Raw genomic sequence first — 1141252 nt, 5'->3', positions numbered from 1 at the left:
GTGGGGTCACACACCTGTACATAATGGTGACAACCCTGAGGAGGGACCTGTGAGCTCCTTTTAAGCACAGCTACAGGACTTTTTCTTTCTTTTTTTGTGACAAGGTTTCTTTGTAGCTGTGGAGCTGTGGGAGCCTGCCATGATAAGCTAAGTATGGGCAGGTCACCCAAAGAAAGTTCTTTACTTCCAACCATTATCACCTGCTAGGGTAGGACTCAGGCCATTGATGAATTTAAATGGAGGCCTGAGTCTCAGTAGTTTACCCTGAACCAATATCTGGTTGCAGGAAGAACCACAAGCTGAGATTACCCAACCTCCACCCAAGAACAGACCATCAAAGGAAATGCCTAACTTCCAACCACTATAGATAGGACCACCTGCCAGAACATACTCCAGGACACCCCTCGACAAATGTTAGCCAATCAGGTCCTAAAACCTTAGAAACCCCTCACCCCCACCTTTACTACTATAAAGCCCTATTTTAATTGAGCTCGGGGTTCTCTGTTTATTCCAATACATTGGACATGCGGAGAAACCGAGTTTGCAAACTTGCTTAAAATAAAGGCTCTTTGCTTTTACGTACAGGACTCAGTCTACTTGTTGGCTTTTGTGGGAACTACATGGATTTGGGCATAACAGAGTTTATACTGAAACTTGCTTTGTAGATCAGGCTGGACTCCAATTCACAGAGATCCGCCTGCCTCTGCCTCCCGAGGACTGGGATTAAAGGCGTGCGCCACCACCGCCCGGCTAACTATAGGAATTTTTAAAAGCAGTGTAACCATTCTATTTAGAATTGGCTTATACAATCATATTAGTACATTTCTAATTGGATAGGGCTAGCAGGGTGGGCTAAGGCTATAGTTTTTCCATTCGTGGGCAAGTCTGGTCAAGTCCCAGGCTTTGTCCTTATATGGTTATCACATATTGGGGGGATGGTGTTTGTCCTTATATGGTTATCACATATTGGGGGATGGTGTTTGGCCCAGGACTAGTACTTGCAGGAACTGAAGCATATTTTTTAACTGAGTTATTGGGGCCTGTGATGATATTTGCCTGGCTCTTTCAATAATGCAGCTAAAAATTAGCCAAGGAAATGATCTTTTACTGTTTTATTGCTGTCAAGAGAGTCCATGAGCAAAGCATCTCTTATAAAAGAAAGCATTAATTGGAGCTTGTTTCCAGTTTCAGAGGTTTGGTTCATTATCAGCATGGGGGCAGGTATGGTACTGGAGAAGTAGCTGAGAGCTGTATCCTGATCTGGCTCCATACCCAGTCTGAAACTTTCCTTGACAGGTGAGGGCCCGAGAATAAGAAAATAAAAATGTAGATTTCAGAAATAGGAAGGTAGAAATAAAGAAACATAAAGTTGTAAGCCTAGGAGAATGAGAAGGGACTGTCAGCAGCTTTCTCAGTAGCTTGAGGGTTAACTACGAACAGTGAGTTACTCCGCTTTACAACCCATAGCTCCATTCACAAGGCTGAAGCATCTCTCTGCAAGCCCAGAGCCTAACATCCCGGACATCCTTGATTAACACGGATATGAGCTGAGTTAAGTTTTAGGAAATAGATCTATGACCTCTGGGTTACACATTATCCCTGCTATGTGAAACTGTCAGCATCAAAGGGGAGAGCACAGGGCTTCAGTAAACACCACCTGGAAATACCAGGGAAGACAATAAATTAAGTGCAAACACTAATTTAACTAAAACAAACAAACAAACAAACAAAAAAACCAAAAAGAAACTCTGTTAATGGAGATTGTAAAATGAGGCAATCTGTATCTAAATTTTACCTTGAGATTGTAAAAATTCTTTTGTTCAGACCTAATGCTTGGTGCCCCTACTATAAAAAGATGGGTTCAGAAACCAGCCTCTGCCCCAGCCTAACAAAAACAAACAAAAACAAAAAAAGAAACATCTCTGGCTGTGGCCTCAGCTAGCTGGTGAGCATTCTGTGCCCCGTGGAGAATATTTTTATTTTATTTTATTTTTATTCCTGGATTCTGGTTTCTGTTTTCTGGAATAAAGTTTGCTTCTGGTTTATTAGACTTTGGTGGTCTGTCCCCATCTTTACGCAACCCTGGACCCAACAGCAGGTATCCCATAACTCTGGCAGCTACAACATTTTTGGGTCTCTAACACAATCCAGGCTTCATTTTCTTTTTTCTTTTCTTTTTTTTCTTTTTTGAGATAGGGTTTCTTTATTTTTATTTTTTTATTTTTTAATTTATTTATTTATTAAAGATTTCTGTCTCTTCCCGCCACCGCCTCCCATTTCCCTCCCCCAATCAAGTCCCCCTCCCTCCTCAGCCCGAAGAGCAATCAGGGTTCCCTGCCCTGTGGAAAGTCCAAGGAGCCCCCACCTCCATCCAGTTCTAGTAAGGTGAGCATCCAAACTGCCTAGGCTCCTACAAAGCCAGTACATGCAGTAGGATCAGAAACCCATTCCAGGCTTCATTTTCACAGCTTCACAAAGTGACCTCTCTGGGCCTCCGTGTAGGGACACCCCTGACACACACACACCTCCTAATCCTTCTCAAATAACCACTCCCTGGTGACTAAGTTCTCAGTATATGAGCCTATGGGGGGGTCATTTTTATTCAAACACCATAGAAATGAATAGAGATTTCCCCCAGAGGAGATAAGCAAATGGACACAGTAATACAGGAAGGAGCTGGAGAATATGAGTCATAAGGGAAAAACAAACCAAAACCATCATGAGATTAAAATTCAATTATATTAAAAATACTGTTTTTTTTTTTAAAAAAAAAGATAAATGTTGCTAAGGATGTAGAAAAAAGTGACCCCTGAGCACTGTTTGTGGAAACAGGAATTGATAACAGTCAGTTATAAAAACAGTAAAAATGCTTCAAAAATTAAAATTAGAATTGCTACATGGTCAAACAGTCCCACTTTGGGGTGCTTCTTTAAAGGAATTATAATCAGTATCTCCAAGAGGCCTCTGTGGTCCCATGGTCATTGCAGCATTATTGACAATAACCAAGAAACGGAAGCACACAGTGTCTGTTGGATGGACGAACGTCTAAACAAAATGTAGCAGGTACATTCAATGAGCATTATTCCTTTTAAAAGAAGGAAAACTTACCATTTGCAACTACTGGATGACTGTGAAAGAAAAATATGCTGTGAAATATAGACAAATACTGCATTTATATAAACAATCTTAAAAAAAATTCGTAGGTGTGTAGAGTAGAATGTTGACAGCCAAATACCCAGGCTAGGGGACAAGGAGAGTTAGTCACAGGACACCAGGTTTCAGGTGTCAATACAAGATGAATGGGGCCTACAAATGTACTGCTGTGAGCATAGTTGAGCACTTGTCCTTGTGGTATGATTGAGCATCTTTCGGGTATATACTTAACAACAGTATTGCTGGATTTTGAAGTAGGTTGTTTCCTAATTTTCTGAGAAATCACCATACTGATTCCCAAAGTATTTGTACCAATTTGCCCTCCCACCAGCAATGCAGGAGTGTTCCCTTTTTCCTACAACCTCTCCAGCATAAGTTGTCGTCAGTGTTTTTGATCTTGGCCATTCTTACAGGTGTAAGATGGAATCTCAGAGTTGTTTTGATTTGCATTTCTCTGATGACTAAAGATGTTGAGCACTTCCTTGAGTTCTTTCAGCCATTTTAGATTCCTCTGTTGAGAGTTTTTTGTTTAGGTCTATATTCAATTTTTTAAATTGGATTATTTGTTCTTTTGATGACCAATTTCTTGAGTTCTTTGTATATTTTGGAGATCAGACTTCTGCCTGATGTGGGGTTAGTGAAGATCTTTTCCCATTCTGTAGGCTGCCATTTTGTCTTGTTTACCGTGTCCTTTGCTTTACAGAAGCTTCTCAGTTTCAGGGCGTTCCATTTAGAAACTGTTGCTCTCAGTGTCTGTGCTACTGGAGTTATATTTAGGAAGTGGTCTCCTGTGCCAATGTGTTCAAATGTACTTTGCAATTTCTCTTCTATGAGGTTCAATGTGGTTGGTTGAGGTCTTTAATTCATTTCGACTTGAGTTTTGTGTATGGTGATAGATATGGTTCTATTTTCATTCTTCTACATGTTGATATCCCAAATACCAAGAATATTACAACAAAGTATGTTGATAAAATACCCTTATTGTTTCAATTCTGATGGAAAGTCCGTTTTAATGTATCGGCGTAAATAAATGCAGGCAGATATTAAAGAATATATATAGCTTTAATGGTTAAATAAACTTACAGAACCGAGGTTCCTGCGTAGCACAGGAGGCAGGAAAAAGGGCCGAGCCACCTCCTGTGCGCCCGATTTATCAGTATACATTCGCCCGAGGCAAACCTGCCCCCTAAAGGGGCTGGCTTAGCCCTACATTTTACCATATCCTTGATTTTATATCCAAGCATCGTATATATTTTACTGATCTATGATTGATACAATTGGGACTTACTCCTGAGTTCCCCATAACATTCTGATGATGGTTTATTGGATAAGAATTTACCTCACTCATTTTATATTAGAAGCTTAATATTTAAATTATGTGAGGAATCTCCACAAAATATTTTCAAATAAACTAAGCCACCGCCATGTACAATGTACTTTATACAAAGAATTGTGCTCAGTGTCGTAGAAAATACAGCCCCTGCTTCAAAATACCTGCTCCCCAGTAGAAGAGGTATAGTCCATTTGTCTCCTGCTCTTCTTTAGTAATTGCATAAATAATATGGAGCAGAGAATGGTGAGGTAAATAAAGGAGATGTGGTTAATAAGAGGACCTCATAGAAAAAAAATTTTGATTTAATGGAGATATTTAATATCAGTTTTTTGAGTCCTGATCTTGCGATAAGAGAAATAAAATTCTCAAGTAGAGCCTTAAACTCATGAGACTCAAGATCCCTCTACAGGAGGATTTGGCATAAGTGGAACTTCCTTTAGAAATGATGGTGAGCTGGGTGTGTAATGGAAGAAGTCATGTGATTCCGGTCACCATTTCACTTAAACCAATCATTTCCATAGTGTTTCAGTTAAAATAGATAAGCATGGGCGCTCTCTTTTGCAAACACTGTGAATACTTATCCACCACTTTCTCACAATGTAATGAGGTGACACTGATCCCTACAGTGCAGTCCCCAAAAGGAGCAGCCAAGGCCTTAGCCCACTAGGATGTAAGCCCTGTTTATTCACATGGCAAGCAAAACAAAAAATGAAAAGATGTCCCGGTTATATCTTGGTGACATCTCTTTGTCACAATCTAGACACTGAATCTAGAGACTGTTAACTGCAGGAAATATAGAGCTATATAAATTTGCTTTAAAATCATTGAAAATATTTCAAGTTTAAAATTTAGTTCCTCATTTGTATGAGTCATGCTTTAACTACAGACTATTCCATGTGGTTCTCACACAGCAAAGATCATAGACAGGAGGAAGGCCATCACTGTGAGGAAGTCTATTAGACAGGATTTATCTAGTGCTGGGCAGCCAAGTGCTTCATGATCATTGCTATTTTCTTCCACCAGCTCTTGAAAATTGGGAACGAGGCTGTCAGTAATCTATAACTTTTATAATTATAGATGTAATATTTAAATTTTAGGGATAAGGAAAAGGGAACTGTTTCTTCTATTTTCTATTATTAATTAATATTAAATATTATCATTTAATATTACTATAATATTCATGGACTATCAATTTTTTAAAAATGATATACATTTTTTGTGTATTGACATATATTGTATTGATATATATTGTATATATTTACCATATTGCAGTGTACATTTCTACCTCTGATTAAGATACTTATATAATGTTTGTGTATTGATATATATTTACCTACTGCAATGTATATTTGTACATTGTTTATATTTGGAGGTCATTGTCCTCATTTGTTTCACAGTCGTTTATTTTCTTAGTCTTTAATTTAGATAGATATTGAGAATTATATAGATTAATAGTCATCTAAGTTTGTCATTTATAATTAGACTAATCAGGTTCTTTAGATATATAGAGATTATACTCAGTATAGATAGATAATCTTCAACTTCTTCAAAGAGCTGTAGAAAATGGCCTTTAATCTAACTCAGAGTTTTGTGGTAGTGAGACACAATTGCTCCTGGCAACACCACTCTATCCCCGAGAGAATGTTGAGCACCAAGACACTCCACCTGGAGCCTTTCTTTTTGGCAGAACTGGCCTTGGGGCAAAGAAATGCCCATACCTCAACCACTGACAGAGATACAGAGCATGCATCAATGGATAAAACAGGACTGACATATCCTGCCAAGACAGGGTAAGATTGTACCGGCACAAAATAAAGGCAATGCAGATATCAAAGAATATTTACCAGTTTATTGTTAAACTTACTGAACCAAAGTTCCAGCGTAGCACAGGTAGCGAGGAACAAAAAGGACTAGCCGCCTCTCTGCGCACCCTTTATTGGCATGGATTCGCCTGAGGCAAACCCCGCCCTCTAAAGGGAGCTGATTTAACCCCTTTATAAGATAGTTTTGAAAAGTTGCTTGCCTTTGAAAATGGTGTGTCAGTTATGTTAGACCTTAGCCAAAGTTGGTTGCTTCAACGCTGCTAACGAGACTTTGGGTGATTGCCCAGGTAGCTAGTTGTCTCTGTGATTTGTTGCATGTTTTGGAAGTTGTTTTACTGAACTTCCTAATTACCCAGGTAACATTATTTCCCTTCTCAGATCTTTGATGGGGTTGAAGACTATATAAATGTAGTTACTTTCTCTCATGACTTGGACATACTTTTTTTTTTTAAAGCAGTCTGCAAACTAGGTGTGGTTGCATATGCCTGTAATCTTAGCATTTGGGAGGCAGAGAAAGAAGTGGGCACTAGTGGGACCCCCTGTCCCTAAACAAATAAACTTTGATCCAGAATAAAAGCAAAGACTATGAAAACCTCAGAGTTGACATATACAACCCTGCTAAGGTTGTTCAGTTCTAAATAGAGCGATTGTCTGTCCTGAGTGTTTTCTTGCCTCAGTGATGAAGTTTTCCTTTTCGTTTGGGTGATGTTTTCGGATTTTCCCCATCTTATGACTACCGGGATCACCTTCTCATCCCAGCCAACATCCCCTAGTGCCCACAGGTCCTTTTAGAAGATTCATGTTTTCTCTATCATTTTGTGGCATATAATCAGGACCATCTCTGTGACCGTTGGTTGGGAAGTTATCCACTGGAGCCTGCTGCAGTCATCAGTAGGTACACAAATAGAAGCGATTTCCTTTCTCCCTGAAATTATCTAAAGCAAATAGCTCAGAGGTGATGGCCCCTGAGCCCCTGTGCCTCCATGCCTGACTGTTGCTAGGCCCATCCTCATGCAGGAACAATTTAGGCAGCCCCAGCTGCTGTGATGTCATGTTGTTAGTATCTGGGTCTTGCCCAGATGGCATTTCACAGACCTTCTCCCTTTCTTCTGGCGCGTTATACTCTTCTCCCCTGTCTTTGCAACGCTCTCTGAGCCTTGGAGAAGACAGTATAAATTCGCTGTTCAAGCTGAACACTTAACTCCCACTGATTCTCTGTACTGTGTACAACCGTGAGACTCTGCACTCCCCGTCATTCATCTGACAGGGCCTTCTGTGATTAAAGCCGTGGGGCGCACCTGTCTATAGTTATGAACACCTGTATTTGAAAGGGACCTCGGAATTCTCTTAGATGAACAACAGCATTAAGTTCCCCCTAGGGCCTGTGATCTCCCTGGATCTAAGTTTTTAGCCAGGTTGACAGTCCCAGGCATAGAGTGTCTCCTGTGGAGTGGGCATCTTCAATCCAGTGAGAGAGCAGTAGGGGTTTCTCCTTTTCATGTCAGTTTTCTAGAGAGACAAAGATGATGGACACAAAGCATTCTTTTTGAGTCACTGTGTATTGTTGAAGTTCTTTCAGCTCCTTAAATAAACCAGTCTCTGTTTGTTGTTTGTTTGTTTAAGTCATGATTATCCAAGACTTCCACATGGTAATCATCTTTGATTTCTTTGAATCGGGTCTAGTTCTTCAGGACTTGTACATCTTCTCATCAAAGCAGTAAGCTTTACTTTATTGTCTAAGTTACCCCAGAGAATTTAAGCCTATGAAGACTAAAATTTATGTCTATTTTATCTACTTTACATCATCAGTGCTAGAAGATAATCCACATAGTTAACACTGAGATGTATTTGTGCGGTAACTGGAAGTGTGAGGTTGAATGAAGTCTTTCCGTAGGATCTAGTGCCAAGGAAAGCCCATTTCTTATTCTGAAGTAGTGTTTGGTTAACCCAAGGAAAATGAGTTCCTGGAAGAGGTACAAGAATTCTGTAGCAATTCAGAAGGAAACAATGACACAGCAGAAAGTGAGCATTTAAGGAAAGTCTTAAGCAAAACCAGAGGGGACAGTGATGGCACATGCTTCTAATCCCAGGACTCAGGAGGCTGAGGCAGGTGCATCTCTGGAAGTTCGGCTTGGTCTGCAGAGTGAGCTGCAGGAACGGCTCCAAAGCTACACAGAGAAATCCTGTCTTTAAGAAAAAAAGAAAAAATAAGCAAGGCTGGAATATCCAATTTCTGGTTAACCTGGTATGCATGGAAAGATATTGTTTTAGATACTTAGTATGATAGTTAAATTCTATTGCCAGTTTGTTTGGGTTAACGAACACAGAAAATCCATGGGGCACACCTTTGGGTGTATCTGTGAGAGTGGTTTTTGCGATCTTTAACTGAGGAAGGAAACCTCCACCCTTGAGTGTGGGTGACACCATCCCGTCGGCTGAAGTTCTGGACTGACTGAAAAGAGGAAAAGGAGAAAGCCAGCCGGGAAATGATATTCTCCTTCTTCTGTTTCCTGGTTGGATGAAGCCACTCCCAACAACACGCCTAACCCCACCTTGATGGACTTCATTTCCCTGAACCCGAGCAAAAGGAAACCCTTCTTCCCGTAACCTGCTTTTGTTAGTCTTTTGGTTAGAGCAAAGGGAAGAGCAATTAATACAGTTAATAGAAAGTGTTAAAAAAACAAACAAAAATGGCCCCTGCTTTGAAAAGGCTAAGTGATTTAGTTGGGAAACATGTACTAAGAAACTATGCTGTAATTTAAAAATGTATTTTATATCAAATACTAACAATGTGAGCAGAGTGCCATAGGAAGAAGGGTGACAGATAGAAGGAGGGTCAGTTCTGACTGACAGTGTCTTTTCCACTGGAGTAGAAAATACGATAATGCCCTTTGTGTAGGTTTAAATGAACTTGGAATTAGCCTTTGTTACTTTCTGTCACCTGGCAACCCTCAGTCTAGTTTGTGGAGATGGTCACCACTGGGAACAATTTTTTTTTTTAGGTTAAACTTTTAATCCCCCATTTGGACACAGACTACATTGTTAAGTTTCCTCTAGACAGCTGCCTATTTGGGCCCTCATCTTGGCTATGTTATGAATGCTCCAAGCACATTTTACCTTAACTCTGTTTGATGAACCAGCAGGAATATCTGGGCTTGTAACTTCAGTAACTATTAAGGACATCATGAAGTTGGTCTCTTCCACAGAGAGCTAGCTAGAACATTATTGAGTTGAGATCTATTTATTTCCCTCCCTCCTGATGCTCACTTTGGGAATTGTAGGCTTCACTGCTCCTACAGAGTCCCTGTGGTACCTGTGCTAAATGGCAGCCTGCTCCACTTGGTGCCTCTGCCCTTGAGATCTTTGGAGGTTGCTCAGCAGCAGCCCGAGAAGAAGCTTTAAGGGAGGCAAAAGCAGAACTTTTTTCGGTCATCAATCATCTAAAGATTCCAATTCTTACCATGAAGTCACACGCACCATATTTGTAGATGAATGTCCAGGAAGATTGGGGCATGGATTTTAAGGACAATGCAGTCATAACTGATTTGACTGTTCCTAGAATCACTGACCTCATCCTCTCCACTATGATAACCTGAGATAAAGAGCATTTATCATTCTAGAATTTAACTATGATTGCTTTAGAAGTCTTCAGGGCCTTGGGAGACAGCTCAGTGGGTAAAATGTTTACTTTCTCAAGCCTGGGACCTGAGTTCAGATTCTAAGCACCTATGTAAGAGCCGGGCATGGAAGCACGTGCCTGTAACCATGGAGCTGGGTGGTCAGGGAGTAGAAGGAACAGAGACAGCAGAAAGCAGGGCTCACTGGACCCGTGAGCTTCAGGTTCACTGAGAGAACTTGTCTCAAAAGGAAGGAGGAAGGGCCACTGATAAGGATCTATAATAGGCAAAGGCATTTGACACACAAACCTGATGACCGACTTTTTAATTCCTGGAAGCTACATAAAAGTGGAAGGAGAGAACTGACTCTACAAAATTGGCTTCTGAATTCTACAAGTTCATACATACATCATGCATACACACGTGCACAATAATATTATACAACTTTAACTTAAAAATAAAGTTGGGAACGATGGAGAAAGACACCCAAATGCTGACCTCTGACTTCTACTTATACACGATAGGTACGCACACCTGCATATCCTTATTCATATGTCACACACACACACACACACACAGTGTTCCAGATATATCAACGCCACAGATTGTTCTGTGGTTTCTAGAAATTTTCTTCCAAAGTATTCATGAAAAGCTGAGAAAGCAAATAGTGACTACTTATTCCCACTCGGAAGGAAAGAGTATCGCTATATGAAATAGTAAATTATCTATGTATCTGAGGCGGTGGGTGTATGATAGAATTATGAGACCATCTCTTTTTGCCCAAATCTACCTGCTTTTTGTCAAAGGCACTAATGCCATTTACTAAAACACGTGACAGCCATTATTCTGTGCTGTTGGTTCTAAGTGACTTAAGAATGTCTCCACTTTCTACTGTAAAGAAGCTGTTTTGCAAATGAGCTTTGTGGTTATTATAGTTTAGAGAAACAGGTACGCAAGCTCAAGAGCTCAGCACCCACCAGGAGGGAAATAGGAAAAAGAAAGAAAAGGTCAGAAATATTGACTTAGAGCTCAAGGAAGCAGGCACTCAGCACTGGAAGCAGCTGGAGGAGCTGTCTGGTGGAGGGCGTCAGAGAAGAACAGGAATACTGAGTCCAGCACAGTCGTCAGCCTTAGCGTCTGGGCCAGTGTTTGAAAAATGAAGATAGAAAAGGAGAAAAGAAAAGTTAAGTACTTCCTGACTTAGAACTCAGAAGTGGGCAGACACAGCAACTAGCATCTGTAATGAATCAACCAAAGGAGTTTCTGGGTGTGAGGAGGTCTGGCCTTCCTGGCAAGAATAAAGACAGTCTAGAGGCAATTATGCCCACCCTTTGACTATTGGACTTTTGAAAACAGTGAACCAAAAGAAAATGGTATTTCCCCAGGAAGGTCATGTCAGGGGAAGGGAAAGGCGGGGTCTTCAGTGACACCCAGATGATGAGCTTTTCTTCTGAAAATAGATTTTCCACTTGCCACAGCACCTAGTATGGAGATGGGAGTAGAGATGCCGATGGTGGGTGGGGTCACGAGGTCAGCAACAGGGCTTGGTTATGCACACCCATGAGCCTTTTTACACATTATTCTTCATGGAACTTTCTGCTACCACGTCTCACCTCTGAGTACCGTGCTCCTAAAACAGTTTCTTTTGATGAACGGAAGGAGGATATTCAGTCATTTTCCTGTAATTCACACTGATGAATTCCTGCCTGAGAGTGACTTAAGACTCCATGCTGTTTCTTCTATTGCATGAGGAGGACGTCAGGTTCTTTTGTAGTAGGAGTTGGATGAGATCTCTGTATCATGGGGAGTTTAGTGATGTTGTAATATATCTTACTACAGGGTTTAAGCAATAGGAATCAGTGGCCTGTCAAGAGCCAGGACAGTGGTGGCCATGCTTGATCCAGCACAGCCATCTTCTGTAGTTAGATTCCAGGGATGTGTTCCCTTGTATTGCTTAAAAAAACAAAACAAGCAAAGAAACACTATAGTGATGGTTATCTGTTGACAGTGTAGCAAAAATATTGACAGTGTAGCAAAATTAAAGAGAAGAAAATGAACCCAGTGGTGGAACAGATTCAAAGGGGAAACAGCGCAAGGTTGTAATCACTGAGTACTGGCAACACCAAACATAAGTAATAAGAAGAAAACCAAAAGATAGAGTATGGTTACAAATAAAAATATAAATGTGTGTGTGTGTGTGTGTGTGTGTGTGTGTGTGTGTATGCACACACACGCACACACATATGGGAAGAGAAAAGAGAGAAGGAGAGAGAGGGGAGAGATTAAATGTAGCTGCTCTGGAGTTAATGCTTCTCCCAGAAGCCATAGGTTGTGAAGACACCAATGCTGTGACAGGTGTGGGGTACCTTTGTTTGAGTTGTTGATCATAGGTGTCCCAGAGACTCCCAAAGCAATGAAGCCTATTGTCATTGCCCTCTGTTCCCCACCAGAACTTGATGGTAAGACCCTATTGCTTGACATCACCACAGTCTTTGGTCATAGGACTTGGAGAAAATAAACTAGTGCAAACATGGATGCTTATTCCCTGCTGGCTAGCTTTCATGGCACCATATGGTGCCAGAAAGGGTGCCGAGATAGAGGAGTCATCAACAATCTTAGCAGCTCTGACCCTGTGAGATACAGTAATGATGGGCCTGAGAAGACTGCCTATGGGCACAACAGTGATACAAATGTGGTGGGAATAGCCAATTGATTGTTCTATTGGATTTAAGGCATGTTGCAAAGGGGGAAGACCTTCCTTTTTATAGAACAGTTCCTGATAATGTAACTCCACCCAAGATCCCATGGCTGGGGGACATCTAGGCCCTAAAGAAGAACCTATTAGCAGTCTGTTACTTGGATATAAGGATTGAAGGTCAAAAATAGACAACAGATTCCTTTAGGCAGACAAATAAAAGCTCTGTTTGTTGAAACATCTGGCATTTTTCTTTATCCAAATTATTCTGAATAATAAGGGAGTTCTCCCTCTCAGTAGTGGGGAATTTGAATGTTTCCCAGCATAAAGAATTTGCTTGGTGGTCCAAAGACCCACAGCCAAACATTAGGTGGAGCCCTGGAAACCCGATGGAAAAGTGGGAGGAAGGACTGTAGAAACCAGAGGGCTCAAGGACACCACAAAAACACCACCCACAGAGTCAACTAAATAAAACTCACAGAGACTCACAGCGACTGGAATGACAACGAGGGACCCTGTGTAGGTCTGACCTCTGCACATATGTTATGTCCGTGTAGCTTGACATTCTTGTGGGACTCCTAACAGAGGGAGCTTGGGCTATTTCTGAATCCTTTGCCTGCTTTTAGGACCCTTTTCCTCCTGCTAGGCTGGGTCATCCAGACTTGATCTGAGGGTATGTCTGCAGTCTTACTGTAACTTGGTATGCCTTGCTTAACTTATATCCCTGGGAGGTTTGCTCTTTTCTGAAGGGAAATGGAGGAGGAGTGGATCCGGGGAAGAGGTAAGGTTTTGAGAAGGAACTGAGAAGAAAGAAAGGAAATTGTGGTAGGGATGTAATGTATTAGAGAAGAGAAGAATAAATAAGGAAACAACAACAACAAAAGCAACATACTCCGAGAGAGAGAGAGAGAGAGAGAGAGAGAGAGAGAGAGAGAGAGAGAGAGAATTGGCTTGAATAAGATGAGAAGTTTAGGTGATCAAATAGCATAAGAAACACATGGCTAATTAATGGGTATAATATTAAAGTCTCTAAAAAAAGACTTTATGTCTATCATCTATAAGGAACTATTATCACCATAAAAATCCCCTGACCTTGGTCAGCTTATAGTTTGAGTTTCTAAGTCGTAATTCTTTTTTATTGATTAGGTCTGCACAGCTGCATACATGTATGTAATGCTTTCTCATTGCTCTCAGTATCAATCTTTGTTTTCCTTCCACCCAGATAACCTCCACATCCTACAGACCTCTCTCCCACATTCATGCCTTTCTGGGTTTTTTGTTTGTTTGTTTTTATTCACTCTGTTTAACCCAGTGACTATGGGTTTGGGATTATCAACTGGAATCTGGTGAGCTGACCCGGAGTTCCTAACTGAAGGCCATGACTCCCCTTCTCCCACAGGCTGTCTTAGCCAATAGTGGAGGGGTACGACTTCATGAACCCTCTCTTTTCATGACTGTTGACAGAGCCAGCCTTGTAAAGGCCCAGTTTCTCATAGTTACTGTGATTCCATAATCTCAATGGCTGTGTCATACCCAGAAGATGACAATAAAACTTTTATAGTGCCATTAATTTGTTCAACCAATCCAACGAATTAAGGGTGGTAAATGCAATGAAATTGTTATACAACAGAACAAATTTAACAAAAAACACTTGTCTGGTAAAATGACTTCCATGATAGCTATAGTATGTGCCATGTGAAAAAACTTTTTTCTAACTCATTTTTTCCCCTGCTGAGACAATGGCTTTCCAGCAGGAAAAGCTTCAACCCAACAGGAAAACAAATTCATACTAAGACATATTTACATACTTATATCAGAGACATTTGGACAAAGTCTAACTGCCAAGTTTCCAAAGATCCTTTCAGTGAAGACATATTTACATACTTATGTCAGAGACATTTGGACAAAGTCTAACTGCCAAGTTTCCCAAGGTCCTTTCAGTTAAGAAAAATTGTGTCCAAGGGTGTAGTAAATAAACCACTGAGATAGCTGCTCCATGTCGGGAGAAAGATTTTTAAGTGGATAGGAGAGAGAGAGAGAGAGAGAGAGAGAGAGAGAGAGAGAGAGAGAGAGAGAGAGAGAAACCTTCATGGGCATCGGGAAGGATCCAGGTGCAGAGACAGAATAGACTGAACATGGCCATGGCCAGCAGACTTGACATGGCCAGGGCTAAGGAAGCAGGAAAAAGAAGCAAAAGGGAATCGTGAGAGTAGTGGGGGAGGGGAAACGCTTGCCATTACACAGAGAATGAATGGGTATCAGAGGAGTGTAACCACCCAGTGGGTCAGTTAGTCTAGGGTTGTAACCCGCCTGGCAGGTCAGTTATTCCAGGGTCCCGAAGAGGTGCTATCTGAAAAAGACATGGGCAAGAGAGAGGAACGAGGACAAGCAAAATTCTCTTGCCAAAGCCTCCGTTTATTAGCGTAATGGTTGTGACTTATATAGCCCCTGGATGAGGAATTTGGCTTGGGATGGGGGCAGGGGGCAGGGGCAAGGGATGTTGCCGGGGCAGCAATGGTCACGAGTCGACACTTGGTCAGGAGTCATCGGTCACGAGGTCACGAGTACTTGGTCAGGAGGTAACGAGTCGACACACCTAGTTCTCTATGCAAGCAGAATCATTCCTTTTGTGATTCCAACCACAAACAGTTCTCTAGATAGTTGGAATGTGGGGCAGGTTCTGCTAACAGATAGCTCTCAAGATAGTTGGGTGTGGGGTGGTCTCTGCCAACAAACAGTTCTCAATACAGTTGGGGTGTGGGGCTCTCTGCAAACATCCCCAAGACAATGGTCCCAGCAATACTTTTTGGGGGAAATGGCTCCTGACAGAGGAGGGAAGCATGGGGGGGAGGGTGAAAGAGGCCAGGATCCTAGTGCAGACTTTGACTGTGTAAAGGTCCCTGTGTATGGAGACTGTAGGGTCCTGAAGGATAGCATGGACCTTGATGTGCTGGCAGGTGCCACAGGTGCCCATTCATGGAGAGCCATGTGTCCTTGCTGCCAGAAGCAGGAGAAATGGCTCATTTTGACAGACAGGAGCATGTTTCACAAGTTCATGAGGACACTGGCTTTTATAGAACCACCAGAAATCCTTTTATAGTCCAGGCTGAGCTGAGCCAAGACTGTCATTTCTAGATGCAGGCACTCCCGAGGCCTAACAGAAATGCTCTTGGGTCCCATATAGTGGCTCAGCAGTCTTATGTTTGGGACACACAGAAGACCTGGAGTTTATCTTTAGAGTTATTTTTAAGGAAAGCTCCAAAAATATTGTTTGCCCCAAGAATATATTTGATGCCCAGGAAGTATATATACACACACACACACACACACATATATATGCATATATATTCCAGAAGAGGACGAGGAAATTAGTCATTTAGAGGTATTGTAGGATTAGAGGTATTAAGATCCCATCCAAAGCTTATGGTGGAGATTGAAACTGTTCCCCTTCTATTATAAAACATCCGTGTCTCATTTGGGCACCATTTATGACCACGACGAAAGCTGGGGATGAGTGTAATGAACAGGACTAAGTCCTTCAGGGCTCACTGTTCCACACAGCGCAGACATCTTTGCTGTCCCATCACCCATGTTGTTCCCTTAGCTTCTTTAGTGTTTGTTTTAGAATGTTCTAGGATCTTAATAATGACTAATTGAGTAAATGAATGGCATCCAGAAATTCTGAGATTTGCTGACTTCTCTAAAAGGCTGTCCAGAGGAATTCAGAAATTCTTTCTCATGCAGCACTCTAAATCTGTGATGACTTGGTGTGTGTGTGTGTGTGTGTGTGTGTGTGTGTGTGTGTGTGTGTTATGGCTGTTCTGTTTTCTGATAGGGGCACTTCGGTTAAGGCTCTGAATTCATCCACTTGAGCAGATTTACTGATCAGCAAAAGAGCATAAACCATTGCATCACGAGTGGAAGTGAATGCATATCCTGCCTCCAAATGCTCCTGTGCATCTCAAAGGTAAGAACTAGCAGTAAGTAAAATCAGCTCTGCACTTTGCATAACAGTTTCAAATGTCTCTCCTAGAAGCAAGAAGCATATGAGTACTGAGCACAGCTATGATCCTCCTCCTCTAGTTCATCTGATGAAGGGCATGGCGAGGCTGCAGGATTGAGAGAGTTGTAGAGACCCAGGGAGACTAAAGCAGAAGCTTCTCCTGGGAAGCTAGAACAGTGCTGGTGTGATGTGGATGGGAAGGTAGACTGCACTGGGCGGTGCTGGTGTGACATGCCTCTAGCAGAATTCCTATGGAGTGGGTGTCAGTGGTGAAAGGAGATGCTCCAGTGACCTCTTCAGATCTTTCCAGGAGCACAGCAGTGGCAGCCATGGCTCTCGGGCTGGGAAGATGTCCACTGGCTAAGGGGGACTAGAGAACCCCAGGGTCCTGTGTACCATATCTCCCTCCACATCCCCACCACAGCCCCTCCCCCATGGTTCTAATCAACATCCCCTTTCCAGTCCTTCTCTTCCTTGTCAGGAACCAAAGGAAACAGAGTAGCCTGTAGACTGCCTGCCTCAGGGCAGGGCCTGGGTTAAACCTATCTTTAAGTCCTAAATTGCCACCTTTTCCTCCAGGCCTGGCTGTGCAGCATCAGATCCAGTCCTGTTTGCAGCTCTTATATAGTAATTGGGCAATGATTGAGTAGTTTGGAGTTTAATTTCAACAACACCCTAGGATCCTTCAGCTGTTCTTTTGTTTGGGGTACAGGGCACTTAATAATAACAGAGACACCATTCAGATGGTTAAACCTCAGAACTGCAAGAAGAAAAGCCAAATCCACAATTGTCCAATTAAATCAAGCTTTTTGAGGGTACACCTGGGACTGGCCAGTCTGGCTGCCCTCCTAAGTGGGGATTGTAGGGAGCAACCTCTGCTGGCCTCTCGAAGTCCGTGTAGTAGGAGAGGTAACCAAGTGTTCGGGGGTGAGAGTTGGCTGTGAGCATTGTTAGGATGCCACAAAGGGAAGGAAGGAGAAGAAGGATATGCAGCCTGTGAATGGCACTGCAAGGCGAGTGTGGGTTGAAAAACATGTTTGTAGTTTACATCAGATCTAAGAAACAGAAATTTAATCTTAATTTACTAATAGAAACTTTAATTGCAAGGGCTTCATGCAGGATAAACAGGAACTTAGTCTTTAACTACAGACAGAAACCTTTACCTGCACAGGGCGAATGGGAACTTCTCTATTACAAATGGGAACCTTAACTTGCAAGCACTTAGCAGAGGATTAACAAGAGCTGTTCTTAACTGTCTTAGCTGCAGACAGAACCCTTATCCTGCAAGGGGTATTTCTCCTGTGGTGGTCTCACATGGTACATTAGCAATCCTGAAGGAGTCACCATATAACACAGGCATTTAGCCTCCTGTGCATAAAGCTGCATTTTGTATTTTGATACCTTGTAGCCTGTCTTAGCTAGTTGCTATAATAAGAAAATTTGACCTTTGAGTTAAGCATCCTGCGAGGGAGGAAAGAACAGGTCATCTGCAAAGGGACTCTCAAACAGAGAAATGGGACACCCAGGCTTCCTGCCATGGAGTAGCTTTATTTGTGCTGAAACTGGCTCAGTAGATTCGCAACCAAAGGCCGAGCCACAAGCTCAGAAGGGCTTCAGCTTGTATACATTTTAACCCCTTTGTCCCCCTCCTATAATAACGCATATTTCCAAGTGTCTAGGGCTCTCAGTCTGTGATATTAAGCTATAGGAACGAGTTCCAGTTGCTATGGCATTGTGATGAGGGTGAGCAAGCACACCAGTGCTGACTAAGCCTCTTGTCTCTCCTTTGTTCTAGAAGGACCCTGACCACAAGCCACACCCAGAATGAAATCCGACTCCTAAAAGAATCGTAGATATCATGAGAATTACGAGTTTGAGTTTGAATTACGAAATTCCATGTAGCAATTTCGGTGTTTCTGGGCCTTCGCAATTCATGCATTTGCCATCTCATTGAAGATCAGCAAGCCCTGACTGTTAGACACAGCAGAGGTGCTCAGAAAGACACCTGCGGTTCTGGACCCAAAAATGGACTGGACCTAGTGAAGTATGGGATCGCAGGATGTGAGGATTCACGTCTACTGAGATGGCTATCCTATTTGGGGCTTGGAGGTCTAGCAGAAGTCTCTTTCTTCTTCCATCTGGCTTTGTAATAGCATTGGGATATTTGAGAGTTGGTGCACGGGATTATATGCCCCTTTACTTGGTATTCTTGTGTGATTTGTTTAATTCCTATAAGCACTTCTTAAAGGGTATTTTTATATTTCACAAAGACCAGGGACTGACTACAATGATCTTGGGCCATCTTTAGCCCCCTAAGTAGCCATTCCTTGCCCACCTCTCTGTCAGACTTAATGTTCTGTGACTAACACATAAAACTTTTTGGAATGTATCAACAGAACCATGCAAAAGGCTAAGAGTCATCACAAACATCCAAGACCCATAGTTGATATTTCTCTGTTAATGCCAGCCCTACCTGACATTCCCATTAATACATGTGAAAAGTGTCCTGATTTATGACTTCCTCTGTCCTGTTACTACAAAAACTTCATGAGAATTCCTCCATGCCAAGATATGCGATTTGGAGGTAGCCTAATCCTTTGTTCCCGGGCCATGGTCACTCATAATTGGCTCCAGAATAAACGATCTCCTCTCCTTTTGGAATTGAGGGCTGTGCATTTGTGTCAACATTACTGACCTGTTTCCTGCGCTTGCTGCCTCAGAACCACTTCTCCACAGGGGTTGGCTTTCTGCTTGTGTTTGTATTTGACTCATTGTGGTGTTCTGTTTTGCTCACAGGCGTCTGTCTGGTCCTTGTGTCTTTCAGCAACATTCAAAGCCACAGTCTTTCTGCTAGGAGTCAGACTTTAGTTTAAGGGGTCACGCTACGTACGTCTTTCAAGGCCAGCTAAGGGGACTGAGTCCCTGAAGACATCAGTGAATTTGACAGTGACTTCTGGACTCTTCTCCAAGATCAGCTCTTATATGTCTTAGATCTTATAAGGAAAAGCGATGTCCAGTCAAGTGTGTCTCTTTGTCTGGTCAAATCCTGTCTCCCGTATGAATAGGAGTGGAAGAGATATTCAGCAGGGAAAATGAGTTCTAGATGGGCTCTGGATGCTCAGAGTGAGAAGGAGACTCCTTTGCCTACTCTGAGTAGTTGTACCAGCAGGAGGTCCTTAGCAAATTGGGGGCCTGTGGTATTAGTAAAGCAGTGAGTTGTGGGTAGATAAAGCAGTCCTTGCTTGAGTCTGGGTTATCTCTAAAACAAATAAGGGCTGTGCACAAGGCCCTTCAATCATATGCCTTTTTAACCAAAAGGTATAAAAAATAATTTATTCTGGAGCCAAATATGGGTGACCATGGTCTGGGAACTCAAATTTTGCTTACCCCAAATTTCATTTTCCAGTAATATAGAAAGCAATTTCACTAAGTTTTGTGTAATAACAGAACCAAAAAGTCATAATTGGCGGAAACATTAAGAAGGAAGTTACAGCAATCAGAGAAATCTCAGCTGTAGGCCTCGGGAGCTACGTGATGCCTCTTAGCCTTTTGGTTGGTGAAAACTCTGGTTTCTTAATAATACAGTCCAAAAGGTTTCTTCTGTGTTAGTCACAGGAGGTTAGGTCAGTCACAGGTAGGCATGGAATGGCTAATTAGGGGGCTGAAGTGTAAGTAGGCTCTGGGCCTGCAACATTCCAAGCTCTCCACAGTGTGACATTGTAATCAGTCAACCAGCCTTTGAAGATACAGCTTCTCTCCAGGAAGTCTTACCCAAAGTCAGGGGTGGGGAGATCCCTCTGGAGTTTATTTCAGACCAGAAAAGTATTAGGGTTTTTTTTTTTTTTAAGGTCTGTGCATTGAAGTGATCCCAGTAAGGAATCAGTGGCGAGGAGCCTTCATTGAAGATATATATCTCCATCTGTAAATTAAAAAGTAAAAAAAAAAAAGTTTGATGAGTCAGGAAAACAGAAAATTCCAGAGTTTGACATATGAAAAATGAAAGCTCACAGCACGGGTAAGACTGTATGACCCATAAAAGGTCAGCGGGCCCTCACTCCACCTCCTTTCTCTCCCCCTCTTCTCTTCTTGGAGCCAGGCCACAGGGAAAGCATGGAACACCTCCAGGTCCCTGTGGCCTTCTGTCAATAAATGATCTTTTCATGTGATTATCCATGGGCCTCTGTAAAAGTCATCATGAGAAGAGTGCGAACCTGGAAACCTCAGCGTCTGCCATGATAACTCAGTCACCCTCTGGAGATTTTCCTCTTTCTTCCCTGGCTTCATGAACAACTCTAAGGAGAGAGCAGTCTGTTAGATTAGTCTCAGAGACCCCCATTCTCCCTGTCCTTCTTCCGGAGTGACCAGCAGGAAAGGAAGCCTATTGGACTAGCCATTCCCACCATGCTAACCTTGATGCCTGGTGACCTTGTTGGATATTTCTTGCATTTTTACGGGTAGTATTGCTCTGCCTATGATGTATCCAACTCCAGAGTAAATACTGAGTCTCTCATATTAGGGATGTCAGCCAGTTTCTAGTGATTGTGTGAGTCAGGGAGGGTCTCAGCTACCTTCTTAGATATCCCCTCTGACCATTTTCCTCAGCTTCTTAATTTACCAGTCCATTGTTACGTTCCTCAGGCTAGATAGGAGTCAGCACCTGGAGTCAGGGTTAATCCCTCCATTAATCTCCCCCAAGGAGAGCTGTCAATCAGCTGCCTGGATTAGGAGGTGCTCATTGTGACTGAAACATTGTGTTAAGTCCCTGTAATCTACAGACACAGGACATAGAAAACAAAACAACAAAAGTACAGAAAAATTACAACCCTACACTTAAGGCTCAGGGAATATCATAGAAAGGGTGAAAAGATTGAAAGAGTCAGAAGACCAAGGAGCTGCAGGAGGATGTGGAATCAGGGGTTAAATCCGCGAGGCGAGAGTGGGAGGAGTAGGAGGTGAATTTGATCGAGATACATTATGTGAAATTCTTGGAGAATTAATATTTTAAAAAGCTTTATGCAGAAAATAAGCATCATGCATGATCCACCCCTGCCCTGAAACTCTCCAGTGTGAGCATGGACAAACAGCTGTGTGTGCTTCCTGAGAGCCTGTGTTTGCAGGAAAGCACGGCTGTGAATTCCCGTCCATGCTCACAGACACAGACACACTCACCTGCACACAGATCACTGTTCACTGCCTTTCACTTTCTTCTAATGGGGAAGAAAAAGCTCATTGAAATGTGACTAAATAGGAAGGCATCAAAATAAAAAACAAAACAAAAGTCAGGGAAGGTATGTAGAATAGTATCAGTGATGGTATCAAGAATGCCCATCATCCTTCCCCGTCCATGTCACAGCAGCTGGTAAATGAGAACAAGAGCTGTTGTGGGATCCGCCACAGAAGACTGCTTGGGCAGGAATTTAAGCCAATAGAAAGTCCTTACACTGGGTGTTTGGGATCCCGATGTAGCACCAAGCCTTTCTCAGGGTGAGCTTTTGGAGCATAAAAACGGTGTACTGGGTTGACATTCTTCTATTATCAAGAGCAATTAGCCAGATGTGGAACTACAGAATACAGAAAACAAGGGTAGTTACTTTGTGAGTTTCCCAGATGTATGGGCTATGATGGATTAAGGTTTTGTTTACATTCTAGCAGGTGGTGCTGTCTGTGTGCTCAGTTATGGCCTGAGTGGTACTTCCATCATGGAGTCAGTTGTGCTAAGGTCTGGGTGTCTGTTACAAAGTGGTTTGTTCTCTGACCTCTACATATACACTGTGGTGCATATGTGTCCCTTACCAATAAATAAATACACGTAAAAATACTTTTAAAAACATAAAAGTGATTGAACTGATAGCATACCATTGTGATGGTTACTCCTGTGGCCTTGACTGGATCTCTAATTGTCTGGGAAACAGGCCTTGGGCACACCTGTGCGTAATTCTCTTCATTAAATTATTGACATGAGAAGACCAGTCTCAGTTGTGGGTGGGACCATCCCTGGAAAAGAGATCTTAGAGTGTAGATGGAGACAGCATCCTGAGCCGCAGCTTGCACTCATCCCTGTTTCCTAGTTGTTGATGTGCTGAGACAGCTGTCTGATTTCCCCCTCAAGATGTACCTTAAACTGTGACCTAAAATAACCCCCCTTCTCCCTCAAGTACCCTTTATCAAAGTGTCTTGCCTCAACCACAGGACAGAAACTAAGACGGGGTAGAATAACTTTTACGTGTGCGATGATTCCTGAAGAAGGACTCTAAAAAGAAATCCCACACTAGCTCAGAATTGAGTACAATGAAGGATTATTTATTTAGGGGTAGGCTCACAGATCACAATCCTCTGCAGGAACAGGAAACAGGAACCAAATCACACCATTTAAGAGGCTATGTTAAAGTGGGCAGGTAACTTAGAGGCTACTGGCTGTGGGGATTCCTACAGCAGATTCCTGCTAGTTTGCTTACATATGATTTCCTCCAAACTCTTCTTTTTCTCTGTCTCATGAGATCAAATGACTCAAACCGATACAGAACTTTGAGTTTGTTTAATGAAGCCTCAGGAGCCTTGGCAAAAGGACCTAAGAGGTCAGGAGACACTGACATTGTAAAGGCTAAGTTGAAGTTGTCCAAAGAAAGGACTGGATAATTAGGGCAGCTTGAGCTGCATTTTTGGTATCATAATTCACAGCCAGTGTCAGGAAGCTCATTAGAAGGAAGAGGAAGTTACTGACTTATGTGAGAGGGCCTGCTCCTCTTTGCAAATCACACGAAATAGTTGCCTGTAGTTCTTTGTCTAGGGGTGGGATCCTCAGAAAATTTCCCTCTTCTATGTTAAGATATCATTGACAATGCCATCATTCTGGTCTTGTCTATGCAGTCATTTCTATAGAGACTGTCTTACAGCAGTATTGTGACTTCCGGGTACTCTTGCTCTCACAGTCTTTCTGTCCCTGCTTCCTTGATGTTCCCTGAGTGGTTGGCCTTCGAACCACACACACACACACACACACACACACACACACACACACACACACACACACAAAACCACCTCAGAAAATGTTCTCAACAGGGTCTTTTTAAACACACACACACACGTCTATGTATGTTTCTATGCCTATGTAACACACATAATCAAAGAAACAGTGGATATAAGCTATCAAGTTTGGGAGGAGCATGGGAGAAACTTAAGGGAGGGTATCTGGGAGGAGCTAGAAGGTGGAAAGGGAGGTGATGTAATTCTATTTTAATTAAAACATTTTTCTTTAATTTTTGGGATTATAGTGACATCATTTCTCCCTTCCCCTTTCTCGTCTCAAATTCTCCCATCTACCCCTCATTGCTCCTTTTCAGATCCATGGCCTCTTTTCCATTTCATTCATTGTTTTCCCATGCATATTTGTATGTGCACACATACAGTCTGTATATTGTTATGTCTCTGTGTGTCTTCAGGGTTGACCATTCGGTACTGAAAAACCAGTTGTTTTTTTCCCTGGGAAAGACAATTTCTCCTACACTCAGCACTTCTTAGTTATCTCCAGTTCTTTGTAGGATGGAGACCTCAGAGGCTTTTCCTGCCCCCCACTTTGGTTTGTCTGTTGGTGTCATCCTCTCACCCCCCCCCCCCCACTTTGGGATGTCCTTTGGTGTCGTCCCTTTTTAGCTGTTGTTCAGGCAGTCATGTTGGTGAGATGTTTATGGATGTACCTTTTGACATTACTCAGAGACACACTTTTTAAAGGAAAAAAACCACCACATTCAATGAGCTGGAATGAAAGACTCGACTCCCCACTGTGGCCTCCTGAGCAGAGCACAGTGCGGTTTTTGCTCTGTTGACCTTAGAGAGAGGGAGGATGTGGTCTTCTGATTTGCTGAGAGTGACCTGGGAAAGTCAAACAAGACAAGGGGGCTGTTACTCACTAGAGAAACTGTTTTTTGCTTTTTTTTTTTTTTTTTTTGAGATGGGGTTTCTTTGTGTAGCCCTGGCTGTACTGTGCCTAGCTCTGTAGACCAGGCTGGCCTCGAACTCACAGACTGCCTGCCTCTGCCTTCCAAGTTCTGAGATTAAAGGGGTGTGCCACCACTACAGGGCTAAAGAAACAGTTCTTAAAAAAGATAATCCTTAATTTGTCACGGTGGCCCCTGCCTCTAATCCTAGCACTAGGGAGACAAAGATGTGGATCTCTGTGAGTTCAAGGTCAGTCTGAGCCACGTAGTAAGCTCCAGGCCAGCCAAGGCTGTTTAGTGAAACCCTGTCTCAAGAACAATAACAAAGCAACCAGTCTACCAAACAAACAAAGAAAAAATGCTCTTTGCTGGGTACACCTAAAATTTCAGTACTTAGAAGTTAAGACAGGAGAATTGCTGAAAGTTTGAGGCTAGTATAGGATATACAATAAATTGCAGGCTGTTAGAACATGAGACTTGAGGCCTAATCCTACAGCCTGGACCAGGCCACACCTCCTGCAGCTCTCTCTGGGACAGTGAAGAAGCAATCTATAGTGTGACTTGACTGCTCTACTTTTGGTTCCCAGCTCCTCTAAGCTCCATGTCATGTTCGTTATGCTTATCCAAATCTGTGATGGGAAACTACCTACCATCCCTGTGAGTTTATACCATCTATGGGAGTTTGAATGTAATTGGTCCCCATAAGCTCATAGGGAGTGGCACTATTAGGAAGTATGGCCTTGTTCAAGTAGTCATTGCCTTGTTGGAGGAAGTGTGACCCTGTGGGGGTGGGCTTTGGGATCTCATATACGCTCTAGCCACACCAGTATGAGAGTTCACTTCCTGTTGCCTGCTGATCAAGATGTAGGACTCTCAGCTCCTTCTCCAGCACCATGTCTGCCTGCACACCTCCATGTTCTGCCATGGTAATAATGAACTAACCCTCTGAACTGTAAGTCACCCAATTAAATGTTTTCCTTTATAGGAGTTGCTGTGGTCATGGTGTCTCTTCACAGCAATAGAAACCCTAACAGCCTTTATACCTACACACAGGCAAAAGCCCAGGCTCTTTTGTATGTTCATGGCTAGGTGGCTTCCCTTGCACAGCCCTCTCTTGTAGAGGGCAGGAGACCTTTGTACTCACAGAGAAGCACTAAGAAAAGCAGGAATGTTAAACACACAGGGTTGCTTCCACAATGGAGGAGATAAAATCAAATACTGCTTTCTACCCAGAAAGCTGAGAATTGAGGTTGCGAATGACCTGGTGACATTTTTGCTATCATCATCGGAACAGACCTCACCCTAATTCCCCAGAATAATTATCTCAGACTCTTCCACCCTACACTGTTATCTTTACCCTTAGTTTATAGAACCCAACCGTAAGGGAGAAGTCACAGGTATTTTATTACCTGCTGACCTACGTGCTGTCTCAGTCAGAGAGCAGACTAGATTCTAGGCCTTTTAGCTGTAGAACCCACCCTCAACGTCACAAATGACTTGGTAAGGAATTTCTAAGTGGTCACGCATTGAGCTTTGCTGTGCATCTGGATTTGGAATGACTGTTGCCTGCAAACCTTTTCCAAACTCTCCTGTGTTTAAATATGCCTACAATAACCTGCCTGGCATGGAGACTCCCTTGAACCAGTCTTGAACCAGGTTGATGGAGTCGGCCTGGTCTGGACTGAGTTTTCCCTCTGACCTCCTCACAGTCTGCTTCCTGACTGACAGCTGCAGAGATCCCATGCTGTCTACCCACTCCTACTTTGCACAGAAAAAAAAAAAACTTGTAGAATTTCTTCCAACCAAACTCTCCCTTTGTCCTTCCAACCTCAGGTCCTACATTTACTTTCCTCTGTAAATCGTAATCCTGTGGCTTTATGGGTGAGCTTTCCTCTTTCCGGACATCATCATTTGTTTCATGGAATAACTCTGTAAAATACTCCTTTATGCCAAGACTTTTAATTTGTCACAACATCTCTCCAATGACAGCTTTTACTCCAGTTTAGCTGGAGATCAGCTGTTCTGCACTTTCAACCAGCAAGCCCACAGGACGGTAATATCTACGAGCCCCGACACTCTGTTTCCAAACTTTCCTGGTGAACTGTCCTCTACCGTCTTTAGCACACTTGTGCCGTTTCCCGCTGTGACAGTTGCAGCATCACTAATATTGGAATCAAGATGTCTTGTTTTAATATTTTATTATTTAAAACAATTTTTAAAGTTAAATATAGTTTGATCTTATTCTTCCCCTCCCCCAAGTCTTTCCAGGTTGTCTCCCTATCCCTACTCTCCAAATTTTAAGTTCTTTCTCAAAGAAAAAAACAAAACAAAAAAAACCAAAACCCCAACATAACAAGAAAACAACAAAAAAAATCCCTTCAAAAAACACACACACACAAAACAAAGAAATAAAAACACAAAGCCCACCAATCTATAACTAAATAAAAGTACCCGCATAGACTGTAGAGTCCAATTATACGTTGGTCCACTGCTACTGAGCATGAGCCTGTCGTGCAGTGGTTGTTATCTATCCCAGTGTCACTAAGGAGAAAACTAATGGTTTTCAAACTCAGTTCTTTTCCATTGTCACACAACACAGGATTTGAGCCTGACTCCAGGCTTTCCAGCAGATTCCTGTCATTTACACACTCATTCATTCTTTGAATAGTAATGTTTTAAGCACTCACAAGGTACCTGTTGTAATGGTCTGCTCTGTCCCTTTAAGAGACACTCCCTCCCCATCTGCCTAATCTTCAGCTTCCAGCCTGAGTCCTTTCATTACCCATCTCCCTCTCAAAGAGGCAGTTTCTGTCTCTCCCCACTTTTCCTTTCACCCTCTCTCTTCTCCTCTCTCTCTCCCTCTCTCCTTTCTTCTCCCTTCTCTCCTTCCCTTCCATAACCCACTAAATAAATATCCAACCTCACTCTGCATGGTGTGCGTGTCCATGTCTCTGTCTCTCACCCACCACTGCATGGCTCCCTGCCCAGGACAAGCTGCCTTCAGTGACCTGTGACATGGTCTCATGGCATGCCCATCCATCTGTCTCTCCTCGTGGGACTTGCTGCCCATCGTGGTCCACTGCAGCCACTTGGGGAACTTCACCATCCCTGCCTGTTACTGGCCACTCTTGGGACCCACTGCCCACTGCTGCAGATTGGGGACCTGCAGCCACTTGGGGAATTTCACCACCCCTGCCTGGGACTGGCTGCTCTTAAGACCCACTGCCCACTGCTGCAGATTGGGGACCTGCAGCCACTTGGGGAACTTCACCACCCCTGCCTGGGACTGGCTGCTCTTGGGACCTGCTGCCCACTGACACAGATTGGGAACCTGCAGCCACTTGGGGAACTTCACCACCCCTGCCTGGGACTGGCTGCTCTGGGTACCTGCTGCCCACTGCTGCAGATTGGGGACCTGCAGCATTTCTGCTGCTACAGCCACTAGAGGGATCCATGGCATTTTACTTAATCCATTACACCTGTTTTCAAACTAAATGCTGGGATGAGACTTGGGAATAAAAGGCATGATCGCTGCCTCCGTGAAATGTACAGGTCAATAAATAACACAATAAGTAGACCCTGCACAAATAAATATAAAATTGTCAAATGCATTGTTCCAAATGAAGGCTGATGAAAGGCACTGAGAGGGAGCCATGGGGATCCACTGTAGACTGTGCAGGTCATAACGTACTCTCTAAAGATTTGGCCGTTAAGCTAATGTGTGAGAGAATGGGCAGGAATTGATAGAACTGAAAATGACTACAAAACAGGAAATGAAAAGGGTGCGTGTGGGGCCTAAAAGCAGCCAGTGCTGGAAGGACTCCAGAATGGGAACACGCAGGGTGACAGGTCAAGAGTTCAATGGGACTGTAAACCTACAGAACCTGGAGGTGCGTGTTGGGGTGTTTAGAATTTTCAGTAACAGCTGAATGTGACGATATTTTAGGAAGCTCTCTTGCTCTGTGTGGTCTGGTGGAAAGGCAGAGAAGTTAAGGAGACAAGGGTGAGACGAAAGGGTATTTCACCTTTGTGTGAGGTTTCCTTTTCCAGGTGGTTCAGAGTCAAGATTCTCAATACAACTGACAAAGTCAGTGACGATTGTCTACACAGAGGTGATGTGTATTTTTGAAGAGACTCAAACAGTATTAAAACAACAAATGTGCTTATGTAGGGCCAGAAGGTATGTGACCTTTGAGCCTAACCTTATCAGCACTAGCCCTGGGCTGCAACCTCGTAAAGCACCCTGCAGTTTCATCTACAAAAGAAAATTCCTTAAGACAAGAAAAGCAAGTGAGTCACCCCTTGTGTGTTTGTACTTAAATCTCAAACTTGGTTTACTGTTTGAACTTGGTTGTAAAATGTATTCTTTAAGCATTGCAACTTAAAAAGCAACAAAATTGTTTGTATAGCTGGTAGCTATTGCTAAAACATGTCTCTGTCCACTCTCTACCCCCAGCAAATCTAAAGCAAGACCAGCTCTGCCTTATCAATATTCAATAAGCCTGTTTCATACCTACTCACCTGAAATCCTATTCTGTGTAGAAGCCAAGATCCTGACTTTGCCTTGTGATGCTGGGAAGGGGTGGAGGACAGTGCAGAGGTTCCCCCATCTTGTATTCTTGCTGAAGCTGTCACCAGTTTAACTAGAATCTGATCTTGATGGAGAATCCCATCAAGGAGAAATTCCAACTCTATCTAGGAACCAAAGGTCCCTGCTAACTTATCCTTTGTGTAAACTGCTCATTTGTGCAGAACCACCTCCAACTAACTGCTTATCTTAGCTTCTGTTAAGACTGTTTGCTTCAACCTGTTTACCCTGCACCCTCTGCCACTACCAATCAAAATGCCTGGACGAGGTCTCTTCCCTTAAAACCCCTGTGTTCTGGACACTCAGAGTCACACCTAGGTCCCCAAATACTTGGCTATGGTCCCAGCCTGCTGGAATAAAGATTTTAATTGGCTGTACATTGTATCTGAGTGGTCATCTCTTAGGAGTTCCCCATCCCAACCTGATGAGAGGCTCTGAAGTAGGGGGCAACTACTCAGGAACATCTGTTAGCATCTGGTTGTCTCTATGGCCAACAGGAAGTGACAGGAGACTATACTAAGTATTGCCCATCATAGTTGATGATAGCTTAGACTGGAGAAGTGCCAGAAAAGATACAAGTAGGAGCACTTCAGATAAATATATTTTGGAAGTGAAATCAATTTGCAAATGCATTAAATTCAGGGGGAAAAAAAGACCAAAAACCTGTCAAGAGCAAGCCCCAGGATTAATGGATGGTGCTGTTGGCTAATGCGGGAGGGAGGGAGGAGAAGGAAATGCCAGATTTGGGCTGGGCATGGCGGATAGAAGAGGTAAAGTGGGGATATGCTAAAGTGGGGTGCCTCTGGTATTCCTTACAAGGAGGTGTGCAGCAGGCAGGTGTCCTGATCGTCTGCCATCTCCATCCTGCATAGTCTAATGTGGTAGTGTATCTCTGTTATCGTCATGACTCCTAGGATTCAGTACTTAAAATCCAACTCAGCCTGGTGTGTAACAGAGACAGCTAGCCACCCACCAAATGTCTGCTGTCCTCACCCCAAGGAGACATTTAGAACAGACATCAGCATCTTCAGATACACGAGAACATGAAGATGAGTGATGGGTGCATCTCCAAGAAAAGACAGATAACTCCCTTCCTCTTCTGGTTTATGATAGCATTGAGACCTTAGCACAACTGACTCCATTGATGGGATTCCCCTCTGTACGCTATGAATATTTTATTACCATTTGTAATAAAGAAGCTGCTTTTGGCCTATGGCAGGGCTGAATAGAGCTAGGTGGGAAAACTAAACTGAATGCAGAGAGAAAGAAAGCAGAGTCGGGCAGACATCATGTAACTGCAAAAAGAGGAAAACGCCAGAACCTTACCAGTAAGCCATAGCCTCACGGTGATCCACAGACTAATAGAAATGGGTTAACTTAAGATAAGAGCTAGCTAGAAATATGCCTGAGCCATCAGTCAAACTGTGTTGCAATTAATATAGTGTCTGTGTGATTATTTGGATCTGGGTGGCCTGGAAACCAATGCACAGTCTCAATTTACATCCCATGGTGGAAGTACCATTCAGGCTGTGAAACTCAGCACACAGACAACACTGCCTGCCAAAATGAAAACAAAGACCTAATCCATCAAATCCATACATCTGGGAATGTCTCTAAATGTAGTAACCTTACTTTTAACTTCTGTAGTTCCGCTTCAGCTAACTGTTCTTGTTTACTAAATTGGGCCAACCCAGTAATGGTTTTTGTGCTTTAAAAGCTCACCCTGAAAATGCTCGGGGCTACACTGGGATCCCAAACATCCATTATTGTCACCAGCTGTCTAATAAAGGCTTTCTATTGGCTGAAACCCATGTCTAAGCAGTCTTCTCTGGTGACTACATCACTGAGAGACTCAGGCTCCAGGAAATACCTTATCCATAGCCCTATGCAGAATCTGAACAGCTTGGCTCTTGGCTGTCACTGCGAATGCTGCCAGCTGGGCACACTGTTCTACCTATAGGTGTGCCTAGTTAGAAAAACTTTTGCCAGGTGTGGTGGCACACACCTTTAACTCTAGCACTCAGGAGGCAGAGGCGGGCAGATCTCCATGAGTTAGAGATCATCCTGATCTACAAAGAAAAACTTCATTTGTTGCTTGCAACACTGCTTATTTGTTTAACATTAGAGCTATGAATGAAGTAGGTAATGGTTACCAGTGGGAAAGTTGGAGGACAATAGAGGGATTTGGTAAAGGAACAAATAGCCAATTATTGTAACCATTATTAGAAAAAAGGAAATAAATAACTGTAAAACTGTTCATAACACTTATTGAAATTATATAAATAAAAATAGTTCAGGCTATCCGGGGCCAAATGTTTGAAACAGGTGGTCACAGTATCTTCATTGTGCCAACTTCACTCATCCATCCCAGGTCATCATTCCCATTTTGGAACAAGGCTCCCTATGCGGGGGAAGGCAAAAAAGCCTCAGAGCATGTCCACAAATCAGGAATAAGACAAGGATGTTCACTCTCTCCATTCCTGTTCAATATAGTGCTGGAACTCTTAGCTGGAACAATATGACAAGAGTAGATGGAGGTATAATATAACTAGGAAAGGAAGAAGTCAAAGTAATCTTATTTGCAAATGGTATTATACTATATATAAATGACAGGAGTCTACCAGAATAGTCTTTCAGATGATGAACACATTCAGTTCAGCAACATAATACGATACAAGATTAACACACAAGATGTGGTGGCCAACTTAAACTGTGCTGAGGAAGAAAGCAAGGAAACAGTCATTCACATTAACCATCCCCCCCCCCCCCCGAAATTCTTAAAATAAATCTAACCAAGGAAATGAAAGACATGCACAATGAAAACTTAAAGATGCTAAAAAATTGAAGAAGATTCCAGAAGTCAGATAGACCTCCCATGTTCATGGATTTGTAGGAGTAGTACCGAGAAAATGGTTTCCTACTGAAAGCAAATCTGTCATGCTTCTGGGAGCAGTTTTCTTCATCTGTGCCAGGTAGCTCCCTTCCAACTTTCAATGTATAAATTGTAATTTAATTTTGGTTAAGAGATATCAGGTTTTTATATGGGTCCTTTATGTCCCCTTTGTTTTGAACAGCCCACCCCATCTTCCTTATTCATAACCCCTGCCTCCTTAAACATTTCAACTCACAATCTTCGCATCTCTATTTACAATCATGTTTCTCTATACCCCGCCCCTCCTGCTGATTTACTCCTGGTTTCCCGGCTCCTGTACGCACTCCAAGTTGAACACAAAGCCAGGATCCACTCTAATGGAGAATACGGTGTATTGATTTTTAGTGCCCACACCATCTCATTAAATACAAGGTTCTATAATTCAATCCATTTGTTTATGTGAACAAAAATTCCCGGAAAGAAGCTGTGTCTGCTGAGACTGATTGATTAGACCACAGTGCTGTAGAAAGACGGAAATGTTACAGTTCCAAACGCTCATCACCTAATTTTCAGCCCGTTTCATCCCTTGGAAAAGCCACCCATTGTCCACCCCTGCATAGGAATTAGCGATTTATGGCTAATAGATAAAGGCCTTTGGAATAGGCACTAGCTTCTACAGATCCAAATCTAAGAATGTTATCAGGGGGCACTGAAGGGAGAGCTTTCCCTAGCTTGCTGTCACCCCCTCTCTGACATGCCTTGATTTATGACTCTCTTGGTTCTGTAAAACTATGAAGCTTCATGAATCTGTTTCCATATAGGAACATGGGATTCGAGGTAACCTAAGTCCGTGTTCTTGAGCCATGGTCCCTCAAAATGGCTCCAGAATAAACTACCTTTTATTCTCTTTAAAATGAGAGTTATATATTTTTGCATTGACATCTGTACATTTAAGTTGTTTTGCTGTTGAATGAAACTCTATTCTGTGTGTGTCCCTCGCTTTCTTTATCCATTTATTAGCTGGTGGACACCTGCCCTGCTCCCACTCTTGCCTGCTGTGAGCAGTTATGAATATGGATGGGCAATAGATATGCAGCGTCTCACCCGTGCAGCAGAGTGGAGAGTCCTCAGGGGACATCTCTGCAATGGAACAGCCGACTCACCCAGCCATCTATTTCTAATTTTGAGGAGATGCCATACTGATCGTCACAGTTGTCAAACCAGTTTTCACTCTCACCACCAAAAAGTGGGACTCTTTGTCCTGATGTCATGGACTGAATTTGTTCTTCTCTGATTTTCTGATAGTCACCATCCCAACTGGGGTGAGATAGAATCTCAAAGTAGTTTTAATTTGTCTTTATCTGATGACTAATGATCTTAAACACTCTTTACATTTTTGTTAGCTATTTTATTTCTCCTTTTGGAAATTCTTTGTTATGCTCTGTATACCATTTTCCCCCTTGGATTGTTTTGTTTTCTTGATGTTATGACTTCTTTGAGCTCTTTGTGTATTCTAGATGTTCATCCTTAATCAGATATATGGCTGGCAACGTGTTTCTCTGATTCCGTAGATCGCTTCCTCTCTCAACTGACTTGCTTTTCTGGGCAGAAGATTTCTTAGCGTTCTGAGCTCCCACTTGTCAGTTGTTGGCTTTAGTTCCTGAGCAGTCAGAGTCCTCTTTATGAAGCCCTTGCTCTACTTCTGTGTTGTAATGCGCACTCCCTGCCCTCTCATCCGGCACTGTCAACTTTCAGGTTCTACAGTGTGGTCGTGGATATATTTGGAGTCAGTCTTTGAACATGATGAGAGACAGGATCTAGTTTTATTCAATGTATAGATGTTGAGAATTGTAATGTTCTTTTGAAAATTGTTCACCTGATCAGAAAAGAAGGTCTTTCTTCAACTCTTCTGACTAGTTTTGGCTTGAAGTGTATTTTGTCAGGTACTAGACTAGTAATGCCTGCTTTTTTTTTTAATGCAAGGCTTTATGAGATGAACCTAAAGCTAAAATCATGCTAAATGAAGAAAATGCTCACTATTGTCACTAAGCTCAAGAACAAGACAAGGCCATCTCCTCTCTCTGCTCCTATTCCATGTAGTGCTTGAAGTTTTAACTAGAACTGTAAGACAGGAGGGGGAGATAAAGAGGATACAGACAAGAAGGAAATCAAATTATCCTTATTTTAAGAAAACAGGATGCACAGAAAGACCCTAAAAACCCCACCAGAAAGGTTATAGAACTAGTAATGACTTTCAGAAAAGTGGTAGCATCTAACAGAAGCAGAGAAGAAAGTAGCTTTCCTCTATACCAAATACAAAAGCAAATATCCTTCCCATAGAATGATTCCAAACATTCTGGGGAAGAAGTCAGAGAAACAGTTCCATCCTCAATAGCCTCACAAACATACCTTGGAATAAATCTTCCTCAGTAGTAAAACTTGACAATGAAAGCTTTAAGACTCTGAAGAGAGATTGAAGAAAGTAGAAATAAGGAAAGACTTTCCATGTTCATGGACTGCTGATGATAATATTGTGAAAATGGCCATCATACCAAAAGCAATTTGTGGATTTAATGCAGCATCAATCAAAATCCCAGTGCCATTCTTCACAGAAATAGAATCTTAGAGTTTATATGGAAACACAAAGACCCCAAATACCCAAAGCAACCCTGAACAAAGGCCATGCCACCATAGCTGATCCAAGTTATACAGCAGAGTTATGATAATAAAAACAGGATGGCATTGGCTAAAGGGAAAGAGACACATTAATGCATAGAATATGTAATCTAGATATAAGTCCAAACAACTACAGTCACCTGAGTTTTTCAAAGTACCACAAATATTCCCTGAAGGAAAGATAGCATCATGAACAAAGAGTCCAGGAACACTGGGTGTTCTCTGTACAGCAATTGAAGAAATCTTTTTCTCCTAATGGAACAAGAACTTTCAACAGAAGACCTGAAACTGAAGCTGCCTGAGGGAAAAAATATGGAATGCCCTTCAATATATAGGTATATATAAGGAGTTTTTGAACAGAATACTAATTACTCAAGGAATAAGAGAACAATTAATAGATTGGACCTTGCAAAACACGCTCACACTCACACACACCCTTCTGGACTAAAATCTAGTGAAGAATAAACTTACAGAATGGGAGGAAATTTTGGCTATCTTTCCATCTGACAAAGATTAATATCTAGAATATACAAAGAACTAAAAAAATTAACCGTGGAAACAATCCATTTTTAAAATGAGTTGAGGGACTGAACAGAGTTCTTAGAAGAAGAAATACAAATGTTTAATCAATATGTTTCAAGTGTGTTAATCCTTAGCCATCAGGAAAAAAAACAAAACTACTTTATGATTCCATCTGCCCTAGAGAGATTATTATTAAATATAGCAGATGCCAACAAGGATGCAGCAATGCGGAGCTCTTCCTCACTGTTGGCAGGAGAAATCACTAGTCGGTGTTTGTTTCACTGACTCAGAAAGCTAAAAACCTTCTTTGCTCTGACCCAGACGTTCCACTTCTGGGCAGACACCCCAGTACTGTCTCTTACTGTAGAGATATTGCACATCCGTGCTCACTGACGCCCTATGCACAATACCTAGGTTAGCACGAATGAGAAAAACCCAGAGACAGATATGGGGGTTCAACCTGAAGATCAGAACAAGAGCAGCCAAGCTGGAAATTCCCTTCCTGTTGGCTAGCTATCATAGTGTTAGGAGGTGCTGTGTGGACAGCTGCTGGAGGAGAAAAATCCTCAGCAATCTAACCCAGCTCCTATTATGCCCACCAGCCAAAAACAGCATGACAATTACCAGGAAAACAAAGACTGTCTGTCTGTCTGCCTGCCTGCCTATCTAATCTATCTATCTATCTATCTATCTATCTATCTATCTATCTATCTATCTATCTGTCTGTCTGTCTGTCTGTCTGTCTGTCCGTCCGTCTATTAATCTATCATCTATCTATCTATCTATCTATCTATCTATCTATCTATCTATCTATCTATCTATCTATCTATTAATCTATCTATCTATCTATCTATCTATCTATCTATCTATCTATCTATCTATCTATCTATCTATCTATCTACCTACCTATCAATCAGATTTGAAACCTGCTCCACAGCAGGAAACCCGCGCCTGCACAGTGAACCGGGTCAGCCTGTGGTCGCAGGCTCCCATGAAGAGCCTCCTGCTGCTGTTCTGTTGAAAGGATTTAGTATCAAAGTCCTTTCTCAATACTTCCTGTTGACACTCAGGTTAGTGCTGTGCTCAGCCTCCAGGAAGGAAGGGTTTTGTGGATGGAGGTTGATGCAGAGACCTGTAACATGCAAAGCACTGTGGCATGCTTGACCCTGAAAAAGACATCCGTATCATGACCTTCAGGGCTCAGAGAACACCGTGGAAAGGGGCAGACAGAGAGAGTGTTACTGTGGCATGGTTGGTCCTAAAAAGGACGTCTGTATCATGACCTTCAAGTCTCAGAGGGCACCTTGAAAAGGGACAGACAGAATGACACCTCCGGAGGCAGGGAAGGCCCTCTGGAGAGCGGTGGCTTCTGAACGTGCAGCCCAGCCGTCGTTCTCACCAGCGCACTGAACTATGGACATCTGCAGAAGACCAACCCAAGAATGGGACGGTCGCCATTTCACCACAAGGTTCAAGGCCGATCCGGCCTCCACCCTGGGTGAGGGCAGTTAATGGATGCTGGGGAGAGGAAGTCACTTTCTTCAGTGTGTAACCTCTGATAAGTTACCCACGTTCCAGGAAGCAACCCTCCGCTCATGCTCAGGAAGATAAACATAACTGAACTCACGCGGTTTTTAAAAGGGTATCAAAGCAGGAGGGACTTGCTCCAAGGAAGAAGGATTTCAGTGGTGGAGAGAAAAGTGTAGTGAGGGATGAAAACTGAGCACGCACATGTATGAAAAGTGTCCGAAGACAAAACAGGAAAAAGTGTGCTAAAATCCTCTTTATCTTGGTCACTGGGGATTTTTAGCTTCTTGTCTAAGTTTGATGCCCACCGGAAGTGCCTCACTCGCCTAATTCTTGGCGTGTGGCTTCCAATGCTACGGAGCACAAATCATAAACCCAATTAGTGCAAAGAAGAAAGGTGGTAGGTTTTCTCATTCGCGCCCCAGCTGACGGGGCTCTGTGTTACTCTAACATTCGCCCCAGCTGACCGGCTCTGTATTACTCTTTAACATAATGGAGAATTCTCTGCAGTCTTCTTGGAAAATCTTTCAGGCTTTTATAAAAAGCTGTGTTTAAGGGGCTGTGTTACTGGGTGGTCGGGTGTGCTTCATGTACTTGGCTCTCTACATGACAACAGAGGCTCTGTCAGAAAAATTGGTGCTGCCGACTGCAAAGCTAGTTGTGGCCAGCAGAGGACGCCAGAACACAAAGGATGGGAGCCAATAAAGCGTTGCTCCCTCCTGTCACAGGAGGAGTCAATACAGGCTTGTTACCAGGTGAGTTCCCCTAAACCACCTGCGATATGACACAACCCACAGTGTCTCTCTGACATTCAGGCTTTTCTCTGCTGTTTAAAGACCCCCATGCCCCGGCTTTTTAAGTAGTAGTTCACTTTAATGTCCTTAAGTAACTGCTTTTGTTTTACTCAGCCAAGCGCCCATTTAATTTTGTTTAGGCATCTCTTCATTGTTGGGCAACCTTTCTTGCGCCCTGTTTCCGCTTTTATTCCTTCTGCTATACTTTTCATAGCACTTTGAACTACCTGACAGCTCTGTGGGATTTTGGCTGCGTTTTTATTCTCCTTACACTTTTCTAACTTTGCATTGAAAAAATCTCAGTATTGAGATACTGTTTTTGCCATTCTTTAAAAATATTTTTAAAATTTCTACTTTCTTTTTCTTCCTAGACCATTATTCTCTAGTCTTTCTCCTTGCATTTCATACACTCTTTTTCTGTTTTGTTTTGTTGCTTTTTCCCTCCCCCCTTCTCTCATTTTGTTGAGTTCTTATTTCTACATTATCCTAAGTAAGAGTTGAGATTCATTTCCACTTATGTGTCCGTGGGTGTTGATGGGTGGGTATGCATGCAATGAGTGCAGGTGTGTGTGGAGAGCACACATTGTAAAACTGCCTTCTAGAATTGATTCGTATCTTTAGATTAGTTCTGTTCTCATCCTTGATCAGAGATGCTCTTTCTGCGCTGGGAAGCAGTTATTGCAGAGATTCCTAACTGGCCATGAGAATGAGCGACTGCTGGGTGCCCACACTGTGGAGGCATCTTTCCCTACACTGCCGGGGTTCAGGTTATATGGAAGGGTGGTAGGAAGGATGGAAGAGCCAGTGGGTGGAAAGGAGGCTGGGAAATGCCTTCTTCTGGATATGACATGGTTGGTACACTGATGACCTCACGGGAACTAGGGCGACCTGCATGGGGTCAGGACAACAGACAGCACTAATAGGAATCGGTGGGCTACAGAAACATGCAAGCATTTACAAAGGAAGAGAGGACATTAAGGTGGGAGAGGGCTGTGCTGGGGGTGTCTGGGAGGACGGAGGGGGAGCTGGGGTAGATATGATCAAGGTACATTGTATATATAGATGAAATCATCAAGGAGTAATTGCAGACGTTTAAAAATAAATAAAAATTAAAAAGTAGCTGCTCCCAAGAAGATCCCCATGTAAACCTGGAAGAGATCCAAAGCAACAGATAGCAAATTGAACAGAGAAACACAAAAACACAAAGCAATGTGTCTCTCCCTGAAAACAATTTCTCTTCAACTACCAAAATACATAAAATGCCATATGACTGCCAAAGTTCACCAGCATAAATCATCGGAGTCTACCATGATGAAATGCAAGCCTGCCAGGGGGTGGTGTTGCACGCCTTTAATCCCAGCCTTTAGGAGGCAGAGGCAAGTGGATCTCTGTGAGTTCGAGGCCAGCCTGGTCTACAAGAGCTAGTTACAAAACAGACTCTTAAAACTACAGAGAAACCGTGTCTTGAGAAAAACAAACTAACAAACCACAAAACAAGAAAAAAAAAAGAAAGTAAAGCAAGCCTGTGAGTTCAGCTCAGGACCTCACAGGAAAGCCAATAGCATTGAGAGGAAGTCAGCGACATAGAAAAGAAGCCAGCAATGGGACTTCCAAGTCAGCAAAACGGAAGAGTACTGCAGGAAGGAGCCAAGACTGAAGCAGAGCAAACAGGAAGCTGGGCTTGGACACGTTCAGGGGAATGAATCCAATTTCAAACAGTACCAGTCACTGTCAAGAACAAGCTGAAAAAGAATACCAGGAAACCAGGAACAGAGAGAACGTTTAAGGTTTTAAAAGAAAACTGCTGACTCATCTAGGCATCAGAATAGCACCCGATCCCTGACCAGAGAACTTGAGATAATCTATCTAAGCCCTGGAATGTAACCACCAACCATGATGGTGGTTACACCAAATTCAGAAAAGTTCTCTTTGAAAACCAATGAAGTCATTGGGATTTATAATTTACATAGAACTAAGAATGAGCTCATTTTTAGTCCACTTAAAATAAGAAATATAATGGACTAAATGTTTCCAGTTTTGATAAAATAAAAAACAAAATAAACACATCAGTTCTATGGGAATCTATTTTTCTGTTATCAAAATAGAAACTTGTGGCATGGATTACTTTATAAGGAACATTGAATCTCATTATCAGTAATGTCTATAGCTTTATTTGATAAATTTCTCAGAAAACCAAAGATCTCATCTGTTTAAACTAAAAAATAAACACAGTAAAATATCAGCTGATACTTTGACAGAAGTTAGCTATTGAGCATATATATGTGTATATACAAATATGTTGTCTAAAGTTCTAGAGTCTTTCATCTAGGGCATTGGGCCATGAGGGATTCCCCTCATCCTTGCTGGCATGTCAGTTGATATTGCCATTGTAAAAGTCTTGTTTAAGTGACCATATTGCTTAGAGGCGATGGGCACAGCTTCTCTGTCACAGGCAGAAAGCACTCTGGAGCGGCAGACACCTGCCTCTGTCTCTTCAGTCTTCACCCCTCCCCTCAGTGTTCCCTGAGCCGTACAAATCCAAGGTCGTGATAGAGCTGTGTTAGTTGGCATTGGGTGCCCACGGTTAGGTCTCTGCATTTGGCCAGGTGTGGGTGTTTGCAATCATTTCCATCAGTTTCCGAGGAATCTTCTTCAAGGAGAGGGAGAGGTGTATTTACCTGCAAACGTCATGAGATCATCAGAAGGATTTTATTGTACTTCTAATTTTAACCATACAATATACCAGAACTTAACATAAATTATAATTGACCTCATAAACCCCCCTGAAGTGGCTCTTATCTTCAGTATTGTATAGATGAAGAAACAAATTTAGATAGATTGGGTAAACTACCCCAAATATCTAGATAGTTAGCAAATAAGCCAACTGTTAATCCCAAAAACAACATGCAAACTCCAAGCATCTTTATACTAAGATCACTACTGGATGATCATGATCACCGTCTGTACCCTGACCCCACTGACTTGGTAGCAAACTACTATTGTTGAGTTTTTCCTAGCAGACTGCTGCTCCATTCCCCGGGGAACGCTGGTGAAGCAGTTACCCATGATGATGCTCAGAGAATGTTCTAGAAGAACCAGAACCATCCTGGTAGGAAGTTCTATCTCATCACTAGGAAGTTATACCTCCCTCTCCCCAATAGGTCAATGGCAGAGGAATCCCTTGACTCAATTCTGGATGACTCTATGCTATGCTTCATGGCTCGTGGTTTGGTAAACATTGTCCTTTTCCTGAAAACGTGCCTTTACTTAGCTCATTTCCCTCCCTATCTTGCAGCTTCCGGTCCATACAGATTTTGATTTGTTTTGTTTCCTTTTCAATAGAAAAGTGAGATGTGGGTAGACGGGAGTGTTCTGACCTTTAGGACCCTGTGTGTGACTAAAAGTATCAGCCAACCTGGGCATGAATAGAAAAATGAGATTGAAAATGAATTAAGAATAAGATTAATCACTCTAATGAAAGGCAGTATCTGTTGCCTCTTACCTTGTCAATGACTTTTTTTCTTGATAATTTTCTAATTGTTGAACTGAAAACAGGGGCAGGTCAATATGAGGCATAAACAGTAGAAATTCTTCAGTTCTGCCCCAAAGGAACCCTCAGCAATTGGTTTGCAGTCTTTAGAAATGTACTGGATTTGAGCTATTTCTGCCTCCTGGAGACATCACTGTGGGGCCATCACTATGACCCCAGTTAAAGGATAGAGATCAAACAACACAAAGATATCTTACAGTGGTCCATTGAGCCTATGGACCCACCTGGGACAATTCCTATGGCTTCCAACTGGTTCATTGACCCTTAGAATGAGCGGTAAGAGTGTTTATGTGAAGCACAAAGAGTGTGACTTAGCTGAAATGTTGAACTTTTTCCTCTCAGTATGGGCATGAAGGCAAGGCTGTCTCTATTTTTATTAGGAAAAATGTAGAGGTCATAGGTTATAGACTTTGTAATAGGGCAAGAAAATAAACAAAAGTCATAGATTTCAAAAGATAGAAGCAAAATTGTGTTTATTTGTAGATAATACAATTATGTGGAAAATAACAAACTAATTTATAAATAAGATAAAATAAAAAATAAAAGGTTTCAAGTAGCCAGAACAATTTCTCAAGGGAAATATGTGTTCAAGAACTTGTAATTCCTGATTCAAGGCTTTCAAGTGTTGTAGTTTCATAGGGAAATGATAGTTCTTTAGATAAACGATCCCAGGAAACGCTGTTTGGTGAGTGATATCCATATGCAAGAATAACTTGGAAATCAGCTGTTTGAAAGACTGTATAAGATCTATATTTTGTTACGGCATATTTAGTACATGCACACACACATATATAAATACACACACATATATGTATACACACATACATATTATCAATAGCTAACTTCTGTCAAAGTATCAGCTGATATTTTACTGTGTTTATTTTTTAGTTTAAACAGATGAGATCTTTGGTTTTCTGAGAAATTTATCAAATAAAGCTATAGACATTACTGATAATGAGATTCAATGTTCCTTATAAAGTAATCCATGCCACAAGTTTCTATTTTCATAACAGAAAAATAGATTCCCCATAGAACTGATGTGTTTATTTTGTTTTTTATTTTATCAAAACTGGAAATATCTATTCCATTATATTTCTTATTTTAGGCGGACCAAAAATGAGCTCATTCTTCTGTGTAAATTTAAATTTTGAAAATTTCTGTATGTTTCCTAAAATCATTTATTTAATTTTATTTTGTGTGTGAGTGCTTGTTTACATTGTATGTACATTGCATTTATGTGTGGAGTCCATGAACGCCGGAAATATGTGTTGGATAATCGGGAATTAGAGTTACAATTCTGAGTCACCATGGGGGAGCTGAGAAGCAAACCCTAGTTCTCTGCAGGAGCAATAAGCATTCCGTGCCATGGGACCATCATCTCTTGAACCTCTTCATATGTTTTCTTTCTTCATGGTCAAGGCTACACTGAGAAACCTCGCTTCGAAAAACAAAAGCAAACAAACAAGAAACAAACAAATAGCAATCAATCCTTACGTTCTATTCGTAGGTAACTTTTGATTTTTCCAGACAAAGTTTCTCTGTGTAACAACTCTGGCTGTCCTGGAACTCACTCTGTAGACCAGGCTGATCTCGAACTCACAGAGATCTGCTTGCCTTGCGCGCCAGCACTGCCCGGCTCGTAGGTAACTTTGGTAGTGTTTCATTCTCCAATTTCCTTCTCTCCAGCATCTTTCATTACACCAGAAGTCACTTCTGACCACACAGAATTGTTTCTCTGTAGTTTTAGGGAAATATTTGGTAATAGAAATTTGTAACTGGTGTTCTGTGAGATTGAGAACATAGCTACACAACCTCTGTGCTCATGATATAATAATTCATCGGTGCTGAGGAAGCCCAATAATGAAATAGTCACAGCAAAGGGAAATGCATTTCCCCAGAAACAACTTGATGAACACAATTAGTCTCCCATCTGCTGCGGCGGCATTCCTTCAGGAAAGAACACAGATGGCCTTGGCACTGCAAGATGAGCACTGGGCTGGAAACGGACTGGAAGAGGAAGTGTGAGACAGAGTTCAAGGATAATGTAAACCTAAGTGTTTCCTTTTTCCTCCTTTACATTACACACGTTCTCAGTCTGAGAAGAAAGCAGACACCTGTGAAGATTCTTGTTTCGGCACAGCCTCATGTGGGATGTGGGAGGTGTGAGACACTGCACCAGACATCTGGGGGTCATGCTTGGCTGTGGAGGGCATCTGGGCAGCGGTGTAAGCTCATTACATCTATCACTCATGCAACAAGGCTAAGTGCACGAAGCAGAGAGAAGTCAGAAGTCACACTCTGAGTGGCAGAGCTACAATTTGAATCTATGATATGGGGCACCAAATGTCACCTCTTGATGACCAAGGCTTGAAGGAAAACCACACAGTACTCTTGACTCAGGCTCACTAAATGAGGGCCTAGAAATCCAGCCCATGACGTGCCATTTGCTCTGTTCCTCCTCTTCAGTCACACACCTTTCAGTGAAACGCCACATGTATTTCCAAATGGGTTGAGGAGCTTGAGGTTTAGGCTGGAAGTTGTTTGGGGTAATTGGGACTCCTCACTTGAAGACAGGGTGCATCGGAACGTTTTCCATTGGCCAGATTTGCACTTAATGTCTTCCTTGTTATGCCTTGAAAACCTTTCTTTGTTTGTCTTTTGCCTGTTTGTTTCTTAAGGAGAAGAGAGAAAAGACTTAGATTTGGGAAGGTCAGGAGAACCTGGGAGGAGATGGGGAGAGAAAACACTCAGCAGACTATATCGTATGAAAAAATTATTTCAGTTTAAAAAGAGGGGATCAAAAAGGGTCTGGGACTTCCTGCCAGCCTGGCAGGACTTGAGGAGGTGGGAACAGGACACCCAGAATGTCCTTTACTGTCTGTCTTTCCTGTGACAAGCACCTCCTTTATAGAAGAGGGACCCTGCTAGGATGTGTTCTTCCATTTCACACAGTTTCTTTCAGCTGCGCATCTCTTTGCAATTAAAATCGGCTGCTCGCACTGGAGCAGCAGATGAGTGCAGTTAGTGAGTGATTAATGATGGCTGACCCGGTCCCCAGAGCTTCTCTGAGCTGAGTCAAGAGAACTCACATGCAGTGAGCAGCATTGGCTCTGAGAAGGGAGAACCTCAGCCTCTGCTCAAGCTCATGGAAGTGCTCGGGCTTCACAGAAACAATGGGGCTGCGCTATTTTAGAGACAGTAATTTTAGAAGACCTTCTAGGGCTAGATATGCTTCCGGGTTCATTATAAACAGTCATGTGACCAGGAGGCTGGGATAACACAGAGAGAATCTGTGCCTGTGGACTGGCAAACTCTTAAGATCCCAGAAGCCTTTATATCAGCTTCCAGAACATTTAGCAGGATACATTTATCTTTGGGCAATGGACTGGCCCATCTTTAAGGAAGCTTGTTGGATTTAAGTTCTGAACACGCGTCTGGAAGAATATGTCATGCTAAGACACTTGTCTCTGGAGGTTCTCAAAAATATTGATAATAGTTAGGGATATTTCCTAACACGAGCTCTCTGCCGACACAAAATTCCCAATCAAGCCAAATCAAAACAAGCCAAATTAAGAAATATCCAGATTTAATGGGAGTTCTGTGCTCTCCGGTGGCCCCGACTGGGAAATGCAACCATCTGAAGGAAAGAAAAGGGACCACTTGTTCCTCTTTGGAGGCTCATTTAAATACCCTGGGGAGTGGTCCTGGCCCCACCTCCAGGGAGGGGTCAGGACCTGGCCTGCTGGGATTTGGAGTCCAGACCAGGCCTGGGAGCTGGGATAGATGTGAGGGGCTGGGGCCTATGTTCCCAACTTGACAGGAGTAAGTGTGAAGATTTGGCTCTGTGTGAAGTATGAAGTGTCCTATCTCTTGAATAGACTTGGAATATAGAAAGAGAAGAAAGCAAAGACAGCTGACAGCGCTGAGGGAAATCCCAGCCTCTGCAGGAAGAAGTCAGCCGGCCGTGTGTTTGCATTAAGGGCCCAAATCTTGTCTGTATTTGTCTGTATTTGTTTTTAAATATCATACAATTGTGTGTTGATCTACAACTGGGTCACTCAGTAAATACTTAATATTCCTTTACTGGGTATACAAGCCATAGACCAGCTGTCTTCATCTCTAATCAGTATCAGAGCTGCTGAATGTGAGGATACAAATGGTAAAGAGGATCTTCATCAACGAAGTGAACCATATGTAAGACAACTGGACTCAGAGCTGCTACTGCGTGCAAGTCGGGCAAGGCAGTGCAGAGGTCCCTTGTGAACTTGTGGAGGCTGTATGAAGTTTGACAAGAATTCGATCTACTTGATGGAAAATTACCCAGCTCTATTCTAGGAACCTGAGGTCAAGATGTCCAGCCAGTTTATGTTGGCTTCTGCTAAACTGACTGCTGTGCAAAGCCCTCAGCTCCATCTAACTACTTGTCTCAGCTTCTGTAAAACTGCTTGTCTGTGCAAACCCCCCCTGCAGCTGCCTTGCTCTAAACAGTCAGGGCACATGAGTCCCAAATGAGCATAGTCAAAGCTGGCTGGAATAAAGACTTTCAATTGGCTATAGACTGTCTGAGTTGTCTACTCCGGTAGGCTCCCTGTCACAACTTTCTGGCACTATGTTTCAATCCCAAACTTCTGTGAGAATACAAAATAAGAATTAATAAGCCCGGCAAGTTTACTACCACAGAACACTTGTGTAGACTTCAGTTCTGAGATTAAACCTGTATTTCATAACTGTATTAGTTAGGGTTATCAGAAAAAACAGCCCACTTTATGTATGTGGAAGAGTTCATGTACGTGTGAGTGGATATATGTGTAATTATGTACTCACGTGTGCATCGTGATGTGAAAGAGAAATATACATGAGATCACAGGCTGATACAATTTGTCAAATTCCTGTAGTTAAATCTGTAGTTGATAGGGTTGATACTCAGGAAGAAGAGATGTCTCTGGTCTTCTCCCAAGGCAAAAAAAAAAAAAGGGCTCAGATCAAAAAACAAGTGAGTGAATGAACTGTCTCCTACATAAGGGAGTGCTAGGGGTTTCTTCTGCTCAAGTCTGCTACTAAATGGAAAAGCCTCTCAACATCAGAAAGTCATCTGATGTTTTTGCTATAATGATTTAGATATAAACATTTGACCAAATACCTCAGCTTGTGACCTCATCAGTTGGCAAGTTGAGTATCACAACCTCCTGTTCCAGAATTTGGACACGGTCTCTAACTGTGATCTGGAATAAATATGGCCTCTATGATGGTGCCACATCTCTCTTTAGTGGTCATTTAGGTGCTATTGGAACAGGAATAGATAGAAGCCTTATAAATAATCAATGAAGTGAAAAATCTTCTAATTATTTTGCAGACATGCTGCTAATAAATGTCGATGTGTGTGGCAGACTTTGTTTTTAAAGTAACTGACATTCTAGTTGGGAGTATGTGTGAAGGATGCTAGTTGCCTTCATCTACCTCTGAACTAGTGGAGACTGCACAAAGTCAACCCCCAGCACCCCACAGATGAGAAAATCCACAGGGCAGTGTAGTTCCTGTGAAGTGGGTTCCTATGGGTGGGGGATGGCTTATTCTCAAAAGCCCTTTCCATCTCACAGAGGACCCCAAAGAAAGGATTTATTGACAACAGGCTGAGCCCTGGGCATCAACAAGGGACCAGAGCTTGCAGCAGCCCAGAGCTAATCTGACAAGATGAGGACCATAAAGTTAGCACCCATTAGAGACCATGGGGTTGGAGCCAGGCTTCTGCAAGCCCTGTTGCTGAAGACCATCAAGAACACTAGGGGGAAAACAGCCTTCTGCATTCTCAGTCATTAAGTCATGAGACAGCAATTGTTGAACTTCCTGGACCACATCCTGTAAGGCAGTCTAATAAAGCTCTCCAATGGACATAATCTGTTCCCTTAGAGAACACTTTCTAATACACAAGCTAAAACTAAGCTATGAAAAGCACTGATATTTCTGGGGCTGTTTAATACCAAAGCAGGGTTTAGCTTGAGTTACCTGATGTAGGAGTGCACAAACTCTCACTTTAGAAGGCTTAGGTAATATGTGAGGGTACTCTAAATATAAAACACCATTGCTGTTTTAAATCTGAAGAAATGGATGTGGAAAACCATAATTTTTCTTGTTGTTTTTAAAGGTTGTTCATTCCACACCTTGATGACTCATAATAATGACCATGAAATTGCTCCTCACACATTAGGGAAATCTCATTCACTATCCATTGTGTTCATCTATGTATAACATTCTCTCTTTATCCCTTCCTTATATCATGTGGGAAGAAAAAAATTTAAATGACCATGGTGGTGGGGGGGATACTTGGTAAGGGAACAGCAAGATACAGGTGATATAAAGTGGGAAATGGGATAACAAAGAAGCCTCCGCTGGAAAGAAGGGAGGGAAGTCAGTACAAATGGAGAGGATGGATGAGAAGCAAAAACACCAAAGGTGTTTGATAGAGTCTCAGTGAAGGGTATTATTTAATGTTTATCTAAAATTATGCATAATAAATACAGTAATACATTATGCACACTCATTATATATAATACACATTAATATATATTAGACCTATATACCAATATATATAATTATGCATGTATTAAAGGAAGTTAAACCTCTTGGGATGACATTGCTTCTCATCAGAACCATAGACTAACAAGACCTCAGAACACAGCATGAGAAAACTCCTCTCAAATGGTCACTCAGGGTAGCCGAAGTGACTACCAAAATAATATGGATTGTCAATGTAGTACTTGTCTGCCTCTCATTATCCCATTTCCCACTTTATATCCCCTGTATCTTGCTGTTCCCTTACCAAGTATCCCCCCCCCACCATGGCCACTTAAATTTTTTTCTTCCCACATGATATAAGGAAGGGATAAAGAGAGAATGTTATACATAGATGAACACAATGGATATTGAATGGGATTTCCCTAATGCAATTTCCCTAAGTTGCAGAAGACACCACATACTTAGGACAGTGGACTCAGATGATTTGAACTGGATTTGACCTGAAATCCTCTTTCCTGTGGTCTAGCTGTCATGGTTCCAAAATATACCATACAAGCTGCTAAGTGGCGGGAACCATTAAACAGTTCCACTCAGCCAAAACAGCTATGAACCACAACAATCACCACCATGACAAGACATGTGAAAATAGGTAATAATAATAACAATAATAACAATAATAATAATGTGACACTCAGATACCAAAGACAACCAAAAGCTAGTTGGAATTAAGACCCACTTGATGGGAGGGAAATCATGCCTGGTACTGAAAACCTAACTCTCTTGGGGATAGGGTGGTCATGAATGTTAGAAAAGAATTTACTACTGCCACCTTAGTAGGCCAGAATAATTCCTTACTAGATTGTGAACCTTATCCTTATACCCGCAGAGAAGGGTAGCTCTCACCCCTCATCAAGGTGCTTCTCTTTCCAGCAAATGAAAACCACACTAGGTTTGGCAGAGTAAATGCTTTCACACTAGGGCCCCACAGTATGGGGAAGGTATCCAGTTGCCAGTACAGGAAAAGTTCATGATTAAAATATGATTCATATACTGTTGGGATATTTGGGATGAATCCTATTATGGAAGAGAGAAACGTCATGATTTCACAAGATTTCTACAGAATTGACAGCAACTATTCATAAGAAAGCTGTTCCCAAAGCTTTGTAAGTCAGGTTCCCCATACGTTGGACACTTGTGGGTTTGGCTAATGAATATGTCAGCTGTGCATTCACTGTATAACATTGTGACTCACATCAAATATCCAGAGAGGTTGTGTACCCAGTAAGGGAATAGTGAAGAAGAGCAAAATTCCCCCCCCAAAAGGAAAATATAACATATTGTTGTAGAGAGGCAGGAGAAATCTGGAGTGGGAGAATTAAATGGAGGGGGGGGAGTGCCACCAAACTAAAAGTCATTTGTGAAGTCATATGAAAACCAATTACAGCAAAACTTCTTAAAATATGCACATACTTGAAAGAAATATAAATGGAATCACCAAATAATGTGTGGGGGGGGGACAATGCCACAACTAGACAACTAATGTCATCAAGTATAACCTCCAGTAGCAGAAATGGGCTACATCTATTTCAGTCATTGGCCATGTTAATAAAAGAAGTCAGACACAAAAGAATACATGCATAGGAATTCTTTATTTAAAATAAAGTTTCAAGATATTTCAGCATAGGAAGTAATCAATGAAATACAGCATAACAGGAAGAAGCATAGAAACAATCTATTATTTCAACTGAGTCAGAAAAACAGTTATGAAATCCAGTCCTTCCTGTAATGAAAAAGGAAAGCATTAAGCAAAGTCAGATTAGAGGGAAGTTTCTGAGAAAAGGTATCTGTGAACAATGTGTAGATAACGTCATCTTAAATGGCCAAAGCTGGTTTTCTCCACAAAGATCAGGAGCTAGACAAGGATGTTTATGCTCCCCACCTTCTCAATACTGCACTAGAGAATCTAGCAGTGAGAATTATGCTATAAAAGGAAATAAATGACATTATGTTTAGAAAGAAGGAAGCAAAATCATAGTGCTTGCAATTGCTATAACTGTATATATAAAATGTCTTAATAGATTCATTAAGAATCTATTGGGTTTAAAACAAAAGGCAATGAGCCCAGCCTGACAGGAAGAAACAGGATAGTATAGAACAAAGCAACTTCATACTGAACGCTTGCACTGTACATCCTGAGCTATGAAAAAAAAAAACCAATTCCATCTATTATAACATCAAAGAGTGAGCATTTAGAAATAAGCATGGTCTAGGCAAGTATAAAATGCTTACTCTAAAAAATACAGGATTTTAATTATATGGAGTTAATTCTAAAGGAACTGAGAATAGTCCAAAGAATTTTAAGAAGGAACAAAGTAGGAAGGTTATTCTTTTTTTTTTTTTTTGCCAAGTTCAAGTTTATTGGAAGTAAGAACTGGATAGCTCCTTTATGAAAGGAAACCGGGCTACAGTGGAGCCCAGGGCAGCTCTCGGGCCCCAATCTGGGGCATCTATGGATCATCCACTGCCAAGCAGCCTCAGGTTCTTGATGGTCGACACGTGTCCTGGCGTCTGGCTCTCAGCTTGGTCTTGACTCCTTGGAATCTACCCTTTGGTTTCGGAGGCCGCCAGTTGCCACCCTGACCCTTGCCTGAACCAGGCCTCTGCTCCTTCCCTCGCTGCTTCTTGCCCAGAGGTCCTCCCAGGAGCCTCTGCTTGCCCACTCTGGGGAACATGTCCTCGTCAGGCTCCTCGCCCACAGCTTGGCGAAAATACTCGGCGTCATCCTCCTCCTCCTCATTCCGGCTTGCTCCTGCTGCCTCTGGAGGTGCCCCAGGGTCCTCGGCATCGCTGTCCCCATGGGCCCCTGCCCTGGCTCGCTTCATGCCTGCCAGGCTCTTCTTCTTGTGGGCCTCGCGCAGCTCCTGCTTGCGCGGTAAGTTCTCAGTCTGCTGGTTCTGACGCTGGGCCTTGAGTCGTAGCTTCTCCTCCTTTGCTGCCAAGATGGCCTGCAGTTCTGCCTCAGTCTTGTGCACAAAACTGTGGAAGAGGACATTGCCGTTCCCAACACCCTCCTGGATCTTAATGAGCTGCAGGGTCATCCGGGGCCCAATCTCTGTGAGTCGGACAGCACTCTGCTGAGCCTGCATGTTGCCACGGCCAGCCACAGCCTGGGGTAGTTCTGTGATATTGTGCTCACCATCTGGCTCCACCTCACTCTCCGACAGCGCCACACCCGTAGCCAGCAGCTCACTGATATCCTGCAAGCGGCTCATGTTGGGAAACTTTTCCTGTAAGAGCTTCTTCATGCCCCGGCTGGCACCCACGGGCACCACTTTGATGCTGTAGTGCCGGAAGTCCAGCTCTTGGGAGTCCGGGTTGTAGTTGATGAGGAGGCAGCGCTTAATGATGTTGAGGTTGACCGTGTGCACGTTGAGGGATGGGAACAGGTTCTGGAACATGGTGGCCATGAGCTTGATGTGCATGCCCTGGACGCCAAAGCTGTTGAGCACCAGAAGGGGTGGGTGGTTAAACTGCTGCTCATGCATCCGGTGGCAGCGCAGGGAGGAGACGACATCCCGCACCAGTGTGTACTTGTTGATCTGGAAGGTCAAAGTGGGGCCTCCTGGGAGGCGCATCAGCTTCAAGTACACACTGTTGTCTGTTTTGCTCAAGACAAGGAAGTGTGTGACCCCGAGGGGGCCGGCCACTGCCACACAGTCCTTCAGTGAATTCTTCTTTCGAACCTGTAGACGAGAGGCGGTGAGCGGCTCCATGACCCGCCGCACATCCAGGCTGAGCTGCTGGACACTGCGACCCGCCCGGCCTCGCGTGAACACGAACGAGTGCGGCTGTGCGGCGTAGGCCTCGAGGTTGCGGAGCTGGGCCTGGGCGCGAGCGCGCTTCTGGTGCCAGGACCGCCCCGACTGCCCCATGCTGCCTGCTCCTCCACGAGGTTCAGGAAGGTTATTCTTTTGATTTTAAAACTTCCTTAAAAATGTTGCAAAATTAAGACAGTGTGGTATTGCTGTGTCAGACATACAAAACAATTAAAGCAAATTAAGAATTCAGGAATTAACTCAGGTTCTGTGTTGAAACAACATCTATCAGGCATGCCAACACCAAGAACAGTGACAGGTAGCAGCCGCATACACAATAATGACCGTGATAAAAGTCAGACTCCAGTAGGGTGGTGTAAGACCCACTGCCATCTGGCCCAGATTACGTCACCTACTACTGCGCTGCCATTGGATTGTCCAACTACTATAACACTGCCGCACATGCTAGTGAGCTGTACACCCCACCACCAGCCTCACGTCTCTCAGGAATATCAACTCAAAATCAGGAGTACAGTAGAAACCGACATATTCATTGAACAGACTCCTTGCTTTCATTTTCTCTTTTTTCTCTATAAGTTGTAACTATTTACTTTAAGGATTATTATTAACAACACAACATATATACTTCTGAAAGTTTCATGTTTGCTTCTATATTACATGCATGAGCACATGCCTGAACACATGTGTGTTGGTATTATTTTATATATAACTTTCTTACAATATATTTTATTTATGAAAAGATAAGTCTCAACTGACAGCAACTGCATACAATTTTATACTAAAATTTTAAGGACCAAGCAACATTCTAAGTCTTTTACACATTTGTGTGACACTCAGACTCCCTATATGTACCATTGCCATGTACTTGGCAGAACAGTGAGACCAAAAAATTAAGTTGGTGTATAAACATAGGTACTTACGCCCAATACTCAGACCCTTAATTTCCCGTCTTGCATGCCTACTCCTGGAGATACTGGAAGACCTTGAAGTCTTTCCTCATAGTAACGTGTTTCCTACTTAATTGTTTTTATGACTAAAAAAATAGATATGGGTTTATTATTATTAGATCAAAGGGACAATATGAATCTCGAATTAAAATTTATTTTATAAATAAATTTTATATACACTGATATAAGAATATAACTATATGTAGTTTTCCAATAACCAGTCAAAATGTTATTTATTGAATTTAATTGACTGTTCATTTGTCTTTCTGTCCATGTACCTTGTGTCTGACAAAGCCACTCTACTGGTTTACTGAGCAAGGAAATGAATGAATGATTCTTATTAATCATCACCTCTCTGCAGGTTAGTTTCTGTCAACTTGACACAAGCCAGAGTCACCTGGATGAAAAGAACCTTAACTGAGGAATTGCCTGCATCCAACTGGCCTATGGGCAAGTCTATGATTATTGCGGATTGATGTGGGAGGGCCCAGCCCACTGTGAGCAGTGCCATTCCTGGGCAGGTGAGCCTGGATTATATAAGAAACCAGGTTAAACCAGCCCTGAGGAGCAAGTCAGTAAGCAGCCCTTCTCCATAGTCTTTGCTTCAGCTCCTGCCCCTGCTTTGGCTCCCACAGTTTATGAAAGTGTAAACTGAAATAAATCTCCCCCGTCCAGATGCTTTTGGTCGGTGTTTTATCACAGCAACATAGAAACACACAAAACAAGCTCAATGAGGGTAAGTCAAACTGTTCGCAAAGCCGTGACCTGACAAATAACTTTAAAGTGTTGAGAAATAAAAAAGGCTCATGGCTTCTCCTATGGAATTTCACACAAATCCTTGGACTTGTAAAATATCTGGCCATAAATTCCAAATCCTGAACTTTCTTTGACCAAAAGCTGCCATCCCCTGACTCCTGAATGTGAAACACTTCCAAGTAGTTCTTGCTTTCTCTGATTCTTGAGCTTCATAAAACGTTTCCTCTTTCATTGGATTTCAGCTGCTCTTTGAAGAGACACTCTGGCTTGGTGCCTGCGCTTCCCTTTATGCCCTGTCTGCTTCTCTAGGTTTGAAAGGCAGAAGCACAAGGCCACTGCAGCCGGAGCAGGCTGGGGTACACCTCCCTGGTTGTTCCCTCACGTAACTGACAGGGCTGGGATGATTAAAGCCTGAGAGATTCTGGGAAGAGCTGAGCACGGATTTTTCAATGTGTGAACTGCTTGTCAAAATTTTATAATAATTAGGAGCTGAGTGAAGAAAAGAGGAAGCGGCTGCTCAGAAGTTGGGAGAATTTCAATGTTGCAATATTCTTTTTGAGATTTATAAATGGTCTGAATTCTCTAGGAAGTCACATAAACCTCAGAGTCCACGGAGAGAAGAGCAAAGTTATGCTAGCCTCCTAGTTTCATGTGTCCTTCAAACGTGCACCAGGGTCTGGAGATGGTGTCTGGGAACGGATGTACTTCAGGACCCTCCAGCTTTCCCTTGTCCCATACCATACAACTCATCTCCAACAAGGGAGGCTGAAATGGTGTGTCTTCTAAGCCCAGGCTAACTTTGTTTCCTTGTTGAAAGGCAAAACTGCGTTCAGAAAGCTATTTGTCCCGTCTTGCAGTCCATAGTGCTTCCCTTTTCTCTGTAACACCAACTTTTTTCTTTTGTAATATTTCCAAAAAAGAGGGAAAGCGTGACGGAAGTTATAGAAGCTAAGTGCTTCCTTACCTCGCAAACCCCTCACTTCAGACCCATGAGGGCTTCCTGAAAGAGCCTTGCTGGGGCCACGGAAGAGGGGCTACAGGGTGGTATGGGTTCCGAGGAGCTTCCAGGTTCTCAGCATTAGGTCTTTGTGATCAGCTGGGGAGGAGAGGGGAGAACAGGGGACAGAGAAGGAAAAAGGATGGGCAATCTGCTCTAAAAATACACCCACAATGGCAGTTGATTATTGGGTGCTCCTGATAAAAGCAGTTAACAAGAGTAGAAGCTCTTGAGTCTGGGCTTCCCTGGCAGCGGGCAGATTCTGCCTCCTGACATTTCACTGTTAACCCTACTGTGAGCCCTTTGTGGGTGACTCTCATTAAACCCCTTTAGGCAGTGCTTCTGTCTGAGGTGCTGTTCACTGGCATTCAACTCGCTTCCTCTCTGATAATTCTTATTGTTTTATATGCTAGCTGAAAAGTCACCTTAACAAGTCAGAAAGAAACATCCAGTGATTAAAGGCCCAGACCCAGGATATTATCCAGAGCTCAGTGGTACTGCACGTGAGAGAGCTGAAACCTACATTAAACGTCATCAAAGGCCTGCTAATCCCCAGCCTTCACAAAAGTCATATAACATCTACCTTCCTCGATGAGCTTTGGGGTGTCAGAAAGGAGCATGGGACTCCGGGCTAAGCAGTAATATTTCCACAGAGAAGGAGACTGGAGTTAGACATTCAATTGGGAGGGCCAAGAAGTACCTAGAACACCCACTTTCCAAATTAAGTGTGCCCTTCCACCATGTAGGTTTAAATCTGCCAGAAGAGCCAGCCTTCCAGCCTCCTTCTTAACATAGCCAAGGCAGAAATAGTGCTAGTTCCTGTTTGAATAATCAAATAAATGATTATGGTTGGTCAAATAATTACTTAAGTAAATATTTAATATAAGAATTTCACAGGAAATAATAGTAATGTGAAGCATAAACATGATGATAGAAATATATACGGGCTAGAGAATACACAGCCAGTATTTCCGAATGACACTTGCTCCTTAAGCTGTTTGAGCCTTGGTTCTTTGTAAAATGGGCATGTCTGTCTTGGAGAATTCCTGTAGAAATGAAAAATAATGATGCATTGCCATCTTGACACACTCGTCAACACACAGTAAGCCCAAAATAAATGATTTAAATACTGTTGAAAGATTTATTTTTTTTCAGGAGGATACTAGTATATAGCCAATGTTGGAAATCTGGAACCAATTTTAATCAAGCATAAAAGGTAGGTTTAAGAACACAAAAAACTCAGGAATAATTTTCAAGGTATGTATTTTAAATCTGAGCAATTGCTCTCCTTTCTATGTGAAATAGGACTAGTTTCACAACACAGGGCTCTAGAGAATCCATTCACCACAAAGAAAAGGGAGGAGGCTTTTCTACAGCATACAAGAGGAAAGCTGAGAGTCTCCGTGAACACAGAAGGCAGGAGAAGAAAGAAGAAAGAGGTGGCGATGCTGGACCATTTTGTAGCCATTGCATTGTAATCCCCTTGTCAGTCACAATCAACACTTCTGCTATTTAAAAAATTTTGTACAGCAGGCCATTTCCTCTCTGTTATATCCTGTTTCCCCATCGCGTCTATAAATGTAGAAGCACTGCAGAGAATTCTAGGCTCTAGGAGTCACTGCCAGACTCAGGGGTATCTGCTCTCTGCATGGGTGCTCTCTCTCTGGCGCCCTGAGCAACGTCTCCCCATTCTGGGTGAGGCAGCCATGCTGGAGACACATCAAGACTTGTGCATTCGGGACAGAAGCTCGGAGCATCTCATTTCTCCCTAATTGCCATTTGAGTCCAAAGTCTTCCCGAGAGTGGCTCTGCTTCACTCACCAGAGCGCCACACAGGCTGTGCCTCTGGAGCTCACAATGAGAATTAAAAATTTAGCGTGGAGCTGGATTAGAGCAAGACTGCTCATCAAGGCTCACATGGTTCCCACTTAGCACAGCAGCTTTCTGTCCCCTGAAGATAGCGGGTTTGGAGGAAGCATATTCAATATTTATTTCATTTTAAAAAGAATGTATGATTTCCCCCCCTTAAAAGGGTATATATCCAAAACTTCAAACTCAAAAGGGGATAGGGCAGGATTGAGAAAAGTACACAGGGGAATTTTCTTGTCGATTTTTAGCTTTCATGTTCATATATGTATGTTCATATATGTATTTGCTTAGAATATAAGCACACTGAACAACTATATTTTCTCAGCAGTTCTGTGAAAGAGCTCATGACTCACAGCACGCTAGTCATAAGGCACATGTAGATCTATTTTGATTACTAAAAAAACTGATTCATGGTAAGAAAAGAGGCTGAGTCAGGGTAGATGACACTATAGCCCTCAGTTTAATATAGAGTGGAATATCATTTTCAGGCAACGAGCATGGAGCCTAATTTGCCACTGTGGTTTGAAGCTGTAAATAAAGTCGCAGGATGGGAAAGTTCAGGGGCTGCTTGCTCTGGAGACCGTGCAAGCCAGTGTCAGGGCTGAGAGCAAATGACTCCTAAATTTTGTGCCCTACAGCTCCACTGTATTCACGCTGGTCCCGGCCCTGAATGACAAATCAAGTTACATGGACTAAAAATGCTTGTAAGACTCAGAACCTGCAGTACAAATTACACTGCTTCGTCCTGCAGTCCGCACCGATATTTGCACACATGTAAACACCACTCTAATTTTAGATGATGCATAATAGTGTTAGGAAATGGACAAGCATTATTGCTAGGTCCTTAACATATTAATAATAACAGGAATATCATGACTACACATCAGCAAAATGGAGCAAGCCAAGTGTGCACATCACCAGCTCATCAGTGATTTGAAGAGTTCTCGTGATCAACACCATAAATGAATCTGAAGTTTATTCAAGAGAATTAAATATGCTGAGTTGTTTCTCAAATTTTTAATAGAAATAATAACTGTGATCATCATAGTCTGACCTCCAGGGCACTAGCCCTGCCTACACCTTCACTTGCTGCCTTTGCCTGCATCCTCTTGTCTTCAATGTCTCTGCCTATGGAGGCGCCTTAGGTTGTGTCCTTGTTCTCTGTCCTCCACAGCCCTAGAAAACTCAGAACATCTGTTGCTGTTCCTACTTATAAGGGCTAATATCAATAGCAGGACTCAGCTGTGAATCCATACCTGGCCTCTCAGGCACATATTCACAGAGAACGGCAGGCATTCATTTTAGTAATCCATCCACAGGGACTAAAACAGGCAGTTGTCTTTTTTACCACCTATTTTATAGACTACCTAAATTATTCTTTCTAGCTAGCAGGGAAAATTTAAAATACCTGATGATATCTGGGGTAAGAATGTGGCATTTTACCACAGATGCAGACAGAAGGAAGGGATCCTGTCCTATACTGAATATCAAAGCGACCACAGTATGCATTCAGTCCACAACCCAGTCTGTAAAACTGGAACCCTGGGCCTTCAATCAACCAAGACTAGAGGATGTGAAAACTTCCTGAGCTCAGCCCCATTTAACTCTGAGAAAACACCTCCTGATGGATGTGGCCTGCCTGTTTCATCTTCCATCTGGTGTTCATTAATTACTGAGAGCATTAATGATAACTCGAAAGCCATTTTGTGAAAACAATGAAGTAGAAGATGCTCCGCATTATATTTAATGCTCAAGACAGTCATTTAATTCCACCAATTTTGAACAGGTGGGTCTATTATACTCTTTGCTATTTGTCTCATATGACTGATTTCCACTCTTACAACTTTCACAACTCCATGCTAAGTGACTAAAAAGGTGCTTAATTAAATGTGTGCTTGATAATTAGAGTTTTCACAATCAAGTGCAGATGGAGAAAATGCAATTGACTGAGGAGCAGAGCGGTCCAGTGAGCTGTCAGAGAGGCTTGGACTTGTGTGAGCCAGACACAAAGAGATCTTTGTAGAGTTCTACTAGTGGAAGGCTTTATTCCTTCTCCTAAAATCTTAGTTTTGAACCCTGTAGATTCACGCCCAACTCTGGTAAAGACGGGCAAACATGCATCCCTAATAATGAAGCCATATTAGTATGGCGATCACATGTCCTATTTTATCTAGGGCAATCTTAGTTAACAGACAATAGCAGATACGGTGAGTTTCTACCCATACTTCTTATTGCCCACATTGAAATTCATAGCTAAAGAATCCTAAGACAAATGTTTGTGGCTCTCTTTAATGCTTTCTGTAGGCTTAAAAGAGAATCACATTAGATCTGTGTCTAGCCTTCAGACAATGGAGGACAGAAGCAAAGATAAAAGGTCAGGGTTTTTCCTCCATGGATAACTCTGAGCATGTCCTCGATTAATATTCATAATTCTCAACAGGATCAGGTCCCTGTTGCCCACATTGTGACTGACTTGATACGTGTCTAAGATTGGCTTTTTTCCTTCTCTGCCTTAGTTCCTCACTCTCCCATGATGCTTCCTGCCTAAGTAAATGTGCTAAATTTCTCACCTCCAAGACTGCCTTGAACATAAGGCATCTTCCTCTTGGGACCCTCTCTATCAATTGCTATTGTTTGCTTATGAAAAGTACCCTGATTGCTTGCTTTGTTAGATAGTGACTGCTTTTCCTGGTTTTAGTTTACACTGAGTTAATGGGACAAGCAGTGATTTAAATAATAAAGTTTCTGTGTGATTATTTAGGGGCTGAGTAGCCAGAAGCAAACAAGTGACCTCTTACAACATGCAATGACTGATATAAGGTTACCTCCACTTGACAGAATTTCCAGTTAGGGGCAGGTGGGAGTGGACCACTGATACTGAGCCTTATTCAAATTTACCTTCAACTCTTCATCTCAGCACAGAAGAAAAGTCTCATGTTTTCAAAACTGAACTTTCTCATGTGAAATGATCCAATAGTCATCTCAGCCAGACATTGCCATGGTGAAAAGGAAAAAATATTCAAAAGCAGAAAATCAGCATATAGAATAACCCAACATCTTTACCAAGTATAAAATTTCTAAAACTTTTATGCCATTTGGCTGCTATCTCACTATATTTTCCTTCAATGAGACAAAATATCTGTGAGCCATTCAACTAGTAGTTAGTGATGTCTCTGCATGGACACTGTCATCTCCATATAGACATGGAGTATTCATAGATAGAGCCATCCTCGATTTCCCCCACAACTCCAGAAAACTCCATTAATCTATATTCCTTGGCTTTGGGGAATGAGCTAACATCCCAACTCTGGCTAGCTGTTGTATTCATTTTCAATGAACAATAATAATTGGTCCAAGTGGGAGATACTGTATTTTCTTTTGTTGACTTTTAATTACTGGTTTTTGAATGTAAATATACAGAGAATAGAAAAATTAAGCCATTTTTTTCAAGTGGGCATTTCATACCGAGCCATGATTTTGGAGTTACAGCCATGAAGAGGAAATAAGTTTTCAATGTGAGTATCTAAAGCCAAAACCAGAAATGAGATATATGAAGTCTGGGCTAGTCTGTGATACGATGATTTGGATTCTGTAGCGCTCTCCCAGTCTGAATATCTTTATAAATCCCTAAGCTAATAAATGTTTTCAATTGTGTGTTTGTGTGTTTAAGCTGCTATGGGTTATACTGTTCTTCTGTGATGCATTTGACCTGCTACAGAGATAAATAAATCCAGTCAAAATATAAAATGGACCTATTCACCCCTAAGATCATAAAGTTTCAAAACAGGGATTAGAAAAATGAATTTAACAAAGAGATGAAGATGGTAGAGTCACTACAGTAAAGAGCCCATGTTAAAGACAGGAGATTGAAGGACAGATGGAGATCAGGGAGTACATGGAAGAGGGGGAAGCTTGTAGGGAGAACTATCAACATCAAGGACTAGAGGGCAGATTATAGGTCAGCCACAGAAGAATGCACACAGCTTAGCTAGCTCACAGAAGGCTTCATCCAATGCATTTCAGGATGTGGGAGTAAAAGATAATGCCTGTAACCCTTGAAAGGAAGAGTGATGGCCTGCTGCATCTAACAAAGACAACTCATAAAGATCCATAGGATGCTGGAGTTGTGTTTCTCAAGATCTCTCATAAATATGATTTAAAGATTAAAGAATTTAAAGATTGCTAGAAAATCCACAGATTTTATACTCATTGAAGCATTCAAAAATATTCTTGTTGCTGGAAATATCCCATTTAAAGTAAAACCAATAGCTTAAAGTATATTGGATGCAGGGCAGGAAATGAAATACCTTTATAGGAAACTATCATCTATCACATAACAGTGAAATGTTTTTGGAGGTAACCTTGTCTGATCTACTAATTTGAATGTGATTTGCCATAATAACAAGTTTGCAGATGGTAGAGCCAAAAAGTAATAGAATGGGAATACCAGTTTTGCAATGCTTGGGCTTTCCAGTCTAAGCTGGCAGGTACTTTGTCTACCACGATGCCATTTCCTCAAGACTCAATGTGTGCATGTCCACAGCTGCTCTTCCAGTGAGAGAGAGGACAGCAATGCAGGTGGTGAGGACAACGAGGGAAGACTGGGATGTCTGCAGAGCAAAGAATTGTCTGCCTCTCAGAAGAGATGGTCCAGCTAAGACCACAGGGACCGAAAAGGTTAGCCTACTACTAGAAACATCTGTGGTGAGCTTTAGTTACAACACCAGACTGTATCTCTAATTAACAGAAGAACCTTTGAGCATCATCTCTGTGGTACTGATTTTACAGGCATGAAAGATGCAAGGGTGAGGTGATCATGGAGGATCCTAGGATCTAGGAATTTTCTATGGCTAGGGTGCTGTGTGTGGATTTGCTCTTTTGGCTTTTTTTTTTTGCGGGGGGGGGGCACCATCCGGCTCTCAAATAAAATGCACATGGAGGTGTATTCTTAGTTAGGAATGCCCAGTCTTAGCTTGGCTTGCTTTGGGGCAGCTTTTCATAACTTAAATTGTCCCAACCATCTTTTGCCTCTGGGCTTTTATCTTTCTCCATTTCTATATATCTTACCTTCCTTCTTACTCCACAGCTGGCTGGGTGGCTAGCTGGCCCCTGATGTTGTCCTCTACTGTTTCCTTGTTGCGCATCATCCCCTCGCTCTCTGTTCTCCCTCTCTTTATTCTCTCTGCCTGCTAGCCCCACCTATCCTTGCTCCTACCTCGTTATAGGCCACTCAGCTCTTTATTAGACCATCAGGTGTTGTAGACAGGCACAGTGACACAGCTGCACAGAGTTCATCAAATGCAGCATAAACAAAAGTCACACACCTGAAAATAACACTAAGCAATTTTGGCAGAGTCAAATTTTCCACAAGGGAGTATTGAGAGGCCATTCCAAGAAGCTGGAAAAGCAAACCATAAGTTGCAAATGAAATGCGGGTAACAACAGTATGTTGAAGTTGCCAGGACGGTAGGATGTCTATCAAAGACAGCAGGCATGGAGTGGAGCTGATCCAAGAAAGAACAACGGTGCATTACAGCTATGGAGCTGGAGGAGAAGAGCTGCCAAAGCTGTTAGATGCCAGGTGATTCCATCACAAGCCCCAGAAGTCAGATATGGAGTTGTAGGTTTGGTGTTTCCCTCTGTTGAATTTCACCCTTGCTTTGGTCCAGTCTTTCTTTACTACCCTGTCTTGTGGAATTTTGATATTTATTCTGTGCCATTATATATTAGAAGTATATTACTTGTTTCATAATTTTATAGGGGATTGCAGTTTCATGTTTTCCTTAAAAGAGTTTTTGGAGTTTGGTCTCTGAATGGTGTTGAGACTGGTAAATATGATTAAATATTTAGAGACTAGCTAAATTTATTTTGTCTTATGAGATGAAAATGAGATCTTAGGACCTAAAATTTTAGCAATGTGGTTTAAAATAATATGTTTGAACACCAAGTTAACAAGAGATAGAGTTGTGATTATTTTCATTGCAACTTGAGTGGATTTAGAATCATCATGGAGATGCACCTCTGTGAGGGTGTTCCCAGAAGACTTAGCTGAGGGAAGGACCATCTCCTCTGATTGTGAGCACCGGCATCTCATGGACTGGGATCATGGACTGAATAAAATGGGGAAAGTGAGCTGAGCACCAACATCCATCTCTCTGCTTCCTGACTTTGGGTGCAGCTTTATCAGCTGCCACCACCCCTGCTTCTTTATCTCCCCTACTGTGATGAACCATACCCTCCAACTGTAAGTCCAGTAAGCCTTTCTCGCCTTAAGCTGCGTTTATCAGGAATATTATCACAGAAAGGAAAAAATAAGGTATTAGGTATGTGGGCACAAGAATGCAGCAGCCAGAGGTAAAAGCATGATACAGTTTAATATTTTTAATTTTTGTTTTAATATTTGTTTTTAAATAGAATTCTAGAACCTACTAGAAATCTAGAATGTACAAGCTGCTGAAAGAAAAGAGGTTAAAGGTACCCCAAATCACCTACAGATGATCAGCTGACAAGATTTTTGAAGAGATGCCAGAACACTATGGAGAAGACGGGAGTCAGACCACGGGAGAGCACCCCTGTCATTCTCTCCAGGAATGCTTGCAGAAGCACAGGATTTGAGACTTTCATAGAAAACTGGTAAAATAATTGCATTTTGGAAGTAATATTTGCTTTACAAATAAATGGTGGATTAGGTTTTCAGCTATCTAAGTTTCCAGCTAACAATATGAAATTTGGATGATTAAAGGAAACGAGAACCAAGTAGGTAAATAATAGAGCTGACAGTTTAAGGTTGGAGACAAATTTACAACTGCAATAAATGCCTGGTTGAGTGTTTTCTTAGAGGAAATTGAGGTGCGGCTGGCTGGTGCTGAGTGCAGGCAGAGAAGCACAATATTTCAGTGTGGGACACCACGTGGACGCTGGTGTGGTAGGGAACATGGCTCTCTTTTCCCAGGTGATGGGCAGAGTGGCTCAGTTCCACAGCCAATTCCATCCAACCACTCACTCCCTGGAAAGTCAGGTTCACATTCTTGATGGTAAAGATGGGAGCATACTGAGAAGTATTCTCCATACCAAATTAAATGAACGTCTCCTTTGTCATGGGATAAATAAAGATACAAAGTGTAACTGATAAAAATCATTTATCATCTGCTTTCCTATAGGAAACTCAACACTTCATATTTCTGGAGAGAGGAGGATGTTTTCCTACAGTTCCTTTTGATTATATATTATTTACTATTCTTGTGCTATTTGATATTCATCTTATAATTTATCTTTATTACAATGGTTCTCACTAATTAGTCACTTCCTCGCCCTGTAGTCATTCAAGCATTGTGTTTTGGATTGCTATAGATAGAACACGTTGTAGAACTAAGGTTGGGACTTGCTATTCCCTCCATTTTAACAAAGCACACCTTTAATGCGGAATCTGGCTGATGTGCTACATGGCACAGAATTTAGAAGGCACGTCTAGCCTCCATTTGAAAATAAAAATCCAGACTTGCTAATAATGTCACAGTACTTTGGCAGTCTGGACTGGCAAGAAAACAGAAGTCATTTCTATCTTCAACTTGGCAGTGATGTTATTTCTGACTCAGAAGGCACATTCTGATGAGAGCCTTTCCATTTTGAACTCAGGGAATGACTTGGGTATAAAAATAAACTCAAAGAACTGTGGCATTACATTTTTTATTTCTGATCCAATTGGAGCACCTCTAACATGGAGCGATTCTACAATAAGATGTGTAAAACTCCACGTGAGAAAAATCAATACATGTACAGTAGCCCACTGTGTTCATGCATTCTGCTGACAGCCTATGAAGTATCATAAGTTTGTCATCCTTAATTTAGTGCGGTTGTTCCTAAATATTTTAATGAAACAGCTGTGTGTACTTCACTATACCAAAGCTCCACTGTCATCTAAGAAAAGTGTAACTGAAACTGTTATATCTACCTCCCATCCTGCATTGACCCCCTGAATAACAATAAATATATGATTGATGATTAATGAGCAATACACAAACACCACCAGTGAGATTCTGAGGATGTAGCATGAAAAGTCTGAGGAGAAGTTTCCATGGCTGGTTGCCTCATGTGATTGCTTCCAAAAGCAACACTCCCAGAATCATCTCTGCTGTGGTTAAAGGATTAACCATGAAACTCTGTCCTAATTCCGCCCTCCCCCCGTTCATTCAAAATAAAACCTCTGAACAGGACACATATAGTACTTAATGTACCACATTGTGCTTGATCTGTCCATGACTTTCCCCAATCTTTAATAAGTCTGCAAAGCTTCTCCCATGCCCCCGAAGTGTTTTCACTGCCAATTCCAGACCTTCCATCAAAGACAACTCAAACACACTGTCTGTCAGCTTCTCACAGCCAGAATGGCTAGATTCAGAAACTTCTTTTGATGTTCTTAAAATATGGTCACTTGTGTCTGTCATAGAGGTCATTGTGTTTTGAAAATGGTCTTAACCTCCTTGGTGACAGTACTTACCAAAAGGGCACTCTCTATACAAGGACAATATCACTTGCCTGTAGTGCACATAGGCTCTCTAAAACTTACCTCTTGGATGAAAGGGAATAATGAAAATAGTATAGTTCATAGATCTAATCTACGGTGGAAGTAGAAAAGAACAAGATCTCCTGAGTAAATTGGGAGTGTGGGGACCATGGAAGAGGGTTGAAGGGGAGGGGAGAGGATGGAAGAGGAGCAGAGAAAAATGTATAGCTCAATAAAAAAAAATACAGGACTCATAACCTTAAAAAAAAGAAAGAAAATAGTATAGTTAAAGTAACATGAATCAGTCAATTGCTTCTGGGAAATAAAAAATCAAAATCAAAACCATGATGGTCAAAGGCAGTGCAGCTTTCCCCAGAGCCTGAGAAGAGATAACTGTTGTGATCAAATAACGCAACTGGACTCTGCAGACTCCGGTTGTCTGCCAGTGTATCATGTGCCTAGACCTGAACATCCCACCCTATCTAATCTCAAATCACAAATCCCCTGCTCTGTGTGCAGTGAAATCACAGCTCCTCACAAGCACTGTCTACTTTAATATTGTCTGAGTCCGTCATATATTTAGTAATCACTGGGAATTGTGAGGGGCGACCTCATTTTAATGTTACAGAAACTCAAGCACATATTGAACATCAGGTTTTCCAGTCGAAAACAAGCCATTTGATGAACTGGACTGAGTCCTTTCAAAATTCTTTCCATTGAATACCTAGACCTTTTTGATTTTATGCTATTCCAGAGCTTTGTTCTGAGATAAAATTAAATTATATGTCTTTGCCTTTGGGGTGCTTGTTTCCAACATTTGTGAATTTGGCATGGAAAGTGGGATACTTTTTCCACTTTCAATGTATTATACTTTTTGCAAACTTCACTTGATGTATGCATATCTTAAGATGATTTCCCGGTGAAAGGGAGACGCTTCTGGCCACATGCGAACTCCAAGGATGTTTCTTCCTGCCGAGCACTCGTGGTCCTTTCCCAGTTTGGAGGAGCTTGTTCAATGGCCCAGAGAAATCCTCTGAGGATGATTAGAGCTTTCTTTCTACTGAGGACTTTATTTATTTATTTATTTGAGATTTCTGCCTCCTCCCCACCACTGCCTCCCATTTCCCTCCCCCGCCCCCAATCAACTCCCCCTCCCTCATCAGCCCTAAGAGCAGTCAGAGTTCCCTGCCCTGTGGGAAGTCCAAGGACCTCCTACCTCCTTCCAAGTCTAGTAAGGTAAGCATCCAAACAGCCTAGGCTCCCACAAAGCCAGTATGTGCAGTAGGACCAAAACCCAGTGCCATTGTTCTTGACTTCTCAGCAGTTCTACTGAGGACTTTCATCCATACTCTGGTGTCTCACACATTTTGGTGTTTTTGTTTCTGGGTCCTTCAGACTTGGTCTCGTCAACTGAGAAAATGACCGAGGCCCTTTGAGATTCCTCCTCTGGAGCAGTTAGGAATTGTGTGTGTCATCTTGACTAGTCTAATGTGTACCTTGTAATCTTTTCTTGGAAATGCCTATAAAGGGTTTCATGGTGGACAAACACTGGAATCAGCACAGTGAACAGAGAGCCTTCACAAACAAAGGCAGGAATAACCGAATTAGTTGAAGGAAAATGGAACAAGAAATGCAGAAAGAGTCTTTGTTGCCTCTTCTTGAACTGGGGCATCTCTGTTTTCCTGTCTTAGACATCTGAGCTCCGGCTTCATGGATCTGTGAGCTGCACAGCTCATGACAGCTGCTTTTCTGGTTCTCAGACTTCCAGACTCACAACGAGAGTCTGGTATAATCACCACAGTTCTCAGGTCTTCCAGCTCAGAGACTACCCTACTGGATCTTGACCCCTGTTCTCTGGGATTTGGACCCAGACAATTTACCATCAGCTTTTTTTTTTCCTCCAGCTTTCAAATGGAAGGTGTAGATATTTTTGACTTTTAGAACCACATGAACTAATTGCCATAATAAACCAAATCACTAAAATTTACCTATGTAAATGCATTTTCTGTACTTACCATCTATCTATTATCTGCCTACTTACCTACCTACCTATCTATTTATCATCTATACTCATCCATCCATTAGGTGTGTTTCTCTGCAGAACTCTAATGCACCCTCCCTGCAACCTTACCTGACAACGCTGCAGTGCTAGGCTGTGGCTCTTAAGGGTCTTAGCTTGTTTCTTTATTTTATGTCAGAGATAAAAGCTGAAGATGGTTGATTCATGTGTTTTGTTTTTAAATTATTTTAGGTAAGGAACAAATTTATTTCTTATTGTTCTTATTTAAAAGACAAAGTCTGACTTTTGGTCACTTTGCAGCCATTTACATTTGGGTCAACTGTTATTGAGTTCTCGGCCGCAATTGGGACATCTTTATCTCTACCCTTCCAAGGCTCAGGCACCATTGAGGGAAAATAAGGAAGAAAGACTCCATATGCTGCAAGCTGGGGAAAACTCACGTGAAACACTGTCTTCTGGACACGACCAGCCATCCGCACACACACACTCACAGCAGCTGTGCTTGTCTGCACACGCTAAAGCCAGTCAGCGCGAGAGCGTGGAGGGGAAGGTGGCTTATCCCTTCCCACCCCTAACTAAGGAGCTAGGAACAGCTGCTGGCTTCTGAAGGAAGAAGAGTCAATTTTCTTTAAGGATGTGGTCCCGAGTAGATCAACAGTGCCACAGTTTGGGGAAATGGAGCCTACAATGAGAAGATGGGAGAATGCTAAGAAGTGACTAATGAGCTTACAGCAGCTATGACTGCAGACACAAGACCTGGACAAGATCAAGCCAGGCAAAATACCAGCATGGATGGAGGAGGGGCTCACAAAGCCCCACCCCTAGCAGAGAAGCTGTGGGTGGTTGATGTTTCCTGGAGGAAGGGAGGGTTATTTTACTTCAGGGATGCAGGAAGTGTCAACTGTCTCTTTTCACAACACAGGAAGGGTTAGTATTTCTTGCACCTGGAGTCCTAATACATATTTTGACCCCTTAGAGGTCATTACTACTGTTTCTTTGAAGGTTTCTTTAATCCACACCCTTATTTCTGACAAGTTATCCCGGAACAGTAGAGGACCTGTGCATTTAGGAAGAGAAAGAGGTTGCATAAAGAAGAATGGGAATGAGGCATTGCCAAACACAAGGAGGCTTTAATCATCAGCTCAAGAGCTTCTTCCTTGCCAGGGTTTTAATACTTGCTTTTAGTATGGTCTTTGTTAAGGTTTATATTGCGGTGAAGAGACACCATGACACAGCAACTCTTATGAAAGAAAGCATTTAATTAGAACTTGCTTACAATTTCAGAGGTTTAGTCCATTGTCATCATGGTGGGAAGCATGGTGGCACATGGTGCTGGAGAAGGAGCTAAGAGTTCTACATCCAGATTGGCAGGCAGCAGGAAGAGAGACATACATACACTGTGCCTGGCTTAAGCATTTGTAACTTCAAAGTTCACCCCCAGTGACACAGGTCCTCCAAGGCTACACCCACTGCAACAAGGCCATTTCTCCTAAAGCCATTCCCTAAACATTCAAATATATAAACCTATGTGGGCCATTCTTATTCAAATCACCACAGGTCTGGTACCCAGATTGTTAGTTTTAATTGTATTCAACTGGAGACAGGTTGGTACCAAGGTAAAGGTTGTAAACAGCACTGACCAATCTTCCAGTTCCATAAAACCCCCTCCTAGGCATCCGTGACCTTTGTTAGTGACTGGATCATTTGTGGTGAGCAATGCTGGTGAAATTTGATTGAAAATTTGAGCATTTTTCCTGGGACAGGTTCTAACTCAGCCGAAGCAAATGAGGACAATTGTCTAGAGAGTTTGAAAGTCTCTGGCTCTGAAGAGAAGCTGGCTACGATTTGAAAAACTGTTTTTACAAGGTTGGGGTCAAAGAGCCCTAAAGTGTCGATCATTTATTTTGCTTAAATTTTAGCTACCACAACCTTCCTACCTACTGTCTCCTAAGTATTCCACATTTTTCCGTTTGGCCATTTTACTTACGTGGCATCTGCCAAGATTTCCAGTGGTGGAGCTTGGGACAAACCTGGCAGTAGAGTCTGGGTCAATCCCTCTGCTATGGTTTGAATAGAAAATGCTGTCATCTACCACACTGCTTCAGTAGATAAGGACTGAGCTAAGACAAGACACGTGAATCAGATCTAGAGTCCAAGCTTTGACAGACTGTGTTTCTCTGTGAATTCAACAGAAGTCCTCAAGACGAGGGCTGAGGAATTCAGGGATGATGACGAAGGGAGAGAAAAGCAATAACAAATTGAGCAAGTTTAGGTGGACGCGGTATGGGATTAGTGGATACAGATAGATTTTAGAGGCTATGTAATTATTACTAGATTAATTATCCCTAAATCAAGAGAAATCTGATAGTCCAGGGAGATGTGTTGACTTATAAGGTTCCTGTACTCATTTTGTCTTGTGTGGTGTCAACTTTTTGGCCAACCTGTGCAGATCTTGTCTGCTGGACCTGGGATCTGAGGACCTAAATGAGGTGTGGGGGGGGCAGGCTGCAGTCTAGTGCTGTAGACAGCCTTACTTCATTTTCAGTGTACTTTATACATGAATACAATGATCTGATGTGGGAGTGTCATATATCAATCTGTTGATTTCATTGGTTAAGTAATAAACAAGCTGCTTGGCCTCATAGCTTAGAACATAGGTGGGCGGAATAAACAGAACAGAATGTTGGGAGAAAGAAGCCGAGTCAGGCAGAGTCGCCATGATTCTCCCACTCCAGACAGATGCAGGTTAAGATCATTCCTGGTCAGCCAGTTCATGGGCTACACAGATTATAAGAAATGGGCTAGTCCAGGTGCGAGAGTTAGCTGAGAAAAGGCTGGATATAATGGGCCAAGCGGTGTTTAAAAGAATACAGTTTCCGTGTAATTATGTCGGTGTATAAGCTAGAGCTAGCCATGTGGGCGGCCGGGTGCCGGGGACGCAGCCCCGCTGCTCATAATTCAACAATGATCCAAGGAAGGTTGTTTGATTTCATAAAAACATGTAAATAAATGTCAATAAGCGCATACGAAATGTGAATAGAGCAGCCCTTTCCCAGAACGTTTTCAGGACAGACCAATTCAAACACAATTGCCTGGCATGTACCATAAGTTACATCTGGAAACTCGCAAAAGCGTGGCTAAAGGCCACATCCAGATTCAGGGTACAGTGACCAGATTGGGTTGCATAGCTGTGTTCTGACATCCAACAAAAATAAACATGTCTTATAAGTTGAAGGTCAATGTTTGTCACAGGAGGCTTGAAATCACGTCCAAGGACAATCCAGGAAACTAAATAAACCTGAAGTAAAAAGTCCTCTGTCTTTTTTCCTGGATCCTCTTTTCACAGGTCCCCAAGGCATGGCTCTCTATGGGTTATTCTTTTGACTGTGTTCTGATAACATGGGAAGGATCTGTGTTCAGAGACAATAACAGTTGAATGAACAGCTGCAGGCCCGCCTGGTGCCCTATAGACCTACAGCAGACACTCCTACCATGAACAGGAATGAGGTCCAGGGGGGTCGTGCAAAGGTGAGAACACCACCAAGTCTAATATACCAGAAGCAAACTTTATTCCAGAAACCAGATCCTAGGAAAACCAGAAGCAAACTTAAAAATAAAAAAATAAAAATAAAAAAATAAAAAACCACCATGGGGCACAGAAGCTTATCAGCTAGCAGAGACCACAGCCAGAGATGGTGTTTGTTAGGCTGTGGCAAAAGGCCGGTTTCTGAACCCACTTTTTATAGTAGGAACACCAAGCATTAGGTCTGCACACAGGAATTTTTACAACCTTGCCCTGACCCATGGGTCAGTCAACATAGACCCTAAGTAGGGGAGTGAGTTCTAACATCAATGGGTAACTAGGCAGCTATCATGAAATATGTTTCAGAGTAGATTACAGTGAAAGTCACTAATTTCAAGAACACAGTTGTCTTTAGCAATTAGTCAGAAAAGGGACTGCTTGTTATACCAGAAGGTTAATAAATTAGAATTAATTGGTTCTTAGGTTGGGAACTTTGAAGATAATTGAAAGTTCTTCACAGTATCTCAAGGTAAAACTCAGCTACAGACTGTCATACTTTATAACCTCCATTATCAGAGCTTATTAGTCAAACCCGTGTTTCTACCTTGTCCACTGTCTGTCCTGATACCTCCAGGCAGTGTATACTGGTGCTCCATGCCTCCCCTTTCGTGGCTCCAGTTTCCCTTAACAGAGACAGTGCCTAACCCAGAGGTCATGTATCTCTGTCTCCTAAAGGTTAACTCAGTTCATATCTATCATTTATCAAGGATGGCCAGGACACTACTCTCAGTTTGCAGAGGCTTAGGCTTTGTGAATAGAACAGCCAGTTGTAACATGGAATGTCGTAAGCTGATGGAGGCTTCCCAATCATCCGAGAAAATAGCTCACTGTGAATGACTGATCCTTGATCTGCTGAGAAAGTTGATGAGAGTCTGTTTTCATTTCCTTAGACTTATAACTTTATATTTCTTTATTTCTACATTCTTATTTCTAGAATCTACCTTTTTATTTTCTTATTCTTGGGCTCTTCATTGAAGAAATGGGAGAGAAGGGGAAGCAGAGTGGTTACGCCCTATCCAGAGAAGCAGACCTGAAAACGGGACAGTAGTGAGGAACAGGCTGATGTAGTAGTGATCTACCCTGCCATGCGGTGTCATGTGATATCCCAGTCCATGCTGCCGCTGAGCAAATGATTAGGTGATGGAAAGGTGGGAAAGATGAGGATCGAAGTATTTTTGTTGTTGTTGTTTCTTTGTTTGGTTAGTTGGTTGGTTTTGTTTTATTTTTTTAAATTTTTTTCTAAATTTTATTTGTGGGGGAAGGTTGGAGTGCACACAGAAAAAGGACTCAAAATTAGTGGAATTGGGTGGCATGATATGAAATTCACAAAGAATTAATAAAAATTATGTTAACAAAAATAAAAAACACACGCACACAAAAGAGTTGAATGCATTGTGTTGTGCTTTGGCACTATCATGCACTACATAACACAGCAGGACCTAGCACAGCTCAAAAGTGCAGAAACAGTTTGTGGTAACTCTCCTTCCTGTGAGAGCAGAGCCCTTACCTCATGGCAGAGAAGAGATGATTTATTATGAAGCCAAGTATGAGTAACCAGGGCCTGGAATGCAGGTTTAGGCTGCTCCAAAGCCCATGTTCCAATGTGGGAGCAGTTTCATGAAGCTTTAAAGTAACAAAACAAAAGAAGTCATAAATCAGACCATTCAAATAATGGCAGAAACATTAGAAGTGTGATTACAGAGAAGCAGAGACTCCTCAGCTACAGGCTTGATGCCCCTGATGACATTCTTAGTTAAGAGACAGAGCTTGTAGCTGGCTAAGTTAACAGTGTCCAAAGGCTTTTTAGCTGTTAGTCACTGGAGATTTGGCCTGACACAAGTGGTGGGCAAGGAATGGACTTAGGGGGCCAAAGATGGCCTGAGATAAATTGTCCTTAGGCCCTGGACCTACATAAAACATTCCAACTTCTCTTTATCACTAAGATTCTAATCAGTCAATCAATATTGGCAGACAAAGCTTTTTTCCAGGAATTTTCATTCACACATTTAAAGAAACTAGCCATGCAAGCAGACATACCGAGAGAACATAGCTGGCACACTTGCTGGGCAAGTTACATAAACTTTATGAATCTTAGTCTCTTTATCTGTACAGCAAGGCTGGGATTCGTTCACATATCGTGTTCTCTCATCTCTGGGATAAAAACACATTAAAATATTTTTATAACATGAAGCAACTTCAATGTCACCCAAATTAAAAAATATTACAGGTGATTAAAGGTAGCAATGTATGTAAAGAGTTTGTAAGTGATAAAGCACTAAGTGAAGCTGAGGTATCATTATTTTAATTATGCAATTATACAGGAGCAGAATTACCTCTGCTTGGTTCTATTACCTGCTGTGCTGACACTCAGATTTTAATTCCCAGGGCCAGTCCCAGGAGACCAGTCCTCTAGGGGCCTCAAAAATCTCTACTTTGCATTTCTAAAAGGCACTAACTGTAATGATTGTTCTGTATCTTTAAGAGACAAACCATGCCCACTCCTCCCCCCATAAGACAGGCTGATCTTCAGCTTCCAGCCTGAGTTCTCTCTCCTTTCCATCTTCTTCTTGACATAACCACTAAATAAATATCCAACCTCACTCTACATGGTGTGCCTATCTGTCTCTCACCCAACTGCCACACGGCTCACTGTCAGGGACCAGCCACCTTCAGAGACCTGCCACATGGTCTTGTGCACTGTCCCTGCCTGGGACTGGCTGCTCTCAGGACCCGCTGCCTCCTGCCTGCCAGGGAACCTGCAGAATTTTTAATAATCCATTGCACTCACCACCTGCTCTTCAAGCAGGCACCAAGCCTTCCCCCTCTTCTCCCTCCTCCTCCCCTTCATCTCTTCTACTTCTTCTTTCCCTGTAATCTGATTTTGAAATGGGGAGCTCCCCAACTAGATGCAGAGTAAGGAGGTAAAAGGAACTGAGGAGACCACCTCTGGAGTTGGGGGTGGGGTGATCCACACTGTGAAATCTTAGAGTGGGGAAGAACTCTTGAAGGATTGAAGAAGACAATATCCTGATACCTTGGCTCAGGTCTCAGCTCCACCTACTGTGAGCCATGTGGTGACAGCCGTCACTATGCCCATTGTCTGTGACATAGCCATGGCACTGGTCACGTGACCTAAAATAGTCATTGTCTTGGAAAACTGTTGCTTATCTTTATTAGTTTGATGCTGTCTTTATACTTACACAGTTGGAGATGAAGTTGCTGAACTTGGATCCTGTTAGCTCATTGTGAAGTGTGAATGCTTGCCAATAGGGAAGAGAATCACTAAATGAGAAGAAAATTTCCTGTTTAGCAATTAAAATCATTGCCCAGGTTGTCAGTGTTATTCTTTTTTTTTAAAAAAATGCTGCAAGATCCCCGCGGCAGTAGGCAGCAGAAATGCTGTAGGTCCCAAATGCTGGCAGAGGGCCATGTGGTGGCAGGCAGTGGGCTCTGGGAGCAGCCAGTCCCAGGCAGAAATGGCTGCCAGTCCCAGAGCGGTGGCCTGAGCGGTGGTGGTGGCGGGCCATGTGGCGGCAGACAGCAGGCCCTGGGAGCAGCCAGTCCCAGGCAGAGACAGCTGCTAGTCCCAGAGCAGTGGTGGTGGGCCATGTGGCAGCAGGCAGTGGGCCCCAGGCAGAGACAGCTGCTGGTCCCCGAGCAATGGCTGGTTCCAGGCAGGGAGACACATGGCGGGCGGGCAGAAGACAGAAACGTGGATAGACACGACATGCAGGGTGAGGTTGAATGTTTATTCAGGGGGTCATGGAGGAGAAAGGGTGAAGGGGGGACAGAGAGAGAGGGAGGAGGGAGAGAGAGAGAGAGAGAGAGAGAGAGAGAGAGAGAGAGAGAGAGAGAGAAGAGGAGAAAGAGACAGAGAAGGGGGGAAGCTGAGAAGTGGGGAGAGAGGCAGAAGCGAAGCTGCCTCTCCGAGAGGAAGATGGAAAAGAGAGCGAGCTCAGGCTGGAAGCTGAAGATCAGCCTGCCTCAGCGGATGGGGAGGGGAATGGGTGTGGCTTGTCTCTTAAAGGGAACAAAACCATAACAGTCAGTTTCAAGGAAGATGGTGGGCTGGGTCCTGCCACCCAAAGCGAAGGAAAAATATGGATTTGGTTTCTCTCTTCTTTCTTCTGTGTTCAAAGTGGTCATCTTTCTGGGTGTGGCCAGTCACTTGTGAATGTGGATGCTCATTCTCGTTGTCACCAGATGCTTGGTGAGTTAAATACTAGGGCTCCTGGGCAGCAGACTCTGGGACAGACATCTGTCGCTTATCATCTCCTGCTCCCTCGTCCTCACCACAGTTAGGGTGGTGGTGGAACTTTAGACTTAAGGAGAAGTTCTAACCATAGTAAAATAGATACTGACAAGAGAAATCCCACATTCCTGCAGTTCCCAGGAAGCACCCATGATAACCAAAAATAATTGAACTATTGAAATATTTTACATTTAAAATAAATGTTCAGTTTTGTTCCTAATGTTCTATGAAAAAGTTTATACAAGTGACAACAATTATATATTCCAAGTTATAAGCAACAACAATTCATACCAATTATTCCTTTATATTTGCTTGATAAAGTGTTTTTTTCCCCTCAAATGTGTCAGAAACCAGCTTCAAGAAGGATACCACTTACCAGGAAAGGGACATGGGGTTTAGAAAAATAAGTAAAGGGAACGAACACACTAATGGAAATAATAAAACAGAATCATAGGATAGTATCGGGAGGGAGTTCTAGTAAATGCTGAAAGTCTCCTGTGCTTAATTTCCATTTGCTTAAATTCCCCTGACCCCAAAAGGTAGGAGTAAGATAAAAAAACAAATTGCATTCATATGATACAAGGAATGAATAGATCAGTTGAAAGGTTACAGGCCCCATTCTTAGTTAAACCTTCTGTTGCCAGAACAAGACAAGTAATATTCACACCCTAGACCAAAACATTCTGTAGGCAAACCCCTCCCAGGGTGGAATCCATAATTATCTCCCTAGGGGAGTAGGAACACAGTTGGGTCCTTAAACTTTCTTTGAAGTAGAAACAGATCTACTTCTTAAATCTGAAATACCAGGTCTGGATATTAGCCTTTCCTGCTGTCTGAACTGTTGACAATAACCTTGAAGGCACAGAAGTTCCAACTCTCTGACCTTAGTCAAGGTGGCACAGACCCACACTTACAGGTCCTGTCACAAATGTCCCTAGCCTTTGACGCTGTCAGTATGGAACTTCTGCTCCTGTTATTCACTCCTTTCCCCTCCACATGACAAACACATTCAGATTTCAAATTCCTGAGGGTGTCTCTAAATCCGACCCATCTGTCACTGTTCTCTTGCTATAAAGAGAGACACCACGACCAAAGCAACTCTTGTAAAGAAAATATTTAATTCAGGGCTTGCTTACAGTTTCAGAAGGCAGTCCATTATCATCATAGCAGGGAACATGGTGGTACAAGCAGCCATGGTGCTGGAGAAGAAGCAGAGAGTTCTACATCCTGTTCCACAGGCAGAGAGAGAAGGTAACACTGGCTCTGGCTTCTACTTTTGAAACCTGAAAGCCCACCCTCCCAGTGACACACTCTCTCCAACAAGGCCAAGGCTATACCTCCCAAACCTTCTAATCACACCAGAGTTCTATTCTTTTATGACTGAGCTTGTGGGACCATTCTTATACAATTTACCACACCATTTTTGGGGTATTTACATAACTGCATGTAAGGAATAGACATAGCAAAGCCACAGTTCCTAACTAACCGCAACATGGCAGACTTGTTCATACTTTGTCTTGAGCTCCTGCAGTCACTGTCAAAAGGAGACATCATTATGACTATCGTGTAGGTGGAAGAGATGTGTGTTTAGTCCCATTGTCAGTGAGAAAGTGAGAACTGACATCATGAGCCAGTGCCTATGAGCAGTGCATCACCCCATCGTAGCAGCCCCTAAGACGGAAAGTCTCCTCTTCACTCCCGGGTGATCTCAACCCAAGGGCTGAGGGTAAACAGCTAAAGGTTATGCTGTTCCTCAACTACTTTGCAGACACACTTCACACTTTCCCTTTCTCTATCCACCTCAACCAGAGCCTATGAATCTGGAAAGTGGAAATGAGATCTTAGAGTTCCACTGTGTCTTCTATAAACCCAGTTCCAGACAGTGTTCATTCAGTCAGGGTATGAAGAAACTACTCATATAGAAAACAAAAATAAGTTGATCAGTGGTAGGCCTCTCGTCCAGCTCATAGAAACTAAAAACTAATAGACCATGGGCTTCTTTCTTAGCATTTTAAAAATGGGAGAAAAGGGAGTTGTTAAATAATGCATATCAGAAACATTTGCTTTGACAATGTCAAGAAATACCATCTAAAATATAATTCACAGGGAAACACAGTTCACATATGTCTAGATTCTGATGGTACAGAGTAGCTGATTAGAATGAGAGACATTTATAGCTTCTGGAATGCAGCCTAAACTCATACACTGTGTGTCTTGCAAAGGAAACACGGGCTGTGGGGGCCAAATACCAAGAGTAATTGTTAGCCTCTATCAAGTGACTCCTATTTTCCAGCGATGATCTGTAAGGAAAGGCTTATGTCCCTCAATCAAGATATCTCTTCCCTTGCTCTCATATCTGTCCTTCCTCTATCCTGACTATCCCATTCCCTTAACTTCTCCTCAACCCTTCCCCTTTCCCCCTCCTTTCCCCGTCCTCCCCTTCCTTCTACCCCCTACCCCCATACTCCATTTTTATCAGGCAATCTTGCCTGCTTCCAATTTCCAAGTGGATCTATATATGTTTTTCTTTAGCTTTACCCATATTACTTAGCTTTTCTAGGATCATGAACTATAGGCTCAATGTCCTTTGTTTATGACTAGTATTCACTAATGAGTGAGTACATACCATATTCTTTTTTGGGGGGTCTGAAGGTTCCGTAACCTCCTAAACAGGGCCACCAACTGGGGCACAACTGCTCACACACCTGAGCCTATGCTCGCCTATGAGCTTATGTTCGCACACCAAACCAAACACTGTGTTTATTGCGAAGAAACACGGGCTGTGAGGGCCAAATACCAACAGTAATTGTTAGGCTCTGTCGAGTGCTTCCTATTTTTTGGTGATGATCTCTAAGGAAAGGCTTATGCCTTCTGACTGGCTCAGTTCTCACACGCTGCTGGAGAAAGCACTTACCAGTGCACAGTTTCTGCCCATGTTTCACAGGTGAGATCAGTGAGTTCTGTAGTGAGTAAGGACATCAAGTTTGGCACAGTCCTGGGTAGCAGGACAGCCTCTGAAACTAGGCCACTCAGTCCCAGAATCTGAAGATCATTCAACATAAAATATCTAAGTAAAGAGAGACTTTTAACTTAAATTCTTTGTATTCCAATGCTTATCTCCTTAATTGCGGGGTTTTAGTCCTCTTCCCAATTGCCTCACAACAGGTTATTAAGCCTCGGTTGGGGCTCCTTATGAGGTGCAGGGTGGAGACTACGTCTGGAGAAAAGTTTGTTCTATTTTTGGACAACAGTATTAGAAAACTTCTTGGCAGTGGGCTAAATTTTCTTCTGGTTTTCTGTGTAAAGGGAACAGTGATTGGAAAGACCAGGAGATGAGAGGCTGGGTGGAACGTGAGGCTGTGGTGCTCGGAGCTGAGTCAACACCTGCCCTGTTGCTGCTGTGAGGCAGACTGCAGGTGAAGGTCCAGCTGCTAAGACACACCTTCTTCTGTAATTGGATGCCCCAAGGCCCCAGAGGTCTCTACATGAAGGTCTATAGGTGCTGCTATTGGAAAACAGATTCTTTAAGAAACAGGTCGTGCTGAGAGGCCTTATGTCATCGAGGGTGTGCCTCAAGCGAATGTGGGATCCTGGGCTCTTTATTGAAACTTCTTGTATTTATTTATTCATTTATTTATTTATTTATTTGAGGTAGGTGATTTCATTCCAGGATGTGTTCTCATCAGCACGTGTCGCCTCATCACATGCCCAAAGCAACAAGGTCAATTGACTACGAGGCATCACAAACCTCTGCTCTGTGTAGTTTGATTATTTCAGTCATTCTGTTACAGTGACGGCATATTGATGGCACAGCCCCCCAAACTTCTCCTGGATGCCAGGTCCCCCACCCTGTTCTGAACACTGCCGCATGTTCATGAGCAACACTCAAGGGAAAGGGCAGGTCCTCTTCTGGGACTCTGACGTTTAGCGCGTTCCCTGCCTTTTCAGAGCCCTGCATCCATCATTGCTACCTTTACTCGGACAGCTGACAGTCTCTCAAGAAATGTCTCAATGGCTGAGGCCTGAGAGAGGGACCCGTATTGTCCATTTTCATCCAGCTGCAGTATCCTGTCTGGTGCTCCACTATCTGCAACTCTCGCCTTGCCTCCTCAGATGCGATGCTGTGTGCTTCAGCTTTGAGGAACAGCGGAAATCACAGCACCTGGACTGCTGTAGCCAGAGAGGATGCTTAATAGTGTTACACGGGAAATAAAATGGTATTTATGTTTCTATTTAATAGAGAATCGATATTTAGCTATGACCTAATTGGAAAGTCTCTCCTTACATGTCAAAAGAGGAGAGTCATGGTTCTGGACACCTCCCCAGTGCCTCAGCGCTGAGAAGAGTCAACTGATGGAGTGAACAGAGTGAACACAGGAGGTCCAGGAAGAAGGTGGGCATGAGAAAGAAACCCCGCTTTGCCTGCCCTGCTGGTTAGTGCCCACAGCAAGCAGGCTGACCTTCTACAGACTTCATCAGAGCACAAGCCTTTGCTTAGAAATGCTTGGTATTTTATTACATAAAACATAAGCTTTGGTAACTATGGCTAGGAAGCAAAAATATTCCACAATGGCTATAAAGATCGGGGTACCAAAAAGCAATCTCCCCAGCCACCACATGACAGCTCCTAGGGGGAAACTCTCCACAGAGGAAATAAACAAGACAGAATAAGGAATTCTGGGCTATCAAAAATAAATCCTTTCCCACCATCATTGCCAACTGGCTTGGGATATCTCCAGATATTAGAAAAGAGAGAACAAAATCTAACAGACTATGCCAGTTAGAACACTTAGTTTACTATATTATTTTATTTGATATATGTTTATTTACTATATTTACTTACCATGTGTTTTTTTCCTTCAGTTTTCATATTGCTCTAATAAGTTATCACATCTTCCACCATAAAACACTTATCTTTTTCTCCTAAAGCACTCTGATATTCAAGATCACTAACTTTACTGGAGCAGTGGCTCAGTGGGCGTGGGAATGTGTCGCTCCCGCAGGGGTCTGCATTCCATTCTTAGCACCCAGGAGGGGCAGCTCCCAGCCACCTGCAGCTCCAGTTCCATGGGGACCCAATGTCTCTGGGCTCCACACCTCATCTGCACATACCCATCCACAAACACACAGAGACACATAATTTAAAATAGCAGAATAAATCTTTTTTTTTAAAACCAAGAATACATCTCCTTGTAGCATGTCGTAGAAGTTTCTGTCTGAGTTAACTGAAACTGATAATAAAGATTCACATTTCCAACTCTGGGCCTTCAAAAGGGCAGCTCAGGTCAGCAGTCCATTCTGAATGTGCAGATAGACTCTCATCATGAGAATTCTACAGATGTTCCCATCACACAGGCTTGCTTGTGTGCAGAGTTCAGCACGGGTAAACGTTTGCTTCAGTTCTTGAGACAACTGATGCTTTTGAGTGTGTTCCATCCTATGGCCATATTCCGTGCCATACTTCATCCTAGCAAATCTCAAGAGTTCTAGAAAAGACATGGTCACATGGTCACTAGTCAGAACAAGGAGAGTTACAAGAAGGGCCGTATCGAGATGGAGATAGGGGATGCAGTAACACAGTCACACAACTGAAGACCAAGGAGCAGATCTACCAGAAGCTGGAAGTGGAAGGGGAGAATTCTCCCCAAGTCTTCAGATGATGCATGTATTTGTTAACGTCTTAATACCTTGTCCCAACAGGTCTTCAGCGAATACTTCCTCAAGCTACTATGTTTGGGTGCCATCTGTTATCGTAATGCTGGCAAAGAAATTGAAAATGTAACAAGGAAGTTCCCACTGTATGTAGAAATTCCATCATTCACTAACGCATTCCTTTGTCTCAAATGCACAATGAATTCAAATAACATAGCAATGTCCTTTGGAAAAGAGATTGTGTTTGACATTTTGTGCTCTGGAAATAGAGGTCTCGAGGTCTTATGTCTCCAAAGAAACACTGAGTACTATGGCAGTAATGCTAAAGGGCTGAATAGAAGCAACTCCAAACAACAGCTTGACTTGAGGACAATGCCACTTGTCTGTCATTTGTCACGGTGTTCCTTATGTAGGGAATCCAGGCTCTAATGAAACCCTGGGCGCTGCGGCCCTTGGACTCATCTATGAGTCTTCACCCCCTACTCATCTCAGAGCATGCTCTGTGCAATGGAATGAGGCTGCAGGGGGCCAATGAACATGTCCACAGAGGTAACTCCATCCACTCACAGACCATGATGAAGGTGCCCAGTCTTCATAGTTCCTTATCCAAATATCCCTAGACTGTTCCCCAAACCTCCTGCAGAATTTTCTCCTAGACCCATGCTGTCTGTGGAATGGATGACACTCTTGGTGTGTACATTCTCCCTCTTGGTGGTGATGAGTGTGCAAAGCATGAAACACAGCCTGGGCCTGGAGATGAAGCCTGGTTGGGTCCCAGGCTACACCTATTCTAGCAGCACTTGAGTACACCCCAGACATGGTCTTCTGGTTCTCTACCAAGACACAGCTCTCAAAGCATGTGTTCTTAAATAACCTGCTCCAAAAGTTCAATATTTGGGAAAGTGGAAGGAAAGCCTTCCATATGCACTGCTTCCATAGAGCCAGGGAACTCAGCATGGCCCTGATTAAAGTATGATAGCTTAGAACACCCCGTGAAGGTAGAGAATTGAGCAAACAACTGTCCATCAAAAGATGGCATAAAAACAGGACCACAGCCTGAGAGTGAGACACTTGGTCCTGTAGCTGGTTTTAATGCTAACTTGCCACAAATTAAGATCACATGAGTAGGTGGCCTCACCTGGAGAACAGTCCTGGTCATCTTGGTTTATACTGGTAGCAGTCAATATAGAAACAGAGTATTTTAGAAGGAAGTGTAAGTAAAATAACCCCTGGATCCAGCAATACCACTCTTGGGAATATACCCAAGAGAGGCCCTATCATACAACAAAAGTATATGCTCAACTATGTTCATGGCAGCATTGTTCGTAATAGGCAGAACCTGGAAACAACCTAGATGCCCTTCAACGGAAGAATGGATGAGGAAAGTATGGAATATATACATATTAGAGTATTACTCAGCAGTAAAAAACAAGGACTTCTTGAATTTTGCATACAAATGGATGGAAATAGAAAACACTATCCTGAGTGAGGTAAGCCAGACCCAAAAAGAGGAACATGGGATGTACTCACTCATATTTGGTTTCTAGCCATAAATAAAGGACATTGAGCTTATAATTCATGTTCCTAGAGAAGCTAAATAAGAAGGTGAATCCAAAGACAAACACATAGGCATCCTCATGAATATTAACCTTCATCAGGCGATGAAAGGAGACAGAGATAGAGATCCACATTGGAGCACCGGACTGAAATCTCAAGGTCCAAATCAGGAGCAGAAGGAGACGGAGCACGAGCAAGGAACTCAGGACCGCGAGGGGTGCACCCACACACTGAGACAATGGGGATGTTCTATCGGGAACTCACCAAGGCCAGCTGCCCTGGGTCTGAAAAAGCATGGGATAAATCCGGACTAGCTTAACATAGCGGACAATGAGGACTACTGAGAACTCAAGAACAATGGCAGTGGGTTTTTGACACGTACTGGCTTTGGGGGAGCCTAGGCAGTTTGGATGCTCACCTTACTAGACCTGGATAGAGGTGGGCTGTCCTTGGGCTTCCCACAGGTCAGGGAACCCTGATTGCTCTTCGAGCAGATGAGGGAGGGGGACTTGATCGGGGGAGGGGGAGGGGGAGGGAAATGGGAGGCAGTTGCCGGGAGGAGGCAGAAATCCTTAGTAAATAAATAAATTAAAAAATAATAATAATAAAAAGAAATTCCTCCTCGTGTTGCTTCTGATCATGGCATATAGCATAGCAGTAGAACTATAGCTAAGACACCTGGAAAGGGCTTGACCATGGGATTTAAGCACTACACCGAGGGTGGAAATGGATATATTTCAAAACACAGAAATGGGCTTCCTGACCCTGAGAGGTTTTAAGGTTTTTGAGCTAAAGTTTCCAGAAATGTCAAGTTGGGATAATAAAGCCTATAGCAAAGAGATCTATGAGAATTTAGAAAGGAATGGAGCAAGTCAAACAGAATCCTACTAGATTGTAACTGGCCTTGTTCTGATGAAAGATCATGTCTCTTCTAGAATCTAAACTCACCATCTATGGATACCTTCCTGTCTATGAGGGTGCTAGACAATTTAAAGTAACCTTAACTAAGGATCCTATGTTAATTATGACTGCAGGGGTTTATTCATCAAAATAAGGTCACATTTGTACATTCTGGGTGGCTGCATCTTCCACAGTCACTATTTGACTCTGAAATAATGAATTCTGCTATTTGAGTAACACTCTCTTGTGTGCCTATAAACTGAATGCCATTTTCATGCAACAAAAGAGGGAAATTTCAAGCCTTGCAGTGCCCATTGTGACCTCCAGCCTAGGTCACGATCAGAAATGTTGGTCTAGGATTTCAGACCACCATGGAAGTTGAGCATTATTCCCATGGGAAATGAGCTTCGATTGTAATGTGGAAGTGAGGAAGAGAATACAGGCAGCACAGGGAAGGTCTTAAGACGGTCTTAGCAAAACCAAAGCACCATAAAGAAAGAAACATCACCTGTCTTTACTTTCTAAGACCCTTGGTTGTATCACAAGCATTTCTAGAGATTAAAATTCAGATCCAAAACAAATTTTATTTCTTTTTCAAGCAAAGAGATGGAGTAAGGAAGCAAGTGCCTGTCCATTCCACCCCATGAGATAAAATCACAAAGATCACATATGTTTATAGCGCCACTGCATGGAAGACAGTAATATTCATGTGCACTGCATATGTTGAAACTAGGACTTTACAGAGAGAAGCATCTTGGCAGACTCCTACAGCTAGTACAAAGTACTGATGCACAGATGCTCACTCAGCCTGCCCAGGACTCGCCCGCCCCGAACAGAATCTGGATTGGCCTGCTCCCCACACTGGCGGCCCTAACAAGCCTGATTTCTTTCCCCTGCCTTGGAAGCAGCTGTGGAGCATTTTTCTCCAGCTGTGGGAGAACCAGAAGCTGGGAAAAGACTTTTCCCTCTGCTTACGCTACACTGCCACCTAGTGGTAAGGCTAGCGTTTCCTCTTTTGTTATGTTTTACTAGTGGTGATTTATGAGGATGCCAGTTTTGCTTTCTGAAGCTGTGATTCTATCTCCACTAATGTCCTATACTGGCTCCGTAAACTATAGCCTCTGTATTCCTCTGTCACCCAATGTATCCCCACCTGGTCGTCTTCTACTTCATGACCTCCTTCAACAGTGGAGCATAACTCCCAGCATCAGGCAGATGAAAATCATAAAATATCCCCAAATTACCCCCTTATGAGAAGTCTCTATTCTAATATGTAGAAAATTTCAGAGACCAGCTTAAATAAAGGTAGGCCAATAAACCTGCTTTGAAACATTTTTGCACCTGAGAACACAGTTCACAGCTGGTCAAAGCAACTGCACAGACCAGGGCATGGGAGTTGAGGCAGCTGCTCTGGGGTGACCTTATCTAGTAGCTGACTCAACTCATATTCCATGGGTGCATCAGTACAAAGTCAACCCTTTCCTGGAAAGGAAGTGTAGAACTCTGAAGCCATTTCTGACAACTCTGAGGCCTCTCGGCCGTAATGCAGAGTTAAGGGAACACTCCTTTATTGCTGGTGGAATGTAATCGGCGTAATAACCAGGCTAGCTTAAAATGAAACAGCAAATTTTAATGAAGGGATAGCTTACAGCACCAGGGATCCAAGGATGAGCAGGAAATAAAAAAAAAAGAGAGAGCATAGGGGCTCACACTCGCCAGATTTATATGTAAACATTAGCCCGAGGTGTACAGGCCCCCTAAGGGGCTGGGCTATCCCTACAGTGGAAGTTCAAACTTTTACAGTCACTTTGGAAATCAGTATGGTGGTTTCTCAGAAAATTGAGAATTAATCTACCTCAAGATCCAGAAATATCATTTTTGGGCATACACCCGAGGATGCACACTCACACCACAAAGACATTTGCTCAACTATGTTCATAGCAGCATTGTTCATAGTAGCCAGAACCTGGAAACAACCTAGATGCCCCTCAACTGAAGAATGGAGAAAGAAAGTGTGATACATTTAATCAATGGAGTAAGACTCAGTGGTTAAAAAAAATGATATTTTGAAATTTTCAGGCAAACGGATGGAACTAGAAAAAACATCTTGAGTGAGGTAGTCCAGACCCAAAGAGACAAACATGGTATGTACTCACTCATAAGTGGGGGGCTTGGTCCTGCCTCAAAGTGATATGCTAGACTTTGTTGACTTACCCATGGGAAGCCTTACCCTCTCTGAGGAGTGGATGAGGGTGGGTTGCATGGGAGGTGGGGGGAGTAGGAGGAAGGGAGGGAGAGGGAAATAGGATTAACATGTATAATGAGAAAAGATTGTTTTAAAAAATAAACTCAAAAGAAGAGATCATAGCCTAAAAATATATATACCCCAAATCTGGGGGTGATGCTCCCTGTAACCTAAGCAATGCACTCAGTGTTGGGCATGGGTACTGCTTTTAGGGTTGTTATTTACGGGATTCTAAGAGATGCCCCAAACAATGCAATTCCACCATTTCTTTTAGCTGCCTGCTAGAACTTGAGGGTAACACCCTGTTAAGGAAAACCCCACAGTTCAGTCATGGAATTTGGAAAAATCAAATCGGTATTGATCAGGAAACTTCCTTTTAGGTGGCCAGCTTTTGTAATCAGAGGATGCTGTGTGGGCTGTTTGGGGAGAAAATTTATCAATCCTATCCAGTTGTGAACCCTGCAAAATACACCAATGACCAGCCTGTCGTGCCTTGCCCAATGTTGCAGTAGTGCTATGAATGCCTTGGGGGTTGACATCTGTCTGATCAGATTTAAAGCCTACTCAATAGGAGCAGGTAATTATGCCTTGTACTATGGACCTGGTCAAAACCCTGTTGCCAAACATGTCAAAGACCATGGTGAAGTAGTTGTACTATTTTGTAAGTTGATACAGGATTTGATTGCTTTCTAAATACCTCTCCGATACCCACAGAATAGTGTAGCTCTGGACCCTCATCAGAAAACTTCTTGCAGTAAACAGAGGTTCTTACAGAGAATGCAACTCAGAGAGCAGAGAATAAGTGACCGTGGAGTGCTCACCCCCACATGGGACATTTATTACACACCCCTTCGACCTAGAGCTTAGGGAACATCGCAGAAGTGTGTGGGGGAAATCATACAAAGAGAACTGCTTTAAAATAGTGTCTACTGGGCGTGACAAGGGCGGTGGCCCGTGAATTCTCAACACAGATATGTGTTACCTGCAAAAGGCTAAATCTGTCAATATTCCAGTGTGGGTGGGTAACGACTCATAGGGCCTCGTTCCTACTTGAGAGACTATAAGCAGTTCCTGAGGGAGGGACAGTCAGTGTCCTTCCCGTTTGGACCACTGTCTGTGTCTTGTGGTCAACATTGCACTCTTGTGCGGATGGCCAACACCAACTGGAGTTACATATTTTAAAATATGAGAAGATTTGGTTTGCCATTATTTTTGCATCGATGTTCATGAGTGAGACTGGCCTGTAATTGTCTTCCTTGGTTGAGTCTTTGTGTGGTTTTGGTATCAGGGTAACTGTAGCTTCATAAAAGGAATTTGGCAATGACTCTTCTGTTTCTATATTGTGAAATACATTAAGGAGTATTAGCTCTTCTTGGAAGTTCTGGTAGAATTCTGCATTGAAACCATCTGGTCCTTAACTTTTTTTGGAAGGGAGGTTTTTGATAACAGCTTCTAATTCTTTGCGACGAACAGGTCTATTTAGATTGTTCACCTGGTCTTGGTTTAACTTTAATATACGGTACTTATCTAAAAAATGTCCATTTCTTTTGCATTTTGCAGTTTTGTGGCATACAGGCTTTTGTAGCAAGATCTAATGATTCTCTGAATTTCCTCTGTGTCTGTGGTTATGTCCCCCTTTTCATTTATGATCTTATTAATTTGCGTGTTCTCTCTCTGTCGTTTGATTAGTTTGGATAGGGGTTTGTCGATCTTGTTGATTTTCTCCAAGAACCAGCTTTTTGTTTCATTGATTCTTTGGATTGTTTTCTGTGTTTCTATTTTGTTGATTTCAGCCCTCAGTTTTATTATTTCCAGTCTTCTACTCCTCCTAGGTGAGTCTGCTTCTTTTTTTTTTCTAGAGCTTTCAGGTGTGCTGTTAAGTCTCCAATATGTGCTTTCTCCTTTTTCTTTAAGAGGGCATTTAGTGCTGTGAACTTTCCTTTTAGGACTGCTTTCATAGTGTCCCATAGGTTTGAGTATGTTGTCTCTTTATTTTCGTTAAATTCAAGGAAGACTTTAATTTCTTTCTTTATTTCTTCCCTGACCCAGGTGTGGTTCTGTAGTTGACTGTTCAGTTTCCATAAGTTTGTTGGCTTTCTGGGGGTAGCATTGTTTTTGAATTCTAACTTTAATCCGTGGTGATCTGATAAGACACAGGTGGTTACTAATATTTTTTTTTGTATCTGTGGAACTTTGCTTTGTTACCGAGTATGTGGTCAATTTTTGAGAAGGTTCCATGAGCTGCAGAGAAGAAGGTATATTCTTTCCTATTTGGGTGGAATGTTCTATAGATGTCTGTTAAGTCCATTTGCTTCATTACCTCCATTAATTCTCTTATTTCTCTGTTAGGTTTCTGATTGACCTGTCCATTGGTGAGAGAGGTGTGTTGAAATCTCCTACTATTAGTGTGTGTGGTTTGATATCTGCCTTGAGGTAAGGAGCCTAGTCTGTTTGGATGCTCACTTTCCTAGACCTGGATGGAGGGGGGGGGGACCTTGGACTTCCCACAGGGCAGGGAACCCTGGCTGCTCTTTGGATTGGAGAGGGAGAGGGAGGGGAAAGGAGAGGGGAAGAGAAATGGGAGGTGGGGAGAAGGCAGAAATTTTTAATAAAAATATAAATAAAAAAATAAAAAAACCATGAGAAGAGAACATGGATTTGAAAGGTAGATGGCTGGAGAAGCCAGGGGTAGTGAGGAATGGGGATGATAAAAACAGTGTTTTATGTTTTAAATCCTTGAGGAATGAGAGAATCTGGAAGAATGAAACTAGACCCCATTCCTCACCTGTCAAAAACTCAGCTCCAAACGGATAAAGGACCTTAGCATGAGCCCTATACTCTGGAATTGCTAGAGTTAGGACTGGAGCATGAGCTGAACACATAGGCTGTGTAAGGTCTGTTCTGAATAAGACTCTAGTAGTGCAGGGTATCAGAACCAAAACCGGCACATAGTACCTCATGAAACCAAGAAGCTTCCATGCATTGAGGGAACAATCAATGGCACACACACACACACACACACACACACACACACACCACACACCACACACACTCATGTACACATACACATACTCACATGTAGATGGAATCTTCTGTTCCACCTGATTCCACATTTAGTCCCAAAGAACACAAGGAGGCTTATATTAATTATAAACTGTTTGGTCTATTAGCTTAGGATTATTATTAACTAGCTCTTACAACTTAATCCATAATTAATATCTATGTTTAGCCATGTGGCTTGGTACCCTACTCAGTGAGGTAGTCTCATCTTTCCTCCTCTGTGTCTGTTCGGTGACTACAGACTGAGCCTTACCTTTTCCCAGAATTCTCCTAATCTGGTCATCCCTCCTATACTTCCTACCTGACTACAGGCCAATCAATGTTTTATTAAAACAATAAAAATCTTTACAGGGCAAAAGAGCATTATCCCACAGCACTAACACACATACACACACAAACACACACTCTCTCATACACATGTACTCACACATTCTCTCTCTCTCTCTCTCTCTCTCTCTCTCTCTCTCTCTCTCTCTCTCTCTCACACACACACACACACACACATACACACACACACAGACACACACACACAATCCTATGACTATTGAGGCTGACCATCAAGTATGACTAGCTTTTCTGAGAACTTCAGTTCCCACTCCTCTGTGTTAAAGACTCCCAGGATAATCACACCAGACACATGGAACGTGAGTCATTAACCGACATTATCATCATCCATTCTAAGAACAATGAAGCACTGGCTTTACTACAGCACTGGCTTTATCAAGGTAAGAGAAGGGTTTGGATCTTGGTTCCGCTGAGAAACACTGGCTCGTGCATGTGAGGTGTCATTAACCCAGTATTCACCTGGAAGCCTACACAAGATTTGGGAGAGCGTTACCAGGGAAGAACATCATCGGAAACAGGGATTTGGCTTAGCCTCAATGCAGTTCTTGCTCCACCAACTGCGTTCAGCTTTATACTTCTTAAAGAGAGTCAATGGTAAATAATGCAGGGATGGAAAAAAGGGATCCTATAGTTTTTCTGAACTATCACGCATGGCTCTAGTGGATCTCCTGTTCTCTTGCTCCAAGAGGCCAAAGTGTTATTGGGAGCTCACCAGAGATCATCTCCCAGACACAGTGTATAGTCAGTTTCAACTGACTATTTATTTATTTATTTATTTATTTATTTATTTATTTATTCCAACTGGTTGGAACCACACCCAAGGTTCAGGGATCTAAGTGTGGGCCCCAAGTGTCCAGAACACAGTTTTTAAGGGCAGAGACCTCATCCAGACTACTTGTTCAGCAGCTGCAAGGGGGAGGGGTCACCTCACAGAGTGAGCAGTTTGAAGCAAGCAGTTTTAACTGAAGCAAAGATAAGCAGTTAGCTGAGGGAGGTTCCACATACAGAGGCAGTTTTGACAAAGGCCTAGATAAGTTAGATTCTAGAATATAATTGGGCAATTTTTCAAGGGACGCTCCATCAAAGGAGATCAGATTCTAGTTAAACCTGAAATAGTCTCAGCAAGAATACAAGATGGAGGAACGTCTGCACTCTCTCTATCTCATGGGAGACACCAGATGTTAAATATTACCAATGTACTTGCTATAGAGTGACCAGGACTAACATAACAGTTTCTTCTTCAGTGACAGCATTCAGAGAGGAAGATAGTGATCAGAAAATAGAGAAGATGGGAAAATTTAGGAGCAGGAGGTCTTGGGCAAGCTGTCTTATGCTGAGCAAGCTCATTGAGAAGTACAGCATCTTAGATATAGTTCGAGGGGGAAAATGGGACAGAGTGAGCAGGAAACTATCACACAATGGGAGAAAGTGCTAATTAAGCATGCTGCACAAAGGGAACAGGATGTCTCGAGTCCATCACAGGCAGACACACAGCAGTCCTAGGCTCGACGACTCCAGCCTCTTTAGGGGAAAGCTAAGGAATCCAGGTTCTCTTCAGGGCCCAAACCTTAACCTTTGAGGTCCTGGCCCCAGCCCCAGGCCAGACCTTGCCAAGTTTTCCCCTGGACAAGGGAACTAATGTTCTCTTGTCCTTTCATCAGTGCTTCTGAGAAAGCCTTGATCTGCTCAGCTCCAAACAACACAGAGGAGCAGCATCAACTCGACAAACAATGCCCACAGTGATTCTGAGGGAAACCACGTGGTCAGCCACACCCTGACCCATCCTACCAGATAGCCCAAGTGACAAAGGAGCCTCTGGGATTTTTCCTCAGTCCCTAAGAAAATCCCCTAACTGACTTTATACAGAACTATGGTTATTTTTGGCCACCTGCTTCGTCTTAAACACCCTCAGGAAAGTAGAGCCCCAAAGAAAACAGTAAGCAACAGTGTGAAAGGAGAAAGTGGACGAGGCTGTAAGAGGAGCAATGTATTATTCAGGCGTGAGCATAGCTTGCTGGAAAGGCAGGCAGGAGACTCACAGTCATCAACCACGGCAAAAAGAATGCAGAGAGATTTGCCCAGGTCTGTCTGTGGGTATCTCTTGCTCGTATTTTTGTTTCTCTAAATTTTTTCCCGCCATTGCTGGTACTCAATGGTTACAACCTTGTATCGTTCTGTTTTTCATTTCTTCCACCATTGGATTCCTCCTTACAATTGCTTTTCCACATCATAATATAATAATTAATAGATTAATATAATAATTAATGTATAATCATTACTGCTCCTTAAACCTTTCCGGGACCACAGGTGGAAGTGGAGGGCGTGGCAGGAGGGTAGGGATGTGGAGAAGAGGAAGAGGCATCAGATGACCATGTAAAAGACGCTGACTGACAGATTACGTGTAACAGGTAGAGCGTGTTCTGGGAAAGCCTGTGATTTGTGAGCACAAGAAAAGTGAGGCTGCTGTGTAAATGACGAGCCCACCCCTTTCTTAATAAACTGTTGTTTACTCCAAAGCTACAGAGAAACCCTGATTCGAAAACCAAACAAACAGTCATTTGTGTCTCTGGGACAATTATTTCCCCTGGACACAGTAGCTGGAAACTTCGGTGGGTGCTCATCCACCCCCGACACAGATCCCAACTATAACACAAGGTTGCACACTTATAGATCATCATCAGGATGGTGTTTTTCTGCTAAATTCATCACAAAGGGATCAGGAATTGTCGTTCCTGAATTACCCAATGGCCGGTAGATGGCGCTTTGGGACCATACAGATTGTTTTTCTTCTGTCGTTGGGGGATGAAGAGGTTATCCCAGCTGAACCCTTTCAATTAAAAAGTAATAATAACAAGGTCTCTGCAGTTTTTCGAGTTCCCTTCTTTCCTCTTTTACTATCTTTCCCTTTTAAAGGAGGAAGAAATTGTAGCCTGGAGACAATGAAAAGGGAATGCCCTCAAGGGGCTGGAATTTCTCTGAACCCCTCAAGCTGGGTCTTCAGAGGCCAAGCATCCCCTATCTCCATTCTATTTCCATTCCCAGTGCAGACACATGCATAGATCATAATTAGGCCTGCATCTTATCTTTAGTATTATTTTATCATTTTGTTTTATTACAACATATATTATGTAAGGTAGTCGTATTATTGTATTCATATCTTTACCTTTGGAATATTTGTCAAATATTGTCTTGAATGAATTGTATTCAGAAAATGTGTTACAGCCACGAAGAGCTTAATAATGGGGACTCTAGACTAAAGTACATCTAACAGATATTTTTGGTCTTACCATGACTTATGAGTTTTTCATTAAAGGTGCGGGACAATGAAGAAGAGAATTTCAGTTCTAAAAGGCTTCCAACTGTGCCTCTAGATGGACCTAGGTGTGCGCAACGATGAAGAGAAAGACGGTAAAAACTATGGTCTGGGTACATAAACAAAGAACAAAGGGAACACAATGTGATTAACAGCCAACAAGACACCAGCAAAGGTCCTGGACCAGTCACACATTAAAGGACAGTGAGTCACAATGCTGCAGGTGGAGCTAACAGCCAACAGCCAGGGTCAGTCACTGCTGACCAATCAGATCTCAACATGGGCTAGAGGCACATCACTCAGTTCCCTAAGTGGGAGTGCCCCTGAGAGCAGTTTGTAATCATCTCCCCGACTGCGCTAGGGGAACATCACAGAGGATGGGATCCCCAACTGGTGGGGCCTAAGATGCGTTTGGAGGATTAACCAAACCCAGAGAAATGGTATCAGTCTTTGGTCTGTGGAAAGCACAGTTCTCATAAACAGCCAGCCACTCGCAAGGGCCCGGAGGCAGCCCCTTGGAACCCTGTGTGCGACTTTACTGCTGGATTTCTGCGTCAAATCTGTAAACTCTGGGCATGTCCCTCCTTTTCCCGCATTCCTCACTTGACTGGAATATTCCTTAATAAAGACTGTTTCACTTCACTTCCTGAGGGGGTGTCCCCATCTTTTAATTCTCAGACTTCACTGCCTCAGGTGGACTTCCTGTACTGTTGAACTTCTGGTGCCTGAGCCCCTGAGCCGGGCTCTCCTGCGCCTTGCGGTGAACATCCTCAGAGACTTCTTTCAGCTCTGGTCCTGTCGCTCGTCATCCAAGTACTGAGGTGTAGAATTCGGGCTGCCTCCAGGGGTTCATGTCATTCTCCTGGTAAGACGCGATTCTGTGAAACACTCACTGCTGGAAAGTAGTGTGTCTGCAGAAACTCTCCAGGACGAATTTGCTTTGGTTATGTGGTCCTGTGTGCACCATAAAAATCATATCAAGGTCTGCTTTTGGCAGCTGGGAAGGTGGTTTGGAGCCAAGAGGCAGGCAGATTCCAAAGCCTGTGGAACACACTCCCTGGATGAGCTGGTAGTGCAGTCCCTGCACTCTTCTGGGTGGGACGGGTTTGCATGCTGTCACTTTGTCATGCAGACTATCTTCCCACAAGCCTCCCTGAACATCACTAAACGCTCATTCACGTTAATGTGTTGGGTGGGGATGCTGGTTAGTAATATAAGGTCTAGGGACTTCCCAGTTAATTGGTATTCATATTTATCAGCCAGATGTGAAGCATTTGCTCTTGGGATTTCAGGAGCATGTAGTCAGTCTTTACATATTCTGCATGGTTTTCCATTCTCTTGGAGTGTAAGCTGAACTTTGTCATACTGTAAGCAGGATCCCAACACTCTCGGCACCATTTCCTGTTCTGTCTCCTCCCAGTTCCTCAGCTGAGTCGATCAAGATAGATCTCTGCTGTACCGCCTCTCCCTGGTGGCACCCTTGCCACCACTGCACAGCTCCTCTTCGCCTGTGGTGTACAGCTAGGGTGCAGCCCCCGCCAGCTTGCTGAGCGCATCCGGGACAGCCTCAGTCTTCATTGTCTTGCAGGCTGCAGCACAGCCCTGCCTGCTCTCTTGTTCCCTGGCTGCAGGTAAGTGGGGGTCTGCTTCTCTTGTTCCTCACCCATGTTTATACCATCTCTGGTATTTCCAGATTCACACACAGAACCTGGATATCACAGGATTCGCGCATAGAACCCGGACATCACCAGATTCAAATACTGAACCTAAATTTCGTCACCAGATTCACACATGGAACCTAGATGACGTCACCAGATTCACTGAACCTAGATGGCGTCACCGGATTCACTGAACCTAGATGACGTCACCAGATTCACTGAACTTAGCACCTTCCTAGGCGGTGCCTATCTAGGCAGAGAGAAACTGCTCACTGCTCAGCACAAGAGCATCTGCCCGTACCAACCTGCAAGTTCTGTGGGAGGACTCGATCGGATACTCGGGCCCTGGGCCCTCCAGGATGATGAAGACACAGCTGGCGAAGATGCCTCTCAAATGCCCACGGCCAGTATCCGGAGTCCCAGCTGTGCAGGGCTAGAGTTCAGAGACGCCCTCCAAGAGACACAATCACATTAGAAAACTAAGGCAGCACACACTTGCTAGCTTCAGGCTTTCAGAGAAGGCGCTGCCCACCAGTTCAGCCTGGCGTTGCACTCTGACTTTTCCAGTTTGCAAGACGCCCCTCCTCTGCAGAGGGCAGGAGAGAAGGGGAGCTGGAGAGATGGTGGGGACCGATTGCTTCTCAGGGTGCCCCGTAATTTACATTAGCACTCAACTGCACTGCTTCTGGCTTATCATTTTTAAAAATTCTCCTTCTTTTCAATTTTGCACCTGAAATATGAGAACAGTTTGATTGGTGTGTTTCAGCAACATTAGAATTCTCTTTATGTTTTACTGTGAGTATTGTTTGCATGTTATGTGTGTGTGTTTGTGTGTGTGTGTGAGTCCAGGTTTGTACATGTAAGTGTGCCGCAGACCATGTAGGGAGGTCAGAGGACAAATTTTAGGAGCAGATTCTGGGCTCAAAATCAGGTCCTGGAATTTTGCGCGGCACTACTGACCCATCTGACCAGCTGTAGACTTTCTGAAAATGCACCGCATACTGCTATGGATGCGGCAGGCAGGCACTGATGCAAATTGTAAAAACGTGCCTGTGGGCAGTTAACGTTGGATAATTAGTTTATTTCAACCTCTGTTCATAACAACAGTACATGGACAACAATGATTGTGTCTGGTATGGCTCAAAGCGTTTTCACCCCTTCTTTATCCCGTAGATTGCTGCATTCCATCCTTTGTCCAGAACCCAGTGATTACTCTGGGGAGGAAAAAAACAAATGGGCAGTCACTTTGACAAATGCAAAACTTTAAAAAACTGTGCAGGTAAAGCTTGTTGCAAAAACGTTTTTCAAATTGATTCCTGTCACTGCTGTAATTAAAATATAGCTAGAGCTTTAATGCCCGATATGAACGTTATTCTCACCAAATCTTTCTCTCCATGATTAATGCTCATGAACCTCACACTCTGATTGAGATTTATCATCTGTGTTATAAACGTATTGGATGCACATTGCTCCATCATCACATCTGGAATAGCCTGTGCTCAGCTGATGAGTGCTGAGGTGCAGAGCTGCCCCCTCCTGACATATCCGCCCTCCCCTCTGCCACCATTAGTCACTACCAGCCCGGTTAGCTCAGTCAGTAGAGCATGAGACTCTTAATCTCAGGGTCATGGGTTCGAGCCCCATGTTGTGCGCCATTTGTAGAAGGAGCAGCGGGCCGTGTTCCTGCCACCTGGATCCCGGCTGCCTGCTAGCTTATGACCCAAAATAACAACACACAAATTGTTTTTTTTTTTTTCTCACCTCATGTTCTTTTATTAATTTGGAAATTTACTTGTGACTGTCTTCAAACATGCCTTCTACCTCATGACCTCCTATTTTGTTTTTTTGTTTGTTTTTTTTTTAATTTATTTATTTATTAAAGATTTCTGTCTCTTCCCCGCCACCGCCTCCCATTTCCCTCCCCCTCCCCCAATTAAGTCTCCCCCCCAGCCCGAAAAGCAATCAGGGTTCCCTGTCCTGTGGGAAGTCCAAGGAACCCCCACCTCCATCCAGGTCTAGTAAGTTGAGCATCCAAACTGCCTAGGCTCCCACAAAGCCAGTGCGTGCAGTAGGATCAGAAACCCATTGCCATTGTTCTTGAGTTCTCAGTAGTCCTCATTGTCCGCTATGTTCAGCAAGTCCGGTTTTATCCCATGCTTTTCCAGACCCAGGCCAGCTGGCCTTGGTGAGTTCCCAATAGAACATCCCCATTGTCTCAATGTGTGGGTGCACCCCTCGCGGTCCTGAGTTCCATGCTCGTGCTCTCTCTCTTTCTGCTCCTGATTTGGACCTTGAGATTTCAGTCCTGTGCTCCAATTTAGGTCTCTGTCTCTGTCTCCTTTCATCGCTTGCTGAAGGTTAATATTCAGGAGGATGCCTATATGTTTTTCTTTGGGTTCTCCTTATTTAGCTTCTCTAGGATCACTAATAATAAGCTCAATGTCCTTGGTTTATGGCTAGAAACCAAATATGAGTGAGTACATCCCATGTTCCTCTTTTTGGGTCTGGCTTATCTCACTCAGGATAGTGTTTTCTATTTCCATCCATTTGTATGCAAAATTCATGAAGTCCTTGTTTTTTATTGCTGAGTAGTACTCTAATATGTATAAATTCCATACTTTCTTCATCCATTCTTCCATTGAAGGGCATCTAGGTTGTTTCCAGGTTCTGGCTATTACAAACAATGCTGCTATGAACATTGTAGAGCATATACTTTTGTTGTATGATAAGGCCTCTCTTGGGTATATTCCCAAGAGTGGTATTGCTGGGTCCAGGGGTAAGTTGATCCCGAATTTCCTGAGAAACCGCCATACTGCCTTCCAAAGTGGTTGCACAAGTTTGCATTCCCACCAGCAATGGATGAGTGTACCCCTTTCTCCACAACCTCTCCAACAAAGGCTATCATTGGTATTTTTGATTTTAGCCATTCTGACAGGTGTAAGATGGTATCTTAAAGTTGTCTTGATTTGCATTTCCCTGATCGCTAAGGAAGTTGAGCATGACCTTAAGTGTCTTTTGGCCATTTGAAGTTCTTCTGTTGAGAATTCTCTGTTCAGCTCAATGCCCCATTTTATAATTGGGTTGATTAGCCTTTTACGGTCTAGTTTCCTGAGTTCTTTATATATTTTGGAGATCAGACCTTTGTCAGTTGCGGGGTTGGTGAAGATCTTCTCCCAGTTGGTGGGTTGCCTCTGTGTCTTAGTGACAGTGTCCTTTGCTTTACAGAAGCTTCTCAATCTCAGGAGGTCCCATTTATTCAATGAGGTCCTTAATGTCTGTGCTGCTGGGGTTATACGTAAGAAGTGGTCTCCTGTGCCCATGTGTTGTAGAGTACTTCCCACTTTCTCTTCTATCAGGTTTACTGTGTTCATACTGATATTGAGGTCTTTAATCCATTTGGACTTGAGTTTTGTGCATGGTGATAGATATGGATCTATTTTCATTCTTCTACAGGTTGACATCCAGTTTTGCCAGCACAATTTGTTGAAGATGCTCTCTTTTTTCCATTGTATACTTTTAGCTCCTTTATCGAAAATCAGGTGTTCATAGGTTTGTGGGTTAATGTCAGGGTCTTCTATTCGATTCCATTGGTCGACTTCTCTGTTTTTATGCCAATACCAAGCTGTTTTCAATACTGTAGCTCTGTAGTAGAGTTTGAAGTCAGGGATGGTAATGCCTCCAGACGATCCTTTGTTGTATAAGATTGTTTTGGCTATCCTGGGTTTTTTGTTTTTCCATATAAAGTTGATTATTGTCTTCTCCAGATCTGTGAAGAATTTTGATGGGATTTTGATGGGGATTGCATTGAATCTATAGATTGCTTTTGGTAGAATTGCCATTTTTACTATGTTGATCCTCCCAATCCAGGAGCAAGGAAGATCTTTCCATTTTCTGGTGTCCTCTTCAATTTCTTTCTTCAAAGACTTAAAGTTCTTGTCAAATAGATCTTTCACATCCTTGGTCAGAGTTACCCCAAGATATTTTATGCTATTTGTGACTATCGTGAAAGGTGATGCTTCTCTAATTTCCCTCTCTGTTTCCTTATTCTTAGTGTATAGGAAGGCCACTGATTTTTTGGAGTTGATCTTGTATCCTGCCACATTACTAAAGGTGTTTATCAGCTGTAGGAGTTCTTTGGTAGAGTTTTTGGGGTCGCTTATGTATACTATCATATCATCTGCAAATAACGAGAGCTTAACTTCTTCTTTTCCGATACGAATCCCCTTGATCCCTTTATGTTGTCTTATTGCTATTGCTAGAACTTCAAGCACTATATTGAAGAGGTATGGAGAGAGTGGACAGCCTTGTCGTGTTCCTGATTTTAGTGGGATGGCTTTGAGTTTTTCTCCATTTAATTTAATGTTAGCTGACGGCTTGCTGTAAATAGCTTTTATTATATTTAGGTATGATCCTTGTATCCCTAATCTCTCCAAGACTTTTATCATAAAGGGGTGTTGAATTTTGTCAAATGCTTTTTCAGCATCTAATGAAATGATCATATGGTTTTTTTCTTTCAGTTTATTTATATGGTGGATTACATTGATAGATTTGCGTATGTTGAACCAGCCCTGCATCTCTGGGATGAAGCCTACTTGATCATAATGGATAATTTTTCTAATGTGTTCTTGGATTCGGTTTGCCAGTATTTTATTGAGAATTTTTGCATCGATATTCATGAGTGAGATCGGCCTGTAATTTTCTTTCTTGGTTGGGTCTTTGTGTGGTTTTGGTATCAGGGTAACTGTAGCTTCATAAAAGGAATTTGGCAATGACTCTTCTGTTTCTATATTGTGAAATACATTAAGGAGTATAGGTATTAGCTCTTCTTGGAAGTTCTGGTAGAATTCTGCATTGAAACCATCTGGTCCTGGGCTTTTTTTGGAAGGTAGATTTTTGATAACGGTTTCTAGCTCTTCGTGACTAACAGGTCTATTTAGATCGTTCACCTGGTCTTGGTTTAGCTTTGGTATGTGGTACTTATCTAAAAAAATGTCCATTTCTTTTGTATTTTCTAGTTTTGTGGCATACAGGCTTTTGTAGTAAGATCTAATGAGTCTCTGAATTTCCTCTGTGTCTGTGGTTATGTCCCCCTTTTCATTTCTGATCTTATTTATTTGCGTGTTCTCTCTCTGTCGTTTAATTAGTTTGGATAGGGGTTTGTCGATCTTGTTGATTTTCTCCAAGAACCAACTTTTTGTTTCATTGATTCTTTGGACTGTTTTCTGCGTTTCTATTTTGTTGATTTCCGCCCTCAGTTTGATTATTTCCAGTCTTCTACTCCTCCTGGGTGCATCTGCTTCTTTTTTTTCTAAAGCTTTCAGGTGTGCTGTTAAGTCTCCGATGTATGCTTTCTCTGTTTTCTTTAAGTGGGCACTTAGTGCTATGAACTTTCCTCTTAGCACTGCTTTCATGGTGTCCCATAGGTTTGAGTATGTTGTCCCTTTATTTTCATTAAATTCAAGGAAGACTTTAATTTTTTTCTTGATTTCTTCCTTGACCCAGGTGTGGTTCAGTAGTTGACTGTTCAGTTTCCATGAGTTTGTCGGCTTTCTGGAGGTAGGATTGTTGTTGAATTCTAACTTTAATCCGTGGTGATCTGATAAGACACAGGTGGACTCTGATATTTTTTTGTATCTGTGGAGGTTTCCTTTGTTTCCGAGTATGTGGTCAATTTTCGAGAAGGTTCCATGGGCTGCAGAGAAGAAGGTATATTCTTTCCTATTTGGGTGGAATGTTCTATAGATGTCTGTTAAGTCCATTTGCTTCATTACCTCCAGTAGTTCTCTTACTTCTCTATTAGGTTTCTGTCTGATTGACCTGTCCATTGCTGAGAGAGGTGTATTGAAGTCTCCTACTACTAGTGTGTGTGGTTTGATGTCTGCCTTGAGTTTTAGTAATATTTCTTTTACATACGTGGGTGCTTTTATATTAGGGGCGTAAATATTCAGGATTGAGACTTCATCCTGACAAATTGTTCCTGTTATGAGTATAAAGTGTCCATCTCGATCTCTTCGGATTGATTTTAGTTTGAAGTCAGTTTTGTTAGAAATTAATATGGCCACACCTGCTTTTTTCTTAGGACCATTTGCTTGAAAGATCTTTTCCCAGCCCTTTACTCTGAGTAGATGCCTGTCTTTGTGGTTGAGATGTGTTTCTTGCAAACAGCAGAATGTTGGATCCTGTTTTCGTATCCAATCTCTTAGCCTGTGCCTTTTTATAGGTGAATTGAGACCATTAATATTAAGTGATATTAATGACCAGTGGTTGTTTACGCCAGATATTCTTATTGTTTTTGGAAGTAGAATTTGTGTGTCTCCCTTCTTTGAGTTGTGCTAGTGAAGGGTCGCTAGATGCCTGAGTTATTGTAAGCAGTGTTGGCAATGTTGGATTCCTTGGGTTGCGATTTTCCTTCTATTACTTTCTGTAGGGCTGGATTCGTGGCTACGTATTGTTTAAATTTGTTTTTATCCTGGAATGTCTTGATTTCTCCATTTATAGTGAACGAAAGCTTGGCTGGGTATAGTAGTCTGGGCTTGCATCCATGGTCTCTTAGCTTCTGCAGTACTTCTATCCAGGACCTTCTGGCTTTCATTGTTTCCATAGAGAAATCAGGTGTAAGTCTGATCGGTTTACCTTTATAAGTTACTTGGCCTTTTTCCTTTGCAGCTCTTAGTATTCTTTCTTTAACCTGTATATTTTGTGTTTTGATTATTATATGGCGAGGGGATGTTTTCCTTTGATCCAGTCTGTTTGGTGTTCTATATGCTTCTTGAATATTCAAAGGAATATCTTTCTTTATGTTGGGAAAGTTTTCTTCCATAATTTTGTTCAAAATATTTTCTGGGCCTTTGAGCTGTGACTCTTCTCCTTCTTCTATTCCTATTATTCTTAGATTTGGTCTTTTTATTGTGTCCCATATTTCCTGAATGTTTTGTGATGAGAATTTGTTGGCTTTGCAGTTTTCTTTGATCAGAGCGTTTATTTTCTCTATGTTGTCCTCAGAATCTGAGATTCTCTCTTCTATTTCTTGTATTCTATTGATTATGCTTGTTTCTGTAGGCTCTGCTCGTTGACCTAGATTTTCCATATCCAGCTGGGCCTCAGTTTGTGTTTTCTTCCTTGCTTCCATTTCAGTTTTCAATTCTTGAACTGTTTCCATTACCTGTTTGATCGTTCTTTCTTGGTTTCCCAGGGTATTATGTACGTATTTACTCATTTCTTCAAATTTTTGGTTATACTTCTCATCCATTTCTGTAAGGGCATTTTTCACATGTTGTTTAAGGGACTCTACAGCTTTCATAAAGTCAATTTTTTCCACTTCTTCTGTGTTATGGTGTTGGAGACCTTCTGTTGTAAGATCGTTGGGTTCTGGTGTTTTCATGTTGTTTTTCAGATTATTGGGTGAATTCTTTCCTTGGCGCCTGCCCATCTCCTATCGATGCTATCTAAGGGGTCTTTTAAAACTGGTTCAGGTTCCCCTGCTGGCCAGGGGCTCCTCCTACAAAATGCCCTTGCTCTGTTTCCTGGATCCTGCCGGGGGCCAAGATCCCTCTCACCCCTCAGAAAAGTCTTCAGGAATAGGACCCGGCTCCTCCTTTGCCAGGGACCTCCCCAACCGAAGGCCTACCTCTTCGGTTTAATTGTAGTGGGGCGATCTGTTCTTGGTGTTGCGCGCGCGGTCCCTGCAGCCTGCTTCTCCTGCTGGGACGGTTCCCGCCGCCAGCAGCCTGTGTCCTCTGCTGCCGCTCTGGTCCCAGTGGGTCCCCGCCGGCTGCGCTGGGCGTCCTCCGGCCGCGTTCCGCGCGCCCGGTGGTCCGGCCGCGTTCCGCCGCCCGGTGGTCCGGCCGCGTTCCGCCGCCCGGTGGTCCGGACAACACACAAATTGTATTCATTTAAACACTGCCTGGCCCATTATTTCTATCCTGTTATTGGCTAACTCTCACATCTTGACTAGCTCATTTCTAATAATGTGTGTAGCACCACGAGGTGATGTCTTACTGGGAAAGATTCAGCATGTCTGACCTGGTGGCTGGCTCCATGGCATCTGACATCACTTCCCTTCTTCCCAGCAATCTGTTCTGTCTACTCCATCCATCTATGTTCTGACCTATCAGGCCAAGCAGTTTCTTTATTAATTAACCAATGAAAGCAACAGATAGACAAATGACCTTCCCACATCAGGGACTCAGTGTCCAGCACAAGGCAGAGGGCATCACCTTCTTACTTCTGGTGATTCTTACTTCTGGGAACCAGTTGCTCACCTGGCCAGCTAGAGGGGAAGAAACCAGTTTGAACCCACTCCTGTCTGACTTCTCGTTTCTGCCTGCCCTGTTTCAGTGGGGTCACTAGTAACCAACTTCAGGCTTTTGTCATTCACACCCCCCTCAAGCTGGCCTAGAATTCACTAGGTAGCTACAGGTGGTGCAAACTCACAGCCATTTCTGTGTGCTGTGATTTCAGGTGTGAGTCTATGCCCAGCTTGCCACTCACTGTTTATTCATAAACATATATGTTCATTTCTTCCCCAAAACCTATGGAAGTAGAAGACCAGCTACTTTCTTATCTTAAGATAAACAGACATGCTAGTTTGGAGGAAATAGGAAACTTTTGTTAGTAAAGGCAAAACCAGACTATCATAATGAGAAATTTGATTACAAAAAATCAAATGAGTTGTTGCTCAGAGGCCTGAGAGTGTCCTGCCAAGGGAGGCAGGTCATGCACACATCTGTGCACTGGAGAGACTGGAATCAGAAACAGCAACTCATAGAGCTGTGGCACAGCAAATGATTTATTCATAGGAGAATGTAGACAGAATACAGAATATAGGCATAAACTCTTTTTTATCCTTCTGTATTAAGCTTTGTTTTATGACATTATGTCTGGAGCTTTAAGAATAATACATTGTACATACATGTAACAGACTCTGGGCTGGGTTTCCCTGTGTCTGGGAAATCATTCAAATTGCAAGCTGGCATCCAGATTTCATTTGCTGTAGCCAGTGGGATGGACTTTAATGCCTGCTCAAACTGCAATGATTTTTTAAATTTTCTAACTGGACTACAACTCTTTCTTCTAAAACTGATTTATTTGAGTAAATATTATTTTTCAATTATTTCAAAACAAATTAAGGGTGTGAACTCATTGCTTATTTTGAGTGACTTCACCCAGAGCCCAGCACACAGCTCATTTACAGTTCTGGTGAGGCCAGTGTCAGAATTCCTATCTCCTTTCTAACACATGCGCCTCAGAAAACAGGAAGAAGGTAATGTTGAGTGATGTTAGGATGCCAGATGACAAGCTTTTTTATGATCAGTAAAGAATGAGATGTGGTTTGTGGAATCTGCATCATGAGGAAGTTGTCTCTTTCATGCTGATGGTCAGGACCACAGTTGGTTGAAGGACTGGTCTTCTGTAAGAATGAGTGTGGCAGTGATCCACTGTCCTCCCCCCTGAATACATATCCACTCCATGGGCCCCTTTGTTTTGGAGTAATTGAAAGCTGGAAGTAAGCAGGAGGTGGTATTGCATGCTATGGGTGGCACTGCGCATTATAGGTGGCAATGCCTGTTATAGGTGTCAGTGCACATTAGAGGGGACATTGAATGATACAGGTCCTGCTCATCACAGGTGGCATCAAACATTACAGATTTCACGTTACAAGTTCTTCGTGTGTTACAGGTGGTGTTGTATGCTACAGATAGCATTGTATGTTACAGGTGCATTGTACATTACAAGGTGGCATTGCAAGTTATAGTTGGCATTGCATGTTACAGACGACATAGTAGGTTAGGGATATTGCAGGTCACAGGCGGCTTTGCACATGGCAGGGTTCGGACTCTGGGGAGGGCTGTGGAAGCTAGTGCCATTTCATCCCTGCTGCATGCCATGCACTTTCCTTCTGAATCTGGTAGCGCTGGTTCTGCACAAACTCATCAAACTTTGGTTCTTTTTGGTCTTTTAATTTTCTGTTGTCCTCTCTGGTTCTTAGCTGGGTTTAGTGGCTGGGTTGCCTGGTAGGAAGTGCTTCTGAGATCCTGCCAGGTGGGGCTACTGCGGGTCCCAGGTATGATGTATTTCTAGGAATTGAAAGCTGACAGAATGGAAATGGATTAAAAGAGGGAGGTGTTGAGGGGGTTCACAGGAAGGAGGAAAGTAGGATGTTCCAACAGGATCTGCTTTGTCCCCTAGGAATTGGGACAGAGAGTTAGGTGAGGCCGCAGCAGGTGGTCTTTTCCTGAACTGGGGATGAGAATGGAGATTGAATTTGGAGGAGAGGAGAGAGAGAGAGAGAGAGAGTGATCTGCAGGTAGCCTTCAACAGATACAAGCAAACTGAAATAAGACCCTGTATTTTATCTGACCACCATGGTTTAAAGCTGGATTTCAGCAACGACAACATGGAAACTGAACAACTCTCTGCTGAATGAAAAATAGGTCAAGCCAGAAATTATAAACTCTAGAATTGAATGAAAATGAAAACACAACATGACCAAACTTATAGGACACAATGAAATCAGTTCTAAGAGACAAATTCAGAGCACAAAGTACCTACATAAAAAAAAAATTAGAGATATCTCATATGAGTAGCTTAAAAGCACATCTGAAAGCTCTAGAACAGAAAGAATAAATCATACCCAAAAGAATAAGCAGCAATAAATAACCAAGCTTAGGACTGAAACCAATAAAGTAGAAACAGACAAGCAAACAAACAAACAAAAGGAAAACCAAAAAAAAAATCAATGAGACAACATATTGGTTCTTTGAGAAAATCAGTAAAATCGACAACACTTTATCCAATTAACTAAAAGGCAGGGAGAGAAGATCCAGATTAACAAAATTAGAGATGAAAAGGGGGACACAATAACAGACACTGAGAAAATCTAGAGATTCACAAGGACATACTTAAAAAACCCATACTTCAGGTTTTTAAATTGTAAAATCAAGAAGAAATGGATAATTTTCTTCATACATACAATGTACCAAAATTAAATCAAGATGAGATAAATAATTGAATCAGACCTATGACTCCCTGTGAATTAGAAGCAGTAGTTAAAGGACGGCCAGCTAAAATAACACCAAGGCCACCTGGTTTTAGTGCAGAATTCTAGCAGATGTTGAAAGAAGAGTTAATGCCAATGTTCCTCAACTTATTCCACAAAATGGAAACAGACTTGCCCGATTCATCTTATGATACTTAAACCACATATTCAACAAAGAAAGAGAATTACAGATCAATTACTCTTATGAACATAGATACAAAAATATCAATAAAATACTTACAAACTGAATCCAAGAACACATTAAAAAGGTTACCTACCATGATCAAGTCAGCTTCATCCCAGAGATGAAGGAATGGCTCAACATATATAAATTGATGAATGTAATCCACCATGTAATTGAACTGAAAGGCAAGAGCCACATGATCATCTCATTAGATGCAGAGAAGGTCTTTGACAAAATCCAATACCCCTTCATGATAAAAGTCCTGTAGAGATTAGAGATACAAGGGACACACGTCAACATAATAAAGAATTTACATCAACCTCACAGCCAATATAAACCAAAATTGAGATAGACTCAAAGATTTTCCACTAAAATCAGGTAAAAGACAAGGTTGTTCACTCTCCCCAAACCTATTCAGTATAGTACTTGAAGACTTATCTAGTGCACTTATCTAGAGACTTATCTTGTATCAAGGAGATACAAATTGGAAGAGAAGTCAAAGTATCTTTTTATGCAGATGATATGATAGTATACATAAGAGACCCTTAAAAATTCCACTGGGAAACTCCTACAGCTGGTAAACACTTTCAACAAAGAGTCAGGATTCAAAATTAACACACACAAAAATCAGAGGCATTTCTATAAACAAATCACAAACGTACTATGAAAGAAATCAGGGAAACAATATATTTTGGAATAACTCTAACCAAGCACATGAAAGGCTTGTATGAAAAAAATTCAAGACATTGAAGAAAGAAATTGAAGAAGATGTCAGAAGATGGAAAGATCTCCTATGTTAAGAAATCAGTAAGATTAGTATATTAAAAATGGCCACCTGTGAAAAGAAAGCTGCAGATTCAATGCAGTCTCCATCAAAAATCCAATTTTTTATTCAAGGACAGCCTGGTGTTCAAAGTGAGTTCAAGGACAGTCAATGTTGTTATACAGAGAAATCCTGTCTTGAAAAACAAAAAATAAAAACAAGCAAACAAAAATTTCAATTTTTCATGAGATTGAAAGAATAATTTTCAGCTTCATATGGAAATGCAAATGCACAGGATATCTAAAATAACTTGAAATGATAACAACAACATTCATCATCATCATCATCATCATCTACTGGAGGCTTCACCATCCCTGATCTCAAATTGTGCTACAGAGTTATAGTAGTGAAAACAGTATGGTATTGGCACAAAAACAGATACACTGATAAATGAAATATAATTGAAGATCAATACATAAATCCACACATCTATGGGCACCTGATTTTTCATAAAGAAGCTAGAAGCACACAAAGAAATAAAGAACATCTTCAATAAATGGTGCTGGGCAAGCTGAATGTAGAAGAATCCAAAGAGATTCATAATAATGACCCCACAGAAAACTAAACTCTGAATGGATCAGCGACCTTTACTTCAACATGAGACTGGATATACTATCCTGCCTGTCTACCATGGGACAGTATGTGAGTCAGGCAAGGGGCTGGAGATTGAAACACACACACACACAAACACACGCACGCACGCACACACTCACTCTCTCTCTCTCTCTCTCTCTCTTTCACACACACACACACACACACACACACAGAGAGAGAGAGAGAGAGAGAGAGAGAGAGAGAGAGACAGAGACAGAGACAGAGAGAGAGAGAGAGAAAGAGAGAGAGAGAGAGAGGTCATCCTTGAAACAAGAATGCCCACAATGCCCATTATATTGTGTTCCAGAGCAGCTTATATAGGGCTCTCCTTGACTAATGGCCATGTCCTAGCTCTCAGGATTTTTCAGCTGCAAGCCCAGCAAAAACCACTCCCCTGCCATTAGGAACTCATAAGGGTCTTGTGCCCAGAGCAGCTGCAAGCACAGGAAAACAAGTTGTTTACTCCAGCAGGCAAGGGGTCATAGAAAATTCAGGGTCTGAGGGTCTGCAGTCCCCAACAACTAGACACACTGAATGTGATAGAAGAGAAAGTGGGGAATAGCCTTGAATTATTGGCACAGGGACAACTTTCTGAACAGAACACCACTAGCACAAGCACAAAGATCATCAATTAATATATGGTACCTCAATAGGTTGAGATGTTTCCACATGACAAAGGATACCATCATCCAGACAAAGCAGCAGCTCACAGAATGTTATGTGTTTTAAACCTACTCCCCATTCAATAGAGAGCTAATATCTAAAATATATAATGAACTCAAAACCTGCACATCAGGAAAACAAATAACCTAATTAAAATGGACAGAGGTCGAAACAGAGAATTCCCAAGAGAGGAAACTCAAATGGTTGATAAGCACTAAGAGAAATGCTCGACATCCTTAGTCATCAGGGAAATGCAAGCCTAAACTACTTTGAGAACTTCATTTTGCATGAATCAGAATGGCCAGGACCAACAAAACAAAGGACAGTTCATGCTGTCAGGGAGGTGGAGTAAAGGAAGCACTCATCATTGTTGGTTGAGTGCAAACTTGTCCAGCAACTATGGAAATTAGTGTGGTAGTTCTTCAGGAAGATGGGAATTGATCTAACTCAAGATCCAGCTATGCCACTTTAGGCATATACATAAAGGACACACCATCCTGCCATAGAAACACTTATTTAATCATGCTTTATTCATAATAGCCAAACTCTGGAACCCACCTAGATGTCCATGAACAAGTGAAGATAAAGAAAATGTAGGACATTTACACAGTGGTCTATTTCTCAGTAGTTACAAAAATGAAATGAAGTTCACATGTATATGGATAAAACTGAGAAGCTTCTGTATGCCAAATGACACTGTCCTTTGGACAAGTGGCAGTCTACAGACCAGGAAACTCAGTGAGTGAGGTAATTTGACCCAGAAAGACAGATATGGTATGCATTTGCTCATATATGGGTATTAGGTGTTATGCCAATGATAAGCAAGCTTCAATCCATAGAACCTCAGAGGTTAGGTATAGAGTAAGGGACTAGGGGGAACAAACAGATAGCTCTCTTTATGAAGGAGGAATAGAATAGATAATTATGAATGGATGCAGTGGGGGTGGTGACACTAGAATGAGAAGATCAAGAAGGAAGAAAGTAAAGAAGGTGACAGAGGGAATATGAGAGAGACAACTAAAATTAAGGGCCATTTGAGTTGTAGTATGGAATGGGTTATATTTTATTGAACTGTTGGCCAAAGGGGTCCCATCTCAGCCCCAAGTAACTCAGGCTGTTGGCAAGGCTATAGGTTGCCCTCCACAAACTGACATCAAACCCTCATTGCTGAAGACAACACCTACACAAATCAAGGAGTGCAAAGAAGTGAATCTGGTGCTTTCCTAGCACCTTCACCCTACAAACTAGTATTGTTGGTATAGGAAGGTACTCTACAGGCTACCAAAAGGGAAGTGTAAACAGCAACCCAGCCACAAGCCCTCTTATCTACAATGGTGTCCTGCCTGCACGGTAGGCTAGTGCAATAGTGGCACAAACCATGTAGGAGTAACCAACCAATATCTGATTTGACTTAAGACCAACCCCATGAGATGGACTCCATCCAGTGTCTGAAAAGACATGAGCTTTCACTGGTCAAAAGGCAAAGAGTGTGACAGATAGCAGACGAGTCAGTTTTCTCCCATATTCTGTAACTCACCTACCTGATATTTCTACCAGTGTACTTGGAAAAGGTCTTAATTCATGTTGTGTTTTTTTGTTGTTCTGTAACTATAAAATCTCGATAGAACCTTTACAAAACTGTTATCATGTTGGAACATGGAATTTGGGGTAACCTAAGTTTGTGTTTCTGGGCTATTAATATTGCATTACAGAGTAGGCTATCTCTGAGACCTGTTTCTTATGTTGACATATACTGTAATAACCAACTTTTCCTCCTCCTCCTCTTTCTCGTCTTCTATTTTTCTTCTGTGTCAGGATCTCATCTAGCCCAGGCTGACCTCAGATTTATTATGCAGCCAATGATAGCCTTGAACTTCAGCTCCTTCTGCTTTAACAATTTGAGTGATGAGATTACAGATGTGCACTACCATGTGCACTTCATGTAGTGCTGTAGGTTGAACACAGAACTTCATGCATTCTAGAAAAGCGCTCTACTAGCTGAGCTATGCCCCTTGCCCTAAATGAATTTTTCATTTATCTTTAATTGTATTTTTTGAGAAGGAGCATTGAAACAGATGACTGAAATTAAAAATAAGTGTTTTAATAATGACAGGGGCATGGCATTATGTGGTAGAGTCCTTGTTTAGCATGTACAAGGTTCTGGATTCCATCCTCAATTCCATGAAAACAATGTTTCTGTTAAGTTTAAGGGACAAACATGAGATGCAGTAGGCTCAATAGAGTAACACTGACATGAATTCTGTTTCAGAAGGAAGAGGGAGAGTGCTCTACGGAAGATTTGAAGCAAGAGATACCTCGGTTCTGCCAGGTGGAGTAGGAAGACTCTGCTTAAAGGTATCTGAGGGTGAAGGGTGTAGCACACCTCCAGGCATCACTCTTAGTTAATAAGTAACCTAGCTACAGGGTGATGTGACTAAGGCTTATAGGCTAAGAGTCACAGAGGTGCTGAGTAGGGGTGGGGTTCATATGCCGGTACTATGGATGATGCCTCAGACCATTGCGGGGTGTGGGAGGAGAGTAGCAGTGGCCTGTCAGCTCTCTGAAGTTGCCGGCTTCTTTGAGAGTTACATGCTCAAAATTAATAACCATTATTCTAATAGGTAAAGGATAGCTTGGAGTACACATAGATTTTTCTCAATAAATCTTGACCTGTTTCGTGTGTATAAAAATACATAAATAATGGTTGGCCTTTTGATAATGATAAAATACAGAATTATGATTTATGTGTAAATTTTATTTTGTTTATGCAAAATGTATCATCAATATATGTTTAAATTGAGTTTCATAACCACTATGGTGATAGCTTTAAAATCAATATTTATTCTTCAAATAATTTATGTTGCTTATGCTATCCTTCCCACGTTGTAGGTAGAAACTAAGTCTGAGAATACTAATTGGTTTGTTAAAAGTCAAACAGGGAACACTTACATTTCCACCTCTCATCTAGTTCTGTATCTAGAGTTTTGTGTTGTAGATACAAGGTCTTGAGGGTATGAAAGGATTTTCTTTGTAGGTTAGTGGCCCATAGTGACTTCAAGTGGTCAATGGATACTCTGTGAGGATGTCCTTTCAATCTCACTATGTGGAGAAACAGAGGGAAGAGAAAGGAGAGACACAGAGAAGAGACAGAGAGAAACAGAGGGGAGAGAGAGAAGAGAGAGAGGGAATGGAGAGAGAGAGGGAAGAGAGAGGGGGTAGAGAGAGACAGAGAGAAGGAGAGACACAGACAGAAACAGGAGAGAGGGAGAAGAGAAGGGGGAGAGGGGGTCAAGAAGAGAGAGTGGAGAAGGAGAACGGGGAGACACACATATACAGAGAGAGGGAGGGAGAGAAGGGGGGAGAGAGAGAAGAGAGAAGAGAGAGAGAGAGAAAGAGAGAGAGAGAGAGAGAGAGAGAGAGAGAGAGAGAGAGAGAGAGAGAGAGAGAGAGAGAGAGAGCCGCTGGTACTACAGACTCTACTCCAGGACTTCTGTGGACAGGGCTTACAGAAGTAGTTTCTTCCAAATGAGGTAGCTGCATAGCTTATTGGCAGGACTGTAAACCTTGCCAGGTATGCAATCTGAAATAAAGATATTGCCTTTAATTTCACCTATACCCTCCATGGTTGTGTCACAGCTCTAGTGAATCAGTCAAAGCTGAGTATATAGAAAGATTCTGGTAATTAATATTGTAATTTTCATGAATAGTGCTCCTGGCTTCACACGTTAGCTAAAATGCCTTTCTTTTGAACAAACACAACCAACAAAAAAATACAGTAGAAACCATGACTCCTAATGGCTATAATGCTTGTTAGGTAAATTCTGTGTCTCTAGGCTCTGTCAGAGTAGCAATCCAGTTTATTCCCTGTTACGTCACTTTCTTCTGTTCCTTAGCCATTACTTTCTCTCCCTCCATTCTTTGCATGAGGTCTGTATTCCTACTGTCAATTTTTCTTTTCAGCCTGTGCATTCTCACTTTGATACTCTCATGTAAAATCAGGCAGTTGGAAGTTAATAAAACTCCAGCTTACATGGAGGGTGCCTGTTAGGTGTCAGAAATCCCAGGAAGAGCTAGTTCTGCTAGCCCAGAGTCTCCAAGCATCTCTGCACCAGCACAGATGCTGCAGTGCTTAGCTCAGCCTATGCTGTGGATAGAGACTGCTCTGTGTGCCTGTCTAGGAGGTAAGTAGACAGATCCATGGTCCTCAAGACACCTCTAAACTTTTCTTTAATTCCTTTTCACAAGTTGGAAATTTAGCTAGGAAGGATCTTGCCCTGAGGTAATCACACCCTTTATTCCATTTCTTAATGTTTATCTCCTTGAACACAGGACTTAGCTCCATTCTACTTTCTGGTGCCCCTTTTCTCTTCAAATTGTACATTTTATATTTTTTCTTGCTCAGTTTGCTCCTTTTCATTACAAATCTTTATTACACTTAACACTAGTACCCACAAAACAGAGTCTGTACTAGGCTATTCGGACATCTCCTTAGCCAACATGGTTAATTCAAAACTTATCAGTTTAGCCTCAGGCAGACTTTCTGGACAAGGGCAAAAAAGAAGCTGCTTTCTTTACCAGACTATCACAATACTGGGCTCTAGACTTCATGCTAACATTCTTCTATTGTGAAACCTCTCAAGCCACGCCCCCACAGTTCATCAACTCACCTTTAGCATCACTGTCTTCCAAGCTCCTACTAGTATGGTTCATTAAGCAGCACTTAAAGCATTCAATTTCCATTCTAATCTACAGTCCCAAGGTCCATATCCCTTTAAATTAAAGCATGATCAGACCTGTCTCAGCAATACCCCAGTCCCTGGTACCAACTCTTCTCCTAGGGGTTTTATTGTTGTGAAGAGACACAATGACAATGGCAACTTTTATAAAGGAAACATTTTAATATTTAATTAAAATAATTAATTCCATTTCAGAGGTTTAGTCTGTTATCATCATGGTGAGACATGGCAGCATGCAGGCAGACATGATGCTGGAGAAGGAGGTGAGAATTCTATATCTTGATCTATAGGCAACATGAAGTGAACTGTCTTCCACTCTGAGCATAGCTTGAGCAAAGGAGACCTCAAAACCCACCCCCACAGTGATACACTTCCTCCAACAAGGCCACACTTCTTAATAGCTTATAAGCTTTGGGGACCAATCACATTCAAATTACCCAAATGTAGTAGAAAGTGAGCAACACAAAGAATGTTGGACCCTTCACGTAGTGACTGACACACAGGAAGTGCCTCAGATATGTTTCCTAATGTTGGACCCTTCACGTAGTGACTGACACACAGGAAGTGCCTCAGATATGTTTCCTAATGTTGGACCCTTCACGTAGTGACTGACACACAGGAAGTGCCTCAGATATGTTTCCTAATGTTGGACTCGTCACATAGTGGCTGACACACAGGAAGTGCCTCAGATATGTTTCCTAATGTTGGACTCGTCACATAGTGGCTGACACACAGGAAGTGCCCCAGATATGTTACCTATTGCTATTTTTCTTGTATTTCCTGCAATTTTTAAGATATTACATTTAATCTGGTATTCTGAACTAAATAATATATACATGTAAGATGATGCCTTCAATTACCTCTTTCTAGTGTTTTCTTTGTGCAGCATGTTGCATCTAGATATCTTAAGATAAATCAAAGACTTCTAAGATTTTGTTACCTTCATTTTAATTAATTTTTTAATTGGCATATTACAATAACAAACATTTATGAGGTACAACATGATGTTTTCATGCATAGATATGATCAGAGATGATTAAATTAAGTTAGCATATTCATCTCCTCTAATACTTATCAATTTTATAAAGAAAATCTTTAAAATTACTCTCTTAATCATGTTGAGTTATATGATAAATTGTCATTAAGTAGAGTCAAAATGTCTTTCAGGGTCTGGTGACATGACTCCGTCCTTAAGAGCACTTGCTGCTCTTGCAGACGACTGGGTTTGATTTCCAGCACCCATACGGTGGTTGTAACCATCTGTAACCCAAGTTCCAGGGACTGCCAATAGTCACCAACCTGGTGCACATACATGCATGAAAGAAATATCATACACATAAAATCGAAAATAAATAAATCTAATGAAAATTTTCTATAGGTAGCAAAATCTTGCTCTTCCAATATAACTGAAGTGTTGCACTGTTAATTTAGATTTCACCATTTTACCTTGATCAGATCTCCATGTGACTGCCTACTCTCTTCTCTTGCCTCTGGTCACCACCATTTTGCTCTTTATTGTTTATTCACCTAGCTATTTATTTTTGAGACAGGAACTCATGTAATCCAGGTTGGCCTGAGCTTCATACCTGGTTTCTATGGTGCTGTGGATAGAACTCAAGGACCCAAGCATAGTAAGCAAACACTGCACCAGCTGAACTACACCCCACCTCTCTATCTCATTGCTTCTGAGTCTGTTTTAAGATTCCAGGTACAACTGAGATAGTGCAGTATGTTGCTCTGTCTTCTTCCATTAAGCGTAATGTCCAAGTCCGTCCATGTTGGGGTACATGGGCAGGATTTGTTTCTTTTGAAGACTTAGTATTATTCTTTATGAGTACTGCAATCTACTCCACACAGTAATTCATTTATGGACACAGTGGGGTCTGTGTTGAGCTACGGTAACAATTCTGCAGTAAACATAAATAACTCCATTGCCTCTGACAGCTGTCCAGAAGTGGGGTTGCTGGAAAGTAGAGCAATCCTATTCTTGCTCATTTTAAAATTTATTTATTTTATATGTATGAGTGTTTGTATACATGTGTACCTGTGCGTCACTTGAGTCCCTACTCCCCGCATAATCCAGAAGGCATCAGATCCTCTGTAACTGAGTTATAGATGCTTATGGGCTGCCACGTGGATGCTTGGGAATTGAACTTATGTCTGAGCCGTTTCTCCAGCCCCAGATGTTTATATTTTAAGGAACTTCCATATAGTTCCCATAATGAATGTATTACCCTTCTTACCAACACTCTAAAACAGATCTGTTTATTTGCCATATTTGTTAACACCTTTTTAAAAAAATACCCATTTTAATAGGAGTGAGTGGATATCTCACTGTAGTTCCAGCTTGCATTATCTAAATGATTAATGACCTCATATTTAGAAAACCCTAAAGACTTCATCAAAAACATGTTAGTACTGGTAAGCAAATTCAGTAAAGTTGCAGGCTTCAAAATCAATACAGCAATCAGTAGTGTTTTTACAATTTAACAATGAAATATTGGAAAAGGAAATCAATAAAACAACCACATTTACAATAGCTACAAAATGTACTCTGGACTAAATCTAATCAGTGGGTAAAAGATTATAATTGAAAACTATAAACATTTATAAAAAAGAAATTGAAGATGCTGGCATAAATATGTGGAAATAAATTAATGTTTATATGTTAGAATTAATATGTTAAAATGTCCATATACACAAGCATCTTTAGGTTTAGTGAAGTTCCTGATGCAACTGTAATGCCATTTTCATAAAAATTGAAAAAAATTCTAAAATTCATGTAGAAGAATAATAGACTTTGGAGAGCCAAAGGTCTTGAATGAAAAGAGCAATGCCGATAACATCCTACTATATGATTTTAAAAGGTATACACTATAAACTGTAGCTCCCAAGACAACACAGTCCTAGAATAGAGACACATTGACCCGTGGGAGAAGATGAAATGTCCAGAAACAGACTTATCTGTGGATAGTTGATTTTCAGCAAAGGTGTTAAGAGCAGACAGTGGGAGTTGAGCAACCGTGACAATACGGAGTTTGGGGGGAAATAAGTTCCTATGGCAGAAGAATAAGGGGAGGCCCTGGACTGCTGAGCTGATGTGGGTAGGTAGAGGTGCTTGTGGTACAACATGGTACCCGAGTTCATTCGCTGGAACACAGGAAAAGGTGGAGGAGAGAACGGACTCCGCATAGCTGTCCTGTGACCTCCATGACATACACACACCTCCCCGTTTATCATGCACTCATGCACACGATGATATTTTTTCTTTTAATTTTTAAATTAAAAAGTAGATCCTCGTTTCAGATGATCTCACTAATAAAATAAATTCAAAAAGGATTGGAATCTTAAATGTAAAAATCGTAAATATAAAACTAGAAGAGAACAGATGACAAACTGTATGATGTTGATCTGGATAGTGTCTATTTAAGTTGGATCCTGGAAGTTTAGGAAAGAAAAGAAAAATTAGAAAAATGGGGTAATAATTAAACTAGACAGTTTCTGCTTAGCAAAGGAAACAACAGAATGATGAGCAACTCATAGGACAAAGAAAATATTCTCAAACTACATATCAGCTAATATGAAAAAGGTATGAAGAACTCAATAACACAACAGCAAGAAAGCAAATATGCTGAGCTTTAAAAAACAGGCCAAGGATCGAAAGAGACATTCATCAGAAGAAGACAAATAAGTGGATAATACAGATCTGAAAGGATTTATTCTGGTAGTTTATTCTTTTATTATTAGTAGTATTTGTGTGTGTGCACATGACTATGTGTATATGTATGTGTGTTATGTATGTACTCTTTGTAAAAAATTTTCCATAAAATTTCCACAATTGGATGTAGCCAATACACTTGGAAAAACTCAGATAAGTAGTAATTTTCTAGGGAAGAAACATTGCTATACATACAAATATTGAAGTTTGTTTTCAATTAAATGACCTAAATGTCCAACTACAATGGTCTGACTAAAAATATCACAGCGCATTCACTCAGGGACACAGACTCCTCAATAAAACACAGGTCACAATCAGTTTGAGATTCTGCCTAACGTGGTGTATGCTGTGCTTCAGAGCTGTGTTAAGGGACTGAAATCACCCTTTGTAAGTTCATCCTTCATTCGTCACCTGATGAAGCTGGGATCCTATTCATCTGCGTACAGCCTTGTGAGGTTAGTGGACACAATTGATGATAATCACCTGGTTTTCCTGCTGAAAACACACATGGAAGAATATTGGCACTTTTAAATCTACTACCCATTTGCGCTATGATTTCTTTTCTAGAAATTCATGTTCCTTTAGGCTATTTTACTGAGCTATAACTTAAAGCTCTCGAGTTATTGACAGTGTAGCGATGACTTGCTGTTGGTATCTTCTCACAGTTTTGATATTTCCCTCTGGGATGTCAACACTTTGTAGAATTTAAAGTTACAAAACTAGCTATATTAGTTTGCTTTCTATTGCTGTACTAAACACTATGAGTAAATTCGACTTGGGAAAGAGTTTAGTCTTCCACATCACAGTCCCATGCTGAAGGAAGCCAAGGTAGGAACTCAAAGCAGGACTCCAAAGGCAGGAACTGAGGCAGAGGCCATGGAGAAGTGCTGTACACCAGCTTCTCCTCCCATTTGTTTTTATTTTTACACACTACAGGACCTCCATCTCAGGGTGGCACCACTAATGATGAGCTGGGCTCTTGCACATCTGTTATCAGTTAAGAAACTGCTCCAAAGTCTTGCTTACAGACCAGTCTGATGGATGGAGGCATTTTCTCAGTTGAGGTTCTCTCTTCCCAGAGGACTCCAGATTGTGTCAAGATGGCAAAACTAACAAACAAGCACACTAGCTTAGTGAATATGCTGAAGAAAAAAACAACAACGCACAAAACAATGATAGCAGAGGCCAGCATCAGCAACCAGACCAAAGCTGAGCATCACGAGCGATGCTCCTCTGCCTTAGTGATTAAGGATAGGCTCTATCCTCTGACCCCCAGTCACACATCACCAGCAAGCCCAGAACTATTACAGCCTTAGAATTGATGTGTTCTTCCATGGATGGAAAAGCAAAGTTTTAATGAGACAGTCATTTTAACACACTGAAAGCTGTTTCTTCATAAAACACTAATAACCAAGATAAGTAAGACTTCCAACAAGTTACATTAGGAAATCTGCACAGAGTTCTTAATGAAGTGGCAAAGATAATTATGAATTTCTAATTAACTACTTAATTGCTATAAATTAGTAAACCTCCCAGCTTGGCTAGTTTTTACTGAGTTTTGTACTAAAAAAAAAAAACCCCACAACACTCTCTTCAACTTTCTTATTACACTGTCAGTATAATTAACCATTTCCTTACGCTACTGACCTTTTAAAACAGACATTTAATTATTCTTATCTGTTACCTATTACTTTCAGTCATCAGAATAAAATAATGGCTTCAGTAGGCAACCAGCATCTTAGCTTACAAGTCGGATCTATGTAAATTATGGAATATTGAGTCACAGAGGCTTGAGACTAATGCAACCTATTTCTTAAATAGATGGGAAACCATCTCTAACTCTATTACCAGGAAAGGGAAATTATCAGCTAATACTTTATGATATGTTCCGAGCCTTGTTATGCATTAATGCATTTTTCTCATTATTGTCTCTTCATTATAAAAGAGATAAGTGCAATTGTAACAGGACAATTGCCACCTGCAATTAAGCCAATGAAGGGGAAAACGTTAAGAATCCAAAGCAACCTTTAGAGTACTGAGAAAGGTTAATCAATGGGCACCAAGTCACAGGCAGAGAAAAGAGAAGTTCCTCAATGCTCTTGGACAGCCAAGGGACTCTAGAAGCTATAGTGTATTGTATGTTCAAAGTGGAGAGAAAGGAGCTCAAGGATTTCACCACAAAGAAAGGGTAAATGTTTGAGAAGAGAGATGTGTTTATTACACAGTGTTTGCATGCCTCAAAATGTAACACGGTCTTTCATCAACACGTGTTTTCTTGGGGTTTCTGTTGCTGTGATAAAAACCACTATGAGCTCTGAACTCACAGAGACTGAGGCAGCACACTCAGCATCTGCATGGATTTGCCCCAGGACCTCTACACACGCGGTATGTCTTCCAGTTTAGTGTCTGTGATGGCTATTCTTGGTTGTCAACTTGACTACACCTGAAACGAACTAAAATCCAAAAACCAAAAGGGGCACACCTGTGACAGATTTTTGCTTAATTTGAAGTGGGCAGATCCACTTCTAATCCAGATTGATGGAGAGTCACACCTTTAATCTGGATCTCTGAGGTGGGAAGACCCGCCTCTAATCTGGGCAACACCTGCTGGAAGCCTATATAACAATTTGGAAGAAGGAAGTTTTTGTTCTTTGCCTGGTTGTTTTCACCTTGCTAGCAAGTTCAATCCTTCACTGGTGGTGTGTTGCGCCCTCCTCGACCAGCAAGGAAGATGCAACACCGAAGCTCTTCTTGCAGGCAGTTTATTCAGGACCTTGTTCTCTTTCTCTCTCTCTCCCCTTCTCTCTCTCTCTCTCTCTCTCTCTCTCTCTCTCTCTCTCTCTCTCTCTCTCTCTCTCTCTCTCTCTCTCTCTCTCTCTCTCTGTCCCCGGGCAAACCTCTCCCAGCCCTTAAAAAGGCACAGGCTGCCAACCCCGGATTGCCAGGTAGGCACTGCTCATAGGTCCACGCATATGCAAGCAGCTGACAATCATTGCGTGATAATAGCATGAGTCAGGCCTTAGCCAATATTAGGAGTTGATTGTCACAGAGAGCACTCGCTTTCGGGATCGCAGAGGGCGGGAGCCAGCACCATTAGGTGCGGTTCCACGCAGCTCTCTACATCGCCATCAGGTGTGGCTCCACGCAGCTCTCTACAGTGGTGCAGCCCACTTCTTCAGGATTTTGGCATCTACTAAAGACAGTGACCACACCTTAGGCCAAGCATCCTGTAGAGAGCCACTCTCTTGGTCAAACCTCCTGTCATATCCTTGAAGGAACAGGAATAAGCTGGAATTCTCTGGCCTTTGGTCAGAATTTTGTGGGCTTTTACACAATGCAAGTGTGACTATTGTCAGCCTCACTTTAGTGTCCTAGCAGTATGGGTATGGAAGAGACCCAAATCTGGGTAGTTTGTCCTTCTAGGGGAGGGTGGCTGAATTACAAAAACTGCAGAAGTTGGACCAACAATGGGGCTCATTGGATAAAGGGAGTGGCATGCAGAACTCACAAGCTGAGTTCCGTTCCCAGACTCACAAAATGACAGGAAAGGGCTGACTCACTACAGTTGTCCTCTGACTTCCACATGTGCATCACATACACATATGTACACATACACATATGCATATACACACATGCACGCACATATGCACACATATGTACACATACACATGCATATACACACATACACGCACACACATATACACACATATGGACACATATACATATGCACACATACACATACATATATACACACATACACATATGCATATACACACATACACGCACCACATATACACACATATGTACACATGCACACACACAAGAATATGAACACACATAGTAAATAAATGAATGAATATTCTTTAAAAACCCAAAAGCTGATGAAATGTATTTTAGATTTGTTTGTAAACATTTGTCTATGGTGCTCATAAGAATGGAATCAAGGATCCAGAACTGGAAAGTGATATCAATACTATTTATTCTTCATGCCCTGTGTGGACCTTTCAAGTCACTGAACTCTTTAGGTCTCAATTTCATTAGCTACTCATTTTACCCACTTACAGTATGGTGAACAGTTTGCATAAATAGTGTGTATATATCCCTGAGGAGGTTGCTAGTGATTTGATTAGGTTTTAAATTAACATTACTAACTTGTGCAACATGCCTATCATATCTGAGACGAGATAACACTTTCTTCTAAAAGTTAAGCAGAAACAACTTTTAAAAATGTTCTGAGAGTCAACAAAGTCTGAGACATCATGTTGAGGCAGGACCGAGGCCCTCCCACCTATCTCTAGGGTGAGAAAGGTGTCTCTCCATAAAGAATGGGCTCCAAAAACCCAGCCCAAGCACTAGGGATAAATACTGTTCCCTCTTCCAGTGACCCCAGAGACTGCCCAAGCCACCCACCTAGTTTGATCCCCTGCAGGTTCCCCCACTATCAGTCTGGAGTCAGTGAGCTCCAGTAGCTCAGGTCAGCTGTTTCTGTGGGTATCCTCATCATGGTCTTGACCCCTTTGCTCCTCCTTCTCTTTGACTGGAATCTGGGAACTCAGCTCAGTGCTAGCTGTGGGTCTCTGCATCTGTTTCCATCAGTTGTTGGATGGAGGTTCTATGATGACAAGATAGCCATCAATCTTTATACAGGGGAAGGTCAGTTCAGGCACCCTCTCCATTATTGCTTAGGGTCTTATCTGGAATCATCCTTATAGATTTCTGGAAATTTTCCTGGTACCAGGTTTCACACTAGCCCCATAATGACTCCAACAATCAAGATATTGCTTTCTGAGCTGGAGAGATGGCTCAGCGGTTAAGAGCATTGCCTGTCATTCCAAAGGTCCTAAATTCAATTCCCAGCAACCACATGGTGGCTCACAACCATCTGTAATGAGGTCTGATTCCTTCTTCTGGCCTTCAGGCATATATAATTAAATTCTATACATAATAAATTAAAAAATATATTGCTTTCCCCCCTCTCTCTCTGTCCTTTTTGCATATGTTCTCTTATATTCTTCTCCTCCCTCCCTTTCTCCTCTTCTCCTCCCTTTCTACTCTCCCTTCTCCCAGCCTCCATACTCCCAATTCTTGTCTCCCCATGGGAAGCCTTACCTGCTCTGAGGAGAGGATGGGTGCCCTGGTACCTCATGAACATTAAATTCATGTCGCCTAGAGGGTTGGGTGAAGATTCTAGATTTTTCAACAACATTTAGTTTTTTCTTTTGCTCTGACATTCTTCATCAATCTCCCATTGTTTTTAATGTGACCCAGCTTCCATAAAACCACACCACACAAACATGCTTCATTCCTTGTCAGCTTATTGGGGCTAAAGCATGGTTTCCTTTTTTTAAATTGTTTTTATTGAACTATATATTTTTCTCTGCTCCCTTTCCTTCCTCTCCCCTCCCCTTCTATCCTTTCCCATGCTCCCAATTTACTCATCCTTTTCCACTTCCCTTGTAGATTAGATCCATTTATGTTTTCTTAGGGTCCTCCTTGTTGTCTAGGTTCTTTGGGATTGTGAATTGTAGGCTTGTTTTTCTTTGCTTTGTGTCTAAAAGCCACTTATAAGTGAATACATATTATATTTGTCTTTCTGGGTCTGGGTTACTCACTCAATATGATACAGTAGCAGGATGAGGCTAGGTTTAGACTGTGTGCTGATGATGGGTGATAGTCTTTCTCTTTCTGCTTCAGGAAAGGGTTTCCTCAGTACCAGTGTACACAGGGAGCATGAGTTCTGTCAGCTACTAGATAAGGTCACCCAGAGCAGCTGCCTCAACTCCTGTGCCCTAGTATGTACAGTTGCTTTGATGAGCTGTGCACTGTGTTCTCAGGTGCAAAAATGTTTCAAAGCAGGTTTATTAGCCTACCTTTATTTAAGCTGGTCTCTGAAATTTTCTTCATATTAGAACAGAGACTTCTCATAAGGGGATATATTAGGGATATTTTATGATTTTCATCTGCCTGATGCTGGGAGTTATGCTCCTACTGTTGAAGGAGGTCATCAGGCAGAAGAAGACCAGGTGGGGATATACATGGGCGACAGAGGAATACAGAGGCTATGGTTTATAGAGTCAGTATGGGACATTAGTGGAGATAGAATCACAGCTTCACAAAGCAGAACTGGCATTCTCATCAATCACAAGTAAAACATAACAAAAGAAGAAACGTTATGCTCGCCACTAGGTGGCAGTGTAGTGTAAGCAGAGGGAAATGTCTTTCCCCAGCTTCTGGTTCTCCCACAGCTGGAGAAAAATGCTCCACAGCTGCTTCCACAGCAGGGGAAAGAAATCAGGCTAGTTAGGGCCGCCAGTGTGGGGAGCAGGGCCAATCCAGATTCCGTTCAGGGCAGGCTAGTCCTGGGCAGGCTGAGTGAGTATCTGTGCGTCCGTACTTTGTACTAGCTGTAGAAGTCTGCCAAGATGCTTCAGTCCTCTCTGTAAGGTCCTAGTTTCAACATATACCAAGCACATAAATATTAATGTCTTCAATGCAGTGGTGCTACAAAGATATGTGATCTTTGTGATTTTAAGACATGGGGTGGAACGGGCAGGCAACTGCTTCCTTTCCCTGCATTTCTTTGTTTGGAAAAAGAAATAAAATTTGTTTTGGATCTGAATTTTAATCTCTAGAAATGCTTGTGATACAACCAAGGGTCTTAGAAAGTAAAGACAGGTGATGTTTCTTTCTTTATGGTGCTTTAGTTTTGCTAAGACCGTCTCAAGACCTTCCCTCCTGCTGCCTGTATTCTCTTCCTCACTTCCACATTACAATCGAAGCTCATTTCCCATGGGAATAATGCTCAACTTCCAAGGCGGTCTGAAATCCTAGACCAACATTTCTGATCGTGACCTAGGCTGGAGGTCACAATGGGCACAGCAAGGCTTGGGATTCCCCTCTTCTGCTTGCATGAAGCTGGCATTCAGTTTATAGACACACAAGAGAGTGTTACTCAAATAGCAGAATTCATCATTTCAGAGTCGAAATGTGACCGTGGAAGATGCAGCCACCCAAAATGTACAAATGTGACCTCATTTTGACAAATAAAGCTTGCAATCATAATTAAGATAGGATCCTTAGTTAAGGTTACTCTAAATTATCTAGGGCCCTCATAGACAGGCAGGCATCTGTAGATAGTGACTGTGGATTCTAGAAGAGACAAGGTCTCTTATCAGAACAATTTAGTAGGATTCTGTTTGACTTGGTCCATTCCTTTCTGAATTCTCATAGATCCCTTTGCTATAGGCTTAATTATCCCATCTTTACCTTTCTGGAAGCTTTAGCTCAAAACCTTCAATTGTCTCAGGGACAAGGAGCCCATTTCTGTTTTTTGAAATACAGCCATTTCCACCCGAGTGTAGTGCTTAAATTCATGGTCAAGTCCTTTCCAGGTGTCTTAGCTACAGTTCTATTGCTGTGCTATATGCCATGATCAGAGCAATGTGAGGAGGAGTTTCTTTTTACTTAGATTTCCTTCTGAAATACTCTGTTTTTATATTGATTGCTACCAGTATAAACCAAAGTGACTAGGACTGTTCTCCAAGTGAGGCCACCTACTCAGGTGATCCTGATTTGTGGCAAGTTAGCATTAAAACCAGCTACAGGACCAAGTGTCTTTCTCCCTTGTTCTCACTTGCAGGCTGGGGTCCTGTTTTACGCCATCTTTTGATGGACGGCTGTTTCCTCAATTCTCTAATTTCACAGGGTGTTCTAAACTACTGCATATTTATTTGAGTCAGGGCCGTGCTGAGTTCTCTGGGTCTATGGAAGCAGTGCATATAGAAGGCTTACCTTCCACTTTCCCAAATATTGAACTTTTGGAGCAGGTTATTTAAGAATGCTTGCTTTGAGAGCAGTGTCTTGGTAGAGAACCAGAAGACCATGTCTGGGTGTTCTGAAGCACTGCTAGAATAGGTGTAGTCTGGGACCCAACCAGGCTTCATCTCCAGGCCCAGGCTGTGTTTCATGCTTTGCACACTCATCACCACCAAGAGGGAGAATGTGCACACCAAGAGTATCTTCCACTCCATAGACGGCATGTCTCTAGGAGAAAATTCTGCAGGAGCTTTGGGGAACAGTCTAGAGATATTTGGATAAGGGACTATGAAGACTGGGCACCCTCATCGTGGTCTGTGAGTGGATGGAGTTACCTCTGTGGACATGTTCATTGGCCCCCTGCAGCCTCATTCCATTGCACAGAGCATTTTCTGAGATGAGTAGGGGGTGAAGACTCATAGATGAGTCCAAGGGCAGCAGCGCCCAGGGTTTCATTAGAGCCTGGATTCCCTACATAAGGAACACCGTGACAAATGACAGACAAGTGGCATTGTCCTCAAGTCAAGCTGTTGTTTGGAGTTGCTTCTATTCAGCCCTTTAGCATTACTGCCATAGTACTCAGTGTTTCTTTGGAGACACAAGACCTCGAGACCTCCATTTCCAGAGCACATAATATCAAACACAATCTCTTTTCCAAAGGACATTGCTATATATTATTTGAATTCATTGTGCATTTGAGACAAAGGAATGCATTAGTGAATGATGGAATTTCTAGATACAGTGGGAACTTCCTTGTTACATTTTCAATTTCTTTGCCAGCATTACGATAACAGATGGCCCCCAAACATAGTAGCTTAAGGAAGTATTCGTTGAAGACCTGTTGGGACAAGGTATTAAGATGTTAACAGATACATGCATCATCTGAAGACTTGGGGAGAATTCTCCCCTTCCACTTCCAGCTTCTGGTAGATCTGCTCCTTGGTCTTCAGTTGTGTTACCGCATCCCCTATCTCCATCTCGATACGGCCCTTCTTGTAACTCTCCTTGTTCTGACTAGTGACCATGTGACCATGTCTTTTCTAGAACTCTTGAGATTTGCTAGGATGAAGTATGGCACGGAATATGGCCATAGGATGGAACACACTCAAAAGCATCAGTTGTCTCAAGAACTGAAGCAAACGTTTACCCGTGCTGAACTCTGCACACAAGCAAGCCTGTGCGATGGGAACATCTGTAGAATTCTCATGATGAGAGTCTATCTGCACATTCAGAAGGGACTGCTGAACTGAGCTGCCCATTTGAAGGCCCATAGCTGGAAATGTGAATCTTTATTATCAGTTTCAGTTAACTCAGACAGAAACTTCTATGATGTGATACAAGGAGATGTATTTTTGGTTTTTTAAAAAAAGATTTATTCTGCTATTTTCAATTATGTGTCTCTGTGTGTTTGTGGATGGGTGTGTGCAGATGAGGTGTGGAGCCCAGAGACATTGGGTCCCCATGGAACTGGAGCTGCAGGTGGCTGGGAGCTGCCCCTCCTGGGTGCTAAGAATGGAATGCAGACCCCTGCGGGAGCGACACATTCCCACACCCACTGAGCCGCTGCTCCAGTAAAGTTAGTGATCTTGAATATCAGAGTGCTTTAGGAGAAAAAGATAAGTGTTTTATGGTGGAAGATGTGATAACTTATTAGAGCAATGCGAAACCTGAAGGAAAAAACACATGGTAAGTAAATATAGTAAATAAACATATATCAAATAAAATAATATAGTAAACTAAGTGTTCTAACTGGCATAGTCTGTTAGATTTTGTTCTCTCTTTTCTAATATCTGGAGAGATCCTTCGCCATTTGGGAATGATGGTGGGAAAGGATTTATTTTTGATAGCTCAGAATTCCTTATTTTGTCTTGTTTATTTCCTCTGTGGAGAGTTTCCCCCTAGGAGCTGTCATGTGGTGGCTGGGGAGATTGCTTTCTGGTACCCTGATCTTTATAGCCATTGCGGAATATTTTTGCTTCCTAGCCATAGTTACCAAAGCTTATGTTTTATGTAATAAAATACCAAGCATTTCTAAGCAAAGGCTTGTGCTCTGATGAAGTCTGTAGAAGGTCAGCCTGCTTGCTGTGGGCACTAACCAGCAGGGCAGGCAAGGCGGGGTTTCTTTCTCGTGCCCACCTTCTTCCTGGACCTCCTGTGTTCACTCTGTTCACTCCATCAGTTGACTCTTCTCAGCGCTGAGGCACTGGGGAGGTGTTCAGAACCATGACTCTCCTCTTTTGACGTAAAAGGAGAGACTTTCCAATTAGGTCATAGCTAAATATCGATTCTCTGTTAAATAGAAACATAAATACCATTTTATTTCCCGTGTAACACTATTAAGCATCCTCTCTGGCTACAGCAGTCCAGGTGCTGTGATTTCTGCTGTTCCTCAAAGCTGAAGCACACAGCATCGCATCTGAGGAGGAAAGGCGAGAGTTGCAGATAGTGGAGCACCAGACAGGATACTGCAGCTGGATGAAAATGGACAATACGGGTCCCTCTCTCAGGCCTCAGCCATTGAGACATTTCTTGAGAGACTGTCAGCTGTCCGAGGATGGATGCAGGGCTCTGAAAAGGCAGGGAACACGCTAAACGTCAGAGTCCCAGAAGAGGACCTGCCCTTTCCCTTGAGTGTTGCTCATGAACACGCAGCAGTGTTCAGAACAGGGTGGGGGACCTGCCATCCAGGGAAACTTGGGGGGGGGGACTGTGCCATCTTTGCCATCTCAGTAACAGAATGACTGAAATAATCAAACTACACAGAGCAGAGGTTTGTGATGCCTCGTAGTCAATTGACCTTGTTGTGATGAGGCGACACGTGCTGATGAGAACACATCCTGGAATGAAATCACCTACCTCAAAAAAATAAATAAATAAAAAAATAAAAACAAGAAGTTTCAATAAAGAGCCCAGGATCCCACATTCGCTTGAGGCACACCCTCGATGACATAAGGCCTCTCAGTATGACCTGTTTCTTAAAGAATCTGTTTTCCAATAGCAGCACCTATAGACCTTCATGTAGAGACCTCTGGGGGCTTGGGACATCCAATTACAGAAGAAGGTGTGTCTTAGCGGCTGGGCCTTCACCTGCAGTCTGCCTCACAGCAGCAGCAGGGCCGGTGTTGCCTCAGCTCCGAGCACCACAGCCTCATGTTCCACCCAGCCTCTCATCTCCTGGTCTTTCCAATCACTGTTCCCTTTACACAGAAAACCAGAAGAAAATTTAGCTCACTGCCAAGAAGTTTTCTAATACTGCTGTCCAAAAATAGGACAAACTTTTCTCCAGACGTAGTCTCCACCCTGCACCCCATAAGGAGCCCCAACGGAGGCTTAATAACCTGTTGTGAGGCAATTGGGAAGAGGACTAAACCCCCGCAATTAAGGAGATAAGCATTGGAATACAGAGGATTTAAGTTAAAAGTCTCTCTTTACTTAGATATTTTATGTTGAGCAAGCGGTAGATTCTGGGGCTGAGTGGCCTAGTTTCAGAGACTGTCCTGCTACCCAGGACTGTGTCAAGCTTGCTTGTCCTTACTCATCTACATAACTCACTGATCTCACCTGTGAAACATGGGCAGAAACTTTGCTGGTAAGTGCTTTCTCCAGCAGCGTGTGAGAACTGAGCCAGTCAGAAGGCATAAGCCTTTCATTACAAATCACCCGAAAATAGGAAGCACTCGACAGAGCCTAACAATTACTGTTGTATTTGGCCCCCACAGCCTGTGTTTCCTTTGCAATAAACAGTGTTTGGTTTGGTGAGCGAACCTAAGCTCATAGGCGAGCATAGGCTCAGGTGTGTGAGCAGTTGGGCCCCAGTTGGTGGCCCTGTTTATGAGGTTATGGAACTTTCAGGAGGAGCCTTGCTGGAGGAAGCATGTCAGTGAGTGCAGGCTTTAAGGGTTTGCAGCTTCACCCCACTTCCTCTTCCGTGTCTCGGCTTCTTGTGTGTAGATGAAAACGTGATCTGTCAGCTTCCTACTCCTGCCACCAAGCCACACATTAGAGTGGACTCTACGCCTCTGGACTCACAAGCCAAAATAAACCCCTTTTTTCTTTATATTGCTTTTGGTCATCACAGCAATAGGAATGTAACTAATACAGATAGCATGAACCACACTCGTTTTTCTTAAAAATAAATAAAATATCTAGATTATTTAGTATGGTACATGACATACTAAACAAATATATTTTTAGTTTCAGGGAATATCGAAATGTTAATATCTAAAATTTCTTAAGCAACAGATTCTCAATTTTATTGAAGGCACTGTCTGCATCTATTGAGATGATCATGTGATGTCTATCAGTTTGCTTATGTTAAACCAGCCTTGCATACTTGGTGGAAAGTTAGTCACGTTTTTTGATGCCATACTGAATTCAGCTTGAAATATTTTACTGCAGATATTCATGTCTACATTCATCAAGGAAATTCTTCTACAGTTTGCCCTCCCTTATCTTTAGCCGGTGTTTTGTAAAAGTGTGGTACATGCGTGAAAAAATAAGTCTGGAACATTGTTTCCACATGAGAGGAAATATTTCTAGAATACTTTAAGGAATGGTTGCTAATTCTTTTTTTCTGCTCTGAAAGCATAAGTAGTGAATTCATCATTTCTTAAGCTTATCTTTGTAGATATTTTATTTAGTGCTTTAATTTCATTGTTCTTTATAGATATATTGTTTATATATTTTATTCTATTTTGGCAGGTCATATGTGTTTACACATGAGTTTCTCTAGACTTTCTAGTTTCTTAGAATAAATATTTTCAAATTACTCTCTCATGATCTCTGTATTTCAGTGGCATCTTATTAAATCTACCTTTTTATTTCAAATTATACTAATTTGCACCATTTCTTTCACCCTTAACTGGGCAGTTGGGTTGAAGGTTTGCCCAGGGTGTTTATTTATTCCCAAAACAAACTATTTGCTTCATTGATTGATATTATTTTAGTCTCTGTTTCATTTGTTTGTGCCCTGATTTTCACTTTTATTAGTTATGCAATTTCAGCTCATCCTTGCTTTTGAGGTATATTTTGAAATATACAAGAGAGTTGGTTATTTATTTGAAATCTTTGCCTTTTCTTTTCAAGTGCATGCTGTCATGGCTACAAGTTACCTTTTAGAACTGCCTTTGCTGTGTCTCAGAGTCCCTGGAAAGTTGTGTTTTAATTTTCTTTGGGTTCTAGGATGTGTGAAATTTCTTTATTGCTGTTTCAATTGCTCTCTTACCTTTTAAAGATGTGTTGTTCCGTCTCCATGCATTTATCTAGTTTCTATTCATAATGATTTGATCAAAGATAAATCACGTCAATTTTGATATTCACTCAGACTTGCTTTATGGTTTAAAATAGGGTTTACTTTGTAGAACGTTCTACAAGCTGCTACAAACATGGTGCAGATGTACATTATATTCATTTGACCTCTGTAAGTTTGATTTTTGGGGGGTTGGGTCGGGTCATGAACTGAATATAGCTTTCAAAGAAGTACAAATGGCCAATGAATACGTGAAAAATTGTTCAATCTATTTAAGCACCCGTGAAAGGTAAAATGAAACTTCACTGAAATTCACTTTACCCAGCCAGACTGGTTCTCAGGAAGTAAACAAAACAGAGCTGGCCAGGATGCCGTAAGGCTGCTGAACCCTTATATACTATGGATATGAAGGCAAATTCGTGTAGGATTATGTCAGTTCGTATAGACCAGAGTTCCTTTAAACAATTCACATCGGAGCTTGCATGTGCTCCGACTGTTCCCTTCCTGGATGTGCATTAAAAAGGAAGCAAAGCCAGCACATAGACACCCTTGTACCAACATCCAGTGTGACACTATTAACATTGCTTCACACTAGGACACAGTCTTGCTGCCTAGGTGTGCATCAACAGACGAATGGGTGAGCAAATCATGGTGCACGTACAAGGACAGGTGTTATTCAGCCACAAAGAAGAATGAAATTACGTCATCTGCAGAAGAAATGAAAGTAACTGGAGATCTTCCACTAAGTGACATCAGCCAGGTTCAGAAGGACAAACATCCTGTTTTCCTTCATATGAAGAATCTCCATTGTTTCTTTTTAAAAAAAGCAAAATGGAGTTGAAATAGAAGAGGACAATTTGAGGAGTGGAAGTGATCAATAAGGCAGGGGAGGTAATGAGGACTGAATATGCCCGAAAGTATCACAATGGCCTCCCTTATTGCATACAACTCACATACTAATAAGAAAAGAAAGCTATTTTGTATAATTTATATTTATGAATATAACTTCTTCAACAAGAGAGATTTAAAATATCGGTAAGTTAAAATAAAATTAATTCTGTGATTGAATGGCTGACTAATGGCCAAATATCAAAAGGATATTTCCAGTATGCTCTCTGGAAATAGCTACCAATAAATTAAGTTTGTACACAAAATTAAGTATGTGCCATTCCCTCTAATTTAATACACTGGTGATGAGTGGAGGAGGTAGAAAGGAAGGGGAAACCTGGAACACAATGAAAATCAAAATGTGCAAATCCCTCTCACAGGAGAGATGGGGGAAAACTGTATCATACCTCATCTGTCTTATATGGGGTATATATATTCATTCCCACCATAATTGTATTTGATATTTATTTTAAAAAAGTATGGAGTTTTCCTGTTGAAGGTCAGAAACTAATTTAAAAATCACTGTATGATTTTAGGCTGCATTCCAAAAGCTATAAATGTCTCTCATTCTAATCAGCTACTCTGTACTATCAGAATCTAGACATATGTGAACTGTGTTTCCCTGTGAATTATATTTTAGATGGTATTTCTTGACATTGTCAATGCAAATGTTTCTGATATGCATTATTTAACAACTCCCTTTTATCCCATTTTTGAAATGCTAAGAGAGAAGCCCATGGTCTCTTAGTCTTCAGTTTCTATGAGCTGAATGAGAGGCCTAATACTGAACAACTTATATGAGTAGTTTCTTCATACCCTGACTTAATGAACACTGTCTGGAACAGGTATAATGGATTATGAAAAATGCTGTGGGATCCCTGAAGGTGGCAGGCAACAGAAATGCTACAGGTCCCCAAGTGTTGGTTGAAGGCCATGTGGCAGCAGGCCCTGAGAGCAGCCAGTCCCAGGCAGGGAAGCTGGAGGTCCCTGAGCTGTGGCTGGTCCTGTTCAGGGAGACACATGGCGGTGGCAGGCAACAGGAGACCACGCTGCAGGTCTCAGGCAGCTGGTCCAGAGTGGTAAGCCACGTGGCAGTGGCAGGCAAGAGACAGACAGATAAACATGCCATGCAGAGTGAGGTTGAATATTTATTATGTGGGTTATGGAAGGGAAGGGGGAGAATGATAGAAGAGAGAAAGAGAGAGAGAGAGAGAGAGAGAGAGAGAGAGAGAGAGAGAGGAGAGAAGGGAGAGATGGAACCTGCCTCTCTGAGAGGAAGATGGAAAAAGAGAGAGAACTCAGGCTGGAAGCTGAAGATCAGCGTGTCTCAGTGAATGGGGGAGGGAGTGGGTGTGACTTGTCTCTTAAAGAGACAGAACAATCATTCCATTCACATCTCTTTTTTATAATAAAAAGGTGAAAGGTTGGGCACCACAGGTTAAAGGAATTGGGGCAGCAGATTCTCAAGACTTTTTCCTGCTTATTTGTGGGCGTCATCTTTGGGGGGGAAACTTCAAAGGCTAGGCGCTGGTCACATCCTAGCATAGCTGGTCTCTTTGCTCCTGTCCCGTGTTTGTGGTATGGAAATGTCTAGTGTCTCTTACACCTGTTTAAGGTATTGGCAGAACAGAGGACAAAGTTAAATTAAGGGAATTGAGGGGGATGTACCTGACCTGTTTAAGGTTGATCCTTCAATTTGGCTTCCTGGAACTCACAAGAATTCTTTGGGTTTGTGAAAACAGAAGTTTTAGACATACTGGCTATACATTATATAACCAGTAGCATATTTATGTCAGAATGACTGTGACAGATATTTTTGCACAATGAAAAGCATTTTTAAGACTATGGAAGGCAACATGAGAGAAAATTTTGGTAATTGTATTTGTCCTCACACCTTTATAACTTGCAGGTCTTGTGATTGTATTTTGCTGAAATTTGTTTGGTGAGATTGTCCTTTTAAACTGACAAAACCTCTCAGCTGTCAAACTGCATCAGAGATCTTTGAGAAGAATAAAATTTTACTTGAGTTATGGGTTAAAAACCAATAGAGAACTTACTTGGTTGGCACCTAGAGCCACTCCTAGGGTCCTCCATGGTCACTGTCTTTTGCTGTTAGCTCAGGGCCTGCCAGGCTTCAGAAGATCTGGTGGGCTGAGAAATCTGTAGGAAGACAGACCTACCTTTTCCTGAGTAGCTAGGCGGTCAATTCTAGCGATTCTGTCCATGTCAGTTGATCTTCAGTTCATATGGAAGGCAGTTTTGCTCAGTGGTCAGTGCTTGCCAGTTGCAGCGAATTGTAGATGGACTTTTTTTTTTTTTTTTTTTTTTTTTTTTTTTTTTTTAGGAAATGGAGTGCTGCTGCTAGGAGCCAACCTGTCTCTTTTTGTTATGAAAAGTTTTTTTTAATAATTAATTATCTAAATGCCATATTCCCCAGATCTCTGAGCAATTGAGGGCTGTCTATCAGGTAACACTACAGTATAGAATCTGACTGGAGAGCTGGGTCTGAGCTTGACTGTACTGGCTCTTAACAGGTAAGATTTACACTAGTAAAAAGACAGAAAGAAAAACCTGCTTGCAATAGAAGGTTAACGGCAGAACTGACAATAGTAGAGAACATCTTAATATATTTTAAAACAGGGTTGGATTAAATATAAGGTATTTTTGTAAGAGACTTAAAAGTACATACCAGTTTAAAACATGAGACTTACTGTTTTTGTAGTCTGAAATGAGATGTAATGAACATTAAGCATAGGTGCATTTAAGTTACATGTATGAACACACACAGAGAGTGAACAGGAATTTGGCAAAATGGATACTCTTGGTTGACCCTACCAAAAGCATACCACTGCACAAAATGCACATGCAACAGAGTCAGCAGGACGAATTTAGAGACAAAAACAAAAGTCAACCGGAGGACCAGGCAAGGTATATTTCAATAAAGATGGCAGGACTTGGTCACCTGACCTGGCTCTCAGTTAAGATGATGATAAGGTCATTCATGTAACAAAGTTAACACTGGGGAACCAGGCAAGGAATGCCTCAGTAAAGATGGTGGAACTTGGTCACCTGACCTGGCTCTCAGCCAAGATGGCAGCGAAGTCACCTGATCCCAGTCAAAATGGCAGTAGTCACATGTTGTATGGAAAAGCCACAACTTTTGAGCTGTAGGGGTTTTAAGCTTAATAAGAGACCAAGAGGAATGATCTGCCCTGTGGCTGAGCCACCATGCCACAAGTCACAGATGGGGAGCAAAGGGCTGGAATTAAAAACAGCCACCTTGTAGATCCAACCAATCTTGTAGGCATAGTGGCAGGGACAGTTTGAGAAAACTCCTTCCATTTGCCTGTGCGCTGACAGTAGTCAGAAAGCTTCCATAAAAGTGGAGCTGGTGGGACACCAACAAGTGAGAGTATGAGCTGAAGAAGTAGGGAATAAAGGCCTGAGGATTGTGGGCCTCTAAAAGTCTTCCCAGGGGGAGGCTGGATTGATGGGTTTGGATGTCTTGCTTCCAATAGCAGAAACCATGAAAACCTGTGAAACAATGACACCACAAGGCTTAGAACGGGATGTCTCTCCCTCTGGGCGGGGTGCAAATCGGTGCAAACACTGCAGGACCTGCCGGAGGGTGTCCTCTGACCTCCAGGTGGAGTGCTACAGCCTGACTGGATCCAGTCAGGGTGACTCAGAAGTCAGAGAGGCCAGAGGCTGCTCTGAGCAGCCTTTTATGGTGAGGGGAAAAAAAGAAAAAAAATATGGAAAAAAAGAGAAAGAAGAATCTGAGGGACCCTGGGCTCCCAGTCGAATGCACCACACAGAGTGTGCAGAGCTAGTGCAGGAGGACTGACCCCGGGTCAGTCCAGTCACGATTTTAGCTGAGGGAAGCATCCAGAGATGAATGTCAGTGAAGGGAACAACCAGGTACAACAGTAGCCTTGAAGACCGTGGTTGGGGGCAGTCCCCCCATTTCTAGGAACACCAAAGGGTTGCTGGAACTCAAGAGTCAATTCCTCAGGGTTGGAGAAATGGTTAAGCTGAGCAGAATGGGGGAACTCACCAACTGAAGTCAGTGGTGTGAGTAGAAATCATGCTGTAGAAATCTCACTCAGGCATATGGAACACGTGGTTGTGGGGAAAAAATACCTGGTTCAGGATCCTGACCCCAGGAAAGGGACTTGGGGCAGGAGAGCCTATCTGAGTAGTGGCACCAGTGTAATGAATTATTAAAAATGCTTCGGATTTCTGGCAGCAGCAGGCAGCAGAAACGCTGCAGGTCTCCAAGCGGTGGCAGTGGGCCATGTGTCAGCAGGCAGCAGGCCCTCAGAGCACCCAGTCCCAGGCAGGTCTGGCTGCATGTCCCTGAGCAGTGGCTGTTCCAGGGCAGGGAGACATGTGGCAGCAAGAAACATGAGACCGTGATGCAGGTCTCCAAAGGTGGCTGGTCCTGGGTGGCAAGTCAATGTGGCAGCAGCAGGCAAGAGATAGACAGATAGGCACACCATGCAAAGTGAGGTTGGATATTTATACAGGGGATTATAGAAGGGGAAGGGAGAAGGGGAGAAGAGCAGAGATGCAGAGACAGAGAGAGACAGAGAGAGACAGAGAGAGAGAGGGGAGGGAGAAATTAAAAAGAGAAGAGAAGGAGAAGAGAGAGATGGAAGCTGCCTCTCTGAGAGGAAGACAAAAAAGAGAGAATTCAGGCTGGGAGCTGAAGATCAGCCTGCCTAAGCAGATGGGGAAGGGAGTGGGCATGGCTTGTCTCTTAAAGAGACAGAACAATCATTACAATCGGGTTTATAGAAGACACAGTGAAAATGTAAGGTCTCATTTCGAGTTTCCAGATTCATAGGCTCTGGTTGAGGTGGATACAAAGTAGTTGAGGAACAGCATAACCTTTAGCTGTTTACCCTCAGCCCCTGGGATCAGAGATCACTGGGAAGTGAAGAGGAGAGCTGCTGTCTTAGCGGCTGCTGCAATGGGGTGATGCACTGCTCATAGGCACCGGCTCATGATGTCTGTTCTCATTTTCTCACTGAAATTTTCTCACACATCTCTTCCACCTAGTCATGATGATATCTCCTTTTGTCAGTGACTGCAGGAGCTCGAGACAAAGTATTGAGAAGTCTACCAGATTGCGGTTAGTTAGAAATTGTGGCTTTGCTATGTCTGTTCCTTACGTGCAGTTATGTAAATACCCCAAAGGATGGTGTGGTAAATTGTATAAGAATGGTTCCACAAGCTCAGTCATGAAAGAATGGAACTCTGATGTGATTAGAAGGTTTGAGAGGTGTGGCCTGGCCTTGTTGGAGGAAGTGTGTCACTGGGAGGGCGGGATTTCAGGTTTCAAAAGTAGAAGCCAGAGCCAGTGTTACCTTCTCTCTCTGCCTGTGGAACAGGATGTAGAACTCTCTGCTACTTCTCCAGCACCATGGCTGCTTGTGAACCACCATGTTCCCTGCTATGATGATAATGGACTGCCTTCTGAAACTGTAAGCAAGCCCTGAATTAAATATTTTCTTTACAAGAGTTGCTTTGGTCATGGTCTTTACAGCAAGAGAACAGTGACAGATGGGTCGGATTTAGAGACATTCTCAGGGATTTGAAATCCGAATGTGTTTGTCATGTGGAGGGGAAAGGAGTGAATAACAGGAGCAGAAGTTCCATACTGACAGCGTCAAAGGCTAGAAACATTTGTGACAGGACCTGTAAGTGTGGGTCTGTGCCACCTTGACTAAGGTCAGAGAGTTGGAACTTCTGTGCCTTCAAGGTTATTGTCAACAGTTCAGACAGCAGGAAAGGCTAATATCCAGACCTGGTATTTCAGATTTAAGAAGTGGATCTCTTTCTACCTCAGACAAAGGTCAAGACTCCATTTCACCCTGATTTAGGTCAGAGAGTTCTGTTCTCTCAAGGTCATTGTCAACAGTTCAGAAACAGGTGGCTAATAGCGATACCTGCTATTTCAGGTATTAAGAAGTAGATCTGCTTCTACTTCAAGCAAAAGTCTAAGGAACTACTACATTCCTACTCCCCTAGCGAGATAATTATGGATTCCTCCCAGAGAGGGGTTTGCTTACAGAATGTTTTAGTTTGCAGTGTGACAACGGCAACAGAAGGTTTAACTAAGAATGGGGCCTGTAACCTTTCAACTGATCTATTCATTCCCTGAATCATATGAATGCAGTTTTTTATCTTATTCCTACCTTTTGGGGTCAGAGGTATTTAACCAAATGGAAATTAAGAACAGGAGACTTTCAACATTTACTAGAACTCCCTCCCGATACTATCCTATGCTTTTGTTTTATTATTTCCACTAGTGTCTTTGTTCTCTTTACTTATTTTTCTAAACCTCATGTCCTTTCCCTGGTAAGTGGTATCCTTATTGAAGCTGGTTTCTGTCATATATGGGGAAAAAACTTTATCAAGCAATTTTAAAGGAATAATTGGTATGAATTGCTGTTGCTTAAAACTTGGAATATATAATTTTGTAACTTGTATAAACTTTTTCATAGAACATTAGGAACAAAACTGAATATTTATTTTAAATGTAAAATATTCATAATTATTAGTTCAATTATTTTTGGTTATCATGGGTGCTTCCTGCAGATTCCCAATTGGGAATGACAGGAATATGGGATTTCTCTTGTCAGTATCTATTTTACTAAGGTTAGACCTCCTTAAGTCTAAAGTTCATCCCCACCCTAACTGTGGTGAGGACGAGGGAGCAGGAAGATGATAAGCGACAGATGTCTGTCCCAGAGTCTGCTGCCCAGGAGCCCTAGTATTTAACTCACCAAGCATCTGGTGACAAGGAAAGTGAGCATCCACATTCACAGGTGACTGGCCATACCCAGAAAGGTGACTACTTTGAACACAGAAGGAAGAATTAAAAGAGAAGCCAAATCCATATTTTTCCTTCTCTTTGGGTGGCAGGACCCAGCCCACCATCTTCTTTGAAACTGACAACATGGGAAATGATTTTAATTGCTAAACAGGAAATTTTCTTCTCATTTAGTGATTCTCTTCCCTATTGGCAAGCATTCACACTTCACAATGAGCTAACAGAATTCAAGTTCAGCTACTTCATCTCCAACTGTGTAAGTGTAAGGACAGCATCAAACTAGTAGAGATAAGCAACAGTTTTCCAAGACAATGACTATGTTAGGTCACGTGACCAGTGCCATGGCTATGTCACAGACAATGGGCATAGTGACGGCTGTCACCACATGGCTCACAGTAGGTGGAGCTGAGACCTGAGCCAAGGTATCAGGATATTGTCTTCTTCACTCCTGCAAGATTTCTCCCCACTCCAAGATTTCACAGTGTGGATCACCCCACCCCCAACTCCAGAGGTGGTCTCCTCAGTTCCTTTTACCTCCTTACTCTTCATTTAGACTGGAAACTCTCCATCTCAAAATCAAATTATAAGGAGGGGGAAGAGGGGGAAGGCATGGTTCCCATTTGAAGGGCAGGTGGTGAGTGCCTTTTAGAAATGCAAAGTACAGATTTTTGAGGCCCCTAGAGGACTGGTCTCCTGGGACTGGCCCTGGGAATTAAAATTTGAGTGTCAGCACAGCAGGTAATAGAACCAAGCAGAGGTAATTCTGCTCCTGTATAATTGCATAATTAAAATAATGATACCTCAGCTTCACTTAGTGCTTTATCACTTCCAAACTCTTTACATACATTGCTACCTTTAATCACCTGTGATATTTTTTAATTTAGGTGATATTGAACCTGCTTCATGTTATAAAAATATTTTAATGTGTTTTTATTCCAGAGATGAGAGAACACGATATGAGAATGAATCCCAGCCTTGCTGTACAGATAAAGAGACTAAGATTCATAAAGTTTATGTAACTTGCCCAGCAAGTGTGCCGGCTATGTTCTCTCGGGATGTCTGCTTGCATGGCTAGTTTCTTTAAATGTGTGAATGAAAATTCCTGGAAAAAAGCTTTGTCTGCCAACATTGATTGACTGATTAGAATCTCAGTGATAAAGAGAAGTTGGAATGTTTTATGTAGGTCCAGGGCCTAAGGACAATTTATCTCAGGCCATCTTTGGCCCCCTAAGTAGCCATTCCTTGCCCACCTCTTGTGTCAGGCCAAATCTCCAGTGACTAACAGCTAAAAAGCCTTTGGACACTGTTAACTTAGCCAGCTACAAGCTCTGTCTCTTAAATAAGAATGTCATCAGGGGCATCAAGCCTGTAGCTGAGGAGTCTCTGCTTCTCTGTAATCACACTTCTAATGTTTCTGCCATTATTTGAATGGTCTGATTTATGACTTCTTTTGTTTTGTTACTTTAAAGCTTCATGAAGCTGCTCCCAATTTGGAACACGGGCTTTGGAACAGCCCAAACATGTGTTCAAGGCCATGGTTACTCATACTTGGCTCCAGAATAAATCATCTCTTCTCTGCCTTGAGGTAAGGACCCTGCTCTCACAGGCGAGTTACTAGGAGCTGTTTCTGCACTTTTGAGCTGTGCCAGGTCCTGCTGTGTTATTTAGTGCATGATAGTGTCAAGGCACAACACAATTCATTCAACACGTGTGTGTGTGTGTTATTTATTTTATTAACATAATTTTTATTAATTCTTTGTGAATTTCATATCATGCAACCCAATCCCACTAATTTTCTGTCCTTTCCTTGTGTGCCCTCCACCCCCACAAATAAAATTTTAAAAAATTAAAAAAAACAAGTGAAACCAACTAACTAAACAAAGAAACAACAACAACAACAACAACAAAATACTTCGATCCTCATCTTTCCCACCTTTCCATCACCAAATCGTTTGCTGTAGTGGCCTTGGGAGCTTAGGTGTGTCACACAGTAGACCCTCTTGCCCAAGCATAACCTGCAAATGTTCAATCGCAAGGAGTTGTTGGTCTGGCTTCCGGGACACTGCCAATATCAGACCCTCACCAAGACTCCTCTAATTTTAAAACATTTTGCTGAGAAACTGCTTCTTGTTCCTTTGAGAATAAGAGATGAGGGTCTCACACTAAACTTGCTTAATTTGTTATTGGTTTTCTCTCCTTTCTTCATTGTCCCTGAATTCTTCAGCCCTCGTCTTGAGGACTTCTGTTGAATTCACAGAGAAACACAGTCTGTCAAAGCTTGGACTCTAGATCTGATTCACGTGTCTTGTCTTAGCTCAGTCCTTATCTACTGAAGCAGTGTGGTAGATGACAGCATTTTCTATTCAAACCATAGCAGAGGGATTGACCCAGACTCTACTGCCAGGTTTGTCCCGAGCTCCACCACTGGAAATCTTGGCAGATGCCTCGTAAGTAAAATGGCCAAACGGAAAAATGTGGAATACTGGGGAGACAGTAGGTAAGGAGGTTGTGATAGCTAAAATTTAAGCAAAATAAATGATCAACACTTTAGGGCTCTTTGACCCCAAGCTTGTAAAAACAGTTTTTCAAATCCTGGCCAGCTTCTTTTCAGAGCCAGAGACTTTCAAACTCTCTAGACAATTGTTGTCATTTGCTTTGGTCGAGTTAGAATCTGTCCCCCCCAAAAAATGCTCAACTTTTCAACCAAATTTCACCAGCATTGCTAATCACAAAAGATGCAGTCACTAACCAAGGTCACTGATGCCTAGGAGGGTGTTTGTATGGAACTGAAAGATTGGTGAGTGCTGTTTACAACCTTTATCTTGGTACCAGCCTGTCTCCAATTAGATACAATTAAAACTAACAATCTGGGTACCAGACCTGTGGTGATCTGATTAAGAAGGGCCCACATGGGCTTATATATTTGAATATTTAGGGAATGGCTTTAGGAGGTAAGGCCTTGTTTCAATGGGTGTAGCCTTGGAAGGACCTGTGTAACTGGGGGTGGGCCTTGGAGTTACAAATGCTTAAGTCAGGCCCAGTGTATGTCTCTCTTCCTACTGCCTGCCAATCTGGATGTAGAACTCTTAGCTCCTTCTCCAGCACCATGTTGGCCACATTGGCCTCAGTGCCGACATGCTTCCTGCCATGATGACAATGGACTAATGCACTGAAATTGTAAGCAAGCTCTAATTAAGTGCTTTCTTTCACAAGAGTTGCTGTGTCATGGTGTCTCTTCACAGCAATATAAACCTTAACAAAGACCATACTAAAAGTAAATATTAAAATCCTGGCCAGGAAGAAGCTCTTGAACTGAACATTAGAGCTTCCTTGTGTTTGGCAATGCCTCATTTCCATTCTTCTTTAAGCAACTTCTTTCTCTTCCCAAATGCACAGGTCCTTTACTGTTCGGGGGATAACTTGTCAGAAATAAGGGGCTGGATTAAAGAAACCTTCAAAGAAGCAGTAGTACTGACCTCTAAGGGGTCAAATTATGTATTAGGACTTCAGGTTCAAGAGATACTAACCCTGTGTTGTGGAAGGAGACAAATGAGTCTTACTGCATCCCTGAAGAAAATTGACCGTCCCTTCCTCCAGGAAACATCAACCACCCACAGTTTCTCTGTTAGGGGTGGGGCTTTGTGAGCCCCTCCTCCATCCATGCTGGTATTTTGCCTGGCTTGTTCTTGTCCAGGTCTTGTGTCTGCAGTCATAGCTGCTATAAGCTCATTAGTCACGTCTTAGCATTCTCCCATCTTCTCATTGTAGGCTCCAGTTCCCCAAACTGTGGCATTGTTGATCTACTCGGGACCACATCCTTAAAGAAAATTGACTCTTCTTCCTTCAGAAACCAGCAACTGTTCCTAGCTCCTTAGTTAGGGGTGAAAAACCACCTTCTTCTCCATGCTCTCATGCTGACTGGCTTTATCGTGTGCAGACAAGCACAGCTGCTGTGAGTGTGTGTGTGTGCGTGCGGATGGCTGGTCATGTCCAAAAACAGGGTTTTACTCAAGTTTTCCATAGCCTGTGGCATATAGAGTCTTTCTTCCTTATTTCCCCTCAGTGGTGCCTGAGCCTTGGAAAGGTAGAGATAAAAATGTCCCAATTGTGGCCAAGACCGTTGACCCAAATGTGAATGGATGCAAAGTGACCAAAGGTCAGAATTTATTTTTAAATAATAATGAGAAATAATTTTTTCCTTACCTAAAACAATTTAAAAACAAAACACAAGAACCAGTCATCTTCAGCTTTTATTTCTGACATAAAATAAAGAAACAAGCTAAGACCCTTAAGAGCCACAGCCTAGCACTGCAGCGTTGTCAGGTAAGGTTGCAGGGAGGGTGCACTAGAGTTTTGCAGAGAAACACACCTAATGGATGGATGAGTATAGATGATAAATAGATAGGTATATAGATAGATGATAAATAGATAGGTAAGTAGATAGAAAATAGATGACAAGTACAGAAAATAAATTTACATAGATATATTTTAATGATTTGGTTTATTATGGGGATTGGTTCATGCAGTTATAAAAGTCAAAAATATTTACACCTTGCATTTGAAAGCTGAAGAAAAAGAAAAACTGATGGTAAGTTGTCTGGGTCTAGATCCCAGAGAACAGGAGTCAAGATCCAGTAGAGTAATCTCTGAGCTGGAAGACCTGAGAACTGTGGTGATTTATAACCAGACTCTCATTGTGAGTCTGGAGGTCTGAGAACCAGAAAAGCAGCTGTCATGAGCTGTGCAGCTCACAGATCCATGAAGCCAGAGCACAGATGTCCAAGGCAGGAAAACAGACACCCCAGTTCAAGAAGAGGCAACAAAGACTCTTTCTGCATTTCTTGTTCCATTTTCCTTCAACTAATTTGGTTATTCCTGCCTTTGTTTGTGAAGGCTCTCTGTTCACTGTGCTGATTCCAGTGTTTGTCCACCATGAAACCCTTTATAGGCATTTCCAAGAAAAGATTACAAGGTACGCTTTAGACTAGTCAAGGTGACACACACAATTCCTAACTGCTCCAGAGGAGGAACATCAAAGGACCTCGGTCATTTTCTCAGTTGATGAGACCAAGTCTGAAGGACAGAGAAACCAAAACACCAGAATGTGTGAGACACCAGAGCACGGATCCCGGGCCTTTCCCTAGATACTGGCCATTGAACAAGCTCCCCCAAACTGGGAAAGACCATGAGTGCTCAGCAGTAAGAAACATCCTTGGAGTTCACATGTGGCCAAGCATCTCCCTTTCACCAGCCAGAAGGAAATCATCTTAAGATACATAGGCATCAAGTGAAGTTTGCAAAAAGTATATAATACATTGAAAGCGGGAAAAGTATCTCTAGACATTCCATTCCAAATTCACAAATGTTAGAAACAAGCTCCCCAAGGGCAAAGACACATAATTTAATTTTATCTCAGAACAAAAGCTCAGGAATAGCACAAAATCAAAAATGTCTGGGTATTCAGCAGAAAGAATTATCTGTCATTTATGAAAGGACTCACTCCAGTTCATCAAATGGCTGGTTTTCGTCATGAAAACCAGATGTTCAATATGTGTTTGAGTTTCTGTAACATTAAAATGAGGTAGCCCCTCACAATTCCCAGTGATTACTAAATATATGATGGACTCAGACAATATTAAAGTAGACAGTGCTTGTGAGGAGCTGTGATTTCACTGCACACAGAGCATGGTATTTGTGATTTGAAGATTAGATAGGGTGGGATGTTCAGGTCTAGGCACATAATACACAGGCAGACAACCGGAGTCTGCAGAGTCCAGTTGCGTTATTTTATCACAACAGTTATCTCTTCTCAGGCTCTGGGGAAAGCTGCACTGCCTTTGACCATCATGGTTTTGATTTTGATTTTTTATTTCCCAGAAGCAATTGACTGATTCATGTTACTTTAACTATACTATTTTCTTTCTTTTTTTTAAGGTTATGAGTCCTGTATTTTTTTTTACTGAGCTATACATTTTTTTTTCTGCTCCTCTTCCATCCTCTCCCCTCCCCTTCAACCCTCTTCCATGGTCCCCACACTCCCAATTTACTCAGGAGACCTTGTTTTTATTTTCTACTTCCCACGTAGATTAGATCTATGAACTATACTATTTTCATTATTCCCTTTCAACCAAGAGGTAAGTTTTAGAGAGCCTATGTGCACTACAGGCAAGTGATATTGTCCCTGTATAGAGAGTGTCTTTTGGTAAGTACTGTCACCAAGGAGGTTAAGACCATTTTCAAAACACAATGACCTCTAGGACAGACATAAGTGACCATATTTTAAGAACACCAAAAGAAGTTTCTGAATCTAGTCATTCTGGCTGTGAGAAGCTGACAGACAATGTGTTTGAGTTGTCCTTGATGGAAGGTCTGGAAATTGGCAGTGGAAACTCTTCTGAGGGATGGGAGAAGCTTTCCAGACTTATTAGAGATTGGGGAAACTCATGGACAGATCAAGCACAATGTGGTACATTAAGTACTATATGTATCCAGTTCAGAGCTTTTATTTTGAAGGAAAGCAGGGAGGATTAGGACAGAGTTTCATGGTTAATCCTGCTGCGGGAAGGTGTATAGCTAACAACTACTCGTCTATTGGGGTGTGGCCTCATAGACTATTTACCTGGATGCAGAAGCGCGTCTGGCCCCTTCCTTCCTCTCTCTGCTTGCTTCTGGGCCCCGTTTTGGCTGTTTGGTTTGCTTTGGATATGATCTTAATTCATCATTCAAGCAGAACGTCCTGACATTGTAAGTCTACCCCTTAATAAACAATGATCTGTTTTCTTAGTTCTGAGCTAGTGTGAGACTTCTTTTTTTTTTGTTAAGCATCTGATCATTTCTGCCTTCATAATCCTTTAGCCATGGCAGAGATGATTCTGGGAGTGTTGCTTTTGGAAGCATCACATGAGACAATCAGCCATGGAAGCTTCTCCTCAGACTTGTCATGGTACATCTTCAGGATCTCACTGGTGTTGTTTGTATATTGCTTATTAATCGTCATCCATATATTTATTGTTATTCAGGGAATCAGTGTAGGATGGGAGGTAGATATAACAGTTTCAGTTACACCTTCCATAGACGACAGTGGAGCTCTTGGTATGGTGAAGTACAGACAGCTGTTTCATTAAAATATTTAGGAACATCTGCACTAAATTAGGACTGATAGATTTATGATACTTCATAGACTGTCAGCAGAATGCGTGAACACGGTGGGCTACTGTACATGTACTGATTTTTCTAACATGCAGTTTTACCCATCTTATTGTAGAATCGCTCCATGTTAGAGGTGTTCCAGTTGGGTCAGAAATACAAATGTAATGCTACAGTTCTTTGAGTTTATTTTTACACTTAAGTCTTTCCCAGAGTTCAAAATGGAAAGGCTCTCATCAGAATGTGCCTTCGAAGTCAAGAATAACATCGCTGCAAAGTTGAAGATAGAAATGACGTTTGTTCTCTTGCCAGTCCATACTGCCAAAGTATTGTGACATTATTAGCAAGTCTGGATTTTCATTTTCAAATGAAGGATAGAGGTGTCTTCTAATTCTCTGCCATGTAGCATATCAGCCAGATTCCGCATTAAAGCTCTGCTTTGTTAAAATGGAGGAAATAGTAAGTCCAGTCCTTAGTTCTACAATGTGTTCTATCTATAGCAATCCAAAACACAATGCTTGAATGACTACAGGGTGAGGAAGTAACTAATTAGTGAGAACCATTGTAATGAAGATAAATTATAAAATGAATATCAAATAGCACAAGAATAGTAAATAATATATAATCAAAAGGAACTGTAGAAAAATATCCTCCTCTCTCCAGAAATATGAAGTGTTGAGTTTCCTATAGGAAAGCAGATGATAAATGATTTTTATCAGTTCAACTTTGTATCTGTATTTATCCCGTAACAAAGGAGACGTTCATTTAATTTGGTATGGAGAATACTTCTCAGTATGCTCCCATCTTTACCATCAAGAATGTGAACCTGACTTTCCAGGGAGTGAGTGGTTGGATGGAATTGGCTGTGGGACTGAGCCACTCTGCCCATCACTTGGGAAAAGAGAGCCATGTTCCCTACCACACCAGCGTCCACGTGGTGTCCCACACTGAAATATTGTGCTTCTCTGCCTGCACTCAGCACCAGCCAGCCGCACCTCAATTTCCTCTAAGAAAACACTCAACCAGGCAGTTATTGCAGTTGTAAATTTGTCTCCAACCTTAAACTGTCAGCTCTACTATTTACCTACTTGGTTCTCATTTCCTTTAATCATCCAAATTTCATATTGTTAGCTGGAAACCTAGATCGCTGAAAACCTAATCCACCATTTATTTTGTGAAACAAATATTACTTCCAAAACACAATTATTTTACCAGTTTTCTATGAAAGTCTCAAATCCCTGTACTCTTGCATGCATTTCTGGCGAGAATGACAGGGGTGCTCTCCCATGGTCTGACTCCCATCTTCTCGATGGTGTTCTGGCATCTCTTCAGAACGCTTGTCAGCTGATCATCTATCTGTGGGTGGTTTGGGGTACCTTTAACCTCTTTTCTTTTGGGAGCATTCACATTCTAGCTTTCCAGTAGGTTCTAGAATTTCATTTAAAATAAATATTAAAATAAAAATTAAAAATATTAACCTGTATCATGTTTCTACCTCTGGCTGATACATTCTTGTGCCCACATATTGTACCTTACTTTTTTCCTTTCTGTGATAGCATTTCTGACAAAAGCACTGAAGGAGAGAAAGGCTTACTGGGCTTACAGTAGAAGGGTACAGTTCACAATGGTTGAGGAGATAAGGAAGCAGGGGTGTGTGACAGCTTCAGGAAGCAGAGAGATGGATGTTGGTGCTCAGCTCACTTTCCCCATTTTATTCAGTCCATGATCCCAGTCCATGAAATGCTGGTGCTCACACTCAGAGGAGATCATCTGTCCCTCAGCTAAGTCTTCTGGGAATACGCTCACAGAGGTGTATCTCCATGACGGTTCTAAATCCACTCAAGTTGCAATGAAAATAATCACAACTCTATCTCTTGTTAACTCGGTGTTCAAACATATTATTTTAAACCACATTGTAGGTCCTAAAATCTCATTTTCATCTCATAAGACAAAATAAATTTAGCTAGTCTCTAAATATTTAATAATATTTACCAGTCTCAACACCATTCAGAGACCAAACTCCAAAAACTCTTTTAAGGAAAACATGAAACTGCAATCCCCTATAAAATTATGAAACAAGTAATATACTTCTAATATATAATGGCACAGAATAAACATCAGCATTCCACAAGACAGGGTAGTAAAGAAAGACTGGACCAAAGCAAGGGTGAAATTCAACAGAGGGAAAACACCAAACCTACAACTCCATATCTGACTTCTGGGGCTTGTGATGGAATCACCTGGCATCTAACAGCTTTGGCAGCTCTTCTCCTCCAGCTCCATAGCTGTAATGCACCGTTGTTCTTTCTTGGATCAGCTCCACTCCATGCCTGCTGTCTTTGATAGACATCCTACCATCCTGGCAACTTCAACATACTGTTGTTACCCGCATTTCATTTGCAACTTATGGTTTGCTTTTCCAGCTTCTTGGAATGGCTTCTCAATATTCCCTTGTGGGAAATTTGACTCTGCCAAAATTGTCTAGTGTTATTTTTAGGTGTGTGACTTTTGTTTATGTTGCATTTGATGAACTCTGTGAAGCTATGTTACTATGCCTGTCTACAACACTTGATGGTCTAATAAAGAGCTGAATAGCCAATAGAGTGGTAGGAGCAAAGATAAGTGGGGATAGGAGGCAGAGAGCATAAATAGGGGGAAAAAAAAGGAACAAGAGAGAACAAAGAGAGGAGAACATCAGGGGCCAAGCACCCAGCTACACATCAAGTCAAGGAGAAAGAAGTAAAGAAAAGTATACAAAAATAGGGAAAGATAAAACCCCAGAGGCAAAATATAGTCAGGATAATTTAAAATAAGACAAGCTGACCAGAAACAAGCCAAACTAAGACTGGACGTTTCTAACTAAGAATAAGCCTCCATGTGCAATTTATTTCGAGCTGGGTGGTAGGCCCCTCAAAAAACCAAAAAAAGCCAAAAAACACACAACATTTTGGTGTTCCAACAAAAGGCTTGAATATCCACTAGTGCCAAAGAAAGCTGAAAAAGAAGTAAGACTCCTTTAATATTTTGTGCCTGTTGATGAACCCTTGAATAGCCAGTAGGTTAAGTAGGAACAAAAACAAAGTAAAAATGCTTGATATGGCACAAGTATCAGCATTCTAGAGCTCTAGAAGTTTGCATGCAGTTCCTGATCAGGTACCTCCGACCTGGCTGCAAGCTTTGGACTTGGCCTTCAGGACCCGAACTGAGAGAGGGCAGAGTCAGTGGCTAGAGCACCTGGAGGATCCAGGTGTAGTTTAACAGTCTAAAGTTAAAAACAGTCACAAACAGTGAAAATATATACAGTAAAAGAGGTCCAAATGAAAACAAAAGAAAACAAACCTCTAATCAGGTCTCAGTGTGTTTTATAATGTGCGTAGGCTTAATAAAGAAAGAAAATGGTATGGGCAGTCATAGAAAGAAATAAATAGATTAAAAATAATAAAGTCTTTAAAGAGACAGTAAAAGTAATATAAAGGAAAAAAACCACATAAAGATGAGAAACACATAGGGAGTCTGAATCTTGTATAGTGTTGTGCTGATTTTGAAGTTTTTTGGTTGCTGAAAAGCAAAGGACACTTGCTAAGAGACCTGGAATTGAAAGAGGGACTGTTGAAATAAACCAGCCTAGATATTTTAAGACTGCTTTAACTTTAAAAAAGACAAAAAAAATGTATTTGTCAAATGGAGATCAAAAATGCTTTGGAGAAGAGGTTTTGCTTTTGTTTCCACAGGAAACAAGAGGCTGTGGATTTGTTCCAGGCTGATTTGGGTTTTGTTTGATCAAGGGAGACCTTCTGAAACTTGACAGGTGATATCTTTTAATAAAGGTTATAACTGGTCTTTCCAAGACTTGGCCATTATCTCAAATTTTCTCTCTGGGACCCTAAAAATACTTTGCCCACAGTCAGCAGGAAGCAGTCTAGAGAACACAATGTCCACATTCCCAAGAGAAAAGGGGGTATGGGTGGTCTTTGGTTATTTTGTAGGTCATGGGTGTTTGTTATATTCAGGGGAAAATAGGAATATAGGATAAAAGGATCACTATTAATTCAAATATTTTGCATTGGCATGGATTTTGTTATATGGCTACAAGTTCAAAGTCAATTTTCTTAGATTTTATATATGTTTTACTCTTGTTTAAAGGACTTTTGTGTATTGTTACAAATTTAAAGTAATTTTTGTTACAAGACACCGTATAAATGTTTCTACTCTTGTTTAAAGGATTTTGTATATTGATACCAATTTAAGGTTATTTTTGTTACAAAATATTGTATATATGTTTTTGCTCTTGTTTAGGGTATTGTACCTATGCAGTTCATTTAAAAATGCAAGGTAAAATTCTAGTTTTTAAAATCTATTTAGGATATTTATGAAATATTTAGGATAATCAAGAAACACAGGTCACTACTTAGTCATCCATAATAATCAAATTTGTAGATATGCTAGTTATGCTTTACAGATCATATAGAGATATATTTTAGGTAGATGGTCTTCAAATACCTATAAAATATGACATTTTAAATGTTTAATTACTTTAAAGTTTTTCATGACAATGAGACACACCTGCTCCAGGCAGCACCAATTTACTTCAGAGAAGTTATGGGCATTGAAGAAACTCCTTATGGAGTTTTCTTTCACCGGGCAAAGAAACTGCTCTTGCCTTTGACATCTAACTATATGATGTTCAGATTGGACATGCAAGAGCCCCAGGAAAGTGACTGCTGAAAACTTTGCCAGAACAAGGCAAGATGGATCTTCGGAGTTCCTGCTTTACATAAGAAACTGCCAGACATTCTGCAGGACACAGAGGAAAGCAACTGAAAAATGACCAATATAGGCAGGATAGTCTTTCAAGTTTCCTGATTCATTGAAAAATCCGCCAGATATTATGGGCCTGTAGGCTGAAGATGGATGCCCCAGCATTGCAAAGGAACTTTGAATGACTATCCAGGCAGTCAGATGTCTCTGTTATTTCTAGAGTTTTTAGAAGTCATTTGCAATGCACTCTTTGTTTATTCAAATAATATTATATCCTTTTGGTGCCTTTGATGGTGTTGAAGACTAGATAGTTATACCTGCAGTTTTTTTAGATATGATAGAAAATAAGTTAGATATAAAATTTTGGATTTATGCTTTTACATCTCTCTTTTGAAGAGGCAGCTGCTGTCTTCCTTCCTCTCCTCTCTCTCTCTGCTCTTCTCTCCTTCTCCTCCCTTCCTCCTCCATAACCCACTAAATAACTGTCCAACCTCACTCTGAAAAAAATTGTACTGGATTTACTAAGATAGGATAGATTATGGAGTATTTTCTTTAAGTTTACCAGACAGAAATGAACTGGAATTAAATAAATTGTGAATGCAATCTTTACTTGATGATTGTTTTTACTGTATACAGTTTTACTATGTTAAAGTTAAAATTATTCATTTTGGTTTAGAAATAAAAAAGGGAAAATGTTGGGGAATATTATTTTCTGGTGTGTGACTTTTATTTATGCTGTATTTGTTTAACTCTGTGAAGCTGTGTTACTGTGCTGTCTGAAACACCTGATGGTCTAATAAAAAGGTAAACAGTCAATAGCAAGGCAGGAGCAAGGAAAGATGGGGCTAGCAGGCAGAGAGAATAAATAGAAGGAGAACAGAGAGTGAGGGGATGATGAGCAACAAAAGAACAGGAGAGGACAACATCAGGGGCCAGCTAGCCACCCAGCCAGCTATGGAGTAAGAAGAAATGTAAGATATACAGAAATGGGCGTGGCGGTGGTGGCGCACGCCTTTAATCCCAGCACTTGGGAGGCAGAGGCAGGCGGATCTCTGTGAGTTCAAGACCAGCCTGGTCTACAAGAGCTAGTTCCAGGACAGGCTCCAAAACCACAGAGAAACCCTGTCTCGAAAAACCAAAAAAAAAAAAAAAAAGATATACAGAAATGGAGAAAGATAAAAGCCCAGAGGCAAAAGATAGTTGGGATAATTTAAGTTATGAAAAGCTGCCCCAAAGCAAGCCAAGCTAAGACTGGGCATTCCTAACTAAGAATAAGCCTCCATGTGTGGTTTATTTGAGAGCCTGATGGTGCCCTTCACCAAAAAAAGCCAAAAGAGCAAAAACCACACACTGAAGCCTAACCATAGAAAGTTCCTGGATCCTAGGGCCCAACCTCCATGATCACCTCATTCTTGCATCTTTCATGCCTGTAAAACCAGAACCACAGAAATGATGCTCAAAGGTTCTTCTGTTAGCTAGAGATGCAGTCTGGAGTACACTATGTTGGCTATGTGGGTCTTCGAGGCTAACAACTTTTCCTACGTGGCCATTTTGGAGCAGAGAACTGCTTCAGCATCCTTCCTATCCCACGTTCTCTCTTTTCAAAAACATTTGCGTTATAATCTGGAGACTTCAACAAGGGGCTTGCTTTCATGCCACCTATTCTCCCAGTTCAGAACATAAGGTTTCTTCTTAATGGTGCTGATCTAACAATCACAGCTACTTTTCCTTGTCTGCAAGGTGGAGACTTTTTCCCCTTTCTAAACTGCATATTTTCCATATTTCTGTGCTTTAATTGCTGGGCTATATTTTGAGAGACTCGAACAAAAAAAAGAAGTAGTAGCTGAATGGAGAAGCTGCCAGAAATGTAAAAGGATAAAAAATATAGGAAAAATAAAGAAGAAAAAGAATGAAACAGAGAATTGGAATTAGAATTGAGAATGAGGATTAGAGCTAAGAAATTATAGACACTTAGGACAGAAGGGAGAAAGATAAAGAGCACATGACTAGGAAGAATGTGCTGGAGAAGATTCTCTTTCTGTATCCCTCAGACCCAGTTCTTCTGCTTGTTGTAGCGCCCCTTTAGACCCCAAGCAAAGACTTTTAAGGCTGGACCTTACATCCTTCAATGTGCTGTCTCACTGTAGACCCGGATAAGAGCAGTTACCACACTGCAGCCTAAATGATGGCTTGCAGTAGAAGTTGCTACTCTGGATACATTTGTCCATTACATGTAAAGTCAGATTTGCTTAAATTCTCAGGACACAGGCTGGATGAAGTCATCGTGTTTGCCAGAATATATATACCCCCACTGATTGCCTTTCTCTCTGTTTTCTGGCCTTTCAAACACTTAGCAGAATTCCCCAAAAAGTTCTGCTTAGAGTATCCTTAAGTTTCTCTAGCCTTCACCTCTAGTCTCCTCTACATTTCTCTTACAAACCTTTCCCAAATGTCTTAAGTGTTATGTGGGCAGGATAATTACAATGGTGATTCTATTTTTGATACCAATTTTCTTTCTGATCAAGTCTTCTTGAAAATGCCCTTGCTGAAATGATTCAAAGAACTTCTCCTCCGTCTTTTCAGTTTTTCAGCTCTCGGTCATGGCAGCCCAACTTCCTCTGATCTTCACAGAAGCTGCATTTATTCTGTCTCAGATACTTCTCTGTCACATAATTCAGGGACAGTCTTTGACACTCAATAGGTTTTACCCATTGTAAAGAACATTTAACACCAGGGCTATTTCTAAAAAGGACTTACCCAAGTAGACTAGACTGTTCTCCTTAGGAAGACCTGTTTGTGAGTTTAGCCCACGGCTGCAAACTTAGGTGTGGGTCTGTCTTATTTAGATTTTTATTACTGTGAAGAAAGACCATGACCACAACAACTCTTATAAAGTAAACATTTCATCGGGGTGGCTGGCTTACAGTTTCAGAGGTTCAGCCCATTACCATGGCGACAGGGAGAATGGCAGCATGCAGGCAGAGGTGGTGCTGGAGCTGACAGTGATACATCTGCAGGCAACAGGAAGTCAGCTGACTGGGACACTGAGTGAAGCTTGAGAAAAGAGACTTCAAGGCCCGCCCCCATAGTGACACATCTCTTCCAACAAGGCCACACCTCTTTATAATGCCACTCCCCATAGGTGACATTTTTTTTCAAAGTACCACAGGGTTGTATCCCCATCATCCTCAGATCTGATCACTGAAATAAGACATCACAACTAGTTTGCCACAGCATAAATCAAAATAGCTAAGTTACTGTGATCACTGCAGTGTCCATTAAAGGATGACAATGTAGCTTGGTGGTGGTGGCACACGCCTTTAATCCCAGCACTCAGGAGGCAGAGGCAGGAGGAACTCTGTGAATTCAAGGCTAGCCTGGTCTACAGAGTGAGTACGAGGATGAGGAAGGCTCCAAAGCCATACAGAAAAATCCTGTTTCAAAAAAACAAAACAAAAAAATAACAGAACAAAAAGGTGACAAAGTGAAAATGGTGTCTATAAGCAAGGAATATTATTTACTCTGAAGAAGAAATTCTGTCATGTTATACATGAAAGAACCTGAGAACATTATGCTAAGTTAAAGAAGCCAGATGTGGACACGAATGATTTCACTTACATGAGGTATCTAAAATATTTATGCAAACTCAGAGAAATAGAAAATGAATAAAATCATGGCTACTGTGGGCTGGTAGGGGCTGAGGATCTGTTGTTCAGTTTCCACTTTTACAGTAGGGAACATGGTTTAGCTCAAGAGCTATGCCCCAGCATACTGTCCAAATGCAACCCTATCATGTTGTGTATTGCAATGTTCTGTTTTTCTGTTGCTGAAACAATGTATCAGGGCTGTTTACTTATAAAAAAAGTAGGGAAAGGAAAGACAGAAATCTAGAAAGAATCTGGCCTATGTATTACTGAAATTGGAGGGAGTTATGAAGAAGTTTGAAGGTTGGAAATACACAGAGCATAGTGCCAGCTCTGGTAAGGATTCTCCACCATGAGGAGAGCTGCCTCATGGTGGATGGGGGCATTTTGTGAGGCAGAGTCCATATTTCAGGACAAGACAATCAGGGAAGGGGCAGTAATGACATCCCACTAGACAGTGCCTCTTTAAAGGCATAGCTATCTCTTGCCATCACCATACTGGGTTCCAGTTATTTGAACCTTGATGAGACAAATCATAGCTCAACTGAAACTTGCACTTAAACCTTTGTTAAGAAGGTAGATCTTGTGGTAAGTGTCGTCATCATAGAAATAAGCAACAAAAACATAAAAAAAATCTGTATACATTTATCTATTACTTTATTTATTTATCTATTACTTTAACATGAAGGCTTGTGGATGAGACAAATATCATGCTGTGAACATTCAATATGTACAGATTTTGTGTCTCAAATATGCTTCTATAAAAATAGTTAATAATAAATGCAGAATGGCTAAAATTCTCAAGCCACCCACACACATGGCGTGGTTTGTGCTGACAGCATATTTTCTTTAGAAATGTTGGAATTTGTGTGCCCTCCAAGAACTATGTTCCTGTATGAGCAGTTCCCCTGTAAACTATACACTGAGTTAATAACAAAGTTTCCATACAGGAAATACTTCAGATATATTGTTGCTGGGAGAGATATACTGTGCTAATGTAACTCTCTAGGAGAAGGCTTTGAAAATTTTCACCAGTGTGGATCTGAACTTTCCTCATCTGCCTTTACCCGGCACAATTCCAATTCATAGTCCAGTCAAACATAGAATCAAATCAAATCTCTGCTGAGTCCTAGACAAGAGAGTTGGAAGGTGGTCTCAGACATCACACTATCGCTTTTTAGCCTCTCTACATCTCTGGAAACATTTTTTTAGTGGGTTTCTGACATGATTTGCTTAGAGCACTTTCCTCTAAATGTTACTGCTCCGGAGGTCCAGCTCCACTTACTCTATGCTGTCTTACGACCTTGTTCTGCTCTTGGTCTGTCACTGACAGATTTTTATATCAGGATTCCCAAAAGCAGGGCTTCTCATTAGGTAGCTCTTTGGAGTCTATATATTTATTATATATTTTTAAATTTTTTGAGATTATATCATTCTGCACCTTCATTTTCCTTCCTAATTTTACACATTAACATAGAAAATGATCCAGCCCAGTATCCCCCTCCCAACCCTTAAATCTTCCATTCCCCGCTCATCACTTTCTACCTCCTATGTCCTACACAGCAGATTCTAATACCTTCTTGCTCAAAGCATTTCTTCAGCTCATCAGATTCCCTCTAACACATGAGCATGATGTGTCTCAGGCACAACCATGGCCTTAGCATATGTATATATTTCCATTTCTGTGCTCCCCATGCAAAACTGCTAAGAACATAATTCAGCCCACAGCAACTAAGTTTCTATGTTGAGGCCCTAACTCCCATATGACCTGATTTGGACAGAGGGCTTTAAAAGAGACAACTGAAGCTAAGCAAGACCACAAATAAGGCACCCTGATCTCATAATATCTGTCCCAAATGTAAGAAGAGAAGGTTCACCCCCCCCCCCCAGCGCACTATCTTTCCTTCTGTTTTTTCCTCTCTCCTTTTTTCTTTTATTTTGGTTTTTCAAAACAGGGTTTCTTTTTAGCTTTGGAGTCTGTCCTGAAACTTGCTCTGTAGACCAGGCTGGCCTCGAACTCAGAGAGATCTGCCCATCTCTGCCTCACAATGGTATTAAAGCTGTGTACCCCACCGCCTGGCCCCTTTCTCCTTTCACTAACCCTTTCTGCCCATAGAAAAGGTCACACAAGGCTACAGTGAGAAGATTGCTAACTGACAGCCAGCAAGACAGGCCTCACAGAATCCTCTTCTGACTACTGATCCCAGACTTGCAGCTTCTAGAACTTTGATAAAATAAGTGTTTGTCCTTGTTGCCATTCAGTCTGCTGTTCTGGTTACGGCAGGCAAATCTGTTCTCTGGGCAGTGAGTAGAGCAGCCTTTCCAAGCCCAAAGCATAAGGATAATGCAGGGTGCCAGGCTATTTCAGTGAGCGCTCTTGACACCTTAGTCTTCTTCAGACAGCGTCTAGGCCCACAGAGTCCCTGGGTGGCCACATACACTTTCACTGTCTCCTTGAACAATGCTCCCTTCCCCAGGAACTTGTCACTTCCTCAGACACTCCACCACTACCATTTACTGTCTAGGCCTTCCCATGCACAGTTCCTTGGCCTAGAACCTTCTTTACCCTCTCTTTACACATCTTCAGGGAAATCTCTGCCACTACTTTCCTGAGGTCAGTTAGATGCTATCCACTGCCACTTTGAGCACGTTGTCCCCTTCACTGTGCCAGCAAGTCAAGCCTCATTTCATTTGTTTCCTCTCATTATCTGATCCTCTGCTTTCCCTGTAAGGTTCACAGAGAGGATCTCTATGTGCTGCCTTTCACCAAGAGCCATGTATGTCCACAGATTCTGTAATATAATAGGAACTTAATAAATAATTGTTAAATATGAAGGTAGATAAGAGGGTAAGCAGAAACTCATACTAAAGGAACTTCAAACCCAAAGTCTCAGTCTTTTTAAGTCTTGATAATGTTGATCAAGTAATGAGGGGCTGCATCAAATGACTTAGATATTAGAGCTTGATTTTATGCAAGAACACTGACCTAATTGTTGTAGGGAGCTGCGGGTTGCATTCTGCCACCCAGCTCCTGCCACCGGCTAGCTTTACCCAAAATAACAACACACAAATTGTATTCTTTTAAACACTGCTTGGCCCATTATATCTAGCCTCTTCTGGGCTAACTCTCGCACCCGGACTAGCCCATTTCTAATAATGTGTGTAGCACCCCAAGGTGCACTTACCAGGAAGATTCTAGCCTATGTCCATCCTGGGTTGGAGCTTCATCGCATCTGCCCCAGAGACGAGAGCTATGGAGTCTGAGCTCACTTCCTCTTCCTCCCAGCATTCTGTTCTGTTTACTCCACCCACCTAAAGGCTGGGCCAAGGCAGTTTCTTTATTTTTTAACCAATGACCTTCCTCCATCACCTAATTGTCCAATTTGATGATTTTTTTTTCTGCACCTGCTTGTGCTGTTTCCTATGGTATCTCCAGCATCCACAGCTGCTCTGGTCTGCCCTCAATCCATGACTGCTCACGAGCCACACTGGACAAGCTGGGTGTCCACCAGGCTCAGTCCATGACTGCTCACGAGCCACACTGGACAAGCTGGGTGTCCATCAGGCTCAGTCCATGACTGCTCATGAGCCACACTGGACAAGCTGGGTGTCCACCAGGCTCAGTCCATGACTGCTCATGAGCCACAGCGGACAAGCTGGGTGTCCACCAGGCTCAGTCCATGACTGCTCACGAGCCACACTGGACAAGCTGGGTCTCCACCAGGATCACTGTTTCACCATCTAATGTCTCCTTCACACATTGTTTTTGTGGTACCTAAAGCTCAACACAGACACTACTAGTAATAGGCTAATCTTTCGGTCCCTGTGGTCATAGCTGGACCATCTCTTCTGAGAGGCAGACAATTCTTTGCTCTGCAGACTTTCCAGTCTTTCCTCATTGTCCTCACCACCTGCTTTGCTGACCTCTCTCTCACTGGAAGAGCAGCTGTGGACATGCACACATTGTGTCTTCAGGAGATGGCATCATGGTAGACAAAAGCACCTGCCGGATTAGACTGGAAAGCCTAAGCATTGCAAAGCTGGTATTCCCATTCTATTACTTTCTGGCTCTAACATCTGCAAACTTGTTATTATGGCAAATCACATTCAAATTAGTGGATTAGGCAAGGCCACCTTTAAAAAATCCCACTGTTATGTCATAGATGATAGTTTCCTATAAAGGTATTTCATTTCTTACCCTCCATCCTATACACTTTAAGGCATTGGTTTTACTTTAAATGGGATATTTCCAGCAACAAGAATACTTTTGAATGCTTCAATGAGTATAAAATCTGGGGATTTGGTAGCAATCTTTAAGTTCTTTATCCTTTAAATCATATTTATGAGAGACCTTGAGAAACACAACTCCAGCATCCTATGGATCTTTATGAGTTGTCTTTGTTAGATGCAGCAGGGCATCACTCTTCCTTTCAAGGGTTACAGGCATTATCTTTTACTCCCACATCTTGAAATGCATTGGATGAAGCCTTCTGTGAGCTAGCTAAGCTGTGTGCATTCTGCTGTGGCTGACCTATAATCTGCCCTCCAGTCCTTGATGTTGATAGTTCTCCCTACAAGCTTCCCCCTCTTCCATGTACTCCCTGATCTGCATCTGTCCTTCAACCTCCTGTCTTTAACATGGCAGCTTTACTGCAGTGACTCTACCATCTTCATCTCTTTGTTAAATTCATTTTTCTAATCCCTATTTCAAAGCTTTATGATCTTAGGGGTGAATAGGTCCATTTTATATTTTGACTGGATTTATTTATTTCTGTAACAGGTCAAATGCTTGACAGAAGAAGAGTATAACCCATACCAGCTTAAACACACACGATTGAAAACATTTTTTAGCTTAAGGATCTACAAAGATATTCAGACTGGGAGAGCACTACAGAATCCAAATCATCATATCACAGACTAGCCCAGGCTTCATATCACATTTCTGGTTTTGGCTTTAGATACTCACATAAAAACTTATTTCCTCTTCATGGTCATGGGGTACTTCAGTAACTCTAAAATCATGGCTCTGTATTAAATGCCCACTTTAAAAAAATGGCTTAATTTTTCTGTTCTCTGTATATTTGTATTAAAAACCAGTAATTAAAAGTCAACAAAAGAAAATGCAGTATCTCTCACTTAGACCAATTATTATTATTCATTGAAAATGAATAAACAGCTAGTCAGAGTTGGGAGGTTAGCTCATTCCCCAAAGCCAAGGAATATAGATTAATGGAGTTTTCTGGAGTTGTGAGGGAGATCAAGGATGGCTCTATCTATGGATGTTCCATGTCTGTATGGAGATGACAAAGTGTCCATGCAGTGACTCCTGGTTGAATGGCTCACAGACATTTTGTCTCAGTGAAGTAAAATATAGTGAGTTAGCAGCCAAATTGTATACAAGTTTTAGAATTTTATACTTGGTAAAGAGGCTGAGTTATTCTATTGTTGATTTTCTGCTTTTGAATATTTTTTTCTCTTCACCATGGCAATATATGGCTAAGATTATTTCATATAAGAAAGTTCAGTTTTAAAAACATGAGACTTTCTTTCCTGCTGAGACGACAAGTTGAAGGCAAATTTGATTAACGCTCAGTATCAGTCCCCTCCCACCTGCCCCTAACTAGAAATTCTGTCAAGTGGGGGTAACCTTATATCAGTCACTGCTTGTTGTAAGAGGTCACTTGTTTGTGTTTGGCTGCTTGGGCCCTGATATAATCACACAGAAACCATATTATTTAAATCACTGCTTGTCCCATTAGCTCTAGCGTCTTATTGGATAATTCTTCCATCTTAATTTAACCCATCTCCATTAATCTGTGCATCATCACAAGGCTGTGGCCTACCAGGAAAGTTTTGGTGTGTCTGTCTCCAGTGGTGGCTCCAAGGCTTCACCCTGACTCTGCCTTCTTCCTCCCAGCATTCAGTTTAGTTTTCCCTGCCTAGCTAAGTTCTGTTCCACATAAACTGTATCTTAAACTTAAGAGGTTCTGTGTTACCTGGTACTCAGTGTAAACTAAAACCAGAAAAATCACTCACTATCCAACAAAGCAAGCAATCAGGGTACTTTCAGAAGCAAACAATAGCAGTTGATAGAGTGAGTCCCAAGAGGAAGATGCCTTCTGTCAGAGGCAGTCTTGGGGGTGAGAAATTTAGCTCATTTACTTAGGCAAGTTTCTCAGGAAACATCATAGGAAAGTGAGGAATTAAGGCAGAGAAGGAAAAAAAAAGCCAATCTCAGACACGTATCAAACCAGTCACAATGTGGGCAACTGGAACCTGATCCTGTTGAGAACTATGAATATTAATCGAGGATATGCTCAGAGTTATCCATGGAGAAAAAACCCTGACCTTTTATCTTTGCTTCTGTCCTCCATTGTCTGAAGGCTAGACACAGATCTAAAGTCATTCTCTTTTAAGCCTACAGAAAGCATAAAGAGAGCCACAAATGTTTGTCCTAGGATTCCTTAGCTATGAACTTCAATGTGGGCAATAAGAAGTATGGGTAGAAACTCACCATATCTGCTATAAGCTGTTAACTAAGATTGCCTTGGATAAAATAGGACATGTGATCGCCATACTAATATGGCTTCATTATTAGGGACGCATGTTTGCCGTCTGTACCAGAGTCACACATGAATATACAAGGCTCAAAACTAACATTTTAGGGGAAGGAATAAAGTCTTCCACTAGTAGAACTCTACCAAGATCTCTTTGTGTCTGGCTCACACAAGTCCAAGCCTCTCTGATAGCTCACTGGACCACTCTGCTCCATAGTCAATTGCATTTTCTCCATCTGCACTTGATTGTGAAAACTCTAATTATCAAACACACATTTAATTAAGCACCTTTTTAGTCACTTAGCATGGAGTTGTGAAAGTTGTAAGAGTGGAAATCAGTCATATGAGACAAATAGCAAAGAGTATAATAGACCCACCTGTTCAAAATTGGTGGAATTAAATGACTGTCTTGAGCATTAAATATAATGCGGAGCATCTTCTACTTTATTGTTTTCGCAAAATGGCTTTCAAGTTATCATTAATGCTCTCAGTAATTAATGAACACCAGATGGAAGATGAAACAGGCAGGCCACATCCATCAGGAGGTGTTTTCTCAGAGTTAAATGGGGCTGAGCTCAGGAAGTTTTCACATCCTCTAGTCTTGGTTGATTGAGGGCCCAGAGTTCCAGTTTTACAGACTGGGTTGTGGACTGAATGCATACTGTGGTCTCTTTGATTTTCAGTATAGGACAGAATCCCTTCCTTCTGTCTGCATCTATTGTAAAATGCATATTCTTATCCCGTATCATCAGGTAATTTAAATTTTCCCTGCTAGCTAGAAAGATTAATTTGGGTAGTCTATAAAATAGGAGGTAAAAAAGACAACTGCCTGTTTGACTCCCTGTGGATGGATTACTAAAATGAATGCCTGCAGTTCTCTGTGAATATGTGCCTGAGAGGCCAGGTATGGATTCACAGCTGAGTCCAGCTATTGATATTAGCCCTTCTAAGTAGGAACAGCAACAGATGTTCTGACTTCTCTAGGGCTGTGGAGGACAAAGAACAAGGACACAACCTAAGGCGCCTCCACAGGCAGAGACATTGAATACAAGAGGATGCGGGCAAAGGCAGCAAGTGAAGGTGTAGGCAGGGTAGTGCCCTGGAGGTCAGACTATGATGATCACAGTTATTATTTCTATTAAAAATTTGAGAAAGAACTCAGCATATTTAATTCGCTTGAATAAAACTTCAGATTCATTTATGGTGTTGATCACGAGAACTCTTCAAATCACTGATGGGCTGGTGATGTGCACACTTGGCTTGCTCCATTTTGCTGATGTGTAGTCATGATATTCCTGTTATTATTAATATGTTAAGGACCTAGCAATAATGCTTGTCCATTTCCTAACACTATTATGCATCATCTAAAATGAGAGTGGTGTTTACGTGTGTGCAAATATCGGTGCGGACTCCAGGACGATGCAGTGTAATTTGTACTGCAGGTTCTGAGTCTTTTTTTTTTTAATTGAGAAAAGGAAGAAAAAAAAAACAAGTTCCCACCTCCTCCCAGCCTCCCATTTCCCTCCCCCTCCTCCCACCCTTCTCCCTCTCCTCCCACCCTTCTCCCCCTCCTCCCACTCCTCTCCCCCTCCCTCTCCAGTCCAAAAAGCAGTCAGGGCTCCCTGCCCTGTGGTAAGTCCTAGGTCCTCCCCCCTCTGTCCATATCTAGGAAGGTGAACATCCAAACTGGCTAGGCTCCCACAAAGCCAGCACATTACGTAGGATCAAAACCCCGTGCCATTGTCCTTCGCTTCTCATCAGCCCTCATTGTTCGCCATGTTCAGAGAGTCCAGTTTTAACCCATGCTTTTTCAGTCACAGTCCAGCTGGCCTTGGTGAGCTCCCAATACATCAGCTCCGCTGTCTCAGTGGGTGGGTGCACCCCTCGTGGTCCGGACTTCTTTGCTCATGTTCTCCCTCCTTCTGCTCCTCATTGGGACCTTGGGAGCTCAGTCCAGTGCTCCAGTGTGGGTCTCTGTCTCTATCTCCATCCATCACCAGATGAAGGTTCTATGATGATATGCAAGATATTTGTCAGTATTGCTCTAGGCTAGGGTCATTTCAGTGTCCCTATCCTCAGCTGCCCAAGGAACTAACTAGGGACCTCGGCTTGGGCTCCTGGGAGCCACTCTAGGTTCAAGTCTGTTGCCAACCCTAAGGTGGCTCCCTTAACTAAGAATTGTGTTTCCGTGCTCCCCTATCCAACCTTCCTTTATCCCAATCCTCCTTTTTCCCCTAGTTCCCCCCATCCTCCCCTTCTCCCTTTTCTCTCTCCATCTCCCCTTACCCCCATCCCACCCCACCCCCAAGATCCCAATTTTCTCCCCGGCAATTTTGTCTACTTCCCATAGCCAAGAGGGTAACTATATGTTTTTCCTTTGGTTCACCTTCTTACTTAGCTTCTTTAGGATCACCAATTGTAGACTCAGTGACCCTTATTTATGGCTAGAAACCAATTATAACCAATTATGATTATACATCCCATAATCATCTTTTTGGGTCTGGGTTACCTCACTCAGAATAGTGTTTTCTATTTCCATCCATTTGCATGCAAAATTCGAGAAGTCATTGTTTTTTACCGCAGCGTAGTACTCTAATGTGTAGATATTCCACACTTTCTTCATCCATTCTTCCATTGAGGGGCATCTAGGTTGTTTCCAGGTTCTGGCTATTACAAATAATACTGCTATGAACATGGTTGAACAAATGCTCTTGTCATATGATAGGGCATCTCTTGGGTATATTCCCAGGAGTGGTATTGCTGGGTCCAGGGGTAGGTTGATCCCGAATTTCCTGAGGAACTGAAACACTGATTTCCAAAGTGGTTGCACAAGATTGCATTCCCACCAGCAATGGATGAGGGTACCCCTTCCTCCACAGCCTCTCCAGCAAAGGCTATCATTGGTGTTTTTGATTTTAGCCATTCTGACAGGTGTAAGATGATATCTCAAAGTTGTTTTGATTTGCATTTCCCTGATTGCTAAGGAGGTTGAGCATGACCTTAAGTGTCTTTTGGCCATTTGAACTTCCTCTGCTGAGAATTCTCTGTTCAGTTCAGTGCCCCATTTTTTAATTGGGTTGATTAGCATTTTAAAGTCTAGTTTCCTGAGTTCTCTATATATTTTGGAGATCAGACCTTTGTCTGTTGTGGGGTTGGTGAAGATCTTCTCCCAGTCTGTAGGTTGCCTTTTGACAGTGTCCTTTGCTTTACAGAAGCTTCTCAGTTTAAGTAGGTCCCATTTATTCAATGTTGCCCTTAATGTCTGTGCTGTTGGGGTTACACATAAGAAGCGATCTCCTGTGCCCATCTGTTGTAGGGTACTTCTCACTTTCTCTTCTATTAGGTTCAATGTGTTCTGACTGATAGTGAGGTCTTTAATCCATTTGGACTTGAGTTTTGTGCATGGTGATAGATATGGGTCTATTTTCATTCTTCTACAGGTTGACATCCAGTTATGCCCACACCATTTGTTGAAGATGCTTTCTTTCTTCCATTGTATACTTTTGGCTCCTTTATCAAAAATGAGGTGTTCATAGGTTTGTCGGTTAAAATTCGGGTCTTCTATACGATTCCATTGGTCGACATCTCGGTTTTTATGCCAGTACCACACTGTTTTCAACACTGTAGCTCTGTAATAGAGTTTGAAGTCAGGGATTGTAGACTAGGCTGTCTTTGAACTCTCAGAGATCCGCCTGTCTCTGCCTCCCAGGCATTGGGATTAAAGGTGTTTGCTACTACACCTTGAACTCACAGAGATCTGTTAGTCTCTGCCTTCTAGGCACTGGGATTAAAGGCGTGTGCTACCACACCTTGAAGTCACAGAGGTCTATCTCCCTCTGCCTCCCAAGTGTTGGGATTAAAGGTGTGTACTAAGACACACAACAACTCTCTTCCTTTTTTTGTTTTTTGCTTTAAGAACTTTAACTTTCAGCTTGCATATATTTTTAACACACAGTAAACCATTTAGAAATTTTCTTTGTCTTTGAATCTCTCTTTACTGTATATCTCTCTTTTTCTGACCACATGAGTCTTTAATTTACCAAGCAATATCAGTAGGACTAAAGGCGTGGCTTTGACGGCTGGATCCAGCCCATTCCTTAGCTTTCCAGCCTCATGGCTGAGGTACTGGCTGCAAGGTCCCTGCCAGCCAGCAAGCTACAACAGACAACACTCAAGTCCTCTCTCAGTAGCCGGCCCTCCTGCCTCAAACAGTCAGAGTTTGCCCTGGCAGGATGGCCCAGAAAGCCGGCATTTTTAAATGGCACAGCTTTTTTCCTGCTACGGCTGAAAACCGAAAAGCATGTGTTCAGCTTTTCATCAACACTGTTTAAGTGTTTTGTGGCAGGACCTCTTAATGAGCCGCAGGGTTTTGCAGCTAAAGCTGAGTCAGGAAGCCTCTCTTAGATGAGAGCGCTTGCTTGCCTCTAGCAAGCAGAGTAGACCCAAGAAATCGCTACTATCAATAAAACATGCTTTACTCTTTCCCAAGCTTTTTCAGGCTTTCTGTGGATTCAGTTGGCCACACGTCTGGGCGTCATCTGTAGTAATATGAGCGGCGGGGCTGGGTCCCCAAAACCCCAGCCGCCTGGCTCGGCTAGCCTCAGACACCTCAGAGAGAGACGCCATGTTACCTGCTCCAGGGAGACGCACGCTATGAAGCTCCGACCCAGGATGGACATAGGCTAGAATCTTCCCGGTAAGCGCACCTAGGGGCGCTACACAGATGATTAGAAATGGGCTAAATTAATGTGCGAGAGTTAGCCTAGAAGAGGCTAGATAGAGCTAAGGGCCAAGCAGTGTTTAAATGAATACAGTGTCCGTGTAATTATTTCGGGGCATAAGCTAGCCGGGCAGAGCAGGCGGCTGGGGTTTTTGGGGTCGTAGCCCCGCCGCCGCGCCCCTTATTACTACACCTGTGGCATTTTCAGCTGTTGCTATCATTTGGGAAAACAATTTTAGATGCATATTAAATACTATATACTAATTTATAACCTAGGGAGTATGTAGCTAAGGATCTTTAGGATTTATTTTTAAATTTTTATGTGCGTGTGTGAATGTATTCCACAGGTGTGTGTCAGAGTAAGTATGTGAAGAAGCCAAAAGAAGGACCTGGATCTCATGTTGCTTGAATTAGTAGTTGTGAGCTATCTAACATAGGTGATGTGGGAGTGTCATATATCAATCTGTTGATTTCTTTGGCTAAGCAATAAAGAAACTGCTAGGCCCATTTGATAGGCTCACCCTTAGGTGGGTGGAGTAAACAGAACAGAACGCTGGGAGGAAGAGGAAGTGAGGTCAGACTCGACAGCTCTCCTCTCCAGAGCAGACGCCTTCAGAGAGACGCCATGCTACCTGCTCCAGGGAAGACGCACGCTATGAAGCTCCTACCCAGGATGGACTTAGGCTAGAATCTTCCCGGTAAGTGCACCTAGGGGCGCTACACAGATGATTAGAAATGGGCCAAAGCAGTGTTTAAAAGAATACAGTATCTGTGTAATTATTTCGGGGCATAGGCTAGCCGAGCCAGGCGGCTGGGGTTTTGGGGACCCAGCCCCGCCGCTCATATTACTACAAGGGATGGTAATGCCTCCAGACAATCCTTTATTGTATAGGATTGTTTTGGCTATCCTGGGTTTTTTGTTTTTCCATATAAAGTTGATTATTGTCCTCTCAAGATCTGTGAAGAATTTTGATGGGACCTTGATGGGGATTGCATTGAATCTATAAATTGCCTTTGGTAGTATTTCCATTTTTACTATGTTGATCCTCCCAATCCAAGAGCAAGGGAGGTCCTTCCATTTTCTGGTATACTCCTCAATTTCTTTCTTCAATGCCTTAAAGTTCTTGTCAAATAGATCTTTCACTTCCTTGGTTAGAGTTACCACAAGATATTTTATGCTGTTTGTGGCTATCGTGAAAGGTGAAGCTTCACTGATTTCCCTCTCTGCTTCCATATCCTTTGTGTATAAGAGGGCGACTGATTTTTTGGAGTTGATCTTGTATCCTGCCACATTACTAAAGGTGTTTATCAGCTGTAAAAGTTCTTTGGTGGAGTTTTGGGGGTCGCTTATGTACACTATCATATCATCTGCAAATAACGAAAGTTTCACATCTTCCTTTCCAATTCGAATCCCCTTGATCCCCTTATGTTGTCTTATTGCTACTGCTAGAACTTCAAGCACTATATTGAAGAGGTATGGAGAGAGTGGACAGCCTTGTCGTGTTCCTGAGTTTAGTGGGATGGCTTTGAGTTTCTCTCCATTTAATTTGATGTTAGCTGTCGGCTTGCTGTATATAGCTTTTATTATATTTAGGTATGACCCTTGTATCCCTAATCTCTCCAGTACTTTTATCATAAAGGGATGTTGAATTTTGTCAAATGATTTTTCAGCATCTAATGAAATGATCATATGGTTTTTTTCTTTCAGTTTATTTATATGATGGATTACATTGATAGATTTTCGTATGTTGAACCAGCCCTGCATCCCTGGGATGAAGCCTACTTGATCATAATGGATAATTTTTCTGATGTGTTCTTGGATTCGGTTTGCCAGTATTTTGTTGAGGATTTTTGCATCGATGTTCATGACTGAGATTGGTCTATAATTCTCTTTCTTGGCTGAGTCTTTGTGCGGTTTTGGTATCAGAGTAACTGTAGCTTCATAAAAGGAATTTGCCAATGCCTCTTCTTTCTATATTGTGAAATACATTAAGGAGTATAGGTATTAGGTCTTCTTGGAAGTTCTGGTAGAATTCCGCATTGAAACCATCTGGTCCTGGGCTTTTATTGGTAGGGAGGTTTTTGATAACCTCTTCTAATTCTTCGCGACTAACAGGTCTATTTAGATTGTTCACCTGGTCCTGGTTTAACTTTGGTATATGGTGTTTATCTAAAAAAGTGTCCATTTCCTTTACATTTTCCAGTTTTGTGGCATATAGGCTTTTGTAGTAAGATCTAATGATTCTCTGAATTTCCTCTGTGTCTGTGGTTATGTCCCCCTTTTCATTTCTGATCTTATTAATTTGCAAATTCGCTCTCTGCCGTTTGATTAGTTTGGATAGGCGTTTGTCAATCTTGTTGATTTTCTCCAGGAACCAGCTTTTTGTTTCGTTTATCCTTTGTATTGTTTTCTGTGTTTCTATTTTGTTGATTTCAGCCCTCAGTTTGATTATTTCCAGTCTTCTACTCCTCCTAGGTGAGTCTGCTTCTTTTTTTTCTAGAGCTTTCAGTTGGGCTGTTAAGTCTCCAATGTGAGCTTTCTCTGTTTTCTTTAAGTGGGCACTTAGTGCTATGAACTTTCCTCTTGGGACTGCTTTCATAGTGTCCCATAAGTTTGAGTATGTTGTTTCTTTATTTTCATTGAATTCCAGGAAGACTTTAATTTCTTTCTTTATTTCTTCCTTAATCCAGGTATGGTTCAGTAGTTGACTGTTCAGCTTCCATGACTTTGTAGGCTTTCTGGGGGTAGCATTGTTGTTGAATTCTAACTTTAATCCATGGTGATCTGATAAGACACAGGTGGTTACTAATATTTTTTTTGTAACTGTGGATGTTTGCTTTGTTACCGACTATGTGGTTGATTTTTGAGAAAGTTCCATGAGCCGCAGAGAAGAAGGTATATTCTTTCCTATTTGGGTGGAATCTTCTATATATGTCTGTTAAGTCCATTTGCTTCATTACCTCCTTTAATTCTCTTATTACTCTGTTAGGTTTCTGTCTGATTGACCTGTCCATTGGTGAGAGAGGAGTGTTGAAGTTTCCTACTATTAGTGTGTGCGGTTTGATGGCTGCCTTGAGTTTTAGCAATGTTTCTTTTATGTACGTGGGTGCTTTTATATTAGGGGCATAGATGTTCAGGATTGAGACTCCATCCTGATGAACTGTTCCTGTTATTAGTATAAAATGCCCCTCTCCATCTCTTCTGATTGATTTAAGTTTGAAGTCAACTTTGTTAGAGATTAGTATGGCCACACCTGCTTGTTTCTTAGGTCCATTTGCTTGATTAGCCTTTTCCTAGCCCTTTACTTTGAGTAGGTGCCTGTATTTGTGGTTGAGGTGTGTTTCTTGTAAACAGCAGAATGTTGGATCCTGTTTTTTTTTATCCAATCTCTTAGCCTGTGCCTTTTTATAGGTGAGTTGAGTCCATTGACATTAAGTGATATTAATGACCAGTGGTTGTTAACTCCGGTCACTTTTTTAGTAGTAGGGTTTGTGTCTTTCCCTTCTTTGATTTGTGTTGGTGAAGAGTCTCTAGATGTCTGAGTTATTGTGGTCATTGTTGGACTCCTTGGTTAGTGATTTTCCTTCTATTACTTTCTGTAAAGCTGGATTTGTGGCTGTGTATTGTTTAAATTTGTTTTTATCCTGGAAAATTTTATTTTCTCCATTTATAGTGAACGAAAGCTTGGCTGGGTATAGTAATCTGGGCTTGCATCCATGGCCTCTCAGTTTCTGCAGTACATCTATCCAGGACCTTCTGGCTTTCATGGTTTCCATGGAGAAGTCAGGTGTAAGTCTGATAGGTTTACCTTTATAAGTAATTTGGCCTTTTTCCTTTGCAGCTCTTAATATTCTTTCCTTATTCTGTATGCTTTGTGTTTTGATAATTATATGGCGAGGGGATGTTTTTTTTTTGATCCAGCCTATTCGGTGTTCTGTATGCTTCTTGAATCTTCATTGAATCTTTCTTTAGGTTGGGAACGTTTTCTTCTATAATTTTATTAAATATATTTTCTGGACCATTGAGCTGCACTTCTTCTCCTTCTACTCCTATTATTCTTAGGTTTGGTCTTTTTATTGTGTCCCATATTTCCTGAATGTTTTGTGATGAAAGTTTGTTGGACTTGCTGTTTTCTTTGATCAGTGTGTTTATTTTCTCTATGGTATCTTCAGAATCTGAGATTCTTCTAACTCTTGTATTCTGTTGGTTATGCTTGTTTCTGTAGACTCTGTTTGTTTACTTAAATTTTCCATGTCCAGCGGCCCTCTGTTTGTGTTTTCTTCTTTTCCTCCATTTCAGTTTTCAAGTCTTGAACTGTTTTCATGATCTGTTTGATTGTTTTTTTCTTGGTTTTCTAGGGTATCATTCACCGATTTATTCAATTCTTCAAACTTTCTGTTATATTTCTCATCCATTTCTATAAGGGCATTTTTTACATGCTGTTTAAGGGCGTCAATCACTTTCATGAAGTCAATTTTTTCTACTTCTTCTTGATTAAGGTGTTCATGTCCTCCCGTTGTGAGGTCGCAGGTTTCTTGTGGCTTCATGTTGCTTTTCAGCTTGTTGGGCGAATTCTTGCCTTGGCGTCTGTCCATCTCTTCTTCCAAATGATCCCTTATGAATCTTCTTTTACTGGATCAGGTCTCCTTGCCTACCCAAGCTAGCTCTCCCCAATGTTGGCTCTCCCCAATGCTGGCTCTCCTGGCGCCCCAACGCTGTCTCTCCTGGCGCCAAGAGATCAGGCCTCCGTGCTGATGGGGCAGCTCGCAAACAAAGCGCCTACCCTGTTTGGTGCAGGCAGGCCATAGAAGCAAAGGAAGTCCCACCCGCTTGGGTGCCCTGAGGATTCGGACCCAGTGCCCAGACAGGCTGGGCTGGGTGATGTTATGTGCCGAAAGAGGGCGGTGGGGCCAAAGTGGGGAGGGTTCTGGATGGAAGCTGTGTGGGCTAGGAAGAAAGAGGCAGAATGCCGGGAATAGAGGCCCTGCAGAGAGCCCAAGAAGGATAGGGGGCCAAGGAACCTCTGAGCTCCGTGTCCCAGGCTGGCGCCGGGCGGGGCCAGAAACTCACCCCAATGCTGTCTCTCCTGGCGCCGAGAGCTCAGGCCTCCGTGCTGATGGAGCAGTTCGCAAACAAAGCGCCTACCCTGCTTGGTGCAGGCAGGCCATCCAGGTTCTGAGTCTTACAAGCATTTATAGTCCATGTAACTTGATTTGTCATTCAGGGCCGGGACCAGCGTGAATACAGTGGAGCTGTAGGGCACAAAATTTAAGAGTCATTTGCTCTCAGCCCTGACACTGGCTTGCACGGCCTCCAGACCAAGCACCCCCTGAACTTTCCCATTCTTGCGACTTAATTTACAGATTCAGACCACAGTGGCAAATTGGGCTCCATGCTCTTTATCTGAAAATGATATCCCACCCTGTATTAAATTGAGTGCTATAGTGTCATCTACCCTGACTCAGCCTCTTTTCATATCATGAATCAGTTTTTTAGTAATCAAAATAGAAGCTATTAATTGTTGTTTATTTCAACTTCATCTAACTCCAGCATCAATTGTATCTTTTGTTACAGACTTGTATGTTCTAGAGAGAAATGGTTACTGCAATTAGAAAGCTAGATCTGTGCTGTAAACAATCAGAATTGTGATGAACATAGAAAGTGGGCAGTAGTGAAGCCTCTCATCCTAAGACCAGGCCAATGGACTTTCATTGTTGGATATAGTCCTACAAAACTTCTCAGTGGAAACATAAAATATACTACATTACACACATACTTCAACACAAATTCTCAATATGAGGATCACAGGACATCTGGCTTCTCCACTGCTTACAACATCAGCACAAGCTTGCAAAGAATTATCTTTCCTACTGATTTTTAGGAGCGAACATAGTCTGATCCAACTATTAATCATGGCAATTAGAGCCTCTCATTTCTGGACATTACTGCCTATTCTTTTTTAATGAGTAAGTCCACGTTTGCTTTTTATGTAATTGGAAAATACTGCTACATGTGTCTACAGGAGGTTAAAAAAAGTGGTATTTTCTATTAAAAATTTGTCCAGCCTCACAGTTGTTAGAAGGTTTAGTTGTTTTGTTTTCTAACTTGCTTCTTATTTGGAGATAAATTTTAAATCTCTCTATCAAGTTCAAATATATTATACTTTATTAATTCTTTGAGTGTTTCATGCAAAGTATTTTTATTATATTTGCCCCTCATTAGCTTCTCCAAGATCCACCTGTACCCCTCCACCTTCTCCCCGGCTTTATGTCCTTTAAAGAAATAACTGAAAGTTGGATTTATGTTGTCCATATGCTTATGGGTGACAGGCTATACAATGGAGTGAACACTGTTGGGCTCTTAAGCACCATACCTGTTGACTGAGGATGTTCATTCATGCCCGGCTGCTCAGCCCAGAAATAACCCCATAGAAACTATATTATTGGAAACACTGCTTGGCCAATAGCTTAAGCATATTGCTAGCTAGCACTTAAATCCTACGCCAACCCATCTCCATTAATTTGTGCATCACCACAAGATCGTGACCTACCGACAAAATTTTGGTGGGCTCCATTGGAGGCATCTGTCCTGGCGGTAGCTACATAGCTTCTCCTCTTCTCTTTCTCTATATCTCTTTCAGCCTGGTTTTACTCTGTTAGGTCATTTGCCAAAAGCAGCTTCTTTATTAAACAAAGGCAATAAAATGTATTCACACATACATCACCTCCTATATCACATAGCATTCTTCGGCTAGGAGTTTGGGCTTGTGGTGTCCACCATTTGCTACACATAGACTATTGTTGACTTAGGGGTAGTGGGGGCACTAAAGAGATTAGCAAAGGCTAGGAAACATGGAAATGATACTTTGTCAACATCTTTATGTGAGAGAACTTGGGTTGATCTCTTATAGAGTTTTCACTTAATAGAAAACTTGATCATGCTCCATATTGTTTTGGAGATTTTCTTGTTATAATTGACAAAGCTCCACTCTAAATGACTTAGAAAGAACTTGGTTTCTATAAACAGTTCATGTGGCTGGAAGCACATACTGAACTGGCCATAAGCAAACTGGAACATCCGGCAATGTCATTGGTATCCAGTCTTCCCTCCATTCCCAGGGTCACATCTGCCACTTCCTCCCTTCTCTGGTCTCTCTATTCATGTTCAACATGGCTGTCAGCAACTCTTAGATTCCTAAATCAGAAGTGGAAAGTGAATCCACATGTCGGAGTTGAATAGACTGGTCCACACAAACTAAGGATTAAAGTCAACCTGACTACCATGGAACAAGAAATAGCAGCAAGAAGGGATTGCTGCCTAATATTTCCCTTGGACAATTCAGATTATCTGAGAAGGCAAGAAGGGGCATGGATATGTTTACTGTATAATTTGTGATATCTTGTTGGAGGAGGCTGGCAACTTGTTCATTCCTGGCTGCCCGGCTAGCTTTGACCAGAAATAATCACACAGAAACTGTATTAATTAAATCACTGCTTGGCCCATTAGCTCTAGCTTCTTATTGGCTAACTCTTGCATCTTAATTTAACCCATTTCTATTAATGTGTGCATCACCACGAGCTCATGGACTACCAGCAAAGTTTCAGCATGCCTGTCTCCCACAGCTCCAAGGCTTCCCTCTGGCTCTGCCTTCTTCCTTTCAGAATTCTGTTTAGTTTTCCCTGCCTACCTAAGTTCTGCCCTATCAACAGCCAAGTCAGTTTCTTTATTCATTAATAGTAATCACAGCACACAGAGGAGACTCCCACATCAATATTTGTTTAAGTCTGGATTTCTTAACAACCGGGAATACTTTTTACTGTAAGTATGCCATCAAATATTATATAACATCCAATGTAAATGAGCCCCATGAAACATTTAAGGCATTGTTGATTTGAAACACCAACTTAGCTGTTTGTTTTTTATATTTATTGACAACCTAGAAATTCTAAATTGTCAAAGACAGCATACAGCTACTACAGAGCTCCCATTGCTTTCATTTTCCCAGTAAGAAAGCTACAGCACAGAGAAATTTCATGGTAAGATTCAAAGATACACACATTTCATATCTTAACAAGTCTGAAGTCCTGGCCATCCCAGCATACACTTCCTAGTCTACTCCTATTCCCTCTTGTTCTAAGCCTTTGTTGTTCAAGTCTTATGTGCAGATTTGCAACTAAGAAACCAGTCCTTGGTTTATACTCACTAGTGCTTAATATAACCAATAGATGTGACTTCCAAAGCCAGCATTACCCATTATCAACAGCTAATACTGTTCCAATAATGCAAATAGCCAATATTCTCTAAAATATATCTTTCCTTCATGATTCTTTTAGGATTATCTGCCTGTTGAGAAGAGCATTCAGTGCCACGGGTAGAGGATCCAACTACAGACTTAAGAAATGACAGAATTCTACTACCCCCCCACCCCCAAGAAAAAAAGAAATTTAAAATTTTAAGTAATCAGTTTGTGGTTGGTTGTTTTTACTCTTTACTATTTGGGATTTCTACTCTTTGGGGGCCCACTAACCAGCTCCCAAATAAATAACACCAGAGGTTTGTTTTCTTACTTATGAATGCCTGAATGTAGCTTGGCATGTTTCTAGTCAGTTTTTCTAAACTTAAATTATGCTGCTTTGTGTACATATGAAGTAACTGCTGGCAGTGTGGGCAAAGGAAGGACATTTTTGTCCTCGGAATTGGACTCAAAGTTTACTACATGCTGGCTGTAGTTAAAGTAAGTTCTTATTTTCAGGCATTTCATCGCAGGCCATTTATTGCAGTGTTTAACCTTCCTTGAACTCTAGAGTCCATGAACACAGGAAAAGGAGAATCTCTTACTGAGAGGCATGGGGATATTTTTTGTCTAGTATCATTTCTATTTTCCTCATTAAAAAGTATGATCTATCAGCTAATATTTTTCTGCTGATAAGAATGTCACAGGCAGGGAACTTTGCTGTGTGAAGCTTGAGTAGATTATGCTTGCCCAGCACTGACCACACTCCAAAGCCTATGTTAATATGCATGAGTTTTAATCTCTAAAACAACTCTTCAAGAGCCAGCACTGCTACTCCTCCCAGGTAAGATGAAAGCTTACAGAACTTTCGTCTAAGATCACAGAACAGTCAGCAGAGGCAGCAACCTTTACCTACAAAGTCAGATCAGGACTCTTGCTGTAATTATTGTCAAAATTCCCCCAAACTTAAATATAAATGGCACTGCCTATTCATGAATGAAGTACCTTTCTCTCAGCAAGATAGAATGAGAAGGACCGTGGGACAATGGATAAACAGTAGGTTTTATAAAGTGTGCATAGGGAAACAGAGCAATAGAGAAAGGTTTACTAGCTAACAGGTTACTCCAGGTCTTTGCTGCACATGTTAAATTTATTTACTACACTGACTGGTAGACTGAAATCTTTTCTTTTTAAGAAAAATGGATACACTTGGGGAATATCTACTTCCTTAAAGTTTCAGTTTAGGTATCTGTCATTTAACCTGAGTGATTCTGTTGTGGTGTGGTCTACTCTGTGGAGCTATGATTGAAAAAGTAGCATCCTATGCGACTCATGGCAATGAGATGGCCTTCACACTCAGTGAACCAGACAGAGTGCCATAGATGAAAAATTCTTAAGGCATTCTCTAGAATGTGTAGTCATCATGGAGAGAAATCTCAATTAAAAGATTCAGGTTCAAATTCTGGTTTTAGCAGTTATTAGCTTTGTAACATGAACTAGCCAGTACCGCCAAAGAGTAATGGACTCTTCCAAGTATGTCTTCAGTAGAGTCCAGAACCATGTCCCTCTTCTCTGTCAAGCTCTTAGACTCAGGCAAGTCTCCCTCCTCCTCATCCCAGCCCTAGGTTCTAGACACCGGCAATCACATCCTTCAGAGGAAGATGACAGTTGCTTCTAACTCTACCTCACCATTCCACATTATATAAGATGCAAACAAGCTTTGGTTCTCTCACCAGCCCTGACCACTCAGCCCCCACATGCTTCTCTGTGGTCGGTCATTCTTCTCTTCTTAAAAGGAAATTTAACAACTGTTCTGCTCAGGACAGTTCTTTAATTTTCTGCTTCAATTATAGCTGAAGATCTTAAAGCAGATATTTAAGACATTTGAGGTATTTACATCCTCTCCCTGAATGTCACTAGTTTTAAAGACATGGGTAGTTACCTCCATCATCCTGTCAACCAGAAGCTTCTGTGCGAGGATGTGTGTGGAGCACAGCACCAAGTTGTGGCAAGAACTTTGCCATTGCCAGCACTTTCCACATCGCCCTTAACAAGAATGCTATTGTTGGTGGCAGTGAGCTTCTGAGAGGGCGGACATGCCCAGTGGGCCACCGCATCTGTAGTGCCTGGCAGAGGGGAACACACACAGACATTTGCTGAGTTTTAAATAATTTAAGTCATTTATTCTCAACAAGCATTATAGCTGAGACTGGATCTCCAGACACCAGCTTGACTGTATGACTAGCGTGCTGTGAGTCATCAGCTCTTTCACAGAACTGCTGAGAAAAACATAGTGTTTAGTGTAAATACATATATGAACATATTAGAAAGTCATGCCCATGAAAGCTAAAAATCGACAAGAAACGTTCTCTGTGTACTTTTCTCAATTCTGCCCTATCCCTTTTTGAGTCTGAAGTTTTGGAAATATATCCTTTGAGGGGGAGGGGGGATCATACATTCTTTTTAAAATGAAATAAATAATGAATATGCTTCCTCCAAACCCGCTATCTGCAGGGGACAGACAGCTGCTGTGCTAAGTGGGAGCCATGTGAGCCTTGATGAGCAGTCTTGCTCTAATCCAGCTCCGCGCTAAATTTTTAATTCTCATAGTGGGCTCCAGAGGCGCAGCCTGTGTAGCGTTCTGTTGAGTGAAGCAGAGCCACTCTGGGGAAGACTTTGGAATCAAATGGCAATTAGGGAGAAATGAGATGTTCTGAGCTTCTGTCCCCTATGTACAAGTCTTGATGTGTCTTCAGCACGCTTGCCTCACCCAGAATGGGGAGATGTTGTTCAGGGCACCAGAGAGAGAGAGCACCCGTGGTGAGAGCAGATACCTCCGAGTCTGGCAGTGACTCCTAGAGCCTAGGATTCTCTACAGTGCTTCTACATTTATGGATGCCACGGGGAAACAGGATATAACAGAGAGGAAATGGCCTGCTGTACAAAATTTTTAAATAGCAGAAATGTTGATTGTGACTGACAAGGGGATTACAATGCAATGGCTACAAAATGGTCCAGCATCGCCGCCTCTCTTTCTTCTTTCCTCTCCTGCCTTCTGTGTTCACAGAGACTCTCAGCTTTCCTCTTGTATGCTGTAGAAAAGCCCCCTCCCCTTTCTTTGTGGTGATGGATTCTCTAGTGCCCCGTGTTGTGAAACTAGTCCTGTTTCACATAGAAAGGAGAGCAATTGCTGCAGATTTAGAATACATACCTTGAAAATTATTCCTGAGGTTTTTTTTTTTTTTTTTTTTTTTTTTTGGTTTTTCGAGACAGGGTTTCTCTGTGGCTTTGGAGCCTGTCCCGGACCTAGCTCTTGTAGACCAGGCTGGCCGCGAACTCACAGAGCTCTGCCTGCCTCTGCCTCCCGAGTGCTGGGATTAGGGGCGTGCGCCACCACTGCCCGGCTAGTTTTGTGTGTTCTTAAACCTACCTTTTATGTTTGATCAAAATTGGTTCCAGATTTCCAACATTGGCTAAATACTAGCATCCTCCTGAAAAAAAAATAAATCTTTCAACAGTATTTAAATCATTTATTTTGGGCTTACTGTGTGTTGACGAGTGTGTCAAGATGGCAATGCATCATTATCCTTCATTTCTACAGGAATTCTCCAAGACAGACATGCCCATTTTACAAAGAACCAAGGCTCAAACAGCTTAAGGAGCAAGTGTCATTCGGAAATACTGGCTGTGTATTCTCTAGCCCGTATATATTTCTATCATCATATTTGTGCTTCATATTACTATTATTTCCTGTGAAATTCTGATATTAAATATTTATTTAAGTAGTTTTATAACTTAAGTAATTATTTGACCAACTGTAAGCATTTATTTGATTATTCAAATAGGAACTAGCACTATTTCCTCCTTGCCTATGTTAAGAAGGAGGCAGGAAGGCTGGCTCTTCTGGCAGGTTTAAACCTACATGGTGGAAGGGCACACTTAATTTGGAAAGTGGGTGTTCTAGGTACTTCTTGGCCCTCCCAATTGAATGTCTAACTCCAGTCTCCTTCTCTGTGGAAATGTTACTGCTTAGCCCGGAGTCCCATGCTCCTTTCTGACACCCCAAAGCTCATCGAGGAAGGTAGATGTTATATGACTTTTGTGAAGGCTGGGGATTAGCAGGCCTTTGATGACGTTTAATTTAGGTTTCAGCTCTCTCACGTGCAGTACCGCTGAGCTCTGGATAATATCCCAGGTCTGGGCCTTTAATCACTGGATGCTTCTTTCTGACTTGTTAAGGTGACATTTCAGCTTAGCATATAAAACAATAAGAATTATCAGAGAGGAAGCAAGTTGAATGCCAGTGAACAGCACCACAGACAGAAGCACTGCCTAAAGGGGTTTAATGAGAGTCACCCACAAAGGGCTCACAGTAGGGTTAACAGTGAAATGTCAGGAGGCAGAATCTGCCTGCTGCCCAGGGAAGCCCAGACTCAAGAGCCTCTACTCTTGTTAAACTGCTTTTATCAGGAGCACCCAATAATCAACTGCCATTGTGGGTGTATTTTTAGAGCAGATTGCCCATCCCTTTTCCTTCTCTGTCTCCTGTTCTCCCCCCTCCTCCCCAGCTGATCACAAAGACCTAATGCTGAGAACCTGGAAGCTCCTCGGAAGCCATACCACCCTGTAGCCCCTCTTCCGTGGCCCCAACAAGGCTCTTTCAGGAAGCCCTCATGGGTCTGAAATGAGGGTTTTGCTAAGTAAGGAAGCACTTAGCTTCTATAACTTCTGTCATGCTATTCCTCTCCTTTGGAAATATTACAAAAGAAAAAAGTTGATGTTATAGAGAAAAGTGAATTATTATGGGCTGCAAGAGGGGAAAAACTGCTTCCTGAATGCAGTTTTGGCTTTCAACAAGGAAACAAAGTTAGCCTGGGCTTAGAAGGCACACCATTTCGACCTCCCTTGTTGGAGATGAGTCGTATGATATGTCAAGTCAAAGGGCTTCCTAGATCCTCCTTGTAGTCTCTGGAAGACATACTCGGGGCTAGATGGAAGCTGAGAGACCAGGGCCAGAAAGAACACACTTGAGGATACTGCTCAGCTGGCAAGGTCTCCTTATTGCCTCTAGACTGAGGAGTCTAACTAAACTTCCCCTAAACCACTTTTCCTACATTTCTATAAACATTTTAAAAGGAAGAAAGATAAAAATAGAATAACTCACATCTTCGACCACTGGTAAATCTTGATATATTTTCCCTAAGCCCCTTTGAAAGTAAACATTGCTCAACTGATTTCCTAAAATTATAAAAAAAGTCTTCTTGTACAATGTAAAAATGATTAGATTGTACAAAAGGCTTATGAAAAATGCTCACTGTTATATATATTTCAGAATACTGGAAATTAAAACAATAATGAACTCTGTCCTCACACCTTACAGCATGACCCAAACCCAGAAGACCCACACCTAGTGCTGGTGCGGACGCATGGCAACAAGAGCTCGGCCTGGCACCGGTGGCAAGCAAATGAGGACAGACTTTGGAAGATGGTTTGACAGGTTCTGTGAAGCTAAACATACTCTTTCTATTCAAAGGGATTAGATGCTTACATTTATGTAAATATCTCCATGAAGTTATTTATAGCAGCTAATTTCATAATCGCCCCGAACTTGGAACCACTTAAGATGTTCTTCAGTAGATTAATAGACAAGTAAAACAAGTGCTATGTGCAGACAGTAGATATTAATCCACTAACAAATGCCCCATCAAACTGTGAAGAGGGAGATCATTTCAATGCACAGTGCTAAGTGGAGTGCTAATCTGAAAAAGCTTTGTCCTGGGCAGTGAGAGTCACACATTCTGGTAAAGACCAGTGGGCAGGAAGTAGATTCTGGGGAAGGTGGATTCCACAGGGCAATACAATGATGCTCTTTACTACTACCGTATATACTTGATGTTACGGTTTACATTTATATACTTCCCCAGATTTTTGTGTTGAAACCTAATCCCGATATGATGTTATCATGTATTCTGTCAGCATAGTCTGGAAATTCCAAAGTGTTCTCGTGTTTCAAGTTGCTCCCTTTCTTGGGAAGCTCAGCAGCTTGGAGAGCATCCTCCGTCATTCAGTCACGTTTGCCAGCATGTCACTTGACGGCCCCTGGTTTTAAAAGGACAGGAAAACAGCTTCACTTGTTAAATTCCTAATAGAAGAAAAGTGATTTCTACAGCACACTATTTACAGTCCAGCATAGAACAGTGTAGTCTGCCCCGAACCACACAGAAAACTTCGGACTTCTCTAGGCAGAGATTAGATTAGATCAAACTCAGTGGTAAGGATTGTTAATATCAAAATTATTCTTTTGATAAAATGAGTAAGTATTAAACAATAAAGATTTTGTAGAAAATCGTGAAAAAGTGAAAAGAATCTAAATGTGTTCAAATAGAGAAATAGTAATATAGAAGGTGATAACACTTTAATCATGAACGATCACAAAGCTTAAAACCTTTTATTTACAGTCAAGCATTGGGCTGAGTTCTTGGATTGAGTGGAAGAGAGGAAGGAGGGATCATATGAGCAAGGGAGTTCAAGAGCATGATGGGAAAAACAACAGAGACTGCTGACCTGAGGAGCTAGTGGGAGCTCATGAACTATGGACTGACAGCTGGGGAACCTGCATAGGGACCGAACTAGGTCCTCTGAATGTAGGTAACAATTATGTAGATTGATCTATTGGGTGTCCCTGGCAGTGGGATCAGAACTTATGCTAGATGCATGAACTGGCATTTTGGAGACCTTTCCCTATGGTGGGATACCTTGTTCAGCCTTGATACGGGGGGAGGGGCTTAGTTCTACCTTAAGTTCGTATACCAGGCTTTGTTGACTTTGCAAGGAAGTCATCTTAGGAGTGGATGAAGTTGAAAAAGAAGTAGATAAAGAGAGGGAGAAGCAGAGGTATGAAGAACTGGGGTTGGTATGTAAAATGAAAAGTAATTTTTTAAAATAAAAAATATGGGGAAAATCATTGTGTTTAACTGTGAATGACAGAGGAATCTGTGTCTGAACAGGCCAGCAGATCTAAGGGTCTGACCGACAGTCTCCCTCTGAACCCTCCAGCACACAGTGTCTGGGGGGTTGCTGCAGTAAAGAACACATGGATGGATGGTGCCTCTACTTTCCAGGGACAAGGGAAAGCTGGAGGGTCCTGAAGTACATCCATTCCCAGACACCATCTCCAGACCCTGGTGCACGTTTGAAGGACACATGAAACTAGGAGGCTAGCATAACTTTGCTCTTCTCTCCGTGGACTCTGAGGTTTATGTGACTTCCTAATGAATTCCGACCATTTATAAATCTCAAAAAGAATATTGCAACATTGAAATTCTCCCAACTTCTGAGCAGCCGCTTCCTCTTTTCTTCACTCACCTCCTAATTATTATAAAATTTTGACAAGCAGTTCACACATTGAAAAATCCGTGCTCAGCTCTTCCCAGAATCTCTCAGGCTTTAATCATCCCAGCCTTGTCAGTTATGTGAGAGAACAACCAGGGAGGTGTACCCCAGCCTGCTCCGGCTGCAGTGGCCTTGTGCTTCTGCCTTTCAAACCTAGAGAAGCAGACAGGGCATAAAGGGAAGCACAGGCACCAAGCCAGAGTGTCTCTTCAAAGAGCAGCTGAAATCCAATGAAAAAGGAAACGTTTTATGAAGCTCAAGAATCAGAGAAAGCAAGAACTACATGCAAGTGTTTCACATTCAGGAGTCAGGGGATGGCACCTTTTGGTCAAAGAAAGTTCAGGATTTGGAATTTATGGCCAGATATTTTACAAGTCCAAGTATTTGTGTGAAATTCCATAGGAGAAGCCATGAGCCTTTTTTATTTCTCAACACTTTAAAGTTATTTGTCAGGTCACAGCTTTGCGAACAGTTTGACTTACCCTCATTGAGCTTGTTTTGTGTGTTTCTATGTTGCTGTGATAAAACACCGACCAAAAGCATCTGGACGGGGGAGATTTATTTCAGTTTACACTTCCATAAACTGTGGGAGCCAAAGCAGGGGCAGGAGCTGAAGCAAAACCATGGAGAAGGGCTGCTTACTGACTTGCTCCTCAGGGCTGGTTTAACCTGGTTTCTTATATAATCCAGGCTCACCTGCCCAGGAACCGCACTGCTCACAGTGGGCTGGGCCCTCCCACATCAATCCGCAATAATCATAGACTTGCCCATAGGTCAGTTGGATGCAGGCAATTCCTCAGTTAAGGTTCTTTTCATCCAGGTGACTCTGGCTTGTGTCAAGTTGACAGAAACTAACCTGCAGAGAGGTGATGATTAATAAGAATCACTCATTCATTTCCTTGCTCAGTAAACCAGTAGAGTAGCTTTGTCAGACACAAGGTACATGGACAGACAGACAAATGAACAGTCGAATAAATTCAATAAATTACATTTTGACTGGTTGGAAAACTGCATCTAGTTATATTTTTATATCAGTGTATACTATAAAATAAATTCTAATTAGAGATTCATATTGCCCCTTTGATCTAATAATAATAATAAACCCAGAATAATTCTTAGCATATTTATTTTTTGAGTCATAAAAACAAATAAGAACAATAGAACAATTAAGTAGGAAACACGTTGCTATGAGGAAAGACTTCAAGATCTTCTAGTATCCCCCGGAGTAGGCCTGCAGAGGGGAAATTAAGTCTGTGAGTGGCGGGCTTAAGTGCCTATGTTTACACATCAACTCTGTTTTTCCAGTCAACACAAATGTGGTCAAATTTACTTAATTCTTTGTACCCCAGTCTCACCATTCTGCAAAGTGCATGGCAATAGTGCATATAGGGAGTCTGAGTGTCACACAAAATGTGTAAAAGACTTAGAATGTTGCTTGGTCCTTAAAATTTTAGTATAAAATTGTATGCAGTTGCCATCAGTTGAGACTTATCTTTTCATAAATACAATATATTGTAAGAAAGTTATATATAAAATAATACCGAGTGGGAGGAGGGGGAGGGAAATGGGAGGCTGGGAGGAGGTGGGAATTTGTTTTTTTTTTCTTTCTTTTCTTTATTCTCCTTTTATCAATAAAAAAAATTAAAAAAAAATAATACCAACACACATGTGTTCAGGTATGTGCTCATGCATGTACTATAGAAGCTAACATGAAACTTTCAGAAGTATATATATATATATATATATATTGGGTTGTTAATAATAATCCTTAAAGTAAATAGTTACTTCTTATAGAGCTAATAGAGAAAATGAAAGCAAGGAGTCTGTTCAATGAATATGTCGGTTTCTACTGTACTCCTGATTTTGAGTTGATATTCCTGAGAGACGTGAGGCTGGTGGTGGGGTGTACAGCTCACTAGCATGTGCGGCAGTGTTATAGTAGTTGGACAATCCAATGGCAGCGCAGTAGTAGGTAAGGTAATCTGGGCCAGATGGCAGTGGGTCTTACACCACCCTACTGGAGTCTGACTTTTATCACGGTCATTATTGTGTATGCGGCTGCTACCTGTCACTGTTCTTGCCTGATAGATGTTGTTTCAACACAGAACCTGAGTTTATTTCTGAATTCTTAATTTGATTTAATTGTTCTGTATGTCTGTCACAACAGTAGTACCACACTGTCTTAATTTTGTAACATTTTTAAGGAAGTTTTATAATCAAAAGAATAACCTTTAAAATCAAAAGAATAACATTCTTACTTTGCTCATTCTAAAGATTCTTTGGACTATTCACAGTTCCCTTAGAATTAATGCCATATAATTTGAATCATCCTCACAACTGCAAAACAGAAACAGAACATCCCATGCGTTCTCAAAGGAATTACCTTGATCTTGAGATTGACTGGCAAGTGCTGACAGGCTAATCCATGTACATGGAGCAGTTTCTTTCCAGGCGGGTCTTTCTTTAGATAGAGTCCTGTGTTCTTTACAGTAAGGATTTGTCTGCCTAGACCATGCTTATTTCTAAATGCTCACTCTTTGCTGTTATAATAGATGGAATTGTTTTCTTTTTCATAGCTCAGGATGTACAGTGCAAACGTTCAGAATGCAGTTGCTTTGTTCTATACTATCCTGTGTCTTCCCGTCAGGCTGGGCTTATTGCCTTATATTTTAAACCCAATAGATTCTTAATGAATCTATTAAGACATTTTACATATATACAGTTATAGCAATTGCAAGCACTATGATTTTGCTTCCTTCTTTCTAAACTTAATGTCATTTATTTCCTTTTATAGCATAATTCTCACTGCTAGATCCTCTAGTGCAGTATTGAGAAGGTGGGGAGCATAAACATCCTTGTCTAGCTCCTGATCTTTGTGGAGAAAACCAGCTTTGGCCATTTAAGATGACGTTATCTACACATTGTTCACAGATGCCTTTTCTCAGAAGCTTCCCTCCAAAGTGACTTTGTTTAGTGTTTTCATTTTTCATCACAGGAAGGACTGGATTTCATAACTGTTTTCCTGACTCAGTTGAAATAATACATTGTTTCTATGCTTCTTCCTGTTATGCTGTATTTCATTAACTTACTTCCTATGCTGAAGTATCTTGAAACTTTATTTTAAATAAAGAATTCCTATGCATGTATTCTCTTGTGTCTGACTTCTTTTATTCACATGGCCAGTGACTGAACTAGATGCAGCCCATTCCTGGCACTGGAGGTTCTACTTGATGACATAAGATGTCTAGTTGGGGCTTTTTCTCCTTCATTATTTGGTAGTTACATTTAGATTTCTTTTATGTATGTATATATTTAAATTTTTTTGCTGTAATTGGTTTTCATATGACTTCACAAATGACTTTTAGTTTGGTGGCACTCCCCATATTTCTTCCCTGCCATCCCCCTCTCCATTTAATCTTCCCACTTCAGATTTCTCCTGTCTCTCTCTACAACAATATGTTCTATTTTCATTTTCTTAGGGATTTTTGCTCTTCTTCACTATTCCCTTGCTGGGTACACAACCTCTGTAGATATTTGATGTGATCCACAAATGTTATACAGTGAATGCACAGCTGACATATTCATTAGCCAAACCCACAAGTGTACAACTTATGGGGGACCTAACTTACAAAGCTTTGGGAACAGCTTTCTTTTGAATAGTCACTGTCAATTCTGTTGAAATCTTGTGAAATCATAATGTTTCTCTCTTCTGTACTAGGATTCATTCCAAATATCCCAGCAGTATATAAATTAGTTTTTAATCCTGAACTATTCCTGTCCTGGCAACTGGATACCTTCCTCACACTGTGGGTTTCTGGTGTAAAAGCATTTACTAAGCCAAACCTGGTGTGGGAACTCCTTCTGTATATGGGTTGCTTTTATTGGTTAATGAATAAAGAAGCTGCTTTCGGCAAATAGCTTAACAGAGTGTAGTCAGGCACGAAAACATAGATAGAGATTAGGTGGAGATGCTGTGCAGCCACCGCTGGAAACAGATGAACTGGAACCTTGCCAGTAAGCCACAGCCAAGTGGCGATACACAGATTAATAGAAATGGGTTAAATTAAGATGTAAGAGCTAGCCAATAAGAAGCTAGAGCTAATGGGCAAAGCAGTGATTTAATTAATACAGATTCTGTGTGATTATTTCAGGAGTCTGGGCAGCCAGGAAATGAACAAGCAGCCTCTAACTACAATAAATTAGGACTCCAATGTGTGCTAGCTAAATCCACATAAAACCTAGGAGGGCTTGGAAATGAATTCTAGACATTAAAAAGCAAAGTTTAGCCACGTTTTTTTCCAAATGTGCTCTGCTGGCTCTTACTCAGCATGCTGCAGCTCCTTTAAAAGAGGTCTTTTTGATTCACAGTGGTAGCAAAAGAAAAAAACAAAACACCCAGTTTCAAAATGGCAGCACAAACTACTCTGACTCTTTCAGGAGGTGGAATACTTGAATGGTGTTTGTGTCCCTGGGTGCTTTTGTGGCCACTTGGGGTTTTGTGCTCACAGCTCAGTGCTCCACACCTGGGAAGGCAGCAGAATTAGGTCTACTAGGCATTCATAAGCAGGAGAGCATGTCAGATTTCTGCCACCATACACAAAGATATTTCAAAAGCCACACAGTATGCTGCATGGCAGATGCTATTGCTCAGATAAAAATGGTTTATGTGCTGCACACTCCTTCTTAGAGTTAAAGTGGTGAGCGATGCTCCTACTTGGCAGCCCCAGAGCTGGTGGTAATTGTACCTCTGCCATTTTGCAAGGTGGAGATAGGAGGAGCCAGTGTCCAGGGCCACTGTGACCATGCAGCTTACCATTTTAAAAAGGTTTTAAGGACGGAAAAGGATTACAGATACACAATAGGACAGATTCAGACATAAAAGACCTCTAAACGAGTCACAGTGTGTTTAAAAAATGTATGTAGGCTTGGGGGAAAGAAGAAAAAGAATAAAGAAACAGTAAATGTAGTATAAAAGAGTACACACAGCCATAGATTAAAGGAGTAAATATAATAAAATAAATATTAAACTTGTAGAAAAAGTAATAAAGTAAGAAAAGTCTCATAAAGATGGAATATACACAGAGAGTCTGGATTATGTATAGTATTGTGTTTTCTTTGAATTTTTTGACTGTTAAAGAGCTACATAATGAGAGACATTTTGTTGTATGGACTGCTAAGTTAAACCAACCTAAAGGTATCTTGAATTTAGAATTTGGGTCTAAGGCTTTGTTGCTTTGGAAAAGAGGTTCCTCTTCTGTTTCCACAGAAGATGAGAACCTGTGGTTTAATTCCAGAGTAATGTGGTTTGATGGACTAAGGGCCCCTAAAAGGTCTCTGTGAACCACTCAAAAGAAAATACCTCACCCAGTTTGGAGAGAACTATGCCCAAATTCCTCAAATATTGTTTATAAATGTTTCTTTATATTTAAAGAGGGATATGCTATAGAGAGAGATACTTTGTATTGATAGGGATCTTTGTCTATTGATTCAAGTTTTAGGTCAGTTTTATACATGTATACTTTGCTCTTGATTAAGGTATTGTGTTTTGTGCAGGTCATTTAAAAATGTAATATATAATTAAGAAATATAGGTTAATAGATAATCATCTATAATAGTCAAGCTTGTAGTAATGTTAGTTAAATTTTCTAAATATATAGAGATATATTTCAGTTAGTAAGGTATCCTTCAAATCTTTCAGAGACCTTCACAATATGGCTTTTAAAATGTTTTTACTTAGGACTTTTCATGACATTGAGACCCATCTGCTCCTGGCAGCACCAATTGCTTCAAGAGGAAGATGGGCATTGAAGAGGCTCCTTATGGATATTGCTAGCCATTTGGGCAATAAACTGCTCTTGCCTGGACTGTTTGATGTTATGCTATGTGAGCTGGACATGTAAGAAACAAGGAGAGATGATTGCTTAACTTGCCTTAAGGTGAAATGGTCCTCTGGGGTTCCTGCTTCATGAAAGAATTTACAAGACATTCTGCAGGATACAGAAGAAAGTGATTGACAAACTGCCAATATAGATGAAACTGTCTGAAATTTCCTGTTTCATAGAAACGTCTGCCAGATACTATGAGCCTGTAGGCTAAAGATGTATGCCCCAATGGTACAGGAAAACATTGGGTAGCTGTCTAGGTAGTGAGAAGCCTCTATCAACTCTGGAGTTTTGGAAGTTGCTTACAATGCAGTTCCTGTTTACTTAGGTAGTGTTATATCCTTCTGGAGTCTTTGATGGTATTGAAGAATAGATAGTGATAGTTCTAATTTTCCTTAGTTACAATAAAAGATTAAGTAGATATTGTTATTCTTCAAAAATATCCCTGGGCAGGCTGGCCAAGCCCGCCATGAGAAAAAGCAGCTGCAGCTTCCCACCAGCGGGAGGGCACGAGCCGCGCTGGCGGTGGCAGCCGTAACAGACATATAAACACAGGAAATAGCCATAAATGTTTATTAAAAAGGAGAAAAAGAGAGAAAGGGAGAGAGAGAGAGAGAGACAGAGAGAGAGACAGAGACAGAGACAGAGAGAGAGAGAGAGAGAGAGAGAGAGAGAGAGAGAGAGGGAGAGAGGGAGAGAAGGAGGAGGAGAGAGGCAAAGCCCCGTGTGTACACTGGGAGAGAAAAGCAAGAAGAGAGCAATGGCGGGCGGAGGTCAGAAGTTAAAAGGAGTGGGCGTGGCTAGGGCAGGAACCGAAAGAATAACAGATATAAACATTGTAACTATAATTTTTACTTGATACCTGTTTTGTTATATGTAGTTTTACTATGTTAAAGTTAAAACCTTCCTTTTTGTTTAAACAAACAAAGGGAAATGGTATGGGAAGTCCTTTTGTATATGAGTTGCTTTTGTTGGTTAATGAATAAAGAAGCTGCTTACAGTCAATGGTCTAACACAGTGTATTCAGGTCTGAAAAGATAGATAGAGAGAGTAGGCAGAGTCAAGGAGATGCCATGCAGCTACAGCTGGGAACAGACAAGCTGGAACCTTGCCAGTAAGTCACAGCCACGTGGCAATACACAGATTAATAGAAATGGGTTAAATTAAGAGGTAAGAGCTAGCTAATAAGAAGCTAGAGCTAATAAGCCAATCAGGGATTTAATTAATACAGTTTCTGTGTGATTATTTCTGGAATCTGAGCAGCCGGTAAATGAACGAGCAGCCTCCTTACAACATAAACATTTGTTCTCATAGTGAAATCTACATAAGTTGGGCCCACACAATTATCCTTATTGATGGGACTTATTGACAAGAAAGGAGCTCTGAGCAGGAGGCATTCAGCAGGCAAGAGCAGTGTGTCTGCTCTTCCTGATGAACAAGTCTAGGCAACCCTGAAATCTTTTAACAGCTAATTTTGGAGAGTATAATCTACTGGCCTTTGCTCTACCCTAACAAGCTCCCAATATTCTGTACTTACCTTCACTGACACAGATCTTAGTCTAGAAAATTAACTGTTTGTACCTTCACCCCTAAAATATACAAAAAAAAGCTGGGGGTCATTAAACCAGCCCCAGAGAAAGCAATTCCTTCTCACCTGGGTGCCAGCAGATACAGCACCCTGATGCATAGCATGGAGGGCCAAGCTCTATCCTAATCCTCCCAGTGTCTGCTGGGGAATTTCACAGCCACGCCCCTTCTGAGACATAAGGTGTCTACCTTGTCAGTCTTTTACACATCTTTTTAGTCCTAGAAAATGGATGCTTGGTGCCACTGTTACTGTCTATGGAATTGCTGACTATGCCTTGCGGGTTTATAAATGGAAACACTGTGGGATGGGTAGGACAGCGAGGAACATTGAAAGGGATCCTTTAATAGAGCATAGAAAAAATAAATGGGAAATGATAAAACAACTTATGTGAGCCAATTTATTTAATCTACCTTCAGACCTTATTAGTTAGGTTTTTCCTGCTATAGTGATCCTTCTGAATCCTGGGAGGTTTAGTGGGGATTCACCCCATCATAAACATTGATAGTTATTCAGAATGTAGCACAAATATTGAAGGATAAAGAGGGGAAAACATGCAACATTTGTCTTTTGGGGCCTGCATCACCTCACTCAAGTTGTCTTTTTTTTTCTAGTTCCATCTATTTATTTAAACATTTAATAGTTCCATTTTAACAGTCAAATAATATTCCATTGTGTATTAACTCAGTAACCAATTAAAAACTTTTATTATATATACCAATTTCAACCTCCCAAACATTTGTAAAAAAAAGGTCATGTGAAATTAAGTTTTTATTTTTCTAATTTTTTTGGTTTTTAGAGACAAGATTTCTCTGTGTAACAGTCTGGCTGTTCTGGAACTTGCTTTGTAGATCAGGCTGGCCTTGAACTCACAGAGATCCACCTGCCCCTGCCTCCCAAGTGCTTGGAATAAGGGTTTGTGCCACCACTATCTCTCATGTAATTAAGTTTTAAAAAAATATACAAGATGATTCACTAATTTTTGTCTTAATTACTGGGATTAGTCCTAAGAAATGTTTTGATCTTAATTATCTTTCTAATACTTAGAAATCCTCATTTTATATCATCTAACTGATAATTTTTCACAATGTACCATAATAAATAAAAATGTTAATGAAAAATAGCTATTCCCAATGTTTATAACTTTTATATCTTTATGGGGAAATTATTTTTGATAATTCATATATGTCTTTTTCATGCTATCATCTAGCCAAGTAAGAGAGTAAAAGGATTAAAGGTGAAGACTGAACTTACTGAATCCACAGCATCTTATTGGTTTACCAGCCCTGTCAAGTTTTCAATTTTCTTAATGCCTTTGAATCTTCTATAAGTAATATATGATACAGAAATGGTGCACATTATATGGTTTGCTATGAAATGTTTTGATTACAAAAGCATTAAGGCAGAAACAGACACATATAAGTTATTTTGTTAATGGCTGAAACTTAAAAAATGTTTTGAATTGAATAGAATGGCCACACTTTTCCTCTCCCTTCCCTCCCTGCAGCTCCTCCTAGCTTCCTTCGCTCACACTTCTATACAGCCTCACTCCCTATTTGATATCTTCACTTTCTTTATTGTTGTTACATACGTGTGTGTGTGTGTGTGTGTATGCACACATATGTAAATACAACCTGCTGGGCTGATTTTTGTAGTTTGGGTACATCATTGTGTTTATGGTTTCCGGGATGACCACTGTGCACTGAACACCAATGAGGGGATTCTTCTCGGGGAAAGGCTAATTCTCCCAGTGGTCATTATCTGCCAGCAGTTCTTTGTCTTGGGTGGGACCACATGAAATTGTCCTCCTTCCACATTAACATGCCCATAGGCATCACCACTGTTCTGGGCTTGTTTCTAGTACGGACTGTTTTACAACAGACTTTCTGGTACCCTGGCTCTTATAATCTTTCTGTTCCCTTCTCGGCAATGTTCCCTCAGTCAACAATGCAGGAGCTGTGACACAGATGTATCTCTTGGGCCTGGGTTCCCCACAGTTCATTTGTCTCTGCATTGTGTACAGTTGTGATGTTTTACATTTGCTGGAAAAAGAAGCACCTTTGATGATGGGTGGGAGCTACGCTTGTCTGTGGGTTTAAGGATAAGGTTTGGAATCTAGTAAGGAATTATTTTGGTCTACTAAAGTGGCAGTAGTAGATTCTTTTCTAACTTTCATGACCTCATTATTCCCAAGATAGCCAGGTTTTCAGTGCAAGGCATGATTTCCCTCCTGTTGAGTGGATCTTAATTCCAATTGGGTAGCTCTTGTTTGCCTTTGGTATTTGTCACTTACTGCCTATTTGCACATGTCTTGCCGTGGTTGTGGTTGTTGTGGTTCATAGCTGTTGTGGCTGAGTGGGACTATTGAACTGTTCCCCCTACTTGGAAGCTTGTATAGTATATTTCGGAACCATGGCAGCTAGACCACAGGAAAGAGGATTTCAGATCATATCTAGCTCAAATCATCTGAGGCCACGGTCCTAAGTATATGGACAACTTCTGGAATCCCTGAGAGGCATGCAAGTACTATATTGATAATCTATATTATTTTGGTAGTCACTTGGACTACCTTGAGTGACCATTTGAGAGGAGTTTTCTCATCCTGTATCCTGGGATCTTCTTAGTCCATGGTTCTGATGAGGAGCAATGTCATCCCAAGAGGCTTAACTTCCTTTAATACATGCATATAATATGGTCTATTATATCTTAATGTGTATTGTATATATAATGAGTGTGAAGAATGTATTACTATATTTATTATGCATAATTTTAGATAAACATTAAATCATACCCTTCACTGAGACTCTATCAAACACCCTTGGTCTTGTTTGCTCCTTGCCCATCCTCTTCATCTGTAATGACTTCCCTCTTTCTTTCCAGCTGGAGGCTTCTCTATTATCCCACTTCCCACTTCATACCACCCATATCCTGATCTTCTCCTACCAAGTCTTTCCCCACCATGGTCACTTAAAACTTTTCCCCATATGATATAAGGAAGGGATGAAGAGAGAATATTATACATAGGTGAAAACAAGGGATCTTGAATGAGATTTCCCTAATGTACGTGGGAACAATTTCATGGTCATTATTATGAGTCATCAAGGTATGGAATGAACAACCTTTAAAACAACAAGAAAAATTAATGGTTTTCCACATCTATTTCTTCAGATTTAAAACAGCAATGGTGTTTTATATTTAGAGTACCCTCACATATATTACCTAAGCCTTCTAAAGTGAGAGTTTGTGCACTCCTATATCAGGTAACTCAAGCTAAACCCTGCTTGGTATTAAACAGCCCCATAAATATCAGTGCTTTTCACAGCTTAGTTTTAGCTTGTGTATTAGAAGGTGTTCTCTAAGGGAACAGATTATGTCCATTGAAGAGCATTATTAGACTGCCTTACAGGATGTGGTCCAGGAAGTCCAACAATTGCTGTCTTGTGACGTAATGACTGAGAATGCAGAAGTTGTTCAGGCTATGAGTCTGGATGTCGGCAGATCTCCCACATGGGAGGGAGGTGAGAAGATATCCTTTTTTCAGATAGACTTTGTAGTGATTTTGAGGAGCATAAAGACCAAATTGTGGTTACAGAGGGGTTGTGTTTAAGGCACAATAGACTAAGCAGTCAGGTATCTTGAAGAGCTTATGTCATCTCAGAGGAACACAGTCAGGGACTTCTATGAGAAAAATGCTTTCCAGGCAAAGTCTAAAGCCTGAGCAGATCAAGTTCTTCCGCTGTATCTCTTCTTGTGTCTGAGTCATCCCAGCATTCAGTGTCATAAATAGTTCTGCACCACGGAAACTTAAATGTGTCATATGTCTGTTTCTGTAAGGCCATCTATTCCCCCAATCTTCTTCTTAAACCTAGACTTTTTATTTCAGAAAGTTCAAGCATGAAAGAGGCAAGGATATTTATAAAATTTACAGAAACTCTTTGTTGTCTAATTTGTTCTGAGCAGATCTCTAATGGGTGGAGTCAGGATCGGTCATCCAAGTGATCATTATTGTTTGTGTTACCACGCAAAGGCAGAGTAATCCAGATAGTCTAGGTTTGTCACTGAGGAATAACAGTGTCTTTATGCCAAATAATGATCAAGATAAAGTTCTGAGTTTTCAAAAGAAGTCAATTTAATTTCTTCTTTTAATGTTGATCTCAATAATAATTCAAGACAAAGTCACAAGGAGATGTTTCCTTGGGGAGGGGTCAGTTGCACGCAGAGACAAAACTCTTTTATTATGTTGTATGAACCAGGAGAATCAGGTGTAAAACAGGATTGAATTTTCAGGAGTGTGTTGTAATGTGTGGGTAAATGTAGGGTTAAGCCCAGCCTTAGGGGGCATGTCTGCCTCTGGCGAATGTTTACCTATAAATCTGCTGGGTGTGCACGCAGCTGCCCCTTCTGCTGCTTCCTGTTCTTGGTACTGTAAGTCTAATTTCCCCATTAAAGCTGTGTATATATTTTACAATCTGTTTGCATTCATTTACGCTGTTACAGGTAAAAATATCAGATATCTACAGATGGACAGGAATGTGGAGAGCTACCAGGTTCCTTGTAATTAACAGTTGTCAATCACAATGAAAAGAATCTGTCAGAAAGCATATCGTTTAGAAGGCTAACTGTATGATTAAAATTAGTTTCAACGGCCACAATTCTAGTCAGACCCCTACTGTGAACATAGACATGTATTACCATCACACATCAGTGAGTGGGGATGTTACCACAGTTTGTGTGTTCAAAGAGCACTTGCTATGATTACCCAGTTTGCACCTTACTGTAGAAAATGGCAGAGTTAAGTAGCAGAGCCAAGTAGCTAGGTAAGAACACAAGACCCAGGAAAAATTATGGAAGATCTCACCAACAGGAAGAACTGCCCACTGAAAAGAACACTGAGCCATTTTGACCATACATAGCAGGTGCAGACGTTAAAAGACTCAAAAGCCAGTGGGGTTTGTAAGCCAGTATTTCATCTTAGCTGTGCCATTAGTGAGCTAGGTACAGGCCGTGATCTGAGGGCACAAATCAGCTAGCAGCCCTGCTTCATGGAGTGGAGGAAAGGAAAGGAATTCTCTCAAAAGGACATCTGTCAGATTTAATATAAACAAACTACATAGGGTACCATTCCAAAATTCATTGGTCCCTTTTGACAAGTGAAACTTGATGGGGCTTTTGTGTTTTCATGGCCATTGAGACTAAACTGATCCAAGCCACAACAGGAATATCAGACAGTAGCAACACAAAGTCAGCACTGACCTGTGCTCAATTTCAACAAGAATCTGATAGGAATCACCAAAGGGGATAGGTCTGGTAACCACATCAAAATGACAGCAAGTCCAAAAGATGTAAAGGGCCAATAAAAACACCACAGCAAAATAATCCTCTAAACGAAATCCATAAAGGCACATTGTAGGCAGTTTGGTGACACCTACGAATTAGAAGAAAACCCTCTAAATCTTGCATGATGGTTTTGAATGAGATTCCCCCCCCAAAGTTTCATGCATTTGTATAAGTGGTCCCCAGATGGTAAATTTTTGGGGAAGATTAAGAGGTATAGTCTTGATGGAGGCAGTATGTAACTAGGGGTGGGCTTGAAAGTTTTGGAAGATTTGCACCATTAGAATCAATTCTCACTGCTTCTTATCTATGTCTTGAAATGTGTGTTCTCAGCTGTTCCTTTTGCCATGCCTTTGGGCCATCATCATGGATTCTAGCCCTCTAGAAACACAAGCCCAATTAAATTATTATTTTATTTTATAAATTGCCTTGTTCATGGTATTTTAGCACAGTAATAGAAAAGTAACCTAGGCAACCAGTGCAGATATTACACATTGCATAAAGGGTCATAATGAATGATGGTCAAGTTCTCACCAGAAGCAACTAAGACCAGAAGAAAATGGAGTGATACCTTCACGTTGCTAAAACAAAAAAAATCCTATATCTACAAAAGTTATGACAAAAATAGAAAACAAAGACATTTTTAGGTCAATAAGAAAGATGGTTTATTCCAAGTGTCTTTCATGGCAGAAAATACTCACGAAAGTGCCTCACTTGGAAGAAAAGCTGAGTGTGATGGTAAAGCTTGGATTTCCAAGAGCAGTGAAGACCAGTGGAAATGGAAACGGACCAGCATGAGTTTAAATCTGTTCTCTATGGGATGTGTGGTTCCACAATCTAGAATGGCTTTTGGGCTGTTTTTTTTTTTTTTAAAAAAAAACTATTTCCCCTTTGATGTTGATATTAGAATCACTATAAAAAACTGACATCTTAAGGGTTAAATATTTTGCTAGTAAAGATACACTAAATTATAATAAAATTTTCTGAATAGGGAACAGGTAATTTTAGTTGCGCTGTAGCCAGACTTATTTTAATATCAAGTCATGCCATTTGTTTTATTGGAAAGGGAAAAAATCATTTGTTTTTAATTGCCAGGTGATATGTTGTATAATAAAGAAGATATTCTTTGGCCAATGCAGCAATCTTTATACTTTAACTTTAAGGTTTTCTTATTTGTGTTATAGTAAATAGATGCTCCTAAGAAAAAAACAAAATAAATCAATGAACAAACAAAAGACAAATAAATTAATGACAAACAAAAAACAAAAAAGCAGGGGCGGCCATGCTGTTATCTGACAAACTGCACTTCTATGGTGCTTGAATGAGAAATGTGCCCTATAGGCTCGTGTACTAGACAACTTGGTTTCCAGTTGTTGACACCCTATGGAGGTTATGGAGGTTATGGAGGTTTTAGGAGGTAGGGGCTTGTAGAAGGAGGTCTGTGAAGGTAACCTCTCCCCAAAACCCCCTGACACACACATACATTTGCTTCCTGTGTCAGATGAAAGTATGATCTGCCAGCTTCCTGCTCTGTCCCCAGTGCCATGATGTTCCCACCCTGATAGACTATCTCTCTGGAATCATAAGTCAAACACTTTCTTACTTAAAAAATGTTTATACAAATATAGTATTTTAAAAAGTAAATTATATATTTTTAAAGCAAAATCTCACAGTGTGTCAATACCATATACATGAATATAGATATTATGAAATTAACGCAAGGGACAGAGTTTTAAACTCCATTAACATACTGTTGCAATATTTCTATAGTTTACATGAAGTATATCAATGCTAAGTATTTTATAAATACTACAAGGTTCATAGTATACTCTATAGATTAACCACTAAAGAAAATAAAATCAGTTGGTAGAACAAAAAGCCAGGAGAGAAATTAAAAATAAATGCTACCCCAAAGTAGAAATAAAGGAAGCAACAAGGTAACACAAAATAATGAATCAAATAGAAAATAAATGGTAAGTTTATTACATCCATATTAATGTAAAAATGGGCTACAGACCACTATAAAACTGCTGTACACTGTCAGTTTAGATTAAAAGTACTGCTCACAAAAAGATGCATAGTAGGCACACAACTAATTTGTACATGGATGTTCTAAAATTGAGTCTTAAATTGTCTGAACATTTCAAGGCAAAAATTATAAAGACTAAGCAAACAGTCATATTAGAGTTTCTTATTATTTTATTCTTACTGTTATTGGTAAGCAGAAATATGGTCTAAAAACATGAAAAGACAATCTAAAATATATTTGAAAAAAGAAAAAAACCTAAAGTTGATACAAGCTAGATGCTAAGTGCAATACGAAGGTGAAAGGTGTCTTCAAGTCCATGACAGTGAAATTTTCAAATGAGCATTTTATTGTTTGGTTCTCCTTTGGAGTATTTCAGTGATCTGAATGATTGCCACGAAGGAAGTAGATATCGTTTTGTCTATAGATGTCCTTTCTTCCTTTTTTTTTCATTTCTTTTCTTCTCTCTCTCTTCTCTCTTTCTCTTTTTCTCCTCTCTCTGTCTCTCTCTCTCTTTCTTTCTTTCTTTCTTTCTTTCTTTCTTTCTTTCTTTCTTTCTTTCTTTCTTTCTTTCTGTTTGGCCTCAATTATTGGTGAGTGAATTCCTAACCTGGGCAGAGAGCTCCCACCCAGATCCTTAAATTTTGGGGAATAGAAAAAAATAAAGCCAAATAGTTTGAGTTTTTTTCAGAAAGATTTTTGTTTCCCTCTATTTGTTAGCTAAATTTCTTCCACCAGAACTGTCAAAATGCCAGGATGCCAGGTGCCTTTTCTTCTGACTAATCTTACTGATTCTTGCATGCAGCCTTTTATGTAATAGAAAGGCTTAATTTGCTGAGAAAATAAAACTCCAAATACATACTTTACTAACAATGTGAAGACCCCATGGTGTTTACCTTTTCAATACAACACAGAGATATGTATATTGCTTATGAGAATGTGGAGTAAATTCCACCCAAACATTTGACCTCAATAACATTGATTCATGACAAAGAAGACACTGGCAGTCAAAGCTTCTCTGATTTGCCCATGGGATGGCCAGGCTCATCGTAACCCACCCTGAGAATCTGCCTGAGGAGGTGGATGAGTGCAGAGCAGGCTGTGACCACTGGTCTGTCCTTGCGCAGGCGTCCCATTGGGATCAGCCCAGAACACATTCCTCCTTTAGTGTCAATGGTTTAGAGTCACTCAGGAGCTCATATCAGCACAATAAGCAGCCGCATAGGAGAAAATATCTCAGAAGGAAATAGGAAGAGTTCAAATATTTCCCAGCTGCTCCGAGGAGATAAGATAGGAAGAAATGAACAGAAGGCTGGCTGTAGATGGAGTGAAAGATATCAATTACACAAGATGCTATTCTAGGAAGAAAATGATCTACTAGTTTTCATTTAGGTTCAACGCTAGTTACTGATGTAGTGATTCACCAAAGCAAGAACTCCTGTTTGTTTGGTTTCCTGTCTTCCAGAAACACTTGCTTTTAAGTCTTAGACCAAATATTCTTGTACTGCAAAGCCAGTTAAGGGAGAAACGTGAAATTCCATCATCTCTTTTTTTTCTTTCCACTTTTTAGCCTTGCTGGAGGTTCCTTAGCCACAAGGAGGCTGCATTCAATGCCAACTACACACACACACACACACACACACACACACACACACACACAGAGAGAGAGAGAGAGAGAGAGAGAGAGAGAGAGAGAGAGAGAGAGAGAATTACAAAACAAAACAAATTTATATTCAGAAAATTAAAAATACAATGTTAAGTGAAACATCTATCCCTTTGAACTAGTCATTGATTCTGTTTGTTGGGATCCTGTTCTTAATTTTGCAGGGAAGTTAGAACTGAGTCTCTTTAAACCAGTCTTCCCTCATATTCTATTCCTCTATCACTAACACACAGAGCTGCTTACGTGTGCCGTCTGTGCTGACACTGGAATCTTAACTGTCATTTTCAAGCTCTTGTCCATTCATCTTGCAACAGAAAGTAAAGATCTCTTTAACTGCACCGTATTTGACAGGATGAAGGAAAGACAATAGGAAGTGCATAACAGTTAATTTTCACATAGAAAGAACTCTCAAGCAATCTGGTGGTTTTGATATGCATTGACATTTCTGATAAATGCGACATTAATGCTCTGTAGTGTGACAAGTGGCTAAATCTGGGCTTCTCTGGTTTCTTTTCTGGGAAGTCCTACCACATCTGCTTCCCCTGAGGACTAGAAGGCTGTTTTCCCCCTAGTGTTCTGGATGGCCTTCAGCAACAGGGCTCTGCAGAAGCTTGGCTCCAATCCCATGGTCTCTAATGGGTGCTAACTTTATGGTCTTCATCTTGTCAGATTAGCTCTGGGCTGCTGCAAGCCCTGGTCCCTCATTGACGCCTGGGGCTCGGCCTGTTGTCAATGAAGCCTCTCTTTGGGGTCCTCTGTGAGATGGAAAGGGCTTTTCAGACAAAGCCATCCCCCACCCATAGCTTCACAGGAACTACACTGCCCTGTGGATTTTCTCATCTGTGGGGTGCTGGGGGTTGACATTGTGCAGTCTCCATTAGTTCAGAGGTAGATGCCAGTTGACAGCTTTCATATATACTCACAACTAAAATGTCAGTTACTTTAAAAAACAAAGTCTGCCACACACATCAACATTTATTACCAGCCATGTCTGCAAATAATTAGAAGATTTCAGTTCACTGATTATCTATAAGGCTTCTATCTATTCCTGTTCTAATAGCACCTAAACGACAACTAAAGAGAGATGTGGCACCATCCTAGAGGCCATATTTATTCCAGATCACAGTTAGAGACCGTGTCCAAAATCTGGAACAGGAGGTTGTGTTAGTCAACTTGCCAACCTGATGAGGTCATAATAAGGTATTTGGTCAAATATTATTCTGTATTTTTCTGTGAGGGGTCATTGGTGTATATATATTGAAATCATTATAGCAAAAACATCAGATTACTCTCTGATGTTGAGAGGCTTTACCATTCAGTAGCAGGCTTGAGCAGAAGAAAACCCTAGCACTCCCTTATGTAGGAGACAGTTCATTCACTCATTTGAGCCTTTTTTTTTTTTGCTTTGGGAACAGACCAGAGACATCTCTTCTTCCTGAGTATCAAGTCCATCAAGAAGATTTAACTACAGGAATTTGACAAATTTTGTCAGCCTATGATCTTATGTATATTTCTCTTTCACATCACGATGCACACATGAGTACATAAATACACATATATCCACTCACACGTACATGAACTCTTCCACATACATATAGTGGGCTGTTTCTTTTGATAACCCTAACTAATACAGTTATGAAATGCAGGTTTAATCTCAGAACTGAAGTCTACACCAGTGTTCTGTGGTAGTAAACTTGCTGGGCTTATTAATTCTTATTTTGCATTCTCTCAGAAGTCTGGGATTGGAACATAGTGCCAGAAACAGTTGCTACAGGGAGCCTAACAAAGTAGACCACTCAGTCTATAGCCAATTGGAAGTCTTTATTCCAGCCAGCTGTGACTATGCTCATTTGGGACTCATGTGTCCTGACTGTTTAGAGCAAGGCAGCTGCAGGGGGAGACTTTGCACAGACAAGCAGTTTTACAGAAGCTGAGACAAGCAGTTAGATGGAGCTGAGGGCTTTGCACAAGCAGTCAGTTTAGCAGAAGCCAAGATAAACTAGCTGGACATCTTGACCTCAGGTTCCTAGAATAGAGCTGGGTAACTTTCCATCAAGTAGATCGAATTCTTGTCAAACTTCATCCAGCCTCCGCAAGTTCACAAGGAACCTCTGCACTGTCTTGCCTGACTTGCACGCAGTAGCAGCTCTGAGTTCCAGTTGTCTTACATATGGTTCACTTCGTTGATGAAGATCCTCTTTACCATTTGTATCCTCACATTCAGCAGCTCTGATATTGATTAGAGATGAAGACAGCTGGTCTATGGCTTGTATACCCAGCAAAGGAATATTAAGTATTTACTGAGTGACCCAGTTGTAGATCAACACACAATTGTACGATATTTAAAATCAAATACAGACAAATACAGGCAAGATTTGGGCCCTTAATGCAGACACACGGCAGGCTGAATTCTTCCTGCAGAGGCTGGGATTTCCCTCAGCGCTGTCAGCTGTCTTTGCTTTCTTCTCTTTCTATATTTTAAGTCTATTCAAGAGATAGGACACTTCATACTTCACACAGAGCCAAATCTTCACACTTAGTCCCTATTATCAATATTTTTAAGAACCTCCAGAGACAAGTGTCTTAGCATGACATATTCTTCCAGACGTGTGTTCAGAACTTAAATCTAACAAGCTTCCCCAAAGATGGGCCAGTCCATTGCCCAAGGATAAATGTATCCTGCTAAATGTTCTGGAAGCTGATATAAGGGCTTCTGGGATCTTAAGAGTTTGCCAATCCACAGGCACAGATTCTCTCTGTGTTATCCCAGCCTCCTGGTCACATGACTGTTTATAATGAACCCAGAAGCATATCTAGCCCTAGAAGGTCTTCTAAAATTACTCAGTCTCTAAAATAGCGCAGCCCCATCGTTTCTGTGAAGCCCGAGCACTTCCATGAGCTTGAGCAGAGGCTGAGGTTCTCCCTTCTCAGAGCCAAAGCTGCTCACTGCATGTGAGTTCTCTTGACTCAGCTCAGAGAAGCTGGGGGATCAGGTCAGCCATCATTAATCACTCACTAACTGCACTCATCTGCTGCTCCAGTGCGAGCAGCCGATTTAAATTGCAAAGAGATGCGCAGCTGAAAGAAACTGTGTGAAATGGAAGAGCACATCCTAGCAGGGTCCCTCTTCTATAAAGGAGGTGCTTGTCACAGGAAAGACAGACAGTAAAGGACATTCTGGGTGTCCTGTTCCCACCTCCTCAAGTCCTGCCAGGCTGGCAGGAAGTCCCAGACTCTTTTTGATTCCCCCTTTTTAAACTGAAATAATTTTTTCATATGATATAGTCTGGTGAGTGTTTTCTTTCCCCATCTCCTCCCAGGTTCTCCTGACCTTCCCAAATCCAAGTCTTCTTTCTTCTCCTTAGGAAACAAACAGGCAAAAGACAAACAAAGGTTTTCAAGGCATAACAACAAGGAAGACCTTGAGGAAACCCACAGTCTCTGATTAGTGCTAAAATCTGGGACATTTCCCTCCTGTAGAATCTGAAATGGAATTACAGTTACCTGATTCCCATATTTGGTCAACTAATGTGCCTACTTTAATTTTCACAACACTTATAATATAGTGGGTCCCTCAGTTGCTAATATCTGACACACTTTAGCAGCCTTTTTAGTTAAAGCAAGTGGCCCAGAAGAAATGTGCAAAATGATGACGTGACAGCTCCATGGAATGGTTAAGAAAAAGGTGTTATTGCAGATATGAGACAGAGAACAGCCAGAGCCATCTGGAAAAAATCCTGTGCAGAGAGAGAAAGAAGACTGAACATCAGTCTGGACAGAGTCAGGGCTAACTGCAAGAAAGGAGAGACTAGCAGACAACAGAGAACAGAGAAAACCCAACGAGAGCAGCAGAAGCAGTGCTAGAGGGAGCACAGTGAGAGCAGCAGAAGCAGCGCTAGAGGGAGCACAGCAAGAGCAGCAGACAGTGCTAGAGGGAGCACAGTGAGAGCAGCAGAAGCAGTGCTAGAGGGAGCACAGTGAGAGCAGCAGAAGCAGCGCTAGAGGGAGCACAGCAAGAGCAGCAGACAGTGCTAGAGGGAGCACAGCAAGAGCAGCAGACAGTGCTAGAGGGAGCATGGCAAGAGCAGCAGGGTCATAGAAGAATGAGTAGCTGGGGGCAGGGGTGAAACCATGAGCTGGAGGGAGTTTAGGGTTGGGGAGGAGGGGAGAAGGGCTAGGGTGATGTCAGGGACTTTCAAATGTATAACAGGTACTTGTGGTACTAAGGGAGCCTAGAAGCCAGCATGTGCTTTGATATGCTTGTAGGTGCCGTAGGTATAGCCCTTTCCCCAGAGTTAAGGGGAAATGGACTTCATTTGGTAGAGGGAACCAGCTCCACATGTTTCTGAGGAATACCAACTTTTATTTAACTGCCATAAATCCTCCTACAGTCCAGGTTGAGCTCATTTCTGGATATGTGGACTGCCTTTTGGGGAATTGGAGCTTCCTTTGTACCTGACAGAAATATACCAAGTGGCACACTTTTCTAGTGAAAATCTATTTCTAAACCCCTAGGGTCTAATTGGATGGATTGTAGGAACACTTTCTAAACTCAAGGGATAGCCTGTGGGTGAGAAAGTATGTCATTAGTAATAACAACAGTAATAATAACAAGAACAGAAACAACTTACTCTTGATTCCACATTGCTTTTCAGTCACTCTGCCCACCCTTGCCAGGTGTGGAGACCATGTGAGCCAGGCTGCTATGATTGGATGCGTTTTTCTTTTGCTTAGAAACCTGAGTTCCCAGAAAGCCAGGCAATAAAAGATGGTGGCAGAAGAAATGATTTGAAGCACAATTTGGGGGGGAAGAATGAAGCATCTCACAGGCTTTTCTGGGCAGTAGGAATGCAGTGAGGGTCAGAAGATAAATGACAATGACAGTCTCCTCACCTCCACATGGGTGGAGCTTGGGTGACCTTAGGCTTCGAGCTCTGCAGAACACATGGAGGCAGCAGATACTTGGGCCTTGTGGTCTGTGATAAGGAAGCGCCAATGTGGCCCCTGGGGAAAGTTCCAGTGCACTCTGTCTTCAAGTGACAAGTTCTAATTATCCCAAAACTTCCAGGCCTAAACCTCAAGTTCCTCAACCCATTTCAAATTACAGGTGGCCACTGAAAGGCGCCCTCAACTGTACAGGAGCTGGGTTAGTGTCTGTGTGACTGAAGAGGAGGAACAGAGCAAATGGCATGTAGTGGACTGGATTTGTAAGCCCTCATTTAGTGATCCAAAGTCAAGAGTACTGTGTGGTTTTCCTTCAAGCTTGGTCATTAAGAGGTGACATTTGGTGCCCCATGTCATAGATTCAAATTATAGCTCTGCCACTCAGGATGTGACTTCTGATTTCTCTCTGCTCCATGCACTTAGCCTTGTTGCATGAGTGATAGATATAGCGAGCTTACACTGCTGCCCAGATGCGTGCCATAACCAAGCATGACTCCCAGATGTCTGGTGCAGTGTCTCACACCTACCACATCCTACATGAGGGTGTGCCAAAGCAAAAACCTTCACAGGTATCTGCTTTCTTCAAAGACTGAGAATGTGTGTAATGATATAGTCCCCTCTAAAATGAAGGGCTTGGGCTCTAATACAGACACTTCTGGGGCATAGAGTCACCTATGTGAAGAAGTCCACTCAGGAATGATGGATTGCCATACAGACAATAGCTAGTTTTGTTTTGTTCTGTCTCTTTCTGAATGTAACAGAAGCAAAAACGTTCCTTCAAACCTACTCTTGGTGTTTTTGAGAACATGCTTCTAGAGAGTGTTAGGTGGCACAGCAGTATTATGTCATAATGCTCAACTATTTTCGGCAACCAAGCTTGTGAGTCAAAGCATAGCGCTAATCTGCGCCCATGTTAGTGGGACCAGAGTTGTCTGTTAAATCAATGAGAAGCAGTCTTCTCTCTGCAGTTTCATTATCTATTCAATTTCCATCTTTTTATATTCCTTTCAGCCTAGAGTACAGGCTGTGAGAACTAAGTTTCATTTCTTTGAGCTGAAGCAGACTTTTTATGTTCACTTAGCCACTAGGTGGCATTTTTATGTCAAGAAAGCCCCATTTACTGTAGGGAAATGACCCTGAGGTAATAAGCCATGAAATGCCCTCAGAACGTGGTACAAGATTGTGAAATTATGAGTGGGTAGTAGAATAATGAGGAGTCCCCTTTCCTGTTCCCCCAGGTTTACCTGAGGACACTGCTTAGCAGCAAGATCCATGTGTACTACTACACAAATCATCGTGAACACTGAATCACAGTGATGGTTTGATTAGGTTCCCCTCCTAATGGGGACAGACCTGGAGGAAGAAGGTGCAGACGAAGCTGTGATATCAGAGCTCTCTGGAGAATTAGAGATAATTTTAGAGGGAACCAACCTGCTACAATGTCACAGCTCGTCTAATGCTGAGATAAAAATTATTGTGATCAAGAGGGTTTTTCTTCTTCCCTATATTTTTCAAATAAACAATAGGCGATCTTACCATTTTGTTAGAAATATTCTCTCTAGAGAATACTACTCAGAATTAATTATACACTTTTTGAAAGCAAATTAGTTGTCAGTTTTTGTCTTGGGTCACTATTAAAAGGATTCTTCACGTTTCTACAATTTCAGTCGGAAGAGCACAAGCAGCTTTGTGTGCGCATGCATGTATGTGTGCATGTGTGTGTGTGTGTGAAGATAAAGAATAAATCTTTATAGTTGTATTCTATAAACATGATATGAAATCATTGATTACATTAAAAGAAAATGCAGGAACACGAAAGGTAAGAAGTCAGATAAAAGCAAAGGGGAGAGCAATGAGGAGGAGATAATGAAATGCTAAGGGAATGGGATTGGAAGTCAGGGAAGAGACTAAAAGTAGAAGCCAGTCTCTAAACTGCCTATGGGTAAGATGCTAAGGGCTACTTCCCCAAGGAAAGAACATCTTCATTAAAGGATGGGATAGAAAGAGAATGGATGGCTACTACTCCTCTCCTGATTAAAGAAATAATGGAAAAAGATCTTGCAACTGAACTGGAGGTGCTGCTAGCAGTCACGAAGACAGTTGTGGAGAATGCCCTGCAATCCACACACCCAGTTCCTGCATCTACTTATTTCCTGACAGCCACTGAACTTGGGAATTGAATTTTCTCCTTGGCTGTCTGTAACTTAACCAAGTTTGGATTTCTAGTTTGCACACACAATGGGAGGTCTGTATGCAGCATTTGCAAGTCTGTGCCTGCTGTTTGAAGGTGATCTGCATCCAGCTTCTCCTATTTTGTTTGCTTTCTCTTCCGGATCTTAAGAGACCTAGTCCTGTATTAGTCTTCAGGCTCATCTGAGAGAGGAAGGGAGAGGAGATTGTGAGTGAAAGGGAACGAGTCTCTTGTATTACCCTCTTTAAATGAGACTGTACCCAGCTGGTCATGGTGTTCTAACATGGTAATTCTATCATTTCAAAAGCTGAGGTAGGAGAATCATGATTTACAGGCCAACCTGGGCTCCATAGTGAGACCCTGAGTCAGTAGAGGGGAAGCAATGGCTGGAGCTAAGCCTGGAGCTAGAGCTGCCTCCAGGGGTGCTCCTTAGAAACCCCTACTTTACATCATATTTGCCATATCTCACCACCATCCATCCCTACTCGGGGGAGAGAAGAGGTAGCAGTTTCCTTTGTTTATTTGTTTGTTTGTTTATCATAGTTCTTTGTTGCTTCTCACAAATTAGAATTTCAGTGAAGGACAGAAAGAATACCAGGCCAATTCTTTTTTAGAAATTACAGAAATTGAATTTATTAATTTGACAATGATAATGGGTTTACTGGCTTCACTTTGTTTTGCTGGTGATATTTCAGGTAGAACAATGCCAAGTAGTAACTTAGAAAAGGAAACATGCCATGCATGGCCCACTTCTTCTGTAAGAATTCAGAAACTAGATGAGAGGCTCCTCCCTGTTCCTTGGGCTGGACAAACAAACAAACAAACAAACAGCATGTAGGAGGAAAGAGCTTGTTGGTTCCTGCCTGCCCAGCTAGCTTAGACCCAAAATAATCACACAGAAACTGTACTAATTAAATCACTGCTTGGCCCATTAGCTCTGACTTCTTATTGGCTAACACTTACATCTTAGTTTAACCCATTTTTAGTAATCTATATATCCCTATGAGGCTGTGGCTTACCTGCTAAAGTTCCAAGTGTCTGTCTCCAGAGGCTCCATTGCTTCTCTCTGACTCCTCCCTTCTTTCTCCCAGCATTCAGCCTAGTTTTCCCTGCCTACCTAAGTTTTGCCTTGCTATAGGTCCAAAGCAGATTCTTTATTCATTAATGCTAATCACAGCACACAGAGGAAACTCCCACATCATTAGCACATATAGGTGCCTTTAGGGAAATCCAAGACACTTTATTTTTGTTAGAATGCTTGTCCCTGATCATATTGTAAATTTAGGAGGAAACACACACCCAAGCCCCAGCTTTTCTCTTTGTAGGGAAAAAGAGTCACTCTCTCCAAGGCCACAGCTATTCTGGGGATTGTATGAAGGGCAAGAAGGATGCTCTAGCCACTGTTGAGAAGGAAGAGAGTTGCTTGATATAGCATATGTCCTGCTACCATGGAGTTCCCACTCAGCTGAATGCAGACAGAGATGGAGGGCAGAAAATCACAGGTTTTAGCTTTCCCCCATCATGAAGGAAATACTGGCCAAGTGCCCAAGGATGTGACTTCTGTGAACATGACCTGAGGAGTTAACTTCAGTGTCTCTTATAGCACTGGAAGGACAGAGAACACGGCAGATGCCTGGGCACTACCATGATCAGGTTAAAGCAGCACAGGACTTAGGGGCTCCTCGGATCTCTGGACAGACTAACTGGAAAAGGCAGTCTCCTGAGACTGGTTTGTAACAAAAGGGAAATATATTATGAAACTCATAAAAAATTACCTTTAAACCTAAACTTATGGTGCTGAGGTGTATAACTTCCCTGAAGGAACTCAAACGGACAATTATAAAGACATTCACTGAAGTCAGAATGGTAGGTCATGAACTGAGAATTTCAACTCTGACTTAGAAAATGCAACAAACTACCCAGCCAAACTAATGAGAGCACAGAGCCTAAAAATGGAGGAGACAAATTCACTAAAGAGATCCAACAGGAGCTTGATCAGAAGGAAGAAACAGGAAACTAGAAGTTGCTGTAAATTATTCACCCTAAACAATAACAAGGTCAACATGAGCCCGAAGGAAACCTGAGGGTGTCACGCAGAGGAATAATGTGCACATTGGAGACATCTTGGATGGAGAAGGCAGAAGTAAAGGCATCGAAAAGATTATTAAATGATGACCAAAGCCTTGGCATCCTGGGAAACAAATGCTTGTTCAGACCCACAAAGCCCAAAGCACTCCCAAAGCTTAGTTAGCATTCTTCAGGTGACCGCCAAGGCTGGCAGCCTTGTGCCACTCAGCACCATGCCTCTGAGGGCACACCTTCCTTTCCTTCTGCCCCCTAGGACCCTTGTGAATGAATGGGCCTGGGAAAGACAATGCAGCATGGTTTTGCCTTAATCACATCTAGCAAATACCTCCCACCACGGAAGGAAAAGTATTCCAGATCCCAAGGTCTAGGAAGGAGCATCTTCAGAGGCCACTGCTCTGTCTCTCACAAAACTGCTCTCCCACAGGCTCTTCAGAGGAGTTTGCTGGGATTACACATTGCACATGTGATTTAAGAAGGGATTCCTGAGGATTCAGACAAGCCAAGAATATAAATAAAAAGACAAATTCTTGTGGCTGTGAGTCTGGGTAAACATTTTTATGTATAATCCTCAAAATACAGACAACAGGGGAGAAAATGAGAAATCAGGCTACATTAAACTAAAAGGCTTTTATGCAGCAAAGAACCCAACAGAGTAAATAGATAAACTGCAGAATGGAAGAGAAATATTTTCCGAGTATTCATGGAAAAGGGATTAATATTTAGACTATATAAGAGTCTCAATCTAAAAGCAGAAAAATAAAAATCCTGTGGAAAAATGGGCAAATTACCTGAATAGACATTTCTCAGCTGGGGATATGCAAGTCCATGGCCAACAAGTACATGGAAAGCCCCAATGTCACCAATCATTAGAAAAATCAAACTTCAAGTCATGAACTAGCATCTCACTCCAATAAGAGTGGCTTTTATTACAAAGACGGTGAAAATGTTAATGAGAAAGTGGGCATGGAGAGAGAGAGAGAGAAGCCTCCATACACTGTTCGTGAGGGTGGGAATTAGCATAGCTTTTATGAAAATGATATGGAAGTTCTTAAAACTCTGGAATTAGAAAGACTCGTGTTCACCAAAGGAAAGGAAGCCAGTCCATCAAAGTGATACCTACATCCTGTGTTCACTGTGACACTTTTCCCAATCACCAAAGACACAATTCCATGTCATATCTACAGGTGCATGGAGAGAGAAACATGGTCCACACACCCAGAGGAATATTATTCTCTATGATGTCCATTGTATCCATGTGAACGAGCCAGAAGAGCATCAAGTTAAATAAAATATGTCAGGTTTAAAGAGACAGCCACTGTCTGTTCTCACATGTAAAACTTGACAATCATATAGGAGTAGAGATTAGTGATTACTAGAGGATTTTGAGCCCACTATGTTCATTCAAGCACTAATAACATTTGCTAAGGTAAGAATAATTGTTTACCAGGATTAGATGGATAAAGAAACTGAAGGGTACACATATAGGGAAAGCTTATAAAGCCTTAGAAAATACTGAAATATGTAACAGCTTAGATACAACTTGAGGACACTGCTAAATGAAATAAAACATTCATAAGAAGACAGACTACATGATTCTGATAAAATGGCATATTTAAATTCGTTAAACTCAGAAGATCAAAGAGGATTGAGTGTTTCCAGGAACTACAGGAAGAGAAACAGGAGTTACTAAACAATGGGCATAACATTTCAATTATGCAATATAAACAGTTCTAAAGGTCTAATGTGTAATAACTTGCTATGTCAAGGCATACTACACTGTAGATCTATTTTTAAGAGAGTACATATTATGTTAACTGTTTTAACCAAAATATACATGTTAAAAATTCACTGTAAAATGCAATTAAATGCTTGTTATGAGCTTCCTTGTCTTTACACAATAGCTTTCAGATGAAGGAAGTGAAAAATTTACTTATGCAAATATAAATGGGCAAACTATCCTATGAATAAAAGTCACAAGAATAAAATACATGAATATACTACTACTTATATCAGTGGCATGCATGTTTTCAAATCTGTAGAAGGGAGAAGCATTTGTGAGCAGAATTCCTTGTTTTTAAAACAGGTAAGGACACTCATATTTTGCATTTTAAACATCCCAGGTTCTTACGATGAGTTCATGAATTGTTCAGCAACATAAGTCCCAGGGTTTTCCTAACATGTCTTTTCTCCAGTGCTTCATGAACTCTCCAGAGTTCAAGCTATCTTGTTTTCCACACATATAATAAGCAGATGAATCAAGATCTGCAACACTGTGACCCTCTCCTGGATGACTTTGTTAGCACCCCTACATAGCTCTTCTGTGTGTATCACACTGGTAGTCTCTCTCTCTCTCTCTCTCTCTCTCTCTCTCTCTCTCTCTCTCTCTCTCTCACACACACACACACACACACACACACACACACGCACACATAACCCATGCCCTCTTAAAGGACAGCTTGAGAAAGTCCATGGAAAAGTAATAGCGTCACTCTACATAAACACCGAGTTTTATATTTTATGGGAGAAATAGAGATCAGGGTGATGTGGGATTCCCCTCTGTATGCTGTGAATATGCTTTATTACCATTGGTTAATAAAAAAAAAACCTGATTTGGGCCTATGGCAGGGCAAAATAGAGCAAGGGAGAAATTCCATGCAGAGATAGAGAAGAAAAGAGGCTGGAGTCAGAAAGACGCCATGTAACTGCTGAAGGAGAAAGACGCTGGAGAACCTTACCAGTAAACCACGAGTCTTGCAGTAATACATAGATTAATAGAGATAGGGTAACTTAAGATGTAAGAGTTAGTTAATAAGAAGCCTAAACAATAGGCCAAGCAGTGTTGCAATTAGTATAGTTTCTGTGTAGTATTTGGGTCTGGGCGGCTGGGAAATAAATGAGCAGTCTCTGCCTACACCAGATATTGAATATCAATTAGCAGTGTCTGTCATAGCAATTAAAAGTTACACTCTCTGTGTATGCAAGGCAGCATTCCTCCATAAACAGGTAATTAGCTTAAGTAATTCTTAGAAAAAACAACTAATTCCATGACATGTGTTTGTGTGTATGTGTGTGTGTGTGTGTGCATGCATGTGTTTGTGTGTATGTGTAAACAAATCAGTAACGGAAGCAAACAAACGACCCATTTTAGTTACTGTACTCACTTGCCTTTGCACTCTCTGCTGTCCTTCTGTGTAGCTGCTCAGGTTAGGATTAGCATATGGTATGATTTCCCCATAGGTCTAAAGATCCAACCTTGAATGGCTTGCAGAGTAACCAAGGTGCTCATGCAGGTTGGAGGGAAAGATGATTGTGGAACGCGGTGCAGTGAAAAACTGTGTGCAACTTCTTTAAACCAAGGGATCTTCATATAGGACCCTTCTTTCTTGGTAACCACATACCTTCACTTTCTAGGCCTTCTTCAGGAAATAGCCCCATCTTTTTGTCATCCCTGATTCTAAATCAGATCCCCCGTTTCCCATGTCTCATTCACTACACAACCAGCAGTAAATCCAGAAATCCTCCAATTGAATACTACATGGTTAATTGACATTAAACATATTGGATTTCTAGTAAATGCTCATGGACATATTAAGGTCCTTGGTATTCAGCAGGTGACAATTGCCTGTAAATGATGGTTGCCAGACTCCAGATTGAACCTCACAATGAATGCTGGAGAAATGTGAACTGCATGGGGAAAACGTTTGATCTGTGTGGTCAACAGAGCTATGAGCATCAAGGAGAAAGATAGAGAAAAACTCACCTTTATTCTGATGAGGTCCAGCATGCCTTGTCTGCACTTAGCTCTTCTCTCCAGGTGTTTGCTTTCAACAAATTCTGTTCTGCAGTCTTTTGTGAGCATGGTTTCTAGTATGCTTCTGTAAAAATCATTAGAAACAAGAATGTGTCTGCTTTTTATTTATTTTGCAATAGCAGATGAAAGAATGTGTGTTCATACAGGACTAATAGAGTGACTCTTTAGGCAGTAAGAACAGAACATGGTGATTCTGTGACAATTGATTATATAATAAACCTACTTGTGATCACATAAATGTAATGTGTGGGAAGTACTTAGAAATTTTACCTCAGTCTCTTAGTATGGACTACTGGCTACATTGCTAAACACTTTCATCTTTAAGTGTCCTGAGGCAATTTATTGATCCTCCTTGAGCCTCAATTTCCTTGCCTCTCAAATGGAGATAACACCACCCTCTTCCTGAGACCCAGCAAATATCAAATGGAATAGCGTGTTGGAACTGGCTTCCATGCTGTGGACATCAGCTATATTCATTTTTTTATGGAATGACTCTTATTTGTTCATTTTCATACCTTTGAAAAGAAATAATTGCTTAAACATAAATAATATTTTACTGAATTTTGTTTCCTCAATTGTACAAAGCCATTTTATTTTCCAACCTTGTATAGTGATGGTGTAATAAAGCTGACTTTAATTTCTTATAGCTCCATTTTTAAAGGCAATATACAAAAGCAAGACCAAAACAAAACAGCAGTGGCAAGGAGACCTGGTGATATGGTGAGTGTAGCTTTGTATCCATAGTGGACATGCAGTAGGGAGGGCAGAATCTGTTCTTTCTAAGTAGAATAGAAACTGATGAACTCCTGACAATGGGAGAGAGCCAACATGCAGACCCAGATTTGTCAGATTCTTCTATTGTCCTAGAAATTAGGATTCTGACTGTTCTTGGTATAGTTGCTGATTTTTTGGTATTTTCTTTTAAAGCACCATGAAGCTGGGGCTTCATAGGCTCTGTCTGACATGTGAGCAACTATTATTTTCCTGCTCCTGAATCCTGAATCATCTTAGATGGCTGAAGGGCTGAGGGAGTTGTAGAGGCAGGGGTAGCAGGTAGGGGCAGAGCATCAGCCAGAATAAAGAGTCTGGCCACGAGGGAGAGAAGTTTGAGACTGAGGAGAATCATATCAGAGTCGTTGGGAGAACTGGACAATCTCAAATCCAAAATATATAAGTTTTCTTCCACTGAAAATCGATGGGAAACACATTTTCAATTCAGTAGTAATAGAATATGGGTGAAATTGGGTCAAGTTAAGTGGATTTCTCTTTCTTTGTTTGTTTATTTATTGATTTAAATTCTTTGGATTTTTGTTTCTTTCCATTTTCTTTTTTTCCTTCTGTCAGAGTCTGGCTTTATGACCCCACTTGACCAGAACACCCTTACTCAGCCTCCTAGTTAAGGGTTTAGGAGTCTCTTCTCTAATGTTAAGCTGACTATGTTTTCATCTAGCTCAGAGTTTCATAATTCTGTAGCTAAAAACAATTTGTATCTGTGAATTACTGATTTTTAAGATATTACATTTCTATTAACTTTTTGATGATTCTGTACATGTATACATATTCACCCCATTTAGCCCCCTGATGTTTCTCAGATCATCCCAAGCTCCCTTGCCTTCTCCACTTCTTGTTTTCATTTATTTTTTCATATCACCTCAGTCAGTTTGTGATGCTCACATGCTCATAGATGTGGGGCCATCTACTGCCATGTGATTTACCAGAGTCTATGCTCTCAGAGAAACTGACTCTTCCTCCTCCAGAAGCTGTCAACTGCCTATAGAGCCTCAGCTATTGGTGGAGGCTCATGGGCTCATCCCCTCCGTGTTGGAATGTTGACCGGCTTGATCTCATCCAGGTCTTGTACAGCGATGACCACTGTTGTGAGTTCATGTGTATGGTTGTTTTGTCATGTCCAGGGGACAATGGATTCCTTGTATCCTCCTCGTTGTCACAGTTTTTCTGACCCCTCTTCTGCACTGGGGTGGAGAGGTGGAGATATAGGTCTCCCATTTGTGGCTGAGTATTCTTCAGTTAGTACCTAGATTGTACACAGCACAAAACAGCACCCAACCCATGATTATTTCTCTCAATACACAAAAGGCTCAAGAAACAGACAGTTTGATAAAGAGGTCAACATAAAATTCACATAAAAAAATTGTATAGTGAAAATCTTGTATCCCCAAAATAGAAAGGGAAAGAAAAGCTTTTGATATTTTTGATATATGGTCAAAATATGGCTGAAGTCTCTTGTTTTCATTTTTATTTTGGTAAGTTTGTCAAAGAAGAAAAAAACTTCTACCTTTACAACAGTAAGGAACTGTAAGTGAGGAAGCTGGTGTTGGAAGATGGATTTAACTTTATATGTTAAACCAGTGTCCTCTAGCAGCTAAAGTTGTAGGATTGGGTAAGCAGTTATTTAAAAATGATAGCTTGCAGTAATTTATGTTTACTGCTTCTAAAAGAAACAAACAAAAAACTATGTATTACATGACTGATTCCCTTCCATAAAACATGTAGTTTGTTTAGCAATGAAAAAAAAAAGCTAAAGAAAAAAAAACCCCAAATCTATTGATCAATCAATAGAAAATGGTGATTCCAAGATAAGATAATAGAGGAGTGGTCCAAGAAAGGAGCTTGCTGTTGGAGGTGGAGCCACATGAGGGTGGTCGAGGAGAGGATTAGTATGGTGAAGGGGCAAAAGGTTATTCCAGGAGAGCAAGATGATGGTGTAGGTAGAAGAGCTAAGGAGCGATTCATGCAGAGGATGGCAGAAGTGAAAGGTCATGGGTGTTGTGAAAAGCATCATGATGTAGATGAAGACATCAGGGATGTTTCAGGAGTAGATGGTGTTAGAGATGGAAGAGCACGGATGTGCTTCAGGAGCGGAAGATGATGGAGGGAGAGGAACAGTGTGGTGCTTCAGAATTGGAATATGAAGGATGAGCTGGAAGAGCATGGGAGTACTTCAAGAGAGGAAAATGATGGTGAATTTGGAGTGGCACAGGGGTGATAAAGATCACATCGGAGGTCAGGGAGCACAGGTTACTTCAGGACAGAAAGGTGATGGTATAGGTGAAAGGGCCTGCCATTATTTTACAGGGGCTTCTGACTGGGCATAATATGATAAATAACCAAGAGAGTAGAGTGTAACCTCAAATATCACAAACTGTGAAATATATAAAATGCTCATAACTGGGAACTGGATTAGTTCATATTCAATGTGAAAAATCCCAGGCTGTGCACAATATTGGATCAGAAAGAAGGTTTAGGATCAGAAGCCAGAGTTTTCACCAAGCATTTCAGTAACTAGAGGATGCTATGTGTGGAAGATTCTTGTGACTATTTAGGTCCTAGACAGAGAAAACAAATATTATTGAAAAAACCTTTAGGAGAGAAAGAATATGACATACAGTTTAACATTGACTTCATGGAGGCAATAGACTCAAAGGAGGAGATTAAACTAAGTGCCTGTAAGCAAAGCAACAGAGTTGGACAAATCAGGATGGTTGAAGAAAAGCAAATTTGTAGTTCAAAAAAAGAGACTAGGGCTAAAATCCCAGTTTCAGTTATCACGTAGAAAGGATGGGTGAAGTTAGAAAGTGGATGGGATGCTCAAAGGGACAAATTCAGCAGAGAGAGGTGCTGGGTCCTAGCCTGGGCCACGAAGGAAGAAGAAGAGCGAAAGTCAGTGAGAAACTAGAGTGAAATGGTATGCTGCAGAGGGGGGACTCTGGGGCAGGGGCTGCATCATAGGCAACCAGAGACAAAAGTTGCCACTGGCACTGAGTTCTGGATCTCCTTCATTTATATTTTTAATGATACTTTTGATTCTTTGAGAATTTCAAATGATGTAATTTGAACAAATTCACCCTTCCTCCCCAACTTCTCATATAACCCCCTTCCCCACCATCCCATCCCCTCCTCTCCATTAATCTAGTTTGTGTTGCTCATCAAGTCTCAAGAGTGGTGCTTGTCTTCACATGTCCTTGACCTTCCCATCATTAAAGAAAACTCACTTTGCTCTCATCAAATAACAATAGTTCCTCAATGAATGGTGGACTTATCCCTACCATCCCCTAGATCATACAGGGACCTTATCTGGCTTGAGCTTCAGCAGGTCTTATGTTTGCCATCACAACTGATGTGAGTTCACAGGTCCAACTGTCCTGTGTGTCCAGAAAACACCGCTTTCTTAATGTCATTTACCATCTCTGGCTCTTATTATCTTCCTGCCTCCTCTTCCATGAGGACACCTGGGCTTTGTGGAGAGCATTGTCATATGATATACACGTCACATTTAGGGCTGAGCACTCCATAGTCTGTTTCCCATGGCCTCTTATTTTCTTCTTTGTATATTGGCCAGTTGAGGGTTTCTAGGTTAATCACATCTATGACATGAAGATGCTTTCCTGATGAGGGTTGAGAGATGCTTTGTTCTATGAGTGTAGCAATGCAGAGATTTCTCCCAGACTTTTTCCACAAAGACTCTCTGGAAAAAAGCAAGGTAACTGAGCTTTTCCTATAGGGGGAAGCATAGGAGTAGTCAGAAAGAATTCAATGAACCCCAAAGAAGAAAGGGAAAATGATGAGATTTCCTGGATACTCATTTGTATAATATATAGTAGGCCAGTTGATCTCTGGGTTACAAATAGTTATTTCCTCACAGTGGACATGCCTGGGTTTGTATGAACAGATTCCCATGGTACAGCACCATTTCACTAAGGACATAGTCATAATATTCAGTGTTGATCAACATCTGCGCTACTGCCATGAGGACAGGGTAGAGTATTGTGGAAAACTATCCTGAGGGCTGTAGTATGCATAACAGCATCTCTGACCGCCATCATTCTGCACTTGTCAGGACAAAAACATCCCCAGTTATTAAATGTCCTTCACCCGACAAAATTAAACCCTGCCCTCTGCAGTGGAATAATTGTTATTGTAATACTAGCCAAAAGGGTTTCTGTCTTCCACAAGAGAAAAAGTAACTATGTTAGCAACAACATTCCTCGAACAATAAAGTTATCACTACTAGGCCTGGAAGATGAAGGTGTCACATATACACATATGCGTACATGTCAAAGGAAGAGTTATGCATTCAAGTGGCGAACAAGCAGAAGAAGATGAAGTTATAAAACTGAAAAAATAAATTAACCATTATATCTGAACAGATATGCCAGAGGGTAGTATTTTCATTTAGTGGCAAATACAATTAAACAGGCATTCAGTTCGAAGCAAATAAAATCCTCCATATATCTGGTGGCATCTTTACATGGATATAAATTGCAGAGAGAAGCAATTTGTATAAATCACTATTATTCCAGAGAGAGATATACAGACCAAGCAAATCTAATGTGACAGCTGTTATAAACGTTGTCATTATGGGTTTTCATCCCAATTCAAACAGTTCGTCGACTTCCTCTCTGATCACATTAAACAGGCCATTGGAACGGCTTCCGTTGAGAGACAAGAGCTCTGCCATGCGGCAATTTGTTCACTCAGGTCAAGCTTTTTTGCCTCTCATTGATGAAACAGGCTCCACAATATGGTACATGGAGAAACTCCCTTGACTTAGGAATAGGCTGAGGATACATCACACAGTAAGATGAAATGAGTAAGAAGGAAAAGGGAACATCTGGTCAGTCTCTGAAACCAATTTTAACTAACTCTTTGGAAAATAGTAACTGGTTTTTAGTATTTTTTCATATAATGAACATTAAAATTCACCCTAGGGGACCGTATCAATATGTAGGTATAATCTAAATTTTTGAACGCAGAGATGGTAAGGACTGAATTATAGTGAATGCTGAAATTTTCTTTTTGTTCTTTTTATGAACTGGATGATGTAAAGAGGAATTTAGCTGCTTGGCTGTGTGGGTCTCTAGGCTGATTCATGACTAATGCTCTTTCTCTTTAATGTGTTTCATAAAATAGGTGGGTCTGTTGGGACTGAAATGACTATGTAATCTTAATAGCAAAATATAGTTTTTTATTGAGATCTACATCAGAATTATAAGTCTTATACTTGTTAAATGTGAATGCTCATATTAATACTTTTGCAATTGCCATTAATATAAATCTATATGTATATATGTACATGTAAGATTAAAATACAATAACAATCTTTAAAATAACAATCTTTAAAAACTTAATTTCTTCTTTATTATTTTCTTTGGATATGTTCATGTGTATGTGTCTGGTTGTCTATGTCATAGTGTACTTGTGGAGGTCAGAGGTCAACTTTTGGGCTTTTGGGTTCTCTCCTTTCATCATGTGGGTCTGAGGGACTGAACTTACGTCATCAGGCCCAGCAGCAGGTGCCTTTACCCAATGGAGACATCTCATTGGACAAAGGCCAGTCCTTTGAAAGAATCGACACCAAGGTAACCACAGTATCCCAGGATTTAGTTGATATTTTGAATTTTAATGCATTCTACCATAATTAATTAAGTTGATTCTCTGAATACTACAGTGTCTGCACTTGGAGACAGGTCTTTTATTGAACTAAAACTAAATGAAGTCATAGGGATGGGGATCTAGTTTAATAAATCTGGTATCCTCGCAAGAAAAGGAAGCCACTCAGGATATACTTACTGAGAGAGGTGCTGTGAGGATGGCCAGCTGCAGGCCCATGAACAGGGCCTCAGGGAGGCCACAATTCTGCATATCTTGAGCTTTGACTTGTAGTTTCTAGAAGTGTGAGCAACATTAATTTCCATTGTTATAGCTTTTAGTTTGTGCTATGGTATTTTGTGATGACACTCCAGAAAACAACTATATTACACAAAGTCATCTTTGTTCATCATTCTCAAAAGCTAGAATTTACCATCTCATAGACCCTGAGCATAGCAAAGCTCTGATATCTACCTCTGTAAATATCACAACACCCCCTAGAAAGGAACATTGATGCCGATAAGTAAGACTAACAACATGAAATCCTGATGGCCTTCTGGTCTCGCAGATAGGACCGGAAGGTCTTGGTTTCAAGGGTAGTTGTGTGCAAAGTTTAGATGGGCTTAGGTTGCTGCCATATGGGTTCCTGTGTCACACAGCAGGTTGTATAAACATCTAACACAGCTATTACTATTTTCCAGGACTAGCCTGGAAAATGAACTGTTGTCATTACCGTTTGAATGTCATTTCCACAACACAGACTATTGCTGCTGGCCCAATCATTGTTGTAGCTGTTGGGTACAGATCTCAAAACAGTCAGGGTAAAGTGTCCATTAATACAGACCTCATACTTTCATGAAAAAAAACAAAGATTAAGTAAATGGTATGGTAATTAAAGTCAGAGAGTTTTTATGTAGCCAAATCACCCAACCTAGATTTGAAGGTATGTGTGTATGTGTGTGTCTGTATCTCTGTGTGTGTGTATTTGTGTGTGTGTGTGTATACCTGTGGGGGGAATGTTGACGAAACAAGTTCAAAGCTGTGGTGAGTATAATGAGTCTGCTGTTGGAAAGTCAACTGATGAAGACTGTTAGTAAAACTTCAGGGATCACAGAGCTTAGGGAGACCTGGACAACACTGTCAATGGCTGTGAGTAAAACACCCAGTGAAGGAAGAAAAGGACAGTGTAAGTGCTTGCTGGAGGAAGATGGGAGAAAAGCTCATAGAACTGGGTGCTTGCAACTTGCATTTTAGATCTGAAGAAGGAGAAGAAACCAAAGGGAGGGAAGGATAAAATGAAGGAAAATGGGGAGGAATAATTGACACTGAAGACCTTTGCCAAAAGTTGTGGAAACCTTCTATTGTAGAAACCTCCATAAAAAGAGATAGATAGATGACAGATTGATAGATGATAAATAGATAGACAGAAAAATAGATATATGATAGCTAGCTAGGTAGACATGATAGATAGATAGATAGATAGATAGATAGATAGATAGATAGATAGATGAATGATAGAGTTTAACTGGGGTTATCCTGTAATGGTATAACAATGCTATTTCTTTTTTTATTTTTTATTTATTTATTTATTAAAGATTTCTGTCTCTTCCCTGCCACCGCCTCCCATTTTTCTCCCCCTCCCCCAACCAAGTCCCCCTCCCCCATCATCCCAAAGAGCAATCAGGGTTCCCTGCCCTGTGGAAAGTCCAAGGACCACCCACCTCCATCTAGGTCTAGTAAGGTGAGCATCCAAACTGCCTGAAAGGAGACAGAGACAGAGACCCACATTGGAGCACCGGACAGAAAACTCATGGTCCAAATCAGGAGCAGAAAGAGAGAGAGCACAAGCAAGGAACTCAGGACCGTGAGGGGTGCACCCACACACTGAGAGAATGGGGATGTTCTATCGGGAACTCACCAAGGCCAGCTGGCCTGGGTTTGAAAAAGCCTGGGATAAAACCGGACTCGCTGAACATAGCGGACAATGAGGACTACTGAGAACTCAAAATCAATGGCAGTGGGTTTTTGATCCCACTGCACGTACTGGCTTTGTGGGAGCTCAGGCAGTTTGGGTGCTCACCTTAACAATGCTATTTCTAGACAACAAGAGTCAACAAATAAAATTCTCAGTGCTCAGAATGGATTTTATTTTTTTTTGAGTTGTTGGCTGTTGAGATCCCATAGACCCTCCAACATTACAAGCTATCACCGTTATTCTTGGTTATCCTGTTACTGAGCCTGTTACTGAGGACACCACAAGCTTGAGTCATAGAAGACAGAAATATGAAGTTGGTACTGATCTGAAAGCTTCCTGCCTACAAGCTAGGCTTCACAGTGATGAAAGGTACTATGCACACTTCTGGAAGAGAACTGTAATCACCAGTCTTAACCAGCTATGAACCCTGAGAACTAGAGCAATGACCATCCTGGCAAGACATGCTGCTTGGCATAATTGTGTCACAAATATGGGGTAACTAAACATCCTTTTATTGGGTTTAAAGGCTGTTCTACAAGTTGAAACCTGTATCTCATATTGATCACAGCTAAGAATCTGTGGCTAGGCAGGCCATAGAACCCAAGAAATTACCTACTATGATTATTCTGTTAAACGGACATGGTACCGCATGGACTCCTAATGCTTTTTTGTGTGTCTCTCAACTCTCATCAGCAAAGCTTCTCTTTACAGGTAGTGATTAATACAGAGACCAACAACTGTTCAAGGTGCAGAGATAGGGGACTTCAGCACTCTCAGTCTTAAAAGGGACCACCATATCACAAGCCCAACTGCTATGGCTTATGGATCGCTGGAGAAGAGTGAAGGGGGGAGGGCGAAAGATGGTGAAAGGCAGAGATGATGGGTGCCTACAAGGAAACTGTGCATTCCAGACACAGCAGGGCAGTTGCACACATGGATTTTCAGCAGTTGAAAACAGCATGCGTGAGACCTGCACAAACTCAAGCCAGCAAAATCCCAACATGGGGAGGAGGTGGGCTTGAAGTCCCCGAGCTAAGGAGTTATGGCAATTGATAACTACGGGGAGAGAGAGAGTCAGTTTTCTTCAAGGCTGGAGCTGCTGCTGAGTTAGTCATGCTCCAGTGGGAGACCAGATCCCCAAAAGTACATTGAAAGCACTAATTATGCTCGTTTTTCTTTTTCTTTGAAAAAGGACACAAAGTTGGGTGATTAATGAAGGAAGGTGGGTCAGGAGCTAAGGGATGTAGGCAAGGGCTGAATACGTTCAATGTACCTTGTGTAAAATTCTCAAAGACCTAAAATGAATGAGTTAAAAGTGATCTTGTGTTGTTATCAGGTGGTTAATTTCACTTAGCAAATGAGCCAGAACAAATTGACTTGATATGGTTATTCCATGTGTATGTTGTCAGCAACTGAACAGCCAAGTGAGATGGATTTGATAGGCTCTGTGACGACACAGCCAGATCTGTCGCAGACATAGCCACTGTGGAGCCTGTTGCTGGAGACCACTGGGGTACAGAGGAAGGGAAAGTGTTTGAATGGGGTAAAGAAAAAGTATTCACGGAGCTTGCAGAATGGTAATAGCGCCTCTTGCTCAGGAGAAAAAATAGGGTTGTCTCTACATTGTTTCTGGTCCAAGCAGTCCCATCTGAAGACTTACAGATCCTAGAAGGCTTTGTCAAACCAAGGATGTCGAGGATAAAGACAGCTCATATGGAGCTCAACTGCCTTGCTAGTTACCAGTTCTCCTAAATGAAGACAAAAGTGTACGACTCTCTTCCTGTTGCTGTATGTCCTCATCAGGGATGTTACATAAGAACTGTGCACAAATCTCCAGCTCATGTTGTTAGAGAAAATCTCCTGCTTACTTTAGCAATCATTTTCCAGTCAAAGTAGCCATGAGAGTCTTAAACAGCCCACGCCTCTGCTATCTATTGTAACCTAACAGAATAGTTTCAGCAAATGGCTCTTAAATGCAAATGGACCAACAAAGCTTTTAGCCTGAAATTTATTTCTAAGGCACTTACTATTGTCTACCCTGGAGCTGCTAAAATTGTTTAAATTAGAAAAAATATGTCTTTAAAAATGAAAATTAAGTAATCAGGCATAGCTGTCAAAATATCTCTAGGCACCCAACAGGCTCTTAAAGCAAAGGTAACTGGTGGCGTGAGTGTTTTAAAGTCAGCATCCGTGGGTTATGTGGTAGTGCCTAGAGTAAATATCTCAGCTCTATAGGTAGATGAAGTCTCAGGGTAAGCCAGGCAAAATGGCAAATACCTATAATCCTAGCACCCAGGAAGCTGAAGTGGGAAGATGGTGGCCAGTCTGAGGGCAACCTTGTCTACATTTTGATTCTCGACCAGACAGGGATATGGAGAAGACCTGTCTCAAAAAAACTGACAGACAAAAGGAAGGAAGGAAGGAAGGAAGGAAGGAAGGAAGGAAGGAAGGAAGGAAGGAAGGAAGGAAGGAAGGAAAGCAATTGTGTGTGCTCATCTATTTTTAATTCATCCTGCAAGGGATTAAATCATAATAGTAAGTGAATTTCTCTGGTTCGTCCATGTCAGTGAGCCTTCAGCAGTGCATTTCTGAGCACTGGCTACATTTACACTAAAGTGCACCTAGTGAGTTATCTCTATGGGTGTGTAATAAAATCAAGCTAAAGAAGACACTCACTTTTCCTCCCAAAGTCGACAACTAACGGAAAAGAGAGAGGCCCCTTTCTACATACAGCTATGTATGTATGTAGCTGACAGATATCAAAAGAAATGGAAATGCCCTTAGAGCAAGGTTTTGGTGTCAGATGGTCACAAGAAAAATAAAGAAACTGTAGGGAAACTTTAAATAACATGGAGCATATCTTATTAAAAGTAATTAAATTAATTCTAAAAGAAAATCCTTTCTGGCATTTTGAAGGAAAAGTAATTGTTTTATGAAAACATAGGGCAATAAGTAATAAGATAGGAAATCTCCTTTACCAGATAAGAAAATCTGAATACTGTGTCTAGTGTCTCCAATTTTGAGAGCCAAAGATCACACCAATGGATCCTTAGTGTTTTAGCAATTATCTCTAAGAGTATAGAATTGGCACCAGGAGACGACACATCAGCCTGTGTGAATCTGGGAAGTTCGGATTATGAGGTCACAATATCCTTGAGCTTTTTTTTCCCAGTAAGACCCCATTTACGCTGAATTCATGTTTTGAAATCACATTAGACCCACTGACTCTTACACTTAGCACTTATTTTGAGATGATTAATTTTCAATTACAGATAATTTATCAACCTAGTAAATGCAGGCAAAGGTTAAAAAGTGAAAATATAAAACAATTGCTATTATGGCATCAGACAGTGTCTCCGGCTTGCTTAGATGGTGCTGTTTCCCTTCCCTCTGTGAATTGTTCTATAGAACTTCGGGAGAGTTCCAGCTCAAGTCCGGGTTCAAGGTCAGACTAGAATGCATGTAATATGTCAACAGAGTTCAGATGAATTAACTGTTGGCTCAAATCCCGGCCCGGGTATCATCCAGGGGTCATACTTCTCTTAGGAGTTTCAGAATACTTCCCAGCAGACCAGCTGCTGTTGTCCTCCAGGTGTGGTTGTTATACCTGGTGCTCGTGGATATCAGTGAGTGATGCTCTGATGTGGTCACACCCACACTGTGTTTATAGGATGCCTTTCTCCCTGCACCTGATGTCTCAGCATAAGCGAATTTGCTCCATAGAGTTTTCAGTTCAGGTCAACTCCTGTGGAGTGTTCACTTGGTTCTAAAGTTCTGTAGGTCATATGGTTTCCATGTGGGGATAGAGAATGTTAGGGTTTGCAAATGTGGCTATATATCAGTATTCTTTGAATGTGTTACTTTGATGGTCAGAGCTGGGTTATCCCACAATTTTTCTTTGTATTAAATTTTGGTGTTTTGCCCTGGTGCGAGTGATGTGGGATTCCCTTCTGTATGCTGTGAATATGTCTTATTACCACTGGTTAATGAATAAAGCTGCTTTTGCCAATGGCTTAGCAGAATATAACCAGGCTTCAAGGGACACATATAGAGAGTAGGCCGAGTCAGAGAGATGCCATGAAGCTGCCCAAGAAGCAAAAGGTAACACCACGAGGCTCACGGTGATACACAGATTAATAATAGAAATATGTTAATTTAAGATGTAAGAGATAGTTAGGAATATGCCTAAGGGAAATCCCACATCATGTAAAAAAAAAAAAAACTCCAACGAATCTACAGTGATGACTCTAACCAGGAATACTAGCAATAGTGGATATGTACCCTTAACTAGCCATCTCTTATAATCAGATTAGTGTCTACCCAATTGTCATCAGAGAGACTTCATTCAGTAACTGATGAAAACAGATGTAGAGATCCACAGCCAAGTACTGGAACCATCTCTGGGAATCTGGTTGGAGAGGAAGGAAGGATTGTATGAGCTGGGGTTGAGGGGGTAGAAGGTGGGGTGTCTGTTAAGATCATCACAAGGGAACCCCCAGAAACAACTAACCTGGACTCAGGAGCTTACAGTCTGGACCAACAGCTAGGGACCCAGCATGGGACTGACTCTCTACGTGCATGTGGCAGTTCTGTAGCTTAATCTACTTGTGGGACTTCAAGCGGCGGGAGTGGGGCCTGTCTCTAACGCCTTGGTTGGCTTTTGGGAACCTATTTCTTATACTTGCCTCACCTGAATACGAGGGGAAGAGTTTAGTTCTACCTCAACTTGATATGCCATGCTTTGTTGACACCAATGGGAGGCCTGTCCCCTTCTAAACAGAAACAGAGGAGGCGTGGTCTGCAGGTATGGGGGGAAGGAGAGTAGGGAGGGGAAACCATGACCCAGATGTAAAATAAATGGATAAACTTAATAAAAAATATGGTTGTTGCAAAGAAAAAAATGATGATTTGTTCTTTCTTTAAATGCCTTAATATTTTATATACTTGTATATTCAATAAATTTGGCTGATTGTACTGCTATGTGATTAGACTCCTATCTAAAAAGAGGTGAGTTATTGAAGATGTTTTTACAGTAATATCATATTAAACACACCTGAAACTGATATCTATATGTATTCAAACATATATTTAGTATTTATAATACTAAATTTATAATAACTAAGTTATTAATATAAACAACTAAAGTTAGTTAGTAACTTTTACAGAAAATGATAACATTGTATATAAGTTTCTCAATTTCAGCATTGTGCCTTGCTATGTAGTTATTTTTCCAAGTTAAAATAGTATAACTAATTTATATTAGTACTTGTATAATTTTCCATGATGTGTACATATTATTACTTAACATTTACTTACCAAAGGATATTTATTTGAGTTTCTTCGATCATGAGAAAGGCTGGAATTGGCATCATGGTACCTATGTCCTTATGCTCCAGTGATTTAATTCACATGATATGATTGACTAGGAAAGAGATTTCTGAAAATGTCCAAACATGTATTTTCTTTATATAAAGAAATACCTTTCATATATAAAATATAGAGAGAACATATGTGGATACCACATAGTGTCAGATGTGGAATATTATCTTTTTTCATTTTCAAAATCATTTTTTAAATTTATTCTTCTCTCATACATTACATCCCTATCACAGTTTCCCTTCCCTTCACTCCTTACAGCACCCCCACCTCTTCTCTCCCCCATATCTACCCCTCATTTGCCTTCAGAAAAGAACAGCCTCCCAAGGATATCAACTGAACAAGGCACAACAAGCTACAATAAGCTTAGACAAAAGCGTTTGTATCAAGGCTGCATGAGGAAACCGATAGGAGGAAAAGGGTCCCAAGAGCATGTGAAAGAGTCAGAGACACCCTCTGCTTCACTATCAGAAGTCTCACAAGAACACAATGGTACACAACTATAACTTATATGTTGGGGACCTAGCATAGGCCCATGTGGGTTCGATGGCTGCTGCTTCACTGTCTGTGGGCCTCCATGAGCCCTTGCTTAGTTGATTCTATGGGCTCTGTTCTCATGTGTCCTCAACCCCTCTGGCTCCTTCAATTCTTCCTCCCCCTGGAAGACCATCTTTATAATAAACTTTATACAGGATCATAAAGTATAAGATTTTTTGTGTTTAACATGGGCTTGTTGAATCACTCCTCCTTACATAGTCATGTTATTTGGATATCCTTATATATATCTTTTGTGTACATAACCTATAATAAAGAAAAATGTTATGACTGGGTCATATAGAATGCTTTTATTCACATTAATGAGCAAATTCTCTGAGATTTATTTGAAGTTTTTACACCGACTTACATTCCCTAATGATATATGAAGACTCCCACTGTGTCTTTTTTTGGTCAGCACTTTATAATATCTCTAATTTTTAAATGCAAATTTTATTATAACTATTTAACATGGTGTAAGCCACTCTGCTTCAATCTCAAAGTTTTTAAGTAAGTTAGCTTTATTTTCTGTCATTGGACATCTGTGCATTCTCTTTAAAACATCTGTTCAGCCAACACTCAGGAAACAGAGACAGGTAGAGCCCTGTGAGTTTGAGTCCAGCCTGGTTTGCATTAGTGAGTTCCAGGCCAGTCAGGCCTTCATAGTAAGGCCCTGTTTCAAAATGAATAAAATAAAAAAAATCACTCTATTTGGGTTGTCCATTTTCATTTTGTCTTATTTGTCCTTTAATTATAATAGTTCTTCATATATTCTAGCTGTTATACATACATATCATATATATGTAAATTCTTCGGCTACTTATTTTACCACTTTCCATAATGACATTTTAGTTAATAGATATTTTAAATTTTAATGCATTTCATTGTCAATCTTTCATTCATTTTAAACTTTATGTTTTTATATCTAGCAAAATAAATCTTTGCCAGCTTCAAGCTTATAAAGGAAGTCTAACACATTTTCTTCCAGAAATTTTAGTGCTTTATTTATTCACATTTAAATTTACAGTCATTCTGGAATCGATTTTTGCATATAGAGGGAGGAATGTGTCGAGACTGAGTATTTTTCAATATGAATTTCTGGTTGACTCAGCATTAGCGACTGGAAGGACTCTTCTTTCCATGCCGTGTTATAGAGCCATCCATGAGATAAATCAAGTGATTGTCTCCGAATAGACTCTCCTTCAGATGCTCTACCTGCTTCCATAATTTATTAGTCTATTTTACAGTGTCACCACATGGCCTTCATTAGTATAGCTTTATACAAAGTTTTGATATCTGGTCATAAAACTCCTCCAAGTTTGTTTTTCCTTTGTAGACTTATGCATTCTTAGCCATCCCATTCTCGCATCTATTCTAGAACAAGCTTAATAATTCACAAGCACGTCACAGGATTTCCTGTAATTTATAGATCAATTTGGAGATAATTGGTGTCATTTCTATTCTGATGATTGTGATATAGAAAGCCTCGTTCACTTAGAGAACTGTAATTTCTCTTAGTGTCTGAGGTTTTCTGTGTTGATATCTTACTCATGGGAGCTTATGAAGGATCTTGATGCTAAGCCAAAGGGCATTCTACAAAAAAAAAACTTGTTTGCAATTTAATCTAGATAATTATAATTATTTAGAAATATATTTATATTGAATTTGTGTTTAGATACTTCAGTAAATTGTTTTGATTCTATTTTAATAACTGTTGTGACTTTTCTATATATGTATAATGATGTTAGTATGAATGGTGACTGTTTTGCCATCTTTTTCCTAAATTACATACATTTTCCTTTTCTTTAGTCTTTCTTTCCATACTTGAACAAAGAGAGCTTTTTTTTTACATTTTCTTAAAATGTTGAGGAATAGTTGTTGGTAATAAGCATTTCTCTGCTTTAAATTTTATTATGAAAGTCCAATCGATCAGTATTAATTTGTCTTAGTTTCTTTCCTGTTTCTGTGATAAAGAAACCAGTCAATAGCAACTCAGAGAAGGAGGGATTTATTTTGGCTTATTAGAAAGCCACAGCCCACCATGGTGGGGTATACACAGGAGTAAGTAGGGGTGGCTTGGTGGCAGGAGCAGGGGGCTGGCTGGTCACACTGCATTCACAATCAGAAAGCAGAGCAGTGGATGCATGTAAGCTCTCTTATCCAGATATACAGTCCAGAATCCCTGCACAGACAACCGGTGCTACTAACAGTGCTGAGACTGTACCACCACATCAGTTAACCTAACCAAGATAATCCACAACAGGTTAGCCCAGAAACTACCTACCCTAGCTAACCCTTCACAACTCTGTCCAGAGCCTTATCTCCCAGGTAGCTCCAGACCCTGCCAAGTTGATAACCATCACATAAACATTGTTTATTTCAAGTATCTTTTATCTTATCAGGCTTGAATCCATATAGTAAAGAGGACAGATAATAAATATTCATCCTAATCAATGTTTATTTATAAACAATCTCATAGTCCCTATGAGATCAATACATACATATTCTAATTACCAGAAGACCCACAGGTGCTCTATTCTTCTTCCCAGCTTAGTGATTGGCTCAAACTAGCACTGCGTAGTGAGGGAGCTTAGCAAAGGAATTCATAATCCACACATCATTTCTGGATCACAGCAATGTGAAGATACATGAACGTGAAGCTCCTGGGTCCACACATCATTTCTGGATCACAGCAATGTGAAGATACACGAAAGTGAAGCTCCTGGGTCCACACATCATTTCTGGATCACAGCAATGTGAAGATACACGAAAGTGAAGCTCCTGGGTGTCCAAAGGAAAGATACAGACTCAGAGCCACCCTTTCCCTTTTGTGTTATGGAAACATTTGCATGCAGAGTACTGCTGGCTGCTACATCATCCTGGGACGATGGTGATGCTCGTTCTCCCCCTGCAAACCAGAAGCACTGCTTTTGTTTTCACGTAAGACAACAGTGGAAAGCAAGCCATTTGATAATTCTTTTGAATTAACTATTATGTTGGTCATTTTGGCTTCAGAACTTTCATAGCATCATGAACATCGTGGTGTTGGGAGCACAAAGCATGGGAACCTGGACATATTGTGTAGGAAGCAGAGAGTTCAACAGAAGGAGCCAGGAATGAAGCAGTGTGAAGAGCCCATGCCAATGCTCACTTCTGTCCCTTTAGATGCCACTTCTTTGCTTTCATCATCTCCTAATAATGAAATTATATTATGAATTCATCAAAGGGTTGATCCTCTCATTACATTAGAACTCTAAGGATACAGTCATCTTTGAAGAGGACAGAAGAGACACACTTGGAAGTGTGCTTCATTAATCTCTTGGCAATGTCTTAATCTAATCAAGCTGGAAATCAAAATTGACACAGGGGCTTACTAGCCTACTTGGAAAACAATTAGAATGGCAAGAGACCTTGTTTTAGAAAGAAGGTAGACGGTGTCTGTAAAATGACACCCGAGTTCCTGTGACTTCTTCACTCACATACATGGGCATTGCACCTGCAGGAATGAACACACATGTCACATGAACCAAAAGCTCATAGTATGTTCAATTTATGAGGATGTATTTAATTTGTGACATGATCTTTGGAGATACAGCCTATAGTCTCTCTTAACCTTGTTTCATGTGGAATGGCTTTCTGTATATGTGTTGCTTCTACTGGTCAATGAATAAAGCTACTTTGGCCTATGGCAGGGCAGAATATAGCCAGGCTGGAAGAGATATATATATAGAGAGAGAGTAGGTAGAGTCAGGGAGATGCCATATAGCTGCTGAAGGAGGAAGGCACCAGAATAGAACCTTGCCCAGTAAGCCACAGCCTTGTGGCAGTACACAGATTAATAGAAATGGGTTAATTTAAGATGTAATAAGAGCCTGAGCTAATAGGCCAAATAGTGTTGTAATTAATATAGTTCTGTGTGGTTATTGGGTCTGGGCGGCAGGGAAAATAAAGAATAGTCTTCTTTTTATACCTTTTGCCTTTGGTCTTATGGTGAGGCAAGGCATAATATAGAGTACTACAAGTAGAACAAGCTGTCACTCTGATGGCAGCAGGGAAGCAAAGAGAAAGAGCAGAGGCCAAGCTCCTAATACACCCCCCCCCAACACACTACCATATGAGCAGAAGATATTCAACTTAGTCTTTCCTCTTAAAGATTCTATTATCTTCCAGCAGCATCATAGACTAGGAACCATGCTTTGACACAGAGACCTTTGGGGAAAACTTATACAATCCATTATAACAAGTTGCAACTTTTCACACTATTTGGCACTTACTTATGATATTATTTATGATAGTGAAAACTCCTGATGACATAAGGATTCTTCATGTTGTTCCTGATTCAAAGTGAACGTTTTAATATTTCGCTACAATATATTAAAATTTCTCTGTTTACAAAGACTCTGTACCATGTGCCTTGTTGATTTCTTGCTGCATAACAAAAAGTTTTACACATTAGTGGCTTAAAACAACAATGGGTTTGAGAACATCTTTAGGTGTGATTCTGGTTTGAGTTCCATAGGATTGAAATCACAATATCAGCTAAAGCTGTGCTCTTGTTGAAGATCTTTTGGAGATGAATTACTAGCTCTCAAACTGGCTCACACTATGGATGAAGAAGGTTGATGTTGATGTTGGACCTTGAGCAGTCTTCTCATCTTTCCCGTAAGCTTCTAATAGGATTGCTTGCATATACTTACAACACAATAGCCACCTTTGCTCAAGTGCATCAGAAAAGAACAGCAAGGAAGAAATCAAATATTTTGTATGTTAATCTGGACTCACACCTTTTGTTTCTACAATAGTGTGAGTGTGCGGATCTACCTGACACGATATGAGAGAGAATAAATAAAACGTAGGGGAAGCTGCTTTCTTCTGAGCTCCTGAACTGAGATACAGAAAATCAAGGCTTTATAGAATGAAGTCACCCTTAATAGGTGCTAGAAAATCAAACTGGTTATAGCAACAGAGCAGTTTTCCAAGAAATAGGGAGTTGAAAGCAACCAGTTGTAAGATGCCCAGCCAGCTGGGGCCGACAATACAAAATCCCTCTACTTCAATCTTATTGGAAAACAATTTCAGGGTGACTCATGGACTTTTTGTTCATTGTTCCTGTTTTGCAAAACTTTTCTACGAAAATGACTTCAAGGTATTCTTAAGTAAAATAATGGATTAATTCAAGAAAGGAAGAACCTTGGGATCTGAGTAACAACGGTGATCTTAGTAGTAACAATGGTAATTTGAATAACCAGGTCCACCAATTTTCAAGAGTTCTAGAATATCTCTGTAAATGTTCTATAGAGCAGATAGCATGGATTAAGAAAGAGAACGAGGAGCTCCATGAATTTGGTAAGTGGTAAAAAGAAGTCTTACATATACAATCTGTATTTATGAGTCACTAGGCTGGATTTATGCCATATAAAATAATGGAGAAAGTGATCTAGACACTGTAAGGTGGGGAAATTGATGAGACAGGATCTTCCAAATATTGACTGCAGCAAAAGGAGTCCACTGTTAGGCAATCGAGGAAAGAAAACATTTACTGCACTAGATGATTATTGGAGAGTATAAATAATTATGCTTCTTGGCCAAAGTGGAGTACATTAAATACAACTTTGGCATGCAGAGGGCAGGGGAGAGAGAAGTGTTAAAACTGATGAAAAGGGGTCAAATAAATGACTGTTGAAGGCAGAAGTTTCTCTATACAATATATTTAAATTTCAAACATAGCGGAATATCTAAGATAAAGCAAATATAAAAACAAGGGAAAAGAATTATGTTACTTCCAGTCCAGTATTATCTCATGTAAGTAATCGATTCCATGTTTTCTTTTCTCTTAAATTTCTCCTCATTGTCCATCTTTGTGTTTTCTTCGGTAGAAGGCAGTGCAGTTTATCTGCCGAGGATTCCTTTTGGAAAGGAATGCAAACTCGCATTTTGCATTAAGAAACTGAAAAACCTTCCCGTTATTCCTGGTGTAGTGCCGCCCATGTCCAGGGTAGATTCTGTGCCCGCTGAAACTGCACAGCTCGATCTTCATGGTGAGAGCTGCCACCCAGCTGGAGGAAAGATGGCGAAAAGCTCTATCCCATATTTTCAAAAGTAACTAAATCAATAAACACAACCTTTTCTGGTTTGCTTCAGTGTCATTGGGATAAGACACTGACCAAAAGCAACTTGTGGAGGAAAGGCCTTATTTCATATTGCAGGTGAGAGTCCATCATTGGGGGAAGCCAAGGCAGGAACTCAAGGCACGAATCTGGAGGCAGGAACTGATGCAGAAGCTATAGAAGACTACTTCATGATCTGCTTATGTGGCTTGCCCAGCTTGCTTCTCTATATCACCTAGGACAGTGTGTCTCAACCTTCCTAATGCTGAGACCCTCTAATAGAGTTTTTCAGGTTGCAGTCACTCCAATTATGAAATTATTCTTGATGCTACCTCATAACTGTAATTTTTCTACTGTTAAGTGTAAATATTTTTGGAGATAGAAGTTTGCCAAAGGGGTCACAACCCACAGGTTGAGAACCACTGACCTTGGACCTCCTGCCCAGAAGTTGTACTACCAGCTGTAAGATGGTCCTCCCACACTAATCATTAATCAAAAAAATGCCCCATAGATGTACCTGCAGGGCTATCTGATGGTGGTAATTCCTCAACAGAGGTTCACCTTTCCTATGTGGCTCTAATTTGTGTTATGTTGATAAAAACTAAGCATCACACAATAAGAATATATTTTCTTGCAATATGGGGTTAGTCATTTTCTTATGTAGAGCAGAAGAAAAGGGTCAAGAAATCCCATGTGTCGGTAGCCTGTCACTCCCTCTCAACAGAAATACCTACATGTTCAGACTACTTACTTCCTATAGATAAACACTGGAGCTTCTCTGCCTCCCTGTGTTTACATTGTTTTTCACATGAGCTTTTCAGAATCTCATTCTTCAAAGAAAACTTGAATGTTCTGTCTCACCAAGGCTTTTGGAATCAATAACGAGCAAGGTCCTGCTGGCCACAAGGAGGGTGAGTATATAGCTTTGCAATCCTTGATGAGTATCTGAGGGACAGATACCAACACCACAGACAAGTCGAATAAGAAACTGAGAAAAAAAATCTTGGTAATTTGATCTATTTCCAGAATACAGACAACTGGAAATATCACGAACACATTCTAAAGTGACTAGCTAAAGTCCAAATCACTGTGATGGCGTGTGTACTGAACTCATCGACAGCCAGGTGTCTTGGGACAACATGACAACATACCACTACCTGGGGTAGGCTGACTTTTGTACATGGATCTGTTGACAAGCCCAGAATTTGTCAATGGCCAAAATGTTGATGGTGTCTGCAGAGAGTTTCAGCTTTTCTGGTGAAACTAACCTTCACGGTGATGCAAATTCATGATCTGTGACTGAGCACTCTGTAACAAGCCACAGCCGAGTGGCACAGTGACGTCTTGGGGCCATCACCATGGCATAGGCTTTGACAAAAGCTACGTGCCTGTCACAGGAAGGCATCCACGTTTGTTTGGATGTTATGATTTCCTATTATTTTTACTATCATGAGAAGTTCTTGATAGCCTTCTGCATCACTCCTGAAATCTGTATGCATGAATGCTTCCTTGGGGTAGCCAGGGCAGGACATATTTGCCCTCCAGCCTCCAGGAATCAGTGTGCTTTAACGTACGTAGCATACATCATAGAACATCTTAGTTTGCTCTATGAAAGGGATTGAGAGTCATTTCACCAGAGGAGCTCAGTCAACACACACAGAGGCGGGGGGCAGGTCCGTTAGCATCTCGGAGGACCAAGGGCTACAACAGGTTTAACTGAATAAAGCCACAATGTACCTTTCAGAAAACTGCTTGGAGTGAAAATCAATTCTGTATTTGAATTGAATTAAAATAAATCTATCCGTACATCTGCACTCCACACAGAAGCCTCGGGTTTCTACTGACTCCTTGGAAGAGAGTCCTATTTAAACTTTTCCCCAGAGATATGCACACCTACCATTTATCATGAACTGAAAAGTTCAGCCTAAGAGATTTAGAGAATTTTGTTTTTAGATTCAAAAGTCACAAATATTGATCTTCTGTTTTCCCAGGTTTTATACAGGTACAATTACTAAAATTTTAAATCTATAAGTTTACTCATTGTCTTTAGAAGTGGTTTAAATAAATTGGTAATAATATATAAAATGTAGTGTCAGATTAATCAATGTCAAAGCACACCCAATATTAACTTTTGTGTACATCTTGGTTTTCCATATATTGATGGAATAAAGACTATTTTAAGGAAAATCAAGGCAGGTAAAAAATTAGAATCATTATTCAGTGTTAAAACCATTTTTATTTTCTCTTCATCTTAGGGTGGGACATGATGGTGGTTGTTGTCATGTTTGACAGACACAGTGCAGAGGAAAGGCTGATGAACTTAAAAGGTTTTATATAAAGTCATAGACCCCTGAGAAACGAGCATAAGCAAGAATGCCATGATGGGTAAAACACAAGTTTATAGGAGCCGACTTCTATTCTTCAAGAATGGATCTATTTGCTTCTCTAGCTTCAGGACAAAAACGTTCTTATTCCTTGTTTAAAGAACAAAACAAGACAAATGATTTATTTTATTATTTATATTTTATTTGTGTGTGTACGTGTGTACATATGTACATACGTATGTATGTATGTATGTAATGTGAGGGTGTGTTTGGATGTCAGAGGACAACTTGTGGGTGTCAATTCTTTTCTTCCCATGTGGATCTTGGGGACTGCGCTCACAAACTTAGGCTTGACGAAAGGCCCCAATATCCACTGAAACTTCTTCTTAGCCCCTTTCTGATTATTTTTAAAGTTAGTATACGAAGTAAAGAGCTTCCTTTTTAAAAAATTTGTTTTGTTTTGGTTTTTTGAGACAGAGTTTTTCTGTGTAACCACCCAGGCTGTCCTGGAATTCATTCTATAGACCAGGCTGACCCTTCAGCTCATGGACATCTGCCTGCCTCTGCCTCCTGAGTGCTGACATTAAAGGTGTGTGCCACCATTTCCCTGCTCATTATAGTACTTTTTTTTTGGTTTTTAGAGACAGGATTTCTCCGTAGTGTGAACATAGAATGAAGCAGGAATATTATAGATCACTTTTCCTGATGAACATAGAGTGAGTTATTCTTTCGCTGTGTGAAACCCTGGCAGACTGACTACAATCAGTGGCTACTCCCACACCCAGTTGGTAGCAGTGGTACGAATGGGTTATGAAAAATAAAAGACTTCAAGTTGGGGATTAGAGGGTTTGGTGGGTCTATAGGAAATTAGGAAAAGGACTGTAGGGTGAACTGATCAGGAAACAGCATGACCATTTTAAAGAATATATATGAAGATTATACTCCATGATTAAATTAGATTCATTCCAGGGATGTGAGTTTGGTTCTTCACACTAAAATCAACAAGTGTGAGTTATTACATGAATCGATCATCTCAATTGATGCAGAAGAGCCTTCAACAAAGTTCATTGTCCTTTGATGAGGAAAGCACCAAAGAAACCAGGAAAAGAAGAGGCATACCTCAGCACAATAAAGACTGAGTCCAATAAAACTGTAGCCAAAAAACATAGTAAATGGGGAAAACCCCATAGTGCTATCTCTAAAGCCTGGAGTGAGGCAAGCTGTTCCCTCTCTTCTTATTCAATCACAGATGATAAGATATTAGACTTGAAGGATTCGAAAGACATCGCCAGAAAATTCTCAGACCTGATGAACACTTGTAACAATGTAGCCGGACATAATAACAACATACAGAATCAACACGTTCTGTATGCTAATAATGAATGAATCGAGAAAGAAATCAGAGGGGAAAATCCCATGCACAGTAGCTTGACCAATACCTAGCAATAAAGCTAACCAAAGTGGTGTGGCACCTCTGCAGAGCAACCCCAAGATGCTAAGGAAAGAAATTGAAGAAGACACTAAAAGTTGAAAACTTCTTCAGGTCATACTAGGCAGAATTAATGTTGTGAAAATGGCTACATTAATGAAAGCAAGCTACAGACTTCAGTGTAACCCCATGAAAATTACAATGGCATTCTCCACAGAACTAGAAAAATAAAATAATCTTTAAATTAATAAGGAATCACAAAGGCTTTGTATTCTTAAAGCAACCCTCATCGGTGGAGATGCCATAATACCCAATCTCAAATTATGCGGCACAGTGGAAAAAGCAAAACAAAACAGCATGTTAATGGCACAGAAGCGTATATGTAGATTAATGGAATGAAGACTCTGAAATAACCGTACACAGCTGCAACCACTTAATTTTGACAAATCTGAAAGAAATATCCATCAGAGAAGAGACAGTCTCTTTAACTGACAGTGCTGGGGAAACTGGATTTCCATACACAGAAGAATGAAACTAGACCCATGTCTCCTACCCTACATGCGACTCTATTAAAATGGTTCAAAGACTTAATGTAAGGCCTAGAACTATGAGACTTGTAGAGGAAAACATATACAAAATACTGACGAATAGAGACATTGATGAGGATTTTCTGAATGGGATTTCAATGATACAGGAAATAATCTTGAGAATTGCCAAATGGGATTGCATGAAACGAAGACACTTTTGCACAGAAAAGGACACAATCACTATTCAAGAGGTAGTCTGCAGAATGTGTGTGTGTGTGTGTGTGTGTGGCGGGGGGTGGGGAGGAGGTGGCGGTGTTAGCAGTACATCAAGCAGTTGTTATTATCTTGTGTATATAAAACATTGCAAAGACAACACGAAACCCCACAACATAGGCTGTCAGTAAATAAGCTACTGAGCTGAATAGACAGTTCTCAGAAGGGAAGAACAAATGATCAGTAAAAATGGGAAAGTGTTTATCACCCTTAGCTGTTAGAGAAAATGCAAATTAATTGCCTTGGTCAGTCTGAGGAAGCCCAGGCAGATTTTATGTTGTTTTTTTTTTTTAGGATTTTTAAAATTGATTTTATTGAGCTCTACATTTTTCTCTTCTCCCCTCCCCTCCCCTTCAATTTTCTCCCATGATCCCCATGCTCCCAATTTACTCAGGAGATCTTGTGTTTTGCTACTTCCCATGTAGATTAGATCCATGTATGTCTCTCTTAGGGTCCTCATTGCTGTCTAGGTTTTCTGGGATTGTGAATTCTAGGCTGGTTTTCTTTGCTTTATGTCTAAAATCCACTATTGAGTGAGCACATATGATATTTGTCTTTCTGGGTCTCGGTTACCTCACTCCATATGATGTTTTCTAGATCTATCCATTTGCAGGCAGAACTTCTATCAGCAAGAAAACAAATAACAACTGTTGATGAAGATGCATGGGAAAGGGGAACCTTTCCTCTAGTTATCCCTACTAGTGGTAGGCATGCCAATGGTGTCAGACACTACTGCTGAAACCAGCATGGTGGCTCCTAAAAAAACTCAAAGTGCAACTATGACACTGAGGTATCCATCTATAAAAATCCAAGTCAACATATCACGAGGATTCTTGCATGTTTATGTTTATTGTTGTACTAATAACAATATTCATAAAATGGAAGAGCCCAGATATCCATCGGCAGATAAGGATATAGATAATAAGGTTTATATTTACAATGTGCCTATAAAGAAAAGTGAACTTCTGTTTGTCATCAAGAAAACTTCTTTTTGCAACAGACAGAGACCATGACAAAAAATCATAATCAATTAAAAGGTAGAGTTGCACAGCCAAGTCCCCAGTGGATCTATCTACCTGATGCTCCAGCACCTAATACTCAGGGAACACTGCAGAAAGATTGTAAGAGCCAGAGGATCAGGGAGTTTGCAATGAGACTGTGTCTCTTAGTAATGCAAGGAGCCATACCCATAAAGTTTCAGCAATATGACTTCCCAAATATGAACTGAACAAGGATGACACCAAAGGACATGCCTAAGTCGATGGGGAAAAGCCCAAGGGGTGCAGCCCTACAGAAAGAACTACAGGCAACAAAGGAAAGCTGGGAATGGGAGAGTGGTCTTCTCCAGGGAAGATCACATCAATTGGTTGTCTAGCGCCAAATGATTATACCTTAAAACATACATACAAATAACATTATATGGACCCAAGAGGTTATAGTTAAAAATATATATGTATATACAAATAAATAAATGCAAACAGTAGCAGTAAAAATGGAGGCCATGAATTTGAAGGAGAATGAGGTAGATTATATGGGAAGGTTCAGAGGGAGAAAAAGGACAGGAGAAAAGTTGTAGCTAAATAAAATCTCAAAAATAAACAGTAACAAGAAAAAGAAAAGTAAAAGCAAATGCAAGGAAATGACCCAAACTGAAAACCATTCTGTTAAGCAAAGTAAGCTATACTCAGAAAGACAAATGCTGCATGGTTGCTTTCATATACAAAACCTATATTTAAAATGATGTTTACCTGTGTGTCTTTGTGTATATGGTGTGTGTGTATGTGGTGTTTGGGGGGTCATGAAATTGGAAGAGGGATCATGAGAAGGGAGAAAAGATCTTAAGGGGAGGTATTAGGGACTAGAGTGGGAACTAGAATTCAAGTAATAAAAAAGTATAAGACTACCTAGGAGAGAAAGGGAACTATCCTGGGGGAAGGCTCGGGGTATAAGGGGAGGACATGGAGGAGGGGAAAAATTATAACAAGTTGTAATGACAAGTACGTGTAAGGATGCTATAATGAAACCCATTCCCTCAGTATTAACCTAAAAATCAGTTTTAAAAAGAAACACATCAAATCCATGTGTGTCCCCTTGTTTTCATACCTACACAATACACATTTATATAAACGTGTAATTTTTGATATTTTACAGTCATAAATTCTTTTTTCTTTTTACCTTGACCTTTCCTTTCATTTTAAAATTACTTTTATTCATGTGTATGTGTGTATATCTATGTGAGCTTATGCCACATGAGCACAGGTGCCCAGCATGCAGGAAGAGGGCATTGGATATTTTGTGTCTGGAGTGGGTACTGGGAACTGAACTAGGATTCTCTGTAACAGTAGCAAGTGCTCTTAATCACTCAGCCATCTCTCCAGCCTCTGGTTTTTAAAAAATAATGCTAGGTATAAAACTTAAGGCTTACATGCCTGCCAGACAAGTGCTCTACTATGGTGCTAACCCTAAAATGTTCTTAAATTATTTTTATGATAATGACTTTGTATCCATTTGACTTCAATTATTAACCGCAGCTTCCCCTCACTATTTAGTCCCTAGTTGTTTATGACTCTGCAATTTCTCATGCTCTTTCTGTTGCTCTAAATTAATGTTCTCCTGCTTGCTACCTTCGATATTGTTTCCCCCTCCGATGTAATACAAGTTAGAGTCATCCCGGAAAAAGAAACTTCACTTGAGGAATTGCCTACATCAGGTTGGTCTGTAGGTAAGTCTGTGAAGGCATTTTCTTGATTAATGGTTGTTGTGGGATGGACCAGCCCATTGTGGGTGATTCTTGGGCAGGTGGTGCTTGATTGTCTAAGAAAGGCAACTAAGCAAGCCAGGAGTAGGAAACCAGTAAGCAACAGTCTTCCATGATCTCTGCTTCAGTTCCTGCCTTCAGGTTCCTGCCTGAAGTATAAGCCATAAGCCAAAGAAACCCTTTACCCTTCAAGTTGGTTTTGCTCAGTGTTTTATCAGTGCAAACTAGGTTGGATACTAAAGTGGTCATGTTGCAAACTTGTTAAGTAAGGGGTGCTTTGAAGGGTGTGATAGCAGAAAACATGGGGAGAAAGAAACCATGTCTTTCCACTTTAAGGTGACTCTCAAAAATGTTTGCATGTAATTCATTTACGGAGGATGAGTGGTTACCTACACAAGCATCCCTTTACTGCCTCCCTTGTGTTTTAAATATGTAGCAAATTGATAGGTTTGGTAGAGAGATACTTGGAGATTTGAGAAATGAATTGAAGTTGTTTTTTTTATGAACAAAAAATGAGGCTTAAGCAGTTACTCATCCCTCAGATGAAAAACAATCTTCTAGAAAATCAACATGGGTATCTGACACCATAATGGACTTGCAGCCACCCAGAAATAGAGCTCTGATTTGCTATGTATCAAATGTCTCTTGGGATTACATGCACAGTTTTGAAATTTATGAGGATAATACAGCAAAATGGAGCATCTGTCAGATTGTTGTAAACTATTGGCTTGTAGTAGCTCATATTTCAACCAAGATTACAGCACAATTCTTTTGATGATGTCACATCTTTATGAAACTGGTTATCATTGATCGCTGTAATGAAAATCAATAAAGAGCAGGAAATGAGGTGGCAGTGGCTAGTCTCATTCTCAGGTCTGGAAGCCACAGTCACTCAGGTGTCTAGAAATTTGAAAACAGTGGTTATTTAAAAGTTAAACAAAGTAATTTTCTCTTAATTTATTGGTGTTTTTAAAAGGCTACCGCATTCTTAAGCCATGAATTATTAAGATTTTGTTTTTGGCATAGCTAAATCTTAAAATGGCTTAGAATTGGCATGGGGCTGTCAAATGCAGTAAAAACCCAAGTGTTGCTGGTGATCTGAGAATCTGTGAACCAAGGAAGTTTGCTTTCTAATGTTGGTGAGCCTTTAAGTCTGTTAATTTTTCTCTGTAAACAATAAAGGAAGGCCAAGGGACACACTAAGAAACTGATTTGATTTGTCTACACATGGGCACATATGTGATGACTGAGCTTGCAGCTGAATCCCTCAGTTTCTTAGTTCCCCAGTCCCAACAGTGAACTCAAGTAAAGTTTTAATTAGAAAGTTGAGTAGCAGATGAATCTACCCAGCATTAATTACCACTTGTAGCATGATATTTATGAGGCCACACTTTGGTAGACACAGAATAAAAACTCCTTTAATGAACTTTCTAACCATTGAGTTCCGAGAAGCCCAGGTTTCAGGAATGCAGAGTCAGTTCATTCTGCTTGGTGGATCCACGACAGTGTGTAATATGATTCTTGAGTCAGTGCCACAGTGTGACATTTATTTTTAGCCACATCTTCCCCAAAGGATTGCTAAAATGATCCTGAATCTGATGTGGGAGTCCCCTCTGTGTGCTGTGATTACCATTAATGAATAAAGGAACTGTCTGGGCCTGTGGACAGGTAGGCAAGGGAGGACTGAACTGAATGCTGGGAGAAAGGTGAGTCAGAGACCCCATGATTTGCCACTGGAGATAGATGCGCTGAAACTTTGCTAGTAGGCCACGACCTCATGGTGATTCACAGATTAATAGAGATGGTTTAAATTAAGATGTGGGAGTTGGCCAATGTGAAGCTAGAGCTAATGGGCCAAGCAGTGTTTTAATTAATATAGTTCCTGTGTGATTATTTTGGTTCTGGGCAGCCAGGATGAACAAGCCGCTCCTTGAAACATGAACCTTTGGCAATATGTAGCCAGTCATAAACTACCTCTCCATTTACTTCCAATGAAAATGAGTTCATTCTTCAATGTGTAGCTCAATGTTTAACACCTTCCCAATTCTTTTCTCATATTTTGTATTCAACTCTTCAGGCTTGTGTTTATGAATCCATTTATATCACTATCATGGTCAATTGTTCTAATGAGCCCGGTAATCTTAGGAATGGCCCCAAACCTTCTGCTTTTGTGGAAAATACGTGGTAATGGATTTTGATTCTTGTCCACTGTAGCATGTGATAATCTTATGAGTTTCACAGGAAAGGATAGCCCATAACCCAATGGTGTCAATAGATGAGGCCATACCTGGATTGACCTTCCTCAAATTGGAGAGAAACCAGTATTGGAGTATCTGTGTTTGGTACTAGCAGAACACTGTGTGCTCCAGCATATCAGTCAGTCAGCTAAGGTAAGGTCTATTGTAGTTGGGTTACACTTACATTCTTGTATTGAAGTTAGAAGGCTAGGGATGGCCTGACTTTGTCGACTCACTCCACTGAAAACCTACTGTAGCTGTCTGTGACATGAAGAATATAATAGGAAGAGAGATGGGCAGACACTCACACACAGAGCTTAACAGCAGAAAAGGCGGGAGAGGACAGTACCCATCAGAAATGGGCAATTATATGTGTCAACAGGAAAGGGAGCAGAAATTATTTTTCTATGTAGTCCAGGTGTAACTTCAGCTTTGTGGGCCATAGAATCTCAGATCTAATGATTCACACAGTCCCTGGTACAAAGGAAGTCACAGACCACCTTTAAGTGAATCAGTTTGGCTGTGCTTCAGTTGAATTTTATTAAAAAAGATAAAACCTGAAGTTATAGTGCATGAATCTTGATGTATGGGTTTCTGAATTTCAGTGTTAAAGTATTAAACTCTCTTTGGTGGATGCCTCTCTGAGAAAAAGGATTTGAAAATGTCATTGAAAGACAACTCATTGCCTTTCTGGGACCACACTGCCATTCTTACTGGTCTTTATTGTGACTGTAATCAGCCTCAAGCTTGGTCCTATTTTTGGCCCCCATGTTAGCTGGTCTCACGTCCATGCCTATCTGTAATGCCCCCTTACAGTTATGGGTTTCCCTCTTCGTGTCGTTCTCAAGCTATATCTTACCAAGAAAGATGTCATCTTACATGGCATTCCTATCAACCACATCCAAACTACTGTCCCCAACTCAAATTTCTCTTGACCCATTGGCCAGCCATGGTCTTAATTGTGACATTATTACTGTGTAAGCATTTTTCTTTATGCTTTGGTTTTATCTTCCCTAAGTTTTATGACAGTAGCCATTAGGCCTCGTGTCTAAGTCTCCAAGCTATGCTCAGAAAGTAAAAGTGTCTAGTGTCTAGTAGATCTTCCATAAATAGCTGTTGGACGGATGAGAGTGAATGTCATTTCTAAAGCAGCAGCCAGCGTTCAGTTAATAACAGCATTTTGTTACTATGGTAGTTGGAACTAAAATCTGAACTTCCCAAGGAAGTTAAAAATCCATATGTTCATGTTAAATTTCTAAGTTAAAAAGTTTAATCCAAAAATAAAAAAATCAAAAAGAACTTTTTTTTTGTCAACTGCAGTATTTTTCAAGCTACTTACCTGGGACATGAGCTGCATACTTTCAGACATACACAATTGGGTTTCTTCTATGCTTCACTATGAAAAGTGATTTTATTGTTTTAATATTTCTTTGTACATACAATATGTTTTAATCATAATGGTTGCCCTTTCACAACTCCTCCCAGATCTTCCCCTCATTCCCTATCCATTCAACTTCATAGTCTTTCATTCCCCCAAAGAAAACCAAATCAACAAAACAATAAAACCAAAGGTCACAGTAAGCAAAATGTGCATGAGCGTGTGCACAGACACAAAATGCATGCCTGTCTGCAAGCACAGCACAGTACAACAAAACCTGCTGTGGAGTCTGGTTCGTGTTTCCTAACTACCTTTGGACCTGTGGCCTGCTCAGGTGAGTTGTTGATATTCTGGTGACATTCAGTTGATGAAATCTGAGTCCCTTACCCAGCAGGTAACAATTGCAAATAGCTTTTTGACTAGAGAACTTTGTGTCCACTTCCCCTTCTCCACGTTGGGACCCTGTCTGGCTTGAATTTTGCGTGTGCTGCTACAGTCTCTGTGAGTGTGCATGTGCTTCAGTTCTGGTGTTTCTGGAAAACATTGCCTCCTGGGAGTCATCCACCACCTCTGGCTCTTACTATCCTTCTGCCTCCTTGTTCCTATAGATCCCTGAATGTTAAGCGGAGGAGTTTGATAGACATCCCATTTGGAGCTGAGCGTTTCAAAGTCTCTCGCTCTCTGCACAGTGCCCAGTTGTGGTCACTGTGCTAATTACTATCTGCTACAAAGAAAAGCTTATCCAATGAGGGTGCAGGGATGCACTGATCTGTAAGTATAGCACTTGGCACTAGCGCTTTATTCCTTTAGCAGAGTAATAGTGAGTCAAAATGAAATTTAGACGACATAAGGCTGTCACCTAATTAGTGACACCACACTTCTTACCTTCAGACATATGCCTTTACACTTAAAAGAACTATATAGATTAAAACTATTTTTTTTGCTCTATGAGTAATATGTTTCATAAAGGTAAAATCTTCCCATACCTGGTGAATGAACTCATGGCAGCCCATGGGATTTCTATTTACTTGCAATGCCCACTTGTCTTCACTACAGCAGGGTGAAATTCCTGTCTATGAATTCCTGAGCTGTGTGGCATAATTCTAAAGTCCTATGAAAGTCAGAAAAGACTCTGTCTTATTGCTTCAGTAATGTACCTCTGAGCACTGTGCCTATTTTGGCAGCTATTCAATAAATATGTATTGTTTTAATAAATGAATAGAATCTATATTGACAATGATATGGGGGAAAATGTGAGTAAACTAAAAAAAAATATTTTGTGCAATTTCATATTATTGGAGAAACAATTTTACTCAAGCCAAAAATGTTGAAAATCTAGTATTTTAATGCAAATTCAATATATATTATAATAGTTGAATCCGTAATGAATGAAAACATATAATGACCCGAGGCTCCCAATCCTGAATGTGCTATAAAGTGCTAATCACAGACAGTATTTATTGTGATGTTTACTGCATACCAAGATTTTATACTTATTATTAATGTGCATGTTAAAAAGAAAGTGATGTTTTATCTACCATTTTTTGGCAATAATTTATATTCCTGTTGAGAGTCACATGGGTACTAAAGGGGCCTATCAGGTCTAGTCTCCAGGTCAGGCTCGCGTCAACTCTTTCAAGCACGGCTGCTATTTCAGAGAAACAAAATAATGAAAGCCCAGCTCTGAGAGTGTTGGTAGTAAGATAACCTCTTTAACCTCCTATTTCCTGGAAAAAAAATGCCGATGTCGGTTAAGAGCAATTATCAAAGGCCTACCTATCTGTTAAACAGTTATCAGAGGTCACCAGGTAAATAAAAACAAACTGTTTTGCTCTTTGGCACCATTCTGTCTTTAGCATTTGCTTAGTTCTCTTGGGTCATTTACATATCAATGTTTCCAGGGTTATGGTAGTAGATCTGACATCATCTGGAGTATAAATCTCCCTTCCGTGCTGCTCTGTCTCTGTGATGGATGCCTATATTTTGACACAGTTGATAATATTGAGAAACTGGGGTTTCTTTTTCTCTATCAGTAATTTTATCTGCCAGTTCTTAAAATGATGAAACAGGGAGATGTGAGTTAAATTGTTTTCTTCAAAGCACAGCTTTGGAAGTGAATAAATATAAGCCAGCCAGCATTACGGTCTCTTGAGCACTTTATTTGTTAGAAAGACAAATCCATAGCACACAATGGCACCTTCTTACTTCCAACATCCGGGACTACAAACGATTAGCTCATAAAATGGTCTCAGCTTTTTAATGTGTTGCTTTAGATATTATTGAAACCTTATAAAAACAAGACTCGCTACAAACAGGGTCGGTGTTCAATGTATATTAAATGAGGTCAGATAATTAAATTCAAAATAATTTATAAATATTCAGATAAGAAAATTGAAATTACAAAAGCATATTTTGGTCAACATTAAACTGAATTACAACTGTGTGTGGTTAATGCTATAGCTACACAGCTAAATTTTTGTTAAAATACAGTTTTAGTTATCAAATAGTCTACCTCATTCTCCTGTACAATCACCTACTTCATTGGTAACATTCAGTACACATTTCACCCAGAAGCCACCCATTTTATTCTAGTCCAGCTGTACCGCACACTCTTCTGTCTCAACAGATGCAGCCCACAAAGTGCCATCCTCCCCTGGCTACAAAATAAAATAAAATATTTAAAGGTAAAAACTCAGAGAACTTCGGAAATGGCAACCCATTCTCTCTGTGTTCATGAAAATAGGCAATCCAATTGGAAAGTTTTTGAACCAATGTAAACTCTAGAAAACTCATGTGGAAGTATGGGAATAAGGACTCTGCACTAATATAGTGCATAACAATACAGTGTCAGACTCGCCATTTACAGTAAATGCCTTGATTGGACTTTCCCGTGGATTGTCAGTATGCGGCTGAAGGTCAAGTTTACTCAAGTCTGTGGGAAATCCTTCATGGTTTCTTCCTCTCATTTTCAAACAGGAAGAGAAGGGTTTTCAGGCCTCTTGGGAAAAACCAAAAAAGTAAAACACTCACACCCACAAACAACTTGAAAACAATATAGCAGACCCAGTAATCCTTGACTCCATGTCCAGATGAAGTTGGGGCGCTATTACTTTTGCAGTATTTGTATTCTGCCCAAGGTATCACATCATGAGATTCCTCAAAGAACTGAGAAGTCTGAGAGCTACAAAAGAGAAAGCAGTTAAGGCAGCAGTTGATGTCTACATTTGGATTCCTTTTTCAAGTTACATGTCCAAGTCTCCATCGTAGGCCAAGGTCAGTGGCTTCTGATGGCGAGGTGTGCTTTGATGTGGTTTTGGCTTCTTGCTGCAAAGGGAAAAGAGTTCTTCAGATAAACGTTATAGAGCTATTCTTTGGCTGCCAAAGACAATCTTGAAGGCTGGAAATTCAAGTGGGAAAATTACAAATGACTCATTTATCAGTAAGTATGGGTTTTCTCTTTTGAATACGTCTTGTGAGAGTTAGTGGGTAAAATGCACCGTGGGAAGTTTTGTCATTGTGTGAACATCATAGCTAATCCTTTCCCAGCCTGACTCCAGCTGTACTCCAGCCCATAGGATAGAAGTATATGTAGTCAGCATGATTAGAAACTGCAGTTTTTGGTTTATGCCTGTATTCCTCAATTTAACTTCTTAAAAATATAAGCCACCATCTTTTCAAAATCTTACACATGGTTTAGTGGAGTGAGCGGTTTTGGAGAAGAGTCATTTTCTGGAGTTGTTGTTGTTCACACACAGGAAGGTAGACATCTGCTGCTCACTAATTCCTAAGCTGCCATGACCTCCACATCCCAGATGTTTAACATTTCAAGCAGCTGGAGCAGCCAGACCCCTGTGTCTTGCTCTGGCCTTGTTTTTAAGCAGATCTATTTCTGCTCTGGCCTGACTAACTGGTATTTATTTGGCTACCAACCCACTGCAATCAAGCAGAAGAAGTTCAACAGTTCTCTACAAAGCTGTCTTCACCTGGGCCTCGCTTTGCCTGTGAAGGACAACTTTTTTCATATAGAGGGAGACCGCTTTTCTTACTTATAAAGATCCTGGCGTGCCAAATCCATGTGGCTATCCACTGTGTACTTCCATTCCTGATTCTTATTTATAGCTGATTTTTGTCATGTGGTCTCCTCTCCACACAGACCGCCGTCTCCCCAGAGCATGGCTCTGACATGTTTCCAGAGGCTAGCTCTCTTCTGCTCTGTCATCATCAGGGCTCTCTCTCTCTCTCTCTCTCTCTCTCTCTCTCTCTCTCTCTCTCTCTTTCTCTCCTGCTTTCAGACTGTTATGGCATGTAGTACATAGTAGCATCTATTATTTATTTTTATTCAATGCAGACTGAGTGCCAAGTCTGTGCTAAGCATGTTATATTTATTCCTTCAGTAAGTCCCAGGACCTGAGAGGGAGGGGCTTGTTAGAAGTGACATTCTCTTCTGCCTGGAAAAATGCACTGAATTTTATATCCAGACCAAATTTAATGAAAACGAAACATTTTCGTTTATAAATTGCAGTGGTAGCATTTACTACCGTGTCATCCGCTGTCACCGCCACCTGCCGTGGAAGCATCTTTATCACTGATCCGTGTCTCCTGTTACTCTCCTGTGTCCCCTGACCGCTGCTAACCAACCTTCTGCCTCCACCCATCTCTCCGACCTGGATATCTCACACAAATGGATCTTACCAGCTGTGACCTTTTGTGTCTAACTTCTTTTACCCAGGAGTTAGAGTGGTGAATTCCCCGTTAATTGAATTTATTCGAATATAAAAATTTTGACAGAACCAATTGTAGGAAGGATTTCATAACTTAAAATGCCCAAGTTCTAATTCAAGGAGCAAAATTAATTTTTCTGATTGATGTCTGAAGCAAGCCATACAAGCCAAAGAGATAAAAATGATTTCTAAAACTTTCCTGAATGGAACCATGCATCCTCTCAGGGCTTCTGCCTCACACCTGGCAGGCAGTAGGCTCCCAGTGAGCATTTACTGAGTCCTGGGTAGAGGCTGCAGGCCAACAGCTTCCAGGCAGAGAAGCTGATTGGGAAGCAGTAGCTTGCTTTAGAGTCCTCTGCTGAGAGAGCCCAAGCTTTGAGATCCTGCCTTCCAGGCTCTCTCCGGTTCTCAGAGGGGTATTGCATAATTACTTGACTAGCATCCAATTTAACTTTATCCATTTGAATCATAAGTATATTCCGGAGGCTTTATTTGTAGCTGAGTGGAGCGTCTAGCATGGATAATAAACCTGGCTCGAAACAGGTTCCTTGGCATGCTGACCTAATACATTTAAAGGTGGTGGAAAAAAATCAGAGGAGAGGTTAGGACCTCCTGGAAGTGACACCTTGTATATCTACCTTGATGAGTATCAAGAATGTCTTCTGAAGTAATGGTAAAGATGTCCCCATGTCCCTGCTGTGTGGGAAAGAACAGGGAACAAATAGAAGGTTGAGAATTGTAGATCCTACAGTTTTGGGCAGTCTGCCCTTATTTTGCGTGTGCTATATGTTCCTAGGTGAAGAGAAATGAAAACTGGGGACTTGGGGAGTAACAACCAGGAACAGCAATGGCTAGATTTGTATGAGGAGATAAAAGTATTGCCTGGGAGACATGTAAACTTGGCGAGGCTCTGCAAGCCGGGCCTGGGAAATTCTACTCAAAATGTGCACAGATGTTTTTATGTCTGCTTCTATATGTGGATTTATGAGCACATCTTTCACCTCTGAGACAATGGAGGACTGGAGACCTTGGTGGCCCATGTGTGGCCTGGAGTCACTGAGATTAGGGCTTCATTCACTGTGACTCATCTCACAGTGTGCAATCTGTGAACACCACGAGCCCAAGGGTCTCAACGGTGAATGTGTAAGTTCTGAGAGTTTTTAGAGTACTTAAACCAAATGAAATCCCTCCCTAACGTTAATGTGGGAACTCTAGAATGCAGGTCCCTGTACAGCTGTGGCCAACAAAACTTCTAGGCCAGTTAATGAGCCCCCTGAAAGGGAGAGTGTGCATGGCCACCCTGTGAAAAGCCATCAACTAAGAGGCCTGTCTTTGGAGCTCTAGGTTCCTCTTTTCTTCTGCTTTATTGGAACATGTCTTCTTTAAGATAAATGTTTCTTATTTTTGTTCTCCCTAGATTCTGGTGTTAGAAAAACCATCATCTTTTCTCCCTCAAGCAAAATCAGGGACCGCAAAGGCCTGCACATGGGCCACGACCACCACTGCACTTCTCAGCCAGCATCTCCCTCTGGCATGTCATCTCTCTGTTGAGCCTGACAGAGTGCTCTGGACAGCCACGGCTACTGGCAGAGTCACACAAAGCATAAGATGATGTCGCTGTCCTGGCTGTGCCAGATCATTGAAGACACATTTTAAAGGGACTTCGTTCAATTACATCTGCATCTTAGCAAAGGGGAAGAGCGCATTCAGCCCTGAAAGCAGAGAGACAAGCAGGCTGCAGACACTTCCAGGTGCCTTGGAACGCGACCCCCAACAAACACCCTTACACCAACTGAGGTTACATAGTTTCATAGAAGCAGGCAACATTTTTTGTTTGAACAGCTATCTGTGAGAGACAAGCCTCTGGAAGTCAGGACAGCACTATCAACCATGGATGGTGAGCCTGTTACCAAATGTGTTTCCAGAACGGACATGGTTATCTAGAGTGTCTTCCAGCCATAATATTCAGGTTAACCACAAGCTCACCTAGTGGGAAGCTTCCATAAATCATTATCTGATGTTTATTCCCAGGGAAACCTGTGCTCAGAAGGTCATCACAGAAAAGAAATGCTTAGGGAAGAGTTTTTTTCTGCTTTTCTCGAAAACCTTTCCACATTTTATTATAAATTGCGTTCATTTAAAATATATGTCTAAACCCTGACATACTGTAGTAATTCTCCTACCATAAACCTCTTCTTTGTGTGGAAAATAGAACATCTCCAAATTGTCATTCTTTAGCGCTCCTACAAGCCTCCTAATAGAATGAGTGGCTGGGAAAAGATGTATCTGGCTACCTGCAGGCAGCTGCTCTGAGGCAATGAAGGACCTGTCTCTCCCGGGTAGTGGGTTCCTTTACCTGTAGAAAAATGTGAGAGCTCTAAGGTGGAAACCAAGGCTTCACATTGCAGGTGAAAACCCTGCAGGGTTGCTCAAGGGAGAGAGCGTGTAGAAGAGGCCTGCGCTTTGGGGTTAGCCAAATGCAGAGCTGATTCTACAAGTCACGCGAGCACAGAAACAGTGAGGGCTCTTTAAAAGTGGAGTGGGAACAGTCATGCCAGGAGACGGTCATGGGGATTAAAGAAAGCAGCTCCCATGCAGTATTCCTGTGCCTAACTTTGCAAACATCTGACTTATTTATCCACAAACCTAAAGATCTTAAAAAAACCCCACCTTTTTCATTAATCAAATTATTTATTCATTTATTTATCCCTGTGTTCAATAAATAATGATCCAACGTTTGGTGTAAAAGCATATTCAACATAGTTGCCCCTCTCAAGTCTTTGGGGTTCGGCAGAAAGTTGAACGCTATCTACACAAATACCCACGCTGTCAGCATGAAGTAAATGCCCCAGGGGAGGAGACCCAGACAAACTATTTCCGGCTTTGAGAAGGCTGTAGGTTGAAATTGGAGTCTGACTGGTAGCCTGGGTGGAGTGCCAAGAACTGGTTGTGAAAGCTTCCTTTTTGTTGAAGGGGTCATGAGGATTAAGCCGTGAGAATTGCCTTTGTTGGAGGCAAAGGTTTGATTCAGCGGGGATGGTGAGCAAACACAGAGGGCAAACACAATGGCCTGAGAAAGGTGAACAGATGGAATGGGCCTTTGGGATAAAGCATCTGAAAAGGCAACACAGATTCAGACATGCCGTGTCAACCTTGTGTATGGGAATGGACATGGTGAAGAGACGAGAGGACATCTGATTGCTAATGGAGGGGCTGACGGGATCGCTAAGCAGCAGACGTGAAACTGCATATGACCGCTGCATAAACCGTGACTGCCGTGAATGAAACTAAGTTGTAGGGAAGGGGGGAAAATAAAAAAGGAAATATTCATTCATCTACCTTTAAGGTAAATATTAATATATGGCACAGGCTTTGGGAATGGATATATGATTAAGCATATTAATTATATACTTGTTCATTTTTTTTATTTAAATAGAAAAACACCTAAGTTGACCATTTTAAAAAAACTTTTTTTTTTTGTGAAACAATAAAGGTAAATGATTTGAATCTGTGCAGCACAAATTAGCCTGTCCAGGGTCAGGGAACAGCAGAAGATGAAATGAGAGTTGTTTGGGTTTGGTCACGAAAGACTTTGGGCATTCAGTTGGATGGTGAAACATGACCCTGACATCATCAGTAAAATGAGACATTACTAATAGTGTATGGAAGAGAGGTGTGATCAGTGGAGATATATTTTAGGAAGACTAGTATAGCACCAGAATGAAGGAGAAATGGTGTGTATATTTAAATGTGGGTCTTTGATGCAATGTATGTTGGTCACTGTAAATATAAGGAAGAAATTCTTCTGGTATTTTGTAATCAGATCTTCTCAACTTGCATGGTTCTGCACCCCTTGTCCCAGTGTTTGGAAGACTGAGTCCAAAGATCAAGCTGACTTTAGATCAGCGTAGAAATGACAGAGGGAGGGAGCGACAAGAGGGAAGGGGTATTGGTAAACACAATTTTACTGCTGGAATCCAGGATCTCAGAGTCTTATTAAATATGTGCTGCTGGAGGAGTGGACTAATAATTAAAAAATGTGAGAATCATAGGGAAGGGAGAAAAATAATGAAGGGACTATTCATGGACCTATATGAATATTTCCACTAGTAGAAATATCAAAAATCACATGCTCATTTTTAATTTTTTGGGTATAAGAGTGCAGAGGGAACAACAGAATCTTGGCTGGGGATGACATTGTTTGTCCCAAGGAAGTCACTTGTTTTTATGTTGCCATCAGGCAGACTGGTGATTTGGAACCCTACCGTGGGAAACTTGAACAGTATTGCCCTACTAACCTTTATGTCCTCTACTGTGACTTTTAAAACACCCTTTTTCTAACTGTTTCTGTTGTCGGGTACCTCAGAGGTCTCTGACACTCCTAGGAAGCGCTCAAGCTCACATGGGTTCACTACGACAAGATGCCCACACTACTTGCCCAGTGTATCAGTTGAAACACTGAAGCTGGTCCAGTCCTTGGACTGCAGGGTGGAGGACAGGGTGGATGCTGGGGACAGCGCTTTTTACCACAACACTCGGGAAATACCAGCTGGGTGGAAATCTCATTTTTAGGAATTCAATTTTGATCACTACAGGTGGCAAGAGGGATAAAAGACATCCGATTTTCTTCACCAATTTTTAACTGACCAAAAGCAAAAATTTAAAAGTCTACATAGCCTTGGAAACACAATTTGAAGATAAATACACAGATTTGAGTCAGGATTAAGACTTGAGTAAAAATTCTCAAGAAATAGTCTGTGAGACACATGAAGAATATAAATATCTCAGTTGTAAGAAAAAAAGCCAAATAGTACTTTGATCTCATGAAGAATCCTTGAAAAATGTTGCTTTGGAAGCTAATATAATATTCTTCACATACTTTAAAATATTTAAATTTATTTATGTATATATAGTCTCAAGAACTGCTCATCAACTAAAATATATTCTGTACAGTAAACTAATTAGAATTTCCAGAGAGTAGGCAGTAAGACTAGTCACTTACAAAGCAGGGTCCCTGGAATTGACAGTTAATTAAATGTGGATAGTTAATATTATCTTTGTTATTCAAAATGCATTAACAAGCCAAACTAACTGGTTAATTTACCCCACCTTTTCAAAAGCAAGCCAGATTAAGAACTAATAATAAATTACAAATAATGTAATAATTAGAGTCATCTAAAGTAGTGTTCTTAGATTAACAACAAATCAGAATTACTTAGGGAATTTATTTATGTACAGAAGTCCTGGCCACACCCAAAAATAACTAACTTCAGATCCTTGGGTGTGGAACTCAGCATCATTGTCTAGGAGAGGTCTCACATGCATGGTGATAAACCCACAGTCCAAATCAAATGCTAAGTGCAAAAATGCCAAGACATGGTTTGTCTTTTGTATCTTCCAGTCTTAATTGAAAACCAAATAAGAACATGGTATCAAGTGGTAACTATTAAAGGTCCCATAGTTCAACTGTCAATCACTTTCTTATGGTCCTGAGATTCCTGTCACTTTTACCAATGCTTTAAAAATATGGTTTCCTTTGAGCATGCCACATGCAAAAACAGGGTTTATATAATTTTCATTCCTTGATACTTACCAAACAAGATAGGAAGTAAATACTAGGAAAATCATGATAAGGAAACTGCCACCGGAAACGCCATAAACCCAAATTTTTACTCGGCCATCTGTTTAAGACAGAAATAGCACACAACCTTAGCACACAGAAGTCTACAACATTTAGGAGAGAAAGCACACAAAGAGTAACATGATGCTTGACAACCCAGAGCTGGTGATTCATTCTAGATCTGAAAGGGTTGCCTAAACTAGCCGATTACTCGATGGGAGAAGCATAATCTGCTCCATGAAATCAGGTGCCGAGAGGTTTCTCTCCTGAGCATCCCAAGAATATGGATTACCTCCTAGAGAAAACTGTAACAGCAATCAATAGAAAATATAGACCACAAATTTGAAAGAGAGCAAGATGTCATATAATTAAACTCGTAAATTTAAAATCAACATATAAATTATACATTATACCAGCTGCTGTGACTTTCTAGGTATGAGCAGTTTATATCACTCTAATCTTTAGAAAATTCACCCTTACAAACATTAGGTTGTTAGCCAAGTGTGGTGGGTCAGGCCTGCGAGCCCAGGACTGGAGGATTACCACAAATCTGAGGCCACCTTGGTCTCAAACAATGAACAAACAAAACCTGTAAGGGTGTAACTACATTTCAGTAAAAAGTATTTTTGACAAAATCATTTTTTTTTCATCTAAATTCACAAATATCCATAGGTGTCAGCTACACATTGGTGCCTACTGTTAAATATAAAAAAGTAATGACAACAAAGAAGGAAATAAGGTAACAATTGATCAGAAACTAAAATATAAACCCAAGTTTCCACCCCCGACATGAAGCGCTAACAATCCTTGATTCATCAACTCCACTGGGGCTTTAATGAACTTGTTTGAAGATGTTCATATGTATACACATGACACATAAAAACACCACCATTCTCACAACATAAACAACAACAACAACTTCTACTACAACAATCGAAAAGATAAGCAACACTCTCAGACCGTTTTTTCTAACGCACATGCAAAGAGGACTAGGGAACACATTTCAGTAGCTCTCTCTTCTGAACTAGGTGAAGGAAAATAAGCAAATGGGCTTCCTGTATCACACACTGTCTCCCCAAGTCCAGGGCACATCATGCAAGAGGAGACAGAAAGACCAGAAGCTAAAAGTCAGAACGGACTTTGGAGAAACACTGTCATTTGGATAGGAGGGGACCTTTTATTATTAACTCTATAGAGAAACAGCAGCTGTGGCTGCCTGCACAAAGCTGACAAGAGCAAGCCAACCAGCATTTCAGTGAGGACGGGAGGGGCACAGAGCCCCATCTCAACTGAGGGGCTATTAACAGGCAAGGGCTGCTGGGGAAGGGAGAATCAGGGTTTTTTTTTAGGGATATAGATCCTGGTAGATTGACCACAGTACAATGGACGGACCCACAACTATGTGTATATGGGCAATCCTAGCTGGAATCTGTGGAATATTTTATATATGTGTGTGTGTGTATATATATATATATATATATATATATATATATATATATATATATATATATATATATATGTGTGTGTGTGTGTGTGTGTGTGTGTGTGTGTGTGCATGTGTATACATATACAAATATAAATAATATAGAGATTATATGTATATATAATAGTGCAAATTTATGACATCATTTTAGATTTCATACCTATCACAGTTAAATGAAACTTATTAGTCAGTAACTATCATGGTCTACTTGTGCCCTTTTTTATAGATGAACTGGGGTATTCATTTTTTTATTTATTTAATATGTGTGTGGCTAATTAGATTTGTGAGTGGGTTGACAAAGGCAGAGGGTAGCACCCCAAATAGACGGCATTTCTCAGTGAAAGACATACTCAGGGACTCATTCACCACACTGAGTCCACAGTGCACCCAGCACCATCTCATGCTAGTGTGTGGGGGATGGTCAACCACCCAATTTATTGTAAAAAGTTTTTGTTAAGAGCAATATCACAATTATGCCAAATTATGTTGCAATTTCCCATTTTTTCATATCTCAAACAGAGACTCATTTGAGAAATGAGGTTTAGTGAAATTGTATTTCTTTTTGTGGTCACAAAAATCTTTTAAAACGTTGAGAATGGTTGTCCTGAAACACTGATGATGAAATTCTCCTTTCTGAGTTTTTACAATGACAGTCTGAACAAGAATATTCCTGACATACTCTATGATCGAAGACAACCATAGAAGCTCAGAGCTCAGACCTCGATGTGGCCCAACACTTTTATCCTCATTGTAGATGAATGCAGTGAGCCGGAATGCTATTTGTGGTGAATTTAAGAAGTAACTTAATAAATAAATGCACATTTGTAACAGTGGTATGGGAGGTCCTTCTGTCTATGTGTTGCTTTTATTGGCCAATGAATAAATCTGTTTTGGCCAGTGGCTTAGCAGAATAGGGCAAGGTGGGAGTTCTGAGCAGATAGAGGAGGGGAGTGGGTAGAATCAGAGAAAAGCCATGGAGCCAGAGGAAAAAGATATGAGCTTCCATCTGGAACCTGGATGGTAGGCCACAAGACTCATGGTCAAATATAAAATCATAGAAATGGGTTAATTTAAGATATAAGAGTAAGCCAGAAATACGCTTAAGCTATTGACCAAACAATGTTGTAAGTAGTATAGTTTCTGTGTGATTATTTCATGGTCTGGGCATCTGGGAATGAACAAGCTGCCACCCCCAACAAACATAACAGTATAATGAATAGACTTAAAGTTCAAACTATTTAAAAGGATGTGGGGGTGAAAATGTCCTTCACTTTTTCTCGTGGGAGCTATTCCAGATCCCAGCATCTGTGAATCTTTTCAGTTTTGATGTACACATGCACACGCACAAACATTAAAAAGTGTGTAATGGTTTACTTGCTGACTCTGTTTCTCATTAGTCTCTATAGGTTGGTGATAGTCCTAGGTCACAGAAGCAGGTTTAGCTCTTTTCAGGTCACCTCTGAGACACTTAAGGTCATGCTCAACCTCCTTAGCAATCAGGGAAATGCAAATTAAAACAACTTTGAGAGACTATCTTACACCTGTCAGAATGGCTAAAATAAAAAACACCAATGATAGCCTTTGCTGGAGAGGTTGTGGAGTAAGGGGTACACTCATCCATTGCTGGTGGGTGCAAACTTGTGCAACCATTTTGGAAATCAGTGTGGTGATTTCTCAGGAAATTCGGGATCAACCTACCCCAAGACCCAGTAATACCACTCTTGGGAATATATCCAAGAGATGCCCCATCATACTACAAAAGCATCTCTTCAACTATGTTCATAGCAGCATTATTTGTAATAGCCAGAACCTGGAAACAAGAAAGTGTGGAATATATACATATTAGAGTGCTACTTAGCGGTAAAAAACAATGACATCTTGAATTTTGCAAGCAAATGGATGGAAATAGAAAACACTATCCTGAGTGAGGTAACCCAGACCCAAAAAGAAGAACATGGGATGTACTCACTCATAATTGGTTTCTAGCCATAAAGGACATTGAGCCTACAGTTTGCAAACCTAGAGAAGCCAAATAACAAGGTGAACCCAAAGAAAAACATATAGTCATCCGCCTGGATATGGGAAGTAGACAAGATTGCCAGGCAAAAACTGGGAACTTGGCGGTGGGGTGGGATGGGGGTAAGGGGAAATGGGGTGATAAAAGTGAGAAGGGGAGGATGGGGGGAGCTTGGGGGAATGGGATGGTTGGGATAAAGGAAGGGTAGATATGGGAGCAGGGAAGTATATATCCTAATTAAGGGAGCCATCTTAGGGTTGGCAAGAGACTTGACTCTAGAGGGGCTCGCAGGTGTCCAGGGAGATGTCCCCAGCTAGTACCTTGGGCAACGGAGGAGAGGGAACCTGAAATGACCCTATCCTATAGCCATACTGATGAATATCTTGCATATCACCTTAGAACCTTCATCTGGCGATGGGTGGAGATAGAGACAGAGACTCACATTGGAGCACCAGACTGAGCTCCCAAGGTCCAAATGAGAGCAGAAGGAAAGAGAACATGAGCAAGGAAGTCAGGAACATGAGGGGTACACCCACCCACTGTGACAGTGGGGCTGATCTATTGGGAGCTCACCAAGGCCAGCTGGACTGTGACTGAAAAAGCATGGGATAAAAACGGACTCTCTGAACATGGCGGACAATGAAGGCTGATGAGAAGCCAAGGACAATGGTACTAGGTTTCGATCCTACTGCATGAACTGGCTTTGTGGGAGCCTAGCCTGTTTGGATGCTCACCTTCCTGGACCTGGAAGGAGGGGGGAGGACCTTGGACTTCCCGCAGGGCAGGGAATCTGGACTGCTCTTCAAACTGGAAAGGGAGGGGGAACAGAGTGGGGGGGGGAGGAGTGGGACGAGGGGAAGGGAAATGGGAGGCGGGGAGGAGGCAGAATTTTTTTCAACAAAAAAATAAATAAAAAGAATAAAAAAAAAGAAAAAGAAAAAAAAACAAAATGCCCCGACCCACAGCAATACCATATAAAACTCTCCTCTATCCTGATTCTATAGGTAAAGGAACTGAGGCAGAGGAGTTACGGGTCATACTTGTTGAAAACAGGTGGCTTAAGCCATCGAATCTGAAAAGTTTGCTTATCTTAGAAACTGGGTCTCCTTATCATTTCCCCAGTGTCTCTAACCCACAGTAGGTCTGTGGGTATTTCCTGTGAGTTTCTGTGCTTCGATTCCAATTTCCCCTTTAATTTCATTTAAATGCGCAAATCCAGTTATAGAAGCAGAAACAATTTACAATTAGAAGACATTTTCCCAAGATACTACTTCGTGTCTTCACTCTCACTACCTCTTAGACTGTGATTGGCAGGCTAATCAGCATCCATGAGAGCACTTTATGCTTTCATGGGCGTGTGCACTGCAAAACACTCGAATCTGAGAAACCTTGAGCTACACCACTGCTTTGTCCTTCTTTCCCTCCCTCCATGCTCTCCGTAGTGAGAGATGGCCACACTGAGTTCACTGGGAAAATGTGCATCCCTTATTCACAGTGGACACACACCTGGGTCAAGGGGTTGAAGAGACCATCCTTTAAAAATGTCATGTATTTTGGAGTTCACAGGTCTGTTTTTTCCAGGAAGGTTTTTCACATCAGCTTTTTTGTCCTCGGAGCCAGGGACCTTCATGCAGTAATCCAGGAAACCACTCGATCTCATTATCTCTGTGTATCCCTTTTCACAGCCGCAGACTCCACCCTACAGCACAGAAAATACATTTGTGGTTACACAGGAGTTGTGCAAGTGAATCAAGAAGAATTCAAACACCAGTGAAATCCCCTAATCTCTGCCTTTGATATGTCCTGGAAAGGTGGAGGTTTCAGCAATTGATTGACCAATGGGATAGAAATCAAATGTGTAATTCAACTTTCCTGGATCCCAATATCAGCAGTAAATCACTTGTGAGGCTTTTCTAATGTGCTTATAATTTGGACACTTTCCAAACAGGACGTCATAGTTATCACAGTGCTTTGAGAATAAGGTGTATTGATATGCTGTTTCTTCTCAGAATGTTTATGGCATTTCATCACATCTTCATCTTCAGCTACCCCCACCGGTTTCAGATGCCTGCCCACAAGTTCCTGTTTTCCTCTCTTACTGCAAAGGAAAGCCACATGTGTGTGCATGTGTTTTATTTGAATTAGGTGATGCTGAGTGCTGTCAGCTGTCATTATCCCAGATGCTAGATGTCTTTATCGCCTTGAACCGTTGGTGCTTAACTGGTCGTGACTGCCTGTCTGCTCCTAGGAGGGAGGTCCAGGTGGAGGAAGGACACTCCACTGAAATCACGCTTAAAGACAAGATTCCCCCAATTACTCTTCAGTGTAGTAACTACAGTGCCACACGATAGCACATCCCTGCTTGACATTATGATGGTGCATCCTTTATATTCGCTTTTGCAGTTCCTGGTCGCTTTCGTGTGTAATGAGGGTCTCTGACAGGCCGACTGTGATGAGCAATGATAGGCAAGGTTCCTAGCTGTCTCGGGAAGTGACTCGGAAAATAATTTCTCATAGTCCAACAGACACCAGAAAATCAGAGAGAAGGAAAAGGGTGTGGTTGTCAGTCTCTATGACTCTGCCATTATGGCTCCTTATGTACAATTCACCTCCTGGTGTTTTCTGAACCGATCTCCGCCTCTTCTGGCCATTTAGGACAATCCTCATCCAGCAGCTAGTCTTGCTGGCATCATCACTTGTTGACTAAATTTGATTTTAAGGAGCAATAGCCACCGAAGCTGAATAAATCACCTTGATGCCCTACGGAAGGACAGATGGCAGCCAGAGGAGCAAGCGCGGGAACCAACTGCCCACAGTTCGGTGCACAACAAAGCTATAATAACGCCACGTCCTTTCAATGATGGACATTATCACATGGCGGTATTATTGAGACATATTTACAAGATGAATCTCTATTGTTAGTCTGAGAGAAGAGCTGTATCCAGTTAGTTGTATGTGACAAGGGTTTAAGGAAGAGTTATTTATGTTTTATTAACATGAATATTCATAAGGTTGGGTAAAGACAACTTATACTTTCCAAACATTGTCAGCTCAAATGAATTTATTTCTTCCCCTTTTTGGTTCTATTTTCTGCAATCCTACCCATGTCTATACTGTGGTAAAGAATTAACCCACCTTGAAGTAGGAGAGTCATAAAATATGACTGAGTGCCTAAATTACTTTCATTGAATTACTTTTCAGTATACACACACTGCAAGAAGAAACCTGTCTCTTTAAGATAGGTAACAAGGCTTTAAAATACTATGTATGCATTGCAACTAGTTAGAGCCACTAATTACAGTATAGTGAACATTTGACATCAGTTCGCAAGCAGAAGTATGTGGAAGGGCTGGGGGAGAAAACAAAAACCCTGCATGAAAGAAAGGCAAATTGCACATACATGCTCACCACACACACACACACACACACACACACACACACATACACACACCACACACTTTTTCAGCTGTGGTCATATGTATATTTAACCTATTTTCAGCAAACTAAACCTTTACTCAGCCGGTAAACATTGAAATGTAACAAATTTTACAAAATACTTTCTATTAAACATGAACAGCCTGCACAAATTTCAAATCAGCTCAGTTGCATGAAAGGCTAGAAATAGAATGCATCCATTAACTAAAATAGCTATTGTAGATGGAGCATAAATTAGACAGTTTAAGGGCAGATTTCTTAAACTGCAATCTTGGCTATAGTTGTTATCCCTCCAAACACCTCTAGATGGCGGTATAAGCATGTAAAATGACTGCCTCACTAAAGCAAGAGGCGCACACCACACTACATAGAAATAACACTGAAATTATAATGCCTGTAGGAGAACCGAGCATGTGACTCACCTGTGTGCAGTATGAGAAAGGTTTTCTGCAAGCTGGCGTGCATTGCCGAACAGCAGCAGGGCGTGCCTGAGGGGAGCAGCCGCCTGCAAAGGAAAGATCACTGTTATTTGCAGATTTATCTGTGATAACCATATTTAAAAGTTTGCTATTTCCCTTTTCTACTGAGGGCATAGTTATTATTGTTAGCATCATTATTATTTTATCATGGGTTAAATGTATATGTCAACCATATGCTACAACTAGCTTATTAATCACTTTTAAGATGTGTCTAAGATGAGACGTTTTAGAATTTTTCCATGTTCATTGGTATCAAGAGTCCATCGTGTGTCTATAATTGAGGGCAAAGCCTGTGCACCCGGATCCGTACAAGAATCGATGAAATCTCTATTTAGGTTCAAGAGCAGCAGACACAGCTGCTTAGAGACTTATTCCGTGTAGATATTTCTCTAGTTTCTGGGTGAGGCAGCTAGGCACTAACTAGGCTGATTCAAAAAGCCATGCAAAAGAATGCCATTGTTGCCCCATGGGTCACATTGCTAAGCACTGTGGCAAGGATTTCTATATGGACCAGGCCTAACGTACATACAGTCACCTGGGACCTCCCCGTCAACTGGTGTGTAGAAGCAAAGGCATGAAGTCTAGGATGGACTGTCTGATGCTCAACTCAGTACCTGCAGTTATGCGATCACTTATGCAGGGTTATCTAAGTACTGGGGTTAAAGGAGGGTGTGGGGTGTGGCTACAACCAGGTGCCATACTGGTTTAGCCTTCCTTGAGTCAAAGTGTTAATAGACATGAAATAGTTTGGAGATAACTAGATTGAGAAGTTGATGCACTTAAGGGCGGTGTTTAAACTCTTCTTATGACATCAGCTGAATTTACAGGCTTTAGTCTCTGCAGTTACACGATATGGGGTGGCAGCCAGCAAAAGGGTTTCAGGCTCAAGGCTATGGAGGAAAAGTCAGGCTTAGACATTTTCTGGGCATGAAGCATCCAAATTACCACTATTGTTCATAAAAAAAACACACCAAAGTTAAAAACGAAACAAAGCAAAACCTACTGGAATCCACAGGTAGCACGGGGAGTTGAAACTGGTCATGTGGATGTCTGTGGTGATGGCCACACAGCACCTCTCTATTTCTTCATTATGTCTGGGGACAGGGCATCCAGTCTTCAAACTGATGGCCTCGGGGATGGATTACTACAAGTCATACCCATGACAGCGCATGATTTTTAAGCTTTAAGTAGGAAGTTAGGCTCTAGACGTATTTATCAGCTGATGCCAACGGCCCCAGCCCTCTTGTCTGATGGCCTCATGCCATGCACTGAGAAGGTTCACTGTGCCAGCAAGTGCCTGTGCCTGTGGAGTAGGGGGCTTTCTTTTGGCTCCTGGCTAGGCATGCTTATAGAGTACTTAGTTTTATCAGCTTGCAAAATGGAAAAGTAGCTCAGAATAAACTGCTGTATGGATTAAACTATGGATTAATACCAATAATGTAAAGGCATATAAACAGGATAAAGGAGGGGCTTTGATTCTCTTGCTGCTCCTTACCTCTTCCAGCCTTGCATAAGCTGTTTGTCAGTTGCAGTACTAAAGTAAAATCAATGTCGATTTAATTTGCTTTGACAAGAAGACATCAAAAAATCTTTAAAATTATTGAGAAAACCATTTGTACAATCAAATTGTACCCTCTTTCCTTCAGACTCTTTTCAGGCATTAAGTAATTGTCCTAACCAGGGAAACATTCAAAATCAGCCTGCCGTGGGTAAACACCAGCATCCACAGCATCTTTTTTTTTCTTTGCATCATTAAGGCCAAAACACTTCAATTTGAAAATTGTATGTTTATCAGCTCTGCTAATTTGTGCTGCAGAGGAGAATGGGTTGGAGCCTGTGGGCAAGGACCTGATGCTGAGTGGGCTCTTCTTGGTGATCACAGAGATGGCACATGCTCCTACCCTTTAGAAACGACCATCTTAAACTAAAATGCCTCTTCCTCAGATTTACCTGCGATCATGAATTTAGGACTATTTTGCTGTGGTTCTGGTTACTTGGTTTATGTGTTTTAAGAGTCTTCGCATAGAATTGTTGATTTCAAAAACGTGAGTGAGGTCTAATGAAAACCTTCCAAGAAGACCATCTAAACCACCTGCTCTTCAACCTTACTTCAATTTGTAAGTGAATTCCTCAACCGAAGCACACCAAGGGGGCCTTCCTGAAGGCTCTGTGTAGACCTAAGGAAGGAATACCTGTAACGTTAAGGCCATCAGAGCGCTGGCACCACACGGTCCGTTCATTATTGTTCCAAAGACTCGCTTTCCAGGTGTAGTGATAGCATTTGCCGCCTGCAAGTGAACATGGAATCAGTGAGCGCATCACATCTCTCTCACCAACACAAGATGCTTCAAAGCATCCAAGCTGAAATATGGAAAAATGACCTCATTACCTGTGCAAGGTCGTGTTTCTAGGACCTGCTGGGGGCAGCTGTCTTGATTCTCAAAAGACTGGATTATGAATGTCCTTGACCTGGATTGGCGGCCCATGGTCTCCAAGCTTCTCCCTTCGATGCAGGTTAACTCACACTTGCTCCACTCCGACCACTGGGTTATGTGGCAGTCTCCTGAATAGTTACATGTTGCAGGGCAGGGGACACACATCAGAGACACGGGGCAGAGAAGGGGGTGTGTGGTGGAGGTGCAAGGACATGGGAGGCTCCAAATAGTGACGGATTTTCAGTCTGAAAGTACTATTATTGGAGAAATAATTTGTGGCTCACTCTAGTTTAGAAAGGAGTGCAAAGATTAGATTGTCATAACACTGCTTCAAGTCATAGTCATCATGACTCCAGGATACAGGGGGCAGCAAGAGGGAAGGTGGGAAGGATCTGGGAGAAGCTGGGGGAGGGAAAACTGCAACCAGAATATACGGTATAAAAAAACCCCAAGGATCAACATAACATTGTAAATTGGATATGCATAGAAGCCATGGAAAAATGACAAATAAGTCATTTTGCCTGAAGAGTATTTACTTAAGTGCACTATGCACTTTGCTCATAAATGAAAACATATGGAATAGACACAGGGCACAGAACTTAAATATAAATATTTACATGTGAATGATGTACACTTAAATATATATGTGCGCATGTAACATGTAAATGTACATGTGTATGCACATACCAGATTGTAAGGAAATATTTCAAAACCTTAAAATATTCAACGCAAGTTATTGCATTGTTAGTATTAATCATTTTATGTTTAAGTGATGATCTTCATGTCTACACAGAACCTGAGTTTTTACAATGAACTGACTAGCTTCTTGCCTCACTCCTGCCATGCAATTTGGAGATATTGTTTGATCTACCTGTTACCTATATGCTGGGTCCATTGCTCTGTGAGGTCAGTGAGATGAGGTGAGATGCTAGCTTAGTTTTGTTTCTGAAGCCAGTACTGTTTTTACCTTATTCTATATCTTTTAAAACGTTACCATGCTCATAATTCAAATGCATTAAATCAAATAAATAATTTAATATTGATAGGATAGAGCTTTTCGAGGAAAAATGTAAATAAAAAATAAACAAGATCACCATGCAGGACGTTGCTCATTAGGGCGACTGCACACCTGGGCAAGGCACGGAGCACAGCTGCTTCCGGACTCCTTCCTGGAAGGGTACTTCTCCACACAGGGCGTCCTCCACATGGACAGCTGTGTGGGATATTGAGCCGTTGTGGACTACACAGGAAAAGCTGCGTACCTGCACGCCTTCCCCACAGTCTCCGCCCTGAGAGAAGAAAGGATGCTCTCAGAATTAACCAGATCGAATCTCAGAGCTTGGGTCCCCAAGGAAAGCCCAAAGACACATAGCAACTTCTTCCCTTTGGAATTCACTCTCAATGGTAGACAATCTCCGAGCTTCTGGGGTTGACGGGGAAGGCGACACAGAAACACAGACACAAGTTTCACTTTTTATGCCCCCACAGTAAGGTCATTCGGGGATGTGGGCAGAATAGACAAAATGGGAAAATCTGCACAATTTGTCTCCAGGTATGTGAGAACATTGTCTGATCCATAACCCCTTCCCAGAGAACATGCACAGTCCCGGAGTATGAATTTCTCTTTTACTCCTCCTCATTTCTTTCTTTGCAGAATTCGGGCCTTTCTCACATAGATCAGGTTGGGATTCAACTAAAACTCTGATTTTTCCCTGTTGCTGTATTGGAGGGATTGTTCCAGTTTGGCTACTGTACTAATATGCTTTGAGGATGCTTCACTCTAGTGTCACTCAGGAAGCTGGACAATGAGGGAAATCCATCCAGTGCCTCATCAACGCAGAAATGAAGAATTAAAAGCCATGGTGGGCACTGCGCTCAACCATCTGCTAATGGAAATTTTCCTACTTGAAGGTATCGTCAGTGACTCATGAGATGGGTATCTTCACCAGGACTTTAGTTAGGTGTTTGTATTTTAAAAAAATAAAAAAGAAGTTCTTTGGAGATTTGGAGGACTTCAGCTGACAGCTACATTTCTTCTCATATACCTAGGAAGCAAAGCTGGAGGCAAAGCTTTGATGTTAAGGAGGTGCTGAGTCTGGATGCCAGTGGGGAGGATCAGACAGGACTGAAGGGAAAGAGGAGGGAAAGCAAACCCAGGGTGATGCATTACACACTGGACTCAGTGCCACAAACAACCGCGAACACGTCTTGGTTGCTCATATCATCTTCTAGATGTGCCATTTCATACCTCAGTGCTACTCATAAAAGATGAAGGTCGGGGAGGGGGAGGCATTTATAATGCCAGAAACCCTCTCAATCCTATTCTTATTGATAAACACCCATTATGGTATCAATTTTCCTATATAACCAAGTATAACCAAGTTGAATTTGTTTCAACTAAGTCCAAAAACTGGTAGAGAGCTAGTTTTTTATTTCCTTTTGCTATTGTGGTTACTCCGTGTCTGTCTGGAGAGAGAGAGAGAGAAGAGAGAGAGAGAGAGAGAGAGAGAGAGAGAGAGAGAGAGAGAGAGAGAGAGAGAGAAACAGAGAGATTGAGAGTATCGAGTATCTCTTCATTTATGACAGTCTGACAGCCCTCTAAACCTGGGCTCTTTCTTGGTCTTTCCTGTCTACAGAGGATAGATGGATACTTCACTTTCTGGATCTTGGAGATGATGCAGTTGTTGCATATACAGGAGTGCAAAAAGACAAAAGTGCCAGTTAAAGTAGTGAAGATACTGACCCTGGGCATGGAGTAGGTGTTTTGTCCACTCACAAGCCAGCTGGCACTAGCCAAGTATGAGGTACAAGCTTCTGGACATTGAGGGAGCTCATGGGTGGCTGCTGGAGAAGCAAGATGATACAGACTACCAGCTTGGGGGCTCTCTACATACAGGACAAGACTGAGGACATTCAGTAGTGAAGTTTCAGTCAGCTATGGTTAACTGTGATCTAAAAAGCATCAAATGGGAAATTCCAGAAATAAACAGCTTAGGTGTTTAAGTGCATGCCGTTCTGAAGAACACGATGGGATGTCTCCACTCCTTATCTCACACAGGATCTTTCAAGCGTATCTTTTGAGTGTATATTGTACTACTTGTTCTAATTCATTATAGTTACTATTATTTCAGTGCATCCAAGTTAGAAATAAACTTTATTTAAAAACTTAATTATAGCTATTGCTGTATGAGAAAAGTATGCTAAATATTAGGTTCAATATTATCTGATTTCACGCATCCTCTGGAGACCTTGGAATGTATCTGTCATTCAAGATAAGACTCCCCCCCCCCAAAAAAAAAAACAAGACAGCAAAAAGAAGTCAACTGGCAAAAAATGAAATGTTAAGTTTGGGTGAATCAAAAATTTAAAGTGAATCCAAAGTGTACAGCATCTGAGGCAGTACACAAACTGGAATACCACACACTTTCTTAGAAAAAAACTTAAGAGAAATTGCAGTTGGTTGATTTAGCATAGTCTCTCATAAAGAAGGCTACTTTAAAAAAATGTCTTCCTTATGCTGAGTAATTTATAAGTGGTGGGCATGCACTCCTCAGGTGAGTCTGAGGTGTTCAACACTACAGTGCCAGTATATACTCCTTACAGATACTCCTGCATGTCCTGGGGGCCAAGGGCAGGTGCCTCGGGCCTTCTGCCATGAGGGTAGACCCTTCCAAGCACCTCCTACTGATGTCATTCTTCCCTTTCATCAGTGGCCAGTCTTCAGTGTAAGAGTTAAGAAGAGCCCAAACACACCATGGCAAAGGTGGGACCACTTCATGACTATTATTTATTTATGAAAATTACCATAATTTTAGCCCTAATGCATTTTTTGGAGAGAAGAAGTTTAAAATCAATCCACAGTATAACATTCAAAACAAATGTTCTGGTAAAAAAAAAGTCACTGTCTAAAATGAAAAATAACAATAACAAACTGAATTTCCTTTTCGGTGGGGAGTGCTCCTTCCCAACTTAACATCCGGATGATGGCTTTGCTGACTTTGCTAGGTGCAGTTTTGCTGATGAGTATGAGGACTTTGTGTATTTGGAGACAAGTCTAAAGATGCCGCAACGGATATAGGCTTTGAAAGTCCTGATACCTCCGACGGACGGGATGAATGGAGGAGAGTTTCTTTTTGACAGTCCATCAGGCAGCTTGTGTAGCTGTGCGGAAAACGAGCCTGCGCTGGGGATCATCTTAAAAACCAAGACAAACAGTGGTAGGCTTCCACTGTGTATCCTGGGATCAGCCCACATTCACCCCTAATCTGTTATACTCTTAAGAACAGCGCCAACGTAAAGAGAAATCAGCATCAGACTGACAATTCCACTCTTGAATCAAGCACTTCCTTGTACAGAATTTATGCACTACGGTCTGAAGGCAGACCCCAGCTCCTTAGAGCAAGATGGTAAACAGGGAGCATTCCCTCACCCACCCTCACAGCCCTGATCTTCAGTGGGGTTTTATTTACACTGAATTTTCACTTCGACCAGATGTGAACGAACAGATGACACTAATAAACATAACTATAGTTTCAATCAAATTTTTAGTACCAAATACAATTCATTGAGCTCTTAATTTCTTTGATACTGTGGTAAGCATTTCAGATACTGAGACAAGTAAAGAAGGTTTGACTACTTAGAGCTGTTAGGTTATTTCTGAATTCATCAATCAGCATGAGTCCACAAACAACAACAACAACAACAGAAAGGATTACTGAACAAATGTACCGCATAATTTCGTTCCTCTGAGACTTATAAAGACACATGGGCATTTAATTTCTGCAGTATTACAAAGCTGCTCAACACAGCCATCTTGACAGGGGCACTGAACATCTTTATAAGAATACTCTGAAGATTTCTTGATGTGTAATCAAAGTTATCGTTGCCTAATTAAAATAAGCTTCTGAATATGAACTGAAGGATAAACTACTTAAAGACAGAAATAAAATCAATGCACCTTTTTCTTAAGCCAGAAACTGGCAAGAATAAGCAGTTAAAGACCAAGCACACGTTCAGTATCTGGAACAGACAGTCAAGTCACCAGACATTTATGTTTCAGGCCAATAAAAAGTAATTATTAAGGAAAGGGTTGCAACCTTGGCTCATGTAAGAAGGCTAGAATATAGCTTCTATCCTCTTTTCATCTCCTGCCCATAAGCAAGGCATTGTCAATGCCAAAAGTTAACTTTTAAGACACACAATCCAAAGCAAGCTGTGCATTTCCAGAGTCAGGGTTTTGCTTAATTAAAAAATTCTTTGATATTCCCAGCAAACAAAGGCAAAAAAAAGCATAGAATTCTTGAGGATGCCAAAGAGATCGGCAGTTCTGTGACCCAGCTTGTTATAATCAGTGCCTAATGAATGACTGTTTACTCTCCTGGCAGTGTAACTCTGTGTGAAACAAACTCACTTGCTTGCCTTTTTCCCTGTTCTCTATTGTGTTAAAAATAGCATGTGCCCAGAACCTGGTGCCGTGTAATTTATTCCATCACTATATTTGATGAGACAAGTACTTTGCACATACTGAGAAGCTTTCTCTAAGTGTCATTGCATGACTTACCTCCAGTTTACATGCAGACCAGTTGCCAAGGACCCAGCTATAGCAGGGCATCACTGGGCAGGGCTTCTGCTGGGTGAGCTCTGTGGGGCATTGCCGTCCTTCTCCTTGGGTGGGCATAATGATAAATCGATTCCGGCTCATTCGACCTAAAGTAATGAGGGAGGTATCAGTTATTGGTTAACATCTGGCTCAGAAATGGAGGGAAGAATTGTGGCCTCGTATGTGTAAATCTGCATTCTACGACATTGAACTCTGTCCCGCCCACCTCACTCAATTTCCGGTTTCTGCCATTTTGATTTAGATTTTGAGAGAGACATAAACTATCTCAAAATTGATGTTTCAAATGGTTTGAAATTATCCCCATCTTCTACACTAGTCTGAACTTTGCATCTCTATCAAACAGGTTGATTTTATAAATCCTATAATGCCAATTTCCTCAACAAATGTTTATTTATTGAGCTTTATTGTGATCAAGGCTTCTTGCGTTGCATTAGCTATGGGGATAAAATTGTCATATATACCCTCTGCCTCCAACAGGAGTACAAATATTAAACACAAATAGAGAAAGTTGCATGTTTCGGTCCAAAATAATGAGGTCCAAATGCCACATAAGCAGTTACTCTAAGACATTCCACAGGATGGTCACACCCTGAGCTCCTTACAGTTTTCCCAAGTTAATTCAATAAGACCATTTTTCCTGGAGATTGTAGGCCCATTCTTCCTTCACTGAGCACAAGAAAAAAAATGTAGGTTGACTTATGTGGAGAAACCAATGATACTTAAAAAAACATATATTCCAAAAGAGGTACTCCATGCCACAGTCAGAGGAAAGGGTGGGTTATGTGTGGCAGAGGAAATGACGTCTCCTCACAACACAGAAGCACTTCCAAGATAAGCTCAAAAGAGCAGCGGATGGAGTGAGCCAAGATCTTCACTTGAATCTTCCCATCTTTTCATGGCCCCTTCATTTCTGGTTGTTCTTACTGATGACTATGGGACACATTTAGTTTAATTATTGCTATAAGATTTATCTTATTTATGAATATGACATAATTTCTCTGTTACAAAGGGAATCATGTTAGTGTATTGGATACATATTAAGAAAGTCAGAGTTCTATGGGAGTAAGCACTGATGCACACCCACCCCCGTGCCCCATGCCAGAAGAAATCAGAGAGGATTTTCTTGAAATGATGTACTTGAAACGGAAGAGGGCTACGCAGATGTGGAATGAGGAGAGTACTGTGCACAGGGTTGCAAGAGACGTCTCCAGCTGCAGGCTAGAAGAGACGTCTCCAGCTGCAGGCTAGAAGAGACGTCTCCAGCTGCAGGCTAGAAGAGACGTCTCCAGCTTCAGGCTAGAAGAGACGTCTCCAGCTGCGGGCTAGAAGAGACGTCTCCAGCTGCAGGATAGGAGAGACATCTCCAGCTGCGGGCTAGAAGAGACGTCTCCAGCTGCAAGCTAGAAGAGACGTCTCCAGTTGCGGGCTAGAAGAGACGTCTCCAGCTGCAGGCTAGAAGAGACGTCTCCAGCTGCAGGCTAGAAGAGACGTCTCCAGCTGCAGGCTAGAAGAGACGTCTCCAGCTGCAGGCTAGAAGAGACGTCTCCAGCTGCAGGATAGAAGAGATGTCTCCAGCTGCGGGCTAGAAGAGACGTCTCCAGCTGCAGGATAGGAGAGACATCTCCAGCTGCGGGCTAGAAGAGACGTCTCCAGCTGCAAGCTAGAAGAGACGTCTCCAGTTGCGGGCTAGAAGAGACGTCTCCAGCTGCAGGCTAGAAGAGACGTCTCCAGCTGCAGGATAGAAGAGATGTCTCCAGCTGCAGGATAGAAGAGACGTCTCCAGGTGCAGGCTAGAAGAGACGTCTCCAGCTGCAGGCTAGAAGAGACGTCTCCAGCTGCAGGCTAGAAGCTAATCTGAGGACCTGAGAGCAGCCGCAGGGTTAAAACAGTGGCGAGGACAAGAAGATCTAGAGAAAATTCTGTGGTCTTTCAGCAGATGTGAAATATCCTATGTGTCTATCTGGTAATAAATAGAATTGCGTTTTCATAGCATTAATTTGAAAGCCTAAGGGCAACATACTTCCACAGGACCAGATCAATTCCTGTCATTCAGAATATTATCACAGTCTTTAGTGATCAAGTAAATCTCTCATTGAGGAAACTTGAAGAAAACCAGGAAGTTCCTGAGAATCTAAGTTCTTTAGTGGGTGAGTCCTGCCACTGACATTGTACTCTCAGTGCATTAAGTACTAACTGAAAAGAGCACCAATTGAGGGGTCTGGAGGTGTAGCTGAGTGGTAGCGCTCCATCCCAGGATGTGTGAGCCCTTAGCTTCTCACAAAAGACAACATCACTGAAAATCCCCTAATGGTTATGCGTTTATTTCATAATTTTCATAAAATATCTGTATCACATTATTGAGAATACGTAATAATAAAATAATATTAAAGCACTCATTGAAGTGGTGCCTTGACAATATTCTAAATGACTTATATGTACTGACTCACAATAGAACAATCTCAGAGAAAGTTCTATTTGTCTGTCTTACAGGTGAGAAAAATAATTCCCAAAGCACTTAGGCCAGTTATCTAAAGTTAAACACCAATCACATGGAGAGTTATGGTCATATCGAGGATGCTTCAACCATGCTGTTGTGTTAAACAGCAAGAAGTTAGGAGCATTAACTACCAAGGACAGTCATGGAGGACATCGATGGAACTTCTGACAATAGACTCTCTGTGTGTGATAATATGGGCTTGCTGAATCACTGTGTATCTTGAGTACAGAGCACAATGAATTTGGACATTTCCCAGAACCATTAAAATCAAATTACAGTTCAGTCATCATTCATAAAATTGCTGTCTATAGCCTGTGAACACATTTGGCTCAAGATTTCATATGAATTTTTGATCAACAACTCTTCAAAATTAAATTTTTGTCTATTCTATTGGCCAAAAAGTACATATTATCTAATACATTATAGCAACATTATTTTTTGGTTTTGTAATTATATTTCCAATGTAATGATAAAAAGAACAACTCTGAGTTTGTTCTCAACTTGATGGTGTGCTGATGGCTAGTACTTTAGAATCATATTGTTTATTTCCATTTTCAACTGATAGGTATTTTCTGTTGTAGATGAAAGCAAAGGAAATCTAATAAGTGCAAAAGAAAACATTATGATGTTACAGGTGGAATGATGGAAATTGAAAAGGATGAATGATAGGGAGGGAACTTTAGATGGGGAAAGAGACGGGGGAGTAGGGTAGAGGAAGAGTCAGCAGAATAGCTAACATCAAGGATGTTTGAAAAGGCCATGTGGAAACTCACTATCCTATCAGCTCCCTCCACACACCCCTACACACATGTACACATGTGTGAATATGCACAATATATTTATGTTCATATAAAGTATTTAGTTGGAGTTAACTTATACAGGGGATAATTCTCCTCCCAGTACCCTAGGTTGTCAAATAGAAAGTTCAGTGCTAGATATGGGATTCCTTCCCTTGAGTTATTGATTAGGAAAGTCCTAGAAAACCCCAAATAATACTTATTTTTTTAGTTGTCTGCTAGAACTTGATGGTAAGATCCTATGGCTAATGATACTACACATGTTGGCTATAAAACATGGAGAAATCAAGCTGGTACTGACGAGGAAGCTTCCTCCTTATTGATGAGTTATTGTAGTACCAGGAGGTGTTCTGTAGTTGGCGGGGCTTAAGAAGAAAAGCATCAACAGTCTTACTCAACCGCCACATTGTTAACTACAATAATGACCTGTGTGGCAAGACAGTCTCTGGGGTGCAATAGTGGCATGAATGTTAAGGGGTTCACAACCACTCTCTGATTAGATTTCCAGCTCACATCACAGGAGGAAACATAAACCTCATACTGAACATCTTGCCAAGGACCCACAGTTGGGGAACTCTCAGACCCAGATTATTCTGCTAGTCAGCCCCAGTAAATTCATATATCCCCACCCATAGATCAGTTCATCTCTCATACCTCATTGATGAAGATGCCAAATTGATAATGGTTAATGCTGAAACTCACAATTGATCAAAATGCTTTGAATAAATGTGACTGGAGTGTTCAGCCTCAAATGAGACATCTATATGGCACCCTTCTGTAAGGCGCATGGACATAAGGGGAAGAATTAAGAAGATCATAACAGCCAGAGGTTAAGGAGCATCAGAATGAAACAGTGTTTTCTGGACACGATAGGACCTCTGAGTTCATGAACTCAGAGCAGCAGAGGTGGCTTGTACAAAACCAAGTCACTCAACATCCTAGCAAGGAGGGGAAGGGGCTCCTGAGTACCCCCAAGCTAAGGAGCTATGGATGGCTTTCTGTAAGGGTGTATTCCTTGGTAGGGAACCAGTCCCAGTGAGAGCCTTATACCATGTAGCTCAGATCATCCTTGTGAGTTGCAAAGATAAACGGAGAGGATATGAGGTGAGGAGGTGAGGAGGTGAGGAGGTGAGGAGGTGAGGAGGTGAGGAGGTGGGAGTGAACTTGGAGGCGTTATGGGGATGAAGGGGTGAGAGTGACAACGCACATTGTATAAAGTTCTCAAGGAATTAGAAAAAGTACCGCAGTGATGGTGCTATTGTTTAAACAATGAAAACGTCAGGGCAGTCATTGTGAGCACAGCCATAAGGGCTGATCCTGTCTTTTGCTATCCAGACACGAAGATAAGGTCTTCAAATTGTGCCTGTCACTAGCAAGAATCATACACTAAATCTTTATTTAAAACTCCTTGATATTCAAGAAATTTTCAGGTTCAGCATAAATATTTCAATGAAGACATGAAAGTGCAAAAGGGCCTGGAGTATTTACAGGTTCCATTATGTCCCTTTCTTTTTAAGTGAAGGATATTTTGGTTATAGCAAATAGCAAATGTATCCCGATAATTAAAGTCGTACTATTTCTGAACTTTCAAATTAAAAATGGAGCAGGACAAAATGCAGATGGTACCATGATGTGGTACCAGGAGAGTGATGCAGGGTTCTCAGGAGCCATTTCATACTAGATGGAACTCTTAGCCTAGAAGAACCCTTAGAGGCCACATGCAGCAGAATTCTGGACAACCTATAGTTTGTGATTATGAATTTTCCAGGGGGAGGGAGAGTGTGGAAGATATGGTCAAACTGCAGGCATTAAAAGTCAATGGGGATGGAGGAAGAAGGTTTTAAAATGGCCAAGGAACAGTGGAGAGGAATCTGGATGTGGAACCAGTCATCCATAGTTGAAAACAGTTCTTTCAAATTAACAGCTAGAGAATGACGTGACTCTATGGAAGTAATTTAAGTCCTCTGAGCACGAATTTCCTGTCCTGTAAAATAAAACGAAGAATCAGGAAGGGCCTTATTATCTGAGGATAATTCAGGTTGGGGAAAATGTCATTTAGAAGTGAGTCTCTTTTAAATGGAAATGAAATTATTTTTAATAAGTACTAAAATGTTTAAATGGGATTCTTTTTCTGGAACCTAGAAGCTTGTAACTGAGTTTATCCAATGTCGAGAGCCATACAGATCATAATTATGACTGTGTGCTCACCATCAGGATAAAGAATAGATCAACCATGCAGGTTTCTTACGTAAGTTCCTGATTATACTATGATAATTCATTTTCCATGAGTGGTACTTGTAGCACGATCATATTGTCTTTGATCTTTCAGTCATTATTTATGCCTTGGCCTCCTTTGACTCTTCAGTGTGAAGACCAGTCCTTTTAATAATTCATTTGCTGTGCGTCTCCATTCTGCCTATACCTGGTGATTGATTAACACATCCCCTGACCAATGGGAGAATGGCATGCTGACCGAGGAAACCTGTGGAAGGAGCATGGCTTGAGAAGCTCATGAGCATCTTGATGTTATGTAGCATATAGAGTCCTAGAGACCCACATCAAGAAGACTTGGGTGTGGAACATTCAGATGATAAGCTAACTATATCTCACACTGTAAATGAATATCTCATGGGGGTGTCTACAATATACTGTACACCTGTTCAAGTGTTTATATTTTGAACTTTTGAGATTATAATAAAATTAAATTTCTTCTTTCCCTTTACTCCCCTCAAACACTGAAACATCATTATAGCCAAAAGTGGTACTGTACTAACTATCAAATTAGTAAGAATTATTTATTAGGGAAAAATTATATGGCAAGACCTCTAGAAATAAATAAGGCATAAAATACTAGTTTTGAAAACTAAACTGGAAGCAGAAACAGAGCAATCCCAGTATTTGCACATGGAGGTGAAATATATATTGGCCCCACTCAGATTTCCTTTGGACTCAGCAGTTTTCAAACTACACAATAAGGCCACACCGACAAGGGACTTATGAGGCATTTAAAGCAAATTTGAAAGACCTCAAAGTTGGCTAAATACTTGTCAAGATTTTTCACACAGAAATGAAATGAATATAAAGATTTCTTTCTTAAAAAACATCTCAAACAGAGAAACAAAACACAGCACTTGAGCATTCTGATTGTACAACCAGATGTCAGTGGTCATCTTGCTCTGTCCTGCAGCACGCTTCAGTAAGAATTCTACTGGGGCCCAGCACAGAGCTGCCGAGGTAGCTGTTTTGGATAACTATAGACAGTTTTGATGTGCTTCAAGAAAACAACATGGGGGAGAGTGTATGCATATGTAAGTGCTGATGGATAGAAAACATGAGAATAAATTTTAAAAAAATAGAGAGAGCACTGGGTAACCCCCAACAGCTCATTGTTGAAAACATCTCAGCAACAGATGCAAATGCACTGCTGGATGCTTGTGTGCCGAGTGTGTAGTCCTGGAGATACACTACTACTGCAGCCGCAGCAGGACACGAAGAGGCCTGGGCCTTCTAATATGCTTATGAGTATCTCTATGTTTGTCTCGCGTTCTAATAAGGAACTATTTCTTCTTAATATGAGCATATACTGTGTGCTTATTGGCATGGAGTGGTCATCCAGAAACTGAGATCTCCAAGGAGCTGGTCAATTCCCACTCAGAAAAGGGTACTGTGACATGAAATTCAGGCTGACACTGGTCTTTATTGATGGGTACCCCAAAGTAAATTATTGAATAAATTATTTCCACTTTCTTCCCTTACAGATTTATTTTTATTTCTGGTACCTGTTTAATTTACTATTGCTCAATAGTAAACCTAGCAGACATCAAGATAAATAAGAAAGAGACAGTCAGGTTCACCTTGCTAATTTCAATCATGTTTCTCTGTAGTAAGGCAGTTTTTAAGAAGTGCGTCACTGGTCAAACACTCCTTACTGTTGAGGGAAGGACTAGTTAGTTCATTTGAGTGGCTACCCTGTGTTTTGATGCAGGGTTGGTATGCCTATCCTTATTTACCTCCTTTGTCGTCCTAGTTCTGATTCGGTTCCCTCTCATTCTAACTCTTCAATCTGTATTCCATCAACTTAAGCAATCAAATCCCTTCTCCAGGACCCCAGGCTTGGGATACATCTATTACTAATCTTATTAAAGAAAACATTTATTGAAGCGTGGAGACATTACACACTTTCCCAGAATCTTAGTACTGAATACACGATTGCTTTAGTCCAAAAGTATGTGCTTTCCAGTAGATCTTGCCTGGCCTTTGTCATGGGTCTTGGGTGCTAGGATTCAGTTGCTAGGTCTTTTGAGAAAGTTCACTATTGCACTTAGCTTTGTCCTCTGAATTCCTATGAATTTTTAACCTGAATTCACATTTTCCTTTAGCAAAAAGTAATTGATGGTAACATATCCATGTCTTTTTCTCCCACTAAAACTCTCTTGTTGTATGAACTCATCCTAAAGAGTCACCAAGAACAGTACAGCTTCATTGCATACAAAACACTCCGTTTCAAGCAGATGGACTTGTACCACAGTGTGATTGAAACTGTACTTCTAACAAGTATCACCTGTAGTTTTTACATTAATTTTAAATGTAGGCATTGCGGAAGATGAATGTGGGATCAGAGCTAATGTCTGACAAGGCGGAGGAATTACAGTGCTGAGTGGTGATTTAACGCCCGCTCTTGGCCCTGCTCTGGTCTTTGTTAGGAATGAGAGATGTGGGGATGACTCTTCACTCAGAGCCCCACATCTGTAGCCCCAAGACTTGTTCTCTAGAGAGATTCCTTGGGTCATCTGAAAATTGCCTCAAGGCTCCAGACATCTTTCATCCTAGAGAACATCCAACTCGGGCAAGATAAAGACTGCAGGGGCCGCTGGAGTTTAGATGACTTTGGTCTCAGCCAAGGCCATCTGTCTAAGAGAAAGGTTAGTTACTGGAGGAAGCAACAAGACTATTAGAGGTCAAGACAGACCATGGCTTCAGAAGAGGCCTTTGAAAGGAAGACGATTAAATGCTTTTACATTCTGCTTGGTTGTAAGAGCTCTAGACTTTCCGTGGTAGACTGTGAACATCTGATTTAACTGTTTGCCCACCTACACCAAGGCAAGTTGGCATGGCTCTGTAATGTACATGGTGTCAGTTCTGAAATGAAGAGATCCCATAGCATCCAAGGTGAAAGGTCACAGAGAAAAACTTTAGAAATCTTTGAGCTATTCTATCCATTCTTTTCTGAAAAAAAAAATCAGGGGGGCTGGAGAGATGGCTCAGTGGCTAAGAGCATTGCCTGCTCTTCCAAAGGTCCTGAGTTCAATTTCCAGCAACCACATGGTGGCTCACAACCATCTGTAAAGAGGTCTGGGGCCCTTTTCCAGCCTGCAGGCATACACACAGACAGAATATTGTATACATAATAAATAAATAAATAAATAAATAAATAAATAAATAAATAAATAAATAAAATAAATATTAAAAAAATCAGGGTCATTAATTTCCTATCTATAATATTAACAGCTGTTATCCTAGTAGATAGATAAGACATTGTATAATATTCAGGAGACTACATTGAGAGGGATTTCTTTATTTTTTAAAAGAATTACTAATTCTTTGAGAATTTCATATAGTATGTTTTGATAATATTCACCCCCTTTCCTATTTCTTAAAGCACTAATATGCACATGTTCCAAACTTAGATTGATTTCCCCTGCTTGTTCATGAATGTTTAAGTGGATTACAAGAATGTTTATAAAATTGCATAGCATCATACCAGGATCATGTGTATAGGAGGCAACTACAGACTATCACATACAAAGGGCTACTAGCAGAAGAAAAGCATTATTAGAGTCATCTGTACACAGGTTCCAATCCAGCCTCTGCAACAGACACACCATATCTCTTGCTAGCTATATCGCTGCCTATCACCCAGCTGACACACTGTGTCTCTGTGCTGTCTATGTGTCAAACTGGAAGCACACATCATCCAACCATTATGAAAAATTTACTAAGACATGTCTGGCATTGATAACTGTGTTATTGTTCAATAGATATTAAAAAACAAAACAAATTGCCCCTCTGATATATCTTCATTCTATAGAATAAAATACCATGGCCCCCACAAAAGGCAAGTTAGCCTTTCAAAGCTACTTGCTACTGAAAAACCAGCCTCCAAGGTCAAGGTCCTGGGCCTTTGTGCCCAGACTTTCCCATTCTCTTTTGTAGCTTCCTGACCTCCTGTCATAAGAACCAATTATTCCATATAATAAATGAGCTTGAATTGTTAGAACTATTAGTCTTGTGCCCAGTCAAAAATTCCACACCAGTCAAATTTTATGCAGATATCAAAGGAAAGGTTACTGATTTGCCTTGACATCTTGAAACATAAAAAAGAAAGGAAAAGAAAACAATAAGAAAAGTTCTCATGCATTGGAACTCATATAAAATTAGTTTGCTTTTTTTTTTCCATTGTGGTCTAGAAGAGATGGAAAAATTACAAACCATATGGGAAATTCAAGAAGCAGGCTGGATTGTATGGTATAGAAAAATAATATCAACTCATGTACACTGAATGAAGAAGCTATAAAATAAAGAATCAAGATCTGGAATTACTAACATTTTTAGAGTCTTATTGGTTAAGTGATAATTATAAATAATTCATGATATGCTAAATATAGGGAGCTCTACATTCCTCTGAGCTGCTGAAAACTCAATAGACAAAGAACATGACTAATCCAAATATTAAGCTCTTCTATTACTAGCTTTGATCTTGGAGCGCTCTCTCAAAAGATCCCCCAGTGAAGCTGAGAATCAGCATCTCCCTAACCTGAAAGAAATTGGATTCAAACTGTTCTGACCTTGAAATCCTTAACACAATTAAAAACTGTATGACAGGCTCCAGGTGTGCGCTAAAGAGGCAGTTCATAAGCTCGGAAGATGCAGTCAGAGCCCATTTCAAAATTTCCCTCAGATCAATGACAGTCTGTGAGTTTGGTGGTGAAGCCTGGCTCCCTGGGCCAACAACGCGGTGAATTCATAAACAGAGGTAATTGTGTGAACTTCTCCGTTTGATACAGCAGTCAGCCCAGAGCTGCAGGTGCCGAAGGCTGACTCTCAGGGAACTCCCTCACCCTCTTTAATGTGACTATGCATGCTTTATCTCATCTTACCTCTCTGTCCCCTGGCCACAATCAGCAGGACAAAAGAGGAGCTCATGCAGAAAGCAGATGCTGGCACACCACTTAGCAGAGGCGAGCATGTCTGCAGATGTTTCCCAATGATAGCATGTAACCTTTCCGACTCCAGGAATAAGTTTGTGCTATGCAGGCCTGCATTTGATGGATACTGATTGTTTTATTGTTTTCAGGCTGGGGCATGACTGAAATATAGAATTTCCACAGTCTGGAAACAAGGAAGAATGATGCCTCAAGGTTGGAGCAGGAAAGGCTGAAATAGTGGGAATATCAGGTGGGGTGTAAGCATAACACCCTTCCTTCCACACAGTCTGGAAGAAGGTACTTCAAAAGCCAATGGACCCATATACAATTCCCCAATGTAGTGTGATATTTTACTAATTATTTATCTATCAAATTGAGGCCAGGTTCAAGTATGTATGATTGGAATAATACTCATCTTTATATTTATGTCTGTAGGTTGTAACTGAAGCCTTTAACACAAAGATTGTCAAAAATGCTTGTGAGATTCAGCATTGAGCATCCTGGTGAAGGTGTCACTAGCTTGAAAGGCGGTGGTACACCCTGGCCTTTCCTCTCTGGCATAGCATCCACTCTTCAGCGCTACCCATTCCCTTCTTTCCTGAAAGAGTCTTGTAATGTTCCATCAATTTTAGTTTTACCATATCACTTAGTATTCCCAATCTGTGTGTTGGTCTCATCACTCATCTTTCTGTTGGGGTACTGGTTTTATGAAGTTCTTCGCTTTGAGATCTTATCTGTTCCCTGCAGTTTATCCCAAGCTCCTGGCAGGGTGCCATGCACTCAGAATGTGTCCACTGAGTAATATACATGATGTAATTTATTTTTCACCTTGACAGTCAGAGGGGACATCATGACATGACATCATGGCAAGATAGTCAGGCATTTGCTTTTTTTTTTGAGATATAAACCTTTTATATTATTTCTTGTTTAAAAACAATCTTTTTTCTTCACTTTACATACCAATCCCAGTTCTCACTACCTCTCTCCCCTCCTCCTGCTCCCCCTAACTTTCTCCCACCCACTCCCCATCCACTCCTCAAAGAGGGTAAGGCCTCCCATGGGGAGTCAACAAAGTCTGGCACAACCCTTTGGGGCAGGACCAAGCCACTCCACCTGTAGTTTTCTTGTGACCAGAGCAATGACTGAACACAGGCACATTTTGGTTGCTGACAAGGTTTCCCGATGTCAGGATTGTGGAACATTTTGGAGCTGTATTTTTACATCAAGCATTCTAGAACATAAAGATGTCTATGGATTAAGAAATGAACCCCCTCCCCAATAAATTATCCCATTCATGAAAAGTTAGCTGGAGCTGATGCCTGACTAATGACATGTGTGCATGGCTTCAGTTCAGAAAACAGCCTTTCTTCTGACAACTTGGATCCTTTGTTTTATTTATTATTCTGTGGATTTTGGAAAGCTGAGTTTAGGCTGACGCTGGAACCACCTAGACTTCTCCAAACCGGAGCTTGGGCTTTGGAGGTGTTGCGTGTGGGTTTCTAAGAGACATCTGCAGTGTGTTGAGTCCTCAGTGTTAGCAGAGCTGCTTGAGAATGAAAAGCGACATTTTAACACCAAGTATTTGCTCTGGGATTCTGCGCATAAAGGTGAAGAGTTGGAATGACACGAAGAGCTGTTATTTCTCAGGGGCTTGTTACAGCCACAGTTAGGCTTTTCAAGAAATATAACAAGAAATGTGTTTTCTGTCCCCAACTATTTGCTACATTCTTGGGTGTGGAGAACAAAGAACTTTATTACTTAGGGAAAGAGAAAGGAAAACAGCCAGTAGTAGGGGCTGGCTGCCTTTAAGCTCAAGATCCAGGCTGGAACTCTTCTCCCCTCTGAGTTTGACTTCTTGTGGTCTAGAATCAGCTGGGCAAGGACAAATGACAACTGAAATTGTTCCCGAAATCATGTAGTCTGCTGCACGGGACAGAGGAGATTAGACCATAAATAACCAGAGCAAGGATGATGTCGACCTCTGGGGAAGATGGACATGGTGACCAGGAAGCAGCAGTGGTGGCGGTGGTGAGAGGTGCTGTGTGAGAGAACATGCCAAGAGTGGATGGTCTGATCTGAATGGCACCTTGAACAGAGTGTGCTGGAGCGGGGGGGGGGGGGCACGGTAGGGTAGGGGAGGCAACTGAGACAGACTGTGTGCCAGCTCTCTCTATTAAGGGCCATTGTCACGAGAGAGCCCATCCTATAGCTAAGCCCACCGCTGGGCTGAAGAGAGATGACTGTGGAGTTAGGCATCACTGTGTGAGCAACACTGTCACCTGTGAGGTTTTATCAGCAAGAACTGTCTGCTGCCTGTTTATTTGCGCTGAGTTATCCTTCGTCTGGACTGTAAGCTCCATGAAAGGAGGGAAACTCTCACTGTGTTCCCATGGTGGCACCAAGAAATACAGCCTACACTAAGCGCATTGGTTTAATAGATGAATGAGTGTGTGAGCAACTAGAAGTCAATAGGAGAACAGTTGATGGCATTTGCAGTTTTAAAGTATCACTTAGTTGATGATTAATGTGGAGTTAGGGCTGGAGAGATGGCTCAGTGGTTAAGAGACAAACTGCGCTCCCAGAAAACCTGAGATTGTTTTTAGCACCCAAGGTGAGAGGCTCACAACAATCTGTGACTTCAGCTGCAGGAGCTCTGATGCCTTCTTCTGGCCTCTGTGGGAACTTGTACTCATGCACAAGACACAAATATCTACATGATTTCAAAAAAAAGTTTGCAAAAATATTGAGTCAATGGAAAAAGATAAATTATGAAAGGCACAATAAAGATGATTGAACCTATTGGGGAATTTTGAAAAGTATCCTAGGGGCCTTGGAATCTTCAGTACTACTGATAGATATGAAGGAGGTAGGAGTTAACAAAAGTGAACACTCCAATAATACAGCTGCTATACTGTGTACACAGGAGACTCTTATGCCAACTTGATACAAAAAGTCCTCTAAGAGAATGGAACCTCAATTAAGAAAATGCCTCCATGAGATCAGGTTGTAGGCATGACTATAAAGCCTTTTCTTATTTAGTGATTGGTGGGGGGAATGCCCCGTTATGGGTGGAGCCATCCTTGGGCTGGTGGTCCTAGTGTTAAGATGACTATAAGAAAGCAGGCTGAGCAAGCCATGAAAAACAAGCCAATAAGTAGCACCCTTCCAAGGTCTTTGAACCAGCTCCTGCCTTCAGGTTCCTGCCCTGTTTGAGTTCTTGCCCTGTTTCCCTTTGGGATGGACAGTGATATGGAAGTGTAAGCCAAATAAACCCTTCCACCTCCAGTTGCTTTGCTCATGGTGTTTCATTGCAGCAATAGAAACCCTGACTAGGACTGTGTGTGACTTCCTAAACCTCATATCAAACCGTGAGCAAAGCCCCTGTGTGGTTAGCACTCCAGCCCTACAAGAAATACCTGCGCTTGATCAGTTTATGAAGAGAAGAGGCAATTTTGCTTCGCAGTGTTAGAGGTTTCTGTCTGGCCAAGTTGTATTGGTACATGTGGCCGACCTTGGCAGAGCATGCCTGTGCACATGAGCACACATGCACACATATACACACACAGTTGTATTATATGCATAATATTTTATTGTATTAATTATAACATTAATGGATAATAAATTAGAATATTATAATAATTATATGTGATATATGATGATACATGATTGTATTTTATATACATTGAGATAATAGAGCAATACTGCTGACCTCAGCAAACTTAAATACTTACATAGCTGCAATTTGAACTGACTTTGAAGTGCTCCCTCATGGAAGCTGCCTCTCAGGCATGGTTTGGGAAATGTGCAGAACAATCACAATGTCCTGGTCCTAAAATATAATATTTTGTTTCTTGGGGCTTTGTTTACCTTTGTGCAGAAGGTTATTGTGCATTGTTATCAGAATCTGATTATCATCATCATCATCATCTGGGATTCCCATACTTTCATTGTGAGTGATGCTCTTTGTAAAACAGTCACTGTCTTTCGTTACATTCTCTCAGTGCACATCCTGGTTGCTGTTTTCATCTCTGTTCTCTCTGGAATCTTACAATTCAATTCTTAGCTCCTATTTACAGGCTGACTCTGCCTAGCTCCCCATGGAGCCAGGCCTAAGAGTGAATAGCCCCACTCTCCCCATTTGTACAGACTAGAAGGGAGCTCACACAGTAGTCCAGTTTCAGGAGTTCGAGAAAATGGTTTCTGAGCATTGTTGGTAAGCAATAAGGTCCAGATCTTAATGTCTTCTACCTGATCCCATGATTCCTCCAACATGAAGTTCCTTCCTTCTCCTCTGCTTGGTGACTAACCATGGTGTCAAGATCTCTTCCTAGGTTTCTATTCCAAGTTTCTGACATCTATTAGTTGATAAACTGTAACGTTTCAAGACTCTAGTTTATCTTATGATCATTGCATGTTTCTCTTTCACAACACTTTTTGCCCTCAGACAAATGTTCTTTTTCTTTAATGTTTCTTTTTTCCTCACTTTATTTTATTAAAAAATAAAACAAACTATCTTCTTTCATTTTACATACCAACCTCAGTTCCCACTCTCTCCCCTTCTCCCACTCCCTCCAGCTTTACCCCCCAACCCCTCTCATCCACTCCCCAGAGTGGTCAAGGCACATTGCTCTGAAGAAGGACCAAGGCCCTCCTCACTATAATCAGGCTAAGCAAGGTACCCATCCAAAGGGAATGGGTTCCAAAAAGCCAGTACAAGCAACAGGGATAACTTCTGGTGTCACTGCCAGTGGTCCCATAGTTTGCCCCAGCCATATATAACTCTCACCCACATTCAGACCACTTCCTAAATATATCACCAGTAACACAGACACTGAGAGCAAAAATAAATAAGTGGGACCTTCTGAAACTGAGAAACTGTGTAAAGAAAAGGACACAGTCAAAAAGACAAAAAGGCAGCCTACTGAATAGAAAAATATCTTCACCAACCCCACATCAGACAGAGGACTAACCTCCAAAATATATAAAGAACTCAAGAACTTAAACATCAAAATTCCAAATAATCCAATTTAAAATGGGGTACATAACTAAACAGAGAATTCTTAACAGAAGAATCTCAAAGGGCCAAAAGATACTTAAGGAAATGTTTAACAACTTTAGCCATCAAAATGAATATGAATTTTGATTTGCATTTTCCTGATGGCTAAAGATGTTAAACATTTCCTTAAGTATCTTTTGGCCATTTCAATAAAAAAAAAAAAAAAACAAACATGATACTTGTAAAAAAAAAAAAAACAAAAAAAACAAAAAAAAAACCAAGATGAAAATGAATATGAGATACCATCTTACATCAATCAGAATGGCTAAGATCAAAAACATCAGTGCTATCTTATGCTGGAGAGGATGTGGAGTAAGGGGAACACTCCTCCATTGCTGGTGGATAGCAAACTTGTACAACCACTCTGGAAAACAGTAGGCAATTTCTCAGAAAATTAGGAATCAACCTACCTCAGGATCCAGCAATAGCACTCTTTGACAAATACCCAAAGTATGCTTGATTTAGGTGGGTCTTCCATCTATCTGTTGCTTTCATTGGTTAGTTAATAAAGAAAACTGCTTGGCCTGATAGGTCAGAACATAGGTAGGTGGGGGAAGACGGAACAGAATGCTGGGAGGAAAAAGGCAGTGAGGCAGTCGCCATGAAGCTCCAGCCCAAGATGGATGTAGGTTAGAATCTTCCCTGTAAGCCACCACCTTGTGGTGCTACACAAATTAATAGAAATGGGTTAATCAAGATGCAAGAGTTAGCCAGTAAGAGGCTAGAGCTAATGGGCCAGGCAGTGTTTAAATGAATACAATTTGTGTGTTGTTATTTTGGGTGTAAAGCTAGCCATGCAGGAGCCGGGTGGGATGAAAAGCAGGCCTGCTCGCCTCATCACTACAGATACTAAATCATACTACAAGGACATTTGTTCAACTATGTCCATAGCAACATTTTTGTAATAGCCAGAACCTTGAAACAACCTAGATTCCCCTCAACTGAAGAATGAATAAAGAAAATGTAGTATGTTTACACAATGGAGTACTATTCAGTAGTAAAAAACAATGACTTCTTGAAATTTTCATGCAAATGGATAGAACTAGAAAAAAAACATCCTGAGTGAGGTAACCCAGACCCAGAAAGATAAGCATGGTATGTACTCACTCATAAATGGATAGTAGCTGTAAAGCAGAGGTTAACAAGCCTATAGTCCATTACTCTATGTAACAATGTGAACCCTAAGAGAAACATATAGATACCCCTGGGAAGGGGAAATAGACAAGATCTCCTGATACAGACAACTCTTCCCCTAACCTACTGGCTGCATGCTATCTTTCTCTATTTGCCTAGCATCCTAGAATTATCTGGCATATACATCCCTTGCAACTGTGTATACTTAAACACCAAACTCTTGAGACCTCAAAGTGTGATTGATAACTATTCACTGACCACACTCTTCTACATCATCATGGAAAACTCTAAGAAGCAGCTGGCCACCACTTCCTAACCTTCTTGCTTTGAGTTGGGAACATAGACTAAATTTCCTCTCATAGAACACATAAGGAAGAGAGGTATACCACTTCCAAGGTGGCTCATAAGAACAACCACAATGATGTCACCACTCCGGGAAATGGTGCTGTTAATACTCTATGGTCTCTGTCAACCTATGTGATTGATTAACTCTTTGAAGCAGAAACAAGCCCTTTCTGTACACAGACAGAAACAAGTCTCTAGTCACTGTGTCTAGCTATACTGACACAATACATAGCCCAAAACTCACCATGGCCACACGTTTTCAACTGGCAGAGTTTGGGATCTTCTGACAGGATACTGACTATAGGTTAGCCAGCTCTTCTGTGATTGGCCACGGTTACAAGGTATTTCTTCTACCTGCTGAGCCTGCTGGGAAGCTTAGAGGTCTGTTCTATGGGTCAGCCTTGGGTCAGCTTCACCTGTTCACTATGGTTTTTGCTAGTTATCAAGCTACTGTTAATAGTAGAATCAAACAGGGGAAACTGAATACCTCCTTGGCCACAGGTCTGTGAACACGCAGTCCATGTCGTCCATCCCGACAGCTGACAGTTGACGACACATTCGACCAGACAGGGGATACTCATCCTCTGGGGTTTTTCCAGATTTCGCTGTGGATGCAATGAGATACACCCTCAATACCAAAACCATATCACTATTCTTTTATGGTCAAGAGTGCCCTTTATTCTGTAATAAACAGCCTCTCTACAGTGTGGTGGGAGAACAAACATTCATTGTCCTAGAAATTGGTAGGCACAGAAATGACTGTTGCTATTTCACTGGTGACATTGGTTAGTCAAAGTTTCTTATTATAGACTCTGAATTCTAGCAGACACTTGATACTCAGTTGTGGGGAAAGTGTGAGGCCACATGGCACAAAGATTGCCCGTGTTGCTCAGCCACAAGAAAGCAGAAAGACATGTAATCATTCCACCCAGACATCCTGACAATACACAGAGAGATCAAAATTATTACCAAGACTGGTGGTGCCCAGAATGGGAACAAAGATAAAATAAGCCATTCATCTGAATCCCCAGATGATCAGCAGGACAATGTAATTACAGCTCTAATCTGGAGACCAATGCACTAGACAGTTTACTTTCTTCTCTGGAATTTGTGTGTAGACAGAATGTGTACATTTATTTGGGACCAAGGTAGGAGACTTTTCAGTGAGAGAATAAATTACCCAAGAATCAGACAGCGAATACTTAAGTCTGTGCTGTGTGACTCACATGCTGGGTGTATGTTTAATTAAAAAAGCTTTGGCACCCAACACATTTTAAATATTATCAGTACATCTACCCAAAGCTAAAATTAGTTACCACAACATGATGAATCCTTGAGTGGGTAGCACAGAAAACACCTTAAAGGAATCTGTGATTATTGGTGTGAAACAGGAGATTAATACTTTAGGACTTCTTTAAATAAATAGTCATTAAATATATGTTTAGTATATACCATTTAGAAAATGAGGAAACTGACTTTTATTAATGAATAATTTACATCTCTCCTTACATCAAAAGAAAATATTTTTTTGCACACATAGGCAGCTCAAAACTAATAGGTAACAAGGTTCATAAACAAAGGGGAGCACAAATAAAACCAGCTACTCAGCTGAAGCGCTACAGTCCAACACTGTGCTCTTGTCAGCTGAAGCACCCTTATGCTGTTTCTCATTCACGCATTGGGAGGGAATGTTGACGTCGTGGGGACAGCTCTGAGTTATTCGGAAGAGTTGTAGATAGGCAACTCCTTTCTGGAGACAGTCAGTGTTATACAGGAAGAATAAACTAAATTAAGTATTTAAATAAAGCAGTGACACTTGGTCAAGAGTCATCTATTGCATGCGAGCCATTTTTAGAAATCTACTGGCTGGGGACAGACTGGTCCATAGTCAGCATCCTGGATGACATCAGCACATCTGGTTAGGGAGCATATTATGACAATACTTAGGGTTGGGATAGCAGTGGTGAGGAAGTCTTTATTAATTTACTTCCTTCACGCCACAACAACTGAATCAGATCTTTGTTTGCCTGTCAACATGTTATAGACTTTGTTGCAGCCACCTGTGATTGCTGGCATCCTATTTTCAATCCTGAAGATGGTTTCTGCGATGCCTGCCGTATGTCAGTATTTCCCTTTTCTGTTGAGCTGGCCCTCTAGTGCGGAATTTACATCTCGGAAGGAAAAGCCAGCTTCTTTGGAATGGGTCCAACTGTAGCTTTTCTCCAAATTCCATAATTAAAATTAGATAACTTCAAAACCTCCTCATTTGAAAATTGACATGGAGGTCTTTTGCTTAGATTGGGAAGAAAAAAGACAGCTGTACTGTTTATCTGGAAATTATTTGTTGAGAAAGCTGCCAGTGTGTTCTACATCCTGGGTCAGCATCCATCTTGTACCATGAAGATATGTTCATCACACATGCAAATGAATCACCCAGTGTAAGCGTTCACACCACAGTCGCAAAGTCATTAACACCAACGATTGTCAGAAAGCAAGCCTGTTTTAAGAAGTTCTTGGAAGCAATGACTCCATTTCTTTACTGGGTCCCATTTCTTCAGTGCAAGATGACGTGTCTCCCCTATTTTGAGTCAGTCCAAACCAGTGCCATACAGCTGCTTCATAACACCTCTTCAGTCCGTGTCTGGAATGTCTATTAGGTTTTGTGAAGGCTGAGGACTAAAGCTAAGATATCGCATCACACACAAGTTACCTGCTCGCAGTGGTCCATGCCGACCGGCTTGCCATCACTGCGCACACAGCTCAGCAGGCGAGTCCTCACGCCCTGGCCACAGGAAGCGTTTTCACTCAGCTGGCATGTACTCCACTCTATGGGAAGAGGATCACAAACACTGAGTTTCGAAGGTCTAGACTTGTGAGCCAAGCATAGCCAAGCTCTGATCATCTGTATAGGCTGGAGGAAAGCTCACAAACAATTTTACAGCCTTCACAATAGTTTTGGAAAGTCTTGTCCAACAAATGTGTCAAAGGAAAAACACACAAATGAACAAAAATAAATGTACTGAATTGATTTCCTAGAATTTGTTTGTGTGTGTGTGTGTGTGTGTTTGGGATAAAACAAAATAAAATTAAAACCCAAAATGTTATACCAACCATTTGGTAAGATAGGAAAGACAGTAACCAAAATAATAAAACAAAAGACCATTTAAGAAAATTACTTATTGTGTATGATTGAGAGAGGAAACAACTGAGCCATGGCAACAACTCTATGTTTGTGACCCATATCCCCAAATCCTTCCAAAGTGGTACAATTAGGGAGTGCAATCTTTTAATGGTGATTGGATCAAGAAGGAGGTTAACTAAGAAGTGGGATTAGCATCTTTGTGAAAGACTCTAGGGAGCTTGTTTGCAGACAACCAGTAAGTGTCACAGGGCTGGCTAGTGGTATTTACAGTACAGGACTATGGCCATGCGAGGTGGTTCTGGCCACTTTGGCCCCTCCCTTCATACTTAATTTGACTTAAAACAGTGAAGAAAGAAAACTTTTCTTGTAGATGTGGGTGCGAAAGATCCTTGACTGTGTTAATAAAATCCTCTCCATTTTTTTCTATATCTAAGAGCTTAATAACAAACGTATGGCTAAAGAAAATTCACTCTTAAAGATATGCTTTTCCAATAAAGCAAAATTCCATTGTATTTCTGAAAAACTGCTATCAAAACCAAGGACCCGAAGGAAAAGGGTGAATCTAGTACGCTGTCATTCACCCATGAAAGAACTAGCCACCTGCATAGAATTTACAAGGTCTTCACCCCGAGGAATCTCAGCGATTCCAGCGTGTGTGGAACAGGGAAGGTTTTGGCAAAGGATGCTGCTTTGCCTCTGCAGGCATATGGTGGTGTGTTCCTAAGTACTGACTGCTTAGATCTAACATGGTCCTCCATTTGGTGGCATTTTTGCATATCCCCCGCTGGGGGAATGGTAGGTGGCAGATGAATGTAGTAGCAACTCTCTTGTTTTGGGCACTGTCCTGTGTGTTCAGATAACCATAGAGGCTAAATAATTCATCCTTCGTGATTATTGTTGCCTCTAATGTCCATGTCTGGTTAGGCCTCCCTAATTTTTTATTGTCTATGGAAAAATATATCATAGATGCAAGTTACAGAAATAATGAAAGGCGTGAGAAAAACCAGACTCTACTGTGGTATCTGTTTAAGCCAAGTTGTTCTTCAGAAATTACGGGTGGATTTGATGTATCCGAATGCCATGAATGGATGTTTGCTTTCAGGAAGGACAATTGGAACTAAGTCCTCAGCCTTTCATGTCCCACACATACATTTTCCTCTCCCTCCCCAGTGCCGGAATGGGGTGCACACACGAGGGTTAGTTAATGATCAGGGAGCACATGTTGGATTTTCACCATACCTGTGAGGTTGTACTGGAACTGGAAGCAGTTTTCATTGAGGAGACAGGGCCGCGCCTGTGAGTCTTCCCCGCAAGTTCTTGAGTTCAGAGAGGGCCTCAGCAGATGTCGAGATCTTCTCTGCATTGCATGAGGGTCACATGACTATGAAAGTCAAGAACAGGCAGGCAAGGACACACAGTGAGTGGTAAATTATACGGTTATAAGTTCACACGCAGGCATAGAACAGGGGCAGAAAGGAGACTGAAGTCACAACAATGAGGCCATCACGCCACCTGAAAATGCTGCAGCTTGTGGTTAGGAGAGAAAATGATTTGGTGATGGATGCTGTCTTGCCTTCTGCTTTCATTTCATTTGACAACCAATATATTTTAATCTTTAAATGAAATAAAAAAAGTGACCCCAGTTACTCTAGTTCAACAGAAGTAATCACACAGAATAGTGAAATGAGAAAATTATTTTTAAAAATCCCAGGATAAAAAGCTACACATAAGAATAAAATTATAAAATTAATTGTATGAACTAGAGCCTTCATTTTATTTGGGAGCTTGCTGCCTGAAAAGGATGAATTGCTATAAGTTTGTCTGAGTCCCTCAAAATAAATGTATAGATGCAAATTCAAAAGATTTACTGAAAAATCACCTTGACCTGGGATCACATGTACTTGTGCTAGAGCCAGATAAATCGACTTACCACATCTTGTACAACTGGTCTACCTACAGAAAAGTATCCAGCTCCTGCTGAGGAACAACCTTATTTCAAATGTCCTTCAAACCTCATACTTTATCTACCTTATATAACTAATACACCGTTATTCCCCTCACAATGTGACCTCTAATGATCCTAAATTCTCTTTTTTTAAAAAAAAATATTTATTTATTAAAGATTTCTGTCTCTTCCCCGCCACCGCCTCCCATTTTCCTCCCCCTCCCCCAATTAAGTCTCCCCCCAGCCCGAAAAGCAATCAGGGTTCCCTGTCCTGTGGGAAGTCCAAGGAACCCCCACCTCCACTGTCTCTAATGATGCCAAATTAATTTATATTCATGGATTTAGTTCTAAATGTGTATATATACCTGTCTTTACACTGCTAGTCTTTATGTCTTTAATACCCTGTTTATTCTTTTAAAAAATTATTAAGGCATGGTAGATAACAATTTCTACTTATCTTATAACCCATGAAATCTTGAAAGAAACCATGTAAAACAGTTTTTCAATAATCATCATGAATACATTCACAGCATGCAGTTTTACATCTAAAACATCTAGGAAGGGTTAAAGACTGGAAGAATAAAGGTTCTGAATTGTGATCATAAAATCACCATGTCGGTGTCTGAGATGTCATTTTATTTTTACCTTCTTCCTTTAGTCTTTTCGGGTATCATAGTAAGAATACAACCTATACACTGAATCTTGACTGATTCAAAGTGACAGTGTTGGATTATACTGAACTATGGGGTGGAAATCCACACATTTTTTTCTAAAGTTTTGGTAATTGAAACACCTTTGCTATCCATGTGATTTCACACTCAGTCAGTACTTTAAATTCTATGTTTAATTGTATTATATTATATTCAGGTGATCAAGAGGGAGCAAACAATTATTTAATCATATGCACACAAATCCCATGGTACATACTTACTAATAATTTATCTCTATTTTGCCATTTAATTTGAATGCACATGCTCAATGCTCATAAGGGGGAGTAAAAAACTTAACTGATTTGTCAATAAAGAAAAATTTTAGAATCCTGGTAGATGTTACAGATTAAGATTCTTCTGCATTCGTTTTCTATAAAGTAATCAATCAGTGTTTGAATTAAGTGACTGTGTACAAGGACGTATGTGTCTGCTTAGTCGAAGCCATCAAATAAAAGAGAAGATAAAACAGACACACAAATGAAATATGGCTGCAATGCTGGGGGTCAGCATCATTCTGATTTGGACATTTTTCAGACTTTGGAATATTTGCACAGACTTTAGAGGTGACATCTATTCTCCGAAAATGAAAAGTCTGAAACATCCTGAAATCTGAAACCTGCACTAGACAAATTTGAACAATCACATGTGGTACACATTTGTTCATCTGAACCTACAGGAGCCAGGCGAATCGTGATAGGATGTGATTTGATGAGATTTTAAGATTTCATCGATCAAACTTCATAGTGTGTATGCTTGTTTAACATGGCTTTAAATTATCCTCTTTGGTTTAATATCCTATTCAGAGCATCTAGTTATACTGAAATAAAAACTACAAGTAACTCTCTTATTAATTCCTTATGCATAGAAATAGTTAAAGAACAGCTTATGGGTGACTGGAATCCATATAGACATTGCAAACTCTTCTTAGATTCTTCTTATGAAAATTATCTTGATATTGATAGGTGAGAGATTGCTGTTTTGTCTCTTTTCATTAGCTCTTTGTCAAAACTTAATGGTCACGCTTTTTATCACTTTCTTTTCTCTAGTAGCTATTACATGATATTCCAAAAATGATGAATTAGCTACTGATATGGTGTCAAGTGAAGAGGAACCTCTGAGGCGGTGGCTCTCACCCTTTCTAATGCTGTAACACCTTAATCCAGTTCCTCTTGTGAAATAACATTATTTCAGTGCTAATTCATAACTGTACTTTTGCTACTGTTATGAGTCGTAATGTAAATATCTGATATGCAGATGGTCTTAGGTAACCTCTGTGGAAGGGGCATTTGATCCCCATAGGGGTTTCAACCCATGGGTTGAGGACAACTAATCTAGGTCTTGAGGGTTTTTTCATTTGCTCAGAACTCCCCAAACAAAAATCTCTTCCAGAGAATATTTGTATTATTTATATAAAGATATAAAGTCCATTCTGTAATATGCAAAAATGATGTGCAGACACAGCCACCTCAGAGTCAATTTCAGACTTATTTTATTGGAAAGATTAAGACTTCATATCTGAAAGCTATTTTCGAGGTAGACTGTAACCATGAAGAACCATTTCCTTTCTAGATCATGAACCTTTAAACTCAAATAGGCTTTCTAACTTTTGATCTTTGTTAACCAAAGTTCAAGCCTTCCTTGCTACATTGTATCTTCATACCTTTTGTTCACCCCAGCAGCTAGATTTCCTACTGGACCTGTATTTCTGTCCTCATCTCAAAGTAGACACCTCACCTGCCAACCTCTACCCACTTCCTCGGACCCATCAGCTAGAGATCAATACTGCTGCACCACCGAGCGTGTCCTGAAGTGTGTATATGTCCTTCCCATGGGCTACAACCGAACATGTCCTGAAGTATGCGTGTGTTCTTCCCATAGGCTAAACCCGAGCATGTCCTGAAGTGTGTGTATGTTCTTCCCGTGGGGTACAACCGAGCATGTCCTGAAATATGTGTATGTTCTTTCCGTGGGGTACAACTGAGCATGTCCTGAAATATGTGTATGTTCTTTCCGTGGGGTACAACTGAGCATGTCCTGAAGTGTGTGTGTGTTCTTCTCATGGGGTTCAACCGAGCACGTACTGAAGTGTATGTGTGTTCTTACCATGGGCTCTCTGGAGAGCCCATATCTGAATATCTGATGTTATTTGCATCTGTTGCAGATGCAAATAGTAAATGTTTGTTCTGCAGGTAGGTTGGTTATCTTGGGCAATCAGGGTGGGTTTTATAAACCACCATTAGAAAACAAGCAATAAACCTTGGAGAGTGGTCATTTTGCTTAATATGGGTTTTTTTCCAAGGTTCAGTACATCCAACAAGAATATCCTCAAATCGCTCATACTCTTACATTTCTCACACAATCGTGATGAAAGCCATCATTAACTTAATGAAATGTATCAATAAATGAGGCTAATGACCCATAGAATAGATAACAGATAATTTAAAACCTTTAAAATAAATCCAAATAGAAGGTATTATGTGAGATCACTGAGCTACTAAAGATCACAGTTTAGCAAAACCTGGGATAGAGCCAGGTGTTTGTGAATTTAGGTCACTCGGCAGATTTCTTGCTTGGATATGAGCATGACTTCAATGCCTGGTCTGGCCAGCTCCCATCAGATACTGAGAGTCAGGGCAGTCATCGAGTTGTAGAGTTTATCTGATAACAGACAAAAGGCTGCTCCCTTGGTTGTCTGGTTCTCTGGAGGTCAGTGGATGCATGCTCCCGAACTTCTTCTTTCTTATTTTGACAGATGTAGCAAAAAGTGCACAAGAGAATAATGTGGTGCTTATTAAGAAACTTAAAAAGGAAGCTAAACCCTGCTTCTCCAAAGTTGATGAAAGGCTAAGAAAAATCCGGGCCTAAAGTATTTCTTCTTCTGGCTTCCATGAGATTCCAAAGAACTAGTCATTTACATAAAAAGGGTTTTGCATATCAAATACAACATGACAGCAAAGTCAAAACCAACAGAGAACACTGAATCATTTCTGCAAGCACAGCTAGTGGGCCAGTGAGGAGCTGGAATGCTATCTTTCAGGGCACCTATGTTAAGTAAGAAATAGGCGGGGAAAACTGAAAAGTAGAATGGAATCCAACCAGAGTGATGGCCACAAGCAGGCAACTGAACTGAGACCCAGAGGACCTGTACAACGGGACAGGAGCAAAAAAAGGGCCCCCAGAAAGGCCTTGGGAGTCCCTGCCTCCTGATTCATTAGCCCTTCATGTTGATAGGTCAGATCTCCCTTCAAGAATGCTCTTGAGCCCCTCTCTACCACACCACTAAAGACAAACAGGTTATTAGATCTTCAAATTAAGAAACCCAGGAAGAGCAGCTGAGAAGGATAACGAGGGTCCAGAACAGCTGGATGGGAAGGGGAATCAAGAAATCCAGGGCAGCAGATTTAGCTGTGGACTGTTCCTTCTAAAAGTTCACACAAGTAATTTTACAGAGCAAGAAACAAAGAAAGAAACCATATTCAAATTCCATAGGAGAAAAACGACGAGAATAACATCACACAGGTAAGAAAGACACTGACGCAGAAAGACAAATGAGAAGCAGGCTGGAAGTACCTTTCCACAGGAACCAAGCTAGCTGGAAAATGACACAGCAACAAAAAGATGTAAACATGAATAAGAATTCCAAGAACTCAGAAACCAAGTAACTGAGTTCCACAAACAATTCAGAGTAAAAGGAAATGTCATTTTCAGGGATGAAAAGAGAAACTCAAGGTTAAGAAGGGTAACAAATCATGTCTTTATAGACATGGGAAAAAAATAAGAGAGCTGAAATAAAGCATAAAAAAACTGGGAAAATCCAAGAAAAGCTGGTGAATAGAGAAATGAGGCAAAACAGACAGCACACATATAATCAGAATTCATAAGAAAGCACAGCAGAAGCAGAGTCTAAGGATAAAAACTTTAAGGAAACATAACAGTGAAAACAAGAAAGATTTGAAACTGCCCATTGAAAAGAGCACACCAGAGTTGTCAATACTGAAACATATTCTTGTATAATTACTTAGCTTTGAACAGGAGGGTGAAATAAATTTGAATATCTAGGAGAAGGTGCCAGATGGCTTATAGAGAGGAAACAAAATCACATTCCATCATGTGACAGGGAAAGCTAATGTTAGAAAAGTGTAGGAATATAATAAAGATTCACATTCAAAAGGATCTAAGGCTATATTACACACAGCAAGGCTGACTTTCAGTTATAAAGCCTGTAGATGAACTGTTAGGAACACACAAGTGCTCAAGCAAAATTCCTGCTATGAGTACATTCCTTGGGATTTATTGCACTGATTTTAGTGCATCCAAGTGTCTAGAAAACATTAATGAACAGCTATGAAATGAGACACCCTTATGTGTAGAAAATACAAAATGGCAGAGTGCTCTGAATATCCATATACAACACCAATGAAAAAGAACAAAGCACGTGCAAAAAGTGCTCCAAAATGTAAATACCTATATTTGATGTGGGACAATTCTGTATTCTGTCAATTATGCTTTAAATAAATGCTGATTGGCCAGTAGCCAGGCAGGAAGTATAGGCGGGACAACCAGACAGGAAGTAGAGGCAGGGGAATGAGAATAGTAGTATTCTGGGAAGAAGAAAGCTCTTTCCCTAGTCCTGCCCAGACCACGGAAGAAGCAGGATGTGACCTACCCTGCTGAATAAGGTACTGATCCATATGGTTAACATAGATAAGAATAATGGGTTAATATACATAAGAGCTAATACAAAGCCTGAGCTAATGGGCCAATCAGTTTATAACCTAATATAGACTCCCTGTGTGATTTTCTTTGGGGTCTTACCAGCTGTGGGAACCAGGCAGGACATAAACCCCAACAAGCCAGCCCATCATGTTACATTTATTGGTATTACTATCATGAGATTTTTCTCTGTGAATGTGGGATAAATATTGTAATCATGACACATGCTTTGTCTATGATCACCCATTGTCCCTGGTAATTTGTTTTATAGTATGGATTGAAGACAAATGGTGATGGAGGAAGGTCATTGGCTAATAAAGGAACTGCCTTGGCCCATTTTATTGGTTAGAACATAGGTAGGTGGAGTAAACAGAACAGAAAGCTGGGAGGAAGAGGAAGTGAGGTCAGACTCGACAGCTCTCCTCTCCAGAGAGACACCATGCTCCCCGCTCCAGGGAAGAGGCACGTTATGAAGCTCCGACCCAGGATGGACTTAGGCTAGAATCTTCCCGGTAAGACCGGTGCTATACAGATGATAAGAAATGGGCTAGTCCAGGTGCGAGAGTTAGCCTAGAAGAGGCTAGGTAGAAATGAGCCAAGCAGTGTTTAAATGAATACAGTTTGTGTGTTATTTCGGGGCAAAAGCTAGCCGAGCAGGTGGCTGGGGTGTTGGGGACGCAGCCCCGCCGGCGCTCCTATTACTACAAAATGGCATGGATGCAAAATATAAAACTTATTTAAATCTGATTCCATAAGGATATGAAAGAGACATTTGTGGTAAACCTGCCAAGGAAAGCATTTTTCTGAATTATTGGTACAAAATGGACCTGCAGGTGAGTGAATAGCAGATGGATTATAAGTTATCCTTGTAGGTGGTTCCACAGATAAATTTTGACCAATGACTGAATTGAAATGTTGTCATTTTATATCTCTGGACTAAAAGAGGGAGGCATGATACACCAATGCCAGGTGAACTAAAAAGAAGTGGGAACCCTACGGTATATTTCTTGATGATCCCAGCTTTTGCAAGTGGGGGCTCACCAAAGACTCTTGGAGGCTTTGCCATCCCTAAGTTACAACTCTTAAGGACACAGGACCATGTTTCAATTTCACTGTGGAGATATGATTCCTAAAAGACAAACTGGAAATAGTTTGTAAGTCAGATGATTCATTTTTCTTTCCAATAAATTACCAAGAAGAGGGGAATGAGAGAGAAATAGAAGGGGAGGCTCCACTAAGCGTTAAAGATCTGTCTAGAAACAGAAGACCTGCTGGGGTAGGCAAGCATAGGAGATAGGTTAGAAATCTAGGACTTCACCTGTTTTGGGGCTATGCTCATACCCCACTAAACCAGTATGCCCAGTTAGTAAACTATGACCCTCACTTACATTGAATTGCATGCACACCCCACTCTGAACAACGGAGTTAAGTTTTCCCTTCCCTTCATGATCTCTAATGTTCGATGGCATTTAGTTGAAATCTGGTTGCGTATGGATATCAAGGTAGGAGATGAGCTGATACAGAATGGTTTTGGGTGCATGAGCTCTAAGACAAACTGTGTCCTCTTGGGGATGTTTTAAAAGAAACCCTTGTTTGTCATTTTAAGATTCTACATAAATGGATGTGGATATGATTGAAATCAGATGCACTGTGATAAGGGACAGGCGCATTGGAGGAAAATGTTATATAACTTAATATGTCAGTCAAAACAAAGAAACACCATATACCCCTTAGCAATAAGACCTGGGAACAAAGGTCTTAAGTATCTTCAGTCTTGCAGCCTCTTGTGGTGACTATACATTGCCCTAATTTCGCTTTTGAGTAAATTGTCCTTGTTTACACAAAACTGGACTTGTTTGTCACAATCTTCTCTTTTTTATTGATTTTTATTGAGCTCTACATTTTTCTCTGCTTCCCTCTCTGCCTCCCCCTCCCTTCAACCCTCTCCCCAAAAGGTCCCCATGCTTCCAATTTACTCAGGAGATCTTGTCTTTTTCTACTACCATGTAGACTAAATCCATGTATGTCTCTCTTGGGGTCCTGATTGTTGTCTAGGTTCTCTGGGATTGTGATTTGTGGGCTGTTTTTCTTTGCTTTATGTTTAAAAATCACTTATAAGTGAGTACATGTAATAGTTTTCTTTCTGGGTCTGTGGTTACCTCACTCAAAATAATGTTTTCTAGCTCCATCCATTTGCCTGCAAAATTCAAGCTGTCATTATTTTTTTCTGCTGTGTAGTACTCCATTGTGTAAATGTACCACATTTTTCTTATTCATTCCTTGGTTGCGGGACATTTAGGTTGTTTCCAGATTCTGGTTATGAAAAACAAAGTTGCTATGAATATAGTTAAGCATATGTCCTTGTGGCACGGTTGAACATCCTTTGGATATATACCCAAAAGTGTTATTACTGGGTTTTGAGGAAGATTGTTTCCTATTTTTTTTTCTGAGAAATTACCACACTGACATCCAAAGGGGTTGTGCCAGCTTGCATTCCCACCAGCAATGCAGGAGTGTTCCCTTTACCCCACAACCTCTTGAGCATAAGTTGTCATCAATGCTTTTGATCTTGGCTATTCTTACAGGTGTAAGATGGAATCTAAGAGTTGTTTTGAATAACTGGATAACAACATGTAGAAGAATGAAAATAGACCCATGTCTATCATCATGCACAAAACTCAAGTTCAAATGGATCAAAGACCTCAACATAAAGCCAGCTACACTGAACCTCATAGAAGAGAAAGTGGAAAGTACACTTGAACACATTGGCACAGGAGACCACTTCCTACTTACCCAGTAGCATGATCTTTTATTGCACACTGAAGTCCATCCTCTTCTCCTATCCAGGACATGGAGTGGACTACATATCCCAATGTTCCCCGTGGAACCATGTGACCAGGACATGACTGAATTTTTATATTGGCAGATAAGAAGGGCAGATGTGACAGCTCTACTCCCCCTGTTCCTTCTCCTCCTCTTACCTCCACATCTATAGGTCATTCTTCATTCTCTTCCTTTCCTTCAGGGAGGTTCAGTAGTGACCTCAGAATGGCCTTGGAAGTCAAGCTCAAAGTAACAGATTCATAAGTCCAGGCTGCAAATTATCCCATGGAAACAACTGTGTATTTCCAAGCATGGAAATCCACCTAGGACTGTTTTCTATTATTTAGGAACTTCTGTAGTTTGAGGTAATTTGTTTTGTTTTTTTACAAATTACCTGTAACTTATAATTTGCAAATTATCTGTAATTGCTACACGGTACAATAGAATATCTACAGTTCAAACATTTTAGCTTTTCATGTAACATATTATGTGGTACAGAGTCAAAAGACATAAGCGAGTACTAAATCATTTATAAATTTAAACTCATTAATTCATTGCCTATGAACTTCTTGGACTACCTGAAAACTCATGTTAAGCTCTCTATTTATTTTAAAGAAATAACACTTAAAAATAAACTAAATAGAAAGTGCCACAGCAATGAATAAAATACCACTGCACTCAAGATTTTTTCATATTCTGTGTTTTTAAGAGATCACAACTTACTTTCCCAAAAGACATACAATTTCATTTTGAAGGAATGTATTAGGAATTCAAAAAAAAAAATAAAGGGCTATTTCATCTTCCCTTCAAAAGAAAAGTACTTATTAAATTTGCTTTTGAATAAGTTAAAGTTATTTTACTGATGTTTTGGGTATTAAAAGGTAAAACAGCAGGTGTCTAATTTTTTTCTGTTGCGGTGAGAAAAATGCCTTTGACAAACACAATTCAAAGGGTATATTTCAGCTCACAGTTCAAGGGTAGTCATTCATGTCAGGGGAGCCAAGGAGCTCTAGGTAGCTGAGTATACACATCACAAAAGAGGAAGAAGGGAACAATGAATATGTTTGTGCCCAGCTTACTTCTCCTTCTTATATACTACAGAACCATAACCCAGGTATACAGATGGATACTTTGCATTGGTATGGATCTTGGTTTATTGATACAAGTTTTAGGTCAATTTTGTTATATGTGTTTTTCTGCTCTTGGTTAAGGTATTGTGTTTGTGCAGCTCATTTAAAAGTTTAATGTATAATTAAGAAATATAGGTAGAGAGTCATCTATAATAGTCAAACATGTAGTCATGTTAGTTAGATTTTCTATATGTACAGAGATGTATTTCAGATGGATAGACATTCTTCAAACCTTTGAACGACCTTCAGAATATGGCATTTAAATTGTGTAAGAACTTAGGACTTTTCATGACAATGAGACACATTTGCTCCTGGCATCACCAGTTACTTCAAGAGAAAGATGGGCATCAAAGAGGCTCTTTATAGAGTTTATTTAGCCATGTGGGTAAAGAACTGCTCATGCCTGGACTACTTGATGAACTGAACATGCAGAACCCACAGAGAAATGCCTGTTGAATTTGCCTAAAAGTGAGACAATCCTTTGGGGTTCCTGATTCATAAAACGTCTGTGCAGGACACAGAAGAACGTGACTGACAAAGTGCTGATATAGGTGGACCTGTCTTTGAAATTTCCTGCTTCTTGTAAAAGTCTGTTGGATACTATGGGCCTGTAGGCCGAAGATGGATGCCCCAACAATACAGAAGAACTTTGGGTGACTGTCCAGGCAGCAAGATGTCTCTGTCAATTCTAGAGTTTTGGAAATTGTTTACAATGCACTTCCAGTTTACTTAGGTAATATTGTATCCTTCTGGAGTCTTTGATGGAGTTGAAGAATTGAAAGTTATAATTTTACCTAGTTATGATAAAAGAAAAAATGGATATAAATATTGTAATTGTAATTATTATTTGATACCTGTTTTGTTATATGTAGTTTTAGTATATTAAAGATAAAATCTTCCTTTTTATTTAAAAGAAAAGGGGAGGTAATGTGGAATTCCTCTCTGTATGCTGTGGTCAATAAAGAAACTGTCTTGGGTCTTCTTATGGAATAGATGTAGGCAGGGAAGTACTGGGAGGAAGAAGGTGGAGTAAATGAGAAGCCATGTAGCTCCTCCAGAGACAGATGCCAGAACTTTGGCCGGTAAGCCACAGCCACATGGCAATACAAAGATTAATAGAAATGAATTAAATTAATATGTAAGAGTTAGCCAATAAGAAGCTAGAGCTAATGGACCAAGCAGTTGTTTGATTGATACAGTTTCTGTGTGATTATTTAGGGGCTAAGCAGCTGGGAACAAACAAGTGACCTCCTTGCTACACCCAGGGAATGGTATCACCTACAATGGGTGGATCTTCCCACCATAATCTAGATGGTCACTTAAGATAACCTAATCAGGAAAATCACCATAGGCATGCCAGGAGGCTAACATAACCTAGAGAATCCCTCATAGGTCTGCCTTGATATTCTTCCCTTAGGTAATTTATATTGTGTCAAGCTGACAATTAACACTAACCAAAGGGCAGGCAGTATCATTATTCTTGTCACATAAGGAAGTACTTTTCAAACTTCAAGGCATTATATAAGTGGATTGAGAGAACAATGCTAATAGTGAACATTTTTATAATGTTTCTATGTTCCAATTACTGTTATAGGTTCTTTAATTAATTCATCCACATAAGGACTCATAATGAACATATGTGGTGGGTCCTATTTTACTGATAACATAGATTTTATCTCTGATATTATCAGATTTTATTTCTGATATTTATACCCAGGCATGAAACAAAAATGTACTCATTAAATAGGCATTTGGTCAAAGTGTTAACAAGTCAACAATGTTATTAAGCATCTTTATCAAAAGGGCCCCCTTTAAGGTTTTGGCCATTGCTTCAAAACTACTTTCTTATGTAGATCTGTTTTGTTTGCCTGTTTATTTCTTTTAAAGAATCATTTTCTCTCCACAGTATTTCCCTGCAGAACAAGAGCTGCTTTCTACTTTAAATACCAGGATTAATTTCACGATAAAACAACTATTGGATTAAGCTTGTACATAGGAAACACATTTGTTTTCAATTACATGGGATCAAAACAAATAAATGCAATCCCCTGTGTTTCTTAGGCATATCCCTCCCATAAGAAATGTATGTAAGTGGTTTCTGTATCACTGCAAACTGCACTATACCATAGGGAAGACAGGAAGGGATGTCTCCTTAAATCTTCATGGGTTAGAAAAGTGACTCCGTTTATGGTTCGGAAAATCCCTGGTGTGTTAGGATTTGCCTTGATGATTTTTAGACTTTCTGATGGTGCAAAAGCAGTGTGAATTCAATAGAAACTGTTCTCAATGTTTTCAGTTTGGATCTTTTTGCTTTTTTTCGGGTGGGATTCTCCCTGGTGATGCCAGGCAGGGCTGTGACCTGCAGTCCGGTCTGCTCCGCAATCACATGGAGAACACCAGTGTTCTACCGTGAAGGGTCTTACTCAGAGTCGGGCTGTCTTAGGTAATCCTCCATCCCTTTTTCAGAGGTAGACAGCAGGCACTGAATTCAGATGCCTCATCCATGTATGCAAGACATTTACCACTGAGTTATACCTCAAGTTCCTGAAGGATTTGTGTTGTATTTTCAATTTATATTTTCAATTTATATAACTCCATGGAAAATCCAGGAGCAATTGTATTCCTATTTCACAGACTACGAAGTGGAGTTAACATTTAAAAGTTTAGACAAGATCTGGTGCATTCTGGGTGGTATGAATATGGAAACTAACTACTATAAGCTTCCTAAAATACATACATAGATAAAATAGTTTAAATGATATTATTATATCATAGGAGGGCAGTATCCTAACTAAACACCGCATGCCAGCAATAAAAACCCCAGTGCTAGGAACTGGTCACCTCATATTGCTGGCCAATAGGCTTTCTAAAATCCCTAAACCATATAGGCTTTTGTCAGTGCTCCTGGTTGCTCTCCAGAACTTGGTGGTAGGTAAGATCCTATTACTGAAGATATCACACATTTGAGTCATACAAGGAACATGAAAAAGAAATCAATCTAGTTCTCATGTATAAGCTTCATCCCTACTAGCTAGCTTTCACAATACTAGAAGCTGCTATACATGCAACAAGATGTGAAAGGTTCCCACCAGCTTTGAACCCTATTAGCTATAATAAGGTTTGGCCTGACAAGCTATGCTCACTGGTTCAATAGTGTTACAGGATTAACCAATCATTTTCTGATGAGATTTGTATCACGACAAATTGACACAAACTATAATCATCTGAAAGTAAGGAACCTCAATAGAAAAAATATCTCCATAAATTCTGACTGTAGAGCATTTTCTTAATTAGTGATTGATTGGTGGGGGAGAGCTTAACCCATTGTGGGTGTTGCCATCCATGGGCTGATGTCGGAGTCCCCTCTGTGTGCTGTGATTACCATTAATGAATAAAGAAAACTGCCTTGGGCTGTTGATAGGGCAGAACTTAGGTAGGCAGTGAAGATGGAACTGAATTCTGGGAGGAAGAAGGCACAGTCAAAGAGACACTATGGAGCCACTCACTGCCAGAGTCAGACATGCCAGAACTTTGCTGGTAGGCCTCTGTCTTGTGGTGATATACAAATTAATAGCAATGGGTTAAATTAAGATGTAAGAGTTAGCCAATAAGAAGCTAGAGCTAATGGACCAAGCAGTGATTTTAATTAATACAGTTTCTGTGTGGTTATTTTGGGGCTAAGCTAGCCAGGTGGCCGGAACAAACAAGCAACCCCTCTTCCAACACTTGGCTGGGGATCCTGGATTGTATAAGAAGGTAGGTGGAGCAAGCCGTAATGAGGAGGCCAGTAAACAACATCCCCTGGCTCTTAAGGCCTCTGCATCAGCTCCTACCTCCAGGTTCCAGCTCTGGGAGCTCCTGTCCTGATTTCCTTCTGAGAAAGACTATTGTTTACTGCTCTATTTGGCAGTGTGAACATGGGAGAGTGGAGCCTAAAATAGAGGCACACTAAAGTCTCATGTAGTAGATAACTTCATTCAGAGGATCAGACAGTTTATACTCTGAGGGCTAAAAGTCTGATGACAAGGAAAAGCTGCATGTGGGGGGCAAGCAGCATATGGTAAGAACATGGTTTTCCTTTCTTTTTCTCTTTTCTTTCTTTTTTTTTTGGCTTTTTGAGACAGAGTTTCTTTGTGAAACAGTCTTGGCTATCCTAGAACTCACTCTGTAACCCAGGTTGGCCTCAAACTCACAGAGACCCACCTGCCTCTGCTTCCCGAGTGCTGGGATTGAAGTTCCACTATTGCCCTGAAAAGAACATGGTTTTCTATTGAGGCCGAAAAACAAATAACAATAGCTAGGTGTAATGAATAATCTGAAATAACCTCATATCCGCTACTCCTAGAAAGTTAATGAAAGCATGTTCCAAGGACAGCTTTGTGTTTTTGAAGAAACTGAACTCACAAGACTTTGGTCTTGTCTTCTTGGAGTTTTCTCACAAGGGTGCATAATTCCCTTCATATGACTCCATTCTTAGACCATGTTCCAACAGACTATGATGTGGAAGTATAAACCAAGTAATCAATTTCCCTTCCAACTTGTTTATGGTCATGGTGTTTCATCACAGAGATAGAAACCTTAAATAAGATAAGATCTAGGGCCCGCTCCATGAGATGGAGCCCATGACTGGCATTGTTAATAGGACCAAGAACCTGTAGCCAGATAGGTCTTAGGCTCCAGGGAAGACCTTAATTCTATAATTCTGTTCAGTGGATATAGTATTTGAACAATTCCTAAAGGCTTTTCAATACACCCAGAAATCAGGATATCTTTCAGCCATCTTCAGAAAAGTTTCTTCTTGCAGTAGATGGCAATTAACACATAGATGTTAACCTGGTCAACATGCAGAGAAGGTGCTCAACCTAAAATGGGATATGCATATCTCCAAAGCTTAGGGACCTTCTCAGAAGAGAGGGACTGGGAGATTGTAAGAGCCAAAAGTGGGGATAACTTAAAGGAAACTGTTTTCCTGAAACAACAGGGTAGTTGTCATGGTGATTGTGACAGCGCACACGAGATCTGTCCATACACAAGCCAGACAAAATCGCAGAATGGAGGAGGGTTGAAGGTGGGCATGGAGTGCCACCACCTGGCTGAGGAGCTTAGGAAGGGAGAGCCAGTTTTCGCACATCAGTTCCTACCTTCTGCTTCCTGTCTTAACCACTATTAGTGATGCACTGTGACTTGGAGTTGTATAATGAAATAAACTCTTTCTTCCCCAAGTTTGGTTCAGTAAGTATTTTATCACAGCGGCAAAAAGCAGATGAGAACACTTGGGGTCATTTAGTCTGTACAGTGGTAATAAAGGAAGGAGGAGAGAAACAATAGTAATGAGAAAATAGCTCATACTCCAACCCAAGATCAAGCAAATTCAGGATAGAGCAGAAGAGAAGCTAGGGCTAGCAGACTGAAGAAGGCTTGCTGCTACCTTCCTGGAGCCCACAGTTCAAAAAAAGATGCTCCCTTCTAGAGACCTGGTCTGTCAGATTTAGGGAGTTAATTGGAAGGAGGCATGCCAGATACATGTCTCAGCATAATGGAACTGACAAGAGCAGGGCAGGAGCTATGATCTAATCAAGTTGATGTAATGTTCCTTAGAAGGCTCCCCTGGCCTGCTGCTTAGGGGAAGTTAGGGAAATGCATAAATATCAGTTGAGTTTTGCTTAGCTAAGGTGTTTGGTGAGGATTTTATAATGGCTAGGGACATCCCCACATAGTCCTCCTGGCTGGTATTTTATGACACGAAGAAGTGGGGACAGCACACATTTGAATCCAATCAGAAGCCCTGGAACACACGCGTGATGGATGGCATATCCAATGACGGAATTTTATGTTGTCAGCTGTTTATATTCAGTTGGTGCTTAGGGAGAAAGAAAGAAAACAACTCAGCTATGATCCGAAATATTGGCCTGACTTCTTAAAAAAATGTCAGTCTTCTGGTAGAAAAAGAAAGGAAAGAGCGAAGAGATTAAAGAGACAGCATCATTAAATGCTGGACAGTAAATGCTCACAAAATGGGTCTGATGCTCAGAAGATCAGAATGCAGTAATTATGGAGAGAACTGGGGACACTGGAGCCTGGCCCACATATCAGCTACAGGTAGAGCATCACTTTTGCAGGGCTTGCATTTCTTTACTATCTCTGCGTATCTCAAGAAATATTCCTTCACCTAGGAATGCTTGCTGTGTATGAACATTGAAGGGAAAGAGGGATTCTGGCTGAAACATATACTCCAATGATTTAAAAAATGGAAATATTATATATATGTATATACATATGGGAGGAGGATGTTGGAGGAGATGTATGGAAAATGTAAATATTTCTGCTGTAATTTTATGTCAATTTGTATATGAAACCGTCCTTTCCCAGTATAGAGAAACAAGTGCCCATAGCAGCACAGAGCCCCGTGTCTGGGAGGCAGTGATGGGTGTGGGTGGAACACAGGCCAGTCATTATCTGTTTCCCACCTGGAAGGTTCTCAAGGAGTGATTGCTACTTCAATTGAGACTGACAGAACCCTTCATCTCAATCCCAACCATGCCCCCTCTCTTCCCTTTCTTCCTCCTCCTCCAACGTGACAGTTCTCTTCCTTTACTCTATCTCAACCTTCTGAGCACAGACAGAAAAACTGTCAGAATAAACAATGCAGCCTCTCAAGTCTTCTGCCTGTGAGGGCTGGAATCAGAAACCTCTACGGAGTGTAAGACTCCAGAAAAAAATACCAAGTGGGGGCCTCACCGTATGATCTTTTTATTGTCTGTGCCTCTTTGCTTCCCACAGGTTCTTCCCTCATTTGTGACTTATCTGTGTTTACCACCATGAAAGGGTTATTCAGCTGTGTACATGGCCTAGCATCACAGAGGCCCTGTGGATGCTCAGATCTGGAGGGTTCTTTCTGGTCACTACACTGCTCCAGGCTCTCATTCCCCTTTGGTCCTTCCTTCCTTCCTTCCTTCCTTCCTTCCTTCCTTCCTTCCTTCCTTCCTTCCTTCCTTCCTTCCTTCCTTTTTTTATTTTCTTCCTCTTTGCTCCTCTGCTTTACCTTGTCCAACTCACTCATCTTTTAGATTCTCTTCACTGATTCTCACAGGAATTAGAATAGCTGTCAATCAACATATGCACTCTCAGCATGCCTTGATTTTCCTCTTTAACGCCCACTCTGTGGAAACAGATTGGGATTTTTGGTATTCCCCATTGGACCACAACCTTCCCGAGGTGTAGACTCAGTGTCTCTATGTGATAGATACTGATGAAGAGTTGGATAGGGGGCACCCTTAACTTCTTCTTTCCATGTGCACCAGGTGCCATCTGAGGTAATTTACATGTGTCTGTCCTGGCGCTGACTTAGGAGCTGTCTGACTTATTCAAGTTGTGATGTCATGCCTACATGTCCACACAGGAATGGAAGAGGGAGGGAGGAGAGTGCGTGTGGTTTGTTTCTGAAGCTCAGACACTTCACATGATTGTTTACTCAGCTGTGTTAAGAACTTCACACAAGCCTCTCAATACAGAAATTAACATTGGGAAAATGGAAAAGGATCTTAATTGAGCATCTTTCTATTTCCAAGATGATTTTCCCTGTGGATCCTTGGAAGGGAAAAGGGAAAACCATCTCGGAAGTAAAAGATGTTCTCTGCAGAACCTGTTTTCGTAAGCTAATACTAAGATAAAAACAACCACAGGGCTTTTCTAAGCATTTTGAGAATTATTCTTATCACTTTCCCACTCATTTAAATAAAAATCAGTCAGGTGTGGTGGCTCATTCTTCTAAGCACAGCACACGAAAGGTCCAGGCAGGAGAGTCGCCACTAGGCGTTGAGTTGCCTGGGCTACATTAGGACAGCTTGTCTCAAAGAACAAACAAAGAAAGAGAGATACAAACAAAAGTATGGTAAAGACAAATACACAGAAGTAAGGAATACTAATATATGATAAATTTAAATTAGCCAAAATTATTATTCTTTAAGAAAATGTAATTAACTTAATATTATTCACATTTATTTTGGAGGTAACACGTTGAAAAGGATGCTAAGATTTGGTGATGAAATCTATACCAAAAAAAAAAGAGTGAGGTGCCCACTATCAGCCATTATTCTGGCACTTTATGTGCAGGCTAAGTGTCAGCTGGGAGGAGTCTCCATATTCCTTCCAGGAGTTACCAACTCTGGAATCTGACATGATGCAGGGCAGACATGTAGGACATGCGGGATGGAGGATAACCTTCATGTGCTCTGAACGCATGCTTAAAATTCAAAGCGAAAGCCTGGCCTTTTCTTCTTGGGCATGAAGCAGACATTTGAGACGAGATGGAAACTGTGGGGAATGTGGAATATAGATCGTGCACTCACGTTTAGAACTATTAACACACTGCGGTTTGACACTGGCGTTTTAATAATAGCCACCATAATTATAAAATATCATCACCAGTCAGGACAGATGTTAGAATTTGGAAAGAAATTATCATTGGGAATTTTTAAATCTGTGTATTTTGGGGAATGGAGAGCTGTCTCAAATATTAAGAGCACTTGTTCTTGCAGAGGATCCCGGTTTGGTTCTTACTGTCTATATAGTGGCTCACAATAGTCTATAACACCAGTTCCAGTGGATTTAATTCCCTCATCTTGCCTCCTTTGGCATGGCATGTGGGCCACAGACATATGTGCAGGAAAAACACACATACATATGAACTGAAAGTAAAAAAAAATGAGTCTTCAAGACAATTGTATTTTCACTATTTAAAATGCTTGCTTAAACAAAATTGTGTGTGTGTGTGTGTGTGTTTTCAGAAAGCTATGAGCAGTTAATGATATTTATACCATAATTGAACTTGTAATGGGGATTTTTGTTGTCATTTTTAAGGTTGTGATGTTCTATGCAGCTGGGGAGAGGCTAGACTCAATATGTAACCCAGGCTACCTTCAAGAATATTATCCGGCCTCAGTCTCCCAAGCATTGAGATTAGATATGTATGCTACCAAGCATGGCTAAAAATACTACATAATAGTCAGATAATCTCAAATAAAGTCATAGCTGACATTTTAAAAGTACTCATTTTGTTCCATTTTATAAATCAGTAAACTCTGTGGAGTGTCAGCCACCTGTCAAGTTCACTTAGTGTAATAAGTAGAACACAGGTCAGAATCAAGACATCCTCTCTCATTGCCTTCTTGAATGTCAAGTACCACATTCAGCACAGTCTCAAAGTACCTGCTCTGTGTTAAGTGTAATCATTTCATTATTGCGGTAATAGACTCCAAGTTGTCAAGCTGCACTGTTAACTAACTGTGTGAATCGAGTCTCCCAGTACAGTGTTCAACGGCGTGGATGTTTGTATATCCAAAGTTTGCTATGAAAGTTACAGATTCCAAGTCAAAGGTTAAACACACTGTGGTTTCAAAGTGCTCATGCACAGACAGCTGTATCTGAAAATCAAACAACAAAGTCGCTGTCTCTAGAAATAAGTTGTTTTTTTGCATCTGAGTTATGTTTCTCTTTGGTGCTGGCCATGGAAGCCAGACGCTCCTGTCTTCTGAGTGTTCTGTCTCTGACCCTCGCTGGCCCTCAGGCCTCAGTTACTTCACTTATACATATTTCCTACACCATCACCGAGGAGATGAGGATGATATGAGCTAAGCCTGGGGACATGTTACACAACACAAGGCAGTCTACAGCTATGAAGTGAGGTCATCCGGATTGCCCTTGTGAAGGCGCAGGTTGGTAGTGATAAAGCTTAGGGCTGCAGCTCAGGAGAGCATTACTTGATTGAAGACGAGGAACCACTAAGGATCAACTCATCTTTAAGAGAGGTTAGAGCGAGTAGATGAAATGCCACCACAAATGAATAGAAACCAGTGAGGCCTGAAAGAGAGATGGTGAGACACTGGTCCATATCTAGTGTGTGCTAAGGGCCGATGATGATAGAAGCAGGATCCTGGCGTGTGGGAAGTGCCCCAAACCCCAAAGACAAGCATTTTCCTCTTGATGTCCATGTAGCCTAGACACAGCATCACAGAGGACTGGAATCGTTTTCCCTCATGGAGCTTAAAATATTTTCTAAAGCTAGCAGCTCTAAATAATTACAATGGTATGCTTAGAAGGGAGCAGCCCATTGAAAGTTGGAAACCCAAACCCAGCCAACTGTGTAACCTTCAACGCGCTCGATTGCAGAGAGGGGTGACTGCCCCCAGATCATAACAGCTCACTACAGTTGCGACCAGGCGGATGGGAGAGAGCGCAGATGCATGCCTTTGAATTAGGCTGAACTTCGAGTATTGGATCTGCAGCTAACAGCATCATCTTGGAGTAGTTCTTTTTCTTCAGTGTCATTCACTATTTCTACCAATGAAGTAAGGAGCTAAACATGCCTTGGTCTGAGTGTTAAGTGAAATTACACACACACACACACACACACACACACACACACACACACACACACATACACAAAATGAACAGGACAGGAGACATGGTTTCTGATTTAAAAGAGATGCTAAAACTCATCATCAGGGCTTTTCTAGAACTGAATGCTTATTTTGCCTCTCATGTGTTCTTGCACCTAGTGAAATGGAAAACAAGTTTGTCCATACTGATTCCTGAAAAAATAAGCATTTTGTGTGGGGGTGGGAGGAGCCATGTATGTATGGGGGTGAGAAAAAGGGCCAGGAAGATAGAGGGGAATACAGAGACCAATCTGGGAGCTGAGAGCATTAGGAGATTGTCACTCTGTGTTGCTAAAGCCTGGTGCCAGTTCCTGCGTGCTCCAAAGACAGCTTGGCCCAGAGGAAGAAGAAAAGGGCTTGGCTGATGAGGCAGCCATGTGCACTGAGAGTGCTTCATATCTTTTCTGGTTTTGGTTGAGCCTTACTTGTTATACACTGCATTATGTAGCTTTTATTAGGCACGTACTGCTTTATCGAAACATTCGAAAATTTTCTTTTTGCGAGATACCTGTCAATATTCTATGGAGGGAGGACGACTGGGAAAGAGCGGGAGAGCAGTCCGCAAGGTTTCCTTTAGAGGGCTGCAAATCACACGGTTATGAGTTAGACAGATATTTACAAGTCGGCCCGGACAGAGCAGAGTAATCTATAAACGCTATGCAAGTGATTTACCGCAGGACTGTTCTAGAACATTCACGGTGTCTGGAAATGGATTTAATTTATTCTCACGCCCGCACATTTGCGTTATTCACTACAAGCCATTTACAGGGAAATGTGCCGCCCTTAAACTAAAGTGTCTCTGGTGGGCCTGGCACAGTCGTAACTGTCTAATAAATGCGTCCATCCCCACTGACTGCGTGCGCTAACGCAAATGCTCGCTAGCCATTCTGTTAGCACTTTATTCTATGGGTTGAGCAGACTGTTGGAGGCACGTGGCTTGCAGACCACTCCCTAAATGGTGAAGCACCTGTGTGGAGGAGAACCTGCTTTCCTTGCTGGGATTTTGCAGAAACATGGAGAGGAAGACGCGCTTTATTCCAGATCCTATTCTGTAGATTTTCAGCTGTAGCTCCATGTCCTGATTCAAATTTTGAGGCTTTTCTAACAAGCTGGAGGTTCTGCAAACCTGGCACAATCATACCAGCAAACACATGTGCATTTGGCTGGCACTTGAGATAGAAAATGAATTACATTCTGGGATTTTGTGCATTGTCATAAAACTGTTCATCGGTGCTCATCAGGAAGTATAGGGTACTAGGAAAGAGAACAAACAGTTTTGAGAGAAGACTGGAGGGAGCTGACTGGTCCCCTGTCCAGGCCTGGGTGTTGACTACTTGGTCTTCAGCTGGTTGTACTGTTGGTGAAGGCTGAGGGATTCTGGGAGACAGAAGCTCACTAGAGGAAGTCAGTCACTGGAGACAGGCCTGAGGTTTCCAAAGCCAGTCCCACTTCCTGTCTACTCAGAACCCCGAGTAGCGAGACAGTGTGATTGCTTCCCACTGCTATGACTCCCCTGACATGGTGGATTGAATCCCCTCAGAAATATGGATCAAATGAAATCCTTCCACCTTTAGATGAGAAAGAACTGACACACTCAGGGAAAAGAGAGCAAGGGAGTGAGAGAGGAATGGGGCTGGGGAGGGAGTTCTGAGCTAAAGCACCATAGATTTTATGTTTCTTGTTTACACATCTCAGGAACCCTAAATAACCTTGCTTTAGATGTGGCTTTGAACTTGTGTTCCTTCTGCTTGAGCTGGCATCATAGCCATATGCTGTCACAACGGGCTGCGATTCTAGTGGTTTGTATTTTAACAGTAAACAGTGTAAGTTCAATTAGATTAAATTAGAAGCAACAAAACTGTGAGTCTTTTGCAATCTCCCCAGGCTATACTGTGTGGAATATATTTCCTTCCTACACACTTGAACAACTGAGATTCTCCCAAAAGAAATCACACGAGAAACCAACCGCTTTACTAAATATCCTTTCTCTTGGGAGTGCCTCCGGTTGCTGACTAGACAATCTTTGTCTCGTGGACATTGGTTTACTTTTTCCTTTTCTTGATAAAAAGTCTTTAGGGACCTCCAAGCTTGTTCCTTGTGGACTGTGAATCGTCCTGCAGTGCTAACTGCACAGCAGATGGCCTTCCGAAGAAAAGCACAAGTTCCTTTGCTCAGTGAGCCTTTGTGTTGGCAATTCTGACATTTAGCTCAGAGAGCCAGTGTCTGCTATCTGCCCTGATGGACCCGGGAGACAAGAAATCCTAACTCAGGTATACATGGCTTTGATAATACAGGGGGGATCCTATGATTTCTATTTTCATTATAACATGGGTTGTATTGAACAGTCTATTTCTATATTCAGTTCATTGGCAACAGTCATTTGTTTTTGTTTGTTTGTTTGTAAATTACAATAATGTACCAGTATACTATTTCCCATGAGTAAGGAACTTGGGATACTAGAAATGCTAGTAGCAAAATGTTATTTCTAAGTCAAATATCATAGAGTAGCTTCTGAAATATGTATGAGACCAATGAATAATGGTTACTGTCCTAGCACCCTAATAAGTACTGCAAAGCATTTAGTATCCCGTGACTGATATGTAGTTATTTTGCTTCATTATCTCATGGGAAACCTTTGAAAGTAATTTGAAATGTACCATAATGGAACAGAAAGTGTCTGATCAATCCACTCCTTGATGAAGAAGAAATGGGAAGGATAGTGGAGAGAGTTGGGAACAGGAGCAGAAGTATAAACCAGGCTCAATGCTATAATTATAGCATTCAAGAAGTTGATTTCGAGACTCTGAGGCCAGCCTCGCCTATATACTAAATTCTAGGCTAGCCTGGGCTGCCGTAGATCCTATCAAAAAGGAAACAATAAAGCCAAATAAAGCTTTCACATGCTCACATTAGCACCACGCCTAGCACCACTCTTGCATTAATTCAATCTGTGCATTGGTTAATTTGATTGAAGTAATTTTACTTCAATGTATGATAAACTTGAGACACAGATATGATTGCTTGATGTTTGATCAGAGTATGCTTAGCCATAATTATAACACTTTCATTTCAGGAACTGTCTAAATGAAGTATAATTGAAAACTTTTAATAGAAAGTTTTACAAAGCTTACTAATGATTTCAAAACACGTTACTTCTTTATACTGAGAACATGGAAATAATTCCTTAATCTTCCATCCAAGGCTTTGCTTATCCGCCCCCATATTAGTGATTCCTGTTGCTTAGTAAGAACTGCATTATACCCAGGTGAGGTGGTCCTACATCCCCTCTGGGATACACTATCAGGTGTCATGCCCTTTGCCTGGGGTAATTTTCTGTGTGTCCTCCATCCTAGTAAGTAAATGCCTTCTGTCAGGCATCTTTTGGTCTCTCTGATTTAGAAGTTTTTATTGTCTTTTTAACTCACTAGCCTGTTGAGCCACCTGCCTGGTCCTGCATACATTGCTTTTTCTTCACTAAGAAACTAGTTAGTTCTTTAAGGATGAGAGTAGTGTGTAACACAGATCTCAGAGGTACAAAACAGCATATTAGTTCCACAAAGCAATTCCCAAAACAACTCAAATAGCTAAAAATTAGTTCACTCTCTGTTCAAAAACTATAACAGTATCTCTGAAAGTCAAGGTTCAACACAGTAATGTGGAATTGGATATTCTGAGACTGATAGTTAAAAAAGACATTGGATCCTAAGCAGAAGTTGACTCAGAATTGCATAGACAAGACAACTAAATTGCAGGAACCTAGGAATTATTTGTGTGTGTCTCCCAATTCCTGCCCCTTTGGGAAAATATTTATCTCTTAGTGCCTAGAATGGTGACTTAGTTGTCCCTATGCTAAAAATGTGAAGGACTTTGGGCCAAGGTGTTCTGATATTACTGATTATGGGAAGATACAGGGAGAATGGAAAGACTTCGAGAGACAGACATACAATGAGGATGCATCGTTCCATGTGTTTGCAGCTATAGACAGTCATGGTGAAATCAACAGGTAAAAAAGAAACACAACACACAGAGAGGGTAGGTTTTCAAGGCCATGTGCATGTTAACATTGTGAGCTATCATAAGGGAATGAGTACTTTTCAACCACTGGACAGATGTTCCCACAGAAAGAATAATTTTTACAGTAGTAAATCTAGCACAACAGTGATATATAAGGTTAGTATTTTAAAATTAATTGAACGCCTCACAATATGAGGCAACAATGAAAAAATGAAAATAGCAATACAATTTTACCTGAAGCAATATCAACAACATGCAAACACAGCAATAAATTAAGAGATACACGACCTCTGTAGTGGAAGCTGCAGAGCACTGCTAAACGGAATCAAAGCCCTTGACAATAGGGCTCCACACCATGCTATTTATAAGACAGTCATCCTGTCAAAATTGATGTATAGACTCTGTGTACTATCCATTAAAACTCAATAAATTTGTTATAAGAAATTGCCACTTCAGTTCTATAAGTTTCTCTGAAATATTGATATATAAAAGTTATGATACACTTGAAGAATTAAAAAAATAACGATGATTCCTATTATTGGCTTTTGAGTCACTCTAAATCTTCAGTAATTAAGGCAGTGTCATACTTGTGTGTGTACAGATGAGTAATCAATCGTTCGATTAGGAACAGACCATTCGTAAGTACTCAGTTGATGATCCCTGAAGGCAACAATGTAATTTGAAGATCCTGTCAAATGTGCTGGAGAAAATGGCCGTTTGAGAATGGGCAGTAATGAGCCTATAGAAGATGCTATGCTCAGATCCTTGCCAGAGTCTTTGGATGTTTTCATGGCACTGGGCACCGTTTGTTCCTCTCTGCCTGACTTATTACTGCTGACACATGCCCAAGTCAGTCCAGTGATTGCCACAGGAACTCACTTTGAAGACTCAAAAGTGCCCAAAGATTTACCAGCTACCCAGGCACAGCCATAACTAGTAAAGTGCTGCAGTAGAAAATAGAACTGACTTTGTCCCTAGAAGGGGCGTGTCTGTGATGTAATGATGCGACTGGTCAAGATCAGTCTAGGACATCATCTGAAATTTTGATTTTTTTTCATTGTGTTCTTGTTTCTGTTGGACATTGTGAACATTTCCTTTATAAATAATTTGCAATGGACTGTTAGCTCAAGATCTCCTCTTTGAAGTACTTAACTAGTACCACAGTACAATCAACACATATGCACACACACAGACACACACACACATATCGACCTATAGATACACACACACATTGCACACAGACATGAATGCAAATGAATACAAGACCTGAACCACAGATCTAAATGTGTCAGCTCATCTTACAAAACCTAAAGAAGAAATATGGAAGAATGTTTTCATGACTTTGGATTAGGAAAACATTTCTCCAGACACATTTTATATTTTCTATAAAGTAAAAAATACATTTGGCATCAATAGAACTAACACTGTCTAACAAAATATCATGAAGAAAGTGAAAAAATGTGAAGTTGAAAGCAGGCAAATTTCATGGGTGCCGTAGAAGGAAGAAGAATGCTTAGGTGTAGATGAGAAAACTGAAAAGTTACACCAAAGATGCTCTAGTGAGAAGAAACTGACTGACATTTTTAAGTGTTTGATAATTAATGAGATAAATATAAAAGTAAAAACATTTTCAAAAGCTCAAAATTTCCTAGGATTAGGATCTAAAAATCTCTATATAAAACCATAAACTTTAGCATATTCAATAACAGAAAAAATACGCTGGATCAAGATGCATTCCTCAATGGGAGCTGTGATTTCAAAATTAAAGTCATGGTCTTCAAATGCACTAAAGCGTTTGAACTTGGAATTTGTCACAGTCAAGTAAATATATATTCAAAGCATTATTTCATCTTGCTTAGAGTAGGGTTTCACAAACACAATGTGGCAGATAATGAGTATCTCACCCCTATGCACAAAAATTGTCTGGAAGAAACAGAGAACAGATAAATATTTTCTGAACAAATCTGCAAATATGAATTATTATGTAAAATAGAAGGTGCAAATATAACCTATGCCTCTAATTAAAGGTTACATTCATAAAGATAGGAAGTTTGAGGGAGAAGAAAAACAATTTACAGTATGATATTAATTCATAATTCTAATTTTGTTCCTAATTCAAAGTATGTAACATTTGTATGCAGAGAAATATGTGTGTGCAATATATATGTTCTATATTTTTATGAAAATAAAGTTCATCATTACTGAATTAAATCAGACAAGAACACAATAGTTTCCTTAAAATAGAGAAAAAAGTGAGGAGATACAGAAAACAAACAGACAGGAAAAGGAAGGAAATGACACTATTCATCAGATGAGTCCAAGTGAAAGTTCTGATGTAAAAACTATCAACTGCACATTACAGAGGCCAGTGCTTGTGAGCTTCATTGTGTTAAATAGTGTGGTGCCAACATATAGAGGGGAACTATCAGAGCTGCAGGAAGACTGGAAACAGCTGTGATGACATTTTCTTGTAGACAGCTGGCATCTATAACTTTTCAATAGGCTAATGGCACGTAATGACTAAAGGATATTGAAAAATAAAATAACTGAAACTGAAAATCTTCAATATACATGTGCCCTCACAAAAACAATAAATTTGGCCAGTAACTGTGAAGTCTTAACAAATCTGAATCAAGCAGCAATTGCCTATGGAAACATCAATTATATATATATATTCAATAAATATTAGTGTATATATATAACAAAATTACTAAATTAATGCTCAAGCAATTAGAATTTTCTTGAAATTTAAAAGCCGACCTATATTTGTCAGCTTGCTTAGGAAAGTAGGGTATTTGTGACCTTGAGAGCTTTGTGACAGGAATTACAGTTGCAGCACCAAGTGTCAGATTACCGGTCAGAATCAGGCCTGACTTATCAATTGGGTTGCCATACTCAATGACTGTCACACGTCAATGAAAGCCCTCAAAGGTCTTCATCACTACAAAATACAGCAAAGGTCATTTAAAAGCACCGCATTCTATTTAGAGGATCTATGCCTTGAATCCCAAGGAAAGTGGGATGAACATAAAAGAATGCAATGCATTAGCAAACTAGAATTCAAAAATTAGAATCAGTGAAGATTAAGCCACTGAAACAAACTCCAGACAAAAGTACACAAGTATGAGAAACAAGGATAAAAATCCAGTGAGGGAAAAGGAAAGCTGTTATCTATATACATATACAGAAAACTTCTCCAGGGGATCTTATCCCTGTATCAGAAATGACTCTACATATAAAGCTCAGAGAGAGATTCCAGTCCTGTCTAGACTGATTGGCTTGAGAGTAGCTAAGGAAGGGACCCCAATCCCCAGGCAAAGTCGCTGGGTTTCACAGTCCCTGAAGAATCACCTTCTCTGAGCTCCACTCACTGTCTCAAGCTTGCAGAAATGCAGGTTACTATAGAGCGCCAACGTGCCGTATTCAGAACATTGATGCCCAGAAGGAGAATGTAAATCACCTCACTTAAATACACCACAAAAGTGCCCCATTTCGATTATGCAATGCAGATACTAAAATAACTTTCAGAAAACTAAATGTTCTATTTAAAATGCAATGAGCTCTCAGTGAAGGGACTGTCTTTTAAAGCCCTTGCTATACAAACCTTGTGAAACAGCGTCAGAATGCGTCAGTTTACACACACAGACACAGATCCTCATTGCAGCTCATGCTAAGTATTCATTCAAGAAAAATCTAAACTCTATGCCATCTGGAGAGGGGGTGAGAGAGAGAGAGAGAGAGAGAGAGAGAGAGAGAGAGAGAGAGAGAGAGATCACCAAACAGAGGAAAGAAAGAAGGAGAAAATCGTCAGCATATACCACTTGTCTGTATTCCAAGTTAATGTTATTGAGAATCAAAGAGATCAGACTGTGTTAAGAGAAAATTATAGCTGTCATATTAAATTTAAACCAGGGATTGCTATAAAATGTTTTAATTTGGTTCTTGTTTTTCTGCTCCAATGCATGAAGTGAGTAAGCACTCTCCCTCCGTGACTCTCAAAACCAGCCTGGTTCAAAAGTGATATTAGACCTCAGGGTACTGGGGTAAAACACACCTTCACAAACCCCGGAGTGATGAACTGTCATCTCTGGCTGAGTGCCAATTGCAGGTTAGCAGAACCCAGAATCCACAGTTGAGATGATGGGAAATCACCAACACTCCCTTCTGGTTCTCACTAAGTCAAAGGAAAATATTGGACAGCTTGAGGATCTTGGTCTTTCTACATGTACTCCAGAGATGGTCAGGAGAGGCTGAGAAAGTGCTTGGAGCACTAGACATTGGGGCAATTTGCTTCCTGAAACAAGACACAGCTTGCAGAAGTGGTGCTAAGTGCCATTCATTGCAATGAACCCTCAGGGCTCACAGACTTCCCCCTATGTCATGCCCGAGCACTGTGAATATGACAGAAATGGGTCAGTTCTCAGGAAACGGGCATCTGTTTCTGTGTCTTCTAAGCAGAGTCTGCATGAAGGAACAAAGGCGATGTTCTGTACCGGCTTTCACTAGAGGATGGCACACTTATGCAGAGAGAGAGGGGAGGGGTAATAGGAGGTGCACTGGGCAGTGTATTAAGCCAGTGATAACATTCAGATTCCATTACACTTAAGGGCAGTGCAGTTTCTTTTTGAACCTTCCCCTGTGACACTCGTCAGTCCTGGTGACAGTACACAGACATCAGGCTTTGATTATGAGTCTTCATATGAACTACTCTTTGGTGAGCATCCGTGCTGGGAGCCATATGACTTCTCCAGGAGACAAGGCCCGAGAACAGCATGAATAAGTTCTCCTTTCAGCAAGGCCTGGAAGATTTTAACCCATTTTTGGCAAGGTCAATGGCTAGTTTGTTGTATATTTCTGAGCATGCTCCCAGCAGCAAATGTGTTACCTGTTCTCTTTGTTTTCCTTAAACAAATTGGTGCTGTCTGCCTCTAGTTTCACCTTCTTAGAGTCTTAGAGAAAATGGCTATTGCATTGGGAAAACTTTCCCCGATGATTCTCCTCTGGGTGAGCCAAAGGGGATGTTGTATAAAATATACAGTGGATCTGACTCAGCTCTTCAAGTCTTTGATGTTTCAAGTGTGACCATGAATTCGAGATTCTCAAGACTAGGATGCTGCCTTTCTAACACACCTTGTAACAAGTCTGAAAGAGTCACAGTGGTTCAGAACATTACATATTTGCATAATTGTCCGGGAGAGAATGATTCTAACCACAGGAGTCTAAGAGTCATGCAAATGAAGAGATGATATCAAGACTTAATGGGAACAGTCTAAGGACAGGGAATGAAGCAGAATCATAGAAACTCACAATGCCCTCAGTTCTATACCTGTGCCAAAATTGTAGGAGCCAACGCCTTAGGAAGCTGAGAGGAAGGGGACATGAGAACAAGGAATAAGCACTGCCAACTATTAGAAGAAGCCTTTTAGTTATGTAGTTTACAGGATGGTAGGAAGAAACCTGGTATATCCCCTATAGGAGACAGAGTAGTATAAGATAAAGAAGTGATTCAGCCTTGGCTGAGTTGATTGGGAGAGTTTAGATTTGATTAGAGCTAAAATTCTCTTTCACTTTGCATAACGATGTAATGGCAAGTGTTGCCATCTGAGCACACTGTTCCACCTGTAGGTGTGCCTAGTTGGAAAACTTCCTTTGTTGCTTGCTATTCTGCCTATGCTTCTAATATTAAGACTACGAATCGAGTAGGTAATGATTACCCGTCGGGAAGTTGAGGGACAGAAAAGGAGGAGATAAGAGAACAAACTGACAATTATTGTAATTATTGTTAAAAATTAAAGAAACAAATATGATTGTAAAACTGTTCACACAAACTATTAAAACCATTTAAATATAAATGACTCAGGCTATCTGGGGCCACTTGTTTTCAAAAGGTGGTCAGACTTTTCTTTGTTTCTCTGATTTCACACATCCTTCCCAGGTGATTGGGACCCCTTAAGAGCAAGGCTCTGAGCACATCTGGTTCCAACTGGCTGAGGGGAGGGACTCCTGGATATGTGCCTTCATCAGTCCTACTTTGGTACCCAGCTAGAGGGGAATCAGGCAACATTCACTCAGGTTTGCTAAACCTAAGACACAGTTCTCAAGGAAGTTTCCAGTCTTGCTTCTGCAGAAAATGATTCAGATTGATAATCATCACCAAGACCTTTGCTTTCTCATGTCAATAATTATTTGGAAAGCTTCCAAGAGCAGTCATCCATAAATAGGAAAATCTGTATTATCTCATAGTTAAAACTTCTGCAGAGATTGGCAGTATAAATAAATATATCTATACCTGAATAGTGCATTATATTCAAATATATATAAGATAGACAAAAATCAGACATTTATAAACCAGTTTTAAAAAATAAGGGATTAAAAGAATATTCAGTAGGGATATAGGATCAGAGGAAACAAGAAAAATGAACTAGCTAAAAGGGAAAATGTGTAATAAAAAAGGCTAAGTATAAACGTATGCATTGTTTGACTATAGAAACTTAAATATGCATATATTTATTTTTAAGACATAAAATACTTTTCTCCCTCATCAAGTAAATGTCACAGGACAACAGACAGAGAGAATCACAGGAAACCACAACTGATCAAACCGCAGTGAACAAGCGACTGTGTGGTGCCCAGCCCCAGCTGATACACCTACAATACAACTCCTGTACCAAGGCTCGCAGATAATAATAAAGAATGAGTGGAAGGATTTCCAAGAGTCAGAGTGACAAGGACTTTTGCTGGGAGGTTTAGTGTCCTATAAATGTCAGAAGAAGTCTCACTGACATAACTACCTAAATAAAACCCTAGCAAGGGAGAGAGGGAGAGAGAGAGGGAAAAAAAGAGAGAGAGAAAGAAAGATGGGGAGATGGAGGGTAGAAATGGAAAAAGAGAAATTTTGTAATTATATTAAATTTCAAAAAATAAAATTAGTTTTAAATATTTTAAAAAGAGAAACATAGACAAAATAATGATGCTAAAATACATTTCAAGAGTCAACACTATTGGTTAGGAAAGTTCTTCTATTAACAATCAAATAAGCATCTTTTTCAAATTAAAGCATTGCAGAAAAGTGAGCAAGTTGGAATAATGAATAAAGATACAGTCACGTCATGGCAACCAAGTCTCCCAAGCATATGAAAATGTAAAACCTGTGTGTCCCATTTTCCTCAGTGTCTGCATTAAACTGCTTTTGTTTCCTTCACCCCATGGTCAGCCTCCAGTTCTTCCTTTCACCATGTTCCCAATGCCTTCCCCACCATTTCTAATACATTCCATTATTCCTCTAACTGTTTTGCAATGAGCAAAGAGGTTAGTAGCCTAGTGATTCACTGTCCAGTGCCTTATTTGGGGGACATTGATTTAAATAGAACAAGTCATATTTCTGGAAGAGAAATATCTTTTATTCCGTTTTATTTTATTTTTGTAAGACTGAATAGGAATTTACTTGTGTGGAGGAAGAGATATTTCCTAAAAAATTTAAATGTATCCTATGGTAGGCCTCTGGTTTCCCACCCATGTTGCAATCAATATAAAGGATGACTATAGGCTTCTGTTCTATTTCTCTTCTTCTACCAATGCCATACTATAAACACCCTCATCTTATGCATGCCTAAATGCCCTGCAGCAATAGCTGCCGTTGTCCTTGTGTTCTGACAAGAATCCTAGAATATAGAAGTTTAATCGCCATGCCACCATCATTCTTGAAGACACATAAAGGTCATTTATATATTGGTAGGATGGAAAAAAGAAATAAGAATAAGTTCTTTATACATTTTGGAGATCAAATCTTTGTCTGATGTGAGGTTGGTGAAGATTTCCCATTCAGTAGGATGCCTTTTTTTTTTAGAGAGTTCAAGAAATTGGACATGAAAATTCTAATTAACCCAATTAAAAAATGGGATACTGAATTGAAAAGAGAATTCTCATCAGACGAAGTTCAAATGGCCAAAAGACACTCAAGGTCATGTTCAACCTCCTTAGTGATCAGGGAAATGCAAATCAAAACAACTTAGAGATACTATCTTACACCTGTCAGAATGGCTACAATCAAAAACACCAATGATAGCCTACGCTGGAAAGGATGTCGAGTAACGGGAACACTCATCCATTGCTGGTGGGAATGCAAACTTGTGCAACCACTTTGGAAAGCAGTGTGGCAGTTTCTCAGGAAATTGGGAATCAATCTATCTCAGGATCCAGCAATACCACTCTTGGGAATATACCCAAGAGATGCCTCATACTACAAAAGCATTTATTCAACTATGTTCATAGCAGCATTATTTGTATAGCCAGAACCTGGAAACAACCTAGGTGTTCCTCAATGGAAGAATGGATAAAGAAAGTGTGGAATATATACACATTAGAGTACTACTTAGCAGTAAAAAATAATGACATCTTGAATTTTGCATGCAAATGGATAGAAATAGAAAACACTATCCTGAGTGAGAAAACCCAGACCCAAAAAGATGAATATGGAATGTACTCACTCATTAGTGGATTCTAGCCATAAACAAAGGACATTAAGCTTATAGTTCACAAGCCTAGAGAAGCCAAATAACAAGGTGAACCCAAAGAAAATCATATATAGATTCTCCTGGAAATTGGAAGCAAACAAGATTGCCGGGAAAAAGTTTGGAGCATGAGGTTGGGGGTAAGGGTGGAGGTGGGGGTAGGGGAAGGGGAGAGGGGGAGAGAGAAGGGAGAAAGGAAAGACTGGAGAGAGCTTGGGGGAGTGGGAGGGTGGAGATGGAGAAAGGGTGGCTATAGGAGCAGGGAAGAAGATATCTACATTAAGGGAGACATTTTAGCGTTGGCAAGAGACTTGGCTCTAGAGGGGTTTCCAGGTGTCCACGGGATGTCCCCAGCTAGGTCCTTGGGCAGCAGAGTAGAGGGTACCTGAACTGGCCTTGCCCCACTATCACACTGATGAATATCTTGAATATCACCATAGAATCTTCGTCCGGTGATGGATGGAGATAGAGACAGAGACCCTCATCAGAGCAACAGACTGAGCTCCCAAGATCCAGTTGAAGAGCAGAAGGAGGGAGAAGATGAGCAAGGAAGTCTGGACCACGAGGGGTTGGTTCACCTACTGAGACAGTGTGCCTGTTCTAATGGGAGCTCACCAAATCCAGCTGGACCAGGACTGAATGAACATGCAATTAAACTGGACTCTCTGAATGTGGCTGACAATGGGGGCTGACTGAGAAGCCATTGATAAAGGTACTAGGACTTGTTTCTACTGCATGTACTGGCTTTTGGGGACCCTAGTCTAATTGGATGCAAAGCTTCCTAGGCCTGGATGTAGCTGGGAGGGCCTTGGACTTCCCACAGGGCAGTGTTTTTTGCCCTCTCTTAAGGAGGGAAAGAAAGGGAGGAAGCTGAGTGGAGGAGCGGGAGGGGAATGGGAGGAGGGGAGAAAGTGTAAATTTTTTAATGGAAATAAATAATAATAATAATAAAAGAAATAAGAATAAGGAATTTGTTCCATGAATGTATGTTATACTGTTATTAAAAGAGAATTTGATAACAGTGAACAGCCTGTTAAATCAACACGTGGTATGGGGGGGTGATTATAAATTGTGGTTTCCTCTTCCTCAGGAAATGTGTGTTAAAATGTTAATTAAACTTTAGGCACAAAGATCCAGCTTCCTGTCTTTGCATGCTCTTCTTCATCGTCAGCTTGATTAGCTCTGAGGATGCTAGGGTACTATGCGAAGACCTCACAACTTGATAGAACTGTGTAATACACTTAGCTATGGGGAAGTAATCAACTGTGAGCCCTGATTACCATTCCCATTCAGTTTCTGTTTACTGTGAGGTTAGTGTGGTGGATGGGAGAAGGCACCGTCCCAGTGGTAAGGGCACCACCAAGCATCTGACTTCTTAACACTGCTGTTCTGAAAGAGTGTTACATACATTCATCACAGTGAGAGTCGCATGAGACTGCTCAAAGTTATTATTGCTGTTGTGAGGCTATTATTACTATCATTATGTAACACTCCAGAAGCGATGGTAGGAACATTTCACATTGACAAGCGAGCAATTGTCTATATCATCTTTAAGACGCATGAATGGAGGCTAAAGTATTTTCTCCATCTCCACTTTCTAAACCCTTGAAAAACAGAATGACCACACTTGGAAAACCTTAAAAACAGTAGCTTTCATGAGGAATCAAATGCAGACTTCCATGCCAAACATCAGAACTGTTCCTGCAGCAAACACTTTAGCCCAGTCACCAAATGTTTTGTCCCCAGAGTAAGCTTTTCATAACAAGATGCCTAGAACTTTCTGGAATCTTCTGTGAGTAAATTAGAACAAATGAGGAAGGTCATAACTTCTGCATTTACTTTAACTTCCTCAGGCTGCTCATTCTTCCATATGTAGAAAACTAAAGATCATGTTCATGTCCATCTTAATGTGGGAAATGCACATCCTGTCATAGAAAAGATATGCAGAGTTAAAACACTTTGATGTTAAAATAAACACCACATTTTAAAGGAAGAACAATGTTCTGCCTAAGTAGGTCTTTATTCTCCCAAGATTAAGTGGGTTAATAGTATAAAAAGCAAAGCTCTGGCTTCCTCAGATGCAACGAAGATTCTTGTTATCTCAGCACTTGTTAAATGGAGAACTTTGTTCCAACTCCCAGCCGAACAGTCACCTATAGCAAGTCGAACTTAAGTAGGCAGATCTTTGATGTGACTAGAGATAACAGTCCTGTGCCCTCAAATGTCAACTTTCAGCATATTTAAGTTGTGCACAAACAGACGAAGAGCTAGACTAAATGGCGTGTCTTCCTGGTGAGCCATCTCAGTGCCTTCAGACTCGCTCAGCAGATAAAAAGATACATATCAGATCTCACTGGGGTTACAATAAGTAATAAGGAGTCAATAATTAGTAAATGCAAATGTGAGTTATTAGCTCATTTCAAAGATACTTTCCATAATAACAGCAAGATTTCTCTAATTGTTCCACACTTACAAGTAGGAAAATTTAACGTGAGGCATCCAAGTTCTTTCTTTGCAATGTTTGGAACTCATCCTTGTTTTTCTTTCCCTGTCTCTAAACAGAAATACAAGCTTAAAAATATCAAAATTTACCATATGGAAATTTCACTCTTTCACTTATGCTATTTAGTAGTTTCCATATTGCTGCTATGTCTCCATTTTTCTAAAATAAAAAAAGGAAAAATAAAGCAAATGATTTGCCTAATTTTTTTTCCAGCTCTGGAAGAAGCAGTGACATAGGAAAAAAATGCCTCATCTTTAGGAAAACAGCAAAAGGCAAAAACAGAGGCATGCACAGAAGTGGCCTTGCACAGTGGGGTTGAACTCCTAGAAGGAAATTGATACTTTCTGGATAAAAATGGAACAGAACCAAGACATTATAATGAGAGTTATTCGGTGCTAGAGAAGACCCCTTAAAAATGGTGCACAGTTGATTCACAGCATGATGATTACAGGCTATTTTCTTTGTTCATAGTCTCAACATAAATGCCTTGGAAGAGGCAATGGTATTTTAAATTGCTCATTCTCATTTGTAATTTTTCATTTGTTTTTCTTTCTATTCCAGTTATGGGAGGATTCCTGGGAACTCTTCTTTTCCCATGTCACTAGAGGAGAGCTGTGAAAACGCATGATGTACATTTATAGAGGACACAGAGAAGGAAACAGAGGAAGATTCCGGCATCAGCAAAGGAAATTACCTGTGGGCAGTTGCTCCATGTTCCCCACTCAGACATGACACATTCGCTGGGACAGAGGAGGGAACAGGCCTGGGTTTCTGGGGGAGCGTCTTCCTGGTTGCACAGCCTCCTGTCCACTGCCCCTCCTTCACTGTCAGCAGTATTCACACACCTGTGGGTGGTGGAGATAATGCATGTAAATTAGGACCAGGAGATAAAAGAGGAAAACTAAATCAATAGCCTGATCTCCTTCATCCAGTGGTCTTTTATTGAGTGAGAACTCAATAAGGAACACTTGATACAGCAAGTAAAAGAATTGAGAAATGTCACAGGTAGTAGCTGTCTTGTCTAGTGCCCATTCTCCAAAGATGTAGAGTATAGACATAAAGGTCCAGCACCAAGTGCATATTCCTTCAATTTCTACAAATCTTGTAAGTTTCCTTCTCCAAATACAGAATAGATGACTTGGTTTAAGACAGAACATTCATACTTCCCGTGGCTCTTGTAAACCTTTCTCAAAGTTCTTAAACCATTTCCATATTTATTCCACATGTTGTAGGGGATAAGAAAATAATGTAAAAATAATCAGTCATTAATAAAGGTATTTGAGTTTTGCATGTCTATATGGGATGTGGCCATCACAGTCAAAGGGTAATGTGCAAACAATGTCATGGCCCACAAAAGCCCAAGGATATAGATTACACCTGTGTGGCCAACATAGCCTCAACATTGACATTGAGGTAAAGCACACATAATGATGTCTGTCATCATATTCTGGGTACACACGATGAGAATTTAATCATATCTAAATCACAGCGTTGTATCCAAAATGGTGTAAGTAAAATACATGGACATGGCAGAGGTGTCAGTGGTGTATAAATCAGCTCATTCTGCTGGTTGAAAAGTGTGTAACAAAACTGGCTGAGAGTTTCTACTCCACATAACCTGACAGACAAACAGAAATGTGTGAAGCTCACACCAAACAACCTGCAATCTGGAGATGCTTGCAGTGGTAGTATTCGTACACAACCAAGCCAGGAATAGTTCAACCCGTCAATACTATATAACAGCTGTACCTACTGTTCTAAATTGCATTGCCTCCAATAAAGGGTGAGAACGCACAGACTCTTTGGTACACATAAGGGCGTGGGTGGCACAGATATGCTGTGCCACACACAAAGTCTCTATACTCTGTGATGATTCTTTCATATAGATTTTCAATATGAAGCAATACTAATTTGTGGCATCATCATAATGGTTACCCTTAGAAGAATGGTTAGTGACTAACAGGGGCATAAGCAATCTTAGAAATATTTTGTTTTCCACTTTGGCTTTGGTCGTATTAGTGCAGTAATGTCGTGAAAACTTACCTGGCCATATTCCCATGGTATTGTCATTTTTCTGTAATTGTATCTTAGAAATTCATTTTAAATGTACCCTGCCTCCAAATACTAAAGATACATATTCTATAAGCCAGGTTTGTTTGATAGATGTCAGAAATTATTTATTGTCAATATTTACTGATTCGGTCAATTTTTTTTTGAGTCAAGGTCTTATGTATTTCAGGGCAGCCTTTGAATTTCTAATGACCACAGCTTTACCTCTTAAGTGCTAAGGATTACAAGTGTGGCCCAGACTTATTTAATAAAGAATTCTGAGGGTTACTATGGTATAAGAATCTAGTTACTGAGAAGAAAATTAGACACAGTTGCTATATTTGTGAGTGTTTTGTTCTAGTGATAGCAATAAAGGTGAAGATAAAAATGGCAGCAATATCCAGATGGTGGTGCACACTTAATATCCCAAGACTTAGGATCTGAGGCGTGAAGATTGTCACTTTGAGGCTGTTTGAGGCCAGCCAGAGATAGATAGACCAGACAAAAGGCATTTCCTGGTCTATTACTGTCAGGGACCAAGGTACTCATTGCATTCTAGGAGTGATGTTCTGAAGCCCTGTGATGCCCTCTCCGCCCCAATTATGCTATCTTTCACTGAAAGAGTTTCCTTTAATACATTAAAATAGAAAAAACTTTAGGAAATGGTGTGGAAAATGAAACAAGCTGTATGAGTGAAGCAATAAAAATCTAAGCACTGTATTCAGGAGAGTCACAGAGCATGGTGGGTAGAAGGAAGAGTAAGTAATGTCTTCATGGGGGGAGGCCTGGCACAAAGTCATCTCTAGGTTTCCATTTCTTCTGAGCTAAGAGCCCATAGGAGAAGGAGGGCCCTTAGAATGGCTTCAGAGTCTTTCACAGGACAACCCGAGGAAGTTAGGAAGTGCGTTCTGCTTGCTTTCTGGAGTTTCCTCATATCGTGAGCCGACCTTCTTCTAGTTCACTTAGAAAGAGAACGATGATAGCCAGTGGGCATGGGCATGCTTTCTGTTCACTTCCAATATGCCACAAAAGCAGTAATAAAGGAATTGGTTACAAAAACATAATTAATGATGGCGATAAGAAGAATCCCATCGTGCTGTGGATACACCTTCCTCTTCTTTCCTCTCTACTCTTGGAGACCCCGGGGAAAAAACTGTGTTCATAGTAACGGGGTGTGGAAAGGCATATCTTCTAACTGCTGGGCACCAGATACCAAGTATTTGCCACAAATTCGATGGCTCATATTGAATAGTATGTTTTTAAGGGGCAATAATGAAAATAACTACATTTATATTACAGAGACCTCCCACAGAAAATTCTATAATTTGTAGGGGATGGGGTGTTGGGGTGAAGATGGGGTCAAACGTAGCAGGGTTGTGAAAATGTGTGCCGTGGGTATCTAGACCCTCAGAGGCCCTGTGTAACGCACAGTCTGGTGGTTGTCCCTCTCCTCTCCATGTGAGTAACTGAAGGTTTAATATCTAGAGAAGTTCCCAAATGCCCTTAGATTAGGACCTCTCAGCACACTGAAGGACCTTATACTTCAGCAGGAATTTCAGCAGATGTCTACCTACTAATAATAATAGCACCACTAACTCAATAGTTTAATCAATAGAAAGTTATCATCTTATGACTGAAGAGCATAGGCAAACAGAATAGATATCCCAGTGCCTGAGTGTAGATTCAGGGGTTGCACTAGAGATGTTTCTTTCATTTTTCAGGCTCCAAAGGCCATTGTCTTTCCTCTGGTGGCACTTTCTTTCCCTACAAAGCAGAATTCTCACACTTCTTCATATTGTCCTTCTGTTGCCATGTCTTCTTTCTCACCTCCTCTACCATTTCAAAGTCTCTGGTGAACAAACTATGCCCACCAAGACAGCTTGGAACTGTTGTCCCACTGCCAGGTCTTTACCTTAATCATGCTGGACAGCTATCTTTTTCATAAAACACATATCACACCCCAGGAATTGGAATGCAGACATCTTTGAGGGGCTCCCATTCTCTCTGCCACGCTAGAATCCTTTCACTGTGCTCCTGGAATACTGGCTATTAGAATTATCTATTTTATTCATGATTGAAGAAGAAGTATTTCTAGCGATTCTGAGCAGTCCACAAGTAAAAACTTAAGAAGACCGAAACCAAAGGTGTTCCCGAATGAAACGCATAATCCATTATATATCCCACGGCATCAATTTTCTTGCCCATCTCCCCATCCGCAATCACTCACTTCACTCAAAAGCTGCACAACTGCTTTGAGGCAGTTTTTTGTGTTGGCTGTCAACACTTCCTGCCTTGTCTCTCGTCAACTGTTCCGTCTTGAACCCCTTTAGTCATGCCTCTATTGTGATTGCAGACCGCCCTCTTATCAGAATCGCTCAGAGACTCCCCACCGCCAAGTTCAGGGGTCACTGCTTATCTCAGGGAGCTCAGTGGCACTGGAGACAATTGACTACTGCATCTTCCTTTAAAAATAAAAAAAAAATCTCCTGCTTGCCTTCTTACTTTGTTCGTTTTCTTCTTGTTCCCTTGGAAATTTCTCAGTATCAGTTTTAGAAACATTCTCTTTGAATCTTTCTAACTTACAAGTGTTAGAGTTACCCAGGGCTCAAAACGTTATCAGCATATATTGAATTTACAAGCTAATGGCAGTGAAATTTATAACCTTAATCTCTCCTCTGAATGCAGCCTATAATAGATCAGTGGGAAAGCTAATATCATATCTCAAATTTATCGGGTTGGAAAGCTAACTTGTTTTCGTGTCAAGCCTGATTGTCACATTTCTCAATTCAACAAATGGCATTACCACTCCTCCTGTGGACCAGGCCAGTTAATAATCATTATATTTCTTTCTTTCCCATTTTATGGCCATTTAAGCATCATCTATGAAGTTTCTTTCTTTTTTTTTATTTATTTATTAAGGATTTCTGCCTCCTCCCCGCAACCGCCTCCCATTTCCCTCCCCCTCCCCCGATCAAGTCACCCTCCCTCATCTGCTCGAGGAGCAATCAGGGTTCCCTGACCTGTGGGAAGCCCAAGGACCGCCCACCTCTATCCAGGTCTCCTAAGGTGAGCATCCAAACTGCCTAGGCTCCCCCAAAGCCAGTAAGTGCAGTAGGATCAAAAACCCACTGCGATTGTTCTTGAGTTCTCAGTATTCCTCATTGTCCTCTATGTTCAGCTAGTCCGGATTTATCCCATGCTTTTTCAGACCCAGGCCAGCTGGCCTTGGTGAGTTCCCGATAGAACATCCCCATTGTCTCAATCAGACAGAAATCTACGATGTTTCATAGCACTGAAATTTATTACAAAGTTGACGTTCTCAGCATCTTTAATTTTATTAAACCAAATTTAACTGAGAGCCTCTTTCTTCTGGAAGTCTTTGCTTCCATCTTTCTGTCCCCTTCAGAACCTTCTCTGTATTAGCCCTAGGTAGGTTCTTTTAGATAAGTGTAAATGCAACCTCCCCTCTACCTGAAATCTTTCCTAGCTTCATGCCTTCAAAGTCAGAATGATGTCCTGACTTTGCCTTACTTAAGAGTACAACATGGTTGTCACACTAGTGGCAGGCAATGGGACATCTGGTTATCCTCCCATCAAGACAGGAAGCACCTGTCACAAGTTGTTTTCCTGGGGATTCTCTTTCACACCCAGGCAGCTCTGTCATTACATTCAGGTTCCTGCCCAAACTTCACTTTGTTGACCAACCTCTCTAAATCAGGACCTCTACAACTACAAACCCACTTTGGTTTTATTCTTGACATTTCAAAGACAAGTCACTACATTTTATATTTATTTGTGTTTATTTTTGTTAGTTTCATTTTTCCTTGAGGAAACAGATATTCCTTGTTCACTATTTTATTTCCTATACCCACATCCATGGCTGGGACATAGGTAGCAAATAATCATAAACACAGCTTGAGCCTAGAGTTATCACAGCCATGAAGGAAAAGTAAAGCAGTATTCTAGCACTGAGGTTGTAAGAAAGGGAAGAGATGATATGTTTCACTCTTTGTAACCATGTCTTATTAAGATCAATAATAGTTTGTAGTCCAAGGTGCCTGGAAGATTTGGTTCACACTTTGTATGTGACATTAACAGTGAGCATGTGCTGGTCAGTTAGGGCCACCATATCAAACAGAAAAACATCATGAGAAGGTAGCACAGGCCATACAGATGTATTTCCTTCTCATTGTAAAATCTAGACATCTGAGAGCAAACTGTTAGCAAGTTGCTTTCTTTCCTCCAGTGTCTATGGTCTTTCCTATGCATGATTCTGTGTCCTTATTTCCCTCTCAGTGCCTTATTTTGCATCATAGAGAGGGCATTATGTAGCCCAAGATGTCCTCAAACTTCTGTCTTTTAAATATGCAACCTTACTCAGTTTCCCAATCTCCTCGGCTCAGGTAGACACATTCACATCGGACTAGGGCAGATACACTGCCTCGTTTTCCTCTAAGTACCTGATCTCATTTATCTCCATTGCAGTGTGAATACTAGGGGATAGCGCTTTGACAGATGGATTTGTGGAGGGGTAAAATTGGTATGCCACATAGGAACATCTGTTAGTTGCATTTTTATGCATTTATTTTTACTGTATCAGGCAGCATATGTATGAGCCGAGCTGCAAGGAGCTTAGTTGCCTGTGTTTTCCTCCATCAGCATCAAACAGTTCTGTCAGTAACAATTGGTTCTCTTGATGCTTTCTATCTTCCCTGAGATTTCCTTTTAAAATTGCAAAGAGACCTGAGCAGGAAGGAAGTGCAAGACGATGTGTCAGCTTACATTATAAACCTGCTTGGTCAGTCACTTTTCACACTCATGTGTGATACAAGGCAGAGGTTCCGACAAAGCAATGGTTAAAGCCCAAAGACTGCTAGAACCCGAACCAAACAGATGGTGGAGCAAAACAGCAGTGGACCCAAGGAAAGGGAAGTGAGTTCTCTGCTAGCTTTTGCTTGGAATCCTGAGAAACGCCTTTATAATTCTGCCATTAGCTGTTGCTTTTGCCGTGCCTTTCTGAGATTTTGAAACATTGTAACTGTGAAGTGATGACTATTGGGTGAATTACTGAATGATGAAGCTTTTCCAAGGTCACAGTCAACACAAGTAAGTAAGATATACCTTAGCAACAGGCTTCCAGCTAATGGTCATCTTAACAGATAGCTATCTGACTCCAGTATAGTCTATTCTTTTGTAGTGGGGTTTGCTACATCTGTAAAATTAATGCCCTGTGCTATTCAGATGGGTAATTGATGAAACTAGTCTTTCTTCTTATTTTACATACGGTTGTGTATCAATACTTTAGCTTTTGCTTGTCCAACTGTAACATCTCATTGCTATTATGGTTTGTTCTGAAGGCTGCTGCTGTTTGGTTACAAGTTATTTCTAAATGTACCATCTTGGCAAACTCTGGTAAAAATATGTTTTTGTTTCCAGTGCTTTATGTCAAAATCCTTTGACAATCTTCTTCAGAGTGATCCAGAATTCATAATTATTTTATGGATATGTTTTTTTAATGTTACAATGTATAAATATTACCCATAGATTTTTATTGACTTTTAGCGTTTGGGGCTAATTATGGAAGGTTTAAGTTAACCTTTTCAGTGTGATATAATGGCATCCCCAAATAGACTAAAAGCCACCAAATATGCTAACCACAGCACTGAAATAAGCCATGGCAAAGCAGTGAGAGCCTCTTGATTTGTTAGCAGTGATGGCTGGGAGCTAATGGACAGCCACCGATCTGTTCCTTGCAGTGGACTGCCCCCAGTATAATTAGGAAACAGTAAAGACTGTGGGTGGCGGGCTGCAGAGGCCTTCCCACTGCTCATAGGTAGGAGAGATGTACTTGCTTCCATGGATTCTCAAAGTTGCGCACAGTCAGAGGACACAGAACGGATATCATCAGGTATCTAGGTAGCAACACCGGCGTTTTTATGAAGAACACAAATGCTCTCTCTCTTCATCATCACACACCTGATTCTTCTAGATTGTGTTCCTCTTCCACAGCGGGGCGATCTCAGCTCATTGTTGATTTTGCATGGAGACCAGTGTTCTGCAACCCAGGAATATTGATCGCACTCACTGTAACATGGGACTGCCTCATGAACCTGTCAAGAGCAGGAAAGAAAGGAAAAAAAATCATGTGGAACGATCCAAGTCATACAAAATCCTTTAGTAATGCCTGCTCAATATAACTTGGGAAGTGACAATGTGGCCCATTACCCAAATTCCACCCCCCAAAGGAAGACATATCTGACTTCCCTGAATCTCGTGAGCTGCCCGAAGAAGCACACAAGAAAATCAACTGAAGTCTGATGGTATGCCTTCACAAACAAGAACAAAGGACGGCCATCCCCGTGCCAGGAGAAGGCATTCCATTATCATTCCTCTTCTTTTAAGAATGTGCACATGCCTGTGAGACGCCAGCTCTCAACTAGGTGCTGTGCTACATCCCCATATGTACTTTAACACATCAGTTGTAATGAATACACATAAGGCAAATCTGCTCTTGAGTATGGGGGTTAGAATGCATAAGAAAAGTGGTATTATTTATACTAGAAAATTCTTTTCTTTTTTTGCCTCCAAATGATCAATGCTAACAGGCAATCATTCAGCCTTCTGAGCATTGTGGCTTCATAGGAATGTAGTTATCTGTAGCATGGTTTCAGAGCATAACTGAAATGAATGTGCTTTCTCTCTCTCTCTCTCTCTCTCTCTCTCTCTCTCTCTCTCTCTCTCACACACACACACACACACACACACACACACACACACACTCTACAAGATAGATACTGCCAACCAGTTACTCATCTGACATGCTTACTAAGGATATTTATAATTGCATGATTAAAAGTAAAGCAATGAGGACACTGAACTCGACTGCTCTTTCCTATGCATTCGCCATGGTAAGCTTTTCCTGAAGGTATTGCAGTATATTCCAGGCAACTGAGGGCTCTTTGAAGGTACACTAAACATTCCTTGCTTCTCATTACAGCTGCAGGCTTCTCTTAGAGGCAAGGGAAAAGGAAACCCTCCGACTCCCAGAGATGACTCTGGAGGAGGCAGAGTGAAAAGGAGGGACGCACTCTCTTACCAAAGATGTAATTAAACTTTCCTTTTAAACAAGAGTTAAATATAAGTATCCTCCCCTGGCCTCCTTTCTAATTCCATAAAATTGTAGGTGAAGATTGGGCAGAGACATCCAAGTAGAAACACAGCCTGTAAGTTCCCACTGAATGCAAGGAGAAGCGCAGTGTAATGGGACAATCAGAGAAAGATCGGGGCTCTGCCAGCATGCTCACTGAAATCACATGTGAGAAAGTGATTGGAGACACTCGTTCTTCTGAATCACAATGTCAGGAACTATTTTTAACCATGGAATTCTATTGAGCCCCAGCACAAGGAAAAGGAGAACTCAGGGTGAGGAACATCTATGGGCAAAATCAAAGGAGAAAGAAAGACAGAAGGGGAAATGGATGTGGGGAAGGGGAGGAATTAAGTAATGACAAAAATGGAGCGGCAGGGTCGGAAGTTTTCCTGCAGTAGAACAGGAGGCAGCTACCACAATTGAGAAAAGTCTGTTCCCATTCTCATAGGACAGCAGAGGGAAGAGGAAAATCTCCCAAAACAAAAAGGCAAGATTCTCCTATCAGACAGATACTCAACTAACAACCAAGTATTTATCTGACCCAGGCACACCAGAAGAATGAGGCTTTCTTTGAATTGATGTGTTATCTGTCTATATCCTTTAATGCATGCTAATATGTATTTTCATAAGCCTTTTAATATGAAACACAAGAAGGTACAAGGCATTCCTACAGGCAACTAAGAAATAGATGAAAATTAATTTTAAAAGCTAAGCTGAGTAGGAAATGGGTGGGAAATCCCTTGGGTAACACACACAGTTTTCTTAAGCTGTCAATACCAGGAAGAGCTTACATTTCTATACCATGCTCCCACCCAGGTAAGCCCCACGATCAGAAGGAAAATGAAAAACTGCTCGGATGCATACACCTGCCTCGGCATGCATGGGTTTGCTGTCCTTATTCGCTATTCTCTGGTGGTCTGAGATGCTACCCGCAGTGACAGACTAGTGTAAGACGCAGAGAAGTCTGTGGAGGAAGATGAAGCGCCATCTTCCCGGTTAAGGGTATAAAACCCAGCAGCTCTTCAAAGACATTCCCTAGTCTTACTTGCTGTTTTCCCTTCTCCATATGTACATTCCGCTGGTTTTTTTTTTTTTTTTAAGTTTTAGTGTTGTAGATTAAACCCATAGTTTTGTCTAGATTGAGCAGGTACTGGTGAGCTATATTCCCGGATCATGGTCCCTATTTTAATCCTGTTTGTGTTTCCCATTCCTGTTGACGCATGCCTGTCCTCCCCTCAAGGCCTAAGTAAATTCAACACCTCCATATCAACAGCCTATGTTGTCAGTGTCCACAAACTCCAGCTCAGCCTGGTAGTTAGGACCACAGCGTGCTTGACTGGGGAGGAAACACAAGAATAGCACCAACTTTACTCTGTCTATGATTTTCTCTCCTTTGCTCAGCATCTTAATATTTTTTCACTGTGATTCTATTAATAATCTGTATAATCTGGACCTTAAATAACACTGAAAGAGTATACTAAAAAAAAACACCCACAATTTATGCTCTTTACATATGTATTTGCTAGAGAGAGAAAGAGAAAGAGAGACAGAGAGAGACTTGTCAGTCTTCGGCAGGAAAAGGCTGTTTTGGAGGGTCTTATTTCACAACATTTGGGGTGAAGGGGGATCTGAGTGAGTCTTAGAAAAACCAAAACATATTTTTGAAGGCACCCAGTTTGCAAAACTCCTTTCATTTGATTCTCCCAGTGCAGCCCATTCTATGGTAGCAAGAGTATTTTATTACTAAGGACAATATAATGCAACACAAAGGAGAAAACTGCCCTTTCCTGAAGATCTGTCGTGACGGAGAGCTCTGTCTCATAAAGTCCTTATTCTTTAGGCTCCCCCCCCCCACTGCCCTGGGAGGTTAAAAACCACCCACGTTAGGCAGGAATGCAACAGAAATTTCGAGAATAAAGATGAACTCTCTAGGTTCTGACTTCTCCCTGTCGTCTTTTCACTCTCTCTGCTGTGTGTTGCCGTTTGGTTGGTGCAGATTTTATTGTTATAGCTTTATAAGGAAATCTGCTACCACATGGACTTTATCAGGGAATCATATGAAAATGTTCTGCCGGAGAGAAATGAGCCGTGGGAAAGTTAAATGAAAATCAGTTCTAAATGGCACAAATTAGGGGAAAATAACAGCTTTTAATAGGCCATCGATGCTAACTACATTGCTGAGAACTCTAAATCCTCGGAGAGAGGCGCCAGTTCATTCTCCAAGAAATGAGTCCTATTTATTATGTCTTCGCTGGGGACTTGGGTTTATATAATTTTGCCAGCTCTAGATTCATATCATAAACTCATTCACCGAGTCAGTCTTTTAATATTCACAAAATAAACCTGTACTGGCTGGAAGGGATCCGTTTAATTAAGCAGTGCTTTCAGCAATACCTTTCCAGCTAGATGGACCTTCTTGGCACAAGTTTGGAAGCAGGGTCTCCACGGGGCTTGGGAGTTGTTTTTATTGTTTATCACAGTCTTAGATTTCAAGGCCCCCAAACAACAAATAACCACATGGAAAAACTCTTAATAAGTGTAGAGGGAGGAAGGAAAGGATGGAGAAAGGAAGGGAGGGAAGAACGGAGATGGAATGGAAGAAGGGAGGGAGAAGGATGTATTCACAGCTTCGGGTGGACTGTTGCAATAAATCTTGAAGCGAAGCTGCCAGTGAGGACTTCGGTAGAATCCTTCAGCCCCAAGGCTTCCAGGCTCAACACTGGATACTTAGCACAATTTTAAAATCTGTTCAGAGGCCCATGTGGAACCAAGGATCTTGGCAAGTCAAAGTCAGGCTCTGTCTTACTAAAATGAGATGAGACGGCCTCTAGGAGAACTGAGAGCTTTAGCACAGTGTGCTTCCTTCTATCCCAAATGCTATGAAGAATTTACCTAAGAATATGAAACTACCTCTGATGAAGCCCCGAGTCCTTGGTCATTAATTAATGCTAAGAACTTTCCTTCTAGATTTCTCTGTCTAGGTTGTCTCTCTGTCTTCTCCATGGCTCCCACATTTTCTCTGTGCAGATTCCCTCCCTTAGCTTACCAAATATGATCCTTTTACGATTTTGTTAATAATTTTCACTCTTTCCCATCCCGACTTGAAAGTATCACATTACTCCAAAAGCTTTTGTTTCTAATGTCATTAGTCTGGCTTGTGTGCGATCATGCACAATGTAATCTGTGTAGCTGTGCCCACATCCTGTACAATTGTGCCAGCAGCAGCAGCAAAGGTACCACAATATCTCATGTGTAAGATACTCTGCCTGAAGCCTTCACCATTGGAATTATTTGAGTTTGGCAAGGTTGCTGTGATGCTTACATGTGGATAAAAGCAACTATATCTTGAAGAAGGAAATGCCTGAGCTGGACTGTGAATGCAGCTCTCTGAGAGTTCCACTCTGCAGATGTCTGTATGCATTGTCTGCTCAGTGTGGTGCAGCGATTCACCAGCCACCAAGAGATGACTTATACTAGTGACATTGTTGTAGCTGCAATCAAATACCTAATGGTCAGCAATGTAAGGGGGAACATTTTATTTTGGCTCATACTTGGAGTTACAGTCAGCCATGGCAGGGAAGACCTTGCTTGAGGCTGTGGCAGCAGGAGATAGGGCTGGTGGTATCTTGTTGACTAAGGTTTTCTATCCTGCAGCTGTTAAGTCCCAAAGAAACACACAGAGGTCTACATTAATTATAAACTGATTGGCTGTAGGGTTAAGCCAGCCCCTTAGTGGGCGGGCTTGCCTCGGGTGAATGTTTACTTATAAATCGGGCGCATGGTAGCCCACATGCCCCTTCTGCTTCCTGTGCTCCGCGGAAACTTTGGTCCTGTAAGTCTATTTCTTCATTAAAGCTGTATATATTCTTTACAATCTGCTTACATTCATTTACGCTGCTACAATTGGCCTAGTATCTCAGGCTTCTTATTAAATCATATAACTTATATTAGCCTATAATTCTTGTCTGTGTTAGACACGTGGCTTGGTACCTTTATCGGCATGGCAGTCACATCTTGCTATCTTGCTTCCTCTCCAGCTGGGTCTCAACTGCAGACTGAAACTTCCCTCTTCCCAGAATTCTCCTTGCCCTGCCTCTACTTCCTGCCTGGCTATTGACCAATCAGCATTTAGGATAAAAGACCATTGTCCCACAGCAGTCACTGGACAGGAAGCAGAGTGTAGAGCAGAGTCATGGGAATGCTGCAAAAGCTGAAGGCCTTTCTCGCCATCCTGTGAGTAATTTCCTTCAGCAAGGCTCTATGCACTAAAAAGTACTATAGCAGTGGTTCTCAACCTGTGGGTCGCAACCCCTTTCACAGGGGTTGCCTAAAACCACCAGAAAACACAGATTCATACAGTAGCAAAATTACAGTTATAAAGTAGCATTGGGAATAATTGTATGAGAACTGTAGTTAAAGGGTTGCAGCATTAGGAAGGTTGAGAACCACTGCTCAACAGAGCCTCCCAGAACCTCCACCAATGAGGGTGTTCAAGCTGTGAGCCTGTCTAGGGCATTTTAGCTTTCAATCTTCAGATTACTGCCTGCTTCTTCAGTGGTGCAGATGCTGCTGGGGGTCCACCTTTGTATTTTCTGGCGACAGACGCAACCAATCACATACCACGAGTGCTCAAAAGCAAAATATTGCACCTGTAAGACTTTTTCCATTATCATTACTTCCTAAATAATAAAACCACTATTTCCACATCCTTTATATTGTATTAGTATGATATATAATCTAGAGTTGACTTAAAGTATACATTAGAAAATGCAGAGCCAATATGCTAATACTTTGCTATTAGCATAATGCACCTGAGCATATAGACTTTAGTTTCTGCAGACAGTCCCTTGAGGCTATTGAGAGATAGTTATAGTTTAAAATTCCTACAAAAGGAAAACCATAAAGTAAGTGTTTGAAGTTGTCTATCAGATAATGTCTGTTTCTTTATATAGAAAAATATAATAGAAAAACTGCAAAAGTAATTTATTCTTAAACTTTGGGTATGGAGGCTCCTTTAACAATTTCAAACAGCCAGAATATCTCTTAAAAACCCCAATGTCTGAACCTGAAGAAAGAGCAGACATATGTCTTTACAGTGGCGTAAGTTATTTTAATTAAAATGGTAGACTGAAGAGAAATATCCATAAATGTTTTCAAATTAGTACCTACAGGCAAGTCATCCTGCCTCTGATTTTGGGCTAGGGTTTCTCTCAGGGAAATTGGAGTTGGTTTTCTCTGGAGATTCTTTCTAGGTAAAGGGAACAGTACTCCAAAGTGTTGGCAATTGTCAGTTTAGTTCAAGTGCTGACCTGAGTCTGGTCCCTCTACTACCCAGGCATTTTCATATGCTAACTTCTTTATCTACATGGCTATGACAGAGGCACACTCAGAACGCCATCACACCAGGCTAGCTAAGAGACGCCACTGGCTTTACGTATGCATCATATATTTTCAGTTTTGATATTAAAAATGATCCTTACAATGCTAAATGAGCATTATCTAAAAATCTATTGATGAACATATTGAACAGTAAGATGCTTATTAAAAAAAATAGTTGGTGGCTGTAGTCCCTGTCTTCCCGCCGTTTCCAACTAGGTTTTGTGAGTCTGAGTAGGAATTCACCAAACTTATGCACAGTTTAATGGAACAATGTCATCTGAGCCGTGTTAGTATCATCTCTTGTGAAAAGATGTGGGACTGTTGTGATTAATGAAATTTTAATTTAACTTGAGAGCCCCTTTGCATTTGAATTAGCTCATCCCTCATCAGGAATTTTCCAAACCGAGCTGAAAGCAGAAAGTCCTCATGGAACAAGCTTAGCAGACAGTGCAAATGGGAAGGAGCGTCGGGAGTGGAACTCTGAGACAGCCATATCCACACTCCAGCGCAGCCATTCGCTCCTTTAAGCTTTAGTTGTTTTTACCTTATTATGTAAGGATCACCCAACCTTGTCAAACTCAAAGAGACAAGGACCTGCTACCACTTTACATAAATAAGAAATTGATCATCAAGAAGGCTGCATCCTAAATTTGCAATACTGTCTAGATTTTGGGAAAAGGCATAATGGAGGATTTTTTTTTTTTTTCTGAGAAGCTCCAATGCCATTTTCCTTTTCTTTCTCTTTTCTTCCTCCTTTTTGGTGTTCACTCTTCTTTTTGGCCTAAATCAATGATTTTCTTTTTAAACTGGGTTTTATCATGTAGCCTATACTGTCTGGCTAATCTCACAGAGGACTGTTTGCCTCTGTATATGGAACACCAAGAATAAAGACTTGTGCCACCAAGCTTGGCCATGTTATTCATCCTTTTAACACTGCCTATTCAATATCAAGACCAGCACTCTCACGAGGAAAAACTGTGCTGCTTTGATTTGAATGTGGTTGTCCCCTACTTACTCTGAGGCAAGCAGGGATTCAGGACCCAAAGTCTTATGATCATGAGCTTGAGACTAGAAAGTCAGCGAGACTATTGGTTTTGAGTGGGGGCTTTTAAGAAGTGATTAGATTTGGTCATTAGAGTCAGAAACTCTTAGTACTGAAGCTGTGGTAGCTCCACAAGGACCAGGGGAGAGCACACACGTGCAGAAAGACACACATTCTATCCGTGGGGTAAGTCAGCCCAGGAGTCTTGCCACAGGGAGTGCGGCTTAGGCTTTCAGTCAGAAGACCTGGTGGCTAAAAGTACATCCCCGCCCACAGTGTGAATGATTAGTGTAGATCTACTTCTCTCTACTAATGACAGAAGTCAGACTGAAGTATCCCAAACTGTGCATGTCTATGTAGCCATTTCTTTCACACACCCTTCCTTCTTCAGGGATGTCACGTGGTACCATGCTGGTACTCCAGAAAGCGTGGTTGATAGAGAGGGACTCTCATCTAAAGACCCAGAGTTGCCTGTGCTGACATAGTTTAGATTCACCACAATGACAAATAGCTACAAATGGTTTAATTAAAAAACTCTGTATACCTTGAGTATCCCTAATATGATATCCAGAATAAGAAATATTCTAAAACATGCAAGGGGTTGAGCCTCACATGGTATCACAGGTCAACCATTTCATGTCTTACTCCATGAACTGGGTTATAATTAAAACACAGGTTCACTAAAAATACTGCAAAAGTTAGGTTTAGCTTATGTGTATAAACACAAATGATTTTCATGTGTGGACTTGGCGCCCATCCGCAAGGCATCTTATTATGTAGATACAACATTTCAAATTCAGAATAAATTCCCACGTCCTGACCCCAGTATTACAGATGAGAATACTCTACCTGTGACATTACATCTTTATTTGTAGTTGATTTATTATTGTTTCTATGTGTTACATAAGTGAATGCGAAAATAAGTCAAGGCCTTAAAGGGAACTGCACCATAAAGAGCAGTCAATCAGTAGCATAAATTATTGTTTTTTTTTCCAGCCCTATAAACTGAGTGTTGTTCTACAAGGACAACAGTATCATGCATGCATGTACACTCTCACCATGTCTGGAGCGACTTACAGAGCAGAGAAATCTTACCAACCTAGGCAATGTGGGGAAGTTGAACTAAGAAGCCTAACTCTGCTCCACAGCCCTCACCAGATAATCACAATGACTACAACATGAAAAGGATTCTCCTCTAGGGTCTGAAAGCCTTGTGAGTACCTCGGGAGATGCTTCTTACTGACATCTTCTGTGTGGGATAAAATCATGAGAGCCGTGGAGCCGCTCACAGAACGGCAGGATTCCAGACACGGTGGTCGTTCTGATTTTCATAGAACAGATTATAGTTATCTTTCAAACTCAAATGGAAAGAAACAACGGCACGGCAGCAATGATTGCTATTTCCAGAAAATAGTAGATGAGGCAAATTCTTAGTATTTCAAAAGAGGGAGAGAAAAGAGATCACAAACAAAGACATGAAACAGATTAATCATAGGGGGACAGATAACTGCATGACTTCAATGTAGCAGGTGTCTCAATCAGACACAAGCAAAGAACAGAAGAGTGTGAGCCAGGGCACGGGGTGCAGAGATGGAACATTACTAATAAGAGGGTGTAAAATTTCCATTGCACAAGGTAAGTTGTAGAGAGCTTCTGTATGGCATCATGCCCATAGGCTCCTAGAGGAACAAATCTGCGGAACACGGGAGTGCCTTTAAAGGCTAGGCTTTCACATTTAGTTCTCTTGTTACAATAAAATCGTTCAAAAATTGAAATGAGAATGTCTCAGAGACTACATGGAACATTGTTTGCAATTTAGTCTAAGAACTGATGGATAATGGATAGATGGGTAGGTATGTAGATTAACGCTAGATAGATAATAGTAGATGATAAAAAGATTGTATATGGAAACGACAGACGGTAGATGGAAGATGGATGATAATTAGATGATTGATGGATGATGGATAGAGATGATAGGTATGGGATACAATGGGAGATAGAAATAGATGCAGGCAGACTGATGAATAGACAGATAGTAAGCCAATTTTCTAGACTATCACAGCCAAAAATCCAAGAAAGCAGTTTTCTCTGTGGTAACAGAAGAGAGACTGGCAGCGAGAGAGAAGGCTCAGTGGTTAAGAGTCCACACTGTTCTTACAGAGGATCCCAGTAAATTCCCAGCTCCCAGCTGCCTGTAGCTCCACCGCCAAAACCTCAGTGGGTACCCACACGCCAATCTATACACATGCATATAATCATACATATAATTTAAAGGAAGGAATTAAAAACTAGAGACATAGTAAATTTTTTTTAAAAAGGAGAATGCCTTGCGGATAATATAGGCTCTGGAATTTTCTCATAACTCAAAGGAATAAGGTGGGGCTAAAATACTTATTGGCTAACACATCTGCTTTCTCAGGAACAATGTTCTAATGGTAAGTTAGTCAGAAAGACGTTTGCTGGTATCTGGTGTTTATCAAGAAAGGAAGAACATGCCTGACTTCAAGCTTGCCGTTTTTTATTCTCTTGGAAAATACTTTGAAGGGAAAGGCTTTCTCTGGGGCTTCTACAGGGAATGGGGACTTCCTGGCTTTTACTTTCAGGGACTCAGAGCTACATGTTCTTCCTAAAGAATATATTTATGTATCTACTCTCTCAGTGTCTGCAAGAAGCCAAGAAGAACTCCCAGGCAAACAACACATTTTCCGGCATAAAATGTTTGAATAAGGAAGCAATATAACCCAAGGTACTTATCCTCCAGGCAGGAAGTCCCGTAAATGTGTGGTTAGATTACCAAATGCAAATGCGGAAGGATTAATAGCCCTCCTTAACTTTAATCTAAATTGAACCAATGTGGACAAGTGGGCTGTGAATCACGCCAACAAACAGAAATCTAAATGTAATTCTTATGAATGGTGCACAGAGGCCATGATTCATAAAGGATGAAGCCCGGGGAGTACAGGTAACGGGGTAGGGAGATGGGAGAACAATAAAGTAGGATTGTATAAGACTCCTGATAGTCCTAGCGGGATATATTCCAAATAAAGGTGGGGAAGAAGAAATCATCTTGAACGTGAAGGAGATGGGAGTGAGTGGGAAGGCTGAGGATAGAGGGAACTGGTGTGTCTCAGCCTGAGGTCGAGGTCACGGGTTAATGAGCATCCGAGCCTCCAGAGCCTCTGTCTGCCAGGGTCTCGGAAGCTTCAAACACATAATGAGGAGGAAGACAGGGCAAGGCACAGGAGTGGAAATAAAAGAGACAATCAAAACAGCGGCATGACTTCGGCATCATCTAAGTTTAATGCATTCTAGAACAGAGGGTAACAGTCAAGCTTTTGTTTATAACCCACCGTGTGAGAAAGGAAAGGCTTGCGCTTCCAGGTTGCCCTGGTTCTAGAGAATACCCATCTTTCATGAGAAGAGCCACGGAAACCCCAGGGTACAGGCTAAGAAAAGTACCCCATAATGCATTTACTCCTTAGTCTCTCTTATGTTGGCTTACCTGGGATAAATCCCACACCAGGTGTGTCCTGAAATCAATCCAGCCTTCAGAAGATTTCCTCTGAACTGACGACCATCCCCAGTAACAAGACCAAAACTCAGTCTAGCTTCAGTTCCAGGAGCTAGTCCAAAAGGAAAACCCATAATTGGCAGCACCGCCTTTTCGCACCAACCTCACCGTTCCCTAGGGGCCTCCGCCCGGCTCTCCAGTCTGTGCATCACGGAGGCAAACAGACCTTCCCTACTGTGCAGTGAGCCAGAGTTCTTGAGCGTTGCTCACCTGCAGACTGCCGGGAAATGAGAAGCTAAATAAGAAGAAACCGTGAAAGTATCCTTTGTTCTGCCTAGAAAACTAAGGTTTTGTTTTTGGAAGAAGTAAAAAGGCAATATTCCAGTGTGTGCACTGTTGCGAACTTGTTCAAAACGAAGCTGTAGTCCTCACAGAAGGAGGCAAAGAAGGGATCGTGGCACCATTCCAGGAGGAGGACCAATTACTATGACCTTGTAGTTCTGGAAAAATTGAAAGATTCAAAATAGTTATAAAACACCCCTCAAAAGACCTTTGCATAGTAGACATCTGCTACCAATATCTACATGTGCCTGCATGGTTTGTAACTGTGGACCACATAGCCGGATCTCTGTAGAAAGAGCAGCAGGGCTGACTGAGTAATAGAATCCTACCATTCACTCACAGGATGATAAATTGGGATCTTGGCTCTTATTTCTACTCTAATTCTATCAGTCCGACACACATATTAAGGACTAATTGAAAGCCACAGTTTTATGGAATAAAGAGCATTTTGTTCCAAATGTCCTTCCTCTGAGGCAGCCAATAATGGAGGGAGATAAAAACAGAAGCAGCCCTCGGCCTCATCACAGAATAGCAGCAGAAGTATATCGCTGAGCAGAGAATGATTGTCTGGAGCCAAACTGACTTGGCCTTTATCCTAGTAAACTTACGCGGTTGAGGAAAATATCTAGTCGATGACCTTGCCCACTCGACTCCCAGTAAGTCGAGCTATTAGTATAAGGAGTAAGGGTTTTCAAGTGTGATTTAGAATGTTCGAGTTAAAGAGGGTGGCTTTCGTAAGCCTGGCTTTGATAATGCATTAAAATGTAAAATTCACTAGTAGATTATGACTGAAAACTGAAAATGCTGTAGGTCACACTTTCAGAAACAAGGATACAAACTTTGGCTCACAAGGAAAGACAGGAAGACCGCGGAGAGAATTGCGTAGAGCAGGGTTACACTCTGAGCTCTAGAGGGCACACCCACATAAATAAAGAACGAGTGAAGAGCTGCAGAAATTCTTCGGGGAGCGTGCACTGAGGTCACACACTCTGATACTGCTGCCACCGGAAGCTAAAGCCGCTGCCACTTTTACTAATAGTGCAGGAATTGACAAAGCCACCCCAGTTTTGTGTCCAATCACTTTAGCAATCCAGTTGCACTTTAGGATTGTACTGGAAAGCTGAAATCCAACGGAATCCATGACCTTTAATATTTCTTGAATCCAAAACATAACCATCCACCTCTGATTTATTTGAGTATTGCTAATATTAACTGAAAAAATAATTACTCCACTCTCCTATCCTGACTAGGGATGCCCTTTGTTAATTGAGAAAATAGGTTGATGATTTTGCAAACTTCCATTTAATTTGTTTCCATTTTGTTCCAGCATTCACCATGCACAACCATAAACATAACATACCCCCTGTTGGCGTGGGGTGGGTGGCTCACAGCGACAACCAGCTCTCAGAAGTTAGTGCCTGTGTCTTAACACAACACCTATGTAGCACACAGGGTCTGTGTGAGCTGGACTCAGGGAAATTTCACATTAATGCAATTGGGGCAAGTTCCAGGAAGCACAGAGTTTATGGCTCTAGACCTGAGCGGGCAAACATTTGGGGCAGGGGTGTCTGTTAAGACACACTCTGCCTTAGCAGGGAACACACTGCTTCTAATTGATAAAATGACATCCATAGGGCAGTTCAGGTGGGTGGGAAACATCGGGCGCTTTGTTCATATTGGATTCCTGTCCTTCTCTGTTGGATTCCTGGGTCGGCTCCTATTGAGCTGATAACACAATCCTCCCTGGGGGGTGGCTTCATCTCAGCAGAGAGTGATGGGAGCTTTTACATCCTGTGAAAGACAATGAGCAGTGCCCAGTGAGTAAACCAGGCTGAAGAAAGCTGTGAGAAAAAAAAAGGCTTTTTTCAGGTTCTGCCATTGATTTTCAGGCCACCCAGTTCGGGGCTCCACGGGGCCCAGTTTTTCTCCTTATAACCTGACATGAACAGTTACCATTTTCAGAGACGTGGAGCCATGACCCATGTGCCCGAGAAAGCAAAAGGCAAAGTAATTCTGAAGTTGCAAAGCAGCGTCATTTTTGCCACCAAAAAAAGAAGAAAAAAAAATGCACCTGAACTCCCAAGCAGTTCGATCTAATAAACTTTAAATACTTGCTAACACTGCACCCTTAAAGCCTGGGAGAAGTAACGGAAAGAAATTAAATGCAGGCCTTAAACTTTTATGCTTTCACACCCCCCAAGCTCTGATAAACTGCTGAGAACAAGAGCTGCCCAAAGAGTAACAGCTGAGCCAGCAAACCACCCAAGTCATCCAAAAATAGCTTTACTGGTTCTCATAAAGAGACAACAAAGATTTCCAGCCGCACTGTCATGTCAACCCTTGGCATTTCTCTAGAGTGCGGAATGTTTCTTCCTAAAAAGAAAAATTCTTCTACGCGAAAACACTTAATTGAAACCCCACCATTTACTAGCGGATGACGTACTCTGTTTAAGGTAGACAATATTGATGAGGAACACAAAAAGGAGTGTAGGGACCTCGCAGAGTGACTCATGATAAATATCTGACAGCCACAGTTACATGTTCTAAGTTTTCTTTTTCTAATTTATTTTAATTTTCTATGTATGGCTGCTTTGCCCGAATGTCTATTTATGTACCATGTGCATGCTTGGAGCCCATGGAGGTCAGAAGAGGACATCAGACCCCCAGAACTGGAGTTAAAGATGGCTTTGAACTGCCATCTGTTAGAACTGCTGGGTTCCGAACCCAGGGCCTCTATAAGATCAACAAGTGCTCTTCACCACTGAGTGATCTTCCCAGCTCCAGAGTTTGTATTTTTTCACTGAGTTGGACCTTCTTCATGATTCACACAGGAATTCAGCGGACACTTTGTGACGTCTTCCCCTTCTCCTCTTCCCTCATCAGGAAACCACTAATCAACCTCCGCCTCATGGAGTTGCCGGCCTTTGTACATTTCAGATAAATGGATCGAATGAATTTATGGTCTTTAGTGTATTACTACTTTCATATGTTTTCAAGGTTTATCATCCTTATAATATGAATACAGTCTACATTATTTCTTTTTAAAAAATATTTATTTATTTATTATGTATACAATATTCTGTCTACATGTGTGTCTACAGGCCAGAAGAGGGCACCAGACCTCATTGCAGATGGTTGTGAGCCACCATGTGGTTGCTGGGAATTGAACTCAGGACCTTTGGAAGAGCAGGCAATGCTCTTAACCGCTGAGCCATCTCTACAGCCCCCTCTACATTATTTCTTATACCTGAATAACAATCAATTATGTGGGTAAACTATATTGTGTTCATTCTTTTTTCACCTACTGGGCATAAAAGGCTCATCTCTATCCTTTGTTTCTTATGGCTCAGGCATCAGTGAATACTTAAATGGCGGTTTTCCTATGAATATGTGGCATCGAAACTGTGGTTTACAAACCTGAGAGTAGAATGCCCAAATTGCACGGAGATGATGCTTCCTTTTTAAAGAAAGTGCAAAAGAGTACACAAGTATCTGAAACACTTTGCAGTTCACCAACAATGTGTCAGGATTACAGTGAGCCCACATCCTTACCAATGTTTATGGTCATCTGACATTTTTAATATAGGCATCTAAATGAGGATGGAGTTATAATCATTTTTGTTTTCATTTGCATATCATGTGCTTTCTGGTGATTTGTATATTCCATTTAAGGAAGGTTTTGGTGAAAGGTATAATTAAATCCCTGCCCATTTGTTATCTAGACCTATTTGTTTTATTGTAAGAATTCATTACACATCCACAGGAATAGTTCCTCACATGATTTGAAAGTCCATTTCACTTCCGTTTGTTGTTGCTTTGTTCACACCAGGTTCTTGTTGCTTTATGCAAGGGAAGATTTTGAGATCTTTATCTACAATTTTGTTGACACTGCCTATTTTATTTCTATCTGCTTTTAGAGAGTTACAGCCCTGCTTATTCACATATATGGCATCTGTGGAAGAACTGGGTAATTACTTCCATCTTGCCTACAAAGTCTTATTTGTAGACCATATTCTCCTTGTATCATGGCCCACTTTACATTGAGCACTATAAACTGTATTAAAAACACTAGTTTTAAATTTTAAATTCTATTTTTAAAATTTTATATAGTGTTCCTCAGTTTGGGAGTTATTACCAAATGTGACCTCTTAAAGTGCAAAATAAAGTAAAAATGAGATATTCTGGGGTTGAAGATTAATTATTCAGATGGAACTATGTCATGAATTAGGAGAGCGTTCACTCGTGGTTTTCAACCTTAGAAATGATTTTAAGTCAACATGGTGAAACTTTTTGATTCATGAAGCAAAATAGTTCATGATGTCCTATGTATTATGCAGCATAATACACAACTCTCCATGCCAAAGGACATTATTTGCAAACAGAGAAAACATTTTAATAGTATTAGTAGTGTTTCTCTTGATCACCATTTCAACTCTCTTGGGAGTTAAGCATGCAAACATGAACTATACCTTTAGTTTTGTTAAAAGCATCTTTAGCATAAGTTGGTTCTACATGCCCAGATCATGAATGGGGACCAGTCTCAAGAATAGCAATGATTTTTATAGACCATGTAACCCCCAAAGATGAAATTGAGCATTTTAATAGGAGCTTGGACACACTGTAAAGTAAGATACCATAAAGTTCTTGCATCAGAAACTCTGCCTGTGGTCCCCAAACAGCAGAAGACGTGTATGTCTGGAATCAAATATTGCACACCTTCCCAGTACATGAGATCAAAACCACTAACTCATTTTATTTTCTCTTTTTAATCCTTGTACAACTCGGAGTATGAGGGGAATGTGTATTCTCCTGTGATTGATAAACTCACTTTAGCTGCACTTAGCTCCCAGCCCCTAAGGCATCATAAACATCACGCCAGTCTACAGTGCTTCTAGTCTCTAAAAGCATTACTGATGTCTTTATTCATTATACGACCAAACAGTATTTCAAACAAGAATCAGGGTGGACTGAAATAGCATGTGGATTTATTTAAACTATAAAAGTAAAGAACTTGAGGTTTATATGAGATATTGATGGATTCCTGAAAGTAGATTAATGGTTGTAAAAAAAAAAATGGTGTGAGTGAGTGAGCAAGAGAGAGACAAGACAGATAGAGAGACCATGAATCTTATGAGCACGGTAGCTGGGGATTTGGTGATTCTAGAAGCAGTGTGAATCTATGTGCAGAATGTTTAAACACCGGTTGGCGCTATTCTGACTGTGCATCTAGAATTCCACCTAGGACGTTTTGGAACTACGGAGCAGATTCCATGCAGAAAGCTTTGGAGACTGGTACACTGTGCTGGTTGTGAAAGCTTAGGCCTTGTGTTCTCCCGACCACAAACAAGCCAACCATCACAAATTCAAGCAGATATAAGTCATTTGGGGGTTTTCTAAAACAGCCGTTCTGCTGCAATAAAGGGACTCATTTGATGGCAACATTTAAAAAACTGAGTCCTCTATGGGATTTTTTTCCCTTCCATGTGTGAATGATGTTTTGATCAGGATTTACAAAGAGAAAAAAAAATGCTGACTTGTGAAGGAAAACCAACAAAGCTTCTTTCACTAAATGACAACAGTAAAGATGAGAACAGATGGCAGCACCAACCTGAGCCTTTGTAGGATCCGTGTTAGCAGTGCATGATGAACAAAAGGGAAAGAAAATTATAGACGCATTAGTTGAACTGCTAGTACAACACAGATTTGAAAAAAAATAAAAAATAAAATGTCCTTTCCCCTGGTCATTGACTATTGATGTCTGCACTTGACTTGTGATCTGATTGCTTCTCTCTGAGTCCGTAAAACACCCATCTAGGTGGAAACCAAATGTGTGAGTTGGGGAAAAACAGCACACAGATCTGAGAGACTTTCTTAAGCTGATTGCTAATATCAGGGGCCCAGGAACTGAAATAAAACTCCAGCTGAACTCAGACGTCTTAACAAGTGCTGTTGTCACCCCGGATGACTCAGCAAAGTGGCATCGGAATCGCTATTTTCCCACATTTGCACGTCATGCTGATGAGACTGACTTAGAAAAGACCCCACCACACTTTCTCCAACTAGACTTCCCTGTTCTTATCGAACTGAAGTTGTGAGGGCACATGAGTGAAACTGTATCTACCACCCTCTCTAAAACCGGACTGTACGTTTTCTGAGGGCATGTCTGAGGTAGTCTTATTTCTAGCATTATATCTTAATACTCAACTCGTATTTGGTATGTAGCCCATATTTCAAAATTTGTAGAGAGATGAATGAATTTATGAATATAGTCTCAAGGAAACAAATTGTAAGTACTTTAATATATAACCCAAATCTGAAATCCATTTTTATTTTAGTTCAATGTTTGCACTTCTATAAAAATTACTAAAATCTTAATTAACAGAATAGTATTACTCAGGGAGCTAGGCTGGGTAGGTACCCATGTAACTGACATCTTGAAGATTCTAATTACTTTCGAATCCACCCATTATCATTCCAATTTATAAGTAATGGTGGTTTGCAAACAGAAATCACTGCACAACAGACTTAGCAGGTGGCTATATTTGCTTTCACTATTACAGAAATATCACCAAAATAATTAATTCTAGAATTATAAATTATATCTCTTAATCAGAAGAAGTATATAATTAGATTTATATAGAAGTCTAAACAATAAAAATGCTTAATGGTAAGAAGCTCAGAAAAATTCTTGACAGAAATGTCTGCTTCATAATCTACGTAGGTATAATTAATCCAGTCACCAGCAACCAAAGGATGCTGCAGCGTGTTCACACAGTCCCTCACTGCCCGCCAGCGCCACATCTGTGCAGAGGGCTATGCTGACAGACCATTGCTACCAAATCTTGCCAATGTCTGCCACTGATTGGAATTTAGGCTGTTGGCTATGGAGACTTGGAACCAGGACTAGGTTCACTCCTGCCTTTGTACGGATCTGTGGCGCTTTCTTCTCTGTCCAGAACTCAGAGAGAGCAGAGCTCTAGAAGTGGGCCTGTGTGGTGGCCAGAACTCTTTGATTCCGGTCCATTGCATCATTGCTCAAACTCGTTGCTACCTTATTCATTATTGACGCTAAGTGTGTGAAGGGCTATTGCTTTTAAAAACAGTGAGTGATTCCCTTGACGTGTTCAGTTCATTTGAGGTGATAAATAAAAGTAACCAAAACTTATTTTTGGCTTACTATGGCATATGGCCAGAAATCTTTCAAAATCATTAAAATTATAACATACATGAGAATTTGGATGTACCATAAGAAACCCAGTTGTCTTTGAAATTTTATGTATCATCTTTTCATTCTGCTTTTATACTTACTTCATTCCTAGTTAAAATGTAAATTTCCTGAGCATAGTGAATCCTCTATTGCTGTTGAGCAGAATTCTTTAAGAGTCTCCTGCTGCATTTAGCTCTCTACACGGCCTTTATCTTTCTCCTTAGGTTTCTTTAAACTACTTCTGTCTATTTCCACTGTAAAATACTGCTTCCATGTTAAAATTGATGTGTCAAAATTGTTTAAATTTCTCACTGGGGCAACTCAATCTCCATATATTTAAATATTACTCTCTCTTGAAAGATAACTTCATATTTCACTATTTCTTGCAATAAATTTTCTCAAATCTGTGCCTCCATAGCTCCCAAGACATAGATAAATTGCAGGTTTGGAATTGTGTACACAAGTCTGTCTCCTTAGATAGAGAGTAAGTCGGTTCTGAGACCAGAGTCTGTAGTTCATTTTGTGCCTTCATCAAGGGACACCGACTCTGCTCCCTCAGCTTTCCACTTGGATTCGTCTTAGCAACTGTCTGGGCTCTCACTCTCTGATTGGCGCTTCAGTGCCGGCCATCTTTTCCCAGGGCTTACAGCTTCTTGGACTGACTGGCTACTTGTGCCTCTGGCTCTCTAGCCTGCAGATGGTTTCTGTGGGACTATCCAAGCTAATGAAACAATTCCCTTTTTTATGTTATTGTTTTATTTGTCTAGAGCACAGATTCTTAAATATTGGGTTATGATTCTATGTGGGAGACATGTGATTTAATATGGAAGCTACAAAAAATGAGACAACAGTAAAAAGTTTCTTAATATACACTGAGGAAAATCAGTTTGGAACAAAATGCACTTGGACGCTGAGGTGTTTCTGGTGGTTCTCCCATGTTGCACCATGTGATTTCACGTCAGCTTTGGTTCAGAACACAGAACATGTGTGCTAGCCTTATGCAAGGTATCATACTGTGTAGCACCGACAAACACTGTCTCAGAATTGAGACTATTGGTTGTTTTGAATTTTAGGGCTCTTAGAGTGCCTGCAAAGTTTTCTGCTCTCATAGAAACACAATGACTTAATTATGGAAATGAAGAGTTTTAATAATTTTCTGCCACCATTCCTTAGCAAAAAACACATTCGGACAACTCTGAGTTGTATTCCACTAGAATATTTATTTTAAAAATTGCTATTTTTGTTGCTGACTTGCATTTCATTAGAAATTGCTAAATGAATTTTGTCTTGGGATTAGAACTGAATTTCCAATCATCTCAGAGTTGGCCTAAAAAATACCTTCGCCCCATTTGTATTGTGTAGTTATTCAAAACTCAATTCTCAGCACCGATGATTATAAAATCAAAACATAGATCCACCCTGAAAAAAGTTGAAGATACCCTATATCCTGTAGTATCAAATACTCAACTAGTATTTAATTCTTCATATATAAAAAGTACAAGCATCTCATCAATTTGCAACTGGTAGCTTATATAGTAAAGAATTGTTTTGAGGTGAGTATCTTTATGGTTTATTAACCAATAATATTTGGATTATCTGCTCCTTATATATTCATATATACAGGCTCATGTAAAAATTGATAAGGCGAGGGTTATGAGCGAGAACATTTATGAAGCCCATCTCTGAGACCTACAACTACTCTGTTCCATCTCCAGCACCTCTGGCTGCAAAAGTTTTCCTAGTGCTCTGGGACCATGACAATTTGTCCCTGCCTGAGAGTTCCTTCCCTCTGTCTCATCATGTCACCACACCGTATTTCTTCACAGCCTGTACTCTCTTTGCTTAAAGAAGTATTTCTTGAACATTCTGTCTTGCAACCCAAATGAATTTTACTCATATTGTCCTTCATTATCAGCAAACACATCAACACACATGTACACATACACAAACACCCCTGTGTGTATTTCTTAGTAAATGGTTTCCTTCATTAGAATATAAAGTTCATTAAAATTTTGACTGCCTTGCGGAAATCATGTCTAGGATATGTTAGATAATTGGTTATTTAATAAACAATTACTTGTTTGTATAGTAATAACCTACTATATTTTAGCTAAGGACTATGAGGATTGATAACTACAGAATAAGAAGATATGATGAGAAGATACATTGATCTATATTATATTGCATGGGTCATTACACAGAGAAATAAGGATAGAGGCTTGCAATCTATTTTCATGAAACTGGATTTGTTCATTATGTGAAATGAGATATCATTTATAGCTAATACCAGGGGTAATTGAGGTTCCTCCTGAGCACATTTGAACACATCCTGGCCCGAAGGATCAGAAGAGCATACATCTTCTCTGCAGGGCCACAGATAATGAGATTTCAGCCTCGTGTGTGAACAAGAATGAATAGAACCACTGTATATCTGCATCACAAACCTGAAAGTGCTGACTAAGTTAACTAAAATGCTAAAGAGCATGTGAAAATACGTCCTTATAAAAACAACAGAGCAAAAATGGAATGAATATATAATTAAGTAGGCCCAATCAGATTATATCCTTGGGAAAATATATAAATTGAATATATCTATTTGTTCTTGTAAAAGTTTTATGATTAAATGAGACATTATAACTAATTGTCATAACTATTTTTGCCATGAGATCTCTTGGAATGGTACATTATATGTTTTTGCATTAAAACTCTCTGGTATGATTTCTAATTTAGAACTTCAGAGATGGGAATGGAATGTTTACTGCTCAGATAAACCTCTGTGTGTGTTTCTATCATTTTAATATGCAGTGCATAAAGCTGCATATTTTAAGTATTTATTTTGTATTTAGTGCATGGATTTATGTATACATGAAGAATTACATTCATTTTACAGGGCAAAGTCAAAGAAAGCTAACAATGCAGATACAACCCCAAATCCCTTTTTTCTTCCTGGAGTACTTGCATTGTGAAGCCTCCGTGGGACCAGATGAGGAAGAAGATGCATTGCCCAGGAGGCTCGGCTGTGATGTTCTGAATGCAGCTTTAGGTTGGTCATAAAGTGCTCTCTCTCGCCTATGTCCAGTGACATGATAGGGATCCTATATGAGACTTGGCTGCAACTAGCAACATTTACAATAGGTGCTCTACTCTTAGAACTCTGATTCTCATGCATTCTCTTAAACCCCCCATAAATAGGAAAGGAGACATAGAAAGAGCCAGGTTTTGATGGCACAGACATAAACAATGAAGGAATAAGCCCAGATCACAGGCAGGGAAGAGATGGAAGGATTAGGAAAATAATCAGGCTTTCAAATATTGTGGAAAACCAAAGTTAGGACATAAAAGTATTTTTCCCCATTACCATTGTGGTATTATGTATTTGGAAATGCTTGTATGTGAAGTTGTGTGTGTGTGTGTGTGTGTGTGTGTGTTATGTACAGGCACAAACAAATGGGTATATTTATTATATTTACTTTTCTTTTAGATTTTAGATAAAGGAAAGTAATATTGGAAAGAGAAAAATTTAAGGATGTCATTGCTAAATTGTTTCATAAGTCTTTACTGTGTTTCATGCAATAAAAGAAGCAATATATCAAGCAGGCAAACAAACAATGCTGTCAAGAGCAAATGACTTCTTCCTAGAGTGCTTTAATCATATGCATCTTACAGAAATCCCACCCTAGGGAGACTGACAGCACAGGTTCGGCGTCCTAGGCTAGGACCCTGTGAAAACATTTGCAAAGAGTGTGATTTCTTCTTTCTTTACAAAAGAGCTATTTACAGAACTCTTACCATCCATAGCTTTGGAATAGGCAGTGGGCCAGGTCAGTGACCAAGTCCTCTGTAAAATCAGAAGATATCAAAGAAACAGGCAAACAATGAAGCAAGAGCAATGACAATAAATATTCAAATTGCTTTGCCACACCGTGCTGTATATCAGTATGGACGTGGGGATATGAGATGGGATTTCCCTCTGTATGCTGTGAATATGTTTTAATACCATTGATTAAGGAAGAGGCTTCTTTGGCCTATGGCAGGGCAGAATAAAGCTAGGTGAGAAAACCAAACAGAGATGTAGAGAGACAGAAGGCGGAGTCAAAGAGATACCATGTAGCTGCTGAAAGAGACAAATGCCAGAACCTTACTGTAGGTAGGTCACAGCCTTGTGGTGATACACAGATTAATGTTAATGGGTTAATTTAAGATGTAAGAGCTAGCTAGGAATATGCCTAAGCTATTGGCCAAACAGAGTTTTTTTTTTAAACTCCCAGATTTTTATTAATAATAGAACAATTTAGGTAACCACTTTACTCTTTTATTACTATGAAATATTCTTCCAGTCTAGGAGTAATATTTTTTCCATATTTTAATTTCTTTCCGTTTATTTATTTATTAAAGATTTCTGTCTCTTCCCTGCCATCACCTCCCATTCCCCCCCTTCCCCCAATCAAGTCCCCCTCCCTCGTCAGCCCAAAGATCGATCAGAGTTCCCTGCCCTGTGGGAAGTCCAAGGATCACCCACCTCCATCCAAACAGAGTTTTAATTAGTATAGTGTCTGTGTGATTATTTGGGTCTGGGCCAGGAAACAAAGTGCAGTCTCCGTTTTCAGGGATACACATGTGACTTTGAGATGAAGGATGGGACTGAAGTCACTGGGTTAGATAAGTTGAGACCTAATTAATAACAAGGAGATGAAAGTGTCTTTCATGGGATTGTAGGGGAGAGCCAGGGTTTGAGGAACGGACCTTGCTCACATTCCATTTCTAGAGGAGAAGATTCAGGAAGCATTCTACGGAGAACTGGAACATTCTTTCATAGATGGTCCTACAGGTACATGCTGCATGCTGAGCATATTGCTCTCCCACCCTCTTGTTTGTATTTTTAATTACATATGGTCACACAACATATACATGATATTATATAGTTACATAAAATCTAGGAACCACAAGTGAAAGAAAACATAATATTTCTCTCTCTGAGTCTGTCTTAATTTGCTTTATATTGTGATCTCCAGCTATATTCATTTTCATGCAAATAATTTTGTTCTTCTTTACGGAAGACAAAAATTTCCTCATGTACATAAGCCACACTTACCTTTCTCGTTCTTCTGTTGATGACGCCTAGTCTAGTTCCATAATTTAGCCATTGTGACCAGCACTGCAGCAAACCTGAATGCAAGGATCTCTGTGATGTGTTGATGTGTAGTCCTGGGGGAAATGCCCAGGGATAGTACAGCTGGGTCATATGATATATCTAGTTCCAGTTCTTATGGATCTTCCAAATGATTTTTGTAGATATTGAACTAGCTTGCCTTCCCAATCAGCTGTGTATAAGGGTTACTTGAAGTAGAACATTATTAACAATTTTTAATATCTGAGGAGTAAATCAGGAGTGGTTCTATCTGAAGAAATTAATTTCACAACAGTAAATGAACTACATTTAAAAACAGTTTTAGGATTAAAGATAAAATAAATATATACTGTCCTTTTAAAAACATCATAGATACATGTGAATATCATTGTCTGGGTCATATATTATAAACTGTCTATTGTATATGCATATAAAAAGATGTAGATATAGATTTGTAGTAACATATGCACCCACAATTCATGTAAATATTTATATGTATTTTGAGATTTTTATCTGTATACTCATTCATTATCTTTTTTATAAATATAATTTTAATTATCTAACTCTAAATATTAATTATTAAAAGAACAATTGAGATCATAAAATTTAAAAACAGAGATAAAACAAGAAAATCAGAAAAAAAAATAAGAATGCCAGTGTGTTCTATACTTAAACTCCGAAGGACACAAACCTGTTTGTCTCTATCCCTTAACCAAGCAACTTAATAGTTTACAGCGAACCATTTAGTTTCTTACACACTCTAATGAGGATGTCTTATCTTGAATATGTTAAGTTTTCCCTAAGGGCTGTGATTCCGAGAAATTAAACCTAAATTTAATGTGTTTCATAGGAATTATAAAGCAAATTGTAAAGGTCATAGAAATGGAATAATCTAGAGTCTTTTTTCCCTTTAAGCTAAAAGGTTTTCCTTTCCAATAATCAGATTATCTCCTGTTTCCTCAACGACAAGTGCTGTATGGGATGGGAGAATTTTTCTTTGAGGGCCCGAAGTGGTAATAGATTGATGTACTTATAAAAACATTCATTATTGACATTTGATGTGCAGAACTAGCAGGATACATGTATTCATGGCTCCGCTGACACCCCAAGATGCAGACTCAAAATTGTTCTAAGGAAACTACAATTGTTGTTTATTCATTTATTAAGCATGCACTGCAGTCTTCCTGTGTTCTCTGTATAGCACTAAACAATTCCAAACAATGTAAATCACTGAGGAATTAGACATGAGGCTGTGGCAGAACACACCTGGATATTAGCAGGGGAAAATGGGCACATCAGTGCCTTTGTTTAAACTTCACCTCCAGGCCCTTCAATTAACTACAGGTGTGAAAAATTGTGGGTCATTTAATTACACCTAAAAATATCTAATGCAGGTGGAACTGGTCAGTTGAATCCTCCCAAAGAAACCGTTGGTTAATTGTGCCAGTTATTAGATAATTATAGGTATAATCACATGAATATCCATGTTATTTTATTGCTTAAAATGTCTAGTGCTGAAAATAAGATATAAATATAAGTGTTTATAAAAGTTTTTTTTCTGTGGTTTCTTTTTATTTTAGTTTATTTTTAAAATTCCATTTCACATTTCATCTGCACTTTCCCCCACCCCTCCTTCTGACCCTCTCACCCCCTGCGTCCTCCTCAGCCCACCCCCCATCCACTCCTCCCAATGGGTAAGGGCTCCCAAGGGAAGTCAAAAAGTCTGGCACATTAAGTTGGGGCAGGACCAAGCCCCTCCCCCTGCATTAAGGCTGAGCATGGCTAGTGCTGCTTCCTGATTTTTAAGTGCTGAACAACTAGGTTTTCACACTGACTGTTCCGTGCACTGCTTCTGAACTGCCACTATTTACTTCAAAATTACTATATAACGCGGGACCAAGGGAAGCATCTTCATCAGGGTATTGTTGTTAGTTCAATGTTGAGCCTAAATGTCATAACTGACTGTAGAAAGCTTTTGGACATGGATGAGACTGCCTAGAGTCTCCTGAGTACAATCAAGGTGAACGATGTACATCCAAGCACTGTATTTTATAAGAAATCAGGGCGTGTACCTACAGCGGAGGACACTGAAACTAGAGACTAGAATTCTTAACCTCACAGAAAGATCCTGCTTACTGTGATTTTGTCCCATTATCTGGTTATGCAAGCAGTGAGTTTGTAATTTTCATAAAGACATTAATAATGACCGAAAATGGCTTGTATTGCTAGACAATCTATGTCAAATATTGCCTATTCTGATATTTAGCAGCTGATGAAATTTCTGTCTACCATGTGAAATCACATATCAAAATTCAAGGTTCAATGATGCCTGCATAATAATTTCAGTAACTCAGCTCTTGTCACATTCCTTGTGGGACCAATTTCAGTCACTTATCATTATTATGGTAATAGGCTATGCTTCCCTGTTTCCGTATGCTTTAATTTGTCCTTTCCTGACTCTATTTGCTATTTCCAGGCCTTCTGGTATACTTCTTAGAGAAGTATCCTGGCTCTTTGTAAATCACTTAGAACATTATAGACTGAAGGTGTCCCCTTTAAAGCCTAGGTGTTGCCTATGTACTGGTTCTGGGAAATGGGACCTCTAGATGATGCGGCTCTGAGGTCTCCTAAATTGTGAGTAAGAGTGGGTTCTTTCTTAAGACACATAGGCTGCAATATTTAGTCTCTTGCTCATCTGCCTTCTGTCCTTAGAACACAGCATTTCCTTTTTTTGGAGGATTCAGCACTTAGTAGATGAGTGAGCCTGCTACATGCTGGACTTTGAAGCCTCACAGACTTTAAGCAATACATTAAAAAATAAATTATCCTATTTGTGGCATTTTGTCATAGCAACACACCATGAACTAAGGTACCCTCCTTATTGTTGGATCTCCCAGTTTTGCCCGTAACACCCATCTCTGATAGGTGAACTTTAACCCTGGTAAATAAAAAGCAATGCAGTGACAAAATAGTATCATTCTTCAAGCAAGGAAAGTGTCCAGGCTGTCTTGGAGTTCTCTCTTGACAATGTGGTGCTGGCTTAGAGCTGGAAAAATATCATCCCACTAGCTTTTAGCCCCATGTAAGTCATGCGTCAGTGACGCTGAAGTCATTGCCTACAGCACCGAGAAACATAGTGTCCAGGCTGGTCATACAGCCATGTCCAACAGTGTCCTGTCAAGTCTCAATGATTACTGAACAGATTTCAGCATCTTGAGTCAAAAGCAAAGGCTGCAAATCTGTGGAATGTCCAAATCATGGCCAACTTTGTAGGGATGGTGTCGTAACTCAACCAGGCATGTGCAGAGAATATTTAACCATAAGTGTGGTTCGTGCATCATCATTAATAAAATAATCTATGTTTAACATTTTTTGAGATGCCTTGCCTTTTTCCTGTTTCTAAACACACAACTTACAAAATTAAAGATGTCAGTTTTAACTGAATAAAATCATGATCTTCATCCTTATTTCAACATGGACTCTATGGGGAGATAATATTTTGCTAATAACCTTTCTGGTATCTATAGAATGTGCTCTAGGAGTTGGCTCTATGACATTCTAACGTAGACAAAAGTCCCATCTCTTAAATGCTCTTGGATCTTCTTTGCCCAATACTCAGTACATTAGATCCTGCAAAGCTTTGGAGAGACAGGCACATTTTCACAGAGAAAGGGTCTTGAGGAGACCGAGTGCCTTCTTCAGACATGCACAGCTTTGACCCCGACTCTTTCAAAGATAGAACAGAACATGTCATGTTACTGAAGGAATTAGTTTTCAATTAACACCAATATTTAAAGAGATCAAGAAACAAATCCTAAAAATCACTTTCCACTTAATGTTTCCAGTACTGCTCAAAGTGTGTTTCTTTTCTCTTGAGAGGCTAACTGGATCATCATCCTTTCATCTCTCAAGTCCCAAGGATGTGGTAGGGATTTACATGCTACCATGTAGTTACATGGTCATGCTACTAACTCACTTGCCTGTGGTCTCCTGGTTCACCCCAACCACAATAGAAAAAACTGTATTATTTAAACCTCTAATTTATATCTTCTGATTTTTAAAAATTACATTGCTCTTGAAAAGCTTTAGCTTCCAACTTGAATGTATATTATCTGGTGTCTGTTGGCCTTTGAAAACACAGGTGCACTGTGGATGTCTTTCTCCTCTTGTATTTCTTAGGGAGAGTCTCTAAGATTCCTGGGTATTCTATACCTACTGATTTTTGATGCTTTTTCATTATCCTCATCAAGGCTCCACTCTTAATTCACGTGTTATGAGGTCTCCATAAAGACCTATTTATATAGGACCAACATTAGCACCTCAGCACGTACAGGACTCCTGCTTTTAACAAATCAGATTTTAGGTGAAGGAGCTGATTCTGGCTCCAATGAAAATGCCATTCATGTTGTCTGTTGTGTTCCCAATGCCTGTCCCAGTTATTAGCCTATGGTTTATTCATTAAGTAAGGGTGAGCATACACGGGTTGCTGATAGTCTAGTGGAGGAGAACAGGAAGGTGACAGTCCTGTAAAGTCATTCTTAAAACAGAAAGTAGACTAGAAAGGAGAAGAACCCTTTTGTGAGCAGTGGGGAGTTCTGGGAGATTTTGTTTAGCCGCCATGACTCATGAGAAATAGTGTCTGTTGAATGAAGATTTCTTTTCAAGTGAAAACAATTGAGGATATGGAAATGTATCATCTAAAGAGAACTGTGAGGGCTGTGTGCTCACAGAATGCAGAGAAGATGCGATGAGTCTGGTGTGGATAACAGAAGGGAGGGTCTGGAGAGTGGCGGATGGCTAATGTTTGTTTTCAGGGTCACCCAGCAGCGTGTTTTCCCTTCATGCTAGCATGTTTGGACATCAGCCTGTGGTTCAGAAGCTTCTCACACTGGAGATTTGTACAACAAACAACTCTAGAGATCCCAATACAAGTGTTCCTCAGCTACATTAGTGAGAAAGCTTATCAGTATGCTGTGGGAAGCTCAAGGAGACTATTGCATAGGCTGTGTGGGGGCAGACTTGCTGGAGAGTGCTTACCCAGTTTGGGATGGAGACGTTGCTAATGGGAATATCACACTCAAAGAAGATGATGACCAGCTTGTAATTCTCCATATTTGCTCCTAACCTTACACAATACAGCACTGCACCTAAGCAGGTCTGTAAAAGATAAAAGGCATGGGGATATGTGCTCTAGAAACAAAATCTTTTCTCTTAACATAACTTCCTGCATCACACATGCCTCATAAAAACCTCTCAGGTAGTACATCACCCTTTCTGTTTAGCAGACAAGGGAAGAGCTTGCAGGGGTGAAATGGCATTCAGCATTACACACACATATGTAAGAGTAGGATAAAATTGAGGTCTCTGACTTTTTGTCTTTCACCAAGCTACACTGCAAATAGCTGTGATGTAACTCCAAAGGAGGGGCGGGGCAGGCAGGCAAGAAAGGCAATGTAACATGCAGCAATTTGTTCCCAACAAAGCTGGAATTTGATTTTATCGGAGTTAAAAGTGCGGGTAAGCTAACTAACATGTGTCTAGACTGCTCTTGTCCATGACAGAAACAGAAGCCTAAGAGGTTTAAACAAAATCAGTACTTATTGACTCTCAGGGCTGAAAGTTCCACGACGGACTTTAGAAGTCAATCGCTAGAGAACCATAAAATCACTCCATTTCACTGGCACTGGTAATATGGTTTCATCCTGCAAAGCTCAGACCTGAAGGTCAGGGAGCTTGCCAAGCCCTGCTCCCTGCTATTCTAATTGGTTAGGGGTCCATCTCAGAGTCAACGCCTATATCCAGTCACCTCAATGCTCTGATGGACATTGGGCGGTGCAGTGTTTGCCCTGAACGCAGTCCGAGGTCAGCACCACTCAACTGCACCAGACTACACGCAGTAGGTGAGTAAGATTTTGTTGATAGGATTAAAAAGGGATGTTTCCGCATGGAGGGAGCCGCACTGACAAACACCCACGATGTTCAGTTAAAATGGAGCAGAATAACTCACTTTGGTTGTTTATGACTGTGACAGTTAAACTCACTGGTAAATTAGATGATGTTTTACTAAATTTCTTCATTTCTTTAAGGCATACCATCACAAAATGATAATTATTTTAGGAAGAAATTTTCTTTTTGATGGTTTCGAGGCAGACACAAGTAAAACCATACTAATTCCCACAAGAATGGTTTTCAGACATGAACGTAATCCATGCAAATAAAGTTATGCCGTGAACAACTGATGGAATTCTGTCTTTTGTTTTCAAAATAACCCAGTATTCAATCAAATTCAAGCCCGTTTTTGAACTTTAAACTAATTTGTTTGTACATATAGCCATAGTCATTCTTCAGCCCGAACACACGGCTTCCTCTAATCCTTTGATCAATATTTCCTTCTAGCTATTCATTTCTTATTTCTCCCAAGAACATTCATTTCTCCAGGAAAAGTGGCAGCATTTCCTGACTCACCTCTTAGGTGGTTTACTACGAAAAGGATTAGCTTTCAAGTTTCACCTACAAAATGCTCTCAAATGTTACTGTTTAGTGGTATTTTATTTTATTTTATTGTGTCTTCTTGAATGTAGATGTTTTTAAACTCATTATATTAATAAAATAAATTAACTATGCTATTAAAGACCCCTGTTTCCTCTGCTAATACCTGGAAGCTCACTGAAGTCACAGTCACGGGTTCACCTTCTTAGTTCCTATCAGCGTCTCCAAATACCAATGAGTGGACACATGGCAATCGACACTGCTGTAACTGACTATTACCTTTCTCAGAAAGTGGGTCATGTATACTGCCTCCCTCAATGAATTAGTAAAGAGCGGAATATACTCTGTTTAAATTCACGAGTCAGAGGGGGCTGGTAGAGCACATGGTTCCCTTCCCATCTTTGTGTAAGCAGAAAGTATAGGGAACCCAGGAGACAGAGAAACCAGAGAAACTGGCTGAGAAACTGACAGGTGGGAGGGGCTGTTCAGATGAAGTGTCTCCAGGTGAAGAGTCATTTTAGGTAAACAAAGAGAAGAGGCCCTTGTAGACTAGGTAGGGAAAGGCCAACTGGCATACCAGCTATGGCAGGGACGTGGAGAAGCCAGTTTTTTTTTTTATTTGACACTGTGGATATAGGACTATATTTAGAGCTAGGAAAGTGAGAGCAATTTGGTTACACAATCACTTACTTATCTAGCACCCTCTGACTCATTAAATACTTAGAAATATATGATTTTACCAGTAGCTCTGTACTCTCTAGGCTTATTCCTATTAGTTACTACACTTTGTCTATATTATTTCCACTTCTAGGCATGACATTTTATAAAATATTGGTATTGATGATATTTATACAAATTAAATCACACCATTATGTTTGCAAAACGTGGCCCACATCTATCAACACAATGAATTACAGATGCAAAACACTCCTTAAACTGCATAATGACAGCACGTTCTAAAATGTATCCCTGAGTGCTAGTTAGGAATTCCAAGCGAAGAGAGAAAAATTATACACAGCTAGGAAATGGATACATAAAAATAAAAAACCTAGTTCTTGGGAAGGGGCTTACTTAATCAAATACATACCACAAAGATGTGCTAATGAACTGTCTCTCAAAGCGCAAAGACTTTTGTAAGTCCCAGGACCTGGCAACTCCCACATCAGCTACTCTCTGTAGCAATGGCTCTCCCTTTGAATGTTAAGAGTGTCAGTAAACTGGGATGTTTGATGTCAGGGCAGGTGCTGAAAGGATGCATGAAGTTTGCCTTCTGTTTTCTCTGGAAGGAGCCATGCTCTGATGTTTTGCTCTCCAAGTACATGGCTCATGGGAACACAATAGGCATGGGTGATCCTAGTATTTTTGGTGTTTTTGGTTTTCTAACCAAATATCAAATATTTATTTTATACCTAGAGCCAAGGCAGGTGCCATGTCTGTGGGAAAAAATATAGAGAAAAATGATACCTAACTAAAACACTGTAAACCATGAAGCATGGGCACTTATTGTCACTGAGGTAGAGAGGACACATATGAAAAATAAAAACAAAAAGAAGATGCCATCTACCACCCAAGTGACTGCGGGTTCTAGACTGTGACAATCCCTCAAACAGTAACTATCTGGCTGGTATCCATCAATCAGAAAGTCCCTAGACAGATGAGACAGATTCTTGTACATTCATGGAATATCACTTCTAATGGGAAGGGTAGCGTCATGTAAGAACAACTTCAGCCTGGAAGGTTCACTTCAGCTCCACTGTACATCCCTGACCTTATGAACACACACACACACACACACTTATAATTTAATATTTTATATTATTTATAAACAAACTATATAAATAAACATAGATAAGTATGTTTGTGTGTAAATTATTTTTGCTGCATACTCAACACTTGACAACTTAAATGTTGGTATCATTTCTCAGAAAATGTTTAAAATGGGACACATAAATCTATAAAAATACTTTGATAGACATAAATAAAGATACAGCCATCATGATGAGAACTGCAGTTAGTTCATACCAGTTGTATGGGGAAGTGACTAGGCAGCTTGTGCTTCAAAGCAGCCTTCATTCCAAATAAAGGTGAATACAAAAGAAGGAAGCCATGGGTAATGAGCTCTAACAAATGGGCCTCAAGCTTGGCTAGGCAAGCAGTGGTTGCCAGTGGCCTATGGTGCAGGGGTGAGGCTATAGCTCATACAAACAGCTTCTTCACGAGCTGGGAACAGCAGACACTCCACAAGCCACTTGCGGACATTCCAAGGCTTCCTGAGTTTCTGGTCTGTACCTCAAGGCGCTCCTTTAAAATGAAATTTTGGTGCCAAATCTTTTGACATTTTGATAGGATACAAAAACTCACAGCATCAGACGCTCCACAACTGCCAATTCTCAAGGTTCATTGTAGAAAATACACAGGCACTTCCACTTACAGACGATAAACAGAGTTGGCTGAAACTCAGGATTAATTAGCAGAGTACTTCAATGGAGAAAACCATTAGAGAGCAACTTCACACACACAGAAATCCCTTCTATGTACCTTTTAAACTATGAGTCGTGTTGAGAATCCATTTGTTCAGAATACACCACAGCAGTGGTTTTAATCAATAGTTTCACATCTAGAGTTATATAAGAATTATTTTAAAATGATGATGCCTGAATTCCCTCCATAGTTGTAGTTTTCTTTCATTATTATTTTATGCAAATAAGTATTTTTCCTGCATGTATGTCTGTGCACCCTTTGTGTGCCTGGTGTCTGCAGAGACCAGAAGAGGGCAGCAAATCCCCAGGAATTAGAGATACAAATGTTTGAAAGCCACCATGATGATACTGGGAACAGAACTTGGTTCCTCTGGAAAAACAGCTAGTACTCTTAACCTCTGACCTATCCCTCCCACTCCACCACCGATATTTTTATTTTTTAAAAAAGCTATTCCTTAGAGATCTAAATGAGAAGAGCAAGGTCTTAGGTCGCCTGAAGCAGCACAATGGAGTCTAGCTATGCTTTCTCCAGAGACCATTTTGATGGTTTTGGTTAAGCTGGACACAGATCTACTGGAATACTCTTGGTACAATGACCATGGAAGGGAAGAGATAATAAGTCCAATAGGAGGTGGAAAGGAGAGTGGCTGTTGAACAGGCAGGGATTGGTTGGCAGGTGACTGTGGCTGCCACACACTATTGTAATCATCTTAAGTCACTCCTGGAAATGTGGAGTGAGGGAGAAAATTTGCCAGCAAAGTTGAAGATTACATTAGAGCCTGCAGCATCAATTACTCCATCACCCTTCTCCTTTCACAAGAATACACAGATATAGCTGGAAATCTCTCAAAAAACTGTAGCACAAGGTTAAACTATTTTTAACTTCTTCTTACACATAAAATATTATGACTTAAGACACAGTGGGAAATCCCAAATGTGAGATGAAACTGAAACTTTTGTCCTTGAAGAGTTGATGCTCTTATTGAGACACATCTTAGCGAAATGACAAATGGCTAAAGATTGTATTAACAACTAAAATTGGTGTGGCAAAGTGACACTTATTAAGCAATGGTAGGAGAGGTTATTGAGAAAATAACTTCCGGTTACAATAAGGATGATGAATATGTGCAATCCATATAGCCTCTGCGAATCTGAAATAGGGTTTATACCATGGCATTATTTTTGAGAAATGTGTGTCACTCTGCAGAATACGTGGGTTATAGTAAGGGAGCCAACAGTAATTCTTGAGCATATTTATTCAAAATATATGTTTGATTAATAACCAGAATGGGGACAGTACTTCCCTGTGTACCAGGGATCTTTAAAAACGAATGAAGTGTAATCTTTGCATTCAGGTAGGTAACTAGTTAGAGTGTAATCACCCAGCACAAATGATGATCATTGGCTACGTTCTAAATGAAAAAGTGATCCTCGAATTCCTTAGTGCTGTTGTCTGCCTAGAGACTACTCATCAAAATCTGCTTTGCTCTGATCTAAGTAGCAGGGGGTCTGTTACAAACTTTTGTCTCCATGAAGATGGATTTATCAGTGTCAATGAAATAATTAGAAGTATGACGTTCAGAGGAGCAGGAACAACAGGTGTCCTACTACAATGGAATTCCATGGTGACCTTAATTCATACATTCTTCCCCATAACCCCCCAAAGAAAAGGGCAAATGAAAAAATGGCAGAAATAAAAATAAAAATTGAAAAAAGAGTTCACAATGAATTGTTTCTCTTTTCTCATCATTAGTTTATTCAACAAACATTTCTCAAGACCTGCTTTGTGACAAGGAATGGATTAAATATTGAGAAAAAAGATGTGTATACAGACAGTCTCGATTCCTTGGGATTTCTGGGTTGTAATCAGACACTGAGTTGCTAATGCTAAAGAGGAACAAACAGAGATATAAGAATTAGGCTTATCTCTTTTGTGTCTGGATGCTGTGTGTATTATCTTAGAGAACACACGCAGTCCTACAAGGAACTTGCACGACTCTGAAAACCATATACTGATAAGCGTCTCAGGCTCATCCTGTAACTCCTGTGGGTGCTATGGTTATCACAGCAACAGGAACTTATCTGAGTGGCTCCAAACTTCCAAAACTGACAACACAGGCAACGCAGTCCTCAGGCTGAGTTCAGAAGAAAGCAAAACACCATCTCCATTTAGAAGACTTTTTTGGTAATAAAGTGTAAAATTGGTGCTGTGTGATGGAAGACAAGACTGTTGCATATAAACGGTGAGTCCATTCAGCATTCCAGGGCAGGTGCCTGGAAAACCTGTCTGGTTGTGTGGATATCTCAGGACTGGATGTCGGGCCCTTTAAAGTGCAGTCCCATGACCCACTGCTACCAAATACTTCTGCATTGTGTAGCGCCAGGATGCCAAATCAGTCTCCATAGCTGGACAAATGCCAGCAACCCACTCCTGTCCTTGATTGGACAGAATGGTCTTGCAAGGTGGACCCTTCTTCTCTTCTAGCCATATTGTAATAATAGAAAGCAAACAGGATTTGGAAACTAACAACTGTATCCCCATTCTCAATACAACTCTACACTAAGAACGTGGTTAATGGAGGAGGAGAGAAGTTCAAACCGAGGACAAGGCAAAGAACAAGAAAGTGTTTTCCCTGACTTCCTTGTCCCCAAAGACTAGGTTCTGTATTTTGTACAGACTGTAGTGATTGAAAAATTTTTTTCCCATACAGCACAAAATCGTTGATGACAATCATGGTTGACTGGTGTGGTTACCTTCCCTTGCCCAGGTGCTCCCGTAAAGCAAGAACTATACAAATATCTTTTGCTTGTTTGCTCTTATAAAAAGCATGTTATTCCATGGAGAATGGTCAAATTTATATTTGCCTCAATAGCAACATTACTCTTTTGCCAGCAATGTTGTCAAGCATTAGAGACAACCCTGACCTAACATGCATCAGATGATTGAATAGAAATGGTGGATGGATTTACATGTTAGGGATTCTATTGTTGTGATAAACATCATTATCACTTTAATGAAACAATAATAAAGCCAGACAAAACATTTGAAGAATTAACTAACCTGTACTTTATACATTTTCTCCAATGGAAAAGAGCAGCCCACACTCTCTTAATATTATTAATTTGACCCAGACAATCAACAGGGTTGCCGTGTGTCTAATTTGGGCCTTATGATTGCAGAAGGTACTGTGGGAATTCCTTCAGCCAATAGGCTTTAAGATACCAGCTCACTTGAGGGGCATGGTTTCATGTACTATAAATGCAGACAAAAGGCATGGTAGGGGGCCTCTTGGCTGCTGGATTGGATTCCAGTTCCCAGTGGATGCAGAGGACCATGGGTAGCTACTCTTTCCATGAGTTTATCTCCAAATAAATAAACCTTTGTTATACTCTATTCTGTGCTATTGTGTAACTCTTTTTGACATCAAAAATTGGCACTCAATGTCCATGACATTCCTGGGCCCTGCCCAGACTCTGATGGCCTCCTCACACCCATGCGTCTGAACTGCTCCTCATAGATGAACTACCCTTCTGGGCAGCTGTGCAAGGTTTGGCTTGGCTGGCCTTCCATGGCGACTTTGCAATTTCCTGCCTGCCCGCAACCACATGGCTTGGTCCTGCTGACTAAGCAGCTGAGTTACTGCTGCCTGTGGATTCCTGTCATAACTCCTCTGCAGTTCAGATCCATGATTGCCTGGTCCAAACTCTATCCAGTAACCTCATGGTTTACAACTGCCTGCAAGCTCTGGGATCCTTGATATTCTACCCAACTCAAACCTCCTCTGTATGTGGGGGTGCTACTCTTAAATGATTAACTAAATTTGTTAGTAATTCTAAGTCTAAGGTAATTCTGGTACTGATATAGGAACTGCCTTACTGCCACAATTGCAACACGTGATGGCCAATCAAGATTATTATACCTACAACAATTTTCTGAAAATTAAAAACAAAGTAAGTTAATTTGATTAATAAATAAATTTGAAAATTGTAACCAAACCCAAAATATTTTCATACACTATCACCAACCAGAAATTTAACAATCTTTTTGTTTCTACTATGGATGGAATTCTGAAAGAGCTATATGACATATCTTGTATATATATTTTTGTGGCAATGGTGGCTATTAGCTTCGTTCTTCATATTATATTATTAAATAAACAGTTTGATAACAGAGTCAAAAATAAAATCCTTTAGGAAGTATATAGTCTTTAGATGAAAGGATTCATACTATTGAAAAAATAATCTTAATTTGACAGTTAAATTAAATCCATGTCAATGAGTTTTGAAGCCTTACAGAAGGGTACTGAGAGATTATCTGAAAGGATTCATGCTGTTGAAATTGACAATCAAAATTTATGGTAAAATAGCAGCTAAAACATCCCTCCAGAAAGGCACTCTACACACCATCCAAATAATATCTAATGATGAGAAGATATTATTAATGAAAAAATTTAAAACCTTGAAACAACATGTACAGAATGAGAACCAGACATTATTTGATTTGATGAAATAATTAGAACTATTCATGTGTCAAAGATTCAGGCTTTACAAAAGGCAGCAATAAAAAGATTTGAATTGATTGAGGAACTTGTCAGAACTGATGAATAAGGAGAGGAGGTACAGGCAAAGGATTTAGCATCACCAGTAACTCTCAGAGTCAGAAATGATTTACTAAGAATTTTAACTACTTATCCTGTTATTACCTCTGAAAAGTCAGCAAATACCCAATACTCACTACAGAATGTAAATGGAAACCTATAGTTATGAAAGCTCTAAAAGATATTATGTGAATAGTAGTATCTTATGGCATGCATTCACCATTCATTAAGGAATTGGTTAAGGCATGGGCTTCAAAGAACTCTACATTTCTGGCTTTACTTAATCTCAGCAGTGCTAGAAGATGAGCCACAGTTATCACAGTTACAGTGGAAATACTATTAGAGAGAAGAACCTAAAGTCCTGGAACACCAAGGTATAGTCAAAGGATTTGAGGTTTCCCAAGATCAAATTCTTGGTCAGGGCCATTATGCTGATCCACAGAGTCAAGCTATTTACAATGAACACATCTTCTCCTTATGCCATACAGCAGCCTTGAGGGCTTGGAACAGGATTCGGGAACTAAGGAGAAGAATTAAAACATATACTAAGATCATCCAAGGCCCAAGAGAACCCGTTAGTGATTTTGTACAATAATTAATTAAAGCTGTACAAATAGGGGTAACAGATCCAGAAGCTAGACAAGTACTTATTTTCCAAAGGTATGAATAGACATCAAAATACCAAATGTCTTAATTATTGTAGAATAGGTCATCTGAGAAGGGACTATAGACAAGGCATTCCTAGAAATAATGTTTCCTCTGGAAATGACAAAAATAGAAAGTCTCAGTTTCCTAGATTATGTAGAAGATGCAGCAAAGGCCAACATTGGACCAATGAATGTAGATCAATAAGAGACAAACAAGGCAATCTGGTACCATCGAGAAATAAAAAAGCCCTTATGATTCTGTTCAAAAGTTAGAATTATTTCTCATGGTACTAAGGAATTTAAAGAACCTTTCAATGTAGTTGCTGATTCGCAATATGCAGAAATAATTGTTTCACATATTGAAACTGCTGGATTTATAGTAGATGATACTTTAATTGACTTTATTATTTATTCAGGTTTAAATTTAATCAGGAAGAGGCTTTGTTTTATAAACATAATACACATCTGATCCCATATGGGTCTGCCAGGTCTTCTAGTTCAAAGTAATGCATAAATTGATTGATTATTGATTTGAAATGTTTTGAAGGGAAGGCCTCAGAATTTCATTAAAAACATCATGCCAATAGTAAAGGTTAAGAACGTACTTTTCTATTCCATGGCAACAGGCTAAGGAGGTTATAAGGAGATGTCCTACTTGTTCTGTATATAACCAAACACCAGTACCTACAGAAAGTAACCCGAAGGGTACTCAAAGAAGTAAAATCTGGCAGATGTTCAACTTTATAGAATTTGAAAAATTAAAATATGTACACCACACCATTAACACCTATTCAGGTTTTCAATAGGCAACTGCTTTGAATTCAGAAAAGGCTGATTTGGTACACACAAATGTACTAGAAGTTATGACCATCATGGGAATACCTGTACAAATAAAGACAGAAAATGACCCAGCATATGTCTCTAAGAAAATAAAACAGGTTATTTTTTGCTTTTTATAATATAAAACTTATTATCCTTATATATACCAAACAATCCTAAGTCAGGCAGTTATAGAAAGGTCAAATAGAACTATAAATGATCTTTTAAACAAAGAAAGGGATAAAATATTCCCAGAAATACATTGCACAATGCTCTATTAACCTTGGATTATCTTAATGCTAATGAGAAAGGAACAATGGCAGCAGAGAGAGACATTGGATAATAGAAAATAATACTTCTGAATTAAATCAGCCAATGTATTTCAAGGATGTGTTGACCCCAGAATGGAAACTTGGAGATGTGCTACTTTGGGGAATGGGCTTCTCTCTTGTTTCCACATGAGAAGAAAAGCTATGGATACCACCAAAATTAATAAAGATTTGATTTAAAAAGGAGAAACTTCTTGAGAAAGATAAATGACAGCTCATCCACAGAGGTGACCATCATATAGGTTGTAAGGAACTCTCATAAGTGTTAGGGAAGTTTTATTTTCTTGCCTTTGGAGGAAAATACCCATCTTTAAAGTTAAGAGATCTTATATATCTTGATGCCTAAAGAAGAAAAGACAACTATCCAGAAAAAAAATCATTGAGCAAAGAGAAATCTGACTTATGATATCCATATCCCTTCAGGGTAAGATCTTATGGACATACTTATAATAGTAGTCACCATTTGTTAAAATTAAAACTGGCTTTGGAGTTGGACAGTGGTTATTTTTCTCTAAATCCAAGCATGTTGTTAAAAGAAAAATTCAGAGTTTCTGTCTCATGTCAGGAGCCACCTAGTATGGGACAGAAGGAAGATAAAATGTAGAGACTATTATCAAAAGTCTACTTTCAAAAAATTTTACTTCTCCCCATACCTATTATTGTCTCTATGATACTTTTCATTGAATATATGCCTATATAAATAAGATTTAAGTTTTCACAATAAATAATAAAATTTTCTGCAGTAATCTTTGAAGTTTCCATGAAGAAGATGGGGCCCCACAACAATGAATCCACTTGGTTGATATGTTAGAATCATTTTAAGATCAGTTTGGGTTTACAAACTGCTCAAGATAATTCCAACTTGGCTAGCTGAGATGGTATACTTACAATATTCTGGACAGAACTTCAAATAAGAAATTCAGAAAAATACTACCAACTACTCAGAGACTATCTGCAATTACACCAGACAGTAATCTTGAAACTTAACTATCAATTTAGTTTTTATAGGATCCCAGAGAAATAATATTACCCCCATGACAGCTGGAAGTAATTTTAGAAAATGATGTCCCCTTTCCAAGCAATGTTTGTCCTCAGATCTTGGGATATTATTAGGGGCTTGTTATAATCGATATAGGGTTGGGGATGGAAATGAAGTAGGTTCAGGGATCTCTCTTGAAAAAAAGGACAATGGTTGGGATTGGATAATAGTAGATCAGCATGAGCCAATAATAGAGAGTAAGTAATAGTGAGATTACTTGTGTGCTTTTATACACAATTTACATTGGTATAGATTCTTATATATTGAAACAAATTCAAATTATATTTGTTATAATGAATATGCTTCTATTTCTGTTTACAGTATTTGTGCACTTATGCAAAACTATTTTGTCATGTTGAATACATGCATGTTTTTCCTCCTCTGCTTAAGATATTTTGTATATTGATGCAGTTTGAGGACATATTTATCATGTTGCACTATACATTTCTTCCTCTGATCAAGATACTTATATATTGTTTACATTTTGGGGTCAATCATCCTCATTTGCTGCACATTTGTTTAAAGATTGTTTATTTTTTAATATGAAGTTTCTTTAAGTTATATAAGTATTAAGAATTACAGGTTAATAGTCATCCATGTTTGTCATACTTATAGTTAAACTAATCAGATTCTTTAGATGCCTAGAAATGTATTTTGCATAGATAAGTAATCGTCAAACACTTCAAATAACTGTGGAATATGATATTTAAATAATTTAGAATTATGTTGATGTGAGACATGATTGCCCCTGGAAGCACTGATCTATTCCTAAGAGAATGTTGGGCACCAAAGATACTCCACTTGGAGCTTGTTTTCTTCTTGGCAAAACTGGTCTTTGGGTAAAGAACTGCCACACCTTGACCACTGACAAAATGCTCAGTGTTCAGAAGGGACAAGCAGGATACAAGCAAAAAGATTGCCAAACCTTGCCAAGACAGGATAAAATAATTTTTCAAATTTTCCTGCCTCTGAAAATGGTCTGTCAGATACTCTAGACCTTAGCCAAAGTTGGTTGCCCCAATGTTGCAAATGAGATTTTGGGTGATTGCCCAGGTGGTCGGTTGTCTGTATCATTTTTTGCATCTTTTGGAAGTTGTTTGATTGCACTTCCTGTTTATTCAAGTAATGTTCTTCCCCTTCTCAGGTCTTTAATGGGGTTGAAGACTAGATAGTTATAGTTACTTTTTTCTCATGACTTAGCCAAGCCATTTTTAATATAAGACTTAGACTTCTTAGGATAGGATAACATTAAAACATTTAGTGTAAGTTTCTTTTTTGATGTTGTTCATGCTGGTTGTAATTTTAATTTTTATATATGTTTTTGCCTCTTCTTTTCCCTCAATATTACTTGATATTTATTCTTATTGTATATAATTTTGTATTATGTTTAGAACTCTCTTATTTAGACAAAAGGAAGAGGTGTTGTGAGAAGTCCTTCAGCCAATAGCTTTTAAGGTGACAGCCCATTTTGGATGTTGTCTCATGTACTATAAATGCAGACAAAAATAAAACATGTGTGGGCTTCTTGGCTGCTGGATTTGCTTTCAGTTCCCAGTGTACACAGAGAACTTTGGATCACTACTCTTTCTATGAGTTTATCCCCAAATAAATAAAATGTTTTATTATCCATTCTGGGCTATTGTGTAACTCTTTTGTACAACAACAAAAGGGTTAGAATTCAGGACTATCATTGCAGGGAGGCATCAGGGAGGCAAACATGGTGCTGGAGCAGTGGATAACATTAAATTTAAATGTTGATCCATAAGTAGATGGCAGAGGGAGGGAAGGAAAGAAAGAGAGAGAGAGAGAGAAAGAGAGAGAGAGAGAGCTAACTAACTGGGAATGACAAGGGCATTTGAAACCTTAAAACCCATTCCAGTGACACATTTCGTCCAACAAGGATGTATCTGCTAATACTTCTGAAACAGTTTTACCAACTGAGGACCAACAATTCAAAGATATGAACCAATGGGGGACATTCTTATTAAGAGACCACCATAGTCTCTAACTCCCAGTCTATGGATCTTTACACAATTAATTACTAAATAATAGAAAATGCTTTCAGGTAGAAAGGGCACTGGGCAATATCAGAAAATGAAAAGTTTCTGTCTTTCAGAATCTCACTAAGGTCCGGTCACAAGGTAGAAAAGACCTTAGACTGTGTCTTCATTTGCTTAGCTGTCTTCTAATGCCAGAAAAAAAAGAGAATTGGTATTCAGATATCTTGTACACTTTTGCAAAGATTCCCTCATTCTCTGAAACATGTTTCTTTTTTGAGCTTTTATGCATGAGTCAAATTTTATTCTTGTATTTTAAGCATTCATTAGCCAGTCTAAGGATTTGAATAAAAAAGTGTAAGGTTTTCTAAAAGTATAAAAACAGGAGCATTAAAGACCACTTTATGGCAGATACTTTATTCCTTATGTCCTCTCAGTGTGCTGGATGCTAACCTATTATCGAGTCTCAGACCAGTGCATGTCCTTTCTGATCATTTGAAAGCTCTAAGTGCTAGAGCTGAGGCATGTAATCTATCATGTGCAGGCTCCCTTGTGAGCAGATTTCTGACCACGTTCCACCAATTAGAAGCCACATGAAAGGATGGAAATCAGCAAGGAGCTCCTCATTCTTTTTGGCAAACTTTCCTGCCATGGCAGCAGTAGCAGGAGCTCGTGCTCTGATCATTATGCACATTAGAATTCCATCCAGGGAAAAGACAATGACTTCCACTTATCCCAGCTGCCAGAGCACCAGTGATACTGACCAAAACTCTTCTATCCAAGCAACTGCTTCTAAGGTAGTAGCCTTGAGGTGGTACCATTTTCCTGGTCTCTGGAGATAGTCTCTTACCTTTCTTTTCTAGTTTTCCCAGAACCTTATTAAACCTTCCTGACAAAATATCTTTTGATTATACTCTGACTGGTGTTGAATAGACAATGTGTGATAAATATGCTTAATTCTCACAATGAAACTTCGGAAGGCAGACCTGTTATTTTTGCCTTACAGAGGAGGAAAACAAGTCTTAACATAGTTAAGCTATCTGACTGAAGCATCTGATGAATCAATAGAAGGACTAGAATCAGAATTGTAGCTGAATGAGCTAGACACACACCCTTCTTCCCTGATGTTAAGAACCTCTTAAGTGCATTAGGAAAACATTAATGTAATATATTCCAATTTTAAAAGTGCACATGGCAAATAAATAAAATTCATAAGGATATAAGAAACCGGAATTACCGTATAGGTTTCCAAGTGAATGAGACACCACCTGATCATTGTTCATGGCCTTTGATTAATGTGGTATTCATTACAGTATATATCACATAGATTGTCACAGGAACAGAAACTGCAAGGTCAGGTCCGAGCCATTCATCACATTTTAGCTGATGTCTCATGGAAAAATGCTATCAATACTAAAAAACGAATATGCCATAACAGAAAGGGTGAGGGGCAGAGCAATGTGGCGAGGGGCAGATACAGACATTAACTGTGCTGCTACTTAGAGATATTAAAATCACATTCTCCTAATGTGATGCATTGATGCGTGTGACGTCACCGTATGTATACCCTTCAGGTCTCCAGACACCATTTCTTTCCCAGTACTGAGTCAGTTTCTAGAGACTCCCAGCTTGCACCTCTGGTTCTTCTTCTACCTCTGGTGGTTGCCTGGGAGAGGTCGGATCAAGTTTCCGGTCCAAAAGCAGCTTTCACCATCCTTGCCCTACATTTGCCTGCCTGTAAAATAAACCATTCTCAATAAAACACTCACATATTTGAATTATGCTATTTTGGGACAGTTCTATACTAGATGACTTATGTCAATTTAGTATGTGACTATATATTTTGTACACCACGGGCAGATTAGAATCTTGAAGGCACATAGTCCAGAGTACTCATCTCTCAGTTCTTCTGCCATCAATCATTATAGGATTTTATCTTTGCTTTTATACTCCATTGGTCAAGCCTGGGTTTTTATGTGATGTGCAAACCTATGTTCTCTAATCCTCCAATTAAAGCATCAACCTTATAGCAAGGCTGTCAACTTCAAATGATTCGCTTTATGATGAGTTTTCAGAGGTGTTGGAGTGAAATGCGCTCTCCTCTCAACTCAAATCAAGCATATTGAATCTCAACACAATCCACCACTTATTAATATTCTGGTTCACTTATAAATATGAGGGATTAATTAAAGACATAAACAGCAGTGTAAAAAATATGACAAGAAAACCCTGATGGTTTAAAATTGGAGTTTTTTCTTTTTTAATGAGATGGGGCTTCAGGAAAGAGTGGGAAGTGTCAGAGGTCTGCACAGCCTTCAGAGCTTTGCAGAAGTGCTGTTTGGACATTTTCTTTCTCATAATTCAGCCAGTCTCAGAAGATACATGGTAATCCTTGAGGCTCTACACACTACCTTTGGCCTGTGGTTTCCATGGTGTGAAATTGGAGGATGTGTAAGATCATGACTGACACCTGCTGAGTGAACCTGGGTGCTGAATTTGTCATTAGGTAAAGTGATGGACCCTGGGCACGACTTTCACCTTGTCTCTGTTCAGTTTGTTCTTTAGGAGAATGAGCATAATGGTAATGTTGCCTTACTTTTATCCATGAAAGGTGTTAGCATGGCACTTTCGTGAGTTAATTTAAAATGTATATCTATTATTATAAGCCTTTCAAGATCATTAAGGGCCCTTGGTAGGGGGCTAGAGAGATGGATCAGAGGTTGAGAGCTCCATCTGGTCTCACAGAGAACCAGAGTTTGGTTTCCAGCACACACATGATGGACACACAACCATTTGTAACTCCAGTTTTAGAGGATCTGACTATCTCTTCTGGCTTCTGAAGGCACTGGTCCTCTTGTGTGTACATATATACATGTAGATAAACAACTCATACACATAAAATGAAAAATAAATCTTCAAAAGTTCTTAGTAATCATTAAAACAAATTACAAAACCAATTACGTGAAAAACATACTAGTCTTATGATTTATAAAAGCATTTAGAATAGAATTAAAGAAATGTTATTTTTTTAAATAATGTCTTGAACAGGAAGGCCAATGATGAAACTGAAAACAGTTTAAAATTTGTCAAAATTATTTAAAATTATCATTATAGAATACTGATTATATGATTGTATGGGCTGGGGAGGGTATCATGCCATGCTATTGGCAGTTTGATGGCTTGTTATGGTAAGTCAAATCAGTTCTGCTATGTGGCCCCTAATAGACATTCTCCAGTAGATGGCCCTACATCCATGCATGTACAGCAAAGCTAAGAGTACTCATGAAGGAAGTAAGGAGGGGAAAGTGGTGGTGGACATGGGGTAGGAACCAGAGGGGAGGGGATGGGGTAAGTTCGATCAAAACACATTATGTGCAGTCTTAAATTTTCAATCAATAAAACATTTTAATGAAAGAATGGCAAAATAAAACCCACTATTAAAAACAAAGATAAACTTCAATACAACGAATATCCTCTGAAATTAAGACAGAAAGACAAGGCAGGCACCAACATGACCCTGTTTTTTTTCCTAAAGCGGTGCTCACTCTCTAGACATGATCAGTAATCTGGACCACATGACTCGCCATCTCCCTCCCGCTAGTGCAGGCAGACAGTCCCTTGGGCTTACATCTGGTATTTGCAGACCCAGTGTAGAGAAGGTGATGAAGCAACAGGAAGTTTAGTGGGAAACTTTGAAATTGAAGGAATCAGAGAAAGGTTGAAACAAATTAGCTTTCTAGTCACCTCTAGTTTTCTTGAATTTCTCTGCAGAGGGCACAGCGGTGATCCAGGGAAGAACAGAAAGGCAGCAGAGAAGGAAGAATTTGTTGGGAATCTGAGGCCACTTGTCAATCAATACAGAGCTCAGGGGGCAGAGGCTGGAAGGGTGACCCGATTGTGAAGTGCAGATGTGACCTCTGCAAATGTCACTGGCTGACCATCAAACGACAAGGGAACCAGATGATCTAATACTGAAAGACTTGCTGGAGACTACACACAGCATAACCACCAAGCATTACAGTTTAAGCCCATAGGCATTTAATTGACTATTAAAATAAAACAACAATTCTTAGGAGAAAACAAGAAAATAAACATAAAAGTAACTGTGATATGCTTCTGTTGTCTAGACTATCATAAAATTAATTACTATTATGCAAATAAGTAGGAATTGAGTACATTAAAAAAAGAAAGAAAGCAGCCAATATAATTTTTAGGGGTAGATCCTGACTTCAGAGCAGTTGTTCTCCATATTCTCAGATTTAAAGAGAATATATTCAAGAAATTAGAAGAAAGAATGTCAAATAAGTTTAAACGGCAATGAGTGAACAAATCCATTTGAGGACGTGTGTGTACTCCAAAGAATTAGAGAACCGTTTAAGTGACAGAAATCTTTGATAAAGTGTCAAATATTCCCATACTCTTTTAACTATAATCCTGTAAGAACAGAAAGAGAACGGAGAAAAGAAACAGTTTACTAAATAACAGAACCCAAGCTGGTGAAAAGTATCCGTTTATGGGACCAAGAATTGTGACGTTGCCACACTGCAAAGACTAAAGGAGACGTTGTCGGGTGCCTCTCTCAGTTCTGTGACCGGAGGTCTGACAGAAACAGCTTAAGGAGAGAATATTTATTCTGGCTCATGGTCTCAGGGTTTTCAATCCACAGTGGCCTGGCCTGCACGCAGGAAACACCACAGCAGTGGAAGAGAAGGTTCTCCATCAGCAATGGAAACAATGAAGAGGAGAAGGACACAGGATGGGGCCAGGCTAGCCCTTCTTCACCCGACTTCTCCTCTCAGTGTGCTCTCATTTTATAGGGTCATATATCACTTGATATCATATATCAAAGATGAGCTCAGAGTCCTCATGGTCAATCTTTGGAAATGCCTTAATCCATGTACCCAGAAGCAAGCTGCACTAACCTCCATGTGATTTTAATCTAATTTAATTGTCATAGAGCCTGGCCCTAGACACTTGATGAGCTAATTCCCGACAGCCACAATAAAAAGAAAATTCTAAAAGCACTAAAAACAACAAATGAGAGTAAACAGAAAGTACGTGGGTTAGTAGCAGAATTGTCTTCAGGAACAATGTGCTCCAGAGGAGATACTGGAATGACATTCAAACTGTTGACAGGAAAACAAAAAAACCCAAAACACTCAGAATTTTATATCTAGCAAGATCATCCATCAAAACTGAAAGAGAAATAGGACTTTTCCAAGTAAAGAAAGCAAAACATAATTCATTGCCAGGAAAGTTTCACTACACAAGGTACTAAAATGTCCTTTAAATGGAAAGGAAATAACAAAAAATGATAACCTGTCTTACATAGGAGTAATGAAAAGCACTGGAAACAGCAAGTATGGGACATTTGTATTAAACAACCACAGATATTCATTTCTCTTTATTCCTTTAAGGAATTTCATTGTGTAAGGAAACTGTGTTCTTACATTTTGAGTCTTAAATCATACACATAGCACCCAAAGAACACTACAAAAATGATCGTAGAATGTGAAGTATTATTGAATGTTATCAGAAGTTCATGTGATTTACATTAGATTAGCATAAATTAATGATGCATGTCATATATCTAATCATTTCAATAAAGTATAAGAACATGGATAACAGTTAAAGAGTGGATGAGATGGATATTAAAATATGTAGAGGGTAGGGACCTGGCTCTGTAAGAACCCTTGCTGCCCAAGCTCAAGGACATGAGTTCAAATCTCACATAAAAAGCCAGGCATGTCCCTATCATCCTACTGAGGAACAGTGACAGGCCATCATGGGACGTGGGGGATGCCAGTCAAGCTCCAGATACAGAAGGAGAATCTGTCTCCAGGGAATAATGTGGAAAGTGATGTCCATGTCTTCCTTGGGTTTCTGCACATGCACAAACAGGCATATGCACTTGCAGACACATATGTGTGCACCATGAACACATACATCACATACACATTGCACGTACATGCCACACAAACATACCAACACTATCCTAAGACATGTAGAAAGGACAGAAATCAGGTGAATTCCACATCTAAACACAAATGTATCAATTATTACGTTAAATGTGAATCCATTAAACATGAAGCAGCAGAGACACTAAATTGTAGAAGCAATTTGGTTCTCTGATATCACTGACTGTGCTCTTCTGGCAGCTTCATTTCCCAGGATCCTGAAAAGAGGTGCTCTTTTGGCTCCCAAGTGTGGCTCACAGCCAGCTGATATTTTAGGATCCAGGAACTGCAATTGGTGCCCCAGTTTGTCTACACTCTGGTGAGTTGCAAGACTCACTGGTATGTCGTGGGATTCACTGCTGAGTTCTGGAACTTACTGGTGTGTTCTGGTACTCTTTGGTGTGTTCCAGGACTCTCTGATGTGACCTGGGATTCACTGGTATATCCCCAAACTCTCTGGCAAGTCATGTGACTCCCTGATGTGTTATGGGACTCTGTGGTGTGTCCTGGGACTCACCCGTATGTTCTGGGACTCACTGGTGTGTGCTGGAACTCTCTGGCATGTCCTGGAACTTACTGGTGTGTTCTGGGACTCTCTGGTGGTGTCCTGTGACTCCCTAGTGTGTCCTGGGACTTTGTGGGGGGGGGTATCCTGAGACTCTGCAGTGTGTCTTGGGACTCTCTGGTATGTCCTGGGCATTTCTGGTTTGTCTTGGGACTCTCTGGTGTGTCCTAGGACTTTGTGGGGTGTCCTGGGACTCTCCAGTGTGTCCTGGGCCTCTCTGGTGTGTTTTGGGACTCTCTGGTGTGTCCTGGGTCTCACCAGAGTGTTCTGGGATTCACTTGCATGTTTTGGGACTCACTGGAATATCCTGAGTCTCATTGTGGGTTTATGGGACTCACTGATGTGTTCTACAATACACTGGTGTGCCCTGGGACTCACTAGGGTGTCAGTGTCCTGGGATTCATTGGAGGTGTTATGGGACACATTGCTGTGTCCTGGGACTTACTGGTATGTCCTAGCACTCTCTGGTATGTCCTGGCACTTACTGGTATGTTGTGCTGCTAATCTGAATAGAGAGCCAAAGAGACTTCCAGAACAGGACCTTGGAAAGGTCCTGTTCTGCAGCATGTCTAGGTCTAAGGCTTCTGACAGTACTATGCAGTCTTGATGGTTCAGACAACAGGCATTTTCTACCAGAAATGGTATTCCAAAATGTACCCTCTTCTGAGAAGGCCGGGGGGTCCACTCCTGCAGAGCGCAGGGCCAAACTGAGATAAAATTTGTGTGTTTGTATACATTCTCTCTGACTAATCTGCTTTTAAACAGGTTCTTTCAAACAACTGAAATCTGCGGTTTGCTCAATTTGTCGTTTGTCAGATAACGTGTTCGACTGTCTTATTTAACAAATGTAACAACTGCTATATGCAGTCAGTATTTCAGATGCAAGTATTTATTTTTATTAATACAACAAGGCTTTGAAACCGACAAGGCTATGTTTTTTTTACGCCGGCAGCCCTTTCAAGCCTTTAAAAACAAGGAAATACACAGAGAGGCTGGCTGTTTCCACACGGGAGACGGGATTTTATCCCAAGGATCCTGGTTCTCTAACAATCACTTGTAATCATTACATTTTATAAATTAAAGTCTAGATTTACTTAAAACTTATCAATTATTTTAGCTCAAATCATCTTGCAAAATATCCATTTCACCCAACACAATCAAAACAAAAAGGAACGGAAGGGAGAAAGCCAGGTAGAGAAGGGGAATAAGGAGGAAGGACTTAGACACAGTAAGAAAGATTCAAAGTTTGGAACTAATCTGTTCGAAAAGCACACACAACATTACAGAAAGATTTACGACCCTTCATTACCTAATCCGGATCCTTACTGAAGCTACGGGGAAGAAATGAAGATTCCTGGGTTAGGCACGAGCATATAAGGCGGAGCTGGACATCAGTAGCTAAGGTCGACACAGCTTGGGAATCGCTACCCTCACTTCTTAGCGCTCCCCTTAAACTTTGGGTCAGATTCCTCATCAGCCCTGCACTTAAACACGATAATCATTTCAGAAGTACTCATCTAAGCTATCAACCCGCCCCTCCAAGGATGAAGGCTTCCAGACAATAAAGGGAACTTCAAAAATTGTGGGGACATTTACAACACATATCTCCAGAGGAGACACCTAGAGGTCTCGAGTCATTGCCCCGCACTTCCCCAAAACAGTGGACCCTCGCAGGTAGCAGGTAGCCCACCCCGTCATGAGACTGGCCTCGCCAAGCCGAAAATATATTTCACAAAAGCAGATTCCTCATTCCAGGATTTTCAACAGGATTGTTAAACATCCCGTGAAAGTTCTGGAGCGCGCCCCCTGGCGGTCATCCAAGTAGCTGCAACACCCTCGCCTCCAAACTGAGGGCTACTCTGTAGGTACCCATGAGGCTCTGCAGGTTGTTCACCTCCCCTCAATTGCTGCCTTTGTTCCCCACCCTTCCCCCCATATTTAATCCTAACATTTTTGTCAGTTTGGCGAATGAGAGGGTTATGAGACACTCGACCTCCCCGTTTTCCCTTTGATCAGGTTGAAAATTCAATTCCTACCTGCCTTTCACAGTTACCTTCCCATTTGATCTCGACGGGGGGTGGGGTGGGGGGTGGCCCTGATGTCTCAGGAGCCCCCTGTGGAGCCTCTGACCTAAGAGGATGTTATCTGAAACAGAGCAGATTCTCTGAATTAGCCCTGCTGGGTTTTTCCATCAAATCTCACTCCAGAATTTCCAAATTACTTCTCCAGTGTCAGGGAAATTTGCTGTGGCAAGAACGGAGGACTCTGGAAGGGCCTGGGGATATTCCCAGCCTTCTACAAGCCCAGTGTGCATAATTCTATTCAGATTCTTATAGTTTTACTAAGATGCCAGGAGCCAGGCCTTCTTATAGTAGCTTCCAGAATATTCCTAGAGTTACAGTTAATACGGCTTACATCATGAGGTCACTTTTCTAAACTTCGTGAAAGAAGAAGTGCTGATGAGGGAGCTAGTGTTTCGAAACAACTCCATGGCCAAGCACTAGTCAATGACAGAAGCCCCTATTCCAACAATGTAAAGTAGGTGCACTTGAGTTCGCTTACCCTGCCTCTCTCATTCTTTCCCATGAAGCCATAGTACAAGTTCTTACAGCATTTCTTTCCTATCATTTTGTTTCCTGGCAACCCAGGTGTTGTCTGAGGTGAACTCCAATGTGTAGCACAACCATCCTCCTGTGTACTTTGAGTATACAGACTGTCATCTCAATGGTACTCAGCCGATCTACTTATTATGATACATCTATAGCTCCCATGATAACAACTCAATTTAAAACACTAGCTGTTTATTATGGGAGGCCACCAGTTATCTTTTATATGGATATTATCCCAGAAGGCTGGTCATAGAATATTGGTCCAGGGGTGATCATGTAACTCAAGGTGGTGATCTATGCAGTAAATTTGCTTCATGAGTTGAACAGCTACAGAAGTTGTGTGGATCGAGGCTTCCCTGACTGCATGTGAACAGAGAAACGATCCATGTGTGTACACGGACTAACCCACTCCACATGCACCCCACTGTGGATCAACCTGCCCTCCCCAAACTGCTGGCCTTAAAGGTACCTGGGAGCTTGTTAGAATGGAAGACTCTCAGGTCCCTCTCTAGCCTCCCAGGCTCTACACAGACAAGATTCGCCTTTTCATGAAAGCTCCTAAGTGATTTTCATTCTCATTAAATTTGAATAGCACCTCTGTGGTCAACAGGCTAAATATCTCAGTGCTCCAGGCGGCTGAACTCTGGTATCTTCACTACATTAGCACTTTTGCCATGGTGTGAATAGCACTTTTCCCGGTGGCTGCTCCTGACCTGTGACTCACAGCTGCAGAGACACAAAGGCGGCTCACTCTTGCACCTCCAAGGAGGCACAGACTTGGTTCAAGGACTCTCTGGTGGCCTTGCTGAAGTTCCCTTCCAGCTGACTTCTGAGATGTCTGAACTAACCTTCCTTCCCTCGTGCCTGCACTGGAGGTTGCATTCACTGCCTAGGACCACTCCAGGGACATTCTCCTGGAACACAATGTGTCTGGGTCTGTTTCTAAAACTCTGATTTTTGAGGGACTAAAACCAGACAAGAGGAACCCTGTGGATTCTGATGGTCATTGTAGGTAAAGTCAGTGATGTCTCCTGATTTGAAGATAGTGCTTTTCCTTTATTTGATTTTATCAAATGGTTCAAAACAGAAGCAAATGCTGCGGCCGTTTTGGACCGGACAAAGTAGTTCATCTACAGGGATTAGATGGGAGGGAAACAACCCAACCTCAGCCCTTTGCGCAGCTCGCTAACATGTGAGGGGAATAGATGGGTGTAAAACGACTGGCACTGTCTCAAAAACAGAACAGCCTTGAATTTGAGCCATGCCCTGTAGGTGAGGGCAAGGACAGGCAGTGACTGACAAGCTCCCGAGGAAAACTTGTTGGGGGGACTGTGGAAAATGCTCAGTGCTTGTCTAGAGTGGCGGTGACGCTGACGCTGATGCATGTAGTTGGTATAGTTCATCCAGCCGTGCTGCACTTAATTATGAAATTAGATCTCACTCATGTTGATTTTCCAAGACAAACAAAAAGTCCCAGGGTGGTAGCAATGCTTGTGGATCATCACACATGGGCTCCTTGGATGCACACTCTGCAAGTGCAATGGTATAATGATTTAAAATTTGTGTTTCCCTATTGGGTCTTTGGAAAGATGGCTTGTTGTTATGGTGATGCAAAAATGTTTGCCACTTTAAAAAATGTACAAGAGAAAAGTTTTATTACAAGTACACCATATCCATATGTGAACATAGGCTTTATGTGTGACTTTCTATAGTACTCTAAAGTTAAAAACCAATCAAAGTAAAAGGAGGCATTATAACCATCTTTCATAGAGTCAGTGATTTTCACAGGGCTGAAATAGAACATAAGGGGTCATCATAGGAAGGGTAACTTGAGGACAAGGTATACTAAACCCTGCATTAATAGAATTACTGATTACCTCAACGATAAGCATACCAATTCATTACCACTCGGTGATTGGCTGATGACAATCTAAACTTCCTTGAATCAGCTGCAGTCTCCACATATTGCTCAATCTTAAACAGCAGGCATAATTTTCAAGTTCTTTTTAAAATGCCCCATATGAAAGAGCTCACAGACCTAAAAAGTACAGACTCAACATTGCAATGCAAATTTTCAGTAATCTCTCCTGTGCAATTACCAAGTTCTAGGCTCCAGATGAGGCTGAGAGAAGGCATGGGGTGATGTTTTATTTGATTGAGGTATCAGTTTCTTCTATCTTGTTATGAAGATCTGATTTCTCTCTTTCATGTCTTGTAATCTGTTGATGATGCTTACCTCTGAAATTTTTGTTTGGCATCCTAAGTTTTTCATATATATATATTTCCATTATGTATATGTAAAAGGAGGTAGAAAGATTGTCAGGGACAACAATAATGGATAACTCCAAGGAAACAGTGTCTTCCAGACATAAGAGGGCTGATATACATATGAACTCACAGTGACAGTGGTAATACAGACAAGACCTGCACTAGCTCATGTCAGACAGGGTCCCAGAACTGACAGGAGGATATGGACATGGCTGTCTCTCTCCAAATCAAGAAGTTTTCTACAGTTGGTACCTCTCACTCCAGGTACAGTTGGTAACTCCAGGTGCAGTTGGTACCTGGTAGCAAAGGGAAAATCAGTTCTCTTCAGTGTAATAAACTGGACACAGCAGCCTTACTGAAAGTCATGATCGCATGATCCCAAGCGAATTTGGCTGATGCAAAACAAACTCAATGACATTTTTGTTTCATTTTGGCAGGTTTTTTTTCTTTGTTTGCCTTATTGATCTTTTGCTTGTTAGTTTTGATTATTTTTGCTTATATGGGGTTTTATGCTTCTTTTTGTTTGTTTTTATTTTCATTTATTTGGCTTTTGTCCTTGAAAAAGAAATAGAACATAAATTGGGTATGTAGAGTGCTGGGGAAGATCAAAATATATTGGACAGAAAAATTGTTTTTAGTTTGAAAACTAAAAAAGAACTTTTGCTAGAATTGAAGCAAATATATTTAAGTTATTTTATCATTAATGTTAACCAGCATATTTTCATTTTCTTTTCCAAATAGGAGCTTAATGTAAGAGCTAATATGTTTGGAGGGGGAAATGAGGCTGGTGTGTGTGTGTGTGTGTGTGTGTGTGTGTGTGTGTGTGTGTGTATGCGCACATGCTTTTTTCTATGAGTGCGAAAAAAGCAACAAACAATTCTTCTGGATGTCTTATGCTGTATTATAATTTGAGTGCTTGCGTTTTTAGTATTTATTTACTTACTTTGGGATTGTAATCATTGAAAATTATGACTATTCTTTGAAGAATGTCTATTTCTCTGTGGAAAATAGGAAGCCTATACAAACAATCATTTGATATTCTGCCTGCCATTTCTAATGAGCTGCTGACCCCAGCTGTACTAATGGAATAGGCAACTGTAATTCCCCAGCAGAAACCTCTGGATGAATTTACATATTTCTCAGGCCAGGCATGCTGTAGACACAAAACATTGGACTGAATATAAGATCATCTTTATGAAAAAAAATAATGAGAACTCAAACTCTATGAAAAGAAATTAAAATCCATTTTGCAACTGTCCTTACTCACCAAGTGTTTTCACCATAATGATCACTTGACTATCCTTCCAATTATATGAATTTGTCTTATGAATAAATACATCAGAAATTTATGTTGTCAGCCATGATCAAATATGTCCTAAGCTTCCTAAACAGTGTGGCTTAAGAAATGAAATTATGAATATAGCAGTGATAATAATGGTTGATAACTTGAAGGTGCTTGCCATGAAGAGAAATCTATAAAAATAACTATAGGCAACTGAGGAAAGCTGGGAATGGGAGAGGTGACCTTTTCTAGGCAAGAGCACATCAATTCTTTCTCTAGTGACAAACGATTAGTCCTGAAAATAAACATATGGGTAGCAGTATATGGACTTAATAGGTTACATTTAGGGATCTATATGTATATAATATACATATATGCATGCAATAACAATTACTAAAAAAATCAAGTCTACAAACTTGAAGAAGAGTCATGTGTCACTTATGGAAAGGGTTCAGGGGAAGAAAGAGGAGGGAGAAATTTTTAATCAAATTCTAATCTCAGAATAAATTCTACACATCATAAAAACTTAGCTGTATATTTGGAATTGTGAAAAAGAAACACACACACATACACACACGCACATGCACCATAGAGAATTTAATAAAGGCAGAAGTGCGGAAGTCGGCCTATTTGTTTGGCAGTGGTGTGGCAGGGAGCCCTGATTACTGTGTTTATATTTATCTTTGAAACACGGGAAGTGCTAGACTAGCTAAGTTGGACACTGCGTTTATTAAATCATTAGGAAACAGCTTCAGCTTCAGTCCCCATCTGTGTCTCTCTTTGCTACAGGAGATTTTAGGAATGTCATCTTATAGCACTAGGTCTGGAGCCTGCCCATAGCCTGAAAAAATGAGATGGCTCATGAGCTAAATTTCAGTCTCTGGTAACTTTCAAAAATGCCTTTCTTTGCTACATTTCTATTTGTAGAATTTCCAAAAAAAAAAACCATGGCTCACAATACAACTCATCTATTCTAAGTTTTCCTATATTTTGTGGTTTTGATTTGTAGCATATACTATTTAAAGGTAAGAATAAGGCAGTGAAGTCAAATGAGTGAGTCTGAATTGAATTGTGATTCAGTAGGCACATTTATTTTTTATATGCAAAGAAGAGTACCTAAGATATTTGTGGAAAAGATATAGTTTGCAAATGAATGCAGCAGGATCACTATGGGGAGAAGTATAAATTGTTTGTTAGCTTTGGCAGATACAAGCATTTAAATGTTGAGAAGTGTATATTTTCTTTCAGTACTGGTATGAAAGGCACACTGGAGCAGAGATACTTTTGTGGAGAATATGAATATTTCCCTCTCATTACATAGCTCCTCACAGTTTACAAGAATGGACAGTTGGGGCATGCAGACAAAGCTTCACCGATCGCTGAATGGTTCAGAAGAGATGAGATTTGCGTCCTTTAAATTACTAACGAGTCATTCTACAGTGTCTCCCAAATCAGCCCTTAGAGTGATGAAAATTTCTCACTTGGAGATGGTTGTCTATGAGCTGAGAAGAATCAAACAGATAAAACTGATCTAAACCTTTCTGGATTCTAGAGTTGCTATGGGTAAGTAAAATCTACTGTGACTGAGGAAGGTAGAAATCTAGCTTGCCAATACCAGCAAGACAAAGTGGTTCTTCAAATAAAGGCTAAAGGCCCATTGCTTCATTACCTAGAGTTAGCAAATATTAAACCTTCTCTTATTCTTTGAGACTCACATAACTCATAACAGTGTAGTCACTGAAGTTCTTACGCTTTCATTCTAGATCCTGCTAAATATAAAATACAACTCCAGTGGGCAGGAACGTCATTGTGAGTATATGGTCTGTATCACAGTGCCAGGGACTCCATCACACGGGATCAGAAAATTAAACAAAGAATGGCACTATAGTGAGCAATGAGTGATAGACAACACCTCAGAATTTCTCAGAATGCTAAATAACCTGTCCCGTGGTTTGGGAGGGAGATGATGAGGTCAACAGTCTTGGAGCAGGCAACTCACACGGAATATTAATGCACACATTCAGAGAACGGGGAAATGGAGCAGAATGAGAATGAACCAGATTGCATTGTTTGTGATAAAGAAAGCAGGTTGGATGGAATTCTAGATGACCGGGGAAAGGGCATGCACAGAGATGCAGATAATGGCCATTGTCACAATGGTAAGCACAGTGCATGCTAGCTTGGTGTAATAATTGGTAGCCTCAAAACTTGTTTTTTCAGTAAAATAAATCTTAAGAAGTTGAAAGATATAAGCTGATTATTAATATAAAACATAGCTTGAGAAGTTGAAAGTAAATGCAAGATACCAAAATTCAAGAAGGTAAGGGGGCTTTAGGTAGAGACTGTCAGCTGGTGCTTAATAAATACTTTTTAAAGGAAAATTAGCTGAGCATTTTGCGTCTATTTGCTATCCTTAAGCCGGCAGGAAAAAGAGGTCATGGACTATCAACCCCAAACATAATTATGAGAGCCCGGGTTCGTTTTGGGTCAGATACAATATTTCAAGCCAAGTATTTCACGCCTTTTGTTTCTCTTGTAATTGATTCACAGAAATAAAGGCATTTAAAGAGAAACTGGTAATAACAGTGAAATTGTATTCTGAGGACTATGCAGTCATTGCTGTCTGAGCTCTGTTGTTGATCCTCATCTATGGTATCACTGGGTACAAAAATGATAACGTTGAGGCAATCCAAAGGTGCCCAATCCTCAGAGAGTATGCCATCTGTTCAGTTCAGCATACTATATTCTATTTAATAAGGCTGTAAAATAGACTAATAAATTTCAAGCTATTTCCAAGAGCAAAGATTAAATTAGTAACTTTGTGTTAACCACAGCTTAAAATTTAATAACAAAGGCTCTTCATGCATCTTGGTGTAATCAGGAGGCAGGAAGATTGATTTCCCTTGAGAAAATGGTAGAGTATTGGTTATTTATTGGTTATATTTTATATTCAAAACAGTGTATCAACTGCTATTGCTAGCTAAATAATTCAATATAAAATAGGTAAGGTACTATGAAATGCAAAGGTTTAAGCTGGAATATATTAATAGAAACAGTTTTAAATAGCGTAGGAGACAAAATGCCTTTTGGGAAGTAGCTATCTGTCCCCAGTGTTGCCATAATTTTTATTAAAGAGCACCTGATCAAAAATGAAAGAATAAAATGCTAAATATAGAACATCACCCATTTTCATGATGTCACTATATCTTAGATGTTCAAGCTTGTCAGCATCCTAGCCCACATCTGAATGGCTTTGTTACTCTCCAGTCCATGAAATAAAAGTAAAATTGGACCCCTGAGCTGGCCTTCATTCCCAGCCGTTCTTCTAGGTGGAGATGATAATGGGTTTTATTTGTCGTGGAAGCTGTTAATTCTGAGTGCCTCCAGTTGTCTAGCTGTGCAGGTGTGTGAAATGTGCTAGGAGGCAGGGAGGAGCTTAGAAAGCAGTCAGAGCCGTGTCATGTTTTATTAGCCTTGGAATCTTCTCTGATTACATATAATTCAGTTCATCTTTACTGACATTTAGCTTGCCTTTTTTGCAGCCAAAATAATAAGATTCGTTCTACAAGCAGATAGAGAAAGCAATTGTTAAAACCGTAAAAGAAAAGGAGAAGCTTCAGTAAATTTAGTACTCAACTTCCTATAAATCTCTTTGGAGAATAACAACAAAGACTCATGCATTAAGTAGGAATAAAATATGAGAATAAGCACAGAATTTCTGTCTCGAAATGTCTTCTTTAGCGTACTGACATAGCACACAAGACTGTACCCTGTGTTCACGGTGAATTCCTTGTGGTATTTGAGAATTTCTCAGCACTCAGGAGGCAAATGCAGGTGGATCTTTGTGAGTTCAAGACCAGCCTGGTCTACAGAGTGAGTTCCAGGACAGCCAGGGCTGCACAGAGAAATCGTGTCTCGAAAAACAAACAACAAATAAATAATATAAAAATAAAAAGAGCACCTAATAACATATTCTATATGAGGTACTTCAGAGAGCTCATTTAATTGAGTCCTGAAATATAACCTCGGTTATGTGTTTATGCAGAGGAGGAAACTGAGAAATGAGGAGGCTCCAGCTCCTTCCATTAAGCCCCCAGCTTCCCTTACTGGACTCTGTCTTGACATTTGGACTATTTTTTTTAGAAGCACTTTATCCTAAGCAGACAAATCTGTGGTGCCTAAAAGCTACACATACCATGGTGTGATGTATTTAGAGGGTTCTCCTCTAGGAATGAGTTGTTGATAACAGTAGAGGTGGCAAGGAAGGCAGGCCTAATGAGGAACGTCGTGGTAAGAGAGCCCCAGCAGGTAGGAATACTGAAGTCTGGAAAAACAAATCTAAGGTGGAAAATAAAGGGTGTTTTTCTGAACTTAAGCTTTATTGCCTTGCTGTTAGGTGGCTCTCATTATTGGAGGCTGGAATTTGTTCTGAAATGAGCAATAGGCATAAATGAAGTCCTTTTTCATCGGCTTTGTAACAGCCAGTAGTTGTGTGTATCCTAAAGGAGCAGAACAAGACGGGGTTAAATGTGATGGATAGAGTTAGAAACGGAGCTAATCAAGAAATTGCTCTGTCTCCCTTATTGAGATGCAAGGATTAGCTTGAACCAAGACTAGATTAGAAGTAATGTGCCTTAAAAAAGAGAACAGGTTTTGCAAATCTCAAACTCATCACTGATTGCTTAATAAAGTCGGGTAATAATCAAGGCACGTAGGACATGGGGAACTTGTACATTAATCTTCCGGGAACAACTTAATTCATTTTCTTCTTTCCTTCAGTTCATAGTAGAGTTGGGAATGCAAAAGTCTTCCTAAATAAATTGGAATATAATTTTACCAAGTGTATTATAATCTCGGCCTTGGCTTGGCCTTGTGCACAATATAGCCTCCTATTCACAGTGAGCCTTTGTCCATCCATCCCAGCGAGCCATAGCTGTCAACCTGACACAAATGTTGAATCACCTTGGAAGAGAGAAAGGAAATGTCTGTGAGATAGTTTTAAAATTGCTAATCGATTACAGAAGTACCCAGTCTACTGTGAGGGGTGCCATCTCAGGAAGGCAGAACTTGTCGGTCTAAGAAAGCAGATTGAACAAACCAGTGTGAGCCAGCCTGACGTGGGATTCCCCTCTGTCTGCTGTGAATATGTTTTATACCATTGGTTAATAAAGAAGCTGTTTTGGCCAATGGCTTAGCAGAGTAAAGCCAGGTGGGAAATCCAAATAGAGATATATAGAGAGTAGACAGAGTCAGGAAGATACCATGTCGTTGCCCAAGGAGCAGGACCTGCAGTAACCTTACCAGTAGGCCACATCTTAGCGGCGATACACAGATTAATAGAAATGGGTTAATTTAAGATGTAAGAATTAGTTAATAAGAAGACTGAGCTAATAGGCTAAACATTGTTGTAATTAATGTAGTTTCTGTATGATTACTTGGGTCTGGGCATCTGGGAAATGAAAGAGAAGTCTCCGATTACACCAGTCAATAGGTAGCATTTCTCCATGGTCTCTGCTACAAGTTCCCAGGTCCCTCCCTTTGTATCTCCTGATGATGGACTGTAACCTGTAAGTCAAATGTTTATTTCTTCCACACGTTGCTGTTGGTCTTTATTTCATTATGGCAACAGAGAAGCAAACTGGAACAGAAGCTGACACAAAAGCAGGGTCTCGCTTTGATGGTCCCAGATGTCTGATTTCGGGAGAGGATTGTGGAAGTGTCTGGAATTGGGGACTGACAAAGGAGTTGGACTCTCGGAGCTTAGTGAGTTCTTGTGGGAGCCTGGAAGGTGAGAGCGCTGGGAGAAAGGCAACAGGGGAGGCCTGGCTTATGGAGTTTCAGGTAGAAACAAAAACTCTGGGTGATATTTTGAAATAAGAATCTGTTTTCTGATCAGCAGGGGCTGAAGAACCAGCTGTAATTAGCAAGCTACCAGAACGGCTGATGTCAACACTTGCTTTATTGGGGAAATGGAAGCTAGTTAGTTGCGGCTGAAAAATAAACTGATCAGTAAGAGGACAGTATCATTGAGGCAAAATTTTCTGAGAATTATTTCCTCAGGGTCAGCACATGAAAGCTGTGGTCCAAAGAAGGTCAAGGCGGCATGTCAAGCTGGAGGTTGAACATGGCAATGTATATAATCGTCTCACAGGATACTGGGTTTAAAGGAGTGAAGGTGTTCTGGAGAGCAGCCAACAATGGGCCTTGTGTTTCAGGGTCAGAGTCTCCCTGAAGGGAGAATAGGAAAGGCTGTTGGTGAAGGTGAAGCTTTAGTTGCAATGGAGTCCTTGGGATATTGAAGATTCCAGGAACTTAGAGTGTCTAAAAAAGTACAGGAGAAGGCATAGCAAGACTGATCTGAGCCTTGAGACAAGCTGCAGATGTTTGTCTCAGGAGTCTTGGGCTGCAGATGACAGAGCTGGAGAGGTAGGGTTTCCCAAGCTCTTTGGATCCCAGAAGATCAGGAGTGAGATCCTGATGCTGGACATTGAGTTTTATATATGGTTAGACTAGGGTTTTACTTTGCTTTAACTATAATTATGCTATAATATTTCCTTTGTGGAATAAGAAATACATAGTTTATTTCAGAATTTACTGGAGCCCACAGTTAAGGGACTTTGGATTTTTAAAGATTAACTTGGACATTTAAAATGTCTAAATTTTAGAAACCTCAGAACTGTTAATATTAAATTACATTTTATATTGTGATGTCAATATGAGATGTTGGGGGCAAATAAGAAAGGAAAATTATGGTTTAACAGTGATGTGTTTGTAAGTCAAAGTTGAAAAGGGGTGGGAAGGGGTCTCATAATTAACTTTAGCTGTTAACTTAAGTCACCTTGAAGGAGAGACCTCAACTCAATAATCGTCTTAGATTGGTCTGTGGGTACGACTATAAGGCATTTTCTTAGTTTCTGATTAACTCAGAAAGATGTAGAACATTGGAAAGTACCATTACTGAACTGAAAGACAGCTGAGCAAGCTAGAGGAAGCAAGTCAATAAGCAACTTTGCTCCATGGTCTCTGCTTTCCAAGTTCCTGCTTCAGCTTTTGCCTTGTAAACTCCTTCCTCATCTAAGTTGCTTTTGGGTAGTGTTTCGTCACTGCAACAGATAGCCAATTACAGTACCAGTCATTATCCAAATCTATATCACACAATAACAAAACAGTGGCTGATATACTTAATGAGAACAAAAGGCAACAGTTGAATATATTGTCTGGCATTGTCTACACACAACTTAACATTTCTTGTAAGTCCCTTGGATCCTGTTATGAGCCCTGATCAACAGGAAAAGTGTGAAACAGGAAGATTCCTCTAAAAGGTGGTCATGCTTATAATTATAGCTTTTCCACAATTAATTCACAAGGGAAGATGAATATGTTTTCTTTGCCTCATTCTTGACTTTTCCTTCTCAAACATGAATGTATAGGGTGGCTCGAATGAGTTATCCTCTATAGCTGGGGTCATCTGAACACTTGCTCTTCCATTGGTAGTACTGATCAGGTAGGTTTAGGGGAGGTAAACTTTCCAGAGCATGTCTGTCAGTGAGATCAGGCTTTGAAGTTTCAAATGTCACACACATTCCCAGTTCTTTCTCCCTGATTCTTGCTTATAACTGAAGATGTTAGCTTTTGCCGAGGGCTGCAGACCACCAGACCCTGAATTTCTTGTAAACAACTTGTTTCCCTCTTCCCTGAGCAGCCTGCAGATGCTCTGAGCATGAGGCCATGATAGCAGGGCAGTAGGTTCTGATGAGTCTGCAAGCTGAAAGATCCCAAGAGCTGGGTGTGGCCAGAGCCTTATATAAGCTGCCCTGAGCACAATAAAGTGGGCATTCTTGGCACTCTTGTATCAAGAATGACCCGTGTCCCCCTGTCTCTGTCTGTATGCATGTGTTTTTAAGTCTCCAGTTTAGTTCCTGGCTCATGTACCATTACGTAGTGTAGTAAAGGCACTACAAGCTCTCAGCTTGCAGTTTCAGCTGTATGCCCGCCTGATGCCTTCTACCATACTCCTCTGCCATGATGATATCTTAGCTCTCTGGAACCATAAGCCCAAACAAACTCATTCTGTAAGTTGCCTTTGTTATGGTGTTTTATCACAGCAAATGAAACCCAAGCCAGAGCTATAAAAATAAATCTGAAAACCTGCACTAGTTGGTGGATTTGGGATTTGAGATTTTAAAGCAAACCATCTAGTGATCATAAAATACAAGGGTCAATGAAGTTTGGAAACTTGTATTGGGATGTTTAGTGTTTACTTGAATAATTCCAGAAGACTTAAAAATATGCATCCATAATTCTGTAGAAGAGCTAGTTGGCATCTAGACTGCTTACCATCCCTGGGGATTCTCAGTTTCCAGCTGGAAAAACTCAGAATCTAGAGAATTAACATATTTATTACTTTTGTTGACTGTTTCTGTGAGCCTCCTCTGCTGAACAAAATAAAGTTGTTTCCTTCTATTGGTATGTCTTGCCCAACTTCAACATGATAGCTCTTGTTGGACCTTATTATAATTGCATTTGCTATGTTTTGGAAGCATAGACAAATGGATGAATGTAAATATAGGCAGGGTAACAAATCTGTCACTTATACCTTCTGAGAGAGGAAAAATCAGGTTTTGCTAATGGAATGACACTGGGTATATCAACCACTCCAGGGCAGATCCCATATTCAGGAGTAGTTGACCAACAAATAATGGACTCTGTAGTTTATTATGTGTGTTTTTATTAGATTACAGTTTGATGGGTTTTTTGTTTTTGTTTTCTGGCTTTTTTTTTTCCTTTTTGGATGAGATTGTATCTTGTTTTCTAGGTTTTGGGAATTTTGTTGTTGTATTGGGTTTCTGGTTTGTTTATTGAGAAAGAACTTAAATTGGGTAGGTAAGGAAGAGGAGAAGATCTGGACAAACTTGTGGTGGGAAAGCATATGATCAAAACATATTTAAATTTAAAAGTTTTTGGGGCTGGAGAGATGGCTCAGAGGTTAAGAGCATTGCCTGCTCTTCCAAAGGTCCTGAGTTCAATTCCCAGCAACCACATGGTGGCTCACAACCATCTGTAATGGAGTCTGGTGCCCTCTTCTGGCCTGCAGGCATACACACAGACAGAATATTGTACACATAATAAATGAATAAATAAATAAATAAATTAAAAAAAGTTTTTTAAATAGTAAAAAATAAAAGAAAAACAAAAAAGTGAAATAAAAAGCAGTTAAGTTTGATGTAAATGATAGGTTTGTTTGTAATGATGCATCCACACTCAGAGATACATCACAAATTTAGCACCAGCATGAGAGATGCTGGTCACACTCAGGCTACTAACTGTGACAGTGTGGAATGTGGAGGTTTCTTTCCCTTCTGCTCAATTTTTCTGTGACATAGAATTGGCCTAAAAAAATCCACTTAAGATATAAGTAAAATGTAAAAATAACTGCATGTATAAACTGCAAGAAGACTTCAAATAAACAATTTAGCACTGCATCTCAAGAAACTATGAGTGCAGGGGAAAACAAAATTAGGAGTAGGAAGGAGATAATAAGAAACAGCAAAAATAAATATAGTAAAAATACAGAATGTAATAAAATAGAGTTGCTTCTTCAGAAAAATAAACAAAATTGACAAGCCTTTTGATAAATAAAGCCAGAGACGACATTACAACTGACACCACAGAAATAGAAAGGATTAGTATAGATTATTATGAATAAATATTGTTAACACATTTGAGACATAGAAGAAATTGAAAAATTCTTGTGTATACTGTATTACCAAGATGAATTATGAGGAGACACAACACCTGAGCAGACCAATAACAAGAAATACATTTACATAATTAATAATAGAAAAAAAAGCCCACATCCAAGAAAAGCCAATGACCAATAGCTACATTTATATGTTCTCCTAAATACTTAAAAAAGTATTTTAAAATACATACATATATACACTCACACACATACAACTTATGAGTGAAGGGCATTCAAAGTGAAATTGTGAGGGTAGCATGATCCCATAGAGTAGAAGACCCTCAAGATTATTGGAACTAATCAATTAGAAGTCAACATATTTGGAAGATATAGATGCAACAAAACTAGCAGCATTTTTTTTTTATTTTTTGCGACAGGGCTTCTCTGTAGCTTTTTTGGTTCCTGTCCTGGAACTAGCTCTTGTAGACCAGGCTGGCCTCGAACTCACAGAGATCAGCCTGCCTCTGCCTCCCAAGTGCTGGAATTAAAGGCGTGCGCCACCACCGCCGGGCTAACTAGCAGCATTTTTATACCACAGTAGAAAATTATATGTAAAGCAATGTAGAAGACAAAATTATTTACAAGTTTACAATAAAATATGTAGGAATAACTTTAAAAAGGTGAAGGATGTCTATGATGAAAAGCACAAAACATTGATAAAAGAAACTGAAGAAAATACAGAAATGCTCATTGATGAGAAGCACTGGTACTGCTAAATGTTCATACTACCTACATACAATACAGATTTGAAACAACCCTTATCACAATGACAATGTCATCCCTCACAAAAATAGGACAAAATTTTAAAATGTGCATGGAAACAGAAAAAAAAACATAAAAGAACGGACAGATTACAAAACACAATATTGTCAGGTATTTGCAGCAATCAAATTTTGACAAAGGTGTTAAGAAATGGACAGGAAAATGGATATTTCTTTTTATTTGTGTTGGGGAAAAATGGCATTTACATGCAGAAGACTGAAACCAGATTTCTATCCTCAGTTATAAAATCAACTAATTTACATATGGACTCACATGTAACTATAAAGTTATGGAGAAGTGCTTTAGGATATTGAAGTGTGTACCAGTATTTTAAAGAGAGACTCAAAAATCACGGAAAGCAGAAGGAAAAAAAAGATGAGTATAAGAAATAAAAATTGCATATAGTGAAGAAATAATAATCATTATAAAATGAAACCTATATGAGAGAAAATATCAGCAAATTACATACCTAGCAAGGATAGTTAGTGTTCAAAATATATATAAAGAATAGAAATATAAAACAAAACAAAACTCAGTGTCAATAAAAACCTAGTTTAGAAATGGGCACTAGATAAAGACATTTCTTGAAGGAAGACTTAAAATGGCCAACAGGTCCATGAAAAGATGTTCAAACCATGAATCAACATGTAAACACAAAGCAATACTATTTACCTCCTTGGTTCAAAAATATGAATATCAAAAAAGATACAAGGCAACAAATGCTGGCTAGTATGTTAAGAAAAGGAAACACTTATCCACTGTTCATAGGAATGAAACTCATGAAGCCTTTCTATGGCTACAAATTAATACAGCATGGTATTCCTCAGAAAGTGGCAAATAGAACTATTATGTGATCCAGCAGCCCACTATTTGGCATTAATCAGAAGGAAATTAATTCAGTATGCTGAAGAGACATCCAGTGTTCACGGTAGTACTACCACGAGGAGCCCAGACAAGCATTAGCTGCCAAGCTGTGAAGGAAAATGGGGTGCACACACTATTCTGTCATACAAAACAAAAGCTTGTCTCTCATGACTAAATGGATAGGACTGGCGATGATTTTGTAAATGAAGAGAGCTGGGCCCAGACAAGTAGGGACCCTGTGATCTCACGCATGTGAAGTGTCAGACTGTTGGCATTTATTGAAGGTTAGAGCAGAGTGGTCGCCAAGGTCTGGGCTCGTTTTTGCATGGCACACAGGGTTATGTGGGAGCAGAGCGTGTCAGTGTGCTAAAGCATACTGGGATGATCAGGATAGCTGTGTGTGCTGTGTTTCTTAAAGGGCTGGAGAGAGGACTGTACGTGCTTGAAGCTAAAGAAGGGGTGTTTGGAAAGATACATAGGTTTAATCTGATCACAGAACCTGTACATGCCTTGAAAATATTATGTCGTGCCCATAAATATGTACTCTTTTACATAAAATAAAGGTAAAAATTGTAAGTAAACATAAATTTAGATTTTGGGTATTTTCACAACAGAGAAAAGATTGATTTATTTTAAAAGAAGGTAGATACACTTACTCAGTTAACTATTACATTGTGCATGTGTGCATCAAAACATCACATGGTTGGTGCCTTATCAACATTTCTATGTTTTTATTGATCAGTTAATAAGAACTTTAATAAATTTTAGGTAATATAATACCAAAATTAGAATAAACAATAAAATATTCTAGGTTTGCTCTCTGTTGCTGTAATAAACATCATGGCCCACAGCAACTTGGAAAGGAAAGGGTTTATCTTAGCATACAGATTATAGTCCATCATGGAGAGATGCCAAGGCAGGGACTTGAAATGGTAACCAATGGAGGCAGACTGCTTACTGGTTTGCTCCACAGGCTGTTGCTAATCCAGATTCCTTACACAACATAGCTCCAACTGTCCCGAGTGGTGTGGTCTACAGTGGGAGGAGCTCTTCTACATCAGTTAGTAAACAAGACCATCTCCAGACATGCCTATAGGCCAGTCTGATAGAGGACATCCCTCAGCTAAAATTCCCTTTCCACCCAGGGCTTTTGAGAGCCAAGATTAGGGACAAAACAAATAAAAAACAATTACTTAGCTTTAAGTGGACTTACTTTTTAATATCAATAAAAACAGATTTGATAAAGTGCATGGAAGAATAAGGAAGCTGATTTGGTAAGGGAGCAGTTTGAAAGAACCATAACATAAGGAGGAGAGAGAGTGGGAGATTAATACAAACTGTGGAGGAGGGCCCTGTGGTGAAACCCACTAGGTTGTATACATTCCAAAAACAGGCATACACATACATTAATTTTGTTTATTTAAAAAAATAAAATATCAATATAGAACTACTCAAAAATATGCTTCTATGCCACCTATTGAAAATAAGGTTCCAGAAAATCATTCTCTTGACTTTGATGACATGAAATTATTGCCCTTAATTGATAGATGAGGGTGTCCTTTGAATTCCTGGTGGTCAAATACCACGGACAGAACATACACATTTTTCCTGTATTCACTTTACACCCCCAACAATGTCTCCAACCCTGTTAGCTAACTCTGATCATATTGTTTGTTTAATGTATTTACATTGCTTCTCAACGAAACTCAAATTATCATTGATTTCTCAGATGGATTTTTCTAGTAAATTACCATTGTTCTTGAATTGTTCAAATGTTTCTACTATGTGATACTACATAGAATTGAAAAGAGGTCTCGCTATAGTCTTTGCAATTCTTGGGACACATGAGCTGAGAGAAAGACAATAACGGAAGGAATGGTTTTCCCTTGAACTGTGGATGCTTTAATGTGTGGTCAGTGATCCAGAATGGAAAAACATAAAAACATTTCATTTCATGTCAAGAATATGTTTAGAGCTTGCTTGGGCCCATGATCATGAATGAACCTAGGGAATAATGCTGGGTTCTGACCACAGCTTTCTGTTTTTAACTACCATCTCAGGGCTAACCTGCACCAGATATACAGACCTCATCAGTGTTTCAAAAACTACTGTAAGCTATTTTCAACAATGCGTTTGATTTAAATTTAATAAAAATAGATCCTAAAACTAAAACTCAATGCCAAACCTCTTATGGTCAGTAAGTTTATAAATACCTAAGAAAAAAACTTAATTTTCTTAACTTAAGAAAAATTTAACTATTCTGTTTGTTATGAGATTAGGGATTTCCGTATTTTCCCAAGAGATGTGAATATTAAAGTTCTTCCTTTGCTACACAAGAACGACATGATGGGAAAAATTCCTTTCTCCTATAATTTTTGGTCATTTCAAATTTAATTCTAGTGTTGTTTGTGATTCTTCTCTTATGGAAAGACATGTGTGTGACTGGCTAGTTTGTATCAAATTGACACAAATTGAATCATTTGCAAAGAGGAAACCTTGACTGAATAATTGCCCCATCAGATGGCTCTGTGGGCATGTCTGTGGAGGCATTTTCTTGATTAATTTTTGATGTGGAGGACTCAGTCCACAGGGCAGTGTTACTCGTGAGCAGGTGGTTCTGGGCTGTACAAGAAAGGGGGGGAAAGAAGCCATGGATAGCAAGGAAGTAAGCAGTATTTCTCTGTGTTAGCTGCTTCCGTTCCTACCCTAGCTACTTCTCTAGCTTGTCGAGACGATGGACTATAATCTGTAAAATGAAATAAGTCCTTCCTGCTTCTAAATTTTTCTGGTCATGGTGTTCCTCCAAGCAACAAAGAAGCAAACTAATACAGTACATGAGCATCTTAAAAAAAAAAATGGTCCGAGCCTACTTTAGCTTCACTTTAGAAGCCTGCCGATCCTCATTAGCTATTACATTCATATACATATGTACGTGTGGAAGGAAAAGAGACACAATGAAAGATGGGAATGGAAATGACATATTCTGACTTCTACTTCTAATGTCAAAATTATTTGTTTTCAAAATTCATGTATTTTAAGACTAATGGATAAAATAGATAAATGGATAAAATTGAATGTAAATCTAGTCTTAAAGACTATATTATTGGCTTCTATATTAATGGCTTGAAACTCAATGTGCCTTTTAGTAGATGACCCATATAGTCTTCTATAAAAATAATATACAATTTGTTATATATAATGGATACACACACATATAATAAATTTTACATGTACAAATGACTAAGCACAAGTCAGAATGGCTTAACTAGTTAATGGCATTTATATCACAATATACATGGTATATGATATTCAAGTTATTATTACATTTTAAAGCTCTGCAAGTTTAAATATTATACTTTCTCATTTCACCTCCATCTTTCCAGGATTGAGCATTTTGTTGCGCTTCTAATCTAAATACTTAACTATTGACTGGGACTCTGAAGTCAAACGTCTTAAGAAATCTCAGCACTGCACACATCATCCTATCTAACCTTCCAGGCAGTCTCTGCCCACTGATGGCTTTATCCCAGCAGCCACCCAAGCTTGAGAAATGAGTCTGCCTTAGCAGTCTCTGCCTCAAGTTCAATCCATCAGTGTGTCCTGTAAATTCTGTGAAATTACTCCCGAGGCTGCTGCTGCTATTCTCCACAACTCTGTCTGCACCAAGGCCGTCTAGTCTTTATTCTGTCTCCTGTATTGAAATCCTTTTTACTATTTTCTATCTATTAGAATCCTATAAGCTCAGCTCATTTGTTACTTCTATGAAATCTCCCCTAACATCATTGACTAGAATTAGTTGCCCCTGCCTTGGCATTTCCTGAAGTGAATGAGCAAATAGTAGCTAGGATTTGTTGCAACAGATGCTGTGGACATGCCTTGAGAGAGAAGGTCAGATCACATTCACTTCTGAATGCTTCTGGCACCTTGTCCAGCATCCTTAATGATTGATGGGAGCTTCTGTTCCTGCATGCACAGGATCCTTCAGGAGCAAAAGACAGCTAAGAATCTGCATGTAAGCTCTTTTGTAATTTGGATTTGTCCTATTTTCATGGCTTCTGAGGTATGTAACTTTTATCCACTACATAAACCCAGAAAATAACTTTTGTCACCTTTTAAAAAATATAAAACAGATAATGTCTGTAAGTGCTTCTTTCATTATCTTGAAGTTTTACAAATATGATGTCAAGTAGAGTCACCAGATCGCTGGGACAACTGTATCCTTGATGGCTGGTAGCCAAGTGAGGGACTGTCTAGTGTGCTCAACACACTCTGTTTGCCAGAAACATCCCATCCTTTCCCCATCTTCAAGATGCTTGCTAAAGAACCAGCGGCATGCAAGGTGGTGCTGTGTGTGCACCTAAAGCCAACTATCTATATTCACAGAATACCAGCTGTCGCCTTTTCCTTCCTTTCTGGAACTATTTGTTCTTCTCTATGCGCTGGAGGAAACGGTGAAGTTGGAACAAGAACTATAATGGAAAACAAAGGAATAATAATCTTGCTAAAGCCCAAGTGAAGACCGGAAAAGGGCACTGTTACCTCTCAGTGCTTTTGGGGAAGCAGTTTTCTAAGGGTCAGTCATATTTAAAATGTGTTCAGGAATCCCCAGGCCCAGGACTGTGTGTGTTTCAAACTATTTTCCATGTGCCATGTGTGATGACTTAATAGAGATTCTATGAATAAGTATGTTTAGAGAATACAAGATGACATATCTGTCCTTCCCTTCAGAAGCCCACAGTTTGCATTCATATATTAAAAATAAATACTACAGGAGACTTGATTTCATAATGTGAATATGTAAATACAAGCAATGCCCTCTGTGCTTAATAATGCCTTGTTCTGAGTTAACATGCAAAACATAGACGAAGAGTTAGTTGGCCTAAATTTATAGCAAGACTGAAAGCAACTTCAAATTAAATGGAGAGAAACTCAAATCAATTCCACTAAAATCAGGAACAAAACAAGGCTGCCCATTCTCTCTTTATCCATTCAATATAGTACTTGAAATTCTAGGTAGAGCAATAAGACAGCTGAAGGAGAACAAAGTGATACATATTGGAAAGAAAGGAGTTAGAGTATTCTTACTTATAGATGATATAGTATACATAGGAAACCCCAAAAACTCTACTAGGAAACTCCTACATCTGACAAACACCTCCAGGGATGTGTTTTGATACAAGTTAACTAAAAAATAAAATCAGAGTTGAGAGTCGTTGGTGCATGATTTCAATCCCAGCACTCGAAAGGCAGAGGCAGGCAGATCTCTGAGTTTGAGGCCAGCCTGGTCTACAGAATGAGTTCCAGGACAGCCAGGACTGTTACACAGAGAAACACTGTCTCAAAAAATAAAATAAAATAATAAAATCAGTAGTCCTCTTATATGCAAACGACTAATGAACTGAGAAGGATATCAGGGAAGCAGCACCCTTCACAATAGTCATAAACAATATAAAATAACTTGGGGTAACCCTAATCAATCAAGTGAAAGACTTGTATGATAAAAACATCAAGTGTTTGAAGAAAGAAATTGAAGAACACATCAGAGGATGGAAAGATCTCCCATACTCATGAATTGGTAGAATTAACATAATAAAGATTGCTACTCTACCAATAGCAATCTACAGATTCAACAAATCTCCATCAAAATTCTATAACAATTCTTTATAGACCTTGAAAGAACAATGCTCAGTTTCATCAGGAAAACAAAACAAAAACAGAAAAGTTAAAACAACCCTGAACATCCAGAGGTAGCTCCATCCCTGATTTCTAGGTACACTACAGAAATATAATAATAAGAACTGCATGGTATTGGCATAAAAACAGACAAGTTGGTCAATGGAATCAAAGATGCAGAAGTAAATTCACACACCCATAGATACCTGATTTTTCATAAAGAAGCACAAAATGGGAAAAAGAAAGCATCTTCAACCATTGTTGCTGATCTAACTGGATATTTGCATACAGGAAAATGTAAAAAGATAAATAGGTATCATCCTACATAAAACTTAAGTTCAAGTGGATCAAAGACCTCAACATTAAACCAGACACACTGAACCTGGTGGAAGAGTGGGGAATAGCTTTGGATACATTGGCACAGGAGACAAATTCCTGAACAAAACACTGATAGCACAGGCACTAAGATCAGCAATTAATAAATGGGACCTCATGAAATTGAAAAGATTTTGCCAAGCAAAGGACACTGTCAATGGGACAAAATGGCAGCCTACAAAATAGGAAAAGATTTTCACTAACTCCATATCCAATAGAGGGCTACTACCAGAACTTGATAAACTAGGAATCAATAATCCAATCTAATTTAAGAATGGAGTAAGATCTAAACAGAGAATTCTCAGTAGAGGACACTGAGGAGAACTCTCAGTAGAGGGCTGAAAAACACTTCAACATCCTTAGCTATTAGTGAAATACAAATCAAAACTACTATGAGATTCCATCTTACACCTGTCAGAATGGCTAAGGTCAATAATCCAAATAATAGCTCATGCTGGTTAGGCTGCAAAGAAAGGAGAACATTTCTCAATTACTGGTAGGAGAACAAACTTATACAACCACTGTGGAAATCAATATGATAGTTCCTCAGAAATTTAGGATTAGGTCTGCATTAACACCTAGTCATACCATTCTTGTGCATATGCCCAAAAGATACTCTATCCTACCACAAGGACACTGACTCAAGTATATTTATTCATAGTGGCTTTACTAATAATAACCAGGAACTGAAAACAACCTAGATGCCCCTCAACCAAAGAATGGATATGGAAAATGTGGTATATTTACACAATGGAGTATTATTCAGGTCTTAAAAAGAATGGCATCATAAAATTTTCAGGCAAATGAATGGAACTGAAAAAAAAATCCCAAGCAAGGCAACCCAAACCCAGAAAGACAAACACGATATGCTCATGTATAAGTGGAAATTAACTGTTAAATAAAGGCTAATCACACTACATTTTGCAGACCCCAAGTTGCTAAGTAAAGAAAGAGAGCTCAAGGGAGGATGCATGGATCTCCCTGGGAAGGGGAAATAGTATGGATTTTGTTGATAGACCAGGGGTTGGGGGGGTGTATGCTGGGAATGAGGAGGGAGCAGGTTAGATAGATAGAGGAGGGAAGGAAAGAGGGAGGGAGTACAGGGAGGGACAACTGGAATGGGGGGTATTTAGGGGATGATGTGGAAACCTAGTGTAGAGTAAGTTCCTGGAACCTATAGGGTTAATTACTCTATTACTTCAAGTAATGGAGAATATAGAGTCTGAACTGGCTATCTTTGGTAACCTGACAAGGCTCCAAGTTGTGGGACCTGGACACTAACCCAACCCAAAAATCTTCACCCCATACCTGTCCTGCCTGCAAGATGTGCTGGAGCAATGTTGGCTCAGAGCATGTGGGAGTGGCTAACCAATGACTGGTCTAAGGAGGCCCATACAATTAGGGGAAGACCATGCCCAACACTGCCTAGATGGCCAAGATCTAGAAGTTGGATGATTCAGAGATCTAGGATACAACCAAACATGGCTGACCAAAAATGTCAAAAAGTCAGTGAAAGGATTTCTAATTATATCTGCTCTGCTCATAAATCAGTGCCTAACCCTACTGTTATCAGAGAGGCTTCCTCTCTCAGTTGATGGGAGCAGATGCAGAACCCATAGCCAAATATTAGTAGATCTCAGGAACCCTGCGGAACAGGGGGAGGAAGGGTTGTAGGAACCAGAGGCATCAAGGACACCAGGAAAAGATGGTCTACAGAGTCAACTCTGTAGCAGGGCTCATAGAGGCTCACAAAGTCCAAAGTGACAATTATGGAGCCTGTGTATGTCTGCACTAGGTCCCCTGCATGCATGCTGTGGTTGTTTAGCTTGGGGTATCCGTGGGGCTCCTAACAGTGGGAAAACGGATATCTCTGACTCCTTCTCCTGCCCTTGGGAACCCTTTTCCTTCTACTGGTTGCCACATCCAACCTTGATACAAGGGGTTGTAGATAGGCTTATTATATCTTTTTATGCCATGTTTGGTTGATATCACTGGAAGGCCTGTGTTTTTCTGAAGGGAAACAGAGGAACACTGGATGGGGGAGAGGGGAATGGGGAGGGCTTTAGGAGGAATGAAGGGAGGGTAGGCTGTCATTCAAATACATCATCTGAGAGAATAATACAAAAATAAAAAAGCAAGAAAAAAAGAAAGGTTAGCTGAAATAACATCTAATACCATTGGCAGCCAACAAATGGCTAGGTGATCTAATGCACTAAGCCCTCAATGAATACTGTTTTCAGGAATCCAAAAAAAAAAAAAATCAGGCCATTAGGGTTTACAGGCATTGTATCTAAGACACTTGAATTCAAGAAAGGTCCAGAAGGATCTGATCCTTTAATTATGTTATTTATCAGGGGTGGGAAGTAAGACAAACATCTGTCTTTTTTGTAAATAAAGTTGTATTGTAATAGAACCATAACAATTAATTTACTACATAGTCATGCCAATGAGTATGTGGCAATACACAAAATGTTTTCTCTCTGGTCCTTTGTTGAAGCAGTTGGTAATCTTAATTTTAAGGTTACCTTTTATTTAAAAATTGAAGGACAGTTTTCACTGAATAATCTTAGAGAAGATGTTAGTCATAATGATTCATTCTGGAAAATGTCTCACTAATAACCCTTTCCAATGCCGGGACAGAACCGTGAGACCGACAAAGACACAAAAGGAAAACATTGAAAGCTGACATTTCCCTGTGAGCTTTGAAAGCCAGAGCAGGGAGAAAACCTTAGTGTCCTGAGAGGTAACTAGAAATTGCATGCACGTGTCTGTTTGTCTTCCTATCAAACATATTTGAAACTGGTGATTTATAAGACATTAACTGTTTAATTGTAGGGATAACTGAATATGATGGACATAGCTCTTTTCTTTGTGACATCTTCAAGCCTGCTTCAAGGCACAATGTGTGTCTTCACGTGTGAAAGAGGGCAGAAAGGTGAACTTCCCACTTCTCTCCCTTTGTGAGGTCCTAACCATATTCCTGAGCATTCTACTCCCATAGCTCAGCCACTTTCTGAAGCACCTCACTTCCTAAAACTGGTGTGCTGGAAATTAAGATCCAGCAGAAATTTCAGTGAATTCACAAACCTTCAAAACTCAGCATGTAACTGATGTAATTACTTTCAAATTCTGGTTTGATTTTAGAAGTATTTATAAAGCTTTTATTTTTTTTAAATCCATCCATAGATTTTCTTTGGCCCTGTCCATGGTTAAACTTTTAATCTGGTTAATTTTTAATGTACTTAAATTTAGCCTCTTCGGAACACTAATGAAAAATCTCTATTTGAATTATAATTAATTGGGAGGTTCTTGAAACATGCAATTTAGCTTAATCAAAAGTGAAAATTCTCGTCTTTTCTCAATAAAGACAGAACTTCAACATAATTGCTCAAACTGCAGAACACTCTACATGTAAATTTAATAAAATAATCTAGTACGTACAGCTCATTTTAAAAATTGAATTGCAGAATTTGATGAGAACTACATGGATACCTTGACAAATGTCTTAGGTTAAATTACAAAGTGGTACAATATACTGTAAATCAAAATAAGTTCTCCACAACTTCCTAACTGGAAACCTTTAGGAAACCAAGAAGAAATAACCAAAGGAGTAGATGTGAAGAAACAATCAAACTCATGGCTGAAATGAGTGAAATAGAACATACACACACACTTACACCATAGTTGGTTCTTCAAAAAAATTAATAAGATTGTTAGACCTTTAGTCAACTTAACAAAGGGAAAATATAGAGATGATCCAGATAAATAGAATTCAAGATGAAATGGGAGAGATTATAAGAAACAATTAGGACATTTAGAATGTCATAATGTTGTACTTTAAAAATTTATGTTTCAAAGTTTAATAAAGATGAATTAAATAATTTAAGTAGACTAATAAATCATAGAATGATAGCAGTAATTAAAACTATTTTTACTAACCAAAAGCCCAGGACCATCTGGTTTCAGTTCAAATTTCTTCAATACCATCCCTGAACTTATGCTAATACTCCTCAGACTAGTCCATAGACTAAAATTAGAGGAGCATTCCCAACTCTTTTAATGAAGTCAGTTTGACCTTCATTCCAAGAACAGGCAAAGTCTCAACAAAAACCCATAAAATGATAGATGAGAAAGCTCTATTTTCATGTTAATGTTTCTTTTTTTAAATTTATTTATTTATTAAAGATTTCTGCCTCCTCCCCACCACCGCCTCCCATTTCTCTCCCCCTCCCCCGATCAATTCCCCCTCCTTCATCAGCTCGAAGAGCAATCAGGGTTCCCTGCCCTGTGGGAAGTCCAAGGACCACCCACCTCCATCCAGGTCTAGTAAGGTGAGCATCCAAACTGCCTAGGCTCCCACAAAGCCAGTACATGCAGTAGGATCAAAACCCATTGCCATTGTTCTTGAGTTCTCAGTAGTCCTCATTGTCACAATTGTACGTATACAGTGAATCATGCTCTCAGCCACCCATCTCTAAACCACCCAAATTGTCTCAACTTTATCCATATCCTCTTATATTTGGTTCTGTTAACTCACTGAGTCCATGTGTACTGCTCATGTGTGTATGTGTATGGGTGTATCCATTGGAGCATGGGGAGCCTACCAGAGGCCACACAGTCAATAGAGAATGATTCTCCATTCTCCGTATCACCCACCGATAGTACCCAGTAAGGGATAATAATGGATTCCTTGTGTTTGGGCGAAGTGCAGTGGTTCTTCCTCTTTTCACCCAGCGCCCACCTTTGAAAGAACTTCTGTATTTGTTTTTCTGTTTTGAAGACACTTTTTTTTAAAAATGTAGTTTGTAGACTCCTAGGGTAGCTCAGACATTTTTGGGGGGGTCCAAGATACTATTTGCTTTTTTGTTTTTTTGTGAACCCACAGCATTAGTAACCATAATGTAAGAACACTAAGGGCCACTTATATAAAGTAGATGCAAGCTAATTGTCTTTAAGAAGCCCTTAAGGACAAACTTCGGGTACCTAAAATGAACCAGGAAGTGACAACAAGCTGCATAGGCTGTCATTGTAGCTTTTTCCTCTGAACATTCCATTAAGTGACTTTATGATATCTGTACAGCTGACTATGAAATGAGCACAGAGCACTGTACAGCACACTGAAGCTTCGTGACTTCGCTAAGGAAAGGCACAGCACGATGGGCTTGGGGAGGAAGTGGCTTCCGTGATTCCGGAATAGCACTTTCACATGAGGGCATGTTTGCAGACACACTATGGTTATCTCCTCTTGCATATATTGCAGATGATTTTCAAGATAATGGATGAAGGAAAACAGGTACTGGTGCTCATTTACATTGACAACATTCAGGTGAAAATTAAACTTTTGGGAAAACTTTCTTCTATTACTATCAGCCTGGAAGCCTCCCAGAACTTAGTTTTAAATGGTATTAAAGAACTTGACTGATTAATTAATGTGTTAGATACATTAACCTTTAATGTCTGTCAATTGTCAAATATTTTATAAAAGACTAACAAAGACTAACAAAGACTAATAAAAAATAATGCATGGATTCCAGATTTACCTAAAGTATTTGGGAGTCTAGCAGATTTTAAGATCCTGAAGAATGAAAAGCGACTTTAGATTCAACATTGGCATTGTCCATGGGGGGAGATTATCATTTGCAAAGTCTTGCTTTAACATCAGAATTTGTAATGCTATCTTAAATGGCTATAAAACACTTCTCTAAGTTTCTATCTATAGAAATATATACATATTTAAAGAATTTCTTCAAATACTTTATTAAACCAACCTATTCTAAAATATTGCATTGACAACTATATATAAATTTTAGCTATCTTCCATAGTTAATGAAATGTACTAAAAATGTAAAAACATGACACATAACAAAATCTACACCATGTCTGTGAACACAAGTTGTTTTGGTAGAAATTGCATTAATATAGTTTAGCATGTAGTATGGTAATTTTAATTTTACTTAGGTGAACTAACAATATACTTTTCAATTCCTCTCTTTAAATTTTGCTATAGCAAATTCAGAGAGATGCAGGGCATAAGAAACAAAAGTTCTTTTGGATGGATTTTGGATTGAAGTATAAAGGATACTGAAACAATGATTTAATCATTGTTTTAAAAGATTTTAATATTTACGTGTGTGTGTGTGTGTGTGTGTGTGTGTGTGTGTGTGTGTGTGTGTGTGTCTGCATGCACTGATGTGTGTGGGGATGCCAATGGAGGACAGAAGGGTGTCTCAGGGTCCCTGGAACTGGAGTTACAGGCAGATATAAGCTGTCAAACAAGGATATTGGGAACTGAAATTCAGTCCTCTGCAGGAGCAGCTAGTTGTTTGAACTGCTGATCCCTCTCCCCATTCCAAAGAGCCATTGTTGTGTCCTCTCCTAAATTGCTTTTAGCTTAAATTCTTCTATTTTTTATCCTCTTTCAACTGGAATAATTTAATAAGTGTTCTACACATTTCACACTCTGGAGTAAGGATGAGCGATTAACATGCATGAACAGTCCCTAAGTGGCATAAACACAGCATTACAAGGGAAGGAGTGTGGAAGGATGCTGATCCGCCCACAGCTTTGAACTCAAGCACCTACAGATTCTAGGCATGTGATCTAAGTCAGAGAAAAAAAAGAGCCTCATTAATAACCAAGCCCTCCACTTTCATGAACCTCTCCATATTGCTTTCCTCTCTTTAACGTTAGAGTGTTTAACAGAAACGTAAATCTCAAAATCAATTGTTTCCTTTGAATGACGCCATAAAAAACTGTAGCACAAGTCACTGATGGTGCTCTCAGCTCTTGTGTGGATAGGGATCTGCTGTGGGTCTCTTCTTCACTTCTCCTCAATAGGGAGAATCTGGAGCATCAAGGAAAAGCTGCTTCCTGACTCCCAGAGTTCACTGCTCTGAATCCCGAACCAAGGAGTATCTGATAGGTCTGGGCTGCTATTCCAACTTGTGTGAGTATGTTCCCTAGATCTGCCTAACTGAGGGCAGGAGCTTCTCCCACTCATATGAGTCCAACCAGAGCTGAGGAGTGAGCATGGCTGTTGTTTGCTGCAGATAAAGCTTGGACAAGTAGTCTAGGGTCTTGAGGACAGTTTGGTGGCTGAAAAGCAGAGTGTGAGTCTAGACTGCAGACTGGCTTACACGGTACCATATTCTGCCCCAGCATTTTGCCCATCCCAAATTTGAGTTAAGCTCCTGGGGTTGTGATAAAGATGTGTTTGTCAGAGCATAAAGAAAACTGTGCATTTTATATGACTACTTTTAGCTTGGTTTATAATTTAATTATAAAAAGCATAATATGCCACTTTCTTTTTTAATTATCTCCCCACGGCACATATAATAAGAAGACCTGGTTGTTGAAGACTGGCCTAAAAAAGCCCTAACGCCACCATGAAGGTATGCAATTATGAAGTATCAACAGCTACTAAGACCCTCTAAACGCAGCATTTCAGTGTGGCCCGGAGGACAGTGACTAAACCAAGTACCTGGAACCTGGACACCTGAAGTTTCTGGCCATGTGATATAAAGGAATAAAATAATCTCATTTAAGAACAAACCATAAGTGACCCCCAAAACTCTACAAGGAAACTCCTACAACTCAAAAACACTTTCAGGAATGTAGTGGGATACAAGATTAACTAAAAAAATAAGCAAGTAAACAAACAAACAAAAACCAGAAGCCCTCCTTAATACAAATGAGAAAGAAATCAGAGAATATCATCCTTCATGAAAGCCACAAATAATATATAATATAAAATATTTTGGGGATAACTCTAACCAAACAAGTATATGACAAGAACTTTAAATCTTTAAATAAAGAAATTGAAGAAGACACCAGAAAATGGAAAGATTTCCCATGCTCTTGGGTAGGCAGAATTAACATAGTGAAAATGGCAATCTTACCAAAAGCAATCTATAGATTCAATGCAATGCCCATCAAAATTCTCACAAAATTCTTCACAGACCTCTAAAGAGCAGTACTCACTTTCAAATGGAAATACAAAAAAACAAAGCAATTTTGTACAATAAAGAAAATTCTGGAGGCATCGCATCCCTGACTTCAAACTCTACTATAGAGCTACAGCAATAAAAACTGCCTGATATTTGCATAAAAACAGACAGGAGGACCAATGGAATTAAATCAAAGACCCAGATATCAACCCACACACCTATGAACACCTGATTTTTGATAAAGAAGCTAAAAAATATAAAATGGGAAAAAGAAAGCTTATCAAACAAATGGTGCTGGCATAACTTAATGCCAACATGTAGGAGAATGCAAATAGATTCATATCTATCACCATGCACAAAACTCAAGTCCAAATGGATCAAAGACCTCAACATAAAACCTCATAGAAGAGAAAGTAGGAAGTACAGTTGAACACAATGACACAGAAAACCACTTCCTAAATAGAACCCTAGTAGCACAGACGCTGAGAACAACAATTAATAAATGGGACCTCCTGAAACTGAAACCTTCTGTAAAGTGAAGAAAATTGACAACAAGACAAAATGACAGCCTACAGAATGGGAAAAGACCTTCACCAACCCCACATCAGACAGAGGACTGGTCTCCAAAATATACAATAAACTCAAGAAATTGGTCATCAACAGAACAAATAATCCAGTAAAAATGGGGTATATAAACAGAGAACTCTCAACAGATGAATCTCAAATGGCTAGAAGACACTTAAGGAAATGCTCAACATCCTTAGTCATCAGAGAAATGCAAACCCAAACAACTCTGAAATTCCATCTTATACCCCTCAGAATAGCCAAGATAAAAAACACTGATGACAACTTCTGCTGGAGAGGATGTGGGATAAGGGGAACACTTCTGCATTGCTGGTGGGAGGGCGAACTGGTATAGTCATTTTGGTAATCACTATGGCGATTTCTCAGAAAATTAGGAAACAATCTCCCTCAAGACCAGCAATACCTCTTTTGGGTATATACCTAACAAGGACATGTGCTCAAACATGTTCAAAGCAGCATTATTTATAATAGCCAGAACCTGGAAACAGCCTAGATGCCCCTCAACTGAAGAATGGATAAAGAAAATGTGGTACATTTACACAATAGAGTACTACTCAGTGTTAAAAAATAATAGCATCTGGAAATTTTCAGGCAAATGGATGAATCTAGAAAAAACCATATTGAGTGAGGCAACCCAGACCCAGAAAGACAAATATATTATTTACTCACTCATAAGTGACTTTTAGACATAAAGCAAAGAAAAACCAGCCTACAATTCACAACCCTAGAGAACCTAGACAACAATGAGAACTGTGATACATGGATCTACATGGAAAGGAGAAAAAGACAGGATCTCCTGAGTAAATTGGGAGTGTGGGGGTCACAGGAGAGAGCAGAAGGGAAGAGGAGGGGAAGGGAGGGGAGTGGACAAAAATGTTTAGCTCAATAAAAATAATTTTTCAAAGTTCTAAGAAAAAAAGAACAAACCATAGTGTGGGTCAGAGAAGAGACTTAGGTTGCAAGAAAGAATGTTGTATAATACTGAGGACTGAAATTCAGCTTCCAGCGTCACTTACCGAACCAGGCACCTTTAAGAATGCCTGTTCACTGCAGTTCCAGAATGGGAAACCTTCCTCTGCTATCACGTGCCTCTGGCATACAGCATGTGCTCATACACTTATACAATCACACACACACACACACACACACACACACACACACACACACACACATACACGCCCACATGCACACCCCCAATGCACCCTCCCCACATGCACATATATATGCACACACACATGCATGCATATGTGCACAGTTACCCACACCTCCACCAGCTCCCTTCCACACACACACCCACACGGGGTGGGGGAGGCTGAGACTTGAACAAAAACCATACAATTCCTAGTGGCCTTGGGAGCTCTGAGAGTAAAGATGGCCGTCGCTTTCCTATATTCTGTTTAGAGAGAACAGGAAATCTCAGATTCAATTCAAGTTTACCATACATTCTGACATTTAAAGGAATTAGGAATTCAAATTGTGTTGCAGTCATTCCTAATCTAAAACACTTGATAACAAACTTAAAGATTAATATCAAAACAGCAAACACTGAATAGCCCGAAAAACCCACTTTGTAGCCAGCACAGTTCTGTCCACTGGATTGTAACATCTGGTTATATAGAAAGTTTGTAGTACACGGTCTACCAAGGCCTTCTCTAAGTGCTGTCAGCGGCATTGTGGTAATAAGAACAATGTCGGTCATCCAGCTGTGGATTACAGCGTGCCAGAATTATGATAGAGCTACCGAAAGCTTCTCCGCACCTCTCAGAATTGCTAACAGGTCACACCTGTAGAGAAGTTGTCACCCTGGACCATCAGTTTTCACTCAAAGGCTGTAAGTACCCTTAACAATGTTTCTTCTCAAGAAATCTGCTCATGTTTTCCGCATCAACTTGACTGCAGCGTAGTGGGATGTATGTGGCATACATTAGAACAATTTACCTGGGCTGCAGAGGGATTAAACCTCGGCACAACCTGTAATTAAGTGAGTTAATCTGCCCCTCACATTGATTCCATATTTGTAATTCAACCATAGGTTCTAGACAAGTAAAATGTGAACTCTTTTGAGAGATATGGCCAATAGGCATTTAAAAAAAAAACTTCTTGTTCCTGCACCAATTAAATGACATCTCTTGGTTATAACTCCTTTTACGGCCTTTCCATAACTCCTTCAAATGTTCTTCTTGATGGGCCATAAAGTAGTTAATCAGAATAAATTAAAATTTGTTCTTAGTACTAAAATGTAAATTAATTGTATGTTTCCTTCCAAATCTAGTCATTTGAAACATCTGGTAGATGTATTTTAGTGCTCTGTTTACTCTAATGGTGATAAGTTTTCCAGGTTGTTAAAACTACTTCTTGATTCCACACCACATTCATTCGAAAGGCACAGCCACTACCTCAGCACCATAGCGTCTCTCCCTAACTCATCAGGACAACAATGGGCCCACTTTGGTTCATCTCAAAAGAAAACGAGCAGAGAGTTACCCCCTGCTCACTGCTGCCCAGACAGTGAGTCCATGAGGTTTCCAAGAACCAAGGGCATTACGTACAGAAAATTAATCTTCCCGTGCCAACTTTTATACTTTTGCATATCAGTTTTCTCCAGCTGTGACAGCTTCTTTTGTAACAGCTGATGGAGAGACGAAAGGATTCTTAGTGACTGTACTTAGGCATAGCGATACCTTTTTGATGATTAGAGCCAACTGGCTTATGGGAAATTTGTGACTCAGAAATGATATAAATTATATATAGATTGAAAATACTCAGAACTTGCTTTCAATTAAGTAATAAGCCAGAACAAATTCCAGTATTTCTAAGTAATGTGCTGTTCCAAATGACAAGCAATAATTCATGCGAAGAGACTCATCTATCGGTTTCAAGATGGTCATATTTCATCCCTACCTCCCCAAGTTCTTTATATTTAGCCTCAGTTCTGCTCTCTCTATTTGGAGTTGCATAGTTACCTTCACCACTTTGCACAGGATTTGCTCAACATTTTACTCTGTCATGATTCTTATTTGGTTTGCTAGACATTGGTCCCTTATGCTGCAATGACTATAATCTATGGAGCTTCATCTTTGAAAGCTGAAGATTCTAGAAATATCTAAGGAAATGTAAACTTACCCAGTGCTCCAGCTTGCCTGGCTTCATTCCTTGAACTTTATCAGGCTTGTTAGTCCTTCCAGCCTACATACACATGGCATGAGCCAGCTACCAGAGAACCAGTTAAAAGAGGGAGAGTGTACAGCTGCAAAGCCAGTGGAAAAAAAGAAGGTTCAGTAGGGGGTGTTTTCACAGAAAGAGAGGAATAAGGCACACCAAATGCATCACAGTGGATGAAACAACAAGTCTCTTTCTTCCTCTCTACCCCAGGCTTGATTCTGCCTTTCTCGCTTCTAGGGCTGTTATAGATAACCCAGTGCAACCACCATAGGGAGCCTCAAGGGCAGTGAACATAAGGCTGAAATGGAATATGGGATAAAGCATCTAAATACACAGGCAAACTTGGTTTTCCAAGCACACATATTTCACTCACAGAAAAAAAAAACTAAAAAGTAATCATTTCACCATGTCAAAGGACTCAGCCTTACAAAAAATTCTGTTTGTTACTTAAACTTTTTCTTTCTTGTTCTTTCTATCAGTAAGAGATAATATGAGTTTTTAAAATATTTATGATTTTAGTTAATTTTTAAAGGAGCAGGCTTCTTTATTTTAATTAGTTTTTAAAGGAACAGGTTTCCATGAGATTTTCATATTCTCATTGATCCTCCCACCCCTTTAATTTCTGTGTTTGCCTTGACCAACTGTCTCCCCTTCTCCCCCAAGTACTTCTACTTCATTCCGTTGTCTCCTCTCAACCCGTAAGCCCCCATCTCAGTTTTAATGCCCCCTTTCTACTCTCCTGGACTTTACCCACATTTATTCTTACATGGATATATATATTAACAGCTGGAGTCTAAGAGGGACACGTGAGCTAGAATACACATATGATTCCTCTGAGCCCTGTTTGCTCCCTGAATACAGTGTTTTCCATGCTCCCGGATTAGAAGATTTATGATTGTGAAAGGCTGTATGGCCAAAAACAGCCCACAGAGTCAATGTAATCTCCATCAAAATTCCAGCAGCATTCTTCACAGAACTGGAGAAAGCAATTATAAATCAGAAAGAACATAGCCAGAGGCGTCACAGTACCTGAGTTCAAACTGTACTTCAGAGCCATAGCGACGCATGCAATATGACTTCGACACAAAAGTTAACATATAGAACAGTGAAACACAATAGCAGGCCCAGAAACAAACCTGCAAAGCTGCAGATACCGAAGTTTTGGCAAAGGTTTAAAAAAAATACAGTAAAACTCACTGATGTGTTTGTGAGTGCTCAGCCCAGAGCAGATTAACGCAGCAATAGAAGACAAGTCACAGCAGCTTCAGGATTGGAGTCTGAGTATGGGCAGACAGATGTAAAATGAAAGGCTTCACAAATCCATTGAGAGGGCACACACTACATCATGCTTTAAGTGGCGGATGTCTTGTCTGCACTTCCGAGCCTACCCTCCCACAGTCTTAACACCCGTCCCCAGGAGCTCTTTAACTTTGAAGAACAGTTGTGTATGGAGACCTAAGTACATGAACGTACTTAGGTGAACAATTTTCACTGGGATGCCTTTCTCATTGAGGGCAGGAAAACAGGAGAGTTAGTGTGGTGCCTGATGCTGTAGCTTGTCTGTTTCGGATGTCAGTTAGTGATCACAGCCGTGGGGCACTGGCAGGCTATTACACTAAACAGATCACAGAATGGCATAAGGCTGTTTCCTCACCACTCCCAAACAGTGTCATGGAAGAGCCCTGGGCAAGGAAGCACGCTACCAGAAGAACGTATATACAGTGTTTTGTGACAGGGTTTCACTGTCGCCATTGAGCCTACAGAGCCTGGAACTAGCTCTTGTAGACCAGGCTGGCCTCGAACTCACAGAGATTCTCCTGCCTCTGCCTCTGCAGTGCTGGGATTAAAGGAGTGCATCACCACTGCCCAGTGAACATTGATATTTTAATAAAAAATTACCTAATTTTTCATCTTAATAGGTAAACAATGTTAATTTAATAAATTAAACGCATGGATTAGGCATATGAAAGAGAAGAAAATCAAGAGTGTATGGTAGACTTCTCTGCTGTTTCTCCCTGTGCCTGCTGCTCCTGAGGCTGGTCACTGGGTGACTGAATAATGTTTAGATAATGGCTCAAATGCGCAGTTGAGATTCCTCCCACACCTTTTAATTATTAGGATTCTCCATTTGAAAACTACTAGCATAGGTCAGACAGTTACTACTACCAAGAGTGCTCATTCACATTTCTGTATTCTGTTATCTTAAACATTCACAAAAAGTCATGAGGTCCCTGTCTTAGGACGTCTGGGAAGTGTCATGACCTTAAAGAGATGGGGCCTAGTGGAAGGCAGGGCAAAGGGAATCATGGTGGTGCCCTTTAAGGGGTGTGTGGCATGTCATCACTTCCTCTTTCTCATTTCTATTTCTCACCTATGATGTATGTGATTTTGCTTTACCACCCACTTGCCACGCAATCCCTCGCCATACATGAGGGAACAAGAGACACCACCAACCACACACAGAAACCTTTTGAGCTGTGGCCACAGCAAGTGCGTTCTCTTTGGAAGATGATTTTCCTCAGTATGTGTCGGCGCTGACTGAATGCATACATGACACACTTCATTGTTTTCCTCACCTACACAACACTTCTACCTGTCTGTTTCTTACATCTCTAATGGCACAGCATAAGCATGTACACGTAATATTTGTTAAAGATACAATGGAAAATGTGCTGACCACTTTTTTAGCTATTTTCTCTAAGGTTAACACTTCAATAAAAAAATTACTTAATTTTCCATCTCCATTTTGTAACCAACACCACGAGGTCATTAGATACGGCATATTTACCTTTCTGTATATAGAGTGCTATATTACTAGCCAGGTTATGCCCCTTCCCTATCTGAGGATCAGGCAACTGTTAGGAAACACTATTCAGTTCAGTAAAGCACTTCTCCAAAAGACTTGTTTGTGGTACAAGCCATTGAGTGTTGGTGTCTCAAGCAGAATCAAGGTCAGACTAAAGTACCACATGATGAAGTCAGGGTACACCTTGCTTGCTTGTGAGAGACCACCGTGAGTGTGGTGTTGCATTTGGTGTTCAATGAACGTCTGGGTTCATTTGGATGGAAGGGATGTTCAGAACGGAGAGGGCAACAAGCTGGAAGTCAGGACCCCTATTCTTGCTGGTAATTAGATGTCAAACTGCTTCCATGAGCCCTGGATACCTCATTTACAAGATGATGGGTTGCCGTAGACAGGGAAACTTAGCTCTGGCTGCACGTTAGCTTCACTGGAGATTAAAACAGTATCGATGACCGCATCCTATCACCAGAGATTCTCATTTAATTGGTCTGGGAGTGGGGTGGGATGCACACTCATGAAAAATCTCTCACGTGAAGCCATGATGGAGGGGTCAGCAACTGATGTTTAGAGTTTTCTTTGCCACTTGAGCTGTTTATTGTTCCCGGAGTAGGTCCTCCTGGAAATTTAGCTTTATCCAGATAATTTCTTTTTTCACGTAGGAGGAACACTGAGGGGCTCGCAAGCAATCCCACCTCACACTTACACCTGTTTTTAAGTGAACAAAGATATGCTTGGGTAGCAAAGATAGAAAAAGATTCACCATAGGCTAAAGCCCGTGAATGAGAGGGAGGACAAAAAGCAGGTGGTTCTGAGTACTTTGAATGCCCTTTCTGCCCCAAGAACTGGTTATAATTTGGTCTCTGCATCCAGATTTATTCCTTTCCCTTTCCCATATCCAGTATTCACCAAGGACAAAGACTCAGCATTAGGATGATCACACGTGATTAAGCTGCCAATGTCTATGACCCTAGCTCAAGTCAGCCACAGTGAAGCACATTCTCAGTGGACAAGAAGCATACTTGTACTTTGATATAGCACAGACAATTATTCCCAATTAAGAAATGAGCTGAGTCACCTCAGTGTTTCTGTTCTTGTCACACAGTGAAAATTCGATCAGCAATTTTTCGCTGTGCTCTGCTCAACATTCCAACAGCCAGGAATTGCATTCCTGTGCTTAAAGGCTCTATCCTGGCCAAAGGAAGACCGCTTCTGTTCAGCCTGGAAGGTACTGCCTTGACTCTTCCTCAAGTAGGTAATCAGAGGCCGGGTGGTGGTGGTGCACGCCATTAATCCCAGCACTCGGGAGGCAGAGGCAGGCGGATCTCTGTAAGTTCGAGGCCAACCTGGTCTACAAGAGCTAGTTCCAGGACAGGAACCAAAAAAGCTACAGAGAAACCTTGTCTCGAAAAATAAAAAAAAAAAGTAGGTAATCAGAATTTTACAAGCCCCCAGGCCCATCAGGTGTGGTGAATTTTAGACTGGGTAGTTCAGCCTCCACAATACTCCTACAGGGTTGGTGACATGCTGCTACCTGGTTCAATGACACACCTCTTACTGACTTCTTCTCCTCTCTGCCATACTTGTGTTCATTTCCTTCATGATGATCCCTAAGCATTTGATAAAGAAAATTCTTGCTCTGGAATGCTGTCTCTGGCATTGCTTCTGGGAGAATCTTGCCTCAGAGAACCTGACTGCCAGCTTGAACTAATGGTGGTGGTGGTGGTGGTGGTGGTGGTGGTGGTGGTGGTGGTGATGGTGGTGATGGTGATGGTGGTGGTGGTGATGGTGGTGGTGATGGTGATGGTGGTGATGGTGATGGTGGTGGTGGTGGTGATGGTGGTGGTGGTGGTGGTGGTGGTGGTGGTGGTGGTGGTGGTGAGGGTGGTGGGGATGGTGGTGGTTGGGGATGGTGATGGTGGTGATGGTGGTGGTGGTGGTGATGGTGGTGGTGGTGGTGGTGGTGGTGGTGGTGGTGGTGGTGGTGAGGGTGGTGGGGATGGTGGTGGTGGGGATGGTGATGGTGGTGATGGTGGTGGTGGTGGTGGTGGTGAGGGTGGTGGGGAGGGTGGTGTTGCTGTTGGTGGTATTGGTGGTGGTGGTGATAGTGGTGGTGATGACATAACATAGAAGGAAAAGAAAAAGCAAGAAAAATTTTCATGGAAAGAGAGACAAGAGATGGGTGGGTCGAAGTGTGAAATAGATGGACAATGAGGGAACATTACAAATATAGTGGAATATATATTTTATATACATACACATATGTTAAAAATGAGCAAACTGTAAGTCCAGAAGAATTGATTATATTCTTCCATCAAAAGCAGAGAAAAGTGACAGCAACTTTACTCTTGCATCATGGTTTCCACACAGGCTCACGCCATCTTGCCCTGCTGGTCTCTCGTTTGTATACGATGAAGCATCAGTGATACAGGTCAATTCATACTTTTCCTAATGCTACTGTCCAAATTAATTTCCCTCCATTCTAAGAACGACAAGATTGCTCTGTCTCAGGGTAGAAGTTAGGCTTTGGCAAATGCGTGCTGTTTGGAGAAATCCTTTGGAAGTGTACATTATAATGAGCTTTGTACCTGTTTTGGGCATTAATAATATACACCATGTCTCCTCCTTGTCAACTAAGCAGAAGAAATTTCTTTTGTGATAATAAGACAACAACTCTATTCTCTCTTAGACAATCTATATTTAAATGACAGTGGAGCAGAATTTTAATACAAATGTAATAAATTTGATGGGTCTTTCCCAGAGAAAGGACAATATAATAGACCCAAACACCTAATGCCATTAAGCAATGTCTGGTCGTGGAAAAGTCAACGAAAAAAGAATTTCTGTAAGAAGATACTGTATTTGAATCATCTGCCTGATCTATCTGATCAGCCTAAGAAAGTGAATCTCACACCTTCTGAGAAAGCCTAGCTGAGGGCTGATAGGGAGAGAAAAGACAGAAATCTACCATCCAGAAACTCCCCCAGCATGACAGCCTTGCTATCTGAGCATCCCACTTCATCCTGGTAAACAGAGTTGGGGCCAGATTGCAAGAAGTCTGGGAGAACATACCACACAGTCCGCACTTTATATAGAGGTAATAAAAGCCCTTGAGATATATTTAAATAGAATCAGATTTGTGGTGCAGAAAGCTCATGGAGCTGCTTTGTCCATACCAGAATGCAGGACAGAAAAGGAAATTAGAGAAAGAGGGAAGGGGGCAGCGGTTTGGGAGAAAGAAGGACTGAGTGAGGGTGGATGGGATGCTTATGCACTTCCTCTGCCTGTGGAGGGACATAGGGGTCTGGCGCAGTCACTCACTGACTTGCTGGCCTGGGAGGGTTGAGGAGATGAACAGCTGTTTCACCCACAGGACAGTTATACCTCTATACACACCACTATGGCAGAGAGGGGGCTATTTCCTGTCAACATATAGAATTAGGTATTCTCTGTACATAGGAAGACCGGCAATAGCTTAGAAGCTGAAATGCAGCGAGCCCCAAAGCTGACTGCATGATATTCTACAGCTAGGAAGCCAGTTCTTTAAGTAGATGTGTGTGTACTGAAAGATTCATAATACAGCAATGGCCATGACAGTATTATCTGTAACAATTCCAAACTGCAAATAAACCAATTATCTATTAACAAGAAAATGATAAAATATGCTATGTATAATACAACAATGAAAACTGTAAGATGGAAGTAAGCTTCTATGCTGAAGAAAGGAAAGGAGTGTAGAGGAGCAGGGATTGCTCCGTCACATGGTATGAATGACTCTCACAGACATCGTGTTGAAAGAAAGGCAGACGGAGGAGGCACAGTGCTGCTTCCAGCCTGAAAGTAAACCATCGTTGGCGGACGGAGCAATTGTGAAGAGCTACGGCGACATTTTGATTTGTCAATGGGTTATTTCTACCCCTGGATAGTGCTTGAGGGACAAGGTGTGCTTCGTGAAAATTCATAGGATCATGTTCCTTTCTTTATCTGCCTTTAATCCTCCATAACATTTGAAATGAACCGAAAACTTCTAAACTCACAAAATTAGTTTTAACTGCATGAAAACCCTTGTCCCTTCTTCCACTAACACAAAAGCATAGTGCCAAACAGTGTGTGGTGAAGGGAAGTGAAATGGCTTCCTACACAGGGAGAGGTCTTTACTGAACATCTGAGCAGAGTCCTCACGACCAACATATTTGACTCCAAACATTCCTGTAGCTGAAGTGAAGTGAAATGAAGTGAAGCTTGCACAGACCAGCCCTGAAAGGCAAACTGGGAGAAGACGTTTATGCGTTAAAGGTCAGAGAAAAATGATCATATCTAACGTCTATCACACATTTAGTGTGTGCCAGGGAGGTGAGATGGCTTCTTAAGTAAAGGTGTCAGCTGACATGTCTAAGGACCTGAGTTCAGTCCCAGGGACCCACATGGCAGATGACAGAAAGGCCTTCTTAGCTGACCTTTGTCCTCCACTTTATGCTATGGCATGTGCACGTGTGTGTGTGTGTATGTGCGCACGCGCACGCGCGTGCACACGCACGCGTGCATACACTCACAGGCACATATACACATACATACACACAAATAAATAAGTACATTGCATGTGTAAAGTAATAAGACAAAAATCTGAATATTTATTTTCATCAGCTACCTGTTTGAGAAATTATCAAGATGAGGCTCAGAAAGTTCAACTTGAACCAAATCCTGACTGTGTCTTAGCATTTAAAAGGCCCCAGTGGCTGACACTGGGCAGGTGATGATCACATGTTCTTACAACTGAACCTCTTCTCTAAGAGGAAAAGGTTTTGATGATTTGCTCTGAATGAGGAACTAAGAAAGCAAGTGATTCCTTGTTTGAGTTCAGCAGGAAAAGCTAAGTCAGCTATGAAGCTGCTCTTTTGGGGTCTTTTTTTCTCTTTTGGGGTCTTAATTTACCACCAATTCCAGCTTCAGCAAGCAAATATCTCTATGGTGGCAGCGTTCACAAACTTCCTGGTCAGAAGAATCCGCACACAAAAACATTTCTATCAAATTCTTATTCTTGGATCCTCTGCAGTGTCCCGCAGCCCAGAAAGCAGCGTCCTGAGACACAGTTGCTATGGCAATCCCTCAACCTTGGTGTTGTCTTTGTGCTCGGGATCAATAACAGTTATGAAATAATCTACTCTGGTTTCAGAAGACAGAGAACAGGCTTCTCAGAGAAACAACTCTCCTTGACTCAAAACCAAGTCATCTCTCTACAAATGCTGTTCAGCAAGGACCTGCACAGGACCAGGCATTTACCTTCTGGGGAAAAGAAATCTGAAACTAATATCAGTGGAAGAGCTAGAGAACCAGTATGCCATTTCAAATCTACTTTCAAATATGTCTTCAGCACAGCCTTTCTTCTTCTTCAGTTAAGAAAGCACCGCAGCCCTACCAGTTTGTGTGCGATATTCTGAGCTTATCTCCGTGTAACAAACCATACTTGCAGTTCAGCTTGGAGTAAGGGGGAAGGAGCTTTTCATTTCATATTTATAACTTAAACGGCAGACTTGGTAAAGACAGAAAAGTGGATTCTGTCAATATTTTTCGAGAAAGTATTCAAGAGCTTCGGCCTCACACCAGGTTAAGAAAAATGGTCTCGGAAAGCCGAAAACAGATGTGCAACGTTCATACCGAAGTTGCTGTTGTTTGATATTTCATGGGGTTTAGAGCTAAGGGGTTAGGATAATATGAGGCATGAGAGAACAGCGAAGGAGCCATAAAACCAGACCTCAGAAAATTTCCCCACTTTCCAAGTTTACTGTATCATAAAAGCACAATTTAGGAGCTGCACCACAGGGATAGCTCCAGAAGTGCATAGTTAACACCCTGAGTAAGTGCCTACAGAATAACAATGCATCATATTAGAATAATAGACACAGTAAGCCCTCAAAGTACTCAGTTGTACTGGCAAATGGGCAAAAAGGTGACCAAGTGAAAAGAGCCGATGGCAGAGGCTGTTTTCCAGTGTCCACAGGCAGAGTGAAGGAGGCCTGGGCCTGGGACAGCTACTGTGTGGAAAACAAAGGAGTGTAGTATGAGTTTCCAAGTCTGCCATGTTCTTCCAAACACTTAAAGACGAAACCCCTCTACCATCCTTCATTCAGAACTGAAAGATGTTCTCACTGAACACACGCTCTTATTAAAGAGACAGCCACCCATTACCCTCCCCCAAAGGAAGAGTCCACCGGATGTGTAAACAGAGGTCACTTTGGGCTACCCTTCCCTTAACTCTGAGGGAAAAGGCTTCTTCCTCTACTTCAGTCTGAGTCTCTTGTCAAACTTCTGAGTCCAAGTTCAGCAGCCAGGAACGATTTGGTTTAGATCAGGGACTACACAAGGATGTCCAAGTTGGCTAAGTAGCCATATTTTTTCTGGGTCAAAAACAAAATAATGCAAAGAGGATGGGTTAAATGAAGTGGACTTGTAGACATGCAGCTAATAGAATGAGGCCGCACAGACTGAGGCTAACCCAGTTCACACGGAACCCTCTGCTCAGCCTCGAGTCTTGCTGGCGGGGGGGGGGGGGGGGGGGGGAGGTGTGTTCATGGTAAAATAGATTTACATATCATTAAAAAGAAAGAATACTTGAAATGTGATTGCCCTGGTTTGAAAAGTAAACTGCATTGTTCTCATTTGCAAATTTAGGTCACCTTTCACTGGGGAAAAGACACACCTTTATAAAAGCAATCATCTCTAAAGAACACACATATTTAATTCATATCCTCTAAGTAAGTTGGAGGCATTAAGGTCCTCCAAAATGTGTTTAGGTGGAGCATATCTTGAAAATGTATAGGTAGTGAATCTCTTACAAGAATTGTATTCAAACTGTGAATACAATGCCTTTGACGGGTAAACAAAAGGTGGTTTTTCCAAGGGGCCCATGACTTCAATCAGCTAAAGAACTTTTAAAAGGAAATGCAAGTCCAGTGGGGCTTCACGGTGCTCGTATTTAATCTGCTAATAGCATCATTTCAAAAGAAAAAGATTTCAAAATATACAGTGCAAGTGCACTGAAATCCGTTCAACACATTTAGACTGTAAAAATTAAAATATATTGTCTATTTTATTATGCACAGCAGAGTCAAGGGCATCAGCCAACTGACCTGATAATCCAATAAACTGTGTAGAAGGCATTTATGCCAAGAGAAGAGCTCAGGGACAGCTGCACCGCGAGCTATTTAGCATCACAAACACACTTAGCAGAAGCTACTCAAGGATGGCTGTCACTAGGGCTCTTCTAGAGCAGGAGCTCGAGGGTGATAGGTTTTGGTTTAAAAGGGAGGCTTTTATGAGAGATTATAAATATTGATTTCACGGAAGGAGTCAGAGTAGTTTATGGGTGTGTGCACATAATGCCATCCTTCCCATTTATATCTGCTGGGCTAGTCCTCAGTGGGATCGAAATGTCAAAGTTTTCCAGGACACTTTTGAAAGACCTTTTGGGAACCAATTTGGAGACTATTTCTTTTTTCTTATTGAAGGACTTGTGCTTTTTAGAATGTAAATAATAATTTGTACATAAAAGACCATCCTAATGTGTTTGCTAGTTTTGACGGAGGCATCCTCTCATCCACGGGGAAGGCAGCTTTTCACTTAGACCTCTGATCACTCTAAGTTGACAACTCACAAGACCGTGCAACAGAGGATAAAATGTTTTGCAAAAATACCAGAGAGCTCTTGTCCTCAAATACACTCCATGCCCAAAAGAGAATCAAGGAAGAAGAATGACTATGTCAGTCAACTAACATTTACCCAGAAATATACCCGAGTAGTTCAATGTTCTTATGAACAGTGTACTAGATTCAACGTGACACACAATGCATTTTCCTCATGGCAAGGCACTAAAGAATTGTGCCTCCCTTGCCACTGTAATTTGGTTACTTCTGACATAAACAGTAATGCTGGTACTATTTTCTAAACAATGAGAATCTCTGACAGCCTACATTTTTGTCAGATGAACTGTGAAAGTATGATTCTTCCAAACAAGCTCTATATGTAGCACAAGGCACACGCGCGCGTGCGCACACACACACACACACATTCACACAGAGACACACATATTCATGCGTACACATACACACATACACATGTACACATGCATGTACATGCAAACATAAGCATATAAAAGATTCCACTACAGGCAAGACAAATATATAATGATGTCAACACAACATAACTTCTACAAATGAATTGACAGGGATCAGTGGTCTTGCTTTAGAGATGGAATTATTCCTAGGAGAGTTTCTTTTAAACACCTTATTTTTCCCAATTGGAATTTCCCTGGTCAATCACAGACTTATGAATGAGTGAGAGAGTTTATGAGTTACCCTGATCAATTTACATAGGTTAAGATATAAAGTGTGCAGATATAATAGAACTCCTATACATTTTTGTGGGACTGTAAAATAGAACAACTGTCATAAAAACATATTTGAAGATTTCTCATAAAACTGAAAAATAAAACACGATTCTGAAATCCTATGTCTAGTATTTACTATGACAAGCTAAAATTGCTATGTTAAAGTGATGTCTGCACTTCCTTGTACGTTGCGGCCATGTTCATGTTTGCCAAGTTACACAATTCGCCTAAATGAACAGCAGTGATGAGAAAGGAAAGAATGGGTGGTACATACACAAAATGGATGCTGTCTGGTCCTTAAAAGACAGAAATGTGGCCAATGGTGAAATTGTGGATAAATCTTAAGGATATTGTGTTGAGTGGAATAAACTGGGTATAGAACAGCAAACACTGGCTGTTCATGGTTGCTCATGCCTTTAATCCCCAAACTTGGAAGGATGAAGCAGGGGAGTCGCAGCAAGTTCAAGGCCAATCTGATCTACACAGAGAGTTCCAGCAGTGTGTCTCAAAACCAAAACTTTAAAATATGCATGACAAAAAAAAAAAACAAAAGTGTGTGTTCTCACATAAGTTTGAGCTGTAAGGCAATCAGATTCGGCAGAGAGCAGAGTGATGGGAAGGTGGGGGAAGGGGAGGTTGTCACAGACTTCCTGCGGAGTTACAGTCTTTAACTGAAATCTGCCACAGCATGGTCAAGGTATTTAATAAAACCATAGTGCACATCTCAAAGATGCAGGGAAAATGGCAAATATTCTCACCACAAAATGGTTGAAGTGAGGGATGTCTATTATACTGATTTAATAGCTTCACATTTTATTCATAGGACATAACGTTATTTCATTCCTTTAATATATACAACTATCATTTGTGAATTTGCAATAAAAAGAAAGTTTAAGAATATAGGAAGTGGTCACTGGAGTTGCTTTTTCACTTGCACATGCGTGCCAGGTGCCTGAAATTTCTTTATAATAATAAATTCTCTTTCTGATCATCAAAGTCTAAGATTCATTTCTGATCATCACAAATCCAAATGACTTTGGATACAGTTGCCTTTTTGAATTCAAAGCTTAGCAATATCCCTTTCAGGCAGGCCTCCTTTGCTTAATTTTCACTTACCAGAGTCATTTAAATTATTCTTGAGCGTGGATTGAATTTCCAGCTCATGTGACCTCTCAAGGCGATGAGTGTTGTGTCTTAAGTATGTGCATTTTCTCTGGGTCATGAAGAGCAGATTTCCTTCCCTTACATGCCACAGATGTATTTCTGTAGCTCTACACACTGCGAGAGGCTTGCCATCTGTGCTCAAAGAAGCACCGCCTTTGATACACAACTTCTTCATTTATAAAATCAGAATATTAAAACCAATGGTTAAACCTAGTTTTAAAAAGGCTCAGCTTTCATTGGCTATTTGAAGAGGATGTGATGATAAATATGAGTTCTTAGCAGTTGGTCTTTTTCTTTTTCTTTTCATTTCAAATACCTGAAAAATTTCCCAGAGATGGTCAAAGAGTCTTCACGGAGAGTATTCACCTGGAAATCACATCCTTACTGTAAACCTCCATTATTTTTTTGTTTGTAAGGTTTACTGATGTGGTCTTCCCCTCTATATGCTATTAATATGCTTTATTACAACTGGTTATTAAAGAAGCTGTTTCAGCCAGTGGTTTAGAAGAGTAGAGCCGGACAAAAAGCCCAAACAGAGATATAGAGGGAGAGAAAGTGAAGTCAGAGAGACACCATGTAGCTGCCAAAGAAGAAAGATGCCCAGAATTTTACCTGGTAAGCCACAGCCTTGTGGCAATAAACAGATAAATAGAAATGGGTTAATTCAAGATGTAAGAACTAGTTAAAAATATGTTTGAATCATTGGCCAAGCAGTGTTGTAATTAATATAATTTCTGTGTAATTATTTGGCTCTGGATAGCTGGGAAAAACAAGCACAGTCTCTGCCTACAGTTTATTTCTGCTGCAGCTGTTCCTTCCTGTTTTTACTATTTGACTCTTCTCATTTTTGAGCTTCTATACCTACAAGGTCTCCTCACTGTCTTGATGTTATTTTCATAATCCTTTGCTTCGTTTTCCTGAAATGGTTTTCATCTTAAGAGACGGTGTGATGACCATTATTTCATAATTAAGAAAGAAACATGACACTCATATTAACTCTGTCTAATTTTACAACTTATATATTTCTTGGTTGATTAGTAACTTTTGATAAGTAAACTGTCTTTTGTAAGACTTTGGGGGGAAAATCTCATGATACTAGTCTTGAAGAAATGTATGATGTTCAAATCTGAGCACTACTACACATCCTAATCAAACCAGGAACTGCCAAATGTTATCTCCCTTCCACTAAAAACTTACATGTTATCAAAACCAAAACAGGGTTATGAGGTGGGAGATTAACGACAGAATTAGCAATAGAAGCCTATGGAGCCATTCTGTTGAAAGTTTCCTAATAAAATGGTATACATAGCCATGCGAGATACCTTTCCTTACCCTTATGATAAAGACCTTTCAACTGCCTTCATCTTATGTGTCGTCTGTTAAATTGATTTTTAAAATCAACGGTCCCAATCTGCTAATCAGTATGCATCTGTGGATGAACTCTGAGTTCTTCATTATAATTCTTACACTAAAGTTTAGACACCGGATGACAAAGTTGGAGTATGCTCTTGTCAACTCTGACTACTTAGAGTGACAATTTTGTCTGACAGGTATATGGCAAGGTATCCATCAGGTTGTCACCTGTAAAAGCAGGCATGACTTCTGCGGAAACGTGTAGAAAAATAGATTTGGAGAGTTGTGTAAGAATTGGCAAGATTGACAGCAAAGAAAATTATGATAAAGACTTAGGTAAAAGAAAACTAGAACATCATTTCTGGATTGTTAAAGATTATATCATGAATGTATTATCTTAAAAATTGATGGTTTCCTTTTTATTACTTATGTTTAAACAATATAAGTATTTAACATTTTACAATATCAAATTATGCTTCTATTTAAAAATCAATTAGATGTAATTTTGTAAATATAGTTAGTGCTAAGGGTACCAAGTTGGTTTTCCCATCATGTGATATCAGGCAAAGCCACTTCTTACTCTGCTATCTTTTGTCTGCCCGTGTTCCTCTTTCAGCCTTCTGAGACTCTCTGTGAGAGAATGAGTTTCTTTTCAGCCCAAAGTAATAATTCAGGTAGACTTGAGATATATTTTTTTCTCTTTTGCTTGTTTATTCACTTTACCTGATTCTTGAGATCCAGTTTGGGACATGGTCGACCTCCACTGTAAGGTTTTTCTTTGAGCCATTTAGATCGAATTTTCACTCCAATACCACAAGATGAGCTGCAAGCACCCCAGCTGGACCAGTCACTTAGCTTGCAGTCAAATGGGCAGGGGATGACACATTCTTCTTGAATATAACCTGAAAAGAAAGGTTTTCAGTGAATACAGGGAAGTCAGGTGGACTAGTCAAATGTTCTGCTTTATTCTCTTTTATCCTCACAGATTGGATTTCTCGTCACTGTTGCTATGGCATCTTCAACACATTTCCATTTATAAAGAGAGCAAAGTTTGAGGAAACAGAATATGGCTACACCTGCAACCCGTTTGTGTCATTCTGTTCACTTCATTCTGAGTGGAAGAAAGAGCATAGGGATGGAAGCAGTTCAGGGCAAACACCACGATCATTTCCCATCAGTGAGCCTTGCGTTCTCTACCTTCAAATCCTTACAATTCTCCATCTTGAACAAGTAGCATATACAAGTGAATCTTTCATCTGCCTGCTCCTTGTAAGGTTTCACTAACAAAGACATTGATTCTCTTTTCTAAGTATTGTAACTTGGAGGTAGAAGAGAAATAGAGAGAAGACCACAGTGATATTCAAAGTAGAAAAATGGCAAGCTGCTGCCTACTGAGAGGATATGCAGAACTGGAGACTCATATGTGAACTGGGGTGAGCCTCAGACATTCCAAATTTGTTTGGTTATTATTGCTCCTGTCTCTGGCACTTCCTATTACAACTGAATTCTCACCAGCTACCCCGCCTGGCTTTCCCAACACCCACATGTCTGTCATGGAAGTTGCTCCTCTCCTTTTTGAGGTTTCCTGAGAGCCTTGTGTTGTGTTCTGCATTTAGCACAATGTCACCAGACCCCAGCACCTGAATCTATGTTCTTAGGAATTCACCCCTGCTGTCCATGACAGGACCGCATTCTCATGATTAGGTTTCAGTGGCCACAGTGGAGTGTAAGTAACTTACATAATTCAAGTGCCAGTTCAGTAGACTGATGTCAGTGAATTAGAATAGAGGTGACTCCGCAGCTGCAAACTGCCAAAGGAGGGCGGGTCCCTTTTACACAAATGGAAATCAAGAGTCCACATGAAGATGAACTCTGCTGAAATCCTAGGGGAGCTCAGAGGGAGAGCATCCCCTGGCTGAGCCTGTGATGAAAGCTGGACCAGGCTTTACTTCCCCATGAGCCCCATCAGCGGAGAGCAGGGAAGCAGGGTCCAAACTCCTAACCCATAGAAACAGTGGCATAAGAAAGGCTACTTTGAGTTACAGTCTCTGTGGCATTTAGTATATGGTAGTCAGCACCCAAGGAATGACCCCTGCTGAAAACCTCTTAACACCTCCAATCATTGTGAACATACACCAATAATCATCATCATCCCTCTGGCAAAAACCACAAACGTTTCTGTCGAGCCACACATCCTTTGCTGGTCCCTGGATCACACTGGCTCCTGAAATGACTTAATACATTTTTGACTTGTCTCCCCACCCCTGCCCAGTTGTTCTTCTTTTCAAAATATGATATGTTGATGTTGCTCATCTCTTTAACATCTGATGGTTTCCCAGTTGCTTCTTTCAGGGAAAGGCTAACTTACATTACAAAAACAAAACAAAATGATGATTCTTATGAACGGTTCAAAGCCAAGGCCTGTGGCCATGTCTGTGGAACAGCTCCATTTGAGCAAGGTGCATCACCTACCAGCCCAGCCTTAATCACAAAGGATGGGACCCAAAAAGCCTCAGCTTTTTCAGACTCCCAGGTGGCTCTAAGGCAGTTGTCAGGCTGAGACCCATGTCAAGCTTGCTATTTCTGCTCTCCTTCCAGCCCCGGCATCTTGTACTCTACTTTCACAAGATCCCCCATTGCCAATACCTCGCACACTTTTACTAATGCCAAATGAGTTCTTTCCTAACAGGCCAGCATCCTTGGCTCTGACTTCAGCCTCTCTCCTCTGTTATCACTGGTCATCTTTTTTTTTATTGAGAAAAAAAAGTTTCCACCTCCTCCCAGCCTCCCATTTCCCTCCCCCTCCTCCCGCCCTTCTCCCCCTCCTCCCACTCATCTCCCCCTCCCTCTCCAGTCCAAAGAGCAGTCAGGGTTCCCTGCCCTGTGGAAAGTCCAAGGTCCTCCCCACTCCATCCATTTCTAGGAAGGTGAACATCCAAACTGGCTAGGCTCCCACAAAGCCAGAACATGAAGTAGGATCAAAACCCCGTGCCATTGTCCTTGGCTTCTCATCAGCCCTCATTGTTCGCCACGTTCAGAGAGTCCGGTTTTATCCCATGGATGGAGATAGAGACAGAGACCCACACTGGAGCACAGGACTGAGCTCCCAAGGTCCCAATGAGGAGCAGAAGGAGGGAGAACATGAGCAAGGAAGTCAGGACCACGAGGGGTGCACCCACCCACTGAGACAGTGGGGCTGATCTACTGGGAGCTCACCAAGGCCAGCTGGACTGGGACTGAAAAAACACTGGTCATCTTTTATTGGAGCCTTTGTGTCATGCCAGAGAAGATTTTTTGCTGTCATCATTCTCTGCTTAAAACAGGACTACCATCAGTGCGAGGAAAGTGCTAAATGTATCCTGAGGGTGCCTCATCCTGTACTCCAAGAGCCTGGGAATTCTGAGATTCATCTGCATTTACAACAGACATTTCAAACCTTCTCCATTTGCATTTCACTTAAGGAGTTACTTCTCCCATACTGGAAGCAACAGAGAGACTGGAACAGAATGCCTTCAATTTCTTATGGTATCATCTATAGCCAACCCGACCTTTTACTTCTTTCTTCGTATTCAAACGGGAAGGCACTGCATGCTATAGAAAGCACATTCTTCAAACTCCACCTGAACCTGCTTTTTCCAAGTCTTTGGATTCATTAATTATTTCCTTCTCTGGGATCTTTCTTCCTCTCCTCTTCTCTCTCTCTCTCTCTCTCTCTCTCTCTCTCTCTCTCTCTCTCTCTCTCTTCTTCTTTTTCATTTTTCTCTCTCTCTCCACCTTCGTCTTTCCTTCTCCTTCCATCTTCCTGTCTTTGTGTTTGTCTTCCTCTCATTCTTTCTTCTTCTCTCTCATTTTATTCATATGATTGCATTTCTCTTACAGCATCAATAGAATGGCTTGAAGTTGTCTGGGCAATGCTTATCAATAAATGAATACACCACATTTCCTGATGACAGAAAAAAATCCTCTGGCATTGGAATAAAAAAAAAGCTCCCACTAAGAATATTTAAAAAATAATTTTTTCCTTTTAAAAGCCTTAATTCTGTAGTCATTTCTAACAATTTTTATGATAAAAGAGATATTAGCAACATAGTCAAAGTTACACTAAGTATTAAAGAGATATCACACATGCTATTTATAATTTTACAAAAAAAGCAAGTCACAAAACGACTCCATTGTCCACCAAGCAAAAAGACTAGGATAGAAAGTTAGTACTTCAAATATGGAAATATGGATGTCCAGACTATTTCACATAATCAAACATTAAATGTTTGCATATATATATATATATATATATATATATATATATATATATATCTCCTATTTTAAAGCACATTTTCAACTAGGCACCGTTATAATTGAGTGAGGCTCAATTATACCATGGTGTCTGGGCTGCACAATGGAGGATGTAATCGCTGAGCCTCTAGCAGCAGTTTCTGTGCTGGTCCCGTGATAAGTGGTAAACCCAGAGGATCACATTAAAGTCAAAGTTAGAAATTCCATGAACATAAAGTAAATTTGAAATTCACCAAGACTAAGCAACAGTGATGTTGACTTTTCAAGAAAATTTCCATGCTAGAGTGTACACCAAAGGGAAGCCCATAGTGAAAACAATTAATGGCTTCATATTCTTATGCCTGGCTCATAATTGAAAAGATTAGTTTTACCCTCACGTTTAATGCATACAGATTTTTGGCAGTCATATTTGGTGAAATATAACTATGACAATGCTAACTTTCTACATGAGAATTCCAATAGCTAACAATTGAAACCATACAAATGTTTTTGAGACTAATTTTCATAGAATATATGACAGAACAGCTGTCATATATAGGATGAAACTAGAGGTATTTGTGCAATGACATACTAGAGACACAGACTGGAATGGTTAGACCTTCGTTACCAATCCCCAAACTTCCTCACTAACATGCATTAGGATAAATAGTTCTCTCTTTAGTGTAGCCCCCTTCCCAGACTTCTGCCTTGTGTGCTTTGCTTCCTTCCTTAATACATGTTTTCCCATTAAGATCGTGTTTGGGGGTGTGAAAGAGGAAAACATTGATGACAGGAAGGTAAGAAAATAACCCAGATCAAGTCACTTGCATTTCCTTACTGTATAAAGCAGTAGCAATAAACATCGCATTAGGCAAATCATGTTTTATATTCACTGTCTCTGTGCTCAAATTATCAAAATAGGACATGGAAAATGTTCTCAAAAATGCTAAATCATTTAAGATCTGGGACAGTCATGAGTTAAAACCATATTATACTCCCATTTCCCTGTTTTAAAGATTTGCTGTTTTAATTTTGCATTTTAATATTTCTAGGTTATTTTATTTATTTCGTAAAAATGTACCATGCTAAAACCACACTGGACTCTTTTAAGAATAATTTCATCAGTGTTGGGAAAATTATTATAGATATGTTTTAATATTCATCTAAAAGGACAATTAAAATATAAGTTCGAGCAGTATTTCCACTGTCTGACATCGACACTGAACATCTTAGAACTGCAGGTATGTAAGTGTGTGGGGAAGCCCTGCTCAAACCCAGCAGGGTTGTAGTGACCTTTGCAGAACCTCTGCTTTCGCTGTGGAAAGCTATAGGAAGAGTAGCTGCCTGATCTCAGAGACTGTTTCAACATGCTTGGGTCCCTAAGGTGCTAGAGAGAGCAGAACTAAAATTGCCAAAAGAATTAATAATCTCTTTGTTTGAAAAGTTAAAATTATTAAAATACACTTTGAAAATACTGCCATTTACCAGGAAAGCATTTTTACTCAATTATGTAAACATCAAAGACCTTAAAAAAGGTAAATACTTTCTGGATAGCCAGCTCAGGAAACAAGAATAATTGGTAAAGGTTTTTTTTTTTTTTGCTAAATTTAAAATCTTTCTGCACAACCAAGGATACATAGGGTAAAGAGACAGACTTAAATATAGGATAGCTTCTTAACAATATTTATTTAACAGATAATTTACATAAAATGGTATGCAAAATTTAAAAATTCAACACCAAATTATGAATAATGTAATAAATTATTGGGCATATGACTGAATAGAGAGTTCTTGAACTAAATACAACATGACCTACAATTACTTAAAATGTCTTTAGAATTTTTGATATTGTGGAATTCAAATCTAATATCTAAAGATTCCACATCAGCCTCTTCAGAATCAATAAAAAATGCTAGTGAGGAAGGCTGGTACACTGTTGTGGGAATGGAAAAATCCAGGCAACATGAAAATCCGAGTGGACGGCAAGCCTTCAACTTAAACCATGCATAGAACTAACATGAGATCCACTCACACCACTCCTAGGCATAGACCCCAAGGATAAAACTCAGCATTGAGATAGCTGCACGCTCATGTTTATTGCTTCATTATTTCCAAGGACTAAAACATGGAACCAGCCTAAACGTTCCTCAACAGACAAATGGACAAACCTGTTGTACACACATGGAACATCACTGACTCAAGAAGAAAGAAATCATGTCACTCTTATGTAAATGGATGAGCTGGAAATCATAACAGAAAATAAAACAACTCAGAAAGGTGAGTCCCTTGTGCATTCTCTTTTGTGAGAAATCTAGAAGAAGTAAGCACATCAGTGTAAACATACAAATGAACAATTGAAAATAGAAATGGGACTGTAGAGAAAAGGAAAGGCCTCCCACGGAAGACAGGGAGGGCAGATGATACCAAAGCAAATTATATAAACATGAAATTTCATAATGAATCCCATCATTTTGTGCAATTAACACATTAATAAAAATTAAAATGATAATGATGTAATTCAAATACTAAAGTACCTAATTACATTCTGAACTTATTATGATACTTGAAATATTGCTATTTTAAAACATCCACTAAGTTCAATCAATAGACCAACCAGTGTTCCACTAGATTCCATGAGACTCAAATATTGCAAAGCATCCTTGTTAAATACCTCACATCTACCAGAAATTCATTTACATGAAAACAATTTTTTAATTAAAAATGCAATTCAATTTATGAATGTACTTTAGGTGTAGATTAATTACTCACAGATGTTGAGACCAAGAGCTTTCTTGCAAAGACTTAAAAACTCATCATAAGTAGAAAAGAATCCAGGACCCAGACTTGTCTGAAATTTTCAACCAACCATTAGGAAGAAAAGGAGTTAGCAGAGAACAGCTGGGAAATGGTATTTTCCAAACACGACACAGCTGCCATGCATGTGAACCCACGGTGGCAATGGCTGCCCACAGAAGACCTGCACAAGATCAAGTCCATCAACGTGCTAACATAGATAGGAGAGGAATACGTGAGACCCTTCCCTTAGCTCAGTTGCCCTTGGCAACTGATAGCTGCTAAAGGAGGGAGCATCATTTTCCTTCATGCATGTGGCTTGGGGTAGGTTGTCCATGTACCACTGAATAGCACTGCACTCACGCAGGTACTGGTGGCCCCAGCTGGACTCTGTGGGTTAGAAATAGAACATAAAATCAAGAGGGAAAGGAGTCGTGAGGATCTGGAAAGAATTGGAGGGGAGAGACTAGGAGGTGGATTTGATAAAACACTTCATGAATGAAATTCATAAACAATAAAAATAAAGACAAATGACTTTTAGAAGTGAACGATAGATATGCAAAAGTCCTACAGTCCCCTGAATGTTCCCCTTAGTGCTATTGAGGTAAAGTGTGAAATTATGCTACTATTGAGATTAATTACTATCAGAAGCAACCATTCTGAGAAATGAAGAAAAACTGGTTATCTTTTCGGGAATTAAGATGATAGGATACAAATTCTATGGTGATTTGAGGCAACATGAACGGATGCCAGCTTTAATTTCCTACTTTCCATGTGAAAAATACTTTATATGGTAGATACAGGGCTTTGACTTAATTTCTGGGTCTGGTTAATGTGCTATAACTAAATGTCTTGGGTGTCAATTTAATATAACATCGTAAGGAAGTGATCTTTTAAATTGAATCATCCAGGCAATTTAATCAAGACAGTATCACCAGTTGTCCATATAGACAGCGTTTCAACAGGACCTCCCTGTGCCAATTTCCTCTAGGCAGAGAAAAGAGACATTTAAAAAAAAAGAAGATATTGAGGATATTAGAGAGAAAATGGAACACTAGACACAGACTAATCAGAACAGTTAGGACTGTACGTATACTCACAGTTTCTCTCATTACCGCAAATAAGTGCTGTTAAAATTCAAAAGACTGGATGGCTAGCCACATAATAAACTTGGCCTCAGCAGCACGGAACGACACAGTTGGTTGACAAGGCAATACTCCCGAGTGATTCTTGGAATGGTGGCTGCGGTCTGTGTGAAGAGCTCTCCTCCTCTCCTCAGACAGCATTGCTTTGAGAGAGCTGCATGGTGAGCTACACCCTGTGCTCTATACGGCACGCTTCCTTTGCAGTTTCTAGAAGCTGACCTCTGAGCATTCCTGGCATTCATCAGACTCTCCCTTAACCATCTCAGGTTCTAATCTAAGGTACAGACTAAGATTCTACTCCTTGCCCCTGAAGCTAAGTTTGGCCTTATTATTATCTGCTTCAACCTATTAAACATGAACAGAAGGGAAGCAAGCTTCAGAGATGAAGCACAACTGATTATTGGTTTCCCGTTACCACCAGAGCCAGACAGCATCCGCTTTTTCATCCAGGGGGCCAGGAGCAAAGGCGGTTAGAGCAGACACCCAAGACCACTCAGATAGACAAGGCCAGCAAGTGACCTCTGATGCTTGGCTCCTGGCCACTGAGATTAGGTACTTGTTTCTTTTGTTCATTAGATGTACTTTATTCAGATCTGATGAGCCAGTTTTGGTCCAGAAGGGTGGTGTTCGGCAGGTAAGAGTGCATGGGACAGACAGCCGCAGTATTTGGGGAATCGAGGCTACATCCTCAGAAAATAAGACAGTGCTGCATCAGTCCTTAGCACAATCTGAACGGCAGCAAGAGCAACAGGGAAAGTGACTTTGTAAAAGTTGAGTCTATATATATGTTTCAGGAGCATTCATAATTTATTTTTGTAAAAAAAGAACTAGCACTATGGATAATAAATCAGGTCTAACCTTATGTGATCTGAGATAAAATATTAAACCTTAATATTTGAACTCCCTTGTGTTAAGATAAAAATATAACAATATTTCCCCTTTGTAACTCCCTATAGTACAGTAAGGTCAAAAATATAATAAGTAGAACACTGTGGGAAAAGATTATCCCATACTATAAATGACACAGTAATATTTTACCACTACTTAAATCTATATGGTAAAGTAAAAGTATTCTTTCTTTATCATGTTTTTGGTAGTAATGATTGATAGAGAATGTAATTCCGCAAAGATATTTTAGCACAGAGATTATAGGGTAATAATTTTCAAATTTGGATTCCATTTCTCATTGCAGATCATTTCCATGTAAATTAAATCTGGGATAACATTGACACATGAGGGATGCTGCCTTGGGTCAGTAAATCAGTTGTGGCTTGATCCTGTCTCGCTCTCTCCAGGTCTGCTACCAGTCAAGGTCAAGCATTCATTATCTCCCAGTTGGACTGCTATAACATTCTCTTTCCTGGACTCCACGTCGTAAGTTTCCTTCTTTTAATCCAGCTGTTATCTGATCAGCTACCATATTAAAAAACTCTAAACACACCATAGATTCTCTTAAAATAAACAGTCTTTACATGTTTACAACATGACAGAATTTTGGTGAATAGATGGAAATCATTTCTGCATGCCCACTAGTCAACACAAATGTATTTAGAAGAAGAATTTCAGTTTGACCCCATGCATAAATTTGTCTAGATCAGCAAGGGGCCACTCTGGAAAGTCATAGTACAAGACTTAGAAAGATGATTAAGAATGTTCACATTAGTTTGGGTACGTATACACATGTAAATACGTATAAACATACAAACACATAAATACATACATACACACATATTCATACACAAGCGCATACATATAACATCCATACACACATAAGTGCATACATATAACATATACATGCACACATATACCTATGTATCTTGTATATGCATATACATGCAGAGATACATATGTACACACAAATTAGGTAACAGGCTAGTAGATTAAAGTGTGTACGTGAATATAAAATATTGCTCATAATATTCCTTACCTATCTATGACATGCACACATGGTTGTTGTTCACTCTATTGGAAAAAGGGTTTCACAGTGGCTGATGGTTGTGGTCTTAACAGAGCACTTGACTCCCAGTCGAGGCAGCTATGATATAATCACAGATGGCCTATGAACAGGTGGTGTTCTTTCCTCATTCCAGGAACTCAGTCATAACTGAGCACAGAAGGGAACCTCTGCTCTTTCTGTTTTTATTTCCTTGGCTCTTAGGTGCACTGTGACCCGAGTCTTGTCGCTATATTTGGCCAACACCATGAACTCACTTATTGGCCTCCTGCTTGCTTATTTGCTTGTTTCTCTACATAGCCATGCATTTGAGGCTCTGAATTTACAACTCAATGATTTGACATGAAAATAAAGATTTCTGACTTCCCTTGGAAATACGGGTAACTGAGGACATGTGGAGATTTTGCCCAGTGTAGTCAACATCAACCAGAGATGAATAGTACAGTTTGTGTAAATAATGGCTTACTTTTTTCTTCAAATAAAACAGATAAAAACCTTAGTTATTAACCACATAAAAAACTGGATAAAAATGAAGCTTTATCTGAGTGGGCAAAGTGGAGGACACACACAATTTACCAGTACAGTTGATCACCATAGATCACATGAAGAAACTTGGGAGATCAGTTGGGCACTGCCTCTAGTCTGATATTTGTAGGAGGAGTTAGGCTATGCCTCATTGGAGCTAAGTATTTTGACTGTGAAGATTATTTAACAGTGTTTTTTTTTTCAAAAGACAAAATTTTAAGTTGGGCCTGATGTCACAAGCCTGTCATTATAGTTACTCAGTAGACTGAGGCAGGAGGATTATGAGCCAATGGCCTGTTTGGGAGACAGGGTGATTTTAAGACCAACTCGACAAACTGAGTAAGCCAATTTGCTATCTCAAACATAGAGCTAAAAATAAATTATGAAATTAGATTTATCTGAAAATTATTTGACCTAGGATCCCACGGTACAAGTACAGTTTGAACTGACTTCTTTCAGGCTGTGCACATTAAATGGAATACCAGCATCCAATGGATTCCCTAGAGCTGGAATCAGGAGGTGTCTCATCCCAAGGACAGCATAGGTATACACAACATACTCATCCAAAACCCACCACCCAGAAGTTCACAACCTGGAAAAGCATCAAAAAATAGACTTCCAAGATAAAATTTCACTCAAAAAAAACATTTTTTCTATACCATTAGATCATCCTGATAAATATTTGCATTCACGAACAATGAAAGAAGTTATTACAAATTCTGATTTGTGGATTACTTGATGAAAAAAATTCACCTCCAAAAGCGTGCTTTTGCTGAGGAATTGTGTCTTTTGCTGAGGTAATGCAGAAATCAATGCCCTGGAATGAGTGTGCAGTACATTAACTCTCTGCGAGTTACTGTAAAACCTTAGGACTCTTGCCAAGGTGCACAATTAAGTGCGACTCTGTTTCTGATTTATATTCACTGGTAACAGTGAATTTGTTTCACTTACCAATAAATTTGTTTCCTAATGGATTATACACTATCTACAGATTTACATTTAGGCTTCTCTTGTCTTTGCTTGACAGATATTCTACCCTTTTACGTGGTGGTATTTAATGATGCATCTCTTATAGGAATAAAAAAAGCTTAGACGTTTAAATTTATTGACGTAAAATTTATTTAACTTATTCTCCAAGAAAATGTAGATAACTATCAATCTCCTGGCCACAATAATATTAGTGCCAAGAGATGACAGAGAACCCCAGACTGCACACAGAAAGAGTGCATTAGACTCAGAGATGGATTAAGAGAAGCCAGCGACAATTTTCTGAAGAAATAAAACAAAAAATGAAAATTTATTAGTTTTCCAGGACTTTCAAATTAGAAGAAACTCAGTCACACAAAAACAGCAAAACCTATTTCCATCTTGCCCGGCCACAAAACGTCGTAACTTGCTTTATCCTAGTGCGTCCCTTCTGGAATCCTGGCGCATCCCTGCTGTCAAGATGTTTGCTGGCAGCACTGTGCTCCCTCCGAAGTTCATAGGAGAAAGCCGGCCCTTGTCTTTGCAGGTTTCCTGTGGTTTCTGCTGCTTCCTCACGGTAGCCAGCAGAACTCCACGGACAACTGTGCTTACCTCCATGTATTTGCCATCTTATCTTTTTTAAAGTTAAATTCTTTTTTAATACTACATTTTTAATTAATTAATTTTCATTTTTTAACAACCTGACCCCTTCCCTTTTATTCTTCCTTCTCTATCTCTCTGCTACCCCCCCCCACCAGGAAGGCCTCCCATGAGCATCAACAAAACATGGCAGGGCCAAGTTACTTCCCCTGCATAAGGGCTGCACAAGGCAACCCAACATGAGGAGTAGGTTTCCCAAAGCGAGCTCAAGCACGAGGGACAGATCCTGATCCCACTTCTAAGAGCCTCACAAACAGACCAAGTTAAACAACTGCCACATGGAGAGGGTGCCTAAACTGGCTTTCTTCTGCAATCAGATTGGTGACTACCCTAATTGTCCTCAGAGAACCTTCATCCAGGACCTGATGGAAGCAGATTGCAGAGATGAGATCTGCAGCCAAGACCTGGGCTGAGCTCTAGGAGTCTTGTTGCAGAGGGCACAGAGGGATTGTAGGAGCCAGGGGATTCAAGGTCATGACAGGGGAATCTCACAGAGACAGCTGACCTGGGCTCTTGGGAGTTTAAGACTCTGGACCCATAGCTAGAGAGCCTGCCTGGGATCGACCTAGGCCCTCTGCACATGTATAACAGCTGTGTAGCTATCTGTGTCTTAATGTCCAAACCCCTCTCCCCCCTGCAGTAAGAACAACAGATAGTCTAACCTAGAATGACTGGTTTCTAAACTCAGGACATTTGCAAAGACTGCAGTTATAAGTAACATCGTGTGCACATAAATTGGAGCTTAGAACTAAAACATGTCTTGTGAGTGACACATTCATAGGGCTATTGAAGACTGTGCTGAGGAACACACACCTGGGGACCCCGATGTTAGCTGCTATTTGACCTGGGAATACCTAGTTTTATATAACCTGTCCTCAGCTTCTAAGCTTTTGGTTTGATCAAGTGTGACCTATAGGTAAAATCTGACCTCTGTCTTGGAAAGTACAGTGTTTTTGAGATGGAGCCACCAGCATTTGTTCCAGCACTTGCCCGTGTTTTGCTCTCATACTTCAACAGCAGAGGTGACAGTTGTGAGTGACAGAGATGGTATGCCTGACAAAGTTGTACATACTCCCTGCCTTGACCTTTATAAATGCTTGCAGCTCCTCATTATGAAGTGGGAATAACAGTGGGCATAGCCTGCGATGAAGGGCAAACGCCAACCACACAGTAAGACAGCTGTAAGACTTTCTTTAATTCTTTTTTTTTTTAATTCCTGCTGCAGTGCCCCCTCCCTCAATTCCTTGCAGCTCCTCTCCTCCACTCCTCTGGGGTACCCACCTGAATCCACTCCTCCTCTGATTTTGTTCTGAAAAGGGCAGGCCTCTCAGGGAGATCAACAAAACCTGCATTTCAAGTTGCAGTAGGACTAAGCACCTCCCCATGTATCAAGGCTGGATGAGGAAACCCATTAGGAGGAAAGGGTCCCAAAAGTCAGCAAAAGAGTCAGAGACAGCCACTGCTTCCACTGTTGGGAGTCCCAAAAGAGGACGTAGCTACACAAATGGGACATATATGCAGATGATTTAGGTCAGTCCCTTGCAGGCTCCCCATTTGCTGCTTCAGTCTTGGTGACCCACTATGAGCCCAGGTTAGTTGATTCTGTGATTTTTTCGTAAGGTGGCCTTGGCTGTTTCTAATAGAGGTATAGTGCCATGGTAAATAACAAATGTGTGAAGAAATACAAACTCCTACACCCCAAGTCAGCCTGGATGGTGGCTGCTGGTGACATTACATTGTGACTGTCACTTAATCCCTCCATGTTTTAATTTTCTCACCCAAAACTGGAGATAATTATCCCACTTCAGAGAGGATGGAATAAAAGACTAACCCATGTTGCTATTATTATTTTTTTAGGCAAAGAGGTGTAATATCATCCTCAGTGTATGAGACAGAATAGAGAAATAGGAAATTCACCCAAGAAACCCCATCAGGCAAAGGCCCAACAGCTTCCTGAAGTCAAAAGTTCTGTAGGAATCATGAAGAATGGAAGATTGCCATAATAAATTCACTTCTATTGGTTGGTTAAACAAATAGATCATCTGACAGTTGAGACTTAGTATAGACCTATACTCTATAGCATGGAGCTAATCTACACTCACACGCCGACCAAGGCAGAAGTAGCAACTGTTGACGGGGGCATAATTTGTGTTGGGATGTGCTCACAGGATCTTCAGCCAAATCACATTGAACTCATTATTGCCTCCCATCCTGGCCAATCTTGTTTCTCTCCCCATGTCCCCTATTGTTAAAGTCCAAGGTCTTTGAAATGCCTCATATCTCTTGCTCCTATGGCTCCCCATTACTTTGAGGTCCATTTCTGGCTTCACTTTACCCATGAACGCCAACCTCTGTGGGCATCTCGTGACACAAACCTACCTCTGTGAGGTGGAAGCATAAAGCAAAGAGAAATCAGCAACAGAAGAAAATGTTTCTGCCATCCCACAGCTACCAACAATTTCCATTTGGGTATATTTCTGTTTTTATTTGTTATTGTGCTGTTTTAGTGCTTTTTGTGAGTTATATTTATAATTTTTATATGATATCTTATGATCATATTGCACTACAAAAGACAGTTATGGAGCCATTCATCACAGCCCCAGCCGAGTGGCCAAGAATCAACTGGAACCTGGGAAAGAAATGTAGAGAAGTGCTAAATACTGTTCAGAAGATGAAAAACAGTAAGTACAGTTAGCTCAAGAGGAGAAACGAGTTGATCTACAGCATCACCAGCAGAGAAGGCTCAAATGATGAGCCTGTCATGTGTTCTACAACCATCCATTGTGAGCAAACATGGTTTATGGGTATTCTTGCTCCAGAGACTCATCTGCTCTGTTCCTTGACTTTCTAGTATGAAACACAAGAACAACAATGATACCTCTCTCGTACTGCTTCTACCAGAACAACTTAGAAAACAAAGAGAGCACTGAGAAAAAAACTTGGTGAGTGTTAGCTATCATTATCAGTGAAATAAAAAATACCATGTATTATAAGCAGACGTTGAACTACAAGGTAATATTTTTGTGTACGCATTTACGGATATATTCCAAAAATATTTAGACACTATATAAACAGAGAGAATTAACTGAAATGCTATACATTAAATATGAGGGAAACTAATATAGATGAGACATTCACAGTAATGGAAAAGCTGTGAAGGCAAGCTGAAACTTTCAGGAAGATATGGGCTGGATGGGAGCATTCAAAACTTGGATCCTCTTTCACACAGTTGACTCTGTGATGCTGAAGAGTCGGTAGAGGGGGAAGAGGAAGCTGTGAGGCTGCTGGAAAGAAAGCAGGGGTGTAAATCACATGACCTTAGAGTGGAGCATCAAGGCAGAGGTCAAGTAGGATCCTTTAACCTTTCCTACAAAAGATGAGTTCTCTTCTTCTGGAACTGCAGTGTCCCTAGCAATCAGCCCCAGAGGCTACTCCTGTGTGCTTGCAGGTTGAAATTTAAAGCAGCCTCCATCATATTAGTTTGATGAGGCAGAATGTGGAGACTGTTGCGCCGAGGAAGAGACAATTCACGTTCTTTCACCTTGAAACTGAAAGGACCAGAAAACTGCTTTTTACCTTTCTCTTCAAAGCTCTACAGCAGACACTGAATGGAATAACAATAGAAACAAAAAGTAGTGTAGTCACCCTTTCCTTGTCTATAGGTGTTTTTTAATTACTTCTTTTATTTTTTGAGACTATAATAAATTACATCATTTCCCCTTTCTATTCCTTTATCCAAACCCTTCCACATGCCCCGCCTTGCTCTCTTTCAAAGTCATCCCCCCTTTTCAGTAATCATCACTATACGTATATTGTACACACACACACACACACACACACACACACACATTCCTAATACATAAATACAGCCTGCACAATCTATATAATGGTACTTGTGTGTCTCTGTTTGCACACAAGTTTGACCCTTCGATATTGGACAGTGGTTTGCTGTGCTCTTCCCTGGGTGAGACTATTTCTCCCATTCTCAGCATACCTTAGATACCTGCAGCTCTTTGTCCATGCTTACGAATTCATGGTCATTTCTCTGTCTATGTTAGTATATCTATTGCCATTGCCCTTGTTCAATGCATGTTTTTGTGGTCATGTTGGTGAGCCTTAATGGGTGTAGCTTGTGACATCAATAAGAGATACAACCTCATAGCAAATTTCCTGATCCTTTGACTTTTACTCCTCCTCTTCCATAGTGCTCCCTGAACTTAGGAACCAGAGCTGATTTGTACATATGCAAATCGAGGCTGAACTCTGAGACCTTGCATTTACAAAGTCAAAGAAATCCTAATCAAAATCCTCATTTTATTCTTGACAGAAATAAAAGATATCCTAAAACTCATATGTAGCCACAAATGACCCCTGATAGTCAAAACAATTCTGAGCAAAAACAACAATGCAGAGGGATTACCATTCCAGATCTAAAAGTATATTACAGAGTCATAGCAATAAAAACAATAACAGTGATACAAAAACAGACATTTAGACCAATAGAACAAAATCAAAGACCCAAACATGAGTACAAGTAACTTCAGCCATTTAATATTGAAAAATATGCCAAAAATACATTAAAGAAATTATCTTCAACAAATGATGCTAAAAAACTGGATATCCATTGATTTTTAGCAAAGAATCTAAACCACCACATACTGAAAATATCTGGGGAAAAATTGCTTCTCTACCAAACACATCTATAGTACTTTTCTTATCATTAGTTACTCCTCATCATTACAATATTATTGATGTTGTGTTAACTTATAAATAATTTAGAGATAATTTAAAGCATGCATGGGGAATATGTGCATAGGTTAAGGTACTATTGTATAGTATGCTGTACTATTTCATACAAGAGATTTGAGTACTCACGGACGTGGGGGTGGGGGTGGGGGAGTGGAAGAGTGGGGTGGGTGGGTGTGTATATCAAGGAAACAATATTCCAAGACACAGAACTAGTGATTAACCCATTTGCTCTATTGTGTTAGGTTGCATCTTTTATCTGAATACAGTAAGTCATTAGGAGTTTGTTTAATACTATGTCCATGTAATTGAATAATATTAATTGATTTTAGAGTCTATGACCTATCTAACCACAGGCTCTTGACCCTGATTATCATGCCAAGGATGGATTTCATCTTGTGGCATGGGACTTAAACCCAGTCAGAAAATGGCTGGTTACCCCCGTGATGCTCATGACGCTCTTGCACCACTGGGCTTGTCTCACTAGGATGGTAATTAATTATTGCAGCCCACAGGGTTCTCAGTCGAGTGAGACTGATGATCACTTTCGGCCTCCAGTAGCACACAAAGCACCTTTCAGCACTACGAAGGTTATCCAGTGGGGATGAAATTTCCAGGTCTGTATCATCTTGATCTTCCTGTGTCCTAGGACTTGGGTGTATGGTGCCTTCAGTAGTAGGGTCTTGCTGTCAAGTTCTGGAGGGCAACCAAGAGCATTGGCAGTAGACTATAATGTTCAAGAGTCTATGCTTGCTCATTGGTAAACAACTCCAAAAGGGATAACCATTACTGATAGTGGACTTCTTATGTATTAGCCTGGCATGTCCAGTAAGGGCCCTTGTTGCTTCATTATAGGGTAACTCTATTTGAGCTATGTTTATGTGAGGATGTGTGTATTTTAGGAAGCTTGTATAGTTTTGTAGGTTTCCATATGGCTTTTTCTAATGGTGTTTAGCTATCCTACTCTATTTTGTATTCTCTCCTCTACTCCATGCTCATAGCCAGTACCCAAATATAGCCCTTCCCGCTCCATTATTTCCCTTTACCTCTTAAAGGTTCTATCACCTATTCCTTGAAGACACCATCCTCAGGTACCCTTATTAGTTTTCTGACCTCTATTAGTGTTTCAAATGAAACACCCACATTAGAAGATTCAAAACTAATATCCATAAAAGAGAGAATCATGTGACATTTGTTTATTTCAATGTGGGTTACCTCACACAGAATGGTAATTTCTCCCTCTATTCACTTAGCTGCAAATTTCAAATTTTGTTTTTCTTAACAGCTCCATAATATTCCACTCTACAAATGTACTATGTTTTTCCTATCTTCTCATCAGTTGATAGATATCTAGGTTGTTTCCATTTCCTGGCTATCATGAATAGAGCCTATTATTCTGAATGGGCACAGCATTAAATCAACCTCTAATGAGCTATTGTTATTATATCCATAGATTAGCACATCTCTCGTCTGTCATCAGATAAGCTCCTTTATGAAGTCAATGGCAGTTAACACAGAGACTTGCAACTGGTCCAGGTGCAAAGAGAAAGAGCCCTACCTGGGACATCTGCATCATATCCATATCACACTGTTTTCTCCCAAGTCTCAAGAATCATTGTGGACTATGGGACAGAAAGACTATAAGAGCCTTTTAGAAGACATCTTTGGGAAAGGAAGAAAAAGGCAGAGTGTTCCCACTGCAAACAGTACTGAAGGTGACCATTATGTTATTCAGCCTGTGAAATATAATGGACCTCTGGGCCAATGATTCAGAGAAACTTCAAAGAAGGAAAAAGATGGTTTTAGCTGACATAAACTATAGGACATAAAGGCAAACTTGACAGAGAAAAGGGGCAACAGCATCAAACTGAAAGCATGACACAAGTCAAGACTAGACGTCATCACGAGAACATAGATCAGAGACTGAGGAACTCACTTCCCTACACTATGTGTTCTATTTTCTGTGTTGTCATAAACATTCTAGCCAAAAGCAACTGGGGGAGGAAAGAGTTTATTTGATTTACACTTCTAGGTCACAGCCCAACATTGAGGGAAGCCAGGGCAGGAACTGAAGCAGAAACCATACAGCAACATTACTTACTGGTTCTCTCTCTAGATGACTCAGTTAGCTTTCTAGTAAAACTTAGGCCCATGTACCTAGGAATGGTGCCATTCACAGTGAGATAGGCTCTCACACGTCAATCAAAACAATCTATCTCAGACATGGCATGGGCAATCTAATCTAGCTAATTCCTCAAAGAGATTTTCCTCTTCTTAGACGACTATAGTTTATGTAAAATTGACAATAAGAACTAACCATCACATTCTTCCTTGACAACTTGACACAGTAACATATTATTAAACCATAGCGATGTCTTCCTTTGTTCCCAAGATCTCATGCTATTATTATGATATAAAACACATTTTACAACTTTTAAAATTCCTACCATCTTTTAAAAAGTCCTACACTTTAAAAGTTCGATATTTCTTTAAAATCTCAAAGACCCTTAATGGCTAGTTCCTGCAGAATAAAAACAAGCTACATTGTTTGCAGAGAGGAATTCCTAGAGCAAAACCAAACCAAACCAAACAAACCCATCAAACCCACACCTTAGCAAAACCAAAGTCTAATAGTATAGATCAATATCTGACATCTTGTACTGACTCATGATCTTCTGGAATTCAAAGGGTTTGGGCTCCCCTACTTCTCCAGCTCCACTATCTGGAGTACCCTCAGCTTCCCTTAAAGGCTCAGACTGATTCTTTTTATATAGGCTGCTATCCTTGGCAGACATGCGATGGCCCTGGCATCTCCAGTATCCTGGACTCCCCACTCTTCAGAGAGTGACCCTGCCTCATGGTCCCAAAGCCTCAGCCACTTTACATAACCTCCTCAGTCTTGCATCTCTCATTCCTTGAAAACTGGTACCAGATCAGTGTGTGCTTAAACTTTGCTAAATTTAGCTACTAAGCTTGAAAGGAAGAGAATATTGGTTCCCTTCAACTACGGCTTCTGTGTACTGAACCCACAGAAATATCAGGAGATAATACCTTACTGATGCCAACCTCATGCCAACCACAGCTCATTTTTCAGCCCCACCTCACCAGCACTACGGAATCTTAATCTAAGTCATCATACAAATGGCCCTGGTAGCCTCCACTTCCCTCTAAAACTTCAAAACCAAGGTCTCTATTGTCTACATTTCTCTCCACATTCCTTTCTCCCTAGGCCTTCATTATGCTTTAAGCACTAGGTATCTCTTAATCTCAACATCCCAAATCCTTCACACTCCTCCAATGAAGTAGTCCAAAGATATAAAAAGTCACATGGTCAGTCAGGTTCAGCACAGCAACCACAGACTGTGAATCCATACCCAGCAAAAAAAGACTGTTCTGCCCGATGTAGGAAATGTCCTTTCATCCCAGGATACACTGCCATATCACCTGCCTTGCAACGCTGCCATCTGCATGAGCCAGCACCGTACCATCTTCTGGGATGCTGTATAACTCCCTAGGTGTCAGTCTGTGAAGACAGTTTATCCAGAAGAGCTGGGCTTCTCTGGAGCATGGAGCTCTACAGAAGTTCTAAGTGAAGAACTCTCACAGTGTCGGATTATGGCATTATTCATGGGGATACTCAAAAAGGGCATTGGAGTGCTGCAACTAAGAAGGTGGCATGAGGCATCCAAGAAAGAAGAATTTTGGTAGATTCTGAGAACACCATCTAATTTCCTACTTTATACATTTATTCAAGTTGCAGAGAAGGAAGAAAATAGCAAAGAAAGGATTCTGACAAAAATTTCCTTGATTGTCTCATAAACAAATATGAGACATTGGATGGAATATTTTTTCCAGCCATGTTGATTAATGGATTGGTTCCATCCTGGGGGACATCTTTCTGTATCTGAATTCTGATAGAAAATATTAGGTCCCACTGTTCAACATTTTGATTAACAACTTGGACACAGACACAGATGGCATACTTATCAAATTCTGGAATGATATAAAGCCCAGAGTTATAGCTAATATGTTAGATGTCAGAGTCAAAGATTTAGGACTCTTAACAAGCAGGAATAATGAAGTACGAAGAGCATTCTGAGAGGGAATGAAGGCAAAGGCAGTTATGCATCATGATTCCCAAAGGGCTTCTCACCATGTCTCTTCAGAATGGAGGGCACAAAACTTCACCACAATTTCTAAAATATAGACTTCAGAGCTTTTCGACCGCAAAATGAAACTGTCAATAGCCACTATATTTACTCAGTTGTATATTTTATCTTCTTTAATGTAGATATCATTTACCAAGAAGTATTTCAAAAGATTTACAAAACAAAATATATACAAAGTAGTACTGAATGAGTCCAAAGAAAACAGAAAAATAGAGTAGAGAATTGAAAATATTGCTTTCCTATTTAGCCATGCTTTTTACTGTCTAGCAAAAATGTGCCCATGCCTATGGGCACACCTTCCAGTGTTCTTGACCCATCCTCAGTATTTATTCTCCATATTTTGCCCTTTTCTTGTGGGACTTTACGGTGTATTTTTGTGTGTATCTCCTTGATATCTCTCTACTAGATACAGCTCAAAGATGACATTAATATGCTTTAATACTATGTTTCCAAAACGTAGCAGGCCATTCAAAAATATGTTCTATATCTAATATTAAATGAGCAAAGAATGCAAGAGGTCCAATGTAGAAAGGAATAAATATACAGAGAGATAAGATCTAATATAAATCACAGCCCACTGAAGTTACATTTAAATTGCGTTATAAAGTTGGGAAAGAGTCTTCCTTAAGAAACTGACTTACACCCTATCCTATAGCCATACTGATGAATATCTTGCATATCTGGCGATGGATGGGGATAGAGACAGAGACCCACATTGGAGCACAGGACTGAGCTCCCAAGGTCCCAAGGAGGAGCAGAAGGAGGGAGAACATGAGCAAGGAAGTCAGGACCACGAGGGGTGCGCCCACCCACTGAGACAATGGGGCTGATCTATTGGGAGCTCACCAAAGCCAGCTGGACTGGGACTGAAAAAGCATGGGATAAAACCAGACTCTCTGAACATGGTGGACAATGAGGGCTGCTGAGAAGCCAAGGACAATGGCACTGGGTTTTGATCCTACTGCATGTTCTGGCTTTGTGGGAGCCTAGCCTGTTTGGATTCTCACCTTTCTAGACCTGGATGGAGGGTGGAGGACCTTGGACTTCCCACAGGGCAGGGAACCCTGACTGCTCTTCAGACTGGAGAGGGAGGGGGAGAGAAGTGGGGAGAGGGGGAGGAAAATGGAAGGCGGGGAGGAGGCAGAAATTTTTTCAATAAAATAAATAAAATAAAAATAAGATAAAAAAATAAAAGTTAAAAAAAAAAGAAACTGACTTCCATTAGGGTTCAAAAGATCATAAAGAAGTCACCTTTCAAAAGGTCTCCAAATACAGTGGGGAAGCACATGCGAAGGAGCTGAGTCAAAGAAGGGACATATGTTGCGTGGGGGACAGTGAGAGGATGGTTGGAGCATATGGTACAGAGAATGTGCTGGAAATGACATTGAGACACCATGTTCCCTTTACCATCATTTAAGCAATTACTGCCAACTGGAAACACATTGAGACAAAGCCAAGCACACTAGCCAAAGGGGGTTTGTCTGGCACATGAGTAAAATTGAATATTAGGCCTGAAAATAAGACATGGATAAGTAAGGGGCATCATATATCTCCAAACTTCTGGAATACTTTTATACAGACTGCGTTTCAGATTCATCTTTGATTTAATAAAACTAAATTAGGAACCAAGCTACGCTCAAACTAAACAAATATGTTTTGTAGTTTCAAAATTGCTGAATGGGTATGTTAGTAACATCTCCTTTGCCCCAAGGAAGCAGAAGCAGGCTCCTCCATCACCCCTGTAGGACTAGTTCATGAGTGACCTAGTATCCCCTTTCCAGGTCAATCCCTTCTGTAGCCTACCTTACAACCTACAAGATATTTTAGAATCTACATCCCAAGTCCACAATTATATGTCTTTCAACGTGAATCAAGTAACATCATCATGCACTTTTACATCCTTAGTATTTATTCTGCACTCTATTCCCATCACCCCAAACTAAGCTTTCCATTTTTTCCATTATAAACTAAATCTCAGTTTTCAATATTATTCCTGACTCTATCTTATTTCTGAACATCTAATCAGAGTCACCTTGGAGCCCGTCTCACATTGACCTCCAAAATCACATAGAATATGACCATAGCCCTGGGCACTGTGTGTACTGGGTACAGTCCAAAGTAGCAATATCCTGGTGACTAGGGAAAGGAAGAAGCACGGGGAAGATCAAGGTACATGATGACAAGGGCTCTTGTGTTTCCTACCCCAGCAGGTGGCCCTATTGGCCCAGCAGATTTGAGCAGCATACCTCTTCTGAAGCTGTCTTCACTGAAGAAATGCCACCAGACTAACAACATTGAGAGTTTCTGACCGAACATTGAGTCATTGAACTATTGGCAGCTATTTCTCAGTTTGATGCACAGTTTCAAAAATTGACAATTAAAAATTTATTTAGCTTTCATTTAATTTAACTTATACCTTCTTACCATAGGTAGGACATGCATAATTTTCTTTTGAAATATAAATTAATTATGTATAATACATATACAATACAAAAATAAACTTAAGTATAAATATATATGCAAACTTAAGTGTGTGTGTATATATATGTATATGTATATATACATATATATGATTTCATTTAACAGTGGAGATTTGTTAATTTGTCCCTTACAAAAAATTCAAATATTGCTCAAACAGCATCCTTGAAATAACAAAATCCTTTTAAGATATGAATGCCTCACTAGGAAATCTCAACCCATAATTGCCAATTGGCCTTCTATATTTAACCTATGACAAGTGTCAAACCATAACTCCCTTTATATAAGGACACAGAATAAGGAAACTTGCTCTGTCTTTGTTTTCTCTTGATGGAAAGTTCATTCCTTCATTGTCATTAGAACCTACTGTGGGATTCTGGCATATACTGAGGACCAGCTGAGACATCGTCCTTGTGTGATCATAGTTACTTTCCTCTCATAACTTGGCCAAGTTATTTATAATATAAGACTCATACTCCTTAGGATAAGATAATTATTAAAATATTTATTATATGATTTTGCTTGATATTGTTTATGCTGGTTGTAATTCTAATTTTTATACTTTATATTTGTTCTTATTGTATATAATTTTGTATTATGCTCTTATTTAAACAAAAGGGGAGGTGCTGTAGGAATTCCTACAGCCAGTAACCTTTAAGTTACCAACCCTCTTGGGTGTGGCCTTATATACTATAAATGCCAATGTAAACAATGTAAAGCATACACTCTCTCTTTCTTCCAGTTGCTGAATTCAGTTCCTGTTTCACTGTTCATGCAGAGGTCTGTGATCTCTGAATTTACCCCTAAAAGGATAACCCTTTATTATACTAAAAAAAGGTGCTTCTGGTTAGTAAATCATTACATATACAAAATAAAGACAGATTCAGACAGATACGGACTTCTAAATGGGTCACAGTGTTAAATAAATGTACATAACTTTGGAAGAGAGAAGAAAAAGAGTAAAGAGACAGTAAAAGTAATATAAAAGACTATAGACATCCATAGATTAAAGGTGTAAAGATAATAAATATTAAACTTGTAGAAAAAGTAATAGAGTAAGAAAAATAAGCCACATAAAGATGGAATATACACAGAGAGTCTAGAATATGTATATTACTGTGTTTTCTTTAATTTTTTTGACTGTGAAGGAGTTAAGTACAAAGAGACATTTCATTGTATGGGCTTCTAAGCTAAACCAAAATATATACTTTAAAGGTATCTTGTTTTCAAAATTTGGGTCTAAGGATATGTTGCTTTGGACAAGAAGTGCTCTTTATGTATCTACAGAGGATAAGAACCTGTGGAATCATTCCAGACTAATGTGGTTTGATGGATCAAATCCCCCTGAAAGGTCTCCATGAACACCTTCAAAAATTACTTTGTCCCAGGCTGCTGGCGGCGGGAACCGTCCCAGCAGCAGAAGCAGGCTGCAGGGACCGCGCGCAACACCAAGAACAGATCGCCCCACTACAATTAAACCAAAGAGGTAGGCCTTCGGTTGGGGAGGTCCCTGGCAAAGGAGGAGCCGGGTCCTATTCCTGAAGACCTTTCTGAGGGGTGAGAGGGATCTTGGCCCCCGGCAGGAACCAGGAAACAGAGCAAGGGCATTTTGTAAGAGGAGCCCCTGGCCAGCAGGGGAACCTGAACCAGTTTTAAAAGACCCCTTAGATAGCATCGATAGGAGGAGATGGGCAGGCGCCAAGGAAAGAATTCACCCAATAATCTGAAAAACAACATGAAAACACCAGAACCCAACGATCTTACAACAGAAGGTCTCCAACACCATAACACAGAAGAAGTGGAAAAAATTGACTTTATGAAAGCTGTAGAGTCCCTTAAACAACATGTGAAAAATGCCCTTATAGAAATGGATGAGAAGTATAACCAAAAATTTGAAGAAATGAGTAAATACGTACATAATACCCTGGGAAACCAAGAAAGAACGATCAAACAGGTAATGGAAACAGTTCAAGAATTGAAAACTGAAATGGAAGCAAGGAAGAAAACACAAACTGAGGACCAGCTGGATATGGAAAATCTAGGTCAACGAGCAGAGCCTACAGAAACAAGCATAATCAATAGAATACAAGAAATAGAAGAAAGAATCTCAGATTCTGAGGACAACATAGAGAAAATAAACGCTCTGATCAAAGAAAACTGCAAAGCCAACAAATTCTCATCACAAAACATTCAGGAAATATGGGACACAATAAAAAGACCAAATCTAAGAATAATAGGAATAGAAGAAGGAGAAGAGTCACAGCTCAAAGGCCCAGAAAATATTTTGAACAAAATTATGGAAGAAAACTTTCCCAACATAAAGAAAGATATTCCTTTGAATATTCAAGAAGCATATAGAACACCAAACAGACTGGATCAAAGGAAAACATCCCCTCGCCATATAATAATCAAAACACAAAATATACAGGTTAAAGAAAGAATACTAAGAGCTGCAAAGGAAAAAGGCCAAGTAACTTATAAAGGCAAACCGATCAGACTTACACCTGATTTCTCTATGGAAACAATGAAAGCCAGAAGGTCCTGGATAGAAGTACTGCAGAAGCTAAGAGACCATGGATGCAAGCCCAGACTACTATACCCAGCCAAGCTTTCATTCACTATAAATGGAGAAATCAAGACATTCCAGGATAAGAACAAATTTAAACAATACGTAGCCACGAACCCAGCCCTACAGAAAGTAATAGAAGGAAAATCACAACCCAAGGAATCCAACATTGCCAACACTGCTTACAATAACTCAGGCATCTAGCGACCCTTCACTAGCACAACTCAAAGAAGGGAGACACACAAATTCTACTTCCAAAAACAATAAGAATATCTGGCGTAAACAACCACTGGTCATTAATATCACTTAATATTAATGGTCTCAATTCACCTATAAAAAGGCACAGGCTAAGAGATTGGATACGAAAACAGGATCCAATATTCTGCTGTTTGCAAGAAACACATCTCAACCACAAAGACAGGCATCTACTCAGAGTAAAGGGCTGGGAAAAGATCTTTCAAGCAAATGGTCCTAAGAAAAAAGCAGGTGTGGCCATATTAATTTCTAACAAAACTGATTTCAAACTAAAATCAATCCGAAGAGATCGAGATGGACACTTTATACTCATAACAGGAACAATTTGTCAGGATGAAGTCTCAATCCTGAATATTTACGCCCCTAATATAAAAGCACCCACGTATGTAAAAGAAATATTACTAAAACTCAAGGCAGACATCAAACCACACACACTAGTAGTAGGAGACTTCAATACACCTCTCTCAGCAATGGACAGGTCAATCAGACAGAAACCTAATAGAGAAGTAAGAGAACTACTGGAGGTAATGAAGCAAATGGACTTAACAGACATCTATAGAACATTCCACCCAAATAGGAAAGAATATGCCTTCTTCTCTGCAGCCCATGGAACCTTCTCAAAAATTGACCACATACTCGGAAACAAAGGAAACCTCCACAGATACAAAAAAATATCAGTGTCCACCTGTGTCTTATCAGATCACCACGGATTAAAGTTAGAATTCAACAACAATCCTACCTCCAGAAAGCCGACAAACTCATGGAAACTGAACAGTCAACTACTGAACCACACCTGGGTCAAGGAAGAAATCAAGAAAGAAATTAAAGTCTTCCTTGAATTCAATGAAAATAAAGGGACAACATACTCAAACCTATGGGACACAATGAAAGCAGTGCTAAGAGGAAAGTTCATAGCACTAAGTGCCCACTTAAAGAAAACAGAGAAAGCATACATCGGAGACTTAACAGCACACCTGAAAGCTTTAGAAAAAAAAGAAGCAGATGCGCCCAGGAGGAGTAGAAGACTGGAAATAATCAAACTGAGGGCAGAAATCAACAAAATAGAAACGCAGAAAACAGTCCAAAGAATCAATGAAACAAAAAGTTGGTTCTTGGAGAAAATCAACAAGATCGACAAACCCCTATCCAAACTAATTAAACGACAGAGAGAGAACACGCAAATAAATAAGATCAGAAATGAAAAGGGGGACATAACCACAGACACAGAGGAAATTCAGAGACTCATTAGATCTTACTACAAAAGCCTGTATGCCACAAAACTAGAAAATGCAAAAGAAATGGACATTTTTTTTAGATAAGTACCACATACCAAAGCTAAACCAAGACCAGGTGAACGATCTAAATAGACCTGTTAGTCGCGAAGAGCTAGAAACCGTTATCAAAAATCTACCTTCCAAAAAAAGCCCAGGACCAGATGGTTTCAATGCAGAATTCTACCAGAACTTCCAAGAAGAGCTAATACCTATACTCCTTAATGTATTTCACAATATAGAAACAGAAGAGTCATTGCCAAATTCCTTTTATGACGCTACAGTTACCCTGATACCAAAACCACACAAAGACCCAACCAAGAAAGAAAATTACAGGCCGATCTCACTCATGAATATCGATGCAAAAATTCTCAATAAAATACTGGCAAACCGAATCCAAGAACACATTAGAAAAATTAATCATTATGATCAAGTAGGCTTCATCCCAGAGATGCAGGGCTGGTTCAACATACGCAAATCTATCAATGTAATCCACCATATAAATAAACTGAAAGAAAAAAACCATATGATCATTTCATTAGATGCTGAAAAAGCATTTGACAAAATTCAACACCCCTTTATGATAAAAGTCTTGGAGAGATTAGGGATACAAGGGTCATACCTAAATATAATAAAAGCTATTTACAGCAAGCCGTCAGCTAACATTAAATTAAATGGAGAAAAACTCAAAGCCATCCCACTAAAATCAGGAACACGACAAGGCTGTCCACTCTCTCCATACCTCTTCAATATAGTGCTTGAAGTTCTAGCAATAGCAATAAGACAACATAAAGGGATCAAGGGGATTCGTATCGGAAAAGAAGAAGTTAAGCTCTCGTTATTTGCAGATGATATGATAGTATACATAAGCGACCCCAAAAACTCTACCAAAGAACTCCTACAGCTGATAAACACCTTTAGTAATGTGGCAGGATACAAGATCAACTCCAAAAAATCAGTGGCCTTCCTATACACTAAGGATAAGGAAACAGAGAGGGAAATTAGAGAAGCATCACCTTTCACGATAGCCACAAATAGCATAAAATATCTTGGGGTAACTCTGACCAAGGATGTGAAAGATCTATTTGACAAGAACTTTAAGTCTTTGAAGAAAGAAATTGAAGAGGACACCAGAAAATGGAAAGATCTTCCTTGCTCCTGGATTGGGAGGATCAACATAGTAAAAATGGCAATTCTACCAAAAGCAATCTATAGATTCAATGCAATCCCCATCAAAATCCCATCAAAATTCTTCACAGATCTGGAGAAGACAATAACCAACTTTATATGGAAAAACAAAAAACCCAGGATAGCCAAAACAATCTTATACAACAAAGGATCGTCTGGAGGCATTACCATCCCTGACTTCAAACTCTACTACAGAGCTACAGTATTGAAAACAGCTTGGTATTGGCATAAAAACAGAGAAGTCGACCAATGGAATCGAATAGAACACCCTGACATTAACCCACAAACCTATGAACACCTGATTTTCGATAAAGGAGCTAAAAGTATACAATGGAAAAAAGAGAGCATCTTCAACAAATTGTGCTGGCAAAACTGGATGTCAACCTGTAGAAGAATGAAAATAGATCCATATCTATCACCATGCACAAAACTCAAGTCCAAATGGATTAAAGACCTCAATATCAGTTTGAACACAGTGAACCTGATAGAAGAGAAAGTGGGAAGTACTCTACAACACATGGGCACAGGAGACCACTTCTTACGTATAACCCCAGCAGCACAGACTTTAAGGACCTCATTGAATAAATGGGACCTCCTGAGACTGAGAAGCTTCTGTAAAGCAAAGGACACTGTCACTAAGACACAAAGGCAACCCACCAACTGGGAGAAAATCTTCACCAACCCCGCAACTGACAAAGGTCTGATCTCCAAAATATATAAAGAACTCAAGAAACTAGACCGTAAAAGGCAAATCAACCCAATTATAAAATGGGGCATTGAGCTGAACAGAGAATTCTCAACAGAAGAACTTCAAATGGCCAAAAGACACTTAAGGTCATGCTCAACTTCCTTAGCGATCAGGGAAATGCAAATCAAGACAACTTTAAGATACCATCTTACACCTGTCAGAATGGCTAAAATCAAAAATACCAATGATAGCCTTTGTTGGAGAGGTTGTGGAGAAAGGGGTACACTCATCCATTGCTGGTGGGAATGCAAACTTGTGCAACCACTTTGGAAGGCAGTATGGCGGTTTCTCAGGAAATTCGGGATCAACTTACCCCTGGACCCAGCTATACCACTCTTGGGAATATACCCAAGAGAGGCCTTATCATACAACAAAAGTATATGCTCTACAATGTTCATAGCAGCATTGTTTGTGATAGCCAGAACCTGGAAACAACCTAGATGCCCTTCAATGGAAGAATGGATGAAGAAAGTATGGAATTTATACATATTAGAGTACTACTCAGCAATAAAAAACAAGGACTTCATGAATTTTGCATACAAATGGATGGAAATAGAAAACACTATCCTGAGTGAGGTAAGCCAGACCCAAAAAGAGGAACATGGGATGTACTCACTCATATTTGGTTTTTAGCCATAAACCAATGACATTGAGCTTATAATTAGTGATCCTAGAGAAGCTAAATAAGGAGAACCCAAAGAAAAACATATAGGCATCCTCCTGAATATTAACCTTCAGCAAGCGATGAAAGGAGACAGAGACCCAAATTGGAGCACAGGACTGAAATCTCAAGGTCCAAATCAGGAGCAGAAGGAGAGAGAGCACGAGCATGGAACTCAGGATTGCGAGGGGTGCACCCACACACTGAGACAATGGGGATGTTCTATCGGGAACTCACCAAGGCCAGCTGGCCTGGGTCTGGAAAAGACTGGGATAAAACCGGACTCTCTGAACATAGCGGACAATGAGGACTACTGAGAACTCAAGAACAATGGCAATGGGTTTCTGATCCTACTGCACGCACTGGCTTTGTGGGAGCCTAGGCAGTTTGGATGCTCAACTTACTAGACTTGGATGGAGGTGGGGGTTCCTTGGACTTCCCACAGGACAGGGAACCCTGATTGCTTTTCGGGCTGGGGGGAGACCTAATTGGGGGAGGGGGAGGGAAATGGGAGGCGGTGGCGGGGAAGAGACAGAAATATTTAATAAATAAATAAATAAAAAAAAATTACTTTGTCCAACAAAAAGCAGGAAGCAGTTTGGAGAGAACTATGCACAAATTTCCTAAATTATTGCTTTTTAAAATGTTTGTTTACATTCAAAGGGGGATATACTATAGAGATGGCTATTTTGCATTGGTATGGATCTTGGCTTATTGATACACATTTAAGGTAAATTTTGTTATATGCATATTTATGCTCTTGATTAAGGTATTATGTTTCTTCAACCATTTAAAAATGTAGTATATAACTAAGAATTAGAGGTTGATAAATAATCATCTATGATAGTCAAGCTTGTAGTCATATTGGTTCAGTTTTTTAGATGTATAGAGATATATTTCAGTTAGATAGGTATTCTTTAGCTTTTTCAGAGACCTTCAGAATATGAGATTTAAAATATTTTAAGAATGTTAAGACTTTTCATGGTAATGAAACACACCTGCTCCTGGCAACACCAGTCTACTTCAAGAGGATGATGGGCATCAAAGAGGCTCCTTATGTAATTTGTTAGCCATTTGGACAAGAAACTGCTCTTGCCTGGTTGCTTGATGTTATGCTGAACGAACTAGACATGCAGGACCCACAGAAATATGATTGCTGAAGTTGCCTAAAGAAAGTGAAACAGTTCTTTGGAATTTCTGCTACATGAAAGAGTCTTACAGACATTCTGCAGGACACAGAAGAAAGCAACTGATGACTTTGCCATTACAAGGCAGAATAGATCTTCAAATTTCCTACTTCATGGAAAAGTCTGCTAGATACTATAGACGTGGGGGCTGAAGATTGGATGCCCCAATGATATAGAAGAACTTTGGGTCACTCTCCAGGTAGAGAGATGTCCCTGTCAATTATAAAGTTTTGGAAGTTGCTTACAATGCACTTCCTGTTTATTTAGGTAATATTGCATCCTTCTGAGGTCTTTGATGGAGTTGAAGGATAGTTATAATTATCATTTTCCCTAATTATGATAAAAGATAAAGTAGATATAAATATTGTAACTGTAATTCTTGCTTGATACCTGTTTTGTTACATGTAATTTTACTGTTAAAATTAAAACCTTCCTTTTCATTTAGACAGAAAAGAGGAGGTGATATGGGATTCTCCTCTATATGCTATGATTACCATTGATTAATAAACTGCTTTGGGCCTACAGTAGGGCAAAACAGAGCTAGATGGGGAAAACTAAACTGAATGCTGGGAGAAAGAAGGCAGAGTCAGTGAGTAGCCAGGTAGCCCACAAGAGACAGATGCCAAACAGAACCTTGCCAGTAAGCCGCAGCCATGTTACAACACACCAATTAATAAAAATGGGTTAAAGTAAGATGTACGAGCTAGCCAATAAAAAGCTAGTGCTAATAGGTCAAGGAGTGATTTAGTTAATACAGTTTCTGAGTGATTATTTCAGGAGTCTGGGCTGCTGGGAACAAACAAGCGACCTCCTTCCACAACACTTGTGGACTGAGCGACTACAGAATTCTTGGACCATCCATTGAAAGAAAATCAACACTGGACTAGGTAGATCATTCCCTGTAATCGTTCTCATCTGTCTGTCTGTCCATCTATCACCTGTAATCTCTCTCTGCTTCTCTCTGTCTCTCTCTCTCCACCTCATTCCTCTTTTACCTCCCTCCCTTTCTCTCTATACATTTATCTATATTTATGTATAGATAGAAATATATTTATATTATATATAATATAAATATATGTGCTATATATTTATATTATATATAATATAGATATATATGCGCTCATATTTATATACTCTATAAGTTCTGTTCCTCTATAGAAACCAACTAATTGTGTGAGATCCATAGAATGCATGACCTTATGGTTTATTTCTGGGTTGTCTACCCCATTCTACTCATTTATGTATCTGCTTTTATGCTAATACCTTGTTGGCTAAATCAATTGAGCTTTGTAACACTATCCAAAAGCAGAAACTGATGATTTCATTTCTGTTCTTCCTACTCATTGTATTTGAGCTATTCAAGGTCATTTAGATTCCATATATTTTTTTAAATGTTGTTTAAGCTACTTCTTTGAAAAATGTTACTAGATTTTTAACAGTAGCCACATTGAATCTGTAAATTTCTTAGGCTTTAATAGATATTTTGACAATATTACTCCTTTGATCCAGAAATGCAGGTGATTCTTCTATTTATTATGTTATCTTCAATTTACTTCACTAAGGAATTTTAAATTTTAATTAAGTGCTCTTTTACTTTCTTGTTTAAATTTATTACTATTTTATTCTTTTGGAAACTTCCATAAATAGGATCATTTCTTAATCATTGAGATTATAATATAATTACAAAATTTTTCCTTTTCGTTTACTTTTCCAAATCCTCCCATATTCTACTCTCCAAATCCTCCCTCTTACTCTCCTTCCAATGCATGGTCTCTTTTTTTCACTAATTATTATTGTATGAATATATATGTATAAACATATACATTCCTAAATATAACTATTACCTGTTCAGTGTATATACTGTCACTAACATGCATGCTTTCAGGGCTGACCATATAGCACTGAACAACCAAATGATTCTCTCTTCCCTGGGGAAGACCACCTCTCCAGCTCTCAGCTTCACTCAGTTGCCTGTAGTTTCTCGTGTGTGGTTGAGGCTTGTGGGCATTTCCTCCCCCAGTTTGGCACATCTATTGGAGCTATCCTTGGTCAGCTCACATTTGAGCAATCATAATTGTAAGGCTTTATGGGTTTGGCTTCTGAGATTACTAGAAGACACAATCTCACAGAAAACTCGTTGATCCTCTTGCTCTTACAATCTTCCCACCACCTCCTCCACAGTGTCCCCCAAGTCTTTGGTGTGAGAGTGTTTTGTAAATATATCCATTGGGACTGGGCTTCACGACTCAGCAATTTGATTGGTTGTGGCTTTCTGTGGTGGTCTCTGTCTGTTGCAAAGAGACATTTTCTTGACCAAAGGTGAAGACTATACTGATCTGTGTCTATAAGGACAAATGTTTGTAGATTGCCATTAGGTATTATACTGTCTCAGTAAACTAGTGGTTATGGATTCTCCTCCAGTCATCAAGACTTCACTAGCACTGAGTTTCCAGTACCAGCCATGGTTTCCCTCTTGTTGAGTGGGTCTTAAGTCAAATTAGAGAACTGCAGGTGACAGCCACCAGATGCATTCCCCTGCTGCACCCTTAGGGTTATTGCGCATGTTGGCCTTTGATATGGTTCTTAGGGGTCATAATTCAGTAGGACTGTTGTCTACCTCCTCCTTTGAAAGTTTACATGGTTCTAGTGTCATGAAAGCTAATGAGGGAGGGAGCATTCAAATCAGTTCCAGCTTAGGGGTCTCTGAGATCTGTTTTTGAAGTGCATGTATCTTCAGCAATAGGGATTTACATTTTACATAAGGGCACCCAGGGGGCAAAAACAATAGGCAATGTCTTTTGAGAGTCTCTTGGACAACCTTAGTAAACAACTCAAAAGAAGGCTTTTCTTGCCTGGTATTGGGGTTTTTGTTAGGTGGCTTTTAGCTCTTTGAGGGAGCACCATCAGTCCAGATGAGAAAGTTTATTAAAATTACATGTGGTGTGGGTGTTCCCCTTCATACATAAGTATATGTATACACACACATGCACACACACACACACACACACACACACACACACACACACTGAATTATGTGAATTGAACTTATTTTTAGTTAAAAAAAAGTTAATAATATGATTCCTTGTTGCTTTTCCAGACATCCCTATTTTACCCACCTCCCTCTGCTTCCCCAGAAAGGAGCTCATTTTCCCAGCTCCCCGACAGCTCCCTTGTATCCTGTTACTCTCCTTTAGTCTCCTCCCACAAGCTTCTGTATTTGCTTCTCTCCCCTTCCCTAAAGATCTCCTCTTCTCCCGTTTCCCCGATCAGATCCCTTGGTACCTTACCATTCCAGTTTATTAGTGTCTGTATTGGAGCATTAGCTTCACTGTATAGACATAGAACTTATTTCTGTAGCCTGCAAATTAAGCAATTCCTGTATCAGTTCTAAAAGATTTTCATTGGAATCTTCATTAGCTCCCCCACAAGATTGCAGTCTCTGAATAATTGAGCCAATTTTATTCCTCCTCTTCTCTTGTTTAGATGCCTTTTATTTCCTTTTCTTACCTAATTGTCCTAATAACACCTAGCAGAAAAAAATGTAACTATGCCTTGTTTTCAAAATTAGACAAAATATTTAAATTTTTCACTGCAGAGTCCAGTGCTAACTATGGCCTCACAACTGTGCCCTTGCCTTGTTCATCTCCATGCAGAATTTTCCATCACACAAGACACTGAAAGTTTCCAAGGATTTTTCTACATTTACTGAGAAAGCCCTATGCTTTTTGTCTCCGATCTTTTATTGTGACCCATCACCTTACACGTGAAATCATCATGTATTTCATGATGAAAGTGCCACATAGTCTGCTAGCACTATATTGAAGATTGTTGAATCTATGTTCTTCAGGGATTTGGAACTCTCTCTCTCTCTCTCTCTCTCTCTCTCTCTCTCTCTCTCTCTCTCTCTGTGTGTGTGTGTGTGTGTGTGTGTGTGTGCTATTTGCTATAGAGTCATTTTCAATTTGACATCAAGGTAACACTGGTTGCATACATTCTTGATGGTATCTGTTACAAACACGAAAGTATTTTTTTCTGTTAAAGTCAATTTTATATTTCCTTTGTTGCTAGTACTTTTGGTGTGACATCCAAGAAGATGCTGCCTGGCATTAATCAGAAGAGGGAGTCATGTTATCTCTTAATAGTTCTAACTTTTGACCATTTAGCCCTATATCCACTTTGCATTGAGTTTTGCTTTGGGTGAGGATAGTTTCAAGCTTGGTCCCTTTGTATGTCCACTTTTTTTCAGCATTATTCTTGGAACGATGCACTCCTTCCTTATGAAATTGTCCTGGATCCCTTGCTGGACATCAGTTGCTCATAAATGGAGGCATTTGCTTCATTCCAAGCTATATTTCATTCTGATATGTTCCCGTGATTACAGTACCACCTGGTCTTCATAACTGGATCTTTGTAATGTTTTGAAATCAGTAACCATGCTCTTCTCTTTCAAAATTGTCCAAATGCCCTTGCTTTACTATATTTCAATACTGCTCTAGGGTCATTTCTAAATTTATTCAAAATAGCAAATCAAACTTCAGGTAGGGATTACAGTGAATCTAGAGGTCAGCTGAGAAATATTGAATTTTTAATCAGTTTAAGATTTATCATCTATTACCATAGTGAGTTCCCATTTATTTAGGTACTTGATTTCTGTAAACAATGCTTTATGGCATCCAAAATACATATTTTTCATTTCTTTTGTTAAAATTTGTTGTTAAGTACATTGGATTTTTCTGATGCTATTGTTTCTTTCAACATAATATTTTCTATTGATTCTTTGGAAATTTAACATCATGCATTCTGATCATATCCAACCTCCCATCCTTGTGACTCCCTCACCCCCCAAAAGAAGTCTAATTTGTGTTATCTATATACACACTGGAACATGGTCAAACTCTCAGTGGCCTGGCCTCAGTGACCTTGCTGCAGTGGGTCTAAGGACCTAGTGAAGGCACTCAGAGGTAGCCCGGACCATGGATATCACCTTGGCTTCAGGTGTCAAAGTAGACCACTTACATACGCATGGCCTTTGGTGGTAACATGGGCCACAGACATCAATCAGCACAGATCCTGACTTCAGTAGGACTTGGACTCAGACATGGCCCATGGCCATAGCATAGACCCAGACACTGATGTTATGATTAATATAAAATTTTGTCATTTAGATTTTCTGATGATTCCTTTTTAATGTAATTGCTGATTTCTGAAATATTATCTTGTACCCTGAAAACTTACCGGATTCATTCATTAACTGTAGAGGGTTGGAGAGAACAGGGTTCCTCCAGGGGTTGCTCCTTGCAGGCGCACATTATTTGCAAGAGTAATGGTTTTGCATCTACCCTTTAAATCTAGGCACTTTATACCATTATTTGGTTTCATTTGTTTTGCAGTTTCCCACATGACCTGGGATAGACTCTGCAGGGCAATGCCTAGTGGAAGTGGACAGTCCACATCTTGATCTGTCCTCACCCCACCTTATTTTCTTATACTTTATTGTAGTGTGTATGTGTGCGTGTGAGAGGGTGTGGTGTGGAGATGCAGATGCATGAACACATCTGGGTGCATGAGCCTGAACAGAAGGTCCCTTTATTCTTGCCCTGGGAAGAAGTTTTTTATTGAACCTGAAGCTGGCTGATTTGGTGAGGCTGGCTGGCCAAAGCACTCTTGGTATCTGTTTGTCTCCACCCCCAAATGCTGCTGTTATTAAGCACAGGTACCAATGCCATTACCAAAATGCTTTGCTTTATTTGGGTGCTGGATGCTGGGGATTCAAACTAGGTTCACAGGCTTGCAAAGCAAGGATCCTTACCCAAGGAACAATATCCTCTGCCCTTAATTTACTTTTTCAAGCATGGCGGATAGTGAGGTACTTTGCATCTCTGCATTGGATTTCTAAAGGAAACCAAGAAACCTTCATTGATTAATTAACTGAAAACCACCTGTTTGGAAGTCATTTATCTTCTCACTCCACATAAACACATACCTCTTCATTGCCGTTAGGGCAAAGGAAGTTCCACATGGGTTTCATTTGGGATTCTCCCTTGAGAAGCATCAAAACACACCTTCTTCTCTCTAGAAAGGTGTTAGAGTCACATCTATACCGGCCAGGTGGGGGTGGGAATGCCTTCTTCCATATCCACTACACTTTGGAGACTAGGGAATACATCAGAAGGCTGAAATTTTTGTAGGGGGCTAATGAAAGGATAACAAATGAAGGGAGAGTGAGAGAGAGAGAGAGAGAGAGAAAGAGAGAGAGAGAGAGAGAGAGAGAGAGAGAGAGAGAGAGAGAGAGAGAGAGAGAGAGAGAGAGACTGAAGTGGCACTGAAGACCCTGGGAAGAAAGACTGTCTGCAGGCAAAGGCACTATCAGCAAGCAGGCCCAGCCTCAGAGAGAGACCATAGGAATGACAACCAGCAAGGTCAAGAGGCAGTGTTTCTCAAGTCCTTGGAAGCTCATAGTACCCCCACTGTGAGCTGAGGATGACAGACAGGGTTTTGATATTTGCCCTGCTAGGTTTTGGTCTTGCTTTGGTCTAATAAATCCTTTTTTTCTCTTCTCCTTTTAATGTTAGGAATGTATATTACTTTTGATTTTGTATGCTAGAAATAGGTATTTTCATTTTGATTTTGTAGGGCTCACACCTCATTACCTAAAGTCTCACAAGAAACTTCGAACTTGGAATTTTTGGGCAGTGAGAAGACTCTAAGGGGTCTTGGAGATGGACTGAACAGTTTGTATGATGAGAGTAACATGAGTTTGGGGGTGCTGGAAAGGCCAATTTTTGACTGTCACGTTGATAGGATTAATAAACTTCAAGGTCAAACACCTTGAGTATGTCTATGGAAGTGTTTCCATAAGAAATACCTGTGCGAGGAAGACCTACCTTGATTGTATATGGCATCATCTCCTAGGCTAAGGTCCTAAATTGAATGGACATGAGGGAAAGGAGGAAGCCAGCTAAGTATGGGCAATGCCCTAAAATGTGTGAAGGCAGGCTCACATTCCTGCCTGCACCACCAGCAGCTCCTTCTGCCATGCCTCCCTGTTAGGGTGAACTGTACCCTCAAGCTTCCACTGCTAAATTGCTAAATTCCACTGCTAAATTACACATCTATGTAGTTTATCACAGCGCCAAGACAAGAGAGTCATCAGTGAGGGGCTCCAGGGGTGAAATGTTACAGTGAGACTATGGTATGTGCTATACAAAGGCGCATGCGTGGAGGGTGTGGCCTCTAGCAGGAGGTGTAACTGGATCATAAGGACACTAGCTTCTTCAGTGGGTTAATCTGTCGCTGAGTTCATATTAAGCCTATGACTTGGAGAAAGGGTGCAAGGGCCATATCTTTGAAACCTCTCGGCTCTCTCCCCTCTCTCTGTTTCTGGCAAACTGAGCATTGAGAAGCCTTCCTCTACCACATCCTAGAGTTATGTCGCTTCCTTACTACAGGTCTAAGAGCAATGACGATGGCTGCCCATACACTGGAAACTCTGCGACTATGAACGTCACAGAAGTTGTTCTGCTTTTAAAGTTGCTTTCTCAGGTACCATGTCGCCATGATAGAAGAGCTAGATAACTTATCAACATCCAAAGATGACTGTCCTTGTGGCTGAAGAATCCTTTCAACTTGCTCAAGTCTTCCGTTTAAAAGCAGCTCTTTATAGTTCTTTATGTATCTTTATTGGTATCATCCTTTCCTGTCCTCACAACATTCCCTACCTTAGCTGATGGACAGAGAGTACATCAGCTCCCTTTAAGTTTCTCTGCACACAGTGGCTAGAAGCAGTCTTTTTGAATTGCATCAGTTGCCCTGATCTCTGTCCCCAAATTATTGCTGCAGTTGAGTGAGATCTATGATCCTGAGCTAATTTCTTAAGACTCTCCTGACTTCAGCCTCACTTCACATAGCTCCTCCCTCACCATGCATTTGAACTACAAGTGTTCTTTCTTCTACTTTTATTTTCCAGAGCACACTTCCTGCTTGAGATCTTACTGAGGGAAATGGTCTTCTTTTGTACTGTCTACTCTCCAGCTCTCTGGTCTTTCTCATCCCAAATTGACAGCACTCAGGTGGGGACTTCCCTAAGGGCTAATAGCCAAGTATTTTCTAGTCAGCATCCTCGGGGCTAATCAGGACTTAAATTCCTTCTGCACATCTTTAAATATCAATCTCTTACAGTAAAAATTCTTCCTGGGTCCCTCAATAACCTTATGCTAGTAAACAAAAATTATAAAAGATTAGGTCTACAGTCAGATGATCCTACATCTCTGGAGCCTAGCGAAGTTCAGCCTGCTTAGCATTTGGAAGGAAGAAGAAGATGTATGTAACAAATATTCATTATATATGCTTTTAAATAGTGACTATATAAAGCAAGTCTGCACATAAAAGCTGAATGATACCAACCCTGACTTCATGAAATGTGTTCATTTTTGATGTTAATATTTCTAACAGTCAGATCACTCCATACAATTGCACAGTCTAACCAAGGAGCCAGGTGGTGGTGACAGTGGCAGTGATTCAGAGAATCACTGACCCTCGACTTGCATCTAAACAATGGTATGGATGTGTCTTACGTCAAGATGAACTACAAGAGCTAGTTCCAGGACAGGCTGCAAAAGCTACAGAGAAACCCTGTCTTGAAAAACAAAACAAACAAACAAAAAAGCACTGTGCTATAAACAAACAAACAAAACCCCGTCATTTGCCTTACTCTTATATTAGAGCCAAATTTAATTTGTTTTTAGTATTAATGAAAAAGCTTTCTAAATTCAAGATATCATGGGCGAAGACTTAATTCTATCCATCTGCTTACACAATTAACCAAACAGGAATTTTCTTTTGCACTACTTTTCTGTGGAACCCATACCTTGCTTGGTGTTATAAATAAAAGGTAACATAAGGGACAAACTAAAACCAGAAATGTGTAGACTCCATCCTGACTTCCAGTCCCAGCCATGCCCACCACCTGAACTGCAGATGAATTTAACTTCCATTCACTCATAGTTCAGCCATTCTAAGGCTCAAAAATTCAATCTTCTCTACAAATAATATCTAACAAAACTCGCCCAGATGGCCCCATTCATTTCTATTATTTTATTCACTGTGTGCATTTATATTTACACTGGAAACATTGAAAGTCAGTTTTTCCCATTACTGTTTTATCAGCTACCTCAGAAGAAACTCAAGAGGCGATTTCTCCTCATGTATATGGTGAAAGCACAAATACATAAATAAACACATAAAATATGCAGTCATTTCTCTGGGGTTTGTGCTTTCTCACTGAAGAACAACCTTGCTGACTAACAGGAAGCAAGTGACCAGTAAGTCAAGGTCAATAAGGCAAGGCCAATTAAGGAAAGACTGAGGGGGTCCCGCACCTGCCATTGGTGTAGTTCAGATAACAGTGGAGGGAGAGGGAGTATTGTGCATTTTACACGCTTTGATTTCATGGTGGCAGTGTGCTGTTGGCAAATGAGAATGAAAACCTTTCTTAAAGAACGAGTCTACGACAATTTCCGGACCGGGAACAAACCTCCTGAGCTGTGTGAGAGTTCTCATCTGTGACTTCTCGCGGGACTCCTTACCAGAGCTGTTGCAGAACGAGGGGTCAACGGGTCTTCCATTTTTATCAGAGCATGCTATCGCTCGAAAGCGCACGCCTTCTCCACATTCTTTGTCGGCTCCTTGCTCCCATAATCCTCCTCGCTGAGGATCCCTTTTGTTTTCTGGTAGAATGCAAGCTGACCAGTTTCCATAAGGATGGGACATGAACGCATCACAGGGACATGGTTCCATTTCCACCAGAGGGTACAGGGCAGCATCCTGACATTTCTCTCTCTTCTTACTTTTCCCTGGGACAAGACATGCAGTGATGTTAATTTCGTATCTGAAGTTCTGTTAAAAGCCAATCACATTTTTGTAGATACAACCAGTTGAACAGTAAGCATTAAATAAAGTTTCAATCTCTTGTTTTTACTCTTTTTTTTTGCCATGGAAATAGAAATAAATTCTAGGACAATGTAGGCAGTATTCTGAGAAATCATGATATTCAAATTAATTTGAAAATAAAAATGATTTTTGTCTTAAATATAGGACATTATGCTTGTTATGCCAATTAAATAATTATAAAACTCTTTTAATTATTTTTTATTTTTTCTCCCACCCCAATATTAACCCAGTCAAACTTTGCTTAGACAAGATGGGCTTTGTAGAGTTGTTATCACTGTCACTTTGCATAATTAATAATACACTTTGGTTATCCTTGTCTTGGCCTGGGATTCCCCTCTGTATGCTGTGAATATCACTGGTTAATAAAGAAACTGTCTTGAGCCTATGATAGGGCATAACTTAGGCAAGGCGGGAGAAACTAAACTGAATGCTGGGAGAAAGGAGGCAGAGTCAGAGACAAGCCATGTAGCCCTCCTGGCGACAGATACTGGAACTTTAGCCAGTAAGCCACAGCCATGTGGTCATATGCAGATTAATAAAAATAGGTTAAATGAATATGTAAGAGCTAATAAGAAGCTAGAGCTAATGGGCCAAGCAGTGATTTAATTAATACATTTCTGTGTGATTATTTTGGTGCTAACTGGCTGAGAATGAAACAAGTGGCCTCCTTACTACATTGTCTTCTTTAAACTAATGATTTCCAGAGAATCCAATAAAAGCTAAGTGGCAAGCCCTTTCTTTTTTCTGCAAAAAACTAAAAATTAATTTCTCCACAAAGCAAAATTGTATTCTCCACATCACAGGCCCACCCTCCCGCCCCCCAAAAAAAGATGACGGTTATTTCAGATGGTATAGACAAAGTGAAATTCATCTTGTTTCCTGAAATCAGATAACTTATAAATGCTAAAATAAACAATAGATTTAAGTAAATAATCAGAATACGTATCTCAATTTGAGAAAAGCCAGTGAGGTCCATTTGAGAAATCCTTTGAAACTGAGAATGCTGGCAACTTTACCTTACCTACTAACTTTGGCAGAGCTTTTAGCTGCATTCCCAGCTTTGAGTAATGACAATGTAGAAACATGTTCAGACCTCTGACTGCTTGATAACAGTGTTTCCTGATTCCAGCCTGGCCTAACACTTGATAGAACTCCCCTGTTGACATGTTTCCTCTATAGCACTAAAGCTTTCCCAGATGTAATCATTCCACCACTTCTTCTCTCACTAGTGAGTCAATAGTTGGACTCACGGCTGGTTGTACAAGCCATAGGAAGCTTTGCTGGTCTATTTGTGGTTTTTATGGCTCTCTTGCAAATACTTGATATAAGGTGATATGTGAGAAGTTTTTTCCTTATCACATATTTTACCTCATACACAATTCTACAAATGTTTCCTGGTGGGTGATTGACTTTTTAACATGTTATTTAATGTTGACAAATAATTTACTAGGATTCCTGTAGAATCTAAATCACTCCTAGTGCGAAGCATCCCTTGACTTAGGATTGCTCTACCGTGATGTTAACCATCTATTGGCCTTTCAGGGTGCTGTATTCACTCGTGTCTGTCATTGGGGCACGTAGAACCACTTTGAGAAGTACAGACAACACTGACCTAAGAACTTTCTGACTATGACATTGATCACCACACAGTCCTATTTCCTCCCATCAGCCCTGGCTAGAGCAGTACTCCTTACATGAAGTGCTATTGAGCTTCATCTCCATCTCTGCAACTTCCTCTTTGTTTTCAGCACATTTAGTCTTGGATTCCAAGTCTATCCTGTACCTTGACATCACTTTTACCAAAATGATAAAACAAACATGCATTGTGAAGCAACTTCTTATCTTTCAAATTTGATTGTCAGTACTCTCTCAGTGTGCTGATTATAACCTTATCTTCGAGATTTTCTTCCTAAATCCCATAATAATATTCCCTTTTGTCCATTATTTGGGATCCACCCTCCCTCCAGCTACATTTTATTTATACTGCTTTACTTGCTTAGTGGAATTTCTCCCTTTGTCCTCCACTTTGCTGATGAGCTTCCTTGTTGGTACCCTCCTAGGTTCTCATCTCTTGATTCATTTAATAGAGCTTAAATTATTAATTATAATTCTTACACTCCTAATTATGAATTTTATCAAAGATTTCTTGCTGAAGTCTTTGGGCCATGGGTTAGAAACCTCTACTTAAAACAACTGTTGAATTCACTGTGGTATAACCAACCTCACCCTCTGTAACACAGTCTCCCCTGTGTTTGCCAACAATGCCAGGGGAAGATTGCAATCTTATATTCAAATTATTTTGGTATAATTCCTGCATAGGACTAATGCCAACATTTATATTAATGTTTATAGAACCCTTATATCATCTTTTCTTTCTTTCCAACAGATATCCCTCAATTTGCTCACACCTCTAAATCTCCAATTTAATTCTCCCTCTACAGTGAAGGAAAACAGAAGGAGAAGGGGGATGACAAAAAGGAAGACCAGGAAGAAGATACTCATCTACAAAGAAAACACAAGTTACCACAGAACAAACATCCTGTACAAATGGATGCTGTCTCTGATTGTGACTTCCCTCTTAATTATTCGGCGTCTCTGTTTGAAGGAGGATTGAAGTGAGTTAATGCAGAAAGGATTCTCCCAATAAGGAACACATTAGCACTGGGGCTTCATTTTGATTACATTCTAATGAAAATCAGCACTGACCTTTAGACTAAGACAAAGCTAGACTAAACAAATCAATCCCCAGCAGAAACCCGAAGACACTTCCCCTTCAGCCACAGTGTAAGTGATATGGTAATGTGTGTATTCCCACACCTGGATAATGAATGGAATATATCCATCATTGAATAAACAATTGTTTTACTTACCTCTCAGTCTAAAATCTATAAAGATTAGTTTAGAAACAAATAAGGAACATCCAGATGGTAAATTAAAAACCTGTGGTAAAAGCTGCAACAAAAAGGTGATATTCTATCTAGATGGCCAACATTGAAAGGAGTGCCGTGTATTAGGACCTACATGTTGTGTGTCTGTGTCACATGGTCTAAGTCATAAGTTTTCTATTGTCATTCACATTAGAACATCCATTAAAATTTCTGCCAAGTATCATGGGAAAATTCAAAACACAAGAATTAATTATTCATATTTTTGAAAAATGCACTGGGGAGAAGTTGATGTCGCTAACAGTATGAAAAAGAAGCCGACTTCTGGACAAAGACAACAAGTGACTGTGTCTTGCGGACACTTGCTACTGTAATGTCAATAGCAGCCCCTACTGTGGGGCACAGCAATTCTTTCTGTACGGTCCACAGCATTGTATATTATGGTTGAGATTAATGTATCCAATGAAATAATTGAACTGTTGTTCTCTTAGCCTCATTAAAGCCTTTGGTTTTTCACAAAAAAAAAAAAAAAGAATTAACACTGCTGTGGGACAATGGTCTGTACCCTGTCATTTGTATTTTAATAAAATCCTGATTGGCCAGTAGCAAGACAGGAAGTTTGGTGGGGTGACAAAGTAGGAAGTACAAGTGGGGCAACGAGAACAGAGAATTCTGAGGAGAGGAAAGAGTCAGTCTGCAGTCAACACAAAGGAAACCAGACACAGAGGAAGCAAGATAAGAATGCCTCTCTGGTGAAAGGTACCAAGCAATGTGGCTAACACAGACAAGAATTATGGGCTAATGTAAGTTATAAGAGTTAATAAGAAGCCTGAGCTACTAGGCCAAACAGTTTATGATTAATGTAGAACTACGTGTGTTTCTTTGGGACTGAATGGCTAGGACCGAGCAGGACAGAAACCTCTTGTCAACATAACATCATAATAATAAGCCTTGAAAATGGGGAAAATAAATCAGTTCATTAATGTGTCTTTGGCTTTTTGTTTATCAGTATTCTTCTAAATGGTTCTTTGTTTTTTCATGACTAATGTATTTTATGAAACTGATCAATTGTGTTGTCATCTAGACAGAAGGAGTGCAAAAATCAATTAGCCAGCTAAAATAGTAGCAGCTCATAAAACACAGTAAATCCTGAGTAGCCTTTTGGTAAAAGTAATCACTAACTTTGAATTATAGAATAATTAATATAGTCTTCAATTTGTACGTTTATAGAAAATACATCTTAAAATGCTAATTCATTCAACTTTTAACAATTTGCAACATAAATGGTGCTAGCTGCGAAACAGTTGCTCTTCTTTTACAGGTGTTAAATATCATTATCAAACCTCCAAGACAAGGGATAACCCTGGCTACAATTTCTCTCACCGAAGGAAGTTTTCTGTCACCTCGGAGATGTGAAGTGTTGCTAGGATAATGGTTTCTGACACACTGTGTGTGTGCAGGATAGCAAACTAGCTGTAGAATAGCCTCTAAATTCAGATTTGGTCTGTCATGTTTAATCTAGCCTCTTGGATTGCTTTTCCTATGAGATTTTTGTTGTTGTTTTTGGTTCTCGAGACAGGGTTTCTCTGTAGCTTAGGAGCCTGTCCTGGAACTAGCTCTATAGACCAGGCTGGCCTTGAACTCACAAAGATCTGCCTGTCTCTGCCTCCCAAGTGTTTTCATCTGAACCATGGAAGCAGTGTTACATATCATTACATACATTTTATATAAAGCTGTAAGGGCAATGTTCCTCATTTGCAAATTCTCTTGTGATTATATATTTTACCTTCACTTGAATGTAGATTTCTAAGTACAGGTGTACGCAGAAATTCTGCAAAAGCTCTAGTCTATCAAGTGAACCGTTTTTACAGGTTAAATTATTAATGTTATCAAGAAAAAAGTGCTCTTGAACAGTGGGTCTTGAACCCAAGAGACTTTAAACTGCCCACAGTAACCAATGATAATCTGTGCTCAGTCCTTCAATGTTGATGCCAATTATATTATCTCAGCGATTATTCTGGTATTTTTTTTTTGGTTATAATTTCACTGAATTTTGTTTCTTATAAACACAAATACATATACACTTAAGAGAAATCACATGGCACTACCTATATAAACAGTAAATTTTGCAACAGTTATTTGATATTGCCAGCAAAAAAAAAAAATGCTCTAGTGTGCCAACTAAACTAGGATCTGCTTCATTTTCTATTAACCTTTGCAGAGATACACAGTATCTTATTACATTCTGGCAGAATGCAATAAGACACAAAAGAATCAGCATGTGTAATTTGACTTTTACCTTATACCATTAAAGTCTGAAAGGGTCAAATTGCTTATCAGGCAAAAGACAATAATGTCAGTTATTTCTGCAATAAAGAAAAAGCAGCGGCTGTTTTTAAGCTTGCCAAACTTTTGCTAAGATAACATCCTGGGAACTTTGCCATGGGATATGCAAATTTATTTTTGCATAAAATTCACTTTGTGAGCATAAAGATTGTAAAACTATGCAGAAAACTTTATTGATACCAATCATCCTAATGTCCTTTCATCTCCCAAATATTAGCCAGGTATCTATTAGATATCAGGCATTTGCTGCAAGTCTTAAGGATATGCATTGGTAGTGCAGAGGAAGGAGATATTGGACCACATTTCTTTCTGTTGGAACCTTTGTTCTCAATAAGGTATTCAGAGCAGTGTGTCTTGGCTGAAGCTGCAACGGCAGGCCCACCCTACCTGTGAGCTGCCGTCTCCTGATCTGGGTTGCTTCACAGTTTTTGGAGCAGGGTGTAAACTTCGACCAAGGGGTGAAGGTGCAGTCTTCACGGCAGGGAATGGTGCATTCTTGCACCAGGGAAGGCATGCCGTTCATCTGCTTGAGGCATTCTGTCATTTCTGCAGACTGGTTATCATCAGAGATGCATGAGACGGCTAGGAAAGAGCACACATTCTTTTGTTATCAATTGGATCAAATCAGTGAGGTGCTTTTACTTTGACAAAATAGTAGAAGTCCCTAGGGTTTGAAAATATGTGATTTCATATGGTGTTCAACATAGCTAACCTCACTGCTCCCTGGAAATTAAATTTTTATTGTTGCCATTGGAGGTATTTGAGGATTTAATTGGTTTCATTATTAATCTAAACCTTGCATTGACAGAAACCAAAATAACTTCCAGTAATTTATTATACTTCCTCCTCAGGAGCATTCGATCCCTAGGCACGGAATAGAAGTAGGAAAGTGCATTGGTAAGACAGATGAGATGAGGGCAAAAAGGACACGCCCATTGTTAGAGAGTCGTGGATGTTTGCTAGGTTGGGTTGCTTTTGCTTAGATGGTGAGATGACTATTATGGTATGGAAACAGATATATTTACATCACAGTCAGTATTTAAAGAGAAATTTCTGCTAACTCTAAATAAGCTTTTCTCCTTTACTAATAGTTAAGCATCAGTTAACTTTTAAATTCTATTCTTCTAGAATAGTCATGATCTAACCAGATGATGATTCCCACGACAAGCATCTTATCAGTTTCCAGTAACTTCTCAAAATTCTCCCATAACCTTTTTCTTTAGGAATGTGTCTAGTCATATCATTACTAACAACTATGAGGCAAAGTATTTGTGAAATTTCCTTGGAATTTTATTTGATGCTTTGGACTAAGGTTTAAAATCCTTGGTTAAGAATACTTGACACTTTGATTCCCTTGCCTAATTATGAACTCTGCAAGTTGTACAGGATGGATACCTACTCTCTTCATATAAACATATCCTATATCCCAGTACTATTGGAAAGGTATATTGGAAGTTTTTTTGTAGGTGCTGAAGTGAGGGTTGTATGTTGTAGGTTGTAAAGCAGCTTCCCAGACCTGTCTCTTCATCACCTGCTATTAACACATACACACCACCCCAGGTTATTACAACCTGAAATGTCTCCAAGCGGCTGCTTTTGAAAATATGGTTCCATGGTTCTGCGCTGGTATGCATCCTACTGTCAACATCTCTAACAACATACCTGGGAACACCTTTTTCCACAAGTCCTCCATATGATTCTGACCCACCTTTCACCACTACCCATATTCAGCTATTGGACATGGTCTCTGTTTGCTTAGTTGATTTGATAATTTTTAACCTTTATATGATGATGATTTCATATCTTTTGCATACCTAGAGGTATTGCTTAGAGTAGTGGTTCTCAGCCTTCCTAATGCTGTGACCCTTTAATACAGTTCTTCATTCTGTCATGATCCCCAACCGTAAAATTATTTTCATTGCTAGTTTTTAGCTGTAATTTTTCTCTGTTAGAAATTGTAATGTAAATATCTGCTTGCAGGATATCTGATTGTGACCCCTGTGGCAGATTGAGAACTGCTAGCCTAGGTGACAATTTTATTATTTAGGAACATCCATGTGGTTTCTTATAAGGACTGAATTTATCTACATCTCCATCTATAGTGTACAAAAATTCCTTTTGCTCTGATCCCAAATTCCAGCCCTAGAAACCTTTGTTACCTTTTGATTTTATAAGTTATATTTCTTAGCAATCTTTATTAATATACTTATTGCTATGTATTTGTTGTACAGAGTCCTAGGCTTCATAAGAACATGTTCGTATAAGTATATGATTATTCTGACAATGACCTGTATATTGGATAACTTGGTTATTTATGAGAAAATAATTTTTGTGCATATATACCACATCATCTTTTTCTTTTAATTTTTGGTTTTTTAAGAATTTCAGACATGAGTATCAGATTATATCATTTTCACCTTTCTCTCATATTCCTTTCCAAATCATCTCTGGTCTCATCCCTTTCCTTCTCAAACGCATGATCTTTTCTTCTTCTTTAATATTGTTATATAATGTGCATGCACACATGCATATACGCATACTCACACACACACACACACACACACAACCTACTGAATTCATTTAGTGTTTCTCATAGGTATGTGTGTTAGCTGACCACTTGGGATTGTATAACTTATCAGTGATCTCATCTCTGAAAAAAGGGAATTTCCATCCTCTCAGAAGTAATTAATTGTCTGTAGCTTTTGATCTAAGATAGGGGATTTTGAAAATTCCCCCTTTCAATGAATATGTCAGCTAGTTAACTGGTCAACAGGTCAACCAGTATTGATTAGGTTTGTTTAGGCAGCCATATTGATAGATTTCAAGGGTGTAGCTTTCCTGTCATGGCTAGAAGACAATATCTAACAGCAGCTGTCCTGGTACTCTGACTCTTGAAACCTTTCTGCCCTTCCTTCATGTTTTCATAAGTCATAATTTTTAGGGATTGCATTTCTGGGGTATGTGGTATCTTGAAGGAGAATGGCCCACATAGGCTCATATATTTTTAATCTCTGTCCCCAGTTGGGGACCATTTGAGAAAGCTAAGGAGGGGCAGTTTTGCTAGAGGAAGTGTGTCACGAAGTGTGGGCTTTGAGGTTTTAAAATCCCATGCCAGACCCAGTCTCCCCTCCCAATCCACAGCAATAGAACAGTAACTGAGACAGTGTATCAGATGAGACCAGGTATCCTATCTTCACTTATTCTCTGTAATTTTAGCAGTTATGGATCTTTGTAATAGTCTCCATCTGCTGGGAAAAGAAGCCTCTTTGATGATGGTGAGATTTCCACTCACCTGAGAAATTATAGCACATTTTATTTATATAAATATCTGTTGGTGAACTCCTAGGTTGGCCAGGTAACTTAGCTATTGTGAATAGTATTGTAAAAAACACGGATGTGCAATGCTCTGTACTCCTTCCAGTCATTCCAGTAAATACCCAAGGATTAGTGTAGTGGGCTCATACATTCTTCTGTGTTTAGTTTTCTGGGCTCCTTCACATTGATTTCTACAGCAGCAGAGCAAGCTTATATGCCTACCATCAGTGTCTAAGCATTTACTCTTTTCCCATATTCTTGCCAGCATTTGTTCATGTTTTCCTTTTCTTTTTAAAATTTTTATTTAAAAAATATTTCATACTATATATTTTGATTGTATCTTCCCCTCAAGTTCTCTTAGATTCCCACTACCTCCCCACCCACCCAGCATCATGTTGCCTCTCTTGCACACGTCCCTCAGAAAAAAACAGGACAAACAAAAAGCAAAAAATAAAAATCAAAACAATAAACTAAAAAATAAGGAAAAAGGGAAGATCAATAAGGCAAAAAAAGCCTCTAAATTCATTAAAAAGTCAAGAAAACCAACAAAAACAAAAGCATCGTGTCCATTTTGTATTGGCCATCTGCTACTGAGTATGTGGCCTGTCCTAGAATGTGTTTGCTATAACCACAGACATGCCACTGAAGAAAACTGATATTCCTTTTCTTTTGCATCAATTGCACATAGCCTCTTGCTTAGGGCTTGGACTTTGTGTTCAATTCTCATTCTTGGTGCTAGCATTTTGTGTGGTTTGACTCTTGTACAGTCTGTATATAGACTGTGACAGCATATATATTCTTCCAAACTGGAAAACCTAAAAATAAAATGGTATACATGATGTACCAAAGTTAAATCAAGATGAAATAAATAATTTAAACAGACCCATAACCCCAAGTGAAATAGAAGTAGCAGTTATAAACAACAGACCCATAACCCCAAGTAGAAGTAGTAATTAAAAACCTCCGAACCAAAAATCTTGGTGACAGATGACGCAGTGCAGGATTCTACCAGACCTTCAAAGAGCAAACATGAACACTCCTAAAATTGTTCTGCAAAAAAGGACTATCACCTCATTTTTTTTATGAGGCCACAATTACCCTGACACCTAAGCCACACAAAAATCCAGCAAAGAATCACAAACCAATTTCTCTTATGAACACAAATGAAAATTTCTCAATAAAATGCATACAAACCTAATTCAAGAACACATCAACAAGATTATTCATCATAATAAAGCTGACTTCATCCCAGAGATTCAGAGATGGTTTAACATACATAAATCAATAAATGTAATCCACCAGAAGAACAGACTGTAAGTCAAAAACCACATGATCATCTCATTAGATGGAGACAAAGCTTTGACAAAAGCATCTCTTCATGATAGGAGATGGAGATAGGTCTTGAAGAGTCTAGGGATACAAGAGCCTCACCTTAATTTAATAAAGGCAATTTACAACAAACCCATTTGCCATGCAAAGAGAGGGAAACTCAAAGCATTTCCATGAAAAGGATGCCCATCTCTCCATACTATTCACTTGAAGACTTAGGTAGAGAAGGAAAACTGAAGTAGATTAGAGGGTTTCAAACAGGAAAGGAAGAAGCTAAAATATCCATATTTGTAGATGATATGATTTTTATACATGAAAGAAAGTTCTATACCTGATAAATACCTTCAGCAAAGTGGTAGGGTACAAAAAACCACACAAAGTATCTGTGGCTTTCCTATATGCAAATGACAAACAGACTCTTAAAAGAAACTAAGGAAACAACCTTTTATGATAGCCTAAAATATCTTGATGTAACTCTAAACAATCAAGCCAAAGACTTGTACAATAAAAACATTAAGACAGTAAAAAAGAAATTGCAAAAGACACCAGAAGGAAAGGTTTCCCCTGTCTTTGGGTCAGTAGTATCAATATTGTGAAAATGGCCATCCAACAAGAATCAACCCACAGATTCAATGCAATTTCCACCAAAATTCCTACACAATTATTCACAGAATTGAAAAAATAATCTTCAACAAGAGATGCTGAAAATGTCATCGTCCCTGATTTCAAGTTACATTACAGAGCTATAGTCATAAAACCAGCAGGGTATTGTCATAAAACCAGACAGACTGACAAGTGCAATAAGATTTAAATGTAATTCAACACCCTCATGGACTCATTGTTTTTGACAGAGAAGCCAAAATTACACACTGGAGAAAAGACAACATCTTCAACAAATGGTGCTGATCAAATTGGACAGATGTGTCTTCCGATTTTCCTATGACAGCTGTTCTGACTGGGGTGAGATGGAATCTTACTTTTCTGATAAGTAATGATGTTGAGATTTTTTTCCTATGTTTATTTGCAGTTGTCCTTTATGTTTTACGAACTATCAGTTTATTTCTTTTGCCTATGTATTCTATTTTGAGAGCTTTGTCTGCATGTTTGTATGTGTGCCTTATGACTGGTTCTCACAGAGCTCACAAGAGTGCATCAGATCCTTTGGAACTGGAGTTATAGATGGTTGTGAACAACCATGCATGTTCTAGGAACTGAATCTGGGTCTTCAGCAAGAACAACAAGTGCTGTTAACCACTGAGTTATCTCCCTGACACCCTTAATCGGGTAGTGTTTTTCCTAGTGTTTAGTTTTTAAATTCTGTGTAAGTAAAACTTAAGAGTAGAGTTCTGCACTCTACTTGCTATGCGCTACAGGAACTAGGCTGAAAATTTTACAACATACAAACACTGAGACAGACAGACAGAGAGATGGGGCCATGGGGCCATCCTTGAGACAATAATGCCAAGAATTGGCATTATTGTGCTCAGGGGCAGCTTATATAGGGCTCTGGCCATGCCCCAGCTCTGGGGATCTTTCAGCTGCAGACTCATCAGAACCCATGCCTCTGCCATCAGGGTCTCATGCTCAGAGCTGCTCAAAGCAGAGCAAAACAAGATGGTTACAAGAAATTCAGGGTCTGGTGGTCCACAGTCCCCAACATTTGTATAATCTAGGTGTAATTGTCTGCCAGACATGCAGGTTAAGACACTTTCTCTCAGTAGGCTTGGGCTCATTCCCTCCTTTTCTGTGCAGGAGCTTTACAACATCACGTGACTCAAACCATCAGGTGTGGACAATAATTACAAATTAGCAGAGTCACTCTCAATAAGCTAGGGCCTCATCCTGTATCTTGAGATGATTTCTTGAGTTTTCCCTCCTGACAATTTCAGAATTTTAGATCTGACATTAAGGCCTTCGATCCAGTGAGAGTTTCATGGGTTTTCACAATTTCAGCTGTGGGTAGCAAGCCATCCAGGTCTGTCCCCCTGAGGTGGAAGACTTTTAGAGGCCCCAAAACCCTAGGCCTTTGCTCTTACCCTCACTCCGCTGGTGTCCCACCAGCTTCACTTTTATGGGAGCTTTCTGACTACTGTTTGTGGGAGCTTTCTAACTACTGTCAGCACACAAGCAAACGGACCCTGCCATGGTTACTGCTGCCAACAAGATTGGTCGGAGCCACCAGGTGGTTTTCTTCAGTTCCAGCATTTTGCTCCCCTCCCTGGCTTGTGGCATGGTGACTTGTGGCATGGTGGCTCAGCGACAGGACAGATCCATGCCTCTAGGTCTCTCTTATTATTAAGCTTAAAATCCCTACAGCTCAAAAATTGAGGTTTTTTTTTTTCATATAATATGTGACTGCTGCCATTTTGACTGAGGTCATGTGACATCACCACCATCTTAGCTGAAGTCAAGTGATTTCACTGCCATCTTAACTAAGTGGCTTTTCCATACAACATGTGGCTGTTGACATTTTGACTGAGGTCATGTGACCTCACCACCATCTTAACTGAGGTCAAGTGACTACACCACCATCTTAACTGAGTGACTTTTCCATACAACATGTGGCTGCTGCCATTTTGACTGGGGTCAGATGACTTCACAACCATCTTGGCTGAGAGCCAGGTCAAGTGACCAAATCCTGCCATTTTTACTGAGGTATTACCTGCCTGGTTCCCCAGTGTTAACTTTATTACATGGGTGACCTTACTGCCATCTTAACTGAGAGCCAGGTCAGGTGACCAAGTTCTCCCGTCTGTACGGAAGCACGCCCTATCTTCCCCACCCCACCAGTTTACTTATGTTTTTTTCACTAAATTCCTCTTGTTGACTCTGTTGCATGTGTTTTGTGCAGTGGCATGCCTTTGGTAGGGCCCACCAAGAGCATCCACTTTGCCCAATTCCTGCTCACTCTCTGTGTGTGATCATACATGTAACTTAAATGCACCTATGATAAATATTATAATTGTTCATAACATCTCATTTCAGACTACAAAAACAATAAGTCTCATGTTTAAGTCTCTTCTAAAAATACTTTATATTTAATCCAACCCTCATTTAAGATATATTAAGCTGTTCTCTACTATTGTTAGTTCTGCCATTAACCTTCTATTGCTAGCAGTTTTTTCTTCTTTCTGTCTTTTTACAAGTGTAAATCTTACCCATTAAGAGCCAGTACAGTCAAACTCAGACTCAGTTCTCCAGGCAGATTCTCTACTATAGTTATATCTGATAAACAGCCCTCAACTGCTCAGAGATCTATGGAATATGGCATTTAAATATTTAATTATTAAAAAAATTTTTCATAACAAAAAGAGACAGGTTGGCTCCTAGCAGCAGCACTCTATTCCCTCCAAAGAAGACAGAAGACAAACGGGCACACAACAATGTCCATCTGCAGTTCACTTCAATTGCCAAGCGCTGACCATTGGGAAAAATGCCTTTTATCTAAACTGAAGATCTCCTGACATGGACAGAATTGCTGGAATCGACATCCTAGCTTCTCAGGTCAAAGTAGGCTTGTCTTCCTACAGATTTCTCAGCCCACAGGATCTTCTGAAGCCTGGTGGGCCCTGCACTAAACAGCAAAAGGCAAATGCGACCTTCAGCAACCATGGAGGACCCTGAAGAGTAGTTCTAGGTGTTGTTTAATCAATAACTCAAGTAAAATTTTATCCTTCTCAAAGATCTCTGATATAGGTTGATAGCTAAAAGGTTCCGTCAGTTTAAAAGTACAACCTCACCAAACAAATTTCAGATTAAATTTCTCTCTTGTGATGCCTTTCATAGTCTTAAAAATACTTTTCATTGTACAAAAATATGCCACAGTCATTATACAATGTATGTGTCTAAAACTTCTGTTTTCACAAACCCAAAGAATTCTCGTGAGTTCCAGGGAGCCAAATTGAAGGATGCACCTTAAACAAGTCAGATACACCCCTCTCAATTCCCTGGTCCTAAAATATTTTTTTCTTAATTTAACTTTGTTCTTTGTTCTGCCAATACCTTAACCAGGTGTAAGAGACATCAGACATTTCCATGCTACAAACACCAGAAAGGAACAAAGAGACTAGCTTTGCGAGGATGTGGCCAGCACCCAGCCTTCTCAGGTTCCCCCCAAAGACAATCCCCACAAATAAGCAGGAAGAAGTCTTAAGGATCTGTTGCCCCAATTCCTTTAACCTATGGTGCCTAACTTCCAGCCATTATATTATATAAAAGAGATGGGAATATGGGGATGTAATGATTGTTTTATCTCTTTATAAGACAAGCCATGCCCACTCCCATCCCCATCTGCTGAGGCAGGCTGATCTTCAGCTTCCAGCCTGAGTTCTCTCTCTTTCCCATCTTCCTCTTGGAGTGGCAGCTTCCCTTCTGCCTCTCTCCCCACTTCTCCCCTTCCCCCGCTTCTGTCTCTCTTTTTTCTCTCTCTTCTCTCTCTCCCCTTTCTCCCCGTTTTTCTTCCTCTCAATAACCCACCTAATAAATGTTCAACTTATTTATGTCTCTGTCTCTTGCTCGCCTGCCACATGTCTCCCTGCTTGGGACCAGCCACCACTCAGAGACAGGCAACCATCTCTGCCTGGGACTGGCTGCTCCCAGGACCCAGTGCCTGCCACTACATGGCCCACTACCACAGCTTGGGGACCTACAGCATTTCTGCTGCCTACTGCCGCCGGGGATCCTGCAGCATTTTTAATTTTTCCATTATACCTTCTCCTATTCTGATTTTGATGGAAATGCTTTCAGCTCCCCATTTGCCATGATGATGGCTTTAGAGTTCTCATATACAGCCTTACCATGGTGACACATGTTCCTTCTATTTTGCATCTCTTCAGGGCACTTGTGAAGGGATGCTGAATTTTTTTCAGAAGCCTTTATCTTGCATATTCTGATGTGATCATATGATTTCTGTCCTTAAATCTGCTTAAATGCTGGAAAATAGTCATTGATTTGAATGTGTTAAACCAATCCTGCACACTTGGGAAGAAATCGACTTGGTCATATGATATTTGACTGTGTTCTGGAATTCAATTTGCCAGTATTTCATTTAGACCCTTTGCATCTATCATCATCATGGGAAATGTTCTAAAATTTCATTTTTGTTATGCTCTCTGATTTTGGAATCGGGGCAATACTGCCTTTATGAAAATAGCTTAGTAACTACTTTATTTTTCTAATTGTGGAGTAGTTTGAGGTGCACAGCTGTTAGTATTTCTTTGAAAATCTGGTGGGAATTACAATGAATCCATCTAGGCTTGTACTTTTAAAAAAATATTAGGGAGACATTTTTATTCTGAATATTGTTTCAATCTTCTTGCTAGTGAGAGATTTGTTTGTTGTTTATATCATCCTGGTTTAAATTGTTATGTGCTATCTGTCTAGAATTTTATGTATTATTTTTTAATCTTGTGGTTGATTTGAATATATTTTAAAGTATATTTTGCCATACTGTAAAAAAAAATCATAGTTGGGGCACTTTTATTACAACTTATTAAGAGATGCCATGTGACAAGGTGCAATGATCCCTAAATACAGAATCAATGCAAGTGAGAACACTATAAATATTTGTTATGCTGGGAGAGTATAAATGCAGGCCCCTTTCAAATTCCTATTCTTATTGTATTTTAAATTTCTTTCTTTACTTGTGGCACAAGAGAGAGCAAGTGTATGTGAGTACTACAAATCCCTCTTAGAACTGGTGCAAGCCAAAGCCATTTAATGCTTTAAGGCTAAGAAACTAGCCCATATGACGATGGAAACACAATACTTCCCATTTGGACATCTGCTGTATTGCAGGTGGAGCTATTCATTCATTTCAATTATTTTGTTTTGTTTTGTTTTTATCCATATCCTGGTAAAAAAAATTCCATTGCACACCAAGCCAACATCACCTGCATCTTCTTTGTTAGGAATATCACAGTCATTAATTGCAAATATAGCAAAATACTTTATCTAATGTAGGGCACAGACAAATGTTATTTGAATTGCACATTTAGATAACCAATTTTGAGTCAATTTAGAGAACTGTGTCCTGCCAAGTTAATTTTTTCCAAGATGACAATACACTGAATAACAAGACAAGAAATTTAAATAATTATAAAGAGCACCAGCATCTGAAACATAATCCCTGATGTATATCAATGAGAATTTTGTCAACAAGAAAATACTTTATTCCCTTTCTATAATTTCCTGTGAATAAGTTTAGAATTGGGAAACTATGACACATAAAAACTTTATTGATATTTTATAAACCACCTAAGTTGGAACTCACTGAATTTTTAAAGTCAATACTAAGCTATTATGAAATAGTGAAGAAAGGAATAAGGAAGTAAAAGAACTCATGCATGGTAGAAGAGGTCACACACACCGGAAGGGAACTAATGCTAAACTATAAGTTGTCTTTACACTCGCAGCTAAGTACATCCTCATCCCCACAGTGTTCTTTTTACAATAGAATGAATTTATTGCAGAGAATGTTAAGTGACCAAAATGCAGAGAATAAGATGTGGGTTGCCCATCCCTACAGGGGATATCTATAACAATCCCTACACCTAAGACTGAAATGATTCTAAGAGACAGAGGACCAGGAAGACCACTGCAAAATAGTGTCTTATGGACTTAACGTGAATGTACAACCCCAACCTCCTAAGAAAATTGTTACCTACCATACACCATACCCATCAACATCCAGCATAGATGGACAAAGGCAAATAATGTCCCACCCCTAACTACAGAGATGCTGAGGGAGAGAGGGTCAGTTTCTTTGAGGACAAGCCCCCTGATAAGATCATGCTAAAGAAGTTATTCTCACACCATAATATGCAGTGGCAACACTAAATGGACCCATCAGGATGTGCACACACACATGCAAGCACATGCAGACAGACACACATGCACACACACACACACATGGGTATATGATGTGTATATCCATATATAATCATCAAAGAAGAGGACATAAAATTAAATGGGTGCTGTTAGGGGACAGAGAAGGAGTTGGAAAGGGGAGAAGTAGGTGGGTAAGATGAAAATACATTATATTCATGTATGTAATTTTCAAAAAAGGAGGAAGAAGGTAGAAAAAATAATCTATAGCCTCTGAGTGAATTCTCAGTGTTGTCAAATGACAAAGGTACAGACAGCAACTACAAACACAGAGGACTTAGGTCTGTTATTTCACTGTCCCTGCTTTCATCTCATCACCTTTAAAATATGTGCAAGACCTTCTACGAAAATAGAGTGGTGAAAATTTTAAATGTCTTACATATACTACAGGCTCAATACATTCTATCAATGAGTAGTAAACCTTAAATGTCATTTTAAAATATTAGCAAGCAAATGTGCAGGCAGCATACACACACACACACTTCCGCATACCCTTTTTGTTACCTGGCCATTCTCACTATCTAAAGGGTAAAGCAGATGAATACCTTGTTTCAATTGCCATGATTCATATGCTACAGTATCGACAGTCATCATTAATCAAACAATAGACCATATATGGCATGGCCTCATGCATGATATTAATGGGGCTGCATTCATCAGGTTTGACCAGGAATTATGGTTTTCACAGTTTTTCATTTTTTTTAATGTCAAGTGTGAAAAGATCACTGGAAATAAAAACATAAACAACCAACAATTCCCTTTATGGGAAGGTTTTGATATAAATAACTTTATTGATAAGAGTTTATTGACTGTTCATTGGATTGTCCTGCAGGATAGGAAAGTGCTGACGAAAAGTACTGAGTAAACAGGTTACAGCCCTTGCAAATACTAACAGGACACAAGCCTGGGCAAATGTAGAGAGAAGACACTAGAATGAATGGACAGACACAGAAGCCAGAGTACTGGCTAATCCCACACTCTTTCCATTGTAAAACCCACTGGCAAAAGATATTCTTAAACTATATTCCTTGCAGATAAGCTATGATATGGCTGTCATTGCCACTAAAGTGATGTAGCCTCCTTAAGTCAGACAGCTTCTTTTGAAGAGCAAATCAGAAGCAAGAGTCTACTTATGAAACCACAGACTCGGGTGTCAAACAGAGCTAAGGGTGACCAAGTACTCTTTACAATGGCCTCATCCAGTTTCTGTACTGCTCTTCAGACTCAACTTATTCAAGAAAATGGGAGGGTGATAGTAACTGATGGACATCTACTGACACAAAGCCAAGCACAAATTACATTAATTAGATGAGCCCAGGATTTGAACACCATACTATCACCCAAATAACTAGTTCAACAGAATTAAGAGGCAGGGGCAAGTATACTCTCTCCAGATCTTTGCTAAGAAGGGTCTACCTAACCCCACTGACCCACTTGAGCCCTAAATGTGATTGGAGCCTTTGACTAAAATGCAGAGCTCAGTAGCTTCGTCTAAAGGCAGCAGGACCTCTGAAGGTTACTGTGTGTTAAGTGTTAATGTCTGTTAAGTGTTAAGTTCTATTTAGTGTCTATAGGAATGAGACTTGTATGCTATAGCAAAAGATCACAATCCCAAGGAAAGATAGAAAGTCAAATCCAAAGCCTGATGGGAATGCTTTCTGGAAATGCTTAGATTCAAGATCTTTGGGAAGACTGAAGAAGGGAGTGAAGTGAAGAAGAGAACGTGGAAACTGTACATAGAAGTGCTGGTCCTCAGACGTATACATGGTAGTCATGTCCACTATAAGAGCTACTAGGCTATTCTCTTGTAACACTAAATTAAAGAGGATTTAAATTTTAGTAAGGCTTTAACTCCTGTGGTGAAGATTTACAATTATGATAACAATCTGGGCTTTATTACTGATGGAAAGAGGCATGAACTTAAGATGCAAAGATCAGAAATAGACCTGTTAAATGCCACTTTCTCCCTGTGCAGGGTGGTTGAGATACTGTACTTTGTTTATAAGCCTTGATCACACATACCTAACTACAGTTTCTCCTCTATAGGATGGCTGAACTTAATCCACCCAGTTGCTCATATACTGAGCTGAACACACACACACACACAGACACACACACACACGCACACACACACACACACACACAGAGAGAGAGAGAGAGAGAGAGAGAGAGAGAGAGAGAGAGAGAGAGAGATCAGAATGCAAACAAAGGCACCATGTATACACAGGAGTATCCAGATATGTACGCATACACATATGCATATAGATAGTTACATGTAATCTGTTCTGCTAGGCCATAGAAATGAGAGCTACAGGCAAGAAGATGGATAAAGTGACAACACTGTCCTTTCCCTAATTGTGATAACCAGGGAAAACCTTGGTTGAAGGCACAAACATGTTGAATGCTATAATATAATACATATTCATCTAATGGGGCAAACAAGAAAAATAAGACATGGCTGAGGATTTATCTCTGAGATGTCAGCTTAGTTGAATCCTAAGACCTGGATTTTCAGATCACGACAAATTGCTTACAGGCCACAATCCAGGGGAAAATATCTCTTCCCGGGCTTTCAAAGCTTCTCGAACACTTACTAAACTAGTAGGAAATGATTTCCACTGGGGTAAGGAGACAGGCTCTCTTCGGTCTTTCCGGCCATGCATTTCCAACTGGACTGAATCTCTAAAGGGAGTATTAATTCAATCCCTCATTACATTTCATTTATTATACTTGTAAGATTGCTTGCTTCACTAGAGATGGTCACACTCCTATGTAAGAGTATTGCAAACAGATTCAGAAGGATCTCATTACTAGGCATTGCTTTAAATTCAACTTTCTTAAGCTCTGGACATATTGCTCTGAGTGACTGCAGGGACTATGGGGTTTCTTTGATAGAAATTAAGAAGAAATGAAATAAATTATTAAAATTAAATAAATAAAAATCAGGTGTCTAAGACTGGCTGTGACAGGGTACCTGAAAATTCTCCCCAACCTAGATATTTACATTTGCCTATTCGATTGTCTGTTTGAGTAGGTAATGCATGAGGAGGTTAGAGGGGACATTAGTGGTATTGATTACTAGAAGAGGTTGTAGGACATAAAATATTTTTGAGTTCAGGAACAGAAACAAGAAAGACCTGCTGTGAATTCTCTGAGTGTTTGGAAGTCTTTACAATGGAGGATGGCCTGGTAACTGAAATCAGCAGATTTTTTTCGCTATTACTAAATGGCTGGTCTTTCTGCCCCCTTTCACCTCTAAACTCTGCTATCCAGGCTGTGATAAGTTTCTCCTGTTTTCAATTATGCTGTGATGAGGACAAGGGTTAGCGGCCTTATGACAAGAAATGATAATGTCCTGCCAGGAGACAAAATAAAAATGGAGCCTGATCCTTCAGATATGTCCAGGCTCATCACCCTCACCAAGGACACCCAAATTACTTTTGTAAAGTTGCTTCTGACCAGAGTTCAACCCTAATCACCGATAGAAAAGGCTAGAATGAATTTCTTTCAAGAGGTCATGGTTTCCAGGACTGAATCTATGAGGATTGCTGCCCTACGAAAGAGGGAGGCCACGGATGAGGTCCAGAACTCATTGCACACACATCCAGGAGCTGAGCAAGTGGGTAGCGATAGTTGAGCCGCAAAAGTCCATGACACATTTTCTGTTTATGTGGTCCAATTGCAGAGACGTAATCAAGATGAAAAGGGAAATCCACAACACTAGGCAGTCCAAGAGCAGAGCAGCAGAGCCTCGGGCATTGAGTAGTCAGAAGGGTCCAGAAAGGAACTATGTATGAATGGTAAAAAAAGATGTGGGCAGCGGGCTAGAAGACATGGTGCCTGCATAGAGAAAGATGTCAGATGAGCTGGCTATCTATTGTTTCAGTAGATCTGCACCAACAATGCTGACAGTACACATTCAGCACTCTGTATGAGGTGGCAATGCCAAGTTGTCCTTATCCTGAGGAAAGAATTTAGTACGTAAAACTTGTTTGTAATCACAAAGAGCTAAAAGCTGTAACTTAAATTTGGAAAATATATAAGAAATCAGTTCTATCCTCCTACATTAACAAATATTTGACCATAATGACTGGGCAACTAAAGTCCCTGGTCCTCTAGTGAAAGGGGAGTTGCTGTGATTTTGTTGTTGTTATTTTTGTTCAGAATGTGCTAATTGATGGTGACTGATGTTATAAATGGCCCATAAAGTGAGAGGGTAAAGAGAAATTTATTCTAGTAGAGTTCTCACAATTAAAGCTCTGAAATTCACCTCCAGCCAAAATGGCAGTGGGACGGGTTCATCTAGCAGGCTCGGCTAGAGAGTTCATGGACTTGTCTTGCTCAATTTCCAGAGGCTACCTCCATCCCTAGCTCACAGTCCCTTCCTCTGACTTCAACTTCAAAAAAAACAAAAATTGCTTCTCTTTCCATCTGCCTCTGAGGCTCCATTAAAATGTCACTGTAGCTAGTCTTTCTCTGTCCCTCCAGCTCCAAAATAATGACATGGAGACTTCTTATTAATTATGAAAGCTTGGCCTATAGTTTCGGCTTGTTTATAACTAGTTCTTATAACTTAAATTAACCCATTTATATTAATCTATTTTCTGCCACATGGCTCATGGCCGTTACCTCTCCTGCAAATCCTGATTGCTGTGCATCTCCTGGTGTCTCCTGGCATCTCCTGACCTCTCCCTGTCTTCTCCTGGCATCTCCACAATTTTTCTTCGCAGAGTCCTCTCTGTCCCTGGAAGTCCACCCTATACTATCTGCCAAGCTATTGACCAATTAGCAATAAATTTTCATACAGCCTACAAATATCCCACAACACGTCACCTCCTACAAGACTTTCCTAAGAACTACTGTGATAAAGGCCATCTGGAGAAATCCACAGGATCTCAGATTAGCAGCTTTAATACATCCAGGTCTACAAAATATCTTTTGCCATGGCGGTTACCATGTTCTCAGGATTATGATTTAAATAGCATGAAGATCAATATCCAGCCTCCATACTAGGTATCACCTTGTCCAGAAGAGTGAGAAGGAAGTCAACATACCTACGCCCAATAGCTGAATAATGAACAGACTTGGTGCCCAGGTTTAAAGTGGCTTTCCGTATTTCCTGCTCTTACAATACTTATTTTTCTATAGTAATTCAGTTTCCTTTCTTCCACCTAGCCTACCCCGAGAGCTGTTTCCTCATATGCAGCTGGGATCTCCTTCAGGGAAACAAACTGACTTACTTCTTACTATAGATGAAACATAATTACGTGTGTACATCTGCACCAAACAAAAGCACATCTCAATGACAAATGCAATTATTTGAATTATGGAAAAACGCAAATCCACTTTCCCTCATCCAAAACTCACAGCTCAATTATAGGCTTTTAAATGAGAGGAAAACTCTTTAGAAGAGTATTGGTACTGAGACCATAGCGAGAGTAGCAGGGGAAAACTGAAAGCCCTGTGTACTTGGCAATCAGGCTGTCTTTCCTAGGAAATGGTGCTTGTTTAACTTTTCACTAGAGACTTACTCTCAACGACCCACCTCCAGTAATGACAGCAACCCTGGACCACCCTCTCTCTCGCTCAAGGTCTATCCTCTGACCAGGGTAAGGAGACACATTAATATAACCACAAACATCCTTTGGTTTAAAGACCTTCCTTGCTCGTCTCTACCTGAATACTAAGGCTACAAGGAAGGCTAAAGATTCTTCTCAATCATCATAATACTGTAACCCTTTAATACAGTTCCTCGTGTTGTGGTGACACCCAACCATAAAATTATTTTCATTCCTATTTAATAACTATAATTTTGCTACTGTTACGAATCATAATGTATATACCTGCTATATGACCCCAAATGAGTCATGACTCACAGGTTATGAACTGTTGTTCAAGAGTCCAGAAACTAAATCTTTCCTCAGATGGCCAACACCATTTCTACGGCACAGATGACACCCTGGCCTTCTATACTGGCTGGTTTTGTGTGCCAATTTGGCACAAGCTAGAGTCAACAGAGAAAAAGGATCCTCAGTTGAGGAAATCCCTCCATGATGTTCAACTCTGGGAGAGCTTAGTCCCTGGGGGATAGTGCCATCCCTGGGCTGGTTGTCATAGATTCTATAAGAAAGCAGGTTGAGCAAGTCAAGGGGAAGCAAACCAGTAAGCAGCACCCCTCCACAGCCTCTGCATCAGATCCTTCTTCCAGGATCCTTCCCTGGTCGAGTTTCTGTCCCAATTTCCTTCAGTGATGAACAGGAATGTGTAAGTGTAAGCTAAATGAACGCTTTCCTCCCAACCTTGAGCTCTGGTCATGGTGTATTTTCACTGACTGAGCTTTCCATTCACAACAATGCCCAGTCTTTAGATACCCTTTGGATAGAAACCAATTGAGCGGGGGGAACTGACCCTTCTCTAATGTAGTCCATTCACAAGATGCCCAACAATTCCTTCCCTGTGACAACCATTAGCAGGGGAAAAGACATTTTTACTTGCTACTTCTCCAAATCGATCAATATGGAAGTTAAAGCCAATCCTGGCATACACTGTATGCTTTTGTTTCCCCCTTGTAGTTAACCGCTCTCTGTGCAGAGCACGGTGGGGAACACCATATCTGGAGGCTTCGTTCTGCAAAACCAGTGTTTGAGGACCGCATAGGCTCGTGATTACATGCTGACTGACATATATGCAACTTTGGAGTGGGAGCAGCATGAGTTGTGGAAATTGAATTAAACAATAAACCTGTAATTGCTTGTTAGGGTGTTTTAATTGACTCCTAAGTACCATATGTGGAGTTGCGTGGCTGCAGGAGCCCAATTATAAGCTTGCTTATGGAAAGATACAACTCATTTTGTATGTTGGAAATATATTCCCCAATTATTGTTGCCCTCTCAGAAAAAGTAGAATTTTCAAATAGATAAAGAATGCCCATTAAGTTCCTAATAAACACTTAGTCCCTGGGTAACCGAGAAGCATTTTATTTAGGTTCTAATACAAGATCAGAAAATAGGCAGTTTTTTTAAAGAAATGCCCTTTTGCTTTCTTCCCAGGCATTTGTTGAGCCCTGGAGCCCTCTGTGTTCCCTGGGAACTAAAGAAATGTGCACAGCCAGGCCTCTTGGCTTCAAGCTATTTGAATTCCTCACTACAAACTACGGATGAAAGTAAACACTCCAAGAGAAAGAGTAAAATAAAATGACAAACAATTCATACAATGATTTAAAGAAGCATGAATGTACGGATGATTCACAGAGGAGAAAGGAAGAGGAGATGAACCTCTAGATGTTGATAGATGTGGGCAATTCCAGAGAGGGCTGCTGGAATTTTGGTCAAGTTATCCAGTCACAGTGAGAGAAAAGACACCAGAACCAGCTCTGGGCTTTTGGGATGGGGGGAATGTAGGGTTCAGAGATGAGCTAAGGTAACTTACTGGTCAACACAGAAAATCAGGAGCTTGCAACTGAGGAGAGAGCTAGCAGGGGCATGAATAACTGGAGAATTCCCAAGTCCAGGGAGAGAAGAAACAAATTAGAATAAAATGTAACGTGAGGGGCTAAAGAGTTGGTTCAGTGGTTAAGAGCTTTTGTTGTTCTTCCAGAGAACCTGAGTTCAGTTCTTAGCAGCAACTCGGGGGCCACAACAACCTGTAACTCCAGCTTCTGGGTATCCGATGCCATCTCTTAGCCACTTCAGACACTATATGCACATGCCACACAGATATTCATATGGGCAAAACACTCATAAATAAAATAAAAAGAAAATGTAAAGAAAAAATTGAGATCACAAAATGTGTTTTGAAGATGGTGTTTGTAAGGCGTGACTTTGAACCACACCAATCTCCATCAACCACAAAGAAACCATCAGAATAATCATGTATGTTCAAATTGAAGTTAGCTAGCAAGATTGCAAGACAAGTGCCTTTTTGGTGTATACATGGTATACCTGTGTGTATGCATGTTCACGTGTATGAGTGCAAATATGTGTAGAAGCCAAATGTCAGATATCTTCCTCAATGATTCCGCACTTTATATGTTGAGGCAGGGTCTCTTCCTGTACCCAGAGTTGGCATTTCTGCTAGACTGGCTAGCCAGCTTGCTCTGGGAATCCCCCAGTCTTTGCCTCCACGGTGCTGTGTTTACTGACAGCCACAAGGCCCATCTGGCTTTTAATGTGGGCTCATGGGATTTGAACTCAAGTCCACACACTTACACACTGAGGGCTATATCCACGGAATTGTTTCGCCAGTCCCCAAGATAAATATCTTTTTTTTATGTTTTAAAAATATATATATTTTTAATTTATTTATTAAGGATTTCTGCCTCCTCCCCTCAACCGCTTCCCATTTCCCTCCCCCTCCCCCGATCAAGTCCCCCTCCCTCATCTGCTCGAAGAGCAATCAGGGTTCCCTGACCTGTGGGAAGCCCACATGAATATTAACCTTCATCAGGCGATGGATGGAGACAGAGACAGAGACCCACATGGGAGCATCGGACAGAAATCTCAAGGTCCAAATCAGGAGCAGAATGAGATGGAGCACGAGCAAGGAACTCAGGACCACGAGGGGTGCACCCACACACTGAGACAATGGGGATGTTCTACCGGGAACTCACCAAGGCCTGCTGGACTAGGTCTGAAAAAGCATGGGATAAACCCGGACTTGCTGAACATAGTGGACAATGAGGACTACTGAGAACTCAAGAACAATCGCAGTGGGTTTTTTGATCCTACTGCACGTTCTGGCTTTGTGGGAGCCTAGGCAGTTTGGATGCTCACCTTACAAGATAAATATCTTAAACTTCTGTTAGACTAGATCAGATGAATATTTATGCTGAATAGAAGTAGAGAATGGGCCTTGAGTTGCTTAGCCACGCCTCCCACTTAGTAGAGAATGGGCCCTGAGTTGCCTAGCCACGCCTCCCACTTAGGCTGCCTCTGTGAATCCTTACAGTAAAGGAATATGAAAGCCCGAGTTTGCAAAGCTCAGTAGAAATGCAAGTACTTCACATGTGGTAAAAGGTTTGCCAACAATCACTCTAAATTAAGACATGTCAGTGACTAGGACGGGAGGGAGGGGAGAGCATTGCAGCCAATCTTGTTCATTTTTATTTTTGAACAGGTCGCTGATGCTCCCCTCTGCTTTATGGCACCTCGGAGAAACTCCGTTTATCTCAATTGACTTTCTCCCATTAACAGTACTTCAGTGGGAAATGACTGCTAATGAATTTGGTGTTTCGGTGAGGGGGAAAGATAAATGAAATTATCATAAAATTAAATATTAGTAGTGGTGGCACAGCTCTGTGGATATCCTAAATCTCTATTAAATAATATATCTTAAAAGTGAATTTCATATCAACAAGGAAGCTGTTAAAGATTCTGAATCTCAAATAAATAAATGTCACTTCAAAAAGATAGTACAAATACTGTTCCACAAAATTATATCATTTTATGTTGGTTAGACTTTTAGGGATCCTGGGAATTGCATGAATTTAGAAGGTAGTAAAGATGTTATATGCCCAAATGTTATACTCAAAACTGTTTATGTAAAATTCATAAATGACTGGGCTGGAGAGATTGCTCAGTACATAAGAACAAGTTCTGCTCTTGCAGAGGTTCCCAGCACCCACCTTGAGTGACCCATGATTTCCTGTATCTCAAGCTCTGTAAGATCCTACATCCTCTTCTGGACTCCTTGGGTACTTATATTGACAAGTGCACACACCCACACAGAGATGCTCATGTACATACATAATTTAAAAACTTTAAAAACAATGTATCATAAATAATTTATATTTTATTATTATGTTAAAGTTTGTTCTTTTTTATTTGGTAGAATTTTGCATTTCCTTTTTGTTCTTTTTTGCTGTTTTGTTTGTGTTTGGTTTGGAGTATGAATTGCTTGAAACAGAATCTATATTAGCCTAGTCTTTTCTCAAATTAACATTCATTTTGAGTCTGCCTTCTAATGCTGAGAAAACACATGTACCAATATCCCTAGAATGATGTCGTTTGTTTATAGAAGTATGCCTTGCAAATTTTCAGTTTTAAACTCTTCTTTCTGTTTAGTTATTAAAAAAATACATCTATCAGATTCTGGTTTGTTATTAGTGAAGCCGGAACTCTGGTAGAATGCAGTCAGTTGACTATCCTGTGTAAATAGAATTTTCTGTCCTAAAAAATTTCCCTGATCCTCATAATCTCAATAGAGTTCCTCATTTCTAGAGATAGGAATATAAGCAAATAAACAAATAATTATGAGTCAACTGCATCTGAACATATTCATAGTTCCCAAGCACAGAGTATTTATTTACTGTTTAAATTTCTTACCATGTTATAAAAATCTAACTTCTCTCGTAAAAGTGAGTTATTCTTTCTTAGCTCCTTTATAAATCACGGCCTCATCAGAGAAGTAAACTAAAATGCGGTGTTGCCTAGTGTTTCCAAGTCATTTTCCTCATAACGATTACAAAGACATCAGATTCCGTCAGAAATGCGTCTCACATCTACGTTCTGTGCCTTATTGTGGATGAAATCTTCAGCTGAAATCATATGAACATTTTTGACATTCCTTTTATCTATATGAAGAAACTCAGCCACTCTCCGTTTTATAGACTGTTGCCTCTTACTGTGTGGAGCACTAGAAGCCTCATGCTCCTCAAAACCCCATTTTTATGTACACGTACGAGGAGGAAAATGCATATTTGACAGGTATGAGAGAATAAATATGCTAATTCACGTGCTGCGTGTGGAAGGTGATTTATCCCACTTTGGAAGGGATGTGGCACTATTTACGTAAGTTTTCACCTGTATCTCTGCAAATAGCTGTTGTGCAAGTAATTTCCAAGTCAGGAGAAAATAAAAAAAGGGGGCAGGGACTGGATGGGTTTTAATAGCTGCTTTGGGGTTGACAGGCGATATGCTTTGTCGTCTGCAATAGTTCATAAAAATGTCCCAGGGAAGAGTGGTGCCACAGCATTGTGGCAAATAATGACAGATTATTTAAGATGTACCCCGAGAGTGAAAGGTAAGACTCTTAAAACACTTGTCTGTAACTGAAATTCTAACTGTGTGTGCCATAATAGAAGCTCTGTGCAGAACACACGCTATATCATTTATCAGAAAGCTAAACATTGGCTCATATAATTACTCTAGTAGCAGCGACTAGGTACCAAATGAGATGTGAGACATGAATTGAGGAATAATTTGGCCTTCTATATTGAAAAACAAAAGCAAAGACCCGCAGTATTAATTGCCAAATTGCTACAGAGGACAATAAACTACAATAATATCCACCTAGATTTTCAGCACACCTCAGAGGGTGCCGCATCTCTGGGGGTTCTGTCTACTCAGAAAGTCTCCTAGGGAATCTCACTTTCCTGTTTTGTTATTTTTGTTTTTCACTGAGATGTACTAGCTATATGTATCCTGAGGTATGCTTGATACAACTTTAATACAGGTCTACAGTGTGTAAGATCAGGTCAGAATAATTGGCTCGGAGATGGCTGAAGACATTTGTATTCCTTTGGATTGAAAACAAAACCATCTTTAGCTATTTTGAAACAGTAAATTAATTGCTGCCAACCACAGTTGCCCACTGTATATTAGCAGGCTATTCTGCGATTGGGTACCAATATGCCTTTTTCTATAGACATTCCTCTTGTGTCTCGCTGCGCCTACTCATGCTTTACATCCCATCATTATCCACATCATTAAAATAGATGGTCTATTAGCACAAAGCCAATGGCAAGTCAAGAAGGTATTTGTTTTCATTTTGTTTGCTTTTCACCTGCATAGACCCTGCTAAGATGCTGCTGGAAATGGGTTTATTTATCTTCATATCCTCTTTGGTCCCTCTGGAATCTGTGCATTTGCTGCAATCTTTATGAAAAACAAATTCATTGCACTTCAATTTTGTTCTAGAATCTCAAACTTAATAAAATTCTATGACACAAGTCTGAGTAATGGTAGATTCGGAGGATAACATTGTAGTTCTTATATAGGGAGTGTCTGCACTGATAATTTAGCTTAGTGCCTCACACAGTGGTTTCACTGAAGAACAGCACACTTTCTGTAATATGTAGATGTACTACCAAGAAAAAGCAAGAAACAATGGGATAATGAATCTATTTTAATGCAAAGGTAATCCTGCTGGTGACAGGCTTTCCATCCAGGATAATGGTGTTTAACCTTGGACTTATTTTTCATTGTAAACAACAATGTTCTGCTTATGTGTAATTGAATTTGCTTAAAGCAATAGGCATTTCAAAATAAAAAATAAATGATCTCTGATTTCTTCTGTGCAACTTCTACCTGCTAAAGCGAGGTAACAATAAAACATGTTTTCAAATATTTTGCCAACTGTAAGAATTGACCCATTTTTACTAATGAGCACTGACTGTAGCTAATCCTAATGCAAGTATATATAATTCATACATCTTGCTACTTTGAGGTTGTACCTTCCTCCTTCATGATTTAAAATGCCAAGGTTTGCTAACTTGTATCCATATCTTCTAAAAGAATACATGGATGTACACTTGACTGAAGCTTGCCTTAGGTCATAGTTTCATCCCATGAACAGGACAGTCACCTCGCAGTAATCTTTGCCTGGGATCTATCTGTAACAGCATTGTGATCCACTGTACTAGGCCCAGGAAGACAGGGATTCAGTTATACCTGTGGTTCTCAACCTTTCTAATGCTGTAACCCTTTAATACAGTTTCTCATGTTGTGGTGACCACCAACCATAAGATTATTTTGTTGCTACTTCATGACTGCCATTTTGCTACTGTTCTGAATCATAATGAAAATGTCTGATATGCAGGATATCTGATATGCGACAAACAGATTGAGGACCATTGGCTTATATGCCAAACGAAGAGGCTGGATCAGAGTACATGGGTTCCCTTCCAGCTCTGATGCTGCAGGAAACAGCATAGTTACAAACCGGTACAGAAAACCATGGCACTGGGGACTTCCCACATGAGTGCAATCAGATTATATGAAAAAAATGTGCACAACTATTTTATCTTGGTTTAAATTGGTGATATGTTGCTAAGAACATGGAGCAGAGTAACATACTTCAGAAACATCTATTCTAAGGTCTTGGTTTAGAAAATAAATTCTTAGATTAGAAGGACATTTTACATGACAAATTTAAGTTAGTTGGCCTGCCAGGTAGTTAGCTGAGCCAAACCTTGAGTATGTTTGTACTTCCTTGTAACATCATTAAATGTGCACAAGTTCTTAACACATCAAGGAGAGAGAACAGAATAAAAACATTGTTTTGGAAACCATATAACAGTGAGTAAGGAAAGTAATTGAAGAGATGAAAGAAAATTACAAATTAAGACCCAAACATCCAAAGTCTAATAGTGACCTGAACTACTTCACTGACTCTGGAAGCAGTATGGAATGCAGCAGGGGCTGGGATGAGAAGAAATACCCAGAATGCTTCCTGGCAATTAGTTTCCACCCCACCTCCTCCCAATCCCTACACCACATTAACCCTACTGCTAGTAATATGGACATTAGCATATTGATCTTTCTTGACTATAGTAGGACTGAAGTCAGGCTCTGTGGACTAGAGGTGTTTGCAAAGACATACTTGAGAGAATTTGACCTAGGTTACAAGAATTCTGACACCCTTCAAGAACCCTGATTCTGAAGAACCCTGACAATGAGGGTCTCCTCTTCAGGAACTAGTCTCATTCTTTGGATAGTACAAACAGTACAAGAGAAGGACTTGACCGTGTTGAGCTAGACAGACTGCCATACTCTTAAGCTAGACAAGCAGGGAAACTCATTAAATTTAACATTTTTATTCTCTTCTAAAGTGAAGAAAAAAAAACCCGAGTTACTAGATGTAGGAACAGATTAAAACAGACTAGAACAAATAAAACATTATATAAGGGAAAAAAGGAGAAAACAAAAAACACTGAACATGAAAACACACACAAAATAAGTAAAAAAGTAATAAATTAAAAAAATTATACAACTTGAGCAGATGATTATCATGTAAAAGTACTTTCTGTGTAAGCCAGAGAACCTGAATTTAAATCTTCATCAGCCATGTAAACTACGGCTGTGACTGTGTGCATGTATAACTCTAACACTATGGGAGCAGAGACAGAAGGGTTACCAGTGTTTGCTGACTGCTAGTCTGACTCCAGGTTCAATGAGGACGCTGTGTCCAGAGACTAAATTGGGAAGTGATAGAGAAGGACACCTGACATCCTTATCCAGTCACATGTACTGCCCCTCACACGCATGCACATTGATCATGCACATACACAATAAATCAATTTGAGAAATTTCAAGAATATGAATTTCTGTTGCTGTTGCTACTGCTGTTGATGGTGATGGTGGTGATGGTGGTGGTGTGTGTGCGTGTATGTGCCTGTGCCATGATATATCAGCTGGTGGCAAGCACCTTTAATCTTTGAGCCATCTCACCAAGCCAAGAGCATGTATTTCTGAATCAAGTTTTATAGCTGTACAAACATATCCCATGAAGGCAGATCTTAGTATCTTACATAAAAATGTTTTGAGGATATCATAGTGGATGAATTGTTGAAATCTAGAAGGAAAGTATTTATAAAGTTAAAAAAAAATATGGCCAACTCAGAATTTCCACCTCATTGAGCTGTCGTTCAAATATGAAGAGAGAATGAAGAGAAGAGTTACACAGAGATCCCCCTCATGGAAATTTTACTTCCATGTTAAAAAGAATGACCAAAGGACAAAGTTCATTAGCAGAAGAGAGAGGGAGAGAGGCAGGGCAGGGGGAGAGTAAAAAGAGCAGAGTGAGCAGAAGATGTGGAAGGGAGAAGTTAAGGTAGCAAAAACAAATAGCAGACTACAAATTCAGACTGGAAGGTCAGGCAGTCCATGGCAGTTGCCCAAAACTAAGAAACTGATGGATCTGATCATCTTCAGAAAGCATGTATTCAACCAAAGGTGTGTGTGTGTGCACATTTTTTAAGTGGTGGAAAGATAAAAATAAGAACAAAGTTTAAAAACATGGAGAAAATTTTCCATAATTTAAAAAAATATGGAAATGTTATCATTTGCTTATATACATGGTAATATCTCCAACATTTTATATCATCACACTCATTAAACACTGAGTTACTGACGAGTGGAAATGATGTTAGACTTCTGGGGATGATGAAAATGTACACGGAGACTGAGTACAAGGACTGACAAGAGCCTTAAACCCTGATTATTCATAATGGAGAGGCGCTAGACAAAGCTGCAGTCTGAAAGGGGAAAGTTTTGTTTTTAAAACAAGCATTTTGTAAACAGTATCGAAAATTATAATAATGATGGTTACAGTTTGTGTTGGCAATGTCCTCTCCGAAAGGTCTCGTGCTGAAAGTCTGCTGTCCAGTTGGTGCACATGGAGGAAGTGGGTCAGGGAGGCATTCTTTACAGGCTGCATTGTCCCTTGTTCTTGGTGTGCTCTGTATCCTGGTTGCTGTCGTGTAAACAGCCTTTCTCCACCAAGCCCTTCTGAGACACTCTGGCTCACGCTGCCTCACCACAGACTTTATAGTAAGGGTGTCAATAAGCATGACAGCTCCGAAACTATGAGCCAAAATCTGTCTTCCTCTTTGTAAGAACTTTCTCTCAGGTATTTTGTTATAGCAACTACATAGTAACTAAGAGTTATGTAATTGAAGGCAGTTGACATAGATGAGGCCAAATGTGAAAATGATAAAACAACTTATTTTTTTTTAAATTCTTTTTGTAGAATTTGAGTCTTCAAGTTGTGGTCCTTTTACATTTGATAAAATAATGTGTAAAGCTAAAAAGAATGAAGGACTGAATGAAACAGTAATGTAATTTCTTTAAACTATTCTCATGCAAGCTTATAAATTGTCATTTTAAATACAAAACACGCCACATATTTCTTTATAGACAAAGACCTTCCTGATTTTCCCTCTGTTGAAGACATTCTAACTGAGTCTCAGTTCATGTTTCATCTTTCCAAATATTTTACCTCTTTATTTCTGATCTTTTTCAACCAAAATGACATAAGAAGAGATGTATTATTCTCTTTCAGTTTTATATCCATTACAGGTCAATTTATTCATTCAGTTTATTATGTCTGACTACATGCCAAGTGCTTTATTAAGCATTTTAAAGAAAAAATGTAAAGAAGAAAATCCAGTTCTTAGCTTTTGACTGTCTCAATGGGCAGCTAAGAAGAAAAGTGATCAGACAGTAATGTTGTTTATTTTTGATACTTCAAAAATTAGCATAGGTCACTGAGAAAGAGCTTTTGATAACAGAAGTCTAAATGATGCAGATGGATTGCTGATGTGGGATTCCCCTCTGTATGCTGTGAATATCATTGGTTAATAAAGAAACTGGTTTAGCCTGATAGGATAGATAGGCAGGGAAACCTAAACTGAATGCTGGGAGAAAGGAGGCAGAGTCAAGAAAAGCAATGTAGCCCCACTGGAGACAGACAGCAGAACTTTAGCCACAGACATGCGGTGATACACAGATTACTGGAGATGGGTAAAATTTATATGTAAGACTTAGCCAATAAGAAGTTAGAACTAATGGGCCAAGCAGTGTTTTAAATAATGTAGTTTCTGTGTGATAGTTTCAGGTCTGAGCTGCTGGGCAGCCAGGAAACAAACAATTAGCCCTCCTACAACAAATTGGTGCTTCAATGTGGTCAACTAAGTCCACCTAAAACCTGAGAAAGCTTAAAAAAGGTATCCTAGCCACAAAATATAGTGTTAAGCATGGTTTGGTAGCATCATTTTCTTGGATGGGCTCTGTATACTAGAAGCAAGCAGAGGCATGGCTCCTTTAAGAGAAGTTTTCCTGATTCAGCAGTAGCAGGAAAAAAGCCATGCTATTTTGAAACAGCAACTTCGTGGGCCATTGCTGCTAGCACAAACTCTGACTCTGTTAGGACACCAAGCATTCAAATGGAGTTTGTAAGCAGCATGTTACAAACTGCTTAATGGCTCAACATAGACCTGCTGCATACTTGGAACTGGGGCAGTGTGCATAGCTCAAAGTCACTGTATGGCCCTCCTCCACCAGTTGGACTGAGTGGGGTAAGCAGACAGTGCCGTATTTCCCCTAGCAATGCTTCAGCTTAGATTCTTAAGAAGCACTTAGCATTTTAAGATTCCATCTCCATCAGAAAAGGTTTACAGATTTGTAATAAGGACAGATTTAGACAAAAAAGACCTCTAAATGGGTCACAGTGTTGGATAAATGTACATATGCTTGGGAGAAAAAGAAAAAGAGTATAGGGAGTTATAAAAGGAAGTATATAGTTTATAAAAAAAAACAGTGGCTTTCAAGAGATAGAGTATAGACAGGAATAGATTAAACCTTTTATTTAAATAGAAAAGGGGAGGTGATATCGAATTCCCCTCTTATGTTGTGAATACCTTTGGTTAATAAAGAAACTGGTTTGGCCTGATAGGGTAGAGAGGCAGGGAAAACTAAACTGAATGCTGTGAGAAAGGAGACAGAGTCAGGAGGTCAGGAGAAGTTATGCAGCCCATCGGAGACAGATGCCTGAACTTTAGCCAGTAAGCTACAGACACGTGGTGATACACAGATTAATGAAGATTGGTTAAATTTATATGTAAGAGTTAGCCAATAGGAAGCTAGAGCTAATGGGTCAAGCAGTGATTTAATTAATACAGTTTCTGGGTGATGATCTTGGGTCTGATCTGCCAGGTGGCTGGGAAATGAACAAGAGGCCCCCTTACAACAGAATGCACAGGTGGCTTGCCCATAATGAAGGATGAGCTAGCTAGAAACCTAAGGCCTGCCAAAGAAAATTTATGAAGCTGGGTTGTGTGGAAGACAAAGCTGCAGGTAACTTAGCAGCTCCACCTTACTTTCTTTACTTAGAATGATTCTGCTTTGTTTATAACAGTCAACATCCAAAGATTACTGATTTAGAAGACACATCACCTCAGACGGCACCCCCACATTCCATCTACTCCCAGGACAGCAGCGTTCATTTCTCATCAGGAACAAAGACACAGCCCAGTTCAAATTCAAATCCAGAGACATGGATTCTGGAATTATGGCCATGCCTGCCCTTCCAAGTTGACGCCAGGAAGGCAAGCAATGCCAGAAGGCAGTATGAAAGACGGCTGACAGCTACACATTCACCCAGGCCAAAAGAATCTCATTTTAGTCTCAGCCAAGATAAACTCATTAGCAACTAGGAAGGATTTGCTGCCTTCCAAAACCCAGTAACCTTGTAGGAAAACAGAATGCAAATACACAGAATTGCCTGAGGTTGTTAAAAACAGAAAACCAAAACAGAAACAGGGAAGAGAAGCACCAAGTTCATGTCAAACCAAGGCTATCAGGATGATGAAAAATATTATTTGCCTTAGCATACTTGAGGAACTATTAGCTTCTCAATGTCCTAGCAGCCTGTTTACTGGGAACTTGTAGCCTTGATAACACCTAACTGCTAATGTGAAACAGAGATCCAAGTTTAAGAAATTCTCAGCAGAATTCTTAGGCAGCCTTGCTTAAATATGATTGAAGCTTCAAAAAATTATATCATAGCAATCTTCCCGTGGCCAGGCTAGCAAATGTAGTTGGCATAATGAAAACATTGCTATCATTTGTACCTCCATTATTCATAAGTAGGAATTAATGAATCACCATGAAGCTGACACTCAACTTGCAACCCTCTACCTCAGGACTAAGGTGGAACTCGTTCAGAAAGTGATTTCCTAAATTTGGAAGTCAGACCACTCCTTTTTTTTTGGTGAAATTCTCTTGGTGCTATCATTATCAGAAAGTGATTTTCTAAATTTGGAAGTCAGACCACCCCTGTTTTTGATGAAATTCTCTTGGTGTTATCATTATCAGTTATGATCTTACACATTGGCACTGTGAAATGTGTGTAGAGCCAATGTATACTTGAATAGGACAATGAAAAAATGACCTTCTATAAAATTGATGGGTTCATACATGACCTTTACAAAAAGATGCAGTGATAATCAACAGAATTAACATAGTTAATACTATTGTTTTTGATGACAAGGTTGTTAATAGGCTAGGATGAATAAAAATATTTGATTTAATTCTTAAATTCAAGTATGCAAAGCCCTGGTTGATATTTTACTGTTTGTAATAAAATAAAAAGACAAAAGTCAAATGTAAGTTGGCCTGTAGCTAAGAAAAGCTGAATTAAACTTTGTAACATTTCTTTTAATATGGAGATTTGAGTTTTTAGCTTTTTTTTTTTTATTTTCTACAATTGAAGTCCATTCCTCCTTCATTCTACAAGCTGGTAACTTTCAGTTTCCGTAATACTAAAACCCAGTGAGCTGACATTCCTGTGCTGATTTCTCAGGTATGTGAAGCTCTTTGTTCTTTTCAACCAGACTTATCAAGGAAAATGGCCTGGAGCTTTTTAAAAACCTTAAGTATAAGATCCACTATTCTTGACATTCTTGGGAAGACTGAATGGATTGTGTTAGGCCCTGAATGTTTGTGTCGCCCAAATCCATGTTTTGAATCTCCAAACCCCAGTGTGATGATATTTAAAACTCGGAGCCTTTGGGAGGTGGTTAAGGTTTTATTAGGTCTTGGTGGTGGACTGATAGCATTGTAATATTAGAATAATATGCTTTCATCTCCCTGCCCCCTTCTCCATTTTCTGACTTAAGCACAGAGGGAAGCTATCCATCTGCACCCAGACAGTATTCTTATTAGAACATGCAGGTACCCTGGCCTCAGGTTTCCAACATCCAGAATTATGAGAAAATAAGTGATTGTTGCTTAAGTCACAGTCCATGCATTTTGTTATAGCATAAGAGAAAATTATCATAGCTTATATATGTTATAAAACCTCAGAGCTGAATGTTAAATTTAGAGATGATTTATTCCGAGGGTCAAAACCCAGGGACTTTTGAATTAGGTTCTAAATAAACTTTGGTTTTTGCACAGGGAATTAAAATTGTATTATGGAAGAAAGTGACAACCACAAGTTTATTTAATTTGTCACTTCAACTGCTTAACTCTCACCCTGATAAGACGGTCATATAATCCACTCCATTCCCATACAACGGATTTCTGTAAACTCCCTTCTCTTGTAGGTGAAGAAATCTACAATGAAATGTGGCATGCTCAAGCTGAGGCAAAAGAATAAGAATAAGATAAGGAGGAGGAGAAGGAGGAGAAGGAGGAGGAGGAGGAGGAGGAGGAGGAGGAGGAGGAGGAGGAGGAGGAGGAGGAGAAATGGGTCTAGAGTCCAAGTATCTTGACTACTAATAGTCTCTTGAAAGGTCTCTGTGAGACTATGGGTTTGTTCATTTGCTCATACCAGCGCTGAAAGCATCAAATCATCTGATGGCTATGAAGAGTACTGGCGTCAGGAGGATGAGTACCAGGAGTTTGGCTACCAAGGGTTTGGGTAGCAGGGAACGTGAGTGTCTGAAGCATGGGTACAAGAGGAGGTGGGTAAGGTTGTCTGAAAAATGGGGCCTGAATGTGGATATGAGGAATGTAAATTCAGGAAGTGTGGCTAGCAGTGACGTGTACCAGGAGCAGACACACCCAAAGCCTGGGTCCAGTATAGATACCCGAAGGACAGATCCCAAGAAAAGAGACCGAGACAGAAGTGGAAGCTATTTAGTTTTTGTTATATGTATCTGCCCATGTAGAAGAGGTCCCAAATAGGTGTCTATTAGAGGAAGAAGAATCAAAACCAACACACAAACAGAGTAAAAGCTAATACTGTATTGTTTGAACTCTTAACCTTCTGGTAGAGTTAGAGAGTTTAGGGAAAGAAAGCACAATAGTGGAGTTTATCAGATGGGGAACAACAGAGAAAACGATGGTGGTTTTGAAAATGTTAGGCTTTCATCTTCTAATAGAATAAGTAAATCTGCTGGGGTTTGTATGTTAAATGTGCAGGACAGCTTCGTGCATCTGAACATGCAATCTCCAGTGGGTGAGATGTTTTGTCAGGTTCTGGAAACATTAGGGGACAAAATCTTTCACTGGAAGAAGTTGGTCACTAGAGGTGTGTCTAAAGTTTCATAGCCCATCCTCAGCTATTCTCTCTCTGCTTTTTGAGTAGATAAGAACCCTTCACACTCTGTCTCTCTGTCTTCCCTATGGTACCCCTCCAAACTGTGAGCCAAGCTAAACCTTCCTTTCTTCCTTAAGCTGCCTAATGTCAAGTGTTTGGTTAGAGCAACAAGAAAAGCAGCTAATACATCTACTAAAATGTTTATAATTAAACCTAATTATACAAGACACTAGAAAATATTAGATGATTAAAATAAAAGTCTTCTACATTTTCCTTCCCATATCTTTATGCTGAATTTTCTTCTTTTTCTTCTCAAACTATAGCATTAACACCAAGTTCGTAAATGAAAAACAGGGACAAATGAGGTCACTGAGTACCTTCCTAAAATAGCCAGCCACCCAAGATCTGGAAAAGCTAAAGAATCAGGAAGGAATCTTCACTGTATCGACAAGCCCTGGGACCTCTGCTTAGCAAAGGAAAGGGTGAACATAATAGAGCATGCAGGCTGGTTCACAGGAGTTGTCCATAGTTAGTGTTCAATTAGATACTTCCCCAAACCCTGGGAGCAAGAAGAAGGAGACTGAATGTTCTAACAAGTGCTAAGGTTACAATTGCCATGTTATCGTCTTTGAAATGCAGCTTAGGAGTAAATCTGCATGACTATCCAGGGTTTTATCTGTAGCCTCCTTCCATGTCCATCCTATTACCCAATGTCACTGAGCACCAAAGCTGAACCACCTGTTCCCTCGTCCCCTCGAGTAAGGAGCCCTATGTGCCACTACCAGGATCCCTTTGCTTCCACCCACTGCCTCTACTGGTATCTTCACCCACACTCTGCTTGGCCTCAGTTTACATTTAAGCCATTTTTTAGTAAGTCAAGCTTGTCAATCTCTGGGATGTACACCCTACCAGAACTTTATGTCAAATAGAACAGATCAAAGCCCCTCCCCACAGCTTTCCCCATTCAAGCAGAGCTGGCAGAGGTGCTCCTGCAAGATCTCCTTCATGGCACAGGAATGGTGGATGTGATTTTGTCTGGCACTAGGAAGAAGGGCAATTGGAGAGGAAATATATGCCCAATTAGCCCTCTATGAACTAAAAATCTAAGGTTTGTGTGGAAGAAGACTATAAAATTAAGGATGTATAATGTCATAGAGGGCCTTAGGCACTATTTTAAATGTCTCACAGGTAATGGGAATATGTGAGTTTGTTTACAGAAGAGAAATATGTATTTCAAGCCATATGAAGTTCCAAAGTGTAAAACTTCTGAAAACAACTGCAAGCAATCTGCCTGCAAATGCACATATCCCCAACCAAGCAGGGAAGCCATGAATGAAAGTCAATCATCCCGGTGAGATGATGGGAGGACTAAAACTGGGAAGGCTTCATGGAGGCAGCCACCTACCGAATGCTTTCTAAACGTGAGATGCTGTGTTTGGCCCCGCGGGGTATCCAAAATGTAAGCTATGGCAGCTGATTCAAATCACTTTCCAGCTGGCTTCTCTTGAGTCTCCATGTGGTGACCACTGACACCAAACCTAGAAGGAAGTCACTGGGGCCTCAGCACAGTTGCTGAATTAAGAGCCAGTCTCTTCAATGGAGACCTGAGGGTCCTGAGAGGCCATCTCCCATAATTCATCACGAGCCTTGGCTGTGTTTAAGACATGTTTCCAGACGACTCTGGCATATTCATAGCCAGGTTTAAAGAAACATTTTTCTTGTACGCTTGAGGAGCTGTAATAAGTTTGTGTCTAAATCATCTACTGTCTGCAAATTAAATCAGCCTTTACTTATACCTAGAAGTGCTTTTGCAGCCGCTATTACGGGAGATTGAAAGGTCAGCATTGTTTTGAATCAATTTATAAAACAAGAGAAAGAGAAACAAGTTTCTCATTAGAACCTTGACTAGCAATTAAAAAAAAAAGCATGTTTTCAGAGAATACATCTGAGGAAAGATGATTGGGAATCTTTGAATTCCTCTTAGGGAGAAAAACAGAGCTGAAGGGTCTCCCCAGCAAAAGAGCCTCATCTTGTTTTCAGGTGCTCAGGAAACAGTAGCTCTCAGGATTGCAGCCCGAGGCCAGAGATGCTCACTTGAGCAAAAGGAGGAAAAAGAGGGAAAATTATCACAGCAAAGGGAAATTGCCAGGCAGAGACACTAGAGAAGAAGTGGATACATGCTTGCTTGGAAATGTGAGCACGTGCGAGCTATGAACAGCACACTAAAAGGAGCTGACTAGAACCAGGTGGCAAGAGAGGTCTCTACCCTGCGACCCTGTGTGACGGTGTGACCTGCAGAGCGAGCCGCTGCTGCTCTTCCCAGGGTTATAGTAACCAGACACTGCGTCCACACCTTGCATAGCGTTCTGCTCCCTCTGCACCCCTTCTGGTCAAGTGTCCTAACAAGTAGGGATGGAAGCTAAAGGGGAAAGAGAACTACCTGCCGGTCATGTAACATTCAACAAAAAAGAAAGGCAAATTAAGTTGTCCACTTTCTCCAATTTTCCTCTCCAAACATCAATTCATTCTAATAGCTTTAGTTGAAGTGCCTCCAGACAGAGAGTCACAGAACTAGCCAGATAATGGCAAAGAGAGACCACTGAACACAGTCCACAGCTACCAAGACGTTAAGGGCTTAGGATCTGGTACAAGCCTTATAAACTCAGTCTGTTAACCACAAGAACCCCAGGAATGAGCTAATATAGTTTCAATCTGTAAATGAAGAAACTGAAGTTCAAACAAGCCCATTCTTTTGCACCAAATCCAAGAGCTAGAAAAGAGAGTGAGATTTAAAACCATGGTCACGGTTGATAATTTTGAAGCCTAGGTATATTGAAAGATATTTAATTGTAAATATAAATTCTTTTTCTTTCTTATTCATGTTGCCTAAAGACTAGCTTTCAGCAATACTTAGCAAAATATTTTCTTAGACATTTATAGAATCTGTTAGGATGCTAATAACACACACAATGCTTTTAATGAATTCTTGCCAGTATAATATGAAAATATGTATCTCCTATGAATGCATAATATACTTCCAAAACAAAATAGCAATATGTGCTATTGAAGAATGCAAATATGCACATGTGTGTTTTCCTCCTCCCTGGCAGAGGGATGTTTGGAATTATTTCAGTTTGAAATTAGATTCAGACACTGAATAATGTATATACAACTACATACAAGTAACCTTAAAATGAAATCTTGAAGCAAGTATGGGTTCTGGGCAATTCTGGGTTTGCCTGATTCACCTGTATGTATGCATGCAGCTGGTGACAGAACTAAGTTGTCACAGTAGTGTGACTGAACTACTTTTCCAAGTGCACAGGTATATTCAAAGAATTAATATGTAGCTTTCTCATATGGTTGGGGCTACTTCTCATCAGGACAAGTTCCAAAGAGAAAAGACTTTTTAAAAATCTATGTTTGTGATGTCTTGTTGAGCAAAACCATTCTCATGAGCAAGCACAGAATCAGTGCTGGAGAAGAATAACTCAAAGGCATGGGCACCAGCATCTGTGATTCTGTATGACCTGGCTCTGTAGCAAACAGCACAGATAGCTTTGGATGTTCAAAGACTTCTGCTGCAGGAATCTGATAGAACAGCCTGTTGTGCAGGGTCCAGAGAAAGATTGTGATTTAAGTACTCAATGGGGGAAAAAGACATCTAGTTTTTATTGGACAATTCCTAAGGAAACAAGACACTGTAAGGTTCATGCCTAGAGTTGGGGAATCAAGGCACCAGCCCAGAACACAGCCTCCATGTGAGAAACAGAACTCGACAGGAAGATACACAAAGCTGGTAACCCACTATGCTTGCCGACTTGCCAACTGAAATGTATAAGTGTCCATGCAAACCTGCAAGGGCTTTTCTTGATTAGGTTTTTCAAAGTGGGGAGACCCACCCGAATGTGGGTGGCATCTTCCAGCAGCAGCCACATAAAAGGACATCCAAGAGAAAAATATTGCCTTGTGCCTCACTGCCTTTCCATCTCCTTGGTGAGTACATCTATCCTGTTGCTGCCATCTCTGCTACATTCCTTTGCGGCTATCAAAACACAGCATCTTCAGGCCTCCAACATGGACAGAAGACCAATGATTCTCCAGGAGTCTAGAGTTTCAGCCTAGTTAGATGTCAGCAACATCTAATAGGGTCTCAGACTCTCAACATGAAGGTAGCCGTTGTTAACTACTCAGACTAATTTTGTAAGACAATCTAGTAAGCCCATTTTATATATGTATATTATTTTATTATATATTTTATAATTTAGTATATTATATATAATCATTCTATCAGTTCTCTTCCTCTAGAAAATCCTAGTAATACATCTACCATGGTGCTCCCTTGGCCAAAATTCAATCTCATAGTCATAGAGCTGTTTTTGCCAATCCCGAATCCAGCCCACCACACCGTTTCTGATGATTCAGCAACACTTAATGCCCATAACTTTAGAAACCAACTGCAATGCATCAGTGTTTAACTGCAACCCCTTGAATTAGGAAGAATAGCGAAAGTGGACCACACTGATGCTAGAAATCTCTTTCTGACTCTGTTACAGATTACATGGCTGTGATTCTCAAGCAAGAATCTCATAAGGAAAAAAAAAGACAAAAAGTCTAGCATTGCTGGGCCATGGTGACAGATGCCTATGAGCTCAGAGACAAGCAGAGAGGCGGAAGGATTTTGAAATTGTGATCAGCATGGGCTACATGCATAGCAAGACCCCACCTTAGAACGACAAGGGGGAAGGAAGGAAAGAAGGAAGGAAGGAAGGAAGGAAGGAAGGAAGGAAGGAAGGAAAGAAGGAAGGGCAGACTGCGTTGGAGAAGTAGAAGAGGGAAAGACAGAGGTATGGGAGGATGGTGACGCATGGACAGCGTTGGCTAAATTTTGCAAATTGCTTATCGGGTGCCAGGTATTCTTCTGCACACTGCAGAGCTGGGTTCTATTATCTTCCCACTTTATAGAGATGGAAGCAGGGGCAAGGAAAGGTTAATTAACTTTCTATATCCAAGTAGCTATTATATAGCAAAGGTGGGACTCCAAGCCAGGAATCTTGGCTCCACAGCCTGCCTCCGAACCACTAGTCATAGCGTCTACCGTCTACTGTCTTCTTTGGTATTGATCCACTAGAAAAACGGTTGTTGTAACTCCATCTGCCCCTCTTTGGAACTTCCACGCTGATTTTAAAAGCACTTATAAATTGGACTTTGCCTACCAATGTGTTTTAATCTCAACCACACTCGTGTTCCTTTTGCAGACCTGTGCAAAAATTTGACTTTTCTCTGTGATGAACTGAATTTTTATACTTTTCATCATGTATTGTGAGAATATATGACTATTCATATGTACCTACAAAAAAACTATTCCAATTTAAATGTCCTACTTACGGCTGTGTAAATTATTTCTTAGTAAAATACCAGTCCTAAGATATTGTTTACTTGGCAATGTAGCTTCCATGAGCAATTCTGTACTTTGGGCTTTGTGCCACTTAGGTGGCCACCCACAATTCAATGATAGACTCCATGGCAACCAGTTCATTTTCAATGATCTACTTTCAGAAAAAATAAAACCAATATAGGAATATAAAGCTTTTAAAAATCCTTAAAGTTTGTGGCTTCTTTTTATTTAAAAAATCATATTTGAGGTCTGCAATTGATTCATAAGTACTCCTTCCACAGACCATCAAAATATGAGTTATTCCAAACAGACCTATTAAGGATCCTCAGAATGGATGCTCACTAAGTTTTGTTTTTGTTTGGCTGTTCGCTTTGCCATTTATCTCTGAGAATGCAGTGGTTGCTTGCTTGGCTCTTACTATTATTGTGTAAAAATTAGTTTCTACATTCTTAATACCTCCTTAAGGTCTTATGATTAATTTTATACAGAATGATTGTGCATTCAAATATTCCCTATAAATGTCTGCTTGGATACCCAAAGACTCCTGAAATACAAGCCTTAGTCAAAATTGGACTGAGTTATATATGTATGTGTGTGTGTATGCATGGTGTGTGTGTGTGTGTGTGTGTGTATGTATAGGGATACTCACGGTGCACATATGTGTGAGTGTATATGCAGTGTATATATGTATATATGTGCATGAACATCCACTGTGTACATGTATGTGTATGGGCATGTGGTGTATGTGTGAGTATGTAAGCATGGTCATCTACTTTGTACATGTGTGTGTACGTGAGATTGTGTAGTATATGTGTGTTTATATGTTCATTGCCATCCACTGTGTGTACATGTGTGTAAATCAAAGGTAGATCGCAAATGTCTTCCTCTACTACTTTCCACCCTACTTGTTTTGAAGACAAGTTCTTTTGCTGGACCTTTAGTTCACCAATCCAGCAAGTCTATCTGGTGACAAAACTCTGGGGATCTGCCTGTCTGTGCTTCCCAGTGTTGCATGTGTGGTGCTCTGCCTGAGTTTTGACTTTGACATAGGTACTGAGGATCTGAACTTAGTTCTTCATGCTCGTCCAGCCAATATTTTACTGATTAAGCCATCTCCCCAATCCCAGGTTAAAGGGCATTTCTATAAGCAAAAGTCCTTCTATCTTGTTTCTTAATTCCATCAATACAAAGCTATATATAAGATCACTATTGATTTCATAGAATAATATGTAATCATCAAAAAAAATGTAGAATATCAGTCAGAAGTGTTGGGTGATACAAGTTACATTAAAAACTGTTAGCTGAGGGAAATTTCCTTTCTGGTATACTCTGCAGTTATCTTATTGAGGAAAGTATGGAATTAATTTTTTGACATCTATAAAACTAAGTTTGACATAGAAAATTATGTCACATTAAAATTATTTTTAAAGTATTTAAATAGAATATTAAAAATGAATCTTATTGGTCCAACCTTGAACAAAATAGTGACCCTGCAGACGTGAGACAGGTACTAGCTGTGCTGGGGGTCGAACTGCTGTCACCACAAACAGAATAAACTTGAGACATAGAAAGAAGGATGGCACATAGCCCCTGATGGTCCGGACATAGACCCTGATGATGCAGGCATATGGATGCACCATAGACATACAAATGGGTCATATTGCTTGAAGAGTGCCTCTATCCATAAAAAAAAGACAGGTTGACTTACACATGTGCTCTTCTCCTCTTCTCTTCTCTTTCTCCTTCTTTAGTTGTAACTACAGCTTACCAATTCATACAAGGTGCTTTCCTGCCTTAGCTGGACCTCTATGTTTAGCATCTTCATTGTACAAATTACTTCCAGTCTCATAACAGTAATCATCTATATAGTTATTGCTTCAATTCTACCAAGACTTCCTCATCTGCTGACTCTCTCTGCCACATCTCGGTTTCTATTTAGTTGGAAATGATCTTAAGTATAAATGTCCACTGATGTGATAACTTGCCCTCTTTATGTCTAGAATATACAAGACCTCATTAATAGCAGTCAAATACATTAATACATAACTTCAGTGTTCTTTTTAATTATTTACATGGTACAAAAAGGTTCCTAAAACCATAGAGGGTTCTGAACCAGGACTTTAAATGTTGAGGTTACTTCGGTGTTGCTTTAAAGCTTTAGAAATCCTTTGTATTTCTCATGCTGGTGTATCACATCCACTCCTCAGTCAATGACTGCCAGAAACAGAAAGCCTCAGTTGAGCAGACTCCAGAATGAGGCCAGTCAATAGGTGCCTAGCTTCCTTGCTAGTTTATTCAATATTCTTATGTAATTTCAGGTAATTATCAGTATTGGTACTAGTAGTTCCCAGGTTTGAATCTGCAACCCATGCATTTCCATATTGCTCCTCTTGCCTATTAAACATCTCTATCAGGCTACTTCTAAGGATCTTCAACCTGGTTGAATCTCAGCATCAATGGGCTGTCTCTGCTTCTAGCTGTGCTCCACTGCCTATCCCTTTATATGGCATCATCAGTGCTATATTTCTTCAAGACAGATATCTGGGGCTGGACCAGATACATCTCTCCTCTTTACATCTATATCCGATTCATCCTTGATAGCCTGTCCTTTACACATCTCTTCAGCACATTCCGTATTATCTAGCTCCACTGGCATCTTCATAATAACCTTTGGCATCACATCTTCTCTAAATTACAAAGTAGCCTCCTATCTTTGTCCTCCCAGTCTAATCTTCCTTCCTGCCCCAAAGACAACATAGCTTCTGCATTACTCTCTCTTTAAGCCTAAGCTACCCACTCTTCAAATTCAAAGTTTGCAACCTTTTTCTGCTTTCATCATAAAGAATAGTGTGACTTATAAACTCTGCCATGAACCCCTTATCCCTACCACTGCCAATATAGATCTCTAATTTCACTTTCTGATCTTCTCTACTACTGCACTGAATTTTGCTACAATGGATCTATTTGAATTATTTCAATGCCTGGAATATATCGAATTTCATACAGTATTCTACTATATAGAAAAAACATCCTTAAAAAATTCTCTTTATTTCATCTTGTTTTGAATTGAATGTCCTCAAGGAAACTTTTAAGGATTCCATAGTCAATTAAAGTCACTCATTAGACTTTGAGTTTACATTTTTAGTACTTATAAAAACAAAAACAGATAATTTTATATGAACGTGTATAGTGCACTGTTTACTATTAAGTCTAAAGGTGTGACAGTATCATATATACCATGCCTTTCATTCTAATGCTTGAGACTTCATACGTTATAGATTATTAAATATTACTTATTTTTAAAAACCAAAACTACCTTGTGACCAATAGCTAGTCATTGAGAGATCCTATTGAGAGTCACACAGTAGCTTCATCACTGCCTCTAGCTCCTGTGTACTTCATACGAGAAATACGAGAGACCAATTCTCACAAATTATAATTAATAATCACTACACTTTATGATGTATCTGGCACTTAGTAGGCATGACAGATACTTCAAAAACTTTTCTCCTTCATCATCCCTGATGATAGTATGAATTTACAATATGTTGGTTGTCACTGGCTGGTCAGTTAGAGAATATCCTATCTAGTGTGAACTTATTTTTAAAAATGAGAAAAAGAATTGAAATTCAAAATAATTACATCAAATAATGGCTTAGGTATCCAAGAATCAAAAAAAAATATTCCCAATAAGAATGTTTAGCACAGCAGCCAATGGAAAACAGCCTCCTTTGAAACTATGTAGGGATGGAGTTTGCAATAACTATAAGTGGGCCAGACAGCTTTGCCCTCCTGGCATAAGTTTTGAAGATAATTGAAAGGTTCATGAATTAAAGATGGGACTTTCTAAAACATTAAAAATCTATAGCCATAACCTGGCACATTATTTAACAAATTGCTAAGGATTTTTATGAACTTTGGGCATGCTGTCCATGATTCTTGCAAGCAGTGCTGGAGACTGTTTCCTAGTTGGTGGTTAATCAGCTGAGATGGAATGCAATCAGCATCACAAATTAATAATACTCCTGTTCATGATCATTTTTCCCATAAAGAAGTGACAAATGTGAAAAATTGCTGTTTAAAAAAAATTAGAAAATAAAACCTCCTTAGGGAACATCAGTTAGCTTGATCTGAGGATGTGTGTGATTGCTCATATCCAATTTCTCAGAGCATTAGAGTGGAGAGAGGATACTGAAACCCTTTTCCAACTTGATCAGAGACCAGATAAAGGATTTGCCATGGGGGTAAGGGTACAGAGGATCACTAACTGTCCATAACTTTATCTTCATCTTTTGAAATATTATAAGTGCCCAATACAAATGTTCATAATATGGAGCAGCATGCATATATTTCAGACTCACGTTAGAATGTTATTGTTTTCAAAACTTAAATTTACCTTCCTTCTTTAACTCTAAAGAAATAAAGTTAAATATTCTGCCATTAAGGAATATGCTATTTATATGCCTATATCGCTACATTTTGTTTTAATAGAAATATAAATGTGGCACTTAGATTTCAGTTTTGACCTCGACTTCACTGTTTAGTTGTATTCCCCCTACCCTAAAACCTCCAGAGTATAACTGGAGAGAAAAGAAACAGTTTAGAGAGATAGGACACCAAACCATTCCACAGAGTTTATGAAATACAATGACTGCTTCCAATAGACACTTTGATTTAATGTGCTTTGGCAGACAATTTGAAAATTATGACTGAGCCCTTATGTGACATGCTACAAATCTTGAATTACACATTTGTTTATCTTGTGAAATATGGGCTAGTGCAATGTAAGGACATTTCCAGCACACTCCATGGAGACATAATCTCTAACTTTTTAAAATGATAAAGGACTAACAAATGGATTGAACAATGCATAGTGTGTTCATATGATTAATAGCACTCAGAAAATTAAGAAAAAAATAACGGAGAAACAAAAAAAAAACCATGAATCAGAATAACTAGCCTTGCAACCATGGATTCCCTAACTGGGTGCTCAATGGCAAACAATTGCTGTTTACCTCTGTTAAATTAAGCTTGGGTTTTGACACCTGCATTTGAACCTGAAAAGTCTCCTGGTGACATTTTAATCATGGCTTCTTTCCAGTGTTCACATCACTTGGAGATCCATGGAACTGCATTTACTTCTCTCCTAATTTTTTTTAACATGAGAATCTTAAGTTTATTTAACAACTTTTGTGTATTTTTCTAAACTGTTTAATTAACACAAACAACAGATGAATCATGCAAGAGTGTAGGTACTTTGAATCTCTGATCTAGAGATATTCTAGTAAAATCATATTTTAAAAAAGTTCAAATTAAATTTACATGTGATTCAATTCTATAACTCTACCTGTGATTATCTTCCAAAAAATACCTCCAATTCTGACAATACCTTGAAGCTCAACAACTAAACATGGCAATTCCAATACAACTGCAACATCGAAACCTTTTGTCATGTGAGCGAATTTTAACTTATTCTATGAGTTCAACTTCCTGCATATGGCAGAAAATTATCAAAGCATTTTGGAAGCTGAAAAATAGTCTTACCAATCAAGTTCAATAATTTTTCCAAAGAAACGTATCCTGAATCACACAGTTTGATAGTGATTAAGTCAAGGGGAACCACCCACTGTCTTTTACCGTATTACTTAATTCCCTCATCTTCTTATCTCTGTTAAGTTAAAGGTCAATGAATGTAGATATATATTGCAAAGCAGCCAGACCTTATTCTCAGGATCTGAGGCACAACTCTTGCTCCCCATTGTCTGTTACTCTACAGCTTATGCTTTTTCTGCTGTCAAATTGTTTAAGGTATTATGTTTATGCAGCTCATTTAAAAATGTAATATATAACTGTAGCATGGTCACGGGCCTGCTTGCTGTGCCATTCTGTAACATGAGCTGTCTACTTGTTTGTATTTCTGTCCTGCCCGGTTCCCATAACTGTTTGGCTGCAAAGAAAATCACACAGAGCTCTCCATAAATTATAAGCTGATTGGCCCATTAGCTTTAGCCTCTCACTGGCTAACTTATCTTGATTAACCCATTTTTCTGATCTATGTTAGCCATGCAGCTCAGTACCTTTTTTAGTGGTTGCAGATCACATCCTGCTGCTTCAGTGGTCTGGGCAGGAGTGGGAGGAATCAGCTTCCTCCTTCCCAGAATCCTCCTGTTCTCATTACATCATTTCTACTTCCTGTCTGGTTTTCCTGCCTATATTTTCTGCCTGGCCAATCAGCATTTATTTATAAAATGATTGGCAGAATACAGACAATTCTCCTGCACCATATATTTAAAATACAGGTTAATAGTTATCTATGATAGTCAAACGTATACCCATCTTAAGTAGGTCTTTTAGGTATATGAAGATATACTTCAATTAGATAGGTAATCTTCCAACACTTCAAAGACGTAAGAATATGGTATTTAAAACATTTTAAGAACTTAGGCTTTTCTCAACAGTGAAATGTCTGCTCCTGGCAGCACCAGTTACTTCAAAGAGGATGATGGGCATCAAAGAAACTCGTTATGAAGTTTGCTTTTGATGTGGCAAAGCTCACCATTTGGGCAAGAAAATGCCTTTGCTTGGACTGCTTGACAGTATACTATATAAACTGGACATATAGGACCCACAGGAAAATGACTGCTAAACTTTGCCAAAACAAAGTAGAATGGTCTTTCAGGTTCCTGCTTCACAGAAGAAACTGCCATACATTCTGCAGTATACAGAAGAAATTGACTGAAAAACTGCCAATATGTGCCATAGTCTTTAATTTTCTGCCTCACTGAAAGTCTGCCAGATACTATGGTCTTGAAAGATGAACATGGTTGCCCAAACATTACAGAAGAACTTTGGGTGACTGTCCAGACAGCCAAATATCTCTGTAATTTCTAGAGCTTTGGAAGTTGCTTACAATGTTCTTTATGTTTACTCAGGTAATAATATATCCTTCTGGGGTCTTTGATAGAGTTGAAAACTAGATAGTTATAATTATAGATTTTCTTAGTTATTATCAAAGATAAATTAGATATAAAACCTTAAACCCACAAAGATATGATATATGATAGAGCATTTTCTTTAATTTTGCCAAATACAAATAGACCAAATATTGTAAGTGCAATTCTTGCTTGATAACCATTTTGTTTCATGTAATTTTATTATGTTAAAATCTTACGTTTTATTGGACAGAAGGGAGGAAATGCTGTGGGATCCTGTACACTGTGACCATGTGTTATTTTCATTGATTGATAAATAAATCTGCTTTGGCCTATGGCAAGCAGAATAGAGCCAGGTAGGAAATCCAAGCAGAGATACAGGTGAAGAAGGAAAGGGTCTGAGAAACACTAACAGCTTCCCAAGGAGCAAGATACTAGAGCATGATGGGTAAACCATAGCCATGTAGTGATACATAGATTAATAGAAATGGGTTAATGTAAGATGTAAGAGCAAGCTAGTAATAAGCCTGAGCCATCAGTCAAACATTTATAATAATATTAAGCCTCTGAGTAGTTATTTTAAAAGTGACTGTGGGACCATACACGATGAAAATACTTCTTTAACAGCCATGCATTTCAACACTCTTGACCCTTTAGAACATCATGCTAAATGAAATGTCTGTTATTACCCTAACAAATCCAAATTCTGTACGATCCCACTTAGGTGTCTAAAGTAACCATATCTTGGGAAATTGAATGAAGGTTCCTAGGTTTCAATGTAGAAGGAAGGGTGACTGATGAAGAGTCAGTTTTGACAGATGAAATGATCCAAAAAGTTACTGTACCACAATGTACATGCAGTTAGCACTATTACATGTACTTGTAAAATCATTAAGATGGTGTGTTTATGGTATATACTTTTTTTTAAACCACAATAAAATCCCTCAAAACAGGGGCAAAGAAATATGTCGTTGCATTTTATATAATTTCATGACAAATAAGTGGAAGTTTTATGTTCAGCTTGATATCAGACATGACAAATAATAGCTGGGTCTTCAGGTTCATGCTAGAACACTTGCCTTGTATTACAAAAGGCCCTAAACTTCAAAACCAACACTGAAAACATCATCATCATCATCATCATCATCACCACTACCACCACCACCTACACACCCAACCACCATTACCAACACCACCAACAATAAGAACAACAACAAACTATTGCAAAGGAAATGAAGAAAAGTAACCCATAATCAAGAGATTCACACCTTTGGGTACCAATGGACTTTGTATGGAGTTCAAAGTAAAGAGAATGAAATTTGGTTGCCCCAGCATTGGGTGGCACTTAGTGCTTTGAAGTTCTGGGGAAGAAGCAGTCTTCCATAGCCATTCATCCTGCCTCAGACACCAGCAAGGTCCCTGTTTCTAAGCTTAGCTCAGGCTGACACTACAGTGACTTAAAAAGTTCTCCCATGAAAAGGCCCCAAAACTTCTCGCTCCTTTGTGCAGGATTTTTACAGTATATTTCATATGGAACTTGGAATTTTAAACTGAGGTCTGAAGTTCACTTTCTTAAAGTTATACAATGTGGAAGTTCTATTTTAGATTTGTGTCTATTTGATTAAAGGAAAGGAGTGTACATAAAACCCCAGCTCAAGATAAAATATCTATAAAAAGAAAAGCTATTTCAACATTTATTGACTATAAATCACAATGATACAGTCTATATGATGTACTTACCCAGTATGCCAGATCTAACCCAGTCGAGTAGGTTTCCACATCAAATAATGGCATGGCCCTTATGCCTTTACACCAGAACAAAGAAAACTAGAATACGGCAAAGCAGGAATCCTGACACATCCCCACCTGGCTAGTAAAGAAAGAAACTGGGACGGACACACACCTGTGCTTTGTGCATAGTCCCAGCACATTGCATTGATATTGTTGGGTTAGGTAGTGATAAGGAGATAAAGTAGATGAAGCTGATGACAGAGGAATGCGGTTAACCAGAAATGAAAATGAAAGTAAACCCACACCCCCTTTTGTCCATATCCTATCTGTTCCAGACCTCACCCAAGCCACAGCCTGCCAATCTCAGAGTTGCTTCCAGAGTTAATCTCTTGTAGAGCACATACAGGGGTAATCATGCGGCCCACAGAACTTCCTTATTCTCAATGAGAGATGTATGCATTAACAATGGCAGCCTTAACAATTGCTGAACAAACTAATCCACAAATGCCATGCATTTTACAAATTATTCAATTCAGGCATCCATATAACCCCAGCTCCCTCCTACCCCCAGTGATTCACTTTTAAGAGTTCCGTTATGGCTGGAGAGAAGCCCTCTTGCTGTTTTATCATTTTGTCCCCCCACAGCACCCAGCACGGCTCAGAAGATCTGGTCTCATTGTCTTTCCTCTAGTTATTTTTGCACCGTGGCGAACACACCTGCTCCAGCGACTCCAGTTGTGCTGGGTGCTGACCGGCTGGCTGGAGTTGTAGTGGTCTGTGAGGAGAAGGATTGCATTCCTAATGCCGCCAGGCTGCACCTACTGGCAGGGTTCTCAGTGCCAAGCACCTGAGGTCAGCTTCTTATTGGTTTTCAAAAGGTATTTATTCAAAGAATATTTATTTTCTGTTTCTTATCCAGTTTCAAAAGGAAGTTAAAGCAGGTGTTTCTTTGTATTACAGAGAAATAGATCATAGTTTCCTGAAGGGGGAGGTCATACCACAGGCTACCAAGCGCATGCACTTAAGTAACAAATTAACTAACAACCCATAGAAAAGCCTAGTGTTAGTAGTGCCAAAGTAACTTAATAAAATCTTTAACAGACAATTCTGCTCACCGCCTTTGCTCTGTTTTAGATATGTAGAGTCTCCAAGTGTTGATGGTTGGTCACCATCATGATGCTAATGGGAGAGAGTAGAACATTTAAGATGTGGGGTGTGCCCTAGAAAAGAGACACTGGGACCTGGCCCTTCCTCTTCATCTTTCCGGGGTCCTGTGAGCAAGAAGTTTGCTCCTCTAACACAGTCAGCCCCAAGTGCTGTCTCACCACAGGCCCCTGCAGCAAGGAGGGAGCCATTAAAAATGAGTAAAAATAAATGTATCTGCTTCAAAAGTTCATTCTCTTGGGGTATTTGTTTCAGTGAGGAAACGCTGACAGGGCCATGAACTCTCGTGTATTTTCTGATCCAACTCCTTCACTCTGTAAAAGGTCCCTTGACAAACATTCTGCAGAGAAACTGTGTGACTGAGGGAGGTACGGGGTTTGAGGCACCAGATTATACCTGCTTGCATAAGGCATCCATCCAGTGACACACCCTAAACAGAAGTCTGGTTTTAGTGAAGCGACATGCTCCTTGTGGAGAAAACGAACAAAGAACAATTCCAGTGTGAGGGGAAATGAGAATGTAAAACTACGGAAGTCAGTGTGGGGCCTGGGCTCACTCTTAAACCAGAGCAATGAATGGGGTAGCAACGGATGAAATTTTAGCGACACCCAAAGATTTGATGGTGTGTCATCCACGGTAGTTTTCTGATTTAGATAATTGCAGCATAACTATTACCCATTGTGTGAGCAACAAGGGAAGCAACCACAGAAAAAAATCAATGTCTAATCATTTTTATTCATTTGTAGGTGATAAAATATTTAAATAGCAGTAAATGTAAAATTGATTCATGATTCAAACATCAGTATGAAGGAAGATCAGTTTTCACCTAAAATTGCTTCTTTTTTTTTCTCACAAAAGACACATATAAATGATTCTATTTAGAGGCTTTTAAGGGACATTTTATGCACACAACGCTTTCATAAAAAGTTTCCAAACTAAGAAAACCTTGATCTATAAAATGAGACGGTCACTTGTAGTGTGGGCCGCTCTCCCCTAGCACAGCAATGTAAAGTAACTGCCATTATGTATTTGACCACAGCTATACCAGAGCTCTTCATGCTGTCAGCACAAGGAGCAGCTGTTCTTAATCTGCTCAGCCCTTGCAATGGGCTAAACTGAGCTCAATGAGGATCCATTCTGGAAGGACCTCAGGGAGGAAAGAAGTGGGGATTCTCTGACACACCCACCCCTTACGCAGCTTTGGGTTCACAGGGAGAGAGTTGGACTGATAGACCTTACTGATTCTAAAACATTCTGTATCATTGTTAAAGAGGGGAAAATAAAATCCCCTTGGGTAGAAGGGAAATTATATAGCCACCTCCATCCAGTTTCCACATCTCAGGATAGCAGAGCCCACGGTGGAGGGCAGATCACCTGCAGGATTTTTTGCACACATGCTTTGTGCTGTAGCTTTAGCAAGGAGATATTTTTTTTTACTTCAATGTAAATCTTACATTGCACATAACTCTCGTATTGTAAAACCATCTTGAAAGCTTTCCATGGTCTTCTCTTCCCATTCCACTTTATAATTGATGCCTTTGTGTATTCCTTCAGTTCTGGGCTTTCCATGCTGGGGGCTCTTCTTCAACAGTGTCAAGCAAACAATCCTTAACTTCCAATTAATTAGTAGTCATATACACGTTACAAATGAATAAGCATCTACTTTCTTTAAAAAGAAAAACTATTGCATAATATCAATGAGAATTTTAATCATGACAATGTAAACATTGTTCATTTAAAACACCTAAAACTTTTCGCCTGAGTGTGCTGCATCTAGAATCCGAATCCTCATTTTCTTTGTAGGTAAAATCTCCTAAAATCAACATTTTTGGCCTTCTTAGGTTGTTGCCATCTTGGAAGCCTGCATCTGATCTGTTTATAAAAGGTGCACTGAAGGGCAACAGCCACAACTTAAAAATCACCTTCCTCCCTCCCTCTCTTAATCTGGTTCCATCCCTCTAGCCACTGTAAAGCATGCCAAACATTATTTCTCTCCCCAATCCAATATCCTCACCAACTGGTGCTCGTTTATTTAGAGGTAGAAAGCATGGACTATTAACTTTGGCAGGAAAATTCAATGTGGATGAGAAAAATCTCCTTCCAAGAGGGAGGAATAAAAGAGAGATTAGAATCAAATAAAGCAGAAATTGATGCATCAACCGCTAATCTCTCTGGGGTTGTTTCACCAACCCTTTAAGGAAGGAGGGAAGGAGGAAGGTGAGACCTTGCCCACCATGTCCACAGGTGATACTCTTTTTCCTGACCACAGACCACAACAATGCTTCTATCTTCCTGTCTGTGGGGCCTCACAAGATCCTTGCCCTAGACAGTCTGTGAGCAACATCAAGAATTATAACTTATTGTTTTTCAGAAGGTCACATGTTATGATTAATTCCAATTGACTCTCTGAATATCACCTATGTTTTCTTGAGATAAAAAATGAAGATAGTCTATTTAAATCTAATTAACCTCTTTCTAATACTTACATATCTTCTTGAGTGGCATCTCTATAGGGAAATACATCCAGTGCTTTGGAATTCCAGAAACACATGACCCAGTAGCTGTTCTGTCAGTGATATTAGCGACATGGTGACTAGCCAGAATCTTTAGGGACCATAGGAGAATGGGACGGGGGCCTGCAGGAAGCATGCAACCATTCGATGGGGGAGCATGGGAAGAACTTGGTATTAGGTTGAGTTGTCAGAGAAAATTTGACCCAAGTCAGGAGAGTAACAGAAAAGAAGGAGGGCTTGGGTATGGAATAATCAAGGGGCAGAGGGTAAGACAGTTAGTGTTAACTTCCTTTCCTCTCACTCCCTTTTCTTTCCATCCCCTGAGTTCTTTTTTCAGCTCATGTTAGACTGGGATGAACCAAGAAGAGAGGCAAAGGAAACTAACAGAAGAAATCAATTTAACACATCCCTTTTTGTGTCACTTGCATTTGTCCACCTAACACTGCAGTGGGAATGAAATGATCTGTGTATGGATTCAGCAAAAACCACCAAGGAAACAGGGCTTCCACCTTTTTAAAAATATTATTGGATTGCAGTTACACCCATTTTGCAGATATGTGCCTAAGCTGAGCAGTTGAGTAGAAACGTATAAATCAATAAAACCCAAAGTACTTATTACTTTGGCTCTTGCAAAGAAAAGGTTGCAAGCCCATCTTATTGAAGAATGGGTTTACATATGGAGTTATACCATTCATATCAAAGGAAATCTTCTCCATTTCAATCCCCTTCACTTCACTCCTCTATCGCTAAGCATGGCCTGTTCCTATTGCTGTCGCTGTATCAGTGTTTGATAAAGGAGAAAACAATAATGAAGAGAGAGGACGGGGCACTAAGCTAGAGATAGGGGGTGAGAAGAATATTCCCAAAGCACTGAGAAGAGTGAGTTAGCCATTGGAGCTATCTAAAGAAGGTTGTACCAGAGGATGAGTCCACGCATGTGGTGTTCTTCCTGGCTATCTTGGCTTTAGTTATCAGTGATAACTGTCCATTGGTGTGTGGTCTCTTTTTTAGTAGAATGAGAATCTATTTTCTTAATTAGGCAATATTCTCCTTCACATTCATGATACAGCCTCATACAAAGAAAGAAATTTTAACTCAGTGATAAACTGCACATAGATGCACATCCTATGGCACTCAAACTTCCCACTTCCCAGTGTTCCCAAGGCTACAATAGCACCACATGTTACTCATCTGCTTTGCTCCTCATAGTATGAACATACGGATTTTTCAGACAGCTGTGCGTGCAGTGATACTTTGTGTTTTAACAAATAAAGCTTGCCTCAGTGTGTGGGTGCACCCCTTGCAGTCCTGAGGTCCTTGCTCGTGCTCTCTCTCCTTCTGCTCCTGATTTGGACCTTGAGATTTATGTCCGGCGCTCCAATGTGGGTCTCTGTCTCTGTCTCCTTTCATCGCCTGCTGAAGGTTAATATTCAGGAGGATGCCTATATGTTTTTCTTTGGGTTCTCCTTATTTAGCTTCTCTAGGATCACTAATTATAGGCTCAATGTCCTTGGTTTATGGCTAGAAACCAAATGGGGATGTTCTACTGGGAACTCACCAAGGCCAGCTGGCCTGGGTCTGGAAAAGCCTGGGATAAAACCGGACTCTCTGAGCATAGCAGACAATGAGGACTACTGAGAACTCAAGAACAATGGCAATGGGTTTTTGATCCTACAGCACGCACTGGCTTTGTGGGAGCCTAGGCAGTTTGGATGCTCACCTTACTAGACCTGGATGGAGGTGGGGGTTCCTTGGACTTCCCACAGGACAGGGAACCCTGATTGCTTTCGGGCTGAGGAGGGGAGGGGACTTAACTGGGGGAGGGGGAGGGAAATGGGAGGCGGTGGTGGGGAAGAGACAGAAATCTTTAATAAATAAATAAATTAAAAATATATATAAAAAACAAATAAAGCTTGCCTGAACATCTGAGTGCAGAGCTAAGCCACTAGAGATCTGGGAGTGGTGGCATACACCTTTAATCCCAGGACTTGAGAGACAGAGGCAGAGGGATCTCTGTTAGTTTAAGGACACCCTGGGCTCTTTCTAAAAGAGAAACAGAGCTCACACAAATATGATCCCAGCACTTGTGTTGGATAGAGGCCACTTGTTGTTTCCCGACTGCTCAGCCCTGAAATAATCACATAGAAACTGTATTATTTAAATTACTGCTTGGCCCATTAGCTCCAGCTTCTTATTGGCTAACTCTTACATATTAATTTAACCCATTTCTATTAATATGTGGCTTACCAGCTAAAGTTCTGGTGTCTGTCTCTGGCAGGGCTTCATGGCTTCTCATTGACTCTGCCTTCTTCCTCCCAGCCTTCAGTTCAGTTTTCCCCACATAACTAAGTTTTGCCCTGCTATAGGTTCAAATCAGTTTCTTTATTCATTAATGGTAATCACAGCATAAAAAGGAAAATCCCACATCACACTTAATTCCCACGCCTTTAATCTTAGCATTACAGAGGTGGAGACAGAAATGATAAAGCTGGTTGGAGAGAGGAATATAAAGTGGTAGGAGACACGAGCTCAATGCATTCTGGAGATGCAGTTTGAGGATGCAGCCTGAGAAGGGAGTCTGAGGGCAGGATTTTCCTTTTAGTTTGAGGATTCCGTAGAGATAAAGGTCTCACTAATGACTGGCTGCTCTGTCTCTCTGATTCTTCAGCTTTCACTCCCAATAGCTGACTCTGATTTTTTATTATTAAGAACAATTTAAAATTCATGCTTCACATGCAATGTTATACATCACATACAATATATAGTTGCACACAATATTTGATAAATAATTCTGTTTCAGAATAATGTAAGTACCGCAGGAACCTTTCACCATAATATTTCAGAATATCTCTTACCCTTATTAAACATCTTTCGATAGCAACAGTAACACATGTGAGAATGAAGGTGCAGCTTCAGACAGCCCATGGTCACTGCTTCTCTTTGCATTAAGGAGAATCGCCTCATGCTTGACCTATACCATCTAGGCATGTATAAATACGCTGTAATATTTGCACAAGGATGAAAATCATCCAGCAGCATGATTCTTCAACCAGATCCCCATTTAAGAGACACATGACTGTGGATATCTTTTATATCTTCCTAGCATCTGATACAATCCATGTGTCTGTTATTATCAGGTCTCATTGACAGTTGAGATTCAGAAGTCATTTCTATGTTGAAGGCATGTAGAAATAAGAAAATAGAAGATTTAATTAGGGAAGTGAATCCAGAAAGTTCAGAAAATTAAAGATTACTTCATAAATCCCTAAATTTTCCAGAATTTCAAGAAATTATAATGTTTTTTAACAAATTAACTTTAAGGTACTGCCTTCAGAGAAATCTATTATTTCATCTTTTATATGGTTGTTGTGCATTTTGTTTTTCAATATTGACTCTGCATTGCTGAGCTTTTTGCACACAGCATTCTAAGAGTGGTTCTATCCCTAGAAGGATCTAGCAGTCCAGTTCATGACATCTGTTGGGTATTTCAAAAAGTCCTCTCGTGATGGTTAATTTTCAGTGTCAAGTCCATGGGGTTTGAAGTTGGCACAACTTTGGGACTTTGTGGGAGTTTCCAGCAAGGACCAAGACACACCCTTAATATGGTTGTGTCATCCCATGGTAGGGGGTGTTCTAGGATGAATGGAAAGGGAAACTAGGAGAAATTCAGATGAATATTGACAGTCCTCTGTCTCTGCCTCTTGCTCAGTGCTGCAGATGGAGAAACTCCTGTTACTATGCCTTCTCTATGGGTATTCTCCTTAAAGGTGCACCTAAGCAAGTCCTTCCCCTCTTGTGTTGCTTTTGTCCAGTATTTGATCACAGAAATGAGAAACACAACTGACATGCTCAGTAAGAGAAGAAGACCTCTGCAACTCTATTCACTGCATTTGACTGGGTCGCCATAAGTTTCCCTCCGGGGAAATTAAAATGTTTATTAATTCAATATTAACACAGAATTAATAAAATAATAGTGGCATCATTTTATGGTATTCGTTATGTTAACAGACATTATCTAATTGAATCCTTATAATAAGTATAATCGATATGAATATGAGGATTATTAACTGTTAGAAACTGAGCCTGTGAAAGAGTGTATGTTTAACCAAGGTTACACAGCTAAGCTGCCAAAGAAATCAAGCCTAGAATTCCAGCTGGCCTGATAGAAAAAGATTTCATGTATAGTATCTGTGGTGGCTTGGGTGAGAAATGATCTCCATGAGCTCACATTTTTGCATAGTTGATCTTTAGCTGGCACCACTGTTGGAAAAGGTTATGAAACCTTTGGGGGGAGGTGCTTGCTCGAGGAAGTACCCCACTGCAGTAGATCTTCAGAATTTGGGACTTGGCTTCAGTTCTGATTTGCTGTCTCTGCTTTCTACCTTTGGATGGAGATATGATCTTTCAGCTTCCTGCTCTGCTGCCATCTCTTCATCATATGGACTTTCAGATTGGAGAGTTATTAGTTCATACAATCGTAAATCAGAGTTCCCAAGCGTTAGACTCGGTACTGGGAAATAGAGAGTAGGAGCTACAGATGTAAGTTTACAACTGAGCTATCAAGAATTCATTGTTTGGTTTAATCACACCACTGGGCAGAGCATAGATTCTGATCAACTAACCATACAAATAGATAAATGAAAATCACAAGTACCATCAAGGTAGGACACGTTATATGGGAAGCCTGACTGGTTTAGAACCAGAACAATTCTTTTGCTGCACTTAAGATGAAGTACAAATCTGCAGAGGAAAAGGTTGAAAAGAACAGTGCTACACTTAAGAATGAAAGATCAGTGTGGCTCGAGCACGGGTGAGGTTCAAGGCTTCACTAGCTTGTCAAGGAACAGAGAGAAGCAGGAGGGCTTCGCCTAGCATGCCAAGAATTGTGCCTTTGTCCTAAGATTAAAGGAATAGCTCAAGGATTTTCAGTGAGCAACTGGCATCATTTGATTTGCATACTTAAATTATTTGGACTGCAGAATAGAAACTGAAATGCTGATCTGAGCTACCTCGATGGAGGTGAAAATGATTCGAGACTATTCAGAAGGTAGATTTCTCAGGAGCTGGAGATGAAGGGAATTTATGCATTCAGAATGACTTCTAAGACTCCAGCATGCATGAATCTCCTTCAATTTAGAGCTGTTTCCTCTAGCAGACTTTCCTTTCCATGTTTCCTTTCAGCAGCTTATGGTAAATTGATGCGGTGGTTTCATTAGTTATTAGAAACATGCAATTGGATACTTCTTAGTCACGTATCTCATTCTACAGTTCAATGAAACTTTCTATGTCAACCTGATGGTAGAGACCATGTACAGCGCAGAATAGGAAAATCAGACAGGCTTCAATGGAGGGAACACTGACCTGCAGTGTCCACTCACAAAAGAAGAAATACAACCTCTGTCCACACACTGTGCACTACCATGCTTTCTCAGGTCATGGTTGACCTCAATGAGAGAGGGATTAGATTTTAATTGGTTTCTTACTATAAAACAGAAGTAAGAAAACACTTAATTAATTTTACCTTAATTAAATTTAAATGCTTTTAATTAACATTCAGAAATATTTTCCAGTAACTCTGTATTCTTTAAATTGAAGGGATGGGCAGATTTCTGATGCTAATGAAACCAGAAATTGAACTGTTCATAGGTTCACTTTTGATGTGTGGTATATGCATTTTTTCTTTGTGTGTGTGTTGTGTATGGCGTAAGTGTGTTGTCTATGGTGTATGTGTGTGCATTTGTGCATGTTGTGTATGGTGTATGTGTGTGCATGTGAGTCTGTTGTGTATGGTGTATGTGTGTGCATGTGAGTCTGTTGTATATGGTGTGTGTGTGTGTGTTGTGTATGGTGCATATGTGTGTGTACATGTGTGTACAGGTTCGTGTGTGTGAATATATGTGAAGGTTAAATAGCCAGAAGTTGACTTTGAGTGTCTTCCACAGTGACTCTATACATAATTTTTTTTTGAGACAGTGTCTGTCACTGAACTAGAGCTGGTCATCTTAGCTAGACTGGCTAGCCAGAAAGCCCCAGGCTCCATATTGCAGTATGGGGGTTACTGGTACATGCCACCATATGGCTAAATTCCTGTTGTTACCAAAGCTGAATAAATATGTTCATATTTTGTTGTTGTTGTTGTTGTTGAATGACTTTCAGTATAGTGTGGTAATATTTTGTTTGTGCTCTAATAAATAATGCTTGCTTGAAGATCAGAGTGTGGAGTTGGCCACTAGTTAACCATAAAGATCAGGCAGTGGTGATATATACCTTTAAGCCCAGCACTTGGGAGGTGGAAACAGGAAGTGGTATGGCTTCGAGAGAGAGGAATATAAGGCAGGAGGAAAGAGATATTCAGCCTTTCGTTTTGAGAATTTCAGAGAGGGAAGAACTTTAGTGGCTGGGTGCTTTACTTCTCTGATCTTTGAGTTTTCAACCCCCTAATATCTGACTCTGTGTTTTTATCATTAAGACTAATTAGAATTCATGCTACAGTAGAGAAATTCTTATGGGGTAAGAGAAATTCAATGAAAAATGCCATTTTCTCAAGCTTATTTTTTAAAAAATAATATTCTGACTATAATATATTTGGCTACACATGCTTTTCTGAAAGGAAGACATAAGCCTCCTAATCTTGTGTTCCCCTTCCAAGAAGGAGAGGAGAGGTAAAAATGTCAGTGACTTGTGGAAAGCTGGTTAGGAAGCAAAACTCCTCATGTGTAAAGCAAAGGCAGGGCTCCACGTTGGATGTTTCGCCTACATGGTGCCCCCTCCCCATGCCCCGGAGGACTCTTCCTTTAATACAAAGCTTTCTTACAATCAACTTGAACTATCTGCTTTTGGAAATGTCAGCATACCACTCACAAATGTCCCTCAAAGAATTATCTATAACTTCCAAAGGCCACATCTATAGATTTTGATATCTTTTGTATAAAATAATCAATACTGTTTAGCTATTGTGCTGAAAAGAACTATTTGTGTGCGAGCAGAAATTCCAACTAAAGTCATTCCTTAGCAGATCTGCAACTGTCACTTGAGCTTGCTGGATGTTTTGAAGCATCCCTCATGACACAGTTCAGTTGGGAGTGACAGAAAGCGATGCACTGCGACTCTTCGTCCTTCGGCTCACCGAGTAATTTCTAAACAAACCTGCAGCATTTAGTGGCCGAGTTAAGGAGACGGGTGTCTTAGCTACTGTTTCTGCTTCTGTGACAAAAACATATGACTAAGTCAGCTTAAAGTTTGTGGGTACAGTCTGTGATGCAGTCATAAAGGGAGCTTGCAGCAGATGGTCATTGCATTTGTAGCCAGGAAGGAGAGAGAGAGAGAGAGAGAGAGAGAGAGAGAGAGAGAGAGAGAGAGAGACAGACAGACAGACAGACAGACACAAATACAAATGCTGGTGATTTCAGCTGATTTTATCCTCTGTATTAGATCTAACACCCAAGCTCATGTAATGGTACTGTCCAGGGTTAGGGTGGATCTTCTCAACTCAATTAACCTAATCTAGAAAATCCCTTACCATCATGCCCAGAGGTTTGTCTATTAGTGGATTCTAGATTCTGGCAAGCTGGCACACAATTTTAACCATTACTAGGGGGAAAGGAATAAGATATAATTGTACAGAGGGAATAAAGAAGTAGAAAAGGCATGAAAAGGAAAGGATTAAAGAAAGAAAAAAAATGAGAGAAAAGGGGTGTCATTGGAAGGTCACAGGTTAGAGTCTGTCCTAACTATACATAATGAAACTATGTATACTGTTTGATACCACAATAGAAATAAACTCATGATAATGGCTAATGAGTTCCTTCTAATACTCAGTGTCATGCCAGAGCTAAGTAATCAAATTCTTGAGGCCTTGGAAGTTGGCAGGACAGGTGCTCTTGTGACAGATAAATGAGAAGATTATAGGATATGCAGCAGATATCACCAAATGTCTTGAACTTGTTAGTCAGCCTGACTGTCCCATCCCTCCCTGGAAGAGCCCCATTCTTTAAACCAGGGCTGGTAGAGGGAGAACACACAAATGTTGCAAAGAGCATGCTCAGCTTTTATGTGAAGATAACAAATAGCCACTCGCCACCTAAGGAAGGAAAAATTAGTCAAACAGAAACAAAACCATGATGTGTGGGCATGGATGTGTTTCCAGGAAAGAGGCATCAACCCGAGTGTTCTAGCCTAGACTCTGAGAGCACCCTTACGTGCCGATTATTTTCACATTTCAACATTTATCACAAAGCGTGTCTAAGCATGCCTGCTGTGTGTATGGGACAACTTTTCATTTCCTAAGCTCACAAAGTCTGTATTTACAAAGCAAGAGGACACATATAGACACACAAGTTAACAGGCTGACAGACTTCCTTTGAAGCTTTTGTTTTTTGAATGGCATTTGTCAAGGAGGGAAACACTTTTTTTTTTCCTGCAATTCTTATATTGATTGGCGCTGGTATCCTTTCTATTTAGAAGAATTCAAGTCATTCTCACCTGTGTACATTCAATTTTGTCAACTGTGTTTTAGGTTTCCAGGGAGCATTCATTCTGGTGCCCTATTTATTTTGATGTCTGCAAACGGCTCTGCATTTGATAGGTCTGAAATCAATGCCTTGAACTAACTGATGGCTTTTCTTACCAAAAAGGACATTGTGGGGGGATGAGCAAGAAGATATGTGTATGGGTAAGTTTCCCAATTTACAGTAAAAATAGAAGTGAGAATCTAGATCACCGCGTGCCTGCCCAGCATACAGGAAACACTGGGCATGGTGGCAAAGGCTTGGAATCTCAACACCTGGGAGGTAGCGGCAGGAAGATCAGATGTTCCCATTTATCGTCATCTACATGTTGAAGTTAAAGCTAACCTGAGCTACGTGAGACTCTGCCACAAAAATTATAAATATCAATCAAGCAATTAATTAAAATTACAGCTACCAATGCTTTCATTAGTCATTCAGCTGACTGTTTGTAGGACACAGACTGGCCCGGGATAAATTACTGTGAAGTCTCTTTAAGGATGTTTTGTTTGTTCAAGTTCCTATTTATAACATGCTGATGTATTTTTTTTTTTAAAGAATGTGGTAGAGTCATCAGGAGAAAAGATGGAAGACAGAAATGAATCTACGTTGGAGAACTGTTGCGTGCCAAGCAAAGATGTTCACATATCTTTGTTTATTTTATGTTTTTTATTCACCCTTTCCTGTGAGATATAGCGGGTTTCCTACAACTATTTGCTGCTATCATGTTAGGAACCTCCAGTGCCAAAGATAGGCTTAGATGGGTCTAACGATAAAGTGTCTTAGGTGCAGGACCTGGAAATGAAGCAACCATTTATGACACTACACTCATAGTGATGGTCCTGTACTGGAATTATCATGAGCTCAGTCAATGATACATGGAGAGGTTTCTGAGAATTTCTAGGACACGGTCTCCTTTAGTCTTGTGAGTAGACATGGAGATGTCAGTGCCTCTCCCCATTTGTATATTCCACAAACAAATGGATGTGAAGTTCGCAACTGTATAGCCAAGGGGATGCCAGTGAATGCAGACGTACATGACTGAGTCATGTCAATCAGCAAACAGTGAAGCTGGCAATACATCTTGACTTCTGGACAGTAGAAGACACAAGTAGTTTAAAATTCCTCACAGCATCCTTGAGAATAAATTTGCCTAATTTCATCTCACCTTGTAAAATTTGAGGGGTTGTTGCCATTTTGCCTGTATTAAGCATAACTAGTCAGGTGGTGTGCCAAGCATACATGAGCACATTATCTCATTTCGTTCTCAAATGACTCTCCAATATTGTTCTATTATTCTTTTATACTATAATATTATCATTTTATAGACCGTGAAGTTGTTGATGACTAGATAATTTCTGAAGGGGTACAGGTCTGACCCTGCCCCCCGAGTGTCCACACACACAACACCAGGCTGCTCTGCTAATCATTATTCTTTGCACATAATTTTGTACCTGATTTTACTGTTGTTTTAGTTTTTTCCCAAGGGGAAGAAAAACAACAGCACATTTTAAAAACACTGCTGCAAAACAAGCTAAAAGAAACGATCAACTCCTCATTCTCCCTCTGTTCTCGATCCTTCTAACAGGCCCAGAGGTGCAGCTTCTCTCTGTAACTAGCTTTTGCTATTGTTTTAGGTTTTTTTTTTCCTTTTTCAGACAACATGGCAAAAGTGTTGAAATTCAGAGAGTTGATTTCTTATTAACCTGGAGCCATCTGTCCAGGGGCTTCTCTTCATAGCACCACCAACTGGAAGAGACACAGTGCTTAAAGCCAACAGCTACGTCAAATCCACAGGTCAGACTTTTTAAATAAAACCACCGAATCTGAGGACATCTGTCATAGCACATCATAGAAACTGGGAAAGGAACTGTACGCAGTTAAGTATGAAATGGAGTTGGCTGACCTCTGTGCACAGGAAGAGATGCTCATTGATCAGGTTGACACAAGGGCCAAGGTTTGCCTCCTCCCAGGGGAAGACTCCTGGGAAAAAGGTTAGCAACATGGAGTTTTGATTTTGCTCTGAGCTGGTTTTCATTTGTCATTTTGTTCTTTCCTTAGCAGAAATACTTGCTCTTTTAAAAACAAATTAATATTTCCCTTGGTATTATACAAAAATGTATATTTTATAATATAAAATTATTTATATTTTCCTATAGACTTACACCATTCTCCCTTATGTTATCTATTGATACCATAAAAAAAACTTTTCTATATGAGTCAGTAGAAGACAGGGCCAGTGATATCCTCAGTTTGTCTGTAATATCATTAATATCCAGTTAATCGCACTCATTACAAAAGTAAAATCCATGGAGGCTATCTTTACATCTCACAAGATGACTTGTAAACTTCAAAGGGAGAGATGAATGGATCCTTCAATAGATGATAATTTCTCATCGTAGGAAGTAAGCATAATGAACATAATTAATTATTGGAAGACTGCATTTTTCTTGTTCGGAAACTAAGCACTGTGAAGTCACGTGGCTGTGTAAGTCATTCTCAGAGAGTCAGAATGTTATTATTTCACTTTTGGTATCTACTAACTGAAGAAACACTTTTCGATCTAACTGTGTGCCCTGAACACTAAGCAGGGACATTTGTAATATAAAGAACTTCATCTTTGCTTCAGGGTATTTAGGACACAGAAAAATAATGAAAATTATAAAATAGTGTAACAACTAGGAAGGAACATTCCTGTTCCACTTGCCATACCCAAGAGTTTGGACAATATGGTGCTGGGGAGATGCTTCAATGGGTGATGTCCTTATCACAAAAGCATAAAGACCAAGTTCAAATCACTAGCACCTAACTCAAAATTCTGGACACTATAGCCTGCCCCTGTGTCTCAGTGCTAAGGAGACAAAGACAGGAGAATCTCTGAGACTTGCTGATTAGCTAGCCCAAAAAGCTGATGGACAGGAAGAGGCCCTGCCTCAAAAGATAAGGTGGAAAAAAACAGAGGAAGCCACTTGATGCTGATCTCTGACCTCCACATGCATCCCCCACAGACACACACAGGAACACACACACACAGAGACAGACAGACGCACACAGAAACACACACAGACACACAGGAACACACACAGACACACAAGAACACACACATACACATTTTGACAATATAGAGAAAGATCTTCTAAGCCTGAAGCAACAAAGACTGTTCATGGCTGCTCCCTGCTATGGACCCCAGAGAATGATGTATTTTCTTATTTAAAATTCACTTTCAAAATGATTATGGCTTAGGGAAAACATGGAAATAAATGAAAGGTATTGCTCTGACAATAACATGGCATTTTGCTTTGCTCGAGCTGTAGCATTTGTTCCTGTCAAATAGAACCTAATTCATCTTCCTAAATTTTCTCATATAAAATGATGAATATTCGCCTGTAAAATTTATGGAATTAATATCTTTCAGAATTACCAATTCACTGCAGTTTGCTGCCAGTTTATCTCTGAGACAAATGTATCATCAGGTTTCCAGTCAAACTCATTCACGTAAGCAAGAGACTAAAGACTCACCTAGTCATAACTCCTTAATCAAAACATTCCCCACTCCCTCAATAGCTAATGAGTATCAAAGAAGAGATTCAAGCTCAGAGTTCCGAGAAGACAAATTCTCTCATTATTGACATATGACTTCCTATTACAGTTCAGCGAAGAGTAGGAACTTTAATTCCTTTTTGAAAATGAAAGACATTTGCTTACAGTATCTCAGTATAGAGTAGAGAATCAGGCAACAATGGAGCAGGATTCATAGAAACACACTAGAGCCTTTAAACAGCAAGATGGGGGTGAGTGACCAGGGCTGATGGGAGCCAGAAGGCCAAGCCACTAGCTCTGTGTAGATCAAGCCCATTTCTACCTCAACTTCCTATTTGTTCTAGTGTATCTTCTGGGTGTGTCACCTGAGCTGATTTCTTACTCTTCTCCTTGGTAGATGTTTTTAATCTCAGCAGTTTCTTCTCACTCAGAGTTGCTCTCATTCAAAGTTCCCAACTGAATGTGATCCATCATGTTGCCACCGACTTTGCCATTCTTTGAGTTTCTGTGACATGCCATAGCTCACTTGTGTGCTGACCCGCACAGGCGAGTGAGGTTTTATTTTTTTTATGACTGGAAATGTGCAGACAAATTGAAACAATCTCATGTGTATGGGTGTGTGAGGTAGCTTCACATCCCGACGCCTAGAGAGCAGTCAGGAAGCATCTTATATGTGCTCAAGATTCAGGTAGGACATACCCTCTCCTCCAATTCTTTCCACGTCAATCAACCCTGACTTCTGTTCTTGTAAGGCAACCAGCCAAGGCTCTGGGACACTCGGAGGATTGAAAAACCAGGAAATGAACTCATGTGCCACCTCAAAGTTAAAAGATACTTTGTGCCAGCTATAGGAAGAGTTTCAACTAACTCCCATGAAGGGCACATAGGAAACCAGCTGTGGGTTCAAGCTGAGTGGGCTGCAATACTGGCTCCATAGTTGCCCCAGGAATGTTTGCTAAAGTTCATTTCTCTGACATTCAATCTCATCATACACAAAATGGGCACATTCATAGTATCCACCCCATAGGATTTCTGAAGGGCTAAACACAACAATAGAGAGAAGTCAGAACAAACGCCTAACAGTGACTGTCTCAAGCAATGGCCATTGCTGCATCATGCCTGGCTCCTTGCTATGTACTTTCTTCGTATGATTTCAATTTAATCATCGCCATATGCTTACTGGGGAATTGCTATTCCCGGTCTTTGACAGAGAAGGTGGTAGATGGTGAACTTGAATTAAATTTTCACAGGAACTCCTAGCCCCGTGATTTGTAACTTTATAAAAGCTTCCACTCAAGTTCAAGATTAGAGCTTAAATTATGACCCTCCACCAGGGGAGAAAGGGGAGTTAAGTTTTGGAATGAGCAAAAGACTTTTTAAGGTTTCAAAATTATGTTCCCACAGTGGTATTAACACTTGACAACCTTAATGCTCTACAACCTTAAAGCCCTGCTTAATTCAACGTATAAGGAGTAATGGCGGCACATGGGCTGCCGCCATGCCGAGGCTCAGAGTGCATAAAAAGCATCTGTTTCCCCATAATGCCTCAATGAATCATTATGACAAACGGAAATAAAGTCAGTGCGTCTCACTGTAGAGCTGATGCTGCTTTTTTGCTTGCAAGGCCCAGAAGTTAATTACTATGAACAGATGTGCTCAGATTGGACAAGAATTTATCCTCCACGAATTTCAGCACAGACTAAAACAACACAATATGGTTGGCGTGTTTGTACTTCTCGGGTGGCTACTGAAAGGAAGGTTTAGTGCACTATCTCAGTCTTTGTGTAAGGGACTTGAGGGCCTGATTTTCCAGTTGCTATTCCTTCCAGAACAATTCCAAGGTGATGGTTTGAATGAGAATTTTTCCCCATACGCTCATATATTCCCCTGCTGGCAGTCGTCCTGTTACGGAAGATCATGGAACCTTTAGGAGGTAGAGCCTTGCTGGAGGAAGAAGGCCATTGGAGGTGGGCTTCGAGGTTTTATAGTCTGGCCTCACTTCCTGTTCTTCTGCTTTTTGCATCCTGAGGAAATGAGATCTCTTTGCTTCCTGACTGGGCTAGATGACATTTCTGCTATTCCTCCCATCTTATGATGGACTATTTCTCCTCTGGAACTGGAAGCTAAATTAAAAGCCCCTTGACCTCTAAGTCACGGCATTTTATCATAGCAACAGAAAATTAACTAACACACCTTCCTTACACATTGGTATGGTGACACTGCCTCATTCCTATGGTAGCTGTGGCTGCTTGCTTGTACTGTTCATGTGCCAGATTAAAGAAGCCAGAATTCTATGTATATCACTACTTGAAGAAGTTAACTGTATTCACTATTATGATACGTCATTCTCTTCCCTTTTGGTATTGGTGACCTCATGACAAAACGTTCTTATTCCTTCTAGATAGGGAGACCAGATATCCACAGATTCATTAATTTTATTTAGTATCATGATATCCTTTTCATCCCTTCTGAAGCAGGTAACCAGGGAGACGAAGATTAATTTGCTCACGCAGACACTTCTTTAAGGATTCAGAGACAGAGGAGCACGGGACAGAAATCTCAAGGTCCAAATCAGGAGCAGAAGGAGACGGAGCACGAGCAAGGAACTCAGGACCGCGAGGGGCGCACCCACACACTGAGACAATGGGGATGTTCTATCGGGAACTCACCAAGGCCAGCTGGCCTGGGTCTGAAAAAGCATGGGATAAATCCGGACTAGCTGAACATAGAGGACAATGAGGACTACTGAGAACTCAGGAACAATCGCAGTGGGTTTTTGATCCTACTGCACGTACTGGCTTTGGGGGAGCCTAGGCAGTTTGGATGCTCACCTTAGGAGACCTGGATAGAGGTGGGCGGTCCTTGGGCTTCCCACAGGTCAGGGAACCCTGATTGCTCTTCGAGCAGATGAGGGAGGGTGACTTGATCGGGGGAGGGGGAGGGAAATGGGAGGCGGTTGCGGGGAGGAGGCAGAAATCCTTAATAAATAAATAAATTAAAATAAAAAAAGGATTCAAAATGTGTGTATGTGATTCTTATAATCAGAGTACAAAGTATGGAACAATAATTGATAGCTTGTTATATTCAAAGGGTATTTTTGATTTATTTTCCTCAAAAGATAAATTATTTGCTATTTAGGTCCAAGGTATATAAAGAAGAGAAGGATGCTTTTCTATTCAACCCCATATATGAGATATAAGATCAACTCTACAGGGTATGTTCAGTGTTAAATGGAAAAAAAAATGTTCGCCCAAGGACTCATGAAGATGATAATGAAGGAAAAAAATCCTGTAACATAAGTACTAAATATGAACTGAGTTCCTTATGAAGGTCATCCATAACTAACCTCATTTACCTTAGTTACTTGGTTGCATGGTACACTGTTGTCATTGGTACTTTTCTAGAGATGAGACACTAGAGGCTTAGTGAAACCGTGTCTTCTAGATAACACAGTAGCTCACAGACAGAGGCCCCATATGACTGCAGATGTACTGGCTGTATTGCCCTGGGAAGTAATGAAGTCAGGAGTACCAGTACCCACTACAAATGTTCTGTTGTTGAGTTGGGGAAGGGTTCACAAAGGAGCTGCCAAGTGATCTGGCATTGAGGATGAGGGATTTTTATCAAAGGAAGTTTGTTCAACATAATGGAGTAGTCAGACAAAACCCAGAGATAACAATGCTCTAATTCAAATGTACCTTGATTCCCTCATCATCTAAAACACCTCTCAAGTGATTGGTGGGCTCACTCGGTGGTTTCTTTGTTAACTAAAATAGGATAAGCATAGCCTTCATTTCTTGTACTGTTACAGCCTTGACATTGGTCCTCATAATTCACTCATTTCCTAATGATCCATATCAATATAATTAACTCAAAATTAACAAGGCTTCATGACTGATAATAAAACAAAACCAAACCCCTGCCTAATGTTATTTCCTTGGCCAAAGATTGGATAAACCTCAGTGCTAGTCTGTGCACACTATTCTGTGCAGCCTCTCCATTTTGGTTGAACATATGTGGAAATAGAAAACAATATACAAGGTCAGTTCTCTCCATCTAACATGTGGGTTCTTAGGCTGGGACTCTGACCATTAGGCTTGCTGAGACTTCCTTTACCCCATGAGCCTATCTCATGACCATAATGTTTGAGATAAATTCTCTCACTGAATTTAGAGTTCACTAGTTAGACTAAGCTGGCTGGCCATTGACTCTCAAGCATCGTTACCTCTGTTTCTCCAGTTCTGGAAGTATAAGAGCACATGCCCACATGTTGCCTTTTATGTCTGTATTAATGATCTGAGCTCAGGTCCTCCTGCTATGTAGCAAGCCATGTCCAATGAACCATGTCCCCAGCACTTTTTCTCCTTTGTCTTTAGAAGTCCCAATTTGAAGGTGACTATTCCTAAGGGACTTGTAGAAACTATCCAGAATGATCTTGTAGAAGTTTATCAGAGACTGGGGAAATGTTTAAGGTTCCAAAGCAAGACAGTGTCAAGCAATTTCCATTACAAAATTCTACCCAATGTCTCTTATTTTCAGATGTGTACACTGTCCCTTATCATGGTGATGAAATTTCATCTCCCCAGACTCCTTTGAGAAGTGTTTCCTACTTGAGACATGAGGAAGCTAGAGAACTGACGACTGAGAAGGTGGATTCAATGGTGCACACCTATTATTATTATTAGAAACAAACCCCAAGCCCAGTGTAATAGATCTTAAATCCTTTGCCGTTTCTGCTAGGAAGGAGAGAAATCTGAATATTGACTTTCTGATGACACCTAGGTAGACTCCCCTTGTCACTACCAGTGCCCTGCTTTTTCTTCCATAGGAGAGGGTATTCTCATGGTCAGTTGGTGTATTTGGAAGAAGTCTGCACCCACCATTGCAAATCCTGGAATGAGTGAGGGAAGTAAGCCTGGCCAATGGCAGGGTCAAAGACAAGACCCCCAAAGCAATGCATTAAGCACCGAATACTAGGTATTTGCAGCCATTTTAAGGAATAGTTCTTGTGAACCTGGGCTTTGTTAAGCCTAGACCCTGAGTCATATCCTCGTACATGAGGGTGACCTAAGTTGGAAGCCAGCAATAGGGTAAAGCCAAGAATTCATCTAGATTTCTTTATGGCTCTCCGTTTCTTAGTTCTCAGGAGCCATTGAGACGAAAGGCTATGGCCACTTCTTTTTTCACACACGCAGGCTTTCTAAAAATTATACTCTCTTAGAGATCTGTGATAATTATTATTATCAGTGTAGTTCCACAGGATTGATTCTGCTGAAGTGATGTGTTTTACAAAAGAAAAACATCGGAGATGATAGCAAAGGAGTGTGTGTCAAAACTTACACAAAGACTTAAGAGTTTAAATAAAAAATGAATTAAAAACTTGATTATGGAAATACATACACATGTAATTATAAAACGTGTGAAATAGTAAAAGATTGTTCCACTAGATGTTGAAATAAACTGTGAAATCACTGATTATTGAAAACATGGAACAAAAAATATAAGACCCGGCAAGATACTCCATAAGAGACACGTGGCAACTGCTTTTTACATGGAATATAATGACTCAGCACTTAAGAGCACTTGCTGTTCTTGTAAAGGACCCATATTCTGTACAAAGTGCCCACATCAGACAGATCACAACCACTTGTAACCCTAATACCAAGGAATTTGATGCCATCTTCTGTCCTCCATGGACGCCAGGCACATGTGTGTGTCTGTGTGTGTGTGCATGCATGAACATGTGCATGCACACCCATGCACATGTGCATTTATGCACTCACACATACATATAAGATACAATAAATAAATCTTCAAAAAATCATGGAGTAGTAGGGATGACTATTTGGAGGACATACAAGTTCTGTCATTTTTTTCAAAAATGTAGTCAGAGGAATAAAGTACACTTACATATGTTTACAGTCTCAAATGGGACTTCTCTAGAGCAACACCAGATATAGAAATCACAAGGTAAAAGCTGATAGGTTTCCAGAAAGACTACCACTGTTTCAAAAGCATATACTATGCCTTCAAATATAGAAGAGAAAATATTAAGGCTGGGAACATATTTGCAAAATAAGTAACAAATTTATGGGAACAAGAAGGGTAATGATAGCAAAACAGGAAGCCTTGAATGACAGTTTTAAAAGGAAAGTAATTTACTGAAAAATATTTTTGATGAGATTCAAGTTCACAAAGAAGTTACCATCAGGCCTTGGGGTTGAGTCCTGTAACCCCATCTACTAGGAAGGCTGAGGGGGGAAGCCACAATTCTTCCTGCAAGGGTTCCTTCTATACACTCGAAGATGAGCCTGAGGTCACAGAGCCTGCAATGCAGGAAATGGGCACCTGCCTCCAGGAGAATTCCTACTTCCTTCCAGGAGGTAGAAGCTCCTTGGAGGGAAGCTTGACTGACATCAGAGTCCGCAGAGAGGGAGACCCCTAGTGGTCAATCTGCAAAAGCCAGGTTACAAACTAGTTCACTGTGACCCTGTGAATGAGACTTAAAAGATGGTATTGACAGAAAAAGGTCAAGATTAAGGTGAACAGAAAATGCAGTCACAGAAAGTTCCTCTCTTTTTTTTTTGAGACAGGGCTTCTCTGTGTAGCTTTGGAAATTGTTTTGAGACTTTCTCTGTAGAGCAGGCTGGCTTTGAACTCACAGAGACCCACCTGTTTCTGCCCCATTAGTGCTGGGATTAAAGGCATGCACCACCATCGCCAAGCATAAGAAAAGAATTTTAAGGTGCTCTTGGTTTCAAAGATGTAAGAAAACAGTATCTGTGTGTCTCTCTCTGTGTGTCTCTGTGTATGTGTCTATGTGTGTTGTGTTTTTAGTGCAGAGAATTGAACATAGTCTCCTACCTGACAGAAAGCAAGAATTCTACCTCTAGACTACTACATTCACATACCTATATCATTAAAAAATTACTTTAAATACACACAAATATTTTTATTTTATTTGAAAAAGAAATAAGAAGTATTACTGTTTTAAGAATGATATTTGCTAGAGCAGGCCTGAGCCAGTGACCTCCACCAGAGCAGGCCCAAACCAGGGGCATCTCTGGGAACAGGTTGGAGCCAGTGACCTCTGCCAGATCAGGCCCAAGGCAATGACCTCCACAGGAGCAGGTACAAGGGAGCCACCGTTGAGGGAGCCGACCCAAGCTAAAGACCACTGCAGGCCAGGGAGCAAAATCAGCAACCTCTGAAGAAGCAGGCCCAAGCCAACAACCTCCACCAGAATAGGCCTGAGCCAGTGCATCTGCCCTAGTGGGCCCAAGTCAGCAACCTCAGCCAGAACATCCACAAACAAGCAACCTCTATGGGAGCAGGCCTGAATGCCCCGAATGCCCCCAGAATTGCAGAGTGACCCACAGAAACACTGAGCGACCTCCAAGAATTTCGAGTGACCTACAGGGTGACTGCACCATGAGGAGTAACCATCAGAGCCCTGAATCCACTGGCAACTGAATTATTGATAACCAGAAACACAGTCTCAACTATACCAGAGGAAAAGATGGGTAGACAAGATAAGAATACACTCAACAACACAAAGAACAACACGATACCACCAAAAACTAGTGTCCCTACAACAGTAAGACTTGAACACCCCAATATAGATGAAGCAGAAGAAAATGACCTAAAAAAACTTTAGGAGAATGTTTGAAGCCCTTAAAGAGGAAAGGAAAAATTTCCTCAAAGAAATGGAGGAAAAGACAAACAAAAAAAAATGGAAGAAATCTAAAAAAAAAAAAAAAACCTTAAAGAAAACCAAGAAAAAACAATCAAACAGATGAAAGGCATGATTAAATATTTGAGAACTTAAATAGAGACAATAAAGAAAACACAAGCCGAGAGAACTACAGAAACAGAAATTATGAGAAAATGATCAGAAACTACAAGTGCAGGCATAAACAGCAGTACAAGAGATGGAAGAGAAACTCTCAAGTGCTGAATATACAGTAGAGGAAATAGAGTCACTGATGAAAGAAAACATTAAATCTAACAAAAGCTTAACACAAAATACCCAGGAAATGAGGGACACCATGAAAAGACCAAACCTAAAAATAATAGGATGGAAGGGAAAGAAGTTCAACCCAAAAGCACAGAAAATATATTTGATGGGGGAGAGTCTTCTCTGCTCCTTACTACATATATTCAACAAACTCATAGAATAAAACTTTCCTAACCTAAAGAAAGATATGCATATGAAGATAAAAGCTGACAGCATACCAAATAGACTGAATTCAAAAAGTCCCCTTGCCACATAAAAATCAAAACACACTTAACGTAGAGAATTAAGAAAAAAATATTAAGAGCTGCAAAGGAAAAAGGCCAAGTAATATATAAAGGCAGACCTATCAGAACTACACCTGACTTCTCAATGGAAACAATGAAATCCAGAAGGTCCTGGTCAAGTATTATGCACACTTTTAAGAGACCACTGATGCCATCCCTGACTATTATACCCAGCAAAACTTTCAATCACCATAGATGGAAAAAAACAAGATATTCCAATGCATATAAAAACAGAATCCATCTTTCTGCTGCATATAAGAAACACAATTCAACCTCAAAAAGAGATATTGCCTAAGAATAAAGGGTTGGGAAAAATATTTTCCAATCAAATAGACCTAAGAAACAAGCAGGTATAGTTATCCTAATATACAACAAAATAGACTTCAAACTAAAATCAATCAAAAGAGACAAAGAAGGACATTTCATATTAGTCACAGGAAAAATCCATCAAGAAGAAATCTCAATACTGAAGACCTATTCTCTAAATATAAGGGCACCCTCATATGTACAAGAAATACTACTAAAGCTTAAATCACACATTAAACCCCACACACTAATAGTGAGAGACTTTAACACCCCACTCTCACCACTGGACAGGTCTGTCAAACAGAAATTTAACAGAGAAATAAGGAAACTAACAGATGTTATAACTCAAATGGATTTAACAGAATAATCCCATGTATCTTATTGAATCACCATGGCTTAAAATTAGAATTCAATAGCAAAATTGCTTTCAGAAAGTCCACAAACACATGGAAATTAAACAATGCTCACATAAATTATCAATGGGCCAAGAAAGAAATAGAGGAAGAAATTAAAGACTTTTGAAAATTCAATAAAAATGACCATACAACATACCGAAATTTATCGGACACAATGAAAGCAGCGTTAAGAGGAAAGTTCATAGCATTAAATGTCTACATAAAGAAGCTGGAAAAAATACCACACTAGTGAATTAACAGAACATTTAAAAACTCTAGAACAAAACGAAGCAAACTCACTCAGGAGGACTAGATGGTAGGAAATAATCAAATTGAGAACTGAAATAAACAAAATAGAAATAAAGAAAACAATACATAAAATCAATGAGACAAAGAGTTCTTTGAGGAAATCAACAAAATAAGCAAACTTTTATCCAAACTAATCAAAAGGCAGAGAGAGAATATTCAAATTAACAAAATCAAAAATGAAAAGGGGGAACATAATAGACATGAAGGAAACCCAGAGAATCATTAGGACATATTTCAAAAACTTCTACTCCACAAAATTGGAAAGCTTGAAGGAAATGGAAAACTTTTTAGATAAATATTACTTACCAAAAGTAAATCAAGACCAGATAAGCAAATTAAATAGGCCTATTTAAAGAAATAGAAACAGTCATCATAAGTCTCCCAACCAAAAAAATCCCAGAGTCAGATAGTTTCAGTGTAGAATTCTACAAGATTTTCAAAGAAGAACTAATACCAATACTCCTCAAATTGTTCCACTCAATAGAAACAGAAGGGGCATTGCCTACAATTACCCTGATACCACACATAAAGACATTACTAAGAAAGAGAAGTACAGACCAAACTCACTCATGAACACTAATGCAAAACTACTCAATAAAATACTGGTAAACAGAATACAAGAAAACATCAGAAAAATCATCCAACATGATCAACTCGGCTTCATCCCAGAGATGCAGGGATGGTTCAACATACAAAAATCTGTCCATGTAATCTACCATATTAACAAACTGAAAAAAAAAAGACCACATGATCATCTAATCAGATGCTGAAAAAGCCTTCGACAAAATACAAAATTCCTTCATGATGAAGATCTTGGAGAGATCAGGGATACAAGAAACATACCTAAACATAATTAAAGCAATATACAGTAAGCCAACAGCCAACATCAAACTAAATGGAGAGAAAGTCAAAGCGATCCCATTGAAATCAGGAGCAAGACAAGGTTGCCCACACTCTCCATATCTATTCAATATAGTTCTTGAGGTCCTAGCTAGAGCAATAAGACAGAAAAAAAGGAGATCAAGGAATACAAATTGGAAAAGAAGTCAAACTCTCACTATTTGATGATGATATGATAGTTTATATAAGCCACCCCAAAATTCTACCAAGGAACTTATACAACTCATAAACACTTTCAGTAATGTAGCAGGATACAATATTAACTTAGAAAATCAGTAGCCCTTTTTTATACAGATCATAAATGTGCTGAGAAAGAAATCAGAGAAACATCATCCTTCACAATAGCCACAAAGATGATAAATGGGCTGAGAAAGAAATCAGAGAAATAGCACCCATCACAATAGCCAAATAACATAAACTATCTTGGAGTACCTCTAACCAAGCAAATGGAAGACCTGAATGATAAGAACTTTAAATCTTTGAAGAAAGAAATTGAAGAAGACACCAGAAAATGGAAAGATCTCACATGCTCTTGGGTAGGAAGAATTAACATAGTAAAAATGGTAATCTTACCAAAAGCAATCTACAGATTCAATGCAATACCCATCAAAATCCCAGCAAAATTCTTCACAGACCTCAAAAGAACAATACTCAACTTCATATGGAAAATCAAAAAACCCAGGTTAGCCAAAATGATCTTGTACCATAAAGTAACTTCCGGAGGCATCACAATCCCTGACTTCAAACTCTGCTACAGAGCTACAGTACTGAAAACAACCTGGTATTGGTATAAAAACAGACAGGAGAAACAATGGAAACAATTTGAAGACCCGAATATTAATACACACACCTATGAGCACCTGATTTTGACAAAGAAACAAAAAAATAGAAAATAGAAAAAAAGTATATTTAACAAATGGTGCTGGCATAACTGCATATCAACATGTAGAAGAATTAAAATAGATCCATATCTATTGCCGTGCACAAAACTCATGTCCAAATGTGTCAAAGACATCAACATAAAACCAACCACACTGAACCTCACAGAAGAGAAAGCGAGAAGTACACTTGAACACATTGGCACAGAATATCACTTCTTAAATATGACCCCAGTAGCACAGACAGTGAGAGAAACAATGAATGGGACCTGCTGAAACTGAGAAGCTTCTGTAAAGCAAAGGACACAGTCAACAAGACAAAAGGACAGCCTACAAAATGGGAAAAGATCTTCACTAACCCCACATCAGACAGAAAGCCGATCTCCAAAATATATAAAGAACACAAATAATTGGTCATCAAAAGAACAAATGATCCAATAAAAGAATGGAGTACAGACCTAAACAGAGAACTCTCAACAGAAGAATCTAAAATGGCTGAAAGACAATTAAGGAAATACTCAACATCCTTATCCATCAGAGAAATGGAAATCAAAACAACTTGAGATTTCATCTTATACCAGCAAGACTGGCCAAGATCAAAAACACTGATGACAACTTATGCTGGAAAGGATGTGTGGGGGGGGGAATGCTCCTCCATTGCTGGTGGGAGTACAAACCAGTACAGCCAGTTTGGATATCAGTATGGTGATTTTTTAGAAAATTAAGAAGCAACCTACCTCAAGACCTAGCACTACAACTTTTGGGTACATACCCAAAGGAGCCTCAATTGTACCACAAGCACATGTTCATAGCAGCATTGTTTGTTATATAATCAGAACCTGGAAACAATCTAAATGCCCCTTAACTAAAAAATAGTTAAAGAAAATGTGGTACATTTACACAATGGAGTACTAAACAGCAGGAAAAAAGGCATCTTGAAATTTTTGGGGAAATTGATAGATCTAGATAACATCATATTGAGTTAGGTAACCCAGACCCAGAAAGACAAATATCATATGTACTCACTCATTAGTGGCCTTTGATATAAAGCAAAGAAAAAACCAGCCTATAATTTACAATCCCAGAAAACCTAGACAACAAAGAGGGCCCTAAAAAAGACATACATGGATCTAATCTACATGGGAAGTAGAAAAAGAAAAGATCTCTTGAGTAAATTGAAAGCATGGGAACCATGGGAGAGTGCAGAAGGTAAGGGGAAAGGAGAGGGAGGGAGGGAATGGAGAAAAATAATAACAACAATAAAAACACTGTAAAAAGAAAATGGTATTTGCAAATTCCAGAAATGTGCTTAAGTTAAAATAGATATGGCTGAAAACTGTGTCTATGTACAACCTAGAAAAACAGTTTTTAAAGAGAAAAAGAAAGAAGAAATATGTAATAGTAGAAATTTAAAGACACAACAAGCAGGTGTAAAAATATACATGTCAGTCTAAGTGGATCACAGCAAAAACAAACTTTAGAAAGAATAAAATGGAATTCTTCTATATTAGGTTCATGCGAGTCTTCAAATTTTTCCCACTAAGCATAGCGCACATTTTAAGAATATTTTGTTATGATAATAAATAACATAAATGATACTGAGAATGACCACAATGTTAATAAACACTGACAAATATGTAAAAGCATAGAAGGGAAGGAATAAAAGGCATAAAATAGTTTATCTCAAAACGTATTCAGTAAGTGAGATGTGCCAATTTGTCCTGTCTGACCTACATTCTACAGAATTTTCTGTGCTGTAGTTCTAGAGAAAAAGAGCCTCAATGTGTAATTAATAAAATGAAGAGAGAAGACCTTTAGCAAGTATTAAGTCCAATGTGGTGTGTGCTGTTTATCTAATGTATACTATGAACAATAGTTACTTGATTTACCATTTCTCATGTAAAATATTTTGCCATCAAATTAACCTAACCTTGTAATTTGGCATTCTGAGACTATATTTGAAAATCTAGTCTTGTCTTTCAAAGTAATACAAGCTTAGTAAGTATTGATTTCCTTACATTGAAAACCATTGTTGTGCACTGCCTTAAGTCATGGCTACCACAGAGTGTGCAATCAGTATTCTTTAAATTAATTACTCAAAAGAAAATATCAGGAAGATTCATGTTGGTGTTAGGAGATAAAGGTACATTCAGATTTTTAGAAGACAACTGGCCAGGCTTTGAGGATAAACAACAACCACTAAAAAAAAAAACTATTAAATATGCAAATAATAAACACAACTTCTTAATATTCCCAACACTGAATTTTAAAATAGGAGGACATAATATTTATATAACAAAACAGTACTTAAGTGTCAAAGTTTCTCTCATGTGTATCTTTATTCCTTTTATTTGTTAAAGTAATGAATGCAAAAGCTAACTTTTCATGGCAAAAATATCAATGGGGATTTGTTAGGATCAAGATAAGGATGGATGCGTTTTCTTCACAATGTTGTAGAATTTGTTGTTTTTCAATCTTTTTACTAACATACTAGGTTTTTAGAAACAGAAAATTCAGATTAAGTGCAAATTCAAGGTATCATCTACATAGCATGTTATGAAGATATAATTATGTAATTGTTAATAAATGAAGTCTCAATGGCTGTAGTACAGTGTGTTCTCTCATTTTACATCTTTCTCCCTCTCTCTCTCCCTCTTCTCCCCTCTCTGTGCATTTCAGGCCATGATCATCAAGGCCATGGAAGGCTCTAGTGACATCTCTGTTGGTATCTTTGCTTGCCCTTCTGTTTATAAACTCTCATCTGTCCAATGGCCATGAGCAGCCAAGCCCATCCATCTCCTGAGGAAAACCTACTGTCAGGATCCACTACACTTACAACAAGTATCTAACATTGTCACAAGACTCTGTACAATGGGCTGCTGCTTCTCTACCTCTCTAGCCTCCTCAGTCACTTTTTCTCTTGCTGGCTTTTCTTGCTCAAGTTCACTCTCCTTAGATATCCCCGGAATTCTGTAGACTCTTTCCTATCTGGGAGACATATCCCAGGCATAAGCATCCCCACTCTTTCCCTTCTTCAAGTACCTGCTGGAAGTGTTCCCATTCATGGAATTAAATTGAACTATTCCTTTAACCCCATTCCTTCCTTCCTTCTTCTCTTCCTATTCAGTTTTCACCACCACAGACATAAGATATTATCCTTTCATTTGTTGGTAAACTACTTCCTCCCACACCACATTTACTATAGAATAAAAGAGATGTTTATTATCTTGCTAGAGTTCAGCATCTAGAACAGGTGCCTATAGTATTGTAAGTGTTCATTAAGGGTCTTTAAAGTGAATGAACACATCAGTGAAGGGATAGCATGCAATCATGCCAGAAAGAGGCAGAAGCAAATACAGAAAGGCGCTGAGGTCAGAGCCAGTTGCCTGGGAGCCAGAGAAGGGAAAGTCAAAGCAGCTGTTCACAGAGTAGATGAGGGCAGTTGGGTTAATGCCCATCATAAACATTAACGGGCCAGCTGTGAGGCAGTGTTCCACAACACAGTGTTTTTAAAGAGTCAGGAGGAGCAAGCATTCAGTGTCACAAGATAAATTACACAAGAGGTTACAGGTTCCAGTTGCGAAAATATTCTATTCCTGTACCAGAGAGAAGAGCATTGCTATGGCTGTCACAGCTCACACAGGCGCCCAATCTTCATGGTCACATTTCCCAAGCCCAGCATCTTCCGGAGCTCAGTGTTTTCTCCACAGGACCCCGCAGCCTGGCCTTGCTGGTCTAGCTTATGATCCATTCTCCTCAGTGTTCACAAAAGCTCTTTCAGCTTGCTTCCACACACAATAGCTCAGTCTCTTCTTACTCTTTCCGCATTCCAAGTCAGCTAGTTGCCTACGGATGAGCATAAGCCCAGATGCCTTCCCCCTGCTGATTCCATTGTATCCCTACTCAGTATGTGTTCTCCTTCAGCAATGTTATCCTCTTGTGGAGTCTTAAGAATATTACAGCCTAAGAGTGTTTCAGGCAGTGTGATGTACATGTGGGGAAATTATCCCCTCTACTTCATATAGTTTTGTACTTGTGGGGAAATTATCCCCTCTAGTTCATATAGATTTGGTAATACATTTTGAAAATTTCATTTTCCATTTGGAGCTGCCCCAACGCATAACTCCTGAATAGAAAACACACATACACAAGTATATCCTGTAATCTTTGGTTAAACTGTGCAACTTCACTAACAGGTGAAACAAATATGTGATGGAAATATCATTAGAAGGAAGGAGGAGAGAAAGAGGAAAGGAGAGAGGGAGGTAGAAGAAAGAAGGGGAGAGGTGGGAAGCAATGAAGGAAAGCAGACAGATTTGAGCTCTCACAGCCTTCTATAAATTACTGGAAAGTTTGGAAGGGGTAAGTTCTTAATTACAGATGATTAAACGATAGGGGTATAAGAAATGGGGCTATTTTGTGAAAATAAATTAACTTATTTCTTTTTTAGTTTCTTTTACTTGTTTTGGTTTAGAGACTTGTAAGAGCATGGACACACAGGAATAAGAAGCAATTTAAAAGGCATTAGGTTTTTAAATGCTAAGTATAATGAAATTCCTGTTTGATTTCCCTTAGTACAAGAATTGTAGCAGAACAATTCTACCCATGATACAGTTCTGTGAAGCCGCAATCAACCTTTATCTGCTCTTCCTCATTTCACAAAGTAGGTGAAATATTTTCATCAAGCATCTAACAGTGACATGCGGCAATTCTCCTATCAGGAATAATGTTCAATATTTTATTACTCAATTGAAAGAACTATGCAAAAGGCTGGATACAACACTGTGTCTTATAGTTTAGAGGCAATTTATGAAAAATACAAAAATTTATCTATAAAGTTTAGAGCTCCTCTCATCATTCACTTATGCCAAATCAGTTTCTTATCCTGAGTAGAGAAAGGGTGTGACAGAGGAGCAACGATGCAAACTTAGAACGGTGTACAATATTTAACAGTCGGTCATGACAACACATTTAAACATTCTTTACATGCACAATGAGCTGTCACTCTTTAAAGAAAATAGTCTTCTCAAATCTTTCTGTATTTCAATAGGGGCTGGCAGCTGCAGTGAAACATTCTTTTCTAACTGCCTCTAAGATTTCTGGCTCTCTAAGAACTTGAACACTATAGCATAAAGCACAATCAATAGCTCTTATAGTTCATCTTAGATGTACTTGGCTTTAAATAAAGAGTACAGCAATTTAGTGTGGAGGAGTTGCAGTAGGCTATGAGGGAGAAGATAGGCACTTTGGGTTCAGTCCAGGGGGGTAGGAGGAGCAATGATGGACAGAGCCTACTTCATAAGAAAGCAATGATGGATCTTTGTTGTTTTCAGTTTAGAAATTGCCATCTTTATATAATCAATTTCTGATGATTGGTTTACTTCTTTTTAAGTATTTGAGAGCTTTTAACCCGAACTCGGTATGTTTGCATACAAAATGATTGGGACCTTAGGGAAGGGATATCGGTGTAGGGAGATATCCCATTTGATATTTCCTGAGGTCCCCCACAACCATAACACTGAAAAGTCTTCAGTAATGGTAAGTCTAAATATTAATATATAAGCCAATTAACAATAACACACATCCAGTAGGTTTGGTTACTCTGACCTGTAATGTCAGCCTTTGGGAAGCTGAATCAGGAGGGTCATGAGTTTGAAAGCAGCTTGACTAAATATCCAGTTCCATGTCAACCTATGCTATATGGTGAGACTACCAATTTTTAAAAGTAAAATTAAAAGTAAAAACTAAACAAGATGAAAATAATATGAACCACTTTATTGGAAATAAAAAAGGACATTGAATATTTGACTCTTGTTTGTCAGAGACAGGAATCTCATCTTGACATTGACTTTTCCTTGAGACACTGAATGTCTTGTGATGGAGAGGCCAGGGCGTAAGGAGCCACAAGACCCAGCAGTCACTGGAATGTGCCCCTGAGGACAATCTACCCACACCAGATGTAATGACAAAATGGAGCCACAGAGTACGTCTCTCTGTGTACAAAGCCTTTGTTCTTAGAAACTGCAACATAACCCTCAACTTTCACCTCTTGGTTAATCGACCGCTACTAAATTAAAATTGCTCAGGTGAATTTTAACATCCTCTCTGAAAATTGTGAGTCTAGAGTCCAGGAAACCACACTGTTCTGAATTCCAGAATCAGGTAAAAGAAGATACTTAACAAACACTTGTGATATGTAACATGTCCATATCAGTTGCCTTATTAACACTCAAGTTAGTCTCTTACGCTTGAGACACCTCCAATCATACACACTCTTCCATTAATTTGGGCAGTAGAGAGAAACATAGTAGATATAAAGCCTGACTAAATGAAATTAAATAAATGAAAGCAAGTAAAAGAGCCTTTAGGGGTAATTGCATAAAGATGAAGAAAACTGGTGGAAAATAGCAGTTTTAAAAAAAAGACTAAAGATTGCATTTATAGGTAGCATGTATACTGCCATTCTCTTCATTGTCTAGACAAGTACTGAGCCAAGGGAAACACACAGGGTATCATTATAGGAAATGGCAAAGAGAAAAGAAATGGGAATTTTCCAGGCAAGGGGTCATTTCCTGCCAGATGATCTTTATCCACTTCCAACAGGCAGCACATGTAAAATTTACTTTGACACTATGAATTAACCTCTTTGAAAGTTACTTAATGATAGTCAATATTTTTCATTACATATTGATAACCATAAAATGCGTCCCATAAGCCAAAGTTCAGAGGGTCTCTATGCCCATCACACAGTTAGCATTAGATAATTAACAACTGGAAATGAAGAAGACTAGTAACAGACAAAGTAACCACAGAGACACAATTATTTTTTTCTGGTAATGTAAAGTTGAAAAACTACCTATTAAATACCAACTGTGCTCACCACAAATTAATTTGTTACAATAACACCAATACACATTAAACTGAGCAGGCCTTGAAATATAAACATGGATTAAATAGCTCTTTATGTGGAGTATAATTCTACCATATATGTCACTCCAGACCCAAACTTCCGGGGCAGTTGTTGATAAGATTGCACATTACTCAACATTTCAGTCTGTGCGAGAATTTCAGAATTTAATTATGAGTTGGGAGTTTTGAAACATCCACATTTCCATATGCCACCCAATTGTAAATTCTGCAGTGTCTTCGATCCACATGTTGAAACAAATGATTCTTTAAAAATGTATTTAGCAGCACTCCAAACAAAAGCGCATTAGTAATTAATTTATGGCTACACACACAGTTAAACAATTAGCTTGTTATTAACCATGAGTGCGCGTAATAGGAACTGCTATTTGTACGGGTGGCATTTTAAGTGGTCCTGAAAATGAAAAGACATTTTCAAAGCAGATGTACTTGAGCAGGAGAGACTGAAGCTAGAGTCTCTAGGAGCTAGAGTGATTTTTACCTCCTCGTGGATTATATCAGAGCCATAAGAGGGTCACCCTCCACTTTCTAGCTATGAGTAGAGAAAGTGCATCTAAAGCTCGGCAAATGTCCCTTAGTGAGGAATTCACACATGGCTGAATAAAGCAGCTCTAGGGAAACAGAGCAGATCATTTAGCTTCTATATTTGCAGAGGGAACACAATCCCCATCCTTGGACACATCTGGTGAGTAGCACTTGACAAGTATTTAAATCATGGTCTCAGCACTGGAAATTCAGATCAGTGATGTTTTATCCTCGACTTAATATTCCTTTTATTTTTGAAGCAATTTGCTAAATACCCATACTTGGAATTGACAGTCTTTTCTCTCTTGGAATGTCGTCTCTCACCAGCACAGTTCCTTTTTCCACTGCCTGAATTAAGTGTATAAAAACTGTTTCTTAATCATTTTAATATGCCATAATTTTAATCTTATTGTAAAATGAAATCGTAAGCATATTGAGAAAGATCAGAAGAACACATCCTTCCCTGAGGCACAGTTTAGCATTGTTAAATATGAGCAATTACTGTTCGATGATATCACAGTTGTAGAATTCTGTGTTGATTTTCCATTAAGCCCTTATTGTATACAACTTTCTTGTATTTTCTGTGCATTTTTGAAACTGTTCAAGGACTATTTAATGTATACTTCCCTTATAGTTGACAGGCTTATATCTACTAAGCTTCATTGCCAGTTAACCAGATTGCCCTCACGGCCTCCTAAGTACTTTGAACATTCACTGGATGCCTTCAGAAAACTGAACTGCAAATACAGCTGCCTGCTACCGAAACGGCCAGGCCAAAGCCAGCCCTTGTCTAGAGTAATGAACTTCCAACCCAAGAACCTAGAGCCATAGCATCCCACCCCTGAAGTCCAGAGCTATAATAACCTAGTCCTTAGGACATGAATCTGCAAACCTCAGTGTATATAAGCCTTTGGCACCCAAGAACCCAATTCTGCAAATACCAGCAGAGCTAGTCCTCATTTATGCCCAACTTCTAGGTGGAGCCAAAGAGCTTAAGGTACCTGGTTGGCGATAGTGTTCCACATATTTTTATTTTTCACATTTTTTTGCCAACAATTTATATTTCTTATATTGGCACAGAGATAAACAAAACATTTATCATATGAATTACACGCGTAAGGTAGGGATATTTAGTGTGGAGGCACTGGAAATATCAAGGTGAATAAGGCACATTTCTTACATTTCAAGAGCTGAAAAGTCCTGACAGGGGCACATCTAAGGTATGATACAATTGGAGCAAAGAAAGGATAAAAAAGTAAGAATCCACACTGAGAAGCTGAGCTGCATGAGGGAGACTGGACTTGACCCTGAGATGGGGCTAGAAGAACGTGGAGGCGGCCAGCAAGTAGAGGAAGAGAAATGAACTGAAGGAGCCTAGAGTGGTGAAAGACTCTGGAATTTGGGCAGCACCTAGTCCCTGGCTAGTGCCAGAGGTTCTTTGAGAGATAGGGGGAGAAGTAAAATCATACCTGGTTTGGGAAGGTGTTTCGGCCTCTCAGCCGTGGAATGAATAAGAAAGAACAGCTATGGAAAACATCAGCAGGAAATGAGGCAATCTGTTGAGTTACTCTCTGCAAATGACTGTAGCTTCAAACTTAGACGGATTGCTAGGACATGTACGTAGACACAGCGAGAGACAAGCAGTATAAGAAAATGAAGACAATATAGGGGCCTCAGGAAGATGGACCTGCCAGGATTCCATACATTCTGTCAGGGGATAGTTGCAGCTCATGAGATGGAGGGACTGAGAATAAAGCGCTGTGTCTGGAAGTAGAAAATAAGTTCATCTTAGAATCAATGAATCTTACATAGAGGTGTGTTTGTGAATGAATGGTGTGTAGGTGTGAAAAGTCCAAGCCTGGAATTAGAGAGAAAGATTTCTGTTTTGATATGGATTTGGGATCATCGCTACAGCTTAAATACTGGGACCTTGGGGTTATTGGATGGGATATCATAGTCAGAAAAACAAATGCCAAAAATAAAAAATAAAAAAGGGGCCATGAAGGCATGCAAGCCTAAGTGTGGGAAGAACCAGCCTCTGAGACCTGATGCTCCGAGTATTCCATAGGAGAAGGGAAAGAGACAGAAAAGGGACGTTCCATGAGCAGACGATACTGTTAGGTGCCAGGCCAGGTCTCAGGAGCTGTTGGTTGGTGTGGACACAGGGATATCTCATGAAACATCTGCTGTCTTCCTCATTGTTCCGTCCCCTCACTCTGCTTCCTCATCAGGGAGCAGAAGATTAAAGGGACATCCTCCTTTCTAACTCCTGAGATCACCCATTCGTTCAGGTACATCCCATTTGCCATCTCAGTTATTCCCTCCCTCCTAGCAGCTTTATGTATTCCTCCCACTGGCGTTTTTATCTTATGTTCATATTGGGGCAGGCTAGACATCTCTCATCTTTGAACTCTGAGCTATCGTCTTTTCTGACAAATATGTGTAATATTACCTGCTCAACAACCATATCCTCCAGGCCCTTATTTCCAAAACTATGAATTCTTTCAATCTTCAATCACTATATTGGGACTAGGCTTGGTCTATTCATTTATACCTATTCAATTAACAAATATAATACATTTTCTGTCTTCTGAAACATTGATAATGTCACATTCGCAGCTTTTAAAAGTTTTTACCTCCGTGAATTTTACAATACTCAAGTAACTATGCTGCCACCTCATGAAAAACACCAGGCTGGAGACAAGGGAGTATGGAAAATACTGCCCCCCCCCAAAAAAAAGAAAACCCACCAGTCTCTTCATTGGAACAATTTGACATGCCAAGTCTTCGTCAAGCCTTTCCCATAGGAATATGCTCTGGTCCCACAGCGGCCACCATTTCCCACAAACCCGGTTAATATCTCCCCAGATCCCAGCAGCTTGTTTCTAAGAACCACATTGGAAATATTCACAGCTCCTCCCGCTAGTGTAATTATAACTATTATCCCAGCTTTGCACGGGAAAGGAAAAGAACACTTCCAGAGAAGCCGTAACCACGTGTAAAAGCAGCAACACAATGGAATTATTCTGCCTAGGAAAACGGAGGCTCTGAGGAGAGAGCTGACATAGTCGGGACAACCTTACACAAGTCCTGAGAGGGGACCAGCCTTGGAGACAGACTGCTTTGTCCTGGAGGAAAAGGTCTGTTCTTTTGACCTAGTCTTCTAATACTTGCCCTCTACACACTTTTTCCCTCTTGAACTGCTAAAGCACATGGTATTATCTACAGCTATTGAGTAGACAGCCCCACCTATGCGTGTGTGGCTGGGTGGCTCTTATGTCTACGAGATTGGTTTAAATTTTACCTGGTTACATTTGGAATCACCTGAGTAGGAATTCTCATCTGAAGAGCATCCTGAGGGCTTTGATCGAAGGGGAAGACCCACCAGGATTGTGGGCAGACTCCTCTCGGGGAAGCCAGATAAAAAGGGTGTGTCAGCAGGAAGCTTTTTGCCTTGTGCTCCCTTGGCCTCTTGATTCTGCTCCTCTAGAGAACCCTGACTAAACTAATATCCAAACGAGGCCTCTCTGTGTGTGTATACGGCATCTGCTCATTTTGTATCAATAATTTATGCCAACTTTTTTGTCTGTGCTGTCCTGTCCTCATTGGTCTGTGCCGAGTGCTTTCTGCTCACTGTGATGCTTCTCTCGGTGTGTAAGATTAGCTACTGAATGGCATCGATTTCTTTTTCTTAAATGCCTTTTATCTGTGCTCCTTCTAATCCATCCTCGGTATTACTATTCTAGTGCGAGCTCCCAAATTCTTTCCTGGCATAAGTTCAAAGGCTCCATGAGCTCCATCCTTCCTACTTTCAGTTCTTATTTTTCAGATCCTTCCAGAAAACAGATGACTTGAGGCGCTCATTGACTTAGACGACTCTGGGAGTCCTTTAATTCTCACTTTCCATACTCTGGGATTAAAATGGGGTTACACAGTTTTTGCTTTACTCGCCATGTGACTCTTTATAGCGTGGCTGGCCTTCAAAGACACTGTCTTGAGGTTTGCACCTCTCACAGTCTCAGCAGAACTTAGGTTTGATGCACCAGGGTAGATTTTACAGCCACTGGCACAACCGTGAGCTTCTTGTTCAGTTGCTTCTAACTGGAAGGAGCACTGGGGTTTGGTTTTCACTTGGAAAGGCACACAGCGATGCACAGGTCTATCTCCTTCTGCTACAGTCCTGAGAGAGAGCTCTAGATAAACAGAAACAAATGCCTCTACCTCGGTTACCCTGCAAAGGGAAGTCAGGGGATGCACGTCTTCTTAAGGAGATGGGATTTGGTTCTGCACAAAAGACACGTAATCCTATTACATGTACACCATTTCCTGTAGACTTTGAAATTTATATCAGCATTCCTGAAGGGAACATAGTTCTGTAACTGGGAATATTATGATTTGGAGAGAAACTCTGAGTTTTGCAAATGACTGTATTGAGCAATTGAAGATTCCTTTATCCTTCCTCACCAGAAGCATCCACTTCATTAGTAAAACATCTTCTGAAGATATGAGTGAGGTGGATGCGGCAGAAAGGTTACTGTGCCCTTGGAGTCACAGCTTCTAATATTAAAAGCAGAGAGGCTAGTGAAAGGAGATGATACCAAAGCAACAGTTAGTTAACACTGTGTAACTAAAGCATTCTGCCTTAGGTTGCCCATCTCCTTTAATATTTATATTTAGTTTATCACCGAGTTTTAAAACATGCATATTTTACCTGCAGCAAACCACAAAAGCCACACAGATAATCCTACCCTGAAACACATAAAGGAATTGAAACATGCCTCCAAGAACTGTGGCTCACTTCTATTAAAATGCAGTCTCTGCTGTGAACTGAGCACTCCTCCCTCCAAAGCAGTGCCTATGGGATTATCAAGCCCATCCTCTTGTTATACTCCCGGGATAGTTTAATTCTGAGAGTTGTCCTACACTGTCAATTCAATTTCCACAGCCTAACCTGCTCATTCTTATTTTCACACTTTCAGCAATTATACTTAAGAGAGAGATGTTTCCAATAACTGATTCTTTAGGGCTGTGATTAAGAGCACTTGTTGCTCTTACAGAGGGCCCAGATTTGGTTCTCACAACCCATAAGCCCAGCGTGGCTTTTGGTGGTCCATAACTCCAGTTCTAGGAGATTAAACTTCCTCTTCCAGCCTCCCTGGCACCAGAAACACAGATGGTGCAGAGATACACATACAGGCAAAACACTCATACAACATAAAATAATAAAAATAAATGTTTTAAAATGATTCTTAAACTCTTTTTATGATACTTATAAGTAACCCTTTGGTGCCTGGAACTAAGACATGGGTTGAATTGATAAAGAACGTTATACACTCCAATTGTACATTCTGGCCCTGCTGTTTTCATGAAAGATACTGACCTTAGTGTGCTAGAGAAGTATTTGCTCATTACTTACATCAGATACCCTAGTATATTGATCTGGTAAATGGAGTCATACACTTCCTTCTGTGGAAATCAGATAAAGACTTGAGTTAATGAGTAAGGAGAAGGTGAAGCCTTGAGTGAATGTGTTATGGACATGAGCATGACCATGTGAAAGACCACAATGCCTCAGATGCATGGGATTAGTAAAGCTTCCCCTGGTCTGTGTGCAAATGCTAACATTGTGTGTAGAACTTAAAGACCATAGCATTCTGATGTGGGAGTCCCCTCTGTATGCTGTGATTACCATTAATGAATAAAGAAACTGCTTTGGACCTATAGCAGGGCAGAACTTAGGTAGGCGGGGATAACTAAACTGAATGCTGGGAGAAAGAAAGCAGAGCCAGAGAGAAGCCATGTAGCCCTGCCAGAGACAGATGCTGAAACTTTAGCTGGTAAGCCACAGTCACATGGCAATACACAGATTAATAGAAATGGGTTAAATTAATATGTAATAGTTAGCCAATAAGAAGCTAGAGCTAAAATAAAAAATAAAAATAAAAAAGCTAGAGCTAATGGGCCAAGCAGTGATTTAGTTAGTATAGTTTCTGTGTGATTATTCTGGGGATCTGGGCAGTTGGAAAATGAACAAGCAGCCAAACAGCCTCCTTCAACATTCTCCTGAGTCTGCTTCCCTACAGAGACCTCCAATATGAATGAGCTAGCATACCTTTAGTTGTCTACAAGAAATCTATCTCCTCTACTCAGATACACAAAATAAATGCTCTGGGTTTCCAGGTTACTGTTAGTGATTCTCTGCCAGTGAAGAAGGCTGTTTGTGTGTATGTTCATTTTTCACTGACTATTACCCCAGTGAAGTTTCAAGGACTCAAAGCTATGCAAGGTGGCAGCACCCTCCTATAATTTCACAAAAAAAAAAATACATAGATGTTTCTGCCTCTTAGAAAAGTTGTATTGCTGAAAGGGTTTCTTGGGGTAGATCTCAGTGGTTCTCCATTCCTAGCTGACCATGCCCACAGCCAAAGATAATGTAGTTCATTTGTGATTAAGTCTGGAAGGACACTCTACTTTTCTTTCCAGAAAACACATTGCTTCCTCCTTCAACAAGGAACACAAACCAAATGGAATAACAAAGGCAAAAACTTCATATATCTCTGACTACTACAATCCACACCTAGACACGTTTCCCCCAGTGAACCTGCAAAAATAACCTGCTGGTCAGGATCCATGTAGGTGAACAGACAGAATCTATCCATTTAATAAAAGTATACCTCTATTTAGAAAATAAGAACTCAAAGACTTACAAGTTTACTCTCTATTACCCAAGAAGAAATACATCTGTCATGGGAGAGCAAAGTACGAGGGGCTGATAGCTGGGCTCTGGATCTTGATTGTTTCCAAGGCTCATGTATTAGGGGTTAGTTTCCATTCTTTGACTCTAGCAGGAGATGGTAGGAGCTTTGTGCCATAGGGAGGAGTGGGAGGAAGGCCGATCACTGTGACTGCACTCTAGAAACTGATGCTAGGAGCCTGGCTCTTTCCTGGATATCTCTGTTTAACTTCCCATTGCCAGGAAGCAAGCAGGCTCCTCAGCCACATACCCCTGCTTTGACATTCTGCCTCACTTTACTTCCAAAAAAAATGGGTCAACTGACCATGGACTAGAGTCCTCAAAAAGGGAGCCAAGATGTTTCTTTTTTTTCAGTTGACTTTTTTCTGAGCTATCCTGTCACAGTGCCAGACTCAGACTGACAGTTTAGTATTGACATCTGGTTGACAAGCTATGATGTCTTATTTCAGACTCTATATTGTATTTGTCCTGTAATTATATGTGTTTTCTAGACTGATGGTTGATAAGCTAATGGTAAGTGGTGATCTTTATATCCCCTCCTTTCTATGAAGACAATGTCACTCAAGACAAAAATTATTAGAGAATTAAAGTACTCAGATTTACAATATGAGTAGTTTGTTCTGAATCCAGTTTGTATAATTTATTGATTGATTTGGGTGCTTTATGAATATATACTTTACAGCATACTATTTGTATGAGTTTATGAAATTGGATAAATCAAATTTTACTATTTCAATCATGAATTAAAGACTCTAGAAAATTTGATTATGAAAAATTATGACATCAAGCTTACCTTACCAAAATAATAGGCATATAGATATGCATGCAGCATATATATATTTCCATCTTTGGAAACTAAGTATTATTACTGCTATCCAATTGCAATTTTAGAGCTTACTGTTCCTTCAACTTTTCCTACAATGTTTTACTCTGCCCTTTCCTTAAAAGTAAAGGGAACCAAGAATTAGTCCTATACTGGATAATTTCTTGCATTTTTAAAGAAAAACACAGTAATTTTTAGGGAGATTCTTTAAAGGCAGAGCATACAGATTCCCTTAAACTACTGGGTGAGAAGCCTGTGCTTCTCATTGTGATGAGAACAAATTCAGAAAGAGCAGAAAGGTTTGATGATAAGAGACCTGCCTTTTGCATTTCTCATAAACATTATTCAGTAAAAATAAACTGAGAAAGAATGCAGGCACACCAAGATGTCAAGAACATCTAAGACACAGAACATAATCATCTGTCTCTTACTTCATCTCTATTACAATGCCAATGTCGTCCTTCTGATAACAGGGGGCCTTTGACACCAGATAAAGAGGGTACTATCAAAAAGGAAAAAGTCTGGGTGTCTTTTAAGGCAGTTTTAAAGAGTCACTATGGGTTGCAAAATTAAAATTACTCCACAGATAATTTCGTACTTTTAGGAATTATAGAATTCTTACATTTTTTCTTTGTATTACTAAAATGCTTACCACTTTAAGCAAAGTTATTTATTTTAAAAAGTAAGAGAATACATATTTCTTTCTTCTGTGTCATCATTTATCACAAAGGATGAACCCATATTCTTTCTTTATTCAAATTAAGCACAATTAGCTGAGCAGAAAAATGCCTGGCTCTCTGTGAAGGACCGGGTATCTCTGACAGTGGAACCCCAAATCTTTCTGCCCTGACGAAAATACAGGCACTTTTGCTATAACTGCAATTCTGTCTGCTCCCTTTCTTTGTTTTTCCTTGATTAGAAGAGAATTACATAAAAAGAATTTTAACTGTGCACCAAATAAACAGTTTAACAACCTAAATACAATAAACCAATAGATTTTTATATTTCTAGAGTTATAATCATTAAAAATACCAAAAAAATAAATGAAACATAGAAACAGTGGTTAATATACATATCTTCTAAGTTTATTGTTGAGTTACTTCAACAAAGTCCAAAAGAAACTAAAGTCATGGATTTGCCCAGTAGGGGAGGACTAGAATTCTCTCCTCTTAGAGTTTCTATCAATTCTCACTACCTTTCGGGTTTCATCTTTCACAGTTTCCCCGAACACAGGTGAAAAGGCACCTTACTCTAGAGCAGTGGTTCTCAACCTTCCTAATGCTGAGAGACTTCAACACAGTTCCTCATGTTGTGATGACTCTCAACCTTAAAATTATTTTGATGCTATTTCATAACTACAATTTTGCTACTGTTACAAATCGCAATGTAAATATGTGATATGCAGGATATCTGAAATTTGATTTCGGTGAAAGGATCATTTAACCCCCAAAGTGGTTGTGACCCACAGTTTGAGGACCGCTGCTCTAGACGCTCTCAAAAGTTTCACACTGGAAGAAAAGACTGCAAAGCTCGTCCCAGGGTTTAGGAGTGAATTGTAGAATCAAAGCTGCCAAGCAGGAGGTCTCAGCAAGGTTGCCAGCATTCTTAAAAAGTATAGGATGACAATAGGGAAGCATGACTCGTGAGGATCCACTGTATGGGCTAAGATCCACGGAGCTACAGAGGAGCCAGAAAGTGAGAGAGAAGATGAAGGCATGCCACACATACAGTCTCCATCACAATGGATGTAACACACACAGACAAACCTTTAGCAGGGACATTTTATGTCACTGCAAGTCACAGAAAATTCTCACAGACAAGACTGCTTGCAGTGGTGGAATAGTATTAGCATTAGTGGCAGTAGAAGAAGCAGGTTAGTGTCTTCCTGAATAGCATATTGCCAGGGGTGCAGACTACTTTGGTCTTGGATTTACCTAATCCCCTTTGTCTATAACAGAAAGAACGTCCTTTCTTCCAGGAATTTCCAATTTTCTTAGTTAAGTTATATTTTGTGAAACACATCTTCCAGATGTCTCTGGAGATGGGATGCATTTAGGCAAGTGTTAGGGATTTAGTTTTCTACAGATAATTTCATCTCTCCCTGCCATTGGGTGATATTATGATGTAGACTCAGACCTTGTTCTTCAGTGCTTTAAGGATTGCTTTGTTTCCTTTCTCTCTCCAAAGCTGATGCTAAGAACTCCTGCATTTGGGAGATGGGCTTGTAACTTATATCAGAAAGCTAGAGACTAAATTATTCTCTTAAGTACCCGAATTTCACAATGATGGGCCTGTTGTAAGTCGTTTTTAATCATGTTGACCATGTTCAAACAAGATGTACAGGTTCCCAAATTGGCAATTCTCTTGGGTTCCTTATTTGATAATTTTTCATGTATTTGTTTTATTTTTCTGGAATTCTTAGAACTTTGGTGTTTAACTTCCTACACTAATTTTGTTTTATTCCTTCCTACTCATTGATTTTTGTTTTCTTTCATACTGAAGGCCTTTTCCAAAACTCAGTGACTCATTATTTTTTATTAATTATATAATGCTAATATTTAAAAGGGTTTTTAAGGTTGTCTGCTGGGCAGTCAAGAAAATAGCCAATGTGTAATACCTGACAATATTAATTCCCAAATGTCATTATCTGTAGGTCAGAAAAAGAAACTCAAGCTTGTTCAGGTGTGGTTGAGCAGAGGGAGTCGGGAGTATATTGATGCTACCCAGCCAGGCGGCTAAAGCAGATGAAGGAAGAGAACTGGGTGCTGTACATCCCCGCTCCGATGTTCCACAGGTCCTCTGGGTTTTAGTTTAGCCCACATCTCCTTTACCTTCCGCCTGTTTCCCAATGCCACAGCCTCTCTGTCCTGTGACCAGATAAGAACCCAACAAGCTCCAACAAAAAGCAGGGAGAAAGCACGTGACAAAGTTACTGCATTTTTAGTCCCGCCTATCAGGCCTCACAGAGAGAGCAGCTGTATTAGGAATGAGGCAGCAAAGGGAGCAGTCGGTCATTGCTGCTTTTCAGAGATCTCCTGCCTTTCCTAGAGGACCATAATAAATCACCCTCTATGCCAGAACAAAAGCCTATCACAATGCCTTTTAGAAATTCCTGTGTATGTTAAACACATAGAAACACATGAACACACACACACACACACACACACGCACACACACACACAATTGTGCTTAAGCCAGGATCCTAAAGATTAGTCGATTTACCCAGTCATGTTTCCATTCATTTATTTAATCATCACATAAACATGCAATGTAAACAAAGTGTAATGTGTACTTTTAGATGTGATTTTGGCACCGTCTCAACATCTTGGCTGATATCCAACATACATTCAAATACGGACATGGAGGTCAGTTATGACGGAGATATATTCATTTATTGTTTTGCTTTAGTACTGAGGTACGGTGAAAGGTTATGGTTAAATGATGATATTTACCTAACAACACTTACTACTGCCAAAAGTGAATTTAGTGATAAATATAAATAGCTTAATCCAGAAATATCACAACTTGCTCAAATACAAGTCTCAACAAGCAAGTACAGAGTAATACATCTTTAAAGCACACAGGAAGAGGGAGTGATTTCAAACTTGGCTTACCTCTTGTCTGCAGCCCCTTCCCACACGCCTCACTGGTGCCCGTTCTCCCCTGCCTGACAGACTCTGGAACCAAGATACAAGGGCTCCATTTCTGCAGTTTCCACCTGAAATTTCCACAAGAAATAGCACAACAGAACGTTTACCACAACTCATACGCAGAGGAAGTACTTTCAATACATGACTTAGACATGCAGAAATAGAAAGACCAAGGCCCAGTTAGTCTGAACTTGAAGCAAATCATGCCCAGTACTGTAAACCTTGCCAATTATCCATGGCTTTAAGGTCATTGATCCAAAAGGAGATCTTAGTTTCCTAAGCCAGAATAATTTATAACTGCATTATAAAAGCTTATCTTTATACCTTGGGTAAACATAGTCCTAACCCTTCATTAAAGAAAAGCTATTCTGTAGTAACTGAGACTATTGGAGGAATCTACAATAGTTCAAAATACAAAAAAAAAGAATACCATGGGCTTCCCAACCCCAAAAGATACATCTACAGTGTCCCCTCTACCCAAGGTTCAGGAAACATGAAAAAGGAGACCAAGGATTCAAAGAGCCAGAGGATTAGGACATCCGCATTGAGATAATGACTTCTGTATATGATAGAAAAGATGGAAGCATGAAATCTCAAAAACATTGTTAGTCTCAACAAGACCTTTATAATGACAATGTAACTTGGCATCTCACAGTGTCCCAATCCTATATGATGAATTATGGGCAGTTAATGGTTGCTAAAAGACAGTTGTCAAATCCTAATTAGTCAACCATATATATATTGTACATATATATATATATATATATATATATATATATATATATACAAACACACACACACACACACACACACACATATATATATATATATATATATGATATGGAGTAATCCTTCTGTACATTGTAAAGATGGGTTGCTCTCCTTGTTAATAAAGAGCTGAATGGCTGATGGCTAGGCAGGATTTTGGGGCAATGGGAATGTTGGGGACAAGACGGGAAGAGTCTGAAGAGAAGCCATGAGATACAGAGTAAGAAGGATGGGAAGTATGTATATGAAGTAAAAGAGCCTCAGGAAAGCACATGATTAACAAAACTGAGCTAATTTAAATTATAAGAGCTAGCTAAATTTGAGCCTAAGCTATTGGCTGAGCATTTATACTGATTATTAAGTCTCTGTATGGTTATTTGGGGTAGTGACTGGTGGGACATGGGTGGCTAATGGGATAGAACTGATTGGCAGTCTAGTCAGAAAACTGCCAACCCCTATATATTCTATTTACATGCATACATACAGATAGACATATATACATACATATATTATGTGTTGCAATAAATAAAATAAAACCCAATCCTAGCAAGTGTTGAGAATGGAAAGAGCTGACTTTGACTTTACACTCCACTCAGGTTCATGATTCTACTTTAGGGAATTTGAACATTTCATGTACAAATCTTACCTCATACAAAAAAAAATCATGAAGGAGAACCTTAAAATATGCTTAAAATTAAATGTGCAGAAGACAAGAGAGCAACCCTGTGTTACATCAGAACATAGGAGTGCAAGCTCCTCATCCATTCTCTTGTGGTTTTGTTTTCTTTTCAAATATGGCACTTCTAGGATTCAGACATAATTCTACCATTTCCGTCAGTCGTGGAGTGAAGTGTAAACGGTGACTCTAGGGACCAACCTTATCCAAAAGCTCATCTTAGGGAAGAGGAATGAATGTTTTCTGATGAGCTATCAGGACTTGCTTTTCTCTGAGGAAATGGTCCCTGAAGTCACCTGGCTTCTCTCTGTTTACCTTCCTCAAGTTAATAAAAGTAACTTTAATAAAAGTTAATAAAAGTTTTGGCACACAGAGGATGGATTCTGTTCTTAAAATGATTTCTATACAGTATTCCAGAAAACTCAAGGCCACAGTCTACCCACGGTCCTTCTTTTTCCAGTTAGTGTGCTTTTATGGTTTATTTCATATGAGCCAAGACCTTTGCTTCGACAGGAGCTGCTTTACCCACAGGCCCCCATCTCACAAGTCCCTTAAAAGTGTGACCAGGAAAGAGAAATAGCACTGTTCACCTTTGAGTGGCTTCCTCAACAATAGTGGCTGGAGAGTTTGGTTAGAAATCAGGAAACAGATAAATAGAAAGCCTGCCATGATCCAATAACCAGCAATTAGCTTTGGCAGCAATAAATCCACCTTGTTTATGCATAGATTCCTTCAACATGGTCTCATCCACAACAGCTGAGGTGGTGACGGACTCCTGTACACCTTTAGAATCATGATGTGTTACTCATGTAGATTCCTTAAACTAACTTTACTTAGACTTTTCAGACCAGCATGAAGCCAGGGTATTCATTCTACTTTATCTTGCTGTGTAGATGGAAAGTGATGGAAAAAGTTTTCAGATATTTGGGATGATAAACTAGAATTAAGTCAGGCTAAGTGACAGCCTGAGACTGTACCATTGGCTCTTAGTTGCATATCACTGTCTACTCTGTGTGAAGATTGTGTCTTCATACTGTTTTCTTCTTTAGCATCTAATTTAATATGCTGGATGATGCGGGATAACATAAGTGGGCATTTCAATTCTGTTCTGATTTGGAAAATGTGAATATGTGACCTCAATGCAGTTAAGAGAATGAAACAAAAGATAGCAATAAAGAACACCTAAACTTGTGTTTTAGGATAACTTCATCCAGAATACCAGTGTAGGGGAAGTAAAATCTAACTAGAACTGTAGTGATCAACATTATAAGACCTTGTTCAATGGTCAGACCAATGTGTTAACTTGGACACAGTTTGAAGGGGCTATCAATAAATGGGATCTGGATACAGCAGAAGTGATTTCTGGGAAAAGGGCAGGAGATAAATTAAAAAAAAAAACAGTTCACACATGAACATTGAAGAGCTATCAAACAGCAAGGACAGAGGAAAATCAAATAGTCCGTCAAGGTTTCTGAGATCTCCACTGATTATAATGGCCCTCGCTTTACTAAAATGTCTGGTAATATTTGATTTGGCTAAGTTCTTCACTTGGCTACTTTCCCCAAGAGTGATATTTTCTGGACACAAAAGTTTCACTATTTACCCACAGCCAAGAGGGTGATTACTGACAGTGATTCCACAATGGCTCCATGGTCCTGGGGAAGAGCAGACTGGGCCTGATCCCAGTGTTTATCTCCATCCTCCCCAAACTGTCCGTCAAATCGGAATAACAGACTGAAGCATGGCAGAGCCGTGGGACTGGGCTCGGCAGTGGTACTCTTACTCTGTCCCTAAAAAGAGCGCTCTTTGGAAAAGCAATGAAACTACATGGTTCCCGAATAAATTAGCCGTTAAGCCTCACAGCTTTAAGACACAGTTTCTAAAATTATCAGGATAAAACATTAGATAATTTTGTAAAGTACATTTTTGAGCGAGTTGGTAAAACTAAATGATTTTTAAACCATGAGCTATTATCATAAATCAGTGACTACATTCAATCTAAGATTATTTAAAAATGATGTTATCATTGAATCTGAAACTTTCAAATTCTAAAAGACTGGAAGGATAAAACTTGGAAAAGAAATTTGGATGTGGTTTCATAAACAGTAGTTACCAGTTTCTAAAAGATAGCTGGAGCACAAAAAGTTTAAGAGTTAGCCTTTTCCTCTTATTGAAAGAAGGACGTGTGGGAACAGGTATCCCCAAAGATATATTGTATATGTGGATGAAATTTACCAGGAATAAATAAAAATGATATTAAAAATGTATCATCCAGTTATCCAGTTGGTTAATAGACATTCATCTGATTTATTGCTTGAGGCACACATACATATCTTGATGGTCTCGAATTTATGATCCTCCCAAGAGCCAGATTATGAGTGCATGCTACCACACCCAGCTTATTTCTTTAATGGCTTATCCAAAATTCTAAGATGAGAACAATAAAATTACTATGGTACCTCACAGTGTGGTAGTTTTTGTATTTATTTGTGCTTTGTTTTCAGGGAAATGTTTATGTGTAAACATGTGTGTCTCTATAGGTGTATTGGTACACACATGTATATGTCTATGTGGGTATATGCATCTATGTTTCTCTGTGTGTTTCTGTATTTGTGTGCATATATGTATGTATATATTGTGTTGATAAGTATATGTGTTTATAAGGTGTTTGTGGGTGTTTATGTATGTGTGCCTGGGTATACATGTGTGTGTATATGATTTTGTGTATTTCTCTATACATGTGTATGTGTCTATATGTGTGTCTGTATCTTCATGTGGATGTATCTGTGTTTTCATGTGTACATGTTTAAATGTGCATGTGTTTGTGTATGTTGTATTTGTAAGTCTTCATGTATGTGTTTGTGTGTATATGTATGTGTGTTTTTAAATGTCTATGTGTATGTGCCTATAGATGTATGTTTCTGTGTACAGGTTTGTATAGGACTCTGTGTGTGTTTATATATGTTTGTGTGTATCGGTATGTGTTTGTAACTATGTGTATGCATGAGTAATATCTATTTATATGTGCATGTGTGTGTGTAGGGGGTGTGTGTTTATGTGTTTGTGTATGATTGTATGTATCTGTCTGTATGTGTCTGTATTTATGTGTAAGGATGTGTAATATGCACTTGTGTGTAGGGGTGTAGGGGTGTACGTGTATGCATAACATGTGTGTGTGTATTCCAGATGAAAAGCTCATCCTGTCTCTCTTAGGATCATTATCTAGAAAGCTGATTGCAGAAGAGGCACCATTCTGGTAGCTCAGTAATAGCCAATCATGCCCCAGCTTCTCTCTTCTGTTAATTAGGTATTCATGCTCTTTCTTCTTTCTGAATACATTCTAGTAAAGAGAAGAAGATTACTGAATATTTGAAAGGATAAAATGTTACAACTTCAAAAAAATCACTAAGCAACCATATATGAAAGAAAATATTGTACCATTATGCTCAGGTCTAATGATAATTCAGAAGTCACTCATTACCTATATGTAGGACAAAATGAGACATCTTCACACTCTCTCTCTTCAAATAAGGTGTCTGGGCACTCTTGCCCTCCGTTGGCTGCTTCCTGGATGATAATCCTGTACCGAGACTGTTTGACTGTGGTATTTCCTGAAAAAAACAAGAAACAGACGATAGTCCCTGTTAGTTACATCACCACAGACCAAATCCAGGCAGTGACTGGTGGGAAATTTGGAAAGAGTTAAGCAGATTGATAAGGGCAGCAGATACAAGAGCAATGGATGCTGGGAGCTGGTGTTCACTCCCCCTCCTGTGGGAGAGAAGCTCTCCACGGAGTACTAAATCCAAATGTTATTCAAATCTGGACATTCCGACGTGCAAGCATTGCTTTCTTCTGTCTTAATGCATTTTAACTTAAACAGCATTTAAAAGAAGTTTTATACTATTTTTATTTGTGTATGGGTATGAACATTTTTCTGCATTTATGTCTATGAGCCAAGTGAGTACTGATACGTGGGAAGGGCAGAAAACGCCATCCAACCCTGAATCCAGAGTTGCACAGAGCTGTGAGTTGCTATGTGTGTAGTGATAATCAAATCCTGGTCCTTTGCAAGAGCAGCAAGTGCTATTGATTGTTGAGCCATCCATCTCTCTAGACCCCAATGCATTTTAAGTTAGTGATACCCTACACTTCAAATGGCATGTGAACACCATATTACGCTCTGGGACTCATACTCCCTCCTTCAGCTCAGAGAGCAGCTGAAGGGCCTGGAGTTCCATTGTGTGGCTCTTCCTTCAGTTTGAAATCTCTCCTTACAGGCTGCCTTAAGAGGTAGAAACTCTTCTCTTCAAATTAATAGTGTCTGAATTATTGACTGATACTCGTCTTCACACTCAATCTGTTTGGGAAAGACAGTACAGCTCATCAGGAGCAGAATGTTGTTTCTTTCCAAGTTTTGCTGAGAAGAATTAGTAGGCACCACACCAGACAGACATGGACATGCCTGTGCACTATCACCCTCTGCGACAATTGTTAATTATGTTGCCGTGAGGAATGATTTCAATTACCACATTCAGAATTTACTACTAACACTAGATTTGCAACTAAACTTCTAGTGTTACAGGACTTACAAAGAAACAGGAAGAGAAAGGGGCTGATACAGTCCTGGCAGTCAAAGACACCTGCAGTGTGAGCAGGATTAGGGGCAGAGATAGCATTTGTTCTTTACTTAAGAAACCTAAGTTAGCTCGTGGACAGCGCAGATTTAAAGAGCAAAGGAAGAAACCATCTCAGGTCAGGAAGAAGTCTGAGAAAAGGCTGAGATGGAAAGTGCGAGGAATTTACAGAGGAAGCCACTGGGCATTCAGTGAGTATGTGTACCTGGGAGTAGGGAGTGGAGAAAGAGGGGGCAAGCCTAGGAGAGGCACAAAGAATGGAGGAGCATGTGCAGGACATACGGGAATTAATTGGTAGATATGGGACAGGTAATGGAGCTTACCAGGTTAATAAGTTAATTTCTAGAAAGCCAGTAAACTAAATGGAGCAAAACAAAAGAAGAAAAAGAGCGTTTGTGGCAATTATGTGTGCACATGGATTTTTAAAAAACCATCAATACAAGAAAATTTACAGAAAAGAGCAACAGACTCACAACTTCCCTGCCTCTGCTTCACTCTTCAGAGGAAAACTTTTTTTGTCTTTTGTTTTTGGTTTTTCAAGACAGGGTTTCTTTGTAGCTTTTGAGCCTGTACTGAAACTCACCGTGCAGACCAGGCTGATCTCGCACTCACAGAGATCCATCTGTTTGTGTCTCTTGAGTGCTGGGATTAAAGGCATGTGCCACTGCCACCAAGTTTAGAATGAACATTTTTAATTGTTCTGCTTCCATATTTAAACTGTGGCTACTTCCAAATTATATGCTTTTGTTATTACTTCTTGATGCCTGACCTTTAAGGTTACATGATGGCCTTCTGCTGTAATTGATGGGAATTTACCTTTCACTTTTCAATTCTTTTTAATTGCTTGGATATTTATATGCCTCTGCTGTTAATTTAGTGACTCCGTAACCAATAGTTCTTTCTAGTCTTCCTCCTCACTCTTGATTTCTATCTCCCCAGTCTCTACTGCTTTGCAGTCCTCATAACTCGGTGGATTGTCCTCTCAATTGTCACCACTCTACAACAGTTAGGTCGTGGCTCCACATGGTGCATGCCCAGTTTCTTACTTCCACACTCTCTTCTTGCCAATGGGTTTTGATCTCCTACCTAAAGACAATCCTTACTTTTTATTTTTGAAAATAGTTGGTTATTTTCGAATCTGTGCCTGTCTGTTGTGAGATCGTCAGAAAGAAAGGGGAGTATAACACTCGCACATGTCCTGACCTTGAGCCAGAAGTGGACATGGATAGGATCCTCTCCGTGTGTTCTCCAGACCCCATGTTGTCCCCTTATAACCTGCTGTATACATGGGACGGGCTCAGCATGCTTGGATGCCATCAGTCCCTCTTCTACACTGAATCATTTGTAGTGTGGCTAATGGAAAGATGGTCACAGATAGAAATAAAAAGAGGCCAGGAGGAAGGAGATCAAATGATTACTCTACTGGATGCCATCCCCTGAGCTGCCCCTCCCCCTCCTATTGTAAGCCACCATCCTCCCAGATCCTGCTGGCATTTGTCTCTGGCCCCTCCTCTTCCGATTGTAAGCCACCATCATTGTACACATCCATACTTGCCCTCGTCTCTGGTTGTTGCCTTAACAGTTAACTGCATCCTCCACTATCAATGTCGAGTCTCCCAAATGTCACTGGCCTGGCTCTAAACCATCTTCCCTCATTAGTTCATGATATTATAGTCAACATGCCCCTTCATTAAATTTCCCTCAGTTGCCCATCTGACAGACTTGTTTCCTACTAGGGAATGCCAAGTTCCAAGAAGAGAGGATGCCGTCAAACAGAACAAATGATATGATCATCCCTCCCATGCGGCATATGAAGGAATATAGAAATAGCGACATGTAACAAAACTGCCGCAGAAATTATTCTTCAAGATCACAGTATCTTCATTTGGGTGTAGACAGCCTTTGTAAATAATTATGCCTTTAGGAGGAAATCTCTCCACCCACTCCCAATCAATTCCAACTGCATTGTGCTTATCTTGAAAATTATTACTTAGCGAGAATTTACACATGAGTGTGGGTTTGCATGTATGCTATTCTCATATTATCTCAGGAGACTTTCAATAAATATCAAGGATAATGAGAAGAAATGCGTGATATTGCTATAAAACATTAAGAAGGCAATGGTTGAGGAAGCCTGTGCCTTCCCTGGGGATGTATAGACAGTTAATAGCAGTAAATGGTTGCCATATAGTCACTAGTAAGTTCCTCATGCTCCTGTCTATAACGTCTTCATGCATGACCCTGTAAACAACCTTAATGAAGCACGAGCAAGGAACTCAGGACCATGAGGGGTGCACCCACTCACTGAGACAATGGGGATGTTCTATCAGACATGGCCTGGGTCTGAAAAAGCATGGGATAAAACTGGACTCGCTGAACATAGCAGACAATGAGGACTACTGAGAACTCAAGAACAATGGCAATGGGTTTTTGATCCTACTGCACATACTGGCTTTGGGGGAGCCTAGGCAGTTTGGATGCTCACCTTACTAGACCTGGATGGAGGTGGGTAGTCATTGGACTTCCCACAGGTCAGGGAACCCTGATTGCTCTTTGGGCTGATGAGGGAGGGGGACTTGATTGGGGGAGGGGGAGGGAAATGGGAGGCGGTGGCGGGAAGGAGGCAGAAATCTTTAATAAATAAATAAATAAATAAAAACCAACCCCCCCCAAAAAAATAAAATAAAAAACCTTAATGAAATCACTAACTCAGAGTGCAAGGAGGTAGGAAGGGAAAGAGAACAAGAGAGCACAAGACAGAGAGAGAGAGAGAGAATACCCAATGAAAGCTAGATCTATGGTAGAGCTTAATAAATTTCATTCCCACTCCCATACCAAGCATACACAATACACATACACACGTGCATGCACACTAGTGTGCACACACACATACACACAGTTGCACACACTCTGCCTTAATTCCAGATCAAATAGTACAAATAACATCTATAAGAGTTATACTGATAGCCATGCCCAGTGGTTATTCAAAAGGAGTTGAAAAAGATGGATTCAATGATAAAAATCATTCATTATCATACAGGTAAAATGTTTATAGAGAGGAAAACAATGTTACTTTATATAAATGAAGAGAAATGTACAGGAAGAGGGGTGTCGAATTTATAAAGAGTTTGTGGTATGGAAACAATATCAGGATGTGTAGGACATCCATTAAGTTCTGTGGGCATGTGCCTTTCTCCTTGGGTGGTCATAGTGAGCAGTTAGTTCTGAAGGGTGGTGTAGGAGGTCCTTCTGTATTTGTGTTGCTCTCATTGGTTGAATAAAGAAGCTGCCTTGGTCTTTTGATAGGGGAGCCTTTAGGTGGGCAGAGTAGACAGAACAAAATGCTGGAAAGAAGGGAAGTGAGGCAGATGTCATGAATCTCTGGCCTGAGATGGACGTAGGTTAAAATCTTGCCAGTAAGCCACAGTCACGTGGTGACATATAGATTATTAGAAATGGGTTGAATCAAGATGAGAGAGTTAGCCAATAAGAGGCCAAAGATAATGGGCCAGGCAGTAATTTAATACAATTTCCAAGTGGTTATTTCATGGGTTAAGCTAGTGGGGCAGCAAACGCAGCCTGCTCCTCCTTACTACAGAGTGGTGCCCAATGTGGAGCTCGAACCCATGACCCTGGGATTAAGAGTCTTTTGCTCTACTGACTGAGCTAACCAGGTGGCCGGGACAAGCAGCCTGCTGCTTCTCCTGTTATAGAAGGGTTTTCTATGACTCTGTCATGAACAGCAGATTTGATATAGTCATCCTGTGGCAAAGACAAGGCAGGCAGTGTGCACAGCTAGAATGGTGCTGTAACAGATATTATCACTATGTTAGAAATCAGTTTCAGGGGGATGAATTTGTATCAGTTCAAGAAAAGCAAGAAAAACAAATGCTTTTGGCAGCCTTCATCTATACTGTGAGGCTAGGCAAGACAAAGTAGGCAAACTGAGGATACTTTCATGAAATGGCACTAGCCAAAGTCTTCCTTCCACCGACTACACAGAAGGGTGACTTATGGGAAATAGGTATGGAAGTAGATATGGTGTCTTTCAGATAGAAGATCCAGGGAGAATACTTATGCTTATAAAACAAAAGGCTTACAAGAATTGTCCATAAGCTTAATGTCGAATCCACTTGAGCATTTTGCATATACTGCCTTATTTTATTATTATAACTCCTGAGATTGTTACTATTACCACTATCATTATTATTATAATTGTTCTCATTTTACAGATAAGAAATGGACAGTGAAAGAAGAAAGCATTTTCTCGAAATCACTTTTATACAATTAGACAGCCTTGCACAGACATTAAGTCTATGATCTTTCCATTAAGACGGAACATTCCAGAGGGAAGATTTCCAAACACAGATTCCTCTCAAGCAGTCCTTCAGCTGCCCACACATCTGCAGAAGATTTAAAAATCAGTAATGTGGCTGATAGTTCCCACCTCATTTGGCTCATGAAAAATAACAATAAGTTAAAATGCTAGTTTGAAAACATAAACAATTACTTAAGAATGACTATGGCTAAAAACCAATCCACTTGAATTCAGTTTTTGATTGATGCATATTCTGTCATCACTAACACATAATTAAGCTTATATTATTAATTATAGAGGAAAGACATAACATTTTAAAAAGATTATAATTTAAAGATTAAAGAATAATTAAAGAATTATATTTAACATAGAAAATACATGAGTGGGCTTCAAGCACTAAAGGATATTTATAGAATCAAGGTAGGTACCTATACCACTGTTTCCCAGCACAATGGTAACAAAAGAGGATGAAAGAAGTATGTAAAAATGACCTGTGTAACTTTGCATTTAGGTAAACTGGAGTACATCACAGAGAAGGAAATGCCATGAGTGCTGAGACCCGATGCTGGATAATATTCAGTCAGAGTTTTATAGTAAAGCACAGATACAAAGATTATAACTGATTGAACGAGCCAGTGCAAGTGATGAGCATGCATATCAGAGCAAGGGTGAAGATATTAGACCTGGGGCTGGAGATGAAGCTGTATGGAGAGGGGGCTCCCAAAGACAAATGGATATACAACACCAAAGCAAAACGGAATGGTTGGATATTAGCAAAACTGAATATTTATTGCAATGCCACCTGCAGTATTCTGGTTTTCCAAATAAAATCCCTCTTGTCTCTCAAATGTCCTCACTGTTGATAGACCTCAAGGATGCAACATGCTTCATGACACTGTTGCTCCTCCAGGCACATCGCCTTGAACCCTTCCCTCTCAGCCCACTCAGTTTCACAGAGGCAGTGTGCCATTCCAATAGAAAAATATGCTGCAATCTCTCTCCAACCATCTGAAAGCAAAAACATGCTTCCAGTGATATTTTAGGAAAGACTCATATTTCATAATCAGTCATGCATTAACTACCTACTAGGGTAAGTTATATCTCTGTTACTCCAGTAGCTACTAGAATTCGGGACTTTCCTTTAACTGCAACCTCCCTGATGTACAACTAGACAAACAAGTTTCTTTGTTCAAGGAGAATGGAAGCCTAAAGGTTCTTAAAAATGTGAGGTAGTAGACGTGCTAGTGATAAAAGTTTTCCACACAGTGCCTCCCTCTTCATCTTGGCTCCACGTATACAGAGAAGGTGCGTCAAGCACCCACAGTCTTGAAGATCTTCAGGAAGCCAAAGACCTCATCTAGACTCGGGTGAATTTAACAAGATTGCCAACCTTTTCTGCCAAGCTTTCTAGGAATGTTGGGAAAAGGCTCTAGCACATCCATCTATTTCTCACACTTGGAAACGTTGCCTGGAAAAAATATGTATTCTATACTCTTAAATTTTCATAATCATCATTCACTTTGCAACAGAAATTCAAACTCAATGGAACTGGCAACAGACAAAAATCTCTGGACTGTGGTGTTTAATCCCAGCTCATTACTGAGTTGTTATATGACCTTGGGCAATGCACTTAACATCTCAGAGTTTCAATTTTCTTACTTGTCCTGTGTGGGTAATACGGCCTGGCTAATTCACAGGACAGCAGTTAGGAATGCCTGATTAAATGGGATTTAAAGCTTCTTGCAACCGTGAAAGAAAAACCAACAGGTGAACTTAAAATGCCTTCTGTGTAAGCCTTTCACATATACTTCAGAGGGAGCAGTTCATCCTTATATTTGCATAATCTATTCAGAATAAGAGTCAAGACAAATAAACATGTTTTGTCTTTGGTGTCATATGCTTGTTAGAGCCTAGACAAGAATTTTAAATTTTGAGAGGTTTTCTCCAATTTCTTCTACTTTGTATATCTGACCACAGCTGCTTTAAAATAAAATCATTCCTCTTTTATACAATACATCCTGACCACAGCTAGCCCTCCCACCACCCTTCCCAGTCTCCCCTCATCTCTTCTTTCCCCCAGACCCACTCCTCCACTGTTTCCCTTTAGACAAAAGCAGGCCTCCTAGGGCTATCAAATGAACAAGGCAAAACAAGAGTAGGCACACTCCCTCAAATCAAGGCTGGGCAAGGCAACCCAGTAGGAGAAAAAGGGTCCCAAGACAGGTGAAAGAGTCAGAGACACCTGCACTTTTACAGTTAGGAGTCCTATAAAACAATACCACTGCTACTAAACCATCTACAGTTGAAGGGTGCATCTTATGCAGCAGGGGCATTCTTTGAGCTCCGTTTCTGTCTCTGTCATTCCTCAAGCCTACCAGTCCTGATCTCAAGGTCTACTTGATTCATATAGTCATCAAGCTTGGCTGTGTCTCAGATGCCTTCCAAATCCCCATTTCTTCCTGCCCAAAGAGTTAAATCAGAACGTCTGTTTGTGTGGGGTCTCAAAATTGTTGTGTTGACAACAAGAAAAGTTTTCAGGCTTAGAGAACACTTGATTTTGCACAATTACAGCAAAGTCCTTTATTCACCCAACATGTAAACAGGAGAAAACAAACATGCAGAATACTTAAACAAGCCACAGGGGGAAAGGCATTGAGTAAATCATCACTGCTTTTTAACACATCTACAACTGCAAGCTGCCCTCCAGCCAAGTACATTGTGATGGGTGTAATTAGACATGTATACTATAAACAAGGGGGTTAACAATCCCATTTATACTGATGAGCTTCACTTGTCTTTCCTTCTTGCCGATGTATGACAGGGATTTATCCATCCCCTGGCCCCATCTTGACCTCTTTTCATTTCAGATGATGAGGTAATGAGTGGATGGCTGCTGCAGGCTTCCTAATGTGCTGTACTCCATCAGCATTAAGACCCAAGCACCGTGTCTTGTGCATACAAACAGGTTCTGCGGGCACAGATGCCCTCTGCAATGGAGCTCAAGACGCCGTCCACCATCAGCCAGGAATGCTGGAATACATATTAGGAAAACTCTCTCCAGTAATTCACTCTGCCCTGTTCTATTAATGCTTTATACCCTGGAGGGCAAACGGGATGTTATTTATACGTAAGACTGTATTAAAGGCTGGAGGACAGATGGCATCCAGTTGATGCTTCTGGGTCACAGAAGAAGGACAATGTAACTCAAAGAGGCACAGGAAGCTGGAAGCACTATATCACCTGGCTCTTTGTCGTCACACATTTTCCTCCACAACACATTTTTTTTATTGGAAAATGGAGACATTAATTTCTAATAACATATTTTTTGAAAATTCTTCTGAAATGATCAAACTACAACTCAGGAGCCATTTGTTTTTAATGAATTTAAAACCTATATCACTTTTATTTTATAAGTTATAGAGCTTATCAAAAGAACCCACTGATGACCACCAGCATCAGTAATTATCATGAGTGACTTTTTATCATCTCTGACTCAGACCAGTCATATAGACTGAAATTAGATTTTTTTTAAATCAGTCATTATAATACTTTTATACTAATGCTTCAGGGTAGATTGATAGAAGGGCTCTCCTTAGAAAACAGCCACAGTTACACTACTGAGGATACAGTGGTAACACAGTATACATCATAATATCAATATCTTAAACACGAATGAAAACCCATCTTTTCTCTGTGTTATCTTTGGTTGACATGTTCCTTTGGTTATACTCTCATTCCTGTTTTGTTCCCCTTGAGACTATGGTTGAAATTGTTTTAAACAATGTTCTATAAGTGACTGTTTATAAAAGCAAGACAGTGAGAAAACATTTCTGTATACAAGCCCTCAGGAAAATGTCTCTGTGGGAGTGTGGCGAGCCCTGCACTCAACAGGTGTGCTAAATTAGGAAAAAGGAGGTAGAGCCTGTGGCCAGAGCATGGGGCAGGGTTTAGTCAGACTCTGTTCCTCACCACACATAGCACACAGAAGACTGAAGACACTTTGTGGACCAGAAAGAAAACGCATGTCCAAAAGATAGAAAGAGTGAAGGCATTCTTCCATCTTGACTTTGGCTCTAGGAAGAAGAAGAACAAAGGAGACCCCACTAGATCCTTCCAGCCTGCTGCCTCCATAAATGTATTCTGGTGTTGCAATTCATACTGCTCTGTTTAAGGGACAAAACTGTATTCTGGATATTCTGGAGTGTTCTAGAAGAATGCTGAAATCCCCCAAGCAGCTAAACACTATGCAATTTAAACAATTAAAAAAGTGGGGGCCTCTAGGGAGGAAGGAAAGGAAGGAGGAAAATGAGGTGTTATTTTGTGTTTGTGTGTACATGTGCACACTGAAAGAAGGCTCTAATTCTAAACTTCAGTAGGAGAAAAGGGATGTTGGAAGAACTTGGTTGAGGTGAGGATCATCTGTATGGAATTTATAGGAAAAGAAAACTCAGAGAAGAAACTAGAGTAAGTGCAAAGGCCCTGAGTCAAACTGTAGCCACAGCAGGAGGGACAGGAAGGGTGACATCATTGTGAGGGAAGAGGGGGAGGGGGGTGGACTGGAAGTCTATGCAACTACTTAGGTAACCAAAGAGGGTTGCTGACCAATCCCACTTATAGAAATTAGTTAAAGGGTTGAATATGAAAATTTCAGAGAAAATGGCAAAGTAATGCTTTTTCAAGTTTTATAGTGATGTAAATGTCTTAAAATACATGGATGAAAAATAATTTTAATTACATTACAATAAAAACAATTCTGTTCACTGCTCCCGTTGTTTTGCCCCGAATCAATAATATGATTTCATGTAATTCAGAAGGTTTAGTGTCCTATGGTTTTTGTTTATTTGTTTGTTGTTTGCTTTCTGTGCTAAATCACCGATTAAACTAACTTGGGGAGGAAAGGGATTTAATTGCCTTGGCTTACAGGTTCCAGTCCACCATGGAAGGAACCCAAGGCAGGAATGCACACCAGGGCCTTTAGGTGATTCCAGTGGATGACTCCAGCTTCCTGACTGGTTTCTCTGACATGCTCAACCAGCTTCCTTACACACCCAGGGACCCTGCATGGGGATGTCACTGCCCACAGTTGGCCAGGTCTTCCTACACCAACTATCAATTAAGAAAATGCCTTATAGACAGAGCCAGTCTGGTGGGGGCAGTTCCTCATTTGAAGTTCCCTTTCCCACGTGACTCAGGATGACGTCAAGCTGATATCTGAAGCTAACTTTAATACGTCAGGATAGAAAATAGAAGCTTTAAAACAGAAAGTAAGTCAACCCCCATGCCATTCATTTACCAGGTTCTTTGTGTTGATTCTACCCACGGCAGGTTGGACAGGGAGCTAGTCTTGTTAATTCAATTTTGTTGGGAAGAAATTTCAGGTTTTATATATGGGCAAGGTACAGGTAAATGGTACAGAGCGTTTGGAGCCAGGAAGCCTGGATCATCTTGTGTGCTGTGCAAGGCTCCGCCTTGCTGCCAGTCAGCAGAGTGAACATTTGTCAGGTCATGTTTCTGTGGTCCTTGTTTGTTCTCGGGCCGATAACAAAACACATATTATTATATTAGTCATCAGGTACAGCAACTCTTTGAAGGAATGAAAACTCAAAACCTGTTCCCGGTGGTTCCCAGTCAGTAGAGAGAGCCAGTAAGGACTGTGTACAGCATCCTAGGCATGTGAGCTATTCAGACTATAACTGAATCAATGCTATGGGGCTCCATCTTAAAATTCCAGTAAGTTTTGGACAATGGATTCTACACTTTCGTTTGCATGCGGCCATCACAAACCATTCACAGTTCCTAATATGGTCTGCTGGGAAATTCTACGGGCATCCACAGCTATCTTTCTTGTTGGAAACAGACATGGTGGAAGGTAGGAAAGGCTTCTTCCCCAGACTTTGAATACTTCCTCACTCCTTTCTCTCTCAGCACTAAGATCGCTCAGACAGACAAGTGCTTACCTGATCACTAACAGCATGGACCTACAGGATGGATGAAAGGCTCAGCTCAGTACTCCCCATGTGCTCCAGGTCATGAAGACACGCTATTAAACAGTGCTGAGTTATGCTCATCGGGTCCCAAGGACACACCGTTAATCGACGCTGAGTGTGCTCATTTGCTCTCTGTGCTGAGTCACATATTCTCCTCAAGGACATGAATGCTCCTCATTTCTTGCCCTCCTAATCGAGGGGCTGTCTAATTCTCCCACTAACTTCCAATATTGTCTCACCTCACTAGTTTCTATACCAGGTGTGATTTTTATCACACCGATTCTTAAAATTTAAACTGTTCCATAAGGATCCAAGATAAGGTTGAGATTCCTCAGATTGGCCTAGATCTTTTTCTCCTGTACATCTGACCATTTCTCCTAGCAGCCCTTCATGTGTGTTATGTACTCCGGGTTCTGAGCTGTCTACCATTGCTTCAGCTACACCACCCTCTGGCAAGACCTGCTGCTACACACACACAAAACCTGCCATCTCATGTCTCTAAACCCAGTGCCTGCTCAGCTCAATGGCTTGATGTACCAAAGCTCAATTTCTCTGGTGTATCCTCCTCAGGTTCAGAACTATGGTAAGATACCTCTGTCTGCATTCAGGCATATGCTTATTCTAGGTACAAAGGAACAGGCATTTAAATCCCCCAATTTTTAATTTAAAAATCCATTGATTTAAGAGCTCTCATAGTTAGTATTCACTTTAATGTAAATAGCGATTATCATAAAATCTTCATAAGTTCTACATAAAGATTTCCTGAATTAGTGATGCATGACTGTGGTCTTATTCTCCCAATAAAGATTCAGACACTGGATTTGGCAACCACTACTCAGAATACTGGTCTCAAGAATAGCACAAGAGCTTGTGTTCAGGCCAGGATAATGGCCGGTGCTAAAAGGAAGCTTAAGGTGCTCACTGCTCTCAGCCCTCCACCCCCACCCCGCTTGCATCCCAGTCCAGGAGCACAACACACTGCTGAGTGTTGATGGTTTCCCCTCCAGGTCACACAGCTGACAATGAGGTCAGGTTCAGTGCCCCTTCCTGCAGCGTGGAAGTTTATGGAGCCACATGTCACTAGTCCAGGAAAAGACCAGAATTCAAGACCTGAAGTACGTCTTCTATTGATTGAAAACAGTTTTGTACAACTGTAAAAGAAATAAAACAGTTCCCATAAGTCAAGAGTCATCTGGCGGTCAAGAAAAAGAGAAAGAAGAGCAGATGCTAAGTCAGATGGTCAGAGTCTCACGGAGGTGATAAGCTCAGAATGGAGCAAAGTCAAAGCCTGGACGGCAAGGCACCAGTGCGCATGGCTGAGAGAAGAGTGGCATGCGCACGTCTGAAATGGATGGGAGAAACACGGTCAGAAAGGATGAGGGCAAGGGCTGGGAGGGAAACAGCTTGCAAGAACCTGATTCTGTGGGTTCCCAAGTGGCAGGGCATAGGGGACTTCTAAAAGTGATCACTTCCACACAGAGGGAAAACCACAAGCTTAGCCTTGCGGGTCACGACATTTCCCAACCTTTCCTTTGGGGAGTCTATGCAGTGCAAATACCATGACTTTGGGAGGGAGACCCAGACACACACAGCTGATTTCCTGCTTTCCCTTCTCTGGGTGATCCATCTGCTCAAAGGACACACATCTTCCGACCTGCTCATAGAATTGCTCCTTCCAGGAACCACTCCACTGACCGGTGTGCGCTGTGACAGTAGGTGCAGAATTGTGACCCACTGTGCGCTGTGACAGTAGACACAGAATTGTGACCCACTGTGCGCTGTGACAGTAGACACAGAATTGTGACCCACTGTGCGCTGTGACAGCAGACACAGAATTGTGACCCACTGTGCGCTGTGACAGCAGACACAGAATTGTGACCCACTGTGCGCTGTGACAGCAGACACAGGATTGTGACCCACTGTGCGCTGTGACAGCAGACACAGAATTGTGACCCACTGTGCGCTGTGACAGTAGATGCAGAATTGTGACCCACTGTGCGCTGTGACAGGAGACACAGAATTGTGACCCACTGTGCGCTGTGACAGTAGGTGCAGAATTGTGACCCACTGTTCGCTGTGACAGCAGACACAGGATTGTGACCCACTGTGCGCTGTGACAGCAGACACAGAATTGTGACCCACTGTGCGCTGTGACAGTAGGTGCAGAATTGTGACCCACTGTTCGCTGTGACAGCAGACACAGAATTGTGACCCACTGTGCGCTGTGACAGTAGACACAAAATTGTGACCCACTGTGCGCTGTGACCATAGACGCAGAATTGTGAACCACTGTGCGCTGTGACAGTAGGTGCAGAATTGTGACCTACTGTGCGCTGTGACCATAGACGCAGAATTGTGACCTACTGTGCGCTGTGACAGCAGACGCAGAATTGTGACCCACTGTGCGCTGTGACAGCAGACACAGAATTGTGACCCACTGTGCGCTGTGACAGCAGACGCAGAATTGTGACCCACTGTGCGCTGTGACAGCAGACACAGAATTGTGACCCACTGTGCGCTGTGACAGCAGACACAGAATTGTGACCCACTGTGAGCTGTGACAGCAGACACAGGATTGTGACCCACTGTGCGCTGTGACAGCAGACACAGAATTGTGACCCACTGTGCGCTGTGACAGTAGACACAGAATTGTGACCCACTGTGCGCTGTGACAGCAGACACAGAATTGTGACCCACTGTGCGCTGTGACAGTAGATGCAGAATTGTGACCCACTGTGCGCTGTGACAGCAGACACAGAATTGTGACCCACTGTGCACTGTGACAGTAGGTGCAGAATTGTGACCCACTGTGTGCTGTGACAGTAGGTGCAGAATTGTGACCCACTGTGTGCTGTGACAGCAGACACAGAATTGTGACCCACTGTGCGCTGTGACCATAGAGGCAGAATTGTGACCCACTGTGCGCTGTGACAGCAGACACAGAATTGTGACCCACTGTGTGCTGTGACAGTAGACACAAAATTGTGACCCACTGTGTGCTGTGACAGTAGACACAAAATTGTGACCCACTGTGCGCTGTGACAGTAGACACAGAATTGTGACCCACTGTGTGCTGTAACCGTAGATGCAGAATTGTGACCCACTGTGTGCTGTGACAGCAGACACAGAATTGTGACCCACTGTGCGCTGTGACCATAGAGGCAGAATTGTGACCCACTGTGCGCTGTGACAGCAGACACAGAATTGTGACCCACTGTGTGCTGTGACAGTAGACACAAAATTGTGACCCACTGTGTGCTGTGACAGTAGACACAAAATTGTGACCCACTGTGCGCTGTGACAGTAGACACAGAATTGTGACCCACTGTGTGCTGTAACCGTAGATGCAGAATTGTGACCCACTGTGCGCTGTGACAGCAGACACAGAATTGTGACCCACTGTGCGCTGTGACAGTAGACACAAAATTGTGACCCACTGTGTGCTGTGACAGTAGACACAGAATTGTGACCCATTGTGTGCTGTAACCGTAGATGCAGAATTGTGACCTACTGTGTGCTGTGACCGTAGAGGCAGAATTGTGAACCTGCTGTTTCCCAGTCCGTGCTTTGACTAATTCCCAATTATTTGGGATTTGAAATGGAAAGCAAAGAGGAGTTTAGAAAAGGCAGGACTCTTCACAGTCCGAAATAAATAATGACCGTGTCAGCCTAATTCCTAATCTGTGAAAGCCAATTCAATAAGTAATTACTAAACTGCCTTGTTTTCCTACTAAAAAGCTATTTTTCTCTCTTTATACACACATAGGTGAACGCAAACTTCTAAATGTCTTCCTTTAAAAACTCATAAGTCTTAAGGCTTGAGCTTGAATATTCATGAAGTCTACACTTAGGAAGAAGAAGCTGATTATGGAGGACATGGCGGGAGTTATTCAGGTACGGCTGACCTAGCCTCTTCACATGGGATCAGAAGCATCTTCGAGGTACATGCTCTCACAAATACCACATGTTCCGTCTATGTTACAAATAAGCTCCATGGCTCTTATAGATTAACTGAAAGCAGTCAAGCAGTAACAACACCAGGAGACTCCCGCAATTCTGCTAGAGTTTAAGAAGTTCCAGTGCTTTCTCCTGTATGTGAACAAATCAGAGGCATGCTCCAAAAAGGCTGTAATTGGGTGCCAGGATGGATGCAGTCAAATGCCAGAACAGTTGACCAGAAGCTATCATACGAGGTGCCTGGACAGCCACTGGAAGTTAGCATTAAGTGCACTCCCAACAGAACTTGTAGCCATGTGTGTAACTGTCAGTTATAGGCTTATTATTCGTCAGGTCTCAAAGTAAAGTCATAACAGAGTTTATATATCAGCAAATTAAATTTAACTCGGAAAGGTTAAATGACAATTATCCTATCACTCCCGGCATACTTCTTTGGGGATATTTATTTCTTATCACTGAAAACCTGCCATTTGAATATCCCAACTAATTCATCTTTATGTAGCATCGTCTGTTGGAAGCAACATGAAGATATTGGCAGGAATAGTTAGTACCAACTTTTTACTTAGGGATCATTTTCAAGTTGTTGGTCTCAAAATATGAACACTTTACTTATATTTTAGTATGAATTTAATCCTATTAATTATTATCTTATATAAATTATTTGTCTTATAAAACCTGAAATTTGAAATTGACATATCAAAGTCACAACATTTAACTCTACCTCTAACTCTGGGCTTTCTTGAGCAATGCCAATGGAAACAGCTTATAAACTCCCTGCTGTGCTAGCTGACTCAGTGAGTCAAACTATCTGGAAGCTACACTCTAATTTAGAATCAGATTAAAATGGGACCAAAGCCAAGGAAGTAGAAAATAATTAATTTATTCTTTTCAATTGCAAAAAATTTAATAAATGTAGTATTCTAGTGAACTCAAAACTAATTTATTCTATTTGCTCATTGGAAGTACATTGGAAGTCTAAAAATATAATCCTAATTAACATGAGTTTCTTGGTGTCTGAAAAGCAACTATTTCTAAATATAAATAAGGATCACATTGTATCATCCACAGAGAATTTTGCAGGTATGGAAATAAAACCAACTCAAAGTAAAAGCATTTTGAAAGGATAAAGAAAATTCAAATGAAAAAAGTCACATTTTTGAGACCTTTGCTAATAACAAACCGTTCTGAATATCCATGTATAGTGCAGGATTTATTATATATGGCAATGTAGCTTGGCTGTTCAGTGAAGAAAATTAATAGGGCTTTAAAGCAACATTTAGATACAAAATAAGGAGGTGGGATGGGAGCGCAAGGTTGAGCTGAAATTCCATCTGCCAAATCCACGTTTATTGGTTTTGTTTGCTTTTTTTCTGTTTGCTCTGGTTTATGCTTGGTATGCTGGTTTATGTTTGTAAAACAACACTGCTTATGACAGGGATGGATAGAAATCCTAGCTGAGGCATTTGGGTAGGAATTCAAGTACACACAGATGTGTGTTTGGTTTGTTTGAAGTACAGCATCTATCTGGCCCGGCTATATGCTCATGCCGAGGATTTTTCTCTTCCCAGTTTCTATTCTGCAGGAAGAATTTTGTGGTCTCTATACTCTTCGGGGCTTCATTTACCCTTTCTGTATTTCTATCTAATTTACAACGTCTTTCTTCCTTCCTTGCGGTTGTGCAGTGAAAATAGTTGGTTTTTGTACTCAAAGCCTCCTTAACCTCTGTCTGTGGATCTGCACACAGAAGGATGTGTGGGTAACTGGGAGAAGGGGTAACTGGGAAAAGAAGTCCCCTCCAAAGTTGACTTCGAGTGGCTTGGAGAATCAAGCCTGCATTTTATACCACACAAAGCTCATCTAAGGGCATAACCCGGCATCAGTACCTCCTGCCTCCAGGAACCATTGTCTCTTTCCTCTCCAAGGGGACTTTGTTGGAAGTGCTACTCCTAGATGCTACTGAGAAATGAGGTACTGCATGAAGGCAGCAACTGAATGACAGGTCATTGGTAACTTGAATAAAGTCTCTGAGGATATCTCTGCTAAGACTGAGTGCTGAGCTGGGCTTTATAGAGGGGAGACTGGATGATCATTCCGGATGTAGAGTGGTGAAGACCAGATCTAACATGCTGAACCAAGAGAAAACTCAGATGTGTTTCTGTTTCCCAAACATCCAGACATATTTTGTTTGCTAACTTCTAAAAACCTCAGGTGTCCTGCTGTAACTTCAAATCAGCCTCTCCCCCAATCCTGTTGCACATTTGTTTTCTAGTGAAGCTCCAAGGCTTTTGGTCCTTACAAACGGAATAGACTTGACTGTAAGAATAATAATGTGTGCTCATGCCCCTTCAGGGCAGTGGTGGCACAAACCTTTAATTCCAGCACTCGGGAGGCAGAGAGAGGCAGGTGAATTTCTCTGAGTTTAAGGCCAGCCTACAGAATGGGTTCCAGGACAGCCAGAGATGTTGCACAGAACAACCCTGTCTCAGGGGGAAATTTTCTGTTGGTCAATGATTAAATACAGTATTTCTCCAACACAGTGGTTTTTAAATTTCAGTGTATCCTAGAATCACTGGGGAAGTTTGTTTAAAAATTCAGATATGGAGGGTCCAGTTCTAATGTCAGAATCAATATTTCCTAGGGTGGAAACAAACAGCCTGTATTGTTCTGACCTGGGTATCCATGAGAGCTACTTTAAGGACCCAATTCAACTCTTTTAAGTTTTACCTTGGGGGTCAGTCATGACTACAAGGAATGCCTGTTACAGTAACTTTCCTTTTGATTCTCTCAAATTTAAGAGCTAGATCGTATCAAACAGGAAGCCTTCCTATTAAATCTTGCATTGAATTTCTTTAGGCCATATTAGTGAGAACCTCAGGTAGTGACTTCTGTTGAAAGGTGAAATTTGAATGACCCAGAAGAATAGCAGTTCACTAAGCTTTGCTGGCATGCAACAGCCCTACACTTTCATCACAATTAATAATAAAAAGATGGGGGACACAGGGAATAATGAGTAAGTAAATAATACACAGAGAACATGGGAAATGTTTCCTTTGTAGCTGTGTTACTAGAAAACAAAGAATCCCAATTTCTAAATCTGTATCACTTTGTGGTTAGCATCATACAAAATTTTCTTGAAAATTTTAGTGAAAAAAGTATAGTTGATTTTTTTTTACTCTTTATAGGGGTTTGCCACCAAGCCATCAAAGAAATATATGGAGATTTATTCTTATTTATGAATGCCTAGCCTTAGCTTGGCTTATTTCTAGCCAGTTTTTCTCAGTTATCCCATCTATCTTTTGCTTCTGGGCTTTTACCTTTCTCTATTTTATATACCTTTCTTCTTTTCTTACTCCATGTCTAACTGTGTGGCTATGTAGCTGGCCCCTGGTATCCTCCTCACCTCCTTTTTTTTAATTGCTCCTCCCTCTTTTCTGTCTTTCTCTTATTTATTCTCTCTGTATGTTGGCCCTGCCTATTTCTCTCTCCTGCCTAGCTATTGGTTGTTCAGTTCTTTATTAGATCAATCAGGTATTTTAGATAGTCAACACAGCTTCACAGAGATAAACAAATGCAACCTAAAAGAATGCAATACATCTTTGCACCATTAAACAAATATTCCACTGCATAAATGAATGGGACACATCTTAAAATAATATTCCACAACAGAAAAGATTGCTTATGGATGTGGGGCTCTTTCTCTTGCAGTTTGCAGGACTATTTTGGACATTTTGTTAGAGCTGGCATCTGTATTTGCTATGGGTTGCCAAATTCTAGTCTATCCCCTATTTTGATTAGATATTCTTGGTAGTGGGAATAGGAAGGAGCAAGGATTTATTCAGATCACGGAGTTCAGACTCTTCAGCGGGTCACAGAGCAACTTTCCAGGAAGCTCCAAGCTAGGGAACTATCCAGAGAGGTGACCGATAAGAGTTAGGGAAAGAGGATGGCTGTTTGGAGCAGACGGGTCAGGATGAGCTCCGTGGAGAGAAGGGCACAGCCTGGTTTGATTGTGGTGGTGGAGAGAAAAAGACATTCTAAGCAGAGGGGAGCAGGCTCGTCCTGGTGTTTTTTGTTACATTATTGTTAACTTCTGACGAGCACCCTCCCTTTCTCATCTTCCGTGGTTGTCCCTAAGGAAACTGTGCTGGCCATCATTCAGGGACTGTTTACCTCAGCACTTCATGCAGAATCAACAGCCCTGAAGCCTACAGGCTCAATGTTAGCAGCTGTATAAATGCTTAGGGTCTTAGGGCTCCAAGTGCTTCTGACACACCTTAGCTTTGCCAATGGGGGCTTTATGTTTACTTAGACAGAAAATGAAAAAATAATAGCGTTCAACATAAGGTTGAGGTAAGAATTAAATAGGTTAATGAAAACATTTAAAACTATGTTCATAGCATTTTGCAATATGTATTATTAATTATAGTTAGGTAAGGTGATAGATATGTTGATTAGTGTATTGAAACATTATACCATATAGACATCATTCATCAAAATATCACATTGTAGCCTAGGAATATATAAAAATACAATTTTAAAGAAAACCAAAAGAATTGCATAAGCTATTTCATATCAATAAATTATAGCTTTTGTAAATATGATCATCAGTGAGATGAAGCAAAACTCCACAATTCCCTAAGAGTTAAGTGTATCTAGTTTTCCATCCTAAACCAAGGGCAATCACTGAGGCTCCTGAGTTGGCATTTACCTCTATGGAGGCTCTGTGTCCACGAGGGAACCTTTGAGGAGAAGGTTTCTTCATATAGAGTGGCAAATGACTTTCCTTTGTGACTGGACATCACACACCTATGGGACAGTTTATGAAAGCAACGTGTTTGGCTCCCATGGAAACTAAGGTTGATCCCCAGAATATAAAACAAAACAAAACAAAACCCCCAGATGTGGTGGTGTTGCATCTGTAAGCCCAGTGCTGGGGAGCTAGAGGCCAGAGAATCACTGGCCCTCTTTGGACATCCACCCTAACCTAGTTAGAGAGCTCCAGGTCAAGGAGAGACTGCTGTGAGGCAGAAGCATTATACAGCTGATGGATCACTAGGCAAACTAACTGGAGTAGTGGGGCACCCAATTTGCAGAGCTTTGGAAACACCTGCCTTTTGGATAGTCAAGTCACTGTGAATTCTGTAGAAATCTTATGAAGTCATGGCTCTTCTCCCTTCTGTAATGGGATTCTTCCCAAAATATCCCAGCAGTGTATAAATCATTCCTTGAAACAACTTAAGTCTTAAGGTATTTGGATGACCTTTTCCACACTGCAGGCCCTGGTGTGAAAGCATTCACTCAGACAAACCTTTGTTCTCATAGTCAAATCTACATAAAGCTGGACCCTTACAGTTATCCTTATTGACAGGACTCATTGACAAGAAAGGAGCCCTGAGCAGGAGGCACTCAGCAGGAGAAATGGTATGTTTGTGCTTACTAACAAACAGGTCTGAGTGGCCCTGAATTCTCTTACAGTCAACTGAAGAGAGTATAACCTACTGGCCTTTGATCTACCCTAACAAGCTATTACTATTCTGTACTTACTTCACTTTTCACTTGACACAGGTCTTAGTCTAGGAAATTAACTGTTTGTACCCTTTACCCCTAAAATATACAGGAAAAAAGCTTGGGTCGCTAAACCAGTCCCAGAGAAAGTAATTCCTTCTCACCTGGGTGCCCCGGGATACAGCACCCTGATGCTTATCCCAGGGGAAGGATGGCAAGCTTTATCCTAATCCTCCCAGTGTCTGCTGGGGAACTTCACAGCCTCGCCCCTTCTGAGACATAAGGTGCCTACCTTGTCAATCTTTTATCCATCCTGTTAGCCCTGAGAAATGCATGCTTGGTACCACTGTTATTTAGGAGAAAATTGTTAACTATGTCTGTGTGGGCATACAAACTAGGAACCTTGTGGGATGGGTAGAACAGCTAGGAATATCAAGAGAAACATTAAAAAAAATCGAAAGGGGGACATCAAGACATTAGACAGAGAAGCACAGAAAGAATAAATGGGACATGATAAAAAGACTTACATGAGCTAATTCATTTCATTTACCCTCAGACCTTATTAATCAGGTTTCGCCTGCGATAGTCATTCTTCTGAATCCTGAGAGGTTTAGTGGGGCTTGACCCCAACCTTAAACTTGATGAGAGACCTTGTCTCAGAAACACAAGATGGATGGGTCTGAGACATGTTCCCCCCACCACACACACATCTGCACTCACATGTATACCTACCTGTATACACACACACACACACACACATGTACATGCACATCCACATCTATACTCACATGTATACCTGTATACACACACACATGTATATACACACTGACATCTGCATTCACATGCATATCTGTATACACACATTCTCTCTCTCTCTCTCTCTCTCTCTCTCTCTCTCTCTCACACACACACACACACACACACACTACTCACACACACACACATGTACACAAAGTCATGGGCAATCTATAAGGTGCAACATCCACATCACAAGTACCAGAACTCAAATTCTCCACCTAGGAATAGACAAACAAGGTGAGTGATGTGGTAAAAGCTGACTGTAGAGTCAAAGATGCCTGTTCTGTTTGACCTAGAACACTGAGAAATGTGGGACAAATTTCTTCATTTTCCTGAGTCTCTCACCTGTTGATAAAGCTTGTTTGCCTACTGGGACTATTGGAGGAGGGCAAGAAGAATTTTGCTGATAACTCTGGACTCCCTATATCCATAATTATCTATGTCTCTATCAGGAGGGAAAACAAGTAGGTATAGGGACTTCCTTGTGGAATACTTCCTGGGTGGACAGTAACTCTGCAGGATGAGAGTTCTGAGTCATGATCAGGAATTTTCATCCTAAGCGTTCAGACAAAATGAGTCAGAAGAATCCAAGAGAAAGTTCATATACATACATACATATACACACATATGTACATATATATACACATATGTACATACATACACACACATATACATATATACAAATATATATGTGTGTATATATATATACATTTTTATATATATATATATATATATATATATATATATATATATATATATATATATATATATATATATGACGCTGCGTTGAATTTTAACAGAAACAGGCAAAGAAGTCATAACTTTAGAAAAATCTCATGGTAAGAAAATAATTTTAACAAATTTTAATCAAGATAACCTCATTCCCTAATAGGTGCCCAGTATGTGTTGAGAGAGGATGACTTTAAAATTTCTATGCAGAACTCCATGGTTTGGTAGAGGGTGATTGATATCTGGATTCTTCACAAGCCCAAGAGTTTGTCGTTCTGCCTACTAAATTATCAGGAATATTTATTGAACACTGGGGCCACCCAGTGATCTGTGAAGTTTAAATTACACACTAAAGAGAGAAACTTACACCCAGGGGCACCCACAGAGACAAAGGCTCTCTGTATATCAGGGCTGAGTTGAGAGGCATATGTGGGTTACACATCTCAATTGATTTCTTAGAGAAAACCACTCTGAAAGAAAAAAACCTTCATTCACTACCTGGAAACTCAGCAGCACATTTTGCTTCTTTTATTGAAAAAGGAAAGTGTTGCCTTCAACCTTATCTTAGGGTCAGAGTTCAGTGCTCAAGAACGTGATCACTAAAGCATATCAGAGTCATCATCATTTGAGAATAAATTAGCATTTTCTTATCCACTGCTCATATGGACAGAGGTTTGAATGTGCCTGTAGGGAGGAGGGAGGAGGAGGGAAAGATGGGCCTGAAATGGAAAATCAAAGAGGAGCGTGTGTCTACATGCGCTGAGTGGGAGGAAGGTGGAAGTCCAGTCTGGAACATTTTTATCTTGGACATTCAAAATGATCAGTCCTAACTGGACTGAACCTGCCAAATAATCTGTGAAAAAAATTGTTTTGTATTGTTTTTCAAGATAGGGTTTCTCCGTGTAACAGCTCTAGCTATCCTGGAGCTAGGAATGATTGGAGAAGAGACCTGGAATTTATTAGCACTACTTAGGGGTCACTCTGTTAAGCATTTTATCACTGTGACAAACACCTGACATAGGCGCTTGGAAAAAGAAAGGATCTATTTTTGATCACAGGTTTTAGAGGTTCTTGCCTACTATCTGAGCTCTGTTGTTTTAGGCCATGATGGGGCTGAGCACCATAGCAGGAAAGGTTGGGAGGAATGAAGTTGTTCAAGAGATACTCAAAATGAGAACACACTCAGTGAATGACTTCCTCCAGCAAGGCCCACTCCTAGAGTTTCTACACCCTCCCAAGATAACCGTATCTATAGGGGGAACTCAAAACAAGAGGATTTGAAGAAAGGACAGTTACTAACCAAATCTTAATATCTATCATGTGCCAACCACAGAAGAATTGAAAATTCTTATTCTCTGCTGTTCATTGGTCTATCCAAAGAAAACAGAGGCATGGAAACAAATGTCATAACCTCAGCATGGAAAAGATTTAATACTACAGGATATACTGGCAACAAAGTTCCCTGACTTTCAGGAACCCCTATTGTCATTGTCATAATCATCATCATCACCACCACCCAATAATAATGATAAGGACTCCATGTTCATGAGCCTGGTATATTTCTATATGTCTCGACCTCCTTATAGCACATTTATGGGATAAGCATTAGGCTATCTCAACTTAAAGAAATGCAGGAAGTTTCAAGAAACTTGTAATTTCCACTCAAGGTTTAAAAGGAGAGAAGTGTGATAAGATGTGTGATAAGGAAGTGTGACACAAACATCTAGGACAGGAGCTTGGAGTCTTTGAATGTGTGTGTTAATCAGAGGAACTGTGGAGGTCAGGAAGAGGAGACACTTCAAGAGAAAGACAATGGAAGATAACTGGCGAGAAGAGGGAGTGGAGGATGGGGTGGGGTGGGTATGGAAGAACAGGTAGAAAAGAGAATGTGGGAAGGAATAACTAACACTGAAGAACTTTGGAAATGTCATATGAATATCTACTACTATAGAATCTCCATACAATACACACGGACATGCATACCAAGAAAGAATTTAAGTGAACTTACAGTAAAATGGAGGACAGCCCCCTCAGACACCATAGCCTAAAGGCCAATGGTAGAATGGTAGCAGTAGCATCTCTCTTTGGAGTTGTTGGTATGGGGTTTTATAGACACTCAAAGAGTTCTTTGTTATCCTCCAGAACTTCATACTAGTATCCTATTTCTGAAGACATCCCCTACCAAGTCATAAAACATGAAGTATCAAGCTGGTATCAGCCTGGAAACTTCATCCCCACTAGCCAGCTTTCATTGTGTTGGAAAGCCAAAGACGAAAACAAACATTTGTCTTATCTCTCTGGGAACCCTGCAAGCTACAACAGCAACCTACCTGGTAGAGATGCCAATTGGTACGATCGTGGCAGGAATGTAATGGGGGTCACAGTCACTTTCTGATTAGATTTAGGTCCTTTTCCAGAAGATGGACCACATACCTTGGACTATGATCTTGGCCAGTTATTTGTTGCTAGTAGGTCATGGGTCCTTTGGGGGAACCTACATTATTCTGCCAAATAAACTTGATTAAATAAACTCCTAATGACTTATTGTCTGATCTATATATTAGTGCATCTCAAATCTCATTAGAGATGTTTCGTTTAATAGCAGATGGAGATTAACATGGAGACCCACAACTGGTCAATATATGAAAAAAAAAGGCTGTATATTGCGAGGTTTAAATGATTCATCTCTATGCCAACCCTTCTCCAAAGGCTCAAGGATAATCACTGAAGAGGAAGTAGCAAGAGTCTAAGAGCTAGAGGTGGTAGATGATGACAAGGAGACAGTGTGTTAGGGACACTGCAAAGAAGTTTATCATATGAACTCATAGCACAAGACCAAACCAGGCACAAATCCCATCATGGAGTGGGGAGGTGTTCATGAAATCCCAACCCCGGTGCTCATATGGACCTTACACCTATTCACATAATGGTAGCATTAAGTGGACTTAGTGAGTTAAAAATTATCTAAATTACAAAAGATGAATACATGAAGTTAGGAGGGAATGATAAAGGAATTAGAGCAAGGGAATGGGGGATTAACTTGATTAAAAAATCCATGAAATAATTAATAATCTTAACTGTTATGACATGTGACCTAAATGGTTTTTGTTTGTTTGTTTGTTTGTTTTTAATCACTGTCTTTGAATCTGGAAACTCAAGACTTAACTCCCAGGGCTGACACAGGAGGAAATGGATACCATCAAATGAGGTTTCCTGCTGCCTCCCAGCACAGCCTGCCTGCTACAGGCTTTCCTGTTACCATGGCTCTACCATGCAGCTCCCTCCTGGAGATGAAAGCAGGAGGTACTCCCTTGGTCTTTAATTAGGAGCCTGGCAAACAATTAATTAAAAACCCCAAGGTTTCCTGGAAGTTATAGAAGATATGCTTTGTATATATTTCATTTCAATCTCCAGACTAATCATTTTATGTCCCTTACCTCCTCTATATCCGTTCTTCCATAAAGTCATCTATGCATCTGAGAAAAATTTTGATTAGTGAATTCAGGAGAGAAGATGAAATAGGAAAGTATAGACAAAGCAAGAATGCCCCGCGGTGTGATCCCCGTTCTGTGCAGTCATGGGGTATTTTCTATTAATTATTAATACATGATATTTAACATTTTATTTAGTTATATTTGTGAGGATCTGAATTTTCATATACTAATTAAATCTTGAAAATACAAAATAAGTTCTATGCAAGGCAGCCTGATAGAGATCTTGTAGGAACAATGTCACTGGCTTTAAAGAAAAACCATGCCAAGTGCAGTGACTCATATCTGTAAGTCCAGCATTCCAGAGTTGAGGCAGGAGGATTCCCATGAAGTATGATAGTAATGACAGCATTGACTAAGATAATTAACTTGCAATAAGAAATTAGCAATGCTCTCTTCTAGTAGACTAAAATGTATGCAAAGATAAACTGAAAAATATTAAGCTGTAAAGATGTATTTCTTATCCCCACTACCTGGAAGATTTACCTATGAAGAGTTTCAGTGCTGTAAATGCCCTTTAACCTTTGGAGATTGAGTCCAGTGTGGTCTGTGGTGATCCTCAGTCACGAGTACACCGAGGAAATTCCATGGGGGTGAGGAAGACTGCAAGAGGCATATTGTACTATCATTACTGAGCCAGCCTTAGGTCCTTTTGGGCAGGCATTTGTTTTATAGGCTGAAGAAGACATGGAGAAAATAGCAAAGGAAGTGCCACGAAAAGCTCCTTAAGATTCGATTAATTTATGACAGGGACTTAAAAATTAGAGAGGCCACACAGGGCTGAGCCCTGACAGAACTTTGATTTGCGTAGAAAAGGATGTGGAATGATTATTAATGCTTTCAAGGCAGACTTAGATAAGGAAGAATGAGAAAAGAAATCTGTTTGGCTACTAGCCAGAGATTGTTCGTGGCTTGAAAATGCCTTTTAGTCTAAGGGATTTAGCTCATAATCCCAAGCAGGACAAAATAAAACCTGACACTGCTCACTCATCGCTAAGATACAAATCATCGCTAATGTACTAGGCCTCTGAACCACCCTGGCTTTTCTGGGGGTTTAGGATGGATTAGGTTGGAGATTCACATAATCTAATGATTTCCCAATCATACCACAGATGAATTAAGTCAGAATGTCTGACAATAGAATCCAGGAACAGTCGTTTTTGTTTTTTTTTTAACAGATTCAAAGACAACTTTCAGGAATACATACATCACATCACTGTCCCTCAACTTTGACCCAACCTCCAACCATAAATTTATCTGCCCTGATTAGTTGAAATTACAAGCTTCACTCTGCTCTACCTCCCGCGCTTTCGGCAGGGACCAAACATTTTCTCAACCATGCTGCCATGGCACGTCTGTTTTCTCCTGAGGGTCTGACCCAAATCTATGAACTCACTTTTAACTTTGAAGCTGACATTTTCTTACTAAGAAATCGCTAATAAATTCCCCTCTACTAGAGTTCTGCACCCAAAGTATAGGAAACAGCTTGGAGAACCCAGAACCCAGGTCTATTGTATTAGAATCTGCCTTTCACAAGCTCCTTGGGGGGCTGCTTTCAGTTTCAGGTTTGAAATGCAATATTCTGAAGTCCTACTCCTTAAAACATTCCTGGAAGGACAGTCTCAGGGACAGAGAACCTATGCTTTAGCATCTCCTTACAATGCCAGCCTCCCACCGCCTACGTGCCAACAGTCTTGGTCACCCATCTAACGTCTACTGTGTGTGAGGCAGTGATACAAGTTTATTTCCTTATGATGTGTGCAACTACTAAACCCATTTCCCAAGTGAAGAAACTGAGGTGGAAGAGCTCAGCAGGACATCTGTGATGCCAAACTGTAACTACAACCCATCCACAATGTAGTCTCTGAAGAGTCCAAGATACGAATAGAGAAATGTAGACTCCAAAAATAAGAAGGTAGAAATAAAGAAAGATAAAGTTGTAAGCCCAGGATAATGAAAACAGGCTGTGAGCAGCTTTCTCAGAAACTTAAGAACTAACTATGAACAGTGGGTTACTTTGCTTTACAACCCATAGCTCTGTCTGCAAGGCTGAAGCGGCCCTCTGTAAACTAAGGGTCAGCTTTTAGATAACCCCCGGCCACTCATGACCAGCCATTGATGTGAGCTGACTTTTAAATGATGGGACATTCCTGGCTTTTTGGCTGTGCATTTTCCCATACCCTTCCCTGCTATGTGAAACTGGCAGCAACAGGGGACTGTAGAGCTTTGGTAAACACCCTCAGAAAGTGCCAGAGAGAAGCAAACATTTAAATAAAAACACTAGTTTAACTAAAAATCTCTGTTAATGGAAGTCGCAAAGAAGAAAAGTTTGTATCTGAGTTTTACCTTGTGATTGTAAAAATTTCTTTGTTCATGCCTAATGCTTATTGCTTCTTGCTATGAAAAGAAGGAGTTCAGAAACTGTCCTTTGCCATAGCCTTTCAAGTCCATCTCTAGCTGTGGTCTCAGCTAGCTGATAAGCTTTTTGTGCCCTATGGATATTTATTTATTTATTATTTTAATAAAGTTTGCTTCTGGTCTAATTGACTTTGGTGTCGGTTTCCCTCTTTACGCAACCCCTGTGTTAAATGCTCACAGTCCTCAGATTTTTGAAATGAAAGAACTTGTAGAGGGGGTGAGAAGCAGGGGGTTTTGAGGCCCTGCTGACCAGTGGTTGGAACACAGGATGAGTTTGCCCTTTAGGCCTCATACAATTGCAAATGCCTGGCACCTCTCCCACAGTTACTGGTTTCAAATTCCTATGCATAAGGACAGTAATCTGTACTTCACTGAGCTTCCAGGTGAACCAAGGGCACAAGCATTTGAGAACAACAGGCTTCTTTGAAAAAAAAAAATCCCCACCTCTTAGCATCCTTTGATTAACCCAAGCATATACAAGAACATGTTCCAGGCATGTAACTAAACACAAGAATAAGCAGGAAGCTGGAAGAAGTCTAAAAATTGAATCTTTACCTCTTCAGGTCTCTGGCTGCACAACTGTGAAACGGATTATCTAGGTCTGAAGAGTTAGAGGCAAAAAGACAACACTGAGACTTTGAAATTATTATCATTGCAACATCTACCATGTAAACAATTAATTGAATCTCTGGAAATTGGAGTCAAATTTAAAACTGCTCCAAAAACTGTTATATTACAAGCTGTGATTCTCAAACCCTCAGCCAAGGTAAGAAAAAGTCTTAAAATGCAAAGTAAATTTTGTTGCATGCAGACTACACCGTCAGGTAGTGGCTGAAGTAATTTCTGCTTGTCAGGGTGCCCCAGCTCAACTAAACTAATCTGGTTTCCAAGGTGATAGGGGACTTAGATGACACCACACTAAATTTTGGCTTCCAAGAGGGTATTTTTTAATACCACTTTTTCCACTTTATAACTATTGAACAAAGGCATTATGCTAAGCCCTGATGAGTCAGAAGCTAAAAGAAAAAGAGACTCTTCAACCATTTACCTGCATTTTTCCAATATTTAGTCTATATTACTATTAAAACTTTGGGTCAGTTCCTTCAATTCTTTTTTTCCCCCAAGACAGGATTTCTCTGTAGTTTTGGAGCCTTCCTGGAACTCACTTTGTAATTCAGGCTGGCCTTAAATCATAGAGATTTGCCTGTCTCTGCCTCGTGAGTACTGGGATTAAAGGTGTGCGCTACCCCCGCCCTGCTCAACACTGTCTTCAATGTGGATCAGAACAGAGGCTGCTTTTCGGTTCCACTGTCTTTCCTGGCTGTACCAACCCCACTTATCTGACTCATCTACTTTGGCTATTTCACAAAATAAATGTAGAGTTCCTGGAAGAGATTAGCATTCTCTTCTCCCAAAGATCAGATAGATAATCCTCTAAATTCCTTCTGATTCAATATATTTATTCGCAATTCTGCCCTTAAGCAGAGCTATTATATTAACTTTGTGGAAATGTTCAGAGGGTGAATGGCACAGATGTAAAACTCCATATGCAGGTGCCATCATTGTAGCCTAAGACATTGAAAGTAGTAGCCAGCATGTTCAGAGTACTGAAGAGATCTTCAACAGGTGACATGACTCCTTCATCCTTTGCATCTGTGGCGATGCTGACCCTGCCTGATAAAGTGACACCACAGATGAAAGAATGAGGAAACCCAGACAAACATGGCTGTGATTTTCTAGGGGGAAGCAGGACGTCCTCAGTGTCTGACAAGTTTTCTATGCACAGCTGAACACTTCCTTTCTCCATTGAGCTGGTGCGGCAGCAGAGAAAGTCACACCTTGCTTGTAAAGTGCCACCTCCATGATCATGAGTGTCTGGGAGACAATCGTGTCTGGGGACCATGGCTAGCATTTTTACTAATCTTGTTTTTGCTAGAATTTCCTTTCCTTACTGCAGCAGGGGTAAAATATTAGGAACCAGGACTAGGGGTTCACTCCAAACCGCAGACTAAGACAGAACATCACAGCTATGGATTAGCTCATCTGGAAGCTTAGCTAAGTCTGGGAAACTTAGTCTACTATGTTCAGCTTAGACTTGGCTACTCTGTGTCCTGCATAACACCCAGGCACATAAATCACCACCCAAAATAAATACAAAGAAAGATAAATCTTATATTTCCAGTGTTTGTACTTGTTCAAGGATTATTGACACAGTTGCTCTGGTTTTTTTCCATGCAGTTATGCTTATTACCAGTTTAAACACAGTGATTAAGCTCTATATGTTAATTAAGTGTATTCAACTAAGTCGAGTACACACAGCAGCTCTGAGGTTGTAATTAAGCTTCAGAAGGAATCCCACAGGAATAATGTTCCAAATAAGACATCGATAATGATAGTTAGCAAGGTGTTATTACTTGAAGAGGTCTTCCAGACATAGGTTAGTAGGACATATTGTAATGGTCTGCCCCACCATCATCTGGGTATCCTGCCCCTTTAAGAGACAAGCCTTGCCTACTCTCCCCCTTGTGCTGTGGCAAGTGGATCTTCCTCCAGCCTCTCTCTCCTCATCCCTCTTTTGAAGAAGTGGCTGCTGCCTCCTTTGTCTCCACCCAGTCTGTCTGTCTGTCTGTCTCTCCCTCTCACCCTTCTAAACAAACTCTATACCCACATTCTCTGCGTGGCGTGTCTTCCCCCCTCCCCCCCTTTGCCCCCGCCTGGGACCCGCTGCCCTTCATGGCCCACTGATGGTCCTTAGGGAACTGCGCCGCCTCTTTTTAAACCATAACATATATGTATTCCTAGAAAGTATACCAATCAAATCATGACATATCATATCTGAACGTATTTTCTTTTCCAAGATCTAAAGAACTGCTTATGCAGGACTATGTATATCCCTTTCCTCACTTTCTTGTCAACCTAACACCCAGACAGATGAGAGAAAGTTCACATCCCACAGTCTCCCACATGTTCCATAGTGAGAACTGGTTCAAATGGCTAGGAAAGAAAGCAGGCCAAGAGCATCCACCACCTACCTGGCTGACACAGGCGTGGGCAGGGCGTCCACTCACTAAAGGCAGTCACGAGGCAGTCTTTCTTGCATGGGAGGAAACACGGTCTTACAGTTTCGGGCCTTGTAGACTCTGGGCATCTGTCAAGGCAAAGAGACTATGTCAGTCTTTCAGAGAATAGATCTGGATTGACTTAGAACTGTAGGATAGAAGAAAGACTCAGGGAATGATGACCCCTGCACAGGAGGTCATGGCCAGAGGCAAAGCAAGCCAACTCCAGCTCACTTGATTCTGACACCAAAGTACTATTCACTACAGCAAGGAAAAAAGATGCTGTTCTTAAAATTAAGAAAATGTCAACTGTCATACCACCGGGGTCAGTTCAAGTAATATTTGATTTTGTCCAGAATAAACAAGTCAAAAACAGTTTTTTCAGGTAACATATCAAATTACTGATTGCTACAGAAGGTGAAGAAGATATAGAGCAAGGTATACAAGAAGGAAAAGTTAGTAGAGTTCAGTGAGAATATTGTGTATCTCTGGTCATTAAACATGTTGGAATATTTAAATCGTCGTTCTATTTTTCATGGAGCACACAGGCTGATGAGACAAGGAACACATGCTACTGCAAGCCACAGATAACAAACATGTGAGCTAGCATGAAACATAGGAAAGCATGAGAGCTGTTATTCCGTTAATTAAGTTAATGCGTACAACTGGGAATGGTCTTTGAGAACCAACCATTTGGAAGAAACAAAATTCTTGTAAACAACCAAAAATAAAGTTATCTTTTTTAAGCTTGCTTTTTTGCTTCTGAATATTGAGAGCTGAGAGACACATTTGCCTTCTACAATAGAAATGAAGCAACATGGGAGCCAAGGAGACACTTCATTATGCATGTGTGGGATTTCGATCTATAAGTTCCCATAAAGCCCAGCCATGTCACGTAGATTAAAGAAGGGATCGGCGTGTCAGAGACATGTGTGGTTAAGTGCCTTGCCAGTATTCTTGCACTTATTTCTGACCTTGGTTCAGAGGAATGCTCAACTGAAGGACCTCGACAATAGTCAACCCCAAACTACAGGGAAACCGAACACCTGAAAACTATGGCAGTAGCAAAAATATCACAACACTAGCCTTACAATTATCAGACTTTCAGAAGGAGAAAATGAAAAACAAAAGAGATAAGATTAATGGGGAGATAATGGGCCAGACCGTCCCAGAACTTTACAATACCATGGGATCATATTCAGAGTGCAAATTTCCCAGGTGTGACAAAAAGACCAGCATACAAACACGAGGATTCTTCAAATGTAAAGACTCATGTTAGGAACTAATAATGTTAAAACAAAGTAAGGAAAAAAGAGATATCTTCTAAGAAGGAAGAGAACTCTGCTCACATTGGACCTCAACTGATAGAACTAGTAGCACAAAAATCATTTAATAATTAAAAAAAAAACTTTAGAAGCAGTGCGAAGAGAAGAGACAGTCGTGTTTGGGGAAGGAGTGCTCTACAATGCTGGTTTGGCTACAGCAAGACATGGATGCAGTGGGTGTGTTTCAGCATCAAAAGTGAAGAAGGCAAATGGGGGTCCAAGGCATTTATGTAATATAGCAAGGGTTCAGAGAGTCTAAATAAAACAGGGAGGAGGATGTTGTGTGTGATGGCGAGTCTTGACTGTCGACTTGATGAGATCTAGAATCACGATGGAAATAAATCTTTGGTCGTGCCGCTGAGGGAGTTTCTAGATTAATTGACATCGGAAGAGCTACCCTGACTATGGGTGGCACCTTTCTGTGTGCTGGGAGTTCAGACTGAATGAAAAGGAGAAAGTGAGTTTGCACATACACTTCCTACTCTCTGCTTTCTGACTGTGGGTGGGACATGAGCAGCGGCCTCTGGCTCTGGCTCCATGCCATGCTGCATGACAAGGTTGAGTCTCCCTCAACTCACGTGTTAAGCCCGTGACCTTCAAAGTGACAGTACCTGAGTGCCGCCTTTAAGGCTGTGAGCAGTGTAGGGGAGCAAAGCCCTCAATAGAGGACCAGCCCCCTGACATGAAAAAGCTTGTCCTCTCTTTTTGATCATCGCCATATGAAGACCCAGAGAGTAGTCCACTAAAATTGGTGAAGAATCCCTTATTGTACCAACAAGACTATTATCTTGAGAGTCTACCCTCCAAGACTGTGAGAAAGAGTGGTTTGTTTGTTTTGGTCACTGCCCTATGGAAATTTTTATTATAGCAGCTCAAACTGACTAAGACACAGGTTCTAAAATTATTAATAAAAAGCATAAATGTAGGTTACTGGCAGAATGCTCCAACAGAAAGGATGTCATGAAGGTTCTGTGAGAGAATCTAAGAGTTATTGTTTTGATGGGCTCTAATCAAGAGATGAGTTGTAAATTCTAAACAAAACATTACTTGAATGATACATAAAACTTCATTTCATTTAAAATTAAGAGGGAAATGTCAGAAGAAGAAGAGGACTGAGAGTGGATGCGTGGGTTTGTTCATGTGGACATGAAGACACAGCACACAGACAGACTGACAAGATATAGTCAGGGGCACAAAAGGAGAAGAGAAAAGCTGGGCATTCTCCAGTTGTTCCTCATATTTCTATTGATGAGCTAGGTACATTCTTACACAGTCAAAAGAAAGACATGAGACACCAGTTGAAAATGAGGTTGTCTTATGGGAAATGGGATGTAGAATAGGGAACGGTTAGGGATTGGCTCCATCTCACCCATGATCCTAGTGTATTGTTCAACTATGTGCAGTATGTAATATTCTGGTAAAATAAATTACAGTGAAAAATGTACATGCATGCAGAAAACAATAAGTGAGTAATGAATAATAAATGAATTCTTATTAGTGCATTGTTATTAACCGTCATTAATTCAAACAAACCGTTATCAAATGGATTTGCTCAGTGAGCAAAGCAATAGGAGAAAGAGGCTCTTGATAAGGATATAGTGTCATTGAAACAACCCACTCCAGGAAGGAAAATTTATATCCTACTTTAGTCAGATAGTAAAAAACACTGAAATCATTCCCAGGACTTTTATTCATACTCTGAGGTCTAATAAAAATAAAGTGAACTGCCATTTATCCCAGCCCCTCTGCTGCCCCTTGGGTCCCAGAGCTGGCAGAGAGTACGGTCTAAACATGGCTGGAATGTTTCCAATAATACCTGCTCTTCTAAGCTCTGGGGAACATATAAGGAGGGCTCAGACACACCTAGGGAAAATTCCTTCGGGGATTCAAAGAATAGTGTCTATGGTACGGAGCTTCAAGTTTTCTGTACAGGGTGCCTGTACTGCAGGGGCTCTGGCCACTCAAACAGCGATCAGTGCTCATCTCTCCTGGGGAAATGGTGGCATCCATCATACTGACTCAGGAAGTATCAGTCATAATGCAGTTTGCTGGGAGTTTGCTGGCCCTCTAAGGTGGACACACTTCCTAAGCTCTGCCCTTAGGGAAAAAGAGCAACACTGGCATCCTCTCCCCCAGAAGGCTAGACCAAGGAGCAGTGCTTTATGGAAACAAGAAGCTAAGAGCTTCCCTGAAAGGGCACACGCTGCCTGATCTGAAAAAAGTCAACTATTCTCTTTTCTAGGAAATGGTGTTGTGTTACCTTCTTCTTCCAGCAAGTTTACCTTTTCCTCCAGGGCTCAACTGCCTTCTATTTATGAGCATGTTGTGTAGACTTCACACTTGATCACATTTCCAATTTCCATAAATTTCCTATTAGAATTTCAAAATGTCATCATTGTCTACAAATAGCTTGGGTGTCCTCTGCCTGGGAAAACTCCAAGGTTCCTTTTCTGCATCATCTCAGTGACACCAAGGGACTACATCATCATCTCAGTGACACTAAGGGACTGCATCATGATCTCAGTGACACCAAGGGACTGCATCATCATCTCAGTGACATCAAGGGACTGCATCATGATCTCAGTGACACCAAGGGACTGCATCATCATCTCAGTGACACTAAGGGACTGCATCATCATCTCAGTGACACCAAGTGACTGCATCATCATCTCACTGACATCAAGGGACTGCATCATCATCTCAGTGACATCAAGGGACTGCATCATCTCAGTGACACCAAGGGACTGCATCATCATCTCAGTGACACCAAGGGACTGCATCATCTCAGTGACATCAAGGGACTGCATCATCATCTCAGTGACATCAAGGGACTGCATCATCTCAGTGACACCAAGGGACTGCATCATCATCTCAGTGACACCAAGGGACTGCATCATCTCAGTGACATCAAGGGACTGCATCATCATCTCAGTGACATCAAGGGACTGCATCATCATCTCAGTGACATCAAGGGACTGCATCATCTCAGTGACACCAAGGGACTGCATCATCATCTCAGTGACACCAAGGGACTGCATCATCTCAGTGACATCAAGGGACTGCATCATCATCTCAGTGACATCAAGGGACTGCATCATCTCAGTGACACCAAGGGACTGCATCATCATCTCAGTGACACCAAGGGACTGCATCATCTCAGTGACATCAAGGGACTGCATCATCATCTCAGTGACATCAAGGGACTGCATCATCATCTCAGTGACATCAAGGGACTGCATCATCTCAGTGACACCAAGGGACTGCATCATCATCTCAGTGACACCAAGGGACTGCATCATCTCAGTGACATCAAGGGACTGCATCATCTCAGTGACATCAAGGGACTGCATCATCTCAGTGACACCAAGGGACTGCATCATCATCTCAGTGACATCAAGGGACTGCATCATCATCTCAGTGACATCAAGGGACTGCATCATCTCAGTGACACCAAGTGACTGCATCATCACCTCAGTGACATCAAGGGACTGCATCATCTCAGTGACATCAAGGGACTGCATCATCATCTCAGTGACACCAAGGGACTGCATCATCATCTCAGTGACACCAAGGGACTGCATCATCATCTCAGTGACACCAAGGGACTGCATCATCATCTCAGTGACATCAAGGGACTGCATCATCATCTCAGTGACATCAAGGGACTGCATCATCATCTCAGTGACACCAAAAGCTGATATTGTTTGTGTTGTAACTTACATATGTGTGTTCTACCCATAACATGGGATTCATACCACTAGCTCTGATTGTCTTGATGACAGAATTCTGTCTTATATATTTAAAATCTTAGGTCCTAGCTCAATATAAATAGTAGCCATTGGTGAGTCATTTACTGTTTTATCTAGCCATTTCCAAGTTGAAAGCACAGCCTCAAAAACCAGGAAGACATGAACTCACTGCTCAGTTAGCAGAAAAAGCATGACTCCTTGCCATTGGGGATGACTTACACTTCCTACCTGTGAGTACAGATGGTGCTCTGAATGGTAGTGGTTTTGATATTAGGCACATGAATTTCATTTTCTATATCTTTTCCCTTAGACTTATTCTGGGAGGTTCTGCTCACATTGTCGTTTCCTGTGAGCATGTAGGTTGTAGCTCTATACTGACACGGAGAACATCAGTTGGAGCTACGAAGCCATGCCAGTTTTCACAATGTCTCTCTCCTCATGGTGCACACTCCTAATCACTCACCCGACTCGGCAGCGGCTATATTCATCTTCCTCAGCTGGATGGGGCCTATCTGCTACCGTTTTATACACTAGATGTTTAAGCACAGCTATGCTTTTTACTATATCTCGCACAAATGCCAGGTATTTTCACAGCAAAGGCAGGAAATGCTTATCAGGAACGTTGGAAAGCTTGAACTGTGTGTTTATCTTTGTTGTTATTTTTTTCAGACTTTACAACTGGGAAGCATTGAATAATGAAACAAAACCCCAGAAATACCCATGTGAGCTATGACTTCTGCTTCCAGCTGGTTCTCATTTTCTGATATGATCAGTTTTATTACTCATACAATGGTAACATTCTCACCTATACAATCACATGCAAGCCAAACTCAGACTCAGCAATGTGAGGAAAGAAACTTTTTGTCTGTTGGTGGAGGGAGTTAGGAACAAAACACATACATCGCTTTAGTGCATTCATTCTCTATCCCACAATTTTTCCTCAGGGAAGATCATTCATTCCTCCTTTTTGTCTCTATCTCCCATTCCACGCCAAGGAGTTTGCAAGGGAACAGAGGATCCGTCTGTGCTGACATGGGCTACCGCATTAAAAAGAACAAGTGTGTGTGTGTGTGTGTGTATGTGTGTGTGTGTGTTTGTAAAGGGCAGAGGGAGCACTCTTTCTACTGCTGGCAATCTCACAGGGCATTCCACTGGGGCATCATCTTCTTATTTCACTTAATGTGATTGACCTTACGAAGTTTAATGAAGTAAACTTACTAAAGTCAGTGTAGGCTGCTTGTGTGTAGCAGGATGGTTTAGAGACATACAGTAAGAATGAAATGTCATTGTTAGTTTCACAGCTTTGTTAACAGTGTGTAAAGTAATTAGCATTAACAATCTTCCCACTCTCTGTGTCTGCTTGTTATGTGAGACATACGTCAAAGTGATTTTTAGCCTGAAAAACTCTAGCAAAACTGGAAGTTGTTCATTGAACTAATATTTTGTAGTGTCATTATATGTCATGTGTCATAATATATATATTACATACTCCTTTATGAATTATTTTAGTGTTATAATTTATTTTAATCACAAAACATCTTTATATTAGTGTCTCATCTCTGTTACTATGATAAAACACTGGCCCAAAAGCAACTTAGTGGAGGAAAGGGTTTATTAGGTTCTCATTTTCATGCCCATCACTGAGGGGAATTAGGGCAGGAACTCAAGGAGACATTTGAAAAAACCATGGAAGAACACTCTTTGACAGATCACTCTCAGACTGATGCTTAGCTGGTTTCTTATACAGCTCAAGGCCATCAGCTGAGGGAATGGTATTGCCCACAGTGGGTGAGTCACCCATATCAATTAAGAAGAACCCCAAGAGACATGCCCACAGGCCAATCTGATTTAGAAAACCCCTGAATCAAGATTCCCTGCTCAAGCAACTTTATATTGTGTCTAGCTGACAGCAATGCTAACTAGAACTGTTATCATTTTAACACAGTAGTGTGTTCAGACACATTTATAATAAGCTGTTATCCAAAGTAATTATGAGATATGAGAGGACAATGAAGGCTGTTTAACATAAGCTCAACTTTTCTTGTTCTGTAGTACTTTACTTAGTATGTGGTAATAACTTACTTAGTAGATGCGAGTCTCTTTTCTATTGTCCTTTTGCCAAAACATAGGAAAAAATTACCTCAACATCAAGTGGATTTTTCAAGCTGTAGCACAGAGCTGAAAACTTATGGAAGAGAGATAAGACTACAAACCTATTAAAATTCCTCTTTATAATAACAAGCAAAATTACCATATGCCGTGTTGGGGTTATCCCATTCTTTAGCTCTATTCTTAATTTTATCTTTATTCTAATGTTTCGTGGGTGCCAGTGGGGGGCCACATCTATCCTGTCAGGACTCTTTTAGACAGTTTTGTTCCCTTAACTTGAGCTTCTGTGGTTTCCTCATACACCTTCGGCAGCAGTGTGGGTTGGAAAAGCCCTTCGCTGTGGTGCGGAGGGTAAAAGCTAGTTCTTGCTGCTCACGTGTTTGCGTTGCCATGCTGGGCATACACCGCCCTGAACCTGTCAGATGGGTAAATAAATTCGCCTACATTAGCAGACAGTGAAGAGGGCTGAGTGGAACGCTGATTACGTCTGTGTTGCAAATGTTCCAGCATTTCTCTGAGCATCAGCTTCGTCCTCTCCCACTGCGTTCCCCACTTGCCTAAAGCACCTAAGTCCATGCTCTTCGAGAACTGAGAAAGGACGTTCTTCTTGCTAGACTGAAAATTCCTATTTCCCAGGGGAACACCAAATTGCCAAGCTGATGTCAATACACCAAAGCTTCTGCCAGCACACTTTGGTGACTCAACGCTCCTATGGGCAGAGTAGGGTCTTCGAACACAGTTACAAGGGAATTTCTGAGGGTTCACACACCACATCTCTGAACTTAAATTCTCTCTTCATCATCAGAGCGAGAGCTAGAGACAGAGATGAAACTCTCCCACTGGAGTTCTCTAGCCAATTTCTTCTTTCTTAGCATCCCTTGAAATATTTTTTTCACAAGGTTTTAAAAATCTGTGTCCCAGTTCCCATGTCAATATATCCCTCTTACCTTTAGAAAATGCATACCTTCTTTGCAGAGGATGCAGAAAGCTCAAAACTATATTCTACTTAGAAGCAAAATTAAGCAGACCAAAATTTCTGTGGTAGGAGAAACCTGGGAGTCTGAATAATGATACACATTACCATTCAGAGTACAGACCAGGTTCCAGGCTGACCTAATCTCCGTAAGATTTGAGAAGAGCCAAAGACACCAAGGTCAGCCCCAGAAAATGTGTTTAATTGCTCAAATTTATTTCAAGTTTGTGGAGATGACTTAGCTTTTCGCTGACTAACACATGCATTGTAAGTGCACTACTGGTATATATTACCGAATATGCTCAACTTTGAAGTTAATCTTGGATGGTGGAGTAAGGAGAATGGGGTCTGGAGAGATGGCTCGATGGATAAGAGGATATGCTGCTCTTCCAGAGAACCAGGGTTTGCTTCCCAGAACTCAAGTAGGATGCCCACAACCACCATAACCCCCACTCCAGGAAATCTGATGCCTTCCTCGGGCCCTTGTAGACACCTGTACATGTGTGTATGCACACATGTACACATGAATAAAATAAAATAAACAATAAAGATTTTTCAAAGAACAATGACAGTTCTTGTTACTCTAGCACAAATCTAGGCCTATCATTTGTTTGGTAATCCCTTTCTAGTAAAAGTACCCAATTATAAAATGATCATATACACTTTCCGCAAAAGCCTGGTGATACCTTTTGGTCATGACTTGGCCCACATGACTCTTGATACAGAAGACTCTCCGTGTCTGAATGCCCACCCCACATGTTGCTTCTCCATTCCAGCCGATGGTCACATTGAGAGCTGTCACAAGAGTGTTTTCAGAGCAGGGAGCCCAGGCAGATGTCTCCCAGTAGAGCTGGGTACAGGAATGGTCATTGCATAGGCGGTGCTCTTGGAGTTCCTGACTACTAGGACAGGGCTTCCCACCTGGGAAAATTGGAAACGATAAAGAAAACATTAATTATGATGAAGTCATTCATGCTTTTTTTTCTGTGACCTAAAGACCTAACCTACAGGATCATTTTAACTCTATGATCAGGAATCTATGTCCTGAACCATAACCGAAGGATAGTGGTACATTCTTATCCCCCAATTTACAGGCAGCAGGTCCATGTTCAGCAGAATATAAAATTAATTTGGTCTGCTATCTACCTATGCCACCTACATCTGTGAAATGAACTACAAAGAAATAAGCTTTTCTTGGATATTATTTTGTTTGCCCAAGTTAATCAATGAGATAGACTAGCCAACAACCTTGAAGTGACACTATGTCAAATGTATGCTGTCTGCACGTGAATCAGTGACACAGACAAGGCTATGACCTTGGAGTGACATTATGTCAGACACACACTATTTGTAATTCCCTTTCTTAAGAATGATGCTATGTTTCTCAGAGTGCCACTTGGGAAGTACCCATCCTCCACGAAGCATTTTACTGTGAGTGAGAAATCCAGAGGTATGTATTAAAATCTGGCAAGAGAAAGCTCATCTTAAACCCTGAAATCGTTCTGACAACCCACTATGCCCTGGCAGGGAGACCAGGCAGATGTTCACCTTTAAACCCTTGGCTGACTCAGATAACCAAACTTCATTACTATCTATTCTTTTACATTTTAATTCCGGTGTAAAGAGCAGTGTGTCTCTGAAGTATTGATCTCTCCCTGCTCGTCCACACCACAATGTTTTATTCAGTGGGACAAATGGCTCAGATGCACAGCCTCAATTTTGTTATTTTTATTCTAATACTAATCTTCCACCCTTCGTTCTAGAAATATCAAAGCCAGGATGTATAAAAGCAGTTGCACTTGGAGATAACAAAATTCTCTTTATTATTACCCTTGCCCTATTTTTCATGATCACAGTACTGAAATCCTGTCTAAGATGTTCCTCACAGCTGGGGCCCACTCTTCTGCTGCTCTAATGGCACCAAAGACTGAGGAGGCAGAGGTAGGACATGAAAGGAATGGCGTGTGTGTCTGGGGACAGAGTCCATTGCTTGGAATGATGGGAACGGCTGCTCCTTTAATTTGTTCTGCAGTTACTGTTCGTGTTCCCATATCATCTTTTACTTCCTTCAAAGCTATTTTCATTCTTTCATGTTCTCTCCTTGGCCCCTCACGCTAGGTACTCTAGAAAAGGAAACCAGGGCACTGGTAAGTGCCTTCCAGGTGTTATTGGCAGTTCTTGATGGGAAAGCCAGGTCTCCTATTTCCTCCTTTGAAACCCTTTATACCAGATGGATCCAATTGTATTCCCAGTTGTATAAGATACCCAAGCCTGAATGTACGACTATATTTTGCTCTCTTCTCTAAACAGTGGAATCAAAAGAGCAACTAAATCATTAGACTGGGACATTTGAGAGTTTGGACTGAAACAATTTCTGTGGAAATGTGAACCCAGCATAGATAAAATAGAGGGCTCACAGAAAAGAATGCAGGTCTGGAAATGAAATGGTTAATGCCCATTTGAAGAGCAGAGATATCATCTAAGTTTATCTACATGCATGACAAGAATATCACAGATACTTATTCAATAACAAAACTTCCAGTCGAGGTACTGAATCTGTCACTCACCTTCTCCAGCCAAAGCCAGGAGAGACCGTGACCTGGTTTGTTTGCCGTCTGCGTTTTTATTGGAACAGGATTGGGAGCAAGATGACCAAGCCGTCCACTCACTCACCACGCAGTCCATTCGGCAGGGGATATCACAAGCCATGCGTTCAGGAGGAGGAGGCACTGGGCAGAGACTCCCTGATACTTCTTCTCCTGGAACCAAACAATTAGAGACAATTGCTTAGTGATGAAAGCGAGGTCAATCCGGGGAATTCATTGGTCCATTGCTTTCTCTATTATCCTACTTTGTCTTGGAAACCTTCAGCAGGTGTCCAGACCATGGAGTAGAAATATGGATGCACCTTTAGCTATCCATAATGTTTCTGTCAAGGAAAATCTGCCAAGAAGTAACATGATATTTAAAATGGTAGAGCGTATAGCCAAATTCTCATTTGTCATTCTTCATGGGGACAGTGTTGGCTTCTTCTAAGAACAATTTAGCCACGGATGACTAGAGCTAAGTATGCCTGACATGTTAATGGCAGCTCTATGGAACAAGCCTTCATTCATCTCCACAGTGGAGGCCGGGGTGCTCTGAACATCACAATTGATGCCAGTCATCATAATCCACCCCATAAAGAACAATCTCATCATCCTATTCTCATCCTGGTGCTTTTCCCTTAAATACCTAATATCTAGTAAGATTATCAAATGATTTTCCTTCTTTGTGCCAAGGAATAAATGATCTATTTATAGTGGAAAGGTCTGTGGCTGAAATTACACACTATGTTGACAAAAGTTGAAATTCATTTCAACACATTTGATGATAATCCAATAGAGTTCCAAATAAATAATAGCTGTACTTAAAGTCACAGTATAAAACATGCCAAATATCAAAGATTACCAATTTTGCTATTAACACAAAGTCTTTAGTACCCATTTCTAAATAGTGTTTACAATCCTTTGCTATCATAGCCTACTACAATTTTTGTAAGTTTTAAAACAAGGCAGGACAGTGCATAACACCAAGCAGGTGGTCAGAATAATGGGATCATTCTAAGTTACTTTTCGTATCTCAAAAGATAGCAATGGTTTCTTGAAGACAAAAAAAAACACTTTAAGTCTCTTTATTTATCATTATGACAAATTCCTAAGATATTATAATTTTCTCCTCCCCCATCCATTCAGAGTCTCCTCATAATCAGAGGACACCAAGAGAAGAGACACCATTTATTATTTGAAATAATAACATAAAACATGGGACGAAAGCATGTGAGACAAACGGTTTTGTCCAAATGACTTCACAGTTTGGAAGTGTCCTGTTGTGAGTCTGACAGACAAAAATAGCCGCCAAAAACATGAGTATTTACCAAATACTGCCTTGGTGCAGACTGCGCATTTACATATATCATGCGTTTGTATGATAACCCTTAGGAGAAGCTCATGGGGTGGTGTGTCAGAATGCTCTATCTCAGTTCACTGAGAAGGAGTCCGTGGATCAGAGTCCAAACCTGGCTCATGGTTACCCCTGGGACAATGGGAATCAGAGCTAAACCCCTAATTCCCGAGCTTCCATTATCACATTATATATGCTATGTCTAATCCCCTGGAGATGGATATTCTCTTCCGAGGAAGTAAATAAAACACCCTGACAGGAAGCCTGCCTCCAGGAGAAGACAGTGTGTGGTGAATATCTGCATTCATATTTGTAAATGAGGCCAGGCTCATTGCCCTTGAGGTACAAATAAAATTTTTCAAGCATATTATGAGAAGTAATAGAGATTCCAGCAGATAATCAAGCCGAAAGCTCAGCTCCAATCATTCTCTTTTCAGTCTCAATCTATTTTCAGGTTGAGTCCACAGAGTGAACCCACCCCCTCCACGCTCACATAGGAAGTCATCTAGGGGCACCTCATTCCCACATGCGGAAGCCAGCAGGCCGAGTGGGGGGGACCCAAACCACAGCTAATCAAAATTTAATTCCCACTCTTGTGAATATGATTAGCATAATCTTAACACAAAGCATTCTAAAGTAACGGTCTGCAAAGAGCATTTCCAGGAAGGAGAGATACAGAAATCTTGTGAAAAGTGGAAGGGGCACACGGTGCATTGAGAGGTACTGGGTTGAACATGGGCAGTGCGGTTAGAACTGACGACATTACCGAATATTGACAATGAGAGCAGACATCAGAAATTTCCCAGGAAATAAATGGGATGTAGTACTTTACCACAACAGCACATCAATGGCCACACATTCTCCTTTTAAAAATGTCTCTCTAAAACAAATAACATCTTTTTTTTTTAAAAAAAAACTATGCTTTAAGAAAACCTAATATTATAGAATTATGAAATTGGCTACAATTAAAGGGGTGGAAACTATGTACAGTGACTTTAATGAAACAGAAACACAGGCTCAGAGTAACGAACCTCCCCAGAGCTCACGTTCATGATGCAGGTGAGTTACAGACATGCCAAATTAAACTTGTCCAAAAGTAAGTAGTGAACAAATGATGCAGACAGAAAACACTGTCGTTATTCATGACAGAGAACCTGTTGGAATTAGTCAGTGTTGTGATATATCTTTAGCATGAAGCAGAGGTAGATCAAGATCATTGACAATGAGGGGAGGATGCCTCAGGAAAGGGGAGCACCCCTTAAGTCTTATAGTTATGTAGAAGGTAGACCATGCTAATTACCCCTGAGATGATAACCCCCACACTGGGACAGTTATTTGCCATTGTGTTCTAATGGATAACAAAAATGTGTGCACATCTTCTTACTTACCTACCTTCTTTGCACTCCCTTTTGTTCAACCTTCTCAGGACCCAGATTTTTATCTCCTCTCTAGGCTTTACACATTCATGACTCTCAGCATTCACTTCAGGTTCTCAAACACTTTCCAAAACAAAATTATCTTGTGAACTGATATAGTTATTACTGATGCCATGCAAAGACAATACACCCAGAAACATTCTGACAGATTGCCCTTGCAAGCTAATGAAGGTCTATGGACAAACAGGTCAGAGTGGCTTTAAGGAAACCAAACAGATAGGCATACGCTGTCCCTGAAAATCTCACTGTCTTTTCGTATAAGAAATCTCACTAAAGAAAAGTTACACAGGGCATTCTTGCAGCAACGTGTCCCAATCAGGTGAGTATGGAAAAAGAATTGTAGCTACCAGCAACAATTCTGCTCTCAAGAGGATCACTTAACTCCCTTTACTTTCTGTTATCTCATTGTAATAACGAAATAAGAACATCACTTTTTGAGGATAGCCCAAGGATGATAGATTACTTAGATAACACAAATAAAACGTAGTAGAACACAAGGAAGGTTTTGTATAAGACCCTTACCAGCTGTTATTTGCAAAATGCTTAACACACACACACACACACACATGCACGCACATTACACACATGCACAGCAATAGATTAAGGGTATTTTTATTCAGTAGATCTCAACTTTTACATTGCAATCATGGAATACACTAGCTTTTCCTTTCTACTGGGTACAAATCAGTGTCTCTGTAGGCTCACATGATTGACAGAGATATTTATAATCATCTAACCCACTTTGTTGATACAATGAACTAATAAAGCCTTCAAAATCCTGTTGCAACATCTGAGTCTAAAAACTCACCCACACGTAGGTCTGTGTGCTCATGATCCAATTATGCATATTAAGCTATAGAAAGAAAGCATACAGGCTTTCTTGTTTATTGTCTGTCGGATGGATTGGTGAGTTCAACTGACTCCAAGCATGTGTAGAAAACACAGGAACTTATGGAAGAGAAGCTAACCCATTAATGGTAAGTATTCAGAAGAACTGATAATCCAATGTCAAAATAAAACAGTGGTATGTAAGAATACAATTAAATTCATCTTCCAAGGAGAATACAAAATACATTCCAGCCTTCAACAAAATCCCTGGAATCAATGCAGAACAAGACTCTTCTGGTACTTCTGAGTAGACTTACTAATCTGTTGTAAGAGGAGGCCTGTTGGTTCCCAGCTGCTCAGCCTTGAAATACCCACACAGAAACTATATCATTTAAAACACTGCTTGGTCAATTAGCGCTAGTTTCTTATTGGCTAACTCTTATATCTTAATTTAACCCATCTCCATTAATCTGTGTATGGTCACATGGCAGTGGCTTACTGGCAAAATTTCGGTATGTATGACTCTCGTCGTAGCTCCATGGCATCTCCCTGACTCTGCCCTCCCTCATAGCAGCATTTAACCTAGCTTTCCCGGCCCACCTAAGTTCTGCCTTGCTATAGGTCCAAAGTAGTTTCTTTTTTCATTAATGGTAATCACAGCACACAAAGGGGACTCCCACCTCACCACATAAAGATAGAATATACACAGAGACTCTGAATTATGTCTATTATTTTGTTTTCTTTAATACTTTTGACTGTGAAGGAGCTAAGTGCAGGGAGATATTTCATTGTATGGGCTTCAAAGCTAAACTGACAATATATCCTTTAAAGGTATCTTGTTTTCAAAATTTGGGTTCAAGAATATGTTGTTTTGGAAAAGAGGTTCTTCTTTTGTTTCCACAGAGGATGAGAACCTGTGAATTCATTCCAGGATAATGTAGTTTGATGCACCAAGATCCATTGAAAGATTGCAATGAATACTCCCAAAAAATTACTTTACCCAACTGCTCACTGAGATGAACCTATTACACAGGATACATCATGAAAGACATGATTAACAGCATACCAATCAGCAGGAAGTAGTCTAGAGAACTACACCCAAATTCCCAAATATTGTCTATAAATATTTGTTTATATTTAAAGGGGATATGCTATAGAAATTTGCATTGGTATGGATCCTGGTTTATTGATATAAATTTAAGGTCAGTTTTATTATATGTATTTCTGCTCTTGATTAAGGCATTGTGTTTGTGTAACTCATTTAAAAATGTATAATTAAGAAATATAGGTAAATAGAAAGTCACCTATGATAGTCAAGATTGTAGTCATGTTAGATTTTCTAGATGTACAGAGATGTATTTCAGATGGATAGGGATTCTTCAAACCTTTTAAAGACTACAGAATATAGCATTTAAAATGTCTTAATAACTTAGGACTTTTTATAACAATGAGACATATCTGCTCCTGGAAGCACCACTTACTTCAAAGGAAAAATGGGCACCGAAGAGGCTCCTTATGGAGTTTGTTAGCCATTTGGGCAAGAAACTGCTCTTGCCTGGACTTCTTGATGAACTAGATATGCAGGACCCAGAGAAAAATGACTGTTGAACTTTTCTAAATATGGGATGGTCTTTCAGGGTTCCCGCTTCATGAGTCTGCCAGACATTCTTCAGAACACAGAAGAAAGTTACTGTCAAACTGCCAATATAGGTAGAACTTTGAAATTTTCAGCTTCATGGAAAAGTCTGCTGGATACTATGGGCCTGAAGGCTGAAGATGGATATGCCAACAATACAGAAGAACTTTGGGTGAGTGTCCAGGTAGTGAGATGTCTCTGTCAATTCTAGAGTTTTAGAAGTTGCTTTCAGTGTACTTCCTGTTTACTTGGTAATATTGTATCCTTTTTGAGTCTTTGATGAAGTTGGAGAATATAGTTATAGTTTTCCTTAGATATGATAAAAGATAAAGTAGATATAAATATTGTAACTGTAATTCTTTCTTGATACCTGTTTTGTTATATGTAATTTTACTGTGTTAAAGTTAAAACCTTCCTTTTTATTTAAGCAGAAAAGGGGAGGTGATGTGGGATTTCCCTCCGTATGCTGTGATTACCATTAATGAATAAAGAAACTGTCTTGAGCCTGTGCAGAGAATAGAGGTAGGCGAAAAAATCTAAACTGAATTCTGGGAGAAAGGTAGCAGACTAAAAGAGAAGCCATGTAGCCCCACTGGAGACAGATGTTGGAACCTTGCCGGTAGGCCACAAACCTCATGGTGAAATATAAAATAATGGAGATGGGTTAATTCTAGATGTAAGCGCTAGCTGGCAATATGCTTAAGCAATTGGCCAAGCAGTGATTTAGTTTAAACAGTTTCTGTGTGATTATTATTGGACTGAACAGCCGGGAACCAACAAGCAGCCTATTATAATATGTGTCTGTTTATCAGTACAGTGCCATTGAATGGCGCTGCTGACTTATTTTGGTTTTATTTATTATTTGGGCACAGATTGTTGCTAAATTCCCCAGGCTGGATTCTAACTTTGGATCCCCCTGTCTCAGTTTCCTGAGTAGCTTGTGTTATAGATATCCACAACCATGCCTGAATTTAGCATTAGCTATTCATTAAGAATTTTTATTTTTCCAAAAAATAAAAAATAAAAATAAAAAAAAAGCCGGGCGGTGGTGGCACACGCCTTTAATCCCAGCACTCGGGAGGCAGAGGCAGGCGGATCTCTGTGAGTTCGAGGCCAGCCTGGTCTACAAGAGCTAGTTCCAGGACAGGCTCCAAAACCAGAGAGAAACCCTGTCTCAAAAAACCAAAAAAAATTAAAAATAAAAAAAAAGAATTTTTATTTTTTTTAGTTCCAGTGTATATACTACCTAAGGATAAACTGCAAATAGTTTACTGATAGTTCTTTGTGGCCACCAAGCAAGAAACTACTCTAAACTAAACATTAGACTAGTTACCAGAGACAGCTTATTTTTCTATCAGATGAATATATTTAACACGCACATATCTTCTATTTAAATACATGTGTCATGTTTCTATTACCCCCTTTTTATAATAATAAACAAGTAAACAACACAGCATAAAATTCTTAGTTTTGCAACCGAGATTACGAGTATTCAAAGCAATAAAAGAAAAGGAAAAACAACATGAAATATTCACATAAAATATGCAGTATGATTTGAAACACAGTCAGGCACTTGGTTATCATGTCAACTTTGAGCTACTTTACTATCCCAGAAATGATGCTCGCTAGCTATTTTATTGATGTTTCTACTTGTAAACTACTGTGCCATCTATAGAAAATATTGAAGTCATTATCAAAAATGCTCTACATGTCATAAAAATTTTATGACCTATTTAAATCTCAGAAAAGAATGCCAATAAATGCTGACTAAATGCTTGCCAACAATGGAGCATGCTATCAGCAGACTTTCTAGAACTAATTAAGTGGCATACATCTGTATTTAATTCCATATTTTAAAGCTAAATATTGTCTACCCCAAATCAAGCTGCTTCTGGCCACTTATAAACCACGATGCTAATCAGATAAAGAAATGTTTATATTTCAATGCAATAAAATATGGAGCCAAAGCCAAGGGGGAAGTAGATCTTATTTGTGGTATTGTAGTATCATAAGCAATAGGATTGCTGCTTCTGCTTGCTTATTTCAGAAGTGAACATATACGTATGTACCAATTTATGTGTGCACAGAGAGAAACAAAGCAATTTCATGGTGTTATGCTAATAATAGTAGTAATAATGATGACAGTGTCAATAGTTGTGTGGAGATAGCAATCGATCTAACATTTAGGGAAGTTGTGGGCTAAACTAGTCATTCTTATTACCAGTAGACCTTTATTGACTGGCCACATTAGCATCATTGGTTTGGTTAGCATTATTGCTATACCTAAAGCATAAGAAGTTTAAAAACTTGATTTTTAAAATTTTGCACCTAGTGTCTAAGTTAAGCCTATAATCAGACCTGTCAGATGTTACAGGCTATAGTATTATCCATTCTGATGTGTTGTCCAGTGGGTCACCTTCTACCAGTGTCTTTTTCTTTACATTCTTTCAGCTTACAACAAGTCATAGGGAAGGGAGTCTGGAGAAATTATTGTCAGGACACCAGTTAAAGGAATACAAGAGAGACTTGGCCCAACAAAGGAGATACTTTGATTACCTGGTCTAAGTGACATTGGATGGACTGAACAATGATTTCAAAAGAAGAAAAGGTAAGCCAAGAGAAAAGAAAGCAAAATTGAGAGGTAGAAGGGTAAAGCAGAGCCCACTTGGAAAATACAGCGAGTCAACAAAACAGTACAATGTATGATGCAAAAGATAGTACAAAAGCTGTGGGAAAATATATGAGGATATAAGCATGTTTGCAAACTGAAAAACAATAAAGCACTAATCACTGAGAGTAGAAGGAGAAAGAGAAAACTGAGTTTGAAAAGAATCCAGAAGATACCCCAAAAGACATGTTAAAATAATAGCACTGCAGGTAAGAAATGGTAGTAGGTGAAGAAAAGGTATTTTCAAGGTGAATGTATTTATGAAAGTCAGGAGTGGCTAAAGCTCAACACTGAAGCAGGCAAGATGCCCTTCAGAAGCCCTTCTACCTGAGCAGTTCCCAGTCCTGATGCTTACAGTATTATCAAGACAGCAGTCATCATTTTGATCATGTAGAAAAGCCCCAGCACTACAGAATAATCAGATGTCCCCCGAGGACTTAAAAGAAGGAAATACAAGCATGGTGCTTAGTAGATGCCAGTGAACTGCATATCACATGCATTTAAACAGAAGGAGAGCTGTTACAGGCCTGCACAGCTCTTGCAGAGGAATGAAACTGTTCGTAGTTTTTAGTATCCTAACTAGATGACTCACAACCACCTGTAACTCCAGCTTCAGGGAAGTGTCTTTTGAAAATGCAGTCATGTTCACATACCCACCTATACCCACCCATCGCCCGCCTATGCCATGCCTGTAGAGATAATTTAAAGGTAACAACAATAGAACGTCAGGGTTCACAACAGTTCTACCTTTGCTATGCTCGCTTTGCAGATGATAACTTCTATTTTTGGACAAGTTAAATAACTGTACAAGGGGAAATGGAAGTTCAATAACAGAGCGGGGTTGGAATCTGAGGAACCAAGCTCTGGAGTTCACAGTTGAGTCAGGACATTCTACTATCTTTCATTATGTGGGATTCCCCTCTCTATGCTGTGATTACCATTAATGAATAAAGAAACTTGCTTTGGGCCTCTAGCAGAGCTATAGCGGAACAGAGCTAGGTAGGAAAAACTAAACTGAATGCTGGGAGAAAGCAGGCAGAGTCAGGGAGAAGCCATGGAGCTGCTGTCAGAGACAGATGTGCTGAAACTTTGCTGGTAGGCTACGACCTCATGGTGATGCACAGATTAATGGAGATGGGTTAAATTAAGATGTAAGAGTTAGCCAATAAGAAGCTAAAGCTAATGGGCTTTAAATAATATAGTGATTTAAATAATATAGTTCCTGTCTGATTATTTTGGGGCTGAGCAGCCGGGAACCAACAGCAGCCTCTCTGCAACAGTTCATGCTCTCAGCTTCTCTTTTCTCTTGGACACAGTCTGTGCCTGTCTTCTGGATTCACCAGCTAAGGCTAGTGGGAGTCAGTGCACTGTAAGCACTGTCACGTAGATGCTGTATCAATCTGGCTTGAGGTGAGAGGAACTGCCAAAGTCTGGGGACAGAATCTAGCATCAAGGAGTAAACTACAGTTGTTCCAAAAAAGTCACACAAAACATAAAATGATGCCCCAGCGCTGAACCTGTTTCCTTGTATCTGCTCACAAATTCTATGAGGATAAGCATACTGTTTTTGTATGTGTGTGTAAAATGTTGAAAATTACACGCTATGACTTTATTCTGAAGAAAATAAAAGCTTTTATAAAGATTAAAATGGTACCATTGAGCTCCCAGTTCCTAGTGTAGTCCAGTAGGAGCCAAGTGAGCGGGTGTCCATTCAGCGTCCCTTAGCACCATGGGTCAAATCAGCTCGTTTTGGAGGAAATGCAGATTACAAAAAAAAAATCCCTATTTCTTTTGATCTCTTGTAGTATCAAAGAAATGCATATTGTATCAATGTTGTGCTTTTTGGAGAATCTTATAGGACCTCTAAATGAGCTATTTCTATCAAACCTATCTTCCTTGTTTGGGTGGGAAGCACACCTACAGCCATGGCTGTTGTCTTGGGTTCTTGTCACTGTCAGATTTCTGGTCCACACCCTTCATATACAGTTACACCCAACACTAAGCAAGTTCCTGTTTCCTGACCACTCAGCCCAAAGGGGTTTGGGACTCACATCACATGGGGAGGGGGAAGCAGCTGTCAGTGCAAGCCTGTTTTGTGACTAAATTCTGTGTCCTTGCTTTTATATTAGCCATTCCTACCTTTGTGCTCATATTTCCTTACCATGCGTTCTACATACAGAATGGCAGGAAGCACTTTGTGTTTTCTCTGTATCTTCCCGCAGCTACTTTCTCCTGATACAAGAAACCAGACAACACAGTGCTTGGCTTATGTTAACATCCCAGGAGCTACAGCCTTCTCTCTTCATATTTGAATGATCTCCATAAGTCAAGTACATACACACACACACACACACACACACACACACACACACATATAAACTTTTTTTCTGTATTTTTATATCTGAGATAAGGGTCAGAATTCCATTTTTGTTTACTGACTAGAAGCCTGTTTGAAGTTAAAGCATAAAAACTATTAACTTGCTTCAGGCATTGTGGCAAAACCCTGTTGTTCTAGTACAAAAAGGATCTTGATTTCCAGGCCAGTGTGGGCTACAAAAGGAGCACTAGGCTTCTGTGGGTTATATAGTGATGTCCTTTCTTAATAGAACAAAAAATACCCCACCTTTTCTAGAAACAAGGTATGTTTTAACATGGGGATTATATTGTCCACAGGGCACAGAAAAGGACATAGAAAATAGGGTCTCATGATACCTGTTTGATGTGGAAGTCATGTTTCTCGGGAGTTTTGTTTTACTTTTAAACTGAACAATTTAAGACACATAAGTAAGAAGAACAAGAAAACAAATAATCATCTTCTATAACACAGTATCTGCCTTCAAAAGGGAAGCATTGAAACAAACTAATTCTGAAGAAAAAGGGGAAGTGGTGCAATTATTATTTTAATTAAAATGTAAATCAAAAATAAACAGTGCAATATAAAGTAAAAAAGTACATATTTTGTTATTTTTTTCTGTAAGTGTGTGAGTTCGGTTTTTGAGATAAGGTCTCATGGAACTCAAGCAGGCCTCAAATGCATTTTGCAGCTGAGGATAACGTTGAACTTCTGATTCTCCTGTCTCTACCTCTCAAGTTTTGGGATTGCAAACACCTGCCATTTAATGAACAGGAAGGACATCTGGTCAGATTGTCTTTGACATCCACCAAAATGTGACCTTGAAAATTTAAATCTCTTCAGGCCCTAAGTGTGTGCAGTAAATGCAGAGAGACTGACTGTCATCCCCAGTTATGTTCCTGGGGCCGATGAGAGATCAAAAGCTAATATAAAGTAATTCCTGGAAAATTGCAAAGTACAATTCATATATAATGTGACTTTTTATTATGGGTGAAAATGAGAAAAATGGGCATTCCAAAGACAAAAATGATCTGGGCGAAGATATTCATCACAATTTTATCCTGGGTGGGAAACTTCCAGGAGAATTGCAATTATTTTGAAAGCATGAGTAATAGCTAGTTAGTAAGCTGTATGGAAAGACTTAGACTAGCTTCCATAACAGGTTTACCTTCGGAAAGCACTCCAGTTGCCTAGAATTTTCTTTCCTAATACTGAAAAATCAATACTTTTAAGTTAGACCGGACAAGTCAATAGAGTTCACTGATAGCATGTCGGTGATGAATAGCCATCCCTCTGTAATTAACCTTCAGGAACATAATTAAGTGCCCATACATGGGGAATGGATCACAATTTAATTGCACAATTAAGAGGTTTTCAATTTCTCTAAATAACACCAATGGCTAAGAGCGTTCCTGACCACACCATTGATTGCTTTCTTATGAATATTCCAAAAATGGGGAAATAAAGGCAAGAGGTATGAATTTCAAGAAGATTATCCTAGAAAGGAATTGCAAATTTGCTTTTACTCTTTTATTTATAGTCACCCATAACTTTTTAGATTGCCAAACATAAATTCACTTTTTGTATTGTTCAAATCTGGTATGTTTTAGAAAGTGTACCATCTCTGGCATAGACCATGATATAAGCAATTCTGTCAACACACACACACACACACACACACACACACACTCATGTATTCTCTCTCTCTTGCTCTCTCTCTCTCTGTGTTTATCTCTCTGTGTGTCTCTCCATCTCCTTCTGTCTCTGCCTCTCTCCCTCCCTCCACCTCACACACACACAAGCTCTGTTCCCTTCCCATTCCTAACCCTTGGCGATAATTGATCTGTTTTCTGTCCCTTTCGTTTTCCTAGTGCCCCAAGAATGTCATGCAAATAAAATTATGCAGCCTACATCCTTGAGGGTCTATTTCTTGTGCTTAGCCAAGTGCATATGGGTTCATCCACTATGCACCCCTATCAATAATTCATCCCTTTGGCTGCTGAGTGGTGCTGGCTGCTTTATGAGGATGTAGTGTATTTTGTTTACCCACTTCCCTCCTAAAAGACATTTGGGTTAGATTCAGGTTTCTAAGATTATGAATAAAGTTGCTGAACAGGTTTTGGCGTGAATATAAATTTTGTGTCCCTTGGGTAAACAATTAAGAAGGGGAAATGGTGAGTGTAGATTTATATGGGACTGGCAAATTGTTCCAAAGCCTTGTGACACTTTGCCTTGCCATGAGGAGATGGGTGGGAAGCCTAGTTTTTCTTCACCTACAGCAGTACTTACTATTTGACCTGATGCTGTGTTGTTGGTACACAGTGACAGTATACTGTATTGTAATTACACGTCTCTAATGGCTGATGATCTTAGATATTTTTGCATGTATTCCTCTTCCATCAGAGCACTTTGTTTGGGGAAGGACCTTTCAATTTGACTTACAGTTCTAATTTGTCTGCTTGTTTTTATTGTTTTATGAAAGTTCTCCAACCATTCTAGATAAACATCCTCTGTTAAATAATGGTTTTCAAATGTATTATGAGTCTATAGTTTTTCTTTTCATTTTCTTGAAACTATTTTCTATAAAATAAAGGTTTTATCTTGAAGTGTCTGTTTCATCAGACTTTTCTTCAAATTTGGATTATTTCTGGGATGTGTGAGGCTATTTTATAAAAAAACATTTTCAAAATAGTAAGATGTGTGTGTGTGTGTAGAGAGAGAGAGTGAATATATGTTGTGTATATCATATGTATGTGTTCATGTATACAAACATATGAATACATATGTACCTAAGTGAGTATGGAGGCAAATGTTGATCCTGGGTGTCTGCCTTGATCACTCTAAACATTTTTTGAGTCAGGGTCTTTCACTGAACCCGGAGACTTCTGATTTAGAAGTCTGGGTGACAAAAAACCTCTATGCGTCCTTCTGTTACCATAGTCACAGTGCTAAGATCATAGGTGTGTGCCACCATGCTCAGAGTTGTTTGTAGGCTCTAGGGATCTGAGCTCAGATCCTGATGTTTGATGACAAGAACTTTAATTACTAAGTCATCTTCCCAGAATACTATAAAATCCGGTTCTGTTTTTAAAAGCATTGAAATATATATAACAGGAACTAGAATTTAATAATCTGATCTGGAAAGTGTTCTCCATATTGTGCGGGTATGAAGCTAACACCAGCCATTACATGTGTTACTAAAACTAATTTTCCCCATGATCAAAAATTACTCATATAACAGCTAAGAGCCCAGCATCATAAAGGCAGCAATAGTATGAAATGAAAACTGCTTTCTGTTTTTAATGATACTGTGTAGTACTTATTGAATGTAGACTACCATGCCCGTATAAAGGATTTGTCTGCTGACAATAGACTTGCAATGTCAGTTACATAGCGGGTTTCAATGAACATTGGATAAAGCACAAAACAGGTAGTGAAAGAAAATATATTTGTCTATTTCTAATACTTTTAAAGCATCGTGTTCATCCCAGCTCCCTTCAGGTCAAGTTTCTAACTCCCAAACTACCTGACAGGTAGGATATTGCAGTGACTCTGGAGTCAGATTTCCTGACATAAAGTCCCCCCCACCTGCCACTTATTTGATGATTTTATTTAACTTCTCTGTGCCTCAATATTCTTATTGGTCCATAAAGATAGGTTTTACAGATAGACTTTGAGACAAGAGAATTTATTTCATAAACTTATACTCTTGGGTTGCTATAAGGATCCAATATTTGAAGTAAAAAATCACAGGATGGAAGCTTAATACAACCTAATAATATAATCATTTAAAATATAATCATGTTGGTAACATGCTCAAAGAAATAGGATGTTTTCATTCCAGTACATTTACATTGCTCAACCTCCAAGACGATTGTCTTTGAATAAAGTTCCAGAAGCACAAGATTGGGTTGCTTTTTCTTGAGTTGTTAGATCACCACCACCACCACCACCACCACCACCATCATCATTATTATTTTGCAGAAAAATTTTGAGGCAAGAATACTTACTCCATAATTGCATACTCTTTGGTCTATGGTTACTATAAGAATTCACTAATTTGAAGAAAAAAAAAACAAAGTCAAATTTATTCAACAGGATGAATCACATACCAGAAACCATGTTATTTACAGATGATGGATTTATGTACCACACATCAAGAATGAATGATGAATTGCAGTTTATTAGCATCAAAAAGTCCTTCCTATGAAGACTATTGCAATAGAGCAACAAAAGCAGGCAATTTCACTGACTTAGTAATATTTGGGTAGCAATAATGCTTCATGTTCCTCTTTCAAAAGCACTCCTGATAAATTTTCCATATTTAGTCCTCTGGCTATTAAATGGTGCCTATTCAATTATGTAGGCTATGGCAGGGGTCCAGTGACAGGGAACTCATGCAGTCCAGGAAACACAGCAGAAATCATGAAGGAATTTTGCTTTTTGACTTCCTTGTAGTCTCACACTTAGCTAGCCTGGAACAACCTGCTCAGGGAATGGGCTCATTCCCACAGTGAGCTGGGCTCATCTGAATCAACTAATAATAAAGACAATCTCCCACAGACATGGCCCTGGGGCAATCTGATCTCCTTTTTAATTCTCTTTTCGGGTTAGTTTGCCAGTTTGTCAGTTAAAGATAAGCAGGATAGTAACTCTCTCAAGAAAATATTGGGAAACCAGTAAAGACCCTAGAATAATGAAAGCTTGTTGCCTTTTCCAGTTTTCTTTGTAATCATAATATCATAGCCTCGAGGGCACATACCCATACTAACACTTAGCCTGCTTCACTGCCTGTAAGAGCTCAGGTTCAAACAGCTTACGGAGAGTCATGCTTTTAAACACTTTGGTTCAGTTGTTAATGAAATAAGACAGATGCAAAAATAACAACATAAAATAGAGACTAAGCAGATGATAATTGAAAAATGGAATGCAAAAGAATATATATTGAATACACAATGACAAAACCACACATCACAAGCAGTAACACAGTAACAATCGGCTGTCTGCAGGAGTAGACATGGTCTCACCCTGCAATCAGTTCCCCATGGTGAAAGGCTGGGAATTTCTCCTGTAATGATTTAAGTAGGATAGGGTTTTCCGCATCGTAGTAAAACTGATCATGATGCTATTTCCTATCGAAAGAATTCTAAATTGCAATAACTCATTTGTCCATCTCCCAAAGTTAATCATTGCAATCACTCAATTTGATATGATTAATATCCTAGCCAATGTCAAACAATTCAGAAAAATAGAGATTAAGTTTAATATATAAATAAGATACATGGTGAGATATTTGAAAATAAAAGGAGCAAATGTTTCAGAACAACTCATCCCCTTATTTCTGACTCCATTTCACAACAGTGACATTTAGCTTTCTGAAGGAAGGGTAGATAAAGACATATGAAGCCTGCATACTCCTTTTTTTCCCTCTGCACCAAGAACAAAGAAACCTGTTCTTATTTCAGGAGGTAAATATTATTCTATTGGATGTCTGTGTTACTTAAGAAGTCAGGTTCTTAATTATAACATTAGTAAGTATGCTGACAGTTATTGCCTGTAAGGCCTGGTTTCATTAGAGACAATTTAGGAACATTAGACATCTCTGGTCATTCATCTCATTCTAACTTACCCACTGGCTTAAATAAGTAATTTTCTAATTCTGCTCAAGATGTGGGTTGCAACCCTTTTGGGGATCACATATCAGATATGTTGCGTATCATATATTTCCATTATGATCCATAACAGTAACGGAATTATAGTTATGAAGTAGCAATAAGATAATTTTATGGTTGGGAAGTCACCGCGACACTAGGAACTGTATTAAAGGGTTGCAGCATTAAGAAGGTTGAGAACCACTGCTCTAGAGTGATAGACTAGTACTTACACATTATTTGTTTAAAGGTGTTTACTTTCTAAATCGGAGCAAACTTCTGACCCAAACATAAAAGTCATATAACATAAAATTTCTAAAGCACTCGCTTTGACGGAAGAGAAAGTGCATAACATAAACTTTTGAATCATACCGCTGAGAGCAGCACCAGGCCCATGGTAAGTATTTAACCAAAACTGCCTAAATCGGAATCAGTATGATCAAGCTAAAAAAATGGCTTAGCGTCTGAGACATCTCTTTGAACATGCATAGCACAAATCCAGACAAGAAAACGTTAAATGAGTAAATTTGACAACATCAGTATATCCAAGCGCTACCATCATTGACAAAACTATAGCTTTAAGGCAGGTGGGCCTGGCTTTAGATTGCCCTTACTAATTGTGCGTCTTGGACAAGCTATGTCCTCTTTCTAAATGCTGGCTTCAGCATTTAAATCAGTGGATGATTACTATATCAGTGGAGTTATATGATGATTAAATGAAGAGAGCTTAAAGTACCAATTAGCAGGTATTTCACATGCATTGGTGGTGATAATGGTGGCAATGGTGGTGATATGTCCCCCAGACTTCCCCACAGCCTTTAGATTTTGCCTAAGTTTATTGTAACTACAAGCCGGGATGTGAAAACACTTCTTACATAAAGGAGAAGGACTGAGGCTAGCGTATGATTGCATAACAGGTGCGCTTGCAAACATGTGCAAAGCTTGCCGAAGCACCGTTTTACTTGATTGTGTGCTGGCTTTGGCTGCTTGCTTTGCTGCTAATTTTGTCTGTGGTGATATTCCATCGATATACATTTCCTAGGGACTAATGCTGAAAGAAAACACTGGATGGCAGAAGGGCCATGTCTAAAGGACATATTTTCAGAAAGGACTCTTATTTAAATAATCAAAAATGTCGAGACAGGAAACATTAAAATTTTCATAAGTGTTCAATTCACACCATGTATCCTTCTGGGAAGGTTCCAGTAGGGGACTGCTCATGGTCGAAAGATGGAGCAAAGAGGGAATGAATACCCAGGAAATTGGAACCCTGAGGTTGGCAGTCTGGCATAGTGTATCTTTCCTATGCTAGTTGTAAATCTCATCCAAGCTTAGAAAACTGTATTTTTCCTTTTGAAACTTCACAAACTATTAAAGTTTAATCAGTGACCCATTTTGAGCATACAGCCAAAGCTAAGCTAACTCAAAGATCCTGCTGACATGCCAAGCTCATCCCCGGACATCTGGGTATCATGGGGCACTGTGTCCAACTCAGAAGCAATTGCGTGCAGTTTGCTGCCAGGCTACGAGTGAAGTTCCCATCATTTCATACCTATGAAATTTTAGCAAAGTGTAAAGGGAAATCTGCTTAGTTTTTCTCATTATTGCTTTTTCTAAAATCTCAAGTCTGTCAAAAATAATTTTGGTTCATTCTTCAAAACAGATATGTATAAATGGAAATGGAAAAAGAGTCTGAAAATAAAAAATAAGCCCCAAAGTTAGAAAAAGCAATATTGTTCTTCTAACTTAAGAAACACTCTCCAATTCTCTGCACTATTCAGCTGTTATAATGGAAGAAAATTTCTTACAAACTGCTTTCGGCAGAATTTTTTATAACTATGTGTGTGAAGAAATAAGTATGTAAACAGAGAAAATATTAAAACTTTCAATGTTAATCTATATTTTAAAACCCCAGCCTATCTTGACAAACTTTCAAATACAGAATGCATGAAGTTCATAAACTATATATGAGTGTGATTATATTACTGTTTCTAATTTACTTTCCCCCCTCACAAAATCCTGCCTTTGAATTCTTATTTATTATGGCTTTTATTCAATTGAGTACTCAGGCAGAAAATACAATAAAGCTTTGTTAATTTCATAAAATATTGAAACATTGACACTGCAAATAGAATTTCACTGTCTTTATGCACTTCTAGGTCTATCTCACAGTGTAATCTAAAAACCTATTTAAAGAATGCATAATTTCCTAGGCCCGTATTCACATAAATTGCCTTTACTCTCTTATAAAAGAAATATTTGAAAATCTAAAAACAGCACCTCTAGTTTCTCAAAAGTTAGTTTGCAAAGATTAGGAAATTAAAGCAGAGAGTAAGTGTGACATCAGCCTCCCTCTTGTCCTCTTGCAAGCTTTATGACATCCGGAAAACCTCAACAAATAAGGTTACTTCTAGATAACTACTGTTATAGATAAATGTTTAAAAGGATCATTTGCAATGATTACATCTGAATTAATAGGTCCTCTTCCACTGGCGAAGTCATTGAGAATCTGTGAGCATTCTCCACCCTACCAAACTCATATATTGTATAAGTACATTGTAAATGGAAGCAAGACAGTAAAAAGACTATTGCAGGGGGTGAGCGAAAGCTAGAGAAAACGATGCATGTTTCCAAAGCACCTGTGCAGGCTTAGTCAGAACCATGTGATCTGTCAGTTTGATGCTTTGGTAATGGTATTTGATTGTCCAACATTATCATCTTGCTTGGGGTAAAAACCTACAGGGCACATTTTCCTCATGAGCTCCCCCTTCCTCTAGAAGTTAGATTTGCTAACTTTCAGAATTGATTTGGCCTGTTTAGTTTGAGTTTTATCAAAGTGCATAAGAAAATTTATGTAAAAATGTCCACATCTCTTTACTCTTTATCCAAGGTATGATCTTTGATTCATACATTTATTGTATACTATCCTATAGACACTTATGCGAGTTTATGTTCTTTTTATAATTACTTTATCATTGAAAATTCCGTAACGTATATAATGTGTTTTGATCAAATCCAGACACCATCCCCTCTCTTCCGATTCTTTAGCTATATCCTCACTACTTTTCCCTCTCAGCTTCATGTTTTTTAAAGCCACTGATTCCACATTTACTGTTCATGCATTGGAGTGAAACCACCTCAGTGGTCACATTCCTAAAGAAATGGTTATCTTTCCTCCAGTCATCATCAAGTGGCAATGGCTCCTGGAGCTGGTATAGGACCTTGTGAGCCCTTCCCCTCATCCATGTTGGGATTTGGTCTGGCTTGATGTGCAAGTCTTCTGCATGCAGTCACAGCTTCTATGTGTTCATGTTTGCAACAGTGGTGTCATGTCTGGCAAGTACTGTTTTCCTACAGACATCCACTCTCTCTTGTTTTTATAATCAGTTTGCTATCTTTTCCAAGATAATCCCCAAGCTTTACCCCACCACCTCTCCAGCATAAGTTGTCATTGGTGTTTTTGATCTTGGTCATTCTTTCTTTTTGCACTAGGTGTTTGTTAAGACAGAGAACCAAAATGGGTCAACATGTAGAGAATAAGAATCTGTGGAGTCTTGAGGTTTAAAAGAGACAACTCACCCCCTCTTCCCACAAAGGATGCTCAATTGTGCCACAAGAACATGTGTTCAACTATGTTCATAGCAGCATTGTTTGTCATAGCCAGAACCTGGAAAAACCTAAATTCCCCTTGACTGAAGAATGGATAAGGAAAATATGGTACATTTACACAATGGAGTACTACACAGCAGAAAAAATAACATCTTGAATTTTACAGGAAAATGGAGCTAGAAAACATCATTTTGAGTGAGGTAACCCAGACACAGAAGGACAATTATCACATGTACTCACTCATATGTATTTGTTAAACATAAAGCAAAGAAAATCAGCCCACAAATCACATTCCTAGAGAACCTAGACAACAATGAAGACCCTAAGAGAGACATACATAGATCTAATCTACATGGGTAGTAGAAAAAGACAAAATCTCCTGAGTATATTGTGAGCATGGGGACCTTGGGAGAGTGTTCAAGAGGAGGGAAGAGGCAGGGAAGGAATCAGAGAAAAATGTAGAGTTGAATAAAAATCAATTTTCAAAACAGGGAAAAAAGAAGGTTCTCTGATAGTTAGAGACACGCTGTCTGTATGATAAGGGTACAAGTGTATGGGGTAGTTTATTGTTATTGTATCTGTTTAGCACAATATTAGTAGTATATTCCCTAAGGTCCTCCAATCTAGCCAGGATCAGGTTTTGGACCTAGTTAATCATATGAGACATGAATTCTGCCTTGTAGAGGAACCTTTAACTCCAATAATAAAGTGGTTGTTTACTTCCGTAACATGTATGCCACTAATACACCAGTGCATACATCTTGTCAGGCCAGTCATAATGGTAGCTCTCAGGGTTAAAAGTCAGGCAAGATGGCTGAATGTTTTCTCCAGTAGCACACATATCATCTTCCTGCCCTATGAAAAGCTGTCTAGCAGGGATAAAGTCCCTACCTAGGTATCAGCTTGATTTCTCCATGTGTCAGGTACATAGTGTCTCATGGTGTCTTCAGCAATCGGATCTTTTCAGGAAGTTCTGGAGAGTAATTGATATAGCAGTGGATATAGCAATGGTAATATCCCATACTATTGTGGGGGAGGGCTATGCCACTGCACTGATAAATAAATTGAAAAGAGGTAACCCATATTTGCCACTAAGGTTTTTATTTGATAGCTTATGATATTAGGAAGGGGCATTATCCTTTTATTATGAGGTAACTTGGAGCATGTGTGTGTGTGTGTGTGTGTGTTTGTGTGAGTGTGTTAGTTATCCTACCAAATACCTCCAGTTAAATTTGGTTCCTAGAATCTGTCATCAGCAGACTCAAACTCTAAACTTGAACCAGAGATTATATAGAAGGGAAATCCTGGAGAAGGTGTGTAACAAGCATAGTGACAATGCTAGCTTTTCATTTCTCAAAAAGAAAATTAACACACACACACCACCCACACTTTACTGCATAGTGATACTAGCTAGATTTAGAATCTTCAACTTAGATGAATATCTAGCATATCCATTCATATTCATAAAAATAACTGGAAAAAATAAAAAGAACTTAGTACTCTTTGGCTTGGGATAGTTTGTGTAATATAATTATTTAACTAAGGTAATATGTATGTTTGGGCAAATTAATATGGCCAATAACTCTAGTTTAACTTGTTCTAAATTTAGTTCTGTGCCTTGAATGTTTTCCTTTCCATTTGAAAAGGAGATAAGGTGTGTGTGTCTCTGTGTGTGTGTGTGTGTGTGTGTGTGCAGTTTTAAGAGTTTAAGATAGAATCTTTTTAAATTTTTCCACACACCTGTGTTTAATTGTATGTGACTATTAAATAAGTGATACCAAAACTAATACTCTAAGTAGAATTTGAATTAATTGTTTTAGAATATTGAAGCTTCAATAAATTCCAATGTAAGTATATTCTAAGAGTCCTAAGTGCACAGAATATGGAATATATGTAATAACATTTTTGGAAGACTAATGGAATGGTTGGGATGTGGCTGAAGAGTTTGCCATCTGGGTCATCTAGGACATGGCTCTGGAGCTATTTTCATTGGGTCATCACTGGTTGTCATGATTTCTTTTGATGTCAATGAATATGACTGAGATTTTAAGGGTCAAGATCAAATTTTCAAATGTTTTCCTTGACATGCTTTAGTATGTGCTGGCTGTGAGAAAGCTGAGAAGGACAGCGGTACTCTCTGCTGCACTTCTCAAACAGTCTTTAGTATTAGCAAATCATTATTGTTGCATAAAATTATACTTGATGGCCTACATATATTTGTGTATAATATTTCACTACACTAAATATGCCACATTACATTTTGCATCATATAATTATTAACTTATAATTTGTTACTGTTATAAAACTTATATGTTTTATAGCTTAATATAATAGTAGAAACAAATATAAACTGTGGTATATGTGCTGCAATATGTTATTTTATAGTGCAGTACATAGTAGAGACTATCACACATAGAATTAGTATATATAAACATGCATATGAAATATCCAGACTATGTAATACACAGATAATGTGTACATGATCCACAATTATTTACTTATAGTGTCACATTCAAGTTGGGGAAAGAGGTTATGATATATTAAGTGTTAAGTATTTTATGTTCATATCAGTTTACCTATTATCTATTACCTACTGAAGCACGATTATCAGAAACTCAGAGACAGATATTGGGGTTCAACCTGGAGACCAGAAAAGCAAAGCAGCCAGTCACTGGTTCTTACCTCGACCTCAGTCTGAAAATGGTGATGGTGTCTCCAGGAAACCTCAGAATGATACTTTGTCTGAGACTTGTCTCCTCCCGTTTTACAATCCTCTCTAGTCCTGGGATTAAGGGTGTGCACCACCACTGCCTGGTTTCTATGGCAAGATAGTGTGGCTGCTAGGATTAAAGGTGTGTGTCATTGCTGCCTGATCTGCAAGGCTGGCTAGTGTGGCTGTTTTACTTTTCTGATCCTCAGGCAGGCTTTATTAATTAAAATACAAATGAAATGCCATCACAAAAAAATACCTATTTATCAATCACCTATCACTATAATAAGAACTCAAAATATGGTAACATAAAATATGGGGACACAAGAACACACACTTGAATAATCCAAGTACATTAATAGTCCTCAGTACATTTTTAAAGGACTTCCTAGTCTCCTTCAAATTAAGGCTTTCAAAAACACAACACTGTTGGGAGCAGTGAGACCCCAGATTCTGAATTTCTTGTAATCCCCTGATCTGAGCACCTACAGCTGCTCTGAGCACGAGACCTTCAGGAGTTCCTGATGGCAGGAGAGTGGTTTCTGGTGGGTTTGGCTGGGGCGTGGCTATCTCTATATAACCTGCCCCTGAACACAATAAAGGGGGCATTCTTGGGGAATTCAAGGATGACCCATGTCACTGTCTTTCTGTCTGTGTGTGTTTGTGTATTTTAACCTCCAGCCCCTTGCCCGAAGCTCGCGAACTGGGTGCCAGCGCACAGAGCACAGACATGGGGGCGCAGTGCACGGCACAACACATCTGACATTTCTCTACCATGTTGTTCAGCACAGACATTAGATTATTAAGAGTAAAATGGTTTCGGTTTAGCAGATACTGTGAGTCCAGAACTAACTAACCTGGTCTGAACCTCATTCCTATTCCTATCCTTGAGTTTTAATTGAGGTTTGGGCATACAGGGAAGGATGTGGCTTCACATTTAGACCACTGGACCATAATTTCATATCCACTGTTCTCCAGCTCAGCTCTACCCTGCCGTGGTTTTGTCCCTGAAGCTATCCTCAAGATGCTGAGAGCCTTCTTACATATTAAACTTGCTCACTTCTCAGTTCAAAACACTTCATATTCATGAGTGACTAAGAGCTGCCCTAAGCAACGGAGTTTATGAACAGGATAAAAATGATATTCTTTGTATACTGAAGAAAATGCCAGGTTAGAGATGAGGCCTGCCTTCCAGTACAATTGCCTTATCAGCCTTCAGGACTCTCTATTTGGAAAGCCACTTGTTCTCAATCTAGACCATATTTTAGTTTGCTTTAAAATTTTTCTACGTATCATTTTTCTTGAGCACATTTTCAATTACCAAGTCTGATGAAAATCTTGAGAAGTCAAATTAGGTTTTGAATAATTTGTATGCTTCTGCAAACCCTGCCAGTATTGGTAAAGTATTTCTTATGGACTCTAATCATGAATTTGACCAGAGAGCTTATCCTATACTATTGAAGTTGGTGCTAAAGTAAAATTTATAAAAAGTCTATTTACTTACTCATCACAGAATAAATTCATCATCATTATCATCATCAACAGCAAAAATAACTATGGCATCTGTCATCCACAACGAACAGAACGTGAAAACTCACAAGAATCAAAGGGAAGCAATAACAAAACAATGTAATTTTAGATAAAATGTAACATTTATAGATCATTAATAAAATGAATACTAACCTTTTTTGACTATTTCCTTACTATTTCCTCTTCAGTATTAGGGATTAAACCCAGGACCCTCATGTATACTAAGCAAGTCCTCTATATTGCAGCTATATCTGTTGCTCTAAAACAACTTTATTTTAACTGCTTATATAGCAATAAGACTATTTTTCCATTTTTTCTTTTTTCGCACATAATATATCCTGAATACAGTTTTCCTTCCTCTACTCCTCCCATATCTTCCCCTCCTCCCCTCCAATCCTGATCATTTCCCTTTATGTCTCTCATTGGAAAACAAAAGGCTTCTATAGGATAATAATAAAATATAATATAATAAGATAAAACAAAACTATACATCTGAACAAACAGCAAACAGAAGGCAAGGGACCAGCACTCGGGAGGCAGAGGCAGGCGGATCTCTGTGAGTTCGAGGCCAGCCTGGTCTACAGAGCTAGTTCCAGGACAGGCTCCAAAGCCACAGAGAAACCCTGTCTCAAAAAAAAAAAACCAAACAAACAGAAGGCAAGGGACCCAAGAAAAAGCACAAGGAACAGAGATTACTCATTCACACACCCAGAATCTCATAAAAACACTAAAGTGGAAGCCATAATATATACACAAAAGACCTAAAGAGTAATAAGAGAGGAGAAAAAATAAATTAAATTGAATTAATCATAATAAGACAAAATTAAGTGTCAGGAGCCAATTTCCTCCTAAAATCATTACAGGAACCATCATCACCCTGGGGAGTCTGCAGAGAACCCCACACCCCTAATTGTGTTAAGAATGGTTCTATTGACAGAGCCTACCCCACACCCAAATTGGCTGTTAATGAGAGCTATCTGTTAGCAGAACCCACCCCGCATTCCAAACTATCTAGAGAACTAGGTGTGTCATCTCCTAGTTGCGACTTCTTGGCCTACAGTGACCTGACCGAAGGTAACCTGGCTACGTGATCAACGAGAACCACGTGACCAACGTGAACCACGCGGCAAGAGCCCAGACCCCTGTGCCCATCCCCCAACTCTTTACTCTATATAAGTTGTCCCCCATCTGTAATAAACGGAGGCTCTGACAAACTTTGCATGGCCTTCTTCCTGTCTCCTAGCCCATATCTTCCAGGTAGTGCCTCTCCGTGACCCTGGAATAACTGAACCGCCAGGCGGGCTACTAACCCTAGACTAAGTAGCCCGCCAAGGCAATCGACAATTAAGAAAAGTAAAAGAGCCCTGACATAACATTATGAGATAAAAAACCTGCCTAGATGCCGCTGAGTTTGTTTTTCTGTTGGCCATGTACTGCTGGGCATGAATTTATTTGTTTTTTCCAGTGAAACTCTCTTGGAGGGAACTAAATTTTCATTTACAAGTGGTTATAAATTAGGGACTGTTTCTGGGTTAGGGATGAGGTCATGTGTCCACTTCTTCTTTCAGATCTAGGACCCCGTGAAGAACATCCCTGTCCAGGTCCTATGCATGCTGCCGTAGTCTTCATGCACTCATACAAGCTTTACTCATGTTGATTACAGGGACTGGTTTTCTTGGTGTCCTCCATCTCCATCCCCCCTGGCTCTCATACTCTTCCTGCTTCCTCTTCTGTGGGATGAACCCCTCATGGTCTTGAATTCCTTGTTCATACTCTCACTCCCTCCACTCTTCAACTGGATCTTGGGAGCTCAGTCCAGTGCTCTGATGTGGGTCATTGCCTCTGTTCCCATCTGTTGTTGGACGAAGGTTCTATGGTGATATTTAAGATAATCATCTGGAGTCTTCCCTGTGGGTTCTTGGGCATTTTTCTAGAGCTGGGATTCTTGTTAACTCCATAATGGCTCCCTCAATCTTTTATATTCTGATGTCTTCTTTAACTCTCTGCATTTAAGTTCATGTGGCTAAAGGTTTAGTGCACACTGCCTTCATTGTGATCAGTATGTCCCTTTCATCTCTGATCTCTCCAGGACTTCTGTCATGAAATGCTATTAGATTTTATTAAGGGCCTTTTCTGCATCTGCATGTAATGAGATGATAATGTGTCTGTTTTCTTTCAGTTTGCTCATATAGTGGATTACATTTACTGATTTTTCATGTATTGAACCATCCCTGAATCTCTGGGATGAAGCTTACTTGATAATGGTGGATGATCTTTTTGATGTGTTCTTAGATTCAGTTTCTAAGTATTTTATTGAGTTTTTTTTTTGTATCAATGTTCATAAGGGAAATTGATCTCTTTCTTTGTTGGGTCTTTCTGTAGTTTGAGGATCAGGGTAACTTTGGTCTCATAAAACAAATGGGGCAATGCTCCTATAGTCTCTACAAGAGTATATTTTTTTAATATGATTTGTGACTATGATTGACTTATCTAGCTTCAAGTTCGTGGACAGTGGTCCTCTTTCTCTCATATGGCACAGAGTATGCAGTCAATAAATACAAGGCTGAATTTTATTATTAGATTTTTATATAATCTGATAATAGGCAGGTGCTTAAGAAGGTACCATGAGATACATTTTGAATAAATAATAACTACAGTGAAAAGTAACAATATAGAAATTTGTGGAATATTTACTTGCTTCCCAAACAATTTAACGTGACATTGACCCACTTGCACCAACCATCCACTCCACAGATAGGGATCTCACTCACTATTAACTATTATGCTCAGAATGGGTGTGGCCCTCATATAGAATGGACCTAACTATGGTCACCATAGTAGAAGCACTGAGAGTATTTTGACAAGGAACTGACACAAAATGACATATTCTTGAATATGTGTGTGTGCACGCATGTATCTGTATGCATGTGTGTATGTGCATATGAGTACATGTAAGGCAAAGTCACAGCTAAAATGGGGCTCATGGTTTTAAACAGTCTATCCTGTAATGTAATGTCAAATCTTGTGACAAACAACTGGACTTAAGAATATGTCTCATAGCAAGCTTATAACTTCGTTTCTCAGATAAATGTTACTTCCTTCAGTAAAGCCGTGCTTACTTGTGGTCACTCTGATACCTCTGAAATGTTGACTGCCCGAGAAGTATTTTAAAATAATAGAGCATCATTGAGTGTGCACTTTAAAAAGCTTTTCAGGTTCTGAGGGCAGCAGACTCATGTGTATTTATATTTATATGTATTATATTATATGTGTTATTTGTGTTTATTCACTTATTTTTGTGTAGTGCTAGAGGTTGAACTTAAGATTTCATGCATGCTAGGTAAGCTCCATCTGAACAAGCCTTAAAATAATTAACATGATAAAGAAGTAGTTAATAAAGTTATTTTCTCTAAAAGAGTATGCTACCTACTCATAAAGGAACTGTTAATATCCCTGTAATCAGCAGGATTGAATTTGGGAAGAAACACTAGATTACAATTAAGAGTTCTTTTTCGTATCAGTTTGCTTTCTATTGCTATGATAAGCACCATAACCAAAAATTTGCAATTTGTGATGCAAAGGGCTTCTGCCATCAGCTAGTTTGCAGACCACCATGATAGAAATTTAGGAGGACAGGAACTCAAGCAAGAACTCAGGATCAAGAATCAGAGCAGGGCCACAGAAGAATGCTAGTTGCTGGTTTGCTCAGTCTGTTTTCTTATACATCCCTAGATTGGCTTCCCGAGGTGGTACTGCTCATAGTGGGCTGGGTCCTTCAACATCCGTTATTTATCGAGAACACTGCCCCACATGCTTGCTTACTGGGCAATCAGATGGGTATTTTCTCTACTGAGGTTCTCTCTTCTCAAATGATGCTAGTTTATATAAGACAAAACAAAATTAGGTAAACAAGTAAACAAAAATCTAAGCAACACAGAATTCTTCTAGTAACTCCTCAGAATTTATAAAAGACATAAAAGCTTCAAAAGGTTCATGACATCCCAAAACCTAACACATCCATAGCACTGAAGAACATCTGAATAACTCAACCGAACCCTTAACTAGAACATCATCTCATTAAAAGACATAATGTAAAAGCGAATGCAAACATTGCACAAGAGGAATGTTAAACACTTTCTGAGGAAATTAATGTTTATAGCTGCAGCCTTTTCTACTCCTCTCATCTCTACTTAAATGCAGTTTAAATGTATTACTGTACATCACACCAAGCCAGCCAGTAATTTCTTATCAAATGCTCTCACTTGAAGTTTATAAAGATTTGACAATAACTTATTGGTGTTTTATAAAGAGACCTCTCTTCGAATGCTTTGAGTGTTTCAATTGGAAAAGAAAAAAATAAAGACTCCTACATGATCAAGTAAACTCTTTGCAGCAGATCCAATAGGGATTTTTTAATGACTATATATGCATGTATATAATATGTATTATATCCATATATAAGCATTCATCTTACATGCATATAATATACAATATACACAGACAAAATATGTTTTATATATACATATATAACAATGCGTAATATACTTCCTCATTTGTCACTGATTTGATTATGCATTTTCCAACTTTATGTGGCAAAATTAATTTTTATATATGATGTATGTGGTGGATACAAGGTTACAGGATATGTATGGCAGTTAGAAAACTTTCTAGATTTGCTTTTCTCCTTTTATCCGTATGTAGGCTCTTGGAATGGAACAAAGATATTTATGCTAACATACTCACTAACTCAAGTGGCAGAATCTTTAATATTATGCGTCTACATGCTTAGGCATTGTATATTTATATTTTTGATCAAGTAATGGTCTTATAAATATAAAAACTCAAAATTCTGAAAGATTGCAAAGAACCCTGAAGATATAGCCTCATTAAGACATGATAAAGCACGTATTGGGCTGTGCTAGCCTGCCTTAACTAAATGCTGCAAACTGTGATAGAACAGAAATTTGGGTTGTGACAGTTCTGAGCACTAGGAGTTCAAGGTCAAAGAATAAGTGTTGGCAGGATTGGCTTCTTTAGAGGAATCCTTCCTTGTCTTAGAGATGGTCATTTTCTCACTGGGGTTTACTAGGTTTCAGTCCATAAGCATCCATTGTGCCTCTGTGCCCATTTTCATTTTTATAAGGATATCTGTCAGATTTCATGAGGATTCACCTTAATAGCCTAATTTAAAATCAGATCTTTCTTTAAGATCCTATTTCTAAACATGGTTATGATAAGATGTTTAAACGCTAGGGCCTCAACGCAGGGATTTTAAGGTGATACAACTCAGCTCATAACATATGTCAAGTTACTATCACTGTATTATTCTTAGTATTAATTTGTATAATATTTGATGACTTATTGGATTTTTACTTTCCAGGCATTTGGAATGGTAGATCCATTAAAGGGCTGTTTTCTCAAATATGGAATCTGACTCATTTGCAGAAGTCAACAAAGCCTAGTTCAAGTTTCTCAATTTGAATCAGGCAAGTGAGTTTGCAAATATGACCAGATTCTTCAATGCAATCTGCATACACAATAGAAATCACATAACCTTTAGGTAAACAGGGTAGCTGCAGCCACAGATCACTGAATGTCATTCAGCAGGGAAGGAGAAAACATATCCATTGATTCAGCCATTCATTTGAAGTTGATACTGTTAATTTAATAAAGAAACGTGTCACATGCCAGCAGCGCTTAGAGAGTCAAGAAGAGCAAGAAGAGATAAAGCAGGCTTCTGCCTTTAAGAGGATCAGAATACAGGGGAGTCTGCTGTGTAAGCAGTGTGTTATGCCAGGGTCTTAAGCCAGGGAGTTTACAGAAACAGTGATGGCACAAGTAAGCCAGTGGCCTGGACTGTGTACCAAGGCCTGGAGGAGCTTCCCGGAGGAGGGAAAGGAACAGAGGGGAGGATGCGGGAACTTACTGAACTCCAGAAGAGAAGCACCCTCCAGCTTTCTGCCCTGGCGTTCTTGGTTCATCACCTGATTCTTAAGTGAGCCCCGCTCCCATACACAAGTGTCTACAAATAACGCAACCCAGTCCACATCTTAGCAACTTTACTAAGGCTATGGCGATGCCGGTGCTGAAGCTCGGTTCATTCTCCTTCCACCTGTGTCCACGCTGCTGGAGTTACTGATATCCTTTTATTCTTGAAAACTATTTACCTTATGCTCCGGTGGGCAAGAGATTAACAGCAAAGTAAGGAATAGTCATTTGTCTCGGCACCAGTTTGCCTCAGCTGCTTTCACTTAGTGGTCTTGATTAACTGAGACCCTTTACAAAGGCGTCCCTCATAAGGCAGTGGGCTCGGGAGAGAAGGGATGCTATAAAATGAGCAGACTTGGATCAGAAGGATGTAGACTTGAGCAGGAATGTCACCCATTTCTAATCTTCCGCCCTTGAGCAAATAACGTAAGTTTACTGAGCCTCATTTATAAGAAGAGTCTTACAATAAACTCCACCGGACTTAGTGGCTAAAACCATCCGAACTGGAATCATGTCACCAAACTGTAGCGGATTCACTTTCTTATCCTTCCTTTTTGCTTCTGGTAGTTTCTTTTGTTTCCTTTAGACACTGTTCTAAATTAGCTATTTAAATATTTCACCTTTTTTTTTAAATATCAGCAGCCTTTCTCCTTTGAACTTTACAGAAAATTCATGATAACCCCTGCCAACTCTCTCCTGATCAATTCACATGTCTGACTGGGAAGTCCAGAAGGAGTTTGCATTCTTGCTTTAATGAGACGAACTTCCCTGCCTAATTGCTTTTATTTCTTTCGATATATTAATTTGTATTCACTACCTCAAACCATGCAAATGCATCTGTTATGCTGTTTGCATTCATTTAACTTCAAGGACTCGGCCTGAGCAAACAATGTCTCTATGAGCAGCAACTATCTAATAAAGTAAAACAAAATAGACCCTTGCCCTTGTCCAGGAAACACAGCTCTTTGCATCTGTAACTCAAAATTTTCTACATGCTTAGTGTGTTCACCCATGACCCTTCTGATTCTCACATTCCATGTGTCAGTTCTTATAGTCATAGAAACAACTGGGATATTAAACAATTATTCTGGTGCTGGGACTAAATTTCTGCATTTTGAGATGGATTTGATTAATATGATCTAATAAATTTTAAAAATAGTTTTGATTTTCGAGTTCATTAATATAATTATGATATTTCCCCTTCCCTCTCCTTCCTTCAAGCACTCCATTTAACCCTCCCCACTTATTTTCAGATTCATGGTCCCATATTTTTTAATTATTTTTCTATATTTTACTTAACGTGTCTAGTAATTTGCTTATGTGTGTACATGTGTATTGTACCACAGGCACACAGTTCATTCTAATATGAATGCAGCATCAAGTGAGGTTACCTGTTAGACACAAGTGCTTGTCCTGAACTTAATGTGAACATGTCTGGTTACTGTTTTCCCCTTATCATCATATTGTTGAAAGGCAAGATCATTTCCCTATTTAGTTTGTACTTGGTGCTATGCACATGCCCTTACACAAGTCATTGGGTATCTTATCACCACAGTCTACTGACCCACAGCACTGAATGAGTTCAGGCTGCTGCCAAGAACTACACGCCTTAGTTAGAGGGTAAATCGGTAGCTACCTAAAAACCACCTGCTAAAAATACATCATCCTCAACAAACTTCACAGAGAAAGCAATATGTAGGAAATGGGGATTTAAAGAAAGAAAACATCAGCTAGAAAGACAAACTTCTTTCCCATCATGGAAAAGACAAGCTCTGTTGTCTATTGACTCTAGCAAGGCTCTAGAAGGTAATAATATGTAGAAATGTGCTGACGACAGCCATCCATGAGCACTGCTCCTGTTCCGCACACACAGATAAATAATACATTAGGAGGGCAGTGAGGGCCTGCGTTAATGCAAAGTGCTGTAAATGAATGTACAGCAAGTGTAGAATCACCTCCCTGGGACTGAAGATGTACACGATATTGAAAGTGAAGATACTGAAATTCAAAAGCAGAACTCCCCGGGACCTTCTAATGAGGAACCATTCCTAGTTGCCTGAAGTTTTCTAGAAAGGGAAAATCCTGCAGGAAAATAACCTGTAAAGTGAAGTGACTTTCAAAGTCAACTATGATGAAGTCTTACATCTACTTAACTGAGTGATACAAAGACCTCTGCTGGATCAAAACTAAATAAAAGTGATGTAGTTATATCAAAATGACATAAGCATCCATTTTATTAGTTTCCTGGCTACAACCATAAAAAGTAATCTTTCTTTACTTACTTCAACATTTACAGCGGTGACAAACTTAGATCATAATTAACTCAACTGAAAGCCTTTCTTTTGAATTCTCCCCATTTCTGGTTGAAGAACCTTGGGATTTGCAGAGTCCTGTTGGGTACTTATTGCAGACTCTTACACAGGTTCTATCTACATGATGGACTTTTAAATGCCTAATGCTGAGCTCAGTTGCCTACAGCAGCCGTCTCCAAAGAGCCCACCACTAACTCACCGCCATCGACAGGAAACCAGCAAAAGATCTGATGTTAGAAAGTGGTGTCCAAGGATCTGGCTGTAGTTCTTCCATTTGGGACTTGGGAAGTGGGGAGAAATCTGATCTGAACTTATCTAAACATGAATACATATGGCAGATCCAGGCCACCATCGCTCTTCGATCTAGCCTCTCACACAGTCCTTGTGTATTCCATTCAGACACAGTACCTTAATGAGGAAGCCTTTTCTCATGCCCTCTACATGTTCTATTACTCCATTTTCTTGGTAAATTATTTCATTACTATAAAGTTGCCAAAATAGTTTAGTGTTCTTCCTTACATTGAGTAAATACACTAACCTCTCTATTAACTGAGTATGTCATTATGGGGGTTTAAATGAGACCTGCCCTCCATCGGCTCATGCGTTTGAACAATTGGCCCCAGTTGGTGGTGCCTTTTAAAACAAGGTATGGGAAAGTGCAGCCTTGTTGGAGGAACTATGTCACGGGGGGGGGGGTAATTTTGGAAGTCTGTGTCCTTGCCTCACTTCCACTTGGGAATTGCCTTTTGCTTTCTGTTTATGGGCAAAGATGTGAACTCTCTACTTCCTGTTCCAGCTTCCTGCTGCCATGACTTCTCTGCCACTATGAACTCTCCCTCTGGAACTGTAATTTTGTTTATTAATTAAATTAATTAGATAAATTTTTTCCTTCTATTGGTCATGGTATTTTATCACAGCAACTGAAAAGTTGCTAAACTAATCAGGATCTGCACACGTGATTCATATCAAAACCCACATATTTTAAGTATGGCTTCTGAGGACACTTAGTGGATGCCTGATCTCCTGATATAGTCACTGTGGGCCAAGTGTCAGTGTAAGGCTAAGCCTAAGCTAAGCTGGTTCATGTTCATGTACCTGCATAAGTGTACGCACTTCCAAATGAAAATGTCTCATTTCTTAAGCAATTCCATTAAAAATCAACTGTAGAGTGCTAAGCAGAATTTCCCAAAATGTCTTCATCTCTAATCAGATGTCAGTCTCACTTAGACAACTGAACAGCAAACAAATTAACATTTAAAATATCCCTAACCAAAATTAACAGCTTACAATGTGGCTCAGAAAAATATGGAAATGTGAAAAAAAAGGAAAGAATATTTCATCATTTTCCTCTTGACCCTGTGTTCACGACTGATGGCAAGTAAGGAAGAAGAAAATCTAATCCTGCTATTTTTGTCCTTTTGTTAAGTGACCTTGTTTAAGCCACTTCTAGGCATCTACTCGATGGACTCTCACACACAACAAAGATACCTGCACGTCCATGTAACTGCAACACTGTTCATGACTGTGAACTTATAGAATCAACCCAAGTGTCCTTCATAAGATGAATAGATAAAGAACATATGCCGTATATACACAGTGGAGTTATAGGCAACCATAAGGAAGAAATTATGCCTTTTTCTGATGAGTGGTGTAAACATATGTCATCATGTTAATGGAAATAAATCAGATGAAGAAAAGGGAGTATTGAATGTTTCTCTCAATGGTATATATTAGAATTATATGTATATATATTATATACGCATATACATATATATATATATATATACACACTCAGTGTTTTGTGAACACAGTTGACACAAAAGCAGAAGGGAAAATTAGGAAAATAGAAACAAACTAAAGGTGTAGGTAAGGATTAAAAACTGAAGGACAAATATGTTCAAATTCCATGATATACTGGACCATTCAAAATAAAACACAAGATTCTGACATGCTTGTATCTTTTTAAACCTAGACTGTTTATTTCTTCAGTTTATTTTTTATTCACTATATGTCACTGTCAATTAACAGACTGGACATTTCTTTTCATGTTCCCTTCCTTATGTACAATGCAACAGCCTGTCATGTACACAGAAGCCGTAGAAATGAGCAGTATATCTTAACCAAAATTATTCTCAATCTGCAATCTGAGGAACCCTCCATGTTAATTCCCTTGTAGCTCATAACTTCTCTTTTTCCTCTGGGACCACCAGTGTTTACATTCTTTCATAACTCATCATCTTTGCCCAGGTGTCTGTACTCTTGCCTGACCAGGGAGAAGGTGGCTTCTGGGGAGCCTGTTATATAATAGCAGGATGTTTGCTGGTTCGCTGGGCAACAGAGTTTGTGCAAAGGTGAGTATATGATGTGACACTTTCCTAAACTCCTGCTCAGAATTCTTAGTTTAATCAACAGATTTTCACAGTGAGAAATTCAATGCACAACATCTTGTTTTCTAAATTTAAGAAGTCACACTTTTGTCACACACACATAGCAACCAATGTCATTCTTCTCGATGATGGCTCTCAAGTATATGGAGCAATCCTCATAGCTACTAATAATTTACATTTTAAACTATTAACAAAGCAATGAATACTTAAGTTTTATTTTAATTATTAATAACAAGGTACATTTAAAAATGGTTGTTCCCAGGACTCTTGGGCATGGGCTATGTCCTGAATTGACCACTGTGTCCAACAAGGTAGCAGGACAGAACCTAATCTCCCAGTTCCCAGGAGTTGTCCTGTAACTTTCATACACATGCACGCACACACTCATACAAATTCTTAAAAATAAACTAATTGGATTCCTACATTTTCCACATGACAAAATAAAGATGTGGTCTTAAAATGTAAACATAAATGGGATCTAGTTCCATGTGCACAAAATAAATAAATAAACAAACTAGTAAAGTAAATTTAAGATATTTGTTTGTAATTTTGTTTTGAGATGGGGCTCCCCATCTATTATCCCAGCTAGTCTTGAACTCCCGAGCTCACGCAATCCTCTTGGAGGAGGAGTGGAGACAACTTCCCAAATAGGCAGGGTGGAAACCCTTCACCATGACCAGTTCAGATTTATTTACTATGCATTCCACCGTTAAGTATTATAGAAATTCAATTAATTAAAGGAAGAATTATCCATCTTATTCTCACTTTCCAATAACAGTGACATAAAAATCAAACAAAATGATTTTTTCACCTATTCAGGAAAGAATATAACAAAATGCAGTTTTATTTGAAATATGAGAAGGTATTCATTGCTTTATGACCAGACAATATTTTACCTAAGTATTGGAAACAGTTATTAATTTTGTATCAAGGGAAAAGAGTGAAATTATGAGGAAACAGAGGATTCTTAATTAAGCAGTTTACATCAGACAGTTGATTATGATGAACTATCTTAAAAAGTATTCAAATACCACTGAAAATAACCAACAAAATAAGAAAATACTGTCCGTCCATATATGATCTGTCTGTATTTCTCTGTATCATCAATATATCCACACATTTGTCTGCCTGTCCCTCTCTCATTCTGCTCTAAGCTGTCTATCATCTCTCTCTGTCCACCCGTCTATCTGAAGACACAGAGAACCACATGGCCCAATAAGAACCTGAAGGCCTAGGTCTCAAACAACTGGAATCATAGGATAGTTTTCTTCCTTTCTTTTTTAATTAAAAAAGGTTTCTATTGTAGGTAAGAGAGAGAATATTCAGAGGCATTGGGACGGGGGTGTCTATCAAGGCTACCTCTCAGGGACAAGGAAGAACAGAGAAAAGAGACAGAAAGAAGAAGAAACCAGCAACTGCTAAGGCTATCTCTAGAGAGCAGAGAGGACAGCCATAGCCATAGGGTCTTGACTATAATGTGCAGCCTCTCTGTTCTCACACTGATTCTTTTTTTAATAATTAAATGTTTTATTATAAAGTAAATTTTTATATTTTTTAAATTTAATTTAACTTTGTAAAATAATCTTTTTTGTTTTACATACCAATCTCAGTTCCCTCTCCCTCCCCTCCCTTCACTCTCCCATCTTCTCCCCACTCCACACCTCATCCATTTCTCAGACAGGGTTAGGCATCCCATGGGGAGTCAACAAAGACTATCAAATCACTTGAGGCAGGACCAAGGTCCCCTCTCCTGTATCTAGGCTGAGTAAGGTATCCCTCCATAGGGAATGGGCTCCAAAAAGCCATTTCATGCACTAGGGATAAATACTGGTTCTATGGCCAGTGGCACCACAAACTGCCCAAGACACACAACTGTCACTCACATTCAGAGGGCCTAGTTTGGTCCTATTTTCCCAGCTGTCGGTCCAAAGTCCGTGAGCTCCCACTATCTCAGGTCCATTGTTTCTGTGGGTTTCCCCATCATGTCTTGACCCCTCCACTCATATTATTTCTTCTTTCTATGTCTGTACAACTGGACTCCAGGAGCTTGACCCGGTGCTTAGCTGTGGATCTCTGCATCTGCCTCCATCAGTTACTGGATGAAGTTTCTATGATAATAATTAAGGTGGTCTTCAACCTGCTTACAGGGGGAGGGCAGTTAAGGCATCTTTTCTACTAGACTCTTAGCTGGGGTCATCTTTGTGGATTCCTGGGAATTGAGATATCTCAATAGAGGGAAGCATTATGGGATTAACAAGAAACCAGGCACTAGGGAAACTCCCAGAAATGTACAGCCTTTATGTGACTGTGACCAAACTCATGGTGCCAGATTCTTGGGCAATCGTATTAAGCCAGTAAGTGTTACCTAGACCTGTTCTAATAAGCTGCTTACACCCGATGTTTAAGAAAATGGATATGTGTTCTCTCAAAGCTTTGAAGAAGAGAGTATAAGGTAAAGGTATTGACAGTAAGGTTATTCCTATCCGTGCTCTGAGAAACACAACTCTCTTCTGCTCACAATGATGCTTCCTTTTGGTTCTCACAATAGTGTCCACTTTGGTGCTTAGAACAATGCTCCCTTTTGGTGCTCAGAATTGTACTTCTTTTTGGTGCTCACAATGGTGTTTGCTTTTGATGCTCACAATGGTACTCCCTTCTGGTGCTCCTTATTGATGTTCACATCCTTCTCTGTTTTCTTTATGTTGCTCTTCCCACTCCATTCTTTCTTCTCTTCTCATCCCTCTGTGTGTATGTAGTCTCCCCTGTCTCTATTTACTTGTGATGACAAGGAGAGCTAGTTTAAGAAAACCAGTGATTAGCCTTTAATCTCTTCATCTTAATTCCTTAACCAGGGTCAAATAAACACTTTCTAACGAATAACACTCAACTGGGGACTTAGGAATAAAGCCTTTGGAGAATCATGTTTTTTCATCCAACCATAAAACTCCTAAGAAGATAGTAAAAACAACATCACACATAAACACATCTAAGAGCGGAATCTTTGAAGAAAAGTGACAATATATTTCTTACATGGAAGTGAAGACCCAATCTTCTTCAAAAGACTGTGCTGTGAAATTAAAAGGGCTCTATGCACTATGAGGGAGAAAATTTTGAGACAAAGGACCTATCTGCAGAATGTAGAGAGAAACAAGAACTCTTGGAAACTAACAGGGAAATGAGAGAAGCCATCAAAAAAAGGGGGTGGGTGTACAGGTTTGATCAGGAATCTCACACAAAAAGGTGAGCCAGCCAGGAGCTGGAAGTTCCACTGCAAATGACAGATGTGTACCCACTCGCTCAAGCATCCAATGATGGTGCCAACACTGAGACTGACAGGTGAAGCCGCTTTGGGAACACTGTGCCTGTGACTGGTACAGCTGCTTTGGGACAAAGCAGTGCACACTCACCATTCGCTATGTGAATTAAAATTTCTGCACTGAGCTCTGGTTTGATTTATTTCGGTCCAGTCTTTGTGTTTTTAATATTTTTAGTTGATGAACACTATTTACCTATGTATATAGGAGGAAGTTTGATGTTTTTGTCAACTTCCTGTATTATTATTAGTAGTAGTATAGAATGAGTAAAGGTCTGGTGGGAAATATATGGGAGTTCTTCAAAAAAAAAAAACTAAACAGAATTAACGGTTGATTAGCAATCTCGCTTCTAAGCATGTGTCCACTGTTTATAAGAGAAGCACCATTCCATGTTGACTGGAGATCAGCCCACACAAAACTTCAGTGCTCAATCACTCCTCTACCTCCCTTCCCAATTTCTATTTCTCTCTCTCTCTCACACACACACATGTTCATAGGAAGAGGCAGAGGGAGAGGAAGAAAGACAGAGACAGAGAAAGAAAAAAAGACATATGTTAGAGATAGACACAGAGAGAAGCTCTACAAGTAATTACCTTAAAATGAAAATAATTTTGTCAAGTTTACTGAGGAATAAATACAACAAAGTTAGAAATAGCCATCCAAATAGAATAAATGCATTATTTTTGTCAAGAGCTGAAATAAATGAAGTGTTATTTACAATAAAAATAATGCCATCTATATATATATATATATATATATATATATATATATATATATATATACTCCCACCCCACTGATTGACTCTGCAAGCTACAAGTCCCACTCCACTTCCAAACTATTTTCCCTCCCCTCCCTGCAACCTTAGAGGAACTCTGAAATACAAGCTGCAACTACACAGAGAATATCAAGAGAGAAACTCTGAAGCACAGGCTGTAACTGCACAGAATGAACTAAGAGCACTAAACAAGAGAGCAGACCAGGAGAGACCTCAGTGGATCTCTGAGACACAAAGAGTGACAGTACAGGGCAGGCCAAGAATGGTTTCCAAAGATACAGACAGCCACTGCAAGGACTTGACCAAAAGGCAAAGGCACTGCTGACACCAATTGAAGAAAGATATAGGTAGACACCAATGCAAGAATTCATTTAACACCTGAAAAACAGCATGGTAACACCAGGACCCAGTGGTCACACAACAGGAAGACTTGATACTCCTAACACAGAAGAAACAGAAGAAAATGATCTTAAACTTAACTTTATGAATGATGGAGACCTTTAAATAGGAAATGAAAAATTCCATTAAAGAAACAGAGGAAAATACAAAAAAAATTGGAAGAAATCAATAAATCTATCAAAGAACACCAAGACAAAAACAATCAAACAGGTGAAGCAAACAGTTCAAGAGTTGGAGACTGAAATAGAGGCAATAAAGAGAACAATATGGAAAATCTGGGTAAATGAATGGGAACTACAGAGGCTAACATAACCAACAGAATACAAAGGTTAGAAGAGAGAATCTCTGGTGTTGAAGATACTACAGAGGAAATAGATTCATCAGTCAAAGAAAACATGAAATTCAAAAAGTATTAACCCAAAACATTCAGGAAATCTGGGATACCATGAAAAGACCAAACCTAAGGATAATAGGGATAGAAGAAGGAGAAGAACTCCAGCTCAAAGGCACAGAAAGTATATTTTACAAAGTCATAGAAGAAAACTTTCCCAACCTAAAGAAGGATATCCTATGAAGGTACAAGAAGCTTACAGAACTCCAAATAGACTGGACCAATAAAAAAAAGTCCCCTCACTATAAAATAATCAGAATGCAAAGCATGCAGAATAAAGAAAGCATATTAAGAGCTACAAAGGAAAAATGTCAAGTAATATATAAATGCAGAACTATGAGAATCACACCCGACTTTTCAGTGGAAAACGTGAAAACCAGAAGGTCCTGGATAGATGTGCTGCAGACACTAAGAGACCACAGATGCAAGCCCAGACTACTATATCCAGCAAAGCTTTCAATCACCATGATGAAGGAAACAGGATATTACATGACAAAACCAGATTTAAACAATACTTGTCCATTTACAAATCCAACTCTACAGAAAGCACTGGAAGGAAAGCGGCAACTCAAGGAAGCTAACTTCACCCACAAAAACCCAACAGATAACCTCACACCAGCAAACTTCAAAAAAGGGAAACATACAAACACTATCTTTGAAAAATAACAGGAATTAACAATTATTGATAATTAATGTCTTTTAATGTCAATGAACTCAATTCACCTATAAAAAGACAGAGGCTAAGAAGAATAGATATGAAAGCAGAATCCATCCTTCTGCTGTATACAAGAAACACATCTCAACCACAAAGACAGACATTACCTCAGAGTAAAGTGTTGGGAAAAGATTTTCCAATCAAATGGACCTAAGAAACAAGCTGGTGTGGCTATCCTAATATCTAACAAAATAGATTACAAGTTAAAATCAATCAGAAGAGATGGAGAAGGACACGTTGTATTCATAACAAGAACAATCCTGAACATCTATGCCACAAATACAAGTGTATCCATATATGTAAAAGAAACATAACTATAGCTTAAATCACACACCAAACCCCACAAACTAATAGTAGGAGACTTCAACACCACATGATCCACAACAGGCAGGTCAACCAGACAGAAATTTAACAGGGAAATAACAGAACTAACAGTTGTCATATATAGAACATTTCACCCAAACACAAAAGCATATACCTTCTTCTCAGAACCTCATGGAACCTTCTCTAAAACTGACCACATACAGTATACAAAAAAATTGAAAAAAAAACCCTATATCTTACTGGATCATCATGGTTTAAAGGTATAGTTTAACAACAACAACACTATTCTCAGAAATTCTACAGACTCTTGGAAATTGAACAGTGCTTAAATGAACCACCCCTGGATCAAGGAAGAAATAAGGAAAGAAATTAAAGACTTCCTAGAAGTCAATAAAAATGAAGGCACAATGCACCCAAACCTATGGGACACTATGAAAGCAGTACTAAGAGGAAAGTCCATAGCACTAAATGCCTACATAAAGAAAGTGGAGAAATGTAGCATGATTAATAAAAGCTCACAGTCAGAAATAGACAAAAAAAAAGAATAATGTGTGCTGGTTAGTTGTTACCACAACCTGAGGTCATCTGGAAAAAAGACTCTCAAGTGAGAAAATGCCTCCATTTGTAGACAAAACTGTGGGGAAGTTTTTGATTATTGATTGATGTGGAAGGACCAAGCCCACTATGAATGGTGCCACCCCCAGGCTAGTGGTCCTACACTGTATAAAAAAGGCTGAGCAAACCTTACAGAGGAAGCCTATAAGCAGTATTCCTCCATGATCTCTTCTTCAGTTCCTGGCTTGAGTCCATGCCCTGACTTCCCTTCATCATAGAACATATAGGTCAAATAAAATCCCAAAGTCCCCTTGCCCTCGTCCCCACCCAAGTTACCTATCACAACAATAAATATCAAAAAAGGACACATTCCCAAATAAACATCATCAGAAGAATGGGTACACCAATTACAGGGTTTGCATACAGTAGAATATTTCCCAGCAATCTAAAGTACAACTGCTGATGACAGCCACCTGAAAGAACCTGTCAGATATTATGGCAAGCAACAGAAGACCAGAAGACACATCACTCTCACTCATGAACATTGTTGCAAAAGTACTCAAAATACTAGCAAACTGAATTTAAGAACATATCAAAAATATATCCACTATGATCAAATTGGCTTCTCCCAGAGATGCAGGGATGATTTAACATATAAAAATCTATCCATTTAATCTACCATATACATAAACTGAAGGGAAAAAGCCATATGATCATCTCATTAGATGCTGGAAAAGCATTTGACAAAATCCAACACCACTTCATGATAAAGCTCTTGGAGAGATCAGAGATACAAGAAACATATCTAAACATAATAAAAGCAATATACAGCAAGCTGACAGCCAACATCAAATTAAATGGAGATAAACTCAAAGTGATTCCACTAAAATTAGGAACAAGAAAAGGCTGTACATTCTCTCCATATCTATCCAACATAGTTCTTGAAGTTCTGGCTAAAGCAATAAGACAACAAAAGGAGATCAAGGGAATTCAAATTGGAAAGAAGTCAAACTTTTGCTATTTGCTGATGATGTGACAGTAAACATAAGTGACCCCAAAAACTCTACCAGGGAACTCCTATAGCTCATAAATACCTTCAGTGATGTGGTAGGATATAAAATCAACTCAAAAAATATAAGTAGCCCTTCTATATACAAATAATAAAGAAATTGAGAAGGAAATCAGAGAAACATCACCCTTCACAAAAGTCAGAAATAACATAAAATATCTTGGAATAACACTAACCAAAGAAGTGAAAGACTTGTTTGATAAGAAATTTAATTCTTTGAAGGAAGAAATTGAAGAAGATATTAGAAAATGGAAGGATCTCCCATGCTCTTGGATAGGTAGGATCAACATAGTAAAAATGGCAATCCTGCCAAAATCAAACTATAGATTCCATGTAATCCTCATCAAAATCCCAACAGAATTATTCACAGATCTTGAAAGAACAATTATTATCTTCATATGGAAAAAAAAACCTGGATAGCCAAAACAATCCTGTATGATAAAGGAACTTCCAGAGGCATCACCATCCCCAGCATCAAGCTCTATTATAGAGTTACAGTAATGAAAACAGCTTGGTATTGGCATAAAAACAGATAGGTTGACCAATGGAATTGAGTTGAAGACCTGAACATTAATCCATATGCCTATGAACATCTGAGTTTTGACAAAGAAGCTACAATTATACAATGGAAAAATTAAGTATCTTCAACAAATGGTGCTGTCATAACTGGATGTCTACATTTAGAAGAATGCCAAATAGACTCATATCTATCATCATGCACAAAACTCAAGTACAAATGGATTAACGTCCTTAATATAAAACCAACCACACTTAACCTGATAGAAGAGAAAATGGGAAGTAGCCTTCAAAACATGGGCACAGGAGACTCCTTCCTAAATATAACACCAGCAGCATAGACACTGAGGGCAACAACAAATAAATGGGACCTCCTGAAATTGAGAATCTTCTATAAAGCAAAACACAGTCAATAAGATGAAAAAACAGCCTAATGGGAGAAGATCTTCACCAACCCCACATAAGACAGAGAATTGATCTTCAAAATGTATAAGAGCCCAAAAATTTAGACATTAAAATTCCAAATAAATCAATTAAAAATGGAGTACAGAACTAAACAGTGAATTCTCAAAAGAAGAATCTCAAATGGCTTAAAGACAATTAAGGAAATGTTCACCATCCTTAGCCAACATGAAAATGCAAATCAAAATGACTCTGAGATACCATGTCACACCAGCCAGAATGGCTAAGATTAAAAACACCAATGATAGCTTATCCTGGAGAGGATGTGGAGTAAGGGGAACACTCCTCCATTTCTGGTGAGAATGTAAACTTGTACAACCACTCTGGAAATCAGTATGGCGATTTCTCAGAAAACTGGTAATCAACCTACCTCAGGACCCAGCAATACCATTTTTAAGCATATACCCAAAGGATGCTCAGTCATACTACAAGGACATTTGTTCAAGTATGTTCATAGCAGCATTATGTCTAATATCCAGAACCTGGAAACAACTTAGATACCCCTCAACCAAACAATGGATAAAGAAAATGTGGTACATTTACACAATGAAGTACTATTCAGCAGTGAAAAAATATAACATTTTGAAATTTGCATGCAAACCAATGGAACCAGAAAAAAAACCTTTTGAGTGAGATAACCCAGACCCAGAAAGATGAACATGGTATGTACTTACTCATAAGTGGATACTAGCTGTAAAGCAAAGAATATCAAACCTATATATAGTCCATGATCCTAGAGAAGCCAATAACAAGGTGAACCCTAAGAAAAATATATATAGATCCACTTGAAAATAGGAAATAGACAAGATCACTTGACAAAATTGAGAGCATGGGAGTGAGGGAGAAGGGAGGGCCAAAGGAGAAAAGGAGGGGATAGGGAGAAGGGAGAAGAGAATTTGAGGGAATGGGATAGTACAAATGGAGGATGGACTGAGATGAAAGCAAGGAAAGTGATAACTTGATTGAGGGAGCCATTATGGGACTAGCAAGAAACCTAGCACTAGAGAAATTATCAGGAATCCACAAGGATGACCCAAGCTATGACCCTAAGCAATAGAGGAGAGGGTGCCCTAACTGGCCTTGCCCTGTAGTCAGATTGATGAATATCTTAAATGTCACCAGAGAACCTTCTTCTAGGAACTAATGGAAACAGAGGCAGAAACCAGCAGTGGATCTCTGGGATGAGCTCCCAAGGTCCAGTCGAATGACAGAAGCAGTGAGAATATGAGCAAAGAGGTCAAGACCGTGATGGATACACCCACTGAAACAGGTTACCTTAGCTAACGGGAGCTCACCAACTCCAGGCAGACAAGGAAGGATCCAGCATAGAACCTACTAAACCCTCTGAATGTGGGTGACAGTGTGGGCAGACTGTGGGGCCACTGGCAGTGGGACCAGGATGTATCCTTATTGCCTGTACTGGCTTTTTGGGAACCTATTCTTTTTGGATGGTTACCTTGTACAGCCTAGATATAGTAGGGAGGGCCTTGGACAATCCCCAAACTAATATGCCTTACCCTCTCTGAGGAGTGGATGGAGGGTGGGGTTGGTGGGGGGGTAGATGGAGGGAACAGGAGGAGGTGAGGGAGTAGGAGCTGAGATTGGTATGTAAAATGAAAAAAAGATAGGTTGTTTTCTTTTTTAAAAATAGAATAAAAAACAATGAATACATTTAAAAAACTGAGTTTCTGATAAACCAAGAAATAATTTTTAAATATGAAAATTGGTATAAAACTGCTTAAACATTCAGGTTAGTCTTGCAGGTACAAATTGAACAGTCTTGGATTTATATAATACAATGATGAATGAGTCAAACAGTATTGAAAGTTTATAATGCAGTGATGAATGGGTTAAATAGTTTATATATATAGTAAAAATGAAGGGGTTAAACAGTCATAGATTTGTGCAGTGCAACAATGAGTGGGTTAAACAGTCTTGGATATACATAATACAATGATGAATCAGTTAAATGAGATGGATTAGAAATCTCCAAGCATCTTTATCATATACAAATTGGGTGCAAAGGTAAGATATGCAGGAATATAGAGGGGGGGAAGGAGCATCAGTGTCCTCAAATGATTTTAGGTTTCTAGAGAAAAACTACACTCTGAAAGACATACAAGCACACACATATTTATACTACACATGTGTAGTGTATATATATATATATAGATAGAGAGAGAGAGAGAGAGAGAGAGAGAGAGAGAGAGAGAGAGAGAGAGAGAGAGCACAATGGCTTGTTTGGGGACTTTATGTAGAAGACGATTTTTGTACATTATGCTTCTAAGTTTCACCTAAACTTCTGTGTCTACATATACATATGTGACTATACACATAAGTTATATTTCTTTTGTACAACTGAATGTTAAAGAGAGAGTATACTGGGATAGAATCAAGGATCTAAGCAATAGGAAAAAATGAAATTGGAAAAAAAACTTCAAGGATCCTTGAAGTTTAAAGGAGCTTGGTTACATGAAGATTCCCAGCATCAGGCTCTAGGCTGACTCTCTCCCAGTCCCAGCTGCTCCTCTAGAGGTACCTGGCGACCAGCACTGCTTTCACGTCAATCATTCTAGCCACCCAGCCAATGGTGGCTATTGTGTATCTTCATATTTCTTCAAAACAAATTGTCTATTTTATACAACCTTTAATTAATACATTAATATATCAAAAACCTATTTCTAAACAAACTCAAATGCACAATGTCAGATTCTCATTTTTTCCTACTCTCCTTAGCAAAATACAGCATAGAATGAGTTTTTAAAGATGTGAGATAGGAAAATAAGAGATCTTTGCTTATGTCAGATCAATGTGTGCATGACTGATCAGCAACCATTTAAGAGATATTCATCCGTAGCTGAAATGACTTCACTGCTTCCCAAAATGAGTGTCAAGTGAGTTTCCAGCTATTTAAGAGAAAGAATCCCCGTAGCTGAGTACAACAGATTTTTGGAGATAAACTAAAGTAGCAGTTGACAGATGTGTCTGCATTTCAGTACAGTATATGACAAGTGTCAGCATATATTGACGTGTGCACATGCAAAGGTTTAAAACACCCATGTAATACCCTCAGTATTGCTAACTCTCTGAACTGGTGAGAAGCAGTGAATCGGGGGAGGGTTTGAGAAGAAACTCATTTTAAATGTCCATAAATTTTTTAAACATTCACAACATTTGTATCCTTTTATAGTGCATATTAAAGTTGGAAAAGAATAGACAGAGCATATTTTCTTTCAGTGCAGTTTATATGGGAGGGAAAAGCAAAAATAAAGCCCCAAACAGAGCCCTGTTCCTAAACCTCAGTCAGATATGCCCACCATTGTCTGTGAGGAGCAATAGGGGAACGCAACTCTATGTAACTCACTTGTAGGGACAGGAAAACAAGCCCTTTTTTCCTGGGACTTCGGGTTACCCCACCTGTGCCAAGGCCCAAAGGCATCTAATTTGCATATGGTTGAGAAGTTACTTGTGTTAACTGCCCATGCAAAACTCTCTAATGTTTATAGTCATTGATTTTAAATATACTTTTACAGCCACACACTCCATACTGATTCTAGATTTTCTTTACATTTACTCGATAACTGTAGCATTTCCATGCTTGTAAAAATCAGATATATGTATATATAAAGATGTCTTTACAAACCCCACCCTAATTTCATTTGTCTTTCCCCTCAGTTCCTATCTGAATACTGAAAACATCCATTTTTACTCATCTATGCTTCCCTTTCTTTGTTCCTCAGTTTTTCTTACCTACTTTGGGCATACTGTGGAACATGCTGAACCTCTGTCCTTTACCGAAAAACAGTTTCTCTCAGCTCCATGATGTTTTCTTCATTCCCTTCTCCCCTTAAAGGCATTTCACTCTGTCCTTGGATCATATTATTGAACCCATCTCATGCCATGCATTTTCCTATGTGCAAGCATTTGGCTTCAATATTTTACAACCATATACAGCAACATAGTGACTTAGGGCATAGCTCTTTTTGTGCTGACAAAGGTATGTTTTCTGAGTAAAAGGACAAGTTTAGGGAGACTGCCAAACTCCACTGGCAACGCATACAATGCTTCTTTTGCATGTGGTTCATTGCTGAAGGTGCGGCCATGTTTCTGAGGAACTGTATTTGTGCAGTTTGCATTTACTCCAGTGTAAGTAGAAATGAAAACTTGAGCCCTTAAAGGTGAACTATACTTAATTCATATAAGCTATGAACTCAAGCTTTTTCTAAATTTTGTGGTGATTTTTGACTTCACCACTGACTTTAACATTTAAATGTTTTTTACTTATTCTTTGTATGTCTGTTATTGTGTGTGTGTGTGTATGTGTGTGTGTATGTGTGTGTGTGTGTGTGTGTGTGTGTGTGTATGTGAATGTGTGGTGCAGGCTTGCCATGGCGTGCATGTAGAGGCCAGAAGCCAGCATTTGGGAGGTACTGGTAGTTCTCTCCTTCTATGATCAGCAGATGGAGCTCAGGTTGGCAGGCACGTGCAGCCAGTGCCTTTGCCCCCAGCCAGCCATCTCACAAGCCCAGATCATTCAAAGTCCTTTCTGTTAGCTTTATGTTATCTTGTGATGCTGAGGACTTAATCTGGAGCCTTTCACGTTTCCGGCAAATGCTGTACTGCTGAGATACCCCCAGCTACCAACTCTGAATGTAAAGCAACCCTTCTATGTTGGGAACACAAACTCTGTCTATATATTGTATGCAAATAAGCAAAATTTAGGAAGAGGTCGTCGCTAACCAGATAATTCTAACACAACTCTAAGGGAGTATTTGATAAACTTCTACATAAGCAATTTAAAACTGCAATTGAAATAGATACTTCCCAAGGAAAACACTTCACCAATTCTGCCCTGGAAATAGAAAACTTACGCCTACCAAATTTCCTAGAAGATATTGAGAGACTAATCAAGCCTGCAGAGTTCCACAGACACATTTTTTTCAGATCTCCGAAGGCCAGACATCACTGTATTCCACAAACCTTCACAGAACAAAATGCCAGTAAGAACATCTAATAAACTGGGAGCTGAAGAGACAGCTTAAGCTCACTCGCTGCTCTTGTAGACGATCTGAATTTGCTTCCCAGTACCCACATTGGGTGGCTCACAGCTGCCCATAACTACAGCTTCAGGGGATCTGACGCTTCTTCTGGTCCCCCAGGCACCATACCTATGTGTATATACCTACACACAGATGTGCACAAGCACACACAATAAAGAGCAAAATCTTTATTAAAAAGAAAATCTGATAAAGACTACTTAAATAGTATGAGAATACATTTAAATATAAATGGAAATATCTAAATATAGCAGCTTCCTCTTATCTATATGAAGTATGTCCCCAAACCTATGGTGTCTGGAATTATAGATAGTTCTGAATTCTATGTAGGATTTGTTTTTCCTCATGTGCACACCTGTGATAAAGTTGAATTGAGGAACTATTTCAGGATTACATCAACAACAACGTCTTACAAGAAGCTTAGCAAATACAATAAACAACATTTTTCTACCTCTATTAAGCTGAAAACTTCCAGCTCCTCCTTAAGGCAATTTACTGCCTTTCCCTGGGAAATGGTAATTGACGGCACATCAGTTTAGGACACCCCGCAAATAAAATCAAAGCTATTAGAACACAACTGCCCCGATAGCATCAGTTTATCTGATAACCCAAACAGCTTAGTGGTGGCAGAGCAGGGAGCACACACCTGGCGTGGATACACTGACCATGGGGAGGATGCAGTACTAGCTGTGGGTAATGAGAGATTTCCTCATCCTACTCAGCACACGATGCAACTGAAAATGTGTGAATCTATTAGCTATAGATTTTCCATTTTATATTCTCACACAGCACTTGACTATGTGTAATTGAAACTATGAGACGCAAAACCACAGGTAAGCAAGGACTGCTCTAAAATATTCATGGAGAGAACCCAGTAACATGTTAAAAATATAACATGCCATGGCTGTGTGAGATACATCCAAGGTGAACTTAAGGTTAGGATGCATGTTCATGCGATGCCCTGTATTAAGAATCCTAGGGAAAATTACGTGCTCTCTCAACAAAGTCTGTTGAGAGGACAATGAAATTACTGGCATGGATTCCAAATGTATCTGAGAAAATAGGAATTGAAACACAGAAATACTAAAGTTCACTGACATCTCTTCCAAAGCAGCATTGTTCTTTATTTTTTAAAGATTCATTTATTTATTTCATATACAGTGTTCTTTCTGCACGTATCTGACTGCATGCCAGAAGCGGGCACCAGATCTCATTAAAGATGGTTCTAATCTATCATGTGGTTGCTGGGAACTGAACTCAGGACCTGTGAAAGAACAGCTAGTACCTTTAACCACTGAGCCATCTCTCCAGCACCAGTAGCATTATTCTTTTTTTTTTTCAGTAGCATTATTCTTAATGGTGAACACTGGAGGGATATTCCCACAAACGTGGGGACAGCGAGATTCCCTGCTATTCCTGTCACCCTAAGTCACATATTCCTGATGCATTTAGACAAGAGAAGATCCTTAATTGAATAAAAATGTGAAACTCTTATGCAGATGACATGATTGTACAATGGAGTCTGCAGAAGAATAAACTCATAACAGAACTCAACTGAGTGGCAAGCTGTAATATTAACATAAGAAACAGAAACAGCTTATTTACATATATAAAAATTAATTATGAGCACACAGAGAGAAACGCCATTCACAACACCAACAAAAGAACAAAATATTTAGAATTATATTTAATAAATGTAGAAAAGCTCATATCAGGAAAATATTGTAATAATCTTGAGAGATGCAAAGTTTGCCCTGAGCTCTTGTGAAGATATCTTGTTTTCTGAGAGGAAGCATCAACATCACAAAAGGAAAATATCTCTGCACATTAATTCATAAAGCAAATAAAATATTGATAATAGACGTATTATAATGGAAATAAAAATATTAACATGATTGCTTTGCTCCACGTGGCATTGTCTTCCGCCTATGCTGATCTGATATGAAGGCATCAGTCTCTTTCCTGGAAAGGACACTTGAAAATGGAAATAATGCTTGCAACATTTTCAATAATCAACACACAGTGATGCTTTGCTTCCTGGCGGAGGCTTTGTGCAGTGTAAAGTATGCTGCTAGGCCTTTGCTCTCTTTCCCACACCACAACCCTTTTCCACACCGCAGCCACTGCAACACAGGGAGTGCCAGAGAGCTCATTGGGCTTGCTCTGCATTTTTCTGCCTAATACAATTAGGAGCTGGGTCTTTGCTATCATTCAGTTATGCTGAGAGGCTATGGATTGTATGTAGATTTGTTATTTACTCTCCTATATCGCCATTGCTTCTGTTTTGGTTGAGTCCATTTGGTGGACTGTGTTGCTTTGACTCTTACATCATTTACTCTGCTGAAGTACCCTGTGAGGTGTAACTATTAACCCAATGTCCAGACGAGAAAATTTAAGGCTGACTTAAGATTCTCATCCAATGGCAAATAGCTGCAGGGTTCAGAAGTGAAAACTGTTGGGGTGGGGAGATCCAGGGTGGTACACTCATTTCAGCAACTCCTTGCAGATCTAAGGACAGACAAGAGCTCTAAGATGCAGGAGTCATTAGGATCAAATGCATCTCTTATCCTAGTGGCTTCTGGCTTTTAAAATACATTACGCATTGGTCTTTGAAATGATACAACCCCTGTTTCTGTTAGAAACCCAGGGGAAATGTTTGTTCCCGAGTGTCAGCAGGGCACAGCAACGCCTTTAGTGGCACTTGCGGCCATTCTTGAACCTCAGAATCTGAGGCTGCCTCCTAGCAGCCTGCTTGTTTGTTTGCTTTTGTTGTTGCTTTTGTGATTCCATTTCCAGTGTCACAGCCTTCCAAAAATAAATTTAAGGGCCCAGGCAATGGTTCAGCCCATAAAACACTTACACACACACATATAAAGACCTAGTTTGATCCCATTTGTAAAGTAGGCGTGGAGGCACACACACCTTGTTATCCTAGTGTTGAGGAGGCCTAGATGGCTGAATCCCTGGACCCCTTGAATAGGCAGCCTAGATGAAGAGAGGAGCCCCACGTCACAATGAAGGACTTCATCTCAAAAAATAAGGCAGATGGTTTCTGAGGGATGATATTGACTTCTTGCCTCCACATGGACATGTTCAGATATGCACACATACGAAAATAAGTAGTCAAAATGATGGTAAGTTTAGCATGAGTTATCCACACACAAGCCTATAATCATATATAAAAGTTTTGAATTCTTAATCTCTCTTCCTCCCACTTTCTTCTCTTTCTCTCTCTGTCTCTTATACTCAAATACTCAGGAATGTGATTTCAAAATACTAACTGAACCCCAGTATTTACCAACCCATGCTGAAATATTTCAATGTTCTCAGACTATATTTTGAAACCAGGCATGCATGCTTCTGTGTACATGCCTGCACACACATGTACGAGCACATGCGCATATACACATACACACTGCACATACAACATGCACACACTTCTCCTTGCAGGATGAAAAACACATCATCAGTCATAGAAATTCCATGTGAATCATATATCTTAATTTGTAAACACTCAGTTGCAATTTTCTGTCATTTAGTCTTTTTCTAGACTTCCCAACAATGAAGATAAGGAGGTAAGTCCTGTTGTTCCCTTTAAGGTAAAATAGGTTTTTTTTGTATTTATTGAATCTGAGATTTATTAATTTTTAAACATTTTCTCAGAGCGTGTTACTAAAGCAAGAATATAAATGTAATGTGTAAATAAAATTTGTAGTTCATGAGGATTTGAAAGCCTGACTTCTCTGGAAGCATTCTGGAAGATGCTGGCTGCTTTCCTGCTTCCAGGCTCCGATTTCACAATTCTTTATGACTGGAATTTTCTTCAGATACTGTAGCTCTTCTTCAATGAACAAAATACACCTGCATTTGGAGTTGCATTTCATCTGGAGAGTGTCCTGATCCCAACCACTCTGCTAAAAATATTCGCAATTGATCCGCTCAACACTATTTTACAGTTTACCGTGAATCCCTCTTTGTCATAGTGCTTCTCCGTGCAGCGAGCTCACTCCCGTACATAACAGTCTCAGAGTCTGGTGAACACACCTCACTGTGGCAATAGTATATGTGCTGTTTCGTTCAATAAATTGTGTACATACATATTATACATATGAAATTTCATATCTGTCCTATGTTTATAATTAAACTGGAATGATATCACTCTTTAGAGCTTTCTCTATTGTTACCATTTGATTTACTAAACTCAGTGTCACTGTGTGGTTTACAAGCACACAAAGCACACAACAGAACATCAGCAATCTCGCTTTCAATTCTCCACAGTCTTAAGACTTCAATCACTAGAATATCCATCCAGCATTATTGTAATGGACAAAAACCATCTCCCATACCTAGCAACAGGTGATTTCTTAAATAGTCCATGAATGCAGTTGCCCTATGATGTAGAACGAAGTTATTAGATAGCAATATGGGAAAATATAAACAATAAGCAAAAGATTCAGAAAAAAAGGCATTCACAATTATACAATACACTGTTCACCAGCAGATTTGGGGCACTGCCTGACTATGCGTAGGTTGTAACAGGGGAGCAACTGAGGTGTCTACTAAATGGGAAAGTGAGAGACAACTTCCTGACAAAGAAAACACATAAGATGAGCAAAGTGAGAGACCCAAGGGAGGGGCCAGCAAGGGGGCTCCAGGATAGTGCCCAGTGTCTCACACTGCATCTAACACATTACATACGGCCATCTAACTGAATGCAGCTGCCATGCAAAACTTGGCAAAGGTGAAAGGTTAATGAGCACTGGACAGTCACAAACTAATTCAAAATGAAATGTATGTCATCGGGGTGTTTCCGCTTATGGAAAGGCTTGCCCATGTTGTGTGGTGAGGCTTCATGGTTGTTGTTGTTCTGACACACGACGCGCACACTTTATGCTGTGTGTGCTGACATGGCACATGCCCCCTCTGACACACAAACACACTTTCTTCTTTTGTAGAAATGTAATGGTCTAAAGAAGAAAGACTGATTTCATAGTTTTCTACCATCATCCCCTAGCATGTAAGTATCAAGTCAGTATACCTTTGGATTGCAATGTGTTAGAAATTTCATTTTATGTTTTTTTTAATTAGTGTGAGTTGTTGACTTGAATTTCATAAAAACTATTCAAAGAATTTCCTCCTGGAATTGGTAAAGAATTTCTAATATTTCTGTAGTAGTTGAAACGGCTCTCAACATGATTCTACCATGTGTTCTATGAATTTATGAATAACAGCAGTCTCAGAATTAATAATGATAGAATTAAAATGCCAATAAAGTTTGAAAAATGCTGACAATGCCCTGTAACCTATAGCCTAAAGACTTCAGCAAAGATCTAATTCTTTATACAACTATTCCCATCCATCTCATTAGTATGGAAATTTGTTTTATCTTTAAAATGGTAAAGCTATATGTATACCACAGAATTATTTAGAAATGCATTTTTATGGTTTATTATCAGTAAATGCAATTTATATACTTATTTTGTAAAGCTATGTAATTGGAGTTGTGCAGACTGTCTTAGGTGGAATAGCTGAACAGGAGCAGTTTAAGTGTTGTGGTGTGCAGCATGCACCAAACAGCTGGACCAGCACTGAATAAAGGCCGGGGACCAAGAGGAGCCTAGATTCTAGGCACCTGAGTAGCTCACTTCACTTTACATTCAGACTCCTAGGAATATCAGCAGCAGCAGACTGGGCAAGCTCCAAATCCTCTACTCCGTTGTTAGGCTTTCTGTCTCAAAGGAGTCTGCCTTTGTGTGTGACCCATTTAACTCATATGTAATAGTCATGGGTGCATAAGTGAATAATCATGTAATTTGTACAAAGGTCTAAAAATGAAATTATACATTTATATTACAAAAGAAGCACAATGGCACCTTCTGGTATCAGATAAATGCAAAAAAGGTTAAAGTTTGGAAAAGAATCCAAAGTTCTGCTGCTAGGACATTGAAGTAGAGAACACTGAGTATCCTCATTGGTTAAGGACTTGATGACCAATGGGAGCAATATTTGTGACTTTATACAGCTTCCCTCCCAGGAATACAATGCCACCTGCAGGGGTTACAATTAGCACCCCTGCAGAACCACAGGACAGCTCAGCAGGCCTTCATGAGAAAAACCCCATCTGGGTCCCAGGATCTTTGAGAAGATTCAAGGCACTCTGCAGAGGGTGGCTGAGCTTGGGGGATACTGCTCAGCAGCAGGGTGACTGTGAACTTGTCGCAACTTGTAGTAGGGTAGGAGTGAGATGGCACTGGCTTAGTTCCCTGATAAATGGTCTGCCCCCGAGAAGACACACCACCGTCTGAGGCCGGCGAACAGCTGCCAGGCTGTCAGTGAGCAGTCCTCTCTCTGAGGAGAGGTGACAGCTGACAAGGGCGTGCCCCATCAACTCTCCACATGGGCGAAAAGGCTCATTCCCCTAAAAGCTCGAAGAACATGGCAGTTGTCAGAAATGTGTTTAGCCGCCTCTGTGAATGGAAAATTATTTCCTCTCTGAATTAAAGTGGTGGGGCTGCATATGTGTTTTAGCCAGCTCCAGAGGGTTCCGGCACAGCATTCAGACCGAGGCTCTCATGCTAACACATTCAATGCCCAGAAGGGCTGTGCAACCTGAAAACTCAGGCCACAGACACCAGAGGAGACATTGGCCTGGTGTTATCAAAGTCAATGGGTTTGAAAAGAGCAAGTTTCCTGGCTGGAGGAAGGTCTGGTAGACTCCTTGTCACTATGGAAATCTCACACTCTCAGCCCTCCTCAGAGACAGCTGGGAGCAGATGTTACCTTACTGAGTCTGTATCTGTGCTGTCCAAAGGCAAGCAACTTGCTTTAGTACTACAGGCCATTTGAACACAAACAACTTGAAACCAGCAATAAGACAGTTAATATTATCAATCATAACAAACTAAGTACCAGATGTGTCCCAGACTCAAAATAGCACCTGACATACAAGGCATGTCTTAATCTCCCTTGGGGCCTTGACACCACAGCAAACAGGTCATTCACAGTTGTCCATGCCTGCACAGTAGACAGCAATAATCCCCAGAATGACATCTGGAGGAACACTCTTCTGCAAAGTATTAGCATGTATGTTACAAATGCGCAGGGCGCAATGCTCTATTTGAGGACACTCCTAAAGACGTTCCATTAAAACAGAATTCATCTAGAATATCTTTATCTGCTAACATATATCAGAGGCTCCTGTAAGAGAGAAGGTACTCAGTTTTTCCCATTCATTATGCCAGAGAATCTACCTTCTCGAATATTCGTCAGTAAGGAGTAGAACTAATGTCCTATTGACTATGACCTGAAAAACACTGTTACGTACACAGAGGAGCAGACTTCCTAGTGGAAAATCTACACACAATGTTCCAGTTCATCAAAGCAAGAACATGGGAGGTGCCACGGCTCTGCGAAGGGTAGTATTGATTTGCTGATAAGCTGGTAGGAAAGGCACTTGACAGCATAGGAACTGATTCAGTTCAGCGCTGATGCTGCTTCTCTCTGGGAAAGCAAAACTCTTGAATCTCAGTATGATGGGGTCTAAGTCAATGCTGAGTCATTCAGCTCAGAAAGAATATGATTCCTTTCCTGCCTTTGGGTACAGCTAGTGTTCCTTTCATGAGTTGATCTAGTTTGCTTTCTCTCTTGGGGACAAATACCATAACCAGTAGCGACTTCAGGGAAGAAAAGATTTATTTCAGTTTACACTCCCGGGTTATAGTCTGTCCCTGAGGAAAATCAGTGCAGGAACTCAAGAAGAAACCATGAAGGAACCCTGCATGGCAGACAGTTCCCTGGATTGTTCTCCTAGCTTTTGTACACTGCCCAGACTTACCTATCTAGGGATGGTGAGAACCCAAACTTCCTTCCCCAAGGCTGCAACTACTCTCACAGAAAGCTTTTAAAGACCATAGCTACCTAAGATAAAGGTCTGGACATAGTCTGCACTGTCACAGACAATATAGAATGTCTTCAAATGTCATTGAAGAGTGAAAGAACAAAAAGATGGTGTGTGTCCATGACCTTTAATTTAATAACGTGAGCCACCTGGTTGTTTGAACAGAGAAACTTGAAAAAGCAATGGAGAAAAACCTACATAGTCAGCCCTGAGGCTAGAAAGTTCCTATTGAGTTTCAACACACACACACACACACACACACACACACACACACTTCAATATTACTGTACAAGATATGTTCACTTGTGGGAGCCCACAAAGGTGGGTCTGCTTTAACTTGGCTGAAGGTTAGAAGCTGAAGCCTACTCTCGCTCTTTCAAAGTTATTAACAACAAGTTTGATTTAAGGAGAGACTACAAACAAGATATCCTGACCTATGATGTGTTTAGTTGGTGATATTTTGGATATTAAGATGGTCCATAGAGGTGGACCCACTTTACCTTGACCAAAGGCCAGAGAAATTAAGCCTATTCCTGCTCTATCAAGAATAAGACAAGAAGTTTGACATAAGGAGTAACTGCCTACAAGATGCTTGGTCTAAGGTGCATGTACTGCCTAAAACATGAGGATGCTTAACTCAGGAAATAGTGGCTTGATGTTTCAGGTATTGAAGCAAGCCATTGTTCTGTTTGTTCTTTGTGTCATGTTAAAGCAGTCTTTTGCCTACCCCTCCCTTTTGGATTGTGGTATATAAGCATATGGCAAATAAATGCACACAGATTCTGTATTCACTGCGTTGCCCTCCCAGGACTATCTTGTGTCTCTGTATTTCTTCCATATCTCTGTTTCTCTTCTCCTAACATTTCTCATCCGCATGCCCCTACCCTGGAATGTGCATACCCGTTGGTTGAGGCTGGACCCAAACACTAACTTCTGATAGGCATTTGCCATCCATTTCCAATGCCTATGTCAGAAAGAGAGTCAAGGCATCAGATCAAATGTTACTTTTGTTCTTTATTATACACTGTGCAGCCCTGATTCTGTTTTTTTGCAATATTTGAGTCAATGAGAATGAGAGGCCAAACAAAACAAGCAAGCAAGCAAACAAACAAACAAAAGAACTGCTCCTTGTCATTCTATGTATAATGCAACAGAGAATAAAAAACTTGTTTCTATAGTCATATTTGGGAAAGGTGGAATAAACATCCTCCCCCCAAATCATCAGAAATCCAGGAAAATCTCAAATCAGCCCTGCCTCATCTCTACCTTTCAAACACATAACACATTTCTATGTCTGTAGGTTTCCTTCTTTTCCCAGAATCATTGATCATTTTAAAGAATAAGCATGCCCCAAAGTAGCTAGATACAGCAGTCTCGGGTAAGTCAAGTGACTACCCTTGTCTTGGGTCTCTCTGGCTGTGAACTGGGTGTAAGTCAGTACTGAGCTTAGACACTGTCCTTACCACAGGTTACATGTGTGAACATAGGAGTGGTTGTGCCTCAAGTAAGGGATTAGCTTGAGGGGACTCCTCCTTCCTGAAAGAGATGTGGTTCCTGAGAGAGTCCACACAGCACCCAGCCCTTTCTACCCCCCCCCCCCCCACCCTGGCTCTTCTTCAGCATGAGAGCACAGATCCCCACCTCCAGAAGAGGCAATAACACAGAGTCACCTTGGAAATGGAGGCCAGTCCCTTACCAAACTCTGCCTGTCAGCCCCCTGACCTCAGACTTGCAGCCTCCAAGGTGTCAGAGTCATCCTTTCTGACAACCAGCCAGGCTGTGGTGAGGAACTGAAATCAGGTAAGTGGAGATGAATGCTTGGAGTGTGTGTTAGTATGTAAATGGAATGTTCCATCACTTTTCATCAAAACTCTGAAAGAAAATGGTCATTTTCACCCTTCTTGCTTAGCATAAAAATATTTGAACTCTGAGAATGAAATCAGACCGAAGTAAAATGTCAGAAAGCCCATGAGTCATTTTCATGACGAAGACAGTGATTTTTCACAGATGGTCTTTTCTGCTGCACATGAAGGCCTGTATCCATCCACACCCACATCCTGTGCTCAGGCATGGGCCTAAGGACGGCCACTCACAATCTGCTTGTCTCACGTTATTGCTAGAGGCTTGAACCACTGAGCTTCCTTCCTATTTCCACAGGAATCTGACAGGATTTATAGATAATAGTATTGTTACCCTAAGATGTATTTGAATTAAAAAACATAAACACCATTTCCAGGTACGCTGTCCAAGCCAAAGTGTGGGCTATTGTTTGCACCGTCTGGTTCAAAGCTGTCCCTTTCACAGTCACCAAGTGAGCGATGCTTCTCAATGTGGAAGGCCATCAGATATTGTACTCAGGCTGATAGGAGAAGTTTCCAGAATGATTTGAATACTTTAGATCTTCATTTAAAACCTCCATATCATTTCTATTTACCCCTCTGAAAGAATTTGTCCTGTCCCAATCTTAATTTCTGGCTGATGTTAATTAATCTATAGTCTTATGAGATGTTCACACTGAGGAAGTAGATGACATAAGAAAACTTTGTTCTTTTAAAATTTCAAATTTACAAGTTCAAAATTTAAAATAAAAAAAAGTGAAGAAGAGTAAAAAAAAAGATCAGAATTTTTATTAGAATGAGTCTAGAAACAAGGACATTGAGTAACTAACAATTTTTCTGGAGCTTCTTATTCTTACCAAGTTCATTCTATACCATGTATAAGGAAGATAATTTCTACAAAATAAATGATTTTTGTATAATCGAGTACATAAGAGCACTTGCACAATATATTGCAAGTGTTGCTATGTACCAGAAATTGGCTGTGGAACTTGGCACAGATTAATCAATATCTATATCAAAACCATATTGGGGGGATCCTGTCACTCCAGTTCTCAGTCCCAAGGAGACCTCTAACTGCTGAGGAGTCCACATTCACCAAACTGTGAAACTAGAGAATACTACACAGTATACAAGCTGCCACAGAATGGCAAGATGAAAGTCAGGCACGAAGGGGGAACATAAAATGAATCAAAGTGGGTACAAGAGGAGAGCCTGATCCGTTGGATAATGTTTCAGAATGTGTTTCATCCATGCTGGCCAGGTGGTCATGAGAGAGACAAGTGTTGGTTGATTTAGGATTAGCCAGAGTCTCCCCTAAGGATCTGAAATCGAAGGCTGATAAGCGTAACTTCAAGTGGTCCCCTCTTCCCTTTTGAGGAGTGACGTTGAAGTTTGTAGGGAAAAGTCTCATTGCCTTACTCAGTATAGGCAACTCATAGGAGCAGTGCTGTGTGCTATATCCTCTGAATTAAAGCATGGGCTTCTGGGAGAAGACTTATTAAAGAGTCAGGGAGTAAAGAAAAGCTGGAAGTCTCAGCAAGTTCTTGACACCAGATCCACAAGGCTACCCCCGAAGGTTAACAGCTGCTGAAGGGAGAAGACAGGCAGAGCTGCTCCAGGCCATTAAGGAGGCTCTGAAGACACAGCATCTACGTGTGGGGCAGGGCTTTCCAGTGGGGCAGCGGCCTTTGAGTGCTCTACTCGGTAACCCTATTAGTTCACTAACTCTGACTTGGATGGATTCACGGTGTTGGTCTTTTTGTTCTTATTTGGTGAATAGACATTTGTTCCCATATCCCCAGGAAAAGTCATGCAGTCGTAATAAGCAGTTCTTTGAAGGAGCAGGAATGATGGGTCAGTGGTTAAGAGCACTTGTTACTCTTGCACAGCACCCATGTTTGATTCCCAGTACCCATGTGTTAGCTCACAACCATCCATAAACCCGGTCCCAGGGATCCAAAGAGGCACACATGTGATTCACATACATAAGGCAGGCAAAGCACTCATTCATACACATTAAGTAAAACTAAGTGAATCTGTTTTAAAAAGAAGAACAATTCTGCTTAAAAAGTTAAGCAGATTCTTGACATTTTGTACAGTGAGTTCATCACATCTTCTAGTCTGACTTAATCCAAAGAAAGAGTTTGGAATAACTGGACTAACATTGTTTTTCTTCTCTAGGCTTAAGATAAATATTCATTGGACAAGATTCTGTGTGAGTTGGCTCCTTGACAAGTTCCTATAGCAGAGGGTCTGTCTTCTCTCTCTCTCTCTCTCTCTCTCTCTCTCTCTCTCTCTCTCTCTCTCTCCTCTCTCTCTCTCTCTCTCTCTCTCTCTCTCTCTCTCTCTCTCTCTCCTCTCTCTCTCTCTCTCTCTCTCCCTCCCTCCCTCCTTCCCTCCCTCCCTCCCTCCCTCTCCCTCCCCCCTCTCTCTGTCACACACACACACACACACACACACACACACACACACACACACACACACGATAAAAGGAAGAAACAACCACCAAATGTCTTCCTAGTCACAAGAGAAAGTTATTATTGCCCTCTTATCCTGTTCCTTCACATGCCCTCAGATACCTTATGAGGAACAAATCTTATTTATTAGTCAAAATGCTGACTAGCACTTCTAGGTAAGAGAATTTTCTCTAGCTGATATATAAGATTGTAACTTACAGCATAGTTTTATCTTAGATTTTAATTACAATCCATTAGAAATATACTACGGATTTTCTGATCTTAATTTTATAAATTACTAAACACTACTATCTAGTATTAAATAACATTAACACTTAATTAAACATAAGCCTTTCTTTGTAACTTGGGAGTCTGGACAATACTGTTCATATTGGAGATAACTTAAACATGCATCCTCATTTCACCAAGTGATAGAGGCACTCTGGTAATGCATTGGGGAGCTCTAGGGATATACTAACATCCTCAATCGCAGGGCAGTTGGGAAAATACAGAACTGTAGTCAAATATAGCAACAGAGAGTCCACGGAGCTTTCTTCCAAAACAGAACAGAGCCCCATTGCAATAAGACTGATGTTGGGATCCCGCTTATGTGGAGATTATTCCAAGATCACAGTGAGCTCCCCGCTCTCGTAGGCACTGCCCAAAAAGAACATGTGTTCTCAGGTTAAGTCAGAACCCCCCACATTTTGATTTTTACCAGTTTCTTTTGGGAATGACACAGAGAAACCACCTGTCCCATTCAATAAATCCGTGTAGCTTGGTAAACTAGGCAACACAAAGGGTGGCTTTTGTGCCCAGAACTTTGCTCTCACATCAACAAAATCCCTCAGATTTCATAATATGGTGGTATTAGCAATTTGATCAAGACCTCCCTTTAAGACCACTTCCGCTGTGATGGACTGAAAAACTGCCCCTATTTTTAACAGCTGTTTCCTATCTCTGCTTTGCGTTTTCTTCGTATCTCCCTTTTCCAGCAAATCTGCTCTTCTCTCTACTCCCCACTCAGCATGCCCAAGAAATTCAAAATTGCTTAGCTCTCTGGATGTGATCAAGATTAGAATTACAGTTGCCGGGGAAAACCAGATAACTGAGTAGTGTATCTCTAACTCAAATTCCCTCTGCGCTGGAAGGAAATGTGTGTGGGCTGCGTGTTTGCACTGGGCCGGCTGATCTCACTCCTGCTTTTAGCCCACGCTGAGGAAAAGGGAGGTGTTACACTTGCAGAGTGGTTAGAAGTAAGTTGCAGTGACTTAGCATAAACGCCCTTAGCAATGCATTGAGAGTGACTCTTGGAACGCATTTGACTTAATGAAACAAAACCTCAAACCACCTTAGTTACTGAGAGCCTTTGCCTGGGTCTGCAGGACACCAGTGCATTCTCCGTCACTGATAAAGTAAAACTAGTCCATGTTTAGACTCTCTGGACTGGAACTCAAATTTCTGCTATTAGATAGTAGTAGTTGTGTGATATTAGGGTATCGACATTTCTGAGCTGTGAAACTGGAACATGAATAATAAATCCACACTAGGCTGTCTTGGGACTGAATTTAAATAACGGCCCTAAGCTCAGTAAACATTAGTTGAGTTTCTTAATATACCTGACACTCTGGCACCACCCCAAGAAGAAAGCAATGAAGGAGTCAAGGTTTCTACCCTTGAGAAGCTAAGAGTCAAATAGGAGAAGCAGGCAAGCGAGAAGCAATTTGAATGTAATGCCGTAACAGTGTCAATAACTCCTCCATTCAAAGGTGTTATGAGATCACCGGAGACAGGCCTATCAATTAAGACCTTATCTGTACCAGTGATGCAGACCCGGATTGACACTGGCTTTAACAAGCAGAAATGTATTGTCTTGTCTATCAGCCGGTGCTTATATGGTTGTTTAGAGATGTCAACAGTGTCTTCTAGGTCCCAGCGTTTCTTTTACGCTCTGACCACTGCACACAGTAGGTCGCACCTTCATTATGAAGCCATATCTCCTCCATTAGGAGATGGTTTGCATCTACAGCTAAAACAACTAACTTTCTTGTTCAAAGTCCTTCTGTTGTGTCTTGTAAACTCCAGATTAAAGCCCACAGATTGCTAAAGCTGTAGCCTGTAGATGCAGCTAGATTATCATAACGGGCTGTGACACAATCGGCAGCAAGCGGTGAGCCTGCACTTTCCCTGAGATCCTAAGTCAGTGAGAAAGTGACAAGGTAGGAACAAAGATGGGAAAGTGTCTCGGGAAGAGAAAAAGCATCATGGCCTGCAGGCAGTCTGCTGCAGTCATACACAAATGGGGCAGTCAGGAGTCCTAACTGCCTAGATGGTTGCTCTGAGCTAAATATATGAAGGGAATTATTGTGATTGTAAATAAAATCCCTAAATTCACTTTCAACCATGCATATTTTTAAGTCATGTTTTTACTCTGAAATAGCTATCTCTGGTATCTTTCCATAGATGATTGTTTTCTCCGGGTCTACAAGACACCTTACTCAGTACGGACTGAAAATGGGAGGACTCAAAGGATGGTATACTATGGGTTCTTAATTTTGAACCATCAATTAATTAAAGTATACATATCTTAAGTTTTTCCTACATATATCTTTTTAGTTGTTTTAGATTGACTCTGGTCTAAAATATTGAATGGAAAATTCCAGGAGTAAAAGAAAGTTTTATATGGCATGTCACCATGAGTTCATGCAACTTCCATGGAGCATCCTGCTGCTCCCTCGCCATGCCTACGGATGCTGTTCATCTCCTACTGTGCCTAACTCAGAAGTGTGTACAGGAAGATATCACAGCACCTGGATACTAAGAGCCTGGTAGTATGCTCAGTTTCTAGTACCCATTGGGACTCTCAGAATGTCACCTGATGAGGAAGATTATTATATATGCTCATTTAGCTTATTAACTAAAAGTTTTCTTTAGAAGAACAATTAAAAATACTTTCTAATTGATTTTCAGAGGGGTAGATGGGTCTTCCCATCTTTTTACTTGTTATACTTTACTGGGCTCATTTTTGGGAAGTCTATCACTGAGGTTGAATCCTCCTTATTCGATATGCATTTTAATTAATATTCTTTACTTTTTTCTGCCTATATAGAAGGGAAACTAGAGATTCTGTGTCAAGGGCTACAACTATGATGTGTGAAATATCCAAGTGAGAAAAAATTGTAACCCTATGGACAACAGAATGAGGAAGCACTATTGTTAACCCTCTAATAGAATACAGAAACCGAGGACATATCCTGAGGGAAGTTGAAAGCAGCAGAATGGGGGGGCTCTCCCAGGATTTTATCTGAATGACTACATTTTGAAGTATTGGCACAATCTATGGTTCATTTTGCTTCTCAGAGCATATGGAGCGGACATAGACAGTGAACCACCCAATAAGAATTTGGGAAGAGACAGAAAAAGAAGACAGTCTAGTGAGATGCAGACGCACACATAAAGCAATTTATTCCATCTACACTCTCTCCAAACAGTGAAACCTTGCAAATACACTGTATACTTAGTCTGATTAGGAAGTGTGGGAGGGGGGAATAGTGATGGCACACAATAATTTATTTAGGCTCATCAATAATAGAGGAACAGGAAGGACGCTTTCCCACAATGTCTAGGATGTAACAGGGTGGAAGGAGGAAGTAATTCAGAACACAATGCCTGTTTATCGGGAGACAGCACACAGTGACTGTATTTAAACCTGCACTGCAGCTCTTCTCTCTTTAGCATTTAAATTGATTCACCAGTTTATATCTATCCCCTACCTTCCTGTCCGACTCAGACGGCGAAACTGTGATTATAATGAGCCTCTATTTTCTCTTTTGGATTCCTTCATTGACAAACAGTATTAGAGCTTCATCTTTAATTTTGCTGCAAAACATCTAAATGGAAGGGAATCAGGAACTTGGCTATAGGAACTCTCAAATTTAATCTCCTCTGCAGTCCGATTCCTGCAGTGTGAATACATAGTCTGATCTTATTGGCACTTTCAACTGCAATGCCAGGTTCATTTCAAAATTTAATACAATGTGTTTGTCACCACCACACTTCTTTCCGTAAGGACGCTGCTGCCGAATGGCTAGCAGTTGGTGGTCTGAGAAAGATATCTTGCTGAAAATGAGAACTGTCCTCTAAGCCGAAATAGCTCATCTCACATATTATGTGTCTTCTGTTCTTGCAGAGGACACCATAGCTCTCTTCCATTTGATCTTTTAGTAATACATCCAGGTAACAATAAAGAAGTAGAAGGATATTTACTCACAGCCGGCTTCAGAAAGAGAGTAACATATTTCATGGATTTTACAAATAACTTCCCCAGCAGGAAGTAAGAGACAACAGATTACAATCCATCAATACTACCGTGGATTCACAGTGGAAGCCATGCCTCGCACAGTTCTGACCCATGGCTGTTACATTCTGACATGACCAGGCAGCCCACTAGCCACATCTGGCTCAGAAACATGTTTCTCAATTGGTGGTCCCTGGATCATCACTGTCTTCGTTACTGAAGAATTTATTAGAAACTGAAATTCCATCAGCTGAATCATATAGTCTATAGTAGCAGCCAAAATTTATGTCTCCACCAGGCTTCAAGGTGATTTGATTTACACTAATTTGTTAACTATCGATCTAGAAGAAAATAGATAGAGTAACACGATTCTTTAACATCTCAGAACTGATTTTCCCATACAGTGAGTGACTGTTGAATATAGCCATTTACGACAGCCTGGTTATATTTGTTTGAAGCTGATGAGTGGGAGGGCGGAGCGAAGACTGTGCCTATCATGTTTAGTGAATTCAACCATCCATCCTATCACATATCTGAGATATGTGAGATATTTGAGAGCTCCTATAGTCCCTTTTTACAGAAAGCACAGATAACTCATTATGTTTTGTAAAATTAGGGCTTCTGCGCTCTCACCCATATTTTTCCTCAGGCTGTCTTCTTAAGGTTAAGAAGAGGCAATCCTTTACCTCTACCAATTAAAGCCTGAAGACTTCCAACTCAGTCTGACCAATGGGGACATATATCTCATCTAAACGTTTCAGGAGTGCTGCACGTACCTCCGATCACCATTCACCATTACCATTGCTTTGTGGTAGGTTTGCAGTGTGAGTAGGTGTATCTACACACCACACACACACACACACACACACACACACAGAGAGAGAGAGAGAGAGAGAGAGAGAGAGAGAGAGAGAGAGAGAGAGACACATGTATAATTAGATATATAGAAATACTATGTGTCTTCAACTAAACATCAAGTCAAGCTCTTTGAGGACATTGCTATATTCATCCTTGAGGCCACTGAGTCTTTCTGTATGTGACCTGACACACAGTGAGTAGAATGTATTTCCAAGACAGCCTTGCTCTCCTGGGTGTTTCCAAACTCCTCTCCTTGTTGGCACGGACCTGTTTCTCTTATTCTACCTTCCACTGAAAGAGCACTCAACCGCATCCCTTTGATGGACAAAGGTCATCTGTCCACTATGGTCATCTGTTCTCCTTTAAGGGGGAATGTACACTGGAGAAACTTTGGGCTTTTTGGGAAAGCCTTTAGACAAGTAAGTGTACATAGACAAAAAAATTTTCCTACTTCAAATCTAAACTTTTTTTTCTCCTTCTTCTAATCATTCTAATTTTGTAAATTAAGTTTTATTTTTTAAAAAAGGACCTAGCCAGGTGTGATGGTACACACCTTTAATCCCAACACTAGGAGGCAGAGACAGGCGGATATCTATAAGTTGAGGCCAGCTTGGTCTACAAGAGGTAGTTCCAGGATAGGCTCCAAAGCTACAGAGAAACCCTGTCTTGAAAAACAAAAAACAAAAACGAAAAAAAGGGCCTCCATCTCATGGGTTCCCCTCATGGTCTTCTCAACTTCCCCTGAGGTTCCCCCAGTAATGCTTTGTTCAGAATAAACCTGGACTTTTTATTTTGGTTTGATTGGCTTATTACAGCAGCAGTGGCAGACTCCCATTAACCTGGGATTCAACCTAACATGAATAGCCTGTACTCCAAAAATTACATGACAATTGGTAGAACACAAGACTCAAGACAGGACACAAATTACCCAGCCGTCCTACCTAGAACGTAAATGAAATGTGAGCCTATTTCGTTGTTGTTGTTGAAGGAAGGACTAACGAGGTACATTATAGGTTAGGGCTGTTAATAAATAATTGACAAAATAAAACACTGAAAATATTAAACAGGCTCTGATTTCTCCTTTGGAAGGTGACTCTTTCAATGTGGTTGTCGTTGTGGTCTGAGTCCTTTGAACCTCTTTCTTCTGCAGGAATGAGGGCCCTAAATCTTTCTAAGCAGAGTTATCTGAGATACACCATGTAAAATCCCAGCATGGATCCTTGGGCAGTGAGTAGGCATGAGGAACAGGAACTGGACAGAGAAGAGGGCTAAAGTACAGGTAACTACAGAGTCCCTAGGGGCTCAGCTTATTGGCCGTGATATCTAGACCTCAAGCTTATTCCAGTCATCTCCGGGGTCCCTTCTAGGAATTTGAATGTCCTGCGAAGGCTCCTGCGCCCAGAGAAAAGTCTCAGGTCACGAGATGCATGTGCATCAGCAAAGTTCCATGTTTACAAACTCAAGAACAGTCAGTGGTGAGTGAGGGTGGGAAACTACAGCTCATGCTGGGATCCACTACTTCTCATTAATCCCAAATCTCATTTGTCTGGACTCTCATTGTCCATGCAAAATGCACAGCCATTTTTACCTTCTCTTTGATCTCCTTAAATGGTGCAATGTAATTTAAGAATCACATCCTGATGTAAATGTCGGTGCTTTGCTTTCCTATTTAAGAGAGAAACAAGAGTCTTCCTTAAAAAAAAAAAAATCCAATTATCATCATGCTTTGTGAAAACACATCTTAATAAACTGCAGACTTATTTCAAACCCATGGCTCAAATGTTTCAGAAAATTCATATTTGAAATTTGTTTCAGATCTTCTAAATCTCAGCAGTGACTCTAATTTGAATGCATCTCTTTAATATATGTCTTCACCACAGGAATCTCCTTCCTTGGTAAAGAAATGTCTGACAAATTAGTACTCTCTCTTCCTAATATCCAATAAAATAAGTCCTGCCCTGAGATGAAGTTGAGAAAATCTGTTAAGAGAGAAGAAAGGTCTTCAGAGGGGGAACTAACGCTGCACCCGAGAAACACAAGATGCAGCAGGATCCAAGAGCTTAAAAGAGAAAACTTGGCAAACAAGAGGTCATACATAGAATTTCTATGAAGCACAAACAGTAAAACTGTCTCTGGCGTTTGATATAGGCCTCACAGGCAAGCAATGGAACATTCCTTGAGCTAGAAATAAAACAAACAAGGATTTCAAGTCTAAGTACAGATTTAAAAATATTAAGCCATCTTAATCCAACTCAAATACATACTACTGTGGCAGGTTTTCACTAAATAAAGCCAACCCTGTGAAGGTCCCACTCTCCTTGGTGTCGGTAGTTAAAGTGCACGTACTTGAGGTAAGATTAAAGAATAGCTTCTTGGATTATTAGTGAAAGACAAGAAAGTCTCCAAGAATGCCCTTGAGGGGCTGGAGGAATGGCCCAGTGGTTAAGAGCATGCTTAGGCGGCTCAGAACTCAAGTTCAGAGGGTCCATCGCCATCTTCTGGCCTCTGAGAGCACTGCACTCATGTGATGAGCCCCTCCTCCCCCACCAGAATTAAAAGTTGGTGAGAGTCAGGGTAATTCAGGTTTTTTTTTTTTTTTCAGAGGCCCAGGAAAAGACAAAGAAACTTAGTTCTGTGTCCTTTTCCTGGGTTGGGGTGGGGGCAAACTTGGCAAGTTCCAGTTGGGGATAGGGCCAGGGCCTGAAAGAGTTGTTATTTTGGTTTCTTAAAACTTGGCTTTTTGCCACAAGGACACTGGATTTGAGTCTCTGACACCCTTTAGATATTCTATTTCTTCTGTGAGACACCACTTGATTAGCTGTCTGCTGACTTCCGTTCCGTTTCTTCTCTAATAACTGTATATAAGATTCTGTATTTTTTAATAAACTTGCTTGCATGAACCATCACCTCCTGATCCCAAACTTTCTTATCTTCTCACATCCTGGTTCTCTCTCTCTCTCTCTCTCTCTCTCTCTCTCTCTCTCTCTCAGGAATCTGTCAATGGAGAACAACCTGTTGGTCTAGGTCATAGAATAAAAGAAAATGTTTTAAAATAAAGAAAAATGCCTTTGGGATGAAATCAAAGCCTCTTTAGGGATAGGAAACTGTTCCTTACACTAAATGAAACTATTTACATTGGGAAGACTAAGTGCAGACATGAAATATGAAGCACTGTACCAGAGAGTTCTTGTGGGGCAACCCGGGAGAATTCTACTTCAGTGCACCTGTCAATATGTGAGTTTTGCTCCTTCTTGCAGATGGTTGTTTTTAACGCTTTACTCTGTCACTCTTTTGGCTTTGGGGGAATTCACCACCCAGCTCCTAAATAAATACACATGGAGTCTTATTCTTAATTATGAATGCCCAGCCTTAGCTTGGCAGTTTTTTTTTTCTTGGCCAGCTTTTCTTTACTTTTATTATTGCATATACCTTCTGCTGCTGGGCTCTTTCCCTTCTTACCTCTGTATATCTCACTTTCACTCTTGCTCCACAGCTGGCTGTGTGGCTGGGTGGCTGGTCCTTGATATCCTCCTCTCCTTATTCTCTCTTTCTCCTCCTCTTTTGTTTCCAGATTTCTCCTATTTATTCTCTCTTCTTGCCAGGCATGTCTCTCGTTTCTCCTGCCTTGCTATTGGCCGCCTAACTCTTCATTAGACCCTCAGGTATTTTAGAAGGGCAAGGAACGCAGCACAGAATGAAAGAAATGAAACACAAAAGAATGTGGCACTACTATGCATCGTTACAATCAGTGTCCCACAGCATAAACAAATGTAACACATAGTAAAGGAATATTCTACAACAACTCCGCATATAGTCTGCCTTAACAGGCTGACCAATACTTCCTACAAGTTCAGAAAGTGTGCCACATGGTCTCTGAATAAATATGCTTGTTGAAATATACAAAAACCTATTTTGTTTCTCAAGAAAGAATATTTGATAAAACACAGCACAGGGAAGGCACTGGCTGTCTGATGGGACACTGGGCAGCTCCGCATTTGGGCCACCTAGAACAACCGCACACTTTGCATCTCCAAGACATGGAGGAAGATCCAGACGGTCATTTGGATCCACTAGAAATATTTCCTTGTCAGCATGGAGGGATTTTGTAACCTGCTCTGAAGTCGTCCCACACAGACACTAGTCACTAGTCACCAATGAAAAGTGACAGCAAACTTACTTTAAGTTTGGAAATCAAAACCCTAGCCACAGAGAGTAAATGTAGTGCTCTCTAAGGGGGAAAGGTTGGGTTGGCATTTGCACAACATGAAAACTGACTACTTTGAAGTGAAGAAATGTCCTTACCAGTGAATCAAGAACTAGTTGCACGTGCTCTACTTGGTCACTTCTGTGGACCCATAGTAATGATAAGATGCTGGGTAGATAAAAGTCAAAAGCACTCCATACTCAAAGCCCCGGAAACCATCCCGCAGCTGGGGAAACCCACAGATAATTGACGGCTGATCCAAGGTGGCCCACAGATCCATTCTTGCGTGTGGAAGCAAAGGAATATCTCTGAGTTTCTACTGCTATTGCTCTCTGACCATTTCCCCAAGAACTTGGAGTTTGTTGTTCTTGAGGGAGTAGGAACTGGACAGATCCCTGACAGGCGACAGGAAAAGGAGCCCTGAGAGATGACTAAGGTGGCAAATCTTGGCTTCTCCCTCAGTCTCCTGACCTGAGAGAAAGGCTTGATGGGCTTTTTTTTTTTCTGTCAGTGGGGCCCTGCTTTTGTCTAACCCTTTTCTGCTGGTAAACTATGTTTACATTTTCAGAGGCTGTTTGCTATCAACCCCCCCCCCACACACACACACCCAACACACTCAACACACGCACACATTTTTGTTGTTAGTTTCAACTGACCAACACAAAATTAGGGTAGTGGTCTAAGGCCACTAAAAACATTTAACTTGCTAGTCCCACCAAGAGAAAAAGGGATTTTAGTTCCCTTTCCACTCTGCATAGAGTCTTTCTGCCTTTGTGTCTGTCATCTGAACCCCACCCCACCATGTGTGTGTGTCTATGTACACATGTCTGTGTATATGTGTCTGTGTGTGTTTCTATGTATATCTCTGTGTGCAGGTGTGTGTGTGTGTGTGTGTGTATATATGTATGCATGTGTGTCAGTGTCTACATGTGCTATCCTGCTTCTTCACTTAAAGTTTACTTTTTAACCTGTTTCTCTCTTCTGTGTCTGAGATTTTTTTCTACCTTTTAATTATTTAACTGGCAGAGAAAATAATTGGATCAAGATTTCTAGACTATATCAATTTGGCTGGACTAACAATCAACAAACCCTAGAATATTTAAGTTCCCACCTTCCCAGTGCTGGGATTATAGGCACAAATTGCCACAGACAGCCTTTTTAAATATGGGTTCTGGGGAATCAAGTTCAGATCCTCATGCTTATGTGGCCTGCACTTTACCTAAACATGTACAGGAGATCACATTCTCCACATTCTTTAATGGACTAACCAGGCTTATGGACATCAAAATTTGTCTCATGTAGTCACTTTCCAGCTTCAGTATGACAGAGTGTGTAATTGTGCAGTTTCCCAGGTCAGGGCATGAACATACCTCTTGAGAAGGGAAGTATACTCATCTCTGTGGTATACCACATGGGACACCAACAATAGTCCCAGAGAGAGCTGGGCACAGTGGCTTCCTCTGATCTGTAACCCTAACACTGGAAGCTGGGGCAGGAGATCACAAATCTGTGATCAGCCTAGGCTTTCAAACAAGACCATGTTTCAAAAAACTAAAACTAAATCCAAGAAAAATATAAACCAAGGTAATTCTAAATAATGATGTGTGTATGTGTATGTGTGCGTGCGCACGCACGTGCATATCTCTGTGTGTTAGTACACAGTTTTCTTGGTGTGCAGGGGAGGTGGCTCTAGGATTAAACCCTTGCTTCATAGTCTGAGGATTCTGAGGACTGTAACTTAGATTCCCAGGCCCTAAGCAAAAGCCTGGAAGACATAATAGCCAGCTTATACATCTAGAGATCAGGAGGTGGAGAGGAGGGCATTCCTGTCTAGCTAGCTGCCTTAGTCAGCAAGCTCTGGCTTCAATAGGAAAGCCAGCCTCCGTGAATATAAGGTGGAAAGCAATTGAGAAAAACTCACAGTGTCAATATTGGATCGCTACATGCATGCACACATGTGCACACACAAACATGTTAACACATTTATAAACATAACATATATACCCTACAAATATATATGAGGGAAAAATATTCTTCAGCTTTTAAGTATGATTATAACATGAATATTTCATGAGATTGTGGAATTTTTTTCTTTCTGTGTTCTGTTTTTGTTTTGTTTTGTTTTGATTTGATTTTGGTTTTTAGAGACAGGGTTTCTCTGCGTAGATTTGGAGCCTGTTCTGGAACTAGCTTCTGTAGGCCAGGCTGGCCTCAAACTCACAGAGATCTACCTACCTTTTGTCATGGGCTTATACATGTACCTAAGGAAGACAAAGCAAGTTGCCCTTGGAAATTCTAGTAGGTTTCACGTCTGATTGGATCTAATATGAGTTTTGGAGTTTCTCATATCAAGTGTAAGACAATTTCTTCTGACCACATCCATTTAGCTTGAAATAAATTCTGAAACCAAAAGTTTCAAAGCAATTGAGAAACTCGGTTTGATGAAAAGTCAGCTATCAACTGTCACAAGTGAAGAGACTCACAGGAACCTGTATGTCTGAAGCGTTCCTCGCTCAGTCATTTAAGTGAGTGGCAGCAGCTCTGTCATTGCTGTAGTTTTGTGAAGACCATGATGCCATGTTGGAAAGTCTGATAGGCAGCTCCTCTGCCTAGCCTTCACAGCCAATCACAGAGGCAAGCAGCCTCTGATCACAGAAGGTCCAACCAGACAACATGTGCAATTTCTCACCAAGTATGACAGGGTTTCATTTTCCAGGAGGTCAGCATGTTCCTGTCTCCATGATGGTGCCTACTGCCTCACAATCAATGAAGTTAGTTCATCCAGGTATTTAAAAGTCCACAGACTTCACAGAGCTAATGTGAGCATTTATGAATTCCAACTCCCCCCACAGAAGCAGACAATTTCACTCAAAAGATAAATTTAAATCCATTCACAGGAATAAGTAATAAAGCCTTGAAACTGCTGTATCATGGTAAACGGAGACCACTACAGCCATTGAGGAGAACAAAGCATACACTATGGACTCCAAATCTGTGGACAATGGTTGTCATGACAATTCTCCAGTACCTGCCAAGAGATGACCAAAGTACTATACAAGTTGCTATGGGATCCAACCCAATGAGCTTTCCATTTTCTCAGTTGAAGAATGGCAAGAAGATATAGATATACTTGTTCTAATCTCCAGTACTGACTACACTATATATAATACTGTTGTGTGCCCATTTACACAAACCAAACGTGATAGCAAATACACATTATAAGCTTGCATTACAAGTGAGGTGCCAAGAATAGCTCTAATCACATTCCTATACATACTTTAACCCTCAGAAGCTTAATGATTGAAGGTAGTTTTTACCAATTCATCTGGAGACCTATAGGAAAATATTCCTCCATAAATTTAGTAATTTGACAATTCAATTTGTAGTGAATGGGTTGAAATTCCAAGTAGGGTGGAGGGAAGGCCCAGGACTGAACCTTCCCCACCATACTTCAGACACTACTCTTGAATATAGAATGCTCCTGGGATTGGATCAGTAGGATTTTCTCCATACTGAACAATTCCTCTACACCAATGGGGGTCCTACCATTCAAGTCCACTCCCATTCCAAGAACTATTATCATGAACATGGCATCAAGTCAAAACTCCTACACTTGGATAACGGTACCCCAGGTTGTCACCCATGATGGAAATCAGACTTCACACAAACCCATATTCAGACTCCATGATTTTCACAGGTAGCTTAGAGAACCCAAAGAAACATTTTACTGACATTTACAGCTTTAATATGGAAGAAAATCATAAAATGTACAGATAAATAGCTAGAAGAAAGAGATGAATTAGGCAAGACCAGACACTCTCAGGTGGTCTGGATATAGACAATGCATCCAGCTGGGCATAGAGCATCCAGGCACTCTTTGGACACACCTGCCTCTCTCCACGTCTCCACATAGCCATATAGAAGGAAGTTCCGATCCCTGAACTCCATAGTCCAAGGATCTCTGTAGAGCTTTTACCTGTGGGATGATTAATAATGAGCCCACCCCCAGTCTATCTCCACTTCCTTGTTGTTGAGGATTAGGAATGAAAGTTCCTAACTTCTGCCAATGTTCTGGTCTTTCTGAGTACCAGTTAAATATAGACACCAACCCAGAATCATCTTCTTAGACGAAAAGTCATTTCTATCACCCATGGAAACTTAAAGGAACTTAGGAGTTTCATGTCATAAATTAGTGTCAATGAACTAATAATAGAGCGAAGACTCTCCCAGAACCCGGACTCCCTGGGAGTCCAGAATGAGTGTGCCAAGAATCATGAGAGAAGAACAAATTATATTTTCCTTATTATAAATTATAATACTAGGAAAACACCATGGAAGTGGTCTATTTGCCTGCTCCAATAAGCCACACCTTGTCCCCACGTAAGCAGTATGTGGTTGCATTAGGAGCAGTGCCCATTAGTTCCAACTATTTATTGCAGCTGTTGCAATCTGCCACTGCCTTCTATTTAATTAAACAACCATCTGCTTTCTGCAGGGAAACAATAAATCATTTAATAAAAAAATGTACATTTGCCTACTTACATTAGTTATTTCAGAGAAGGAAAAGGAGGCTAAAGACGTGAAGGAGAAAGGCAGCAGAGAGAAGGGGGAGGAAGAGAGCAAAGGAGCAACAGTTTGCCAGATGTCAGCCCTGTGAAGATGTGAGTAGCCATTCTGAGGCTGCTTTGTAATTTCCTCCCATTCTGTGGATTACTTCGCTCCAGAAGTCAAAACATTACATCCCACACACGAAGAGCATTGTGAGTGGGGCCTTACACTGCAGAGCTGATTAGGAGGCGCGCTCCACTTCCCTTGGAGAGATGGAGTTCTTTTTAATCTCTGGGATAAAGATTTTTAAATGTCACTTTCCTCACTGCCATATGACTTACATATTTTTAAACCGCACTTCATTTCCAACAAGCGCTGTACCAAACGCTTGGTGATCAAAGACAGACATCATTGTTAATAATTGTGTAAATCCTGACAGCTTATATTTAAAGATGGCTTGTTGAAAATGTTAGCATTATATCCAGAGCTGATTCTGGTCTAATGTTAAATAAATGAAAAGATTTTACTTATGCTTTCTCTCCCTTTTCTTTTTAACCCCAGCATCTTCAACAGGTAGCATTTTGTGAACACTTTAAATAAAGGCATGTCATAAAGTGATCTTAACAAAAGAAAACAAAACTTGTTCTGAATGCATAAACTGGGATGGTTTTGTCTGTTATTTGTCTTGTTAAAATAAAAAAATATATATCTCCATGGAAGTCTGTGGGTTCAGAGTGATGTGTTTAAGCGTAACCAAACATGCACTTAGTGACAGTTTGTGGTTCTCACATGAAGCGATCACAGCTTACTCTACAGCAATTTGTCACCCAGTTCACCATAAATGCCCCAGTACAGGAGCCTCTCACCCTCCAGAAATGACCTTTGAAGGGTGTCACTGCCCCTTGTTGGGTATAACTTAACCCTGCAGTGTGTCACCATCTCCCACCTCTTTCGTTCTGACAGACAGCCTTCAGGATGCGATGTCCCAGGCCACATTTCCCATGATCAGGGATACAGATCCCTTCTGAAGCGAGCCATCGATGACACATCGGATCCTCGCAAGGCACAGATTCTACCAGATGAGGGCAGTGCCCCGTGGGCCCTGTAGATTCCATGAGAACATGGCGCTGTCTCATTCTAAAGCCTGGAAGGAGAGAGAAAGCATGATGTTCAGTATTTCGCCCTGATCCAGCAAAGACAAAGGAGCAGCTGCTGGTTAACTGTTGAAACTCCCGTGTGAACGCTTGCAGCTCTGATGCATGTGATATCTTGATATCTTCTGTTTATGAGACAGAGGGATATGAAGTGGAAAGAAAATGAGAAAGTGTGGGAAAGAATGAGTGTGAAAGTGTTTTCCAAGAGACAAAGGACGGGCCAGATGGAATCAGATAAAATAAAGAACAGGGGCATTCAATGGTGTCCATAATCCCGGGGCTCCAGTGATGACCCACAGCAGCGCCTGCTCACAGATACACCCACCTTTCATTTCTGCTATTGCTGTCAACATCCTTTGCCTATGTGTAGTGCCTGACGAATCACATCTTCCTGCTTGGAGAGTTCTCTGTATGGCTTCTCTGAGATTTCCACATCAGCACATCTGTATAGACAGTGTCTCTAGGACCTCATTCTCTACCCTAACTGGGCATGGATTCTCAAATTTCTACAGTCAGAACCCACAATAAGGACCTTGACAGGTCTTAAAATGCTACAGAATCACAAACTATACTTCAGGAGGAGTAAGGTGAGTGCCCACAGAAAAAAGATCAACCGTAACACTGTAAAAGTGTGATGAAGGCTGTCGGGAGATGGAGGGTGTGGACTTGCACTAAAGGCTTTTTGTTATTCAGCTTTCTTGAGCTGTGGGCATAAGAGAACACGGGCGTTATCATACTTTCTCTTCTCTTTCTCATATCTTTCTCTTTTGTCTAGATGCCAGAAATAGAAGCAATATTTTGTTTTAACGCAACATGTTTGTTTTAAATAATTTAAAGTAACATTGAAAAACAATAACCATAAGATGACTTGAAGAAAGGAATGAATGAGTGAATGAGAGCTAGCTGATATCCACTAATGGCATGACTTGCAATCTTTGGTCCTCGTGATATATCACTGCTACAGGCACAGATCTCCCTCACATTATCTCCCACTGTTAGATTCAAATTCTCTCAACCCATCATGGTCTTTCAGCTTTCAGATTCTCTCTCTCTCTTTTGTGTTTTTGTTTGTTTTGTTTTGTTTTGTTTTTTGAAACAGGGTTTCTCTGTGTTACAGTCCTAGCTGTCCTGGAACTAGCTCTTGTAAACCAGGTTGGCCTCAAACTCACAGAGATCCACTTGCCTCTGCCTCCCGAGTGCTGGGGTTAAAGACGTGCGCCACCACCTCCCAGCAGTTCCTTTTTCAAACCTGGTTCTCATATATCTTCAGCTTGGACTCACACTCACTCAGGAGGTGAGAATGATGTTGAACTTCCCACCCTCCTGTCTCTATTTCCCAAATGCTCGGATTGTAGGCATGTGTCGCCATGCCTGGTTCATGTGGTAATGAGATTGATCCCAGGGATTCCTCAATGCTAGGGAGTGGTCTACCAACCAATCTCCATCTCTAGCCAAAAGTTCTTTAATTTAACCCCCTCCTCTGCCCAAGGCTCATATGTCTGAACTTTTAGTCCCGAACTGGCAGTGCTTTTTGGAAGCTGTAAACCCCCTAGGAAATGGAAACTTGTTGGTGGAAGTGGGTCCCTGGAGGAGGGCCTTGACATTTGATCGCTTGGTCTCTCTTCCTGTCCACTGTCTACTTCCTGCCTACAGATGCAACAATGTCATTGGTCACCTCGGGCTCCTATCACCATTATGGATTTTAATTCTTGAGCTATAACATTGGCTAAACCTTTCTTCTCCTTGACTTTTGTGAGGTATTTGATGGCAGAAAGGCAGAAAATAACTAATATACTATTTAGACATTATTTAGCCAATAGTGACTGTTAGAATGATACTAAAATTGCTAGGTTTAAGGCCAATTAAAGTAATAACAAAAATGGATATTACTGCTTGGTTATAGCTCTAACTCCCCATCATTAAATACTCAAAATACAACCTACAACCTCAAGGAGAGGTACAAGGGGCATTCAGGACACTCGACTACACTTAGCATAAATTAAGGACTTCTCAGCTCTTGCCACCACATGACTTGTGTGACCTCTACCTTTACACACGGGACATGGTGTCCTGCTTTTTTCCTGGCATTTGTTTGTATTTGCTTAGCTCTTATCTCTGAACAAGCAATAGCATGATTTACACTTTGACAACCAGCTTGGAGAACAGTACAGAAACCTAGCACTCTCTATGGAGGGATTTGCTTGTCCTATTCCTGGAGCTTAAAGCCAGTGAGGGGCTCATGCCATTCCCCTCAATAAATCAAGCTGCATCCATCTTCCCATAAATCTATAGAGTGTGTCTCCTCAGTCAATAAATTCTTTTGGGCTCTTTTGTGTATGTGTGCTGTCCTTGTACAGACTCTAAGTAGGATCAAATCACATCACAAGCTCAGCATAAAACAACCATCCTGGCTTCCTTTTCTGCTTAACTTATTCACACAATGGCAACCGTGCCTTTAGTAAAGCAGGGTTTTTCCAGGTGTTCAAGCCCAAAGATATACAACAATCAAGCTCACCATGGCTGGGTCAGTCAGTGTTTCACAATTATTGAATTCTATCTTAGTCAAATATTATTTGCGTGTGTGTGATGGATTATGTTTATTGATTTACATTTGTTGAACCATCCCTGCATCTCTGGGATGAAGCTCACTTGATCACATGTGTCAAAGGTTTTTTCAGCATCTTAATGAGATGATCGTGTAGGGTTTTGTTTTGTTTTTTAGGTTTTTTTTTCTTATATGGTAGATTACATTTACATATTTTTGTATGTTGAACCATCATTGCATCTCTGGGATGAAGCCAACTTGATCATGGTGGATGATGGTTCTGATGTGTCATAGTAGGGCAGGTGGATAGAAGTTGACCGGTGCTTTAACTTCATAGACTTATCTCCTGCCTGCAATATTTTTGGTCCTGCTTCATAACGTGATGTTTAAAGCCATCAGGGATCAGTCCCTTAACCTAACCCTTAAGCTAGACAGACTAGAGAGTAGGGTTTGGAGCCCTGTGGAGGAGACAGCTACAATCATCATTTCATGGCCAGAGATTCACCATGCACCTTTGGGAGAATCACTATTCTCAGGGTTTTGCTGCTGCTGCTCTTTTTGTTGTTATTATTATTATTATTATTATTATTATTATTGCCATAAGTTCTGAACCCAAGATATAAGGTATAGTGTATCATTCTTCTACAGGAAAACAGAAAAGAATGAGTACTGGGTTGGGGAGAGTAAGATAAGAAGAGAAGATGGTGAAGAACAAATCTTTTTAGGAAAAGGTAGAGAAGAATTTAAGGAAGCTCGTGGGTATACTGAAGTCTGAAGACTGTATTTCTCCTGTGTCATGGAATAAGATTGTTCATGTGAACTTCCAAGGAGCCGTTCATAAATAACACAGTCTCTGTGCTAACTCCTGGAGCTAAGCTAGAAGACAGATCCAGCAGATGACACACAGAGCAGAAGCTCACTGCGTGCTGAACACTGCATTTGCTGTTTGTCTCCAGCAGGCCAGGATGGTTGATAAGGATGCTGAGCCAAAGAACCTGATAAAACTAAAGGTGTGTGTGTGTGTGTGTGTGTGTGTGTGTGTGTGTGTCTGTGTGTGTGTCTGTGTGTGTCTGTGTGTGTCTGTGTGTATGCATGCATGTACATGATTGTTTGTAGGCCAGAGTATAACCCTGGCTGTCATTTTAGATGTACCTTGTTTTTTGAAACAGGGTATCTGGTTGGCCTAGGGCTCTTAAAGGTTTACCTGGCTGGCCAGCAAGCCCCAGGAATCAGCACCTCTCTAGCAGCACAGCAGGGGACGGCAAATGTAGGACAGTATACTTGACTACCTTTACATGGTTCTTAGGAACTGAAATCAGTTACATGGTTTCAGGTCACCGTGTTCATATGATAAATACTTTACTGAATCAGGTATCCCCCTTTCCCTTAGGCTGAGTCTTTGATTCCAGTTCTTTAGATATCAGCCATGATTATTTCCCCACCTGCTATAACACAGGAAACAAGCAGCATTGATAGGGTAAAGCAATCACGAAAACCTTCAACACTTTGCATAAGAAGTAGGTGCAGCTTACTGCCAGCCCCAACACAGACACGCAAAAATAGAAAAGGAAAAAAAAAATCTGCTAACATGGATATTATTTGGAGTAAAGCAGAATGATTTTATAGAATTCGTGTAAATGTAAAATTAGAGCCAGCCCAGCAAGCGACAATGGAAAATGGAAATATTTCCACTGTAAAATTAGATTTCAAGTATGTCAGTGATTTCTGACCTCAGTTTGCTGTCTATGTTAATTTTTCAGAATGGAAAAGATAGCTTTAAGAATAGTCCTAGAGTCTCAATTTAGAAATACCTTTTCCTGTAGGGACATTGGAGGATCTGTGCTATGGTTGGGGAACTGTCCTGGAGCAGGGAGGGATCTCTAAAGTTCTCTATGGAGACTGGTAGCTATTAGGATGCCACATAGAGCTTCCCTTCCCCCTCCCACACACACTCGCCTTTTCTTTAGCAAGCTGCCCTCTTCGAACTTGCCTGCAAGGAACAAGTAAACCTATGTATCCTGAGGAATTTTTTTAAACCGCATCACACCTAGGTGTGGGGCTTATCCATCAGCATTTTCTTCAGACTGATTCTCTTCTGTATTTCTGTAATTATAACACTGTGGGAGTATCTCGGAGATAAAGCAATAAGCGATACAACCTGATCCTATTTAAATTCCTCTGGAAGGTGGCCCAGCCTCACTTGACAAGCACCGACCTGCCAAGCGCTGCTCCCCTTGTCTGCCTGTCACCGACGTGATGGAAGGTGCAGAGCCTGTGAATGTTGACTGATTTCCTAATACATTCTGAGTAGCTGACAGCCGTGAGCCTTAGATGACGCCCGATTGAGGGGCGTCTGATGGAGAACAACAGCCATGGAAAGATAATTTTTATAACAATTTATTCTATTAGCTAATAAAATATTTCCTACCATCTACAGCCCACACTCCTTTCTATTTTTTTATGTAAATAAAGAGAACAGAATAAAGATAAGAAGCCCGGGATCAGAAGGGTGTGTGTATGTGTTGGATGAAGGTCTCCATCTTTCTACAACTCTTTCCTCACAGTTTGCTTGATTTTCCCCTCAAATCTTCACCTTTTCTTTCCCTAAAATATATACACAGATGTATAACTATTAAAGAGTTTATCTGTATAAATATGTACCTGTGTATGGATGGATGAGGCTTTAAAATATCCATGAATTTTTCTATATTTTGGATTTCTGTAGTGAGTTGATTGAATTTCTTGAGTAGGGAATTTAGGACTCTGCAGACCCCACTGCTGCCTTAGGGTTTTTTCAATACTTACTACTTGCCCTCTGTGTCCAGACTTTGTCGAATTCTACGTCATATTTACTCTGTGCCAATCAGGGACTTTGGCCCAGTCCCTACAAAACCATGGGACAGAAATAGAGATGGAGAAGAACACAGACATTGTCCTCACAGTTGGTAGAAATGACAAGAGAATCGGTCCTATCAGCATCACACACTGGTCTGTCTGAAGGCACAGAGACATTTCCCCAGAAGGAGAGCTCCATTCTGCTTTTTTTTCCCCCAAGAGGAATTAGAGGCAGGTGGTCTTGCCAGGTTCCAGCAAGACCTAAAGGACTGATTTCTCTCTGCTTTAGGGAATTGTTTTTAAAATAGCAAACCGCCAGCTTTGAATAACAATCACAAAAGCTGTCCATTTTCTCCACCTGGGGTTACTTAGCACTAAGAGAAGCCATCTTCCAATTGTGCCCTGAAGTCACCTGGTTTTGGTCTGAATTCAAACTGCGACTCCAACATGCCCCCAAAGGCTGCAGGACTCCTCCACCCTCAGGTCATAGCTCTTACTGCCCCTACCTAGTCTATCATAATCCAAGACTAAGCTCTGAAAAAAAAAAAAGTCAACCCATTGCTTGGGGCAAAATGCACACTCCATAGATATCTGCCACCCTCCATCTCCACTCCTGTGACTGCAGGGCCTGTTTTCTCATCTGATGATACTGCATTTACACTAAGCCCGGTGACAGCATCCCTGCTGATCTACAGAGCTCAAGGGTTCATTCTCAGGGGTCATGGTTCACCTAGCTATGTCAGTGTACAGCTGGAGGGTGGAATCTCTTCTCAGTCCTAGATTTGTACCTTGGTCCAAATGTCTTTGAACTTACGAAGAAAATCAACTAAAAAAATCTAAGTGTCTGGAAAGACACTGTACTGGGGAAAAAGGAGACACTGGTGTCAGTCTTGGTTTAGCTATCATTGTCTTTGTTGATGTTTATGTGCTGTGCATGAACATGTATGTTTATGCAGGTGCATGTGTGAACATTTGTGTGGAGTTAGTAAGAAGGGTCAGTGAGAAGGAAGGTTTACACAACAGTGTGTCGAGGGAGTCCACAAGGAAAAAGAGCTATAGGTTTCTCCAGGGAATTTCAAGGATGTGTCTGAGTTATGTGAGAAGGAAAACTGGGATAAAATTTAAAATATCAGTTCTTCACGGTGTTTTGTGAAAATTTTGGCTCAAGTGAAAGTAAATACAATGCAAAATAAACCAAACCAATCCAACAACAACAAAAAGCCATATACTCCAAACTGATATAAAGAAGTCAGTGGACCAGAACAAAAGGACTGGAAACTTAATAAGAATAATCACCTACAAAGTATGGCCCCAGAATCACTTTTGCTTTCTCAGAGTATCCTTGAAGGGGCCATCATTCCCTTATCACTCTTCCTCTTCTGTACCCTCAGCCTGTGACAGTTGAGAGTAGCCAAACCACTCTGCATTCTGGGAACATAAGCTTACAACCTAACCAATCAAGCCCCAACCTTTGGTCAGGGAATATTCAGAAATGATCTTACAACCCCATCAGGTATGATGTTCATCCCTAGAGCACTTCATGGAACTACTGGAGAAGATGTTCTCTACTACATTACTTATCATCTTAAATAAGATTCCCTACTGACCTTTGATCATGAAGATGGCTTCTCAAACTCAACCCACCGCAGAGAATGATAGAATGCGAAGAAAGCAACTTGGAGAGTTGAAAAAGAGAAAGACTGAAAGAAAGTTGAGAACCTGGATATTGCTCACACTGTTGAATGCCATCCTGGTGGCCATCCTGTCTTCAGCTGTATGAGTCATTAAGTCTTTTCTTTGGTTGAAAAGCAGCATGAACTGGGTTACCTATACCTATAAATGTTACCTATATCCATATGTGTCCCAAATAAGATGAGGTCCATTTGGTGCATTGAGAACTCTACATCTTTGAAAGCAAAGAAGAATGGTACTTCATGTAGTCAAATTTCATCTGTATACAAATCCCTGAGCAAAGCAGTTGCAGCCTCGGTAAAGCTTTATGTGGTTTGGTTTCCTGGGGAGTAACCTTAAACGCTAGCGTGTCACAGATGAAAGACAGGAGGGCCAGTTCAAGGTTTTAAGAAGGTGCAGGCCACCATAAGGAGTCTCATGGATAGCTGTGAGAGCATGATAAGTTCTAACTATATATGGAACACAATTTGGGCTACTAGTTCTAATGGGAAATTTTCTGTGTCCATAAACTGAAGAAACATAGAAGAGACTGAGGTTTCATGATGTCCTGTCTTGTTTCACATTGTTACAAGCAAAAATCTGACAAAAGAAACTTGCCAAAGGAAAGAAATGTTTACTTGGCCTTACAGTTTTAGAAGAAACAACCTGTCAGGGAAAACATGGTGACTGAAAAGCTCTATCCATGGTAGCTGAACCTCGAGGACTGGTTAGTTCACATCTTCGAAGACAGGAAGTAGGAAGTAGAGTCAGAAGTGTGGCAGATCTAGAGCCCTCAAATATACGTCCCAGTTACTCATCTCTCCTAGCTATTTCTCTCACCTCCAAGGTTCTACAACACGGAGAAACACCACTTCAGCTATGATGGCAGTGTTCAAACACATGAACTTTTGAAACTATTCATGTTATACAGGGGATTACTTCAGCCTGCCAGGATCTGTTCAGACACTGATTTCTATGTTAGTGAAAAAATTCAAAGTTAGCATCTCCGTGTCCCAAATTCAATACCAATATTCTTCTTCTCCCTTACAATGAGAGTCAGAGCAAATGAAGTCCCTGCAAGCCTGATTCATGAACAGGCATGTGTGTGCCTGGAGCATACCACAGATGACAATCATGTGAGATTCTAGTCAGTATGGCATTGCCTTGCACAGACAGGAGACACAGGGGTCGCTTGCAGGCAACAGTTGGCCATGTGTTGTTTCTCTGCATGCAAAGTAAGATTATAGTCGAACAAACACAACCTACCATCTGGGAAGCCATGGGATCTTATCTTTCAAGGAATATTTCCATTTAGCACAACATGCAAGGAGAAAGACACTCATGGAAACTAAAAGGTCAGTGATGGATGGCAAGATGCCTCTGGACTTTTTGGGTTTGAGATGGACATTTTAAATACAAAATGAAGAAAACAGGATTACAATGTCTAACTAAATCAAAAAACTTGAAGATGCTACTTTAAGCCTGCAGACACTAAACACTAACCAATATGTGCACACATATAGAGTGTCCTTTATTAAAATATAAAACATAACAACAAATGCTAAATTTAGAAATCTGAAAATAAAGCAATAACAGATTAGCTGTTTTCTCGTGTGATTACATGAATCTTCTCTAAGAACTTCAGCGTAGCCATCACTTATATGAGAAAGACAGAATTTATTTTAATTTTATTTGAGACAGGATCTCATGTAGACCAGGTTAGCTTCAAATTTAGTATATAGCCAAGAATGACCTTAAAATTTTAAGTCTTATGTCTTTACTACCTCAGTTAAAGGTATACACCAGCCAGCCTGGTTTGATGTGGTATTGCAAGTTGAATCCAGGACTTTGTACATGCTAGGCTAGCACTCTGCCGACCAGGCTGCTTCAGTAGGACCAACAGTATTTCCAAATGAGCAACAGTCCCTTACTCATCTATGAGTTTAATATGAAAGTCAATCAAGGTTGGAGTCTGCACTCCACAGGAATGTCCTTAGCTGCCTCCCTAAGAACTAAATGCTGCCAGGCCTGAACCAGTTATCTAAATACAAACAAATGCTGTCTTAAGCTGGCTTAGTCTGTGGCAGAACAGATGTGGACATTGGAAGTGAATGAAGCACGCACTCACCTTTCTTCCCCTGAGGATCGTGGCAGTTTTCATGAACACACGGACCCCAGGAAGACCAGGAAGATACTATGCAGGCCGTCGAGCAAGGGACATTGCAGAGCTGGGAGGCTGAGGGGGCAGGTCCCAAACATAACGCGCTTTCCACAGGTCTAGAGACTAAAGGACAAAAACATAAATGTCATGTTCTTTGGACTTGCCTAAAATCATATCCTTACCAGTTTTATGATTCTAAAGAGTATATGCAATCAAGACAAACATTTTCTAATATGAATACCTAGTTCTACATTATGAGCCTTTGGGGTGAGTAAAGCAAAAGACAGAAAAGAGGCAAGCACTTGAGATTCCTGCATTGCAAAGCACTCCCAGGGAATTCAAGAGAGCAGTGGAAATATCACAGATACAAATTATCCAGAGGTATGATTTAAAACAGAATTAAATGACTTGGTGAAGTCTCAAGAAGAGTCTATCGCAACAATATAAATGACTGGGCCACTGTGCAAAGCATCAAAATCGAACCCCTAAGGTGCAGTGTTTAGCATAACCAATCTACTGCTGTGACTCCCCAGAGGGGTGGAGCTGGCAAAGACAGAAGAAAAATGGTTTCTTTGAATAAGAAGAAAAATTGGACCCCAGCTGCAGTTCTGGCTTGAGAAAGCAGTTTCCTAACTGGGTTACCTAGAGGTTCAGGGCTCGAAGGAGGAAGAGCCTCTAGGTGTGCAGACTGAGGCATGAGCTGGGTCCCCTCAGGGTGAAGTCATTATCTGTCCTTCAGTGATGCTCACTGTCCTCTGGCTAATAATTCTCAGAACCACAAGAACACAAGTGATGGAGAAAGCCACAAGTTCCTGGTCTTTGTGTAAATTTAACAGTGGAAACAAGAGCCCCTGAAAATAACACTTTGAAGACACATGGCCACGTCTACTGCAGCAATACTCACTATAGATGAACTATGGAACTGACCCATGTGTCCATCAACAGAAGAGCTGTTAAAGGGGAAAGGGTAAGTAACAGAATGCAAATTCTAAGAAGGGCAAACAGGGAATAGTAGAGAAAAAAGGGATCAAGGAGGTGGCAGGGGTGGCAAGGGCAGAGGAGGGAGTATGGGAAAGGAAAACATATTAAAGACACTTGAAAATGCCATATGCGGACCTACTACTGCAGAGATGTATGAGAATATATGCATATTCATAGATTAAAAAGGGTCCTGTGAACCATCCCAGATATTAAAGACTGTTGCCGTCACTCTTGTTTCACCACCCAGAACTTGGTGGGAAGACCATATTGATGAAGATACCATATCCTCGAGTCACAGGATGGGGCTAAGTCAAGCTGATATCAACCTGCAAGTTTCACCCCTACTGGCCAGCTTTCATTATGATGGAAGGTTCTGGGCACACCACCAGGAAAGCACAGTTGTCATCAGTCTACCGAGCTGTGAACATGTGAAGCCACATTAAATATAATAAGATAGGAAAGCAAGGAGGTGGTACTTAGGGAGAGAAAAAGAGAAAAATTACCAGCAGAACTTGAGAAGGGCAAATGTGCTCGAGCATAGGAGCAGCATGTGTGTAAGCCTCATAATAAAATGTGTTGTTCAGTGCTGCGAATATGTACTGATTCTTAAAATGTCCATCCAAAAGAACATCCCAATATAAAGTTCTTGACTTTTATTTCACAGAGTTGCCTCGGATTGAGAAAGTTTTGAGACATTCCAAATTTTGTGAGCATTAGCTTCGGCTCAGGAAGTTTTATCTGCTGACTGGCTTGTACTATTTTGTAAATATTTCCTATATGTCATCTCCATCCAGTTGAACAGATTGAAAACGCCTCAAAAGTGGGAAGCGGTGTGAGGGTTTGGGTGGTTAGTCAGGCTGCTTCCCTTGCTTCCTTGCTCTCTGGGTATGGAAGAATCTCTGGGTAGTGAAGGTTGCAGTCCCTCACACCTCTAAGCAAAGGCACTTTGAATGAGAACCAAACCAACAGCATAAGAGAAAACAAATGCTGTCATATAAAAAGACACAGGCTTGTGAGTTGGCATGGGAGTCCTGCTGAGCAAAGCCAGTCTTAATTGCTTGGAAAAGTGAATGAAGGGATTGTGAAACCAGCACCAATATTTCATTTGTAATTAATTATTTTAACGTTTATCAAATTGATTTGATTTGACTTAAAATGAAAGTAGAGGGCAAAGTTAGATTCCAGTGTGAATGTGAAAATATGTATGCTGTGGAGTGGGGGCAGGGAAAGGAAGAGAGAAAAGATATTGTGGGAATCAGTGAATCTGTCCAGGGATATTAGTGAGGGGAAGTGGTAAATGAAGATCCTATTAGAGTTGTCAGTGGAATGTGAACCAAAATTAGAGATGAATCTGTAAGATGACTGGATTCAGAGTAAGGTGAGCTACTCAGACACACACCCACTGAATAAGTAAGTCGGCCATTCTAAAACACGGAGTCACCATAAAAACCAGCCCCTTCTGGGTAGTGTTCGTGTTCAAGGGATTCTCCACCAACAAGATTAAGTCGGGCCACAGATTAACAGACAATGAAAGGAAAGGCATCTGGATAGTCTATGAATAAATAACAAAGCTACATGTCTTATTGGAGAAGTGTGCTTGGCCCATCCTATTCATGTTGGCATTTATTCCCACAAGCATAGAAAGGAACTCCTGCAACAGATCAGAAGGAAGTGGGCGTGGCAGCTTAAGTATAATCATTTGTTAACATGAATAATGCATGCCTCTTTCATGGGTTATAACATCAAGCAGATTTGGACACATTTGGTCTGGGTAGCTTCTCTTTGAGGTACATGTTCTTAAAACCTCTATTTTAAAATAAAAAAAACTACACAATAGAAATGTTAGCTCAGAGACTGGAGAGATAGCTCCGGAATCAAAGTGCAGAATTCTGTTTCCAGAAGCCACTTGTGGTATGGGTCAATTGTCTGTATTCTGTCAATTATATTTTAAATAAACACTGATTGGTCAGTAGCCAGGCAGGAAATATAGGTGAGACAACCAGACAGGAAGTAGAGGTGGGTCAAGGAGAAAAGAAAAATTCTGGGAAGAAGGAAGCCCATTCCTCTGCAGTCCTGGCCCAGTCACAGAAGAAGCAAGACATGACTTCCCTGCCAAATAAGGTACCGAGCCACGTAGCTATCACAGATAAGAATAATGGGCTAATATAAGTTACAAAAGTTAATAAGAAGTCTGAGCTAATGGGCCAATCAGTTTATAACTAATGTAGACCTCTGTGTGATTTCTTTGGGACTTAACAATTGTAGGAACCAGGCAGGACAGAAAACTCAGTCAACAAATGGCTCATAACCTGCCATATCTTTAGCTCTAAGCAATCTGACACCTTCTTCTGGCCTCTATGGGCATTGCAATCACGTGTATATATGCCACAGAGACACACACAAACATAATTAAAAGTAACAAACATCTCTGCTTATTTGCCCACAGACCTAGCTAGGGAATGGTCGAGATAAAATCTAGAACCAGGAAACTTGGCTTCTGAGTTTATTTTGTGAGCTGCTTCATTGGGTGAGGTTTTTACTTGAAATTCCTTAGTGACTATTATGTACGGAGACTGTGTGAGGAGCCCTGGGTTGACCATGCTCTCTACCCGTACCCACTGCTTGCCTATCATTCTGAAGAGTACTGAATGTGTTAGAGATTCAGCATCAAGATGGGAGAAAAGAGCTGGCCCAAAAAGCCTGGACTGTATACCAGTGACCCCATCACAAAATACACTTGAATACCGTGCCAGGAGTCCCACTGTATAAAATCCAGAGGGGCCACTTTCAGGTGAGGCATGGAGAGCCGAGCTCACAGCTTTGTGCTTTCTGTACCTTGGAAAACTGGGTCAGGAAACGTTAGAATTTATTCGTTCTTTGCCACCTATCAGTAAGGGACAAATCTGCTTTTTGAAACAGGCTGTATGTGAGTGAGTTGTGTATATCTATACATCTGTACATCTGTATATCTGTATGTTTGGATATTGACTCAGAAAAGCTGATAATTAGTACACAGTGAACCACATCACACCTTGTGTTAACACTATGTTCTTGATGGAAGACTTACAATAAGTAATAAATTAGGCTAAGACTTATCCTCATAGAATCTTATTCTATCGGGGTTGGACCCAAACTCTCCAGGTGTCCAGGAGCCCCAGTAAGGTGTCAAGGATGTGGTTTTGCCCTCTTCCTATTGCCATGTCTTTTTCCTTTCAACACCAGCCAGATGAAGTAACAGATGCCAGTGCTGAGAAGGCCCCCAAACAGCCCAGCTCTGGGGTGAATCAGAAGTATGCTGCCACATCTCTGCATCCAATGCTTGACATAATAGCCAACACACTCAATCCACCAGCAAAGTATCTGTCAGGCACATGGCAAAATCTTGGTGAATCTCATGTGAAGCTCCCAGAATGCATGGCAGGAAAGGCTCTTAGGCTGAAGTGCAGTTAAAAAAAAAGACAGGGACATGCCCCAAAGCTGAGTCCTGTTGCATAAAGGGCCCGCTTGTTCGTCCTGGCTGCCCAGCTAGCTTAGCCCCGAAATAACCACACAGAAACTGTATTAATTAAAACACTGCTTGGCCCATTAGCTCTAGTTTCTTATTGGATAATTCTTACATCTTAATTTAACCCATTTCTATTAATCTGTGTATCGCCACATGGCAGTGGCTTACCAGGTAAAATTTCCAGTGTCTGTCTGAGCCTTTGGTAAAATATAAAATCATGGAAATTGGTTAATTTAAGATATAAGAGTAAGCCATAAATATGCTTTAGTCATTGGCCAAACAGTATTGCAAATATTATAGTTTCTGTGTGATTATTTTGTGGTCTGGGCAGCCAGGAACGAACAAGCAGCCTCTTAGATGATACAAGAAATGTAAAATTTGAAAGTAGAGATAGTTACTACCTGGAAAAAGAACAGGGACTAATTCCCTTGGGGACTCCAGAGTGACATATTAGAGACCCAGGGATAAGGTAAAACCATTTGTCAAAGCAGTCATTTTTCTTCAGCACCTGCTGCTTTGATGGACAGTGGATCTTAATCCATATCAATAAATCCCTCCAGCCATGGTGACGAGTCTAAGATGCTTCGCTTAGGCGCAAATCGATGTGTCTGGGTCAACCTAGCTCTTTCACGACCTCAAGTCCCACCCCAGGAGCCATTTGCTCCAGAAATAAATCATGGATACATCACAAAGCACTTAGCAGCTTTGGAACACTGGAGAAGGGCAAGCATAGGATGCGTCCACACCTATTGACTGGGAGCCCTGAGTGTCAGCTTTAGGGCTAACTGTGTTTAATTAATCAATTTGATGGATAAACTAAATTTCAAGGACTCATGAGATTTAAACAATTTCATTATCCAGTCCAGAGGATAGCAAGACCCGAGCCTTAGGCTAGGAAGTAAACTTGCCTCCATCTGTCTTTCGCCTTTCCTTCTATAGAAAGGAAGGCACCAGTCAAGACAGATGTGCCCCTTTGCATCAGCATAGCCTTTCTATGAATCACAGTCTGTGAGAGGAAGCCAGAGATACGACAGGTCCAAGGAATCCATGAATGCTCCAGCTCCAGTTTAACCCTTTAAACTCAAATTTTCTTCATATTACTTTCTCAGAATTCTAAGGTATGCCCAGATGTGGCCGACTGCTTCCAAGATTTACCATGTCCTGGAAGACCAGCTATATTTTAATCCTTTCTCATGAGTAAGGATATTCTGAGTACAGTACCGTAGGCAGGGAGTGGGGTGGACATTCCATACTGGAACTGGGTGATATGGAGTCCATACATTATTGAGCCTTCATTTTTCTTGGGTCAGACCCCAGCTCGAGTGATTGAAAAAAGAATCACTGCTTTCCTGGTCAGTGCTCCCTTTCCTCTAGAATGACTGTTAGCTAACTCTATCATCTCAAACACAAGGAAGCCCTGGCCAGCAAAACCCTTATTTCTGTATTGTTTCCCAGCTGGCTTTCAATACGGTTACCTTCTGCCATCCAGGCACTGACCACCTGCTGGACTGGAGATGCCATCAGTCAGGTCTCCTAGGCTGCTTGGGCTCTGTAGACAACAATTTCTGTTCTCCCAGAAAGTGCTAAGATCCCCAAGTAAAAATACCCCAAACCTTTAAACAGGATACAGCCTGATCTCTATGCACCAGAGTCGTTCCCACTGCCGAGGAATATATTACTGTATTTTAAGTGATTGCTCATATTCGATAGTAATTAATATTTTGAATATTCTGGTACCTAACCTTGAATTTTTCAATTGCAGTAAGAAATGATTAAATTGACCTGCCCTACAAGAAATGCTGAAGTCTGATATTAATGATTGCCAAGTTTACTTAAATGATGAATAACTCAATGAACAGAATGCTAATTAACAAAGGGAAAATATGCTGGTACATGATCCACTCTATGTTATAAAATGAGCACTGTTTTCAGCTCTAGAAAGGAATAAAGTTCATCATTTTCCTTAAGGAAAGGTGATTTCAGATGAGGACTCCTATATAAAGAAAATGTACTATATATTGATAAGGAGAAAAATTCCTGATGTGTTTGGCTATGTGACTACCACATTGATAATTATACTACTATTTATAATATATATGGAATAATGAACACTTTTACAATTTGCTCTTTGAAATTAAATCCATCTCAAATCCAAATTAATTTGAATTAACAAAACAGTATGATGCAAAAAATATATGAGAGACTCTCACTCACACACCGACATTCTGCAAGATTTAATCTGTTTATGTTTTTAATCTTTCTAACAGAAATTAAAATGAAACCGATGATACTATTTTGCTAATTGTAATTAATATCTCTGTAGCCCCTTTAGTTTATAAACAATGAATCATTTGCCTAAGGGGAAAACGTTATCATAACAACTAATGGATATTTCTTTTTTAATATACCTATTATTAGATGAAAAAGAAAACAAGACATTCTTTCAAAACTCACAAAGCAGTCGATGTAATTCTGTCAGGGCATAATGAAGGGCACATTATTTTCAGGACAAAGAGAAGTGTCTGGGGAATTAATTTTCCAGGCTAGAAATGAAAAATCAAAGACATTTCTTGGGATACCCTGAAACTTACATCAATTTGCCTTCCTTCTACATCATCCTCATAAAGATTAAAACCTCAATCTTTAGTTGATTTTATGCAAAATACTTGCTGTTGTGAATCTCATCAACCTCCTCAAAGAGTTTAGATAGACATGCCACATCCATTGTTATCTTCCAAGCCTGACGCAGGCACCGTAAGCCCCAAAGGAAATTTTGACTCAAGGACGTGGGAAGCCCTCATTGCCTGGGCTCTCCAAGAAGCAGCCATAACAGAAACAGCAATTGCTCAAATTTAATTCAAAACTAATGAAAGAGCCTACTTATGCAAAAATGCTGCTTTCTAAATGATTTTTGAGAAACAATATTGCCTCTGACATATCCATTTAGGGAGTACACTGACTTGGCACAAACTCAATCCACCTTCTGCTAAATAAAGGGGCCTTTTCTGCAGACCGAGGGAGTCAAACGGATGAAGGGTAAAGATAAATAACAGCACAGTTTTAAGCATGAAGTTCTTTTCCTTTGAGAAGATGCGTGACTTATTTCAGTTACCTTTTGCCACTGAGATTTGCAAAAGAATGTGTTATTCCTTTAGCTTGGAAGACAGAAGAACAGCAAATCTATCTTCCAGCACTTACAGTCAGCTTTAGGAATTAAATTGCATCTCATCCTGTTACACCTAATGAAGCTTAATTTTAGCCATATTGTGACACTCTTGGCAAAATACTATGCAATACAATTTGGCAGGAAAATGTGTGTATATACAGCAGATTTGATATCTAAAAAATAATTCCTGCAATTAGAAGTAATTATGTGAAATTTGGACACATGTCAAAAAGTTTCCAAATTTAATTCATTTAATTTAATCAATTAGAAAATGCCCATCCATGGATAGGGTTTTAACTGCTGCAGAGTTACTTCACTGTAAATTTAAAAAATAAAAAGGAAAAGCAATATTCAGAATAAAAATGAAGTCTGAATACAGATTTACAGAGCAATCGGTGGCCAGTAATTACGTCTTAAAAAACTATGGAAGCGTGACACACTGTGTTTTTCTATTTTATGATCTCACTTCCGAGGTCATTTTAAGAAGTTCTTTCTGCCTGTTTTGTGGACACTTGGCTAAGAGCTAAAGGTAGGATGAAGGGGGAATTTGAGAAAAGGAATGACCTAATAATTTTACACTTTACAAAATTAATACCATTACTGCTGAGAGAAAAGGCCCCGAGGAGATTTAGGGGGATGGAAAAGTGAGAAGACAAAGAGAGGAAGTAGGAGGGGTGGGAAGACAGCTAAAAGAATGAGTCTGCAGGGAGCTCAAAGACAGAGTTCTGAAAGCAGGGCTCCTGAGAGGGTTTTAGTCTAGGAATCCGCCTGGTCGTTAGCACAGAGCAAGATGGGATTCGCGTCTATGGAATCCATGACAGGAGCTCAATGGGAATCAGTCTTCCCCAGCTGCCTATTTAAGTTATTGGTGCCAGTGTTACTGGTTCACACGCACTGGTGGTACACTTGGTGTCGGTCATAGAGCAGCATGCTTGGACACAAGCCCTCCTTTAGAATTTTCAATCTAATTGTTTTTCTGTTACCCTCCATTTTAGCTTGAGAATTATAATAAATTCAAACAAATTTTTAAAAGTAATTTATTCCATGTGTATGGGTGTTTTGCCTACATGTATGAGTGTGTATCACTTGCATACCTGGGTGCCCCAAATTCAGATGATCCAGATGGTTAATAGCTACCATGTGGGTGCTGGAGTTGAATCCAGATGTTCTTCAAAAGCAACAACTGCTTTTAACCTCTGAGCCACCTCTCCAGGCCTCACATCTACTCTTTTTTAAATTTTTAATTGATTTTTATTGAGTTCTACATTTTTCTCTGCTCCCCTCCCTGCCTCTCTCCTCTCCGTCAGCCCTCCCCCAAGGTGCCCATGCTTCCCAATTTACTCAGGAGATCTTGTCTTTTCCTACTTCCTATGTAGATTAGATCTATGTATGTCTCCCTTAGTATCCTCATTGTTATCTAAGTTCTCTGGGATTGTGATTTGTAGGTTGGTTTTATTTGCTTTATGTTTAAAAACCACTTATGAGTGAGTACATGTGATAATTGTCTTTCTGTGTCTGGGTTACCTCACTTAAAATGATGTTTTCTAGCTCCATCCATTTTCCTGCAGAATTCAAGATGTCATTATTTTTTTCTGCTGTGTAGTACTCCATTGTGTAAATGTATCACATTTTCTTTCTCCATTCTTCGATTGGAGAATTTAGATTGTTTCCAGATTCTGACTATGACAAACAATGCTGCTATGAACATAATTGAGACAAAATGACAGCCTACAGAATGGGAAAAGATCTTCACTAATCCCATATCAGACAGAAGTCTAATCTCCAAAATATACAAAGAACTTAAGAAATTGGTCATCAAAAGAACAAATAATCCAATAAAAAAATGGAGTACAGACCTAAACAGAGAACTTTGAACAGAGGAATCTAAAATGGCTGAAAGACACTTAAGGGAATGTTCAACATCCTTAGTCATCAGAGAAATACAAATCAAAACAACACTGAGATTCCATTTTACACCTGTAAGAATGGACAAAATCAAAAACACTGATGACAACTTATGCTGGAGAGGTTGTGGGGAAAAGGGAACACTCCTCCATTGTTGGTGGGATGCAAGCTGGTACAGCCCCTTTGGATGTCAGTGTGGTGATTTCTGAGAAAATTAGGAAACAACCTTTCTCAAGACCCAGTAATACCACTTTTGGGTATATATCCAAAGGATGCTCAATCATGCCACAAGGACATGTGCTCACATCTACTCATAATCATCGAATGTGCTTGAGAGAAAGGTCAATAATCATGACCACCTGAGATGCCATAGCTGGGAATGACAGGTTCTCCAACATCACAAGGGAATGTCAGAAACTCAGGTCCGATGCTCTTAGAATGTGTATGATAACATTACATCTTGCTATGACTTTGTGTTTATAATAAAATTTGGGATGGAAAGAGATCTGGCATTATAGTAATAATTAGGAGGAAAACTGAACATTGCTGCATTTCAAACAAAAATGTTTCATTACAATAAAACCTATAGGAAAAGTAACTTTAAAAACATTAACAGCAACCTTTTGCCACCTAGAACTTGCAGCAGCTGCGGTCACCTGCACAGGGCTCTCAAGAGGCTGGCCCAAGGCAAGGACTGCTGTGGATGCAGAATAAGCTCAAGGGATCCTCCTCGGTGCTGAGTTAGAAGGTCCTGGAATGAGGAAAGTCATTTTCCTCTGCTGCCCACACACTTTTAGAGCTCGCAGAGTTCTAAAGGGTTTCCAAGCTCTGGGGACACACATGTCCCTGGTTCAACTCAGTGGGTTTAAAAAACAAAAGCACATGAACGAACATGAAACAGGAACGGTTCTAGAGAGGAGGGACTCGACAGGGGTGGGGCAGAGATGAGAGAGGCTGAAAGTGTAAGAAGGCACCATATGCATGTGGGAAATCATCAAAGAACACATTTAATTAGTAAAAACTGTTCAAGGTAAAGGCAAAACATCAGAAGGTGCTGTTCTAGGGAGGAGGAGCTGTCTAGGCATTTCTGTGGTGATGACAACAGGTCCCTGTGATTAGTTTTAAAAGTTTAAGAGAGATTATGAGCCAAGAGGCCAAGACTATGATGGAGATACACACAGCAACAGTTGACTCAAGCTAGTGGGAACTCAGTGACCCCAGATTGACAGCTGGGGAACCAACATGAGACCAAACTAGGCCCTCTGAATGTGAGTGACAGCTGTGTGACATGGACAGTTTGTGAGACCACTAGCAGTGGAACCAGGATTTATTCTTAGTATATGAACTGGCTCTTTGGAGCCTATTCCTTATGGAGGGATACCTTGCTCAGCCTAGATACAGGAGGGAGGGCCTTGGTCCTGCCTGAAGTGATGGGACAGACTTTGTTGACTCCCCATGGGAGGCCACTGTTTTTGAGGAGTGAATGGGGGGATGGGGTGGGGAGAAGGTAGGGAGTCCAAGAACAGGAGGGAGATGGAACTGGGATTGGTATGCAAAATAAGACTGTTTTAAATGAAAATAAAAATAATAAAACTTAAGAGTAAATGAAAGCAGTTTATGTAGTTGTTGTTATTTTGAACACTAATTTTAGACACGTCCTAAGGATGGGCATACAGCATCTTCTGTTGTCTTCTCTGTTTCTTCAACAATGAGATACTTGGAAGGTGGGGAAAGGTTGGGTCCCAAACTCACCTTTTACCAGGTACAAAATATTACAAAGTATTTCTGCTCATAGCTGAGAAAGAACAAAGACAATGGTAACATGTCTTGAAAGCCAATGAGCAGGAACTGGGAAGAAGCAAGAGTATTCAGGAGAGTACAAAGTCATTGTTGAGATGAGGAACCCCAAAGAGGAAATGGAAAGAGGACAGTGGTGCTGAGAAACAGGAAGGTGTTCTCATTGAGAACAGGAGGCAAAGTGGTGGCTGGATTTTAGGGCTCATCACAGGATGCCTGGGAGCCAGAGCGGGAGAAGCAGGCAAGACAGCCCTTCATTTCTGCTGACTCAGAATGTGGCTTCCTGAGAAGAATGAGAGCTAGCCTCTAAACACCACATTCCTGTCAGAATGCAGCCACAAAAGGCGGCTCTGACAGCTCCTTCAAAGGGAGAACAGGACACGTGTGTGGTGATTATTTTATATTCTCTGGAAAGAACTGTGTATCTCTAAAGGACATCCTGCTTTTACCAGAAGGGAAATGAAGGCCTTGCCCTGCTCCATGTCCTTGTTAGCGCATGCTACTTAAAATTTGCAAATCGTTTTAGACTGAACAAGTTAATTCGACTTCAAAGGAGGGCTCTGAGAGCCACGGAAAGGGACAGGAGTGAAGCTGTGCATAACAATTTAAAAATGCAGAATAGTTCATTCTTTTGAATAAAGAAACAAGCTTATTTATTTATTTATTTATCTATTTATTTATTTTTACCAAAACCATCCATAATTTGTCTACGCATTACAAAAGCAAACCCCTGCTCTGCAAAACTTCTGACTCTTATCTTACTCTGCATAGTCTACTGCAGTCAGGCCGGAATTTCTCCAGGGGAGTTCAGGAAACTCAACACTGGGACACACCTGGGACCAAGGTATCAGACAGAACAGTAAAGATTGGTACGCCTTGGAAAGTCTTATGATTAGCAGGCTGTAAAGTGAACTCTCTGCATAATGCATAGACTATAATTTTAAAAATCCAATTGGCAAAATACTTTAATTAAAGACATATAAAACAGGGCCGTTGTTGCTCTCTGTGTGAATCGGGTAGATCTTTTACCAATAAACCTTGATAAAATAACCAATTTTGCCTACACAGTGCCTCTCTCCTCGACTATTGCCCCCCTAAGGAGCCTTGGTTGGCTTCTCTCTCCTTCATCTCCCCTCTTCTTATGGCAACACAACTATTCTTAGCCTACCTAGATTATGTAAGGTAGAGTTATGTTTTAAGAAGAAAATCAAAAGATCTCATTTTACTATTCTGTCTGCTCGGGTGCCCATATCACCCCAAGAACCCTATGAATTAAAACACATTGAACAGTTTGTATGCTATGCATCCCATGTGAAGGATGTAAGTTAATAAGTCAAATGACCCTGTGAGTTAGCTGCTCTGGGTAATAACTCTAATTTCCAAGAGAAAATTAAATGGTGAATGTTCCATTCAAGATTCTGTAATCTGCATATGACCGAGACATGACAGGAACAAAATCAGCGTGGCTTCAGTTTCCCCTCCATGTGAGGCTTCTTTCTGCGGAAGATCAGCAGTGCTAGGATTCCTCCATGTCTTTGTTTGTGAGCTGGAAGGATCATTTTCATTGCTCCGGTTTCTGTGCTAGCTTGATGTGGGTAGAGAACCTTTCTGTTGACCCTTTCACCACAGTGCAGAGAGCGTTAGTCAAGATACTGTAGGCAAAATCCTGAGGAACATGTGAAAGAAGAGTAGTAAAACTTTGGGTAGATTGCCATGAATTAGAAAACACTTGTTTATATAGCAGTAATGTTATAAACGTTTGCTTGAGAAGTTGTAGCCTTTAATTTTTCACATATGGGACCATGAAAAATGACTGTTTACATTCCTTAAAGTATACCTGTCAGTCTTGAAATTTTAGTTTTATAGAGAAACCTCAAAAATAGAGAAACATTAATAAGTATTTCATTTAAATATACTTAGGTAGTTTAATATTAAAACAGCATGGTTATAGTTTAAAATTCTTAAATGCAAATTAACATCAAATTTGAAAGTATTAGTATTTTTCTTTATAAGGGTGGATGGATTGAACCTCCCAAAATACAACTTTCTACAAAATGAAAATAAATGCTTCTGTAATCATTTTTCATGATTTATACTTTTAAGTTCAAGTTGTAACAAATATTGAGCAATAGAGTTCAATGATAAACCTGTTTATCATGGTTGCTCTTGTGATGGGGAGAACCCTATTACTAAAGGATGAGAGTCAACATCAACAACTCAAGATATTACAGAGAAGGACATAGAAGTCAGTGTGCTTCCAGGAACTCCTTATAGAGGACCTGGTCAATGAGGAAGCGCCTCATCTGAGATCAAGGGCCAGCTCACCCCTAATCAGTCCAAGAGAATCTAAAGCACAGTCAGCCCTACTTTCTGACATGTCTCTCTTCCCCTGAACCCACAGTTAGAACCACACCCTGCCAGTCAGTAGACAAGAGCCACCCTTGGCTTGTATGTCTCCATCAACCAATTATATGAGGTACTTTCCAACTAGAATTACTTTATTTATATCTAAAATATATTTTATTAAAAGAATTGTTACTGATTGCTATATTTTTGAGATACTGCAACTTGCTTCTTTTTTAAAAAAATATTTATTTTGTTTTATATGCACTGGTATTTTGCCTACATGTATGTCTGTGTGAGAGTATTGAGTCTTGTAGAACTGAAGTTACAGATAGTTGTAAGCTGACATGTGGGTGCTGGGAATTGAACTGAGGTCCTCTGGTAGAACAGCCAGTACTCTTAACCACTGAGCCATTTCTGTTGCAGACTGAACCTTGCACGGCCTAAGGAATCTTAATGTCCAAAGAGTAACAGGTAGAACTGCTGAGAGAACTCGGTCCATAAGGTGTAGTAATAAGGAGCGGCGGCGGGGCTGCGTCCCCAAACACCCCAGCCGCCTGCCCTGCCTGGCTAGCTTATGCCCCGAAATAATTACACGGACACTGTATTCTTTTATAAACTGCTTGGTCCTTAGCTCTAGCCCTTACTGGCTAATTCTGATATCCCAATCAACCCATCTCTAACAATCTGTGAGCACCGGTCTTACCGGGAAGATTCTAGCCTAAGTCCATCCTGGGTCAGAGCTTCATAGCGTGCGTCTTCCCTGGAGCAGGTAGCATGGCGTCTCTCTGAAGCGTCTGCTCCTGAGAGCAGAGCTGCGGAGTCTGAGCTCACTTCCTCTTCCTCCCAGCATTCTGTTCTGTTTACTCCACCCACCTAAGGGTGGGCCTATCCAATGGGCCTAGCAGTTTCTTTATTGCTTAGCCAATGAAATCAACAGATTGATATATGACACTCTCACATCACTTCCCCTTTTTCTGTTTAAACAAAACAAGGAAGGCTTTAAAATTACATATAACAAAAGTTATCAAGTAAAAGTTACATCAGAAACATTTATACATATAACAAAATTGACCATAAATCTCTATCAATAAAGCAAAATCTATACTTATGCAAATTATTCATGTCTATATCATATCCCCCTTTAAATGTAAAAGAACATTTATAAACCATATTTGGGAACATGGACGCAGTTTTTTCTCTCCAAACTGCTTCCTGCTGAATGGGGGCATCGTTAATTAGGTCTTTCATGGTATAACCTGTGTGCCAGGGTCATCTCAGTTGGCAGTTGAGCAAAGCAATTTTCTGAAGATGTTCACAGCAAACCTTCAGGAGGACGTGGTCCATCATACCAAATCGGAATAGAAGAAATCCATAGAGTCTCATCCTCTGTGAAAACAAAAGAAGACTCTCTCCAAAGCATCATATCCTTAGACCCAAATTCTGAAATCGTAATACCCTTATATCCATTCTGGTTTAGCTTGGCAGCCCATGTAATGAAATGTCTCTCTGTACTTAGCTCCTTCACAGTCAAAAATTTTAAAGAAAACACAATAATACAAAGAATCCAGACTCTCTGTGAATTTTTCATCTTTACGCGGCTTATTTTTACTCTATCACTTTACTTTATTCTGTCTCTTTAAAGACTTTTTTTAAAACCATTAACTTTATTCTCTATATTCTTTTTCTTCTCTCTCCCAAGCCTACGTACATTCATCCAACAGTGTGACTCATTTAGTGGTCTGAATCTGTCCTATTGTGAATCTGCAATTTTTTACTATCCAGGAGCAATTTTGATTTGCGCCTTTAAATCACTAGGCGCTTAAGAATCTAAGCTGTGACATTCCTAGGTTAACTTTTTGCTTGAGCGCATATCTTTGACCTGGAATAACCCTGTAGACCAGGCTCTCTTTGAACTCTCAGAGATCCTCCTGTCTCTGCCTCCCAGGCATTGGGATTAAAGGTGTTTGCTACCACACCTTGAACTCACAGAGATCTGTTTGTCTCTGCCTTTTAGGCACTGGGATTAAAGGCGTGTGCTACCACACCTTGAACTCACAGAGATCTGTTTGTCTCTGCCTTTTAGGCACTGGGATTAAAGGTGTGTGCTACCACACCTTGAAGTCACAGAGGTTTACTTTAAGAATTTTAACTTTTAGTCTGCATATATTTTTAACACACTTTAAACCATTCAGAAATTTTCTCTGTCTTTGAATCTCTCTTTACTGTATATCTCTCTTTTTCTGACCACAAGAGCCTTTAATTTACCAAGCAATATCAGTAGGACTAAAGGCGTGGCTTTGCCAGCTAGATCCAGTCCATTCCTTAGCTTTCCAGCCTCATGGCTGAGGTACTGGCTGTAGCCATGTTTACGGCCACACCTCTATGGCATTTCAAGGTCCCTGCCAGCCAGCAAGCTACAACAGACAACACTCAAGTCCTCTCTCGGTAGCCGGCCCTCCTGCCTCAAACAGTCAGAGTTTGCCCTAGCAAGATGGCCCAGAAAGCAGGCATTTTTAAACGGCGCAGCTTTTTTCATGCTACGGCTGAAAACCGAAAAGCATGCATTCAGCTTTTCATCAACACCGTTTAAGTGTTTCGTGGCAGGACCTCTTAATGAGCTGCAGGCTTTGCAGCTGAAGCCGAGTCAGGAAGCCTCTCTTAGATGAGGCAGCTTGCTTGCCTCTAGCAAGCAGAGCAGACCCAAGAAATTGCCATAAGAAACATGCTTTACTCTATTCTTTTCCAAGCTTTCTCAGGCTTTCTGTGGACTCAGTTAGCCACACGTTTGGGCGTCATTTGTAGTAATAAGGAGCGGCGGCGGGGCTGCGTCCCCAAACACCCCAGCCACCTGCCCTGCCTGGCTAGCTTATGCCCCGAAATAATTACACGGACACTGTATTCTTTTATAAACTGCTTGGTCCTTAGCTCTAGCCCTTACTGGCTAATTCTGATATCCCAATCAACCCATCTCTAACAATCTGTGAGCACCGGTCTTACCGGGAAGATTCTAGCCTAAGTCCATCCTGGGTCAGAGCTTCATAGCGTGCGTCTTCCCTGGAGCAGGTAGCATGGCGTCTCTCTGAAGCGTCTGCTCCTGAGAGCAGAGCTGCGGAGTCTGAGCTCACTTCCTCTTCCTCCCAGCATTCTGTTCTGTTTGCTCCACCCACCTAAGGGTGGGCCTATCCAATGGGCCTAGCAGTTTCTTTATTGCTTAGCCAATGAAATCAACAGATTGATATATGACACTCCCACATCAATAAGGTGCCTGCCTTGGACAAGCGGGGACCCAAAATTGGTCCTCGGAACCTACATGTAAACCAGACGTGGTTGTATGTGTTTCCTCTACCAGGGATGGTGAGATGAGAGGTTGACACAGGGGGAAACCCTGGAGTTCGGTGTTCAGCTAGCCTAGCCTTCATGGTGAGGTTCTAGAGCTTTAAGAGACTCTGTCTCAAAAAAAAAAAGAAAGAAAAAGAAAAAAGAAAGAAAGAAAGTGAAAGGTGCCTCAGTGGCAATACTCAGTCTTGCACTTTAATTTCCACATGTGTACACGCACATGTGCACATACACGCAAGCATGCACACACAAAATGAAGTAAATAAGCAAGCAAATATGAATAGTAAGCAGATAGACAGACAGACAGACAGAATCAAGCACATCTTTGTCTCAACCACCTCGACCAGCAAGGATGACGCAACACCGGAGCTCTTCTTGCAAGCAGTTTTATTTAGGACCTTTTTGACAATCGAAGAAATATCTCTCTCTCTCTCTCTCTCTCTCTCTCTCTCTCTCTCTCTCTCTCTCTCTCTCTCTTCCCCTCCCCGCCCCGGGCAAACCTCTCCCAGCCCTTAAATAGGCCTGGGCTACCAACCCTGGATAGCCATGTGGGCACCTTTCATTGGTCCACGCACACGCAAGCAGCAAGAGTCCGGTCTTAGGTCTTAGCCAAATAAGGAATTGTTAATCAGAGAGCGCTCACTTATGGGATTGTGGAGGGCGGAAGCCAGCGCCATCTTTAAGGTGCGGCTCCACGAAGCTCTCCACACATCTTCTTCTTTTTTTTTTTATTTTTTGGTTTTTTCGAGACAGGGTTTCTCTGTGGCTTTGGAGCCTGTCCTGGAACTAGCTCTGTAGACCAGGCTGGTCTCAAACTCACAGAGATCCGCCTGCCTCTGCCTCCCGAGTGCTGGGATTAAAGGCGTGCGCCACCACCGCCCGGCTCTCCACACATGTTAACTAAAGCTGTTCATTCCTTAGAACACCTTGTCCCTTCACAGGTCCACTCCCTCCAGGAATCGAGAAAGGAAGAGCTCTCTGTGTTCTTATGCAATGTATCATCTCTACAACAAGCAGAACACACACACACACATATTGTCTAGGGATGCCCTCTGACTCACCCAAGTTCAACAGTGGTAGACTCAATATAGAATTCCATCCAGAGTTCAGGGTTTTCATTCGTTCTGCCTTTCATAAAACATACATTAAAAATCAGATTATAACCCTGCCATTTCCCGTGCCTCATAAACTCCATGTTTGTTTTGAACATATCTCATCTTCTGGATAGTAACCTTTTCCTCCAAGAAGCACTTCATTTTCCTCCAATTAAGTTTCAAGAACTCTATTGTTAATACTGTTTTCACTAGAGGCTCATTATTACAAGGTTCTCAACCAGCCATGTGCTTATGACCAAGAAAAAAAATAAGACTTATGCAAATGAGTATTTTGAAACAAATATTTTACCCTGATGACACTTAGAAAATGGTACATATGTCCAGGCAATGGTGGTACATGCCTTTAATCCCAGCACTGGAGAGACAGAGGCAGGCAGATCTCTGTGACTTCAAGGCCAACCTGGTATATATATAAGTGAATTCCAGGACAGCCAAGGCTACACAGAAAAACCCTGTATCCAAAAACAAAAACAAACCAAAAAAAAAAAAAACACCCAACCAACCAAACAAAAAATAGCACACAAATTGAGTTAGGGTATCTGTCATCTCACACATAAGAACAGACATTCTATGTATCCTGCTCAACCTGGAAACCCTAGACCAACCTAATTCTGACCAACTCACAGACAGTATTACAATTAATACATCTAATTTGATTAAAGATTTCCAATTATAACCCAGAAAGTGAGTTAGAAAGAGTAGCACTTAGCAGCAAAGATTTGATATACATTTGAAAGAGTAGAAAACTGGTAGAATGCTCATTTATCATTTAGTCCTGGGATGTCCAGTGTGCATCATTGTGCCCAGTTTATAGCATGCTGGTGACTGGGGAGCTAGGAGAGGAGGATCAGGGATACAAGGTCATCTTCAGCTGCATAAGGGGTTTAGGGCCAGTGTGAGACACAAGAAAATCTATTAGAGAATGAAGGAAATGAGGGAGGGACAGAGGAAGGAAGGAAGAGAGAGGGGGAGATTAAGGAGAAAGAAAAGGACCAAGAGGAAAAGAGGGAGGATTATGCACATGACTGAAAATATCATCCAACAGCGTCCTGTCTGTGCTTATACAGCCTGAACCTGCAGCATTTCATATCATCAAGGGAAAAAAGGAGATGAGACCCTACTCATCCTCTTCTTCTCAAGCCATGCCTCAGTTTAGACAAAGTAATATATTCCTTTTGGAAACTTGCATCCAAAGAGGGACTTTTCCCAAACAACTAAGACTCACCCATATTCCCAGTGGCCCCTGTTTATATATGGATCCTAAAAAAATCTACAGGGTCAGGTCAGATTGAAACTCTTATTTGAAGTTAGAAGGCATGCCATGGTCTTAAGTTCTTGTGAGTTATTTTAAAGGTAGTAAAAGAAAAATGAAAAAAAATTCTCAAGAACAGAAAAGAGAATTGCAGGAAAAAATAAAGGTGACTGGCTAAGAGAAGTATTGCCCACAATAAGAGCAGAGTAGACAAACGAACTCATCAGTGACACTCTCAAAAGCAACATATTAATACCAACGGGCAGTGTTACGAGGAGTGAGGTTAATGACGCCCTGTGTTAAGGGTCAAAATGTTACACATATTTGCTGATAGTGCTGCAGTGGAAAACCATACATAAATTGTGGACACGCACACATTAGGACACTTATCCTTGGGGTCTCTTGGAAATACACAGAGGCCTCCCAAAGGAAGCACATTCTTCACAACATAAACTGTTTTGGAGGGATAAAACATCTCTTTATCACAGGCTACCGTCACATATGACATGCCAGCAGCACTGGAACTGAAATAGAAAGCAGTGACTGCCCCATCCCTTTCCATCCCGATGCTGGACCGCCCTGTCCCTTTCTATCCCGATGCTGAACCGCCCTGTCCCTTTCTATCCCGATGCTGGGCCGCCCTGTCCCTTTCTATCCCGATGCTGAACAGCCTCTGCACCCTGGCTATCCCGATGCTGAACCGCCCCCACACCCTGGCTATCCTGATGCTGAACCGCCTCTGCACCCTGGCTATCCTGATGCTGGACCGCCCCCTCACCCTGGCTATCCCGGTGTTGAGTCACCCTGCCCCTGTCTATCCTGGTGTTAGGCCACACCCACTCCTCTTCTCTATCTTGGTGTTGAGCCACACCCACACCCCCTGTCTATCCTGGTGTTAGGCCACACCCACTCCTCTTCTCTATCTTGGTGTTGAGCCACACCCACACCCCCTGTCTATCCTGGTGTTGAGCCAAACACACCCACACCCTGGTGCTGCTGCTGAAGGTATAGCAGGCATCTTCCTGAGCAGCTCCTTTTAAAGCACTGGTGCCATGTCCCAAAGGAGGAGACTGCATGATGCTCCATCCTGATGAGTTTATAAACTGACTGGAGGAGTTACCCATTATTAGCACTACAGTGCTAGCGTATTACATTATAGCATTGCAGTGTAAACCAAGACAGGTCCCTTACATTTATTTTTCAAATGATTACATTTTGCAATTATTTTTATAACACTGTATGTGTGTGTGTGAGCATGTGCATGTGGATTTGTGCGTATGTGCATACGGGTGATCACAGAGTCAAGGAGTTGGAGACCCTGGAGCTAGATAAACAGATAGGTGGTTGTGAGCTGCCTAGCACAGGTGCTAAAAATGAAACTGGGGTCCTCTGCAAGAGCAATCTATGCTTTCCCTACCGAGGCATCTCTACAGTGCCTACAGCCTGTAATTCTTCAGAGAGTGAAATCAGGAAAGGCTGTAAGCCTTTTCTCTAATGTCAGTATCCAGGATTAGACAACAATGTCCAACTCTCTCTGCATTCATTAAATACACTGCTGTAATCCTTAGAGAAATAAACAAGAGTAAGAAACAAAACAAACACAAATAGGAATGACGGAAGTCAAATAATCATCCCTATTTTCAGATGATATGATATGAGGAACCCTAAAGACTCTAAGGATTTGACCAGAAACCCCCTAGGGCTAATCATCACTTTCAGCCAAGTATGAAGAAACAAAACCTACTTGCAAAAATTAGTAGTTTCCACATACCAATAATGAACATGCTGAGACAGAAATCAAGGAAAGAATCTTATTCAAAATATCTAGAAATAAAGCTAGTCAGGGCAGTAAAAACCCTATAATGAAAACTATAAAGTCTGAAGAAAGAAATTGGAAAAGACTAGAAAATGGAGAAAGCCTCTCATGTTCATGGGGTGGCAGAATAAATATTGCAAAAATAACCAAAAGCAATCTACAGAGTCAATATAATGCTTGCCAAAATTCCAAGGGCATTCTCCCCCCCCTTTTATTTTTCTCGCATGCAACACATCCTAACCTCAACCAGCACCCCCATTGCTTCCCCTCTCCTCCAGATACACTACTCCTCCACTTCCCTTCAGAATAAAAACAGGTCTCCCAGTGATGTCAACTGAACATGGCATAACAAGATGCAATAAGACTAGGCATAAACCCTCATCTCAAGGTTGGAGAAGGCAGCCCAGTAGGAGGAAAAGGGTATGACAAGCATGCAAAAGAGTCAGAGTCAGCCCACTGCCGCTGTTAGGAGTACAACAAAATCCCCAAGTTATACAAGCTCAGCATGTATGCAGAGGGCCTAGCACAGATCCCAGCAGGCTCTGTGGCTGCTGCTTCAGTCTGTGAGCCCCCATGAGCCTTGCTTAGTCAATTCTGAAGTTCTTGTGGTGTCCTTGACCCTTCTGGCTCCTGCAGTCCTTCCTTCGCATCTTTTGCAGCGTTCCCCCAGGCTCCTGGTAATGTTTGGCTGTTGGTCTCTGTATCTGTTTCTATCATCTGCTGGAGGAAGACTCTGATGACAATTGGGCTAGGCGCTGAACTGTGAGGATATTAGAATATCACAAGGAATCATTTCATTGAATTTTAATTATTTATTTTCTTTAATTTAATTTCTTTATTTATTTTTGTCAGTCATGTTTGGTTCTATGCTAGGTGTCTGAGCAATCCAGCTTTCAGATCCTGGCCATCCAGGCAGTATCCGGCATGGGCTTCCTGTCATGTCTTGAGTCTCATTAGACCAGTCATTGGTTGGCCACACCCACAAGCTCTGAACCACGATTGCTCCAGCACATCTTGCAGGTAGAATAGCCTTTTGGTTATTGGTTTTGTGACTGGGCTGATGTTCAGATTCTACCACTGGGAGCTTTGTGTGAATATAGAAGATGGTTGAGTCAAGCTCCATAACTTCCATTATTTGGAGTCTTTGCCAGGGTCACCCTCACAGGTTCCTAGAAGTTTCTACTGTACCAGGTTTCCACATTGTCCACTAAATGCCACCCTATTGAAGGCGAAGGCATAACGCCACTCTGCTGTAATAGGAGCAGCAGGCTGTGTCCTGCCACCCAGCTAGTTTTACCCGAAATAATTACACAGAAACTGTATTCTTTTAAACACTGCCTGGCCCATTAGTTCCAGCCTCTTATTGGCTAGCTCTTACATATTAATCTAACCCATTTCTAATATCCCTGTAACACCACGAGGTGTCTTACCAGGGAAGATCTTAACCTGCATCTGTCTGGAGTGGGAGAATCATGGCGACTCCTTGACTCAGCCTCTTTCTCCCAGCATTCTGTTCTGTTTACTCCACCTACCTAATTTTATGTCCTATTAAAGGGCCAAGGCAGTCTCTTTATTTAACCAATGAAATTAACACAAGCCAGAAGACTCTCCCCCATCACCCTATTCTAGTGATCTCTCCCCAAATTCTCTTCTGCTGTCACTCCGTTCCCCATCTAATCCCTCCTGTTCCCATCTCTACTTGCCACAGTCTACTCACAAAATCTATTATATTTCCCCTTCCTTGGGAGAACCATGTATCTTCCCCACCCCCAGATATCTCTTCGTTATCTAACTTCTCTGAATCTGTGCACTATAGTGTATTATCCTTGACTAAAAGGCTAATATCCACTTACAAGTAAGTATATCATGCTTGTTTTTCTAAGTCTGGGTTACCTTGCTCAGGATGATTTTTTTCTTGTTTTATCCACTTGCCTACAAATTTCAAGATACCATTTCTTTCTAACAGCAGAGTAATACTACTGCATTGTACAAATATACCACACTTTGTTTATCCATTCTTCAGGTTAGGATCATCTAGGTTGTTTCCAGTTCTGGTTTTTACAAATAGAGCCACTATGGACCTAGCTGAGCAAGTGTCCTTGCGGTTAGATGAAGAGCCCTTTGGCTATATACTCAAAGAGGGTTTGGCTGGGTCTTGAGGTAGACAGATTCCCAGTTTTCTGAGGAACTGCCATATTGATTTTCATAGTGGTTGTACAAGTTTGCACTCTTGCCAGCAATGGAGGAGTGTTCCCTTGTTCCACACCTTCACCAGCATGAGCAGACACTTGTATTATTGATCTTAGCCATTCTGCTAGGTATAAGGCGGAATCTCAGAGTAGTTTTGATTTTCATTTCCCTGATGGCTAAGGATGTTGTACATTTCTTCAAGTGTTTTTCAGTCATTTGAGATTCCTCTATTGAAATTATGAATTATGTTTATGACTATATCCATTTTTAATTATATTGTTTGATTTGTAAATGTCTAGTTTCTTGAGTTCTTTATGTATTTTGGACTTAGTTCTCTATTGGAGATGGAGTTATTGAAAACCTTTTCCCATTTGAAGGCTACCTGTTGTTCCATTGATGGTGTTCTTTGCCTTACAGAAGCTTTTCAGTTTCATGAGGTTCCACTTATTTATTTTTAAATTAATATAATTTTATATTAATTTTTTGGTAGGTTTCATTTATTTTTTTTTGTCAATGTAGTGCCTGTACTATCTGTGTTCTGCTTAGGAAATTGTCTACTGTGTCAATGGATTCAAGGCTGTTGCCTACTTTCTCTTCTATCAGGTTCAGTGTGTCTGGTTTTATTTTGAGGTCATTGGTCCACTTTGATGTAAATTTTGTGCAGGGTGATAAATATAGACCTATTTGCATTCTTCTACTTGCAGGCATACAATCACACCAGCATCATTTGTGGAAGAAGTTTTCTTTATTCCTTTGTATATTTCTGACTTCTTCAAAATCAGGTGTCTTAGATGTATGGATTTAGGCTTAGGTTTTCTATTCCATTCCATTGATCAACATGTTTGCTTTAATGCCAAGACCACGAGGTTTTTATTATTATAGCTCTATAGTACAGTTTGAACGATACCTCTGGAAGTTCTTTTATTGTTCATGATTGTTTTACCTACCCTAGTTTGTTTTGTTTTTCACATGAACTTGTGTATTATTATCCTTTCTATATCTGTAAAGAATTGTGATAGAATTTTGGTGGGGAATGCCATGAATCTGGAGATCACTTTTGGTAGCTTGCCATTTTTACTGTGTTAATTTTACCGATCAATGAGCATGGGAGATATTTCCATCTTTTGATATCTTCAGTTTATTTTTTTAAAGACTTTAAGATTTTGCCACACAAATCTTTCACCTGCTTTGTTAGGGTTATCCTAAGATATTTTCTATTGTTTGTGGCTAATGTGAAGGGTGTTGTTTCCCTAATTTCTTTCTCAATCTCTGTCATTTGTATATAGGGGGACTACTGGTTTGCTGTTGTTGCTGTTTCAGTTAATATTATATCCAGACATATTACTGAAGGTGTTTTCAGCCATTTCCTGGTAGAGATTTTGGGATTGTTGTTTATAGTGAATAACAATACTTTGCCTTCTCCCTTTTCAATCTGTATCCCCTTGATCTCTTGAAGTTGTCTTATTGCTCTAGAACTTCAAATACTATATTGAGTAGCTATAGAGAGTGAACAGCCTTGTCTTGTCCCTGATTTTAGGTGAATTTGTTTTGAATTTCTCTCTATTTAATTTGATTTGGGCTGTAGGCTTATTTTAAATTGTCTTTATTATGTTTAGGTATTTCTCTTATTTTCCAGTATCTCCAAGACATTAATCATGAAATGCTGTTGGATTTTGTCAAAGGCTTTTTCAGCATGTATGAAATAATCATGTAGTTTTTTTTCTCAAATGACATTCTTAAAAGAGCATGTGATTCCAGGAATTTTAACTCCTGTGAAATTTTACTAGAACCATAATCATGCTAAGAACTGTGCCACACCTGTATTCTCCTGTGTGTGGGCCTATGCATGTGTGCACATGTGTCCTTTTGTGTTTGCATATGTGTATGTTATGTGTGCATATACAGGTGTATGTGCCTGTGAGTTTATGTGTATCTATGCATATATGGGTGCATATGCATGTATATACATTTACATGTGCTTATATGTGTTTGTGTGCCTGTGTGTGTATGAATATGCATGTGTGTATACATTTGGAACAATATGTACTATATTATTTTCTTCTGTGTTCCTGTGTATATTTTTATGCATGTGTGGGTGTGTATATGTTTGTGTATGTGCATGTTAGAATATGGGTGTGTGTTTGTGTGTCCATTTCTAAGAAGTCTAGATTCTGAACAGATTTTCATGATTAATATAACAATCAAGCCCAAACTGTCACACTACATGGTCTTCTGTGTTACCTCAACATAACTACATCCAAATCCTCTCCTCGCTAGCCCCTGGCTACCTCTAATCTATTGATCTCTGTTTTGTCTGATTGGCTTTGTTACTAATATTCTTCTCTACAGGCCCTCTCTTGCCTGCTATCAGGTTTAATTCTCACATTACCAGTCCCTTGTTTCACCTCCGGTAAAGCTCTGAGACGTCTGACATCTCATTTTATCTGCTAACTCCCAAGGCCGCCAATGACTAGAGCATCCTTGTCCCATCTTGCCCTGGCCACAGGATCACATCACAGTCTCTTCTTGCCTCTCTCTGCTTCTCAGGTCTCTATGTGAGAATCTCTCTGTTGCCCTGGTGACCTTCCAAGCTTACATGTGCCAAAAGATTGCACTTGGCTTTTCCTCTGCTTGGAATACTCTTCCTAGAGAGGGACACTGTCCATCTTTTTAACAGAGCTCTCTGCACAAATGTCACCACTGAAGCAAAACATTTCTGACCTTCTGCCTAAAAGTACAATACACCCCTGCCATCTCTTCACTGCTATCTCTTCTCTGAGCCCACTTTATTTTTCTTCATAACCCCTATCAGCCTTTAGCATTTACTTTTTCTTTCTTTTATTACCAGAATGTAAGCAACAGGGAAAGGAGTTTGATGGCTTTACTATTTTATTGCAAATGTCTAAAAAAATGTTCCTGCATAAGTAAGTACTCAATAAATAAATGTCTGTTATATATCTAAATTATTACTAATGATATTTGATACAAATTATAAACAATAATATTCTCTAAGCAAGTTGGCAATGTTTTTTTATGAGACTATGTAAAACAGGCAAAAAATTAAGGAACAAGTATGCTTGGTTACTGTTTTAAATCAACAATTCTACTCCAAGGAATAACAGTAAGATATTGAAATTTTAAAAAATTAGAGAAAGATATTTTCTTCAATTTTTGAGGACGATTGGATATTCTATGAACTACTTATAACAAGAAAATTAGTTTCAAATGCTCTTCTAGATGGCAATGATGACATTAATAGACATAATCTATACCTTGGACATTAAGGTATTATTATAGTAAGGAATAGGCTTATGAATCATAGAAAAAATCAAAAGGCAAAGGAAAGTGGTAGAGAAATATACAAGTATCCCTTGGTATTCTCAGAAGATTGGTTCCAGAAACCTCCATCATATATCAAAATCCAGGGAGGATCAAGTTGTGTATGGAACATGGGATTCTCATATATAAACCCTAGGCAGTGCTCCATTACACCCTAGATCATCTTGAGATGACTCGTGACACTTAATACGGTGTGAATGTCAAGTGAATAGCAACTATATTGACGTTTTTATGAATGACAAACAAATATTCTGTATATGTTCACCAAGTTGCCCTTGTTGCCCTCTGTTCTATGATTAGCAGAATGCATGGAGGGGGTCACAGTTATGAAGAATCAACTCTAGTGTGTGCCTTTCTCTGTCTCTCTATGTCTTTCTGTCTCTGTCTCTCTCTGTATGTATGTATTGTTACACTTAAAATTAGATCAGTTTGTATCTAAGTCAATTCTTTTACAATAAATATCCCTAAGATTGCTTGGTAGGCTTAAAAGAAATTATTTTTAAACTTTTACCTTTTTTCAGTATGTATTCTTTATATAGAACTGACTAATATCCTGCTTTTATGATTCTAAGAACCATTTAGAAACATATTAAGCAGAATGCAGTCTCATTGAGTTTCCAGAAATCATCCTTGACAGACAATGTCATGAGATATTTGCCATAATGTGCTTCCTTTTTACTAAAGACATTTGCTTTTGAAGACAATTTTTTTCTTAATAAAAGGAATAAATTGCTAGTGGCAGGATCTCAGAGGGAGCCCTCTGCTCTACGTGGCTTCTCAGAACGTCTCCCAGTGATTAGGAAGCCAGTGCCAACCCCACCTCCATCAAAGGGCAGTGCGGAACACTAATGCTTCAGTCAGCAGAGCTCCCGGTCTGCTGACCAGAAAACTGCTGAAGGGGCTGGGGTAGAAAGTTGAGGACTCCACACCTAGAATTCAATAGACAAGAGGAGAGTCCCCCACTTGTTTAATCTGGGCACCATGTAGCTTTGCTAATTGGGAACACGCCTTGGCTGCAAAGGCAGCATCTGAGCTCAGGGTCCTCAGTGAGTGCTGCTTAGCGAATCACATCTCTGCCACACTGGCTCCATACTAAAATCAAAACTGCCTCACAAGTGCACCCTTTTTGATCCAAAACAGCAGATCCTCTCATTACTTAGTTTTTTCAGCCATGAAATTTATCATCAAAAGAGTTTCTCAGCCGTTCTTCTGGGAGAATGAGAATGATTAAGTGTGTTCTAGTTAACCTGACTTGGAAATAGCTTCATGCGCATCCTCAGCTGGCCATCCATCAACATATACCCACTTGGTAGAGGCTGGATATTAGCACAGCAGTTAGCACTCAACGGATTGCTGCAGCGCAGAGCTCCAGCTGAAAAGGAAAAGAAATTCCAAGGAAAATACCAATATGCATTTGCGAGATGGAACAGATGGAGGGCATAATATTGAATGGCAGAATGGAAAAATGAAAAGAATACTAAAGTTGTGCTCATTACAGCACAGGAATAAATGCTTGGAACTAGCACTGGAAATGGCACGGTCACCGCGCTGTACTGAATGGAACTGTAAACTGACCAGGAAGGGAAGTGGGACAGTGCAAATGTTATCAAACTCACCGGGCAGGGAAGCTCAGCTACAGTCTTATACTCAGCTATCTGCTCTAGGCTTGACACCAATGAATTTGATAGTACAAAGACAACCTGAAACCATAACACACCTGTACACCCTTCAAATTACAGCAGTTTTACATATATGCATTTTTCTCAGTAATGCCATAGATGTTATTCAGATTCATGGAACTCAACACTTCTAAATTTGTGTGACCACAATGGAAGCATGAAAATAGAGATGGAGAAAGAGAAGGGATCTTTGAAGAGAATCATAAACCAACTCAAGTTCTAGAAGACATGGTAACGGCATTATTATTCTTGGTAGAAAGTCTATCATAACCTTCTCTCAATAAGATAGGGTTTCAGTGCCACAAAAGAAGATATAAGCAAAGCATATTCAAAAGCTTTTTAACATTATCAATCATGGGAAATGCAAATAAAAACTCTATGAAGTATCACTACACATCCTACAAAAGAGCACAAAGCAGAAAGGACAAAAAGACCCAATGTTGGTCAGTTTTTACAAGTATGGCGTATTTCTATAGAGCTGTCTTGAGTATAAAACAGTCCATTCTACCTGGAGAGTTTATAAACTACATCCACATAAGTACTCAGTAATTTCATTCTCTCTTATTCACTTAGGAGAAATTCAAAGCATTTTTATCCACAAGAATCCACATGGCAGAATGTCCATAGTGGTTTTGTATTTTATAAATAATGGTTTTAAAGGAGGAGAAAGAAGGGAATCCCCACCTTACCCTGGCATCCATCAAGCAGCCGATAGATAAACAACTGCTTGATATTCAACTGCTCAGCCTCGGACAAATGAGAAAAAGACAACTCAGAATAGCACACAGAATGTGATTCCATTTTTATAAAATGAGGATATGATAAAATGATGTGGAAGGTCCTTCTGTCTATGTGTTGTTTTTTTGGTTAATGAATGAAGAGACTGCCTTGCCCTGATATGGCAGAGTAGAGCTAGGTGGGGAAAACAAAATGGAATGTTGGGAGAAAGAAGGCAGAGTCAGGGAGAAGCCTTGTAGCCCTGCTAGAGACAGATGCTAATTTATCTGGTAAGCCACAGCCACATGGTGATGTACAGATTAATAGAAATGGGTTAAATTAAAATGTAAGAGTTAGCCAATAAGAAGCTACAGTTAATGGACTAAGCAGTGATTTAATTGACATAGTGTCTGTGTGATTATTTTGGGAGTCTGGGTGGCCAGGCAACAAACAAGCAGCCTCCCTTACAACGATAGACCAAGCCGAAGGAAAAGAATACAGATGTTGTCTGTTTCCTATGTGTATGCTGGGAACAGAAGCAGAATGGGATGGAATGGAAGGGTCAGAGATGCTCTCTGGAGATGATGGGCATGTCTAAACACCTATCAAGACCTCCGAACACTTTGCCGCATTCGGGTACCACCTCACTAACAGACCACAGAGATGTGAAGAGGTACAAATGACACTTCAACTGTACAGAGGCATCACCAAAATTTCATTCACTTAGGAACAAATCATCTAGAAGAGTCTGCTGATGACATGCTCATACTTGAAATTGTAAATAAAGGAGTAAAATGAGTTGTCCCAGGAGAAATTCCACCAAATTGGAAGTCATTTGTACTAGTGTGATGTGATGAGAATATTGGCAGAACACTATATGGGCAGCATTGTCTGTGAGTCCAGTTCCTATTTTTCTATATATTGAATGCACACGCACATAAACTCACACACACACACACATACACACACACACACACACAACATTGAAGTCAATATACCCTCACTACTTTTCTAACCTTAGACTTTGGGTCTCTAAAATGTAGTATCACAAACATAATGAACTCAATTTCCTATAAAAGAAGAAATTTTTGGCCTGGAGATGTAGCTCAGTTGATGGAATGCTTACCTAGAAGGCATGGGACCTTGGGATCTACTCCCCAGCAGTGCATAAAACTGAAAACGGTGGAACACACCTGTAATCCCTGCATGTGTGTAGGAGAAGAAGGACTTTAGAATCTGCTCTGTAGTCCACACTGGCCTCAAACTTAATCTTCCAGCTTCACAGTCCTAAATAGCGTGTTTAAAGACACATACCAGCGCACTTGTTTGATTTTTCCTTTTAAAAAATGTTGCTACTAGCAAGCTTAAAATTACATGTGCGGAGCCGGTTGGTGGTGGCACACGCTTTTAATCCCAGCACTCTGGGAGGCAGAGGCAAGTGAATCTGTGAGTTTGAGGCCAACCTGGTCTGTAGAGTTGGGTTTCAGGAAAGCCTAAGATACACAGATAAACCTGTCTCAAAAAAACAAAAAGAAAAAAAAATTATGTAAGTGGCTGCTATATGTGACACACATCCAAGCTTTCCATTGGATGGTGCTTCTCAGGGAGGAGCATCCTTGCCTTGGGGTCTCCTGAAAATTTATCAGGATATACTACAAGGAAAACAATGACGCAGAGTTTGAACTTTGTAGGTCTTCCAGTTAATTCATGTGGAAGAAACATCAGTAAGGTTACATTACCTGTATGTCCCGGTGGGAGTTTCTTGGCACAGCATTAGATAGTGATCTTTAAGCTCCATGCCCCAATATCTTCCTTTTTATTTTATTCTATATCTAGGAAGTCCATTAAAACCCCTACTGCACATCCTCAACCAGAGGAACTCTGTTCTTTCAGGCTGATTTACAGTGGAGTATTGGAGAAGTAGAAATAGAATACAAATCAATTCAGTGTGCTAATCGTCCAGGTCAAAATTCAATGGTATATTTTTAAATAACACCTACATACAAATTAAATGATATTTCATTAAGAAATACTTAGAGTTTATAAGGTATACTTTATTATTAAGTAATATAAAATATTAGCCAGAAAAAACAGTTGAAGGATAGAGTTCTTTGATAGGACAAGGTCACACAGAAAGTATTGTGCAAATATCTTTAAATGTTTGAGGGTTTTACATGAAAATTAGTTTTTGTTCTATCTTGTAAGCACAGAAGTTGAAGTAATGGATGAAAATGAAGTGTTTTAATTCAAGAAAAAAATCTACTTCCTAATTGCTACTCTGTAAAGAAGTACTTCTCTGTAACATGAGCCTCAAATCACGCTCTTGGAGGCATTCAAAAGGAACTGGCTTTGTCAGAGAGATGACTGCATCCTTCACCCCTTTTCACGTGGCTGACACATAGTTCTGCTCTCTTGTTTAGCTGGTGGGGAGAGGTAACAAGACCAGTCAGAGCAAGTCAGCCGAGGCTATATCTAAATTTCAAGCTTTCACCTGCACAAACGGGCCAAGCACTGGTTTGGAGTTGCTAGTGACTTAATGTTGGGTATAAGAATTTAAAATGCTGACACTCGACACTCGGTAATAGGAACACAGGAGGTTTCCCTACACTGCCAAGAGAATGGTCTACTCCACCTGCTCAAAAAGAAACATCCACAAAGACAAACACATATATGGCCTGGGGCGGGGCAGAGCCAGAGCTAGAGAAAGGGAGAGAGCAAATGAAGTGAGGGAGGAGGCTGTGGAAGCAGGAAGGTGTGATCAATCATAGTAATCATGAAGTTTAAAACGATAATATCCCATTGAACAAGTGGAGGGGACTACCTACATCACTAAAGCACAATGATAAATAAGCCACACTGTCTTTTTGGCAGATGTTCCCTTCAGAAAGCTCACCCTCCAATATCTAAAGTTAACTATGGACACACACCTATGTGTCAATGCTCTCCCAACCCTTGTCCATTTCCTTTGCCGTACTCTTCAGTGCAATGCATTCCAATGCAACTCCCTGTCTTGATTCTAAAGGATCTCTGCTCTCCTAGCTTGGACAGTCCCTTATAGAAACATCAGAATTCCCAAACATATTTGTCTTCTAACATTAAATATCACAAATAATCAGATAAAAATTACTTACTTCCAATCTCCTACATTTCTCCTGCAAATGCTCAACTCTATTCTTGTTGAAAACAAAGCTGAGAACTCTATCCATCTCCTAAGTATGGACCCTTCAGCTCCTAACACGTAAGTAATGGAGGCTTATCAGGACACACGTGTAATGAAGCTGCTGTGGAAAGCTGAGCTTAAGAAGTATATGATCTTCAGAATCGATTACAAGAGAATGCCAAGCTTCTTCGAGAACTCTTATATCTGACATAAAGAAGAGCAAAATGCGTTGACCCGTAAATGGGTCTAAAGTGTGCTGTACACCTCTTCTCTCAAAAGGATAAAAGAGAAGCAGGGCAGAGTTAACACGCTGAGCTTTACAATGCTGAGAGCCAGCAGACCGATGTGTGGAATTTAGTCAACATATCTTTTAAGCTTTTACTCTGTCTTGAACTTGTTGGAAACTGAGTAAAAATTAATTATCTTTCTCTCTATAAAAGGTTACAGAACTTGGAGGATCTTTAAGGGAATTATCTCCACAGGAGATTCCTACCGGGTCAAGAGGAGAAGCCGCGTGGCTTACATAACATATCAGAATCAACCAGCAAATGGGAATCCGCAACCTTCACTAAAAAGCAATTAGGGTTAGCGAAGTCACTGAAGTCATTAAATGCTTTGATGTGGCAGCCACTGTCTCCATTCTGTGCCCCCTCCCACCCAAAAGACTTTCATTGGAATAAGTTCTCTTGGGAGCCCTGTGGTTCCTGGGGCTTCCTTCTAATCCAAAGAGCTTGAATAGTTGCCGAATTTAGCTAGTAAGAAATTAGAGCAGTGAGCAAATTAGTGTGAGAAAACATAGCTTTAAGTTAGAAAAAAGGTAGACTTTCTAGGTGCATTTGCCTTTCCCGCCACGGGAAAGCTCGGGAATGACATGTGCTGTGTTATTGGTTTGAGGCCTGAGGCTCAGGTTCCCGACTCTCACCAGCAAGGCCTGCTTCAGCTTCTTCAATCGCAGTTTGCTCATCTCGCCAGGGTTAGATTATTATCAGTCTTCTTAATTTTCCCTACTAGTGAGAATAACCTGAAATTTTCTTGTTTCCAGGCCCCAGACTAGGAGCACAGAATTAGAAGAAGATCCATTAGAAGAATCCCAGAGAGCAATAGACTTATCAAAAATTAGAGGACTAATTTATTTTTGTAAAGAATGGTTCTTTGTCGTCCCCCTTGCTCATATGACCCCTCTTCCCTCTCTTCAACTAAGCTCCAGGAGCTCGTTCCAGTGCTTGGCCGTGGATCTCTGCATCTGCTTCCATCAGTCACTGGATGTAAGTTCTATGACAATTAGGGCAGTCACCAATCCAATAACAGGGGCAGGCCAGTCTGGGCTCCCTCCCCACTATTTCTGAGTATTAGCTGGGGTCATCCTTGTTGGATTCCTAGGAATTTCCCTGACGCCAGGTTTAATCCTAATGGCTCCTTCCATCAAAATATCTCTTCCATTTCTCACCCTCTAAGTCCCTCCCATAACTCATCCATTTCGACCCTTCATGTTCCCATTTTCATCCTGTCTCTTATCCCCCATCAAGTTTACCCAGGAGATCTTAACTATTTTCCCTATGGGGGGGCTCTCCATACCTGTCCCTCGTAGGGCACTCCTTTTTACCTAGATTCTCTGGGGTAGCAGATTGTAGCCTGATTATCCTTTGCTTTGTGTCTAATATCCATTTATGAGTGAGTACATATCCTGTTTCTCTTTCTGGGTCTGGGTTACCTCACTCAGGATGTATTTTTTCTAGATCCATTCACTTGCATACAAATTTCATGATGTCTTTGTTTTTCACTGCTGATGGGGAAAACCATAGAGACAGCTGAACTGAGTTAATGGGAGCTCAGGGACTCTGGAATGACAGGTGGGGAACTTGCATAGGACTGAACTAGGCCCTCTGAATGTGGGTGACAGTTGTGTGGCTTGATCTGTTTGTGGGGCCCCTGGGAGTGGGACCAGGATTTATTCTGGGTACATGAACTGGCTTTTCAGAGCTCATTACCAATGGCAAAATATTGTAAGAGCTAAACAATCACACAGAAACTATATTATTTAAATGACTGCTTGGCCAATTAGCTCTAGCTTCTTATTGGCTAACTCTTACATCTTACTTTAACCCATCTCCATTAATCTGTGCATCACCACGAGGCCGTGCCCTTCCAGCAAAGTTTCAGCATGTCTGTCTCTGACACTGGCACCATGGCTTCTCTCTGACCCCATCTCCTTTCTGCCAGTATTCAGCTTAGTTTTCCATGCCTAACTAAGTTCTACCTTGCTATAGGCCAAGCAAGTTTCTTTATTCATTAACCAATAAATGCAACACATAGACAAAAGGACCTCCCACACCAATAAAATATCTTGCTCAGTCTTGATGCAGGGGGAAGGGGCCTGGTCCTGCCTCAACTTGATATACCAGACTTTGCTGACTCCCCAAGGGAGGCCTTACCACCTCTGAGGAGTGGATGGGGGGTGTGATGTGGGGAGGTAAAGGATGGGAGAAGAAGAGGGGAGGGGAATGGTATGCAAAATGCAAAAAAATATTTTTAAAATTATTCTTTGTAATTCTTGATAAATGGATGATTAAATTGCCTCTCTCCCCAAATCTCATTTCCTTAAACCATCTCCTTAAAGCTTATTTTATTTAGTACTTTGCCTTAACGTAAGTAGATATATGAAAATTATTATTAAATCCATAAATGATTAAAGTTTATTTTAATGATACTCTCAATCTTAAAAATGATGGATGTGGCCGCAGCTACACACAGTTAAGAGAAGACATACAGAGCGTATCAGCCCCTCAGTGCATCCTACCCAGCAGGAAGAAGAATTCCAAATGTAACATCTCGGAAAACCCTGCAGCATTCCCAAGCCCTCGCCTTCAATGAAAGAAGCTCTGTTAAAAAACAAGATGAGTATGATACCTACAAAAATGATCTTAACAGCAGAATTTCATCTCCATACTCCATACATTGCCTTCTCCAATAGGATGGGAATAAGTAATTCCTCCATCCTTAACCTTAAAAGGGGCAGGGCTGAAGTCAGTCAGGTAATAACTCACCTGCTCAAGGTTTAAGAGTCATTGTGGACAATACAGAACAAAGTCAGATTTCCGTCCTTCTGACCCCCAGTGTAGTGCATCTTCCTATTCACTTCCTTGGAGTCCTGATCCCATTATCTCTTTTTTGGACACAGGGAGTCTCTAGTGCCCAGATGTACTTTGAGCTATAGGGAGCTGGTGTCACTCAAGGTTGCCAGGAAGCACACGCTGCCTCAGATGACCAGAACTGACTTCAGGTGTGCAGCTGGCGCATCAGAAAGCAAACCCCTCGACAGAGCTGACACTAAATATCCATAAGTGATATAGAAAATAAAAGCCAGAAGAGGGGAGATATAACAGATGATATAGCTGTAGCAAGCAATATTTCGGATAACTGTTCTTCAGGGTAAAAGCCAGAAAGTTCATCACTATTTAATAAAAAGAAAAATATCCCTGGGCTAGGAACACCACTCAGTAGTAGAGCAGTTGCTAAGCACGTATCAGAGCCTGGATCAGTTTTTGTCACTTCAAAAATTAATAAATATTATAATAAATCAATTTTTAAGAGAAAAAATACCCAATTATCTAACTTTCTTAGAATTGGAAGTGATTCAGATTCCAGGTTTTTTTTAAAAAAAAAATATTTGTATCTTAATAGTGTAGCATACATACTCTAAAAATTAAAAAAAATGCTCAACATATTTACCCTAAATATTATGAAATAAAAATTTATAATTCCCTAGGTCATCTTTTCCAATTTATCTCCTTCTATGAAATACCTAAGGAAGAATGCTTTGATGCTGTGGTCTCAGAATGAAGTTATTCACTCATCGCTGCAGATCCGAGTTTGTGTGAAGTAGATTCCAGTACATTAGCCACACAGGTCAGTAACGATGCTGGGGTCATTTTGCATAATATCTCAAGAGTTTCTGCAGCAGAACTCTGTTAAACATTTATCTCACATAAAATTTTCTCATACTTATGAACTGTACATCAATACCTTATAATATCCATTTGATTCAGAAAAATATAGCAATATACAAAGCAGAATACTATAATTTTCCAAATTAATAGTTTTAACTGTATAGTTCAACTATATTAATTACACATGTGAACACTACAGAGTAATATATCTGCTAAAATGTTTCATACCCAAGGTTACTTTCAGTCAATCTAAGGTTTTGGGAGATATAGAAACTGTGTTGTTTCATGTAGTAGAGACAGCCCTTCCTGATCATAATTTGAAAACAACAATATTAGTTATGATATGCAATTAACAGTTCCATTTTCATACAGAGTAATATTAATGTCTATGTGTGTGTATACGCATGGGTGTATATTTTATGTATTATGAGAAAACAAAGTCCATTAGGTATGTCATATATAGGTCAGCATTTGTTTTGATTGGAGATACCGACAGCTTGCTTCCTGGACTTTAGTTTCAAAACTATTAGCAGGTAGCACTACTAATGCCAACTTCTGGGCTGAAGTTGGGCAGTATTTCTTTAAGCCACTCTGTAAGAGACCACGGCTTCTTCAGGAGCTGTCCTCTTTAGCCACTATGTGTGCAGGTGTTACATGCCCTAAATGTGCTTCCCTTCTATAACTGGGGTGCATTATACTGACCTAATGATGATATTTTATTAGGTACATTGCTGTGGGTAAATGAGCCACCATTTGTCTCAGGCCTAGGAGTCTGATAGCTTCTATCAGTATCTGTGGAAACATTACAGGTTAACATAGTGTTCTTGGGCAGGTGATACATTAAACTCTTACAGAGCTTGATACGTGGGTGTGCTACTCACTCAAATCTAAACTCAAAATCAGCACTTCTGATTTGGGATTCCCTTCTGTATGCTGTGCATACCATTGGTTAATAAAAGACTGCTTTGGGCCAATAGCAGAGCTACAGAGGAACAGAGCTGTGTGTGTGTGGGAACTAAACTGAATGCTGGGAGAAAGGAGGCAGAGTCAAAGAGAAACCATGGAGTCTGCCAGAGACAGCCATGCTGATACTTTACTGGTAGGCCATGACCTCATGATGATGAATAGATTAATAGAGATAGGTTAAATTAAGATGTAAGGGTTAGCCATAAATATGCTTAAGCTATTAGCCAAACAGTATTGCAAATAATATAGTTTCTGTGTGATTATTTCAGGGCTGAGCAGCCGGGAATGAAACAAGTGGCTGTAGTAATAAGGGGCACGGCGGCGGGGCTGCGTCCCCAACCCCCAGCCACCTGCCCAGCTAGCTTATGCCCCGAAATAATTACACAGACACTGTATTCATTTAATCACTGCTTGGCTCTTAGCTCTAGCCCTTACTGGCTAATTCTGATATCCCAATCAACCCATCTCTAACAATCTGTGAGCACCGGTCTTACCGGGAAGATTCTAGCCTAAGTCCATCCTGGGTCGGAGCTTCATAGCGTGCGTCTTCCCTGGAGCAGGTAGCATGGCGTCTCTCTGAAGTGTCTGCTCTGGAGAGGAGAGCGGGAAGATTCTAGCCTATGTCCATCCTGGGTCGGAGCTTCATTGCTTGCGTCTGCCTGGGAGCTGGGACATGGCGTCTCTCTGAAGGCGTCTGCTCCCGAGAGGAGAGCTGCGGAGTCTGACCTCATTTCCTCTTCCTCCCAGCGTTTTGTTCTGTTTACTCCTCCCACCTATCTCCTAACCAATGAGAGCCAAGCAGCTTCTTTTATTTTAACCAATGACCTTCCTCCATCAAGTGGCCTTCTTACAACACACTTCCTCTAATGACCATGCTCAATAATTTTATTCCTTGCTGGGTTTTTCATTTATGTTCTAAGAAATCCTGGAGATATTTTATGACTGTATGTTTTGGATAGCAACATGCCACCTCCAAACTCATCATCCCGTCTTTCATGCAATCTGTTGCACTTTCCTTCACATATTGCAGCCTATAGGCTTCTTGAAGTCTGGTTGGCTTTGAATGTGATGCCTATTATCTAGAACCCCAGTGCAGTGCCCAATTTGTTAGCAATCATTTCAGAATGCCCTCCATCACGTGAGAACTCAAAGTAGTGGGCCTGTGTTAGAGATAAGAAATGGCTACTCACACTCACCTACCCTAACAGAAAGGCTGCCAATAATGTGTCCAATGATTGGGCCAGCTTCTGCTAGCTCCTAAATACTTACAACTGCATCTTTCTGCAGGGAGAACAAGTTATATAACTCTATTGTTGAAAGAAACTTTCCTGTTAGACCAGATTCCAACTCTAATTTTACAGATGAGGAGGCTGAGGCATTTTCATTTGAAAAGGAAATTTAAAGGCAAAGCCCTTTGCTCTTCTAGGATGTTAATTTAATCTTGCATTTGAAATATGCTTTTTATACACCTGAACTGTAAGATGCATGGTAATATAGCCATGTAACCTGATTTCATCTTTCTTCCTCCAAATCAGGTTTGGTTTTCTCACATTGTGGGTTGATATATTCAGCCCTAGTCCAAATACATGGACGACATGATGCTTAGCCTGTAGAACTGCCTTAATAAATGTATGAATAATTAATTTTAAAATATGAATAATTTGGACTTTTGGAATCTTCCATGGGTGAGGTGCTGTGATTTGATTTTTCTCTTCTTTAAAAATGGATCTTCCAGAGAACTCTAATATTATTTCAGTATTACGGATGAAAAAGCTAGAGTCTTACAGAGGCTGAGCAACATCCCCATCATCATACACCTAAGGAACGGGACAGCTTATCCCAAACCTTGCAATCCCCACCTCAAGCTTAAGATCTTAATTACTAAGCATTTAGACCTCAGTGCATCCAGAATGCACCGCACCGCATAACCCACTGAGCCAAGAGAACTGTTCTGCCACTTACATTTAAAAGAAATACCAAGTTTTCTTTGTTTCTCAGTATCAATGAAGGAAGCTTGGGCATGTGGGGTCTTAACCACTCAGTTGTGTCCGTATCTTATTCCCTAGAGTCTGTATCTTATTCCCTAGAGTCTGTGACTATGTTGTGGAATCTGATAGGTTATTCAGTCTACGAAAGAGGAAAAATATAGGCAGACAAATCCCATCTGCAGAGCTATGCATGGAACATGTGCCTTTTCTGGATAAAGATAAAAAAAAGGAATTTTATTTTAAAAAAGACTCTCATTGACCATCAATCTATGCAATAATGCAAGAAACGGTGAAAGAGAATGATAGCTAGAACAAGCAGATTATATTTACAGGTATAGATAAATTTTCCAATAGATTGAGCAGGAGCTAAAGTCCATTGGTAGTGAAGTATCAAGACGTACCACTTTTCTCTTGTGAGTCCTTGGGAGAAAGAGATAACTATAGGTCTCTAGGCACAGTAAAAATATCCCTAAGGATCTGGGAATACAGTAAAAAATACAATGTGGGCAACACCACATTTAAAGTATCTATAGATATTCAAACTGCAACATATGTCATCCGAGTCTGCATACCATATCTATAAAGCATTGGGGCAACATGGGCAAATTTTGTCCAGGGTCATAAATATGATGAAACTCTAAACAGTCCATCTTTGGAGAGAGAAGCTCAAAGGCTCTACCATACAACATGGTGGCTACAGTTAGGAGTCACAGGCTTACAATGGCTAGTAGTATATGTCAGGGAGTCTCACCATCAAAGAAGATGACATAGAGCCTAAATATTTTGAGTCAATCAGCCCTCAATCTTCACATATCCGCGCATTTCATTGTATACCAGGTGGTCAAAGGTGTTTATTAATAAAGAAGAAAAAACAGAATCTAAAAATGACCATCAGCCAGGCAAACGTGGCACAGGCCTTTAATCCCAGCACTCGGGAGGCAGAGGCAGGCGGATCTCTGTGAGTTCAAGGCCAGCCTGGTCTACAAGAGCTAGTTCCAGGACAGACTCTAAAGCTACAGAGAAACTGTCTCAAAAAGCCAAAATAAAATAAAATAAAATAAAAAGATCATCAGGGATAGAGTCATGCATTCTATATAGAGACCTAGAGGTCTTCAAATTAGAAAAAACACCCAAACACAACTGTTTTTCCCCCAGCTTTTCTCTTGAGGTTGGAAGCATTTTTCTCAAAAGAATCCAAGAAAATGTCTAGAAAATGCGAAGAACCTCTTAAATCTGCCTGAACCCATAGGGATCCGATAAAAGTGTTATAGAATATTCTTTTAAGGTGTGTTACTTTTGTGTATGCTCTGAAACATTTGTTTAATAATGTAAAGCTATGTTTGATTAAATAAAATTCACTTGTGGCCAGGAGGCTGCATCAGCAATTAGCTGACAGGAAGTGGTAGTGAGGAGCTTGTGGAGAAGGGTTTATAAGGAGGAACAAGGAGAAACACCAGGGCTTCTGGAGACACACCAGCAGTAGAGGAGGTGAGCTAGGTGAGCTGTTTGCTCTTCAGCCTCTCTGAGGAGCAGAATTCCACCTCAACCTTTGAATCTTGCTTTCTTTAGAGAGACAGAGATTTAGTTAAGTTCCCTTGTGGCTTTCTTTGTAGGTGCCTGAGGGAACAGAATTCCTTCAGGCTGCAACTCTTGCAGCCTAACCACTGCTGATCAGGGCAGAGATGCAGTTGCTGATTTGGACAGCTGTGGCTTAAAAAGCAGCAATTAAAAATGAAGACAACAGGTAAGTGAATCTTCCTCCTGAGAGAAGGATCTAATGAGGAATTAAAACTGGAGCATGGGGAAATGCCCAAAGAGAGTTTGGAAAGAATACTAAAACTTTCCTGGACAAAGGTGGGTTTAGTAAAGGGATATTTTCACACCATCCCACTTTCTGGGCATTTGCATGTTTTAAAAGACTTAAGAAATGGATTTGGAAGCAATAACTTTGTGTCAGAAATTCTACTGCCAAAAGGAACCTCATTAACTCATGGCTTGGCCCTCAAAACAAATCCAGTCTAGCAGACAAAGTAAAGTCAAGTGAGATATTTAACTAAAGATTGTCAACATATTAGGCTTAGTATTTTTTTTCTGACTCTGAAAAGGAACATTTGACTACTCACTAATGGAGTGCAGGGCGTGTGAATGAGAGAAATGAAGAGGAATGTATCTCAAAGTCAGAGGAATTTTCCCCAACGAAACCTAAGGACACAGGCAGGCGTTTGCGTGCATTTGCTCAAAACGTATCTACTGAGTTCTTATCTACATTTTCCAAGAAGATGCTGGGATGTCTGCTGTGATCACAGAAAGGGTGCTTGTTCTTAAGATTTATACAAGGTGGAAATACGAGAGTGAACATTGTAAGAATTGGATGATGAAAACAGAATCAGGGGAAAATACGATTATAAATGGAAAGAACAATAATAAATGTGGAGAGAAATGAAGAGATGCCCCTTGGTCCCCACCCTCCATCACACCCATATTACACTTCACCTATAGTGATTAATAGTTGATTTGTCTCATTCTTTCTTTCAGAACATAGCCATCAAGTCTAATGGCTGACACCCTTTAGAGAACAGAGCCTATGTGAGAATTGGTGTCAGTGCTTTATGTGGGCAGTGAGACGTCATTGAAAAATCTATACTCATATCCATTCTGGATCCTTGACAATTTCTCCCTTTTGCAATTCTACAAGCTTTGGTTTCAGTAACATATAGTATGAAATTATTAACTTATTTGGGCTAATTTTGAAAAAAAATTGTCAGTATATATACATCACACACACACACACACACACACACACACACACACACACACACACACACACCGAGGAAAAACACCTGTTTTTCTTCTTTAAAAAATCAGATTAAGCCAGACCCATGTGTCAGCAAACATATCTATTTATATACAAGTCATTTTCCTCATGAACAATGTCAAGCACCTCCTTCTGCTACCCTGCGTCTTATTTTCCAGCTCTGTCATACTCGCAGTTAAATCATGTAAAGTATTTCTTGAGCTAAATAAATTGAGAAGTATATAATGTCAAGAAGCGCCTGATAATTTTATTAGTGATAAAACAGGAGCTCTCCAGTACTGTTGCTAATCATAGTAATGTAATAAACATGCCCACATCACACTAACATAAGTTTGGTACAGTTGGTTTAGAAAATCACTGAACATAGATTTTTAAGAAGCAAGCAAGCACAGTCAATAAAAATCAACCTTAATTTAGACTTCCAGTGACCAAGTTGTCTCTCAATATTAAATAATCCTTTTTCCACTACAAAATGCTTTATATTTTAGAGAGAATATTTAAGCTATATTCTCACTTATGTCTTTATCTAGTTCTGTTTGTCAAATGACCATCTGTCTATCAATCATTCAGTTAAACAATCAATCATATGGCCTATGTTTGCCTCTATAATAAAGTAAAGTTTATATGTATATAATTTTTACTAGCTTTCTTCCTGTTATTTCTAGAAAATTTGCCTATGCTACATAGTTGTTTTTATTAAGATTATGGGTGGGTAGCTTTATAAATTTCTCCTTAGACAAGAAAGATGGAGTCAAACTCAACCCTGAACTTCTTGTGGATTTTGGAGTCCATTACAATGACAAAATGACTTTCCATTCCCAAACATCATCTCACAGTTTAAGTGTTTGAGATACAAGCAGAGAGAGAACACAGTCTAATACAATAGATCGAATAGGTTCCTGAAGCTTTACTTAGGATGTCATCCTTCCCTTCCCCCTCTCCATCTCCTCTCTCTCTCTCTCTCTCTCTCTCTCTCTCTCTCTCTCTCTCTCTCTCTCTCTCTTGTTCTCCTTCTTTCTCTGCCTCATTCTTTTGGTTACTAATAAGACGTGTCCCCCAACGTTCACTCCCGTCCTTCCTTCACTGTTTGGCTAACTGAGGAGTATGGAGGTGAGCCTGTTGCTATTATATGTCTGTTCTTCCTGGCCAACTTTCCCCTGCAGCCATCATCCCATGAGCAGGAAATTTCCAAGGCGGAAGTACTGTGGTCCAATGCACTTGTTTCTTTAGGCTCCAACAGGAGTCTCGCCAAGTGTTCTGTTGTGAGTTAGCAAGGGTTTTCTCATTCAGTTGTCTGTTCCTTCCTTAACACAAACAAGATGAAATGCTACCACCTTGTTTACACAGTTTGGTTAGCTCTTCTTCTCAGGGTGACGGTAAAGGGCAGTTACTAGTACTCTCCTCATGAAACTTCATTCTCACACTCAAATGTGCTTATTGACTTCAGGGCCAATTTCTATAGACAAGTAAAGGGCATCTCTAATCATTGCTAAGACTGGGGAATATCTTCTTCCTGCACAGCCAAGTAAGTTTGCAAATAGGACTTGACCACTATGAGAGTTTCCTTGGCATATTGACATTTTAATATTCTTACAAAGAGCTGAGCATGAAGAATTCATTCTCTGCTTTCAAAGCCTAATCCTATTATCAAAACTAAAGCCTTAACTCTGGAGTAGTACAGAAAGCCTGCTTTCCCTAACACCTGTAAATTCCCTTACTCATTTAGTTCTCCTCAGGACAGTTTACAGGGTCACCTCGATACACAAGCCTCAGTCCCTACATTCAGTTCCTATGTTCTCTCCACTTATAATGAACACAGACCTCTGACAAGTGTCGGTTCCTCCATGAGGATTACCTTCAGGGGTTTTTTAATTATTTTGACCATGTGGGACCTGCAATGATGACAAGACTTGAAGAAACCAAAGCACAATTGCTAACTTTCTTTGTTAATGAAAATACAGGAGATTGTTGGAGGGATAGCTTTATAATGACAACACCTGGGACATAGACTAAAGTAAAGCTGGCCCAGGATGGAATGCTTAAATTTTTTTAATAGGTCAAGAGAGATGGCTTCTATCCAAGTCTAATAACTTCTACTTGATCCCCCAAATCTAGGTAGAATAAAGGCAGAACTGACTCCCAGGCTGTGTCCTCTGACTTACACACAAATGTGGCACACATGCATGTATACACACATAAATAAGTTAATTAATTTATCTTAACTTTTTCAAAATGAATGACCTTAGTTTGGTCATTTATTACTACCTTAGCAACAGAATTGGAAATAGTTAAGTCTTACCGATCAAACTTGACAAGACATCACTGTCCTATATACTATAGAAACTCAAATGTTATCTTGTATTTAATTTGAGTGTAGAAGAAATTTGTAAACCTCTGAGCTTGTCAAAGTTTTCCTGTGAAAGATAGTAAGAATGAGAGAATTTACCAGGAAGGAATGTAATGGACAAATGTTCCTGCTGGTCACTTACACTAGAGAGCGAAATAAAACCTTTGATAACTACTACAAAGTAAGTGGAACACTATCTCGTGCCTTCCTTGTGGTTATGCTCTGTTAGAGAAGAGCTTTTCTTGCCATATTCAGCTTTGAACAAAAAGACATGGTTGAGTCACACATGAGTGTATTCGTAACCCCAGACATCCCATCCCCCAGAACCCAGGGATTCTAGAGGGCTCAGTGTTTCCACATGAACCCAAGTGTTAATTCTGACATGTGCCCGGGGTCTAGGACAGTATCTTCATTTTCCCATGCTTTATTCAGATGGTACTCAGTCTGTAATGAATTGCTCTTTCATTGTGCAGTGTCTGTTCTTCTGTACTAAAACGCCATCTCCTCTGCCTAATCTAGTTTGCTTTCCATTGCTGGGATAAAAACACTGAGCGAAAGCAGCTTGGAAAGTACTTAGTGGACTTATATTTCCAAGCCATAATCCACTGATAAGGAGATGAAGTCAGGCCAGGAACTCAAGCAGGAACTGAAAGAAAAATCATGGAGGACACGGCTCGCTAGCCAAGGACTACCTGCCTAATGCTAGCCACATTAGGCTGACCCTTCTACATCGATCATCAGTCCAGACACCCTCTTTCAGATGTGCCCACAAGTTAACCCAATCAAGGCCATTCAGCACCTGAAGTTGAGAATAAAAAATGTCTAGGACACTGTCTGCCATGCACATTTTCATAAACAAAGCTGGCAATAGATTTATTAAAAATAAGATCATTTGTAGAAGAAACTTTAGAAAGATGAAATTTCAATACAAGACACAGAGTCAAAGCAGAAAATAGATATTCAAGCCTTTGCCTCCGAAGCTCCTTGAACTGCAGTCATGAAGGAAAGGGAAGAAGAGAGGGGATGAGACACAAGCAGCCTCAATGTTTGAAAGGATAACCTGGAGCCTTCCGTCTAAATGCTGTGCCTTGCAAGTTCAGAAGAGTTACTGCAGTCTTGTTTTCTCTGAAGCACCGGGTATGTAAGCTGTCAATTTTCATCGGTGCCATCAGAAAAGAAAGCACCAATTACTGGTTTTAAGCAGCACAATCTGGAAAAGGCGATCATTTAAACTCAAAGCCGTAGATGCTTCTAGAACTCTGGGATTTGCCACAAAGGTGAAGCTAGCAGGAAGAGCTTCACAGAATAAAGGTCATATGTTACCGTCTTCCCAACCAAAGTCCCCAAAAGTTCCACAGTTCAAGTCTATCACACCCTCTGAAGATTTGTCCAGCCTCAATTTTCTGAGCAGCTGGTAGAAATCACAGCTTCCTGTAGAGTGTTAGCAATGTCCTCCACTCTTGTTTATTCAGTCAGTAAGTTAGCTAAGATCTGAGCCGTTGATGCTGAGGGAGGCAAAAACCATTCTCCTTTGAATGGATACTGGACTGCCATGCCCCAGGGGTTGGACCCTCACCTATGTGCATATGAGAATCACTAGTTTAACATAGGGAGTTATTATCCAAAAAGCAGGGTATGAAATTGGGAGAATGAAAGAATGCAGGGTACTCAGGGTAGCTGAAGGTAGGTAATACTGAATGGATATGATCGAAATAAAATGTACAAAAATTTCAAAGAATAAATAAATATTTATTTTCAAGTTAAAAAAATACTAGGAGAAGTACTGGGGTGGGTTCTCCTTCCAGCCAGTCACACCCTCTACCAGGAGCTGGCCGCCTACCTTCCTTGGCCCTCGATGAGATGGCTGCTGGTAGACTTTGGGCACAGTACACCTCTCGGGTCTGGATCCCACCACCACAGACTGGTCCTGTGTTGTGCCAAAGTGGGTCCTGTTGCTCCAGGAGAAGAGAGACTTGGCATTCCTTCCATTCAGAGGTTCTCCAGGAATACCTGTTTGGTTTGTTTAAAAGAAGAAGAGCTAATGAGGAAAAGTATCTAGCTCAGAAGAAATCAGGAAACGACATCAAACGCACATGAAAATCTCTTTCTCACTGTGGAGAAAGAAGTTTCCTGACTTTGGATTACTAAATCCCTATTATTTCCTAGAGCGAATCACACCTGTCCATGGTGGCAACCGAGAGCACAAAGTGACTGGACTGAGGGAAGGGAAGTAAGGAAGCAGTGGCTGTGTAAGGCAAGTGGTGGGTGTGTTTCAGTATGAAGTGGAAGAGAGAGAAGAATTAGAGGAAGTATCTGGAAACACAATATGGCAGCTGAAACTGTCAACAACAGTTACCAATCAGACTTCCAGACAACTACACGGAAGTTAGTTTTCTTTTTCAATTAGTGGAGGAATGTATATTCTTGAAGACATTTTCTTTCCAAATAGGCAAATTGGTCTCTAACATCTCAATCATGATCTAGAAATCATTTTCTCCCCATTTAACACCTTGACACTGAGATAAACCAATTAGGATGAATTCATTAAAATGTGCGTTAAATGTTTATTAAAATGTGTTAACACTGCGTATGTCACTATGTTTAGTCAACGAATATTTTTCAACACAAGCAGCATAGAGTTATTTAAACTGACATAGAAATGAGTCTTCCTGGCTTATAATTAATTGGCGAAGAAAGATTTTAAAACAGATAAAACTAAAGCAGTAAAATGCAATAGAGTTTATATATAATTTACAGAAAGCAAATCTACCACCATCATACCTGGGTTCCCATCTTCCAACATTATTTCCTTTTGTGGGTTATTACAGCATTCCTCAAGTTCAAATCATTAATATAACCCACAGCATCCTCATACATACACAGACTCATTATCTTCTGGAATAACAAAGAAAACCTAAGAACATTCTCTGATGCGAGGAAAGATTTCTCAGCAATGTGATTGCTTATAATAAAAGTAAAATATAGTAATTATTACTTGTCACTAAGACCATAGATTTCAGAAACAAGAGTGAAATTGAAAATCAAGCAGCAAATATGAAAATATCTAAAAATCTTGATAATGATCAAACTCTTTGCAGTGGATATTATCATTCTCAAAAGCTTAGAAGCCTGGAATTATTAGTTGGTGCAAAGTATATTCCACAGATGAAGATGCAGACAACTCATCCAGGTTTGTTGTAAGTCAATTTTTCTCCCTCACCCTTATTATTTCATTTCCACACGTTTTCCCTAGGCTTAAATATTTGTGGAGAAAGGATGATTGGAAAGACAGTTCAGCTATGCAAGTGCGAAAACGTGAGTTCAGATGTCCAGCTCTCAGGTGCACACCCCAGCTAGGTGTGGAGAAATGAGCTCCCTGGAGTCTTCTGGTCAGCCAGTCTAGGTGAATACATGGTCTTCAGAATTAGCAAAGGACCTTGTCACAAAAAAATAAACCAAGGTGGAGAATAACTAAGAAAAATATCTGCTGCCAACCTCTGAACCTCTAGTCTCCACATTTATGCGCACACACACACACACACACACAAACTTATATGAACACATACACACAGCACAAAGCAGTACATGACAGTACATACAAATGTATGAATACACATACACACATACACACACACACATACACACACACACAGGAGTAGGGATTTGCGATAAAGAAGGAATTTGGAGCCCCAAGGTCAAATCTTCCTCCTTATAGGTGAACATAAACAACCCTCTTCTAATTCCTGGCTGGCAGAAAGATGGCAAGGAGTCTGAGCATGAGGCAGTAATTCTCCAAAGGAATAGCTACAAAGCCACCCATTCCTAACTTCTCACTCCATTCCCTAGGGTCGCATGAGTGAAGGACTTGGCTCTGAGCTGTGGAACACAGGTAGCTGCATTGTACGGAAAAGTACAGTGAGGTTGGTGACTGGCTGTAGGATGGTTATTCAACTCTTCGTCTTCAAGAGTTCTTTATTTTTAACTCTCTTAAAGAAGTGTTTCCATCTAATAAGGAGGTAGCTACAGCAACTGACTCCAGCCCTATAAGACTGGCAAATGCGCTGTGTGCAGTATACTCTGTGGTGTATACCACCGCAAATGCACTGCCTTAAGAAACTCACCAACGTTATCTGAATAGGAGCTAATTGCTAATTATTAGTTCTTCAGCTTGATCAGCTTAATCTCCAGTTCTACTTTCTCATTCCTAAGATGTAGGTAATCATACCAAACACTGAACTTGTCATATAATGAAAGTTAATCCTCTTTCTCTTCTATACCACACACACACACACACACACACACACACACACACTTCTCCTTTTACTTAAGATAGGGGCAAATTTATTCCAAACTTGCTTTGAATTTATACTTGCTGTATAGCTGAATATAACCTTGAGTTTCTGATCCTCCTGTCTCTGTTTCCTGAGTACCCCAATTATAGCTAACTATCATTACATGTGATCTATGTAGTGCTGGTAATTGAACACTTGATAGGCAAACACTTTACCAACTGAGTTACATCCCCATTCCCTGTCTCTTTATATCATTCTCAGTGTATTTGTCCATTGCTGCCTCACTACACATGCACCTACACACATACACACACACACACAATGTGTGATGTCCTTCTGTGTGTGTGTGTGTGTGTGTGTGTGTGTGTGTATATATATATATATATATATATATATATATATATATATATATATATATATTGATTTTCTTTGCTAATGAATAAACTGTTTCGGTCAATGACTTAGCAGGCAGGAAATCCAAACAGAGATAAATATATAGAGAGAAGGCAGAGTCAAAAAGATGCCATGTAGCTGCTGAAGGAGACAGACATGGAAAACTTACCAGTAGGCCACAACCTTGTGGTGATACATAGATTAATAGAAATGGGTCAATTTAAGATGTGAGACCTAGATAGAAATACACCTAAGCTATTGGCCAAACCCTGTTGCAATTAATATAGTTTGTGTGAGATTATTCGGGTCTGGGTATCCCAGGAGAGAATGAACAGTCTATAGACACACACACACACACATTTATTCATGAGGGTTTCATTGGTTTCCTCAATAGTTATATATTTAGTCTTACCTAGCACCCTGAATGCTCCAACATTGTTCTGCCAGATAAGATGTTCCCTCTGGGGCAATAGTGGACTAACCGTTGTAGGGTAATCCAACAATTATCTGTCTGGATTTGAAGCCTACCACGGAGTGAATTCATGTCTGGCACTATAAATCTGGTGAAGAATGCATGGCTCAGGTGGTCATGAGCCCTGGGGGAACTTACTGCGATTGTTTTACTAAATGTACATGTTATCCAACTGCCTGAAAAAGAGTTGTGTTAATAGCTGTAGATCTGTGCTACTGATGAAAGAAGCTTATTTTACAGTGGGCAGTGGTGAAGGCAGAGTAATAAGAACAAGAGGCTGTGGGTGTTCAGCCATAGGTTGATCATCTGTATCAACCACTTCAAACCTAAAGTTCAAGAAAACTGGGGAATAGAGGGAAGAACAGAGGCTGGGGAAGACTGCTTTCCTCTGGATGTGACAGGGTGGTTTCACACTTAACTCAAAGTCACTGAGACACTACACCTATGCAAGACTGAGCTAGCTAAAATTCCAGCACAGATCAGGAAGAAACTCCCAAGGTTCTACTCCACGCCGAGGAGTCATTGGTAGTTGACGGCTGCTGAGAAAGGAAGAGTGTCCTTTCCTCAGGGCTGCAGCCACTGGCAGGATGATGCTTCTATGCTTGGTGCACATTCATGGGCATAGAGACAGAACTTACTGGGTTTATTTCACAGAAAGAAAGACAGAACATGGAGATGGAGGGAGTTGTGTTGGGGAGGCTTAAGAGGAGCTGGAAGAGAAGTGTGAGGTGGAAATAATCAAGATACATTCTATACACATTTAAAATTATCAAAGAATAATTTTAAAATGTTTTAAAATTCTAAACATCCTATCTTCTATACTTTTTTAATGCCACATTCCTATTCTAGCAAACAAAATGTTGAAAAGAGCATGGAAAACAGTTTAGCAGCCTTGCAAGTCAAATGAGGAATAGGTTACCTTGTACAAACCACTTTTTCAATTAATTTTTCACAACTCTGGAATAATTAGTAATGGATAGATTTTTGGAAGTCATTATGAAGAAAAATGAAAAGGAATAGTTTAATGATGGTGATTTTACACAAAGCAATAAGATCTCTGTTGGTAGCTCATTAACCAGGGAGACCCAACTTCCGTTCACTGGCAAGTGACAAAATTCTCGAAGGAAAAATGGGGCATTTGTTACTATCACCGTTGTTTCCCATCCCTGAGAAAATACCAACTCGGCAAGAGGTAAAGAAAACAACAGAGCAGTAAAGGGCATATGCTCCTTTTTAAATACAGATTATTTCATAGTCTTGGCTCATCTCTTTTCACTTTATGTTTTCCAAATACCTCAGTTATGTTTAGTCAAAAATCACCCAGCAACCATGAGAACCAAGTGCCCTGAACTCCAGCAGCCTGAGAGAGAGTGTCTCTAGGATCTGACAGAATAAGAAATCAAAGGAGTGCGCTCAGCTAAACGCTACACTCTCACGTCTTCCGGCATGCTTGTGGTGGCAGTCCTTTGCAAATGCGGGCTCCTTAGCCTAGGATGTTCTCTTTAGTGGATGAGTCTGTGTCGATGGCCAGGTTTTACAAACCCTGCTTTCTAACTCCAGCACCTTGCGGCACATCATTACGCTGCTCTCCTGCTTAGGAGGGTACTATGGAGCCTTAGAAAGCAGAGTCCCATGTCCTCTGGGGAAGCAACATCCTGGAGGTAGCTGTGGGAATGCCTCCAGTGGAGTAGATGAACACCAAAGGAAAGAAAGGAGTAAGTTTCCGTGCCTCCTACCCTGGCATGGGTATAAGATCAATTTGTGTTTTCCTAACAGTCTGACTCAAGAGAATAAACATGACAGTTTATTTGGGCTGTTATGGTGTCGGGTAGGATCCAAAGTGAATTTGGTTTGGCTCGGTCGCTACTGTGAATAGAAGAGCCACAAAGTCGACTCCGGTGAAACTGAATGCAAGCTCAATGAAAACAGGTGCTCTACCCAACTTGGGTAATGCAAGAACCAGCAAGCACTGGTACTGGGTGGAGGAACTGGATCCCGGGCTGAAATAAAAACATAGATCTTCCAGAGGTCCTGGTGATATTGTCAGTGGTGCCTGTCCAATAACACTTCTCAATATCAAGATATTTACCAACCGGTTGTTTTATAATTACACTACTATAGTTTCACAAGGTTAAATTTCAACACGTAGGAGCGATGAAAGATTCACAGGGGGGAGGAGATGAAAGTCGAGCAGCAGACAATCTAACTGTGAAAATTCACATCATCACTAACAGTTGCCAAAACAAGTTTCTGAAAGGGGAGGGCGTTCATTTTCAAGAAAGCCCTGAAATCAAATCCCCCACACTGTTCCCATGTCAGTTCTTTTGGGGCAAATCAACCATCTACTCAGGTGGTCACAACTCGGGGACCCTGATGTTAGTGAGCAAGTACACATCCAGTCACTCTAAAAACCCATGCATTAACAAGGAGGGGGGGGGGCTGCTAGCACTCCAAATGTAAGTTACACTCAGGCAGAGCTGAGTGAATGGACAGTCAGGGACCGGAGACTGAGGCCAGAGAAGACCTGCCGAGCAGCTCTACTGGGAAAATAGAAAGGCCTGCTCAGAGAGGCCGTTCATCTCTAGGCTATGCTGTGTTTACCCACCCTTTTCTCCGCAGCGACATTCTGACTTCCAGCTCTGTGCACATCGTGAGTGACTTCAGACAACAGGGAGCCTGACAGATTCCAAGATCCAGGAAAGACATCAGAGTTTCAGTATCTAACATGGCCCTGGACCAACAGGAAAGAGACAGAGAGAAAGAGAGCCTCACCAAGGAAGACCAGAATCCTGAGTGAAAAGAGGCAGAGAACAGAGGACCAAGTAGCTGTCAGGGTTTTAGCAGGTCAGTGAACAGGTTCGAACGTCAAGCTGAGAAGGCTTGACTCCTAAGAAACATCCAGAGTCCTCTGTGGTGGGAGAGATGCTCTAAGCCTGAGAGTGTAAGGGCAGAGACCTGTAAGCAGGTTACACAGAGAGCCTTGCAGGTTGGTGTAAGGGCAATTATTTCCCAAAGGCAAGAGGAAATTACGGGAAGTTTGTCGGGCGGGGATGGGGTAGGGTGGGTGACAACAGGCCAAAGTAATTTCAGTGCTAAAAGAATCACCCAGGAGAGGAACGAAGAGTGGGAATAGGTAGGGAAAGGAAAGAGGAGGGAGAAATCTTTGTAAGCCCAGGGTAGCTAAAGTGCAAAAGTCATGGTGGTGGGTGCGTAGAGAAGCAATTGCATTCTAAATACATGTTGAAGGTGGAAACAACTTTCTAATAGATTAAATGCTGAGCAAGTCAGCCCTTTTCTGTCTGTTTACATTCTAGAATCTATATTCTGAAACATGAACTCATGCCTGAAACTCATTGGTAGTCAATCAGTACATCTACCTTCTATATAAATGTTAAGATTTGATATGCTATCATTCTCAGATGCTATCCACAGCCTAAATAATAATAATATAACAGTAACAATAACGACAAAGTAAAATCAACATTATGAGGCTTGGGACCCGGGTCAGTGGTTAAAAGCACTTGCTGCTTTTGTAGATGATCCAAGTTCAGCACCCACATTAGGTAGCTCACAACCACCTGTAGTCTATAGCGTCAAGAGAGCCAACATCCTCTTCTGGACTCCATGAGCACCTGCATATAGCACACATATGCACCTGCACGTACACATGTATATACATAATTAAAATAAAAATATATCCTAAAGTTAAAAATAAAAAGAGACCATGAATCTGAAAAGCTGAGGAGGGGTGAGGGTACTGGGGGAGTTGGGGGAAGTCATGATGGATGGCTATCATTCATAAAAATTGTATAAATTTCAAATAGTCAAAATATTAACCATTGTAAAAGATACTAATGTAACCACTCTAAGAGCAATCTTCTTAGTGTGGAAACACATTTCTCATGCAAATGCAAATGACAAAAATCTGGGTTAGGACAGGGCAACTTGAAGTCCTGGAGTTAAATAATAAATATCTCTGGCAGCTTGACTTTCAGAGTAACATCCAATTTAAGGAATTCTGTAACTAAACCTATCCCCTACATTGAGAGACAAAGGAAGGGGAAGTTTAAAATTCTCTTTCTTTTGGCAATGAGTACAGCTCTCCTAAATGAGCAAAGCTAAAATTAGAAGTGAAGAAGTGTTCAGTGACAATTCTTTAAAAGATCTCCATCCTGCCAATGTGTCACCTAAGACACCAGCTCCACGGCCGCCTCTGCCCTTCGAATCTAGGCTTTGACACTTTCACAAGGCTCGGGACTGCTCAAAGGGTGGACTTCCTCTCTCCCTCGTCATACAGCTAAGATGTGAAGCCAGGAATACGGGGTAGAATCTTAAGTGAATTGATGATGACAGATTGACAAAACAATTGCATTAGTTAACGGTCATGTTTTGATTGAGCACGTATCGATTTGCAAACACTCCTGGAATTGAAACCACAGTGCAAGGTATTCCAATTAAATGTGTGCGTGTATTAAAAATCAGTGCTCTACAGCGTGACTAATTTATGATAATGTGTGTTGTCCTTTGAAAGTTGTAAATGCATTTGGAAAAGAATTAACTTGTCTTTTTTTTGTAAACAGACCATCAGCATAAGGGAACTGGTCAAGCCTTTATACATTTTATGCTCTAGTAATTTTTTATTGGATAGAGTGGGCTATTGATTATGGAAAGCTACTTTGAAAAGCAAGGCTCTCGGTTCCTCAGCAGATGGCTTTGCTAGCCAACCTACACAGATGTATTATTAATAGACTTCCATCACTATGCAGAGCACTTAACAGTACGTTAACTTCCTTACGCTAACCGGGGAACAAATCTTCCGTCCAGCAGGACTCATGAAACCACATTTACCAGTAATAGATAGATCCAATAAAAAAGGTGCCAATGTCCTTAGGAAATAATTTCAAATTCTTAGAAAACTTGTTTCGTTTCTGAAACAGATTCTCCGTGGTGTTCTGGGGTATGGCTCCTTTACTTCTCAATTGCTGCAGAAATCTGTTTAATTTAAACAACAATGGAAACCATGCCTCCTTAAAGAATCCATTAATCTATCTGACAACTCTTTATTGAGCTTGTACCATGTGTGGGGTATTGGGTGCAATGAGAGAAATCATGGGGAGAAGATCTAAAAGATGTGAGTGGTGATGTGTGTTAGAAGCCAGGTTGTGACCAAATCCAGAGTGTGGTTTCACTCCTTGCCTTATCTGGGGTAACATTACTTACAGTCGTTACAATCTGGAAAATTAGACCTGCTATACACAGGGAACGTCTGAGACCGTGCAAGCTCTCTGTAGTCACCCCTGTCTGGGATAGTTTCTACCTGATCGTTTTGATTGGGCTAATTTCAGATGCATTTTACAAACTGCCTTTCATTGCTTCACACACATTATACAATAACTGTATGCATGCAATAAAGGATACATGCAAGTTATTGTTCTCTATCTTTCTGGTGCTTGAGCAGACATTAATTCACCCAGTGTTTGCTGAGCACTGAATTTGAGTCAAATGCTATTCTAGGTGACTTGCTCTGGGAGGGGAAAAAGGGAGCAAGTAAGAAAGGAAAGGAGGAAGCGAAGGAAGGAGGGAGGGAGGGAAGGAGAAAGAAAGGCAAGCCCTAGGCATGTGTGAGAACTCCCTTGCTAAACTACTCTGTTTGGAAGAACATAGTATGCAAAATTCACAGGATAAGTAAACCAATGTTTTCCATTTCTTCCTTTCTGAATTATCCAACAATTAGCTTCATGACAGACTGAAACAGATTTTGAAGGGAAACTGCCCCAAAACACTTTATTATTTTTTATTTTTATTTTTTAATTTTTCTTTCAGTTTATTTATATGGTGCATTATATTGACAAACCATATGCTTCATATGTTAAACCATTCTGCATCTCTACAATGAAGCTAGTTTCATCATGATGAATAATTTTTTTGGTGTGTTCTTTTATTCAGTTTGTCAGTATTTTATTGAGTATTTTTGCATTAATGATCATGAGGGAGATTGGTTTGTAATTCTCCTTTTTGATTCTTTGTGTGGATTTAGTATCAGGGTAACTGTAACATCATAAAATTTCTTATTTTTTAATAGGCAAAGAAAAGAGAGAGAGAAAGAAAGGCTGATTTCTGGGGTTGTGTAACCAGCAAATCTGAAGGCAATGTAGGGGCCTGGAAATGTCTCTCAGCGTAACTTTCCATATACAGACTTTATGCCAAGGGTTTCTACCCTACCCATAACACAGATAAATTTACACATGTCAGTAACAAGGAAGGAAGGGGGGTTAACAGGACCCATCTATTCTGTGCCAGCGTGAAGTACTGAAACCACATTTAATAAATTGGCTTTTCTCTGCGGCAATGCTGCATAGTCTACGTGACACCGTTAGCCATGCAGCTTCTGCCTGGAAGTTTTCTGACGAGGTGTACTCTGCATTGGCCACTTCACCATCTGGTAGTGCTGCCTGCTACTCAATCCCAAACTTTAAATGATTATGTAAGGGGTTGAACAGCCATTTTCGTATGAAAACTTGTCTCCTGCAAGTGGCTGGCAGGAGGTGTCATTTCTAACAAAGATGTCCGCAGGTGACTCAATCAACATTCTTGTGTGATTATTACAAGTTTTTCCACTAGAACGGGGTTCTGTTGTAGTTCTTCCCTGAAGGGCTAGGAGTATGACTGGGCCCCGGCCTTTGCTTTATTAAGACTCTAGTAAACAAGGCTGCCTCATCTTGCACAAGTCCTTGAGAGTTTGGGCTTGTGGATCAAATCCTTTGGATGCTACCTGGGATACAGGAACAACCATGGTCCTAGGCATTTGTTTGTTTTCCTTTTAATATTTCTTTGTGGATTTCATATCATGTATTCTGATCCCCCATACCACCCTGTCCCCTCGAATCTGCCCTCTGTCCTTGTAATCTCCCCCCTAAAACAAAGCTAAATTTAAAAGAAAAACTAAAAACCAAACCAAGCAAAAATAAAAACAAAACCACAAACAAACAAAACAGAAGACTCTGGCCATGGAAGTTACAGTGTGGCCTGTTGAGACACACCGTTTACCCTTTAGTCTCTTCATCCTGCAAGTATTATTTACCGCTAGTCATTACTCTGGCTCCAGGCCTCTGGCTTCTGCTATATCACCTATAATGGCCTCTCACCGGGGTTCCTCTTGTATATCCTGTTGTTGTCCTTTGTCATGGATATCTCACTGTTTTGGATCTGTAGGTTTGTCTCCTTAACATGCTCCAACTGTTCATAGATTTTGTAGATGTTGGGGTGGGCCAAGACATAGCCCTGTGTCCAGGCCTGGGTCGTAGCTGGGTTGCTTCGCTCCCTCCCTTGTCTTCATTGTCACTACCCAGATGAGCTCTCCAGCAATGCCTAGGCTAGCTCACCCATAGAGCCCACAATAAAGAGCAGGGCAGTCAGCTTGCTCTTGGGCCCTCAGATCCAGGTCTCCCTCATTCATATTACCAGGGCCAATTACTATTTTGCCTAGGTAAGGCACAGGGTCCTCTCTCCCAACTGCTGTAGGGGGCATATGACAGGGAGGTCAACTTTCCTGTTCTCACACCCTGAGGGCTGACTCACCTGTAACCCCAACAACAAGGTCAGCTCTAGTGTGTGATTCCCAGGTGAGGTGCACACCTATGGTGAGGGGTGAGGCCCTCTTTCTCAAGTCTGGGAGTGGCTCTCCCCTGAGGGGTAGGGCCAACTCTCCTGCTATAAAATTCAGCTAAGATCAGAACCACCCATACCAGGACCAGCGAAGGGCAGGGCTGGCTCAGCACAGCATGGTTCCAATGACCCCTCTGCCATGGTTCTAGGAGTTTTTATAAATTGCATATCTTTTAGTGTCTGAGGACAGAAAGCAATACCCGATGGTAGAGGAAAATGCCAAAGAACTCAAGGTCAAGGGTGAAAAGGAGACTGATTTCTCTCCCATGCTTATCACCCACAGTGAGTGTTTAGGGCTATGCTGGAGCTGAGAGAGGAGCACACAATTGCTTTGGACTGAGTGATATTGGAGAAGGGAGTTTCTTTGGCTGATCTTGAGTCAGTGTCGAGACAAGCTTAGGGGTGTACAATGCTAATTCTTATTCAGTCCCAAATGTCCTTACAAGCAAAACATGGCTAGACCTTATCTTCCTTCAGATTAAGTCATGCAAGTTCCAACACGTTCTCATTCTCAAGAGTGCCTTAAAACTGGCCCCTCATATTTCTGCTTCTTTCAGTATACCCGTGTCAAGGACTGACTCGTTGGTTATGGCTGTAGGGAGTCAATGGAGCCCAGGATCCTCAACACTGCACTAGGGAAAAACACTTGTTTGCAGGGACTAAATCTCTTCTCCATCACATGCTTTTCTGGGAGTATTTGCCCCCTAATTTCCCAAGTGGTTATTCATGTTCTTTAAATAATATCCCTAACTGACATAGCCCTTGTTCAAATAAACTTTCTCTACTAACACAATTTAATTCTGTAAACAGTGCTGACCAAGACCACCACAGCATTCCAGAAGTTTCCCTCTGTACCTAATATTAGTATTTTGTTTTTTAACAACTCGGGCACCAAAAATAGATTTTATGTATGTTATTGTTTGTTCTTCCTTGTTACTGAAGTCTGTTTCCATGAAGGGAGGGGCATGTGTCTATTGTGCTCTCTGAAGTCACCCTGGCATTTAACCCCATGCTTGGCAAAGAACAAGAACTCTGTGTTTGTGTATTTGTTTAATGATCGGGCATGTTATCAATAGAAAAGACAGAGAAAGAGTAAAGCCAAATCACAATGTGAGGGTTTAATCAAAACAATGTGAAGACTCAGAACCATGCATTTTCCTGCTACAGAGAAATGGAGTGAATAAAATTGCTTGATGTATGTGGACACTCATGAATTCTGGGATGGAGATGTGGGCATTTGTATTTCTTAATAGATTTTTGTTTTCATTTCTATTGCTCACAATGAATTTTAATCACCAATGTCCAATGAGAAACAAAAGGAGATCTGCAGCCTTTATGCTGTGTGGTCCATCTTCCCTGTGGTAGGAGCCACAGCTTGGAACCCAAATAAATAAGAAGGGTGGCTGATGTCTCTGTTGTTATTCATTCATTATTTTTTGCCCATAACTAAGGAGAAACATTAGTTAACATAGCATCTCTGCAGGCAACACTGGTTGGTACTTCAGAGATTTCTCCAAGAAGCTCATTTCCAACAGGTTCATAATTTGAAAGAGTTTGATTTTGTTTTTAAATAAATGCCAAACTCATCCATGTGTTCAAACAACAGATCTAGGCCTGCTTGTCATCAGAAAACCTGCTAGTCTCTGCTTCCAGATATTAAATACCATGAATTATAAATGAATGGCAACCATTAAAGGACTTCACTTGGGGTGCATAATTATCACAGTCCCAACTTATTTTGCTGCTAAAGAATGGCACAGAGTGTTACATGCACCCAGATATATGTATCTCAATGGGGTGTCTACCGCCAGGGAAAACATCATGATTCTCAGAGTGATGTGGAGAGACTGTGAGTGAGTCTCCAGAGAGTCCCAACATATGAGAAACTCTCATCTTCCATGTAGCCTTCATATTTAGTTCACTTAAGGCCCTGTTATAATACTGGCCCACAATAGTATATGCTGACAGATCAAGATTCTATTCCTACAGGCACACTATTAAAAAATCTGAATTATATGCCCATGAGGAAGATTTCCAAAATACACAGAAACCATAGTTTTATTCATCCTGTGACTACTATAATCTGCTGTTCAAGGAAAGAGAGGATTTTCTTTATGCAAGGGTCAAAATTATACCACACCAGCAATGGCATCCCTTTGGTACTCTCTTTATGTCCTAAGCATTGGGCCTGGGATTTTACACACCTGTAATGTAAGTGATATAAAACTAATAATGCCACTATGAAGGAAAGTGTCCTAGAGAAGACATGTGCTTTTTTGAGATGTCACATCAAGTAAATGATGGACATAAAGTCTAATTACAAGCATCCCCAGGCTTGAAATAGAAAGAGATTCTAGTTATATCATCTGCAAGCCCCCAATTTACTTGAAATGAGTATTTTGCGACATGGTTGTACAATGAACAATCTGAGATAGATTCTATACGATTGTGCTGATTTGTGAAGGACAGTGAGCTGAACCCTACTGAGCTACTGATGTCAGGGGTGATAATCATCTGAATCTGGAGCTGCAGAGATGGGTCAGTGATTGAGAGGTGATTAAGAGTGGACTTCTCGTGCAGAGGACCCAAGTCCAGTTCCCAGAACTCACATCACAGAGCTCACAACCACCTGCAGTTCCATTCCAGAGGATCCAATGCCCTCTTCTAGCCTCCATGGGCAACTGATACTCATGTGTATAAATCCCAACACAGATATAATTTTTAAAAATAATAATTAAAAAATCTAAAGGATTATTTTAGCAAAATAAATAATAAATTAATAGCAACACTGACCAAGAAGGTAAGCAAGGCGTGGACTAGAAATCTTACGACAGAGACATATCTTTGAATTCCACAATGTACACATAATTCAGCGTTAAGGAAGATCCAGGTAGCACACAACCACTGGAACTCCTACCTGATGAGCCCCAGTGTTTTCCTTTAGGTTTTATAGCCAGCCACACTCAAAAAACAAGTGTATCAGTTGGTTTTGTCTCCAAATAATGGATTCATACAAGAAACCATTTTTGCCTTGTTTAATATTATTTGTGGGAAGAGGAAGCTCATCCTCATGTCTTCTAGACTACAAAATCTCTATAAAATGTCCTCTAGCAGTGAGTTCAGAACATCTCTCTGTTCCTAAAGATTTCCTAATAGACAACAAGCCTCAGAGGACTTCTACCCCGTGAGCTTGGAGTCTACCACAAACCCACAACCTAAAGAAAGATACCCTGAAGGCCTTTACCAAGTACAATACAGCCAGGCCACCCCTAAATGAATACCAAGATGTTAAAAATCCTACTTAAAATTGGTAGTGAGCCACTTTCCAATATCCTCTGGCTCTCTGGGGAATCTGGAAAAAGAAATTCTGGCACAGACTGGCAATATTACATGGGGCAAAAGAGAATCAGAACTTGGGTGCTGCAACTCGTTAGCAATGCAACATCATGGGACTATTTTATGTCTCTGACTGCCGATGGCCTCATTGTACAATGAGCATGTGATGAAGGGCTCCAGGCTAGTTACAAATAGTTACAAGTGTCACACCGGGTGAAAGTAACAAACACTTTTGTTATTTACTCTGTTTAAAGCACTACAGGAAGTAAATAGCAACAGAAGGTGAGAAAAACGAAGGCACTTTTGGAAAGCATACAGTACCAGTGCTGTAGAAACAGAAGGGGAATGGTGGGATCCTTCACACGAGGCCCTGCTCTTAAGCCGAATAACTAACAGAGCCTTGCCCTGAGAAAGATTCAGCAGAAACAAGTCCTGGCCAGGTTTCTTGATGTTAACTTTTCGATGGCCACTTCAAAGGTTATAGCTGTTAAAAATATTCCAAGGTGAAATACCTGGGACATGGCTGCAGAAGTTCCCCTTCAGCAATGCAGGTCTCCTTCTCAAGAAGTTCTGGGCATTCCTGGCCACCTCCAATTGCAATGTGCTTCACATGGCGGCTCCTGCTCCTGACTCCGGGTGACAGACTCCCAGAACGGCAGGTCTTGGAGCAGGGGCTCCAGGGGGACCATTCTGAAGTCTCACAGTCCTTTGGCATCACACAGGGTTGGACGGTTAGTGGGAAGGAATCTTGCATACATAAACTGAAAGAACAATAGAAAAGAGAATTAAAATATAGAGATTAAATGGATACAACCATCACAATGAAATTCTTACTATGAGAAAAAAAATGTTGAAAATCAAGTTTGAGCTTTGTGTGCGTGTGTGTGTGTGTGTGTGTGTGTGCCCTGCCAATTTGCACACATGTGAATGTCAGAAGACAACTTTGTGGAGTTGTCTTTTTAACATGTGGATCAGGCTTGGCAGCAGTGTTTAAACCCGCTGAAACTTCACACTTGCCTTAATTTGACATTTTAATAGGAATCACCTTTTAAAGCAACAGGCCTCAGGATAAAACAATAAAACATAGTACATGTTAAGAACATAAACTTACTGCAAATAGTGGAACATACCTACAGCTCCACCTACACAGGAGATTGAGGCATGAGAATGTTTTAAGACTCAGAGTTGACTCTCTTTCCTACACAGCAATAGAACTGCCTCACTCTAGAGAGACACTTGCAGAATAAACACTCTACCTTATCTCTTGCCCAGTGTCTCCCTCATGTTGTAAACTCTTATCAGTCACTGACAGGGTCTGGGCTGTGCTCTCTTGTAGCAGTGTTAGGCAGTTACACTTTATTATATTCGCTTTGCAGAGAGAAGAACTTGGGCTCATAGAGCCTACATGATTTGTGTACCATCTAATGAAGGTAAATAAAAGCTTTAGAGTAAGCTATCTATTCTTAGAACTACCGACATACTTTGTAAAATGTGGTACTGATTATGTTCCTACACACTATTTGGCTCTTAGCATCAATTTTTTTTAACATGCAAAATTTGAGTCTGACTGGGAAGGGGATATATGAAAGGCGATGAGGATGGCATCAACACTACAGCACTTGGACTGCTGAGGAGAAGCACAAGACAAGTTGGCTGGCAAGGCCATCATCGGTGCCAGGTTTCAAAGGGCATATGGGAGCTCTGCAGACCCAGGAGGAGTACTGCTCTATTCAGGGAAACTGTACACTTGGAGCCTTGAGATAGAACTACCCTGTCGAGATGTGAACCTGTGGAAAGTTGAGCCCAAATTTTCAAAGCACTTGACTTTGTGTAAATGACTTTTTAAAATGACTGCAATGGGTGTATTTACACTATAAGAACTGGCAAACGCTATAAATCAGTCTCTCTCTAATCATACAAGCCTGGTTGCTAAAGTTTTACAAGCACCATTGGGCAAAGGTCAAAAGGCCATTCGGTTTTGCTGAAGTATTAAAGGGCAAGTAGAAAAGTAGAGAAAGAGGAAGAAGTAGAGGATGCATGAAAAGTGGACCTGAGAAGTGAGAGAGATGGCGCAGTAGTCCCTTGAAGAGCCTGAACCTCAGCTCAGTTCCCAGCATCTATGTCAGGCACTGTGGGAGTTTGAATGTAATTGGCCTTCATAATCTTACAGGTAGTGGCATTATGAGGAGGTATGGCTTTGTTGGAGTTGGTATGGCCTTGTTGGAGGAAATGCATCACTATGGGGGTGGAGTTTGAGGTTTCCTTTGCTCAGGATACTGCCCAGTGATTCAGTTGACTTCCTGATGCCCTTGGTCAAGATGTAGCCAGCACCATGTCTGCCAGCACACTGCCATGCTTCCCATCATCCTAATTCTGGATTGAACCTCTGCAACTGTAAGCAAGCCATCCCAATTCAATGTTTTCTTTATAAGAGTTTCTGTGGTCATGTTTTCTCTTCACAGCAAGAAAAACCCTAACTGAGACAGAAATTAGTACCAGCGACTGGGGTATTGCTGTGATAACCCTGATCATGTGTTTGTTTGGAGAAATTTCTTTGGGTTATAAAAGCAGCGGAATGCTTAAAGCACTGCTTAATGTATCATACCAGTAAAGAAAGGAAGAGAGGTGCTAAGATTTATTTGAACTATTGGGGATTCAAGAAGTTTCAGAGGAGAATTTTAGCATGTTGTGTAGAGATCATTCTTATGATATTTTGGTGATGAAATTGGATACCTTTTGCCCTTGTCTGATGAGTTTGCCTAACACTAACATGAAGAGTATTGGCTTAATTCCATTGGCAGAAGAAATCGCAAAATAGCTTAGTATAGACTCTGTCATGTGGATATTAGTAGATTTTTAACTCTAATGAAGATTTGTAATGAAAAGGAGCAAGCTGAGCAGGATGAATTACAAAATGGAAATTTTAAGGGGAAAAGGAACATCAAAAAGTGGAATGGAATCAAGTCCTGAATTCAAGGAAAGAAACAGTTTAGACATAGAACAAAGGAAATGGTAACTTCAGGGCAATATCCCACCCAGCTAAATTTCCAACTTGTGAAAAGGAATTAAAGAAAACCTTAGAGTCATGTGTGGTGGTGCATGCCTTTAATACCAGAACTGGGAAGGCAAGGACTGGTCGATCTCTGAGTTTGAGGCCAGTATGCTCTACAGAGCAAGCAAGTATCAGGAAAGCCAAGCTTAGGCAACGGAGGACAGAAAGATGGTGAAAATGTAATTGAACAAACATTTCATAAAGATACAGAGTTTAGAGTTTTCCCCAGCTCTCAGTCTTGCTTTGGTCCAGTATTTCCTCACTATGCTCCCTTTCCTACATTTTGGAATGGTAATGTATATCCTATGCCTTATATGTTGAAAGTATGTGATCTGTTTTTTATTTTGATTTTATAGAGGATTACAGTCAAGAGATGGCATGAGTCTCAGAAGACTTTAAACTTTGTAACTATTAAACAGTGTTGAGACTGCTGTAGACTATGGGGACTTTTGAAGTTGGACAAAATGCATTTTGTGTTATGCTATTTTTACAAGCTTATGGAAGCCAGAGAGTGCAATGTGGTAGTTTGAATGCAATTGTTTCCTATGCTCAGGATACCACCCTGTGAGTCAGCTGACTTCCTGCTGCCCTCTGGTCAAGGTGTAGCCAGCACTATGTCTGCCTGTGCACTGCCATGCTCACCTTCATCATGATAATGGACTGAACCTCTCAAACTGTAAACAAACCCCCCTAACTCAATGTTTTCTTTATAGAGTTGCCTTGTTTTTGATGTCTCTTCACAGCAATAGGAACCCTAAGACAGGCACCTAACAAGCAACTGTCTGTAACTCCAGCTCTAGGAGATCTGCTGCCCTCTTGTGGCCTCCATAAGCACCTGCACTTGTATGCATATACTCCCACAGAGACACATAATCTGAAACAAAATAAATCTTTTTTTTTAAAGTAGGTCTGGAAAGATGTCATGTTATGGGTGATGGAACATTATTTTAATTGAGATTAAATAATTTTGAGTGGGGAAAAATCTACTCAAGAGGATAATATTCCATTTATTCACTGGCATTTCTTTATTTTTTGTCACTTTCTTATTATTAGTACTCACCTTATCCAGTCCAAAACACCCAAAAATTTGAGAAGGAAAGGATAATTTTCTTAGAAATGTATGCATGTCAATGTTTGACTCCCAAAATTAACCACATGCCTTGGCTAAATACTGAGCTGGACAAAGTTTTTTATAGTGATTCCTCCATCTCTAGGCATAATGTTTTGAGGTGTTTAACTTGGGAAAATATAAATAGTGGATATACCACTTGAACAAAGCAGAAGAAAATATGCTCATGGTTGCTCATAGTAGTGAGCAGGTTCTAGTGAGATTTTCAGATTCATATGTTTGCTAAGCCACTGAGGGTTAATGTCACACATTCTTAGAGGATATCAGATAAAGCTGTGATCCAGAGTTACATTTCTTAATCTCTGTTTGGAATGTGTTAGTTCTTAGAAAATGAAAAGGGCAGCACATCTCGTAAATTCAATGCCATGTGTTCTGAACCTGGGATAAAATGCATGAAGAAGAACCTCTGATCCACCTACCCCAGAAGACACTGTCAATCTCTCTAACCCACCTACCCCAGAACACACTGTCAATCTCTCTAATCCACCTACCCCAGAAGACACTGTCAATCTCTCTAATCCACCTACCCCAGAACACACTGTCAATCTCTCTAATCCACCTACCCCAGAACACACTGTCAATCTCTCTAATCCACCTACCCCAGAACACACTGTCAATCTCTCTAATCCACCTACCCCAGAAGACACTGTCAATCTCTCTAATCCACCTACCCCAGAAGACACTGTCAATCTCTCTAATCCACCTACCCCAGAACACACTGTCAATCTCTCTAACCCACCTACCCCAGAACACACTGTCAATCTCTCTAATCCACCTACCCCAGAACACACTGTCAATCTCTCTAATCCACCTACCCCAGAACACACTGTCAATCTCTCTGATGCACCTACCAGAGAACACACTGTCAATCTCAGTTGAAGGCAGTTATTGGGAAGGGCTGTCATTCTTCAGTATGACAAAATGGAACACTGGTGATCGATCGACAAAACATTGCTAGGATTTGAGTCCAGAAATTGTTATGTACTAAGCAGTAAGTCCCAGCATGTCAGAATGCAGCTTTATGGAAGTCTTTGGAAGAGGTAACCAATTTAAAACAAGACGTTAGGGTGAGCCAAAATCCAATATGGCTGGCTTCCTTGTAAACAGATCTCTCTCTCTCACACACACACACACACACACACACACACACACACACACACACACGAGAGAGAGAGAGAGAGAGAGAGAGAGAGAGAGAGAGAGAGAGAGAGAGAGCATGCGCCCCAGTGAAGATGCAGGCAAAGGCTGGGTAAACACAAGTTATAAAGGAAGGCTTTGGAGAGAAAGAAACCCTGCAATTGCCATAGTCTTGGGTGCCCAGTTTCCAGAATTTGAGAAAATCAATTTGTTTTGTGCATCAACCAAGTAAGTGACATTTACCACGGCAGTCCAAGCAAAGTAATTCAGAATCTATTCAACTCTTTCAACTCGCGTGTATGTTTTTAGGAAATAGTTTTCTTTCTCCAAACTGGACTTTCCTCTCCCTTCATAAACGAAGTTCTGGGGCCTGGGGAAGCAGCTTAGTCAAGAAAGCACTAGCAGGGACAACCACCAACCACCAGGGCCCAAGTGTGATCTATCAGCTTGATTCGGGGATAATGGTTCATGCTGATCATCTCAGTGCAGGGGCTGGGAGACAAGTGGACCCCAGCAGTTCACCTGCCAGCTGACCTCACCGAGTCAAGCAACCTGGAATTGCAGGGCTGCATTAACCCAGGATCATTTTGTAAAGAATTCCTAATCTCTTGCTTCCTTTATATTTTAATAAAGCTCATAAATCTCCCTGAAGGTGAGCATCCAAACTGCCTAGGTGGCGGGAGGAGACAGAAATCATAAATAAATAAATAAATAAATAAATAAATAAATAAATAAATAAATAAATAAATAGAAAGACAAGCAGAAAAAAAAAATCTCCCTGAAGGCATGTTGGTCTGGTTTAGGTGTTGTTTTTACAAGCCTATATCTCAAGGTTAAATTAATAATAATAACTAATAATAGTTGAAAGTACCATATCTTCCCCCTTTGTAGTTTAACCTGTGAATTCCTTGTAATGACGGCACTCTGAGTGCCCTGTGTGGTGCATCATAAATAGCTAGACCTTGTATTCTGCATCGTGGTTTCGAGGAATGAGCTTACCTTCTCGTCTATGGAGTCCCTCCCCCCCTGGTGAAGAAGAAGAACAATGCAGCGTGGTCTACTAACTCCCCCGGCCCCCAGATTTGTGGTGACCTTTTGTGTGAGCGAAATCACCCTCTAAACAACAACATACAACGAACAATACTGCCCACACCAAAATAAGAATCGATCCCTTTGTGGAAGGCAGCGCGCCTTTTTGATGAAACAGGCATAAGCTGTGGATTTGTCTTTCAAACTGGAGATGCTGTGATAATTATGCCTGCTTGACATTTATAGATCATGCTGTCAACTGTAAATTACCTCACAAGTACTCGGCTGTAAAGGGGATCTTTGAAACTTAGAAACGGCTCTAGCTCTTACCTCTCCTGGAAACGTAAGGACGTGGCTGTGCTTACAAATGAACAGAGACTGCTGTAGAATAGAAGTCATTACTGAGGTGTCCCAGGTCATTAGCCTGGCACTTAGGACTGCTTGAAAGCAGCACTAAACATTTAAAACAGTGTGGCGAAGAAGCTGATCCTCTCCCTTCCTAGTAAAGGCTAACATTATCCAGTGCCTTTAAATAGATGCAAATCCACAACTTCTTGTAAACCTTTCATGTCCACTGCAATCCTACTTCCTTCTTTGTTCTCTAGTTGTAACTATCCTTTTCAGTCTGCAGAACTGCACTTTTTCAGGTTATGTCTCATACTTTAGTTAAATATTTATGTGTTCATAAATAATATATAGCAGTGCCATTGATTTTTAAGTTTTTACTTAAATATTGCTATGTGTATATACACATAAAAGTTACTCTGGAAATAGTTCCTCATTAGCTTTGCAATTTCTGTCTATCCATGATGATGACACAGGAATAGTCCAGTTAAATCCTATTTCTGAATACTATTCTAACATGTAGGCTTTGTTTAGCAATAATTCACATTGTATATTTTGCCTGTTTCCACAGATAATGAATCCAACCTCTGTGTATGTTTGCACTTGACAGATATTGTAGAGTTGGGCTGGGAAGATGTGAGCAAAACTTCCTAGGGGCTTGGGGGAAGTGGCAAAAGAGAAAAGAGGTCAAGCTGTACTGTGTTAAAGATTCTACGAGGTCAAATGACTGAACTTAGTGATTATGGTGATTTAGGATGTTGCAGACTGGAGCTGAGTTCTACCCCTATGTCTAAACCACTGCTGTGACTATAAAAACTGGACAATGTATCTATTTAAATTGTTTATCTGATCTCTGTGTATATGTCACAGTTGTGTAACTTCGTCTTTCTGTGACTCTCCTAACAGTGAGAGCAGGGGCTGTCTCTAACTCTGTTGCCTGCTTTCAGGGCCCTTTCTGCTGCTGGATTAATAAAAGAGGAGGTGTCTAATCTCACTGCAACTTGATATGCCATGGCTGGCTGTGACATCCGTGGGAGGCCTGGCTCTATGTGAAGAGAAACAGTGGAGGAGGGAGTGGGAGTGGGGCTGGGAAGAAAGGGTGGGAGGGGAAAAGCTTTGATTGGGAAGCAAAAACAAAAACTAGTAAAAAACAAGGCAAAACAAAACTGTGCAACATGTTCTTAGGAAGTAACTGTTTCCCACCAATCCACAACTCAAGAATGCCACCCAGCAGCGTCTGAAACCTATTCACAGAGACGTCCTTTCCTTGTTCTGCTGCTAATATCTCATGCGATAACTTCCCCATGAGCATGGTGCTTGGTATAACCTGAATCAGTACTGCCTGGCGGTGGTATCTCACATTTGGCTCTAGAGTAAACCAGGACTTCTTTCTGAAATGAGAGCTATGTTTTCGCACCAACACAGCTTGCACATTTGAATTAGAGTTGCTCACATTTCACCTTTCTTGGGTGCCCCCAGGTTTGGTGCTTTCCATATGACCAAGGAGTTACTGAAAATACAGACTTCCCAATCTGTGACCTGGCCCATATGGATAGTGTACTGTGGCAGGAGGAAGAAAAGCTCCCTTGGTCCCCATGTCCTGCTTCTTGGAGTCTATGAGCATGTGCAAGTTTACACGGCCAGAGGGGCACAGTGCAAACAGTTAATGTAAGGGTCCTGTTGGGGTGATGACCTTAGAGAATCCCAGTGGTCAGGGGGTAATCCCCATCAATAAGAAGAGACAGAGAGGCAGGTCACATGGGATTTGAGGACGGCAAAGGTTGTGATGATACAGAGCTACAAGCCAAGGAACATGGAAACTTCGATGCAGGTAAAGCATGTGACCCCCCTGAGAACTCTCCAAAAGACACAGAATTCCTTTCCTTGTGTTAAGATGTTTAACTCTTTAGTATCTGGTGCACATGGCTTCCAAGCCAACTAAAGTGAAAAAGTGCATTCACACACGTCAATGTTCATAAAGGTGGAATAGATACGTAGTCATTCAGTTACACAGTTGGTCTTTATGACACAAATACCACCTTGCCATTTTACTTCTATTATTGTATATGCTATATCTCTGTAGACACTTTGTAAAATGTCACATTAAATCATAATTTTGAACCTTTTGAGGGTGTGTGCATGTGTAATATTTTGTATTTCCCATTCACCCCATTGCCAAATTTTCACAATTTATCTTCTGTAAAATCTCAGAGTTTCTGTCATTGCTCCAACCACATTTTGCTATTTAACTTCGTGCTTATAAATATATAGATCTTCTTCTTTGAAATCACTTTCAGCGATACTTTATATATTCAATTATTTTTTTATTTTCTTTGTTAATTTTTTTCCTACTTATTTTGCAAGAGTTATTTCAGGGTTTTATTGATTTGGAAAACAAACCAAAGCAAAAAAAAAAAAGCAAAGCAGCAACAACAAAAAAAGCCCTGTAAACAGATTTTTAATGTTCATGATTTCCTTATTTCTAATTTATCCTTTTAAATATATCATTGTCTGTTTTTAATTTCAGGACTATTGTATCATATATATGAGTAAACTTTTTCTATGTTTATTCTTATTCACTATATAGTCTCGTTTTATTTCAAGTACTGATTTCTGTTTATTTTTGTCTCAGTTCTTCATGTTGGACTGAGGTCAGCTTTCTCATAGTACTGACATTAGAAATTACAGAGGAAGACTCCAGCACAGATTAAAAGCTCTTTGATTACATGTGGGGCTCATCAAAAGGGCAGACATTACTATCAACTAATCATTCAACGACCAGATCATTTGACCAGAGTCCCTCAGTTAGTAGTCTTCCCTGGTCCTTATTCATCAGCATGCCTTTGTCAAGAGAAGAAGGCCAAGTCCCCAGCTTGATGTGTGGAGATGTGTGTCAGCTCATAAATGCTGACCAGGGCAACTATTTTCTTTTTACAATACTGAAAAATCAACCCAGAGCCTCATGAATATTAGTTGGGAGTTCTACCATGCTGCTCCAACTCAGACACTGACTAGGGAAGAAAACAACACTGTGTGACTCTCCACTGGGCCTGGATGACCGCAGAACAAGAGTTCCCTGTACCTTGTGTACTGGAAACACTGTTCTACTGCTTAGCACCTGTAATTCCTGATGCTTCCAGAGTGCTGTGTTAGGACAGAACAGTTTATGCTGTAGTAACCAAGAAACCCACATCTCAACGTTTTATCAAAATAACCATCTCCTGTCACCTCAGTTTCGATTATTTATTCTGTTGTTTGCCATTATCAAAGTTCACTGCCACTTATTCTACCATGAGGAGGTCCTTCCTGCCTCAGTCTTCAGACTATGCCTCTCTTAGAGATCCACCATCTGAAATACATCAGAGATTTCCAAGTTCACATTCAAACCAGAAGAAGAATGAGTAGGATTTTGTCTCAGGGTGACTGAGGACATTAGCCTAACTGTGCTTATATCATTCCTCCCCAGGTCATTGGTCACATCTTAGCGAAAGACTTTCCCATGGGCCATGGGAGATGTGAAAATGTAACAAACGCACAGATGTATGCTTAATGCAGTGTATCAACTGAACCACTCTGTGTGTCCTCCAAGTGGAGGAGAATCTCCATCTTGCCTTGAGAGTTTACATCTTTATCCATTTACTATTATTTAAGTGAGAACTCATAATATAGAAGAGTGTGTTGTATTTATTCTGCTGCATTTAATTGGACATCTGAAAAGTTACATGACTCAGAGCCTTGCAAAAGCCACAAAACGATCTACTCTATAATATATCAATATATTCCTAGAGAGTTAAATCTCCCTCACACGTGGTTAAAAAGTACAGATTAGAGTAATTAAAAATGTATGAGGAAAGTCTCTAACTAAGAACCTATTTCAATTTCTATTCTCATTTTGTTCTAAACTACATAATATCGATTTATAGAATTTAATGCCACCAAAGTAGCTTCATAGTTAAAATGCATTTTTTTTCAGAAATGAAATTGCCAATAAGAGAGCATTTTGGGGTAGTCCAGATAAAGCAGTGGGCCATTCCAACGTGTGTCTGTCCCGTCCATTTAGGAAATACTGTTGTCATCCATACAGCAGCACATTGCTCAAATTGTGACATAAAAGCAGGATAATGGGCACTTCGACCACTACCCAATTTTAGCTGGGTGGAACCTTTGAAAGATCACATCATGAAAATAATACCAAGAAATGAAATGACAGTGGAGACCAGAACCAGAGCCGAGGTAGAATCAAAGAAGACAGACCTGGGTGATCATATGTGATATGTGCTATTAGTGTTGCTGAATTTGGGGTTCTGCCACCTGTCAGGCACAGGGGGACACACCAACAAAAAGATGGCGAGGATGAGAACTTGAAAGGAAGTCTGCACACACCAAGGCCTGTGTGAGTTCCTGCAGGGTAAGAACATTGCTCTACCTGACCAGTCTTACTAGTCCCACTAGTCCAAAGACATAGGGAGAAGAAGAACATTCTTAGCGCTGTCTGGAAGATAATTTCTGAATGCAAAGTTACTTCAGCTTTCCAAGGAAAGCTCTTGGCACTATCAGGAGGCTTTTTCTCAAAGACTTTGTAAATAATCTCTACAGCCTCCTTTCTTACCAAATGAACCTGACGGATCTCTCACTTTACCGATTCAGTTGCCTAGTTCAGGCCAGGGTTTGGAAATAAGAGGAGAATCAGCTTTTTCTTCTCTAATGCTCAGTAAAACCAAACCGTAGTATTAAACCAAACCTCAGTATTAAAATTCCTCTTAATTTCATGATACATACAATTTTGAATTTTTCAATAGGCAATAAACCTAAAATCACATTAAAGCTAAAATAGCAGTATGAAATTCTGTTTATACGCTGTTTGGTTGCTCCTAGGGAACAGAGATTTCTCCATAGATACAGAGGTAAATACACAGACATACTGCGGCATTAAAGCCTCCAGAAGGAACCCCCATGGTGTGCTATTGCAGTAAACTGAAATGTTTTTAATACTATGATCATCTCCTGTCACCAGAAAACTTTATTCAGCAGAGATTTAAAATGCAGTGAAAATTTCAGTTAGAGGAGATTTTATCCTCTCCAAATTTCTTAGACAGAATCCTAAGAATGATGTGCAGGCACCGATTTGAGAGTGCGTGCTGCTGAGGAAAGACAAAGGCCACAGAGCCATCATCTGACGCCTTAGCCACCGTCTTCCTTTTTTGCAGAAGAAAACCAAGTCCCAGAAAGAGAAGTGATTTAGTGATTTTTCCTTCCTTCCTTCCTTCCTTCCTTCCTTCCTTCCTTCCTTCCTTCTTTCTTTCTTTCTTTCTTTCTTTCTTTCTTTCTTTTTGTTCTTTCTTTCCTTTGTTTTGTTTTCTTTTGTTTTGTCTTTCGAGGCTGGGTTTCTCTGTGTCACAGTCCTAGATCTCCTGGAATTAGTTCTTGTAGAACAGAGATCTACCTGCCTCTATCTCCTGAGTGCTGGGTTTTAAGGCGTGTGCTACCACTGCCAAGTGAGAAATTATTTTTTTTTTAAATCAGAAAATTACACAGGTGCCAAAGCCAAAATTGAAGAACTTCTTTTTAGTTCATTTTTCTGTTTTTGACTGGTTAAAACAAGTAAAATTCTTGTTGTTGTAAACTTAGATTTGTCAGGTTCTAAGTTTTTATCGGAAAGAAAAACCTATCTTTAACTCAGCCTTGGGTGAGTGCAGTTATGTCTTAACTGAAATTCTCTTCTTCCCATCTACTCCTCTAAAAATAAACCTGATTGTGGAAAGGAAATTTATATTTACATTATCCTGGCATTCCCATCCTGGAGACAGAATATGTTCTCTCTCTCTCTCTCTCTCTCTCTCTCTCTCTCTCTCTCTCTCTCTCTCTCTCTCTTTCTCTCCCCTCCCTTCCCCAGTGATAGGACAATGATACTCTCTTAGAAGGAACTTTAACTATTACTACTCAAAAATTTTATTCTAAATGGCCAAAAGTACTTCGTCCAAGTAATTCAATTTAGAATCTTGAGACAGTGATGTAGCTGTGAAGGAAAAAAAAATGCCAATACCTAATAAGATTTGTATAGATCTGTCTTTTCACTGTATTACTAGAAAGTTTTACTAGAAAGTTATCTTTCAAAAGACATACTTACAATAACAACAACAATACAGGCCCAAGAGTTTACTCACTAGAAAAATAAACATTAACAGAAATACTGAAAATAAATCTCAACCAATAAAATAAAAATAAAAACACTATGACCAGAAAACACAAAGTCTGAGAAAGGATTTCATGATGGATGACATGATGTCATATAAAGAAATAGCTATATGCAAAAAATCAATGAGCATTGCCACAACTTTAACCACCCTGGAATATGTTCCAAAGGCTCCTAAAAAGCTTCCCCAGAAAAAGAGAGGGCATCAAGGCAATGACTAAAGCCCCCAAAATTTTTAATAAATGGCAGTAAGAAATTTCTCAACCTTAGAGAAAGAAATTGACATCTGAATACAAGAGGCATTTGCAACCTCAAATAGACATGAACAGAAAATAATCTCTCAGTGTAATATCATAGTCAAGATGTCAAAACTTCAAAGCATAAAATGACAATATGAAAAGGTATAATGGAAAAATGCCAATGTACATAAAAAGACAGAAGTATTAGAATAATAGTGGCTCTCTCGTCAGCAATCAGCAGAATGAATGGAATGATGTATTTCAAGCCCTGAAAGTAAATAACTGTCCGCCAATATTTCTATGTTTATTAAAAGTTATCTTTTAAAATTTATAAAGAAACCAAACTATTGTAAGATGAAAGCATCTCAGGATATCCAAGACAGCACTTCAAAATATAAATGAAGGAGTGCTCTACACAGAGGAAGAAGAAGGACAGTACCAGTCATTAGATGTGGTAAAGAAGGAAGTTCATGAGAAGAACAAACTGAAGGAAAATCAGAAAGAATCCATGTTACCCAATGTGCTAAGCCAGAAGATCTCTTATTCTAATGGGGGAGGAAGAAAAGATCCAACAATACAGAAACAAATCAGAACCAATCACAGGAACTAGTCAGTTCTCATTGATAACCTTAAATTTGGCTTCTACTCACCTCTTAAAAGACAGAGTGTAGCTTACTAAATTTAAAATCAAGGTCCAAAAAGAACATGGAATTAGGTATATAGGGAGGGGAGGATAATTTAGGAGGAGATGGGGAGGGGAAAGAATGATCAAGAAATAAAAAAAAAAAAACAGACATATATCACTGGCAAAAAAGAGAGTAAAAGGGGAACCTGGCTAAAAGAGAGAGTAGCTGTAAACGTGAGTATGCCCATGTCTTCCCAACTGCACAAGAGGAACCCACCATTGCCGAGCAGTGACAGTGGGGGTTTCAACACCTCACTCATCTACCAAACCAACACAGAAGCTGTTCTCTCTGTAAGCTGTTTTTTTTTTCAGCAGATTATTTTTTATTACTTTATAAATAATACCAATCAAAATTTCCACTTCCTCACCTCCTTCCACTTTCCCTCCTGCTCCACCACTCCCCCTCCCCCTCCAGTTCTAAGAGAGGGCAGGGTACCCTGCCCTGTGGGAAGTCCAAGGCCCTCTCCCCTCTACATCCAGGCTTAGGAAGGTGTGCATCCAAACTGACTAGGATTCCAAAAAGCCAGTACATGCTGTAGAGACAAATCCCTGTGCTCTTATCATTGGCTTCTCAGTCTGCCCCAATTGTCAACCACGTTCAGAGAGGCCAGTTTGATCCCATGCTCATTCAATCCTAGTCCAGCTGAATTTGGTGAGCTCCCATTAGCTCAGGTACACTTTCTCAGTGGGTGGACCAACCCTTCGTGGTCTTGACTTCCTTGCTCATGTTCTCTCTTCTTCCACTCTTCAACTGGATTTCGGGAGCTCAGTCCAATGCTCCAGTGTGGGTCTCTGTCTCTATCTCTATCCGTTGAGAGACAAAAGTTCTATAGTGATATTCAAGATATTCATCAGTGTGACTATGGGACAAGGCCAGTTCAGGCATACTCTTCTCCACTGCCCAGGGTCCTAGCTGGGGACATCCCCATAGACACCTGGGAACCCCTCTAGAGCCAAGCCTCTTGCCAACCCCAAAATGGCTCCCTTTATTAAGATATTTTCTTCCCATCTCCCATATCCATTCTTCCTCCATTTCAACCATCCCACTCCCCCAAGCTCTCACCAACTCTCCCCTTCTCCATTCTCTCTCCCCCTCTCCCCTTCCCCCCCCCACCTCCACCCCCATGCTCCCAACTTTTGCCTGGTGATTTTGTCTGCTTCCAATTTCCAGGAGGATCTATATATGTTTTTCTTTGGGTCTGTGAGCTGGTTTTAACTGCTCCTTGCAGAACTTCCCACCTGAGAGGAAGAAAACTAGCATTCATGGTGGCTGAAACCAAGTTAATATTCAATATATTAAAAATAAAATTACAGCGATATGGATGAGGAGAGAAACAGATATGAAAATCAAGACGTAGTGGGGAAAAATGTTTCTTCCTTTCCTCTTCTCACCAACACAAGGGGCAATCGCATGACCTTAGTTTCTAAGAATGAATTGTCAGAATTTGCGAAGGCAGTTGACATTTGTTTATGCTTGGTGAGGAGCAGGAAAATAGCTCTGGTTCAGGGACATCCATAAAAGAACAGAGTAACGACTGTAGCTGAGATGCCGAGGTGATGGTTCTTTCTATAGTCTTAAGATGTACCCTGTTTCAGGTTTCTTTCTCTGGGGATGCAATGCTGTGTTTATTCAACTAAAGTGATCTGAGGAGTTAAATTGTATTTAACACTGTCCAAATGATCATGGGTCTTAAAATGATGCCCATATCAAATGTTCTTCTGAATCAGAATAAAAGTCAAATAATTTCACCTAAAACAAAAACAAAAAACAAAACTATGGATTGTGTTCTGTTCTTAACATAGATGTACTTCTACTCTGGTAATTAAATGTGAAATAAAAAAAACTTAAAAATAAACATTCCCATTTCATGAATTAAGGTATTATAAAGAGTCAGTAGCCACTGATAGAGGAAGAAAGACTGATAGGATGTGTGGCCCACGGGTGTGTGTCTTTCTTTCTTTCTTTCTTTCTTTCTTTCTTTCTTTCTTTCTTTCTTTCTTTCTTCCTTCCTTCCTTCCTTCCTTCCTTCCTTCCTTCCTTTCTTCCTTTCTTCCATTTTTTCTTTTGGTTTTTCCAGACAGCGTTTCTATAGTTTTGGAGCCTATCCTGGAGCTAGATCTTGTAGACCAGTTTGGCCTCGAATTCACAGAGATCCACCTGCCTCTGCCCCCTGAGTGCTGGGATTAAAACAATGTGTGCCACCACTGCCCAGTCCTAACAGGTGGCTTTAAAGGTAATAATAGATCTGAAAAGAGAGACTCATCAAAGTGAAGGAGAAAGATTAGGAGAGGCAATGATACTATTATAAACAAAAGCTCAAGGGAGTGGGGTGATGGCTCAGTGGTTAAGAGCCTTTGTTGCCTGTGCAGAAGATCCATGTTTAGCTCCCAGCATCCACACAGCAGCTCCAACCATCTGCTGAACTCCAGTCCGATGTACCTGATTCTGGCCTCTGTGAGGACTGCACACACATGATGCACTTACACACATGCAGGTGAAGCAGTCAAAGACAGGAAATAAAATAAATCGATCATTAAAAAGAATTGAAATATAAGAGCAAATCGATGATGATGAAGGGAGCAGCACAGAGAATCATGCCCTACTCACCACTGCAGATATTAAATGTAAAAGGAAAATCGCTGGGGGTGTTTATTGAAGGACATGGTAGTCGATGAGATGGCCGGAAAAGGGCATTCATTAAAGCTGTTTCCTAGACCGAGAAAGTGACTTTCAGCAAAGCCCTGCAGGAGCTGCATTATGGAAGTGGAGGCAGTTTTTTCCTATACCGTGGGCACAAGAGCTAGCAAATGCCCTAGTCAAAACCGACGAAATGCAAGAGCACTGTCGTTGTAGCTCCCCAGAGACCAACAAAGGGCAGCAGGCCTAAACATAGAAACATCACAGAGTGAAGGCGGTTTTACATTCAGACAAGGCATGGAGATTAGGACAAACTTAAAGGCTCAAATGATAGCAATGTTTTCCCTAGACACTGAAAGTACAATAGCATGTCACAGTCATGGTGTTATTGATCCTCTTCTCCTGCTGTGATTACCTGGACAAGACCTATACTAGACTGGCCTGTTGACATTCCACCACGGAAGCAGGGAGGTCCTCACTGGCCCAACCCTCCCCAAGGATCTCTAGGCAGTTAATAGTTGTGATAGGAAGAGAAATTTTTCTCCATGGTGTTGTGAAGGGTAAGTAGCCCATGCTCCTGTAAATAACCCATCATCCACGTTTCTGTAAGTAACTCTAATTAAACTCAGTGAGTCGCCAAAACAAAGAAACAAAAACTGGACACCAAAGCTGGATGGGAACTTTAGAAAGAGGATAGGAATCAACAGGAACAGAGAGGAACAGTTACAGTAACAGAGGCTGGATATGATCAAAATATACACACATGTGAAAATAGCTTTAGTAAACCCATCAGATATGATTAATACATGCTTACATAAAACTAAAAGGGAAGGAAGGGCTATGGAAAGAAATTTCTTTGGGGAGATATATTTCAACTTTTCCATCATTCCTGTGGGGCAATGCCAACACAGTTCGGGGAGTCATCCAGAAATGAGACAGCTCTGTCAACCACAAGCTCAAACAGCTTGGCAAGGGCACCACTTCTGTCTTGGCAGTAGAAGGTGGAGGCACAGAAATGCCCTCACTCACACCATATTTCCTAACAGCTTGATCATTCCGTGGCAGGATGTGAGGCATTTCATAACCCTTGATGACTAAATGAAATGAATGTTCCTGAGATACGATGTCATGGCATAATGTGGAGAGAGCTGGTCTGGTTCAATATGCTGCCTGAAATGTTAAACAGAACACAGGGACCTCTGATGTCAATCTAGGCATGCAAGGGTCTTAGACATAGAAGCCACATAGACTGACAAACAACCCTTATATCCATCAGAGAACTAATGTCCAAAGGTAATTATCTGAGCCCAAAATTGCAGAGGCAAACAGCTAAGGAAAACAAACATAGTCTATTGAAAGAAAAGCAGAAGCAGAAATCAGACCTTCAGGCCTGACAGGGCAGGGGAACCTAACAAAGGTGGATTGAGGTTCAGTGTGGACAGTTAAAAAACTCCTGGTAGACTCAGCTCCTTGGGGATCCTTTCATGAATCTTACCTCAAAATTAACAACTGTTAGCAAATCATAGCTTCAGGAAACTCAAGGAAGATGGTGCAGGGCAAATACTTAGAAGAAAGGAACAAACACACACCTACACACAAAGAGACAGTAACACTCACCTATCACATCACTCTTCACAGATACCAGCAGCAAGAGACACCTACACACAAAGAGACAGTAACACTCGCCTATCACATCACTCTTCACAGATACCAGCAGCAACAGGTGCTGGGATGCAAAGACACAGGGATTCCTTTTCATTGGTTGTAAGAATATAAAGTGCTCTCGACACCCTAGGAAAAGTTGGCTGTTGTGGAATATTAGTTGAAGATGAGTTACTTTCGTTTATGCTGTGGAAGGTTTGTTTAATGATGCAAAGATGTGTTGCCCTCTTCTATGTTGCATCTGTTTAACTCCGTGAAACTGTGTTACTTTGACTGCCTAAAACATTTGATTGGTCTAATAAAGAGCTGAATGGCCAATAACGAGGCAGGAGAAACGATAGGTGGGGGAAAGATTGAGGAGCTGGCTGGAGCAGGGGAGGCAGTGGGGAGAAAAAGGAGAAGGGCTCCAGGGGCCATATACCTAGCTACACAGCAAGCCATGGAGTAAGAAGTAAAGAAAGATATACATAAATAGAAAAATGTAAAAGCCCAGAGGCATAAGGTAGATAGAATAATTAAAGTTAAGAAAAGCTGGCTAGAAACAAGCCAAGCTAAGCCCCCCCCCCAAGAGTAAAGAGTTAAAAAAAACCAGACAGTTGGCATTTCTTCTTTAATATTTTAATTTAATTTAATCGCATGTGTGTACCTTTGGGGTATATGCCATATGTATGAGAATGCACTCAGATATCACAAGAGTTTCAAATACTCTAGACCTGCAGAGACTGGAGAGTGTGAGAAGCCCCCATGGCTGCTGGCAAATGACCTCAGGTCCTCTGCATGGAGGTGTACTCTAAACTACTGAGCCATTTCTCCCTGCCACACACTTGACAGTTCCTTACAGGAGCCAAGAACACCATTCCCACAGTGACAATGCTCCTTAGGATCTACACAAAAGAGTTGAAACAGTGTACACATAAATATCTGTACAATTCTTTCTACTGTATCTGTATTCATGATAGCCCCAAACTTGGAAGCAGCCAAAATGATCCTTGGGGAATGGAGAAAGGACCTATGGTACCATAGTCTACCTTAGTCAGTGATGGGAAGGAAGTGGACACTGAGCTGAGGAGATGTCTCAGTATTTGAAGCAACCTGAATTAAATCCTCAGCACTCACAGTAAAAGCCTGGTGTGCCTGTGCACACACACACATAATTCCAATGTTCCTGGGAGTGTAGACATTAGGATTTCTGGGGCTTGCTGGCTGCCAGCCTTGCTCCAGATTCAGTGAGAAGCGCTGTGGCAAGAGAAAGAGAGTTGACATCCTCCTCAGACCGCTGGGCTGGCATAGGCATGTACAAGTATCACTCACATACGGAAAATGGCAAGGAGAAAGAGCACTGGGCTAAGCCATGGATGAAAGAAATACACACTGGGAAATGAAAAGAAATCAAAGGAGGTTACATGCTACATAATTACAACTCGGTGACATTCTGAAAACTTAGGAAGTTTGAGACTGGGAAATGAACAATGGTCTTGAGGACTTTGTGGGGGTGAGAGTGAGCATCAATTCTGGAAGATGGTGCGATGATGGAGACATGTTGCTGTCTACTTGTGCAACCCATGACTTCTATGAAGAGCAAAGACAGATGCAAGCCCCAACTCTAAATGTGTTATTACCGGTCTCGATTCAACAGCTATCACCAAGTGCATGTTCGGGACTAAATTGCATCTCCTGAATTGAGACTTAAACTCCTTTTGGGAGTTGGGAACTTTGAAAATTGCCTAGGGCATGAAGGGGACCCTTGGGTAAAATTTAGCACTCATACAAAGGAGCTTAATCATACAGCTTTTCTTTCCTTCTTTCTCTTTCCACACAAAGGCATGTATAAAAGCTGGACTGGAGGCTGGGAAGAGATCTCTCATGAGGAAACAAATATCCTCCCTCCTTTATTTAGGGCTTTCCATCTTCTAACCATGAAATAAACTGGCTCATGTTGATGATCCTAAACTATATCATCTCTTTATAACTACATCTTAGTAAGGTTCACCATATTATAACAGAAGTACTATGGGCTACACAGCTTTCAAGAAACAAAATATTAGTAACAGCTCAGAGTCAAGAAACAGAGCATGGTGCCAAACAAGTTGTGGTAATGATCTCCCTATGAGATTCCATCATGACGGAAACAGCAAGAAAAAAAAAGTCTAATAAAACCATAGATCCATATGCGGGGGCTTCACCATGCTGTCTTACTGACCTCCCCCACAGCCTCATTTTATTTTAGGTTAGAGTTTCAATATATGAATTAACAATGTAGATAAAAGTATTCTGTGTATTACTTAGCTTGGGCAAGAGTATCACCCTAATGCAAACTGTTAAATAGGAGCAGAACTGTTTGGGAACAGGAAGAGCGATCGGGAAACTCTGTGCTGCTACTCTACTCTATACCGAACCTCCGACTGTAAACTGAAACTGATCTAGCATCAGATGAGATGAGGGCAGCGAGGAAACACGACTTTCTAAGCACAGCACCACCAGCACACACGTGAACTCACAGAGACTGTGGCAGCAGGCACAAGACCTGCATAGGCAGCTTCTGATGGGGTCCTAGAGTGAAGAGATGCCGGCACTCGCCTCCTCCCATCTCTAACCCAGAAGCTAGTTCCAATTAATAAACACTTGTGAATGGTGCATGAATTCTCTTCAAGGGAGTCTCACTGAGAAAACAAATCACCCATAAGGGTAGCCTCATGCCCAGCAGTAGACTGCAAGCACAATAGGAACTCAGGACAGCTTTGATCTTTGGCGGTTCCTTGGTTGTTTATAATGCTGGGTCAGGGTCTCTCTCCCTCTCTCTCTCTCTCTCTCTCTCTCTCTCTCTCTCTCTCTCTCTCTCTCTCTCTCTCTCTCTGTCTATCTGTCTTTCTCTCTCTCTCTCCCTAAAACCGTACAGGTCATTTGTATATATATCATGGCTCCTGACATTGCAGTTTTATGGGATTCCTGTGTACAAACACGTGTCTCTCCGTCTATGTGCATTTTAATGCCTTTTTTCTTTTTCTATTGCGTTTGTTTTGTCCTATTCTGACTTGTTTGCTTTTTTCTGATTTTATTATTCTCCTTAGATGTTTGTTTGTTTTCTAAAAGAGAGACAGAAAGGATATGGATCTGACTGTGAGGGGAGATGGGAAATAACTGGGAGGGTTTGGGGGCAGGGAACCATACTCAGAATATATTGTATTGAAAAATCTATTTTTAATGATAAAAAACAAAACAAAAAGTCTTACTTTTTAACCAGAAGGAATCTTGTAGAAACAAACAGATAATTAATAAAATGGGAATTCTGACTGCATTATTCATTAAAGAAATAAATATGAAATATTCACCACACAATGTATTCAAATAAATCATCCTGCTCCTCTATTCAATCTTTGGGGCTTTTCAGAGATAGGAGTAAAGTAGCAGAAAGTAGTCTCCAGTGCCCTCGCCAATTGTTTATGGTGTGATTGAGAACAGGGACTCATAGTTGACAGGCACTCCTCCTGAAGGACCCCAGGAAACGCCATCCTTACACTACTAAACAGGGGGCCTTCTTTTGTGATCTCAAGAAAGAGCCACTGATGATAATGATTACAGCCTGATAATAGAATTGTGCTATTTGATGATTTAAATCTTACTGAAAGGTACCTTAATTGTGTGTGCTTAATGGATGTCAAAATTTACTAACATTTCCATTTAAGTAGCTTGGAAGAAAACTAAACATGTTTTCAGCACGGCTCTGTGGACGTTTAAAAGAAGTTTTGAAAGAATAGATCTAAACAATTTTGATATCTAAATTATTGCTTTTAAGAGTTTGTTCTCTATACAGAAAGTAATTTTAATTATTGCTCATGCAAATTTTCATTTTTGATTAAGCAATACTAAAAAAAGCAGTCTTGGGTTAAGTTTTTGGTGCTGTTACTAATATAAAAACACACTTAACTCAGAGATTCAAGAATTTTTCTAGTGGTAGAAAATGTAGAAAAGAAATGAAAACAGAAATAAACTCGAAACACCACAGATGCATTGTAAATGGCAGGGAACAATGGCATGTTCATGTTCTGTATCTGGGAGCAAGGCTGGTTTCTCAACACAAAGACCATTTAGTTCTTATTATGATAGTCACTTGAGTCCTCTGTTTATATTCGCCAATATTGGGATGAAATGGAGAAATGAAAGATTTTAGCTTTGCGTGAAAGAGTTAGTAGTCACACAAGAATTTAAAGCATTGTGGCACAGGTGAGATGGCTCAGTGGATAAAGATGCGCACTGCCAGGCCTTACAGCCTGTTAGGTCCCCAGGACCCTCATGGTGGAGGAAAGAACTGTTGGGGATTATGCTCTTCCCTCTTGACATGTGCATGTACATCACACGCACGCATGCACGCATGCACGCATGCACACATATACACACAGAGGCACACAGATGCACACACACATACGTGCACACACACACACATGGGGAAAGAGGGGAGGGAGAGATATACAGAGACACATAGACTCACAGAGACATATGCATAGAGGGACAGACAGGACAGACACAGAGAAAAGCAATAAAAGTTAAAAACATTAACTATATTATGAAATGTTTGACATTTCTAATAGAAATAGAAAATTTCTTAGGTGATCTGTAAGTCTCTAAAATCCCAAATTACAAACGTGATTGTTATTTTGTCTTTATAGAGATCACAAATAACCCTTTGGCTATGTGCTTTAAAATATCCGAGGTCTAGGAAAGAGAAGCAGGGAGGACATCCTACCTTAACAGGGCGTTTCTTCCATCACTTCTGGTGCACCACACCTGCCTGGTTTGATAACCTATCTCTACACCCCCAGGTTGGGAGTGGTGTTGTGCTTTGTAACTCTGTTGTGTTAGGGTGACTTGCTCGTTTGAATCGGAGCTAAAATCCTGGACATTTCTTCCACTGAGGTCGACTTCCTTAAGGTGAGGAAGTCTACATTTGCTCCACGGTCCCACCTTAAGGCTGAAGGAATATTCCTCTTTCCCAAGAGGACAGGAAACCTGAGCCTCGCAGACTCTGGATTCAGTCAGATTCGGACACTGCAGACCTCCATACAGAGGGGGCGCGATGGCCACACGAGTTCTGTGCTGCAGCTTCTTCCCACACCCTTCGCTGCAAGTGGACCACGGGGAGAACTCGGATACCACACAGTCCCTGGGGCAAGGGATGAGGCAGGCTTGCTCTGTGGGGGGCTGAGGGGCAAAGTGTTCACAGATCTCACTGGCCACCATGGTTCTGTTGAGCTTCTGCAGACAGCGCACGGTCCTGTGCTGCAGACCGTGCTGCGCGGTCACACACTCTGCAGCCCGTGGCCGGGGCTCGCCTTGGGCCCCAGGAACCAGCAGGCAACGGTGCCAGTCGGAAACCTCCCACTGGAACAGGTCACTGTGCCAGTCACACACGCGGAAACAGCTCCTTTCCTTTGGAGGTCGGCTGCTCTCCTCACAGTTCGACATGGGACTGGTCCACCCTTCTATGTGAAAACACCACACAGCTCGACTCTGGGCTCCGCCTGGTCCGCAGTCACCTGCACACCTTCCCCAGGGACCTGAGATAGGAAAAGAAGGCTCTCCATCATTCTTCAACTCGGGGAAAGAGAGGTATGTCTACATATTTCGCATACATCCACTAATCACACGTTTGATGTGAAATGGAGGTAATATTTAGTGTCGAAGTTGAGGGACTCTACCTCGGTTTGTGACTGTGAAAATTGCCTTCTGTCTCGGATTAGAATACAACAAACTAGCAAAAATTACTTGAATACCGTGATTTGTATTTCTGTAGTCATGTAGGGTGAAAGATAATGGAAGTGCTGACCTGAGGAGGTAGTCTGAGGACCAGTGGTACAGTATGTTACCAATGAAACACTGTTAACTAATGATCCGACGTTTCGATTATTAAGTTCTGAAGCCTGTATGTATGACTCAATATTGAGTCCTTCTATACTTAGTCTTAATACAGTCTAGCTTGGTAATGTTTCATTTGAAAATTATAGGGGCTAAGCTGTTAAAAGCCCTGGGTGCTCTTTTAGAGGACCCAGGTTCAGTTCCTAGCACCCACAAAACAAATCACAAGCATCTATAATTCCAGTTCTGGGAAATTCACAACCTTCTTCTGGCCTCAGGTACCTGACAAGCACATGATAAGAGACTTATAAGCAGACAAACCACCCCATTTATAAAAATAATAAGAACAAAAATACTTTAAATGAAAAGCCCTAAAGCCAAGATTTTAATAATGTAGGAGTTTTCATATTTCTACTTCCTCGGAATATATATTTACAAAGTTCAAAAGAGAAGTAAGTTAAAAAAAACTTGAAGATCCTAATATATTTTTACTTTCTAAATGATTGTCCTCAGTTAGGGTCGTTCTTTCCTGTGGCGAACTGCAGGAAGGAAAACAAATCCAGCACAAGAACAACAGAGAGACAGGAAATGACATCTGCTTTGATTATGAAAAATCGGAACCTGGAAATGAGACGGGGTTTTGTTTGTTTGTTTAAATATTGATCTTCTTTTTAAATTAAAACTTCATAATATAAAAGAAAACACACTTACACACAGAGAAATTAACCACACACAGTCTATACATCTCAGTGAACTTCTATACAGTTAGAATAACCTGCCCTAATGTTGTGAATCTTCATATAGAATCTTACATATTGACCGTTGAATATACTTTAATGTCCTTATCTACCACACATGCACGCACGCGCACACACACATCTACAACAGAGATAAAATTAGAATCAACTTTGAAATCTAATTCATGACTCAAGTGTCCATTATCTGTACTTCCTTATTCTTAGTATTTCAAATGAAATACTATTTGGTTTTAAAGACACTTGTTCTTTCTGCGTGGCTTAGGTTAGCCTTGAGCTGTGGGGATCAAGCACTTCTCTGTCCTCCGTCTCTGCCTCTCAAGCAGTTGGAAGTGCTGTACAAACCACAATGCCTATCTGGTTTTGATTTCTGATAGGTACAAACTCCAGGCCAACCTTCCCCCATTAGCTTATAACAAGCAGACCCTTTAATTAATGAATTTCTGCATAAAAGGGAGATGTTTACTGAGGTCATTTATTTCTTAATCTTGTCTGCTGACCTCTCCTCTGGTGTCAACCAGCAAGCCTCTCTCAGAGAGGCGGGGCATTATATGAAAGCCAGGGGACATCCTCAGAAGACTGGTCATATTTTTCTTTTTTCTCTCTGTCTTTTCTTTTTTGTTTTTTGTTATTGAGGCAAGCTCTCTCCTCCCTACCCTAGAGCTCACCAAGCAGCCTGTCCTATGTGACTTACAGGAGTCTGTCTGTCTCTGCCTCCCCAGAGTTGTGATCATAAGCATGTGCCACCATGTCCAGCCCTTTTGCAGAGTTGTGGGGTTTGAACTCAGGTCTTTATGCATGCAGAACAAACACTTCTCCAACTGAGCCATCTCCCATCTTTGATCATACATGTTTTAGAAGGACAGAAAATGATCATATGTAATAACCTGCTTTTAATTTCCTCACATATGTAACCTGAACCTGAGGATGTTTGGGAAAGCTAACTATGTAACTCATGTCCACTATCAAGACTCTGAAGGTCACCGAGGCACTCTGCATCCCAGGAAGCAGAATAATCATCACCAGCAGGGAAAAAAGACAGCCTCCCTGTTCCCAAGTCTCACAGGGCATCCCAAATGCAGCTTAATCACTTCATGAAGTATACTTTACATGTCAATTTGCATGCCCATCAATTATATGTTTAGAATAGTTACAGGCATTGGGGAAGCAGTATCACCTGAGGACCAAAGAAGTAGGGTATCTGTCTATATTTGGGTTGCCTACTATGGCAGGATTTGTTATTTTAGCAGAAAAATAGTATGCCATTCTAATATTCTTGGTAGTTCAGTTCCTCCTCGTATCCATATTCTGGCCACATGATAACACTGCATTGTCAAGCTGTGCTGACAATAGTTCATTTATGAAAGAGATCAGCACAATGGGGAGTTCATTTTGTGGACATGAAAAGGTGTACTTCATTGCAGTAAGGCAGCTTTTACTCAGCAATATACCTTGGAGTTTGCCTGCTCACTTTTGGTGTTTCGTCCCAGCATCAACTGCCCATGATAAAGTGATTACTCTTGCAAACACTTGCTGGCTTGACGAATGTCTTTACTCCTGTGTTCATAAGCAACATGCAAATAAGGATGCTTGCTAGCTGACCACTGCCCTCAGGCTCTAGAGCAGAGAGGCCATGTGCTTGTTTCATTTTAAGTTTCCTACCCACTGTCCACTCTGTTGGATAATCTCTTAGTTTCTCTAAAAAGATCCACTCAATAAAGGGATATTTTGAAAGCGTATGATGGTGGTGAACTTAAAGTATACAATCAATCATAGGTGATATTAAAATAATTCGATGTAACAAAAGAAAACGATTTGGACTTTAAAATAAAGCTGTCAGGGTATCTCATTTGCTTAGGTATTACATGCATACAGAGACTCAAGATTTTTTTTGTATGAATTAAGAATAGGGAAAAAAGTCAGTTTGTTACTACTCAGTCTTAAAGAAGTTAATATTAAATTTCATTCAGTTAAAACGTACTATCAAATGAATATTGTACTTTTAGAAGCAATTATCTAAGACATTTCTTATCAAAATTAAAGTAGCTTATACTTTGTTAGTTGAAATATATATAAAACATCTTAAACCGTGCACAAGATCATTTTTGTTCGAGCGTTTACATTCGACTGCACCAAATGTTATCAAATAGCATCATTTTCCCAGATCAATGGAAGACAAAATGTAACTATTAAAAAACTTAAATTGCTACAATTACAGGCCTAATTCATGTCATAGTGAAGGCTGTGGTTTTGTTCATCAGTATTCCCGTGGATGGGACCAACGGCAGTAAGAACAGTTGTGGTTGTGCAGACCCGGAATCCTGGACTGTAAAGTGTGTGTCTGTAAACACCGGACAGTTTGTGTACAAAGGCTGAAGCAAACGCTCAAACAGACAAAAGCAACTGAATGAGGAGCCAGGGCAAAGCGAATCCTGTATGTCTAGGACAAATGAAAAACAAATTCTAAACAAAACACGACAGGCAAAAGCTCTGGGCAGGTGGCCTGCAGTGATTTGCGTTTCTCAAACATGAAAATAAATGTGCTCCATGATTTATTCAGTTTTAGTGAGCAAAAAAAGTATGAACTTTTATACACATGAATGAAAACCACAGACCTGAAGTATTTTTGCCTTTTGTGGGGGCTGGAGGAAACCTCAAAACACATGCATTTATATGAAATGTCCTTGAAGTTTGACATATATTATAAGTCTTGTCCAAGTTCATGTACAAAAGACAGGCTTAAAAATGAGCAGATAAAAAATAACATATGCAAAATCATAATTACATTTGGCTTACATATCTAAATAAATAATATGAAGAAACTCATTTTATTTTTTAATATCAGTTCAGTAACTGCATATGTTTTAAATGGAAAGCAGGCAAGAAGCCACACAGAGTTTAGTTACTAAGACAGTATGGCTCTAAACAATTATTTTGCCATACATCACTCCAGAGAAACTATTTCACTGATATAAATGTAGAGGTATTGGTTTGTATATGCTTACCTGAGTCAGCTTAAATAAGGTGGAGGTGTGCTATCCTTACTGTCTTTTCTATGACGTAGAAACTGGTACTCCTGAATTAATTGCTAGGCATTGAAATCTTTCTTTCTACCATCTCTCTCTCTCTCTCTCTCTCTCTCTCTCTCTCTATATATATATATATATATATATATATATATATATATCTTATATATCTATCTCTCTATCTCTCTATATCTATCTATCTATCTATCTATCTATCTATCTATCTATCATCTATCTATTCTATTCTATTTAAGAATTTCAAACCATTTATTTTGATCTTATTAGCCCCCAACTCTCCCATGTCATGCTCATGGCATTCTCCCCCCCCCCCAATCCATTAATTGCAATCAGTGCTCTATGTTCATTATATGTGACCATCCCCTGAGGAGAAAAATAAATAATTCTACCACTTCTTACACCCATCAGATGCCAATAGCTCCTCATCTTCGGGGTGAAACTCCTGAGTGCCTCTCCACATACTAGAATGTTGACTGGCTTGATCTTGTATGGGCCTTGTGGAGGCAAACCTATCATGATCAGGAGATGGTCTTTCCCCCTGGCCCTTCCTGACCTCTGGCTCTTATAATCTTTCTGTGTCCTCTTCTGCAATGTCTCCTGAGCCTTGATGGGAGTGGATCAGAGATGTCCTATTTTTAACTGAGCACTTTACTGGGCTTATTCTCTACACTTGGACCGACTGTTGGGTATTTTCAATTGAATCAATTTTAATAAACACATTCAAGTCCTGGTTCCAGGAAAGTTCTTTGTCCATGGAAGGGTAACAAGAATTTTGCATCATTTTTACATTTTGACGCTGTGATTTCCAGGATGTTCTGCCCATGTTTTGGCTCCCTGTACAGATATGTCAGTGTTGTGATACAATATTCCTCTGCAGACAGAAACAGGATGGCAGATTTTATTCCCTTAATTAAGTTACTCTTAACTGGATTAGTTTAGATGAATGAATAACCCAGTCCAAATCACCCTGTTTGACAGATTGCAGAAGGTATAATTTTAGGTGTGGCATCTGTTAAAATCCCTGCTATATTCAAGAAAAAAAAGTTGGGACTCTTGAGGTCAGAGAAAAATAAACACAATCTTGTCACCTTTGCATGACTCTTGGCGCAGGGTTAAGCAGCAGCCTTGGTTTAATCCCATTCATATGATGGAAAGAGATGTTTGTTTTATTATTCATTTGTCCTAGCCACAGCTTTTATTATCCTGACATTGTTTTATTTTTAACTTGGGCAGCAGGGCAGAGGAGTTACATGAATGATGATGTAGCGTTTGGCATCTTAAGCAGATTATTTGTGGATAATTACTCGACCGAGCACTCTGACATGAACCTCCACATCATAAAAGCTGACAGAAAACAACATTGACATACTTGCAAGGTGCTTCATTGCCAAGAAGTATCTGAAAATGTGTATAAGAATTATTGCTTCTCTAAGCCTTAATGTCAGCAATAGAAGAACCACAGGAAGATATCTCCTACATAGTGTAGTCTTACCTTAGAAAGCCCTAGTACTCCATAAGACCTAAGAAAGTGGAAAGATCTATTCATTCTCCTACATCAAACCTTCAGTACATACTACCTAGCAGGTGTATATTAGAGTCTGGAAATATAAAAATTAACAAGGCATAAAATGTCACTTACAAAATCTGGCACTAAATACAATGGTGATTTGCTCAAGAAGAGGCTCTTGTGTTACTAAGTATTTATTTACACACAGTGTTAATCAGATATTGTTTCTCAGTCTCATTAGAGTGGAAGCATAGTTAAGAAGGTGTCCTGAAGGCAGCAACACATGGAAACACAAGCACTGAGTGAGTGTCTAAATCTATCCACATCAGAAAATGCACACGGCCACCCAGTACTTCAAAAGCTCTCGAAGGTGGTAATATGGTTAGGTGGGTAAAACAGCCTGGCACTATCCCTGAGTGACAAGCTGAGTTCTGTCCTCTATCCCCACGAGTCACGTAGTGTAAGGAGATAAAGGATGCCTGCAAGCTGGTCTCTGGTCTTATACTCATATCATAGCACAGGCACCCCCTCCATGCACCCCAAACACATTTGCTGATTTTACAACCAATACAATCCTTAAAATCATCTTTCAAAAGGACAATCGTGTCATGGTTGATATACATGGTCAAATATTCCAATAATCACACCCAGAATAACTTGGCAGCAAAAATTAGGATTTAGCAAACACAATTTCATTTTCATGGGTGCGATATGGTCTACTGGAGTTCATGAATCCATGACGGAAGTCTGGATAGGCAGTTTATACCCACTGGAGTGAGGCTGCACCAGTGTCGCTGCTGTCCCCAGCTCTTTTTCTGTGACGACATTTTGTTTGACACTAATAGCACATTGTAAACCCACTTCATCTCTATGGACAGATGCCACTGAGTTAAAAGCAAAGTACCCCTGTTATTTATCACTTTTTATTGCAAATTATCAGTTGTCAGTGGATACAGCTCCATTAAAAGAAGCAGGAGAGCCAAAGCATATATATATATATTCATTGTTGTGAATACACACACACACATATATATACAAGAGCCTCTTTGTGAGCAAAGCACCATTGCATTCAGTGTGTGTGTGTGTGTGTTCATTACTATGAATAGAGGCAAATGTCAAACAAACAGAAAACCACTTCAAATTGTTTACTGGCATTTCCAGTTTGAAATTTCTAAGAATTCTGAAGTGTAGCATCCTGGCATGTCCTTTAAGGTCACTAAAACCTGCTCCACTGACTCCCCAGAAACCAAGGATGAAAAAAAAACCTTGCAGCCCACAGCTCTATCAGGAGGAAACAAACTATGGACCAACCCAACAATGTGTCCAAGGTCCTATCACCATTTGTAGTGGAAAGAGGGCTGACAGCTGCATTTCCATACACATGGTAAGCAGTCTTTATGGCGCGCCACTCTGGTTTCTACTACGACAATTTGACAGCTGCAGAAGAAGAAGAATTGTCTCATGAGTGATTGTGTCAGGGAGGAGTCAGAGGAGGGAAGGAACAAACAGGTTAGCAAGCACACTGAGCTCACACGGTCCAGGTGATGCGCCACCGAGATTTTTTTTCACCCATTTAGACTCCCACGTGGAGCAGAGAGAAGTTCCCAAGGCCTTTCAAACATCATTACAGGAATGGCAATCTTCCTGCCTTTGTATATAATGAAACATAGGCTGAAGTACTGCTTGAGTATGTGTGTTAGAGTTCAAGGCCTAAGCTCAAGAAGGAATCCTCAGGCAACAGGCAGAAAGTGTGCGGCCCTAGAAGAGCTACAGCAACAGAAATGACAGGCTGTTCAGATAAGAACACCCTTGAAAGGAAAGAACGCTCTAGGTAGACAACTCTGGCTGGCTCTGAAGCTTTCACCCAAAAATTCCAGTTCAGCTCTTTTTAGCAGTGATATATTTTGAGCCGTTGAGCCTTTACAAAGCCCATTAGGCAAAATATATTTCGAAGACGTGGGTGGACTATGAATGCAGCCACCGTGAGGGGCCAAGAACCCTGTCCCTGCTTTCCATCCTAAGGCTCTTGGCCCCTCTGTCCCAGCTCAGTGGCTTGGCACAGGGGATGGCTTTAGAACTCACTGAGCTCTGGTACCTGTCAAGAGATATTTATGGGGTGTTCTCAGGCCATAAATACGGCTCCACTCAACTCTGACTTTACTTACAGGAAGTGCTTTAGCTAAGCCCTGTGGGTTTGCTGGTGAGGCAGAAGAAAATTATTCTCTCAGATGTTTTTATCAGTTAAGGGAAGGGGGGAGACAACAGCATCTGAGCTACAAAGTGAGGGGACCCAGACTTTGCACAATGCTCCTGTAGGATTTGCTTCCTAGTTTCTTTCCTGGCTATCTAGGCATTGGCTAGATGTCAGGCAGGGCAAAGCAAACTGGAATACATACAGAGAGAGCTGAATTCTTAGGAGGTGTTCCTGCTAAAAACAATAAGAATAAAGTTCTATTTGCATAGTGGGAGATCAGTGAATGCTAGGCTGGATAAAGCCACACTGTCTGCTAGAGGCCCCAGCAAAAGCAGCTCTGCTCTACAGAGGCATAGGAGAATGGGGTGAACATGAATAGCTCGATTCTCAATAAACCCCTCAGGAAATAATCCCACTTTTTGTGCAAGAGCATACCGATGTTAATAATTTTTTTTGCGGCTTCATGGAAACTGCCATGGTCGTGCTTACATGGAGCGCATCTGCTTCTGGACACATGGATCTTTCTAGCAGCAGGTGTTTCTGCTAAGAACTGGCCCAAGAGAACAAAAACCCAGACAGATTGCTTGAGCAGAATTTTTGCTCCATCTCATTTTAAAAAGAATAATAATTTTTATTTTAACCAGCAACTTATTACTATGTGAGATCTTCCTCATCTTGTTTAGAAAAATTATTTCCAAGTTACCGTATTTGCAAAGAGTATCTGAGAGACATCAGAGTCATGAAAATGTAACCCTATTACAGTTTTCTACGGAAATGACTAAAAACACCCACTTGCCTCACAAAGTCTAATGAACATGTTGAAGAATCACATATATTTACGAAGTTGGAATCCAATCTGTCTTTCCACAACTTTACCCCCATGTCCCTGGAACCTAGCCACACTTCTTCAGCCCACCATCACTAGCTTGGTTATTGCCATCACTCTCTTTCTCTCTTGTTCACAGACAAAAGCACAGGTGTCTGACTTGTGTTCACAGGCTCAACTGTTGCAATTCCATCTCACTGCTCCATGGACTCTCGTTCCCTGCTGCAGCCATGCATTCCTGAATGATGCAAATGTGAAGGGATCTGAACTGGGACTATCGTTCAGATGTCATCGCAGGCTAAAAGCTATTAACAGCTTCCTGCTCTTTCAGAATAAAGCAAATAATTTTTTATTGAAATAAATGTTTTTTATAAAATATATTCTGATTGCAGCTTTCTCTTCCTCAATTCCTCCTGAATGCCCCACACCTTCTTTCTCATCCAAATCCATACCCTTTCTTTCTCTGTCATTAGAAAACTAATAGGCATACAAAATAAAATATAAACAGAATAGAAAACAAACAAATAGAAAAAAGAGCCAAAGAAAAATCACATGAAACACAAACAGACCCAGAGACATACACATTCACACACACACACACACACACACACACACACACACACACACACAGAGAGAGAGAGAGAGAGAGAGAGAGAGAGAGAGAGAGAGAGAGAGAGAGAGAGATCCCATAAAAACACAAAGTATAAAAATAATCTATAAGGAAAATACCTGTGGGAGAAAAGCCCAGAAAAAAGCATTCTCTCTCTCTCTCTCTCTCTCTCTCTCTCTCTCTCTCTCTCTCTCTCTCTCTCTCTCTCTCTCACACACACACACACACACACACACACACACACACACACACACACACCTCCAAAAATACCAATGAGTTTGTTTTCTGTTGGTCATCTATTCCTGGGCATGAAGTGTGAGGCAACTATTCATTTTTCTTCTTCAAGGTGTTTCAATCAGAGATAACCTCTGGGCAAGAGATGAGGGCTTGTGCCTACTTCCTCTTTCAGTGTTGGAACTCCATCTGGCTTAGACCTTCATAGGCCTTGCATGTGCTGCCACAGTCTCCGTGAGTTCACATGTGCTCCAGTCTTGTTTCATTTATAGGGCTGCTTCTGTTGCATCTGCTATACCCACTGGCTGTTAAAATCTCTCTGATTTGATGAAGACATCCCATTTAGGACTGAGTATGCCAAGGTCTTTTACTTTTTGCACATTGTTCAGCTGTGAGTCTCTGTATTTGTTCCCATTATGGCAGAAGAAAGCTTCTCTTATGATGGCTTACAAAGTCACTGATCTGTGAGTATAGCAGAATGTCATTAGGTATCATTTATTGTTATGTTCCTTTAGTAGAGCAGTAGATTTGGCTTTTCCCTATGTCTATGTCCTATAATCTAGTTTCAGGTTCTTGGCCACCCAAGTAGTATTAGGCATGGGCTCCAACTCATAGAGTCGGTCTTAAATCCATTCAGATAGTGATTGATTACTCCTGTAACTTTGGTGACTTCATGACATGTCAGCATTGTAGATGGAAGGGTTTGCGGTTGGAATACTCTGAGTACTAGTCAACAGGAATGATGATTCTAGGTAGGCACCAGCTCAGCTTCTCTGTATTCAATGAGTATGTATGGGGAAACAAAATTCTTACCTTTACATCCAGGTGCCTGCTGCATCAGGACCCATCTGTTCTCTTATTGTTAATTATTTGGGCCCACTTAGTATCCATCCATAATCTTGACAACCTCTCTCCCCTACCTGGTCAACTACTTCTGTCTTAAACCAAATCCTGCCCACATCACTGTAGACTCAACCCTTTTACATCACCTAGGGAAAGCCTTCCTTACCATCTGATCATACTTTATTCTCCAATCAAGACATTAATCCCTTTTAGAATTGAGAGTCTATTAATAATTATTTAATTCACTGTCACTCAACTCATTTGACTGAAATTCTCAGCTGAAATACAATGGTTCCAATTCACAGAACATCTCCAGTACTAATCTATTACTGGATGAGCTGTCAGAATTATAGATTATTGAAGCTATCAAGATAAGAGGCAGAAAAGTGTTCAATATAGTTAGGAGAGCTGTCATTCCTAGAATCTCTTCATATCGGTAGATTGTAGAGTTTACTGTAACATGAGGGGTTGGAGTTTCTGTCCTCCCACAAGGTCCCACAGCCATTTGACCCCAAAGAAAGTAACACAGAGGTCTATATTAATTATAAATGGATTGGCCCATTAGCTCGGGCTTCTTATTAGCTCTTGTAGTTTATATTAATCCATTGTTCTTATCTATGTTAGCCACATGGCTCAGTACCTTTTCAGCAGAGCAAGTCACATCTTGCCTCTTCTGTGATCTGGGATGGACTGGAAGGAATGGGCTTCCTCCTTCTTCCCAGAATTCTTCTGTTCTCCTCACCCCACCTCTACTTCCTGCCTGGCCAATCAGCATTTATTTCAAACATGATTGACAGAATACAGACAATTCTCCCAACCCAGTTTACCAAAGAGAAAACCTGTAGACAGATGCCTCTTCTCTGGATTCCTCTGGCTTATAGTCATAGGAAGTTAGTTGGAGTGATACCAAATCCAAGTTTCAGATACTTGTAGCCATTATCACCAACTTGATTGGCTCTGGCTTTAGGGGGGACAGTGAGGATATCTCCAGGAAGGATCAACTGAGGGTTGGACCTTCCCAGATATAAACAGGTGGAGAAGTAAAGCAGTTCTGTTTGCCTGGATGGTATTGCTTCTTGCTGTGAGTCTCTCCTGAACTGAAGACTAGCTATGCCCAGGTGTCCCTCCATGCCTTCAGTACTAGACTGGGACTGCAGAGGCATCCAGATGTGTGTACTGAGTAACTAGCTATCAGGCTTTTGCTTCTCCAGCATGTGAATGGCTGTGTTTGGATTGCACAGCCCCTCTCAGTTGTAAGCCATTGATTACACTCTATTATTTATGTTCCTTTATAGAACCTTAAATAATACATTTGTCATTCACAATTGTATATGTAATGTTCATTTGTCTAATTAGAATGGCTCAGGAAACTCACCCAGTAAGAACAATGCAATTTTTTTTCAAGTACTCAGATCATGTCCATCAATACTAGGTTGTTATTAATGTTTACTGTTTCTAAACTTAACAGTGTTGAGAGATGGACTTGTTATTATCATGACCACCATGCAGCAACACACCAGAAACTATACTATACTCAAAGATGTGGAACAGTCATGTTGATGCAATTCTTTAAAGCAATCTTGCAAAGCGGACTCCAAAACTTGGTGAGATTCCAAGGTGCTTAACCATCCATGGATAATGTCAAGAAAATGCAATAATAAATATGGTTTACAAATGCCATTCTCTCATTTCTAGGAAAATATCTCCAGAGGGATGGGTGTGGATGATGAACTCTAAGGCAGAATGTGGACCACTACTACTGCCCACATGAAGATGAAGCCCTTGAAGCCTTAGGAATCCAGCTTGAGAACTAATCCATCAGGGTATGGGGTTCTTACTGGAGCCCAGTTCACCAGGTCTGTTGTCATAGCCACACCCTATCAGGGTATTTCCAGTCTTATTCATTCCTGAAATGAAATTTTGAGTCAGAGATGTACCTTTTGGTGGGTCAGGATTTGGGGCTTACCCACGAACTGTCAAATAAGTTAGGTATGCCCACCATAATAACATCAGGACTCTTAGCTGGAAAAAAAGGTTCAAAATACAGAAGTCAAGGAAAACCAAAGGGAATCAATTACTTTGTGCACCTGGCTTTTCAGGCTGTGGTGGATACCTGCTGCAGGAGTCACAATGGCACATAATAATGGCAGGGGAATTTGAAGAAGAATAGTAAATGTGTCCTTTTCCTTCCCAAAGGCTGACAGCCCTGGAGGACATGTGAGTTCCGCTCAATAGAGCACTGTGGAAATACATCCTAATTACCCTTTCCCAGATGGGTGGGCACATGGCAGTGGCTTGCAGCCTGTATCAATTCATTTTAGGCTCTGCATGATTGGAGTTTCCCAGAGTGCTTTGTGGGAATTCAAGAGCTAAAGAAAGTGAATTGAAGCAATGTCATATGTGTGATAGGGGTGTTTTACATGTGCATAATGAAAATAATACTCATACTGAAGGGTAGCATACATCGCCTGATAGACTTAAGGTTGGAAAGAAAATGCAGACCTGCATCATCCCTGCACCAGCAGAGAGGACTCTGCTGTCCCTGGCCTCTCCTGTGGTTAATGACCTAAACCAGTTCAGGCTGTAGAAATGTGTTCCACGTAAAAATTATACCCCCAAGAATCAGTATGAAGGGAGGCCTGGGATTAGATGAACTTCAGAACAAATTCTGGTGAACCAAAACTCAAAGTGTGTTATTCTTAAAGATTTAATCTTATATTTTATTTATGTGTCTGTCTCTCTGAGGTACGCATGTGTAGGCACTCCTGTACATTTATGTGTGTGCATGCACGTGAGTGCGTGTTGCATGCTGGGCGGCGTAGGAACCGGGTGTGGATGTGTCCAATTGTTGCTGCTCTTGCACTTAAGTTCATCCAGAAGCCGAGGTCAGTGTCTGCTATGTCTTCCAGAATGCTCTGCACTCCTAACTTTGAGATAGAGTCTGTCCCTGAGCTTGAAGCTCATCCATTAACCTTCAGAGGTCAACCTGCCTATAAACCCAGTGCTGGGGTTACAGGCATATGTCACAAAGGCCAGCAGTGAATGCTAAATATTGGAGTTTAGATTTTCATGCTGGCGTGAAAGCCCCTTTTCTGACAGCTATCTTCCCAGCTCCTCTTTAAACTTTTAATGCAGATTTGAATTCCTACCAAATTTGAGTCTGTGTGCTAAAGTTCACGAGCAAACAGATGAAAACATATCTGACATTTGTTCTCTTCCTATTAGTCCGGGGAGATAGTTTGTCATTCTAGAAATGTCTAGCATCCATCTTATAATACAAAACCATTTTTTGATAATTTTATTATTAGGGGCCATGTCCCATAAATAGAAGTAAAATTCCAATTTCAGATATTTCCTGGGTTACAAACTCACAGACCATGAGCCATCATAAAAACTGTGAGGTACACCAATGTCTACTGAGGAAAGATACCACAAACCACAAGGCACACACGAGCGAGTAACACAGGTGCCAGCCCAGGGGGACTCAGGCCAATGCTGTTATAGCACAAATTGATTACGAGTAATCACTGGATCCATCATTCACTTGGGGACCAATAAAATGGTTCTGCATGTGACATTCATCTTCTGTTTTAGAATTTCTATGCCACTGCAGACAGAGGACATACTGTGTTCCAGTTTTACCTCAGGATATGACAAGATGTGTTTTGTTGACCCAACTGCAGTGAATTATAGCTAGGTAATAACTGATTCCAATATTAGAACACAATATTATCGACTCTGTGTACCCTGCCAGGAGCACTACAGGAATATGACCTTCTGAGAGAACATATGACAAATAGGATTGGCTTACATATATAGTCTATAACTATAAAAATACACATATACATGCATACATATACTTATACACATACATACACACAATGGTCACATACACTAGCTATATTTAATTTATTATGAAGCTGAAAGATGACTTTGAACCTCTTTTCCTCCCATCCCTTTTGTTCCATCTCTCAAATGTGGAAATTACAGACTTACACCACCATCCCTGGGTTATGCAGGGCTGGGGATGAAGGCTAAGGTTTTGTGCATGTTGAACAGGCATTCTACCAGCTGAGCCACATTCATAGCCCTCATTATATTAATATTATATAATGTTATATCAAAACTTGCACAAATCTAAACCAGTTCTTTCTTGTGTAAGATATGACTTATACACACTCACTTTCTATTGTACTTTAATCTATTGCATATAAATATATGTTATAATCTGTATAATATTGTATAATCATATAATATATCAATGTATACCTTTGTGGTTTTATGAACATATTCATATCTTATTATTTAAAACTATTAACCTCTCAGTATATTTCTTTAGGACATCTCAGTTGCCATTCTTTTTATATACCACCTCGGTGACCCAAAATTTCCCTATTTGCCTCCCTGCTCCCATCCCATCACTAAATATATCAAAGAGCTTTGTTCTGTTTCTATTTCTTTCTACAAAATAGGTGATTAGCTCCCTTAGTTAAAATGATGTGCTTCTGAATACAAACAAGAGACTTCTGATAGCCAACATTAAAGAAATTTGATTTCTTTATTCATACAGAGACCACATAAAAATAATGAACCACAGAAAGATATTTCTGAACCATCTGTCAACGATGAATTTATATCCATTGTCATTTTAAAAGTGAACAGCACTCTGCGATACTACTTCAAAAATCAATACTTCACGGTTTCAATATGGAAATTTAATGTTGACTATAACATACTTCTCCCTGGGTGCCAACTTGCTGTAATACGCGATGAGAACTTCTAATTCCCCCTGTGATTCCAGAGAATTAGTCTAAGCACCTCATAATTCATATCCCGATGAAATACATTATCAGGCCGATATACTTTTGAGTAATTGAAGCTCACACTTCCTAATCTACTGTAAGGATTACTTGAGCTTTGAGTTTGCTCTGCTCAAGATGGATGGAGTCTGCAATAATCTGCTTTTTTTTTCCGGTTGACTACATGGATGGCAGGTGTTCAATCTACTGGATCCCAGGTATAAACAACACTGCCTCCTGGACTGTTGACTGATGGAGAGAGAACCACGAACCGAGGACTGGTCTGGGTGACTGGCTGATGCCCAGCTCCTGACTGCTTCCCCACTGGAATGCATTTGTAAACACAGCTCAGCCCTCACAGTTCTCATAGAGGATAAGCTCTGGGGTGCCATAGACTATGTCTCATCTTTGAACTGCTTCTTTGTCCGGGCAGTTAAGACAAGGAATGGGAAAGGACCATTTGCTCTAGGAGCAGCCAAACCCTGTGCTCCACTGTGAGACAGATGGAGACATATGCGAGCTTTCTGTCTGAGGTCAGCAAGCCTGGTCCAAGTAGGTAACAGGGAAGAACTGAGGCCCAACCACAGTTTGTCTCCAGCACCAGATCAATGCCTGCCTTGCCCAGATGCACATCAAGAAGACAGGAACACAATGCAGAAGGGAGACTCTACTCACTGTGGTTCATTAATTAGTCTTCAATGTTTAGGTAAGGGTTGGGGGAACAAAGACTGTATGGTGGAGAAGGGACTCACAGACTGCATTTAGTACTGCGAAGGCTGGGCTTTTTCAATTTTGATCTCACCTGGCACACAGTAGCTCTGAATGAGAGCCAGGTCTGTGTGAGAGGAGTTTTCTGTTACCAGATTCTTTATCTTTTAAGACAGATAGTTCTGATTTATGATTATGTCTGGGTTGTTCATTGCATGCACACAGTTTCCTGTGGCAGTCAGAAGAGGGCACTGAATTCTCTTGCAGCCAGACTTACAGGCGGTTTCGAGTTGCCTGTATGGGTGCTGGGAACCAAATCTTAGCCCAAGCAAAGCAATATATGCTCACTGACACTGAGCCCCATTACGAGATTTTTGATCTCACATGTATGTCTCAGATTTGGTAGTTTTCACATTTGAGACAAGATCCTTCTGTGTTGTGATAAACTGTTCCTCATACCATTTTTTTTTTCAGCATTCTGGCCTTCAAGGCACCAGGCTTTGCAGACATTTACAATTCAAGATCTCTGGTATCTAGACATAGTTATTTTACATTGTGGGCACAATTTTTCATCAGTTGGAATAATGAATACTTTTATTTGCCAACCTTATAAAATAACATGAGAAACTATTTCCATGGATTTTCAAATATTCATGGAAAAGCAAAATCACTCCAGTTCAGGATTCCTGATGAACACTCTACCATTGATTCCTGACAAAAAGGCTCGAGATTTGGGCAACTTCCCCATTCCACAAAAAGCCCAGTAACCTGTGGTGATCTCAGTAGCCATGAGGAAACTCTGGGCATTGAGCCAAGAGTTTGAACCCCAGGCTGGTGTTCCTCATCCTGTAGATGTGTATTTTATAGAAGAGAAAACCTACCGACTTTGCTTCAGAACTTTAAGGTTAACTTCTACCTGTCCAAAGGGAGAAGGGTGCAACCACTATCAGTCTTTTTTCTTTAAATTTATTTATTTATTAAGGATTTCTGCCTCCTCCCCGCAACCGCCTCCCATTTTCCTCCCCCTCCCCCGATCAAGTTACCCTCCCTCATCTGCTCGAAGAGCAATCAGGGTTCCCTGACCTGTGGGAAGCCCAAGGACCGCCCACCTCTATCCAGGTCTCCTAAAGTGAGCATCCAAACTGCCTAGGCTCCCCCAAAGCCAGTACATGCAGTAGGATCAAAAACCCACTGCGATTGTTCTTGAGTTCTCAGTATTCCTCATTGTCCTCTATGTTCAGCTAGTCCGGATTTATCCCATGCTTTTTCAGACCCAGGCCAGCTGGCCTTGGTGAGTTCCCGATAGAACATCCCCATTGTCTCAGTGTGTGGGTGCACCCCTCGCAGTCCTGAGTTCCTTGCTCGTGCTTCGTCTCCTTCTGCTCCTGATTTGGACCTTGAGATTTATGTCCGGTGCTCCAATGTGGGTCTCTTGGGAATATACCCAAGAGAGGCCCTATCATACAACAAAAGTATATGCTCAACTATGTTCATAGCAGCATTGTCTGTAATAGCCAGAACCTGGAAACAACCTAGATGCCCTTCAACGGAAGAATGGATGAAGAAAGTATGGAATATATACATATTAGAGTATTACTCAGCAGTAAAGAACAAGGACTTCTTGAATTTTGCATACAAATGGATGGAAATAGAAAACACTATCCTGAGTGAGATAAGCCAGACCCAAAAAGAGGAACATGGGATATACTCACTCATATTTGGTTTCTAGCCATAAATAAAGGACACTGAGCTTATAATTCATGTTCCTCGAGAAGCTAAATAAGAAGGTGAATCCAAAGACAAACACATAGGCATCCTCCTGAATATCAGTCTTTTCTTTATGCTCTAAAAATATGTTTAATGTTGATATCCTGTGCACGCACATGTGTGTGTATGTGGGCACGTGTGTCGGGGCTCACATGTGGATGTCAAAGGACAACTTTGACATGTCGTTTCTCTCCTTCAGCCATTTCTCTCACGCTACCTCCCTGGTTATCTCTCATTTTTATTAACCTTCAAATAAACAAGTTTTCAGAAGTGGTTTCCTCATACATTTTAACACGACTTAAATTTAAATAAGGTCCAATTACTTTCCTTCCTCCATCTTCCAGAAATAGCCTCTGCCCCTGAGAATCAGGCAGTCCAGATTTGAACTGTGGCCCCTGCACTTCCCAGCTGGGTGACCCCGTGCGCGAAGCTGAATGTCAAGCTTTACATCCTACGGAAAAGCAAACTCGATTTGGTGAACTTCACAGGGTGTTAACAGCTTGCTCCTTGTTGCAGCAGCGCAGAAGAGCAGGGGTGACCATGCACACTGAAGCCGCTGTGGAGGGCAGTCCCGCTGCCATTGGCGTTCCCAGCAGGGCCTTTCCTACAGGCAGTGCGGTTCTTTCTCCTCCATTAGATGTGCCCTGACTACCCACAGCCTTAAAAGGCTTAAACTCACCTTCCCCACAGAAACACATGCTAAAGCCAATCCAACTTCTCAGCAAATTTAATACAAATTAAACATAGCTCAATAGTTCCATCTTGTCTAAAAGACCACTGGACTGTGGAAACAGGCCCGTTGAACACGTTTGCTCATGATCGGGACCGTGGCAGCTCTTTTCTGAACTAGCTAAGGTCATCAGCATCAGGGTTATCCTGAGAAGAGGTGGAGACCTTTAGTTCAACACAGACACAATGGTTCTTTTCCATCTGGAAGGCCTGGGCATGACCTTTTGGCTTTCAACTGCTTCTTTCTGGTAATGCTAACAAAGGGGTTTATATAAGATACTTAAGGGCTGGAGAGATGGCTCAGAGGTTAAGAGCATTACCTGCTCTTCCAAACGTCCTGAGTTCAATTCCCAGCAACCACATGGTGGCTCACAACCATCTGTAATGAGGTCTGGTGCCCTCCTCTGGCCTGCACCACAGATAGAATATTGTATACATAATAAATAAATATAAAAAAAAGATACTTAAATTTTTTCCCTGGTACAAATCAAATATTTCACAATCTATCTACTCTTAGGACTTTAAAACCCATCCAATGTTCGTGCAAAAGGGCATATTAAAGGATAGTTAGCCCTTTAAATTGCTAAATGTTCGCTCTATACCCATTTTGGCTTCATAATACAAAGTGAACTAAACACTTAGGAATTAGATCAAGTCTATCTGATATAAAAATGTTAAAATAATAATAGTAGCCCAATTGACTTACATAGTTAATAAGATGAAAATTGTAACTCATGAATGAGTAATTTGGGAATACCCTTCTCATAATTTGGTATCATCCCCACCATTTCTATTTATCCAGCATCCTCCCTAATTTATTTTAATGTCCTATAGATGAATGTCTTCCCTACTTTCTATAATACATGTAACTATTATAATCTGGAGTATTTATACAACCTTGTCAAACCCATGAGAAAAAGTTTTCAACACACAATTTGTTAGTGCAGAAAGCACTTTAACTGGACAAATCCACACACACCATATTCAAAGACAAAGAGAGAAGAAGAAAAGAAGACCAAAACATGATCATGCCCCAGGTTAAAGAGACAGTGGTAAGTAGCCTTGAATGCACTGGCACAGGAAACCACTTCCTAAATATATCCCCAGTAGCACAGACACTGAAAGCAACAATCAGTAAGTGGGAGCTCCTGAAACTGAAAAGCTTCTCTAAGGCAAAGGACGTGGTAAATAAGACAAATGGCAGTCTACAGAATGGGAAAATATCTTCACCAACCCCACATCTGACAGAGGGCTGATCTCTAAAATATACAAAGAGCTCAAGAAACTAGACATCAAAATACCAGATAATTCAATTGAAAAATGGAGTGCAGTTCTAAACAGAGTTCCCAACAGAAGAATTTCAGGTGGACTAAAGACATTTAAGGAATTGCTCAATATCCTTTGTCTTCAGGAAAAATGCAAATCAAAATGACTCTGAAATACCATCTTACACCTGTCAGAATGACTAAGACCAAAAACACTAAAGACAGCTTATGGTAGAAAGGATGTGGAGTAAAGGGAGCACTCCTCCATTGTAGGTGAGAGTACAAACTTGTACAGCCACTTTGGAAATCAGTTAGGCAGTTTCTCAAACAACTGGGACTCCATCTATCTCAAGACCCAGAATTACCACTCTTGGTTATGTATCCAAAGGATGCTCAATCATACTACAAAGACACTTGCTCAACTAGGTTATAGCTAGCTGCATTATTCGCAATAGCCAGATTTTAGAAGCAATCTAAATGCTCTTCAACCAAAGAATCAATTAAAAACTTTGGTACATTTACACAATATGGTATTACTCATCTGTATAAAACAAAACAACACTGACCTTATGAAATTTGCAGACAAATGGATGGAGCTAGAAAAAATCCTGAGTGAGGTAACCCAGACCCAGAAAGACAAACATGGTATGTACTCACTCGTAAGGGGATATTAGATGTAAAGCAAAGGATACTCAGACTACAATCCATAGCCCCAGAAAAGCTAGGTAAGAAAAAGGACCCTAAGAAGGATGCGTAGATTGCTCTGGGAAGGGGGAAATAGAAGATATCTCCTGGGTTAACCTGAGGCAAGAGGGGGGCTGTGGAATAGAGAGGATGAGGTGATGAGAACATGAGGGAATGGGATGATCAAGTTGGGGGATGGATGGAGTGGGAGAGCAATGAAAGGAACATTTTGATAGAGGGAGATATTTGGGGTTAGGAAGAAACCTGGTAGCAGGGAAATACCCAGGAATCCATAAGAATGACCCCAGCTAAGACTCCCAACCATAGTGGAGAGGGTGCCTGAATAGGTCCTCTCCTGTAAACAGATTGGTAACTACCCTAATTGCCATTATAGGATCTTCATCCAGCAACTGATGGAAGCAGATGCAGAGATCAACAGCCAAGCATCAGGCAGAGCTCCAGGAGTCCAGCTGAAGAAAGGGAGGAGGGATTATATGAGCAATGGGGGGAGGTCAAGATCATGATGGAGAAACCCACAGAGACAGCTCACACCAGCTCCTGGACTCTAGACGGACAGCTATATTTTGGGAGCCAAAAAATACAGAACTGGGCACTCCCCATGAAGGTGACAGTTGTATAGCTTGGACTGTTTGTGGGACCCTGGCAGTTGAACCAAGATCTATATCTCTGGTGCACGAGTAGTATTTTGGAGCCTATTCCCTATGGTGGGATCCCTTGCTCAGCTTTGATGCTGGGGGGAGGGTCTTGGTCCTGCCTCAACTTGATATACCAGGCTTTGTTGACTCCCATAGGAGCTTTCCTATCATTAGGAATCTATGGGGGATAGAGTAGGGGTGGATGGTTGGGGGAAGCAGGAGGAGAGGCGGGAGGGGGAACTGTGTTTGGTATGTAAAATTAATAAAAAAATTAAAAATATAACACAGACCCACTGGGAATTAGGTTAAGATCTCCTCTTAGACTTAGAGTTTTGTAAAATGGAAAGAAACAAAAAGCAGAATGTATTTACAAGGATAACATAATTGGATTCATAATGATCTGTTTCTTTAAAATAAAAATATGCCTTTCACAAAATGCCACATGTGTCTGTTTCTGTGTTTGTGCATGTGTGTATGCACACACACAAGCATGCATGCACACACACTTTGAACATGATTTTTTATTTCTATATGACACTTTCATTAGTTTAGGTATAAAAATATAATAATGTCCATTTATGCTTATTTAATATATATGTGAATGAATAACAAAGTTAAAATTTGCTTACCTAAAGAAAATATTCAGCTTGGCGCTATTTGTAGCATCTACATATATATGCTCATTTCAACATTAAGTAACTCCTATGTTGAAAATATATATTTTATTTGACTTATTTGTGATATGTCAAATTTATATCACAAATACCAATAGATCTTAAGGTGTCATTATTGCTTTCAAATTGCTTAGAATACTGTATGAATAGAATGAGTCAAGAAAAAAATACTGTTAACATAAAGAGTTATAAAGTGGCCATGCCAACCAATAAACAAAGACTTTAGAGTTGCTGAGTTGGTGGATCAAGGTGAACAGCTTATTATAAGCACACTGTCTTCCCAGGGAGCAAGGGAACAGTGGAAAGAACTGATCATACTTTGTAAAGAGAAGCATTATCCCAAGCCATCTTGATCTTCCTGTCATGGTGTGATACAAGAAGATAGAGGTAGTTCATCCTGGCCACCATGAGGATTGACCAAGAAACCTGGAGTCAAGAGTTACAGCTCCAGTAACTTGCTCCCCAGTGTTACGCTTTGCAAATTTTCAAGTGCCCTTGCATCAAGAAAGCAGATGCCCCATCTTTTGTTTCTCCAGTAATGATCTCCAGCTGTCTAAAAGAAATCCCTCGGAGAGAAGAATGCACAAAGCATGCCAGTTTAATGCTGTCAGAATAATACACTTCTCCACATACAGCAAAGGAGCTCTTTGAAAACCTATCTTAAGCAAAAGCCTACTGTGACAGGTATGTCTTTTTATGTTTCTGGAAGTCACATTTAGAAGTCATAATATTTCCTTAAGTATACACAAATGAATCACTGCTCTTTGGCAACAACCACAGCGATAATGCATCGACTATTTTTGCAGACAGATCTTTATAAGTGTGATAGTGTTACCGAGGGAAAAAAGTGAGGATTCATGAGGAAAAGAGGCAAATAGTACACCTGCCATGTTAGGAACATACAATAAAGATGCAACAGAATAATAATATGTGGAGATGTGCTATCATCAGCGCTGTGGTCACTTGTATGTGGCCATTAAATAGAAAGCACAAGGAAAACTGACTATAGTTAAAGGAAAGTTTTAATGGAATATTGGATGGGAAGAGTGAATATTTCATGTAATTTGGTGAAAATAACTACAAATTGTACTACTCAGGATAATGACTTTAAAATATTTGTATTGAACTGGAAAAGCTCAGAATCAGTAAATCTACTCCTTTGAAACACCGTGTCTTTTGTTTTAAGTGTTTGCACTTCTAATGTACTTGGGAGTACTGCTGAGGTAGCTGGCAGTACATCACTGACTTCCTGCTGCAGCAATTCGAAGGTCAAAGCTATTGCTTTTGGATTTGATACATTTTAGATATGATTTATGAATTAATTTTAAGGAAAATATGTAAGTCATAGGTCCCCCAAAGCTTTTTATGGCATTTTAACAATAAAATGTTATAGTTACGAGTTGCTCTTCATCTGTGAGTATCAAAGTCCTTTGTGACATAAACTAACCTCCATAACACATCTCAGAAGCCAGGAACCTGAGCTGCCTTTTACAGACCACAATGAGCATGAGGAATAAAAGAGGTGGATCATTTATTCTTATTATGAGCCCTAGATATAAGGTTCTGGGACTTGGGGAAACACACACACACACTTGTGCAGGGGAAGGAGGTGAGGAAGGAAAACACAATCCATTCTGTCCATAATGTCTCAGGCTGCAATGCATGTAAAACTCTTTCATCTATAGGGAAGAAAGCAATATGTTGACATGTTTTTCTTACATTGAACCTCCCTATATTTTGGAAACACACCTCTCTAGTGTGTCTCCTAGTAGCAGAAACAGGCGTCCAAGCAACAACAACAACAAAAAGCATCTAAAATATACAAGAGTTCTTAATGTCAGGAATTTATCATCATTATTGTAGAAATATCCATAAAAGGTGTTGGTAAATTGGTTCCTAAGAAAATTAGCCAAAGTAAAATGAGAAAAGAAAGAGAAGTCAGCAAATCACTGCTAGAAGTCAACATTCTATTAAAAAAATACTGTTTGATAACAGGAAAATAGAGCAGTGTCTTTTAAAGGGTAAATAAAAGAGCCCAAAGTTCATAACATTTTGAAACCAATTAGCACCAGGATCAGAAAGTACTTGACCCTCTTTTCCTTGATCATTTGTCATTTATCTTCTGTCATCTGCCATGGGTCATTTGCAGAAATGAGCTCCAATGTCTAAATTCCTTCTGTCTGTATCCTTTGAAACAGAACTTCACAGGAATTCCATCACCCTGGGAAGTCCACATCCATAGGTTTACTTATTTTAGCCAATAATGCAGGGGGAGTGTCTGTTGGCTCTGGGGAAAAGTTTCAAGAGACATAAGAGCTTCTTGTCCATATACAAGGATGCTCTAGTGATCTTGGAAGTGGCCTAGGCGAGCCTGCTAGAGTATGGATGGCCACATGGAACAGAGACAAGTGAATACTCCCAGCCACCTAGGGATCAAGCAGCTTCCAGAAGACACTGATCTAATTAGAGGGACAGAGCTGTTCCCAGATCAGCTAGATAAGGTATCAACAGAATAGTCTAGTTGACATGTTAATGATAAAAAGGTTTTTTGCTGGTTTTAAGCTACTAACATTTCAAGTGTTTAGTATCAAGAAATACCTAATTTGCCTAATTTAACTTTAGTGAATACTAGCTATTCCACAAAATAAGGAACTTGAATCAATGTGAAAAATTAAATTCTGCCTTGTATTTTCTGCTTAAGAAAACATGATATTTTTAAATGTATGCCTGTTGTAACCACTAAAAATACATAACACAAAAGCTTTAAACCTTTAGAAAGACTTGTCTGATACGGTTCATTCTTTAAGTTGACATATAATGCTACTAGGCAAGAAAGAAACCAGAATTTTAAAATGACAAACTCAGGGGTACTCAACATATTGTAAACTAGTAGGTTAATATGCATTAAAGGTATAACCCAATTATTGAAATCTACCTTTTAAAGGTTTTTCAGAAACATATCATTTATGTGATAAGACGAGCACCTTGAAAATAACATCATTGATGACCACCCTAATTTTCCTGAGAGAGCCTTTATCCAGTAACTGATGGGAACAGATGCAGAGATCCACAGCCAAGCACTGGGATGAGCTCCTGGAGTCCTTCTGAAGAAAGGGAAGAGAGACTGCATGAGGCAGGGGGGGTCAAGGATCAAGGTTATGACAGAGGAACCCACAGAGACAGCTGACCTAAGTTCATGGGAGGAAGTGGACACTGGACCAATAGGGAGTCTCCATGGGAACAACCTAGCCCCCACCCTGTGTATGTAACAGTGATGTAACTTGGCCTGTTTGTAAGACCACTAGTGGTGAGGATCAGGACCTGTCCCTGGTGCCTAGCTGGCTTTCAGGAGCCTGTTTCCCATGCTGGATTATCTAGTCAAGCCTTTTCGCAGGAGGAGGGGCTTGGTTCTACCTCAACTTGATATGCCATGATTTGTTCAAGCCCCTGCGAAGTCTGCCCATTTCTGAATGGAGAGGAGAAGGAGTGGATGGGGAGAGGGCAAAATGAGAGTGGGGAGGAGGGGATGGGAAGAGCCTAGAAAGGGGAAAATGTGGTCTTGGTCTGTATGTAAAATAAGTAAAAAACAATACTGTTAATTAAATATTTTCTTTAAAAAAAAGAGAGAAAATAGCATCATTGTTTCTTGAGGCCATCCAGAACCCCTTTGATGGGGCTTTCGAACCAAGTCACATGGAAAGTCAATTTCACTAGCTCTCCCAACACAGTAGAGAATAGTGAGAGACCCCTGAAAGAAGTCACCTCTTGGGGATCCTGAAAGTTGCCCTTTCCTTCAAAGAAAAGATCTGAGAAGGGCCACTGTTAAGTTATCATGTGGGAACCATGTGATCTCTGCCATAGCAACTAGTCTAGCGTGCCTTGCTGAAGGGCAACAAACCAGGTGAGATAGAAGATCCTCCCAGAAGTAGAAAAGGATAAGATCTCCTGAGTAAATTTGGAGCATAGGAGAGGGTTAAAGGAAAGGGGAAGGTCAGAGAGGGTAGCAGGGAAAACTGTAGAGCTCAATAAAAATCAATTAAAAAAAAGAAGAAGATCCTCCCAGATGAGCTGGATCCGGAAATGATCCCATGACCCCTAGTGGCCCTGCAGATACCTATACAATGTTATATCCACTATGGTTTCCTGAGTCCTCTGAGACTTCATACTCTTGTCTCTTGCATTTTGCCTAGCTTTATCTGAGACTCAGAGAATCCTACCTGATTGCTAGCTAAGTCTCTGATAAAGACCTGGGTGCCCACACTACAGAGAGGTCTGAGGCCGGTTAGGACCTCCAGCTCTTCTCTTCTTTCTCTTTTGCTTCTGGCCATGCCGTCTTGGGCCACCATTAAACTGAAACAACTGGGCAGGCTGAACTCCAAAACTTTATAATAAAGACAAACCAAGATACTTTCTCTTAATACAAATCAGGATGTTTAAGAAGTCTAGGAGATTCTGGGCAGGCAATGAGCATAAAGCAAGAAAATGTCCCTGGGTGACGGTCACTTCAAAGGACAAGACTGTGAGACAAATACCCCTTTCCTTGACACATCCCTCTCAGTTATGGGAATTTATGGGTGAAACAAAGTAAACCTGAGTACTTAAGATATGTAGCTCAGTTGGGAGAGGGGCTTCCGTAGTAAACCCAAGCCCTGAGTTCAGTACCCAGTCCTGAATAACACTGTGGTGTCACAGGTCTGCAGTTCTAGCAGCTGAAAGGTAGAGACAAAGGAATCAAGGTTCAAGATCACTGTTGGCTATATAATGAGTTCAAGGCCAGTCTGGGATATGTGAGACTATCTCAAAAACAAATACAGAGATTTTTTTTTGTCTTGACTCTTACAGAAGAAAGTTGGGAGACCTAACAGTGACTAGAAATGTCTTCTGCAGTAGATAGATTTGAAGTGAAGCCCTGTCTTCTTATTCCCATCTTCATATTATGCGGGTGACTTGTCCCCAGGAGACGACACATCACACTTCCACTAGCTGCAGGCTACCAGCTAAGATTCCATCTTAGCTACAGCATCTCGCATCTTCCTGATGAGTTCCTTACAGGACTGATAACTGCATCTGAAGACACTGGTCTGTGGGACTTTGATCAGACTCATTCTTGAATCACCATTTTCCCCTTAGGATGAAATAGCAGAGCTACTCAAAAAGCCCACACGCAAAGGAAAATGGGCTACACAAAAATTCTTTTGTCCTTGACTACCCAGCTAGCCCGGAGCTCCCGGGAGCCCTGTATGTTCTGATTTAACCTGTTGACTAGTGAAACACCGCTCTCAGATCCTGCCTTTTGTCGCTCAGTGCTGCTCTGAGTCACAAAGGATGATGTTTCCCACATTCCATCCTCAGCAGGGCCTCATCCTGTAAAAAGCTTTGACAACTACAGTTTATATTCCCAGATCAGATCCTAAAAGGCCACCATGCTTTCTGCAGTACAGACCCTCATTAACTTTCCCAACACTGCTCTGGCTCCTACAAATGACTTCTGAAAGGACCCTTTGCCATTCTATTGGTCAAGTCTAGCAATGGCAGCTGCTTCCTGCTGTTGCTAATTTTGGAAATGCCCCATCCCCTGTTTACCTTCTCAGCTTGTGGAGGTATATGTTGACAGTCAACGTGACAGGATCTAGAATCACCTTGGAGACAAATCACTGCGCCTGACTTTGAGGGAGTGTCTGGGTTAGATTATTTGATATGGGAAGGCTTAATTTAAACAGCTTGCAGCACTATCACATGGTACTAAATAGAAAAGAAGAAAGCAAGCTGAGCACCAGCATCCATTTCTATCTGCTTGCGCCCTGAATGCAGATGTGATGTGACCGGCCTCTTCACACTCCTGTTGCCATACCGTCACACCATGGTGGACTGCACCCTGTGAGCTAAGATCAAGCCTTTGGTTGTTGGTTTTTGTTGTTGTTGTTGTTGTTGGCCAGATATTTTATCATAGCAACCAGAAAAATAGCTAACGCAGACTTTCTGTCTTCGTACACAATTTCCTACCAACCTCCTTCTGCTGGGATGCCTGGCGTGTTCTCATCTATTAATTACGAGCACAGATGATGATCTAATCAAACCTTTTGTGCATCTTTATATTTCTTCCCCCACGGACTGGCAAACTATGGGCATTAGACCCAAAGCCTGCTTTTGGAAGTACTTTGCCCAGACTTCAGACATTCTCAGCCATTTAAGTGCCACATTCCCCGAGTGGGTTTGTGGTATAGAGATAGTATTGAGTAAGGGCAACAGAAGCGTTGTGGTTCACAAAGTCAGTGATGTTTCCAGCTGGTTTTTTGCAGGTTATGTTTGCTGACTTCTACACTAAATCAAATAAAGCCCTCAATCCAGGCCACCCTGTCCCTTTTACCACTGTAGTGGTGAGCAGTATTGCCCAAGGGGAATATGGACTGTGAAGCTTAACATTTTCCAGTCATTAGAGTAAAAAGAAACCAGCAAAATCAATTGTAATAAACTAACTGAAAAAGAATTGTCGCTGGGTTTATACCTGTTAAAAACAATTGAGTTATTTTTGTATTGTTTTCAAATCCCAGCGTGAACTCCACCCTGACATTGAAATCTTATTTAAACTGGTAGATTTTTAGTGCAAATCCTATATTTCTATGTTGGTTTTGTAAAATTTACTCTCAGAAAGGCAGATTCACAGTATTCGTCTATCAGAATAAATAAAGAGCAAACTGACAAAACTGAATTTTGGAGAAGCAGAAAATGAGTGTATTTATGTGTTACCAGTGAGGATGCAACATGGTGTATAACTAGTCTGAAAGGGTATCTGATAGAGCAAACTTCCAGCCAATGTATGATTCAGCAATTTTACTCAAGTGTTTACACCAATTAAACAGAACCTGGGTTTACATACACACACACACACACACACACACACACACACAGACACACACACGTAAGATCAACCACAAACTGAAGAAACAGAAGTTCTTCAGCAAACACAGCATGGGATTTCACTCAGCAACAAAAAGGAATAGAATATTGTTACATACAGTCATGGACACATCCCAAGCCCCTAAGTGAGAAGATGGTCCATTGGGTAAAGAAAGTCTGATGTCTGATCTGAGGCAGCCACATAAAAATGTGGGTACAGTGCTGGGAGTGGTGGGGTACAGTGGGCAGAGACAGGTGGATTCCCAGAACTTGTTGATCAACGACTGTAGCCACTCAGCAAGCTCCAGCCTGGGTGAGAGAGCTCTGCGTGTCTATGGGTATGCATGTGCCACAGAATACATGTATGAAGACAACTGCGGAAGTCAGTTCTTTCCTTCTGCCATGTGCATTCCATGGGTCAAATTTAAGTTGTCTTTCAGGCACAATTCCTTTGTCTATTTTATCACCTGGCAGGCCCACTTTGGATCATGTCCGATAGCTGCACCTGAATGAATCTACAAAATGTAGTTCAAATTTAAAGAAAAGACTCATATAGCCAACTTTCTTTGATAAAAGAACATTATCTAGCCAGGTGGTGGTGGCCCACGCCTTTAATCCTAGCACTCGGCATTAAACTTCAAACTGTGAGTTAGAAGTCAGCCTGGTCTACAAAAGCTAGTTCCAGGAGAGTCTTCAAAGCGACAGAGAACCCCTGTGTCAAAAAGACAAACAAAACAAAACATTATCTAGTAAGTGAGTAAAATGCAATTTTTTAAACCTACGCTAATTAAATTTCACTAAAAATTAAAATCCTTTATTCCTTTCTGATACCAACAAAATTCCAAGTACCGGCGCCCACCTGAGGCTAGTGGGCAAATCACTGGACAGATGGCTCTAAGTCTATACCCAAATGGATGAAATACAGCTAAATTTGAGAGCTTAGGATGGTCCACAAAACAATGTCCAAAAAGCACACTTCTGCAAAAACACACATTTCTCTTCTAATAAAGGTTGTAATTCCAAAAAAGGTGATGAAGCCTCTGGGGTATGAAGAACTAATCAGTTGTTGACAAATGATTTGTAGACAGGCACTGTTCCCTCTATCTGGCTCTCAGCTCACTATCACGTGGCTGTCTCCAGGAAAAGATACACATTTTCCCTAAAGTTCCCTTCTTAAGAAAAGGAAAACGTATAAAATGATGGTGAATTAGTTCAGATTACCATGCTTCCTTCTTCTGCATGAATGGAAGCATGTAGCGTGATAATGAGTGGGGACGGCAACCATTCACATGATGACTGCTGCGAAAGGTTCTTCCTATGACAATTTGACAAATGAAATCAAGATGAGGCGGACACCCCAGAAACAAAGGAAGGGAATGGTAGGGGCTCCTCTGCATGCCTGGCTGCCTGCTCTGTGGAGGGATCCCTGGAGGCAGATCGGGAGGCTTGAGGTCTGGAGCACTGGGGAGGGGACTGTGGGGTCTAGAGGTTCCTGCTGTCCTTGGTGGCTGTTGTGACTAGCATCTGGGCAAGGAATAGCACAGCTCCATCCCTGCATGGCATGACTTGTTAGACTGCTGTACATGCACTGTCACTGGAGGGATAGAGTGAGGTCAGGTCCTTCAAATGAACAGAAACAGGACCAGAGTTTGAGAAGAAAAGAAGGGGTAACCTTGGAAGGAGTTAGAGCAGAGTATATTGTCTGGAAAGAAACCTCCATCCCTCAGTCTTTCAAAGGCCCTCTACCGCTGGCTTTCTTGTCTCTGGGCTTCATGAGATCGCTCCACTCAAGCTGGAACAGCATTAGTATGACCTGTGAACCCTTGCTTCTGCTATCTCATCCCACCAATGCCCATGCACCATCTCGTTTAATCAGAGTCTTGAAAACTAAACCCAACTATACATGTTTCATATTTGGGGCTATATTCTCCACACTCATAATAAACAGTTGCCACATGTTTCCAGTGATACACCTGACAACTTCGTCATTCCTACTTTAATTCTTACAAACCTCAGGCAAGAATTATCACATCTGTTTACAGACAGGAAAGTTCTGGATCAGAGCTGTTACACAGCTATAATAAGGTCACCCAGCTAGCGCTATCAGGGTCAGTATCCAAACTTGTCATCAAAACCTGTGTGTGTGTCTGTGTGTGTGTGTGTGTGTTTGTCTTAATTTTTTGTCTTAGTAGTCTTAAAATGGCACATAATCATTTAGTGAAACAACTTTTTTTTTGTTTTTTCGAGACAGGGTTTTTCTGTAGGCAAACAGCATTTAAGGGGTCTATATAGATGCCAGGCAATGAGCTATATTATAAGGGCCCAGGAGATTAATTTAAATGATTCTTACAATAAAATGACATAAAATAGTAAATAAAGAAATATACAAGGAGTTTAAGATTTCTCAAAGACACATCAGGCAGGTGTGCAGGCTACATGGAAGTTTCTTAGGTCAAAGCAAAGGCAGGAGATGGGGATGTGGGGATATGAGATGATGTAGTTTAGATAGAAAAGCATCATGATCAAAGGTGCAGCATTATGAAAGTCCATGGAGTGCTCACAGTTCTTTAGCAGCATTCTGGGAGCGTTGCCGAGGATGGGGTAGGAGGTTTCCTTTGTCGAGTGGAGCAAGTAGGGCTAGAAGCTATTCTACAGGTAACTTGAAGCCACAGAAGGACTTTGGAGTGGAAGATGAGCAGACCACGTGGGTCTCTCTTTTCATTTACTCAAGCACGCATTGAGTACCAAACATTGTGCTGAAACTGGAGACACAAGTAAGTGTTTTAAGATGAATGATGGGAAGAACCAAAGAAATCAGCTGCTATTACAGAAAACTACCAAACATTTAGCAGAGTGTGACAAAGAGTGGGTCAGGGAGCTGGGAGCACTATTTGAAATAGGAGGAAGGAAAAGTGGTGGGTGTTAGGAGAAGGGGAGCTGGTGTCCCTGGAAGGCACGCGGGGAGCAGAAGGTACATGCCAAGTGTGAAGTGACAAGATTGAGGATTCTTCTAAACATGTGATTAAAGTATTCTGCACCATACTGGAATCAGGCCAGGTACAAGAAGAGTCATAAGTGAGACTTTGTGAATCTTTAGATAGCTGTGCTCCCAATAACACCCAGAAATTGGTAAGAAAAAAAAACATAATAAATTTGTGGAGAAAATAATCTGAATTGATTTGAGAAACACTGAGAGGAAACTTCCAAAAATTCACCAAAAAAAGTTTTATAGATGGAAAATACTGGGGATAGATTCCAACACATAGGGCTGATGTCATACTTTTTATTATTTTTTTCACTGCTAATGGTTATTTACCTAATAATGGTCAATGTTGAATAGACTTACTCCAAAAATTGTATATACTTTACTAAGTATAGATTCCTAAAGCAATTGTGTTATGTTGGCCTTCTTATCTCACAGGTGTCCCCAATGGTTCAGATCCGTAACCCGAGCGGACAAGTGTCCAATGGCTTTATCCAAAAGCTGTATTTGGTGTGATGATGCTGTAGTGAGAGAATGAATCAAATATGTTTTCTAAATCCTCATGATTTTACAGGGGTTTTGATGATCTGAGGTGAATGTGTACGTTTTTACAGTTGATCTCAGGGTGTTCTTGAGATTTCCAGGCTCTTAGAAGTTTCTTTGCCTTTGATCAGCTGTGGTCTTTGTAATCTCATTACCAATAGCATCATTTTGACACCGCCATTTATTTTTATTCTTATGTTGAAGAAGTAGGAGGTACATTTTCTGATCTTATGAATCAATAATTACAGAAAAATATAGTAACTCTGAGGTGGTGTTACAGAGGTATTGATTTTAATATCATGAAAACTTAAGCTTAAAATTTCATGTGTTAGTTTTGAATTTAATAATAGTCTAAAATAAGACTTTGCTATGCTGAAATCTCATTATTTTTAAGGACATATCTTTTAAAAATACAATTGAAGCCTCACTTTCAGCAACAACCATCTACGTGGAGAGAAAGAGTTCTGACCTACGACAGGAAACTGTTGTCACTGAAGAAACTGAAGCTGGAAATAAGGCACAAAGCAAGGCTCCTCAGGCCTGACAGATGCTGGGAACAGCTCCTGCCCTGTTGGGATAGTTGGAAATTTAATAGTTTTACCTAAGATATCACATTAACTCTAAACCCAACTGCTCCAAATGGAAAGAAGAAAGGATTTGGAGACCGCAGATGAGATCTTTATAAGTTAAAGAATGGCTTTGTACAACTGTTTGAAGTCAAATTTAAAAGCCACGTAAGTATTGTATGCGGTGATGTACCATCTATTACAGCCTAGAGAAAGGCAGGAGGCCTGAGAGACTAGCAAAGCCTGTTTGAATGACAGTCCACAGACAGCCCAAAGCCTGAGAATGAACATGCTGACAAGCTGTTTCATATGTTCATATTTTTCCTTAATATTATTCTTATGCCACTGAGAAAATGACACGCCCTACTATGATGACATGAAAACCAGGTCATCAGACCCCAACTACAAACTCCCATCTGCTTCCCACGGACCATACTCCTTGCTCTCCTCCTGGCCAGTGTGAAGAGCCCTTGGTGTGATTGACGTGGGCTATTTGCCATGCTTCCAATGTCTTCACTCTTCACAAGAGCCCTTTCTTTCATTCCAATTCTATCTTAATTTTCAATCCCATTTATGTTGCTGTTGCCTGCTTTCTAGTTAAGAATAGTAACTGCATATTATGAGTTTGCGTTCTTTCACCCACAATACCAAAAGATATATATGCATAAATGTATGTATATATAGAGAGAGAGCTTGTACCACACACACACACACACACACACACACACACACACACACATTATTTGCTGATCCTTGTTCAGCAACCACCTGCCATGGAAATTCACACTTGGAATAAACACTTTTGCATTGTGGAGTGGAAATATCAGCATGAATGATTACAGCATGCCTAGGTGCTCTGTAACAGAAATACACCCACTGTATTACATTTGTAAAAATGGAAAGCAGTTGCATTTTGAAAAGTGTCTGACCTCCTGTACTTGGGGTGAAGAATTATACGCTTTCACTGTCTTTCATATTAATCTCAATATTTAGGAGCATTTGGGAAAGTATTTACATTGTGTACTTGATTAATCCAGAAGCTAAATTGAAACACCAGCGGTTTCCTACTTAATAAGTTCACCTACAGAACGGTGGTCAAATTCAAGCTGCAGTAATACATTAAGGTGCATTACCATGTCTAGACACACTTCATATACCATCTAATATTCCCGGAGAACGTCTGCTGCCCAAGCATATTATTTTCTTAATGAAATAAACCTCAGACATGCCTGTGAGACTCCAACAACAGACAGAATGAGGAAGTAGCTGCAGCCTGCCTCTGCTCCCCCATCTCAGCGCTTCCCAGGGCAGCTTTGCAGTTCCAGGCGCTGCTGGGTAACACATAGATGAGTGTGTGTCCCATTTGCTCTGCCGGGAAACATGAGCTCCTTTATTCCTAAGTGACGTCACAGTTGCGGCCACTCTTATTTTCAGCCTATCCCCAAACTCCCGTGTATTGTTATCATCTTGGTTTTGTTTAAACAGTAAAAATGGGGTACTTTTCTGAGAAGGTCCTGGCGACAGGAATTACATAAAACAAGATTAAGAAAACTTTTAGGAGGCTCGTCTTCCAAATTCTTTGCCCATCAAGCCCTCATTAGGCCGAGAAGGGCACCATGGTAGAGGGCAGCCACGCAGAGGATGAGGGCTTCATACATCATACAGCAGGGGGCAGGTATCCTCACACGTGACCTTCCCACAGGACAGCCCCTCCATTTTCTCATCGCTGCAATGACTACCTACTTGTGAGAGTCTTTGTGAAGGTGGGATGTAATTTCCCCCTGAAGCTCACAGTTCCGTGTCTGATACACAGCTCTCCCCGACTGAGTGCACCCGGCAGAACCAATCAGGCTTGTCTGTAAGGTCGGGAGGCTGATTTCATCACCCACCGCTGCACTCAGAGGAGAACCCACCTTCCCATTCTCCTGCCTGATACCGGTGTGTTCTGATTCTTGGTAATTAAAAGAAATCAAGGTGCGCTTTTGACAGGAACATTGAGAGCAGCAGGTCTCTGGGGAACAGGAGAAGGGATCAGAAGGCAGGGGCATGAGTGGCTCGGACAGTTTGGAAGAGACCTGCCGGCATAGGGAATCATTTAGCAGGGGAGAGGTTTCATTCTTCGAAACAATTCTCCAAAGAATGCCTGCAACCAGGTAGATGGACATCAAAGTAGGATGAAGTCCCGAGGAAATTTAAAATAAAATGCGACTGCCTCATATCTGTCAAGAGCAGAGTGACTTAGACGGCTCAACTTTCCTTTCTTCATTGAGACTTCAGTTTCATTCATGGTTCTGATGAAGCAGAAATCTTCAGAGACTCAAAAACTATGTTGAGCTGTAGCAAGAAGATATCTTCTTGGGCATCTGGTGCTAAGTATAAAAATTATGTGCACAATAGTTATTTAAGCTGTGTAGGTCAATGTGTATGTGTGTGGGGGGGGTAACATTGGGTCTCTTTTATTGCTCTCTCCAGTAGAAACAGAAATCACTGATAAACTAGACTAGCTTCGCAGTAGACTCCAGGGCTCCTCTTATCTCCTCTTCTTTGCCCAAGTTTAAAGATACAGGCGATCAGAACTATGTCCTCAGTTTGTGTGGCCAGCATTTTACCGACTAAGCATTCTTCCCAAGACTCTAAGTCATCTGCCTTAGATGACTTAAAGAGATGGACATTGCATTGCATAGGAAATGGGTAAACAATGCAGAGCCTGGGGAACAGAACCAAACGTATGGGTCAAGGGGAGGGTAGAAAGCCAAGACACAAGTGTTTGTTCCAGACTAGGCAAACCACATTCTCAGAGCTCCAGGGATGAAAAGGGAGAATCTCATGATGGTGACAGAGTCTGAGGAAGTGGCCATGCGGACTGGTATACAGACAGCAAGAACAGAAATGCAATGAGAAGAGTGTGAGAGGCACAGGTCTGATCCCGGAATGGATTTATGAGGCAGTTCATGGCTGGTTGTCATGACAATAAACAACCGGCACCTCCCACCTTTATATCACAGGAGTGGGTAAGGGAGGGGCCAGTTCTGAGCTGTGGCACATCTAGGGAAGACAGGTGTTTGAACTTTAACAGACTGAGTAAAAGCACTCCGGGGCTGAAAATACTAGAAAACGCTAAGCCAAGGCAAACAGGCATGGCTCTGGGCCGCTGTGGAAGCTGCACAGAACGTTCACTCCTGAGAAGCAGGTGAGGAAATGTGACCTCAGCAATGAGCCAGCCCTGAACCACCACCAGCAGCAGCATTAGTGGGCAGCAGCATGAGGGCACAGAGCAATGCCAGACATATGAACTAAACTGTGCTTTGGAAACAATGACCACATGGCTAATTTCAGACGCAATGCCAATAGGCTCTGGAATCCTGAGTAAGGAGGAGTGTCGGTCAAGGCACTCTGAAGGAAGTTTTCAGTTTTCTCATTAGGAAAGCAGAAGAAATGTACCCACACTCTCCACAAAGCTTTTTGGTGGTAGAAATAAAGCTAACCAATATAAGCTAAAAACAGGATCACATCAGTGATGTGGATGCCAGCATGGAACTTCATAGCAGGAACATAGAGTCAGGTATCCCATAAGAATTAGAATAGAAATCCAGAAAGTTCTGGAAAGCAATCACTCTCTTTATACTTCTACTTGATATTTGCTTCTGTGTACTTTACCTTCTCAGCAAGAGTCTAATGGAACTTGACTCTCTATCACTCCAAAGTTTATATTGCATTTGTGATTAGCAGAGGCTAACTCTTCTATCTACCTCTAACCCAGATTCCTAGGAGAGCACGTGGTTGTCTCAGTTCCTGCCTTGAAGAGGCAGGTCACATGCACCTGGCTGGTTCTTAGAGCCCTTCTTGAGTCAGGACAGAGGTCAGAGTATAGAGACTATGTCTTTAAAATGAGAACGGGTTGGCAGGAAGCCACCATAGGAAATCAACTACATAAAAACCCATGAAATTACAGGGATTATCATAAAGATGTGCTCAGGCAGGATTATCATGAGTTGCTAAGGTAAATCTATCTTAATGCTGTGGAATTGAATGCCGGATTCCTTGAGGCTTGTGTGAGCTCAGGTAAGTGTTTTCCCTGGGTCGCATACACAGCCGTGTAACATTGGGAGAGCACATAATTAGCTTGGTTATTTAGAGGAGCTGACTTTGGAGAGACTGTGAGCTGCATTGTTTGAGAAATCCCAAAGCAGACTGCTAAACAGGCTAATGAGAGCATGACAGCCATCCATCATGAACCCTGTGGACGCAGTGGGGCACCGGAGCTGCCTGCACCCAGTGATGGCAGAGAGCTGTGGCTCACATACACCTCTCCAATGTCATTCAAAGGACCTTGGGTCTGGCTCTCCAACGTTTAATAATTACCTGAATGCCACACAGGTACTGAACTCACTGAACAATCTGATACACTTGGAATAACAAGTTGCGTTTGGACAGAGAAAGAATTGACTCTTCAGGCTTTCCTATTAAGCTGCTAACCTTCCCCTCAAAACTAAAACCCAGCTGTCAGCCTCTAGAAAAAGAGGCTTGTTTCAGAACATACATGGATCCTCCCCTCCCCCACAAAAGTCCAAGGTCGTCAGTGGTAAGATAGCTGTCTTCGGCACAAACTCCTCGGGACTAAGTCAGAAAATCCTTGTTGAAGTGGAAGACCAGCCATTTCAAGCATTTCTACTCCAAACTCTAGAGCATGTTGAACAGAAATCTTCCTTTCGAAACGGTAACTGTGTAAGCCTGATTTCAGTGATAGAATTGTCATGGTCTTCTGTACACTTGAATTATAGATTGAAAGGGGGAAAATATACTTTTCCAAAACCACTGACTGTGATGAGAGCCATACCATTAGCTTTATCTAGCACTTTGGACTGTAGATAGCATTGTTGAAACTTTTGTCAGTAAGATTATTTATGCTACATTGCCCTTGCTGGTACTGTCAAGCTCAACACAGCCTAGAAGAACCTGAAAGAATGGAGTTTCAATTGAGTATTGTCTTTAACAGGTCAGTCCGTGGGCATTTCCGTGAAAGATTGTCTTGATTCTTAGTTGACATAGAAAGGCCCAGCCTGCTGTGGGTAGTACCATTCCCTAGCTGAGCGGTATAAGGAACCTGGTGATCCTGAGCCCAAGCAAGCCAGAAGTGGTGCCAGTGGGCAGAGAAAACAGCTCTCCTCCATGATTTCGGCTTCAAGTTACTGCTTGAATTCCTGCCCTGAGTTCCCTTGATGATGGACTGGAACTTGTAGGCTGAAACAAAACCTTTACTCCCTTAAATTGCTTTTGGTCATGGTGTTTGCCACAGCAACACAATGAACTGTCACTACTTAATGTTTTTTTTAAGTGCTCCATGAAGAAGGAAATGTAACTAAGGCACGTTCTCTCTTTGCAGATAATTTATAACCTAGTACAGATCAAACAGTCTAGAGTTTATAATGATTACCAGTGGTCTCGGATAGTGAATAAGCATGGCAATTACCCTGTGGGAAAGAACACCAGCAGGCATCCAGCATTAGAAGATATGAGATAAGCATGGTGCTGAGCGAAGCCTGGGCACAGTGGGTGAACGCCCAGCTGAGTTGGAGGATGGGTGGAATTGCAAAGTAGAGGAAAGAAGAGAGTTTGCTGTATCTGTGGGAAAACACAAGAGGGGACACCAGAACACTGAAGTAGAGACTACAGGACAGCTGTAAGGAGAGAAGGTTACTACCTACCAGGCAGCACCCTGCAGCCAGGATAGATATTGCCTCCTAGAGACAGTTGACAATGTTCCAATGCCTGGAGACTTATTATTACTATTACTGTTATCATTATTTTATTATAACAAAAGAGGAGGTGCTTGAATCTAATGGTGGTAGGTTAGAGATGCAAATTCATCCCCATGACAAAGATCTGCCCCCCGCACAAAAGTTCACAGGTGCTCACATAGATTAAGCTGATAGGAAGGACTTCATGGGTACAAAAAGATGTGCAAAATAGAAAAGAAAGGGATGGAGAAAGCTTAGCTGATGGGGGCTTTTGCTGTTAGATGAGGGAAGAGGTTCTGAGATAGCTCAGTTGATCAAGGTCTTCCTGCACAAGCGTCATGACCTTAGTTCAGTCCCCAGCACCCATATAAGAAGGCCAGGGTTGTTGATATGAGCCTATATTACATTATTGTAAAGGCAGAGACAGAAGAACCCTGGAAGCTCACTGGCTTACTGTTTTAGATGAATCAGCAAGATATGTTTTTTTTTTAAAAAAAAAAAAACCAAAGAGATCCTATCTTAAAAATCAAGGTGGAGAACTACTAGCAGGGAAGAAACCCAAGGTTGACCTTTGTCCTTTACATTCAGGTTAACACATGCATCACTGCACAATACACAAACACACACATACACAAGAAGTTCTAATGCACTAGTGGGCACCAGGACCACTCAGGAAATGCTAATAAACTATACACTTTAGAGATTAAAGATGGTTTTAAATGTCTTACCTTAAAGAAATAATAAACTTTAAAGAATATACGTACATTTAACCCCATTTGAGCATGAACACTAAGTGTGTATTATTGAAATGTCTTATCAACTCAATCATGTCTAGAGCTGTATATTCAGAAGAAAGGCCTTCAGTCTCTCACTGAGAAGATTCTATTGCACTGAACTGCAATTAATGTACAGGCTGGCAGTCAAAATACCAAGAATAAAGGGCAGTGAAGTGTTCAGCTCTGAATGAGAATCTCTACTACTACCTCTAAACCTCAGGGAACATCATAAGAGAGGGCAAAGAATAGAAGAGATGAGAGATTTGGAAAGGCACTTCGCAGAAAGATGTCTTCTGGATAGGAAGAAGCTGTGGCTTTCATGAACTCACTAGAGCTGTGGTTACCTCTGAAAGGCCATGTAAAACTGAGCCAAGCAAAATTTCATAATGGAAGGAAGGAGGACTCATAAGGACCCACCTTTCTTTGAGGGATATTTACAACTCTTGGTTTCTAGGGGAAGATGTATCACTTTCTCCAGCCATTGATAATTTGCCCCTGGTCCAGTAAGTACCACCCCAACATACACACACACACACACACACACACACACACACACACACATACACACACCCATACTCACGCAAGAAACTCTAGCTAAACTCAGTCGGTCACCCACACCCACAAAAAGCCATGCAAGTATGAGACAAATGTATTAAGAAGTCAGGTTTCATTGGGAGGGGGAAGGAGAGCAGATGTGAGTTGAAAGGACTAAAATTGTTACAATATCATATATCTCATATGTGATGGTCAAGGGAAATGTATACGTAAACCAGTGTAAAGAGATTAAAAAGAGGGAGGATGACCACTGTTTAAAAAGGAAATGGGACATAGAGCTTAAGGTCCCTCTTTTGAGCCTCAGCTGCAACTTCGCTCTGTTAAAGGTCTGATCATTCCCTATCACCATGGTTTTACCTCCCATGATAAATCATGGTCAACCATAAATAAAAACATTCAATGGAAAATTCTATAATTAAAGTTTATTATTAGGGTGCTGTATAACAACGATTTATAGAGACTGCTTGCCAAGCTTTGGTATAAACCCACGAAGAAGGATAGCTCCTCGAGAAATGCAGGAAAAACTCTCATTTTTCAAATAGTCATATGGTCTCTATCTGGAAGTTCTCCCACTTCTTACTGCTGCTCTGAGACAGAGCAGTGTTTTGAAGACCAGTTGTTCATCATCAGTATTAGGAGGGTGAGTCAAACTAAGACTTTCCTACTGACAACCTGCTATCTTTAGGATAATGCTATGCATGATAATAAAAAATTACATAAAATATTTTGCAAACAGCCATTTCTTACTACTTTTATTCTGACACCACCCTGCTATGATATTTTTCATAGCATCTACACATATATCATTATCTGAAATGAGATAGGTCAAGATTTGAATGTGTATTGACTGATCATCTTGTGAGCATCCAGGTGCCACACACACAGGGATTTTGCATATTCTTTTACCTGCTATAATCTTGGTCTAGAGAGTCTCCCGTCTGGTTTTTGAACAGCAGGATTCTTTAGATGTTTATAAAAATTAACAAACAACAGCATATGTGTTCTATATGCTAGTAAACAGAAGCAGTGTGATTACTTTATTCATGGAAACAACACAGGTTGGCTCTGTGGTAGAGAGTCTGGTAAGACAGATAGAAGCCTACAAGTTTCCTGAGACACAGGCTAGAAGCAGAGGCAGGCATTGGGGAAACAGTGACAGCAAAGGTGACAAGGACTCCAGCTGAAGTGTGAGAGCAGAGTAGAAGAGAGCTGAAACCCAGCACAGGGCTCGGGAGGGAGATGTCATCGCTGCTTATCAGTGAGGAGACAAGAAGGTGGCAGGATGGTTCCATGTCATCGGCTTGAGAGCAGAAGAGATATTTTTAAAGATTATTCTTAGTGTATTTATGTATGGTCTAGTTTTGTTTCTGTTGCCTTGATAAAATATCCTGGCAAAAGTAACTTATGTGAGAAAGAGCCCTATTTCAGTTTATAATTACAGGTGACAAGCCATATTTGTGGCAAGTCTAGGCAGGGATAGCACATCAAATCATATCCAAGAATATAGAGATGCTCTGCTCAATTATGTCCACTCTCAATATAGTTCAGGATCTCCTGCCTAGGTAATAGTGGCATTCAGTATAGACAGGATCTTCCCACACTAATTAATGGAAACAATCTTTCACAAGCATGCCCATAGGCCAATCCCATGTAGTCAATTCTTCATTGTGACTCTCCTTACAGATAATCCCTGGGTGACTGAGAGTAAAGATAACATTATAGTGTGTGTGTGTGTGTGTGTGTGTGTGTGTTTATGAAAGAGAGAGGGAAGGCAGAGAGAGAGAGGAGAGAGGAGAGAGAGAGGGGGAGAGAGAGAGAGAGAAAGAGAGAAGAGACAGAGAGAGAGAGGAGAGAGAGAGAGAGAGAGAGAGAGAGAGAGAGAGAGAGAGAGGAGAGAGGAGAGAGGAGAGAGGAGAGAGGAGAGAGGAGAGAGAGGGGGAGAGAGAGGGGGAGAGAGAGGGGGAGAGAGAGAGAGAGAAAGAAAGAGAAAGGAGACAGAGAGAGAGAGAGAGAGAGAGAGAGAGAGAGCATGCACATGCCCCAGTAAGTACAAACATGGAAGCTTAAGGATAACTTGTTGATTCTCCTTCCACAGTGGAATACAAGTCTTGCTCAGAATGAGCTTTCACCTGCTGAGCCATCTGGTTGACCCATGAATCTTATGCATCTACACCAAACCAGAAAGAGGTCTGAGTTTAATACAGTCTAGCTTCTTTGAAGGACAGAGTGAACAACCGCCTCTGCATCTCCTGGGTTTATATAGTTTTATTTTTATTCGTAGTAGTTTCTGGCTCTGTGCATGGTATCAAGTCTGATATTTTTGGGTTACCATGCTCCACAAACAAAACGAGCTGAATGTGTCTATACACCCAAGTCATAGTTGCCAGGGATTGCCCTCACTGTATAGTAACAGACCCTACAATAGCAGGCAAGTGGGATGGATGGAAAGAAGAGATGAGTAGAGAAGACGCCTGTGAATGTCGGAATCAGAAAAGGAGGCTGCAGAAATCCTTGTCTCTCTTGCCCTCCAAAGCAACCAAATAGCATTTCTCAAACCTATCCAAATCCAGCACAAACCCCTGGTTCTCTGTTCAAGTTTTCAGTGTATTAAACAGTGGTAGCAGGTATGTTTATCTCTTAGAAAGAAACAAACAAAAATTCCCAGATGTTAACCCTGTGCCATACAAGGGACTGGCATATCTTAGGTATGTCTTATTGACATGAAAGGATGACTTCCTAGCATCTAGCAGGCTTTTCCATTCCTAATCATCTAACACTGATTGAAGAGAATTTCCTCGTCTACTTCATTGCAAGAGAAACAATAGTGTTGACACAAACAAAGATCAGAAGAAAATGTACCGTATTTCAGGGCTTCAGGGAGAGACGGTGGGGCAATTAGACATGAAATCACACAATGGGCCACCAGAGAACTCAAGAGAAAGCCCACAGCCATGATCCAGGGAGAACCAGAAGAAGACTAGTGCTCCAGTTTCTCCCTCTGACACTCAACTCCTCAGCTCGAAACCTACACCATGCTGAAAACAAACTGGCCAGGAGCAAAGGGATTCTACACAGACATGTGGGCTCCTCTCTTTGGCTAATCGGAAACAATAAACTCCAAGAAACTGGAATTTTCTAAGAAACCTCATGGTGGGAGAAGGAGCAGACTGAAGCCTGGAGCCAGCTAGAAGAGGATCTTGTCTTTTTGGGAGAAATTGCACAATCTGTCAGATCATTGTGCAGTAGAAAGGAGCTGAGTCAGCACTGAAGGGTAGAACCATACCTTGGCCAGAACTGGTTATGTATAGCCCTGTATTTAAACCTAAACCTAAACCGTATACTGGGTGGACCCTGAAGACAGACTTGGTGGTTTTTAGAGCTCTTTCTTCTTACCAATATGTCCCATTTAATATGTCTCTCTCACTGCACACTGCTAATTGTGACTTTAATTAGACTTTTGAGGCTGAGTAGCCAAGCATAGCTTGTAAGGAGGTGATAAGGCTACAGGTTTTGACCCTACGTCCAGTACACTAGCTTATCTTGGTCATAAACATTGACATCACGTATCCCCTCCAAAGTCGGTGAGCTTTCTCCCAGTAGTTTTTAAATTATGCTTTGCCTTACTGTCTGTGAAAGAACAAAAGAGTTCATGTAGCATATTAGGTTAGAAACTGTCAAGAGTATTTTTACATCAACCTTTACAAAACAGACCAAGCTGTAATTTCGAGAAATTACACAGTAGTTCGTACATGTGTGTAGAACAAAGCATTCTGTTCGAAAAGGAAAGACTGAAAAGAACCCATTTAAAAATCACTTATGTCTCCAGTGGTTAATAACGGGCACACCGTATGAATAGGCACTATCCTTTTATGAACTGGTTGTTTTATTATGCTCCCCACATCTCTTACTATTATTGTGTTTATTTTCATACTTTATTTTATTTTCATTCTGCATGTGTATAGGCCTATCTGCAATGGCACACACGTGGAGGACAGAGGACAATTTGCAGAACTTGGTTCTCTCTTTTGATCATTTGGACACCAGAGATCACACTTGGGTCCTCAGGCCTAGTGGTAGGCACCTTTATCTACTGAACCCATGTTATGGTCCCTACCACCACATTTGCAGAAAACAAAAATGTGGAATTGATTTGTTATTCATGCAAACATATGAATTTCTCTAAGAAAAGTCCTTAAGGAAAATTAGAATTCCCTGAGAGGGGAAAATAGCTCATTTGGGAGAGTTCTTGAATAGCATCACAAGGAAGTGGGTTTGGTCCCCAGCACCACATAGAACAGGTATAGAAAGAATAGGCACATGTCTTTAACCCTAGCTGTCCATTATGTTGTTGGAAACAGAAGAATCAGAAGTTCAAGGCCCTCCTGTGTTACATAGCAAATTCAAGGCCAAAATTCTGATGTGTGGGGTTGGGGATGGAGAGTGGAGAAAGCATGGAGATATGAAGAAGGAGGTAGAGACAGAGACTGAGATATACAGAGAGAGAAGGAAAGAGAGAGAGGGAGGTAGAGAGAGAAAAAGGGAATGAGGAAAGGAGGTAGAGAGGGAGATGGAGACATATAGATGGGGGAGAGAGATGGAGAAAGACAGATGAAGAGTGAGAGACAGAAAGGAAGAAAGTAATATAAGAAACAAAGAAAAAAGGAAGGAAAGAAGAAGGGAGGGAGGAAGGGAGGGAAGGAGGAAAGGCATTCCTGTCTTGCCATATTGAATTGAAACATACACACATACACATGCCTTTTATATATCAATCATAATAGCACAATTGAAATTTAATTTTGTTTGAACAAATATTACTTATAATGTAAGTAAACACCTACATTAAGGCACATGCTGTCTACTGGTCTTGTTTTCTCATGGCAAATGAAGACATTCTGTAGAATGGCATCTAAAGCTGTCACATTGTTTTGTGGTTAAAAACTATAATGCCTTAGTTTATTTTCCATCAAAGCTGATTTACTTCTGCTTTTATTAAATATTTTTTCGAAAGTTCCTCCAGCATTAATTTGCTTCCAAATGTCCAAAATTCATTGCATGTCAAAGGACATTGTTGATCTGCTGGGTTCCCATCCTTCCTCTCTCATCAGACCATTTAATCATGTGTCTTAAAACCTATGGACTCTAGAAAAAGTCTGCTGACCTCTTCTGCACATGAAAAAAAAGATCATATTTTGATTTCCAACTTGCATACAAAGTTTTTACCTGGTTTATAACTGCTTATTCTTTTTTTGTAGTACAGAATAGAACAAATATGAAATCATTAAGTCTTTATGTTTCTCCAGGGGCCTGGGAGATGGATCAGTAAGTCAAAGTATTTCCCTTGCAAGAATAAACACCCACTTAAAACTCTGAGCATTGTGGTGCCTGCTTTCAGTACCAGTTCTGAGAGCTTCAGGACAGTGACCCTGGGCATCACTGACCAGTCAATCTAGCAGAATCAGTAAGATTCAGGTTCAGTGAGAGACCTTGGCTTAAAAAATAAGATCAGAGTGATTAAGGAAGACACTGGAACTTGACCTCTGGCATCCACAAAAGCACATCTGCGTGCACACAGTTATTCTAATAATTATCACACACACACATTACCTGGACAGCTGAACCTTCAGTTAGGTGCTGCTGAAGCCGTTCCAACCAGTGTCAGTATTATTCATGCTCGGCAAAGAGGCCCACACACCACTCCATAGTTTATGATGTATATTTGTTTCATGGATATTTAAAAAAATAGTGTTTCATCAATTGACCCAGGATTAAAGTCCTATTTAGGTGATTCATAGTAGAATAAAAAACTCACAGCTTAATTAATTATACAGAGTTTGTTATGCAAGCTTTTGTTGGTTATAAATCTGATCTGTAGGGAGCTGTCAGTGTTGATACATGCCATAATCTCTCCCTTTTTATGTTAGCACCAGAATCATACAACCATCTTTGCACAGTTCTTGGGTATGGATTGCACCTTTGTTAACAGTTAATGACCCACATGTAATCTCCGAGTTCTGAACAGATCACAAACTTCATTTATCTCTCACTGATGGAAATTTTACAAGCTGTCTTCTATTGCCTTGTGCTTTTTCGTGACTTGCTTATTCTCTGATACAGAAATAGATGGCACTAGTGTTTTCCGTAGATCTCCTGGCCTTCATCTCTCCTTTAAACAGCCATCCCTTTGGATTGCCTGCTAATATGAATCAAATCTACAGGAGAAACATTAATTGCTAGTATGTTTTAAGTCTAATTTAAACATTTCTGCAATACTCAGTGTAAACTTTAGCCTTCTAAATATCTTCAGGCATAGTTTATGCTGCTCACAGCTTGTCTCCCTTAAAATGACAAATGTCTGATTCAACTGTAGCCCCATCCACTGCTGTCCCCTCTCACAACATCAACATTACTACCTGGAACTAAGACAGCCCTGATAGTCCCACTCCAGAAGATCTGTCTGCAGGCAAATCTCTATTAGTCACTTGTGATTATAAGAAATAGGAAACCTGTAGCTACCTTCATAGATTTAAATGTAATACATAAATGTTGAAAACGAAGAGAACAACAAAGTCCAAGCTGATTGTCATTTAAGCAACCAGGAAGAAAATGTTTTAAATAATACTAATTTAGATAAAATTTATATTTTCATCATGCATACATACACATATGTATTTTATGTTTATGTTATGTATACCTACATAATCCAGATATTTGAATCTGTTCTTAAAGTCCAACATTATTGACAAGATGAGTCTCACACACATGTATATAAGGTTACAGTTAAATAGTTTGTTTCTGAGATAGTGTACCAGCATAACTGTCCTTAGAGTACTGTATTTTTAAACTGTATGGCTACAGAAAATGTAAACTTTGCCTCTTACCATATAAGGGTATTTTTCATGTGAAATCACTTTGATCAATATAAATTGTTCAACAAACATGAAACAAGGTATACAATAGGTAATTAATTCAAATTTGTTAGCATTATCTTGGGTTGAGATTCCTATTGGCTTGGATGTTGCTTATTTTTAAAAGGGTCCAGAAAAGTCACTTAGGTTTCCTCTAGCAGCTTTGATTGTGGAAGGGGGCTGGGCAGTTCAGAAAGGACTTAGTAAGCACACCTTAAGAACAGAGCATAGGAGAGTTCCTTCCTCTCCTTCACACCAAGGCCAGGACCTTTCACTGCCACAGAGGTCAGGTGATGGTGTGTTACTTCAGTGAGCAGCACAGCTAGATCTTCTAGTAGCGTGGTTTCGTGGTTCTGGAGGCAACCCTTATGTTTCTCATACATAACGGTGTAAAAATAATTCTCACTCAGCTTGGTCAACTTTTTCCTCTCAATAATAAGAAAGGGCATAAAATAATCAGACCCAGCTTTTTCCCTTCAAGAATTGAAAAAGGTATAAAATCATCAGATCCCCATATCCATTGGCCACTAGTTAGAAGATTTAACACAAATATGAAGGCAGCAAAGGAATCATTCTGTCTATACTGGACATATGCAGATGTTTCTGCTTTTCTTAATTCGTTTTTTCATTTTTTGATAATTTCTCAAATGAAGGATATTTGCGTGTACTCCCTGTCCTACACCCAGGGAAGCCTCCCTTCTTATCCACAGGTCCCCCTCCGGCTTTCTCATCTTCTGACATTTATGTTGTCTGTTTGGTTTCTGATAAGCCACAGAGTTTGATTAGAGTTTCATTCATGAGCATGGTTGGTAGTTTATTTGCTGGATGTTGGCAACTTGCCAGTGGATACACCAGTTCTCCTCTGCCCCCAGCAACTATTCAATGTACATTTCCTACCTGTGAGTTCATGAGTGTAATGCCCATTCTATCATGTCAGAAAGATGAAGACACTTTAGTCAGTATTTCTCAAACAACATAGTATAACAGCTATTAAATGGTATTTACATTGTGTTAGATATTTTTTGTAGTCTGCAAGTATTATAAAGATCACAAAAGAGTATGTGTAAGCCATAGGTAAATGCTGAGCCATTTTTTTTCTGTTTATATAACATAATGCATTATTTATTCTTTTGGAATTTCATATCACATACCCCAATTCTGCTTATCTCCCAGTCCCTCCATATTCATCTCTTACCCCTGCATCATCCACCACTTCCTGAAATTAATTAAAAACAAATGAGAACAATAACAAATCTACCTCACTCCCCTATCTTTCCCACCTCTCCAACACCTCTTCATTCATCCTAGCGCATTGGGAGCTGGGCGTGTCATACAGTATCCTCCTTTTTCCAATCAGTTCTACCTACAAGTGTTCATAGCAATGAGTCAGGTTCAAGGCCTCTGGCCTCTGGAATACCATTGTCACTGGACCCTCATGAATCTCCTCTCAGATATCCTGCTGTTGCCCTGAGTCATGGAGATCCTGCAGCTATGGTTCCAGAGGATTAGTCCCTTCACTGACTCCAACAGGTCCTAGAGGGGTAGGTGTTAGTGAGGAATAACCCAAGGCCCAGGGTGTGGGGTTGGGTGATAGCTGCCCTGATCACTGTGTTCTTCTGGGACTGCCCCCTTCAGGTAAGGGCATAGACATCTCTCCTAGGCCCATTCCATCTGGGCCAACTCTCCCACACCTGTGGTGCGGGGTAGGGCCAACTCTTCGAGGCCGAGCTCTCCCGTGAGGGGTGGTCCAGATCTCCTGCTGCAGTACCTAACAAGGGGCAGGCCCAGGTATCCCAAGGCCAGTGAAGAGTTGGGCCAACTCAGAACAGCCCTCAAATTTCAACATGCATGGTTCCTATGACTCCCTGTGATGACACGGGCCATGGACATCAACACAGGCCCTATCTGCAGCAGGACCATGGACCCAGACAGGGCCCTAGGCAACACCTCATCCCAGAAGTCACCACGGCTCAGGTGGCATCATATAGCACCCTGATTAGTATGACCCCAAGAGCAGCATGGCCCTCGGACACCAACATGACCCCAGGTGGCTGATCAGACCCCAGGCATTTTCACAGCTCTTGGTGGTAGTATAAGCCATGAACATCAACACAGACCCTGGCTGCACTAGGGCCACAGATGCAGACATGGGCCTCAGCTGCAGCCTGGGCTGGATGTCACCATGGCCCTTTGTGAGAGTGTGGGAGACTCACATCTAATACTAGGCCAGTTTGTATTGAGGACTTAAGTATCTGTCCAGGTTAGTATCTTTAGTGGTTCTAGAATCAACTCACCCTGAACTATGAGGAATGCTTTTATTTATTATTAAGCATAAAGACTGTATATGTATGTGTGAATATGTATATCTGTGTATTCACACATACATGCATATATATATATACACACATACATACATAAATGCATATAAAATGTCAAATTAGTCTCATCTGACTCCTTTTGCACCCAGAAGTCTGTAATTTAGTCAATGACTTACTTTTAGCATAATTTCAAGGCACAGAGAGAAATGAAATCTCTGGAAGGTGAAACCAACTAACAACACAACACAACCATTATCTGAAATACCTACAAAGGAATCGAGGGGCGGGGAGTCTTTTCTTCCTCTTTGTATAATTGAAAAGCTAAGGTTTCAGCTCGTTTTTTTTTCTTTTCAATAGATGCCAAATTAATTGGTTGACTTTATATTCATGAAGCCTGGCAAGTGCTGAAGTAATTACTACATAGAATAGCCAGCAATAGAGGTGCGCCATGACTTCTGCTGAGCTATCTCCATTTCTTCATAGAGTGATCCCACACACTCAGTCCGAACTACCAGCATGATATCATCTCATCTCTCCACTGATGTGAGAAGCCACAAGGTGCCAGTCAAGTATAGCAGAGGATGGGCAGCAGGTCCCTGGGGACAGAGGATAGCAGATGATATTTTCTGTTGTCTCCTAAGTTTCTTTTCTTTGGGGAATTCAAATGTAGAACAACTGACATGCTTTGGCAGATTTCAGAACCTCTCAACTCTTCCATCTGACTTCTTCATAAACATTTGCTGGCTCAAGAAGAAAATTACTGATAAAATAATTTTCCTAAGCACTGATGTCACATTTTCATATAAAAAGTCCCAACAATTTTCTAGCTCTATTGGTTCATGTAAATTAATGTTTCACAGTAAAAGCCGACAGAAGTGGGCCTCTTCTGCTGTATGATGCATACATGTATTTCACTGGGACCTTCTGATCTTTTTAGTATTCATAAGATTGGATATGTTCTATAAAATTTTTTTACAGAGTTTTATAAAAAGTATAAATATTATAAAAGTGTATTCACAAGTGATTATATTCTTGTCTTAGTTTTCTTCCCTGTTGCTGTAATAAAATATTCCAATTCAAGGCAATTTAAGTGCAAAAAAAGGATTTCTTTAGTTCACGGTTCTGTGTTGTAGTCTATCAGTGCAGAAGTTTGAGAGGACTGGCCACACTATATCCATGGTCAGAGGCAGAAAACAATGAAGTAAACAATGCAAGTCTGTGTTCTCAGACTTATTTAATTCAGGATTCCTACCTGGGGAACGTTTCACCCATGGTGGCTGGGTTTTCCTTATTTATTTAACATAGAAGACAGTCCAACATAGGCCAACCTGGTTTCCATACTTGTTCACTGATGCTCTGTTCCCACATGTTCTGGACTGTCTCTATGCTGACAGTTAAAACCATCAATCACAATGATACATCAGTGCAATCTCCAACTTCAGAAGAAACAAAAATATAGCAGTGTTAACTCTTACAGATATTGCATATAAACATGCTCCAAGGAAGGTGAAAATATCTTAAAATTTAAATATTGGCAAATTCATAATTCCAAGCATGATAGAAGCCTAGCAAAATGAAAACTGCATATTGATGACATTCAATATTCACAAGGAAATAAGAACTAATTTAGTTAAATATTCGGATCCAATAAAATGTCAGTGGAGCTAATAATTGCAACAGAATTTGAGAGGATATCAATGTTTTCAGTGTTCCTTCTAAACATTTATTGATATCTTACAGTAGATTTATTTTGAAAGTATAAATGGTTTGTTACACATGTTCTTACCTACATGAGCATTTGTGAGGACTGAGAATAAGTTCAAGATGCCTTCCTCACTTCCCCACCTTATTTTTTGAGACTGGACTCTCACTGAACCCGGAGTTCCCTGATATTTGTAGGTTGGCAGGCCTATTACCTGGAGTCTACCTGTCTTTGAACCCACAGTGCTATGATTACAGGGTTACAGATACAACCACCACACCAGGCTTTTATGTAAATGAGTGCTGGGGATCTCAAGAACTCATGCTAACCCACAGAGCCATCCCCGCATTTCTATAATGCTTTAACTACGATGAAATCAGAAAAAATGGCAGGTTTGAGCATCCATTGTTGACAATGGGCATGTTATTTCACTGCTAAATGGCTTCTGTTCCTTTCTCTGTGAGAGGGAAACAGATGTTGCTCTCCTCAGAGCCAGCTGTGATGAATGCTGAACTGACCAATATGAAAACAGGCTCAACACAGTTCAGAACCCAGGGAACAGGTACCAACTGCCTTTCTGGGTGAAATTACCACCCAGGAGAAAATGCTTGAGGGCACTTTTCAGAAGTCAGAGAGTTTCTAAATCCATAAAGAGCTTCTCCATTAGTGATTTTTCATCTGTACAGCAGTCACGCCTTAGATATCCTTCCTATCGAATCAGAAAAAGGGTTGGTCATCAGGAATTTAAGCAACATTGTCTCTTAGCTCAACAATCCTCTATAACTTCTGTGTAAGGCAGGGTGTGAGTAATCTTAGATTTCTCAGAACAGGAAGCTATGCTTTGTTTGTATTCATGGGTTGCTTTTCCACTTTCTTTTGAGAAACCTTTCAAATAGCAGTCAAAAGGGTTCTGTGTGAGCACTGCTCCATGGCCAGAGCACCATGCCTGAGTTGGTATGCTGCGCATGCCAGAAGCAACGTGCACGCTCCTATTTCATCAGCATGGAAACAATGTAACTAAATGAGCTCTTCCTGTGAGACAGACAATCACACATTTGAAAAGTTCAATTGGATAAAAGGTTTGACTTAGGACAAATGGGGTTAATTTCTACAAACACCATATAAATTATTCTCAGTGACTTCAACAATAACCAGCATTTGTGATGCTGGTTTTGCCTGCCTGTCTACAATATTACCATCAAATTTGTATCTTCCTAACTCACATCTTGTCATGATACTCTTGAGGCTCGGAAATTGATACACATAAGATGGCACTTTGGGAAGCTAAGCACTTTGAATGAAAGGAAACTGGGAGATCTTAGAAGATGTCTCAGTGTCTAGGTCTCTGAGTGTCCCTGTGATTCCCTCCCAAGGTCAAGGACAGAAATGGCTCCCTCGAAGTCTGCTTATCTGAACAGAGAAACAGTAGGCATTCTCTCAAAAGAAACCCAAGTATGTGAGCATCTTGACTCTTACCCATGCATCTTAACAAAGAAAGATTTGCTTGAAGAAAAGAGGATTAAGACGCTTTCCCTACTTGGACTAAATGCATCATCCAACCTTACAAAAACAGCTCCTGGAAGACTTTAGTGTTGTACCAGGGTTGACACTGTCCCTGGCAGATTGTCCATCATCTTCTATTAACATATTACCTTTAGTGTTCAGAACTCTGTCTAATGTACTTTCTACAAATTGGGACCATTCTTTACTTCAATCATTCATGTACTACTCCATGAGATTATCTATGCCTTCTACCTGCCATTTTCTTCTTTGTGAAGAATATATCTAAGCTTTACCCTCCTTTCCCCTCTTTGAGATGCATGATTAGCAGTCCCTCTGCACTTAAAAAAATTAATATAGGTAGCATGATTAATAAAAACCCAGAGACCAGATACTGGGTTCAACCTGAAGGTCAGAAAAGTAAAACAGCCAGTCATGGGCTTTTACCTCTACCCAGTCCGGAATGCTGATCCTGTCTCTTGAATCCTCAGAATGAGACTGTGTGTGAGAGCTGTCTCCTCCCGTCTTATATTCCTCTTTAGTGCTGAGATTAGAGCTATGCACCACTGCTGCCTGGTTTCTATGGCAAACTAGCGTAGCTACTGAGATTGAAGTGTGTGTTACCACTACTGGATCTATAAGCTGATCAGTATGGCTGAACTTAAGGCAAGTTTTATTTATTAAAATACAGATGAAATAATGCTACAAATACATGTGTGTATCTTTTTTCACAACCTAACCTGTCTGTTTACTTCAGGAAATTCAAACCTTGAAAACAAGAGAGAGCCAAGCGGTAGTGGTGCATGCCTTTAATCCCAGCACTCGGGAGGCAGAGGCAGGCGGATCTCTGTGAGTTCGAGGACAGCCTGGTCTACAGAGCTAGTTCCAGGACAGGAACCAAAAGCTACAGAGAAACCCTGTCTCGAAAATCAAAAAAAAAAAAAAAAAGGAGAGAGAGAGAGAGAGAGCTTTTGCCTCAATAAGACAAAAACATTTAAAAATGTGAGTGTCAGATGGAGCTTAATATAATAGAGAAATATTTTAAAATATGGAAAATGAACAAAATATGTGAGAGAATGTGGAAGAGAAACTGAGGAAACGAAATGGAAACAGTGACACAAAATCACTGATAGACACTTTCAGGAGACAGAAAATTAAAGTTTTGGAGTGATGTGGGCAATGGTATTTAATAGAGCTTAGTGAATTGTTGTTGAAAATTCAACACATGTTAGGTGTTACAGAGAATGAGAAACAGAATTAATGCAAAGTGGTAGTGTAGTCCCTGTTTCTAAGAGCTTGAAAACTACCAGGAGGGCAGGGAAAACATACACATAAAGGGGCTTTTTATAATCTAGAAAACACCAAAAGAGAATTATTTTTCATTTGTATGCTGAGCTGTATCTGGACAAAGGGGAAAATGTGAGACGTGGAGTGGCCAAGGTTCTACTTTCACGATCACTTGGGCCTTTGGGCAGCTCAGGCAAAACACTCAGGATGTCAGGACGTCAGTTTTCCCCTAAAACTTGAGATTTACTCCTGGATCCCAAGCGATGCCTAGAGTGCCTCACTGGAGGAGGGAAAGAATCTGAAACAGAACACTAAAGAGGGGAGGCGAATGTATCATTAGCAAGAGTTCAAAGTGTTCCACCTACTAAACCAAAGAAATGGAAGCAAGAGTCAGGAACGTACACGTGTGGCTGGAATGTGTGCTTGGTCAGAGAGAAATCACGGTAAGAAGGAGTGAGAGAGTACAGCAAACTGGAGAAGAGAAACTCAGTTAAGCCATACACATAGGAGAAAATGTGCAGGGATCAAACAAACAAGACAAAGTCTGAAGAACAATTAATTAATTAAACAAATGACTGAAAAATTAATTAATTAAGCACGTCTCAAAGGTTGAGCAAAAAGAATAAAGGAAACGAAGAACAAAGGGCAGAAATGATGAAAGGAAGCTATTCTTATATTGATGAATAGAAAAATTAGCGGTGAGGAAGTGAACGAGCAGGTGGCAAAAGAAGGGTGCGTTGGGTCTAAGCACAGATAAAGGTTCAGATCCAAGCATTTTCCTGAACCTGAGCCTTGAGTATTGCATCAAAATCTGCATTTCAATGTCATTTGCACCAGCCAAGAAATTTGGCTTCTGCAAGTGTTTTGACTGGGATACTCAAAGTGTCTCCAGGCAGGCTGGGTGTGGAGCAGATAGTAAAATCGTTGGAGAGTCTTGAAATGCCTTCTTCCTCCTGAAAGCACATCCAGCCAATGGATCTAAAGTTGGATGCCCAGGAGTACTGAATGAATCTCAACAATAAGTATTATCTTGGCTAATATGTATTCACAGCCTCCATGAGCCAGGCTCCTTACTGTGTTTGAAAGGCACTATGTCATTTATTGCTTCCTATGAGAAGACAGAATGTAAAACGTGCTCTATAGGCATCCAATGAGCATTTGCTCTCAGTCTTGGCTAGTAGTTTGGCAAAGTTGTGGAAAGTGTAGGAGATGGAGCTTTGCTGGAGGAAGCAAGCCCCTAGAAGTGGGCTGTGGTTTCATGGCCTGGTTTCATTTCTGTTCACTCCCTGTTTCCTGACTGTGGATGCACTGTGACCATCCTCCTCCTGGTCCTACTGCCATGACTTCCCAGCCATGATGGACTCTATCCCCTCCACTGCAATCCAGAACAAACGCAGCCTCTATTAAGTTGTTTCTTATCTGCTATTTCCTCACTGCATCCAGCAAGTAACTAAGACAAGGTAATAAGATATAAGAGGTTAGAACTGGGTGGCACTAGCTTCTTCCTTTCTTTTTCTTACATTCTGACAAAGCATAAGTACTAGACAGGTGTGGAGGTCAGGAGCATACTTTCCCCCAGTCCCTGCTACACCAGGTAGCGTAGACAGAAGTCATATCACCGCATACAGGCAAATCCCAATGATTCCACAGCATTAAAAAGAAATCGGGGAAACGTAAAACCGTGACTAGGACTGCAGTGCATAAACACTAAACGAGGCAATAGAATGGAGCACATGCTCTTAAAGCCATCAGCCTCCCATTTCCACTCGATAATGCAAACAGAATATTACTACCTGCAGGGCGGATGAGCAACAGCTGACGACACTTTAGCTCTCACGAGGAATAAAATAAAGAACCCATCAGTCAGCTGGATAATTGACTAGACGGCTTCTGAGGGGACTGTGGGAGGTACCCTTACAGAACGCAATGGCTTGTTGGTGCGCTATCTTTCTAGTAACTAAATATAAGAGGAAACAGAATAACAACATCTGCAGAAATATGCCTGGTAGTTCTCTAATTAATGATCAAAAATGCATTTACTTCAGTATAATTCCACATTTTTATGTAAAGTCTTATTTGATTGTAATTAGTACAGACTGCAGAACTTAATTAGGACTAATCACTCCTTAATGCAATCAGAATCCCCAAAGAACAATATAAACAGATTTTTATTGGTATTAGTGATGCAAACTTGCAAAATATAGTACCAATTAACCCATAACAATGCTTCCAAAATATAAAATAAAAATAAATTATAGGCGCATTACCAAACAGTTTCATGAGTACACTAGGAATGTAATAGCAATGTTAATAATCAAACCCCACAGGAACTGTCTTCCTTCTTAAATGCTAAAGATAGCCACGCAGCCACAATTACGATGCATATTAAAGTGTGTGATCCCTTAATGAGATGAAGTTTTCAGCGATTTTCCAAGTCACCACAGGTTCTATAATATCACCACAGCTACTCAATGCTAGTCAGAAGCACAGGAAATCTACAGTACCCAGATCTTGTCACAAAATAAAACAAAAGTCCCCTTAGATGCTGAAAAGTTAAGCAAGCCTTCTGGAACTAGGGAAAAAAAAAAGAGGAGAGTGTTTGGCAGACATTGTCACTTTGCACTTTGAGAAAGAAGCAATTCTGTGTCTCCCATTCACCCTCCCACTACTCCCTGAGTTCTCAGATTGCCTCTTCATATGCAAGAAGTTAACCCTTCAGCAGAAAAACAGGTAGCCCATGTCTTCAGGTTGGCACTCAGATTGTAATTCATTAAAAGATAATAAATGGGACTTGCCTCCACTAGAAGTGCCTAGAGAAATTCCTCTGCCGGACTGGGAACCCACCCGGGCAGTTAGGAATACCGCAGGCAATTAGGTTTGGTACTCCAAATGTTCCCCATCCATTTCCAAAAAGTGCCAAATTGAGCGTGTGAGCCCAGGATGGATTCCCTTGCCTGAGCCCTGCAGGAAAACTTGAGAAATACAAATCAGCATACCACTTCCACTGTACCAGAATTACTTTCCAGCTGGGCTTTCGTCAGATGTTAAGGGAGAGGTGCAGCACGTGAAATATTTAATCTAAACAGTGTGCGCATATTTCCTGAACGCCGTGTGCTTCTCTCCCAATATTGTAGATTCATGGCATCATAACAGATGCCAAAGTCATATGCTGAGAGGATCTGGGAGCAGACTTTCAGGCTCGGGGAATTAACTGATCTCTCACCTGCCGACATAATTTCTCAGTTTTTTCTAGAGTGAGTTCAGACCAGTTTATATTGATGTTAATAAAAATTGACTCCAAATCTGAACTGCACTTAGGAAGAAATAGCCCCGCCAGATCTCTATCCTTAACTACCATCCTAAACTATTAAAAAAATTGTATTAAACTGGTGTGTGTGTGTGTGTGTGTGTGTGTGTGTGTGTGTGTGTGTGAATTTATGCCACACATGTATGGGTACCCAGAGGCCAGAAGTGGGCATTGATTCCTTAGAGTTGGGGGCAGAGGCTGGTGCAAGCTGCTTAACACGGGTACTGGGAACTGAACCCTATTCCTCTGTTGGAGCACATGTTCTTAACCTCTGAGCCATCTCTCCAGCCCACTAAATGCTTTTTTGGCAAAAATTCCTAGCTGGCTATTAGGAAATACACACAGATTCATCAATTCTACCTTTTACTATCATGAGAAATACACATGCGGAAGAGGTTCAAAGAAGTCGCCAAGTACTTCCAAGACTCACATTTATTAGGAATGGCTACAGCACACACAGCTTCCATTTCTGTCACTGTGAGTCAAGAGAACTATAAGAATGCACGTCATAGCTGTGCCCTTCTCCCCTCTCTCTCTGTCTCTTTCTCATGTGTGTATGTATGACTATTGTCCCACAGGCATCATTTATCTTGATGGGGTCTCTCGATGGCGTGAAACTCACCAAGAAGGTTGCTGAACTGCCTAGCTAGTAGAATTCAACTCTCTGCATCCCACTGTTGGAATTACAAGCATAGTCACCATGCCCATTTGTTTACATGGATTTGGAGCATCAGATTTAGGTCTCAGAGCCTGCAAGGCAAGTACTTTCCCCAACAAGCCAGCCCCTCTCCAGTTCCTGTGGATGTTGTCTCCTGGAGCTTCTGATCTTTCCAAGAAAGCACTACATCTTTGTTAGACTGTTGAGAGCTCTGGAGTGCAGAGAGTGTGTGTGTGTGTGTGTGTGTGTGTGTGTGTGTGTGTGTGTGTGTGCGTGCGTGAGAGAGAGATCATCTCATGAACATAAACTAGGAAATGAAACTAAAATGAATGCCTCTGATTCCTCTAGCCGCTGCCAAATATGCCTTTAAGCTTCTCAGACTCACCAATTTTGATGCAGAACTCGTGAACCTGAGGCCTGAATGGAGCTTCCACCTCTTGGGTGGGCTGAGGACCACAGGAAACCCAGTGCGCATTGCTATGCTCTTGGGGGCTAGCAAACAAGTTTCCTTCAAACCCATGCTCCTGAATCTCTGCACACCACCACGTGAAGTGTTGTCATTAAATATAATTCCCAGGCAAGAAACCATATAGACACTGCGCTCTGTCCATCCTCATCCCAGTTGAGCTAAAGAGAAGGGCAGAACTTATTCTTGTCCATTTTGATGAGTGACAGATTGAAACTCAGTCCTAAACCATGTGCACTCAAATGTGCAGAAAAGCATCCGTACACCAAAGAGAAGCAATGGAGCTGGACCAAATTTGCCAATAAAGGTGTCTCTGTCATTTTCAGCTTTGACAGTCAGTCCCTTTCTGCGTACAAGAGGAATTTAGGAACTAATTTTAGTTTCTGAAAGGAAAATTTTAGGCTTTCAGTAGCTCTAATGGTTCTTTCACAAACTCCAACTTGAGAGTGTAGTAAAGCTTATGGGGAGTGTGACCATCAGATGTGGGAGTCATTGGTCAGGATGTCCAGTTGGTCCAATTAGATCCCGAGCAGCGTATATGCCTGTTTGGTACCTGTCACTAGTAAACCTTGTTACTTTTGCCTTGTCACAGCCAGATTGATGGATTAAAGTAAATGGGGAAATGGTTGTGTTTATCGAATATGTCTTCTAAGTAGCCAAAGAATGTTTTGGTCTTGTTCCCCATCCTATTTCAGTCTCTCTAGAGCAAAGAATTAGCTGGATGCAAGCCTTGTCCTCCTGCTAGACACTGGCTTGGGGGTAATAATACAGCCTGTCAGAAGGTTCCAGAATTCAGATCAGCCTCCTCCTGTACCCTAGGCTGACATCAGAAAACATCTGAATTACCCCTGGGACACGGCCAATTAAACCAGAGTAGAGTCCTTATCTAGAGTGTCACCATGGCAGCGCATGTTGACCCTTTGGTGACCAGAGAAGGAAAGGAAGTGCAAGGTCTGCCCTGTGCCAACCTCCTCCAGCCTCTGCTGTCCCCAGTCAGAAACCACAGCACTCAGTCCCTTCCTCCGGACACAAGACCATCCCTGCTCGCCGTTATCCGAGTGACAGGAACTGAACATCCATGGGTAATAACTTCAATAACTCGTGATATCTAACTTGATATTCTGACAATATCATTTGATAAGTCTTAATCTGTGAGGCATACAAAATAAAACAAAAGCTCATGTGCGATATTTTAGCATGTTATCCCCAGTTAAGCACACCCACGCAGACCTTTATCTACATTCTGATTTTAGTTGAGTAAATGTCAATAAAACACCGGGTAAATAGGATTTTGACTAGTCAAAGAAGAGAAGGAGACAAAAGAGAGTGGCCAGGAGGGGCGAGGGTTTTGTACATTAGCAAAGAGTCTCAGTATGACACCAGTCAGCACGGCCTACTTCACTCTTTAACTTTATAGTAACCACGAGGAATGAAACTCTTTTGGCAGAGCCAGAAGATCCTGGCTCCAAGAAGACACGACTGTAGCTTTATACCTGTTTCCGGGGGGGGGGGGGAGTGAACAGTAGAGTTCAATCATATACATTTAAGAAAACATAATTTTGTTCACTACTTATAAAATATATTTAATAAAGGTTAAAACATCCCCATTTACTGAAGTCTTTAGTGTTTAATTCATCCCCATGCCAGAAGGAATATAGCATTTAATTAATGAAAGGAGAACATACATTAATTACACTTCTATGCATTCCTTATATAAGTGTGATTTGGCATGTAACCTGTTCCACAAGCGTCCACTGAATACTGACTGATTAATGATTAAATTATTTTAATCATCAATTTATGTTCTCAGTATGTTTCCAAGTACTATGTTAGAAGTGCAATCAGACTCATTTGTTAGTGAATTAAAATAGGTTTTTATGTCTTTCCCAATTAGCTATTAAGTTGTGAAGTACAGTCTTACAGCTGGCAAGACTCACACACACAGACAGATCAGGGAAAACAGAAATTAATACTCCAGAATCATTGCTGTACACATGTCTACACACAGACTATTAATAACCAAAATAGTGCAACTCAAAACAACTGCATCATGTGTTACTATGTTGATGGTGAGAGATGTAAAATATACATGATTTTTGCTGAGAGAGGGGAAGCTCCCTGATTATCCAATTTCAAGTGGTCAGCTCTATACATGTGTACACATGAACAACACTAAATAGATTCTGTGTGTGTGTGTATTTGTGTGTGTGTGCCTGGGTGTGTAAGGAAAAGATCATGAATTTGATAGGGAATTAGGGAGTTGATGGAGAAGGAAGGATAGAAATTATAAAACATTAGATAGTGCTATGTGACTCATTCCATGACACTGCCACCTAAAACATGTTCATACTAATCTTAATTAAAATAGCTGTGTCAGAGAAGAACCAGGAGAAAAGACTAGGAATACAGACAACTAGCAGAGAGTGTTTGCACAGAAACTGGAAAAGGGATAGCATGAGTAACGGCCAAGTTCTCAGCTGTGCAGCTTTCCTGTGCCTGAGTTGCTCTCTGAGCCTGGTTCTCCTATTCCCACTCCAACCACCTCCCCATTTCCTCCAGCTCATTGCAAGTGCCCCGCTTCTGTGACACTGTGTCTGGCATCTCTCTGCAACCGCCCTTTAGATTTTCTCGTCATATAACCCCCAAAGACAGTGTTCAGATAGCTATTCACACACACACACACACACACACACACACGAAAGGGGGGCACAAAATGCCATAGCTTGCCTGGGGAGGTCAGAGGGCAACCTTATATTCTACTTTATTTGAGACAGGACCTCTTGTTGTTTGCCACTGGGTACTTCAAAATCACTGCCCTGGGGCTGGAGAGATGGCTCAGTGGTTAAGAGCATTGCCTGCTCTTCCAAAGGTCCTGAGTTTAATTCCCAGCAACCACTTAGTGGCTCACAACCATCTGTAATGAGATCTGGTGCCCTATTCTGGCCTGCATATGTACACACAGACAGAATATTGTATACATAATAAATAAATAAATAAATATTAAAAAAAAACAAAATCGCTGCCCTACAGACTTCTTGGGACTCTACTGCCCCCACCTTCCACCTTCAGACTACTCTACCATATCTGGTTTTAGGTGGATTCTGGGGATTCAAAAATCTGCTCCTTGTGGTTGTGCAGTGAGGACTTTCCCCATTGATCCATCTCCACAGCCTGAAACAGCCATTCTTAGCTATGGAATTATGGGTTTATTCAGCTTGATCCTCTCCCAGGGTTCCAGATACCAGTGTCTGTTCCTGTCAACCGAATACTCAGTGCTCCACACTTCAGCTTCAGCTAAACTGTTGAAAGACTCCAGAGAACCAGTGATTGGCTTGGAGTAAAATACAGAGTCAGGCTTGCTCAATCATTGGGAAGGCACACGCTCCAGGTAAAGACCCACATACCAAGAAATGCTTACTAACCTGCATTCTGAAGCACAGATGAATGCAAGTTAATGATAATCTTTATGTTTAGTGGAAAAGTCGCTCAGACTACTTGCAGCCTTGCATCAGGAGCTGCATGCCTACTCAGAGAATTGTAATATGGCTTTGTACCTCTGCACTGAGCCTCATTATTATTTCATGAGCAGATGAACATATTTCCACCTTTACTAAATTGTTTTCATAATGCTACATGCCATGTGCTTTCTTACATTCTCAAGATATAACCACATTCATTAAATATGAAATGCCCCCCCATGCTTATGTGCTTGAACACATTGTCCCCAACTGTTAGCATGTGTTAGGAGGCAGAAGACCCTTTGAGACTTAAGACCTACCTGGCACACGCAGGCCATGTGGGATTGGTCTTGAAGTCTATAACACAGATTCCAGTTTGGTCCTCTGTGCCCTGTCCAGCACTACGAGTGCAAAGCTGCAGCACAAGGTTTCTGAGACCATGGTTTACCCATCATGATGGAACCAAAGCCCCTGAGGCTACAATGGAAAATAAGTACCTCTTCCCTTGAGTTGTCTCTGTCAGACGTTATATCCCAGCAATAATAAATACAACTACTATGGGGATTTGGAAAATGGCTCAGTGGGCAAAGTGCTTGCTTTGCAAGCGTGAGAATCTGAGTGCAGATCGCTATCATGCACATAAAAAGCTTAGTGGCATGCATGCTTCATCTCTGTGCTGGGAGGAGGAGAAAGGAGGATTCCTGGAGCTTACAGCTTAGCTAATCTGTCCAATCGGCCAAGCTTGTTTGCAAAGTTATCAATTCCACAAAATAAGGTAGGAGACTAGAGGGATGGTTCTGTGGTTCAGAGTACCTACTGTTCTTGCAGAGAACCTGAGTTCGGTTCTGAGTTTCCACCTCAGCCAGCTCCAGGGGATTAGGAGCCTCTGGTCTCCACAGATACCTGCATTTATATGCATAGCCCCCACATAATTAAAATAATCTTTCTTCAAAAGAAAATGTGGAGTGATAAAGGAGGACCACAGCATCCACTTCTGATTTCTGCACATACACAGGTATGCTCACCTTCAGATCCATGTGTGCACACAAGCATGCAGCACGAACATACCAAGAAATTTAGCAGAATTAAATGAGGCAGCACAGGTACCCAGGAAATCCCAGTATCTCCTTTCTTACACGCTCAGATTATAATCAAAGTCGTTATAAACTTCTCCAAGGTTGTTCCTCCCATAAAATAACAAGTTGAAACTTCTTGTCTTATGACAACCCAATCCCACGATGTACTTCCCTCTCTACCAAGTCAGAAAAATCTCTCTTGCAATATTTGTTTCTTATAAAAACAAGGAGTAGATGCTGCGGTGAGGCTGACCTGACCTCGAAGTAGGAACATGATGAAACTGGCGGAGCCGTGTGGAAAACAGCCTCCTGTGCCATTGTGCCCACTCCCAGTTTCAAAGATATACTTATGTCATTGTTTCCCATGATACATTATATAATATATAATATAGGTAATGTATAAACTCACAACTTTGTTGCGATACATAAGTTTATCTTTGTATTTATTTGTCACGAGCACATATGATGTATGATGTGATTCTATGTCTTTCTCTCCTTGACACACACACACACATATACAAACAATAACTCTAACTTTGACAATGAAAATCATCTGGTATTCCTACATCTCTTTTTGTGAATCAGCTTCTTGTGTCTATAACAAAATGCTGAAGGCGATAAATCCTAAAATAAAATGCTTATTTTGGTTTCTAGTTGTGGAGGTTGTAACTCATGGCCAGTTGGTTCCATTATTTTATGCTCTCTGGTGCATTTTAGTACCTTATAGAACTAGAAAGATTGTGGAAAACAAAAGCTGCCCTCTTTTTGGAAGCCAGGAACTTTCTCTCTTTTCTTCAACAGAAAGATAAAGAGTCTGTGGCTTCAATAGCCCCCCCCCAAGAGGATCCCACACTGAGCAGTACTCCCCACTCTTGATTTTTCCGCCTCAGCCTGGCAACCAAGCTGTGAACACGTGAACCTTTAAGGAATGGTATAATAGTGAATACTGTCAACCCATCAATACCTACAGTCACCTGAGAGAGAAATCTTTGGGCACTTCTCTTCAGGAGTTTCTAGCTTAGGCTAACTGATGAGGGAAGATGTACCATAACTATAGGTTGCCCCATCCTATGGGCTGGGATCTTAGCCTGAATAATTAGGAGAAAGCAAGCTGGGCACCAGCAACCACAACCATCTGCTCCTTGACTTCAGATGGAACATGACCAGTTGCCTCTTTCTCCTGTGGCCACGCCCTCCCCACCACGATGGACTGACCCTGCCATCCTTATGTTGTTAAGATGAAACAAACCCTGCCTCCCTTATGTTGCTTTGGTCTGGTGTATTGTGACAGTAATTAGACAAGTACTGTATACAATCATCAAACCATAGCTCACTTTTTTGCCAGGTATTTCAAACTAAATCTGACTTCTTCACTATCTCTACTCAGCAGACATGCTTTATGTGGTCTGAAACACATTTGGGGCATGGTGTTTTAAATCCATAGTAATTTGCATATTTAAAACATTTTTGATGTCATATAAAAATCCTTATCTCGTTTGTAAAGTCAGACTGTTTCATAACCAGTGGGCTGACATCCCCATATGTGAACTGGTCTCGTGTAGATGGAACTGTATCTAATTCATTTTTACTGAGGACACAAGCACTGGCTGCTACATTGCTGGCCTTATGGTCAGGAGTATAAAAATTAAGTGTCACTTCCTAGTCTGGTATTATCCCTAGCTCACTTTCTCCTTCACTTCACATGCATCCCCTTTGTGGTCACTTCACGCTGAGTCCTATAGACTACACTTTTAACTCCATTTCATTGTTTCTTTGAAGATGCAGGTTCAATGGGAAAGGAACACACTGATTTGGATGAAATTTTATATTGCAGAAATCAAATTCAAGGGAACCCTAGCCATGAGTAACACCACTAAATGCATGATGCATCCTATGGAGACCGTTCTCCCATCTAACTGAAACATCTAAGCCTCTCCTGCTTTCAGAGAGTCTCACTGACACCCCCGAACACTCATGTTCTTCTCTAGATTGTGGATCTTCCCTTGCTTAACACCTGGCTGTCTGAGTATTTTACAGCGTACAAGACAATGAGTAGAAGATGAAATAAAGTCTCTTAACAAGACTGTTGATGGGGAAAGAGATGGCTCTAATGAGGGATAAAGAGAGAGAAGAGAGGGACTGTGACATGGCTCAGTGGATCACAGGATTGGTGCTCTTTCAGAGTACCAGAGTTGGTCCCCAGCGCCATCCTGAGCATCTCACAAACATTTGTAATTCCAGCACCAGGGGATCCAGTGCTTTTATCCAGACTTCACAGGCACTCATGTATGTATGTATGTACGTACGTATATATGTATGTATGTATGTATATATACATACACACAGACACACTGAGACACATTCAAACTAAATATTTAAGACAAAAAGAAGACTTTAGCATTTGACTTGTAATCCCATTTTCTTATAGATGAAAAGATGATTCCAGAATTTACTTCTTCAGGTCCACATGACCAAAGAAAAGAACAGTTCTCAGCCAGTATTTCGAAAGATGGCTATCAATAGTCAGCCCTCCATTGAGCATTTCTTAGAGCCTATAATTTGGATGGAGCCTAAACACTTGCTTTGCTATTGCTAATTTAGTGGCTACCCCTCAGTCAGAGTGTTCTTTCCTCTGTGACTTCTCCACCCCCTACAGGTTCTTTCTCTGCTCACCAATAAACCCCTGTACTCAATCTGGTCTCCATCTCTGCCTCAGAAATAACTCACGATAGTTACAAAGGAACAGCTGAAGATACTAATCATAGTGCAGCAATATCCAAACTAAACATTTCCACACTGGAGCTGGGCTCAGGAATCCTTGAAAAGTTCCTACTGGAAATACACCATCCTAGAGAAAGGCTTGTTGAGACTCAAGAAGGTAATGGCTTATAAATCTCAGGAGAACGCTGAAATAGAACATTCTCTCTAAGGTTGTCCATCAGGTGAGGATCACTGGGGAGATGGGAGACCCTGTGAGGTACACGAAGCACATCATGACCGCAGAGTCCATACACCACCAGCAGTGCTGGGGTGGGTTTTCTAGTGTTGCACGGGTCACTGAGCTGCCCGTGCTCCTATAGATAAGCCCATCCCCTTCTAAGTAACACCAAAAAAGCCCTTTGGCTCTCCAGTTGGTCTTTGAATTGTTTAAGAGGACCTATGGCTGGCACCCTATCTGGAGTGACATTTATTTATTTATACAAGGTCCACAACACTACCTAACATTAATTGGTTACTATGATTTTTCACAAAGCAAGAATGCTGTCTGAGACATAAAGAAATTCCCTCTCCTCTGCTACATCCTTCAATCAGTTCAAGTTTGCCAAGAGAGTAAATCTTATATACCATGCTCGACCCATTTAACTGAGCCTTGGTAACTCCAGAGGAGTGATTTTGAAGCAAAGATGATTCTGCCCAAGCCTTTTTATCTTGGTTGGTCTGAAATGCATCTTTATTGCTGTATCAATCAACTAAATTATTTTTCCGACTCTAGAAATAAAGCAATATGTTGGTGTGTTGGGCAAGAACGACAAGGAGGCTCAAATTTTCATCTGTCTTCACAACTGTGACTTGGTGGCTTGCGAGGCTGCTGACGGGGTCCCTGCAATCTTCATTACGGCAAAGTGACGAATGGAGCAGCAGGAACCTAAATGAGAAATCTGGTTTTAGGGCCAGGCTGGCTTCTGAAAACTGAAAACTAAACTGCTGTTTGGCATTCCGAGTTGACGGCCCTGAGTTACAGAGTACACTTGACAAATTCAATTTGGCCTTGGGGCAACTGCGAGGAAATAAAAGAACTTGAGGGAAAAGAGCAAAACAGAAGAGAGATTAATGGGACAAAAAGGCTGGCCATGAGGACAGAATGCAGGCACTTAGGCTAAGTGAAGTCCTCAGTCTCATTGCCTTATAAACGAAGAGCAAATAAAAAAGGTTACCACAGGGGACTGGAGGGGGCCGTTAAGAGCACTCCCTGCTCTTGAGGACTTGAGTTTGGCTGTCAGCAGCTACCATGAGCAGCTCACTGTAGCCCCAGCCTGTTCCCCAGGCTCTAATGCTCTGACAAGGCTGGCCTCTGCAGGCACCTACACTCACTGGCAAACATCTCCTTCTCACAGCTTAAAAACAAAACAAATCTTTAAAAAGAAACCAAAACCAGTCTTACTGAGCATACTCTGTTCCGAGACTGTGGGCTCCAAAGATAGAAGTGAGCCTTTTGGGTGGCTTTTTGTCCCTAGCAATAGATAGTAAGTTTCCATTTCTTTGTGGCTTTTTCTTGCCCCCAACAGTAAACTTATAACTCTCTAAAATATAGTTCATTTCTCTTCTTGTGTATTGGGTCATTCTGTACCAGGTAAGCCACGGGAGCAGAGGGGGTTGGGGTACCCTTGTTGATCAGTCAATTGGCAATGAAAGAGACCCAGCCCCTTCCATAGATACCTTTAAACCAATAGAGTAAAGAAGGCAGGGAAATCACCAGTAGGCGTCCCTAAGCCCCAAGGAAAAGCCTAAACCTCCTTAGAGTCAGTGGTCTTCCCAGCTCTGGCGATGGCTTCTGTACCTAAGATGTCTGTGTCAATAAGCTTTCACTCCCCACTCGGCTACATGGCTACATTCCTGTCTTTTAGTTCTCTGATGGAGGGAAAAAAAACAAAACAAAACAAAAAACAAAAACAAAAACCCAGCTGCTCTCAGGCCACCAAACCCATCTCCTCAGCTATTCAAATGCACCAAGAACCACCCAGCTTTCTCTTGGAAGTCTGCCACTCTGCAACAAAAATGTTACAATTTCAAAAGCTAGAAGAAGTCTCCGTCTCCTCTCCTCACTGCACATTCAACCGTGCCAGCCACTTCTAACAACACAAAGGAAGCAAAAGACAGAAGCCTCTTCCCATTTATCCCAGACAGTATCCAGATCGAGGCTGCTTTTTACTTTCACTCTCAAGATTATCATAGATGCTTATCATTCTCAGAACCAAATCAAGTCTCTCCCTCCACCGAAGCAGTTCTACCTGAAACCCTTTTCACTCCCTAAAAGCTCAGAGAGCTGACTTTGGATCCCTTTCGCAAAGCCTAGCACTAAACTTCACCCAGAAAAACAAATTTAGTTAAAATGTGAAATTGTGTACTCAGTGCGTTCTGAAGATGTAAAATACATATTTTTCACTGAATTATATTTTTTCAGGCCCTTTGCGTTAAACCTGTAATAGTCCTTCTTCCTCGGCCTGTGCTTAGGAGTTCCGCTGAACTAGCAAAGACAATAGACAGTGCCCAGTGCTCATTCTTCAACTTCACCTTCCGGTTTGTGTTACAAATCCTCCTCATTGGGTAAGACGGCGTTTACTTTTGAATACTATATATATTAAAAGGTAATTTTGATTTGTGAAAATGATCAGTGCTCAGAATAAATGCCATTAGCCAGGTGCTGGGGTGTGTCTTCACCAAGTTTTCCAGCTCAGAAAAAAAAGTATGAGAAAAGAGGGGGGGAGAACCCTGCAGACATTTCCCTGTTTCCCCTGTTAGCATATTTAATGTAGAAAGCCGTTATGAACTTGTCCTGCATTGCAGTAAATGTGTTCTGAACTCGGGCCATTTCCCCCCATGTTTTGCAAAGCACCTCCATCACGGGTGATTAGTGTCAATGACAGTGATTCTCACCGCGCACCCCGGCGCAGCCCATCTGCCGGCTGTCCTGTAATACCCCCAGACAGTCCCAGGCTCATCTGCTCCCTGCCTAGCGTGTCCCTCCCGCAGCTCTGTCCGTCTGCTGGCTTCATTGCTCTGACCTTTGAAAGTCCTGCCGATTCCCGACTGCCATCCTAGCTCAGGCGTCTTTGATCACTTTGGGCTGACAACGATCTACTCTACCAGCCCAATCAAAATAGCTGAAGCCTCTGGGTCCAATGGCTCATCTACCTGATAGCATATCCCTCTGCCACGTCGCAAAAGATGAGAAAAGACATCTTATGAGAGTCTAGCCTGGGCAGGTCAGCGGGAGAAGGAACATCTGATGGGAAACCCGAGGTCTGAAGTCTACCATTGGCTTTAATGTTAACTAGACATATAAACTAGAAATCCCTGAAATGTCACTGCTCTCATTCTGGCTCAAGCATATCAGGTCTAGAATGAGGAAGTTGCACTACTTTAGCAAAAGGAACATTTCTCCCTCAGCGATTTAAAGTCACCATCGTTTAAAGTTATGCAACTCAGTGGGGACTATTAAATGAACAGGGAAGGCAGCAGCAGACCTGTGGCTAATAGGACAGAAGAACAGAGAGTGAAGAGAGGCAGCATCATGTTAAGAAGCCACACACTCAAGGGCCAGGGACCTAACTCAGTTGCTACAGAGTTGGCTTAGCATGTGCAATGCACTGGGGTTGATCCCCAGTCACACGTAAACCTGGCATGCTGGGGTACACCTGTAACCCCAGCCCTTGGGGGGTGGAAGGCAAGAGGACCAGAAGTTTAAAGTCACCCTCAGCTAACTGACGAGTTGGGGTTAGCCTAGATTACATGAGGACCTGACTCGACCAGTCAAAGGAAAAGGAACTGATACTGGACCAGGCATCCAGGTGCCCTGAGACCTGGCATTGGCCCCGGCCATTGTCAGCTCAAGCTAGAAGACCCGGCTTCCCTTACCACGACTAGATTTTACATCCAACTCTTGGAGTCAGCTGAAATAACTCTCTCTTCATTACTCCTCTCCTCATGGCTGCAGATGGTCCATACCAAAAATCCCAAGCAGGCTTCCCCAGTATTCAGCCTCTTCTGGGCGCCGCATGGCTCTCCCCTTATGGAGCTACAAACACCAGCCTCATCTTGGTCTCTTAAACTCGGTGGGTGAATGTACCGGCTGGTTTTGAGTTTCAAATTGACCTAAGTTAGAGTCATCAGAGGAAGGAGCATCAGTTGAAGAAATGTCTCCATCAGATCCATCTGTATGTAGATCAATGGGAACCCAGCTCTCGGTGGGTGGTGCCATCCCTGGCCTGCTGGTCCAGGGTTCTATAAGATGGTGGGTTGAGCAGACCATGTGAAGCAAGTGAGTAAGCAGCACTCCTCCATGGCCTCTGCATCAGCTTCTGCATCCAGGATCCCACCCTGTTGGAGTTCCTGTCCTGACTTCTTTGAGTGATGAACAGCAATGCTGAAGCATAAGTCTAATAAACCCTTGCCTCCCCAACATGCTTTTTGGTCATGGGGTTTTGTCATAGCAATAGTAACCTTAACTAAAACAGTGAGCTTGGCTTAACTGTTTCCATGATGACTTCTATCACATGATTGGCTTCTAAGTCATACCTAGTACATCCTCACATTGCTGACTTCCTTATGGCGTGCCTGTCTCTGTGGGCATGTTCATCTCTTGGAAGCTTTCTCTGCTTATTCATCTGCATTAGCGTTAGTCATTCCTTCTTCAAGTTAACGGGCCTCCATCTGAAATTACTCTCAATATTGAGATATCATTTGTCTATAGCTCCAAACTTTTGAAGAGCATGTCATACCAGCCTTCTTAGGCACCCTTTACCCCTTTCACCTACCATTGTGGTGTTCAAATTATCAGTTCTTGTTCAGGGGATGGCAGAGAGAAGCACAGTGCTCCAGGTAGGGTGGCCCTCCTGGACATAATAAATGACAGACTTGATCTCAGATTCAGTAAGAGTAGCACAGATGTTGATTTCTATTTGGAAACAAAGAATAAGGTGTTGCTGGTGTTGGAAAGTGAAAGGCATGAAGTGGAGATCCATAGCAGGCTTCTCAAAGAGGTAAGCAGTTCTCTTCAGAAAACAGAAATATTTCCACACAGCAAGCACAGATGTACAGCTATGCTCATCCCAAGGATGTTTGTCCCTGGAAGTTCCTCACATATGGAACCGGTTTTCTCATGGTTCGATGTATGCCACCGTTCCCAAGTGAGAACATCGCAGTCACATTCTGGAGACGTCATTGTGTGTGTGTGTGTGTGTGTGTGTGTGTAGGTATGCCTGTACCCATGTGTACCTGTGTGCAAAGGCTAGAACTTAAACCACACCTCGGGTTTTGAGACAGGCTGTATCTGACTGGCATGGAGCTCACTGATTCTGTTGGCTGATGGTCAGTGAGCCACAATGAACTGCCCATTTTTACCTGTCTAGCACTGGGGTTAAGCATGCCACCACACACAGCTTTTTTAATGTGTGGGCTATGAGGATCGAACTCAGGTCTCATAGAAACATAACAAGCACTTCACTGCCTGATCTCTTGCCCCAGCTCCCAGACACCATTTGAAGAAGTTTCTCAGCGTTCTGATGCAGGAAGATAATGTGTTTGCTTTCATTTATTCATCTGCCCAGGACCACTTTTTTCCACAGCTGGTGAAAAGAAAACTACAGAGCTTACGCTGAAGTGTCCCAAGCTGGTATTTAGCGTGACTATCCAGAGACAGAAAAGCCCAACTAAGAACTTCCTGACCCATCTTGATTTTCTTAGAATAAAGCCACTGGCAGCTCTACAGAGATCCAAAGGGCATTAGTGATTGTGCAGGCAGGGGTAAGAAAAGAGATTAATTAGAAAAGGTTCAGGGGACCTTATTACAACCAAGTTTCTAAAGTTAGATTATAAAAGTGGTTAGGCAGCTAGGTAAGTTCACTAGTATTAAATTGAGCATCCAAATAGATAAATTTCATGTCATGAAAATTCTATCTCTATAAACCTTGCTTTTTTGGAGGAGAGACAGGGTTTCATCCATTTCAAGTGAGGATGACCTTGAGCTTCTTGCCCCTGCCTCCTGTGTTCTGGGATTATAGATTGCACCACCAAACCTGGTTCACATAGTGCTGGAATGAAACACAGGGCTTCATGAATGCCAGACATCCCTAGCCCCTGAAGCTTATTTTTTTCCCATGAGCTCTTTGGAATTAATTACCTGACTTTCCCTGACTCCCTGTTTCTAGGCAGAATTCCATATAAAAGTGTTTAATTCTTTTCTTTCCTCACTTTGGTTTAAGATATGAGAAAGTCTTGGCCTAAATATTGTCAGAGATTCCCAGGAGAGGTTGTTTCTATACCAATGGCGAAGTATTTCTTCTTCATTGTTTTCTCTAACAGGTGACTAGGTGCTAAGTCTTTGGTACATATCCTATAATTTACTAAAATGAAAGTGGCCATCATTGGTAGTTTATGTGAACCATCAAGGGACTGTTCCAAACTGGGCTACAGAAAGCACCTGTCTGTAGCCTCAAGTCAAAAGCACAAGTTGCAGAGTGTAAAGGTCACTGAGAAGTAGGGACTTCACAGGACCCCAGAACTGCTTAGCATCCTTGGCCTGCTGCTCAGCATTCCTTGCTTTTTGCTCAGCATCCCTAGCTTTCTGCTCAGCATCCCTAGCCTGCTATCCTGATGTTTCCACCAACCGTGGCTGTCTCATTTGCTTTCCCATGGATGTAATTTTTCACCTACCATCAATAGAGCCCCATTCTCGACTTCAGCTTTAACAGAGCCCATGCCTGGCTTCACCTTTAACAGAGCCTACACCTGACTTCCCCTTTAACAGAGCCCCATGCCTGACTTCACCTTTAACAGAGCCCATGCCTGACTTCACCTTTAACAGAGTCCATTTCTGACTTTACCTTTAACAGAGCCCCACTCCTGACTTCACCTTTAACAGAGCCCCACGCCTGACTTCACCTTTAACAGAGCCCCACGCCTGACTTCACCTTTAACAGAGCCCACTCCTGACTTCACCTTTAACAGAGCCCACTCCTGACTTCACCTTTAACAGAGCCCCATGCCTGACTTCCAGTCAATGCCAGTCTGGTCCCTCTCTGTGAATAACACTGGATTCATCACACCAACCCCTTATTTTCAGTTTATTTTTTCTTAGAATCATTCTATCTATCCAGGTGCTAAGTAAATGAATAGTTTTGGTGGCTTTTCACCACCAAGGAGCTATTACAGCTGTGACACTCTTCCCCACACCAAACACCCTAATAGTCCATTCTGTAAGAATTACAGTTATCTTCCCTGGCTAAATAATTCTGAAAATGAGGGTTCTCTTTTCTTTGCTCTGTAGCAAAAACCTGACAAGTGGGACCAACCTATCTGAATGCTACGTGTGGCATATTTAGATAGAGTTCATTGACTTGGTTATTGAAACATCAACCTAAGTGTTCCCATCTGAAAAATGGGGGTGTCCATAACCACCTCTCAAGGCAAGGTGACACGGCAGTTATATCACAATGCAGATCCAGAACCTAGAGTGGATCAATAACTCATGATCAACACTGGCTGGCACCAGCACTCTTGAACCCTGGGGTGACACCATTTCCTGCTGATCACCACTAGCAACTCAGACTCAGAGGGCTATTGGATAAGCCAACAAAACAAGGGCACTGAAATAACCTTGGCTCTGATTCCAAAATTGTCTGCTGTCCTGGGACTCATGCTTCCTTGAAAGTACTAACTGACAGACAAACAGGCATACATTGATTAGTTTATAGAAGACTCCTCTCCGCTGATGGCAGACATGGTTATCTTCCCTGTGGTTCTTGTTAAGTGTCATTCAGAAATCAGAGCAAACACGGCCTGAGGACATGGAGGAGGGCCCTTCCAGCTACCCCTGCCTTTGTCATTTGCTTCCAGATATCTGCTCACGTCACTTCATGAGGAGATGGGCAGGTCTCTCCTGTGGGAAGAGAAGAGCTAGCCGGACTTGCCGCCAGCTTCGCAGTTCACCACAGACTTCCCTGTGGGGTGCCTGTTGGGCTGTTTCTCTTCCATCTGGGTCTCAGTGTAAGGACATAGAGTTACACTTTCCCATCTAAGAGTGCCTTCCCTAAGGGTGGAGAGTTGCTTATCTGGTGTGCACTGTTAGTGCTCAAAAAGCCTTCTATTTCATTTATTCGAGTGTTTAGCTTTCAGAAATTTCCCATTCCATCATATATACTAGCCCCACCTTATGAATTCCAAGTTACAAAACTGAAAATTCCACGTGGTTTTACCACATCAAAAAGATAACAGGTGATTTATCCTTTCTGTTCTGACATGTTGCATTTCCCTGACCCGTGCTTGGTATTTCCTTACTTACAAATTGTCTTTCTTTTAAAAGTATTAGTATTACTTCTATGAGAATTTCATACATTTATACAGCAGATTTTGACCATGCCCACTCCTACTAGTTCCTCTAACTCTTCCTGCATCCACCCACTCCCAACTTCACCCGACTTCAGGTCCTTGTTTTGTTGGTTTATCCTCTAGCCCTCTGAGTCTGATTCATGCTACCCATACAGTCACAGTTGTGGAACAAACCTCTGGAAGGATTACAACCTTAAGGAAACTAACTTCCCCATCAAGTATCCTTCAAGCATCAAGAGCTCCTCAATTAGGCTTGAGGCTGGGGAGGCCCTCTCTCTCTTCCTCTCACTGGTTTGATCTTGGGCATATCTTGTAGCCCAGGCTAGCTTGCAACTCACTATATAGCCCAATCTGAACTTGGTATGTAGCACAGGCTAGCTTCAATTTCAGAGTAATCCTCCTTCTACAGCATCTCAAATTTCAGGATTACAGTGTGAACAACCATGCCTGACTTTGCCTCAGCATTTAAAGAAAGAGATTATCCTATATTAGTGATTGTGTGTCTGACTTCATAAGCAGGAGTCGAGTGTCTTAAAGGTTAAATTTCATTATTGTGCCCAAATTAATATTCAGCTGCCTTATATATAGTAGTTCTGAACTCCTCTACCAGAGCCAAACAATGTGGCAAACCCTAGACCACAAATGAGTAAGGAAAAGTCCTTCAGTTATGGCATTCAGAGGTTATTAAGAAATAATTAGGCAAATGATAATTGCAAAATAGCATGGTATGTAGTAAGACATACATAGGAGCATGCAAACAGAGCTCCTGTCAGTCAGGGAGGGTTATATATGGTTTTCTTTTTCTTTTTGGTTTTTCAAGACAGGATTTCTCTGTAGCTTTGGAGCCTGTCCTGGAACTAGCTCTTGTAGACCAGGCTGGCTTCAACCTCACAGAGATCCACCTGCCTCTGCCTCCTGAGTGCTGGAATTAAAAGCATGCATCACCACCGTCTGGCAAGAGTTACATATGGTTTTCTAGAGGGGCTGTCAGTAAAGAGGAAACATGTCCAGTAAGCAAAGAGAAGGCACTCAACGGGGTTTCACCAAACTGCATTTTGTTTTGTTGTTTTATGTTTGTGATAGAGTTTTGCTACACAACCCAGGCTGACCTTGAACTTGCAAGCTTCCTGCTTCAGTTTTCTGAGGACTTAGGATCACAGGCATATGGAAACACACAAACTTATTCTGGTTACTGTAACTTTCATAAAATATAAAGGCCCTAGGAATTGTGAGGTAAGACGGTGCATCACCTCATAATACATTAGGTAAAAAGAATGTCCCATATTAATATCCACTACAGAAATATAACCATAATTTGGCCCCTGGCTGCAGGAGGCCAAGGCAGACCAATATGGATACAAGGCCAGTGAACTGTCAAAGAACTCAAAGCATTCTTGGGGAGGGAGACATCTATGCCACAAACTATAATTTCTTGTCCTGTGTCTACTTATCACCGAACTCCACAGAATCCTGCTTTTATGGGTTCCCTCCATATAATTCATTTTCAGGTTGTTCTAGGTTCATTCTGTTGCTCTCCAACTAAAAGCACTTAGGGGGGGAAAGGCTTTATTTCAACTTACAATTGTAGTAACAGTCATCATAAAGGAAAATCTGGGATAATCTGGAAGCATGAAACATAGGGGCATGCTGCTTCCTGGCACACTCTTAACCAGGGGATGATACCCCCATGTGAACCCCAGCCCCAGTCACCAATAAAGATAATCTCTCGCAAACCTCACAAATGTGACGTTAGGACAATCAGTAGTTCGGCTTTTTGGTTTGTTTGTTTGGTTGGTTGGTTTTTTGAGACAGGGTTTCTCTGTATTTGGGAGGCCTGTCCTGGAATTAGCTCTTGTAGGCCAGGGTGGCCTCAGACTCACACAGAGATCTGCCTGCCTCTGCCTCCCAAGTGCTGGGATTAGAAGTGTGGACTACCACTGCCCGGCTTCTAGGCAATTCTTAAATTGAGGTTTCTTCTTCCCAGTTATTTCTAGTTGTGTCAGTTTGACAATAGATACCAACCTGGATACAGGTTAACAGAGAATTCCACATACTTAAGGACACCCTAGAGAAAGGACACAATGCGAACTTGAAGGGAGAGATGGCTATAGTAGAAGTAAACCAAAAGCAGAAAGAGACAAGCCAGACTAATAATGAGGCGAAACAGAAAAAAAATGTTTATCTAGATTATTTAAATCACAAAATATTAAATTACAAATATTAAGGGTGGAGCAGAGGGCCCAGAGCAGCACTTACCACTTCTGTTCTCTTCCATCAGCTCCTGTGAAGGAAACTGGGAGCCTCAGATCTGGCCCGAGTTGCCGGACTCAAGTTGGCTGACAAAAGACAGTCCCGTGCTAGATATAAAACCTCCATGCCAAAGGGATCCAAACCACAGCCATAGTCAGGTCCATGGAAGGAAAGTATACTCACATCCCAATGCATGACATAACACATGCAACTTGCCACACAAGTAAAAATACCACGTCTTTGTACAAGTTACAGAAAACATTTAAAAATAACAATTATATTAAGACATGCTAGATGGATCAATACACAAGGAATGTTCCGCTGACAGCAGGACGGGAACAAATGACAAGAAGTTAAACCAACGATCATTAAAATCTTACACTAAACCATGCTGAGAGAAAGGACATAATCTAAATCATCATTGCTTAATCATTTCTAGTTAGTCTGTCATTAAAATATGGAAATGTGGGGTTAAACTCTGCCTTTCCTCAGTATGCTTTAGGTTACCGGCTGCCCTGTACTAATTCAAGCCACCGAGGAATAAGATAGCCAACTTCATCAGAATTCCACCCACTAACCTACGCTCTCCAGAATGCCAGAGTTCAAATTTATTACCCTAAATATTAAAACTCAAGGGTGTTCCTTTAATGAACTTAATTATGCAAAACAGCAAACACAAGAATGTACTTGCAAAGCCGCGGTTTGAAACAGATGGGTGATTTCGGCAGCTCGGTACAGATGGTGCAGAATGCTACGTAGTTTTCAAGTTTGGTTTTGATCAAGAAAAGTAAATTGAAAACACTTTCCTACCCGTACAATAATAGAGGGACTGTGTTAAAAAGTTAGAAATCCATTTTCACAAATAATTTTTGAAAATGATCAATTTCCTTGTTTCTGTAATGGCAAAACATTATGAAGGGGAAAAGGGCCTAAAAAGATAAACAAAGGCATTTACTATTTCACTGTAGCCTGTTTGCCAAACTGGAATGTCAAAACAGAAACGTTTTCCACACTGAAAAGACAGAGCTGTTAGACAATAGGGAAGCACCCCACGTATTGATGGTGTAAAAACGAGCAAGCTGTAAATTACATATTTGAAAGGAAAGCAAAAGGTCAGATTAGGAAGCCAGAAGACCTGAATGGTCCATTCATCTTCATCTTTCGGAGAAGAATGGAAGACACTGATATGACTTCATGTATGGAAAGAGGGAAGACACAGGACTAGGATCCTGTCTGCTTCCAGATTCCTTGCATCAGTACCAGATGGGAGCAGGGACAGGAGACAGGACTGGCGAGATTAGAAAGGAGGTGTAGAGAGGAGAACAAGGGGTGGGAGATGATGCCATCCCTAGCCTGGGTGCAATTTATATCACAGAAATTACATTTAAACTACTATTTAATTGTAAACAGTAGGAGAAAGATAAATCTAGTAAAAGAAAATTGCTGGACCTAATGATTCTCAAATTATTGTACCTCATGGGTCAATGCAGAATTTCCCAGATAAACCCTTATCTGTATAACTGCACTTCCTGCAAACCTCACCTTTTGGAATGAGGTTCAGAATAAACAGATTGTAAAGATTCCCTCGGGCAGTACATGGAGGGGGGCAGCAATTGAACCACCATTTTCATCCTTAAGGCTCCTTGATGTGAACTTGCCTTAAACCCAAGCGAATTTAATGTGTGTGAGGTACCTGTATATCTTCAATGAGACATGTATCACCCATCAAGATAGGCAACAGGAAAAATTCCCAGCTATCTCAACACCTTTCATCAAAGGATTGATTAAATGTCAAAGTATATAACACATGGATGGCTATTATTTAAAATGAGGACATCAAACTAAATGTTTGCTATTCTATTCCAATAATCTTTTATTAAATGTATGCACAGGCATTATTTAGAACACCCACTGTCACTGATAAATCAGAGGTTTGAATGATAAAAGCCCTTTCGTCTCTGCTTCTTGCCAAATCGAGAACAATGGCTTTGCTTTATTTTTGACTTTGCTAGTATAAAATACCTCACTTCTAAAGAATGTATTTATACTTGCATGTCTTAATCAGCAACATTAAACATCAGGTGTCAGCATCCGATATAAATGAGAACTTAGTCCTCACTACCCGTGAACATTCTCTCCTGCAGATTCCACAGACAATGCTGACTGCCCGCCCATCACTAACCTTAAGTCCATTGGTCTATTCGTGATGATGGAGTATTATGTATAAATATGAAACCCAAGTTTCTCAGAGAGGCTTGAGGGAAGTCAGGAGTCTAAGAAACACTTCCTCAATTATGAGAAAAATACTGGAAGAATTAATTTTCTGGACTTCCTAGATGCAATTGCTGGAACTCCTAGAGCCATCATGCTAACTGAAAGATGGAGTGTAAAGAACAAAAGGCAGAAAGTCACTTTCTTAAAGGTGAGGAGCCCATCAAAGCTCCACTTTGACTGGACTTCCATATCCAACAACCTAAAAAGCAACATGGTAATACCAGAACCCAGTGGTCACACAACAGGAAGACTTGATCATCCTAACCGAGAAGAAGTAGAAGCAAACAACTTTAAATGTAACTTTATGAAAACAATGGAGACGTTTAAAGAGGAAATGAAAAACTCCCTTAAAGAAATGGGGGGAAAGACAAACAAAAAATTGGAAGAAATTAATAAATCCCTCAAAGAAAACCATAAAAAAAACCCCAATCAAGTAGGTGAAGCAAACAGTCCACTTATAAATTTTATACATGTTATTGAGTGTTTGTGTAGTGTATGTGTGGTGATACATATGATGTGTATATGGTGTATTTATTTGTGTGTGTTTTGTGTATGGAGTCCTTGTGATATGTATGTGATTTGTATGTGACATGCCTGATGTGTGTATGTGTATGCTGTATGTCTGAATGATGTGTATATATATGATGTGTTATGTGATGGCTGAATACTTTGTGTATGATGTGTTTATATGATGTGCGTATAATGTATGTGCGCATAATGATGTGTGTTTGTGTGATGTATGTATATGATGTATGTACGGTTGGTGTGAGGACTATGTGTATTTATAATAGTTTATAATAGTCAAGGTGGATATTCAATATTAGTAGCTTTCATCTGTGTAATGTTTAATAAAATACTTATTATGTTTACCTTTCTTATGATATCCATTGTTCTTGGCATTTCCAAAGAGCCTGAATTTATGTAATTGGCTTTCAACCTTTGATCTTTACTTCCTCCTCCGTGGAGATGATGAACATCAGTCTTTCAAGGCCATTTTCACCTATTACAGTGACTCTAGAGTAACTCCGTAATTGAACATCCTTCCTGCAATATTTCTGCAAGTAAAAGTTGGTGTCAGCATTGCTGACTGTGGCAGAACTACAGGTCTATGCCGTGATCACACAGAGAAAGCCAAGGCATCCACAGACCCATGCAGCCGTGATCACATAGAGAAAGCCCATGCATCCACAGACCCATGCAGCCGTGATCACACAGAAAGCCAAGGCATCATGTATCCACAGACCCGTGCAAAGATCTAGTGCTCAGCTCGCGCCTTGGGCTCTTCTTTCTCTAGCTAGAGGTAGAATAGCCACACTTGAGCACACTGCACTCACTATAGCTGTGTAACTGACTGCCATAGACACCCTGGAAACTATCCTACTCCTTCCTGTTACGGACAACCCCCTCCCACCCTAAATCTCTAAGGTTTCCCTGCCTCCTGGCAAAGCACAGTTTGTAGGATTTTTCTGCTATGGTGGTTTAGTTTGTTGTTTTGATGGAATGTATTAGCTACAGGAAGTCACCAAGAAAATTGAATTTTTGAAATATGGAAATGTGAAAATACCTTTATTTTACATGGGAATTTAATTGACAATCTGAATAGCAAAGGACAAATTCAAAAGTATAGGTCCTAGTAAATGAGTGTTGCTTTCACAAAATTTCATTTTTACTTCATTATCAAACACTTCATTTTCTTCATAATTATAAAGTTTCTTTTATAATTCTTGGCCTGGAGTCCAATTACCATGTTATATCACATGGGGTTTGTGAGTCATACATATATTAACACATTGATTAGAATACTATTATGTGTGTGTGTGTGTGTGTGTGTGTGTGTGTATGTGTGTGTATGTGTGTGTTCATGTGGATGCACACAAGTTTGGAGGACAGAGGACATACTCTGGTCTCATTCCTTGGGTGTTTTTGAGACAGGGTCTCTCACTGGCCTGAAGTTCATCAAGTAAGATAGGCCAGCTGTGCCGTGATTTCCAGGTACTTACCTGTCCGTCTCTCTCACCATTGTGATCACACATACGCCACCATGCCTGATCCTTTACATAGTTTCTGGAGATGGAACTCAGGTCCTCATGCTTGCTGGGGAGGCACTTTTCCAGCTCACTAACTCCAGCTGGAACACTTCTCTACTGCCTGAGATTAGTTGTCATTTCTGGGTGTTTGCTTTCTATCTCTTTTCCTGCCTGGCCACGTTTTCACAGTAAGTATTATTTCCCGTGGCCATATTGGACTCTTTTGCTTGATTAACCAGCTTCCATCTTCTTTCTTCTTGATATTTAAAACAACATTAATATTTCTTCCCCAAATCCCTCGTGAGGCCTCCTTCTTTCTCACGTGCTCTGTAGGTGTAACATTATAGAGGCTTAGCCCTTTCATTTCTCCCAATTCTTTTAAAGTCAATTCATCTTGAGCAATACTTCTTGAATTAGCTCATGCATGTTCATTTGTCCTGCCCAAGTGTAGCTAGGGCTTCTTTCCTGACTCTGTGTAGCCTTCTGTCTGGACAGCATTCTTTGATATTTGGATTCTTACCTGTCATTTAGATGCTGAAGAAAATGGCTCCATCCTGCCCTGTTCATCTCTGTTGTTTCTCCTGCTCTGAGTACACTGTGCTATGTACTGATCTTTACATATGAAGGACCTTCTATGTCCAAGGCTGATGTTTAAATCTTGTCTAAGTCTTAAATATGTTCTCAAAAACAGATCAGAAATTACTTAGACTTTATCTTATCTCCGTCATTATTTGTCTGTCTATCCATATACCCACCTGACATACATCCATCTGTCTGCTTGTCTATATCTATCATTTACCCATATGTCTATTCATCCATCTTTTATCTATCATCTCTTATATATATATATATATGTATATATATATATATTCATCATCTACTATCTATTTCTCATCAATTCATCCATTATAGTCCCATCCATCAATTCAGTTATTCATTAATTATCTATCCACCCATAATCTATCAATACCTGTGTATCTGTCATCTATCTATCCATCCGCTAATCTATTATCATCAATCTGTCATCTATCAATCACCAAACTATCAATTTATCACCTCCATACCTAACCAATCCTCTATCGTCTACCTAGGAATCATCTTTCTGCCCACCATCTCTTTCCCTCTTCCTTCTCCTAAACTCTGTATCCTTGATCGTCTCTGTCCCTATTTTTAGTTTATTTTAGCTGATGTTCCATTCCATTTGTCCTGTGTCTTCACCTGCAGTGTGAACATTTGGGAAGAGACATCCGCTTCTGTCTCTCTGGCTCCTCTACAGTGCTTGTCGAGCTACCTTGCAGGTGAGAGATATGGGGAAAACATTTCTTTGTTGACAGTTTGAAATAAGGCCCTGTTGTGAAATTGTACCTGGAGGGAGGACCTCAACTCCCTTAGGTATCTCTCCAGGGATCTCGTACACTGGTATTCAATACAATGTGGCCAGGATCTTTCCAACCATCCTTTCACTTTTCCTCTGCTCCACTGTTCTCCATCCTCTGCTGTGCTCTGTAGTAATGGAGTATTCATCATGCGAAATGCATGGGAGAATCTTCAGTTAATCTTCATTTTTTCTACTTTATTTTGCTACTGTATCCAAGCCTTTATTACACCCTATTGCTTCTATCTGGCCTGTAATGATCCTCCACTTGAGCCTCTTCCTTTCCTCTGCCATAGTCAAGACCCTGGATCCTGATTCTGATTTCTGACAATAACTGCTGCCTGTTTCTGATAAGTTTTTCTCCTAGTCATTTGCTTTATTCATGTACTATGAAATATTTAGGTGAGAGACCATGTCAGGACCCAGATCCCCCACCCTTCCTCCCCTTCTTACCCTATCCTGCTCCTGCTATTGCAGAAGACCACCTGCTACACCAAAGGCCACACCAGCACCAAGTTCCCCAATCCACAATTCCAGTGGAACACCTCTGTTCCATCAGTCGCCACGCCAGCAACCAAGTTCCCAGACACCACATCGGCACCCAAGACACCAGGGGAACCCTGGCTAGGCCAGAGGCCACTCTGGCTGCCAGAAACCCAGCCCCTAACTTTGGGGGAAAGCCTATGTTCAACCAAAGACCACTCCAGCAAGAAGACCAGAGAGAACAGAGAAACCAAGGGGGGAAAACACCCATCTAAAAAAAAAAACCTCAGAAATTAGCACTTATGATCACCTCCAACCCACAGGCCTAAACACCAACATAAGAATACAATCAACATAGAAGAGAAAGTGGGAAGTACTCTACAACACATGGGCACAGGAGACCACTTCTTATGTATAACCCCAGCAGCACAGACATTAAGGACCTCATTGAATAAATGGGACCTCCTGAGACTGAGAAGCTTCTGTAAAGCAAAGGACACTGTCGCTAAGACACAAAGGCAACCCACTAACTGGGAGAAGAGATTCACCAACCTCGCAACTGACAAAGGTCTGATCTCCAAAATATATAAAGAACTCAAGAAACTAGACCGTAAAAGGCTAATCAACCCAATTGTAAAATGGGGCATTGAGCTGAACAGAGAATTCTCAACAGAAGAAGTTCAAATGGCCAAAAGACACTTAAGGTCATGCTCAACTTCCTTAGCGATCAGGGAAAGGCAAATCAAGACAACTTTAAGATACCATCTTACACCTGTCAGAATGGCTAAAATCAAAAACACCAATGATAGCCTTTGTTGGAGAGGTTGTGGAGAAAGGTGGGAATGCAAACTTGTGCAACCATTTTGGAAAGCAGTATGGCGGTTTCTCAGGAAATTCGGGATCAACTTACCCCTGGACCCAGCAATACCACTCTTGGGAATATACCCGAGAGGCCTTATCATACAACAAAAGTATATGCTCTACGATGTTCATAGCAGCATTGTTTGTGATAGCCAGAACCTGGAAACAACCTAGATGCCCTTCAATGGAAGAATGGATGAAGAAAGTATGGAATATATACATATTAGAGTACTACTCAGCAATAAAAAACAAGGACTTCTTGAATTTTGCATGAAAATGGATGGAAATAGAAAACACTATTCTGAGTGAGGTAAGCCAGACCCAAAAAGAGGAACATGGGATGTACTCACTCATATTTGGTTTCTAGCCATAAACCAAGGACATTGAGCCTATAATTAGTGATCCTAGAGAAGCTAAATAAGGAGAACCCAAAGACATATAGGCATCCTCCTGAATATTAACCTTCATCAGGCGAAGGAAGGAGACAGAGACAGAGACCCACATTGGAGCACAGGACTGAAATCTCATGGTCCAAATCAGGAGCAGAAGGAGAGAGAGCACGAGCAAGGAACTCAGGACCGCGAGGGGTGCACCCACACACTGAGACAATGGGGATGTTCTACTGGGAACTCACCAAGACCAGCTGGCCTGGGTCTGGAAAAGCGTGGGATAAAACAAGACTCTCTGAACATAGCGGACAATGAGGACTACTGAGAACTCAAGAACAATGGCAATGGGTTTCTGATCCTACTGCACGCACTGGCTTTGTGGGAGCCTAGGCAGTTTGGATGCTCAACTTACTAGACCTGGATGGAGGTGGGGGTTCCTTGGACTTCCCACAGGACAGGGAACCCTGATTGCTTTTCGGGCTGGGGGGAGGTACTTAATTGGGGAAGGGGGAGGGAAATGGGAGGTGGTGGCGGGGGAGAGACAGAAATCTTTAATAAATAAATAAATTTAAAAAAAAAGAATACAATCAACAATAGCCATGGAAATATATTAACACCAGAGTTCAGCCAACTTATTACAGCAAGTCCTGAATATTTCAATACAGATGAAGCACACAACAACAACAACAACAACAACAACAACAACAAAACCCTTAATAACAACTTATAAAAAGATGAAAGAGGTCCTTAAATAGGAAATAAATAAATCGCTTAAAGAAATCCCAGAAAAATAAACAGGTGAAGGAAGTGGCTAAAACTATTTATGACCTGAAAAAGGAAATAGAAAAAATAAAACATAAACTGAGGGAATTCTGGAAATGGAAAATCTAGGTAACAAACAGGAAGTACAGAAGCAAGCATCACCATCAGAATATAAGAGATGGAAGAGAGACTCTCAGGCATTGAAGATATGATAGAATAAACAGATACATAGGTCAAAGAAAATGATAAATTGAAAAGTCCTTGACATAAAACAGCCAGGGAATCTGGGACACCATGAAAAGTCCAAACCTAAGAATAATAGGAATAGAAGAAGGAGAAGAATCCAGCTCAAATATATTCAAATATATTCAACAAAATCATAGAAGAAAACTTTCCTAACTGAAAGAAATAAATGCCTATAAAGGTACAAGAAGCTTACAGAACACCAAGTAGACTGGAACAGGAAAGAAAGTCCCCTTGATACATAATAATCTAGACACTAAACACAGAAAAGAAAAAAATATTAAAAGTTGTGAAGGGAAAAGGTCTAGTAACATATAATGCCAGACCTATCAGACTTACACCCAATTTCTCAATGTGGACTCGAAAAGGCAGACAGGCCTAGACATGTTAGATATTCTGCAGAGTCTGAAACCACAGATGCCAGCCCAGATTACTATATCTAACAAAGCATTCAATCAACATAGATGGAAAAAACAAGATATTGCATGAAAAGTCAAATTTAAACACTATTTGTCCACAAATTCAGCCCTTCAGAAGGTTATAGAAAGAAAATTCCAACACAAAGAGGTAAATTACATCCATGAAAACACAAGAAATAAACTCACAGCACCAAACCCCTAAGAAAGGAAACAAATGCACACACACACACAGTTCCCAAATAAAAGGCACAGACTAGCAGAATGTATGTGAAAAAACAGAATCCATTCTTCCATGGCATACAAAAAAAAAAAAAAACACCACACCTCAACATCAAAGATAGACATTACCTCAGAGTAAAAGTTTGGAAAGAGATTTTTCAAGCAAATGGACCTAAGAAATAAGCTGTTGTAGCCATTCTAATATCAAAAAATAGACTCCAAACCAAATTTAATCAAAGAGTCAGGGGACACTTTAGACTCATCAAAGGAAAAATAAGCACCTCTTGGAACAGTCTCCCAAACTGACTAACTCTCAATAGATACAAGAAATTGAAATAACCTTCTGTATCCTATCAGAATACCAGAGATTAAAGTTGCATTTCAACAACAACAGAAAATTTACAAACTCGTGGAAAATGAACCACTCTCTACTGAATTACTACTGTGTAAAGGCAGAAATAAAGGAATTAAAGACGTCCTAAAATTCAATGAAAATAAAAGCACAACATACCCAAACTTGCGGGGCACAATGAAAGTGGTACAAAGAGGAAAGTTCATAGCACTAAGTGCCTACCTACATAATGAAACTGTAGACATCTCACATTAGTGACTCAACAACACACCCAAAAGCTCTAGAACAAAAAAAAAAAAAAAAACAAAAAAACAAAAAAAACAAGCACATCCAAGAAGAGTAGGTAGAAGAAAATAATCAAAATGAGAGCTGAAATCAAAAAAATAGAAACATAGAAAAATACAAAGAATCAATGAAACAGAGTTGGTTCTTTGAGAAAATTTAACAAGATCAGAAAAACTTTATCCAAACTAATTAAAAGACACTGAGAGATTATTCAAATTAAGAAAATCAGAAACAAAGGGGAGGCATAACAACAGGCACTGAAGAAATCCAAAGAATCATTAGGTAATATTTCAAAAATCTGCACTCCACGAAATTGGAAAATCTAAAATAAATAGATATTTTTTGATAGATGCCACTTACCAAAGTTAAATCAAGATCAAAGAAACAGTTTAAGTAAACTTATAACTCCAAAGGAAATAGAAGCAAAATAGAAGCAGTTATTAAAAGTCTTTCAGAAAAAAAAAAAATACAAAAAACAGGGCCAGAAGGTTTTAGCGCAGAATTCTACCAGGCTTTCAACGAAGAGCTAATATCAATACTTAGCAAATTATACCAGAAAATATAAGCAGAAGGAATATTGCAAAATTCATTTTATAAGGCCACAGTCACCCTGATTCCCAAACCACACAAAGATTCAATAAAGAAAGTGATTTATAGACCAATCTATCATGACAAAATAGGCTTCATCACAGAGATCACAGTTTAACATATGAAAATCTGTCAATGTAATTCACCATGTAAACAAATTGAAAGAAAAAAATTCATGATCATCACATTAGATGCTGAAAAAGCCTTTAACAAAATCTAATAACCCTTCATGATAAAAGTCTTCAATAAATCAGGGATACAAGAGACACAACTGAACATAATAAAGGCAATTTACAGCAAGCCCATAACCATCATCAACTTAAATGGAGAGAAACTCAAACCAGTTTTACTAAAATCACAAACAAGACAAGGTTGTTTATTCTCTTCTTATCTATTCAATATAGTACTTAAAGTTCAAGCTAGAGCAATAAGACAATTAAAGAAGATCAAAGGGATACAAATTGAAAAGGAAGAAGTCAAAGTATCACTATTTGCAGATATGATAATACATATAAGTGACCCCAAAAATTCTACCTGAGAACTTCTGCTGCTCGCAAACACCTTCAGCAAAGTGACTGAATACAAGGTTAACTAAAAAACAAAAAATCAATAGCACTTCTATATGCAAGCAACAAATGGGCTGAGAAAGAAAACAGGGAAACATCACTTTTCACAATACTCACAAGTAATATAAAGTATCTTGGGGTAATTGTAACCAAGCAAGTGAAAGAACTGTATGACAATAACTTCACATCTTTGAAGAAAGAAATCAAAGATATCAGAAGATGGAAATATTTCCCATGTTCATGGATTGGTAGGATTAACACAGTAAAAATGGTCATTTTACCAAAAGCAATCTACAGATTCAATCCAATCCCCATCCACACAATTCAATCCAATCTGGCCACACAATTCTTTACAGATATAGAAAGAATACTATTCAACCTCATATTGAAAAAATAACAGGATAGCTAAAAAAAATCCTGTACAATAAAAGAACTTTCTGAGGTATCACCATCCCAGATTTGAAGCTCTAGTACAAAGCTTAGTAGTAAAAACTGTATCATATTAGCATAAAAAACAGACTTGTTGATCAATGGAATCAAATAAAAAACTCAGAAATAAATTCATACATTTATAAACATCTAATTTTCAACAAATAGCCAGAAGCGTCTTCAACAAATGGTTGAACATGTAGAAGAATACAAATACATCCAGATCTGTCACCACCAAATTTAAGTACAAATGAAGCAAAATATATAAAGAACTGAAGAAACTAGACATCAAAAAACCCCAAATAATCCAATTTAAAAATGATGTACAGATCTAAACAGAGAATTCTGAACAAGGGAATCTCAGATGATCAAGAAGCACTTGAAGAAATGTTCAACATCCCTAGTCACCAGGAAAATGCAAATCAAAACAGATTCTATCTCACACCTGCCAAAATGACTAAGATCAAAAACACAAGTGACAGCTCATGCTAATTAGGATATGGAGCAAGGGGAACACTCCTCCATCGCTGGAGTGAGTAATAACTTGTATGCCCACTTTGGATATCAGTATGGCAGAGTCTCAGAAAATGGGAAATTAATATACCTGAAGACCCAGCAATACCTGGGCACATACTCAATGGGTACTCCATCCTACCACAAGGACCCTTGCTCAGCTGTATTCACACCTGTTTTATTCAACATAGCCAGAAACTGGAAGCAACCTAGACATCCCTTAAGCAAATAATGGATAAGAAAATGTGGTACATTTACACAATAAGAGTATTGCACAACTGTTAAAAACAATGGCATGAAATTTGCAGGCAAAGGGGTGGAAGTCAAAAAAAATTATCCTGAGTGTGGTAATACAGACCCAGAAGGACAAACATGGTAATGGACTCACTTGTAAGTGGACATTTGCTGTAGAGTAAAAGAATAACCATGTTATAATCCACAGACCTAGAGAAACAAAGCAATAAGGAGGGCTCAAGGTGAGGAAGATTGAATCTCCCTGGGAAGGGGAAATAGAATTGATACCAAAGGTAGAGGGAGGTTGAATATGGGTGGATCAGGTGAAGGGAGAATGAAGGGAGGGTGGAAGGAGAGACAACTGAAATTGGTGGGGCAGCTAGGGACAATCTAGAAACCTAGTACAATAGAATCTTCTAGGAATCTTGAGGGTGAACCTTGCTAAGACTCCTAGCAATGGGGGATACAGATCATGAACTGGCCATCTCTGAAAGGCAAGACTTTCAGTAGAGGGATTGGGACCAACCCGGACAGACAGCCTTGGACCTACAATTTATCCTGCCTACAAGATGTGCTAGTGTAAAGGTGGTGCCGAGATTGTGTGAGTGGCCAACCAATGACTGGTACAGCTTGGGACACATGCCACAACTGGAGCGTACTGCCTGGAGGGCCAGGACTCAGAGGCTGGATAGGCTAGAAGCCTAGAATAAATAGGACAATAAATAGGATAGAACAAAAAATGATCGACACAAAAAAGTCAATGAGATTATTTTTAATGATGTCTTCCTATACTCATAGACTGGTGCCTAACCCACTTGTCATCAGAGAGGCTTCAGTAACTGATGGAAGCACACATGGGTCTCTGGACCCCCAGCCCAATGTTAGGCAGAACTCAGAGCTGTAGGAGTCAGCCATGATAAGCTTAATAGAAACAGGTCACCCAAAGGAGGTTCTTCCAACCATTATCACCTGCCAGTGTAGGACTCAGCCATGATAAGTTTAATGGAGGCCTGAGTCTTAGAAGAGTACCCTGAGGCAATACCCGGTTGCAGGAAGGACCACAAACTGAGATTATCCAAACACCACCCAAGAACAGATCCAAAGGAAATGCCTAACTTTTCAACCGTTGTAGATTGGATCACCTTCCAGCACACACTCACCAGGGCACCCCTAGACAAATGTCAGTCAATCAGGAATCCTGAATCTTACAAATCCCTTGTCTCAACCTTTACTCCTATAAAAACTCAACTATAACTGAGCTTGGGGCTCTCTATTTATTCAAATTTGTTGGACACACGAAGAGACAAAGTTTGCAAACTTGTGTAAAATAAAAGTTCTTTGCTTTTACATACAGGACTGGTCTACTTGTTTTTTTTTTTTTTTTTGAGGGGGGGACTTTGGGGATCTGAGCATAATAGGAAACTTGCAGAAGATGGGGAGGAAGGATTGTAGGAGCCATAGTGGTCAAGTACATCACAATAAAACCCTCAGAATCAATTAACTTGGGGTCATAGGGCCTCACAGAGATGGAACAGATAATCAGGGAGCCTGCATGGGACTGACCTATGCCCTGTGTTTATGCTACAGTTGTTTAGCTTGGTGTTTTGTTTTTTGGGGGGGGATTCCTAACAGTGGGAGCAGGGACTGTCTCTTATGCTTTTGGGGGTTTGGGGGATTCTTTACTCATCCTGGGCTGCCCCATTCAGCCTTAATACAAGGAGAGATGCCTAGTTTTACTGCAAATTGATATGCCATATTTTGCAAGACTGGCTGATATCCCTTTTCTGAAAAGAGATTGGTGGATTGGTGAGGAGTCAGAGGGGAGGTAGAAGGGGGAGGGACTGGGAGGAGAGGAGGGAGGGGAAACAGCAGTCAGGATATAAATAATAGGAAGGAAATATTTATGTATTTCTTTCATTTATATTGATATATACTCAGGAAAAATGCATACAAATACAAGCTTGAAGAATAATTATAGAGTGAATGGCAGAAGAACCCCTCATCCTTAGAGACAGGATGTTGCTTCTGTACCCCCACGTGTCTTTATCACACTTTTCTTTCCAGCCCAAAGGAAGGCACTTGCTCTGATGTTTGTAATAACCTTCTCATTGCTTTTCTCTCCAGTTGTCCCCGATGGATGCTTCCCTGAAGAGAAGATCTTGGTTTTGAACTTTATGTAGATTTATGCAAATGAAATTAGAGTATGTATGGATCTTCTGAGACTGCTTCTTCCTATCTTTGTGGTGTTCTGAGATTAACTGCGCAGCCTGTTTTTATTCTGCCCGGTCTTCTATGGAATGAGTATTCCTGTTGGTTCAGCCATGCTATTATTGTCAGATATGTGGAGTCTACACTTTCTACTGTTAACAGTGCTGCCATGAGCACATTTTGAACATACTATGATATGGATGTGTGCAATATTCTGTAAGACTGGTATCTTGGAGTGGACTGCTTCGGTGTATATATAATCAAACCATGGTAAGTGGCAAGGTGTTCTTCACAATGGTAAAGCCAGTGTACACTCTAATTGAAAAGGTTAAACAGCATCTACTTCACTCAAAGTCTAATGATATGGATGTTCTTGGGTGCTTTTTGAAATTATGTGTGTATTTGTGTTTCTGTGGCAGGGAAGGGATGTGTGCATAAGTGGCTGCCAAGACTAGAAGAAGCCATCAGATTCTCTGGAGCTGGACTTATAGGCAGTATGGTTTTTTTTGGTGTATGTTTTTTTTTGATTTTGTTTGTTTGTTTTTGAACATGCTCAGAACTAACTCAGGTCTTTTGCAAGAAGAAAAAAACACTCTTAGCTGATGAGCCATTGCTCTGGACCATGTATGTGTCTGCATTAAAGAGCCATTTGCAATTTTAGCTATTTTTATAACAAGTGAGGATGTTCAGGCTCTTTTTGTATGTGGTGTACTATTTAGACTCTTGCCTTCAAGCTGCCTGTCTACTTTTCCTGCTTCCTTTTGTTACTGATTTGTGTTGATTCTATGTCCCTAGTGTTCTGTTGAATACACACAACTCAGACAGTCAGTCTCCTCTCTGTATTTTTAGTTTTTTTGTGATGCCTTAAAAAAAAGCCAGTGGTTCTTAATTTCAGTGACAAAAAGAAACAATTTATAGTTAGCATCCAGAATTCTGTGAGAGCACCTCCTTCCCTGGGGTGCTGCTGATATTGTCTTATGTTATTTCCTAAAAGCTTTTAATATAAAAGCCTGCAGTACATCTTTGATTTTTGTATTATTCTGTCAGGTAGATGACAGTGGCTTTTCAACTCTCCTGGATTTCCCCGTAGTTTCCTTTTCCTCTCATCTGTCCATCACTTCGCAAAGAGACTCACATTTCTAAAACATTCCTTGGACACTTTGTGAACGAGAGTGATACAGCCAGTTACTAGCACACAGTAAGAATTAATTAACCAGGTAAAAATGGCGGGCAGAAATATGTCTCAATGACATGCATAATTGCAATGTAGATGAATAGCAAGTTGGCATGCCGATGAAGACATGGGAAATTGCGCAAGACTCCACCTATAGATAAACAGCTATAGACAATAAATGGTTGCTGGGAGAGCAAGAATCAGCCTTTTCTAGGGATGAGGCCTGGAGATCAGTTATCCAATACCAAGTGATCATCTCTAAACACATATGCATATAAGTAGTACGGACGGGACATGGGTTATATTCATGTGTGTTTATAAAACAATAATGTTTCAAGATAGGAGGCCACGAATTTGAGAATTAGAAGAGGAGTCGGTCAGGGAACCCTGATTGCTCTTCGAGCAGATGAGGGAGGGTGACTTGATCGGGGGAGGGGGAGGGAAATGGGAGGCGGTTGCGGGGAGGAGGCAGAAATCCTTAATAAATAAATAAATTTAAAAAAAAAGAACCGTTAGGGTTCAAGCAAGATGGAGTCCCACTGAGAAGAGGTGGACAGCAGCTCCCACCCTTAACAAAGACGCTATCTGCAATTAATACCTTCTGGGTAAAGAGAATTTTCGGCAGCACAGTGTCCCTGAGCATATAAGCCACAGAAAATGTCACTGAATAGGGTCTATCAACCACACTCCAGAGCAGGACTCATGCCCACATGAAACAAACTTAATGGTATTTTTGTGGACTTTTAAATTTCATTTTACTTAATTTTGGCATTTTTTTGTCTTATTGGTCTCTCGCTTGATTGTTTTGATTTACATTTTTGTGTTTCTTGGTTGGTTTTTTTTTTTTTTTTTTTTTGGTTTTTTGAGACAGGGTTTCTCTGTGGCTTTGGAGCCTGTCCTGGAACTAGCTTATGTAGACCAGGCTGGTCTCGAACTCACAGAGATCCGCCTGCCTCTGCCTCCCGAGTGCTGGGATTAAAGGCGTGCGCCACCGCCGCCCGGCTGTTTTTTTTTTTTTTTTGAAAGAAAGAGAGAGAAAGAATATAAAGTTGGGTGGGTAGGGAGGTGGGAGGGATCTGGGAAGAGTTTGGGGAAGGGAAAAATTATCAAAATATACTGTATGAACTTTTTTTTCCAATAAAAAATAATAAAATAAAAAAAAAGAAGAGGAGTCGGAAGGATAGGAAGGACAATGATGTAAGTAAAGTGTTCATACATCAAATTCCCCAAATTTATTTTTTTCCTTTTTATATTTTCATTCATTTATTTACTTATTTATTTATTTATTAAAGATTTCTGCCTCCTCCCCGCCACTGCCTCCCATTTCCCTCCCCCTCCCTGGATCAAGTCCCCCTCCCTCATCAGCTCGAAGAACAATCAGGGTTCCCTGACCTGTGGAGAAGCTAAATTCCCCAAATTTAACACAAAACAAACATACAACAACAAAACAAATTAGCAGCAGAGCTGTATGAGGATAGCACTCAGCTTTTTAGCACAGTAGCACACATGTGCTTGTAATATGATTACTAAAATGAATCATTTGCCTCCCAGTGACCTTCAAGAAGATGCAATTCTTGCCACTAACCCTTTCGTCCAGAGACTGGCTGGATCTCTCACCACAGCTTCCTCCCTACTCCACAGCTGCTTCTTAACCCTGCATTGGCTTGAGCCACACTCTTTTCTGTTGCCTTTATTCTGCTTTGCCTCTCTAGAGTAGCTAATGGGCCTTCCCAGCACAAACGGCCTCCTGGGGTGTGTGTACATGTGTGTGTACATGTGTGTGTATACATGTGTATGTGTGTGTGTGCATGTGTGTGTGTGCATATGTGTGTGTGCAAGTGCGTGTGAAGACCAGGGGGTTAACATGAGGTGTCTCCCTCTGTCACTTCTCCACATTATACATATATTATATATTTTGCTTTTTTGAGCCAGGGTCTCTTTGTATAGCCCTGTCTGCCTGGAACTAGCTCTATAGACCAGGCTGGCCTTGAATTCAGAGATTCACTTGCTAGGATTAAAGGTGTGTGCTACCACCTACCAGATCCACACTATGTTTTTGACACAAGGTTTTCCAATGGACGATGAGCTCCTGAATGGCAGGTTCCAGGGATCCTTGTGTGTCCATCTTGGCAGTGCTGGTGTTACGGGCATGTGGTGCCATGCATGTCTAGCTTTTTTTTATAAATATCATGCTGGGGATCTGAAATCAGGTCTCCACGCTTGTGCAATGAAAGTTACTGGCTGAACCACATGTACAACCCCCCAAACCTATTTTTCTCATTCTATATTAATTTATTTCCTTTATAAGATAATTAGGAAAGCCTGGGGTCAGAGAAAGTCAGGAGGCATGCAGGACCAACCAGCCAGGAAGCTCTGGGCCAGCTATGCAATGGATAACATGTCTTACAAAACAAGTCATCCCTGGACAGTGAGAACTGGGAGGCTATGGTGGATGGACCTGCCTCCATCCCTCTTACACAATTTTCACTTTGTGATCCCTTTACCCCACCACATCCATTTCTGTGACACAATGTGCAGAAATCAATCTCCACTTTCCATTCCATTTACACTGCTCCTTTCATCCTTTTGTTAAAAAAAAAAGAGCAACACACAAAAACCACATTTGAAAATACATATTTCATGATCAAACTTGAATCATTACCTTTGCCTGCCTTCTTTCCAATCTTATATATGTCCTTCATGGGAGAGAGAAAAATCCCACAAAACCTTGCAAATGTTTCATTCCCATGAAAAAAAAAACTAATAGATCACTTATCTTTATGAAGTTGTATTTCTCAGAAAAATGCACAGTTATTTTCTGTAGTACTTTTTCTTCCTTTTACTGACAACTTTTTCTCAAATGTCCTTGTGAACTGTTAGAATATTTCAAGCCCAGATCAACTCTTTCCTTCTCTTTTCCTCTCCCCTGTACTGGTTAGACACTGACATGAAATAACACTATTCTAAAGACATTTACTTCCTCTTTTACACTTAAACACACTGGTTTAGATTACAGGCACCCTAGTTCCCCACAACTCTGTTACTTCCAAGGGCAGCATCTTCAATTTGACAATATAGATCATGAAGAAACAGATGTATATATGCATGTATATACACCCATATAGAAACATATCATGTGCATTTTCCTATAACCAGTTACCACAAAAATTATCAATTAAAACAAAACAATCTGTTATTTTACAATTACACGAGTTAGAAGTTTGAACTGCCCCTTGGTAGGTTACAATCAAGTGTTGTCAAGCTCACTTAACTTTCAGAAGCAGGAGTTGAGAATCTTTACCCCTGTCTGTTCCAATCACAAGTTACCACCTTTATGGCTTGCCTTGTGTGATAGTTTGAAAGAAAATGACCCCTAAAGGGAGTGGCACTATTAGAAGGTGTGGCTTTGTTGGAGTAAGTGTGGTATAGTGGCATTTCACTTGTATTTTAATAAATAAAACTTACCTGAGGATCAGTAAGGGAAAACAGCCACACCTGTCAGCCTTATAGACCAGGCAGCAATGACACACACCTTTAATCCCAGGAGCCACACTAGCTTGCTGTAGAAACAAGGTGGTAATGGTGCACACCTTGAATCACAGAACTAGAGAGGATTACAAATGTGAGGAAACAGCTCTCAGACACAGTCTCATTTTAAGATTCCTGGACGTAGGATCACCATTTCGGACTGAGGTAGAGGTAAGAGTCAGTGACTGGCTGCTTTACTTTTTGGATCTTCAGGTTGAACCCCAATTTCTCTCTCTGAGTTTTTATTAATCATGCCTCAGTGTGGTCTTGTTGGAGGAAGTGTGTTACTGTGGAGGCGAGCTTTGACATCTTATATATGTTCAAGCCACAGCCAGTGAGACAGACCACTTCCTGTTGCCTGCAAGCCAAGATGTAGAACTCTCAGATCCTCCTCCAGCACCATATCTGCCAGCATTCCACCATGTCACACTTGATGATAATGGACTAAACCTCTGGAAATAGAAGGCTCCTCAATGAAATGTCTTCCTTTATAAGGGTTGTCATGGTCGGTGTGTCTCGTCACACCAATAGAAACCCTAACTAAGATAGCTTGTGATCCTGCAACTGATGACTTGCCATTCTCTGTGCAGAAGTCCTGGCCTGAGTTAAAAGGAGGAAGTGAGCTGGGTCCCACAATGTGACCAGCTGCCTCACACTCAAGCCACTGCGATATCCAAACCAAGGGATTGTTCCTTCAAAGTTTGAAACTATTTTCCTTAACTTTCTTGGCTTAGGTATTTTGCCACAACAATGGTGAGAGTAAAATGCCAAGGCAGAACTGGAGCTCACCAGTGCCACACTGGGTTTCCATCATCTCTCTCCCGAGGAACGTCAGCTTCACACAGGTCTTCCCACATTCACCCCACTGGGAACCAGACACACCCTATCCTCTGTTTTTTTCTCTTTCTCTGGTCTCATCTAGACTTCTGTATCTTCGTGAACTCGATTAATATGCTAGTCTAGATCATTTAAGTTGGCCACAGACTCTTTTATGTCATAATGATAAGGTCCCATTATAGGATTTGGAAGTGTTCCATACCAGTCTTGAGGTTCCTGTTAGATTAGCTTCTTTTAATTATTTTTTTAAAATATTCTTTAAGTTTATGTGTCTGTCTATACATCTCATGCATACCTGGTGCCAACAGAGACAGAAGAGAGTTCTGGGTCCCCTAGCACTAGGAGTTACCATGAGTAACCATGTGGGTGCTGGGAATTAAATCCAGGTCCTCTGGAAGAGATCTTGACCAGCAACTCATCTTTCCAGCCCATTGACTTCTTTTTAAAAAAAAAAAAAACTCTCCTGTGAATATAGTTCTATCTGGACCAATGAACTGGGGAATAAGCACAGCTTCTCATATTCCCAGGTCCCTTAGAAATACCCACTTTCCCCTATTGTTTTTCATTTCCTGATATTATGAGCTCTCAGACAGCAATAACTATGTGCTCCTGTGGCTCTGAGAAGCCAGCCTGTGAGAGCCATGTTTCCCTCACACTGGCTCAGGTTTTGCAGCCTTTGCCTTAAAGAGGCATGAGAAGTTACACTGTTCAGCTTTTCTACCTACACAGGAGTTTGACTGGCCCCATCCACTCCTGTGTCCCACAGCCTTCAGAGCCACACTGTAAGGGGCTCTTTAATTTCTTATTTAGAAGCCTTTCCTAATTCAAGCAGTTCAGATGCTGTGTATACCCAAACTATCACAGTTTCCAGTACCTGACCCTGGCTGAGGCCCCATCTGCATGTTGAATCACAGATATCTCCTTATTCCCTCCCTCCATCCCCCCCCCCAGCTCTTCCCATCTCCCCTCTATCTGGATCCACTCCCTTTCTGTTGATCATTAGAAAAGAACAGACTTCTAGGAGATAACAGACCTGCTATAAAACATTATAGTTTTCAGTTTTGTATTCTCCTGAGACCCCGAGCAAACAAGTGCCTCTCTAATTCTTATGCCTTCTCTTGGGCCGGTTTCCTTTCGTTAATTTGCCTTGTTCAACTCTTATGTGATAGTTTTTTTGTGTTTTCTTATTATATTTTACCATGTGTCCTTTCTCCTCACATTTTCCCCATGGGTTCCAAGGTTTTACACTCTAGAAAGGGCTGTTGAGAACAGTTCTAACCTATACTTTTTTTCCCTTTTAAGCCCCCAGCGGTAAGAAACAGCAAGCCAACAATTGTACATCATCTTCTCTTCTATCTAATTCACCTGCCAATCAGAGGCTAACAAGTAAGATCCTAGTATACCTCCCTTTCTTGCTGCAGTTCCTCCTTTATATAAACACGTTCCTGCTTGACTGTCACATAAGCCTCAGGTGCATTTCTCACTACACCCCACCATGGCCACATAACATCCACCTCTTCTTGTCAACAGTCTTGACCCCGTATACTACTCTCAAAGACTTCCGATTGTTTCTGAGCCTTTCGTGGCTCTCAGCGCATCACGACATCCACAGAATAGATCCCCACATTAAGCAGGCAGACCACCCCATAAGACAGAGGCAAAGACTGACACCCTGACTCCCAGAGATACTTAACTTCAGATGGGCTAGCCTTAGTTACATGTCTCAGAACCCATGGCAAGAACTGTGCTACCACTACATAGTAAATATGTACAATACCTCCACCGTGAGTAAGAGGGCTGCTGTATGATCTACCGGAGCTAGTTTCAAGACACACGAAAGTTACACAGAGAAACCCTGTCTCAAAAAACCAAAAAAGAAAATAGAAGAGGATGCTGTATCAGAATTCTCTCCTCCGATGCACCAAGCTTAGGCTGCTCCCCCTCAGTTGCATGCCTTTCTACCCGTAGTCGGAACCACGCAGTCAGACTCCCACAGCTCTTCCTAGTTCTGCTGTATCCCCATTTGGGTGGCAAGAGTTGTGTGACCGATGTTTCCTGGGGCAAAGCAACCCAATTCACCCCAGAAAGGAAACACAAAACAGAAGAAAATAACAATTGCACCAATGTCCAATTTGGTGAACCAATGAGCATTTGTTGGGCTCTCTAACAAGTCATGGATGAGGGGTGGTGACTCAAAAGCAGGTCAATCGCTGACCAGCTTACAGCATCATGATGAAGATTCTCCAAAGCTGCAAACCTGGAGTTCTCTGCACAGCTTCCAGGCAGCTTGGCAGTCCAAAGATCTCTCCTCTCTGCAGTTTTTCTGATCCAGCTCCACCCAAAGCAGATGATCACTTATTTTTATACTGCCAATGAGGGACCCTCATGAATCTTCCATGTTTCTACCCAGATATTTGATCTTCTGTTAACCCTAGGCTCATGAACCTTTTCCTCCCTACTGCAGAGGCTATTTAACCCATACCCATGAAACACTGGAATACAACATTACCTTATATTTCCATGGCCTTTGTCCACCTTTAGTAGTAGTGACAGGATGCTTTAGGATGCATCAACCTTCCCATACCTTTCTTTAGCCAGGCACCCCTTTGACATGGGCACTTCAAGTGTCCATGCTGTTCTTAGGGGGGCTTTTCACCCAATTATCTCAGAGTATAGCATTTAGGGTTGGGTCCTCTCAATCCCACTGCCTGAATAACAGTTTATAGAAGACATTGATAATAAAAATTTAGATAAAAAGACTAAGTTTGTCCTGGGGTAGGCATCCATGCCACCCCCCAATAAGTTGTGTTTCTCTCCAGTAGGAAAGTATTCCGGGGTGTACATATTCAGTTAGACCAGGGGCTCTCAAAACAGTTAGGTAGGGCTGAAAAAGAGGTTATGGCATGATTGCAAACCAGAGACTGACAGCTCCAAGGAATCTGCCCAAGAAGCAAACACAAGCATGGCCCTGGTCCTCCTATGACCTGGATCAAAACAAGCAGCTTGAGCCAGCCACACTAAGCTCATTAGGGAAGGAAGATGCACAGTGACACCAGGGAAGTGCCCAAGGATAAGGAAATAGACTCAGTTAGGACATGGAAGCTTATTGAAGAAAGAAAAGGCAGTGATTCTAACCAGTACTACTGTGAGAAACATTAGTGCTTTGGAGGAACACATGGGTCAAGCTATAACAGCTTCATGCTCTATTAGATTATGACTCACCGTAGTATCTCCTTGGCCCCTGGTCAATGGTGGATCTTCAGGGTACTGCCCAAAGGCTAATTCACGGTCAGCATAAAGATGTTTCAGTCCAGGTTGGACCACATACACAATAGTCCTAGGAAACTATACTGCCCGGTGACATAGTCTTCTGTATCCATCCTCATGGTATTCACACAAAGGCAAAATCATCCAGCGTGCTTACCAGAGCACATACATTCCATGAAGTGGCATAGGGCTGTATATAGAAGAGGCATTAGAAGAGATTCCAGACTCCTGGACTCTGATATGAGTACTCGAGATATAGACCATCTTTCATCAGCCACATCCCTTCAGATCCAGGTAAACAGCAGCCATTTGCTCTGCAAGCCTACTTACTACCTCTCAGCTCTAGTCCAGGTGTGTGGATTCCCACTCCTGGTCAGGCTGCCTGCTTCCAGGTTAGTGCCCTGGCTCTTCCCATGACTGTATCGTCTAATTACCGTGTTTGAAAACCTCTGTAGACTTTGACATTCTTTGCATTTTCTCACTTGTTGGGAAAACACAACAGCATTATTTGAACCAAATAAGCTCAGATACAATCCTTCGGCTGCAGCATATTAGAGAGGTTAAGTGGCAAGAACGTGAGCACTGCCCCAACTCCCTTAGCTTCAAACCCTACCTCGAGTTGCCTAGATTTTAGGACACAAAGCATTTGGCTAGAGAAGAATAATGGCTTTAATTAACTGGAAGTTCCACCGGCCTTGCTGAAAAATCAACAAGAACATTCACGATGATTTCCCTGACCAAACCAAATGTATTATTTGAGAACGTTTATGAAATGAATGTTTTGACAACCTGGCAATTTTGGAGGAAGGTAAAAAGTAGTAGGTTTCTACAAAACCAGTCTTTAGGGGCAAAGGTGATGCTGTGAAGTCAGAAACGACATAGTTCTGCAACAAGGAGTAGGGAAGGGGTCTCTAAAAGGAAAGGTATTGTTTCATCCCCCCTGCCCAAGACCAAGTTTTCAGCGCAAAGGAGATTTATTTGCCCCAGAAGGACAGAGGAAATGGAATAAGTGATAAAGGCAGGAGACAGATGATGAGGGAGAAGCAGATGGGAATAAGGAAGACGGGGAAGAGCTATTTGTCCAGGGGCTGCCTCTGGACAGAGAGAAGACAGATGTGTCACATAGGGAAATGGCAGTTTAAAAAGATACAAGGGGACACCCTGTGTCAGGATGAAGTGTTGAATTTTAATTGGGCATGTTTATTAGGTGAGTCAAAGGGAGCTTTTGAATGCTGAATATCAATACTTTGATAGCTGGACCTTGATAGCTGGCCTCAGGAGAAGGAAGTGAACAGACCTTGGTGGCTAGCTTTAAGATGTGATCTAATGGTTTTTTAGCAAGGCAGAGGGAATGGGCAAGGTCTGTTTGCCAGGCCCAGGCTGGCTGTAGTCCCTTCAGTCTCAGTCATTTGCTTTGACAAATTCTGTCACTGGAGGGAACAGGTGCTACCTGCCATGCCTGAGAGGAGAGCAGCGGCCCACTTCTCCACACCTCCACATGTTCAAGCCACCTCAAGTCAGAGAGATCTTAGCAGCCTTCACACGACCAGACATCAAAACAGGAAAGCATTGAGAAATCTACAACGGAGCCCTGAGATGCCAGCATTGGTCCTGGCTGTGGGATCTGCTCAAGACACTGGCCTCAGGAGTCTCTTACTGCTTCTACCTCTTGGAACAAATTATGTTGATGAAAAATTTAGCAGAATCCAAGTTCCCTAAAAGTCAATTATGTTTCCCCTTTCCCCGTGAGATCTACTATTGTTAGATATATAATCTATCTGTCTGAATAACCTATGCTGTATTTCCAAGAATTTATTATCCAGCTAAGTGTGAAGAGGGGACTCAGATGTCTAAAAGACTGCAATGCCGATGAAATTCTTTCCCTGTTGGGGTGTTCTGATCATTAGAATACTTGATATGGTAAGCCCTGCACCCCACAACCCAGGCCCACATGCTCCAAATAAGGTCACTCACTCATGTGTTTAAATTTCTCCCCAAGTTTCCAGCATTGAATTGTCAACCCCCAGAGTTCAAGATATCTGTAGGTAGGGGACTCTGGGGGGTAACTGGGATTAGGTGACATCATGAGAGTAGGGTCCCCGTGAAGGGCTCTGGTGGCTTTATGACAAGAGGAAAGAAGACTCGGGATACCAAGCTGAGTTTTCCTTGCTCTCTGGGGTCTTCTTCTGTGCTACCATGCAGTAGACAGGTCTTCTCCAGATCTGGTACATGCTCTCAAATAGAACATTCATGACTGTGAGCAAAATAAATTTCCAGTATTTATAAACTACCCAAGTGCAGGTATTTTGTTATGGCCACATGAAATAGACTAAGACGGTCACTCTATCATGTAAATGTGATTCAAGCATTTAAGAATCATTGTTTTCACTAAAGAAAATCCTACATATGAGCCAATAAATCTGAATTTAACATTTCCTGTTATACCAGTCATATCATTAAATAATGATGATGCCACATGCTTTAATTTCCAACACTTGAGAGACAGAGGCAGGTGGATCTCTGTGAGTTCAAGTCCAGCCTGGTCTATGTATAGAGTTCCAGGACAGCCAGATATACCATAGTAAGACCCTGTCTCAAAATATGTTTGTGAGTCTCCGAGATGACTCAACGATCAAGAGCACCAGTTGGGTTCCCAGAACCCATGTCAGGGAGCTCACAACTGCCTGTAACTCCCACTCTAAGGGGTGAGCACCTCTGACCTTTGCAGTACCCATACTCATGCTTAGAGGTGTATACATACACAAAAATAAAACAATAGTCTTTAAAATAATTTACTTACAGGAAAATAGCACCAGTGAGTTATTTCACCTCTCTGCTGGTAAACTACAGCTTTTCATCTTCTAGTCATTTATACCGAAGCTTATTCAAAGGACAGAACTATAAACCTTTATTTCATAGATGTACTTAGAGCAGTTTTGTTTTGTTTTAAGTTGAGACTCTATTATTTACATTTTAATGAACTTCAAAATCTTTCTTATCTCTTCTCATTTCTATTCATTACTTATATATTTGAACAAACTTATATAATATAAATTAATATAGAAATATTAATTTGTTTTGATGAGTGTATTAAAGTGGTTATTAAAATGGGAAATAAGTTCAGTGATTCTTACCACACAATCTGGTGCCATTGTATGAAAGGGAACTCTGCTAGACCTCATTTTGCTACCTACAAGTAATTATTCTGGTTACTTGGAGATTTTTTCTCATCCTGATTGAGATATATAAAATATTAAACACCACTTTCAGTTTTGTGAGCAAATCAAGAAAACATTCATTAGTAGCTGATCTTGAAGATGCTGAGGGAGTGCTGATTCATCTACTCTGCCACACTGTTCGTACCAAGCATCACATCAATGATGCACGTCTAACCCTTACAATTTGAATACATCCCACTCACTATTAGCAGAGAACCATCAAGCTGTGGAAAATGATAGGCTGAATTTCTGTCCACTTTTGTCCAATACACACTGTGCTATTATCACTTGAAGTACTAACATGTATATGATATCATTTCTCTCTCATTAAAGAGGGCACTTCTTCCTTCCTTCCTCCCTCTCTTCCTCCCTCCCTCCTCCCTCCCTCCCTCCTCCCCTCTCTTACTCCCTTCCTTTCTTTGTCTTCCATTTTGTGACAGAGTCTCATGTAGCCCAGGCTAGACTTGAACTTGATGTGTAGCCAAGGTTAACCTTGACCTTCTGATCCTCTTGCTTGCGTACACCTGAGTACGCACCACCATAGTCAGTTAATATGATTTTGGGGTGAAACCTAGAGCTTCATGAATGCTAGGTTAGCACTGAACAAACTGGAGTACAACAGCAATCCCAATGTAGAGTGCCTCGTTCTCATGGAAATCAAAATGCACAGAGATTCTATTCAATACAACAACAAGGAGAAGAAATATTTCGGTTAGAACAAAAAAGCTGTATTGTAAGATCTTTACTTATGGATAAGTAAAGATAATAATAATTAATGATAATAATAATAATGGCCACTGAGATAGCCAAAGGCAAATACTGGCCGTCTGCTCCCACAACTCCAAAGCCTAACATAGCTGCAGCCGAATTCTGGACCTCTGTGAGTCTATCAGGACCTGGATCTTGCTTGGTCGGTAAGTCCTGCTCTCCAGCCGTTAGCATATTCTTAGACTTCTTGTGGTTTCTGGATGAAAGCCAGGAGCTTCTGCTTGATGTTCTCCTGGACATGATGGATTTATTTCTGCTAACACCAGCCTGAGGTTACAGAATATGTAAAATGACACCTACTGGTCAGAACTAGTTAATGCTGTCCTTTGGTCCAGGTAGGGGACCTGCGGTGATTAATCTTCATTGATCACTGTCAGCCTGACTGGATTAAGAAATGCTAGGAAATTAGTGGATCACACCTCTGGATGTGTCTGCAAGGGCATTTCAAGAGACAATAACATCAGGAAGGTTCTGACCTACCAATGAAATAATCAGATCAACCCTTTTATGAAAGCAGAATACTATGACATTATTGGGAGCTAGTCAAAAAGAGTTCCCTGTTCATGAATTTGAAAGAGAGCAAGGAGTGGGTATATGGTAGGGTTCGTAAAGAAGAAAGGGAAGGTGGAAAAGGGCAATTTTATTCTGATCTCAAAAATAAAGAGTAAAATAAGCAACCTGTTTGATAGAAGTAACTATTTGGGACCATATCCCTGGACTGCACTCTTTTTCTCTCTTTCTCTCCCTCTCTTTTTCTCTCTCTCTCTTTCTCTCTCTCCCTCTTTCTTTCTTTCTCTCTCTCTCTCTCTCTCTCTCTCTCTCTCTTTCTCTCTCTCTGTGTGTGTATCTCTGTATCTCTCTCTCCATTCCTCCCTCCCTCTCTTCTTGCTTTCCCCTTTTTCTACCATGAAAAGTAAAGAATTTCTGCTGCACACTGTACACTGCATGCCGCTGCTACACACTGCACACTGCTGTTGCATACTGCATGCTTCTTCTGCACATGCTGCTGCACATTTCATGCTACTGCTACACCCTGCTCACTGCTGCTGCACACTGCTGCTGCACACCGTTGCTGCACACTGCATGCTACTGCTACACAGTGCTCACTGCTGCTGCACACTGCTCCTGCATACTGCATGCTGCTGCTGCACACTGTTCATTGCACACAGCTGTTGTACACTGCTCGCTACTGCTGCACACTACACATTGCTGATGCACCCTGCAGACTGTTGCTGCACACTACACATTGCTGATGCACCCTGCAGACTGTTGCTGCACACTACACATTGCTGATGCACCCTGCAGACTGTTGCTGCACACTACACATTGCTGATGCACCCTGCAGACTGTTGCTGCACACTGCACATTGCTGATGCACCCTGCAGACTGTTGCTGCACACTACACATTGCTGATTCACCCTGCAGACTGCTGCTGCACACTACACATTGCTGATGCACCCTGCAGACTGTTGCTGCACACTACACATTGCTGATGCATCCTGCAGACTGCTGCTGCACACTACACATTGCTGATGCACCCTGCAGACTGTTGCTGCACACTACACATTGCTGATGCACCCTGCAGACTGTTGCTGCACACTGCACATTGCTGATGCACACTGCACACTGCTGCTGCACACTACACATTGCTGATGCACCCTGCAGACTGCTGCTGCACACTGCACATTGCTGATGCACCCTGCAGACTGCTGCTGCACACTACACATTGCTGGTGCACCCTGCAGACTGTTGCTGCACACTGCACATTGCTGATGCACACTGCAGACTGTTGCTGCACACTACACATTGCTGATGTACCCTGCAGACTGTTGCTGCACACTACACATTGCTGATGCACCCTGCAGACTGCAAACTGCACACTACACATTGCTGATGCACCCTGCAGACTGTTGCTGCACACTACACATTGCTGATGCACCCTGCAGACTGTTGCTGCACACTACACATTGCTGATGCACCCTGCAGACTGTTGCTGCACACTACACATTGCTGATGCACCCTGCAGACTGTTGCTGCACACTGCACATTGCTGATGCACACTTCAGACTGTTGCTGCACACTACACATTGCTGATGCACACTGCACACTGTTGCTGCACACTACACATTGCTGATGCACACTGCAGACTGTTGCTGCACACTGCACATTGCTGATGCACCCTGCAGACTGCTGCTGCACACTACACATTGCTGATGCACACTGCAGACTGTTGCTGCACACTACACATTGCTGATGCACACTGCAGACTGTTGCTGCACACTACACATTGCTGATGCACCCTGCAGACTGTTGCTGCACACTATGCCCCTGCCACATAACATACACTCCTGTCACATGATAATCTTCTCGTGTACACGGAACTGAGCTAAACCCTTCCTCCTTTCCATTGTTGCTGTTGAGAATCTTGTTGGAGCAATGACAAAGGTATGGACAGCACAGGGGCCATGGCATCCTGACAACAGGGGGAGGTCTTGGCAGATAAAACAGAAACCAAGCTTGTAGGGAAACCTGTATGCTCCCAGGCAAATGATCTCTTTCAACTACGTAAAATGTGACAATCTTTTCTCCATCTCAACCAGGGCTGAGACCCATTCTCACTCAGAACTAAAGGAATTATTTTGCTGACACCAAGTTGAAAAGAAGTCATGCCTGCTTTACAGAGCACCTTAGAGATCAAAGGTTTAGTTCGAAACTTCAAGAAAATGCTTTCCTTACATATTTAAGGAACTTGGTATAAATTTAATCTTATTCCATGCCTGGTTTATTCAATTTATGCTGCCTGATATTTTTGTGTATAGTGTGTCTTTGCTACCTCATTGAGATGAAATTCCCTCAATGTTTCCTTAATGCTCACATTCCTACTTAGAATGTGACATTTCTGTATCAAGACATTTCTGTATCAATCTAAGTTCTATTGCAGCTGGGGATAGGGAACCTGAAATGACCCTATCCTATAGCAATACTGACGAATATCTTGCATATCATCATAGAACCTTCATCTGGTGATGGATGGAGATAGAGACAGAGACCCACACTGGAGCACTGGACTGAGCTCCCAAGGTCCCAATGAGGAGCAGAAGGAGGGAGAACATGAGCAAAGAAGTCGGGACCACGAGGGGTGCACCCACCCACTGAGACAGTGGAGCTGCTCTATTGGGAGCTCACCAAGGCCAGCTGGACTGTGACTGAAAATGCATGGGATAAAACTGGACTCTCTGAACATGGCGAACAATGAGAGCTGATGAGAAGCCAAGGACAATGGCAAGGGGTTTTGATCCTACGTAATGTGCTGGCTTTGTGGGAGCCTAGCCAGTTTGGATGTTCACCTTCCTAGATATGGACGGAGGGGGGAGGACCTAGGACTTACCACAGGGCAGAGAACCCTGACTGCTCTTTGGACTGGAGAGGAGGAGGGAAAGGAGTTGGGGGAGGGGGAGAAGGGTGGGAGGAGGGGTAGGGGAATGGGAGGCTGGGAGGAGGTGGAAACTTGTTTTTTTTCTCATTTTCTCAATAAAAAAGATTTAAAAAAATAGATTCTGAAAAACTCAAAATAATATAATTTTTTAAAAAATTCTCATATCCTCTACCTGGTGTGTATTTTTTTAAGGGGAAATTGCCACTCCAAAGAAAATCTGAGCCGATTCTGTGATCGAATTTCCTGAGCTGGCACTTGTGTTCTCTGCATATGTCTTTTATAAGCAGCATGGGATATTCTCATTAACACACAGGAAAGATGTATATGGACCAGATTAGGTCAGTCACATCAAATTCAGCTCCCTTCTACAGTGGAGCACACTTCACTTGGTGGGTTTATTAAGTTACAGCAATTGGTTGCTATGGACCAAAACTTGCCATGTTAAAGATCTGGGCAAGCAATAGTTCCCTCTGTTTCGGTTTCTAAGTCTGCTTACAAGGAACTCCAGCCTCATGAAAATCGCCTGAAATGCGACACAATTTTTACAATTTTACTGCCAACAATTTCACTGCCAAGTCTTGGTTCCTAACACCGGCAGAATTTCCTAAACTGTGACTTGGGAGGTAATCAGTGATTCTCAGAAGGCCTCACTGTATAGACTGTGGAAGGAGGACAGGAGGCATGTTGTGGGGAGGTGGATTGTGTGCTTGTATAAACAATGTTTAAAAGTTAATCCAGATATCTGGATTTGAGAGATAACAGGAGCCAAGAAAGAAGATTACAATATGTCCATACAAATTAAAACCAGGCAAGTTGCTACAGGACACAAACCATTATAACAGACAACCAGGGGCCAGTGTTCAGTCCCCGAATTCCTCAAGGCTAACACTTGAGAGCTCAGAAATGTACTCAATTACAATAGAGTACAGGAGTCTAGAACAAAACACGACAAGGAAAAAGAAAGGGAAGCTCATATGTGATATCTTAAACCCAGGGTAGGGCTGTTAAGCAGCCAGGATGCTAATTGAGGGAAACGCTGCAAGTAAAGTCTGCAAACACTTGACCTTTGCAGCCTAGCATTCACTACCTTCCTCCAGACTTCTAGTTATCTAATTTTGGAGCACATTTCACGATGGAGACTATATAATGAACAGTGTAATGATTTTTTAAAAAAACATCTGATTGCACCCCTGTGAACACAATGACTACAGGGATCTTGTTCATATCCCAGCACCTACTGCCACCAATAAATAAACCGATACGTAATATTTGAGTGATTAACTGAATAAACAATCCAATTTCACTCATTCCCTGGTATGTGACTCTGAAATAGAATCCTGAGTCACCAATCAGAAATATAGGTAAGGCTGCATATATTTTTGTCACATTTTTCTATTAAGCAAGCCCCTCAGATCTCTTCAATTTGTAAACTAAGAATGTGGGTGATATTAATGAGTGACAGGGCATAAGGAAAAGGCAAGCAAAGTGTCCGTGACAATGTCCATGAGAGTCTCACAGGAAAACAGCAAAAGGTTGGCAAGGATCCGGAATTATTGTTGCTATGTGGTGAATAAATGCTTCTTTGCAGGCTCTGTGCTCTCTCGTGTTTTGAGGCAAAAGAGATGAATTTGTGACAAATGAGGTGTTTAGGTCACTGAATTGGCTCTGAAATCCTGGTGACATCACTGTGTCTCCATTCAGACCAGATCCACGTCAACTCCATGCATCTGTATGTAAATGCCATAGTTTGGACAAGAAAAGTTTCAGAGGGGCGTATAAAATTCTCTCTTACTGATTCTCCTCTGGTCTCTTGTTGCTTGGGTGGTCAATGTTGTAACCCCTAATAAAAGAAAGCATCCTGGATGCTAAAAAGAGTTCTTTAAACAGCTTGGCAATGTTCTCTAAAGCTAACTGGAAACAGTGCCTGGAAGGACTTCACTGGCCACTTAAGGCCCATACATAAGTTTCTGTTTCCTACGGAATTGTCACAAAGATGTTTTCATCTCTGCTGAAAAGCCCTTGCATGTGACTATCTTGTTCACAATGGAAAGTTAAAATCTATGAATGAAAACCCATGAACATGTTATCTTTAGTTATATCCTCTGCACACTTTTGTATATTTTATTTAAAAATATTGCATAGGTTATAGTTATACAATAACATAAAAATTTTACTTTGGAAGAATCTGTTTAGAAAAATAATACCAGGTAATTTTTTAAAATTTCTTATTCCTACTAGTGGTAGCTTTTACGTGCACAGGGTGGGGAAAGCTAACCCTCTTCCTCAATGTCATCCAAGACAATCTCTGCAGAAACCAAATGTCAGCGAATATATAAGGTGAAAGGTGGAATGAGTTCAATATTTTCATATTGGCTTAGAGAACATGTTCAAGCCATTAAAATAATAACAACATGTCCTGTTACCAAATTGAACAAAACAAGAGAACTTTTAGGTTCTTTGAAAATGACTTCTAAACGTGTTAGTAAGCATGTAGATTATGTAATAATTCACAAAAAGGAAAAATATTAAACTGATTTGGATCTGTTAGGCAATTTATCATAATTACTAGAACAGACAGACAGGCACACACATGCACACACAAACTCTCTCTCTCTCTCTCTCTCTCTCTCTCTCTCTCTCTCTCTCTCTCTCTCTTCAGTGATCAGCCCTTCACTGAAGGAATTTGTGCTAAAGTCATCTCAGATTTTCTATAACAGGCTGGGTGGTGGTGGCTTATTTTTTTCAATCACAGCACTTGGGAGGCAGAGGTAGACAGAGCTCTGTGAGTTCAAGGCCAGCCTGATCTATAATAGTTAATTCTGGGACAGGCTCCAAAACTATAAAGAAACCCTGCCCCCCCCAAAAAAAATAAAATAAAAACAAAATTTTCTACACTAGAATCTTCAATAGCCTTTATCAAAGAGATACCACATCCACCACATACAGTCTTCTGCCCAGCCTGTTCCTCCTGCATTGGTTGGCTACTTGGGCACAAGAGGAACTACAATGTGTAACTTATAATCATGTTCAGGAAGAATCTCATTAAACAGATACTTTTGCCAAGAGAAACCTAAATCCCAGCATCATCTCCACCTTGTAACCTTGTGAAGAATGTCCTATTCAATGAATTCAGCATAAATCTTATTTTTCTTTTCATGGCTCTCATTTATTTAAAACACATTGGATATAAAAATCCACAAATTCCCCTTGATGATTTCTTTGTATGCTAGGTGGCATATTCTCTGCTTCTGGGCTTCTTTGGTGCCTAGTTTTGCTGACCAATAACTAACGGACACAATGCTCTTGACTGCCTTCTCATCTGAATTTAGACCCCCATCAGAACTGCCATGACAACCTCTCCTCCCTAGGACAAAGCCACTTTGCATCTCCAGCAAAATGGGCTAAAAATGAAGCACAGAATTCAGAGATAGCTGAGTAAGAAATTTTAAAGTGTTTGTCTGCTCTCATTTCAGAGAAATGCTATATTTTCTTTTTCATTTTTTGCCTAAAGAACAAGATGATGTTATCTGGCTTCTTCCCTCCCCCCCCCAGTGCTATTGGACAGAAAGTGTGTGGATACATGAGTTTGAATCACATATCCTGATGTAAAAACATGACTCACTAGAGTTGACTATATTATAATTAGAATCATACTAATATTTTTAGCTAAGTAATATTCAGGGCATAATCACCAGAAGTAGTTAAATGCAGGTCTGGGGAGACAGCTCAGTGGTTAAGAGTGCTTGCTGCTCTTGTAGAGGATCCAAGTTGAGGTCCCAACATCCATTTTGGTAGTTGACAGCTGTCTGTAATTCAGGGAATCTGAGACATAGGGTCTGCCAGGATTCCCTGAGAACTGCACTCCCATGTACATACCACTCCCCCCCACATACACACATACACATAATTAAAGATGAAATAAAGCTTGAAAAATAAAACTAATAAATAAATAGTAAAATATACTGGCTCTCTCTCTCTCTCTCTCTCTCTCTCTCTCTCTCTGTGTGTGTGTGTGTGTGTGTGTGTGTGTGCATCTGTCTGTCTGTCTCTGTGTATGTGTATCTATCTGTCTGTCTCAGGGTATGTATATAGCAGAAGTAATGATAACAATACTAAATGAAGAGGGTAGCTTTGATATTGATCCGTTGCTGTTATTAAACAAATCATCTCACAAAGAGCAAAGGTTTATTAGGCTCACAGGTTTGGACCCCAGCTCAGAGCTGCTTAGCACCAAGGCTCTTAGTCTTACCAAGAGAAACACTCTGTGGCTGTAGCACATAGCAGAGCAAAACCGCTTCAGATTCATGGCAGCCAGTGAAAGAGAAAGTGGAAGAGGCTGGGGACATACAATCCTCACTGAGGTCATCCCATTAACTATAGACATCTAACTGGGCTTTGCCTCTTAAAGCCTGCCGGTAGTGGGGTTTAAACTTCAGAAGACATTTCCCTAAACTACAGCAGCCTTTGCTACAGAACAGGCTCAGGTCTCTAGTGTATGATTCTTTCCCAGGTAAGCGATGTCCAGTGGGACACTGCAAGCCCCTCTTGGTCCCCATTGACTTAGAGGTGAGTCAGCGATGGAACCCCTCACTCAGCTTTAAACATTGTTTTAGTCTCCAGTCTCTGGAGGTGTCCATCTGTACCAAGATCAAAGTCTATTGATGTTTGTGTTCAAATATATCTACAGATGTGAACATGGAGGTTGGAGGTCAATGTTGGGTGTCTTCCTTTATTGATCTCCACTTTATTCTTTGAGACAGAATCTCTTGTTAAATCTGGAACTCACTGATTCGGCTAGGCAGGCTGGCCAGCGAGCCTCGGGGATCCTTCATCTCTGCCCCTTAAGGTGCATAACATGCTTTTTTGTGTGTTTTGTTTTGTTTACATGGATACTGGGAATCGATCTCAGGTCCTCATGTTTTACCGACTGAGTCATCCTCTTAACCAAGCACAGCTTGGTTTCTACCTCCCTGACCCCTAGCTCCAAATGCAACATAATCTAGCACAGAGTGGATGATTGATTTGTTCAGCTCATCATCACTGGAAGCAATGAACACAGGCCAGCAGGCTTCTTCATGGCCCCTGAAGGAAATGGGAAAATAATTGATGGGGCCAAGAAAAAAAGAACACTGTCATTTGTTTCTGAGGATCTCAGCCTCTCCATCAACTTCATCTTAGAAACATAACCATGTTTTCCTAATGGTGATATGGAATGGGGAGAGACATCCCATGAGTAATTTTACTCATAAATAATTCAGATACCATCCAAATGGGCAAGGATGCATGACTGCACCCTGTGATAAAGGAAGCAGCGGCGAACCACTGGTGATGATAATCTCCATAGTCACCAGCTTTCCTGCAGACAGCGGGGATATGGGATTCACTGAAGGTTTTTGAGGTGGGCCATGTCTTTTGCACTTCATATTTTTAAGCCAGTCAATGGCTGGAGGCTCTACAGCTTTTAGAGTTCTTCTCTCTCAAGTACCAAGACCTGAGTTCTATCCCCAAAACCAACATTCTGGGGCTGCAGAGACAAGCAGATCCCTGGTGACCACTGCAGGCCAGCCGAGACTACTTGGAAAAGTCTAAGCTAGTGAGAGACCCTGTGTGAGAAACAGAAAATGAAGACGATACCAGAAAATGACAATTGAGTTTATTCTCTGACCTTTATATACACAAATGCACACGCAGGTACACCTTTGCACACATTAATAGACACACATGCACACACACAGTCAACATGTAACAATTTAGCAGTAAAGAAAGACCACATGTGTTCATTAAATATGTTACAGACTGCATGAAGCTAGGCTATAGTATTATTATTATATCATTATTAAACTACTGGCAGAAGAAGGTACAAGAACTGCTAAGAGAAAGTCTTAACCTACAAACAAGATAGAGATATTCATGCAAACTTAGCTAAGGGTTTCACCACAGATATAAAGACAGGATTTCCAAGAAGGTTACAAGTGCAATCCAAGGGGACACATTTGTGTAAAGTGCCTGCCAGACGGCCCCTATGGCGACTTCCAGACACCTGTTTGGGAACCTGGAGCACAGCAGGTAGCGCACAAGAGATATAAAGTGGGCTACTATGGTTCCAGGTCCCCAAGTTTTAAATAAAGTTGTAGCATCGTGTGAAGAAGTGATGAGCAGACTCAGGGATGACATGGGAACTAAGAGTTTAAGGCTGGGGAGTCAGTTCATGGAGTAAGCATAAGGTCTCAAGCTCAATAGTCAGACCCACAACCAAGAAGAGTGTGTAGTGTCACTTGGAATCCCAAAGCTGAGCAGTTAGAGGTAGGCTGGCCCTGGGGCCTCCATTCTTAGCCAATCTATTCTACTTGACCAGCTCTAAGAAAATGAGATCCTGTCTCAGAATCAAACAATACAAATGAACACAACAAAACAAAAACAAGGTGGATAGCACCTGACGAACACTTGAGGTTATCCCTTGGTTTCTACAGACATCCACACATGCAGGGCATCCCCCCCCACACACACACTCTCAAACCCCACTTCACCACATAACACACACACACACACGGGACAATGAGAATTTTAGAGTTTACTTAGATTCTTGCTTCACAAGTGCATATTAAAATCAAACATCAGTTCAATATTTCCCCTATTGCAAGCCCCTACCCTCTGTCAAAGATAAAAGAGCTTCTACTAGAAGAAGTGTCGATGGCTAGGAAGATAGAAGGAAGAGAGATAATAATCTGTAAATTGGATAATTTCTGGACAGGACACTTTATTGTCACAAATGTTTAGTTTTAAGCTCCCCATCTCCAGGAGATCATACCCATAACAGACTTACTTAAAGCCTAACTCAACCCCTGACTTACATGTGACAGGCATTCATTGTTATAAAAAAGACAGAGCTGTTTATGGAAGATTCTGTCCAACCTGAAAATCATCTGAAACACAATTTCCTTGCCTCTTTATTTATGGAACTTAAAGAAAGGATAAAGGATCGTTTACTATTTTAGAGACTGCATACTATGAGAAGAAAAATAAAGTCCATGATTCTTCAAATACCCAATTAACCAAATATTTCCATCTGCCCATGTTTTTTTTTTTCTTTTCACCTTTCCCTTTTCCCTTTTAAATGTGATAATAGCTAAAAGCCCAAAAATGAGAAGAAAATGGAAAAGCTTCAAATATTTTCCCTGATACAAGGAGAGTAGTCTCAGCAACATGCTATCCCTGACATTATTATCATTAACAGCATCAGAAAGAACATAGTCGGGCACTAGCTTTAGCAGGACAATGTATTATACCCAACTTCCTGGCTAGGTTAGTGGAGGCAGGGTAAGAAAGCATGGCCATGGTCTACAAAATGAAAGCAGTGTGCTACCCCTGCTACTTCAAGAGGAGGCAGTAGCGGATGCTACTAAACACCAGCACCCTGATGCCTGGAGACACCATGTGGTGGGAGAGCGAAATGACATCACCTGTGAGTGAGAAACAAAGAGAGAACTGTCTCCCAAGTGAGATTCCCATGTGGATTCAGAGAAGGAAAGCCTATGTATGTGTGCCCAGAGAGGAGAAAAAAACAAAACAAACAAACAAACAAAAAAAAAAAACCCCACCACCACTGGCCAATGAAAAAGGAAGCCTTCATGGAAGGGACAGATGCATGGAACTCCTCACTGGAAGACACGCTTCACATTCAGGGCCCAAGGACACATCCAACATGGAAGGGATCAGGATGCAAAATGATGGTGCACACAGTGGTGAACTTGTCAGATAAGCATGAACGGATTAGGAGTTAAAGGTAGAGAGATTACCATGGTGTGACTATGTGCTGCCATCTATTGGAGGGGTGGAGGGCACGTCCCATGTCTTCTGTGCTAAAATTGCCTGGGTTTTGAGTGATGTCACCAAGGACCACACGATTGGTGGGGGAGTAAATCAGAGACATGCCACAACTTCAAGTCACACATATATATCTTGATTTTTGAAATAGTTTGTATTATATTGTTTCCCTCTTTTCTTCCCTGAATTCTCTCGTGATTTGAGTCTGCATGTGAGCAACCATTGTATTTTGGCAGTCACCTCTGTGATGTTGCCTAACGTTAGATGGATTGATATGTTGAATTATTCTACTAGAGAAAAGACACAATGGGGCAGTATCAATCCAACCCTCCTTATATTTTTCCCTTCGAAATCCCCGTCTACACTATAAGACATCAAATGCAGCCTTCACACAGATATGCAAAAAGAAAATGTGTCTGAGGACACAGTCTAAACCTTGCCATAAAAAAATAAGATAGCATTATGTCCTTGTATGCTTCAACTTGCTGAATAAACACCACACATGGAAAAACAAACATATATAAAATAAATTACTACATTTTGAAAGTAATGAGAATAAGTCACTGTTAAAATGTTATATTTAAAAAGAAAGGGAAAGAAATATCTCTGTGTGAAGTGTGTATATACAGTATGTGTGTTAACTTGTGTGTGCATTATGAGAATGTGTGTGTGTAGTGTCACACTGTGTGTGTATTTGTGTGTAGTGTAACAATATACAAATGATAAAGTGGATGTAGTGTCACAATGCATGTGTGTAATATATCAGTGTACATGTGATAATGTGTGTATGTACTATCACAATGAGATTGTGTGTGTGTGTGTGTGTGTATGTGTGGACATTCAGTTATTTTCCTCTATCAATGCCCACCTTATTGTTTTGAGATGGGTTTCTCACTGAGCCTACAGCTCACCTGTGGCCTAGGAGAGCTGGTATGGAAACTCCAGGGACCAACACCTCTGAGATTACAAGTGAATGGCTGCCCTGCCTTTATTACATGGGTTCTGGAGTCAGAGCTCAGGTCCTCACACTTCCACAGCAGACACTGTACCAAGTGAGAGTCATCATCAGCGCCCTCCCCCATAAAGCAATTTTTTGATCTTCATTCTTCACCACAGAGAACACTTACCCTCAACACTAGCATTTGCCTTGATCTATTCCAATTGTGGATGTAGTGGGATCAACACCGTGTCTAGCAGACTTCCTAGTCAATCAAGGAAAGCTCAAGACTAACCCAGGACACCTCGTGATCCCCAGGTCAGCCTTGGCCACACGGAGGCAGAGAGATCTTGTCACAGTTTAGTAAATACATATCTCCAAGGTAAAAAAAAAAATTTGTTCTACACATATACAAATTCAAATATTAAATCCAGTCAGAGTGTTTAAAAGAAAGCAGTTTTATATCTACATCTTTGCTTCTAATTTTCTAATAACCTGCAAGTCCCTCCCACTATCACTGTCCTGGTAAATAATATATGTGTAGCCCAGAGGAATATAAACATCTTTAATAGTGACTTAAAAGTTTCTTGAAATTTGCGGGAAATAATGAATCACAAATCATTACTAATTTGTGTACCAATTAGTTAATTTTCTAATGTGACTCTGGAAAAAATATAATTACAAATTACTTCACATTTTACAGAACAAAATGGTAGAAATTTTGCAAGAGGCTAAAATTATTAAACATTAAATACACCCCAAAAGAAATCATATATTAAATTCTACAGTAACTTGGGGGCTGGAGTGATTGCATGGTAGTTAGCAGAAAACCCAAGTGCATTCCCAGCATCCACATGGAACAGCCTGCACCAACCTGTAACTCCAGCTCCAGGGAACCTGACACTCTCCTCCGGCCTCCACAGTCATCTGCACATATGTGGGCACACATCCACACAAGCACACAGAAACACACATCAAAGCTAACCAGTGAAAGCAAAATTAAAAAATAACACATGCATGCCTAGTTGCTCATGGCTGCGCTAGTTATTTTCTCAAGCACATGATGCTAAGTAATCTATTCTTCTCAAATCTCCATCATCTCTAGAACACATGCAATTACTGGGTACCTTCACGCATGGAGGCATGAGCTTTCTCTACTTTGCTAGAAATCTAAGAACTCTGAGGGTCTACAAATTCATTTGGCAATAATTTGTTTATGCAATGATAAAGGCGCAGAACTATCCATGTTTAAGTGTAAAACAATGGAAGACATAAATTTATTTTTACTGGAAATAAGAGAGCGTTACGCGACTCTGCACAATCCATTAACGACTATACCTAAACACAGTCTTTATAATGTTATGTTTCTCATTTCATGAATTTTTACAGCTAATGTGTTTCCAGCCAAGAATAATGTGGTGATTAGAAGAGACTTCAATGAGAATATGTGTTGGTGCAGTAAGTGTAGAAGCTAATGAATTTCTTTCTGACTAGAAAACAATTATTGATCACCAATTTTTGGAAAGCTTTAAATCAATTCTCATGTCATTTACTACAAAAAAGTTCAGAAACGGGAGTCAAGAGGAGCTAGATAAAAGATTGTGAAACTAATAAGATATCGATTTTTCTGAGTTAGTATGCTAATTTGTAGCTTTAATAGCCCCTAATTTAATTAGACTAATGCCTTTTGTGTGGACTGGGCTTACAAAGAAAAGCTGCCTGACAGACCATCTGAATTTTGAACTGATGTAGGTTTTAAATGGGAAAAGTAATGCACTTTTAGCTTAGAACGCTCAGTTAATAGCACAAGTGAAGGATTGCAAGTCTGGAGGAAACACCAGGTTTCACACTGGGCTCTTTACTCATCTGTTGTTTTAGGTCAGTGAAAGCGATGAGGAACTGGTTCAAATTTTCAATTAGACTTACCTTTTAGGCTCCTACAATCACAACTGCGACACAAAAGCTTATGCAAGCCTTTGATTTCTATGATACAGATGAAAGACAAGTGATGTGGGGTAATTAGGGGGACAAGGAATTAACTACACAAAAGACTATTATAATAGAAATCCTTCAGTAACGTATTTAAGAAAAGTATCAGGAATCATTCTACTAACCAAGAAATTTCTGTGAAAGCCACTAGGCAGCCATCACAATAGATCTGAGCATATCCTTGATTTCCTGGTTAAGAACTCATTAGAGAACAATATTGAATAGGAGAGAGGTCAGCAAGAGACAGAGAGACAGTCTATGAACAGATAAATTACTCCAGGAGTAAGGACTAATATTAAGACATTGCCCAAGTAACAGAAAGAAGACTTAAAACCCTGCCATCCTCTCGTGGTCATTGTGCTGGCTGCAGTGCCCCCTCAACCACATCTCTCCTAGACCTTACCACCCCATGGTGACGGGGGCAGGAACTACCAGGCCTCTTACTTCCTCTTGTCTCCCATCTCTCCTCCTGTAGAAGATCTTTACTTTATTTTCAGTGCTCCTGCATCTTCTTTCCCAGGCTAAAGTAATTCTACTTCAAGAATTAACTCTAGTATTTATTCACATACTTGATGACCCCCTTCTCTCTTTTGAAAGATGTATTTTTTTTAATTATGTATATGCATGTGTGTCTATGTGTGGGTTTGTGCATATGCATGTAGTACCTGTGGAGGCCAGAAGGAGGCGTTAGAACCCCAGGAGCTGGAGTTAAGGACAGTTATGATTTACCTGCTGTGGGTGCTGGGAACTGAGCACAGGTCCTCTAGAAGAGTCGCAATTGCTATTAACCATTGAGCCATCACCATCACTCCAGCCCCAATATCGCTTTTCACTCCCTCTAATTCTTGCCACTTTTTGTAAATGTGCTTAAGAAAATAAACTGCAATTTTATCTCATGCTTACTTACTGTGAGCCAATATTTATATACGTATAAGAAACCATGTAAACTGGCCATATGGTTTAAATTGCAGCAGAAGTCTGAAATGAGATATATTCATATGTATCTTTTGATTTACAGTAGGCTTATGTCCTGATAAAAACAGTTTTAAGTCAGAAATGCCATGAGTTGAAAATGCATTTAATGTTCCCCATCTACCAGGCTTTTAGCCTAATAAAGGTGAACTGAAGAGTGTTGGTTTACTGTCTCCTGTCTGAGAGCCTCGAGATTATCTAACCACAGGCCAGTTTACCCAAGGAAAGATTAAAGTTCAATGTTTTAAGTTAGGTTTTTCACTGCATGCTTTTAGACCACCCTAAAGTCTGAAAATTGTAAGTTGAGCAGCTACATACAAGAAATTGGGTGTATATCAAGAAATGAGCAGCCCACAAGTGTACCTGAACGGTCAGAAGCACAACCACTTAAGAGTGGGCTTTTTCAGACCATTGATCAAAGGGCTGAAAAGTGGCTTGGGATTAGTGGTGTGCACTGCTCTTACAGAGGACCAGGGTTCAGTTCCCAGCACCACATCAGGAAGCTCACAGCCATCTGTAGAGCCCTCTTGTTGCCTCTCAAGGCATGTCCTCCTCCCCACCAGATCTACTCCTGCCGTAGTTCCCTTTCAGAAGAGAGGAGGCCTCCAAGAGACAACAACCAAGCGTGACAAAGCAAGATACAACAAGACAAGGCAAAAGCCTTCATATGGAGGCTGGACAAGGCAACCTAATAGAAGGGAGGGTGTTCTAATCCTTCTACTAAAACAACAACAACTTCTTCTTCTTCTTCTTCTTCTTCTTCTTCTTCTTCTTCTTCTTCTTCTTCTTCTTCTTCTTCTTCTTCTTCTTCTTCTTCTTCTTCTGTGTGTGGCATGTGTGGAGCTCTTGGTCAATAATAGTTTTCATCGTTAGCATGGGTATTATGATAGATTTTTTTTATTATGCTGGATAATGTGGATTATTTTCTTGCCAGTGTTTAACTAAATGCCATTTACAGTATTGTCCCTAGAAAGAAGACTGTCCTACATTATATACTACTAAACACCACGGGGATATAAGGAACCAACCTCCTCTATCTTCCTACAGCACAGAAGCATGCCCCAGCAGTGCTGTTTCCAAGAATAAGCCTTTGCAGCATGAGGGAAGAACACAGAAAGTTCAGCTACATAATTAGCATAATCTCAAGGCTGAAAGAGAATCCTCAGCCACAGAGAGGACAAGCAATCTTATGACCAAAAAATAGTGCTGATTTGGAATCAAATTTAGGTTTCAATTCTTAATCCACTTTGTAAGTATATATTTATCCTTAGCCATGCTGCTCAATTTTCTGAGCATTGATGCCCTCATCTGCAAAATGTGGCTAGTTACGACTTGTATTCTAGTGCAGTACCAATATTTGCAGAATGTTTACATGCATAAATATACATATTCACACATATGCATATGTTTCCCTTCCAATCCTCCAGTCCTTGATATAATCACAACTTCTTTCTAAATTCTGGCTTTGTCTCTCAGACTTGTGCTCTGGGAACTTCTAATAATAGTTGGCAGGCAGATCTTGTGTGTGCTTGGAGGAGGTTTGTAGCATATGTATGTGGGGGGGGTTGGGTGTGGAGATGCACACTCAAGTGTGTTTATACATTTGGAAGTCAGAGGTTGGAGGCTGACGTCTTCCTCATTTAATCCTCATCTTATATTTTTATTATGTCCTTATATATGTGCCATGACACATGTGTGACTATCAGGGGACAACCTCCTTCTACCACGTGGGTTCCACGTTGAACTCAGATCATCTGGCTTAGCAGTATTGAGCTATCTTGCCAACCTTCCACTGTCTTTTTTGAGAAGAAGGTCTTTCATTTATTCTGAAGTACCCTGAATTGGCTAGAATAGTTGGCCAATGAATTCCATATATATATTCCCGTCTCTTCCCCTCATCCCTAGGACCGGAACTACAGACACGGTCACCATGACCAGCTTTTATATAGGTTTTTGTGATCTACCTCATGTTTTTATAATTACCCAGCAGACACTTTGCTGAAAGCACCACCTCCTTGCCCTGGTCTTACATTGTTATGACTTTATTAAAAGACACTTTTTTTCCTAGCCAATCACACAAAAATCTGAGAAGGCAATCTTAATGGCCCACATTGAGATAGGTGGTCTTTGTAAATGAATGGTTTTCTTGAAGACTGTCCTCTGGAAGCTAGGCCATCTTTCAGAACAGATATAAACCATAAAGCCTTGCCAACATCTTGGATTACCTACTATCAGAGGTTAATATATCCTTATATCTGTTTAAATACATAAATATTTGTTCCTCAAATACATCTATCAGCTTATATAGCTGCAGTCTCAATAGTTGATGCCACTTTCAGATGAATTTTCTTGCCACTATGCTTTTCCAGCACAGACTCAAGAATCAACAGGGACCTTTTCCAGCCTGTCATTAAGACATTGAAGCACTGCCACTAGCCATATAGTTTCTTCAGTGTCTGCCCCACCTCTTATCTGGCTACCCTTATCTGTACTAGTCCTTAAGATGAATGTTTCTTCTAGGATACTTGAAATTGCCTGAACATGACACATTTTCTTCCATGCCTCAAATTATGCTAATCTCATTACCTTGAATAGTATCCCCTCTCCATGAAATCCAATAATTCCACAGAGTCAAATGTTTCCACTCTGTTTTATTTTTTACATGCAACTTTGACTGATCTTTCCCTTCCTTGGATGCTTATAGCATTCATGTAGACTCTGCTGCATGCAAATTTATGATTCTTTCATGGTTCTGCCATCTCTCTATTTAGATTACAAATGCTTCAGTGCACAGATATATCTTCGAGATATCTTTCTCATGGTGTCAGGCATAGTTGAGACTCAACAGCTAACACTCTGTTCATGCCCTTTGCAAACCAAGGATCACCCACTTCCATATCCCAAATAGTTAAGTAGTAGAAAAAAAATTGTTCCATGATTAAACTCATATGTCTCATTTCTCTGCAGCTGTCATGAAAATGTTATGTTTCTAATTCAACACTGAAGTCTAGCTCTGCCACTGGGTAAAGGTCATCTTTGTATAGTCATATGATGTGGTTCAGAGCTGGAAATATGCATGAGTTTGCTACAGTTACAAAACATACACTGTCCCGCAGGCAGACCTGGGGCTGTGGTTAGAAAATGGGTCAGCAATGTGCTCTTGTACACACCCGCAACATGTCCTACAGCTGTCTGACAACCTCAACTGTCAAAGCTTAAGTTGCCAATACATATTTCCATTAAACTAATAAGTACACACACCATTTCTCTAGGTCCTAACTGACCTGGTGTCAGTAGATGCCAATGTGACAAGTGCTGAAAGTCCCCCAATGCGGTGACTTCTCTGGCTGCAGGTTAATTCATTTTCATTTGTGAATTCACATAACCTAAAGCTTAGTATGAATCACATACTGATCCTTTAGATTTTGAAGAAAATGCATCGGCCAATGACTTCCAAGGCATGCAAGACACTGTTTTACTAGTATTGATGTATTTAAATAGAAAAACCTCATGATGTGGGATTCCCCTCTGTATGCTGTGAGTATGTTTTATTGCCATTGGTTAATGAATAAAGCTGCTTTGGCCTATATCAGGGCAGAATATAGCCAGGCTGGTGGGAGAGAGAGAGAGAGAGAGAGAGAGAGAGAGAGAGAGAGAGAGTAAGTGGTGTCAGGGAGACGCCATGTAGCTGCTGCAGGAGATAGATGCCAAGGAACCTTACCAGTAGGTAATACATATTACCACGTGGTGATACACAGATTAATAGAAATGGGTTAAGATATAAGAATTAACTAGGGATACGCCTAAGCTATTAGCCAAGCAGTGTTGTAATTAATACAGTTTCTGTGTGATAATTTTGGGCTTGGGCAGCGGGGAAACAAACAGGCACTCTCCTCCTACAACCTCAGACAGGGGAAGCCATAGCAGGCCACGTCAGGACAGGAACAATAGCTGATTCTGAGTGATACGTGTTTTAAAAACTAAACTGAGTAAAGTAAAGTGGCCATCTGTTTTGTAAACTGAAATGATTAATTCCCAGGAAGTCCTCTGATGGGGCACTATTTTTGGCAGAACATTAATTCCTAAGGAACGGAACAAACGGGCACTCCTGCTCATTTCATAAAGGATAACTACATTTCCCAGTTATCCATCTGGGCCCTTTTCATTTCAGTGGTTTAATTAAAACTCAATGGCATTATCAATCTGTTACATTTTTCATGTTGATGGTTATTACGTTTACAGTACAGCAGGGGTTCAAGTTAAAGCAAGAAGATGATAAATCTCACCCCTCGATTTCATTTCTGTTTCTCTAGTAACTAATATTCTGCTGATATTCTTTCAGCTCACTCACATTCACAGAACAATTTTCATGATTTTGTGATTAAAATAAAGGGGAAGCGGGATCCGGAATTTTCAATGTATCTTTCCCATTTTGCATGTTGTTATAGTTTATGACACTTCTGCTGAGCCACTGTGTAAATATATTTGAGTTAGGCTCTCCAAAATTTGTAATAAATGTTTTTATGACTTTTCTATTAAAACATCTGTTTTTCTTCCTGTGTGTATCTCTTAATGGTATACTTCTTTAAATCGAAGTGAGAAGTATATTGATCAATTCTGAACCCTAGGTATTTAAATTTATGTGTAAAATATGTTTACTTCCTATATCAATCTTGAACCCCAAAGAAATGATCACTTATTTTCTACTGAGAACATCTCTTCAAAACTAGCCCTTTAAATTTTTCTCTTTTAATGCAGACCAGGGATGTGCTCACCAGATAGAGAATGGCTGATGGGAATCTAGGCATAGACATGCTGTGTTCTACCAAATATGTTTTTAGAATACTGAAAAACATGTGACTATAAGAAAATTTGGAAGAATATCTGCTCAAGGATAACACTGTGGACAAACCTATTGTCCTCCTCTCCCCTTTCCCTCCACCCAACTTCCAGAGATAAAGGCTCCCTCGTGGTAAGTGTAACTATCCCCAGTGTCTTGCTCCAAAACCAAAGGCTTTAGCTTGGTGATCTAGAAATAACTAGGAAACTTCGCAAGAAAAATAAAATGGACCATCTTTATTCCTGTCATCCCTCAGTCCTTCTAAGCACTAGCTGTCTTCTATCCATCCATACTTACTATGTATAATTAACCTGTTTCAGCTAAAGTGGGGTTTATTCTCCAGAGGGGGAAAAATGGTTTTGTTCAAGCCAACCTTGTTCAAAAGTAAAAACCCATTGCTCAGGAATACTGAATAAATGTCCTCCAGCTTGACAAAGTCAAGCCCTTTTCCAAATACACCAATGACCTTATCTGTTGAACACTGAACATGAACTCCATCCTGGAAGCCAATTATTTAATAAGGATTCCACAACATTATTTAAATGTCAAAAGAGACACGCTATAGTAGGGCAGAGGCAAATGATAAAAGTATTGTTAACTTCTAGAATTCAACTTGCCTGACGTTCAAGCTATTTCTTGTCTACATAGCAAAGAAAAAGCTAATTTTCATACATGTCAGCAGGCCTCTTCTAAGCAAGTGTTTCTGCATGAAGCGGGCAATCCAGACAGGGCACACCTAGCAGGTGGGATTTGTCTGTAAACTAAAGTTAATTATGAAGAAACAAAAGAGCCAGTCACTAGAGTGGAGTGGGAGAAGACTGAAGACCAGAAGGAGGAAGTCCTGAAACAATGGCAAGGGAAAGAAAGAGACTCACAATCTGACTATAGACTAGAGAAAGCTCTGGAGTCAAGTGGAACAGGACAGAGAACCAAGAAATGAGCTCTCGTGTGCATGATCAAAAGATCTTTTCACAAAGTTGTAAAAGCTACACAAGAGTAAGAAGATGATCAAAAGGCTTCTGTGCCAGACACTATATGTAATATATGTAGATATGTAAAATGGGGTGAGCATTGTGGAAAACAGTGTGGGATTTTCTGAAGACAATTGCACTTGAAGTATTATTAGGGCCTGGGGATGTAGTTCATTAGTAAAGTACTTGCCTAGCATTTGTGTTCACAATTCTCTAGTTCCATTCCCAGTACCACGCACGCACACACACACACACACACACACACAGACACACTGGGGAATATTATTTTCAGGCATGTGACTTTTGTTTGTGCTGCATTTGTTTAACTCCGTGAAGCTGTGTTACTGTGCCTGTCTGAGATGAACAGCCAATAGCAAGGCAGGAACAAGGATTGACAGGGCTAGCAGACAGTATAAATAGAAGGAGAAACCTGGGAGAGAACAAGGAACAAAAGAAAAAGGAGAGGAAGACACCAGGGGCCAGCCACCCAGCCAGTCACAAAGTGAGAAGGAAAGGAAGATATACAGAAGTGGAGAAAGAAAAAAAGCCCAGAGGCAGTCAGGATAATTTAAGAAAAGCTAACAAAAACCAAGCCATGTTAAGGTCAGGCATTCATAAGGAATAATAAGCCTCTGTGTTGTTTATCTGGGAGCTGGGTGGTGGGTCCCTCAAAAAAGTCCAAAGAGTAAAACATCACATAATACACATCCACACATTAAATAAATAACTAAATAAATAAAATTAACACATGGTTACTATTTCTGATTATGTATCCAGAAGAATTTAGAAACATCCCACAACCATTTTCAATGGAATATTACTAAAAATAGAGCAGAGATAGGAGGAAAGGAATTTTGCAACTGACAAGTGTACACAGAAAATATGTGTAGATGATATACATTATATATACATAATGTATACAGTTTATGTAACAACTATACAGGAGGAAATCTTGTCACGTCCTACACTATAGATGGACTTCTAGAATGTTATGCTAAGGGAATAAGCTAAGTGTAGGACAAATGCTCTGGGATCTATTCACGTATTATATCTACAGCTGTAAGACCAGGAATATGATTGCTGGGGGTTGGGAAAGGTGGAAGGGAGGGAGGGAGGGAGGGAAGAAGAGAGGGAGGGAAAGGAGGTATTTAGTAGGTGTAACCTGCAGTTCTTATGCAATTCCGATAATGCAGCATACCGACCTGAACACTTTATGGTGAGATAGTGTGTATCTGGAATGATCAATCCTGATTGCCAACTGATGCTGCTTAGTATTACCTAGGAGACACATCTCTGGCAAATTTACAAGACAGTACCTGAATTAGATCAACGGAGGTAGGAAGAGCCACTTATTGCGGGCAGCACCATCCCATGCTCTGTGGTTCTGGACTTAATGAAAAGAAGAAAGCGAGGTAAATGGGGAGCTCAGCTCTCTCTGCTCCCTGGCTGCAGATGCAATGTGAGTCTTCCGCACCACGGAGGACCGGATCTTCAAAGTGTGAGGCTGAATAAACCCTTCCGTCCTCAAGTGTGCTCTGATTCTAATAATGATAACTAAATAATAATAAATGGAATAAATGACTAAAACATCCCCCCAGATGCTACTGAACACCTCTGGACTCTGGCATAACAATGAAAGTGTGGAAGTGCCTGCATTCTCTTCATTGAAAAAGTTGGCTATATTTAGACATTAGCCACAAGCCATTTTATTTTCTTATAATGCTTGAGGATTTCTTTTAGAAAACTATAAACTTTTGTCAAAATTATCTCAAATGAGACCTCATGTATCAAGTTTTGCAAGCAAGGTATGTGTGTCTCATATTGATATCTCAGGTTCCCTGGGAGCTGAAGAAGATACGGAGAGATGTACAGTGTGCAGAGACATTTTCAGGATGATCAGTCAAAGAGACAATTGATTCAGGGTGCTACATTAGGGTCAACTAACTGAACGGTCCTTCTAAAATGCTGTGAGTTTGTTAAGCCCATCCTAAATGCCTCTCTCCATCATCATAAACTAAGAAATACAGTTCACAGTCTCAGTAGAATCTATTTGGGAGATACAGGGCAATATCACAATATACCGGTCCAAAGAAAAGGGTTATAATACACATGGCATGATAGAATTGAAACAAATTTAATGTGGCGGCTATACCATCCATCTATAATGAGTCCTCAGGGTAGGTCTAGTGGTCACGTGAGAAGTGAAAATCCGTGCTAGACAGAGTCCCCTTGAACACGGTTGTTCCTACTAACCAGGAGGGAAGGCAAATGACTGAGAACCAAGAGGCCAGAGAGTGAGTGGGAAATAAGAGGGCAGAAACTGCAGAGAGTGGTGAGCAGTTTTTATCCCTCTGCTAATGGACAGCAAAGCGTATCTGAAATTAGAGCATAAGAGGCAAAGAGAAATGAATGCTAAATGCACCAAAGCCACCCCCACTCTTCTCTCCGAGATCTTTACAGCCCAGTGAGGTTCCACGGGAATCAGATGCCTCATATGGAGTAATGACCAATCAACAAGGGAACTGGCAAAGAGGCCTCTGAATTCCCACCATCTAGAATCAATGTGGGATTTGCTTATGGTTCTTCTGCTTATAGTTCAAACTATTTTGTAAATGGCTGTCTACAAAAACAAAACCCTCTGTATTCCACCTCCTAGAGCTCCTTCCCATAGACCCACTAATTCATTCTACAATGAAAGAAAATAGTAGGAGTTTTTAAAGTCTCAAAAGTCAAAGAAACGCTGTGTTGGGTCACCGAGGCCTTAAGACGACTGAACCAAGATTAACGCATGGAACAAATGCTCAACCTCCTGCCTTTCTCACGAGCTACTTTTCACCTTCCTCGGCTTAGCTCATAGTACTTGTTCTGTGATCATGCTAATATATAAAAGCAGCCTCTAAGAGAATAAGAATTCGGCTGCTAGTGTTATCTGTGGGTCCCAGAGGGACAGCCGCTCTGAGCACCCATTAGGACAGACTTACCCGACTGGATCATAGCCTGATCTTTCAGTTAAGGTCTTACACATTTTGCATAAAACTATGGAGGGTAAATACTTCTATGAAAAACAACTAACATTATAAAGTCACTACTATACTTTATCTAATAAACCTATTTTTTTTATTTTAACAAACTGTTAAAAGGTAAGAAATGTGGTTAAGAAAGTAAGGAAACTACTATTACAAGGGACATTTCCAAACTGTATCTTGTCCAAGGCTACTTCTAATAATAAATAACAAGAAATAATCAGGATACATTTGGCAGAAGAAAAAAAAACTTGCTCTCCTTGGCATTACTTTCCAGACATTGGCGGCTTTGTGGTTGTTTTGTGTCTGTGCCATCTTTAGTCCTGAGCTTGGAGAGAGTAAAAAGGACTAAAGCTATTGAGTTGCCCATTATTTACTATCTCTGCCTTAAACAGCATGCATTTTTAAGTAATTCATCACTGGAAAGTGTTTTTGCTCTAGGGCATGGAGGGACTGATGGAAGGAACTAGATCTGAGTTCATTCTTACACAGTTATAAGGTGAGTGCAAACTGAGGAATATTTGGGCTGTAACTGCCTCCCTCACAGAATGCCAAGTCTTCCTGACTCTGTCACACTGGATTCATGTTCCAAGGTCACTCAGTAGAAGCAGAATCTGTCTGTTTTATTCACCCAAGTTATCTAGCTAGGATACTGAAACATTACTGTCCTTTGAAGTCTAAACAGATAGCAGAAGGATAATAAATACATATATACATACATACATATGAACAGATGGATGATAGAGAGATAGATGATAAATAAGAAGGATGATGAAGCTAAGCAGATGGATAACAAGTGATAGATGGGGAAAAGATAGGTAAGTGATTGGTAGAGATAGGTAAATAGAGGCAGACAAACTAAGATAAGCAAATCCATTTAACATTGCCCTTCCGGAAAACCATGGAAGCTGTCAGGTTCCTCCCCACCACAGGAAGCATAGCACCAAACAAAAACTGCTTAGGGAAGTAGTAACACCCAGCTTGCCCTGCTGCCATCTTTTCTTGCAGGGAGAGGAAGTTAGAAGCCCTTCAGGCACTGGGCCTATAACTGTCAATCTCCAGGTCACCAGCCAGAGTGCACCCTAATATCTCCATTTACACTTGTCCAGACAAAAAGAAGAGGGCAGGCTCAGGGGACAGGTCTCATCTAGACGAGGATAGGAACAGACAGAAGGCAGCAACTATATTTGGCAAGGTGATTCAGTGAGAGCAAAGAGAAGATGGATTGAGTTCCTCTGTACTTTTCCATTTCAACTCCTTGAAACCGGAGTGGGGAAGGTGACAAAGAGAGACAATCAGGTGTGGCTCCTCTCCTAAAATAGATGTGTGGTGGGAGGTGACACAATGCGGAGCTTCCTCTTCCAGGAGTCCGGGTGATTTGTGCTCTGATTCACAATCCGCGGCTTGCAGAACGTTAGGTTTGTCCCTAGGCCTGAAGTCCTTCACATACAAACCAAAGAGACTATGCAAGAATAATCTCTGCAGAACTAGGGACATGGCTCATTTGGTAGAATGCTTGCATTGCAATGCAGAAGTACCCAAGACAGAGGCAGGTTGATCCTCAGGGAGGCCAGGTAGCATAACCTATTTGGATTGTTCCAGGCCAAAGAGAGACTCTGTCCTCAAAGTGAACAGCACCTGAGGACAAACACACACACACACACACACACACACACACACACACACACACACTACCTACAAAAATTAATACTAATAACAATCTCTGTAGCCTGTCTCATGTGCTTCCTCCCTAAACCCACAAGCAAATATACATATATACATATATATTCATATATATAAGAAAACTAAATTCACGAGTGATAAAACAAATAAATAAAGCACGAATGTTTCTGAATCCATGAAAATAAATCCTGTTTACAGATCCAAATTTGTTCAGAGTGTAACTATTCACAGTGTTCTGGAACTACAAGCTGTGTTCTGTGAAGTTTCTTCCATCTAATCCTAAACCATTATATTCCAGTTAAAGAATGTTGAGCTTTTAGATACTATACTTGGGGCTTTATGCCAAAGAAAAGAAATTGCTAATGGTGCATTTGAATTTTTATAACTCGGATGATGTCAGCTCACAAGATAGACTATTTCCTTGGGAAAATAAAGAGTCCTCTAGGGTGACAGAACAGACGGTGGGCCAACTTTTACTTATGGCTCAGGTTACATAGACACTGCCCCTTAAATAATTTATGGATCTGAACATACACAGGTCTCATCTGTGGGAGCAGGGAGAAGTGAAACCAAATATGTCCCAATCTGTGGGCCACTCACTGTTCAATAGCCGAGATGGAGAGCAGAGTCCATTAGACCGGTCAGAGGGTAGGGGTGCACATCACTTAAGTGTGGAGCAGATGCTCCTTTCTGGTTAAAGTGCCTAGTCGACCCCCACCAACCTTAACCCTCAGCTGAGCTCAATACATGGAGGCTGACTCACTGATTCAATTAGACAAGAGTGTTGTGTGAGTCCACAGACAAAGCCAGGCTGCCATCAGCCCCTTCCAGCCCTGCTCAACAAACTCCGCAAATGAGGCTATTTCAGTCTGCTCCATAAAAGCTACAAATCCTGACGCAAATACAGTGTGAATATTCTTCCACTTGTATACAGGGGCTGGGGAGGGGACAAAGCAGGAGATGACAGTGCTGTTATTCTCAAGGGAAGATTTTAAGCAAATTTGACAAAGTTTTATGGCAAACTTGTGCCATAAAAGTTGACCTAGGGAAATCTCACTATTTATAAAAATCACAACATGGTAAAAAAAATGCCCCTGTTAAAAAAAGTTGATTATCAAAACAAATAAACTCACTTATGAAAATGAAAAAGAAAATCTAGTGCCTAACTGCTTGTCAGCTCTCTGGGAGTTTCTGCAAACTATTTTTTTAAAGCTCAGAACAACAGTCTCTGCCACAGGTTGGGTAACTCTATTTCCCCAGTTTATAGGTGGGGGCCTTGGGGTCCACTAAGAAGAATGTAATGTCAAGAAAAAAGAGTGAGGATGTGGACAGAACTCGTAGACACTATTGGTAGGTGTCTAAACTAGAACAACCGTGACGCAAAGCAGTATGGTAGTTCCTCCCAACACTAGCACTAGGCCTCCATGTGACCCAGCGACCGCACTCCTGGATATCGTACCAAAGGACTCTAAGTCAACACAGCACAGAAGCACTTGACCATCTGTGTTTGCCTTAGTGCTCTGCCCAGCTAAGTTGTCGAGTCAACCCAAGTTTTGATCAACAAAGGAATGAATAGAAAATACATATTACATATGCACAATGGAACTTTTTCTGCCATAGAATACTGACATTATGCTCTTTGTAAGGAAATGAAATTAACTGGAAATAATCATTCTAGGGAAATCAAGTCACTACATAGCAAAATTTACACTAGAGACAATAAAGAAACTATTGGGCTAAGTGGGGGATGATCAGGAAACCCTGAGTTTAAACTCTGGTGCTTCATAAAACTGGGGTGCTACCACACGATTGAAATCCCAGCACTTAGGATGTACAGGTAGGAGAACCAAAAGTTCAACGACATTCTATGCTATATAGACTGAGGTATGTGAGGCCTGTCTCAAGAAAGAAAGAAAGACGGAAGGAAGGAAGGGAGGAAGGGAGGGAGGGAGGGTATGTAGTTTTGAAGTCATTTAAAAATCATCTAATTACATGTACTTAATATATTACTAGAAACCAGGAAATTATTGACTTGGTTAGGAAAACATATAGCTATATTTAATTTTAGGTCTTTATAACAATCCAAAATTATTAAGCACTTCTTGTAAAGCATTGTGTTTTGACTCAGATTCAAGAACAGGGGTAGTTTGGATACTGAGCTGTGGCACTGAGAAATCCTTGGCCAGGTAGCTAATCTCTCTGTGATTCGGTGAAACCCAAACCCTGACAGTGGTAAGCCCTCTGGGTGCATGTGACAAAGGAGTTATATGGAAGACCCTGCAATGTGTCTGTAAGAACGCCTGCCTGCTAAGGAAAGCAGCTAATGTTAGCAGCCATGCCTGCCTATGACCCAAAGAAATCTCATGAGTCTTCAGAGGGACACTTAAAACAAACAAACAAAAAAGGAACAAAAAAGACTGAATGGGCTAGCTAACCTCCTAAGAACTTGAAACAGGATTTTGTAATAAAGTTTCTAAAAACTCTTTGATACTTATATCACCTGCTGCTACCATGGGAGATGGGATTATTGGACCACATTTGCACCTGGCACTGGAGTGTAGCAACAGATAAGGTCTTGACTCCATCTCTTGACTGAGCCCTCTGGTCATTTCCACACTGTGAAAAAGTAACCATTTCACCTTCCTTTGGAAGAGATTATTTTAAGTCCCTTAACTTATTTTTGAGCACAGTGTAGCTCTCCTATGAATATCTTTTCTATATCAAAAGGTCTTGGAAAAGATTAATGCATATTCTGTCCATTGGCAATACTATCTTAAAATGAAACTAGCCTATATTTGGGGCATCTCTTAACCCACACAGTCTAAATATCATCTTAGATAACACAGTAACCTCATTTGAGTTTCTTCTAGCAAATAATGCAATTATATTTTACCTTGAATTGTTCTATCCCAAAATAACATTTTGAAATTTTCCCTTTTATTAAGATTTATTATACACACACACAAACAAATATGTATGTGCATGTGTGTATATTTGAAGGTATATTGGTACCCATGGAGGCCAAAATAAGATGTCAGGTTCCCTGCAGCAGGAGTTATAGTTGGCTGTGAACAACCCAACACAAAGGCTAGGAACCAAATTCTGGTCCTCCATAAGAGCAGCAAGCCCTCTTAACTGCTGACCCATCTCCAGCCCCTGTGTTTTGAAATTTTCATTATCTTGACCTTAATTGTATCTTCATCTTTTTTCTAGTAATGTTAAAATGCTATGGCTCAAGATTCTATGGCTATATAATATGTACAATGATAGATATGCATTTTATAACTTCGCACAACTTATTTAACTTCTCATAGTAACCATCCCTACAATCTCATTAAAGATAAAAAAGAACAGAAAAAGTTGAATCATAGATACAGTTGGGAAGTATACATGTCACTATGCCCATCTCTAGTTCTGTATTTTCTTCATTCCTCCCTCCCATCCTGCTCTCTACCACTCACGTGCCCATCAATCCACCTGCCCATCCAGCTGTCATTTATCCATCTGTCCATCACACCACCTACCAACTAAGCAATCTATGGGGAAAGAAGTGAAGTATATTTTAGAAGGAAATTTGTAATTTAGCTAATTCAAATCTACAAGCAAGATTCAGTAATGATAATGATTTTACTTATGGTGGGCTCAGCATGGCGTACATTATTAAAGAAATGTAGCTTTAAATAACCATTAATCTTTCAAAATATAAAGAGTCCAGTAGATTCAGAGGGGCACATGCAGCCTTGTTATTGAGCAGCCAGTGTGCTAGGATATGATTATATCTGAAAGAAAAGCCGCCAGAATCAACAATTGTTTCTATGCCTTCAGTAGGAAGCAGGCTGGGCTGTAGTATGTCTGAGCTGTCTTTCCTGCCTTAACGAAACTGCGATTGATTTTTCATCTGAGTGAATCATGGCCTTGAAGCAATTTCTTTTAGCTTCAGGTTCTCACATTTAATTTGGATGTATGCTTAAGGGAGAGTTTATCAATAAAATCTCCAGAGGAACACCAAAGGGTTTAAACTAGAAAGAAACAGCGAAAGCAATTTTATCAATTTTGTGAAGCACAAAGATGATCAAAGAATTATTAACGAATGGCATTTAGAGAGCAATTTCAATGTGAATATGGGTCATATCAACATAATCATCACTACAAATGCTCTCAGTGGGGATAAACATTACAGATTTCCAAGAGCAAAACATGAATTTTCCCTCCCATAGAGAAATGAGCAGCAAAATGTGTGTTGGCTCAAAGCCAGCATCCCAGTTGATTTTGCTGACCAAAAAGCTTTTTGAAATGATCTTATATTCTGTACTAGTTACTAAATAAAGCTTGGCAATTCACTCACTGTCTCATTAGTTCATCAGAACTCTAAGTCATGTACTTTAAACACAATTTGAAAAATAAAGAACATTAGTTTAGAGTAGCGGTTCTCAACCTGTGGGTCAGGACGCCTTTGGGGGGGTCACATATCAGCTATCCTGCATATTAGATATTTACATTATGATACATAACAGCCACAAAATTATAATTATGGATTAGCAATAAAATAATATTATGGTTGGGGGTTATCACAGCAGGAGGAAGTGTATTAAAGGGTTGCAGCATTAGAAAGGTTGGAGAATTTAAGGAAAATTTCCTCAGACATACAATTCACTTATGGAGATATGAACTGCTAATATATGTATACTTGTTAGTTTTTTTTTCAACTTGACCAAAATTTAAGAGAGACCTGGGAAGATGGAATACCAATTGGGGAATTGCCTCCATCAGATTGGCTTACAGGTATGTATGTGGGACATTTTATTGTTTGCTAATTGATGTCCACTGTGGGCATGTTCTACTTGAGAAGGTGGGACTTGGGTATATAAGGAAGGTATCTGAGCAGGACAGAGGAACAAGCCAATAGGCAGTGTTCCTCCATGGTTCCTGTCTCTAAGTTCCTGCCTTGAGCTCCTGCCCTGGCTTCCATGAAGGAGAGACTGTCACCTATAAGCTGATGTTTATAACAACAAGCGAAAAACTAACTAGAATAATATGCAGAGCACTTGATTCTCTTTTTTATACAAGAAGACTTTAAATAGAATAATTGTTGATACAAAGTAATAACCACAAAACTCAAGTGCATGGTAGAAAATTGGATGCTTAGGGAATAAGAAAGGATTCTTTTTAAAATTACTTTTACATATTTATGTTTGTGCATGCATGCCTGCAATACACATGTGGTTCTCAGAAGGCAACTTTATGGGGTCAGCTCTTTCCTTCTATCTTGCAGGGCTCTAGGATTAAGCTTTGGAGGTTCGGATTGGTGGTAATCACCTTCATCCACTAAGACATCTTGCTGGCCCAAAAATCATTCTTGAAGGACAAGCTGTTTACCTTAGATTCTTTGCTATACATTGATATTATAAAACCTCACAGAAGAACATGGCTTCCCTTCCCTACATGTGTACTACATTCCAGAATGCTACCAGTTGGTCAGGACTTGTTTCTGATGGTCAACACAGGGATCTTCCTAATTTTGATTTTCTTTTGACTTCTCCCCCCTCTTACTAAGTTGTGTTTGATCTCAGTGTTGTTCTAACTATTTGTAACATGTGTTATTTTCTTAGTCAATGAAAGGAACACCTTGCCTCAAGTCTCCATGAATAGCTCCAGGCGACCTGAAACCCAGGCTATTCTCTGGAAGGCACCTTGAGCCAGGCTGGGAGTATCACTCCACAGGCCCAAGAGCAACCCAGAAATCAGTTCATATGACATGATTCATTCTTTTTCATTTACCTTCATGGGGCTCTTAGCAAAGCATTTCAGAATTCATGTTTGCCCTCAAGGAAAGAGTGAAGACAACTGTGCAGCAAGGAAAAGAATGAAACAATGAACAGATACCACCGACAAGGGCATAAGTAGATGAACTATATCATAAATACCAGAGCCTTGCTTAGATCTGTGGATTTCATTGTTCTAAATATTGCCTGGGACATACAATACCATGCTCTTTATTTTCCTTGAAAGCTCTCGGTTTCTCAGACAAAATGAAGCTCGAACGGGATTTTCACAACGTCATTTCATTTCGTGTTCTGTCGTGCATTCATTCCTCTGCTCACACATTTATTGAGCTCAAAATAAAATAAGCTTCCCTTGGTAATGATTACTCTGAGGATGGGGGAGTGGGAAGACAAAAGCGTTTCTAAGGACCAACCACAGTACAGTACCAGTCATGCCCGATGATGGACGGAGCAGGGAATTGCTCTTGTCCCGTGCTCCATCACTTTCCTAAGCCCTTTTCTTGCATCTTGCCATCTTTTGGACACCTGGAACTCCACACCGTTTCATTCCCTTATAGTTAGCTTGCCCTGCTGCTTGCCTATGTCTGCTTGCTAAATGCTATGCTATTTATATTTATTCAGAAGGTGAGAGCTCAGAAATATTCCTCAAAATGCCCTACTTCTTTTTTTTTAAACCCAATTTCAATTCGCTCTTTACAGCTAATTGATGCCTCTTCAACACAATTAATTGGCAAAGGTATGGTGCCACTCTTTCAAAAGTATGTTCCCCTCATTTGCCTCTTCAGCCACATTTATTATGGGAGGATGTACAGACATAACCACCCCCAGGGAATGTCGTCTCTTTCATTATGACTGTGAAGTATTTAGTGGACCCTACTCAGATCCATTCACATGTGGAGACCAGGGACCCACTGTTTTCAATTCTTTAGGAGTGCGCATCTATTATCATGCTATTCTAGCTACTATAATGCAAATGGTATTCTGGTTCAAATCCCAGCTCTGTCACTCATTTCATTATGTGACTCAATTTCCCCTGAGGTGATATGTAAGATTCAATAAAGTAACACATCAAATGCAATCAGAAACCTAGTCAATGAGTTTAGCTATTACCAATGCCATCTCTTTCCAGCACATCTTGCAGGGATTATTATAAAATGTGTCTTACCATCACTTATTAATTGCTGCCACAGCATCAATATCTTGGGCAAATCAAAGATTGATGGCAAGCTCTGGGGAGCAAATCTTAGTGGTCATACTTAACTTTTCTTCACACATACACACACACACACACACTCACACACACACACACACACACACACCTACTAAAAATGTGATGTTTTCCAATCAAAGCTGTCAAGTAAATTTCCTGAAATTTTAAAAGGAAAAGTGAATCATTCAGTTTTGAGCCCCTTTAAGGCACTAAAATTTCAAGGAATATAAAAACCAGAGACAAATGTGTCTTTTTTCCCCCAATCTGTTACAGCCTCCAGTGTCAAATTCTCTCTATTGTTGGTATTATCGGTGTCTCCTAAAATACTACACCAAATGAGATGTCCAGCTGCTTTGTGTGAGTGACATTCACACCTCACCTTGAGATGGAAAAACACAAGCCTCTAAATTGAACTCTCATGGCACAGTAAAGATAAAATTGTGAGAACCTAAAATCTTTGTAAGCCACTGATAAACAGTGACCAGCTTTTCACATGATATATAAACAACTAAATATGTAAATACTGCCAGGATTAGTACTTTGACTTCTCATAAAGTCAAATGGGTAAAGTTTGAACATGCTATTGAAATGGCTAATTTCACTCAACTAAGATCTACCTGTAGGTAAAACGTTACTGAGATAAAAATCATGATAAATTGTTTTTTGACTTTTATTAATCACTTTATCCTTTTGTCTTTTACTTTGTATCTTGATTCCCAGATTTTTTGTTCTGAAATAAATATATAATTCTGGAAGTGAAATCCTGAAGCTGTCAAGTAAAATTTTAAAAGATTCTTTCTATTTTTCGACCTCATCCAGGACACAAACATTTTATACCATAGTCCTTCGCTTGTATTTTTAAGAATATAGATTAAGCTCTTGAGACTTTCACAATTCTGAATAAGATATTTTCTTTCAAAAACTTCACTTTGAAATTATAGGAGTGGTATGTACTTGGCTGGAACATGAACAACTGGTTGCTGATTGGCTGTACTCTTCCAAGTCTAACAACTGGTTGCTGATTGGCTGTACTCTTCCAAGTCTAACAACTGGTTGCTGATTGGCTGTACTCTTCCAAGTCTAACAACTGGTTGCTGATTGGCTGTACTCTCCCAAGTCTAACAATACTTCTCATGACATCTTAGTTTCCCTTTGAAACCAAAATAATAATGCCTCCGGTTACTTTCATGAAGATTTTGTAGAAAAATAAGAAGTCTCCTAAATAGAGAATTTCTTCTCTTTAGGCCACCCTGCTCCTCTACAGAAGAGAACAGCCTCGGAGAACGAAGACTTGCCTTTTCCTAGGACCTGTGATGTCATCCTTCATTTATCTTCAAAACAGAAAACAGAGGAATATCTAGACATATGTATACACAAAACAGAGGAATATGTATACACACATATACATATATATTATAATATATGAAAAGGGCATGCATATGCTACAGCAGGTGTATAAGGTCAGAGGCCAGTTTATAGAAGTGGGTTCTCACTCTTCTACCATGTAGGCCTCAGAGATCAAACATAGGTCACCAGGCTGAGAAGCAGGCTCCCTGACCTGCTGAACCTTCTCACTGGCCCCTAAATGACAATTTTGTTGTATTCATATTCTTGCTTTTCTGTAAGCATAAAAAAATTACTAAAAAAATAACCAAAACCTCTGCCTTTTTAATGTGACTTATAACTACTTTTGAATCAACCCTCCTTTCTTTCTTTCTTTCTTTTTTGCTAAGGAGGTCTCAAAATTACAAATTAGTGATAATAGGTTCAGTATATGTGATTCTTTCTGCCCTCCCTCCTCCCCTCCCTCCCTCCATCTCTGCAGTCATCTATCCATTCATTGAGTTGCATCCATAGACATAGATATAGATCCATTCTTGTGTACCATATACATGTACATATTATATGCAGTCCACATACTCTATTTTTTTTCTAAAAGTATTCGCAAATGCACCCTGAAAGATGAATATTTTAAAGTAAGGAAACTCTCATAAAAAGTGCCAGTCTGCAACTGAATACAGAGTGCTTCCTAAATGCAAGTCTCTTTGAAACTTTTCCCCAATTAAAAACAAAATGAGATAAATAAAAAAAAAAACCAGAGTCCAGGATAATTGTAAAGTTCCTACCAAGCACCAGGGAGAACATTGGAAGAGGATCACAGAAAGTCAGGGCAAAGGTCTGAAAGTGGGAAAAATTTGTTGTCTGGCTGGGCTGTTAAGACCGTGTCCACCCACCATGGAAGGAGACCAGCCTACTGGAGAGCTGGCCAGGCAAGTAAGATGACACGGATTAGCTGCGTTGTTAGCATTGCATATCCCCACTGGGTATTCAATATTGTAAACCACATGTGTGTTTACTCCAGGTATGAAAGGCTCTAATGGTAGCTCTAGCATCTTTCGTACTCCGTTGTCCCTGGGGTTCTGACTTTGTATAAGGTCACATACAAAGTGACCTTTCCTTGAGATTATCCATAATGCTCGTCCATCTCAGCCAGTAAGGGTCTACTTGTCTGAAATCATTTACCACCAGTGTTCTGTCTATAACCACAAATGACATGCTAGGCCTGCTAAGACACTATTGTGTTAGATGCCAGAACATTCCACTAAACTTCAGTGAAGAGAAATAGTGCTTAGGTGATTAAGAAAGATTATGATGAAGTTGATTATTAATTTAGGATATTAATGTTGTCTTTTTAGGAGACAAACATCATAATTCATGCAATATGCTTACATAGCACTTGCTGTAATGCATCACTTAAACGTCATTTCTCACAGGGTGCTTGCTTCCCATAATGTGCTTGATATATTGTTATTAGCTTTTATTTCTGCTATGGTCCATTCCTGGGGCCTGTAATAACAAGTCAAGATGGGAAATTGATGAAGCACAGTGGGAAAAGCCTGAGGAATACCTTTTTCCCAGTGAAGCAAGAAAGGTGCAGGGAAGATTTGTGTGATTTCACTACACAAAGTCAGATGAGTGTGGGATTGATCAGCAAACCCTATGAATTCTGGTTTTACCTGAGTCAGCCACATCATTTATAAGGTCCAAACATGATCATGTTGGAAACAAATATATATAGGTTATAGCATACTAGTTAGTGAAAGAGGTCATCTTCCAGATTCAGTCTCCTATGGCATTTCTAGACCAAGTGATAGAAAAGTTCTTAGAGAAAGAAAAGCAAAAAGTAAGAAAATCACATCAGATGAAACAAGTAGAGCTGGGGACATAGCTTAGAGGTAAAACATTTGCCTGACTGACCTAAGTTTCTGCTTTGATCCTTAAAAACACATAAATCAGATAGAATTACAACTATAATTATTGTAATCTATCACTCAGGATAGATTCTCTGCAATCTATCACTCTGGACATGGAGGAATATATAATCAAAATAATGTTTGGCAACAGAGTGAGTTCAAAGGAAACCTGGTCTACATGAGAACTTGTCTCTAAAAACAACAACAACAACAACAACACACACACACCTTAATATAGAACATGTACCTGCCCATTACCCTCTGTATCCCTGTATAATTTGTTTCATTTCTTCTATTCTTGTCTCTTATTTAGAACCAATCTCTGGACATGGAGGTTCCTGAAGTGTCTCAATTTCACGGTGTTTCGCTAACTAGTGAGCCACACCATTATCTCAGCACCATCTGTTCCTTCCATAAAGCATCATGACCGGGTCAAGGTAGCTCCTGCCACATGACATCAAGCTTCAGCCAAGCCCAGTGCACTCCAGGTCTGTTGGATACAGCCTTTTCCTCATAAACCCTCAATTCTCGGTGGATTTGCTCTGAACTCAGCTGCAGATATCAACCCTTTTAATAGATCTACAGTTACCAGAGAGAAGAGGGAACCCTTCACAGCTGCCCCAGTGCATGGCCGGACCTCTGCTTAAGCCAGGCCTGGAAGAGATTCTAAGTGGACTTTCCATGACTGCCGAGTCAATGACCTTGGTCACTGCCTTCACTTCCCTGCATCTGACTCCATACCAAAGATATCATTGGCTCATATTACCTTAGATACTCCCTTACACACCCAGCTGCCACGGCAGGATGGCTATCCACTTGCCACCAGTCAGCTATGCTGCCCAGACCAGCTCAGTCTTTGCTACATTTGCCCCATAACAAGTGTCCTCATGGCCTTCCTTGTGAAGCCAAAGGCTATGTCTGCTAACTTCAACGACTCGCCTTGCTCGAAAAATCCATGAAAACACTGGATGGAATGTTTCCTAATGATCCCAATAATTATAACAACCTTTGAAACTAGTAAAACGTCAATTGCGCTTCAGTTGATCTGCAGTGTGAGTATTGACATCAATGCTGGGGTTGCTAAATCGGTCTACACCACAGCCCCTTGCCATCCCATAATCTCTGTGAAGCTTGCCTCCATCACTGCAGCATTTTCTAAGCTCTGGGCTCCTTAATGGCCCCAGAATTTCCATTATGTGACTTGTGTGAAGTCGCTGGAGATTAAGTGGCACCATTATGTTAAGTCCCCGGACACTTAGTGTCGAGGTTCTGCAAGGAGACGCCCTTCTCTTAGGCCAGCACACGAGTATTGTGCCTAAGTGACAGACACTCTACATCTGTTCCCTAATTCATTCTGAACGCAGTTTCAACGCATCCTCAAATCTGATTTTAGGCCTTGGGTTCTGCAGTAATTAAATCATTCTCTGAAAGCTGGCTCACCTGTTTCAAAATCAATCAAGGGCAAAGAAATCAGAGCAGAGTCTAACAAAGATGAATAAGAGGCAGTCATAGCCTCTTTCAATGCATCACTGGTTTTAATTCTGAATACAAAATGCTTTTCAAAAAAAACTACTGCCTAAAAAGTATACAGAATTGTAAAAATTCGGTTGTGAACACAGACTTCTTTTCTCAACTGTTATATAAAAAAAAAAAACAAAAAACCTCTCCAGAGGAGAGTCTCCTTGTGAAAGTTTACTTTAATGGAAATGTCTTCAAAATATCAAAAGGAAGTCACCTCCCAATATTATTTAAAACTGTAACCTAAACAATGAGAAGTGTTAAAATCTCCATGAAATTCCCCCGACTTCCTCGCTCTCATCTCATTACCAGCCTTCAGTGCCCTTATTCTGTACTTCAGAACCTGATGATTCAGAAGCTCAAAGACATCCTCAGATAATAACTCTACCGATTCAGGCAAAATTAGAAGCTACAAGGGTAGAAACTATTCTTAATGCCAAATGTTTCAGACCAGTAAAGCTTAGAGGAATATTCTCTTTTATGCTCCTTTGGAGTGAGTGTTCATGGCCATGCTCCCCTTCTCCGGTTCACGGATCATGACATGCAGCCCTCCTACTTGGGAACCGAGCTGTGTCTGGCTTACATTGTTACTCAGAGCACAGCCCTCTGAGTTGCTAATAAGTGCCAGAGAAGTGTGAGATCTGCTGCCTGGATGCAGTCGCAAGAGTCAGAATAAAAGCAGGGCAAGAACGCCTCTGTCTTCTCTGAAAGCCATTAAGAAAACTTCAGGAGGGTGAACGTTTTCCTGATTCACATAGAGACCAGGTCAAAGGGTATATAATGTGGTCTTCTTAATAGAGCACATTGAAATGATCCTCTCAACTTACAGTAGAGATCTGTGTGTGAGAACCACTTTCTCCAGGAAAGGCACATACGTGTTGTTATTCAGGAACACATACCTACTCAGGGACTAATGAGCAGAACAAAATAAACTCCAGCTTTGTGCTCAAATCTCAGCATTTCCTTTTTAGCTTTCACTCATAAAATTCGGAGCCTATTATTTTTTTCTGGAATTTCTCTCTTAAAAACGAAGTCTTAGCCAGAGGAGAGGGTGCACACCTATAATTCCCCACACTTGGAAAACGGAGCAGAAGAATTGCTGATTTTAAGCTGGTCAGAGATACATGGCAGGACTCTCAGAAAGAAAATGGAAAGAAGCCTTGGGGAAGTTTTGTTTCGTCATAAAAATACATATTTATATATCCTGTAATCATGAAAATAAAAGGGGATAGTATATGTAGAAGATAGGTTTATAGTAATAAGTGTTACTTAAGAATGTAAAATGCAAAATAAATATAAGCTGAAATAGATTATGAGAAAACACTCTTGTTTTATATGAGATGTAATAAGTAGCTTTTAAATGACAGTGTTATAGTATTGAAGACTGTTTTTCAATGCATATCTCGAGAAGTTTGAATGCATATGTGTTCTCTCTCTCTCTCTCTCTCTCTCTCTCTCTCTCTCTCTCTCTCTCTCTGTCTCTCTCTCGTTGTTGCATTGTATCATGTTATAAATGATGCTATATCTTAGAAGCACCCTAATCCTCTTGATCATCAATAACACATAACTTGAAAGCTTCCCTGGGAGGTGTAAGGAACCAAAAGAATCCTTTCAGCTTTTGCAAGTCTCTTACTGCAGAAAGGAAGGCAGTAAGATCTCAGAGGACCACCCACACATACAGACAGGAAGTAAGAGCAAGTCCCATGCTGTACAGACCAAGTAGATTAGCAGCATGCCCAGCCTCTGTCAGAACCCAAGCAGGTCTGAGGTTCAGCCGCAGTAATATGGGATCTTCATTCATGGCGTTCCGATTGGATTCTCTTTGAACATACGCCCTTTCAAGTGAAATTAATCAATCTCTTTATCACCCTTGCTGCATCTGGAGCCATAATCATCACCCAACTGCTGAGAAAGAAATGAAACCACTAATCGCACAGGGAGTGGAGCTCAGTGTTCAAAGCAGGAAAGTTTTTATTAAGTTCTCATTTGAAAAGTGATTTTTCATGACTGGCCATACAGGACATGCTATGATCAGGAAGCAATATTCCTATTGCCGCCTGCTAAGTCCTTTGGGTTATTCCCAATATGCGAGTGACTGCAGACTTTCTACAGCATTTAAATTATCCACTGACTACATCTCAAGATTAGCTTGTAATATCAACACGTAAAAGTCATTTAATTCTCTGAATTCAACGCAAATGCTGATAAAGCTCAAACCCACAAATGCCTCGTAATTTATAGCCATTCAATATTCCTACCGGCAGTCTCGGTCTCCCTCTTATAACAGGGAAAACTAACTCACATGCACATACTTATAATCTTTGAATCCTATCGAACTTTAAGTGACCCAGGGAGAAAACACAGCTGTCTTTCACTCTAAACTGGAGCACAGAATCTATCTGTACTAACTGTACAACACTATCCAGTTGGCTTACCTAATAAGATTGAGCATGTTTCACCAGAAGAAAAGTTGCAGAGTTAAATAGTTTTGCAATAGCATCTAAGACAGCAGCAAGTATTTATCATGCACGGTACACAGAATGATAAGCAGGAGTTGCTTAAGCCATCTGCTAGTACCCAATTCAGTGAGCTCTAAAATGAAAACAAGAAATTTAACTCCCTAGGCATTAGAATGTTGGACCAGTAGAAATGGCATATAGGATTGATCTTTAAATAAAGTTTTATTGAAATGAACTTTGTACAGGTCTTCCTCGTTGGAACCAGGTACTTTCAATAATACACTAAGAAAAAGACACCAGACAGCTCCTGGTATTTACATAGCTTTTCATTCAACTAAGACTATTTTCCTTAACATAGCTCATTGGCACTGTATAAGGTGTTTGATATACTGATTTGTTGCTGGAACAATGACTTATGTGATCATGAAAAAGGTCATTTTCAATTATAGTATTCGAAGCAATTTTTAATACATTGTAGGCTTCTGCAAAGCAGCAAGTACTGAAAATAAGCCCACTTCTGTTTAACACTCAGAAAGTTTGGGGAAATCCACATAGATTTCGAATATTAGTTTTAATGTGATTTAAATTTTTGTTTAAGACAAGGTTTTCCTACATGGGTTCAAGAGCTGTGCTTTGTGTCTGTCTCCTGGGCAGCTGAGAACTCTCTTGTGTGTCACCATAGATCATCAATTTTGAATAGTCTTAACCATTGGATGAAAACTGGATGATGAATCACTGTAAACTACAAGCTATGTACTTTTTAATTCTCTGTGTTTGTTTATAATAGCAGTTATAATAACAAGCTGGCCTGGGTCTGAAAAAGCATGGGATAAAACTGGACTTGCTGAACATAGCGGACAATGAGGACTACTGAGAACTCAAGAACAATGGCAGTGGGTTTTTGATCCTACTGCACGTACTGGCTTTGGGGGAGTCTAGGCAGTTTGGATGCTCACCTTACTAGACCTGGATAGAGGTGGGAGGTCCTTGGACTTCCCACAGGTCAGGGAACCCTGATTGCTCTTCGAGCTGATGAGGGAGGGGGACTTGATCGGGGGAGGGGGAGGGAAATGGGAGGCGGTGGCGGGGAGGAGGCAGAAATCTTTAATAAATAAATAAATTTAAAAAAAACAATCTGGAAAAGGAATCTAGAGGGCCAATTCTATTCAAAAAACATTTACAAATAAAACTAATAATTGAAGCGCATAAACCTTAAACACTGAAAACTATAAAATATTGGTGAGTAGATTTAGGTCATAAATAGTTGTTCTATATTCACAAATTAGAAAACAAATATAAAGAATTTGATTCTTTCTAGACTGACCTAAAGGTTCAGCATATGCATCAAAATTGCAAATTTTCTATAGAAATTTTCAAAATCAGTGGAATTGGAAACAGCAAAATATCTTTGAAGAACAAAAAGGTTGGTAAAATATCACATTTTAACTTAAAATGGTAATTATCAAGACAGTGTAATATAGCAAGAAAAAGATGATAAATAGACAGGTTAATGGATGGGTATCCAAAAAAAATCTTGCTTAAAGTCAATTGATTATTTTGTGGTTAAATTTTTAATTACTTTGAAAGCAGAACAAGGAGAGGTTTTCCTCATGGCATTTTCACACATATACATCACCATACGTTTTCCAGTTTCTCCAACCTTTCCCCCAACCTTGCTACACTCCTCTCACTGGTCCACGTCTGCCTCCAAATATTCCTGCTTTCAGCTCACATGCATTCCTTTAGCTTCTCTTTCACTTACTCCAACCTCGGTTAATATTTCCTTTTCTTGTTTTATAGATACCTTTCCATGTTCATTTCTTGCACACACACAAACACACACACACACACAAAACCAATGGGAATACTACTACTTAATGAGAACAGTTTAACTCTATTCTAACCAATTCTGCAGGGTCAATGGGTATTCATATAAAAAAAGTGAACTTCAGAGCCCCTTTATATTATATTGAAACTTTATAAAAAGTAGCTCACAGATCTCTAAGTAGTAAGAATATAAAAGAAATTTAGATAAAAATATAGGACAAAATTGTTTGAGACCATAGTAAGGCTGAGATTTCTTAGATCCAGTAGACATGGCAGATAAAGTATAATCCATAAGACCACTTGTAAGTTGGACCTTTATTCAAAAACAAAAAAACATATTTCAAAAGACAAAATCAAAAGCTTAACCATGAAGCCATATGATAGTACAAAGTATCTATAAATATAATCATACCCAATAAAAGAATAAAATTCAGATGATACTGTGAACTATTAAAAGTTAATAAGACAGGCTCCCCAGTTTATAAACGCAGAAAGATCTCCAGAGACATTTCACCAGGGAAAATATATTAATGCTAACTAATGCTTGCAAATGTAATGCTATCATCCATTAGTGAAATTCAAATCTAAGTCATAAGAGATAATATTTCATTCCCACTGAATGGTGACAGCAATGGAAAGAGACAGTAACAAACCCTCAGAAGAAACTGGGAAAGCAGGGTCTCTCGTGCATTTCTGGGAGGAACACAAATGGCGCAGCCATGTTAGAGAGCAGTTTATAGCTTTTAAAAACATAAGCCTGCAGTTGCCATGCAACCCAACAGTCTCACTCCATAGGAAGATAAAAATATATGTCCACCACGGTTTGTACCTCTCAATAATAATAGAATTATCTATAGTAGCCAACAAGTTGAAACAGTCCAGAGGTCTATTAACTTATGAACAGAGTTAAAAGATGTATTTTATTCAAAGAACAAAGAATATTCAGCAATAAAGAGAAATGAAGAATTAGGGGTGTGTCTCCATTGGTAGATTGCTTGTCTAGCCTGCATGAAGCCCTGCATTTAACCCCAAGCACCACATAAAACATGGGATGGGGATGCACAGAGCCCAAGCACATCAAGGTCAGAAGTTCAAGACTATCCTCAATTACATGCACAGTTTGAGGTAAGCCCAGACTACAATAGTCTCAAATTAAAAAATAAAATGAAGTACTGGCAAGTGTTATAATATGATGAATCTCAAAATCTCTATGGGAAGTGAAGGTAGCTAGTCACCAAACACTGTATTACATGATTCTACTTATAAAAAAATACTATAAAGGGAAATTCTAGAGACAGGATAGACATTAGTGGTTTCTAAAATTAGGGGTAAAAAGAGAGATAAGCTGTAAATAGCCAGGCAGAATGTCACTTGGTTGGTAAATGATCAAAATCAAAACAATGGCACTAGTTGGAAACAATAAACACACATTTAAATGAGTCAATTATATATTTAAAATTTTTTCATTGAAGATGTTCAAAGAAGCCAGTCTTTCAAGGAAATAGTCATAAGAATAAATACTCCATTTATACTTTTGTATATAAATATGATACTTAATTTATACTTTTAAGTAAAAGTACAAATTTCTACAGAAGAACAGCTTCCATTTGGCCTAAAACATTTGTTCATCTGGGTTCATCAGCCACCCAAAATGGTAACCAATTAAAATGAAATTCAGGAAGTGCAAAAACCGTATTTTTTCATGATATTCCTTTAAAATAATAAACAATAACATCATACGCAGTTGTAAGTTCAAAGTTTCAAAATATGTAAACACTAGACCTTTTCATAATGAAAATTCAAGCAGAAAAATTTCAGTTCATTTCAGCTCCATCACTAACTGGGCTCCTTTCGGCTCAGTCACTACTGAGCTCATTTTAGCTCTGTCACTAACTGGGCTGACTTTGCTCATTTTGGGGCCATCACTAAAAGGGCTCATTTCACCCATTGAGGCTGCATCACTAACTGGCTAAATTAGGCTCCATCATTAACTAGGCTCATTTCAGCTCCATCACTAGCAAACTGTTTTCATATTCAGCTTCTTCAATTGTAAAACCAGTTGGAGCCTCTTCTGGTCTATGTTCTGTGACTGTGATAAATCTCCTTGAGAGAAAGAAACACAGGAGAAGAAGGGGCTTGCTTGCTTGCTTACTTACTTACTAACTTACTTACTTACTCACTTGTTTGTTTGGTTGTTTGTTTTGTGGAGAAGTTGAGACTTGAACTCAAGATGCTAGTCACCTCACATCTAAAGTCAAGATAATAGAGAAACAAACACAATGATTGTGACTGTCTGTCCTTGTGTTTTATCAATTTGTCTCCTGTCTTACGTGGTTTAGGACCTTCGGAGCAGAGAATGGTGCTGCCATTGCCAGTGGCTGAGGTCTTCCTATCTAGTAACAAACAAATCAACCCCTCATAGACATATCCACAGTCCAGCTTGTCCTCTCTAGAGCCTCCACTGAGGTGTTCTTCTCAGGTGGCCCCATGTTGCTGCGAGCTGACAAATAAGAACTAGCCACCCTGGATCCTTGTCCTACCTGGAAAGTCCTTAAACCTCTTCTGAGGAAGGACTCATGTTGGAAAACTAAAAGAAAGGGTGCTCATAAATACAATGATTTTGAACTGTGTGCCAAATATACAGATATCACTTATGCTTTTAGCTCTTCCTCATTTAAAGACTGAAGATGGAAGAAGTCAGTCCTGAGGGACCATCAGATCTGAAGCCCAGGTCCTCCCAAACAGGCCACATAAAATCAGCCCTAAGAAAGTCAGTGGCCATATTCATCCTGGTTATCGCCTTTTGTAGACTCCCCCAGTCCTACACCTTTTGTTTTGAAACCAATCAAATAGAGCTCTATTAAGAGAAGTGCTGGGAGGACCTATGAGAGTTCGGGTTTTTGAAACAGTTCAAGCACATGAATAATGCCGCTAGAAACATGCAAAAGGATGGGTCATTTTGAAAATCTTATTATGGACTACAAGCTAGAAAGCACAGAGAACCAACATCTGTCTTTGTAGAGAAACCACACTCATTATTACTGCACCCTATTTATCAAAACTACATCATGTTCTGCACAGCAGAGTTTTAAGACCCAGATGGTCTCCTGAAGTAACCCTCATTAGAAAGGGATAAAGTAGCATTATTTAAGCACTCGGTATAACATTAGTATGCAATACTAACTTCAATCACAGGAAAGCCAGTTCGTTATGGAGTGCAAGCTACTTTCCCAGAGTTTTCATTCCTGTCGGCTTGCTAATGAGTAGAGGCCAGAAGATGAGGCCTCACATAGCATAGAGCAGCAAACTCTCAGTGTGGCTTCTAGACCCATGTTCTGAACCCTCTTCTACCTTAGTGTGTAGTACCATCTGCTTTATAATTCACAGAAGTCAACATTTGGAAATGAAATGTAATTCTGTACATGTGCAGCTAAGTAATTAAACCTCAAAACTACGTCTTTAAAAAATTTCAGTTCAAAATCCCTTCTAACATAGAGAATACTTAGCAAAAGAAATCTATGAGCAGCTGCATTCAATTAAAAAGTTATTAACCCCAAGGAAAAAATCCACAAACAAAAATAATCCATGTTGTTCTCACTAGTTATAGTATTACTTTTATATCAACATGTATTCATGAATAAAGTCAACTTTTATATAACTCTAATGTTCAAAACCAATTTTCATTGTATTATTTTTGAGGAGAGCTGATCGGTGTATGGAGACAATAATATCACATGTTACCTGCATAATTCACTGTTTAGTTTCTATAATAAATTTAAAGTGGGAAAAGAAACAGCAAAATGAACTGTTTAATTCATAGTCATATTTTTCTAGGAAAATATGTTTTTAACAACACATATTTTTGAGATAAAGTAGGAAGTAGAGTAGTATTAAATGTCCACATTTATTTCTCTTAGTCTCAGGTATGATCAACAGCACTAATGGGCACTGTTTAGATGTCATCTGTAGCTACAATGTTTTAGGAACTCTACTGAGATGTTCAAATGACATCACGGATGGTATGAACTGAGACGAAGCCACCTACAGATAGACTTTGAATTACTATCTAGACTGGTGAACTTTATCACACTCACATTCAGAACCAGGAAGGGTGCTAAAGGCAATCTTTTGTGTGCATGTGTGTGTTTGTGTATGTGTGTGGATGTGGATGGGAGGGTGTGTGTTCACTTGTATGTGGGCTGAGAGCACGTGTGTATGGTTGAGCACAGGCATGAGAGGTACACATGCACATGTATGGTATGGGAGCTTCATGCATCTCAATTGCCCCTCATCTTATTATGTGAAGCAAAGTGTCTCAGTTGAACCCAGGACATAAACCTAGAGCTACTATAGCTATCCAGTTTGCTCCAGGATGCCCTTTTTCTCCCTTTGAGTGCTGGAATCATAGGTAGGCTACCATGCACACTCAGCATTTATGGGTTTGAGGATTTGATCTCCAATCAAGACTTGCTAAGTTTTATTAAAAGGTAAACTTTCAGTAAACTTGCTTCAAGCATTCAGACTGCTGTATATACAGTCTTTAATCATGCCGCGGGCTTACTTTGATCTCTGACTTGTTTTGAATTTCGCCTTCTGTTCACTTCATATAAGAACCTCTATTTCTAAATTACAATTCAAACTAAAATATCAAAGTCTTCCACATAGAAGGGAGATACGGCCAGGAGCCACGTAGGAATTACTCCATTGATAAGCTCACTACCAGGAAGGCACTTTTTCTTTATTAGTTACCAATCCAATAACTCAATACAGCATATTCCCAGATATTCAAGACAATAAACACTGTAACTGGATTTTAAAAAAGTAATGTTTGAATGCAGACAATTGTATGAACATTTGCCTCTGTGTGTGTGTGTGTGTGTGTGTGCGCGCGCGCGCGTGTGTGTGTGTGTGTGTGCGCACACATGCACACAGGGGGAGACCAAAAGTCGACCTATGGTGTTATTCCTCAGGAGCCATTATCCTTATATTTTAAGACAAGGTCTCTCACTGGCCTGAAATTCACCAAGTACACTTGGCTGATAGGACAGCAAGCTCCAGGGACACACCTGTCTCTACCTCCTCAGTTCTAAGATGACACATGCCTCCACAGCTGGGTTCTCAAGCGGGTTCGGCGACTAATCTAATCTATCTCCCCAGTCCCAGCTTTGTTCCCAGTACTGCTGTTTGATTGGTTTTACATTTTAACTCGGGCAAGGATTGCTGGCCAGTTGATTCAACTACTGGCATATTTTTATAGTAAAAGCTCAAAGTGAATAACTGAATCAGTTACCATAAGATTAACCCAATTTAACTGCTCTACATTCCGTACTATCAGCCTGAGGAGAGGAGATCGATGGTGGATGAGAAAACTTCTCATGAGGAGGGGCAAAGGGAGGAGCTTGATGTGAGCATGTTTCCAAGTCCTTTTCTGACTTCACTGAAACTATAATAATGTACATCACAGTGGGCAAAAATGGGACCTGGAAGGTGGGGAAAGGAGACAGAGCCCTAAGCCTCTTGACACAGAGAAGATGGAGACTGAGATTCCACGGATGAGAATGTTGACCATCAAATGCACATTTACATGTGCAGACCCGGCGAAGATTTGGAGACTAGAGGCGCTGGGGAAGAAGTATGCTCGAGTCTCCAAATGAACATTAATTAAAAGTCAATAAATGGAATGAATTGACCTCTTGACTCTTTCCTCTGTCTTTAGCCAGTCTCTGCAGGAAAATAACAATATTCAACTCCTCAAGAGAACATTCCTGAGCTAAGCAAACAAAATAGAAGACAAGAATTAGACACCCCACTAAGAAAAAGGAGGAGGAGTAAATGAGGCCGCTCTTGCCTAGAAGAGCAGTGTAGGGAGGGCTTGTTTCAGGAGACAACAAGTAGCCCTTACACAAAGCCTGCTCACTGTGATCAGCTTTGAGCATGCTTAAAGGATTATAATGGGGAAGCTCTGTCAACCAATCACATCTAGTTAAGGCATGGCTACCTGGAGCCCAGGAAGAAAACTGGGAGGACCCAGGTGCTCTTCTCTCTCTCTCTCTCTCTCTCTCTCTCTCTCTCTCTCTCTCTCTCTCTCTCTCTCTCTGCATGTCTCCTGCGGGACAGATAGGAAGTCAGACCTCCCACTCTTGTAGCATGAGTTTCCCCTTATAACCGTTAAAATATAATTGTTATTCTTGAGCTGGCCTCGTTATTCATCGTACCGACCTAATTCACAACAGGGCTAGGTATCGTGTCTAGGAGTACAAGCTGGCATCCCATCTCACTAACTAATGGGAAAGGAAGTGGTGGTAAAGATGGTTTAAAGGCCTGCCTAAGGAGCTGGAAGGATCTCTCAGGCACTAAAGTGTCTAAGGATCTGAGTTTGAGCCCCAGAACCCACGCAGGGAAACAACAAACAGACCAATAACCAAAAACAGTCATGTGTGGTAACATGCTTGTAATCTCAGTGCTGAGGAGTTGGAGACAGGACGATAGCCAGAGCCCACTGACCAGCCAGCTTTAGCCTGTGCGGCAAGTTTCAGGCCAGTGAAGAGACCATGTCTTAATAAAAACAGTGGACAAGGCCCAAGGAGGGTCAGCTGAGTTATCTCCTGGCTTCCAAGTGTTTGCAAATCCACATGCGTGCACACACAAACACACTCACACCCTGGGGATATTTTGCCATTTTTATCAAGAAATAGAGCACAGGCATCTTAGAGATATGTCTCACTGGTGGAACACAGTAACGGTGAGAAAACTTGACTTCCAGGCTCAGTTGGAACACTCTATACCGCTTCACATTTCTCTGAGGAGGTTTGCCTGGAGGACTGCAGACATGGGGTTATAATCCTCCATTTCTGGAAGATTCTGTGTGAAGAGGTGAAACAGATACTGAAGTCTCCCCAGCTCTCCCAACCACAGCTACCTGAGTATTCACAGGCTATCTAGTAAGCAATCCTCCCAGATAACCCAGGTCCCTGACACCTGTCCAGAACACTAGCCAAACAAAACTTCAATGTGGGAACAAAATTAATGCTATTGTTGAAAGCTACTATCTTTGGGTGAATTTATATAATAACAGAGAATTGGTACATGATTATAATCTGTGTGTCACTTAGATGGAACCTCTGGTGTGGCTTGAATAAACAGAGGAAAATAAATTTCTTAAGACAAAATAAGAACATACATTGATGAGTAAACAGACCAGCAAAGCTGTACGTCAGTGGGGACCACAAGCTGTGTGATCTTCATACAAGAGATCAATGAGAACCTGTGCTTTCCAAGACAGTTTATTTGGGGACATCTCTATTGCTATCCCTTAGGTGTCACTTTCAATGACACAGTCCCAGTGTAAAGGTCTTTAATTATGACTGGGTTTGGATTTTTAAAGAACTCATTTTCAGGGACAATGCCAGCCCATCAGTTTAGAAGTCCTGGCCATGAACCTCAAGAACTGATCAAAACAGAGAACAATTAATTGTCCAAAGACTTCTTTTATGACAATGTGAGAGACTGAATAAATAGACAATCAGCAAAGAGAGTTAAGGGCTGCACACCTCAGAAGCCACAAACAATGAATGAATGAATGAATGAATGAATGAATGAATGATGTAGGAATGGGGGCTTGGAGAATAGGTAAGTGGTGTATGGAACACAGGTAATCAAAGTAGGATCAGAATCCTCTCAACAAAAAGGTGTTGTGCTTATGAAACTCAGGCAGTTTAAAGCTTTTAGAATAAGCACAATACATTATAAACTTAAATCACAATATCTGGAATGTTAAAACACTGAAAAGAGGCAGGCCAAGAGACACAAGCTTGTAATCTCAGGTACTCAGAAGGGTGAGGCAGGAAGACAGCACTTCAGGCCTTGCTTGGGCTACAGGCTGTGTTGAAAGCCACCCTAGGCAACTAAACAAGACCGTGTCTCCAAATTGAAAAGAAACTGAAAAGAGGGTTGGGGTTGCAGCTTCATTCAGTACACTTGCCTGGTATTGACAAGACCCTAGGTTCAATCGCCAGTAATACGTACATCTGTGAAAGGAAAGAATAAATCTCAGAACTGTAGAACATGAATGTAGCAACACACACACACACACACACACACACACACACACACAAACACACTTCTAGTTGATGCCGAAGAGAACGCTATGGAAAACAGGCTCATCCCTAAGGCCATCATCATGCAGTTTTAGAAAGTCACAGATAAAGATGTTGGAAAGAGTAAACAAATGGATAGGACTGCACCAACAGAAGGTTTCAGTGGCATCAATGTCTACAGTCTCAGTATTGGGAGCAATAAGACACAGGAGCTTCAATACCAGACATTTTGAGGGAAAATTCCTATTAATCTTGACCTGTACACTCACGATTCCCTAGTGGACTTCTTATGCTGTCAGAAAATAGAGACTAAAACTGACTTAGGAATGGAGAGTTTAACTGGCTTATTTCCCCCATCAAAATCTACCAGGAAGGCAACTTGCTCATATATACATATGTGTGTGTGCATGTATTTATGTATCTATGTATGTGTATGTATGCATGTATATATACATATCTAGGCTTATTATATATGTATGTGTGTATATATATACACATATACATCTCTAAGTCACACATATACGGTCCATAGTTATATATATATATATATATATATATATATATATATATATATATACATATATACATACATACATATATCCACTAAGTACCACCCATCCAGAGATGGCATTGGCTACAGTTGGCTGAGCCCTCTCATATCAATCATTAACTACAAACTGCTCCACAGATGTACAGGGTATTTTCTCATCTGAGATCCTCTCTTCCCAGATGACCCTGGTTTGTGCCCACTTGATAAACCTATCTATCACACAAGCTATCATTCCAGTATATGACCAGCACAAAGACCCTTTCTGATATGAAACATTTGAAAAATGACTGCCACCATACCCCTCTGAGCCATACTAGAGGATAACTTTAGACCTAGAAATAAAGCAAGTAGGGAAGCAGAAGAGTGAGGCAGGGATTCAAGAAGCAGGGATGAAGACGCACTTAGAGTTCAGACCTGTGCTGTATTTCAAGTGAATCAAGGGTGGAGGCTGTGGAAAGACATACAAAGTAAAGGGAACGCCAACGAGTCTTTAGACTTGAGCCTCGGTGCTGGGCCACACTGAATAGTGAGTGGAGCACTAGGAGGAAAGCAGTGGTAGACCTCACGAAAATGAGTCAAAGGAAAAACACATAGGAAACAGCTTTTCATTTATCCACAGAGAGCTAAACAATAGCCAATGGCATGCACTACAGTGCTTGGATGAACAGAGAGAGTCTGCATAGAAAATAACCTTTGGATGAACTGACCTAATAAAAATGCTCAGAAGGATTGCAGTAAGAAAGAAATGAGGAGGAAGACGAGAGAGGCGTCCTCCACTGGCCTTGGAGCAGATCCACGGTGGGAATCAGGTGTATATAACCCAAATGCTAACGATAAGGAGTGTGCTACTGGGAAATAGGGAGGTGGTTAGGTGACGTGGTCAGCACCTGTACGTCTCTGCTCAGTCGGCTGAGGCAGAAGAATTGCTAGATCTTTGAGATCTGTCTTAGCTATGCAGCCAGACTGTTTTACAAGATAGAGACAGTGGCAGGAGAGAGAAAGGGATGGGTAAGAATGGAAGGGAGGGACAGAGACAGAAATGTAGAGGTAAATATTAGATTTGTTTCTGAAAAGAATTGACACAGACAAGCTACAACAATGGACTCCATTTGGGCAACAAGGTACTTATAGTCCCTCCCTCATGCTGAGAACTCCGGCTGCACCTAAAGGCCACGCATATCTATTCTGTCTCTTTTCAAATAAACACCTTTGCAGAACATGATCAGAAATCACACTGAAAGGAAAATATGCACACATACAGATTCACACCAATACCACACACACACACACACACACACACACACGTGTCCCTCATTTCACTTAAGGCGGAATATGACTTATCCAACATTTAGTTATGTACATCCTAGTTACCTGGGCAACATAAGAACAGTAAAATCTCCTCTTGCCATGAAGTCTACACGTTAGTTCTATTTAGAAAGAAAAAGCAGACTAATTTGTTTTGTTACATAATATGGATTTTTTTCTTACCACTTGGGAGCATTATAAAATTAGGTCTTGAGGTCTTTAAGGACAAGTAATTATAACTTTTAGCAGTAAAATCCACGCTATATATGCCAGGGCTTTCTGATATTTCAGGAGTAACACCACCGAGGGTCTATTAAATACAAGCCCTTTAGATGATCTAATGTCCACAGAAGTAATTAAAATGATTTAAATTTAATCTAATTCCCAGAGGAAATATTTTATGGATTTCTAACAGATATTAAAACAAAATCTCTCTTCTAAGAACATTTTGTTTTCTCTAAGACTCTTAAAGCTTAGGATGTATGTGTGCAATATATATAATGCAATTTTCCTTATAATATTTTAGTGCGGATAATATTGTTTAGGCTATGGCTAACTGTGAACATAGATAAGATAGTTTGTTCTTTTGCAATATCATTGACATAATGTAATTTTATTCCAAGTGAATAATTCTGTTTTATTTACTTTGCTCATAGAACAGAGATCATTACTCTCACATTTATCATATAAGTGTTGAAATTAAAACTTTCTGAAAGCCTAATATGGCGACAAATTTAAACCTCAAATCAGTCAGATCACCTCCTAATAAAATGCATGCAACTGTCAAACAGTCCTTATTTTATATGATTTAGGAAGTACATTACATAAAAATTTAAAAACAGAAATATAGATCAAGCGAGCATGATACTATTAGACAATGATGGAAATGAGGGCTGGAGAAGATGTCTCATGGTTAAGAGTACAGAAAACCCTAGCTTGGTTCCCAAAACTCATGTCAAGTGACTCACAACTACCTGTGACTTCAGAACTAGACTACAACCACACAAACACATTATTTGTTTGTTAAAAAAAAAACTGGAAAAGAGGCAAAGACAGAAACAGGAACAGTAGCTACCATTGTGTAGCTTGTTTTCAATATATATTTCAATATTTCATCTTATTATGTCCTCTTTTAAAGATCACTAATTGAGGCTCAGAGAATGGAAATGACTTGGGGTTTGGGGGTGCCTCCCTGTAGACAGAGCACTGTGCTAGAGCAATTTACACTGCTAACAGGGCCCATTCCATGTTGTCGAAAACTAACAATTTTTTAAAACATGATCATGAAGAAATAACCACAGAGCTTGTTTTTTGTTCTTTCAAATTTTATTATCAAGAACCAAATTTATTTTGCCATCTTTTTATAAGCTCCCTTGTAAAATGTGGTTTTGGCTAGTGAAAACGCTTTGGAACAAGGTATCTGTGAAGGCTCCAGCTCTCCATGAGCGTGCTAAATCTCACCGAATTTTACACCTTTAAATCTGCTAAAATGGTAAGGTTTATGTTACGTGCATTTTAGCACCGTGATTTTTTAATGTCATTTGGCTCCCGAAGGATGTAATCAAAATGTTATTCTCTACATATTCAGGATCACAAATTCTGAGTGCAGAGCTGCATCTCTCTAGCTATGCTTTATTCCAACCTCTTTGCTGCTGTCTCTTGCCTGTGCTCAGATTGTGCAGATCCAACTTTGTGACTGGTACCTGGGTATGAATTTCATACAAGGTCAAAATGTAAGTGTGGCCCGTGTTCTCCCTCTGCTTCCTCTACAGCACAGGAGAAATGACTTAATTTCCCTTTTAAATTTTTATTTATTTACTTATTTAGTGTGTGTGTGTGTGTGTGTGTGTGTGTGTGTTAGGGAGAGAGAGACAAAAAGAGAAAGACAGACAAACAGAGAGAGAGGTCACTGCTCACACGTGAAAGAGAAAGGACAGTTTTCATAAGTTAGTCATTTTCTTCCTTCCTTCCATCATGTGGGTTCTGTGGACTGAACTCAAGTCTTCAGGTCTCAGTGGTGAGCACTAAGTGACAGTTTCCTGGAGCCTTCTCAGCCACACAGCCCAAGTCACTTCACTCAACAATGCAAAGTCACAATCTCCCTTGTGTTTTTCCTTCCCCCTGTGCCGGGTTTGATGCGAACAGCCCCCATGAGCACATTGGTCCCCTGTTGATGGAACTGATCAAAAAGACAGGGCTGAGTCTTCATTGGAGGAGATGAGTCGCTGGGGGTGGACATTGAGGTTTCAAAAGCCAGCGTCATTGCCAGTTAGCTCTCTTTCTCTGTGCCTTACATTTCTGGATCAACATAAGCTCTCAGCTACTACTTAGGCACCATTCCTGCCTGCCTACTGCCATCCTCCCCCAGCACGACGGTCATGGACTCTGACCTTCTGGAACCACGAGGCCCTGATTAAATGCTTTCTCTATAAGTTGCCTTGGTCATTTTCTTTTGTCATGGCAACAGAACACTAAGACACCACTCTAATGGCTCTACCTTAATTCCTGGCTTTTCATCCTAGGCCCTGAAGATAGTTTTAAAGCCTTATATTTTGTTCAGGTTGGGTGCTTCCTTGATCATTTCGGAATGTTTAGCTGTATCTCCGGATGCAGATAACACTCTGCATCTGCAACAAGCCAAAGTGTCTCAAGACATCATCGAAATCATGCTTGATGATTAGATAAATCTGCCCTTAAATAACGCAAGTCCATTCTTAAATCTCTCTGCCCCTAGACACGCCTGCCCTCAATATGTCTTATGTACTTAAGTCTGCTCTTATATACATATTTCATTCAACCTCTTCACAGTGGCTTCACTTCTGTGATCTTGGTGCAAGCTGCTGGGCTCACTCTTTGTCCCCAGCACCATCTACCCAGTCTCCCTGACCTGCCTTTCTTCACGGCTTCCCAAAATGATCTCACTCAGATCTTACTGGGAAGAATTTCAGCTCATGTCACGGTTCTACGAACTCTGACATCTTTCTGTTTCATACAGCGTCACAGCTCTGACAGATGAGGACATGGCTAAGATGTTCCTGCAACCTCCGTGCCCAGGGTTCCTGTCACTCTCCCGGGGTTGTCTGCCTCAGAATGCTTGTTTCCTTCCTGGACCTGTTTTTGTTTTGTTTCTTTGGGACAGGATATCGCTGTGCTACCTTAGCTGGCTAGAGACTCGCTATGTTGGCCAGTCTGGCCTTGAACTCACAGAGATCCACCTGTCTTTGTCTCCTGAGTCTAGGATTAAAGGTGAAGACTACCATATCCAGGTCCCCCCTGGTCCTTACAGAGCAGCACCCTGCGCTTCTGCCTTGGCACCCCCGTTTGCCATCTATATTTACCTTCCCTCATTCCCACAGCCATAGCTTTCACTTGCCCTAGGTCTTTTATACAGAGCCACTTCCTCAGTGGAGCCTTCCGACAGCAGCCTCCTCCAGCCCCCGGTCTCCCCTCCACCCCGTGCCCCAGTCTTCCTGTCATGCGTTCCTTCTCACCGTTTCTTACCATACCATGTATTTTCTAACTGCTGCTTCTGAGAACTGATGGTTTGGTTTGTTCTTAATTTTTATGTATCAAGTGTCCTTGTAACACAGCCCAGAACATAGGACTCAGCAAATATTCATGGGATGAGCACACTTCTCGAAACCACTACCAAGAATGCATGAAATAAGTGCTTCTTACGGCTTCAGAGACTTTGGCCCCACCCTTCCTTAACGAAGCAGGTACTACAAACAGTTAGAAATTTAAACTTAAAACATTAAGCAAGTTCAATTCTTATCTGGTCCTGCTAGAAGAATCCTTCCTCAGGCTTGGGCGATGGGCTGGCTGATACTAAATATAAATCTAATGTCCTTATGGTTGAAGGCAGGTGCTGGGAAGTGTTGGCAGATCAATGACTCCACAACCAGCAACTTCCCAGGCTCCCTTGGTACAGCAATCCTTAACAACATAGTGTGATTCTTTCTATAATCAATCCAGTGTGTTTCCAAGGCATAGACTTACCTAGAAATGGCTCTGATTTATATGAAGTTAACTGGCATTTAACCTTTTGATTAGGGAGAAAACAGTGAGATTAGCAAAGAGTTTAAGTGGATGCCATCTGATCTAAACCAGAAAGATGATTTCCAGGTTTCTGGTGTAAAATGTTTATCTGCATCTTCAGAAAATTTGTTCAAATTCCAGATTACATCAGACCTGTATCCATCTGTGTTCTAGATATGATAACATGTAATCAATTTCAAAAACAAAAGTTTTTATTTAAAATATAATAGGCTCCTCTCTCTCTCTCTCTCTCTCTCTCTCTCTCTCTCTCTCTCTCTCTCTCTGTGTGTGTGTGTGTGTGTGTGTGTGTGTGCGCACGCAACAGACACAAAGTGTTAAAGAAAATTTTAAAGGTTATGACCCCAAATTGTTCCACAAGATGTAATGACTTCTGAAGGCAACTTATTGCTTAACTTTAAAATACTTTATTCTCATCAGCATTATGTATAATAGCAAACAATAGAAACCATTGAGATGCCAAGCAATTAAATAAGAATACTAAAGGATTCTCCACAACCTTTAAAAGATAAGGCTGGTATGTGCAACCTAGTATATAATATTCTTCAAGACATCATGGTATGATGAAGTCTAGCTACAAAAAATGTAAAGATTCAGTTGTATGAAACCAAATATATTTACACAAGGAGATTTTTTGGAAACTTAGAAAAGAGGTGGGTGTGGGTTACATGGTCTAGAGATTTGCTTTTGATTTTTCACTGTTGAGATTCTGCTTTTGAAGTTGATGGTCGTATAATAACACTTTAGTAATAGAACAGTGGTTGAACAACCCTTACACAGGGGTCATCTATGACTATCAGAAAACAGATATTTATATCACATTTCATAACAGTAGCAAGCTTATATTATGAATTAGTAATGAAAGTAATATTATGATTGGGGGTCAACACCATGTGAGGAACAGTATAAAACAAAGCAGTATAGGAAGCTTGCGAACCACCAGTGTGGGAAGAGAGGAGCAGCACTCTCTGCGAAAAATGGAAACATCCGCTTCGATGTCTACTTTGAACAATGCATTGTATCTTCTGGAGAGATTTCTTTCCCCAGAAACTCAACTGCTTACTTTTAGAAAACGCATACATGAATTTCCTTCTAAATAAGCTCATTTTCCTAACACGTCTCATTAATGCTCCAGATTTGCTACTTTCCATTTTAATTGCATTTCTCAAAGAGCATCAGGCAGTGAGGTAGCCAGATAAAGTTTGGATTGATGAAATGTTTGTCTTGTGTGGACTGGGGAGATGACTCTTTTTGTGAAGTATGGGCCAAGGTCAGGAGCTTGAGTCCTCAGAAGTCAGAAAGACCAGGCATAGTGACACACAATTACAATCCCGACACTATGGGGCAGAGACAGAAAGAACCCTAGAACATGCTGGTAGTCACCCTACCTCATTGGTGAGTTCTAAGCCAATAAAAATTTAAACTGATCTCTGGTTTCCCCACACATACCCACCCCTACAAAACATTTGACTTTTGTGATTAAACAATATATCCCCCTTCACAGAAATGTAATATTGACTTTAAAACTATCTCTAAAGCTTAGCAATACTACTTACTGTGCATGTGGAAAAAACACAAATCACTAACGTAGCATTGGATCCTCCAATTAAATTAATTTATAGAGGTTTTAATGCAATTAAGTTTTCTCCAGACTGTATCTCTAATGGTACTGGGATATTTTACTTAATATACTTTAAAACATAATTCACTTTCATTTTTGCAAAGTCATTTAAATATTATGAATATCACTTTTATACATATTTCCATGGTGACAATATGTTCACAGTCTATTTAATTTACAGATGATGGGACCAAAATGAAAACTCTCCGAGGACCATAGATCTTTTCCACCACCACATTTCCCTACCAGGATATTAAGTGTATAAGTTATCTATACTTGCAAGAATGGACTCTTAAAACAGTAATAAATATCATAAATGATCTGATTGTGAAACTTAAAGAAAATTAAAATCCATAACAAAGAAAGCATAAGAGATACAAAGAGCCATATGAGAGTAACAACCCTATGTTTGGGGGTTCATAATTTAAGCTAATAAATTATTACAGGTGGAAATAAAAATGAACAAATCTTTTCCATGGAAAAATTAAAGATACAGTTAGAGAGCATAAATTATACATAAACTTTAAAACCTAAAATCAATTCTTCTATAGAAATGCATAAGGAACTGTATGCAGGATAGCAAAGGGTGTCTAAATACAGCAAGGAGACTCTGTAGTTACCACCCATAAATAAATGTGTTCAGATAATTATTTTTAAGATTTTTAAAAAATTTTGTGTATATGTGTGCATGTGGCTGCCTCTGGAGGTCAGGGAAATATTAGATCCCCTGGAGCTGGAGCAGGTTGTGAGCCACATGAAATGAGAGAGGGGACAGAACCTGGGTCCTCTGCAAGAGCAGCAAGAACTCTTAATCCCTGCATCATCTCTCCAGTCCAAGTTAGGTAATTCTTCATGTTCTCAAGCCCACATGTAAATAATCTCTACTAGAGGATATTTAACAATAAAGAGCTAGCTAGTTTGAACCCTGAAAGAAAGACAAACAGAGAACTGTTCCAAAGCCTTTCAGCTGAGGAGATGAGCTCCACTCAGAGGTCATATTTCATTTCCCAGTTGAAAAAATAGTTGGCAAAAAAGAAGTAGATATAATGGTGGAGAGGATAAGTGTAGTTCAGAACAACACAAAAATTCTAAAGGATAACAAGTATCGCTGATTTGGGTGGCAATTAAGCAGAAATGAAAATCTAATATAAGGGAATGGGGAGATGGCTTAGCTGCTAACAAACAAAGCTTGCTACCTTTGCTGAGGACGGAAGTTTGGTTACCAGCACTCATGTGACCAGTTCACAATCCCCAGTAACTCAAGCTCCAGGGAATCTAATACTCTCTTATGACCTCTGCAGGCATGTACACCACACACACACACACACACACACACACACACACACACACACACACACACATACACACACAAAAAAATAATTAACAAACCAATAAATATAAAAATCTTTAATAAACTTAATGTAAGCTGTATGTTAAAGAGTCTTGTTTTCCCTCTGAGTATTCCCCATGAATATGAAGGATTCATCTTGTAAATGACTGTTGGACAAGTGAACAGCCAGGACAGTCTTACCTGTTTTCCAGATGAACTGATTATCTTTTCTGCCTTCCAAAGGAGCTGCTTGGGACAGCAGGAGAGAAACCACTATAAAGAGCCTCCTCATGCTCCTCAGAACCCAATGAGTGACAGCCAGATCACTCCTTGGAAACATTCTTCAGATTTTTCAGCGTCTTCACTTGCCTAATCCTGAAAACAAGAGAAAGACAGGTGAGCGCTACCATTTGTGCGCCCGTTTGGCAATCAGGGCATGCTTTGACTGCAAGTGACTTTCATGTGACTATGTAACAGAAGCCCCCACTGTGTTTTATTCTTAAAAGTAATCATGTTTGGAAGATGTCTCATATAGTTGCTTCTTTCTGTTCAGAAGAAATTCCTTGAGGGGCTCACAACTGAGGAGAGGAATGCCACACAGTGCTAAGACCCAAAGAGGGTGAGGAAGGAACATCATTAACAGCAGTGAGTGGAATGACTCAGGAGGAGGCCATTTCTGAGAGAAAACAGAGGGAAACACACAAGGCAATATCTGAGAAGAGCCTTCGGGAAACATAAGGGCTTGAAGGAGTCAAGAAGGACACATCCGCGAGAATAGAGCACTGAAATCTGGTTATGTTAGTGTTCAGGGACTGGTAATTAAGTGTGTGGTTGCTTTGAAGGACATGAAAGGGAGGGAGGAACAGGTGCACTCCGTGCCCAGGAATCACTTCCTTGGAGATGAGATTTGGAATACAAGTTAGGGACCAAACTGCAAAAGGCCTTGAATGTCGGGAGGGAATTTGAAAGCAGCAAAGAACTTTTAGATACCCAAGATTAGTGGTCATCAGTTACTAGTGAGTAGGGCTAGATAAGTTGGGGGTCAGGGTTATGAAACTGGTGAAATAGTTTAAGCAACTATGGATAAGTAAAACAATTAGGAAAGATCAAAAAAATAGAAGATAGACTTGGCAGAAAGCATTCAGTGGAGGATTGGATGTCAGCTAAAAGCAAAAACTCAAAAAGAACGATAGATTATAAAATGTAAATACAAGAACAGATGGCACCTATCACTAAGGAAGCAAAACCTCTTGAAACACAGCTTTGAAAGGAAAGATTCAAGTAAATATTTTAGGATATATGAAATCTTATGTACCTACCATATATACATGTAGAGTTATATTTGTTTATTGGTTATTTTTGTAATGATAGAGACAGAACTCAGGGTCTCATGCATGCTAAGCAAATGTTACTCTATACACTGCAACCCCAGTTACAGATAGAACTTTTCTAAACAAAAGAAAATTACACCTAGAGTGGAAGAGAATGGAAACAACCTTGATATTTGATTATGAAAAAATATATACACACATACATATACACATGTATGTGTAGATAAATTAATATATAGATTATAGATAGATAACAGATAGATGATAGACTAGATAGATGAAAGAGAAGAAGATAGATAGATAGATAGATAGATAGATAGATAGATAGATAGATAGATAGATAATGGGGTCACAGTGTGAAAAGTGGCCTGAATACTTTAGAAGTGTCACAAGTAAACACTAGTGCTCCTAATACCCAGCAAAGTTACTAAAAAATGGTGGTTACTTTGACTATAAGAATCCTAGCAACCAATAAAAAAGAAATAGCTACTATAGTCCTGAAGTCATTGTATACAAAATAACATGTAACATCTCTTGTGATGCTCAGGTATAACTATCTAGAGTACGGTATCTCAATGCAGCATTCTCTAGACCAGGTTTATCTGCTGACACATCTGTAGAGGATTATCTTGTCACATTAATGGATGTGGAAAGACACATTCTGAATATGGGCTACACAAATCCTTAGTTTGAATTCCTGAACTAGAGTAGAAAAGGTTAGGTGAGTATTAAGCATCCGTGAATTCATTTCTCTCTGCTCCTGATTGTGTGTGTGACTCATTTCAGGCTCCTACTGTGACCTCTATACAACAGTGGACTCTAACCTGAACTGTGTGCTAAAATGAACCTTTCTCCCCTAAGTTGCCCATTCTAAGGGTATTTCTTTTACAGGACCAGAAATAAAACCAGGATACTACATTCTGTTTGACTGGTTTCTTATAAGAAGCCATCGCTCTATTCCAACCCACTTGTAGAATTAATTTATGCAGTGCTCCTTATAACACAGGTGATGCTGAACACTACCAAATAACAGACAAGAGAGGAGGCATCTGAGGCAGACTCAGGCATTCCAAGAATATACCAAGGGTACCATGGCAAAGCAAAAATGAGTAAAACTTATTCTAGAAGGAGCCAAGCAATGAACTTTGAATACACAGCTCTGGTCACCTGCCTCAATCCTGGGATGAAGAGTGTTTTAAAAGACAAGCGAAAGCTCTGCTTCAATCTTCTACATCACACACAAGTATTGAGAGGAGTAAAAGTGAAGAGCTCGGGCTGAAATAAAATGAGTCCACTTGTTCTCTGTTTATTCTCAAGAGTGGCCTGTTAGCAGATTTCATGGCTCCTTGGAGGCACTACTAGACTCAGCTCTAAAACTTCTGTCCTTGACAACTGAATTGAGCACACATCCTTGATGCCAAGAGCCAAAGATGTGATTCATCACAGCTGTGCCTTTGCTAAAGTTTGAGCATCATGGACTCTAAATTGAAGTTTGTTCTAAGGTCCCTAGGAGTTCATATGATATTTTTTATGAATCAGAAAAAGAGACCTTCTTCTCAAGTAGAAACATTTTGAAAGTGTAGATTGCTCTGACTGAGAGTTCTTCTCCAGAATTCCAGTAGTCAGTGTCCTGGGTCATGTGTGTATATAAGCATGTTCTAACTGCTGCTCTGGTGAATATCACACACACACACACACACACACACACACACACACACACCAACATTGGGAGGCATGTTCTCCCTCCCACTCTGTTGGTGGAACTTGAGAGATCAAGAAAGGCTCTTAGAGAGTAAGATGAGACAGAATTAAGCCACAGACTCTTGCTTCTGCGTCAACTTCCCAAGAACTGGGATTAAGAAACATGTACCTTTCATGCCTCCATGTATCATGTTAAAATCTGTCTAGGCTTTTTTCTCAATAGACACTTCCAATGGAACCAGGCTATTATTTCACTCAGAAAACAATATAATATTTTCTACAAACACATACACACAAATGCATGATTAATTGTATAATATAGATTTAATAAAAGACTTGTCTGGACATTTGTAGTAAGACATCATTTCCAATTACTCTGCTGAGAAAATAGAATAAGCTATGTTGCCCCATAAAATAATAACCCTTTCTATGACTCTTAAAAGGGTAAAAGATATATCTAGGTAAAAGCAAATGAGCTGAGTATTACACAATAAGGGGTTCTAAGTTTCATGTCAAATGGAGTTAAATAAAAATAATTTGTTTGGGGGTGGTCTACGATTGCAAAAGTTTAAACAAAGGAATTAGCCTCTCTCTCAGTTATGCCCTCTTTCTCCCAACGTTCAGTTTAGTTTCCCCTGCCTAGCTCTGTTCTGCCTTGCTTTGCTATAGACCCAAAGCAGTTTGTTATTCATTAACCAATAAAAGCAACACATAAACAGAAGGACCTCCCACACCACAAAACTGTCACACTCTAGGTGACTTTGTAGGATGCATTCTCATGCATCCATCATATGTAAGACTAGATGAAGTCACTCAAATGTGAACTAAAAGAAAGTGCACCTGTTCTCCTTAAAATGGCTGTAAATGGGAGATCAGAGAGAGATCACAATGGACTTGCATTCCAGTGAGACTATGCAGAAGCCACAATGATAAGCTAAGGATTCATCTTTCATTATTTGCAATTTTGCATCAATCTATGAATCTTACTTGGAAAAATATTATCTTGACACTGCTCACTCTGAGCCTTCATCTCTGGGCACTGCTCACTTGTCTAAAACCCAATTCTGACTCTTCAGGGCCCACTGCTCTGAAGCCTCCTTCTGTGATTGCCTAGGGTGGGACTCTTTATTTAGAGTCTAACATCTCCAGGATGAATAGATTTAAGAACCCCTATACTCCATGGTCAATATATGTCCTGACTATCACCGATGAACAAGGCATCATGGTAATAGGGATCATAGCATGGATTTGAAATGAGAACAAACTCCAAAGAAGACATTTAGTAATGTAGAGCACCATTCTGTACAGGATATGCAACAATAATATTCCTGGAAAGACCCAAGTGTTTTTGGTATTTCAATTCCTTTCCACCACACCTAATGATTTTGTTGTTTTTTTTTTCCCCAAGGAATCTCAAAAGTAGAGTACAGGAATCTGGCTTGTATGGAGGTCCCCGTGAGTCAAGAAGCATCATGTTACATGTAACCAAGGTGGGACACTGCCAGGCTCATGGGCCTTGCTGGATAAACTCTGAACACAGATTCATTGCCTTTTTCTCTCTCAAATGCTTGAAATTCACCAAATTATTCTTTGGACAGCACTGGGAGTGATTGTTACACCTGTAACTTGAGAGTTCACTATGAACAAAATGAGGGAATAAAGAAGAGCAAGAGAATATGTTCCTCTGTTTGTATAACACAAATGAAAAGATGCTTTAACTGATAAAATATGCTATGCTGGAGACACCCATGATGATATGAATAATTTACATTATAAAGGTTGCTGAATTTCCAAATCAACTTATTTACTATATCTCTTAGCACCCAGGATATATTTGCAAGGAGAGCGTGAAAATGTTGAATACTAAATAAGAAACACAGTTTCTCCTTTTTGTCTCAACTTTCTGATCACACAGAGGCCCTTCAGCCTACAGAAAATGTGTGGGTCTTAGGCATTTCATTCTCCCAAGCTGTATTCTTATCATCAGAGTCCTTGAATATTTAAAAGGTACAAAACTTAACCTAGAAATGATTCCTGTTTACCTGCAGCCTGAAGGAACTGGGATGAGCAGGAGCCAAGCTTACTGTAGTTATATAATTCCACAAAGCGCCATCTCATGCTCATGATGGAGGTGACTCAGCAAAGATGGTTGATGAGTGAGGAATGACGTCTCCTGTCATGTTCTCTACTCCACCTTCCATACTGTGGTCCTCTACACACAGCAGTGTCCTAAGGACACCATGGAAGAGCAACCGGTTCAGTCTTGTGCAATTTTACATGCATATGAACATTTCAAATGTGGATAGTAGCACTTCATTTTAGAGCTGAGGAAACCAAGGTGTGGGAAATGATTTGAGAAGTGAAGCTCATGGAAATAGTGAACTATGAGAGACGTCATTTGATGGAGGAAGGTCATTGGCTAATAAAGGAACTGCCTTGGCCCATTTCATTGGTTAGAAGATAGGTGGGAGGAGTAGACAGAACAAAACGCTGGAAGGAAGAGGAAGTGAGCTCAGACTCGACAGCTCTCCTCTCGGGAGCAGACGCCTCAGAGAGAGACGCCATGCCCCCAGCTCCCAGGCAGACGCAAGCAATGAAGCTCCAACCCAGGATGGACATAGGCTAGAATCTTCCCGGTAAGCGCACCTAGGGGCACTACACAGATGATTAGAAATGGGCTAAATTAATATGTGAGAATTAGCCTAGAAGAGGCTAGATAGAAATGGGCCAAAGCAGTGTTTAAAAGAATACAGTGTCCGTGTAATTATTTCGGGTGAAGCTAGCCATGCAGGCGGCCAGAGTGTTGGGGACGCAGCCCCGCCGCCGCTCCTTATTACTACAGTCATTGGTCTTCATTGAAAGGACATAGGCAAGTATTGTCCTGAAGAAGTCATACAAGAATTCACCATAAATACAATGAAAGAATAAGAAAAATAGTTCCACTCTGTGTGCCACGAGTGAGAAAAGTGCCTTAGCTATGATAAAATCATGTTATGTTGGTGGAGTAAGACCAACATGAGCAATTCCTCATGCCCTTCAAAGCAAAGATCCTTCCCAACTTTATGGGTTATCTCAGTGGCTTGTGCAAGGCAAGCTCTCTATCATTTCATTGAATGTTCATAAAAAACATGATAAGCAATAATTCCCACTTTATGAGAATAATTATAAGGGTATTAAATAATTACTTCAAGATCATATCAGCCAGAAGATGTTCAATGAGCTGGGTCAGTAAACAGTACTGGAACCATAACCATCTGTGATTATTGTCACTCCTGTGGATCCCGTTAGGTCACCCTCACCTCTTCAGAATCCTTAACTCTAAAGGAAAACAGTCGTCTTTCTTCTAACCCTTGTGGAAGAAGTTAGAATAAAATAGCAAACAGAGAGTGTGTCAATATGGGTCTGCTAGACAGTGAGGGCTCACAGTGGAACTGCCTGTGATATGATTCACTTGCCCTGCTAAGCATTCAGAAGAGCCTTCCCTTCATCTTTGCATAAGGAACAACTGGCTTCTTTAGTTGGGTGCTCAGTTTGTTCATTTTGAGATCAGGTTTCTCACGATAACCCAGGTTGACCAATAACCACTACGTCGTCCACGGTTGGCCTCCCACACCCAGCATTCATCCTGCCTCAGCTTTCTGCTTTCCAAAATGCTAAGGAACATCAAACACTGTCTTGCCCTGCAGCAAATGCATAGAGATGAGTTTTCAGCCTCTCAATCCTGCAAATATATATCTTTGAAGAGTTAAGAGCACTCTGTACCTAGCGTCCAATGAAAGATTCACACTGAGCCTTTGAAGGAGAAAACAGCTATCATCTCTTTTTCATGAGAGTGCGGCCTCTGGTCTAGAGTGACACATGTTTAGTAACATTCCCCTGACTTTTAACCACTGGCCTCTTCCATTGCGCACTGACTCTGCAGAGTACAGCCAGGCACTTTCTGCAGCTCACTGAAGAATCCTAATGATAGCAAATCTGTGCATTTAATATATGAACATTTGCAAATCTATGTACAATAAATATAATTTTTACAAATGTGAACTTTCTGAAGCTCACTGAAGAATCCTAATAACATTAATATAAGTATGTAACATGTAGCTATTTGTAATTAAATATGTATTATAAAATATAGATATACACATATAAATGTATAGCGACTATTAATGTAAACACATATTAATAACTGAAAGAGTTTTGCATCATAGGAAAAAAGCACAGAAAATCTGAAAAATATTAATATTAATGTATTACCTCTTTTTGTACAAACTCTTGCCAAAGTACATATTTTTTTTAAAAAGATTGAAATGGGTTTTCGTTGTTTTTTGATTTTTCGAGACAGGGTTTCTCCGTATCTTTTGGTTCCTGTCCTGGAACTAGCTCTTGTAGACAGGCTGGCCTCAAACTCACAGAGATCCGCCTGCCTCTGCCTCCCGAGTGCTGGGATTAAAGGCGTGTGCCACAGCCGCCCAGCTGAAAGGGGTTTTCTAACCAAAACTACAACTTAGTAGTAAATGAAGATATCGCTGTAGTTTCAATTTTTCTCAGAACTATATATTTTAATATCTGTCATATTTAAGAAAAGAAAATCATGTTGCCAGATATACTGGCCATAACCCAGCCAAATGCCAGAACACAGTTCTAGCAAATGATTTATACAGTGCAGGGTCAAAGGTATGGATACCACCCATGTTCAATAAAAAATACAGTTCCCTGAAAGAAAGGACAGGCCCTTGCAATTGACTCTTTCCTACAAAATGTGGATGCCATCTTCAGACTGGAAGGATAGATGTCACACGCTGAGCATGAAGAAGGAGAACACAGAAGAATCCCAAGACTCTGCTTCTTTCTTCATCCAATCGAACTACTGTGTGAGACTGCCTACTTCTAAATTTTCTGCTCTATAAGAAAAACCTGCTTCTGCTCTGGCATGCCTCTTTCTGCGTGCTTCCTCTAACATCAACTGAAGGTAAATCCTGAGTCCTACAGTGTCTGAGGTTTTTGGCACAATAAATTGTCATGTATAAACAACTCATGTGACAGTTTCTCTACCACTTATGCAGACTGAAAAAAATCCTTACATGTGGTTCAAGTGACAATATTGAAATGTTCCACTAAATCTGAACACAGATGACCCTGGTTCCATGAAGATCAAGCTGACTTCATTTACCTACATCATTGGGCACTTTTATAGGGTGCTATTCCATGACATAAAGGGGTACTTACTTTAAGGTGATAACTACATACAAGGAAACCATAGGAACAGGATTGCTTTCCTTAATCAATTTGAGATCAAAGAAAGGAGGAATTATTCCTGTAAGCTAGCTCACTTTTCCATGTGAGAATAAACTGGTTAAAATAGCCAAAGTTATCTGGCCTGAGCTCGTTCTCTTTTCCATCTTCCTCTCAGAGAGGCAGCTTTGCTTCTGCCTCTCTCCCCACTTCTCTGCTTCCCCCTTCTCTGTCTCTTTCTCCTCTTCTCTCTCTCTCTCTCTCTCTCTCTCCCTCTCTATCTGTCCCCCCCTTCACCCTTCCTCCTCCATAACCCCCTGAATAAACATTCAACCTCAAAAACAAAATAGCCAAAGTTAGTTAAATAAGAACATATTAAAGATGCAACCTTTTAGTTATTTCTACACCCGATATCATTGGGAGACTACCTTAAAAGTATTCTTGTAGTTTTATAACCAACTGGCCACAGCCTTATGGAAAATCATAAACTCATCTCCTGATTTCATAGTCTCCCCCACTTTCTTCACTTGAGACAGGTTGTGAAACTTCCATGTTGGCTCCTTCTCTCTGGCATCCTCTTTTGGCCCACACCATTCACACTTCCTCCTCATTTTGACATTCCTATTTGCATGGTTCTGGCTCTGTCCTCAGATTCCTTCCCTTTCCCAGCTTTGCTTGCTGTTCAAGGGGATCTTATTTGGTCCCTCAGCTTTAAATAGCACATGTATCGATTCCTCTTTCTCCATATCCCTTCCTGTATCTCTGGCCATAACTTCTTCCTTGATCTGGTTCATACACCTACTACTACGCATGTCCAGATGGGCATCCGATAGCCAACTCTTATGTATTAACGGAAGCAGAATCCTTCATTCCTATGCAACTGTGGACTAGTTATAACTCATGATAAATGTGTCACAGGTCACAGGACCAGGACAAGCAGTCATCCTGACAGCCTCCCTGTCTCTCAGGTTTACAGGTCAATGCATCAGCAGATATAGTTTCCAGTACACCAAAATGAAGCTTAGAAACTTTAGCAATGTCTTTGGGTTTAAGTCTCAATTCTCTCTTCCAAGCTTAGGAAAACCAATTTCATAGTTATACAACTCTGTACCCATGAGCTGACAAATTACTTGCTTTTTAAAAATAATCTTACTCTACCTGCCCCCAAATCAAAGCAATGCAAAAAGTTGTTCATTGCCTACATTTTTTCTCAAGGTGAGGATACTACAAGGAAGGGAAATGATAATTTTAATCATTTAATAGAAATAGCATAAAATAGTCACTAAGAAATATATATGTGTGTATATATATATACATTTATATTCTTTTGTTTTAGGAATTTAGGTTAATTAAACAATGAAAATAAATTTAATTTGAAAGCCTAAATTTTAAGAAAGAGTAAGAAAATGAATATAAATATTTCTGTATGTAGTTTAAGAAATAAAAGAGATTTGTGAATATGTCTATTTTGTGATGTATCATGCTTGAAGAAGCACGGATAAATTTAATAATCACTTTGAATATGTGTAGTTTACTATACATACGTGTATGCAGGTTACAGAATGATTTATGTGGGCTTATATTCAGTTGAACTAAAGGCTCTTATTAAAAAACAGGATTACTAGACTGCATAAATATGAGATAACTTCCTCTTTTCAAATGATGTTGACCTTTAAAATTAAAAAAATATTTAATTACTCATTAATTATTTTCTACAATGTAGATACTAAATATTTAATGCCAAGGCAATTATCTGGTTAAACTGTAAGTACAGCTTTGTGTTCTCCTGATTAATTATGCATCTAATGTTGCAAAGGAAGCAATTGAAAAACGTGCCCACAGTTGACATCAAAATAATAACATGTTTATAAGCCTATGAATTCTCCAGCAGTCACTCCCATTATCTTTTATAAGCTTTCACTTCCTATGTCTCTGTGTCGACCATGAACAAGATGCTCACTAGACTCTGGAGACTTGGTGGGATCCTCTCCCATACTGTGTCCTTTTCACTTCCCCAAACAGCAGAGTCAAATCTCTTATTTGGGAAGCACTCCAAATAAAGGGAAATTAAAAAGAAAGCCATAGGCTCTATTTTAATATTTTTTATTGTAGCGAAAACATTCATCAAAGAAGACAGATTGTTTTCTTTTAAATAGCATCTTCAAAGTTGACCATGGTTAAGAGTATGAACACGTGTGAGGATGCCAGTTTAATTTTCCAATATTTTAAGATCAGCATGTGAAGTGTTAAGTATCACTAGGGTATTTCCAATATGTTTTTTAGCAGAGTCTCCTCCGATGCCTTCCCTTGTATCCTCTACCCTCCCAGTTCCCTTTCTATTCTCACACAACACATATCCTTTTGGAAAACACTCCAACACCTCTTTTGACTCTCTTTTGGTCTTCTTTATACTTTCTTGGGCTTTGTACACATTTACACATGTTTATAGGCATACATATATACATTATATGTGATATATAAATTTTTATTATAGTTTTTGAGATTATAATTCATCATATCTGCCCTTAACTTTCTTCCCTTGAACCCTACCTATGTTTCCCCCTCTCGCTTTCAAACTCATGGCTTCTTTTTCTTTAATTGTTGTTTGTTATGCACACACACACACACAAACAAACACTTTCCTAAACACATAAATACAAATGCTCAGTCTGCTTAATGTTACCTGGGGTACATGCGTGATTTTTGTCTTTAGGGCTGGCATTTGGCACTGGATAACCAATTGGTGTGTTCTTCCCTAAGAAAGACTATTTCTCCTGCTCTCAGCGTTCTTTAGTTCCCTGTAATTGTTTATCTAGGTTTGAGGAAATCCTGAGATTTCCACTTTCAACATTAGCGTGTCTATTGTTGGCATTCTTTCTCAGGTCAGGTCATGAACCCGTTCAAAGAGGAGCCTTAATAGTGAAAGTGAAGGGAATTAAATACAGAAGAAGAAAGAAGGAGGATAAAATGACAATAAGGATGTCAAAATTCATAAGGAATCATACCACTAACTATCTACCTACCTAAAATACCCATAAAGCACCTCTCTCTCTCTCTCTCTCTCTCTCTCTCTCTCTCTCTCTCTCTCTCTCTCTCTCTCTCTCTCTCTCTCCCTATGTGTGTGTGTGTGTGTAGTTTAAACAAAATTTCCCCAGCTTGACTGGCAATGTCTTCTTCCCAGGACCCATAGATTAGCACCCCCCAGTCAAGCTTGAGAAGCCTTCATTCTAGTTGCTAGTCAGGACTGTGTAAGCATCTTCTAAAACCTATAGGCTATTGCTGTTCCCATTGGTTTTCCTCAAGGGTGGAAAGCAAGTCCCATTCAGTAAGGATGCAAAATGTAGAAGACCAGTGCCGGATCTGACCTGAAAATCTCATCTCTGAGGATGACCTGCATGGTACCAGAAGGTGCCATGGAAGCCTCAAAGCAAGAGAAACAATCTATAGTCCCACTAAGCTATGACTCCTATAAACCACAACAGTCACCATAACCCTAAGGGTGCAGGAGTAGCATACATACCTTAGTGATAACCAACGGCTCTCTAATTGGACTTAAAGCTCACTCAGCAACAGGGAAGCCATGCCTAATATTGGAAATCTAGTTAACTACTTGGGGTTAGTGATGTCTTGGGTCTTTGAGGAGCACCTACAGTGTCACTTTACTAAATCAGCACAATTCCTAATTACATTTTAAATACTTATCTTTATTCCCATTGATAAGTGAAATTTGTTGTTGGTTGTTTTTTATCTTTAGCTCTTTGTGGGGACCTGTCACTCAGCTCCCAAATAAATACACGGGGGCTTATCATTACTTATGAATACCTGGCCTCCGGTTGGCTTGTTTCTACCAGCTTTTCTTAAATTATCCCATCTATCTTTTGCCTCTGGTTTTTTATCTTTCTCTATTCTATATACCTTTCTTTACTTCTTCCTCCATTGTTAGTTGTGTAGCTGGGTGTCTGCCTCTCCTTCTTCTCTTGCTTCCCAATCCTTCTTTTTCTCCTTCTATTTATTCTCTCTGTCTTCCAGCCCTACATATTATTTCTTTTGCCTTGCTATTGGCCATTCAGCTCTTTATTAGACCAGTCAGGTGTTTTGCAAAAGCAAAACAACACAGTTTTACAGAGTTAACAAATGCAACATAAAAGACTGTAACACAACTTTGTACCATTAAAAAATATTTCACATCAAAAAACAAATTTAGCACAACTATAAATAATATTCCACAACATTAGTTCTCACACCTAATCAACAAATATTATTTAATTAATTTACTTAATATTACTTGCAACAAATAGTGAGTATTACAGAAAACCACAACTTACCAGAGTAAAGAGTTATAGAACCAAGCCCAAACTGATATACATACAACACAACCCCTGCACTGAAGGCTCAGGGAGCAATGCAGAAGAGGGGGCAGAATGATTTGTAGGAGCTGGTGGAACAGGGAGTTTACTTTGAGATTGTATCCCCTAGGAATATTAGAGAAACTACACTCGTTAAGTCTTACCAACATGGTATGTGGATATTCATAACAAATACATGCACCTGAATGCAGTTATTATGAAGTACATTTATCATCTTCCTACCTTAAGATCACTCATATGTATATCTAATCAATACTACCCACTTCCCATTTCAAAGGCAGAGGCAGAAATCACTGATACTAAATAGAAGGCACTCTTTCTTACCTTGCCTCACTGCTATATGTCTGTGAAAATACGCAGATATTTTTGAATATTAAATATCTATGGCTATAATATGATAGTTCTATACGTGCATATAAAACACAGTTATCAAAGCAGCACAATCTGCATTTTTATCTCCTTAACCATTTATCATTTCTCAGTGCTACTAAACCTCCAACTCTTCCTGTCTAGTTGTTCTAACAGACACAATAAATTACTGTGAATTACAGTCACCCAACTGGGGTTTGTATCTCCAAAAATTACTCCTCTTGTCAAACTGTATCTTGATACCCATTATCCCACATCTCTGTGTGCCCCCTCCCTGTGTCTGTCTGTCCATGCAAAGACCACTTTCCATGGTCTGTTTTTATGAAATCAAATTTATTAGATCATCTCTGTGGCTGAGAGAATGCTTTATTTTTCTCCATCTGGTTAATTTCAACACGATCCAATACTTTTCAGTTCCATCCATATTTTAGCAAACAACAAGATTTCATTCTTTTTTGTGACTTAATGCCATTTTTTAACAAACCCAACCAGCCTCAAGATAATTGTCACACAGTACATTTCAACTACCATTGCTCTGACATGGTATGAATACACCACATCTCCTTTTTTATCTGCCCATTGATACACCTCAGGTGATTCCATATGTGAGCTATTGTGGATGTTGTGGAGGCAAGGCAGTAAAAATGGGAATGCAGGCATCTCTTTGGCATGCTCTTTCTACTTCCCATGTATGTACCCAAAGAATAGACTGGCTCCACTTACGTTATTTCTGGTTTTGGTTGTCTGAGGTGTCTGTTTGCATAATGACTGTCTTGATTTATATTCCCACAAATAGTGCAAACGAATACTTTTTAAATGATAAACTGTCTAAGCTACCAAAACCAATTTTTTTTAAAAAGTGTTTTCTCTCTTTTCTTTTTGAGAAAGACAAAAGTTCACTGGATAACCTGGCAATTTGCCATTGGAAATTTTACATGTGGAAGTTTAATTACAAACTTCGATAAGTGGATTAAAATGAAAGATATCTCTAGTGAAGGAGCCTAGACAGATGCATCGTAAACGTATTAAAGAAAACACTAGAGAGAGAACTTCCACCAGCAGAGAGATTTTAATTAAACAGCAATAGGATGGATCTCTTTTGTGAAATGATTTTTACTGTTACCCACAGTTCATTAAAACTATTTATGGTAGTCTTTAAAACTATTCCACTCTGCGAAAGATGTCTAAGCCTGTCAGTCTCCATTATAAAGGCAGAAACCGTGGGCTCATTGGATAACTGTAGGGTGAAAATACATTTCTTAACATGCTGGTCTTGAAAAACACACAAGACAGAGTTCTGAACTGTTCATAGATCCAAGCCCTTCCAAGAAGCCAAAGGATCCAACCCTTACCACTAAGGAGCCAACTAAAAGTGCAGGGTCCCTTAGACACAGCCAGAGGAGGGCATGTCTGCTACCTTGCTACTTACATGGGCTAGCTGGCTTATTTGAGGTTTTACCCTGTTAAAAACATACATTTCTGAAAGCCCTACCAACATTCCTGTGACCTCCGAAGTGTCCAAACAAGAATTTATGACACAATGTAAAAGCTAAACATGTTCTCCATTTTACATGCCTGGATTAGACCCAGCATCTAGTCTCAGTGAGTATGTGGTAAATATTCAATATGTGAAAAAACAAATGAAGAAATCAGTAGAACCAAGCACATTCTGTTCTAAAGAATGACTTGTGATTATATAAAATAATACTATAAAATAAAATATTATTATCAAATAACACATAAACATACACATGTGTGTAATAATAGATGCATATACACATATATAATATACACATAATAGAAGAATGGCTGGAGAGAGATTAGCATAGCAGCTAAGAGGATTTGCTGCTCTTCAAGAGCACCTGGTTTGGTTCCCAACACAATCCCCAACAACCTAACCCTGGAGTTCCAAAGGATCTGATGCCCTCTTTTGACCTCTGTAGACTCTGCGGCCATTCTCTCACACAAAAATAAACATAAATAAAAAATAATAAAAATAAATCTTTTACTACAAGCCAGGAGGTGGTGGCGCATGCCTTTAATACCAGTACTCGGAAGGCAGAGACAAGGGGATCTTTGAGAGTTCAAAGACAACCTGGTCTACAACTTGAGTTCCAGGATAGCCAGGGCTATACAGTGAAACCCTGTCTTGAAAATCAATATCACGAAAATAAAAAATAAGTAAATGAATATGTAAATATTCAAAAATTACCTAATAATGTAGAAAAAGATTTAGTCTAAGAAAAGCAAAGCCTCAAACACTTATGGAAAATGAATTCTCAATTGTAGATCTCTAGTATTGCATAATTCTATTTTGTCATATGCCTAACTTCTTTATTCACCCCCCAAAAGTACTACAATTTGTATAATAAACATTTTGCAGGCTGTCACTAATTACAAATCTAAGTGAGCATTGATAGACACATTTTTGGAGGATACCTAAAGAGTCAAAGAGGACCCTTTATTCAGGCACAGCGGCACATCCCTGAAATCTCAGCCCTGAAGAAGCTACAGGTTTAAGGCCCGTCTCGGGCACATGCCGAGACCTTGTCTCAGAATGCTAATGCTAACAGGTGGTCTAGAGCTCAGAGCTTGGGTGCTTATCTGGCATGCAAAAGGCCCTGGGTTTGATCCCCATGACTGTAGAAAACACCAAGGACAGCTTTCTAACCTGACATGATACACAGAGGACCAGTGCGCTGATGCTTTGATACAGGACAGGGGGTGACACACGGATGCTTTGATAAGAAAACTGTAATTCGTGATTAAGGAAAGCTCTTACAGGGAACTAAATGAGTTTCATTTGCTGGGCTCATCATCTGGAATGTCACATACCTTGTAATTTCTACAAATAGTACCCCGTTTTTATTTTCAGACAGGAGTGGCATTCAGAAGCTTCAAAGGACCTATGGGCCCTTTAAAATACCATTTTAATAGAATCCTTTTTCGATGAAAGTTCAAAATATAACTTCCCACAGAACTGAAATTTTTACTGGAGCAGAGGACTAGACATTAACATCAACACAGACATGACCTCTGTCAGTTGAGGGGTGAGAAATACCACTCGGAAATCTGAAGGTCAGAGAGAGAGATGTCTGTTAGAACAAAGAAGTCATCAAGAGGCAAAAGAGGTATCTCAGAGATGTGTTATATGCATTAAAATAAAAAATGACAGCCTCTAAATGCATCAGCACAAATACAAGGTGAGGTCATAAAGCCTGGGCAGCGGACTAGAACAAACCAGGCCCTCCCACAGACGACTGTAAAAGAAGCCTACTTTTCCCACGGTGGCTGCCCCGCTAGACAAGTGGCAGTCACACCAGGTCCACAGGTGTCGCGAATCCTTTAGGGAAACCAGATACACAGCTCACCATCCAAGCAGATCAAATTACACTTTCATGGGATTATATATTTATGAGACAAAAACCAACACAATATGTCACCCTGTGGGCCAAATGTCACTTTTTTTGTGTGGTCACAGCTGCGCTTTGATCCTGCAGCTGCTTTAAAAATGCTTGTCATTGGTCACGGTGTGGGGGTTCTGAGTTGGCTCAGTCAAGGTGGGAGGGGAACTGAGATTCCAGGCTGAAGTTCACACTAGAGAAAGAGGTTTTAAAGAGAACACTTGGGTCCCTCCCTAGTGCTATTAGTTTATCACCTTTTCTCATTTGCATAATTAGTGTGCTTAACAAGTATGCAGGAGGTCAACTTGAAGCTGGCCTCTACAGTAGAGAGAAGACACAAATACTGCAGTCCCACACATCACAGAGAGCTCTGCCAGGCCTGGGATGGGAAGGGATCTTACAGCCATCATCCCGTCAAACCCCAGAGGCTCTTCTCTCTCCAAAGTGCAGGATCTTGGTGCTAGGCAGCTAGCCCAGGATTTAAGAGCACTTGACGCTCTGTCAGTGGACCCACGTTTGGTTCCTTGCACCTACACCAAGTGCCCCACAACAACCTGTAACTCTGGCCCAGGAGATCTGACACCCTCTTCTGGCTTCCTCCATGTTCACATACCCATACACTACACCACACACACACACACACACACACACACACACACACACACACACACACACACTCGCACTGTAATAGAGAAAAGACTGAGACAATGGAACGGCATTCTAGAACCAACTTGTCTGAGTGTCCTTCACTTAAGTAAAGGACCCACTAAAGTGGCTCACACCTACATTTACATATCTTCTGGCCTTCATCTCATAGTTTTCTAAAACTCATAAGAAGCCTGGAGAGAGGGTAGGAAAGATTATATTTTGCCTTGCCTCATGTTTGGGCAGCTGTAGACATTGCTGACCTGTATTAATTTGATTCCTAATTTCTTTTGGAATGCATAGAAGACAAAGACGTCAGTGCTGAGGAACAGGCTGACATGCTCTAACTAACATGTAACATGATATTAAAAAAAATAAAGTGGGGTCCAACAAGATAGTTCAGTGGGTAAAGCTGCTTCCCACTAAGAAACACAACCCGATTCCATCCCTAGGAGTCTTCACATGGTGGCAAGAGAGAGCCAGCTCCTACCCAGTGTTCTCTACCTCCATACTTGCATCATGGATGGATGTCTGTCCACACACATACATGTAATTTTTAAAATTGCTGTAGAACAACTGTCACAGAGAAGGAGCAGTCTTGTGAGAGAGAACCATCTTTAAGAGAGGTGAGCTTGCGGTAATGCCACATTCCCGATAGTCAATTCTTTTCTCAACAATTTCCCATATGTGCCAAGGTTGCAATCCTACCTCTCTTCCCTAGAGCAAGTCTCCTGGCATCTTCTAACTCCCAGCACAATTAAGAGACGAAGGCGGATGTTCAGTGTGGAGCTATGAGAGATATTGAAAGCTCTAACCAGGGCAAGTAAGGACCAAGAAATTGAAAGACTATTGAGAGGCAGCTCCATATCCCAAGCTTCTCTGGTCTCCTTCGTAGCCACGAGACATTTCCAATGACAGAGAACCCTCAGCGTTTCACAACACAGCTGCTTCCTCTTTTAGGTAGCCTAAATACCTTAGCATGCTCATCTCTATTTCTCCTCTGGTTCTTGTAATCCAAATCACTTGGTTGTATCTCCTCCTCTAGAGTTAAAGCAAAATTATAACTTGTAGTCATCGTGACAAAACTCCCAAATTTGCCTTTTCTAGGCTCTACCTACCCATCCACCTTTAACCATTTCCCATTAATCAATGCGTCTAGCTTTCAACTAAGTCACCTTTCCCCAGGCCTGTCCCCAGTGGGTGAAGAGGCTGCTGAAGTATCAAGCAGTGAAAGCTGAGAGCCCCTCAGTGAAAGGGTGTTGGCCACTGGAGTAGCAATTATGCCAGAAATAATCCTAAGTATTAAAAAAACTGTCCACACCAGTGTTCATATCAGGGTTAATTATAAATGTTAATTAGAAACATAGTAATGTTAATTATAGAGGCAGTAACCTAGAAGCCTATTATAGGTAAATGATTAACTTCATTATTATCATCTCAATGAAGTATGGGTAGCCATACTCTTCCATTACAAAGAGAATAAAAGATATCTTAAAATGTGTATAGGATGGATTGAAATTAAGCCTCAATATTGCATTGTATTTGACTAAGAAATTAAGAAGATCTATACATACGATTATTGGAGGGATCATACAGAAAAATAGGATGAGTATTTGAGATATTGCTATTTTTGAACTCATATATAAGAGAGCTAGGGTGACAGATCAGTTAGTAAAACTCACGCCACGCAAGTACCAGGATCTGAGTTCAAACCTCTAGAGCCGGTGAAAAGCAGCAAGGCACAGCGGTGCTTGTTTCTCACCCCAGTGATGATGAGATGAAAGACAGAGACAGAGGGATTGTGGGTCTCTCGAAGTTCCTTAGCTAGCCAGCCTAGTCTAGCTTGGTGAAGTTCCAGTCCAATGAGACACCCTGCCACAGACAACAGAGGAAGGCACCTGAGGCTGTTTCCTGATTTCTGTATGCAAACATACATACAGATGTTTATTGACACACACAGATGCACATAAACACTCAGAGAGATTACTTATTTAGAGTAATCAGAATAAAAGGAGTAAAAGGAAACTAAATGAATGGCAAGTTATGCCCACCTGTGCAATGGTGGCCTGACTGTTGAGGGGCTATTGACTGACCCCTGATTGGATTTGAAGCCTGCTCCAGAAGACAGGGGAAGCCCCATACCTAGAACTGTGAGCCTGGGTAATAATCTAGGTCTGGGAAGTAGTAGGCCCATCTGGGGAGCTTATTACTAATGGCTAATTAACGTAGCATAGTCACAAACTGCCTTCTAAATACTTATGCTCATACGCATCAACAAAAGCAGCTCCAGGCCTTCATTCCCCAAGCCACTTCTTAGAGCCACTAGTGGTAAATGCCGAGACTCACAGCTATCCCAGGATGCAGAGAATAAGCAATGGATATGGGTCAGTCCCTGAGCAAGTCATCTCTATCACTCCCTGTAGAGCTCAGGAGACATTATAGAAGAACACTTAGGAAGTGTGTAGGAGCCTGAGAAAACAAAGGGCTATAGACTGCCATTTTTAGATTCTATATAACCATAGCAATTATTAACTCAATACTGTAGTTATCTCACTTGACCGTCAAGAAACTGGACTTATCAACAATGAATCAAGGAGGGCACAGGAGGCTCACAGGACCCTTTGCCACTGAACTGCCGACTGTCACTTGACTCTAGGAGAGTGTGAATCACTGCCTTTAGTTGGATACCTTCTGTTGAGGCCAGCAGGTTCCCACAGTCTCACAAATGGCCATGGTCCATCTCAGTGGGTTTCAAAACAATTCAGACATGAATATGGGAGAGAAATTTGTGTGGGAGGGAGTTTATAAGAGGTGGTAGAGAGGCAGGGGATTACAGCAACCCCCATCTTGTATACATGTGGGAAACTCTCTAAAAGCAGATTTGATTAATAAATAATTAGACGAATGAGAAATGAATTACAGAAGCAGAGGCAATGCAGTGTGCCCCACATCCAGTGCAGCACGATTTGAGCATGCATCGGGGTCTTAGGAAAGTATCTGCTTGAAGAAGCCATCAGAGCAAGGCCATTTCCCTGACTGCAGATTCTGGCAATTTGTCAGTGAAACCATGTTTTCTCCGGGAAGGAAAATAATCTTGCCGAAAAGAAACCTTAATGATGACTTTAAAAATAGTGTGTTTCCCTTAGTAGCCATTCATCCCCAAGTAGCAAAGAGGGGCCGTGCTTTTTTTCCTGTCTTGTCCTCCACAAAGCTCATCTAGACAGGGAGTTACAGTCAACTTTTAATAGAAATGCCTGGAGCGAGCCAGAAAGCAGACCCTGGGGTTTCATAGTCTCTGGTAAATAAGCAAGGCTTATTGTGGGATACTTTACTGTCTTTTATAATAAAAAATTTAAACGAATGTAAAAGATGTGCCACTTTCTAGAAGGTATTTTCAGTTTGCTTTCTTTTCCTTTCAATTACTATGGGTTCCATAAAGAAAGACTTAAAGCCAAACAGAGATAGTAGCCTAGCCCTCTCCACTTTGCTTCCTCAATCCAAAGGGTTCTGCTAAACATGAGACCCTCTTCTAGTTCCCTAGACCAACCAAAGCCTGTTGTGCTAGCTTTTCCTAATGTTCTTTGCTTCAATTGACTGTATCCAACGAGCAGATGACAAAGCCTATCACGATGATAATCCCTACTGCAGTTGCCTGAGCCTTCTGATACTGTCAAGACCTAATATAGAATTAATCATGTGTTATTATTCATGAGCAACACAAGGAATAAATCCCATGGTCCTGTCTTCCCGTTTAACACTGTGTTCCACAGCAAACATTAACATCACAAAATATTTAACAATTTACAGAATACAGAAGCAAAGCAGAGAGCTGGGCTTGGATGCAAACAGGAGGGAAGATGCATGACTTCTCTGATGATGCTCATTAAGCCCCTGCCAATGAGTGGGCATATAATAAGTGAAGATTTCATTAACAAAATAACCTGTGCATGTGCTAACGTCTCCTTCCTGTAATGACCACAAAGAAATACTCGTGTGCCTGTTTCATCCTGTTGGTGTGTTAAACACTAACCAAGAGCAATGTAGGGAAGATGGGGTTTATTTGACTTACATTTGCAGATCACGGGCCACCAATGAGAGAGGTCAAGGCACAGACACCAGGCAAGAACTTGAAAAGTGACACCCTGCTATTCCATACATCATTACCACTGACCAGGGAACTGACTACGTGGCCAACGAAGCTGGGCAGTGGAATTGTGATTGCTGCCTCATAGACGAGATTATGCTCAGCTAGATTTGTATCCAGTTCAGGACCACATGCTTAGCAAATGGTGCCACTCCCATTGGGCTGAGCTCTTGCACATCAATTAACAATCAAGGCAATCTCCCACAGACATTCCCAAAGGCCAGTGTGATCCAGGCAATTCTTCAATTGATGCTCTTTTCTCAAATTAATCTAGGCCATGTCAAGTAAAGAGCTAGAGCTAACCAAGACTATCTGAAATTCAGGGAGGTTTCAGCCAAGACTTGAGCAAAGGAAAAAATATATAATATCAAGCAAGCAAATGGAATGAACTAGTGTACCAAGACCGGAGTCTTAGACATTGATGGAAGCCATATGAACAGAACCAATGGGTTTATGATTCTGATTTTACCAAATAAACAATGGATTGAAAAATCTGGTCCACTGTGCTGATAGGTAAGTCCACAAAGTAGAAACTGGGCAGGTTCTCCAAGTAAGACAATGTGGTACAGGGAGAGCCTACAGTCTGTCCATATTAACACAGAAAAGGAAAGTTTTGATGCTGAAACTACTCTTGTGCTCTTGTATAATGCTCCCTTCTACTTGATTGCCTTATGCACATCTCTGTGACTTTCAAGTGCCAGTATAAGTTTGCCCTCACCTACAGGGTCATTTACAATCTCATTTTAATAGTTATTCACTCCCCCAAAATATTTAGGATCCCAAATAGCATGCTGGAATCATCTCTCTCCCATATGTTACACTGTAAGGTTAATGAATGAAAATTCTGTATTATTTTTTAGTATTTCTAGCCAGTCCTTGGCATAGAAAGATTTTATTCTTGGAATATATTCAATGTCTGAAGTTAAGAAAACTGACCTGATAGGAAGTAGAGGGCTATATGCATACTGGAATATTAGTAATACCTTGAGTTGATTTATGGAATAGGATTCTGCCACATTCATAAGCAAGAATAGAGGTGTGTAATGGAAAACTGTATATTTTACATATGGGAAGCAGGGAGTTATGGGTGACAAAAGACCAGATGGCAGTAGCCAGTCTTGAAGGCAGGCTTTGACGATTTTTAACACCTAAAACACAGTATATCGTAACTCCTTCCCACACTGAATATAAAATTATCAAAAGTAGGGGCTAGAGAAGTGTATCAAAAGTCAAGAATACTCGATGCTCTTGCAGAGGACCAGGGTTCATTTCCCAGGACTCATATGGTGGCTCACAACCACGAGTACCTCCAATCCCAAGGGACCCACTGCCCTCTTCCAACTTCCATAGGCCCCAGGCATACATGTAGTGAATATATGTACATGCAGGCAAAACATTCACACACATAAACCAAAATTTAAAAATCTCAAAATTATTTTTAAAATTGTCAAAATGTAACTTCTTAGGCCCAGCCCTAGGTGATGTCTGGACTAAAATCTAGGGACAGGTGCTATACTCAATGATCCAGCTCAGCTGCTCCCAGATATCTGACCTACAGAGACATGGGACAAATGTTTGCTGCTCTTTTAAGCTGTAAAATGTTGGAGTGACTTGTTACCCAGCAGTATATGGCTAGCACTTGCTCTATATCTCTACATCTCCTCAGGAAACAGAAGACGAGAAGAAGGTGGAGTCAGGAAGAGTGACTGCCACTGTGTACACTCTTTATTCTCATAGACTGAAGACTCACGAGTAAAGCACAACAGATTGGAAATTAAGAGAATGAAATCTAAGACTCTCTTCTGCCCGGCTTCGCCCTGGCTCACCCTGGCTTGCCCTGGCTCTGGGAAACTTCCTTCACCCTTCTCATACGCCGTGTCCTCTCCTGCATAATGAGTGCATAGTACCAAAAAGATGGTTCCAAATGAGATCAAATCACTAAAGCACTCAACCTTGGGTCTGACATAGATAGTAGATGTCTAAATGAGTATCTAATGAACAGCTCAAAGGGGAGTCAGGTTAAGTAGAAGTGGAAGCAACTTCTATACAAAATAAACTACAAAATAATGAGATTCTAAAATAAAATGTTTTGACTCATTAAAAATACCTTGATGCCTACTCATACTCCCTACATGTGACGAAGTGGAAGCAACTTCTATACAAAATAAACTACAAAATAATGAGATTCTAAAATAAAATGTTTTGACTCATTAAAAATACCTTGATGCCTACTCATACTCCCTACATGTGACAAAACAGCCTCATCTCATTTCTCTAGAACATTTATTTTATCCTCTCATGGTTGACCTAAACTGTTAACTTGACACAGCCTAGAGTCATCTGAGAGGAAAATTTCAGTTAAGTCATTGTCTAGATAAGGTTGGGCTGTAAACATGTCTGTTGGAGGTTGCCTTAATTGCTAATTGATGTAGGAGGGCAATGCCCATGGTGGGTGGCACCATTCCCTGTAGAAGTAATTCTGAACTGTCTAAGAATGGAAGCTGAGTAGAGACTAGCATGCAGCATTTCTTCATGGCTTGTGCTTCAAGTTTCTGCTTGAGTTCCTGTCCTGACTTCCCTCAATGATGAACTGCACACCATGTAAGCAAGCTGAAAAACCCTTTACCTCACAAAGTTGTGTTTGGTCACATTGTTCTATCATGACAGCAAAAAGGGAAGTAACTAACCATACCATAAGAACCTGATAAAAGGCAAATTAATTCTCTCAAAATTTTAGTGAATGCCTGCTGTAAAATTATTATTCTCCAGTCTAAGAGTAGAGTAGTCCACAACGGGGCTCTCAACAGATAGAGGTGGGCTGTGCAGCCATCAGGTGAAAAGTATTCTAGGTAGAAGAAATAAGTCCCAATGTCCTAAGAAAATATAGAGGGAAACATCGCAGGAGAATTTCAGAGCAGATAAACACTTATGTGGCTTTAGAACATACTATGTGGAGGAGCTACTGAATACTTTTAATAGTAAGAGGGCATTGTGCAAAATTATTTTCATCACACTGTGTAATATAATAGTGTATGGGGGAGGTGTTATAAAAATTAGAATGAAGAAAGGGTCTTTCAAATTCTGGAAATGTACTGAAAGCAGTGGAAAGTGCTTTGTTGATGGCCTAAATATGAGTAAAATATAAGAATCAAGGCTGACTCCATTTTGGAGATGAACAATTTATCAAATGGAATTGCTAATAACAGACAGGGATCTCTAATGGACAGACTGATCTTGTGACATTGCAGCACAATATTATCTATAGAGTTCACCACTTGAGAAGTTCAGAGTCACAGTATCAAAAGAAAATCACCAATTTCTAAGCAAGGTTATGATTTAGTATTGCATGGCATTCATAGATATTTGGGTTGCATGTGGCCCAAAGGTTGAACACAGTGATGTGGGTAGCGGGGCTACTGGAGTTCAGTTCGGAATATTAAGACTGAAATGCTTATTGGGGGTTGGTGTGCTATTTAGCTTCATCTGTCAGCTTGAGCCAGCCTAGAATCTTCTGAGGGATTCAACTGAGAGATTGGCCTGTCACCATGTCTGGGAGGGGTTGCCTTGATTGATTATAGATGTAAGGAGAATCTAGTCCACTGTGGATGAAACCACCCCTAGGCATCTAGGCCTGGGGTGTACAGATGACATCTATCTAGAGAAAAAGGCAGGGGAGAAAGAGAGTTATGCCAGTAAGCAAGAAGAATCCTCCATGATTGCTGTTGTAATTCTTAGTTCTAAGTGAGTTCCCAGGTTGGAGGTAATTCTGTAGACAAGAGCAAGCAGTCCTGCCTTCAGGTTTTGCCACTTTGAGTTCTTGTTTTGGCATCCCTCAAGCATGGTCTGTGACCTGGAAATGTAAGATGAAATAAATAAATTCTTTCCTCCCTAAAGTTTCTTTCTGTCATTCTATCATACAAACAGAAATCAAACTGCAACTACAGAAGGCAGATGCATAATTGTATCCATGAGACAGTGTTCAGAGGAATTCCCTAGCATGAAGGGAGCCAGTCAGATCAAGTCACTGAATTGGATTTGGGTTACCTAGGTAATACAAGCATCAATAAATTGTGCTCCATCTACTCACAGCTCTGTTCTTTTGCATTCTCCCTCATCCACCTTGCAAGCCTCACAAGCTCCCACTCCAGATTCATCAGCTAAATCATTCATGCTTTTATCCACTGCACCCCTAAGTGTCCAACTGGACTGGACAAACCAACTCTTCTAATACCAAATTCTGGGATGATTAATCTATCATGTTGTCCTTCATAACTCAGAAATTGCACTGTTTCAAATGAACACAGAAACACCCATGGCTGCAGATATGTGTATAGAGCATATTTTGGATTCCACCAAAATGAGGAGCCAACCATTCTTTGATAGCTACACTTGCTATCCAATGGATGACATCATCCCTCATCTTTTTTTGTGACTGTCACTTACTCACTCTGAACCCACGGCTAGAAACTTTGTAAGTTTTCTCGTTTCTTCCTTCATTCCATCTTTCCTTTGATTTCTTTATCTCCTTTCTTCCTCTCTTTCTTTCTTCTGCCTTTTTTTGTTATAGTGCTGAATATTGAGCCCAGGTCTCAATCATGGCAAGCAAAGGTTCTATCATTGAGCTACATCCCCTTTATCTGCTTGTTGTCATGCTATCTATTCATGCTTCAGCTGAAGTGACTTGTTTTGGATCTTCTTTGAATCAGATTTGTTCACTTATTATATATCTTATTGTTATTTTTCTGTTTTTGATGGTGCCAGGAATCAAACCTAAGGTCTCAGAAGGACCAGGCAAAGTACTCTCCTATTGAACTACAGTTCCAAATACAGAATCTCAAGTGATGCTTCAAGCAGGCATTATCTAACACTTTTATTCTGTGTCTAGTATTCACAGGCACACAAAAGTCTCATTTCTCATACATTAAGAAAGGTAATGTCTGTTCCTTTTGACAATGATGAAAATGTGGTCCATCAAGATTTAGTGACTTCTCTAAAGACATGATTCATGGCTGGGACTTACTACTCTCTATTTGTAACCTGTTAACACATCACAGTTGAAGAAACAAGTTGATTGATAACAAGTGTCAACAGGAAGACGCTGCTAATTTCTGAGGACATTAGCTACTCGATGTTCTGTGGCTAACACCATCACACATCTCTTCCCGCATGCAGGAAAATGAGCAGGCGTTGTCGCCTGACCAACGTCTTTTAGAAGGTCATAAGAACCCAGGGTTCAGACTGTGCCCTGACTTATAATTTGTCCTTCCCTGCAGTCAGTCCCATTATAGCTCAATTAGCAGTGGATGCCTGGAGCGACTGGAGGAACATCTGTCACATCCACCTGGAAATAACTCAATCAGAGCACGCCGTGGGTATCAGATTAAGTTGTTTGCCCCTTCTCCATTTTCATACTAGGTGGTCAGAACTATTCAGAAACTGAGATGGGAAAGAACACCTGATCCTCTGGAAATACTAGATCAGTTTCCCGGGGTTGTACATGCCAACACGTCTTGGAAAAAAACAGAAAGCTTACGATGCAAATGAATTGTACATCTGAAGCTCCAGGATCACCGTGGCCTCGCTGTTTCAGAGAGTCTAAATAAAATATTGTGTTGGCAGAGTGTGCTCTCAAGCCAACTGTCGCTATCTAAACAGTGCAAATCGTTTGAAAGGATGTACTTTTGATGTATTACCTGAGCATTTCAAAGGATGCCCAAAAATGACCTCAAAATAGACAAAAAGTGAAAGATCATTAGCCTTATATTGTGTGGAATGAATGGACAATCATCACGACAATTTAGAATAAGCTGGGACTAAGCCTTAATCCAGGTCTTCTACAATTCCCAAATTACCTATCACTGAATAGGCCTATATATTTTTCTGGAAATGACCATTATTGTTGTCTTTTTTCTTCAAACCAGACATTTTAAAGTCCCAAAAGGAATAGTTCTAAAGCATCGTGAAAATGTTCTGCCCACATTTGCAATGTTATTTAATAACCATCATTTAAATTTGTTTTTTAATTAGCCTATCTAAATAGCAAATCTCTGATCACTTGCATTGTTAATTATTTTCTTCAAATGCTGTGTTCAACTGTTTTATAAGTCATCTGCTTAAACACTGTTCCCATCTAAAATGAAGAGTTCAGATGGTAGGGTACAAGAGAAAATGTATTTCCGCTAGGAAAAAAAAATTTCAGAATTAAAAAGGCAGGAAACCAGTTCATAAATATAATCACCCCTGAAAACACAATAGGAGAAATAGACAAGAGAGGCAAGCAGCTAGTCTCCACAGATGCCAGAACAGCAAGAAACTAGATTAAACTACAGGCACAAAAACCAGGATTTAACTTGGACAGGCAAAAAAATAGACACACCCGATGTTCAACAATCAATAAATATTATTGTGAGAGGCATGCACTCAATTTTTTCTTCAAACTGTTTTTAAACTGTGATTATTATATGAGATTTGTAGAAGTCATTTTCTGTGAATTTGGGGCACCAGATCTGGGGGATATTCAAGTCATTTCTGGTGCACTGTGGGAGTTTGTTTTAAGGACTGCCTTGTCTGCCTGAAGCCCTGGGTTACATGCCCAGGACTGTGTAAACCAAGTGTGGTGGCACAGACCTGTCATCCCAGTACTCAGGAGGTAGAAGCGGGAGAATCAGGAGTTCAGTTATTTCTGGCTTCATAGGTGAGTTGAGGCCATACGGGCTCAAAAAACCATATTGGCTATATGAAAGACTACCTCAAAAAATTAATAAAGCTTTCAGGTATTGATTCCATCTCTACCTAATGTAACAATTTATTTTAACTAAGTCTTAATTCATTCACACAATTCAATATATAATTATAATAATTATAACCACATAATTATAATTATAAACATTATCAAATTATACATAGGTATAAAATACCTTGTGAGTGGTAAATGAATATTGATCAAGAGCAAAATTACACAAGGTGGAAAAATCACAATATAGTCACCCTGTGAGATCTTAAAAGGGGACAACTAATTTTATGCTTTTTTAGATCAGAACTGGAAAAGTTTCCTCCGGGCCACAGGCTCAGTAAAACCCAACTCTATTGGTCCAAGGCTTGAGACCAATACACCCTTTAAATTGTGAGTCTGGCTCCAGGAACTTGAGACTATGCCAACTCATGGACTTGAGCCAGGGCTTGGTGGCTAAGAGAACTTGCCTCAAAAGCATGAGGACTTGAGTTAAGCTCCCCAGCACCCATCTAAAAATCAGGGAATAAATTCCCTGCTCATAACTCCAGTGCTGGTGGACAGTAGAGATAGGTATTACAGGGACTTCTTCACCATCAGCCTCATTCCAACCTCTGTGAGAGACTCAGACTCTCTGAGGACAGTAAATGTCCTTCTCTGTTTTCTGAATGTACAAGGGAATGTGTGCTCCCATACACAGAAGCATATGCAACACACACAAATATGTAAATTCATTTGTTATTAAAATTTTAAAAAGTCACATAATCTCATGAATTCGCATTTCTTAAATGGTGTCAATATAAAATAAACACCCACATTGAAGATTCAACTTAACATTTATACATCAAATGATAGTTCATTAAAAATAAGCCATATTTCTTCTGATTATTGAAACAAAAACAGTCAAATGGAAATGAATCTATCCACATAAAGAATATCTCAATACAGAATAAAATTACATTAAGAAACCACACTAGGTTTTATTCTAAATGAATGGCATTAAACATGTCAGAGAGTATGTTCTCCTCTCATCTCCTCTCTCTTTCTCGGCTCTCCATCTCTTTCTTTCATATCAAAATATTAACTTTAAGGAAAAGGTCTGATCAATACTAAAATATCAGCTTACTCTAATTGAAGGATCTATCTAGTCAAGAGTAATTGAACTGGTTCTAAGAAAGATTTAGCATTGACATTAAAATCATTTTAAAGGAAATCTGGAAAAGAATCAGGATACAGAAGAGATAAAACAAGCTCCTTTCAGTGACCGCAGGCAGAGTCTACCGAAAAGTCAGCTGGGATTTTTAAGAGCACACAACTTCTTTCAGAAGAGTCCTCCCAACCCCTTACTAGCCCATATTTATTTTTTCTTCCTTCTCTCTCTCTTTCTGTGTCTGTGTATATGCATGCATATGTTTGTGTGTGTGTGTAAGCTCATGCATGCTTGTGCATGCACGTGTGTGTGTACATGTGTGTTCACGTGTGTATTTCTGAAGTCCAGGGACAACTTCAACTGTTGTTCCACAGGTGGTACTTCCTTTGTGGCAAGATCTCACTGACTAGACTGACTGAACAGTGAACCCGATGGATCTGCCTGTCTCTGCCTTCCCTTCCTAGATTGCATGCATATCACTACTTTTCTTCTTATGTGGAATCTGGTAGTTTAAAACTCAGGTCTGTATTTTCTAGGCAAGCATTTTACAAACTGAGCAGCCACCCCAGTCACATTTTTTTTCTCTTATTTATGTGAGAACTATTCACTCACCATTCCATTCTCTCCAAAAGCACTTTACTGTCTCTAGAATGCCAACAAGTGTCCAAGAATAGAAGTGCCTTAAATTCAAGGAGTAAACATGTATGCAGAATTCTGTCTGAAACTGCTAAGTACCATGAAGGAAATTAAACATAATATGATAAGAAGTGAAATGGGGATATCGACACGGGTGATATTCTAGAGGAATAAATATCCTTGAGAAAGTAATGCTTCAGTTGAGACTTCAATTCCATGTAAAAGTCTATGGACGGGAAAAGACAACACAAGCAAAGGAAAGGATTATCCAATGACCATGATATTTTCTTTTTTGATATGGAGGATACTAAAAGTTCTTCATAGAAAATAGAAGACCACAATAAGGCCTATTACGTAACATTAGCTCTGGAAAAGATTGCTAACTTGACACAACTTAGAGTTACCTGGGAAAAGTCTCAATGAGGGATTGTTTCCTTTGGGTTGGCCTGTTGCCATCTGTTGCGGTTAAGTTCATTGACTTGGAAGGGCCCAGCCCATTGTAGATGGCACCATTCCCTAAGCACAGGTTCCTGAATTGTGTAAGAGTGGAGAAAGTGAATTGAGCCCAAGACCAACCACCAGTGAGCAGGCATGCATTCCGTTCTGTCTGTCCTTGACCATGCATGGAATGTGACTAGACTTTCAAAGCACCTGCCTTGACTTCTTCACAGTTATCCTCTAAGATGAAAGTGAAATAAATTCCTGTCTCTCCAAAGCTGCTTGATTCCAAAATACTTTATCACAGCAGAAGACGTGAAGCTAGGAAGTTTTCTAAATTCTATGGTTTGGATATTCAATGTCCCAAAGGGTCTGCATATATACATACACAAATATATGTGTGCACGTGTCTGTCTGCATTTTCTTATGTGAACATGTGTGTATGCATGTGTGTCCATTACCAGTTGTGAGGTTTTGGAAGGTTGTTGAGTCTTGAGCCTTTGACCTAGGATACCCCCTTGAGGGAGCCACATAACATGAATGTGATCAACAGTGGAGAGACTCCCCAGGGCGGGGCCTGACTAGAGGGAGGAAAATGCCTGAAGCATCTTTGAAAGGTCTCTGCTGCTCTGGCCCCTTTCTTCTTCCTTTCACTCTTTCCTATTATCAATGAGCTAAGCTTCTGTTCCACCTCATGCTCCTGAGCACGATCTTCAGCCCTGCCTCGGACCCACAGCATAGATAGAACTGACTCTCAGCTAAAGTTTCTAAAATAATGCATCAGAATGAACACTTTTTCCTCTTAAGCATCTTTCTCAGACAGCTATTACAGGTATGGAAAAATCTGAGAGTAAGACACCCAGCATCCAACTCTGGCTCCACTCAAATGTTTATACACATACATGTCCTCAGCCTCATCCACATTTGTACACACACAAACACATGAACACATGCATACACCACACATATAAACACAAATAAAGACAAACTAAATTTAAAATCCACAGGATCTATCATCTAGGCAATGGCTCAGAGAGGATGTAAGGAAGACGGATGATGTGGAGACCAGCAACCAAGAACTGAATAAAGATGGATATTCCATAGCCCTGTGACTACCATGAGACAGGAGCAAAAACTGCCACCATAATATCCTCAGCAGGAAATGGCAGCCGGAAAACAACTGAATTCTTTCCCTGTAGCAGCTGCCTAGCTACTGCTCTTTCCCAGATTCTAGTCTCATCATTTTGTCTACCCTCTTTCAACCTTGACAAACAACCTGCTCAAAAGCAGGGTAAGGAAATAATAAGGAGCAAGCGAGGTCCTAAGAAAGTAGGAAAAATAGCAGTGACTTACTGCAATGGACAGTGGTCAGCCAATCTGACTGACAAAGGTGTATACTATATGTCACACCGAAGCCTTCAATGACATCTGGATGGGTGAAGAGGTGGTAGAGAAGTAGGAGAGAAGGAGATTTTTCTGTTCCTGGTGTGGTTTTTGTTCTGTTTTGGTTTACTGGGATTTTTTGTTCTTGTTTTTGTTTGCTAGATTGTTTACCTTATTTGTTTCCTTTCATGGGAGAAGTACAACAGGGATGAGGGGGGATATGGGAGAACCAGGAGGTGAACAGAATTGGAGTGCATGATGTGGGACCTCCCAAAGAATCAATAAAGAAGTTTGAAAGAGATCTCTAAAAGATAAAACAAACAAACAAAGAAGAACAGGAGTGCTGTCTTGGGGTTTCTATTGCTGTGATGGAATAGTATGGCCAAAAAGCAAATTGGGGAGAAGGGGCTTTGTTTGGCTTATTGTTCCATATCACTGCTCATTGTTGAAGGAAGTCAAACAAGGCAGGAACCAAGATGTAAGACTTAATGCAGAGGCCATTGAAGGATGCCGCTTACTGGCTTGCTCCTCATGGCTTGCTCAGCCCGCTTCCTCATAGAACCTAGGACCAGCACTTCAGTGGTAGCATCACCCACAATGGGCTGGGCCTTCTTTCATCAATCACTAATTAAGAAAATGCCATATAGTATTGCCTACAACCTGATCTTCTGGGGGCATTTTCTACTTATTTATTTACTTATTTATTTATTTATGTATTGCATATCCTGGCCTCAGTTTCCCCTCCTTTATTTCCTCCTTACTTCTCCCCTACACCCCCATCTCTTCCCACCCCCAACCCAATCCTCCTTGGTTTCCATTCAGGAAATGGGAGGTCTTTCACGAATATCAACAAAACATAGCATATCACATTACAGTAAGACTAATCATGGAGGCATTTTCTTAATTGAAGTTCCTCTGATTGACATAAAGCTATTTGGTATTGACATAAAGCTAAAGGTTTTCAGTGTCAAGGTGAACAGAGAGTATCTAGAATAGAGGAAGTGAGTGTGGTCCAAAGTCATCTCACTGAATCAAATAAATAAATATCCCAAAGACGACAGAAGCTATTACTCACTACTTAGGCTTAAAACATTGTAAGAAGATACATATAAAATAATTCTGAGTATTCTCATTGAAATCAGGGATAGTGCTAACAATTTGTAGAATTTAAACATATATAGGTATAAGATAGGCACAACACACACATATACACAGATGTATGTACACATGGACATGCATATAAACATGTATTGCATAATTTATGTGCATTTTCCCCAGTGTTGTTTCCTACTTTTATCCAGTTCTATTTCCCATTTTCCTGGTTCTATTTTTGGTCTTTCTCCTGTCTTCTAATTTTCATTTATATTTCCTAGAAATAGTAATACTCCAGTAAACAGTTTCCACTTCTATTTCCTAGAAGCAGAAACACTCTAGTAAACATGACAGTCTTGAAATAGATTCCTTAAGGGAAAATAACTGGTGGTAGGATGGTAGGTTGGTCATGAAACACAAGATGGGCAAGATGAGTTTAGAATATCCTTCTAGTCCAGAAAGTAAGTAATTTTTAGAGAGATGTTTCTCAGCCTTCCTAATGCTGCAACCCTTTAACACAGCTCCTCGTGTCATGGTGACCCCAAATATTAAATTATTTAATTACTGCTTCATAACTGTAATTTTCCTTTTATAAATCATAATGTAAATATCTGATATGTAGAATATCTGATATGTGACCACAAATGGGGATATGGCCCACAGATTAAGAACCATTGACTTAGAGGGTTCAGGGGAGCTCTGCCAGGATAAAAAAACAGCTACCATGGTACAAATCTAGGACAATTTAGGCTCAAAAAAGCAAAAACCTAATAAGAGTTTAGGATTACATACATCATTCTGAATAAAGTATGAATCCTTGCATTCATACCAACATACTTAAGTAAATAATAGAAGGAAGTAGAACATTCTTTCTCATGATAAGATAACATTCTACAAAAATAGAAAGAATGGTAGCTCTAAGTAGCCATCTTTTAGGAATCAGGATACAGTTGATATAAGTCAGAGTCATCAAAGACTGTCAAGCTAGGCCAGGGGAGCCTTGGCTCAATATGACAAAGTTCTTCTTGAAATGTTAACCAAACACCTAATGCAAATGGTAAGAAACTGAAAGATAAGCTCTAGACCAAGTAAACCGTATCAACATTACTAGCTATCTGATGTTTTAAATCATATATGTGTCCTGATAGTATGCCCTAAGAACAATATAAAACATTTGAACATTTTCTTGCCAAGGGTGTATGGCCTAAGTTTAGTCATCAGGACATACTGGGTGGACCTGTGCTAAAGATTACCCATGGCATAAAGGCTCAATCCCTTTCAGCTCCTAGAGAGCTAGAGGAGTGGAGAAGGAAGAAGTAGTCCCTTGCCTAATAAATGAAGATACAGGGTCGCCTTTCTGTCTGCACAGTGCATTGTCCTGTGCCTCGCCAGTCTGCTCACACTTGGAATATCTATGATATCACCTCTCTCTTACATCATTTCCCCTTCCTCTTCTCTCATATCTTGTTGTTTTGACTCAAAGATAGATCTCTGCTTTGGGGAGTACATGCAAAGAGTCAATTTGGATAATCCAGGGTGAGCTCCCTATTTTAAGGCTATCATAAAGGCTATTTTAAGGCTATCTGAAGGATCTCTTAGTGATAAAGACATCAACAGCCATTAGGATGTAGTTGTGTTGGGCAGGAGGGAGATTAATCTGTTACTGCATTGATCAAACAATTCGGTTGCCATACCTTTTATTACTAATCTCAGTTCTTTCACATTCTCTGTTTATACCTTTGGTTACTTCTGTGGAATTTTTTCTATAACAGCAAAATACATTTCCACACACATTGACTTCAATAAAGATCACAGCTAGTTATAATTACTTTGTCTAGTAAAAAAATAATTGAAATGATGCAAAAGTGACTCTCACTACAATTTGAATGGTACCTACATGTGTAGAGTCACCATGAGAATATTCTTCTCTGGTCTCTGGTTAAACCACGTCCACAGGTCCATGGAACAAGATCACCTTAGCTAAACCCAGACAAGAGCAGCAGAATTCTAATTTATCTACAGACATGTAAACAGGATTGAAAAAGAAAAAACAATAGGCAATGGATTTGTATAAAAAATTCCTATGTACCAATTGTTAGCAATGTGATGAGAGAAATATAATGAACAAAAAATAAGTAATAACTAGAAAATATAACTGAATAATTTACTCTGAATTCAGTATGCAAAAGTAAAGGCGAAACAAATGTAAGATGTAGTTAAGAGACATGGTGTGTAAATGGAAAGAATATAGACTATATAATTGATATGAACTACAAAAATTAAAAACAAAATTCAGGAAGTGGCATACAAGAATGCTTATAGGGATAAAATATGAAGAGTAATATATTAGGGAATTTATAGTATGCTGAACACCATGCAAGAAATTGAAGTTGTATTTTTATTATACTGGCAAAACTTTAGATACAATAATTCATTTTGGAATGAAAAATTGAAAAAACCTATAATATAATAATGCTTCTCCCATCAAGGTTCTTATCAGTAACAAAGAAATAAACAATGTCTTTAAATGGGTGAGGAAAAATTTTAAACCTCTACTTTTGTAACTAGTTTTGACTGGGTTTGAAGGAAAGGCATTTTAGACACATAGATATAAAATACATCTATGGATATTGCTGAAGAATACTTTGGAAAAGTTAAAATTACATGAAATATATAAATGAAGTAGTAAAAATTCAGATAAACTATTGATAAAACATTAATACATAATTATTATTATCTTTGTGCTGTGGGATAATGCACTTCTACCCTCTAAAGATTTGTCACTCATATTGGTTTAATAAAACACTGATTGGCCAGTAGTCAGGCAGGAAGTATAGGCAGGGTGACAAGATTAGGAGAATTCTGAGAAGAAGAAAGGCAGAGAGACAGTCACTAGCCAGATGCACGGGAAGCAAGATGAGAATGCTATACTGAGAAAAGGTACATAGCCACATGGCTAAACACATGAAAGAATTATGGGTTAATTTAAATTGTACGAGCTAGTTAATAATAAGCCTGAGATAATAGGCCAAGCAGCCTATAATTAATATAAGCCTCTGTGTGTTTCTTTGGAATTGAACAGCTGCAAGACCAAGAGGGACAAAAACTTCTGTCTAAAAATGGCACCATTCTACATTCAAAATCATATTTTATTCATTAAGTAACATGTCAAAAGATTTCCTAATTTTATTAAAGAAATTGAAAGTTAAATTTGCATGTCACTTTGTATTTCTCAAGCTTAGTAAAGCCAGTAAGCCTGACATTATAAACTCTCAAACGAAAGAACCAGAAGAACTTCCAGTGGTAGAATACACTGGAATACCCTTTTCTGGACATCTGTCATCACATAAGGATTGAAATTGTACATGTCCTTTATCTCCTTATTGCTTCTTCTAGGATAATACTTGTCTTTTATTGTTGTGGACACATCAGAACAATTTTTGCAATGTACTCAATGATTTAAATGTATTTCAATTTCATTGCATTGCTTTTATCATACCATATTATTGAAATTATTTAAGAGCCTTAGCAAAAGAGAAAGCTAAATCATATAAATGCATACACAGAATATTGCACTATGCAGCCACACACCTTACTAAACAGAAGTTTTATAAAACAACCAATTATTGTTCTAGTTTCCTTTCTGTTGGTCTGAAAAATGCCATGGTGAAAAGTAACTTAGGGAAGAGAAACAGGTTTATTACAACTTAGAAGTTTCAATTAATCATTAAGAGAAGTCAGGGATAGAAATCAAGAAGTATCCTGAATTAGAAACGATGAATTGTTGCTTGCTGGCTCAAGGCAAGCTCATGCTTACCTAACTTTCTTATATAACCCAGGACTACCTGTTCAGGGAATGATACCACCCACAATGCTGGATCCTTCCACTTCAATTAACAATCAAGACAATTGCCCACAGATATGTCCACAGGTCAAACCTGGCCTATAGAGTCACACTGTATTAAGACTCCCTGCTCAGTTGACTAGGCTATGTCAAACTGACAGAAAGAGCTAATTAGGACAACACATTAAAAAAAATTATATAAGGTAGTGAAAGGATCAACTTACAACACAATATATAAAGCAAAAGACTGGCCAGGTAAAATATGAAAACATCAAATAATATACTTCATAAGTAAAGATATATGAAATAATGATATAAAAGTTTATATTGGGATTATAATAGCTAAAAGTATAATATTTAATTCAGCACAGAGTAGATAGGTGGATTGTGGTTGAGATAAGGCACTTCAGAGGATTCCAATATAAAAGTAAAGTTTAAATATTTAACAAACTAAGCCAATAGAAAACACTACTAAGATTTGATAAAGCTGTATGGACATAAGTAGTGTGTTATTTGATGTAGCTTTCTATACATCTCTAAGGCTGCAAAATTACTTGAACAACTTTTCCCTAGTTGATGTGTCATATTTCTGTAGAGAGCAAAATTGACAACTGAGAGGGAATTTTAATGTCTTAGTCCATCTAAGGTGTTGGCCCATCTGCAGCTGGAGATATCAGGGCTACTTTACAGCTGTGAAAGACTAGTGTGAAACACTAATGGATAAATATTAGGCTCCCCAGGCCTTGCTCCACTAGGGAGCAAGGGTAGAGGCAAGAAATCCTTGTCTCCTTCAGGTCTCTCTAGCAAAAAGGCTGTTATGTCCATGGGTAATTCTGCCCACACTTTGGTAAAGCAGGATGGTCACTATAATCATATTTAAGATAAGAGTGTTTCAAAGCTGAAGGAACGATTTGAACAGAATATGAGGCAGGAAAATTTTGAGTTCAAACATGCCTTCTGAGATCATCTGGATAAATCATTGCCTTCAAAGCATCAGAGTTCTCATTTACAAAATGAGATTAGCAATAGTTTGCTTGCAGAATATAGAAAGCCATAAATGAAATCACATGTATAAAAGATGTAACAGCAGTAGGCACTCAATGCATTAGTCTCTTAAATTCTTTAAAGCAAAATTGATGAAAATAAGACAAAATCCCTCAGGAATCAAATAAAACCATATGCCACTAAACAAGAAGACAATGTTTGGGAAATGTCAGAGGGTGGTTTTGTTGTACAAACATCATACAGTAAGATTTCACAGGCTATGGAGGCACAACATCAACAAGACAAAGATTTAAGTTCCATAATTATCTTCCATAATCATCTTATCCTTGTCAAAAAAAATCTCTGTATGCACAGTGATGGAGGAAAGTCATCTGTCTATATGTTATTTTCATTGGTTAATAAAGAAACTGCCTTGGCCCCTTTAATAGGACAGAAAATTAGGTAGGCGGAGTAAACAGAATAGAAGGCTGGGAGAAAGAAGCCAAGTCAGTCAGTCGCCATGATTCTCCCACCCGACACAGATGCAGGTTAAGATCTTCCCTGGTAAGCCACACTTCGTGGTGCTACACAGATTAAAATATGGGTTAAAGCAAGATGTGAGAATTAGCCAATAAGAAGCTGGAACTAATGGCCCAGGCAGTGTTTAAAAGAATACAATTTGTGTGTTGTTATTTCAGGTGTAAAGCTCGCCGGCTGGCGGGCACTCAACACAACAGCACAGGCTATACATAACGAGCAAGGAGGGAGTGTGCTTTGGAATGAAGACTGCATAACTTTTCAGCTCAATTATCAGGCTGCATGGCCCTTTTAATGAGTTATGGAACATTTCCCAGAATCAGTTTCATCTGTGAAATGGGAATAGCAAAGTTTTACTTTCAGAGATACTGGAAATGTTCAGCTCCTCTTGAAAATGAAGCAGTAGCATATAAGGCACCTGGACACTTGGTAATACATGGTTGCTTGTGGTAATCATCTTTACATCACTGTGAAATAATACCTGCATAAACAATGTCAGGGTCAGCTGGTCCCATTTCTCTTAAACCTGTGGCAAGAGACCACAGCACAGTGGAAGGGGATGACTACGAAAAGCAGCTTATGTTATGGCAGCCAGGGAACAGAGAGAGAAAAATACAGGAACATTACAGAGACTAGACGCCTGTTTCAGAGACACCTCCAGAAATGACCTACTTCTTTAAATCAGACCCTACCTTCTCATTGACACTGTCTCCTAATAATGCCATTAGATGATGAATCCATTGGTGGGCTAATTCATTGACTGGGTCCAAATTCTTGCCATCATTCCTTTCCCAGAGGCCCCATCCTTGTTCAAACATGTACCTCCTAAAGCAACATTTTGCTCCACAATAATGCCATCAGACTATGGGACCGTCTCTGGGTTAATTCATTGGTAGATCACAGCCCTTAACATCCAGTTCATTCAAAGTTGTCTAACCCCTTAAAATGGGTATTATGAGAGCTCCATGCTAAATCTACTGGATTCCACATTACAAAGATGAATCCAAAAATTCTGTACTTTGTGAGCCTTCCAAGTGATTGTAATAAATAGTAATATTTGAGAGTTACCAAAAGTCTGTAGTGGAAGACCTGCAGTTTACACATATTGAGAACAGGCTAATGTGCTGAAGAGATGGCTCAGTGGTTGGGGGCACTGACTGCTCTTCCGGAGAGCCTGAGTTCAATTCTCAGCAACCACATAGTGGCTCACAGCCGTCTGTAATGAGATGTGGTGCCCTCTTTGATAAGAGAACTATATACACAATAAATGGATAAAATATCACTGAATCACTGTGTGGATTTCACTTTATGACAGCATTAGGATTTACTGACAACTCTCTCTTTTCTAGAATTCTACCTTGAAATAAATTAATAAATGTGAAATAAAGTTTTAAAAATTAATGTGTTATATTTTATATATTATATTTGACCTACATATAATCATATGGGTTATTTTGAGTTTATATAATGCTTAATTCCTATGTCTGGCTACAAGAGACACACTTGAAAAGCCTTCATTGGACACAATACTTTTTTCCCTCAAGTAAGTTTTTCTGCTGAAATAAAGGTAGAAATTGAGATGTCTTAGACACATCTTAATTTGGATGGAAATAAATGGAATCACTTGGATTCAGATTAAACCTTCTGGCAAAGTAGAGTGCTACCTTAGTTAGGAGGGACTCTGCCACTGGGCAGGGTGCTCCTCTGCTAACAAGTCACGGACAAATGGGGATGTTAAATTTGGTCCATGGGCTCTGAGGTCACTGTACCATGATGGAAATGAATATCCAAGGGAGTTACTGGTTTTAATTCTGTCTAGAACTTTCTGGAGTTAACCCAGGGCTTAGACGAAGACTCCTCTGTCTGTGTGGGGGCTGGGGGATTTGAATACAATACAGAATTCTGAATTTTGTCTTTGCTCTGTCAAAACCCAACCCAGCAATCTGAGCAGCACCCTTCAAAAACCGGTGCAAACAGCCTGGGAGCAGGTGGTTGGCCTTTGAGATGCTAACAAGTGTCTTTAACTTCAAACTCGCATGTTAGAAAGGTGTTTTGATAAGCCCTTTCTTTAGTTTGAATGACTACATTAGAAGCAGGACATGTGGATTTCTAAAATTTCATAAATCAAATCCTCACTGAATTCTACACAATATGAATGAGGCAGTTACATCCTGGCAGAGCAATACTCAATATATAATTACAATACTTTCTTACTTGCACTCTGTATGAATCACTAAGTATGGTTAGAACGGAATCACGTGGTACTTTTCTATAGAATAAGGCCATCCATCAATGATTCTCCTGTTAATTATTTAGCATCAGCTTTATAAGTAAAGGAAACCATGAAGGTAGTGTGGCTTGCTGTTGCTCCTGCTTCTTGTAATATGTACATTTTATTATTAAACTGCAATAGCAGAGGTGTTTTCATTTCTGTAATAAAAGAAATGATGACATTTTCCTGTTATGGCTCTTTTCCCCACATGACACTAAGTGCAAAAAAAGATCTTAAAAGTGACTAGATGGAGTGTGACTCAGTATTCATCATCATCTCTTTAGTCTCCACAGTCAGGTACCTAGGAAAGCAGGCAATGATTCAATCTAAGTCACTGCGGGTACCGTCATGGTTCGCTGTAAAACTCAACCATAAGTAATGACCATCTATTATCATCTATCAAACATCACTCCAAAGCCAAGATCAGGGACAGCTATGGGAAGATGCTCTTCTCCTACTTAATTAGAGTTCTCCATCAGGCCACCCACATGAAAGATGGTAACAGGAATGTCCAAATATTCTTTTTGTATATATAACATCTCCTAGAGGCTATATGCACTGTCTGAAGCATTTGGTGAGAACTTTTTTCTTTCTGGTTTTTCAAGACAGGGTTTCTCTGTGTGTAGCTCTGGCTCTCCTGGAATGCCCTTTGTAGATCAGGTTGGCCTTGAACTCACAGAGATCTGCCTGCTTCTGGCTCCCCAGTGTTAGGATTAAAGACATGCACCCCCACCACCTGGCATGGTGAGAATTTCTAATTGAGGTCTCTAAGTATTTAGAAATAACTTTTATGAGTTTTTCTTCTTTATTGTTCTATAATACATTATTTTAATTTCCCTTATGGTTATACTGATCTGATTGAGCATGATATATGCATGCTCACAGGCTACCTTTATCTAATATAGAGTTGCGAAGCATGTCCTTAGCCTCTGTGTAAGCTACAGCTCTCTCTAAATCAACGTTCACAGTGGTCAAGCCCAACATTCTGTCCTGTAATTGTTTGCTATAATGCCTTTCAGATTTCTTTCCTTTCAAACAAGAATTACAAATTAAAAGGAGTTCCCATTTGAGTAATAACATCTTCCACTTTTTTGCTTGTGCTTTTGTGCTTTAAAGTGGCCATGGAACAAAAATGAGAAGCAGTTTATAATTTTTTTTTTTACAAAACTTATTTAAAATCTACATACCTCTTTCTGCCACCCAGTGGACTGCTTCTCTCAGATGCTGCAAATTTAAAAGTCCTGCTGTACTTGCCACAACTCATTCTATGTCCCTGGAGCAGAACTTCAAACCTAAGTCCTTGTGCCACCTCCTATACTGAGGTTGGTAGTTATCACTGTTAAGACTCTTAACTGAGCCCAGACTCCTTCCCTCACTGCCACCTACCTATTCAAGCATGTCATCCTTTTACTTCCTCTGATGATGCTCCCATCTACTCCAGAGTTCAAGGAACTTCACCTTCTTTTAAGCTATTTCAAATATATGAAAAGAATTGCTACCTGGTTTCCTCTCTCAAATCAAAACATACATGGTGTGGGAGGTCCTTCTGTCTATGTGTTGCTTTTATTGGTTAATGATTAAAGAAGCTTCCTTGGCCTGTGAGAGGACAGAGTAGAACTACGCAGGGAAAACTAAACTGAATGCTGGGAAAAAGAAGGTGTAGATGTCATGTAGCCACCACCAGACACAGATGTGATGGAACCTTGCCAGTCAGCCACAGCCACATGGAAATACACAGATTAATGGAGATGGGTTAGTTTAGGATGTAAGAGCTAGCCAATAAGAAGCTAGAGCTAATAGGCCAAGCAGTGATTTAAATAATATAGTTTCTGAGTGATTATTTCATGATCTGGACAGCTGGGGATGAACAAGCAGCCTCTACTACACATACATATACATATACACACATATCCTCCACATAAATAATGTGCACTACATACGCTGGGTCAGAAAGCACCATTATATCTCCTAGAACTGGGGCTGCAGGAGGTTATGAGTCACACCGTGCTGATGATGGGAACTGAAACCCAGTCTTCTACAGGACCAGTGTTCTTAACCACAGAACAATCTTCCCAGCCCTCAAAACCTGTTCTTTTCTCCCTCTGCTCTACCTCATGCTTGAGGTGTGAGTTGTTAAATATGTCTCTGTCCAATTTGAAATTATCTAGATGTTCCAATTAAGTTTGACATGTGACAAACCTTTAGGAAGGAGTGGACATCTGTGACTTGAAGAGAAAAGAAGGCACAGGAAGAAAGCAGGCTGTAATATGGCTTATCAAAGTGTTGGAGGTATGCCACCTCAAGGTCAGATAGACAGGTCCCATACACTCCCTAGCTCAACCACCAGAGGTAGGCTGTCCTGGGGGAGCATTAGCCATCAATCAAGCTATCTATAGCTGAGACAAGAAAGAAATACTGATGGTTGGAGGCTGTCTGCTGATGATGCTTTCTGATAATTCCTTATCCCAGAAGGAAAGCACAGTACATCTGTCCCAGTGGTCTTCCCATGTTTCAAATTCAGTCCAACATTAACCTTTAGCCTTTCAATTACCTTCCAGAGGTTTCCAATTTCCTTGTTCATCTTGACCAGCAGAAAGCACTGAAAGGAAGTTAGGCAGCAGAAGTTAAGGAGCAACCAGGATCCTTGCCTTCCCCTTCTCACACTAGTCGAATGGCCTCTCTTCCTGGGTTCGAACCCCTACTAGAAAATTCTGTTCCATCTATCTCCAAAATCCAACTGACAAAACAGCCAGAATTCTAGCTTCTACTAAGTATTCCCTGCTTCCAAGTTGCTCAACACCTCTCCTGTCTTCCTTCCTCCAGACTTAGAATAAATAGCAGCTTTCATCTGTTTTCTTAGAGTCACCACATCATCCAGTGCTTGGCATCTTACTCTTCTATCATGGGTGTTAACTATTCTATGTGTCAAATTCTATTTGAAATATCTAGAACGATTTCAGTTTTTTCCTGGTTGGAATCTGAGTGATGAATCTTTCTTAGAGCTGGATATGGTACAATCCTAGGAAGATCATACAATTATGGCTAGCCTGAGCTACATGCAAATTATAGGTTAGGCTTGGATTCATAATGAGGATCCGCATGGAAAACAATGTAATAATAATGATGATGATAAGAACAACAATAAAAATTTTTACAAATGGAAATCAAGCATATAAAAAGAACAAATCCATAGTTCTCTTCCCACAGAGAGACCATAGGTTGGTCTTGGTGCCTTTACAGAATACAAGTACAAATACAGTGTGGACGTTGCCTAAGACTTGTGGTATGCACTGTACCACGCCTGAGAACAGTGGGACACTGATGAGTCAGAGGTCCTGGCAAACTCAGAAAGAAGCCCCTTATTCCTAGAAGAACAATAATGTGAACCCTCAAAACTCGTTATCACAAGAAAGATACCAACTCAAAACTAGCCTTTCTCTGATTCCTTTCTTCCATGCCTAATACAATGAAACAGGGTTCCTACAGCATCCTAAATCTGAAAATAATGGTGATAGGTGACTTCATAAGAATCATTTTTAGTTGCCTATAAAACTAGATGCCTGCTTTCAACTCTGTGTAGGTCTGCCTCTCCCAGTGGAGTAATTCTTGGTTATCAAATTTCAGTAAAATACATACATTGTAATAGATTCCTGACTATGAAAAATGTTTTATTTAATATTTTCTCTATTTTTACAGTTTAAAATGAATGTGATATGGTTACAGTGTAGGAGGAAAGAACAATGAGATGTTCTTGAATGCAGTTTCACCATGCGGGATGAGAACATTAACAAAAGCATCATCAGAGACAACTTTCAAGGAAGCCAAGATTACTCCCAGGAATTGCATCTTTTAAATAGACTTGAGAAAATTCTAACTTTTTCCCCAATATGCACGAATAACTCTAACTATGGAACATAATTCAACTTCCAATAACTGTCTAGCCTTGATGATTGATGTATAAACAGTGTTTTAAAATCTATTGAGTTAAATAATAGAAAAGAAAGCAGCATTTGAGTTGGAAGCAAAGAGAAGAAGCACAAAGAAAGGAACCATTTGGAATGGGTGAGCAGGACCCAGGGTGGGCAAGATTAAAATAACATATTTTGTGCAGGTAACTATGTATTGGGGGAGGCTGCTTATTCACTTCCCAGCTGCCCAGACTCCCAAAATGATCACACAGAAATCTGTATTAATTGCAATACTGTTTGCCCAATATCTTAAGCATATTGTTCTTACATCTAGAATTAACCTATTTCCATTATTTTATATTTTACTATGAGGTTCGTGACCTACTGGCAAGGTTCCAGCTGGCTGCTCACGTCTTTCCCCTCTGGCGTTACATGGCGTCTCTCCTACTCCACCTTTTTCCTCCCAGAATTCAGTTTAGCTTTTCCCACCTAGCTCTACTCTGCCCTACCACAGGACAAGGTAGATTCTTTATTCATTAACCAATAAAAGCAACACATATACGGAAGGGCTTCCTAGACCAGCCATGTCAGTATCTAGTTATGCTTCATTGCTTATGAGTGAGACAGGGAGTGACGAAACAATGGCGGCATATGAAGGCTTGTGCTTAATTTTTTCACTAAAATAAGTCTGGAAATTGATTCTTATCCAATCACATGACAAAGGGAACAGAGACCTGGGAAAACCACAAGGGTCTGTTTGTGTCAAACCGTGACGTGAAGCACCTGAAGAGTCAAAGGCAAAGTGACCAACCACCATATCTGCCTGTTTCTTTACTGGAGTAAAGAAACTCTTCTGTGATTTGGGTGACATGAATGTTCTACTGAATGAAAGTGTTTTATTATTTTAATAACAGGCTTTCCCAAAATGTGGAGAAATTTACTATGAATTTTGCTTTCGAGCATCAATTTTAGGGGCAAAGCTCAGCATTTATTCTTTTGATAATCCTGAGGTAGAAACCAGGTTTTTTTCATTGAGGACTCTTCTCTTGAAATTGCCTCACTAAATAATGTTTCTAATTATTGCTTTTTGCTAAGATAATATCTGTTAAATGCACGCCTATCCATGAACTGATACTCTGCCACTTATTATAATTAACCTATCTTTGACCCTCATAATGGGACCAGATTGATATAGTTGAGATTAATGAGTCAATTATTTTTGGACAAGGTACAGGGAACACAAACTGTTCATACTGATAGACCCTCATGGCGTTCTCTACTTTCTGTGGAGCTCTTGACATCTATAAAATAACCCAATACACTTTTTTCCCTTCTAACTTACCCATGATGAATGCTAGTGCTTCCCCCAAGAACACCAAAATCATTTGGATGAAAAAGGAACTGATAACACAAGAGGGCAAGCTATTCTTTATAAACAATTGTCTTTAAATCCTTTTATTTGACAAATTCATGCTTCCATGGGCTTAGCTGCCTCCAAGTGTCATTTTTATTGTTCAATTAGCCTGCTAGGAGGACTGAGGTCCCATTATTGGTAAGATGGGAGACACTGACAAATTAGCCACAAAGTAACAAGAAAGCAGCAGTAATCCCAGGATCAAGGAGGACTTCCTTCCGGCAGCAGTAAGTATGAGCATCCATACAATTCCGCTCCTATGACTGAGCCTTTAATTTCTTCAAACAAAATTAGAAATGTCATTCTCTCTGCAGAAGGTATGAGCCCACATAGTTGTAAGAGTTTAAGAAAAGTTTGTTTTTTAAGATTTAGTGTGCGTGTGTGTGTGTGTGTGTGCGCGCGCGCGCGTGTGTGTGTGTGTGCGCGCGCGCATCATATATGTGTGGGTACCTGTGGAAGCTAGAGAGGGTGCCATGGAGCTGGAGTTACAGACAGTTGTGAGCTTCAACATGGGTGTCAGGAATGACATGTAGAGCCTCTGGAAAAGCAGCAAGAGCTCTTAAGTGTTGAGCCTTCTCTCCAAGCCTCATGTTTCTCTTTTTAAATCCAGTTTCTCCATTTTTACAGTTTTATTTAGCACTTGCACATTTATGACTTCATAATATGTACTCTGGCTCTGACCACCACTGTGAGATGAGGACTCAGAATCATCTAGATAAACTTTCCAGCTGTTTTACCTGTTGGGTCACCTCCTCCCACATCTAAGTTCACCCAGAACACTGAGCTCGAGTTAGCTTTTTCTGTAAGACCCAACGGCCTTCTTTGTTGTCCTTTTTTTTTATTTAAGGTATTCTTCCCATTACTACAATGAACGTGCACTGGCACTCCAATGGAATTATACTGAACACTGAATTATAGTTTACAATATATTTTAGGCAGGCAGAATGCTTTCAAGACATGGCTTGGATACTCACATCCTGTGGCCTTGGCCAAGGCATCTAGCCTCTTGCAGCTCTGTTTCCTGTTATGTAAAATAAGGGAAAGTCCTGATTCTTAGCTTACAGTGTTGTTGGGATAGTTACTTAAGAAGGTTGGGGCACTTTGCAAGTACTCACATATTGCTAGCTGCCCCAAGGAGAGCTAAGAGGCTCTTCTTGATGCTGGTGATATAGCTCAGTTGGTAGAGTGCTTGGCCAGAATACATAAAGCCCTAAGTTCAATACTCAGCACTGCATGCACCTATGATACTAAGTATGTCCATAATCCTAACACTCAGGAGCTGAGGCAGAAGGATCAGGAGCTGAGGATCACCCCTGACTATGAAGAGAATTTTAGCCCAACATAGGATATACCAGAAGTGGTATGGATTAATTAATGCAACTTTTATAGACACCTTCCTTTCCTAAGTTATCAAATCAGATAGACATAAAAATCTGGAATCATCTCCTATTCTCCCCCAGCACACACAGGCTTCATGGCCTAGCCTGCCTACTCTGTTTCTTAAATTCTAGGGACACACTGTGCTTATTTCATCTTTTCTATTTTCTGCCCATTTTTTAAAATCAGGTCCATGCCCCCTTTCCTATTAATTATCCATACAGTCTTACAAATGAGCTCTCTGGAATGCAACCTGAGTCATACTTCTGTATTCCAAATCCCTTTATCATGATAAGACTCAAACTGCTTCTCAAGACAGACAAGGTTTCTGTTCATCTAGACTTAACTGAAATTGGTCTTCTCATTTCCAACCAATCCTTTTCAAGCTTCTAAGGCCATCATGAGATAGCAGTTTGGCCTCAGGGTTTTCACTCACACTGGTCCCTTCTGCCTATCAGCCAGGGTGACATCAGGGCCTCTCCTGAGCCCTGAGCTACCCTCCAACTTCCCCAAGAGAGCAGTTGGTTTACTTCTCTGTATTCTTTCGCAGGCTCCAGTTCGATGCTAATAGTTTGCCTTTGCCTGCTTTTGTATCTGTGTTTCCTTTAATAAACTGGATTCACCTTTGGGCAAAAACCTGTGGAATTTTAATTTGTTGTCCCTAGACCATAACACAATCTTGGGCACAAAACTGGGACTCAGTTGAGCTTATTGGATAGATTCTTTTGATGCATAAAAGCAAGCACTTCAATGCCATTTCAATAAGCCCAGGTGCACGATTCTCTCTAAGTCTGTTTCATTTCTATGATGGACATTAGGAATTAGCAAGACTAGCATAAACAGATGAGATATGCTGGAGTGTCCAACTTTATGGCATCTCTGGGTCACATTAGATAACAATGAACTTGGCTGAATGACACATTAGCTAGACTCTAATGAAGGCTGATGAAAGAAAAATTATAAAGAAAAAAAGGCGGTTGTATAATTGTTGTGTTATACTCTACTATAGATGAGCAAAATAAGTCCTCCTATAATCAGGATTTGGCACCCTAGAGAGGCCCCTGGCACGAGCAAAGAAGACAAAGAGATTCCCCACATATAATAATATCATCAAAATGTTTAAAAGAGAACACTGAGGATTCCTGTGAAAGTCTTTTATCCTTATACCTTCTACTTTGAAGGTCAAGTGTCTTCTGGGATGGTGCTGTTTTCTGCCTAAAGGAAGAAAGTTAATGCTGGATTCGAGCTGCAAAGTCCAAAGTTAATGAATCCATTGCGAGACAATACTCTCGAATGTCAACGTGTAGAGCATTTCTTCAGATAATGAGAAGGACTGAGACTCTAATCAGGAAACGAGAACAGCAATGCTGCTGTTTTAGAAGAGCAATTCTCTGTATGACATAAAGAAGGAAGTCTTTCAGGTAGCTGGGTGAAGAGCGATATTTCTGATTGAGGAGACATAGTGAGATTTGCTTATATTTGGGCCAAATTGAAGCCCCAAAATGTTGGTTGATCTGGCATAGTTTATAGCTAGATCACAGTAAACAGACTGAGTATACAAAGAGAATGATTGTAAAAATGAACACAATGTGAAGGGCAGTGGGCAAAACATGGAAGATCCAGCAGGCTGTTTAAGGACACGTAGTAGGACACAAAGCCAGACCCGAAGCCTTTAGAAGATGGGAATGGAAAGATTAGGTTCACATTTCGGAAGACTGCTTAATTGTAGAAAGTGAAGTGGAGGATAGCATTGAGAGGTCATTTGGGGAGATGATTTCAGCCCTATGTAGAGACACTGAACAGGAGTGGTAGGGTTTACTGTAGAATCTACACGAAATAGCTCGTATGAATTTGAAAATCAAAGAGAAAGTGGAAGAATAATCTGTGGATTGATTTTGGTCCAAGAAATCGGTAAATAGTAGCAACAAGACACTGGGCCTCATGGCCTATTCCTGTATTCACAGTCCTATGGTAACAGAGGAAGAATCATGAGTTCTGCACAAGCCTGATCTGCAGAAAGAGACCCTTTTGGAAGGAAGGGAGAAGGGGCTCTTCACTGATCCCTGCGGGGATACAATGTGGCTTTGCCACTTGTTACAATTGATACATAAAGCTAATGAATGCACAGAAGATGAGTTTCATCCCTATGATCTAGAACTAGAAAACAAGGTACAAGTACAATGGACAGGACAGGTACATAGCCATCTCCCCGATGATGCCTATGGAAGAGACTTCCACACTCTTTCTCATGTGTGCATCTCTAGCTTCAAATCCATCACGTCCATGTCATATGATCAACTTACAGTGCATTTTGAATTGCTGCTCTCAATCTTTATAAGAAAAGCTTCTCTTCCCAGTGAGTGGTGGTTAACGCAGAGATGTATAACTAGTAAGGATAAGTGGATGTGAGTTCTTGATCATAAGTGGGCCATTCGCAACAATCCCTTCCCATCCTGGGCCCAGGAAAGTGGCGAGGAGAAGGCAGAGAGACTGGGAGAGGGAGAGGACAGGAAGACTGTGAAGTGTTGTCTTCTAGACTGTGGCTGATACACACATGAGACTGCATGCTGTCTACACAAGAACTGCGCGAGCCAGTCAAACCTCCAGTGTGGGTAGGAAAGGTTTCGTGAGGGCCCGCTCCTTGTTGAGAAACTACGGGGAATTGATGACGAAGAAGAAAGAGCTTTGTTTAGAGGATACAGCCACTGGTAAGTTACCCATGTTCCATAGGGTGGCCCCACACCATAAGCATGTGGTCAGCACTATTGGAGTAGGTATAATTAACAACAGCAACAACAATAATATAGAGGATATGGCATCAGGAAGGAGATAGGTTGAGAGACTTGGGAGGAGGTAGTGAGCATAGAGAAGATCAAAATATATTATCTACATGTAAGAAAGATTCAAGGGATAATTTTTTAAATGGAGAGAAAAGAAGAAAAGTAGTAAAATAGAAAAAAATCAGAAAATGGCTTCTTATCCCAGGTCTCACATGGGATAAGACCAATGGTAACTCAAATTTATACCTTCAGTTTTCTCTGCCCAATTAGCACCTGGAGTTCAGCCCCAGTAATATGTCCCTCATGATTAAAACTCCCAGGATATTTGGAGAGCACTCCCCGTACCTACTTTGCGAATAAATATGTTTTAAATAATGGAAAAGCATTTCCGAGAAGGGCTGCATTGTTTTGACTAGCGGTTTTTGTCAGCTTTGAAACTAACTTTGAATTCTTTAATTTCATATTTGAAAAAGAGACCAGCTGAATGTTCTTCCCACATGCAACGATCTCCTTTCTAATAATGCGCTCTGCTGTTTTCTGAAACAAAGATTAAAGAGTACAGTCAGAAACTTCCCAAATAACTTTGATGAGATTAGTTTAATTTCTTCCCTGAAAGCAAAGATAAACAGACATTAATTCTCAGTCATTTTCTCTGCCCTCATGTACTGAAACCCTTGTGTTTTTCTTGTTCTTTCATCAACATCAGGGAGAGAGTGAGTCCTTTATGGAACAACACAAATGTGTACCCGTCTGTCTTCTTGCAGCACAGAATGTTCTGGAAGTATGGAGGGATTATTATTTTTGTATAAAGGAGAAAGCAACCATAGTCCTTCACATATCTAACGCTTGTCTGAAAGTCTATGAGATGGCATGTGAGATATTCCTCCTAATGAGGCAGAACGACACTGAAATAAATTGCTGCTTATTGGATTCCTTCTCCCCCAAAACCAGGGGCATAATTCAAAAGGTTTCCCACAGAGTGGAGATGGAGAATGGGCACACAAGTCAGCTTGCCAAAGGGCTAAATCTATTTCTGACTTAACGGAGGGACAGATGTTACAGCCGGGGCCTGCTCTCAGCTGCAAGGCTTAATGAATTCATATTCCACATCATGATAATGTACATCATCAATATTCCTAATTTCTGAAGTTTCTCGGCACTCAGTTATTAATGTCTCCTATGAGAAAAGCTAATGTTTAGAATCCCATGCCTCGGTATTCATGAGAAAGTGATATCTGAACTCAATTAACTCAAAATATTACCTACTCCCATCTCCTCTCGTGGATCACGGGGAAACACAACAAATAAGGTTTCCATTTTTATAAGTAAAGATTTATTGTTGTTTGGTTTTGTTTCATGGCCTGAAAATTTTCTATAACTTTGAAAGTTCTTCATTTAAAGCCGTGAGCTTTGGGTGGAGACAGAGAATGAGAATATTCTGTCTGTTCAAGGTGAGGTAGGATGGTTTCATGGCATCACTTAGATCTATCTGTGTCTCTACCTTCACTTCACCAATCAGATGCATCTGGCTTCCACTAAGCTATTTCCTGTGTAGCCATTTTCTCTCAGTTGATACATTCCTTTCTGGAGGGGGGATACAGGCTCCTTAAGTCTCAGGAAGTAAAAAAGTTAAAAGGGTTAGGAAGTTCCTGAAACTCATAGCATTCACAAGGCTTCTCCCCAAGCTTCTGTAAGCAGTAACAATGGTTGTTAAAAAAGAGAATCTGTTGATTTCAGCCCTTAGTTTGATTATTTCCAGTCTTCTACTCCTCCTGGCACATCTGCTTCTTTTTTTTCTAAAGCTTTCAGGTGTGCTGTTAAGTCTCCAATGTGTGCTTTCTCCATTTTCTTTAAGTGGGCACTTAGTGCTATGAACTTTCCTCTTAGCACTGCTTTCATGGTGTCCCATAGGTTTGAGTATGTTGTCTCTTTATTTTCATTACATTCAAGAAAGACTAATTTCTTTCTTTCAAACTGAGGGCTGAAATCAACAAAATAGAAACACAGAAAACAATCCAAAGAATCAATGAAACAAAAAGTTGGTTCTTGGAGAAAATCAACAAGATTGACAAACCCCTATCCAAACTAATCAAATGGCAGAGAGAGAACACGCAAATTAATAAGATCAGAAATGAAAAGGGGGACATAACTACAGTCACAGAGGAAATTCAGAGAATTGTTAGATCTTACTACAAAAGCCTGTAGCCACAAAACTGAAAAATGCAGAAGAAATGGACTTCTTTTTAGATAAGTACCATATACCAAAGTTAAACCAAGACCAGGTGAACAATCTAAATAGACCTGTTAGTCGTGAAGAATTAGAAACTGTTATCAAAAACCTCCCTTCCAAAAAAGCCCAGGACCAGATGGTTTCAATGCAGAATTCTACCAGAACTTCCAAGAAGAGCTAATACTTATACTCCTTAATGTATTTCACAATATAGAAACAGAAGAGTCATTGCCAAATTCCTTTTATGACGCTACAGTTACCCTGATACCAAAACCACATGAAGACCCAACCAAGAAAGAGAATTACAGGCCTATCTCACTCATGAACATCAATGCAAAAATTCTCAATAAAATACTGGCAAACCGAATCCAAGAACACATCAGAAAAATTATCCATTATGATCAAGTAGGCTTCATCCCAGAGATGCAGGGCTGGTTCAACATATGAAAATCTATCAATATAATCCATAATATAAATAAACTGAAAGAAAATATGATCATTTCATTAGATGCTGAAGAAGTATTTGACAAAATTCAACATCCCTTTATGATATAGGTCTTTGAGAGAGTAGGGATACAAGGGTCATATCTAAATATAATAAAAGCTATTTACAGCAAGCTGACAGCTAACATCAAATTAAATGGAGAGATACTCAAAGCCATCACACTAAAATCAGGAACATGACAAGGCTGTCCACTCTCCCCATACCTCTTCAATATAGTGCTTGAAGTTCTAGCAATAGCAATAAGACAACATAAGGGGATCAAGGGGATTCGAATTGGAAAGGAAGAAGTTAAACTGTCGTTATTTGCAGATGATATGATAGTATACATAAGTGACCCCAAAAACTCTACCAAAGAACTCCTACAGCTGATAAACTCCTTTAGTGATGTGGCAGGATACAAGATCAACTCCAAAAAATCAGTTGCCCTCCTATACACTAAGGATAAGGATGCAGAGAGGGAATTCAGAGAAGCATCACCTTTCACGATAGCCACAAATAGCATAAAATATCTTGGGGTAACTTTGACCAAGGAAGTGAAAGATATATTTAACAAAAACTTTAAGTCTTTGAAGAAAGAAATTGAAGAGGACACCAGAAAATGGAAGGATCTCCCTTGCTCTTGGATTGGGAGGATCAACATAGTAAAAATGGCAATTCTCCCAAAAGCAATGTATAGATTCAATGCAATCCCCATCAAAATCCCATCAAAATTCTTCACAGACCTTGAGAGGACAATAATCAACTTTATATGGAAAAACAAAAAACCCAGGATAGCCAAAACAATCTTATACAATAAAGGAACGTCTGGAGGCATTACCATCCCTAACTTCAAACTCTATTACAGAGCTACAGTATTGAAAACAGCTTGGTATTGGCATGAAAATAGAGAAATCGATCAATGGAATCAAGTAGAAGACCCGGATTTTAAACCACAAACCTATGAACACCTGATTTTTGATAAAGGAGCTAAAAATATACAATGGAAGACAGCATCTTCAACAAATGGTGCTGGCATAACTGGTTGTCAACCTGTAGAAGAATGAAAATAGATCCATATCTATCACCATGTCCAATACCCAAGAGATGCCCTATCATACTACAAAAGTATTTGTTCAACTATGTTCATAGCAGCATTATTTGTAATAGGCAAAACCTGGAAACAACCTAGATGCCCTTCCACGGAAGAATGGATGAAGAAAGTGTGGAATATATACATATTAGAGTACTACTCAGCGGTAAAAAACAATGACATCTTGAATTTTGCATGCAAATGGATGAAAATAGAAAACATTATCCTGAGTTAGGTAACTGAGACCCAAAAAGATGAACATGGTTTGTACTCACTCATAATTGGTTTTTAGCCATAAATATAGGACATTGAGCCTATAATTTGCTATCCTAGAGAAGCTAAATAAGAATGTGAACCCAAAGAAAGACATATAGTTATCCTCCTGATATTGGTCGTAGTCAAGATTGCTGGGCAAAAATTTGGGAACTGGGGGGTGAGGAGGGATGGGGGAAAGGGGAGATGGGGAGAGAAAAATGATAAGGGGAGGATAGGGAGAACTTGGGGGAATGGGACAGTTGGGATAATGGAAGGATGGATATGGGAGCAGGGAAGTATATATCTTAATTAAGGGAGCCATTTTAGGGTTGGCAAGAACCTTGACTCTAGAGGGGTCCCCAGGGGTTCAGAGAGATGTACCCAACTAGGTCCTTGGGCAGCTGAGGAGAGAGAGCCTGAAATGGCCCGATCCTATAGCCATACTAACGAATATCTTGCATATCACCATAGAACCTTCATCTGGCGATGGATGGAGATAGAGACAGAGACCCACATTGGAGCAATGGACTGAGCTCCCAAGGTCCAAATGAGGAACAGAAGGAGGGAGAACATGAGCAAGGAAGTCAAGATCATGAAGGGGGCATTCATCCACTGAGACAGTGGGGCTGATCTATTAAAAGATCACCAAGGCCATCTGGACTGGGACTGAAAATGCAGGCGGATCTCTGTGAGTTCGAGACCAGCCTGGTCTACAAGAGCTAGTTCCAGGACAGGCTCCAAAACCATAGAGAAACGCTGTCTCAAAAAACCAAAAAAAAATAAATAAATAAATAAAAAAAACTGGACTCACTGAATATGGCGGACAATGAGGTCTGCTGAGAAGCCAAGGACAATGGCACTGAGTTTTGACCCTGCTGCAAGTACTGGCTTTGTGGGAGCCTAGTCGGTTTGGATGTTCACCTTCCTAGACCTGGATGGAGGGAGGAGGACCTCGGACTGCCCACAGGGCAGGGAACCCTGACTGCTCTTTGGACTGAAGAGGGAGGGGGAGGGGGATGAGGTGGGGGGAGTGGGGAGTGGGGAGGAAAAAGGGAGGCCCGGAGAAGGCAGAAATTTTTAATTAAAAAAAATTAATTAAAAAAACCCATTCCCAGTTACATACTTCCCCCAACAAGGACTCACTTCCTTATAGTGCCATTCCCTATGAGCCGGTAGGGGCCATTTTCATTCAAACCACCACAGTGTTGGTGTTTATGAAGTTTATGGAATATTTAGGAGGTGGTACCTTGCCAGAAGAATTATGTCACTGAGGGAGGGATTTGAACTTCTATAGCCTGGCCCCACTGTTATTTTCTCTGCTTCCTGTATGTGGGTGAAATATGACAAACCACTTTTCCGTTTTCACTTCTTTGGAGACACCGTGATGGACTCTATTCCTCTGAAAGTTGAAGCCAAAATAAATAATTTTTTTCCAAAGAGAGAGAGAGAGAGAGAGAGAGAGAGAGAGAGAGAGAGAGAGAGAGAGAGAATCTGATGGAATTGCAAGCAGGTCGCTGGGGAGTTCTGGGTTTCAGTTCTTGTGAGCTGTTGCCCATGCTGTGACGGGATTTTCAGAGCTGCAGCAGCCCTTGAGTCATACATGCTCCTGTAAGTATTCCTCAGCCACGCTTTGTAAGCAACTTCAGTGCGTTCCAGACACACTAGCTGGACTTGGGTGGAATAGTTTCACTGGTCTGCATTCATTGATGCCCCTATCTGGGTGAATAAGAGTTCACATCTCCCCAGGAAAAATCATATAATACTAATAATACAGATACAGAAAGTGGGACCTTCCCCGCTAGTGTTATGAAGATAAAATGCAGCAATGCATGCATGAGAATATTTATATCCAACTTATATTAATTACACAAAGTGTTATTGATAGAGTACAGAAGATAACATTTATTTCATAGTAGCCATTAATGAACTAAGTACCTTTTAGAACAGTTATCACGTGGGACCTGGTACGTACAGTACCAACAGATATGAAATACAGCTACTCCCAATGCAGTCATGATAGTTGTGTTCATTTTCTGAGTTTCCTAAGACCATCTTATTTTGAATAAAAAAGCATTTTATGATTTCTAGAAACGTTTCCATCAATACTTACAGACAAAATAGGTACATCCTCTGGTCCTAGATACCTCTAAATATCTCTCCAAGAACTCACAAAAAGTTTAGTTAATTAGAATCATTTCTTTGGATATGCTTGGGAAATGATGTCAGAAACAAAACAATAAAGCAAAAATAAACTTTGTTCCAGTGGCTTTTGCTCAGAGAGATGGGATTCTGAGTGTGTGTGTGTGTGTGTGTACAGTGAGTATATGTGTGTGCATGCATGCAAGTACATATATACATGTGTATGTACATATGGAGTGTATGCATGTGTACACAGTGAGTGTTTGCATATGTGTTTACAGTGACTGTATGTGTGTGTGTCTGCATGCAGGTATGGGTGTATGTATGTATGTGAGTATATGCATGTATGTATGTGTGTACAGTGAGTATATTTGGGTGTTTACAGTGAGTATACGTGTGTATGTGAATGCAGGTATGTGTGAATGTATTATGTGACTGTATGCATGTATGTGTGTATGTAGTGGGTGCACATGTGTGTCCAGTGAGTGTATGTGTGTATGAATGGAGGTATGCATGTGTATGTACGTATGTGAGTGTATGCATGTAAGTATGAGTGTGTCCAGTATGTGTGTTGAATGTATGTGTGTGTGCATGCAGGTGTGTATTATATGTATGTATGTGTGTGAGTATATGCAGGTATGCATGTATGTGTGCATACACTGTATTATGTGTGTATGTGAACATATGAATACACATGTGTTTGTGAGGGCTTGTATGTTTACCTGTGTATACCTGTATGTTTGTATGTTTCCTGTATGTGTGGGTGGTATGTGTTTATGTGCATGGACATGTATGTGGATGCATGTGTATGTGTGTGAGAGTGTGTGTGTTTCTTTTTCTGTGTCTATTTCTGTGTGTGTGTGTGTGTGTGTGTGTGTGTAGGAATACCAGTGGTCAACTTTGGATCTTCCTCTCACATGTTTCTAGGCAATTTTTTCGTCTGGTTGTTCTTTGTTTGTTTGTTGAGACTGGTTCTATCAAGGGGATGTGATATCACCACCTAGGAGAGGCAGACTGGTAGCGAGTTCCAGAAATCCTCCTACGTCTGCCTTTACGGCTGGGGTTACAAGCCCCGTCTATCACAGCCACCTTCTCGTTAGCTATGGTTCCTAGTATCAGACTAGAGTTCCCATGCCGTGGGAAAAGTACTAGACACTCACTGAGCCATCTCCACTGTCCAAGAAATGAGAAAATTTGAAATCGTAGTATCTACAACTTGGAAAAATACACTCTCATTTTTAAATTGGGGTGGCTGTCAGAAAACATTCAGGAATACTCTCAGTTTTGTAGACAGCTAAGAAAAAGCCATCATCCACTGAGTACCACATTACATGTCCTATGGCAGGCAGCATCTGCAGTAAAAAAACAAGGGTCATGCTAACGTGTCACCTGCGACAGTCATAACACTTCCTGAACAGGGTCTGTGGCACCTCTAACATACTAGACATAACCTTTGTGACGAAGTTCAGCAATCAAGGTGATGATACTTATTAGTCAATAGGTAATTGTTATAATAATTTCTGTGCTGTATTCTAACTTTACTTTAGTCATTGGAAGAACTTGACAGGAAATGTTCTGATATGAGTTCTTCAATAATTAATGAAGGTTAAAATGAGAAGAATAAATCTCAAAAAATATGGCAATTATTTTTTGCATTTTTTATTTTAAGCTTTTATACATTTGTGCGTTATACCTTGTACAAACTTCTCCTTATACTACCCTATTGCCCACTGCCCATTTTGTGGGCCTCACTGCTCCACTGGTGTCCCTTTTCCTTCAGGACAGTTTTAATTTATACATTTATGGTGGTGGTGGTGGTGGTGGTGGTGTGTGTGTGTGTGTGTGTGTGTGTGTGTGTGTGTGTGTCTGTGATCTTATGGACTTATATCTAGAACCACAAATGAAAGAAAACACAACATTGGACTTTGTGGAATTGACTTAGTTCACTGAATAAGGTCATCTCCAACTAATGGCACTATACTATATTTTAGACAAATGAACAAGAAGTGAATTTTAAAAATTTAATACAAGTAGATTTTGTAAATTTTATGAATTGAAATGGTTTTGCACTTTTCAGTAAACTTCTTTCCAGCTGATCTCAATTTAATTTTAGCTTTGCCTTCACCCAAAGCTAGAAAATAGACTTAGGATACATAAGAAAATAAGATACTAAACTATTTCACTTAACCTGCATTTTGCCAGAGAATAAAATGGCTCCTTCCATAGACAAGGCCTTAAATCATCACTTTTCACATTCAGAAACATGATTTCAAATACCTAAAAATAAAACTGCAAACTGGGATACTTCTAAAATAATTTCTAAAATAAATTACAAGTCCTTAAATTATGAGAGCCACACTTGACCTTTCATAGTTCAACCAGCTGAGATTAGCTTTAATTATCATCTTAAAACTACAAAGGAAAGAGCTTGGTCATTAAAAGTACCAAAGAGCTAATTGAAAAGAAAAAAAATCTTAGAAAATAATCAAGACCTATGCCCATTAGTGCCCTTAACTATTAAACTTATTAGAGCATTGATTTTGACCATTATAATTATTATTTTTCACAAACATCATATAATAAGAGATTATGAAGCCAAGTGGTGGTGGCGCACTCCTTTAACCCCAGCACTTGGAAGGCAGAGGCCAGTGGATGTCTATGAGTTCAGGTCCAGCTTGGTCTACAGAGCAAGTTCCAGGACAGCCAAGGTTACAGAGAGAAACCCTGTCTCAGGGAGAAATGGAGAGGGAGAGAGAGTAAGAGAGAGGGAGAGAGATGGAGAGAGGGAGAGAAAGGGAGAGAGAGAGAGAGAGACAGAGAGAGAGAGACAGAGAGAGAGAGACAGAGAGAGAGGGAGAGAGAGAGAGAGAGAGAGAGAGAGAGAGAGAGAGAGAGAGAGAGAGAGAGAGAGATTATGCGGCACATAATCTACCTACAATGAACTAGCTGTATTAATATTCCCAAGTAGGAGCAAAGATAAGCAACACTAATGCCATATTCCTGGAAAGAACGCTGGTCAGACTTCAGGTTGCAATGTAGTGAAAGAAAGCAAGTGTTTCACATCTGCTGTTTATTGGGATTGCTCTGGAAAAGTTATTAATGATGACCTAAGTTTCAATGACTCAACTCTAAAATGGAGAGACTGACATCCCAAGGATGCTGCACAGACCCATTAATTACTAGATACATAATAAACAACAGCTATGTATGTGAAAGTTGTGTGGGCTATCCACTAGTGATGTGTTTAGGAATACTAAAATCAGCACTGGTATGTCATGGTTAGTTGTACATGTTAGTTTTAAATATGATTTCTGGGCATATTTTCTTATGAGAATAACATTTACTCAGGAAGAGAAGTAGAGGAGCCTCTGCAATGTGGGTGTGTGATCAGCTGAGGTCTTAAACAGAACAAAGGAAGAGGGAAAATCTGCCCTGTGTTCTTGAGTTCCAGAGCTAGAAAATGGGGTTCCTGCCCTCAGATTGGATGTAAACTCAGTTCAGTTCCAGGTATTCAGGACTACATACTTGGACTCAGCTCTGCCATCAGCTCTCTCTGAGACTTCACATCTAACCAACTGTGGAATCATTTCTCATAATAATAAATCAATTGCTCTCCCTCCATATCTCTGTGGTTGCACAGACATCTATATGATTTCTTTCTTGCTGGTTGTAGGATCCTATTCATTACTGTCCGTTTCACGTTCCTCCCTGGAAACTCCTGACTAGTATGGATTTTCACCAGTACTTACTGAGCCTGCCGTGGTTAAGCTAACTAGAAAGATAAAGAAGTAGACATATGGTTCTGTCTTCAAAGGAACTTAAGTCCAGATTAGGTTGTGAAGTTTTCTTTTTCAAGGAAATTAAACTAACATTTGCACTGAATGTTAAAAGAGAAGAAAATATAGTTTCTGCAGGAACTTTCTAGAAGGGGGCAGTCCCAATATCCTGAGCAACACAGAAACAGCTTGGACAGAAGCACTGTCCTGGGCTTGAGAGAAGCGTGAGCCTCGTACGCATGTGCTGGGATAGAAGATAGAGATGGTATGGCTGGAGTGAAAGAAGGACTTCCTTAAATTTCTTAAAGCACTGGACTCTGACCTCTGAGCATTTCTCCTTCAGCCTTTGTCAGGCTCACCTGTAGCTACTGTCCGCATGTTTCTGGTGATGTCTGAGCTAAGAGATAGAGAATGTACTTTGGTAAATGTCCACTTACAGGGTAGCCAGCCATTCTACCAAGGCCAGGGGTATAGTGGAACGCCCCAAGGACCTAAACCCCATCTCTGCTGGTCATCAGCTATACAGTTCTGCCTGATCAATTACCACTGAAGTTTCCCCCATTCAAAATTCGAGACTGTAAAAATCACCCTGCTTTCAAAATTAGGTGGGTGGGAGGGCGAAGTAAATGCTGAAGGAAAAAAATGATAGACATTAATTGCTCAATATTGCGTTATTTTTAATCTTTAGCCATCATGCCTGTTTCTTCTTTATGTGAAAATACTAATAGGCACATCATTAGGAGCTGTTGATGATGAACAGGAAATGAAATACAATCCACTAAGAGACAATATCTCACAGGCCTCAAACCCGAGAGCGGCACCGGAGAAAGGCAAGCTGCAAAGGGCGGTTCAGTTCCAACAGATTGAGACAGAAAATGCCAAAGAGCTTCGCTGATAGGAATTGCCGTTTGATAGTCTATGTATTTATAATCATTCTGTATATGCCATTTCTATGTTACTGGAAAAAGAAATAAACATATCTGAAAGGAACCAGGGGTGTTTATAGACGGCTCACCATACGATCTAACTCCCTGTGTTGTCAAGGGATTTAACAGTCGAGGTAGAGAAAGGAATAGCATTCACTAGAGGGAGAGCAGTTCTGTGGTGGGGTGAGCCAGGCACCAAATTGCACATTGAGCTTAATTGAACGAGAATAATAGAGACAATTGTATATATTTAAAAATAAGCCATTAACCACCTAAAATATCTAAATAAAGGTGTTTAGAAGGAAAAGATTTTCAGAAACTGGGAAAAAGGATAAATGAAAAGAAAATTTGCATTGACAACCAAAGCCAACATGGAGAAAGAAAAGCATAGAGTATTCTGCTGAAACTCTCCTTCTAAGGGCTCTAAGGTTACCACAACTCGGAGCAGCTTACAGCATCATTCGTGTGAGGTGAGTAGCGAAGGCAGAATGAAAGAGACCCCATGAGGCAAGGGAAATAAACTCTGAGCACTTGGGAAAACATTCAGACCACCAGGGCCCAAGCTATTTGTTTGGTTGTATTTCTCATTTTATTCCTTTTAGTGGAAGAAATGTTCATCGTGGTATGCAGCTAATTTTCCATCCTTTAACTTAATGTACTAAAACAGCTTTACATAAAAAAAAATCTCATTTGTCAAATGCCAAACATCTGCACCCTTGATTACAGATCTATTACTGAGACGCTGGCTTTGCGGGTACCATATGTCAGAGTATTTCCCTGCAGTTCAGTTTATGAGCTTGCATGGGTGTGTGCATGCGTGTGTGTGTGTGTGAGAGTGTGTGTGTGTTACCATGCACATGCGTGGTTCTACAGATGCACAAAGAAATTGACATCTGGTGCCTAAAACAAGAGAAGAGGGATATGGAAAAAGCAAGCAGATAGTGTTCATATGCAGATATGAGGGAAGCCATAAGCACAGCTGATCATACTCATAGTTTGATATCACAAGCTCCATCCTATAAATAAAAATTATTATTAAAGAGATGAAAGGAAGGGAGGGAGAAACAGGATGCTGCTAAAGGGGATTTTAATGCTTGACTATTATATGATTACAAATAAAAACATGAGTAAAATAAGTCATGAGTAAAACGAGTACAATGTATATATTTCAAATAAAAGTAAACTGTAGGTAATAGTTCTGGTCAACTCAGGACCTATCCCTGTTACTTCTGGCTTCCGCACACACCCATACTTCCCTCAGGACCTTGTTTGCTCTCTCCGCCCCTATTAATTTCATTTCCCAGCAGGTGCCACTCTTCCTATTAACGAAAGTTTCATCTTTCTTTTCTAAATTTAAATGAGACAACCTAATAAAGAACAATAGGCCTGGAGTCAGGGGACAAGTGTTATGGTCACAGCTTGCTTTCTAATTAGTCATGCAGCCTGATACAAGACACCACACACCTGCTTCATGTAAGGTGCCTGTTCCTCCTCCCTGGGTCTCCGTTTTCTGTTCTGAAAGGTGCGGAGCTGAGCCTTTGTTCTAATGGGCTTTCTAGGGAAAGTGTACAGGGGTAGCAATGGGACTTTTCCTGCCACCTCTCACTCACCCTAACCAGCTTCATAGCTAAGGCAACTGGAGGATAAAGGCAAGAAAGAGGGGCGAAATATCACGATTGAACTTCCACATGTATGTGGTCAAAGGTGACCTGATTTCTGTGTCTTAGTTCACAGCCTGCTAAAATCTTCAATGTGTTCTGGCAATGCTGTAGGGCTGTTTTACAGGCTAAGATAATCTCTGTGCTCACAGAACATAAAGTCTATCATTACAGAACTTAACAGTCTGGTGAGAACACTCTAAAACACAGTAAGGAAGAAAACTCACACTCAAGTGACAAAGGCGAGAGTCGCCTTGGAGGCTAAGAGTGAGGAAGAAGAATGCCCAGAGAGTTTGGGTGACAGATAAAGAAGAGTCGCAGAAGAACAAGGACAGTACTCATAAGCCAACGTGTTCTTAGTGCATACCCTATGTCAGGTGCTAAAGAAACAAACGTCATTCCCGTTCTCCTGGAGTCTGAATTAACACGAAGCTCCAGGTTGCTAGGTGGGAGGTAAAGAGGGAGAAGCTTCTGAGGAAACTCGGAAGAAGCATTCTATAAGTGGCACTCATAACAAGACCTAAAAACAAAAGGGGATCGGCAAGGTTTGATGTATAATATTCTACTCTTTTTGCTTTTTGGGGGGTCCACCACTCAACTCCCAAATAAATCACACACAGAGACTTATTCTTAGTTTTGAATGCAGGGCCTTGGCTTGTTTCTTGCCAGCTTTTTTAACTTAAATTATCCCGTCTACTTTTCCCCTCTTTCTTACTTATGTATATCTTACTTTTCTTCTTACTCTGTGGCTGGGTGGCTGACCTCTGACACCCTTCTGCTCTTCTTCTCTTGCTGCTCCTCTTCCTTGAGTCTCCTATTTATACTCTCTACCTGCCAACCCTGCCTATCTTGTTCCTGCCTTGCTATTGGCCATTCAGCTCTCTATTAGACCATCAGGTGTTTAAGACAGGCAAAGAACCACAGCTTCACAGAGTTAAACAATTTCAGCATAAACGAAAGCAACACACCTTAAGATAATATTCCCCAACAAAGGTAGAACAGGGGTCAAATAGTCTGCATTGCAAAAGTCTTCTGACAGGCAGACACCAACAGTTCAGAAGCCCTGGAACATATCTGTGTAGCTAAACTATAAACAGCAAAGACTAGAAGACATGCCCGAGAGGAAGACAGACCTAAGTAGTAAGGACTTGCAGGCCATGTTATCACTGAAGTGTGCCTTCAGATGTCCATGTCTGGCTACCAGATGAAGACGGGAAAGGAACAAGACAATAGTGGTTATGGGGAGATGCTTCAGATACAAGATCACACCCTGGGGGCTGCGGGGGGAGGCAAGCTGGGAGAAGACGGTGGCCGTGAAGGTGGAGGATTAAGATGGCCGCATCTGCTGGAGTAATGGCTATGTGCAGGAGGAAGGAGTAGTCAAGTAATACTCCCTGACTCTGAGCAGAAGACCAGTGACTTGTCTTGCTATTAAATGAGGGGGTGGCACAGGAGCTGATGCTTGGGGACAGGACGGGATTAGATGTTCTGGGGATGTTAAGTAAGAAAAGAACTATATTTCAAGACATGAAAACCTTTGGAGTCCTCAGCAGTCTGAAACGGAGAAAAGATAGTTAAGCATGCCAGTAGCTCCTGTTAGCAATCTTTCAGCACTTACATTATGTCCATAGGTACATCATATCACATACATACAAACGCACACACCCAAGCACACCCTTACTATAAATTCTCCTCCAATTATAAAAAAATGTATGAACTGTATTAATTCAGTCTTTGTAATATGAAATGATACAAAATGTGTAGTTAACTACTTTTCATCCTTCCTCTCTTCCTCTCTCCTTTCCTCTTCCTTCATCTGTTTTCTCGTTTCCATTTCCCTCTCTGCCTCTCTTCTCTCCTTTTCTCTCTCTCTCCTTCTATCACTCCCTGTATGCCTCTGCCTTTCTCTTTTGTCTCTAGTCCTTCTCTTTCCCTCTTCTCTCATCTCCTTGCCTTCCTTTATCTCTACTTCCTTTCTCCCCATCTCCATTCTCCCTAATTGTCTCTACATATTTATCTCTCTCCCTCCTTCCAGCCCTTCTCTCTCCCTTCCGTAAACCCTCGTTCATCCTCTATCCCTCCCTCCCTTACTTCAGAGGAACAGTCTCTAAACATGATTTTGATAAATAACAAACTCTTTGTTATGAATCGACTTTACCTGTGCTTTCCTTTCAAGGGAGTGGTCTAAAGCACACAGTGGCTTTGTGAGGCTTCTGCCTTGGGTTCAGTCCAGTGCCTGAAGTCGGTCAGTGCTTTCTTACTGGTTACCCCACTATCAATCTCCACTAAAGAGTAGGAATACATTGGGCACAGAGGCAGGTCACCAGAGGGACACTGAGTTATTCTTTCATGAAACAAGACTTTGCTTTCATCCTCTGGAGTGTAGATGAATTGTCACCCTGGCCTGGACAACTGGGCTTAAGTCACTTGCTGCCACAGATCACACATGATTCCTGTTCACTGTTTGTCCTGAGGTGGTCAGGGATGTCTGCTTATCTTTCTTTCTGGATGCTGATACTCATAAGTCTAGATATGAGAACATCACAAGCGAGAGTTACCTTGTATCGGCGTAAATAAATGCAAGGCAGATATTAAAGAATATATACAGCTTTAATGACTAAATAAACTTACAGAACCGAGGTTCCCGCGTAGCACAGGAGGCAGGAAAAAGGGACAAGCCGCCTCCTGCGCGCCCGATTTATCAGTATACATTCGCCCGAGGCAAACCCGCCCCCTAAAGGGGCTGGCTTAACCCTACATTACCTAAACACCATGGATATTATGTACTTATTCCAAGTCAACATCAGCTTGAGAAACACAAGGTCATTAGTCTTGAGAAAACTGGTGTCATTGCTGCAGGGACCAGTGGTTCCCGTGATGCTCATTTTGCCATTGTTACTTGAAGTTAAAGCTAACTGCTCATCATAGAACAATACTGACTCCAGTCATAGCATGCCTTCTCTTCCTGCATTTGCTCTGCTTATGTCACTCTGAGTTTCTGTGTCATCACATAATCCTCTTTGAGGGTTAATACTGACTGTCGACCTGATAGGATATAGGATCACCTAGGAGATAACCCTCGAGGCATTTCTGGGAGTTTCTAATTTGAGATACTGAGGTAAGAAGACTCAACCTCCATGTAGGTAGGCTGGGATCCTGGACAGAATAAAGAAGAGAAAGCAAGCTGAACACCAGCGTTCATCTTTCTGTTTCTGGACCCAAATGCATTGAGACCAGCTGCCGCACACGTCCGCCACCATGTCGTCTCCAACACGGCAACATGCTAGATACCATCTTTGATCTGTCAGCAAGATCAGACCCTTTCCTTCCTTCCTTCCTTCCTTCCTTCCTTCCTTCCTTCCTTCCTTCCTTCCTTCCTTTCTTAACTTGCTTTCTCAGGTATTTTGTCAAAGTGCAGGAAAAGTAATGAACCCACCCTTTGGCAGAACCGTCAGAGGAAAGCTAGAGAGATGGCGTGAGTTCAATTCCCAGCACCCACCTCTTCATGCTCACAATGTTTGTAACTCCAGTTCTGGGAGGGGGGAGGGCTCCATCTCTAGCCTCTGGGAGCATCTCACACACATGTCTACATACCCCCACATAAACATACATAAAATTAAAAAGACGATATTAAAAATAGGAATGTCAGAAACTATCACCATCGAGAGGGATGGGGATATGAACATAGCATTCCTTATTTATCATTTGTTAATTTATCAGGAGAGGCACACTTGTTGTCACAGCATACATGCAGAGGACAACTGGCAGCAGTCAGTTCTCTTCTTTCACCAAGTGGGTTCCAAAATTTGAACTCAGTCTTGGCAGCAAGGACCTTTACCTGCGGAGCCATCACATTTACATAGAATTTATATAGAGCCACAGCATTTATATAGAATTTTATACACTAATTATAAGCTGCCTAAAGTTAGATTCTACATTTAAAAATAACCCTGGGATTGAAACACACCATAAATTATTGCTTTACCTAATCTTGAACATGGCCAGATTCCATTATGTTCCACCATGAAGGAAGGGGGTAGTAGAGTGTAAGGAAGGACCAGAGGAAGCACCGTGAAGAAATCCCTCACCTGTTCATGGCTTGCACCTATAACTCCATCACCTTTCTTCAGTGTTTTAATGACTTGTTGCTAACAAACACACGTCCCTGCGAGCCACAAATGAAGACTCTAATGGGCAGAGTCTGCTGGTGCCAAAGGGTCCCAATGCCTCCCTAAACAAGATAGAACAATGAGACTTGGGAGGGAGAAAGGGAGAGACTTTAGATGGAGGCCCAGGTCAGACCCTTCACTGAGGGATCCCAGGTCTAGTCCTATCAGCAGAGAGCCTTGTGATAGAAGTCAACAGATGAAAAGAGAATTCCAGCAAAGCACTGAGCCAGCCTCTCTCTGCAGTACAGCAGGAGGCAGGTGTACCTCCTGTAAGACAACTTACAATTCACTTAGAGCATTCTTCAAATGAACCATACAAATTCACAGAGAATACAGCACATTTTCTCAATGCTGATTCCAGAGAACTGGCTCTCTTGGGGTAGTGAGAAACATTGAGTGGGTAAAAGCTGTTCCTTCAAAGTCATGATAACCCATGCTAATATCCCCAGAACCCATGCTGAAAATCTAGGCATGGCTGTACAGGCCTACATCCACAGTGCCATGGAGGAGGGAGGAACTCTGGAGCTCACTGGCCACCACCAGCCTAGACCAGATTTAGTAGGAAGACTTGCTCAAGGAAATAAGACACGGAGTGATAGAGCAGGACACCCAGTGTCCACCTCTGGCCTATGCAGCATACATATGTGTATCTGCACACACGCGCCAATACACCTTACACATACTACACACACATACACACATGCATACACACACATACACACACGCATACACACACCAAAAATATTTTTATTAAAGATTTCAAATTTTGTGGCATTGGAGTCCAATTAAGTCATTCTATGCTATTTACATTTCTGAAGATCTGCTTCAGCATCTGTAATTTCACAGTGAAAAGGATGAGGACACTTGGAAGAACGACTCAGTTTATATCATGACATTACAGACAGAGTAATGTCCTCAACCCAAAACATGCCCAGAAACTGTGAGTATGTCACTGTTCCTCACACCGAGGACACAGCAAGAGCTGTCAAGGTGAAGGGCCTGAGGTGGGGAGATTGGCTTGAATAATGACTCTAAGGCCAGTCTGGTCATGAGTCCTTAAGTGGAGACATGCCACTGCTCCGGTTGAGGACATAAGAAAGGAAGCAACAAGGATGGAAGCTTCCAGGGCTGGATTGGTTTTATAGGTTTGAGGATAAAGAAGGGGGCAAGAATTAAAAAAAAATAAAATGCACATGGCCATGAGGGCATAGCAAAGGTGAAGAAAGAGACTCTAGCAAAACCACAGCCCTGTCAACACCTGAACTTTAGTCTAGTGAGACCCACTATGCTATGGTAGGTCTAGCCCTAGGATTAATAAAACACTATGGGTTTTGGAATGTTCCCCAAAGGCTCATGGGTTGATATTTTGGTTCCAAGGATTGCTATTACTGAGAAGTAATGGAACCTTAAGGGTGCCAGGAGAAAGCTCACCCAACTAACCTGGACTCGAGAGCTCACAGATACTTAGTCAGTCAGGGAGCCTGCATGGGACTGACATAGGCTCTCGGCATATACGTTACAGTTGTGTGGCTTGGTCCTCTGGTGGTGCTCCTAACAGTGGAAAGAGGGAGTGTCTCTACTCTTCAACTGGTTTTAGGGATCCTAGTTCTCCTACTGAATCACCTTGCCCAGCTTTAACACATGAGGAGGTGCTTAGTCTTACTGCAACTTGATATGCCATGTTTTATTGATACCCATAGGAGACCTGCCTTTTCCTGGATGGAGATAGAAGAGGAGGGAATGAGGGGATAAAAGTGGGCGGAGGGTGTAAGGGAATGGGAGGAGAGGACTTGGAGGAGGCTGTGGCCAGAATGTAAAATAAATAAAAGAATAAAAAAATAAAAATATCCCCCTTAAAGTAGAACCCAGTAAGAAGTCTTAGGCCACTTGGGAATGCGCTTGCAAGAGACTGTGGGACTCTGGCCCCGTTCTCTGTTTCTGTGTTGCCTTCTCAGTTGCTTCAAGGAAAGCTGCTCTCCACCATAAGAAGCGACCATACCACGTGACCTTACTCAAAGCAGTGTAACTAACTAACCACTGAAAGGGACCTCAGCAACTGTGAACCATGGCAACCTTTCCTTCCTTTAAATGTATTAACCTTTAGCAGTGTGTTACAGTCACTAAGAGATGACAGCATGAGATTATAAATTTAACTCAAACATGCACAGTGTACTAACTCATTTTTCTTTTATGTTTGTCCACCATAAAATGGGAGCAGGTTTCTTCTCTTTTCTTTTAAACACTTGCGAGCATGAAAGACACACACCGGACACAGAACGTTCGAAGAGCCGAGGGGGAGAAACCAATTGTGGATGCTCTTCCATACACTCCGTTTCCACATTCCACCAGATTCAGTCAATCAGAAAATAAATCAGAAACTTAATATATCTTAACAGTTTCATGGCTTCCCCAGGTAATCAGAGGCAGTCTTTCATATTGATCATAATGTAAAACTAGGTGAGTTATAGAGACGCATAACCTGTCAGTTCTTTGGCAAATAGGGAGCCTCCCTTGGAAAACACAGTAATGAAATATTCTCTGAGTCAGTATGCAGATCTCCAACTGCCAGGCGAGCTAATGAGATGCGTGGCTGGGGACTTAGCATGCAGCTCCAGCCTTGGTTCTGCATAAGAAACGCGGCTGATTCTGATCTCATCACCTTATCCATTTTTTACAGAAACATCTATCAGCAAAGAGAAGACATTCCGTGTATTAAAAAGTTTCCACAGACACCCTCAGCTATCAGAACCAGGACAGCAGGCCATGGATTAGTGCTTGCAAACTCAATAAGGTATTTTGCAAGGAACATACTTAATCAGTCTAACACTGATTATATTTGGTACGTTCAAAATACGAAAGCCCAGCTTTGTGGAATGATTTGTCAACATTCCAGGAAGGGGCCTTTATAAGAGATGACTTTGGGATTTATGGAGCAGACAGGACAAAATTGAGCTTCCAAACCTAACAGAAATCAACTTGTGGGGATAAACAAAAATAGTACCTCAGCCTTGTATACTATTAAAAAATCTTGTATACAAAAATTGTTCAGAATCTACGAAAAGTGTTTCAATGATTATTTTTAAAATAGAGCAGGGAAGAAGGAACATATGTGCTTTAAAAAAAACTATGACTATTCAAGTCTTCTGTTCAGCACTTACTGCCTTTGCATCCTTGGGAAAATTTCAGAAATTGTTTGCACCTAGGCTCCCCGAATGTGAAGTGGTGATGAATGGCAGCTATAGCTACAAACTGTTTAGTACAACTAGTAAGTTGCAGGAGGACCTCAGTATCTGTCAGAATTATGTTTCTCATGTATGCTCATCATGTTCAGGATAGGAATAATTTATCATAAATATGCTAGAAAATTCAGGCAATGGGCCAAAGTTCAGCACACCCATTTTCTCTGTCTTGGTCAATTTGCTCCTACCAACAGAGACAAAGTAGAAGTAACCAACCCAGATGCTCTTTGTTAATTTAGTTAAGAAGATCCCCAGTAGCAAAGAAATGGAATCTCCCTAGATGTCCCTCAACAGATGGAGGGATAAAGAAAATGTGGTATATACACACAATGACATTTATCTAGCCATAAAGAAAAATGAAATTATAAAATATGAAAGAAATGAATGGAAATGGAAAATAATACATTGAAATTGGTAACCTGGGCTCAAAAAGACAAATATTACATATTTTCGCTTATGTAGGAGTCTTAGCATCTAATTTTTATTCGTGTGAGCTTATGTGGGAGTTAGTTTGTGTAGACGTGTAGGAAACTAAAAAGGGTCCCATGAGAGAGGAATAAGGAGGCGTATTAATCCAGGGAGAGGCTGGGGAGGGTACAAAGTGGAGTATTAGCAGTGTGGAGACCTAAGCAGGGATGGGGGCAGAGAAATGGAGAAAATGTGACATGGGGGAAGTCAACCAAATGAATAATTACTTTAAATTACAGAGGACTTTGCCTGGGCTAAAACTGTTAAAAAAGCAACTTGCATAGTAATAGATTTTAAGCCCAGAGGAAAGGGAGGGAAAGCTCAGGAGAACACTGAAAGGAACCGTAGCAAAAGAATTTTACCCAACTAATCAATCAGCTACAAGGAAAGCTTGGTGGATAATGAGGAAATACCAACGTTGTGAAATATAAAAGTTAGGACTGGCTTTAAATATATAGGAGCAAGCTTGTAATAATACATTTTTTTGAAAATGAAAAAAAATTACTACCAAAATACACAAGACTTCCTAAAGCAAAAAGACCAGAAGAAAGGGCTCACGTGCCTTATATGGGAGCAGGGTGAGTTTTCCACTGTCTCTAAAAACAAGTGCTGCATGAGAGAGACACTCAGTCAAAGGATTGTTGTGAGAGCGTGAGAACCCAAGGAAAAATGCCAGGAGTGGTGGCACCACCTGTAATCCCAGTAGTGAGGAGGTGGAGACAGGCAGGTCTCTGGTGCTCACTGGCCAGCCAAACTAGCCCATTGGTAAGCTGCAGGCGAATGAGAGACTCTATCTCTAAAACAGAGACAGACATAGAGATAGACAGACAGACACACATACACACACACAGGGGAGAGGAGTTCTTAATGGCATCTGAGAAATGACACCCAAGGTTCTCTTCTGGCCTGCGCGCACGCACGCACGCACACATATTTGTCATGAAGAAAATAGACAATAAAGCCAAACTTAAGCAACTACCAACATGTTCTTTAAAAGCTAAGCGTCTTCAAATCAAAAGAATGAAATATCCTATTTGTGTAGGACAGCTGAGATATTCCCCAGGGGTTTTTGCTAAGCTCGGTCTCCTTGGTTATCCACTATTTTGTCTTCAGCTGTGGAAAACAATCACTTCATTCTGAGATCTGCTACACAGTGCTGTCCCTTGCACAGATGACACACACCTTTCCACATTCAATAACCAACCAACTAAGCCGAAAATGCGCATTGTGCCTATGGTTCTAAATACCACCCCTGTCATCAAAAGGAATGAAACAGATGCTGTCTGGGAGCATATGTTCAACTGGATATCAGACTCCTTAAAAAAATGGCTCCTTGCAGTATTCCACAAAATAAATGAGAATACAAACGTTTCTGTAGAATACACAAGTTCATCAGTGTTTAAGGCCAAATCCAGTTAACATTCTGAACCAACTACAATATCAGAAGAATTCATTGTGCTTTGAAAAGTGTTAGATTCTCTGGGTCTCTGTGACTCCTGAGGTCATCACTCTCTGGATACAGCTGACATACACTTTTGCATATTTTGATGTGTTTACATGTTCATATATTTGCAGCGATGAACACATAAATTTGTGCAGGAATGAAAACACATGTGTATGCAAACATGCAAAGGCCAGGTGTCAGCCTTAAGTGCCATTCTCCAAGTACTGACCACGTGTTAGAGAGAGGGTATTCCTTGGCCTGGAACTTGCCCTTGCAGATAAGGCTAGGCTAGAAGGCCCTTGAGCCCTAGTGATTTTGGCTTTAGAGGATTTGAGTTATCTGGATAGTGGGCTTCAGGGCATGCCTGTGGAGGAGTATCTTGACTGTGTTGACTGAGGTGGGAAGACATGACTGCTGTGGGCAGCAGTGCTCCTGCCTGGGATCCGGGATTGTATGGAGGAACTGGGCGGCAGCATGCGTTCAGGGCACACCTCTCCTCATGTAGCTGTGACATGAGCCAGGTAGTCTAACCTCTGCTTCCTTGACTTCCCCATCTTGAACAGTGAAAAATGCTGTTTTTCAGAGTATTTTGTCACACCAAAGGGAAGAAAAACCAAAGAGGCCAGTGGAGATAGGGCAGCAAGGCGGGGGGCTTAATCCCTCAGCCCCTGTACTTCTGATCCATGAACTCGAGGAGGGAGGTGGTGAACATGTCCCCATAACATTCAGATAACGAAAGAGAGTTGAGCTGAATTTTATAGCTCCCAAGTCATTCTCCAATCATATTCTGGTTACTATGTTTTGTCTCAAATGAATCTGCCTTCTTCTATGTCCAATGGAAAATGGTTCCATTGGTCCGTAGTGACTTTATTTTGTCTAGGGTGAGCATGCTTCCTTATAAAGTGTGATGCAAGGCTTGAGAAGAGAAGCCTTAATCCATGATCTAGGCAACAGTTTATTATGTCCCTGGCAATTCATTATTAGGTATGAAAATGAATATTTGCTGTGTTCTCCACGGTCAAGGAGCAGTCACCAGGACTCATGCATGCCATGAGGCTCCAACCTCCTAGAGTTTGCCTAAGAGCAAGTGATCTGTAGATAAGGTTAAGCCATGGGATATATCCTCATAGAAGGGTTCAGAATAATGGAACGTGGCCCCCAGTAGCCCCTCAGATAGAAGCCAGAGCACAGTGCACATGGTTGTTTTAAAGACTGCAAAGTAGGAAAAGTTCAAAGTAAACACCAGCTACTCAAAGCAAGGAGACAATGCCGATGTCATAGTCAGTTATCTATAGCAATCCTTCCTAAGCTGTTGGAGTGGGGACCTGGACCCTGGCAGCTATAACAGCCAGGCTCAGTCACCTGTCCCCAACAGACCATTACAAAAACCAAAGAGAAAAATAAAATGGAGATTTACTCAGAAGAGTCCTATTGAAAACAGGAACAAAGAGTGGCCTTCAAGTCGAGTAACTCCTGCAAGCCCATCTTTGGGGTTCTGCAGTGAGGTTGGGGTTAAAACAGGGAACAAGAGGTATGCATAGCTAAGCATGCCAGGTCTGCCCATCACTATTGTCTCTGCCCTAGTATGGACAGCGAGGTGGTCAAACAAGCTGTCAAAACTGTGTGCAATCTTGTTCAGGAGACAAGCCCACCTCTTTCTGGCATCGGGCCATTTTCTTTCCCCAGAATAAGATTATTTTTGTGATTCATTTGAATCGTAGGAACAGTTGTTGGTTTAATATCTATTCATTTACTCTTCAGTTTCATTCTCTATTATCTGATATTAGTGACATTAATATCATTTGCTCTTTTGCCTTTGCCTACCCCAACATGTTGTGTGTGTGTGTTTGTAGATAGATATGTATAGATAGCTATGATGGAGGAGGGTCATCTTTCTATCTGTTGTTTCATTGGTTAATTAATAAAGAAACTGCCTAGGCCCATTTGATAGGCCAACCCTTAGGTGGGTGGAGTAAACAGAACAGAATGCTGGGAGAAAGAAAAGCTGAGTCAGTGAGTCGCCATGATTCTCCCACTCCAGGCAGACGCAGGTTAAGATCTTTCCTGGTAAGCCAGCTCATGGGCTACACAGATTATTAAAAATGGGTTAGATCAATATGTAAGAGCTAGTCAATAAGAGGCTGGAACTAACGGGCCAGGCAGTGTTTAAAAGAATACAGTTTCCGTGTAATTATTTCAGGGCATAAGCTAGCCATGTGGGCGGCCGGGTGCTGGGGATACAGTCCCGCCACTCCCTCAACATAGCTACAAACATAGATATAAATATAAAACTCCGAAATAAAGACCTGAAAATAATGCCAAGAGTTTGGAAGTTTTGAACATAAAAATTTATTCCTAAATACTGTAATGTTTATTCAGGATGAAAGGGGGCATTGTCTCATTAATCCAGTATATTTATCAAATTCAGGAGTTCACGATTAATAAATTTTCTGTGTCTAGTATGCAACAATCCACATGCAAATTGTTCTGCTAGATAATGATCATTGTTTTCCTGTAGTCCAGAGTCATGGATTGCCTTTGCTTGCTGTGTCTCTTTTATTAGTTTTAATCTAGGACATTCTTGGTTCTTCTTTTTTATCTGCAGGATCAGTATTCTTGAAGAGTACAAGGTAGAGTTATCTAGTGTTCCCTTGAGTTTGTGGCAAAAGAATGCAGAAGTGATGATCTGTCTTTCATATTGTTTCACATTAGAAGGTGAAGGAATAGCACTGGGCCCTTCGGTTGGGGCCATCTGGCTTAGGTAGCACTAACTCAGTTAGGACCATGATCTCCAGGTTAGTCCACAGCATGAGTTAGCGTTTTATTCTTGTAACTAGTAAGTAACCTCTGTTGTAGTTTAGCAGTGGGTGAGAACAAACCACAATATACAAGGAACCCACATGGGAGCTTATTGTTGGGGGAATGGCAAAAGAAAAAATCATGCCGGTTGACCAGGAAAGGGAAGTGAAGCAGAAGAGAATGAGGGACCACAAGGCAGAGTCTTAGTGCTGGCCTTTAAGATGAGGAAACCAACCATAAACAAAAATACCAAATGCTGGCCAAAGCAATCGGACTGACCTCGGCAACTACCCCCAAGGCTCAAGGACTACTGGATCCCTGCATCAAATGTGGTCAGAAATGTCACAGCCTGGGCTTACCCTAATCCCCGTGGGCCCCATGGCCATGTCCAAAATCCTATCAAGACAGACATGGTCAGTTGATTGTCCCCATGCATCTCGTGGCATAGGGACATCAAACGCAGACTGCCCTCCAGCTGACGTTCTAGGCCTGGCCATGGACGACCGAAGAGGTCCAGGCTCTCTTTACTGGATCACTATCATCTCTGACAGGGAACCCCAAGTAGACATCATGGTATCAGGGTAGTCCATCTCCTTTCTCTTGGACACCAGAGCCACATACTCGTTCCTGGGGGAGTTGTGGAGGACCCGCCTCACCTTCTTGTCTCCCTATTGTTGGGATAGGGGGACAGCCTTACCTACTTCATCAGACCCTTCTCCCTCCCCCTAGGCTACTTCACATCCTCCTGTTTCTGCTAATCCCACCCTGCTCCATCAATTTCCTCTCTCTGCTCAAACCAGTTAGCTATTGTTACAGGACTACCACCATTAGCCACAGAGCTGGAGGCGCAAAGACTATCAAATGGGCCTTGATGTTCCAGGAAGTTAACTTGGATTTACCTCGAACAGCTAGAAGGAGTCTTGAAAACTCAGTGTCTCTATCCCTGTCCCACCTGTTATTCCCTTTAATTTCCCCACATTTTTATAATAAGCAAAAGGTGGGGATGTTAGCATTCAGGAATTATGCTGGCCTGCCCCCCTTGTCACCTGGCAAGATGCACCTGTCACTATTTAGGCAAATGCCTAGCCAGCCTGTGGCCATATGTCACTACTTCATGTGCTACACTGCTATGTAAACCTCTATACACATGCACCAAGGTCCCTTTAATAGTGAGCTCCACCTGTCCCTCATTCTCTTCTGCCTCACTTCCTTTTCCCTTTGACAGGCATGACTCTCTTTCACACACACACACACACACACACACACACAAATAAACTCCCTTATGGGTTTGTTGTATATTGTGGTTTGTTCTCACCCACCGCTAAACTACAGCAGCCTCTGGGGAAGTAACTGCCCTTCTTAGGTACTTTTAGATAAGTTCAACAAATACTTATGGTGCTTACACTCCACCCAGCAGTGTTAGAGGAACTGGAGGCAAAAGTCACTTCCTTCAAGGACCCAGTGGAGGGAAGAGGATAGTGACTAGGAGCAAGTTAACACAGTGTTTAGAATTCTAAAAGACAGCTGTGGGGAGTTTACAAAGGATTTGTGTGCTTTGATTTTAACCAAGGTAATTAGGAAAGGTCTCTGTAAGAAGCTGATATTTGAGAAGCCACACAAAGAAGAGAGGACCAGAACTGTAGGGAAAAGAAAACTCCCTCCAAAATTCCAAAGGACTTTGGAGTCTGGCATACTTAAAACACAGCAAAGGGCTGGGAGAGCAACAGGTTCCTCAGGATCCTTCCTTGCCAGCTGACTGAGACACTCTACATCCCCCAGCAGATCAAAAAGGCAAGGAGGCATGCTAGATTATAGACTTCAGACAGCAGCACAGCTCATTCTAGCCTCGGCTGGAGGAGGGGCTGGGGGGAGTCTCCTGTGTCTGTTCACTCTCCTCTTGCTCTGGCTCCCTCACCTTACTTCCCTCTCTGCCAGTGGCAGGGCAAGCAGGCAGTCTGGTCACAGACCTTCAAGGTTCTCATCTGCCCACTGTGTTAGCCATACATCCATTGTTTAGACAAATCCTCCAGGGGAGGGGATCAACCGAGAAGGAGGAAGGGCTTACCTTGGTTCACTGCTCTGACAGAGCTCAGTCCTTCAAGGTGTTCAGGATGTAGCAGAGCAGAAGTAGCTAACACCCTGGAAACTGGAAGCTGAGAAAGGAGAATCTTGTCGTTCAGCTAGGTTCCTACATATCCACCTATTTATGCTATATGAGCCCCAGTTCATGAGCTGCTTTGACCCACATCTGAGGGAGACCCTACAGGTGGTCATGGCAGGTAGGGAAACAAATTGTGACGCAGAGGTAAGAAAGAAAACTCCTTTCAAATTAACTTGGTCAACCTGGACTAAGACTTCAATCATTTAATGCCAGGCAGTTTATTCCCAAGAAATTTAAACATAGTATAACTTGGAAAAAAATTTCCTGGTATAACACAATTGCCAATGCACAAGGAAGCATAATTGCATCAAAATAACTCAGGGCATATGTCATTTCTTCAAAGAAGATCATTCTAGAGGGAGGCTACCTGTGTTGGCTTATGCACTTAGGAAGTGGTGTGGCCTGGTGTAAGTCATACACAAAGCATAGAAGTCATTTGGGCTATTAACCACCCCAGGTCCTGACTGTGGGAGCTTAGGCGAGCCCCTGGCTATAGAGATAATATAAGGGTAATTTAGATTATTGGGTATCTCTCGTTCTGGTTGTGGGAGCATGGGGAGCCCCTAGCTATAAAGGTCATTTAGATTACTAGCAACCCCCCAGCCCTGGTTGTAGGAGCTTAACATGGCCTTGCCTAACAGATAATTCAGATCACCTAGCTGTTAGTCACCTCTAATTCCCAGCTTTCTGGATGGAAGAAGGGGTTTTACATCCATTTCTTGAGAGTACAATTTTGTGTTCTTAACCTCCCTGGTGTTTCTAGAGCTCTGTGAGTGCAAGGACCTTCTTGCTGTGCTTCTAACACACATGCAGGGTAGGTCTTTCCCCCCTGGTAGTCCCCTCTGGAAATGTCTTCACGGATACACCCAGGGCTGTGCCTCAGTCTTCTGGGTCATTTGAATCTAGTCAAGTCGAGGACCCAAACGGTCACGACCATCCCTTAGGAAAATAGTGCATCTTCCCAACACACTGAGGACAATTCCTGAGAACAGAGCCCCACCCTAGTCCCCTCACATATGAGGACTATTTGTGAGAACAGTGCTTCCCAGGTCCCTCACCAATAGCTGAGTAATTCCCTGTAGGACAGAGCCTAGGGGAAAGTCAGCTATAGAGGGGTTGGATCAGCAGAGTCTGCAATACCAATCCATCACAGATTCAGCCAGTGAGAGAACGAGCAAGGGCTCTTACACTGGAGAAAGGAAAAGGGTGTGCTGAGGAGGAAATGCGGTAGATGTGCACGATTAATTTAAGTAATCATGCTGTCCCCTTAATAAATATGATATTAACTCCTCGAGATCCGAGTGAATGACATTCTGAGCAGGATTTGCACTCTCTCTTTCTACATATGTGTGTATGTATAGGGTTAGATATAACACCCACACATATATAATATTATATATAGATACCCAAGGGACACTCGCCCACTCCCTTGTTGACAATGAAAGATTGATAAGAAAAAGCAAAACAGTGTATTATGCACACAGCTTCTCTGTGATTTTTTTTTTTTACAGGACAAATACAGAAAAAGCTTTGAAGATGTAAGGCAGGTGGTTCTATGATCATCAAATCTGCTTTGCCTATGCATAAATACCCAACTCTCCACTGAGGTGCTAGGATACGGGACCATAAAAGCCTGATAGTACCTAAAGTGACAATTCTCCTTTATAACAGCACAGTTTTATTAGAGCTATAAGTAGCTAAATCTAGTTCCCTAAAAAATCAACTTATTTGAAAGCCAATGGACATTGCTAAATGAAAAAAAATCAGAAATGAGAAACCAGTGACATTTATTGTACCACTGGCTTTAACACTCATGTTAAACAATTTCATAGAGAGGCGGAAAAACTAAATTAAAGCATAAATTCCATTTAAGCTAAAAGAAGCAAGGGACTGCAGACATTTTCTAAACCATTGCAGCCTCTTTGTAATGCTAACCACAATTTTACATTCTCTTTTAAGAAAAATAATCTTATTTTTTTTCAAAAATTGACACCTAAGACTAAGTAAAAACTTAATATTTCTATAAATTCTAGTCTTAAACAGAAGCACTCAAGTGGGTTGACTAATCCTGCTGTGCTTGCCCTAATTATATCCTCGCTATAGTTCTTTATAAATTGGTGTGTAGGGGAGCTTGGTGAGAATGGCCCAGGAGTAGAAGCTTAAGATGCCTCTTCATACATGGTAGGAAAAGCTGAGCATTTGAGCTAAAAGAATGTGAATTCTGTTGCCTAAATGTGAGCTGAGAGAAACACCAGAGAATTAATAGGCAAGTTCATCATTACAGTAATCCATAAAATTTAAGCAATAAATAATATTCTATGTAGACAAACAAAATTCTATGAAAATAATGGAACAAAGTTCCCCATTCTACACAACAAAAGTAAATCTTTGGGCATAATATTCATGAGAAATGTACCCATACTATTTTTAAAATATAATCTCATTTAGTTATTAGGATCAAAACACAAAAATAAAGAAACAAGGACAGCAATTGTACACTCCCAGGAGGATCGTAGACCAGTGAGACCATTTTGAAGGGCAATTAAGCATGATTCATTAAGTTCTACAAAGACGTGTACTTGTTTAACTCAGTAAATGCAGGAGAAAAGTATTTTAAGAAAATTATCAAAATGCCATCAAAGATGAAGGTCATCTCTCCCAGTGTTATAATAGTAAACTAAGTAGAAAATCCAAATATTTAAGAATATAGAATTTTCCACACTATATCTCCCCCCACGGAAAGGAAGCCAAGGCAGGCAATAAGATAATAATTACACTGCTTGGAGCTGGAGAGATGCTTCAGAGAGCTGAGTCTGGTTCCTACACCCACACTGGGTAGCTGTGTATTCTGGGCTCTGATGATCTGACACTCATTCTGGTCTCAGTGGACTGCTGCACACACGTGGCATGCATTCACACATAGGCATGGACACATAAACAGAGAAAAACAGTATTTTTTTAAAAAAAGTGTTCAAGGAGAAAAAGCCTTCAAGAAATTTAAATAGTGGACTATTAGTGTGGCATATCAAATCTGAGTGATAAGAATACCTCCCCTCCCAAAATATATTAATGGAAGGACTAAGGAGATGGCTCAATGCCTAAGAACAAAATCCCCAGAATTCATAATAAAAAGCTAAGCCTGACCATGTATAAACCTGTAACTCAGGTAGCATGAGGGCAGAGACAGGAGGAATTCTGGAGTTTTCAGGCTGCCTGACTAGCTGCAGCTTCACTGAAAGACCCTGGAAGGCGAAGACTGGTAGAACATGACACCCATAGTACTCCCTTGGTCTTTGGACATATTCCGCACATATAAATGGGAACTACACGTGTGTGTGTGTGTGTGTGTGTGTGTGTGTGTGTGTGTGTGTGCGCACGCCCCCACGCATGCACGTGTGTGTATTTGCATATTCATGAATTAGGGATTTACTATTTTTAGAAGATGCTTTCCAGCCTTCTTAAATCCCCAATTCTGTGAGTATAACCTAGCAGTAACTTCCCCCATCAAACACAATCAATTCTGAAGAGACACTGCATACCTAATTCATCACCCTGTAACATGTTGCCTACTCCTGTGCTGCTGGTGTGCCCTGTGCCCCCCTAATTTGTTTTTAATTGGTTAAAATCATATTTTCTAAAATTGATGATTTGTTTTCCTAGGTTAGGGAATTTTACCACGTTTTTTACATTCATTCAAATATTTAAGTTTATTATTCACAAAACCATGGGTTTGCTATAGTAATTATTCTTCTAATATCTCTTAAAATCAAAAACATTGAAGGAAAATAGTCATATGCCAGATTATCCCTGGGAATTATGCCATTGCTATAGATTCAATTAAAAATACCTGGGCAATGGCAGCTTAATGGATGTCAATCCGTGACATGGGCTTTGCTTACAGAAAAGGCAATGTCTCAATCCAAAAAGACGGCTCAGCTTGGAGCAGTTTGTAGTTCATGCCTAACCTTTCAGCCCCTTTCACAAAACTGCTTTAGACAACTAGGGTTAGTCATTTCATAGCTTCCATGTTAACTGACTGAAGATAAGACCCATATCTGAACAATTCTGCATGAAGGTAACTTTGCTTATATAAAACCTTTATTCACTAAGGCAATAAGAGCATGAGCCTAGTGAATTCCTTTTTAAAAAGCTTTAGGAAAAAGCATAATTGGTATCATTTAATCACACATATATTAAGATCAATGCAGAAACTAACTAAAGCGAGTATGTACATTAGTAATAGAATTTTAGTCTTTCCATTTCTTCCCAGTTAACAGGAACTTAGATATCTCTATCTAGGAACAAAGTGATTTATGCAGTTTATGTGATGCTTATTCAATAATTAAGGAAATTGCAACCATATACAAAGATCAATGGAAAGTAGAAGCAAAGAAAGGTATCTGATGGATGCTCTTGAGAGAAGATACTGGAAATTGTAACATACTAAGTCAGTAACCTGAGTTCACCAGTCCTTCTCAATCCATGGCTAAACTAAGAGACCTAGTCACTGTGGAAACCCACTAAAGTAAGTTCTTCATATGCAAAGTGGAGACCACTGAGCCCTCAAACCAAAGTGGGAGGAGCTTCCGATTGGGAGAAAGTAGGAAGTGAGGGTGGATTAACTCAAACTAAGGATGAATGAAAAAGCCTTAGTAAATCTTACTATTCAGTAGTCTAAGTAAAATTTACAATTAAAAACCAGAAGTTTGTATAGATACCCTGAATGTGTAGACAATGCTGTTCTGACTGCTACACGGTCACCATTGCTCCTGTATTCCACCACTACCAGATGGAAGGAGTCTATGGTTAAAGACATAAAACACTTTGGTTGTAGAGCATAGCAAAATCAAGCTAGAACCTAACAGAAAATTTCTTCCCTGTTGGCTAAAATACCAATCTGCCGAGTAAGGTATGCCCATCGGTGCAACAGCAGCATGGCTCTTAGAGTAATAGCAACTCTCTGGATGGAAAACCTGATGGGTGGGATGGAATTCATCCCAGGTAATGTGAAACTGACCTGAAGACAGTGACTGGGGAGGTCATAGGCTCTAGGTGAGGATATTCTACTGTCACTTGGGTAAATAGTCACACAGTCAAACCACCCTCTAAAACTTTGTGTTTATACCTATGAACGAGTACTGCCCTCGACATTTGCCATGGAACCCTCTTTTTGCGATGGGAAGGAGTTAAGGCAGACAGTTGTTATTGGTCAAAGTGCTGAGAATTACTAAGCGTGAATGTTCAGCTGGAGACAGGATATTTATATCTACCTCCTTTACTTGACAGTTAAGGGGACACTGTGAAAGCTGGGGTGGGAGGAACAGGAGAACCAGAGGCTAGAGAGGAATCCTGTGAAAGGTTGTCTCCGGGTCTGCACGATTGTCAAACTCATGTCCTGGAAACAGCTGTGGGTACCTGCACAGGCCCAAACTAGTCAACATCTCAGCAGAGAGCCTGAGTGGCCCATGAGACAACTGAGGAGCTACAGACAGTCGATGACCACTGCGGAAGGGAGAACTATTAATTTCTTTGTAGTTTGCCCTCTAATGGGTTGTCCATGTGCCGATGAATGGTCTAACATCCTGTGTGTATGAGCAGCATTAACTGCACATGTGGGGTATAAAGAAGAAGAGGACGTAAATGACAGAAAGGGATGTGGTGGGGAACACTATCAAGATAAACTGTATAAAATCACAGAATTGTCAAAGGATGTATAGAACATTTTAACTTAAAAATAAAGTGGGAGGACAGGTGAGAGAGGGATTGGTGTGTCAAATAAGATTACTTTAAAACAAACAACAAACAAATAAAAAAAATAACAGCAACAAGAAAAGCAACCAAACAAAAACAGGCTTTTGTGAAAACTTAGGGAAAGTTGGATCAGCTGGAAAAGTGCTAGGCACCCAAGTCTAAGGACCTGAATTCCATATCCGACCCCACCTGAAAAAAAAAAGCTGGGCACGGAGATGCACATTTTAATTCCCATGTGGGGAAGGCTGAGATGGGAGGATTCTTTTTAATTAATTAATTTACTTATTTCTTAAAGATTTCTGCCTCCTCCCCGCCACCGCCTCCCATTTCCCTTCCCCTCCCCCAGTCAAGTCCCCCTCCCTCATCAGCCCAAAGAACAATCAGGGTTCCCTGCCCTGTGGGAAGTCCAAGGACCTCTCACCTCCTTTCAGGTCTAGTAAGGTGAGCATCCAAACTGCCTAGGCTCCCACAAAGCCAGTACATGCAGTAGGATCAAAACCCAGTGCCATTGTTCTTGAGTTCTCAGTAGTGATGGGAGGATTCTTGCAGCTTGCTGACCAGCCTGTCTCTAAACAAGATAACCATTGTACTGGTAAGCAAAGTAAGACAAAATAATGATGGTTGGTTGGGATTCAACTCTAAAATGCCTACGATACTGAATGAATCTTTACCTATTTATAGAGGTATATGTATAGATGAGGTGAACGTCTTAATTAATCAAAATTGTGAAAATAAAAAGGTTTATGGTACACAGGGATGATGAAAACGGTAGATATCTGCCCCTTAGAAGCACATGAATGAATATACACCCACATAAATAAACACACACACATACTCAAACACAAATGTCTATTCCTGCTGGCTAAGTATTCCTCATTATGCCACCCAATATAGGTAGAAACATAGTACAAAATTAATGGAATCAAAGAGAAATTTCATGCAGTCAGAAATAGAGAAATAACCTGATCATCTTCATTAAATAATAAAACAAGCGGTCTCGCTTAGAGGAGCATGGCCATTATTTTCAGCCTGTCTCTAGGAACAACAAAAACATCCCTCTGAGCTTTTGTATTGATTTGTGGAACTCTCTGAAAACATGACAGAAGAGCACGTGAATTGAATCATGGCATTTTCATAAATATTATTTGCGACTTTGTCATTGAAGTTCAAAGTCATGGGAGTTCAAACTTGAAATCAGGAGTTAAAAACCTTCAGCTGTCTCCAGACTAATATCAATGTAAATACAGCCAAGCCGTTTGTCAATTCTGCGTGTGTGTTGAAGTCATCTCAGAAAGCAGCGGCTCTTTTTCTCCCTTCTCTTGGTAAATGCGAAGAATCCATCATTAACTTTCCAGCTACTGTGGGCTCTGCAGTCACACTGTGGGGCTAATCCAAAGGGTTTGAAGGCACAGCAGTGTCTGGTAAGCCACAGCAGGTCTGAGGGCAGGTTAAATGGCTTTAATTAACAACAATAATAAAGAAGAAAGATTATTTGACACATAGGTCAATATTTTTTATGTCAAACCAATATAGGCATACTAAGAAAAAAATCATTACACATCCATCAAAAGAAGTAGAGTGGGGGGCTCAGCAAAGACATTAATTAAAGTCTAGGAAAAAATAATTAACAAAAGAAAACGGTGGTACATAAGAATACTTTTGCCCAGTGCCACTGTGGTTTTTATCTTGTAAACCAACTAACTTAAAAATAGTTGAAAATATTTAAGTGTTGGCTAACTAAATGCCAGTCAGTATTGCTCATTTGTGTTAGCAGATCTCCCTCAATCTCTCTCTCTCTCTCTCTCTCTCTCTCTCTCTCTCTCTCTCTCTCTCTCTCTATCTCTATCTCTCTCTCTTTCTCCCTCTTTCTAAAGAGAGCAAATCATATTTTCTCAGTAATGATACCTCATGTAAAGTTTCAAAAATGGTATACCTTTAGATCAAAGCTTACAATGATCCATAAAACAATGATATCTTGCACTAATTAGACCTATATATGAATCCCAGTATGATTTCTATAGTAATTTGTAGTATACTAGTATTCATAGTGGTGACATCCCAGTGAGACAGGTCCAGGGTTGAATTTTCTAAGGCCCATTTCTGTGTGACTTGGTGCAAATTGCTTAGAGGTGTGTGTGTGTGTGTGTGTGTGTGTGTGTGTGTGTGTGTGTGTCTGTGTGTGTCTGTGTGTGTGTGTCTGTGTGTGTGTGTGTCTGTGTGTGTGTGTCTGTGTTTGTGTGTGTTACATATGTGCCATGTGCACAAAGGCAAGAGAAGGACTTTGTGGTCATATTCTAATACCCCCTTATTCTCTCGAGACAAGGAGTCCCACTAAACCTGGAGATCATTGTTTCTGTGCTAGGCTGGTATTGTGCTAGAAGCCCCAGTACTCTTTTCTGCCCCACTTCAGAAGACAGAGTTAAAGGAAGCCATGTGCATGTTTGGCTTTTTACATTGGTGCCAGAATCCAAACTCAAGTCTTCATGCATGTGTAGCAAGCACTTTACCTAATAAGCCTTCTCCCTAAATCCTACAGGTTTTCGAACTTTAGTCTTTCCAACTATGAAGCGATCATACTGATCTCTGGTTCTCTAGATTGGTTGAGGTGTTATGGAAATAAAGGCATGTCACGAATGCAACATGGTGTTGGTGTGTACAGGCAGTTACTGCTGTCACGATGCCACTCTCAACACCGTCACCTCCATCCTTATTCGTGGCTCAGCTTCTGAATTTTAGACGACAGCCACCTTAGCAAGGTCTCATCAGAACCATTGTAAGCTACATATTGAAAACAATTTTAATGCTTACAGAGAACCAAATAAATGCAGTCTTATTCTCAGGTGTCAGTCCTCAGATCTTTTTAGCAACAAAATTTTTAGTATTTTTTTTTTAAGGATTCACTTTCTAAGCCAAAAACATATGACATATTTTGCATGGTGTTGGCTCATGGAGAAAAAAAAAATTCCTCATTGCTAAGTTGAAATCACTGAGCATGCTCAAAATATGCTCTGACAACTTATGAAAGGCACTAAAATAAGCTTTAAAATTACTGATATTTAAAAAAAAACAAAGATATAGTTTAGTATGAATGAATCATTTCAACATGATTCATAAAATCCTAAGAAGTTTGAGAAAGATTGCATTCAGCAAAGAACGTGTCTCTTACCTCAGATAAAAATTGCTTTTACATCAGTTTAGGCTGGAATTGGAAGTAAGTGCACAACATAGTCTGAGAGGAATTTTCTCCTCACACCAGAGGTTGAAGCCAGGAAAAGAAGCTCAAGGAGCAAGGAGGTTGATAGGAACTTGAGAGCACCCTTCATAGAGGATGATCATCACTGAGCATGGACAAATAGTCCCCATGTGCAAACAAGACCCTGTGCAAACAAGGTCCCTGTACACAAACAAGGTGTTGAACTACCATCCGAAAACATTTCATTGAAGCTGAAATATGTTAAAATAGTTCTAAGCTCCCATTCTGAGAAAGAGTTCAGGAAAAGTAATTTCAGGATGAGTAAAGAATTCTAGAAACATAAAAGTCAATTCCATGAAGCTAAAGAAGTAATCTGGAGATCTCTGATTTGGTTTATCTGCCATCTCAAGAGGGAAAAGACTGAGATTTCAGGGGAGGAGAGTATTCATCCTCATCTTCACTTCCCGTATGTCCCGAGGGAGTTAGCTAACTACTGATGCCTGGGACTCCAAAACATGAGAAATGACATTTATAATGTGGTGATTAATATTGGTGGCCAATTTGACATAGTCTAGAATGATCATGGAAAGAAATATCTAGGTATATCTGGATGGAATTTTTAGATTAGGTTAACTGAGGTGGGAAGACCCACCCTAAATGAGGGCAAAACCATTCCATAGTCTGGGGTCCTGGACTGAACAAAGGGGAGGAAGTAAGCTGAGGCCAATATTCAGCTCTCTCTGCTTCCTGAATGCAGCATAGCCAGCTCTGGTGTGGGAGAATTGTCTTTATTCTGTCAATCATGTTTTAAATTAAACGCTGATTGGCCAGGCAGAAAGTACAGGGAGGAAAACCAAACAGAAAGTAGAAATGATGCAAGGAGAACAGGAGAATGAATTCTGGGAAGAAGGAAGCTCCCACTCCTGCCCAGACCACCGAAGCAGCAGGATGTGATCTGCCCCACTGAAAAAGGTACTGAGCCACATGGCTAACATAGATCAGAAAAATGGGTTAATCAAGATGTGAGAGTTAGCCAGTGAGAGGCTAAAACTAATAGGCCAATCAGCTTATAATTTATGGAGACCTATGTGTGATTTTCTTCAGGACTAAACAGTTGTGGGATAAAGGGCGGGACAAAAAAATCCCAACAAACAAGCAGCCTGGCCCTCGTGTTACACAGCTCCCTCAGGGACCTGCCACTAGTACTTCCCGACCATGATGGACTGAGCCCAAGGCATGACCTGAAATAAACCCTTCCTTCCTCAAGTTTCTCTTATCAGACATCTTGTAGTAAAAACACATAAAGTGTGGCACACACCACCTGTTCTAGTTAGGGTTCCTATTGCTGTACTGAAATACCATGGCCAAAATGCAAGTATGCAAGGAAAGGGTTTATTCTGCTTACATTTCCAGATCATAGTCCATCAGTGGAGGAAGTCATAATGGGAACTCAAGCAGGGCAGGAACCTGAAGGTAGGAGCTGAGGCAGAGGCCACCGAGGGTGCTGCTTACTGGCTTGCTTTTCATGCTTTGCTCAGTCCCCCTTCTTATAGGACACAGGTCTACCAGCCCAGGGGTGGCAGCACCCACCATGGACTGGGCCATCAATCACTAGTTGAGAAAATACCTTACAACTGGCTCTCATGGAGGCATTTTCTCAACTACGACTCTTTCTTCTAATTTGTGTTAAGTTGACACACAAAACCAGGGAGGACACCGCCTCTACTTAGTGAATACATGAACTAAAATCCAAACTCCTAACCGCAAAACCATGAGACACTGAGTTTAAGGTCAGAGAACCCCAGCATCCAGGGCAACCCTGGGAGTCTCGACATTGAGCCACAATGGAAAATAACACTCAAGCCTGTATAGGACCTCAACAAACTCTCCTCAAGGGACTACATTGTGAGACTACTAATGGCCTACTGTTATGCAGGTGGATTCAATTCATTCAACATAATTTACAGACAGTATGTAGAGCTCTGTGAATGTTGTGGCCTGGCGCAGTCTGTCTGCATGATCCATCACCCCATAGTACTGCACAAGTCTAGCCAGATGCCCCTAAAAAGAACTTAAACTCTCTCTGCCAGGAGCAACTCCAGTGCAAAGCACACACACCCAAGTTTGACATTGTGTTAATGTCGGTCCACCAGGAAATTATCCTTACTTGGCATGAACAAGTCAAAAGAGCTTATAGTTCAGGCAAGGGATGTGGTTCGGTTGGTAGAGAACCTTCCCAACATGCCTAAAGCCATAGGTTCCATCCCCAGCAGAACACAACTAGTTGGTGTTTATCTATAATCTCAGAGCTTGGGACTTGCAGGCAGAAGAAGGAGCTCAAGTCTCCTTCCATTACATAGTAAGTTCAAGGGCAGCCTTCGATACCCGAGAAACTGTCTTCTTAAAAGGAGAATGTAATTCAGTTAGTGTCAACAGCGCTTAAGAAACACCTTCTAAATATTCAGTACAAAAACTCTTGTACTTCCGAAGACTCTGCAATGGCGAAGGAGTTTCTAATAAGTCGACCCACATAAGGACCAGCCAATGGTCAGCTTGTAGAGGATATTCTTGTGGAAACCGCCCATCTCAGCAGCTCTAGAACACCCCACATACCTTTTTTACAGCTGCCCGTTTTCCTACAAGACGTATGTACAGACCACTTTTGCTATAGAGAGTAGGAGATTAATTACCAGCCATGGCTTGAAAGCTGGTATAGTAAGCCATGGCTCTTACCTTTTATATTTAGTGACCACTTTATGGCTATATAGAGACATTTTAAAAGGAGATTTCGCTTTTTTCTCTGCTCAGAGAGAAGCCTGAAACAAATGACTCGGGTCTGTTTTCCATCTCCTCCAGCAGAAGCAATTTCTTTGAAAGACTACTCTCTGGGAAATTCCAAGCTCAGCCGAGCCCTGCCGCAGCTCTGCTACTTTCCAGGAAAAGCTTTCATGGGCCATGAACTCGGGCGGCACTTGACTGAGCAAGTGAAGTCTGCGATGGAAGACTCCTGTCACCCTCGCCCGCCTTATGTGTTAACTACTCAGGGTCTCCTGCATAGAAAGCAGCCACTTCGTACCCAGAGCACAGATAACACACACCCTGTCCCTGGAGGAGTGAGGGAAAAGGCATTCTATTCCTTCAGGGAGCGGGGCTTAAAAAAAACAACAACAAAACACAGTGCCTTGTCTGAGCTCATGAATCAGAAACGAATAGTTCAGCAAACAGCATGTGCCTGGATTGCCAATGTAACGTAGGCTACTCTGAGAACCGTGGCCAAGGCACTAGCCATGCAACCATGCTGGCTGGCTTTCATCATTACCGTCATCACAACCTGTGAATACCAGAATCCTTCACTCAGACCCAAGAACAAGCTCTCATATGGCCTCCCCTCTTCCTCCTTCTTTCCTCAGAAGATCATCTATACAACAGATACAACAAAACTTGATTTTTTTTCGTTTTAATCACATCATTCCCATCTAGCAATCATCTTAGGGATTTTTATCTCCGACAGAGAAAAATAATTCTCCAACTTCGTTCCTCACTGCATGCAGTCCACTCAGGAACCGATAGGGGCAGCATTGCTAGCAAGAGCTCAGTAGACATGCATAATCACAGGTTTCAAGCCAGACCTACCTGCTGGAATAATCTTTTTGTGTGCCCTGTGAAAATGTGTCTCTGCCTTACCTCACCTCCCGAAGGCACCTTCTGGTTGGTTTAATAAAGAGCTGAATGGCCAATAGCTAGACAGGAGAGGATAGGTGGGTCTGAGGAGAGGTGAGGAGCCACTTGATGGCAGAACGTAGATTAATATAAGTGGATAAATTTAAGTTTTAAGAGATAGTTGGGAACAACCTAGGCTAAGGTCAAGCTTTTATAATTAATAAAAAGTCTCCTTGTCATTATTTTGGAGTTGGGTGTCCAAATAAAGCCCTGTTACACAGACTCACTGAGCTAGTGCCTGCCCTTTATCTAGATGCCCAAGGAATGTCTAGACTTGACAAAAGTCAAGGATCGATCAATTGCCAAATCTAAGAAGAGAGGTTGTTTAATCCCTCTCAATGTCACTTACCCAACCCCAGGCACTGGAGTCCCACTGTTCCTCAGACATGGCAAGCCTATGGGAGCACCTGCCCTGCCGCATCCTCAGCCTGGAGTTCCGTCCTCCAGAACCTCTCAGCTTGGCTCTTTCACTCACTGCGTTTTCACCCCTCCTCACTGTTGTCATCTCTACATATTTTAATTAACACGATAGTGATAAATATTTATGGGACACAGCGTGGTAAGTCAATATATCTACAATGTTTAGTGATCAAATCAGGATAATTACTTTTCACAATGCTTCAGGTATTTGCCATTTCTTTACATAAGGAGCATTCTAACCTTCACATGTTATTTGTATATGGATCTCTTGATATGTGCCACTGTCGGTATGTGTGTATGTGCGTGAATGTCAAAGATGGAGGTCATACTTGGGTGCTCACCCTATATTTTTCTCTATTTCTGCCTTCCCATCTCTCTCCCTATTTAATCCCCAAGTCTAGTCTCTCCCTTTATTTCTTTATAACACTGTACTCTATTTCTCCTTCCTTGAAAGACCAGCTTTGCACTGGTTCCTTGTTAGCCACTTAACCTCTGTGGTTATATAGATTGAAATATACTTATTATTAAGAAGTTATTATTATTATTATTATTATTGAAAACTTAAAACTAACATTTATATATAAGACAAAGTATGCAATATTTGTCTTTTTCTGTCTAGAATCTCAAGAGGCTAGTTTCTCCACCTTTTTACCTGCCAGTTTCATTACTTCATTTCCGTTGACAGCTAAATAATATTCCGTAGTGTAAGTGTACCACATAATCATCATCTATGTTATAATATTCAACTATACCACTAGGGGCACTGTGGTGGTTTGAATAGATGTATTTGAATGCTTGACCCACAGGAAGTAGAATATTTATGAGGTGTGACCTTGTTGGAGTAGGTGTGGCATTGTTGGAGGAAGTGTGACACTGTAGGACCAGGCTTTAAGGTCTCATATTCTCAGCTGTGTCCAGTGTGGCACACAATCTCTTTCTACTGCCTACAGATCAAGATGTGGAACTCTCACGTCCTTCTCCAGTTCCATGTTTGCCTGAACACCACCATGCCCTGTCTTGATGATAATGACTTAAACCTCCAAAACTGTAAACCAGCCCCAATTAAATGTTTCCCTTTATATTGCTGTGGACATGGTGTCTCTTCACAGCAATAGAAACCCTAACTAAGACAGGCATATACCCAAGGATTCTCCTTATTTTTGTAATAGGATACCTCACTGGGCCTGGAATTCACTGATCCAGTTATCCCCATAGGTCAGCAAGCTCCAGGATCCCCCTGGCTCTGTCTCCACATTAGGGTTGTATGCATGTACCACCATGCCTGTTTTACCTGGGTGGTGGGGAACTGAATTCAGGTCTCCACTGTGACAACAAGTACTTTCCCAACTAAGCAATCTGTTAGGGCATGTGAACAGTTATTTTGAATTCATGCATGATTAGTTGTGAAATTAACCCTACTGTGCTTCAGAAGATAGAACATTTCATCCTGTCTGACTATATTTGATACGGAGTATCCAGCTGCTGCCTCTCCATGTTTCTCGGCCTCAGGCGAACACTGTTCTAGTCTCCTGTTCTAGGATATCAAATTCCATGTTCTTGTTCAGCTATTCCATCACCTTCACACCCTCCCTGCTCTGGACTCTAAATCAGTTTTGATTGACTGCAGCCTTGCTTCTACTCTATATATGCTTTTTGGTTTTTTTGTTTGTTTGTTTGTTTTGTTTTTATTTTGTTGAGACAGGGTTTCTCTGTGTATCTCTAGTTGTCCTGGTACTCACTCTGTATGTGGGGCTGTCCTTGAACCCAGATACACTTGCCTTTGCCTCATGAATGCTGGGATTAAAGGTGTGCACCACGACTCCCGACTACATATGTTTTGTCATCTGGTTGTGTGTGTGTGTGTGTGTGTGTGTGTGTGTGTGTGTGTGTGTGTAGCATCAGATGATATTGTAATCTGATTTATTTATTTTCTTGCTACCTTTATGGTAAAGCACCATGACAAAAAGCAACTTGGAAAGGAACTGGATTATTTGTTTTAGATTTCCCTCTCATAGCCTATCTTTGAACGAGAACCTGGTGGAAGTCTCTGGGCCAGAGACTGTGGAGGGGCACTGACTACCACCTTACTCGAGATGGTCCACTCAGCTTACTCAGCTTGTCCTTCTTCACAGCCAGAAACACCACCCACCAGGGGCAGTAGCAGTACCCACCGTGAGAGGGGCCCTCCTACATTAATGCCTTTATCCTTCATTAAGGAAATGCAGACATGCCTGCAGGGTAATCTGATAGAGGCCTTTCTCAGTGGAACTTCCCTCTTCCCTGAAGACTGTAGTTTGTGTCACATTGAGAAAAACTAAGCAGAATCTATGCTCATATAAAAACTTTCTCCCCCCTCCTCTTTGCCACCTACAGATGTAAGCTATATCACTGCAGAGGCCTAGGGCCTGGTCGTTCATTCATTTCACTGCCTTATCCCCACAGCCCAATATACAGTAGGTATTCAATAAATATTTGATGAGCAAAAAAACATATGAAATTAGGGCCTCTAATGAACTGTGGCTGGGGCAAGGATCCAAACTTGTTTTTATAGATCTTAAAAAGCTATCTCAGGAACGCAGCACCAACTTCTGAAGTCGCATTAGCTGTAGCTTGCAAGTAACCTTGTCAAACTGAAAAGCGTGAGGGAAAGCTGTGGTGCCTACAGAGTTGACTCAGCAGCTAAGAACACTTGATGGTCTTGCCGAGGACTGGAGTTTAGGTCCCAGCATGCACATCATGGCTAATAACTATCCATAACTCCAGTTCCAGGGAATCCAGTGCCCTCTCCTGGGTCTCCATGGGCACTAGGCTTGAACTAATATATCGCACTTATATACATCCAAGCAAACATTTCAATACCTACAAGAAGAACATAAATTGTTTAAAGGTGGATATTAGGAGTGCATATCACGAGTTATTGCAGGCCACGACATGATTACAGCTTCCTTTGAAAATTGTTGCTGTCTTCTGTAATCACTTGTGCAGTAACAATTATGAATCTTCCCATTACCATGCATTTTCATACAATGTCTACATGTCTTCTTATGACTGCATCTCAGTCTCATAGGCACACACGTCTGTGAATGTGGTCGAACAGATGACTTTTCATTTAGCTATATAGTTTTGATGTATAGATTATATTCTGGAACAGGTTTCATAGCTAGACCTATTGTCCCATGAGGGCTACAGACACCTAAAAGCCTGCCTTGCTAACTACACACAATTATCTCAATTTCACCTCAGAACAATTTCAACTAGACTCAAGCCGTTTTGTACAAAGAAAACTTTACAGCTTGTACAAGGTTAGAGTCACAGATGTCCAACCAAGATTCCTTAGAAAAAGCATGCCCATTCTTCACTTGCCAGTCTACTGACAATGGCTCTGCCTCTCAAAGTTGTCATTGGCACTGTGCACCTCCCCTTGTCTGGTTGAGGTTTTGCTCCTATGACCTTGTACCTTTGTGTTGCCATGGTAAGCAGTTCAGCTCCTTATCTCTTTAAGCAACCTTCAAGAGCTTTTAGAAGAAGCGTGGAGAAGTTAGAAGACAGACAGGATTATTAGACCAGAAAGAGAACAAACAATAAAGAGCACATGAAATGAAGAGCCTTAGCCTGTCTGTGTGAAGTTATAGAAATCCTTTTTGCCTCCTTTGCTCCTGAGAAGTGTTTCACCTTTGGAACCCTGGGTAGGGGCTGGAGGTGTTCTCTTAGCCCCTACAACTGGAGCCCACACCATGGTACCAAAGAGAATAAATTGGGAATTATCCATGAGGAAAAGGTATTTCTCTCAGAGAGGAACCTCAGATGGTCCCTCCTGGAAGTGTTCCAGAGAGACATTTCCTAGGTAGCTTCTCAAGGGACCTCACCAGAAGATGCTGCAGGTTGCAGGGACAGTTGAGAGTGCCCTGGAATTGAATGAGTAGCTCCTCTCCCCGAACATCTCCCCCACACCTTTCAAGGGCAACCCTAAGAGGTCCCTTCTGAAGTGTCTTAGACACTTTGGAACCAAAGGTTTTCAGAGAATCCTCACCAGTAGAACGCTACTGGTCCGAAGGAGGGTGATGAATGCATGTTAAGTATGGCTGATCTTTTACCCCTGACCCTCTCTAAACACTCCCTTTCTATGCTTTCTTTTTCTTTCACAATGGGTCTAACAGAATCTAAGCAAAAACAGTTCTTTAGAAAATTTATTAAAATCATGCTTAAAAAGAGAGGGATCCAAAGTCAATTGTAGCCAACTTAACGACTTCCTCTCATTCATACAAAAAGTGAGTTCCTGTTTTACCGACTGAGAAACCCTACATGTACAAGTATAGGAGAAATATTAAAGATTGGTGCACAAAAAAATTAAAGGGATGAGAGAACACAGCTACTGTCCCCTCGCCCAAAATCTAGAGATGCTTCTCCTGTAATAACAGACCCCAATATAAACAGCTCAAAAGAGGATACTGATAAACCAGACCCCCCCCCAAAAAAAACTTCTAGAAATAAAACTGACTTGAAGGATAAAACAACGAACTATCATAATTCCGAATGGCCCCCAGACAAACATAAGGATGGACAAAGGGGTCTCTAAGTCAAAGACAGATAATGACAGACACTGGAGTACAACACTACAGTGGCACTCTTTGTTACCTTTAGGTACCATACAGGGCCATCTGAGCGTGTGAACAAGGGTCAATGAAGTTTGTCAAGCTCTCTGCAGCTTTAAGGGACTGACAGCTTGGATCCCTGCCTGCTCCAAGCAGCTTTCTTTACTATGACCTCCTGAGAACACAAATAAAAATGAATGGGATTTACTCTGCTCTCGCAGCTGCTTAAGACTCTGATAGCTCAGTAGCCAGAGTTCTCTTCCACACTGCTTCAGCACTGAGCCAAAACTGGGTGGTCATTTACCTAACACAGCAAGCAAGCTTCTGCACAGACAGGTCAGAAGCAGCTCCTGCGGATCTGGCCTGAACCCTCAGGCTGATTCAAAAACTTCAAGCGTCCCTGACTTTCACTTTTATCCCAACACTCCGGAGGTGTTTCTTTTTCTCTCCTTTCTCACAGCTACTTTAAAAGTCTGTCTCTCCCTCTTTTTTTTTTTCTTTCTGGGTAAAATGCACCACACCAGAGCCTTTTGCTTGTTTACACAATTGTGGCCATGTGAAAAAGTTCCCATTAAAGGTCTTTCAGAAGGAGTTGTCCTTCTGGCTCAAAGATGTAAATAAATAAACATGAGGGAGGGGGACTTGATTGGGGGAGGAGGAGGGAAATGGGAAGCAGTGGCGGGGAAGAGACAGAAATCTTTAATAAATAAATAAATTAATTAAAAAATTAAATAAAAAAGAAACAAAAAAAATAAAATAAAATAAACATTTACCCTCTCTCTACCTCTAACTAGCTGCACTGTCTGCTCTCACTTCAGCCAGGGTCTTCACCTCTCCCCCCTGACCTCCAGTCTAGGCAAACCCAAGCCCACTCACAGCTGCTGTTTTTCTCTCCAGCCCGGTTTCCTACACACCTCATCTAACTCTAAAAATCTCCGATCCTGACTCCAGGGACTGTTACTTCAGCTGTCTGCATTTGTCTTCTTATTAAATGTCTGTCACTCTACAGGTATAGATAAAAATGTAGCCGCAACATGTCTGGCTCTTGACTGGTTATAAATGTCGGGGTTTACAGGTCCTTTCAGTTTTTTGCCAGTTCAAAAAAGACTTTTCCTCCTTTTGTTACCCATAAAAGAGCTGTTTTGCTCTCTTTACTGTGCCTTATTCTCTCATGGTGCACTATAAGGATTCATTAAAATTGCCAATCTCCTTATATGTTGTATTTCTGGTTAAGAGCTTTCGTTTCCATATTACAATGGCTTCAATTCAAACGTTCATCTTTAAGATTAAATGTAAGAGAAATAAAGCATAAACTTCTAACTCTATGAAGACAACAAACTTAAATTATAAACTGTCAAATATAAACATGTATACTTACAAAACTCTTTTTAAAATGATGCTTAACTTGTAGTATTTTCCACTCCACAGGCATTCATTATAATCCTCAGGTCACGCTATTGTGGAAAGAGCCCATCATACTTTAAAAATTCAAGTCTCCAAATTGCAAAATGGAGATTTTAGATACCCACACCCCATTACATTCTAAACCATGCTCTATAGGTAATAAACCATGTAAATACCTTGGAGGACAATATGAGTTCCTTCCTCAGATACTTGTCACAAAAGTACTCCCAAACCTTGAGTCAAAAAGAAGATCTCCACACTGGACATTGGAAAAGTCTAGATGTTTTAATAACATCAGGGAGCGGATACACGAGAAAGAGGAAACTCCCACCAGTATAGCGAGCGATATCCCAGAGAATCCGAGATGACTCCAAGCACTGCCTCTGAAGGGGACAGGATCTTGGGGTAGGTTGATCCCGAATTTCCTGAGAAATCACCACACGGATTTCCAAAGTGGTTGCACAAATTTGCATTCCCACCAGCAATGGATGAGTGTGCCCCTTACTCCACAACCTCTCCAGTAAAGGCTATCATTGATGTTTTTGATTTTAGCCATTCTGACAGGTGTAAGATGGTATCTCAAAGTTGTTTTAATTTGCATTTCCCTGATCACCAAGGAGGTTGAGCATGACCTTAAGTGTCTTTTGGCCATTTGAATTTCTTCTGTTGAGAATTCTCTGTTCAGTTCAGTGCCCTATTTTTTAATTGGGTTAATTAGCATTTTAAAGTCTAGTTTCTTGAGTTCTTTATATATTTTGGAGATCAGACCTTTGTCTGTTGTGGGGTTGGTGAAGATCTTCTCCCAGTCAGTGGGTTGCCTTTTTGTCTTAATGACAGTGTCCTTTGCTTTACAGAAGCTTCTAAGTTTCAGGAGGTCCCATTTATTCAATGTTGTCCTTAATGTCTGTGCTGCTGGGGATATACGTAGGAAGAGATCTCCTGTGCCCATATGTTGTAGAGTACTTCCCACTTTCTCTTCTATCAGGTTCAGTGTGTTCAGCCTGATATTGAGGTCTTTCATCCATTTGGACTTGAGGTGGCATGGGGCTAAGGGGAAATGCGGTGAGAAATATGAGAAGGGGAGAATAGGGGGAGCTTGGGAGAATGGGATGGTTGGGATAAAGGAAGGGTAGACACGGGAGCGGAGAAATATATAGCCTAATTAAGGGAGCCATCTTAGGGTTGGCAAGAGACTTGACTCTAGAGGGGCTCGCAGGTGTCCAGGGAGATGTCCCCAGCTAGTACCTTGAGCAACTGAGGAGAGGGAACCTGAAATGTCCCTATCCTATAGCCATACTGATGAATATCTTGCATATCACCTTAGAACCTTCATCTGGTGATGGATCGAGATAGAGACAGAGACCCAAATTGGAGCACCGGACTGAGCTCTTAAGATCCAAATGAGGAGCAGAAGGAGGGAGAACATGAGCAAGGAAGTCAGGACCGTGAGGGGTGCACCCACCCACTGAGACAGTGGAACTGATCTATTGGGAGCTCACCAAGGCTAGCGGGACTGAGACTGAATAAGCATGGGATGAAACCGGACTTTCTGAACGTGGCGGACAATGAAGGCTGATGAGAAGCCAAGGACAATGGCACTAGATTTTGATCCTAATACATGATTTGGCTTTGTGGGAGCCTAGCCTGTTGGGATGCTCACCTTCCTGGTCCTGGATAGAAGTGGGAGGACCTTGGATTTCCTGCAGGGCAGGGAATCTGGACTGCTCTTCATTCTCAAGAGGGAGGGGGAATGGAGTGGGGGGGAGGGGGAGAGGGGGAGGGGAGTGGTGGAAGGGGGCAATGTGTGCGAGGAGGGGGAGGGAAATGGGAAATGGGGAGGAGGCAGAAATTTTTTTTCAACAACTAAAAAAATAAATAAACAAAAAAATAAATTTTAAAAAAAAAAAAGAAAGTCCACGACAGACACCTGGTGGTCCTAAATGGATGTATTGTGTCTTCCCTGAAACAGGAGTCTCCTTTCGTCCTTGCAACACTTCCTTAGTTAAAATATGTATTTGGTTTTCAAACTCTTTAGATCCCATTGTAAAACAATGAACACCACGTGGCTGGGTCCGTCCCACTTATGTGGTCCAGCCCTCTGACTCCCTCACCCCTTAGAATCCCTTATACCTTGTGGTTGCTGCCAATGATCGTGTTAGTCTTCAATTATCCGAACAATGCAATTACAACTCAATTGACATTCAGGCTCGTGTTATGTCCCCTTTGCCATCTTATACACAGGGGATACAGGAACTTTGAATATCATTTCTAGTGGATCAATTTATGATATCTCCTGTAACAACTGTTATCTGACTAACTGCATTAACTCCTCCACTAAACCCAAAGCCTTCATTTTTCTTTGTCAATCTCTGCATGCAATGTTACCTGTTGATCTCTCTTCATGCTGTTATGAAAACCCTGCCATGTTTTGCCCTACAGCATGCTGCCAGTTCTCTCCTACATCCTAAGAGATTCATTGCTGAGCTTATTGTCAGTATTACTGCTCTAATAGCCATTGTAAGTACTGTATCCCCTCTACTACAGCCCTGGTTCAGCAAATACATACTGCTAGCTATTCTAACATCTTATCTAAGAATGTTTCTATGGCTCTGGTCACTCAGGAAGGAATTGATGAAGGACTAATAGATAGAATAAATGTTCTAGAAGAAGCCGTCCTTATGAGGGAGTCAAATCTAAAATTTTAAAGTATATTTGACAACAGCATGTCATGCTGATTTTAAGTGGATCTGTGTCGTTCCTCCTCTACCTTAAATGGCTCAGAAGTGCCTTGGCATCAGGTACAGACTCACCTGAGAGGCATCTTGAATAGTTCCTTCCCATCTAGGTATAACTATAGGTACCCTACATTCTCAAATAAGTGCTATCAGTCATTCTAGACTACACCTTTCTTCTGCAGAGGACGTAGCTAATGATTTTTGTCAGTTCAGTTAATATTTTTGTTAACAATAATTTTTTATGGAACCTCCTTATTAATTTGGAAATTATCAGGTCATTGATCATCTTGATCTTATTTTTATTCCAGTCATCCTCAAATGCCTAGGATCTCCTTGAGACATTGCCCAGAGAGAAATCCACACCCTGTATTTATTAAATGAAAGAAGGGGAGCTGCTATGGACCACGAGATTATGCAGTAAGAGTTCAGTACATCCGTCAGGGGTCAACTCACCAGTGATGCTTATCTGATGTTGGACACACCTCATTTAGCAAGGCAATGAGTAATATTGTCACCAGAGATGCGCATCTTACTAACCTTATCTTCAAGATGACAGGGAATACTGCCTTCTGACTGTGTTAGCTGTCACTGTTGCAGACTTCTTGTGTGAAGAGCTCTTTCCCTCGCATTACAGCTTGGGAATTCTTCCCACAGCACTACAGTGTGTTAACCGTCTATCAGGCAGAATCTTTCCTATGCATTGGGATATTGGATGACTTCCCCCAGCAGCACGTGATTCTGGCAAGCAAGTAATCACAGTCAGTGCCCTTGTTCTCTCAACAGCTCTTTGTATAAACTCAGAGGTCTGCTTCCTGCGTTTATCTTCCTTGGCAGACAGTTGGTCAGTGTTAGAGTCCAGGCAAAACCTCATTTGAGACATTCATAGATGCTCAAGGACAAGAGTTACAGCATGTCTGAACTTGTTGAGCCAGAGCTCTCAAGAGAGCTAGGGAACAAGAGTGTCCTGGATTTACTCTGCCAGCAGATAGGAACGCACTGCCCTAAGACCGACTTACATGCTTCTCTTTTTAAACAGAAAAGGGTGAGATGTCAGGAGACTTTATCACGAGCTATTGCAGGCCATGACACAATTACAGCTTACTCTGAAAACTCTGGCTCTCTTCTGTAATTTCACTTGTGCAGTGACAGTTATGAATCTCCCTTTTCCCATGCATTTCATACAATGTCTGTATGTCATCTTATGATTGCATCTCAGTCTTATGGGCACACATATCCGTGGATGGTCAAATAGATGAATTTTCACTTAACTATGTAGTTTTGATATATAGAAAATATACTGGAACCTGTTTCATAACTAGATCCATTGTCTCAAAAGGGCTACAGACACCTAAAAGCCTGCCTTGCTAACTACACATAGTTATCTCATCTCAGAACAAGTTCAACTAGACTCCAGGCTTTTTGTAAAAAGAAAACTTTACAGTTTGCTCAAGACTGGAGTTATAGAAAGTCTCATAGCCCCTACAGGTGGAGGGAGATATTATAGAAGAAGATGAGGAGAAAAGATGAATCTAGATAGCTCTAACTACAGCCAAAAGCTATAGAAGAGTTTAAAAAAATACTCCTGTTTAGAATTGATGATGTAACTAATGGGAATGCTTACTTAACATTTATAAGGCCCTAAGTTCAAGCCACAGCACCGAATAAACTGCCATAGTAGCTTTTATTTTAATCTCAGCAATTAAGAGGTAGATACGTGAGGATAAGAAGTGTAAGGTTATTGTCAGCTACACAGCAAGTTCAAGCCAACTTGAAAGTACTGAGACCTGACAAGAAAAAAAAGGAAGGGAAGAGAGGAAGGAAAAATAAAAGAGAGGAGAGGGGAATATCATAGGAGAAGGGAAGAGAAGAGAATGAGAAAGAATAGAAAGAAGAAAACAAGCCATGTGTTTAACTTTGGATATTTCTGATAAAGTAATCAATCACTCCAAGTCCAAAGATAGTAATGGAGATGCAGAGAGAGGGAGAGAAAAAACATGTCTTCATTTATGATGAGAATAAAAATGAAACAGTCAATTGGGAAGACATGTCCACAGAGATTTGCCCAACAGGTTTGAAAACATGCATCCACACAAAAGCTGAATGAAAAAATAGACGGTAGTTTTATTAATAATAACTGAATCCTAGAAGTAACCATGATGTCCTTCAAGAGGTGAAGAAGAGCCACCTCCAAAAAACGAACCATAGTTTGTTCATACGAATAAATCTAGAAAGCAATGCGCAGGAGCAAACTGTTAGTCTTTGCCACGATCAGAATGAATCTGACATCTACATGTAATGGCGTTGCCACTGTGGCCAAGAACAGAACCAAAGACAAAAGGAGTCACTCACAAGCACTGCAGCACATTAGTGAAATGGTTTCTCCCAGGGAAGTTAACAATTTTCTGAAAGCTGAGTCCTTGTGTCCCCATGTGGAACAGGGAATTAAGGGATGGGTTCTCACCAACCATGTGGGAGGACAGAGGGGAGCCAGAGGAAAGCAAGTGTGACAGGCCAGAACCAGAGTCACAAGTAAGAAGTCGGTTTCATTTAGTGTACACAGGGCTTCTGCACCTTGTTTCCCACATCTTTCATTGACTGGATCCACATGGTATGATATCCTGGTCACAAGGAACATGCCCAGTGCCCAAATTTTAGTTTCTAACTGTAGCTTCTGGTAAGATGTAGCAAGGTTTCTTGGGGAAGTGACCGGTTATACGAGTGAGGTGGGATGAGTTAGAAGTATCTCACCTGTCAAACAAATAAGGGAAACTCTACAACAAAATTATGAACACGTGCCAAAGGAACACAGAAACCAGTTGAACGAACACCTGACTGGAGCAGCTGGAAGTACGTGAACAAAGAATAAATAACACACGGGTGGGGAGTAAACCAAAGTATAAAATATATATTCCCAAATCCATGCTGACATAAATAAATGCTCCAGTAACTAAATAAGCAGAGGAGGAGAAACAAGTCTCCTGTGTAGGGAAACTCTAAATAATTCAGGTCTGCTTCTTCTCAAGGAGTTGGTACACCGTATTTCACTCTTTAAGTCTGGGCTGTGCTTGGTGACCTGCTTCCAACAAGCACAGAAGAGAAAAGACAACTTTGCTAGAGGGGAGCCTGGCATACACTGCCTCGGCCATCTGAAGAAAGGAGAGTTCATTGTGGGGACGGGAAGACAATTCAGGTACAATACACAGGAGGACCTGAGTTTGAGCCCCACAAAAGTACATGGGCGTGGTGGTGTGTGCTTGTAATCCCACGCTGGGAGGTGGGGACAGGCAAATCCCTGAAGTTCATTGGCAGCCAACGTATCATACTTGGTGAGCCCGGGTCCATGAGAGGACCTGTCTCAAAATAACAATGCAGTACATGAGGAATATCACCTGTGGTTGACCTCTGGAATTTACACACATGCACCTGCGCACACACACACACACACACACACACACACACACCGATGAAATGAAATAAATTGATGCCGTCTTAAAGTTCTACTCTGTCTTTCTGTGCCTATTACAGCCAGTGGAAAGAAGTTGAAGTTTGATCACTGGATCGTCTGACAGATTCATTCTCAAGCACCCATGTCCAAAGGAAAGTTGAATCAAATCTGATAAGAGATGGTGCTTATGAGTTGATGAGCTCATTCCAAGAGCAACACCAACCAGTATCATGTGGGATAATGGATGCCTGAAATATCGTTCTAAAGAGAAAGAAGAAAGGGGTACTTATACCCTGAGTTCTTGAAGTCAGAGCAGTTTAGCAGTTTGCCATGGGGATATTAATCAATTCTAACTTAAGCTATTTAGCTACTCACTAGCTCAATAAAGATGAACTGTAGAGGCCAACACAAGGACCACTATTTCCATACAGTGACAAGGGTCACTATTTCTATAGAGCGACTGTGGAGGTGCATTTCCAAGGAACAACAACAAAAAAATCAGAGATGGGTTCAACATGCCTGCACCTACCCTAGGATCTTAACCTTGGTGGGTTACCTTGCAGAACACCGTATCATGACTGAAGCATTTCCAAGATGAACTTTATGCCCCAGTGAACCTTAATGGGCCTGAAACTTATCAAAGAATCAAGTCGGTTTTCCCCAGCACTTACCTTTTCCATATAAATATTCAGGGAAAAAGTGATGGTGGTGTAGCGTGTAGAAGTGATGCCAGGGCCTGAAGTGAGGTACCACTGAGCTCTGACTTTTGCGTGTCACTCACTACATTTGAAATAGCTCCTTATGGAAAATGCCTACAGAAGAAACTGGCTGCAGAAAGAATGCCTAATGCTGGAGATCTTGCAGCTGCACGTGATCAAACCACTGTTCACTGAATAAGCTTTTCCAATGCTTCCTTCAGACTATAGGTTCTATCAACCTCTGCATTGTGATGTTGACTTTGTTACATTAGCTTGGAAAAGACATGCCCAGATAGCTGGTAAGGCAATAGTGTGTGTGTGTGTGTGTGTGTGTGTGTGTGTGTGTGTGTGTGTGTGTGTACATGCATAGACACACATGATTATTTCTTTATTTGTGGGGTGATGTTTTGGAAGAGATGACTATTAGGTTGGGTAATCTGGGTAAAACAGAAGCCCACTCAGGATCAGGGGACAAGGAGACATCATCAGATGCTCTGAGGGTTCAAATAGATAAAGGGTCAGTTCTCTCTCTCAGCTTGAGCTGAGATATGCATCTTCTCCTGCCTTTGGACTTAGGCACTCTTTCTCAAGTGTCAGAGATCAGCTAGCACTTAGAGACAAGAATTCCCAATTAAGCCTGAAAACTTGAACTGAATTACATCAGATCTTCTAGTTCCTCAATTTGCGGTTAGCATGCTGTAGATTTCTTTACTTCATTAACCTGTGAGTCAACTCCTATGGTAGATTTCTTCAGATAAATAGATTATAGATAGGAACTGATGACAGATAGACAGATGATTGTTTGATTGATAGAATATGGACTTGATTTAAAGACAGATGATAGATATATAGATTGATGAAAGTTTGGTAGACAGGTAGATGATAGATATAAGTAAATGTTAGGTAGATGATGAATGATAAATGGGTAGATAGATGGTAGATAGATAGATAGATAGATAGATAGATAGATAGATAGATAGATAATTGAGAGAAATATTTCCTTTTTCTCCTTCTATGAAAAATTCTAATTGAAGTACATAACCTCATCTTCAATTATGTATTAAACAGTCATATAAAATTCTTCACTTTTTATCACTGTACACATTTAAAGACCATCATGCCTAATGTTTTCTTTGTAAAACTTTCTTTTAGGATTTTTTTGTAAAACAATATTCAGCATTAAAAATCATTCTCCTTTTTAATAACAAGAATTTTGCAACTCAGTCAAAACCATTAGGAAATTCTTGCCAGATTAAAGTCATATCACAGTAGTTAACAGTAAATTTAACTTTTTATTAATTTCATGGTCTAAAATGCTCATTGTTTTGACTTATTATATGATCACTGAAATTCAAACATAACAAATACAGAGTCTTCACATATATATGCATTTATATTCCATGTTGTGATATGATTACATGTATGTAATAGTTATCTTTTTTATCAAGGCTGTTCTTGAAGAGTTCATCAAAAGCTTTTAATAATAACCGTTTTTATCTTGCTGTGCATCGTGACCTATAACTTTTATAAACTGAGATTTACTGTTTGATAAAAATAATAGCAATGACTAAGACTGTTGTGTATCAGTTGTAATTGTTACAGACAAAACTCTTTCTAGAATGCCATCATTAGGCATAAAGACCTAAATAATACTAATGGTGTTAATAATTCATTTGACTCTACAGCAAGTGTCCCTCTAAGTGAAGTAAAGGGCTCACACTTCTAAACCACTCCGTAGCAGTTCAGCGAATGAATTAAATATTTATTGGGCTACTTAATATTTCATTGGAGACCCATCCCAGGTTTTGCCTAATCTCGCGTACAATAGCGGTGATCAAATGCCCACCTCTTTACATTTCATACACAAATCATCTTTAAGCGTCTTGTAGTCAGTAGCACACAGGTAGAGGTGTTTGAAGGCCTCTAACAGTAAGCTGTCAAAAAGAAATTACTGCTCTTTGTTTTAGGGTTTTTTTTAAACCTTTCAGAGCAAGTGACCTAGGGACAGGTACGTGTTTGCTCCTACACTGTGCATATCTGAAATCAAGAGCATTGCTCTTTTACAAAGGAATTCGGAGCTTCAGCCAGCACATCTTGGCTCTCTCCGCAGCATGGCGTTCCTCTTGCCTTCATCATACATGCGTTGCTGAAATCTATTTGGAAATGAAAGGAAGTTAATTCTCTGTGGATCCAGGGGACTGTGTTGCCTCTGGCTAGCCTCACTTCCTCTCCCACATGGTGTGTTTCTGTCAGCTTTGAAAGTCCCTCATGATGGTAATTGGCAGCTTACCTCAGTCAGCTTATCCCCTTATATTTAAAGTGTTTTCCTCATTACCAGCTATTTCTTACTCGGTCCCTAATAATAGTGAAGAATAATCCATCTTTCCCCAGAGTTGCTGTGACTTAGGGAAGTTTACACGGAATCGCTTATTAAACAATTATTAACTGTTCGGAAACCACACATGCATTTGTGTTATTGTAACAGCCACTCATTTCTGTAGCAACAGCTCACTAAATATGCATAAGCCATCTCTCAGCAATAACAGTTTAACCACCACGTCTGCATTATGCAACCAGCATGAGAAAACGTTTGGTTTTAAGATGCTATCATTTCCTTCTCTGGAGTCTGCTCCTCTTGCTCTCTCTCCAGATCACAGCATGCGCTGAAATCACTGCCTTCCTTTTAGCCATTCAGTGCTGCACAATCACACCCCAGCCCTCAGACACAACTCCAATGGCTTGCCAATTGCATTAAAATACTATTCAAACCACCCCCCTTGCTTTCAAAATGCTCTTACACTTGCTAGAGCTGCATCCCTGGGCCTGTCCTTTGCTCTGTTGCCATTTTTTTTTTCTCTTTTAACATAAGTGCTGAACAGAGACGATGGAGAGAGAAAGAATATTAACACATGAACTAGGTGGAATGTATGGAAAAGACAGCCACAATGAGACCAAGTCAAGAGCAAAGTTCTAGAAAGGGCTGGATAAGTGTCACCAGCTCTTATTTGAGTTGGGTTCTATATCAAGTGTGCCTATCCAATGTCATTCAAACTATTTTATATGAGGAAATCTACATAATGGAAATTGGTCCATATTCACATATACTTTTCTCATCTGTACAATGAAACTCTTCACAACAACAGAACACAAACATTTCCAAGAGATCTTTTAGTTCTGAAATGATAGGTATCCTCCACCCTCCACTGGTCGTAGTTGATTTCATTGTGAGTTACATCATTTGGCTTGGTGAATATATCTGACTTGCTGGTGACTGATTATTGAGAAAGGCAGAGATGCTGACCAGCAAGACTTAGGAGAGTTGCTAGAAACAATGTTGCTCCACTGGTCCATGCTCGCTGAGCAGGAACAAGGCCCTCGATTCTATCTCCAGCACGCCATAAACTGGTTGTGGGAGTATGTACCTTTACTCCTAGAACATGAAAAGTAAAAGCAGGAAAACCAGAATTTCAAGGTCATCCTTGGCTACATTGAGAATTCAACGATAGTATCCCAAAGAAAATAAAAAGAAGTAGGAGAAATGCATGGGAGATAAGAGAAATGTTTGCCAATATGGGCCATTTTTCAAGAGATACAGACTGTGTAGGTTTCCAGAATCATACTGTTTGTTTCCAACATACAACCATTTTATTCCATTTGCTATAAACTGAACAAAATAATACTCCAAACATTTTTCACTTAGCCATGTGATTGACAGGTAAAAAGAGGCTTTCTGCCTCAGCTACTAGTTTTAAGTTATTCATTCAGACCTGGGAGCCACAAGGTATATTACACCAATTGCCTGTAGAGAAGATAACATCCACTTACTAATCGCTACCAAGATACTCGTAGCTAGTTCAGCCTCAGAGGAAGAAAACAAGAAAGTAATGGTGGAGATGAGTGAATAAGGCAGCCTTAGGCAAGAGCTCCTTCTGGGATGGCTTCACCCCCTCCCCACAGAAGGGGACAGTCTCAGAAATTAGCTATCTTCAAAATGGTGCTCATCCATATTCATTGCTACTCTATCAATAAGAGTCAGAAACTGGAAACTGTTTGGATGTCCATAAACTGATTAACAAGTGGTTAAAAAGCAGTGCATTTACACAATGAAATATAACTCAACTATAGCAAAGATAAAATTCTGAACTTTCCATGTAAATGAATGGATCTAGAAAAACCACCCTGAATAAAGTAACTCCCCCCACACAAAAGACAAGTATCATATGGATTTTGTTCTATGTGGATGTTGGGTTTAAACTTTCAATATGTATGTTTCAGTCTAGATAACTACAGAAGTAGGTAGCTATTAAGGGACCAGAGAGGAGGAAGGGCTCTCCCAAGGAAGGGAAAATAGAATATGGTGTTATAAGAAAATGAAGGGGAAACTAGAATAGAAGAATCAAATAGCGAGGGATATGGAGGAGCCAGGTAGAGGAGGAACATAGTGAGAGACAGCTAATGCTGAAAGCCTTTTGAAAAGCCATAGGAAAACCTACTACTGTAGAAGTTTCCTAAAATATATGCGTATATTAAAGGGGTTTAAATGGAGCCACCATTTAAATTATCACTCCCACTCAGCTACAGACCCTTCGAGCTGTAATAGTAACCCACCAGCTAGATACACTGGTACAATGGTGACGTAAGTCTGATGGGAGCAACCACACACCATTTGATTGGATGAAGGCACACTCCATGAGTTGGAACCCATACAGAACATTGCTAAAACAGCCAAAATTCTGAGACTAGATAGATCTCAGTCCTAGGAGAGAACATACTACTACTATCCTGCTAAAGGACCATAGCAATAAAATGACTCCTAATGACATATTGCTGTCCCTATAGATCAGGGCATTGCTCAGCCTTAATCAAAAAAGCTTCTTGCAGTAGATATGAATTAACACAGAGACACCTCATCCCCATCCCATCCCCCACAACTGGACAATTGCAGAGAGTGAGAGACTTCAAATCCTTCAGTCCTAAATGGAATGTCTTTTTGTTTGTTTGCTTGTTTGCTTGCTTTGTTTTGTTTTCTTTTGTTGAGAAAGGATTTCTCTGAAACTATGGAGCCTGTCCTGGAACTATCTCTTGTAGATCAGGCTGGCCTCAAACTCACAGAGATCCACCTACCTCTGCATCCTGAGTGATGGGATTAAAGGTGTGTGCCACCACCACCCAGCTCTAAATGGAAAGTCTTTATCAAACTCTTCTCCTCAAGGCTCAGAGATCTATGCTGAGAGGAGGCAGAAAGATTGAAAGGGCCAGAAGTGGAAGATGATGCCAAGGAAACAGCATCGTTCAGACACAACAGGACTGGTACCTATATGAACTCACAGTCTGTGACACATGTTCAAGATCTACACGGCTTTAAAACAGATAGAAAATTCACTAAGGAGGAAAATGGACACAAAGTTCCAAGCCAAACCAAGAAGCTATTTGCAATTGATAACCTGATAAGAAAGGGAAAAATCTGTGTTCTCTGGGTGTTATAAACTGGAATGGAGTTCTGGGAATCTGGAAGTTAAACACTATTTCAGGTATATGCTACACAAAAGATTATAGACCTTACTCACAGCACTGATGTGGAGGCTCAAGTACCATAGTTTACAGTTTCATTGCATCAAGATATCAGGATCATTGCTTCCAATTCAGTCTGTCTTAGACAGCCCATCCATCACCCAGGAGCATACTCCTTTAGTCCACCTCAGATGGTTGCATCTCTCAAAGGAAACTGTTTCAAAAGGTGTCCTTCTTTTGCTGACTTCACACAAGAATATCAAGAGAGCCACTTCATGTACATGAAAATCCTACTCTGGCCATGCTACTAAGGGCAGAAGCCAAACCTCAGGGACCCATCTTAGGATAGAGAATAAAGACATCCTCATATTTACGAAATCGATGAAAAAGAAACATGTGGCTTAGGCATATTGTACAGGAAGTCAAAAAGCTACATGGTAATCCCTGATGCTGTGATATTCAAATCTCTGGAAGTCCTGCTTATTTCAAGAAACATGGAAACAGGAGAAATATCTCATAAGCACAAAATAATACCCAATACACACACACATAATGTGTCTTTAAATGGGTATGTGTTCTCAGCAAATAAAAATTGATTTTTAAAAATCAGCCCATTGGACTCAATATTAGAACTGACTGTAACTAAATTATAGGTCAGTAAAATTGAAGGCAAAATCAAATTGGAAAAAATAAAACAATGTAGACAATGAAAGCTATTGATGAACAAGTAAGGAATTATTTTTGTCAATGTAATAAAATAATATGCTCTAACTAATGACCCTGAATGTTAAAAAAATAATAGATGCTGTGTTTGTGAAACTTATATGGAAAATTTATATTTCTCAATCTTCCAAAAGCATTTCCAAGATGTGTTTCATGCTTTAAAAATTAGATTTTTGTGGTGTAAATCAGTAATAACATTATGGTAACATCCCAAGGCTAGCAGCATCATTTTCAGCATATGAAAACAAATTATTTTTCTTATTCAGCTACTGGAGCCATGCTAAGCACTACCCTTCATGGCAAGATGTTGCTGTTACTTAGTGAAGAGAAGTAGACAAGGGGTTTTTTGTTTGCTTGCTTGCTTGTTTTGCTTGTTTTGCTTGTTTGTTTTTTTAATCAGGAAACAGCATCAAGCCTGAAAAGTGATGTGTGGATAAAGCAAGAGACGATGGCTCCACGTCAAAAGCAGCCGTCTGAAAACGACCAGGATGACAGGAGGGCCAGAACCTGTGACACCAGTGTGCAGGCAGAACACGACTGTGTCCGGGTTGCAAAACTAAGAAGTTTTCCCAGCCATTTCTAACGTCTTTGCTTGACATTCATGAGGACTGAGTTTCCAAAGGAAGCTGGCTTTATAAACTTCAAATGACTACGTTGTATAAACAGCCTTCCACAGAGGAGGAGAGTAATCAGGGGCCCGTGAAATTGGTAAAAGGTGTTTCCTGGCCAGTGGTACTGTTGCTCCTACGATTCTGCTTTCACCAGAATCTGCTGTAAAAATATGTGTGAGTGTTTCTGCTTAACGGAAAGCAAAATGATGATTTCAAAGGGGAGGGATGACATAAGATGTTAACGGTTCTAGAATGCACCAGGTAGTCTGAATCAGGGAGACATGTCCCACCCAAAATGTAGTTAGGGATGCCTTTAAGACATTCTCATCGTGGAGCTGGAGAAGATGGCTGAGGGGTTAAGAACACTGACTGCTCATTCAGAGGACTTAGGTTTGATTCTCAGCACTCATACAATGACTAACAAGCTTCTGTAACTCCAGTTTAAGGGGATCTGACCTGATGTTATCTTCTGGCCTTATTGAGCACTGGATTAATGTGGTGCACAGCTATACATGCAGGAAAACACTCATATACATAGAATACAAAAAACAAAATATTTAAAAAAAATACTAATAGAAACTGAGTGGTGGTGGCGCACACCTTTAATCCTGGCACTCAGGAGGCAGAGGCAGGCGGATCTCTGTGAATTCCAGGCCAGCCTGGTCTACAAGAGCTAGTTCCAGGACAGCTAGGGATGGTATATAGAGAAACCTTGTCTCAAAAAAAAATACTAATAGTGATGGTGAAGTAATACCTGCCATTTCCACCTCTTACACATGCATGCATACACACACACACACACACACACACACACTTTTATACGGTTACAAAAAAAATCAAGGAACCAAATGCAAACGTTTCAGTGATCATTCCAAAGTTGTTAGGCTCCAATCAAACTAAACCATCATTAAAAGACAGATATTATCCTAAAATAAAACACAGTGGTTGCTAGCATGAAGTACTTGGAGTATTGAACTTGAGTGCTGACCCACTAGTAAAGGAAGGGGCTGAGTCAAACTGAAGAAGTCAGATGACTTCCTCCATCATTCTCCACCTGGAGCTCATTGATAGACGTAGTTCAAGCCAGCAAGCCCTAAGGATCCACTTGTCTTCACAGCCCAGCCCTAAGGTTACAGATACAGGCCACCACAACCAGCTGTTTACAAGTGTTATGGATCAGAATTCAGATCTTGATGCTTGCTTTGGTAGTTTGAATGTAAACTGGCCCACATAAACTCACAGGGAGTGGCACTTTTAGGAGGTGTGGCTTTGTTGGAGTGAGTATGGTCTTGTTGGAGGAAGTGTGTCACTGTGGGGGTGGGCTTTTAGGCTCAGGATGCAGCTGTGTGTCTCAGTCCACATCCTGTTGCCTTCTGATGAAGATGTAGCCATCACCTTGTCTGCCTGCATACCGCCATGCTCCCTGCCATGATGATAATGGACTGAACCTCTGAACCATGAGCCACCTCAATTAAATGTTTTCCTTTATAAGAGTAGCTGGGGTCAGGTGTCTCTTCACAGCAATAAAAACCCAGACTAAGACACTCGGTGAGCACTTTACTGACCCAAATTTATGCTCTAATGTACACCAGTGTTATAGAATTTACCTCTGAATCCTTCCAACTTGCACTGACACATAAGTTCTGTTTACAGTTTTAAATGACAACAGACTTCTGTCTTCATGGTGTCCATACTGTGAGATGTTTGTAACTTCATCAAAGGTTCCTTTCCAAATATTAATAAATTTTGACTGCAGACATCAAAAATCCTAAATTTCAACTCTGAAAAAATTCAGTAATCTATTTCAGTGATCATTTTATTTTCATCTTTAAAGTTGTGGATGACATGGGGGAACTGAGCGACTCTCTACTGGCACCTGCAGACAGTACCCAGATCATAAGTCACGAAAATGACACTGTGAGGGAAGTTCTGCATGCTTAGGCATAGCCCATCCCCGGCACTGCGTAAGCCGCTGTTGATGGTACATATCTGTATCCCAGGAGCCAGCACTCAGGAGGTGGAAATCAGAAGAGCAAGGCCATCCTCAGGTACACAACAAGTTCAAGGCCAGCCTGTGGTTCATAATGAGTAACTGGACAACCTGAGTTATAGAATGAGACCCTATCAATAAAGAAAGGAAGGAAGGAAGGGAGGGAGGGAGGGAGGGAAGGAGGGAGGGAGGGAGAGAGGGAGAGAGAGAGAGAGAGAGAGAGAGAGAGAGAGAGAGGAAGGAAGGAAGGAAGGAAGGAAGGAAGGAAAGAAGGAAGGAAGGTAAGAAATCACTGAGGGAGGTAGAAGAAAAAAAGAAAAATGCATGTTGAAATCTCACAAAGTAAACACGAATAATAGATAATAAAATGATGATCTGTGAAATAAATTTTAAGATTTTTTTATGTATGTGTGTGTATCTATGTCACTGTATGCTACATGTGGGACTTAAGTCCTCTGAGAGAATGACACGCACTATTTACTGCTGACCTGCCTCTCCAGCCCAATGTAAAATCTTTTTACGATCTTACTTAGCAAAACAGAAGAAGAATAGAAGAAAACATAAACCACACTTATCAGATATTAATGATGTGTAACATGATACACAAAAAGATAATGGGGATATTATGAACAAATTTATAGCAATAAATCTGTCATCCAAAATGAAAGGATAAAATCACCAAGAAAAACACAAATTACAAAACTTTAAGGAAAAAGCACAAAAACCTGAATACCTAATTAAAACCCTTGCTACAAAAGACTTTAATAGTGAATGCCTCAAACATTTAAAACCAGCACCAAACTTAAATATATCCCCTCATATGTGTGAGTATTTGCCACATGTGAAACTTAAAATGGAAACACATTGCAATTCATTTTGTGAGGCCAGGATGATTACAGTATGACACATCTAAGGAGCAAATTATAAGAAATAAAAATACACTATCACCCATGACCTCAGAGGAACTCTCAAGCACAGGCTGTGACTGCACAGAGCAGAGCAAGAAAGTGGACCAGGAGAGTGGGTAAAGAGAAACCTTAATGGCTCCCTGAGACACAGACAGTGACAGTACAGAGCAGACCAAGAACAGCTCCCAAAGACATAGACAGCCACTTCAAGGATTTACCAAGAGTCAAAGACACTTCTGGCACCAATTAGAGAAAGAGATGGGTGGATGCCAATACAAGAATTTAGTCAATAACTTAAAAAGCAACATGGTAACACCAGAACCCAGTGGTCATACAACAGAGAGACTTGAATATCCTAACCCAGAAGAAGCAGAAGAAATTGATTTTAAATGTAACTTTATGAGGATGATGGAGACCTGAAAGAGGAAATGAAAAATTCCCTTAAAGAAATGGAGAAAAACACAAACAAAAATGGAAGCAATCAATAAATCTCTTAAAGAAAACCAAGAAAAAAACAATCAAACAGGTGAAGTAAAGAGTTCAAATAGTTCAAGAGTTGAAAACTGAAATCAAGGCAATAAAGGAAACACAAACTGAGGGAATTTTGGAAATGGAAAATCTGGGTAAATGAACAGGTACTACAGATGCAAGAATAACCAACAGAATACAAGAGATGGAAGAAAGAGTCTCAGGTATTAAAGATACTATAGAGGAAAATAGATTCATTGGTCAAAGAAAATGATAAATCCAACAAATTCTTAACACAAAACACCCAGCAAATCTGGAACACCATGAAAAGACCAAACCTAAGAATAATAGGGATAGAAGAAGGAGAAGAACTCCAACTCAAAGGCTTAGAAAATATATTCAACATAATCATTGAAGAAAACGTTTTTAAACTAAAGAGGAATATTCCTATGAAGGTATAAGAAGCTTACAGAACAGCAAATAGAATGGACCAAAAAAAAAAGTTCCCTCACCATATAGTAATCAAAAGGCAAAACATAAAAACATACAGAATAAAGAAAGAATATTAAACTGGAAATGAAAAAGGCCAAGTAACATATAAAGTCAGGCCTATCAGAATTAGACTCAACTTCTCAATGGAAACCATGAAAGTCAGAAGATCCTGGGCAGATGTGCTGCAGACATTAAGAGACCACAGATGCAAGTCCATACTACTATTCCCAGAAAAGATTTCAGTCACCATTGATGGAGAAAACAAGATATTTTATGACAAATCCAGATTTAAACAATACTTATCCACAAACCCAGCCCTACAGAAAGTATTAGAAGGAAAACCCCAACCCAAGGAAGATAACTGCACTCACAAAAAAACAAGCCTCACACCAGCAAACCCCAAAGGGAAACACATAAACACTACCACCAAAAAATAATAGAAATTATCACTGGTCATTAATATCTCTTCATATCAATAGGCTCAGTTCACCTATAAAAAGACACAGGCCAAAAGAATGGATACAAAAGCAAGATCCATCCTTTAGCTGTATACAAGAAACACACCTCAACCTCAAAGACAGACATCACCTCAGAGTAAAGGGTTGGGAAAATGTTTTCCAATCAAATGGATCTAAGAAACAAGGATGTGTAGCTATTCTAATATCTAACAAAATAGATTTCAAACTAAAATCAATCAGAAGAGATGGAGGAGGACATTTCATACTCATCACAGGAAAAATCCATCAAGATGAAGTCTCAGTCCTGAACACCTATGCCCCAAATACAAGAGTATCCATATATGTAAAAGAAACATAACTAAAACTTAAATAGCACATCAAACCACACACACTAATAGTAGGAGACTTCAACATGCCACTCTCCCCCAATGCAGGTCAACCAGACAGAAACTTAACAGAGAAATAAGAGAACTAACAGGTGTCATGACCCAAACGGACTTAAGAGATATCTATAGAACATTGCAACCAAGCACAAAAGAATATATCTTCTTCTCAGCACCTCATGGAACCTTCTATAAAATTGACAACATACTCAGTAACAAAGCAAACCTCAACAGATACAAAAAATCAGAACAATCCCCTGTATCTTCTCAGATCACCATGGTTTAAAGTTAGAATTCAACAAAAACACAAATTACAGAAAGCATACAAACTCATGGAAGCTGAACAGTGCTCAATTGAATCATTTCTAGGTAAAGGAAGAAATAAAGAAAGAAATTAAAGACTTCCTAGAATTCAACGATAATGAAGCACAATGTACCCAAACATATGGGATACTATGAAGCAGTGCTAAGAGGAAAATTCATAGCACTAAGTGCCTATATAAAGAAAATGGAGAAATCTCACACTAGAGACTTCACAGTACATCTGAAAGCTCTATAACAACAACACTTTTTAAAAAAGCAGACTCACCCAGGAGGAGTAGACAACAGGAAATAATCAAATTGTGGGCTGAAATCAATAAAATAGAAACAAAGAAAACAATACAAAGAATTGATGAAACAAAGAGCTGGTTCTTTGAAAAAATCAACAAGATAGACAAACCCTTATCTAAACTAATAAAAAGGCAGAGAACATCCAAATTAACAAAAAGAACATTCAAATTAACAAAATCAGAAATGAAAAGTGGGATATAACAGACAAGGAGGAAGTTCAGAGAATCATTAGGTAATACTACAAAAACTTGTATGCCACAAAATTGGAAAATGTAAAAGAAATGGATGATTTTCTGGATAGGTATGACATGTCAAAATTAAAAGAAGACCGGGTGAACAATTTAAATGGACCTATAACCTGCAAGGAAATAGAAACAGTCATCAAAAACCTCCCAACCAAAAACACCACAGACCAGATGGTTTCAGTACAAGATTCTACCAGAACTTCACAAAAGAGCAAATACCTATACTCCTCAAATTTTTCCACATTATAGAAACAGAAGGAACATTGCCAAACTCTTTTTATGAAGCTACAGTTACCCTGATACTAAAACCACATGAAGACTCAACCAAGAAAGAGAATTACAGATCAATCTCACTCATAAATAAAGATGCAAAAATACTCAATAAAATACTGGCAAACAAAATCTAAAAACACATTTAGAAAAAATCATCCACCATGATCAAGTTGGCTTCATCCCAGAGTTTCAGGGATGGTTCAACACACAAAAATCTATTAATGTAATCCACCATATAAATAAAATCGAAAGAAAAAACTTTCTGATTATCTCATTAGATGCTGAAAAAGCATTCGACAAAATCCAACACCTTTTCATAATAAAGATCTTGGAGAGATCAGGGATACAAAGAATGTATCTAAACATAATAAAAGTAATATACAGCAATCCAACAGCCAACATGAAATTAAATGGAGAGAAACTCAAAGCAATTTCACTAAAATATTTCCAAATTAAATGTAACAATAATATATTAGTGGATATAATAATATATTGTGTTAATATACTAATAATACATCAACAATAATATAAAGCAGAAGACATACTAAGATTGATTATTTTTAGTGCCACAATAACCCTCAAATCAATGTGGTATAAATAACAGATGAGTTTTGTTCTTCAAAAAGAGCAAATTTCTGATTCAAAAGATACTGTTAAACAAAGGAAAAGAAAATCCTCACTTTATGAAAAATATTTGTGGGCCATGTAAATCATCAAGGGCTTCTATTTGGGAGATACAAGAACCATATAAGCCAATAATTAATTTTAAAAAATAAACCAAATATTTGAAACTTTACAAAAGAAATTGGAAAATAATCACATTAATCACAATAATTAATGTTATTGATAATCAGGAAAAAGTAAATCAAGCATAAACAAGACATAACTTGTGTTAATCAACTTTTTTCTTACTTTTCTTGCAAGTATTTGTGCTCAGGGTTTCAGAGGTCTCTGCCCACAGCCACTGACTTAGGTGTTTTACCTGTCTGTTTCAGGCCAGGCAGAACACCATGCATGATGGGAGTGTTGTGGGAAAAGCTAATGACTTTATTGCAGTCAGAAAGCAGAGAAAAAGCTACAAAGAAACCAGGAACTAGATACATTCTTCAAAGCCTTCCCCAAACTTAGGATAAAGTGATTTACTTTGTCCAATGAAATCCCACTACCTAATCTCTCACCCCACACCCATGCCAGCATGTTATCAATCCACTGGTAGATGGATGCATTGATTAGGTTGGAGTTTCCATGATCCAATTTCCTCTCAGTGATTGGGTGAATTAGCTGGGCACCACATCTTTACAGGGGTTACACTGCATAGTCAAACTTTAGAACAGCTGCAAGAATGAATGAACTCAAAACTATTCGCAAACACTATACATTGCTAGCAAAAATGTAAATAGTATTGCTACTTTGGTAAAGATTTTCATTGTCTTTAAAAAGTTAAATATTCAGAGGCTGGAAAGATGACTCAAAGTCAAAAACAGCCAATGTTCTTCCAGAGAACCCATGTCAGGTGGCTCACAAACACCTGTAATTCTATCTCGAGAGGATCTAATGCCTTCTACAAAGGTCAGTTGGGCTAAGGGTAGAGAGTTACAATCACAAAGGTGTTAATGGGGGGAAATAATCCCAAATAAATTTGTTTTAATTTAATTTTCAATGTATTTCTTTTCTCTTACATTTATTTATTTGCTTGTTTGTCTATTGTGTGTAAGCTCTAAGGGCACCTACATACATGTGGCTTATGTGCCCAAGCACACATAAATAAACTAACTTTTTAAAGGGCAAAACACTTGCTTCCATGTAATACACAATGTCTCTCATATGATAATCACTCTAAAGAAGGGCAAGCATCTGCTCACATTAAAGACTTATGTCCACATGTTCATAGTAGCATCACTCATGGAAATACAAATGGTTCTCCCATGATAAATAATGATCAAAACACTGTGCTATGTCCACAGAGCAATTGAACTGTACTCAGTGCTGAAAAGTAGTATGCTGCTGATGTCTGCAATGGTGTGAATGGATTTTACAAACACCTTGGAAGAGAAAGAAGCTAAACACAAATGGTTGTCCAAGACTTCGTTTGAATAAAACAGTGAAGACAGAAAATATAAACATCACAATAGAGAAAATATCAGAAGTTTGTTGGGATTAGTGTAGTAAGGAGCTGCGGGCTGTGTTCCTGCCATCCCAGCTCCCGGCCACCTGGCTAGCATATGCCCCAAAATAATTACAAGGAAACTATATTCTTTTAAATACTGCCTGAGCCATTAGTTCCAGCCTCTTATTGGCTGATCCTCACAGCTTGCTTTAACCCATATTTAATAATCTGTGTAGCACCACGAGGTGTGGCTTACCAGGAAAGATCTTAACCTGTGTCTGTGTCGGGTGGGAGAATCATGGCGACTGCCTGGCTCGGCTTCTTTTTCCCAGCATTCTGTCTGTCTACTCCGCCTACCTAATTTTCTGTCCTATTAAAGGGCCAAGGCAGTTTTTTTTTATTAACCAATGAAATCAACACAAAATAGAAGACTCTCCCACATCAGATTAGGGTGGGGACTTCTACTCATAGAGGCACTAGCAGCAAAAATAATCCCAAAGAAGTTGGTTTTGACTTAAAATTCATCTATCTATCATCTCTCTATCTATCTACCTGGTCTATGTGTCTTTTACATATCTTGATCACATTCATTTCCCCCATTTCACATTTTATATTTTTTCTTTTTCATTATATTTTTATTGTGTGTGTAAATGTGTTTGTGTTGGGGCACATGCATATTACAGTGGGTGTGTACTCGTGTGTGTGTGTGTAGATATCTGAGGACAATTTGTAAGAGTACGTTCTCTCCTTTTACAGCATGGGTCTTGAGGATTGAACTCAACTCTCTGGTCTTGGTGACAAGCACCTTTACCCACTGAGCTGCTTCACCTCTCCTTGTTTGGATTTAATTGTTATTATAATCCAGGTTCACTTAAGGCCATTTTCATGGAAGCACATAATGTACTTGGGCATGTTCCTCAGTACCTCATGATCCCCCCCCCCCTTCTCAGTGTCCCTCCCCATTGGTCCAATTTGTTCCACAAGCAGTTTGTTCAAGTTTCATGCCACCTATGCATATGGGACCTTATGTTATATTTAAAATGTAGGACCCACAAATGGGAGAAAACGTGATGTTTGTCTTTCTGAAACTAACTGGATTGCTTAATAAAGTTATCTCCAGTTTCATCTGTTTTCCTGCCTATGGATTAACTCTGTTCTTCATATCTAAGAATAAATGCATCGTGCAAATACACCACATTTTGTTGTAAGAGGTGGCTTGCTTATTTCCCAGCTGACCAGACTCCTGAAATAACTACACAGAAACTGTATTAATTAAATCACTGCTTGGTTCACTAGTTCTATCTTCTTATTGGCCAACTCTTGGGTGCCAATTTGTTGTAGGAGAGCTGCTTGTTTGTTCCTGACTGCTCAACCCCAAAATAATCACACAGAAACTATATTATTCAAATCCCTGCTTGCCCTATTAGCTCTAACTTCTTATCAGATAGCTCTTACATATTAATTTAATCCATTTCTATTAAGCTGTTTATCACCACATGGCTGTAGCTTACTGGGTAAAGTTCTCATGTCTGTCTCTGGTAGAGCTAATGGGCTTCTCCCTCTGACTCTGCCTCCTTTCTCCCAGGACTCAGTTTAGTTTTCCCTGCCTAGCTCTGCCCTACCCTATCACAGGCCCAAAACAGCTTCTTTATTAACCAATGGTGTTCACAAAGAAGTTGCATAAAAAATGAAGCATCAGATGCAGTAACAACAAAACGCTTCAAAATGGAGGTGAGAAGATGCCGCAGGTTAAAAACCTCTGTCTTTAAATCAGGTCTTCTCCAAGTGGCCTGCAGAAAGGCAATGTCACAGGACTGCTGGCCCGGAGGTTTCCATAAAGAACTGCTGCTGTTCTCCCCCTCTACTATCAGTAAGAAAGGTCACCCAACTGCTAAGAGTTGAGGGAGTGGGGGGCACCCAAGTGTGGTGTGCATGCCTTTAATATCAGGGCTCAGGGGCAGATGATGTGGGATTCCCCTCAGTATGCTGTGAATACCATTGGTTAATAAAGGACTGTCATAGGCTTGCACAGGGCAGAATATAGGTAGGCATATGGGGGAGTGGATAACTAAATCAAATGCTGAGAGAAAGAAGGTGGAGTCAAGGAGAAGACATGTAACCTCTGCCAGGGATAGATGCCAGCTAAAACTTTGCCGGCAAGCCACGTGGCAATACATAGATTAATGTTGATGGGTTAGTTTAGGTTATAAGAGTTAGCCAGAAATATGCTTAAACTGTTGGCCAAATAGTATTGCAAATAATATAGTTTCTGTATGGTTATTTCGAGAGTCTGGGCAGCCAGGAACACACAAGCAGCATTCTATAACAGGTTCTATGGGAGGACATTCTACTCCTTCAGCCAATAGCCTTTAAGATACCAGCCCACTTGGGCATGGTCTCTTATACTATAAAAACAGCAGTAACCATATACCTTCTCTCTTGCTTTCGGCTCCTGCTTCCAGCTACTAGACTCTGTCCTTGTTTGTTCAAAGGACTGTTGTCTAGGACAGTGATCTGTAAGTTTTCTCCTTAAATAAATAGCCCTTTTTATTATCCTTAATTCTGAACTGATGTGAAACTGTTTTGTGACTTATGCCTTCATCTGGCACCCAACGTTTGGTTTTAGAACTCTGCCCCCAGTGGGACAATGGTCTGTATTCAGGAAGTATAGGCGGGACAACCAGACAGGAAGTAGAGGCGGGTCAAGGAGAACAGAAGTATTCTGCGAAGAAGGAAGTCCTAGTCTGGAGTTGAGACCCAGCCACAGAAGAAGCAAGATGTGACTGCCTCGCCGAACAAGGTACCAAGCCATGTTGCTAACATAGACTTGAATAATGAGCTAATATAAGATATAAGAGTTAATAAGAAGCCTGAGCTAATGGACCAATCAGTTTATAATTAATGTAGACCTCTGTGTGGTTTCTTTGGGATTTAATGACTGCAGGAATCAGGCAGGACAGAAACCCTGACAACAGTGTTGCAAATAATATAGTTTCTGGGCAGCCAGGAACACAGAAGCAGCCTTCTACAACATTTCCTTATCCTTTGCTGCATTGATGGGCACCTAACTATACCACTCCAGGGTATTTATCAAAAGGACTCCTTATCAGCACACCAGAGAGGTCCTTGCTTATCATGTTGGTTCTAACACCAAAGAAAATCTTAATAGACTTTTAAATTTTATTGTACTTTAAGGAAAACTGACAGGGAGGTAGAGAGTCCTGGCATAACCTCTGCCTCCACACAGACACACACTACCCATGGCCTACGAGTCATAGAGCAAATGTGGTGTAGTCTGTAGGTGCTCTCTACAAAGGATTTTCCAGTACCCACAGCCTATGGACCATTGCACACTTGCGATGTAGTCTACAGTTGTTCACTACACAAGGACTCCCTAGTATCCACAGCCTGTGGGAGCTGCACACCTGTGTAGTCTGCAGGTGCTCTCTACACAAGGACTTCCTGGTATCCACATTCTGTGGAGCATTGCACACCTGTGCTGTAGTGTGAAAATGTTCTCTACACACAGACTCCCAGTATCCACAGCCTATAGGCATTGCACACTTGTGTGTAGTCTGCAGGTGCTCTTCATAGGATGCTGTGTTGGAAACTCCATCTTCAAATTCATACCTTAATGGCATACGAAGGTGGAATTTGTAGAAGGTAACTGGAGTTGTGTAAGGCTGGGAGATGGGAACCATATGGGCACTGCAGCTTATAAGGCTAGGAACAAAGATAGGAGCTGATAGTCTCACTCTCTCGCCACTTGAGACCCACTACCAGTCTGTAATTTGCAAGAAAACCTTCCCCAGAAAACAAGCTGATTCCAGTTCTTGCCCTAAGACTCTAAACCTGTGTAAATGAATAGCCCGTGGTCAGTTTGTTGCAATCAATGATAAGTCACCACCTGAAGTTTGAAATTCAGATTAGATCCCACTCTTGGAACTATACATTCTATGGTTTGATGATGGTCTGTTGAAATAGGAGCGGTGGGCTGCATCCCCGGCACCCGGCTGCCCGCATGGCTCGCTTTACCCGAAATAATTACACGGAAACTGTATTCTTTTAAACACCGCTTGGCCCATTATATCTAGCCTTTTCTTGGCTAACTCTCGCACCTGGACTAGCCCATTTCTTACAATCTGTGTAGCCCACAAGCTGGCTTACCAGGAATGATCTTAACCTGCGTCTGCCTGGAGTGGGAGAATCATGGCGACTCCTCGACTCAGCTTCTTTCTCCCAGCATTCTGTTCTGTCTACTCCGCCTACCTATGTTTTAACCTATGAGGGCCAGCCAAGCAGTTTCTTTATTTTTTAACCAATGAAATCAACAGATTGATATATGACACTCCCACATCAATGGTCTGGTGACACGTATCCAGAACTATGATATCAGACAGAACGATTTACTGGCCCTAAGAGTCCTCTTTGCTTCATCTGACCCCCTTTGCTCCTTTTCCCCAGCCCCTTTCAGCCACAGCCTCCCGAACACCTTCTAGGTCTTTTCCAGATTGCGATAGTGTGAATTATTCAGCAAATTGCCATTTTAAGGTTTCTTTCTTTCACCGAGTAATATATATTTGGTTATTTTCACATAGTACTTTTTGAGAGGTAGTGGGAGTGTTCTAATTCAAAGTTGTGACATGAAAAAGAGTTCACTGTCACTCATGATCAGGAAAATACAAATGGAGTGTACAGTGAGCTGCAACTTGATTCCCTCTAGTGGCAGAGATGCAGCTAATAACCAGGGTTGGCAAGGAGACACAGACGTTGAAACTCCACTCCACTTCCAGCAGAAACGCAAAATGGTGCCTTGGAAGACAACTCACAGCTCTTCAAAGAGTCAAACATGGGTGCTCACACAGTAGTACTGCTCATATAGAGGGAGATAAAAATGGGCCCACAAATGGGTCTGTAAGCAGATGCTTGCACTGGCAGCATTCAGAACAGCAAAAGGCAGAAACACAATGATTGGCCAATGGTTGAACAGAATGTGGTACATCCCATGCAATGGAATAAATATCATTTGGCAGTAAAAACAAAAGGAGTGTGAATGGTTATTAAAAATTAACTCTGAAAACATAATGCAAAGCTAAATAAACTAAACTCTAAAGATTATGAATTGCATAACTGTATTTATGTGATGTGTCCAAAGTAGATCAATCTAGAGGGTCATAAAGACGATGGTTGCCGAAGACTGAAGGAGGTCTGCGGGTCCAGGGGATGACTGGGGTTTCTTCATAAGTTAATAAAATTTACAAAGCTTATTGTTCCAACAGCTACACAATTTTGTGAATATCCTAAGATGATTGACTTTTACAGGACTTTTTAGATATGTCTATGTGTGTAATATGTGTACATGTGTATATGCTTGCTTCCATGTGTGGGGGCACAGGCATGTGCAGCCTCACCAGTGGGTAGAGACTCAAAGCTGCTGTCAAGTCTTCCTCAATCATTCTGTTTATATTAACAAAGCTTCTCTCACTTGAACCTGGACTTAGCAATACTGCTAGTCAGGCTAGCCAGTCTGCTTCAGAACACCTATTTTCCTCTACCTTCAAAGTGGCAGAATTACGAGAGACACCATATCCACCAGGCATCTGTGTGGGTTGTGGGGCTCTAAACTCCAATCCCCATGCTTGCAAGGTAATCACTTTATCCACTGTGCTGTCTCTCAGCCCTGTTTTTATAGTTTATATGAGTATATTGTATCCTTTGGGGATTTTATCTCAATAAGGCTGCTATAGTTAAAAGCCTGATGTTTTGATGCAACTAGACTCTAAGCAGATTGGAAAGACAGCTGCACAGCCATCATCTTGCCAGGTTATCCAGGGGCCACGGTCAATAACCATGGCTAAGTATACTAGATTCTGTTTGGTTTCAGAAGGGGGTGGGGAGTTGGTAAATCATCTCATTTTTCTCCTTGCTTATAGAATCCAGAACATGCTTCTTTTCTTATTTCTTTCCCATTATCACCTAGTTCCCTACTGTTTATCACAACATGCCACTCCTGATTCAAACTAATGCCATTCTTCTCTGAGATCACCAAATCTTAGCCTTCACATAGGCAGAACTTTTAAGCACTCCATCAGACAAATGCCGGTCAGTGGACATGCTATGTTCAGACTCCCTTAAACTGCCAACACAGGGGTATTAGTGACTTTTTCCTATGATAACATACCTGACAAAAGCAACTTAAGGAAGGAAGGGGTTCATTTGACGCATATTTGGAAAACCATGGCAACTGTATGTGAGGCAGCTGGTCACAGCGCATCCACAGTCAGGAAGCAGAGAAAGATGGATGCTGGTGCTCAGCTCACTTTCTCCTTTTCATTCAGGGCGAGCATAGGCACCAAGAATAGCAAGGGAGTGTCTTCAGACCTCAGTTAACCCAGTTTAAAACTTTCCTTACAAGCATGACCAGAGATTCATCTCTTGGGAGATTCTAGACCTATAGAGTGGATACACAGTGTTAACCACCTCGATATGCACAACTTGTCCTAGTGTGAGCCTTCCCTGTGTTTCCTATCACCTCCTCCTCCACTTTCTCCTCTGCCTCCTCTAAGTTTCTCTGGGAGGCTTGAGCATTCTACAGTTTAGAAGTAACCTGAAGCATGCAGGGTCCTAGGTCTCTTATTGTGACAGGGTTTTGTTCCCTTTATCCCTCTGTGTTCTTTTTCCTTTGTAATGCACTGGGGTAGATTTGAGCTTCAGTAGATACATTCTACAACAGGAACCTGGAAGCCTGAAGTAATATTTTTACTGCTGTCAATATGCTAACTATCATGGTGGAAGTGAGGGTAAATTACAGTCCTTGAAACCTGTAAGGACTTTAATCTTTGCAGGGAGAAAATGTTTTAACATAGACAATAGAAAACTAGAATAAAGGCCATATGTAATGCAAAGTTCTAGCACATACAGAAAATGTTCACATTATAGATATTTGTAATAAAAGTAGAGATTGCTACAAGTTAAATTATTGATAAAAGCTTCATAAAGAAAGCAGAATTTTGCTTTAACTTCTATGAAAAACTGTAATTTGTTATAGATTTGAAGCTTGGATACATACTTTTAATAGTATGTAGTTCAATATATGTGGTAAGATACTACTTTAATATATTTGAGATAATAAATAAAAAGGCCATTTCCTCTACCTTTTTGTACATCCTTTACTCATTCTTCCATTCAATCAGTGGGGTTTGTTATTTATAGGAAAATATAATTTATCAAAGTCCTTAATGAAACGCTCAGCAAATCGAATGTATAACTCATGCTAGGAGAAAGTCCTGGGTAAGCCTCAAGGAGGTAGATCTGAAGGTGAACTTAGCTTTTGGCAAGGCCATGAACACTAACCCCTTCCCCAAGATATTAGGATCAGTCATAAATCTGGGGGTTAAAAGATCATGGGATATCTTCAAAGGACCCTGTTCTTTTTACCACATACAACCCAAGGATTCTTGTTCTAGGGACAAGGAAAAACCAGCCATTTTCTTTACTCTCTAACCTATCCCTTAGTAATTGTAATGGTTAATGGTATCCATCGTAACTCCATTGGTTTATACACAAAAGCCAATCATGAAAATAAAATTCATTTTCTTATTATTTGCATGATTCCTGATTACTCATAAGAGGGTTGATTACTCTTGTGCTTTACATGGGTGCTTTTTGGGGAAGGAAACATAAACTTGCAAGCACAAGAGTAAGGATGGTTTGTAGTCAGAGACTGCTTGTTCATTTCCCAGCCACCCAGACCGGGAAAGTCACACAGAAACTGTATCAATTACAACATTGTTCAGCCAATGACTCAAGCATATTTTTAGCTAGCTCTTGCATCTTTATATTGCCACAAGGCTGTGGCTTCTTGGAAAGTTTCTGGGTCCTTCTCCTTCAGCAGCTACATGGCGTCTCCCAGACTCTGCATACTCTCTCTCTCTCTCTCTCTCTCTCTCTCTCTCTCTCTCTCTCTCTCTCTCTCTGAGAGAGAGAGAGAGAGAGAGAGAGAGAGAGATAGATAGATATCTTCCAGCCCGGCTACATTCTGCCCTGCTATAGGCCAAAGCAGCTTCTTCATTAACCAATTTATTCTATGATTAAAGCATATTCATAGCATATAGAGGGGAATTCCACATAAGTGGTCTACTGGTTAGAACTGAGTGAGAGAAATAAGAATGCTGTGGGCCCAGAGCTCCACGACCTTACACCATCTTTGGTTCCCTAATGACCTGGTCACCACTCACCTCTGTGTCTAACCTGACATCCCTGTGACAATCACGTAAAGTCTTTTGAGGAATGTACACACTGATCCCTAATTCCCGCCAGCCCAACACTAGGATTGCCATCACACAGCATCTGAAGTGAATAGCAGGGATTTCTCCACTTCACCATAACCCATCTACCTGGTGTTTCCAGCAATGTATTAGAAAGTGTCTTGATTTATAACTGTCTTTGTTCTGTTACCATTAAAAGGCCACGGCCCTGTTATAGGAACATGGTATTTGGAGTAACCTGAGTCTAAGTTCTCAAGCCTTGAGCGCTCATATTTGCTTCCAGAATAAACGACCTCCTTCCATCCCTTGGCGGTGAGAGCTGTAGGATCTTTGTGCTGGCAGCTCTGCTGTCCTCACACGGCACAGATGAGCTGCACATTGCCTAGCTTCCTCCTGTCCTCTGGGTGGAGTGCAAGCCTCTTGGTGACACAGGACAAGCATTTGGATCTTTATGCCACAAACTAGGGCTTTGACCAATACACAGTAGATGCCCAGTGAGCTGGTCTTATCAGCTGGAAAGGGCTTATCAGCATTATCAGAGAAAAAATTGCAAATTCATCTTTGAGTGTGTTAAAAAAAAAACAAGTGATATACACCACCACCAAAAAATAGATTCAGCAGGCATTGTGTGTACACACACACACACACACACACACACACACATACCTACTGAGGGGTGAGGTTTGGAAAGGCTTGGAGAAAGGGTAGCTGGGAGGGGCTGGAGGGAGGAAAGGGAGAGGGAAAGTGATATAATTCTATTTCAATTGAAAAACATCTCGGGAGGAAGGGTGCCTTTTGCTGAAGACTAAAGTATAAAAAGAAATGACCTGGAAACAATTTTTAAAACTTTAAAAACCAAATGGTTATAATTTTAATTATTCAATCTCGGCAATAATATTCCTTTAAGAAGTGTCTTTAAATACCGTTATACCTCCAAGAACCTAATTTTGTACTGGATATGCAAATCCAGAGGTCATTTCATTTAATAAACACATACCTCCTAATCAACCGCATGCTAATGAAGTTACTCTAAAGCTAAATTTCAATTATGAGTTATAGACCCTCAGCTGCTTTTCTTGATTGCCTTAACAACAGCAGAGAGAGAGAGAGAGAGAGAGAGAGAGAGAGAGAGAGAGAGAGAGAGAGAGAGAGAGAGAGAGAGAGAAGAGAAAGAAAAGACTTTTTTCCTCTGGAAATTCCCAACACAGAGAAAAGGATCCGGGGAAAGGCCATTGTTTGAAAGACCAGCTTCATGCCACCGAATGAGGTAAGAGTGAACGTGTTCCTCACTCATATTTCAGAGTAATTCTGCTTATGTCACGGAATGACTTGTAGCTCCTGAGTAGGTGAGAGAGCTAACTCAGGGCATGCTGTGTGAGTTCAGATGCTGACTCTAAGACAGGAAGCTTAAGAGGCCTGAAGTCCGTAATTAAGGTACACACTTCAGCTAGAGTATTTATCCAGCCACACTTCTGAGAAATTAATTTGAATTGAGGGGAGAAGGACTTCTCCTCTAACTGATAGCTTACACAGTTTATTCTAGGCATGGTTTGTCCTATGAAAAAAAATATATATATGTATATCAATAGATGGGATTTTCCCCCCGAAGCTAAGACATATATCATCTGACATTTATATTTCATTTAAAAATTAATTTGTGTGACTATAAAAGCAACAGATTGTGTTATTTCACACTGTGACATTGTAATTTGAATAACTAACTCAAACTGCATACCCAAAAGAAAAATAATTAGAAAGTCCCCGCTCGTCTTCAGTTAATTGCTCTGTCAGACAGCTACTATTAACATCCAAGTGGACTCTGGCTACAGTCAGTGCGTGTCTCCACCCTGCTAGTAAACAACAGGGACCCGGGTTAGGTTTGTATGCTATCTCCAGTGGGACATCACTCATTTTGTAATAATAGTGGGGTTTTATTACTTCTATTTATTTATGTGTACTTGGGAGTTGACTCTCTCCTTCTATCAGGTCATTTAGCTTGGTGGCAGGGGCCTTAATACACTCCTGGGCTGCTTTAATGGAAATATTTGTGTACTTCAAACATATTTCCACAAATACTCCCCCACATTCCTCTTTTCCCTTTCCCACTGGTCCCCTCTCTTCTCCAGACTTGTTCTCTTCTACCTTCATGTCATCGGTGCAGATAAAACACCACGTGTCCATGATATCAGGACCCACAAATGAAAGAAAACACATTCGTGTTTCTGAGGCTGGTTTAATTCACTTAATGCCATATTTTTCTCTAAACAATGTGACTTTGTCCTTTTTTGTGACTGAAAAACATACCATTGTGTATGTATGCCACATTTTCCTTATTCATTTCTCGGTTGATGGACACCTAGGTTGTTTCCGTACTTGTTCTGTATAGTGAATAGTGTAGAGTGTGTATTGTGCTACAGGAAACATGGATATCCAAGGATCTCTGTGTGTGTTTAATTGGAATCCTTTAGGAAAATGTCCCAGAGTGATAGACCTGGCTCACATGTTAAGTCTTTGCCCATTCTTTTCTGGCAGCTTCATAATTCCAAAGCTGAAATATAAATTCAGGTGCCTTCAAGTTGATGATGCAAAATGGAAGGGTCGCCAACTTAAATTTCTCAGTTGCACCCTCATCAACCTTTGCATGGCTGTCTCGTAGAGCTTCACTCTCCGTTCTTCTCTGCGTCCGTCTGTTTAGTTTAAATCACAGCACAACCAGACCAAAGGCATAGCGGCTGTCAACCACAGCCTTCATTGCTCACATGTTATAAATCCTCATCGCCGACACGAGAGTCCAGGTAAAAGATCAATCTCTGATTCATGTGTCCAACTCATGACCTGAGGGGTGTGTGTGACCCAGGATAGGAATGAATGAACGCCAGCATGAAACTGTAAACATACTTAGACATTAGGAAATATTCTTACATCTTTTCTGTAACTCTACCAGGCGGTTCCCCAGCATGAAATTTGTGGATGACAATATCACGTCACATTGTCAAAGTGCTGGGTACATCTTTGCCACTTTGGGGAAGAAAACAGTGACCACACTCCCACATGGCTCTTAAATTCTGTTTGGAAAGATCACCTGTAATTACCTCCTCTATTTTATTGTTCAAAACAAGTGTCATAGCCACATTACATATGGAAGGTTACCTAAACAAAAGACATTTCTTTTTTTTTTTTTTTTTGGTTTTTCGAGACAGGGTTTCTCTGTGGCTTTGGAGCCTGTCCTGGAACTAGCTCTGTAGACCAGGCTGGTCTCGAACTCACAGAGATCCGCCTGCCTCTGCCTCCCGAGTGCTGGGATTAAAGGCGTGTGCCACCAACGCCCGGCTGACATTTCTAATAATACAGCAAATCAGGTAAAAATAGAATAACAATCTATCATACAAGGAGGAGGGGCAAAAATGTTGTAGGAGTCAGAGGGGATGGAGGACGCCAGGGGCACTTCATTTATTCAGGCCCCAGTGAATCAACTAAGCAGAGCTCACGTGGGCTCACAGGGACTGAAGCAGCAAGCACCAGGCCTGCCTGGGTCTGTAGCAGGTCCTCTACATATATGTTATGGTTGTTAGCTTGGTGTTTTCTGAGACTCCTAGCAGTGCGAGTGTGTGTCTCTGCTGTGTCTCTGACTTTTTTGCCTGTTCTTTTTGGAACTCTTCATTTTACTGGGTTGCCCTGTCCAGGCTCAATATGAGGGTTTGTGCCTTCTCTTATTATGACATGTTTTGTCATGTTTGTTTGCTGTCTCTCTGAGGTCTGCTCTTTTCTGAAGGGAAATGGAAGGGGAGTGGATTTGGGGGAGAGAAAAGGTGTGTGGGGGGGTGAAGAGGTGAGGAGTGGAGAAAGCAGAAATCATGGTCAGGATGTATTGTGTGAAAGGAGAATCTATTTTCAATTTGAAAAATCACCCTAATATTTCTCATAATTTTATGCTCAATTTTTTATATTTCTGGCAATTCACTGTGGCCCTGAGCACAAAGACAGTTCTTCTAAAATCTGCACACCTCTTTAAATAACCAGACAGCTGAGGCAGACCCCTTCTACAGCACAGCATTCCAAATCTGCCCCACTATGTACATAACTACCACTTTCAATTCTGACTAGCTTTGCCCATTTTGGTGCCATCTAACACCATTAGGCAATGGTTGGCAAGAGGATTTTAATGTACGTGATGCTGTGACTTTCTAGGCAGAAGAGGAAAATGTAAGCAGACAAGGGAGGTGTCGGTGCTCACACTAACGCAGTCATTAATTTTAACTATACTCAAGTAAGCTTGTGTGTCAGCCTGGGGACACCAGAGTCCAGAAGCTTCTCCCATACAACCAGAGGACCAGAGTTTCATCTTCAAAAGCTATGTTTAAAGGCCAGCCATCATAAAGTGTGTTTTAATCCCACAGAAGAGGCGTAGTCAGGTGAGTCCCTGGGGCCCACTGGCCAGCCGGCCTCTCCTACTTTGTAAGTCCTATGTAAACATGAAAAAAAAAACAGTCTCAAAAAACAAAGTCAGGTATGCAGGGAAGGGAGTATACATCTGGGAGGAGATGAGGGAGGAGTGGATATGATCAAACAGATCACATGGAATTCTCAAAGGACTAATATTTTTTTAAAAAAGACAAGTTCAGTGGTACCTGAGGAACAATACCCGAGGCTGTGCTCTGACCTCCAGCTACATGCAGACATATGTACAAATACACCCCAACATGTACTCTTGCACACACATGAACACACATGTGCAAATGCACCCACACACATATACACACATTATGTATGAACACAGATGTGCACACACATGTGCAACTGCACCCGAACATGTCTATGCCAATACACATGTATACACACGTATGAAAATACAACACACAAATGTGCAAATGTACCACACATATGTATACATGCAGACACATGAACACATGCATGTATACACAAGCATGTATAAGGTAAAAAGAATCCAGGCAAGACAGCTGGACAGGACTGTTCAACAGGCCAACATCATTTTAGAAATAAGCAGCTGTTAATTAAAGGAAATAAGTAGCACAAGAAATGGAAGTAATATGTGGTCCTCTTCTGGAAGCTAGTTGGGATAAATGGCAGTGAAAGGTATTTGGGGAACAACTGGAAATGTTTATATAGTCTTTAGTACACAATGGTTTATGCCGTTTGGAAAGAAAGTATAGAAGCATATATGCTACAGATAAGAGGGAGGGGGAGGGGAGGGAGAAAGAAAAAGAGAGGAATGGAGGGAGAGGGTTGAAGAGAGAGAGAGAGATCAAGGAGCTAGAGAGACATCTCCGAGGATGAGAGCACTGGCAGAAGACTTGGTTCAATTCCCAGCACCCACATGGCAGCTAACAACCACCTGCTATCTCCAGCTGCAGGAGATCTGACATCCTCTTCTAGGCCTCCCTGAGCACCTGCACACACGTGCACAAACCCATACACAGACAAGTACACACAACAAAATAAAGATATTGAAATAAAATTAAAGAAATAGATCAAGGTAGATATGCACCGAGGTTAACACTGGTAACTTCTGCACACTGAACCTCACGTGCTCTCATTTCTGCTCGTCAGCGCTGTCTAACATTTACAGTGCATATATGCAGCTTCTGTAATAACCCCAGACGGCTCTTTAATGGCTTTGCCTCAGCGAGATTGTAAGGCTAATACTTTGAATTACAGCCTTGAGTTGCTTTTCTGATTTCATTAGGTCCAGTGTATCTATTGCAGTTCCATTTGGGGTTTCTAGGCTGTAAGAGAGCAGGAACTCATGGAGGGGAACGCACTATACTTTCTGACTGGTCACTGGGCTAATCTATCATATTGAAACCTAATAAAAAACTATACAAGCTGAGCATTGTAATTCCTCTTCGAGGGATGAGAAAGCAGAATCCTAGGAGATACACAGTAAGGTACCCTTCTATCTCTGCCACCCTGTGCTGGCGTTGCACAGAAGAGCCGCCGCACCTGGCTCTTTACATGGGGACTGGGGATGGAATTGAGGCTATGGTGCTTGTGCGGCCAGCACTTTACCCACCAAGTCGTTTTCCAAGCCCCAGAAAAGCCTAGACTGAAAGGGTAGACTAGGAGGCTCGGGGAAGCTGACCTTCCACTAATGCAGATCACACCTGCTGCACTTGCGCTGGGCGGAGTTGTGGAAACCGCAATTGCCACACAAGGGGAAAGAAATATGAAGAAATACACTTGCTCAGCTGATGGAGTTCCTTCTGTATGCTGTGATTACCATTGGTTAATATCCTTGCAACACTCAGGCTCTGAGATGTGTAGCTTAAAAATCCTGTATCTGCCATATTTTATGCCTGCTCAGAGCCAGAAGATGTGACTGCAACTTGCCTGTAAGTTGGACTCCAGAGCACTACCAATAGGGAGCATTAACAAATATTTCATTACCCTGACAACTTTACACGCTATGAATAAAAAGCATCTTGCATAAAATGTCTGTCAAATCTATAACTAAGTATTGCCAGATATAAAAGACAATATTTAAGATATATTTACTAAATAAGATATATTGATAGTAGATATTTATTAAATTATGAAGGTGTGTTTATTAAAATTAACTTGCAATTCATATTATCATAATATTTACTCCTTGAAAGAATCAATTGCTCAAGTACTTGAAGGTTGTTTTTATTTTAGATTTTTCTTCTTTTCACATATTTTACACAATACCAAAACAAAGAATGAAGCTACATTACATAGGTGTTCTATTGCAGTGATAAACACCATGATCAAAAGCAACTTGGAAGGAAAGGGTCTATTTCAGCCAACACCTCTCAGGCAGGACTGAGGCAGAGGCCATAGAGGAAAGCTGATTCCTACAACCCAGGACTACCTGCCCAGTGTGGCTCCACCCATAGTAGGCTGGGCCCTCTCACATCAATTATTAACTAAAACAATGCCCCCGCAGACTTACCTATGGGCAAATCTTACAGAGCCATTTTCTCAATTAAGATTCCCACTTCCCAGTTATGTCTATGTTTTGTCAAGGTGACCTAATACCAACCAACACAGGAGACAAAGAAATAAATATTGTCTTTTCAATGACCTAAGCCCTTTAATATCTTATATTTAAAAAAAAACTGTGTCAGCCATTTCAGCAATATAAACTATGGTACTAACACAGGCATTGAAGGGAACAAACGGCAGTCTAGGTAGGAAGGTGGTTATGGGTCTCACAGGGTATCTGAGCTAAAAACTGTTATTTCTAAAACCTTTATTTGATTACTTTGGTTTTGCCCTAAAGAGAAGTTTAGCATGAGACTGAAAGTATGATTTCTGAATGACATTATTTTCTGTAGAGTGCAAGGACAGCAAACTAGAGTGAAGGTCTGTGGTTCCACACAGCATCTGTGGAGTGGCGCTGGTGATGCCCCACTTAGCAAACTGTAACGCGCATTGCAGCCCTCTGCTTCTCTGGGTCTTTTAAGCCTGCATCTAACACTTTCACCATAAATAATTTATACTCAGTGGGTTCTCCCAAGGAAACTCTAGTTACTGTTCTAGCTGCCATGCACCATAGGGAACTGATAGAGAGGCCATTCGCAGAGACCCGTAAGCAGCATGTGGTCATTCATTGACTAACTGGTTAAAAGAGACAAGGATGGGGGCATGTGGACTGGATCGCTTGTATCAGAGCCCGGTCCTTGGCCTCATCCCCTGCTCTCTTCTGCAGGGGCAAAGGCAGATTCTAGAAAACAATACTACTCATGATCCCATGCCAACTGGCTTTAGGTTTGATTCTTGCAGCGGGAAAGTCTGATAGAAGAAACTAATGTTATATTCCTAGCATTTTCATAAACATATTTACATATATATTTCAGATAAATAGATAGATAGATAGATAGATAGATAGATAGATAGATAGATAGACAGATAAATAGACAGACAGGAGAGACAGGCAGAGAGAGAGAGAGAGAGAGAGAGAGAGAGAGAGAGAGAGAGAGAGAGAGAGAGAGAGAGAGAGAGAGAGAGAGAGTTAACTGGAAGCCAGTAGGCAGGGGATCATGAGTAGTATAGTTTTCTAGAATCCGCCTTTGCCCCTGCAGGGGAGAGCAGGGGATGAGAACAAGGTCATGGGACAGGGCTCTGATACAGTGATCCAGTCCCTCTATCCCTGTCTCTTTTAGCATATATATATATATATATATATATATATATATATATATATATATGACTTCTTTATTGTTTCAAGTGCCCCTTGCTACCTCCATTCCCAAACCCCCGGAATACTGACCTCTGCATAAGCTCTTCTGCACTTAGTGGGGCAGCAGATGTCTTCAATAGATAATCTCTGAGTTCTTACACCATTTTCTCTTTCCCTTTCTATTCTCAAAACCATCCTTCAAAGGAATGCCTGTCTTAAAGCCCTCCACGGAGCAGGCAAGCAGTCTCCTCAGCAAAGTTCTTCCAGATACAGGAATCATGCAGACAATGCATGAAGGGGCAAGCCCAAGGTTTTGGTCTAGCTACCAAGATCAGCCATTTGCCCTTCACTTGCAGGACAAATGACAGGCATCAGGGCCTGCAAAAACACAAGAGAAGTGAACAGGCAGAGCGACCCGGGAATCCTTCATTAAAATGCCAACATTAACCAGGAGAAGCAACAGACGATGGGACTACACGGATGAGTGAGACAGAGCCCACTCTGCCTGCAGCCTCTATTGAATTGGAGAAAAGGCCGCTCACAGAAAGCCACAAAAGTTAGCATACAGCCATAGCAGGGTACAGGCAGCTCTTCCATTATACTTGTTTTGAAAACTTGATATGTACATAAAATAGGACAAGCTAATAAAGCACTATTCTGTATTGGTTTGTGAGCAGTTTCATCTCTGAGGAACACTATAAGGACAAGAGCCCCACAGGATACAAAGCACAGTCAGGCTGGGCTACATTGAGCCACACCAGGTAGGCGTTACAACTTCTACAATTCTACCACACATAATCCCCTCACAGCCCTTAACAGCTGCCTTTCTGACCCACATTTCTGTAAGTGAGCTTCGCTAAGGGAGATCACTGTGCTCACTGACATACCTAGCTATGTTTTAACAATTATAACCACACATTATATAATTTATGCTAGCTTCATTTTCAGTTTGCTTGATTCTTTTCTGAAATAAGGCTCAAGCATCCCAGGCCATCCTCAAATTTCTTTCGTAGTTCAGGATAATCTTTACGTCTTCTGCCTCCACGTTCCCTGCTAGGATTAGAGATGTGCATTGCCATGTTTGGTTTAGGTAGAGATTTGGGTATAGCCCAGGGCTTTGTGCATTCTAATAGCTAAGATATACTCACAGAACCTTGTATTCGATTTTTACATTTTATTTTGCCAGTTAGTGGTAAATTTATTTATTTTCAGGTGGAGGGGTTATCTACTTTTACCATAAGCCTTGAGAATTCTCATTTACAAGTTTTGGTATCATGAAGGTAATACATTGAAGCAAAACAGACTATTCTTTGAATGAGAGGATAGTGGTTGTTCTTCCAGAAGAGAAGAGAGGCAGGGACCATGGGATGCCAAGAATGGGGCAAATATATGGGATATTGGGGGAAGGCCGTGTCAGGCACCTGGAGAACATAGAGACAATGGCGTTGTGAAGGAGGTCTGAGATCTGGAGTAGAGGACAGGGGCTGTGTGCAGCCAAGCACCAGCAGAAGACAGAGGCCAGCAAGGACTATCAAGAGGGAGCTGTACACTGAACAGGTCACCAAGCAAACTGATAAGATTAGCTAAGTAGAGTCACCCATCCATATGGATGGGTGACTAATCTCAACCCCTTGAAGATATCAAAATCCAACACAGCTCAATTACTTAACATAAAATGATTTAGCGGTTGATATATAAACCATGCATATCACCCTCATACACAATGTGTCTCAAGATGTTGTCTAATACATAATGAAACTGATGCAGTTTTCTTTTGTTGCTGTGATATAATACTCTAACCAAAAGCAGTTTAGGGGAGGGAAATGTTTCTTTGGCTTTCATTCCAGGTCACAGTCCATAACTGATGGAAGTCAAGGCAAGAATTCAATGAGGAATACTGAGAACTCAGGAACAATCGCAGTGGGTTTTTGATCCTACTGCACGTACTGGCTTTGGGGAAGCCTAGGCAGTTTGGATGCTCACCTTAGGAGACCTGGATGGAGGTGGGCGGTCCTTGGGCTTCCCACAGGTCAGGGAACCCTGATTGCTCTTCGAGCAGATGAGGAAGGGTGACTTGATCGGGGGAGGGGAGGGAAATGGGAAGCGGTGGCAGGGAGGAGGCAGAAATCCTTAAAAATAAATAAATTTAAAAAAATAAAATAAAGGCGTAACAAAAAAAAAAGAGGAAACAGAAAGCAGAAACCATGGAGAAATACCACTCAATGGCTCGTGCAGGATCATGCCTAGCTAGCTTTCTTACACAGCTTAGCTACTTACCTGCCCAGAGTTAGTTCCATCTACAGGGGCTGGAGGCTGAAGTATCATCATCAATCACGACAGTCCCTCAAAGGCATCTATACATCCATCTAGCCTAGGCAACTCCTCACTCAAGGCTTTCCTCTCAAGTTGATGATTAAGTTAAAGCTAACTAGAATAGCAACGGAAAGGCAACATGCTCAGTCGTCATTCCGCATTGTTTAGGGAATCCTGACAAGAGAAAAGGTCTATGCATGTTCACGATAGAGACATTTTTAAGCTACTTGTAACATTTAAACTATTAATCCTGTGATTTTATTTTAGGTATATTTTAAGTCACTTCACAAGAAATAATACATTGATTTTATTTTTAATTGGCTTAATATTTTGAGACAAAGTCTCACAAGAATATTCTTGAACTTATTGTGTAGTTGAAAAGGATCTTAAACACCTGATGTTTCTGCATCCACCTCCCAAGTGCTGGGAATATGGGCATACACCAATATAGCTGGTGTATTCAGTGCTAGGATCAAACCTGGGGCTTCAGGTCTGCTAGGCAAGCGCTCTACAAACTGAGCTATGCACTCAGCCCCAACAGTGATTTTTAAATGTTGCTTTTACATGCACACATTCCAAGAGGCTTTTCTTTCATTTTTGGGGGGTTGTTTGGTTTTTTATTGTTTTTCCAGACAGGGTTTCTCTGCATAGCCAGAGCTGTTCTGAAACTTGTTCTGAAGACTAGTTTGACTGTGACCTCACAGAGATTCACCTGCCTCTGCCTCCCTGGTTTTGGAATTAAAGGTGTGCACCACTCACAGCCACTTTTACTTTCTCTTGCTCTCCTTCTACTTTATCCATGTATACACCCATCTTTATATACACATGTACACACTGCAGGCTAGGACACACACAGGGGTATGTTGTTATAATATACACATGTACACACTGCAGGCTAGGACACACACACAGGGGTATGTTGTTATAATATACACATGTACACACTGCAGGCTAGGACACACACACAGGGGTATGTTGTTATAATATACACATGTACACACTGCAGGCTAGGACACACGCACAGGGGTATGTTGTTATAATATACGCATGTACACACTGCAGGCTAGGACACACGCACAGGGGTATGTTGTTATAATATACGCATGTACACACTGCAGGCTAGGACACACACACAGGGGTATGTTGTTATAATATACACATGTACACCCTGCAGGCTAGGACACACACACAGGGGTATGTTGTTATAATATACACATGTACACCCTGCAGGCTAGGACACACACACAGGGGTATGTTGTTATAATATACGCATGTACACACTGCAGGCTAGGACACACACACAGGGGTATGTTGTTATAATATACACATGTACACACTGCAGGCTAGGACACACACACAGGGGTATGTTGTTATAATATACACATGTACACACTGCAGGCTAGGACACACACAGGGGTATGTTGTTATAATATACACATGTACACACTGCAGGCTAGGACACACACAGGGGTATGTTGTTATAATATACACATGTACACCCTGCAGGCTAGGACACACACGCACACAGGGGTATGTTGTTATGACAGACTACAGGCACTGAAACTGCTGTGCATTGGAGGTTTTTGTTCCTTCCAAATAATTGTGTGTTTGCAACTTAAGCCTCAAGCAGAAATTTTGGGAAATGGAGTCCAAAGAAATGTGTTCAGGTTGTGACTTCGTTAATATCCATATTTGAAATGCTTGTGGGAGGGCGCTCTCTCTTCTGTCTCATGAGGACACACAATTTCTCCTCTCGTGGAGTACAGAAAAGAGTTGTCCCACCTGACAACTCCCATAACCACTTAAATGTAAAGATAACTCTTACAAATATCCCAGTTCTGTTCCAGCAAAACAAGGCAGAGATAGACAGACAGACAGACAGACAGAAACACACAGTACTCACACTAGGTAATTCACACCCTTTAATAACCCACTCCTTCAATTCTGGCCAGACATTATTTTTCCAAGATTCAGACCAGGCCCCCTTTTTCTTCTATAATTTCTGTTGTATTCTAAACATGCGGCCTTATTAGCAAGCTGGACATCAATTTCATAAAATCAGTCTCATCGCACCAATAACCGGTCTGTTTGCTTTCTTCTATAAATCTCCTGTTGACTGAATGGGTCTCATTTTCTGTTCCTGGTATAGTAAGAAGCCATCTATTGTATGCCTGCAATCCCAGAAAACTTAAATAACAGAATTTATAGTCTTATTCAACAGTAATTGATTTTCTTCCTGTCTGGGAATGCTCCAACTTCCTTCAGGTACTCTAAGTTATCAAAAAGAGATTAGAGTATATTCAGTGGAGTCTCTGAGATTCTTTTTATATACTAGTGCACTTCACTCTGGTGCTTAAATTAGTTCCTAGCATTTGTACAATGGGTTGAGCACCATGGAAATACAGAGTCCAAATCCAATACAAGTCTTTTGGTCTGCAGTGAAACCAGAACATTTATATTAGAATAAGATTTGTATTGATGTCATTCATCAGCAAAGACATAGTTTTTATACTCTAAATATTGGATCATACATTGCATTATGAGGCCCTCTGACATGGCTCAATGGGAGACATCACTTTCTGCTTTAACTGATAATATGACTTTGAGATTAGGAGCCACATGGTAAAAGGAGTAAAAGTGTCACAAATGTTTTCACTGAACGCCGTAAGCATGACATGGTGTGTACGCATTTCCCTCTCCCCATAAATAAATACAAGTAGTAAATTAAATATTTTACAGAGGAAAAATATTATAAATTATAATTAGGAGTTGCTTTTCTGATTGAGGACTTGTCATTAAGAAAAATACGCGTGATACATACATCGAGTAACATATCACAAAACAAACAGATTTCCAGGAAACTCTGGTACCTACTTAATGAAATATAAGTGTCCCCCAAAAGAAATAATAATGATGTAGAAATCACATGATGGGAATTCAGTGTCCTCAAGTGTGTGCATAGCACACAATGAAACTATAATGTAAACTTGAATGTGTTATAAATTTTACTTAATGCCAGCTCTGATGAAAACAAGTGTAACATTAACTGTGGTTTTTCTTGACTTGTTGGATTTGAAGGGTACTTTGGGAATGATTTTGATGTCCCAGGTTTCTTTTAAAAAGTGAGCTGATGTGTTCATGTTTTTTCTCCATATAAATCTCCTGGCTGAGCATCTAGGCCTTCAGAGTCCTCCCTTACCTTAGAGCTGACATCAGGGCTCAGGGAAGATGCTCAATAAAGCCTGTTCCTAGCAGTTACAATGGCATTGCTGTGTGTTTTCTCTTTTAAAAGAACTGATGTAGCATCTCTCTCCTTCAAACTCTCCTAACTCTTTAATTTCCTTAAATTGACAGTTTCTGACTAAAGCAGGACGACAGAAAGTTATTCCGGAACAAAGCATGGAGAGACATGCCTGCATCTTCAGCACCAGGAGGAAGACAGTAAAGAATTCCGGAACAAAGCAGGTGACACATGCCTGCATCTTCAGCACCAGGAGGAAGACAGTAAAGAATTCCAGAACAAAGCAGGTGACACATGCCTGCATTTTCAGCACCAGGAGGCTGAGGCAGGAAGGTCGTGAGTTACAGGTCAGTCTTGGCTACACAGAAAGAAAGTCAAAGAGGAAAAAAAAAGTAAGACAAAGAAAGAGGGACAAGAGAGATGAGGGAAAGGTAAGAGAGGAGAGGACAGGGGAGGAGAGGAAAGGAAAAGGAAGAAGGAGGGGGTGAAGGAAGAGAAGGGAGCTGAGTAAGTCTAAAATAAACCCAGAGTGTGAGACACAGATCTAAAACTCCATTGAGAAATCCCAGCAGCTGTTATTAGACAGTTAATACAGATTCTTTTAAGGCATGCTATAGGCACATCGAAACATTCCTCTGTAACTGCAGATCCCCAGCTGGTCTTGTCTTAGATGTAATTTTCTATACAGAATGCAAACGTGTTAGAATGGACTGACCAGCGAGGCAGGCAGAGTCAGTCTGTTTGGCAGGGAGTATGTGGTGTAGGCATTCTGCTTCCTCCTCTAAGATGGGGAAATGACACATGGGCAGGTAGACAAGATGCCAATGCCTGTCCTGAATCACAGGAAGGAGAAACACACAGTAAATGTTTCTGTGCCAAGTGAGGCTGCCCTAGATCTGCAGGAGGAAAATAAGGGAAGAAACTGAGGATCAAAGAGATCCCGGAGCTCTGGACTTTGAGACGTAGTTTGAATAGCAAGAAGATAGTGGTGAATTTTGAGCATCAGAACAAGGTAAAGGAAGCAAAGGGACCCAGCCACGTGAAAACGATACCACCAAATAAACAGAGAACTATTCTGGGAGGATTTCAGATGCTCTTGGAGAAAGATTTTTATCAGCAATGCCACTGACCACAATATTCTACAAGTATACCTTTCACACTCAAGACCAGTCAACACTAGAGGCTCCGAGAACCCCTGTGTCAGAGAGCATGCTCACTGCTACACTTCTTTAAATCTCCACTCCTTTAGCTTGCTGGTTGCAGAGTCCTCTTGAAGGAGGACCACAGCTGTGTCCTAGCAGCACCTCCCCTATGTAGTTAAAAGGCTATGTGCCATAAACATTGCTAGTTTGTTAATAAATCAGAATTAAGCTGCTTTTGATGTACTCACTTCTTATGCAATCAGAAAAGGCAATACATGCCATCTTCAACACAAAGTCTCCAGCTATTCTTGTTTTTTTTTTTTTTTTGGCAAAGTGTGCCGCATTTCATTCTCTTCCAGTTTACACAGTGCAAAATTACTCACTCGTCTTGTCTGACTCTTCAGTACTTATGTTGGCAGCTTTAGAATAGAAATTCAAAATGGGAGGATAATAAGGACTTTGCCAGCACATACTTGGCTCCTTCAGTTCAGTAAGATGTGTGTGTGTATGCATGTGTGTATGGGTTTGCATGTAATGTGTTGCGTGTGTATACATATGGAGGAGAGAAGTTGGTGCTGTCTTTCTTAATTACTCTTTACCTTCATTTTTGAGACACTGTCCCATGCTAATCTGGAGCTCACTGTGTCAACCAGATTGGCTTCCCAACACAGCCCCAGGACCTTCTCATCTCCATCTTTCCAGCCCTGGGTCTGTGGGCATGCATTGCCACACTCAGCTTTATTGTGGTGTCTGGAAATGAAACTCAGGTCCTCATGTTTACACGACTGGAACAATACCATTGAGTCACCTTTTCAGGGTCTTTAAATGTCTGTATCCATCTTCATCTTAAATACCAACTAGAAAACATCCACTGAATTTGACAACTGGGAATGAGTTTGTAACTTTGGCAAGATCTGTAATCCAGACCAGACCAGGTAACTTTCGATGTGTGTTTAAAAATGGAGATACGGACATGCTAGTTGCAGAAGGTAGAATTTGAAAAGAATACGAGACACGAAGCTGTAACTGGCAAGGAGAAAAGCCCTGTTCTGCACAGGAAAGACTGCCTGCTCCGTGGGTGAATTTCTATCCATACGGGCAGAGCAATTTCCATTCACTATGCTTCCCAGCATTTCATTTTCTGCCATTTCTTTTGGCTTTTTGTTGTGGTTTGAAAGAGAAATATCCCTCATGGGCTCATGATTTGAAAGTTTTTTCTCTTCTGTTTGAAGAGCTTATGGAATTTTGAGGAGATATGGCTTTCCTGGAGGAAGTATGTCACTGGATGGGGGCTTTGAGGTTGTTTGAGCCTTGCCTCACTTTCTCTCTCTCTCTCTCTCTCTCTCTCTCTCTCTCTCTCTCTCTCTCTCTCTCTGTCTCTCTCTGTCTCTCTCTCTCTCTGTCTCTCTCTCTCTCTGTCTCTCTCTCTGTCTGTCTGTCTGTCTCTCTCTCTCTCTCTCTCTCTGTGTGTCTCTCTCTCTGTCTCTCTGTCTCTGTCTCTCTCTCTCTCTCTCTTCCTTCCTTCCTCCCTTCCTCCCTCCTGTGTAAGGATGAGATATAATCACTATGCTTCCCGTCTGCCATGTGTCTGGATGAAATGTTATCACCATGTTCCTGCTGTCATGCATTCCCAACCATGATGGACTGCATCTCCCCTCTAGGACAGTAATCCAAAATAAATCGCTCTCCCTAGATGTCTTTTCAGTCAGGTATCCTATCACGGCAACAGATAAGTACCAAACACACTCCTATCTGTAAAGTTTCTCTTAATTATCTAAAACACACACTCTGATGAGGCTACAGAAGTTTCTCCAACCTTGGCAATTGCTTATGTCTCTGTAGAAGTAGCTTTCTTTCTCTCCACTCCTTCTAGACATTTCTTCCATTGGCTTCAATCAAACACTTTTTGTGGACACATCTGATACCTAAAGCTAGGAATGATTTTTGTCTTTCTTTATTTCCTAAACCTGTGTCCTGTCATTCAGATGTGTGTGTGTGTGTGTGTGTGTGTGTGTGTGTGTGTGTGTGTGTGTGTGTGCTTGCGTGCATGCACATATGCACACACCCTCATACATTCTATTCTCATATTTGCACTCCCGAAAGGGTTCATGGCATAAAAGATTTCCTACTATTTGAGCACTCCAGCTCTCAGTGGTTGGGGCTGAATGGCTGCCTTGCTATTTCAGATGCTTTCATCTTGTCACAGTTTACCAAACAAGCACGCTTGCCAAATGTATTGCCAAATCAATGGATAATTCCATCCCTTCCGCACACTGGCAAACACTAAGACAAACATGTTTACCTTAGATTATAAGGATTTGGGACTCACTTCACTTAGACTGTGAACACCATGAGCCTACAAACCATAGAATTTGGGAGTGGAAAGCTGTGCTGATTTTTGTAGACCAGTGAACAAGGATAAGCCTACAGCGGTGCCGGTGTTTCTAACAAGCCCTAAAGAAGTTTTGCATGTCATCACCTTCAAAATGTTATAAGGAATGTGATTCTGAAGGGAAAGGAGTAGCAGCAATCAGGGTTAAAGAATAATGTGTATGATCTAAAGTCAGGATAAAAAACAGTTGGGAAAATTATGACAAAATCTCTAGATTGGTGACAAAACAATCATCTTCCTCTGCATACAAGCTCTCCTCACTGATAACGTCCTTACATGCAACTTTTCCTCTGAAGCATTCTTTTCTTTTTTCCTTGTATGTATACAAAACTCCATGAAAATTACGTAAGTCCCCAGTAAATTGTGTGGTATCACCCTATACTCCAGCTGTGGGAAATTAGTGGATGGTGCCATAGACAAGCTGTGCAGAAGGATTCACTCTAAACTTTCCTTGGGGAACCCAATGGACTAGAAATTGTCTCAGCCTACCAAAGTTAGGTCTGGCATACCAATGGTATTTCTATACTTGTGTAGTTCTCCACAGCCAGTTCTACAGTTGACACCACCCCACAATTTCTCACTGATTCCTTTTGCTCACAGATACTAAGCAGTTGGCCAGGCATTCTTTAGCCCCTATATTCTTCAGTAGACACTGCCCTTCTCACACATACAAATGGAAACACACTGTGTGTATGTGTGCACACATGCATGCATACACAAACACGTACCATTGGGAATCAAACCCAAATACACACGAATACTTGGCAAGTGATATACCACTGAACTATATCCTCAATAGGTACCTTTAGACAAGTTTTGAATGAGGCTTGATCCTACATACTTTTTAGGATTATAAAGTATAACGAGGTGAAAAGGTAATTTACTCTTAGTATAATTTATTTTAATTATGAATGTGTTCATAACTCAGCTTACATGAGAATGAAATCTCCATGTTGAAAAAGGTTCCCATTGTCTTCCTTCCCTTAGCAGACTACAGTCATATTTTGGTCCAGTTGATCTGTTAGAAGTCACTATATGGAGCCAAAAAAGTTGAGCAAGTCAGAGAAGTAGATACACACAGGGGCCAGAAGAGGGAGTCAGAGGTCCCGGAGCTAGAGTTGCAGGCGGTTGTGAGCTACCCTGGCAGGAGTGCTAGGGTCAGACCCCAGGTCCTCTGGAAAAGCAACAAGCACTCTTACCCACTGAACCATCTCCCCAGCCCCTCTCAACATGTGACTTTTGAGCACTGTTTCCCAGAGGTGGATAAACAAGGAGAGGTGACCTGTATTTGAATGTGATTCAATTTGCCAAGGAAAGAAGAAGAATATATCTCCTCTCCATGAAATTTCTAGATACTGAGACTGGGTACTTTGCACTTGGTTTTATCCATTCCATGCTATGGGTACAGCAGGCATCCGTCACGTCGCCTTTGAATGTATTCATATAGCTTACCAGCACACCTCACACTTCCCACTAGCTCGTATTGCTATGCACAAATTGCTTGGTTTTTCTTTTCAGGAAAAGCCTAAAATAAGAGTTTTGCTGGGAAATATTCTGTGCACAGATATGATGCTTCAAGTCGACCACCTCTGTGCTCCAAATACAATATCTAATAAGCATGCATACGCTATTAGATGGCACATCTATAGAAAGTCTCTCTCCACAAGGAACTTCTTTACCATGAAGTTTAGAACTCTCTAGCAGACGCTTTTTCTCAATATCTTCTTTTAAGGAGCCACTAGTCGGTTTAAGCTCCCGGTGAAGTGTGTCCCACCAAAACTGACTTGAGATTATTGAAATTTCACACTAGTGCATTCAGTTCCGAAGACGTTGCAGTTACACAGAGAACACAAGAATCCGTATATGTTCCTCACAATGAGAGGACTGCCAGACTCTGATTTTTCAACTGAGTGATGTCACAGTCCAGAGGGCCGGTTCCTGTCAGAAATTCAACTTGAGCAAAGCCCTTCAGCTCTCTGAGAAAAATGCAACCTGTCAGGAAATGAATCAATCCTACCAAACAATTACTAGAATTTGACCAGCAATATCACTCCGGTGGGTTGCACGTCACTTCTGGCTGCAGTCATCATAACAAGGATGAAGGAAAAGAGGACCAAGCGAAGCACAAAAGGTGTGTGCTGGGCGGTCAGTTAGGCTCATCTTACAGTCTACCGGTTATTTTCACATGCTCCCTGTCAGCGGAAGGATATAGACAAAGTCTGCTCCCTATATGGTGGGCTAAATACACCTCTAGAAAATCCATGGAAATGGAAAAAGAAAAAGATGAAAGAAATGGGGATGGCTGAACTAGGAAACAGACAACAAGGTGATTTGGTGACTTTGCCACGTGCATGGATACTTGTCAACTGGAAGCCAGACAAATATATTTCATCTTCACCAGTACAAGGCATGTTGCATTTAGCCTTGTACAGAAGAGAAACAGAGAAATCTTTCCATTTTTCAGGTTGAGGAATTAAATGTGTCTCTAAGAGACAGTATGGAAGGGTTCATGTGTGAATATGTGTATGTGCACGGTGTATGTGTTCATGTAACATGTCAGATGTCTTTCTCAACTAGCTAATTTTTGAGATAGAGTCTCTTGCTGAATCTGAAGCTCATTCATTGAGCAAATCTGTCTTGCCAGTGAGGTCCCGGGATCCTCCTGTCTCCACGTCCATCAGCACTAATGTTATAGATACACACACACACACACAAAGCTTGGACATTTTTCCACAGATGCCAGAGATCTGAACTCATGTGTTCCTCAATCACTTTACAGATTGGGCAAACTCCCTAGTTTCTAAGTCTCCCCCAAGACACTGACATTTAAGGGTAAACTTGATAAACATATGGAGAGACTGTGGGTATCTGATTTAGAAACCAACCTGGTAGTCAAAAGCAGATGGAAGATTGAGGATGTTGTGATTGTGGGCTCTACGTCTACCCAACATGGTAGCCACAAGCTATGCACAGCTACAAGCAACCAGTGCTCATTTGAATAGAGTTATGCTTGCAAGAGTAAAATGACGTTGGGATGTTTAGACATATCACATCAAAGATCTATAGCATATCATGAATAACTTTCCTATAACCCACACATATTGAAATGAGAAGCATAGATATACAGGTTTAATAACATATTTCACTAAGATTAAAGTTAATTTCAGTATCATTTAAATCCTTTAACAGGACTATTAGGAAATGTAAGAGTGAATTCGTGTGTTGTACTCATGTCTCACCGTCTACTTCTGTTGAGAGAACTGTTCTAGAGTCAGGCTGTGGATAGTTCGTGAGCTGGGTCAATTAATTTACTATTTCTGTATCTCAATAATAATCATAGTAATAATAATACTATTTGGATGTGGTGGTGAACATATTTAATCTTAGTGCTTGAGATGCAGAGGCAGACAGATTTCTGTAAGTTCAAGTTCAATCTAGTGTACATATAGAGTATCTTGCCAGTCAGGGCTACATAGTGAAACCTTGTCTGCCTGTCTGTTTCCCTCTTTCCTTTTTCCTCCTTCCTCCCCCTCTCTCTCCTTCTCCTTAACACCCCCCCACACACACACACTCTCATGAGAAGCAGGGTCTTTTGCTGACTTCAAAATCACTGACTCAACACCAGGGATCTTCCTGTCTCCACCTGCTAACATGGGATTATAAGCACAAATCTCCACATCCAGTATTTTTTACCTAGGTCCTGGAGATTTGAACTCAGACATTCTCACGCTCTGAGACAAGAACTTCAGCAGTGGAACCTTCCTCCAAGCCACCTCAAAAGTTTTTAAGGAGGATTTCTTAACCTAATCCATGTGTAGCAGCATCTGGGACACCATCAGTGCAAGCCCCTTCTCAGCATCATGCTCTGTAATACAGTTGTTTACCCTCTGCTTGAATATTCACGAAGACGGGAACTCACATTTCCTTGAGACAACCTATCATATTTTCAGACACCTCTGAATATGAAAATGTTCACTCCTGGAATGAGTAAAAAAAATCTCTTTGCAACTCCAACTCTTTTGCACTTCTTTATATATGATTCTGTCAGAAGCAAAGAGGGAAACTGGTCATATTCCAATTGCTATAATTCTGTGCAAAATGTTAAGAGACATCAGTATGGGACATGGGTTTATTATACAACCCCAGAGAACTCCATGTCTAAAAACCTACTGCTGGCCCAGTAAGGTCTTTTCAACAAAGAGATCATTTTAAATTCTTAAATAATTTTTATTTTGTTATTTCTTTCAATGTGGGGAGCGTGAATGAATGGAGGTACACATGAGCTCTGCACAGCATGCGTGTGGAGGTCAGGATGACTTTCACCAATCGGTGCTTGCCAGTCATTGTGGGCTCTGAGAACCAAACCCAGGCTTCCAGGTTTTTGCAGCAATCACTTCTACCTATGGAACCATTTTGCAAGACTAATAGAAAATACTGAAAAACATAATTTCAGGCTGTAGAGATGGGCTTAGCAGTTAAGAGGGCTTGCTGCTCTTGCAGATCAGAGTTTAGTTCCATGCCCTTACATAAGGCAGCTCACAGTAGAATATAACTCCAGATCCAGGGCCTCAGATGCCTCCTTTTGGCCTTTGCAGAGACTTGCATGCACGTGCAGGTAGACATATACACATACACACAAATAAATAACAAATATTTTTAAAAATAAAAACCACATTATAATATCTTGCATGTTCCTTAACACAAGAACAGCCCTGCCTTCTCAGCGGAGCCATCTCTGAGGAAGACAGACAGCTTCAGTGGGTACCTATGATGCAGAAAGTGTCAGAAGCAATAGCACCTGTCCAACTCTTCCAGTTCAGTCCTGGGAATGACCAAAATTGCTGCCATTTGCTCTTATGTACATCTGGAGACTTGTCACTCCCTTTCCTTCTCCACGCTGATTTCAAAGCCATGGTTCCACACAGCTGGTCAAACAGTTCTGTCTTAATTAGTCGTTGATGTAAGGGAACAGGAGTGCGGTGGGGATTTTCCTGAAACTGGTAATGGTTCTCCGGGAAACTGACCAAAATGAAGTCAAGTCCTGACCCTGTGATGTCTGCAGCTCCTTTGGCCTTAGACAATGTGCTTATGTGTAGCCATCCCCCAGAGCTGACACCATTCTCCCTCCCACCCTCTTGGCCCCCCCCAGGGAGGTATTTTAAGATTGCTTCCCCAGGAAAGGTGATGATAAAAAAAAGCTGAAGTTCTCTCAGTCCCAGCATCCTAATATGCAAAATGATACTGAAAATGTTTCCTGCTTTGAAATAGCAGTTGATAGGCTTAGATGCAGTGGTTCTCATTCTCCCAGTCTGATGCACAGCATCTCAGAGTCACTGGTAATCGGCAGATGCTGCCTTTGCCTACCTGCCTCTCCTGATATGTCCTCCAATGGCTATTGCCACCCAGGCCCCTGTCACTTTCTCCTCGCCAACGTTTTCCAGAATTCTCAGTAGAAATGGCTGCACCTTCCCATGCAAAGCTTTGCCATCAGAACTCCACCAACGAATGCAAATGAGAAAACTGATTTAATCAAACAATAAAATTAGATTTTACCCCCTGAGTTGTTTGGGCAGAGAAAGGACTTTATGAACTAGCCTAATCAGAGAAATGTCGGTGAAAACATAATTAAAACTGGGTTTTCACTCACAGGTAGAATTTGGATAACTGTTGAGAATGGAGGTGGCGAGTAAAAGTGAATCTTGTGGGTGTCCTGATAGAAAAGGGCAGGCGACAGGAAGTTAAGCATGGGCACAAGTTCAAATTGATATAGGATCTAGAGTATGTTAGTTTTCTATACAAGTTGCTTTTCTACTTTTCAGGGACCATCTATCAGTGTTTAAGTTTAATCACAAGAAATCCAGAAGGGCCAGAAAAATGGCTTAGTAGGTGAAGGTAAATTGCTACCAAGCTTGAGAACATGAGTTTAATCCCTTGAATTTACATGGAGAAGGGAGAAAACTGACTCCTACAAGTTGTTCTCTCTGACCACCACCACACACAGGGATATATGCTTATGCAAAATCTCTCTCTCTCTCTCTCTCTCTCTCTCTCTCTCTCTCTCTCTCTCTCTCTCTCTCTCTTTCTCTCTCTCTCCTAGCATCTATCATGTATCTATCTGTCTATCTTCTATCTTTCAGATACACACATACACACAACACAATAAATGAGTGTTAAAATAATAAAAAGAAATACTAAAGAAAATATCAAAGAATTTTCCTCAAAGAATCTGAGGATATCAACATCTTACCTTTCTGTGGGTGGTCAGGAGACACTACAGTTTAAATAATGTTTAAATAATATTTTCTGTAAAACAAAGCTTCAAAATGAATGGAAGTCAATATGGAATAAATTTAGTCTAACTCTAAAGACTAGAAATGAAGGAATCAGGGAAAAATAACCACCTTTTACCTGAAAGAAAAGAAATTTCATCAAATTCCTCCTGTACACACGATTTGCAGTAGGAAAGATGGTCCATGCCTGCAGCAGATGACCTGGATTGGAAATTTGCCTCTGCCCTGCCTACAAGTATTCTTACTGCATGTTTTTTGTTTAAGCATTCTTTGTTTCTTTAGAGAAACAAATCAAGTTGAAAGTACAGTGGCTTTATATGAATTGATAACTCAGCTGAAAGGGGTTTCGATACCTTGAGGCAATCAATACTCACTTGTTTAAATAGATATAAATGTTTTAGGGAAAACACTACAATATAAATGCAAACAGATTTAAATCCAACTGCACATGTGCCAGTGGTTGCATTTATTCTTGTCCTTGTCATGGCAAAAAAAAGACATCCAAAGATAATATTAAGATATTACAGCTCTTGGCACTCAGGTTCAAATCAGCCAGAAGATGCAATAGCCCAAAGGTGATGATGCTTCTAGTACCTCAATCAAGACCACCTAAGGCAAGTTAGGAGAGCCACCTACAGGACACCAGTGTAGCAAAGTCCACAAGGGACCTTCGCTGGACCCACTTACAGATGAGTGCAGAAATACTTTGATATTTTTACATCCTGTAAGACTGTATCAATCACAGTGGCCAGATCACCCCAAATATGCCTACCATAAGCACAAAAGATAGAAATCAATAGAAGAGCATCCAGAAGCAAACTCAAAAAGACATTACTGCAAGCTTTGGCCTTACTATAATTAAAACACTTCACTGATGCCTACGACATGGTGTGCTTTTAAAAATACCATCTGAAAGAACCCAAAATTAAAATATGCATTAGGACAAAACTGCAGTCCTAGACCAAGGCAACCATGCATTGCAGGCATGAAGTTTAGCATTCTTCTCCATTTGGGGATCCTTACAAAGTAACGGACTCTTCACTAACATAACACCAGGGCACCGGTCTGCAGCCAGCCCTCTTGCAGGCAAGTGGAACACAGCAGAGAGCTTTTTCGCAGTCAAGGTGTTAAAGAATTAGTTGTGTGTTAGTTACATGGGATTCTGTTTTTAGCCACAGCATGTTTAATTACAAAGGGCTCACAATTAAAATATGCCTAGAGAGGCAAAATCAAAAGCAAACATTGTAGTCTTTGCTGCAAAAGACCTCCTTTGGTGCTGACAGGCCTTTGTTGCACACAGGAAACACGGCCATACCCATGGGTTCCCTCCTCTCGGTCAAGAGTCACACTTTTCCCTTATGGGGACCTTTTTTTTAACCCGCAGGGGAAAAAAAAATCCTACAGATATTCACATCACACCCAAAAGTTGCTCTTTTAAAATCTAATTGCAAACACTGAAAAACCAAAAGCTAATATGATTGGATGCTTCAAAGGACACTATATTTTATCCAGCTCTGTTGGACATTCACATGTTGAAATGCGCTGGCTCTTCTATGCACCGGGTGACTTAATTGTTCATTTGACAAACCGAGTCCAAGTTCGACTCTCCACCTTTTGCAGCAACCACAAGTTTTTCCCGACAGTGAAATGTATCCCACAGCACCTCTAGTGTGGGCTCTTAGAAGTAACAGAATTTCACTAATCCTCTGCTTCCCTCTTCAGATGGAATACTTGATCTAGTAGCTATGGCATGCTCCTTTTAAACCACCAGCTGGAAACAGGACATTTATATTACCTTTCTGGGGCTCAGGGAACATCACAGAAGAGAAGACTGAAAAGACGTAAGAGTCACAGTTTGAGGAAACTGTGGGAGTCTCTCCCGGACAGGACCATGACATTGCACTCAGGAGCTCACTGCAAATGTGATTGCCAGCACAACACACACACACACACACACACACAAATGGATCCATCATTATCCCAGTGTGGATAAGAGATGGGCTGTGGTTAATACCTAATGTCCTACTAATCACTGAGAGACTATGGGCAATTAATGGGTGTTGAGAGAGGGGGTAACATTTTTTCAGTGGTATAGCCATTGATAAGCTCTGCACACTGCAGGAAATACCTCTGGACCCAAGTTCAGGAATGCAACCCCAATTAAACTCAATGGGTCAAAACCAAAGATATCAAAGTAGAGTGGCCTTAGTAGGTGAGATAGAAGAATGAACCAGCATAATAGTGGGTGAGAACTCTGTATACATATGCGAAATTGCCAAAGAATGGAAAACAAAATTGAAAGATATCACCAATGGATTATTGGGAACAACTGGCCGGCCATCTTGTTAGCCATGACTGTTTTCCTAGGGAAGGACAATCAACAGAATAATTTCAGTGGATGAGTTTGAAAGCAGAGAATGGGAAGCTGTTTAAGTTGTTTTAAGTTGGAGAAAGGGTACCAGTGATCTGAAATCTGCTAACCCACAGATAATCAGACTCATGATAGTAAACTTGTAGAATTAAGTCAGACCTAAAAGCCCTCCACATTCACAGGTTTGATGTGTTAATTATCACTTAGGTATTAATCCCGTTAAGAACTCTAAATTAAGGACTCATGCTATAGCTAGGAAGCTGTCTGATGCTAAAGTGATTATGGCTGTCTTTTAACATTCTATACTGAGAAATAATACCACCTTGTGAAAACATGAAGACTTACGTTAAATTCATACTCAGAACTCTAGAAATGTATGATGCCCATGGAAGTGGTTTGGGATAGGGTGATGCCCTTCTGTTGTTCAAGGCTCCGCCCTCTGTGCTTCACCCGCAGAGTGCCTCTGAAGCCTGGTCGCTAACTGTGCTGCTCTCTTCTCCCCTCACCAACAGGTAGAGTTGACACTGCTTAGAATGCTTTAATCTGTTTATCTTAATCATGCACTTAATATATCGTATCATTTGTCATTTTGACTGGTAGCTGAATAGGACCAGTCAACTATTCTCCATCATTCTATTCAAGCCTTTCAATCAAAGTTATTACATTAATGCCTAATCTTTACAAAGGTGTGCAGAACATCAAAATTACAGTTTGGGAAAGATTTTTTTCTATAAAAGAATTGTATTACTCTAGCTTCAACTTCTAAAGTACAATTAAAATGGGTTGACAGACTGAAAATTGTTCAGACACTCCTCTTCCATTAACTTCCATCCAAGCTTTTCACTCTGTCTGCCTAGTCAATGATTTAAAGACAAACTTCATTTTGCAGATATAATAAAAAAAGAATTATTCCTTCAGAACTAAGACTTGCAACAAGTAGACAAAGTTCTCACCATCTTTTCTAAAGAAGAGCAATCTGCCAGCATCGTTGTCCTTCCATCCTTCTCTTCCTCTTAAAAGGCGAGCTCAGCAGAGAACAGAATTGCACATCTAATCATCAACTTATTAATGCCAGTCCTCAAAACAGCAGTCTGTGTTTACATGTTTTTATGGCCAGTAATCATTTCCTATCTGTCTAGCCTTTCAAGTTTTTAACAAGCAACAAATTGGATGAAAAAACAATGGAACCAGATTAAGAAATATTGCAAAGATCATTTTTCAAGTATCAATTTAATTATCGAGGTAAATATTGTGTAGGTCCACTATGTTTCCAACCTCACAATAGACCAAGGAAGTTCACAATCAGCAGGCGGCACTCCAGGAAATCACACTGCCCAGCCCTTGGGAAGCCTGCAGAACCCTGAAAGGTCTGCAGGTATTTAGTGTTTCTGGGTCTGTCTGTGAGAACACGCAAGGCTTCTCCACATCCTCTAAACCAACAGGTACACTCAAATTCTTCAGAAGCGTCTGTGCAAGTTGTCACATGACAAGAAAAAAATCTTTATAATTCTTTTTCACTTAAGTTTGCATAAAAAGTTGCCAGCACTCAGCTTCTAGCAAGTAGGTGTAAAGTACAATGACCACGGAAAGTGGAAGCCAACCTAGAGGGCTTCTTGCCCTCCTATTGTTCATCTACCCCAGAGACAACAGGGACCTTGTCATGTTAAGTTTACAAATAAGACTCTGTTAGTAATAGCACTGAGTTTAAAAAAATGAGAATGCATCAAAGGAAAGCCGCTAGACAGAAACTTTATATAACCTTTAACCCACAAAGACCGGAGCAAGCACTCACCACTGAACAGGTTCTTGATTTGGTTAGTAGAATCCTTAAATGGCTCCCAGAGAACCTTAACTGAGTATTGTCAAGAGTTGGGGCAGGGGCCTTCATTGTAGACCATCTCCTCCCAATTATACAGCAATCCCAGATTGCTTTCTGATATGCCAGAGGAGATACATCTCTCAGACATCCAAAGAAAGCCTGGCGAAGGAAACTCCAGGTACACACAATGCACAGACATACACAGACACATCACAGATTGGTTGGTGTGACCCCTATCTGCATGGATTACCCCTCTGATAATAACTAACACAACAAGATATGTTGAGAGAACATCAGGCAGGTGCTTTCTATAAGAAGGCCACACACAAGAGAGTATATGCGTCTGAAGGTGGGAAGTAGCCAATTACCTGATTACCAGCAGACCTCCCCAGCAATAAAAATAGCACCAGGAACCCTGGTGGCTTTCTGCACAGAGTGGCAAAGTCTCCCAACGTCACTGGAACTCCACTTACTGAACAGAATTGAATCACAAGAGCCCTTAAAGGATGTTCACTCTTTAAGAATTCCAGAAGAAAAAAAGTACCATAAGATGGCATGCCTGCATTTATAAATGTGTGTGTGTGTGTGTGTGTGTGTGTGTGTGTGTGTGTGTGTGTAAAATAGAGCTAGGGAATGCTTATAGCCTCCGAACCCAACACACACACACACACACACAAACACACACACACACACATTCACTCCAAGCTTTTCAACTTCAAGACTCGATGTGTGGGGACATCAGAAAGCTGAGGTTTCATTTCTCCATTCAAATAACTTTAATAGTATGTTGAACATACAAGATGCAAGGTGGGAGCGGTAGGAACAAGCATGCTTCTCCTCCTCGCCTCCCACTCTGACATGCTGGACCTGGTTTTTCCCTCAAAAAGCAATGTGGCTTCATGCAGGACCTATGCTCTCCCCCTTGCCCCACAGAGACCACGGACATATAAAAGCTGTTGGTGTGGGCTTCTGTCTCTGAACTGATAAATCAGAGAACGCCGGCAAAACTTCTTGGCTTGCTCAGGTATCCTCTCTGGTCCCTGGGCACCCACGCGCAGATTTCGCAGTTTGGGCTACCCAACGGGGATCCTTCAGTCGATCAGTTTAAAAACCCCACAGAACTCCCTGCACTGGGATCCAAAAGCTCCAAGGCTCCCTGCACAGGATGGGGAACCCTAGGCTCCCTTCATCAGTTCCCCCACAAAGCAGGCTGGAGCTTCATGCTTTCTCAATCCAGTTGCCAGAGACCCATGCCCAAGTCGCGTGTGGTGTTCCCGCCTGCCCTCTGGCTTAGAGGGTCCAAGCATGCTGCACCCTGGCAGCTAACCCTTCCTGCAGCCTAAAGCCAAGGTTTAGGTTCCAAGTTCCCGCGTCTGCCTGGGAGAAGAGACAAGGGAGGCTGCCTGGCTAGGAAAGTCTGTGCAGAAGGCGCCCCCCTAGTCGGGGCAGCTGTCTCCTCCATCCCTGCTGACCAGCCAAGGGAACCCGCGGCGTCAGTCCCCACCAGCTTGGGGCACAGCGCGGCCGCACTCACCAGCCTTGCCCGAGCCGCAGCTGCAGCCTCTGGGAGCTGCCAAGCCCCGAGCTTCCCCAGTGAAGATGGTGGTGTGTGTCGGGAGACCACCCATTCCAGCGTCTGGCAACCCGGCGGCGACTCTGGCTGCTCAGCACTGAAGCTGGAGGAAGAGGAGGACAAGGAGGAGGAGGAAGGAACGGCGCAGTCGGACGCCATCTGCTGTACACCTCTGCGCATCCATTGGCTGCCTGGTGCGTCCCCGGGAGCCGCGGGGCGCCGGGCCGCGGGGAGCCACCTTGCGCCTAGCCTCCCGCAGCAGCTGCTCCGGGTGCCCCTCCCTCACCCCTTTTCCTCCTCCCTCATCTCTCCTCCGGTTTCTCCTCCCTTTCTCCGGGTTAGTGCACCCTTCAGACCCCTGGGCTTCTCAGCCAGCTCCCCCGAGTGAGCAACCTGAGGTGCAACTGGCCTCGACCCCTTGGGCTCATCCGCAACCCTCGACGCAACTGTTTTCCCAACTCTAAAGCTTTCTGGGGTATAGGTGCTGGTTGGATGAGGGAGACACCACAGCTGGGCTGAGCACCTGATGAGTGCTGCAGGGAACCACTCTGAGCCTTAAGGTGGGCACAGAGGAAAGCCAAGGAAAGACTGGGTAGAAAGAGGGAAAGGGGTGGGGTTGCTCTTGGCACACTTTCCTGCAGGCACTCACTGATCCAACCCCTCAAGCTTTCCCAAGACTGAGTTCCTCCCACTGACAACAGAAAAAGACAAAAGATCCCAGCAGGGTGTGTAGGAGAGGCACACTGGGGATGCCCCACTGGGAACCACTCAGGGTACTAAGGCAGGAGACTCCCCAGAGGCTGTCACTGCTGCAAATCTATCATATGTCTTGAACAAGACTTAGCTCTGGGACCTGTGGTTTACAGGAGATTCTTGGTCCTAGAGGGAGTGTGCAGGAGGTGCGGTGGGGTGTGGAAAGTTCACCTAGGTAGGGATGCCAGAGGCAGCAAGGCACTGGAAAGTCCTAGCCCGCCCAGGTGAAGCAGGCAGAAAAACAGCCCAGAAAGAGCTTCAGCTCTGAAGGTCCTTTGCCTACTCCGACACTTGTTCCAAAGCCTCCTGGTTTCTGACAGCTTTGATCCAGAGAACTTCTTAAGCTTGTTCAGAGAGATGAGGTTGCTTCAAAAGGAGAAACAGCAAGGGGGATAGGGAGGAGTCAAGACTACCTATTGCCAATTACTGGGTATTTTCCTTTTCTTATCTCTTTAAAAGTGTGAGCACAGAGACAGTGGGGGAATGTATCCTTCTTATTTTATCCGGGGCCCGGGACACCATGGGTGTTTAAAAGGAAGCAAAAATAATAATGATAAAATTAAAGCTTGATGTCAAAGCACAAATCAGATTAAAGAGATAGAGTAGCTAGGATCTGCCACAGGGGGACAAACAAATCAAAAGAATGTAAGTGCCATTGTAAGTGGAAACGTGAATATTTTGGTGAGCAGCTTGCTGTGGGACAGGTTCTGAAAGCTGGAAGCATTAGCACTGAAAGCAGCAATTGCTGTTGTCCTGGTGAGCGCGGTGCTCACATCTGGAATTATGCCTCTCTTTTTGATCATTGTCTTAAAAATACATCAGCTGCCATCCAGATCTCTAAATATCTCCCCAAACCCAAGACCACACAATTTGTTATCCCCAAGTGGTAAACAATGCCAAGGAGAAATGGGTCCATTACATTGTATTGTAATCTCGATATATATATACAGATCAATAGCCAATGGGTTTCATTTAAGTAACTTGAGAAACAACAGCCAGAGACGAACGTGCCTGCTTTCCTGAAGTGTTCCACCCCTACTGCCCAGCTTTCAAGCTTCCCAGAATCCATGCTGTGTTTTCAGGCATGATCACTGGCTCACACACGCCAATCACAAAGCTTGGCTTCCCAGGCTTTCTTGAATGAACCATCAAGATGACTTTAGAGTATGCCATTCATGGACATCTTGGTACTTAACCCACCCCACCTCAGAGGCATCGGCTTGTATACTTTGCTTTAGGCTGGCGATTTGATTTGAACCTGCATTCTAAATTAAATAATCAAGCTCCTCCTCACTAATTCCATCCACGACCTCAGCAACCACTTGTGATGCTCATAAAAATATTTCAATTCCATTTAAGAACCAGATTTCCTCCTCTGTCTCTCCTATTTGGTCTCCGGGTGTTCAGATCTATAAATATAGATAATACTTATATCCCAATTATATCCTGTGCTTTGGGCTTCATTCTATGTGTGTGCGTGGTTTATGATTATATGTGCTCATATGTGTTTACATGAATGTGTGTATGCATGTGTGTGAGCATGCATGTGGAGGTCAGAGGTCAACAACAGGCTCCTCCTTTACCACTTTCCACCTTACTTTTTTAAAGACAAGGTCTCCCACTGAAGCAGAGGCTCACTAAAACAGCTGTGTACTGAGTTAGCTACTGAGTTGCTTCTGTCTGACCAGCTGCTTGATTACAGGCATACATCACTGCTCCTAGCTTTTCACGTGGGCACTGAGGATCAGAGCTCAGGTTCTCACGCTTGTGATGCAAATACTATACTGACTGAACCATCTTCCCAGCCTCTGTATTTCTGTTCCTTAAAAGAAAAGAAAAACAACTCAAGAGAATGAAGTCCAAGTGAGTTCTAAATACAATAGACCCTTGAGTATTAAACATCATCCCTTCTCTCTCCTGTCAGCCGGAGGACAGTCGCTGCTCTTTAAGGCATCATGCTGACCATAGTATTTTAGGAAAGTCATAGTGTAAGATGACAGAATTTTATCCAGCATTGTATAATAATGCATAAATCTTGTAAAAGGAAAATGCAGACCAAAAATTCCTTCTAACCTCATCCTTCCACTGCTAGCCCCAAAGCCCTGGTTTATGTTCAAATGGGATTTAGTGAAATACCAATTCCTTCCTGAGATGGTCTGCCTTGGCCCTTAGAAAAGTACTGGCCTTAAAACATGTGCATTAGATGAGAAGCATTTGCAGGATAGGCAGGAAGATAGGCAAGAAAGACTATTAGACAGGAACACAGATTTTATAAAACACGGGACCAAGGGAAGCATTTGGAGGAACATAGCCTGGAGAGTAGGTGGCATCATTATCTGTGAGGAACAGATCAATAGGGGTGGGGAATAAGCTGGAGGTTAGAAATTCCAGTAACCCCCATACACAGATGGCAAAGGCGCCGGTCACCAACCTTTTAACAAGTACACAGGAAACAATAGAACAATAGAAGAGGGGAGGGCGGGAGGCCTGTTGGGATTCATTCCCTAGTGCAAACCAAAGCTAGCTAGCACTGCAGAGGAAAGTAACCCTTGCTATCCAGGCACTGTTGGAGTTTAAATGCTCATTTTGTTGTTGCTAGGTATGTATGTTTGCCACCGCCATTTCTGAACACTGTGTTTTCCATACAGTATAACAAGGTTGGGTGAGAAAAAACATCCTGTAAACAAAACAAGCAAATAGCGACCTAACCAAGAGATAGAGAAGGCGTGCTGATAAGGAAACCCAATTTAAAGCAGGCATGAGAAATGCAAGTGCTGGTATCTCAGTTGTGCACCCAGGCAGTCTCGCTGAGTCTAGGATACCACGTGCAAGTGAGTGGAGTCCAACATTGGGTCACTTTGTGGGAGCAGAGCTGGAGGAGGAGAGAAGGAGAAAAAGGGACCATGATTGTCTCATTTCCACAATTCATTCGGTCCAATTCCAGGTTGGCCGAGATCCTGTGGCAAAACTGAACACTTTTTTTTCTGCCAAAAATGAGCATTTAGTGTTGGCATGGATGTGCAAACTTTGAATTTGGTCCAGTAATTTGATTTTGATATGTCAACATCTTAAAGTACAACCTCAAGATAATGTTCTGAAAAGTAGTGCAACAAAACTCCACTGGCCCCTGGCCCAGCTCTGCCGCAATGAGGCGCCAGAGTCTTCCCAGAACACCTTCGGCATCCCCAAACTTAGTCCCAAACCATCAGCCTCCGTCATGCATTCATAGATTTGCTGTGTGTCTAGCATATTCCTACTAGCACAGCATCAGGTAGTCACAATCTGGTGAATTAGTTAGCTTGCCCTCATGGAGTTTATTGTCTGATAGGAGTAATAACCACGCCGGCCTAGATGTGGTTGTGACCATATAAGGTGAAAGGAAAGAAGTTCTGTCTATGAAGGTAGAGCACAGAAGGATGAAAAGAAAGGGGAAAGGGAGGCAAACTTCTCAGAGAAAGGGATGTTTATGCTCAGACACAGAAGATAATGGGGGATTTAATATGTTCTGTCCTAGAAATTGGGTATTGAGCTAAGTCATTCTCGTGTGCCATTCAATCTATACAACCGCACCTGTGAGGCACACCCTGTTATCAGCTCCATTTGACAGCAGAGCCATAGAGAACGTGAGCATCTGAGTCACACAGCAGAGGAGCGGTACTTGGATCTGACCACAGGCAGTCTGGTGCTGTGTGCACACTCAACCCCTGAGACATGCTTAATCTCTCTCACAGTCAGGCACCAGCCAGGATGGGTAGAGACACGAGATAACATACCACCACCCTGCAACTCAAAGAGCTGGCAGAAAACCTGTCAAGGAATGAAGTATCTGAAGTACGGTGACAAGGGTGGGGAGGACCACCAGGCATGATGGGAGAGGCAGGCAGACAGCAGAACTGTTCAGCCTCTGTAAGCCGATGGGTAGTGCTAGCTAGCTGTCGGTGTCGTATGATCTGCTTTAGACATTAAAAGATCACCCTGGTGCTATACATAAACCAAGAATATGTGTAACAGGGAAGCCAGTGGTTCATGCAAAAGATAATGGTGGCTTCATGCAAAGGGAATTGGATTTGACCGCTATCGGGAAGACATCTTGAATCTCTTTGGTTCTGCTTCTTTCTCCACAGGTCCCATACCTTGTTGTTTTAGCATTTAAAATCCTAAAAGCAAACTAAAACCAAAAAGAAAAAAATCCTTAATTCTTCATGTCATTCACAGGGTGGTAGGCCTGTTTCCTTGTCACTAATGTGGAATAGAGGGTGTCCAGCAGGAAGTTTCCCGTTTGGTACACTCTTCATTTCTACGCAGTATTCTAAAAGCACCTCCTCCTAACACCATGATCATGATCATCCCAGTCCTTTACGTTGTTTGATGGCTTGTCCTCCAATACTCTTTACTAACTCAGAAATCTGAAGGTCAGCTGTTTCTTTTATCCCACTGCTCCACAGCATCAGAAAGTCAAGAGAGGCTGAAACTTGATCTTCCCTAACAAGAGAACATGGACAGACAACCTCCATAGACACCAGAAACAGTTCTGAATAAAGGGGAAATAATAAAACCCCCAAAGTGACAACTTGGATCACATTCATAATGACTTGGGCTGTAAAGACCAGGTGTTATGTAGATGGGAACTTGTTATTATCCAAAGACTTGGCAACCTGAATCCTCTTCTACCGGGCACCAAGCCATGCAATACACATAGGTCTAACTTTGATGAGGTGGGTAGAACTTCTGTCTTCTATTTTGCTGTTTTGCAAGGACATCAGCATGTTTGATGGGAAGCAGGTCTGTTTACAGGCAAGAAAGGCAGGAAAACACATCGTACATGCAAAGACATGTACCCATCCTTCTACACGTACATGGACATAAACATGTGCCTCACATACATGAATACACACATGCACCTGCGTGTCCATACAGCTGCACTTCTGTAAGTACACATACACTTAAACACACATGAACACATACACATAAACATAAACATGTACCTAAACTCACAGGAACATCCATGCACAGAGGAGATAAAGAAGCCCTTGCCAGGGATATTTCTAACACATTTCTCTTAGATTCTGAACATCAGAATTTTCCTCGCTACCTCGGTCTCTATGCCATGTGTCGTCTCCCCGAAGCTCCCTGTCATATCAGTTTGATTCCCAGAAACCTATTGTCTTCATCCTGTCACTTGACAAGTGTCCCTTCATAAATACCAGTCTCTCAGAAAAGCCTTTCTGCCTTTTCTTTAGAGGAGATAGCATGTGCCATCTCCATGTATCTCCTCATCTGCTCTTTCTTTTCTCCGTCATACTTACCATGATCTGAAATTCAGCTACATTGCATAATCGTCTCAACATTTTTATCTCATTGAAAATGTAAACCGACGTTGGAAAGGTTGCTCAGTGGTGAAGGACATTTGTTGCTCTTTGCATTAATGTCAGGAGGCTTTTAAACACCTTTAATTCCAGCTTCAAGAGATCTGACACCTTCCCTAACCTTTTCGGGTACCTACATATACATGTGTACAGAGGCCACATACCCCTCCCCCACACACACACACAAAAAAAAAATTAAAGGAAGAATGAAAACCCCATGAGAGCAATGATCGCTGCCCCCCATCCCCAACCTCCCACCCCTCCACCTCTTCACCCACACACACCATACTTACAGTGCCACTCAGTGCCTGGTAGAGCCTCAGTGAAAAATGTCATAATGGTGCAGACAGTATGGCATTACCGTACTGACTTTTGGGAACCTTTTGAATCTGGCTGTCCCTTACCTTATACGCATATTTGTTTCTGTTTCCCAACATAGACCATTAGTCACAATCTCAGGAGGACTGTCCCAACTGTCCTTCTCACACCCAGTGAAGCTCTCCAATCCGGTTCTTCTTCACGCTTCACTGGCAAATTCTCCGAGTGCCCCCTCCTCTAAGAAATTGTCCTAGACCTAATTTCATTTCACATTTATCTATTTCTTCTCTTACCAGATACATTGATGCGCATTCTCTGTGTTTTCCAATTAACTGTATACTATTTCCCACTGTTCTCTAATGGTTTTGTAACAATTAGCCTACTCCCCTCAGCTGCATTGTTAGTTCCTCGAGGGTAGAGGCTAGGGGAGCTATTGCCTTCCCTTGCACAATTTTTCACACACAGCAGGCACTCAGTAAATACCTGTTGGTGAACTAAGATGTGTGAAGAATCTGAACGAGGGTTAGCCTTCCTGTGGTCACGTGATGTTAAACACACATCACTTTAGGATTGTAACAGCAAGCCCGCTTAGCCACATGTATCTGTGGGAAGCGACCTTGCTCCTTTCAGGCTCCACTGTCCATTCATTGAACAAATACAGACAGAATCCGCTTCATGGCAGACACCAATGCAAGCAATGTCCTGGAGGAGGTTGCTATGTGAGAAAAGAACACTTATTTGGAGATACAAGCCTTGCAGGGATCCTGAGGACACAGTGAACACCCAAAAAGGGGCATTTCACCTAGACTGACCACCAGGTGGAATCTATCTGCATCTTTCTGTGTTTACAGCCAGGAAAGTAATCTTCAGATTCTGTGATTTGCAGATTTTTACTCTGCTGGGCTCCAGTCAGGAGTAAGTCTAAAGAAATGACAGCATGGACTTTCTCATGATTAACAGAGGAAAACAGTTGCCATCATGATGTCCATGCATGCTGGAGAAACATTCTTTCTGCTCAAATGCCCAGTACTTCTACAGCGGAGGATCCCGGTCCTATTCTTCTCTTAGCTTCCTAAATGCACACGGCCCGTCGTGTGCTCCTCACCTCAACCCATATATGTTAGAGTACATTAAGGCTCTAGACTGAACCCTTTTCTTATTCTATCTAGTCTCTCTTCTTAATTGGATTTATCTTATTTTAGATGGTATTCTGCTAGTAGCAATGCCTTCATTGATGTCCTTTTCTGCGGTAGTCAGTATAACTTAGGTCATGCAATGTTAACAAATTAACCCACAAACCTCTGGGCAAAGCACAGGAAGCATCTTGTATGTGACGCATATATGTTAACAAAGGAAACTGTGACTCTGCTCCACATGAGCTCTAAGGGAGCCCTGCCACCCGGAGCACTGCTGGACACTGTGGCAGCAGTGAGCGTCCCAGAAAAAAACAGTATCGACTTCTATATGTCAACCCAAAGTAACATTATACATTGGCCAGAGCTGATCATGTGACTACCATAATTCACAGTGCTCAACTATATGGGCAAGCGCACAGACCTGATGAGTGATGGCAGTCTCTCCCACAACTCGGGGCTCCAATTCTGCACACAGGGGCTTTCTGAGCATCAACCTTGAACTTCAAACTAAACACTTATTTTGTTCAACCCCAAACTCTGAGCATGTTGCTTCATCCGATCTTCCTCTCATTTTACCCGCATAGATGTAACTTGTTACATTAGCTCTTTTCTCAAAATGAATCTTATATGCATCTATTTCATTGAATGCTCACTATCATTACCCTGATCCAATACACAATGGGCTTTCATTTTTAGAAGCTGTCACAGTTGTCAACTTGACCAGGTCATGAATCAGAAAAAAAAATGACACCAGCACTTCTGCAAAGTATTTTCTTAATGAAATTATGAGAAGCATAATATACACTGGTCCTTCCCGGGGCAGCACAGAGAGCAGGCAAATGGAAGAAGGACACTTTGCTCTTCCCTGCTTGCATTTGCTCTTGCTGGCAAGTTCTCCCGTCCTGTGCCTGTTACTGCTGCACAATTCCTTGCCTGATATCAGGACCAGCTTTTGAGGGAAAAGTAGCAGCTCCCCAGGAATCCTCCAGGCCTTCAGTTCGAAACCAGGACAGCTGAGATGCTCAGGTTCCAGGCTCCTAGGCTTTGCAATTACTGGACCCTTAGCCTCTCTGGTATGAGACAGCCATTATTGAACTACCCAGACCAAACTGTGTAAGTCAATCAAAGAAATCCCCTTTTGATATATTGCCCGTCCCATATATTCTCCTCCTCAATGGGACACAGGCAAACACAGAAGGTGTTAGCTTTATGGCTGACCCACGATCCTACATTCTGCCTCATAAAAATCCCTTTATCCATGTAGTAACCACAGATATCGAATCAAAATATACATTGGATAAAGCCCTTTGCTGATTGCCCAATGCACTTAGAATAAATTCCAAATTCTTTATGAGACCTCGTCCATCTGTAAGAGCCATCTGAACCATCTCCTCCATCTCAAGCCTTCCTTGGTCATCCCTGAACTGCGGCCATGCATTCCTGCGTCAGTTGTTTGAAGACCTTTGTGTGACGTCTAGGTTGTGTCTAGAGCATGCACACCCTGCCCCTCCTGATGCACCTCTCTCCCATCACTCAGACAGACCTCAGGGATAACACTGGCTCCATTGAGACATCTTTCTGGATGCTTATACAAAGCAACCACGAGTCGCTGTCATGGTGACTGCTTGGTTTTTTGCATAGTACTGACCATGTCGTGGTCAGTGGCTACTTCAGTGCCTGTTTATCCACAGTAATAAAAGCCCAGATACATGTGGGTTTTGATTATTTACTCTTGACATCCCCAGTGCCCCCAAGAACATGATCTGGCACTCAACACACTTAAACAAGAGAAAAACACTTTCCAGTTCACTTACAGACTCTGGAGCCAGTGCTCGTTCTTGCCTTCAACTTCAAAGTGAGCATTGCCTTCCTTTTTATATATATTTTAGCACAAATCAAAAGAAATGAAAGAGCAGAGGGATCGTCAGTGTGCTGGGGATTTGACGTCTTCTCCTTGCCAATCAGAGGGAAGAAACGAACTAAAGAAGCAGCTACTTGTCACATCTAGAAGTTCTTTTGACCCCAGTGATTAAGATGACGTGCCTGATGTGGTGAACTTCTGTATTATGTCGACAGAGAACTGTGAAAACAGTCCTTTTGTCACATGGAGTTCTCAATTTTGGTGATGGCTGTCACAGTTCCACAAAGAGATGACTCACCCAGGGTAAAGCAGGACGAAGTGACAGCCCAGGAGACAGGATTCGCCCTGAGGATCCTTTTCCTAGTCCGGTGAAATAAACAGAAGGTGCAGGTGCCATGACACACAGCACAATGTCAGTCAAGTGTGCAGGCAACACTCCCAGGTACCAGAACCATCAAGGAGGGAAGCTTCCATATGCTTAGTGGAACCTTTTCCGCAGACTGAGGCTACACCGAGCAGTAAGGAAGCCTGTATTCCAGAACTGGAGCCTTCTCAGATTGTCAAAGCTATTCGAATGTGGAGATGAAGTCCAAAGGCAAGAGCTTCATGGCACCAGATTAGGTGAGCCTCAGCCTCAGAGACACTCGCCAGCTAGAACCCATACTTCACATCACTGGCTCCTCCATTTAGGTTTGTGTTTATGACCTCACCTTACCCCCTTAACCTGGTGACATTAAAACCCTATGTGATGGCTAACCACAGCTGTCAACTTGATGAAATCTAGAATCACTTGGTAAAAGAGACTCTAGCCACGCCTGTGAAGGATTATCTTGACTGGGTTACTTGCAGGGGAAAGAACCTTTCACTATGGACAGTCCCATTTTGTGGCGTGGGATCTTGGATTGTAAGAAAGAAGGAATGTGAGCTGGCTACAACCATTCATAGCGCCATTCCTCCTGACTATGGATGAGATGTTATTAACCACTTTAAGCTCCTGCTGCCTTCCCTGCCCTTAAGGACTTAACCCTTAAAATGGGAGCCAAAATAAATCTGTCCTTTCTCAAGTTGTTTTTGTCAAGGCATTTTATCACCACGAAGACAAGTGATGGATACAGGCTGCTTTTGTTTGGAAAATAGGCTCCTTATGTCAACCACAATGTTGCCAACCTCGCAGATAGTATTATCATTAGTAGCTTAAGAAAGATTCCTGTTCCGAAATAGTGACATCACCAAGTCCTTATTTGTCAGAGCAGATAGTCTATTCTGTTAAATTGTGGCTTCAAGCTACATCTTTAAAAGGACAATCATTCACTGATCTGTACATTCCCTGAAGAATGTTCTTTTAGTTCAATTACCTTTGAGCCTTTAAATCCAGTTGGGGGAAGAGGGGAGGTCTCCTGGATTTCCAGTCTAAATTTCTCAGGATTTAATTTAATTAGAGCTCATAACAAAATGAAAATTTTTTTGACCTTGTGAAAAAAAAAGTCTTCTGATTTCAATACTATAAGAAAGAATGTTTTTCAGTCTTTGAGGAACCCTTATTGCAATGGTATTTGATCTAGCCCTGATTGTACAATTATTAGCCTTTTGGTGATCTAACCAATGATATTTAAATGGCATTTAAGTGAAAGGCTTGAATTGTGGAATTACAAAACTTTGGAGTTGAAAGGGACCTCAGAGAAAATATAGTAGAGTTTCTGTATTTAAAAGATAAGGAAAGTTGAGCCCCAGATAGATTGAGGTATCTTGTACAAGGTCACATGATTACAAAAAAGTCGAAGGAGAAAATCATGGGAGACAGGCTTCTAACCACTTTACTGGTAGTGGAAAAGAAGTATTTGAAAAGATAGAAAGGGAGAGAAATGGTTTGGGGTTCTTACAGAGTAATAACAAGCCTTCTAACATATTTTACACACTCCAAGAGTGGTTTGTTATTAACACAGAAAAACTCTTCAGAACACAAAAATATCGGCAGATGATGATTTTGAAGAGAGAGATTCATTCCCAGAAGAATGGGGTGAAGAGTAGGAGGCAGTGGGGGTGAAGCATTAAAGGTCTAAAGACTCTAACCTAAGGCTGAGGGTGAGGCTCAGTCAGTGTGTATGTGCGCCTGTGTGTGTGCGCACACGCGCGCACACACACACAGTTCTAACCTAAATCATAATTCCTTTAACCAGTTTCTACTGCTGCCAACCCACTGGGAACCATTTATAAGCAAAGACTACAAGTGTTCAGTTGCACATGGATTTCTTTATTTAGAACGCAATCTCAAAGGAAAAGAAAAGAAAACACCACCGCCAACAACAAAAACACTATGTTCTCTTGTAATATGAAGTTTGATGATCTAATTTTCTCTTTGTGGTTCTCCTCCACCAGCAACTACCTGCTAAATGGCTGGAATAGACATTACTGTGTTGTTAATAGTCCTTGGTACCCACAGCCTTCTCACTCCACACAAAGTTTTGTAGCTCCCCTCTACTCCATAGCTTCAACTTGAGGGGGGCCAGACTTCATCACCAGGCCTGACTGTCTATATCTCTGCCTTGGCATGACAGAAGCAGTCCAAAGCCAGCAAGTCTATCACACAATGAAGATATTATTTCTCCAGGACCCCAAGCCAGCCTCACCTTTCTAACACAGGTAGGCTAATCGTGTCACCAGACATTCATTGTATCCCTGAAGCTAAAATATCAGAAGCATTCCTGACTTTTCATTTTGCCTCACCAACCATATCTGTATCCATACAGTACATCATTAATACCTTCATCACACTTGTTAGGTGTCTCTGGACAGGTCTTCTGCATACTGACCCCTCACCATCATCTGCCCAGTGTCTAGTGGGCACCAGTTGCCTAGACTACTGTAATAGTCTTATAATAATGTAGCAATATGATTATATTTTTCTACTGTCTCCAAATCCAATAGGACTGTGCTTAAAAGCCCTTCTGAGGTTTCCTATTGTCTGTAGAATAAATTCTGAATTTTTTAAGATGGAAAATAGATAACCTTGGATTTCCTTACTTTAAATCTAGAAATATTTCACAGAAATTCAGGACTCCAACATACAGCTTTTACCCATTAGTGGTGGGTCAGCTCTCAAGAGCTAAACAGAGTTATAATCAACATGAGCTTTTACTCACAGGGGACTGACTTTGACTTTTGGTTTAGACTCCAACGTTCCTCAACCCATAGGTTGTGATTCCTTTGGGGGGAGGACAAATGACCTTTTCATAGGGGTTGACTAAGACCATCAGGAAACATAGATTTTTACATTATGATTCATAACAGTAGCAAAATTACCATTATTAAGTAACCACGAAAATAATTTTATGGTTGGGGGTCACCACAGCATGAGGAACTGTATTAAAGGGTCACAGCATTAGGAAGGTTGAGAACCACTGGTCTAGAGGAAGGACTCTGAAATGAGTGAACCTTGTTCAAGTCTTGACTCTACCATGAGAGACCACTGTGAACCTAGCGCAGGTTCTCAACCTCTCAAACTGTATGCCCTTGTCTGCAAAGTGGAGATGATAATGGCATATGATAATCACACATAATGACTCAAGCTGTTGTAAAAATTATATGAGATAGTATGCAGGGAGACCTCTAAACAAAAGTGCCAAGAAAATCCACCAATGAGCTGTATGTTACTATTAATATCATTATTATTTTTATTAATGTGACATCTTCAAAATAATTATGATATGAACTGGAATACAACTCAGGCAGTGAAGTATTTGCCTTGCAAACATAAGGGCCTGAGTTTGATCTCCAGAATTCACTTTTAAAATAGCCAATGATTGGGGTATGCCCTTTGTAAACCCAGCCCTAGGAGGTAGAGACGTTGAGGATAGGAGGTACTTGGGACTCATTGGCCAGCTGACCTAGATGGCTTGGCAACTACCAGATCAGTGAAAGATTCTGTGTGTGTGTGTGTGTGTGTGTGTGTGTGTGTGTGTGTACGTTATATATACAGGACCTGAGACTGTGTGCCTACACACACACACACACACACACACAGGACCTGAAGAATGAAACTTGGTCTTCTGATGTCCACATACATGTGCAAGCCCCATGCAGGGGCATAAATTGTCATATACATGTTCACCTGCACACACATGTTTATACACACACACCAACACCCAAAATGATTGCTAGAGGACTTCCATTATTCCTTTCTTTAATCCAAACATCCTGTTTTTAACACTCCACTTCAAAATCATGGTGACATGAGCAGAGCTATCTGTCCTGGCTAACTCCTCTGGCTCTTCAGGAGCGAACCACAACTTGACTACACCCTGGAGAATGTGAAGCACCCCACCCTTCCTGGAAGTTTAGTGGGGACACCTTTGTTCCAAAGGTGCTTTCTCCTTTCCACACCACCACTTCGCAGAGCCAACAGCTCTTTATTCTAGGGTGTCCTTCCACTTTCCAGCTGGGGCTTTCAAGGACACCTCGGAGTGATGGCTTCAGACCCCTTGTAGAACATGCACCCTCTAGGTCTTGGTTGGAGATCACTGGCAGGAAGAGAGGGGAAAGATTTACACTTCCTTTATGTGACTTTCTACAACAAAGCTATCAATCACACAGTTTGCCAGCTGTGGATTTACAGCCATTTTAATAAGTAAAAGAGGGGTCTTGTTGGCCGAGTAGCAAATTGCTTTTCTCTTGCTATGACAATGAAAAGGATATCAAACAGAACATTCCATTAAAGAAAGATAAGTGCTCAAGGAAGTCAAGATATTGTTAGAAACGTCTTCTAAATGTCAGCAGATGAGATTGGGCAATGGGCCAGTGATATCCAAGCAGAATATATTTATTTGGAGTTTTAAAATGCTGATCAGGTGATTCCCACCACCAAAAGCACCAAGGAAATTCCATGTAATACATTCGGAATGTAGTTAGCTGGACACTGAGGATGCTTTGAAATAAAATTACAAGGCCTGGAGAGGCAGCACAACAGTTAAGAGCATTTACTGTTCATGGTGATGAGCAGGTTTTGGTTCCTAGTATCCACATTGGGCTGCTCACAGCAGCCTCTATCTCAGTCCCTTTTCCAGTCTCTGTAGACACTGCGCTCACATGTACAACATCCCATGCCCACCCACATACATATTCACATAATTAAAGGGGAAGATAAAACAAAGAAATGATAACATTGCTGCACAGGTATGCTTTGATAGAGGGAACGCTGTGAGCAACAGCTACGGAATGTAAATACGTCAGTCCTAATGTTTCCTCAGTCGCTTATAGATAGGCAATCCCTTCAGGTCTCTACTCACTCAAGTATAAAATAGGGGTAAAAGGCTGGAGAGACAGCTCCATCTATAAAGTGCTTGTTATACAAACATAAAGACCCAATTTCAATAGCCAAAACATATGTAAAAATTCTAAAAGTAGAAGCACACGTATGTAATTCCAATGTTAGAGCAGTAGAGACAGCAGGATCCTTAAGGTTTATTAGCTAAGCATCCTCACCTCCTCAGTGTGTTCAAAGTCAATGAGAGACCCTATCTCAAAAGAAAGGGGATAGTGCTTGAAGAACAGCATTTTGAGTTGCCCTCTGACCCACACACAGGCACACAGATGCACCTATACACTTGAGCATATGCACATCATACACACACAACAGAGACTGGCAAGCACAAGCATATTGCATTGGAACGAGGAACAGATCAGTAAAATGCACAAAACGGGTCTAAATTACGCACTCAAGTTCTGGCTGTACCTACGGTGGCTAAAGGCAGACAGCGCCACTATGAGACAAACTAGCGTCACCCCATTTTGCTATCCAAGACTTCAACACCAAGTGCAGGATTCCTTCAACAATTTTAAACTCTGTCTATGTACCCATTTGCTTACATAAAAATAAATGCCTGTAGACTTTGTGTCCTCCAGTTACCAGCTTTTCTACCACTGTGTAAATATGCCCCAAACACAGTGATACATAATGCAAATCATCATGCTCTACACACCTCACTGGTTCAGAGACCCAGAACTCTGAAGAAAATTCATTCAACATCAGCAGTGACATGTAACCAATAAATCAGATAGCATGTTCAACAGTATTCTCCAAAGTAAACTGTGTGCTATCTGGCACCGCCATTGACTGACAATAGCAGAATCTTTCAACAAGTCTCACCAAGTATAAAGGTGGCTTTAATTGGGTGTGGGGTATGCAATATTTCATATGCAATCAAGTCGTATTCCTGTGAATCTAGAAAATATTAGCATGCTTATTGCAACCAGAGGGAATGTGTACACCGTGCCTTAAGAGGTGAGCTGAGTGACAAAGCAAGGACTACCAGGAGCTGTTCAGTTCTGTCTCGAGAAGGAGACCCAGAGCTTCCTATATGGCAGGTCATTAGAAGAGTTAAGCTATACTAATGCAAGCCTGAGATCATCTAGGAAACTTGAATGACTTGTTACAGATTGGCTATAGACTCTTTGGAGGCATGTTTGAGAGTAATACTACAGCAAACACAGAACAAGGCTCCATCAACACTGGTTCTGTTAACACTGCCATGTTCCCTACTCAGGGATTTGCGTTTCAAAGCAACCACAGACCAGACACCCACAGTTGTGAACGCTTCATCTAGCAGGATAGTTTAACCTTTCTTCAGCTACTCAAACATCACAGGGTAACGTCAACCCCAATACAGCAGGAAGGGAGAATTCATTCTTTTAAACCACCTTCCCTGCCAGAAAAGCAAACATCAGTTAAATCTATCTTGAAAAGTTAAACCTTAAATTTTCAAAGAATTGGCTAACAATACCCCATCTAAGAGAGTTTGTAGGGGGTCACAGAGCCATCGCAGAGTCTGTCGAGTCAGAGGAAGGAGGTTAGACCATCTGCTGCTCTGTTAGAAGCGTAAGGTACATATGCTGTATCTTCCCATTTTCATAAATGCATGGAGTTTAAGTAGAATTAATTAGGCATTAAATTCTGGATCACAATTAAAATAACCCAATAAAGGATGCTAAGATGCATATTTAATGGGTTCTTCTTCCATTCATAATTTGGATAGATAAATTAACTACACATTTCATTAATTCAAAAATATACAAAACGTATTTTCCTTTGATTGATCAAAGTGTGTGTGTCGATGGCAAATTAACATCTTTTGAAGAAAAGGCCAGCGCAGAGAAAAATGTTGAGGATATTGTTAATATTTGCTGATGACTTGGCATGGATATGCATGCAGTTCTAAGCATTCCATGGGTATCTAACCATTTCTTCTTTATAGCAAAACTGTGAACGCCTAGTGTAGATATCATTATGTCATTTTATAGAGGGAAAGCGAGGCACAGAGACACGGATTTCCCATATCACAAAGCACCACTTAATCGTTAAGCTCATAGAAACCAAACATTTCAGTTGAGAGAGTCCTAAGAATGCCTATACCAGAGTTTCTGGACCAGGAGTCTTTTTTGTCTCCTGGGAATATTGGTCATTTCTGATTATAGTTTTGATCTAACAACTGAGAGGGGAAGTAAAGACATGCTGTGCACTGAACACCCCCCCACACACAGAGACAAGCACATATAACAAAGACTTACACGGTTTGTCTACCTATTCAACCCCTGGTCTAGGTGACATTTCCTCGAGGATAAGTTAAACCAATGCTGTGAATAGCTGGTCATACATTGGCAGGATGACACCAACTAGGAGTCTGCTATGAAGGCTTCCCCAGACCCACTACATTAGAATCTGTAAGGTCCCCAAGCAGTCCATTTGAACAGTGAAGCTTGATAAGGCCATAGTCTAGTACTAACTTCAGCACCCTCTGACACATCTTGAATAAGACAAACCCCATACACAATTCTCATTTCCATACAGACACAGAAATGTTGGAAACATAGCTAGTAATAAGGGTGGGAAGAAAAATGGGTCGTGCCAGCAGGTATGTAACGCCAGAAACTGGAATATTCTTCAGCTAGCCATTTCCTGAGGAGCAAACACAATCAAAAGTCTATCTAATTGAAGGGCTAAAAAAGAGGAACAAAAAGTATTCAAACTCTGTCCTTGAGACCAAGAATGGCAGACGCAGACACCATAGGAGGTCAGTAAGCACATTCATGGGTTACAGGTACCGAAAGATAACACAACTCAAGTATAAGAAGCGTGGCAAGGGGCTAGAGAGACGGCTCAGCAATTAAGAGTGTGTATTGCTATTGCAGAGGATCTATGCTGAGAACACAATGGCATGCAACTTATTTCAAAGGGTCGAACTCCCTCTTCTGGTTTCTGAGGGCACCGGCACATGCTTGCACACGCACGCACGCACACGCACGCACGCACACTCACACACACACACACACACACACACACACACCTTATAAAGAGGAAATGAACAATTGTCAAGGACATACACACATATCAGCAAGTCTGGAAAACTCATTACATATAGATATGGGCTAAGTAGACCAAGAATTGGCAAGGTAAGGAAATAGTGAGAAGAAGATTGTCTTACCTATTTATTGGAGTTTCTATATTTTTCCCTAAAATAAAACTTCTAAAACGCCTTTCTAATCCTCATTGAGGCAAAAGCACTTCTAAGTCTGACAATATCTTCCAAGAAAAGACTACCGCCCTTTTGATAAAGTAGCATGAATAACCCATACCCAAAAAGATGAATATGGTATGTACTCACTCATTAGTGGATTCTAGCCATAAACAACGGATATTGAACCTATAGTTCATGATCTTGGAGAAGCTAAATAAAAAGGTGAACCCAAAGAAAAACAAATATTTATCCTCCTGGAAATTGGAAGTAGACAAGATCGCCTCGCCAGGCAAAAGTTGGGAGCATGGGGGTGGGGATGGGGATGAGGTGGAGGGAAAGAGAGACGGGGAGAGAGAAGGGAGAAGGGGAGGATTGAGGAGAGCTTGGGGGAGTGGAATGGTTGAGATGGAGGAAGGGTGGGTATGGGAGCAGGGAAGAAGATATCTTAATTAAGGGAGCCATTTTAGGGTTGGCAAGAGACTTAGCTGTAGAGGAGTTCCCAGGTGTCCAAGGGGATGTTCCCAGCTAGGTCCTTGGGCAGCAGAGGAGAGGGTGCCTGAACTGGCCTTGTCCCATAGCCACACTGATGAATATCTTGAATATCACCATAGAACTTTCATCTGGTGGTGGATGGAGATAGAGACAGAGCCCCACGTTGGAGCATGGGACTGAGCTCCCAAGGTCCAGATGAAGAGCAAAAGGAGGGAGAAGATGAGCAAGGAAGTCAGGACTGCGAGGAGTGCGTCCACCCACTGAGACAGTGTGCCTGATCTAATGGAAGCTCACCAAATCCAGCTGGACTGGGACTGAACGAGCATTAAACTGGACTCTCTGAATGTGGCTGTCAATGGTGGCTGACTGAAAGACCAATGATAATGGAATGGCACTGGGATTTGTTTCTACTGCATATACTGGCTTTTTGGGATCCTAGTCTGTTTGGATGCATACCTTCCTAGATCTGGGTGGAGGAGGAGGGCCTTTGACTTCTCACAGGGCAGGACTTCTCTTAGGACTGGAGAGGGAGGAAAAGGGGGAGGTGGGAGAATGGGAGAGAAATGGGAGGAGGTGGAAATTTTTAATAGAAAAAGGGGGGATGCAGAGCCCCTACCTGAGAGAGTTTAGCCCAAAGTGCTTCAGAACTAAAATTTTGGCGCATCAGCCATCAGAGGGTTCAAATTTGTAGATTTAAGACAATACTTTTATCAAGCATGCCTCTGCTCCCACAGGCTGTTCAAAGCACTAAACAAAACAACACTGTCTTGCGAGCTTTACCAAATGTTAACTGAGAAACCCTACTGTTTTTAATTGTGTTTGAATGACTGCAGACCAAGATTCATATGAACAGATAAAGTGTTTTCCCCTGCTCTACTCTGCCTTCAAATCGGCTTTGCACTGATGGAGGGACATTCCCAGAGGCAAAGGTGAGGTGCGGCAAGAACCAGGCAAATCCTGGAGACTAGCCACTGTGTGAATGCCATTTCACTGAGCACGCTTAATGTAAGGATACCATCATGGCTATCCAAAGAATCTCCCCTTCAGTCATCCTCTGTTTCTAAGTAACCACCCTGCTGATGCATGAAAACCTTAGGATAAGTGGGCCAAAACGGAAATTTAAAAGATGATTTTCAGTGCTTTTTACCCTTGGGGTTCTTCATCTTGGGGAGAAAAGGCTGAGTGAGCACGCACCATCTGAGAAGCCTTCTGAAGCATGTTTTCAGATTAAGGATTTGGCTGGATTGTTAAGAGTGTTTTATTCCCAACACTGCATAAAACAACAGGGCATGATGAATCACACTAATAATCCTGGCATCCAGGAGGTAGAGACAGGAGGATTAGAAGTTCAAGATCATCCTCAGATGGAGAGTTTGAGTCCAGCCCTAGCTACCTACAGTTCTGCCCCCCCCAAAAAAAAAGGAAAGAAAAAAATCGGTATTTTAAAAAAGACAAAACAAAAACACAGACTTTCCAGACTTAGCCCTTAGGCTTGTCCTATCCTTGAGTATTCTACTCAGCAAGCATTAGAAGGGCCCAAAAAACTCTGCATTTTGAATACTCACCCTCCCCAGCTCCCCAGATTTGCTTCTTATTCATCATGCACATGGACTAGTACTCAGTGCAACTCTCCCATTTTATAGGTGAGAAACCTGAGCACAAGATCATTATTCGAGGTCACCCAGAGATAACATCCTTACTGTCATGCTTTATTTGTTTTGTGACCAATACCATTGGATTTGGTGGGTGCTTTTAAATTTTATTTGATCAGTGATGCTGGAGAACAGTATAGAGACCCAGAGCACAAGCCCACCAAATGAGGATGAATTTAGAATTTGGATGGAGAGCCTCTTCTATTTGCTCCACTCTCCATCACTGATCATTTTAATCGGTGTGAAAATTACAATCATCTCCCTGTATTTCTCAACACTAGCCTCCTGCACTTGGCGGCAGAGGACTGGATTGTGTCTCAGTCTGCAAATTAACTGTGCAGTCAATGACGTTCCATAATTATGCCTCCTCCGTTTTAATCGTTTTTATGACGTTCATGTTCTCAACTTCTTGTGGAATTTCCAGCTACATCCCTGATTGGAAAACATCATCATAACTCAAAAGCATTGATATGATGCCTCAGTAGTTTATTGACTGACCCCTGACAATGGTCGTAATCAACTATATAATATATTTTAAGAAGACAGTAATGACAATAATATACTGGACGCCTGCTTGAGTTACTCATACTGCATTCTTTATTATTTTACAAGTTATTGTTGACTAATTTCTTCATGGAACAAATGTATCAAGAAGGAAAATGCAATGCTGGAAAGGTGGCTCAGTGGTTTATTGTTTTCCCAGAGGACTCCAGTTTAGTTACCATTGGGATCGGACACTCTTTTCTGGCCTCTGTAGGTACCTGTCTGCATGTGGCACAAACACACAGATACAAACATATAAACACAAATAAAAAATATAAACCTTAAATAAAGAGAGAGAAATGAAACCATTAGGCTGGCAGCATTGTTTGTGCTGGAGGCATAACATAAAATACAACATAACATTTTAAAGGGTAAAAAAACAAATATCGAAAGTATCCCCCTAATCTTAATTTATTTGTTGGAAAGCCCCATGCCCTTTTGGGAAAAGAGCAAAAATCTGGAAGATCCCTAGCTTGCACTCTTGCCCTGGGAGGTATACTATTGTGGTGTCTGTTTCAGTTCTCAGTCTTCCAGAATAGAAAAGTCAAAATTTTTTCTAACTAAGAAAAACTGAAAGAAAAAAGAGACAGGAAACGGTGAGACATGCAGAATTCCCAGTGCAGTGTACCTTCTGCTTAATCTGGATTAGTGTTCTTTTTTGGTTTCTTAAAGGCCACATTATTTTCCTTGGTATGATCAAATTAGCATATGTGTTTCTAGAAAAGATCCCCAAACATATAAACAAAATACTTAAGCTCAGTAGGTCACTTGATACCCTTCTTCCACTGGGAAGCCTTCCAGAAAAACCCAAAGTCTCTTTTTCTATAGAGGAAACCTCACATGTCTATGCCTTTGGTAGTTAAATTCTGGGCCTCCTGCCAGTGTGATCTGCTCCAGCTAGAAGCTTCTAGTAGTGCAGAACACCTACACTCTTTTAGACTGTTTAAGCGTTGAATTTTGTAACACTCCATATGAGATCTACGTGGGAATTAAAGTGTGAGATGCTCTTCCTATGTCAGATGTTGGTGAGTTTGCTTCAAACCACATCTCCCCCAACTTAATTCTTTATTTTTAATGCTTTTATACTTCAGTTTTTACTCCTTTAACTTCTGTGCATGTGTGCAGTTATGTGCATGTGAATATAGTGCCAAAGGAAGACAGAAAAAGGGATTAGATGCCCTGGAGTTGGAGTTAAAGGCCACTGTGAGTGCCAAGACTAGAACTCAGGTTCCCTACAAAAGCAGCAGCCGGTGCTCTTAACGGCTGAGCCATTTTTCCAGCCATCCTAACTCTACTCTTTCACCATATAATGAACAACTTTTGTGTTCCCTCAGCTTTTGAGGACATAAGAATCTATTACGGAATTTAAAAAATAACTGTATAGCAGACAGTATTAGTTCTTGGCCCAACTATAACTTCTCTTTGACTCTTTCTTTTAATGATTAGGCAGGAATACCCAGGTGTTATAAAGGAATTAATAAATAATAATAACCCAAGAGTAGAAATGGGACTCATTGGGAAGAGGGAAGGGATTAGTGGGATTGGAAGGGGGGTAAGAAGGATGAATATGATTAAAAAAATACATTACACACATATAAAGTCACAATGAAATCTATTTTTATGTATAATTAATACATACCACATAAAACCTTTAAAAAAGTATTGCAGGTGATAGAGTTGATTGAAACGTCAATCAATACTTGATGCTGTGTATCATCTTTAAGCAAAATTATCTCATGCAATTAGAATGTCAGTTCTACGTGGAAGCACCTTCTAGTCCCACTTCACTGATTTAAACATTAAACTTTAAGATTAGTGTATCCACAATTTTAGATTTAAACTTGGGACTTCCTAACTCACTGTCGGACATCTTAATCGACCTTCCTGTGAAGTAACCTGTTAATAGCCATGATAATTTATGATTTTTTTGTTGGTTGCTGATGAGTGTACATCTTGGGGGTGATTTTGTTCTGAGTGAGGCTGGGGAGGAAAGCCTTTTACAGGTTTCCTTGAGAGCGGTTTATTATTTGCTTTACTGATGGTGCTGGGTGAGATGCATGGACTGTTGAAAACAGGAATAGGCTCATCCTGCAAAACCCTATTCTCCAAGAATCCTATTGCTTGTCAAGCAGGCTTGAGATGAATAACACAAGAAAGGGTTTGCAAAAATATTCCTTGTGAAGAGACACTATGTTATACAATTAATGAATTCTTCTAAGAGAGTTGATAACAACGAACTGATTACCAATTCCTGACACGTATGCGTGGGTCCAAGGGGAGATGAAGCCTCTACAACTAGAGCCAGAGGAAAACATAACTCTACTCTTCTTTTAATCTATGAGTTCACTTTGAAAGTATGTGGCCTGGCTTGTAGATTTGTTCAATTGAAGGGGAACAACTGCATTCATTTGTTCAGATGTTTTGTCTGGAAAAAGAGATTAAAAAATATCAAAATATGTGGAGGTCTCTAAAATACCCTGTAAAATCTTTCCTTTGCTGTCCGCTCCTGACGTGTGATGTCTGTGATAGAGGCAGCCCCTGAAACCAGGCCAAGAGCTTACTCAGCCTAGAGTCCAAAATTACAGGAGATGAAAGAAAGGCTTTTTGGCCAATCTCTAGATCCTGAGGGAGTGTTATTCTTATTCTTAGAAATGTCATTTCTCTAGGCGTTCAGAGATACATAACAAGCAGTGATAATTCAGATATAAAAGGAGAACACACGCTTAGTCACAATTAGCAATATTAAAGGGAGCAACCTAGGTTTCTGCCAAAATAGGGTCACATCCCCTCATAAAACAAAGTCTCTGGAAGGTGCCCTTCGGCTCTCCATGTATGGGCTATGCTTGGAAGGTCATCGTATGGAAACAGAACACTCAGCCCAGCTGTTAATCAATTAATTCGGTCGATACAGTGGAAAATTCTTTACTGGTGATTATGTAATATGTACAAACAATGCTTGCCTCTTTTTGTGTTGACCTTAAAATAATCTCACCAATCCATTGTTGAAAGGGACCAATTCTTTCAGTTGTAAGCTGAAGCACTGATTTCCCATTGGGCGAGAGAACTGCCAAGTGACTTTGTAAGTGGCCTTTGTTTACTCACTTATAAGTAGCTTTTCATGCAGAACATCGTATATATTTAAAATAAGGACCTAACCTCATTGTATCTGAAAAGAATTACCCATTCTCCAGCTAAAAGAAAAACAAGTACAGAACACTGAACATTTCAATGGCATTGTTTTCCCTTGGGATTGAGTCCCTCGATTTCATTGTCTTTTTGGAAGGAAATTATGAGACAGACAGACGAGAGCTTGGAAGACACACATTCCACTGCTGAAGCTCTGACTCTTCCACTTTGACCAATAACACAGCCGTGGAATTTAACATGCTTTCTTCCTGATGGAAAATAAACATCCACCCATGATTTATTTGGTTGGTTGTAACATAATCTACTTAGCCCAAACTGAACTTGAACTTGGTATAAAATACAGATTAACTGAATTTGTGATTCTACCATCTCATTCTGATGAACGTATGTACTACCAACTACGGACTTAAATCTACATCTTTTTGAGAGAAAAATCACTCATGTTAATCAAAGTAGACCTGTAACATTATGGATAATTTTTACTTATTTTTAGAAATGAATCTCTAAAATATTAACGATCTTATAATAAAAGATTTTTTAAAACTGTAGATCTTTAGGGAAATTTAGAATCTCAAACTATAAGCAGTTTTGGGGGAGCAAAACACTCAGTTAATAAGCTGAGAAAATACTGGTGATTTGATTGAAAACAGATACATACGTTTTACATTTTTATATCAAGTCCAACTGTCAAAAGCAAATCATGATTTCTTTAACATAGATACATGTATACAATATTTTTATCTTTAAAATGTCAACCAGAATGATGGTTATCTGATAAGACTGTGTGTCATCCAAACTTCATGACCTGAGTTCCATCCTTAGAACTCACTGTAAAATATATGAACCTGTTCTATAAATGTTAATGTCTTTAGGAATATGCCTAGGCACATATCACTATGACCACCACCAACAACAATTAAAAATAAAGTCTAAAATGGTGATATTAACTATGGAAGCATGCATGGGCAGCTCATAAATGGTGGTTCTGTTGAACTTGTACATATTGGGTTTCATGGTCTAAATTGATGAGGATGATTGACCAGGGCACCAGATCTCATTACAGATGACTGTGAACCACCATGGTGGTTGCTTGAAATTGAACTCAGGACCTTTGGGAGAGCACACAGTGCTAAGCCTAACTGTTGAGCCATCTCTCCAGCCTGAAATTGTGTTTTTTCTCTCCTTTTGTACTAGCTTGTGTCATCAACCATGTGGCTAGAAATACCTTTAAAAAGAGAGAGAGAGAAAGAGAGACTGTTTCGCTCATGTTTTCAGCCAATCCTGAGTTCTTAAATTCTTACTAATGAAGGCTCTCTCACCTTCAAACATTAAGTAAGTAATTAAAAGCATAAACTTTCATGGTTTGGGTTATATGTACTGCCAAAAATATGTAGTTACATACATAATATTTCAGATTTGCTTTTACTATTTATTTGCATGTATATATTTAAACATTTATGTGTATACATGTGTGTTTGGGTACCCACAGAAGTCTGAAGAAGTCATCCAATTTCATCTCCTGAAGTTGGAACTACAGGATGTTCCAAGCTACCTGGAATGAATCCTGGTCAAAAGAAATATGCACTCTTAAACACTAAGCCTTCTCTCCAGCCCCCATTTGATGTTTTTGCTTAGTGATGAGCTTTTCTTCTTAGAGTGAGGGGATTTTCAGTTATGCAGTGTTCAGAAAAATTTGAGTGACAGCTGAGTGGCAGTCCCAAATCTTTCTCCTTGGGAATATTACTTGCAATGCCCAGAGCATGTACCAGGACACTTATCAGAGCTCCTGGAAAGGCAGAAATCCTTTGTAGCAGCTTCTAGGGAAACCTGCTAGGGCTGATATTACACTGACTATTCTCACAGGTGAATAAAGGCTTTCTGCTATAAAGAGAACAAAAATGTAGTTATAAATGTGAATTCTAATCGCCATGGGGGTATAGGGAGTGTAAGACATTTCTGTCTCTCATTTCCACGAGTCAGCAAAGATTAAACAATCTTTGAGTTCAAAACATGTGTAAAGAGGGCTTTCTTTGGAATACAACTACAATTCAAGACATCTATATTTCATTTTTCTCCTCAAGATAAAGATTTTCTGAGCAGCCTAAGTTCTGTTCTTCGAGATCTCTGTTAGGACAGTGATGTACACAAAATTAGAAAATAGAAAAGATGGCAAAATAATCTACTCTTTTCATTTTTATTACATTTCAAGGTTGGAAACCTTCTCTGTTCTTTTATTTCCCCAAACCACAGAAGTTGGGGAAATAGGAAAACAAAGTTCAAAGAATGCCCAGCAGAAGTACTCTATGGTGGCCAAGACGTCCTGCATGTTCACATGAAATTCAGCTTTCAATCTTTTACTTTATGGGCATCCATTATCCTTCCAACCTATTAACAATGTGACTATCTCATCTGCTCCACCCGACTGACCCTAGCCTGGTGAACACTGTATGATCACCTGACACTATAATTATAACCATCTATTCTTCAACTCCATCAAAGACTCCAGAAGAATATATTACCTAAGTAAACAGGAAGTGCATTGTAAGCAACTTCCAAAACTCTAGTTTTGACAGGGACATCTCACTGCCTGGACAGTCACCCAAAGTTCTTCTGTAACATTATGGCATTCAAATTCACTATAGGCTTATAGTATCTGGCAGACTTTTCCATGAAGTAGGAAATTCAAAAGACAGTTTTACCTATATTGGCAGTTTGTCAGTCACTTTTTTCTGTGTCCTGCAGAATGTTTTGCAAACTCTTTCATGAAACAGAAGTCCAGAAGGATCATCTTACCTTAAGGAAACTTCAGCAGTCATTTTTCTGTGAGTCCTGTATGTCCAGTTCATACAGCATAGCATCCATCAAACAGTGCAGGCAAGAGAAGTTTCTTGCCCAACTGGCAAACAACCTCCATAAGAAGCCTCTTTGATGCCCATGTTCCCCTTGAAGTAATTTCTGCTGTCAAGAGCAGATGTGTCTCATGTCATGAAAAGTCCTAAGTTCTTAAAACATTTTAAATGCCATATTATGTTAGTCTTTGAAAGGTTTGAAGAATGTCTATCCATCTGAAATATATCTCTGTATATCTAGAAAACCTAACATGACTACGAGCTTGACTATTATAGATAATTATCTATTAACCTATATTTTTAATTATACATTTTAAATGAGCTTCACAAACATAATACCTTAATCAAGATCAGAAATACATATACCCAGTATAACAAAATTGACCTAAAATTTGTATCAATAAACCAAGATGTATACCAATGCAAATTATTCATATCTATATCATATCTCCCTTTAAATATAAACAAACATTTATAAACAATATTTGGGGAATTTGGGAGTAGTTCTCTCTAAACTACTTCTGGCTTTTTCTTGGGTGAAGTCTTTTCTTTTGGGGGGTGGTTATGGTAACCTTTTGGGTCATCTTGGTCCATCAATCCACATTAGTCTAGAAGGATTCCACAGGTTCTCATCTCCTGTGAAACAAAAGAAGAACCTCTTTTTCAAAACAACATATCCTTAAACCAAAATTTTGAAGACAAGATACCTTTAAAGTATATGCGTTGGTTACTTAGCTCCTTCACAGTCAAAATTTCAAAGAAAGCACAATAATATACATAATCCAGACTCTCTGTGTATATTCTATCTTTACATGGTTTATTTTTCTTATTCTATTACTTTTTCTACAATTTTAATACTTATTTTATTATCTTTACTCCTTTAATCTATGACTGTTTGTACTCTTTTATATTACATTTAATGTCTCTTTCCTCTTTTTGTTCTCTCTCCCAAGCCTAGGTACATTTTTAAAACATACTGTGTCTCATTTAGAGGTCTTTTATGTCTGAATCTGTCCTATTGTGTATCTGTAATCCTTTCCTGTCCTAGAGAGCTTTTAAAATGGTAAGCAGCTTGATTGCAGCATCCCTGGGTGCTGGCTCTACCTCTTTCCACTTTTTAAAATGGTGAAGGTACCATTACCACTGGCTCTGGGACTGCCAGAAAGGAGCCATGCTCACCACTTTAACTCTGAGAAGGAGAGTGCAGCACACAAACACCATTCAAGTACTCCATATCCAAACCTCCCAAAAGAGTCAGAGCCATTCGTGATGGCAAACCAGAAAGCCATCATTTTGAATGTGGGTTGTTTGCTTGTTTGCTGCCACTGAATTGGGAAGACCTGTCTTAAAGGAGGTGTAGCATACTGCCACCGAGCCCATCATATAGATAGAGATAGAGAGATATAGATATAAATATATAGATATATATGTGTGTGTGTGTATGTATGTATGTATGTGTATATATATATATATAACCAAGAAGCCATAATTAACTCTGTTCTTTTTTTGTCCAGAATTCCTTTTTAGGCTTTCTCAGGTTTTATGTGAATACAGTCAACCACATTCGTGTGCCAATCTGTAGTTGTAATGCTGCTTGTTTGTTTCTAGCTGTCTAGACTCTAAATAACTACACAGAGACTGTATTAATTAAATCACTGCTTGGTCTATTAGCTCTAGCTTCTTATGGGCTAGCTCTTACATCTTAATTTAACCCATTTTTATTAATCTGTGTATTGCCACATGGCTGTGGCTGACCAGCAAGGTTCTGGCTATTCTGTTTCCAGTGCCTACACGGTGTCTCTTTGACTCCACCTTCTTTATCCCAGCATTCAGTTTAGTCTTCCCAGCCTAGCTCTACTCTGCCCTATCACAGGTAAATACAGATTCTTTATTCATTAACCAATAAAAGCAACACATATACAGAAGGACCTCCTACATCAGTAGGCCATCATTGAAGGAAGTCAGGACAGGAACTAAAGCAGGACTGAAACCTGGAGTCAGGAGCTGATGCAGAGGCCAGAGACGAGTGTTGCTTACTGGATTGCTTCCCCTGGCTTGCTCAGCCTGCTTTTCTTATAGAACCCAGGACTACCTGACCAGGAATGACACAACTCACAATGGTCTGGGCCATCTCCATCAATCACTAATTAAGAAAATGCCCTACAGTAGGATATTATGGTAGTATTTTCTCAATTGCTGTTCTCTTCTTTTGGATAACTCTATCCAGCACAGTGTTTACATGTGATTCACTAAAAGCTGTCAATATTATTTTGAATGAAAAACTGTTCAGAGCAACACCCCATAGACACCGAACACATAATATCAGGGAACCTTATACTACAGTGTAAGATGTTCAGATGCTGCCAATAACAGCAATGGTAGATGCTGTTTACCAAGAGCTGTGTGCTGGACTCTGTAGGTATTTGTCCTCATCATTTCAATGAATCTTTGAAATAAGGCAGAATCCCATCTTCTCACTTTTGTAGGTAATGGGTCTTTTTCTACCACAAATAAGCTTCATACTGGACTTGGTTTTCTTTTTTTATTTGGATTAAATTGAATTAAGATCAGTTTTACAAATTACAAATCTGCCCCATTTTCCTAATTCTGTATGTAGAAAAATGAAATGAGACCTCATGATCACAAATTTACTGGAAATTTCTACTATGTTCTTTGACAACATGTTCTGAACCTCAAGAGAACAAAGAGGAACATCTTTTTCCAAGTTGAGCTTACTAATATCTTCAAAGGAGAAATAAAAATATCGGATTTGTTGAAAGAGATTAGTAGAGTGGAGATATGGAATCAGAGGGAACTCAGGGCGCTATGGGGTTTACAACCATCCCTCGAGGCAGAACCACAATGAAGCTATCACCAACACTCTTCTGCCTGTATGTGCAGGTCAAACCATATTGTAACCTATGGTCATTTTGTTTACCAAATGATGAAAAAATCCCTTTGACTCAGCAATTGTCCAGTTTATTTCAAGCAGTGCTTGATACAGAGAAAGAGAAGAAATGTTTTAGTGTACTATAAAAATAAAAGCATAATAGGAGAAGAGCTTTTTAAGAGCTTTTAAAAGAGCTGCTTACTCTATTTTTAATTATATGTATGTGTATGTATGGGGGTTTATCTGTATGCTCAATGCAGTACCTCTGGAGGCCAGAAGGGGGTATCAGATCTCCTGGAGCTGGAGTTACATGTAGTTGTGGGCCTGTTCAGACTTGGGAATAGAACCTGAGTCTAACACAAGAAAAGTAAGCCCTCTTAATGGCTCATCCTTCTCTCCAGTCTCAAGAGAATATCTTTAAGCTACATAATAGATGAAGATTCAATGGATTTACATCAACATTTTTTAAACTGAAAATCTGAGACTCAGAGGAAATTAAAGAGCAACGCATTTCTGAAACTATAACACTTCATTATATCCATAAAATAAATACCTATTTCTTATAGGTCAGAAGTAAATGATCATCGTAATATAGGTGACTTTATTGGATTAATAAACATGGCCTTATTCTACAGTCCCTGGGCAGCACAATAAAACATGAACAAGAAAAAGAAGCAAATGATAATGTCTTCAAGCACCTTCTAACCCAATAAGTAGGTTTTAATGTAGATTTTTTTCTTTTAAAAAATGTACAGATCATTTGTGAATATAGGAAGCTCCTAATGGGGCCTAAAGTGCTCACAGAGCCCTGTTATTATTACCTGGTTTGTCATCAAATGCTGCTCAGTGCACAGCACAGCTCAAGACACTCTTTCCGAGGGTGTGTTCAGGAAAGCAGCTTCGAGTTGATTAACGCACATAGCCAACTAGAGTTACCCACTTCAGATGAATGATGGTCACAATTGAGTGCAATGAATTAGCTAATTAATTAATTAAAGATATTCTAAAGGGCATTTCTCATGCTGTCTACTCAGGATAAAGATGCTGATTTTGGAGGGGTGGAGGATTGACCAGACGAAAGTAGGAACTGGATGAAACAATTTAACAGAGAATTAATGTCCTGTTCTTCTTTTGTCTTATATAGTTTCCCTACTGTTGTGGGGGGAAAATCCCCAACAAAACCAACTTAAAAGAGGAAGGGCTTATTTGAGCTCACAGTACAGGGAGACAGTCCATCAGGACTAGGGGACCAAGGTGGCGGAGCTTGAAGCAGAAGGACACAGGCAGGAAGAAAGAAGCAATGAATTCTGGTGTTTGGTTTGCTTTCTTCTTTTTATACAGTCAGGAATCCAAAAGCATCTTTTCGGCTGGGTCCTCACATTTCAACTCATCTAGTAAAGATCAACCCTCACAGGTGTGCTCCGCGATGTGCTTGGAGGGTAATCTAAACCACACATTCTTCCACCGCTGTGTCTAGAGGCTTATCTCCTAGGTAAGCCCAGACCCTGTCAAGTTAACAATCACGGGAGATAGTAAGCGTCATCTCTCTCCTTCCCCTAGCACTTGAATGGCAGTATTACTGTTGCTTAGACCAAGGCACAGGCATATCTGGTCCCATGCACTTTGTACATCTATAGGCTGTCTGTCTCTTTGTGGGCTGTCTTTTTCATACCTGAACCATCGAGAAAAATACAGACTTGGAGCTATCCTGGTGTTCTTTAAACTGTTTTATTCCATTTTTAATTATGTATATATAGGGGAAAGGTAATGTACACACGAGTGCAGATGCCTGGAGAAGCCAGAGGCACCCAACTCCCTTGGAGCTGGAGTTACTGGCTATTGCGAGCCAGCTGATATGCTTCCTGGGAACTGAGTGCCTGCTTTCTGCAAAAGCTGTGCTCACTCTTAACCTGGGACCGACCTCTCCAGTCCCCAATGTGAGCCTCCCTTATCTGGCAGAATAGTCACTGACTACTTCTGTGCTAGGTAAGAAATGCTAAGTGCTGTTGCAACCACATCCTAGAGGCTTGAAAGCAAAAGCTTCTTTTTCAGGAGTCTGCCAGGGACCACCATCCTGTGCCTGCGGTTGTCAGTTATACTTAATGCAAAGGGAAAGAGATGAGAAGGTGTGCTGTAGTTTCTTCAAGCCCAGGGTCAGAAGTGGCATGAACCACTTTCATTCTTCTGCCTTGACAAGGAAGCTTTGGAAACCCAGAACTCAGCTGAGTAGCCATCTTCCAGCTTAGAGTCCCACTGCAGACAGCGTAAGCATGCTTTCACAGACAGTTGACCAGCCCCACTGCTCTGGTTCTCCCTGGGGAACATAGCCTTTGATATCTCCTGCTGTAGTTATTTTCTGGCCAGGTTTCAAGTAGGTGAATTTTCTGTGCTGCAGAGGAGCTTGATGAAAGCCTCCACTCTCCCCTTGATACACTTGCTTTTCTCAGAGGCAAACACATCTTAAATTCATGTCCATCTGGATATAGGCTTTGTTGGATATCTAAATGTCAATTCTTCTTGCTTCTAGATCCTTAACAACAGGATACCAAATGGTTCATACTGATATTTTCAAAAAAATATTGATCACTCAAATGTAAGGTTCTATATAGATCTTCTGCTCTCAAGTAATTTTTTTCTGTCCAAGGCTATTAATATATCCCAAGATAGAAGCAATGACTTTTGTACTAAACACTGCACAGAGACACAAAGAAATTCTAATGAGCTTTCTAACATATTAATTTAAATACTTATTGTGAACTATGTGTACTATGTACATGATGTTCTGTAAGATTCAGGCATGTATAGGCTATCTAGAATACAGTCACACTTTCCAACAAATTCCTTTCAGCTAAATGTGAACACACACACACACACACACACACACACACACACGGTATCCTATTTACTTTAGAAGTGAGGGCCAGTAGAGGGCAGCACACACACATGTGCACATACATGCAAACAAAATATATGCACATTCAGTCACATGCACACACACACATAAACATAAAAGCACAATGCCCATGTAAAAGAACATGAACACACATTGTTCCACTGGCATACTGTATAACCTGTAAATCTAGCTAAGGAGATGGACAGAACAAAGTAGAAAGCCAGTCACAGGTTCTTTGTGCAGTACCTACTCCATGGAAGGAGTGCAATTTATATTTTAAGAACAGAGACATGTACTGTGAAGAAAGCAAACATGTATAAAAAAACAGATATGCCTTAAGTAAAATTGTCATTCTTAAAGATCACAAAGAGCAACCTAATTCATTCCCCATGCCTTAGTAATTGTTTTAAAAACACGATGTCCACAGAACGCAGTAAAAATCCACTTAGGGTGAAGATACTCTATAATTCAGCCCTATTATCATATTACTATGTTTGATTTGTTTTCTCTGAACTCTGATACAGCTATGAAAATGAGAAAATCAACTGTAACATTTTTCCATCAGTGAAAATAGAGATAGATGGAACCTAATTATTAAAACTGTCGTGTACCTTAGTCACCTGAATGTGTAGATAAATCGTCCACTTCTCCAGCACATTTTAGCTATAAAAAGGAGCAAGAGATAGGCTCTAACTCATTAACAGAGTATGAAATTGTTCACTTTATTAATAAAGGACTATAATAACAGAAGCTGGTGGGCACATAAGGGAGATTTATAGCTAGCATTTGTGGGAGGGGGATTGTGTACATTTGCTGTTAATAAATTGAAAGCAAGTTTTTCCTCCTGTAATAAACCCATACACACAGGTAGTGCAGTGTGCTGTAATGATGGCCTTTAAACAAGGGAAGTGCTAAATTAGCACATCGAATGAAATCAATACATTCTGGGGCGCAAAGAACTTTCTGAGGTCTGCAAGGAAAACTATTTAACATGGCAAAGCTGCCCTTCAAGTACAGAGCGCTGACTCATCACCTTTAGGGAGACACCTAATGATTGATTGTCTATGACTGGAAGAGCAACTGAGATAGGATAAGTCCAAATTTGCCCATCCCTACAACATTAAGGACAACAACGAAACAAACAAGCAGACAGAATACACATTTTATTGGATGGCAGAAAAAGTTTTATTGGTAACGATAGAGTAGAAATAAATCTCCTCCCTCCTTCCTAGATGAGGATAATGTGCACAGGCTCAAATCTGGTGAATAGATAGCCCTTTGCAGAACCCTGGGTCACGTGGGTATTTTGTACCGCCTTCCACTAAAGTTACAGCCCATCCGATTTTCTGTCTGACATTTGGGTTTTTAATAACTGTTTGAGTGTTAGAGTAAACATTTGTCCTGATTACAGATGGGGTTTGAAATGGGAAAAGAAATCAATACTTGGTAAGAGTGGGTGTCAACGTGACCATACCCTTTTCCTACTTTGAACTTTCTCAAGCATTAAAAGGTTTCATTCAATTTCTTGCCTCTGAATTCCAAGTGTTTCTTGTTCCCTCTTTCATCAATTCTTGGAAATGAAAAAAGAATAGAATGATTCAAAATACAGCTTTGCTGATAAAGGAGGGAAAATAGTTCCCATAACTTATTCTCTCTGGTGAGGACATTTTCCCCGGTGGTAATTCTTGCAAATATATGCATTTTGGTAAAAGCTGCTCTCTCAAAAGGAACACCTTTGGGGACTCCAAGTACTGTGGTGGGGAACAGTCTGTTAGCAACATATCCCTTTTCAGCACAGGAGGGGGCAAACAGTACAATGTCCAGTTATCTATGGTAATTTTATTTAACAGATTTTTTTTAAAACAGAGAAACGTAATGACTTTGACTTTTCTGGATGTCTTTAAATAATACATATTCCCCGAAAAGATATTTCAAGGAAAATGTAGACTCTTGTTGACTCCTGGGTTTTCCTTCTTCCTAATTGTCCTAGAAGTCTAGGATGTTGAGTATGAGCTTTCTCCAAAAATTCCAGCACTCAACAATCTTGCCTTACCTCCCAGTTTTAAAGATCTTCATACCGTTGAGTATTAAGTTTCATAATTTCTCATAGTTGTGCAGAGGAAATCTGCAGATCGTTTATCCTCCCAGACTTCCAGACAGTAAAATCTGCTCAAGGAGTATGCCTTCGTAGCATGCTGTATGTAACACATGTCAAGCACAGAAGCCCTTTGAAAGAGGCAATGCTCACTCTGCTAAACAGCGAATCTGGGGGCTTCACCTTTTGTAAAAGGCTATGACCTGCTGCATACAGGTGTCGCCAATGTTTTATAAGAGGCTTCTCACAGCATCTTCCTATACAACCTCTTCATGATCAAAAGATTTTGTCTTTTGGAAGAGATATAAAAGAAAATTTACATTTGTATCTCATCAGAAAGTGCCTTGTCAAGTATCTTCAATGACAGCTCCAAAAAGAAACTCCAGGGACCCCCTTCTTTAGTTTCTATTCCACAAGCCAACAAGTGACTCTGAAAGTGACAAACTGTATGCCTATTCTAAGGGAACTTCTAAGTGTGGATTCTCAGAGAGCCTCTAGAAACAGCCCATTATCAAAAGTCAGAGTAGGACCCAGGCCTTGATAACAAGCTGAGGACTTCTGACATTGGACAGGTTCCCCCAATATATCAGAGACTATTTATTGTCCAGCTCCTGTCTGGAATCATCTCTCTTTCTCCTAGTATTTTTCTCATTTTTTATGTAATTCTAGTTACTATCTAATTATTATGGTGCTTTCCTGTTCTGTTTTCCTTTTTATTGGAATCATTAGATTAGAACACACTCATTCCAAAGCTCATCACAAATGATAAGTACCCCTACTGAGAACTGTTATGTCACAGATACCAAACTTCAAGAGGGATCACTGGTACTTGTAGCTCATGCCATTTCTTCCCACACCTATACAAAGAAACAAACCTTAGACAATTCCCCCTATGACTTAGCTACTATCTCTTACAAAAAACATAAACAACCAATTATTGTGGTCTATTTACTAGACTTTTGGTAATTCCTTGTTAGAATTCAACAACCTCCCTAAATTATAGACAAAATAGTTAGTACCTATTTTGATACTAATCCAAATGTGGAATCTAGCTTCCGTTATTCCAAGTGTCCCTTCAGGGCAATAGTTTCTGTGCTGTCTGAATACTTTATCTTTTCTTTCTCAGACCAACACCTTCTCTGTGTTGGAAAAAGTATTCTAACACTTCGCCATACATAGAGATCTTAATTCTCTAAATCACCAAGACTGGAGAGCTGGGGAAATAGCTTAGTTGATAAAAGACTTGTATTTCAGGCCCGAAGACTTGGATTTGATTCCCAGAATCAAGATGAAAATTTAGGTATGCCAGCATAGGCTCGCAATCCTAACACTAGGGAGGTGGAGACAGAGACAGAAACAGGTAGATCCCTGGGGCTCATTCATCACTGGGCCTCACATACTTGATGAATTTCAGACCTTGTTTAAATAAATAGTTTACAGTACCTTTGAAATAACAAACACCCAAGTCTATCTTCTGACCACACATATATAGGAACACACACATACACACACACACACAGAGAAGAGAGAGAGAGAGAGAGAGAGAGAGAGAGAGAGAGAGAGAGAGAGAGAGAGATATTGAAAAGTCTAACTAAGATAAGACTGCAAAATGAAGCGAATTCTTGATTACACAGGCAAAATGTCTTGAGAAACTGCCATCTTATTTTCTAAGCAAAACTCAGGACACTGTTTCCACTGGAAGGAATTATGAAAATAGAAATGATTATAATAAATTTATCATGATTCTGTTCAGATGGGCTTGGTATTACTTCCTTACTCTAGATGCCACAAAGACTTCTACTCATTGTCAAATTAACTACAAGCAATTTGTATTCCTTATTGAGCAGCTACCATGGTGTATGTTCTAAAGCTAATAACTCCTGTAATGCTTGGGTCTATGTAATGGCAATATCTTAAGGCCTCTCAGGGTTCTTCTCTAGGCTTGGCTCAGGAGGTTGAAGCTCTGAGTTCCAAAGCACCACAGGACAGTGTCAGCTGCTCTAACGTTTGTCACAGGGGCCATCGTTTCTGTTGGAGGCCATGGTATATTATACACATCTGTTCTCGGGATTATTGTCATAGTGATGCAGCTGCAAACAAGGCACAGGCTGCAATTGACACTGAGGACAATCAGCAGCGCCCAGGAGACGAGCTCTGATCTCTAGCATTCCATGAGTTACTCAGCCTCTCCTAAGAGAAACAGCCAGAGCAAAGGGGGAAGGAAGAGACTGAACATGTAAGTATACAGTGGTCACTCCACATAAAGCAGGAGAACTCTGACCGCGAAATAGTGTGATAATCAGCTAAGGAAGCCAGACGACAGAAACCATTGTGGAAAGACAACAATAACCACTGCAGAAGCCATGCCAGATTGGTCATCACTCGGTCAAAGACTTCCCTGTTTATTGCCCCTGCCCCAACACAGAGCCACCAGCAAATGCCAAACACACTTTCTGAACCAATCACACAATTCAGTTCTTTTCTGCTCACTTTCCACCCATTCATGTCAGAAACTTCGAATTGGTGTGGACCTACAACCGTCTACTTTAACCACGATAAAACCTGTCTTTGAGTCTCTGAGGAATGCAAATGACAGTCACACTTTTCTGTATGGAAAGTTACTCGTGGCTAGTCTCTGTCCTTATCAGGAAGCAGGAAAGCAGAGAGAAAAGACCCTGGCTGATCCCCGAGCAAAAGACACATGGTCAATTTCAGAGGATCATTAAAATTAAAAATGCTGTGGGGACTGCTCTTAGATCTCAGATAGCTTAGCAAAGGATACTGCACAGTATATTCAACTCTATGTAAAAGAAACCTTCATAATAGTATGAATTCTAGATCACCATCTGGGCTCTATAGGAATAACTTAGTGTTAGGAGCATGTACTACTCATACAGGGGACTGTTTCACAGCCACCTGTAATTTCAGCTCTGGGGATCTAACTCCCCTTTCTGGCCTCGGAAGATATAGGGACTATATTTATGCACACACACACACACACACACACACACACACACACATACACACACATACACACACACATACTTACATACATACACATACACACACACACACTCACAAAGATGACCACACAAGCACACTCATAAACTCACACCCACGCATGCGCACATGCATGCAAGAGTGTGCACATACACACATACAAACCTAAAATAAGTATTTAAAAATTCCACTTAACTTTCTTTGGAAATACAGGTTATTAAGAAATTGCTTCCCAGTAAAATGTTGTTTAATTAGCAGCTATTGAGGCATTGGGACTTGGGATTACATGAAAATTGTAGTGTCTGAAAGGTGAATGGACATATCAGACTCATTTGCTACTAAGGACTCATTACAATCTGAATGCTTTTTACTTTACTTCTTGGTACAGAAAGGTAAGAAAGGCTCACACAGGCAGAAAAATCATCCAATAAAAAACAAATGAATTTAAATATTCATTTATAAAGATTTATGCAGCTACTGAGCTGAAAGATATAAATGAGCAAATATGCAGATTCTTTAGGAGAAAATGTGATTGATGAGATATGGGTTTCTGTACTTAAAAAATAAGTCACTCTGATTTGAATAAGACTTAATTTGTTACATTATATTGTAAATGTTTTCCATAGTGAGCTGTGTCTCAAAACTAAAGTGAAAGCCAGCACAGGGGCACAACCATGTGATCTCAGGACTCAGAGGCTGAGGCTAGACGATCACCCCAAGTGCAAAGTCAGCCTGGGCACATAGTTCTCAGGAAATGAATTGAAAAGTAGTCTCTGTAATCTGTGTTGAGTTTTAACAGTTACCATCCATGGCAGGTAAGTGTGCTGACAGACAGCATAGCTTCCCTTGTGTTATAGGCTAAAATTTCCATCACTTTTTTATTTTTACAACTGAATCACTAATTGCTTTTGTTATATATCAAGAAAAGCACATTATTAAATTTTTCATTTTCTTTTTTCTTTTTTCAAATTAAAATATAATTACATCTTTTCCCCTTCTTTCCTCCAATCCCTTCAATGACTCATCCCTTTCAAATTCATATATTCTTCTTTTATTAATTTATATATTTATTTTTATAGTTATTTATCCATATATATGCAACTTGTTGAATCCATTTAGTGTTTTTGTATGCAATTGTATGTATTTGATTGCAGGGCTTACTGCTTCATATTGGATAACCATCTATGTGGGTCATCCATAGGGAAGACTAATTCTCCCACTCTCTACATTCCTTACTTGCCTGAAGTTCGCTATGTGGGGTTTAGGACCCCATGAGAGTTCCTCCTTTCAAGTTACCACATTTTTTGGTGTTGTCCTTGTTCAGGTCTTGTTGAGATACCCTACTATTGCGGTATCATGGGTGTAGCTTCCCTGCCTTTCCTAGAAGACAAGATTTCACAGCAGATTGCCTGGTCCCCTGGCTCTTACGATCTTTCCATATCCTCTTCTGTGATGTTTCCAAAATCTTAACTCTAAAAGTTGTGTTATAGATATAGCCGTTGGGGCTGGGAACACCACTCTTGGTTGTTCTCTGTATTTTGACCAGTAGTGGTTTTCTGTAATGTTTGCTGTCTATTGCAAAGAGAAGCTTCTTTGATGAAGGGAGAATTACACTTAATACTAAATACTTAAAAGGATAAGTATTTAGAATCTAATTACTAATTATGCCAACTTAGCTAAACTGGCAGTAGTAGATTCTCCTCCAAGATCAATGACCTCACTAAACCTGGGTAGTCTGCTAGGTTTTCCAGTCACAGGAATGATTTCGTTAATGTTGAAAAAGTATTAAGTCCAATTAGACAGTTTTTGGTTAGTACCCACATGTGAATACCACTGTCACACTCTTGGGGCTTACTTGTCATACTGGTTATTGCTGTGGTTCATAGTTGTCATGGCAGCGTAGGAGTGTCAGATGTCTCCCTCTATAGATAGCTTGCATAGCACCTTCCAATATTATGAAACCTAGTCCTCAGGGAGGAGGCTTTCATGTCAGAACCAAGTTCTGTGTTTGAACTTTATGATGTTTTAAGCAATAGGGACTTTCCTTTAACCTCTGAAAGACAACCAAGGACAATGGCCATAACCTATACTGTAAAACTGTTCATTTATCTGTGTTAAGAAAGAGATAGCTGAGTGTGAATGAAGGACCTAACACCAAGCCTGACAACTGGAGGGTAATCCCCAGGACAACATGGAAAGGGAGAACCAACTCCTAAAAGTTGTCCTTTGATTGACACATGTACATGTATGTGTGCATGTGCACACATTCACATGCATGAACAGAAACACACAAAGTTCAAATTTTAAAAATTAAGTCCATTATTAAAAAATCTAGAAATTTTATAATGTGAGGACTAAATCTGTCCCTTTGGGGAAAGGAGGAAGAAAATTCCTCATTTACCTCATTGTCCAAAGTCAAATATCCATCACACAGAAGAAGAGTCTACAGACATAGGCCTGAACTGGGAAAGTATTGGAGTGATCTATAATTAGACAATCCTAGAACTATCTGAAATAACTGTAAAAAGTCACTCCTTCCAGAGAACAGCTCATAAAAATGTTATGTCTTGGGAAATTGCTGTAGAAACACCAAAGAAGATCATGTTGGCTCCAGACTCTCCAGATTGTAACAGTTGAGCCTGGGGGTGGGAAAGAATCAAAAGCTAGAGCAAGAAAATTTTCCTACATTTCCTTAGACCTGTGGTGTCACCTCCCTAATGTTGCAACCCTTCAATACACTTTATCAAGATGTGGTGACCCCAATCATAAAAATTGTCTTCGTTTGCTACTTCATAAGTGTAATTTCATTACTGTTATGAGTCTAATGTAAATATCTGATATGCGGAATAACTGACATGCAACCCCAATGAAAACCTCTTTCAACCCTCAAAGAGGTCATGGCCCACAGATTGAGAACCACTGCCTTAGCCCTTTCAACAGTGAGAGAGAGGCAAAGCTGAACTCACCCATGGTTTTCTCAAGGTTTAACATCTACTAGAAAAGTAAAAGAAAACGAATCTGGTGTTTCCCACACCATCCCTCTGCTGACAATGAAACTTCAGATATCAGGCCAGTCTCACAACTTTGTTCTGTGCGCCTTTACTTGAGGGATAAGAGTCCTCCACATGTTTAAATATTTTCTACCCATCACTAAGTGATATAAAGCTGTTGAAAGGGATCTTCTCTACCAAATCCATACCTTTAATCAAATCAAGCAGAATATTGCCATTACTTCCTCATACTTAATTATGATACTGTACAGAAGTTTCAAACTAATGGGCCAAAAACCATCTAAGGAATAAGAAAATAGAGGCTTAGAGTACATCCTGCACTCACCAAGGTCTAGGAATGGTACCCTGTGGTTTGTATTCAACAAACTCCCATGTAAATCTTACACATGTCTTTCAGAACCATTGTTAATACTACTCAAACCATTGCCGGAAAGAGACAAGCCGAGATTTTTGTCTTGCTTATCCTTAATAACAAATAAACATTTGCTGCCTACTTAGACAAGTGAATTATTAAACATAAAATTACTTGAAGTATAAAGAAAATAAGCATCAATGATCATTTTTCACCATTTATACTTTATAATCTATGATCAGTTGAGTTTTATTTTAAATTAGGTTTATGTGAGAGCATTGGTCCCCTGGAACTAAAGTTATAGGTGGTTATGACCACACAAAGTGGGTTTTGGGAAAAGAACTCAGGTCTTCTACAAAAGCAGCAAACATTCTTTGAGCTGAGCTATCTCTACAGCCCCAGTTTTGTTTCATATTGCATCTTTCTGTTCAGAGCTAAGAGTCCCTAGTTAGTCTAAATCTAGACATAACTCCTTGTTCCTGCCATGATGGGCTTGGTTCAGGACTCTGGACAGTGGCCACCTTTCATTATTGACAAAATACAGCAGTCAAAATAATGATAGCAATTAAATGAAAGGTGATTTATTGCCACAGGAGCCTGAAGTATAAAGTCCTGTTATCTGTGTTTCTTATGAAGAAATAGAAGGCAGAGAAAATGAATCATTCCCTCACTCCCAGAAAGAAGAAAATCCATTAGCTTGATTCATAACTCCAGTCCACATGCCTCTGCCACTGTAGAACAGAAAAGCAACACATAAAAGAGTCATCTCCAGATATTGAATATTGGTCTCAAAAGAAGACATTATGCAAAGTTTTAATGACAAGAAGCTCTTTCTAGAAAATCAAATAAACAATTTCTAGTGATGGTCTCTTACACACATGAAATCATGATACAGAAGTTACCGGAAAGAGGGTGCAGAGACTAAGAGCTCAAATTACTCTTGCATAGGGCACAATATTGTAACACAGCATACATGTAGGATATCCCCAACCATGAATATACTTCCAGCTTGAGGAGACTAACACCCTCATTTCCTTTGTGGACCCCTGCACTGACATATACATAGACACACACACATACAACTAAAAAACTTTTAAACTCTTAAGATAAGAGAACAATGTCAAAATGCTTTGAGACAATAATTCATTTTCAAACAAAGAGTCAAAAAATCTAAATAAGAAAAACAAAAATAAATTATGGTTGCGATGAACTGAGAAACTGGAAATAATTCAAGCAGAATTTTGAAAGCAAGATCACCTGGTTTAAATGGAATGAAGTGAACAAGAAGGTCAAGATTTAACTCTGAAAATATCTATTCAGCAAAATTTAAAGATTGACTCTGTGGTCTCAGTAGGACAGTTACATGTATATGCCTTCTGTGGCTGTATATGGGAAGGCCTTCTAGGATGGAAAATTCAGCTAATGAACTAACTGAAGTAAGCAAAGTTGTTGATGAAAATTGCATAGGCTTTTTTGAATACTGAACACATATGTGCAAACACGGACACAAACACATCAATAAAAACTAAATATTTAAACAGCATCTTAATGAATAACAAGGAAAATTTAAAAATATTCAATAATCAAAAAGCTTATGGTTAGACAGAAAAGAAAGAGTAGTAACAATTATAACACTATATAATGAATGTTATAAAAACCCGGATGTAAGATAATGTCCTGGGACAAAAGGCCATCTGCTCCTTACCAGGATTTATGAACATTGAGTTTCTACTACAGAAAAGTGGTCACTCATACATCTTTGTCCCCTTTAAACTTTGCTGTTTATTATAAACTGTCTATTGTACCTTGATCCAAACTTTCAAACTAATCAACATGTGCTCTCCAAACACATACCATTGAACAAACAAATAAAACTGAAAACATTGAAAGATGGGACGACACAACTTTCTAAATAAGAAAAAGTGATTCCCTCCTTATTTGGGTGATTCATTAATGAAGTTACAATTTACACAGAATTTTAAATAAGACTTTTCTGTCTAGGAAATCATCCTTAAACTCAAGGTTGAAACGTGCTATTTATAACCTTTTAAAATCCTCTACTACATACT

At 40.5% G+C, this 1141252-nt stretch overlaps 1 protein-coding gene and 1 pseudogene across 1 annotated transcript; both read right to left on the bottom strand.

Annotated features, from left to right (window-relative positions):
* Window positions 1–50005: 50005 nt before the first annotated feature.
* On the bottom strand, window positions 50006–51549 carry LOC142858509 (suppressor of SWI4 1 homolog pseudogene; annotated as a pseudogene).
* Window positions 51550–241062: 189513 nt separating this feature from the next.
* On the bottom strand, window positions 241063–1098602 carry Thsd7b (thrombospondin type 1 domain containing 7B). The gene is made up of 28 exons (XM_075987816.1): window positions 1098280–1098602; window positions 943639–943812; window positions 781240–782050; window positions 758902–759150; window positions 744072–744241; window positions 697832–697987; window positions 688445–688642; window positions 613341–613532; window positions 611460–611694; window positions 602591–602706; window positions 571200–571329; window positions 566239–566342; window positions 474541–474735; window positions 468559–468825; window positions 428114–428292; window positions 329720–329853; window positions 322389–322539; window positions 286150–286291; window positions 284479–284594; window positions 282256–282373; window positions 264675–264820; window positions 260244–260403; window positions 259069–259242; window positions 258872–258967; window positions 256623–256705; window positions 254272–254464; window positions 249239–249326; window positions 241063–242248 (listed from the first exon to the last, which is right to left on the bottom strand). The coding sequence occupies exons 2-28, from the start codon at window positions 943775–943777 to the stop codon at window positions 242167–242169; spliced, it is 4824 nt and encodes a 1607-aa protein (XP_075843931.1). The 5' UTR covers window positions 943778–943812; window positions 1098280–1098602; the 3' UTR covers window positions 241063–242166.
* Window positions 1098603–1141252: the final 42650 nt, after the last annotated feature.

This window comes from Microtus pennsylvanicus, chromosome 10 (genome assembly GCF_037038515.1).
Source record: "Microtus pennsylvanicus isolate mMicPen1 chromosome 10, mMicPen1.hap1, whole genome shotgun sequence".
NCBI classification, from domain to species: Eukaryota; Metazoa; Chordata; class Mammalia; order Rodentia; family Cricetidae; genus Microtus; species Microtus pennsylvanicus.
This window is presented reverse-complemented; position numbering and strand designations above follow the sequence as displayed.

Coding starts and splice junctions, on each gene's coding strand:
- Thsd7b (XM_075987816.1), bottom strand. CDS start 943,777: ATGTTTCCAAGGAGTGATCTGGCTGTCACTCATTGGGTTCTGAGGAGC. Junction 697,988..744,071: donor CTCATCGAGGGCCAAGGAAG/GTAGGCGGCCAG, acceptor TTTGTCCTTTAG/TCTCTAGACCTGTGGAAAGC. Junction 260,404..264,674: donor GGTCTGCATGTAAACTGGAG/GTAAGTCATGCA, acceptor TTCTTCTCTCAG/GGCGGAGACTGTGGGGAAGG.